The sequence below is a fragment of the Heterodontus francisci genome, chromosome 14 (assembly GCF_036365525.1).
Source record: "Heterodontus francisci isolate sHetFra1 chromosome 14, sHetFra1.hap1, whole genome shotgun sequence".
Classification (NCBI taxonomy): Eukaryota; Metazoa; Chordata; class Chondrichthyes; order Heterodontiformes; family Heterodontidae; genus Heterodontus; species Heterodontus francisci.
The window spans coordinates 57959429-59112861 of NC_090384.1; the positions used below are offsets into that span (position 1 = coordinate 57959429).

At 43.7% G+C, this 1153433-nt stretch overlaps 2 protein-coding genes and 1 long non-coding RNA gene across 20 annotated transcripts in view; 2 read left to right on the forward strand and 1 right to left on the reverse strand.

The window, feature by feature from the left end:
- The window catches only part of sox6 (SRY-box transcription factor 6), a 720990-nt gene extending 642937 nt beyond the window's left edge, over window positions 1–78053 (forward strand). For 12 of the 17 annotated variants that reach the window (XM_068046281.1, XM_068046282.1, XM_068046285.1 and 9 more), the window contains 6 exons: window positions 3584–3765; window positions 35835–35930; window positions 37970–38078; window positions 57075–57308; window positions 66756–66972; window positions 71530–78053. In XM_068046281.1, the coding sequence (XP_067902382.1) occupies window positions 3584–3765; window positions 35835–35930; window positions 37970–38078; window positions 57075–57308; window positions 66756–66972; window positions 71530–71833 (1142 nt within the window). In that variant the 3' untranslated portion in view covers window positions 71834–78053. The remainder of the gene's footprint in view (window positions 1–3583; window positions 3766–35834; window positions 35931–37969; window positions 38079–57074; window positions 57309–66755; window positions 66973–71529) is intronic. The other 5 variants (XM_068046293.1, XM_068046294.1, XM_068046295.1 and 2 more) reach the window with 3 other exon arrangements.
- A 153435-nt stretch (window positions 78054–231488) lies between these two features.
- LOC137377064 (ethanolamine kinase 2-like) lies at window positions 231489–743011 on the reverse strand. Of its 2 annotated transcripts, XM_068046299.1 has the most exons (9): window positions 742773–743011; window positions 610596–610855; window positions 594438–594578; window positions 440640–440788; window positions 440099–440176; window positions 426248–426331; window positions 408789–408949; window positions 302612–302685; window positions 231489–232877 (listed from the first exon to the last, which is right to left on the reverse strand). In XM_068046299.1, the coding sequence occupies exons 1-9, from the start codon at window positions 742914–742916 to the stop codon at window positions 232793–232795; spliced, it is 1176 nt and encodes a 391-aa protein (XP_067902400.1). In that variant the 5' UTR covers window positions 742917–743011; the 3' UTR covers window positions 231489–232792. The 2 variants fall into 2 exon arrangements, with proteins under 2 accessions (XP_067902400.1, XP_067902401.1); XM_068046300.1 differs by lacking the exon at window positions 440099–440176 and having other exon boundaries at window positions 742773–743009.
- Window positions 493759–514168, forward strand: LOC137377066 (uncharacterized). The gene is made up of 4 exons (XR_010976355.1): window positions 493759–493858; window positions 497547–497615; window positions 507497–507531; window positions 512892–514168. It is a non-coding gene; the product is annotated as an uncharacterized lncRNA (long non-coding RNA).
- Window positions 743012–1153433: the final 410422 nt, after the last annotated feature.

Consider the following 1153433-nt stretch of genomic DNA (forward strand, 5'->3'; position numbering starts at 1 on the left):
AGATTCAGCTACTTCAGTCGATGCTGGTTTGTGGCGGGTTCATTGCCTTGACCAAGCATAGCCAAGCTGCCTGGTTTAAATTTCAAACAAAGCTTGGCAGTTAACTGTCAGTCACCATAAACTGGTGCATTCTCCATGGCAATGCCTCTACCAATCAGAGTCCACTTGCCAACTAATCAGCACTCACTTTTCATATAGTATAAATTTGTTGCTTTCCCTAACATTGGCATTCTTGTGAATTGTCCCGATGAGTGCAAGACGAAAAGCTTCGACAAAATGTCTCTGTTTTCAGCAATACACAATTTCCCATTAATTAGTTGAGTACTAATTCATCAAATCTAGGCTTGTGTTTCTAGATGATTCAGATGCTGAGAAAAAAAAATCTGGCATTAGAATCAATTGGACCTAATCTCGCTCGTAGTATTACGACCGAGGTTGGAGGAATGCACTGTCTTTGTCTAGTTCCACTACTGCACTGGTCACAACATATATTTAAATGTTTTACCCAGTTACTGATACGGCTAATTATATACCTTATCTATATTACTTTCAGAATAAAAATCCACCAACCAGTTTCTTTAATAAAAAACAAAATTATTAATTTATTATGAAACAAGACTTACTCAATAAAGATGCAAAGCTTATTAAAACACAGGTTGAAATATGAAAGTATAAATATATTCCCTTTGAAATAACTCAAACAACACACACACCGGTTAAAGAAAAAATAAAGAAGCTTTCTTTGCAGAGATCAACTTTACAAAAACAAAAATACTTTGGCCAAATATATGTTAATTCATGAAGCAAAAAAGGATAAGATATGAAATGTTCCATATAACTTTCGGTCTGGCGTCTGGGTACATGTAGACTGGTGTCACTAGACACATGCAGTTGTCACTGGGATATTTGCAGAAGCAGTTCATTCAGGAGACGTCAAGCAGTAGTCTTGAAGGCATTTCGGGAGAATTATTGCATCAGTGGGTTCAGCTATCACACTGGATTGTTAGAAGATTTTTCAACACAGGTGGCAAAGGATGCGTGGGGTGGCTCCTCTCTTCGCAGGATACACACCAACTTCACTCCAAACAATCCAAAAAACAAAAACAAAACTCCTGACCACCATAAATCTAGACATGTGACTTCTCTGTAAACAACTCCAAATAGTTCCATAGTCCATAAGGCTCCAGCTGTTTACTTAACTTAAGACATGTGACTTGCAGTAAGTGTTTGTTTTTAAACAAAGTCCCAGTGTCCTTCCAGTGACCCTTGAAAAAAAAACAAGTCCAGCATCTCCTCAGGTATTTTCCACAATCTTTTAAACACAAGTCCTCAAAAAATATTAATAATGGAAGCACATTCATGACAACAGCCTCAAATCACCTTCACTCTTACCAGTGTAACACAATATAGACTTTTCCCATTTCTCATCTCCGTTAACCTGGCACACAATTAGACAGGTTGTATGCCTCACGTGATATATAAAGCATTGGTGAGAGTCCTATTATTTTAATTAAAGAGGTTTATTTAACAATTCAAGAGCATATGTGAAATCATTCTGTCTGTTCTCCCCTCCCCCATAAACATTTTCACTTCCTGAGTTCAAAGAGAGGTTATGATTTCTTAAACAAGCAACTAATATTACATTGATCGTATCCTACTGTTGGCCATGGCATATCCATGCTGAAGTAGGGCCAATTGAATGAGATCCAGTTTACTTTAAAAAAAACTTACATATCCTCAAGCTTCTCCAAACACAAATGTAAGGTTGATGATTGATTCTGCTTAGCATAAGAGACAGCTTGTGTAAAATATGTCTATAACCAGCAATGCATCTTAGTAGATAACTTATATCATGCAGAGGAGTGATGCATGTACAAATGAAAGTGCATTACTGTTTATTCTTGTCCTCGTCTCTTAATTCAATAAGCTTTGAAAATCTACAGCTAATCCATGTTGGGCTCAATTGTCATATTTTCTGACGTAATCAAATATGATTGGTGAATAATTATCCAATCACCAAGTATCAATTAGCAACTCAGCTTATACTTCCAATACGCACAGTTGCTGATTTTGAACTAATCTATAGATAACTTGGCTTTGAGTAGTGATCCATTATTTCTGCTGCATCACAGCATGTGGCTACATTATGCCCTTCACAGGGTCAGCTTATGTATGTAAGACTTATAATACAGCACAAGGACCACCTCACACCCAGTTTCCTGTTCACCTGTGAGCCTTGACAGACCTTCAGCCCCAAGTGTCTCTGGGCCTTATTAACCAGCTCACCAGTTCTCAAGTGACACGACAAACATGATTCAGGAGAGGCTGTGGATAGAAAGAAAAGAAAAAGCTTTATAACAAAAGACAAAATGGAGTTGCTTTATAGTAGGTCTATGAGAGTGGCCGTCAATCAAGTTACTTCTCAGGAATGTGGCCCTCCACAAAATGTTACGCCTAATTCCAGAATCTGACTTTTGGAACCTGCACTCACTGGGGACACAGATTCAAGTGAAGCTTCCCACTAGAAGTAAGGGATCAAGGAATGATTTCTAGTGAGTACTTCTTGTCGATACTGTATCCTGAATTTGCATTAATAACAGTATTGCAAAAAAAAGTTGTCTACCCATGAATTTTGCTGCATGGTTGCTGGAATGTATTAAACCTGGAAAGGTTGGAAAGTATTTTTTCCCCTCCAACTAATGGTCCACCTTTAGTATTGTGCTTCATTGTGTGTCAAAAAAGGGCAAGAACTAATGAGCAAAATCTAAATGCTTTCTCTTTTTAGTCCTCATTTGGAATACAGAGTTGAAAATAATTTGTAGTTTTGATTAACACAGTGGTGCCGAACATAATTGAAAAGTGCTTAGTGGCTTTGGATGATGAGCAGCAGAAAGCCTGACTGATGCGTCTGAAAACGGGGTCCGGAGGGAAACATTATTCATTACCAAAATGTCCTATAATCTCTACACAGATCACCGCACTTCAGTAATCCACATCTGAAAAAAAAAATTGGTTATTCTAAAACCATTTAAAAAGAGGTGGCGTATATAAAAAAATCAAGAATGAAAAATAACAGCACCAGGGAAAATAGTTTTAACTGCTTTCTCAGCTTTGCCTACTCTATTACCTGAATTGGGTCAGTGATACAGGGGCCAGTACATCCAGTTAAGAAGTGCGAATCCATTTGCAAGAGATGGCTGTGGCAGTGTGGAGCACATTCTTAGGAATCAATGTTCCAGATAATGTACTGAAAGGAATGGCTTCATTAATAATTAACAGCTTTGGGAGATTCTTGTCTGAATCCAAATTTGCCTCAGTTTTAATGAGTTTTTTTTAATGAAAAACAATGTTGACTGTGGAATAAAGTACATTTCTCATATTGAATATTTTGAATTTGACAGCAGATGGTTTATAAAGGCATCTGCTGTAGACTGAGTAGTTTATTACATAAAGGGGAAGTTGTATTGGAAAAAGAGGACCTCTATGGGTCAGAATGATTTTTGTTGTAATCTACCATTTGCTATAAGTCAGCATGTTTCCTTCTTGGGAAACTTTATGACTGCTACTTTTTTCTGTACCCTAGATATCCTCTCCACTCTGAATTCGACAGCCTTCCTGGGTGACCAGGATGCAGTGATGAAGGCCATCCAGGAAGCTCGGAAAATGAGAGAACAGCTGCAACGAGAACAGCAGTTGCAACAGCCTGGGCTTGATGGGAAGATGTCGTCCATGAACAACCTGGGAATTAACTGCACGGGTAATAAGGTCAGTGTTTGAAGTAACACTCTGCAGGAACGTCCCTACCAGCAGAAAGAAGTATGAATACCTTCGTCTATTGTTTTTGTGGTTTCTAAAGCAGGGATGAATATTCAGCTTTGTTCCATCTTTTAGCTCAGCCTCCAACGTTAATACGATAGAGTTTCGGTTTTAGGCGCAATCGGAAATCCAGCTGCAAATTGCACTTAAAAGTTGCGCTAGCTTTCAGAAGTCATTTTTTCCTCAGGTTTCCCCACAAACTCATTTGCATATCACTGAATGTAAAATCTTCCATGAACCAGTGCAATTGGGCAGCGTTTTAGAACACACATTTTTAAAACTTTTTGTTCTGCATTAAAAAAATTTCTTGATACATTAAAGAGTGGTAACCTGGTGCTGTTTTATTAATACAGCTGAAATGGGTTTATCAGTGTAATTAGTCCACCACCTGTGAGTATCCCAATTTTAAATAATTGAAAAAGACTTAAAAAAAACTATACAGACACATTTACTATTTCATTGCTGTACAGTAGTCAGCTTCTTAGTAACTTAAATATTTTTAAATTACAAGTTTTTTAAAGGTGCATATTAGTGTCCTCGCACCTAAAAAAAAAACACAATTTTAAGAGGCCTTAAGTGGCCATTAACAAGTTGGATTGGCTTCCCACTGTGTGTGGGCAGGTAGCCCTGTCATCCTCCCCCCAACTATCTCACCTCAGCAAAAATGGCCAGGGAACGGATTGGAGCTGGGGAACTGGCATGTAGGCGCTATTTTTAGGCCTGCAAATGAGTGCAATTAGTGGAAATTTGCCATGACAATTAATTCAATCTGTGGCATGGCCAGTATTGTGGGTGGAGCTGGCTTTAACATAATGTTCTTTTTAAACTGGGGCAAAAAACTGCAGAAACTTGGGGCTTGATTTTTAGGCCCCGCCAGGACTGGGATCCGAGGCAGATGGATGCTAAGAATAGTGCCACTGTCCTACTTGCAGTTCCCTGGCTCTATCCCACCCCTAGGCCATTTCTGTGGAGGAGCGATTGGGGGGGGGGGGTGGTGCTGTGGCCAGGCTACCACACACATGGGAGCAGGTAGCTGATCCTACCTGTTAATGGCCATTCAAGGCTAATTAAAGGAGGCCGACTAGGATTTTCCAGTTTGCCTCAAGGTTCCCACAGGTGGTGCGGACCAGTTTAGGTTGTTGGAGGCAGCTTCCCGGTGACAGATGAGGGGACCAAAGTCCAGGCAGGCTTAGAGGCCCTCCCTGCCTGCTTGGGTGCTGCAACAGCCACTGGCTGCCCTGTGGAGGGGCTCGCCACCCACCACCGCACCACCCACCCCCAACAACTCCCCATAACACCCACCAGAGGGGCTGCAAAAACCATTTTTTATTTTGAAGTGCCCTCTCTCTTACTTACCTTCCATTGCAGCCTGCTGCACCTTTCAAGCTGGAAGGCTTCTAATTGGCCCTCCAGCTTCAGGATCCCACCCATCATTCTTAGTTGGATGGTGAGTGCGCCCTCTGGCCATTAATTGGCCGCTCCAGGGAAAATCACATTGAGTGGTTGTTTTCCACACAGTACAGGCTTCTGATCCACATTTCAGCCTGACGGCAGGGTTCAGAAGCCCGCAAGGAAAATCCTGCCATTGATTTGTGGTGGACATAAATTGCACTTGAAATTCCTTGATCCTTTTCACTGGTTTAGCCCATTTCAAACAATATTGGGCGGCGCAGTGGTTAGCACCGCGGCCTCACAGCTCCAGCGACCCGGGTTCAATACTGGGTACTGTCTGTGTGGAGTTTGCAAGTTCTCCCTGTGTCTGCGTGGGTTTCCTCCGGGTGCTCCAGTTTCCTCCCACAAGCCAAAAGACTTGCAGGTTGGTAGGTAAATTGGCCATTATAAATTGCCCCTAGTATAGGTAGGTGGTAGGGAAATATAGGGACAGGTGGGGATGTGGTAGGAATATGGAATTGGTGTAGGATTAGTATAAATGGGTGGTTGATGGTCGGCACAGACTCGGTGGGCTGAAGGGCCTGTTTCAGTGCTGTATCTCTGAACTGAACTAATATTAGATAGGAAAGTATTTGTGAATGATTCTTCAATGGAGGTAGTTTGAGGCCAAGTGAAATACTCTGGCCTAACCTTTGAAGAGTATTCATTACACCCAATTAGATGCTTGCAGATGTATGGGTAGCAGAATCATGGATTTTTTGGGAATCCTTCAGTTAACTCATTCATTGCCTTTCTTGCATTTAATAATTTGATTAGAGCTCAGAAAGTGATGGCTGAGGGATATTTATAAATAGCACTTGCTTTACCACAGAGCCAGCCTTTCTCTTCAGGGTATGCTCTGTTAAATGAAGGTGGCTTCTTTTAGGTAGGAAAAAATGGCCAAAAGACAGCTCAGAATTTAGGATTGTACACAGGTATGAAAACCTGGTTAATAAGCACATGCTCAGAACTGACTTTCCACGACTTCAGTTTCCATTACAAGAGTAATTCAGCGGATGAAGCCCAATAATGCTCATCCATTCAATTTTCCCCTTCACTCCCTGTAGAATGTGACTCGTGTTCATTTTGACTTCAATTTCATTCCCGCAGGTAGAAAATTCACAGGAAACAACTATTTATATCGACATTTGATTTATAATCTGTGAAGCATTTAATATTTAATGCAATTTCTTGAGACGTTAATATATTTCCATTAATAAATGGTTGGTATGAAGTGAGCATTCTGATGAACTGAGACAGTAGAGTTTAACACAAAGAGCAGGATTTTATGCTCTCCCTTGCAGCGAGTTTGAAGGTGGGGAGAGCATTTAATCGGGTGGGATGGTGGCGGGTGGGGATCCTGTCCTCTTTCCGCCTCCACCCCACTTATGTCTATGGCAGGAAGGCCTGTGTATGGCCTTCCCACCCCTCCATCAATTGTGGCCCCTAAGTGGGCAATTAATGTCCAGTTAAGGGGCTCATCCTGCCGCTGCTAGTATTACCCGGTGGTGGGCAGGACAGTCACTAACATGAAGCATGACAAGCAAACCTGTGTGGGCACTTAGTGCCTGATCAAAGGACCTTGCATCAGGAAGGGAGGCCCCACTGCGAGCCATGCCCCTGGCCTTGCTGCCGACCCCTCGCACACCCCATCCCCTTGACCTCCACCCTGCAAAATCGCTCCCACCATGACTCACCTGTGGCCTGGGTCCCATGACATTCCTCGGCCTTGGGTGGTGCTCTACTGGTAGCAGCCACCGCCTCTGTGGTGGCACTGCTCAGTAAAAGAGCTGCCTGCCTCTGATTGGCCAGCAGCTTGCAGCAGGTGGGACTTCCGTCGCCAGGTTCCTTAATCCTGAGGAAGGCCCACTGCTACCCAGTTAAGTGCCTGATTGACATGTAATGTGACAGGCTTTTCTGAAGAGAGGCAACGCAGGGCTCTCGCCAGCTCTTCAGGCGGTGGCTGAGATCCCCATCGCCTAAATAAAATACTGCCCATGGTTTGTGAATGCATTCCTAAAATGTTGTGCAACATGTTAAAAAATTATTGCAGTGTGTTTTTACTGGAACAGCAGACCTTAGGGTAGAAATTGATCCTATAGTTGCACCCATTTTACAGGCATAAAACGAGTACAAAAAAGACCAATTTGGGATCACCCCCAAGGATGTCAAGGAACTGCCCGACCCAGGCTATTGTTGTTGGTCTCTTAAAAATGCTAATGAAGGGCCTAATACCTGTGACAAGAAATTGAGCTACCCTGAATGGAGCAGGCCTAAGGCCTGCACTACTCAGGTATTTGGGACTTCATCAGCTTAGCCAGTGGCCTCTACTGAAAATGTATGCAATTTTTTTTATGTCTCAGTGGAGCCAGGAATAAGATTTATGCTCTGTTTCAGCCATGGCTCAGTTGGTAGCACTCTTGCCTCTAAATTAGAAAGTATTGGTTCAAGTCCCAGTCCAGGACTTGAGCAAAAAAAATCAAGGCTGCACTCACTGTCTTTCAGATGAAACATTAAACCAAGACCCCATCTGCTCTCTCAGCCTGATGTAAAAGATTCCATGGCACAATTTCAAAGACGAACAAGGGAGTTATCCTTGGTGTTCAGGCCAATATTTATCCCTCAGTCAACATCTCAAAAACATATTATCTGGTTATTATCACATTGCTGTTTGTGGGAACTTGCTGTGTCCAAAATGGCTGCCGCATTTCCTACATTACACCAGTGACTACATTTCAAAAAGTACTTCATGGCTGTAAAGTGTTTTGGGAGTTTTGGTGGTTATGAAAGGTGCTATATAGATGCAAGTCTTTCTTTCTTTCCCGGCTCCACAGTACTTCTCTAGGCTACTGCCAATAGCGATCATCTTCTTTCCCCCGCCTCCCCTCCTCAGCCCAACCTTCTACACCCAGGGACTTTTCTGAGGCATGACAGGAGTCGGCAGATTGCTCTGAATATTTAGGTGATGCCCAAGGGCCAATTTCATGTAATCCTCAGAGCTCCATCTTCGAGTGCATGGATCTTTCCCTGTGCCAATTTACAAGATTAAAAACCTATGCAAATTTCTAGACCTTTAAGCGGATCGTTATCCCTCTCTAGCATCTTTTGCTTTAATCACCTGAGAAACCTTTCATCTGGCTTAATTTAACAAGATCACAAGATAATTATGGACGGAGAAACCCATTCAACCCATCTTTATTTATCCATCCAGGAATGCACCAAAATTCTCTCACTGAGGCATCCAATCAATTCTGAAATGGCTGCAGGAATTCACCTCCACTAGTCTATCTAGGAGTCCATTCCATCTATTGGTCATTCTTTGTGTGAAGAACTTTCTGATATCAGCCCTAAATTTGCCACTGACTAGTTTGAACCTGCGACTCCTTGACATACATTTGCAATTTTAAAAAATTCATTCGTGGGAATGGGGGCGTCGCTAGGCCAGCATTTATTGCCCATCCCTAATTGCCCTTGAACTGAGTGGCTTGTGAGGCCATTTCAGAGTCAACCACATGGCTCTGGGTCTGGAATCACATGTAGGCCAGACCAAGTAAGGATGGAAGATTTCCTTCCCTAAAGGACATTAGTGAACCAGATGGGTTTTTACAATTGACAATGGTTTCATGGTCACCATTAGACTAGCTTTTGATTTCCAGATTATTAATTGAATTCAAATTTCATCATCTGCCGTGGCGGGAGTTGAACCCATGTCTCCAGCGCATTAGCCTGGGCCTCTGGATTACTAGTCTAGTGACATTACCACTACACCACCACCTCCCCTAATTTATCTTGAAGTAATTTTCTTGATTTATCTTTTCCGTACCATTTACTATATTATTTAACTCTCTGAGGGGAGTCGGTTAGCTCAGTTCGCAAGACGGTGAATGTATGATGCAGAAAGATGTCAACAGCGTGCGTTCAATCCCCATACTGGCTTTGGTAGTTCATGGAGGCCTGCCTCCTCACCCTGCCCTACGCTTGTGGAGTGGTGATCCTCAAGCGATATATCACCAACTGTCTCTCTAATGGGGAGCGATGCCTATGGTCCTTTGGGTCTATGGCTAAAGCAATAACCTCTCTGATCACAATGGGAGAGAAATTCATGAAAGAAAAATGAGTCAGTTGGCGGAGAGCCAATAAAAATATCATTGATTTCCTCAAATGAGTAGATAAAAAGTGATCTTGCATACTGTCCTTTTATTTTAATTCCTCCCAATTATTTTGAAATGATACAAGCTGGTCTACAGCTCCACGTGCACAGGCAGGAGTGAATTTAGTGCGGCCGTATGAAGTAGGAATGGAGGTGTGGGGGGGCCGGAGAATAGCGTTGGATGAGTTTGCCTGGAAATCCGACGTTGTGACATCAGTTCCAGATTTAGTCAATGGCGGGAAAGCAACAAGGCGGCCTGCGCCCACCGCCCCATCCCCCCCTCCGCATGACACAACGGGAGTGTAATTTAAATGATAGAACAGTAGTTTTAATGCTTTGGCATGTAATTGTAAGCGATTCAATGGGGTGCTTGGAATTAAGTGGATGACAGGCAGCCCTTGCGTGGCTTCGAAACCCCGGCCATTGAAAGCTGGTGGCACCGAGATGAGGCCTCAATGCAGCGACGGGTAGGCATCAGGGAAGAGGGGATAGCGGAGGCCATTGTTGGTCTACAGTGCTGTGTGCTTTGCATGGGTGGGCTTGCTCTCGGGTGGTAGTACCGGGTGAGCAGGGTCTCGGGTGTTGTGCAAAGAGGTGCTGGGAGTCAGGTGGTCTGCAAGGGGTGGGGGGAGGTGGCGGGGGCTTGGTTTTGGGTGGCAGTATCGGATGCCCATACTGTTGGGTGAGAGGGTCGACCATCAGCAAAGGTGGGCACTGAGGGCCCTTAGGGAGTCTGCTGGGAAAAACAGCAAAGGGAAAACTGCCAAGGCAGGTTCGTATGATTTGATTTAGATTTAGAGATACAGCACTGAAACAGGCCCTTCGGCCCACCGAGTCTGTGCCGACCATTAACCACCCATTTATACTAATCCTACACTAATCCCATATTCCTACCACATCCTCACCTATCCCTATATTCCCCTACCACCTACCTATACTAGGGGCAATTTATAATGGCCAATTGACCTATCAACCTGCAAGTCTTTTTGGCTGCGGGAGGAAACCGGAGCACCCGGAGGAAACCCAGGCAGACACAGGGAGAACTTGCAAACTCCACACAGGCAGTACCCAGAATTGAACACGGGTCGCTGGAGCTGTGAGGCTGCGGTGCTAACCACTGCGCCACTGTGCCACCCATGTATCTGTAAGCACAGTGTTCAGGAGGCCTACTGATCATCTGGCATGGGTCTCATACACACTATATTTTTGGACTCCCGAATCCCAATCTGCAGTTTCAATTCGTTTTATGATCAATTGTTGAATAGCGTTTAGCTCCATTTGTTGTAGTTTTCAGTCCCCATGGTGTGATGCAGTGCATCCGATGGAGGGAGGGCCAGGAGGCAACTGCGCCTGTCTGTGAACCTCCCCGACAAGAGCAGCAGCTGCCAGTCATGACAAAAAGGCTGCACCTGTGCCAGAGAGTTCACTGGACTGAAGTCAGCTAACTCCAAATGTCTGATGGGCATTGTCAGCAAAGACTACGGCTCGCCAGGGAGGCCATCACCGACTTATGCGCCATGCCGCAGGATGATTTGCAATCTATGGGATTTGTTGGGCATCCTAAGCTGGCGGCATGAAAAATTAGCGTGGCACTTACCTTTTACACTTCTAGATCATTTGAGCGATCTACTGGTGACATGTGTGGGGACATCCCACAGATGTCCAGTGTCCTGTTCAAGATGGCCAGCAACTATGTGCGCTACCAAACCAACCGTGACAGTCAGGCCAAGAGGGCCATCGGATTCGGGGTCATCGCTGGATTCTTCCAGGTGCAAGGTGTGATAAACTGCACACGTGGCCATCAAGGCTCCAACAGACCAGCCAGCCACCTTCATCAACAGGAAGGGTTTTCATTCCATCAACGTTCAACTGATCTACGACCACCAAAAGCATTTCCTGCAGGAGTGTGCCTGCTTCCAGGAAGCTGCTATGACGCCTACATACTTCGACATTCCCAGGTGCCATAGCTTTTCAGGCCCCCCGCTCACCATCAGGGATGGACTCTCGGGGACTAGGGCTACCCATTGAAGACATGGCTACTGACACCTGTGAGGAACCCTTGCACTGTGGCAGAGGAGAGCTACAACACTTGCCATGGCTCCACCCAAGTGACCATCAAGCATGCCATTGGGCTGCTGAAGATGAGATTCTGTTGCGGCAATCGATCTGGTGGAGCCCTGCAGTATGCTCCAGCGAGGGTCTCATGCATTGCGGTGCTCTGCTCTGCACAATCTAGCACTGCAGAGGAGGGAGACATTACATGATGAGGACATGATTGATCATCACTCCGCTGACAATGTTAGATGTTGAAGCCCTTGCATCGGAGGCCAGGCAGATTGAGTGATGGGCCAAGGAGGCAAGAGACAATCTCATATTTACCGCTTCCAGCCACCATGATTGCTTCTCAGAGTAAAATCTCTAAAGACTCACCTTAATACATGCAGTCTCTTGCCTCCTTTCTATTTGTGTTTCATGCCTAGCACCCAGTGGAAGAATGTGCTATAGCCTATGGAAGATACTAATCAAATGACGGCTGTTCCTGCATTGGCATCCACTAAGGGGGACCGGTGATGTCAGCAGCTCACAACTAAGGCATAATAGAATAATTTTCCACGATGAAAGTTAATTTCAAAAACAAAAGAACTTCATATAAGAAAACAAAAATCAAATGTCAAACAGCTGTGAAACCCCAAGTGTATCTAGGTGCTTTTCTTAATACAGTTACGAGTGCTTCTATGCAGTGTGGCCCCTGCACTAGCAGCTTTGCTGGAGGCAGACTGCTGATAGACTCCCTCTTGGCATGTGATGACTTCGGTGGCCGTCCTCTGGCTGCCTGAGGCCTGGAAAGCCCCAGCTGCCTGAGAGTTTCCTGCACAGGTGCAGGACTCTTGTCAGGTGTCATGGCTACTGGAGCTGGGCTCACTGGCAGAGGGGCTGAGGAGCCACTGTCCACATTCAGAGCACCCTGAGGGGAGCCCCCAGCTGTGGAAGTCAGCCTCTCCTCTTCCCTTTCTTGGCTCACTTGAACCTCCCTGCTGACCAGAGAAGGACAAGGAGCTGGAAAAGACTCCAGGGGCCTCGTCCTTCCCTTGCCTTGCCTCGTCCTTCCCTTGCTTTGCCACTGCTGTGTTGAGCTCATGGCCAAGGTGATGGTGTGCAGGTCTGCACGCATTTGTGGAATCTGAATCTCCATGAGTGTTGCCAACCATTCGATGGAGGAAGCCATGTGCTCACATGCCTGAGACATGGCAGCAGTCATAGAATGGATGGACTCCTACATTGTCCGCTCATGGCCACGCATTGCCTCTGGCATTTGCCAGATGTTGCCGTACCTCTCTCTGCAACTCCATCATGCCTTGTGCTGTTGATATCAGAGGTTCATCATGGACCTGGGGCTCAGCATGGGTCTGGCCACCCACAATCCTCTCACCACAGTCCTCTGACTGTCAATGACCTTGACTGTCTTAGCCTCAGCCAGCTGCTTGGGTGCATGTGTGGTGCTCTCACCAACTTGTGACCTTGATTCTAAAGTTGAGCAGAATCCGACCGAGGTGAAAGTATCTGCACTGGTGGAAGGTGCAGGACAGACATGGGACTGTGCTTCCTTTGACTCCGGATCCTCCTCAGATGTTGAATTATGTTCCCCTTCTACTGGAGTCTTCTGCAGATGCCAACCTGCATGAAAGAACACAAACATGTGTGGGTTAGGCATTGCAAATGTTATCATGCCATCCATGCATGATGTGCACTGCGAAAGTGTGTCAGATGTCCATTGAAGACAACCCTCACTCTCTTGCGTCGAGACTGCAGTCTCTCCAACTGCTATTGAGCGGCCACCCTTCTCTCCTGCTAACTCGAGTGACTCCTCCTCAGCCATTGAGAGTGGCCATATGTCAGCAATTCCTCTGCCAGTGAAATTTGAATTCAGTTAATAAATCTGGAATTAAAAGCTAACCCAATGGTGACCATGAAACCATTGTCAATTGTTGTAAAAACCCATCTGGTTCACTAATGTCCTTTAGGGAAGGAAATCTGTTGTCCTTGCCTGGTCTGGCCGACATGTTATTCCAGACCCACAGCAATGTGCTTGACTCTTAAAATGCCCTCTGAAATGGCCTAGCAAGCCAAGGGCAATTTGTGATTGGCAATAAATGCTGGCCTAGCCAGTGACACCACATCCCACAAACGAATAAAAATTTAAAAAAAGTTCACTAGGTCTCCCTCCTGATATGTCCACTTGTCCTGTAAGTGGAAAGAGGGAGATAGTAAAAGTTTGCAGGAAGAATGAGATAACAGTTCTGCTTGTGGCAGCCCATCGGCCCCTGCTGAAGTTTCCTACGTGGCTCCTCCCCACGTGTGTTGTCAGGGGAGGTAATGGGGGTGAGCTTTGAAAGAAGGTGGCCTGTGGCCGAGATGCATCCATGCATATGCCAGGATGTGGTGATGCTAGCCTCCTTTGCCAGTGCCTTTTGTGTTGCCTCTTCCCCATGTCGTGCTGCCTGCCACGTTCCACATGTAAGCCCCAAGCAGAGAGAGTAATGGAGCACTCACCTTGGCAGACCGAAGGAGGTGGTTGACTCTCTTCCTGCACTGGACCCATGTTTGGGGGGAGACCCCACGGCTGCTGATCTCCTCTGTGATCTCCATCCAGGCTTCTTGATCAGGTGGGATGGGTCTCTTCTTGCCATCCCTGGGGAAGAGGACCTCCTGCCTTTCCCTTGCAGCCTGGAGGAGAATCTGCAGGGAGGCATCACGAAATCATGGGGCAACCTGGTGTCTCGCCTCTGACATGGTGCCAGTTCTATCAGTCTCTGTTCCGATGATCGTAAGTCCTGGTGCATTGGGGTCTAGGAGTTGCAGTCACAGGAACCAGCTACAGTAGTGTTGCAGGGGAGGACCATAAATCACAGGAACCAGCAGCTACAATAGTGTTGCAGGGGGCGCTCCAGTAAAGGGCACCAACAACACTCCGAATTCACTGCCTCACTGAAAGGCAGCAATACAAGCAGGGCTGGCAGTGATATAAATGTAGTTAAATCACCTACTGCTGACTGGTCAGCTGACAACGTAACCTGCGCCTCGGAGCATGCCTCCACCCTGTAATTGGACAGGCCCCACGCCACCATTATTGTAATTGGCCGCCTGCTGCGTGATTGCAGTGGGCCCACCGCACACATGATGAGCGGAGATGACGCCTGCTGGGACCCGCAATGGGGGGCTGGATTTTGTGAAGGAGGCAGGGCTCCTGATGCTGGGCTGTAAAGGTTGGGGGGGATCCTCGTCTTAGCCTTTTCGTGCCCCTCTGGAACAATTCTCAGATGTCTTGAAGCCTCGGTGTCCTGCGCCGGGATCTCTGTCCCTTTGCAGATGGGGGATCCCCTCTCCAAGAGCTGCCAGCCAATCATAGGGTCAGCAGCTCAGCATAATCGGCAGCACCACTGGGAGCGGTGGCCACTGCCGGTACTGCAGAAGTCTTGATCCTAAGCTCAGCGCTGGAACCCCGGAGTTCAAGTAGGTGAGGCGGGGTTGCTGGTGACAGTCCGGAAGGTCCTGGTGATGGGAGGTGGGAGATTGGGTGTGAAGTCCAGGAGGAGGGGGCTCCATGGAATTATAGGTTTTACCAGCAGGGCTCCTCCTTGGGCTACAGATGCCCACGATGGAGGGACCCTGGCCAACCACCACCCCCCCCAAGTCACAGGGAGTGTGTCTCATTTTACAAGGCAACCTCCCCGTGTGGCGGAGACACCCCGGCTGCTGGTTAGATCCCAGTGATGGCTGGAAGAGGCCCTCAAGTCGCCGTTAATAGCCCACTTAAGGGCCTCAATTGGCCTCTGAGTGGGAAGGCTGTTGTTGGCCTATCCCGCCACCGGCAAAATCACTTTGCGATGGACCCTTCACCGCCCCATGCCCCCCCACCACCCATCACAATTCTATGGGCCTGCATCCGCTCCTGCAGGAAACAGGCAAAAGCCCCGCTAGGAAGGGGTAAGGGAGCTGTTGTCGTTTGCTCCCCCTGTGCCCCCACATCAAGGAGACATGCTAGGGGGAGTTCCTAATCTACCCCATGAATTCTGCCCTTTACATTCTTCTGAGGCCCAAATGAATTCCTGCCAGCTGACGACTGGAATCAATCCTATTAGAACCCCTAGAAAGCACTAAAATTTCTGAAAACTGTAAAAAAAAAATGCCTTTTGGCTGAAGCCAAAATCCTTGCTCATTGCATCACTTACCAAATTCATGCCCATTTTCTGCTGCAAATCCTGTTTGAATCTCCAATCAGATTGATGCCCTTTCACAACACTGAAACGGTTGTAATCAAAATGATGAGTGGAATTCTCTGTGAGTGCATTGTCCCTCTTTATCCTTTTTGACCACTCTGCAGTCTTTCACCAAACCATCCAACTCCAATGTCTCTCCTCTGTTGTCCAGTGGTCCACTCTGATTTATACAATCACAGCCAAAACGCCTCTGCCATTGGCTTACCTTCCCACACCCACACTGTCACTTCAGGAGTCCTCCAAGGATCCATCCTGGGTTCCCTTCTCTCCCTCATCTACATGCTTCTTCTTGACAGCATCATCTGCAAACATGCGGTCAAGTTAATTTCTACCTCTCCACCACCACCTCTTGTTCCCTCCACCATCTCTCTCAACCCCTCCACTGCATTTTTACTGTCCACATCCAATCTTGAGTGAGCCGCAGTTCTCTCCAGCTAAAGAATGAGATGACTGAAGCAATCATTTTCAGCCTCCGCCACAAATTCCGTACTTTCAATGCTGACTTTCTGTGGAATTTCAGCCCTTTGTGTGTAACTTGCTGTTTTGCAACTTACAGGGTGCAATCCAAGCATAAATTCTGCAATTATGTTTACATGTAAAATTCAACTGAATTTATCAAATAGATAAGCCCATTTTGTAACAACATTGTTGGAATTTGCCTTTGTACATTACAGTGTTCTGAGAACAGCTGAAATGGGTTCAAGACCAGGTTAAAATAATCAATGGGGAATTCTTGCCAGAGCTATTAATTATTGATTTTAAAGAGAGTGGTGACATGAGAGGGACAGTGGAAACTCCTGGTCACACAATGCAAACATAAAGAAATCTACCTATGCCTACTCGAGCTCCGAGAATTCATTCAATGCAAGGTCTTATTAAGCGACACAAAATCTAAACGTTTGATTGAACACTCAGTCAAATTAAATGTTTTTTCAAAGCATGGTACGAATGGTCACTTTTATCATTGATTTTTAACTCCTGTGCGCATCATTTTGTAATGCCTTATAATTCCATTGTGTTAGACAGGAGTGCTGGATCAGTGACAAAGTCAAAGCATTTCTGTTTCAACAACATATCCTTCTGGAATTAAAGGTCAATGACAGAGTAGCTGAAACTAAGTCATACTGGTCATGGCCTCATTTGAGCAGCTTCGTCTCATTGCACTCACCTTAACTCACCAGAGGTAGACAAAAACACAATTTTATATATATATTTAAATTAAAATGAACTGTGAATAAATATTTCATAGACCAGGAACATGCTGTTTTCCTCAATTGCTGTCAACAGGAATAAACGCATGATATTTGCTGAAAACCATCAACTTTCATGACATTAGGTTGTGATGGTGTTGTGTTGAAATCTTCCTTCTCTGTATCTGTTACCCTGTTCTAACATAAATGCATTTCACAGCTTATTCTTGGATCTCACATGTGGTCTGAAGGAAGAACTTGCTTTGCATACCTAACAGTTCTAAACGATGAAAGAAAACTGTTTAGAAATGTCTTACATTCCATAATGTTACCCTGCACTGGGGTTTTGATGTCATTGAAGAGAGATGAGAATGATTAGATTGCCCTTAATTCCTTCTTAGCCCTGTTCTAAAGAAGCTAAAGTTGGCATCCATCAAAACTCCATGGACTCATGCATCAACAGTTGGACCAGGCATCCTTGTTTCTTTCAGGCTTTGAAATTCCATCTTGTAATTGCATTATACTGACAACATATAAAAGGAAGGGCAGGAAAACCCCATCAGGCCTATCAGTACTCATCCTGTCTGTTATAGTGTTAACTTAGGCACCACCATCCTAATTGCTATTAATGCTAACTGCTGGAAGGGATGTCATCATTCATTGGACAAATTACTCTCCTCTTCCGATATATCACAATGTCCTTAGGAACATAGGACTGTATGGAACTAGAAAGGACCTTCTGTATTCAGGGTTACAAACTTCCTTCGCTGCCTTATCTTTCATAATAGAATCATAGAATGGTTACAGCAGAGAAATTTTAAAATCCTCTGCTTCCAATATCTGCATGTTAGTCTATTCCATTTACTCTCCACCCGATGCATGAAGAAGTATTCATTCACTTTTTATCTTCTACATTTGAATCTGTTTCCCCTTGTTTTAAATGAAGTTTGTCTAAATATTGAACATGTGGGATCCAGTTTATCTATTCACTTAAAGATATTAAGTACCTCAATAAAGTCACTTATAAGATGCCAATTTTCCAGTATAAACAGCCATGGTACTTGTAGTCTTTCTTTACAGCACAACTGCTTGGTTCCATTTCTCAACTTAGTTGCGCTTCTTTGAACTTCCTCTAAGACAATCCTGTGGTAAGGTGCCCAGAACTGAACACAATAGTTAAGATGGGGTGGACCAGTACTTCATACAAACTAATACCCTTGAGCTAGACACCCTGTAGGTGGTAGAGTCTGTATTTGATGGAGGTGGGGAGTTGGGGTGGAGGGGGGGCTGTTGGGGTGGGGGGTGGTGAGGGGAGGTTGTGGGGTTATAGTATCCAGAAGCCTTGCTTTCCAGCAGGCATTGTGCACCTGGTTGTTAAGGATGCAGACTGCAATGATTTAACACAGTCACACACTGTGCAGAGCTGGTTCACTAGATTTCTGGAATTAGTCTTAATTATATATTCATATCAAATCTCTGGTTTGCATTAGGCCACTTGCTAGGAGCTTGCATAGTTGTGGACTATAATGCCTGAAAAGTCTTCAAAACCCACTTATAGTGATTTTTAACTTACTGGTCTCTCTCAGAACCTAAACAAAAGTCGATTGCGTATCCTTGCTGAGATTTAATTGCATCTTTCTCGATGATGCCTGATGTTCAGCAGTGATGATTATTGCTAAAGATTGCACTGCAGGATTCACTTTAGCCATGTGGCTCCATGCACCAGTCCTCAGTAGGAAGAATAAGGGAAAGAGTAATGTTCAATACATTTGTTTATGATTAGAAATTAAAGTAGTGGTTAGAGCCGCACACTATTCATAACTACTGGGATGCTGCAGAAAATTATAAATAGCATTCAATCAGCGCAAACATATTCATTTGATTACATGCACAAAATGTATGAGGTTTGTATTCTGTTTAATGTTTTTGGGGACAGAAGTCCTCTGTGTGCTATATTTAACAAATTGATTAACGTGTTTGGGTGAAATTCTTCTGTTTCCTATTTTAATGAAGACATTAACTCGTTTACTTTTTTAATTGGGTTAACTACTTCATTAAAATAGTTATCAAAGCAATTGCTATCTTAAGATCACAAAACAAAAAAAAGTGATGTATTTTATTCTGTTTAAAATTCAAAGGTTTAAATAGTCTAATGTCTGTTGTGAGCAATCGTAGAAGTCATAATTTAAGGTTAAGTGAGTGAAGATTTTGGAATTTATGAGTCAATCACAGACAGCCACCATGGATTTGTTAAAGGAAAGATGTGTTTGTCAAATTTACTAAGGGTTTTTTGAAGAAGTGATCAATGTATAATTAAAGGGAGTATATCTAATCTATATGGATTTTTAGAAGATGTTCAATAAAATGAGGTGAGAGTGACTGCCCTTGACATCAAGGCAGAATTTGACCGAGTGTGGCATCAAAGAGTCCAATGGGAATCAGGGGGGAAAATCTCCACTCGTTGGAGTCATACCTAGCACAAAGGAAGGTGGTTGTTGGAGGTCAATCATCTTAGTCCCCAGACATCATTGCAGGAGTTCTTCAGGGTTGCGTCCTAGGCCCAAACATCTTCAGCTGCTTCAACAATGACCTTCCGTCCATTTTAAGGTCAGAAGTGGGGATGTTCACTGATGATTGTGCAACATTCAGTACCATTCGCGAATCCTCAGATACTGAAGCAGCCTGTGTCCAGATGCAGCAAGACCTGGACAACATCCAGGCTTGGGCTGATAAGTGGCAAGTAACATTCGTGCCACAAAAGTGCCAGGCAATGACCATCTCAAATAAGAGCGAATCTAACCATCTCTCCTTGATGTTCAATGGCATTACCATCGCTGAATCCCTCACTATCAACATCCTGGGTGTTACCATTGAACAGAAACTGAACTGGACCAGCGACATAAATACTATGGCTACAAGAGCAAGTCAAAGGCTGGGAATTCTGCTCCTGACTCCCCAATGCCTGTCCACCATCTACAAGGCACAAGTCAGGAGTGTGATGGAATAGTCTCCACTTGCCTGGATGGGTGCAGCTCCAACAACACTCAAGAAGCTCGACACCATCCAGGACAAAGCAGCCCGCTTGATTGGCACCCCCTCCGCCACCTTCAACATTCATTCCCTTCACCACCGATGCACAGTGGGAGCACTGTGTACCATCTACAAGATGCATTGCAGCAACTCACTAAGTCTCCTTCGACAGCACCTTCCAAACCTGTGACCTCTACCACTTAGAAGGACAAGGGCAGCAGATGCATTGGAACACCACCACCTACAAGTTCCCCTCCAAGCCACTTGACTTGGAACAATATCACCATTCCTTCACTGTCGCTGGGTCAAAATCCTGGAACTCCCTTCCTAACAGCACTGTTGGTGTTCTACACCCCCAAGGACTGCAGCGGTTCAAGAAGGCAGCTCACCACCACGATCTCAAGGGCAATTAGGGATGGGCAATAAATGCCGGCCAGCCAGCGATGCGCACATCCTATGAATGAATTTTTAAAAAAGTATCTCAAATTTATTACAATAATTGAGGCATATGGTGTAAGAGGAAATATTGCAATATTGATAGAAAGTTTGATGGTGAAAACTAAGTGGTTAAATGACCAATTCTCACATAGGAGAAGGGTTGGAAATAGTGTATCCTGAGGCTTAGTGCTGGAAACACTTTATTCCCAGTATATATGGATTATTTGGACTTAGGCAGAGGGAACACAATTTGAATTTTTACAGAAGCGCAATATTAAGAGGATGTGCAAAAAGTGGGTTGGATTGTAAATGAGTGCAGAAAGGAAGACCGGACAGGTAAATGGCAGATGCAAATTAATGTGGAGACGTTTGAGGTAATACATTTTGGAAAGAAAAGTAAATTACCGTGTAAACATTTCCCTTTCTGTGATCTGTAGGTATTTCTTTGTTGTTCCAGATCACATCTCTGTGTCCTTTCTAATGAGCAGCGTAACTGAGGTGACTGGCTGTTGATGTTCGTGGGAGCCCCTTGGGATTGAGGTGGCTTTGTATCTCTCTGTCCTTAGTCATGAAATTGCCCTGAAACTGCTTCTGTCCACATCCAATACATTGGAGGGTAGCTCGGTCTGCCCACTTTCTAGTATGATGACATGAGGGCAGCAAAGAGGTTGTGAAGTCCTGTTTACAGGATCTCTCAATCTGTTCCCCAGGTGAGAGACTTTCCCAATGGGCAAGGACCTTTATCGCTGAATTGGATTTGTCTGTGCAGTTGCCATGACCACCAAGATGCACAACAGTTCTAATAAGGAGCCAGTGGACTCCTCTACACTCAGTGCCAGGACATTTTTACCATTTGAGAAGACAACCATATATTGATAACATCTTCTTTTGATATGTAGACTTGCATATATAAGAAAATTGCTATCTGAGCATAATCCCCGGATTCTGCAGCTGTGGAAGAACATAAATTGGACTTGCAGCCAGCAGGTTCCTGCTCATCCACCATCACCATCCCTGCAATCTCCTCCTCACTCCTGCTCTGCAATACAACACATGGTTCTGCCTCAAACTGCCTTCCCAGATCTACTAGAGTGATTGTATGTCTGTTGATGGTTGTAACAGGTAGAGTGATTTGAAATACTAGTTTCTTTGGTTTCACTGAAAACTTCAGCTAATTCTTGTGAAAATGGAAATCTATAGAGATATAAAAGCAACCTATGTTAAAAACCACTTCAAAATACTTACATGGAAATACACTGTTACGACCAGGTGAGAAAGGTGTCTAGGGGTCTCTTTCAGCCTTCACCTAGTCTTACTGTAACAGCTTTTAATTTTTAAACACGCTGTGTTTTGAGCTCCCCCTTTTGTGAATCTTTGTTCACCACTTTCCAATTATAAGGCAATGAAATGAGCACCAACAGGCTTTCTTAGGTTTAAAGAAGAAAAGTGAAATTTATTAAAACTTCAACTTAAACCCTACTTCGGTTAACACCTGCGGATACACGCCGCGCCCCACCCTAGCATGCATACGCGATACACACATGCAAATAGAGACAGAAAAGAGCAGAAGAAAAATAGTGGAGAGGTTTGAGGCAATCTCTGAAGAGGGGTTTTTATTACTGTGCTTCGAGCTCACTGTAGAGTTCTTGCTTGTAGGTAGATCTTGCTTTTCGTTGAGGCCCAGTATTCTTCTTAAACTTTATTCACTGTAGGAGACTTTTCTCTCTTCGGGTTCATATGGCTTCAGTGGTTTTCAGTACTGTGAGGAAGAGATGGAAGCAGACAGGAGAAGCAGCGGCAAGCCAGCCACGAGAGGTCTTTTCAGTTCAGGAGCGAGCAGCTTTGAGTTCAAATTCTGTTTTCCAATTTAAAGCTCCCCTAGTTGGCCAACAGATGGTCACGTGACTGACTGACTGGTTTGACCAGGTCTTTTCTGTGTATTGGGGCAGGGATTGGTTCCTTTTCTCCAACACTGCTAGTATGAAAAAAATGTCTTTCCAGCCAGGGGCTTGGCAACTCCTTATAATAGGCTTCATTTCTTCCCAGCAATAATTTTAAAATTTAATGTCCATGTGGCGAAATATATGTGCCTCATTCTTGGCAGGTGGGGGCCTGCATGACAACTCGTTGTCATGGTGTTGTGTTGAGTGTATGCCAATGAGGATTGAGTTAAGATCGGAGAAAGAATCAGAGGAAAAGAATGATACTAACTCGTACTAAAGGTAGGCATCCAAACGTTACCCTGCCCCACTATCTCTATGATCTCAGTCACTTTAACTTCCAGTATTGCCTCTTTGAAGAGGCCGAAGGGTTTGAAATCATTGAGCCCTTCTCTTGTGCAGTTTGTCTCTTCCTGTTCCACCTTACCTTTTCCAGCAAGCAGAGAAGTAATGTTGAGATGTCAGAAGGTTGACAAGTATGCATTATGACACCAAAATGCCCACCCTGCATCCCAACAGTAGACAAACATGCAATAGGTAACTGGACTTTGCTGGACGATTTCTTACAATATGGGAATACTTGTTAAGCTGCAAGAGAAATTAAGGCTATCTGAGCACTTTATTTGTGGCTGCAGCCAAGATGTAACAGGTTGAGAGAAATATTTTATGGCATGCATATTTTGCTTAACTGCTTGGTATAGTGATACTTAGATAGGTTTACTCAGGCTGGCAAGATTCTTTCTCATCTGTTCCCAGGTCCTCTTGGGTGTTGGACACAGCATTCACCTTTTTTGCTACATCATCCGACGCAGACTAAATTGTTCTTCATTGAGGAAGGATGGTCTGGAGTGCTAAACAAGGCAGCCTTTTGTTTGCCCTCTTCCTAGCTCCATAGCCGCACCCAATGAAATTGATATTCCTAGCTGCTGCAATTTTATAGGTTGAACATAGAAGGTTACCAGGAACAGTAGAATTTGTTATGGGCAAAAATCCGACCTCTTTTAAAAGGCTACTGCAGACCCTTAAGGACTGCAACAGTGCCAGAAATCCTTCCCCCATCCACCCCAATGATGCAAGTTCCAAGCAAGAGGCCTAATACAGGCCAGAGGTTTGGTATGAATATGTAATTAAGGCCAATTCCAGAAAATCCAGCAGACCAACTATGCACAGTGTGTTAAGTCTGTTCATTATCTGGCTGAACGAAAGCTGGCATTCAGATATCAGTCCTGATACTTAATCCAGTAAATGAGGCTATTGTGAATAAATTAACTATTAATCCTCAGGCGACAAACATTTGCAAAGGGCAGATTATTGATAAAAATAGAGTTTCCAGATTATAGGGACTTGGTCCTCTTACAGGAACTGCTGTTAATCCATTGAGAGGGAAAATGTTTCTATAAAACTCAAAATGGTAACAGATGTACTCTAACCAGTAGTGACTGCAGCACTTTTTTAAAAGGCAATGAATGATATTTGTCAACTTCAGTTTTTTTTTTACTTGTGCTTACATCGTAATTAGGTAGAAGAACAAATGTAAATGGTTGTCTGTTTGTACTTCCTGGTTTGAAAAATTAGTATCGTGCTTTAAAGCTGCAGTTCCTCCCATAAATAAAGTGCCAATAGTTTCTAATTAATAATTAAAAGTCTGCCTCACCCAAAATGCCTTAAAATAAAATCTGTTCCAAAGCTAATCCTTTTTCCTCTGGGTGAGATTGAGCAGTTTATCAAGTGCATCATTTACAAATAGTGTGGGTATTGGTGCTGCAAGTGAACACATGAGTTCAAAAGGGAAGGCTGAGGGGTGACCTAATAGAGGTCTTTAAAATTATGGAAGGTTTTGATAGAGTAGACAGACAGAGAGGGTTTCCACTTGTGGGGAAGAGCAAAACTGGATGCCATCAATGTAAGATAGTCACCAATAAATCAGATAGGAAATTCAGAAGAAACATCTTTTTCCAGAGACTGATGAAAATGTGGAACTCGCCACCAAAGAGAGTAGTTGAGTGAATAGTATAGATGCATTTAAATGGAAGCTAAATAAGAATATGAGAAGCGAATAGAGGGTAATGCTGATAAAGTTAAAGAGGAAGGATGGGAGGAGGTTTGAGTAGAGCCTACGGGTTGGGCCGAATGGCCTCTTTCTCTGTAGTATATTTGATATAATAGAATCTGTACTGTCACCATGAAATACAATAGGGTTTCTATGAAATGAGTACAGTGAGATCTTTAACTACATTTATAGGGTACTTTTATTAATTAGCTTCACAGAAATTTTGTTTGCCAGTGAGTGTCTTTGCAGATTCAGTCTAGAATCATTACAGAAAGATAACTGAGTCTCATGATTATAAGTGTGACATTTGCAGCACAAAACTAGTTGTCAGATTTTCTAAATTTCTCTAACATTATTCATGAGGATATTTAACTTTATTAAAATCCCTTTATGTTTTCTCCCATACTTTGTGATCAAAATGACTGCCAGTCAACTCCATAGACACTGTCATTGCTGCTGATTTCGGAAATTCTGTGATGAGGTTTGGCTCACTCCCATTGGGATACTTTTAGTTCCATCCACCTTTGGTCAGTGCTGTGCCTATTAGCATAGCTGAAATCATTAACTTACTATATGGGGGAGCAGAAGCACAAATATAAATGCTAGCTGAGGTAGAAATTCAAATTCACATCTGCCGGTGCATAGCACTATGTGTTAATGCTTCACAAATCTGCCTTGAAATGGGAATTTCGATGAGTGTCCCACATGAACTGGATATGTGATTATAACATATTGCAATATGTGCTGGAGCTGAAATTTCACAGTAATCAATTGCTGATTATTCCTTGATAAACCTTCAGTGATTATACTGCAAGTGTTACTCTCAGTCTGAAAATCATTGCACATTAGTGACATGGAGCATGCTGATGGATGACAACTGTGCTGACACCAGCATAAAAACAGGGGTAATTTTGACTTTGGGCAATATGGAAACAGCTGCCCCTTTTACATCTCCCCTGATGTAATGAAGATCAGTAGAGGTGTATAACAGGCTGCCAATTTGATAGTGCCCACTTTACACTATTGCACATAGTCAAAATTACAACCTACACCACTCCATCCTCCGGACTCAACTTTGGAGCAGTTGTGGACCCAACACAATGAACCTTGATACCTTGGGCTACACATGTGTGGGAGTGGGGTGGTTAAGTGAAGTCAGGCAAGAGTCCCATTCCTGACTCTCAGCCAATGTAGGCTCCAATGAGGATAGGGTATGTTTTTGCTGGGATAGCCCCTAATGTTGAATAACTTTCTGGGCCCATATAAGAATGACTGACTACATGAGTAAAATGTGGGGGGATGGGAGGAATGAAGTGCCCTGGGAATCATAGCCAGCACAACAAACACAGTATTTTCAGGAGAAGAGGAAATTGGAAGGGGGCAAAGAATCAGAAATAAAACAACCACACAGAAGTAAAATGAATTAAATAACATGCTGGAAAGTGATTTTCAGGACTGTGATCGAATGTCAAGCTTTGATTTTAGATTTTATGATAATTTCTGAAGCCTCTGATTAGTTTCTTAGCCTGTAATCAATCTCATTCATCTCTTTAACCCATTCAGGATTGCCCTGACATTTCCAAACCAAGGTTTACATCTAAGTGGATCAATATATTCCCATTTATGGGAGGTATTTTATGAATTAGGGAATGTTTTGTAATCTTGGACTTTGCTCTAATTCTGCTTTTGTGATCATTTGAAATTTACAATGTCATATATTATCCTATTCATATCATCAGAAAACACATGACGGTTAGGTCCTGCAGAAATGTCATGCTGCCTCTATTAAAGGCGAAAGAGTCTCACCATCAGAATCCTGTTTAAAAATTGGTGACAGTGAATGATGATGAGCTTTGGCGTCCATTTATTATTCTCTCTTGACTTTCTTCCATTATTTTTATTTTAACAATTGTGATAATATCATTGGAGGGCTGTCTTGGAGGAATTATTGAGCCCTACATGTGCAACAACAGAATCAACATCAATAGAGATGAACTCCTATTCGCTCAGATTACTTCAATCTTATATCTCAAAATCACACTGTAAGAAATGTTTCTAAACGATCTCTGACAATGTTTTTTGTTCCTCAGTGTTCTCCTGAAAGCATTGACTCCTTGCTTATGTATGGTTCAATGGGTTCCAGCTGACCTTTGACACTTTACACAATCAACCATCCTTCATTCTTTGCAACAAAAATAGAAAATGCTAGAAATACTCAGCAGGTCAGGCAGCATCTGTGGAGAGAGAAACAGAATTAATAGGCTGAATTTTACAGGCCCCTCGATGCCACAGGTTGCAGCGCGGGGGCCGGTAAAATTCTGTGGGGAGAGGTCTGCCTCGACCTGAGACGCCAAGAAGGACCCGCCGCAAATTATCGGCAGCGGGGGGACCTTGGTGCAGCCCCTCCACTGCACGGCGGTGGTACCCCAATTAGAATATGTAAAACAGTACTTACCTCTGCAGATTATGCAGCCTTCCACCTCTCCTGCACACTTCCTGATTTTACTTTGAACGGACGGCCATCACGTGCCCATCCCGTTCACGATTAGAAAAGTCCGTGGGTCATCGGAGGCAGAAGGTTTCGTGACGGAAGGTAAGTTCCATTTTCAGGGGTCCCACTCTGCATACTGGAAGGGAGGGGGGGATATTCAGGGGTCTCACTCTGCAGATTGGAAGGGAGGGGGGTTACTCAGGGGTCTCACTCTGCATACTGGAAGGGAGGTACTGTGTACCCTCCCTCCGTGAACGGTGTACCCTCTGCATTTATTTGTGTTTGTGCAGGAGAAATGGCACTCTAGTCACCCAGTGTGTGGGGAGGGTGCCAGAAAGAGTAGGAGCCTTAAGGTTATAAGGATGGTGGGGGCAATCGATGCAGCTGGTAGGATCTTGATGTGGTCATGCTGTGCCTCTCTCAGTGTTGGCCAAGATGGGCAATGCCATGCCACGCCACATAGTTGAACCATGTTGGCACCTGATGTAACCATCAAAACCAATCCCTGCCCTGTTAGGAGCCTTTGAATTAATGAAGGATACAACTTCATTTATCACATGGAAATGGATATGGTTCATCCTACAGCATGAAATCTGCTTCTCCTGAGGATCCGTATGTGCCGGAGGCAAGATCAACAGGAAGGTGCGGTCCACGTAGAGGCCCCCAGTCATGAGCTGCAGCCCCCAAGGGGAGCTCACTATTACGGTTGCTGTGCATCTACAGGCCCGCATGACATGCCATCGGATGTCAGAGCACCAGTTTCAGAGGGAATTGCGCATGTAGAGAGGGTGGTGACACATCTCGGTGCCCTGCTTGATGATGACCTGCAGCCCATGGGCTTCAGTCAACATCCCATGCCTTTGGTCCTCCTAGTGACAGCGACTCTTAAGCTTGATGCCTATGCAGCATTTCAGGGGCCCACCGGAGATCTTTGTGAGGTCACACAGTCAGCAGTGCACCGCTGCATGAGGGAGGACACCGTTGCCCTGCACCGGAGGGCTAGTGAGTATGTCCGCTTCAGGACAGACCCTCACAGCCAGGCCCAGATGGCCATCGGTCTCAGCACCATTACCGGAGAACCAGTCCTCAGGATCCATAGACTGCACCCACGTGGTCATCAGGCCTCCCGCTAGGCTACCACCTACAGACGTTGCAGTTCAAGGAATCTTCTCAATCTAGGTGCTGCTGGTATTTCATCACCGGAGCTGCTACATGCAAATCTGTGATAGCTTCTCAGACGGCTACCATGAGACCTGGGTCCTGCGCCAGTCCCGGCTGCCCCCGCTGTTCACTGAACTGGCTCAGATGGAGGGGTGATTTCACGGAGACAAGGGCTGTCCCTTGTAGACATAGTTCCCGACACCAGTGAGAGACCCCACCACTGCTGCAGAGGAGAGAAAAAATACCATCCACTAAGCTGAAAGATCTGCCATTGAGCAGGCGATCTGCATGTTCTAAATGCGCTCCCGATGCCTGGATAGATATGGTGGTGTCCTGCACAACGGGCTAAAAAGGGCATGACTTTTCTTTCCTGCTTGCAGTGATCTGCACAAATACTCACCCAATAGGGGGCATGCCTGGAATTATGAGGAGAGGCGTCAACTGTTTTCATCCTCAGTCTATGAGGACCATGAAGACCTATAACAGGAAGGCGCATGGATGGGCAGATGCCACCCAGGCTCCGCATGCAGGACTAGCAGGGATCTAGGGATGAACGGCAGTGCCTGAGCAGACAAGGGCTCTCTGCTCTATATGAGTTGACATGAGCTCTGGAAGCCACACATCAGCCTCGCTCACCTGCTGTGTAACAGTCCATATTTGCAGCATGTCGATGTAAACCATTAGAGCCAGCAGCTGACTGAGCCAATTTCCATGTCACTGCATCCGTTGAGAGGCTCATGAATATGGTGGTATGGTAATGATTCGATTGCATACATTAGTGTTCTTGGAGGGCCAGCAGAGCAAGGGATGCAACATTGACGCTACATGCTGGCACACATCATGCACATAGGAAAACAGGACACACATGTTGGTGAATAAGATTTAGTTCAACGATTATTTACATTGCTGTCATACCTGTGCATTCCCATTTATGTTAGTGTGTTCTCTGTAAACGCTTGCGAGTGCCCCTTCTCAGTACAACCTCTGCGCAAGCAGCCTGACTGCAGGAAGGTTGCTGATCTGATTGCCCTTTGGCTGTGGATGGCTTTGGTGTTTGTACACTGTGCGCACGAGGCCTAGAGGGTACCGGCTGGCTGGGGGAGTGCTCGTTCATCCCCTTCCGGCATTGGACCCTTTGACGCTGGATGGTCTTGCGGCTACTCACCTTCTCTGCCATCTCCAGCCAGACTGCCTTGTTCAGGCGGGAGGGCCTCTTATTATCGCTGGTGAAAAGGACCTTCCGCCTTGCCTGTACAGCAAGTTAACTTTCAGGTCTGTGAACTTGGTCAAGTTAACTCTGCTTCTATCTCCACAGATGCTGCCTGACCTGCTGAGCTTCTCCAGCACTTTCTGCTTTGTTGCCAGATTAACAGCAGCCCCATTCTTCAGCAGTCAGGTAAGTATTTCTTTGACAGCTGTCAGGAAGCGGGTGCTGGGGCGCTTAAAATAGGGCCCTGACACCTGCTACACAGCTGTCAAAAGGTTCCTCACTGCACCGAATGTCCTGCCTCTCCCCACATAATTTTGTAGGGGCAGCTCGGCACAATGATACTAATGACCCCCCCATGCAAAATATCGCGGGGGCTCTGCAGCGGCCACTGAATGTGGGCACCCCGCCAAGTTTCCCGAATAAAATTCATCCCAATGTTTCAGGTCTGTGTGATCTTTCATCAGAACTGGGAAAAATTAGAAATGTAATAGGTTTTGAGCAAGTGGAAGGGAGGGGTGGGGGGGGGGGGGGGGGTGAAGAAGAACAAAAAGGATAGGGTGGAGGGCAGGAGACATTAAATGACAAAAGCTTTCATGGTACAAAACCAAAGGCAGTGGTAATGGGACAAGTAAAGAAACAAAACATGTATCTGGAGGAGGTGTAAATGGCAGAATAGCAACTAACCAAACACAAAGCAAAAGGATAAAGAAATAAACAAGTATAAAAAGACATGAAAAAAGAAAAAATTGGGGGCAGAAGTTATGATCTAAAATTATTGAACTCAATGATGAGTACTGAAGGCTGTAAAGTGCCCAGTTGAAAGATGAGGTGCTGTTCCTCAAGCTTGCGTTGAGCTTCATTAGAACACTGTGGCAGATAGAAATGTCAGAGTAGGAGCAAGGCAGAGAATTGAAATGACAAGTGACAGGAAGCTCGGGGTCGCGCTTGCGGACTGAATGGAGGTATTCCGCAAAGCACTCACCCAGTTTGTGTTTTGTTTCCCCAATGTAGAGGAGACCACATTGTGAGTAGCGAATACAGTATACTAAATTGAAAGAAGTAAATTGCAGTTTCACTTGGACAAAGTGTTTAGGGCCCTGGGGAGGGAGAAGGATGATGCCACCTTCCATACTGGCTCTGCCATTATGTCTTCCTTTTCCTCAACTGAGGATTCCCCCCCACTGTGGTTGACAGGGCCCTCAACTGTATCCAATCTATTTCACACACTTCTCTCACCCCTTGCCCTCGCTCCCAAAACAATGATAGAGTTCCCCTTGTTCTCACCTTTCACCCCACGAGCCTTCATATTCAATGGATCATTCTCCGCCATTTCTGCCACCTCCAGCATGATGCCAGCACCAAACACATAGAAACGTAGAAAATAGGAGCAGGAGTAGGCCAGTGCACTCCTCAGTCACCCCCAAACCTCCCCCCTTTCCTACAGCACCTTTCCATGCAAGCACAGGAGTAGCGATATAAATACCAGGGCTACATGAGCAGGTCAGAGGCTAGGAATCCTGTGGCGAGTAACTCACCTCCTGACTCCCCAAAGCCTGTCCACCAGCTACAAGGCACAAGTCAGGAGTATGATGGAATATTCTCCACTTTCCTGGATGGGTGCAACTCCAACAACACTCAGGAAGCTCAACACTATCCAGGACAACGCAGCCCACTTGATTAGCACCCCTTGCACAAACATTCGTTCCCTCCACTACTGACGCACAGTGGCAGCAGTGTGTACCATCTACAAGATGCACTGTAGCAATGTACCAAGACTCCTTAGATAGCACCTTCCAAACTCTACCACCTAGAAGGACAAGGGCAGCAGATGCATGGGAACACCACCACCTGCAAGTTCCCCTCCAAGCCACACACCATCTTGACTTGGAGCTATATTGCCATTCCTTCACTGTCGCTGGGTCAAATTCCTGGAACTCCCTTCCTAACAGCACTGTGGGTATACCTACCCCACATGGACTGCAGCGGTTCAAGAAGGCAGCTCACCATCACCTTCTCAAGGGCGATTAGGGATGGACAATAAATGTTGGCCTAGCCAGTGGTGTCCACATCCCATGAATGAATAATAAAAAAAAGCAATACCTTCCCTTTTATCTCCTTGCTGCTCATAATATGATCTCCTCTACATTGGAGAGACTAAACACAGACTGGGTGAGTGCTTTGCAGAATACCTCCATTCAGTCCGCAAGCGCGACCCCGAGCTTCCTGCCGTTTGTCATTTCAATTCTCCACCTTGCTCCCTCTCTGACCTTTCTATCCTTGGCCTGCTACAGTATTCTAATGAAGCTCAACACAAGCTCGAGGAACAACACCTTATCTTTTGACTGGGCATTTTAAAGCCTTCTGGACTCGACATTGAGTTCAATAATTTTAGATCATGATCTCTGACCCCATTTCTTTCTTTTTGTGCTTTTATTTTGTAGGTTCATTTCCTTCCTTCTTGTTTCTTTATCCTTTAGTGTGTGTTTGGACGGCTGCTATCCTGCTATTTACACCTCATTCCGTCACATCTTTTGTTTCTTTACTTTCCCATTACTACTCGCCTTGGCTTTGTACCATGAAACGTTTTGTCATTTAATTTCACCCTCCACCCTATCACAGACCTAGTTCTTCTTTCCCCTCCCCCTTTCACTTGCTCAAAACCTGTTACATTTCTAACTTTGCCAGTTCTGACACAGACCTGAAATCTTAACTCTGTTTTCTCTCCACAGATGCTGCCTGGCCTGCTGAGTATTTCCATCATTTTTTTGTTTTGGTTTCAGATTTCCAGCATCCGTAGTATTTTGCTTTTGTCTTAGTGCTTCATCCTTTGCATCCTTTGCAGTGAGTGTCAGCAAGCCAGCTTGCATGGAAGATATCACATCAAAGGAGATAGCATTGGGACCAGATCTTGTCTACGCATTCACCCACATATATGCACACAGTTTCCAACAGGGTTCACTGGATAGTTTTTGGAAGCAAGAACGCAAGCGTATTTTTCCCCTCCCTCGGCCAAAAAACAATGCAGGAAATTGTAACGCCTCCCTCAACTATTACTCTGCATTGTAGTAACCACACTGGAGGCATAGTAGATATAATCTGTATTTAGGAAATAGGATTCCCCCTCAAACCAATGCTAAAAGACTCCTAATTATTAAGGAAGTTTTTTTTTAGATTAGATTAGAGATACAGCACTGAAACAGGCCCTTCGACCCACCGAGTCTGTGCCGAACATCAACCACCCATTTATACTAATCCTATATTCCTACCAAACATCCACCTGTCTTTATATTTCCCTACCACCTACCTATACTAGTGACAATTTATAATGGCCAATTTACCTATCAACCTGCAAGTCTTTGGCATGTGGGAGGAAACCAGAGCACCCGGAGGAAACCCACGCAGACACAGGGAGAACTTGCAAACTCCACACAGGCAGTACCCAGAATCGAACCCGGGTCCCTGGAGCTGTGAGGCTGCGCTGCTAACCACTGCGCCACTGTGATTGTATTTGGTGCTCACTTGTGTGTGTATCACTAGGCTAGAGGAAGAGAAGTATCAGCAGGTTTGAGTTATAACAGGAGTGTGGGATGAATTCTACATCATCCAGATACTATAAAGTTTGCTGACCAGAATAGTATTTTTCCAGTCAGACAACTTGGAAATATCTTGCAAGCTTCTATCTGGCTTGTGGAACCCATCCAGTTATTTTCTTTGCATTCTGTTCATATCAAAGTAAGGGCACCATTGTGGCATTAAAATCCTTGGCTCTGACTTTGGTCACTGTTAGCAATAATCTAACACTCCATCAATCATCACTATTGCTGTTCTTTTCTTAACAGCGATAATTCTTGAATATGATTGATGCTGCTGATGCAGTCCTTGGAACAGTTAACATTGCCTGGGCTTTAACAAGCCCTTCATCATCTCAATCTCTTCAACCAATATATAAGCCCTATCTTGTTTATCATAATCTAAAGATACTTAAAGCATGCAACCAGCAACTTCCTAACACAGTGGTTCAGTTGCTGCAACGAAATCTCCGTTAGACCCTGACTAGTATTGACTGATGAAGCATGGGAAGATGTATTTACTTACATTGCATAAATGATGTATTAACATTTGCCTTTCTTGAAACTCCAGACCAGAAGGTTCATTTTTCTTTATTGCACCTTTTAAATGAGGGTGCTCCTTTCCCAATGGTTTGTTTGTCAATTTCAGGTCAGTTGCATAATTTCAAAGACCAACTTGCCAGTGGCTTGTTTCCAAGTTGATCTGGTAACAGAATTATCAGTAAATAAATGAATACAATGAAACTTCACTGACTTTAAGTAGCAAAAAAAATTATTCAAATTAAATCACAAGCAAAACTGAAATAGCAAAAAGTTCACATGTTACAGTAAGTTCTAATACAGCATATTAACAATGTGTTTTTGAAATAAAAACAATCTACTTGCCCTCATTCCATCATAGGGGCTTTTCTGTTTTTGATTGTGATCCATGAGTAAGACCTTATGGGCAATGTTCCCTCTAATTCTCCTTTGCTATGCTGGGCCTGTTTGTTGCACTGCATGGTCCCTTTAAGATTGCCACACAGTTGCACATGCACACATGTTAAAGGGACTGCCTCTTGTGCACGGCCTGTTTGTCCCCTGCGCAGTACATTCTGGACTGCTGCGTGACCGCACGCCCACACAGCTTAGAGGGAACATTGCTTATGGGGAAAGATTTCCTCTGTGTACAGGTTCTGCAAAATCAGGTTTCTAATTGTGCTACACCTAGCACACAAAAGAAACCTTTATCTCATCTGCAGTAAAACAATGTAAAGAGTGGCTTTCACAGCAATTAATCAGGTCGACTCATTGTATGATGTGTTCATCTGGTAACACAAGATCATTCAAATATCATGCATTGGTACTTTAGAATTTATTGAGCAAAAATTGTTCAGTTACAATGCAGGAGAAAACCCGAGCCCCTCTCAGTATGCACAAGGGATACATTCTTACTAATTGTTTTCAATTATTATGGCATTAGCTTTGATTAACTCTTTTGCTTTGCATTAAAACTCATGAAAATGCTTGTGGTGTCTGCTTTATAAGTCAATAGTTAATTTCTTCAATTGTCTTTTTTTTGTTTGCTTTGTAGCCTATCCCAGTTATTTTAATCTGTTTAATATTGTAAACTTAGATTTAGGCTTAAGAAAAGCAAAGTTTGAACAATTTCTTTTAAAATAAGCAACTTTTTAAGCCATCTCAACTAAATCATGATGTTCAAGATTTTTTAGATAGATTTACTCAAGTAATGGAACAGTTATACTTCAGAGCCAACTCATCTTTATGTATGAGCTTCTCATACTGTTAAATTGCAGCATCAGTTAGGCTGACAGAAAGGGCTTCTGTCTCTTTATCCTTTGTACTGTGCTATGTGAGAGTGTTACCGTTAGCATGTGCTGTGCAGCAGGTCTTGTTATCAGACAGATTGTGTAAAATGATACTTTTTGTCAGACTGACCTTTCTCCAGTACACAGAAGCTTACAAAACCTTGGAGGCTTCCTCTGCATTTTATAAAGCGGTTGACTTGTTATTGACGTTTCATTCAGCACCTCGTGTAAAATAGAGTGGAACCTGATCTTCTGATCACTTTTATGAAATACCTCCACTTGCCCCTTAATTACAACCAGTGGGTTTCTCCATCTCTGATATTAACATTTTATTAAGGGTGCTGTGCATGTGGAGTCCACTCAAATTTGCTACCCAACAGCCTGAATCTTATGATTGGTATTATTTAAACACAGGCTATAATCCAAATCAGAAATTCTAGGCTAATAAGTACCCCATTTTATAGTACAATTTCTCAGATGTGAATATTTGAGTTGTTATGTTAAGTGTGTGAGAAGGGGAATATGTGTTTGTATATGTTTTTAATATCCAAACACACAATACATGCTTAATTACTTAATAGCTATGTTTGCTGTGTTATTACTTTCTTCTGTAAAAAATATATTCCTGATATAAATTTAAAACATGTTGTTTGAAGTATCACTCAATAAATGTACCATTCTATATCACATTGATCTAGTTAAACACAACATACAGTTCCAGGTACCAAAAAACAAATCACAGTTTAAAACCAATGAGGTACCAGGCTGTGTAATCTAGTATTCTAGATCAGCATGTAATGTAATTGATTGTTCTAGAGCAGTGCAATACTATAAATGTAAATATGTATTTTAGATGAATGTGTTCTTGCAGTGCAACAAACTGTCTAGAATCAGTAAAATACTATGTAGTGTACCTTCTCGTATTAGATTAATGTGATCATTCTACTGTGTAACGTAACAGTTCTAGATCAGTCAGATACCAGGTTATGTGTCCTATGCTTGCAGATGAATGTGCTCATTGAGTAGTATAACTTATTGTTCAAAAAAATGAAGGAGTTGCAACACAGTGCAATATATAGTTTTAGATCAATATGTTCATCTCCTAATAATAGTTACACTTCTAAAACAATGGGACAACATGCAATGCAACCTGCTGTTCTAGATCAATGTGACACTACAGCATAGCATACATTTCGAGATTAATTGATGCCATTTTGTATAACATGCTGTTCTAGATCAATCTGACACATGCAATATAACATACATTTCTAGATCACTGACATGCCATGCAGTGTGACATACTGTTCTAGACCAGTGAGGTACAATGTAGCATACAGTCTTCAAGCAGTTCCAAGTTATCCTATTATTGTAAGTATAAAACTATATTTTTAAAATAAATTTGAAACTGCATTGAGCTTTATGCGTGCTCTTATTAAGTTATGCCCCTGTCAAGTGTGGGAATCAGAAAAATGAATTCTCTTGGATATCAAAATGTTAGATTATTTTAACCCTAAGTTTCTTGCCCACTGAAAGACTGCCGAACTTCATGTAATTGGCGAGATAGCATTTTGAGCACACAGTGGATCCCAGTAAAATATTATGTGAGTTTATAAGTGATTGTGTGACACTGTATACTGCCAGCAACTATTAGGAATGAACATCCTTTGCAATGAAGCAATAAGACATGGTCTTGTGCTTGTAAGTTTCCATATGGTCCAACGTCAGCTGTCTCACTGGGTGAGGTGCAAACAAAGGCAAGGCACTTCCCCACAGTAGACAAGGAAAATTGCTGGACACTCATTTGGGTCTTAGCAGCTAATTCAAGAGTAAACTGGCAAAGGTCTGGAAATGTGCAAGTAGAGTGTGTGCAAGGGAAGAGGAGTAATCATTTGTTGAAATAAATCTGTTTGACATGCACTTCAGAAAGAATGCCATTGATTGTATGGAGGTAAGGAAGCAGTACAGGCTGAACTGGAGCAGTGTGCCATTCAAGAGGCAAGATGGTCAAAATCTGTTTGATATTGATAGGATTTGAAATGTCTTTCAGAAACACTGAGACACTGAAAGAAGTTGCTGTGCACTGAGGACAAGGGAGTGAAGTTAAAATGGAATTATTATTCTGTTCGAGACATTGTAATCTAATTATAGGAGGGATAGTTTCCTTTGTTTCCTATTGTCAACAGAAAAAATGTGAAGCATACTAGTAACAAAATTCATACATTGTGTGACACACAGAAAGAAATGTATCAGGTTACAAATACTGTGTGTCATGGTGCAATAGAACTCTGTTCTTTCATCTCAGGGACCTTGCATGGATTTAGGTTTTACTCTAGTCCAGGCAGAAGAGATGAGAGTCTTCTCTCAGTGTAATTGTTAAGAGATTCAAGTGAACTAGTTAAGACCAATTCTGTTTAGTTCACTAATGGACAGGCATCAACAACAAATAACTTCCCAAAACTTGTCATAGTTGGGTACTCTGACTATGGGAGACCATAAACACTGTTTTACCAAATTGGAAAACTATCAGTCTACAATAGCATGAATGAACAGATATTAAAAATGACCAGAAAAATAAAATCTGCTAAGGATTCCATTGTCACCAATTCCAAACCCAATTAGTCCACCTATACGTCTACGTTTCTAAGTTGCCTTTAATCTTCTAAATGTTTTTCATTTAAGATGGTATATGCAAGTTGTGTTAAGCTGTGCTCCTGTTGTGGGATGCAAATGGCTGTAAAGTCAGTCTGTCTTCTGACTTGATCAATGGTGACTTGATCTCAGATGGGCACATGAGCTTACTCCACAGGCAGTTCTGAAGGAAGACTTCCATTGATTTATAGTTAGTCCCAGCTCTCAGCTGTAGAGCCAGATAAAACCATTCTAAATTGGTAACTGTGGCCTTTCAGTCTGACCTGTGCCACACACTTCCCACCAATCTATAGCCTGTTACAAAACAGGCCACAGTTTAATCCAGGTATCTTTCCAAGCCTGTATTCTTGTGAATGAGACAGTTTGGATTTTTGTCTTTCAAAAATAGTTTGAATAGCAGGCAATACTTTGACCTTATCTAATGCATAATCCATGATAGAAAGAATGTCACCAAATTTTCAGCTTCCTGAACTGCTATTTTACTGCTCCAAATGTAAGCAGATGTTTCATATTATATAGGGAGCATCGACAGGTTTTCCTCATACTGAAATACTACAAGCTGTTATGTTATCTCATTTAAGTTTGAAACAGCAGGGTAAGAAGAAATAAAACACAAGTCAGGTTCCTTGGGGGTAAAAAAGAGATGGATGAATAACTGGTAAAGACTGGATGCTGATCCAGCAGCACCATATCTGCCAAGATTGACATAGTGACTGTCACACAAGAAGCTAACAGATTTTTCGGTTCTTTCTATGCAGGAACGGGTGCCCTTTGAGAATCTTGCACAACAGCTGACAGGAAAAACAGGGGAAGATGTGAAGGTTGGTCCAGGGGTCATTGACCTCACAAGGCCAGAGGACGCGGAAGGTGAGTGGGTGACCCTAAGATGTAACAAAAGATTACTCATTCAATGAGTAATCAAGTAAAGTTAAATGTATGCTTTAATGTTGATATTTTGCATCAGCTTCACAATTTTTCTTTTCTCCTTTTTCTTATTCACTATGCTTTTCCTCGAGCATTATCAGCAGCCTACACATTGTAATTCTAATTAACACCATGCTTAATGCTGCCATTCATTGCTTCATTATAAGCATTTTTAGAAAATCAAATAATGCAATGGACAGTAATCGCAGAGTCATTTTACATGTGTAAATGTAGATTGAAATTATCTGATTCTATTTGGGGTATTTGCAGATCTGCCCAGGTGAGTTCATATGCATGCCGTCTGATCTCAGATTAATACAGTTTAAAAATCCTGAATTGGCACTTCTCAAGACACTCCACCATCGCCCCACCCCTCTGCCCCCAAAGAAGGTCTGAGATCTGGGGAGAGAAGTGGGGGTGGGGGGCAGCAGGCAGAACACTTTCCTGTCAGTTTTTATACTGACACTGAACAAAATGTGGGTTTCGCCCCAAATTATGGCCCCAACCTCCCAATTGGTGATCAGTCTGCCTATTTCCTCCCAGTCACTGGAATATCGTGCTCTGTACAGAGGGGGGAAAGGCCACTGAGTTTTCTGGTGGGTTTAAATGCTGGTGGCAATTAATGTGTTTGCACTCCATGGAGGTTACATTTTGGGGATTTGTCGGAGTGGTCCTGTAGGCAGGGCAAACTTTTAATTCCCCTAGAACCTTTTGGGAGTAATGTGTTCCCTGGTTGGCCAGTGGATTAATCCTTCTAAATTCCCTGTAGATTCTGAAACAGCCTCAAAATGGGTTCAGTGAAGAGGAAAGTCTGGGCCCAAGAATAAAATGGCAATAAGTTCCACATTCTTCTAAATCTATATAATTGAGTATAAATTCTCCCAAAGAAAGTTGCAATAATCCATTAATTATAATATCATCTACATGACATATTTATAAAAATTTAGTCACTCTCTTATGGTGTTGCTAAGTGTAGTCTTTGGGTAGCTTAGCTCTACAGGGTAAGGATATTTAGATATATATATGCAAAGATAATTTGTTCACTGTTTTAAAGACAGAGGCCCTGATATTAATGGGACAGGTGAGCAGTTAAAATGATAAAAGTTGTCTTATGATCCCATTCCCGCCAATGACCATTTTAACTCCAGGGCTGAATCAGATCAGAAACACACTCAGCAGAACTGGGCTAGTGCCTCATCAGTAAATTGAAATAGGATCTGGTGACATCATTTGGAATCCAGCGCAATGCTAACTGGGCGGGAGCAACATCCGTCGACCTATCTCAGGACATCAGTATGTCTGCTCCCTTGCCACCTCCTCAACCAATGCTAACAATAGTAACAGAAAGCCAGCTGGGCCTGACTGGCTCAGCAGTAGCCAAATGCTGCAGTTCACAGCCAGGCCCTTAGAGGCTTGATCTACCAGAAGTTGTTGGCCAAAAGCATTTCAGTGGTCCTCACATGAACAACAGAAATGTTCCAGCAGCTGTGCTGAAGAAATCAAAGGAGAACTCAGTAGGAGTGGTTGATTTAGTAAACCTTTTTAGAAAAGCACTGGAGGGCCCACTGACTTCCAGCAGTTGTTGCTCCAGCTCCGACAGCACCATGAGATTGGGTGGCTCTCCATGGTCTCTCTGGAGTTGTGTGGAGAAAAAGAGGGGTTTCTGCTTGTTGTGTAGATGTTGAGAAAGGAGAACAAGCAAGAACCTTACTCCTTGTCCTGACATAGGATACAAATCTATAAAGGAAGACTTACCAAATGTATTGGTGTTACTTGGTAGCGGGAGCAGAGTGTATGAACCCTAACAGAGAAAAAGAAAAAGCTGACAAAACATACTATGAATGTAATGCAGTAGAAACCATTTAATCAGGAAAGCTGCTCCTTTCTAATTAACCGATCATTGCTCCAAACAGAAGTCACAGCTGACTAGCATTTCAGTCAGCTGCCATGTCAGTCTGCTTTGTCTTGTGTTCGAGCGGCTGAGTCTCACAGCTGACTGCAAAGCCAACAAGAGGAGGAGGTTGCTGAATTGCGCAAACTGATAAGTCAGCTGGGAGACTTGGCTGTTCGACCCAAGAACCGAATTGAGCTTCTCAGCTGACTGAACCACAATTATCCCACCTAATTGGATAGGCTATGTTTGGCTGTGCTGTTAAACCAGGGGATTGGTCCATTACAAATAATTGAGGAATATCGGTATGCAGCAGTCCTCCCAGAAAAGTGGATGTCCTGTATATCGGTGCTTTGTTTAAACAGCTTGTTCTCTTTATAAAACTCCTCATCTCCACGATCTTCAAATAAAAGTATGTTTGAAGCTCTAACAAGATCATTTGGAGGGTCTGACACCAGCACATTGCCTGAAATTATCTCTCTGGATCTCTATTGCACTGGAGCAGTACATAAGCAACTACACTTGCACAGTTGTTTTCAAGTCACAAATCATGACTTCATATTTTGGCAGCCATGCCTTCTGATTGAATCAGATCAGTGAACGAGAAACCACATCATGAGCAGGTTGAGCACTCAGCCCATCTGAGACCAGAGAAGATAGCAGCCTCTCCCTCTGGTGGCAGCATTTATAATTGTGGCTGGAACATCTGCTGCATCCAGGGGTGCTGGCATAAACCATCTCCTTAGGTGGGTATCAGAGTCAGCTGTTGCTCAGTGGCAATACTCTTACCTCTGAATCCAGAAGATTGTGGATTCAAATATTGCTCTGGAGACTTGAGCACAAAAATTGAGGCTGAGCCTCCAGTGGAGCATTGCCGTGTCAGAGATGCTGTCTTTTGATTAAAACCAAGTCTGTCCACTCAGATCATAGAATGGTTACAGCACAGAAGGAGGCCATTTGGTCTGTCATGTCCATGCAGGCCCTCTGCAAGAGCAGCTCACCTAGTTCCACTCCCCTGCTTTTTCCCCATAGCCCTGCGAATTTTTCTCTTTGGATAATTATCCAGTTCTCTTTTGAAGGCCTCGATTGAATCTGCCTCAACCACACTCTCAGGCAGTGCATTCCAGATCCTAATCATCACTGCGTAAAAACGTTTTTCTCATGTAGCCATTGCTTCTTTTGCCAACCACCTTAAATTGGTGTCCTCTGGTTCTGAATCCTTCGGCCAATGGGAACAGCTTCTCTCTATCTACTCGGTCCAGAACCCTCATAATTTTGAACACCTCAATCAAATCTCTTAATCTTCTCTTCTCCAAGGAAAGCAGCTGCAGCTTCCCCAACCTGTCCACGCAACTGAAGTTCCTCATCCCTGGAACCATTCTCGTGAATCTTTTCTGCACCCTTTCTAATGCCTTCACATCCTTCCTAAAGTGCAGTGCCCTGAACTGGACACAATACTCTAGTTGAAGCTGAACCAGTGTTTTATACAGGTTTATCATAATTTCCTTTTTCTTGTACTTTACGCCCCTATTTATACAGCCCAGGATCACATATGCTTCATTAACTGCTTTCTCAACCTATCCTGCAACCTTCAATGATTTGTGCCTATATACCCCTAGATCCTTCTGCTCCTGCATCCCCTTTAGAATGTTGCCCTTTAATTTATATTGCCTCTCCTCATTCTTCCTACCAAAATGAATCACTTCATACTTTTCTGTATAAAATTTCATCTTCTACCTGTCCGCCCATTCCACCAGCCTATCTCTGTCCTGTTAAAGTTTATCATTATCTTCTACACAGTTCACAGTACTTCCAAGTTTTGTGTCATCCGCAAACTTTGAAATTATGCCCTGTACACCCAAGTCTAATTCATTAATATATATCAAAAAAATTAGGGTTCATAATACTGATCAATGGGGAACCCCACTATATACCTTCCTCCAGTCTGGAAAAACAACTGTTCACCACTACTCTCTCTTTCCTGACATTCAGCCAATTTCGTATCCATGCTGCTACTGTCCCTTTTATTCCATGGGCTCTAACTTTGCGGACAAGCCTGTTAGGTGGCACTTTATCAAATGCCTTTTGGAAGTCCATGTACACCATATCAACCGCATTACCCTCATGAACCCTTTCTGTTACCTCATCAAAAAACTCAAGCAAGTTAGTTAAACACTATTTGCCCTTATCAAATCCATGCTGCCTTTCCTTAATTAATCTACATTTATCCAAATGACTAATCATTTTGACCCGAATTATCATTTTTAAAAGCTTTCCCACCACCAAGGTTAACCTGACTGGCCTGTAGTTGTTGGGCTTGTCCTTACACCCTTTTTGAACAAGGATGTAACATTTGCAATTCTCCAGTCCTCGGGCACCACCCCTGTATCTAAGGAGGATTGGAAGATTATGGCCATTGCCTCCACAATTTCCACACTTACTTCCCTCAGTATCTTTGGATGCATCTTGTCTGGTCCTGGTGACTTAGCAACTTTAAGTACAGCCAACCTATATAATACTGCCTCTTTTTTGCTTATCAATTTTTAGCCCGTCAAGTGTCTCAACTACCTGCTCATAAAAGATCCCATGACACTATTTCGAAGAGGAACAGGGGAATTATCTCCAGTGTCCTGGCCAATATTTGTCTCTGTCGCATTTCTATATTACAACAGTAACTGCACTTCAAAGGAAAAGAACTTTATTTTCTGTAAAGCACTTTGGGACATTCTGAGGCAATGAAAGGTACTATATAAATGCAAATCTTTTTTTTTAGCATCTCCAGAGACAAAGGTGCTACCTCATGTTTACAATGCTAACCCCATTGCTGGCAGTGCAGCACAGTTAAGGCTATGTCTGTGCTTGTCCTGAACTTTTTCTGCCCATCTGTTCCTTTTTGTCTATGTATGAGTGTCTTGCCGCACATGTTTGCATATCACTCTTTGTGCAAATGTATGTGTGTTCTTTTCAATTTTTGTGCATGTTTGCATCTCTCTATCTTGTTTGTATGACTCTCTTACCATATGTGTGTGCGTGCGTTTGTATGTGTGTCTCTCCCTCTCTGTCTCACTCACAGCAGGTGATATCAGCTCAGTTTCCCACTAAACTCCTGATATTCATTCCCATGGACTTTGATATTGCGTGTTCTACTCAATTGGCTAAAGTCAATATTATCCCCAGTGCGTGAATTCGGCAAGTGCTTTTTGATTAATTTTATACATTGTGCAGACAATTCTGAACAATTTTCTGAGAGAATATGATCAGCAATGAATTTTTGATTTTCAAAAGCCTGTTCCTTGTTCAGGCTGCTCCTGAATTTATTGGATCGACAATTGAGTAAAAATACCATATGTTTGGTTAAACTGAAGCAAGGGTGAAAACCATTTAGAGCAAACTCCAATTGTAATGAAACATATTTAACCTCCTGCAGCATTTAGGTGTAAACTGTGGGTAGCGCTTGCATGACAAAGCAACGTCTGCTTTTGTGCTTCTCATCTGTAACTGCAAAGAAAAACAATTCCTCCTGCGCAATATTTGTCATGCATAAATATTTGTAACAGTTACCATGGTAGTTTAGAAAGAAAAGGCAAGAAACAGTAAATGTTGAAAGTTACACCGGGAACAAAGATAAATATTTCTGGACAAGAATTTAAACTTTAGATAGCGTGTAGGTGAATCAGTGGACAGTTATCGCACGGAGTGACTGTGGTCAAAAGGGAAGACCAAGATTTTCCTTTATTTTCAGTCAACTGTGAGTCCCACTCATTAATTCACCCGACAATCATTAGATTTTAAAAAAATGCTCAGATGTAAAACATTAACAAATACCACAAAGGCTTCAGTGAGGTCTTTTGTTCTCTCACATGTGGCGGGTTTGCAGCTCCTACGCTGCCGGGGTCGTGTGTTTGTTTTAGCTTACTTTGTCAGGAGGGGATGGGGGCAAGAACACAGGACATCTAAGCAGGAAATGGACTAATCCGAACGTGGTTTGCAACAATATTAGACAAATTTAAAAAGGGACTGATTATCCATTACGATAGAATTGACTCCATATGGACCTGGCAATAATAAGTCTAGTTTTTTCCTCAGGTTTGAATTGATGGTTCAAATTTCCTGTCTAAGAATTCATATGGAGGGCGTTCCTTAACATTCTCAATGATCAAGGCTGTTGATTACAGTTTAGAAGGCTTCCTTTTATCCCCTAAACATAACAATGAGGAAACATTATACATGTGCCTAGTTGTTCAAAAACAAAGTGTAGTTTCTTTCTTGGCTAGCTACATGGTATGGATAAAATATTACCTGACTTGCTTCATTATAATTCCATATTTGTTCTCTCTTTATAAAATCCAAAGTTACTCCCCACTCCGCTCCTGTCCTGAAGATGCTGCCTCACACAGCTTTTACAGCTGCCAGCCACCCTTTGGAATCTTTCTCAAGTGGTGTATCTTCATCATGAGTCTAGGTAATGAGTGGTAGCAAGCATTATGAGAGTCGTCACAACCTATCCTGATTCAGTGCTCACCCTATAATTTTTATACACACGCACGCTTTCATACAGGGGTCATTGGACAACAAGTAAGACTGGGAACTCTGTCTCATTTTGTTTTCTCCTCCTTCTCAATTCTGATGACCTGGTACCACCCAGGTGGAGATCAACTAACTCAGTACGGATCAAGGATCAGAAATGGAATTCCTATTCTCTGTGGGTCAATTTGACTTTGAGCAATTCATTTAATAGCAGCTTTCAACTCTACAACTTTAGTAGCCCATTTAGACAGTGGAGTTACCTTCAGAAACAGTGAATGGCAAAAATAGGGCCCAGTTAGCGATAACTTTTACATAGTCTAAAGATTCCAAGTTAATTACTTAGGGAACAATTAGCTACCCCTCAACTGCGTGCAGACTGTTTGAAATTCAACAGTTTATTAATCAATATTTTCATACCTGATTACTGCTTTCTGTCATCTCAAAATGTTCTATTATGATTCGAATTGATGCATGCTTGTGTGGGATGTTTTAAAGACTGCAACTTGAAAGCTTTTCAAAAATAAATTTTAAATCAAAATATAAATAAATAACATAAATTGGACTTTGGCTCAAAGGTAACATTATACTCAAGCTTTGTAAATGATATATTGTCACTTAAAAGAAAAGCTATTACTTTTATTGGGACACAACAGCCATAATTTGAGATGGTTACAAATCAAATGTGCGCAACACATCGTTCAAAGTGACTCATCCTTCAGAGGAAAAAAAGCTGTGTTGTGCTTTTTTTAAAAAAAAAGTTCAATACTGAAGTGGATGGGGGAGAACAATGTCACAAACATCAGATGATGATTCCCACTTTTCCTAGAATTGGGACATAATTTTAGCAATCATGCTGTTTTGATGAACAGGAGATGCACACCACTTCAAGAAAATCAAGAAATGAATTTTGTTCTAATGCAGTGTTATGTGGTTTTAGTAGTAAGGTTATCAACTGTTGCTTTAAAAAAAGAAAACTGTCCAACGACTTCATGAGTAAATGTTGGCATGATACCCAGTTGTATGAACTAGGAAAGCCTTAGGTTGCAGCATCACTCTGTGCTGAGTTGGTTGATCACTGCTGGAACAGCAATCCAGACCCTGCAACTAACTGCTGTGCTACTGGATTTGAGAAGGGAAAGTTATAGAGGGTTCCTCCTCTTTATTGCTATCCAGTGACTCCAGTCCATCCAAAGCTTTTTTTTATGCTGACATTTAACTTGTATTCTATGAGTTCATTGCCTCTTAGGCAACATTGCTAAATCTGGCTCCTTTATCCCAGCAGCTGACTTTATGAAACCCAGTTTTTTATGTGTCTGCCAGCCTGTCACAAGGACAAAAGATGTGGATTTAGCAATACAAACACCAGGAGCCAACTCATTGGATTCTGGGTGACCAGAATCCAAACAAAATGAGGCCAATAAACACAGTAAGTCATTGTGGGGTAGATTTTCTCATCTGTCAGGAATCCTGACAGATTGATGTCAGGGTTGTCCTTGTGTCCGTTCGGTCCCCTGTGCTCTGACCCCAGCTGATTTTCCTGGGATCACGATAATTTAAATCTCATTGCAGGTGGTTGGGGTCATGTCCACTGTTGCCCAGGTTGCCCACCTCTGGTGGCAGCACCAGCCCAGGGGTGCAGAAAGAGTGACTTCTTTAGAAAGCACACTTTATCTAGGCAAGGTAGTCCTTTAATTTCTAACTCCCTTCCCCCTACATGCCCAGCCACCTTAGCAATGGCACACTGTCACTCAGTATTGTCTGGATGTTAATTAGGGGCAGTACATTGCATGATGTGTTCCCAACATCAACTTATCAACTGAATATGCCTGCCCAAATATAGGTGGGTTTGCACAACATCCACTGTAACTTCTAGTGGAAGTTCTTGAAATGGCAAAGGCTGCTGGGGAGCTTTTGGAATGGCTTCCTGCTACATTTTCTGCTGAAATTGAGCAGACATAGCACACAAAATCTAGCTCTGTGTCTCATAGTGCAGTTATAATGCATGATGAGCAGTTAACTGCCAAAGTCTTGCAGGTGATAGGTAAATTGGCCATTGTAAATTGCCCGTAGTGTAGGTAGGTGGTAGGGAATATAGGATTACTGTAGGGCTAGTATAAATGGGTGGTTCTTGGTCGGCACAGACTCGGTGGGCTGAAGGGCCTGTTTCAGTGCTGTATCTCTAAAAAAATAAAAATAAAAAAACTGGAGCCTAATTGGTGTCAGTTAGGAATTTTCTATGAGTTTAGGTTTTGTATTTATCTGTTCTAGGGCTGTGGGTCAAGAGTGTATGGTATTTATTGCTGATCCCTAGGTCATTAAGAATCAACCACATCATATGGGACTGGAGTCATATGTAGGCCAGACTGTGTATTGGGTGACTGGCTCCTTTCCCTGAAAGGCACTAGTGAATCAGTTGGCTCTGCCTCCTTCAGACATGTTGCACGGATCTATGCAGATGGTGCAGTGGAATGACATAGCAGGCAACCCTTCTCGCAAATACCTCATGAGGCACCACCTCCACTACCCCAAAGGCTCAGCTGCTGACCTGTTCCATCATTTCCCCGCAGATTCGTGCCTGCATCTTGGGTTTCCTTCCCCATTGTGTGTACATATCACTTCCTGTCCCTCTCCCTTCTCAACTAAGGCTGCTAATGGGTTGAAAGGCCTTCTGAGTCTTTTCTTCAAAGGCATTCAAAATATTGCTTTCTGCCACCCCTGATTTTAGCGCTCCTTTTTAATTGTTCCCTACTCTTTAATGTTTAATTATATCAGTTTTTTGATCCTACGACAATATGCTACAAAGCTATGCATATTAACTAACCTTGGAAATTGGCTTAAGAGTTTGAAAATGGCCCAGGACCACCTTTAAATCACTCATGTTAGAAAAGAGATGACTACCCTGTTTGAAATTTCACTGCTAACCAGAGGTCCGGCACAGAGCTCTGCATATATATCTAAGTAAATTTATGCAGAGCTTTGCTTTTTACTGACAGTGGACATTGCAATATAATTCACTGCTGTTAGCTATGCTACTTAAATGCATGTTTCAGTGTGAAAAGATACCTGCAGTATAAAACAGCAATGAAAAGAGGTCACTTGTATTCAACAAGTCAGATTAAATCATTTTCTTCAAAGTATATTTGTTTATATTCTTTAAATTCTCCTCTTCTCTCATTACATTGTTTCCTGAAGCTGAACAGACAATGTTTGCGTGAGCACTAATTCTTTGCAGGAGCCCATTTCACACAGTGGATTCCTTTGTGACAGCTTGTCTGCTGTGGCACAAAGACATAGTCAAAGATCAAGTGAAGAGGTTTGGTGTTTGGCTGCATATCTCAACTGTTTCAAGTGCGGGCCTGCTTTAGACAGGTGTGATTCGGCACTACAGTTTTAAGGACATTTATATTTATGGTCCCCGTGAGGAACTTTTCAAAAGAAATTCAAGCAGTGTTACCACAGTGTAAACACACACTGCAAATCAAATTCTAAAATAAATTAGACTTGCAAAGACTTATCAAATGGATAATGTCGAACATTCTTGTTTACATATATGCTTGAACTAAAAATCCCCATTACCTGACCATAAGGTAGTAGCAATTTGTACCTGTCAATGGACCATGCAGTTACTTACAACTTATGAAAAGAGCAAGAATATTTATTTTAATCTCATCTATATTCATTCACAATAAGTAATACAGTTATCATAAAGGTTGTAACTCCATACTGTAAAATACATGAAAGAGCTACTCTTGCACAATTTAAACTGGATAGAGTTTCCAATTAATTTGCTGCAGGTTATTTCTCAATGGATCTAGTGGGTGACATCACAATAGTTAATCCTCCCAATGCAAATACTGCTGTTCATCAACAACACGACCCTAATCAAATGGAAGCAAATCTGCACACCATCAAAAAACAATTAATTTTTAATTTAGTGACAGTGATGGATACCTTGTGATGATTTTAAGGCTGTAATGTAATTTCAGGATTCAAGTGAAAGTTATAAAACATGATGTTAAAGTGGATCATGATGCTGTGTAATTGTAATCCTTGAAACCATGCCAGAGTTTTTCAGTCCACTTTAACCACCAGTTATAAAGTCATTGGGTTGAAATGGTGCTTTACTATATTAGTCATGAATGCATTGAAATATTTGTATAAAACTCCCCTGTCCCCTATTTTAATGGTTTCATTAAAACAGCGGTCAAAGGAATTTCATGTAGCTGCATTATTATTTTTGTTCCCACTATTGTGCAATATGATTACAACTGAGTGAGTTTTGACACTAACCACAATATTTGAATCCATTGTTCAGATCACAGTGTTGCAGGTAGTTGTTATTCTTGATTATTCAGACGATATTGGCAAAGCAGTTTATGAAGCTCTGTAAATTTACCTCTGCATTATTCAGCTTTAACTATATGCCAATAGAATCTTAGGGCTGAATTTTACCGGCCCCTCAACAACGCGAGTCGCGGCACAGGGACCGGTAAAATTCAGCCCTTAATATCTTAATTTTTCAAAATGTTATGTCATATTGCTACTTAGGAAATGCAGCACTCAAGAGGTTAAAGCATTGTTAGAATGACTGGAGTCTGTTTGGTCATCATAAAATGTTTGAATAGTTTTAGATATCACAGGCATGCAAGTGACCATAGATTATACAGACATGTCAGTGCATACTGCAGGAGTGTGTAAAACCTACTTCAACAAATGCCTGTCTAGTGTCTGTTTAATCAAGGACAATATATCCAAATTTCTATAATAGCGTATTCTATTTAAATTCAAATTCATTTTTATTGAAACCTAAAAGGGTCCACAGTCAATTTATCCTTAGCTATCTGATGACCACTGTGTCTGCAATAGTTTTGAATTGTTTAGTTAGCTATTACTTGAAAACAAACATTTATTTCCATATAACTATCAGGAAAAGCTGAACAGGCTGGGGCTTTTTTCTGCAGGAAAGAGAAGACTGAGAGGTGACCTGATAGATATCTTTAAAATTATGAAGGGGTTCGATAGGGTAGACGTAGAGAGATGTTTCAACTTGAACTTGAGGGAGTCCAAACTATGAGCCATAAATATAAAAGTCACTACTAAATCTAATAAGGAATTCAGGTGAAACTTCTTTACTACTAGAGTGGTGAGAACTGACTCCCACATGGAGAGGTTGAGGTAAATAGGATAGATGCATTTAAGGGAAAGCTAGGTAAATAGATGAGGGAGAAAAGAATAGAAGGATATGGTAATAGGGTGAGATGAAGTTAGGTGGAAAGAGGCCTGTATGGAACATAAACACCTGTGTAGATGTGGATGTAAAAGATCCCATGGCACTGTTTTGAAGAAGGGCAGTGGAATTATCCCTGGTGTCCTGGCCAATATTTATCCCACAATCAACATCACAAAAAAATCAGATTATCCGGTCTTTATCACACTGCTGATTGTGGGAGTTTACTGTGTGCAAACTGGCTGCTGTGTTTCCTGCATTACAACAGTGACTGCATTTCAAAAAGTACTTAATTGGTTGTAAAGTGCTTTGAAATGTCCGGTGGTCATGACGCTATATAAATGCAAGTCTTTCTTTTTTCTTTTTAGACCTTTTGGGCTGAATAGCCTGTTTCTATGGTATATTCTATGTAATTTTGGTTCATGATGCAAAATAAATATGATGTTTCAGTACAAGTCCGGTGAAAATATACTCCTGGAGCAGAGCCTCGTTAGATAGGGATGCAAGTTTACAGCAAAGTTACAACACAGAAACAGGCAATTTGGCCTTGTTGGTGTTTACTTTCCATGCATGTTTGGAAATCAGGCTATGATACTATAGCTTCTATTCCCCAACCTGTGCTGCTATCCAACAAAATTCTGCTCCAGGAGTGCAGTCTTCCTGAAAAATCATTTAAAGTACTGTAAAAACAGAAAATGACATAAATGCACAGTAGGTAGATGGACATCTAAGAGAGAAAGCCAGGCTAAAGTTTTGATTATGATCCTTAGTCAGAGCTCATGATTTCTGGATCTCGCCAGAACTATTAAGTTATTTTTGTATTTCAAATAATGACTGACTTGCTGTGTATTTCCAGAAATTTCTTTTTATTTTAGAATTTTCATGCTATTCATTTTGTTGCTACCAAGTATGGTGTTTTTTTTTTGTAACAGTTCATCAATTGGAACCAGTTTAACTGAGGAGCAAAGTTTGACTATTTTTTTCTGTAGCAGTGGGACTAGTCGTAGGTACTGAAGTGATATAAGGTTAGTGCTGGTGATTGAGTTAACACTTGCTGGTTGATGGTAACCTCAGACGACATACAGACTGTGCATACATGGTCACAATTGTAACTGTGAGTTTGAAGAAGTGAAAATGTGGAGCTGCACTCCAATGAAATTGAAGAGAGAATGAGGAAAACACAGAGAGAATGCATCAATGACATCAGACCTATATAAACTCCTTTTAACTTATTGATTAGATCCCAGAAAAGTGACAAGAAAAGAAGCTCACTGTACCATCCTTCTTTATTATGCTGGCATCTGGCACTGCTCTCCCAGTAAGGCCTGAAGACTCAAAACTAGGGGTGGAATTGTTGCCCTGATATGGGGGCGAGAACAGAGGCGGGCAGGTGCATAATTTCACACCGCCGACCAGCGTGCCAGCTTGCTGTCCCACAGCCATTTTTACAGAAACGGGATTGTGAGTGGAAGGGCTACCCACTCGAAAGTGGCAGATAGCCATTTGAGGTGAGTTAGAAGCTAATTATCAGTGATCAACTGGAATTTTCTAGTCAGCCTGTAGGCCCCCTGCAGCGTCGGGAACAGGCAAGCTGGCTGGAGGTGGGCTCCCGGCAGCAGACCAAGGGATCAGCGCTCCAGGATGCCTTTGAGACCCTCCCCACCTACTTGGCTACAGATGTGGCCACAGGCCGCCATGGTGTGGCAGCTGTGGCCATTTTTAAATTCAAAATTGTTCAAGTTTCTGAGAGGGCACCTCATGATGGAGGCGCCCTCTCTCCCCCTTACCTCAGTGGCAGGCTTCAGCTAATTCCGTACTGGAGTGCCTCCTACTGACCCTGCAGCTTCAAGAGCCTACCCACCATCCTTAATTGGATGGCGGGCACGTCCTCTCACCACTAACTGGCCAATCAAGGCAAAGTCACTGCTAGATGACTGCTCCCAACACAGGGAGGGTTTGGGACCCCCATTTGACCCCAATGCCAGGATCCCAGCCCAAAACACAAAACCCTGCCTTCGCTCTTCAAAGAGTGCTTAGAGCAGCCCATCATAGCATGCTGTTGCAGACATAGGAGAGATTACGATGACTCTGTTTGTGAGCTGTTACGGGGAATGCAGAGTGAGAGTGTACCTTGAAACATCTTGCACGATGGAATTGTGTGTCATATATCACACAGCAGTTGGCGGGATTGACATGGAACTGCTTGCTTCAACATGATACAAGCATACAGATGAACAGAGCTGGTTCAGCACATGTAACAGGTCTGAAGAGAAGACATTTATCACAATGCCACAAAGCAAATGTGCCTTCAGGAAGGTTTTGGCGCAATCTGCTGCCCTGTGAACTAAAGCCACTAGTGAATTTCAAATTCCTGACACTACCAGTGTTTCATATGTAGAATTCCTTATGGAAAATTCATGTAATACACCACATATGGCATTTGATGTTCAGAGTCACAAGCTGACACTCAGAAATTAATTGATATCAGTGAAGTTTATAAGCCCACTGCCAACCATCTTATTTCCTGTATGATATCCATTCTCCCAATTTGTACTTTCTTGTTGGAGAGTTGCTATGAAAAATTTGTATTTTCCATTGTGTCTGCATAATTTGCACTAACAATGGCTGCTATAGTCAGCAAAGTATTTCCTTTGAGGTTTGTATAAGGTGACAGGAAGGGTTGACAAGGCTGTCATACAAAATAAGGAGTTTGAGTGGAAAATATGTAATGTAGTTTTCCCTCCTGACAAGAAGTGAGTGCTTTACTGCAAAAGAGATTGACTTTAACTGAATTATACCACTAATATCTATACTTATTCGGGTTGCATTTCCAACAGGTGTCTCCCAATTGTTATTTTAGCAGAAGATCTGCAGATGCCCATAGAAATAGCATAAACATCATTGCTGTCATTTCTCCAGGGTTTTCTGTAAAATTATGATGGATGATGGGGAGAATCACAGAATCACACAGTACAGAACAGGCCCTTCGGCCCATCGAGTCTGCACCGATGCATTAAAACACCTGACCTGTCTACCTAATCCTATTTGCCAGCACTTGGCCCATAGCCTTGAATGTTATGATGTGCCAAGTGCTCATCCAGGTACTTTTTAAAGGATGTGAGGCAACCTGTCTCTACCACCCTCCCAGGCAGGGCATTCCAAACCGTCACCACCCTCTGGGTAAAAATGTTCTTCCTCAAATCCCCCTTAAACCTCCCGCCCCTCACCTTAAACTTGTGACCCCTCGTAACTGACCCTTCAACTAAAGGGAACAGCTGCTCCCTATCCACCCTGTCCATGCCCCTCATAATTTTGTACACCTCGATCAGGTCACCCCCTCAGTCTTCTCTGCTCCAGTGAAAACAACCCAAGCCTATCCAACCTCTCTTCATAGCTTCAATGTTCCATCCCAGGCAACATCCTGGTGAATCGCCTTTGCACCCCCTCCAATGCAATCACATCCTTCCTATAATGTGGCGACCAGAATTGCACACAGTACTCCAGCTGTGGCCTTACCAAAGTTCTGTACAACTCCAACATGACCTCCCTGCTTTTGTAATCTATGCCTCGATTGATAAAGGCAAGTGTCCCATATGCCTTTTTCACCACCCTATTAACCTGCCCTTCTGCTTTCAGAGATCTATGGACAAACACGCCAAGGTCCCTTTGTTCCTCGGAACTTCCCAGTGTCAGGCCATTCATTGAATACTTCCGTGTCACATTACTCCTTCCAAAGTGTATCACCTCACACTTTTCAGTGTTAAATTCCATCTGCCACTTTTCTGCCCATTTGACCATCCCGTCTATATCTTCCTGTAACCTAAGACACTCCACCTCACTGTTAACTACTCGGCCAATCTTTGTGTCATCCGCGAACTTACTGATCCTACCCCCCACATAGTCATCTATGTCGTTTATATAAATGACAAACAATAGGGGACCCAGCACGGATCCCTGTGGTACGCCACTGGACACTGGCTTCCAGTCACTAAAAAATCCTCTGGAAGTTCAATTCCTTCATATTTGATAGCTCTAAACTGCATTGTTCTTATTAAATTCTCCAATGCACAGCTTTAAATTTCACTTCTTTGCACAATATATCATGTGTAGGATTTCTCAAAAGATTGGGAGCAATGGACCCAGACAAATTTTTATTGAGTTCTTCTGCAACATAACTTTGCAGTTATATTTGTTTGGGATAGTCATGAAGTGCAGCCTTCAGGGGTAATTTTATGAATGCATTCTTCTGGTGTGAAGCCTAACCTGCTGGGAGTGTATATTGAAAATTTTCACATGTGCTTCCCATGATTTTCTGTCCATTTAAAATCATTCCCCTAGCAAAAGTGCGGGCGAGAGCCCCTTGTCACTTCCTCTGGGGAAAGCCTGCTGGATCAAGTGTCAATTAGGCAATTAAGTGGACAGCAGCGGGCCTTCCCCGGCGGCAGAAGTCCCACCTGCTGACAGCTGCCGGCCAATCAGAGACCGACAACTCTTTAACTGAGCAGCACCACCGTGGAGGTGGTGGCTGCTGCCTGGGGAGCACTCAACTGAGGCCCTAGACCCAGGCCACAGGTAAGTGTCTGTTGGAGGGGTTTTGTGGGGAGGGTCTCAAGGGGGAGTGAGGGTGTAGGGAGGGTCGGCAGTAAGAGTAGGGGGGTGGCTCTCAGTGGGTCCCCCCCTTCCCGATGCAGGGTTCCAAGTTCAAGAACTACGTGTCTTTTAATGAAGGAAAGCTTCCCCCCACCTTCCCCACCCCGCCGCCCCCAACACCCCCGGAGCCAGCTTGACTGGCACGCGTTTGCTTGGCATGCTGCCCGTGCGCCAACAGGCCCACCCACTGCTGGGCTGATTCCAGCGGCAGTGGGATGAGTCCTTAACTGGGTATTAATTGTCCACTTAAGGGGCTCAATTGGTGGTGGGACGGGTAGGCCGTTCACAGGCCTTCTCGCCCCAGACTTAATTTGGGTGGAGGCGGGAAGGTGGCAGGATCCCCCCGCCACCATTCCACCCAATTATCTACTCTCCTCACCTCCAAACATGGCACAGGGGAGAGCATAAAATTCCCCCCATGATGGGGACCATGTGCTTGACATTCCTGGTATGCTGTTCCAGCAGGGGATGCTCCAAGAGACGAGCACAGATTGGTTAAACTGACCCTTTAGCGCAGTATTTATTTGGAGATGTCTTTAGAATTCATTGTGTCCTATGTTCTCTGTGCTGTATATATATTTTCTACATCGAATTTAGTATTTATTCATCCATGGGATGTGGGTGTTGCTGGCAAGGCCCGCATTTATGATAAGAACCTGAGAAATAGGAGCAGCAGAAATTCATTTGGCCCTTCAAGTCTGCTCCACCATTGGACAAGATCATGGCTGATCTTCTACCTCAACTCCACCTTCTCGCACTATCCCTCATATCCCTTACTTCCCTTAGTACCCAAAAATCTATCAACCTCTGACTTGAATATACACAGCCTGGGTCGAGAAAACCAAAGGTTCACAAACCTTTGAGCTAAGAAATTTCTCCTCAAACAAAATACTGCGGATTCTGGAAATCCAAAACAAAAACAGAAAATGCTGGAAACAGCTCACGCAGCATCTGTGGAGAGAAAAACAGAGTTAACATTTCAGATTGATGACCTTACATCAGAACAGAAATTTCTCCTCATCTCAGTCCTAAATGGTTGATCCCTTATTCTGAGACTGTGACCCCGTGTTCTAGATTTCCCAGCCAGGAGAAACATTTTCTCAGCATCTTCCCTGTCAAGCCCCTTAAGAATTCTATATGTTTCAATTAGATCACTTCCCATTACTGCCCATTCCTAATTGCCCTTGGGAAATACAATTGAGTGACCTGCTAGGCCATTTCAGAGGGCAGTTAAGAGTCAACCAAATCGCTGTGGGTCCGGACTCGCATATAGGCCAGACCGGATAAGGGTGGCAAATTTTCTTTCCTAACGGACTCCAAAAGGGATTTTACGACAATCCGGTGGTTTCATGGTTATCATTACTGATACTCACTTTTTATTCCAGATTTATTTAATTAATTGAATTTAAATTCCCCAGCTGCTGTGGTGGGATTTGAACTCATATCTCCGGTACATTAGTTCAGGTCTCTGGATTACTAGACCAATAACATAACCACTATGCTACTATATTCCAAAAGTTAATTTTTTTAAACTCGTGATGGATGAAGACTAAATGATGGATTATAATCACATATTGAATTATTACATGTAAAAATTATGGATTTGAAATTAAAATTATGAAGGCAATATAGTTCCAGGACAGAAACCAGTTGATAGCTGAGAAACTGACCCTGTTTAGTGTTTTATAGCGCAAAGTTAAATAAGGACACTACAGCAGAACTCTCTTATACAGTGAATACATATTTAGTGAAAATACACTTGCATTGCAAATATCTAAGTGTTACAATTTACTCATCAAGTAATGTAATAAAAAATCCATACAGAAAGCGACCCCAGAGAGGGAGGGGCACTGGATGTGAGGGGAAATATAGAAGCAACAAGAATGGTGACCTAACACCAAGACCAGATTCATTCACTCATGCTCTTAATCAAACATATTGTTAATGTTCATTTCAGCTTAGCTAAAAGAAGCTGTCCTAGCATTGCAATCTTTGCTTGTGAAACATGGCTTACAAACCTGAAGGAGCACCTTCATTAGATTAGAGAGCCTTTTGAATTAGTGTCAAGAATGCAGCAATTTCAGATTTAGCTGAACCTGAACTTGCAGATTTCTCCAGCTCATCAAACTGTCAGTCAGTAATACTCAATCCTGACACACTGAGCAATGTTTTGGTGCTAAAAGAGATCCGAGGGCCCCTTTGCACAAGGAACCATGCGCTTATCTACCTAAAGGTAGCAGGAACCTGATGACTCAACATATTCTGATATGTAAGAATAAAGGTTGAACATTTATGTATGCACACTAGCATATTTATTCTGCTAAAAGAGTGTCAATCAGAAAGCAATGGCACTAGGGGCATCATAAATTTCTGAACTGATCCTGAGGAACAGACACTAGCTGTCATGTCTGAACTAGCATTTCACTGCTGGGGTAATGGATGCCTTCATCTGGCCCAGCAGTCAGCAGATTGCCCTGTGTTGATGGATACTGTCAGCTGAATGCTACACTAGATTTCACCGCACAATAAACACGGCTCTCCGAGCCCATGCAAAGTGAAATCAATTTATCCTGTATGCTCTGTGCATGCTAAATAAAATTAATGTACTGTGTTGCTCTCTTTTCTTCCTGCTCCGATGTTTCAGGGAGTAAGGCAATGAATGGGTCTGCAGCTAAACTACAGCAGTATTATTGTTGGCCAACAGGAAGCACTACGGTGACGGAAGCGCGAGTTTACAGAGAAACCAGGGGTCGCAGCAACAATGAGCCACATATCAAACGACCAATGAATGCTTTCATGGTGTGGGCAAAGGACGAGCGCAGGAAGATACTGCAGGCATTTCCAGACATGCATAACTCAAACATCAGCAAAATCTTGGGTGAGTAGCTGAATGAAATGTTTTGAGCAACACTATGGATACCCTCTAACACCTTCCTCTGGCAGTAAGGTGCCCAACTTATATAAATTGTTATTGTTATGCTGCATAACTCTATAGAGTCAGGAGTATGGCGTAAGTCTGCACCAGAAATAACATTCAGTAGTGCAATAAATAAATTAGTTTTAACTCATATTTATGAATTAATATTTAGAACTTTAATTCACATTTTCACATTTTACACTTAGTAATGACACCCTGTTGCTGTCACTCAGGGCAGATATTCTGTCCAGCCCACAATGGGATAATTACACTGGAAACCATGCCAACATTTTAAAATTGCCAAAATATTCTCCATAAGAGTTCTCTCAATCTGCCATAAGATTCCCCAAATCTTTGGAGAAACATGGCGCAATTGACTTCAGTTCTTCACAAAATATATGCCAAAGACTTGCAGGTTGATAGGTAAATTGGCCATTATAAATTGTCCCTAGTATAGGTAGGTGGTAGGGAAATACAGGGACAGGTGGGGAATATGGAATTAGTGTAGGATTAGTATAAATGGGTGGTTGATGGTCGGCACAGACTCGGTGGGCCGAAGGGCCTGTTTCAGTGCTGTATCTCTAAACTAAACAAACATTTTTTTCTGAATTAACATAATAAAACAGTAAATAAAGGATAAGAAGGTAATTTCAAGTGTAAAGGAGATGAGGAATCAGAAGCATAATCTTTACAGTCTAGAAAGAAGGTTCTTGAGAGGAATGTCATTAAGGTATATAAAATAGTAGATGGTATAGCCAGTTTATTTCTTCAAATTAAGTCAAGACAGAAGAATCAGAAGACATAAATGGAAATTAATGCCAAATAAGTTTAAAACAGATATCAGAAAGAAGTTTTCTTTCACTTAGATTATTCCAAACCTTTATCACAATTTAACAAATAATCTCTTTAAACAGCTGGTGAAGGGATAGAGAAGAACATTTCTTTAATGACGTTGAAGCTATATTTTTCAGTACAGATAAAGCCTACATGTTAGTTTCTATATGAACAGCTTTAAAGATTTTTTTTTTACGATGATCAGCCTGAGTTTCTTGACTTGCTAAACAAAAAAGCCATCAGTTTCGTTAGCTGGCAGAGTGGCGATGTGAAACCTTAGGTGAAAGTGCTGTCCAGTTTAATAGTATAGAAAAAGTGGAATTAAGGGATTGGTATCGTGAATAGTATTTAGATTCAGAAACGCAGGTATGCAAATGATCAAGTACACTTATAATGGGGAATGATTAGTGATCACAGAAAACCAATCACTGTATTCATTCCAAATATTCATGTTGCAGAATCAAGTGTTGTGGATTGCTGAGACAGGTACCAACTGAAGCAGGAGGGCAACACTGTGAGGAGCAGGAGCCACATCTTAGTCCAGTGTAGTGTCCAGCTGACAAAGCTGGAAGTGTTGCCTACAGTGTAAAAACCAAATCCCACTAGCAGATCAGCGGTTTATATCAGTGAAGGGGATCAAAAGACAGAGCTCCGAGGGCCAAATAGTGTTGAGAAGTGGGCAGATCTGTCTGGTAGGCTGCTGTTTGGACACTGCTGGCTTAGAATTTATAATAATCCTCTCAATAATTTAATGTACAGTTCTTTTAATGCCCCCATTCAGTGCCTTAATTTACTCTGTAATGAAATGAGCTATTCCTTTCAGAGATGTGCTGATTGGTATTTGTACAACATTGATATGATTTAATCGAATACTGATTGATCATCACCCTCACCCCACCCCTACCTCAATTGGTAGCAACAGGGAGTCATGATTGCATTATCCATAAAATGGAGAGTTAAATATAACACCATAAATATCAATTTGTATTATAATTATTAATGTGAAATTAGCTTTCTTTTCTAATAGTTAATATTGAAGTGTTTCTACTTTGAAGGAGGGTTTTTCTTATTTATCTTTTGATACATAGTTACTGAGCTATATCCATTCACTGCCCTCAATTTTAACTCTTTGATGGTATGAACCAATTTATATAAAGAATGCATTCAGTTAAAAATTCAAATCCCGCCATTGCTCTTGATATATTTCTGGATTTATGTTATATTTGAAATATTAATTGGAAATATGTCAATCCATTTCATTCAATTAGTTATTTATTATATGATCAAATGGTGTATCTCAATATTTATTAATAATGTAATTTTGACCTAAAATAGAGGATCATACCACATGGGAAGGTTAACTCTTTCTGCACCTATAGTGAATTACTTTAACATGCAGATTGGCTGCGATATGACTACCTCAGAAATAAATTTGGGGTGGCACAGTGGTTAGAACCGCAGCCTCACAGCTCCAGCGACCCGGGTTCAATTCTGGGTACTGCCTGTGTGGAGTTTGCAAGTTCTCCCTGTGTCTGCGTGGGTTTCCTCCGGGTGCTCCGGTTTCCTCCCACATGCCAAAGACTTGCAGGTTGATAGGTTAATTGACCATTATAAATTGCCACTAGTATAGGTAGGTGGTAGGGAAATATAGGGACAGGTGGGGATGTGGTAGGAATATGGAATTAGTGTAGGATTAGTATAAATGGGTGGTTGATGGTTAGCACAGACTCAGTGGGCCGAAGGGCCTGTTTCAGTGCTGTATCTCTAAAACTAAAAAAAAACTAAAACTAAATTCCCCACATATTTCTACTGAATAATAGATCTGTGCCTTGAAATGATGGTGTGGAATGTCAGAACATGAATACTCCTATCAAATTATTTCCACTGATATTTTAAAAAAAATAACATTAATATCTTTGTTAAAATGAATGGGGGAAGATTTTCACAAACATTTTAAGCCCATGTATGCTAGGATCCCATGATGTCATTTTAAGGTCTGATTTTTATTGCTGTATAGATGTAGGAAAAATATAGATACATTCATGGCAAGTAACTACAGTGCTTGTATTGAAAATATGAAACTGTAATATCTTTAGATTCTCTGTGAATTAAAAATCTGATAAATGTTGTTTGATTACACCAACATATAGATACAATTAGTTTCAAATGCTTGATATGGCCAGTTTTTGTCTTTTTTAAAACTTCTCCATGTTGGGTTCTTCATGAAATCAGCTTTTTAGTTAATATTTTCACCAATTATGGGTTTACCAAAAATGTATATAATTTTTGAATAGCTGCTTGGACTGGAATCAAATAAGCAAATTCCTGATCAAACCCAACAGACCAAACCCACTTCCATTTACTTCAATTGTACAGAATTCCTGATCTGTTAAACATGGAAATACAAATTCACAATAAAAGTGTAAAATATTCTGCAGCTTTCTGGCACACTTCTGATGTCTAAATTTGTGAAGTATGCATATGTTTCATTATTTTCCAGTTTTGTTCAGGCTGAGCTACTAAATGAATGATGAAGTGGGTTAGGAGTCACAGAAATGCCACTTTGCTATTTTTATTCACAATTTATAGAATCCTGAATCCAAGGATTACATTTCATAACAAAAGCACTTGTGTACATATTTCAGAACTCAGTTAGATCATACGATATTTCCTCTATCAGCAGTGATGTGCTCAGGTTTTGGTGTAACAAAAGGACTGAAAAACATTTTATATGAGCACGTATTTTTTCCCATTTTCCCTCACGGAGCTTAAGATACTAAATGGTTTGGGGTGGGAGTCCTCCTGGTAAAGGCAGTACATAAAGAGGCCACAGAAGATTTGCTGAGAGAAAAGTGGAGCATTCACAGCAGCTCGATCAGCATCTGGAAGAAGGCGTTAGTTTAACATTTTCAGTTGTGATCCATTATCAACAGATATGCTTTCGTGCAAAGTTTGGTCCATGTTCCTGACACCACTCCAATCCCAAGAATAGTTGGAAAAGATAGCTTTAAGCTTTGCTATCACAACCGGTGTGTTTGGGGAAAAGGAAAACAAGTGATAGAAATTGTGATTAAAGCTAGTTTTTAAAGCAAGCCACCCCAAAACCCAATTAGAAACCATTACACATTCCACCACTATATCCATATATTTAATAAGATTTTTATTTCAAACTGTTTAAATATATTTTTTACTCGTTGAGGTGAAGGATGTCAATCTTGAGGAACAGAAAACATTTTGTATCCAATGTTGACATAAATCACTCTCAAGTCAGTTGTACCATGGGCTAGATTCATAAAGATCCATGGGCTCTGTCCAGTAATGTGCCTTAAAACTAACCTGCATATGTGGCATTTCCATTTCCCACACCAGCTATCTTTGTGTTCTCCCTGTGTGAGACTGTGTGCTGGATTTTATAAGATAGTTGGCGAACTTCAAAAATGGCGGTCCGCCTGTGCGAACTGCAAGTCGCAGAGTCGCCGCGATATTCAGCACAGTGACTCATTTAAATGGCCAGGGTGGACGATCCCACCCGCCGATGATGTGGAGGGGGCGGGCGGTCCATCCCTGGCAACAGCGTCAAGTGCCACGGCGCAGGCACCGACACCATTTTTAAAGGGCTTCGGGCCCCACATTACAATTTATATTTTTAAAGGGATATTGAATCATAATTTATTTTATAAAATTAAATAAATGTTTATAGCCCCTCTCCCAACCTCCCCCCACCCAATAACCATACAATTAATTCCTTGCCCTCTTCCCCTCAAAATACTTATCTTGTGTGTTTGACCTTCCCCCACCACCCCCCCCCAAAAGTTCATAAACTTCTAACTTCACCCCTTCCCACAATCCCCTACACCAATCAGATTAGTTTGACCCGCTCCCTGGCCTCCTGCACTGAAATAATTACCTGCTCCTCCCTCCCCACCGGTGTCCCGCATCAGATCTCTGAACAGGTATCCGAAGGCGCAGGAGTGCCAGCCACAGGCAGCAATATTGCTGCGGAATGGATGGCGGGAGCGGGTAAGTACTTAATTCATTTAATTTAATAAATTAACATATTTTGATTTGGCTCCCATTGGCAGGGGAGGGGGCTGCCACGAGGCTCGCTGCCGCTGGTAATATGGGGCCGAACCTTCCCAATGTTGAGGCCTGTGGCAGGGCCTCTCCTGGAGGCATTTTCCGGTCCACCCCGCCGCGACTCCCGATAATGGCGGGGCTGTATAATTCAGCCCTGTTTGTTATATAGAATGATACACAGGCTTGTGGGCTTTTATTTCATTATGACTTCCAAGAGGGAGTGAGAGGAGACTTGTATGCTGTTAAGTAAATCTGGGTTTGATTCAAACCTAGATTCCGGACCACAATAGCTGCTTTAAAAAAATTAAATTTTTCTGTTGAATGAACTGGAACTCAATAGCTGGTGCCTCAAAGGTTCCATTCAGAAGTTGGCTCAAAAATAGGCTGCTGAACCTGACATTTCTGAAGCCTCAGCCATACTAATGTCTGATGAGAGTGACACTTGGATGGAAATAATTAATAAAAATATTGCACACTTTAGCAGCATAAGGCTCACACCTCTGTGACTGGAGACCCATGGCATTTATATTGTGGTTCAAGTGGGAGTGTGCACTGGCCTCTGTGCTCCTTCCCAACAATTAAATCTCCAGTCATCCAAATAGCAAGCTTTTTCTGCTTCAAGTACATTAAGTGATGGGATATGCGTTTGGGGTTTTTCTAAATGATGGTTTTTCAAAGTTACACAGGGTGGCATGATGGTATAAACAAAGGGGGCTTCATGCTTTGTGCTAAGAAGCAGTAGCACATGAATTTCAGAGTACTGGTGCAGTATACCTGCAGCCTACAAATACACTCTTTTTGAGTGTTGGATATCATTTGTTGTTTAAAAGTTTTATTTTTTTCTCAATGTTTTTAAATTTTGAGTACTTGATGAACTTGGGATCATATAAGAGTTTTTTTTATAGTAGCATCTGTGAATACGTTTTAAGAATAGAAATTATTTGAAATCTGATTTGAATTAAATTAAGTCTACTTTTTCAGTTTATATTCAAGGAAGTTAGAAGGGATATAGAACAGAGTGGGTGGCAGGACAAATGATGTTTTCATCCCTTCTCCCCTACCCTGAGGCATATCATGCACCACCTAAAGGCTCAAAAAGGACTACTGAAAATGCAATCCAGATGTTTCGGGAAGCTTTGAGTGTCATGCAGCTCTAAGCATTGAATTTACAAATGGCTATTTAGGAAGCCAGTGCAGGATCAAGCTACCTCATCTTCCTCATTACTGGCCTTTTTTAAATTCACATTGAATGTAAACAGTGCAGGTTCGAAGCAACGAAGGTGGTTCTTTTCGGATGTGCTGTCCGGTAGAATAGACAATGCGAAAAACTCCAATCACTTTGTATTCTAAAAAGGAGAAATATTTTTGGCACCAGCCTCGGACCTCACAGATTGCTGCAGAAGTTCTTTAGGGTGCATGAGAGCTGTGATACTCCATAATAGCTCGGTAGATATGACACAGAGTAGCTCTATTTAGATTCTTTTAAAAAGCGCAATGTGGAAAATAGCAGAGTGAGTTAAAAAAGTAAGTTACAATCATTACCAGTTATATCAACTGATGGTGGTGAGTGGATGGAGGGGGAAGAAGGCAAGAAAGTATACTTATAAGATGACAGGGGGGCAAAAATTCAGATCAAACTCTTTGCCCCTCAGTTAACTCTTTTGATTTGCCAGTGTGACCATTGTTATCCTCTGTTCATTTCCCAGTTATAAAAGAAGCAGCATTCTGTGTACATTCCAAAGGGCCAGGCTATTTTTTTTTAAATGTGAAACCGAAGGCCCATAGTGGTAGACATTTCCCCTGAAAAGAATAGTATGGAAGATTAAGTAAATCTGGAAGCAATGAGTGACACCAAACTTTGGTTTAAAAAGCATGTAGGTTGTAGGATGACACAGGAGGTTCTACAGTTGTAAATTCCTGCAAAAGAATGAACCAAAAGGAAGAGGCATTGCTGAGGGTCTTCAACACAGTGAAGAAAAGTGAGAATGATGTTGAGCTGGAGGAAATGAGAGAGAGAGAGGTTGGGACAACACCAGGAGGGAGTTTAAAGTTGAGGGTGAAGATATATTGGAGGATGACGACTTAAGGTCGGTCAGCAAAGACACATTTGAAGATATTAGAAAGGAATGGGGGTGTGGTGATGAGGCAGCAGTTGGTAATCACCTATTAGATAGGAAGTTTTCTCTTGTGTGAGATCCGAGATTAAAGGGTGCATTTTTGAAGCATCACCGAACTGAGCCGCCATTCCAAAAAGATTTTAAGATCCCTTTCTACATGTTAGACCTCTTACGCATAGAGAAGAATATGGTTACCTATATGAAATCATAAAGTACCCCAAAGCAAGACCAAAGCACAGTAATCATGAATAATGGAAAATAGATCTATGGTCCTTCCGAATGAAGCTGATTCCATCTTTGATATTCATGAAAGAAAAATAAATTCTTACCACAACAATTGTTCCACAGAATCTGTTTCTTGTTAAATGATTTGTTGATGTTCCATTTCCTCTATAGTGAAACAATCTGTTGGAAATTAATGCCCCTTCATACAATATTTCTTCGACCATTTTCAAGCCAGAGGCTCTACCTGCAGTACTTTAACAAGATGGGGGGAACCCTTCTATCACAATTTTACATTATATGTCAATGGATGGTGTTTTTGAGTTGTAAAAAATCTAGGGCAGTTCTACTGCTGGCAGCAATGGTGTATCTGTCAGTTCTAAACTGCAGTGTAGATTGAGTGACAACATCGGGCCTGTCTTTTGCACTGCCCTGACCAAGACTTCATCAGAAAGCACCAACTGTTCTTAATTATAATCAGTATGTTTATAATCACAAAAGCTACTTTATTGCAGTAATATCCTGAGCAATATAGCAAGAAAACAAGATTTGTTACATTGCGTCTCGCCCCAAAACAAGAAAGTCTCCATTTCAAGCTGTTTAGATTAAATGAGATAAGTAGCATTCGGAAGCCCTATTTTTCTTTGTACAGTGTTCACAGCCTGAGGAGCAGTAAGTGGCTACAATAATAAAACCTAATAATGATTGGAGGGATTACATGAAAAAGTGTGGACATTTTATTAAAAACTTCCTACCACTGCATCAGACCATCGTAAATGTTCAGGACAAAGAAACAAAAGTCAAAATTACAACAAAAAAATTCCACATCGCTTTTAGTTTTTTTTTCTCTTTTGCTAGCTACTGTGCTCTGCAAGAAGTTATCCCCTGGAGAATTGTTAGTGTATAGTAGAGTTAAGCCTTTACATCCTTAAATTAATGCTTTCAACATTTTTCACTTGGCAGTCTCCTCAAAAAGGAAGACTTTAATGATAAAATGAAACATACGGTAGCTACTTAACTACTTAAGTTTGTGTCTAACATTTATGTGCATTTTCTTTAAAATAAGAAAGGTACAGTGCAAGTGTGTCATCATAAATGCACTGAATCTTTGTTTTCAAAAAAGGGCTTTTAGTGACAAATTCTTCTTTGGCCTCCTTATCTCGAGAGACAATGGATAAGTGCCTGGAGATGGTCAGTGGTTTGTGAAGCAGCGCCTGGAGTGGCTATAAAGGCCAATTCTAGAGTGACAGGCTCTTCCACAGGTGCTGCAGAGAAATTTGTTTGTCGGGGCTGTTACACAGTTGGCTCTCGCCTTGCGCCTCTGTCTTTCTTCCTGCCAACTACTAAGTCTCTTCGACTCGCCACACTTTAGCCCTGTCTTTATGGCTGCCCGCCATAATCATTTGGAAACCTGCAGAAAAAAAGTTGCAGTATTGTTCTGCCTGTTACTAAGGGAAAAGAAATATTGTAAATTGTTAACAAGCAGTTTGTATTTTGCAACCAAAGTTATTGTGTAGGTTGCATGGTGTGAAAATTGAGCAGTCACAGGACTTACAGCATACCTGTATTATGACATTTGTCAGTTGAATATTAATTTCTGCCAAATCAAGTGCTAATGCTGGGTGGAATTATACACAGTAATAATATTCAGAATAGGGTGAGTGTGGAGCTAACAGTTAGCTAAACAATGGTCCTGTGGGTAAATGCACCAGATGGTATGTTACTGACTCATACAACTCAGGAAGTTCCCTGGCCCATGGGACATTCTGGAGGCATGTAGTGAAGAGTAAAAAGGGAGAAAGTATCAGCCAGTGTATTTCCTCCCAATTTCTATGCAGTTGTTCTTGCTGGAGAGTATGCCTATCTGGGCACTCGGTGAGGATAGTCAGACTTGGTTGTGATGTGCCACATGGTAAAATAGCTTGGTGATGCTCATATGGAAGGTGGCTATTTGCCTGATCAAAGGATTGGAAGCATTTGTAAACATTCATTCTGGACAAAGGATCTTTGTGATCTTTTTAACCAAACATAATTTAGCATTAAAATGGAACCATGTGCTTATGTAAACAGTGCCTTGATCACAACATCACATAACCCATGTTCTTGGACCATTTACTCTGCTGAGAGCTGCATTTTGATTGGTGTCTGTCTTGTGCAGGATCTCGCTGGAAATCAATGTCCAACCAAGAGAAGCAGCCATATTACGAGGAGCAAGCCAGGCTCAGCAAGATGCATTTAGAGAAATACCCCAACTACAAGTACAAGCCCAGACCAAAGCGCACCTGTATTGTGGATGGCAAGAAGCTGCGTATTGGCGAATACAAGCAGTTGATGAGAAACCGAAGGCAGGAGATGCGGCAGTTCTTCACTGTGGGGTATGTATTACTGAGTTATAAATAGGAACATTTTCTATCCTATGATTCTGAAAGATTGTTTTGGAAATGCCTGTTGTTCCAGAGAAGCAGCAAACAGGTTATACACCATACACCATCTGGGTCTCTGCAAACCAGGAGCCACTTCCCACACATTCCAGGCAGGAATGAGGCCTGACATTTAAAGTGTACCAAACCAGTAGAATCCCACAGGCAATTAATATCCCTCGTATACCTTCCTGTTACATTTTTATTTCCTTTTTCCAAGTAATTCTGAAACCAGTTGTCTAAAATCTCTTTTTGACATTTCTCATCAACAATTTTCTGTTATGATATGATGCTAATAAGTTAATTGAACCTGTAAATACACAACAAGCCAATTAGTTGTGAAAATCTGTACATATATACAGTTCTTAAATGTTTATGTATTTGCAGTTCCAATCAAAAGATCCCAATGTTGTACTTGCATATGTTCATTCCATGCCTCAGTCATTGATTCAACATGATGGAAGTGACAATTCAATTGAAACAATGGCTTAGAAATTCCTGGGACGCCACCTCTGCTACAGCAAATGTGGTGGAATAGAACTTCCACCTGGCCTAGTTCCAGGCCAGAGACCCTGTCCTAAAACTCAGCAGTGGGATGTTTCACCTTACTGGGCCAAAGCAGGTGCCTACAAGAGATACCTGCTCTGGTCCAAGCCAATTCTAAAGCAGAATGGTGCCTTGTCACTGCACATGAGATCTCCCAAGGACCAAATGGGCCAAAGAAAACATGTTTTCTTTAAAAGTCTTCAGATTTTACTGAAAACTCTCCAGCATTAGATTACCTCTGGAATGGATGACTCTCACTCTAGTAAAGGTTAGGAACTTTCAGATGGCCTCAAACGGACACACGCTAAGTTTCCATATGTAGAGTTCCTCTGAAGGCTTTCAAAACTATAAAGGGAGGAATTCCTAGTGAAGCCCATGAATTCCCACTGACAGGCTCTCTTGAATAGGGATGTGTGGAAGATCTATCTACCGTCTCCCAAACCAGAATTTATAGGTCCAGTTTAAAAGGGGCAAAATCTCAGGAAAGATTCTGTTCCATATTCTGGCCCCCTTAGATGGAAATGGGACTTATGCCTTCTCCCAACCTAAGAATTTTGGGGCCAGCATTTTTAAAATGCATTTTTGAACCTATGTTGTGCTTCCTAATTGCCAGTTAGGGGGTCAAGCATTAGTGGAAAGGTTGTCTGTTCTGGCAGTATGCTGTAAGAGATGAAATTCAGAAAACGGGTGGGAGTATGCAGGATGTGACTGTCCTTTAGTGTGATATCAGCACCGAACAACTTCATGGACTGCCCTGGCTGCCTATCTTTGCAGCTGTTGCTGACAGAACAAATGAAGCAAGAACATAATGAAACTGTATCCACTAATTTTAAAGTAGATCTATGGCTATCTAGCTACACACACACACACACACACACACACATAGGAAGATTGTAATGGGATCTGTGTGAAAGGGAAAGTGTTGCTGGAACTAAGTGCAACACTTAGAGGAAGTTGCTTTTCATACGACTTTTTATTTCGCCTGTTGCGATACGTATGAAATTTTAAAAAAAAGTTGCATCTAGCACACACCCATCACATTGCAGACTTCAAATATCAGAAGTGACTTACAGGGCTGTAATTTATGAACGGCCGCGATTTGCAGCGGTGCGTCTGATATTGGTGGTCTTCAGGTGCGGATGCGCCGTCGCTGAGCCCCCACGATATTTCATGCAGAGGCTCATTTAAATGGAGGGGGTGGAGCGGCCGCCTCCGATAACGTAGAGGGGGCGGCCGCTCCATCCCAGGCAATGGCGTCCAGTTCCACTGCGCAGGCGGCAGCACCATTTTTAAAGGGCTTCAAGCCCTGCATTTGAATTTTGAAGAAACATTCAATTCTTGTTTGTGTAACAAAAAAAGTAAAAGCTGGAATCCTCTCTCCCAATCATCCCTCCCGCCCCCACCCCGAGAATTTCACTGCTCCCCCCTTCCCACCAGTGTCACACCTCACATGTCCTGCCCCCCCACCCTGCCCCGGCACCAGGTTCTTGCCTCGGAACTCTTTGTGAGGTTCCAAAAGGCACGCGAAGGATGAACAGTGGCTGTAAAATCGGTGTAGGACGGCCACCGCCTTCAGGTAAGTTTATTTACATATCATTTAGGTTCATTTTAATATGCAGATGAAAGGCCTGCTGCCAGACAGCAGTGGGGCCGCACCGTGGTCCCCCCACTGCTGGTAATTTGCTGCAGGCCTTTCTCAATGTCGCAAGACGGGGCAGGCCTCTCCCCGCTGAATTTTACCCCACCACCCCCGCCGCCACGAGCCGCGGCGTCAAGGGGCTGGTAAAATTCAGCCCAATGAGTTATAATTGCTAGCAACTTCAATTACCTGGATTGTATTGGGATGTTCTTGAACAGTGATTTTAAAAAACAGGTCAGGTAAACAAACATGTAACTGTGCTCCATAACTCAAGATGACCTGTGAGCAACATTTTGAGAGATCAGCTAACATTAATAAAATGAATATCCAGGAGTGATATCAAGTCAATAACTAGCAAACTGGGTTCACACACTGGTTATAAATTGCTGAGTTTGGTACTTGAGATTTCAGGTCGATAGAACCAAATTGAGATAGACCTTTTCACACTAAAGTGACATGTGAATGGACCTGTCCATTAATAGTTCCTTTGTATATTACTGCCTGAGAAACTCTAACAAAATAAGTAATCCTTTAATCTCTCATCACGTGCATTTTCACAGTTCCCTTCCCACTCATTCACAGTCATCCCATTGCCTGAGGGGTGTTAATGGTGGGGAAAAAGGATTTTCCACTATGACCATTAGGCACTACCAGGTCAGGTACACTTTAGTTAGAGGAAAATAAACTTGCTCCTTCTCTTCCTTTACAATATCCCTCAGCCCCAACCTCAAAATGTCTTGAACTGAATCACTGTGACATTGTTCTACCTTTCTATCCTTACTTAGGGTTTTTCTGAATGAAAGATTGCCAGTTTAGGATGACACTTAATGTTGTGGACCTATATCTACTGGGAATGTGTTCAGAATGTTGGAACTTATATCATATTGTACCCTTGCACCCAGCAGGAAGAGTAAGACTTAAATCAAATTAACCTGGGCTGTACCTAGACCCCACATTAAAGGACTCTAGCCCAATGCAACAGGCAATGACATTCAATGGCATTACCATCATCAAATGCTCCAGCATCACCATCTTGTGGGGGGGGGAGGTGGGGGCACCATTGAACTGAAACTTAATTAGCCCAGTTACATAAATAGTGTAGCTACAAGAGTAGTTCACAAGCTGAGTATTCTGTGATGAGTGGCTCACCTCCTGACTCCTCAAAGCATGTCAACCATATACAAGGCACAAGTCAGGATGTTGATAGAGTACTGACCACTTGCCTGAATGAGTGCAGCTCCAAAAACACTCAAGAAGCTCGACAGCATCAAGGCCGCTTGATCAGCACCCCATCCACCATGTTAAACAATCACTCCCTCCAGCACTGCTGCACAGTGTCCACAATGTTCACCAACTACAAGATGCACTGCAGTAACTTGGCAGGGCTTCTTCGACAGCAACTACCAAATCCAAGCCCTCTACCACCTAGAAGGACAAGGGCAGCAGACGCATGGGACCACGGCCACTTCCAAGATCCCTCTAAGTCTTACACCATCCTGACTTGGAAACAATATTTAGTTTCTTCATTGTCACTGGGTCAAGATCCTAGAACTCCCTACCTAACAGAACTGTGGGCATACCTTCACCATACGGACTTCAGCAATTCAAGAAGGTGGCTCACCACCACCACCTCAAGAGCAATTAGGGATGAATAAAAATGCTGGCCTTTTCAGTGATGCCCAAATCCTGTGAATGAATAAAAAAAAGACTAATAACCCCTCCCAAATTCACAATCCCATTGCACCAGCTTGACCATTGTCCTTTGCATTAGGAGGTCGCTTAACCCATAGACTGCTGAGCAAGTGGAAACTTGATAATAGCTTTGATTTAATGAAGGCAGTTTGATTCTTACTTAGCGTTTTATTTTTATACTATAACCCAGTGAGGTAATAGGCTGAAATAGGAAAAAAAATCACAACAATTATGGCAGATGAAATGTCCTCCAACCAAAGATGTTGGCAGAATAATGCAAGCCACTTTGAAAATAATCAAACTCTCCATTTACACTAAAGTTCCACACAAAAGACAATTACTTAAAATTCAAAGCTGTGGCATTCAGGATAAATCTTGTGAGTGGACAAGTTATGGTTAGATGAGTTATGTCAATTGGGGGAAGTTTGTGGAGTGTGTCAGGGTTGGTTTGGGACCACAGGCAGTCGTGTTGCTCATTATCCTTCCAGCACTGTTACCAGAGTTGCAACTGCCACCAATAGCAGCACTGTTCTCTAAATCAGGTAAATGAATCATGTTTTCCAGCATTTGGGTCTTTAAAAATACTATATTTGTGGATTTCAGTTGCTAACAAACCAGTGTTCATCTGTGTATAGGCAACAGCCTCAGATTCCAATCACCACGGCAGCAGGCGTAGTGTATCCCCGTGCTATCTCCATGGCAACCACAGCAGCATCACCACAACTGACATCCGAGTGTTCCAGTGAATCCGGCAGTCCAGAACCAAGTATCCCAGTCATCCAGAGCACTTACAGCATGAAGGGAGAAAGCGGCAACCTGGGCGTGAACGAAATGATGAACGGCGAAGATGAGATGGAAATGTACGAGGACTATGAGGATGATCAGAAATCAGACTATAGCAGTGACAATGAGAATCAGGAGGCCATCAGTGCCAACTGAAGAGCAACTGCAATCAGACTGTTATTTTGAACAAAAAAAAGTTATTGATGAGCCTGCATGTGTGGCTCCAACAGATTCATCAGCAATGGTCTTAAATGTTTCTTAATGTGTGAAGCATTCTGATTGTTCTTTATTTTTACAAAGTATCATGGACATTTTACATTACTGGCTACAGCCTAAAAACAAAATGTCAGGACTTGAAAGCTGTTGCTTAATATAAATTCACAGCTATCTGGCAGTCTTAAAAGTTTTTTTTTTCCTTTTTCTTTTTTGAGCTTGTTTTAAAATGCTTTAGTTACTGTTTCTTAAGGGGTGGGGGGTTATATTCTCACTCAGGTATGCTGTGCCAACCAGCAACTTGTGAATGTGTTTTTAATCTGAACTATTTAAAATAACTTAAATTTCGTAGTTTTAAAAAGAACGGGGGGAAAAAACCAAAATAAAAATGGCAGCACGTGTGCACAAAAAGCACAGCATAAAGCAGAACAACAAAGAGCTGAGCCCTGACTGGCTTTCCTTTTTTTTATTCTTTATTTTTGAGTTGCATATTGTACAGTTTGAATTAAGAAAGTGCCAAACTTCTAATAACATTTTAATCTTAACACTCTGAAAAGTCTTATTTGGGAGACACTGCAAAAGTCTTAGACAATCGTCTGTCATCTTAATGAGGAAAAAGATATATAGCTACACTTACAAAATGGTTCTTTCCGGACAACAGTGAAGTTACTCAGGAATATGGGCGAAGGATATCTATTTGAGACAGAGGAGGAGCTTGCCAGAGTGCATGTGTCCAATCACTTTTTTGATATGCCACAATAGGGTGTTCAACAGTTATTTGTCACTGCAGGTCACACAACTGGCAGCTGCCCCAGTTGTCTCCTAAGCATAGTTTAAAGCCCTTTACCTCATTATGTTGGTTTCCGTTGAGAGTATCTTAGTCATTCCAGAGATCCATGGGGCCAATAATCTAGGATTATTGAATTTAAAAGAAAACACAAGTGGAAAAAAAAATAAAAACCTTGGGGTAAAATCAGTGACTGTACGTTTCTGGCTGTTCTGTTCAAATGGGAAACCTTTTATCGAAGTAGCTTAATATGTAGAGCTTAAGCAGGAATAACTCCATTAGTTTGAATCTGCCCCTTGTAATTGGCAACAACGCATTCACCCTTCTTCCCACCCCCCACCCCCACCCCCAACATCCAGAGTTAGGAAGGTTACACTGGCTACTCTTAATTCAGCCTCGTAGGAATATTGTGGAGATAACAGAGGGATAGAGAGAGGAGGCTCAATGTTGCATTTGCCTTATGTTCCAACTGACCCTGGAGTCCTACCTGCTGTTCAATGGTGTTAAGTAACTTTACTTAAACAAAAACAATTCCATTCCTCTGCACTGTCAGCTTTCACCTTGATAAGCACAAATAGAGTAGAGATGGGTATGGAGGAAATGGAATACTAATGACTTAACATTTTACTTAATTTCACAATGTCTTAATTCAGCAACTAGATTGCTGTGAAAATTACACATTGGAAGGTCTTAAACTTAAATGAGATTTGGTGTGCAGGAAGTAGGTGAGATTTATCAAAGATAAAAACAGCACAGGTGAATTAAAAAAAAATATGGTGCATCTCCATCAACCCACCGTGCGTACTCAAATTACCAGTCTTAAATATTTAATACGTGCTGCAAAATATAAATGGCCATTATTAAGTTTAAAAAGTACTGTTCATGGGTATTTGCATTTGAGAGGATTTTTTTTAATTGGGGAAAAATACAAACTATTGCTGAAGAGTGAGGCAGAATTCTGCTCATTATTTAAACTCCCACTGAATAATGAAGCTCCATTATTTAATGTTGGACTAGTTTGATTTAGACTCTGATGATCTATTTGCAAGTCATGCAATGAGAATAACTGATGAACACTCTGTTTCTTTTGCAAATTATTCAAGGTACTGATAAAAGTTATTTCATTCAGAAAACAAGATTTGATCGTTATATTTGGCTTCAACTTGAGGGAGGGAGGAGTGAGGGGATAGTTCCTATTTCTCATTATTATAATTTATTAAAGTTCTTATAACCTCTTAATAATAATCAGCTCCCCTCAACTATTTTTATTTTTAAAAATTCAGTTTTACTTAAGGCAGTGTATGGCTTGTAGTTCAAGAATACATTTTTAGTTTATTTTTCATTGCACACAAACATTTAGTTGTTTTAGCTGTTTTGTTGCCATGCCAATATGATATAATGCAGGCTGGTGGGAAAACAAAGGACTGTTTTTTTGGGACTGAAACTTGATTATGTTTGTAGTGTGTGTATGTATATATTTTTATATATATATAATATATATAATATGATACACATACACACACAGACACACACATTACGTACACGCTCACTCACACACATACACACAGGATGTTTTAAAGTGTTATGAGCACTGGATATAAATGATATTTTTTATCACTTCTGACTAATGTGAAACTGTTGTAAGAGATACTACATGAACAAAACATCACCTGTTCCGACTCGTGTGGGCCTGCCTCACAGTTGCCAGATTTGAGTCATTTTATGTCTAGTAACTTTATTTATGCAAAAAAAAGAAAATGTTATGTATGAATACTTTGTTTTAGCTCCACCCCAGTCTCCCTTTCTCCCTCACCTCTGTCATCCTTCCCTACCTGGATTTCTTAATCTTCCTTTCCTCTCTTGCCCACCACCCCACAAAGTTCTTCATTTTCTATATGACCACCTGCTCTCCAAGCTGATTGGCTAAACAGACATCACCAAACTCATTGGTCATAATTATTTCTTTGTAAATTGCATTTGAAGGTTGACTAGATCAAATAAATGTTTGTGTAATATTTATTAGCCGAAATCAGGCTCTAAAATATCACTGCAGAGTTATTCAACCAAGACAATCAAAAAAGGAAATAGTACAAATTTACTTAAATTGGAGCTTAAAACAAAGTTGCAACAAAAAAATCCACCATCTCATTTTAGATTTTTTTTAAAATTGTAAATATAACATAGGAAATAGAATTCTATTTTTGTTCATGATACATAGTGAAATATAAGTTATGTATTTACTGTTTTGTTATACATCATTGTATGTTGGTCCACATTTTTAAATGCTGACAAGTCGCTGTACCTCATGTAGATGCTGAACTCACACCCGCAATGATATAGCAGTATTGGACCTTGAGCTGAGGCGTTCAGACACCTCGCTTATGGTCAATTTCTCATGTTTTTGTATTGTAATTATTATTATTAAGGATATATATAGCGTTACAGTTAGTAATGTGCAGAGTAGGGAAATAATTTTATTTAAAGAAGAAAACACTTTTTGAATCATTGTACTGTGCCCATTTCATGGTAGAAAAACAATCAGACACAATTTGTAATTTTTTTTTAATGAATTCACATTTTCCTTCTGTGTAAAAGTAAGCTTATCAACCTGGGGGCGGTGAGTGAGAAGGGGGATTTATGGAAATCAAACTTTTTACAATTGGTCTGGGTTACTTCTCAGAGTGAATTGTGCTTATGGGAACGGGATAGCTGGCAACTCCCTTTTAACTGTTTCTAAGTGGCATGACGGTGTTGATGAATTAGCATGACCTGGCACAATGACAGGTAGCAATATGTGCCAACAGAGTTAGGAATATAACAACGAGCACCAGATGGTAATAAAATGCAAGATAAACAGCAAACTTGACAAATAGGAGAGGTTCTCGCTTGATGCCACTGGTTCAATCAGTTAAGTGTATTTTACCTTGGTTATATTTAAATAATAATTGGTCTCAACATTCATAATATTTGTGACACAAGTAAATTATTATGGATCATTTCAGGTGGCTGCAGCCATGAATCAAATTGCCTTTCCAATTTTAGATCATTGCTTGCAAATATCATGCAAGAGTGGGCATGTCAGCAAACCTTGTCTCATTGTTATTCAATAGGATACTTTCATAAAAGTTTCCTTAATTAGCTCAGCAGAAAACACAAGAGAGAGATATTGATCATGTAAAAGGGGCACTGCCTCCTTTAAGAGTGTTTGACAAATCTTTATTTGGAAAGGGGAAGTACAAAGAGCTGTGCGTCATTTTTCAACATGTGCAATTGACATTTTTGACTTTCTTCTTTGTGTTATATGTTACATTAAATGAAAAATAAGTTTGCCAAACACTTTCTTTTCATAAATTTGGGTGATTATTATGTCTGATTATTTTATACATCGGCAAAGCAGATGGGGTCTGAATAAAATGGGCAGTTGTGACTGTAGCAAATTCACCCAAATCTGGCAGAAGTACTTAAGTATAGGTTTAAGATATGTGTACAAGAGACTCAGGAGATTGTCCTGACTCCTAGATTAGTAGCTGCACTTTTTGTGATGCCACATGTAGTAGGCTGAAGTAAGCAACGAGGCAAAGGTTGATGTGCATTGGGAGCTACACTCTTCCTGGAAGCTACCCTTATTGACAATTCGTGTTGTGATAAATGTATGTTTTATTCCCAGGCTGTGGCATAATTTAAAAACAAAATATATGTTGCATTAACTGTTCTGTTTTAGAAGATAATTTTACCCAATAACTTGATCTGCCATATGCGTCAACCTCAAATTTGACCCGTGTCAAAATGTATTAAGTATCTTTTTTTCTAAGATTAATGCAGTATTGAAAATGTGGGGTCCTTGCAGCAAATCAACAGTTCGGCTAACTTTGGGGCGACAAAGTGCATTTACTTTTTTTGGTGAATGCAATTAGGACTTGTTCTTAAATTCCACCCTCCCTTCTTCCCCTATTGTTGTCACAAGCCAGCAAAGATGCCAGGCTTATGTGAAACATACAAGTGAGGTGTTTGCCGCTCTTGGGAGTATGGGGAAACGTGCAAATAACAAATTAGTTTTTTTTTGTATCCTGCACACTGCAGCCTTGCTATGTGCATCTGCTGTTTGTCTTCCTTTGTCACTTGTGTTTTGTGCTGGAACGTGCGATTTTATAAAATAGCTCGCGTTCTGCTTTGTTGAGAAGAGTAGCAGGAGCTTTTATAGCGTTCTGGTTCATTCATTTAAGTATTTGCCAATTTTTTGTTGTTGTTGAAAAAACTACATTAAGAAACGCTTATAAGCTGTTCCTACATAGCTTCTTACTGTAACTTTATCTTCCAGCGTTGGAAGTTTTATTTTTCATTGTGATGTATATTGTGATGTTGTTCTCCATGTTAATTTAATCAGCACAATTCACTGACTTGCTGGACTGACATGCTAGCTGCTGATAAAGTATAAAAGGGTTGGTTAGGTTTTATTTTGTTTTAGCGCGCGCGTGTGACTGACAACCGGGATTCTTGTCGCCATGGTACTATGCTTTCGTCCCTATAGCAACACTGGGTGTGGCTCTTAAGAAACTCCACACGTGTCTTGTACAGCAGAATTTAATTTAAAAAAAAGTTTTAAAAAAAAGTTCAACTTCTCCACATTTTGAATATATAGCAATGCAGGTACCTGGGCCCACAGCAGGTAAATGTTTGGGTGTTTAGAGAAATAGTGTGTGCTGCTGCTTTGAAAATGTTAAAAGTCTGATAAAATGTAAATAATTTATCAAAAAAAAGAAAAAAAAGACTGTACAGTCTAGTGTAAAGTTTGTAATTGAACATAAAAAGTCTCCATCACATGTTCTTCATATTCTGCTCTTTATACAGTACAAAAGACAACTTGTTTGCTAAGGATGATGTAAAACCTTCTTGATTATGTTCAATGTCCCACTGTCACTTTTTCCCTGCTTGGCATTATTCATAATGTAAACCAGCCTTTTTTTTTCTGCAGTATTGACGTGAGGTAAAGAAAAAAAAAATAATTAGGGTTAAATTTATTTTAGCGGTACTAGTAGTCTGACCTCCTCTGCCTCCATTATATTTGAAATAATAAAAAAAATGATGAAAACACCAGTCAAAAGACACCAACCTGTTACTTTCTGGCGTTTGCAGGCACCTTATCATTATGTACAATTTCAAAAAAAAAGGCCTTTTGCACAAGGTGGTATTACAGACTCTGGGTAGTAATGCCATCTTTTTATTGTTACAAATAATGGATATGAAAAGACAGGGATTTGGGGCCTTATGGGGAGTGGCTCTGAGACTGCCTGAGCTCATTTTACCTCAAGACTGTCCTCTCTCTATATATATATATTCACCATCACTCCATCTTTTGTACTGCTGTTGACACTTAATTAAAGATAAATTGTTTTATGATGCTTGTGTTTCTTCTATGATTTAAAAGTACTCTAGCCATATAGTAAGTTAGCATGGTAGCTTATTTGCTCAGAATTTTCAAATTTGTTTGCAAATTTCTTCAACGTAGATATGAAAATATGTTCATTTGCAGAACAAAAATCTATGAAATTTCAGACACTTCTGAAGCAATTTTAAACATTTCAGTTGCAGCTTTCTCTAATTGTTCTATCTAATGTATTAAATGAGAAGGGTACCATTTCTAGATTCACGACTGAATGCAAAAGGAGGAATCTAGGGTCTAGTCCAGTTTTTGAATGTGTTTCCTAAAATTTCTAAACAACAGAAAATTGCATTTGTACATCACTCCTTGTAAAAATAAATGACTTGGAACAACTAGCAAGGAGCAAAGCGGTTAACATTAAGCAAAAAATGTAGGGGCAAGACTAAATGTAGAATCAAAGAGAGGAGGCTTTTGAAGAGAGTAAGGGAGGTGGCAGGGCAAAGTGGTTTGGAGGGCTGGATTTTACTAGCCCTTTGGTGTCATGGATCGCAGCGGGGAGGCCTCTAAAATGCTTGAGGGAGCGGCCCGTCTCGACACCGAGAAGGCTCCGCTGGATATTAGCGGCAGCGGTGAGGCCTTGTTGCAGCATCCCCTGCAGCTTGGCGACAGGGCTTTCATTAAAATATTGAAATGAAGTTAATAAAAATGCAGATCAACTGCTCCCAGCAGTCGTCTCACGCTAATTTTGCGGCCACCGGCTGCAACTCGTGTGACTTCAGTGCTCCGTACAGAGTTCCGAGGCGAGACACTGGTGGGGAGGGGGGAGGACTAAAATTATCAGGGCGGGAGTAGGGGGGGAGCGGGAAAAACAATCCTTAGTGGCTGTGAGGATGGTGGGAAGGGATTTGGGGTCAAAGGGAATAAAGTTCAGGGGTAAAGGTCGTGAGTGGGAACTCACTTTTTTGGGGGGATCGGGCATAAAACGAAGGGCTGAATTTTACTGGCCCCTCGATGCCGCATGTTGCGGCGTGGGGGCCGGTAAAATGCTGCAGGGAGAGGCCCGCCTCAGCCCGTGACATCGAGAAGGGCCCGCTGCATATTACCACCGGCGGAGGGACCTCGGTGTGGCTCCCCCCCACAGCCAGGTGGCAGGCCCTTCATCTCCATATTAAAATGAGGCCTAACGGAATTCAAATTAACCTACTGGCAGGCGGCAGTTGTCCCATTCCGATATTACGGCCGCCGGTAGTGCTCCACGCGCCTTCGGAACTCCGCATGGAGTTCCAGGCGAGAACCTGCTGGGGAGGGGGGAGCAATAGAATTTGCAGGGCGGGTGGGGTGGAGGAGCGGGGAAATCAATTTTAATTGGATATGGGGATGATGGGAAGGGGTTGAGGGTCAAATGAACTAATTTTGTGGGGGTAAGTTCTGGATACTAATAAAAGTTTATTATGGGGGAGGGAGGAGAGGGCAATTAATATATAAATTACCCATTGAGGGGTGGGAGATGGGATTTAGAGTTGAAAAATGTATTTTCATTTCACGTTGCTAGGGACGCGGCCCTTGCGTCATTGGGGACGGCCACTCCGCCGCTCTATTTAAATGATCCTCGCGCGAAATATCGCGGGGGCTCCTTGGCAGCCGCTGAATGCGGGCACTGCGCTGAGTTTAAAGGGCATCGCCGCAGAGCGCTGCGCCCGAATAAAATTCAGCCCTAAGTATTTATGCATTGGGGGTGGGAGAGTAGTTTGCAGGTGTGGACAAATATTTTCTGCAATTTTTGTTGACTGGCACCTTTACATATTTAAATGCCTCCTGAAGGGTTTGATGCCCTTTAAAAATGGCACCAGTGCCAGCACCTGCGCAGTGGTACTGGATCCCGTTGTCGAGGATGCGGCGGCCACCCGCTCTACATCATTGGGGGTGGCTGCTCTGCCTCCTCCATTTAAATGAGCCCCTGCGCTTAATATTGCGGCGGCTCTGCGCAGCGCTTCTGGGTTGGAAGGCCGCCGACTTCACAGAAAGCTGCCATGGAGCGCGGCACGCTGGTAAAATTCAGGCCAGAATTATAGAGGGATGGATCATAGTGACATAAAGATCGGTTTCCATTAGTGGAGTGGAAGGAACCAGAGAACAAGCAATAGTCAGAGCAGAAGATGCAGGCAAGAAATAAAATAGACGCTAAGGGGTAACAATCACCAACCTGCCTGGTGGGAAACCGATGGGTTCATATTGGCCACCCATTTTACACACATCCCAATTTTACTTCCCATTAGTTTCAATGACAAGTGAAATTAGACGGGGTGTGAAGCAGAAAGCTGATCCGTTTCCATCAGTTTCCCTCCAGATGGGTTAGGTTAAAATTACCCTCCAATATCTAACTTTTAAATTAAAAGTCTCGATTTTTCTACTTGCTTCTATGTCTTCTGCTGTGGCGAGATTAGATATTAAGGTTTTTAATAAATCTTATCATTAGCAATCAATCCCTGTCAGAACTCCAGTCATGGTCCCACCTCCTCCTCAACTGCTATTCTGTCCCCTGCATGGTTTTTCGACAATGTGAAAGGTCTCTAGAAGTATTACAAATGGGACAATTTTTATATAGTAGAGTATATCCACATAATAAAACAATAATAAGATGAAATTTTAACTTGCTTTGCTCAGGCTAACTTTCAGCATTATTTTTAGCACCCCTCAATTTGGTGTTGCCACTTCCCTGCCCAGCAGGAAAGTCCAACCGTTTATCACCCTTTGTGTGAAAATGTTCTTCCAGATGTATCTGACTTAAATTTACTTGTCACAATTTTTTTTGTATTTATGACAACCTGACATACTAGCCTGCTTTATTTTATGGCACTTAACTTATCAAAGTCATTTAATAATTCACATACTTTACTCCTCTGGGCGAGATTGTGCTTTTTTAAACCAGCCCTCACAATTCATCTTACCTACATTTGGAGACATTCCTGTTGCTTTCTTAAAAACCTATGGTAACACAAATATACATTTTTTTTTAGATTGATCACTCTGTTATCTTTTTGTACTGAAGGAAGTATCTCATCTGTGAAGAGCAAAAAGGCTTTCAGCAGACAGGTGTCCAAGGGCTGATTTTTATGAGCCTTCCGGTGTGGGAATGGTGGCAGTGGGTCCCAGAAAATTCTTCCGGGAGAGGCCCACCATGACCTCCAACAGCCACCGCTCAGTGGCAGGGCCTTCATTTAAATATTAAAATGAAGTAAAATAAATGCAAATTAACTTACCTTTTCCCGGCAGCCGTCCCATGCCAATATTCCGGCCGCTGGCCGGAACTCGCGCGCCTTCCGATCTCTGTTTGGAGTTCCGAGTCGTGACACTGGTGAGGAGGGGGAAGGAGCGAAATTATCAGGGTTAGGGGTGGGGAGCGGGTAAAACACTTTTGGTTGACTGAGGGGATGTTGGGAAGGGGTTGAAGGGCAAAGGTAGCAAAGATCGGGGGGGAAAATTTGCTGATGGGAAGGAAAGTTTTTTATGTGTCTTAAGTACATTTGATAGTCATTGGGGGATGGGTGGGAGAGGGGCTTTGATCAGTAAATAAAGTTTAAAATTTTAATTTGCCTTCTACGTCACTTTAAAAATTGAATTTGCTGGTAAGGGCTTGCAGTCCTTTAAAAATGGTGCGGTGCCTGCGTGGTGGCGCTGGACACGGTTGCTGGGGATGGAGTGGCCGCCCCCTCTACGTCATCGTGGGAAGCCGCTCTGCCCCCTCTGTTTAAATGAGCCCCCACGTGAAATATCGCGTGAGCGGACAGCCGAGATTGGAGCGCACCGCGCTCATAAAATTCAGCCCTAAGTGTCTGAATAAGGGAAGCAAATAAAATTATTTAAGAAAACACAATGATCCAGACGGAATACCACAATATATATTTATGTCTGAGAAAATAAAATGGAAATGACTTTTACCTGTTGCAAGTAAACAAAATGTCCAAGCTGCCTGTATAAATCAATCATTTTTCTGTCTTACTCTACAATTAATGGACTTTGAGTTTCCTTTTCAAAGGAATATTAAAGCATCAAAGGAGACATTTTGACACATTGCACTCAAACCACTGCTCCTCTTCAACTGGTATCAGCTACTATCTAATTCAATCTCATTTTCCTGTATCTTGTCGCAGTCTTCCTTTTCAATGATGATTCCATCTCTGCATTAATAACCATCAGCATTGCACTGTCTAATAACTCTCTGGGCTGAAATTTTCGAGTGTGCCGCAGTTTGAGGCAGCGCACACTGATGGCGGCGTGCATTCCACGTGGATGCGCTGTCCCTGAGCCCCTGCAATATTACGTGCGGGGGCTCATTTAAATAGAGGGGCCGACGCGGCCGCCCCCGATGACGTAGAGGCGCCAGCACCATTTTTAAAGAGCTTTAAGCCCTAAACACAGATTTCAATTTATAAAGGAAAATTAGTGCCAATTCTTATTAAATAAACACTTATGGAGGCCCATCCCCAAACTCCCCAATGGTTTTTTAATTGGCCCTCATTGACAAAAAACTCTTTATTCCCTACCCGAACTTTCTCTCCAACCTTCAATCATTTGCCCTTCAACCCCTTCCCACCATTCACACAGCCAATAAAAATTGATTTCCCCACTCATCCATCCCTCACACGCTGAAAATTTTATTTCACCCTCCTCCCCACCAGGTTCTCGCCTCGGAACTCTTGTACGCAGTTCCAAAGGCGCGCAAAGCACGAATGGTGGCCACAAAACGGCGTGGGATGTAATTAATGTTAATCTGCATATTTAGATAAAGGCCCCGCCACAAGGCGGTGGAGGGGCCGCACCAAGGTACCCTCTCCACAGGTAATATGCGGCTGGTCCTTCTCAATGTCGTGGTCGAGGCGGCCCTCTCCCAGCAGAATTTTACCGGCCCCCGCGCCACGACCTGCGGCTTCGAGGGGCTGGTAAAATTCAGCTCTCTGTGTGGAAAATAAATTCTCCTTGCTTCCCAATTTATTGTTCTTGTGATAATCATGAGTCTCTACTGATCTGCCAACCAGTGGAAACTATTGCTCACTAATTATGCTCTCAAAACCTTACATGTTTGCCAGTCATAGGTGTTTCCTAAGCTGGCAGTGAAAATATAAGATTTTTTAAAATCTGTTTTGTAATCATCTTCACATATCAATGAGATGAAGTGCAATGTTAGCCAGTGCTGACCCGATACAGATATCCCCACATAGCAACAAAGCACAAGCCCCTTCCTCCCTCACCACAACACCCAGACCAACTCTCAGAAAGAGAAAGCAGATCACTGAAGAGGATTAGTGGTTCAAATGGAATTTGCTGAGAAAGGGTAATCAATCCCTCCGTCATTTGTATACTTTTAACTTTCCCTTACCACCTTAGACCGTGGGGAGTTGCAGCATTATCAGCAGTGAAGAAAATAAATGGCTGCAGCAAGGCCAGTGTCGTGCAACATATCAGCCCCATTAACAGATACCATTCCATGACAATATGAAAGGCACAATTCAACATGGTGGCTCCTCATCAGACCCCTTTCCTATCCTGAGTGGCGTGAAACAGGGCTGTGTTCTCGCACCCACACTTTTTGGGATTTTCTTCTCCCTGCTGCTTTCACATGCGTTCAAGTCCTCTGAAGAAGGAATTTTCCTCCACACAAGATCAGGGGGCAAGTTGTTCAACCTTGCCCGTCTAAGAGCGAAGTCCAAAGTACGGAAAGCCCTCATCAGGGAACTCCTCTTTGCTGACGATGCTGCTTTAACATCTCACACTGAAGAGTGCCTGCAGAGTCTCATCGACAGGTTTACGGCTGCCTGCAATGAATTTGGCCTAACCATCAGCCTCAAGAAAACGAACATCTTGGGACAAGATGTCAGTAATGCTCCATCCATCAATATTGGCAACCACGCTCTGGAAGTGGTTCAAGAGTTCACCTACCTAGGCTCAACTATCACCAGTAACCTGTCTCTAGATGCAGAAATCAACAAGCGCATGGGTAAGGCTTCCACTGCTATGTCCAGACTGGCCAAGAGAGTGTGGGAAAATGGCGCACTGACACGGAACACAAAAGTCCGAGTGTATCAGGCCTGTGTCCTCAGTACCTTGCTCTATGGCAGCGAGGCCTGGACAACGTATGCCAGCCAAGAGCGACGTCTCAATTCATTCCATCTTCGCTGCCTCCAGAGAATACTTGGCATCAGGTGGCAGGACCGTATCTCCAACACAGAAGTCCTCAAGGCGGCCAACATCCCCAGCTTATGCACACTACTGAGTCAGCGGCGCTTGAGATGGCTTGGCCATGTGAGCCGCATGGAAGATGGCAGGATCCCCAAAGACACATTGTACAGCGAGCTCGCCACTGGTATCAGACCCACCGGCCGTCCACGTCTCCGCTTTAAAGACGTCTGCAAACGCGACATGAAATCCTGTGACATTGATCACAAGTCGTGGGAGTCAGTTGCCAGCGTTCGCCAGAGCTGGCGGGCAGCCATAAAGACAGGGCTAAAATGTGGCGAGTCGAAGAGACTTAGTAGTTGGCAGGAGAAAAGACAGAAGCGCAAGGGGAGAGCCAACTGTGCAACAGCCCCGACAAACAAATTTCTCTGCAGCACCTGTGGAAGAACCTGTCACTCTAGAATTGGCCTTTATAGCCACTCCAGGCGCTGCTTCACAAACCACTGACCACCTCCAGGCACGTATCCATTGTCTCTTGAGATAAGGAGGCCCAAAAGAAAGAAAACAGATACCCCTAATCTTAAGACAACTGCAAATGCTACATTAAACCCAGACTTAATTGCAAGCCTAAATTTAATTTATTAGCAAGTTCTAGTGCTTAGTGAAAATCTCTAACCTGTCCATTAGCCCTACCTCAGTCCAACTCTAACCCTTAGTTAAGTCCTCTTCCTCAGGTAAAAACTAGCCCTCGGTTTTCAAAAAAAAAATCTGCCTAGACTTAACCCAGGATAATTTTAATCACAGCAAATCACAAAGCTGCTTGGAGTAATGGCAAAGCATGAAGTATTTCAAGAGTGATAGACATCAATTATAGAGTGCAAGCTCAAATCAGTTAAAATTAAGAAGGTATTTACCAACCACCCTAATTTCTACATTCTCAATATAAAATGTGATTAAAGGATATTTTTCTTTAAAGCTAAAACTCTTGAAAACTGTTATATATTTTTACAGCTGAAAATAATTAGGGAAATTAGTATTATAACTTAGAGAAATCTCAATTCCCTGATGGTCAAGTTCCAAACCTGGATTACATAACCCACTATGGTTAGCCACAAATGTAGATTGTTTCCTTCCCACCATCTGCCAGAGTGACATGCACTCTTGTTTAAACTCTAAAGAACTTTATGCTGCCTTAGCCCCTCTTGGAAAAGTCTATTCTAGAACCAATAACATCCACTTAACCTCTCCATTCTTCACCATTGCTGTCTAAATGCCACTATTGTTAGATCACTCCATAAAAAACTAATATAAGCAGCAAGGATCACACTGCAACATGTTAGGTCAAGTTGTAGTGAATGAAGTGGGAAGAAATTGACTACATTTTCCTTAAAGAATTTGCAGATCACAGACTAAAAAATTGCTCAGCAGAAAGAGAATCCCTCTGAATTTGGCTATAGGTGTGCATAACCTGCTGAACAAGATAAATCTCTTAAATAAATAGTTCACCTAGACAAGAAAATGCAGCAAAAAGCCATTGGGAACACCAACAAAGCAGCAGGGAGACACAACAAGGCTGAAAGGAATAGCAAGCAAGCCCATTGGGAGCAACAGCAAGCTAGGAAAGCTCAACTACAAGATCAAGGATAAACTTAGCAACAGTAGTACTGAGCTAGTCTAGGAATGTATGGTGGTAAGTTTGCAGAATGAGGCCTGAAAAAGTGATCTTGTGAGATTTAAAAACTAATGAATGAAAACTTGATATTTCACCAGACAATGACAACTTGGTACAAGGATTACCAAGTGAGACAAGAACCAGAATGGTATGCCAGACTTTTACAATCAGGTGAGAGGGATCATGCGACTCCCCTCTTGTCCGTCCTCTCCGCAGCAGAGTTTATTCCTTCTTTAGAAAGTGGATGTGCTGACCACGTCAGTGAGTGTTTTACTTTTCACCTTTGATGTGATTGTTAAATAACCAATCAGACAGGTTTTCTTGAGTTTAAACAAGAACGAGGTAAGTTTATTATACTTAAAAGTCTAAACCCGATCGAAATAAAAATAATAAAAATGTTCTACGCTTTCATGCACACACACACACACAAGAGAATCACACACACACACAAGTAGATTACAGAGTGATGAGGAATAAATTTGTATTGGATTAGAGTCCAGAACAAATAAAAATGATACACTGTCTGTGGTGACTGGTGACTTAGTGGTATTCCTGTTGAATTTGTGGTCCTGAAGTTCTGAGTTGGTAGTTGTTCTTGGAGACAGTTGAGCAGAGGGCTTCCTTCTCAGTGTCTTTGTCTTGGATTTAGCAGCTGGCAGCAAGGCTTCACACACCCCACACCAGGTCTTCTGGAGAGAGAGAGAGCCTTTCTGGCTTCTGCACAGATCGAGGGCTGAATTTTACTGGCCCCTCGACGTCGTGGGTCGCGACGTAGGGGCCGGTATACCTCTGTGGTGAGAGGCCTGCCTCGACCCCGATGTCAAGAAGGGCCCGCCGCATATTACTGGCGGCGGGTGGACCTCGATGCAGCCAACCCCCCACACCGCTCGGCAGCAGCACCCCAATTACCATATTCAAAACGGTACCTCTGCAGATTATGCAGCCCACCGCCCCTCGATGCACGCTTCCGGATGGCACCTGCCGTCCCGTTACCAAACAGAAAAGCCAGCAGGTGATCAGGGGTAGAAGATTTCACTCTGGAAAGTATGTTCTGATATTCAGGGATCTCACTCTGCATACTGGAAGGGAGGAGGGAGGGAGGAATATTCAGAGGTCTCACTCTGCAATCTTAAAGGGAGGGGGGGATATGGTCTCACTCTGCATTCTTAAAGGGAGGAGGGGGGATATTCAGGGGTCTCACTCTGCATACTGGAAGGGAGGAGGGTGGATCACAGGGGTCTCAACTCAGTTTTCTTAAAGGGAAGAGAGAGGTGGTCTGGGATACTGGAGGGAAAGGGAAAGACAGGCATGAAGGGAGGTACTGTGTACCCTCCTCTGTAAATAGTGTACGCTCTGTGTTTGTTTGTGTTTGTGAAGGAGCAATGACACTCTAGTCACCCTGTGTGTGGGGAGGGTGCCAGAAAGGGTAGAGCATTAATGTTATATGGATGGTGGGGGCAATCGGTGCAGATGTTAGGATCTTTATGTGGTCACGCTGTGCCACTCTGAGTGTTAGCCAAGATGAGCAATGCCATGCCATGCCATATAGTTGATCCATTGAAAGCACCTGATGTACCCGTCAACACCAATCTCTGCCCTGTTAGGAACCTTCGAATCAATGAAGGGTTCAACTTTATCACATGGAAATGGGTATGGCTCATCCTACATTGTGTGATCCGCTTCTCTTGAGGATCCGTATGCACCAGAGGCAAAATCAACAGGCAGGTGCGGTCCACGTAGAGGCCCCTGGACATGAGCAGCAGTCCCCAAGGGGAGCCCGCCATTATGGTTGCCGTGCATCTACAGGCCCCACACGACATGCCATTGGATATCAGAGCACAAGAGTCAGAGGCGATTGTGCATTTAGAGAGTGTGGTGACACGTCTCTATGCCCTGTTCAAAGTTGACCTGCAGCCCATGCATCCTATGCCTGTGGTCCTCACAGTGGCAGCGGTTCTCAGGTTTGATGCCTATGCAGCTTTTCAGGGGCCCATCGGAGACCTTTATGGGGGTCACACAGTCAGCAGTGCACCGCTGCATCAGGGAGGTCACCAATGCACTGCACCGGAGGGCCAGCAAGTATATCCGCTTCAGGACGGACTCTCACAGCCAGAGGGCCATCAGTTTCAGCACCATTGCCGTAGAACCATAGGTATTAAGTTCATAGACTGCACCCATGTGGCCATTAGACCTCCTGCCAGGCTACCATCTGCAGACGTCACCATTAAAGGAATCCTCTCAATCTAGGTGCAGTTGGTATGTGATCACTGGAGATACTTCATGCAAATCTGTGCTCGCTTCTCAGGCAGCTGCCATGATACCTGGGCCCTGTGCCAGTCCCGACTGCCACCGCTGTTCACTGATCTGGCTCAGATGAAGGGGTGGCTTCTTGGAGACAAGGGCTATCCCTTGCAGACATGGCACCCGACACCAGTGAGAGACCCCACCACTGCTGCAGAGGAGAAATACAACGCCATCCACCGAGCTACAAGAGCCACGATTGAACAGGCGATCAGTCTGCTGAAAAGGTGCTTCCAATGGCTGGATAGACAGGGTGATGCCCTGTACTACGGCCCAAAAAGACCAGCTCCTTTCTTTGCTGCTCGCTGTGCTCTTAACAACTACGAACCCAATAGGGGGTAGGCCTGGCATGATGAGAAGAGACATCAATAGGATTCATCCTTGGACTATGAGGATGCTGATGACCTACAACAGGAAAGGTGCATAGGAGGGCAGGTGGCACTCAGGCTCTGCATGCAGGGCTAGCAGTGAGCTAGGGATGTATAGAAGTGGCTTATCAGACAAAGGCTCTCCATTCCATAGGAACTGACATGAGCTCTGCAAGCCACACATCACTCTCGCTCACCTGCTGTGCACCAGTCCACATCTGCAGCATCCCTGTGTAAATCATTAGAGGCAGCAGCTGACTGAGCCAATGTCCATGTCACTGAATGCGTGGAGACAGTCATGAATAATGGTGGCATGGCAATGATGTAATTGCATATGATGGCTCTCCTGAAGGGCCAGCATTGCAAAGGGATGTGACATTGGCGCTACATGCTGGCACACAATATTCACACAGAGAAAAGGACACACATGGTGAAGAACATTTAGTGAAAGATGTCTTTATATTGCTGTGACACCGGTGCATTCCCATTTGTGTCACTGTGTTCTCTGTAAACACTTGTGAGTGCTTCTTCTCGGTGCAACCTCTGCGCAAACAGCCTGACTGGAGGAAGGCTGCTGATCTGATTGTCCTTTGGATGTGGATGGCTTTGGTGCTCACACCCTGTGCGTACGAGGCCTAGAGGGCCCTGGCTGGCTGGAGGAGTGCTCGTTCATCCCCTTCCGGCATTGGACCCTTTGACGCTGGACGGCCCACGGCTACTCACCTCCTCTGTCATCTCCAGCCAGACTGCCTTGTTCAGGTGGGAGGGCTTCTTCTTACCGTCGCTGGTGAAAAAGACCTCCCACCTTGCCTGCGCAGCCTGGAGGAGAGCAAGCAGGGAGGCTTCGCTGCACTGTGGGGCCTCCCTAGAGCACCCCTCTGCCATCCTCGACTTTTGGTGTGGTCCTTTAAATGCAAAGGTGACTCCACCGTGTAACTGCTCTAACTTCTGGCTGCAAGGTTTGTCTTGCACATGTTTGAAAACCAATGCAGGACTAGTGAGGAAATCTGTGCTGTTCTCATGGTTTTTCAATTATTACACATTGACGCATATTCACAAACACTTTGCTTCTGCAGCAGCTGATCACAGTGATTGGTGTAATATTTCTAGTTAGCAATGCAGTTAGCACATGAGCATATTTTCCTGTTTTTTAAACAAAGGTTACATGTATTTTCACATAACAGCAGAGAAATGAAACAGATACCAAAAGCATATTAGTCTGCAGCTTTTCAGAGTCAGATGATTAGAAGTCCATAGCATGTAAATATTCTTCAATTATGGTTTTATTTCTGTTTATTGCCATTTATGGTACATTTAAGTCGCATGTCCTGGAATGTGCAAAATTAAGACTATTCAACCAGGTGTGGCACACCTACAAGAAGCAATGTAACACTTGAGTGGAAGAGGATCACAACTTCATAGGACACTGGGACACAGCAGGATAAGTATGTGGCAGCAAAGCAGAAAGCGCCGGGGAAACTCAGCAGGTCAGGTAGCACCTGTGGAGAGAGAAGCAGGGTTAACTTTCAGGTTTGTGAACTTGGTCACAGACCTGAAAGTTAACTTTGCTTTGCTCTCCACAGATTCTGCCTGACCTGCTGAGTTTCTCCAGCACTTTCTGCTTTGCTGCCAGATTGACAGCAGCCCCATTCTTCAACAGTGAGTTAAGTATTTCTTTGACAGCTGTGAGGAAGCAGGTGCTGGGGTGCTTAAAATAGGGCCCCAGCACCTGCTGCACAGCTGTCAGAAGGTTCCTCGCTGTGCCGGATGTCTCGCCTCTCCCCACATTATATGGGGGGGAGGGGGGGAACAGTGCATCGCAGTGATACGAATGAGCCCCCATGCGTAATATTGCTGGGGCTCAGCGGCGGCCACTGAATGTGGGCACGCTGCCGAGTTCAAAGGCGCCACTGCAGAGCGTGGTGCCCAGATAAAATTCAGGTCCGAGCCTTTTGCTTGTCTGCTTGTCCAAGCTAAACTCCCAGCTTTCACAGAGATGGACAGATAGTATCTGTCTGGTACCTTCTAATGAAATTCAAGTTTAGGAATTTGAATCTCTCAAGCCTCATGGTGTCAATTTTCACCCCTGGAGGGGTTTGCCCTTTCATTGTTAATGTCCCAGGATGGATTTGAATGTCTTGCTAATGAAAACAATCTCAGATAGTTCAATCAAACGAGCAAGCCATTGTTTTGGGTGCAGGCTAATCAGACATGTGTCTCCACTTTGATGCCTTGAAATGTGCAAGGTTTTCAAATGCAAATGATGGTGTCCATTTTTAGCTGTGTCAAAGTCTTTGTAAAAGTTGTCTGTAATATTCCAACTTTCGCTTTTTTAAGTTTAATGTAAGTTTCCAACCAATGAATTAAAAATCCTCATTTGGCACAGCATGTTTTCTTGACATAGGCCCATTCATCAGGGGCATCTTTAACCCAGAAGCCAACAATAGAGATTTGCCCAGGGCTCCTTTGATGGATCAGTTGCTAAAGGCAGTCTATAATGGAAACATACAAACTAGAAGGTCCTAGCTTTGACTCCTGGTTTGCGTTGAATTAATGGATCTCAACCAGGGCTGTGGTTGCAGCTGCTAAAAGTGGCCTCAGTGCCCCAAGGCTTGGGAGGGAAAATTTCCAAGGTTTGTGCTCTTTATTGCTAGCTACTGACATCTGGTAGAAAGTGTGGATGCATGGATATCAGACAAGGGGAGAATTATGCTTGACTGTGATGTCATCTGAATTTGAATCCCTTGTAGGTCATTTCCTTTATTCAAAAAGGGAGGGAGACAGAAATCATAAAACTACATGCTAGTTAGCTTAACATCTATCTTAGAGAAAATGTTAGAAGCTAATATTAAAGACGTTCTAGCAGGCCCTAAGAAAAATTCCAGGTAATCAGGCAGATTCAACGTGGTTTTGTGAAAGAGAAATCATGTTGAACCAATTTATTGGAGTTCTTTGAAGAAGTAACATGTGCTGTGGATAAAGGGGAACCTGTGGATGTACTGTACTTAGATTTCCAGAAGGGATCTGTTAAGGTGCCACATCAAAGGTTATTGCAGAAAATATAACTCATCGTGTAGGGGTAACATATTAGAAGATTGGCTAGCTAACAGAAAACAGAGAGTAGGCATAAATGGGTCAATTTCTGGTTAACAAGATGTAATGAGTGGTGTGCTGCAGGGATCAGTCCTGGGGCCTCAACTTTTTACAATTTATATAAATGACTTGGATGAAGGGACCGAAGGTATGTTTGCTAAATTTGCTGATGAAACAAAGTTAGGTAGGAAAGTAACTTGTGAAGAGGACATAGGGAAGCTACAAAGGGATATAGATAGGTTAAGTGAGTGGACAAAGATCTGGCAAATGGAGTATAATGTGGGAAAATGTGAAATTGTCCATTTTGGCAGGAAGAATAAAAAAGAAGCATATTATCTAAATGGTGAGAGATTGCAGAGCTCTGAGATGCAGAAATATCTCAGTGTCCTACTGCATGAATCACAAAAGGTTAGTATGCAGGTTCAGCAAGTAATTCAGAAAGCTAATAGATTGTTATTGTTTATTGAGAGAAGAACTGAATACAAAAATAGGGAGATTATGCTTCAGTTATACAAGGCATTGGTGGGACCACATCTGGAGTACTGTGTACAGTATTGGTCTCCTTATTTAAGGAAGGATGTAAATGCATTGGAAGCAGTTCAGAGAAGGTTTATTAGACTAATACCGAGAATGGGCAGGTTGTCTTATGAGGAAAGGTTGGACAGGCTAGACTTGTATCTGCTGGAGTTTAGAAGATTAAGAAGAGGCTTGATTGAAACACACAACATCCTGAGGAGTTTTGACAGGGTGGATATGGAAAGGATGTTTCCTCTTCTGGGAGAATCTAGAATTAGGGGTCACTGTTTAAAAATAAGGGTTCACCCATTTAAGGCAGAGATGAGGAGAATTTTTTTTCTCAGAGGGTCATGAGTCTTTGGAACTCTCTTCCTCAAAAGGCAGTGGAAGCAGAGTCTTTAAATATTTTTAAGGCAGAGGCAGATATATTCTTGATAAGCAAGGGTGTGAAAGGTTACCAGGGATAGGTGGAAATGTGGAGTCAAGGTTACAATCAGATCAGCAATGATCTTATTGAATGGCGGAGCAGGTTCGAGGGGCCTATTCTTGCTCCTAATTCGTATGTTTGTAATTCACTGTCAAGAATTACAGATAAAGAATGACAATTTTGGTGAGGTGCTGTAGGGTAGTCAATACCCTGGAACTGTACATCAGCAAGGTGTTAGTGGGAGTCAGTTTCAATCTGGAATATTACTTTAAATTAAACTTTTGGGGTAGGATATGTGACACAGGTTCAAACAAGTAAAAGGTAATTTTAGGGCTATTATGAGAAAGTTCTACTTTAGTAATCAATATATGGAATGGCATTCCAGATGGAAGGATAAACTATTTTAAAGAAACAATTAGATATAGCTATGATTGTGTGGCTGTTCTTAATAGATGGATTAAGATGGACTGAAAGACCTTCCTTCATCACCTCATGATGAGGAAGGTTAGTGATGGAGCCACTGTTAAAGTACCTACTGATGACAAATAATTTCCACTTAGTGATAGCTGATTAAGGATTGACTATTCTTGTTGCGGAGCCTGAGAAGAAAACTTATAGAAAAATTATCCTTGTTCTTTGTTTTGCAATTGTTGTCAAATTCACGAATAATCCATCAAAAGTAAACCTTCTGTAAATGTTATGAGGTTTAAATAAAAGGAAGGATACTTTCAGCACAATGTGTTTTTAATTTATGGGAGAAGCCAATATCTATATAACAGTGAAAGGGGCACATTGGCCTAGAAATTGGATTGCACAGCACTGGATTTTCAGACGAAAAATGCGTGCTTAATGTTCCAATATGGTGTGCAGGGCATGTGTGCTCAGTCCATGTGCAAGAGCACCACATGCTAAATTGGTCATCCAGGGCATCTGCCTGAAACTAATGTTAAGTTCATTGCCTATGCAAATGTAGGACTTAACAGCATTTCAGGTCCTTTTGGGAAATTGGACTATGACTGACCGCAGCACACACCATGCACACTGCAGTTAGTATTCTCAGATCTAAAGCAACCAAACCAGCAGTCTTAAATCGACCACTGGAGGCTGCCATCAAAAAGGTAAGTAAAAATGTCTATTACCTGAATGTGGAGCCAGGTGCATTTCAGTCATAGTGTCTGTGTTTATTCCTTTAGCAGCCATATTCTAACTTGCTGATCCTCTAACTGTCATCCAAGACCAGGCTCCCTTTGCTGGATGCATCCTTGATTATATTATATTATAAGAAACACAGTACCTTGCTCTACAGCAGCGAGGCCTGGACAAAGTATGTCAGCCAAGAGCGACATCTCAATTCATTCCATCTTCACTGCCTCCGGAGAATCCTTGGCATCAGGTGGCAGGACCGTATCTCCAACACAGAATTCCTCGAGGCGGCCAACATCCCCAGCATATACACCCTACTGAGCCAGCGGCGCTTGAGATGGCTTGGCCATGTGAGCCGCATGGAAAATGGCAGGATCCCCAAGGACACGTTGTACAGCGAGCTCGTATCAGACCCACCGGCTGGCCATGTCTCCGCTTTAAAGATGTCTGCAAACGCGACATGAAGTCCTGTGACATTGATCACAATTCGTGGGAGTCAGTTGCCAGTGATTGCCAGAGCTGGCGGACAGCCATAAAGGCGGGGCTAAAGTGTGGCAAGTCGAAGAGACTTAGCAGTTGGCAGGTAAAAAGACAGAAGCGTAAGGCGAGAGCCAACTGTGTAACAGCCCCGGCAACCAATTTTATCTGCAGCCCCTGTGGAAGAGTCTGTCACTCTAGAATTGGCCTTTATAGCCACTCCAGGCGCTGCTTCACAAACCACTGACCACCTCCAGGCGCTTACCCATTGTCTCTCGAGACAAGGAGGCCAAAGAAGAGAAGAAGAAGAAGAAGAAGATAAGAAACACGACAACTATGGTAAATTGGCCCAGGTCAATTTGTACTACTAGTATCCAGCTTTAATCAAAAAGTAATTTTGCCTGAAAATGTGGGTAAATAGCCAACTACCACAAGATACAGTGAGGTAGTGTATCAGACGATAATTCAGATGAGGAAGGACATTTAGCCCATCTTTGTTTATTCATCCAGAAAGACCCTAAAGTTTTCCCACGGAAACATCCATTTCAGGAGTTATTTCTTGCATTTTTCGTTCTAGTCTCAAAAAGTACTGATATCAGTCTTAAATTTTTATTAATTTGAATGGTGTCCTCTTGTCCTTTTAGTTGCAAATTAAAGTAAGTTTTCAAGATTCACCTTTTCCATCCAGAGCCCCCTGGATGTTTAGAGAGGGAATTCCAAAACGTAGGGCCTAGGCACCTGAACCATGGCTGTCAATGATGGAGCGATTAAAATAAAGGACGTGCAAGAGACTAGAATTGGAGGATGCAGATATCTCAGAGGGTTAACATACGAACATACAAATTAGGAGCAGGAGTAGGCCACTCGGCCCCTCGAGCCTGCTCCGTCATTCAATAAGTTCATGGATGATCTGGTTGTAACCTCAACTTCACATTCCCGCCTACCCCCGATAATCATTCACCCCCTTGCTTATCAAGAATATATCTACCTCTGCCTTAAAAATATTCAAAGACTCTGCTTCCACTGCCTTTTGAGGAAGAGAGTTCCAAAGATTCACGACCCTCTGAGAGAAAAAATTTCTCCTCATCTCTGTTTTAAATGGGCGACCCTTATTTTTAAACAGTGACCCCCAATTCTAGATTGTCGGACTGGATGAGTTTACAGAGATAGGGAGGGCAAAGCCATGGAGAGATTTGAAAACAACGTTGAAATATCAGGCATATATAATGAAAAGCTGATCCACTGCCACCAGTTTTACATTATCATACAAAGTCAAAATGACCCTCTACTTTTTCTTACAGCTTCAGTCCACCACTGACCACCTCTAGGCGCTTACCCATTGTCTCTCGAGACAAGGAGGCCAAAGAGAGACATCCATAGCTATTCCAACATCATTCGTGTGTTATGTATATCGGTCATTTTCTCTTCCAATGTGATTACATTTCATCTGCTATTATTCAGCCCACTGACATATTTTGTATAACTCATTTTGCAATTTCTGGGTTGCTTCCTTCGATTCCAGTGCCCTTCCCTGACTGCTGTCATCTGTAAATGAGACCACTTTGCATTGAATTTCTGATTCCAAGTCATTGATGTAAATTAGAAACAGTAGTGGTCCTGTTTCTGAGCCCGAGGGCACCCCGCTCAGTATTACCCTCCACTTTGGCATAACTGCTCAATCCAATACCTGTTGTTTTCTATTCATCAGCCAATTTCATAATTATTTACAAGTTTTGCACTGAATTCACACAGCTTTCAACTTAATTAGGAACATTTTGGAAATTTATCAAATACTTTTTGGAAGCCTGTGTGAACAATGCCGTACATTTTATCACAGTTCATTTGAGTGGCCATTTCCTTGCTTCTTTAGGCAGGACCTTCCCCTTCTAAAACCATATTTAATTCCTGTTACACAGATTATCCTCAAGTTTACTCCTGATAATCAGTTCTATTATTATACAATTGAATTGAGACTAATAAAATCTAAAGTAGGCTATGTCGGTTTTGTCACCCTCTTTGTCAGCTTGGCTCAGCGGTCACACTCTTGTCTCCAAGTCAAGAATTTCTAGATTCAAGCCCCACTCCAGGATTTGAGCTTACTGTGAGTATAATATTTGAAGGAGTGTTCCATTATGAGTGGTGCTTCCTTTGGATGAGATACTAAACAAAGATAAAAACAAAGAAAAGACAAAGCATTAGTCCAGAGAGACTGTTAATAGCAGAATAATGAGCAGCTCTGACTACATGAAAAACAGGCACATGGTTAAAAAGCAAAATGTTAAAAAAAAAGCCAGTCATGCTCTGAAGTTATTGATCTCAATGTTCAGTCCGCAAGGCTGTAGAGTGCCTAATCGAAAGATCAGGTGCTGCTCCTCAAGCTTGTGTTGATGTTCACTGGAACACTGGAGCAGGTCAAAGACAGAAATGTTGGCATGAGAGCAGGGGGCAATGTTGAAATGGCAAGCAACCGGAAGCTCGGGGTCATGCTTTGGGACTGAGCAGAAATGTTCCGCAAAGCGGTCACCCTATCTGCGTTTGGTCTCCCCAGTGTAGAGGAGACCGCATTGTGAGCAGCAAATATAGTATACTAAATTGAAAGAAGTACAAGTAAATCGTTGCTTCACCTGGAAGGTGTATTTGGGGCCTTGGATAGTGAGGAGAGAGGAGGTAACAGGACAGGTATTACACCTTCTGCGATTGCATGGGAAGGTGCTGTGGGAAGGGGACGAGGTGTCGGGGCTAATGGAAGAGTGGACCTGGGTTTCGTGGAGAGAGCGATCCCTTCGGAATGCTGACACGGGAGGGGAGGGAAAGATGCATCTGGAGGTAGCGGAAATGGCGGAGAATGATCCTTTGGATGTGGAGGCTGGTGGGGTGGAAAGTGAGGACAAGGGGAACCCTGTTGCGGTACTGGAAGGGAGGGGAAGGGGTGAGGGCAGAAGTGCGGGAAATGGGCTGGACATGGTTGAAGATCCCGTCAACCATAGTGGGGGGAAATCTTCGGTTGAGGATAAAGGAAGACATTTCAGAAGCGCTGTTGTGGAAGGTTGCATCATCAGAGCAGAGGTGATGGAGAAACTTGGCGAATGGAATTGAGTCCGTACAGGAGGCTGGGTGTGAAGAAGTGTAGTCGAGGTAGCTGTGGGAGTCGGTGGGCTTATAATGTTAGCCATTTCAACACTCCACCCCTGCTCTCATGCCAACATTTCTATCTTTGGCCTGCTCCAGTGTTTCAGTGAACATCAACGCAAGCTCAAAGAGCAGCATCTGATCTTTTGATTAGGCTATTCAGTTCAATAACTTCAGAGCATGAGTGGCCTTTTTGAACATTTTATTTTTTAAGCAGATGTCTATTTTTCATGTAATCCGATCTGCTTATCTCTCTGGACTAATGCTTTGTCTTTCACCACAAGCATTAACACACTCTTTACCTTTGTCCCAGGACAGCTTTGTTACTTAATCTCTCCTGCCCTCTGCCCCGTCAAACACTTTCCCGTTTGTTCTCTCCACCACCCCCTTCCTCTTCACTTGCTTAAAACCTAATTCTTTTTTAGTCTTTGCCAGTTCTGATGAAAGGTCACAGACCTGAAATGTTAACTTTGCTTCTCTTTCCACAGATGCTGCCAGACCTGCTGAGTATTTCCAGCACTTTTTGTTTTTATATCAGATTTCCAGCATCTGCAGTATTTTGCTTTTATATTAAATTAAGATTCTATCTGTCTATTCAGGTTGACGTGTAAGATTTCTTTGCACTATTCATAAAATGTACAATGGTTCTCCTAGTGTCACAATAATCATTCATCCCTTAAACAACATCTCAAAAACAGATTAACTGATCATTTGTTGCATTTGTTCTTTGTGGTACTTTGTTATGTGCAAACTCGCTGCTGTGCATACCTACATAATAATAGTGACTACACTGCAAGCAGGTTGGGATGTACTGAGGTTATGAGAGTCGTTATAAAAATGCAAGTTTTTTTTCATTTTTACATCATTATACCAATTTCTGTTCATCAGTAACTTTCTTCACAACAAAATATTACTTCAGGTCAATAGTCACACAATTCCTGATGACATGAAAACACAGATATTTCCAATACACTATTTCTTAAAACCATTGCCAATCTTCTAATGTAATCTGGAGAAATTGTTGGTTTTGAATGCTATTGTTGAATAGGAAGCTTAGAGAAGTTACAATAAGTGGTTGTTGATGCAAAGCTTCACATTCTTCACATATCCAAAGAATGAGCCGTTTTATTATCTGAACTTGGTAAATTGATAATGCAGCAGAGGCTGACAGCAGGTGCAGTGGCAGTCACTCTAATCCTTTAATAATTTAAGAGACTCATGCAGACAGAGCAGAGTAACTTACCTGACCTATTAAATAAATTCACAAGTAGATTGCATCAGCTTGCCAATGTAACGGTCTCCACCTCGTGTGAAAATTCCCTCGGCTGTGGAGAATACTGGGGGGATGATGGGTCAAGAAGATTCAAAATTGCACAGGGCCATTTATGATGTTGTTGTGCCCCTGAGTGCCACTGATACTCTGTAACATTGACACCACTCTAAACTGTGGGATCAAGTTATTTACATATCCACTGGTGGCTCAGCAGCACCAAGTCCAGCTCGATGGAGTACTTAACTTGGGGAATTTGGTGAGTGAGGGAATTCAGCGCAATATGGGAAAAGGTGCTATTCTGGTCTTTTACAAAACAAGGAGTGGTCTGAGTGAGGGAGCAGGATACAGTGAGTCTCCAGCAAAATCTCCAACAACAAAACCAACATCTGCAGAACAACTCCAGTGATGTCCCAACCAGGCAAGGAGTCGATTGGTGAGTAGCTGGTAAGTGTTTCTAGATAATAGTTTAGAGAGTAAAGGCAAGGCAGGGAACCTCAGCCCTGTGGAATGCACATCCTGCGCCATGTGGAAAATCCTGGTCACTTCTCGTGGCCTGGATGACCACATGTGAAGGAAGTGTTGCCAGCTAGCGGAACTCGAGCTCTCGGTTTCTGGAGGTAATCACTCTGCAGCTTAAAATGTGCAGGCAGAGAGCGAATAGGTGATTGCCAGAAGGACAAGGACAACCAGGCAGGCATGGCAGGGATCCCATGAATGCATCTTGCTCTCTAACCGGTATTCAGTTATGAATACTGGTGAGAGTATGTTTCCTCTGGGGAGTGCAGGCAGAGCAAGCCCAAAGCACCACGGGTGGCTGAGCTGCATGGGGTGAGGAAGAAGTGCGGAAGAGCAATAGTGATAGGAGATTCAATAGTGAGAGGAACTGACAGGCGCTTCTGCAGCCACAGATGTGACTCCAGGATGGGATGTTGCCTCCCTGGTGCCAGGATCAAGGATGACACTGTGCACCTGCAGGACATTCTGAGGGGGGATGATGAACAGCCAGAGTTCGTGGTCCATATCAGCACCAATGACATAGACAGAAAGAGGAACGAGGTCCTGAAAGCAGAGTTTAGGGAGCAAGGAGAGAGATTGAAAAGCAGGACCACTAAGGTAGTAATGTCCGGATAGCTCCTGGTGCCACATACTAGTGAGTACTGAAATAGGAAGATAGAGCTGATGAATACATGGCTAGAGAGATAATTCCTGAGACATTGGGACTGCATCTGGAGAAGGTGGGAGCTGTATATGTCAGAAGGGTTGCACCTCAACAGGGCTGGGAACAATATCCTCGCAGGGAGTTTTGCTAGTGCGTTTGGGAAGCATTTATACTAGCTTGGCAGGGGAATGAGAATCTAAGAGTAGATTCAGAGGGGACAAAAGAAAAGTTGGAAATGGAAGGCAGAAAGTTTGTAAGCATGTTTGGAAGGCAGAAGAAACAAAGGCTAGAAAATAGACAACAAGGGAATTTGGCAGAATTAAATGGAATATACTTCCATGACAATATGAAAGGCACAATTCAACATGGTGGCTCCTCATCAGACCCCTTTCCTATCCTGAGTGGCGTGAAACAGGGCTGTGTTCTCGCACCCACACTTTTTGGGATTTTCTTCTCCCTGCTGCTTTCACATGCGTTCAAGTCTTCTGAAGAAGGAATTTTCCTCCACACAAGATCAGGGGGCAGGTTGTTCAACCTTGCCCGTCCAAGAGCGAAGTCCAAAGTACGGAAAGCCCTCATCAGGGAACTCCTCTTTGCTGACGATGCTGCTTTAACATCTCACACTGAAGAGTGCCTGCAGAGTCTCATAGACAGGTTTGCAGCTGCCTGCAATGAATTTGGCCTAACCATCAGCCTCAAGAAAACGAACATCATGGGGCAGGACGTCAGAAATGCTCCATCCATCAATATTGGCGACCACGCTCTGGAAGTGGTTCAAGAGTTCACCTACCTAGGCTCAACTATCACCAGTAACCTGTCTCTAGATGCAGAAATCAACAAGCGCATGGGAAAGGCTTCCACTGCTATGTCCAGACTGGCCAAGAGAGTGTGGGAAAATGGCGCACTGCCACAGAACACAAAAGTCCGAGTGTATCAAGCCTGTGTCCTCAGTACCTTGCTCTATGGCAGCGAGGCCTGGACAACGTATGTCAGCCAAGAGCGATGTCTCAATTCATTCCATCTTCGCTGCCTCCGGAGAATACTTGGCATCAGGTGGCAGGACCGTATCTCCAACACAGAAGTCCTCGAGGCGGCCAACATCCCCAGCTTATACACCCTACTGAGTCAGCGGCGCTTGAGATGGCTTGGCCATGTGAGCCGCATGGAAGATGGCAGGATCCCCAAAGACACATTGTACAGCGAGCTCGCCACTGGTATCAGACCCACTGGCCGTCCATGTCTCCGCTTTAAAGACGTCTGCAAACGCGACATGAAGTCCTGTGACATTGATCACAAGTCATGGGAGTCAGTTGCCAGCGTTAGCCAGAGCTGGCGGGCAGCCATAAAGGCGGGGCTAAAGTGTGGCGAGTCGAAGAGACTTAGCAGTTGGCAGGAAAAAAGACAGAGGTGCAAGGGGAAAGCCAACTGTGTAACAGCCCCAACAAACAAATTTTTCTGCAACACCTGTGGAAGAGCCTGTCACTCTAGAATTGGCCTTTATAGCCATTCCAGGCGCTGCTCCACACACCACTGACCACCTCCAAGCACTTACCCATTGTCTCTCGAGATAAGGAGGCCAAAGAGAGAACTTCAATGCAAGAAATCTAGGGAATAAGGCAGATGAGATGAAAGCACAGATTGACATGTAGGAGTATGATATAGCTACTACTAAGATATGGCTGAAAGACAGGAAGGAATGGCAGCTCAACATTCTTGGTTACAAGGTTTTCAGATAAAATAGAGAAGGGGATAAAAAGGAGGGGGTTGCAATATTGATTGAAGAAGCAATTATAGCCATGAGGAGGGATGATATAAAAATCGTAGAAACCATATTGGTGGAAGGATCTTCAAATGAGATCATATAGGTTGAACTGAAGAACAGAAAAGGGCCAATCACATTACTGGGCGTGTACTATAGACCCCCACACAGTCAGAGGACAGGCTGATACAATCAAACCCAGATCAATCAAACACTACACTTTCCCCCTTTCGACTAAAGACATTATTTTTGAGTTAAAGTGTTCCAAACTACAAACATATATACGTTGAGTTATTTCTGAGTGTTCAACTTGTCTGTTTTCTCTAAGTACAGAAATAGTCTTTGAGATAGGAAGGTCTCTTAGGTCTGCAGTTAGATTTACAAATTTGAGGTTGTGGATCTGTTTGATCAGCTTGATGAGGCAGATTATTAACATCACTCGTAGGAAAAGGAAATGTATCCTCATAACCACTATGCTTAAAATATCCTGGTCTGCTCCCTATCAAACGCATTTCACTTTCTGTTGTCATCCAACAGACAAGCATTAGTACCGAGCAAACACTTAATCTGCTTTGGACCTGATACTGATGAAGCAAGTTTGTGGTCATGATTTGGCCATTTGATCTGAACCCAATCTCCAAATTTAAATTGTAGTTCCCTTGCGCCTGTACGTTTGTCAAAGTATGCTTTTGTTTTACCTTTGCGATTTCATCTGCTTTCACTCTGACATCCTTGTTAACAGATAATGGTGACTTAAGAATGGTCAGTGGAATGCGACAGTTATGACCTATCATAAGTTTGGCTGGTGCCTTTACGGTCAGAAAGTGGGGCGTAGATCGTTCTGTGCAGAATAGGATGTGAATGGATTGTTCGAATGTTTTTCCTTCAGACATACTAGCTTTCAGACTTTCCTTTATCACCCTGTTGTATCGTTCAACACCACCATTCGTTTGCAGGTTGCAGCGTGATGTCAGATGGTGATGAATTCACTAACTTGCTAGGAACTCGGTGAACTGACTGGAAACAAACTGCATTCCATTGTCTGTAGTGATAGTCTCCGGCAAACCCCATTTTGTAAATAACTTGTCCAGAATGTCAATGACTGAAGTGGTTGTAATGGTATTTGTTGGAGCAATTTCCGGCCATTTGCTATGTAGATCATGAAGAACAAGAAAAACATTGATTTCTAGGGGCTGTTTTCATTTCTCCATAAATATCAACTTGGAATTGTTGCCATGGTTTCGTTGGCCAAGGGGTCGGTTGTAGAGGTGCAGGACATGGTTTAACAGATTTTTCACTGAGTGTACAAGCTACACAGTTCCTAATGAACTCTTCTATACAGCGATCTATTCCTGGCCACCAGACTGCTTCACGGGATTGTTGTTTCATCTTAACAACACCCGGATGTCATTCATGGGTAAGATGCAATACACAGTTGCCTTTGGGACAACTGCACGTACAATACAGTTATCACCAAAAAATGTGAGTTCATTGCGTACTCTGTGAAACAGGATCAGTTCTTCCCCTGTATCACAAGTACACTCAGATTTGAGGTATTGACTTACTTGCTGCAATATGTTGTCTGCTGCCGTCTCTGCCTCCAACTCTTCTCGTGTAACAAGATTTGTGGTCACGTGCGAAATTACTGCGATCACGTAGTCTTCAACGTCGCAGGTTGCTTTGCTGTCACTAACACTAACTGCAACAGTATTACGGCTAAGCATATCAGCTACTCAGTTGCATGAACCTACAAGGTACTCGACCATGAGGTTATACTGATATAGATGATCTGACTATCTGACGTAGCTAATAATGCAGTCAACGCTTTGTGATTGGCGCGAAGAGTAAACTTGTTACCAAAAAGATACACGTGCCAATGTTCACATGCATCGATACAGGTTAGTGCTTCCCACTCTCCAGTAGAATATTTATGTTTAGATTCCGACAATGGGCGTAATGCATAAGCTATTGGTCATTCGCATTCATCAATGGACTGTGAGAGTACAGCTCCGATTGCAGTTCCTGACGCCTCTGTTGTGACATACGTTTCTGCATGTGGACTGAAATGCGCAAGAACTGGTGGAGATGCTATCTTCGCCTTTAAAGTTTCAAATGCTGATTGCTGTGTGACTGTCCATTCCCATTTGAGCCTCTTTACGCTGTAGCTTCCGAAGAGGCTCCGTGATCTCTGTGTAATTAGGAATGAATTTATGATAAAAGTTGGTAGTACTTAGAAATGTTGCCAACTATTTCACATTAGACAGTGTTGGAAGTGCATGAAGGGCTTTGATGTTGTCGAGTGCAGGCTTTACTCCAGCTGCTGTCACTCTGTAACCTAGAAAGTCAATCTCATGTGCCGCAAACATGCATTTGTCCTTGTTGAGCATCAAATTGTGTTTTGCAAGTCGAATGAGCACTGCTGATAATCGTTGATCATGCTCCGCTTTGTCCCTTCCGTGGACAACAACATCATCAAGTAGGTTGAGCATCCCCTCAACATCCGACAAGACTGAAGAAGCGATCTTCTGGAATGCGCTAGGTGCTGAACTTAGTCCATAGGGTATTCTGCAGTACTGAAACACACTTTCATGGGTAAAAAAAGCTGCAAGATATCGGCTTTGTTCTGCTAGAGGTATCTGAAGATAACTCTGTCGCATATCAAGCTTTGTGAAGACTGTGGAGTCATGAAATGATGCTGACAATTCTTGAATTGTAGGAAGTGGATACTTGCCTGGTAAGATAGCTTTGTTGACTGCCTTCAGGCCAATGCATAGTCAGAGTTCACCATTTTTTCATCATGCAATGACTAGATTTGATATCCACTGCGATGAGTCGATTCGTTCAATGATACCATCTGCTTCTCGTTGTTTCAGCTCCTGTGACACTTCAGCACGCATTGCAAATGACAACCATTTCAAATTTTGTGAAACTAGTAGAATTGATGTATCGATGCGAGAAACATGACAGTGCCCTTTGATCTCCCCAAATCCAGTAAATAAGGAAGGATACTAGTGTGTATAATCTGCATTATCAATCTCATTAATGTGTGCTCCGGTGGGTCAACGAGTTTGAATCCAAGCCTAACAAAAAGGTTTACCCTCATGAGGCTTCAGCCTTTAGCTACGTAGAAAGTGAACCTGCCTAGGGTGATATTTTTGTAGCATACTGGAACTGTGATCATCCCTGAAACTGGAATGATAGTGTCGTCATAAACTTGAAGAGTGTCTGTTGCAGGAGTGAGAGAGAATTGCGAAAAATACTGATGGTAGAGTGTCACTCAAAATAGATACTTTCGCGCCAACAGCAATAAGAAGTGATACTGAGATGCGTGCGATCTCGACTGAGCACTCCTTAAAATGACCTGGTGCTTTACTTTTTGTGATGGTAAATACATGTTGTACCTCACACTCAGGAAGAGACTCCCCCACATGGCGAACTGATGAAGTCTTTTTCTTTGATAACCTGAACATCTTTGCAAAATGGTTCCACTTAGAACATGAACTACACTTTTTCCCTCAAGCTGGACATGGCACTGTGCCTCGATGAGTATTTCCACAATTTGGATACAGTTTTGAAGGTAACTGACCATGATGGGGCACATTTTGATGAGGTTGTTGAGGTCTTGTTGGCCTTAACTCTTGCACTGAAGCTGGTTGGGCAAGCTGTGCCTGAAACCCTGAGTCTAAGGGTGCATGTGTGTATATCCTCTTCAAATCTAACATGGCAGATTCGATCTGGACCGCTAAGGTTATGGCTTTGTCCAAGGTTAAATCATCATACTCCATGAGAAGACGTTCCCTAATTCATGGAATTGAAGTCTTTTAAATTAATTGGTCATAAATTAGTTTGTTGGTTAGTGTGCCAAATTTACATGTATCCGTCAATTGCTGCAATGCTGTCACATATTGTTTAATGGGCTCACCATGTCCCTGGGATCTCTGGCAGAATGCGTGTCGCTCAATCATCACATTTTTCTTTGGCCCAAAGTATTCTTCGAGAACACCTACTGCCGTATCAAATGTAGACGTATCTTCTGTGAGCTGCTCTAAGACTCACTGGCCTTCTGTGCCGAGACAATGTACAAGTATCACTTTCTTACGGTTCACTGTTATATCTGGGCTGTCCATCCCCGTAGTGAGAAAGTAGGTTTTGAACCCCGAAATCGATTGCTTCTAGCACAAGGGAGGATTTCCTGGTGTTGGAAGAAAAGGCCCTGGAGCTAATAACATTAGATTTTGTTGAATCATCTTCACCGCCACGTTTTTGTAATTTTACGCCGGATTGCTGGATATAGTATGTATATCTGATTTATCTCAGAGCAATGCAAATATCACAGTTGTATTAAATCGCCAACGGGTTTATTTACAGCACATTAAACTATATTAGTTCTTACACAATTTCAATACAATGTCTTCGCAGAGCTATCAGGGTATTTTCTGTAGAAGATCCTAGCTGTCTTTTAGTTTCACTTTTAACTTTTAAGTTCCATCAGTAGGCTTAAACAATCAAGCACAGTGGACACAGATAAGTGGACTGACTGATACAATCAAACCTGCATCAATCAAACACTACAAATACTTTGTATCTGTTTTTATAAAAGAGAGGGTTGATACAGACATGCAATCATGGAGAAGGAGTGTGAAATATTAAATTAACATAGTAGGAGAGGAAGTATTAAGGGGTTTAACATCTTTGAATGTGGATAAATCCCCAGGTCCTAATGAAATGTATCCTATTCTGTTAAGGGAAGCAAGAGAAGAAATAGCGGAGGCTCTGACCATCATTTTCCAATCCTTTCTGGCTACTGGCATGGTGCCAGAGGACAGCAAACATTGTAGCATTGTTTAAAAAGAGAGAAAGGGATAGACCGAGTAAAGACAGGCCTGTCAGCCTAAACTTGGTGGTGGAAAAATTATTGGAAAAATTCTGAGGGACAGGATAAATCTTCATTTAGAAAATCACAGACTAATCAAAGACAGTCAGCATGCGTTTGCTGAGGGAAGGTTATGTCTAACTAACATGATTACATTTTTTGAGGAGATAACAAGGTGGGTCGTTGAGGGAAAGGCATTTGATATAGTCTATCTGGATTTTAGCAAGGCTTTTGATAAGGTCCCACATGGCAGACTGGTCATGAAAGTAAAAGCCCATGGGATCCAAGGGAAAGTGACAAGTTGGGTCCAAAATTGGTTCTGAGGCAGGAAGCAAAGGGTAATGGTCGATGGGTGTTTTTGCAATTAGAAGGCTATTTCCAGTGGGGTTCCGCAGGGCTCAGCACTAGATCCCTTGCTTTTTGTGGTATATATCAATGATTTGGACTTGAATGTAGGGGGTATGGTTAAGAAGTTTGCAGATGACACTGAAGAAATTGATAATGAAGAAGTAAGCTGTAGACTGCAGCAAGATGGACCAGTCAGGTGGGCAGAACAATGGCAAATGGAGTTCAATCTAGAGAAGTTTGAGGTAATGCATTTGGGAAAGGCTAACAAGAAAAGAGAATACACAATAAATGGAAGGATATTAAGAAATGTAGAGGAACAGAGGGACCTTGGAGTGCATGTCCACAGATCCCTGAAGGTGGCTGGACAAGTAGATAAGGTTGTCAAGAAGGCATACGGGATACTTGCCTTTATTAGCTGAGGCATAAAATATAAGAGCAGGGAGGTTATGCTGCAACTGTATTAGACACTGGTTAGGCCACGGCTGGAGTACTGCATGCATTTCTGGTCACCGCACCATAGGAAAGATAGAGAGGGTACAGAGAAGATTTACGAGGATGATGCCTGGACTGGAGAATTTTAGTTATGAGGAAAGATTGGATAGGCTAGGGTTGTTTTCATTGGAGCACAGGAGACTGAGGGAAGATTTAATTGGAGTGTATAAAATTGAGGGGTCGAGATAGAGTGGATAGGAAGGGCCTACTCCCCTTGGTTGAGGGGTCCATAACCAGCTGGCATAGATTTAGGGCAAGAGGCAGGAGGTTTAGAGGGGATTCGAGGTGAAATATTTTCACCCAGAGGTTGATGGGGATCTGGAACTCACTGCCTGTAAGGGTGGTGGAGGCAGAAACCCTCATAACATTTAAAAAGTACTTGGATATGCACCTGAAGTGCCCTAACCTACAAGGCTACAGACCAAGAGCCAGAAAGTGGGATTAGGCTGGATGGCTACTTGTTGGCTGGCACAGACATGATGGGCCAAATGGCCTCCTTCCATGCTGTATATTTCTATGATTCTGTGTTAAGATGGGAATGGAGGAAATTAAAGTGCAATGCATGGCTTATGTGTGATGCTGTGCTATTTTCAAAGCTTGGCATCACATGAAGCATCTGCCAGTGGCACCCAGAGAAGGGAGCAAGGCATAGCAAGGAGGCAGAAAAGAACATACAATTTTAATGAGACTGACCTATAGACAATACTGAATGAAATACAGCAAAGAGGAGAGAGACTTATGAGTGCCGATAGTATATAATAAAGTACTACCTGGAAGTGAATGTTCATCTATTGTACATCTAGAGGTAGTAGTCAGATTCCCAGTCTAAGCAGGTGGGGGTTACAAGCCGACAATGAAATCCAGCTGAAACCAGGCAAAGTGATTAACCAAAAGGCTAGTCCAGACAAGGTCTCTTGTTCATCTCCCGTTCAACAATTTCCAAACACGAAGACTAAACTAATTGCTGCAAGTGTACATTGGACCCAGTGTAAACATAGCCATGGCAACAAATTTCATGTATTCTGCTGCAAGCACCATACAATGTTATTTTGTTACTTGTTATTTTAATGCAGTTATTAACCTGTTTATTAAATGGGTTCACAACCATGTTACTATAATGAGTCAAGGAATTTTACATGCAGCCATTAATCCTTTCAAAACTTAATTTAAAATTTCATAGTTAAAAATGGCTGTCAAATTACGTGTGGTGTGGAAGTGATTGTGCTGATTTTTGCATTGTTATTTTATAACAAGGGTTTTTTCAATGATTCTTCCAATGCCCTCTGCAGAACTGCTGTAGATACAGAATTAATGCAAGTGTAATAAGGATCAAGGTTACACATACAAAAATTTATATAATGAGGCAAAGGTGTTAGGCCATTCATTTTAAATAGGGTAACCCCTCCTCTAACGTAAAGGGGTAAGGAATTTTAGAGGTCCACTAGAATTCTATGGTGTATATTTTCAATAATTATCTTCAATACTTGTGATGTTAATTCCTACAAAACCATGATAGAGAAATGCTTTCTCATTTCGTGTTGCCCAGTCAGGTTTATTCAGAATGGTCAGCATTGGAGCAAGTGAAAAGAAGTAATAAATAAGCAGGGTAGGAAAAGAATTGGAATTGAGTCCAAGAGGAGGTTAAAGGGGTTTAATTTCTTCTGGTAGTGCACTGCTTAACATATTTAGTTTAGTTTGGTGATACAGCACTGAAACAGGCCCTTCGGCCCACCGAGTCTGTGCCGACCATCAACCACCCATTTATATTAATCCTACACTAATTCCATATTCCTACCACATCCCCACCTATCCCCTATATTTCCCTACCGCCACTAGGGGCAATTTATAATGGCCAATTAATCTATCAACCAGCAAGTCTTTGGCATGTGGGAGGAAACCGGAGCACCCGGAGGAAACCCACGCAGACACAGGGAGAACTTGCAAACTCCACACAGGCAGTACCCAGAATTGAACCCAGGTCGCTGTGGAGCTGTGAGGCTGCGGTGCTAACCACTGCGCCACTGTGCCGCCCACAATGTAAAATTCTGTTTCTTGTAATTTTAGAGTAGTCATTAACCTATTTATTAAATTGGTCGCAAGCAAAAGTGAGCTTGGCTAGTCGGGATCTCGGAATTTAAGCAGGGCAGTGGGGTTAGGTTTGGATTGCTCAAGCAAAGAGTCAACATAAACATGAAGGCCTGAGTGGCCTCTTTCTGTGCTGTAAATTTCTGTGGTTCTATAGAATAGCAACCAATGGGAGAGCCGTGCTGCCCATAGTGGAGTTCCATCCCCTGGAGCAGCTGGAGAATTATGTCTGAGTCAGGAGCGGTGTTGAGGGTTGGAGCTTGGAGCGATGATCATTTTTGCCACCCCAGGAGATTAAAAAATGTATGTGGTTGTATACACTGGGTATGCCTGGCTATGTCCCTCCTTGGAATTAATATTTTATGTCCTGGGATAATCAATAACGCAAGGATTTAAAGCAAAACCTTCTTAAAATTCTGTTCTTTTCACCTGTTCTCTTCTCCCAAAGGAGCAGTTGTTGGGGTATGGTTTCACGGGACTGATGCATTTTTGGTGGCCATTCTTCATGCATGAACCTGGACAGTGAGCATCAACAGATTAATAGATCATCGAGGGCATTACACCTGACTCACATCCTGTTTCTAATCCATACACATACTGGGCTGAATTTTGTGACCCCATCACGGCTCCCGGCGGTGGACCCTGAAGTGCGTGCCGTTGCCATATGTGACGCATGTAGCTGGCTGACTGCAATCACGCGGTAGTTGGCCACTTACAATAATGGAGGCACAGGACCTATCCAATTGCACAATGGGGGCTGGCTCCGAGTTGGATATTGTAACGTCAGAAGACTTCAACACAGGTGCTGGTGCAATATTTAAAGCACTGCCAGCCCTGCTTGTATTGCTGCCTTTCAGTGAAGCAATGAAGCTGATCTGCTGCTGGGCCCTGCTGAAGAGGTGTTAGAACCCCTGGAACCCCGCTGCACAAGGAGTAATAACCGTTGGGACGGAGAAGGAGCGACCTGGCACCATGTCAGAGGCAAGACACTGGGTGACCCCATGGTTTAGAGATGCCTCCCTGGAGATTCTCCTGTAGGCTGCAAGGGAAAAACGAGAGATTCTCTTCCCCAGACATGGCAAGAAGAGATGCTCCCGCATGACTGAGCAAGCTTGGATGGAGATCGCAGAGGAGGTCAGCAGCTGTGGAGTCACCCCACAGAACTGGGCCCAGTGTCAAAAGAGAGTCAACGACCTCCTTTGTTGCGCCAAGGTGAGTCCTCCATACCACTCTTCTCTTCGGGGCTTGCAAGTGGCCACATGGGAGGGAATGCGACATGGGGAAGGACTGACAATAAAGGAGCTTGAAAGGGTGTTAGGCATCAGCAAATGCTGGCAGGTGCAAGGCTGCATCTCAGCAACAGGCCGCCTTCTTTCACAGCTCACCCCCATTATGTCCCCTAAGAGCGGAAGTGGGGAAGAGACATATAGGAAACCCCATCAGGGGCCAAGGGATTGCCACTAGCATAACTGTCCTGTTGCTCTTCCTGTGAAGTCTTATTTACAGGACTAACTGGCCCTTAGCACGAGGGAGACCTCAAGGACTGGTGGAGGCATCCCAGATCTTTGGCCTCTATCGTCAGCTGAGGAGGAGGCACTGGAGCTAGGGGGACACAGGGTGGCCGTTCAATAGCGGATGGTGAGACAGAGGTCTCTGCACAGGAGAGTAAGGATTATGTTCATGTGTCCTCCACACTGCTGGAGATCCACATTATGCATGATTGGCATGAGGAGATCTGCACAACCTAACGCACAAAGGTTTGTGTTCTCTCATGCAGGTTGTCATCCACAGTAGGCGGTGATGCTGTGACAGGGTGACAGCCATCGAACTCTGAGGAGTAGGGGCAGTCAGAGGATGCACTGTCACATCATTCTCCTGCACCTTCCACCAGCACAGATACTTTCACATCGGTAAGTATGCATTCGGGCTTAGATTCAGGGTCACAAACTGGTGAGAGCACCAGGCATGCGGCTGAGCAGCTGACAGAGGCCGTGACAGCTGAGGCCACTGGCAGTTGGAGGACTGTGGGAGGCCAGGCCCATGCTGAGCCCCAGACTGATGATCAGCCTCTGATGTTGACAGCGGAGGGTATGCTGGAATTGCAGAATGAGGTAAGGCAACATCTGGCGCAGCTGTCAGAAGCAATGCGCAGCCATGAGCGGACGATGGAGGAGTCCATGAGTGCTGCCATGTATCAGACTCGCGAGCACATGGCTTTCTCCATCGAGAGGTTGGTGACCTTCATGGAGAGCTGGATCCCACAGTTGCGCACAGACCTGCACACCATTGCCTTGGCCATGAGTTCAACACAGCAATGCCAAGGCAAGAGAAGGACAAGGCACCTGGAATCTTTTCCAGATCCTTGTTCTTCTCTGGTCAGCAGGGAGCTTCAAGCAAGCCTTGAAAGGGAGGAGGAGAGGCTGACCTCCACAACTGGGGGCTCCCCTCAGGATGCTCTGAGTGTGGGCAGCAGCTCCTCAGCCCCCTCCACCAGTGAGCACAGCTCCAGTAGTCTCGACGACTGAGGAGATTCCTGCACCAGTGCAGCAACTCCTCAGCCAGCCGGGTCCCTCCAGTTCTCAGGCAGCCAGAGGACGGCCGCCGAAGTCATCCCAGGCTAAGGGGCAGCCTAAGCAGCAGCCTGCCTCCAGCCCAGCTGCTATCACAGGGGTCAAGCCTTGTAGAGGTACTTGTAAATGTATAAAGAAGAACACATAGATACACTTGGGGATTCACAGGTGTATTACATTTGCCTTTTATATTGTTTTCTGCACTTTTGTCATAAATAGAGTTCCCATTCATTATTGTGAAATGGTCATTCTTTTATGCCTGAATTGTGAGCTGCTGCCATCAACCTTGCTCCCTCAATGGTCTGCCAGTGTAGACACAGGCCCCGTTAGTGTCTCAGATGTGCCAGAGCGCGTGGTGCAGTTGAGTGCTAGGCACGGAATTGAGATAGAAACACATGAACATACGAACTAGGAGCAGGAGTCGGCCATTCAGCCCCACGAGCCTGTTCTGCCATTCCATAAGATCATAGCTGACTCAACTCCACTTTCCTGTCTACCCCCGAAACCCTTTGACTCCCTTCTTTGCCAAGAATCTGTCTACCTCTGCCTTAAAAACAATCAATGACCCTGCCTCTACCGTTCTCTGGGGAGGAGAGTTCCACAGACTCAGGACCCTCTGAGAGAAAAAAATTCTCCTCATCTCTTTCCTAAATGGGAGATCCCTTATTTTTAAACTTGCCCCCTAGTTTTTGTCTCTCCCTCAAGGGGAAACATCCTTTCCACATCCACCCTCTCAAGTCCCCTCAGGATCTTGTATGTTTCAATCAGATCACCTCTCATCCTTCTAAATTCCAATGAATACAGATCCAACCTGTCCAGCCTCTCCTCATAAGATAACCCTCTCATCCCAGGAATAGTCAAATGAACCTTCTCTGAACTGCTTCCAATGCAATTATATCCTTTCTTAAGTAAGGAGACCAAAACTGTATACAATGCTCTCACCAATGTCCTGTACAATTGTAGTAAAACATCTCTACTTTTATATTCCATTCACCTTGCAATAAATTACAACATTGCATTTACCTTTAGATTAGAACATTACAGCGCAGTACAGGCCCTTCGGCCCTTCTTAATCACTTGCTGTACCTACATACTAACTTTTTGTGTTTCGTGTACTCGGATACCCAGATCCCTCAGCATCTCAGAGTTCTGCAATCTCTCTCCATTTAAATAATATATTGCTTTTTTATTCTTTTGGCCAAAGTGGACAAATTCATACTTTCCCACATTATACACCATTTGCCAAATCTTTGCCCACTCACTTCACCCTTTGTAATCTATATCCCTTTGCAGACTCCTTATGTCCTCGCCACAACTTACTCTACTACCTATTTTTGTGTCATCAGCAAATTTAGCAACCATGCATTCTGTCCCCTCATTCAAGTCATTGATATAGATTGTAAATAGTTGAGGTCCCAGCACTGATCCCTGTGGCACTCCACTAGTTATAGATTGCCAACTCGAAAATGGCCCATTTATGCCTACTCTCCATTTCCTGTTAGCTAACCAATGCTCTATCCTTGCTAATATGTTACCCCGTATAGCATGGGCTCTTATTTTGTTTAGTAATCTTTGATGCGGCACCTTGTCAAATGCCTTCTGGAAATCCGAGTACACCACATCCACAGATTCCCCTTTATCCACGTTGCTTGTTACTTCCTCAAAGATTCTAATAAATTAGTCAAACACGATTTCCCTTTCACAAAACCACGCTGACTCTGCCTGATTGCATTGAGATTTTCTAAATGACCTGCTATAACCTCCTTAATAATAGATCCCATCATTTTCCCTATGACAGATGTTAAGCTAACTGGCCTGTAGTTTCCTGCTTTCTGTCTTCCCCCTTTCTTGAATAGTCGAGTTACATTTGCTATTTTCCAATCTGATGGGACCTTTCCAGAATCTATGGAAATTCAGGCATAAAAGAATGACCATTTCACAATAATGAATGGGAACTCTATTTATGACAAAAGTGCAGAAAACATCCACCATCTCTGCAGCCACTTCTTTTCAGACCCTAGGATGAAGTCCATCAGGACCTGGGGGCTTGTCAGCTTTTAGTTCTAATCATTTTCTCAGTACCCTTTCCCTGGTAATGGTAATTGTTTTAAGTTCCTCCCTCCCTTTCAACTCTTGAATCACCATTATTTCTGGGATGTTATTTGCATCCTGTATGGTGAAGACAGATGCAAAAAATCTGTTCAATTCCTTTGTCATTTTCTCATTTTCCATTATTAACTCCCTAGACTCTCTCTCTCGAGGATCAACACTCATTTTACTTACTCTTTTCCTTTTTAACTACATGTAGAAACTCTTATTATCCATTTTTATATTTCCAGCTAGCTTTCTCTCGTATTTACTCCCCCTGCTTGAATGGCTTCCTGTGCCATGGTGCCATGGTCTGTTTGCTCATCCATGCTGCAGCCCTTGCTCTCATCCATACATGCTGAAAGTATCTCAGACCTGTTGGACAATTGCAAGGTTCCTCCACTTATGCCTTCTCGATCCTCTTACCTGCCTCAATGGCAGTCACACCCTCCTGTCCCTGACCACTGACCAAATCAGATGATCTTATCCTATAGGGTGTGATTGCCTTCTGGAACAAAGTGTCCAGGTAACTTTCCCCCTCCCTGATGCATCGCAGTGTCTTTAGCTCGGCCTCCAGCTCATTTACTCTGAGCCAAAGCTCCTCTAGCTGCAGACACTTATTGCAGACATGTTTGCCGTGGATCACACTGGCATCCATCAGCTTCCACATACTGCAGTTGCAACACATCACCTGCCCTGCCATCCTTAAAGTTTTAATTAACTATTAAATTCATTATTTATTTAGTTTTTAAATTAATGCCCCACCTCACCAGCACTTACTGTACTAACTTAACCTTGGTAATACAATAAGCATTACTACATAAACTAAAAAAAAGCAGACTTGCCAGCTTTTACGTTGTTCTATATTCCAGCTATTTACACATCTGTTGCTACTCACGTGCAGCCTTTGCTTTGTAATGCGAATGTCATAGCAAGCCATCCAATGAACTAAATTATAAAATAAAAACATTTTTTAAAAAGTTACATGAAACTTGGTTGATTGCTTTCTGGGACTCTTACTGGTGACCCCCATGGCCATATGACCATCTTAAAGAGCATCTGTTGTGTGATGCACATTGTTGCATTTGGGGCAGAAAGTGCCAGACACTGTTGCTTTCATAATCCATCTGTATCCAGATGCTCTGGAAAATAGCCCAGTTAGATAAATTCATTGTAGTTTCCAAACTTGACATTGATTTTTGAAGTAATGTTACTGGAGAATTGCCAGACATCCTTGACCATGGAGAAAGCTTCGGCATTTTTCTGCCCTCCCCCTTCCAAAGGGACTCCAGGTAACCTCCTCAATATTCTCACCTCCTGCTCCAATTTTTAATAAATTGTTTTCTAACAATTTGACTGATTCTTTTATCTATTCTAACCAGGTGATACTCTGTTGCTAATAGTCAGTCCTGACCCCTTAGGAACATATATTTAGAGCCAGTACCCTGCTTAGCACTGACTCTGGACCCTATCCAACATTGTTCTCTCTCTTTGTCATCTATCTCCATCTAATCCAGATACTCTGTGCAGTTCAGTATTTGATGAGTTACTGCCATTTTCATTATAATGCTTCATTGCGGATAAAATTGGAGATAAAAGCATTTCATTTCAATAAAACTAACTTTTAAATGTTTCATTTTGTTTCTGCTCCATCTTCAGTATAAACATTCATTTTAAAGAACTGTTTAAAAAATAGATGGATTTTGATAATCTCCAAAAAAAATCTATTTAGCCAATCAAAAGCCAGAAGATGGAAGACTGACATAGGCAAAACTTTACTCATTGGTAATGGACCATTGAAAAAGAAAGCACAAACAAGTATGGTGAGTTAATGGTTAGAGTAAATTAACCTTCCATTTTATCCTGCAAAGACTTTTGGACCAATGAACAAATGCTTAAACAATCCAAAGAAAAAGAGTGGAATGAAAAGTAATTTTGCAAGAACCTTGTGGTCAACCTGAAACGGTAGAAAAATAATATTTAATAAACTTTAAATTGGTCAGGCTTCCCTGTGTGTGTGGACAGGCTATTTGTTCATGCAGGGTATCAGAGCTGAATTCAATCCTGTCATTACTTTGACCCTCATTTTTGCACACTTTTGAGCAAGTGTTGCTGAATAGTGATCAAGAGCTTAAATCAGGTCTGCAGCAGAAGATATTGGGTAAATCTCTTTTTTTTTGCTAATAATTTCAAGTTGGACAGGGGTTGGGATGCATACAGCTGGTCTTGGCTGCACTGGAATAAGGGGAAGAAAAAATCAGTGTCGGTGTAGACTGTCAAAGGTCAACTTTAACTCTCGCCGATTGGCAGCGCGGTGGGTGGGGGGAGTTAAAAGTGAAAGGCTGTCCCACTCCTTTCTCGGTGGCCCACAATATTAACACCACTGTTTTTGGCAGCTGATGAGTTTTCTGCCAGAATATGGTGGGATCTTCATTAATAAATACAAAATGAGTTCCATTAAGAAGATGGGATCCCGATGGAATTTTAACCCAATAATGCATTTTGGAAGGAAGAATGAGGACAGGTAATATAAACTAAATGGTAAAATTTTAAATGGTGTGTAGAAACAGAGATATCTGGGGATTTACGACAGAAATCATTGAAGGTGGCAAGTCAAGTTGAGAAGGCTGTTAAGAAATGCTTACAGGATCCTGAACTTTACAAATAGAAGCATAGCGTCTTCTTAGGCTGTCCTTCGGGATTGAGGATGACTTGCTTCCACTCCGGTTCAATGGGTTCTGAGATGGCTGGTAAGTCCAATGCGTGATCTGCAGACTCTGCCATGAGAGGCACGTGGTGCTTGAAAGGTCAACTAGATGAGTAGTTTGGAGGTTTGTACGCTTCCTCTGATGCCTTGACTTTGTCTGCGTATGTTTCCTCGAGGTGTATGATGCCTTCTCGAATTAACTTTCTCCATCTAGGATGGTCACGAGCCAGGGATGCCCACAAGTCAATGGGAATGTTTGATCTCTTCAGGGATGCTTTGAGGACATCTCTAAAGCATTTCCACTGTCCTCCTGGGAGTCTCCTGTCACAATGAAGTGACGAGTAGAACAGCTGCTTCAGAAGTGTGGTGTCAGGCATGCGAATGACATGTCCCGCCCAGCAAAGCTGATTTTAGGTGATCAGCGCCCCAATGCTGGGCAGTTTGGCTTGGAAGAGGATGCTGCTGCACACCCTTTCTTGCCACCGGATTTGGAGGACCTTGCGAAGGCACCTCTGGTGGTACCTCTCCAGTGCTTTGAGGTGCCTGCTATAGGTTGTCCAATTCTCCGAAGCACATAGGAGCACAGAGATCACTGTTGCCCAGTAAACCATGATCTTAGTCTCGGATTTGAGATCCTGATCCTCAAATACTCTCTTCCTTAGTCGCCTGAAGGCTGAGTTGGCACATTGGAGGTGATGATGAGCCCCGTTGTCTATGTCTGCCTTCACCGAGAGGAAGCTCCAAAGATACGGAAAAGTTTAGTTTCAGTTTAGTGATACAGCACTGAAACAGGCCCTTCGGCCCACCGCGTCTGTGCCGACCATCAACCACCCATTTTATATTAATCCTACACTAATCCCATATTCTTACCACATCCCCACCTGTCCCTATAATTCCCTACCACCGACCTACACTAGGGGCAATTTATAACAGCCAATTTGCCTGTCACCTGCAAGTCTTTTGGCGGTGGGAGGAAACCAGAGCACCCGGAGGAAACCCACGCAGACACAGGGAGAACTTGCAAACTCCACACAGGCAGTACCCAGAATTGAACCCGGGTTGCTGGAGCTGTGAGGCTGCAGTGCTAACCACTGCGCTACTGTGTCCACATTTTCCAGGATCTCAGATCCTGAACTTTATAAATAGAGGCATAGAGTGAAAAAGCAAGGAAGACATTCAAAACCTTTATAAATCACTGGTTAGGCCTTGTCTGGAGTATAGTGTCCAGTTCTGGATACCACACTTTAGGAAGGCTGTCATGGCCTTGGAGAGGGTGTGGAGGAGAGGTGAGGTGAGAGTGATTGCTCTTGACATCAAGTCAGCTTTTGACCGAGTATAGCATCAAGGAGCCCTAGCAAAACTTGAGTCATTGGGAATCAGGGGGAAAATTCTCCGCTGGTTGGAGTCATACCAAGCACAAAGGAAGATGGTTGCGGTTGTTGGAAGTCAAATATCTCAGTCCCAGTACATCAATGCAGGAGTTCGTCAGAGTAGTATCCTAGGCCCAACCATCTTCAGCTGCTTCATCAATGACCTTCCCTCCATCATAAGTAGATACATTCGCTGATGATTGAACAATGTTCAGCAACATTCGCGACTCCTCAGTTAATGAAACGGCCCGTGACCAGACGCAGCAAGAGCTGGCCAACATCCAGGCTTGGGCTGATAAGTGGCAAGTAGCATTCGCGCCACACTATTCTTTGGCCTCCTTATCTCGAGAGACAACGGGTAAGTGCCTGGAGGTGGTCAGTGGTATGTGGAGCAGCGCCTGGAGTGGCTATAAAGGCCAATTCTAGAGTGACAGGCTCTTCCACAGGTGCTGCAGAAAAATTTGTTTGTCGGGGTTGTTACACGGTTGGCTCTCCCCTTGCGCCTCTATCTTTTTTCCTGCCAACTGCTAAGTCTCTTCGACTCGCCACACTTTAGCCCCGCCTTTATGGCTGCCCGCCAGCTCTGGTGAACGCTGGCAACTGACTCCCACGACTTGTGATCAATGTCACAGGACTTCATGTCGCGTTTGCAGACGTCTTTAAAGCGGAGACATGGACGGCCGGTGGGTCTGATACCAGTGGCGAGCTCGCTGTACAATGTGTCTTTGGGGATCCTGCCATCTTCCATGTGGCTCACATGGCCAAGCCATCTCAAGCGCCGCTGACTCAGTAGTGTGTATAAGCTGGGGATGTTGGCCGCCTCGAGGACTTCTGTGTTGGAGATACGGTCCTGCCACCTGATGCCAAATATTCTCCGGAGGCAGCGAAGATGGAATGAATTGAGACGTCGCTCTTGGCTGACATACGTTGTCCAGGCCTCGCTGCCATAGAGCAAGGTACTGAGGACACAGGCTTGATACACTCGGACTTTTGTGTTCCGTGTCAGTGCGCCATTTTCCCACACTCTCTTGGCCAGTCTGGACATAGCAGTGGAAGCCTTTCCCATGCGCTTGTTGATTTCTGCATCTAAAGACAGGTTACTGGTGATAATTGAGCCTAGGTAGATGAACTCGTGAACCACTTCCAGAGCGTGGTTGCCGATATTGATGGATGGAGCATTTCTGATGTCCTGCCCCATGATGTTCGTTTTCTTGAGGCTGATGGTTAGGCCAAATTCATTGCAGGCAGCTGCAAACCTGTCGATGAGACTCTGCAGGCACTCTTCAGTGTGAGATGTTAAAGCAGCATCGTCAGCAAAGAGGAGTTCCCTGATGAGGGCTTTCCATACTTTGGACTTCGCTCTTAGACGGGCAAGGTTGAACAACCTGCCCCCTGATCTTGTGTGGAGGAAAATTCCTTCTTCAGAGGACTTGAACGCATGTGAAAGCAGCAGGGAGAAGAAAATCTCAAAAAGTGTGGGTGCGAGAACACAGCCCTGTTTCACGCCACTCAGGATAGGAAAGGGGTCCTAGGCCCAACCATCTTCAGCTGCTTCATCAATGACCTTCCCTCCATCATAAGTAGATATATTCGCTGATGATTGCACAATGTTCAGCAACATTCGCGGCTCCTCAGATAATGAAATGGCCCGTAACCAGACGCAGCAAGAGCTGGCCAACATCCAGGCTTGGGCTGATAAGTGGCAAGTAGCATTCGCGCCACACTAGTGCCAGGCAATGACCATCTCAAACAAGAGAGAATCTAATCATCTCCCCTTATTGTTCAATGGCATTACAATCTCTGAATCCCCCACTACCAATATCCAAAGGGGTTACCATTGACCAGAAACTGAACTGGAGCAGCCACATAAATTCTGTGGCTACAAGAGCAGGTGAGAGGCTGGGAATTCTGTGACAAGTAACTCAACTCCTGACTCCCCAGTGCCTGTCCACCATAGAGAGATACTGCACTGAAACAGGCCCTTCAGCCCACCGAGTCTGTGCTGACCATACCTATTTATACTAATCCTACATTAATCCCATATTCCCTACCACATCCTCACCTTCCCTCAATTCTCCTACCACCTTCCTACACTAGGGGCAATTTACAATGGCCAATTTACCTATCAACCTGCAAGTCTTTGGCTGTGGGAGAAAACCGGAGCACCCGGCGGAAACCCACGCAGTCACAGAGAGAACTTGCAAACTCTGCACAGGCAGTACCCAGAACTGAACCTGGGTTGCTGGAGCTGTGAGGCTGTGGTGCTAACCACTGTGCCACCCCAATCCACCACCTACAAGGCACAAATCAGGAGTGTGATGGAATACTGTCCACTTGCCTGGATGCGTGCAGCTCCAATAACACTCAAGAAGCTCAATGCCATTCAGGACAAAGTAGCCCCCCATCCACCACCTTCAACATTCACTTCCTTCACCAACGACATACAGTGGCAGCAGTGTGCACCATCTACAAGATGCACTGCAGCAACTCACCAAGGCTCCTATGACAGCAACTTCCAAACCCGCAACCTCTACCACCTAGAGGAACAAAAGCAGCAGATACACGTGAACACCACCACCTGCAGGTTCCCTTCCAAGCCACACGCCATCCTGACTTACATGGAAACATAGAAAATAGGAGCAGGAGTCGGCCATTTGGCCCTTCGAGCCTGCTCTGCCATTCATTATGATCATGGATGATCATCCAACTCAGTAGGCTGTTCCGGCTTTCGCCCCATACCCTTTGATCCCTTTAGACTCAAGAGCTATATCTAACTCCTTTTTGGAAACATACAATGTTTTGGCCTCAACTGCATTCTATAGTAACGAATTCCACAGGCTCATCACTCTCTGGGGGAAGAAATTTCTCCTCATCTCAGTCCTGAAAGGTTTACTCCGTATCCTTAGACTATGACCCCTGGTTCTGGACTCCCCCACCATCGGGAACATCCTTTCTGCATCTACCCTGTCAAGTCCTGTAGCAATTTTATAGGTTTCTATGAGATCCCCCCTCACTCTTCTGAACTCCAGCGAATATAATCCTAACCGACTTAATCTCTCCTCATATGTCAGTCCCGCCATCCCAGGAATCAGTCTCGTAAACCTTTGCTGTACTCCCGCTATAGCAAGAACATCCTTCTTCAGAAAAGGAGACCAAAACTGCACACAATATTCCAGGTGTGGCCTCAGCAAGGCCCTGTATAATTGCAGCAAGTCATTCCTGCTTCTGTACTCGAATCCTCTCGTTATGAAGGCCAACATACCATTTGCCTTTTTTACCGCCTGTTGCACCTGCATGCTTACCTTCAGCGACTGGTGTACGAGAACACCCAGGTCTCGCCGCATATTCCCCTCTCTTAGTTTATAGCCATTCAGGTAATAATATGCCTTCCTGTTTTTGCTACCAAAGCGGATAACCTCACATTTATCCACATTATACTGCATCTGCCATGCATTAGCCCACTCACTCAACTTGTCCAAATCACCCTGAAGTTCTCTCTGCATCCTCCTCACAACTCACCCTCCCACCCAGTTTTGTGTCATCTGCAAATTTGGAGATATTACATTTAGTTCCCTCATCTAAATCATTAATGTATATTATGAATAGCTGGGGTCCTCGCACCGATCCCTGCGGTACCCCACTAGTCACTGCCTGCCATTCGGAAAAAGACCCATTTATCCCTACTCTTTGTTTCCTTTCTGACAACCAATTTTCTATCCATCGCAATACACTGCCCCCAATCACATGCACTTTAATTTTACACGCTAATCTCTAATGTGGGACTTTGTCGAAAGCCTTCGGGAAGTCCAAATAAACCATATCCACTGGCCCCCCCTCATCAACTCTACTAGTTACATCCTCGAAGAATTCTAGTAGATTTGTCAAGCATGATTTCCCTTTTGTAAATCCATGCTGACTCGGCCCGATTCAACCACTGTTCTCTAAGTGCTCTGCTATAAAATCTTTGATAATGGGCTCTAGAATTTTCCCCACCACCGACGTCAGGCTGACTGGTCGATAATTCCCTGCTTTCTCTCGACCTCCCTTTTTAAATAGTGGGGTTACATTAGCTACCCTCCAATCTGTAGGAACTGTTCCACAGTCTATAGAATCTTGGAAGATGACCACCAATGCATCCACTATTTCTAAGGCCACTTCCTTAAGTATTCTGGGATGCATACAATCAGGCCCTGGGGATTTATCGGCCTTCAATCCCATCAATTTCCCCAACACCATTTTTCTACTAATACTGATTTCTTTCAGTTCCTCTCTCTCACTAAGCCCTGTGTTCCCCAACATTTCTGGTATGATATTTGTGTCCTGCTTTGTGAAGACAGAACCAAAGTATGCATTTAGTTGGTCAGCCATTTCTTTATTCCCCATAATAAATTCCCCTGTTTCTGACTGTAAGGGACCTACATTTGTCTTCACCAATCTTTTTCTCTTCACATACCTATAGAAACTCTTACCGTCAGTTTTTATGTTCCCCACAAGCTTGCTCTTGTACTCTATTTTCCCCTTCTTAATCAATCCCTTGGTCCTCCTTTGCTGAATTATAAACTGCTCCCAATCCTCAGGTCTGTTTTTTATCCTGGCAAATTTATATGTCTTGTCCTTGGATCTAATGCTATCTCTAACTTCCCTCGTAAGCCATGGTTTGGCTAACTTTCTCGTTTTCCTTTTGTGCCAGACAGGGATAAACAATTGTTGCCGTTCATCCATGCGCTCTTTAAATGTTTACCATTGCCTATCCACCGTCATCCCTTTAAGTAACGTTTCCCAATCTGTCATGGCCAACTCGCGCCTCATACCTTCGTAGTTTCCTTTACTAAGATTCAGGACCCTTGTCTCAGAATCAACTACGTCCCCAAGGGCTCGTCCCCAAGGGGTCTCGCACCACTATTCCTCTCTCATTATACAATACCCAGTCTAGGGTGGCCTGTTCTCTAGTTGGTTCCTCAATGGTCCAGAAAACCATCCCGTATACACTCCAAGAATTCCTCCTCTGTGGTATTGTGACGAATTTGATTTGCCCAATCTCTATGCAGATGAAAGTCACCCATAATTACAGATGTTCCTTTATTGTATGCATCTCTAATTTATTGTTTAATGCCATTCCCAACATCACCACAACAGGTTGGGGGTCCATATGCAGCCCCCACTAATGTTTTTTGCCCCTTAGTGCTTCTCAGCTCTCCCCATACAGATTCCACATCGTCAGAGCTAATATCTTTCCTCACTATTGCGTTAATTTCCTCTTTACCCAGCAATGCAACTCCACTGCCTTTTGCTTTTTGTCTGTCCTTCCTAAATACTGAATATCCCTGTATGTTTAGTTCCCATCCCTGGTTACCTTGCAGCCATGTCTCCATAATCCCGACTATATCATACCCGTTCACATTTATTTGTGCGATTAATTCATCCACTTTATTGTGAATGCTCCGCGCGTTAAGGCACAATGCCTTAAGGCTTGTCTTTTTAACATTACTTGTCCTCTTCCCACTATTTTTCACTGTGGCCCTGTTTGATTCTGGCCCTTGATTTCTCAGCCTATCACTTTTCATATTCCCCTGACTGTCTTTTGTTCTTGTCTTTGATTTCCCCTCCTCTATCTCCTGGCAAAAGTTCCCATCCCCCTGCCATTTTAGTTTAAACCCTCCCAAACCACTCTAGCAAATACTCCCCCAGGCCATCAGTCCCGGTCCTGCCCAGGTGTAAGCCGTCAAGTTTGTGCTGGTCCCACCTCCCCCAGAACCGGTCCCAATGCCCCAGGAATCTAAAACGCTCCCCCTCACACCATCTCTTCAGCCACGTAGTTATCCGATATATCCTGCTGTTTCTACTCTGACTAGCACGTGTCACTGGTAGTAATCCTGAGATCACTACCTTTGAGGTCCTACTTTTCAACTTACTTCCTAGCTCCTTATACTCTGCTTTTAGGACCTCATCCTTTTTTTTAACCTATGTCGTTTGTACCAATGTGTACCACGACCACTGGCTGTTCACCCTCCCCCTTCAGACATCCTTGACCCTAGCACCAGGGAGGCAACATACCATCCTGGAGTCTCTTTTGAGGCCACAGAAATGCCTATCTACTCCCCATACAATTGAATCACCTATTGCATTCCCACACTTTTTACTCCTCCCCTCTGCAGCAGAGCCAACCGTGGTGCAACGAATTGGGCTGTTGCTGCTTTCCCCTGAGAGGCCATTCCCCCCAAAAGTATCCAAAGCAGGGGAATGACCACAGAACATTCCTGAACTGCTTGCCTACTCCTCTTGCTCTGCCTTGGAACTATATCACTGTTCATTCACTGTCGCTGGGTCAAAATCCTGGAACTCCCTTCCTAACAGCACTGTGGGTGTACCTACACCCCAAGGACTGCAGCGGTTCAAGAAGGCAGCTCACCACCATCTTCTCAAGGCCAATTAGGGATGGGCAATAAATGCTGGCCTAGCCAGTGACACCCACATCGGATGTACGAATAAAAAAATTGCCAGAATGGGTCCAGGGATGAAATACTTCAGTTATGTGGAGAGACTAAAGACGATGGGATTGTTCTCTTTGCAGCAGAATAGGTTACAGGGAGATTCAATAAAGGTGTTCAAAATTATGAGGAGTTTTGATAGAATAAATAGGGAGAATCTGTTTCCATTGGTAGAAGAGGTGATTAGCAGAGGAAACAGATTTAAGGTAATAGTCAAAGCAACCAGAGGCAAGATGAGGGGAACATTTTTATTAAGCCTGTTATTATAATCTGCAATGAGCTACTTGAAAGGGTAGTGGAAGCAGATTCAATAGTAACTTTTAGAAGAAAATTGGATATATACCAGAAAAGGAAAAAAAATTGCAGGGCTATAGGGGACAGGCTATAGGACTAATTGGTTGAGCTTTTACAGAGCTGATACAGGCACAATGGACCAAATGGCCTCTTTCTGTGCTCTAAGATTCAATGTCTCTTGAGCAGGGCACCTGCAGCAGCACTCCTGCTGCTTGTAGGATAAGGGTTTGAAAGGGTTCATGTCTGGGACAGTGTGAGTAAAACCTCCCACTATGATGGTGGAAGAGGTCACATGAGAGAGAAACTTGAAGGAGAAGTAGCATGGCATCAGTGGAGTTAGACATACTTATGGAAAGCTGTATATAATTCCTTAATATGCTATAAACTAGTCACTGTTAAAACTTACTGAAGACTCAATAATCTCTCCTAGCTGGACGAACTAAACATACAAAACCTCTCTGGGTTCCACAAGGAAGGTTCAAGCCTCCACTCTCCACTGGCCTGGACATGCCCCTCACACTATCCCAGTCATAAGACCCTCTCAGCAGCCACCCCCCTCCTCCCTTAGTTCCCAGATTTACCTTTCTGCCACCAACTTTGACATGATGCTGGCAGGAATCCTCCATGTGGCCCAATCTTCATCCTGTGGCACAGTGGCGCAGTGGTTGGCACCGCAGCCTCACAGCTCCAGTGACCCGGGTTCAATTCTGGGTACTGCCTGTGTGGAGTTTGCAAGTTCTCCCTGTGTCTGCGTGGGTTTCCTCCGGGTGCTCCGATTTCCTCCCACATGCCAAAAGACTTGCAGGTTGATAGGTAAATTGGCCATTATAAATTGCCCCTAGTATAGGTAGGTGGTAGGGAAATATAGGGACAGGTGGGGATGTGGTAGGAATATGGAATTAGTGTAGGATTAGTATAAATGGGTGGTTGATGGTCGGCATAGACTCGGTGGGCCGAAGGGCCTGTTTCAGTGCTGTATTTCTAACTCCCTTGCCAGCCAGCTGCCACTTTCAGGTGGAAAGACACAAGCAGCTGATTGGCAGCATTCAAATTAGGCTCAGCAGCTAAAATCTGCTTGGTCTCCAACGCAAACTGATGTGCGGGATTGCCATCTGCTTCTGCCAGCTTCCGCAGGGAGGCAAAATAAGCCCTTCATTCTCTAGGTTCATACATGAGGAATACCCACTTAGACAAGTTACTGGGAGGGCTTTTAATGCCTGGCAAATCTTGTCAAAGATCAGCTCTTTTAGGAAGGGAGTGAATAAGGGCAAAACTGGCAATAAAACAGAATTTATATTGGCTTAGCTTGGTCCTTATATTCATAGCTGACATCATTGCTGTAGACACAACAAATGAATTTAAGCAGTAATTAGATTGTGTCCAATCCTATCTTTATCGCGCTTGTTCCATTATTCACTATAACCTGAACATAATTGAATACTATGAATGGCATAATGAATGGGGAGTGTCTTTTCCACAACTTCAGCAGACTTTTCTGATTTGCCACATTCATAACAGAATTTTTGCTGTGACCAAACACAAACCACATAATTTCAGGACTCAATGTTTTGATAGAACCTTTGATTTTCATTTTCCCTACCCAAGGAATTCAGTTCTAATGAGATCAGCAAAAGAACAGGAATTTCAAATTCTTACAAGCATATTTTAGGTCTGTTTTGGAAAAAAAATCCCTTATAAACAACAATAGACGTGCCTCTCATTCTGATTTGATTTTCCATTTCACAAATGCCAGCTGCTATGGCACAGTACAAAAGAGGCACACACCTGGCTGACTGACTAGTTGTTAATAATTTGAAGGAGAAATCAATCCCCTTACTAAACAGAAACAAAGTCAAGTCTGATGATTTGAAATTCATCTTGAAAAGTAACTCCACAGTTTTGCAGTATACAAGGACTTCTCTCTTAACTCCAATCAGTTTTGAAATAAAGGCTTTGGAATGATAACCATGGGATATAAGTATATGAATTATTAACATATGCTGTTATTTCATCTGTTATTTCAGCAGAGGCAATAGCTGGTTTATTTTTTGCAGGATATCGCCTCCATTAGAATGGCTGATATCATGCCAATATGTTATGTTGAATGATAATTTTGTTTTAATCCATCGGCTGGAGACCTGAATTTATATTTTTTAAAGAAATTAAAAAAGGAACAAATAGAAGATGACTTTGCTCGCAGCTTAAGATGGTCACCTAATTTGCAACATTGTATCCTACATTGCAAGGCCTGTGAGATTGGAAACGAAGAGTCTGCCCCGTCCAAGAACCAAGACCTGAGAAATTTAAGGGAACTGCCTGTTCCCATTAGCAAGGCATCAAGATGATGACTTGAACAATGGGACCCTGGTTGTGAGAAAGAAATCCCCAGGCATGGATTGTTTTAGTTGCAAGAAGAAATACACTGCTAACTACCATACTTGAATCACTGCGTGACAATCATGTGACAAGCCCCCCCCTTCCCCCATCTATATTTTAAGCTGTTGTTTTTTCTGCAACAGGCTGAGAAACATCTGGACTCTGACCCAAGTAGGGGGTCCTTCCTCTCTCTCTCTTTCTCTCTCTCTCCGTTCATTCCAGCTTGCAAGTTTCGAAATGAGAACAGAAAGTGACAGAAATACTCAGCAAGTCTGGCAGCATCTGTGGAGAGAAAAACAGAGCCAACGTTTCAGGTCTGCGATCCTTCATTAGAACTCTCTCCACAGATGCTGCCAGACCAGCTAAGTATTTCCGGCACTTTCTGTTTTTATTTCAGAGTTCCAGCATCCGCAGTATTTTGCTCTTGTTGCAAGTTTCCAACCCTGCCCGCTGACTGACCACCTCTGCATACCCTGGCTCCAACCAGAAACTCCTTGGAGGAAAACATCCGCATTGCTGTTTCCAAGAGACCCACTGAATCAGCCGTCTATCTCTTCAAACCAGAAGCCTCAGGACCACTGAATTCAGCTAGAAGCCAGCCGAGTCACCAAACTCCACAGACTGTATACCCATTTTTTCTTTGGACCAATCTAACCTTCCTCATTCTGTAACCTATTTGTGTGTGTCTGTAAAAGTTGGAGTGCAGTTTATTATTTTACTTAGTTCGGATTAAGTACAACAAAGTTAATCTCTTTCTTTGTTAAACTCAAGAAAACCATTTTGAGTGGTTCTTGCTATAATTATAGCAAGTAAATAATCAAACACCTACTGACTCAGCCAGTACATCCACTTTAAAAAAGAAGTAAACCTGTTGTGGTAAAGTAATTTCATTGAGTATGCTCATCTCCCACAGCTTTATTTCAGGGGAAAAGATTAAGAGAAACCTCATTCTCATTGGGTAAACCTGATTAATAATTAAAGGTTGCTATTAATTGATACAGGGTAAAAAATTACTTTGGGGCTGTGTCAGCTTTTTCGAAGTTATTTGTCAGTTGTTCTGAGATTTGTAGTTTGACCTATATGATCAAAACTGAGACACGTTTGTAATATATGAAACAAAATGTTAGTTAGATGTGTGGAAGATGAAAATCCACAAGGGTTCCACCCAAATCCTCCCTGCTGTGGGGCGGCACAGTGGCGCAGTGGTTAGCACTGCAGCCTCACAGCTCCAAGGACCCGGGTTCGATTCTGGGCACTGCCTGTGTGGAGTTTGCAAGTTCTCCCTGTGTCTGCGTGGGTTTTCTCCGGGTGCTCCGGTTTCCTCCCACAAGCCAAAAGACTTGCAGGTTGGTAGGTAAATTGGCCATTATAAATTGTCACTAGTATAGGTAGGTGGTAGGGAAATATAGGGACAGATGGGGATGTTTGGTAGGAATATGGGATTAGTGTAGGATTAGTATAAATGGGTGGTTGATGGTCGGCACAGACTCGGTGGGCCGAAGGGCCTGTTTCAGTGCTGTATCTCTAATCTAATCTAATTCTGACAGGGAGACTGTGGAAATAGCCATTTTTGCCATTTCACTGGGAGTTCATCCCCCATCAAATTTACCCTTCCATGCTGTGACACTTGAACATTTATTTTTTGTTAAAAGTTTAGTCAGCACCTGATAAGATGACAGCACATGATGCATTTGGGAGCTAACCAAATCCAGCTGCACCCAGACAAATTGCTATGTTGAAGCAGCTAACTATTAATTTTGCTCTACACTTCAGGCTGAGCTATGAGGCTGAATTTCCATCCTTCATCCAGACAAGAGTTGGAGGGGGGGGCGTGGAGGTTGGGGTGTTGGGAATTTGTGCCTGTTGCCCCCAATTCCTCCATGACTCTTGTTCACCTTGCTGGGTGAGGACTTATTACTCATGTACCGAGGCTCCCAGCAGATCTGCACCATCAAAGGCAGCTTACTGGAGGTAGCCCTGTGGCAGAACTACCACTTCAGCTCCAGAAGAGATGATCATACTTAAAGGGGGAAAAGATCCCTGAAGATCTGCAGATTGACACATTCTTTAGACCATGGAGTAAAGACCTTTAAAAAAAAGTAAGTTTTTGGAGTGTGACAAGAAGAACAGGTGCCAACTACTGGGTCCTCTTCCTCTAAAAGAACCAGCAGCTGGTATTTCACCAATTCACCAGGGGCTCTGGACATCCTTAAAATGGCAGTCGCGGTAAATGATAGTGCCAGCTGTGAAAGACAGGAAAATCAATGGGTTGCTGGTTCCATCTGGAGGGGTGATAAATGGATAACTGGCACTCCTCCCTGCTAGATCAGGAAACCATAAAATCCAGATGGGGCAGGAATGGGAGGGGTTAGGCTTCCCTGCCTGAGTTTCCTTGATTTTTCTCCACCAGACAACCTGATTTTTGTGCGGTACAGCCAAGGAAAATCCAGCCCATAACCTGTACATTGTGTGTATACAGCACAGTTTTTGTGGAGCAAAGAGCAGTAAGTCAGCAAGGGATGATATTGCAAAGGCTTCTCAAATGGAAACACAATCTTTGATTGGTCCTTAATATCAACAGCCAGAGCTTTAAAACACCCTGTACCACCAAATGCCATTGGCAGCTAGGCAAACTGGAATGCAGAGCAGAGAGACCTTGGGGCTGGATTTTGTTCCCAGTCCGACGTTGGGTTCTGTGGCGTGGAGTGGGGGAGGTGGTGGAGAATTGGAGTGGCAGCAGCCACCACAGAACTTGACGCCAGGATTGCTGGACCCAGGGATTGGTGGGGAAGCTCTGTGGCATCCTCTGCCACGCTGCGACAGGACCCTAGTTAGCATATGTAAATTACATCTTTGCATTAATTAAAATGCAAACGACAGCGATCTTACCTTCAGTTCCTGATCTTCAGTGCGACGTGTGGCACTCATGCACCTTCACATTCTTGTCCGGGGAAAGCTGGTGCCACCGAGGTAGGGAAAGGGTGAACTCTGCACGCTGATGGGTATGGGGTGGTGGTGAAGGGGTGAACTCTGCACACCGATGGGTATGGGGTGGTGGTGAAGGGGTGAACTCTGCACACCGATGGGTATGGGGTGGTGGTGAAAGGGTGAACTCTGCATGCTGATGGGTATGGGGTGGTGGTGAAGGGGTGAACTCTGCACGCTGATGGATATGGGGTGGTGGTGAAGGGGTGAACTCTGCACGCCGATGGGTATGGAGGGGTGGTGAAGGGGTGAACTCTGCACACTGATGGGTATGGGGTGGTGGTGAAGGGGTGAACTCTGCACGCCGATGGGTATGGAGGGGTGGTGGTGAAGGGGTGAACTCTGCACACTGATGGGTATGGGGTGGTGGTGAAGGGGTGAACTCTGCACGCCGATGGGTATGGAGGGGTGGTGGTGAAGGGGTGAACTCTGCACGCCGATGGGTATGGAGGGGTGGCGGTGAAGGGGTGAACTCTGCACACCGATGGGTATGGGGTGGTGGTGAAGGGGTGAACTCTGCACGCTGATGGGTATGGGGTGGTGGTGAAGGGGTGAACTCTGCACGCCGATGGGTATGGAGGGGTGGTGGTGAAGGGGTGAACTCTGCACGCTGATGGGTATGGAGGGGTGGCGGTGAAGGGGTGCACTCTTCACGCCGATGGGTATGGGGTGGTGGTGAAGGGGTGAACTCTGCACGCTGATGGGTATGGGGTGGTGGTGAAGGGGTGAACTCTGCACGCTGATGGGAATGGGAGGGAAAGGGTGAACCCGGCACTCTTTTGGGTATGGGGGGAAGGGGTGAACTCTGCGTTACGGTGCGCTGTTTGGCGCCAGCACCTTCTCCTTCAACAGGTGACGCTGTGAATGGCATCACTGAGGCCGCTCCCACCACGTGATTAGGGGAGGCAACTGCTGTCAATATGAAAAGTGGTCGCCCGCTGCGTAATCGCATCGGTGCAGGTCCCGTGGGGTCAACTGTCATGTTCTATGCCTGCCACCGTTTCCGGCAGTGGGACTACAAAATCCAGCCCCATGCGGGGAATCTTTAACAATTAAAACAAAATCTATTTCTGCCAGTCACTCTTTCTATCAACAGTGGTTTGTCACCTGAAAGTCTCACCCTCTAAAACAACAATCAATATTAGAAGACATCACTAAAGATAATCTATTCCTGACCTTCCTCTGGACTATTGAGGCCGGCAGTCAAATTATACTTGGGGCTGGATTTTGTAGTCCTGCCGCCGGGAGAGGCAGTGGGTGCGGAACATGGCGGCCACCTCCCATGGGTCCCACGCCGCCGCAATTATACAGCGGGCAGCCACTTTACATATTTATGGTGGTCGCTCCCCCCCTCCCACACACATGGCGGGGGAGGCATTTGCGACACCATTCACGGTGTCACCTGTTGAAGGGGCAGGTGCTGCCACATTTTTAAATGGCTGTCAGCCTTGCAAACAGTACACTGTAATGCAGAGTTCACCCCTTCCCCCCACCACCCCATACCCATCAGAGGGCAGAGTTCACCCCTTCCCCACCTTGGTGGCGCCAGCTTTCCCCGGATGGGAATGTGAAGGCATGTGAGAGCCGCTCGTCACGCTGAGGATCAGGAAATGAAGGTAAGATCGCTGCGGTTTACTTTTTAATTCATGCAAAGATGTAATTTAAATATGCTAACTCGGGTCTCGTCGCAGAGTGGTGGAGGGGCTGCCATGGAGCTTCCCCGCCGCTGGGAAGATCAGGCACGGCAATCCCAGTGTGGGTTCCGTGGCAGCTGCTGCCACTCCAATTCTCCACATCCCTCCCTCCACCCCCCCAACCCCGGCTATGGAACCCGATGTCAGGCTGGGAACAAAGTCATCACCCTGGTCTTCCGGCCAAAATTCATCAAAAATAAGTTTTTAAAAATACAATACATTTTAAGGTCCTACATCAGAACACTGGCTTTAGCCAATGTTGCTGGTTCTTTTCAACTGATATTTTGCTGCAACTCGCAGCAAAGCACTGGTTAAAAAAAGAAGTAACTATTTTATAAATGCCTAATAAAGAAAGCTCTCTGTGTATTTATGATACTAATGTTATTTTGGGGTTTAGATGATGCTCAAAGGAACTTTGATCTTGTGAGAACACTCTGATGTTACTTTAAATTATCTCAATTGGATTAATGCCTAGTAATTTACCAAGGTTGCAATTGCACTGCAGCTATCTATCTGATACCAGTAGCTACAGAATTGACTCCAGTTGCTTATGTACCAGTTGGGTCTATATTGAACTTCGGATCATTCGGGAGGCGGAGGGGGTTATTGAGAGGAGTTATAGGGAGGTAGTCACACCTCAGGTAAAAGAAGTAGGTAGATGGGTTACCGTCAGGGGAAGGAGAGGGAACCAGCAGGCAGTGCAGGGATCCCCTGTGACCGTTTCCCTCAACAACAGGTATACCGTTTTGGATACTGTTGGGGGGGACGACTTACCAGGGGTAAGCAATGGGGTACAGGTCTCTGGCACAGAGTCTGTCCCTGTTGCTCAGAAGGGAAGGGGGAAGAGGAGCAGAGCATTAGTCATTGGGGACTCCATAGTTAGGGGAACAGATAGGAGGTTCTGTGGGAACGAGAGAGACTCACGGTTGGTGTGTTGCCTCCCAGGTGCCAGGGTTCGTGATGTCTCGGATAGTGTTTTTGGGATCCTTAAGGGGGAGGGGGAGCAGCCCCAAGTCGTGGTCCACATAGGCACCAACGACATAGGTAGGAAGAGAGATGGGGATTTAAGGCAGAAATTCAGGGAGCGAGGGTGGAAGCTTAGAGCGAGAACAAACAGAGTTGTTATCTCTGGGTTGTTGCCCGTGCCACGTGCTAGCAAAGCGAGGAATAGGGAGAGAGAGGAGCTGAACACGTGGCTGCAGGGATGGTGTAGGAGGGAGGGTTTTGGTTTCCTGGATAATTGGGGCTCTTTCTGGGGTAGGTGGGACCTCTACAAATAGGATGGTCTTCACCTGAACCAGAGGGGTACCAATATCCTGGGGGGGAGATTTGCTAGTGCTCTTCGGGAGGGTTTAAACTAATTCAGCAGGGGGATGGGAACCTAAATTGTAGTTCCAGTGTACAGGATGTTGAGAGTAGTGAGGTCAGGGATAAGGTTACAAGGATGCAAGAGGGCACTGGCAAGCAAGAACTTGGTTTAAAGTGTGTCTACTTCAACGCCAGGAGCATCCGGAATAATGGGGTGAGCTTGCAGCATGGGTTGGTACCTGGGATCTCAATGTTGTGGCCATTTCGGAGACATGGGTAGAGCAGGGACAGGAATGGATGTTGCAGGCTCCGGGATTTAGATGTTTCAGTAAGAACAGAGAAGATGGTAAAAGAGGGGGGGGTGTGGCATTGTTAATCAAGGAGAGTATTACGGCGGCAGAAAGGACGTTTGAGGACTCGTCTACTGAGGTAGTATGGGCCGAGGTTAGAAACAGGAGAGGAGAGGTCACCCTGTTGGGAGTTTTCTATAGACCTCCGAATAGTTCTAGAGATGTAGAGGAAAGGATAGCGAAGATGATTCTCGACAGGAGCGAGAGTAACAGGGTAGTTGTTATGGGGGACTTTAACTTTCCAAATATTGACTGGAAATACTATAGTTCGAGTACTTTAGATGGGTCAGTTTTTGTCCAGTGTGTGCAGGAGGGTTTTCTGACACAGTATGTAGACAGGCCAACCAGGGGCGATGCCACATTGGATTTGGTACTGGGTAATGAACCTGGCCAGGTGTTAGATTTAGATGTAGGTGAGCACTTTGGTGATAGTGATCACAATTCGGTTAGGTTTACCTTAGTGATGGGCAGGGACAGGTATATACCGCAGGGCAAGAATTATAGCTGGGGGAAAGGAAATTATGATGCGATTAGGCAAGATTTAGGATGCATAGGATGGGGAAGGAAACTGCAGGGGATGGGCACAATCGAAATGTGGAGCTTATTCAAGGAGCAGCTACTGCGTGTCCTTGATCCGTACCTGTCAGGCAGGGAGGAAGTTGTCGAGCGAGGGAGCCGTGGTTTACTAAAGAAGTTGAAACGTTTGTCAAGAGGAAGAAGAAGGCTTATGTTAGGATGAGACGTGAAGGCTCAGTTAGGGCGCTTGAGAGTTACAAGCTAGCCAGGAAGGATCTAAAGGGAGAGCTTAGAAGAGCGAGGAGAGGACACGAGAAGTCATTGGCGGATAGGATCAAGGAAAACCCTAAGGCTTTCTATAGGTATATCAGGAATAAAAGAAAGACTAGAGTTAGATTAGGGCCAATCAAGGATAGTAGTGGGAAGTTGTGTGTGGAATCAGAGGAGATAGGGGAAGCGTTAAATGAATATTTTTCGTCAGTATTTACAGTAGAGAAAGAAAATGTTGTCGAGGAGAATACTGAGATACAGACGACTAGACTAGATGGGATTGAAGTTCACAAGGAGGAGGTGTTAGCAATTTTGGAAAGTGTGGAAATAGATAAGTCCCCTGGGCCAGATGGGATTTATCCTAGGATTCTCTGGGAAGCCAGGGAGGAGATTGCAGAGCCTTTGTCCTTGATCTTTATGTCGTCATTGTCGACAGGAATAGTGCCGGAAGACTGGAGGATAGCAAATGTTGTCCCCTTGTTCAAGAAGGGGAGTAGAGACAGCCCTGGTAATTATAGACCTGTGAGCCTTACTTTGGTTGTGGGTAAAATGTTGGAAAAGGTTATAAGAGATAGGATTTATAATCATCTTGAAAAGAATAAGTTCATTAGCGATAGTCAGAACGGTTTTGTGAAGGGTAGGTCGTGCCTCACAAACCTTATTGAACTTTTTGAGAAGGTGACCAAACAGGTGGATGAGGGTAAAGCCGTGGATGTGGTCTATATGGATTTCAGTAAGGCGTTTGATAAGGTTCCCCACGGTAGGCTATTGCAGAAAACACGGAAGTATGGGATTGAAGGTGATTTAGTGCTTTGGATCAGAAATTGGCTCGCTGAAAGAAGACAGAGGGTAGTGGTTGATGGCAAATGTTCATCCTGGAGTTTAGTTACTAGTGGTGATCTGCAAGGATCTGTTTTGGGGCCACTGCTGTTTGTCATTTTTATAAATGACCTGGATGAGGGTGTAGAAGGGTGGGTTAGTAAATTTGCGAGATGACACAAAGGTCGGTGGAGTTGTGGATAGTGCCGAAGGATGTTGTAGGTTACAGAGGGACATAGATAGGCTGCAGAACTGGGCTGAGAGATGGCAAATGGAGTTTAATGCGGAAAAGTGTGAGGTGATTCACTTTGGAAGGAGTAACAGGAATGCAGAGTACTGGGCTAATGGGAAGATTCTTGGTAGTGTAGATGAGCAGAGAGATCTTGGTGTCCAGGTACATAAATACCTGAAAGTTGCCACCCAGGTTAATAGGGCTGTTAAGAAGGCATATGGTGTGTTAGCTTTTATTAGTAGGGGGATCGAGTTTCGGAGCCACGAGGTCATGCTGCAGCTGTACAAAACTCTGGTGCGGCCGCATCTGGAGTATTGCGTGCAGTTCTGGTCACCGCATTATAGGAAGGATGTGGAAGCTTTGGAAAGGGTGCAGAGGAGATTTACTAGGATGTTGCCTGGTATGGAGGGAAGGTCTTACGAGGAAAGGCTGAGGGACTTGAGGTTGTTTTCGTTGGAGAGAAGGAGGAGGAGAGGTGACTTAATAGAGACATATAAGATAATCAGAGGGTTAGATAGGGTGGATAGTGAGAGTCTTTTTCCTCGGATGGTGATGGCAAACACGAGGGGACATAGCTTTAAGTTGAGGGGTGATAGATATAGGACAGATGTCAGAGGTAGTTTCTTTACTCAGAGAGTAGTAGGGGCGTGGAACGCCCTGCCTGCAACAGTAGTAGACTCGCCAACTTTAAGGGCATTTAAGTGGTCATTGGATAGACATATGGATGAAAATGGAATAGGTTCGGTCAGATGGTTTCACAGGTCGGCACAACATCGAGGACCGAAGGGCCTGTACTGCGCTGTAATGTTCTATGTTCTATGTTCTAAGGGTCAGGAAAGAGAGAGAACGTGCATGCTGATGATACATGCACTGAGCTGCACTCCCGTACATTTTTTTTATATTTTAAAAATATGGCTAGAAGTGTCCATACCCTCAAAACATTTAACACAACGGAGTTTCTAAAATCCCCGTGAGTGTGCTCCATGCAGTGTCAATTTCGAGTGGTGTGAAATGACATTCTTTGAGGTCTAATACTACTTTTCTGCACTCTGGGACTCTTATTATGATCTTCTTAAGAATTCTACTGTTACGTCTGCAGAACTCTGAAACAGAAACTGCTGTGCAATGACACAAAAGTGTGAGTACAGCTATATCAAGGTCTATTTGTTGTCATCTGTTTATTAAAAACAAACAGTATTACCAGGTAACCTTTAACAGCAACCTAAAAGGACATTCACTCAAGGTAGAACATTTTACTGAAACAAAGTATACAGAAGTTGGCTCAGTGTGTATCATTTGTCATTTAATGAGTGCTATAAGGAGAGATGGAGCTGAATTTTCCCATTCCTGTGGCAACGCGCTGGGAGGCGATGGGCTGGAAATATGGCGGGGGGAATGTGTCAGGAGGGGAGCCCCTTCCCATCACCACGGCATATTACCTGTGGTGGCAACCTCAGCAGTGCAGCCACCCACTGGGCAGCCAATTGAGCCACTTAAGAGTACAATTAAGGGCCACTTCTCGCCCCGCCGTCACTTTTCCTGTGTCGGGAGGGCTAGCTGCCACGTGGGGAAACTGCCAGGTAAACCCTGGCAACCTCCCAGTGGGTTCCGGGGCGCGGCCTCCTTTATGGATGCTCCATCGCCCACGGAGGGGGCCCTTGGCAGTAATGGACACCTCATGGCTGAGGTGCTGCTGCTGCAATATGCACCCCCCCCACCGTCGATCGCCACGGCCTGCCTGCAAGGCCCCAGTTTGCTCAGTAAAACTTAACTCATCTTTGAAGGCGCCTTGACACCTCTCCTTCATGCTGCAGCCTCAGCAGTGACAACCTGCAATGGTGGCTTTGCCGAGCTGCCGGCCCTCTGATTAGGCTGGCAGCTCTGGGAGGTGGGCCACCATCCTCTATTGGATGGCGCTCCTGCTCACAGCCTGTTAATTGGCCGATGCTGGTAAAATGTCAGCCCCCCGGGTCCCACCGCCTGCCAGCATGGGGTTGGCTCCCGCTTTTGGTTCTGGTGGTGGGACTTCTTTGAGATAGACAAAATTCAGTCCCTGGTCTGTCTTTAAAATGTTCCTTTTTTATGTTTAAATTTGTTAAAGCTCTCCAGATGCTGGTGAATAATTAATGTAGTTTAGAACATTGGTTCTAGGAAGACCTTTCAAAACATTAATGCAACAAAATATCTCATCTCAACATTTTCTGTATTTTATTTGTGGCTGATGCACTGACCAACCTAACTTAACATAAGCATTAAGGCTTTGTGCATTCAGCAGACTACAGGACTGGCAGTTACCTCAACACTTACATTCGTCTCATCAAACTGAAGTTTTCTACAGTAGATGGAAAAAAGAGAAATAAGAGCACACAATAAATCTCATTTTGCTCCAACAAGTGAGCTTCCCCATTCCCAAGTCTTCAGACATGTGCCTCATACTCATGATGCAGTCATTTTCCCTTTTTTTTTAACAAACCTCATAAAAGAGTTTAATTTACTTTACATTGCACAAACTTTAAACTAATGCCAGCTGGAAATGATATTACCTTGTAAGATCTTAGAATAATGATGTAGTTTTAAGTGTTGTGTTTAGATGAGCTGCCAGAATGTTTGTACAAACTAGTAGGTGTTTGTTCAGTAGATTATAACTAATGCGCTGGTGGTCAGGCTGCGCCATTTCTATGTTATTATTGTATGGGATATTATGATTAAACATTGAGCCCAAGCACTGTGGAACAATGATAATATTTTACTGTTCTGGAATACTCTATTGTCACAACCAATATATGTTGCCAAGATCCAAGGAATCGGTCTTTATAAACTACTATTCTGTTTTTCAATCTATTAAGCTATAATAATGTATATCTGTGTGCTGCTTTCAAATCATCTGAATGCTAACTGCTGGAAGAAATCGTTCAAATATATGAAACCAAGTTTTGCTTATTTCTGTTACGCAGCCTTCAAATGTATTAAAGCAGTTCTGTGCATTTCAAATATATTAAACAACATATGACTCATGCCTATTATGTGGAACTCCTATAAACCAAATTGCTCTGCTTCCACTTCAACTATGAAGAATTTCTGATTCAAACAAAATTCCTAAAGAGTGAATGTTATCTTGTGGGCCCGATTAAAAAAGAGCATTCACAAAGAATTATCATCAAAGTTCTGATGAAAAGTCACAGACCTGAAACGTTAACTCTGCTTCTCTCTCCACAGATTCTACCTGACCTGCTGAGTATTTCTAGCACTTTCTATTTATATTTCAGATTTCCAGCATCTGCAGTATTTTGCTTTTATCATCAACTTTCTGTTGTTTTCTTTCATGTACGAATGGTGAATATTGATAACATCACTAGAGGCTGGCTTGAAGGAGGTAACTCTTAGATGAATTCACTTCCTTTGAGATCAGGATGCTTTCAGCTTGTGCGTGTTAATACAGCTTGGCTGCACTAACTACAATCTTCAGCACCAGATATCACAGAGATATACGAACATACGAACATCATCAGTACTTCGTCTAAAAATATGTATTCACGTTGCCTGCAGTGGTACTGAGCCATAAACCAGGAAGGCCCTCGGTTTAGTCTCTGTACTGATTCAGTTGATTTCAGCTGGACTTGGTGGTGTAAACCTGCACCTCCCCTCTCATACTCTTAACTCTATTGAGCAGGTGGGGAAAATGGTCAAGGCTCATGTCTCAGTACACTCAGTATTCTTTTAACAGTTTATTGTACCACTGATAACTTGCAAACTTCAACACCCTGCTCCCTACAAGTTAAATCAATACTTACAAACACTGTCCTTTTATTTCCAAACTGCAGTCAACCTGTCGATCACTCAGAGGAGTACATTCCCATGGTGAATCCCATCCATGCTTCCCTCGCAAGTTGCTGCTCTTGTCCCTGAATACACATTTCTTATAGTACAAAAATCGCACCGTTGACAATGATTGACGCAAACCCCTCCCACTTCTGATTGTAACTTCTTAAATCTTGCAACAATTCTACATCTTGGGTTTGTGAATAGCCCATGAAGGTGTTTTGATGAGGAAGATTCTGGTTTATCAGCATCATCAGATTGGTGAATGAATTTCGGCCTAATTAAACATTTTTTGGGATTTCCAAGGGATGTGGGTGTGCACCCAGACATACTAGAACACCACCAGATTGTTACAAACACATTAGCTTGTAAGTGCTATTTACAGTTTGACTAAAGGAGTTCACTGGTAGAGATAAATCACCTAAATGTGCATAGATACATACCATAGCATCACCTATTTCTTGATTAACATATTTATGAGGTCAATCCATCATGTCTGTGTCTCTGTGTGAATAATTTCATTTCATCTTCTAGTCTGTTTTAAGAGTTCAGGTAAAAGTCCTGTTGGTTCCTTGGATATGAAACTTGGCCCATTTCTGGCGATTATCAATTTACAGTCTTTGGAGTACAGCCACTTGACCCTTTAATGTCTGTTTACTTCAAGTTAAATGTGTTCTTGCTGAAGGACTGGCTACATTGGTAAGGGTACTACAGCATCCAGAGGAACAAAACCAATCGGGGCCACTATTACTATCCAGTGACTTGTGCTGGAAAGTCCACTTGTGTGAATTTTAGGTGAGAACAAGATTAGACTTGGATGTACTGCCTCAATAGTGACCCCCATATATAGGTGCACCCATGAAAATGACAAATTGGAAAAGGCACAGTGGGCGACTAACACTCTTGGAACCATGCCCAGCACGAGTAACCAAATTTAGGAGAGGAGGAGAAAAAATACATGTTCAAAAAAAACACTAATCGAAATGAACAAAAGTAAATATGAATCTTTTGGAAAGTATCTTTAATTGTGCTACTCACGCTCACAATACTGGCCCAAGCAGATGATTCCTCCTTTTTGTTTATATAACAATGGTCAGTATACCCCAAAACAATTTCAGAATATGTCCATGCCTTAACATATTTTGATATGTTTTGTTATATAAATGCATGCATTTTTACCTTTTTATCTTTCTGATGGTCAGTATATTGCAGGTGCATCACACAGGGAAGGAGTAGCCTGTTTTAGTAGTCCAATTGATTGGTATAAAGTATGAGTTTTGTTAAATATTTTCCACTTTTGTTGTTTAGTTGAATTGCTGATTAAGTAACTGAATAGTCTCTGCAATTTCTACAGGTTGTCCTGATCTAAGTATAACCCTGCTCCAGGAAGGCTGCTTATTCATTTCGCAGCAATCACTTGTAAATACGTATTTGAATATCTATTTAATCCACCAATTCTAAGATGTGGAATCTCACTGTCTTTAGTCAAAGTTTCAGGGGCATGTTAAAAATTAGAAAAGTGCAAGGAACATAAGCAGATGGAATTTTTTTTCCAAAGAGTAATAGATTTGTGGATTAAATTAACAGTGAAATGTGATTAAAAGAGACAATATAAATAGGTTAAATTACATATGTTACAGGAGGGAGACAGATTGAAGAATCATTGAATAGGTGGGCTGATCCTTGCAAAAGGGACAGACTTCTTGGACCTAATGTTCTTTTCCTAAAAGTTCCTTTGCTTGGGAAATGATGCATTAAGCTTCATAATGCATACACACACAAACAGTACATTTTTTGAAACCTTTAACGTGAATGGTCCCTGAAATCAAGGAGAAGGTAGCAGTCACCTACTGGTGCAGTGGTCCCTTGGAGAACTCTTGGGCTTGTCTGTCACTCTAATCCACCAGTTGTATTTGCATGGATCGTCCATTTTCACCCAGCCAGATACTCATTTTACTTGACAGAAGGATCGGGAAAAATTTCTGCTTTAACTGTTTCACAATCAGTGCCGGAGAGGCTTCATGAACACAAGAAAAATACAAGGATCAAAACATGGAGCAAACATGAAATTAAAACCACTGTAATGGATATTTGGATGGCTTCCACACACTGTTTTTGAGTTTACTTCCTAAATATGTTTTCAGTACAGAACAATAATTGTTTCCTCTAGCCAGCATGATCTAATGTATAACCCTTTAAATTGCATCTAGTCTTAACCTTGGTAAATATACTTTGCTAAAGTTTTGCTATAAATTGTTAAATTCATAGAGGGCGATAACAAATTAGAAATGGAAAAGAAAATTCGGCAGAACGTAAAACAGGCGGAATGTAAAACATGATTCACTAACATCCATTGTGAGCTACCTCCCAAGATGAAGTACACCCCTTTAATGTTTATAAAAATGTCCTCATTAAGCCTTACAAAATATTTGCAATTGGAACCCCTTCAGTTGTTGAACAGTATAAATTCTTTATAATACAAAACAGAAAATGCTTAACAGGTCAAAGCAGCTTTTGAAAAAGAAAGAAAGATTCTGATTTCAAATGGGGCCCTGAAGGATCAGTTCTGTTAAAGTGTTCCACCAAAACATTAACTTGTGTTTCCCTCTTAAACCCCTTCAACACTGACCCTTGTTTAGTTCACATCCGGGATCACCAGACATGATCAAGCTCCCCCTGTTCACACTGCTAAATCCAGTTCTGTTGTCCTGAGAGCAGAATTGAATACCCAGTTTATCAGGGGAGGAGGAGTCAGATTTAATAAATGCTGGGACCTGGCTCACATACACTGATTTTCTAGAATCAGATCTAAACAACAGCAGCACAAAAGCAGCTTTTGATAGATTTAATATTTTATTTGATCAGTGTAGTCTAGAACATCTTGATTAATCTGGAATATTCTCGAATAAAGTCCCGAAGAAGGGTCACTGACCCGAAACGTTAACTCTGCTTCTCTTTTCACAGATGCTGCCAGACCTGCTGAGTGGTTCCAGCGTTTCTTGTTTTTGTTTCAGATTTCCAGCATCCGCAGTATTTTGCTTTTATTAACACTTAATTCTTCATCATTTAGGCATCTAGCATATGTTGTAGGAACTTACCAAAACTTGATTTGTTTCCAAAGAATTATGTTTATTCTATATAACTTGATTAGGTTTATCACCCTGATCCTTTGATCCCTTGCTCCTGCCCTCCACTTGCATGATAGCTGAGATCTTTTTAAACTCAGTTTTGAAAAGATTCTTTAAGCATTTATTTGGTTTTTAGAGCCAGACACTGCAGTTTTTGACATGTTTTAGGCAAGCTAATTGCAGATTTTTATTTAGATCTGTTAAGTGGTCAGTTACTATACTAATATCTACATTATCTTGTTTCTCTTCCAGTTGATACCTCCCACGTGAGCTCTCTAGGGGCCAGCTCTCTCATGCTTTATCTTCAGAATTAAAATCTTTATTAACTAAACTGGTAATATTGCAAATTTTTGAACGCATATTAATGGTTCTCAGAATCTCTGTTAATGCTATGCTCTCCCGCCTTCAGCAGATCTACTCTATGAAGCAGCAGATAACTGGGATTTTCAGAGAATCCAGTGTAACTTTTGTTGTACCTAGTGATACCACCAGTGTAGCTTTTCCCTTTTTAAATAAAAACTGTCTGGATCGTTGGGGTCTTTTCACCCCTCACCCCAACATAAAACTTAATATTTCAATACTTTCTTGGTTGTCAAAAATTGTTTGTTCAAATTACCATTTTCCATAGCAATGAAAATGCAGAAGCAAACTTAGCTTCTCTCCTTGACCCAGCATCAGTGACATGAACTTTAGAGCCTGAGTCTGTCTATATAATTAGAATAGGAGACCTTGAATGTACCCTTTTATCCCTTCTGTTGTTATTTGCAAAAGAAAAACATTACCTGGGTGAGGTCTTTTTAATAGAATTATCATAGAATCATAGAATAATATAGCACAGGAGCAGGCCATTCAGCCCATCGTGCCTGTGCCAGCTCACTGAAAGAGCTATCCAGCTGGTCCCATTTTCTTGCCCTTTCCCCATAATCCTGCATTTTTTTCCTATTCAAGTATTTATCCAATTCCCTTTTGAAAGCTATTATTAAATAGCCTTCCACCACTTTTTCAGATCATGCATTTCAGATCATAACATTTAAAAATTAATAAATAAGCTGCGTAAAACAAATTTCACCATCTCGCCTCTGACTCTTTTGCCAATTACTTTAATGGTTAATGACTGTTCTGCCATTAGATATAGTTGCTTCTTATTTACTCTCCCAAAACCCTTCATGATTTTGAATGTCTTCATTGTCCTAAGGAGAAAAACTTCAGCTTCTCTAATCTCACCCTTTATATCACAGGAAGAAGATATTCAACCCAGCATCTCTCCATCATCCCTCTGAAAATCCTAATACATTTCCCTCTCCTGCATATGAGTTTAAATCTTTCTTGTTCAGATATTTATCCATTTCCTTCTCAAAGCTTTATAGATTATCATTGTATAGTTAGGCATTCCATATCCCATCAACTGTGTACAAGAATTGTTTCTAACATTTCCCTTCTTTCATTTTGTGATGATCTTAAATTTATAAACACTAATGCATGGAAATAATTTTTCCCAATTTACTTCATCGAAACCCTCAGAATTGTGAACACCTCTATCAGTTCTCTTCTTAACCTTTATTGATGAATAGAAAGCCAGTTTCTGTAGTCTCTCCTCATAACTAAAGCCTCTCATCCTTGGTATTATCTTAGTAGATCTGGTCTACACTGTCTCCATGACCTCAAAATCCTTCCTCTAGGAAGGTGTCCAAAGCTGGAAACAATATTCTTACTGTGGCCTTTATTGTTCAGACCTGAACCACTAAACATGCTTCTAAATAACCAGCTAAAAAAGGGGAAGCTTGCTTGCACCATGCACATATTAGGTTGCAGGAGAATGTAAAAGTATTTTTATCTAGTAAGTTCTTTCATCAAATTAATCAAAATTAAATTGAACAGAACAAGAATATATTGCAAGTAGTTGTAGAGTAGCAATACTATTAAAACAGCTTGCATTTGTACAGCACTTTTAGCATTGTAGACAAATTGAGGCCCTTAACATGTAGGAGAAACAGCTGGCCAGCAGTAAGAGAAAATTCAAGAGAGAAAATTGAAAGCATAGCTTTGAAGAAGACAAAAAAAATGGTGGAGGAATCTGAGGAGAGAGTTTCAGACAGTAAGGCTGGCATGCTGACAGCTCTGCCACCAGTAGTGGAGCGGAGGGAGGAGGCTTGCATGGAGTTACAAAGCAATGGGCTGGACCATAGAGCTGCAGGAAATTGCAAGGTCATTGGGAGAATGGGAAATGAGAATGAGGATTTTGAATTTAGTGTGTTTGGAATATGGAGACAAAGGAGGCATGCAAAGATCAAAGTGAATGGACCACAATTTTTGATAAATTAAACTTTGTGCAGAATGGAGATTGGGAGACGAGCAAGGAAAAAAGTAGAGAAGTCAATTTTAGAGGTAATTAAAGCATGGATAAAAATTTCAGCGGTGATAGGGGTGAGGTAAGGAGAGAGGCATGTCTTGCATTTACCAGTCTTTGTCATGATAGGATGTGAGGTTTGAAGCTCAGCTCAGAGTCAAGATTGTGCACTGCTTGGTTCCCCTGAGTGAGCAGCTGGGAAGGTGCATAGAATTGGAAGCAAAGGTACCAAGTTTTTAATGTGAGACAAATAAGGTTTTTGTGATGATTAATCGGAGGAAGTTCTGACCATTCCATTACTTGATATCAGGCTGACAACACAAATGTGATTGTGAAGTTAAAGATGGTCTTAGAAAAGTAGATGTCATTAGCATACATATGGAAAATTATCCAATGTCAATGGATAACATTTCTGAAGTGCAATATGTAAACAAGGAAAAAGAGAAGGCCAAGGATGGAATCTTAGGGGACTGTGGAGGTGACTGTATGGGAGGAGAAGGAGAAATTATTGCTGTAGCTATGCTGGTTACATTGGGACAGGTTGAATTAAAGTCCTGCTGAGGTGAACCACAGAGGAGAGGTAGTGAAGGAGGAGGAGACTGATTGATCAAGTCGAATGCTGTACTTAAGGCCTGGTGGACAAACCGGGATAATGCACTCCTGTTGCAGTCACAAAAATCGAATTGGTTACTTTGACAGGCAGCTTCAGTTCTGTGAGCAGGGTGGAAGCCACACTGAAGGGTTTAGAGCAGGAAAATGGGGGAGAAGTGAACAAAGAGCTAAGTGATGATGATGTGCGAATGGACCAACCCTGCCTTCAGTGACTTCCATTCACTTCCTGTACCTAATGCACTGAAATAAAGGACATTCAAGAAAGAAGGGGATGGTTACAGATGGAATGCTGATTGAAGAGTGCAGAAGGATCAAAGGTGAGTTTTTGAAATTGGCAGTGGTGGCTGTTTTGAAGAAGAGAATGTGACAGTACAAGGGGAGCCATTAACTTTGTAAAGGAGTAATAGAGCAAAGAAAAATAGCTGAGTGGTCAGGGGTTGGGTGGGAAGGAATCAAAGGCACAGAGGAGATGAGCCTGGTGAGACTGGGGCAGAGATAGGGAAGAATTTCAAATGATATGGCATCAGTGCTGAGATGAGAGAGAAACTGGATTGGCATGTGGAGTAGAAAGAGAAAGCAGCAGCTGAAGCAGCCATGCAGCATTGTGTAAATTGTTCTCCCCAACTCATGATCTGTTCAATTGCCAAATTTTTATTGTCGAGCCTTGTCAGACTTATCAGTGTATAATGAACAAAATGGCAGTCCTGTGGCAAAGTAAAAGGTTAAAAAAGTATTGTAATAAACTATGAAGATTCAGTGTATTGCAATGAGGGTGAAATGTATTAAAACAAGGGTGGGGTTCATCTGGATTAAACAGGCTAGTTATATGAGTAGATAAAATGGGAACTGGGTTTACATGTAAAATCACATCATCATTTCTCTTCTACTCTTTTTAAAAATAATGAATTTGCTTCTTAAAGCCTCTGGGCCTGGCTAGCTGTGGAGTTTTGACAGAACAGGAATTCAGAAGTAATCTGTCTCCATTGCTTGCTGTCCAAGAAGCAAATCTGAAGAAATGCTATGAAGAGTAGGGCTATTCCAGCACCAAGATAGCAAGTCAAAGGGCTGCATTAAAACCATACACTGTCCATGCCCCTGTGCTGTAAGTTCCAGTGTGTTGGAGAGCTATTGAGGATGATCCTCGAGTTAGATGCTGTTTGGGCTTGTGGTCCTTAAGAAAACATTTGTCTAGATTCACATGTGAAGAAGGACTAATTGGGAGGGCTACTGGAGACCCATCACTATCCATAGCACCTAGCAGGAGACAGCACCTTCAGGAAAGGAGGGTAGAAAATTAGGGAAGAAAAAAGTGTCATTCTTTTGTATGAGGATTCTGAGTCCACAGGAACACTAAGTACTATGATTCTGTGTCCAATACTGACAACCACTGCTGGCACAGAGACTGACCAAAAACAGAGTAAAACCCCCACATAAAATGAAAACAGTACATATTATAAGTAAGAACAGCTACAAGGCAGTGATCTCAAGACTGTAATCTAATCTTGTGGTTCAGCTGAAGGCTCTAAACTACTCGAGCTACGCACATGCGGTTTTCAACGTCATCTGAATGCCTTGATCAGACCAGTGCCTTATAATCACTCCCAGGTATTCATTATTCTGTGTGTTATATGTGCTGCTAAACTCCATTCCTGCTATAAGGATTACTTTGCCTGTTAATTAACAGCAGCTTTTCTGCTTGTGTTTTTTCTTTAAAAACACATTAGTGTAAATCCTGGAATATCTTTGCTTCTGTCCCAATATATTATTTTCAGCAGTAGTCAATAGATTTGGGATGTACAGAAGTCATTAATATAAAGCAGTTCAAGGGTTTTCATTCCATGTAAATAAGGACACATAACTTGTGAACCCTGCTCTTTCAGTGTATATGAATTACTATCACTGGATTACAAAATACTTTGGAACTATTTAAAAATGATTTAAAAAAAATTTTCTTACAAAAAATGAAACATTAGTTAAAGCATTTTATGTGTTTTTTTTAAAATTGTGTGCATTAAGATGAGATCTGCTAATGGGAATGGAACACTTCCCCATATCAAGAACAGTATATGAGAATGAACAGCTTTTAGATCAGGTACAGCACAGTCAGCTGCAGAGTAAAACTTTCTGTACTTGGCCCCAACAATGTGCCATTGCTTTCAATGCAGTTTAGGAATTCCCCAGGACTTTTGTGCTCATGGGAAAATGTCAGTTTCTATAAGCAGGCCAAGCCTTCTATTAAGCACAACCTTTGACGTTGCACATGCTGTGAATGGAAAACATGCCATGGCATTAACAATGACACCCTTATTATGGTATACAGTGCATCAGGATCATGTGGGTTGGCCACCACACTCTCCTTTCTTCTCCAAAAGGTGATTAATACCACATTAATCCAGTGCATATCAGTTAAAACTCATAGATTTACTTACAAGTGAAATAATATACAGAGCAATAAACACAGCAAGAAAATAGTACAGTGCTTGAAACAATAAAGATAAAATCAGTCCACAAGGGGTTAAAATATCCGTTACAAATCATTTCTTACACAGTTAATTAATTGACAAAGTTTTTAAGTGAAGCAGTCTCAGCCCTTAAGGATGCATTGTACATGGGTCATATAATCCTGGTGAACTGCACAGAGTCCAGATGTCAGTTTGGAACTAAATTAAACTATATTAAGAGAAATCTAAGGAATATATTTCATACTGAAGTTAGGAGTTTTAAAGGAACAGCAAGGCAGAGAGACTTAGGGGTTCAAGCACAAGAAAGAACAAGTAGGAAAGGTATATGGTATCACAGGTTCTATAAATAGGAGCTTAAAAAGCAAAAAGGTAGAGCTAAAAATTAGATTGCTCCCATTTTCAGGTGGTGGCTTGCACTCACGCACCTTCACTTTCCTGTCCAGGGAAAGCTGGCGCCACCAAGATGGGGAAGTGGGGTACTTAGCATTTTCAGTGTGGGGTGGGGGTATGGGGTCAAATGTGCACTACTAGTGTAGGGGAGGGGGTGAAGGGGTGACCTGTGCACTTTGAGCAGTTTTGGGGTAGAAAGGTCAAGTCTTGCATGTAGGTCTTTTGGGGGGGAAGAGGGCAACTATTATCTGTAAGTGTTATTGAGGGGTGAAGGGGCAATATTTTTTATTGTGGTGTACTTGGGGGGTACGGTTTTAAATATTTAACTTTAGTGGCAGTTCTGATAGCCCTTTAAAAATGGCTCCAGTGCCTGTAGACAGGCAGCTGTCGCTGTCACCGGCATCGCAGAGCCCGCCTTGATTGGAGGAGTGGGGGGGCGACCTGACCAGCATATTATCTTGAACCGCCACGCGGTAGGCTGCTGCAGTACAGTGGGGGCCACCATATTTTTGCCCATTCAGCCCAACGTGTGGCCAGTCCAATATCTAACTTGTTTAACATCCCCATTGAAGCTGAACATTCAGGCTGTAATGCTAAACCTGCACAAGTCACTGGTCCTACAGCAGTTAGAATAATGTATCCAATTTTGAGCTTTCTACTTTAGGAAAGATGTCAAGGGCATGGAGATGTAAAATAGACTTTCCAAGCTGATACCCGAGATGAGAGGCTTTAGTTATGAGCTGTGAATAGAAAAAACTGGGGATGGAAGAAAGAAAGTGGAGAAGATCTGATAGAGGTGCTAAAACATTATGAGAAGTTTTGGATTATTAGACACACCTGTGAAGAAGGCATTAGCTCTTAAAAAAATTAGCTGAATCCGGGTGGAGAAGTCATGTAAGATGGCATGTCCCAAGCTGCTGCGGCAAATCAAAGAGAAGACAGCAGAGATTCTGATCACACGTTTTTCAGTCTTCCTTAGATATGCAAATTGGAGCAGGAGTCTGGAGAGTAGCCAATATGACACATCTCTTCAAAAGGGACAGACGATAAACAGGGAAACTATAGACCAGTAAGTCAAAGATCAAATGTGGCAAATTTTTAGAATTTATAATACGAGATCAAATTAATAAGCATAAGGAAATGCAAGAGATAATCAATGCTGTCAGCGTGCACGTAGTCAATCATGTTTGACAAATTTAGCAGTGTTTTGGAGAAGTGACCAATTTAATAGATAAAAAGAATACAGTAGATGTGACATATATGGATTTTCAGAAAGTGTTTGACTAGGTGTCTTGTTCCAAAACTCCAGATATATGGCATGACAAAAAAATGTAGTTGTGTGATGGATATGAAACAAAGGGTTAGAATTAATGGGTTATTTTAAGTGGTTAGAAAATTGGGTGTTTAACTGCTTTCCTATCCATTCTCAAAAAACAACTAAAGTTACATCCTGAAGGATAATTTGCATCTTTATGTAATTTGCCATCCACTGGAATCAGCTGCATGATAGGTCCCCTAAAGCAAAAAATCTACTTTTTCTCATTTTATCTCCTGCAATCTCTTATTCCGGTCTATACCTAGTCAATCACTGTTAGCTTTCAACCTTCAGAAAAAAAATCATGGATTTTAAAAAGAATCATCCATTCGAGATATTAAAGATTCCACCAACCAACTATACTGATCCACTTCCTGCCTTCTCCTTTGCTCTTGACAATACTCTCTCTTTATGATAACTAGTCAACAAGTGCGAGTTTCTCATGCTATGGGGTAGATTTTCAACTTGCCACATGGGTATCATACTGGCATTACGATCGGTTGCCCAATATAGATAACCTCCAATCTACCTTTCCATTGAAAACAATAGAAATGAAAATCAGTCAGTGTCAATAATGGGTGGTTGATTCATAGCACCAGTTTTATGCTCAGGTGACAAGTTTTTTATTATTCATTCATGGAATGTGAGCTGCACTGGTAAGGCCAGCATTTGTTACCCATCTCTAATTGCGCTTCAGAAGGTGTGCCATCTTCTTGAACTGTTGCAGTCTATGTGGTATAGGTATACCCACAGTGCTGTTAGGGATGGTGTTCTAGGTTTTTGACCCAGTGACAGTGAAGGAACACTGATGTATTTCCAAGTCAGGATGGTGTGTTGCTTGGAGGGGAACTTGCAGGTGGTGGCGTTCCCATGCATCTGCTGCCCTTGTCCTTCTAGATGGTAGGGATTGCGGGTTTGGAAGGTGCTGTTGAAGGAGTCTTGGCAAATTGCTGCAGTACATCTTGTAGATGGTGCACACTGCAGTCGCTGTGTCACTGGTGAAGGGAGTGAATGTTTAAGATGGTGGATGGAATGCCTATCAAGCAGGCTGCTTTGTCTTGGATTGTGTTGAGCCTCTTGAGTGTTGTTGGAGCTGCACTCATTTAAACAATTGGAGAGTATTCCATTGCACTACAGACTTGTGCCTTGTAGGTGGTGGACAGACTTTTGGAAGTCAAGAGCTGAGTTACGTGCCACAGAATTCCCAGCCTCTGATCTGCTCTTGTAGTCAAAGTATTTATATGGCTGGTCCAGTTAAGTTTATGGTCAATGGTGACCCCCAGAATATTGATGGTGGGAATTCAGCGATGGTAATGCCGTTGAACGGCCAGGGGAGATGGTTAGATTCTTACTTTTGGGAGATGATCATTGCCTGGCACTTGTGTGGCACGAATGTTACTTGCCACTTATCAGCCCAGGCTTGACTGTTGTCCAGGTCTTGTTGCATGCGGGCACAGACTGCTTCAGTATCTGAGAAGTTGCAAATGATACTGAATACTGTGCAATCATCAACATCCCCGCTTCTGATCTTGTGATGGAGGAATTCCTGCAGTTATGTTCTAAGGCTGAGATGATTGGCCTCCAACAACCACAACTATCTTCTTTTGTGCAAGGTATGACTCTTAATTCCTACCCCTATATGTCACCCAGAGTAGCTTTAATCACTCTACCCTCCCTAGGGCTTTATCTTTCAGCAGGTGCAGCCTAAAAACATTTAAAGAAAACATTTTTCAAAGTTTATAAATAAAGGATACTTTTTTTATTCTTTCATGGGATGTGGGCATTGCAGGCAAGGTCAGCATTTGTTGCCTATCCCCAGTTGCCCTTGTGAAGATGGTGGTGAAAGTCAGAAGGCCTTCTTGAACTGCTGCAGTCCATTGGTGTAGTTTACCTACAGTCTTTTCCTGCTGTTGTTTCGTCCATAAGGCCAGTTGTAGTGACTGCATCTCATAAATATAGGAACATAGGAAATAAGAGCAGGGGTAGGCCATTCAGCCCCTCAAGCCTGCTCCGCCATTCAACTGGATCATGGCTGATCTTCTACCTCCACGCCATTTTCCCGCACTATCCCCAGATCCCATGATGCCTTTAATATCTAGAAATCTATCAATCTCTGTCTTAAACATACTCAATGACTGAATCTCCACTCCTCACTGGTGTAGAGAATTCCAAAGATTCACCACTCCCTGAGAGAAGAAATTCCTCCTTATCTCAGTCCTAAATGGCCTACTCCTTATTCTGAGACTGTGTCCCTGGTTCCAGACCCCTCGCCCCCACCAACCGCCTCCCCCCGCCCCACCCCCCACCCAGCCAGGGGAAACATCTTTCCTTCATCTGCGCTGTCAAACCCTGTAAAAATGTTATATGTTTCAATTAGATCACCTCTCATTCTTCTAAACTCTACTTAATACAGGCCCAGCCTCCTCAATCTCTCCTCATAGGAAAATCCCACCATCCCAGCAATTAGTCTGGTGAACCTTCGCTGCACTCCCTCTATGGCAAGTATATCCTTCCTTCGGTAAGGAGACTGAAACTGTATACAGTACTCCATGTGCGGTCTCACCAAGGCTCAATACAACTGCAGCAAGACTTCTTTACTCTTGTACTCAAATCATCTTGTAATAAAGGCCAACATACCATTTGCCTTCACAATTGCTTGCTGCATCTGCATGTTAGCTTTCAGTGACTCATGAACAAGGACACCTAGGTCCCTTTGAACATGAACACTTCACAATCTCTCAACATTTAAGAAATACTCTGCATTTCTATTTTGCCTACCAAAGTGGATAACTTCACATTTTTCCACATTATATTCCATCTGCCATATTCTTGCCCACTCACTTAGCCTGCCCAATCCCCTTAAAGCCTCTTTGCATCCTCCTCACAACTCACATTCCCACCTACTTTTGTGTTATCAGTAAATTTGGAAATATTACATTTGGTCCTCACATCCAAATCATTAATATATATTGTGAATAGCTGGGCCCAAGCACTGATCCTTGTGGTAGCCCACTAGTCACAGCCTGCCAACCTGAGAATGACCCATTTATTCCTACTCTCTGTTTTCTGTCCGTTAACCAATTGTCAGTCCATGCCAGTATATTACCCCCAATCCCATGTGCTATTATTTTGCTTACTATCCTCTTGTTTGAGACCTTATCAAAAGCCTTCTGAACATCCAAATACACCACATCTGCTGGATCCCCCTTATCTATTCTGCTAGTTACATCCTCAAAAAACTCCAACAGGTTTGTCAAACATGATTTCCCTTTCATAACTCCATGTTGACTCTGCCCAATCCTACCATTATTTTCTAAACGTCCAGTTATCATATCCTTTATAATAGATTCTAGTATTTTCCCTACTACTGCTGTCAGGCGAACAGGTCATTAACATATTACAGTGGCGCAGTGGTTAGCACTGCAGCCTCACAGCTCCAGGGACCCGGGTTCGATTCTGGGTACTGCCTGTGTGGAGTTTGCAAGTTCTCCCTGTGTCTGCGTGGGTTTTCTCCGGGTGCTCCGGTTTCCTCCCAAAAGACTTGCAGGTTGGTAGGTAAATTGGCCATTATAAATTGTCACTAGTATAGGTAGGTGGTAGGGAAATATAGGGACAGGTGGGGATGTTTGGTAGGAATATGGGATTAGTGTAGGATTAGTATAAATGGGTGGTTGATGGTCGGCACAGACTCGGTGGGCCGAAGGGCCTGTTTCAGTGCTGTATCTCTAATCTAATCTAATATTGTTTGCCTTTGCTCCATGACCTTTTGGTCAGCTATGTGGCCTTGTCCAATCTACACCTTCTCCTTTGTTATCTCTTGCCTCACCCCCACCTCTCTTGCTTATAACCTGTGACAGTTTTAATATTTGTCAGTTCCGAAGAAGGGTCACTGACCCGAAACGTTAACTCTGCTTCTCTTTCCACAAATGCTGCCAGACCTGCTGAGTGGTTCCAGCATTTCTTGTTTTTATTTCAGATTTCCAGCATCTGCAGTATTTTGCTTTTATGTTCTAACAGGTCTATAGTTCCCTGTTTTCTCTGTCCCTCCTTTCTTAAATAGTGGAATTACATCTGCTACCTTCCAATCTGTAGGAACCAAACCAGAATCTGTTGAATTTTGGAAGATGATCACCAATGCATCCACTGTCTCTGCAGCCACCTCTTTCAACACTGGGATGTATATCATCAAGTCCAGGGGATTTCCCAACTTTCAGTCCCATTAATTTCGCCAGTACTATTTTTTTATTAATAATAATTTCTTTCAGTTCCCCATTCTCACTAGTCCCTTGGTTCACTAGTATTTTTGGGTGTTTTTTTGTATCTTCCTCTGTGAAGACAGACACATGAGGGCTGAATTTTACCGGCCCCTCAACGCCACGTGTCGCGGTGGGGGGCCGGGAAAATTCTGTGGGGAGTGGCCTGCCTTGACGCCCGATGTCGAGAAGGGCCCGCCACATATTACCGGTGGCGGGGGGACCTCGGGGCGGCACCCCCCCCCAGCAACCCCTCAGCCCCCCTCTGCATGGTGGCGGGCCATTAATCTAAATATTTAAATCACAATAATGATATGTAAATGAACTTACTTGCAGGCGGCGGCCGTCCCACGCTGATTTTATAGCCGCCAAACGCAGCTCGCACGCTGTCGGAACTCCATATGGAGTTCCAAAGCGAGAACCTGGTGGGGAGGGGGGAGGATTAACATTTTCAGGGCGGGAGGGGTGGGGGAGTGGAGAATACACTTTTTATTGCCTGTGGGGATGGTGGGAAGGGGTTGAAGGGCAAAAGTTAGAAGGTTGGGTAGGGGGGGGGAAGTTCGGGTAGGAAAAAAGGCAAGTTTTGTTAATATTGGGCAATGAAATGACCATTGGGGGGGATTGAGGAAGGGCCTCCATATCATTATTATTTGGTAATAAAAATAACGCATACTGTACCTTTAAAACATATAATTACTTCTAAGGACTTAAAGCCCTTTAAAAATGGCGCCGGCATGTGTGCGGTGGCGCCAGACGGCATTGCTGGGGACGTGGCGACTGCCCCCTCTATGTCATCGGGGGCGGCCATTCCGCTCCCTCTATTTAAATCAGCTCTCGTGCATAATATCATGAGGGCTGTGCGGCGGCACTTGCATGTCCGAAGGCCGATGAGTTCAAAGCACTCTGCCGTGGAGCGCGGCGCGTGAATAAAATCCAGCCCAAAGTATTTGTTTCTCTGCCATTTCCTTGTTCCCCATTATAAATTCTTCTGTCTCTGCCTGTAATGGGCCCATATTTGTCTTTGCTAATCTTTTCCTTTTTACATTCCTGTAGAGGTTTTTACAGTCCATTTTTATGTTTCTTGCAAGTTTACTTTCATATTATATTTTCTCTTTCTTTATCAGTTTCTTAGTTCTCCTTTGCTGAATTCTAAAATGCTCCCAATCTTCTTGCTACTTTTTTTTAGCAGCTTTATAAGCCTCTTCTTTTGATCTAATATAATCTTTAACTTCTCTTGTTAACCACGGTTGGATCGCTTTTCCTGTTGGGTTTTTGTTCCTCAAAGGAATTTGTATATTTGTTGTCAATCATGTATTAATTCTTTAAATGCTAGCCATTGCCTGTCTACCACCATACCTTTTAATGTAGTTTCCCAAACTACCACAGCCAACTTGCCCCTCATACATTCATAGTTTCATTTGTTTAGATTTAAGACCCTAGTTTCAGATTGAACTACATCCCTTTCAAACTTATTGTAAAATTCTATCATATTATGGTCACTCTTCCTTAAAGGCTCCTTTACAATGAGATTACTATTTAACCCTTTCTCTTTGCACAATACTAGTTCTAAAATAGTCCATTCTCCAGTTGGTTCCTCAACATACTGTTCTAGAAAACCACCTTGTATACATTCCAGGAATTTGTCCTCCACAGCATCAATGTTGGTTAGGTTTACCCAGTCTACATGTAGATTGAAGTCCTCCGTGATTACTGTATTACCCTTGTTACATGCACCTCTAATTTCCTGATTTATACTGTGTCCTACATTACCACTACTGTTTGGTGGCCTATAAACAACTCCTACCAATGTTTGCTGCCCTTTGCTGTTTCTTAGCTGCACACAAACTGATTATACATCTTGAACTTCTGATCTAAGATCTGCTCTCACTAATGTACTAATCTCATCCTTTATTAACAACACCATCCCACCTCCTTTTCCTTTTTGTCCATACTTCCCAAATGTCGAATATCCTTGAATATTTAGTATCCTGCAACCACGTCTCCATAATGGCAATTAGATCATACCCGTTTAATTAGACAGCTAGGTTCACAAGCTGAATGGAAGAAGTTTTAATCTGTTACATGTTTCGTATCTGCCATTTATTGGACAATGGACCCTGAGGATTGGATTTAACAGTATGTTTAGATTTCATAAAGTAACATTTTATATTGAGATAAAAATATTTCAACAACTGCAAAGCCTCTTAAGCCTATACATTCTAAGCCAGAGAAGAAATGTTGCTGTACACCTTCTGCATTGTTAGTTATATGTGCTTTTCAGTCAATCTGGTCAATAGCAGGCAAAGTGCAAACTCCAACGATATTTCAATTTGGAACATTTTGAGCCATCTTAAAGCTCTGTTTTGTTACTATTCTATATTCTACATTCACAATCTAACTGGGATGTTGCAACATTTTTAATGTGTTCTATTTTTTGCCGCATTTTATTTCCTGTAAGTCTACGCCAGTGGGCATTAAATGATTGCGTGTGCCAAATTTGGCAAGGTCCCAGTTGGGGTTCTAACTTGTTTTTAATGTATTATAGATTACTACACCTATGCTGCATTGTACAGTAGACACTAATTAATGGCAGCATTAATTTAAAGGGTATACTTGTGCAACTATTAGTTCTTTCACCTAACATCAAATATTGTTTAAAGGGGAGCTTTGCTTTAAGCATAAATGCAAGTAATGATACCTACCCTTATAAGTAAGGATTTATGTAGAGATCAGTTCTAATAGCGGGGATGAAGTAGCAACTGACATAAGCATGTTATTTTTTACAGGGATACAGCAGTACCTCTTTCCATATTTTTTATCCTCATACTTAAAATTTCCCTTTAATAAAGGAATTGCGTCTCAGGGAATTTACCAGTATGGTACTGAACCATAAAGACCAAAATAACCCAGGTTTGATACTGTGATCTGTACATAATGAGCTCATCTTAGCTGGCTCCAGCACAGAATGAGGAGGTGTACATCTGAGCACATTCTGGACAGCTGCCTAGTTGAGGCTAAACACAGAGAGAGAAAAGATAAATGCACGACTGATACTTCCACAAAAATTATATGACCTACCATTTCGATGGGGCTCTTTCATTTGCTCTATGACTCTGATTGCACTGTTATTCCTTCTTGCTATCCTTGGTTTCTCAAAAACAACAACAACTTAGATTTATATAGCACCTTTAACATAGTGAAACATACCAAGGCACTTCACAGGAGCAATTCTCAAACACAATTTGATACCAAGCCATATGGGGAGATATTAGGTGACCAAAAACTCGATCAAAGACATAGGTTTTAATGAAAAGGAGGATGGAGAGGTAAAGAAGCAGATAGGTTTATGGAGCAAATTCCAAGGCTTAGGGCCTAGGCAGCTGAAGGCACGACCATCAGTGGTGGAGTGAAGAAAATTGGAGATGCAAGAGGCCAGAATATGAGGATTACAAAGATTTTGGAGGGTTGTAGGGATGGATGAGTTTTCAATGACAGGGCCATGGAGGGATTTGCGAACAATATAAATGCAAGTTGTTGTTGTTATAACAAGGATCAGAATTTTAAAGTCGAGGCATTGCTGGCCTGGGAGCCAAAATAAATCATTGAGAGCAGGAGTGATGAGTGAAAGGGACTTAGTGTAAGTTACGATATAAGCAACGGAGATTTGGATGAGCTCAAGTTTATGGAGGGTGCAAGGTGGGAGGTCATCCATGAGAGCATTGGAATAGCCCAGTTTTGAGGTAACAAAGAGAGTTTTGACAGTAGATGAGCTGAGGTAGGACCATATTGTTTGATATAGTTGACCACACATTCTGCCTCCATCATCTCTTCTACATTGTCTCAATTTACAGAACTGCCTTTGTGTGGCTCTACTTCTACCTGTTCACAGCAGCCAGCACATCTTCTGCCATGGTTTCTCTTCCTGCTCCACACTATATAGCCAGAGTCTCCCAAAGATCTGTCTTTATCCCCTTGTTCTTCCTCAAATAAATGCTACCTCTTGGTGTCATTATCTAGCACCATATGTATCCTGATGATACCAACTCTACCTTTCCACCTCTTCTCTTTTTTGAACAGTGCATGGGTTGTCATAAATTTCTAAAGGTGTCAGCCTGGACTCAGTGGTTGTGTTTTTGCCTCTGAATCAAAAAGTTTTGGTCGAAGCCCCAATCTAGAGACTTGGGCACATAATCTAGGCTGAGACAACACTGCAGTACTGAGGAAGTGCTACACTGCCAGTGTTATCTCTCAGATGAGACATTAAACTGAGACCCCAACTGCCCGCACAGGTGGATGTAAAAGATCCTGTGGCATTTTTCAATGAACACCTGATGTCCTGGCTGATTCCTCAAACAACATTATTAAAACAGGTTATCTAGTTATTTATCTCACTCTTTGTGGGACTTTGCTGTGCTGAAATCACCTAGCACATTTCCCTTTATTACAACAATGACTACATTTCAAAAGCACTTAATTGGCTGTAAAGTACTCTGGAATGCCTAATGATTGTGATAGGTGTTATATAAATGTGTATTATTTCCTTCCTTTGAGCTCATGACCCCCTCCATGTTGTCAAACAGCATGTCTGACATCATGGATAAGTCAATGATTCCCCAGACATAACATTGGAAACCATTCCTCTAAGCCAGACATTACTTATCCAATGCCATTTGTGGGACCTTGCCATGTGCAAATTGGCTGATGCATTTGTCTAAAAAACAACACTGGTTATAGTTCAATATTCATTGACTGTAAAGTACTTAAGGACATCTTGAAGTCCTGAAAGGTATTATATAAATGAATGGTCATTCTTACTTCAGAACTTTCTCCTGATGTCTTATTGGTGGAGAAATCTCCTGGACTGCCACTTTCACCAGATGTTCTGCATGCCCTGACAATGTGTTGCAGATGCAGAGTGTGGATTCTTCAAACATACCTGCAACATATGAGCGGAAACTGTCTGCATTGCCTACACATGGGATCTATGCTTCTGATGCATACATCGATTAAGATCTGGGTTCCTCAGCTGAGATCAATCATGTCAAGCTCTCTGGGAAGAAATGGCTAGTTCCTCATCATCCCCTCCTACCTCCCCCACACTGGTGCCTTGTGTTTCACTCTGTGCTACACCTTCTGCCTTACTGGTTCTGTTATGACCAGGTGAGAAAGGGGTCTAGGGGTTCTCTCTCAGCTTTTTCTTGGTTTGGCCGAAACAGGATTTAATTTTTTAAACACCATGTTTTTAGCTTCCCCTCATTGAATCCTTGTTCACTGCTCTTCAATTGTAATGGCAAAGAAATCATCCAGACAGGTTTACTTAGATTTAAACAAGACAGGTGTAAGTTTATTAACCTTAAAACTCTAATTTGGTTAAAACTACTAAAAATACATGATGCAACTACGCTAGCATGCACACACGATAAACACATACGCAGATAGAGACAGAAAAGGAGAAAGAATCAAGGGGAAAGGTTTGAAGCAATAGGTGGAGTTCATTTACTGTCTTTCAAGTTTGACGTAAAGTCTTTGATTGCAGTTAAATCTTGCTGTCTCGTTGGGGCCCAGTGTACACTTTCAAACCTGTTTCGATGGTTTTCTGTCTTGAGGCTTAGTTTCCTCTGTGGGTCCCTGTCTTTGTGTGAGAGGGGGGGAGAGAGAGAGAGAGATGCTGTCTTCTTGAAATCCAGTTGCAGTCTCTTTTCAAACTGTTCTGTGAACACAATTCAAACTAAACCTGGGCTACAGGCCAGTCATGTGATTAACTCCTCTTTTGGAACAACCTGCCTGGCGAGATTTTGTGGATTCTTTCAATCTTAGTAGACATCCTCAGTAGGGGGCTGGAATGCTGACTTTCACACATTCAATATCTTTTGATCAAAATCCATTTGGTTAATAGAATCAGGGAACAGTTCCATTGTCTTCTCCAGGCAACAGTCTCCCAGAATTCAAATGAGCTGTATGTTTTCAGCCACTGCTGTGATCTCTTTAAACAAGTCATTTTTCAGTCCAGCAACAGTTTAAAATTAATGTTCTGCATGACAAAATTAATAAGCCTCATTCTTGGCAGGTGTGGTTTTCCTCACAGGTTCCATCTCTGAAGTGGTTGTACCTGGCATGGTGCTTGAATAACTAAAGTGCCATGACCGAATCTGTTGTTGTAATGTGCTCTCTGGAGCTTCCAGGCTGCTTGTTTGACCCTTTGTTCTGTAGATTACCAACACTTGTGAGAGATACAAAGGTCACTCACTTGAACAGGGCACACTCTCATTTTTGATTCAGTAAAATAGAATGAGCAATGATCGAAAGCCTTTCAATTATTCAGAATGTTTGAAGAATGCAATCACTCACATTACTGCAAGGAAGTCATCCCATTGCAAACTTGGACCTTGACAGCTCTCCTCCTACTTTTTTTCTCCCACTGCCTCCCTGATATATCTGTCCAGGAGTTGTAGATATTCCTCCTCACATCTGCTTAAGGCCTGACGATTGCTCTTCTTCCCCTCCTTCCACATGCGGCACTTCATTGCTGCTGACTATGGGTGACCTTTTTCTTTACAAAGAAGATGAAAATATACAAAGACTAGGGATTAATTCAAAATTGTCTGTCACTAAACAATTCTTTTGCAATCATGCTTTCAGGAGCAGGCTATGCATTTTTCACTCAAACACCCCACGCTTGCTTTCAAGGTGGAATAAGACATAGTGAAATAATAGGAGGGAATGTGTGACTGTGACTGGAGGATGTTGTTGAGTTATCTGGAGTTGGACATGGATATTGTGGGGATGAGTAATGGGTGGAATTTTAACCGCCATCCATTAGATAGTACGGGGCAATTTTAACCCCAAAAACAGATGGGCTTGGGTCGGGTGTGTTGTTAAAATTTAAAAAATCTTAAACCTGAACCCAGCCCGATTCGAACCTGCCCACTTCCAATTTTAATGGAGACGAGACAGAGGGTAGGTGACCAAACTGCTTCCAGGAGGCAGGTTACTCATTTAAGGAACTTTAATGAGGCTGTGGGCCTCAGATTTTATCTCTTCCTACTTTAGTGCTGGCTGACTGGGTTACCCTGGTCTGGGCATCACACCTGAGGAAGGATATATTGGCCTTGGAGGGAGTGCAATGTAGGTTTACAAGAATGATACCTGGACTACAGGGGTTATGTTACGAGGAGAGATGACACAAATTAGACCTGCTTTCGCTAGAATTTAGAAGGTTAAGGGGTGATCTGATCGAAGTCTTCAAGATATTAACAGGGACAGACAGGCTAGCTAAAGATAAACTACTTCCACTGGTTGGAGAATCTAAAACTAGGGGGTATAGTCTACAAATTAGGACCAGACCGTTCAGGAGAGATGTTAGGAAACACTTCTTAACGCAAAGGGTGGTAGAGGTTTGGAACTCTCTCCCATAAACAGCAGTTGAAGCTAGAACAGTTGTTAATTTTAAATCTGAGATAGATAGATTTTTGTTCAGCAAAGATATTAAGGGATTGGGCCAAAGGATGGTATATGGAGTTAGGCCGTGGATCAGCCATGATCTAATTGAATGGTGGGACAGGCTCGAGGGGCTGAATGGCCTACTCCTGTTCCTATGTTCCTATGTTGGGAAATCCAATAGTTAAAGGGTGGTGAGACTGCTGCATGAAACAGTTAAGTGTTCTCTCAGCACTTATTGTGGGCCAAAAGTGCTTCCCCCAGCTCCCCAAGCTAACCTGCTTTCCTCCCTGTGATAGGAGCCACTCACCATGATCACCAATCCGCAATTGGATCCTCCATGATCACCAACCACCCCCCATATCTGTGCCCATGATCTCTGACTTCCATGATTACCCCCCCACCCCCCGTACCCTCCAAGCCACACTGAACCTACCTCCCCACCTCGCAGTCTCTTTCCCAAGGAGCAGGAATCCTACCTGCGCCTGGGCTGTGGCCAATTCTGGGGCATTCCCCACCTGACAGGGAACCAAGCCTGTCAATTGGGCTGGCTTCCAGGCAGGGAACCTGTTAAAAAAGAACATGCTCGCTGTGAAGTTTTAACACCACAGCGTTTGATCAGAACTCCTCCCCAGCCCTAGCTTGGAAATCCCGCCCCAGTAAATATCAGGGCCTTGGGATAAGGACATCTGCTCAAAGTCGGCAGTGTCCTCCTTTAAATGACATCATCAGGGCCTAACTGCAATATTAACTTGATGTTTGAGCAGGGTAGTGGTGTGGCTTCCCTGCCTGGCCAAAGCTGTTGCAAAGTGGATGTTCAGCCAGATTATGCCTTGAAAGGTAATTTTATTTTTTTAAATGTTTTCTTGTAGGCCAGGAGGAACAGGAAACCTTGTACCTCCCTTGGCTCATGTTCCCTTCCCTCTCTGCTAACCATGATCCCTGTCAGATGGCCCTCTTCATCACTTAATTTAGCGCTGGAGATTGTTCCCCTGGTGCCTTGCGGCAGCATCTTGCTGCCCAATTTTAACAGCTGTGCAGCCACCTCCCGTTGACAGTTTTGGTCAGGAAACTGACCAGCAGCATGTTATTGAGGCCCAGCCATTAAAATCAGCTGGTCCATCCTGCTGCCAGTTTCAAAAGGATCAACCGCTTACTAGGCCAGCTTCCCACATGAGACTTCATGCTTCCCCCTCCATTCTTCTGGAATTCTTTAAATCTCAGGTTTTACACGGGCAGTCATTAACACGCTTCCACTACTCGTGGAGTGGTTGATACTACTTACACTAGCATCTTACCTTCCACGTCCTTATCTCTATCAACATTGCCTCTGAGGAAACTGGAATTCGCTCCCTTTCAACAGCAGAGAGAGTCGCTCAACAGTAGGATTCTGTTCACATTGTCACTAGGGGCAAACAAAAGTTTTAACCATTTTAAAACCCAAGGCAAGCTTTTTGCTTATTTCAACCATAATTCAGTAAGTTTGGTGTATGTTGAACAGAGAGGTTTGATATTCCATTATCGATCCTGTTCTGTCATCAGGCCTAATCTTATGGTTTCTAATGGCACATTCACAGGTAATTTCATCCTCACCTACTCTGTGGGCATCTGATTGGATTAGAACAGCTTGCTGTCTTCTACCGCTCCCTCAATTTTACCTTCGACTGAAGACAGTGAAAAGTGAGATTGCACAGGAGATCCCAACTCATCCCATCAATTTTCCACCAGGCAGGTTAGATTAAAATTACCTCTTCAGACAAAATCAATTTACATGATTTCTATTAAAACCTTTTGGAATTAAAACCTTGTCACACATTCTTGGTGACTTAGACGGATTCCTTAAAAGTGGCATCCAGTTCATAACTGTAGACTGCTTGTTATTAAGCTTATTTTACCAGTGGTCCGGGATGGGAATAGAAAAACTTTTCACCGTTACAATATATATGCATACATGTATAACATCACAAAACTAAAACCAAATATCCAATTTTTAAAGCTTGGCATGGCTCACCTGATGGTTCTGTGAGTAAATGTGCTGACATCATGGCCTGAATTTTAGCCCGGAGGCAAGTTCTGTGCAGGGGGCTGGAGCTGTTATGAGGTCAGGAAACCCAGAAGATTGGGTAGGGCTAAGTTTGTTGTGCCTGGAGGAAACTCTCCTGCTTCTCCTGACTAACAAATAGTGCTGTAAAGGCATTTACCTCATGGATTCAGCCCTTCTCACCTTCTTTAAACTGTCGAGTTTCCCAAGGCATGGGAAATGCAGCCTCTTGTGATTAAAAACAGAATGATGATAAAATGAAGGCATGCAGCCTCATTATAGTATTTAAGTATGCAACCCCTTCATGTGAGTGGGTTAGTCTCCCACCCCTCATCCCATCTCCATTAAAACCTGAAGTGGGCAGGTTTGAGGCAGCTTCGGTTCCTGTCCCAGATTTTTTTGCATTTTAATCTCTGACACGGCCCCAAATTACCCGTTTTGGGGAGTTCAGATGCAGCCCTCTGATGCTGAACTATACAGATCTATAAGGTTTCAGGTTTGGACCCTGGTTTATGCTGTGTTAGCTGATACCAGCAGAGGTGATGATAAGGGCATTACAATTGCCCTCATGCATCTGGGCGAGGGAAAGAAAGAAATCTGGGCTTGATTCCCATTCTGAATTCTGTCCACTGGCTCCTACTGGAAAGTGTATGTACATGCATATCAGTTTAGTACAGGAATACACTGGGCTGTGATGCTCTCAATGTTTGACACTCACTGTCTAGGTGCTGACATGGAAGAATACAGATTTGTGCGGGTTGGCAGAGACCCATGGAATTGTAGGGCAGTTTGCACCTTCAAGAGATATTGTTGGGTGGGGAGGTTGAATCGGAGGTGTAAAAAAACACTTTGTCTGTGATCCTGGATGTGAACAGAGCGATATTTACTCTTGCTGTATTTATAGCAACACTTGTTCAGCATCTAAACTGTAGAAACAAGTATCCATTTTTCTAGAGCTCAGCTAAAAAGATTGACATTTCAATGAACTGATGATAATTATCAACACTTTGATATGCAGAGTTCTACAATGGCTGTTGCTGCATATCAGAGCTGGTGTTTTTTTTGAAAAAATCATTTGCTGCTTCTGGGTGATTTTTGTTCTAAAGAAGCTGATCCTCCGGGCACAATTTACTTTTATTTCAAACATAATTTTTTTAGCAGCAAATTCTCCTTAAGTTCAAGGGAATTGTAAATCATTTTTACACAGCAAGACACTTCAAACATTTTGTTAAAGCTTTCAGCACACTCAGCATCAGAGGCAATCCTGCAATTCATGATTGTAATACTGGCATCCATCCATTCATTATTCTTTAAAGATTTCTGCCATCATATTATTAACATGCCTCTTAACTTACAAGAAGGTTTCTACTTAATTAAAATATTTTTCTTGAACCAGAAAGGAGGTATCTTTACACAGTAAATAAAATAACTGGTATTAATTTAAAACAGACACACAACTACGCAATTTAGAACATTTAGAGCACTTTAATCATTAAGACAAAGACTAGAATTCCCTGTGTGCCAGAATTTCAACTTTTACACTGTCTACTGCAGTACTTGTGTTGTACCATGAGCCTCTCTATAGTGACTTTCTCACCATCTGCTACCAACTCATTTGAATGGATCCCTTCCCATCTCATTTGCCTGGTTATATCATTGCCCAGTGCACAAAGCCAATGACCCAATCTATTTATCCTCCATTCTCACATTCTAACACAACTGTCAACACTCATTAATATTTTGTATGTTTTTGCTCCATCATTTACAGTGGCTGTAGTGTTGAAAGTGAGCAGCAATAGTGATAGAGAGTGGGTCTGCTGCAGTAGGAGGGGGTGAGGTGAATGTAAAATGTAGAACATTTTTCATATACTCATTAAGTGCTTCAGCACTTGAGAGAAGAAAGAGAAAAGCAGAAAGTTTATACAGCTTTCTATTTTTATTTAAACATTTGAAGTTTTCTACCACAAGAGTCAACACAAGGAACATGTACACAATTGAGAGTCAATGCCAAGGGAACTGCACCCCTGTGAGAGTCAGTCCCAGGGGAAATATGTGGTTAGTGGGGTTGCCCAGGATCAATGCTGGGAGATTTTTTAGATTCGTTCCTGTGATGTGGGTGTCTCTGGCTAAGCCAGCATTTATTGCCCACCCCTAATTGCCCTTGAGAAGGTGGTGGTGGTGAGCTGCCTTCTTGAACCACTGCAGTCCATGTTGGGTTGGTACACCCACAGTGCTGTTAGGAACGGTGTTCCAGGATTTTGATCCAGCAACAGTGAAGAAACGTCGATATAGTTCCAAGTCAGGCTGGTGTGAGGCCTGGAGGGGAACTTGCAGGTGGCAGTGTTCCCATGCATCTGCTGCCCTTGTCCTTATAGGTGGTAGAGGTCGAGGGTTTGGAAGGTGCTATCTAAGAAGCCTTGGTGCGTTGCTGCGGTGCATCTTGTAGATGGTACATACTGCTGCCACTGTGCGTCAGTGGTGGAGGGAGTGAATGTTTGTGCAAGGGGTGCCAATCAAGTGGGCTGCTTTGTCCTGGATGGTGTTGAGCTTCTTGAGTGTTGTTGGAGCTGCACCCATCCAGGCAAGTGGAGAGTATTCCATCACACTCCTGACTTGTGCCTTGTAGATGGTGGACAGGCTTTGGGAAGTCAGGAGGTAAGTTACTCGCCGCAGGATTCTTAGCCTCTGACCTGCTCTTAAGGCCATGGTATTTATATGGCTACTCCAGTTCAGTTTCTGGTCAATGGTAACCCCAGGATGTTGATAGTGGGGGATTCAGCGATCGTAATGCCATTGAATGTCATGGGGAGATGGTTAGATTCTCTCTTGTTGGAGATAGTCATTGCCTGGCACTTGTGTGGCACGAATGTTACTTGCCACTTATCAGCCCAAGCCTGGATATTGTCCAGGTCTTGCTGCATTTCTACACGGACTGCTACAGTATCTGAGGAATCACGAATGGTGCTTAACATTGTGCAATCATCAGTGAACATCCCCACTTCTGACCTTATGATTGAAGGAAGGTCATTGATGAAACAGCTGAAGATGTTTGGGCCTAGGCCACCACCCTGAGGAACTCCTGCAGTGATGTCCTGGAGCTCAGATGATTGACCTCGAACAACCACAACCATCTTTCTTTGCACTAGGTATGACTCCATCCAGCGGAGAGTTTTCCCTCGCTTCCCATTGACTCCAGTTTTGCTAGGGCTCCCTGATAATATACTTGGTCAAATGCTACCTTGATGTCAAGGGCAGTCACAATTACCTCACCTCTTGAGTTCATGGGCTTGATTTTACCTTAGGTGGACATAAATTCACCACTGACGTAAATGTCTGTGGCGAACCCGCTTCCGCCTAGCCCGGGGATCCATCCTGCATTTTATGGGTCCCTGGGCTTTAAGTGACCCGAGGCGGGCCTTCCACCCGCTTGAGGGAGGAAGTTCCACCTCAATGAGCTACCGGCCAATCAGTGGGCCGGCAGCTCTTAGTCCCAGCAGCGCCACCGGGTACGGTGGCCATTGCTGGGACTGTAGCCCAGCCGCAACATGGAGCCAGGAGGGAAGGTAAGTTGGGCATGCCTCACCAAGGAGATCGGTCGTGCCCTAGTGAGGCTAGTGTGGTCGTTTGCAGGGAGGGGGGGTGGGTCGTCTTGTGTCCCGGGGGTCGCTTGGGAGGTGGGGTTGGCCTTTAATCAGATACCCTGTGCCTGACTGCCATGGCACACCACCCACCCCCCCCCCCCACCTCGCCGGTGCTCAGAAAGGCCCGCAGCTTTCGCTAGGCGGCCTTTCACGTCCCAGCACGCCCGCTTGCCATGGGTAAAATGCCCATGGAGGCAGGCGAGGGCCCTTAAGTGGCCGTTAAGTGGCCACTTAAGGGCCTTGATTGGCCTTGGGCGGGTGGGCCGTTACCCCCAACCCCACACCGCCCAACCACTGTAAAGTTGACTGGAGGCGGGAGCGAGGTGGGAAGGCCTCCCGGAGCCTCCCGCTCAATTTTACGCCACCCCCACCTCCCCCCACGCCACCATCCGACCCGCTGGGGGGCATAACATTCAGTCCCATCTCTTTTGTCCATGTTTGAACCAAGGCTGTAATGAGGTCAGGAGCTAAGTGGCCAAACTGAGCGTCAGAGAGCAACTTATTGCTAAGCAAGTGCCACTTGATAGCACTGTCGTTGACACTTTCCATCACTTTACTGATGATTGAGAGTAGACTGATAGAGCGGTAATTGGCCAGGTTGGACTTGGCCTGCTTTTTGTGTACAGGACATACCGGGGCAATTTTCCACATTGCAGGGTAGATGCTCAGCTTGGCTAGGGGTGCGACAAGTTCTGGAGTACAGGTCTTCAGTACTATTGCCTGAATGTTGTCAGGGCCCATAGCCTTTGCAGTATCCAGTGCCTTCAGTCATTTATTGATATCACGTGGAGTGAATTGAATTGGCTGAAGACTGGCATCTGTGCTGCTGGGGACTTCAGGAGGAGGCTGAGATGGATCATCAACTCGGCACTTCTGCCTGAAGATTGTTGCAAATGCTTCAGCCTTATCTTTTGCACTGATGTGCTGGGCTCCCATCATTGAAGACAGGTATATTTGTAGAGTCACCTCCTTCAGTTAGTTGTACTATCTGACTGTACCCCAGTGAGAGTCAGTCCTGGGGGAACTGGATCCCAGTAAGTGTCAGCACCAGGGGAATTGCACCCCAGTGAGAGTCAACACCAGGGGAACTGTACCCGAGTGAGAGTCAGCACTAGGGGAATTGTACCTGAGTGAGAGTGAGCACCAGGGGAATTGCACCCCAGTGAGATTCAACTCCAGGGGAACTCTACCCGAGTGAGAGTCAGCACCAGGGGAACTGTACCCCAGTGAGAGTCAGCACCAGTGGAATTGTACCCAGCGAGAGTCAGTCTCAGGGGAACCATACAACAGTGAGAGTCAGCAGCAGGGGAAACATGCACCAGTGAAAGTCAGCACCAGGGGATCTGTACCCCAGTAAGAGTCAGCACCCAGGGGAACTGCACCCCAATTAGAGTCAGCAGCAGGGGAACTGTACCCCAGTAAGAGTCAGCACCCAGGGGAACTGTACCCCAATTAGAGTCAGCAGCAGGGGAACTGTACCCCAGTGAGAGGAACATAGCATTGTAGGAATTAGAGGAGTAGGTATTTTCGCCCTTTGAACCTGTTCCGTGATTCAATGCAATCATAGCTGATGTGTGACTTAACACCATATCCTCTCCTTTGCCCCATATCCCTTAATACCTTTGGTTAACAAAAATCTACCAACTTCAGATTTAAAATTAATAATTGATCTAGCATCAATTGCAATTTGGGGAAGAGAGTCCCTAATTTCATTCCTGAATGGTCTCGGTTCTAATGTTTAGACTATGCTCCCTAGTCTCAAACACCCTAACCAGCAGAAATAGTTTCTCTCTAACTACCTTGCCATTCCCCTTAATATCTTGAAAACATCAAACAAATCACCCCTTCACCAGGGAATACAGCCCCAGTTTGCACAATCTCTGCTTGTCCTTGAAACCTTGGAGTCCAGATATCATTCCAGTAAATCTATACTGCATTTCCACCAAGATTAATATATTTTTTCTAAGGTGTGGTGTCCAGAACTGCTAACAGTACTCCAGGTGTGGTCTTACCAGGACTTGTATAGCTGAAGTATGACGTCTACGCCCTTGTATACTCATAGTCTAGATATAAAGGCCAGCATTCCATTAACCTTTTCGATTATTTTCTGTACCTGTTCATGACATTTTAATGAGTTATGTACCTGACCCCAAAGTCTCTTTAGACTTCAATAAGAGCAAAATACAGCGGATGCTGGAAATCTGAAATGAGAACAGAAATGCTGGAAATACTCAGCAGGTCTGGCAGCATCTGTGTAGGGAGAAACAGAGTTCACATTTCAGGTCTGTCAGCTTCGATCAGAACTGGCAAAAGTTAGAAATGTAATAGGCTATGAGCAAGTGAAAGTGGAGAGGGGGGGAAGAAGAACAAATGGGGAGGGCTGTGACAGGACAGAGGGCAGGAGAGATTAAATGACAGAGATGTCATGGAACAAAATGCGAATAGAGTGCGAAATAGTTGCAGTAAAAAACAAAGGCTGGAAGGTGGGAGGCTCCACCCACAGGCTGAAATGTTGGGGTGAGCCCACCTCCACCGGGCCTGGGGAGACACATTTGGATTTTTCGTTCCCCAGGTCCTTAACTGGCCGTAGGCGGGACTTCCACCTCCTTGAGGCAGGATGTCCCACCTAATGGAGCTGCCTACCAATCAGCAGGCAGGCAGCTCTTAATCCCAGCAGCGCCACCTGGAGCAGTGGCCACTGGTGGGACTACACTTTACCATCACAAGGACGGCCCTCGAACAAAGATAAGTTTTTGGGGCCTCACCGGGGACAATTGGCCAGGCCCTGGCGTGGCAAGGGTGGGTCAGTGGGGAAAGGAGTGTTAGGCGGTTGTTGCTTTGGGGCGTCCTATTATGGGGCACAAGGTGCCCGATCAGGAGGGTGCCCCCCCCAACCCCCACCCCACAAGAAGACAGCTAGCTTTTACCTGGCAATGTTCTTGGGGGTTTTGCTGTCTGCCTGCTGTGGGTTAAATACCCACGGCTGTGGGAGGAGGTAGTTAATTGGCCACTTAAGGGCCTTGATTGGCCTGGGGCGGGTGGGTCATTTTTTGCCACTTCCGCCCTCATAAAATTGCAGAGGGGCCAGGAAGGTGCGGGAACGCACCCCCCCCCCCCCCCCCCCCCCCCACCTCCTGTCTCCCATTCAATTTTACGCTCCTTCCTCCGCCAGCAGCCCGCTCACTGGGGGCCATAAAATTCCAGCCAAAGCATGAGTCCGGAGAGATTGCTGATGGCAGAATAATGAACAGCTCTGTCTGAAAGTGAAAACATGAAAAACAAGTTTATGACTAGCACATAATTAAAAAATAAATAACAATAAAAAAATATAAAAATAAAAATACTAAATAAATAATAAAAAATAATGGGGCTCATGGTCTGAAATTATTGAACTCAATATTGAGTCCAGAAGGCTGCAGAGTGCCGAATCGGAAGATGAGCTGCTGTTCCTCGAGCTGGCGTTGAGCTTCAGTGGAACACTGCAGCAAGCCGAGGACAGAAATGTGGGCATGAGAGCAGGGTGGTGAATTAAAATGACAAGCAACCGGAAGCTCGGGGTCATGCTTACAGACCGAGCGGAGGTGTTCTGCAAAGCAGTCACCCAATCTGTGTTTGGTCTCCCCAGTGTAAAGGAGACTGCATTGTGAGCAGTGAATACAGTATACTAAATTGAAAGAAGTACAAGTAAATCACTGCCTCACCTGGAAGGAGTGTTTGGGGCCTTGGATGGTGAGGAAAGAGGAGGTAAAAGGGCAGGTATGAAATCTTTTGCGATTGCATGGGAAGGTGCCGTGGGAAGGGGACGGGATGGCAGGGGTGATGGAGGAATGGACCAGGGTGTTGTGGAGGGAATGGTCCCTTCGGAATGCTGACAGGGAAGGGTAGGGGAAGATGTGTTTGGTGGTACCATCATGCTGGACGTGGCAGAAATGGCGGAGGATGATCCTTTGGATGTGGAGCTGGTGGGGTGGAAAGTGGGGAACCCTGTTGTGGTCCTGGGAGGGAGGGGAAGGGGTGAGGGCAGAAGTGCAGGAAATGGGGTGGACACGGTTGAGGGCTCTATCAACCACAGTGCGGGGGAATCCTCGGTTGAGGAAAAAGGAAGATACATCAGAAGAGCTGTTGTGGAAGGTTGCATCATCAGAGCAGATGCATCGGAGATGGAGAAAATGGGAGAATGGAATGGAATCCTTACAGGAGGCAGGGTGTGAAGAAGTGTAGTTGAGGTCGCTGTGGAAGTCGGTGGGCTTATAATAAATATTAGTGGACAGCCTATCCCCGGAGATGGAGACAGAGAAGTCTTACTCAGGCCCCCTTCCCCAACTTTTTTTCAGGTACATTGATGACTGTTTCAGTGTCGTTTCTTGTTCTCACCGCGAACTGGAAAACTTCATCAACATCGCTTCCACGGTCCATCTCTGACACTTCCCTTCCCTTCATTTACTTCTCTGTCTTCTAGTGATTATCAGTGCCAGGGGAACTGTGAAACTTTGATGTGGTGTACATACTTTCAAAAGGCGTTTGATACAGTGCCACGTAACAGACTTGTGAGCAAAGTTATAGCTCATGGAATAAAAGGGACGGTAGCAATATGGATACAGAATTGGCTGAGTGACAGGAAACAAAGAGTAATGGTTAATGGATGTTTTTCAGGCTGGAGGAACGTTTGTAGTGGAGTTCTCCAAGGGTCAGTGTTGGAACCCTTGCTTTTCCTGATATATATTAATGACCTAGACCTTGGTGTACAGGGCACAATTTTAAAGTTTGCAGATAATGTGAAAATTGGAAGCATTGTGAACTGTGAAGAGAATAATATAGAACTGCAAAAGGACATAGAAAAGTTGGTGGAATGGACAGACAGGAGGTAGATGAAGTTCAATGCAGAGAAATGTGAAGTGATTCATTTTGGTAGGAAGAACATGGGAAGACAATATAAAATAAACGGTACAATTCTAAAGGGGGTTCAGGAGCGCAGGGACTCGGGTGTATATGTGCATAAGTCATTGAAGGTGGCAAGACAGGTTGAGAGAGTGGTTAATAAAGCATACAGTATCCTGGGTTTTATTAATCAGTGCATAGAGTACAAGAGCAAGGAAGTTATGCTGAACTTATATAAGACACTAGTTCAGCCTCAGCTGGAGTATTGCTTCCAATTCTGTGCACCACACTTTAGGAAAGATGTGAGGGCATCGAAGAGAGTACAGAAAAGATTCATGAGAATGATTCCAGGGATGTGGAACTTCAGTTATGAAAATAGATTGGATAAGTTAGGACTTTTTTCCTAGGAGAAAAGAAGGCTGAGAGGTGATTTGATAGAGGTATTCAAAATCGTGAGGGGTCTGGACAGAGTAGATAAAAACTGTTCCCACTTGTGAAAGGATCGAGAATGAGAGGGCACAGATTTAAAGTATTTTGGAAGAGAAGTAAATGTAACATGAGGAAAAACATTTTCACACAGTAAGTGGTTAAGGTCTGGAATGCACTGCCCGAGAGTGTGGTGGAGGCAGGTTCAATTGAAGCATTCAAAAGGGAATTAGACAGTTATATGAAAATGAAGAATGTACAGCGTTATGAGGAGAAGGCGGGGGAATGCAACTGTGTGAATTGCTCTTTCAGAGAGCTGGTGCAGACACAATAAGCTGAATGGCTTCCTTCGGCACTGTAATGATTCTGAGATTCTGTACCTCAGGAAGAGTCAGCGCCGGGGAACTGTACCCAGTAAGTGTCATGGAACTGTACCTTAGTGAGAATTAGTGTCACGGGAATTGTACCCCGGTGAGAGCCAATGACAGGGGAATGTACCCCAGTGATTGTCAGCAGCAGGGGAACTGTACCCCAGTGAGAGTCAGTGCCAAGGAAAACTGTATGGTCATCAAGAAACAAAAGTTTGGGAAGGAGAAGTATTATATTGGAATTTTCTGTTTAAGTACTGGGCTATTTACATATTTGCTGTTGTAATATTACTTGTTCGTTTGGTGTGTGATCTGTTCTAAGACTTACAGGATACAAGTAATTTCCAAAGTAAATGTGGGTTTTATTATATTTTAACTGGAACATATATATACAAACAGTTCTGCATGAGTTACATCGAAACACGTCTTGCTTTGTCGGACTCCATCCACAACCGACTGGTCATGAGTGACACAATATCACTTCCTCTGGTGATGTTCAATTACAGCTCCTTAAAGTGATCCACTGTTAAGGTTGTCCCACTACACTGTCCCTTTAAGAGGTGTTGTTTAGCTGACCTTTGTGGCGTGTGGCCCAACCTGATTTAACAGGAGCTGAAAGTCATTGATTTGGATTTATTTTTCCTTCAATTAGATTGAGTAGGTCTGTAAAATTTCAGGTGGAAGACAAGTCCCAGAAATTCCCTCTTGTGTCCAAGTCATAGGGAGATCAGCACCATCTTGATGACATTTAAGGATGCCTTGTAGATGCACAAGCTATTGGGCAGGTAGACTCACACTAGCATGTCCCATTGTTGATGTGCAGCATGACCACTGCATTCCAACTTCCTGCGAGCAAAACTGGAGGCGACCCGAGAAGTGAAAGTACGCAGGGGTGAAATGGAATGTGAAGTGCCCTGGAGATCAATCTTTTACTCCAGGAGACTCCCAGACTATTCAGGAGGGTTGCTAAACCATGTCCTCCAATCGAGATTACAAAGAATTGTTCAAAAGCAGAGATAAATGAAGCATTATAGAATCTTATTACACGGAAACAGGGCATTTGTTCTTTCTAAGATTGTTTTTCTTCACATTAAACTATCTCCTCTAATCCAACATTTCTGCTTACCCTACAACATCCTCATTTTCAAGCACTTATCTGATTTCTTTTAAAATGATTTACGACTGTGCTTCATTAACAATTTGCAGCAGAGAATTATACATTTTAGCCACCCTCTGTGACAAAATATTTTCCACTTTTTCTCTCATTCGTTTTGTGATTATCTTAAATGTGTGTCCTCTCGTTACTAGCTTGCAAAGCAGTGCATACTATCTATCATTATATGCCTTATCATAAGCCTTCACAACCATGAAGATGGGTGGGAATCCAATACAGACTTGTCGGTGTGAGGCCCAGGCCATTTTAATTCCTGGGCTTTGTTGAAATTTGTCTGGACTGTTCCCTTCCTGAAGTTGGCAGGTGGGAGTTGGAAATTGGGTAGGAAATTGGTCTGTGTTCAAAGGGAACGTTCCCTGGCATGGGGTTATTGGTGGGAGGAGGTTCTCCAAAGAGCTGCTGGTAGTGGGAGGTATAAGGAAAGCTAGATGTGAGGAAGGCCAAGGATTTTGTATGGGGCACAGAGGACCACTCTTACTCCACCTGGCTCTCAACCAATCCTCACAAACATTTTAATAATCAAACTTAACTTTGCTGCTTCTGGCCACTCTGCCGTCTCCTGCAAGGTTTTGCTAGCTGATTTGGCACCTTGGGCTCCTCCCAAGATTTTTAGTTAAAATGGAGCCATGGTGCTGGTGATATGATTGGCTGTGGCTTTTCTGCAGATTTAAACTAGGCCCCTGCCTGCCTGGGAAGAGTGGCCTATTCCCATGCCTAATATGGGATTGGTTAAAATGGTTAGTTGCTGATTGATTTCTACTAGCTGTTGCTGAGTTTATAGAAGTGCTGTGGGTTTTTTACAGCTACTTAAAGTTGGTGACGTCTACAGGGAGTGGTGTTGCACATGATTCTGACTTCAAGGATTCTGCTCATTCCACTTGCTCCCAGTCATGGGTGCTGTAGTTTCTATTCCTCTTACATAAGAACATCAGAACATAAGAAATAGGAGCAGGAGTAGGCCATTCGCCCCCTCAAGCCTGCCCTGCCATTTAATCAGATCATGGGCTGAGATGCCCCAGACCTCAACTCCTCTTTTGTGCCAGCTCCTCATAGCCCTCAACTCCCCGATATTTCAAAAATCTGTCTACCTCCTCTTTAAATACTTTCAGTGATCTAGCCTCCACAACTCTCCGGGGTAGAGAATTCCAGACATTCACTACCCTCTGAGAGAAGAAATTCCTTAGCATCTCAGTTTTAAATGAGTGTCCCTTATTCTGTAACTATGTCCCTTAGTTTGAGATTCCCCCACTAGTGGAAACATCTTCTCAACATCTACCCTGTCAAGCCCCCTCAGAATCTTGTACGTTTCAATAAGATCACCTCTCATTCTTCTAAACTCTAATGAACAAAGGCTTAACCTGTTTAGCCGTTCCTGATAAGTCAACCCCTTCATCCCAGGAATCAGCCTAGTGAATCTCTTTTGAACTGTCTCCAATGCCAGTATATCCTTTCTTAAATACGGGGACCAAAACTGTACACAGTATTCCAGGTGCGGCTTCACCAACACCCTGTACAGTTGTAACAAGACTTCCCTATTTTTAAACTCCAACCCCCTAGCAATAAAGGCCAAAATTCCATTTGCCTTCTTAATTACTTGCTGCACCTACATGCTAACATTTTGTGTTTCATGCACAAGAACACCCAGATCCCTCTGTGCTGCACTTTTTTGGAGTCTCTCTCCATTTAAATAATAATCTGCCTTTTGATTCTTCCTATCAAAGTGCATGATCTCACACTTTCCTACATTCAACTCCATCTGCCAAGTTTTTGCCCACTCACTCAACCTATCTATATCCCCTTGCAGATTCCTTATGTCCTCATCACAACATGCCCTCCCACCTATTTTTTTATCATCAGCAAATTTGGATATATTACACTCTGCCCTCTCCTCCAAGTTATTAATATAGATAGTAAATAATTGAGGCCCTAGGACTGATCCTTGTGGCACTCCACTAGTTACGTCTTTCCAACCTGAAAAAGACCCATTAATCCCGGCACTCTGTCTTCTGTGAGTTAACCAATCCTCAATCCATGCTAATACATTACCCCCAATACAGTGAGCTCCTATCTTGTGCAATAATCTTTTATGTGGCACCTTATCGAATGCCTTCTGGAAATCCAAATATACTACATCTACCAGTTACCCTTTATCAACTCTGCTTGTTATATCCTCAAAGAACTCTAGCAAATTTATCAAACATGATTTCCCTTTCACAAAACCATGTTGACTCTGTTTAATTGCATTAAGCTTTTCTAAAAGTCCTGCTATTTCTTCCTTAATAATGGACTCTAGCATTTTCCCAACGGCTGATGTTAGGCTGACTGGCCTATAGTTTCCTGCTTTTTGTCTCCCTCCCTTCTTGAACAGGGGTGTCACATTAGCAGTTATCCAATCCGCTGGGACCCTCCCGGAATCCAGTGAGTTCCGGAATATTTCGACCAATGCCTCCATTATCTCTGCAGCCACTTCCTTTACAACCCTCGGATGCAGGCCATCAGGTCCTGACGATTTGTTTGTCTTTAGTCCCATTAGTTTGTCAAATACTTTGTCCCTCGTGATAGAGACTGTTACAAGATCTTTCCTCCCATTAGCTCCTTGCTTATCTGATATCTGTGGGATGTGTATAGTGTCCTCCACCGTGAAGACCGATGCAAAATATTGGTTTAAATTATCTGCCATTTCCCTGTTCCCCATTATCAATTCTCCAGTCGCATCCACCAAGGGTCCCATGCACACATTAGCTACTCTCTTTTTATATACCTGTAGAAGCTCTTGCTGTTTGTTTTTATATTTCTTGCTAACTTACTTTCATAACCAATTTTCTCCTTCTTTATTAGCTTTTTAGTCATCCGCTGCTGGTTCCTAAAAAATTCCCAATCCTCTGGCCTACCACTAGTTTTCGCCACTTCGTATGCCTTAGTTTTTGATTGGATACTCTCCTTGACCGCCTTTGTTAACCACGGGTGGTCCATCCTTCTCATCGAGTCCTTCTTTTTGACCAGGATAAATGTTTGCTGAGCGTTGTGAAATATCTGCTTAAATGTCTACCACTGCTCCTCCACTGACCTTCCCCTTAGTCTATTTTCCCAGCCCACCTTAGACAACTCTTTCTTCATACCTCCGTAATTGCCCTTGTTTAAGTTGAGGACACTGGTTTGAGACCCGAGTTGCTTAGCCTCAAACTGAATTTGGAAGTCTACCATGTTGATTGCTATCCCCTAAAGGATCCTTAACTACGATATCTGTTCTTAATCCAACCTCATTACACATTACTAGATCTGAAATAGCCTGTTCCCGGGTAGGTTCTGCAACAAATTGCTCTAAGTAACAATCCCTGATGCACTCTACAAATTCTTCTTCCATGTTACCTCTGCCAATCTGAGTTGTCCAGTCAATATGCAGATTAAAATCACCCATTACAATTGTAGCGCCCTTCTTACACGTCTCTATTATTTCCCGATTTACACTTTATCCTACAGTGAGGCAACTCTTTGGAGGCCAATAGACGAGTCCCACCCGTGACTTCTTCCCCTTGCTATTCCTTATTTCCACCCAAACTGATTCCATATCACAATCTATTATACCTATATCACTACTCACTACTGCACTGATACCTTCCTTTATTAACAAAGCTACCCCACCTCCTTTTCCTTTTTGCCTATTCTTCCGGAACATCGAATACCCTTGAATATTGAGCACCCAGTCTTGGTCACCCTGCAACCGCGTCTCTGTAATAGCTATCAAGTCATATTCATTTATTTCTATTTGTGCTGTCAACTCATCTATCTTGTTACAAATGCTGTGTGCATTCAGATAAAGAGCCTTAAGCTTTGACATTTTACCATTATTATTCATTCTGGTTCTAATTTCTGCTGCACTCTTCTGCTTATATCTTCTGCCCCTTCCTATCACACTTTGATTATCATTCGCCTCTTCACTACCCTGCACCTCTGCTCTCTCGTTTCTTTTTGAATTTTTAAACTTCCCTTCAATTGAATCCTCCCCCCTACGAATTAGTTTAAAGTCCTATCTACAACCCTAGTTATACGAAATGCCAGGATACTGGTCTCAGCAAGGTTCAAATGAAGCCTGTCCCTATGGAACAGCTCTCTCCTTCCCCAATATTGGTGCCAGTGTCCCATGAATCGGAACCCATTTCTCCCACGCCAAGCCACACGTTTACCTCTCTAATCTTATTTACCCTACGTCAATTTGAACGTGGCTCAGGTAGTAATCGGAGATTATTACCTTTGAGCTTCTGATTTATAATTTAGCCCCAAGCTGCTCATAGTCCCTCAGCAGAACCTCCTTCCTAGTCCTATCTATGTCGTTGGTACCTACATGGACCACGACAACTGAATCCTTCCCCTCCCACTCCAAGTTCTTCTCCAGCCCAGAAGAGATGTCCCTAACCTTGGCACCAGGTAGGCAACACAGCCTTCGGGACTCCCTGCCTTTGCTGCAGAGAACAGTATCTATTCCCCTAACTATGTTCCCCCCTATTTCTCTTTTCTCCCCCCACTTGAATGGCACTCTGAACCATGATGCTGTGGTTAGTTCGCTCATCCTCCCTGCAATCTATGCCCTCGGCCACACTGGGAGCAAGAACCTCATACCTATTGGATAAGGGCAGTGGCCGAGGCTCCTCCAAAGCTAAATTCTGGATCCCCATACTTGCCTCACTTGCAGTCACACCCTCCTGTCCCTGTTGATGTTCTTAATCTAAGGGGTGTGACTGTCTCCTGAAACACAGTGTCCAGGTAGCTCTCCCCCTCCCTGATGTGTCGCAGTGTCCGCAGCTCGGACTCCAGCTCATCAACTCTGAGCCAAAGGTCCTCGAGCAGCCAACACTTGCTGCAGATGTGGTCACCATGGATCACACCGGCGTCCACCAGCTCCCACATACTACAGCTGCAACACATCACCTGACCAGCCATCTCTATTCTATTTAATTAATTAATTTGGATGTTTGATGCTATGTTTGATTTAAATTAAGTTAATTTAAAAGTATCTGTTTAAACAATCAATTGTAATTAATACTTCTAGTCCTGCTCTGTGTTTATACACTACCACGATTGAAAAAAATTTAATTACCCAGCTCCGTGGCCAGGGACTTATTTGTGTCAGGATTCTTCCAGGCTGGAGCAGGCAACACATCTAAATCTCCCAGTTTGCCGTCCCCTACTGTAAAATGGAGGTCACTGATGCTCTTCATGTCAGGAGAGGGAAGCACTATGCAATCTCTCTGGCCAGAGAGAAGTAGACGGAGCATGCTGATGGGTTCACCAGGATAACGGGGTTCCCCATGGTGCAGACCACCATTGACTAAACACACATGGTTTTGCAGGCATCACATCTAAATGCAGGGATGTCTTGCAAATGCAAAGGGTTTCACTTCCTGAATGTACAGTTGGTGTGCCACCATGCTGAGCACATTATCGCCACTGACTGCCTTGTATTCTGGCAGCGGTCATGATGCCTTTATTCTGTGCCAGCCTGCTCTGCCATCAGTATTTGAGCCAGCATGCCAAACCAGAGAGGTAGCTACTGGGTGTCAAGGGCTGACCACCTGGCTCATGTCTCTGGTGCACAACTCACGCACACTTGGGCAGTGTGCATAGAATGAAAGCCATGCTACCATAGGAAGTTTCATCGAGCAGAACATTGGGGCACTGAAACAATGCTTCCACGCCCTGGACTGTTTTGGAGGAGCCAGAGTGTACGCCATGATTTGTCATGGTCTGCTGGATCCTGCATAATCTTGCCATCATAAGGGGACAGCCCTTGCTACTCGGGATACAGCATGCATCTGAGGAGGAAGAGGAAAGGAAGAGGCACCAACACGTCCCCTTTTCAGCCAAGCTGTCTGTGATCGACTCACCTGACCGTGGTACTAGTAAACACAACCCCAATTTCCTCATTCACTAACAGTTCTACACCTCACCTTCCCTCTGTTACTGATCTCTTGGGTACAATGGTGAAATAAAAGCCACCACAAAACCAACATTCCAAATAAACTTTATCAAACAAACCATTCCATATTCATTATAAAAGCCAAACTATTCACCCTTTTGCATTCCCTTAATGTTGGTCTTACGTGTGCCTTTGCCTGTCCTGGTGCTCCTACACAGTGCTACCCAGTGGCTGCAGCATGGTTGGTGGAAGGCTGCAGACTTTCAGTGGGGAAGACTGCAGATGGCCTTGCAGGATGACTTCGAGGAGCTCTGTACCGAGAAGGCCCCGCTTTGGATTGCACCAGCTCAGCATGGGCGGTAGTGGTCTGGGCTGGCTGGCAGACGAGCAACAGCAAGGGCATTGGTGAAGTGGCAGTGGTGGGAGGGCAAATGATGTCATCCTGAGAGAGGACAGCAGATTCATGCTCCACGGAGCCAATATCACTCCGATGGGGAAGCGCCTCAGCAATCCTAATTATCTATTGGAAGGCAGATTGTTGGACTGCTGTGAGACCCTGCAAGCCCCTTCGAACACTGGTCTCCAATGCCATGATGGCAGCAGTCTGAGTCTGTATGACAGCAAGCTGAGATTACATGAGTTCAGGCTGCGCTTCCACTGCAGCACTCAGATGTTGCATGGCTTCTGCTTGCGCTGCATTGGAAACCAAGACATCATCTATCAGACATTGCATTATAGCTGGGTCCGCAAGTGTTCTCATGGAATTGGTCACCACTTCCACATTGGTAAAGATGGACTCCAAGTTCTGTAGAAAGCCCCATGCAAAATTGGTGCTGGAGGCCTCCATGTTCCTTGACAGTGATAGCAGGCTCTCTAGCAGGCCAGCCAATACACCAATTATTTCATTGTGCATATCCATCACCTTTTTCCTGTATGCCACTCCATCAAAGTCCTCATCTGAGGCCTCTGCAGCAGAAATTATGTGCAAACTCACCCTCCAGTGAGCTAGAACCTGTGCTACTGTTACCTCCTGCTCTGGCTACAGGCCACTCATGTCCAGGGCCTCATCACATGCAGATCCCACCTCTAAGCTCCCCTCTAAACTATGTGCATGGTCAGTATCTGAACTGGTGGCTGTGAGTGTAGGAGAGAGGGATGGTGTTTCTTTAAGGTCTTTTCTTTCTTAAGAACTTCTTGCTTCTGCACCACTGCCTGGACAATTTGCAGTTCTTGATTATCTGAAAGGGTAGGGATGTGGTGATGGGAGGAAGGAAAGATTTTCATACTTGAACTATATGCAGCTTCTAAATTAGAAGAGATTGTGGGATGAGGAGGAAGTAGGATGTGAGAAGGAGGATTAGGTTTGAACATATCATCTTCAATGGTTTCAGCCCCACTCCTGGCCGCAACCTTAGTCATGGCCATTCCAATAATGGCAAGCATTGTCTCCTCCATGGGGTAAGGTCAAGCCTCTGTGCCTGTCTGCCACAGGTTAGGAGTTGCTGCCTCTGGTTATGTGTGACCTTGTCCTGCAAGAGAGAGAGAGATGTGTCAGTGAGTGCAGTGCAGTTTGTTCGGGTGATGTACCTGCCATAGATGAATAGCTGGCAGTTTGTGCAAGCTGAGAGATGTCGGTGTGATGCTTGCAGTGTGTGAGGATGAGAGGGTGCTATGAAGGTGAGGTATGAGTCGTGATCGAGAGAGGTTGTTGGTAGGTCAGTGATGGCAGCTGTGGTGAATTGTGCAGTGTATGAGGCTTGTGGTTCGGGTTATGGCATTTGAAGCTGAATTTATTGACCTTGATCATTCGTGCAAGGTCATTGAATTTTTACAGCACTGCATCAAGGCTTTCGGGGCTATGCTGCTTGCATTGATCACGACATCTGCTCTCAGTGACTTCTGAGAGTTTGCCTGGAGGGCCTTCTGGCCCCCTGTAGAGAGAGGACATCTCTCCTCCTGTTCACATCCTGCACCAAGGTCTCTAGTGCCACATCTGAGAACCTTGGAGCCCATGCTCTCCCTTGTTGCATCATTAGTCAGCCTTCAGCAAGTCCTCTCTTCCTTGCAGTCTCTCTTCTCCAGCCACTTTCAGCACCTGTTGCATCCAGAATGGATCTCCACTGGCTGGATTTTGTTCTCCCCCAGGCATCGGGTTCCGTGGCGGGGTGGCGGGGGGGAGGGGGGTAGGGGGGGTGCCTGAAGGTGGCTCCAGATGAGGCCTGCCACTGAGCTCAACGCCATGAGGGCCTGGTCCGATCCTCCCGCCAGTGGCGAGGCTCTGTGGTGGCCCACCTGCCACTGGGTGACGGGACCTCAATTAAAATACTCAAATCAATAAAATGAATTCATTTAAATAGACTTACCTGTGCTTTGAGGGCCTGCCGCGATCTTTGGCATGGTAACTGGCACTCCCGCCCCTTCAAATCCCCATCTGGGGAAACGCGGCACCACACAGGTGGGGAGGCGAGAGGAGGTAAGATTTTCAGTGTAGTGGGGGGGGGGGGGGGGTGGTGGGGGGGAGCGGGGTCAAAAAATGTAATGGGTGTAGGTGATGGTGGGAAGGGTTGACCTTTAAACTTTGTGCAACTTGTGGGGGGAAAGATCAGATGTGAAAGGTAAGTGTTTTGTGGGGGGAAGAGCAAATAGTTACTGTAACTGTTATTGGTTGGGGGGGTGGTGGGAAAGGGATGTTATAAATTTATTTATTTAATTTTGGGATGTTACTTCTTTAAAAATTTAAATATGCCGGCAGGGCTGGCTGCCTGTTAGAAATGGTGCCAGCGCCTGCGCACAGGCAGCTGATGCCATTGCCAGTGATGGAGAGCCCGGCCCCTCCATGTGATTGGGGGGGTGGGCAGGCCACCCCAGCTATTTAAATGAGCTGCTGTGTGGGAGATTGCGGCGGCTGTTTGGCGTGCGGCCCGTCCATTTTTGAGCTCGCCTCCAAATCCAGCCCTAAGAGGTGCAGGCTGGCTTTAATTGGTGCTAGCCTAGCATGAACTTGAACCTCCTACTGAGGCGTGCAGGCACTCAACAGTGGGTTTAGTGATGGGCTGCACACAGGTATCATATAAATGACCAGGCAGCACAAAGTTTGCATGTTGCCTGCATCGGTATGAAAGGTATGGATTAATCGTGCATTGTGATTCTTGCGGCTGTTTTCGGGCCATATCCAATATTTCCCCCAAAAACTTGGTTCTGAGTTAGCAACAGTTTCCTGCAGTGGACTTACAGCCATATGGGAAATGGGTTGCGACTCACCCAGCACATGGGACAATAACAACAAACAAGACTCAAGACTACATATGAATCTAATTCATCCTATGACACTTTATTGTCTCATATAACTATTGGCATGCTTTCCACTTTATTTCCATTTCTGGGAATTGGCTGTTGCAGTATTGGGGTGAGTGAACTGCAAACGTTAGGAGGTTTAACAAAAGAAGTAAGGGTTGATTTTCAGTAGCATGTTCGGACATTAACGATACTCTGAAGTGACCAAGGTGGGGTCTTGTGTTGACATGCCAGTTTTGCCTGAGTTAAATGCAAGACACCATCTTGGTAAAGGAGTTGAAGCCTGAGCTAGGAACGGCTGCTCAGAGGCTCTTTTAGGGGTTGATTGCCTTTTAAAATGCCTGTTAATGCTCATTAAGAAGGCTGCATGGCATGTTGATGGCTAGCGTTTGATTTAATACCTTCTCCTAACAGCGACCAGTGGATCAGGAGTAAACTATTTGCTGCAGAGGATTTTGAGCACTACTGAAAGGCATATCACCTTTTACTGTTCACTTGCTGCTGGAGGTTAGAAGAGGACCTTTGAACCATATCGAGGGGGTTTCTGGAACACTTTGTTAAGACTCAACCAACACTCTATTAACATTTATTCCAGAAATTCACTGAGGACTTCACCTAAAAAGAATAAGTACTGTGCTACTCTACCTTACTGGACACCTTATAGGACTCACCTGGAGAAAGGAAGCGCTTGATTATTAACATCTTGTTATGTGTTCCCCTTGTTCTGGAGGAAGAATGGGAGGACGACATGAGGCCAGGCAGAGAGAGGGGCAGGAGGGCGAAGTGGACTCCTTCCTCCCAGTGAGTCAAGGAGATTCCTCCTCCTCTGGGCCTCCTCCATCAGGACCTACACTGTTGTGTCCAAGAACCTGTACGTCCTGAGCCATCCTGAAATGTCTGCTATGTCAGCCAGGAAACTCCACACCTTCAGTGGAAGTGGGTGTGAGGAGCCCACATATACTGCTCCACGAAAATTGTGTCGAATCAGCACTTGAGCGCTAAACCTGCAGGTTTCTGGTTTAGTACCTCTAGGCAGATTCATATTATGGTAATCAGCAATTAGGAACAAAATTGTGTGCTAAATCCAGACTTTCAAACAAGCGTGTCTTATTAGTAATGCACCCATTTAGCGCCTGTTTTCACCCTTTGGGCAAAATAAACCCCTTAAACATTAATGTATTCCTCATTATATGCCCTTTCCCTTAATTACAATAAAAAAGAAATGTGCTTTTCCCCCAGTTATCTGATAACTTATTTAAAATCTTTAATTTGTGTAAATTTTTGAGTCATGGGAAAAGTCTGTTTAGTACTGTCTATTTACAAATTAGTATTGGATATGCAATTTAGATTTAATTTGCATACTAATTCATATGTTACATCATTAGCATGATAATCCTGCCCCACATTTACTGAAACTAGGCCTATCTTTTGTGTTAATATGGAAAGTCTATTTCTAATTAAACTAGTCTACATATGTAAATTAAGCATAATTAGCATTATTAATGTATTATCTCTAATAGCATAATGGTCATACCCAAACATTGTAACTATAGGAGCTTCCTCAGTTGTGGGGAAAAGTCTATATTCTAATTAACTATTCAGAGTATGCAAATTACATCCAATTAGCTTAACTGATTAATATGGGTCCTATGCTGCGCGAGGAAAGGGAATTATTGTTTAGAGGACAGCAGACATAGGTTGTAGTGTTGTCAAGATGGATAACTACACTGTAGTTTTGCTCAATTGTCTTTAGGGATCTGGAGTATTTATGCAGAATATTCCCCAAAGAGATTATGTGGGTGGGTTAGAGTACATGATAAGATAGGCCCTATATGGTCTGCGGAAGAAGCAGACATAATGGACTGAATAACCTTTTATGCTCCATACCTCCTTATGTTATGAAAATTAAACCTTGAACATTTTACAATGACCATGGACGTTACCTGAGTACTACCAATGTTGCTACTACAAAAGTAAAATACTGCAGATGCTGGAAATCTGAAATTAAATCGGAAAATGCTGGAAGCAAGATTAACAGAATTAATATTTCATCAGTACTGGAAAAAATTAGAGATGTAACAGGCTTCAAGCAAGTACAGAGGCAGGGAAAGGAGTGTAAGGGGGTGATGGGGCGGGGTGGGGTGGGGTAAGAACAAAAGAGAAGACCTTTTTTTTATTCATTCGTGGGATGTGGGCATCGCTGGTTAGGCCAGCATTTATTGCACATATAGTAAATGACAAAAGAGATGATGATGCAAGGCCAAAGGAGATGGTAAGGGGACAAGTAAAGAAACAAAAGGTGTAAGTGGGAACAGCAGAATCATCACCAACAATTGTCATCCAGAAAAATGGGGACAGAGGTAATGATCTGAAATTGTTGAACTCAGTGTTGAGTCCAGCAGGCTGTAAAGTGCCTAAATGAAAATGAGGTCCTGTTCCTTGAGCTTACGTTGAGCTTCATTGGAACAGTGTAGGAGGCTGAGGACAGAGCGGTCAGAGTGGGAGTGCGATTGAGAATGGAAATGACAGGTGAGTGGGAGCTTGAGGTCATGCTTGCAATATCTAATCCCTCTACACCATCTTTCCCCACCAGGAGAGCCTGAGGAATTTCTGTTTCTTCCTTGAACAGAGGACCAACCAGTTGCCACCCACCACTATCTTCCTTCACCTTATTGAACTTGTTCTCACATTGAACGATTTTTCCTTTGATCCCACTCACTTCCTCCAAATAAAAGGTATTTCTATGGGAACCCATATCGGTCCAACCTATGCCTGCATTTTGGTAGGAAGCATGGAATATTCTTTGTCCCAGTCCAACTCAGGCCTCTTCCCTAACCTCTATTTGTGGTACATTGATGACTGTATCAGCGCCATTTCTTGCTGTCACCCCCAAACCAGAAAATTTCCTCAACTTTGCCTCAAATATCTATCCTTCACTCACCTTCACATGGTCCATCTCCGACTCTTCCCTTCCCTTCCTCAACTTAACTGTCTCCATTTCTGGGGAGAGGCAATTGACCAATATACACTATAAGCCCACTGACTCCCATAGCTACCTCAACTACACTTCCTCACACCCCTCTTCCTGTAAGGACTCTGTTCCATTCTCCCAGTTTCGCAGTTTCCATCATATCTGCACTGATAATGCAACCTCCTATACTAGTGCTCCAATATGTTTTCCTTTTCCCTCAACCGAGATTTCCTTCCACTGTGTTCGTCCCATTTCCCGCACTTCTTCTGTCACCCCTTCCCCTCCCTCCCAGGACCACAGTAGGATTCCCCTTGGCCTCACCTTCCACCCCACCAGTCTCCGTATTCAACAGATTATCCTCCACCATTTCCACCATCTTCAGAATGATGCCACTGAGAAACACATCCCCCCCTCCATTTCAGCATTCTGAAAGGACCATTCCCTCTGTGACACCCTGATCCATTCCTCAATCCACTGCCCTTTGTACAGCACCTTCCCATACAAGTGCAGGAGATGCAACACCTGCCCTTTTACCTTCTCTCTTCCCATCATCCAGGGTTCTGAACACTCCTTCCAGGTGAAACAGTGATTTATTTGTACTTCTTTCAATTTAGTGTACTGCATTCACTGTTCATGTTGTGGTCTCCTCTATGTCAGGGAGACCATATGCAGGCCTCTTTGCAGAACACTTCAGTTCAGTCCACAAGTGTGACCCCCAAGCTTCCAGTCACCTGTCATTTAATTGTCTGCCCCACTCCCACTCTGACCTCTCTGTCTCTGGTCACCTACACTGTTTCAAAGAAGCTCAATGTAAGCTTGAGGTAGAGCATCTCATCTTTCGCTTTGGCATCTTACAGCCTTCTGAACTCAACATTTTCCACAATTTTAGATCATAACCTCTGCCCCCATTTTTCCAGACAGCAGCTGTTAATAATGATTCTGTTATTCCCATTTACACCTCTTCCAGTCTCATCTTTTGTTTCTTTACTTGCCCCATTACCATCTCCTTTTGCCTTGTACAATCATCCCTTTTGCCATTTAATCTCTCCTGTCTTCCACCCTACCACAGACCTTCCCTTTTATTCTTTCGCTCCCTTCCCCTCTTTCACTGTCCCTGTACTTGCTTTAAATCGATTACATCTCTGTTCTGATAAAAGGTCATCAGCTTGAACCCTGTTGAATATTTCCACCATTTTCTGTTTTTATTTCAGAATTCCAGCATCTGCAGTATTTCTTTTGTATGAGGTAATTGAAAGTCTTACTTTATTTTTAAAGGATTGAACCTCACAAAGCACATTCACAAAATAAATGACATACATGATAGGGGAACTGTAAAATATAAAGCTCCCACAATGACAAACCAGGTCATAACCTATTTGACAATATTATTTTTTGTGGGTTTTGGGGTTGCATCACAAGAAGAAAAGTTTGTGGATGTCTTTGTGTAATAATGTACTCCCTACATTGCTAGCATTTTAGATTGCACATCTTCTGAATTTTATAAATTGTAGGGAATAGGCAGCATGTGGGGATAAATTTTGAGGCTGCAAATTGGGTGTTGAGGTCAGGTCACCCAATGTGCATTACTTATAATGATCTGACTGTTAATGACTAGAGTTGTGAATGTTTTTGAATCTTCACACTCTTTCCCTTGGAGGATAGTGTGGAACATTAGAAGGATTTTCAGACTGATTAACAACCTGATAAGGCCATATCATGAACACTCCTCAGATGGCCATCAAGTCCTGGACTGGGACTTTAACCTACAGCCTTCTGACTCAGAGGCAGGAATACTACCAACTGAGCCCAAAGACCCAAGTGGACCAAGTGTCTGTCAGGGAGCACTTGGGTAAGAGTGATCATCGTATCATAATGTTTAGACTAGTGATGTAGAAAGAATGGAACCAAATAACATAAAATGTCTAGATTGGAAGAGGGCTAATTTCAATGTGATGACAAGGGATCTAGCCAGGGTAGAGTGGAACCAAAGACTGACAGGAGAAAGGAATGCTTCAGGTATACGCTAGGAACATTCCAATGAGGGCAAAAGGTAAGGGAACACAGCTCCTTGGATGATGAGGGAGATAGAGATTATGATGAAATTAAAAAAAGGGTGTATGATGCATGTTAGGTGAACTCAACAAGTGAGAACCAGGCATATACAATAAATTGAGAGGGGATGTGAAGAGGAAAATGTGACTGGCAAAGAGAACATGAGAACAGAATGGCAGTCAACATAAAAGGGAACCTAAAGAACATCTACCAGCATGTTAATAGTAAGCAGGTATTTAAGAAGTGGAGTGGGGCCTATTAGGGACAAAGAGGGTAACATATGCTTAGAGGTGCAGGGCACGGCTAATGTACTTAATGTACTTTGTATCAGTGTTCACTAAGAAAATGGAACCTGACAAAATATCAGTAGAAGCAGAGAGAGTAGAGACAATGAATAGGATAAAAATTAAGAGGGCAGAGGTACTAAAAAGGCTGGCTATGCTTAGGATAGATAAGGAAATGGAGGTTTTTCAGAGTGGAGGATGGTAGGCAGTGGTGTTCCCCAAAGGTCAGTGCTGGGACCACTGCTTTTTTTTTTGCTATATATAAATGACCTGGATTTTGGAATATAGAGTAGAATCTCAAAATTTGCCATGATATAAAACTTGGAGGTGTGGCAAACAGTGAGGATGATATGAACTATCTGCAACAGGACACAGATAGGCCAGCAGAATGGGCATACAGGTGGTGGGTGGAATTTAATACTGACAAGTGTGAGGTGATGCATTTTGGCAGAAGGAATAGGGAGAGGCAATATATTCTTAATGGCAAAGTTCTAAAGAATGTGCAGCAACAGAGGGACCTGGGGCTAGATGTGCATAGATCTTTGAAGGTGGCAGGACATATTGAGAGAGGGGTTAGTAAAGCATATGGGATCTTGGGCTTCATGAATAAAGGCATTGAGTACAAAAGCAGGGAAGTTATGCTGAACCTTTATAAAGCTCTGTTTAGGCCTCAACTGGAGTATTGTATCCAGTTCTGGTCACCACACTTCAGGAAGGATGTGAGGGTCCTTGAGAGGGTGCAGAGGAGATTTACCAGAATGGTTCCAGGGATGGAAGATTTTAGTTACAAGGTTAGGACAGAAATGCTGGGTTTGTTGTCCTTAGTACAGAGGAGAATGAGAGAATGAGGAGAATGAGATTTAATAGAATTGTGCAATATGATGACAGACTTAGATAAGTTAGACAAGGAAAATCTGTTCCAATTAACTCATAGTACAGGGACTAGGGGTCACAGATTGAAAGTTTTGGGCAAAAGATGCAGGGGGAAATACGAGGAAGCACTTTTTTACGCAGCGAGTGGTAATGACCTGGAATTTGCTGACCACAAGGGTGGTTGAAGCAGAGACAATTAATGACTTCAAGAGAAAGTTGATGGCCACCTGAGAAAAACAGACTTGCAGGGCTATGAGGATTGAGTGGGAGGTGTGGGATAGCTCCGTGGAGCGCTGATATGGACTCGATGGGCTGAATGGCCTCCTTCTGTGCCATAAATTACTTTATGACTATATGACCTCCTATATCTATGAATAAATAGTGCTGACATGCTGGACCAATTCTATAATTTGTGTTCCTGTTGAGTGAAACTCCGCACACTGGGACCAGAGCCTTGCAACATTTATCCTACTATCCTTTTCACCTCTAGAATTTAGGTCAAATTCAGCAGCTTGTTGAGGTGAAAAATGTCTTTCTCTGCTGGCTGTAAAGTTGTCATATTAAGTTGTGCAATCTCTGTCTACTTTCTAATGGGTGTAGACTGAGGGCAGAAAAATGCCTCAAATTAGGAATAAAATTGGCAATCTCACTCAGAAAGATGGCTGATAATGGGAAGTGGAAACATCTCACAGTGTGCTCTTGTGAGGTTGGGACTGGGCCATTTTGACATAAAGTATACGAGCCTTACTATGCATTCTATCCATTCTATATGTAAAGTGGTATTGCTTAACTCCAATGCTGATGCCTGAAATTTCCCTGGGCTAACATCCCTTAATTTAAAAATAGGAAAGGCTTATGTTTTTGATTCAATAAAGAAAACTTGAAATGTGTCCGATCAACACCTGATTCCCCTTCTGCCTCTCAGCTTCGCCCTTTTACACAGGCAAAGTCAAAATAATATGTTATAAACGAAGCATGAAGAAACATTGGAGAAGTTCCAGTGTACAAGGAGAAAACATGTAACAGTCAAAAAAATTGGCTCAGATTTTTGGCAGTGCAAGCTTATGTGTAAAAAGGTAAGAAGCTAGATAAAAAATGATTAAATGCCTGCAATTGGTCTTTGTCTCTGGAGGGGAGCTTCAAATTGTCCTGCAGACAAAGTGGTTTTTGTTGTTGCTAAAGTTCAATCTGAATTTCAGACATTCTTTATTGAACTGGCTCTCCGAACACTAAATTTCAGAAACGTGCCGAAACATGGTGGAAACCTGAACGTGCTTCCATAGAAGCACTACATTGGCTCGAGTTCACACCAGACCTATGAAAATATCTTCCTTGGTTCACGGGAGTTATTTTCCAGTTCCGTCCAGAATAAAGCATTTACTTTGCAAGTGATGGCTTCTTGTCAGCAACATGATGAAAGGAACAAATTGCAATAGGCAGTCAATACAAAAAGATTCAAATTTCTATCTTTCACAATCTGCCTTCCCTTTTCCTGTTTTGATTCTGATCACTTCTTCCTTGCCAGGACTTTTGATATGCAGTGGCAGCAGTGTGTACCATCTACAAGATGCACTGCAGCAATGCACCAAGGCTCCTTAGACAGCACCTTCCAAACCCGCGACCTCTATCAACTAGAAGGACAAGGGCAGCAAATACATGGGAACGCCACCACCTGCAAGTTCCCCTCCAAGTCACACACCATCCTGATTTGGAACTATATCGCCGTTCCTTCACTGTCGCTAGGTCAAAATCCTGGAACTCCCTTCCTAACAGCATTGTGGATATACCTACCCCAAATGGACTGTAGCAGTTCAAGAAGGCAGCTCACCACCACCTTCTCAAGGGCAATTAGGGATGGGCAATAAATGCTGATCTGGCCAGTGACGCCTACATCCCATGAATGAATAAAAAAAAAAGCTTGCCTGCCAGTTCCAAGCTACTTTAAGTTTCCCTTTCTATAGATTTCCTATCACCTCCTATTATTCTCAATTCTGTTACTACACCTTTCCTATCAGATATAATTATTCTCCCAGTACTTCCATATATATTTCTCAGTGCCTCTGATAAAGGTATGGGAGGAAAGGAAAGAAAAGAGAGATATTGAATGTGAAAAAAAATATGCAGGATGAAAACAAGACAGAAGAAAATGAGATAAAAGCAACATTGTACACTGATTTTTTTTGTCAATTTTTTCTAATGTTGGGGCAAGAAGACCTTTGCAGGAATGAGCCTACTGGTAATGGTAAAGGATCAACTCTGGCCAATGAAAAGTTCATTTAAAAGTCCAGCTTCTTGAAGGCGGACATGGACAAGAATGAAGGTTAGAAATCATTGTTGGCAATATTAGCAGATGAATATTTATATCCTGATTTTAACCTAACCTGATTGACGAAAACCGTGTGAGTTCAGGTCAGATGCCTGATATACACGCTGCCCGATCTTCAGCTCTATTGAAGTCAATGAAATGTGAAATGGGGTGGGACATAACTCAACGCTTTAAGATGTGTTTGCATGGCATTTCTCCGTCTGCTATTTTAACAGAGACATTAATCCACTAAAAATAAATTAAAATGCCATCATCTACAGAACCTTCCATATGTACATCAACTGACTCAGATCTTCTTTATAACACCTCATTAAACCCACTGCCAAACTAATGTCTGCATTGGAAGCAACCTTAATGCAATTGTAAGTTTAATCAAAACCAATAGTGTGTGTGCATGGATGACCTGACTGTCTGGAGAGCTGAGGGGGCTGTTTGTTGTGCATCAATATAAGCCTCCGGAGCTTAAGGTGGTCTTTGCTTCACAGCAGTTTTAAGATCTTAGAAGATCTATTGCAGCTCTTGTGCTGCAGCTGGAGCAACCTGGGGCTGAGTTTTGTGCAGATTCGGGGATGGGATCAGAGGTGGGAGCGGGCATAAAACTGGGATTGGAGACGTTGGACAGGAAGGCTGACGCCGTGACGTCCCATTTTGATTTTGTGCATGGTGGCAAGCATGGAGGGTGGAGATCAGAAATCGACATGGTGTGCAGACAATTAAGAGGCCTATTGACAGTGATTTTATTCTTAGTTTGAAATTTTATTATTGGCACATGGGAATCACGGGGCTTCAGAGCCTCAACTGGTTGAGGAAGGTGACATGGAGGCAGGAGCTCATTGCTGGCTGCAAAGGGAGGCCATCGGGAGAAGCAGCATCGACTGCCAGGGAGGGTGAAGAAGGGAGGGCATCAGGCATCATCTGAGGAGTGGAGGCAAAGGTCCCAGAGCTGCAGTGGTACCATTCCGGGGGGCAATGGATGAGTGCCACTTCATTAGAGCTGACAAGTAGGGGAAGGAGTCGGGCCGCTGACAGTGAAGGCCTTGTACTTAGGGGCAGTCCACCTATCATGGACATCATGCATCCAGCCTTCGGGGACCCCATTGAAGAGGAGGTGCTAGATTCCTTCAGGTGTAGGGTGTCAACGACTGCATGCATGTGGCCATCATGGCTCCTGAACACCAGTCAGCAGCCTTCATCAACAGGAAGGCTTCCACTCCCTCAATGTACAACTAGTCAGTGACCACCGTAAACTGATCCTGAAGGTCTGTGCACACTTTCCGAGAAGTTGCCGGCACAGAAATGATGGGCCAAGTGGTCTCTTTCTGTGCCATAAACTTACAATGATTCTATGAAGTTGTCACAAAGTCTACATTTTGAGGCAGTCCCAGTTGCCAGAGTTTTTCTGGCCACCTGGACATGTTCAGGTATGTATCCTTGGTGATAAGGGATACCCATTGTGAACATGGCTACTGACGCTTATGAGGAACCCTTGCACAGATGCAGAGAAGAGGTACAACACATGCCATGGGACAAAAGGGGAGGTGATGGCATAGTGGTAATGTCACTGGACTAGTAATCCAAAGATTCATGTAAGGGAGGCTCACAATTCCCTTCTACATTCACATTTCCTTTGATCCTTACTGTCAGTTGTACATTGACTAATAAAGACCTATCGTTATGCAGCCTAAAGGCCTGCTCAAGTTACAAAATAAAACCCAACCCGAACCCGACAGAACCACATTGGACCAAGCCCGACCCGACCCGAGTCCAAAGGCCGGACCTGGAAGAGCGGCCCAACCCGATGCGAACCCGACACATGTGGTTGGGCCCCGTCAGGTTCAGGTCAGGTAGTAGGCCTTTAATGCAGCCCTGTCGTCGCCTTCTTTCTTTCAGGAAACAATTGCTCATTGATCAGTTGCACAGTGCTCAGCTGGCAAGAATCCAGATTGGACCCCTCGCAGCATGATCCTTCGCCTTGAGCCTCTTCACAGAGCCAGGGTTGAAATGAAGCACCAAATGCCATATGCAATAGGAAGGAGATCTTGTTTATTAGAAAAAAAATTTACTGACTGTGACAACAAACGCTCCCCTGTCTATCAACAATACGCATTCACCCATGAATACCCCCTGCTTGTAGGTGTTCTTCATTATTTTGCATACATTTCAATGAGGTGTTCCCTCTGCACTGTCAGGTGAAGTGGAGGCAGGCTGCTAACCTTGCTGCCCCTTGGCTAGGAATGACCTTGGCAGTCATCATGTCGGGCCCTGGCATGTGGAGACCATCCTGCATAGAAGCAGTAGCACTTTCTGTTGTCAGGGGTGATGGAGGCCCTGGCATCACTGGCAGAGGGGCAGAGGAAATGCTGGCTGCACCAGGAGAACCCTAAGAGGAGCCCCCAGCATCGGTGGCCAACTACTCCTCCTCCTTGCAAGGCAAACCTGCTAACCTGAGATAGTTGAAGACTTGGTGGTGACTCCAGGTCACCGACCCTCCCTCGCCTTGCCATTGCTGCCTTGTGCTCTTGGTCAAGATGAGGGTATACCGGTTTGCGTGAATATCCTACAGACACTGAGTGCTCTGCTGGATGTGGCTCTTGAGGAAAGCTGCCAATCTCTCAATGGAGGATGCCACTCGTGCACCAGTCAGAGACAGGGCAGCACTCAAGGCCTGGATGGACTCCTCCATCATCCATGCTTGGGCACCCATAGCCTCTGGCATCTCTGCCAGATGTTGCCTGACCTCTTGCTGCAGCTGCAGCATTTCCCATGAAGCTGGCGACACTAGAGGCACATCATGAGCCTGGGGCTCGGCATGAGCCTGGCCTCCCACATTCCTCCAACTGTCAGTGGCCTGGGCTGTCACAGCGTCCGTCAGCTGCTCAAGTACGCGTGTGATGTGCTCACCACGTTCTCTAACCGAATTTAACAGCAAGTGCAGACCACTGACATAAGAGTATCTGTGCTGGTCGAGTGTGCAGGGGTATGAGGTGACAGTGGATCCTCTGAGGCTCCATCCTCCCCCTCAGAGGTGGCAGAAGTGTCCCACACTCTTTGAGGCTCTTCAAGTAAGTTCAGCCTGACCTGCATGAGAGAAAAGAGACATTAAAGGGTCAAGGGCCTTCCCTCTTGACATAGCACGCATCCTTACATTGGAGATCCCTGTGGGCACCAGATGCCTGATGAGCAGTGTGGCTCCATCACTGCTGATGCACCCTTGTGTCCCCTGACAACCTTATTCACTGTCTTGGGAAGGTGCCCCTGTCTGTCTGTCCACAATGCTTCTGCCATCCTGTGGTTCAGCCCGCTTCATGGCCACCTCCTCCATCGGGCTTAGGACAGAGAATTAACAGCCACTGCTGGTCTTGGACCACTCTCTGCGATTGTGTGCAATCCTCTACAAACACATGGATGAATGCTCTTGGTCCCCCAGCAGGAAAAATCCCAAGACATATGCTGGTGCTTGTCCATTATGTACGGATGGGGGTACACAGATGCCTCCCGCATCCATCCCCTTTCAGGGACCTCGTGTGGGTCTCCAAAAACAAACAGCCTCCTTTCAGGGCCATTCAGCCATGCCACAGGCAGCTTGTCTGTATACCCTGACCCTTTTCCCATGTGTAGGTGGGCACTTCCTCTCCACTCAATGCAACCTCCTCCTCTGACAGATGCGAGACCTAAGAGCTAAAGGTGTTAAGAGATATTCACTTCCGCTGCCTGGATGAGGTCATTGAGCCATTTGCGGCACTGTATCATGTCCTCGGGGTGACCCTACGACTGCTGACCTCCGCAATCTGCAGCCAGGCTTGCTTGGTCAGACGGGCCACTCTCCTCCCATCCCTAGGGAAGAGAATCTCCCGCCTTTCCCTGGCAGTTTGTAAGGGCACCTAGAGGGAGGCATCACTACAGCATAGGGCCACCCGGGGTCTACTGTCCGCCATTACTCTGCAGCATATCAGCACTCTGGAAATGTTAGTACAGACAGAAATATTGAATACAGGTCTGGCAGCCCTTTGAAAATGGCGTAAGCACCTGCTGCGGCATCAGCTAACGCTGGCATCTCCACCTCCATGTGTGCCACCGTCCACATGATTGGTTGGCCCCAGTGCCTCATTTGCATTCATTGACTGGCCACCACTGGATCGCGTGTGGCTGGCCACTCGTGGCCCTGACGTAAGCCGCACCCACTTCTGGTCCCGACGGCAGGACCCTGGTCTTGCTTACTTTATACCATATCTCCAGACCTTCGAGAGGATTGATGGAGGGGCACACATGTGCCTCTTTCCCGAGAAACAGCAGCATCTGAGCCCATTCATCCCATGATACAAATTCTGAGCACTGCATAGTAGAGGACTGCTTTAGGTCGGAAAAAAGAACCCAACCCGAACCTGAACAAACCACAGTGGACCCGAGCCTGACCCGGCCCGAGTCCCTCCGATTTTGCCCCAAGCCCGACCCGAACTGAACCCGCCACTACTCGACCCGAGCTGAGCCCGACCCGACTATCCCTTTACTTACCTTCCTGACACCGAACCTGCAAGAAGCTGCAGCGCATGCGCGATGACATCACAGGGGCGTCACTCACTCACTGCGTAGACTGAGTTTCGTCCCGGAGTCCCAGGTAAGTTTTTTATTTTTAATACTTACCAGCAGAGGACTTACCGTGTGTGTCCGGCCCAACCCATGTCGTCGGGTCCCGTCGGGTAGCAGGCCTCTACTGCATAGTTATTGATTGTAGGAAAGCAGATACCAATGAAATCAGTGAAGCCTAATGAGATACTTGCATATATCGCAGCCCTAATCACTTGATGTCAAAAAAGACAGCCCTCTTCAATCTGGTACCCCAGGTCTCTTTGACAACAGCCTGCGTATCCATGGACGAACCACAAATTACCCTTAGGATGTTGTAAAGAGGGCCCATGCATGGGTTCTTGAAGCTGACACACACTCCAGAGTAAATGAAGCACTGGAAAGTCATTCATCAGGCTACCATTGGTTCATAAGGACTGTGGAGTAAAATGCTAGTCTTATGAATAAGGATCATGAAATTACCAGATTGTCAATAAAAACCCATCCAGTTCACTAAGGTCCTTGAGGGAAGAAAATCTGCCATCCTTACCCAGTCTGGGTTCTTTGAGCTCAAGGAACAGCACATCACTTTCCGAGTAGGCACTCTACAGCCTTCTGGACCGAACATTGAGTTTAATAATTTCAGAGCATGGCTGGCCCTTTTTTATTATTATTTTGTTTTATCATTTTTTTTACCATGTGCCTGCCTTAAACATGGTTTTTCATGTTTGTGCTTTTGGCGAGGGCTGTTCATTATTCTGTCATTAACACTCTGCACTAATGCTTTTTCGTTCACCACACCATTAGCACACTCTTTTTGCCTTTTCCCCATGACCTCCTTGTCAATTAATCTTTCCAGCTGTCTGTCCTATCACACACCTTCCCTTTTCTTCTTTTCCCTCCACCGCCTATCCCCACTTTACTTGCTTAAAACCTATTACATTTCCAATCTTTCCCAGTTCTGATGAAGGGTCACAGACCTGAAACATTAACTCTGCTTCTCTCTCTGCAGATGCTGCCAGACCTGCTGAGCATTTCCAGCACTTTCTGTTTTTATTTCAGATTTCCAGCATCCACAGTATTTTGCTTTTATTCAAATAAGAATAAAACTGGATGGATCAACTGAGGCACCAGAAACAACAATGGCACACCCTACAAACTCCTTCTTACTAACATCTGGGGACCTGTTGTGGGAGAGCTATCCCACAAAAGCCTGACATTGTCATAGGCACTGAATTATACCTTACAGCCAATGCCCCAGACCCCTCCATCACCGTCACTGGGTATGTCCTTTCCCACCGGCAGGACAGACCCAACAAAGGTGGTAGCACAGTGGTGTACATTCAGGAAAGAAGGGCGCTGGGAGTCCTCAACATTGACTCTGGACCATGAAGTCTCCTGGCATCAGGTTAAACATTGCCAAGGAAACCTACTGCCCTCCTGTTGTCTTTGTGCTTCTCTATGTTAAACACCACTTGGAAGAAACACTGAGGGTAACAAGTGCAAAGGATGGGGGAACTCAATATCCATCACCAAGAGTGGCTGAGTAGCACCACTACTGGCTGAGTCCTGAAAGATATATCTGACAGATTGGGCCTGCAGCAAGTGTTGAGAGAACCAACAAGAGAAACTTTATCTCATCCTCACAAATCTACCTGTTGCAAATGCATCAGTCCATGACAGCATTGTGGACCAATGGACCCATTGAGTGACCACCACACAGTCCTTGTGGAGGCAAAGTCCCATCTTCGCACTGGGACATCCTTCAATATGTTGTGTGGCACTATCACTGCTCCAGAACAGATCTCGCAGCTCAAACATGGGCATTCATGAGGTGCTGTGAGTCTTCAGCAGCACAATTGTAATTAACCACAATCTGTCACCTCAAGGCCTGTTATATCCCTCACGCTACCATCACCATCAAGTTAGGGGACAAACCCTAATGAGGAATGCAGGAGAGCATGCCAGGAGCAGCACCAGGCATATCTAAAAATGAGGTGCCAACCTGGTGAAGCTGCAACACCAGACTACATGCAGGCTAAACAGTGAGAACAGCATGCTAGAGACAGAGCTAATAAATCCCACAACCAATGGATCAGATCAAAGCTCTGCAGTCCTGCCACATCTAGTTGTGAATGGTGGTAGACAATTAAACAACTAACTGGAGGAGGAGCCTCCAAAAAATATCCATCCTCAATGATGGGGGAGCCCAGTGTTGTGATAGTGTATTTGGTAGTATGTTAAATATAATCATTTAAATATATGTTTGGACTAATTTGTATGTCATCACAGGAAGTGATACAATATCACATGATTCAGTTCTCTTGCACAGTTGGTTAGCACATGTAAGCTGAAACAAGTCTCCATTAAAGCTCTGCATTCAAACCTTTATGTCTGCCCTTTAGCTTTGTTTGTAATAGTCGAGAAAGAGATAGTACAATATGGTGGCAGTGGTAGTGAGTTGACAGCATTGATCAGCAGCTGAAAATGACAGTCCAAGTCAGTAGGCCTACCTGAAGTGCTATGACCAGATCACAACTCTCACATCAGAGGGTAACAGTGTGAGCAGAGATTGAAAGCTATCTGGGTGGACTCCCGGTTTTGCCCTGAGCTGGCAAGACAAAAAATTAGTGATAGTTTCTGCCGCAGAGATCAGTAAGGAATTGTGTTTTGGCGTAGATTGCTTTCCATTGTCACACTCGTGCGCCATTAACCGACACTGATGCCAGGGTCCCTCCCACCTACAAGCTCACAAGCCTGAGCAGCAGCAGACAGATCAGGCCATGGGTCCTGCTCAGCTCTGCAGACATCACAGTTTTCTATAACTTTTAAAGCAAGGTTTTCTCCTCTGGGGAAGAAGAGCATGGTAGGCTTAGGAAATGGCAGGCAGATTTCCAGAGATAGACTGGAAAGCACCTGATGTCCCAGGAGAATTCAAACTGTTCAAGCAGCAGTTTGAACTATGCTTCCTAGACCCCAAGGTTGTGGTTGCAGAGAAAAATTAGGATCGCCATAGGAAACGAAGGTCTGTGCAGAAGCAATACCTCTGGTTTATCTGATGCTGACCAGAAGGATCCACCAAAGCTATGAACAACATTAGAAAATCAGCTTAAGATTAAATTCAATTTCAGAGTACACTGCCTGGAACGCATGCGGTACAGACAGAAAGCCAACGAGAACTTGGATGACTTTGTTAACTGATGCAGAAAGAAAGCAAAAGAATATGATGTCTTTGAACTCTTGGAATGAATTATGGAGCTGGTTATCGCTTCCACTCCTATGAGATATTCCTGAAAGACCTCCTGGAAACGCCAATGTGCATGGAAAGTATGCTACAAGATGGATGCAGATACACAGGAATTATTGCAGGAGACAGTGTTTGCAAGTCTTAGGATCCAAAATGCCTGTCAGTACAATATCCAAGGTACCCAGGCAGAACAAGGTGTGCAGTAACCACAGGCTCTCCCACCAACTGCATAGATGCCTGGCATATGCAGACACATGCAAGGCATGCAGGCTTAGAGGGCCACTGGGTCAAACTTTGCAGAAGCTTCAGCAGCAGGAAAGCAGGGAGAAGCCAGAGTGGGCAGTGCTCAAACCACAGACATATAGCACCCAGAGGTGAAGGGGGGCGAGACACTTCCAGGCATCGTCAAAAGTATAGACCCATCCATGAAATGGGGGAACGCCTGACCAAAATGGATGAGGTTGATCATGGTGAAGATACTACAGGTGAACAGCTATTTCATACAATCACCTTAGCAGAACAGATCCATTCCATTAACAAAATGGAAGCTTTTGCAACTTCCAGATCGTCTGCCCCAAAAAGATCAGACGGTATTGAATGAGAATGAAGATTGACAGCGATGCAAGTGGTAACTTTTTGCATTCTCTAGGACATGTACCATGAGGCATGGAAGTCTGTGGTCCAACCGACAAGCGTGAAGCTTGCAGCGTACAATGGCTTGACAATAAAGTGCCTAGGTTCCCTAGACTGCTGGGTACAAAGAGTCAACATGGTCTACTCAGGTATTCTACATAGTGGAATGTCAGGACCAGCAGTAGCAGGGCTGCCAGTGTGCAATGAACTTAACATAGTCACCATCCATGAGATGGCCCAGTCAGAAGACCACAGCAGTCAGAACAGGTGCACATCCATTAGATTGATACAAGACTCTCCTATGAAATCTGCCAGCATGGGGAGAGAATCTGATGAAAATTTCTTAACATTGGACAGCCAGCAAGAATCAGATCATCATTCAAGTCGATCCACTGAGTATCCTGCATCTCCCATTCTCAAAGGTACAAATGGAACAGATGCAACAATGCAAGAGCCTCTCCAATCACATGACATACCATCATGACCATGGATAAAGATAGCAACAGATCTGTGCTCTGTGGGAAGAGAATACTATTTACTTGTGACTGACTATCACTCCAGGTTTCCTATTGTGCAGAAGCTTCATGACACATTGAGTACAGCAGTGGCCAATAGTGCCATCTTCAGTCTTTTTGGTGCCTCCGGTAGAAGCGGTGTTCGACAACGGCCCACAATACACTGGAAAACCATTCCAGGATATGTGATGGTCCATCAACCTTGTCACATCATCACTCAGATATCCTTATTCAAATGGGATGGCTGAATGTATGGTCAGGACAGTCAAATTGCTGATCACAAAGTGTTCGGAAACCGGGCAAGATATCCAAGTTGCATTATTGCATCTCGCGCAATGCCATTAGACTCTGCTCGCCATCAGCTGCTGAGATTATGTTTGGTTAACCGGTTAGAACCATGCAACTAAGTTATCATCTCACCAAGTCATCTTTGATCACCGACCGGTTATGCCAGAAACAAGACAAGATGAAAGATGCACATGACACGCATGCAGTTGCAGAATTACACCACTATACGTTGGCAAGAAGATGAGGGTCCGAAACCCGCAAGAACAGACATGGATCCCAGCAGAGGTTTCCAAGGTTTGCAAAGAACCAAGTGCATATGAGGTGACAACACTACATGGTGCGGTACTACGAAGGAATCGATCTCACCTCAGGGGACTTTCTGCTAGCCATGCACAAAGTGACCAACCAGCATCATCTACATGTACCTGCATGCATTTTGAAGATGAAGAGACAACAAGCAACACACCGACAACTGCAGGCAATCCTCACAAACATAATCTTCAGGAGGAGAGGACAGACAGTTTGAGAACACACCCACATGTCATTGTCACAAGATTTGGTCGAGTTAGCCGACGACCAGTACAGTTCTAAATGTAGACAACACCTTGCAGAGGAGTGTTCCAAATGTTCTTGTTACAGTTGAATGTTTCATGTAAATAGTGTCATAGTTGCCATATTTTTCTATCTCATAAGGGTTGCTTATTCATATACATATTGATGTTATACTATATGGTGTTGTTATTTAGGGGAAAGGGGGTATTGTGATAGTGTATTTATTAGTATGTTAAATATAAGCATTTAAATATATGCTCATGTATGTCATCACAGGAAGTGAGGCAATATCACATGATTCAGTTCTCTTGCACAGTTAGCACATGTAAGCTGAAACAACAAGTCTCCATTAAAGCTCTGTCCTCAAACATTTGTGCCTGCCCTTCAGCTTTATTTGCAATCATCTAGAAAGAGATACTGTAACACCCAGGACATCAGTGACAAGGCATTTGCAACCATCTTCAAATAGAAGTGCCGAGTGGATGATCCATCGCTGCCTCCTCCTGAGGACCCCACTATTGTAGATGCCAGACTTCAGCCAATTTGATTCACTCCATGTGACATCAAGAAATGGCTGAAAGCACTGGATACAGCAAAGGCTAAGTGCCCTGACAACATGGCAGCTGCAGTAGTAAAGATCTGTGCTCCAGAACTAGCCGCACCCTTAGCCAAGATGTTCCACTCCATAGCAAAATTACCTACTCAGCACTTACTCAGCAACAACCTGCTCACCGATGTTCAGTTTGGGTTCTGCCAGGGCCACTCAGCTCCTGACCTCATTACAGGTTTGGTCCAAACATGGACAAAAGAGCTGAAATTGAAGTCAAAGGGAATCAGGGGGAAAACTCTCCACTGGTTGAAGTCATACCTAGCACAAAGGAAGGTGGTTGTTCCAGGCCAATCATCTCAGCCCCAGGACATCACTGTAAGAGTTCGTCAGGGTAGTGTCCTAGGCCCAACCATCTTCAGCTGCTTCATCGATGATCTTCCCTCCAACATAAGGTCATAAGTGGTGATGTTCACTGATGAGTGCACAGTGTTCAGTACCTTTTACAACTGCTCACATACTGAAGAAGTTCGTGCCCACATGCCGCAACACCTGGACAATTTTCAGGCTTGGTCTGATAAGAGGCAAGTGGCATTCTCACCACACATGTGCCAGGCAATGACTATCTCCAACAAGAGAGAATCTAACCATCTCCCCTGGACATTCAATGGTATTACCATCGGTGAACACCTTACGATTAACATCCTGGGGGTTACCATTGATCAGAAACTTAACTGGACCAGCCACATAAATACTGTGACTACAAGAGCAGATCGGAGGCTGGGAATTCTGTGGTGAGTAACTCAATTCCTGACTCCTTAATGCCTGTCCACCATCTACAAGGCACAAGTCAGGATTGTGATGGAATACTCTCCACTTGCTTAGATCAGTGCAGTTTTAACAACACTCAAGAAGCTCGACACCATCCAAGAAAAAGCAGCCCGCTCGATCGGCTTCCCATCCACCATATTAAACATTCACTCTCTCCATCACTGGTGCACAGTAGCAGCAGTGTATATGATCTACAGGATGCACTGCAGCAACCTGCCAAGCCCCCTTCAACAGCACCTTCCAAACCCGTGGCCTTTACCATCTAAAAGGGCAATGGCAGCAGATGTAAAGGAACACTACCACCTGCAAGTTTCCCTCCAAGTCGCTCTTCATCCTGACTTGGAACTATATCACTGTTCCTTCACCATTGCTTAGTCAAAACCCTGGAACTCCCTCCCTAACAGAGGTGTGGGTGTACTTACACCACATGGACTGCAGCGGTTCAAGAAGGGGCTCACCACCACCTTCTCATGGGCATTTAGGGATGGACAGTAAATGCTGGCCTTTCTAGCGATGCTCACATTCCAAGAATGAATAAATAAAAAATGATTGTAAAAACAAGTTTTTATTTTTTATTTACCGAATGAAGAATAATTTATGAAGTATTTGATCATTAATAACACTGTGAGTATTTTTGTACATTTTGAAATGCTCCAAATATGGATAAATTATTCCACTAAAATAAACTGGCAACTGAGTGCTTTGGTTAAAGGAGCAGAAATTGGAATGCAAAAATCATTCTTATTAACTAAATATCTTTAACTATAAATTCCATCATGCATACCACTCTTTTAAGCATTGATTTCACATTTGATCTTATGTAAGTCCTAAATTACAGGCATTCGCACACAGTTGCTATGGTTGGCATTTCTTTAAATTTGCTGCAACATTCAGGAAGCAAAAAATAAAGATTACAGCATCTTTTTATGTGTATAGACTAAACCTTTAACTGGAGTTGAAAGCAAGGCAGCAATTTATTGCAGAACACACAAATGAGTATTTCAGCAAGAACTCCGACTAAGTGATTTTTCCTGATAAATCAGTAAACAATTTTCAATAAATGCCACATTCACCTAATGGAAACAGAAATACATAAAATGGTTATAAATTTACTTTGTATTTTTTTGAAGGTGTAGGTTGTCTGTGGTGCACTGTCAAAATATTGGCTGCTGGCCAATGACAGTAAAATGTAACAAAGGAAGGTTAGACAAACAACAATAAAGCACTTTAGTCACTGGGTCAACTGACTCATCTTTGACATTTAGAATTTATTAAAGGTTGTGCCATTAATATGAGAAAAAGCCAGGCCAGGATAGTCAGTAATTCGTAGATAGGTGCAATGAAAGTGGTGCAAGTGAGGCTTAGTCCAGTGACTGCTCAAACCTAAAGCTGACATTCTTGTTCGGAAGAATTAGGAGAGACAATACATGCTAAATGGTACAATTTTAAAGGGGGTGCAAGTAGAGGAAAACCTTGTGTGCAAATCTTTGAATGTGGCAGGACAGGTTAACAAAGCACTCAATAAAGCATATGGGATCCTGGGCTTTATAAAGAGTACAAAAGAAGTTATGCTAAAGCTATAAAAGCACTAGTTTATCCCCAGTTACAGTATTGTGTCTAATTCTGGGCACTACACTTTAGGAAGGACATGAAGGCTTTGGAGAGGGTACAGAAGAGATTTACTAGAATGGCTCCAAGGATGAGGGATTACAGCTATGTGGATAGTCTGGAGAAGTTGAGGTTGTTCTCCTTAGAGCAGAAAAGGCTAAGAGGAGATTTGATAGAAATGTTTAAAACAATGAAGTATTTAGATAGAGTAAATAAAGAGAAATTATTTCCAATGCTGAAAGGTTGATGACCAGAGGGCATACATTTAAGGTGATTGGCAAAAGAACCTGAGGCAACATGAGGAAAATCTTTTTTTATGCAACAAGTTGTTAGGATTTGGGATGCACTGCCTAACAGGATGGTGGATATAGATTCAATAGTAACCTTCAAAAGGGAATTGGATATATATACTTGAAGGAGAAAAAAATTGCAGGGATATGGGGAAAGAACAGGGCAGTAGGGTTAACTGTATTGCTCTTTGAAAGACCAGTCATAGACTCAATAGGCCGACTGACCTCCTTCTGTATTGTACTATTCTATGATTCATATGTACACAACCTGTGATGAACCAGAATCTTGGTTGTATCCAGACAATTTTGGCACCTTTAAATTTTAAAAATTGAACCTGTTCATTCACCTAGCACAATAATAACAACTCTAAAAATATAATTGTGCCAGATTTTTCCATTTCTCCTTTAGCTATAATAAATCAAGTGGAAACAAACCTCTCACACCTCCACTCTACTGTTCCAGAACAACAGCACAATTTTCTCCCACAGGAATGGAGGTAAATCCACCTTCGGAAGAAAAGTTCAAGCCAGAACCAGACAGTTCCTTATTCTGAAGTTAGATTTTGAACTCTCTTGTTTGTCATTTTTCTTTTAATGTGTCAATTTTCTATTTCATTGCCTATAATAGAATTGCAATTTATAGGTGGTTAGAATATAGAACTAATTAATCATAATTTCAGATACTAGCACTCAAATTACAAAGTTACAGAATTAAATACCAAAACATCAGAAAAACGAGAAAAAAATAATTCCAAACATTTTGTGATGTGTTTTTACCAGTTCTGATCTTTATTCCATTCTTATGTTCATTTGCTATCTCTTCTGGTATTTATTAAAGTACCAGCTGAATTGTATAGCCAGCTTCCTCTCACTGAGTTAATTACAACTTGTCTCTTTTGTTCTAATTTGAAATATTTTAATTTGTGTGCACATTTTCAAGTCGCCTTTCATTTGTCCTGAACCAATGACTCACCCCTTAACTTGCAAGCAAAGTTAGAGGATACTAGAAGTGGTGAGTGACTTTAGGTCAACAAACAAAGAAAATGTTAAATAGGTGTCATGCTAGGCCCCCACCTGCCAAGAATGAGGCACATTAATTTTGTCATGAACATTGATTTTAAATTGTTACTGGAGTGAAGAAAGAACTTGTTAAACAGATCAGCTGTGGTTGGAAAAGGCATTTGCATATTTACAGACAGTGTTTGGAAGGACAAAGCAGGCATTCCCTGACACATTCAACCCACATGGACTTTTGATCACCAGATGTTGAAGGTGGGGTTGCTCGCATTCCAGGTTGACTGCTAAGATGGCTGAATAGACAAAAGGACATAGTCAAACCAGCTAGTCACTTGACTAACCTGCTGGGCAACCTAAGTTTTTTGAATTTGTACAAACAGTTTGGGCAAAAAGCAGAATGCTCCTGGACTGAGAAGATCTCTCCTAGCTGCCTCGCCACAGCCTTTCCTGTCTGCTCCCATCTCTTTCCCACAAGCCTCAGAATCCACTGAAGACACACGAACCCCAAGAGAGAAAAGTCTCCTACAGCGAACAAGATTTAAAAAGAATATTGGGCTCCAACGAAAAGCAAGATCTACCTACAATCAAGGAATCCACAGTGAGCTCGAAGAACTGTAACAACAACTGTTCAGATATTGCGTCAAACTTTTCCACTTTATTTTTCTTCTGCTCTTTTTTGTCTCTGTCTTCTGCGTGTATCGCATTCGCATGCTAGCGTGGGCGCGTCATGTATTTGTAGATGTCAACCGAATTAGAGTTTAAGTTTAATAAATTTCAACTTTTCTTCTTTAAACCTAAAAAAGCCTGTTTGTGCTGGTTTCTTTGCCTTATAATTGGAAAGTGGTGAACAAGGATTCACCAAGGGGGAGCTAAAAACATGGTGTGTTTAAAATTAAACCCTGTTACAGTAAGACCAGGTGAAGGCTGAGAGGAACCCCTAGACACCTTTTTCACCTGGTCGTAACACAGGCATCAAGTACCTCGAGGAAATAAATGGAAATAAGCAACTGAGAGGAATGCAGAGGTACAGCATCTGGCTGAAGAAGTACTCAAACAGCTCAAATCGGAACACTACAGAGCACAAAAGTGCCTGGAGGAGCATTGCAAATACAAAATGAGTAGTGTCCCTATGAAACAGGTTGGGAAAGACTGTAGACAACATCTGAATGATGTTAAGTGAACAGAAAGGGAAGTATCACAGCAAATAAAAGACCTCAGAAAGCCAACAAGGCCAGGCTGTACTGATTGTCAGATGAGGAGGGTTGTAGTCACTGTTATGTACATGAATATAAATATGCATATGAAACCAAGAGTGAAAAAGGCAGCATACAAGTGCTTTCAAACAATTGCATACCAGAGAATATGACAATGCATACAGCAATAATTTAATGCATTCACCATGGGCACCTGTAGAAGTAAAATCGCATATAAATATTGTCAAGACAGGTTTGCAATATGCACAAACAACTGCATGGATTTTCAAAGTGTGGTACCCACCCATGACCAAAACCAAAGTACCTTGTTCCTTGTTCCTTGGCTGTTTACAAATGCAACTGATCGAGTAGGGTTTCCTGAAAGTTTTCCCACTCCTTCCAATACAGAGATATGGAAAGGATTTGCTAATGGTGACCAAGGGTACGGGGAGGAAATTTGTGTCTCCCGAGACAATTTTTAACTATTAAGGAATAGGAGGTCCAACAGAAGAGGGCAGCAAATATTTTCAATAGTAGAATAGATTTCATTGCAACAAGAGACACACTACTAGAGCTACAAACATTGAGGAAGGAGATAGAAGTTAAAGAAATCCTCTATCATGTAGGTCTGGAATGAATCCAAACTTATTTGCTCGGAGGTAGCATTTCTCCCAAAATAGATCCCCAAAATATTTGGTGCTACCATATTTAGCATCGCATAAAATTTGCATGGTTCATCAACTTAGCCCACCTTTACAGAAGTGATACTTTTTAAAAGTTTATTCATTCATGGGATGTGGGCATCACTGGCAAGGCTGCCATGTAGTGCCCATCCCTAACTGCCCTTGAGAAGATGGTGATGAGCCACCTTCTTGAACTGCTGTAGTCCGTTGTCCATGTGGTGTAGGTAATCCCACAGTGCAAGGAGATCCAGGATTCTGACCCAGCGACGATGAAGGAATGGCGATATGGTTCCAAATTAAGATATTGTGTGACCTGGAGGGGAACTTGAAGGTGGTGGTGACCCCATGCAGCTGCTGCCCTTGTCTATTAGGTGGTAGAGGTCGCGGGTTTTGGAGTGGCAGTCAAAGAAGCTATGGCAAGTTGATGCACTGCATCCTGTAGATGGTACACTTCGCAGTTTCTGTGCACCATGGGTGGAGGGAGTGAATATTTAAGGTGGTGGATGGGATGCCGATCAAGAGGGTTGCTTTGTCCTGGATGGTGTCAAGCTTCTTGAGTGTTGTTGGAGCTGCACTCATCCAGGCAAGTGGAGAGTATTCCATCGCACTCCTGACTTGTGCCTTGTAGATGGTAGACAGGCTTTGGGGAGTCAGGAGCTGAGTCACTTGCCACAGAATACCCTGTGTCAATAATCTCCTCACTTGGACTGAAGACTCGGACAGTGGCTGGTCCTCCCCCCTGTTTCTGACCTCTCTTTCCTGATGCTCACCAGCTTGCTCTGCAAGAAGAGTGGGAATGAGTTAGTGTGTAATCCTTTAAAAGGGTTGTACAGCTATTTCATGGCAGCACCAGAGAGTGGGCATGCCGATAGAGAGAAGCTCCAATTTGTGGGCAAGATGGGGAAGCAGTTACTTGCAAGCAAGTGCGTCTGGTGGGAAATGTGAAAGGGTTACATCATATATTGCCAGGAAAAATCAGACTGCTTTTTAAAAATTCTTTCATGGGATGTAAGCATCGCCAACAAGGCCAGCATTTGAGGCGCTTGAGAAGATGGTGAACCGCCCTCTTGAATTGCTGCACCCCATCTGCTGTAGGTTCAAGTCAGGATGGTGTATGTCCTGGAGGAGAACTTGCAGGTGGTGGTGTTCCCATGCGTCTGCTGCCCTTGTCCCTCTAGGTGGTTGAGGTAGCGGGTTTGGAAGGTGCTGCCGAAGGAGGCTTGGCGAGTTACTACAGTGCCACTGTGCGTCAGTGGTGGAGGGAGTGAATGTTTAAGGTGGTGGGGGGATGCCGATCAATGAGCTGCTTTATCTTGGATGGTGTCGAGCTTCTTGAGTGTTGCTGGAGCTGCACTCACCCAGGCAAGTGGAGAGTATTCCATCACAATCCTGACTTGTGCCTTGTAGATGGTAACAGGCTTTGGGGAGTCAGGAGGTGAGTTACTCACTGCAGAATCCCAGCCTTTGATCTGCTCTTATAGCCACAGTATTTATATGGCTGGTCCAGTTAAGTTTCTGGTCAATGGTAACCCCAAGGATTTTGATGGTGGGGATTCAGCGATGGTAATGCAGCTGATTGTCAAGGAGAGATGGTTAGATTCTCTTTTGTTGGAGATGGTCACTGCCTGGCACTTGTGGGGGTGCATATGTTACTTGCCACTTATCAGCCCAAGCCTGAATGTTGTCCAGGTCTTGCTGCATGTGGGCACAGACTGCTTCAGTATCTGAGAACTTGTGAATGATGCTGAACACTGTGCAATCATCAGCGAACATCGCTACTTCTGACCTTATTATGGAGGGAAGGTCATGAATGAAGCAGCTGAAGATGGTTGGGCTGAGGACCCTACTCTGAGGAACTCCTGCAGTGAAGTCCTCGGGCTTAGATGTTTGGCCTCCAACAAGCACAATCATCTTCCTTTGTGCTAGATATGACTCCAACCAGAGAAGGGTTTTCCCCCTGATTGCCATTGATTTCAATTTTGCTAGGACTTCTTGTTCCCACACTCAGTCAAATGCTCTCTTGATGTCAAAGGCAGTCACTCTCACCTCACTTCTGTAATTCAGTTCTTTTGTCCATGTTTAGATCAAGGCTGTAATGAGGTCAGGAGCTGAATGGCCCCGGCAGAACCCAAACTGAGCGTCAGTGAGCAGGTTATTACTGTGTAAGTGGTTATTGCTGTGTAAGTGTCACTTGATAGCACTGTCGATGACACCTTCCATCACTTTGCAGATAATTGAGAGTAGACTGACGGGGCAGTAATTGGCTTGATTGGATTTGTCCTGCTTTTTGTGTACACAACATACCTGAGCAATTTTCCACATTGTTGGGTAGATGCCAGTGTTGTAGCTGTACTGGAACAGCATGGCTAGGGGCACTGCTAATTCTGGAGTGCAAGTCTTCAGTACTATTGCTGGGATATTGTCAGGGCCCATAGCCTTTGCTATATGCAGTGCCTTCAGCCATTTCTTGATATCACGTGAAGTGTATCAGATTGGCTGAAGAGTGGCATCTGTGATGCTGGGAACCTCAGGAGGAGGCTGAGACAGATCATCCACTTGGCACTACTGCTTGAAGATGGTTGCAAATGCTTCAGCCTTGTCTTTTGCACTGACATGCTGGGCCCTCCCTTCATTGAGGATGGGGATGTTTGTGGTGCCTCCTCCTCTGGTTAGCTGTTATCAACCACCATTCAGGACTGCAGAGCTATGATCTGATCCATCGGTTGTGGGATTGCTTAGCTCTGACTATCACATGCTGCTTCCGCTGTTTAGCATATGTTATGGACAGGTGGTAATAGACAAATGAAATGTTTCCTTGTAGGTTTGAAACAGAAGATTAACTATTTATTGAACAATATTCATTCCCCGAAATGTTTGTAACACCACTCATGCACGCATTCACTCTCCCATGCACTCTCAAGAGAAGATAGATAGAAGATAAAGCTAAGATTTCAAGGTGTGGTAGGTGTTCGTGGTTTACAGTAAACCTGTTGAATCTTCTAAGTAGAGCAGTTTCTTTTATGAGGTGCAGGCTTGGGTGTTAGTAATCTTGAACTTGTTGAGTTGCTGTAGATTTCTGGTGGTTAAGATTTCAGACTGGAGGTGGCAGTCACTTTCAGTTCTCTGCTGCACCAAGTTGAAGTGTAGACTTAGCAGTAGAGCTTCTTTATTCTTGTTTAGGCTGTATCTTTCCACAATTCCTGGCTGGACTGCCTTCTGTGATGTTACTGTGATCTCTCTCCCCAAAGGGTTACCTTTTAAGATCAAAATCCATATTTGACACATGGCCTTCTTCCCTGGTGTAACCGTACAATGGACCAGAATGTGGAATTCATGGCTATTTATTAATGTCTGGATGAGTATCATTCTGTTATGATGAGTCAACTTCACACATTCTTTGTCTCAGAAGAAATTCATTCAGTTCAGGAATGTCTCTTGATGGTTTCAGAATGGGTGTAGTTGACACCTCTTAGTCTGGAATGTATCCTTTTGACCTTTCAAGACAGTGAGGCGGTTCAAATACACAGGCCAGGTGATCTGACCTTGGCGGCCATCTTGCAGCACATTGCCCACATTTTTACAGGAAAAGTCAATTTCAAAGAGTCCACATCAAATAAATGTTGTATCTTAAAAGTAGGAATACATGTCTTTACTGGGCATGACACATGCATGTAGTCCTGTGTTGCAGCTTCACAAGGTTGGCACCTCATTTTTAGGAATGCCTGGTGCTGCACCTGGCATGCTCTCCTGCACTGCTCATTGAACCAGGGTTGATCTCCCAGTTTGATGGAAATGGTAGTGTGAGGGATATGCCGGGCCATGAGTTTACAGTTTGTGGTTGAATATAATTCTGCTGCTGCTGATGGTCAGAAGTGCCTCATGGATGCCTGGTTTGAGCTGTTCCGAATCTATCCCATTTTGAATGGTGGTAGTGCCACATAACACGATAGATGGTAATCTCAGTGTGAAGTTAGGTCTTAGTCTTCACAAGAATTGTGCGGTGGTCACGCCTACCACTATTGTCATGGACAGATGCACCAGTGACATGTTGATTAATGAGGGCGATGTCAAGCAGGTTTTTGCCTCTTGTTAGTTCCCTTACCACCTGCTGCAGGCTCAGCCTGGCAGCTATGTCCTTCAGGACTCAGCCAGCTTGGTCAGTAGTGGTGTTACTGAGCCATTCTTGGTGATCAGCATTGAAGTCCCCCACGCAATGTACATTCTGTGCCCTTGCTACCCTCAGTACCTCTTCTCAGTGGTGTTCAACATGGAAGAGTACTGATTCATAAGCCGAGGGGGTCGGTAGGTGGCAATGAGCAGGAGGTTTCCTTGCCCGTGTTTGACCTGATGCCATGAAACTTCATGGGGCCCAAAAGCAATGTTGAGCACTCCCAGGGCAACTCCCTCCCAACTATATAACATTGTGCTGCCACCTCTGGTGATGGTTATGGAGGGGTCTGGGACATTGGCTGTAAGGTATGATTCAGTGAGTATGGCTATGTCACACTTTTGCTTGACTAGTCTGTGGTACAGCTCTCCCAATTTTGGCACAAGTCCCCAGATGCTTGCGAGGAGGACTTTGCAGGGTCGACAGGGCAGGGTGTGCTGTTGTCGTTTCCAGTACCTTGGTCAATGCCGGGTGGTCAGTCTGGTTTTATTCTTTTTCAACTTTTCTGTAGCAATTTGATACAACCGAGGGGCTTGCTAGGCCATTTCAGAGGGCAGTTAAGAGTTAACCACATTGCTGTGGGACTGGAGTCACATGTAGGCCAGATCAGGTAGGATGGCAGATTTCCTTCTCTCAAGGGCAGCCAGGTGGATTTTTATGACAATTTGGTGGTTTCATGGTCATCATTACTGAGACTACCTATTAATTCCAGATTTATTAATTCATTGAATTTAAATTCCACCAGCTGTCATGGTGGGATTTGAACTCATGTCCCCAGAGCATTAATTGAGGCCTCTGGATTATTAGTCCAGTAACATTATGACTACGCCACCGTCTCCTACATTTGTGCAAGTTCTGAGGGCAGCAGTTGGCAAGTGTGATTATGCTCAGGAGAGTTGGAGTAGTATCCTGTTGTGATTGGAGGCAAAGCAGGAGGAGGAAGAGTTGAGAAAGCTGGGGTGAAGGTCAGGGTTGCGGGGACAAGTGTGTTGTGTTGTGGCAATTCATCAATCTGAGAAAAAGACAGATGATAAATTAATTCTCACCTTTGCTGTCAGGGTAAGGTCATTAAACTATTTTCGGCAATACAAACGAGTCTTTGGAATTATGCTGCATGCATTGTCATCCTCTACTACCTCTTTCCAAACCTGCCTGTACACCAGTCCTTTTTTAAAATTCATTCATGGGATGTGGGCATCTCTGGCGAGGCCAGCATTTGTTGCCCACTCCAAAATGCCCTTGAGAAGGTGGTGGTGAGCTGCCTTCTTGAACTGCTGCAGTCCTTGAGGTGTAGGCACACCCACAGTGCTGTTAGGAAGGGAGTTCCAGGATTTTGTCCCAGTGACAGTGAAGGAATGGTGATATAGTTCCAAGTCAGGATGGTGTGTGGCTTGGTGGGGAATTTGCAGGTGGTGGTGTTCCCATGCATCTGCTGCACTTGTCCTTCCAGGTGGTAGCGGTTGCGGGTTTGGAAGTTGCTATTGAAGGAGCCTTGGTGAGTTGCTGCCATGCATCTTGTTGATGGTATACACTCCTGCCACTGTGTATCAGTCGTGAAGGGAGTGAATGTTGAAGGTGGCGGGTTGGGTACCGATCAAACGGGCTGCTTTGTCCTGAATGGTGTCAAGTTTCTTGACTGTTGTTGGAGTTGCACCCATCCCGGCAAGAGGAGAGTATTCCATCACACTCCTGACTTGTACCTTGTAGATGGTGGACAGGCTTTGGGGAAACAGGAGATAAGTTATTCGACGTAGAATTCCCAGTCTCTCCATCTGAAAGAAACAGGACCGCTCCCCAGGCACTTAACTATTCTGCTAATACATACACCACAGCACTGCTAAAACAGGGTACACTGGCATTAGATATTTTTCCCCACAAATTCAAAAATCCCACCAGCAGGACTTCTGAAATGAAAAGATGCTTCTGCTTTCAGAGCTTGAACCTCAGGTTGAATATGTAACAGGGAACTAGATACTCCCATTCTTTAAACCGGTGAGTTGCCTATCAGCACAAGAGACATGCAGGCAACTCGTCCATCAAATTTAAATGAAGCCCCATCATTAAAATGATTTGGGCCTCTCACTGCTAACCTCAGGCAGGTGTCTCGGTTATACCTCCCACCACCCACTCCATGTGGACCACAGAAAAAAATCAAGCCCAAGGTGTTTCCTAGTGCCCTGCAATTAATTTTATGTTCTGAACTATCAAGATTTGAAATCCTGGTCTAGTTAGTTTAGAATATTACAACAGAGATTAAATAGGCTATGTTCAATTTCATAACCAATGTGAGCCACATATTCGAAAAGTCACAAAAATTTATGATACTGTTATGAAAGTACTTTCATTTTTTAAAATGTTTTAAGGACTCGTGTTTGAAGATTCTGGAGATGGATTCATTTAGGACTGAAGAGATTCCACTGATGCTGGACTTTGTTTTTTGAAAAGAAAAGGTCACTGGAAGGACTTGAGCTTTCAGTTTAAAAACAAACCTGACTGGATGTCACATGTCTTAAGCTAAATAAACAACAGGAGCCTTGGTGACTAGGGGGAGTTGTTTAGAGAAAAGTGCCATGTCAAGATTTATGGTGCTCAAGAGTTGGGGCTGAATTTTTCCAGCTCGCCGCTGATTTTGGCAGCGAGCTTCAAAAACGTTGAGACGCAAGCGTGAGATTTCCTCTGTGCAGCTGCTGCAATATTTAGTGTGACGTCTCATTTAAAAGGCTGGAATGGACTCCCCCCCCCCCCTCCCACCCCAATGACGCGGAGGGGGTGGGTGCTCTATCCCCGTCAATAGCATCTGGCGCCTATGCAGGTGCTGGTGGTATTTTTAAAGGGCTTCTAGCCCTTCAGTTTAATTTACATTTTTAAAGTTGAAGGAGCGAGAAAATTAAATGAAAAATTTGTTAAAAGTTTCAATCCCCTCCCCGTCAGATCCTTCCTGCACGCCCAAAGTCACCCCCTCCACACAATGCCCCCGTGGTGGCTGTGGTGGGGAAGAGACAGTTGCCCACCTCCTTCTGGAATGTGTCTTTGCAAAGCAGGTGTGGAAAGAGATGCAGTGGTTTTTGTCAAGGTTCATCCCAAGCAGCTTTGTAACACAGGAGTCTGTGCTCTACGGGCTGTTCCCAGGGACGCACACCGAGACAAATATCAACTGCTGCTGGAGGACTATCAATTCGGTGAAAGACGCCCTTTGGTCTGCCCGAAACCTGCTGGTCTTCCAGCGCAAAGAGTTGTCCACTACCGAATGTTGCAGACTGGCACATTCCAAGGTCCAGGACTACGTGCTGAGGGACGCACTAAAGCTTGGGGCAGCCGCAGCAAAGGCTCAATGGGGAAAGACCACAGTGTAAGGTCCCCCCACCAAGCTGAACTGAGGGGTTGGATCCATGGGAAACCCTTCGAACTGTATCGGAAAAATTTTCATTTGCTGTAAGATGTAAAAATGTTAATGGCACGACAAATGAAATGGAAGGGTTGTGAGGCAACTCATGATTGTAATGAAGCAAACAGACTGCCTTGCACTGTTTGTATTTTTGATTTGGTGCTGTTTGAAACTGTTTGGCAATGTATTTTTCACAGATTTTTATGAATAAAGTATATTTTGGAAATAAAAAAAAAAGCATTTGTCACAAAGCAAAGATCTAAAACATCTGAAAAGAAAACACAAGCAATGAAACTTTAAAGTGAGCAAATTAACAAAGCAACCAAACTCCCCCGAGACTGGCATAGAATTTCTCTGGAATGTGAGTGAGCAAGACATGTTTAGGAGATTAAATGTTTTGATTGTCCTAAATTGCATCCAGGGTTGATAAACAACTGGATGCTGTTTCTTTAAAGAAATTGGTACAATTTACGAAATTTAACTTCAACTATATTTGTATAAAATATCAACACCAAAAGATGTGATTTTATACCATTTAAAAATTCCTTTTTGTTATTCTTTCATGGGATGTGGGCATCTTTGTCGAGGTCAGTATTTATTGCCCATCCCTAATTGCCCTTGAGAAGGTGGTGGTGAGCTGCCTTCTTATACCACTGCAGTCCATGTGGTGTAGGTACACCCACAGTGCTGTTCGGAAGGGAGTTCCAGGATTTTGACCCAGCGACAGTGAAGGAAAAATGACATAGTTCCAAGTCAGGATGGTGTGTGACTTGGAGGGGAACTCACAGGTGGTGGAGTTCCCATGCATCTGTGGACCTTGTCCTTCTAGGTGGTTGAGGTCGCGGGTTTGGAAGGATGATTCATGATTAAACCAAATAAGTTTAATTTTCAAGTAAAAGTATTTCTACAAGCTTTTGTTTGCAAAATCCAATAGAACTTACATAAAGTAAATATTTTCCAAGTCTCCAACCTTATCCCCTGCCATTTCCTCATCCAGATTCACCAAGTCTCTCCAAGCACCCCTCCCCAATTGAGAACAAAACCTATCCTGGGCCCTGTTCCTACTTTCCCCACCAGCTATTAAAAAAAACAGCTGTTGGGGAAATGTTGCCCACAGTGTTTCCATTTCTATCCCTGCCCTGAATCACTTGTGCATCTCCTACTGCTTTTCTTCCATCATGTCCTCTATGCCTTCTTCTTCCTATTACCCGTTCTTCTACCAACAATCCCCTCACTGCCCCTACTGCTGCTTCTTTGACAATACCCACGGGAACTCTTTATCCTTCCTTTCCCCTTGCTTTGCTGTTAGTCAGTCATGCTTAATCTTCCATCCACTTTCCCTCGCTCTTTGTCCCAAGGGTTTGTTCCAAGAAGCTACAGAGACTCTGACAGCAACCTAATGTCCCGTCTTCTCTTCCTTCCCCTCCCCTTCCCATCAGCTTTCAAAATTAAACATCCTTTAAAAAGAAACAAATTAGACTGAGGGCAGATATTGTCTCCTGCCTTTTTTTCCTATCCATATATTTACGTATCTCTTTTATCTCTATCTGCCAAAGAGGTGTTATAATTAGGATCTTTGCCACATGGGTGTAAGGAATTAGCAATTACCTTTTCCAACTGTCAGCAGAACACTGGTGGATAGAATCATAGAATGGTTACAGCACAGAAGGAGGCCATTCAGCCTATTGTATCCATGCTGCCTCGCTGTAAGATCTAGTCAGCTAGTCCCACTTCCCTGCCTTTTCACCATAGCCCTGCAAATTGTTTCTCTTTAGATAATTACCCAATTCCCTTTTCAAAGCCACAATTGGATCTGCCTCGACCACACTCTCAGATCCATTCCAGATCCTAACCACTCGCTGCCTAAAAAAGTTTTTCCTTATATCGCCTGTGATTATTTTGGCAATCACCTTAAATCTGCGTCCAATGGTTCTTGAACCTTTCGCCAATGGGAACAGTTTCTCCCTATCTACTCTGTCCACACCCCTCATGATTTTGAACACCTCTATCAAATCTCCTCTCAACCTTCTCTTATCTGAAGGAAACAGCTCTAGCTTTTCCAATCTATCCTCATAACTGAAGTTTCTCATCACTGGAACCATTCTTGTAAATCTTTTCTGCACCCTCTCCAATGCCTTCACATCCTTCCTTAAGTGTGGAACCCAGAAATGGATTCAATACTCCAGTTGAGGCCGAACCAGTGTTTTATACAGGTTCAGCATAACTTCCTTGCTTTTGTACTCTATGCCTCTATTTATAAAGCTCAGGATTCCATATGCCTTATTAATCAATTTCTCGATGTCACCTGCCCTGTCACCTTCAACAATTTGTGCATATATACCACAGGTCCCTCTGCCGCTGCACTCCCTTTAGAATTGTACTCTTCATTTTACATTGCCTTTCCTTGTTTGCCATTGAAGGTATGAAACAATATCCTTAAGTTCTGGAGGAGACTTAACCAATTAAGGCAACAGGATACTTGATTAATAAGTCCAGAGAGTTTATTGGAAGTAAAATAATACTTAACAATTGGAAGTAGAATTATACTGAACAAACTTGGGAATGCAACTTTACAGCTCTCGCAGGTATGCTTCCTGGTCGAGTATTGGTCGCAGGATGACGGAGTCCTCTCTTTTCGGTCTTGATTCCTCATCAGGCGGAGAACTTGGCTGTTGTTCTGTGGTTCTACCTTCGGGGACTTCTCTTGTTTCTGTGAAACAAAACCTTACCAGACTCCTGCTTTTAACCCCTGGATGATCATCACACCATGTCAGAGTCAGGCTATTGTTAATTTAATAATTGACCCAGCTGTTGCTAGGTTAATTTGATTGGTTCTTAATCACATCTTCCTCTAGCGGCCATTTGGCCTCAGTATCTCAGACAAGAATACAATGAAATTGTTTCACATTATCTCTTAATCTAATTTTGAACAACTTCTCTAACTTTGCTAAGCCAAACTCCACAAGTCTATAATGTACTATCCCATGGGCTTATCCTTACACCTGTTTTGAATAGGGAACCACCCCTGTATGTTTAGTTTAGAGATACAGCACTGAAACAGGCCCTTCAGCCCACCGAGTCTGTGCCGACCATCATCCACTCATTTATACTAATCCTACACTAATCCCATATTCCTACCACATCCCCACCTGTCCCTACCACCTACCTATACTAGGGGCAATTTATAATGGCCAATTTACCTAACAACCTGCAAGTCTTTTGGCTTGTGGGAGGAAACCGGAGCACCCGGAGAAAACCCACGCAGACACAGGGAGAACTTGCAAACTCCACACAGGCAGTACCCAGAATTGAACCCGGTTTGCTGGAGCTGTGAGGCTGCGGTGCTAACCACTGCGCCACTGTGCCGCCCCCTATTTAGGGAGGATTGGACGATTATGGCCAGTGCCTCTGCAATTTCCACCCTTACTTCCCTAAGTGTTCTCAGATGCTTCTGGTCCAGTCCTGGTGACTTATCAACTTTAAGTACAGCCAGCCTTTTTAACACCTCTTTATCAATGTTTAGCCGATCCATTGTCTCATCTACCTCCTCTTTCACTACGAACTTGGCAGCATGTTTTTCTTTTGTAAAGACAGATGCAAAGTACTCATTTAGTATCTCAGCCATGCCCTCTGCTTCCATGCATAAATCCCCTTTTTGGTCCCTAATTTGCCCTACTTCTCCTTTTACCACACTTTTACTATTTATATGCCTATAGAAGACTTTTGGATTCCCTTTTATGTTAGTTGCTAAGCTCTTATACGCTTATTCTGCTGCTGTTATTTCTTTGTTCACTTCCCCTCTCAAATTTCTATATACAGCCTCTTTCTCACTTGTGTTATCCACCTGACATCAATCATTCGCACCCTTCTTTTGCTTCATTTTACTCTCTATCTTTTTTGTCATCCAGGCAGCCCTGGCTTTGTTTGTCCTACCTTTCCTGTCATTGGAATGTACATCAGACGTATCTGAACTATCTCCTCTTTAAAGGAAGCCATTGTTCAATTACAGTTTTGCCTGCCAACCTTTGATTCCAATTTACCTGGGCCAGATCTGTTCTCACCCCATTGAAATTGGCCCTCCCCCAATTAATTATTTTACTCTGGATTGCTCTTTGTCCTTTTCCATAGCCAACCTAAACCTTATGGTACCAAACCTTATGGTACCCACATGTTCCCCTACTGACACTTGATCTGCTTGTCCCACTTCATTCCCCAGAATCAGATCCGGCAGTGCCTCCTTCCTCAATGGCCTGGAAACATACTGATGTAGAAAATTCTCCAGAATGCACTTTAGAAACTCTTTCCCCTCTCTGTCCTTTACATTATTACTATCCCAGTCTACAGTAGGATAATTAAATCACCCATTATAACTACCCTATAGCTTTTGCATCTTTCTGTAATTTCCTTGCAAATTTATTCCTTTCCCACCAGTTGGAGATCTATAGAAGACACCCAGTAGTGTGATGGTACCTCTATTGTTTCTTATCACTAACCAAATAGATTCTGTCCTTGACCCCTCCAAGACATCCTTGCTCTCCAGCACTGTAATATTATCCTTAATCAATAATGCCACCCCTCCTCCTTTCTTTCCTTCTCTATCTTTCCTGAACACCTTGTATCCAGAATACTTAGTACCCAGTCCTGTACTTTTTTGAGCTAGGTCTCCATTATTGCTACAATATCCTACGCCCATGTGGCTATCTGCACTTGCAGCTCAGCAACCTTACTTACCACAATCAGTGCATTCACATACATGCACTATAAATCTAATTTAGATCTTATTGCATTCCCTTTTACTCTGACCCCACGTAATACCTTACTATTTCTTACTCTAGTGCTCTCTGTCTCTCCCAATTCTTTGTGCACCTTGTTTTCCCTCTCCAATGTTGCCTCCTCATTCCCCTCCCCCTGCCAAGTAAGTTTAAACCCTCTCCAATAGAACTAGCAAACTGCCGCACAAGGATACTGGTCCTGCTCTGTTCAGGTGCAACCCATTCAGCCTGCAGAGGTATCAACTGTCCCAGAACCGGTCCCAATGTTCCAGGAATTTAATGCCCTCCCTTCTGCACCATCTTTCCAGCCATCCATTCTTCTGCTCTATCCTCCTATTACTATACTCACTAGCGCATGGCACTGAAGATTACTACCTTTGAGGTTCTGCTTCTTAATCTCTTTCCTAGCACCCTAAAATCTGCCTGCAGGATATCATCTCTCTTTCTACCTATGTTGTTGGTACCTCCATGGACCATGACCTCTGGCTGTTCACCCATCGCCCCCTCAGGGCATTCTGCACTGATCAGGGTCATCCTTGATCCTGGCACCAGGGAGGCAATATACCATCTTGGATTCTGGCCTGTGGTCACAGAACTGCCTGTCTGTTCTCCATACTATAGAATCCCCTATCGCTATTGCTTTCCCAATCTTTTTGTTTTGATGACTTTTTGTCAGCAGGGTTAAGACAGAAGGTCCTCAGCCTGAAATGTTAACCCTACCTTCCTCTCTCCAAAGATGCTGCCCGCCTACTAGGTGTTTGCAGCATTTCTAATTTTATTTCAGAGTTTCAGTACCTGCAGTATTTTTGTTTGGTGCATGTGGCTATTTAGTTGGTTTCAAAATTCAGCTGTTGTTTTCTTTACTCACTCTCGGCTATATTTTGTGTAGGAGCTGGGGGCTCCTGGCGCCGGGCCGTAAAGGTGATGGGAACCCCACCTCTGCCTTTTCCTGCACCCTCCCCCCCTCAATCCACCTCCGCCCCCCCCCCCCCCCCCCCCACCGCCTGAGCAACCCTCCGGTCTTTTCTCATCAAAATTTCAAGAGGCGGGATCCCGGCTCCATTAAAGAGGGGATTGTGCTTCATGAGCTGCCGGCCAATCAGCAGGATCGGCAGTGTCACTGAGAGCGGTGGCTACTGCCGGTACTGCAGAGGTCTCGGGCCCAGGCCCAGCACTGGAACCACGGACCAGAGGTAGGTGAGGCAGGGTTGCCGGTGCCAGTCTGGAAGGCCCCGGTGAGGGGGTGGGGGGTAGCGAGGAAGTGGTTGTACAGACCAGAGGGAGGGGGTCCCAGTGGGTGAAGTGGTTCTCCGCAGGGGTTCTCTGTGGACCACAGATTGCCCATGGAGGAAAAACCTCCCCCAAGCCTTGTGTTACAAGGCGACCTCCCCACGTGGTGGAAGACCCTCCCGCCGCTGGCAAGATCCCAGCGGCCGTGGGAAGAGGCCCTTAATTGGCTGTTGATAGGCCACTGAAGGGCCTCAATTGGCCTCTGGGTGGGAAGGCCGTCATTGGCCTCTCCCATCCCGGGACGATCGCTTGGCGACGGGGAGTTAATGGGCCCTCTGCCCCCCATCACGATACTCTGTGCTCCACTGCCTCTAAGCCCGCCTCAGGGGGCCCATAAAACCCCAGCCTCTCTCTCAACACCATGCCTCACAGCCCCAGTCACTCTCTTCATTTTACCTCCTTCCCCTCAACACCCCATTAGCTTAATGCACATTTTAAAGTTTACAGAAAATACAACAAAAGCTACAGCAGGTATGTCGTCAGAAAGTAATTTTTTTCCACACACTGATACAGATACACAAACTGATGTTCTATTTTTTAATTTAAAAAAATCACCCAATTTAAATTTTACCTCAATTATGTTAACTTGTATTTCAAAATTTTTTGAAGAAATTCTATTGAGTAGAAAGTGTTAGAAGCCAAAAATATTCCATCAGTATAGCTGACTGAATGGTATTGGTGCATCCTAGGAAATTAGACGTAATGGATATGCTCAAACCACACAATCAAAAGTGACTGCTGGGCAAAAATATCACGTTCAAGCCCAGTTGTTTGGAAAAGGCTGAGAGCTTCAGGTAAAGTCTTACTGAAAACATTGAAAGACAATTCAATGAATTAATTCAATTAGTTTATTGCCAATGTGATGAATTACATTTCTAGTAGTAAATAAAAAATGAGTATGGATACCAGCATTGGGCATGTAATCTCAGTACAGTACTCATATTTGGATAGCATATGCATGTTTTTATGAAGACCTCCACCTGCCAAGAATGAGGCATATTAATTTTGTCATATGAACATTATTTTTAAACTGTTGCTGGAGTGAAGAAATGACTTGTTTTACAAGAGAGCATCAGACATTTGGCCGGAAGGACATTTGCATACCAAGAGACGATGCTTGTGGAGACAAAGCAGCTACTCCCTGGTCCAATTGACCCGAATGGATTTTGATCACCAGACATTGAAGGTGTAAGGAAGCTCGTATTCCAGCGTCTGTTAAAATGATAGAATCCACAAACGCAAAAATGGTTAAACTAGCTGGTAACATGTCTAACCTGCTGGTCCAAGCTGTTTGAACTAGACACAGGACAGTTTTGAAGACACAGACGGCAGAGTGTAACTGAACTGGGAACAAGACAGCCTCTCTCCTGGCGGGCTATCTCTCACTTTCTCACAAGCCTCTGGACCCACGGAAGACACATAAACCTCAAGAGAGAAAAGACTCCCACATCGAAACAAGTTAAAGCGTGCACTAGGCCCCAACGAACAGCAAGACTTACCGGCAACCAAAGACTCAACATCAAACTCAAAGGACTGTAACTACCAGATATTGCCTCAAACTTTTCCTCTTTATTCCTTCTACTTTTTCTGTCTCTACCTGCATGTGTGTTTATCGTGTATGCATGCTAGTGTGATCGCATCGTGTACTCGTAGTCTTTGACCGAATTAGAGCTTAAGGTCAATAAACGTCACCTTTCTTGTTTAAATCTAAGAAAATCTGTCTGATTTATTAGCCTTGCAATTGGAAAGTGGTGAACAAAGATTCACTGAGGGGGAGCAAAAACACGGTGTTTTTAAAATTAAACCCTTTTACGGTTAGACCAGGCAAAGGCTGAGAGGGAACCCCTAGACCCCTTCTCACCTGGTCATAACAATGTATACTTTAACCTTTTTGTACATTTGTTGGTAAGATGGAAAGACACACCCTGTAGCCCGCTAGAATAACCTCCCCCAAAAATTACCTGAGGGCGGTTGATGGCATTGAAGTGCCTGACATTAAGCCTGCTTTGCTACAAGATGCAAGGTGCTTGGGAACACAGCTCACTGCTTTAATTTAAATGAGGCCTACATGATCCTGCACAGTGATTATCCCCGCACTCAGTTTGCAGCAGCAGGCCTGCGCTAGGCAATTTCCCCCCCATTGGCTCTGGAGATGATAAAAGGAAGGATGATGGTGTCAGTAGCAGACTGGCTGAGGTAAGAACAGAGGGTGGTGATGTTTATGGAGATTGAAGTAGGTAATCTTTGTGATGGAGAGGACATGGGGTCAAATACAAATGGCAAGTTTGTAAACAGTTTGGTTCAGCCTGAGACAAAAGTCAGGGAGGGGGATGGAGTCATAGAGTCATAGGCCGAATGGCCTCCTTTCTGCCGCATATCAAGTCCATGCTGGCTCTCCATGGAGTTATATAGTCAGCTCGACTCCCCTGTTTGATCCTCATAACCTTGCAAGTTTACTTCCTTCAAGTGGCCATCCAATTTCCTTTTGAAGTCATTGATTGTTTCGCTTCCACCAAACTTGTGGGCAATGAGTTCCAGGTCATTACCACCCGCTGTGTAAAAGATTTCTTCCTCATATTCCCCCTGCATCTCTTGCCCAAAACCTTCAATCTGTGTCCCCTGGTCCTTGTACCATTAATTAATGGGAAGAGGTTTTCTTGTCTAACTTACCTAAGCCTGTCATAATCTTGTACACCTCCATTAAATCTCCCCTCAATCTCCTTCGTTCTAAGGGAAAAAAACACCTTTTCCAATCTAACCTTCTAACTAAAATCCTCCATCCCTGGAACCATTTTAGTAAATCTCCTCTGCATCCTCTCAAGGACCCTAACACCCTTCATAAAGTGTGGTGACCAAAACTTTTTGTTTTATTTGTTTCATGGGATGTGGGCGTCACTGGCCAGGCCAGCATTTATTGCCCATGAGAAGGGGGTGGTGAGCTGCTTGTCCTTCTAGGTGGTAGAGGTTGCGGATTTGGAAGATGCTGTTGAAGGAGCCTTGGTGTGTTACTGCAGTGCATCTTGCAGATGGTACACACTGCTGCCATTGTGCGTCAGTGGTGGAGGGAGTGAATGTTTGTAGATGCGGTGCCAATCAAGCGGGTTGCTTTGTCCTGGATGGTATTGAGCTTCTTGAGTGTTCTTGGAGCTGCACCCATCCAGGCAAGTGCAGAGTATTCCATCACACTCCTGACTTGTGCCTTATATATGGTAGACAAGCTTTGGAGAGTCAGGAGGTGAGTTACTCACTGCAGGATTCCTAGCTCTGACCTGCTCTTGTAGCCACAGTATTTATATGGCTACTCCAGTTCAGTTTCTGGTCAATGGTAATCTCCGGGATGTTGATAGTGGGGGATTCAGCGATCATAATGTCATTGAATGTCAAGGGGAGATGATTAGATTCTCTTTTGTTGGAGATGGTCATTGCCTGGCACTTGTGTAGCGTGAATGTTACTTGCCACTTATCAGCCCAAGCCTGGATATTGTCCAGGTCTTGCTGCATTTCTACACAGACTGCTTCAGTATCTAAGGAGTCACGAATGGTGCCGAACATTGTGCAATCATCAGTGAACATCCCCACTTCTGACCTTATAATTGAAGGAAGGTCATTGATGAAGCAGCTGAAGATGGCTGGGCTTAGGACACTACCCTGAGGATCTGAGGTAACTGGACACAACACTTCAGTTGGGGCCTAACTAGAGCTTGACAAAGGTTCAGCATAACTTCTCCACTTTGTACTCAATGTCTCTATTTATGAAGCTCAAGATCCCATATGCCTTATTAACCATTCTCTCAACATGTCCTGCCACCTTCAAAGATCTATGCACATACACCTCCAGGTCCCTCTGTTCCTGCACATTCTTTAGACTCTCCCTATTCCTGCTACCAAAATGCATCACCTCACAGTTGTCCGTATTAAATTCCATCTGCCATCTGTCTGCCCATTCGTCTTGCCTATCTTTGGCCTGTTGCAGGTAGTTTGTATCATCCTCACTATTTGCAACACTGTGAAAGAATCTGGACATCATAAGGAGTTATAAAGTTAAAAGAGTTATTTTCCTATGAAATAGGAATTTAAAAAATTAAAAGCAGGATTGATCTGCCTGAAAGGTTAAAAAATAGGTTCATAAGCATGCCTGTAACATATTCCTGTGGTCAAGGACACTATCATCCAGTGGTCAAGGATGCAGCATAATTGCCTCTTCCTAAGCACACAATGGCAGCTTCTGAAAAACAGAAACTCACTTCTGAAAAGCATAAACATATTTACTTCAGTACTGACAATACAAGTCTTATAAATCATCATTGTAACTTAGCACAACCTAACAATGGATGACATTATTTTCCACAGATAGAATTAACTTACCTGTCAACTGAATCCGGGAAACTGAGTTATAATCTTAAAACACTATTGTGTAGTTAGGAAGTGCACCATTAAGGGCAACCTTCACTATCCTGTTAACTTTAGTTATTGACCAACATCTGTTCTCACAGATTCCTGCTAACTCAGCCTTTCCTTAGAAATTAAATAATGTTGATTTCAACTAGAAATTGACAGGTATACTTCTTTATTTGGGAAATCGAAGGGGACAATCCTACTTGCAAGAGAGGTAAAACCCCCATATGTAAAAAGACTAGTCATGCAACTTAGAAACAGTATAAATATTGAAACCACACAGTGGATCTTCAGAATCAAAGCAAAATACTGCGGATGCTGGCAATCTGAAATAAAAACAAGAAATGCTGGAAATCCTCAGCAGGTCTGGCAGCATCTGTGGAGAGAGAAGCAGAGTTAACGTTTCAGGTCAGTGACCCTTCTTCAGAACTAGCAGCTTTTATTTCAGATTTCCAGCATCCGCAGTATTTTGCTTTTGTTTTAGAGTTTAATTCACTGCGACTTCTCTTCCAGGAATGCCTACCTTGAAGAAGTTCTGCTCTTCTCTCCAACGTAATTTTCGTTTGGATCTTTAGAATTGTTGGATTCATTCCAGCCTTTCTCATGGCCAAGGTGCGAGCTACCTGGTGCAGCGACGATAGTTCTCCCCTGAATTGGGATAGAGGTATCTCGCTAAACTCTGTAGCTTTCTACTCGGGGATTTAAGGTAAATGCTGCTTTAAATTTTGATGGCTATCTTAAATATTTTACTGCAACACTATTTAGACTTAACTTGGATTCTTTACTAGGAATAAAATTATACTTTCTTTTCCTAGAACGAGTAATGTTGCGATTGTTTAACCCATCAAAGAGTGAATTGCATGTTCAGTTCTGTAATAAACTTTAATAATTTAGAAAATATATTGTCTCATATTGTCTTCTGTATCTCAACTCAAGAACCCTTCTCCATACACACTTTAGTGGGGAGGCACATTCTTGAGGAGATATGCCCCGACCCTTATAATATCCGGATGTTATAATCTGGCTAAAACTTGTTAAAAAGGCCACGTAGATGGCGGTAATATCCTCAGCTGGTTCCCTTCCTTTGGGCAGAGTTAGATCAGATCTTCAGACTCATTTAAGTGTCTGTGAGATCTGTCTTTTTCCACCAAAAGTGAGACTGATCATCTGGGGAGTATGCCTGATTCAGCATAGTCCCAAAAAAGGGTGAGGATTATCATCCACTTCAACACCTCCAAGTTTGGTGTCAGTGGCAGATTTAGAGATTCTACTCTGTATTCCAAGATCCAAGTCATTTATATATAGCAAACAAAGCAGAGATCCCAGCATTGACCCTTGCGGAGCACCACTGTTTACCATCCTCCATTCTGAAAAACAACCATTTACTATGGCTCACTGTTTTCTGTCCTTAAGCCAAATTTTTATCCAATTGGACACAGACCCTCCTATTCCATAAGCGGCAGTTTTGTTAACCAGCCTTTTATGTGGTACCTTATCAAATGCTTTCTTAAAATCCATATAAACAATATCCACCATATTCCCTTCATTAACCTTCTCTGTTACTTCATCAAAAAAAATCAGAGATTAGTCAAGCATGATTTCCATTTACAAATCCATCCTGGCTCTCTTTAATTATCTTGAGCCTCTCCAAGTGTCTGTTGATTTTTCCCCTGATTATTGTTTCTAAAACCCTACCCACCACTGATGTTAAACTAACTGGCCTGTAGTTGCTAGGACTGTCCTTACACCCTTTCTACAATAAGGGAGTCACATTTGCCACTCTCCAATCCTCTGGCACCTTCCTGTATGCAGGGAAGATTGGAAGATTATAGCAAGTCCTTCTGCTATCTCCATCCTCATTTCTTTGAACAACCTGGGATGCAAGCATGCGGACCAGGTGACTTATCTACCCTAAGCATTGCAAGCCTTTTTAGTACCTCCGACCTCTCAATTTTTACCCTATCCATAGCCTCTACTCTCTCCGCTTCTACAGATATTTTGTCAGATTCGACTTCTTTGGTGAACACTGATACAAAGTACTCAGTAAGTATATTAGCCTTGCCCTGCGCCTCTCAGCATCTACTACCTTCTTTGTCCCTAATCGGCCCCACTTCACCTCTTAACTACCTGCTTACTACTTGCATGCTGGTAGAAGATCTTTGGGTTCCCTTTTATGTTGATTGCCATTCTATTCTCATGTTCTCTTTGCCAGTCTTATTTTCCTCTTCACATCCCCTCTCAACTTACTGTATGTGGTCTGGTTTTCACTTGAAGAATTCACCTGATATGTATCATCCACCCTCTTTTTTTGTTTTATCATAATTTCTATCTCCCTTGTTAACCAAGGAGCCCTGTTGTTGGTTCCCTTACCTTTTACCCTTGTTAGAGTGTACCTGACCTGTACCTGAACCAACTCTTCCTTAAAGATAACCCATTGTTTTGATACAGCTCTTCCTGTCAATCTTTGGTTCCATTTTACCCTGGCTAGATCTCTTCTCATTGCATTGAAATTAGCCCTCTTCCAAACTGGATGTTCTACCTTATCTTGTTCTTTGCTTTTCTGTATTACTAGGCTAAACCTTATGATACAATGATCATTCTTACCCAAGTACCTCCCCACAAACACTTGTCCACTTGGCCCACCTCATTTCCTAGCACCAGATCCAGAAATGCCTCCTTTTTAGTACGGCTGAGAATATACTGATCAAGGAAATTCTCCTGAACACATTTCAGAAATTCCGCCTCCTCCTTACCTTTTACTCTAAAATTATCCTAATTGATATTTGGGTAATTAAAGTCCCCCAATATCACCACTCTATAGTTCCTGCACATCTCTGTGATTTCCCTGCAGATTTGCTCCTCTATGTCTCTCTCACTATTTGCAGGCCTATAGAATACCCTCAGTCGCGTGATCATACCCTTTTTGCTTCTCAATTCTAACCAAATAGATTCTCTCCTAGCCCCTTCAAGGACATCCTCCCTTTCCAACACTACAATGTCTTCCCTAATCAGTACTGCCACTCCACTTCCCTTTTTTCTTTCTCCATCTTTTCTGAACACTTTATATCCTTGTATACCAAGCACCCAGTCCTTGCCATTTTTAAGCCATGTTTCCATTATTACCACTACATCATATTCCTATACTGCTATTTGTGCTTGTAGTTCACCAATCTTATTCACCACACTTCATGCATTTACACACTGTAATCCTATCTTTGCATTCCTAATAGTCCTTCTCAGTCCGCTCCCATCTAATGCAGAACTACTTCCCTCTCTAGTACTGTCTAACACTCTTACATTATGCACTTTATTCCTCTTTTCTGCTTCTATATTCTGGTGCCCATTCCCCTGCTAATTTAGTCTCTGGTGGGGGTCAAAAACAGATTAGAATCACAGAGGTAGGTTTTTGTCTCTACTGCCAGTTGTTAAGTACAGCATTGACAGTGTGCAGGAGCAAAAGCTGGGAGGTGGGGTGAGTGGGGTGGGGTGGGGGGGGGGTGGTGGGGGGCGCGGGGAGCAGCGCAGTCTGCATGCCCCTTTGGAACCCATCGGATTTTTCTTCTATTCAAATTGTCAGAAGGAAAGTTGGGCAGGGTCTGTAAAGGCTCTGGAATCCTCTCTGCCAGATTATCCTTTCTGCCCAGGCACTAAAGACAAATATATACCCAAGGTCTGTGGTCTCAGCGAGAGCAACAGTAGCTCACTTGACTTCATCATCCCTGAGCTAATGAGGGAAACTTAGCCAGGGTTCACACTTCTGCTTATTATTGAGTGACCTGCTGGAAAGTGTATGGATGTCAGATGAGGACAAAATTGTTCTGGGCTGGGCTGTTATGTCCTCTTCATGGTCAAATAGCCTGTCAACACTCACTGTCTGGGCTCATGCATGTGGAACATCAACCCAGCATGAACTTGGAGAATACATAATCGAACTTGAGACGAAATGCAAATCTTAGCTCGAGAATGGTTACCAAATTTAACATTATCCTCTTATAGTGTCATTACTCATGAAGAACTCAAGATAAGAAAGCACAGTGAGAAACCATCCATGAATGCATCTCCTACTATGAGGCCTGTCACATTACTGATGCTGAATATAAACACCATGGAGAAAGTCTCACTTGAAAAATTAAGATTCTCAACCTGGTGTATCCCGGCTCCACTGTTCAATCTGTGGACACTCATTCCGAGCAGAAAAATTCTTATCAGTCAAAGAACTCACTGCAAAAAATGAGATGATAATCCAGCTATCTTCTTCGATATTGAAGGTGGACGGCAACTCACGAACAGAATTCATTTCCGTCCCACTCATCACAATAAAAAGGTTGCAAAACATCAGTGTGTTATTTCACAGTTTGCAGTTCTTCAACTAACAGTACATAGGAACAGGAGTAGGCCATTCTGCCCCTTCAGTCTGTTCTACCATTCAATGATATCATGGCCTAACTCCATCCACTCAGCTTGGCTGCATATATCTTAACACCTTTGATTCGCAAAAATCTATTGATCTCAGATTTAAAAGTGTTAACTAAGCTAACATCTGATTTTTGTGAGAGAGTTCCATACTTCTGCCACCCTAACTTCTCTCCTGAATGGCCTGGCCCTGATATTAAGGTTATTGCTCCCTTGTCTGAGACATCCCCACCAGCTGAAAGTTTCTCTCTATCTACCCTATCATTTCCTTTCAAAATCTTCAATCAGATCACCCCTTAACCTTCTATATTTCAGGAATGCAAGACTAGTTTGCGTAATCTCTCCTCATAGCCCAACTCTTAGAGGTCTGGTGAAGGTGTCCTGAATAAATACATTTAATTGCAAATACTGAATCCATTTCATTTTATAGCAATTGTACTATTCAAAGGAAATATAGCCATGATTGGATAATTGGCTAATTGTCCGAGCACAGAATCCCAATGGACTGCACCTTGTTCCATGAAGTCCTATTTCACAAAATTATCAATCCAAACCATCTAGTTTTTATTCCTTAGTGTATCAAATGAATCAATCCACTGTTATACTTAACCAGTACTTCAGTTCTGAAATCCTAATTACATCTAAGTATACATATATATATATATATTTATATATGCACACAAAACTGTTTCCTGTTTTTGTTTCAATTGAATTATAGTGCTTGAAGTGTAACAGCCCAGACAACCAATTTTATCTGCAGCACCTGTGGAAGAGTCTGTCACTCTAGAATTGGCCTTTATAGCCACTCCAGGCGCTGCTTCACAAACCACTGACCACCTCCAGGCGCTTACCCATTGTCTCTCGAGACAAGGAGGCCAAAGAAAAAGAAGAAGAAAAAGAAGTGGTTATGCTAGAAAGATTTTCGAACTGTACAACTATATCTGCAGATTATGAAAATCTCGATTCAAGTATATCTTTTGTGTCAAAAACAGGTTAATTGGAATATAGCCGTATATTTTATTGATAATAATAAATCCCAGTCCACAGCTACCAAAATCTGTTAAAAGAAAAAGATCAGCTGCAAAAATGATAATTTAAATTGCTCTTGCAGAAATTAACATTTTAAAAGACACAGATGAGATCATACTGAGTGACATTAGTAATGGATGCATCTGTATGGAATTGTTTTGTCTGCTGTTTTTGCCCAATCAAGGTTAAAACCTTTGTTAAAATAATGGATAGGGCAATATCATACAAATGAGTTCAAGGGTCTATCACAAATATTGCACATCATCATGACAACCCATGATGCATTTAAGATAAGAGGGTTGAAAAGTAATTTTTAAAAGTTAGCTGTAGATTGGTTCCAGAATTTAACAGCATTATCCGTTTATAGGACCATTATTCATCTAGAGACCGATATTCTTCTTTGCGCCATTTTTAACACATTGATTAACAGATTCATATTAAACTTTTGTGTGTCTAACGAAGTCATTAACCGATTTATTTTAAATGAATCAAAACCATTGGTGTAAGTAGTGCACACAGGAATTCAAACTCCAAATACAACTCACATCTTTTCAGCTTTGCAAAGTGAAAATGCTGTAGTCATAGTATATTATTTTCCAGTTTGCATTCCTTCAACTGGCAGCATGTTACAAATATCTTAAATTGCAAAGATTGAGTCAGCTTCATTTTAATGCTTTTAATATTTTCATGCTGTTAACCTGAAATGAAACGAACTCAATTAGTAAATAATAGCCCTATGAATGGGGAATAGTGTTACGTTCTGTAGCTACTCCGCAACTAAGTTTTCTTCAGCATTCATTTTAACCCCTTCAATAACTCAAATATTTCAATGTCCTTGTTAACTGACAAACCAATCAAAAATCTTGAAAATCCCAGAACATTTCAGGTTTTGCAGTTTTTTTTACAATACAAACATGTTGAGCTCTTGTAATTATAAAAGCACAAAATATGATTTGAGTCCAGTGCCTTTTAGTCTGTCTAAAGCTACAGAAGTTCTTGATTTCTAAAAATCTTTAAATTAATCAATACCAGTGATGGAGCACAGTACACAGTATACTTTCCATAGCTTACTGTAGCAAAATAATTACAGCATTTATTAACAGAATAAGGAATGACACAGAGCAAAAAAGAGTGGAATAGTGAAGAATTAACTGGACTTATCTTCAGTGTTTTGAGGCTTGCAGTAACAGTTCTGTGTCAAATTCAAAATACAGCCTGATAGAATATTACAAAATATAAACTGAAAATGTTAGAAATGTACAGTGGGTCAAACAACACCTGAAAGATAGGGTAACATTTTGAGTAGGATCCTGATGGAAGATCTGTGGAAGGGACCAACCTGAAATATTCAACAACCACGATGACAAATGTGCATTTATATAGCATCCACTTTTCTCTTTCAGATGCTGATCGACTTGCTGTGCATTTCCAATTTTTGGATCAGATTTACGTAGTTTTAAAATTTCTAGGATGTTAGAAATTGTGATTTTGGTGCACTTTTAAATTCTCATTTCTGAAGACCACTGCCATAGGAATGATTGCTGCAGAGCATTAATGAAAGAAAAGATAAGCATAGCTTGAACTGAACTTTTCCGACAACCAGAGGGCTAAACATGTAACATTCCAATAATTACTTCAAATTACCAATCACAAAGCATTGGTTTGAAGATAACACAAAACTTGCCAACTGAAGTATTTGCCTGAAGATGTACAATTTCAGTATATAAATGAGAAATGTGAATGATACAATAATCTGAAATTATTTTGATCCACTTCTAGTAATTTACATTGTCTTGATTATGACTAACTATCCAAAGTGAATCTCAATGTCCAGTTATAACTACAGCAACATACAACCAGCATTAAGCTTTTAGTAGTTTGTCATCGGTCAGCTTTAACTGTTGCCCTGTTTCCAGCTTGCTCCAGCCTTCCCATAGCTGCGAATGAGAATCCAGCTACTCTCTGGTATCAACAGGAAGCTGCAAGGCCAGGATTTCATCCTTCTTCTTGAAGTATTGTTTGAAACGTTCTCTGGCATATCTATTCATTACAAAATTGTACATGATTAGCCAATAGTTTATTTTTCCTTTACTTATGATCTATTTGTTATATCACTACTTAAGGAGAGAGGGATAGGCCAGGAAACTACAGGCCAGTCAGCCTAACATCAGTGGTGGGGAAGTTATTGGAAACCATTTTCAGGGACAAAATTAACTTTCATTTGGCAAGCTATGGGCTAATCAAGAAGAGCCAGCATGGATTTGTTGACGGCAAATTGTGTTTGATTAATTTGATTGAATTATTTGATAAAGGAGCAGAGAAAGTCAATCAAGGTGGTGTAGTAGATGTTATATATATGGACTTTCAGAGGGCATTCGCGGAAGTGCCACACAGGAGGTTTAGGCTTATTAAGGAGATGGAAGCCCATGGAATTAAGGGGATAGTGGCAGTTCTGGATACAAAACTAGCTCAGTGACAGGAAGCAAAGAGTGGCGGTGGATGAATGTTTTTCTGACTGGGAGGAGGATTGCACTGGTGTTCCCCAACGGTCAGTTTTGGGTCCAATACTCTCTTCAGGTTTATAAACAACCTAGATTTGGGCGTAGGGAGTATCATTATAAAGCTTGCAGGTAATACAAAGTTGGCAAAGTAGTAGATAGTGTTGAGGATACTTATAGGCTTCCAGATGACATGGACAGGATGGTGAAATGGGCAGAAGCTTGGCAGATGGAACTCAATGCAGCAAAGTATGAAGTGATGCACTTTCAGAGGACTAATGTGGAAGGACAGTATACAATAAATGGCACAATATTGAGAAGTGTAGACAAGCAGAGAGACCACAAGCAATCCTGGTTCAATGAGGAGTGTAGAAGAGCATGCCAAGAGCAGCACCAGACCACCCTGGTGAAGCTCCAGCACAGGTCTCTCTATCTACTTTGTCTTTGAACACTTCTATATCCACAACTATACCTGATCCCTAGTGCCCAAACTTATCCTCACTCATAAGCTCCATATGCTCTTGTCACACATGTCCTCCTATAGTGCACCCTAACCCTTCTAGCTTTATCCTTGCAGAAGCATGACCAACTCAGCCCCCACCCATGGAGGAACTGGAAGAGGTGGCCATCAGGTCCCACAGCCTCTCGAGGGTGTTGCAGGAGGACATTTAAACTGCCTCCTTCAGATTCTCAGCAGCCATCTACCTCATATGATGCTGCCACTCAGCTTGCAGTTCACAGAAGCACCAGAGTAGGTAAGAATGTTATAGGACAGTCACTATAGGTAAGCACCAGGGTGAATAGTTTAATATTTCTAAGTGCTATTGGTTGTGTCACGCTTGTATGGCTTGTTTTTGTTCTGGGTAAAGACTGACTAATGTAATTGGATGGCAAAATTGGTGTTTTTTTTTATATTGGGAAAGGAATTGAAAGGATTGAGTACAGATGGTGAACTGTCTGATTGATCCTCAATCATGGAAGTTAAAGCATGTGGCAATTGTGCTCCAAGGTCTGATAGTGATGGATGTCTGTCAAAAGTGGTCTTCAATTAGATAGGTGCAAGTGCCCCTCCCAGCTGTGGCCCGCCTACCTGGAACACTCTGGTGTGCCCCTGGCCCCATCATCTTCCTCCTCTTCAACTTCTTCCTCCTGCCCTTTCATGTGGCTCCTGAGCTTGACGTTCTGACATAATTGCTGGTGGTAATGGCTGGTCTCCAGTGATCGCCAGATTGTGAAGCATGCAGCAAATCACCACAAATCTGAAACCTTCCTCACTCTCCTGTCCCTCTCTTATCCAGCAGCTGGTGCTGCTCTGCCTGGTGTCATCTCCATCGCCAGTACCTCCTCCAGACCAAGGGGCAGCTCTAAGAAATTCCCCATGAACAAGCACTCCCTTTCTCCTAGTAACTCCTATAAGGTCTCCAATTAAGGTACAGTAGCACAGCATTCACTCTCTTTAGGTGAAGTCCTCAGAGAATTTCCCGAATAAATGCTGATAGAGTGTTGGTGAAGTCTTGACAAAGTGTCCCAGAAAGTCTCCCACTGTGTACTCAAAGACCTCTTCAAATGCAATGTAGTCAGTCGATCTCCAGCAGCAAGTGAACAGTGAAAGCTGAGCGTGGATTTAAGTAGCATTCAAAATCTTTACCAATGACTTATTTACTCCTGTTCAGCTGGTCGCTCTTGAAAGAGGTTGATAATTGCAGTGCCAGCCAGTAAAATGGAGTGCAGCCTCTTTACTGAATGCTTGGAGCCAATTTAATTGGCCATCAGAGTCCTAACAATCCTCGATGTGGCCATTTCTAGTGTGCGTTTCAACACCTGTACCAAGCTGGATTCTTGCACTAAAGGCAGCTAAACAGGTATTGCAGCTCAAGACCTTATCTTGGCCAACTTGGACACTCTTTAGCACCTAATGTGGGCGGCACAGTGGCGCAGTGGTTAGCACCGCAGCCTCACAGCTCCAGGGACCTGGGTTCGATTCTGGGTACTGCCTGTGCGGAGTTTGCAAGTTCTCCCTGTGACCGTGTGGGATTTTGCCGGGTGCTCCGGTTTCCTCCCACAGCCAAAGACTTGCAGGTGATAGGTAAATTGGCCATTGTAAATTGCCCCTAGTGTAGGTAGGTGGTAGGGAATATGGGATTACTGTAGGGTTAGTATAAATGGGTGGTTGTTGGTCGGCACAGACTCGGTGGGCCGAAGGGCCTGTTTCAGTGCTGGATCTCTAAATAAATAAATAATGTATCTGGGTGCATCAGCTGCGTTCAATGTGCCAACTGGAAAGATTAACTTTGATGACTGTTACATTTTCAGGTATTTCCAATCTCTTCATCCTAAACATTTCATAGACAAGTCCCAACTCTCTAAACCTTTGTAAGTCTCCATCCTTGCTTAAGATCTGGGTAAACTTTTAATAACATGTCAAGACTTTAATAAAAAAAACCCTGTCTGGTAACTGTTTTTAGCTACTAGGCTTATTCTCTGCCTCCAAGAGATTGCATTTATTTCCACAATTTTCAACTGATTCGATCCTTCTCTGATATCTTAAAATAGACTCCTCCATTTGAACACACAGATATTTTTAGATCTTGGAGAAGAGTTACTCGATTTTTCAAACCACAGCCCTTAGTAATTGAGCTACTTCACTGCTGAGTGGGTCAGTAATCACCCAGCAAGCCTTTTACCAAATGGCTCTATGGAGAAATGGATGACCTAGTATGATGTTGAGTGACAAGGACCAAGAAACGTCCATGTTTGGTCTTTGGTGAGCTTGTCCCCAGCTGGGTGCTGTAGGACCTTTTCAGAATCCACATCCTTCTGAAGCTGATCTTGAAATGTAAATATAATAAAAAATGTTTCCAGATGGTACTGAACATAAGGCTCTGATAATGGTCTGGAGCCTCACAGTGGGTAAGTACAGGTGCATTTTGTGCTGAAGAAAAATCCTTGTGTTTTCAGTACTTTACATAATAACTTTGAGTAAGTTTGTCATCATTGAAAGTCTTCCTTGCAACTTTCTTAGCAGCAGCAGTATTCTCCCATTTGAAAACAGGCACAGCATGTAGATGGCTTGGCCTGTAGTAGCAGGTTTCTTAAACATGAAGTACATTTTTCGTTGACAAGTTAATTTTTCTCTTTTGGGTTATATATTTCTTTATCTGCATTTTCAATGGTTCATTAAATTTTGTTGCTGTGTAGGCCTGATTTTTCCTTATATAACTTTTGTTTTCAACTCTGTTACTTACAACCATCTGACTTGCAGCTGCAAATTTCCTAGCAGAAAAGTGGACAGGATGTAAATTCCTTTGGAGGTTCCTTTGATGTTCCTAGACTTGGAGGGTGAAGAGCAGTTCTTGAAGGAACAAGAAAGGCAAGTGTGACTGTACTGGACAAATTTTGTACCTTATTCCAAAACCTGCATTTATTAGATCAGTCAGTCTGTCCTTCACATGTTAGAGAAGACTGTCTTCAGCACTTTTATTTCACAAAGTGAGCTGCCTTGAAGCTATGCCATTTCCTGGAGGGAAATATACAGGCAATTTGTATGAAAAGGATGCGTCTTCCCATGGTGTTAGTCATTACTGTATTTATCTTTTAGACCACTGGATCCTTCCAAACCACCACAATTTATGTATATTAGTCAGTTCGTTGTCTATAGATGCATCAAGAAAGTGGCAGAAGCCCTGATTGTAACTGATGACATATTCATTACTTCTCATGTGAAAAGGAGACTTCAGCTCTTAAAAAGTATAGAGCTTTGCTCAGTTAGCAAGGTTCCTAAGAATGGAGATCGTCATAGATGGTACCAATGTACTGATGGACCATGCAGCTTGTCTCGGACATCATTATTAGCAAGGTGCTAGGAAGTGCTGGAGCACTAAATGGTGCAACTCACCTCACACTCAGCTCATGCAAAATGAGTCCATTTTGGCAGCCATCAAACATTGCACTGGGTACTGTGCTGCTCCATCACTTGACCACTGACTTTTTTTTGTGTTGTTACATTGGATGTTCTTCATTTTATTTCCTTTAACCTAAGCAAAGGCTGAAAATATTTTGAATCCATTTGACTCTTAATAACAACTTGAAACCATGTTCATCTCCATTTGCATTTTTTAAGTGGCCACATCCTATTAATTTTGAGCTCCCAGCCATATTTTTTGCTTGCATTATTAGACCAACTACTGACACAAGGCCAAAGCTTCTGCTAATTATTGAACTGACCCGACCTTGCAAGATTGTGCACAGTCAGCACAACTGCGGACTAGCTTGGCCTTGGCAAATAGCCATTCCCAGCACACATTTTGCAGGGCACACTAAATCTGAGTTTAAGAGGCCATGAGGGTCTCTATGTGTTTACTTTAATACTAGCTAAAATAACTCCTTTCGAGGAGGAGGCATTCTCCGAATCATCTTACTGCAGTATATGCCAAGTAACATTTTCTATCTTACCTATTAAACATCTTTACATCAACTCTCAGATACCTCGACTCTAGACAGATTAGCCCAAATTTCTCAAGTCTTTCCTCATAACCTGACCCCTGATAATAGGGATCAGTCTTGTGCCTCTCCTCTGCATTGCCTCCAGTGCTTGAATGTCTCTCTTGTTTCTTGGTGATCAGGACTGGTATGATCTAACAAGAGAACTATAACATTTGGTCAATACATCTCTGGATGTTTTGTACTGTTTTGACTACTTCATTCAAAATGTTAATATCTCAGCTGGTTGCTACTCTATATTGGTTGATCGTGTGAGTCTTAAGTCTACTAGATCTTTTTCAACTACATCCTCAGCTATTGTAAATACCATTTGTGAATGACATATGTTATTTACTTTTTCTCTATTTTCAGCATGTACACATTTTACGGTAAATTTCATCTGCCATTGTTCTGTCCACTTCCATACTTTATTTTGCCCAACTTATTCTGCAATTTCTGAGCTGCCTCCTCCAAGCTTTTCCTAAGATTCTCTCAGAATTCTAGGAGAAACAACAACAACAACTTATATTTGTATAGCACCCATAACTTAATAAAATGTCCCAAGGTGCTTCACAGGAGCATTATAAAACAAGTATGACATCGAGCCACAAAAAGCGATATTCGGTCAGATGACCAAAAGCTTGGTCAAAGAGGTAGGTTTTTAGGAGTGTCTTAAAGGAGGAAAGTGAGATGGAGTGACAGAGAGGAGAAGGGAGGGTATTCCAGAGCTTTGGGCCTTGGCAACTGAAGGCGCAGCCATTAATAGTGGCACGATTAAAATCAGGGATATACAAGAGGCCAGAATTAGCAGAGTGCAGATAACTCGGAGGGTTGTGGGGTTGGAGGAGATTACAGAGGTAGGGAGGGGTGAGGCCATGGAGCGATTTGAAAACAAGGATCAGAATTTTAAAATCAAAGTGTTACTTGACTGGGAGCCAATGTAGGTCAGTGAGCACAAGGGTGATAGGGGGACAGCAATTTTTTTTTTATTCATTCATGGGATGTGGGCGTCACTGGCTTTGCCAGCATTTATTGCCCATCCCTAATTGCCCTTGAGAAGGTGGTGATGAGCTGCGTTCTTGAACCACTGCAGTCCATGTGAGGTAGGTACACCCACAGTGCTGTTAGGAAGGGAGTTCCAGGATGTTGACCCAGCGACAGTGAAGGAACGGCGATATAGTTCCAAGTCAGGATGGTGTGTGACTTGGATGGGAATTTGCAGGTGATGATGTTCCCATGCATCTGCTGCTCTTGTCCTTCGAGGTGGTAGAGGTCGCGGGTTTGGAAGGTGCTGTCTAAGGAGCCTTGGTGCATTGCTGCAGTGCATCTTGTAGATGGTACACACTGCTGCCACTGTGCGTCGGTGGTGGAGGGAGTGAATGTTTGTGCATGGTGTGCCAATCAAGTGGGCTGCTTTGTTCTGGATGGTGTCGGGCTTCTTGAGTGTTGTTGGAGCTGCACCCATCCAAGCAAGTGGAGAGTATTCCATCACACTCCTGACTTGTGCCTTGTAGATGGTGGACAGGCTTTGGGGAGTTAGGAGGTGAGTTACTTGCCGCAGGATTCCTAGCCTCTGACCTGCTTTTGTAGCCATGGTATTTATATGGCTACTCCAGTTCAGTTTCTGGTCAATGGTAACCCCCAGGATGTTGATAGTTGGGGATTCAGCGTTGGTAATGCCATTGAATGTCAAGGGGAGATGATTAGATTCTCTCTTGTTGGAGATGGTCATTGCCTGGCACTTGGTGCGAGTTAAGACACGGGCAGCAGAGTTTTGGATGACCTCAGGTTTATGGTGAGTAGAATGTGGGAGACCATCCAGGAGTGCATTGGAATAGTCAAGTCTCGAGGTAAAGAAGACATGAATGAGCAGATGAGCTGAGATAGCGGCAAAATCGGGTGATGTTCTGGAAGTGGAAGTAGGAGGTCTTAGTGATGGCATAATATGTGGTCAGAAGCTCATCTCAGAATCAAATGTGACACCAAGGTTGATGGATTAACTGACTGGGTTAATCTCAGACTGTTGCCAGGGAGAGGATTGGAGTCAGTGGCTGGAAATGGCATTTGGATCGGGGACTGAAAACATTGGCTTCAATGTTCCCAACACTTAATTGGAGGAAATTTCTGCTCATCCAGTACTGGATGTCAGTTAAACAGTCTGATAATTTAACAACAATGGAGGAGTTGAGAAAAGTGGTGGTGAGGTAGAACTGAGTGTCATCAGCATGCATGTGAAATCTAATGTTGTGCTTTTGGATGATGTCACCGAGGGGCAGCATGTAGATGAGAAATAGAGGGGCAAGGATAGATCCTTGGGAAGCACCAGAGGTAACAGTGCAGAAGCAGGAAGAGAAGCCATTGCAAGTGATTCTCTGGTAACGATTAGGTAGATAAGAATGGAGCCAGGTGAGAGCAGTCCCAACCAGCTGGATGACAGGAAAGGCGTTGGAGGAGGATGGTATGGTTAACTGTGTCAAAGGCTGCAGACAAGTTGAGCAGGACGAGGAGGGAAGGTTTGCCTTTGTCACAGTCACATAGGATGTCATTAGTGACTTTGGGAAGAGCTATTTCAGTTTGTGGCAGAGGTGGAATACCCTCCAAGCCATGCAATTTATATGTTTTGAGCCAATTCTGCTTGTCAAGGACTTCCATCATACACAATGGAGACACATAGGGTCGCATCTTATTAGTGCCACGCCGATCCCGACAGCGGGACCGGAGGTCGTCGTAACTTCTGCTCCCGCCTCAAATCCCATTTCCCACGCAATTTTGTATTTAAATCAGCCACGGGGAACAAGTGGGATCGTGTGGTGGGGGTGGCCTTTCATTGGTGGAAACCACCATCACTGCCCCAAGCACCATGAATACCACAGATATAAAACATACTGTGCTTGCAGCCTCAAGGAGCAGCAGCCTTCCTTTCATGTGAATATCGTCAGAATAACTTCGTTGAAGCTTTCACTTAAATCAAAATGTTTTTGCCTCCCTTATTTTGTGAAACTCACAATCAACTTCATATCATTTATTTTCCCTATAGCCAAAGTGAATCTCCTGGTAGCCAGCAGGCAGCATCCTGCCCTACGGTTTAGTGATGCCTCCCTGCAGGTTCTCCTCCAGGCTGTCAGGGAAGGACGGGAGGTCCTCTTCCCTGCAGGTGGAGTCAGGAGACCATCTCGCCTCACCAAAGGTGGCCTGGATGGAGGTAGCGGAGGAGGTCTTGATCCATGGGGTCACTCTTAGAACATGGGTGCAGTGCTGCAAGCGAATCAATGACTTGCTCAGATCAGCGAAGGTAAGTGGTCCTGACAAGGCTGCTCCATTGATTTCTTACATGGCTAGGTGTCTTTAAGAAAGTGGATACGTAAGGATGAAGTGTCATCTCTGCTCTTGCAGTCATTTTTGGAAACTGAAGAAAATTGTGTGAACTCATGTGAAGTGCCTCTGTTTGTGTCTCCACTGCAGGTGCTCGTACTCGAGTAGCAGAATTCTTGACCCAAGAATCCTTTTCCGGGGAGGAAGAAGAAGCCAAATCCCCAGAGGGTGCATCATCACCAGCCTCTTCTTCTACCTCCGCCTGCAAAGATACATGCACATGGTCCACAGAGGGTTTAAGAGTAAAATCCCGGTCACAATCTGGCGTGCATGACACAGGCACGTCCCAGTAGCTGAGGCAGCATGTGCCAGCTGGGTCCCCTGACAATCGGAGGACTGCTGGGGCCCAGGCCCCTGCTCAGCCCCACGCTCATGATGATCCTCTATTTGTTGCTACGAGAAGTCTGCTGGATGTGCAGCAAAGCCATGTGGAAAATATGTCAGAGATGCCAGAGTTCATGCATGGCTTAGCATGCCATGGAGGAGTCCATGCAAGCCATGATGTCTGCCATGTCCCAGGCTTTTGAGCATATGGCTTCCTCAGTCAAGAGTTTGGCGAGCTCCATGGTGAGTCTGGTTGAGTACTCGAGCCATATGGGATCTAACTTGCACTCCATCGCTGTTGCCGTGGGCTTCAATCAGCACAGTCTAGCAAGAGGGGAACGAGGAACCTGGACCTCCCTCCAGGTGCTCCTTTCCCTCAGAGAGACAGGCAGGTGCCATTGTGCACACAGGTGGAGGAGGAGTGCGCGCCAGCTGCCCTGGGACCTTCCTCTCAGGAGCCCCCAGGGAAAGCAGCGTCTCGTCCTTCCCCCCAACATTGACCCCCCCCCCCCACCCCTTACCTCCAGCGGTTGAGCACACTGGGGATACTCAAGCTCCATGGTTGCACACCCCCAGTAGGATGGAGCCATCAAGGCCCCGTTCCTCCAGAGGACGCCCACCATGGTCATCCACAGTATCGGGGCAGTGCACTGAGCAGACTGCTTCCACCTCAGCTGCTAATGTCAGGCTAGCACCTAGACATAGTGGCAAGAAAAGAAATGGAAACAGTTTTGAGCATGAAGGTGGCATAGGTGATGTAGAAATGTCAACAAATGCAAAGACATATCAAACATTTTTATTTCTTGCAAAACCTGATCCAATCTCAGTAATGTTTTGCTTGGTTACAGATGGATACAAAGAGGTTTTTTGGAGGCCTATGGCAGGACAGCAATGATGCTTGCAAAGCATCTCAGGAAATGTCAGTGTCCATATCTTACTGGAATTTTAGCCTTCACTCTTCAATGATGGCTGCTTTCCTATTGATGATTAATAACTTTTTCCAATATTGTCATGCCTTGCTTTCATTTTCTACGGTCATAACTTAATGCTGCTTGCAGTGGTATGTAGTCACATTCATTGTAGCCCATGGATGATTTCAAATGCCAATCACATGAAAGTGCAGCCATGCTTCATTCAGATTGCAGAGATGAATAAGACCTCATACAAAAGGGAATTTCTGCGGGGAATTGTTATGTTTCTCCTCCCAACGTACCTTGATGATGTGACTTATTGTTGGCTGAAACGTGCATAAATTAGGTTCTCCCTGATGTCCCTTGCATGTCTCTCCATGACTCTCATATTTGTCATTGCTGTCCTCCCCACACCCTCTTCATCGTCATCCTCATCTGAGGAGAACTGCTGTTCTTCCTGTTACTCCACTTGCAAAATGTTGCCGTGTCTAATTGCAAGTTGTGCAAGGCACAGCAGATAACGATTATTCGTGACACCCTCTGTGCGCATAGGGAAGAACCCCTCCAGACTGGTCATGGCAACAGAATCTTATTTTTAGCAAGCCAATGGTGTGTTCAAAGATGACTCTGATGGATGCATGAGCAACATTGTACCTCTCTTCAGCAACGCTTTGGGGAAGATGTACCGGTGTCATCAATCATGTCCAAAATGGGTAACCTTGTCACCCAGGATCCATCCGTCCACTTTGACTGGTTCCTTGAAAACTGCTGGCAGCTGGGGGTTCCTCAAAATGTAGGAGTCATGACAGCTCCCTGGGGAATGTGTACAAACATGCATGATTCTTCTCCTGTGGTCCGAAACCAGTTGCACGTTTAAAGTGTAGAAGCCTTTGCAATTAATCAAGACAGCAGGTTGGTCCCAGGGAGCTCTAATGGCCATATGAGTACGCCTTGCACTCTAGGGAAGCCAGCGATGGCACCAAAGGCCACAGGCCTTGCTGCCTGGCTGTCTTCATCTACAGTTAAGTAGATGAAATCATTGGCATGTTGAAAAAGGGCATTTGTTACCTCTTTGATGCACCAGCGGGTTGCAGACTACGAGATGCCACATACGTCGCCTATTGATCCTGGTAGCAAAGAACTTGAGTGCAATAGTAACCTTGAGAATAAGAGGCATGGGGTTCCCATTGAAAACAGGTGGCTGCAGGTAATGCTGAAGGATCGTATACATTTCTGTCTCCATTGCAAGTCACATTCTCATGCTTCTCTGGCATTACCTCTGATATCTGACGGTAATGTGTCCTTGTTTTGAGGATACGATTACATGCCAGCGCCCGTCTTCAATAATGCCTTTCCTGGATAGCTTCATTCTGAGCAGCCTCACCCTCTTGTGCTGCTTGCACCGTTGAACCTCCAAGAATCCACCTTGATTAGTTACAGATTCCCAATCCCTTCCCTATGATGACCTTGAATACCCAACCATAAGTCTCGACCTACCCCCTCCCCCTTGCATATACTATTGCCCCCTGTGACTGTGACTGTACCTTCTGCCAGCCAGTACCTTGATGTGGACACACAGGACTCCGACTATCCTCCCTCCTTTTAGACCTCTCATGACCATCAGTTTTCTGACAGGAACATACCACCACCCCCTGTAACCGCACACAGCCAACCTCATCATCAAAATCAGCTACTACACAGCTGGCCTCTGCCCTCCACCCTGCACCCTCCCCTGCTCCTCCATGCAACCGAGACCCCACCCTTCCCTCCCCAACTATCCTTCTCGGCTCTTACACATAGCTGCCGCTCATGCCATCGCCGCCATCCCCGAAGATGATTCACCCTTGCTAGTGCCCAGCCCGGAGGCAAACATCCATTCCAATGTTGGTGATAGTTTAGTGGCTGAGTGAAAGAGAGAAGAGCACAGTCCTGAGACTCAATTGTAGAAATCCAACTGTTGCACTCAATGTTGAAACATTCGTGAACTGGGTGGCATAGGAATATCGCTTGTCATTCAGTTAATGAGTAGTTAGTGAGAAATTATATAGGCACTGGAGATCAAGATGTAGAATCAGTCTGGGTAGAAATAAGAAATAGCAAGGGAAGTAAGTCCCTGGTGGGTGTAATCTGTAGGTTCCCAAACAGCAGTTCTGCAGTGGGGCACAGTATAAACCAGGAAATACTGGGGGCTTGTAAGAAAGGTATGGCAATAATCATGGGTGATTTTAATATACATATAGACTGGATTAATCAAATTGGCAAGGGTAGCTTCAAGGGAGAGTTCATTGAATGTATTAGAGATTGTTTTTTGGAGCAATATGTTGTGGAACCAACTGGGGAGCAGGCTATTCTAGATTTGGTAATGTGTAATGATGGGGGATTGATTAATGATCTCATAGTAAAGGATCCTCCAGAGAAGAGTGATCATGGCATGCTAGAATTTCAAATTCAGTTTGAGGGCAAGAAACTGGAGTCCCACACGAGTGTTCCGGAGTTAAACAAAGGTAATTACATAGGCATGAGGACAGATTTGGCCCTAGTGGACTGGGCAGGAAGACTAAAATGTAGGACAGTTGATGAGCAGTGGCAGATGTTTAAGGAGATAGTCACTTCCTCCCAACTAAAATATATTCCAGAGAGGAAGAAAGATTGTAAGAGGGGGAAAAAACATTCATGGCTAAGCAAGGAAGTTAAGGATAACATAAAGACAAAAGCTACAGCATACCATATTGCAAAGGCCAGTGGCAGGCTGGAAGATTGGGAAACTTTTAAAGATCAACATAGGGTCACTAAAAAAGTAATAAAAAGAGCAAAGGTAAATTATGAAAGAAAACTAGTGCAAAATATAAAAACAGATAGCAAATGCTTCTGTAAGCATATAAAAGGGAAGAGAGTAGCTAAAGTGAATGTTGGTCCTTTGGAGGATGAGACAGGGGAGTTAATAGAGGGGAACACAGAAATGGCGGAAACACTAAATCAGTATTTTGCCTCAGTTTTCATGGTGGAGGACACTAGTACCATCCCAAAAGTAACAGGAAATGCAGAGGTTATAGAAAGGGAGGAACTTAGTACAATCATCATCACTAGGGAAAAATTACTGATCAAACTATTGGGATTGAAGGCAGACAAGTCCCTATGGCCTGATGGCCTACATCCTAGGGTCTTAAAGGAAGTGGCAGCGGAGATAGTGGATCCATTGGTTATAATATTCCAAAATTCCCTGGATGCGGGAAAGGTTCCAGTGGATTGGAAAAAAGCTAATATAACACCATTATTCAAAAAGGGAGGGAAGCAGAAAGTAGGAAACTATAGACCAGTTAGTTTAACATCTGTCTTTGGGAAATTGTTAGAATCCATTATTAAGGAAGTAATAATAGGACATTTAGAAAGTCAAAACACAATCCATCAGAGTCAGCATGGTTTTATGAAGGGTAAATTGTAAATTTGACTAATTTGCTAGAGTTCTTCGAAACTGTAACAAGCAAAGTGGATAGTGGGGATCCTGTCGATGTAGTATATCTAGACTTCCAGAAGGCATTTGATAAGGTGCCGCACAAAAGGTTAATACACAAGGTAAGATCACATGGGGTTAGGGGCAATTTATTAGCTTGGATAGAGGATTGGCTAACCAACAGAAAACAGAGAGTCGGGATAAATGGGTCTTTTTCTGGCTGGCAAGATGTAATTAGTGGGGTGCCACAGGGTTCAGCCCTCAGGCCCCAGCTATTTACAATCTATACTAATGACTTAGATGCAGGGATAGAAGGTACTATAGCCAAATTTGCAGATGACACTAAAATAGGTGGGATAGTAAGTTGTAATAAAGAAATAAGAAATTTACAAATGGACATGGATAGGTTAGGTGAATGGGCCAAATTTGGCAGATGGAGTTTAACGTGGATAAGTGTAAGGTTATCCATTTTGGTCGGAAGAATAGAGAGGCAAATTATTATCTAAATGGAGAGAAACTTCAGAGTGCTTCGGTGCAGAGGGATCTGGGTGTCCTCGTGCATGAATCGCAGAAAACTAGTATGCAGGTGCAGCATGTGACAAGGAAGGCAAATGGAATTTTGGCATTTATTGCTAAAGGAATAGAGTATAAAAGTAGGGAAGTGTTGCTGCAACTGTACAAGGCATTAGTGAGACCGCACCTGGAGTGTTGCGTACAGTTTTGGTCCCCTTACTTGAGGAGGGATGTAGTTGCATTGGAGGCAATTCAGAGGAGGTTCACTAGATTGATTCCAGAGATGAGTGATTTGTCTTATGAAGAGAGATTGAGCAGTTTAGGCCTTTACTCTCTAGAGTTTAGAAGGATGAGAGGAGATCTAATTGAGGTGTATAAGATGATTAAGGGGATTGACAAAGTAGACGTAGAGAGGATGTTTCCTCTTGTGGGGCAATCTAGAACGAGAGGTCATAGTTTTAGGATAAAGGGTAGCAGATTTAAGACAGAGATGCGGAGAAATTACTTCTCTCAAAGGGTCGTGAGTCTGTGGAATTCACTACCCTGAGTGCGATGGATGCGAGGCATTGAGTAAATTTAAGGAGGAGTTAGACAGATTTTTAATTAGTAATGGGTTGAAGGGTTATGGAGAACAGGCAGGAAAGTGGAGTTGAGGCCGAGATGAGATCAGCCATGATCGTATTGAATGGCGGAGCAGGCTCCGAGGGGTTAAATTGCCTCCTCCTGCTCCTAGTTGTTATGTTCTTATGTTAATCTGGCAGGTAGGACTAAATCCTAACTATACGTAGAGTAATGAGTATTCATAGCATGTAAATGAATGCAAAGCTGAAATCCGGCACCATGTTGGGGGAACCCAGGAAAAACCGCAAACCCGCCGACAACTTAATTTTTCTAAAATATCCCGCTGTCGGGAATACGAAAGACTGCCTCCTGCCTAATTATATTACCCCGCACGCCATCAAATCTGTTGCAGCAGACTGCATAAAATTCTCCCCATAGTGTGTGATTCCTATACATAATGGAAGTTTTTTTATAACTTTGTTTTCTTAATTATGAAGATATGTTAAATGAAAAGTTGATTTTTTGAAAAGAATCTAATAGTTTGCAATTTTGGAGCATTTTACTTCCTGAAAAGTAAACTTAAATTGAACCTAACAACTTGATTCTTGGCTTCTCCTAAGAGTTGGCATCAGGTCTGGACTAGCTCTAGGTTTAATTTACTCTAATGGTTAATGAATTTGCATAACATTTCTTTGCTTTTTTAATACACTTGTTAACCTGTTTACACTAAGTGTTAATGACTGTGCTAAAGTGATAGACAATAGAATTATATTAACTGGGTGCTACCACAGGTCATTAAATCCTTTGAAGTCAAGTTATTAAAGATGGAATCATTGCTCCTGAATTAGCCTTTATCAAGGCATTTGAACCTATCTCAATAATCCTTAAAGTTTCTTTGGCTAACATTTCAGAGAAGGCCTAACAGGCATATCCCATAGATGTGCGGAATAGTTGTTTCAAGGGCTGACCAGTGAGCCAAACTGCTTAGTCAAATGGTCCCATTTAACTTGTGCACTTGCATGAACATAAATTGGAGAGCTGCCCATTTGCGCATACAACTTTTCCACACATCTCAGAGATGCTCACTACCAGACCTCATGAAATAGCTAGATAAACATTAGGGAGAAACGTTAGAGATTGTTCCATCTTATTTAGTTGCAAATATACATTATTATAGATTCAAATGTATTTTGGTCTCATTTTTGTGCTAATTAAAGGTGAGGATGTCAGTGCTGGGGGAATGGAACATCTGCGGCCAAAAAAGACACATGTCAGCATTTTCCCTTTTGATTTCATGCTCAAAAGAGAATTTCAGTGCCCCACCCCTTCATTTCTTCAAGCCTTCTTAGATCACGAATATCACGGCCAGATGTCAAGTACTGTACCCTCTATTATATTCAAACAAATGTGTCTTTCTAGCTCTCCAGAAGGCAAATTAATTGCAGCATTAGAGGGACCTAGTTAAACTTTGAAATCTTTCCCAACATGTCCTTCACAAACACAAAATGCTCAAGGAGATAATTTGTCAGTGTTCTGGGAGCAGCAGTACCAAAATGAGTTAACTCATTGGCAATAATCTACACATAAAGTTTTTTTTTAGCTTAGACAGGGTCATGAAGGTGCTTCCATCATTAATATTTTTTGAGGATTTGTGTTTCAAAGACTGTGGAAAATACCTGAGAAGATGCCTGGACTTGTTTTTTTTAAAGGGTCACTGGAACGACACTTGGGACATTGTTTAAAAACAAATATTTACTGGAAGTCACCCGTCTTAAGCTAAGTAAACAGCCAGAGTTTTATGGACTATGGAACTTAGAGAAGTCACATGTCTGGATTTATGGCTGTCAAGAGTTTTGGTTTCGTTTTTGGATATTGTTTGGAGTTCAATTGGTGGATAGCCTGCTCAGAGGTGCTAACCCAACTCATCCTTTGCCAACTGTTTTGAAAAATCTTCTGAGAATCCAGTGGGATCGCTGAACCCACTGATGTAGTAATTCTCCCGAAAAGCCTACATGACTATTCCTCGACGCCTCCTGAACAGAACTGCTCCAGAAAGATCCCAATGACAGCCATCTACGTGTACCTGGATGCCAGACCAAAGGGCCATCTGGAAATTCCTTTTCTTATCCTTTTCCTTCAAGGATTGACAATAACTTGGCCAAAGTTTTCTTTTTAAGTTGATCTCTCCGGAGCCAGTTTTTTCATTTCTTTAGTTTTTTCTTTAACCGGTGTGTGTATGTGCATGTGTTAGAATGTTTTAGAAGGGTAGATATTTATAATTTCATATTTCAAACTGTGGGTTAATAAACTTTGCATCCTTATTGAATAAATCAACAATTTTGTCGTTTACTAAAGAAACGTGGTTGGCCAAATTTTATTCTGAAACTAATATAGATAAAGTATATAATTGGCTGTATCAGTAACTGGGTAAAAACATTTAAATATATGTTGTGACCAGTGGAGTAGTGGAAGTAGAGAAAGACAGTGCATTCCTCCAACCTCGATCGTCACAACAGGAGAAGGTCACAGCAATGTTAGTTTCTGCACAATGGAAGACCTCCATCCCTTCATATTGAGTGTGTATCATACATAATCTGGTCATGCAGAAAAAATGTGCACTCATCTCATCACCACCTCAGATTATTAGTGTTGGAATTTTGAATCAAGTTGAGCATGGGTAACGACACTGACCAACCTTTCAACTATTGCATTCAAGTTTCACATGTTTAGCATGACAACAATACTTAGAAGGCACAGTGAATTTTATGCAAGGGAACTAAAGGCAAATGCACAACAGCTCTTAGGTTCTGAACTTCAGATTATCTGATGGCTCAGTTGATAAGCGTAGGTTTCAGTGTGGAACTGAGCTCTATAGACTAGGAAGGCTCCAGGCTTGATCCTTGATCAGCGTTGAATTGCCTTATCTGTGTCAGGACGATGGCAAGGGTATTATAATCGACATTGGCTACCAGAGCTAAGGAGGGGAAGAATCTGCCACAATTTCTTTTGATTGTTATTTAGTGCCCTATACAGGAAAAATTGTCCTGTGTGGAAGTTGGGTGACAGCAGCATTGGGATGAGTTGTCATTCTCCCTCATGATCAAATAGATCGCTAACACTTCGGGTGAGAAGTTGGGCTCATTAGCGCCTGGCTTTTGTGTGCTACAAGTGCCCTTAGAGCTTCAAAATGATGTTCTTGGCATGTGTGCATACTCATGGGGCGAATCACGCCAGACCCTATGTTGGTGAGGGTGTTCATGCACGAGCAGTGAATGTCCACCGGAGGTATGCAAAGCAGGCGGATCATGACATCAATCAGCGTGCAAAGTTAATTTGATGCCAGCAGTGCCATTTTGGAGCTCAATGCTCCAGTGAACACCCTCTTTTAACCTCACATAGCTGAGCAGCAGGAGGAACCCATCACCCTCCTCCAGTGCTATTTAAAGGGATCATCAACTACTTACAGGTTAGTTGCTGGTTGATTTCTTCTGACTGTTGCCATGATTCAACAATTGTTTGGTACTTTCTATAGTAGTTACAAGCTGCAAATGTCTACAGAGTGGTATGGCAGGAGCTGAAGGATTTGCTGACTTCAAGGCTCCTGCACAAATTAGTTGCTCCCAGACATGGGTGCACTAGTAGTCTTGGAATACAGCAGGACCTGGAGAATGAACAGAGGGCATGCAGAACAGAACGGAAGAGGGAGGAGGAGAACGGGAGAAGAGCTCTTAGCAGGGGGCCACATCTGCCCAGGGTGTTCAGGAAGCAAATCTCCTACCTGAAACTCTGTGAGGAACAGTGTGTGAGATGCCTATGGGTCAGTAAGGACTTCCTCACTGAAATCTGTCATTTGCTACAGCTCCAACCTCACAGCAGGGCAAGGACTGCAGTGTTGTGGCTATGAAGGTGACCGTCAAAATGAAGTTTTATGTGTCTCACTCTTGTCAGGCTGGAGCCGAAGACATTTGCAACATCTCGCTGTTTGACATCTGCTGTTGCATAAGGTTCTCTGCTCAATGCCAGCTAACTACATTTCATTCTCTCTTGCCAGAGATAAGCAGGCAGAGCAAGCATGTGGCTCTTCTTGGATTACAGGCTTCCCCATTGTACAGGTTGCCGTTGACTGTATGCACATCGCTTTGTGGATGACGCATGTCAACTGTGCCCTAAATGGTAACTGAAAGGGATTCCATTTCCTCAATGTCCAGCTGCTGTAGGACCATATGCAGAGAATCATACAGATCAATGCCCGTGATTCTGACAGGAGTTGTGATGCCTTCATTCTGCGGCAGTCACAAGCTACATTTGAGCTACTATGGCAAAGCAAAGGGTAGCTGCTGGATGACAAGGGCTATTCCCTAATGCCATGGCTGCTGATGCTGATACGCAACCCACGCACACGTGAGCAGTGTGCATATAATGTAAGCCATACTGCTACATGGTATGTGATAGAGCAGAACATTGGCTCAAACAACACGTCTGCTGCCTGGACCAATCTGGAGTAGCCCTGCAGAGCGGGTGTCAAGATTTGCGGTGGTCTGTTTCGTGATGCACAAACTCGTCATCATGACGGGACAGCCCTTTCCACAAACTAAACAGCGAGGAGCTCAGGAACTGAAGACCACAACCAACAGATCAGATTAAAGCTCTGCCATCCTGAACAATGGTGAACAAGGCACAGTGGTGCAATGGTTAGCACCGCAGCCTCACAGTTCCAGCGACCTGGGTTTAGTTCTGGGTACTGCCTGTGTGGAGTTTGTAAGTTCTCCCTGTGACCGCGTGGGTTACCGCCAGGTGCTCCGGTTTCCTCCCACCGCCAAAGACTTGCAGGTTGATAGGTAAATTGGCCATTGTAAATTGCCCTTAATGTAGGTAGGAGAATGGTAGGGAATATGGGATTAATGTAGGATTAGTATAAATGGGCGGTTGATGGTCAGCATAGACTCGGTGGGCCGAAGGGCCTGTTTCAGTGCTGTATCTCTCTATAATTAAACAACTAACAGAAGAAGGAGACTCCACAAACATCCCCATCCTGAATGCTGGTGGAGCCTAGTGCGCATGTACAAAAGGCAAGGCTTAAGTGTTTGCCACCATCATCAGCCAAAGTACTGAGTGGATGACTCATCATGGCCTCCTCCTGAGGTCCCCACCAGCACAGAAGCTGGTCTCCAGCCAGTCTGATTCACTTCACGTGATATCAAGAAATAGCTGTGCAAACTGAATATAGCAAAAGCCACGGGCCCCAACATAATCCAGTTGTAGTGTTGAAGACTGATGTTCCAGATCTAACCACACCTCTAGCCAATCTGTTCAAGTACAACTACAACACTGACAAAGTGAAAATTTGCCCAGGTATATCCTGCCCACAAAAAGTAGGACAAATCCAATCAGGCCAGTTACCAACCCATCTGTCTACTCTCAATCATCATCATCAAAGTGATGGAAGGTGTCGTCGACAATGCTATCATGTGGCACTTACCAGTAACCTGCTCAGTTTGGATTTTGCCAGGATCATTTGACTCCAGCCTTGGCACAAACATGGACAAAAGAGTTGAATTCCAAAGGTAAGGTAAAACTGATTGCTGTTGATATCAAGGTAGCATTTTACTGAGTGTGGCATCAAGGAGCCCTAGTAAAATTGAAGTCAATGGGAATCAGCAGGATAACTCTCCAGTGGCTAGAGTCATACCTAGCACAAACGAATATGGTTGTGGTTGTTGGAGGCCGATCATCTCAACTTCAGGACATTGCAGCAGGTGTTCCTCAGGGCAGTGTTCTGGGCCCAACCACCTTCAGCTGCTTTATCAATGACCTTCCCTCCATCATAATGTCAGAAGTGGGGATGTTTGTTGATGATCTTCAGTTTCCAGTTCCTTTTGCAACTCCTCAGATAATGAAGCAGTCCGTGACCACATGCAGCAAGTCCTAGACAACATTCAGGCTTGGGCTGATAAGTGGCAAGTAACATTCGTGCCACACAAGTTTTAGTTTAGTTTAGTTTAGTTTAGAGATACAGCACTGAAACCGGCCCTTCGGCCCACCGAGTATGTGCCGACCATCAACCACCCATTCATACTAATCCTACACTAATTCCATATTCCTACCACATCCCCACCTGTCCCTATATTTCCCTACCACCTACCTATACTAGGGGCAATTTATAATGGCCAATTAACCTATCAACCAGCAAGTCTTTGGCATGTGGGAGGAAACAGGAGCACCCAGAGGAAACCCACGCAGACACAGGGAGAACTTGCAAACTCCACACAGGCAGTACCCAGAATTGAACCCGGGTCGCTGGAGCTGTGAGGCTGCGGTGCTAACCACTGCGCCACTGTGCTGCCCAAGTGCCAGGCAATGACCATCCCCAATATGAGAGAGTCCAATCACTTCCCCTTGATAGTCAACAGCATTGCCATCGACAAATCCCACACCATCAACATCTTAGGGGTCAGCATTGACTAGAAACCTAACTGGACCAGCCATATAAACACTGAGGCTACAAGAGGAGGTCAGAACAGGGTATTCTGTGTGCAAGTGACTCACCTCCTGACTCTACAAGGCAAAAGTCAAGAGGGTGATGGAATACTCTCCATTTACCTGGATAAGTGCCGCTTGAACAACATTCCAGAAGCTTGACACCATGCAGGACAAAGCAGCTGCTTGATTGGTACCTCATCCACCATGTGAAACATTTACACCTCCGCCATTGGTGCAATGTGTCTGCAGTGTGTTCCATCTACAAGGTGCACTGCAATAATTTATCAAGGCTTCTTTGACTGCAGCTCCCAAACCGGTGACCTTTTCTGCCTAGAAGGAAATGCTACTATCTGCAAAATCCCCTCCAAGCCACACGCCAATCTGACTTGCGAATATATTGCTGTTCCTTCATCGTTACGCGACAAAATTCTGGAACTCCCTCCTTAGCAGTATGCTGGGAGTATCTTCACTGCATGAACCACAATCTTTCAACATGGCGGCTCACCACGGCCTTCTCAAGGGCAATTAGTGATGGGCAATACATGCTGGCCTTGCTAGTAACACATCCCATGAGCAAATAAAAATTTATAAGAAGGAGGAGTTAGAAAAGGAGGAGAAGGTCGAGAGGGCGGCACAGTGGCGCAGTGGTTAGCACCGCAGCCTCACAGCTCCAGCGACCCGGGTTCAATTCTGGGTACTGCCTGTGTGGAGTTTGCAAGTTCTCCCTGTGTCTGCGTGGGTTTCCTCCGGGTGCTCCGGTTTCCTCCCACATGCCAAAAGACTTGCAGGTTGATAGGTTAATTGGTCATTATAAATTGCCCCTAGTATAGATAGATGGTAGGGGAATATAGGGACAGGTGGGGATGTGGTAGGAATATGGGGTTAGTGTAGGATTAGTATAAATGGGTGGTTGATGGTCGGCACAGACTCAGTGGGCCGAAGGGCCTGTTTCAGTGCTATATCTCTAAACTAAACTAAAGGAACAACCTGGATAGCGTCTTTCTGAAGAACTCATCCGACTGTGAGACCAGTAATTGCAACCCCCATTGTCCATTCACCCACAGTCCCACACATTACTTTCCCTCTCTATGGTCATTAGCCATATTGCTCAACATTCAAAACCTAATCTATAAATTAATTCATACCATATTGCATAGAAAAGTTAACTAATAACTCCCGTGCATTACCTTAGTGCCTGTCTGCCATGTGCCTTTGTCTGACCTAGTGCCCCTCGGCCGTGCTACCCTAGTAGCTGCAGCATGACTGGTGAAGACTGCTGACTCTCAGCGGAGGAGACTGCCAAAGCCTTGCATTTCACTCTTGTGCAGCTCTGGCCCTAGGAACCCTGGCTCTGGACTACACCACCTTGCTGTGGCCAGCAGCAGCAGTCTGGCCAGGCTGGCTGACAGACAACAGCACAGGCACTGGTGGAGTGGCAGGGATGGGAGGACACATGCTGGCTACCTAGGAGAAGTCAGAAGGTCCATGCTCCATGGAGTCACTGCCATTTCCCCAAGGCAGTGCCTCAGCAATCCTAGTAACCTGTTGGAAGACAGATTGCTGGACTGTTGTGACACCCTGCAAGACTCTTTGCACACCTTAATCCACAGTCATGATGCAACCATTCTGAGCTTGCTTGGTAGCAAGATGACCTTGCATGACTTCAATCTGAGCTTGTGCTGCAGCACTCAGATGTTAATTGAAGCTGCTTGTGCTGCAATGGAAGCTGAGACACCAGCCATCAGATGCTGCATCATGGTTGGGTTGGCAAGTGTGCAAACAAAATTGGCCACCATTTCCATGCTGGAAAGGATGGGCTCCAAACTCTGTGCAAAGCCCTGCGCCAAATTGGCGCTGGACTCCTCAGTGCTCCTTGACATTGACTGCAGATTTCTGGCAGGCTTCAAAACACACCAAGCATTTTGTTGTTCATATCCACCAGCGTTCTTCTGTAGAATGCTCCTTTAAAGGCCTGAATCCTCATGCTCATCTGAATCCTCTGCAGCTGAACTCATGTGTAATCTTGCCCTTCGACAAGCAAGCACCTGTGCTATCTTTGCCCCCTGCCCTGGCTGCAGTGCACTCATGCCCGGTGTCTCTCCATGTGCAGATTCCACCTCTGATCGATGCTCCAAGATGTACTCCAAGATATGCGCAGTGTCAGTATCTGAGCTGGTGGCTGTGAGTATGAAATCAAGTAATCGTGCTGGGTCTTCATCAGCACTGCCTTCTTAGTGTTCCTCCATGGCTTGGCCTGGGTGTAACTCTTAGGTACCTGAAAGGAAAAGCCCCTAATGTAGGAATTTGGTGCAGGGACTTGCATCAGTGAGTGCTGCGCAATCTGTTTGGCTGATGTGACTGTCATGGTTAAATAGCTGGCAGTGCTTGCATGCTGTGAGATATGTGTGAACATGAGCTGAAGCATTTGAATGATAGGTATGAGACTTTATGATTTGACATCTAAATGTTTGCCTTTCAGTACTAGACTGCAGCTCTCAGTGTTAAGCAGTACTGATCTCAGTTCACTTGGAGTGATGAGACTGTACGCATTAAATGAGCAAAATAGCAGAGTGATTGAAGACTGGCATAGAATCAATCTGTCACAACTTCACTGAGGCAGAAACAACATTTGGACTATTCAAAACAGGTAACAACATAAATTTGAAGATTAGGGTGGAATTAAGCAAAATCCTAGTGATGAAAGCAAAGCTAAATCTAAACAAATCTAAGGCAACAATGAAAAGACTTCAAGGAAACAGAAGGGCAGGCCCAAAATGCTGTTTGAATTTTCTTTCTGCTACATTGATTACTGTTAAAAGTAATGTGAAATGGGATACTTCTTAATAAGTATAGCAATTAGCATAAAACAATTCTTTCACTGGCCAGGCAGCCCAGTTTTAGTCCCATGTCGGTGCTGGGTTAGCTGGTCTCAGCTGAGACACAGCCGTAGAAATAATATAATTAGCAAGGGGAGAAACTAGCCTGCCCTCTCACTCCTGATTTATATTGTGGATGTTGGGTGGGGGCAGGATCAGGCTCTGATCATTTGTGGTAGCTCTCAATGTTCAATAGTCTGCTGAAAGTCACTGTTAAGCCTCACACATAAAATTGTTTCTTGAGCAAGTACTGAAACGTTCTGATACCTGTGGTATGGTGTTGCAGCATGAGTCAGTGCTTCAGGAAAGGAGGGGAGAAAAAGAGAGGAGGAAAGCGTAATATAGCTTGCAAAAATATTTTTGAGAGGTTCTTTGTTTTTTCCCCCTCTCAGACCTTTTCTTCCTAATCTGTATACCTGCCCTAGGTAGAGAAATGGCTGCTCCCGGACCTCCAACATTGTTAGTCTGACTCAGCTTCTAGGACAACATAACGACAAACTGAGACAATACCAAATCAAGAGCTAGGGGACTGGAGGCCACAGGCTTCCCCATGGTGAAAGGGGGAAAAGGAAACTGGAAGAATTACAACATAGCTACTCTTACACATGTCCTAATGGATAGTTCATAGCAGCATTAGTGGAGGGTAGGAGTAAGTTGTCTGACTGGCCTTTTCATTGCAGTTGATGAAACCCTCTCCATTCAGGGGACCTCATAAATAGCAAAAACATAGCTAGTTTTATTCTTTAGCAATAGATTTAACAAATCTGCAATGTTAAAATCATAAAGTAATGACAGCATCAACAATGAGAGCTACTGCTGACACAAAACGTAAACTGAATCAAAATTGCCACATCAGGATTTCAAAGAGGACTGTAACTGTTTGAACTTTGCTCTGCGCAGTCACTTACTACCTGACCCATTCAATTCGATCACTGGATTTTGTTATATGGAATACAGCATTCACTTGCATAATTCACCAAGCAAGATAACCTAGTGATGTCCTATGTTATGTGGCAGAAACCAAAGCAAAGTTAAAAATATTGGTGCTGAAAAAAGTAAAAAATGTTGCTAACCTCTATCTATACATATTAAAATCGCTGTGTGAGTTGCAACATTTCATTTCAAAATACATTGGAAAGTCCAATGTCATCCTATGCTTTAAGAAATATCAATATTTATTTGCAGTACCAGTCACACCTGTAGGTGGGTTCAGCTATTGGCATTTATAATGGTAAAATGTTAGCTCAAATCCAGTACCTTAGCTCCAGCCTTCCTTTTAGAGTCTGTAACTCTGTGACAATTTCACAGGGTAGAATTATCCTCAAAAAACTGATGTATAAGGTCTTCCTCAATGGCTTTAATAATCATACTTCCTTAAGAATCGATCCCTGAACTCATTCCTTCCCCCAAAGAAGTTGCTTCCCTTCCAATAATGAACAGGAAGTTGTTAACTTGCCATCAAATCACTGCATCTAATTTGGACCTGACTGCATTTGCGTACCAGGTGCAGATTATTGTACTACCTGAACAGTTGATGGCCCTGCAATCTCTCTACCACCCTCTGTAGATTGAAGCAGGATCTAACCTGAGGCCCCAGTGCATCTTCTCACCAGCAGACATACTGCAGTGCCTTAATCCCAGCCTGCCCACCCCACTACCCTTTTGAATTGGATTTTGGGCTAGTATCCTCTAACCCCACCTCGACATTCAGTATTTGTTGGATGGTCATACCAACCCCCCGTTCCCCTCTGAAAAACTTATTGGGATTGACAACTTAACCCACTCCCCTACCCCTCTCCTACATCTCCCTGCCTCCATCCCTCCTCTTACCATATCGTCTGACACACATAGCCACCCCCGTCGCACATCTTCTTGCTTTCCCTCTTTTGCTGTTCCCCTCCCATGTCTTGCTTCACACTTCTCCTTCCCTCCCTTTCCTTACATTCCTGTTCTTCCTACTTCCCGAGTTCTCCTTTTTTCCTATTTGTCCCACTTCTTTTCCCTGCTTTCTCCCCTTTTCCCTTCCCCAACATTTATTTCCTTCACTCCCCACCCACCCTGCTTCCCAGTGAGCACCTTCCAATTGGAACAATAGCAGAATAGATTAGATATGATACAGGACCAGCTCATCCAGCTAGGCTTGGACTAATGAATCAGAGACATGAATTCAAATCCCACTGGCAGCTGGGCAATTGAAATTCAGTTAATTAAATAAATACATAATTAAAAAAGATAGTAACAGTGACCATGTAACTTCTGGACTGTTGTAAAAACCCATCTGGTTCACTAATGTCCTTTAGTGAAGGAAATCTGCTGTCCTTACCTAGTCCGGCCTATATGTGACTTCAGCCCTACAGCAATGTCATTGACTTTTAACTGTCCTCTGAAATGGCTTGGCAAGCCACTCAGTTGTCATCACCACTTTCTTCAAGGGCAGTTAGGGATGGACAATAAATACTGGCCTTGCTAGTGACAGCCACATCCTGTGAATGAATAATAAACCTCCCTACCCTTTCCCCACTTCCATTTTTCCTCTCCCCATTTCTCCTTTCTTTTCTCCCATCTTCCTCCTCTCCCTCACTTTGGTCCAGTCATTTCCCTGCCCTCTAACCCTCTGTGTGCAATATCTCAGGAGATCTATGAGCATAATATGGACTAGAAGGTACTCTGTGAATTACAGCCAGTAATCCTATCACAGGGTTCATCTGATTAACAAACCAAATGACCTTTGCTCTTGTGGTTAAGACTCCTTATGAGCTCTTTGATCAGGTTACTGTCATGTAACACATTGATAGCAGTCCAGTGTCTTCTCTGTAATCACTTCCAGGTATTCATTATTCTCCAATTAACCACTTCACTGCTGATTTAAATGGGACTTTAAAAATAATTTATTACACTCTTGGAATACCCCTGCTAAACATGATTAACTAAAAAAAGTTGTCATAGTTTAGAAAAACAGTTTTTAACTATTGACTGTACTGCAGTGGTCACCAGAGTTCTGTAAGCAATATTAATGGACAATAAAAGAAAATAATTGCTCACTGTGGTCACAAACTGCAGGCATGCTTGGATTTTGTGCTCATTAAGGTGAGGAAGCTTGCAACTAAATAGTGGAACATTGTTCCATTATTTTGGACATCATGCTAGGTTAGAGTTTGCATGGATTAGATCTAGAATAAAGCAACCTGAGCTCTGTGGCCATGTCCATCACTCTAGTAACTCTTGTGACCTTGAATTAAACTTTACTCATTTCCATTTTTTAAAATGTCCTTGTGTCCTCTGAGTACGACTGCTGTATTATGTTGACTACTGTCAAATAAAGGCTAGTTCCTTATTATGGATTTACCAGGAATTTGGCACAGACTATCCAACATTAACTGATCTTTCTTTCTCGGTGCTGACCAGCTTGTTGTGCATTTGCACCATTTTCTGTTTCCATTTGAGACTATTTCAATTTATATGAGGACCCTTGTAGCCAGAAAAGAGAAGAACTCTTTCATCCCACATGTCTAGGTTAAATTTGAACCCATATTGCAGAGGCTAAAAGATAGTGTTTTGACCCAAGGCATGACCACGGCAGTAGGAATTTCTCTGGCTGATGTGAGCGGTGACATTGTAAATTAGTTCATGAAGATTTCCTGTTTGGTGTTTTCAGCAAAGTTGTAAACATGTTCCTTCAGAACGTACTCAAAATATAGCTGGAAATACTAAACAGAGGAAACATTCAGAACTCATCGGACAAGAGGTATTTTTACCCCCAGCATTCTTTCATAGTTTCATAATGCATCAAATTAAACTCAGCCCAAGGGCATTGTAAATCAGACAGTGACTGTAATCTTTAAGCCACAGTTGGCTAACTGATGTACTGTGGGTTGCAATGTGACTGTACGGTAATGCTTTCAATCTTTAGTTTCAAGCACTGTAACACTTTCTTTGTTTTTGTAATACTAAGGGTATTAATTTAATGATATAGCCACACAATAGCCCTGAACTGCAGTCAAGAGCATATCATTATTTTAATTTAGAGTACAGTTCTCTCCCACTCCCTTTAAGGCTCTTCTCTATAAGGCAGTCTTATTTGTAACACACCTGATAGTTAAACCTCATTTGTCCTTTGATCTTTTACTGCATATTTTATAGCAGGACTTTTTTAAAATACAAAATCGCATAGTATAGCAAAGCTTTGTGGCAGAAAATTGCTTGTAACAGTACTTTCCTTGTATAGAATAGATAATACTAGTCCATCACTCTGTCTTCAAATCTTTGTGAGAAGAGAATTAACTCTAGATTGTATTAATAATGCAAACTATTGAGTAGAATTAGCAGGGATAGAATAGATTACAAACAAAATGTAGACATTAAGGGAATGTAATTGTTTCTTTTTCAGCCAGACTATGTCAAGTTCTGTCTTGTGTATCTTTGTTGCTACTCTGCTCCCTCACTCCTAACCCTTGTACAACATCAGTGTTTAAGATTCAGCGCTATACTGCCTGCAGTTAAAAAAGGTTAAATGTGGCACACAAGAGGTTCAGCTTGAACAGAAAAATAAAAGCAGGAAATGCAAGGCTAAACCAAAAGGTTTACTAGTTTATTGGCTCCAGGAGAAAATACTATCCATGAGGAAAAGGAAGCAGATGAAATGACAAGACCAGTAGCAGGTACAAAGCACAGAAAAAGTGAGATAGCTAGAGAGTAGGAAGATTAAGAGACAAGCCAAGAGGTACCAAAAATATTGGGGGCAAAGACAGAAGTACAGGCCAATAGGCCTGAGCAATGGCAGAAGGCCATTTAAATTTGGCTGAGATAATTTGAAATGAACAAATAACCATAGGGCAAATCAGCCTGCATATTTCTTGCTGGTTGATTCAAGGCAAGCAAATGTGAACAAGCTACTTTTCTACTACGCCTATCAATACATTGGGGGGGGGGGCGGGGGGAGGGGAGAGAGGGGGGAGTTTTGACAGGCAAGGGGAGGCAGGTTTGTGTGCCTTCGGGGAGTTAAATCCCCTAAAAGTGACATCAGGTCACATACCGGCATCAACCCACCCACTTCCAAGTTTCACCCGGGCTGATTCGGAGATGCATGAGGAACCCTAGTGCAGCTATCAAGTAAATCATTTAAATATTCTGATGGATAAATAAGTACTGTTTTAACAAAAGATTTTGGCTTTAACAGCCAGCTCATCTATTTCCTGAGTTGTGTGGAACTCACCAAGGTCACCGAGGTGAGTGCACAGAAGGAAGTGCTTCTTCAGGGAAACTGACAGGTTGGGAAGCCTTTGATCAGAGAAACTGAAGTGCTCCAGCCATGGCCAGGTGAGAGGCTGCTGCTCACAGCACTCCTTCTCAGAGAGTGCTTTCTGTGCTTAACGGGTGATTGCCAACTTCTTGGAAGTCACTTCACCTGTCTTGCACATCACTCACCTTCAGTTGCACTTCCCTGCTGCCAGCCTTCACCACAACATGTGAGCAGCTTATGCAGCTCTACTTGCACCTCCGATGAAGAACAAGAGGAGCAGCAACACCAACACCAACACAAACAGCAGCATTAGCTACCTTCTCCATAACCACATTCTGTTCTACAAGGCAGAGGAGATGAACACAGAGATCCAGCTCCAAGGAGGCAGTCTACGGGCAGACATGTTGAGCACCAGTGCTTCAGGACGCTCAGGATTTCATGGCAGGTCATTGCTTAACATCTGCAGTCTCCTGGAACAAGACCTCCTTCCCAGTGGAGTAGGTGAGCATGCATTGCCAGTGGCTGTCAAGGTGCCTGTCACTGAGGCCCACTCACCCCTTCCCACCCCAGGTATCTGCCTCTCCCTGAAGTTGTGTGCTCTCTTCTCCTGCAAGGAGAGCAAGCAGAGAGTTTTGAGTGTTAGGAATGGTTCGTGTGGAGAGAAGGGAAGAACAATATTTGTAGCAGGTGACTGTGAGGCATGTGCAGGAAAGGGCAATAGGATGAGGGTGAGTGAGAGTGTTGGCTGCTCAGATGGGGATGTGAGGTGCCTGGAGACACAGGAATGACTGCAGCTGCATGGTGTGTTGTCCTGAGGAATGGTATGGTATGCAGGAGTATGCTCAGAAAGTCGGAGTGTGGCGCTTGGCACCTGAAAGTGTTATGCCACTCACCTTTTCTGCCCTCCTGAGGACCTGGATCCTCTTGATTAGATTAGAGATACAGCACTGAAACAGGCCCTTCAGCCCACTGAGTCTGTGCCGACCATCAACCACCCATTTATACTAATCCTACACTAATCCCATATTCCTACCAAACATCCCCACCTGTCCCTATATTTCCCTACCACCTACCTATACTAGTGACAATTTATAATGGCCAATTTACCTACCGACCTGCAAGTCTTTTGGCTTGTGGGAGGAAACCGGAGCACCCGGAGAAAACCCACGCAGACACAGGGAGAACTTGCAAACTCCACACAGGCAGTACCCAGAATCGAACCCGGGTCTCTGCAGCTGTGAGGCTGCAGTGCTAACCACTGCGCCACTGTGCCGCCCTACACTGTCTCCAGTTTGGAGGGGCCACACTCCTCTTGCTGATTTCCTCAGCCACTTCCATCCACCCCTGCTTGGTTGGAGAGGCTGTCCTCTTCCTCCTGTTTTCAGGAGAGCTTACCTCACTGCAGTCCCTGTGATCATGCAGCAGGACCTCCAGGTAAGAGTAAGAGACCCTGGGTGGGGGTGTTGGGGCGGGTGGCGGTGGTGGGGGGGTGGGAAGCCTTTCCAGGTTTCCTCTCCATTCCTGTGGTTGCTGCAGCTTCAAAAATCCATATGTTGTTTTGTTGAGCCTTTCTGACCCATGCCCTTTAATTGGAAAGCCTTCCTTTGACAGAATGGATGCATCATCCAGCTCGCCCCCTCTAGGTGGCCAGGGAACCCAGCGGCTGGATGCTAATACTGTAGCTCAGTTAAAGAACCAAAGCAAAGCCCACTGAAGCTGTCAATGGGTTCCCGAATGGCTACAGGTGCTGCCATTTTGGGGGGGACCATCAGTTGAGAGTTCCACACATGGGGCTGAATTTCATGTTGCTGCCACTGATTACAGCAGTGACTGTTAAAGATGGTGGCCCGCATGCATGGGTTTTACTCTGCGGAGCCACTGCGATATTATAAGCGGTGGCTCATTTACATGGCCGGGGGGGGGGGGTGGATTGCACCCCCCCACAATGACGTGGAGGGGGCAGGCGAGCCGTCCCTGGCAATGGCGCAGGCGCCGACACCATTTTTAAAGGGCTTCCAGCCCTTACATTTAATTTAAATGTTAAAAGGGAAATTGTAATACAACTGATTTAAAAAAATTCCAGGCATGTTTCCAGTCCCTCTCCCTCCCCATTAACAATACACTCATTCCTTGCCCATTCCCTCCTGTGTACCTGCCCTTCCCCCCCAAAAGTTCACAAACTTTTAACTTTACCTCTTCCCACCATCCTCTCCACCAATCAGAATAGTTTGACCCTAAACCCCACCTCCCACACTGAGAAACTTTCCTTCTCCCCCCTCCCCACAAGTGTTGTGTCTCATTTCCCCGGACGGGGATTTCAAGGCGCGGCTGGGCTGGCCGCAGGATGAAGATTGCGGCAGCACTTCAGGAGGCGACAGGAATGTCATCAACTCAGGTAAGTTAATGAATTTGAATATTTAAATTACGGTCCGGTTGCCGAGCGGTAGGGGGGCTGCCACGAGGCCTCACCGCTGCTGGCAAAATTGGGACGGGCCCTGCCGGTCTCAAGGTCTCTATAAAATCCAGCCCAGGATGTGGGGATGGAAGGAGCTCCTAATACAACAGGGAGAAAGATGCCATACAAAGTGAAAAAAATGAATGTTGTTTTGATAATGGACAAAACATAGGAACATAGAAAAATCTATAGCACAGGAGGCCATTTGGCCCATTGAGTCTGTGCTGGCAAGCTGAGCTGTTGGAGATAATGCTTTAGTTTCTTCTGATAAGGCACAGGTTAACATTTAAACAGGTAAGTAGCTGTTTTAAAATAATGCATAGAAGAATTTTATGTCATTGTATTTACTCATACAGCACCAGAGAAAATTAAACCCCTAAGCTTGTATCCCTCAGGAGCTCCATTCTTAGATTTATTTAAAAGTTAATGTGATACTTTTCAATGCTCATAAAAATTTCCTCTGGGCGGCACAGTGGCGCAGTGGTCAGCACTGCAGCCTCACAGCTCCAGCGACCCAGGTTCGGTTCTGGGTACTGTCTGTGTGGAGTTTGCAAGTTCTCCCTGTGACCGCGTGGGTTACTGCCGGATGCTCCGGTTTCCTCCCACAGCCAAAGACTTGCGGGTTGACAGGTAAATTGGCCATTGCAAATTGCCCTAGTGTAGGTAGGTGGTAGGAGAAGGTGGGGATGATGAAGGGAATATGGGATTAATGTAGGATTAGTATAAATGGGTGGTCAGCACAGACTGGGTGGGCCAAAGAGCCTGTTTCAGTGCTGTATCTCTCTATGACTCTATGCCAACAATGTCTAGTGGTAGGAAACTGATACTGCAGGAACTATATCTAACTGGGCCCTTTCAGGGCACTTGCTGGGAGCTCAACAGATGCAATGGTCTTGTATCAGAGGAGACATGCCCCAATCTTCCTAGCCCAGGTTATTTGCCTGGCCAAGTACAGTCCTACTGTAGGCACACTATCTGGCAAGGCCTTCACTGGGTAGAATTTGGAACACAACTGCGCACCTGAGAAGCCTACAGCTGCACTTCTGGCTTTGAGAACCAAAGATCATCCTGGCACAACCTTACAACCAGGTTTCTTTGGTACACCTCCACTTGGACATAGGATAGTAAGGTAGAAGACTGGGAATGCCACCTCCTGGCTCAGCTGAATGCTTATGCTGCACGTGAACTTACTGCAGATGCAGTTAGATGTGGAAAACTCAGCAATCCCAGGGGAACAGAGTGGATGTAGAGACCTGACACTTTGGGTATTCACCCCCTTTTCTCCTCACTATGGTTTGAATCTATTGGATCTATGGGTGTATTTGGATTTTCAGAAGGCTTTCGATAAGGTCCCACTCAGGAGGTTAGTAAGCAAAATTAGAACACATGGATTGAGATTGGTTAACGGACAGAAAACAGAGAGTAGGAAGAGATGGGTTATTTTCAGGTTGGCAGGCTGTGACTAGTGGGGTACCACAAGGATCAGTGCTTGGGCAACAGCTATTCACAATCTATTGTCATGAATGTGCTTCCGTTGTTAATATATGTTTAAGGTTTTATGTTTAAAAGACTGCGGAAAATACCTGTGGAGATGCTGGACTTAGTTTTTTTTTTAAATGTTACTGGAAGGACACTTAAGACTTTGTTTAAAAACAAACACTTACTGGAAGTCACATATTTTAAGCTAAGTAAACAGCGGGAGCCTTATGATGATGGAACTATTTGGAGTTGTTTACAGAGAGGTCACATGTCTAGATTTATGGGGGTCAAGAGTTTTTTGGCTTTCTGTTTTGGGGCTAGACTGTTTGAATGGTCAGTTGGTGTGTATCCTGCAAAGAGAGAAGCCACCCAACTCATCCTTTGCCACCTCTGTTGAAAAATCTTCTGAGAATCCAGAGTGATAGCTGAACCCACTGATGCAGTAGTTCTCCTGAAAAGCCTGCAAGACTACTCCTCGATGTCTCCTGAACAGAACTGCTCTAGAAAGATCCCAGTGACAGCTGTCTATGAGTACCTGGACGCCAGACCAAAGGTCCAGCTGAAACATGTCATATCTTATCCTTTTTTCTTCAAGAATTAATAAGTATTTGGCCAAAGGAGTTTTGTTTTTGTAAAGTTGATCTCTGCAGAGAAAGCTTCTTTATTTTTTTCTTTAACCACTATGTGTTTGTGTGTGTGTGTGAACATAAGAACATAGGAAATAGGAGCAGGAGTAGGCCATTCGGCCCCTCAAGCCTGCCCTGCCATTCAATAAGATCACGACTGATCTGCCCCAGACCTCAACTCCTCTTTCATGCCAGCTCCTCATAGCCCTCAACTCCCCCATATTTTAAAAATTATCTATCTCCTCTTTAAATACTTTCACTGATCTAGCCTCCACAACTCTCTGGGGTAGAGAATTCCAGACATTCACTACCCTCTGAGAGAAGAAATTCCTTCACATCTCAGTTTTAAATGAGTGTCCCCTTATTCTGTAACTATGTCCCCTAGTTTGAGATTCCCCCACTAGTGGAAACATCTTCTCAACATCTACCCTGTCAAGCCCCCTCAGAATCTTGTACATTTCAATAAGATCGCCCCTCATTCTTCTAAACTCTAATGAATACAGACCTAACCTGTTTAACTGTTCCTGATAAGTCAACCCCTTCATCCCAGGAATCAGCCTAGTGAATCTCTTTTGAACTGCCTCCAATGCCAGTATATCCTTTCTTAAATATGGGGACCAAAACTGTACACAGTACTCCAGGTGCGGCCTCACCAACACCCTGTACAGTTGTAACAAGACTTCCCTATTTTTAAACTCCAACCCCCTAGCAATAAAGGCCAAAATTTCATTTGTCTTCTTAATTACTTGCTGCACCTGCATGCTAACTTTTTGTGTTTCATGCACAAGAACGCCCAGATCCCTCTGTGCTGCACTTTTTTGGAGTCTCTCTCCATTTAAATAATAGTCTGCCTTTTGATTCTTCCTACCTCACACTTTCCTACATTCAACTCCATCTGCCAAGTTTTTGCCCACTCACTCAACCTATCTATATACCCTTGCAGATTCCTTATGTCCTCATCACAACATGCCCGCCAACCTATTTTTGTATCATCAGCTAATTTGGATATAATATATATAGTCATTAATATAGATAGTGAATAATTGAGGCCCTAGGACTGATCCTTGTGGCACTCCACTAGTTACGTCTTTCCAACCTGAAAAAGACCCACTAATCCCGACTTTCTGTCTTCTGTGAGTTAACCAATCCTCAATCCATGCTAATACATTACCCCCAATACCGTGAGCTCCTATCTTTTGCAATAATCTTTTATGTGGCACCTTATCGAATGCCTTCTGGAAATCCAAATACACTACATCTGCTGGTTCCCCTTTATCAACGCTGTTTGTTATATCCTCAAAGAACTCTAGCAAATTTGTCAACCATGGCTCACAAAACCATGTTGACTCTGTTTGATTGCATTAAGAATTTCTAAATGTCCTGCTATTTCTTCCTTAATAATGGACTCTAGCATTTTCCCAACAACTGATGTTAGGCTGACTGGCCTATAGTTCCTAGTTTTTGTCTCCATTCCTTCTTGAACAGGGAAGTCACATTAGCGGTTTTCCAATCCGCTGGGACCCTCCCGGAATCCAGTGAGTTCTGGAATATTTCGACCAATGCCTCCACTATCTCTGCAGCCACTTCCTTTAAAACCCTTGGATGCACGCCATCAGGTCCCGTCGACTTGTCTGCCTTTAGCCCCATTAGCTTGTGAAATACTTTGTCCCCCGTGACAGAGACTGTTACAAGATCTTCCTTCCATTAGCTCCTTGCTTATGTGTATGTATGTGTGTTGTGTTATTTAAAAGGGAATATATTTGTACTTTCATTCTTCAACCTGTGCGTTAATCAGCTTTGCAGCTTTATTGAATAAGTCTTGTTTTATAATAAATTAAGATTTTTGTTGTTTATTAAAGAAACCTGGTTGGTGGATTTGTATTCTGAAATGGATAGGTAAAAGTATAGAATTGGCCACATCCATAACTGGTTAAAATATTTTTAAATATATCCTGTGATCAGTGGAATAGTGGGACTAGAGGGAGACAGTGCACTCCTCCAACCTCGGTCACAACATATAACTGGGGGCTCTTGCAGGATTCAAAATCCACAGACCAATATGAGTGCTGGGACTAGCTGAGGTTAAGGTTGATTAAGATTTTTATGGTGAATTTTGCGATAAGTATTGAAAACCAAAATGGCTTATTCAGTTGATACAACCTTTCTGGAGAGGGAGGATTTATCCCCGAGTCATTTGCAAAACCTAACCAAGGCCAAGCAAAAATCATTGGCAAAAAAGTTGGAGTTAGAGTTAAAAGCATGGGCTAAGAAAGCATTCATAATTGAGGTAATAGCACAGCATTTGAAATTGAAAGAAGGAAAAGGCAATCCAGATGGTAATTCAGTTGAATTAACGAGAATTCAGTTGTAAATGAAGTAGCTTGAACAGGAAAAAGAAATGAGAAAACTTGAACTCGAAAGAGAAGCACTTCAGAGGGAAGAAGAGGAAAAAGAAAGGGCAAGAGAAAGACAAGAAAAGGAAAAATAAAGACCATTTCAGAAGCTGGAACTAGAATTGCAAAGGGAAAGTGAAAAGGAAAAAGAGAGGCAGGAGAGAGATCTGACTCCAACCCAGGACCCAGTGGAGAGCTGTTTAAATGTGCGCAAGCCCTCCCGAAGTTTGAGGAAAGGGACATAGAGGCACTTTTTATTTCTTTTGAAAGCTAGCTAAACTGATGAGGTGGTTGAAAGAAAACTGGACAAAGCAGGGTGATAGGCAGATCTCATGAAGTTTATGCTAAGCTTTCTGAGGCGGCTTCAGCAGATTGTGAGATGGCAAAAAGGGCTATTCTCACTGCTTATGGATTTTGGTACTTCCGGAAACAGCCTGGGCAGAATTTGAGAGGGTAAAGCAAATTAACTTTGATTGTTGGATGCCGACACGAAAGGTAGAGGCCACATATGAAACCCTTAGGGAAATAGTTCTCCTGGAAGAAGTTAAAAATTCACTCCCTCCATTCGTAAGAACCCACATAGAGAACCAAAAGGTCTAAAAAGCCAAACAGGCAGGTAAGATGGCTGACGATATGAGCTGGTCCACAAGCCCAAACCCTTTTTCCATCACCACCACAGACCCGAGAAGGATAGGTAGGATGGTGAAAGGAAGGCAAGTAGCCAGGGACGAGAAGAGAGAGCAGGGAATGCTCTGGGGGTCTCTTCCTCCAGCCAGAAAGGAAGATGCTGAGGGTGGAAGTGAGGTCTAAAAGCCTAAGTGTTTCCATTGCCACAAGGTGGGATACCTTCATGCAGTATGCTAGAAGTTGCGGGATAAACCCATGGGACTTACTGGGGTACCCAAGGCCAATGCAGAGAAAGGGATCCTGATCGAGAGTACGACCAAAACCGCTGTGAGTGCTGGGGATGTGAACAAGATTCCTGAGAGCTTCAGGGAATTCTTGTCAAATGAAAAAATAATTCCCTATCCCTCAAGTGAGGCAGGTCAACCTATAGTTATACTTGGGGATACAGGAACCACGCACAATTTTTTACTGGGGAAAGACATAACATTTCTACCAGAGGGCACATTGAATGCCAAGGTTTTAGTGAACTGTATCGGCGGGGAGTATATACCCGTACCTTTGCATTGGGTACACTTGGAGTGTGACTTAATGTCTGGAACAGTAACCACAGGAGTTGTCCATAGTTTGCCTCTAGACCGAGTTGACCTATTCCTGTGGAATGATTTGGCAGGAGCGAAGGTAGTCGCTTTTCCAATAGTCACGGAAAGACCAAGTGAAGTCAAGGAGACAGAGCAGTTGCAGGAAAAGGTTCCCGGAATTTTTCCTTCATGTGTAGTGACCCGAGTAGTGGCTTATCAAGTTCTATCGTCGGAGGTGAAATTGGCACCACAGACAGATATTTGGCTATCTGAAACTTTCTTTGGGGATTTGGGCAATCCGAAGGAAATGTTCAGTATGGCTTCTCTGATCGAGGCTCAGCAAATGATCCAGAGTTTAAAAAAAAAGTAACACATTCGGCTCAAACTAAATCTGGAGCAGAGGGAGTTCTGGAATGCTACTTTATTAAAAATGGGACTCTGATGAGGAAGTGAAGACCTCCTCACGGACCTGCAGATGAAGAATGGATGGTGGTTCACCAGATAGTGGTACTGCCCAAGTATCGCCAGGAAATGTTAAGGATAGCCCATGAAATTCCTATGGCCGGACATGTAGGAATCCGGAAGACCCAAGCACATATAAGTCAACATTTTTATTGGCCTTCACTAGGACATGGTGCAGTTTTGTAAAACGTGCCATATGTGCCAGATTGTGGGAAAGCCGCAACCTGCCATAAAACCGGCACCTCTAACTCCCATACCAGTTTTTGGGAAACCATTTAGTAAGGTGTTGGTAGATTGTGTGGGACCTTTACCGAAAACAAAAGCAGGACACCAATATATGCTCACTATTATGGATTTGGCTACTTGATTCCCAGAGGCCATTCCCTTGAGAACAATTTCTGTCAGGTAGTGGTAGAGAAGTTAAGCCATTTCTTCACTCAATATGGATTACTGATTGTGATCCAGTCGGATCAAGGTTCTAATTTTATGTCTAAAATTTTTCAGGAACCTATGAGTAGTCTGGGTTTAACACAGTTACAGTCCTCAGCATACCACCCACAAACCCAAGGGGCTTTAGAATGGTACCATCAAACCCTCAAAATGATGATCAGGGCATACTGTCATGAATATCCCCATGACTGGGACAAAGCTAGAATTTCTTTTGTTTGCCACCAGGGATTCTCCTAATGAGTCTACCGGTTTTAGTCCTTCTGAATTAGTTTATGGACATGAGGTAAGAGGCCCTCCAAAACTAATCAAAGAAAAATTTTTAGAACAGAGGGATGAATCTTCCATGTTAGATTTTGGGTTGAATTTTACCAGCCCCCTGACATCGCGGATCGTGGCGGGTGGGCCCGGAAAATACTTCCGAGAGAGGCCCACCATGCTCCGTGACGCTGGGAAGGCCCCGCCCCATTTTACCAGTGGCGGGACCTTGGCGGTACCCCAATTTAAATATTCAAAGTGCTACTTATCTTGCCTCATTGTGCATTACGCTGCCTCTCAGTCCACAGTTCCGCATTTTCCTGTGAATGGGCATCTCTCATGTGCTGTCCCATTCATGACTAAGAAAAGCCGGTGGGACAGCAGGAGCAGCAGTCATTGGAACCTGTGCAGTCTTGTGATACAGGTCTCAACTCTGCATGCGTGGGGGATAGCATTACTGGGGGCACATCGCCGCTAAACATGAAGGGAGGTTGGGGGGGATGGTATTACTGGGAGCACAACTCTGCAAACATGAAGGGGGGTGGGTGGGTGGCATTACCAGGGGCACAACTCTGCAGGAATGAAAGGATCAAGTGCGTACCCTCCCTCCATAAAGGGGAGCATTCTGTGCCATTGAACGCTTGCGTGAGTGAAGGAACAATGGCACTCCGGGAACCCTGTGTGTGGGGAGGGTGCCATAAACGGTAGGTGTGTAAAGTTAATCTGGCTGGTGGGCTAATCGATGCAGCTGCTACAATCTGAATGTGGTCATGCTATGCCGCTCTTAATGGAAACTAAGATGGGCAATGCCATGCCATGCCACATAGTTAATGCACAAAAGCACCTGATGTACCAGTCAACATCAATCTCTGCCCTGTTAGGCACCTTCGAAGAAGTGAAAGAACCGAGTTTAATTGCAATTTGGAGATGTGGATGATATAATCTATAATCATTGACCTGCTTGTCGTGAGGAGCCATATGCGCAGGGGCAGGTCCAGCTCACCTAGTAGCCCCCAGTCATGAGCAGCAGCAGCCCCCAAGGCCAACTTGGCACTGTAGCTCGCCGTGCATCTACAGGTCCCTCATGACATACCTGCAGATGTCTGAGCGCCAATGTCAGAGGCGACTGTGGATGTCCAATGAGGCGGTGACACATCTCTGTGCCTTGCTCAATGAGGACCTGCAGCTGATGTGCTTCTGTTGACATCCTATGCCTGTGGCCCTCAAAGTGACAGCGGCTCTTAACCTCTACGCCTCTGCATCATTTCAGGGACCCATCAATGACCTACGTGGGATCACACAGTCAGCAGCGCAATGCTGCATCAGGGAGGTCACCAATGCCCTGTACCAGAGGACTGGTGACTATGTCTGCTTCAGGACAGATCCTGAGAGCCAGGACCAGAGGGCCATTGGATTTGGCTCCATCACGGGATTACCACAGGTGCAAGGGCTCTTTGCCTTGCACCAATGTGTCCTTGAAGGCTCCTGCCGGCTACCAGCTGCATACCTCAACCAGAGGGCTTCCACTCCCTCAATGTGCAGCTAGTATGTGACTACCATAAGTGCTTTATACAAATCTGTGCCCGCTTTCCAGGCAGCTGCCATGATGCCATCATCCTGTGGCAGTCACAAGGGGCCTTTGCTGTTCACTGAACTAGCTCATATCGAGGGGTGGCTTCTTGGAGATAAGGGCTACCCCTTGCAGACATGGCTCCTGACGCCAGTGAGAAACCCCACCAGTGATGCAGAGGAGAGATACAATGCCAGCCATGATGCTACAAGAGCCACCATTGAGCAGGCAATCGGCATGCTGAAAAAGCACTTCCGCTGCTTGGATTGATTGGGTGGTACCCTGCAGTACGATCCAGACAAGGTAGCATGTATTGTTGCTGTTTGCTGTACCCTGCACAACTATACGCTCAACAGTGGGGAGGCCTTGCAGGATGAGGAGAGACGTGAGCAGGACGCAACCTCGGACGACGAAGATGCAGAGGGCTTGCAGCAGGAAAGGCGCATGGGAGGACGGAGAGCATCCAGGCGCCGCATGCAGGGCGAGCAGCGAGCAAGCGATGCATGACAACACCTTTTGATCAACGGTTCTCCATACCATAAAGTCCACCATGTGCTCTGCAAGCCACACAGCACTGTCATTTACCTGTTGCGCAGCAGTCCGCATCTGCAAACTCTTTGTCTCCATCATTACTGGCAGCAGCAGACTGAGCCATTGTCCATGTTACTGCATCCGTGGAGATGCACATGAGTAATACTGGCATGGCAATGATGTTAATTCATACATTGGCAGTTCTGAAAGGCCAACGATGTAATGAGAGGAGCCACGGTCGGTACATGCTGGCACACTTCATTCACACAGTGAAAACAACACACATGTTAGTGAAGAACATTCAGTGATTTAGCTTTTTACAGTGTTGTGTCACCCATGCAGACCCATTTGTGTCACGGTATTTTTCTGAAACATTTGCAGGTGCTCCTTCGTGGTGCAACCTCTGTGCTGGCAGCTTGATTGGAGGAAGGCTGCTGATCAGAGTGCCCTTTGGCTGTGGATGGCTTCGGTGGTCGTCCTCTGTGCACAGGAGCCTGGAGAGCCCTGGCTGGCTGGAGGAATTCTGCGTCAGCACAGAACTTTCCTCAGATGTTGTTGCTGCTGGTGCTTGACTCATCGGCGGAGGAGCAGAGAGGCCAGTGTCCACATTGGAATCACCTTGAGGGGGGATCCCAGATATGGCACCTCCTCCATCTCAAGGCTCCTTTGAATCTCTCTGCTCTCCCGGGAAGGAGCAGGGGCAGGGACAGTCCCCATGCCCCTGGTCCCTCTCTCGCCTAGCCGCTAATTTGTGGATCCCTCGGTGAGGGATTGCAGGTCAGCGCATATGAATGGAATCTGGCTCACCAGAAGGGCTGCCATCGGTTCCATCGATGAAGCCATGTGCTCAATGGCAGCTGTCATGGCCTGGATGGACTCCCCCATCGTCTGCTCAACAGCTGTGCATGGCCTGTGGCATCTCCACCAGATGTTGCCATGATTGCTGCTGCAGCTCCAGCATGCCCTGTGCTGTGGACAACAGAAGGTCATCAGCAGCCTTGGGCTCAGCATGGGCCTGGCCACACACAGCCCTCCAATTGTCAGGGACGTCAGCTTTCTCAGCCTCAGTCAGCTGCTCGGGAGTGTGTGCAGTGCTGTCACCAGCTTGTGACCCATACTGTAAGGCCAACCGGTGACTGCATTGCGCTGGTAGAAGGTGTGTGAGTGTCATGGGACACTGATTCCTTGGAGGATGTCAGAGGTGCGGGAGGTGTCCTGGGCCGCGAGGGCCCACTCAGAGCGTTGACCTGCAAGATACAATGTGAAGAGCATACCATCAATCTTTATGGTGAGCATTTGACTATTATGACAGCATTGTCTCAAATAGTAACTCACCTCCTGACTCCCCAAATCCTGTCCACCATCGACAAGGCACAAGTCAGGAGTGTGATGGAATACTCTCCACTTGCCTGGATGGGTGCAGCTCCAACAACACTCAAGAAGCTCGACACCATCCAGGACAAAGCAGCCCGATTGATTGGCTCCCCATCTACAAACATTCACTCCCTCCACCACTGACGCACAGTGGCAGCAGTGTGTACCATCTACAGGATGCATTGCAGCAATGCACCAAGGCTCCTTAGACAGCACCTTCCAAACCTGCGACCTCTACCAACTAGAAGGACAAGGGCAGCAAATGCATGGGAACACCACCACCTGCAAGTTCCTCTCCAAGTCACACACCATCCTGACTTGGAACTATATTGCCGTTACTTCACTGTCACTGGGTCAAAATCCTGGAACTCCCTTCCTAACAGCTCTGTGGGTGTACCTACCCCAAATGGACTGCAGCGGTTCAAGAAGGCAGCTCACCACCACCTTCTCAAGGGCAATTAGGGATGGGCAATAAAAACTGGCCTGGCCACGACGCCCACATCCCATGAATGAATAAAAAAAAGTACGATTTTCACAGTGATCATTGTGTGTATCAAATGGCTGCATGTCCACCCATGACCCCGAGCTCAATGCCACTGACTACATGGTCCACATGCGTCGCAGCCAGTTCAAGGGACTCCTCCTCAGCCTGTGTCAGTGTCCGCATTGTCATGGAAGTGTTTTTTTCCTGTTGTTTAAAACTAAGGGGGAGGGGGTCTGTGTACCTTTAAGACTAAGAGGTGTTCTCTCTCTCTGGGAACTGTGTGTGCCAGCAGAAAGCCTGATTCCTAGGCAACAACAGGAGAGAGAAGCCACCAGCTGTATTGTATTAGTTAACTGTATGTAAAGACAGGCTAGAACCAGTTTGATCTGGAGACCAGCAAAGCATGCTCACTGAAGGAAGGATCCCTCTCTTGTAGCAGAAAAATCTACATTGATCTATAGGCTATGTATTGCCTAAGGAGGGTAAAAGAAACATCATAAAGGAAATCTTTGGCAGTTGGCAAGAAGCAGGTGCTGGGGCATTTTAAATAGGGCCCCAGCACCTGCTCCTCTTTTGACCCAACGACGATCACAGCACTGGAAGTCCTGCCACCTGCCACGTCAGTTGGATGGGGCAGCACGTTGTGTCAATGTTAATGAGCCACCCCACTAAATATTGCAGCGGCTCAACGACAGGCCATCTGTGGACCACCATCTTTAAAGCAGGCAACCGATAAAATTCAGCCCTATGCATCCATGTTCCGGGAGCAGCTCACAAGAGCCTGCAAATTGGCTCAGGAACACCTTAAAGCTTCACAAACAACAATGAAGAAATGTGCAGACGAGCATGCCAAGACCCGAACATTTCAGCCAGGGGATAATGTATTAGTATTACTGCCTTTACAGGATGAACCACTGAAAACATGGTTCAGTGGTACATATAGAGTAGCCAAAAGGATTGGTAAAGTAAATTATTTGATTGACACCCCTGATCGCTGGATATAGAATCGGCTGTGTCACGGAGAACCATAGAAAGGTTACAGCACAGAAAGAGGGCATTCAGCCCATCATGTCTGTGCCGACTGATCCCACCTTCCAGCACCTGGTCCGTAGACTTGCAGGTAAGCTGTAGCTCTTCAGGTGCAGGTCCAGGTACCGTTTAAATGGGTTGATGGTTTATGCTTCCACCACCGATCCGGGCAGTGAATTCCAGACACCCACCACCCTTTGGGTGAAAAAGTTTTTCCTCATGTCCCCGCTAATCTTTCTACCAATCGCCTTAAATCTGTGCCCCCTGGTAATTGACCTCTCTGCTCGGGGAAACAGGTCCTTCCTGTCGACTCTATCTAGGCCCCTCATAATTTTCTTCACCTTAATTAAGTCAACCCTCAGCCTCCTCTGTTCTAAGGAAAACAACCCTAGCCTATCCAATCTTTCCTCTTAGCTGCAACTTTCAAGCCCTGGCAACATTCTTGTAGATCTCCTCTGTACTCTCTCCAGAGCAATTATGTCCTTCCTGTAATGTCATCAATATGTTGAAACAATATCACCACCAGCAGGAGGACAAGCAAGCACAGGTATTTCAGATAGTAAGGACAGTGAAGAATAAAAGGGGTTGTGAGGATGAGGCAGAAGCAGGCCTAGACAGTTCCCAAATTGAACCTCCTACTAACCGGTTAGTAATTGTTAGGGAGATTAGACATTATGCTTTCATATTTAGATGCAGTAACAAAGGCAGACTTCTACCCAATTCCTCCCTTGGAAGACTGTATTGACAGAGTTGGCAGTGCCACGTTTCTTACCAAAATAGATTTGTTAAAGGGATACTGGCAAGTTCCATTAACAGCCTGAGCTAAAGTAAATCGGCCTTTGTCACACCAGAGGGTCTTTTCCAATGCCAAGCGATGCCATTCGGTCTAAAAAATGCCCCAGCAACTTTCCAAGGATTATTGAACCAAATGGTAACCAGTGTTCCTAACTGTAGTTCACCTTGATGATGTGCTGGTGTACAGTGACACTTGGAATGACCACTTGGAAAAACTATAAGTTCTGTTTAGAAAATTACAGTCAGCTGATTTGGTGATAAACCTTGACAAAAGTGAATTTGCAAAAGCACGGGTAAGCTACCTAGGGTATATACTAGGGCAAGGACAAGTATTGCCAAGAACAGTAAAAGTACAAGCATTGGTGGAGTTCCCTGCCCCTAAGACTAAATGAGAAATCATGAGGTTTTTGGGGATGTGTGGTTTCTACCGCAAGTTTGTACCAAATTTCAGAAACATAGATGCTCCACTGACGGAATTGCTACAAAAGAAAGCCAAGGTAGTGTGGTCAGGGGAGTGCCAAGCATCTTTTGAGAGGCAGAAAGCAATTCTGATCAATGGACCAGTGTTGGCTGACCCAAATTTCACTAAGCGCTTCAAGGTAGCAATTGATATTAGTGACCTGGGGGTCGGTGCAGTCTTGTTACGAGAAGATGAATCGGGCATAGAAAGGCCAGTGGGATATTTTTTCGAAAAGCGAAATTGACACCAAAAAAGGATACTCTACAGTGGAAAAAGAAACCCTGAGCTTATTACTAGCTCTCAAATATGTGAAGTATATGTCTATCACAGCTACAGAGAGACACTGGTGTATACTGATCATAACCCCCTAACCTTTGTGGAAAAGTTAAAAACCAAAATGCCAGATGATTTCGATGGATTTTACTATTGCAGCCCTATCACATAAAGATTATCCACATTGCGGGGAAAAACAATGTAATTGCTGATGCGCTGTCTAGAATTTAACTTTGCTTTGAGTTATCTGAGTATACAGATGATACAGGGCAGAACTGGGTTAGTTACAGGTAAAGAGTGAATGAGAATATGTGTAAATGTGTTTGAATTTTTTTTTCATATTCTGCTTTTTCTGTCCACACTATATAATGAAACGCATTTAAAAATGGCATTTCATTCCTCCAAGGGCAGAGGTGTTGTAACACTACATCAATGATTTGGATGTGGGGACCAAATGTAATATTTCTAAGTTTGCTGATGACACATGTGGGAATGTGAGTTGTGAGGAGGATTCAAAGAGGCTCCAAGGGGATTTAGACAGGCCAAGTGGGCAAGAACATGGCAGATGGAATATAATGTGGAAAAATATGAAGTTATTCACTTTGGTAGGAAAAACAGAAATGCAGAGTATTTCTGAAATGGTGAGAGATTGGGAAGTGTTGCTGTCCAAAGGAACCTGGCTGTCCTTGTTGATAAGTCATTGAAAGCTAACATGCAAGTGCAGCAAGCAATTAGGAAGGCAAATGGTATGTTTGCCTTTATTGCAAGAGGATTTGAGTACAGGAGTAAAGAAATCTTGCTGCAATTGTACAGAGTCTTGGTGAGACCGCACCTGGAGTATTGTGTACAGTTTTAGTCTCCTTACCTAGGGAAGGATATACTTGCCATAGAGGGAGTGAAACAAAGGTTCACCAGATTAATTCCTGGGATGGCAGGATTGTCCTATGAGGAGAGATTGAGGAGACTGGGCCTATATTCTCTCGAATTTAGAAAAAGTGAGAATTGATCTCATCGAAGCATACAAAATTCTTACAGTGCTCGACAGGATGGATGCAAGAAGAATGTTTCCCCTGGCTGGGAGCGTCTAGAACCAAGGGACACAGACTCAGAATAAGAGGTAGGCTATTTAGGACTGAGATGAGGAGGAATTTCTTCACTCAGAGGGTGATGAATCTTTGGAATTCTCTACCTCAAAGGGCTGTGGAGGCTCAGTCATTGAGTATGTTTAAGACAGAGATTGACAGATTTCTAGATATTAAAAATATCAAGGGATATGGGGATAGTGCAAGAAAATGGCATTGAGGTAGATGATCAATCATGATCTTGTTGAATGTTGGAGCAGGCTCGAGGAGCCGAATGGCCTACGCCTGCTCCTAGTTCCTATGATCTTTGTAATTCTCAAGCACATCGTTGAGGAAAATTTCTCCTATCTCTCCTAATGTACTTTAAATTACATACCAGATGACAGTTACAAATAAGGATTGCCATGCACCCATTTCAGCTCAACGTCCCAGAAAGAACCTGCAGTTCCCCATCATGACATACTGCTGTTAAAGAATTATTTCTCTGTGTTACTATATCATTCCAATCAAGGTGTTAAAATGATGCATATAGAGATTCACTACTTTGGCAGCACCTCCCAAACCAGTGACCTCCAGCATCTAGAACATGGTGTCCAACATGCGGCCCACGGGCCAGAATCCGGCCTGCCAAACGTTTCCGTCCAGCCTGCGGGTGTAAACTGTTCTTGGGGCCATTCCTCATCCTCACCGTGACTGAAGATTAGAAATTTCCCTTTGTCTTCTTCTTGCAGGGTGGCCTTTTTAAAAACATCACACTGTCAGTTTCAAGTTGACAGCTGCTGACATCAGGAACAGCCGTTTTCACAAGACTCGGTTTTCCAGCGGGTTCTCACTTTTTTTTCAAAAGCCCGCTGAAAACCCCAAGTGCTGTTGGGAAACAGCTGTTCCCGATGTCCGCAGCTGTCAGCTTGAAACTGACAGTGCAATTTTTTTTAAAAAACTGACCAACTACCTGCTGAGCGTCCACTCTCTGCAACAGTGTAAGAGGTAGAGAAGGGGGGAGAGATAGACGGAGAGGGGGGAACAGACAGAGACAGAGAGAGGGGCAGAGAGACAGAGAGGAGGGACAGAGATAGCGGGGAACTGAGTGGGGAGTGGAGAACACTGGAGACACGGGGGTGGAGATGGGGGGGGAGAGAAGGGGAGGCGGTGGTGTAGTGGTATTGTCAATGGATCCAGAGACCCAGGGTATTGCTCTGGGGTCAAGGGTTCAAATCCCACCACAGCAGAAGGTGAAATTTGAATTCAATTAATAAATCTGGAATTAAAAAGCTCATCTAATAATGGCCATGAAACCATTGTTGTAAAAACCCATATGATTCATTCATGTCCTTTAGGGAAGGAAATCTGCTGTCCTTACCTGGTCTGGCCTACATGTGACTCCAGACCCACAGCAATGTGGTTGACTCTCCCATGTCCTCTGAAATGGCCTAGCAAGCCACTCAGTTGTATCTAACCGCTATGACGTCAATAAAAAGGAATGAAACTGGACGGATCTCAGAGGTAGTAATCTCAGGATGGCTACCAGTGCCACATGATAGTCAGAGTAGAAATGAAAGAATAGTCAGGATGAATGCGTGGCTTGAGAGATGGTGCAGGAGGGAGGGGTTCAGATTTTTGGGACATTGGGACCGGTTCTGGGGGAGGTGGGACTATTACAAATTGGACGGTCTACACCTAGGCCGGACTGGAACCAATGTCCTTGGGGGTGCTTTTGCTAATGCTGTTGGGGAGGGTTTAAACTAATGTGGCAGGGGGATGGGAACCAAATGAGGTCAGTGGAGAGTAAGGATGTAGTAACTAAAGCCTGTAAGGAACTAGATAATGAAGTCAGCGTGACTAAGGGAAAGAGTAGGCAAGGAGCAGATGATGAAAGCAAAGGGACTGGTGGTCTGAGGTGTATTTGTTTTAATGCAAGAAGTGTAATAGGTAAGGCAGATGAACTTAGGGCTTGGATTAGTACCTGGGAGTATGATGTTATTGCTATTACTGAGACTTGGTTAAGGGAAGGGCATGATTGGCAACTAAATATGCCAGGATACCGATGCTTCAGGCGGGATAGAGAGGGAGGAAAAAGGGGTGGAGGAGTTGCATTACTGGTCAAAGAGGATATCACAGCTGTGCTGAAGGAAGGCACTATGGAGGACTCGAGCTGTGAGGCAATATGGGCAGAACTCAGAAATAGGAAGGGTGCGGTAACAATGTTGGGGCTGTACTACAGGCCTCCCAACAGCGAGCGTGAGATAGAGGTACAAATATGTGAACAGATTATGGAAAGCTGTAGGAGCAACAGGGTGGTGGTGATAGGAGATTTTAATTTTCCCAACATTGACTGGGATTCACTTAGTGTTAGAGGTCTAGATGGAGCAGAATTTGTAAGGAGCATCCAGGAGGGTTTTCTAGAGCAGTATGTAAATAGTCCAACTCGGGAAGGGGCCATACTGGACTTGGTGTTGGGGAATGAGCCGGGCCAGGTGGTTGACGTTTCAGTAGGGGACTACTTTGGGAATAGTGATCACAATTCCGTAAGTTTTAGAATACTCATGGACAAAGACGAGAGTGGTCCTAAAGGAAGAGTGCTAAATTGGGGGAAGGCCGACTATACCAAAATTCGGCAGGAGCTGGGGAATGTAAATTGGGAGCAGCTGTTTGAAGGTAAATCCACATTTGATATGTGGGAGTCTTTTAAAGAGAGGTTGATTAGCGTGCAGGAGAGACATGTTCCTGTGAAAATGAGGGATAGAAATGGCAAGATTAGGGAACCATGGATGACAGGTGAAATTGTGAGACTAGCTAAGAGGAAAAAGGAAGCATACATAAGGTCTAGGCGGCTGAAGAAAGATGAAGCTTTGAAAGAATATCGGGATTGTAGGCGCAATCTGAAACGAGGAATTAAGAGGGCTAAAAGGGGTCATGAAATATCTTTAGCAAACAGGGTTAAGGAAAATCCCAAAGCCTTTTATTCCTATATAAGGAGCAAGAGGGTAACTAGAGAAAGGATTGGCCCACTCAAGGACAAAGGAGGAAAGTTATGCGTGGAGTCAGAGAAAATGGGTGAGATTCTAAATGAGTACTTTGCATCGGTATTCATCGAGGAGAGGGACATGACGGATGTTGAGGTTAGGGACAGATGTTTGATTACTCTAGGTCAAGTCGGCATAAGGAGGGAGGAAGTGTTGGGTATTCTAAAAGGCATTAAGGTGGACAAGTCCCCAGGTCCGGATGGGATCTATCCCAGGTTACTGTGGGAAGCGAGAGAGGAAATAGTTGGGGCCAGAACAGATATCTTTGCAACATCCTTAAACATGGGTGAGGTCCCGGAGGACTGGAGAATTGCTAATGTTGTCCCCTTGTTTAAGAAGGGTAGCAGGGATAATCCAGGTAATTATAGACCGGTGAGCCTGACGTCAGTGGTAGGGAAGCAGCTGGAGAAGATACTGAGGGATAGGATCTATTCCCATTTGGAAGAAAATGGGCTTATCAGTGATAGGCAACATGGTTTTGTGCAGGGAAGGTCATGTCTTACCAACTTAATAGAATTCTTTGAGAAAGTGACAAAGTTGATTGATGAGGGAAGGGCTGTAGATGTCGTATACATGGACTTCAGTAAGGCGTTTGATAAGGTTCCCCATGGTAGGCTGATGGAGAAAGTGAAGGCGCATGGGGTCCAAGGTGTACTAGCTAGATGGATAAAGAACTGGCTGGGCAACAGGAGTCAGAGAGTAGCAGTGGAAGGGAGTTTCTCAAAATGGAGACGTGTGACCAGTGGTGTTCCACAGGGATCCGTGCTGGGACCACTGTTGTTTGTGATATACATAAATGATTTGGAGGAAAGTATAGGTGGTCTGATTAGCAAGTTTGCAGACGACACTAAGATTGGTGGAGTAGCAGATAGTGAAGGGGACTGTCAGAGAATACAGCAGAATATAGATAGACTGGAGAGTTGGGCAGAGAAATGGCAGATGGAGTTGAATCAGGGCAAATGCGAGGTGATGCATTTTGGAAGATCCAATTCAAGAGTGAATTATACAGTAAATGGAAAAGTCCTGGGGAAAATTGATGTACAGAGAGATTTGGGTGTTCAGGTCCATTGTTCCCTGAAGGTGGCAACGCAGGTCAATAGAGTGGTCAAGAAGGCATACGGCATGCTTTCCTTCATCGGACGGGGTATTGAGTACAAGAGTTGGCAAGTCATGTTACAGTTGTATAGGACTTTGGTTCGGCCACATTTGGAATACTGCGTGCAGTTCTGGTCGCCACATTACCAAAAGGATGTGGATGCTATGGAGAGGGTGCAGAGGAGGTTCACCAGGATGTTGCCTGGTATGGAGGGCGCTAGCTATGAAGAGAGGTTGAGTAGATTAGGATTATTTTCATTAGAAAGACGGAGGTTGAGGGGGGAACTGATTGAGGTGTACAAAATCATGAGAGGTATAGACAGGGTGGATAGCAAGAAGCTTTTTCCCAGAGTGGGGGATTCAATTACAAGGGGACACGAGTTCAAAGTGAAAGGGGAAAAGTTTAGGGGGGATATGCGTGGAAAGTTCTTTACGCAGAGGGTGGTGGGTGCATGGAACGCATTGCCAGCGGAGGTGGTAGACGCGGGCACGATAGCGTCTTTTAAGATGTATCTAGACAGATACATGAATGGGCAGGAAGTAAAGAGATACAGACCCTTAGAAAATAGGCGACAGGTTTAGATAGAGGATTTGGATCGGCGTAGGCTTGGAGGGCCGAAGGGCCTGTTCCTGTGCTGTAATTTTCTTTGTTCTTTGTTCTTTGGATCACCCGGCATCGACCTAGGCACCGGAAACGACAGTGGCAAACCCAGCCCTGTCGACCCTGCAAAGTCCTCCTTACTAACATCTGGGGGCTTGTGCCAAAGTTGGGAGAGCTGTCCCACAGACTGGTCAAGCAACAGGCTGACATAGTCATACTCACGGAATCATACCTGACAGACAATGTCCCAGACACTGCAATCACATCCCTGGGTATGTCCTGTCCCACCGGCAGGACAGACCCAGCAGAGGTGTCGGTTGGTACAGTGGTATACAGTAGGGAGGGAGTTGCCCTGGGAGTCCTCAACATCGACTCTGGACCCCATGAAGTCTTATGGCATCAGGGCAAACATGGACAAGGAAACCTCCTGCTGATTCCACCGACCACCATCCCTCAGCTGATGAGTCAGTAGTCCACCATGTTGAACACCACTTGGAGGAAGCACGGAGGGTGGCAAGGGCACAGAATGTACTCTGGGTGGGGTACTTCAATGTCCATCACCAAGAGTGGTTCGGTAGCACCACTACTGACCGAGCTGGCTGAGTCCTAAAGGACATATCTGCTAGACTGGGTATGCGGCAGGTGGTGAGGGAACAAACAAGAGGGGAAAACATACTTGACCTCGTCCTCACCAATCTGCCTGCTGCAGATGCATCTGTCCATGACAGTATTGGTAGGAGTGACCACCGCACAGTCATTGTGGAGACGAAGCCCGCCTTCACATTGAGGATACCTTCCTTTGTGATGTGTGGCACTATCACTGTGCTAAATGGGATAGATTTCAAACAGACCTAGCAATGCAAAACTGGGCATCCATGAGGCACTGTGGTCCATCAGAAGCAGCAGAATTGTACTCAACCACAATCTGTAACCTCATGGACTGGCATATCCCCCACTCTACCATTACCATCAAGCCAGGAGACCAACCCTGGTTCAATGAAGAGTGCAGGAAGGCATGCCAGGAGCAGCACCAGGCATACCTCAAAATGAGGTGTCAACCTGGTGAAGCTACAACAGAGGACTATCTGAATGCCAAACTGCATAGGCAGCATGCAATAGACAGAGCTAAGCAATCCCAAAACCAACGGATCAGATCTAAGCTCTGCAGTCCTGCCACATCCAGTCGTGAATGGTGGTGGACAATTAAACAACTAACTGGAGGACGTAGCCTCACAAATATCCCCATCCTCAATGATTGGGGAGCCCAGCACATCAGTGCAAAAGATAAGGCTGAAGCATTTGCAACAATCTTCAGCCAGGAGTGCCGCGTTGATGATCCATCTCGGCCTCCTCCTGAAGTCCCCAGCATTACAGATGCCAGACTTCAGCCAATTCGATTCACTCCGCGTGATATCAAGAAGTGACTTAAGGCACTGGATACAGCAAAGGCTATGGGCCCTGACAATATTCCAGCAATAATACTGAAGACCTGTACTCCAGAACTTGCTGCGCCCCTAGCCAAGCTGTTCCAGTACAGCTACAATACTGGCACCAACCCTGCAATGTGGAAAATTGCCCTGGTATGTCCTGTACACGAAAAGCAGGACAAGTCCAACCCGGCCAATTACCGCCCCATCAGCCTCAATCATTAGTAAAGTGATGGAAGGTGTCATCAACAGTGCCATCAAGCGGCACTTGCTGAGCAATAACCTGCTCAGAGATGCTCAGTTTGGGTTCCGCCAGGGCCACTCAGCTCCTGACCTCATTACAGCCTTGGTTCAAACAGGGACAAAAGAGCTGAACTCAAGAGGTGAGGTGAGAGTGACCGCCCTTGACATCAAGGCAGCATTTGACCGAGTATGGCATCAAGGAGCCCTAGCAAGACTGAGGTTTATTGAAATCAGGGTGAAAAGCCTTCGCTGGTTGGAGTCATACCTAGCACAAAGGAAGATGGTTGTGGTTGTTGAAGGTCAATCATCTGAGCTCCAGGACATCACTGCAGGAGTTCCTCAGGGTAGTGTCCTAGGCCCAACCATCTTCAGCTGCTTCATCAATGACCTTCCTTCAATCATAAGGTCAGAAGTGGGGATGTTCGCTGATGATTGTACAATGTTCAGCACCATTCAAGACTCCTCAGATACTGAAGCAGTCCATGTAGAAATGCCGCAAGACTTGGACAATATCCAGGCTTGGGCTGATAAGTGGCAAGTAACATTCGCGCCACACAAGTGCCAGGCAATGACCATCTCTACCAAGAGAGAATCTAACCATCTCCCCTTGACATTCAATCGCATTACCATCGCTGAATCCCCCACTATCAACATCCTAGGGGCTACCATTGACCAGAAACTGAAATGGAAGAGTCATATAAATACCGTGGCTACAAGAGCAGGTCAGAGGCTAGGAATCCTGTGGCGAGTAACTCACCTCCTGACTCCCCAAAGCCTGTCCACCATCTACAAGGCACAAGTCAGGAGTGTGACGGAATACTCTCCACCTGCCTGGATGGGTGCAGCTCCAACAACACTCAAGAAGCTCGACACCATCCAGGACAAAGCAGCCCGATTGATTGGCACCCCATCTAAAAACATTCACTCCCTCCACCACCGACGCACAGTGGCAGCAGTGTGTACCATCTACAGGATGCATTGCAGCAATGCACCAAGGCTCCTTAGACAGCACCTTCCAAACCCTCGACTTCTACCAACAAGAAGGACAAGGGCAGCAAATGCATGGGAACATCACCATCTGCAAGTTCCCCTCCAAGTCACACACCATCCTGACTTGGAACTATATCGCCATTCCTTCACTGTCGCTGGGTTAAAATCCTGGAACTCCCTTCCTAACAGCACTGTGGGTGTACCTACCTCACATGGACTGCAGCAGTTTAAGAAGGCAGCTCACCACCACCTTCTCAAGGGCAATTAGGGATGGGCAATAAATGCTGGCCTGGCCAGCGACGCCGACATCCCATGAATGAATAATAAAAAAAAAGATACAGAGAGAGGGTGGGTGGAGAGGGACAGAAGGGGAAGAAGGAGACAGAGAGAGGGGGAAGGAGGAAACTGACAGAGGGGGAGAAGGAGACAGACAGACAGAGAGGGGGAGAGGGGGGAGAGAGAGTCAAAGAGTCATTTACTTATGGCACAGAAGGAGGCCATTCTGTCCATCGAGCCCATGCCAACTCTCCACGGAGTTATGCAGTCAGTCCCACTCCCTGGATCGATCCCCATAGCCCTGCAAGTCTATTTCTTTCCAGTGGCCATCCAACTTCCTCTTGAAGTCACTGATTGTCTCCGCTTCCACCACCCTTGTGGGCAGCATGTTCCAAGTCATTACTACACACTGCGTAAAAAGTGCTTCCGATATTCCCCCTGCATCCTCTGCACAAAACTTTCAATCCGTGTGCCCTAGTCCTAGAGGGGAGAGGGAAGGGTGAGGGACACACACACGCAGAGCACGGGGAGAGGGGGCACAGCGAACAAGGTCGCTCCTGAAAGATGGACATCTAACCAGAATACTCTGCATCGCTACATTAAGTGTGCAGGCAGAGATTGACGACTTATTAAAGCAAAGAGAATTCCAGGTATGTCACTGAATCAGTTTTCAAAATGGTGATAAAAAAGTAAGTCAATAAATTAGTCTTCTTATTTCAAGCTTCTTCACAAAAATGCACATTTGTTGTTTTTATTAGTAAGATAATTTTTTCATGCCTTTATCTTTCGCTGGCCCCCTCCGGGCCGAGCAAAAGTCCTAATGCGGCCCTCTGCCTGTAAAGGTCGGACAACTCTGATCTCGAAGGACAAGAGAAGTAGGTGCATGAGAATACCATCACCTCCAAATTCCCTGGCATCCTGAATTGGACATATAGTGCGCTTCCTTCATTATTGCTGGGTCAAAATCCTGGAACTCCCTACCTAGTAGAATTGTGAACCATAACTGTTAAAGAAAAAGGTCCATGACCACCTTCTCAAGGGCACCTAGGGATGGGCAATAAATACCAGCTTTTTCACTAATGCCCATATGCTAAGAATGACTTTATAAAAAGCCTTAACCTGTCTATCCAGGAACGTGCCTGGTTTGACAGTAGCAAAAATATTTCACCATTGGCAAAGTGTCAAGAGTAGTTGTGAGGGTGGCAGAACAGTCTGTAACAGTTACTGTGATTCTGATGAAGCCCATACCACCCTTACTGTAATCTGACAGTAGTCTAATTAATTTTGTCATGTAAAGTTAAACATGCATGCAACATTGAAAGAATGCATAAAATGACTGCATAACATTTTAATGGTCCTGCTGATTATTTTTGGTGTAACTTACCACAGGGATATTAATGTTAGTTACGATAAAATATTCAAATGTCACAATAAAGCTACATTCTTATTGTAGTATGTAGCCTATATGCTGAACAATTGGCACCTTGCCCTATTCTCCAGTAGGTGCTTGTCACTCTAGAGTTGGCATTTCCTGGCTGTCCGTTTACTGAGAGAACTTGATAACATGCATCAAGCAGTTTGATGTCATGTTTACCATGCACTGTTTAATTCAGTGGCAGTCTCAAAAAGAAAAAAACTTTCATTTATAAAACTCCTTTCACAACCTCAGGATGTCCAAAAGCTCCTTGCAGCCAATGAAGTAGTTTTGAAGTTTATTCACTGTAGTAATATAGGAAATGCAACTGCCAATTTGCACACAGCAAGCTCCCACAAACAGCAATGTGATAATAACCAGAGATAATCTGTTTTTAGTGATGCCTATTGAGGGATAAATATTCCGAAGAAGGGTCACTGAACCGAAACGTTAACTCTGCTTCTCTTTCCACAGATGCTGTCAGACCTGCTGAGTGGTTCCAGCATTTCTTGTTTTTATTTCAGATTTCCAGCATCTGCAGTATTTTGCTTTTATTTGAGGGATAAATATTCATCTGGACACTGGATATAACTACTTTGCTCTTCTTCAAAATAGTGCCAAGGGATCTTTTATGTCAGAGAGCAGACAAGGCTTCAGTATAATAGTTCATCCAAAAGTGCAGCACTAGAACATCAACCGAGACTTTTACACTCAAGTCACTGTAGGTTGACTTGACCCCACAATTTTCTGACTCAGAGGCGACAGTGCTACCCATTGAGCCACAGCTGACACCATTTCTGGTAGCAACTGTGTAGTATAAACACAGTGGTGATCGCACTTCGAGGTACCTCTTTTTCAACACTAGTGGTGCAATACCACTAGCTGAAAATGTAAACAAGTGTTGCGAGACCACCTCCTGCCATTTTGGCCAACTCTCAGAATATGGTAATACTGTTGTAGACTAGTTTTATCTGCCAAACTCAAGGATTAGAAAACGTGTATTTGGTTGCTCAGTGGCACAACCTATAATTATACTGTCCAATGTGGTATGAAACAGTACAGACTAGGAAGTTCTCATTTTCAGTCTCTGGTCTGTGCTGAGTTAGCTGGGCTTAGTCCTGCAGGGCAGTAGAGGTGTTAGAATTGGCCTCCAAGATCTTCTGCCGAAGAAACACAGCCAGGATTCCTGCTGTCAAGTTCACCTGTGTACAGGCCAGCAAAGCTCTTTATGAATTCCTAAGATTCACTCGGGAAAGTTTGCTGCCAGGAAATAGAAGTCGTGAATGCCGTTTCAACAACTGCATGTGTTTAATCTGCGTAAATTAACAACACTGACAGCTGGCAAAGACTGCGGAATTGCAATATATATGTAGCTCAAATGGCACTCCTGTTGATTGCCACATAATCACATGGGTGATGCCTCTTTGAATTTTATTGGATGCTATGTTGAGCAGGAGGTAATTGTAGCCCCCCATAGCGGGCAGGTTAGTAGCGGGGGATAGGTTAAAATATCAAAAAGTGGGAGACCCGACTGCAATCCAGCTCCGAAGACCGCACATCATCTGCAGCAAATCCAATGAAGTGGAGGTGCATGAAAAGAGCCCACCCACTCTCCCCTTCAAATCCAGACCAGCCGCTCACATTGCTGTTTGGGATGCCAGGGATGACCTAATAGCTCGAAGATTCAGTTAGTCACTCACACTGGACCAAAGCAAGTATCACATTCTCCCGCACCACCCTACACACACAAAGCAGTTCTGTAACCAACCACACACCCATAGCACATCCCTCAATTAGTTCCATCAGTTCACATCTGCTCATTCATCACGAAGCAACTAAAAACATGAGTTGCCACTTGGCACACAAGAATGGGCAACATGGTTAAGTAGTGTAAATTAATAAATTTCATATGAGGCAATAGCAAAAGGAAACTTAAATAACGTAACATTTTCACAAAGACCCATATGCATACCCTTGGTGAATTACAATGTTTCTCTAGTCCTACTTAGTGCAAACCCTGTGGCTTCAGCTGAAGCAAAGGAAGGCTGCTCAGATCCCTGCTTTGACTGCTGAGATGTTCTTGGCCAGTGACCTCTGGGTTTTGGAGACCATGAGGGCCCTGTCAAAGACTGCTCCACCTGCACCTGTGCAGGGGCAGACTTGGCCTTTAGGCGATGAGGCAGTGATTCAGTCACTATGAGAAAGGGCAATCAGTGAGATGTGGGGTCGTTTTGAGTGCCTGATTTCTATCTTCCAATTCAGCATCATCCTTCTGCTGGGCCAGTGGCACATCACTTCTATCTCTCTGCTGGGGAGCAGCTTGGAGAAGTTCAGTGATGAGTTGTAAGACCACAGATAAGGTATCTGTCATTCTGTTCAAAAGACAGCAGCCATGTATGCACAGCTGTCATCATGGCCTGCATGGACTGGCTTGATGGCAGCGATTGAAGCTCTATGGTGGCAGCCATTCATCTTTTATTTGTTACTGGAATCAAGTCAACATAACTTAATGTTGTATGAGATGTGGGTCATAGATATTTAATTGTGTCACCAGGCAGCTGTGAAGTCCCAGTCTCTCCATTTCTGATAGGGACGCAGAGATGTCACTAATCACCATTACCTCTTTTTCTGCAGCCAACGGTTACACAATCCATGGTGAACTACATCAAGTCCTCTCTCTTGTGTTTTGTGCTGTCTTCTCTTGCAATTGGGTGAGGGTGACGATTGGCAGATGCATCACATTCGCATAAGTATTGGGGTGAGTGGAGTGGTACATGGATAAATGGGGATGTGAGAAAGTGCATAGAAAGTGAACAATTGGTATTCTTGAAACTCAAGTAGGTGTCGGGACTAATCTGATGGAAAATGCTTAACAAGATGGAGTGAGGTTGGGGGGATGATGTGCATAACCTTTCCTGGTCTGGTTAGGTCATTAAATCGCTTCTTGCAGTCCAGAAAAAGGACTCAATTTTCCTGCTGTTGACCTCCTGAGCCACCTGCAACCATGCTTTCTTGGTGCCAGCAGCAGGTTTCTTCTTCCCATTGCCAGAGAAGATTATCTCCTGCAGGCTTTTCACTGCACTCAGCAACATAATTGCAGGTGGCAACAGTGGCGCAGTGATTAGCACCGCAGCCTCACAGCTCCAGCAACCCGGGTTCAGTTCTGGGTACTGCCTGTGTGGAGTTTGCAAGTTCTCCCTGTGTCTGTGTGGGTTTCTGCCGGGTGCTCCGGTTTCCTTCCACAGCCAAAGATTTGCAGGTTGATAGGTAAATTGGCCATTGTAAATTGCCCCTAGTGTAGGTTGGTGGTAGGAGAATGGTGGTGATGTGGTAGAGAATATCGGGTTAATGTAGGATTAGTATAAATGGGTGGTTGTTGGTTGGCACAGACTCAAAGGGCCTGTTACAGTGCTATATCTCTAAATAAATAAATGATGTCTTGGTAAACCAGCTTGCAGCCCTTGACCATCCCGAGGCCATTTTTAAACTTCACCATTTCTTTGCCCAAACTCCTACAAATACCATCTTTGAATTGGCCCTTTAATTAGCCGAGTTGAGATCGTGCCATATAGGTGCACATCACACCTGGTGTTTCACATTGGAGATGCAAAATCCAGAAATACATTTATAAATAGGTAGCCATGTTGAAATCAGACATTCAAATGTATCAAAACTTTTTCTGCATTTTGCATCCCTATGAAGCCATCCACATACTTCAGAACCTCCCTCTGGATTATTATTGGGCCCTATGACTTTTCATCAGTGCAATTTCTGGTAACCATAGAAACTATGTGGCTGTCAATTCAATCTCTTTATAGGGAACTTGGCATCATATCTGTGTTGGACTGATCTCAGTTGCAGCTGATGACATCCTTACAACCAAAAGACCAGGCGCTAAATTCTGTAGTATTATTGCAGATCAGCCATTTCCTTTATTTGTCCTCTTCATTTTGTTTCTTTTCTGAATGCACTGGATTATGTTCTGTGGATGGTGGCAGCTTTATGGTAACTCAAGTGCTTTCTACATATATGTCTAGACGATGATGGTTGACAGTCCATTTGACTATGGGGACTGGCACATGAGTCTAATCCTACTCTCATCTTGTTTCACACAGGTGAACTTGACAGCAGGAATCCTGGCTGTTTTTTCTGCCCCTCTTGGCAGGATGCCAATTATAACACCTCTGCTAACCTACAAGAGTGAGATTGGTTCACTCAGCACAGACCAGAATTTAAGCATAAGAACTTCCTGGTCTGTATCACTTCATACCATGTTGGATGTGTAATCATACCTTATGCCACTGAACAACCAAACATGTATTTTCTAATTATAGAATGTTACAGCATAGAAGTTGGCCAATTGGCCCATTGTGTCTGTGCCGGCTCTTTGAAAAAGCGATTCAATTAGTCCCACTCCCTAGTTTTTTCCCCATAGCCCTGCAAATGTCTTCTTTTCAAGTTATATATCCAATTCTCCTCTGAAAGTTACTATTGAATCTGCTTTTGCCATTCTTTCAGGTAGTGCATTCCAGATCATAACAATTAGCAGCGTAAAATAAATTCTCCACATCTCCCCCACTTTTTGTTGGTCGATAAAACTAGTCCACGATGGTAATAAGGTAGTCTGAGAGTTGTCCATATTCTTACACCAAGACCCTTTCCTTACCAATAAGTAATTCATACCACAGGACCATCTACAAGTGTATTTTTCTCTGATTGTTAATGTACGGCAAAATACCAGTGCGCATATAAAACAAGAGAACATAGTTTATAATTTATGCCATTTTCCCTCATACTGGCAACAGAAGGAGATATAGCTACTACAGTTTTAACTACATTAAGAAAATTATAACCAGTTGCTTCAGCTTAATGTTTCTGCCTGATTATCTTTAGCTAGGTTTCAAACAATTTCCTGAATGCATGCTCCTGATATAGAATCTCATCTGTCGAGAGTACATATCAAAAAATCATGGGTGCATTTCCAATTGTAAACCTGCTAGCCATAATTTTCTGCCTGCATTTTTAATCGACGGAATATCACAGAGACCTGTGATTGGACAGAAAATCACCTTTTCGGAAATTTGGCCTTTAGAAACATTAGTCGGAATAACCACATTTTCAGAAGCACGTTTAATCATATGTTTAGTATGAAATGCAAAATGTAGATGCTTTTTAATCCCGCAAAGATACTCGTTTCAGGAAGTGGATTACAAGCAGCAATCCAATCAAGGGGTTCAGATTACATTATAAACCACACTCTCATAGTTTGTTCATCAACTGAACCAAGAAACTGGATCACAGACATAATCCTCTGCCACCCATCCACTTTTCTATTTATTTTATGGAGTCAAACAGTCTTTTAAAACTGCTGCTTCTTTTGATGCCCCAAGTAGGGCTGGAATTCAGGACCTCACAGGATGCTGAGTTGTGACCCAAACCTTACAGTGTAGCCCAGCATGCAGGTCCGAAGCTTGTTGCTATGTAGGGTCATATTGAATGCAATATAGGACCAAGCCGGTAGTGAATCGTGATGCATGGCCCTTTGCAGCATACAGTTTCATGATGCAGGTCTGGATTCTGTTCCAGTGCCACACAGTACATTGGAGCATAGTGCAGTGCTGTGCAGCTGATTGGCTCATAATGCAGGATTACGCAGGTCTCTGAACCACCTTTCACAGCTTTGATCCACGATGCATTATATAATATATAATTATGTAATGAACTGTGGAACAATTGATCGTCATCCACTCTTACTTGAGATTTCTTTAGATTGGCCTGGAAGTTTGTGAGGGTTCTCTGGCGGATAATCACAGAACCTTTGAAGGAATGGCATAAAGGGCTAAGCATAGACACTTGATGTCTCTTCTCCAGGGTTTCAGCCAAAGTTATGGTGGGAGATCGGGAGATCCTCCCATGGACCTCAGGTGGCTAGGATATTCACATCTTATCCACTTAGGTGTGAGAAATGGTTAAGTTCTTATTTGTGGAACATTGAGAAAAAATTGTTCTATTGTAATTTAGATTTCTTTAATGTCAAAGTAAAGGCAGACATAATTGAGTAGCAAGTCTGTGGTTCCCATTTCCCTGCTTTACACTACTGATATCAAGAGGCGCATTGTGAGGTCATCTCCCAGATAATGAGCGATCGTTCAGTCAAAAGCTACTGAAAGGAATACAAGAATTTTGGACTCTTTTTTGGTTTTGAAACAGTTTATTTCTTATGAAAGTCAAGCATTGTACTATTAGTTCCTACAATGTATTGCTGATTTATGCAATTCTCTTACTTGGAAGTAAATCTGACTTTTCTTCTTGTCTGGGTATAATACATCACCATGGGGTCCTATATTGCATGCATTCAATATGACCCTACATAGCAACAAGCTTCGGACCTGTACACTGGGCTACACTGTGAGGTTTGGGTCACAACATAGCATCCTGTGAGGTCCTGAATCACGGCCCTAATTGGGGCATCAAAAGAAGCAGCGGTTTTAAAAGACTGCTTGACTCCATAAAATAAATAGATAAATAAATAGCTGAGGTGAGAGTGACTGCCCTTGACATCAATGCAGCAGTTGATCAAGTATGACATCAAAGAGTCCCAGCAAAACTGGAGTCAATGGGAATCATGGGGAAAACTCTCCGCTGGTTGGATTCATACCTAGCACAAAGGAAGATGGTTGTGGTTGCTGGAGGTCAATCATTTCAGCTGCAAGACATCATTGCAGGAGTTCCTTGGGGTAGTGTCCGAGGCCCAACCATCTTCAGCTGCTTCATCAATGACCTTCCCTCAATCATAATGTCAAAAGTGGGGATGTTCGCTGATGACTGCACAATATTCAACACCCTTCGCGACTCCTCAGTTATTGAAGCAGTCCGTGTAGAAATGCAGCAAGACCTGAACAATATCCAGGCTTGGGCTGATAAGTGGCAAGTAACATTCGTGCCACACAAATGCCAGGCAATGACTATCTCAAATAAGAGAGAATCTAACCATCTCCCCTTTACTTTCAATGGCATTACAATTGCTGAATCCCCCACTATCAACATCCTGGGTGTCATCATTGACCGGAAACTGAAATGGAGTAGCCATATAAATACCATGGCTACAAGAGCAGGTCAGAGCCTGTCCACCATCTACAAGGCACAAGTCAGGAGTGTGATGGAATACTCTCCACTTGCCGATGGGTGCAGCTCCAACAACAGTCAAAAAGCTCGACACCATCCAGAACAAAGCAGCCCACTTGATCAGCACCCCATCCACAAACATTCACTCCCTCCACCACTGACGCACAGTGGCAGCCATGTGTACCATCTACAAGATGCACTGCAGCAATGCACCAAGGCTCCTTAGACAGCACCTTCCAAACCTGCGACCTCTACCACCTGGAAGGACAAGGGCAGCAAATGCATGGGAACACCACCACCTGCAAGTTCCCCTCCAAGCCACACACCATGCTGACTTGGAGCTATATTGCCGTTCCTTCACTGTTGCTGGGTCAAAATCCTGGAACACCCTTCCTAACAGCACTGTTGGTGTCCCTACACCCCAAGGATTGCCTCAATGGCAGTTAGGGATGGGCAGCGACGCCCACATCCCATGAACGAATAAAAAAACCCTGCCAATATTCTATTTACTACCTTTCGGAACACACAAAAAAACATGGTGGGTATCCCGCATGGCCTCCAGTGACTTCTATTACAATTAGGGAGTAACTGTTCGTTCTGTAACATGCTGCCTGACATCCAGCATGCATAACGGCACAGTTTTCGATTCACATGAGACTTGATCGGCTTCCAGAAAGAAAGGAAGAAATTGCATTCATATTGCACCTTTCTCAACCTCAAGGAAGCCCCAAATTCACGTACTTTTGAAGTCTTGGCACTGTTGTAATGTAGGAAATGCAGTAGCCAACTTGCATACAGGTAACTCCCGCAAATGTGATAATTTCTTAAATGATGTTGATTGCGGGATAAATATTGGCCAAGGCACCAAGACAATTACCTTGTTCTTCTTTTATGATGTCATGGCATCTTTCATGTTCACCTGTGAAGGGCAGACAAGGCCTTGATTTAACCTCTCATCTGAAAGACAGCACCTCAGACAGCCCCGCACTCCATCAGTACTGCATTAAAGTGTCAGCCTGGATTATGTGCTTTAGCCTTTGGAGTGGGATTGAACCCACAACCTTCTGATTCAAGGAGTGCTACCACTGAGCCACAGTAGACACCTTTATGGAAACTGACCCTCTGTCACGACTGCAGAAGTAAAATTCTTGGGAGAAAGACCAAACCATAACAAGTACACTTTCCTATGCTGCTTGCAAGCTGGCATCTGTCCATTCTTCCTGTACAGAGTGATACTATGTATGGCATGGCAAAACTTGCTTCCTTGTTTGAAAGTAAGTGGCTTTTCAGGTAAAGTCAACTCATTTTAATTGTTTTGCTCCTAGATGCTATTTTCCATGGTGTATAACACCCAGGCATATCAGACTTCCACAGGTAGGCACCTAGTAAACAGCAATCAATATGTCTTCAAAGGGATAGATAAGGCCTGAGCTATGTTTTTGAGGAAGTGACAACCCAGGTGGACTGTGGAAAACCCTACTCTATGGTGTAGCCCCACTTCTAAAAGGCATTGGTTCCATGTGAAAGGCTACTAATTAAGCTCAAAGCTGTGGTGTTTCATGTTATATCTTGGAAACAGAGAAGAAATAGATAGAAGATGAAAAAGCAAGATGGGCATTTGTTAATGGAGTTATGGCAGGTAAGTGGAAGCACTATATGGCATACCTCAGGGCTCAATTTAAAGAAGTAGTTTGGATCCAGAAACTCAATGCAAATTAGTTAAATTTTCAGATGATATCAAACTAAAAGCATCAGTAGAATCAAAGGAAAAAGCTGAGAAATTAAAGAATGTGTTGGAGAAAATAAGCAAGCGGGCTGAACAATAGCAGATAAAATGTAATGTAGACAAGTGGAAAGTATTACACATAGGAAGGAAAAATGGACAACACACACACTCCAAAAATGCTGTTGAAATTATTACAGATGAATTTGAGAGAAAATGAGTCCTTATGGACTTGATGCTCAAGAGTTCTCTAATGCAGAGCTGTATGAAACAAATCCAACAGAATGTTGAACTACACAGCCAACATAATAGAATACAAGTCAGAAGAATTTATAATCAAATTGTACAGTGCTCTGGTCAGGCTGCACCTTGAGAAACAAAGAATACATTCCAAGCACTGAAGGTCATGCAGAAAAGAGTCACAAGGCTGACTTTAATACCAAAGGACTGACTTATGAGGAAAGACTGGAGAAACTTGGGCTTTTCAACCTGGAAAGGAGCCATCTGAGAGGTGATCTTACAGAGGTTTATAAGAGATATAAATCCAGAATATTACTTCAAATTAAATTACAAGAGTAGGACAAGAGGATATAGATTCCTGCTAATAAAAGGTAAATCTAAGACTGATATCAGGAAGCTCTTCACACAAAAAGTGATCAGAAAGAACAAAAGACTTGCATTTGCAGGGCACCTGATGTGGCTAGAAGATGCCCAAAGCACTTTACAGCTAATGAAGTACTTACTTGAAATGCAGTCACTGTTGTAATGTAGGAAACTTAACAGCCAATTTGTGCAAAGCAAGGTCTTAAAACAGCAATGTGATAATGACCAGGTAATTTTTTTTAAAGTTATGTTGACTGTGGGACAAATATTGGCCAGGACACAGGGGATGGCTCCCCTAATTTCGAAATAGTACCATGGGATCTTTTGTGTCCACTTCAGAAAGCAGACAGGGCCTCAGTTTAATGTCTTATCTGAAAGTCAGCACCTCCGACAATGCAGCACTCCCTCAGTACTGCCCTGGAGTATCAGTCTCGATTTTTGCGTTCAAGTCTCTAGGTGGAACTTGAACCCACAAACTTCTGATTCAGAGGTCAGAGTGCAAAGGTGAGCCATGGAAATGGACTTCCAGACAGAACAGTGGAGGGGACCAGCCTGGAATTATTTAAGAAACAATTAGATACTGCAATGGGGACATGAGGGGTATTTCTGGATGGATGAATACGATGATTTGATTGGCTTTCTTCATTCATAATTATCTTGTGATAAGGAGAGTGACATTTTTAATCAGATGCCTGATTCCAGACTACTGAATTCTGAGAGGCTGGAAGTTAAACTTTAAATAAGTCCAAGTAGTCACACTTAAGATGTGTTAGCTTTCCTTAGCTTATTCTAATCAAAGGTGATGTCTATAACTTCAATAGTAAGCCATTATTTTACTTGTGGGCACCTTCAAAAATTTTCTATGGTTTTATTTAAACTAATTTTTTTGTTCTGAATCCAGGTACAAGGATTGAAATATAGCCCAGTAAGGCTAACAAAAGCTACATTGTTTCTTAACATCACAACATATACTTGTGCAATTGGAGCAATTTTTTTTCCCAATTGCATTCTGTGGCAGTTTTTTTTTTAAATTTGAGTATACCTTTTCTTTAGTTTAATGGGATACTTCATACAGAATCATGCATAGACCTCAAAAGCGATGAACACATTTCATTACTTTTTTTAAACTAAAGTCTGACTCACCTTATTTAAGGCCTAAATCAAAGCAAGGGACAAAGAACAATATTGCCACATAAAGTAATTCATCAGCAACTCCAGATCAGTACCAAGACACATGGACAAAAACCCCTGCTGGTTTTGAACCCTGCCTGATTAAATAACTCATGACAGGATGTCCCATTATATTTTGAAATGAATGATAATCGGGTTATTTGAATCTAAAGTGTAACTGCATACCTGCCAATGTTCAGAAACTCAGCAACTTATAATGACCTTGATGGTGGGTAAGTGCTAGTAGAAATGTCAGGAGAGTTTGTTCTGGGCCTGTGCCTGCCTGCAAAGGAAGTCATTCTATTTTTCTTCCATTTCAATTAATGGAAGGAAGATGGAGGGCATTCTTTTATAGGCGTGTGCTACAAAGTGCCTGATTTTCTGATATTCACCGCACCCAGGCAATCCAGTGTGCTGGACATATCCAAAAAATAACCTTCCCTGTCATATCTGGAGATTGTTCTTGCTGCCTCCTTCCTTCTGTCTGTGGAAGCTAATTCTCATCTCAGTGTTTTTCAGCTCACACACTATCTGCTGTTGTATACACCCTTATGCATCCCCAGCTTTGATACATATTACCGCTGGATGATTCTGAAATTTTCATGTTTGTTGCAGATAGCAATGTTAAACATTTGGGCGAGTCAATCTTGCTATTTGCAAATAGGGCAACAGTGACTGAGAAAGCCTGTATATAATCAAGAACATTACCACACCTGGGATTGCTTTGGCTAGAAGTAAATCAAACACTGAAGCAATTGTTGTGCTAAAGCCTCAACCTTAAGTTAATTACTGCCATCAGCAATATTCTTCATAATATCCTGTTATATAGTTATTTTGCAATAAATAAGTTGAAGTTAAAACTTTAGATGTAAGATAGTCATACTAGAACTGGGAAGAAGAGGTGAGCAAAGAGGTTGATTTTATATTGCTACAATGGGCCAGCATTACATTTTAGGGTTTCTTAGCATCAACATGGAGCATGTGTTGTCCATTTTTCCTTTCTATGTGCAGCACTTTACACTAGTCCATAATAAATTCCACCTGCCATTTCTCTGCCAACTAGCATATTCTGTCCAAATCATTCTGTAATTTCTGAGCTGACTCCTCCTAGGTGCCAGATGAGGACAGGATTGGGTTCGGCAGTGATGCCCTCCACAGCTGAATGCGTGCCAACAATCACTAGACCACACACAAGGAATGATCATTTCGGTACGGTGCCAGGAGGCGAGTAGCAATAATGAACTATATCCCAAAAAATAATGGCCCCAGGTTTGATTCCCAGCACCAGTCAGTGCCTACAGGAAAGCAAAAGTGAAAAGAGAAGACAATCAAAAAGAATAAAATAACAGGGTGGCAAGTATCTTTCACTTTTCTGTTTACCCCCATCTATGTAACATCCTCAAGCCCTACAAACCCTTGCAGAATTTCTGACATCTAAGAGCAGTGGTAGAATTAGAGGAGGCAGCTCAGAAATTACAGAAAGAGTTGAACAAAATGTGTAAGTGGCATAACAATGGTAGATGAAATTTAATGTAGATAACTGTAAAGTATTGCACATTGTAAGGATGAATAGGTGGCACATCTGCCCTTGGAGACAGGCATGGAGGCAGGGGGCAAACAAAATGGCAAGGGGTGTTGTTCCCACCCCCTGCCATTATTGGCCACTTAAGGACCTCTTCCTGCCTTCACTCCAATTTTGTGGAGGACGGAGGGGCCCATCGCCCCATGGAGATGCCGCCAGGTAAGACCTGGTGGCCTCCTAGTGAGCTGGGAGGGGGTCTCTCCTTTTGGGGCAATCCATGGTCCCTAGGGGTCCACCACCCCCATGCCAATGGCTGCCCCTCCACCAAGAACACCCCAACCTCACCAACCCCTCCCCTCCCCCACCCCCACCTCAGTTGCCAGAACCTACCTGACTGGCCCCGGCGACCCCAACCCCACACACCTGTCTGTGGGTCTCTGATGTCTTTGTACTGCAGGGCCTCCTATAGTACGGCAGTGGTCAACACTTCCGATAGCGTTGCCGGTAGTGCAGAGCTGTTCTGCCAATTGGCTGGCAGCTCTGGAGCCAGGAGCTCCTCCCTTAATGGCATGGTGTTCCTGATGGCAGGCAGTTGATTGGCTGCCTGCCATTGGGCCATGGTTCAGTCTCCCCTGCCTTCTGGTCCGCCACCTAGACCCCCATCACCAAAATAAAATCTGGCCCATACTCTGTGAATGGCATTGAAATAACTAAGGACGGAGCTGAAAGAGATCCAGGATGCTTGGTAGACTTAACGATAAACATGTTCAGCCAATGCAGAGCAGCGAACAACAAAGCCAGTGGAATGCTGATCTAATGAACCAAAATACAATATGGAGGAAGTTATGATTGATCTGCACAATGCTCTGGTCAGACTGCATCTTTATTACTGTGTCGAGTTCTGATTGCTGAGACATTTAAACACTAGAGGCAGTGCAGAGAAGTGTCATAAGGTTAATTCCTAGTGTGAAATGTTAGAGTTATGAGGAAAGACTGGAAAGGGGGCATCTGGGACATAATCTTACATAGGTATATAAGGTAGTTATAGGAATGGAAAAGGTACACCGAGGTAAAAGGTTAGAGGTTACAGCCAGATTAAGACACAAACTGTAGTTCTGTGGGATAAAAACAGCACAACAATAAGAAACTAAACATCATATATATTTAATGATAAAACATGTAAAGCATTGCTTGAATATTACAGGGGATGGAATTTTGTAAGAGGTCAATCCTCAGCTCCTTTAAAGTACATGTTGAAACATATATTGAGTTCTGAAAGAGACTATTTGAATGGCTTTACATCTTTGACAGAACCATTTATTATCTTGTATGTGCTTAATATTTAATGTATTTGCAAAATAAAATCGAACAGTGCTACATTTGTAATTAAATCTAACTTACGCCATGAATTAAAGGAATTGGCAAGAAACAAATGCTTTTAAGTGATACACTGAACTGTAAATGGCGACGATTATGAGGGGCATAGCCACATTTTATTCTGTTAGGAGAGCACTACATTAGTGCAAAACCTTGTGCACTTACTAACCATATTTCATGCCTCGGTCTTAAGTACTACTTTACTGTTATATTGGTACACCTAACGTTTTAAAAGAATTGCTGGATTGAGAATGATATAAGATAAAATAAAAAGGAACTAGTAAAAATATTTACATGCTTTAAAGTTTTGAATAAAGCCCTACAGTAGCCAAACTGAGTGTCAAACTTTGCCACATCTTTTGCTGTACACAGCTGAAACATTAATAAAATGTATATACTTACTGCAGGGTAGGTTTGACAGTACACTATATTCATCCAATAAAAATGTTTGAGATACCTGATAGTCTAAGTACCCATTTAGCCCTGTCATTATTAATGGTTTGGCACACATGCATGCAAACTACAAGTGAATTATCAGTTCCTCCCTTAAGTGTAGTAAGTATAGTGAGTTTATTTTTGTAAAAGAAATAAAGTGATCTAATGGAGAATTTTCCATGCTTCTCCATGATTGTTCTATTGTCACGTGCATGTGGATTTCATTATGAACTAGCCCCAGGCGCCTTTAGTCTTGTACCTAAGCCAACAGTAATTCGGTTTATGGAGATCATATGGCAATGAAACAGAGCTTGAAAGACAGAACTCCAAGAACCATATTTGATGAATTTCCTATGATTTGAGTCTGGGTTTATTCTTTCCTGTTGTGGAACAGACACCCTACAGCACACGCGCTGAACTTGGATGAGCGACAGTAAGAGCCAATTAAACTACAATATACGCACTGTTTTCGCACATCTCATATTGCATTTCCTATCAGGAAAAAGACCCTGTAAATGATCCAAATGTGGGCAGGAAACCACACAGAGTGAAGGTTGCCTTTGTCATTAACAATTAATGTAACCACCAAAGTTGGAAAGAACTACTGGAACAGTACTTTGCGTTGAGTGGTTGAGTTAGAAAAAGATGAGTTATGAGCAGGACATAACATGAAGCGTACTGCAAAAATAAATTAAACAGGCCAATTGGAATGACTACTTGTTTGTTACCTTTTTAATCAAAGCATTGAAATATTCAAATCACATGTTTAAAGTTTTCTAATGTACTCTGAGAAAGGAGGTTGAGTACAGGGAGGGAAACATGCAAGGGTATTTCAATATTTTGATTGATTTGTCCTAATCGGTATAAATGCCAGTTTTCATTAACGTGACCAAAATGTCATCAAGTAGTTTAAAGTGCTTTAATGCTGCTTTATCGTTTACATTTTTGGAGCAGGGTGGAAATGAATCCCATCTGTGGGTTACAAAACATTAAAGAAAACATGACAGACTATTTAGACGTGCTGCTTCCAATTGCATTAGAGTTCACATTGTCAGCAACAATGAGCCAGACACAGGCTAGATTTTGTTTTCTTTCACTTTGTCTAAAAAAGCAAGGCACTTACCTCAGGAAATCAAAGTCAATGGTGGAATATCTGGCCTGGAGAACTGCCCAGAGGCCCCAGAAAATGTGTGAAGCCTAAAGAGAGAAGAAAGTAATTCAGGCAAAAAAATAAAAGTAAGCTAGAAATAAAAAGTGACCAATATAACACGACAGGTTTATATAAAAAAAAGGCATGCATTTAAATCAGAAAATGTGTCAGCAAAACATTTCTCTTGAGATAATGTGCATCTTGGACAGCAACTGCAATGCAAGTACAGTGGAATGGAGAATTTTATACCATATTAGAAAATGATTAAACTCCTGTTGTTGCAGCCTGACTTGGCAAAACAGTTACTGTCTCCTTACTGTAAACACAGACTTTGCTACAATATGACATTTCTACTCTTTCTCCACCCTACAGATTTATTTCCTACTTAAAAAATAGAAACAACTCTGGTTGTCAGAGAGTACAGCTATCGTTATTCGCTCAAACATATTTGACACAAAAGGCGAAGAAAAAATAAGTTAGCGTGGATTCTTACCCATCGAATAATGGCAGTAACTTCTAAAAAGATGAACTGCCAAATATTTGTGCTTACTTACACACGTAGACATCTTACCAATTACAATCAGCCATCATAAACTGAGAACATTTCTAATGAGCTACCTGCACTAACCAGGGATGTAAGCAAAGACTGAAAGACAGAGTATGATAGTGAAATGGTTCTGTTACTGGACTAGTGATCCAAAAGCCTGTAGTGATAATCCAAAGAATGTGGGTTCAAAACACACCATGGTAGTTTGAGAATTTAAATTCAGTTTTGCTTTACATCTCAGTAAATGTGACCATGAAGTTGTTGGATTGTCATAAACACCCAACTGGTTCACTGATGCCCTTTAGGGAAGGAAATCCACTGAAAACAAAAACAAAAAATGTTTGTTCCATAATGTAGTCCAAATATAGTTGCCTAGTGTGGAAAACAGAGGAAAACCCTCTTAAGTTTGTTCCAACAAGCTGAGGCTATCCTAACTATATACTTAATTTGGTTTACTGCATTTGTAATCTGGCCTTGCTCAGCCAATCACAAGAATGTTCCATTATCAAACACACAGGTACCATACCTTGCAGACTATCTAATTATACTTCCCCTTTCTGCACAATATCAACAGATGAGAGTAAAGATATTAGATTACTACAAGACATGCACCTAAATATTTAGAAATGCTGACACTCATTTTATAACTGCATTGCACGCATTAAGTATAACAGTGCACTGATCAACCTAATAAAGTCTCATCTGTCTACACTGACCTCCTAGCCATCATGAAGACTGTTTCTGTAATGTCACCTGCCTCCATCCCCACCTTACTCCACCATTTCTGCAAACCCTTATCCATGCCTTTGTCACCTTTAGATTCAATTTCTTCAATGCCCTCTTGTTGACCTCCCATCCTCCATCTTACATAAACTGCAACTTGTTCAAATTCAGCAGCCCTTATCCTGTCCCACATTCAGTCCTGTTTTCCCATCAGTGCTGTCCTTGCTGACCCACATTGGTTTTGTGTACAATGCATCAACTGTAAAATCGTTGTCCTCACCTTCAAATCATTCTAAGGCAGTGATGCCCAATAGAAATCACTGACTAGCCACAGTGTAGTGACAGTGATATAATTTTAGCCACATGTACTTAATGTAGTAGAAAGTGTCTCACACACAATACAGGTAAATGCATATCACACGTATATTCACGTGTGCTCATTGTTGGTTTCTTCTGCTGGCCTTGAGCAATTATGCAGATTGGTCAAGCTGACCTTGATGACTGCTCCCCTTTGCATACAATGTTACTGGTATTTCCATGGTGCAAAGGCTAGTATTTTCACCCAGTTACACAAGTTGGAACAGTTTCTCCCTATCTACTCTGTGCAGACCCCTCATGATTTTGAATACCTGTATCAAATCACTTTTCTCACTCTCTTTAGGCTCCACACCCATCTCGCCCTCTGTGACACGCTGGCCTGCTGCAACCCATCTAATCTCTATCACATCCTTCTCCATCTGCATTATTAGAGCAATGAAGGGCACACCATCTCTAGTTCATCTCTGCTCCCCAGCATTATCAGCTTGTTACGTCTGCAACAGCAGAAATACACAATGTCACACTTGTCTCATGGCCCAGCTGTGCTCGTCAGTCTGTGCCACTTTATATGTCCATTATCACGCCACTTGGAGGCCAGCTGCAGCAAGCACCTCTGACTGGCCCTCTCATCATTCCTGTGCATCCTCTATCAGCGCAGATTTTCTCACATTGGTGGGCAATGTGCATGTTTAGAGTGGGTGACACCAGATGCTAAGCACGGCACACACCCGCAGGAGCAGGGACAGCTGTGGCCAATCCTGATCAGATGATTGAGGACAGGCCGAGCAAGGCTCAGCTCCACGCAAATGCTGAACCTGGGGAGTCCTCATCAAAGTGGCAGATGCTGGACCAGCAGTGTGAAATGTGTGGGCATTTGTCAGAGTTCCCAGATGCTGTTCACTCCCATGGGCATACAATGGAGGAGTCCATCCATGCCTTGAGTCCCGCCATGTCTTTGTTGTATGAATGCATGGACTCCTCCATTGAGGCAGTGGCGACCCTCATGGAGATCAACATGCAGCAGACCACCAAGTGGATGCAGGAGGCGCACACCAGCCTCCACAGTATGGCCTCATCCTTGAGCAGTGTTGAGCGCTGGGTAAATGAGATGGCTCAGAGATGCATGGGTCCATTGCCAGCTGTTCAACCACTCCAGATAATCAGGGAAGTGCAGGAGGGCCTTGAGGAGTGGATGGCTATGGGGACTCTTCCTAACGTGCTCGTTGTGAGGACAACTGAGCCTTAGCTCTTTAACAGTGACACGAACGCTGCATGCAGCCGAGGACAGAGGCTGCCCCTGCACAGATGCAGGTGGCACAGCCTGTGCTGGGTCCTTCACCCAGAGGCCATCCACCATGGGCATCTATTGCACTGGAGCAGCAAGACCAGCAGTCTGCCTCCACATTAGCTACTGCTTCTGGGGGAGCAGAACCAAGGAACACCTGGAAGCTTTCACATAAAGGCATCTAGTAGCACTTGGGGTGTCGTTGGGTGATATGTAGTTGCTGAATGCCACAGAGCTATTGCTTGTGTACCTTAAAACTTGGTGAAATGTGTACTTAGATGCCTCATTGGTTTATTTCGACCCTGGTGGGCCGTGACCAGATGTTGAGGTGGAGGGCATGAAATGGTGGGTGCTGAGTGTAGGCAGATGATGAGTGTAGACTTGGAATGGTCTCATAACGGGGTCAGTGACATGGTTAAGGTGTTTCATGACAGGCCACCATGGCTACCAGAGGGAGACCCTTGTCTCGTGTCCATTGGTGTTAAAGGGAATCTCAGGAGAATCATACACAGATGAGGGAGATTGGTATCTCTCTTGCAACATATCGATGGACAAGGCCATCAGCCCTGCAGCTGCACATCCATTGGTCACCAGGTCTCGATGTGAGTCCCCCTCATCCTCCTCCTTTCTGGAGCACCAGGTTGTGCAGTGCACAGCAGGCCACTATGAATCAGGGAACCTTGATGGGGGCGTATTGCAGGGTTTCCTCAGATCTGTCTAAGTATCAGAACTGCATTTTCAGAAGCCCAATTGCTTGTTCGATGGTCGCCCTTGTAGTCACATGGCTATAGCTGTATCTTTCCTCTGCCTCTGTGTTGGGGCTCTGTACAGGGTTAAGCTGCCATCGTCACCCAGGATCTATCCACGAAGGTGTTTGTGTGGAGTGAAGAATTGAGGCACCTGGGACTGTCTCAGGATGTACGAGTCCTGGCAGCTTCCCGGGAACCTTGCATACACCGGGAGGATCCTTTTGCAGTGGTCACAGACAATTTGAACATTGAATGAGTAGAAACCCTTCCTATTAATGAACATGCCTGGCTGCTGTGAGAGAGCCTCGATGGTCGCATGCATGCAGTCTATAACCCCCTGGACCTGAGGGAATCCTGCCATGGCCTCGAATCCGATCACCCTTTCAGCCTGATCGGTGCGAAACCTGATGACATATTCCCCTGCCCTCTGGAACAAAGCATCCATCACCTGCCTGATGCAGGAATGGGCTGCTGACTGGGAGATCCCACAAATGTGAAAATGTTGAGCGCCACGGTCACGTTCACTGCCAGAGGCAATGAGTGGCCACTACATCTCAATGGCCTCAACTCTTCCAGCATTCTGCACAGGTCAGCAACCACCTGTCTTGTTAGACGCAGTCTTTGGAGACACTGGTGCTCTGACATCTCCATGAAGCTAAGCCTTTGTCTGTAGACTCTTTGATGTGGGTAACACCTTCTTTGAACATCTATCTGCCTTATTGCCCCATGTGCCCTGCTCATCCACATTCCAATGCAGCTTCATGCCCACTGCTGTCCCTTTCCATGTGGTTGATGCAGTGTCGCTCTCTTACTCTCCTCCTCACTGGAGGAGTCAAACTCTGACAGCAGAGGACCCATTTTGCTTTGAAGCCTTCACAGCGCAATGGCTCTGACCACTGCCCCAACATCCCCTTGCGTTGCTTGCACTCGCTTCAGAGGACCTGGAAAACATCCTTCCACTAACAGCCCTCCGCTATGGCCTTGCATTCTGAAATCCCTCTAAAGGTCCCAGCCTTCACTTCTCTGACCTGAGCCTGCCTGCTTGTAAATGCAGCAGAATTAAATAGCTGCTACTGTCAGTCAACACTCACCTTCCACTGAGCTCTCGCCTCCTTTGAACAGGTGAGCTGCTGACACTCTGTGGAACCTGTGTTTCCCATGGAAAATGATAAAACCTGTGTAAAATTGTGTCAATCAGCTGCTTAACAGGCTCAATTGGCTGCCTGCCGATGGCCTGCGCAGTCCCAATCCTGCTACCCGACCACCCCAGGAGAAATTGGCTAGCGGCGGGGAGACATTGGGAATCCGCTCCAAGGCATTTTCCCACCATTTTATGGCCCCCCTGCCTCCAGGCCTGTCACCATGGGACTGGTAAAAATCCGCCTGGTGTGTCAGGCTACGTATTGGGCATTCTTGATTATCTGCTATTTTTAACATCCACTGCAGACACCAACATCTACTATTACCATCTAATTTAGATACACACATACAGTTTACAGAAATGCAATAAATAATGCAAATATTGTTAAAGTAGTGAATGTCATAACTAGTTGCTAACACATTAATGCCAATTATGTCAAAGTGTTGCATGGAAAAATAACCAAGCCCAGTTTATCTGAAGTAATAATAACACTAATGATAGCTATTTCAGTTTCTGCTCAGAATGTGGTATCCCTTTAATATGCCGTGCATTTGCTTTGTTGTCAAAAAATGTAACACCAATTATATACGATTTTGAATTCTCCATGTGCAACTCTTGGGACTTTTTTTTTAAATTCCAGCCAGTTTGCCTTGTGGTTGAGGCTAATTCACCAACAGGGATACTACATTCCAAATACTGACTCTGCAGCGTATAAACATTTTGATCTTTCTCACTGTTATGTTCACTACACATTTCCATAGACAGATGCAAACATAAGATCAAAGAAGCTTAATTGGGTTCCAAAGTGATAAATTTTAAGAGAACGTTCCTTCATAACTAGGCGCCCAGATACTGTAAACACGACTAGAACTATTTGAAATCATGTTTTGAGCATAATTTATCAGGTTCATTTACATTGCTGGAAATGTTGTGCTTTATAATACAGAACTGCGATATATTTAAATCAACGTGACTCACTCGCAGGCAAAAGCAGCTGAGGCTAAGATAATTAAATCCTTTATAAGTATAGATAAATGAAATAAAACTGGTGGTTATTACCATTGGAATAGTCCAAGATGATGGAATACTCCATGGGATACCACGGGCAGGAAGAGAATGTTGGCTAGAACGCAGTAAATGAGAGATTAGCGGTAGAGATGTGTAGATGAATGGGTATTCTGGGGCATCATTAGATCACCTTTGTGGGTCAGACTGTATTTATGCAGAATTTTCCCTTCGGAGAGTAAATGGGTGGGGATAGAATCCTTAAAAGTGTAGATTATGGTCTCTGAAAGGATCAGGTTTTGTGGAATACCCATGTTTTTTTTCTGTTCTTATATCAGTAGGTCTGTCATTTTATGCACAGCATTAACATCGAACAGACTCCATACTCCGTTGGCACAGAGCTCACACAGAATCAATCCACTGTAACCACTGCACTGTGTCTGAAATATTCAAAATGGCATATCCAGAATTAATTCATGAATTTTGGTTGCACTGCAGAAAAAGCATTAAAAAAATATTTTCAAAGATTAAAGCCCATAGTCAGGTTCCTGTGTAAAGCCTCTTAAAGGGGAGAGGAGAATTGTATGTTCTACTGGAATCAGGAAGAATGTTCTTTCGTTGGATCGAGACAGGGCCTCTGATGCATGCTGTCAGATTCAAGCTTACAAGTTTTATTTCTTTTTATTATATTCATCTGAAATTATGAAACGGTGTGGTCTCAGAAAACCAGCCTAACAGACATTAGTTTGGGGTAGCAGAGGTGTGCATAGGACCAAGTGTGGTTAACTATCTATAGTGTCTCTGGAAAAGCCAAAAATAATGTAGCTGTCACCATAACCAGATTAATGCATTTACCCATGAATGCATAAGTAATAATAGAACAATTCATATTAGATTGCTTTATATAGGATTTCATATATGTAGATATTTTAATACAGAATGGTGTACACCCCATAATTTTCATTATTTTGAGCGTAGTAATAACTTTGTTTTACAAAGTTATTACTACGCTCAAAATAATGAAAACTTTTACAAAGTTATGCTTGAATAACTTTTAATAATAAAGAAAAATGTTGAATACAACAAACTTCAGCTTTTCCTCTGGAGCACAGATTGGGGAGCTGATTGAGAGGAGGAAATGGGTTATCATTCAATGTATAAATGCTTTAAGGGGTAGAAATGAGTTGGGCCCATTTACTGACCCAGACTAAGCACTGAGGAGCCAGCATGATTGAAGCAAGAGGCCTAATGATCAATAGAAAATGTCCGTTTGCTCAAGGCAGCCTGCTGGCAGTGGCTGCAACCCCCACAGGCTGCTTGTCCACATGGGAGAAACCAATTTTGGCCGTCAACTAAGTTCCGGGGTGGGGAGGATCCCATCTCCTGCTCCTCCTGGCTCCATAGAAAGGTGTTTACTTTGAAGATAATTTTCAAAAGCTTACCTTTGATGATCGGCTGCTGAAGAATCATGAGTGGGGCAGTCCAACACCTGTAACTAATGTCTACCCCTTTGTATCCTTTAATTAAATTCCCAATCTAGGCGTCTCCATTTAAGCTCAGCCTTCATGCTATTTTAGATGTTCAAAACTGAATCAAAACTTATTGTAGCTTTTTTATTTTTTATTCCAGAACGTCATTATTTCAAATCAGTTTCTCTAAGTATTACAGATTTTATTTCAAAATACATCTCAAAAACATGGAACATGGCTTTGAAAGCTACAATTATTATTGTGCTTTAAAAACTAAAATGCTAGAAATACAGTCAATCAGTGACTCAAAGAAAAAGATAGTTTAACATTTTGGGTGGGACTCTTCATCAGAACTTGCACACTCGAAGCATTAAATTAACTTTCTTTTTTCAAGTGCTTATCAACCTGCTATGCAATACCAGCATTTCAGTTTTAATTTCAAATCTCTAGCAGTTGTGGTTTGCATTTTACTTCTACATCAGCTTTGTGCACATATATGGCCAACTATGATTTTCCTTTTGTGTCACAGTTAAGCTGCGCTGGCTTTTTGTCTAAATGTCTAAATGCAAGTATTGTGTTGCTCCATATGGCTGGGTAGATTTTAAAGGAAATAGGGCATCCACTATTGGCTACAATTAAGAGCATTCCTGCACATTGAGTTTTGGAGAGATTTGCAAGTACTGCAGTTGTATTCGACAAGAGACCTTAGGTTTGAATCTACCTCCAAAATGGACAAGGAAACAAACTGGCTAACAACACCATAAATAAAAACCGATTTAACACCACTGAATCTTCCACGATGTGGAAAATTGCATAATTTTACCCAAAACAATCCAGCCAAATTATAATGGTACATATTTTGCATACTACAAAAACAGAGATACAGATCACACAAATTCTGTAATGTGCATATCTAAATAAAGAACTAATAATTTCATTTTTTTGGCATGATGCAAACTTGTCACCAGAGGGTAAGTGAAGGTTAATCTGTACAAAGTATTTAAATCCATCCAAAGACAGTACATTCTACATTTATTTGAGAAACAGCAAGAGTTTAGGGCTACTTTCATTTTGTTCGTTTTAAAATTTGAATTCTGGGAGCTTAATATCTGTGAATCTGCTCTTGTTGTGATTAAGTCCATTTTCTGTAGCCCAGCGGCAGGTTAGATCATGGACCGGGTCTATGAGTCTACTAGGCAGGCTATAGAAAATGGATTGGATGAACAGAATAAATACTGGGGGGCCAGCTTCTGGATACTGGGACCCTTAGTGAAAAGAACAGGATGAAATCTGTAATGAGTTCTTTATGTTGTCTGATGCAACATAAATGAGTTGTGTGGAGTCCAGTTATGCTGAAGATCAAAAAACAGGTTTATTACAGCTAAACTATTATAGACAGTACAGAACAAACTATTTACAGAACCTTCCTCTAGGTGTTACAGCTGCAGAGTCACATGACTGCAACCTGGTACTCAGTTCTTTAGCCTACTGAGATCTTAAAGGGGCATCACTCTTAAAGGCAAAAACACAACATCCCCTTTCTTTCCAAAGATAAGTCTCGTATGCTACAATGGAAAATACATAAAAATAGATATCAAAACTAGTTATATGGGATATAGATTATAAAATTTACACATGCAGAAGCTTAAGAGTGCACATATCATTTCACTGGTTTGACAACTCTTGCTCGGAGAATTTGCATCTCCGCTTTTGCTGTTTTTCTGAGGTTTCACCCTTTCTGCATTCAGTTTCTGTTGCTCTGCCTTCAGCCTGCTAATATACTCTGTTCTTTTTCTCAAGATGGCAACTTTTTGGGCCTTGTCATTCTTGGAAGCTTCCGGCATCTCATCTCAAAGAGCCGACAGACAATACTTTGACTCATTCCTCCTCTGCCTCTTCAGGGCATTGTGTGACCTTTGCTTCTTCTTCTCCTCTGCATCTGAAGCTTGAGGCTTGCGTCAAGGACTTGTTAGGGGAGGAGTGCTTGGCCTCATGGAGGTACCTGTCCATTCTGACTCGTTTTGGTGTTGGCGGTTCTCTGGATAGCAGAGGTGAAGGCACGGCATTGTAGTGCTGTTGCTGGGTTTCCAGACTGCACCGTTTAATGCTGGCCATGTCTGTGAGCAGGTTCCGGTCCTTGGAGATTTCCCCTTGGCAATGCTCCCCACTGCCAGCCTTTGCTTCTCGGTAGTGACAATGTCAATCTCTTCTGAGTCGCTGGGGTGTGAAGAAACACTGCCTGTTAACAGGAGAATTTTCACCATCTGATCTGGATCTTCATTCTCTTGGTGTGGCGTCTCCGAGAAGGAGCTGATACTCTCCAAACCAAAACCACTGAGATCCTGGAGGAACAGTTACTCAATGCAGGTACCCTTTGTCTCTTCTGCTGTAACTGGTACCTTGGTGACCTCGTGGATAGTTAGGACATTGAGGTCCTTACAGGCTGCTAGTCCTGCCACTGCTGGTTCACTCGTGTCTACCAGGTCAAATATTTGTGCTTTCCATTCCGACTTGCCATAGCTGCATTGCATTGTTAGTGTGCCACTGCAAGGGATGGGTGACCCATTGCATGCAGATAACTTTGCAGTTGGCATTTGTATCATTAATTTCCAACAACTTCAGTACATATCCTTTAGGATTCAGACTCATAGGATATTTGCACTAGCTCTGGTCTCAATCTTAACCCTGAGTGTTTGTTTGCCAGCTTTCTTTGGCCACATGATATTAATAGCAGTGAAAGCTTCCAGTTGTTTGACTTCATCAACATGATGTGTCAGGTTCACAATGTGAAATGCCTGCTCATCTTCTGGCTGAAAATTGATTCTTTCTGGGTCTTGTCTCAGGTCTTTTTCACTGTGGACTTTGTGTATTAGCTTGCATTTATGCAGATCTCTGGTGCTTTCCTTATTGCTGTTGCCCTGTTGCTGCATCTGTCTTCTGTTTGCTTGTGTACTGTGATTTCTGGCTGCATCTTTGGAGCCAGATTTCTTGCATAGGCAGGCCCAGTGTCCTTTTGCACACATGCCTTGCACAGATCTCAAAATGCAGGACAACTTCGATGAGTGAGACCAAACACATTTACTATACAGCTTGCTTGCTCTTTCTGACCTGGTCACTGTGCCAATACTGTTGGCTGCACCTAGTGCTTGCAGGTGCTGTTGTTGAGCTACGATGGCTTGATATTTCCTGCCATCTTCCAGCAGTGCATCAATGCTGTGACCTTTTTTTTCCCCAAGAGGTCTTTCTGAAATGCTTCAATGGGTATTGAGACAATCACCAGCTCCATTAGTTACTCTGACAGCTCAGTTTCTGAGAATTTGCATTTGTGACATCTGCTGCTGAACTGGTCTATTAATTCCTGTGGATTTTGCTTGGAGGTGGTGAGTTCTAAAATTCACACTTAATCAGAGCTGATCTTCTAGCACTTTCCATATCTTTGTGGGATCTTTCTGGTTTTCTTCAGACAAGCCAGAGATGTTGATTCTGTGTAATCCCTCATTTCCAACTACTATTAGTATTTTTACAACTTGCTTCTCTGGTTCTATAATCACTTGGTCTGTATAGCATAACTGCATTCTTTGTTTGAAAAGTTGGCACCTGCATAGGATATCCATGGCCTTCCAGTTTATGCTAGGAAATTTGGTATCTATCTTCCTACTGTTCTTTTGCTGAAAATTTGCTTTAAAACTGGTTCTATGATTCTGCACTGTTTCCCCTTTAAGAAACACTCTGTTATTTAGACAAGATGCTTGGATTGAGAGGAGCAGGTGTTTGTCAGTGCTGTTTATCTTGCTTGCAGCACTTAAGCTTTTCAGTTTCCACAACTGTTTAATAGGCAGCTCAATTGCTTTTTTTGCTAGAGCTTTTTTTGCAGCACTGAAGCTTGTCTGTTTACACAGCTGTTCAATAGGCAGTTCAGTTGTTTTTTTTTCGAGAGTTTGTTTATGTTCTTTATGCTTGAGTGGTTAATGGTTTTTAAAGCTGTGGCTACATGAATGGAAACTCTTCTTCGTGCTCAAGTGGTTTAATGAGTTAAAAAAAAACTTTGGCTGCGTGATTAGAGACTCTGCAGTGATCAGGGTTTTCCTATGCTTTTTGTAATCAGACACCTCCTGCAATGGTGCCGACCTTGATCAGCCTGGGAGAGGAGTCAGGTCTTCCCCTTTTTTCAAGGAGTCTTTAGAAAAGATCAATCTTTTAAGCACTTGAAAGCTTGTTTTTTTTAAAACCAGTATTCCTTAGCCGACAGCACAATGACTCCCCCTCCGATTTACATGCAGCCTGTAATTCTCTGCTTTGTCTTCTATAGCTGGAGGTAGGCTCTTTCCACTTTTTGGGCCAGTATTTCTATTGAACATTCTCTCCAGTGGCTATAGGAAAGGTAATTTTTACAGCTGTTTTACCGGTGGTCTTCAATCTCAGACTTTGTCTTCTCACCTCATCTGCCACCATGTAATGAGTTCTTTACACTGTCTGATGCAATATAAATCAGATGCGCGTAGTCCAGTTATACTGATGATCTCAAACAGATTTATTACAGCAAAACTATTATATACAGTACAGAGCAAACTATTTACAGAACCTTCCTCTAGGTGTTACATTTGCAGAGTGACTCTGACTTGGAGTCACATGACTATATCCTGGTACTCAACATATTAGCACACTGAGATCTTAAAGGGACATTTCTTAAAGGCAATCGCACAACAAAATTGGCTTGGGTTTTCTAATATTATTTTGTTGAATGTTTGCAAGATCTTCAACTTACCAACATTTAAAGTCCTTACTCTTTAAAAAAAGGAAGACTTGTATTTAAATAGTACCTTTTATGACCATCAGAACATCCCAAAGTGCTTTGCAGCCAATAAAGTTACTTTTGAAGTGCAGTCACTGTTTTAATGTAAGAAACGCAGCAGCCAACTTGCACACAGCGGGCTGGATTTAGTGGAGCCAGTGGGGCTCAAAGCACCGGGCCGTAAAGGTGGTGAGAACCCCACCTCGGCCATTCGGAGACCCCGTTCGAGCAATTAGCTGCTCGGTGTCAGGAACCCCATCCCTTTAAGGATGGGGGACTCACCTTCAAGAGGGCTGGCAGTTCAGTAGCATCAGCAGTTCCACTGGGAGCGGTGTCCTCTGCCGATACAACAGGAGGCTTTGGAATCAGGCCCAGAGCTGGAGCCTTGGACGCAAGGTAAGTGAGGTGGGGTCACCAGAGCTAGTCCGACAGACTCCGGTGATGGTGGACGGTGAGGGTGGGCAATGAGTGCAGGCGGGATATCATGGGTTCCTCCGTGGACCACAGAGGAGGGCCCCAACCCCCCAGGGAGGTCACCTTGTTTTACTGGGCGACCTCCAGTAGCGGCCCTTATGTGGTTAATAATAGGCATCTTAAGGGCCTCAATTGGCCTCTAGGCGAGAATGCCATCATTGGCGTCTGACCCCCCCCACCCCTCCTCCTAGCCCGTCTCTGGGGGGCCCATTAAATCCAGCCCAGCAAGTTCCCACAAACAGCAATGAGATAGCGACAAGATAATTTCAGTGACATAGATAGGGGGTCAACATTGCCCAGAATACTCTTGTTCTTCTACAAAATAGTGCCATTGGATCTTGTACATCTACCTGACAAGGCAGACAGGGCTGGGGTTTCGCATCTCACCTGAAAGGTGGCATCTCAGACAGCACAGCAATCCCTCAGTACTACATTGGATTGTCAGTCTAGATTTTGTACTCAAGTCTCAAGAGTGAGATTTGAACCCACAACTTTCTGATTCAGAGGTGAAATTGCTACCACTGAGCCACAGCTAACACCAGAAATGAAGTATATATTTACTCTTGCAAACTCAAAGGATCTGAAATGACATGGTGGGTTGATAGTGTATGAACACTTACCATTTTGGTCAGAAATTTCCTTTTCTCACTATATCAATTGAGGTATTATCCCATTTTATTTAAGTGGGTGAACATCTTTGCTAAAATGGGAGGAAAAAGGAATTTAGACAAATGTGCTAAGCGTTGGAAATATAACTTCAAGGCCCAAATGAAGTAAAGTTGGATGCAAGCAGTTAAAGTTTGAGAGTCAGTTTTGAGAACATTTTGAAGGTTTCAGGCAGTTCATTAAAAAAATCTGAAACAAAAACAAAAATTAATTTAATTCCTTGCTTTTAGCATTTTTGCAAATTCTGGAAAAAATGTATTTGCCACCACAATATAAATCTGTAAAAAATTATTGCATGTGGAGTGTTCCATCTGGGCTGCTCATGGTGGTTTTGTTGCATATGGGCTGTTTTAAAAAGCACTTCATCATCATTTACTTGTAATTTAAGGCAATTGGCTTGGAATTCAAGGGGGGTCCACAAGACAATTCAATACATTGTACACTTGGTGAAGAAGGGAAAAAAACACTTTGGAATGGAACAAACCATGACACAGGATTCCAAAAAAAGGAAAATTGTTCTTCAGACCAGATTAGTATTTGTGGGTGATTTGAACTTTCAGCACTGCTCTTCCTATGTCCTTTAGTGAGACCAAAATGCTTATAAAGAGAAGCATGGCATTTATGCAGAAACATTCAATTAAACTAGCATAAAGGCTAAAAGCTACACTTCACTTATGAACCAATTTCCAGCACATGTATGACATGTCATTCACTGCAGGAAATTAAGTTCTTAATGCAACTGAAGACTTGGGATTCTTCTGTGGGAATTAAATTGACTCAATTCATCGTATTGCCCTCATTAAAAAAATCCCACGAGTACTGAATTAAATACAGTGAAATAAAAACAGAAAACAATGCAAATGTATGATAGATCCATCAGCATCTGAAAACAAAAAGGCAGGTCAATGTTTTGATGGAGAAGAGACTAGTCTATTTTAGAAGAATCACACCGTCAAAATATTTTGATGGAGACCCTTCTTTAGAACAGACAAACAATGTCCACCTGACATGTTAACCTCTCCTTGCTCATTCAAGATGCCAAAGGGCCTCATGATCTACCTCCAGGATTTTGTTAGAATTTCAGATTTAGGAATTTACAAATATATGAATCGTTGTTAAAAAAATAATTTTATATAAATAAATATAGAATCTGACAGCAGTCATTTATCAATTTTAATAATAATCTAATAAAATATTATTAAGTTATTGGGGGAAGACACATCTGAGGATACAACAATGCTAAAAACAGCATAAAATACAAGCTTCCAAAAATATACATTTTTTTTACAAAGGTTTTAGTGAAAGATTCTAAATTATACATGGCTGAAAAAATTTAATTTGCTGGTTTAAGAGTGCAGGCTTGGAATAAAATGTATTCCCTAAGGTCACAGATCAGTGTTGAAGGATTCAATGTTTATGGACACACAGTTGGATGTACTGATTGGTTGCAGCAGTCTTGGTTTTGAAAGTTATCAACTAAGCCTGGATAGAACAGACAGACAAACCCATATCATAATCCCTCCAATTGCATTGCTTTCTGTAATTGAGAGAGAAGTAAAATGTTTCAAGCAAATTTTCAAAGCCAGAAGTTGTTTCGTTTAAAACAAAAAAAGTACTTTATTCCATTCTGCCTAGCTTTTCTCATCCTCTTCTCAAATGGCTCAGTCTTGCTGGGGTAAGATTTAATGAGCAGGAGCTCTTCGGCACCTCACTCATGTAGCATTTTTTATGAGCACAGGCATTGCGTGGTGGCAGACCATTCAATCATGGGGAACATTACAATGGAGTCACTCATGGACACTTTGAATAAGGTAGACAGACCATGAATATTCAGTTGTAATGGCCTCTCTGATTAAATAATCCTCTAACATTCACTGGCGCAAGGGTTACATGTGAATAATGGCCAGTTGGCCAATGTACTGTAGATCGTTTGGCACCCATGGAACTGCACCCGGCAAGGAGTCAGTGCCTTTAGGAGAAGAAAGACAATTGGTGATAAATCAAAAAATAAATAATTTTAGTCATTAAATCCTGGATACAAATTGTGGTAATCTCTCAGAGTCTGGAGTGAGATATCTGTCCCTCAATTTTTATGCATAGCGTATTTGTTTAGTACTAACTTATCAAGACAATTTTAAAATAGTTCTATTTAAAACATGATAAATGTTTGTGGTCCACTTGCAAACACAATACTCTGTCCACTGTACTGAACTAATTGCTGTATGCTTTTAATATTGTATTTGGAAAGACCACTGCTGCTTCTTCATTCAATAACAACACCACCTTGCATTTATATAGCACCTTTAAACATTCGAAGATGCATCACTGAGGCATAATCAGACAGTAATAATCACCAAGACAAAGGAGATATTAGAAGGGATGAACAAAAGCTTGGTTAAAGAGATGGGTTTTAAGGAGGGCAGGAAAGAAGGAGTGGGAGGTGGAAAGGCAAAGGGGTTCAAGCAGAGAGTTCAAGAGCATGAGGCATGGCTGACAGTGGTGGGATGAAGGGAGTGGGGAGATGCATGAGAGTCTGGAAGTGAGAAAGGCACCGATGAGGATTTTAGCAGTAGATGGGTGGAAGCGAGAAATGTTATGGGAGTGGAAGTAGGCAGTCTTTGTGATGGAGATTATATGGGGTTGGAAGCTGAGCTCAGGTTTGAATAGTATGCTGTGATTACAAAAAGTTCAGTGCAGCCTGAGAGAGTGTGATGAAGCATAGGTATAATAGGCTTAATTAGGTAGAATTTAGATATAATTAATACATCATACTTTTTAGAATTAAAGACTGAATAAACGGTCAGTTTTCAAGATTCACTGAAATTTCCTTTTCTGAACATAGTTAAAAATCCCTGTTACAATAGAATATGAACCAGAAACACCTTTTAGGTTAGAAAATCCACTCCAAGGCCTTCCAAGGTCTCTGTTACGATGTAATTAGAAGATGAAACTCGTTGGGATATGCTATGTGAGGTCAGTACTGATAACTATAAACTTAATTAGTTGATAAGTGTTAATGATATAGACAGACTGACTCAAGAGGATGGTACAAGGTACCATAAAAAGACAATTACAGACGATAAATTACAACATGAAATGGTACTTACAAAAACAGATGCCAAGTAAACCCAATTACAAACATTTTGACCAAATAAAAGCTCACAACTTCAAGAAAAGGGAATTTCCAGCAAATACATTAAGTGGGAATGGTAGCTAATGATATTACCATATATGGATCTCAAAAGCAGGAAAAACACACACAGAAAGGTAACAACTTCTGAAAGATGAGATGATAGATTAGAAACAGTATAAACATGAGAATTTTGAATCAAAAAAACAGAAGTATTGAATTCCTCATCAATGCTTCTCAACCTGTGGTAGTTGGGGAATTTAAGGTAAAAGTTTACTTTAAATTTTGATGGATATTCTAAGATATTTTGTTGTAACATTGTCAAGGTTGAACTTTTGGATTCTATTTTAGAAATAAGATTATGTTTTACATCTCTTAGTAATCTTTGATATTGTAGTATACTTAGCCACTTAAATTGTACTGCATGTTCAATTCTTTAATAAATATATACAAGTTAATAAATCGTCTCATGTAGCATTCTGTATACGACTACAAGAACCCCCTCTCTGTGTCTCCTTAAGTGGGGAGATACTTACTGAAGAGAGTTTCGCAGACCCTTATAATATCTAGGATATTTATGACAGCTATAATTATTAAAAAATAGGCTATCCGAAAGATAGCAATATTCTCTGTTGGTTTTCTTTCTTTGAGGGAAGACTAGTTCAGTTCTTCAGACCCAAACAAATGTCCGTAGGAATCTGTCTGGTCTGAACTTAATTAAAGGAGACTTATAGGGATGTACGCTTGATTTGGTCTAAATCCTATAAGCGGCTAAAGTCATAAATCACTTCAATAGTGGCCGGGAGGGGCACAGAATTGGTGGTGATAGTACAGAGTTTGTGGCAGAGACAAAAAGCAATGGTGTCAGTATTTCCAATATTCAAATGTTGGAAATCTGAAACAAAATCAAAAAATACTGGAAACACTCAGCAGGTCAGTTAGCATCTGTAGAGTTATAGCACTGAAACAGGCCCTTCAGCCCACTGAGTCTGTGCTGACCAACAACCACCCATTTATACTAATCCTACATTAGTTCCATATTCCCTACCACATCCCCACCATTCTCCTACCTACACTAGGGGCAATTTACCTATCAGCCTGCAAGTCTTTGGCTGTGGGAGGAAACCAGAGCACCCGGCGAAAACCCACACGGTCACAGGGAGAACTTACAAACTCCGCACGGGCAGTACCCAGAACTGAACCCAGGTTGCTGGAGCTGTGAGGCTGTGGTACTAACTGCTACGTCACTGTGCTGCCCCAGACAAGTGAACAGACAAGTTAATATTGCAGGTGTGGACCTTACACCAGTACCATTAACGTGTCTGGCATTTTTCCATTGGAGCTTGTTTGGTTTGAATGGCAGGACAGCAGTGTCTGTGAAACTGCAATCTGAGTTTACATTGCTAAAACTTAAACATATGAAAAAATGTGAGCTTATGATGCTGTGGTCAGGTTAATGAAGCCAGCTGTAGCAGTGTATATGCAGGTGCATGGATCTCATTCACCAGCAATCTGAACTAAACAAGAACCAGCATAACTGTGCCCTCACTTTTAAGAGCAAATTAAGTTTACACAACTAATTCTACTCTCGACTCCTTTCGTTCTGAGCACTTCACCTTTTATGTATTATTAATTGTTCAGAAGACTAGTGCTTAGGTGTAAATTACCCTAAAGTGACTTTCGTATTAGCAGAGCCATTGAGAAAAGGCAAAACAGAATTCAGAAAAAAGCTTTTATTTAAAAGCTGACAACTAGTTACTTAATTGAAGAAGGGAAAAAAATGTGTGCCACTGACATAAACTTCCAGAACTGCTCCTGCTCACCTTAAAAAATAGCCCTTAACACCTAATGAGGCTTGAATCTGGATGATTAATGTATCAGCCTAAAGGAATAAGTTGGGGGGAAGGGGGGGGGGGTGCTAAATTCTATAGCAACTGAAAACAGGCACGGAGACCTTAATGCTTGATTAACTGGAGCCCATTGATTGCAATGTTCAACGTTGCAATTGATATTCATTGGTTGCGCACCTGAGAGGAGCCAATATCACTAGTGACTAGAACCTTATAAAGTTAGCCTGCATCTCTTAAAGGGAAGGAGCAGGGGCTGGTAGTTGTGTAGGAAACAAATCTGGCCTGTGAAACATTGAATAATGGCACAACATGGGAGAAAGCAGGCTCCAAGGTTTTTGGACTCTACACTTGAGGTCATGGTAGAGGAGGAGAGATGTCCTGTATCTGTAGGGGCCAGGAAGCCCTCCCTACTCATGATCAAAAAACAGTGGAAGCAGACTGCCACGGAGGTCAATGCCAGGAGTCAAGCCCCGATGACCTGAATGCAATGCCACAAGAAATTCAATGACCTCACATGAGTGGTCAAGTCAGTGAATACATCTTCGGATGCCATATCCCACCAACTGCATCACTAGCCTCACACACTGCTCAATTCACCACACAATCACTAAACTACCAACAACCTTGACCAATCAAATGCTTCACCACACCCTCTCACATTGAGCACTGCTGTAAGCCTCACATCACATGTCTCAGCTTGGACACAATGCCAGTTGTTCAAACATGACAGCCACATCAGCCACACAGATTGTACCACACTCACTGACACTCTTCCCTCTCTCTTGCAGGACAAGGTGGTGCACACCAGAGACTGCAGGAGCTAACCGGAGGAGGACATGCATGCCTACATGTCATAATTCTCACGGAGGAGATGGTGTTGGCCATTATTGGGATCCCTATTGTTGAGGCTGTGTCCAGCAACAGGGCTGAAACCATTGAAGATGATGGCAACCTAATACCTAATTCTCCTTCTCACAACCCACCTCCCACTTATCCCTCACTCACTTCTGATTTACAAGCTGCACATGATGTAAGCATACACCTCTTACTACAACCCAACACTCCCCGCAGCACAACCCTACCCTTGTGTCTTTCTCTTTTTAGATATCCAGGAAGTGCAACCTGACCAGAAAGACACTGATGATGAAAAAACAGCACCACTCACGCTTGCAGTCACCAGCTCAGATACTGACAATATGTAATTTAGAGGATAGCATTGAGGTGGGATCTGCACATGATGAGACACCAGGCACTATAGTATAATGTACAAAAGCTGTTGCTAGGTATATGAAGCATCATCACAGGATGTGATGTCACGAGTGTACCTTGTGCTGCTCAGTGTTCATGAAGATACCCTAGTAAGAAAACCCCTGTAAATAAATTCCTCTTACTTTGATGCAGAGTCTACTTTTCTCATTCAATACTAATAACACACTGACAAGATAGTACATGGTGGCAGTTGTAAAAAAAAAAATTCCAGCATAAGAAAACAGAAGTGATCAAAGACTTGGAAGAAACATTAAAAAATCGATACCATTACCAGAAAGCTTTGAGCGAGTGGCAGGGCCCAACCAGGCTGAAGCATGGCTGAGATGGATTCGAAGATTCGACAGGTATCATTCCGTATCAGGTTTAACAGCACGATCGGCCAAAAAAACAGGTTAGTGTTTTGCTTTACGCCATGGGAGACAGTGTGGACAACATTCTGACTACCCTGAGGATTGACAAAAAAGAAACCCCATAAGCCAAGATGATTAAAGCATTAGAAGATTACTTACAGATCAGGACAAAGGTAATTGTGGAGAGAGCTGAGTTGAACAGGCACACCCAGTGGAGGATTGTGACTATGGGAGTCTGCAAGAGGAATTGATTTGGGTCAGAATAGTAGTCGGGGTTATAGATGAAGAGCTGTCAGACCAGTTTCACTTGAAAGAAGATATGGCGTTTGAAAAAAGCCATTTTATTGAGCAGGAAGGCAGAAGTACGGAAGAGTAATCGACTACTAGTTTGGAGGGATCGGCCTTGAAAATTCTGGAATCAGTCGGGTCCATTCAGAAGGCAGAGAGTAATGGCACCAGAAAGCTCAAGAGGTGGGAAAGACATCTACAGGCAGTAACCCTGAATTGCAGTAGGTATGGCTGGGAGTGGCACTGGCGGGAAAACTGTCCAACCCGGGATGGTGAATGTTTCTGGTGCAAGAAAAAAGGGGCACTTTCAGCAGGTCTGTTACAGCAGAAAACAAATGCTGCAAATGGGTAAAAAGATAGAGGAAATAAAGGAGGGTCAAACAATTAATACTCCCTTCCTTGGAAAAGTGCAGGGGAAAAACGAAGATTGCTGGGAAGCAGAAAGTTTAGTGGGAGAAAATAAAACAACATTCAAATTAGAAGCAGGAGCAGTGGTTTCTCTCCTGTTGATCAAACACCTAGGCTGAGGAAAGAAAGGCTTAGAAAAACCAACAAAAAATGATATGAGCCAGGAGGGATTCAGTTGAAGGTTGTGGGAGAAATACAGACAACCTTAACGCACAGAAACAGCACGATCCCCTAAACCCTATATATTATTAGGAATCAAGCCTGTTCACTTCTTCATAAAAAAGCATGCCTAGCCCTACAGCTGTAATGCAGGATGGAAGAGATCAAAGGACAGGAGAGACAGCTCCGCAATTTTACATCAGAATTCCCCAAGCTATTTGAGAGCTGAGGGAAATTAAAAATGGAGTACCATATTACCCTCAATGAAGAGGTAGAACTGGAATGTTCGTTCACACTGAGAAAGGTCCCACACCCGCTCCTACAAAAGATGGAGAAGGAAATTGATGCCATGCTAAACCAAGGAGTTATCTCTGCAGGTGGTGCTCTGGGATGGCCCCAGTAAGGAAACCAAACGGGTCTATTAGGATTTGTGTGGACCATACACAACTCAATAAAATGGTTTAGAGAAAGATTCACTTGATGGCGTCAGTCGATGACAGCCTTGCCAAATTGGGAAAAAGCACCATATTCACAAAATTGGACACAAATAGTGGGCTCTGGCAGTTACCTTTAGGTGAAGAGTCTAAATTGTTAACCACTTTTATCATGCCGTTTGGCAGATTCTGCTTCAACAGATTGCCATTCAGTATTATGTCAGCACCAGAGATATTCCAATAAATGATGTCAACAATCCTGGATGGCTTGGGGGGAATTACCTGCCACATGGATGATGTTCTGATTCATGGAGCAAACCGAGAGCATGATGCCAGGGTAAGAATGGTATTACACAGACAAGGCTCACATTAATTGACAAGTGTGTGTTCTCACAGTCGACAGTGAGGTTCCTTATCCACATAATTGATGGATCTAGAATCATGATAGATCCACACAAGACAAAGGCAATAAAAGATTTCCCAGAGCCAAGGAATATAACAGATTTAGTGATTCGTGGGTATGGTTAACCAGGTAAGGAAATTTCTACTAAATCTAGCAACTGTTAACGAGCCTCTGCGACAACTGCTAACGAATTGCAATGCCAAGTGCTGGGGAGGCTGCCAGAAAGCTCCTTTTGAGAAGATCAAAGAAATGTTGACTTCACCAGAAGTTTTGGCGCATTATGATCCAGAACCAGTCCATTATTGCAACAGAAGCAATGTTAAAAGGATTAGGTGAGGTAAGAGTGTTCTTCCCTTAACAAATCCATGCTGACTATCCTTGATTAACCTGTGCCTTTCTAAGTGACAGTTTATCCTGTCTCTCAGAATAGATTCCAATAATTTGCACACTACTGAGATTAGATTGGCCTGTAATTATTCGGTCTATCCTTCGCTCCCTTTTTAAACAGAGGTACACGTTAGCAATTCTCCAATCCTCCAGCACCACACCTGTATCCAGTGAGGACTGGAAGATGATGGTCAGACCCTCTGTTATTTCCTCTCTTGCTTCTTTTAACAGCCTAGGATAGATTTCATCTGGCCTGGTGATTTATCAACTTTCAAGGATGCTAATCCATTAATCCTATGTTTATCACTTTTCCTCCTTAACTACAATATCTGCATCGTCCCCCTCTTTTGTGAAGACAGACGCAAAGTATTCATTAGGAACCATACCAATATCTTCCGCTTCTACACATAGGTTACCTTTTTGGTCTTTTATGGGCCCTACTCTCTCCTTAGTTATCCTCTTACTCTTAATGTATTGATAAAACATTTTTGGGTTCAGCTCGATTTTGTTTGCCAATATTCTTTCATGCCCTCTCTTTGCTTTCCTAATTTCCTTTTTGATATTGCCCCTCCACTTTCTATACTCCTCTTGGCTTTCTGTAGTGTTGAGTTCTCGGTGTCAGACATAAGCTTTCCTTTTCTGCCTTATCTTACCCTGTAGGCTCCTTGACATCCATGGGGACTTAGATTTAGCCACCTCACCCTTTTTCTTTGTGGGAACATGTTTACCTTGAATCTCCCCTTTGAATGCCTCCCACTGTTCTGATACTGATTTACCTTCAAGTAGCTGTTGCCAGTCCACTTTCACTAAATTACTCCTCAGTTTAGTAAAATTGGCTTTGTGCCAATTGAGAACTCTAATTCCTGTTCTATCGCTGTCCTTTCCCATAATTATGCCAAAACTGACTGAATTATGATCATTACCACCAAAATGCTCTCCCACTGCCACTCCTTCCACCTGCCCATTTTCATTTCCTAAAACTAAGTCTAAAATTGTGCCGTCTATTGTTGGACTTGCTAAATACTGGGCAAAAAAGTTCTCCTGAATGCACCTCAAGAATTCGGCTCCCTCAATTCGTTTCACATTAAAACTATCCCAGTTAATATTGGGGTAATCAAAATCCCCTACTACTACTGCCCTATTGTTCTTGCACTTCTCAGAGATTTGCCTACATATCTGCTCTTCTATCTCCCTCAGACTGTTTAGGAGTCTACAGTACACTCCCAGCATAGTGATCGCCCCTTTTTTGTTCCTTAGTTCAATCCATATGGCCTCATTTGATGAACCTTCCAACATATCATCCCTCTTCACACCTGTAATAGTTTCCTTGACCAAAATTGCCACTCCCCCTCCTTTCTGATCCCCCTCCCTATCGCGTCTGAAACCCCTGTGACTAGGAATGTTGAGCTGCCATTCCTGTCCCTCCTTTAAGCCATGTTTCTGTAATAGCTATATCATACTGCCACACATCTATCTGTGCCCTCAGATCATCTGCTTTATTTGCTATACTCCTTGCATTAAAATAGATACCCTTGAGCACTGCCAAACTCTTTTTTTTATTTTCTAACCCTCGTTTCCTCTGTCTTCAAGACTCATCCATTAATTTTCTGCTTTCCATTTTAATTTCTGATTTTGTCCCAGCTGAGTCTACCCTCAGGTCCCCATCCCCCTACCAAACTAGTTTAAACTCTCCCTTAAAGCACCAGCAAAAAGTCCCGCAAGGAACTCAGTCCCGGCTCTGTTCAGGTGCAACTCGTCCGGCCTGTACAGGTCTCATCTCCCCCAGAGCCGGTCCCAATATCCCAGGAATCTGAAGCTCTTCCTCCTGCGCCATCTTTCCAGCCAAGCATTCATCTGTCTTATCTTTCTATTTCTATACTCACTTGCGCGTGGCACTGGGTGTAATCCGGAGATTACTACTTTTGAGGTCCTGCTTGATAATTTCTTACCTAGCTCCCTAAATTCTGCAAGACCACATCCCTCTTTCTACCAATGTCATTGGTTCCGATGTGGACCACCCTCCCCCTTCAGGATGCTCTGCAGCCACACAGTGCCACCCATGACCCTGGCACCAGGGAGGCAACACATCATCCTGGATTCACGTCTGCGGCCACAGAAACGCCTGTCTGTTCCCCTGACTATTGAATCACCTATCACTATGGCTCTTCCAGTCTTTCCTATACCCCCACTGTGCAACTGAGCCACCCGTGGTGTCATGGACTTGGCTCTGGCTGCACTCCCCAGGTGAAGCATCACTTTTCTCAGTATTCAGAACTGAATACCTGTTGGAGAGTGAGATGCACTCATGGGTCTCCTGCACTACCTGCCTGATTCTTTTTAACTGTCTGGTGGTCACCCATTCCCTCTCTCCCTGTATACACTTAAGCTGTGGGGTGACCATATCTATAAACGTGCTATCAATGTAGCTCTCATCCTCATGAATGTACTGCAGTGTCACCAGCTGCTGCTCAAGTTCCAAAACCCAGAGCTCAAGCTGCTTCAATTGACAACATTTCCTGCACAAATGGTACTCCAGGATAAGGGAAGCATCCTGGAGCTCCCACATAGCACAGGAGGTGCACTCTCGAGGTTGAAGCAGCCCTGCCATTCCTTTATTTATTAGTTGACCCTTTGCTACTGCTAAAAAAAACTTACTAATACTACAACAGCTTAGAATTATTAATAAAATCTTGCTAGTACTGATAAATCCTACTAAAATCAATACAATTCACTAGTTGAAATAAACCTTACTCAAAAAACCCCCAGCTACTCATTTTTTCTTATCATTAAGCTATTTACACACACACCCTAACAGTTGTGTACTAACCCAGCTATTTAAAGTTATTCCCTAATAGCAGTTACTCACCAACAAATCACCTTGTAGCTTTCCTGTGATGTGACTGTTCTCTTTGTTTCCAAACTCCGATGCGCCTGGACTCCTCTCCGCTGCTCTCCCAGAAGGTAAGTTCTCTGGGCTGTGATCCTCGGGCTTTATTTATCAGCTCCCCGCTCTGTGTTCTTCCCGTAGGTCCGCTGCTCACCCGGAAGGTAAGTGCTCTAGGCCGCCATCTTCGGGCTGTATTTAACTGCTCCCCACTTCATGTTCTTGCCGCAGGTCCGCTCCTCTCTGCTGCTCCCCCGGAAGGTCAGTGCCATGCAAGCTCAGAGTGCTGCCAACATGACTGGGAATTACAGTGTGCAAAAGGGTTTACAGGGTGTCACAGCAGTGGTTTCATGGAGCATGAACCTGCTGTCCTCTCTCAGGAAGACAATATTCATCCTCTTACCCCTGCCACTCTTCAGTGTCTTTGCTGTTGTCTATCAGCCAGCCAGCCAGCCCAGACTGCTGGAACCCATGCTGAGATGGTGCAGTCAGCAGCCGGGGTTCTAGGCCCAGAGCTGCTCAAGGTCATCTTCCAAGGCCATCTGCAGTCTCCCCCACTGAAAGTCAGCAGCTTTTCACTGGCCATGCTGTAGTCACTGGGGTAGCACTGCATAGGAGGACTAGGCCAGGCAAAAGCAGATGAAGGCAGTCACTAAGGGAATGCACAATGATATTTGACTATCAATATGGAATGATTTCATTTATAAATTTGGTTTGGAATGTTTATTTTGTGTTGGCTTTTACTTTTGCATTGTGGCCGAGCAAATGCTGTGATGCTCAGTGATGGAGGAGTGGTAGGGTGTGTAACGTTTGGAGATTGGGGAATTGGGTTTGCTGATACTGGTATCACACTTGGAAAATTTCCTCACCAACAGCCTGGCCAGAAAGGGCCTGTCTTTGTTGTCTCCTCCCTTCCTCTTCCTCCTCCTCCTGTTTCTCAGCTGTTTTCCCTATAGTTGATGGCAGGGGCTGTGCCATCATGATGGTGAGGTTATGCAGCATATAGCAGACCACCATGAATCTTGACACCTACTCTGCCAAATACTGCAGGGCTCCTCCAGAGTGGTCAAGGCAGTGGAGGTGCTGTTTCAGCATGCGAATGGTCTGCTGTATCACATTCGAGGTGGCAGTACGGCTTTCATTGTATGCACGATACATGCATGTGGGTGGATTACGCACCAGAGTCATCAATCATATGGCTAGCAGATATCCTTTGGCGCCCATTAGCTAGCCTTTGGTTTGTGGTCGTGGTTCAAATACAGTTGGCACAGTGACTATTGCAGAAAGAAGGCATTGTGACTGCTGCCAGGATATCGGGCGCTGACCTGCATGATTTTCTGCATATGGCCACACACGAGCTGGAGATTGAGGAAGTGGAATCCCTTTGGTTCCTCTACAGGGCAGAGATGAAATATGGTGCCCACAAAGTGATGTACTTGCAGCCTATGCTATCCTGCACCATGGGGAATCCTGTAATCATAGCAAGGCTATATGCTCGCTCTACCTATTGCTGTCTGGAAAAAGCAAATTAAATGTAGTCAGGTCTCACTGAGTAGAGAGACTCAGTGACCTCCATATGCAACTGCGAGACTTTGAAAGGAGCCAAACACATAAAAGTTGATCGCCACGGTCACCTTCACAGTCAGTGGCAATGCAGTCCTTGCCCTGCTTTGAGGTTGCAGATTTCAGTGAGGCATCTTTATTAAAGCACAGGTGTCTCACACACCGTTGCTCGCTGAGGTTCAGGTAGGAGAATTGCTCCCTGAACATCCTAGGTGAATATAGTCCCCTGCTGAGAGTCCTTTTCCTCTTCTTCCTCCTCCTTGGTCTTCCAGCAGCTTTTCCTGCTCAGTGTTCTCTTTGTTCATTCTCTAAGTCATGCTGTATTCCAAGGGAAATGACTACAAGTCTGGGAACAACTGATTGGTGCAGAAGCCTTGAAATCAGCAAAAAGTCCTTCAGCACTGGTCACACCACTCCCTGAAGACTTTTGCAAGTTTAAGCAGCTATAGAAAATGTCTAAGCCTTGTAGAATCAATTAAATAACCGAAGGAACTCAACCAGCAAATAACCTTTAAATAGCCCTGCTGGATGGTCCTTCCAGCTGCTGAACGTGGGTTAATTATGCAAGATTAAGAGAGGCCATTAGCTGGAGCATAGAGCTCCAAAATGGCAGTGCTGGCATTGCGTGTTGACTGGTGTTATAATCTGCCTGTTCTGCATACTTCAGGCAGCCATTCACTGCACACACACTAACACCCTCACCAATATAGCGATTGGTGTGATTTGCACCAAGATTGTGTCTATGTGTTGTGGACACCATTTTAGAGGTCTAAGGGAACTCATAATGCTCAAAAAACAGGTGCAAATAATCCCAATTTTGCACCACTGGTCCATTGATAATCAGAGTTAGTGGGCAAATTATAATTTGTTAAGAACTGGAAGGTGGAAGAGCACCTGTTTTTCTCATCTCCTGCCAAACCTTGTATACACAACAATATTCTTACAGTACAACAATGAGTACACTTCTAAAGTACTTCATTGGCTGTAAAATGTGTTGGGATGTTCTGAAGTCATAAAAGAAACTATATAAATGCAAGTTTGTTCTTTCTATCTTTAAAAGTAGTTGTGGAAGGTTCTTTAACTCCACATGAATGGAATTAATTACAGGCGTGCAGGTCTTTCTCCATTGGCTGACTTCCATACTGTAAATAAGCTCAGCTTCCACAACATTACAACATCATAAAGCTACTAAAATGTGGGTTTTCTGTACTAAACCCCAGCCCAGCGTGCCTCTGGAGACCAGCTCCTGACTTTGAGTCTGAAAGCAAAGAGCGTCACAGGGAGGTTGCTCTCCTAGGGATAATCAAAATGCCTAGGGGTTTTCTTGATGCATTCAAGAAGTGGCCAATATACATAAGCTGTTTGCCTCTTACATGATACATACAACGTGAGAAGCAAATGTCATATTGGTCTCTAGGCAAGGATTGGGCTTTCTCACAAGATTATGGATGCAAGATTTCCTGGGAATAGCAATCTGCTGTTGGATTCAGAGCTTTCATTTCTGCCGCATTAAATGGACGGTTTTAGTTCAATGTGCTTGGCTCATGGGGCACACAACTGGCTCCATCTCACTTTCCAGACCTGATGTAACCTTTTCTAACTTTGTTTCTCAGAGCTGCATGCCCACCCTGATTCAGCATGTGACCATTTTCGCTGTAAAATAAATTTTGGCATATGATGCTCTGTGCATAGCACAGTTTTCCATATTTTGAATTGCAGCACATCAGGCCCACGGAGTCCAGTATTTGACAACAAAGACAAAGGAAGAAGAATGCCACATCGAGACCCTCTCTTGAGTCAGGAACAAGAAAAAGGTCAAGAAAAACTGCCTTCAGATGTTAACTTTAAAGTGGAAATTGCATGCTTCTATAAAAATAAGGGATAGAGTTTCCACTTTAGGTGCACTTGGCAATCTGGGCACAAATTACACTTGAAATTGTGATGGTTTTCCGAAGTGAAGATTTGGTTCAAGTTTCTACTCAAACTCATTTTCATAATCACAAACATAAAATCTTTCATTGACTAGTGCAATCAGGCAGTGTAATGGAACATAATTGTTTATTTTCCCTTTGCATTAAAAATATTCATTGAGTGGTAACCTGATGCAGTTTTACTAATACTGCTGAAAATGGGTTTCTCTGAAAAAAAAATTAATAATGTCATACAGGCCCCCACCTGCCAAGCATGAGGCATATTAATTTTGCCATACAGACATTGAATTTCAAACTGTTCCTGAAGTGGAGAAAGAACCTACTTTAAAACAAATTGCCAGATCTTGGCTGGAAAGACATTTCTATATTAACATACAGTGTTTGGAAGGACAAAGCAGCCATTCCCTGACACATTTAACCCACAATGGACCCTTGGCTGGAAAGACATTTGCATATTAACAGACAGTGCTTGGAAAGGTCAAAGGACTATTCCCTGACACATTCAACCCACAATGGACTTTTGATCGGCAGCTGTTAAAGGTGGGGGAGCTCGCATTCCAGATTGACTGCTAAGATGGCCGAATACACAAATGGACATTGTCAAACCAGCTAGTCACATGACTAAAATAAAAGCAAAATACTGCAAATACTGGAAATCTGAATGCTGGGCATGGGCGCGTTGTGTATCCATAGGTGTCGACCAAATTAGAGTTTAAGTACAAGTTTAATAAATTTCAACTTTTCTTCTTTAAACCTAAGAAAGCCTGTTTGTGCTGGTTTCTTTGCCTTAGAATTGGAAAGCGGTGAACAAGGATTCACCAAGGGGGAGCTAAAAACATGATGTGTTTAAAATTATGCCTGTTATAGTAAGACCAGGTGAAGGCTGAAAGGGAATCCTAGACCTCTTTTTCACCTGGTCATAACTGAAATTTGGATGCTAGCATCCAGAATTGACCCACAGACAAAGAAGAGAAATTGGAAGTGGGAAGCCAAATTGTTCCCAATCAAAGAAAGAGCAAGATTTCAATACAGGCTTCCATGTGGTTGTGTGTGATTGAATACTGACATGTCTTCAACTGAAGCAAGTAGCTCTCCAAGCCAGGGTGAAGTAACTTGGGATAAGTCAAAAGCACTGTCTATGGAGGAGTTGAGGAAAATGGCTGAGCAGTGTGGGATCACTGTACGTGGCAAGGCTAGGAAGTCTGAACTCCTAAGGCTAGTGGCCAACCATTTTTCCCTTGAATCTGAAGAAGCAGAAGCAGTGTTAGAAGTAGACCCAGACAGGGTACTGTTAGCAAAGATACAATTGGAACAAAGGAAACTTGAATCAGAGGACAGGGAAAGAGAAAGGGAGAGACAGGAAAAAGAGAGAGAGAGGCAGAAGAGGGAAAAAGAAAGAACCTTCCAGAAGGAATGTGAAGAAAAAGAAAGGCAGGAGAAGGAACGAGAGAGAAAGGAGAGAGAGAGAAAGAATATTCCGGAAGGAATGTGAAGAAAGAGAACTGAAGTGGCTTGAGTTAGCTAGGGGGTGACAGAGTAACCCCAGTGAAAGCATGGCCAATATGGAGGAGCATAATTCAGGGCTGGGTACAGAATTAGTAAAACTAGCTCAATTAATTCCAAAATTCAATGAGGAAGATGTAGAAGTTTTTTTTTTGTCTATTGAGAAACTGGGAAGGCAGCTAAAATGGCCTGCTGAGACCTGGCCTCTTTAACTGCAAAACAAGATAAGTGGAAAAGCCCATTAGTTTTATTCCTTGTTGCCAGATGACAGTTCTTCAAACAATGAATTGACCAAAAATGCTATCGTCGGGGCATATGAATTAGCACCCTAAGCCTATCACCAAAAGTTTAGAACCCTCAAAAGCAAGCTAATCAAACATATCTGGAGTTTCAAAGAAATAAGCAGCTGACTTTTGACCAGCGGCTGAGGGCTCTTAAAGTTCAGCTGAGCTATGAGAATCTCAGAAAAGTAATTCTGTTCGAGGAATTTAAACACTCTCTCCCACTCTCCATAAAGACCCATGTAGAGGAGCAGCAGGTCCAGAGAGCCTGGCAAGCGGCCATTCTGACCAATGAGTTTGCTTTAATTTATAATTTAGTTTCCTGGGGAGAACCTTTTCTAGTCACCCCCACAAATCCGAAAAGGACAAAGGGTGGGTAGGTGATCGGAACCCAAGCAGTCCTGGGAGAGAAAGGAGAGCAGGAGACACAGGGGGCCCTCCTGTAACCAAAAAGGAAGGTGCTATGAGCAAGATTGAGAGCCGGAGACCTGTGTGCTTCCATTGTAATAAAGCAGGGCATTTAAAAGCTGACTGCTGGAAACTAAAGGGAAAACCAGTAGGGTTAATCAGGTCTCACCTGCTCAGTGAAGAAAGGAACCTGATGGAAAGCACAGCAGAACACGCTGTGGCTTTAACTGCAGTAAGAGTGAGACCCAGGAAGCTGATTACTGCAAGTGCAGGAAAATTTAATAGGACTCCTGAAGGTTATCAGGGTTTTGTGTTTAAAAGTAACCCCACGGCCCTTGTGTGTATCGAGTATGCATGTTAGCGTGGGTGTGTCATGTATCCGTAGGCATCAACCGAATTAGAGTTTAAGTTCAAGTTTAATAAATTTCAACTTTTCTTCTTTAAATCTAAGAAAGCCTGTTTGTGCTGGTTTCTTTGCCTTATAATTGGAAAGCGGTGAACAAAGATTCACCAAGGCGGAGCTAAAAACATGGTGTGCTTAAAATTAAACCCTGTTACAGTAAGACCAAGCTAAGGTTGAAAGGGAACCATAGACCTCTTTCTCACCTGGTTGTAACGATAAAAATGTTCAGTCCACCACCTGTGAGCAAGCTGATTTTAAATCATTGCAAACTAATTTAAAAAGCGATACTGAACCATTTACTAGTTTCATTGGTGTAGTCTAGTCAGTTTCTTCAATCTGCCATCCCTAACCAGTCTGGCCTACATATAACTACCATCTCACAATAAGTGATTGGCTCTTAGTGTCCCTTCAAAGACCTAGCAAGCCACTAACAGTTGTAACAAAACAGAAGGCAACTAGGGATGGGAAATAAATGCAGTCTTGACAGCATCTGCCACATCCTGAAAACAAATAAATTAAAAATAAATAGGAATCTTTTGGTTTATTTTAAAAATGAACAAAATGTTAATCAACTGGTGCTATCCCCTACCATTGTTGGCAGAGACATCAGCTACCATGACCCCACTCTCTGGGACTCCCTACAGCTTTTGGCCTCTCCACCTCTTTCTCCACCTTTAAGTACCCCCTGTAACAAAAAAAGCTTTCAACCACTCAAATGAGTCATTTCTTCCAAGGTTCGGCATCCACTTGCTTGCTCCCTGTGAAGTGTTTTGGAGCACTCTTTACATTAAAGGTGCTATTTGAATGAAAGTTGTTTTGTTTTCCATGATTGAATATTCCATGGTCCAATGACTGTTGTTTGGTTTCCTCAATCTATAAATTTAATTCCTTAACAATCTGGCAGGGGAATCTGTCTGACTTCTTGGGTGGTCTAGTAGGTACATGCAATCCTTCTTCCCTTCATACAATCTTTTGCTTTAGCGGTAAGGCGATTGTACTAAAATCCAGATGAATTCGAATGATCATTCTAAGATTACACTGTGGGCTTTGCCAGTACAAGGTCAGGCTCATTTCATGTGGAATATATGGAAAGTAACAGAAAGGCCTGTATGTTCCTGTGTCAACCCATATAGACTACTGTACAAGTACTTTGAGAATTCAATAATGCTTCATAAAATAAAAACAAAATTAAATGGGGATATGAAAAATTGGTCATAATACGCGACTACTAAGCTCCTGAAAAATAGATCCAAGTTCAAATTACAGTATTGACTGATACCCAGTTAATTCCTTTTAGAACCAACCATAGAACCATAGAAAAATTAAGGCACAGAAGGAGTCAGCCCATCCTGTCTACGCTGGCTGAAAAAACTAGCCACCCAATCTAATCCCACCTTCCAGCTCCTGGTCCGTGGCCTTGCAGGTTATAGCACTTCACGTGCATGTCCAGGTACCTTTTAAATAAGTTGAGGGCTTCTGCCTCCACCACCATTCTTGGCAGTGAATTCCAGAAACTCACCATCCTCTGGGTCATAGAGTCATACAGCACAGAAACAGGCCCTTCGGCCCATTGTGTCTGTGCCAGCCATTAAACACCTAACTATTCTAATCCCATTTTCCAGCACTTGGCCCATAGCCTTGTATGCTATGGCATTTCAAGTGCTCATCTAAATACTTCTTAAATGTTGTGAGGGTTCCTGCCTCCATCTCCTCTTCAGGCAGTGCATTCCAGATTGCAACTACCCTCTGGGTGAAAAAGTATTTCCTCATGTCGCCTTTTAATCCTTCTACCGATTGACCTCTCCGCGAGGGGAAACAGGTCCTTCCTCTCTACTCTATCTAGACCCCTCATAATTTTGTACACCTCAATTAAGTCACCCCTCAGCCTCCTCTGTTCTACAGGATGAAACATAGCCAAGTCCAGTCCTACAGCTCACATCCAGACACTCACACTTCCAGTTCTCTTTATCCCAAGGATGCTGAGATCAATTCAAATACCCATGACTGCTGCCCTGGTTAAGATCTGGTAACTTAGCACTGACCATCAATCAAATTCAGGACACTCCTCTGTACTACATCGGGTAGAGTTTTAACCAATGAGCTATCATGGGCACAAACAGACATAATTTTAAATAAAATCTAAAATTAAAAATGGTGACCGTATTTACAATGTTTGTCATGAAGTTGTAGCTATATTACAATTTCTACACATGTTCTTCTTATATTTTGCAGCAACAAAACATCTCCCAAAAATGCTGAATAACAATACTAATGTACCAACTACACAAAAAAGCCCTACAATTAAATTAGCTATAATTAAACATGAAGCAATAAATAAGTGGCTAATTAACTTCCGAAATTTTTCTTTGCAATATTCAAAAGAACTTGAAATTTAAAAATTTGACTTTGTTTTTAAATCCTTTCATGGTCCCTCCTTATCTCTGAAACCTCCTCCAGCCCTTCAATCTCCAAGATCTCTGTGCTCCTTCAATTCTGGTCTCTTGCTCATACCTGATTTAATCAATCCACTATGGGCAGCCATGCCCTCAACTGCCTTAGCCCTCAGCCTCTCCACCTTTCTCTCTTCCTTTAAGTTATTCCTTAAAACCTACTTCTTTGATCAAGTTTTTGATCACCTGTCCTACTATCTCCTTATGTGGCTCAGCAAAGAACAAAAGAACAAAGAACAAAGAACAGTACAGCACAGGTACAGGCCATTCGGCCCTCCAAGCCTGCGCCGATCTTGATGCCTGCCTAAACTAACACCTTCTGCACTTCCAGGGCCCATATCCCTCTATTCCCTTCCTATTCATGGATTTGTCAAGATGTTTCTTAAATGTCGCTATCGTATCTGCTTCTACCACCTCCCCTGGCAGCAGGTTCCAGGCACTCACCACCCTCTGTGTAAAAAACTTGCCTCGCACATCCCCTCTAAACTTTTCCCCTCGTGCCTTAAACCTATGTCCCCTAGTAACTGACTTTTCCACCCTGGGAAAAAGCTTCTGACTATCCACTCTGTCCATGCCGCTCATAACTTTGTAAACCTCTATCATGTTGCCCCTCCACCTCCGTCGTTTCAGTGAAAACAATCCGAGTTTTTCCAACCTCCCCTCATAGCTAATGCCCTCCAGACCAGGCAACATCCTGGTAAACCTCCTCTGTACCCTCTCCAAAGTCTCCACGTCCTTCTGGTAGTGTGGCGACCAGAATTGCATGCAATATTCTAAGTGTGGCCTAACTAAAGTTCTGTACAGCTGCAACATGACTTGCCAATTTTTATACTCTATGCCCCGACCGATGAAGGCAAGCATGCCGTATGCCTTCTTGACTACCTTATCCACCTGCGTTGCCACTTTCAGTGACCTGTGGACCTGTACGCCCAGATCTCTCTGCCTGTCAATACTCCTAAGGGTTCTGCCATTTACTGTATACCTCCCACCTGCATTAGACCTTCCAAAATGCATTACCTCACATTTGTCCGGATTAAACTCCATCTGCCATTTCTCCGCCCAAGTCTCCAACCGATCTATATCCTGCTGTATCCTCTGACAATCCTCATCATTATCCACAACTCCACCAACCTTTGTGTCGTCCGCAAACTTACTAATCAGACCAGCTACATTTTCCTCCAAATCATTCTTATATACTACAAACAGCAAAGGTCCCAGCACTGATCCCTGCGGAACACCACTAGTCACATCCCTCCATTCAGAAAAACATCCATCCACTGATACCCTCTGTCTTCTATGACCGAGCCAGTTCTGTATCCATCTTGCCAGCTCACCTCTGATCCCGTGTGACTTCACCTTTTGTCCCAGTCTGCCATGAGGGACCTTGTCAAAGGCTTTACTGAAGTCCATAGAGATAACATCCACTGCCCTTCCTTCATCAATCATCTTCGTCACTTCCTCAAAAAATTCAATCAAATTAGTAAGACACGACCTCCCCTTCACAAAACCATGCTGTCTCTCGCTAATAAGTTTGTTTGTTTCCAAATGGAAGTAAATCCTGTCCCGAATAATCCTCTCTAATAGTTTCCCTACCACTGACATAAGGCTCACCGGCCTATAATTTCCTGGATTATCCTTGCCACCCTTCTTAAACAAAGGAACAACATTGGGTATTCTCCAGTCCTCTGGGACCACACCTGTATCCAATGAGGATGCAAAGATTTCTGTCAAGGCCGCAGCAATTTCTTCCCTTGCCTCCCTCAGTATTCTAGGGTAGATCCATCAGGCCCTGGGGACTTATCTACCTTAATGCTTTGCAAGACACCCAACACCTCCTCCTTTTTGATAATGAGATGACTGAGACTATCTACACTCCCTTCCCTAGGCTCATCATCCACCAAGTCCTTCTCTTTGGTGAATACTGATGCAAAGTACTCATTTAGCACCTCGTCCATTTCCTCTGGCTCCACACATAGATTACCATCTCTGTCCTTGAGTGGGCCAACCCTTTCCCTGGTTACCCTCTTGCTCTTTATATATGTATAAAAAGCCTTGGGATTTTCCTTAATCCTGTTTGCCAATGACTTTTCATGACCCCTTTTAGTCCTCCTAACTCCTTGCTTAAGTTCCTTCCTATTGTCTTTATATTCCTCAAGTGCTTCATCTGTTCCCAGCCTTCCAGCCCTTACAAATGCTTCCTTTTTCTTTTTGACTAGGCTCACAATATCCCGTGTTATCTAAGCTTCCCGAAACTTGCCAAACTTGTCTTTCTTCCTCACAGGAACATGCTGGTCCTGGATTCTAATCAGCTGACGTTTGAAAGACTCCCACATGTCAGATGTTGATTTACCCTCAAACAGCCGCCCCCAATCTAAATTCTTCAGTTCCTGCCTAATATTGTTATAATTAGCCTTCCCCCAATTTAGCACCTTCACCCGAGGGCTACTCTTATCCTTATCCACAAGTACCTTAAAACTTATGGAATTATGGTCACTGCTCCCGAAATGCTCCCCCACTGAAACTTTGACCACCTGGCCAGGCTCAAACCCAATACCAGGTCCAGAATGGCCCCATCCCTAGTTGGACTATCTACATACTGTTTCAAGAAGCCCTCCTGGATGCTCCTCACAAATTCTGCCCCATCCAAGCCCTTAGCACTAAGTGAGTCCCAGTCAATATAGGGGAAGTTAAAATCACCCACCACCACAACCCTGTTACCTTTACCTCTTTCCAAAATCTGTCTACATATCTGCTCCTCTTCCTCCCGCTGGCTGTAGTAAAACCCCAATATCGTGACTGCACCATTCCTATTCCTGAGCTCCACCCATATTGCCTCGCTACATGACCCCTCTGAGGTGTCCTCTCGCAGTACAGCTGTGATATTCTCCTTAACCAGTAATGCAGCTCCCCCACCCCTTTTACATCCCCCTCTATCCCACCTGAAGCTTCTAAAGCCTGGAACATTTAGCTGCTAATCCTGCCCTTCCCTCAACCAAGTCTCTGTAATAGCAACAACATCATAGTTCCAAGTACTAATCCAAGCTCTAAGTTCATCTGCCTTACCTGTTGTACTTCTCGCATTGAAACAAATGCACTTCAGACCACCAGTCCCGCTGTGCTCAGCAACATCTCCCTGCCTGCTCTTCCTCTTAGTCCTACTGGCCTTAGTTACTATGTCCTCCTCATTTACTTCACTAGCTGTCCTACTGCTCTGGTTCCCACCCCCCTGCCACACTAGTTTAAACCCTCCCGAGTGACGCTAGCAAACCTTGCAGCTAGGATATTAGTGCCCCTCCAGTTTAGATGCAACCCGTCCTTCTTGTACAGGTCCCATCTGTCCCTGAAGAGAGCCCAATGGTCCAGATATCTGAAACCCTCCCTTCTACACCAGCTGCTCAGCCACGTGTTTAGCTGCACTATCTTCCTATTTCTAGCCTCACTGGCACATGGCACAGGGAGTAATCCAGAGCTTACAACCCTAGAGGTCCTGTTTTTTAGCTTACTACCTAACTCCCTAAACTCCCCCTGCAGGACCTCATCACTCTTCCTGCCTATGTCATTAGTACCGATGTGTACCACAACTTCTGGCTGTTCACCCTTCAGAATGCCCCCTGTCCGTTCAGAGACATCCTTGACCCTGACACCAGGGAGGCAACATACCATCCTGGAGTCTCTTTCACGTCCACAGAAGCGCCTATCTGTGCCCCTGACTATACAGTCCCCTATAACTATTGCTCTTCTTCTTTGTCCCTCCCTGCTGAACAACAGTGCCAGCCGTGGTGCCACTGCTCTGGCTGCTGCTGTTTTCCCCTGATAGGCCATCCCCCCCCGCCCCCCAACAGTATCCAAAACGGTATACTTGTTAGAGAGGGGGATAGCCACAGCGGATTCTTGCACTGACTGCCTGCCCCTTCTCGTGGTCACCCATCTATCTACCTGCACCTTGGTTGTAACCACTTCTCTAAAACTCCTGTCTATGACGCTTTCCGACACCTGCATGCTCCTAAGTGCATCCAGTTGCCGCTCCAACCGATCCATGCGGTCTGTGAAGAGCTGCAACAGGGTACACTTCCTGCAGATGTAGTCGCCCGGAACGCTAGAAGCATCACGGACCTCCCACATCTCACAGGTGAAGCACTTCACCCCTCTAACTGACATTTTAGCACTAATTAGTTAATTAATATAAAATAAATGAATACTTATTAAATCCTTACTAAATTATGATACACTTAACTAAATGGTCCCTCGTGCTAGATTCCTACTATAAATATTAAATGCTGTCTAAATACAGTAATCTCCTCCCTCTGGTTTAGTTACTCTACTTATTAATTAGTTAATTAGTCTTTTAATCAATTTTTATCAGTTTTATTTTCAAATTCGGTACAGATTCCCTACCAGCCAATCAGGTCACAGCTTTCCTGTAACGTCACTTTTTCAGTTTTGTTTTTTCCCCACCCGAGGTAACTTACCGGTCTGGAACTCCGCCCTCCTAGTCTTCTCCGAGAATCCCCGAGGTAAGATTTTTATACTTACCGGTCTGGAACTCCGCCCTCCGAGTATGCTCCGAGAATCCCTGAGGTAAATTTTTTATACTTACCTCTCTGGAACTCCGCCCTCCGAGTCTGATCTGAGAATCCCAGAGGTAAGTTTTTTATACTTACTGGTCTGGAACTCCGCCCTCCGAGTCTTCTCCGAGAATCCCCAAGGTAAGTTTTTTATACTTACCGCTCTGGAACTCCGCCCTCTGAGTCAGCGTTAAATGTTGTTTGAATATGCTCCTGTGAAGCATCTTAGGACATTTTACTATGTTAAAAGTGCTATATAAAAGCACATTGTTGTTGTGCATGTGAAGTGATTCAACCTAATGCACATGTAGTCTATGGTTTTAAAATTTATCATGGTTCTCAAATGCTTCATCCTGGTGCCTTAATAAGAAGCTCACAATTTTTACATAGTATCATAGAATGGTTACAGCACAGAAAGAGGACATTCAGCCTGACATGTGCTTGTCAGCTCTCTGCAAGAGTAACTCAGCTGGTCCCAATCCCCCACCCTTTCCTCGTAGCTCTGCATTTTGTTTTCTCTTCAGGTGCTTATTTAATTCCCTTTTGAAAGCCATGATTGAATCTGCCTCCACCACACTTGCTGGCAATGCATTCCAGATCCTAACCACTCACTGCGTAAAAAAGATTCTCCGCATGTCGCTGTTGATTCTTTTGCCAATCACCTTAAATTGGTGTCCTCTGGTTCCCTATCCTGCCTCCAATGAGAGCAGTTTCTCTCTATCTGCTCTGTCTAGAACCTCATAATTTTGAACACTTCTATCAAATCTCCTCTCAATCTTCTCTTCTCTAAGGGGAACAAGCCCAACTTCTCCAATCTATTTATGTAACTGAAGTCCTTCATCCCTGGAACTATTCCTGCAAATCTTTCCTACACCCTCTCTAAAGCCTTCACATCTTTTCTAAAGTGTGGTGCCCAAAATTGGACACAATACTCCAGTTGACGCCAAACCAGTGTTTATACAACCCAGGATCCTGTGTGCCTTTTTAACCACTTTCTCAACCTGCCCTGCCGCCTTCAACGATTTGTGCACATATACTCCTGCACCCACTTTAGAATTGTACCCTTTATTTTATATTGCCTCTCCTCATTCTTCCAACCAAAATGTACCATTTCACACTTCTTGGCATTAAATTTAATCTGCCAAATGTCCGCCATTCCACTAGTCTGTCTATGTTTGATTGAGATCTCTCATGATTTTCGACATTACAGCTGTGTAGTCCCTGGATTTTCTTTCCTTTCCTCTCCTGTCTGCTGCTCTACCACCCTCAAGAAACTTCCCAAAGTGGCTATGCTCCATATGTACACCTAAACTGTGAGTGTTACCAGGCTATTTGATCTTCGCAGGAGTCACAGCCAATACCAACCCTTTCTTCACCCATCATCCACAAATGAACACCACCCAACAGGGTCATTGGATATCAATCTTGACTGGGAGCTTTGGTTGATTTTTCTTTTCCCAGCCAGGAGTGCTGAGGCCCTACAACATTCCCATCTCAGATCAACTAGCTCAGCATACACTGGGCATCAAACCTAACGTGCCTCAGTTCCATACTGAGCAGCAAACGTAATGTGCCTCAGTACTACACTGAGCAATGCATTCAGCAAGAGAGTCACTGGGGGAATCCTTAAAATTCCTGGCGAGAATTAATGTGAGCCTGCACCTTTCTTTTTCTGACAACCTAATAATTTACATCCTGGATTGTACACTGAAGTCCTTTTGTCAGGCTCAAATTCACACTGTGCCCCAGACATGAGAGCGATATCAACTGAGTGAAGCTGACACACAGGCATGATACAGTAAATCTTACTGTAGCACAGTTTGCCAGATATATTGTACTGCAGGCAAGTGCAAAGTCATGTATTCAGCATATTTCTGAACTCTTATGTTTCCTTACTCTAGCTCTACACTCGAGAGAAAATGTGGTGAAAAGAGCTAATTAATTGTACCAAAAAGATGAACTGTCAAAAGCTATGACACTTTTTTTCCAGCAGTGATATAAAAAAAGAGTACAGCTGTGCATTTTTTCAAACATTTTAAAAATAAAACACCTCAGGGTCCTTGCTGATGGGAAAATGGTCCAGAGAGTAAATACACGAGATACCAAAGAACACATAGCATTGTTCCATGCATCTGTTCCAGCCTGCAGCTAAATTCCAAGGTATCAGATAATACTGTGTCAGCTTCTTGATGGAATTGCCAACACAAAAGAATTAGTGCTCAGGGAGTATGCTAAATGCAATGTGCCAGAGTAGGGCCCTCTGTGTTTTCTAATAGCTTCAGACATTCAGACAAATACCTATTCACTGTGAGTTGATGCAGTTTATTTATAACACCAATTGAGATACTGATATTTGTCCAATTAAATGAAATAACAGTGAAATGCTGCAAGTTTCTTAAAAACATGCTCTTAATAGGAACAGTCGAAGAGACTTAGCAGTTGGCAGGAAAAAAGACAGAAGCGCAAGGGGGAGAGCCAACTGTGTAACAGCCCCGACAACCAATTTTTTCTGCAGCACCTGTGGGAGAGTCTGTCACTCTAGTATTGGCCTTTATAGCCACTCCAGGCGCTGCTCCACAAACCACTGACCACCTCCAGGCGCTTACCCATTGTCTTCCGAGACAAAGAGGCCAAAGAAGAAGAAGAATAGGAACAGGAACAGTCCCTCAAACCTGTTTCACCATTTGATTAGATCATGGCTGATCTGTATCTTAACTTCATTTATCCTTACCCAACAAAAATTTGTTAGGTAACTCTGCACTGCATAATATGATAATATTTCAGTAGTTACAAAAGAATTTTCCTTTGTTATCCAACAGGTCAATGATTATTAAACTCAGCTCTGCTTACGCAATGCTGCTGTTTGAAGCAGTTACCTGTTTGAAAGTGGTGCAACCCAATAGTGCTGAGTTAACCTACCGCTTTCATTTTGCTTTGTAGCCAGGCAAACCTATTTTATGCAGGCACAGAGCTCCCTTTACCAGTGTCCAAATGCTGGATTGATTTTTAATGTTACAATAGAGCAAGTGGAGCATTTGGTTCTTTACTAAGATTAAGATTTACTAAGATTTTTCACTTCTGGGGTGCATGTGAATGCTTTGGCCAAACTTCTGCCAAAGAACAAAATACATCAAATTCTTACCTTCTGCTTACCACAAAGATGACCCCAATCAATTTTCTTGCCTTATTGCCTTGCAGTCATTTGCATAACATTGAAAGACTTCCCAATCTCCACCAAGGGTTCTGTTTGAGGTGGGGATAAAGAATGACTGCGGTAGGCCTCAGAGCCAGCCAGAGCAAAGTGTTTCTGGCAGCATCCAATGATTCCACAGTGTTTGGCTCCATTCACAGCTCCTGTGATAATGAAGCAGCATTTGACAGCCTACAACAGGACATAGATAGCATCTAGGCTTGGGGCAGCAGTTGAAGGCAGCATTCACACTACATAAGTGCCAAGTGGTGACCAGCTAGAGCAACAGAAAGTCCAACCATCACCCCTTGATCTTCTATGATATTATCTTCATTGAGTCCCTTGTCATCAATGTCTTAGGGGTCAGCATAGAAGTTTAACTGATCCAGCCAGATCAACATTGTAACTAGAAATGCAGGGCACTCTGTGATAAGTGGCTCATCTCCTGATCTCTCAAAACCTATCCAGCTACAATGCTCAAGGCAAGGAATGTGATGGAATACTCACTTGTCGCCTAGATGAATGCTGCCCCTGCCCCGGACTCATTACCCATCATCGCCACACTGTGCTGCAGTATGTATGATGTATAAGATGCACTGCAGTGCAGCAACTCACTAAGTCTACTTTGATAATACTTCCCTCTCTTGTGACCTCTATCACCAATGACAAGAGCAGCAAAATTGTAGGAAGATCAATCACTGATTTCAAAAGGAAACTGGATGGACACTTGAAGGAAATAAACATGCAGGGCTATGGAAATTGAACGGGGGACTGGGACTGACTAGATTGCTCTGCGGAGAGCCAGCATAGGCTCAATGGGCCAAATGGCCTCCTTCTATGCCATAAATTACTCTACGACTCTAAGACCAACACCTTCAAGATCCCCTCCAAGTCACACACCATCCTTACTTGGACACATGTCACTATTTCTTCATCATCATTGGGTCAGTGTCCAACCTAGCACCATTGCTGGAGCACCACTACTATAAGACCTGCAGTTGTTTAAGGAGAAGTCCCACCACTACCTTCTTAGTGTCACTAGGAATGGACGATAACTGCAGTCTTGCTAGTATTGCCAGGCATCCAAAGGAAAAACAAAATAAAACTTGACCACTCCCATTAAATTTTAAATGCTCCTGTACAGCAACACTGAACAGCAGAGACCAGCAAACGCCCTTTGCATCCTATGGTGCAAAAGGTGGGAAATATGTCATATGAGGGTTTCTGACATATATGTACAATAAATCCACCCACAAATGGACAGGTATATTGTACACCACTGGTCCTGCCTGTGTGAAGTCAAGGGTATAAAAATGGGAGAGATGCAGCTGAACACACCCTTGACTCAAGTCCTGCCTCCACCTGGCCTAGTTCCACAAAACATCACCTCAGAGGGGGCAGAAAATCCCTGTTTAGCAATAAATTTTATAGATACTGACTAGTTTATGAGTGCTTTGAAAAAAAGTCATACAACTTTTAAATTTATATGTAATATATATAATACACCCAAACTTTAAAAGGAAGGATTAGAGAGTTAAAAAAAACTTGTTGCACGTTTTTCAGACAATAGAGATGATTTTAAGAAATTGTGCTCCCAATTCAAAGCTGACCCCTCTGGGAGCATGTATCATGAATTAAATACGTGCTCCCTTATGACTTTACATCCATTAAAATTTATAAAATGAGCCCTTCTATGCAAGCTGCTCTTATGCTCTGCTTTTTATATTTTCTCCTGGTGAATAACCTTGTGCACATTAATTTTTACAAAATGACTGATTTCACTTTTTAGACTCTAAAGGGGATTGAAAAACTACACCAAGCATCTAGCACAAGCCATCTATTTTGCTCCCTAGGCATGGAACAAAAGCAAGCAAGCAATCTGCTTCTCGGCCTACAGAAATGCTACTCTGGATTGGCCTGTAAGAGGTTTTTCTCTTCTTTGTCAAGCTTCTGTATCCCTGCCCCTTTTCTTCTGAAATCGTTGATTTCTTGCTGGGGATGGTTTCCTAAGTCGTCTCTAACTTTGGCCAAATGATTCATGTGAGCCTCAACAGTGCTTGTTGGCAGGCTTTCAACTGTTGGGAGCACCACAGTTGAGCCTAATCCTCTCCTCATCCAACATCTGCGCACACCCGCTATCGAGCATCAGACAGTAACCAGGAGCCAGACCCCTGACCAATCTTCCCACCCCTCCAACCCAGATTGTTGAGGCCAATTGTTGACTTCTGCTTCTTCAGCAAAATGCATTTTACCTTTTGTTGATTTAAAAATGACATAAATTAAAATAGAAAAAAATCTGTTTTGTATAATATACATTTTTATAAACAGTTTCAATTCTAAAGCCTAGCATGCTGCAGACAAGAAGGGACCAACGGTGAATCCATTCGTATAGCATTCCTTTAATTGCTATTTTAATCAAGGCTTTTATTTTAAATGGATTACTGCCTCTGCCAACAGCAAAGCACTTGTCCTGTAATATGGCTAGTTGTTAATTTCAAGTATTTAGACTTTCTCCCCCCTCCTCCCACCATCCCCTTTCCTTCAATTTGTTATTTTCCATGAGAACAAATTGCAACTATAAATCCTGGAATCAGTAGGGAGGGCAAAATTGTCCAGGCCAGCCACAGCTCCATGACGCAAGAAAGTGTACCCAACAACAGCTGATAGCCAGTGTGTTTACTGATCATACAATACCTTCCTTCTCCTTTCATCCTGTCACAGATGGAACATCCCACCATAACCACATACTCCACTGACTGGCCTATGACAACAAACTTGTGAAAGTCAATAAAAGCAAAATACTTCAGATGCTGGAAGTCTGAAATAAAAACAAGAAATGCTGGAAATACTCAGCAGGTCTGGCGGCATCTGTGGAGAGAGAAGCAGAGTTAACGTTTCAGGTCAGTGACCCTTCATCAGATCTGATGAAGGGTCACTGACCTGAAACGTTAACTCTGCTTCTCTCTCCACAGATGCCGCCTAACCTGCTGAGTACTGTAAAAGTCAATCCTTGATGGTTAGAGTTCTGGGACATCAGCCCACATAAAAACATGGCATGTTATCATTCTCTGTCTGAGCTACAGAACTATCTATCTATCTATCTATCTATATATTTTTTATATATTGTCACAAAAATGTGCTATGTCGAATGCTGAATTTTTAATCCACTGACTGGAAACCTGAATATTAAACTGGTGGAGATGATTAACTCAAACCTTGCAAGCTTCAAACTCTGCCTGCAGACCATGACCACTGAGGCATATCCCCTGCTGCAGACTGTAGTGTTCGGTGGTTTAATTGATCTGTGCTTGATTGTGTTAGTCTGTTCACCGATCGATGTTCACTGTGCTTAATTACTTAAGCCTGAGGGTGGAGCTAGAGAGTTTTGAGAAGGTTCTGGAAATAACAGACGGAGACCCCCTTGAAGGAAATCAGCTGCATTGCTGCCTCCCAATGAAACACCGTATCAGCCGTCCACATCTTCAAACTGCAAGTCGAAGAACCACCAAATCAGCCATCCACATCTTCAAAGCGGAAGCCTCAGGACCACCAAAGGAAAGTCATGTGACCACCAAATTCAGCCTGAAGCCAGCCAAGTCACCAACCCCCACAGACTGTATAGCCCTTTTATTTCTCTGGGCTCTAATTCGACCAATCTACCCTTCCTACTCTGAACTGTGTGTGTGTGTGTGTGAAAGTTGGAGTGTATTTTATTATTTTATTTACATCAGTTTAAGTACAATAAAGTTAACCGCTTTCTTTGTTAAACTTGAGAAATCCTGTCTGATTGGCTCTTTTTATGATCACAGTATGTAGACAGTTAAACACTCACTGAGTTGTCAAGTAAATCCACTTAAAAAGAAATAAACCTGTTGTGGTCAAACAAGGAGAGGGAAAAGAGGGGAGCCATTCATCCCCTCCTCACCTGATCATAACAGAAATTTGGGGGCTCTACATCCAAGATCAAACCCAAAGGCAAATGAGAAATTGGAAGCTAGAAACCAAATTGATCCCTAGCAATATTTTTAAAAACTTCAATACAGGTTTTCTTGTGGTTCAATGCTAGATTATTAAAATGTCCACATTCGAAGCCAGTACCTTCCTAGAACAGAGTGAAGTAACCTGGGACAGTTTAAAAGCCCTATCTGTTGAAGAGTTAAGGAGTATAACTAGGTTTTAACAGATAAATATCCATCCAAAAGCTAGGAAACCGGAAATCCTAAAACTTGTGGCCAACCATTCTGAAATTGATACTGAAGAACCAGGGACAGGCATAGAATCTGAATTAGACAGACTAGCATTAGCCAAGATACAGCTGGAACAGCAGAAACTAGAACTAGGATTCCAAGAAAGCAAGAAGAAATGGGAGAGAGAATTCCATGAAAGGGAGAGACAGGAACAGAAGGAGGAAAGAGAGACAGAATTCGAGGAAAGGGAGAAAGAAAGAAGTCCCCAGAAGGAGAGACAGGAAAGAGAGTTAAGGCAACTTGAACTGAGAAGGGGAAGACCCAATGCACCCAGTGAAGGCACCACTAGTGAGGGAACTACCCCTAACTCAGGACAGAGTGCTGAGCTCTTGACATTCTCCCAATAGATACCAAAGCTCAGTGACGGGGATGCAGAAGCTGTTTTCATCTCATTTGAAAAGCTTGCAAAGCAGTTGAAGTGGCCAGCGGAGGGCTGGACCCTGCAACTGCAAAGCAAATTAACTTGAGGTTTATTCCCTATTATCCGATGAGAATTCATCAAACGATGAGATGACCAAAAATGCTATCCTGAACGCATATGAGCTGGTACTGGAGGTGTGCCACCAAAAATTTCGAACTCTCTAAAAACAGCCTGAACAAACTTAAATCGAGTTCGAAAGGCTTATGCAACCCACTTTCGACCAATGAATATGGGAGCTTAAGATAGAATGCACCTATGAAAACCTCAGAGAGATGATCCTCCTCGAGGTGTTCAAAAACATGCTGCCCCTTTCCATCAAGATCCACGTGGAGGAACAAAAGGTTCCAAAAGCTAGGCATGACTAATGTTCATGTGCTTATCCAGGAACCCTTGCCCCAAGGGAAACCCTTCCCTAGTCACCACCAAGAACCTGAAAAGGATAGAAGATTGGAGGGTGATAGGAGGATGAACCAGCCATGAGTGAGAAGGGAAAGCTGGAAACACAGGGGGCCCTCCTTAGGCCAAAATGGGCAGTACTCAGAACAGGAGTGCTGCCCAAAAGCCTGTATGTTTCCATTGCAACACGACAGGTCACCTTCAACCTGACTGCTGGAAGTTACGGGGAAAACCCATAGAATTAGTCAGGCGACACCAGACCAGTGCAGGAAAAGGGGCCCTGATGGACAGCACAGCAGACTAGGCTGTGGCTCTAACTGCGGCAATAAGTCCCTGTAAACGTACCACTGTGAGTGCGGGAGAACTTAAAATCCCTCAGAGTTACCAGGATTTTGTGTCCAAAGAAAAAATGACCCCATACCCCTCGAATGATGCAAGCAAGCCCATAGTCATACTTAGGGATACAGGGGCCACCCAATCCCTTCTGCTGAGAAAAGGCATGACCTTTCCCCCAGAGAGTGCATTGAATGCCAAAGTATTAGTGAATGGTATCGGGGGAAGGTATATGCCCATACCTGTATATAGAGGGTGCACCTGGAGCGCAACCTTATTTCAGGACCGGTAACCATGAGGATTGTCCCTACTTTACTTGTGGATGGGGTTGATCTGCTCCTCGATAATGACATGGTGGGTGGGGGGGGTGCAAAGTGGTAGCTTCCCCAGTGGTCTTAGAGGGGCTGAATGAGGTCAGGAAGACAGAGCAGTTACAGGAGAAGGTCTCTGGCATTTTCCCTGACTGTGTGGTGGCCTGGTCCATGGCCAAACAAGCTCCGTCAGAGGATGCTGAACTGGCACTGCAGACAGATGACCCTGCTGTCTGGTTATCTGAAACCTTCTTTGCGAATTTAGAGGAACAAAAGGATGTCTTAAACAGGTCTTCCTTGGTTGAGGCTTAGCAAGCTGACCCAGTATTAAAAAAGTTAACACATACTGCCCAAACAGAAGCTGAAGCAGAGGGAGTTCCAGAGTGCTATTTAAGAATGAGGTACTGATGAGGAAGTGAAGATCTCCTCACACACCTGCAGATTAAGAGTGGACAGTGGTCCACCAGATAGTGATGTCACCGAGGTACCATAAGGAAATATTGAGAATAGCCCAGGAATTTCCAATGACTGGACGTGTCGGTATCAGAAAAACCGAAGTGTGCATAAGACAGCATTTTTACTGGCTACAACTCCACAGGGATGTGGTGGAGTTCTGTCACGCGTGCCAGATTGTGGGGAAATCCCAACAATAAAACCTGCACCCCTAATTCCCATACCGCTTTTGGGGAACCATTCAGCAGAGTGCGGGTGGATTGTGTGGGGTCCCTGCCGAAAACAAAAGGGGGCTATTAGTATTTTTTCACCATTATGGATGTGGCTACCCAATTTCCGGAGGCCATCCCCCTAAGCATTATCTCTGTCAAGGTAGCGGTGGAGAGGCTAACCCGATATGGGCTGCCTTCTGAGATCCAGTCGGTTCAGGGCCCAAATTTTATGTCCAGTATTTTTCAAAAGGACATGGGTAATCTGTGAATAACCCATCTTAAGTCCTCAGTCTACCATCCACAGTCCCAGGGGCTTTGGAGTGGTACAACCAGACTCTAAAGACAATGATCAGTATGCTATGAGTACCCCAATGAGTGGGACAAGGGGCTGGGATTTCTTCCGTTTGATATCAGGGACTCACCCAATGAGTCCACTGCCTTTAGTGCCTTTGAATTAGTTTATGGACACAAGGTGAAAAGTTCTCTTAAACTAATCAAGGAGAGATTTTTAGGATACAGGGACAGACCTTCCATATTAGACATCTCCACATTTCGTGAGCAGTTCACGAGAATCTGTGCGGTGGTTCAGGAGCACCTAAAAACCTCCCAGACAGCTATGAAAAGGCAGGCAGATAAGCCAAGGCCAGAATATTTCAGCCCGGAGACCATGTGTTAATGCTACTACCAATACAGGGTGAACCACTGAAAGCCCAAGTTCTGTGGCCCGTACAGAGTAGTAAAAAGGATTAGCGAGATGAATTATTTAATTGACACCCTAGTCAGGAAAGAGAAGGGCAAAAGGGACAGTGAGGACGAATTAGAAGGAGGCCTGGAGGATTCCCAAATCAAACCCCCTACCGTCTGGTTAGGTACCACCAAAATGTTAGGGAGATTTAAACGCAGAACAGAGAGGAGACCTAACAAGGCTGCTCACAGTGTTTAAAGAGATGTACAGGGACAAACCAGGGTGCACAACCCTAACCCTACATGATGTGGATGTAGGAGAGAGCCCTCCCATGAAGCAAAATCCCTATTGCCTACGCTCCGAGAAACTGACCCAGGTTCAGGAGGAAATTAAGTACATGCTGGAGCACAAACTTATTGAGCCCAGTCAGAGCAGCTGTAGTTCCCTAGTTATGCTCATGCCCAAGCCCGATGGCTCAACAAGGCTCTGCATTGATTACAGGAGGGCTGATGCAATGACGAGAGCTGACTCCTACACAATTCCTGCCTGGAGGACTGTATCAATTGAGTAGGAAACACTACCTACAAAACAAAAATAGACTTGAGTATTGCTGAAAATAGAGACATGTTGTCGAAGCTTTACATCTTGCACTCATCAGGACAATCTGCAAGAATACCAATATAAGGGAAAACAACAACTTTATACTGTATCAGAAGAGAATGCTGACTGGTTGGCAAGTGAATTCAGATTGGTAGAGGCATTGCCATGGAAATACACCAGTTTACGGTGACTGACAGTTAACTGTCAAGCTTTGTTTGAAATTTAAACCAGGCAGCTTGACTCTGATTGGTCAAGGCATTATCCTGAAGAATAAACCAGTTGTCACTAATTTTGTTTAGCTGAAACATGTGCAATGTTTGTATATGTTCTTTCTGTCTGCAAAGAACAGGGCCCTGTGTATTAATATATGTAGCTTCCAGTACGCGCAAATGTGCCACACTGTGAGTCCAGGTGACAATTTAAAGTGGTTGTCATCGTAATTCTTAGCACCCTGAGGATTATTTAGCAAATGTTGCCCAATCGTGGAATCATATCTAATGTCGGACACTGTGTTTTGAGTTTTGCAAGCATGGGCAGGTTGGGTACGGCCTGCACCTTGCTCTGGTGGATCATATCAAACAACATGTCCCTTCTGCCATTCGCAATGGCAAGGTACAGACCAACCAATCAGCATTCTCTCTTTATAAGGTATAAATTTGTTGTTTTCCCTTACATTGATATTTTTACAGATTTTCCTGATGAGTGCAAGACGAAAAGCTTCGACAACATGTCTTTATTTTCAGCAACACTCAAGTTCTGTACTACCAAACAACTAAAAACAGACGTGTTAAAAGGATACGATGTTGTGGCCATTACGGAGACGTGGATATCACAGGGGCAGGAATGGATGCTGGATGTTCCGGGGTTTAGATATTTCAAAAGGAATAGGGAGGGAGGTAAAAGAGGTGGGGGAGTGGCATTGCTCATCAGGGATAGTGTCACAGCTGCAGAAAGGGAGGTCGTCGAGGAGGGTTTGTCTACAGAGTCATTATGGGTGGAAGTCAGAAACAGGAAAGGAGCAGTCACTTTGTTGGGAGTTTTCTATAGACCCCCCAATAGCAACAGAGACATGGAGGAACAGATTGGGAGGCAGATTTTGGAAAGGTGCAGAAGTAACAGAGTTGTTGTCATGGGTGACTTCAACTTCCCTAATATTGATTGGAACCTCCTTTGTGCAAATAGTTTGGATGGAGCAGTTTTTGTCAGGTGTGTCCAGGAAGGTTTCCTGACTCAATATGTAGATAGGCCGACTAGAGGGGAGACTATGTTGGACTTGGTGCTTGGCAACGAACCAGGCCAGGTGGCAGATCTATCAGTGGGAGAGCATTTCGGTGATAGTGATCACAACTCCCTGACCTTTACTATAGTCATGGAGAGGGACAGGAGCAGACGGGATGGGAAAATATTTAATTGGGGGAAGGGGAATTACAATGCTATTAGGCAGGAACTGGGGAGCATAAATTGGGAACAGATGACAGAAATGTGGAGGTTGTTTAGGGAGCACTTGCTGCGACTGCTGGATAGGTTTGTCCCGATGAGGCAGGGAAGGGATGGTAGGGTGAAGGAACCTTGGATGACAAGAGATGTGGAACAGCTAGTCAAGAGGAAGAAGGAAGCTTACTTAAGGTTGAGGAAGCAAGGATCAGACAGGGCTCTAGAGGGTTACAAGGTAGCCAGGAAGGAACTGAAGAATGGACTTAGGAGAGCTAGAAGGGGACATGAAAAAGTCTTGGCGGGTAGGATTAAGGAAAGTCCCAAGGCGTTCTACACTTATGTGAGGAACAAGAGGATGGCCAGAGTGAGGGTAGGGCTGATCAGGGACAGTGGAGGGAACTTGTGCTTGGAGTCGGAGGAGGTAGGGGAGGTCCTAAATGAATACTTTGCTTCAGTATTCACTAGTGAAAGGGACCTGGTCGTTTGTGAGGACAGCGTGGAACAGGCTGATATGCTCGAACAGGTTGAGTTTAAGAGGGAGGATGTGCTGGAAATTTTGAATGATATGAGGACAGATAAGTCCCCGGGGCCAGATGGGATATACCCAAGTATATTATGGGAAGCGAGGGAAGAGATTGCCGCGCCTTTGGCGATGATCTTTGCGTCTTCACTGTCCACTGGAGTAGCACCGGATGATTGGAGGGTGGCAAATGTTGTTCCCTTGTTCAAGAAAGGGAATAGGGATAACCCTGGGAATTATAGACCAGTCAGTCTTACGTCGGTAGTGGGCAAATTATTGGAGAGGATTCTGAGAGACAGGATTTATGATTATTTGGAAAAGCAGTTTGATTAGAGACAGTCAGCATGGCTTTGTGAGGGGCAGGTCATGCCTCACAAGCCTTATTGAATTCTTTGAAGATGTGACAAAACACGTTGATGAAGGAAGAGCAGTGGATGTGGTGCATATGGATTTTAGCAAGGCGTTTGATAAGGTTCCCCATGGTAGGCTCATTCAGAAAGCAAGGAGGCATGGGATTCAGGAAAAGTTGGCTGTCTGGATACAAAATTGGCTGGCCCATAGAAGTCAGAGGGTGGTAGTAGATGGTAAGTATTCAGCATGAAGCTCGGTGACCAGTGGTGTTCCACAAGGATCTGTTCTGGGACCTCTGCTCTTTGTGATTTTTATAAATGACTTGGATGAGGAAGTGGAAGGCTGGGTTAGCAAGTTTGTCGATGACACGAAGGTTGCTGGAGTTGTGGATAGTGTGGAAGGCTGTTGTAGGTTGCAATGGGACATTGACAGGATGCAGAGCTGGGCTGAGAAGTGGCAGATGGCATTCAACCTGGAAAAGTGTGAAGTGATTCATTTTGGAAGGTCGAATTTGAATGCGGAATACAGGCTTAAAGACAGGATTCTTGGTAGTGTGGAGGAACAGAGGGATCTTGGGGTCCATGTCCATAGATCCCTCAAAGTTGACACCCAAGTTGATAGGGTTGTTAAGAAGACGTATGGTGTGTTGCCTTTCATTAACAGGGGGATTGAGTTTAAGAGCCGCGAGGTTATGCTGCAGCTCTATAAGGCCCTGGTTCGACCACACTTGGAATATTGTGTTCAGTTCTGGTCGCCTCATTATAGGAAGGATGTGGAAGCTTTAGAGAGGGTGCAGAGGAGATTTACCAGGATGCTGCCTGGACTGGAGGGCATGTCCTACGAAGAAAGATTGAGGGAGCTAGGGCTTTTCTCATTGGAGCGAAGAAGGATGAGAGGTGACTTGATAGAGGTGTACAAGATGATGAGAGGCATAGATAGAGTGGATAGCCAGAGACTTTTTCCCAGGGTGGAAAGGGCTATCACCAGGGGGCATAATTTTAAGGTGATTGGAGGAAGGTTTCGGGGAGATTTCAGAGGTAGGTTCTTTACACAGAGAGTGGTGGGTGTGTGGAATGCGCTGCCAGCGGTGGTAGTAGAAGCAGATACATTAGGGGCATTTAAGCGACTCTTGGATAGGTACATGGATGATAGTAGAATGAAGGGTAGGTAGTTAGTTTGATCTTAGAGTAGGTTAAAGGTTCGGCACAACATCGTGGGCCGAAGGGCCTGTACTGTGCTGTACTGTTCTATGTTCCATGTTCTATGATACTGGCAGGTTCCTTTAACCACCCGAGTTAAAGAGATCTCGGCTTTTGTCACCTCAGATAGCTTATTCCAGTGCTGGGTGATGCCATTGGGATTAAGAAATGCCCCAACCACCTTTCAAAGGCTGATGAACCAGGTAGTGGCTGGCCTATGTAACTGTGTAGTGGAACTGGATGATCTGTTGATATACTGTGACACCTGGGGCGACGACCTGGACCAGTTCGAAGCCCTATTACGAAGGTTACAGTCAGCTGACCTCATGGTAAATCTTGCAAAGAGCGAGTTCGCTAAAACTTAGGTAACCTACCTAGGGAATATTGTAGGTCAAGGGTGGGTGCGGCCCAGAGCAGTGAAGGTATGGGCATTGATGGAATTTAATGTCCCAAGGGGAAAAAATGCGATTTTGGGAGAGGTTTGGGTTTTAGGGCAAGTTCATCCCAAACGTCAGCACTATAGCAGCCCCACTGACAGACTTGTTGTAGAAAAGAGCAAACTAGTGCGGTCAGGGAGGTGCCAAACAGCTGTCGAGAGGCTGAAATCCATCTTAACCGATGAGCTGGTGTTTGCAGCTCCAACCTTTAACTACATTTTTAAAGTGGCAGTTGATGCTTGTGACCCTAGGTATAGGTGCCGTCCTGCTCCAAGATGATAAGTCAGGCATTGAGACACCAGTTGGGTATTACTCCGAGAAATGAAACAGACATCAAAAGAGATACTCTACTGTGAAGAAGGAAACTCTGGGACTGTTACTGGCTCTCAGCACCTTGAAATATATGTCTGAAATGGATATAGAGAGACTGTAATTTATACCGATCACAATCTTTTGTGAAGAAATTCAAAACCCAAAATACAAGACTATTTCGATGGAGCCTGGTTTTGCAACCTTACCATCGAAAGATTACCCACATTGCAGGGAAAAACAATGTGATAGCTGATGCTTTATCCAGAGTCTAACTCAGCACAGAATCATCATGGATGAAAACTAAACCAGAGCATAGCTATGGCAGTGTGAGATTAATAAGTGAGTATTTGAGGACGAATGAGTGTGTATTGTTTTTTTATTTATTTTACAACCGTACAATGAAATGCTCCTGTTATTGCATTTCATTTCACGTGGTGTGAAGGTATCACAAAAATGTGTTATGTCGAATGACGATTTCTTAAAATCCACCTGCAGGAAACCTGAATATTAAACTGCTGGAGACGAACCACTCAAACCTCGCAAGCTTTGAACTCTGCCTGTTTACCATAACCACCGAGGCATATTCCTTGTTGCAGAGTGTAGTGTTCAGTAGTTTAATTGATCTGCGTTTGATTGTGTTAGTCTGTTCACCGATCAATGTTGACTGTGCTTAATTACTTAAGCCTGAGGGTGGAGCTATTGAGAGTTGAGAAATTTCCAGAAAGAACAGAGACCCATGGAAGAAAAATCAGCCACATTGCTATCTCCTGGAGAAGCACTGAATCAGCATCCACATCTTCAAACGGGAAACCTCAGGACCACCAAAGGAAAGTCGCATGACCACCAAATTCAGCCTGAAGCCAGCTGAGTCACCAACTTCCACTGTCTGTATATCCCTTTTATTTCTCTGGACTCTAATTCAACCAATCTATCCTTTCCCACTCTGTAACCTATTTGTGTATGCGTGTGTGAAAGATGAAGCATATTTTATTATTTTACTTAGATCTGTTTAAGTACAATTATGCTAACCATTTTCTTTGCTAAACTTGAGAAAACCTGTCTGATTGGCTCTTTTTATGATCATGGTGCAAGTGGCAAGTATATCCACTTAACAAAGAAATAAATTTGCTGTGGTCAAACAAGGAGAGGGAAAAGAGGGGAGCCCTTTGGCCCCTCCTCACCTGATCATCACTTTTTATAACAGAGCCCCCTGTTACAAATAGGATATTTGTAGTGCATGTGCTGCCTACTTATTCTCTATAAATCTCAGATCACTGGTTACACACTTAACTGACTGACTGGCCATTTACACTTTACTGAGCCACTTAAGGAGAAACTAGGACAAGTAATCAAAAGCTTGGTCAGAGAGGCTGGTTTTAAGGAGCATCATAATTTCAGAACTTAGGGCCTAGGCAGCAAGGCACAGCTGCCAATGTTGATGTGATTAAAATCTGGGATGTGCAAGAGGCCAGAATTAGAAGAGTGGAGAGATCTTGGCAAGATGACACACTGGAGGAGGTCACAGAATTAGGGAAGCCTGAGGTCACAGAGGGATTTGAAACAAGGATTGTAAAATTGAGGCATTGCCAGACTGGGAGTCAATAAAAGTCAGTGAGCACAAGGGTGAAGGGTGACCAGATCTTGATGCACATTAAGATACAGTCAGCTTTCAAGTGTTTGTTGGGTGGAAGATGGGAAGTGGCCAGGAAAGTGTTGGAATAGTCGACTTGAGAGGTAAGAACATATGGATCAAAGTTTCAGTAGTTGATGAACTGAGGCAGCAGTGATGTCGGGTAGATGGAGAAGCAGTCAGAGATGAAGTAGATATGTGGTTGGATGCTCACCTCAATGTCAAATACAACACCAAGATTGCGAAAAATCCGGTTCAGCCTCAGACAGTTGACAGGGAGAGAGATGGAGTCAGTGGCGGGAGCCAAAGGCAATGGCTTCAGTCTTCCCAATATTTAGTTGCAGGAAACTTCTGCTCATCCAGGACTAGGTGTTGGACAAGCAGCTTGGCAAGTTAGAAATAGTGGACGGGTCGAGATGCAGTGATGTAGACCCGGGAGTTGTCAAAGTACGAGTGGAACCTGACATTTTGTTTTCAGATGATGTCATTGAGGGGCAGCATGTAGATGAAAATAGGAGGGGGCCAAGGATAAATCATTGGGTGACTTCTGATGTAAAGGTGTTGGAGGGGGAAATGAGGCCAGTGCAGGTGATTCGCTGGCTACCATTAAATAGATAAGAATAAAACCAGATGAGAGCAAGGAAGAGGATGGTGTAGTCAACCATGTCGAAGGCTGCAGAAAGGTCGGAAGGATGAGGATGGATAGTGTACCAAAGTCACACAGAATGTGTGATTTTGATAAGAGCTTTTTCAGTACTGTGGCAGGGGCGGAAACCTGATTGTAGGGATTCAAACATGGAGTTGCAGGAAAGATAGGCAGGGAACAAATAGTTCATAGGAACAGTTCCAAAACAGAATTCAGGACAGAAAATGGTTGGACATATGAACATATTAACTAGGAGCAGGAGAAGGCCATTCAGCCCCATGAGCCTGCGTCGCCATTGGATAAGATCATGGCTGACCTGAATGTGGCCTCAACTCCACTTTCCTGTCTGCTCCCCCATAACACTTGACTCCCTTGTCTATCAATAATCTATCTAACTCAGCCTTGAATATATTCAATGGCCCAGCCTCTACTGCTCTCTGAGAAAACAAATTTCGTAGACTAACGATCCTCTCAGAGAAAAGAAATGTCTCCTCAAATGGGAGACTCCTTATTTTTAAACAGTGTCCCCTAGTTCCAGCCTCACCCGTAAGTTGAAACATCCTTCCAGCATCCACTCTGTCAAGTCCCCTCAGGATCTTATATGTTTCAATAAGATCTCCTCTCATTCTTCTAAACTCCAGTAGGTATAGGCCTAACCTGTTCAACCTTTCCTCATAAGATAACCCCTTCATCCCAGGAATCGGTTGAGTGAACCTTCTCTGAACCGCTTCTAATGCAATTTTATCTTTTCTTAAGTTAGGAGACAAAAACTGTACACAATACTCCAGGTGTGGTCTCACAACAGACCTGTACAGCTGTAGCAAAACTTCCCTACTTTTATATTCTATTCTCCTTGCAATAAATGACAACATTCCATTAGCCTTCCAAATCATCTGCTGTATCTGCATACTATTTTGTGATTCATGCACCAGCACACCCAGATCCCTCTGTACTGTGGAGTTCTGCTGTCTCTCTCAAAATCACAGAATCACAGAATTGTTACAGCACAGAAGGAGGCCATTTGGCCCATCATGTCTGCACCGGCTCTCCAAATGAGTAATTCACCTCATGCCGTCTCCCCATACCCCTGCACATGCTTCCTTTTCAGTTAACAGTGTCTCCATTTAAATAATGTTCTGCTTTTCTATTCTTCCTGCCAAAGTGGACAAGTTCACATTTTTCCACATTGTACTCCATCTGCCAAATTTTTGCCCACTCACTTAACCTACCTGTATCCCTTTGTAAACTCTTTATGTCCTCTTGACAACTTACCTTCCTACCTATCTTTGTGCCATCTGCAAATTTAGCTCCCATATGTTCGGTCTCTTTATCCAAGTCACTGATGTAGATTGTAAATAGTTGAAGCCTGAGCATTGATCTCTGCGGCACTCCAGTAGTCACAGCCTGCCAACCCAAAAATGACCCATTTATTCCTACTCTCTGTTTCCTGTTAGTTAACTAATCCTCTATCCATGCTGATATGTTACCCTATCATTCCTTGTGGACTTCTATTGAAATGTTACCTCTTTTCCTTTTGGTACCACCAATATTTGTCATATTTAATGTCATTCTTGCAATTGTTCTTGTTGTAGATCCCACCAGTACAGGTAACTTATTCCTTCCGATGTTAACTTACCTTCTGTGCATTCCCCCGCTGCCCCCTCCCCCCCACCCCTCCCCCACTTCCAGCTTTTATTTTGATTTCCCATATTCATAGTTATTCTTTCTCATCTTTGAAATGGTATGGGCAACTTTACTCACTTGGTCCAGCAGAAACTACGCAAAGCAAAAGTTAAATTCCAAGATCTTAAAATGTCACCAGCCATCTCATCGTTGTTATTTTCTTGTGTGGTTTGGGTGCCCACTTGACACTGGCAGGGACCTCATGTATACATTTAAATCAGGGTCCTTGATGTCTGTAGGACCTTGGGCTATTTTAATGGCCCCCTGCACAGTATAACTTGGGGACAGGAAGTGGAGTCCAGTACAGGGGAGTGTAAACCTTATTTTCATAGGGTAGAAAGGCTCCCCAAGGTCCCCCAAAGGAAGTTTGGGCCACCCTTTCCCTTGCACATTGATGAATCTCTTCCAAACCTCCCTCTACTCCTCCCTTCCAGACAACTTACCTTTGTGCTCGCCTGGGTGGGATATTTGCCTGCCAGAACCAGGCGGGCAGTTTACCACATCTATACTTATGAGCCCTGGCCATTAAAATGGACCAGGCCTATCACAACATTGCCAGGGCAACAGACCAGCATGATCTGAAGGCCCAGTGCCAAGGAGAGTTAAATTTACTCCTAGCATCTGTTCCTGTGACCACTAGCACTGTCACAGAATTTGCCCTGAAACAGACAGTTAGCTCTGGTAGATGAAATAAAATGCAGAAAATGCGGGAAATACACAGCAACTGCATCAACATCTAAAAAAGGTTGCTTGCAGTTTCAATGATACATCTTGTGGCAGAACTCTGGCTGCAACAGCAAGCTGATTCCAAATATTTCAGTAAGTTATTCAATGAAACAGTTAGTCTTAAAAGCTTCAGTTGCGGCACTGAAAACATTGAGCTAAAAGCTTTATACTGTAATCTAGCAAGAACATGTGATTCCCATTTTAGCATTTGATCCTTTTTGCTCACTGGACAGAAAAAGAACCTAATAGAATTTTACTTGACATTTGCTTCTTCTGAGTGAGTGGCCAGTTTCTACAGGCAGGCAACAGCACATCTCCCCAGTGCTTTCATCCTCACAACTGTATTTGCAAGAGATGCAAGTTTACTCGGCTGTTTGCTTCACTGTTTGGTACATTTTAAAGGCACACATTTTCTTGACATGTGAATTGTTGGTAAGAATGAAAGTGCTAGGATCAAAATGCAAACCTCGCACTAACCCCCATTTTACTATGAACAACAATAAAATGAGCAAGTTTCGCATATAAGGCAACAAGAATAATTTTGAATTTGATGATAATGTTAAACTCGTGATATCAGACTGACCACTTCTCCCAATTTTCGTTCGCATGACTTCATGAAATGAATATCAGGAGAGGTGTTTGATGGGCAGCAGAGCAAATATCACACGTTTTACACCATTGCCATAACTATCCTCAGTGGGTAAATACAGCTGGTGTGAACCGGAGCCAAATAGACCAAGAAAATCCCAAGCTTGGTTCCTATTTGGCACTAAGTTATCTGCTCTCAGTTAAGGTGGCAGCAAATGTGTTACAAATTTGGCCCAGCATCTCCAGACATGGCCAGTATTCTTGCTCCTTGTCCCTATCAAGCGACTCTTGCTTGAAAGTGCATGCAAGTTGATGTCAGGTGAGGATGGAATCAGGCTGTATTGTGATGCCCAATGGTCAAATAACCTATGGATATGAAGAATGGCCACTTGGGCAAGGTATCAGAAGTTTGCTGTACTCAGAATCATACCACAACAGGAGCTATTGGCTCGAATTTTGCAGTAATAATAGAAACGGTCAGTGTTCGCCATCATTATGCCCCTGAAAATGACAGTAACTTCTGGAATCTGTACATGCCCAGTTAAACGTGGGAATCCATAAGTTGCTGTCAGTGATTCCATGCTTTCCCCCAGTGGGCTGAATGTTATAGACCACCCCCCCGACACCGGGTTTCATGATGGGGAGGGGGGGTCCGGAAAATGCCTCCAGGAGAGGGCTGCCAAACACCCTGACGTCGGGAGGGCCCAGCCCAATATTGCCGGCAGCAGTGAGGCATCGTGGCGGCCCCCTCCCGCTGCTTGGCGACAGGGCTTCTATTTGCATATTCAAATTAATTTTAAATAATGCATTAATTATACGTACGTCCTCACCTGAGTTCCCACTCCGATCTTCAGCCCACTGACCGGCACTCCCGTGCCTTTGGATTCCCGTCTGGGGAAACCAGGCGGAACACTTGGGGGGAGGGGGAAGGGGGAAGGAGGTAGGTTTCTCAGTGCGGGGGTGGGGGGGTGCAAATGGAGTCAAAGTAACATCATTGGTGTAGGGGATGGTGGGAAGGGTTTGAGGTTAATGTTTATGCACTTTGTGGGGGGAAAGGTCAGATGGACAAGGTAAGTGTTATTGGGGGCGAAGAGGGCAAGTAATTAATTTAATTGTCATTGGGAGGGGTGGGAGAGAGGCAGAAGAAATGTCTTTATTTTTATGTCCTTGTACTTTCAATGATTAAATTTAACGGTAGGGCTCAAAGCCCTTTAAAAATGGCATCAGCGCCTGGGCACAGGCAACTGAAGCTATTGCCGGGGACCAACAGCCCACCCCCTACACGTGATCGGGTGGGGCGGCTTGTCCCAGCTATTTAAATGAGCCGCCGCGCTTAGGATTGCGGTGGTTTGCGACGTGCAGTCTGCGCAGGCGGCACTGTTTTTGTGGCCTTATAAAATTCTGCTTAGTATGTCATCAATTAGAAATCATTGAACTGACGAAAACTTGCCCTTTTATGCTGGTAGTCTCGTTGTATCTGCCCTTGAAAATGTTACACTTTGCTGAATGAGGTGTAACTGGGGTTTTTTAACGGTGGACGAAGTTCATAATTACAGCTAAGCACCCTCACTGTACCTGAAAACCTAATTTTATAATTGTGGAATGTCACATTTTCCATTATGATAAAAAATTCACATTTTTAAAATAATATACCTTGAAAAAAAGTTAATTTATGGCATTTCAATGTTTATCTTAATCCCATGTGTGTGTCCCAATCATTTATTTTGCTCTTTGTAAAATTTTAATTAAAATTGAAAAAAATAGTGTTTTTTACTTTCTGGTTTGCTTCAATGTGATTGACTGCTTACCCTGCTTGCTGACATCTCTGTTGTTGGGTACCTGGAGACCCCCTTGACTTGGCACCAGATTCAAACTGGCAATAGTAAAGGAGAAATCCACGCCACAGCGGTCGCTAGATCTTTGTGGGCAGCTTTATTTGAGGTCAGTGGCGAGCGTCGTCGCTTTGCCACTGGCCTTGAAATCTGGGCCATTGCTCTTAGGATGGGGTGGGGGGGGAAAGTGAAATTAGTCAACTACATCTTAAAGCAATATCAGAGCAAAAGAAAATTGGTATCAATTAAAGGAAAATTCCAGGTTTAAAATAAATTATATTTAATCCTCCGAAACCTAGTTGTTAATTTTGGTTCATTTTGGTGCTTTTATCTCATAGTAAAAACAGAAGCCGATTTATCATTTTTCTGTTAACATGTATTAACTGCGTGGCTTAAACATGTTTAGATAAAGCAGTTCAACGAGTCCCTGCTAGGAAATTGACATTGCAAAGGTGTTCTATGGATTATGGGTGTGTTGTTTCAAAGCAGATTTGAAAAAAAAGTGCCCAGAAGAAATCTGCTTCAGGCAAACAGCAGCAAAAATAAAGTAACTTCTGCAATTGCCATCTCATTTAAATGATGTAAATCACTTAAAATAAACAGGTTAACAAATGGCATTCAAGTAATGCAGACACGATTTTAACAAACTCACTAACCAGTGCATTAAAAATAGCACACAAAGCAAATTTGTGTACGAACACCTAATGTATTTGTGTATCAATGCTTAATGAATTCCTTTGTCTTCCATTTTAATGGAGGCTTTAATGCACACTGATATGACTCAACAGGATATCTGAATGCAAGTTGACTTCTCAAGGGCAATTAGGGATGGGCAATAAATGCTGGCCTTGCATGCGACGCTACATCTCAAGAACAAATTTTTAAACATGCTTTAAGCATCCGTACACTAATATCTCACAGCAAAATTACACACTTCATTGCAGCTGTAATCATAAATAGGGGGTCATCACTATTGTTCTTGGAAAGTTGTGTGCCTTTGCAAAAGAAAGCCTTGAAGAAAACAACTCATAACCAGTACATTGCACCTGATATAAAGGCCTTCAAATCTGTACAGCATCATTTCAGATTTGACCTACAACTACAAACCACACTGGAATGATGAGCTATGAGTCCAAAAGGGGAGGAATAAACAAAGATTATGTGGAGGAGATTGCTTATCTGAAGACAGATGGTTACTGGTAATGAACCTTTCCTCTCATTTTTACTTCAAGGTCTCCCCGCAGACCTATGGGTCAATCAGTACCAATGCATGACCAAAGTTAATGAAAGGAACCATATTTTTTTAAAACTCTGCTTCTGCTGGGGCTAATGGGAAACTGTGGACAGGGTTCTGTTTCTGAATGAACAATCTCTTGATTTGGATATGTACTGGTAGCAGTGTTTTGTGACCTTATACCTGATACTTTAAATAGACTGATGTATAAACTATAATGATAAGGATCGAGCCAAGATTTGACCAAGCAGAAGGAGTGTTTTTCAGCCCTTGAGTGCTGCTGGAAGTTCAAGCTCCACTGAGATCAGCTCAGTCTGCACAGATAGAACAAGATTCCTTTCTTTTATGTATGGCTCAAGTGCATTTATCCAATAGATCACGGGACAACATTTTTAAAGCTCAGTGACAAAGGCAATAAATTTCCATCGATTGAAGGAGAAAAATCATAGTATTTTGTATATATACATACATGTATATACGTGTGTGTGTGCGCATATCTGCAGTGATGAGTGAGCTAAGGAGGTACATCACATTATAAGTTATTTTACCTTAATTAAAACCTTGCAAAGCAGCTTATAATATTTCAGACAGTGAGTAACTTCTTTTTTTTGTCTTATAAAGGAATATATGTATCTATTTACATGGTGAAGCCCTCCAAAAAAGGGTGATTTGTAAAACTTATGTTGCCTTTAGGAAAAACATTTATCTCACTTAACACCATGTTTCATTGTTGTCTTGTCAGCAGTTACATTACTGCTGCAAAGAAAAAAATCATAGAAAAACACTGCACCTGTTCTTTATTAAGCAAAACAAACTTTCCAAGTCCCCACACGGAGTAGAGCAATGCAAACTATTCATCTTGAGAACAAGTTCCCAGCCTTCTCTGTGTCAAGGAAATGAGCCAAGTTCTGAACGAAATAAAACAATGATAACAAAGCATATATAATTTAATATAAATGATCAGAAGTCCCTTCTCTTGAGTTTAATTTATCAATTGTATCTTTAGTCACTGTGCATTGGAAATCCTTGTGAATGAACAACCAGGGGAATGTCTGGCTTTCTCTGTAATTAAAGACCCACCAATAATTTTACAGTTCACATTTAAAAGCTGCACATTCCTGTAATTGCTAATTACAGAGGAAAGCAAGCAATCTCCTGTTTCTCATCGAATGAGGAATTTCAGGCCTTATGACTTTTCCATACTAACATTAAAGCTTGTGTGCTTATTTTACAAAGTTAGGAGGGATCTTCTCTGATAACAGCATTTGGTTAGCGATGTAAAATAGGACAATTTCCTCTGGTGACTATTTCTAGCAAGATTACTTACAAAATATTATGATGTTTACAATATCACCAACATATAGTGACTGGAGGATTTGTGTAAGCTGGATTTGATATACACACTGCTATTTAAATTCAAGTTGCCATGATTTAATTTTGGTACAGCTTAGTAAGTTTAATAAAGCAATAGCTGCTGCTTGAAAGTGGCAGTAGAATTATGACAAAAGCATGATATTCAAAATAAACTATAGATCTATTGCAAAAATAAGTGATAAACTTGTATTAACATAGTCAATGACACAGTGCACAGAAGTCAAATATATTTATAGTTGACTAACTTAATGAAAGAACAGAAAAAATGGTTTCTCTGGTTGAAATTTTTGATATTTTGAGAATGATCTGATAGTTTTTAAATATTTCATCTATTTCCCAACAGCTCAAATCATTCTCTTCATTAACATCCATGAAAGGTGATGTTACTTTGAAATCACTTCACAACCCAAATGGTCTTGACCTACATAAATTAAGAATGTCAAGTTATGTCACTGGAAAATACTAAACGTCGGCCATCTCAGGTTGCATGTGAGGATTTTATTTATCCTTGTGTAAAGTAGGTTAAAATATATATCAAAACAAAAAGTGCTGAAAATACTCAGCAGGTCTGGCAGCATCTGTGGAGAGAGAAGCAAAGTTAATGTTACAGGTCTGTGACTTTTCATCAGAAAGATTACCATCGTTGAATCTCCCACCATCAACATCTTGGCGGGGGGGAGATTTCCATAGTTGGAACAGCCCTCTAAATACTGTGGCTACAAGAGTTCTGATGAAAGGCCACAGACCTGAAACGTTAACTTTGCTTCTCTCTCCACAGATGCTGCCAGACCTGCTGAGTATTTCCAGCACTTTTTGTTTTGTTTCAGATTTCCAACATCTGCAGTATTTTTCTTTTATTTATTAAAACATATATATTTGACCGAGTGTGACATCAAGGAGCCCTAGCAAAATTGAAGTCAGTGGGAGTCAGGGTGAAAACTCTTCAATGGTCGGAGTCATAACTAGCACAAAGGAAGATGGCTGTGGTTGTTGGAGGCCAATCATCTCAGCCCCATGACATCATTGCAGGAGTTCCTCAGGGTAGTGACCTAGACCAAGCCATCTTCAGCTGCTTCATCAATGACCTTCCCTCCAAGATAAAGTAAGAATTGGGGAAGTTCACTGATGATTGCACAGTGTTCAATACCATTCAAAACTCCTCAGACACTGAAGCCGTCCATGCCCACATGCATCAAGACCTGGACCATTCAGGTTTGGGCTGATAAGTGGTAAGTAACATTCATGCCACACAAGTGCTAGGCAATGACCATCTCCAACAAGAGAGAATCTAACCATCTTCCCTTGACATTCAATGGCATTGCCATCACTGAATTTCCCACCATCAACATCCTGGGGGGAGTTGGTGGGGGGGGGGGGCGGGGGGGGGTTGCCATTGACTAGAAACATAGCTGGTACACCCATATAAATACTGTGGCAAGAAGAGCAGGTCAGAGACTGGGAAATCTGTAGCGAGTAATTCACCTCCTGAATTCTCAAAGCCTTTCCACCATCTACAAGGCACATGGCAGGGGAGTGATGGAATACTCTCCACTTGCCTGGATAAGTGCAGCTCCAATAACACTCAAGAGGATCAACACTATCCAGGACAAAGCCACCTGCTTGATGGCACCCCATGCACCACCTTAAACATTCACTCCCTCCACAACTGGCACACAGTGGCAGCAGTGTGCACAATGTACAAGATGCACTGCAGTAACTCGCCCAGCCTCCTTCGACAGCACCTTCCAAACCTGTGACCTCTACCACCTAGAAGGATAAGGACAGCAGATGCATAGGAACATCACCACCTGGAAGTTCCCCTCCAAGTCATACACCATCCTGACTTGGAACTATGTTGTCATTCCTTCACTGTTGCTGGGTTAAAACTTTAAAACTCCCTCCCTAACAGCACTGTGGATGTACCTACGCCACATGGACTGCAGCGGTTCAAGAAGGTGGTTCACCACCCTGTTCTCAAAGGCAATTAGGGATGGGGAATAAATGCTAGCCCTGCCAGTGATGCTCACATCCCATGAATGAAAAAAATACGCACACATACATGCAGTGATAATAAATTCAGGAATGGGATAATGAAATATACAGATGTAAACCCAACTCCCAGATGCAAAAAACAGGAAAGTCATTTATCATGGAAACTTATCTTTATTGAAAATTGTTTTAACATTAAGAGCTGTGCCTGCTGGAGGCAATTTATTTTTAGCAGAGTTAGAAAGCTCATCACTCAAAACTACAATTACGTTGACGGATTACTTTTTGAGCTGATTATCTCTAAATATTAAAATGATTCATTTAACATTTGTTACTGTACTGAGATAAGTGTAACACATTTTGCAGTGTGCACAGGATAACAGAGAGTGGTATAAATGGACCATTGGTCTTTGAAATACAGGCTGGAAAGTCGGTGGCGAACCCACCTCCACCTGGCCTGGGAATCCGGACCGCATTTTACGGTCCCCAGGCCTTTAATTGGCCTGAGGCAGGACTTCCACCTCATTGAGGCAGGAAGTCTCACCTAATGGAGCTGCCAGCCAATCAGCAGGCCGGCACCTCTGTGTCCCAGCAGTGCCACCAGAAGAGGAAGGATGCCTTGGGAAAAGGTAAGTTTTTGGGGCCTTGCTGGGGGTGATTGGTTGGACCCTGATGAGGCAAGGGGGGTTGATTGGGGGGGCTGCTTGTTGGTTGTTGGAGGTAGTTGGGGGATCAGGGGCGGCCCTCCACCGGACACAGGGTGTCGGATCATAAGGGTATCCCTCCCCAGGCCATCAGAAAGCCGCTATCGCCGTGGTGCTGGGTGGAAGCCCTTAAGGGGAAATTAACTGGCCACTTAAGGACATTGATTGGCCTGGGGCGGGCGGGCCGGTTTCACCCCCGCCGCCCTGCGTAAAATGGCGATGGAGGTGGGAGCAGGTCGGGAATGGCCACAGTTTCTCCAGCTTATAGCAGGCACATAGATGCTAACACAATTTGTCCATTATACCCTTTGGATGTCTTAACCCCTCCACCTGCAACAACCATGATGTACAGAAGAACGTAATATCAATGAATTAGATTCACTGCTAAATTGTCGACAGCTATGTATAAAAATATAATTTCTTGAGATTCAGATATTCCGAGGTAGAGTTATGTAAGAATTTGAGATATTATATAATATTCCTTCGGTATGTGCTGTCAGAAAGATGAAAATAAATAATGAGTGAAGCACAGTTGTGGTGCTCGTACTATAGTAGAGACAAAGGATTATCTGCTAACTGCTTTGCACTCTGGACCTATTTACTTTGTTACTGTGGTCAGTGCTAAACAGTGTGAACTGTAACCCAATACCAGTTAGAGGTGATTAAGCAGACATGGTAATGGTACCTTAACAAGGTGCAAGCTGCTGAGAAAGCAAAAGCACCTATTTCTGCTGTAAATACATTGCATATTTAACATACTGTGAAGGGCAATTTTGTAATTGACTGTCATGACGATGGGAAATAGTTGGTGCTTTTTGTCCGATTTAAATGAATACTTTGCATCTATCTTCACAAAAGAGGGGGATGATGCAGATATTGTAGTTAAGGAGGAAGACTGTGAAGTATTGGATGTGATAAACATAGGGAGAGAGGAAGTATTAATGGGATTAGCCTCCTTGAAAGTTGATAAATCACCAGGGCCAGATGAAATGTATCCTACGCTGTTAAAAGAAGCAAGAGAGGAAATAGCAGAGGGTCTAACTACCATTTTCCAGTCCTCACTGGATACAGGTGTGGTGCTGAAAGATTGGAGAATTACTAACGTTGTACCTCTGTTTAAAAAGGGACCAAAGGATAGACCGAATAATTACAGGCAAGTCAGTCTAACCTCGGTAGTGGGCAAATTATTGGAATCTATTCTGAGAGGCAGGATAAACTGTCACTTAGAAAGGCACAGGTTAATCAAGGATAGTCAGCATGGATTTGTTAAGGGAACATCTTATCTGACCAACTTGATCGAATTTTTGAAGAAGTAACAAGGAAGATAGAGGAGGGTAGTGCAGTTGATGTGGTCTACATGGATTTTAACAAGGCTTTTGACAAGGTCCCACATGGCAGACTGGTTAAAAAAATAAAATCCCATGGGATCCAGGGAAATGCAGCAAGATGGATACAAAATTGGCTCAGTGGCACGAAACAAAGGGTAATTGTTGACAGCTGTTTTAGCGACTAGAGGGCTGTTTCCAGTGGCGTTCCACAGGGCTCAGTACTGGGTCACCTGCTTTTTGTGGTGTATATTAACGATCTGGATAAAAATGTAGGGGGAATAATCAAGAAGTTTGCGGATGACACAAAGATTGGCCGTGTGGTAGATAGCGAGGAGGATAGCTGTCGGCTGCAGGAAGATATTGATGGTCTGATCAGATGAACAGAAAAGTGGCAAATGGAATTCAACTTGGAGAAGTGTGAGGTGATGCATTTGGGGAGGTCAAACAAGGCAAAGGAATACACGATTAATGGGAAAATACTGAGAAATGTGGAGGAAATAAGGGACTTTGTAGTGAATGTCCACAGATCCCTGAAGGTAGCAGGACAGGTTGATAAAGTGGTTAAGAAGGCATATGGAATCCTTTCCTTTATTAGCCAAGGTATAGAATAAAAGAGCAGGGGGGTTATGCTGGAACTGTATAACTCATTGTTTAGGCCACAACTTGAGAGTACTGTGTGCGGTTCTGGTCACCTCATTACAGAAAGGATGTAATTGCACTAGAGATGGTACAGAAGAGATTTACGAGGATGCTGACAGGACTAGAAAAATGCAGCTATAAGGAAAGATTGGATAGGCGGGGTTGTTCTCCTTGGAACAGAGGTGGCTGAGGGGAGATCTGTTTGAAATGTACAAAATTTTGAGGAGCCTGGATAGAGTGAAGGTGAAGGGTCTATTCACCTTAGCAGAGGTGTCAGTGACGAAGGGGCATAGATTTAAAGTGATTGGGAGAAACGTTAGAGGGGAGATGAGGAAAAACTTTTTCACTCAGAGGGTGGTGATGGTCTGGAACTCACTGCCTGAAAGGGTCGTAGAGGCAGAGATCCTCAACTCATTCAAAAGGAGTCTGGATATGCACTCCAAGTGCCGTAAGTTGCAGGGCTACGGATCAAATGCTGGAAGGTGGGATTAGAATAGCTGGATCGTTTTTCAGCCGGCACAGACATGATGGGTCAAGTGGCCTCTTTCTGTGCCTTAAACTTTCTATGATTCTATGATTCTAAATGATTGCCTAATTTCAAGTGGGCAGTTTAAATGGTGGGGACTACATTTCAGTCAATATATAGGTTGGTACACCAGTGAATGAGAAAGAGTAAAAGATAAGCACTGATTTTTATGTGCTACTATTTTTCTAAAGGGCCAAGAAAAATCAGGTCGTTCAGGCCATTATCTCATGACGAAGGGCAGAGTTGAGGTGCTCCCCCAGGGAAGAAGAATTCCCTGGCTTGATCTTGCACAACTCCCAGCAGTTGGAGGTGTGCAAGGAGATTGCTGGCCCACCTTTTCCAACAAAAGGTAAAGAGTAATAATTACTCTGAAAGCAAATATACAAAAAGAAACAATTTGCCAGTCTTAAAGGGATTACGGTTTGGATGGAAACTGGTATCCATGAAATGATACCAAAGTGCACATGATGGATGATTTTGATTTTGATCCATGTATAAAGAGTAAGCTTTGAAGAATAAAGATAAGCAGTTGAATTGTAGTCATGCAGCACAATCCATCTTAATCTTAGATGTCAGGCCTATCCCCTGAAAGTACATAACACTTAGATTTTCACCCTTTGGATTTACTTCATAAAGGAAAAAAAGAAGCAAAATGTTGGTTTTCCAATATGGCAAGATGCAGTTTCATGCTCATAAATCCCTATACTTCAGCCTGTAGGACCCTCCAAAATAAACCAAAAAGCAATACTTGGGTCCAAAAGTAAGAACGATATTTGATTACAGGATAGAATATTTCAGTCATCTAACGTGAAACATAACCTTGGGCCATCTGTTCTAACACAAGTATCAGCAGCACAATGCCACAGATTTCACTGAGAAGACTGAAAGCATATGTGAACAATCTCTACATCAGTGAATGCCAAAAATGGGTAAGCATCAGATTCAGTTCAGATCTCACTCAAGTATCCTAAAACAAGAGGTAATGCCATTGTGATAAACATGCTGGTTTCTACTTTTTCTACCTTTATTTTATCTGATTTTAAAAGTAACTATGGTGAGGATGGAAGGTGCAGTCTCTTCCACTCATTTTCAAGATAGAAGGCAGGAGCCTGTCTTTTGTTGAGAAATCAACAAAGGTGAAGATTGTTCATAATATGCGAACAGGTCTAAGAGGTGCTAATGCATACAGATTTGCAAATAAAATTAATTTGAATGACACATTTGTGAATTAACTGCTGGATGTGAATGGTCCTAGCTTCCATGAGTACTAAGCAATTAGTGATCCATTGGAAAACCTGATATAGGATTGTGGTCATACAGAGCAAGTCACCATTGTTGCTTTGAATCCTAATGATATCCAAGTGGATATCATTTTCAGAAATTATCTTCGACCTTCAAAGGAAAAGGCGCCTGTATAATCCAGGGATCCTCCTTGGATTTGGTTAGCCTCTTTAATGTACAGGAAATAGGAACTCCACAAGAAATAAATCCTAGCTATATGCTTTGATAGACTGGGTTTGTAAGAACATGTAGAGCAGAGCTGTGAGAATTTTGGATGCTGCATCTGTTTTTGAACAATCCACGCAGTTTGGGAAGTATACATTTCATTATTGCACTGATAGCATATTGATGATCTGTCTGCTTCTGTATATTATTTTGTTCTAGATTAATCTAGCTAAGTAGTTTGGCCTTTATGTAGTGGTTTAGCAATGTGCGATTTCTCTACCTTCTGAGGGAGGAAAACTCTGTCACATTGACAATCACCATGCGGAGCACACTCGAATATGGAACCTATACTCAAAATGGATGACCAATCAGACACAGTCAACTGCACTGGTCTTATTTTAATCCCTTATAAAACAATGGACTCGATTATCAGATATGTGCTTGAAAATTTCCTGTACAACAACAACTTAGTTCACAGTGGTCAACATAGACTGACAAGGGGAAGATCCTACCTAACCAACCTCCTTGACTTGTTTGAGAAACTGACTTTGCCAGCTGCCTGTGGTAAGCTTTAAGGTGTGCTGTACACAGGCTTCCAAATGACCTTTTTTATAGTTCCATATGTAAGACTCAAAGCAATGAGTATTCAGGATAAATCTTGGGTATAAATAAATAACTTGCTGAAAGATATAAAACAATGGATATTTTCTAGAGGAGTTATATCAGATGGGGTTAATTATTGAATGAGATACTTCGGAGATAAGGGTTGGGACCAATAGGCGTGAAATTTGGATCCGTAGTGTTGCATTCACTCTCCTGGGGGTTTGTGCTGTGCCACCAGCCGCTTCTAGCTCCCACCTTGAGAAGGACGCTCACATAGGGCCAGAAGCATGAATGCATGCTATCTTGACATCACGCAGCCCAACTGCTTGATGTGACACCCATTTTCCAAATTTGGACCTCGTTGCTCCATTCAACTAATTTGCATGTCACTCAAAAAAGATCAAGCATTCAATTGCAAGATGGGCGCTGCACGAGTATTTCTTCAAGGGCCAGGCACCCAACTTACAGGTAGGGTGATTTTGAGGAATTTCTGTGATTGCAAAGTCTCTGGAAGTACTCTGGAGTATTTTTGGAGGTGTTGTGGTGAATTCCTGGATTTGGCAGGGTGTATTGCTGCATTCGCTCAGGAACGGCAATGCAGTCTGTAACAGGTATGGGAGTTGCAGTTGCAGTGTCTCTGAGGAGCACAGCAGAGAGATGGAGCAGTGGCTGTACAGAGGGCAGCTCTGCAAAATGCCCTCTACCAACTTGAAGCTGGGTGGAAAGCAAGAGGTCCATGGTGACACCATCTGCAGCTTGCTCATAATACCAAATAGCAGGATGAGGATGAGCTGGGAGTTGAGAAGGGGCAAATGGCAGAAACATACTATCATTCTCAGTGATGTTGGATGCCATGGGCTCTGTCACAGCTGGCATCTTGAAGCAGAGAACCATCTCCTCTGTAGGGTTTAGGAGATGCATGCATCCTTGTTGTCTACCGACTCTGCTCTGTTCCCTTCTATTGTGTGCTACCTTGCCTTGCAAGAGAGGGGGGAAAATGCCAGTGATTGTGCAACACTGTGTTTGGGCAATGTACCTTCCATAGCAAGTGGTACCTGTGAGGCTGGCAGCATTGGTAGGTGTGTGAGGGTGAGGTTGAGTTTCTGGACATTACATGTGAGTCCTGAGTGCACATGAGTGCTGCTGGGTGAATGATGGGCATGTGGTGCAATGAGGAGTATGAGAGATTGATGGTTTGGTGAGTAAAAAATGCCATGTGAAGATGCATTCACTGACCTTGACCACCCACATGTGGTCATTAGATTTCTAGTGACACTGCTCCAGGTCCTGGGTCCAGACACCAGGAAATAACCTTCCTGCTCCCTAGCCCTTCTGAGGGTGGTCTTTGAGGAAGTCCTGGTGCCCCCCCCCCCCCCACAGAACCATTGCATCTCTCCTCCTGTCCACTGCCACCACGAAGATATTCAGTGCCATATCTGTGACCCTGGAGCCCCTTGTTTAGAATTTCAGCAATGGTATTCAGCAGCAGCCTCCTGCTATTCAATGCAGCTTCCCTTTAAGAGGGATAGACTCCGTTTAAGAACAAAAGGCTGGCCGTACCACCTGCTATCAGCGAACACTGCTCGGCTCACTGCTGAACACAGAGGCAGTCAGCAGTGCTACAGATGCCCAGCCCTACATTGCAATCAGGTAAATGATGTGGTAGCAGCAAATTTATGTGCTGCCTACCTCCACCGAAGCTGCGTAGACAGGTCACGAATTGTGACCCCTATGCTCAAATAACAGCACAAACCAATTTTTAGCCCATAGTTTCTAATTTACATCAATGACTCAGAAATTCAATACAAATTAGCCAAATGACAAAGTTACACCCAGGCAGGACAGGAACCAATGTCCTTGTAGGGGTGTTTGCGAGTGCTGTTGGGGAGGATTTAAACTAGAATGACAGGGGGATGGGAACTTGAGTGGGGAGATTGAGGAAGAAGAAAGAAGGATAGAAACAAAATACAGGAAACAAAAATGCAAAAGTAGAAGGCATAGAAATCAAGGGCAAGAAACAAATAGGGCCATAGTGTGAAATAATGCTAAGATGACTAAGAATATTAAAAAGACAAGCCTTAAAGGCATTGTGTCTCAATGCGCAGAGTATCTGCAATAAGGTAGGTGAATTAACCGTGCAAATAGATGTAAATGGATACGATATAGTTGCGATTACGGAGACAAGGCTGCAGGGTGACCAAGGATAGGAACTGAACATCCAGGGGTATTCAATATTTGGGAAGGACAGGCAAAAGGGAAAGGAGGTGGAATAGCATTGTTAGTAAAAGAGGAAATCAATACAATAGTGAGGAAGGATATTAGTTCAGAGAATCCTGATGTGGAATCTGTATGGGTGGAGCTAAGAAACTCCAAGGGGCAGAAAATGTTGGTGGGGGTTATATATAGACCCACAAACAGCAGTGATGATGTAGAGGATGGCATTAAACAGGAAATTAGAGACGCATGCAATAAGGGTGTAACTGTAATTATATAGATTGGGCAAACCAAATTAGCAATAATACTGGAGAGGAGGAATTCCAGGACTGCGTACATGATGGTTTTTTGGACCAATACATTGAGGAACCAACTAGAAAACAGGCCATCCTAGACAAGGTATTGTGTAATGAGAAAGGATTAGTTAACAATCTTGTTGTGCAGGGTCTCTTGGGGAAGAGCGCCCATAACATGATAGAATTCTTCATTAAGATGGAGAGTGAGAGAGTTGATTCCAAGACTAGGGTCCTGAATCTAAATAAAGGAAACTATGAAGGTATGAGGCGCAAGTTGGCTATAATAGATTGGGGAATGTTACTTAAAGGGTTGACAGTGGATAGGCAATGGCTAGCATTTAAAGAGCGCATGGATGAATTACAATAATTGTTTATTCCTGTCTGGCACAAAAATAAATCAGTAAGGGTGGCTCAACCGTGGGCTTACAAAAGAAATTAGGGATAGTATCAGATCCAAGGAGGAGAAATATAAAATGGCCAGAACAAACCTGAGGATTGGGAGCATTTTACAATTCAGCAAAGGAGGACAAAGAGATTGATTAAGAAGGGGAAAATAGAGTATGAGAGTAAGCTTACAGAGAACATAAAAACTGACTATAAAAGCTTCTATAGATATGTGAAGAGACAAAGATTAGTGAAGGCAAACGTGGGTGCCTTACAGTAAGAAACGGGGGAATTTAGAACGGGTAACAAAGAAATGGCAGACCAATTAAATACATACTTTGGTTCTGTCTTCACAAAGGAGGACACAAATTACCTCCCAGAAATTTTGGGGAACATAGGGTCTAGTGAGAAGGAGGAACTGTATGAAATCAGTATTAGTAGGGAAATGGTGTTAGGGAAATTGATGGGATTGAAGGCCGATAAATCCCAAGGGCCTGATAATCTACATCCCAGAGTACTTCAGGAAGTGGCCTGAGAAACAGTAGATGCATTGCTGGTCATTTTTCAAAATTCTATAGACTCTGGAACAGTTCCAACGGATTGGAGGGTAGCTAATGTAACCCCACTATTTAATAAAAGGAGGTAGAGAGAAAACAGGAAATTATAGACCAGTTGGCCTGACATCAGTAGTGGGGAAAATGCTGGAGTCCATTATAAAAGATGTAATAGCAGAGCACTTGGAAAACAATGACAGGATCGGACAAAGTCAACATGGATTTACGAAAGGGAAATAATGCTTGACAAATCTACTGGAATTTTTTGAGGATGTAACTAGTAGAATAGATAAGGGAGAACAAGTGGATGTGGTGTATTTGGACTTTCAGCAGGCTTTCGATAAGGTCCCACATAAGAGGTTAGTGTGCAAAATGAAAGCACGTGGGATTGGGGGTAAGGTACTGACATGGATAGAGAACTGGCTGACAAACAGGAAACAAAGAGTAGGGATAAACAAGTCTTTCTCCGAGTGGCAGGTAGTGACTGGTGGGGTACCGAAGGGCTCAGTGCTAGAACCCCAGCTATTCACAATATATATTAATGATATAGATGAGGGAATTAAATGTACTATATCCAAGTTTGCAGATGACATAAAGCTGGGTGGGAGTGTGAGCTGTGAGGAGGATGCAGAGAAGCTCCAGTATGATTTGGACAGGTTGAGTGAAGGGCAAATACATGGCAGATGCAGTATAATGTGGATAAATGTGAGGATATCCACTTTGGCGGCAAAAATAGAAAGGCAGATTATTATCTGAACGGCGATAGATTGGGAAAGGTGGGGGTGCAGCGAGACCTGGGTGTCAATGTACACCAGTCGCTGAAAGTAAGCATGCAGATGCAGCAGGCAATTAAGAAGGCAAATGGTATGTTGGCCTTCATAGCAAGAGGATTTGAATACAGGAGCAAGGATGTCTTGCTGCAATTATACAAGGCCTTGATGAGATCACATCTGGAGTATTGTGTGCAGTTTTGGTCTCCTTATCTGAGGAAGGATGTTCTTGCTATGAAGAGAGTGCAGCGAAGGTTCACCAGACTGATTCCTGGGATGGCAGGACTGACGTATGAAGAGAGATTGGGTCGATTAGGCTTGTATTCGCAAGAGTTTGGAAGAATGAGAGGGGATCTCATAGAAACCTACAAAATTCTAACAGGACTGGACAGACTAGATGCAGGAAGAATGTTTCCGATAGCGGGGGAGTCCAGGACCAGGGGTAACAGTCTAAGGATAAGGGGTAAGCCAGTTAGGACTGAGATGAGGAGGGAGTTCTTCAACCAGAGAGTGGTGAACTTGTGGAATTCACTACCACGGATAATAATAAAATGTCCCAAGGTGCTTGACATGAGCATTATGAAACAAAATACGACACCGAGCCCCAAAAAGGAGATATTAGGTCAGACGACCAAAAGCTTGGTTAAAGAGGTAGGTTTTAAGGAGTGTCTTAAAGGAGGATAGTGAGGTAGATAGGCAGAAAGGTGTTGGGAGGGTATTCCAGAGCTTGGGGCCTAGGCAACTGAAGGCATGACCTTCAATGGTGGAGCGATTAAAATAGGGGATGCACAAGAGGGCAGAATTAGTGGAGTGTGGATATCTCAGAGGGTTTTGGGGCTGGTGGAGGTTACAGAGGTAGGGAGCGGTGAGGCCATGGTGGTCTTTGAAAACAAGGATGGGACTTTTAAAATCAAGACGTTGCTTGACCGGGAGCAAATGTAGGTCAGCGAGCACAGAGGTGACAGGGAAACGGGACTTGTTGCAAGTTATGACATGGGCAGCCGAGTTTTGGATGAAATGCAAAATAGGAAGAAAGAAATTATGGTTGAGGAAGACCATCCAGAATGAACCTGAAGTCCCAACATTGCAGCATCCAGGTGGTTCTTAAATGATTCCAGGGATTTTCCCTCCATTGTTCTATTGAGGAGACAGTTTCAATTGTTGATCACGCACATTTCATGCATGGTGTTGAAATAGCTTAGGATGAAGTTGAAAAACATCCAGGAGTCTTAGTAGATATGCTGATCGACATGCGCAACCAACATAGAGCAGCAATCAGCAGAGCCAATCAAATGTTGAACTATATTGCAAAAACAATTGAATTTGAGTCAGACAATGTCATGATTAAACTGTATGGTGCTCTAGTTAGATCACAGTTCGAGTACTGTGTCCAATACAGAGATACAAGGAAGACATTCATATTTTGGAGACACTACATAGAAGATCTAAGAGATTGATCCCCAGTCTTAGAGGTCTCAGTTATAAGGAAGGACTGAAGTAACTTAGGCTTTTCAGCCTGGAAAGGAAGTATTGGAGAGGTAATCTTACGGAAAAGGAATACCTGGAAAATTACTTTAAATTAAATTGCAAGAGCAGGACAAGAGGGCCACAGGTTTAAATTAGTAAAAGACAAATTTAGTACAGATATCGAGCAGTGCTTCATCACACAGATCAATCAACAGTTGAAACTATCTTGTCGATAGAGCAATGGAGGGAAAATCCCTGGAATCATTTAAGAACCACCTGGATGCTGAAATGTTGGGACTTTAGGTTCATTCTGGATGGTCTTCCTCAACCACAATTATCTAGTGATTAGGTGTTGGCTGCTGTCACGTTAAGGTCACTGCACAATATAGTGAACATGTGATGGTAGATCATGGTGGGCATTCCAAAGATTTTCCACTAAGTAATTTATTGTGATTTGGATTTGCTGTTAAATCTGGGTGATAATGACCCATGCATGGCAGAGAATAAAGATGCAGTTGCCAGTTCATAAAAGGTTTTGTCTACTTGTGAAACTGTACCCAAAGGTGTTTGATAAAAGCTCAAAGAGTAACATTTTCATGAACTTTTTTTGCATCTCATTATCCACAAGATTCATGATAACCTGCAAACTGAAAATTGTGAAACTATCTGCCTCTTTTCACACTTGGGCTTCTTGGCAGTACCTCAGGGCAGTAGATAAGAAAGTGTGCTTCAGCCTCCTCAAAAATCTCAGGCCGCTTTCTAAGAAGCATCAAAGTGACCACGTTCCAACCTGCAGCAATGTTTTTGACTCTTAAGCAAACCCTGAAATTTGGTAAATCCTGAAAAGCACTGCTGTGCACTCAACATCTCAGAGTGTTGTCACGCAGACCCACTACCTGCCAAGAATGAGGCACATTAATTTTCTCATGAACATTGATTTGAAAACTGTTGCTGAAGTGAAGAAAGGACTTGTTTAAAAAAGAAATCACCAGGCCCTTGGCTGGAAAGACATTTGTATATTAACAGACAGTGCTCGTGGAAACAAAGGGTTATTTCCCTTATCCAATTTAACCCACAATGGACTTTGAGCACCAGATATTGAAAGTGAGGAAGCTCAAATTTCAGGATGACTGCTGGGATGGCCGAATCCACAAACAGACATGGTCAGATTAGCTGGTCACATGACTAAGCCTGCTTAGCAACCTGGTTTTTCTGAATTGTACAAAGAGTTTTGAACAGAGAGATTGCAGTATGCTCTTGGACTGAAGATGACCTCTCAGGTCTGGCTCTCCCTCTCTTTCTCATGGAACTCCAAATCCATTGAAGACACATGAACCCCAAGAGAGAAAGATCTCCTACAGTGCACAAGGTTTAAGAAGAATACCTGGCCCCTACAAAAAGCAAGATCTACCTACAATCAAGGACCCAAGTGAGCTTGAAGAATCGTAACAAAAACCCTCTTCAGAGATTGCCTCAAACTTTTCCACTTTATTTTCTTCTGCTTTTTTCTGTCTCTATCTGCATGGGTGCATCGCTTATCCATAGGCGTTAACTGAATTAGAGTTTAAGTTTAATAAAGTTCAATCTTTTTTCTTTAAACCTAAGAAAACCTGTCTGGCTAGTTTCTTTGCCTTATAATTGGAAGTTAGTGAACAAGGATTCACTAAGGGGGAGCTAAAAAAACGGTCTGTTTAAAATTAAACCCTGTTACGGTAAGACCAGGTGAAGGCTGAGAAAGAACCCTAAATCCCTTTCTCACCTGGTTGTAACAGGGTCAACTCACTACTGCATGGTCTCACTGCTTTAACTTCCATGATGCAATCAAATTACCAGTGAAGAAGTATTTTATTAACTATATCAAACTCATTCACTAAATTACAGAGTGTGCAAGTTCAATCGTGTTGCTTTGGTCATGCGTTGAGCAGGAAGAGTAATAGATTATCAAGGGTTTACTGTTGGCAAAAGGAAAGTGGGCTGACCCAGGATTTCCTGGATTTCAAACATCAAAATTGTGACTGGAAAGTCTTGTAATGAATGAAAAATGTTGGTTTAAGACCACCCAGTATGGAAGGCTATGATAAAGACACTCTTAATGGATCAGTATAATTAAGAGCTACAATCTGCAAGAATTGACTAGGGGGTACCAGCTTACTGATGAAAAATGCTTTACTTGTCCTGACTTAAAAATGGCTCCTATTTCATTTGAGATGAGTTGGCAGCGCAGGGAGAAAGTTGGCCAGTAACAAAGAGCATTGAGGTCAGTGAAGTATATCGCAACAGAAGTCTTATGTATGAAGTATAAAATTACAGTCAACTGATCTGCATATTATATATGAGTTGTAAATCAAAGATATCATTTTCAAAAAATGGAGAGTTAATGTAAAAGAAAACATATTTTGTAGAATATTCTGCCAACTGCAATCTCTGAATAACACAATGATCTAATGTATAAGATATTATGTTCTTCAAGAGAAGTTTAAAGCAAAAAAGTTAACCCTTTTTAGGTATTAATTACACAGCATGGACAGACTATAAGTTATTTTATTGTGTATAGTATCATGGGGCAGGATGTCAGAAATGCTCCATCCATCAATATTGGCGACCACGCTCTGGAAGTGGTTCAAGAGTTCACCTACCTAGGCTCAACTATCACCAGTAACCTGTCTCTAGATGCAGAAATCAACAAGCGCATGGGTAAGGCTTCCACTGCTATGTTCAGACTGGCCAAGAGAGTGTGGGAAAATGGCGCACTGACACGGAACACAAAAGTCCGAGTGTATCAGGCCTGTGTCCTCAGTACCTTGCTCTACGGCAGCGAGGCCTGGACAACGTATGCCAGCCAAGAGCGACGTCTCAATTCATTCCATCTTCGCTGCCTTCGGAGAATACTTGGCATCAGGTGGCAGGACTATATCTCCAACACAGAAGTCCTTGAAGCGGCCAACATCCCCAGCTTATACACACTACTGAGTCAGCGGCGCTTGAGATGGCTTGGCCATGTGAGCCGCATGGAAGATGGCAGGATCCCCAAAGACACATTGTACAGCGAGCTCGCCACTGGTATCAGACCCACCGGCCGTCCATGTCTCCGTTATAAAGACGTCTGCAAACGCGACATGAAATCGTGTGACATTGATCACAAGTCGTGGGAGTCAGTTGCCAGCATTCGCCAGAGCTGGCGGGCAGCCATAAAGACAGGGCTAAATTGTGGCGAGTCGAAGAGACTTAGTAGTTGGCAGGAAAAAAGACAGAGGCGCAAGGGGAGAGCCAACTGTGCAACAGCCCCAACAAACAAATTTCTCTGCAGCACCTGTGGAAGAGCCTGTCACTCCAGAATTGGCCTTTATAGCCACTCCAGGCGCTGCTTCACAAACCACTGACCACCTCCAGGCGCGTATCCATTGTCTCTCGAGATAAGGAGGCCCAAAAGATAGTATAAGTATCTTGCTACAAAATCAAATACTAGATCCTTGGCCTATAATTAAACTGAATTGAAATTTAACAATGAAGACTGAATAATGTAATTGAAATTTAACTAACGTAACTGAGGGAAAAGAGTGTGATCACATCTCCCAATGTAACTACATCTTGGGTATAGGCACAGTTCAACTTTACATGTATGGTGGCAAACTGTCACTATCAAAGCTCAGCACGGTATATCTTTCCTTGGAGTTTAGAAGAAAAGAGGCGACTTGATTGAAACATGTTAGATCCTGAGGGGTCCTGACAGGGTGGATGTGGAAAAGATGTTTCCTCTTGAGGGAGAATCTAGATCTAGGGGTCACTGTTTAAAAATAAGGGGTCACCCATTTAAGACAGAGATGAGGAGAATTTTTTCCCTCAGAGGGTCATGAGTCTTTGAAATTCTCTTCTTCAAAAGGTGGTGGAAGCAGATTCTTTGAATATTTTAAGGCAGAGGTAGATGGATTCTTGATAAGCAAGAGGGTGAAAGGTTATTGGGGATAGGTGGAAATATGGAGTAATCAGTTCAGCCATGAACTTATTGAATGGCGGAGCAGGCTCGAGGGGTCAAGTGGCCTAATTCGTATGTTCATATGTTCGATGGCACTGTGCTGTAGGTGATGAAAATGACAGAAATGCCACCTTTATTGCACTGTGATGTTATTACACATAATTGATGTGCTCTTGAATCTCGCATTACAGTACTTAAGAAAAAGACAAACGAAAACACTGCGGATGCTGGAAATCTGAAATAAAAACGAAATGCTGGAAATTTTCAGCAGGTCGGCAGTTTCTGTGGAGAGAGAAATAAGTTAATGTTTCAGATCGATAATCTTTCATCAGAACTAGGAAAAGTTAGAAATGTAATAGGTTTTAAACTAGTGAAAGGGAGGGGTGGGAAAAAGAACATAATGGATGGTCTGTGATTACCAGGACGGGAGTGACCAGCAATTCTTTTGGTATTTAATCTCTCCTGTCTGCCACCCTATCACAGACTTCCCTTTACTTTTATCTCCCCCTCCCCACTCATGTGTTTAAAACTGATTACATTTCTAACTTTTCTCAGTTCTAATGAAAGGTCATCAACCTGAAATGCTAACTCTGTTTCTCTCTCCTCTGATGCTGCCTAACCTGCTGAGTACATCCAGCATTTTCTGTTTTTACTTCAGAAAAAGAGTTTGGTTTTCCACCTAATTAGATATGACAATGGTAGCGCACACAATCAATGTGGAGCAGAAGCATTTTTAAAAGCCCACAGCAATGGATTAATGAGTTAACACACTGCATGGTTTAGTACAAAAGCCACGTAGACCAGAATATCTCTATGGTCGGTGGTGAGATTACCAGAGAAGTGCTATAGTTCACCTATGATAGAAGGAAATAAAGCAGTGAACTGCTCCCTTCTGATTGCTATACAATGGTCTTTGCTGGAACTGTGTACCATCACCTATGGCACAGTGCCACCAGACAAGGAAACAAATCCACATTCGCTCGTGATTTCCTCCATAGTCGAATAGCTTGCCAACAATAGAGCTGCCGGGGGAAAATGGTCACTTCGGAACAATACCCCAGCAGAATCAACACCTGGAAAGAGCATCATTTCAATTCACTTCAACTATTAGTGACTCAATGCTAAATTTATTGAAGTTGGTCTTAGTTCCAAATCCTGCTCTTGTTTTCCAGCCACTGAAATAGTTGGAAATCTCTCACTCAATTAGAAACAGCTATTTGTATAAAAAGCAAAAGCAGGGTGCTGGGGAGGAGGTCCAAGCATAGTTCCTGAAACTCACAGCATGCTTATTCCCCAGTGGTGCTGGAATTGAGAACAAAATCCAGCTGGCTCAGAGGTCATTTTCTAAAATTGGCTGACAACCTAAGGAATTGATAATTAAACAGATATGTGTATTTTTTCCAAAACATTTCTGAGGCAAAAAGCAAAACTTTACTAAAGTAGAACTTTAAAAAAAAAGACTAGACATTTATGCATCGTCTGAGAATCCCATCAGCCTGTAATGGATAGGGCAAGTAGCTTGCTGCAGCAAGTGACTTAAGGCTTGGGTCTATCCGAAACCTTCATTTTTAGTGTCTATGTGACTTCTTATGCAAAACTGTAGCCCTCAGGCAGCAAATCATGTCAGGCACAATAAGTATAGCAATATCCAGTATTCTTAGCAATATATTGTGCAGCACCAATCACTTTCCTTAATGACAAACAATTACAAAACAAGGTGCCCCAGCAAATAGATCAACAGCATCTGCCGGTAAACAAAGATGCTCAAGTGTAATTGACCATTTCTCAGTGTAAAAGGAACCTTTCAAAGCTCTTTTCAAGATGTAAAATGATTTTGTTTAGAAACACAGTGGCTTAGAGTACTGATTGATCCAATTTGTCCCATCATTTCTGTGCAGTTTTCTTGCTAGAGCAATACAAAACTAATCCCACTACCCCACACTCTCCCCATAGCCATGTAGCTTTTGCTCTTTCAAATATTTGTCCAGTTTCTCCTTAGAAGAAGCAACAGTCTCTGTCTCAACCAGTCCCTGTGGCAAAGCATTCCATGCTCCAATAACCCTGTATGTAAAGACGTGTCTCCTAGCTTCTCTCCTCAGTCTCAGCAATAATTCTAAATTTTTGCCTTTCCACTGAGTGCACATTCCATTCCCTGTTTTTCTCCCAAAATGTATTACCTCACAATTATCACATTAAATTGTATCTGCCACCTGTCTGCCCATTTTTCCTGAAGTTGTTAGCAGTGCTCCTCATTCTTTCTCAAACCTGCCACTTTGTCTTGTCAGCAATGTTTAAGATTGTGTTTCCTATACCCACCTTCAATACATGAACATGAACAGTATTTGCCCTACAACCATTCTCCAGTCTGAACATGCATTTACTTTAACTTTGTGATTCCTGTCCATCAACCAATGTCCGACTCATGTTGCTAAATTTCCTCATATCATAAGAACCCTAACAATATCTAAAAAGCCTCTTGTGATAGATCTGATCAAATGCCTTCTGAAAGTCTATAGAAATATCTATTACATTGGCTTTATACATGCAGTCACTTCTTCATAAAAACTTAATAAATGTTTAACAGGTCCATGCAGGCTGTCTTTGACTAACGCTTATTTAATTTATCTCAAATTATGGATTCTAAGAATTGGCCTACAACTGAAGATAAAGTAAGTGGTTTATAGTTATCCAGTTTGTCCTTTTCTCCTTTCTTGAACAAGCATCTTACATCAACTACTCTCCATCCTATGTTAAAATTTATATGTTTAAGAATGATTGAAGAATTGTAGGCAGAATCTCTGCTATCTTTTCTTGGCTTCTTTCAATAACTTACAGTGCATGACTACAGAGCCTGGTGACTTATCCACCTAGAGTTCTACTAATTGTTTTAGAATCAATTCCTTTTCAAAAGTTATTTATCAATTACTCATATCCTATTCTACTATATTAGTTGGCTGTGGCTCAATGATAGCACTATCGCCTGAGTCAGAAAGTTGTGAGTTCAAATTCCAATGCAGAGAATTAAACACATCTAGGATGACACTGCAGTGCAATACTGAAGGAGTGTTGCACTATTGGAGATGCCTTTCACATGAATCATTAAACCACAGGGCAATGTGAAAGATCTTATGGCATTATTTTAAAAAAGAGCAGGTGAGTTCTCCAACAAGTTGTTTCTTTTCTTTAACAACTCTGTTCTCACTGTACAAAAGAGCTTCCATTTTTTAATATTTTATTTTTTTGAGGACTTGTGTTAAAACTGAAAAGATTCCTTGGATGTGTCTTTTTAAACCACTTGAAATGTTGTTTGAAAACAACTTGTGCTGGAAATCATGTGGTTTAAGCTCAGTGAACAACAGAAACCTTCATGACCTGGGGAAGATGTTTACAGAGAAGCTACTTGTCAAGGTTTATGGAGGTCAGGAGGTTGAATTTCTGTTTTGGGGTTTAAATATTATTTTGCAAGTCAGTTGGGGTGTGAACTGTTTTGAAGACAGTTGGTGTTTTGCCTGCCAAGGAAAAAGAAACCACCCAGCTCATCTCTTTCTCTACCTCTTTGAAGAAACTCTGCAAAGATCCAGAGTGGGAGAACTAAAATCCCTGGTGCTGCATCTCTCCTGAGAGGCTGGAAAAACCTGCCAGAGTAATTCTCAACACAGCCTGAAAAGAACAGCTGAACTGCTTAAGAAAAGATCACAGTGACCCGTCTCCGCCTACCCGGACACCAGACCAAAAGGGATAACTGACTTCCTTCCACATCTTCTCTTTTTTCTTCAAGAATTAGCAAGTATTTGGCCAAAGTACTCTTTTTCTTGTCTTTTTTTGTAACAGACCTCTGCAAAGAGAATTTCTTTTTTTTAGTGTGTGTGTGAGTGTGTGTGGGAAATTTAAAAAGGGAACTTTCATAATTCAATCTGTGTGTTAATGCTTTGCTTCATTAATGGAAAAGTCTTGTTTGATAATAAACTTATAATTTTGTTGTTTATTAAAGAAAGCTGGTTGGTGTATTTTATTCTGGGATAAAGGGTAGAATATATGTTATGACCTGTGGAGAAGTGGAACTAGAAAAGACAGTGCACTCCTTCCACCATGGTCGTAACATCACTTAGAGTCATGGAGGCCATTTGGTCCATCGAGTCTGTGCCAGCTCTTTGTAGAGCAACCCAGTCAGTCCCATTACCCTGGAGCCCTGCAAATTTATTTCCCTCGAGTGCCCATCCAATTGCCTTTTGAAATCATTGATCATCTCCACATGCACCACACTGATAGGCAGTGAGTTTGAGGTCATTACCACTTGCTGTGTCATAAAGTTCTTCCTCACATCCCACCACCATCCGACCCCCCGACCCCCAACCCTCACCTCCCGTATCTATTACCCAAAACCTTAAATCTGTGTGCCCTAGTCCTTGTATGATCAGCTAATGGGAACAGCTTTTCTTCGTCCACCTTGTCTAAATCTTGTACACCTCCATCAAATCTCCCCTCAACTTCCTTTGCTCCAAGGAGAACAAACCCAGCTTCTCCAGCCCCTCCAGATCCTTCTTCCCTTTCACTTCCCTCTGACCCCACCACTTCTGATCTGACCCCTTGCCGTGTTTCAGGTTTCAGTTCTCCAGCCTAACCTCGTAGATAAAATACCTCACCCTTAGAACCATTCTTGTAAATCTACTCCACCCTCTCAAGGACCCTCACATCCGTCCAAAAGTGTGGTGACCAGAATTGGATGCAATGCCTAACCAGAGATTTATAAAGATTCACCATAACTTCCCTGCTTTTGCATTCAATACGTCCTATTTATGAAGCCCAAGATCCCATATGCTTTGCTAATCACTCTCTCAATATGTCCTGTTACCTTCAAAGATCTATGCACATTGTCAGCCAAGAGCCCCACCTGACAAGAATGAGGAAAATTAATTTTGCCACATGAACATTGATTTTAAACTGCTGATGGTGAAGAAAGAACTTGCTTTAAAAAACAATTAGAGACTTTGACTGGAGAAAGACATTAGCATATCAACAGACAAATACTTCAAAGGACAAAGGAGCTATTCCCTGCTCCAATTTAATCCACAATGGACTTTTGATTACCAGATGTTGAAGTATTCCAGGTTAAGTACTAAGATGGCCGAATATACAAACAGACGTACTCGGGCCTGTTTAGTCACTGACTGATGGAGTTTTTTGAATTTGAGCTTCCAACAGAATTTTGAACTCAGAAGGCCGTTAGCTCCAGGACTGAGAACATCCCTCTCTTGTCTGCTCTCATCTCGCTCTCACCAGCTTCGGAAACCATTGAAGACATATGAACTCCAAGAGAGAAAAGTCTCCTACAGTGTACAAGGTTTAAGAAGAGTACTGGGCCCCAACGAAAAGTAAGATCTGTCTACAATTAAGGGCTCTACGGCGAGCTGAAAGCACAGAGACAGGAACAAGAAACCCCCTTTTAGAGACTGCCTCAAACCTCTCCATTTTAATTTTCTTCTGCTCTTTTCTGTCCCTATTTGCATGTGTGTATCGTGTGTGCATGCTAGTGTGGGCGCGTTGTATATCCATAGGCGTTAACCGTATTAGAGTTTAAGTTTAAGGTTTAATAAATTTCACTTTTCTTCTTTAAACCTAAAGAAAACCTGTTGTGCTCATTTCTTTGCCTTATAATTGGAAGGCTGTGAACAAGGATTCACCAAAGGGGAAGCTCAAAACACAGTGTGCTTAAAAATTAAACCCTGTTACGATAAGACCGGGTGAAGACAGTAAAAGACCCCTAGACACCTTTCTCATACAGTCGTAACAACATGAACCCCAAGGTCCCTTTGTACACTCTTTAGAACTGTATCATTTATTCTATATTGCCTCTCCCTATCCCATCTGGCAAAATGCATCACCTCACACTTCTCGATATTAAATTGCATTTGCCACTTGTCTGCCCATTATGCCAGCTATCTATGTCCTGTTGCAGTCGATGGGTACCATTGTCACTGTTTGCTGTAACCTCCAAATTTGGTATAATTGGCAAATTTTATGCAGGGCTGGATTTTATGGGCCCACCGAGGCAGGAGGTGGGGGCGGGGGGTGCTGTACAGAGAATCTCGATGGGTGACAGGGGGAGCAGCAGGGTGGAGGGTCCATCACCTCCCCGTTGCCCAGCGATCTTCCTGAGGGCGGGATAGGTGGATGATGGCCTTCCCACCCAGAGGCAAATTGAGGCTTTTAAGTAGCCTAAGGGCCAATTAAGGGCCTCTTCCCGCTACTGCTGGGATCTTACCCTCTTCCATGGGCAACTTGTGGCCCACGGAGAACCCCCACCAGAAACAACTTTTCCCCCTGAGACACCCCTCCCCCTGGACTGAACTGGCTCTTCCCTCGCCGGGGGTCTTCTGGACTGGCCCTGGCGACCCGCCTCACCTACCTCCGGCCTGGGTTTCCACCACAAGGCCTGGGTCCGAGGCTTCTGCAGTATCAGCAGTGGCCACCGCACCTGGTGGCGCAGCCAATTCTGCTGAGCTGCCAGCCCAGTGATTGGCCGGCAGCTCTTGGAGGCGGTATCCCCATCCCTTTCAAGTCTTTAAAGGGACGGGGATCCCACCTCCTGAGACTCTGACACAAAAAACCCAGAGGATCGCTCTGGGGGTTGTGGGTTGGGGGGCAGTGGGGGAGGAGGGCAGGGGCGGTGTGGAGGCAAAGGCAGGGTTCCCTCTGCCTTTCCGGCCTAGCGGCAGGAGCCCCGCCTCTACAGCAAAATCCAGCCCTCTGTATTCTAATATCCAAGTCATTTATATACATCAAAAAAGCAGTGGTCTGAGCACAGACCCTTGGGGAACATCACTATCTACCATCCTCCAGTCTGAAAATTGCCATTTACCACAACACATTGTTTCCTGTCCTTAAGCCAATTTTTTATCCAGATGACAATGATCCTCCTATTCCATGATGCTCAAATTTGTTAACCAACCTTTTATGTAGTACTTTGTCAAACAGTTTTTAAAATCCATAGGGCAGCATCCATTGCATTCCCTTCATCAACCTTCTCTGTTACTTCATCAAAAAATCAATTAGATTAGTCAAGCACAATCTGCCTTTTACAAATCTGTGCTGGTTCTCCTTAACTAATTCAAATCTCTCCAAGAGCCTGTTGATTTTTCCCCTGATTATTGTTTCTAAAACTTTACCCACCACTGATGTTAAACTGTAGTTACTAAAAATATCCTTACAACCTTTCTTGAGTAAGGGTGTCACATTTGCCACTCTCCAATCCTCTGGCACCTCCGCCGTGTCTATGGAAGATTGGAAGATTATGGCAAGCCCTTCCACTATCTCCATCCCAATTTCCTTCAGCAACCTGGGATTCAAGCCACCCGAAACAGGCAACTTATTCACTATAAGCAGAGCCAGCCTTGCCAGTTCATACTGCCTATTAATTTTCACCTCTACCATTTCTGCTTCTACCGATATTTTGTCAGCATCCTCTTTCCTAGTAAACACTGATACAAAGTATCAAGTATTCTAGCCTTGCCCTGCGCCTCTAAGCATATATCACCTTCTTTGTCCCTAATAGGACCCATCCTGCCTCTTACACCCGCTTATAATTTATATGCCAGTAGAAGATTTTTTGGGTTCCCTTTTATGTTAATTGCCATTCTATTCTCATATTCCATCTTTGCCAGTCTTTATTCTCCTTGTCACTTCCCCTCTCAACTTGTTGTATTTGGCCTAGCTCTCACCTGACATGCATCGTACACCTTTTTTTTTGTTTCATCATCATCTCTATCTCCCTCATCAACTAAGGAGCCCTGTTCTTGATGCCCCTACATTTCACCCTTGTTGGAATGTACTTAGTCTGTACCTGAAACATCTTCTCCTCAAAGGTCACCAAATGTTCCATTACAGATTCTCCTGTCAGTCTTTGGTTCCGTTTTACCCTGGCTAGATCCCCTCTCAACCCATTGGAGCTAGCCGTCCTCCAATTTAGAAGTTCTACCTTAGATTGTTCCATGCTCTTTTCCATTATTAACCTAAACCTTATAATATAATGATCACTCTTACCCAAGTGTTCCCCCACAGACACTTGGTCCACTTGGCCCACCTCAGTCCCCTGATTCAGCAATGCCTCCTTCCTAGTTGGACCGAGAACATACTGGTCAAGAAAATTCTCCAGAACACATTTCAGAAATTTATCCTCCACCTTTCCCTTTGCTCTAACATTATCCCAATCAATATTTTGGTAACTAACGTCCTCCAATATCACCACTGTATAGTTCCCGCACATCTCTCTGATTTACCAGCAGATTTACTTCTCTATCTCTCTCTCTCACTATTGGAAAGCCTATGGAACACCCCCAGTCACATGATCATCTCCTTTTTGCTTCTCAACTCTAACCAAATGGATTCTGTCCTTGCCCCTCTTTCCAACACTACAATGTCTTCCCTAATTAGTACTGCCATCACACCTCCCTTTTCTCTTTACCTATGTTTTCTGAACACCTTGTATCCTTGAATATGAAGTTCCCAGTCCTCATCATTTTTAATCCATGTTTCTGTTATTGCCCCTACATCATATTTCCACATGGCTATTTGTGCTTGTAGCCCGCCAACCTTATTGACCACACTTTGTGCATTTACATACATGCATTGTAGACCTGTCTTTGTATTCCTCATAGTCCTTCTTAATCTGCTCCTATCTAATATAGGCCAAAGACTTGCAGGTTGATAGGTTAATTGGCCATTACAAATTGCCCCTAGTATAGGTAGGTGGTAGGGAAATATATAGGGACAGGTGGGGATGTGGTAGGAATATGGGATTAGTGTAGGATTAGTATAAATGGGTGGTTGATGGTCGGCACAGACTCGGTGGGCCGAAGGGCCTGTTTCAGTGCTGTATCTCTAAACTAATATGGTACTGCTTTCTTCTCTAGTACTATCCAACATTATCACTTTATGCACCTTATTCCTCTTTTCTACTTCTGTCTGCTGGTGCCCTTCCCCCTGCCAATTTAGTTTAAACCCTCCCCAATCACACTAATGAACCTCCCCATGAGGACGTTGGTCACAATCCTGTCAGGGGAAACCCGTCCCTTTTGAATAGGTGCCTCCTGCCACAGAACTGGTCCCAATGCCCCAAGAATCTGAAGTCCTCACCCTTGCACCATGCCTCAAGCCATGCACTAATCCTGCCTCTCTTCTTATTTCTACTCTTTCTAGCATGCAGCACTGGGACTAATACAAAGATTATTACCTTTGAGGTCCTACTTTTAACTTTCCCCCTAGCTCCTGAAAATCTGATCTATACCTGCTCTCTCTATGTCATTGACACCGATGTGTACCAAAACGTCTGGCTCATTCCCTTCCCCCTGCAGAATATTCTGCACCCTCTCCACGATGTCCTTTACCCTGGTAGCACACCTCGCGGAACTCACAATCACATTTACAGAAATGCCTGTCTGTCCCCCTTACTAGGGAAATAACAACTGCATTTCTACATCCTGCTGTTCCCTCTTGTACAGTCCCTTGCCCTTTGATGCCAAGGTCTGGACTACACTCCTTCAAGGTCGTCACTCCCATCAGGCTCCAATGCTGAGTATTAGTTTGAGAGTGGCACAAACCCTGAAGATTCCTGCACTTTCTGCCTCTTCCTACTTTTCCTGATGGCCACTCATCAATGATCCTAAACTCTTGCTGCCTGTGGGGTGAAAAATTCCTGGAACATATGATCCAGGAAACTTTCATCCTCCCTGATACTCTGCACTGACTCCAGCTGCCTCCCAAGCTTGAAAAACCAGCATCAGTTGTAAAACCTAAATATTTATTTAATATCTGTCATTTCTTAATCTTCACAAGTAAACTATGTTCTTCATCCTTAAATGGTCCTACCTTCCTTTAACCTATTGTTTTTATATGCTTACTATTTCTATTCACCTGCTAATCAAGAGGCCTGAGAATTGATGGAAATTGCTACTCAGTCCTCTTCAACATACTCAGCATGATTTGCTAATGCTAGTAGAGCCTCCTTAGACAGCTCACCTGAATAAAGACATCAATGTCAGGCTGCCTACCTTGCTGGCAGTGGCCCTCAGATAAGTTCTTGGTGGAGGGATTGGAGGGAGGGATGGGGATTAATCATACTTTCTGTCGAATTGGTGGAGCACTCCTTCACCTTCTGGCCCACAGCAAGGGCTTTAAAAGGGCTCCCATCCTGACTTATCTATGGTCTGGGTCCCTTGGCTCTGGTGGTCCATTACGAGCAGCAGCCACTGTCTCAGTGGTGGCATTGCTCGGTAAAAAAACTGCTGGCCGCTGATTGGCTGGCAGCTTTCTGTAGGCGGTACTTCAGTTGCTGGGGTCCTTTATCCTAGGGAAGACCCGCTGCTGTCCATTTAAGTACCTAATTGGCACATAATGCGGCTGGCCTTCCGGAGGAGAGGTGATGCGGGGCTCTCGCCGGCAACTTAGCCGGTGGCCAAGACCCCTGTCGCCCACATAAAATCCCCCCCTAACAAATGGGTGCATGCAACACATACCAATTTCTACTCCTATGTCTCCTTGCTAACGTAATGGGGAGAATTTTATTCTGGTGATGGGGTCTCGATGTCCAGAAAAAACAACACTGAAATCTCCAAGTATTTCTCGTCACGGAAAGGCCTGCTGAATCTAGTGCCAATCAGGCACTTAAGTGGACAGTGGCAGGTCTTCCACAGGATCAAGGACCCTGTCTCCGGAAGTCCTGCCCTTGGAGTGATGCCAGCTGCTGCTAGAGGTGCACATACTGAGGCCGAAGACCTAGGCCTCAGGTAGAACAGGGCAGGAGGGGTCTCGCAGGTTGGGGATCACGGGGGAGCGAGAGGTCGGCAGCAAGGGCAGGAAGGAGGGTGGCCCTCAGCAGGTGCCCCCCCCCCACCCCGCCTTCCAGGTGCTGGGTCCCTCGTTCAGGCACTAAGTGCCTTTTAACGAGGCCCACCCCGGATCCGGAAAACAACTCACAGTTTTTTGTGCCATGCTTCCCGTGCAGCGACAGGGCCACCTGCTGCACAGCTATTTGAAGCTGTGGTGGGAAGAGGCCCTTAATTGGAGGTTAATTGCCCAGCTAAGGGCCTCAATTAACAGTGGGGCAGGAAGGCTGTTCACAGGCCTTCCTGCCTCGGATTAAACTTTGGCAGAGGCAGGATGGTGGCAGGAATCCTTCCCCCACCACCTCCACCCCGGCCACCATCCCACCCAATTTTATGCTCTCCCCACCTCTAAACCCGCCACGGGATAGAGCATAAAATTCCCTCCAATGTTTCACTAGTGGCTATTGGCCCCGAATCTATTTGCAATCTTCTGTGATGTTGAGAGTTGGCAGGCCTTGCCATTGTCCAGGGCATCAGAGCCAAATCCTCACCCAACAAACACACATGTTCTTTCAACAAGAGTTGCCGACTAATCAATAGGAGTAAGAGCCCTGAATAATTTTCTTCATCTTAAACTAGGGGTGCAGAGAGCAGCTATAGCGTCCCTAACTTAGCACAGATTGCAGCTCAAACTGGGATCAGTCAGGACCATATATATAGCTTAACTACTCACTGAACAAACTCTTTCAGCCAGCGGGGGAGCCCAAAGATTCAGAGTGTTGTTAGTTTCTGACTTAAATGGAAATAGAATACATATAGAATGTATATCCTGCTGTCCTTTGTATATTGTATATTGTACAAGGCATGATATTCACATGCAATTACAATTGATTTGAAGTTGATTCTCAGGAAAAACATATTTGTTTCGTAAAGATGTAAAACATGAGGATTTAGCACGGTTCTATTAAATATACTGGTAGAAATGGGAATAAAAGCATAAAAATATCATATCTGGCACAGAGCAGCAAAAATAGACCCCATTGTGTATTTCACTATGAAGAAGAGCCTTAAGTGAACATCACATTTAATATCCTAGTCCACTGCAGCCATAACTGCATCAATTTCTGATCAGAGATAATGGAGCACCTTTATGTTTGGTCACCATTCAACTTAACAAGCCCTGTGCAAGGTTCACTATGGTCAGGAACAGACACAAAGTAACAACAGCGAACCTGATGAATTAAGCTTTGAAAGGGTTTAAGGTCACTGCCAGCATAAAAACCTCTTTGTACTGGATTCTTTTGTTACGAAAGATAAAAAGCAAGTTGCTTAGCAACTTTTCCAATAAATGAAAAGCGTTTTACACACAGCTTACGTTGCTTTCCTCTTTATGTATTTTTAAAATACAAATGACTGACTTCAATGTTGCTTCCACATATTTTAAGAACCCATCAAACCATATTAAACAGGATAATGTCAAACTACAGAACCCTATCCTGCAGCCTTATTTTTGTCTTAACACAGACGATCAGCACCCACACACCATGGTTTTGGCTCCTGTTGCAGGTGTTAATAGATGCTTTGTGCCCATAGGCATAGATTTTTCTGAGTCTAACTGGCATTGTCATTGAAAAGCTACTGCTGTTGCACAATGGCAGATTTAAGCTGGAGGAATTTATGAATGGTTTAACAGGCAACTTTCTCCGACAGCATTGGGAAACTCATGATGAGATGGGGGCAGTGGTGGGGTGGGGTGGGGGGAGGGTGGGGGTGGTGGGGAAGAGAAAGTCCATGGTCCCACTTTTCCTAGTGGTGCAAAGAAGGTGCATGACCTATTGTTAATTTGGTCTTTAATGATACAAGTTATTGAAATATATTAAAACCAGAAAAATAATGTTCAAAAGATGTCTTATGAAATCATTTCTGCTGTCACCTCTTCTTGTTCCATCTGTATTTACATTACTCTGACTCAATACATACGACAGGTAGGTGGACAGCAATGGCACTCATTGTGCCATAGAACAAGCACAGTTGCAGGTTTCCTGGTTCAGTCCCTGGTCTGAGCTGTGTCAAAGAAACTATATCCATGGTGATTGTGGCTAGGCAAGCGACCCATAATATGTTTTTGCTCTGGCAGCTCACCTAAATTATTGAAATAAGGCCCAAAGCCTAATCTCAGATAGTTTACTGGAAATCATTATAACATTCCAGGCTAATAACAAAATCTCATGAATGCAGCAGCAAGAGTTAAAACAAAAGTATCATACACATTTCTCCCACTCCTTCTTGATCTCTTGCTGCAGATTCTGTCACTTCCTCCTCCTGCTGATTCTGCCACCTTTGCAGCAAGGGATGTATCTGTGGGTCGGTGACTGAGGCAAGTGGATGCTGATGTTCACAGCTAGCTAAATGTAAGCATTTATTCACCATTAAAATTTAAAGTAAGTAGATACCTTTCACTACACCCCTGACTAGAAGAAGTTCTAAGCAGTTGGGGTGTTAATGGCAATGTAAGCGACTGCCTGTTTTAAGAGGTGGGAACTGTACGAAAGAGATGAAGGAAGAAACAGTTGTCGATGTAGATTGGTGGAAAGGGGCAGTAAATGTAAGTAGCACTTTGGGAGGCAAGAGGGGTGCAGCTTGGAGGAGAGAAGAAGGAAAATGCCAGCATCAACAGTGGGAATAGGGAGGGAGATTACACGCATGAAATGGGGTGGGTGGGGGGGGGGGGCGGGAGTGGGAAAAGAGTGCCAACTTAAATTGCAGACTTGGAAGAGTACCAGTTTAGACTGAAGACAGAAGAGAAGAGTACTAAGTTGAATTGATACATTTGATTAGATTGTTCAACAAATCAGCAAAAGATGAGTGGAATTCATTTACAGGCATAATGCTGATCGTACACACATTCACAAAATCAACAAATTAGAATAAAATTTGGATTAACAAACAAATTAAAGATGTATCAAAGAGGAAAGGTGTCCTGCACAAGTCCTGCAGAGAGAAAGGGTAAGGGTCTCAGTGTGATGAATATACGAACAGGTAGGAACATATTAAAAGACTGGTCAGAGAGATAAAGAGAGGCCTGGAATAGACACAATAACTGAAGTTAAACATAACAGTAAAAATTACTTGCAACAACACAACAGTAAGAGAGCAGTTAGAAAAGAGGCAAAAACCATAAAAGATGGAAATGGTCTTGAAACTGAGGTAAATATTCTGAATGACTAGATCCTCAAAGTATTTACAAGGAAAGACAAGAAACATGCTCTATGCATATAACAATATCCCAAGTCTATAGTTCTAAAGAGTGTGCAGGAACAGAGGGATCTGGGGGTGCATGTGCAAAGATCTTTGAAGGAGGCAGGACAGATTGAGAGAGTGGTTAGTAAAGTATATGGGATCTTGGGCTTCATAAATCGAAGCATTGAGTATAAAACCAGAGAAGTTATGCTAAACCTTTATAAAGCTCTGTTTAGGCCTCAACTGGAGTATTGCGTCCAGTTCTGGTCACCTCATTTCAGGAAGGATGTGAAGGTCTTTGAGAGGGTGCAGAGGAGATTTGCCAGAATGGTTCCACGGATGGAGGATTTTAGTTACAAGGTTAGGTTGGAAAAGCTGGGTTTGTTCTCCTTCGAACAAAGGAGATTGAGGGGAGATTTAATTGAAGTGTATAAGATTAAATCCAATTCGATTCACTCCACATGATATCAAGAAATGACTGAAGGCACTGGATACTGCAAAAGTTATGGGCCCTGACAATATTCCGGCAATAGTGCCGACGACCTGTGCTCCAGAACTTACCGCATCCCTAGCCAAGCTGTTCAGGTACAGCTACAACACTGGCATCTACCCGGCAATGTGGAAAATTGCCCAGGTATGTTCTGTGCACTAAAAGCAGGACAAATCCAACCTGGCCAATTACCGTCCCATCAGTCAACTCTCAATCATTAGTAAAGTGATGGAAGGTGTCGTTGACACTGCTATCAAGCAGCACTTGCTTAGCAATATCTGTGGAAAGAGAAGCAGAGCTAACGTTCATGTGACAGTCTCCTCAGTCTGTGTGAAAACTTGGAGTTTCTTTTGAACACATCAGACAAGCTTTGAGAGCTAATCAGTACAAGACCCCAGTGGGGCCGTCTCTTTCTCTCTCTCTCTCTCCAGGTAATACTGTAAGTTTCGAACCCTGTCTGCAAAATGCAAAACATCCAAGTCTATCATTGCTGCAGACAGAGACTCCAGGGAGAAAGCCATCTACATCACTGTCTCCAAGAAAACCCTGAACCCAGTGGCCATCTCAACCAGCCAGCAACTTCAGGACCACGAGTTCAGCCGGAAGAAAACTGTATTACCAGACTCCACAGAATGTATATTATTTTTATTTGTTCTGGACTCTAACATCCAACCAATCTATTCTTCATCACTCTGTAAACTATTTGTGTGTGTGTGATTCTTGTGTATGTGCGTGTGTGAAAGTTGGAGCATAGTTTATTATTTTTATTGAGATCAGATTTTGATTTTAAGTACAACAAACTAACCTCCTTTTTGTTTAAACTCAAGAAAACCTGTCTAATTGGTTATTTTATGATCATAGCACATAAAGTGTTAATCACTCACTGAATTGGTAAGCATATCCATTGTTAAAAAAAATATAAACCCTGTTGCAGTCAAACAGGGAGAAGGAAAAGAGTGGAGCCTTTCGACCCCTCCTTACCTGATCATAACACTTGCACTTTGGTGGAACCGGTAAGGCAGAAAGTTGGATTTTCACTTCATAACTCACACATCACAAGTGAGTAAGAGTAGATGGTGGAGAATTAATGTCAGAGGGCACAGCCTCCTCCAAGTTCATTCTCCAAGGACACAGATGCTGTGCCTTGAGGGCTGTCAATGAAAAGGAGAATCATTGAGCAGCAGCAGCAGAGAATGTCTGATGCACTGACAGGCCTTCAAAGTAGACACACTACAATTGCACAGAGATTAGGGGAGTCCACCTCAAGCATGAAGGAGGTGGTGTCACAGGTCAGTGAGATGATGGCTTCTTTCTTGGGTAGAGTATGGACTTTCAAATTCTCTAATCATATGAGTGAATGCATTCCTTCAACACCACATTTCAGACTCTGGATACCAACATGTCTGCCATCTTAAATAGCTTGACAGATACCTGAGGCTTGACCTTACAGGGCCTCACTGATCTGCACCAATGCATAATCCAGCAGAGTGAACTGCGGCTGGGCTTTAGAGGGATGGTGATAGAAGGGGTCATGGCAGTGGGAACTTCTCTCAAAAAGCTTAGCTTTCTCACCCACAGCCCACCTCTCAGTCAGTAATACATATGTTGCCTCATCTCCTGATGGATGATTCTGCTTCAGCATAGGTGAAAGTGGAACAGTCTCTGGAAGAGCCCTCACTGGCTTCAAATCCCAGAGGACGTCAGTCAAGAGCAGGGATCTGCTCAGCCTGCCCCAATCTCTGTTGAAGCCACACCATTTGCAATACATAGGAGTAGCAGAAAAAGGAAGAGTAAGGCTTTGTAGTTGCACAAGGGTATGCACGTAGGTGTCTGAGAAAAAGTGGCTTTGCTAAGTTTTTCTTCATTTACCCCACATAAATGTTACACTTTTTCATCACTTTCCCATCTTGTCCATTCTTGGGTATTGGATGATAAGTGGCCTTTTAACTTGTTTGATGATGAAAGTGAAGACATGAATGGATGGGGACCAATGGGGGGGATGTTCAAGGGCTGTTTGGTTTATTGCAGGATGTCTTTGTTTCAGTGACATTGCTGGGCTGGGGGTGGGGGGGGGGCAGGGGAGGGGGTGGTGAAGGGGCAAGAATGGCCATTGCATTTTCTGGTGGCACAGATGAACTGCAGCAACTTAAGTGAACCTTGCATTAATAAGGGCATCTAGCAGCAAAGTCAGCAGCTGGGGATGCATCACCCTAATCACCCTCCTCATCTTTCTTCTCCTCCCTCTCCAAATTGTCTGAGGAGCATCTGAGTTCTTTGCCTGCTTGCTCCTGCCGATCCACGCGTTGCTGTTGCACAATGTTATGCAGAGCACAGCAAACTACAACAAGGCTGAAGGTCCTGGCTGCTGCATATTAGAGGGAGCCTCCAGACATGTCTGGGCACCTGAAACACATTTTCATCATGCTGATGGCCCAGTTCAATCACACATCTAATGGTGATATTGCATTCATTGTAGCACTGTTGGGCCTCAGTGGTTAAGTTTCTGACAGGTGTCATCAGCTAAGTTTGCAATGGGCATCCTTTGTCTCCAAGCAACCACCCCTTAAGTCTACATCCAGGTTCAGAGGGGTCAGGGAGCTGGGACTGCCACAGGATGAAAACATCTAGCAGCTGCCCGGGAATATTGTGCACATCTGCATAAAGATATTTTTGAAGTTCCCCACCAGCTGCACATTGATGGAGTGGAAACCTTTTTGGTTGACGAATACTTCTGATCATTCTGGTGGTGCCCAGCTTGCCATAGGTGTGAAATCGATGGTTCCCTGCATGTGTGGGAAGTCAGCCAGAGATGCAATGCCGAGCACTCACTCATTTTGACTGGCATCATCCCAGGCTAAGTCAACTTAATTGATGGCCCGGGCAAACAACCCTGGAGTATTGTGTGCAGTTTTGGTCTCCTTACCTAAGGAAGGACATACTTGCCTCAGAGGGAATGCAACAAAGATTCACTAGACTGGTTCCTAGGATGAGGGGATTGTCGGTTGAGGAGAAATTGAGTAGACTAGGCCTATATTCCCTGGAGTTTAGCAGAATGAGAGGTGATCTAAGTGAAACATACAACATTTTTAAGGGGCTCAAAAGGGTAGATACTGAGAAAATGTTCCCCCGGCTGGGGAATTTATAACATGGGGTTGCAGACTCAAAATAAGGGATTAGCCATTTGGGACTGAGATGAGGAGAAATTTCTTCACTCAAAGGGTTGTGAATTTTTGGAATTCTCTCCTCCAGAGAGCTGTGGATGCTGTCATTGAATATATTCATGATGGAGGTTAATAGACTTTTGGACACTAAGGGCATGAAGGGATACAGGGATAGTACGAGAAGATGGAGTTGAGGTAGAAGATCAGCCATGATCTTATTGAATGGCCTACATCTTCTCCTATTACTTACGTTCTTATGTTTTTGTTCCGCAGCTGGGCATTCAACTGCATGATACACTGAGCAAGGTCACACACTAACTGCACATTCAGGGAGTGGAACTCTTTGAATTTGAGGTACAGCTCTACATTTAGATGCGGCACTTGCAAAGCAATGAGTGAGCAGTCAATAGCACCCTGAGCATGGGGAAGCTCGCTATCCTGTTGAAGCCATGTGCATGCTCTGCCTGCTTCTCTCTGGAAGGAGGGAATGCAATGTATTCCCCTCTCCTGGCATACACAGCATTAGTGACTCTTATACAGCAGTGGATGGTAAACTGCAAGATGTTAGAGCTGTCACATACTCCAGACTGGAAGGATCCCACACAATGACGTTCATGGCCACTGTCACCTTTCCAGCCACTGGCAGCACCATCACCGCCCTGCTCTGAAGCTGAGATCCACCTGCAACAGGTGGCAGAGCTCCATGAGCATCCTCTTCATAAAATGGACATAATGTACACACTGTCGCTCACAGAGGTTGAAGTAAGAGAATTGCATCCTGAAGACCCTGGGTGAATATGACTTCCTGGTGAGAGTGCTTCTCCCCTCCACTCCTCCTCCATCCTCTGTGAGTAGATTGTCCTCCTCTGTGTTGCTTCTGCTCAATCTCCCTGTCATGCTACAGGCCAAGGCGAATGGCAACTACAGTACCCATGACTGGGAGCAAATGGTCTGAGCAGAGCCCTTGTAGTCAGAACCAAGGCTTTCATCATGTGCAACATTGCTCCCTGTAGACTTCACCAACTTTAAATAGCACTAGAAAACTCACAGCACTTCTATAAACTCAGCAACAGCCAGAAGACGTCAATCAGCAACTATCCTTTAAATAGTTGATCATCCCTTTAAATTGCTCTGGTGGGAAACTCCTTCCTGCTGCTGAACATATGTTCAGCTGTGTGAGGTTAAGGCAGAGTGTGAGCTGGAGCATTCAGGTCAACAATGGCATTGCTACAGTCAAATCAGAATTACACGCTGGCTGATGTCATGATCTGCCTACTCTGCATACTTCTGGTGCATGCTCTTTCTGCCTGCACTAATGCCCTCACCAAAATGCGTCTGGTACGGCCTGCACCAGATGTGCGCGCACACAGCACAAGACGCCATTTTGCACCCAATGTCGAAAAAACAGGTGATACGGAGCCAAATTTTGCGGCCCTACAATTTTGAGCTAATTGCACAAAGGCATTCACATGCCCTGTGAAAGAGGCTCAGATGTCCCAAAATCTCTCTTTACAACTGACTGATAAGCTCGAAGATCAGGTACGAACAGCAAAATATCTGAACATTTTCATTTAATCTATCATCAGGCCCAACTTGTTGAAAATAGCAAACAATGCTTAGGGCCAGTGGTGCTCTAGCTCTCATCAAGGCCCTCAATGCTTAATTATAAAGAAAGATGTACATTTTGAAGTTCCAAAGGTGCGATTTGGTGCTGGTGCAGGGAGGTACCTCATATGGTTAGGATCTGACTGAAAATATACATATGTCTTGTTCTGTTGAAAAGTAGTCGTGATAATTTGATCTCAGTTAAGAAACTTCACAGGTAAAATTAAAAATCTTATCATTAAATTATTGCGTTTCTGAGAATTATTTTGAAATTACAATTGTTCCAAAAATCGGAGTTTTTGCACAGAATTGGAAGTTATGTTAGAAATGCTAGTTTTCTCCTGCTATGTTAGAAGGTATATTCCCAACCTTTACAAGTCACTGAAACTCTTTGGCTGTGCATACAGATAACTAATACTCATTGTTCATCATTCTTTTTCTTTTCACATATGTAATGGAGTTAATTGGTTAGAAAGGTTAAAAATAGGAGTTTTGGGTCTGCAAAATGGTGTGCAGTTTATCTTCAGCTTGAGAGAGACTGATTTTAAAAGCCGCTGAAAGGTATGTTGGCCTATGAAAATATGCACAAGATCACACTTGCTAACTTCTATAAGGTGCTCACAATCATTAATGGGACCTGATACACAAACAATTATAACTGAACTGCTGTTGAGAAAGTGGCAATTGCAGAGCCAATGTGATTGTGGAAGGCAGTTGCATCTGAAAGGGGAAAGGAGGAGCTGGGTGAAGGTCCACTACCTGCTGCTTTGGTTGGGTTTGTTTTGAGTTTCAAAGTACAATCATGAGATTTTATTAAAAATTCAACCCTGGGGGCATTCCTCTTTTTCTCTTCTTTTCGCTGAGCCACAGTTTCAGTCTTTCCTTACCCTTTTCTAGTAGCCAAGGTCACAAAGGAACACATACGTGTAGGAAAGGATCTAAAAATGTTACTGTGTGTGAAAACAAGAATGTTTAGGTACACAAAAGGGTTAATAGGGCCAACTAGAATATTTGAATATTTGGGGGAAATTTAAACTTCTGCTGCAAGTGTGAAAAGGTACGATATTGGATGCCCCGCCTGTTGTACAACTTTCCAGAATTCCCTTTTCATTGAAGCCAATTGCCCCCTTTGTCTCCAGTTTTCTTAGTGTCTTTTAGACTTAAGCTTTACTATGAGTAAAGCAAAACTGTTGTTCTGTTTGGTTTACCTGTTGTACTGTGTGTTAATAATCAACCATCGACAGAACTTCATCTGAATCGGCTGATGGGAGTGGGGGCAAGTTAAGTTCCAAGCAGTTTGGGCAATGAGGCTGGTTCACCATTGCACATAACATCCAGGATTTTTATATAAGTCTACAAATTACATTAAGTGATAATATGAACATGGAGCTCATCATTTGTATGCAATGACTTTGTCTGCTATTTTACTGGAGAAGTTAGCCTGTGTATTTAAGTGACCCTGAACTTATTCAACGAAAAATCAAGCTTAAAAATGGCTTGAATATTAATTTTGCCTATACTTTAATTCTATATAAATAGATTTGACTGAATTTCATAACAACGTTAGTGATTAAATAAAAAATCAGCACCTTGTAGTCATGTGCAAAGCCTGCCGCAGCAAAAGTTATAAATTACCTTTTGCCAAATTTTCAGCTAATTACTAAAAGAAGAAAATTCTGTGTTTTATTATGAAAAACAATAAAATTATGAAATGAAATGGAGCTGTAGACTTTTATGGGGCCTTAAGGAGCTCTGTGGAAACAAGAGTGTATTTACACCTAACAGTGTCTCCAGCACCCATGAGTTCATTGTGATTTCCGCACATTTGTTGGCAGACAAAGGCAGCCTTCCATAGCACTCTCGGGGAGAAGGAGTGCCCAGCTGTAGAGGTCCAAACACAATGGAGTCATTGTGTGCTCATGCAGAATTGAGAAGGGCCTCTCAGAGACTATATTGCATCAAGGCTAGATTTCTATATTTACAGCTGTTTCTCCTGGCGTAATTGATTTTCACATAGCAATTTAAAAAGGGGTTTATCCCTGGATTTCCAATGCTCACATCAGGACTCTCACCTCTTGCAAGAGGATGATGGCAAAAAAATAAGGGATTGTCCTTGAGAGTTTTATATATATATATATATACAAACTACATTTGAGACTCAAACTAATTATTAAAGTGCTCTCAAAATACGTGTCTTCAAGATAACTGGGGGAATCAGACTAATCACCAGATAGATAAAGCCAAGCACTTTACTTAAGGACTATCACAACAATTCGCAACATGCAAGCTCACAAAAAAGAAACAGATGTATATGGCCATACAGTCCATCCTAACTCATCCATCCAGAAAACATCTATGGCTACCCCATCAAAAAATCCAATTGTTTCTTAAATAATTCCATTGTTGTGACTCCATCACGCTCCCCAGTAGTCTATTTCAACTGTTGATCACTATTTGTTTGGAAAAACCTCTGACATCAGTCTTAAATTTTTCTTTCACTGCCGAGAATTGGGCTCTCAGTGCCCAGGTGCAACTCAGTACTGTTACTTACCAAGATGTTTGACTTGTCATCATTCTACCTGTCACCTCATAAATATTTTGCAGGGAAATTTTGCTAACAAGCGAATCTGTTTGTTCACTATGCTCACTGTAAGCCTTATTGCTTAAACATTGTTTGTTGATCTCAAGATGCCAGACTTGTTCAATGTGGCTTTGACGAGGCAATTCATGGGGAGGGTATATTACACAGGTTATGATCCCTCCAAGTAAGGCAGAAAAGAGATCTGTCTTAGGAGTTTTCAAATTGTTCCTAGAACTCTTCATGGAACCAAGAGTGTTGAAAGGTAGGAAAATACAAACTAAAATTGGCTGTAGATTTGGAAGAAGGGGTCACAATGCTTAAGCCATTTATTATTGTATTAGTGTGCTAAAAGTCATTGCACTAAAGAAGCAATTATCCAGGCTGGATGTCCCTAATACAGTCTGAATGTGACACTGATATCTCTTACGCCCACTGAAGTAAAACCGCTTCTTGGCCAGCGTAGTACTATGGACCTGAATCAGGTCGTTATAAGTGGTTCGGTTACTTACATGAAAGAAACATGGACACATACCTTCTATGTGACTACTTGTAAACAAGCTGAATAGGTAACACTCCAAAATAGTGAGGTGATCATGAGTGTTCAAGAATCAGAATTAATTCACAATATGTTCTGGATGATCAACTGACTTAGCAGCATGCTGCAATTGATCTATTAATGATATTAAGACAGCACATAGCCATTTAAAATCATTGGAAAAGCATTCTCTTTAAGACCATTTTCAGGTCCATTTGTGAGTTGCTCCAGCACCCTTTTAATAGTCCCCTCAGACTTCTAGGAAGACTCTATGGTTTTTAAACATGCTTTATTACATAAACTGCAATTTATGGTCCAGTTATAATTTGCCAAAATCCAAATTTGACATAATTTGGATTCATATGTAATTCTACTCAATTGTTGTAACACCCCTCAGGCAGTCCTTGTTTAAGTTAGTTCAGCGGATGCATACTACCATTTGTAGTTGAAGTGAAGGTTTGGTGTGATCCACATGTCCTTGGTCAGTTAGCTGAAAATGACTATAAAATATTGTTCCATTTGTTATCTACATTCTATGTGATATTCCAGCACTTCACAGCCATCAACTGTTCCTCACCAGTAAGTCAGTAAGTATTACATAGGGTTTTCGTGGAATCTTAGCTTAAATGTAGCCTGTGGTGATTCATAGCCTGGTCTTATTTTAGGAATACACAGAGAGTGTTGGATTAACCCTTTCTGTTCTCAGATAGAAAATAGCAAAACCCCATGGACTTTTCCTAGATGACAAGCAAATTCCAAAACATGTCCCATGAAATCAACAAAGAATTGAAATCATAATTTATTTTCTTTCCAGTCCCCCACCACACATATTTTCTTCGACCACTAAGGAAACTGAATTAAACCATGAGAATTCAGCTGCATCTGCCTCAAGATCAACAGAATTGGAAAGGAAGTAAGGTGAGTCCACCTCTCAGTTTTCTAGGGTATACTATTGGGTTTGTAGCCAATTTCCAGGTAGTCCACTCAGTGTGTCTGGAGCGAAGACGGTGATGCATCTTAATTGCCTTAGTCTAGTCTGCTATTTTAGATGAATTAGTATTCTTTATTTGTTTATGGAGACTGCTTCCATCTGGTAAGCTAGCTTTGATTGCTTGAATTTCAATTAATGCAACTTATATTTTGGCAACTCCAAATCCAGATCCAAAGTTCAAAGTGATACCAATGTGCATGAGTACCTTACAACATTAAAGCGCTTGTAAAAAAAATGATTAATATGAAAAGGCATGGGAGTTCAAGGAGATGTGGTAAATGTGACAATGGGAGAAGTTAAATTGAATATTAATATGGGAGGCAAGGTTATGTTTGACACGCTATAAGGAAATGAATATGACTGTGGGTTACATGACATACAGTGCTTGTTGAAAAAAATGTTTAACTGACACCACATGCATACTCCCATTTCCAGTCTGCTGATGTGATGACCCATCGATGCATGAAGGAGGCCAGTAAATGGAAGAAAACAACCCAATTACTATATAATGCCAGAACTATTACAAATGGATTTAGTAATACTGTAATTCAATATTATTATGTGACATTATGTGATTAATACCGCAACTTACATTTTTTAACCTCTTGGGAACTAGTTACAAATTCAGTCCCATGAAAGGATGCTTGTTAAAAGTCATAAGTACACTTAAATAAAAACCTTTTATAAAGTGCAAAGCTACCCTGAAGTCAACACCTCATTTATCAGTTTTAGCCGTAACAACACTAGGAATGAGTTCATTGTTAAATAAATGTCATTCAGTACAGTAAAATGATTTTTCAGTAGGGCATGTCCTTTCTGACTTGGCTGGAATGCAATCTGTTAGATGTTGCTCCTCTCATGGGCGAGTCTTTCTCTCTCTCTCTCTCTGGCTGTCTCTTTCTTTAAGCAAAAGCTGTTATCTCTCACTTCCTGTTAGGAGATGCTTAGGTTTCTTCCCCATGATCGCACAGTGGTGGCCCAGGACATGGCCACTTCACACCTCCTTTGTTTCAGAATGTTTTTGGATAGGTGCAGGATGGGTTCTTTTGACACCTTTTACCTTTGAAGATTTGTCCTTTGTCAAACAGTTTGAATACACAAAATGCCAATCCTTTTTCTTTTTGGACCATTGATTACTTTTTAAAAATAAAGGTTCTATTTTAAAGACAAAATCCATTTTTCATAACTCTTCAGAGTTAGTCCATGATTGTTGTATCATCACACTTTTGGTGTGCATGTCAATATTCTCTCACTGGAGGTGAGAGGGAGGGGTAGGGGAGTGAAGTGGAGGTGTTTGGTCTTGCTGAATTTTCAAGGAAAGCCTCCCACCCTCAATAAATAGGCTCTTTGTGCATGCAATATTTACAGGGAATGTCAGACCATGAGTGCTGTTGGCTGCCAATCACAAAAGTTGACCAGGCATATTCATGGCTGACTGGCCTTTAAAGGACGAATGATTTTTGGATCTGCAAATGAAAGCAGCTGAAAGGAGAAAGGTGGAGAAACTGTTTCTTTCATTGATAATGGGTGGAGCTTTCAACTTTGGGGGTGGGGGGTTGGTGGGGGTGGGGGGAGGGGGGGTGGTGGGCAGGCATAAAATGGGCTGTCATACAATTCGTCTGACTTACTACAGCTCATTTTACTCCCTGCCATAACTGAATGCTGTGGCCAAAGCTGTGAGACTCCTGATACAGGAGCTGCAGCAAAGGAGGGTGCATCTTCTTGAAGAAGACAAGCCTCCTGCTAAGACAGAAGTGCAAGTTCAGTGGACAGGGGTGGAAAACATTATTTGGCATCTGGAGAAGGGCCAAGATAAGCATACCCCTCTTTGTATGTATGCTTGCTCTGTTCTCCCATGAAAGGCCCCATTAGAGATGCTTCACCTGTGCGCCCTCAGGGAACATTATATAGAGCATGTACTCATCGTCATAGTATTCTTGCATAAAACAGTAATACAAAAGATATAATTGCAGAGGGGCATAGTAATACCTTGGCCTAGCAGTTCAAAGGTCTGTTGACATTGAGTCCTGGCAGCAGAAATACCATGCCAGTCATTTCCAAATCGTGGCCCCAGGAGAATGTTCGTCTGAGCACAGGGGTGTTCCAAGACTTCCTATCATCTGTCAATGCGTTCTGCTTATAAGTAAGATGCACACAACCAGGAGAGGACTAGGACAACAGGGAAGCCCCAAGACAGTCAGTGAGCAAATGCAGAAAAGCAATCTCTCATATTCTCTGTGTCTGGTGCAATTAAGATCTTGGGCACCCAGTTTCATGAGTACATCATTGATGCTTTATCGAGGGTGGCACATCATTTAAGAAAAATAGTGGTAGCTGCCTTTACCTGCATTGGGCACACCCTATAGGTGGCTCTCATGGAGATTCCGGGCCTGTAGTTGTAGCCAGTGGGCACCATGGAAACATTTTGCAAGTAAGTATGAAACATGCAATAAAATTGGGTAACCTAAGGCAGGCAATTTTTAAAATAAATAATGAAAGAGTCATTTTGTAGGTAATTAATTTAGTTGGCTGAAGTAAGAACAATTGCTTGACAACAATAACTCTCCAAGTGTTTCCACGTATCAAAGAAATTACTTGCGTCTGTAAGCGAGCATGATCATGTGCTATATATATTTAACAACTATCACATCCTCAGGATGTCCTAAAGCACTTTACCATTAATGAATTACTTTTGAAGTGCAGCCCAGAATGATTTAAAAGGAATGGATAATGTAAGTTTTCAAGGAATATGGATGATAGTATCCTTCTTATGCATCTTTATACAGAAAAGTTTAAATTTCTATGCTACACACAATCTCATAAAATATTTGTTACAAAGAATGCTTTTCTGAACCACACTGCAGTTCTGTTCAATATTTTGCCATGTGCTTGTTCTACTTTGTTCATTTTCTGTTGACAGTACTGACAACACTAACAGTTCCTAAAGGAGAAGAACCTTGCACCTCTGATAGTGGCCAGGCCCCAAAATTTGGTAGGCCCTGAGCGCTGTTGCATGAGGCAGTGTAAACACAGGCCTATTGTATTTTCTCCAGGCCCAGCATCCTACTACTGAAAGCAAAAAAACTGGAAGGACAGTGTTTGTAGGTTCTTGACATTCACTTGAAAATCATTCTCACACTGCTGCAATCTACAACATAAAAATGGCATTAAGCACTTGTACTCACCAAAGTAAATTTGTTCACTTGTACATAGATCTTCTGTACTTCCAGATCAGTCACCATTGGTTCACAGCCAGTACATTCTTTATATACCTCCAGGTAGGACTTGAACCACTCCAACTGCATTTCCTTAGGTGGGTACATGCTGAAATCCAATTCATTCACCCCTAAACAGAAGCAAAACCTTTATTCTTACAGTCATCAAAATGAATAATTATGCCTGGAAGAATCTGGAATTTTCGGAGTGAAATTTATAACTGAGTCCTATAAACCATCAATGTTTTGGCAACAGGAGCCAGCTGTAACATGTTCCAGCAATCAATATTCTATTTCAGGATCCAGTACAATGCTCCCTCTAAGATGGGCATGAATATGGCCATGGAGCAATATGGGCTGTACTGGACATTGTAGTAAATAGGCTGATCTCAACTTGTCACTTAGTCAGGAGAAACTTCCAGCATAATGTAAGTCATGACTTTTAAAATGCAAACTGTCCATGGACAGAAAAGTGGTGCTCATAAAGTTTATAGCCCATCCTGTAAAAATATAATGTGTCTATTTTCCCCTTTTTCCTACTCGAGGCGGTTTTTGAAGCTATTGGTGCCCTTTCATCGCCTATTATCTTGGACTGTAGCTCAACTATTGTGACATTTAATATATGCACACTTCTGCAACTGTCATTTTTTTTCTCACAGTTTGTTCATTCTTTCAAAGTAGAATAGTAGAAAATTAGAGCTGAACAAGAAAGGGACATGTGAATCAAAAGTAACTGGAAAACAAGCAATGAAAAACTACTAAGGATTTATGAAATAACAAATCCTGAATGACCAGTCAGGAGAGCCTAGCAATAATAAAAATGAAGGAAACAAAATAGAATTAATGGAATCACTGTGAAAAAAATCCCTCTGCCAATTTTTTCCTGAGTAACTGAAATTTCTAACATCCCAAATAAAATTTTAAGAAAAATGAAAACATTAAAAAACGAATATTTCAAAATATGTACGTACTGAGTTGTCTTTACAATTTTATTTTAAGGCACCAGCCTCTCTTATAAGCCCAGTGAATATTTTCTTGCACCAGAAAGTTACTGGTCATTACCAACCATTTCCATGCATGCTGAAAATGTGCAGATTGCAGAATTTCACAACATATAAGCTGCTCACCCTGAGCATATGCACTTTTTGTGCATCAGTAGATTTCTGAGTTGAAGCAGAGGGATGTATCCCCTCTTCCTGTGAGAATTTGTAAGTTTCTTTTGCTTTCTCCAAAAAGATTTCAAAACAAACTGGAGTATGAATTACCAGAGACTTAATTTGGGGATGTTTCACATTTAAAATATGAACTGTGCCTTTTAAAATAATTGTTATGACCAGGTGAGGAAGGAGTATAGGGCTCCCCTCTCAGCCTTTTCCTGGTTTGGCCGTAACAAGGTTTAACTTTTAAAACACAGTTTTTTTTTAGCTTCCCCTCAGTGAGTCCTTGCTCACTGCTCTTTAATTGTAATTGCAAAGGAATCAACCAGACAGATTTTCTCAGGTTTAAACAAGAAGGGTGTCAGTTTAATCATTGTAAAACTCTAACTCAGTTAAAACTGCTAAAAATACATGACGCAACCAAGCTAGTATGCATACGTGATAACACACACACACACACACAAATAGATACAGAAGAGGAGAAAGACTCAAAGGGGGAAGGTTTGAAGTAGTAGATGGAATTCAGTTACTGGTTTTGGGTTGGATGTAAAGTCTTTGATTGAAGTTAAGTCTTGCCATTCTCGTTGGGGCCTAATGCAAACTTTCAAACTTGTTTAGCTAGTACCAGAAGGTTGCAGAGTCTTCTGTCTTGAGGCTGAAGTTATGTCTGTGGGTCCCTGAAACTTTCCGTGAGTGAAAGACAAAGAGAGAGAGAGAGACCTTGCTTCTCTCTGGTCTTCAAAAGCAGTTTGTTTAAAAACTTTATTGTGAGCACAATTCAATCAATTCCAAGGTTGGCCAGCAGGTTAGTCATGTGACTAGCTCCTTTGTTTGAGACAGCATTGGCTGCGAGGTTTGTTGATTCTTCAAAGGGCGGCACAGTGGCGCAGTGGTTAGCACCGCAGCCTCACAGCTCCAGCGACCCAGGTTCAATTCTGGGTACTGCCTGTGTGGAGTTTGCAAGTTCTCTCTGTGTCTGCGTGGGTTTCCTCCGGGTGCTCCGGTTTCCTCCCACAGCCAAAAGACTTGCAGGTTGACAGGTAAATTGGCCATTATAAAATTGTCCCTAGTATAGGTAGGTGGTAGGGGAATATAGGGACAGGTGAGGATGTGTTAGGAATATGGGATTAGTGTAGGATTAGTATAAATGGGTGGTTAATGGTCAGCACAGACTCGGTGGGCCAAAGGGCCTGTTTCAGTGCTGTATCTCTAAATCAAAATCAAATCTTACCAGGCATACTCAGTGGGTTGGGGGCGGGGGGGGGGGGGGGTGATGAAGAGGGTGGGGTGGAGTGCTGGCTCTTAGACAATGACTCTCAATATCTTTTGATCATCACTATTGACAAAACCCATTTGGCTAATTGAATCAGGGAGTAGTTCCATTGTCTCTCTGTGCAACTGTCTCTCAGAATACAAATGTGCAGCCATGTTTTCAGCCACTGCTCTGTGGTCTTTTTAAACAAGTTATTTTCAATGTCCAGGAAGCGTTCAAATAGTGTTCCATATGTCAAAATTAATATGTTTCCATTTGGCAGATGTGGTTTCTGTCACATATGAACTGATTACTTTTAGCTCCAGAAAATTAGACAACATTTATAATTAGCAGCTCCTGTAGTCTCCTTTGTTGTTACTTAGAAAACTTGTATCGACCATGGATGTTTCTGTTTTACTCGGTGGAAAAGCTGAACAAGGTTTCAGTTATGTTCTTCAAGTAATTTAAACCTATCTAGAAGATAATGTTGAATCAATGGGTTCCTCCCGAATGGCTAATATATGTATTAGCCGCTGTTAGATGCTGTTAACACAGCATGCCCCCCTCATCTTTCTTTGGGTCCAAATTCAAAAAAGTTACTTTATTAATGAAAACTGGGAAACTTAAAGTAATGAACTATTAAGCATTAACTATTAAGCGACAGAGGAGACTGCAACAACTACAGCGGCATCACACTCCTTAGCATCACAGGGAAGTCCTTTGCTCGGGTCATACTTAAAAGACTCCATTTACATGCAGACTGAGTGTACCTGGAAGCACAGTGTGGTTTCTGTGCTGGCAGATCATCTGTGGATATGATCTTCTCCAGACGCCAGTTATAAGAGAAGTGTAGGGGACAGAGTGTACACCTTTACCCTACCTTTGTAGATCTCACTAAGGCATTTGACGCTGTCAGTAGAGCAGGGCTGCACAAGATTTTGGAAAAAATAGGCTGTTCACTGAAGCTCCTCAGTCTCATCTGCTCTTTCCATGACAACATGCACTGCACTGTACAGTTTGATGGCTCCACTTTTAATAGTTTTGGAGTGAAGAATGGAGTGAAACAGGGTTGTGTCCTAGCCCCCACTCTGTTTGTGTTTATTAAAGACTTTAAATTCACTAATAGTAATTCAATGATTCAAGACAGGAACTGACAACAGGAAAGTGTTTGAAGGGGTTGGTGCCCAAAAGGGGCATTGGATGGGACAGAAAAGAAAGCTGAGAAACAGGTGGCAGTGGAAGCCAATGGCATGAAAAAGGTCAAGGGCATTTTCGTCCCATTCTCCCATGCCTGCTCTGCCCCAAGCCTGCTGTACTCTGTACCCCAACACTACCGCACTCTGTCAACTCCTAGGTTTTGGCCACACCAATGCTTCCAGAAATTCTGGATATCCCAATCTTCTTCCTTAGGACTCTCTTCCCTGACTTCTGGATCCCACGACTCGCTCCCAGTGCTTACAATTTTCTAGACTATCCGCAGAGGGATTCCAGACCCCAGAGCCATGACAAATTCTTGTCGTTTCCCTCAACAACAGGTATACCATTTTGGATACTGTTGCGGGGGACGACTTACCAGGGGTAAGCAATGGGGTGCAGGTCTCTGGCACAGAGTCTGTCCCTGTTGCTCAGAAGGGAAGGGGGAAGAGGAGCAGAGCATTAGTCATTGGGGACTCCATAGTTAGGGGAACAGATAGGAGGTTCTGTGGGAACGAGAGAGACTCACGGTTGGTGTGTTGCCTCCCAGGTGCCAGGGTTCGTGATGTCTCGGATCGTGTTTTTGGGATCCTTAAGGGGGAGGGGGAGCAGCCCCAAGTCGTGGTCCACATAGGCACCAACGACATAGGTAGGAAGAGAGATGGGGATTTAAGGCAGAAATTCAGGGAGCTAGGGTGGAAGCTTAGAGCGAGAACAAACAGAGTTGTTATCTCTGGGTTGTTGCCCGTGCCACGTGCTAGCGAAGCGAGGAATAGGGAGAGAGAGGAGTTGAACACGTGGCTGCAGGGATGGTGTAGAAGGGAGCGTTTTGGTTTCCTGGATAATTGGGGCTCTTTCTGGGGTAGGTGGGACCTCTACAAACAGGATGGTCTTCACCTGAACCAGAGGGGTACCAATATCCTGGGGGGGAGATTTGCTAATGCTCTTCGGGGGGGTTTAAACTAATTCAGCAGGGGGATGGGAACCTAAATTGTAGTTCCAGTGTACAGGATGTTGAGAGTAGTGAGGTCAGGGATAAGGTTACAAGGACGCAAGAGGGCACTGGCAAGCAAGAACCTGGTTTAAAGTGTGTCTACTTCAACGCCAGGAGCATCCGGAATAAGGTGGGTGAGCTTGCAGCATGGGTTGGTACCTGGGATCTCGATGTTGTGGCCATTTCGGAGACATGGGTAGAGCAGGGGCAGGAATGGATGTTGCAAGTTCCAGGATTTAGATATTTCAGTAAGAACAGAGAAGAGGGTAAAAGAGGGGGGGGGTGTGGCATTGTTAATCAAGGAGAGTATTACAGCGGCAGAAAGGACGTTTGAGGACTCGTCTACTGAGGTAGTATGGGCCGAGGTTAGAAACAGGAGAGGAGAGGTCACCCTGGTGGGAGTCCTCTATAGACCTCCGAATAGTTCCAGAGATGTAGAGGAAAGGATAGCGAAGATGATTCTCGACAGGAGCGAGAGTAACAGGGTAGTTGTTATGGGGGACTTTAACTTTCCAAATATTGACTGGAACTACTATAGTTCGAGTACTTTAGATGGGTCAGTTTTTGTCCAGTGTGTGCAGGAGGGTTTTCTGACACAGTATGTAGACAGGCCAACCAGGGGCGATGCCACATTGGATTTGGTACTGGGTAATGAACCCGGCCAGGTGTTAGATTTAGATGTAGGTGAGCACTTTGGTGATAGTGATCACAATTCGGTTAGGTTTACCTTAGCGATGGGCAGGGACAGGTATATACTGCAGAGCAAGAATTATAGCTGGGGGAAAGGAAATTATGATGCGATTAGGCAAGATTTAGGATGCGTAGGATGGGGAAGGAAACTGCAGGGGATGGGCACAATCGAAATGTGGAGCTTATTCAAGGAGCAGCTACTGCGTGTCCTTGATAAGTATGTACCTGTCAGGCAGGGAGGAAGTTGTCGAGCGAGGAAGCCGTGGTTTACTAAAGAAGTTGAAGCGCTTGTCAAGAGGAAGAAGAAGGCTAATGTTAGGATGAGATGTGAAGGCTCAGTTAGGGCGCTTGAGAGTTACAAGCTAGCCAGGAAGGACCTAAAGGGAGAGCTAAGAAGAGCAAGGAGAGGACACGAGAGGTCATTGGCGGATAGGATCAAGGAAAACCCTAAGGCTTTCTATAGGTATATCAGGAGTAAAGAATGACTAGAGTTAGATTAGGGCCAATCAAGGATAGTAGTGGGAAGTTGTGTGTGGAATCAGAGGAGATAGGGGAAGCGTTAAATGAATATTTTTCGTCAGTATTTACAGTAGAGAAAGAAAATGTTGTCAAGGAGAATACTGAGATTCAGACTACTAGGCTAGATGGGATTGAGGTTCACAAGGAGGAGGTGTTAGCAATTTTGGAAAGTGTGAAAATAGATAAGTCCCCTGGGCCAGATGGGATTTATCCTAGGATTCTCTGGGAAGCCAGGGAGGAGATTGCAGAGCCTTTGTCCTTGATCTTTATGTCGTCATTGTCGACAGGAATGGTGCCGGAAGACTGGAGGATAGCAAATGTTGTCCCCTTGTTCAAGAAGGGGAGTAGAGACAGCCCTGGTAATTATAGACCTGTGAGCCTTACTTCGGTTGTGGGTAAAATGTTGGAAAAGGTTATAAGAGACAGGATTTATAATCATCTTGAAAAGAATAAGTTCATTAGCGATAGTCAGCACGGTTTTGTGAAGGGTAGGTCGTGCCTCACAAACCTTATTGAGTTTTTCGAGAAGGTGACCAAACAGGTGGATGAGGGTAAAGCAGTGGATGTGGTGTATATGGATTTCAGTAAGGCGTTTGATAAGGTTCCCCATGGTAGGCTATTGCAGAAAATACGGAAGTATGGGGTTGAAGGTGATTTAGAGCTTTGGATCAGAAATTGGCTCGCTGAAAGAAGACAGAGGGTAGTGGTTGATGGCAAATGTTCATCCTGGAGTTTAGTTACTAGTGGTGTACCGCAAGGATCTGTTTTGGGGCCACTGCTGTTTGTCATTTTTATAAATGACCTGAAAGAGGGTGTAGAAGGGTGGGTTAGTAAATTTGCGGATGACACGAAGGTCGGTGGAGTTGTGGATAGTGCCGAAGGATGTTGTAGGGTACAGAGGGACATAGATAGGCTGCAGAGCTGGGCTGAGAGATGGCAAATGGAGTTTAATGCGGAAAAGTGTGAGGTGATTCACTTTGGAAGGAGTAACAGGAATGCAGAGTACTGGGCTAATGGGAAGATTCTTGGTAGTGTAGATGAACAGAGAGATCTTGGTGTCCAGGTACATAAATCCCTGAAAGTTGCTACCCAGGTTAATAGGCCTGTTAAGAAGGCATATGGTGTGCTCGCTTTTATTAGTAGGGGGATCGAGTTTCGGAGCCACGAGGTCATGCTGCAGCTGTACAAAATTCTGGTGAGGCCGCACCTGGAGTATTGCGTGCAGTTCTGGTCACCGCATTATAGGAAGGATGTGGAAGCTTTGGAAAGGGTGCAGAGGCGATTTACTAGGATGTTGCCTGGTATGGAGGGAAGGTCTTACGAGGAAAGGCTGAGGGACTTGAGGTTGTTTTCGTTGGAGAGAAGGAGGAGGAGAGGTGACTTAATAGAGACATATAAGATAATCAGAGGGTTAGATAGGGTGGATAGTGAGAGTCTTTTTCCTCGGATGGTGATGGAAAACATTGATGGTGAGGAGACATAGCTTTAAGTTGAGGGGTGATAGATATAGGACAGATGTTAGAGGTAGTTTCTTTACTCAGAGAGTAGTAGGGGCGTGGAACACCCTGCCTGCAGCAGTAGTAGACTCGCCAACTTTAAGGGCATTTAAGTGGTCATTGGATAGACCTATGGATGAAAATGGAATAGTGTAGGTCAGATGGTTTCACAGGTCGGCGCAACATCGAGGGCCGAAGGGCCTGTACTGCGCTGTAATGTTCTAATTCTAATTCTTCCAGACCCCAGGATATTCCTCCTCATTATTCCCAGGTCATAGAACCTCTGCCAGTGATGCTAGATTCCAAGTATCTGGCCAAATGGTCCGAGAACTTTTCTGTGCAGTGATTTTAGACCCCAGTGTCGCCCTTTCAATGCTCCCAGTCCCAAAGACTCCGCTCAAAATATTGCTAGATCTTCAGTACTGCTATTGGTGGTCCCACGTTGCAATGCCCTCAAATCCCAGCATTGTCCTAAAGCTGATAAATCAAACTCAGTAATAATATGACTTGGTTCTTATAGAATGTCTGATTCACTGTAAGCAACACCAGGGGGACATTCCCAGATGTGTACAGTTAGGTTCAACACTCAGGCCTTACTGTTTAATGATAAAGAAAAATAAATTTATTTGTGCGTATTTAGGTAAGTTACTAGAGTTTAAGGAAGTCCTGCAGAAAAACCTGGCAGGAGAATACTTATTTCACCTGGATATCATTTATCTTTGTTAAAATGCAACAGTTACAGGGATACAGAAGTTTGGCAGTCTGCCATTAAGAAACAGTAATCCCGAGGTGGGAACTAACTTGATGTCAAGATACCAGTGTTGAGAATTTCTTTTATCACTTGCTCTTGATTTTCTAAACATCTCACATTTATTTTTCCTCATTAGCGTCTGAGCTTTGTATCATGACAATTATGAATCAATGTATGATACAATGCAATATTAATGACAGGTGGAGCCATAACGCATTGCAAATTCAGCTGTCTCTTTTGTAATCTCAATTGTTTTATCTTTCATCATCAGTTTAATCTGATTCTTTGAAAAATAGAAAGGACAAACATTTCAAAATACTTTTTGTGTTTTGTCATTATTCTGAATGTTTGATGTCAGTACAGAACCATTCAGAATTTTTAAAGACTCTCTTTTTAAGTTTGCTTTTCTAACAGTAAGATAGAAACTTTAAGCTCAAAATCTTAATATGTATTTTGTCTTGAATAGAGAACATTAATCAAACTCCAGAGCAGTCAATGTGGCTCATCATTCTTTTAAAACCCTCTGGCCCCTTCTGCATCCCCAATTTTCATCACTCAGCCATTGACAGACAGGCTGTCAGCTGTCTGGGCTCTAAACTCTGGAATTACCTTCATAAACCTCTCCACCTCTCTATGTCTCTCCTCTTTTAAGGAACCTCTTAAACATTTGACCAAGCTTTTAGTCATCTGCCCTGACATCTCTTTATGTGGTTTGGTGTCCAATCTTGTTTGATAGCTATGAAGCGCCTTGGGACATTTTACTATGTTAAAGGCAAGTCTCTGGCTTGGATTTTATAGTGAGAGGCAAAGTGATGGCATTTGCCATTGACCTCAAATAAAGCTGTCCACAAAGATCTAGCAAACTCTATGCCATGGATTTCCTCTTTTCCAATGTCAGTTTCATTCTGGTGCCAAGTCGAGGGGATCTCCAGGTGTCCAGCAACAATGATGTCATCAAGAAGGCTAAGCAGCCAATCACACTGAAGAATTCTCAGAAACAATAAATCAGGAAGTAAAATGCACTGATTATCATTCACTTTATATAAAATTTGCAGAGAGCTTCTAAAGATTGGGACATGCACATGAGAAAAAGGTAGAAATTGAAATATCATAAGCAAAATTTTTTAAAATTGTAATATTAAAAGCTTATGGCATTTTTATCATAATGTAGACACTTGATATTCCACAAATATAAAATTCATTTTTCAGGGCCGGAGAGGTTGTTCAGCAGTAGTTATGACTTAGTACAACATTAAAAATTCAGTTACACTTCATTAAGAAGCCGTAACTTTTTGAGGTTTTTTTGCAGCATTATTACAGTATAAAAGAGGAAGTTCACGTCAATTCAAGTAATTTCTAAAGGTTTCTATATGCAGGGACTTCAACAGAGCACCCTGTGAAGATGCAAGAATCACTGACAGTAACTTTTGGATTTCCATGTTTAAATGTGCATGTGCAGATGCTAGAAGTTCTGTCAGTTTCACAGTTGTAATGGCAGCGAACACTGACAGTTTTGCAGTCATTACAACTGCAAAATCCAGACCTTCATTATTGTTATTGCACCATATCTAATTTTCTTATTTATTTAATTTCACCAAATCCAATTTGCATCTGCTTCTTCTCATGACTCACTTCTTGTGAGGTAATTACCATCTTTTGTGGTCTATTCGAATGAAGTCAACTGTAATAGGAATCACACCCAGTAAAGTCTCCCATCCCCATCTCATAATAGGAAACATACTAAGTAAAGTGACCCATCACCACTTTACTTTCCAAAGCAACAAGGACTTAGGTAAGGTAACTGTCTATTATGCAGCAGCTCCCACTTCCACTTATTGTCCCTTGCCTCACATCCCCAGCTGCTGTTCCTAACAGCTTCCTTCCATCTACCGTACTTCCTTAATGCCAATAAAAACAATGTGCTGATATATGTGTATCCCTGCATGTCCTCAACCAACGTAATAATTCAACCCTTTCTACTCCTTTGGCAGGAAAAACCACGTATAACAAGAAGGAGAGAAGTCACAAAGATAAGAGGACCCATCAGCCTCAGTCCTTTTACTTCCTAGAATCGTGGAATGGTACAACACAAAAGGAGGCCATTTGGCTATTGTGCTATGCCCACTCTTTCAAAGAATTATCCAATTTCTCCACTCCCCTGCTCTCTACCCATAGCTTCACAGCTAGTTCCCCCTTCAAATAATTAAAATGTGGCATTAAAGAATCAGGGCAGAGAGACTACAAAGGAAACAATGGTTGGGAGTGTAGAAAACCTGACAATAGCTCAGGTTTTATCTAAAACTCCTGCTATTTTTTTCTCACTGTATTTATTCTTTACAACCAAAGCATACATGAAAGTGAAAGTCATTCTGTGGAAAGCCACATCTTATTACACTGTCATCAGGACTTCATTGTAACACTTGTTCTTTTCTTTGTTGGCGTATGCTACAAGAAGATGTTGCAAGGGCCCACGACCTGCATAAAATCTTTACCTCATTGCTCCCACTGCCTCTTTACCTAATTCTACAAAAACATAGTACAAGTACATCAAGCCTGGGAGATTTTGAAAGCAAGGTTGAGAAGAGTGCACTGTATGATGCAGTGCCAGTTGGCAGTGGGAGGGAACAGCAGGAACCTGCTGTCTAAAAGGCTAGCTGACAACATTTCTCAGCTGGTGTGGATGAGATTCTGGATCTCAGGGGCCTGCTTTGAAAAGAAGGATGCTTTCTGAGTATCAAAGATGGCTGACATCATTGTAGCCTGTGCCTAAAAAACTTCAGCATATGTTAGCTCCTGTGGAGAAGTCCACAACAAACATGTGTGTTGGATGGATCCATGAAACCAGGACAATGTATCCCAGCATATGGTGTGTGTCAACTCCAGAGGCATGTGCACTGAAACACCTCATGGATGAGACCCTATGGTTATCTCCCTGGAATGTTAAAACTGCTGGTTTACAAGGCCTTGGGCTCCACTATCTCCACCCTTTGGGATAACATGGAGACAGGCGCTTCACTAATCTCACTTGTGCAATCCTGTGTAGATGGCCACAGATGAACTATACCGTGCTAGGGTGGTAACTGCATTGTGGACAGGAGCATACAGGACAGCATATGTGCATTCAATGACACTGTGGGCTTTGGGGGGAAAAAAACAGGATCCTCTCCTGCTGCTGCCAATGTTTTATGGGGAAGGAGACAAAGTTGCTTGGTTTAACAAATCATGCATCAGTCACTTGCCGAATACATCAGTGGCCTGCAGATTGACTGATGTTGCAGCTATCCCCTGTGGCATCCTAAAATGAGCCTGAGGCAATAATGCCCAGGGCTGAAGTGAACTTGACAACCACTGATAGTATCAAACATGCTGGAAAGTCTGGCTCCAGGTCAGTTTGCAACACATGAGACAACAGCCTCTGCATACATTGTTTACATGTGCAGTTTAGAGTGTAATGTGGGATAAGCACATTCCTTCTTTCACATGATCCAGCTTGCTTTTGATACCTCCTCCTCCTTTTCTTTGTCCAAGTAGTGCAAATAAAAAGGGATTCCAATAGCGCCAGTCATTATTGCAATGGATACAATCCCATCAAAATAGGTTTACCAAATCCTGCCTAAAAATTTCTTCAACAGAGTTAACCACACAGAAAAAAACTCAGCAAAATTTTTTTTACTCACACCTAAAAGTTGCTGCCTATCTCCTTAAATACCTTTTTTATTCAAAGGCACAGCTTAATGACCCTCAGTTTAGATAAAGAAGATTAGGTTGTGCACTTACAGCAGAAAAGATGGAAATGGTGTCAACCACTAAATAATGTCACTTCTCTGCCATTAAAATATAATAATAAAACCGCCAACTGTTTCTGGTAGAGCTTCCAGTGCTTGAACTAGAAATGTGTGCCATTTACAAAATCATCAGCGATTCGGTGTCACCAATCACCGCACTTTATCTGCTCTATTATTCTGTGCGTTTGTGTGCCTGTCTGTGAAATGTAATGGCCGCAAAATTGGCACCATTTTAAATTAAAATTACGACTGAAATGTTTGGCGCGTAAACTCTGGGCTGGATTTTAAGAAGGCCTTGACATATTGATCTGAGGCAGTGGGAAGGGCCTGAAGAAGGCTCCAGAAGAGGCCCGCCAAGGACCTCGATGATGGGAGGGCCCAGCCTGATCCTCCCGGCAGCAGCGATGCTCCGTGGTGGCCCTCCCCCACTCACCTCACGGCGACGGGACCTGGATTTGAATATTTTAATTGCTGCTTACCATGCATAAATATGCATGCCACTGCCAGTCAGCCAGTAGGTCACGATCTTCATTCGGACGTGTGGCACTCACGTGCCTTCAATTTCGCATCCGGGAAAAGCTGATGGCACCCAGGCATCAGTCCTCGGAGCCTGTGAAGTTGGGTGGGTGGCTGTAATGAAAGGGGTTTGAACTCTGAATTCATGAAGGGAGGTGGGTAGGTGGCTGTAATGAAGAGGTCTCAACTCTGCATTCATGAAGGGAGGAACCCCATACCCTTCTTCTGTAAAGGGGGCCACTCTGCGCCTGTTAACGTTTTGGTGGGGGGAGGGGGAAGGGGGCTGACCCTGCATTCGGCCAATGATGTTTGGGGGAGGAGTGAAAACAATGACTCCTTTATGTGGGGTTTAAGGTCATTTTGCCGGTGGTCCAATCCAGGCAATGGCAATAATATGACTGTGATCATGCTGCCCTACTTATGAAAAGCTAAGACGGGCAATGTCATGCCATATCATATAGGTGATGCCAGAATGCAGCTGAAATACCAATTCACATCACTCTCTGTCCTGATAGTTACCATTGACCTACTGAAGGTACAGAGTTGACCTCCAGCATACAGATGGGCTGGTCCACCCTATCATTCTTGATCCACTTGCTGTGAGGAGCCATACTTGCAGCAGGTGGAACCAAAAGGCAGGTGCAGCCCACGTGGAAGCTCATGTACGTGAGCAGCAGCAGCCAACAAGGCACATTCGAGGCCAGAGAGGACAGCGGGTCTACAGGCCCCACATCACATACCTGCAGATGTTGGAGCACCAGGTGCTGAACTGGCATTGCAGATGGATGACCCTGTTGTCCTGTTATCCGAAATCTTCTTTGGGAATTTAGAGGAACCAAAGGAACCATTAAGCAGGTCTTCCTTGGTCAAGGCTCAGCAAGCCAACCCAGCATTTAAAATGTTAGCATACGAACATACAAATTAGGAGCAGGAGTAGGCCACTTGGCCCCTCAGCCTGCTCCGCCATTCAATAAGATCATGGCTGATCTGGTTGTAATCGCAACTCCACATTCCCGCCTACCCCCGATAATCTTTCACCCGCTTGCTTATCAAGAATCTATCTACCTCTGCCTTAAAAATATTCAAAGATTCTGCTTCCACCGCCTTTTGAGGAAGAGAGTTCCAAAGACCCACGACCCTCTGAGAGAAAAAATTTCTCTTCATCTCTGTCTCATCCTCTTGCAGCACTGGACCCAGTCCCAGCAGGGGAGGCGGTGGTGTCACTAGACTAGTAATCCAGAGCCCAGGCTAATGTTCTAGGGACATGAGTTTGATTCTTACCATGGCAGATGGTGAAGTTTGAATTCAATTAATAAACCTGGAATTAAAAGTTAGTCTAATTGTGACCATGAAACCATTGTTAATTGTTATAAAAACCCATCTAGTTCACTAATGCCTTTTAGGGAAGGAAATCTGCCGTCCTTACTTGGTCTGGCCTACATGTGCTCCAGATCCACAGCAATGTGGTTGACTCTTAAATGCCCTCTGAAATGGCCTAGCAAGCCACTCAGTTCAAAGGCAATTAGGGATTGGTAATAAATGCTGGCCTAGCCAGTGACATCCACATATTACAAAACAAATAAAAAAAACCCTCGGCAGCTTACCTCCTCTGCAATCTCTATCCAGGCTTGGTTGGTCAGGCGGGAACATGTCTTCTTACCATTGCTGGGGAAAGAAACTCCCGCCTTGCCTGTACAGCCTGGAGGAGAGTAAGCAGGGAGGCATTGCTGAATCGTGGGGCAACCCTTCCTTGCACTTCTGCCATCTCTGGTGCCTTGCAGGGGTAGTTGTTTGGCAGCTGGGGCTCCTCACACTTCACTGCTGGCTGGTTTGCTCCAGCAGCAAACATTTAATCGTGAATGAGGATGTATGTAGGGCTGGCGTCATACAGCCCGCCCCTCCACATCATTGGGGAAGCAGCCCACAAGGCATGCTAATGAGCCGCCATGCGCAAGCTCGCAGCAGCTCTGCGGCTTTCACCTGCCGCCATGACAGGCGGTAGGCTCATAAAATCCAGCCCTTAACTTTCACTCTTGTTGCTCCTAACCTGCAAGTATGTTGTTAAAAGTGCTCTTGCTGTTTTTTTGACAACTGCAGAGCTCCTTACCTCATTCCATTACCCCAGCCTTGTACATGCTTTGAAAACTTACGTTTGGCATTACCTAACTACTGTTGCTTGGTTTCTCTCCTGCTCTTTTCAACCTCAATAGTGTCCTGCAATATGACCCTGGGACCTTCACCTTAGTTCCTAAGCAAAACAAGAATGAATCCAGCACCATTTTATCCCCAAACAGTAAAAATGGATTGTAATATTTGCACCAATAAAAGAAATTTATTTTCCTTTTGTAATTCACTAATTAGTGATGACTTCTGTTTACACCAAGACAACTATTTGCCATTACAAACCCTGTCAGGGTTGAAATTACTTCAGACTTAACAAGATCCCGCTATGAGCACTGATTTGTCTGAAAGATACAACTGACAAGAATTAGTCCAGCTGGTCATAAACCACCAGTCTAGGGACCACACATGTGGTCTATAAATGTAGCTATCAACAGGCTCACTTTATCATATTTTTTAAACAAATCACATTGCATTTGGCTGTAGAGGTGACAGTTTTGCACTCTCTGTCCTCAATTGTTGTTTTATAAAGCAGTCTGGTTTCTTTTTATTGAAAGCAAGTAGACTGCTGAGGCCAAATGGTTAATAACACTAAAAAAAACTCATAACTCTAGCAATCACTGTCACTATTCATAAAGCTCAGCTATCATACATACTTATAATAATTAAAAATAAAATAGAAGATAATGACTGCATGATTAATGATTCATGATTAATTACAGGAGGCAACTTCTGGATGTCACATCAGTGAATTGGATGTCATAACAATGCTGTCTTCATTCATTATAATATCTTCCATAAATTATGATGTTAGTCATTGAAAGAGTGGAGGGAGGAACAATGCCGTTAAATGGACACCATGGCATAATTTCATTTAAGGTCATATCCAACATCTTGTTAAAAATGATGACAGTCTCACCTATTACTGTCCATTAAAAATCTATCCATGTTCAATTCTGTAACAATATCCTAGGTATCAAAGATATGCATGGTTTCCCTTAGATTAAATTCAAAAATTTGCTTAAACCTTAGCCTCTCTCTTAAATGGACATGTAGAAACATAGAAACATAGAAAATAGGAGCAGAAGTAAGCCATTTGGCCCTTCGAGCCTGCTCCGCCATTCATTATGATCAGGGCTGATCATCCAACTCAGTAGCCTGTTCCGGCTTTCGCCCCATACCATTTGATCCCTTTAGACCCAAGAGCTATATCTAACTCCTTCTTGAAAATACTCAATGTTTTGGCCTCAACTGCTTTCTATGGTAGCGAATTCCATAGGCTCACCACTCTCTGGGTGAAGAAATTACTCCTCATCTCAGTCCTGAAAGGTTTACCCCGTATCCTTAGACTATGACCCCTGGTTCTGGACTCCCCCACCATCGGGAACATCCTTCCTGCATCTACCCTGTCAAGTCCTGTTAGAATTTTATAGGTTTCTTTGAGATTCCCCCCTCACTCTTCTGAACTCCAGCAAATATGATCCTAACCGACTCAATCTCTCCTCATATGTCAATCCCGCCATCCCAGGAATCAGTCTGGTAAACATTCGCTGCACTCCCTCTATAGCAAGAACATCCTTCCTCAGATAAGGAGACCTAAACTGCACACAATATTCCAGGTGTGGCCTCATCAAAGCCCTGTATAATTGCAGCAATAATTGCAGAAGGATGCATTGCATCCATGGTAGGGTTGGGGACAAAGTTGCAGATCATATATTGGTCCAATTTATTGGGCAATGTAGAGAAGAATGGCTATGTATGAGGTGGAACAGGCACAAGTGACGGGATCACTGATTATAGCCTGCCTTAGGACTCTTTTCGTCTGTAATGATTATTTATCAGGTATACCTTCTGGCAAGGTTTCATTACCTTACGGTGCCAGTGGTTCTGGGTAGGCCTCCTCTGTACTCTGGACACATCCACAAGAATCTAGGTTGATCCTTTGATGATTCCTTTTATATAGGATACAAAACAACCCAACTCAGCAACCATTTTACCCAGTAGTTCCATTCCATGGATGGTAGTGATTCAGAATTTACAATGCAACAAGCATTTTACTATTCAGTAATAAATGGGCAGAAATAAAGACAGTAATAAAACTTGGCACAATAAATTTTGTCCATCAGAGATTATTAAATGTATTTAAGTGATAAAACTCTGTTATAGGACAGGGTACGAGATAATAAAAGTTGATTTCCACTAATCAAACAAGTAAATAGTTAATTAAACAACAACATTTTAAATAAAAACTGTAAAAACTAAATTGGTAATGCCAAGTGAGCTAATTTTTAAAAATCCTCATTTTAGTGTTAAATGCTAACAGAGTTATTATGTTGCATTGGCTGCTGTAACAAGAGCAACGATATACAACATAATCACAAGTTGAATTTTACAGGATCTCTCCTATTTTACTGGTTGCAATTTTTGGGGCAAATGAAATGAAGTCATGCAATGTATTTCACGAATTGTGAATGATCAATTTTAGAACAAAAATACTATTTTACTATTCTTTGCAACACTAGGAGCTAAATTTCCCCTTCCAATTATATTGCTTCCTTTCTGGATTTTTTGGTTATTTTTTGTCTCCTCTCTGCTTAACTGAAATAATATCCATTTTTGCCTTTTAAACATTGAATTGGTACTGGGGTGAACCTGGAACTTTCCGCAACTGTCTGAGTGTTGGAGCGAGACTTAACATTCAGTTGTAGTGAGATGGAGTACCAGCCACGTACCTTCACAAATGTAGACAATTAACTTATGTGTGTCAGCTAAGCCCACAGGTTAAAAAAAAGGAAAGGAAATTGGTTGCACTGTACATGAGTGGTATGATATTGGTGCATAAGTGTAGTTGGGATATTTATCTGTGCATAATTCCACTTAACCCATTTTACAGGGCCTCAGCTAATTCCAGTTTAAAATGATAGACATATTCAAATTGGTAACCTGTATCTTACCAGCAAATTCATTAAAGTGGTTTCCGATGTCATATGCTTGGTAGTTGTAGCCAGTATATTCATAATCAATGAACTTTACAACTCCTAGGAAAAGAGTGAACATTTCTCAGTTATTACTTAATTGGTAAATTACAATAAAATTTTACCTCATCAACACAGTGTTCATTTTTACAGCCTAAAAACATGCATAAATTCTTCAATGTAGTAACTTTTCTTTTCCAATCTCGTCTCTTTTTTACTCACCCATTTGTTGACTCTACGTGGAGCACAGTTCCACAATGCTGGGAGCCATTTGCTCCCTCAGTAAGTGGCTACAGTTCAGATGTAAGCTTTGACAGTGAACATCAGTGAGCGTTTCAACCATGGAGAGCATTGCAGTTAGTCCAATAATGTCCTTCCCCTTATAATTTTCCACCATATCAATCTGTGACAGAAACCTTGGCTATTGTCCCCTGCTCCCTAGCCTAGGGGTACTAAAGTCAACTGTAGCAACCTATCTACTGCCCTGGATGACATTAGCTATCTCATTAAAAACTGCCCTGAAATTCCTGTGCCCTCCAACTTGGCAGCATAAGTGAGTCAGGATGGGATTTATACCCATCGACATCCTAGGAGGCTGACCGCAACAGAAATCCAAGAGTCAGTTAATTTTCCTAATGCGTAGGACACTGTCCCATGTCCATCCCAGGACTGAAGGGCCCAAGAGAAAGTCCAGCTCCATTTGAAAAGGATCCTAACATGTTCCAGCCAGCTACATCTCAAACCCTAGGCCCTCACATGGAAAAAGTGTAAGAAAAGGGCAGAGAAAGGTTGCATTGTCACAAGAGATGTGTGCATTGAAAAAAAAAAGTTGTGTTTTTGTAAATAGATGTAATAAATCATTGGAATATTTAATGCAAAGACTGTTCTGTGTTTCGTCGTTTTGTATGGTTCAGGATTAGTATATGGTAGCTAGTTGTGAGGAGCAAGGAGTTTATTTAGACCATAGAATGGTTGGTGAAAGGGTGCAGATTTTTAACGGGCAGAGAGTTCCAAAAACATCCAGTAATCTAAAAATCGCATATCCCTCTCAGTCATCCATCTGGGACCACTGTCGGAATGTACAACCTGAACTGCCTGGGCAAAGGAGGCACTGGATACTTTGCTTTAAAGAAGAATGTATGGCAAATTGGTTGATCAGGCAAAAGTCCCTTGTGGTTCCCTGGAAGAGACTGCCATGTAAAGGTTGAGATCTGTGGTCTCTTTCTCTGCCAGTCAGAGCTGTGTGTGCTGTGGACCTTGGTCACAGATCTGACTGCAGCAATGAACAGAACCCCTTTTGAGACTGTAACACAACCTTCTCAGACAGAGGTCTTATAAAGTGCACCTTGGTTCATAAATCCTGCTGCATAGGTAGCGCTCATCTCTGGTGCCTTTATAGGGTCTTGCTGCTCCTCTTCCTCTAGGCTGTATAACATGCAAAGTGAGAAAATGGTTGTGCAACCTTCAGATATTAATTCCCTTTAAATACAATGATCTCCGAGGATAATGCAAGATGTAGGAAAAGTTGTTCTGAGTATAACAGGGAGAATGCATATTCAAGAATTGCAGTCAAACCCAAGATATGACCAAAAGTCTCCACAAGCAAGCTTACTTCAGCAGGTTCCTTTCAGTTAATACACTGAGATATATAGAAACTGACATGCATGATTCACAGGGCAATATGTAATATATGGGTCAAGAAACAGAGAGCGAAACATAATCCCTTAACAGCCGATTATGATGGGAATTTAAATACATGAGTAACCTATCTTTCCAGTCAATGTACAAACTGTGTTCCTTGTTACATTACTGTCTCTTCAGATAAAATATTGTGTATAAACAAAGGCTGGGAATGCACAGGCTAAGCTACTAACTAATCAGATCACCTTGGGATTGATCCCTTGAAGCAATGATGATATGCAGACCATATGAACAGTTTATTGTATAGGGTAGAGATCCCTGTTCAGCACTGAGTTGCAAGAGCTTGGCAGGGTAGAAGAGTTTATTGTAAACATGGGCTCAAGTTGCTCCAGAATATCTATTCATTAGAATTAAGATGCTGCCTTGGCTCTGCGGTAGAATTCTCCTTTGAGTTAGAAGGTTGTGGGTTCAGAGCGCTCCTTCAGGATTTAAGTACATAATCAAGGCTGACACTTCTGTATAGTTCTGAGCAAGTGCTGCACTGTTGGAGGAACTGTCTCTCAGATGAGATGTTCAACCCAGACCCCATCAGCCTGTTGAGGTGGACATAATGCACTGGTTTCCTTTTTGAAGAGGAACAAGGCATTTCCCCAGTGTTCAAATCAATATTTGTCTTTCAACCAACACTACTAAAAGCTCATTGCTGTTAATGTCACTCCTTGTTGTGTGCAAATTGGCCCCTGCGTTTACCCAAAAAACTGCATCTCAAAAGTAATTAATTGGCTCGGAAGTGAAGAATGTGAAAGGTGCCATTTATATGAAAGTTTTTTTTCTCTTTCTTTAATATGGCTCAATACTGTCAACTTTCAGTTTCAATCACGTTGTTTACCTGAGTTAAATATGAAGCCGCTGGACAGATATCTTTGTATTGCTACTTTAAATGAAGCCTCTTTAGAAACTTGAGTGCATATGTTGCGGGACTAAAATGTGACAGCCCCGTTTACCTCTCCCCATCCCCAGGCCATCATGACTTGGAAAACAACACAGTAGTCAAATGTCAGCATTGCTTTTAACAACAACTTGCATTTATATAGAGACTTTAATATAGTAAAATGCTCCAAGGCACTTTACAGGAGCGTTATCAAGCAACATTTGACATCGAACCATTTAAGGAGATATTAGGACAGGTCCTTGGTCAAAGAGGTAGTTTTTAAGGAGCATTTTAAAGCAGAAATAGAGGTGGAGAGGTGGAGAGGCCCAGACAGCTGAAGACACGGCCACGAAGTTGAAATAAATTCTTACTAATTTAGAGGATTTCTGACTGCAGAAAGAAATTTTTGCATCCCAAAATGTTTATCAATGAGATAATGCAGTGCTATGTTTTGATGCCATTTACATTAACTACATATTTCTATTATGATGAAAATGGCACATGGCTCGACTGCATTGGAGACAAATTCAATTGAGAAATTTTAAGCTAGATAAAAGGGATTGAAGGGAAATCAGTTTGCAATGTATGTAATTGGGTCCATTATGCTATGAGTGCCATCTGCTTCTATTAATCCTCATTCTGTGCAACTGTTTAAATGTGAGACATGCTTTTTAACCAGAGACAATCTACAGATTCTTTAAATAAGCTTAGCAACAGTAACTTTGCCCCTGATATTGAAAGGGACAGGTTTTGTAAGCAGGGAAGAAACATAGAAAATAGGAACAGGAGTAGGCCATTCGGCCCTTCGAGCCTGCTCCGCCATTCATTATGATCATGGCTGATCATCCAACTCAGTAACCTGTTCCCGCTTTCTCCCCATACCATTTGATCCCTTTAGACCCAAGAGCTATATCTAACTCCTTCTTGAAAACATACAATGTTTTGGCCTCAACTGCTTTCTATGGTAGCGAATTCCACAGGTTCACCACTCTCTGGGTGAAGAAATTTCTCCTCATCTCAGTCCTGAAAGGTTTACCCCGTATCCTTAGACTATGACCCCTGGTTCTGGACTCCCCCACCATCGGGAACATCCTTCCTGCATCTACCCTGTCAAGTCCTGTTAGAATTTTATAGGTTTCTATGAGATCCCCCCTCACTCTTCTGAACTCCAGTGAATATAATCATAACCAACTCAATCTCTCCTCATACATCAGTCCCGCCATCCCAGGAATCAGTCTGGTAAACCTTCGCTGCACTCCCTCGATAGCAAGAACATCCTTCCTTAGATCAGGAGACTAAAACTGCACACAATATTCCAGGTGTGGCCTCACCAAGGCCCTGTATAATTTCAGCAAGACATCCCTGCTCCTGTACGAGAATCCTCTTGCTATGAAGGCCAACATACCATTTGCCTTTTTTACCGCCTGTTGGACCTGCATGCTTACCTTCAGCGACTGGTGTATGAGACCACCCGGATTTCGCTGCATATTCCCCTCTCTCAGTTTATAGCCGTTCAGATAATAATCTGCCTTCCTGTTTTTGCTACCAAAGTGGATAACCTCACATTTATCCATATTATACTGCATCTGCCATGCATTAACCCACTCACTCAATTGGATCAGATCGCCCTGAAGCCTCTCTGCATCCTCCTCACAACTCACCCTCCCACCCAGTTTTGTGGGTGGAAAAGGAGTTTCAGTTGGGAAAATAATAACTTCCAAAAATATATTCATCCTATCATTAAGACCTCCTACTTCCACCAATGTAACATCACTCGACTCTGCCCCTTCCTCAACTCATCTGCTGCTGAAACCCGCATCCATGCCTTTGTTACCTCTACACTTGACTATTCTAACACACTCTGGGCTGAACTCCCATCATTCATTCTCCATCAACTTCAGCTCATCCAAAATTCTGCTGCCCGTATCCGAACTCGTACCAAGTTCTGTTCATCTATCACCTCTGTCTTCGCTGACCTACAATTGCCCCTGCTTAGGTAATGCCTCAATTTTAAAATTCTCATCTTTGTTTTCAAATGTCTCTATGGCCTCAACCTGCCCTATCTTTGTTACCTCCTCTAGTCCCACAACCCTCTGAGGTATCTGCGCTCCTCTAATTTCGGCCTTTTGTGCATATCTGATTTAAATCACTCCAACATTGGTAGCCATGCCTTCAGCTGCCTCGGCCATAAGCTCTGGAATTCCCCCCCTAAACCTCTCTGCCTCTCTACCTTGCTTTCCTCCCTTAAGACACTCCTTAAAACTTAACTCTCTAAGCATTTCATCATTTGCCCTTCTACCTCCTTATGTGGTTCAACATCAAATTTTGTTTTACAACATTCCTGTGACGATGTTTTACCATGTTAAAGATGCTGTACAAATGCAAGTTGTTGTTGTTGATGTTGGAAGTTAAGATTTCCCTGCGTGCTGTGGAGTTTTAACTCCAGATCATGCATCCTTTTCTCCCTGAAGCATTCCCACCTGGAAGACATGCTTGGGCTGCCTGTTGAGCAGGGAGCACTCTGGAGGAGACTGTAGGAGCAGGGGCTGGTAGGAAACCTGCTGCTGCAGCATTGGTGGGAGATTTGGAAGTGCAATACACATCCCCAAGGGGTCCAATCCCAGGGGGTGTCCAATCCTCTACCCCAGGGAAGGTGGGGTCCAATTCCCGGAAGCAGGAGTCTAATCCCTGACCCTGTGTGGGGCAGATCCGATCCCTGATCCGGGGGAGGGCTTTGGGTTGGGTGTTTCAATGCCGGCTGGGGTGGGGTGGGGGGGAAGGCAAGGGAGCCCATTGGCGGGGTGGTCCAATGGCAAGGAAGAATGGAAGCTTGGAGTGTTGGGGGGAGGGGAAGCACTGCTGATCCTCCTGGTCCACAAGGAGTGCTGTAAAGGCACTTACCTTTTCCTTGATGCTTTCCTCGCCTCCCTGAGTTGCTGTGCTTCCCAAAGCCTGGGAAACCCAGCTGGCGTGGGTTAAACTTGTAAAACAGGTTAAGTGTGAGGCTCCAAGCCTCATTATAATATTTAAATAGCAGATCTGCCTCCTCAGAGCAGGTTGGCTGTAGTCGCCGTTAAATCCAGAAGTGTGTTGGAGTTGGGTTTGAGATTTTTTAAATTTCTTCATCTCGCCCGACCCCAACTTACTTGTTTTTGGGGTTATAATTATCCCCTTTATCTTTGTTTCTGTTCCTTACAAACCAGTATTGTCTGCACCAGAGACAGCAGCCTGGGTTTCTCCACATTGAAAATTAAAATGTTACAGCGAATACAATTACTGTACTTACTAAAAAGAAAATTGCTGCATAATCCCAAATTCAAAAATATCCTAAATATTGCACCATAATTACTCTGTTCTTTTATAACTACTCCAAAGCCCTGATTTTAAATCCAGATGGGATTTGGGTAGGTGCTGCTGAGCTGAACTGCTCACCCACTGCTGCAGAAATCAGGCCTATTTCAACCCCAAGCCTCATTAACATGCTGCTGGAACAGGGAAAAGTGGGCAGTAAGCAGCTACAGGCCCACATAAGAACATAAGAAATAGGAGCAGAAGTAGACCATACGGTCCCCTGAGCCTGCTCCACCATTCAATACGATCATGGCTGATCTTCTGACTCAACTCTACTTTGCCACCCGCTCCCCACATCCCTTGATTCTCTGAGAGACCGAAAATCTCTCCATCTCAGCCTCAAATATACTCAACAACCCTCTGGGTATTACAAAGATTCACAACCCTCTAAGTAAAGAAATTTCTTCTCATCTCAGTCCTAACTGATCAACTCTTTATCCGGAGACAGTGCCCCTGTATTCTAGATTCCCCAGCCAGAGCAGACAACCTCTCAGTTGCTGGCAAGCCCCTTGTATGTTTCAATAAGATCAGCTCTCATTCTTTGAAACTCCAGAGACTATATACCCAATTTACTCAGCCTCTCATTGTAGAACAACCTTCTCATCTCAGGAACCAATCTAGTGAACCTTCGTTGTACCACCTCCAAGGCAGGTATTTCTTTTTTTAGATATAAATCCCCTTGCAATGCAGGCCAACATGCCTTTTGTCTTCCTAATTGCTTCCTGTATCTGCATGCTAACATTCTGTGTTCCTTGTACAAGTACACCCAAGTCTTTCTCAACATCAACATTTAATAGTTTCAAGCCTTTAAAAAAATATTCAGCTGTTTTTATTCTTACTGCCAGACTGAAAAACCTCACACTTCCCCACATTATATTCCATTTGCCAACTTGTTGCCCAGTCACTTAACCTGCCTGTATCTCTTTGCAGCTTAACTCACCTACCTTTGTATCATCAGAAAACTTAGATACATTACTTTCAGTTTCTTAATCTAAGTCATTAATATCAATTGTAAATAGCAAAGGCTCCAGCACTGATTCTTGTGGCACTCCACTAGTTATAGCCTGCCAACTCGAAAATATCTAATTTATCCTTATTCTTTGCTTCCTGTCCATTAACCAAACCTTCATCCAAGCTGAATGTATTACCCCTATCTCCATGAGCCCTTATCTTGTGTATTAACCTTTAAGTGGGGCCTTATCAAAAGCCTTTTGTGAATCCAAGTATACTACATCTACTGGCTCCCCTTCACATACTCTACTAGTTACATTCAACGTTCCCACAATTTTTTTTGGAGCATGTGGGCAAATTGTTTACGTGCAGGGCCATTTAAATTTTTTTTGTGCAGCTGTGCATACGTGGTAATTTATAGGAGCCAACTTGTGCACAGTCTATGCGGGTACTTCCAGGCTGCTGTGTGGCCACACAGCTTAGAGGGAACATTGGTTACATCCTCAAACACTCCAATAAATTTTCCAAATACGATTTTCCTTTTGTAAAACCATGTTGACTCTGTCTGATCACACTATGATTTTGTAAATGCGTTGTTAGGGCTTCCTTAATAGTAGATTTCAGCACTCCTGCTCTTCCTCGCGTCACAAAGGAAAGTAAATAATGTACCTGTTTGGCCATCTTCACCTTCCTGGCAGGTCCCGACTCTCTTCAGCTCAGGCCTGAGTAAAAATTGCAGTCAGGGCCCAATGATATAATCAAATCCTGAGCTACATATTTGAAGAAGAATTGCACTCATCCAGAAGCCTGCCTAAAAACTTCAGCCAATGGGGCCATGTGTCTCAAGGGCAGGTAAGTAACCTGGGCAATTTTAACTGCCTACGTGTCTTGTTTCCACCAAGTGAGTAGGGATAAAACTGCCCCCCAAATATCTAATAGCTCACTTAGGAGCACTGAACCCCACATGAAGAATTTGATTTACTATGCTGATACTTCAGTGCAGGACTAAGGGAGTCGCTCTGTAACAAAGGAAAAGTACACTGTCCTTTGAGAGCAATTAAACCGAGACATAGTCCATCTGTTTCAACATTTTAGGTAATGTTAAAGATATTCAAAGAGCAGGGAGTTCATCCAATATCTTGCCCAACAGGCTTCTCTCAACCAATACCAATGAATACAGATTAACTGGTCATTTTGGAAGGAAGAATGAGGAAAAGCAATATAAATCGAATGGTATAATTTTAAAGGGAGTCCAGGAACAGAGAGACCTGAGGGTTTACATAGAGAAATCTTTATGGGTGGCAGGACAGTTTGAGATTTACTATAATGGTAACGGGACTTACATGGAGAGACAAGAGAAGCTGGTATTGTTCTCTTTCAAGCAGAGAAGGTTAAGGGTAAATTTAATAGAGGCATTCAAAATCGTGAAGGGTTTTGATAGAATATATAGGGAGAAACTGTTTCCAGTGGCAGAAGGGTCAGTAACCAGAGGGCACAGATTGAAGGTAATTGGCAAAGCGTGTTATTATGCACTGCCTGAAAAGGTGGCAGAAGCAGATTCAGTAGTAATTTTCAAAAGAGAATTGGATAAATACTTGAAGGAGAGAAAATTTCAGAGTTCTGGGGAAAGAGCAGGGGAGTGGGACGAATAGTTTGGCTCTTTCAAAGTGCCGGCACAAACACGACAGGCTAAATGGTTTCCTTCTGTGCTGTTAAGATTCTATGATTTATTTCATGACCACATGTGGGATTTTGCTGAGTACAAAATGGCTGTGATGTTTCCCAACATAAAATAGCTTCTGTACTTTGACGTTGAAACACTTATATAAATTATAGTGTCATGAAGACCCCACCTGCCAAGAATGAGGCATATTAATTTCATCATTAATTTTAAACTGTTGCTGGATATAAAAGATAACTTGTTTAAAGAAATCACAGCAGTGGCTAGAAACATTTTTGCATACTAAGAGACAGTTGCCTGGAGAGACAACAAAATTGCTCCCTGATCCAATTAACCCAAATGGATTTTGATCACCATACATTGAATGGAGAACAAGCCAGCATTCCATTCTCCCCCCATCAACCACCCCCCCCCCACCCCCCCCACTGCAGGTGCCTGCTTCGATGAAAGGAATACACAAAAAACACAGGAGGGTTTGTTAATAAACAACTAGTCACATGACTAACCTGCTGACCCAGGTTTGGTTTTGAACTACTCACAGAACAGTTTGGGTCAGACTGCAACTGAACTTGAAGAAAAAGCCTCTCTGCTGCCTGACTCCCTCTCTGTCATGAATTTCCAGATCCACTGAAGACACTTAAACCTCAAGAGAGAAGATTCCTACATTGAAACAAGTTTGAAAGCGTCCACTGGGACCCAACGAAATGGCAAGATTTAACTGCAATCAAAGACTCTACATCGAACTCGAAGGACAGTAAATAAACCCCAGCTATTGTTTCAAACTTTTTCCGTTCATTCTTCTTACTTTTCTGTCTCTATCTGCATGTGTGTTTATCACGTATGCATGCTACCATGGTCGTGTCGCGTATTTGCAGTGGTTTAAACCGAATTAGAGTTTTAAGGTTAATAAACTTACACCTTTCTTGTTTAAATCGAAGAAAACCTGTCTGGTTGATTTCTTTGCCTTACAATTGGACAGCAGTGAACAAGGAATCACTGAGGGGGAGCTAAAAACACAGTGTTTTAAAAAGTAAACCCTGCTATGGTTAAACCAGGCAAAGGCTGAGAGGGAACCCTAGACCCCTTTCTCACCAGGTCATAACAATAGACACAATCTTTTCTGGCTTAGAAACTTCAGAGGGTGTAGGTATACATCTCTTGTTTTCCACACCTCCCCTCACTACACTCTAGCTTTGTGCCTTTCTCCTTTATGATACCCAAGAACTGCAACCTGGCCAGGAAGTGGTGGAAGAGAGACAAGTGAAAGAGCAGGAAGACAGTGATGAAGAAGTAACACTGCCACTCACAGCCACCTGCTCAGATACTGACATTGTGTGTACTAGAGAGACTAGCTTAGTGCGGGTTCTGTACATGGTGAGACACCTGGCACGAGTGGCCTATAGCCAGGGTGACGGACATGGTAGTGCAGGTGCCATCTCCCTGGAGGTCAAGGCTGCTCATAGGTTCTGCTGCAGAAGGTTCAGATGAGGACATCGGCAAGGATGTCTGCAAAAAAAGGTTAATGAGCATACACAATGAAATGCTTGGTGTATTGGCAGGCTTGTCAGAAAGCTTATGGTCAACATCAAGGAGTATGAAGGAGTCATGGAACAGGACATCCTCTCCAGCATGGAAGCCGTGGGCCAAGTCCCCGAGAACACTTGGGAACCCTTCCATGCTGCAACGTCTGATAGTCGATGTCTCAACTTCCATTGCAGCACAAGTAAAAGCCACCCAATGTCTGGGTGCTGTAGTGAAGCTCAGGCTGAAGTCATGTAGGCTTAGCTTGCTGACAAGCAGGCTCAGACTGCTGTTATCAGAGCTGCAAATACCAGTGTTCAAAAGGGCTTGCAGGGTGTCACAGCAGTCCAGCAATCTGTCCTCCAACATATTACTAGGATTGCTGAGGCACCATGGGGGAGTGGCAGTGACACTCTGGAGCACAAACCTCTCTCAGTATGATAACATTTGTGCTCCCACCAGTCCACCAGCGTTCTTGCTGTTGCTTGCCAGCGAGCCAGTCTTCTGAAGAAGGGTCACTGACCCGAAACGTTAACTCTGCTTCTCTCTCCACAGATGCTGCCAGACCTGCAGAGTATTTCCAGCATTTCTTGTTTTATTTCAGTCCAGACTGCTGCTGCACATGTTAAGGTGGTGCAGTCTAATTCTGGGCTCTCAAAGCCCACAGCTGCTCGAGGTCATCCTGCAGGGCCATATGCAGTCTTCCCTACTGGAAGTCACTGGGGTAGCACTGCGTAGTAGTACTAGGACCAGCAAAGGCACATGGAAGATAGGCACTAAGTGAATATTTAGTTTAGTTTAGTGATACAGCACTGAAACAGGCCCTTCGGCCCACCGAGTCTGTGCCGACCATCAACCACCCATTTATACTAATCCTACACTAGTCCCATATTCCTACCACATCCCCACCTGTCCCTATATTTTCCCTACCACCTACCTATACTAGGGGCAATTTCTAATGGCCAATTTACCTATCAACCTGCAAGTCTATACAAGGGTGAATGGATAACTTTTGTATGCATGGTTTGATTTATAAATTTGGTTTGGAATGTTTGTTTTGTGGTGGCTTTCTTTTTTACATTGTACCCAAGATGGCACTGTGATAGTAACTGAGGGAAGAAAAGGAGTGGGACCGTTAGTGAATGGGGAATTGAGGTCGTGTTCACTGGTACTGCAGTCAGATGATTCAATTATGGTTAGCACAGCGAGAGAGGGCGTGTGTTGGCTGTCGTCTTCCTTCTTCCTCTCCCTCCCACTCTTTCTTCCTCCTCCTCTTCAGCTGTCCTCTGTCGTCATGGTGGCAAGCGCTGTGCTCTCATGATGGCGAGGTTGTGCTGCATGGAGAAGACCACCATGAATCTTGACACCTGTTTTGCCAAGTACTACAGGACTCTTTCAGAGGCAGAGGAAGTGTTGTTTAAGCTTCCAAATGATCCGTTCAATCACATTTTGTCTAGTAGCATGGCTCTCATTAAATGTATGTTGTCCACATATGTGTGGGTCATGAGCCTTGTGGTCAGTGGATAGCCCTTTCACCCAGTAGTTACCTTCTGGTTTGTCGTGGTGGCTCAAATGCAGATGGCACAGCAGACTGCTGCAGAATAAAGGCATCATGACTGCTGCTAGGATACAGGGCATTAACCTGCATGATTCATTGAATATGGCCACACACCAGCTGGACTTTGAGGGAGTAGAATCGCTTCCGGTTGCAATACATCTCAGAATTGACATGCAGTGCTGCAAAGTGATGTGCATGCAGTCAATGGCCACCTGCAACAAGAAAAATCCTGCAATTCCAATGAAGCCACCTGCTCACTCTGGCAAGAGAGAATGAAATGTGTTCAGCTCTCTTTGTACACAGAGCCTCAGTTTTTTTTATTCGTTTGGGTAATGTGTGCTTCTTTGGTTGTGCCAGCATTTATTGCTCATCCCTAATTGCCCTTGAGAAGGTGGTGGTGAGCTGCCTTCTAGAACCATTGCAGTCCTTGGGGGGTAAGTACACCAACAGTGCTGTTAGGAAGGGAGTTCCAGGATTTTGACCCCACGACAGTGAAGGAACTGCAATATAGTTCCAAGTCAGGATGGTACATGGCTTGGAGAGGAACTTGCAGGTGGTGGCATTCCCATGCATTTGCTGTCCTTGTCCTTCTAGGTAGTAGAGGTCACGGGTTTGGAAGGTGCTGTCTAAGGAGCCTTGGTGAGTTGCTGCAATGCATCTTGTAGATGGTACACACTGCTGCCACTGTGCGTCGGTGGTGGAGGGAATGAATGTTGAAGGTGCTGGAATGGGTGCCAATCAAGCGGGCGACTTTGTTCTGGATGGTGTCGAGCTTCTTGGGTGTTGTTGGAGCTGCACCCATCCAAGCAAGTGGAGAGTATTCCATCACACTCTTGACTTGTGCCTTGTAGATGGTGGACAGACAATGGGGAGTCAGGAAGTGAGTTACTCACCGCAGAATTCCCAGCTTCTGACCTGCCCTTGTAGCCACAGCATTTATGTGGCTGGTCCAGTTCAGTTTCTGGTCAATGGTGAACCCCCAGGATGCTGATAGCGGGGGATTCAGCGATGGTAATGCCATTGAATGTCAAGGGGTGGTTGTTAGATTCTCTCTTGTTTGACATGGTCATTGCCTGGCACTTGTGTGGCATGAATGTTATTTGCCACTTATCAACCCAAGCCTGGAGGTTGTCCAGGTCATGTTGCATATGGACACGGGCTGCTTCAGTATCTGAGGAGTCATGAATGGCGCTGAACATTGTGCAATCATCAGCGAACATCCCACTTCCAAAGAGATCAAGGGATATGGGGAGAAAGCGGGAACAGGGTACTGAATTAGACGATCAGTCATGATCTTTTTTGAATGGCGGAGAAGGCCCGAAGGGCCGAATGGCCTACTCGTGCTCCTATTTTCTATGTTTCTGACCTTATGATGGAGGGAAGGTCATTGATGAAGCAGCTGAAGATGGTTGGGCCTAGGACACCACCCCGAGGAACTCCTGCAGTGATGTCCTGGGACTGAGATGATTGACCTCCAACAACCACAACCATCTTCCTTTGTGCTAGGTATGACTCCAACCAGTGGAGAGTTTCCCCCCTGATTCTCATTGACTCCAGTTTTGCTAGGGCTCCTGGATGCCATACTCGTTCAAATGCTGCCTTGATGTCAAGGGCAGTCACCCTCACTTCACCTCCCTTATGCACCAGTGGACGATGGAATGGGAGATGTTTCAAATTTCACCTACTCCAACCTGGAAAGAGCCAGATGTATAAAAGTTCATGGTAATGGTCAGCTTCACAGCTACTGGCAATGCCATTCTTGCCCTGCTCTGAGGTTGCAGCTGTGGCTGCAACAGATGGTAGATTTCAATGAGCGCCTGCTTCGTAAAACGAAGACATCCCACACACTGTTCCTTGCTGAGGCTGAGGTAGGAGAATTGCTGCTTGAGCATTCTGGTTAGATATTATCTCCTGCTGCGAACCCTTCTTCCCCCCACCCCACCCCCTCTCCCTTCCAGCACCTTGTTCTTCTCTGAATCTCGTCTGCTCACTTCCCGACTCTGCTGTCAGACAAGGGGGATACAAGCAACTACACCATGTCTGGGAGCAAGTGGTGTGTGCAGAATCCTTGAAGTCAGGATCAAGTCCTTCACCTGTGTCATGCCGCTCCCTGTAGACTTCAGCAACTTTAAACAACAGTACAAACCACCAAATATAAACTCAGCAGCAGCCAGTGTCAGTCCATCAGCAACTAACCTGAAAGTGGTTGATCATAGCACTGATGAGGGGGTAGTAGGTGGGGGTTTCTTCCTGCTGCTGAACATATGTTCAGCTCTGCAAAATTAAGGTAGGGTGTTAGCTGGAGCACTGAGCTCCAAAATGGGAGCACTGTTTTTTAATCAGCGTTACACACTAACTGACATCACAATCCGCTTACTCCGCCTACTTCTGGCACATACCCCTTGCACCCACACTACCCATGATGGCATTTGGCGCAGCCCACTTGAGAAGTATGGGACCAAAACGGCACCCATAGAGGCAAAACCGCATTTTGTAGCCAAAATCTTTCCCTTTTCTTTCCATAACAGAGCCCATGTTTATCTGTTTAAATTTCAGGTGTTACTTAGCAAAATTAATACTTTAAAATATGTCAATTCTACCTTTAACATTATTTTCTTCAAAAGTCATTGCACTTCAAAAATAATTCATTATGCGTAGCACTTTGAGACAGTTTGACATAATAAGGCACTATGTCAACACAAGTACTATTATTTTCATTTAATAATTTTAAACCTACCTTTTGCTTCAGTGTAGATTATATTCTTACACAGTAGATCATTATGGCACAGGACCATTGGGGATTTAATTTGGGAAAGGTGTTCTTTGAGTCCTTCAATTTCACTGACAAGAACGTCAAGACTCGGTACGTCATTCATTTCCATGGAACTGGGAATACAATATATACATACATATAGTGAAGTGCAAAAAAAATTGAACAACTCTAGAGTGACAGTTGCTGGTGTATTTTACAGCTCTGCATAAAACATTTAACAAATATTAGCTAACATACATTTTCCAGTCAGAACACACTTTTGCTAAATGATGTGTTGGAACCATATATGCATTAGCAAGCAGAAAACAACAAATACAGTGATTTTTGGCAATGTTTTTCTATATAGGAAATACTATGCCAATTCTTGATGATTTTACCATGGTTACAAGGCATGGAAGGAACTGGATTTCATTTCACCTGCTTTAGTCAGCGCAATGGTCAATTTTCTCCTTTCTCTTGATATAGTGCCTGTATTTTTTGCTATTGTAATTGTTCTTCAGTTGTAAAATAGTTATATATCCATTCATTCATATATATGACAGCTGTATGATCCACTGTGTGAAACGTATCTATATCCATCAGTGTTATTGTCTGTTTAATACTGTATAGTGACTGTATAATAGTCTACATAATTTACAATATCTGTGTTATTTTTTGATAACATACTGGCAAACACATTCTTAAATTACTAACCCTTCCTGTCATGTTATGTGATATCTCTCATGGCCCATTTATATTTTACTTACAGTGCCCGGAGTGCCCAATCCGAATTTTCACATGGTTTGTCCATGTTCAAAGTACGATCCAGGAGTGACCACAACTGAGGGAACTCAGTCCTATACAAGAGGGTGAACTAGGACTGTGATCTGATTTTGTGATACAACCATGCCTTCAATGTCTACCAAGCATGGAACACTGCACTAACAGGGGCACAACTGAGTTCAGGTTCATTGGTTAGCAGTCCGCAGACCTCCCTTTACTAACATCATCTGATTCATTGCTTTAATAACAAACCAAACAACAGTACAAAGAGGAACAACAAGGAAGTCTGCATCTTCTTTGCACAATCACACTTCAGGATCTTAATGTGATGGGAAATGCTTATACCCAGCAAAGGAAACTATCTGGGGTGCGACTCACTGTGATGTAGAAGATGCAAAATGTCCATAGCTACAATAACCAGACCCCAGTGCCAACTCCTGGGGTCTCACGGCAGTTATCAGTGGATCTGACCAGTCTATATAGGCATAGAACAGGCTACCAGCCACTGATTTTGACCAAATCTAGACAGGCAGCCCATCTAGAAACCAAATTACTCTAATTACTCTAATGATCTAGTCTAGACAAGAATATGTATCGATCAAACACTCAACAGTTAGATCATTACGGCCAATAGTATTCAAGCCATCCTGCTCTTTGGCCAGTCACATTAGCTGACATAAAATGTTGTTACCTCGACGGGACCATGTGGAGGTGCGACTCACTGCAATTTAGAACTGGCATGATCAGCGCAGCTACAGTAACTAGACAACTCTCGACAATGGGAATGGTATTGCTGAAGAAAGGTGGAACCAGCTCTCGCCAACACCAATCGACTAGGGATGACCACCGAACCAGCCTTCAGGGAGACGACTTGGCGCGAAAGATTGCCTTAAGGGAGTCATAGTTACCCCCGCCGCTATTACAAGTTAGCTATCAACAGTCCTGCTGAAATCAGCAGCAAATCCATACTTTCACCCCAACATTATGATGCAAGTTGGATGGTGCAGTTTTGCAGTTGCAGTTCTGGAGAAACGATCCCCCACAATGGGCTGCATTTTACCGGGCTCCCAACGCCGGGCTCTGTGGCTGGGGCGGGGGGGTGGGGCCGGAAGATTATTTAGGCAGAGGCCAGCCACAGAGTCCGACGCCAGGACAACCGGGACCGATCTTCCCGGCGGTGGCAAGGCTCCATGGCGCCCCGTCTCACTGCTGGGCGATGGGAAACGGCTTTGCATATTGAAATGAGCACCATGAATACATTTAAATAAACATACCTCCCATCTTATGGGCCCGCTGTGACCTTCAGTGCAGCAACTGGCACTCCCGCACCGTCACTTCCCCCGTCTGGAGAAAGCAGGCGTGGGGAGGGGCGGGGAATTAAGATTTTTAGTGCAGGTGGGGTGGGGAAAACGGGGTCAAATAATCATCATGAGTGTAGGGGATGGTGGAAAGGGGTGAACTGTGAACTTTGTACAGTTTGTGGGGAGGTGGTCATATTTGTAAGGTAAGTGTTTTGGGAGGGGAAGAGCAGATACTTAACTTTATTGTTATGGGGGGGTGGGAAAGGGGTGTTAGAATTTTGTTTGCAACAGTGGGTGGGGGGTGCTCTTTAAAAATTTTAATCTACTGTCAGGGCAGGTGGCCCTTTAAAAATGGCGTCAATACCAGGGCACAGGCAGCTGACTCCATTGCCTGCGTCGGACAGCCTGCCCCCTCCACGAGTGCGGGGGATGGACCAACCAGAGTACTTAAATGAGCTGTCGCGCGGTAGATTGCAGTGGCTCAGCGGCGTTTTTCCGCCCGCCGCCGGGAGTGCTGGAAGACTTTTCAAATCCAGCCCAATGTTGGTAGTCTGCTCAGCTGTTATTAAGCAATAGAGACCACGTGGAAACATGGTTGCATGCTGCTTATGTATAGTGTTTCTGAACAGCAAGGAAAGCCAGCAAGGTGCAGCAAAGGTGGTGCCCCTACCCGCAATTCCTACCACCAGCTGGGTATATGTAAATGCATTCTCATTTTCTGCCACCACTTGTGCTATACCCCCTCATCCCATAACATAATTTTGCACCCACAACCATCTTAGCATGATTAATATAGAATATAATGCTGGCAATGGTTCACTCCATAACATCATGATTATAACAAAAACAGAAAGGAAACATCTGTGGAGAGAGAAACAAAGTTAATGTTTCAGGTCTTACGAAAGGCCATCGACCTGAAACACTGGGCTGAATTGTAATCTGGAAGAGTGAATGGGTTTGGGTGTGGGTGAGGGGTTAAAACCAGTAAAATTGAGAGAGCACGGGAAAGCCAGCTTCAACCTGTTGACTTCCGCATTCCACTTGACCGCGTTTGGCTGCTTGCGTGTTGGAAATTGTTCCATATGCTAATCGTATAATTACAGCAATATTGACACACTGTTTTCAGTTTAATATTGGGCGCATGAATTTCTTGGGCTTCCTGAAACTTGCTAGTGAAACCCAGATGAGTACATAGCAGCAACTATTGGGGCTGAAGCAAACTCAAGCAAAGATGCTGGCTAGTAAATGCTTAGAACGCACAGATGCTTTCCTACCTGCTGGTGTGAAAGGGATCGTTTACAGTACTCATGCTGAGAGGCTACTTTTTACACTTTGGAGGTTTGTTCTATCACTTCAGGAAGGTTGCCACTTATGCTACCCTAGATTAGACCTCAGATGTGGACTAAGATGACCAGCAACAGCAGCTGCAGCAGCAGACTGCTGCTGACAGATCTGTGGCTGCACAGTAGAGAGAGGATCAGCAAGAGGGGATCAGCAGAAAGATGCAGCTCATAGTTGACACTACCCACGAAACAGGGTCTACAGGCAGGGGTTCAATTTCTTCGACATGCCTGAACACCATTGTCTCAGAAAGCTCAGGATGTCATGTCAGGTGGTGGCAGCCTTCCAGAAGAAAACCTGCTCCGTGCTGGACCTGGCGGCCATGCATTACCAATGACTGCCAAAGTCACTATTGCTTTCAACCTTTTTGCCTCCAGATCCTTTCAGGGCTCTGCTGCAGACATATGCAGGATCTCCCAGTCAGCCCTGCACAAATGGGCTGTTTGCCAGGGCCAGCACTTATGTCAACTTAGCTACCAATGATGCCAGCCAGAAATAGCGGGCACTTGCTTTTGCAGCTCGGGCTGGCTTCCCACAAGTGCCAGGCGCCATCGACTGCACACATGTGACAATCCAGGCACCCATAGATTACCCAGGACTAGTCATCAACCACAAAGACTTCCACTTCATCAGTGTGCAGCTGGCATGCAACCAGAAAAATATCCTTACGCCGGTGTGCACAAGATTCCCAGGATGCTGCCACGATGCTTTCCTTCTGCAGCAGTTCACACTCCCTGATCTCTTTGGACCTGGAAGGAGGCTTAAGAGGTGGCTGCTCAGTGACAAGGGATATCCACTGTAAACTTGGCTCATGACACTCGTCAGAAACTTGATCACTGAAGCTCAACAGCACTATGATGAATACAATATCATGACCAGATATGTAATTGAATAGGCCATCAGCATGCTGTTGATGCACTTCAAGTGCCCAGACAGGTCTGGAGGCACTTTGCAATACGCATGAGCCAGAGTCACCAGAATGGTTGTGATTTGCTGTACTCCACACAACGTTGCAGAACAATGAGGCTGGGACCTGCAGGAGGAATGAGGCTCAGATCCTGCTCAAGTGATTTAGAGGGAGAGGAGGAAACAAGAAGAGGAGGAGGGTGATGGGGGCAATGAACCCACAGCTACTCATATGGCATCCCTGGGATGCCAAGGATGCCTTTATTAATGCAAGGTTCACATATGTTGCACCAAAGCAGAGCCTCTAACCAACCAACTACCCTTTGAACATCCCCCCATTTGTCCCCATCCATACATGTCTTCACATTCCTCATCAAATGAGTTAAAAGGCCACTTTTCACCAAACATCCAAGAATGGACAAGACAGGAAAGTGGTGAAAAAGAGTAATGTTTATGCGAGCTAAATAAAGAACAAAAACTTATCAAATTTTCTCAGAGACCTACGTGTATACCTTTGTACAACTACACAGCCTTACTCTTCCTTTTTCTGTTATTCCTATGTATTACAAATGGTGTAACTTCAGCAGACATTGAAGCAGGCTGCTCAGAAACCTGCTCTGACTGCTGAACTGCTCTTGATTGATGTCCTCTGGGTTTTGAAGCCCATAAGGACCCTTCCGGAGACTGCGCAACATGCAGCTGTGTAGGGGAAGAATCAGCTGTCAAGAGATGAGGCAACATGTGAGTTACTGACTGAGAGGTGGGCTGTGGGTGAGAAGTGGAAGCGTTTTGAGTGGAGTCCCCACATCCATGACCCCATTCGCCATCTACTCTCTCATGGCCCAGCTGTATTTCACTATTATCAATGTGCTGGATAACACTTTGCTGCATATCAGTGAGGCCCTGCATCCTGAGTCTGCACTGTGGTGTTGAAGGCATGCGTGCACTTATATAATTAGAGCGTTTGACAGTCCTTGGAAGAAGATGTGGAAGCTATGGAAAGGGTGCAGAGGAGATTTACTAGGATGTTGCCTGGTATGGAGGGAAGGTCTTACGAGGAAAGGCTGAGGGACTTGAGGTTGTTTTCGTTGGAGAGAAGGACGAGGAGAGGTGACTTAATAGAGACATATAAGATAATCAGAGGGTTAGATAGGGTGGATAGTGAGCGTCTTTTTCCTCGGATGGTGATGGCAAACACGAGGGGACATAGCTTCAAGTTGAGGGGTGATAGATATAGGACAGATGTGAGAGGTAGTTTCTTTACTCAGAGAGTAGTAAGGGCGTGGAACGCCCTGCCTGCAGCAGTAGTAGATTCGCCAACTTTAAGGGCATTTAAGTGGACATTGGATAGACACATGGATGAAAATGGAATAGTGTAGGTCAGATGGTTTCACAGGTCGGCGCAACATCGAGGGCCGAAGGGCCTGTACTGCGCTGTAATGTTCTAAAAAAAAAGACATCATCTGATTGACCTGTGACACCACCTCCCTCATGCTTGAGGTGGACTCCTCTATTCTCTGTACAATCGTGGTGCGTCTACTTTGAAGGCCTATCAATGCAACAGACATTCTCTGCTGTTGTTCAATGATTCTCCTTTTCATCAATGGCCCCCGAGGTACAGCATCTGTGTCCAGCTGAGCAGAGCTCGGAGGGGGCTGCACTCTATGACATGGACTCTCCACTGCTGTCCCTGTCCCCACCATCTGCTCTTGCTCACTTGTGAAATCTGAGTCACCAAGTCAAAATGCAAATCTCTGCCATACCAGGTTCCACTGAAGAGCAGGTATCTGATCTGATGCATGGTAAGCATGAGTCCATGAGGATGCACCCTCAGGAGGTCTCAGTTCCACCAACTGCTGCTGCACTTATGAAGACCCTGCAGGAGATAAAGTTTCACAGTGGAGAACGGAGTGAAACATTGTTGTGCCCTAGCTCCCACTCCATTTGGCATCTTCTTCTCCATTCTCTTGACCTTCGCCTTCTCTGCAGATATGGAAGGAGTCTACTTGCACACTAGGTCAGACGGCAAGCGCTAAAATCTATCGAGACTGAAAGTAAAGACAAAAACACCTGATTAAACATCCTGATTAGAGACCTCCTCTACGCTGATGATGCTGCACTAGTCACTCACATGGAAACTCATCCACAAAGACTCATGGACTGTCTGTCCCATACCTGTAACTTATTCTCCTTGACTGTAAGCGTCAGGAAAACCGTGGTCATGGGACAAGGTGTTGCATCTCTGCCCCTGACCACACTAAATAACCCTTCCACTGGAAGTGGTTAGCAAATTCTGCTACCTTGGATCCATGGTGACAGATAATCTGTCTCTTGATGCAGAGCTCAATACACACATAGGGAAAGCAGCTACCACCTTTGGTCGACCTGCGAAATACACATGGAATAACACCAAGCTGATTGTTAGGACCAAGCTGATGGTTTATAAGGCCTGTGTTCTCAGCACCTTGCTGTATGGCTGTGAAACATGGTCGATTTACAGCTACCAGGAAAAGAAGCTCAATAATTTCCATCTTCGCTGTCTGCGGCGCATTATGGCTTTTTCCTGGCAGGACAAAATCACAAATGTGGCACTCCTCTCAAAGGCAGAGCTCCCAAGTGTGTTGGCACTAATCAAACAGAGGCAGCTTCAGTGGATCAGACACGTCCGCAGGATGGAAGTAGGTCACATACCCAAAGACAAAAGCAAAATACTGCAGATGCAGGAAATCTGAAATAAAAACAAGAAATGCTGGAAATGCTCATCAGGTCTGGCAGCATCTGTGGAGAGAGAAGCAGAGTTAATGTTTCAGGTCAGTGACCTTTCAATAGTTCTGATGAAAGGTCACTGACCTGAAACGTTAACTCTGCTTCTCTCTCCACAGATGCTGCCAGACCTGCTGAGTATTTCCAGCATTTCTTATTTTTATTCACATACCCAAAGACCTTCAGTATGATGACCAGCTGAGTGCCCAAAGCTGCACTTCAAGGATGCTTGGAAGTGTGACATGAAGGCCCTAAATGTCGACTATCGCACCTGGGAGTCACGAGCTGGCAAAAGAGGGAAATGGCAACACATCCTGTGGACTGGTGCGCACCTCCACAATGACCAGTTGCTACAGCAGCTTGGCAACAGGCACCAACGTCAAAAGGAACCACTTACAGCATCACTTGGCAGCTTCACATGTGGCACCTGTGGCAGAACCTGCCTCTCGAGGATTGGCCTTCACAGCCATCAGCACCAAGAGAAGACACTCCACCTAAATGGATTGTCTGCTGCATGTCCATCATCTTTCGTAGCTGGAAGGATGCCAATCAGTGGGAGATAGAAAATATGAATTAGTCCTGGCAAGATAAGGATATTCTGCAATTTATCATTATGCAGATAATCATATTTCATTTGTTGTTGAAATCAAGCCAACATGACTGAGTGTAGTATGACATGTGTGTGGCTTTTATTTAATTATCACTGGGTAGCTGCAAGCTGCCATCTCCCCATCTCTAGCGGCCAGCAATGTAAAAAACCCCAGTACTTCTTCCTCTGCGCTTGTCAATTGCGAGATTTTTGAAGGACCCCTTTAGGTTCTCTCCATCTCCCTGATGTTCTGTGCTCTCTCCTTCTGTAAGCAGGGAAAGACAAGACCTGTGATTGAGCATATTGGCATGTATTTACTTGATGGATGGAGAGAATTTAGTCAGGATGACTATGAGGGAGAGGCATGAAATTGCATAAAGATGAGGTTGAGTGGGAGCAGTGGATGGGTACTTGGGGGTGCGAGGAAGTGCATAGATAGAGAAGGATGGGTGTACCTGCAAGGCTGTGAGGAGTGATGTGATGGAGCAGGTTTGGCAAGGTAGAGTGAAGTGTTGAGGTAGTGTGCACCATGCTCCTGCTGCTAACTTCCTCTACAACCTTTAACCATGTGTCCCAGTCTCTAGTGCAGGTGTCTTCCTCCTGTTGGTAGGGAAGAATATATCAGTCCGACTCCTCCGAGCTCCCTGCAGCCTATCCAGGAAGGCATCACTGAAATGCAGCAAAGCCTTTGCCCATTTGAAGTCCATTCTGTCACTTACTTCTCTTTTCTTTCCAATTCCAACTCCTTCAACTTGCATGTTTGCATTGTCCCTTTAAATACTGGAGTTCAGATCATGTCATGTAGGTTCCCATCACACCTGCTGCTGCTGACTGGACGTGAAACCAGAAATAAAATGATAAGGAGGTGGATGAGGTAAAAAGCCTCTGCCAGATGTGCTGTACTTACTTCCTGGTTTCCCACATGCAATCAACTCCCATCCCCTCCACTCCACTCCCAGTGCGCCACTAAATTAAAATCAGGGGCATTAACTCTCTTTCTCTGCACAGATGCTGATGGAGCTTCTGAGTATTTCAGCATTTTCTGTTTTTATTTAATGTATTAATTTTGGTTCATAGCAAAGCTTGCTATAAGCACTCTTTACATGTGAGCCTGGGCAATAAGGGGAAGGGACATTTTAACCCTACCTACCTGATGGAAATCAGGCACGTGGGCAGTTAAACACCCCAGGTTACTTACCCACTAGATAGTCACTGGGATCTTGCCATGTCGTCTTTTTACCTTTCCGATGCGGACTGAGCTGCCCTGCATTTCCAAAAAAAGTTATTTCAGGGTTTTCAGTATCCACATGTTTTAAATTTTAATAATATTAGGAATTGAGACAATTTTGTGCACTTCTAAATTCTGCTTTATAAAATCCATTGTCATATATTGCAGAAAAATGATGGTGCAGAACTTTAATGAAAGATGAGCACAATTCGACCTCTTTTACAACACAGAGAACAAAACAAAGAACAAACTTGCATTTTTATAATGCCTTTTCCCAAGCTTAGGATGTTTCAAAATGCTTGCCAGCCAATTAAAGTATTTTGAAGTATAGTCACTGTTGTAATATAGGAAACCATGGCAGTCAATTTGTGCACAGTAAGGTCCTCCAAACAGCAATGAGACAAATGACCAAATAATTTGTTATTAATGACATTGGTTGAGAGATGAATATTGGCCAAGATACTTGTAACATGTCTTTACTCTTCTTCCAATAGTGCCATGGGATCGTATATGTTCACCTTAGAGAGCAGCCAAATCCTTAGTTTAACATCTCACAAGAAAGACAGCACCTCTGACAATACAGCACCCCTTTAGTTCTACACTGGAGTATCAGTCTAGATTGTGCTCAAGTCCTGAAGTAGGGCTCGAATCCACAAATTTTTAACTCAGAGGTGAGTGCTATCACTGTATCAAGGGTTAATCAACATTACAAACATATTTCAAATTGACAATCACAAAATATTGGATCAAATTTACAACGCGTCCAGTGAAGTATTATCTTCAAAACATATCGATCACTGCAATTTCAGTATATAACTGTGCTATTGAAAGGAAATTTATTTTTTAATGAGCTCATTCTAGCTCTATTTCTTTCCCTGTTCTAAAGCATTGTACCAAAGTCAGGAACTGAAACTGTTGCTTGTTATGATCAAAGTAACAGTGATAATTGCAGAAGAGGGTGGCCATTTGGTCCATATAGCTTATTATTTCAAAGAAAGCTACTAACTTTCTCATGAATGTCAGGAGTTTTTGCCTGCTCTGTCCTACCTAGAAAACCATTGCTGTTATTAGCCCATTTGTATATAATTATTTCCTGATACCCATCATGTTTGTACTTACATCTCTTTGTCCTGCAGTCATGCCTTAACTTAAAACAGTTTGCTGGATTTATCTGCTTAGTTCAATATGAATTTAATTTTATGTAGTGTGAAAACATAGGTTTTTGTTTAACTGTAAGTCTAATTTCTAGCATGCTAAAATAAATCAGTGATGTATTTCAACATAGCTTGTTAATGCAATTATCAAGTCAGGCTGCTTATGAAAATTGTTTCATCCATGTATCATTTCCTCTTAAATTCATATTATAATTTGTATAACATCAAGTTGGTTTTAAAAATAGAAACGTAAAACTAAATAACTGAAAGTCAGGGGTTTGATGTTTACAGGTAACTCTTTTGGGATGACAGAAACATTTTGCAACCAATTACATGGTTGTTTGCTCCCAATATATATTTTGTGAAATTTCATGTCAGAATTTTTGGATAAAACTGCTGCAGCATTAGAAAAGGAATAACAATCTGCACAGGTACAGAGAAATCACTAACTAAACAAGAAATCTGACTCGTGCTAACAATGTTGGTCACATATTTCTGAATAATTTAAAGGCATACAACATGTCCCTGGTTTGTGCTGAGTTAGTTGTAGTTTGTGCTATGACTCACCTCAATACCAATGGGTGAGGGAGGATGGTTAAAAAAAAAATCAGCCTGTTTTTTTGTTCCTGATTACTATCTGGTGATGCCTGTTGGCTGCCGGTTGAGGAGAGTAATATGCTTGGCTGTGTAGTCCTCCATTGCTGAATAGTCAACTTGCTCTTTTTTTGCGGCCATATAGGTCTGTGGAACCATATTTGGAGAAGTGGCAGTGGGGGTCATTTACATCTTCAACAATTGTGTGGTAAGCAGGAGGGGAAAGTGCACTCGTTAGAGAAACCACTCGATTTTCACTTCCATTCATATCAACGGAAATGAAAGTCGGCGCAGTCACCATCATGAACAGGCAATCCGTCTGGTTTCCTTACTGCTTGAGCCATGAAGACAAAATCAGCGTCTCCATAAATGGAAGGAAGAAAACTGTATACAAAGAAAAAAGAAATGAAAAATGTGAAATTACTCCTCTTCACTCACACAGACTTGACCTTTACAAGAGCAGGGAAAATTCTGCCCAAGATAGCTTGGTACCTCAAATGGACAGAACAACAAAGGGGTAAGTCGTTCATAAAATAGAACATATCATTTTAAATTCCATTAAGCTTACTTACAAGGCAATCTGCTAACTGAGATATGCCAGACAGCAGTTTATTACACTACATCCAGTTTTACAATTATTTTACTGTCCTTACATAATTTTCTTTTTTTTTTCCTATGACAACTGAATCAAAGGATCATACCGGTGTTACGCATTCACTTTTAGCACACAATAAAATATGCCCTACTGTGTCAGCATTGTTCCCTGGCCTTGTTATCCTCATTACTTTTTATGCCTTTCCCCTTTAAGCAAAAATATCAGACAGCAATTTAAACCTTTAAATGCTTTCAATATTTATATTTGGAACAAACATTTTAAAAAGTATTATATACAGATGTCTGAATAATGTCAACCAAAGTCACTAGAAGGAAAAAAAGATCTTGCACGTTTTGCTCATTTTATAGAGATTATACACGCAACCCCTTGAAATAGAACTGTAAGTTTGATATATGGTATGAAATTAAATCTTCAGGCCAAAAAACATAATTTGCAGGAGAATTCAAAGCCTTCATTTTAATTGTTGAAAATAAGAAGCCAGCTCTCTCAGGTGTGTTTTAATCCTTGCACAGTGAAACAGAGGTTCCAAAAACCTACGTGTGTCTCAGCATTAGCAATCTGTGACTTTGCATATTAAACTTCAAATGACACTGCAAGTGAAACTCACGTACAAATGCTTTCACATGTTTAAATAAAATTCCGTGGACTATTTTAATGCAGGTTTTAACCTGTTTGAAATAAATGACTCAGTGCCTGTTAAAATAGCAGGCAAAGGAATTGCATACTAGCGTCTTAAACATTTACATGGTAATCTTCACAGTGTTTCACATTCTGAGGCCACCGGAACAAGCTGAGTGTCACTCCTTGAAGTCATGGGAGATGTTAATAGTCATTTTTGATTAAAACTGTTTGGATAATTACTTCAGTCACAGAATGCTCAAGACGATTCCGGCAGGAAATGAGGAAACTTTATGGAAGTTTCTAAATAAATTTGGGCTGATTACAGCCCCAGGTTTAGTTATTCTAGTGCAGTAGTATAACTGTTCCACAAAATCTTATTAAGTGTTAGAAGCACAAGCACTTATAGACTGAAGATTTTTTTAAATTCCAGTGTCCTCTTAAGTGAATCATGTGAATAATAATGGGATGCACGTGATCTATGAACTCATTCATATGATTATAAGCGGGATTAAATACTGAAAAATGCCCCCTGATAAAAAACTGGGGTTTATAGTTTTTGTGGGTCTAACAATCCACAATAGGAATGATGACCTGGAATTTGTTGCAATGGAAATATTGGTGACGGATGCCATTAGTTAGAATGTGCTGTTCCCCGATCCTCCAGTACCAAATGCACAGCACAATTTACTGCAGAAACAATGAAAATATGGTGCAGTGAGAATAGCATTGGATCAGGAGCAGCACAGCCAATGTCTGTCGCACATTCACAGGCTTGCCACAGAACAGAACATTGCATTTAGGGACAATGGCTCTGATCTGATAATATAGGCATGGATCACATTCTATACAGACAGAATGTCCAGGGCAGCTTCAATTGGATTTGACAAGTTTGTACTGAAACTGTATATCAGAGTTAAGAAGAGACACATGTGCAAAGACTTGTCTCCCAAACTGCATGAGATCCCTCGTCTTATTTCATTGCCAGTTGCATCCACGCTTAGTGCACATGCTAAATAAATATTGATTGATGCAAGGGCAGAGTTGTGGTAATTTGCTGTTTAAGATTCTTGGTAAGGGTCTCTGTACAGCAGCTCAGAAGTCCCAGCAAATTACAACATGGCGTAAGTAGTGGCATGAGTCAATCACACCACAACTTCCTGAAATTTCTGCACCATATAATAATGTACACAATGTGCAACATTTCAGCAAATTCAGGCCCAATTATCATCTTAAAACTATATGCAGCACAGGCCTGGTTTTCCTTTGAGGAACTCGGGACTGAAAGCAGCAATGTATTTTCTTTTACTTTAACTAATTCTAACAAACAACACATTATAAAAACACTACCTTAATTGCACTTTACAGCAAAAGTAATAACAGCCCATCTTTAATTACAATATCCAGTCAGCAGGAAATAACACCCAAGGTAGTCAGCTAGATAGCAGGTGACTAGGCTTTTTAAATTAATTAAACATGTTAATCTAGGAATTTATGGCCTATTTGGGTGGAGGGTAGTTAAAGAATAGCTCTTGGGGTCTGAGCATCAAAAACAAATCTTTCTCTTTCATCTTTTTTGATTAATTTGAGTGCTCAAGATGAGCGATATTGGTGCTGGGGGAGAAAGCTTTTCCAGTTTTAGCATCCAATGTCCATACAAAGAACTCCCTGGTCAGGCCAGGTCAGAGGTCAGATGCAGGCTGAGGTTTTCTTCACTGCCACAGAAATGTGACTCAACCACAACCCTCTCCTGAGCAACATTTTCATTTTCCAAGCTAGCCATGCTTATAGTCTTTGAGCAAGGCTGGGATTTAGTGCCAAACTACAGCCACTTTGATTCTGTGCCCAGGAGAAAGTAAGGAGTGAATAAATGGGTAATGTAGTGTTCCAACTCACTTTGTGTGGAGCCACTATCTCCCCAGAGTCTTTGAAAATTTTGTTCGTACACTTTGCCTATCTCATATTGATGCTTTTACCCAGTAAATCATTAGGGAATCAGGACAGACTAAGGATTGGTGACGTTTCCCATGGAACACACTAAAAAAAGGACAATTTCTGTTGGTTTTGTGAGCCTTGATGGATTAATTTAGTGTTATGAACAGGCAGCTAAATTTAATATTTTTTTCCCTCTGATCAAATTTCCGTTTTTTCAACCACCTTTCTGTAACTAAATTAGTGATTGAATTTCTTTCCCTCCCTTAAATCCTAATAATAAAAGACCGCATCAACAACACAGTTTTTAAAGTTAAAACAAAGAAATAGAGTTTATTAACACACTCTTAAACTTGGGAAGGGGTTTAACTAAGCCACGCACGTTTACAAACATTCAAGGAAATGTTAAAGGCATAAAAAAAAGGCAAGGACATTTATTAAATAGAAAGTTATCTTAGCTACTAGCTAATATGGATTTCAATTAAAACTAGTGTCCATGAATGTCAAACAAAGTGTCCAAAAGTTGGAGATCACCGATTAGAAATGCGGAATAGAGGAGGAGCTGTTGGAGATATCTCTTCTCTTGCAAATTTCTTTTTCTTTGCACTCTCAAAGGTAATAATGGAGACCGCTAAATTGCTGAAGCCACCTTATTTTAGATGGAGAGGAAATGGGCAGAAATCAGACCTTTTCTGCTGTTACTACAGCTTGTCTTTGGGTTGGTTTGTTTCTTGCTGGATTTTTTTAAAGTGTGGGCTTCTTGTTGATTTTTCTTGTTGAAAAGGCCTTAGAGAGAAAAGTCAATGCACTTGAAGACAGGCTGTGGCTACTTGCAGGGAGATGTGTCTTGAGCACACGGCAGCTGTATAATGGAGGACAGGTTGTACTCACAAATGTTTACAGTTTTGAGTCCACACAGGCTGGAAAGGGATCTCCTGGGTCCTAAAGCTAGACTCTTCTCAAGTGGCTGTCCCATTTGACCTCTCTCCTTCATTTTGACAATCAGAACACTGAAGTACAAACTTAAAACATGCTGTATTAAATGGCAGTTGACATTAATACTCAAATGCACAACATAATTCACAAGGGAGTTTGCATCCATGTGTGACATTAGTGTTTGGTGAGATTGTTAATGCAGTGAAGATTGTTAGTGCAGTGTGGAGCAAGCTCGAGGGGCTGAGTGGCCGACTCCTGCTCCTAATTTGCAATTTGTATGAAATTTTACAGGTTCCAGGGATGGAAGGATTTTAGTTACAAGGTTAGGTTGGAAAAGCTGGGGTTGTTCTCCTTAGAGCAAAAGAGATTGAGGGGAAATTTAATAAAGGTATATAAGATTATTACAGGCTTTGATAAGTTAGACAAGGAAAAACTGTTCCCTTTAACTAATGGTACAAGGTCTAGGGGACACAGATTGAAGGTTTTGGGCAACAGATGCAGGGGGAATGTGAGGAAGAAATTTTTATGCAGCGGGTGGTAATGACCTAGAACTTGCTGCCCACTATGGTGGTGGAAGCATTTCCAGGCTTGAATCTCTCCAACCAGGTTCCTGCTCCTGCCTCAGCACCAAAATGATCGAAATGATGTACAGGAATAAGGAAGACTTACTAAAATTGTATAGGGCTTTGGTGAGATGCACCTAGAATAGTATGTGCAGTATTGGTCTGCACATTTCTGAAAGGATATACTTGCACTGGAGGCAGTGCAGTGAAAATTAAATAAATTGGTCCCTGAGATTGGGGGTTTGTCCTATGATGAGAGGCTGAGTAAATTAGGCCTTTATTCTCTGGAGATTAGAAGAATGAGTAGCAATGTTATTGAGACATACAAGATTCTGAAAGGGCTTGATAGGGTAGAAGCCGAGAGATTGTTTCCACTGCTCGGGGAATCTAGAATGCCGGAGCACAGTCTCAGGATAAGGGGCCGATCATTCATGATTGCAATGAGGAGAAATTACTATACTCAAAGGGTTGTGAATCTTTGGAATTCTCTACTCCAGAGGGTTGTGGATGCTCCATCGTTGAATACATTTAAGACTGGGATAGATAAATTTTCGGCCTTGCAGGGAATCAAGGGATATGGGGAGCTGGCAGGAAAGTGGAATTGAAGCCCAAGATCAGCTATGATAGTATTGAATGGCGGAACAGGCTCAATGGGCCATATTAATGGCTTGGGTGAGGGAACTAAATGTAGCATTTCCAAGTTTGCAGATGACACAAAGCTCGGGGTGGGGTGGTGGGAAGTGAGCTGTGAGGAGGATGTAAAGAGGCTCCAATGTGATTTGGACAAGTTGGGTGAGTGGGCAAATGCATGGCAGATGCAGTATAATGTGGATAAATGTGAGGTTATCCACTTTGGCTGTAAAAACAGAAAGGCAGATTATCTGAATGGTGATAGATTGGGAAAGGGAGAGGTGCAACAAGACCTGGGTGTCCTTGTACACCAGTCGCTGAAAGCAAGCATTCAGGTGCAGCAAGCAATTAGGAAGGTGATGGTATGTTGGCCTTCATTGCAAGAGGATTTGAGTACAGGAGCAAGGATGTCTTACTGCAGTTATACAGGGCCTTGGTGAGACCACATCTGGAGTATTATGTGCAGTTTTGGTCTCCTTATCTGAGGAAGGATGTGCTTGCCATGGAGGGAGTGCAAAGCGGATTTACTAGGCTGATTCCTGGGATGGCAGGATTGACGTATGAGGAGAGCTTGTGTCAACTAGGCCTATATTCACTCGAGTTTAGAAGAATGAGAGGGGATCTCATAGAAACCTATAAAATTCTAACAGGGCTAGACAGGCTAGATGCAGGGAGGATGTTCCCGATGGCCGGAGAGTCCAGAACCAGGGGGTCACAGTCTCAGGATACGGGGTATGCCATTTAGAACTGAGATCAGGAGAAATTTCTTCACTCAGAGGGTGGTGAACCTATGGAATTCTCTACCGCAGAAGGCAGTGGAGGCCAAATCATTAAATATATTCAAGAAGGAGATAGATATATTTCTTAATGCCAAAGGGATCAAGGAAAAAGTAGGAACAGGGTACTGAATTAGACGATCAGCCATGATCTTTTTTGAATGGCAGCGCAGGCCCGAAGGGCTGAATGGCCTACTCCTGTTCCAATTTTCCAAGTTTCTATGGTCTACTTGTGCTCCTATTTCTTATGTTCTTGTGATCGAAATCAAAGTCACAACTAACCTCCTCTGTGACTCTGTGGTGTATGATCCCTCCTCATCCCCTCTGCAGGCTTTGATATGGTCTACTATACCAACCTCCTCCAACACGTCTCCTCTGTTGTCCAGCTGATTGGAACTGCCCTTACCTGGCTCTATTTTTAGCTATCCAATCGTAGCCACAGAATATCGAAAAAAAGATTATCTCTTCCTTAAATCTGTCCTGTTTATTTTGATACCCCTTTCTTACTTTGCTCAGATTGGGGAAATTCAGACAGACAGGCACAAAAATTATTTTCTAATTACAACATAAAGTTGTCGTGAACTCAGAAGGGGGAATTTTATGCTTGCGGCGAGGGTCTCGACATAAAGGGAAACCGATGCTAAGATCCCCGCGTCGCCTCTTTTCCGGAAGACCTGCTGAATTTAGTGGCAATCAGGTATTTAACTGGACAGTGGTGGGCCTTCCATAGGATTTAGGACTCTGTCGCTGGAATGCCCAGCCTTGCAGAGCTGCTGGCCAATCAGAGGCCAGCAGATGCAACGCCACTGCGGAGGCGGTGGCTGCTGCTGTATCTGCAGCGACCAGACACTGAGGAGCAGTGCTGGAACCAGGTGTAAGGTAGATCAGGATGGGAGGTGCCTCGTAGGGTGGGAGTCTCGTGGAAGGGGGGATGGGGGGTCAGCAGCAAGGACAGTGGGGTGGCCTTCAGTGGGCCCCCACTTTCCCAATGTCGGGTCCCTCGTTCAGGCACTAAGTGCCTTTGAATAGGGGAACCTTCCCCACCTCCAGAGCCGGGAAGCAACCCGCAACCCACACGGTTTTTCATGCCGTGCTCCCCATGTGGTGGGAGAGTTGCCCGTCACACGGGTAATTGCAGCTGCAGTGGGAAGAGGCCCTTCATTGGGGGTTAATAACCCAGTTAAGTGCCTCAATTGGCGGCAGGGTGGGAAGGCCATTCACAGGCATTTTACATTGGTCAACTTCCATTGCAAGACTGAAGGTCTCTTCATATCATTGGTTAGAGGTTTGCAAGCATCCTAAAAAGAGAAGTGCAACTGTCCCTTCAGATGTTACCCTCCAAATCAAACAACAACAACTTCTATTTATATAGTGCCTTTAGAATAGTAAAATGTCCCAAGGCACTTTACAGGAGCATTAGCAAACAGAATTTGACACCAGTCACATAAGCAGGTATTAGGGTAGATAATCCAAAAGCTTGGTCAAAGTGGTCGATCTTAAGGAGGAGAGAGGGGTAGAGAGGCAGAGAGATTTAGGGAAGAAATTTCCAGAGCTTAGGGCCTAGGTAGCTGAAGGTAAATCCGCCAATGGTAGAGCAATTAAAATCAGGGGTGCTCAAGAGGTCAGAATTAGAGGGGCACCGATATCTCATAGGGTCATAGGGCTGGAAGAGATTACAGAGATAGGGAGAGGGCATGGCCATGAAGAAATTTGAAAATAAGGATCAGAATTTTAAAATCGAAGCGTTGCTTAACTGGGACCAATGCAGCTCAGTAAGCGCTCAGGTGATAGCTGAACTGGGGTTGATGCAAATTAGGACACAGGCAGCAGAGTTTTGGATAACCTCAAGTTGATGGAGGGTAGAACATGGGAGGCCGGTCAGGAGTGCATTGGAATAGTCAAGTCTAGAGGTAACAAAGGCATGTATGAGGGTTTCAACAGCTGATGAGCTGGGGTGGAATCGAGCAATGTTACAGAAATGGAAATAGGCAGTCTTATTGATGGTATAAAAGCAAAATACTGCGGATGCTGGAAATCTGAAATAAAAACAAGAAATGCTGGAACCACTCAGCAGGTCTGGCAGCATCTGTGGAAAGAGAAGCAGAGTTAACGTTTCAGGTCAGTGACCCTTCTTCGGAACTGACAAATATTATAAATGTCACAGGTTATAAGCAAGTGAGGTGGGGGTGGGGCAAGAGATAACAAAGGAGAAGGTGTAGATTGGACAGTTACTTAAGGTGTAATTTCTAACTTTGATAAGAGCTGTCTTAGTACTGTGGTGAGGAAGAAACCTGGGGCTGAGTTTTACCAGTCCCCCGGCGTGAAGGAGTGAAGTTTTCTGGCCAGGGTTGGGGAGTGTGTGGAGCAGGTAAAACTGTTCCTATTCGTTGTGGGGATGGTGGGAAAGGGTTGAGGGTCAAGGTTTATGAAGTTCGGGGGCAAGTTTGGGATCGCAAAAAATGTTTTTTTTGGGATGAGAACGCGATTTACATATGGATTACTCATTGGAGGGGTAGGAGAGGGGATTCAAAGTGCAATTAAAAGTTTAATTTTACTTTTTGGATGGCGAGACCTTTAAAAATTTAAATTTCACTGAAGGGCTTGACGCCCTTTAAATATGGCGGCGGATGCCATTGCCGGGGATGGAGCGCCAGCCCCCTGTACGTCATCAGGGGCGGTCGTTTCGCCCCCTCCATGTTAATGAGCTGCCGCGCAAAATATCACGGTGGCTCCGCGGCGCACATCTCACGCATGTGCCGCGCGTTCTTGAAGGTCGGTGGCGAGCTTGAAAAATCCAGCCCCTGATTAGAGGAATATTATGATAATTACAATAATCTTGCAAAATGTCATATCTGTCTCCTATTTTGCATTTGATTAGTGCTTTGTGCCATACTGATTCAATACAGTACTGTGCTAATTCTGAATGTCAATTCATCAGAAACAATAAATTACTTAAACTGTGATAGAACAGGTATATGGCCCATTCTCAAATAACTAATGAGAAAACAAAATGATTTGCAACAATAGTCAAATGGCCACCTCTCTTAAAATGAACCTGAAAGCCTGTGTATTTCACATATTACAGATTTATATTTTGAAAATTGAGGTAAGATTTATATATCACTTTGTAATATGAGTAGCAAAAAAAACACAATGAAGAATGCATGCCCTATCTGGAGTATTGGTTACTTTATTAACTAGAAATTATGCTTAACATCTGTTACCAGTTACTCCACTCCCCAGTCTCAACTGTCCAGCAGCTTTGAAGGAGAGGAGAGTAGGATGTAGGTATGTGTAGGAGATCAACACACAGAAAATGAGGATTAATCTTGGCAGGATAAGTAATCTATCTTTCTACTTCATTGTCTGTTCTCCTCCACATACCAAGGGTTACCTATAATAAAGCAATGTCTCATTGGCAGCAGGGCACATTTATCCGTTTAAAAGTACTTGGCCTGGAAAGAAAGAACAGTTCTACCACATTGCGATTACCTAGAGGTGGATAGATTAAGGCAGTGATACTACAGACATAGCTCCAAGAAGTAGCTCTGCTAAAGTGTCCATGATGAACTGCTTTGAAACTCATCAAGGGTCACAGACTTCATGGAACTCTACTTGTTAAATGATGGCAATGAAGTATACATTCAAACAGGTCCCTAGCAAATCATCATTTGGAAAGGAAACATCCAAAGCTGTTTGACATTCTTCAGTGTAATTTGAACTCTAACACACAGATACAAGTCAATATAATAGAAACTTCTGATTCCATCTTTTGAGAGGCAAAATAATCATAAAACAGTGGTGTCTTGTACCAGATGGAACAAAATGTCCATCATTTACTGCAGAAACTCAAAAGTCTAGTGAGATATGTGTTACGACCAGGTGAGAAAGGTGTCTAGGGGTCCTTCTCAGCCTTCACCTGGTCTTACCATAACAAGGGTTTAATTTTAAACACACTGTTTTTAGCTTCCCGTTTGGTAAATCCTTGTTCACTGCTTTCCAATTATAAGTCAAATAAACCAGCACAATCAATTTTTCCTAGGTTTAAAGAAGAAAAGTTGAAATTTATTAAATTTGAGCTTAAACTCCAATTCGGTTGACACCTAGAGATACACAACGCGCCCATGCTAGCATGCATATGTGATACACACATGCAAATAGAGGCAGAAAAGAGCAGAAGAAAAATAAGGTGGAAATGTTTGAGACAATATCTGAAGAGTTTGTGTTACAGTTCTTCGAGATCACTGTAGAGTCCTTGATTGTGGGTACATCTTGCTTTTTGTTGGGGCCCAGTAGTCTTCTTAAACCTTGTTCTCTGTAGGAAATTTTCTCTCTTGGGTTCATGTGTCTTCAGTGGATTCAGAGGCTTGTGAGAAAGAGATGGGAGCAGACAGGAGAGATCTTCTCAGTCCAGGAACAAACCATCTTTCTGAGTTCAAACTCTCTGTGGCTAGTTCAAAAGACCCTGGAACAGCCAGTTAGTCATGTGACCAGCTGGTCTAACCAGTCCTGGATTGTATCACCTTAGCAGTCTCTGGAATTCTCCTCTTACACACAATACCTGGTGATCAAGGTCCATTGTGGGTCGAATGTGTCAGGCAAAAGTTCTTTGTTCTTCCAAGCACTGTCTGTTAATATGCAAATGTCTTTTCTAGCCATGGCTGTTCTGTTTAACAAGTCCTTTCCGCGCTCCAGCAACTGTTTAAAATCAATGTTCAAGACAAATTTAATGTGCCTCATTCTTGGCAGGTGGGGGCCTAGCATGAAACATGTCATGTCGTATGTTAAAGTCTTGTGGCACTTATAGGGACCACTTCAAATCCTGTGTAATATTTTAGCCTTCCATCCTTATTCATCCATTATTCAAATTTAACAAAGAGCACAGAGTTCTTATGTTGGCCTCACAACCATTCTTCCCTCAGAATATCTGAATCTTGGAGCCTGCTTTATTTTTATTTTTTATAGATGCTGACTGACCTGCTGTGTGTTTCCAGTATTTTCTGCTGTGAATAGAATATTTCCATTACATGTTCAGATTTAGGTACGGAATTAATCAATTTTGTCTCAATGACTTTGGGAGAAATTTTTTCAGTGCAGAATCCAGTGCAAACCTTGATGCTGCTATACAGCATTCATAGATACATTGAGGGGAATTTTATGCTCTTCCCCACGGTGGGTTTGGAGGCAGGGAGAGCACACAATCAGGTGGGATAGTGGCAGTGGAGGACCCTGCCACCTTCCCGCCTCTGCCAGAAATTAGTCCGGGGCGGAAATCCCACCCGGCCGACAAGTCAGGCCCTTAACTGTGAAATAAAGGCCCAATTAATGGCCTCATCCCGCTGTCACCACAATTAACCGAGCAACAGGCGGGTCTGTCACCGCACAGGAACCAAGGCAGGAAAATCCGTGTGGGCTGCTTGCCAGCTCAGTAGTGGTGATGGGGGTGGTCCCTTGTTAAAAGGCACTTGGTGCCTGAATGAGGGACCCAGCACGGGAAGAGGGTGGTCCGCTAAGAGCACTCCTCCCCGCCCTTGCTGCCAACCGCCCTACATCCACCTCCCCCACGACCCCCCCCCCCCCGCCCTTACCTACCCATGGCCTGGGTCCACCACCGCTCATGGGCCTCGGGTAGGTGCTCCACTGGCAGCAGCTCTGCGGTGGCGCTGCTCAGTTAAAGAGCTGCCGGCTCTGACTGGTCTACAGCTATCAGAGGGTAGGACTTCGGTTGCTGGGGTCTTTGATCTTGTGGAAGGCCCTTCGCTGTCCAGTTAAGTGCCTAATTGGCACTTGATTCAGTGGGTCTCCCACAGAAGGAATGATGCGGGTTTCTCGGCGGCGCTTTTTCTGGTGGTCAAGACAGCTGCCGCTAGGATAAAATCCCTGTCAGTCATATCATAAATTTCCAATTACTCTGGTACATATCCTTAAGGATTTGGACTGGTAAGATATTTGCACTCACTCCAGTGTCAATCTTAACCCTGAGTGTGTGCTTGCCAACTTTCTTTGGGCACATGATGTTAATAGCAGCGTAAATATCCAGTTGTTTGACTTCATCAACACAATGTGTCAGGTTCACAATGTGAAATGCCTGATCATCGTCTAGTTGAGAATCACTCCTCTGAATCTTGTCTCAGGTCTGTTTCAGTGTGGACGTTGTGTATCGGCATGTATGCAGGTCTCTGGCACTTTCCTTGCTGCTATTGCCCTGTTGCTGCACATGTCTTCTGCTTGCTTGTGTCCTATTGTGACTTCTGGCTGTGTCTTTGAAGCCAGATTTCTTGCATAGGCGGGCCCAGTGTCCTTTTGCACTGCATACCTTGCACAGATCTCAAAATGCAGGACAACTTCATGGGGAGTGGGACAAACCACACTTACCACACAACTTGCTTGCTCTTTTTGACCTGGTTATCATGCCGATACTGTTAACTGCACCGAGTGCTTGCAGATGATGTTGTCCAGCTACAGTGGCTTCATATTTCCTGCCATCTTCTAGCTGTGCCTCAATGCTGTGACCTTTCTTTTTTCCCGAGGTCTTTCTGAAATGCTTCAATGGGTGTTGAGACAATCACCAGCTCCATTAGTCACTCCAACAGCTCAGTTTCTGAAAAATCGCATTTGTTGCCCTTACTACGACATCTATTGACAAACTGATCTATTAACTTCTGTGGTTGTTGCTGTGGGACATCAATTCCAGGCGGTGAATTCTAAAATTCACTCTTAATCAGAGCTGATCTTCTAGCATTTTCCATATCTTTGCGATATCTTTCTGGTCCTCTTCAGATAAGCCAGAGGTATTGATTCTGTATGATCCCTCATTTCCAACTGTTAACAGTATTTTTAAAGCTTGCTTCTCTGGTTCTACAATCACTTAGTCTGTGAAGCATAACTGCATTCTTTGTTTAAAAAGTTTGAAATTGGATAGGATATCAATGGCCTTCCAGTTCATGCTGGGAAATTTGGTATCCATCTTTCTGCTGTTTGTTTGCTTAAAACTTGCATTAAGACTTGTTCTATGACTCTGTGCTATTTCCCCTTTAAGGAAGTCCCAGTTATTTTGACTAGCTGCTTTGATGGAAAGGAGCAGGTGTTTTGCAGTGCTCTCTGTTTATTTTGCTTGCAGCACTTAAGCCTGTTTACACAGCTGTACAATAGGCAGTTCAATTGCTTTGTTTTGCTAGAGTTTGTTTATGTTCTTCACGCTTGAGGGGTTTCTTTTTTTTAAACTTTGGCTGTATGAATGGAGACTCTGCGGTGATCAGAGGTTTCTTGCGCATTTTGCACTCGGACGCCATCTGTAATGACGCCATCCTAGATCAGCCTTGGAGAGGAATCGGGTTTTCCCCATTTTTTTTCTTTCCCATGGAGCCTTTGAAAAAAGAATCAATTTTTAAGCACTTCAAAGCTTTTTGTTAAAATGGGGATTCCTCAACTGTTGGCACAATGACTCACCCGATTGTAGAAATTTACTTGCAGCCTGTCGTTCTGAACTCTGTCTTCTACAGCTGGAGGTAAGTTTTTTTTTCCCACTGTTTGGGACAGTATTTCTTTTGAACTTGCTATTTTGTGGCTGTAGGAAGGGTTGTTTTCACAGTTGTTTTATCCATGGAATTCAAACTTAGACTTTGTCTTTTCACCACAGTTGCCACCATATAATGAGTTCTTTATGTTGTCTATTACAACATAAATGAAATGCGTGGAGTCCGTTGGTTGACAATCTCTAATAGGTTTATTGCAGCTAAACTATTATATACAGTACAGAGAAAACTATTTACAGAACCTTCTAGGTGTTACTGTTGCAGAGTAACTCTGGCTTGTAGTCACATGCCTACATCTGGTACTTAGCTCATTAGCATACTGAGATCTTAAAGGAACATCATTCTTAAGGCGATCACACAACAGGTTGTGCTGTTTTTGTGGCATTTCACCCAAAATCATTTGGGTGCAAGGACAGTAATAAAAATATTTTAAAAGCTTTTGAATGTAATTTATTTTTTAGTATGCTAAGAAACTGACCACTGTAGCCCAATTTAACTAGGAAATGGTTCTGTATAATTTTTAAAAGTCATCTTCAGTAATTTAAAATTAGGTTGGTCACAGGTGGTGGACCAGCCACTCTGATTAAAAATGCTAATTTTTTGTGAAAAACCCATTTTCAGCTGTATTAATCATCTTTACCAAGTTGCCACTCTTAAATGTATCATGGAATGCTATTTAAAGAAATATTTAAAAGAAAATTATATTTTAAAATATTGCCCAATTTAGCTGAGTCATGGCAGATTTTGCATTTGACAATATGCAAATGAGTTTGAGTGGAAACTTGAGGAAAAAAGCTTCTCAAAATAGGCACAATTTTGGATGCAATTTGCGCCCAAACTCAACTCCGTTATCTTTTCTTGCATGTCCAGAGACTGGGCTCAGAGCAGTGTGAAGCGGACTGGGAGTACTGTGAAGCAAACCAGGATCGGAGCAATATGAAGCAGACCAGGAGCAGTGTGAAGAAGGTCAGGATCACTGCAAAGCAAATCGGAAGTACTGTGAAGCAAAACTGGGATTGGAGCAGCATGAAGTAGACCGGGAACAGTGTGAAGTAGGCCCTGTGGGAAAAGGAGATTGTGGATCTTGTTGGATGGTTCCCAAGTAGACTATTAAACTCATCAGCTTAGACCAGGAGAAAGCCTTTGGCAGGATATTGCATACCTATATGATGGATGCACTCTCCAAATTGGGGTTTGGAGCGGGAATCTGCAATTGGATCCAATTGCTCTACACAGTTTCATCAATGGGTGGGAATTGGAAAGTTTTCGAATTATATCTGGAGTCAGGCAGGGCTGTCAGCTCTTCCCTGTCTTATTTGTTTGCTGTATCGAACCGTTTGCTGAGTCCATCAGAAAGGACGTTGGTATAAGAGGGGTGACAATCCCAGGCAGTGGAGACACTCAGGTCAAAGCCTCCCTGTACATGGATGATGTGGCCGTCTTCTGCTTGGATCCATTGCTAGCTCGCAGGCTGATGAGCATTTGCGACCAGTTCAAGTTGGCCTTGGGAGCCAAAGTAAATCACAGCAAGAGTGAGGCCATGTTCTTTGAGAATTGGGCCATCCGGTCCTTTGACCCCTTTACCCTCAAATCAGACTATCTGAAGGTGCTGGGCATATGGTTTGGAAGGGCTGGGCATGTGCCAAAAACTGGAAGGAGCGAGTAGCTATGGTGAAACAGAAACTGGGCTGTGGGAGCGACGGTCCCTCTCGATCGCGGGTAAGAACCTGGTCATCAGGTGCAAGGTGCTCTTGGTGTTGCTGTGCATGGCGCACGTCTGGCAAGTACCCCACTTCTGCGCTGTGGCCGTCACCTGAGCCACCTTTCACTTTATTTGGATCCGAAATGGACTGTGTCCGCAGGGACACGATGTTCAAACCTCCAGACAAAGGGAGAAAAAACAAGCCCAACGTTTCCCTCATCCTGATGGCCACCTTTGTTTGCAGCTGCATCAAGCTGTGCGTAGACGCATGGTACACAAACACCAACAATCACAACGTGCTGAGGTTCTATCTTTCCCCGGTGTTATGAAGGATGGGTCTGGTCACATTGCCGTGGAATGCTCCATTCAGTTGGACCGTACCATATCACCTGTCCCTCGTAGAAACGTTTGTACAAACACCTTTGACCACAAGCCCATCAGGCAGTGGTCCACAAGTAACATCCACGAACCCTAATGGAAAAGGAGATGGTGGATCCTGTTGGATGGTTCCCCGAACAGACTGTCAAATGCATTTGACAAAATGCCTCATCAGCAGCACTTTCAAACAAGCATCAAGACGTAGCTTGGCTGGCTGTGAGAAGGGCCCTCACCATCTCTGCATGCTTCCCTTGAGGCAGCTGTGGTGGGGAAGAGCCCATTGTCCACCTCCTTTTGGAATATGCCTTCGCAAAACCAGTCTGGAAAGAGATGCAGTGGTTTTTGTCAAGGTTCATCCCGAGCAGTTCTGTAATGCAGGACTCAGTGCTCTATGGGCTGTTCCCAGGGACACACACCAAGATAAACATCAACTGCTGCTGGAGGACCATCCACTCAGTGAAAGATGCACTTTGATCTGCCCAAAACCTCTTGGTCTTCCAGCACAAACAGCTGTTGACGACCGAGTGTTGCAGACTGACACATTCCAAGGTTCAGGAGTATACACTGAGGGATGCACTAAAGCTTGGGACAGGTGCCGCAGAGGCTCAATGGAAGAAGGCCACTGTGTAAGACCCTCCTGCCATAGCATACCGAGGGGCAGAAACTGCATAAAACCCCTCAGGCTGTGTGTACCAGAGAATGTTTCACGAGTAATCTAAATGGACATTTTAAATATAACCTGTAATGGCAAGTGTAGTGAGGAACCTCATGTCCTGTATTGAAAGAAACTGATCTGTATAGTGCACTTTATGTAATGTCAAATTTGAAGTGTTATGCAATGTATTTTTGCAAATTTTATGAATAAAGTATATTTTTGGAAAAAAACTGAAGCAGATCGAGATCAAAGCAGTGTGAAGCAGACAGGAAGTATTGTGAAACAGACTGGGATTGGAGCAGTGTAAGGCAGGTCAGGATCACTATTACACAGGCCAAGAGCAGTGTAAAGCAGGCAAGGAGCAGTGTGATGCGTGAAGCAGGCTGGGTGCAGTGCGGAGCAGACCTGAGCAGTGTGAAGCAGGCCTGGAGCAGTGTGAAGCAGGCTGGGAGCAGTGTGAGCAAGTCGGGAGCATTGTGAAGCAGGTCGGAAAGTGGAGTTGAATCCACAAACATATCAGCCAAGATCTTATAGAATGGTGGAACAAGCACGAGGGACCGACTAGCCTACTCCATTGTGAAGCAGGTCGGGAGCAGTGTGAAGCAGGTCAGGAGCAGTGTGCAGCGGGTCGGGAGCAGTGTGAAGCGGGTCAGGAGCAGTGTGAAGCGGGTCAGGAGCAGTGTGAAGCGGGTCGGGAGCAGCTGATTGTTGAGAAGCTGGTGAGACTTTTTTTTTCAGTAGTAAGTTTAATTAGTCTAATAAATAGAGGCATGGCAGTGGAGTACACATCCAGCTCCATGTGGGAACTGTATTAAACACTGGTTCATCCTCAACTGGAATATTGTGACCAGTTCTGGGAACCACCCTTTCGGAAGGATTTAAAGCATTAAAGAGGGTGTGGAAAAGATTCATGAGAATGGTTCCAGGGATGAGGAACTTCAGTTACATGGATAGGTTAGAGAAGCTGAGTCTGTTCTCCTTGGAGAAGAGAAGATTAAAAGGAGATTTTATACAGGTGTTAAAAACATGAGGGGTCTGGACAGAGTAGATAGAGAGATACTGTTCCCATTGGCTGTAGGATCCAGAACCAAGGGATACCGATTTAACATATAAACATACGAACCCGAAGCAGGAGTAGGCTAGTCGGTCCCTCGTGCTTGTTCCACCATTCTATAAGATCTTGGCTGATATGTTTGTGGATTCAACTCCACTTTCCTGCTCACAGCTTTCTCTGCTGCTGTAGTCTCAGTTTCTGCTCGTCTTCTCTGAGTGTAACTAAATGTCTTTCTTTTCAGAGATGGACAGATGGTCACATGGTTCTCTCAACCCCCTTTGTTTTTAATGAGGTCCAAAGTCTAAAACCCAAAAGCTTTCACTGGTAGGGTTGTCAGTGTTTACCCCCTGGAGGGACGTTTCCACTTATGAATGCCTCAGGATGACTTTGCATGGCCCGCTAATGAGGATGATCTGGGTAATCTACTCAGTTAACCAACATACGAGCATATGAATTAGGAGCAGGAGTAGGCCACTCGGCCCCTCGAGCCTGCTCTGCCATTCAATAAGATCATGGTTGATCTGATTGTAACCTCAACTCCACATTCCGCCTACCCCAAAAAACCTTTCACCCCCTTGCTTATCAAGAATCTATCCACATCTGCCTTAAACATAGTCAAAGATTCTGCTTCCACGGCCTTTTGAGGAAGAGAGTTCCAAAGACCCATGACCCTCTGAGAGGAAATATTTCACCTCATCTCTGTCTTAAATGGGCAACACCTTATTTTTAAACTGTGACCCCTGGTTCTAGATTCTCCCACAAGAGGAAACATCCTTTCCACATCCATCCTGTCAAGACCCCGCAGAATCTTGTATGTTTCAATCAAGTCACCTCTTACATCCTAAACTCCAGCGGATACAAGTCTAGCCTGTCCAAACTTTCCTCAGAAGACAACCCGCCCATTCCAGGTATTAGTCTCTTAAACCTTCTCTGAACTGTTTCCAATTTTTTTACATCTTTCGTTAAATAAGGAGATCAATACTGTACACAGTAGTCCAGATGTGGTCTCACCAATGATCTGTATAGCTGAAGCATAACCTCCCTACTTTTATATTCAATTCCCCTCGCAATAAATGATAACATTCTAATAGCTTTCCTAATTATTTGCTGTACCTGCATACTCATTTTTTGCGATTTATGCACTAGGATACCCAGATCCCTCTGTACCTCAGAGTTCTTCAATCTCTCACCATTTAGATAATATGCTTCTTTTTTATTCTTCCTGCCAAAATGGGCAATTTCACACTTTCCCACATTATACTCCATTTGCCAGATCTTTGCTCACTCACTTAACTTATCCATATCCCTTTGTAGTCCCCTTCTGTCCACTTCACATCTTACTTTCCTACCTATCTTTGTGTCATCAGCAAAATTTAGCAAACATACCTTCGGTCTCTTCATCCAAGTCATTTATATAAATTGTAAAAAGTTGAGGCCCCAGCACTGAGCCCTGTGGCACACCACTCATTACATCTTGCCAACCAGGAAATGACCCATTTATGCCTACTCTCTGTTTCCTGTTAGCTAGCCAATCTTCTATCCTTGCCAATATGTTACCCCCTACACCATGAGCTTTTATTTTCTGCAATAACCTTTGAATTGGCAGCTTATCAAATGCCTTCAGGAAATCAAAGTACAGTACATCCAATGGTTCCCCTTTATCCACAGCATGTTACTTCTTCAAGGAACGCCAATAAATTGGTTAAACATGATTCCCTTTCACAAAACCATGTTGACTCTGCCTGATTACCTTGAATTTTTCTCAGTGCCCTGTTATAATGTCTTTAATAATCACTTCTAACATTTTCCCTATGACAGATGTTAAGCTAACTGGTCTGTAGTTTCCTGCTTTCTGTCTCCCTCCCTTTTTGAATAAAGGAGATACATTCGCTATTTTCCAAGCTAATGGAAACTTCCCCGAATGTGCGGAATTTTGGAAAATCAAAACCAATGCATGAACTGTCTCACTAGCCACTTCTCTTAAGACCCTAGGATGAAGTCCATCAGGATCCGGGGATTTGTCAGCCCACAACTCCAACAATTTGCTCAGTACCACTTCCCTGGTGATTGTAATTTTCTTGAGTTCCTTCCTCCTTTCCATTTCCTGATTTACAGCTATTTGTTCTGGCTGAGCTTCTTGTTAGACTTTTGTCTCCAGTTCAATCTCCTGGTATTTCAGATGCAAATTGCAGTGGCCATCTCAGCTGCTAGTTTTTTTTTAAAGTCAACTGCAGGATTTTTTCCATTAAAAGTCTATTGTAAGTTTCCAACCGATGTAATTAATATTTCTCATTTGGCATATGGAATTTTCTTGACACATTATAGAACTGACACAAATATGGTGCATTGAACAAATTGCTTTACTTGCACTGAACAGATTACATTGCCTGCGGTGAATGTGCCCAGCCCCCTTCAAAACGTACAACACAATTGTGCGCATTCAGGCGTGTACCTGCTGCAAGCCTTTTCATGGTGGTTTGAGTTTTGGTGGAAACTTGAGTGCCCAGCACAAGTCAATCCTTGTTAAATGATTTGCATCAGAGTCCACCAGCCCAAAAGTTCATGCTGGGAAATATCAAACTAACTTTAATGCACATCAGAACATGCTTTGGATTTTTCAAAGATTATTGCAACACGAGTGAGTCTTGGTGAGGGTGGATCAGGCTGATTTAGCTACCACACACTTGGAATTTTGGGCTGAATTCCCAATAATTCCAACAAAACAAAAGTGGTAAATATGGAGCCGTTCTGGGTATGAACAGTAATAGAATGACAGAAAATTTGCCATAATGTCTAATGAAGATAAACTGAATTAAACAGTTGTGGTACTGAGAAGGGTAAGTAGATGCAATACAGGAAGAAATACCTTTCAATATTGTAAGAAAAGCCTAATGTTCTGCATACTTTTTTTAAAAAGAGTGTGTCTGTACAATTGCAATACTGAGCTAAAATATGCTGAAAAGGCCTTACAACAAACCAGAAGGTTACTTGTAGCATGTAGAAAATCATTTGTGGTCTCTCAATTATGTTGTCATTTTGCAATTAGCATGTGAATACTTACCATGTTCATATAGAAAACCTTTAGCCACTATTTAAATGGGCATTAACCCATTAAAATGATCAACATTATGGGGTGGAAATTACACTGTGTAACATTAAGTACTGAGCACATTAGTATGGAATTGCTTTGTGTTGTAATTTTAACAAAGATTACGCTATCCTCAAGTAAATTAGCAGACAAACAAATTACATTCAAATGCATTAAGTATTCATATGCTAATATACATAGAATGCAATTTCAAGGTGTTCATTCTTGCTATTATGCACAAAATATAATGTAGATAAATATAAGTTTTGTACATCATTATCAACATTTTGTGAATTATACATAGTGAGGTAGAGTTTCCATTTTGAGCGATTCCGGCGCAGGTTATGCTCAAAATTGCGCCTGTTTTGAAGTGTTTTGTTCCCCCCAAGTTTCCACTCAAACTCATTTGCATATTTCAGAATATGAAATCTGCCATGGAGCAGTGCAAACGGGCAGCATTTTAAAACATAAATTAAAAAAAATTGCTTTAAAACATTTCTGGATATATTTAAGAATGGTAACTGAATGCAGATTTATTAATTCGGCTAATAATTTTTTTATTCATTCATGGGATGTGGGCGTCGCTGGCCAGGCCAGCATTTATTGCCCATTCCAAATTGCCCTTGAGAAGGTGGTGGTGAGCTGCCTTCTTGAACTGCTGCAGTCATGTGGGGTAGATACACCTACAGTGCTGTTAGGGAGGGAGTTCCAGGATTTTGGCTCAGCGACAGTGAAGGAAAGATTAGATTAGATTAGATTAGATTAGAGATACAGCACTGAAACAGGCCCTTCGGCCCACCGAGTCGGTGCCGAACATCAACCACCCATTTGTACTAATCCTACACTAATCCCATATTCCTAACAAACATTCCCACCTGTCCCTATATTTCCTTACCACCTACCTATACTAGTGACAATTTATAATGGCCAATTTACCTATCAAGCTGCAAGTCTTTTGGCTTGTGGGAGGAAACCGGAGCACCCGGAGAAAACCCACGCAGACACAGGGAGAACTTGCAAACTCCGCACAGGCAGGTGATATAGTTCCAAGTCAGGATGGTGTGTGACCTGGAGGGGAACTTGCAGGTGGTGGTGTTCCCATGCATTTGCTGCCCTTGTCCTTCTAGTTGGTAGAGGTCGCGGGTTTGGAAGGTGCTGTCTAAGGAGCCTTGGTGCGTTGCTGCAGTGCATCTTGTAGATGGTACACACTGCTGCCACTGTGCGTCGGTGGTGGAGAGAGTGAATGTTTGTGGATGGGGTGCCAATCAAGCGGGCTGCTTTGTCCTGGATGGTGTTGAGCTTCTTGAGTGTTGTTGGAGCTGTACCCATCCAGGCAAGTGGAGAGTATTCCACCACACTCCTGATTTGTGCCTTGTAGATGGTGGACAGACTTTGGGAAGTCAGGAGGTGAGTTACTCGCCGCAGGATTCCTAGCCTCTGACCTGCTCACTGTATTTATATGGCTACTCCAGTCAGTTTCTGGTCAATGGTAGCCCCTAGGATGTTAATAGTGGGGGATTCAGTGATGGTAATGCCATTGAATGTCAAGGGGAGATGGTTAGATTCTCTCTTGTTGGAGATGGTCATTGCCTGGCACTTGTGTGGCACGAATGTTAATTGCCACTTATCAGCCCAAGCCTGGATATTGTCCAGGTCTTGCTGCATTTCTACATGAACTGCTTCAGTATCTGAGGAGTCACGAATGGTGCTGAACATTGTGCAATCATCAGGGAACATCCCCACTTCTGACTTTATGATTGAAGGAAGGTCATTGATGAAGCAGCTGAAGATGGTTGGGCCTAGGACACTACCATGAGGAACTCCTGCAGTGATGTCCTGGAGCTCAGATGATTGACCTCCAACAACTACAACCATCTTCCATTGTGCTAGGTATGACTCCAACCAGCGGAGAGTTTTCCCCCTGATTCTCATTGACCTCAGTTTTGCTAGGGCTCCTTGAGGCCATGCTCGGTCAAATGCTGCCTTGATGTCAAGGGCAGTCACTCTCACCTCACCTCTTGAGTTCAGCTCTTTTGTCCAAGTTTGAACCAAGGCTGTAATGAGGTCAGGAGCTGAGTGGCCCTGGCAGAACCCAATCTGAGCAGTTTATTTCTAAGCAAGTGCCGCTTGATGGCACTGTTGATGACACCTTCCATCACTTTACTGATGATCGAAAATAGACTGATGGGGCGGTAACTGGCCGGGTTGGACTTGTCCTGCTTTTTGTGTACAGGACATACCTGGGCAATTTTCCACATTGCTGGGGAGATGCCAGTGTTGTAGCTGTACGGGAACTGCTTGGCTAGGGGCGCGGCAAGTTCTGGAGCACAGGTCTTCAGTACTATTGCCGGAATATTGTCAGGGCCCATAGCCTTTGCAGTATCCAGTGCTTTCAGTCGTTTCTTGATATCAGGCAGAGTGAATCGAATTGGCTGAAGTCTGGCATCTGCGATGCTGGGGACTTCAGGAGGAGGCTGAATTGATCATCAACTCGGCACTTCTGGCTGAAAACTGTTGCAAATGCTTCAGCCTTATCTTTCGCACTGATGTGCTGGGCTCCCCCATCATTGAGGATGGGGATATTTGTGGAGCCACCTCCTCCAGCTAGTTGTTTAATTGTCCACCACCATTCACGGCTGGATGTGGCAGGACTGCAGAGCTTAGATCTGATCCATTGGTTATGGGATTGCTTAGCTCTGTCTATCACATGCTGCTTACACAGTTTGGCACGCAGATAGTCCTGTGTTGTAGCTTCACCAGGTTGACACCTCATTTTGAGGCATGCCTGGTGCTGCTCCTGACATGCCCTCCTGCACTCTTCATTGAACCAGGGTTGGTCTCCTGTCTTGATGGTAATGGTAGAGTGGGGGATATGCCGGGCCATGAGGTTACAGATTATGGTTGAGTACAATTCTGCTGCTGCTGATGGCCAACAGCGCCTCATGGAGGCCCAGTTTTGCATTGCTAGATCTGTTCGAAATATATCCCATTTATCACAGTGATAGTGCCACACAACACGATGGAGGGTATCCTCAATGCGAAGGCAGGACTTTGTCTCCAAAATGACTGTGTGGTGATCACTCCTACGAATACTGTCACGGACAGATGCATCTGCAGCAAACAGATTGGTGAGGACGAGGTCAAGTATGTTTACCCGTCTTGTTAGTTTCCTCACCATCTGCCGCATACCCAGTCTAGCAGATATGTCCTTTAGGACTCATCCAGTAGTGGTGCTACCGAGCCACTCTTGGTGATGAACATTGAAGCCCCCCACCCAGAGTACATTCAGTGCCCTTGCCTACCTCAGTGCTTCCTCCAAGTTCTGTTTAACATGGAGGAGTACTGACTCATCAGCTGAGGGAGGGCGGTAGGTGGTAATCAGCAGGAGGTTTCCTTGTCCATGTTTGACCTGATGCCATGAGACTTCATTGGGTCCAGAGTCGATGTTGAGGACTCCCAGGGCAACTCCCTCCCTACTGTATACCACTGTGCCACCACCTCTGCGGAGTCTGTCCTGCCAGTGGAACAGGACATACCCAGGGATGGTGATGGCAGTGTCTGGGACATTGTGTGTCAGGTATGATTCCATGAGTATGACTATGTCAGGCTGTTGCTTGACTAGTCTGTGGAGACAGCTATCCCAACTTTGGCACAAGCCCCCAGATGTTAGTAAGGAGGACTTTGCAGGGTTTGCCAATGTCGTTTCCAGTGCCTAGGTCGATGCCAGGTGGTCCGTCCGGTTTAATTCCTTCTAATTGACTTCCTAGTGCTTAGATACAACTGAATGGCTTGCTAGGCCATTTCAGAGGCATGTAAGAGTCAACCCCATTGCTGTGGGTCTGAAGTCACATGTAGGCCAGACCAGGTAAGGACAGCAGATTTCCTTCCCTACAGGGCATTAGTGATGGGTTTTTACAACAATCGACAGTGGCTTCGTAGCCATCATTAGACTAGCTTTTGTTTTAATTCCAGATTTATTAATTGAATTCAAATTCCACCTTCTGCTGTGGTGGGATTTGAACATATGTCCCCAGAGCAATACCCTGGGTCTCTGGGTTATTAGTCCAGTGACACTACCATTACACCACCACCTCCCCTAAGTTTATGACAAAAAAGTAAGCATTTTGAATCACACTGTCAATCCACCTGAGCAACCTGATATTTAGTTACCGAAAATGACTTTTAAAAATATAAAAATATACAAATCTAGTCAGATTGGATTACAGTAGTCAGTTCCATAGTAATTAAAAAAAAATTCAAAACCTTTCAAAACACACTGACTCATGTCCTTATGCCCAAAAGTTCCAGTTTAATTTTTGGAGCCCCCTGCAAAGGCTTGCAAATGAACACAATTAGTATAACCTCCCAATGGTGATTAATTCACCCTGGGGATGCGGCCAGCTTTGTTGGCAGGGCTTGCTTCTAGCATAATGTTTTTAAAGTGAATGCAAAAAGATCGCAGAAACTGAACACAATTTGCGCTTTAAATTCCGTGATCTTTTGGGCCATTGAGGAAAGTGCATCAAAAAAAACAGGACAATCAAGCAGAAACTTCAGATCAGTATTTTCACCTTGCAATGTGCAATCTATTCTGAGCACACAGAGTAGTTTCTCATTCCAAATGCCTTTGACTGCTGTTTGTATTGCTATCTAAAACGAAACAGATTTTAATCCATTCAGGTGTCATTTTGGGGTTGATTTTAACCCCAGGTATGAAACAGGCAGGCAGCAGGCACAACATAGCCCCATTCCCAGCAAGAGTCCCAGTCCTTTGCAAAGGCCAGGACTCGTTACAATGCCTCTGGTAAATTTCACAACCCTGAACAGGTGTCCCGTTGTAGCTTGCTGGCTTTGTGCCTGCATACGATTACAGGGCCTGAAAGTCGAGACGGGGTGTGGGGGGGGGGGGTCAGATTTTATTCCAGCCATGGCGGTCAGCCAATTAACTGCCTGCCGTTGGGGTCGGCATCCTGTTAAGGGATGGGCTCCCGCCTCCAGAACTGCCAAACAATCAGAAGACCAGCAGCTCTGCAGTACAGCAGCACAATCGGAAGAGGTGGTCACTGCTGGTATTACAGGAGGCCCTGCAGTGTTGAAGGAGGAGAAGACCCTCGGACACAGGTAAGTGGGGTCGGGGTCGCCAAGACCAGTCAGACAGGCCCAAGCAACGGGGTCGTGGTGGGGACTTGGGGGTGGGGGGGGAGGGTGTTCCGTCACCGCTGGGGGAGGTGGGGGTCTTCAGGGACCGTGGAATGCCCCCAAAAGAGGAAACTCACCCCGAGCTCGCTAGGAGGCTGCCAGGTTTTACCTGGTGGCATCTCCACATGGTGGCAGGCCCCTCGATCTACCATGAAATTGGAGTGGAGGCCAGAACAGGCCCTTAAGTGGCCATTCATTGGCCACTTAAGGGCCTCAAGTGGCCTTGGGGAGTGGGTGCGGGGAAAGCTGTCCTTGGCCTTGACAAAATGGCAGGATGCCAGGACAATGTCGGGTATGGCACCCTTTGCCAGTTTGTGGGCCCCCCGCCTCCATTCCAATCTCCAAGGGCAAGATGAAATCCTGCCTGGGGTATGGAGGTTAGAGAGAGGGGGAGGGAAAATAGTCAGCTCACAGTATTCTTGTGGAGACCATAAGAGCACTCCTGCTCCTTTCGGTCCCACAAGCATAACTCCGAACTTAACTTGGCGGGCCGTTTTTTGCCTCACTGCCCAGTACAACTGGATGAAGTGTGCGTGGCACATGTTTTGCCTATTTATCCCTCAAAATTCCATCTAGGTCCTACGTACATTATAGCATCCCTGATTTAAATGCAGTAATGAAGCCCCTGCCTGATTCAGTCGAGGCCTGAACCACTCCTGCAGAAAATGGCAGGAAATATGGGGCGGCGAGCTTCTAAGATGGTGGCCCGCACACACAGCTTCTACTATTAGATGCGACAGCTCATTTACATGGAGAGGGCGGACCGCACCCCACCCCCCCATTCCCCAGTGACATGGAGGGGGCGGGTGCTTCGTCCCTGGCAACGGCGTCTGGAACCATTTCGCAGGTGCTGGCGCCATTTTTAAAGGGTTCAAAGCCTTTACTGACACTTTCAATTTTTAAAGACACAGTGTATTTTAAACTATTAAAAATAATTGGAGAAATCTTTCCTACCCCTCTCCCACCACCCCCACCCAAATAGGCTTACATGTAATTCCTGCCATCTCCCCCACTAAAATACTGACCTTGAGTAGCAGACTTCCCCATCTCCCCCCCCACCAACACTGAAATACCTACCCCCTCCCCCTTCGTCACCAGTGTCCTGCATCAGATCTCCGGTCAGAGATCGGACAGAATGGGAGTACCAGCCCCCGGCTGTAATATGGGAGCGAGATGGCCAGCACGATGAGGTAAGTAATTATTCCTTAATTTTGATGCATTAACTTATTGAAATGATAGTGTCGTCGCTGAGCGGCAGGAGGTTGCCACGAGCCCTCACCACCGCTGATAATATGGGGCGGGGCCTTCCCGGCATCGAGGCTCATGGCGGGCCTCTTCCGAAGGCATTTTCTGGGCTCCCCGCCACAATCCCCCAAGTCAGGGGGCCGATAAAATTCAGCTGATGGTGTCAGGTGGACTCGGAGTGTGAAGGGGACACGAAGTGTAGCACAGCTATTTTAGGGACTACTTCTGACCCAATTCCAAAGGATGGTCCAGGCATTTGTATTTTCATTCTCATTTAACAAGTCCCATTTTATTTCTGTGCAAGGAGACAAAACTAATGAAATTCCATTTTGCTTTGCAAAACAAATTCATCTGGTCCCAAAAATGTAAACGTTGCAAATTTGTGCTAAAATTGCTATTCTGTCACAGGCAATAAGGACATGTTCAGCAACATGTTTAAGTTTAGTATACTGGTTTCTTTTAAGTACTCTATAATAATTTTTTTGATGCTTGGGAGCCTAGTCGGTCGTGAATAAATCAATCCATGTACAGTAAGCTGCCTCTCTGTGATGACTAAAGCCCTTGTATTTGAAATACAAAAGCTTCATTTTCTTCAGTTGCCCATAGTTACTGCAGTGTAAACAAATAACAAAAGAACAGAAATTTTTCCAAGTCAAACAAAATGTCAGATTGCTAACGGACTGACTTAGTTACTTGAATAACAGTTAATAATGGTTTTGTTTGTCAGTAAAATAAAACTAATTAACAACAAACTCAGTGATGTTCAATATGCAATATATGTTATACACCTAAAACTCAGTTAATGCAATAGGTTAGTTTCGATGAAATCCCTTTTAATAGTTTTGTTATAATCAGATTTGAAGTCGTAAATGGAAAATAAATATCCTGGGATTAAGCTTATATAGCCAGAATATAAAGCTGGAATACATTAGTCTAGAAATTACAATGTGTAATAATAACGCCTGATGCATGTTCAGTTTGAATTCCTCTATTCGCTATTTTAGCAAAGTATAATGTGTTCATTATAATGCATCCATTAAAATAGTGCACATTTTAACTATGTGAACTATCTTACTGAATAGGGACCAGTGTTAAAAATATGATAGGCCTTCCATCCATTTTTATACCTTACCTGTTTTGTAACAAGTATGTGGTTTGAATTTCCTATACATTCGATTTTACACCCATTTGTACAACAATTTTGTTGAGATCATTTTATAGTGGAATTTCCTGTGCATTTATTTTTTTAAATTTTCTTTTTAATTCCTTCATTCCTGGGATGTGAACATTGCTGGAAAGGCCAACATTCATTGTGTATCCCTATTTGCCCTTGTGAATCTTGAAGCGCTGCAGTCTGTGTGCTGATGTTGCTCCCCCAGTACTGTTAGGGATGGAGTTCAGATTTTGATTCAGTGGCGATGAAGAAATGGAAATATATTTCCAATCAGGATGGTGGAGAACTTGCAGGTGGTGGTGTTCCCATGAATCTGCTGCTCTTAACATTCTAGGTAGTAAAAGTCGTGGCCATAGAGGTGCTGTCGAAGAAGCCTTGGCGAGTTGCTGTAGTGCATCTTGTGGATGGTACACATTGCAGTCCTGATCCATCAATGGTGGAAAGAGTGAATGTTCATGGTCATGGATGGTGTAAGGCTTCTTAAGTGCTGTTGGAGCTGCACTCATCCAGGCAAATCTGTATTCCATCACATTCCTGACTTGTGCCTTATATGTGATGAAAAGGCTATGGAGAGTCAGGAGGTGAGTCATTTGTCACAGATGTTGATGGTAGGGGATTTGACAATAATAATGCCATTCAAAGTCAATGAGAGGTGTTTAGACTCTTTCTTGTTGGAGATGGTCATTGCCTGGCACTTGGGTGGTGTGAATGCTATTGCCACTTATCAGCCCAAGCCTGAATGTTGTCCAGGCCTTGCTGCATGCAAACACGGACTGCTTCATTACCTGAGGAATTATGAATGAAACTGAACATTGTAATCAGAATCTCCATTACGGATCTTATGATGGAGGGAAGGTCATTGATGAAGCTTTTGAAGATGGTTGGGTCTAGGACACTCCCCTGAGGAACTCCAGCAGCAATGTCCTGGAGCTGAGATGAATGGCCTCTAACAACCACAACCATCATCCTTTGTGCTACATATGACCCCAACTAGTGAAGAGTTTTCCCCTGATTCCCATTGACTTCAATTTTGCCAGGGCTCCTTGACGTCACACCTGACCAAATGCTACCTTGATGTCAAGAGCAGTCACTCTCACCTCACCTCAAGAATTCAGCTCATTTGTTCATCTTTGCATCAAGGCTGTAATGAAATCTGGAGCCGAGTTGTCCTCGCAGAATCCAAACTGAGCGTTGGTGAGCAGGTTATTGGTGACTAGGTGCCGTTCAATAGCACTGTCAATGACACCTTCCATCACTTTGCTGACAATTGCGAGTAGGCTGATGGGGTGATAATTGTCTGAATTGGATCAGTCCTGTGTTTTGTGTACAGGACATCCCCGGGAAATTTTAACTTTTTCGAGTCGATGTCAGTGTTGTAGTTATATTAGAGAAGCTTGGCTAGAGTTGCAGCTCGTCCTGGGGCACAAGTGTTCAGCACCACAGCCAGGATGTTGTCGGGGCCCATACCCTTTGCTGTCCAGTATACAGTTGTTTCCTGATATCACATGGAGTGAATCTAATTGGCTGAAGACTGGCATCTGTGATGGTGGATACCTCCATGGGAGGCCACAATGGATCATCTAATTCGACTACACCAAGGCATAAATAACCAGCCTGATTACAATGGAACATGAAAATATCTTCCAGCGTTGTTCTAATCTGTTCTGTCTACTACAGCTCTTCCTTTTCCCTAATTAGCAGCCAGTCTACATCAAAGGTACAGTTTATGTCTTTTTATAATTAATACTTTAATACAGTGGCGCAGTGGTTAACACCGCAGCCTCACAGCTCCAGCGACCCGGGTTCAATTCTGGGTACTGCCTGTGCGGAGTTTGCAAGTTCTCCCTGTGACCGCATGGGTTTACGCCAGGTGCTCCGGTTTCCTCCCACAGCCAAAGACTTGCAGGTTGATAGGTAAATTGGCCATTGTAAATTGCCCCTAGTGTAGGTAAGTGGTAGGAGAATTGTGGGGATGTGGTAGAGAATATGAAATTAATGTAGAATTAGTATAAATGGGTGGTTGATGGTCGGCACAAACTCGGTGGGCAGAAGGGCCTGTTTCAGTGCTGTATCTCTCTATGACTATGACGTCGGGTTAATATTCGCCAGATAAAATATAACTTAGACAAGTTCCAACTCAGCAAGCAGAAAGTAAAGTGTTTTCCATTAAACTGCTTTAAACAATTAACAGCAATTCTGACAACTGTGTTGAATTAGAAAGGTCTATTGCTGGCTCCAAACGCTGTGAACTTCAATTCAACACACCTCAATCAAATTAATTGAAATAGAAGGGAGAATATAGACTTTTTTTAAAATCTTGATCATTCAGCTCAAAAACCTGAGTCATCTTTCTTGATTTGTGAAACCTACGCAAAATCGTTTTTCAAAGAAAATCTGTTTCCTAGTTTCCTTATTTCATTGCAATAGTCTACTGAGATTTACAATAGCAACCATACATGCCAGAGTCTTCAGCAAGGATTCTGGCACTCAGCGCATTTCAGCATCCAAAACCCAGAATAAAGAATGTGTGGAAATAATCAGGAAAAATTGCACTGCGTTCTTGCCCACTTCCCCCTCATCATATTGGACTATGAACATGAAGATCACTTTCTAACTCTTGCACTCTGGGGGAGTTTTCCCAGGCAAGGGGAGGCAGGTTTGGATGCATACAGGGAGTTAAATCCCCTGAAATTGACATTGGATCGGAATCCTGCTCTCTTTTGCGTTTCTGCGGGGTGGAGTTGAAGGTGAGCGTGAAACCCCGTTGGATGTGTCAGGCAAATTATTAAGGTGATTATAAAGAGCCAATGAAGAACCATTTTAACAATCAATTCTGGATTTCCCAGCCAGGGCACCTATTTGCTGACCTGTCAGCAACTCGCCAGGTCACCAAGGGAGTGCTTCATCAATGAAACTGACAAGCTGGGAAGCCTTTGATCAGTGAAATTGAAGAGCTCCAGCCGTGACCATTGAGAGACTTATGCAAAATACCGTGGATGCTGGAAATCTGAAATAAAAACAGAAAATGCTGGAAATACTCAGCAGGTCTGGCAGCATCTGTGGAGAGAGAAAAACCTAACATTTCAGGTCTGTGACTTTTCATCAGAACTGCTTTAAATGATGTTAACTGAGAAAATTAGCTAGCATGTGCCTGCTATTGCATCGAGAACACGTTAACCTTCACATTCAAGTCCGAAGAATGTAACTAAGTAAAGTTACACATATAATGCTCAAGCACAGGATGGACGGTGGCCAGCAGAAAAGGCAGTAATCGGGCAGAATCGTGCTTGTGAAAAGTGAACAGAGTCGTCCAAGTCGGGGCTGCAGTATGGCACCGCCATTATGCCTCGAGGTTTTCCGGCCTGAAGTGCTTTGTGGATGGAGTCTCCCTGATTACAGGCCGAAAGCCTACACTGCAGGCACAGAGCTCAGGGCGTGGATGAGGTCTGATGGTGCAGGCACAGCAGACCTGCATTTTTTTTTCCTTTCAGGGAAAGCTTTAAAAAAAGGAAGCCATTAAAGGGGAAAGCTCCTGCAAAGATTTCTTGCAGACAAGATATTTGGCACCACAACCACCAAATACCCAGTGATGAATCGGAAAGTGGGATAAACATTTAAAACTGAGATGCAAAAGAATTTCTTCTCTCTGAGGGTGGTGAATTTCTGGAATTCACTACCTCAGAGAGTTGTGGAGGCTAGGTCACTAAACGTATTTAAGGAGGAGGTAGATAGATTTTGAAATCTCGGGGCGTTAAGGGGTATGCAGAGCAGGCCCAAAAGAGGAGTTGAGGCCTGGGACAGATCAGCCATGATCTTATTGAATGGCGGGGCAGGCTTGAGGGGCTGAATGACCTAATCCTGCTCCTATTTCTTATGTTCTTATGTTCAACGTCTCGTCCGCAAGCTCCAACTTTTCAAGCAGCGCATGGAGTTGTGATTTTTTGGATCTTGCTGTCACAGAGCTTGAGAAGCAAGCAATCAAAATAAAAATCGCAACTGGCAATGAAGGGCTCCATCACATTAACACCTCTGGACCATTCAAAGCAGACCAGAAGGACCCAGTAAAACTTTGGACTACATTAGAAGACCAGCTGAAGGTCAAGGTTAATTTTAGGATCCATCACCTGGAACTGATAACATACAGACAGCTGTCCAAAGAGGCCATCTTTGTTAATTGTTAACTTGTTAGCAGATGCTGCGAGAAAGGAAAAGTCTGGAAATTTTCAGATGCAGAATTACCTGAGAGGATAATGGAGTTAGTAATTGCATCTACCCCAATAGAGGCATTTCAAAATGACCTGTTGGAAAAAGATACAGGTCACGACATTGAAAATCTCCTGAGGGAAGGCAGGAAGTACGAAGCCATAACTGCAAGCAGGCTGTGCAGAGGAGGACTTGGAGCAACAACAATAGGCGAGGTAACCAAGACACCTCGACAGGACAAGGTATGTGTCAAGTGCAGTCTGACGCACCAGCCTTGAAATTGCCCTGTGTACAGGAATACCTGCAAGGTATGTGGTAAAAAGGGACACAAGGCAAGACTGTGCAGAAGGTCTGGCAATGACCAGAAGCCACAGCAGCCACAATTTGGGAAGAAACAGAGACCACCTAGTGGGGAAAAACAGGAATGAATTTGCCAGAGGCCAGTTGAAAGGCAAACATGTCCATGAGATAGACAAGGACCCTTACAACAAAGAAGGCACTGAAGCTGAACAAGCCTTCCACATGGTAACAGTTGCACACCAGATAGATGCAGTTACACAGCAGGAAGCATTCACTACAATTGATATCATATGCCCAGAAATGAGTGGCAAGCACAAGCTTCGATAAAAGGTCAATACAGGGGAAAGTACAAACATTTTGCCACTGAGAATATTAAAGAATATGTACCTGGCAAGATGGGAAGCCATCATATAACCTACAAGAGTCAGATGCATTGTATACAATGGTTCACCAATCAACTGCGTGGCTGCACTAACGTTGGAGTGCAGTTATGGAAATTCTGCATGGTCACCACAAGTCTTCTACATTGTTGACACTAATGGTCCACAGGAACAGGACTACCAGCATGTAGTGAACTCCGGATTGTGACAATCCATGAGATCAGTAGTGTGCCAAGGATACACAATCAAAATAGATGTGACCCCATTGAGTCCATTCAGGATTTGCAACAAAGGTACCCAGACAGATTTGATACCGTGGGCAGTTTGAAAGGAGAGGTTGCTCTTCATTTGAGAAACAATGCAGATCCTTCCACAGACCCACCAAAGAAATGCAGTGTCCACATCAAGGACAAGCTGAAAGCTAAGCTGGATGCTATGGATCGGCAAGGAATTATTTGGCGTGTTCAACAACACACGGATTGGTGCAGCTGTATAACAGCTGTGATCAAAAAATATGGCACAATCAGGTATACCTGGACCCTAGAAGGTTAAACCAAGCATTAAAAAGATGTCCTCATAAAATCCTGAAGTCCAAGGCTTGCGAGAGCCAAATTTATCTCGAAGCTAGATGCAAAACATGGATACTGTTTGGCCCATCTTTCCTAAGGTTCACAAGAGCTAACAACTTTCAGAACTCCATCTGGAAAATATTGTTATTTGCACATACCGTTTGGTTTATGAGTAAGCCAAGATCTATTTCAACAGCACATGGATGGTATCACTGAAAGTGTTTCTGGGTGTGTCTGCATTGCAGATGACACAGCAGTCATGGGCAGCACTAAAGAAGAGCACGACAGGAATTTTTATATCTTAATTGAAACAGCCAGAAAAGAAGATCTTGTATTCAACAGCAAGAAGTGTCATTAACATAAGCCATATTAAGTTTTTCAGTTCTATCTACTCTGATACAGGCATAAAACCAGATCCCAGCAAGATAAGAGGATATTCAGTCCATGCCTAGTTCGCAAAACAAGATGTTTAGGTTTATTTTAGCTCCGTACATCCGGCATTTTTTCCGAGAAGGCATCATCTCTACATGTTCTCCTTAAGAAGGATATGCCATTCCTATGGCACGAGGATCTTCAGCATGCATTCAATTTGCTAAAGCAGTCACTGTCGACAGAAGCATATTTGCAGTGTTATATGATCTTAAGAAAGAGATCATACTTGAGGTAGATGCTTTGCAAAAAGTTCTTGGGATCATCTATTCCAAGATGGTAAACATTTTTGGTTTCAAGAGTTTGTCGCCAACACAGGCCAACTATTTGAATATAGAACGGGAAACACTAACGCTAGTATTTAGTATTACAAGGTTTCACACATATCTTTTTTGGCAAATGTTTTCTAGTTGAGACAGTTCACAAACCATTGGCGATGATTTGGCAAAAACCACTCATCAGCACACCACCTCAACTACAAAGGCGCAAGGGTAAGGGTAAGGGTAATCAAGGTTAGAAATAAGCCTGGAAAACTGATGGTTACATCTAACATACTAAGCAGATTACCCAATCCCAGGAAATAAGAAGACATACTATTAGACATCAAGTAGATGAAATTAATGTAAAGCTGGAAAATGTGTACCAGATAGACCTGATGCGTTTTGGACAGAGGAAACCTGAAGAGCTATCGGAAGAGACTGTCAAAAATCTTGTTCTAAAGACATTATGGCAGCTTATTATCAATCGAAGGCCTAACATAATATAAGAGGTCCCCACAGACTTCAGAGCATTTTGGCCATGTCGAGATGAGTTGGAAATATCCAGTGGCACTATTTTTAAAGGAAGACAAGTGTTAATTCCACAAACGCTTCCTCTTGACATTCTTTCACAGTTGCATCAAGGTCAATGGGTGTTGAGAAGTCTAGAAGACTTGCACATGAGACAGTCTATTGGCCGGGAATCAACAGTGACATCAAGCGAGCAATGATGATGTGTGATGCATGCCAACAGCATCAACCAAACCAACACAAAGAGCCACTTTATTCTCACAATGTTCCATCACATCATTTGCCAAGGATAGCCACTGACCTGTTCTCTGTCAAAGGCGATGATTATCTACTGATAACTGACTACTTCTCCAAGTTCCGCATCATCCATCAATTCAGGAACATGTCAAGTGCATCAGCAGCAAACACTATGAGCATAATCTTTAGCTTATTTGGTTCCCTGGAGGATGTATTGTCGGATAATGGTCCACAACACACCGACAAGCCATTTCAAGACATGTGCAAAGTGGGCTGTAAATCATGTACCATCGTCACCGTAGTACCCTACGTCAAACGGCCTAGCAGAAAGAATGGTACATACGTTCAAGTCATTGATTGTGAAGTGCAGAGAAACTAACCAAGATCTCCACATAGCCATGATGCACTTAAGGACAACACCCCTTGATACAGGATTACCACCACCTGCAGAAATCATGTTCAGAAAGCAAGTCAAGACAACTCTTCTGAGTCATCACTTAAATAAATCTTCATTAATCCAAGACAACCTATTGGCAAAACAAGAAAAGATTAAAGTCGCACATGATAAGCATGTGGGCATGGAACTATCACTTTCACAGATCGGACAGAAATTCAGAGTGATCCATCCGCAAGAGAAGATATGGTTCCCTGTGGAAGTGTCCAAAATCTGCAACGAACCAAGGACGCACAAGGTAACCATCCCAAATGGAACAACATTAAGAAGGAACAGATGTCAACTGAGAGAATTAGCCTCCGTCGTGTCAGCTATTGCATCAAGAACACGTTCACATTCCAGTCCTAAGAATGTAACTAAGAAAAGTGACATTAGTACACTCAAGCACAGGATGATTGTCACAGGATGATGGGGAACTCAGAGAAGTAGTCAGTTATCAGTAGATAATTATCACCTTTGACGGAGAACAGGCCAGTGGCTATCCTTGACAAATAATGTGATGAGTTAAGAGAAAAGAGTTGACAATTCTGGTTCCCAACAAAGCTACATTTACAAGATCAGGTCGAGTCAGTAGACCACCTGTACATTTCAGAGACTCTTGATTAATGGACATAAGAGTCAAAACATGTGTAGATATTGTTCACGACTGTCCTGTTTCATTGGGCTGAAATTTAAACTTCCGCTACAATGGTAGTCCGCCCACGCGGGTCGTACATTGCAGATATCGCAGTTGCCCATTTAAATAGTTAGAACGGACCACCCACCCCAATGACGTGGAGGCGGCGGGCGGTCCGTCCCCGGCAATGGCATCAGCCACCTTTGCATAGGCGCTGATGCCACTTTTTAAAGGGCTCCGAGTCATACATTTCAATTTAAATATTTAAAGATATAGTGATTTTAAAAGATTAAATAAATTGATCCTGACCCTTTCCCAACACCCCCAATAACCATAGGATTAATTACCTGCCCTCTCTCCGCCCCCTGCAAAACACTTACCTTGTGCACCTGACCTTCCTCCCCGCCTCCCCTAAGTTCATAAACTTTAATCTCTGCTCCTTCTCACCACTCCGTACACCAACGAAATTACTCTGACACCGCTCCACCCCTCCCGCACTGAAAAACCTACCTGCTCCCCCGTCCCCTCCAGTGTGGAGATCTGAAGGCGTGGGAGTGCCAGCCACTGGCACCAACATCGCTCCAAGATGGATGGCTGGAGCGGGAAGGTAATTTATTCATTAATTTAAATTATTTTTACATAAATTTGACTTCCATCACCATGAAGCCTCACTGCTGCCAGCAATTTCGGGCTGGGCCTTCCCGGCGTTGAAGCCCGTGGTGGGCCTCCGCTGGAGGCATTTTCCGGCCCCCCCCCATCATGACCCCCGATGTCAGGGGGTCTGTAAAATATAGCCCATTATGTATATAGTTTATAATTTGTAACATTTCCAGTTAAGGAAAGAGGGATGTTGTGATATTCCGTTAACTGCGTGAGTGTAGTATGCATCATCACAGGAAGTGATGTCAATCAACATGTGATATAGCAGTTGGAGTAGTGTTAGTCATCAGCCAGCACACATATTACAGAGCTCTCTTGTAAATCTGTACCTTGCAATAAAGAACTCTTCATTCAAATTACCATTCAGCCTAAGTTTGTTTGGTACCTTATTGCTGACAAAGAATAACACAACAAATGCAGTCAGTTTAACTTTGGCGGTGGGGAAATTTCTAGAAAGACTAAATCGGGACAAAATTAATTGTTACATGGACAAATGCAGGTTAATTAAAAAAAGCGAGCATGGATTTCTTAAGGGAAATTCATGTTTAACTAACTTACTGGAGTTTTTTGAAGAGGTAACCGAGAGGGTTGATGAGGGTAATGCAGTTGATGTGGTGTACATGGACATCCAAAAGGCATTTGATCCAGTGCCACACAACAGACCTGTGAGTAAAGTTAAAGCTCATGGAATAAAAGGGACAGTAGCAACATCAATATGGAATTGGCTGAGTGACAGGAAACAAAGAGTAGTGGTTAATGGATGTTTTTCAGGCTGGAGGAAGGTTTGTAGTGGAGTCCCCCAGGGGTCAGTGTTGGGACCCTTGCTTTTCCTGATATATATTGTCATGCAGACCCCCACCTGCCAAGAATGAGGCATATTAATTTTGCCATATGAACATTGATTTTAAACTGTTGCTGGAGTGAAGAAAGGACCTTTTGAAGATCACCAGACACTTGGCTGGAAGAACACTTGCATACTAAGAGACAGTGCTTGGAGAGACAAAAGTATTGCTCACTGATTCAATTAACAGAGGTTGGTATGGGCAATGATTCCACATCTTGTCGGTAAGAGACAGCCCTACGCCCCGCACCGCACACTTCCCACCCCCCCAACTGAGAGCTTTGAAATCCACAAAGGCAGGACTGGTTAAACCAGCTGATCCAGGCTTTTGAATGAAACACAGAACAGTTTGAATGAAGAAGGCAGTTTGAAACTGAAGCTGGAACAGGGAAGCTTCTCTCCTGGCTGTGTCTGTCTCGCTTTCTGCCAAGCCACGGGACCTATGGAAGACACGTAGACCTCAAGAGAGAAAAGACTTCAACATCAAAACAAGCTGAAGCCTGAACTGGGTCCCAACGAACAGCAGGAATTACCGGCAACCAAAGACTCCACAATGAACTCAAAGGACTGTAATTATAATCCCGATATTGCCTCAAACTTTTCCCCTTTATTCTTTTCTACTTTTTCTGTCTCTATCTGCGTGTGCGTTTATCGCGTATGCATGCTAGCGTGGTCATGTTGCATATTCGTAGTCGCTAACCGGATTAGAGTTTAAGATTAATAAACTTCCACCTTTCTTGTTTAAATCTAAGGAAACCTGTCTGATTTCTTTGCCTTACAATTGGAGCAGTGAACAAGGATTCACTGAGGGGAAGCTAAAAACACAATGTCTCTAAAATTAAACCCTGTTATGATTAAACCAGGCAAAGACTGAGAGGGAACCCCTGGAACCCTTCTCACCTGGTCGTAAAAATATTAATGACCTAGCCCTTGGTGTACAGGACACAATTTCAAAGTTTTAAGATGATCTGAAACTTGGAAGCATTGTGAGCTGTGAGGAAGGTAGTGTAGAACTGCAAAAGGGCATAGACAAGTTGGTGGAATGGGCGGACAGGTGGCAGATGAAGTTCAATGCGGAGAAATGTGAAGTGATGCATTTTGGTAGGAAGAACGTGGAGAGACAATATAAAATAAAGGGAACAATTCTAAATGGGGTGCAGGAGCAGAGGGACCTGAGTGTATGTGTGCATAAGTCATTGAAGGTGGCAGGACAGGTTGAGAGAGCGGTTAATAAAGCATACCTTATCCTGGGATTTATTATTAGAGGCATAGAGTACAAGAGCAAGGAGGTTATGTTGAACTTGTATAAGATGCTAGTTCGGCCTCAGCTGGAGTATTGGGTCCGCTTCTGGGCGTCGCAATTTAGGAAGGATGTGAAGGATTTAGAGAGGGTGCGGAAAAGATTGATGAGAATGGTTCCATGGATTAGGAACTTCAGTTATGAAGATAGATTAGAGAAGGTGGGACTGTTTTCCTTGGAGAAAAGAAGGCTTAGAGGTATTCAAAATCATGAGGGATCTGGACAGAGTAGATAGAGAGAAACTATTCCCACTCATGAAAGGATCGAGAACAGGGCAGCACAGTGGCGCAATGGGCGGCACAGTGGCGCAGTGGTTAGCACTGCAGCCTCACAGCTCCAGCAACCCGGGTTCAATTCTGGGTACTGCCTGTGTGGAGTTTGCAAGTTCTCCCTGTGTCTGCGTGGGTTTCCTCCGGGTGCTCCGGTTTCCTCCCACAAAGACTTGCAGGTTGATAGGTAAATTGGCCATTAGCAATTGCCCCTAGTATAGGCAGGTGGTAGGGAAATATAGGGACAGCTGGGGATGTGGTAGGAATATGGAATTAGTGTAGGATTAGTATAAATGGGTGGTTGATGTTCAGCACAGACTCAGTGGGCTGAAGGGCCTGTTTCAGTGCTGTATCTCTAAACTAAACAGGATGGTACAGATTTAAAGTAATTGTCAAAAGAAGCAAAAATGACATGAGGACAAACTTATTCAGGCAGTGAGTGGTTAAGGTCTGGAATGCAGTTCCTGAGAGTCTGGTGGAGGCAGGTTCAATTGAAGCATTCAAAAGAGAATTCGACTGTCATATGAAATGGAAGAATGCGCAGGATTAGGAGGAGAAGGTGGGGAAGTGGCACTAGGTGAATTGCTAATTCGGAGAGCCAGTGCAGACATGATGGGCTGAATGGCTTCCTTCTGCGCTCTAACAATTCTGTGATTCTGCAGCTCCACCAACACTCAAGAAGCTTGACACCATGCAGGACAAAGCATCTTGCTTGATCGGCACCCCATCCACCCCCTTAAACATTCACCTCCTCCACCACTGGCACACAGTGGCAGCAATACTTACCACCTACAAGATGCACTGCAGCAAGTTGCCAAGCTTCCTTCAACAGCACCTTCCAAACCCATGACCTCCAACACCTAGAAGAACAAGGGCAACAGCCGCCTGGGAACACCACCACCTGCAAGTTCCCCTCCAAGCCACACACCATCCAGGCTTGGAACTAAATCACCACTCCTTCACTGTTGCTCAGTCAAAAATCTGGAAATCCCTTCCCAACAGCACTGTGGGTGCACCTACCCCACATAGACTGCAGCAGTTCAAGAAGGCAGCTCTCCACCACATTCTCAAGGGCAATTAGTGATGAGCAACAAATGTTGACCTCACCAGCGACACTCAAATCCCATGAATGAAAAAAATAAATTTAAAGGTGGCCTGTGCGCCTAAAAATGTTGGTGCAAATTTTTACTCATGCTGAATTTGCAAAGATGAAGGAAAGTTGTATTGTATGCTGTTTCAGATGGCAGGGGTGGGGTGCAAGGCCATGCTGATGAGTGGTGAAGGGTCTGGGCAAATGTTTTGAAGAACTAGCATAAAAGATCAAGGAAATTCAAGTGTGGTACAAGAATGACTGTTAATCACCTACGTACAAATTATCCTTTGCACTAGAAAGTGGCATTGCACTGTGATTCTGTCATTTCGGTTGCAAATTGACAGAGAAGTTCAAGCCCTACAAAATGTTTACTAGTTGTGTGAACTGGAAGTTTTCTCACCCTATTCTTTTCAGCAATATGCTAGAGACAAGTGGTTTGTTCTGGTAATTAACCAGTTAAAAGATAGAGGATAAGCAACCAGCCATTCGTAAATAAAAACAGGCACAGTGGCGCAGTGGTTAGCACCGCAGCCTCACAGCTCCAGCGACCCGGGTTCAATTCTGGGTACTGCCTGTGTGGAGTTTGCAAGTTCTCCCTGTGTCTGCGTGGGTTTTCTCCGGGTGCTCCGTTCCTCCCACAAGCCAAAAGACTTGCAGGTTGGTAGGTAAATTGGCCATTATAAATTGCCCCTAGTATAGCTAGGTGGTAGGGGAATATAGGGACAGGTGGGGATGTGGTAGGAATATGGGATTAGTGTAGGATTAGTATAAATGGGTGGCTGATGGTCGGCGCAGACTCAGTGGGCCGAAGGGCCTGTTTCAGTGCTGTATCTCTGAACTAAACTAAATGCTGGAAATACTCAGCAGGTCTGGCAGCATCTGTGGGGAGAGAAGCAGAGTTAACGTTTGAGGTCAGTGACCCTTCATCAGAATTTCTTAAACCTTCTTTCCAGAACAATGTTATTGTTTAAATGCTTAATCACCAGGGTGTCAATGGCCTAAAAGTTACAGTTTATGGTAATGAAGCTTTGAAATCTATTTTAACAGTTTTGATACCAGCCCAATTTTAAAGAGAAAAGAATATAATTGACAAGGCAGCAGCATCTGTGAAGAGAGAATGGTAGGATGAATGTTTCATGTCTTATGATGAATAATAGGTTTTGATTCATTGAGATAAAAGCTCATTCTAGTGGCTTACTGCTGAAACATAATCAGTAGAAGCTGAGAAAGATTCAGCATTTAATTCTTCTTCATTCTTACAAGGATTTCAAGGTGGTGGCCATATACTGCTGGAGTGAGGGTAGAGGAAGTATAATGCATGACTCATTGAGTGCGGCTATCTATACTTATCAAAGATTTCAATAATGTAAACCAAAAATACCTATTAAAATCACAACAATTTTTTTTAGGCACAAGCACTAAAAAGGGAACACAGCGGATGTGTGTTTCCAATAGCTTACTTCAGTCTTGGGCTAAATTACTATTTCTGTAAATCATTAAAACTGCAAAAATAGATATATTTGAAATCGGCCATTTGAGAGGGAATTGAAGAGTGTGCCCCTATTATTATTGGTTAGGAATCATCAGCATTTTTATTCTCATTAAATCACTACTGTGGCTGGATCGACAGTTCTGCCACCTGCAGAATACAACTGGTCAGTGTGGTAAATCTAACTTAAAAGATTGCTTCAAAGTAAAGTTCTAGAAGAAAATACTGGGCTGGATTTTAAGAGCCCGCCGTTGCTCCCAGTGGCGAACTCAAAAAAAAGGCGTCCCATGATCACCTGTACAGTGGCTCATTTAAATAGCCGGGGCGGCCCGTGCCTCCCCTCCCCCCACTGCCACAATCATGTGGAGGGGGCGGGCTGTCCTTCCCCGTCAATGGTGCCAGCTGCTTCTGCGCAGGCGCTGACGCCATTTTTAAAGGGCAGCTAACCCTGCCAGCAAATTTGAATTTTTAAAGTGAACCCCCTCCAAAATTTACAAAATAAAATTGTAATGCGCCTTTCCAACCCTCCAATAAAAATTACAGTAAGTAGTTGCCCTTTCCCCCAAAACACTTACCTTTGAATTCTGACCTTCCCCGCCGCAGACTGCACAAAGTTGAAAGTTCACCCCTTCCCACCATCCCCTACACTGATGATGCTTATTTGACCCCATCCCCTCCCCCATTGTACTGAAAATCTTAACTCCACCCCCCCCTCACTGCCCACCAGCATCACACCTGCTTTCCCCAGATGGGAACTGAAGCTGTAGGAGTGCCGGCCGCTGCACTGAAGGTCGCGGCAGGACCAGAAGTTTGCAGGTAAGTATATTTAAATAAGTTCATTTTAATGATTAAAATATGGAAATTGAGTTCCAGTTGCCCAGTGGCGGGACCGCGCCGTCACCAGACGGATCGGGCCAGGCCCCCCCCGGCGTCGGCCTCCAAGGCGGGCCTCTGCCGGAACAATCTTTCGGCCCCCCCCCCCACCACGGAGGCCAACGTTGGTAAAGTCCAGCCCACTATGTTTACCAGATATTTCTTTGCCTCTCTTTTTTTCGTGTCAATTTTAGTGCCATGTGAATGGGGTGTCCTGTGTTTTGGATCTCTCTGGTGACACCAATTAGGTCAAATGTCTCAGAAGTGTGATGCAGATAGCAGGAGATGTGACATCAGACCATACTGAGAGATGGTCTAAAAGCATCTGATCCTGGAAACAACCTTTGAGGGCAGTCCCCATTGCACTGTTGCTGCTCAACAGCACAAAAGAATGTTCTCAGACATAATGTCATAGCAGCAGCATAACAGAGAAGGGCAGCCTTTGGGAGGTCTGTCAGATGCCCCACATATTTAAAATAAATCCAACAAATTTCTGGTACGAACAGTTTTTCATTCTACCAAAATAGGAGCACTCTGAACTAAAAGTACTTCTTCTCATCTTTCCTTTCTCCACTAAGATTGAGGTTTTGATTACATTTGGGGTCTGGTTGAAATTTCATGGAACTTTATCTCGTTGAAAGCCCATTGGTGATTGGGGGGATACTTCTTTCAAGATATTGAATGAATGGTTGTTTCGCTTTCCAGACTTCCTCTTAACTGTTTTTCAGTGGAGCTGGATCTATTCAATGGCTGAGAAAAGTTTGGGTCTCAAAAGAAACTGATGTGAAGAAAACTTTCATTTTGCTGCATGATTGTCATAGACCAAAAGTGTCCCTCACGTTATAAAGCAAACTGAAAGAGCTGGGAAGGGGTGAAGGAAATGAGAGAAAGTTTATTTTTCTCATATCCAACATGGCCAATATAAGTAGGCTGCCTGTTAACACATATTTTTAACTGGTCATGAATAAACTTATCATGGAGCAGTTGATTATGACAGGCTTAGCTAAGTTAGACAAGGCTCAACTGTTCCCATTAACTAATCACACAAGAACTAGGGGACAGATGCCCACAAGTGTGGTGGAAGCAGAGACAATCAATCACTTCAAAAGGAAGTTGGATGGCTACTTGAAATAATTAAACTTGCAGGGCTACAGGGATCGACTGGGGGAGTGGGACTGACTGAATTTCTCCATGGAGAGCTGGCATGGACTTGATGGGTCAAATGGCCTCCTTCTGTGCTGTAAATGACTCTACTGACTCAAGAAAAATACTCTGCCTCCTTTCCCAATATTTTTGTTGCCTTTCACCAATTTTCTTGGTGACAAAATGTTGCAAAAGCAGATCTTACCTCACACGAATTCTGCATTATATTTTACAAGTTAAAGAGACAGAACTTCAAGCAAATACATACAGTGAAATAAGTTCCAAAGGTTGGAAACTGCACTTTTTATTTTAAAAATGGATTAATAATTGTAGCAATTTATCAAGTTCATGAAATGCAGGAAAATAATATATTAATCTCAGGGTGGGGGTGGTGATTTGTTCCCTCTAATATTCTCAATTTTTTTGCAGACTGTGAAGTAGGTTCATGTAAATTACTGTCTTCACTACTTTAACACAGATGTTGGTTTAAAGGAAACCAGTAAACAATTGTGTTACAATAGTGCAGACAGGAAATATATTAATGAGTGCATTAAAAATAGCGCAAGAGGAAATGAAACCAGAACTAGCTGATCAGCTGTGAATTATAGACATATGCACAATCCCTCCTTCATTTTCTGGTTGTGTGAACCTGGATTATACAAATAATTGAGCACAGTCACTATCCTCTTAGACCTCCTCATTCCAAAATAGACTGTACAACCTTGGCTGCCATAGACTCTCATTTATTTAATCTCTTGAGGGAGACAAGTAGTCACACATAAACCTTCCATGCAGCAAAAATGTTCCCCCAAGCCCCCAGGTGAAAACTGAAAGAGATGCATCCAACACCACTGCAAATTATTCAACCCGACTGCTTCCGTACTGGGCCTAAAACAAACTCAGCACTGCACGTACAACTGTATCTTGCCCACGAGCCACCCTTATTCTCTATATACAAGCAAGGATACCTGTCCCTTCTGTAAGCATCATTAGCCTCAGAAATCCAGAGAGTTTCCTACTTTATTCTCTTTTACAATAATCAGATGGTTTCCTTCAGATCATTACTGCATGTTAGATATGGAAGGCTGTAGGTAACATGCAATCCAGCGGTGGAGAGAAAGCAAAGAATAAAATTCTCTTGCAAAGCAAGCGTTGTGCATTTTTATTACCCTCCCTAACAGCTCTTACTGAACTCCTTATTTGTAAACCCAAATATAGCATTATATTGTCTATCCCCACACGCTGCTGGGTATAGGTTATCCCTTGCTCCCTTGACTGAATGCTTTGGAAATAAAGCCTGCTGTTCTGCTTGCCTTTTCAATACTATCTCGGTGGCACAGAACACAGTGGCCGCACGCTATTCCCACACCCACTAAAACAGCCCTGGGGATAAGCACAGCACAATTGATAGAAAGTGTATTCTTTTGCATAGGTTCCCACCAGCATGTAGCTAGCAATTTCCTGGGTTTTATCTGAGAACAAATACCTTTGAAAACTGAAAACAAGACGTCCAGCTACATTGTTATATTGAGTAGATTAGCATCCAGCTACATTGTTACATTCACTGAATTAATCTGTGTTTTCCATCATTTCAGAAATCTAGCCTACCAACTCTAATGGGGCTATGGACAACTAGTTCACAGGATGCACGAGCTTATTGTTAAACATATTTAAACCCTTTAAATAAAATATAATCTTATAGACTTTAAAAAAAATTAATTTGCTTTATTGTACTGGATATTATTAACCCACACTCTCCCACGCATACATACAGGAAGTTGCCTGGTTACTGTAACTAGGGTTTTCAATTTGGAGTCTCAGGACCCTAACAGTCTGCATTGCTATTCTGTGATCTTTCCAAAGTTATCAAACTTCTATATTTTTCTATTTTGATTTACTGGTATGTTGTTTTTGTTGTTAGACACGAATAAAGACATTTCTGTTTTCATTTGAGTAGCTGGCATTTTCTTTTGAAACTAAGGACAGTGGGATGGATTTTATAAGCTCGCCGCCAATTCAAAAAGGGCCGCATGCCAAAGAGCCACTGCGATCTTGAGTGCGGCAGCTCATTTAACTAGCTGGAGCGGGCCACCCCCCTGATCATGTGGGGCGGGCGGGCTGTCCATCCCTGGCAATGGCGACAGCTGCCTGTGCGCAAGCGCTGATGCCATTTTTAAAGGGCTATCAGCCCTACTATTTTAAAAGATACATGGCATAAAATTAAATGAATAATTTTATTTTGCCCCTCTTCCACCCCCACAATAACAATTAAATTAAGTATTTGCCCTTCCCCCCCAAAACACTTACCTTTACCATCTGAACTTCCCCGCCACCAAAACTGCACAAAGTTTAAACTACAACCATTCCCACCATCACCTACACCCATTATGTTAATTTGACCATGTTTCGCCACCCCACCCCCACCACCGCTCCATTGATAAACTTACCTCCACCTCCTCCCCATCAATGTTGTGTCTTGTTTCCCCAGAGAGGGATCTGAAGGCATGGGAGTGCCGACCGTCGTGCTGAAGATCGTGGCAGGACCGTAATATCCCAAGTAAGTACCTATTCATTTATTAATTTTATTCATTTGCAGATGTTAATTCCAGGTCCCGTCGTCCAGTGGTGGGGAGGGTGCCACAATGCCTCACCATCGCCGGGAGGATTGGGCTGAGCTCTGCCAGCGTCGAGGTCCATGGCTGGCCTCATCTGTGGCCATCTTCAGGCCCCCCATCACAGATCCCGACTCGAGAGCTCCCTAACATACAGCCCAGTGAGTCCACAGCAGTGAGCCTAAACTGATGGATTTGAGGTGAGGTGGGGAGGTGGTTTCTCAGAACAGTGTCTGTATTTTTGAGCAGGGCTGGTGGGGTGGTCTCAGGAGAGTGTCTATATTTATCATGGGGTTTCACATGAGTGTCTGTATTTATGGGGGGGGGGGGTTCTCAGGATAACATCTGCATTTATGGGAAGGGCTAGTGCTCTGGTCTCAGAAGAGTGTCTATATTTATCTGGGGGGGTCAGGAGAGAGTTGATATTTATATGGGGGTCTCAGTAGAGTGCATATATTTATTTGGCGGGGTCTCAGGAGAGTGTCTATATTTATTGTGGGGTCTCAGGAGAGTGTCTATATTTTTTGTGGGGTCTCAGGAGAGTGTCTATATTTATCGTGGGATCTCAGGAGAATGTCTATATTTATTGCGGGTTCTCAGGAGAGTGTCTATATTTATCGTGGGATCTCAGGAGAATGTCAATATTTATTGCGGGATCTCTGGACAGCGTCTATATTTATTGTGGGATCTCAGGAGAATGTCTATATTTATTGCGGGATCTCTGGACAGCGTCTATATTTATTGTGGGATCTCAGGAGAATGTCTATATTTATTGTGGGATCTCAGGAGAGCGTCTATATTTATTGTGGTGTCTCAGGAGAATGTCTATATTTATTGCGGGATCTCAGGACAGTGTCTATATTTATTCGTGTGGTCACAGGAGAGGGTCTATATTTATTGTGGGATCTCAGGAGAAAGTCTATATTTATTGCGGGATCTCAGGACAGTGTCTATATTTATTCGTGTGGTCACAGGAGAGGGTCTATATTTATTGTGGGATCTCAGGAGAGTGTCTATATTTATTGCGGGATCTCAGGACAGTGTCTGTATTTATTCGTGGGGTCACAGGAGTGTGTCTATATTTATCGTGGGATCTCAGGAGAGTGTCTATATTTATTGTGGGATCTCAGGAGTGTGTCTATATTTATTGCGGATCTCAGGAGAATATCTATATTTATTGTGGGATCGCAGGACAGTGTCTATATTTATTGTGGGATCTCAGGAGAGTGTCTATATTTATTGTGGGATCTCAGGACAGTGTCTATATTTATTGTGGGATCTCAGGAGAATATCTATATTTATTGTGGGATCTCAGGAGAGTGTCTATATTTATTGCGGGATCTCAGGAGAATGTCTATATTTATTGCGGATCTCAGGAGAATATCTATATTTATTGTGGGATCTCAGGAGAGTGTCTATATTTATTGCGGGATCTCAGGAGAATGTCTATATTTATTGCGGATCTCAGGAGAATATCTATATTTATTGTGGGATCTCAGGAGAGTGTCTATATTTATTGTGGGATCTCAGGACAGTGTCTATATTTATTGTGGGATCTCAGGAGAATGTCTATATTTATTGAGGGATCGCAGGACAGTGTCTATATTTATTCGTGGGGTCACAGGAGAGTGTCTATATTTATTGCAGGATCTCAGCAGAATGTCTATATTTATTGCGGGATCTCAGGACAGTGTCTATATTTATTCGTGGGGTCACAGGAGAGTGTCTTTATTTATTGCAGGATCTCAGCAGAATGTCTATATTTATTGCAGAGTCTCAGTAGAGTCTATATTCATGTCTGGGGATTCAGGAGAGTGTCTATGTTTAATGCGGGGTATCAGGAGTGTGTCTTTAATTATTGCGGATCTCAGGAGAATGTCTATAGTTATTGTGGTGTCTCGGGAGATTGTCTATATTTATGTGGGGGAATCAGGAGAGTGTCTATATTCATTAGGGGGTCTTAGGAGAGAGTCTAAATTTATTCGGAGGGGGGTCTCAGGAGAATGTCTGTATTTACTGGGGAGTCTCAGGAGAGTGTCTATATTTATGTGGCGGTATCAGTAGAGTGTCTATATATATGGGGGTCTTAGGAGAGAGTATATATTTATTCAGGGGCATCTCAGGAGAATGACTATATTTATTAGGGGTGTGTCAGTGGAGTGTTTATATTCATATGGGGGTCTGAGGGCAATGTCTATATTTATTGTGGGGTCTCAGGAGATTGTCTATATTTATTACGGGATCTCAGGATTGTGTCTATATTTATTGGGGGGGTCTCAGGAGAGTGTCTATATTTATTGCGGGGTCTCAGGAGAGTGCCAATATTTATTGGGGGGTCTCAGGAGAGTGTCTATATTTATCTGTGGTTCTCAGTAGAGTGTCTATATTTATATGGGGGTTTTAGGAGAGTGTCTATATTTATTGTGGCATCTCAGGAGAGTGTCTAAATTTATTCGGTGGTATCTCAGGATTGTGTCTATATTTATTGGGGGGGGGGTCTCAGGAGAGTGTCAATTTTTACTGGGGTCTCAGGGGAGTGTCTATTTTTACTGGGGGTCTCAGGAGAGTGTCTATAATTATTGCAGGGACTCATGAGAGTTTCTATATTTATTGCAGGGTCTCAGGACAGTGTCTATATTTATCTGTGGTTCTCATTAAAGTGTCTATATTTATATGGGGGTCTCAGGAGAGTGTCTCTACATATGGGGGTTTTAGGAGAGTGTCTATATTTATTGGGGGATATCAGGAGGGTGTGTATATTTATTGTGGCATCTCAGTAGAGTGTCTATATTTATATGGGGGTCTTATGAGATTGTCAATATTTATTGTGGTGTCTGAGGAGAATGTCTATATATATTGTGGCGTCTCAGGAAAGTATCTATATTAATTGCTTGGTCTCAGGTGAATGTCTATATTTATTTGGCAGGGTCTCAGGAGAGTGTCTATATTTATTTGGCAGGGTCTCAGGAGAGTGTCTATATCTATTCAGGGGGAGTCTCAGCAGAGTGTCTATATTTATGTGGGGGTCTCAGGAGAATGTCTATATTTATTGGGGAGCTCAGGAGTGTGTCTCGATTTAATGTGGGATCTCAGGAGAGTTTCTATATTTATGTGGGGGTCTCAGGAGAGTGTCTATAGTCATTTTGGGCTCTCAGAAGAGTATCTGTATTTACTGCAGGGTCTCAGGAGAATGTCTATATTTATTGCGGGATCTCAGGAGAGTGTCTATACTTATTAGTGGGGTCTCAGGAGAGTGTCTCTATTTATTGTGGCTTCTCAGGAGAGTGTCTATATTTATGTGGGGGTCTCAGTAGAGTGTCTATATCTATATTGGGGTCTCAGTAGAGTCTCTAGATTTATATGGGTTTTAGGAGAGTGTCTAAATTTATTAGGGGGGTCTCACGAGAGTGTCTATATTTATTAGCAGGGCGTCTCAACAGAGTGTCTATATTTATGTGGGGGTCTCAGTAGAGTGTCTATATTTATTGTGGCATCTCAGGAGTGTGTCTATATTTATTGTGGTGTCTCAGGAGTGTGTCTATATTTATTGTGGTGTCTCAGGAGAGTGTCTATATTTATTATGGGGTCTTAGGAGATTGTCAATATTTATTGTGGTGTCTCAGGAGAGTGACTATATTTATTGCAGGGTCTTAGGAGATTGTCAATATTTATTGTGGGATCTCAGGAGAATGTCTATATTTATTGCGGGATCTCAGGACAGTGTATATATTTATTGCAGAGTCCCAGTAGAGTGTCTATATTCATGTCTGGGGATTCAGGAGAGTGTCTATGTTTATTCGGCAAGGTCTCAGGAGAGTGTCTATATGTAATGCAGGATCTCAGGAGAATATCTACGTTTATTGTGGTGTCTCAGCAGAGTGTCTATATTTATCTGTGGTTCTCAGTAGAGTGTCTATATTTATATGGGTGTTTTAGGAGAGTGTCTAAATTTATTAGGGGGGTCTCAGGAGAGTGTCTATATGTATTGTGGCATCTCAGGATAGTGTCTAAATTTATTCGGCGGGGGTCTCAGGATAGTGTCTATATTTATTGGGGGTCTCAGGAGAGTGTCTATTTTTACTGGGGTCTCAGGAGAGTGTCTATTTTTACTGGGGGTCTCAGGAATGTGTCTATATTTATTGGGGGGGTCTCAGGAGAGTTTCCACATTTATTGCGGGGTCTCAGGACAGTGTCTATATTTATCTGTGGTTCTCATTAGAGTGTCTATATTTATATGGGGGTCTCAGGAGAGTGTCTCTACATATGGGGGTTTTAGGAGAGTGTCTATATTTATTGGGGGGGACTCAGGAGGGTGTCTATATTTATTGTGGCATCTCAGTAGAGTGTCTATATTTATATGGGGTTCTTATAAGATTGTCAATATTTATTGTGGTGTCTGAGGAGAATGCCTATATATCTTGTGGCGTCTCAGGAAAGTATCTATATTAATTGCTTGGTCTCGGGCGAATGTTTATATTTATTGCGGGGTCCCAGGAGAGTGTCTATATTTATTCGACAGGGTCTCAGGAGAGTGTCTATATTTATGTGGAGGTCTCAGGAGAATGTCTATATTTATTGGGGAGCTCAAGAGTGCGTCTCGATTTAATGTGGGATCTCAGGAGAGTTTCTATATTTATGTGGGGGTCTCAGGAGAGTGTCTATAGTCATTTTGGGTTCTCAGAAGAGTATCTGTATTCACTGCAGGGTCTCAGGAGTATAATATTTATTGTGGCTTCTCAGGGGAGTGTATATATTTATTTATCTTCTCAGGAGAGCGTCTATATTTATTAGGGGGGGTCTCAGGAGAGTGTCTCTATTTATTGTGGCGTCTCAGGGGAGTGTCTATATTTATTGTGGCTTCTCAAGAGAGTGTCTATATTTATATGGGGGTCTCAGGAGATTGTCTATATTTATTCAGGGGGAGTCAGCAGAGTCTCAATATTTATTGTGGGATCTCAGGTGAGTGTCTATATTTATGGGGTGTCTCAGGAGAGATCACAACTCCCTGACCTTTACTATAGTCATGGAGAGGGATAGGAGCAGACGGGATGGGAAAATATTTAATTGGGGGAGGGGGAATTACAATGCTATTAGGCAGGAACTGGGGAGCATAAATTGGGAACAGATGTTCTCAGGGAAATGCACGACAGAAATGTGGAGGTTGTTTAGGGAGCACTTGCTGCGACTGCTGGAAAGGTTTGTCCAGATGAGGCAAGGAAGGGATGGTAGGGTGAAAGAACCTTGGATGACAAGAGATGTGGAACAGCTAGTCAAGAGGAAGAAGGAAGCTTACTTAAGGTTGAGGAAGCAAGGATCAGACAGGGCTCTAGAGGGTTACAAGGTAGCCAGGAAGGAACTGAAGAATGGATTTAGGAGAGCTAGAAGGGGACATGAAAAAGTCTTGGCGGGTAGGATTAAGGAAAATCCCAAGGCGTTCTACACTTATGTGAGGAACAAGAGGATGGCCAGAGTGAGGGTAGGGCCGATCAGGGATAGTGGAGGGAACTTGTGCCTGGAGTCGGAGGAGGTAGGGGAGGTCCTTAATGAATACTTTGCTTCAGTATTCACTAGTGAGAGGGACCTGGTCGTTTGTGAGGACAGCGTGAAACAGGCTGATATGCTCGAACAGGTTGATGTTAAGAAGGAGGATGTGCTGGAAATTTTGAAAGACATGAGGACAGATAAGTCCCCAGGGCCAGACGGGATATACCCAAGGATATTACGGGAAGCGAGGGAAGAGATTGCCGCGCCTTTGGCGATGATCTTTGCGTCCTCACTGTCCACTGGAGTAGTACCAGATGATTGGAGGGTGGCAAATGTTATTCCCTTGTTCAAGAAAGGGAATAGGGATAACCCTGGGAATTAGAGACCAGTCAGTCTTACGTTGGTGGTGGGCAAATTATTGGAGAGGATTCTGAGAGACAGGATTTATGATTATTTGGAAAAGCATAGTTTGATTAGAGATAGTCAGCATGGCTTTGTGAGGGGCAGGTCATGCCTCACAAGCCTTATTGAATTCTTTGTGGATGTGACAAAACTCATTGATGAAGGAAGAGCAGTGGATGTGGTGTATATGGATTTTAGCAAGGCGTTTGATAAGGTTCCCCATGGTAGGCTCATTCAGAAAGTAAGGAGGTATGGGATACAGGGAAAGTTGGCTGTCTGGATACAGAATTGGCTGGCCCATAGAAGACAGAGGGTGTTAGTAGATGGAAAGTATTCAGCTTGGAGCTCGGTGACCAGTGGTGTTCCGCAGGGATCTGTTCTGGGACCTCTGCTCTTTGTGATTTTTATAAATGACTTGGATGAGGAAGTGGAAGGCTGGGTTAGTAAGTTTGCCGATGACACAAAGGTTGCTGGAGTTGTGGATAGTGTGGAGGGCTGTTGTAGGTTGCAACGGGACATTGACAGGATGCAGAGTTGGGCTGAGAAGTGGCAGATGGCATTCAACCTGGAAAAGTGTGAAGTGATTCATTTTGGAAGGTCCAATTTGAATGCAGAATACAGGCTTAAAGACAGGATTCTTGGCAGTGTGGAGGAACAGAGGGATCTTGGGGTCCAAGTGCATAGATCCCTCAAAGTTGACACCCAAGTTGATAGGGTTGTTAAGAAGGCGTATGGGGTGTTGGCTTTCATTAACAGGGGGATTGAGTTTAAGAGCCGCGAGGTTATGCTGCAGCTCTATAAAGCCCTGATTAGACCACACTTGCAATATTGTGTTCAGTTCTGGTCACCTCATTATAGGAAGGATGTGGAAGCTTTAGAGAGGGTGCAGAGGAGATTTACCAGGATGCTGCCTGGACTGGAGGGCATGTCTTATGAAGAAAGGTTGTGGGAGCTAGGGCTTTTCTCATTGGAGCGAAGAAGGATGAGAGGTGACTTGATAGAGGTGTACACGATGATGAGAGGCATTGATAGAGTGGATAGCCAGAGACCTTTTCCCAGGGCGGAAAGGGCTATCACCAGGGGGCATAATTTTAAGGTGATTGGAGGAAGGTTTAGGGGAGATGTCAGAGGTAGGTTCTTTACACAGAGAGTGGTGGGTGCGTGGAATGCGTTGCCAGTGGTGGTAGTAGAAGCAGATACATTAGGGGCATTTAAGCGACTCTTGGATAGGTACATGGATGATAGTAAAGTGAAGGACATGTAGGTAGTTTGATCTTAGAGTAGGTTAAAGGGTCGGCACAACATCGTGGGTAGTAGTACTGTGCTGTACTGCTCTATGTTCTATGCTCTATTTATGTGGGGGTCTCAGTAGAGTCTCTATATCTATTTGGCGGGTGTCTCAGGGGAGTGTCTAGAATTATTGCAAGGTCTCGGGACAGTGTCTATATTTATTGTGGCGTCTCAGCAGAATGTTTATATTTATTGCGGGATCTCAGGAGAGTGTCTCTATATACTGCAGGGTCTCAGGAGATTGTCTATATTCGTAGCGGGGTCTCTGGAGAGTGTCTCTATTTATTGCAGGATCTCAGGCGAGTGTCTATATTTATTGTGGGTCTCAGGAGAGTGTTTATATTTATTGCAGTGTCTGAGGAGAGTGTCTGTATTTATTGCGGGTCTCAGAAGTGTTACTATATTTATTGCGAGGTCTCAGAAGAGTGTCTATATTTATTGCGGGGTCTCAGGAGAATATTTATATTTATTGTGGCATCTCAGGAGAGTGACTATATTTATTGCGGGGTCTCAGGTGAATGTCTATATTTATTAGGGGGGGGTCAAAGGAGAGTGTCTATATTTATTGTGGGGTCTTAAGAGAGTGTCCATATTTATTACGAGGGTCTCAGGAGCGTGTCTATATTTATATGGGGCTCATAGGAGAGCGTCTTTATTTATTGTGGGGGTCTCAGGAGAGTCTCATATTTATTCAGGGGAAGTCTCGGTAGAGTGTCTATGTTTATGTGGAGGTCTCAGTAGAATGTCTATATTTATTCGGCAGGGTCTCAGGACAGTGTCTATATTTATTGCGGTGTCTCAGGAGAGTGTCTATATTTATTAGGGGGTCTCAGGAGAGTGTTTATATTTATTGCGGGGTCTCAAGAGAGTGTCTATATTTATTAGGGGGGTCTCAGGCGAGTGTCTATATTTATTGCGGGGTCTCAGGACAGTGTCTATATTTATTGCGGTGTCTCAGGAGAGTGTCTATATTTATTAGGGGGTCTCAGGAGAGTGTTTATATTTATTGCGGGGTCTCAGGACAATGTCTATATTTATTGCAGGATCTCAGGCGAGTGTCCATATTTATTGCGGGTCTCAGGGGAATGTCTATATTTATGGCGGGGTCTCAGGACAGTGTTGATATTAATTGCGGGGTCTTAGGAGAGTGTCTATATTTATTGCGGGGTCTCAGGAGAATTCTATATTTATTGTGGGGTCTCAGGAGAATGTCTATATTAATTGCAGGGTCTCAGGAGAGTGTCTTTATTTATTAGGGAGGAGTCCTATATTCTATGTTTCTATTGGGGTAAATGCGGGAACTGGTTACTGAGTTGAATGATCAGCTATGATCATAATGAATAGTGGGTCTCAGGAGAGTGCCTATATTTATTCCGAGGTCTCAGGAGTGTGTCTATATTTGCTGGTGCGTGATTTCATTTAAAACCATTACCATATACCTATTGGACAGTGATGTGCAATAATTTAGCATTCAAGCCTCCCAAAGGTTAGAGAATGCAACAACCCAAAAGTAAGAATTATTACCTGCATAGACGTTTTGTTTCATACTTAGGTGTTTGAAGTTGGAAGAATAATTGCTGTAGCTATCATCTGTTGCAATATTGTAAATTCAGTATTTGTAATGAAGGTGCAGTGGTAGCCAACAAACGGGCTGGATTTTAAGTAATCATTGACGTCGTGATCCGTGGCGGGGGCAGCCTGAAGATGGCCCCGGATGTGCCCGCCACGGATCTCAACACTGGCAGGGCCCAGCCCGATTCTCCCTGTGGCAGCGAGGCACTGTGGAGGCCTCCCTGCTGCTGCGCAACGGGATCACAATTTGAATATTTAAATCAATTAAATTAATTAATTTAAATATACTTACGCCTTCTCTTGATGGCCCGCCGCGATCTTCAGCCCAGCAGCCAGCACTCCCGTGTCTTCGGATCCCGGTCTGGGGAAACGAGGCGCAACAGTGGTGGGGAGGGGGGGTGGAGGTAGGTTTACCAGTGCGGCGGGGTGGGGTGGGGGGAGGTGGTGGATGGGGAATAGGGTCAAATTAACATCATGGTTGTAGGGGATGGTGGGAACGCTTGTTGCTTAAAGTTTGGTGGGGAAGGTCAGATGGAAAAAATAAATGTTTTGAGGGGGAAGGGCAAATAATTAATTTTATTGTTATGGGGAGGTGGGAGAGGAGCAAAAGAAATGTCTTCATTTAATTTAATTCAATCTATGTTTAAATATTTAAATAAGCTGCTAGGGCTGACAGCCCTTTAAAAACTGGCGTCAGTGCCTGTGCACGGGCAGCTGACGCCATTGCCAGGGACTGACAGCCCGACCCCCTCCATGTGATGGGGGGATGGGAGGGGGTCCGCCCCGGCTATTTGAATGAGTCACCGCACTTGAGATCACGGCGGCTGTTTGGTGTGCAGCGCGCATGGGCAGGCCCCCATTTTAGAAGTTCACCTCTGATCTCGGTGGTGAGCTTATAAAATCCAGCGCAACAATTCCGCAACAATTCTTCCTCTTTCTCCACCAATTCAGCATAGAGCATGGGGAGTTTGCTTTAGAAATTAAAATCCTTCAAAATTATGCATCAAAAGGATATTTGTGTACATTTCAACTTTTAAAAATTCCTGATAGTTACATGTGACTTACTTTTCATTTTCAGTGATGAAGTTGGTCTTCTGTGGCATCACAAAACGGGTAAGAGCAAATCATTACCGTGGAAAGAAAACTGGTTAGGTTGTAAAGCAAAAGTAGCTTATATTTATATAGAACCATTAACATAATAAAATGTCCCAAGGTGCTTCACAGCAGCATTATAAGACAAAACATGACACTTAGCCATGCAAGGAGATATTGGGCTGAATTTTATGCCCACACGGGGCTCCTGACGCCTGACTGAAAAGGTGGGGGAATCCCACCTCAGCCAGCCGGAGCATCCCCATCGCCTTCCCACACCCCAGAGCATTTCTATGGCCCTTTAAAGACAATAGAACCTGCCTCCAAGAACTGTTGGCCAATCACAGATCCGGCAGCTCAACAGTATGGCAGTACCACCATGGCGGTGGCCATTGCCAGTACTGCAAAAGACCTTGGACCAAGGCCCAGCACTGGAGCCCAGATCTAAGGTAAGTTAGGCAGAGTCATTGGCGCCAGACTGGCAGGCCCTGGTAAGGGTGGGAGGAGGGAGGGTGCATTTAATGCGGGGGAAGGTAGTTCAGGGAGTCCTGTTAGAATTTTATAGGTTTCTATGAGATCCCCCCTCACTCTTCTGAACTCCAGCGAATACAATCCCAACCGACTCAATCTCTCCTCATACGTCAGTCCCGTCATCCCAGGGATCAGTCTGGTAAACCTTTGCTGCATTCCCTCCATAGCAAGAACATCCTTCCTCAGATAAGGAGACCAAAACTGCAAACAATATTCCAGGTGTGGTCTCACCAAGGCCCTGTATAATTGCAGCAAGACACATCCCTGCTCCTGTACTCAAATCCTCTCGCTATGAAGGCCAACATACCATTTGCCTTTTTTACCGCCTGTTGGACCTGCATGCTTACCTTCAGCGACGGGTGTACGAGAACACCCAGGTCTCGTTGCATATTCCCCTCTCTCAGTTTATAGCTGTTCAGATAATAATCTGCCTTCCTGGTTTTTGCTACCAAAGTGGATAACCTCACATTTATCCACATTATACCGCATCTGCCATACATTAGCCCACTCATTCAACTTGTCCAAATCACCCTGAAGCCTCTCTGCATCCTCTTCACAACTTGCCCTCCCACCCAGTTTTGTGTCATCTGCAAATTTGGAGATATTACATTTAGCTCCCTCACCTAAATCTTTAATATATATTGTGAATTGCTGGAGTCCTAGCACTGATCCCTGTGGTACCCCACTAGTCACTGCCTGCCATTCGGAAAAAGACCCATTTATCCCTACTCTGTTTCCTGTCTGCCAACCAATTTTCTATTCATCGCAATACACTGCCCCCAATCCCATGCACTTTAACTTTACATGCTAATCTCTTATGTGGGACTTTGTCGAAAGCCTTCTGAAAGTCCAAATAAACCACATCCACTGGCTCCCCTTCATCAACTCTACTAGTTACATCCTTGAAGAATTCTGGTAGATTTGTCAAGCATGATTTTTCTTTCGTAAATCCATGCTGACTCTGCCTGATTCTACCACTGTTCTCCAAGTGCTCTGCTAGAAAATCTTTGATAATGGACTCTAGAATTTTGCCCACTACCGATGTCAAGCTGACTGGTCTATAATTCCTTGCTTTCTCTCTACCTTCCTTATTAAATAGTGGGGTTACATTAGCTATCCTCCAATCTGTAGGAACTGTTCCAGAGTCTATAGAATCTTGGAAGATGACCACCAATGCATCCGCTATTTCTAGGGCCACTTCCTTAAGTACTCTGGGATGCATACCATCAGGCCCTGGGGATTTATCGGCTTTCAATCCCATTAATTTCCCCAATACCATTTCTCTACTAATACTGATTTCCTTCGGTTCCTCTCGCTCACTAAGCCCTGTGTTCCCCAACATTTCTGCTATGATATTTGTGTCCTCCTTTGTGAAGACAGAACCAAATTATGCATTTAGTTGGTCAGCCATTTCTTTGTTTCCCATAATAAATTCCCCTGTTTCTGACTGTAAGGGACCTACATTTGTCTTCACCAATCTTTTTCTCTCTTCAGCATGTTCAAGGACTTTGGAGAGGAAAGGGAGGTTGGAGATGGGATAATAGTTTGCAAGGACGGCGGGGTTAAAGGTTGGTTCTTTGAGGAGAGTGATGATTAAAGGCCTGCTCAGGTCGGGAAAGTGAACCCGACCGAATCACAGCAGACCCAAGCCCCACCAACCAGTGTCTCTCTGATTTTGCCCCGAACCCAACCCGACCCGAGCCCGACTCAACCCGACCCAAGCGCGACCCAACCATCCCTTTACTTACCTTCCTGACACCGAAGCTGCAGGAAGCTGCAGTGCATGCACGATGACGTCATAGTGATGTCACTTGCTCACTGCGCAGACTCAGTTTCGACCTGGATTCCCAGCTCAGGTAAGTTTTTAAATTTCAATACTTACCAGCAGAGCACTTACCCTAAGTGAGCGGCCCGACCCGGACCCAGCCTGACCCGGACTCGGCCCGACCCAACCCGAGCCCGAAAGCCAGACCTGGATGACAGGCCCAACCCAACCTGACCCGAACTCGACACATGACGTTGGGTCCCGTTGGGTTTGGGTCGGGTAGCAGGCCTTTAGTGATGATGACAGCAGATTTGAAGGAGAGAGGGACAACACCTGAAGAGAGAGAACCATTAACAGGGGAACCAGGAGGGGAAGCTAGGTGGTCAGCAGTTTTGTGGAATAGGATCAAGGGCGTAGGAGGTGGATAAGGTCTCATGGATAAGATGAGCTCAGAGGGGGTGAGAAACTGGAGAAAGATGGGAGTTCAGGGCTAGGGCCGGATGCTGATTCCCTATTGCATGTTAGATGATTGATATCACTGAAGACCAATTTTACCTCCGTACAGATTTAGTTTTTCTACTGAAAAATAACCAGGGTAGAAACTGAACAGAAATAAGCAAAAAAATTGTTCACTGAAGTTTTACCAAGAGCCCTCCTTATATGTCATCATAGGAAGTAGACTGCTCCGATGCACGTTTATCTGCACTTTTCAGGTTATGAAATCCTTCTATTTTCTATTCGAAAGGTTCGATAGACAGCCTGAACTCAGTCCTCTACTTTCCCTCTTTTATAAGTTGTCTATTGGGAAATGAACCGGTCTTCATCTGTGGCAAGGTACACAAACCCCAATAAGAACCTCAACGACACAAGTAGGGGAAACACAGAAACAATGCTCTCCATTGGCAAGCTTCAACTTTTGAAATGAGTTGCACCTTCATTTTTCTGGTTTTGCTACATATTTACCATAACATATGAAAAGCATTTTTTTTATTCCAACTTCTCCCCTCCTCAAACAAAGTACGGTTCCCTGGATAATGACCATCCTCTGGTAATACACCCCAAGGAGCTATTACTTTTGAAGCTTGATAGTGAGCTCTAGTTATCTATTCAACTGTGGAAAATCTCACAGCAGAGTTGAAACCTGTGCACTCGTGCACACTTCTAATAATATCATTAGACAATGAACAAGGATGAGAATCTGGATCAATTTTCCTCTCCCAAATCCAAGGCACTGTAGCCATTCCTAGCACCCTGACTACCGCCTCACCTTAACTTAACTAACTGAGCACCAACTAATGATTGAACCTCAGACTTTCCGGTGATGAGAAGCATTAATAAGTGCTATGAAAACATCTCCAAATGGATAGTGTAAATTCAATCAACCTAATTCATTCTGTTTTCGTCCATAACTTGTCATCTTGCACCAGAGCTTGAATACATTTTTTACCAATGTTGTACCAGCATTAAACATGTATGACATGTCATAGCATTTCACAGCATACAAATCAAATATTACAGAATGCTCCCCCATCACTTCAGCAGTAGAGGAGGATTTCTACACCATGAGTAGAATCTGAACTGAATTGACCCACGCGCAGCAGGGAAGCCAGTGACAGGTTGGGAACCCATTTTCAATCAAAACAGGCTTTACCGTGGCTCTTTAACTCAACCATGGCATTGGCAACCCCCTTCTGGGTTTCCTGGCCAATCAGAGAGAATGGGCGGGATGAAGTGCTGAATCCGTCAAAGGCCAGATTTCCAGTTAAAGGGATCCCGGCAGGGGTCAGAATGGCCAAACAATACATTGAAGCCTGAGGCTTCAACAACCACAGGAATGGGGAAGAGACATGGGAAGGCTGCTCCCAAGGTCTCTCACTCTTACTTGGAGATCCTGCTGTGGAACCTGAGGGGCTGAAGTGAGGTGATGGGCTGGATTTTAAGAGCTCGCCACCGATCTTGCCCATGCGGGCTGCATGCCAAAAAGCCACCGCAATATTCAGTGTGATGGCTCATTTAAAGAGTTGGGTAGCAGGCAGCCTCACATGGAGGGGGCGGGCTGTCCGTCCCTGACAATGGCATCAGCTGCCTGTGTGCAGGCGCTGACGCCATTTTTAAAGGGCTGTCAGCCCTACCGGCTAATTTAAATATTTAAAGACATATTCAATAAGATGAAATAAATACATCTCTTTTGCCCTCCTCCCACCCCCCATTCACAATTACATTAACTATTTGCCCTTTCTTCCGCAAAACACTTACCTTTAACATCTGACCATCACCCCCCCAAACTGCACGAAGTTTGAAGTACAAATCTTCCCACCCTCCCCTGTACCCATGACGCTACTTTGACCCCATTCCCCCCACCCCTCCCGCACTGATAAACTTGCCTCCTACCACCTCTCCACCACTGTCGTGCCTCGTTTCCCCGGATCTGAGGTATGTAGATACATTCATTTTATTAATTTGAATATGGTGATTGTGGTCCCATTACTGAGTAGCGGGGAGGCCACCATGGTGCCTCGTTGCCACCGGGAGTGTTGGGCCAGGCCCTGCTGGTGTTGAGATCTGTGGCAGGCCTCATCCGGAGCCATCTTCAGGTGCCCCCCCAGCCCTCCAGTCCCCAACCCTGCCACAGATCTCAACATCTAGGGCTGCTTAAAATCCAAGGATGAGAGGGAGAGGCCAGCCTCTCAAACCAAGCAGGTGTGAATGGAAGTGGCCGAGGAAGTCAGCAGCAGGTGTGTGGGCCCCTCTACCCTGGAGACAGTGGCCCAAAAGGTTCAAGGACCTCGAGGGTGGGAAGGGTGAATGGCGTAACATTTTCAGGTGCCAAGCCCCACACTCTAACTTTCACAGCATTCTCCTGCGCAGTACTCCTTCGGACAACACACTCTGCAGCTCCACTCATTCCTCTTCCTCCAGGCACCTCCTCACATCCTCATCTGATCAACTAACACTCACACACACCCTCATCTTTGTGCCATCTCGCACCCATGCCTCACACTCACCCACCACAAATGTTGTATTTCCCTCCTCTCCATACAATCCATTTCTCACACTCACACCTCTCTGTTTCCTCTCCTTACAGGAAAGAGTGCAGAACTCCAGGGAGAAGCAGAGAACCAGGAGTAGAGGAGAACTTCCAATGAGAGGCAGTTTGACAGCCACTGGCAATGCAGTGCCCACCTGATCCAAGGAGGAGGTGGTCTTGGTCCAGGAAGTTGCAGATGGCAGCAACGACCTGCCGTGAAAGCTTGAGCCTCCTGAGGCACCGATGTTCACACATGTCAAGTAACTTGATCCTTTATCTGTAGTCTGTGTATTGGGAGTCTTGCCTCTTTGGAATTGGATCTCTGTGCCCATCCCCACTGCCCTGTGGAGCGTCATGTGGCTGAGGAGAAGGCAACTGGTGTTGCTCCTGGTGCTGTTGCTGTTGGCATGGCTTCTCTTGTTCCTCATTAGAGGTGCCAGGTAGAGCCACATACAGGGCTCTGATTCGGTGCTGAAGGCTGACAGCAGGGAAGTGCAGACCAAGGTGGGTGAAGTTCAAGACAGATGAATTGACTTCCAAGAAGCTGGAAATCAACTGTCAAGTAGTAGGAGCACACTTTCAGACAAAGTGTCATGAGAAGCAGCCTCTCACCTGGCCGTGGCTGCAGCTCTTAAGTTTCACTGATCAAAGGCTTCCCAGCCTATCAGTTTCACTGAAGAAGCACTCCCCGCTGTGCACTCACCCTGGTGACCCCGCGGAGATGCAGAGAGCTTGGGGGACCAATGTGCTAGCTGTTAAAGCCAGAATGCAGGCTTAAATTCAAAGTTAATAAATGACCTGTTCATAGAGAATAATGATTTTCCCGACAGCTGGATGGGGGTTCCCCACTTGCCTGCTAACCCACCCAGGTCAAACCTGGAAGTGGGCGGATCATGTCGGCTTCCTGACCGGACACTACTTTTCGGGGACTTAACCCTGCGCTTGCGCCCAAGTCCGCCTCACCTTGGCAATTAAAATTTTTCCCTATGCTGCTGTGGGGAGTGGACAGAAACAGACAACTGCCCAAAACTGTGAAAACATTTCGCAGCTTGATGGGCTCTAGAAGTAGTAATGGTACTGCTATCAATCTCACACAAATATGAAAGAACAAAAATAAGTCAAGATGTTATGGGCCACTAACCCTGAGGGAGAGGCATTCCAAACAATCTTTCTAAAGAATCATACTTGATGCTGGTGTTGGTGGTGGAGAGGATTGATGATGCTTTAATATCTGATGTAATTTCCTATTCCTTCCTGGCCCCGGAGCCAAAACAAAATGTTGAATATTTATGTAACACCACAAAAACATGGCACAATAAATTATGCTCATTTTAGTGTTGGGATGTAGCAAATTCCCTTTAGTGCCTGCATTATAAAACAATTGAACTGAAGTTAACTCAATTTTTTTAAACACACAAAAGCATCAAAATCTAGTGTGTTGCAATTCAAAATGACACATTTCAGAAAATACAATACCCCACTTACAGAAGAAGACACCGCCAGGTCTTTTGGTATTTGAATACATTGCCTGATTCTTCTCTGGCTGTAAACTCTTAGAGAAATTTTAAGTTTTTCAAAATAAATTACATCATACAAGTGGAGTGTTTTAGCTTGCAACAGAGACCCTTAGTCACTGAGTTGCAAATCTGTCTTCCTCCACTCAGACATGATGTCAGTCACATCTTAACAATGTTCTTGTCATAATATTTTAACAGGCCTGTGATCACACACTCCAAAACTCAATAAAAGATTTACATCCATCCGTTACTTGAAACTAATTCTGAAAACTGAAATCAAAGATGTTTGATTTCTCCAGCAACGGACCTGCAGTCTCACAGAAGGAGGCAAGAAGTACTGGCATTATATAACAGTGTTTTGAAACTCTGCAACTGCAAATACAGGAATTGCAAACTGATCACAGATGAGAGTGTGAACACAATCGTGAGGATGCTCTGGTCTTAGCATTAAAACAGCAAGACTGAAAGTTCAGTGCTCTTTGTGCTGTCAGACATAATGCCAGAGGCTTACCTCAAGCTATGGCCTTGTACCATTCTGTTCTTATTTCTTTCCCATCTTTTTTAGATTAGAGATACAGCACTGAAACAGGCCCTTCAGCCCACCGAGTCTGTGCCGAACATCAACCACCCATTTATACTAATCCTACACTAATCCCATATTCCTACCAAACATCCCCACCTGTCCCTATATTTCCCTACCACCTACCTATACCAGTGACAATTTATAATGGCCAATTTACCTATCAACCTGCAAGTCTTTTGGCTTGTGGGAGGAAACCGGAACACCCGGAGAAAACCCATGCAGACACAGGGAGAACTTGCAAACTCCACACAGGCAGTACCCAGAATCGAACCCGGGTCCCTGGAGCTGTGAGGCTGCGGTGCTAACCACTGCGCCACTGTGCCGCCCTGATCTTCTTATTTAGTTCCATACAGATATGCACATAAACCACATACAAAGTTTGCACTAATGTTTTACTACATTAAAGGTGCTGTATGGATGTAAGCTGTTGTTGTTACGAGCTCACAGGCCAACAGTCTTGCTTGCACTGTGTCTCTACTGAGCTGCCTTCTGATGGATACCTGCAGTGAGTGCCTCATGGTACAGGTCACATGACTACATATTTAGCAAAATTCTTGCTCAATTTGTCATCGGAGTGTGAACCATTATACCAACTCACTGCCAAGGACATGCAGTGGTATTGTGGCACAGAAGCAGCATTCACTTCAGTCAAACAACTAGTGACGGCAATGCCGGCAATGCCAGTGCTGAAATACTATGACGAAAATGATAAAGTCACCTTTCAGCATGACGCCAGCGAAACAGGACTTGGAGCAACCCTAATGCAGCAAGAACAACCGATTGCATTTGCATCCAGGGCGTTAACGCAAATGGAATGACGCTACATTCAGATTGAGAAAGAGTGCCTCGTGGTAGAGGTCACATGACTACAGCAAGCACAGTAGAACAGTATTACATCTCTCTCCCAAACAGTTGATGCACCCCTGGACTTCCCTCATTTCCAGATTTCAGAGCTTTCCTTGTAGTGCTCACAAATCCCAACACCATGCTTGCAATACTCCTAAATGGCATGACCACCCCCAAAGATCTCAGACACCGGAACCCTCCCTCCCCGATGTTCCCACACTGTGGGGCTGCATCCCAGTGATCACAGGTGCTGTGACCTGTTCCAATGTTCTCAGAATCCACCTCTGTGGTGCTTCTAGACCCTGCCTCCGCTCCCCACCCACAGAACTGGATTACGTGGGGGAGGCGAGACTTGCAGGGCCAGGCTGAAAAGGCGGCGGGAACTCTGTCTCGGCCTTTTCATGCCCCCCCAGAGCCATCAGCTGGTGTTTTGAATCCTAAATGTCCAGCGCCGGGATCCCCATCCCCTTAAAGATGGGGAATCCCACCTCCAAGAGCTGCTGGCCAATCACAGGGCCGACAGCTGAGCATTATCAGCAGCACCATTGGGAATGGTGGCCACTACCAGTATCGCAGAGGCCTTGGACCCAGGCCCAGTGCTGGAATCCCGGATCTCAGGTAAGTGAGGCAGGGTCACCGGGGTTAGTCTGGAAGGCCCCAACGAGGGGGTTGGGTGGGAGGATGGGCATGATGTCCTGGGAGGTGGGGGACCATGGAATTGTAGGTTCTGCCATGGGCCACAGATTGCCCAAAGTTGAGGGACAGCCCCTCCCCCAGGCCTGTTGGGAGGGTGCCTCGTTTTACAAGGTGCTCTCCCTGTGTGCCAGAGGCACCCACTGCATCTGGTTAGATCCCAGTGGCGGCTGGAAGACGCTCAAGTGGCCGTTAATAGGCCACTTAAGAGCCTCAATTGGTCTCTGAGTGGGAAGTCCGTCCTTGGCCTATCCCCCCCACCCCCCACCCAGGGAAAATTGCTTGGTCCTCTGCCCCTTCTCCCACCACACATCTCAATGCTATGGGCCACCCCGCCTCTGACCCCATCTCAGGGGGCCCATAAAATCGAACTCACACTGTTTCTGGACCACAGACCACCCTGAAAATAACGTTCTTTAGTCCCATTCCACTACTCCTAGACCCCAGGCCCCCTTTCTAGATTGGGGACTTAACTTGGTGCTCATAAATCTCCAATAACACTGCTTTGCATAATATCCCTGTTACCATAAAATTCCAACCCATTGTAAATGATTTAATGGGATTATATATAAAAGTAGTCACTGCATTTCAAAAGTAATCAATTGGATGAAACAATTTGAGCCTGGCTTAGGATAGCAATGTACCTCAATGTTCAAACTTCATTTAGAACATGATGTGAACCCTTGAACTAGACCACTGTTGTGTTGCTAATCAAGGGATATCTATTATCCTCCAAATATTTTAGCTAAACATATTTAAGGTAGCTGAGCATAGAAACAATGCCGTGAGCCACATAAAGGGAGAACTTTTTAGAACAGAAGAACATGAGAGGTTCAATAGCCTTTGGTCTTCAACGAAATTGCAGACACATCAGTATTATGAATGAACAACTGATTACTGGGACTTTCTGAGGACAGTATCTCATTGCTTTCAAAACCCATTTTAACCATGATTCAGATATGTTTGATAAACCTTATTGTGCATTTATTTCCAAAGGAAACATGAGAATAAGTGGTCCTTTTTAAAAACTCATTTGTTACAGTTTAAACTACAAAGTTCTTGATTCAATGTACTTTTCAGTGCCATGCTGATTTTGATGTGTTTTGAAGTGCTCTTGCTCGAAACAATTTGCTCAACATTTCCTAAAATTGAATTTAGTCATTCAGTACTTTTTCCTTGGTTCAAGTATTGCAATTTAATGGTTTTAAAAGGCTAAACATTCATTTTTGGTGCTATTATATTGCAGAACCCAGTTTGAAATTGCTACCTGTTTAGAGTGTCACACATCTGAATTGTACTGCTGGCTCTAACACCATTAAATAAAAGTTAAATTTTTACAAGTATAGAGTTGGTTGTCCTGTTAACTCTGTGCTAACATTAAAAAGATAACTATGCAATCCCACTTGAGGAACTATTTAAACTTCATTTCACACCAGTGACTGTTATGCTGCAGCATGTGTGAAGCTGAAGTGATGAGTGACTAACCTCTTGGGTTAGTTATATCATTATCCCAATTTGGATTCAGGCAATTGAATTACATACACTACGACAATTTGTGTTGATGCAAAGGTGAAAGTTGCCTCCCATTGACGGAAACTATGTTGTATAATTTCCTGGTATGATAGTATTCAATGCTGCAGGTTTGTGTGTCACTATCAACTAGAAAACAATTGGTTCTAAGAAAAAAAAAAGAGTGCTTGAGACAAATAACAATTGAATGAAGGTGACTGGAATGACAATTGTTGCTTTAATTGAGAGTACAATAGGCAGAGAGAAAAGGGGTGTAAAATTCATAGCAAAATGTTTTTGACTTAATCTGATGTTGCTTGTTTACAGCTTGTTAATGGGTATTCAGAGAAAGATGTGCTAGCTTTCCACTGAAGAAAATTAAAATGTCCAAGAATTATTTACCTCACTCTGTGAACTGCAATATATTCAGTGACGGGGCAGTTAACTCCAGCATATTAGCTGTTCAGGATGGAGTAGGCAGGAAGAGTGATGAGGTCCTGCAGGGGGAGTTTAGGGAGTCAGGTAGTAAGTTAAAAAACAGGACCTCTAGGGTTGTAATCTCTGGATTACTCCCTGTGCCATGTGCCAGTGAGGCTAGAAATAGGAAGATAGTGCAGCTAAACATGTGGCTGAGCAGCTGGTGTAGAAGGGAGGGTTTCAGATATCTGGACCATTGGCCTCTCTTCAGAGACAGATGGGAGCTGTACAAGAAAGACAGGTTGCATCTAAACTGGAAGGGCACTAATATCCTGGCTGCAAGGTTTGCTAGCGTCACTCGGGAGGGTTTAAACTAGTGTGGCAGGGGGTTGGGAACCAGAGCAGTAGGACAGCTAGTGAAGTAAATGAGGAGGACATAGTAAATAAAGCCAGTAGGACTAAGAGGAAGAGCAGGCAGGGAGATGTTGCTGAGCACAGCGGGACTGGTGGTCTGAAGTGCGTTTGTTTCAATGCGAGAAATATAACAGGTAAGGCAGATGAACTTAGAGCTTGGATTAGTACTTGGAAATATGATGTTGTTGCTATTACAGAGACTTGGTTGAGGGAAGGGCAGGATTGGCAGCTAAATGTTCCAGGCTTTAGAAGCTACAGGCGGGATAGAGGGGGATGTAAAAGGGGTGGGGGAGTTGCATTACTGGTTAAGGAGAATATCACAGCTGTACTGCGGGAGGACACCTCAGAGAGGTCATGCAGCGAGGCAATATGGGTGGAGCTCAGGAATAGGAAGGGTGCAGTCACGATGTTGGGGGTTTACTACAGGCCTCCCAACAGCCAGCGGGAGGTAGAGGAGCAGATATGTAGACAGATTTTGGAAAGATGTAAAGGTAACAGGGTTGTAGTGATGGGTGATTTTAACTTCCGCAATATTGACTGGGACTCACTTAATGCTAGGGGCTTGGATGGGGCAGAATTTGTGAGGAGCATCCAGGAGGGCTTCTTGAAACAGTATGTAGATAGTCCAACTAGGGATGGGGCCATTCTGGATCTGGTATTGGGGAATAAGCCCGGCCAGGTGGTCGAAGTTTCAGTGGGGGAGCATTTCGGGAGCAGTGACCATAATTCCATAAGTTTTAAGGTACTTGTGGATAAGGATAAGAGTAGTCCTCGGGTGAAGGTGCTAAATTGGGGGAAGGCTAATTATAACAATATTAGGCAGGAACTGAAGAATTTAGATTGGGGGCAGCTGTTTGAGGGGAAATCAACATCTGACATGTGGGAGTCTTTCAAACGTCAGCTGATTAGAATCCAGGACCAGCATGTTCCTGTGAGGAAGAAAGACAAGTTTGGCAAGTTTCGGGACGCTTGGATAACACGGGATATTGTGAGCCTAGTCAAAAAGAAAAAGGAAGCATTTGTAAGGGTTGGAAGGCTAGGAACAGATGAAGCACTTGAGGAATATAAAGACAGTAGGAAGGAACTTAAGCAAGGAGTTAGGAGAGCTAAAAGGGGTCATGAAAAGTCATTGGCAAACAGGATTAAGGAAAATCCCAAGGCTTTTTATACATATATAAAGAGCAAGAGGATAACCAGGGAAAGGGTTGGCCCACTCAAGGACAGAGATGGGAATCTATGCGTGGAGCCAGAGGAAATGGGTGAGGTGCTAAATGAGTACTTTGCATCCGTATTCACCAAGGAGAAGGACTTGGTGGATGATGAGCCGAGGGAAGGGAGTGCCGATAGTCTCAGTCATCTCATTATCAAAAAGGAGGAGGTGTTGGGTGTCTTGCAAAGCATTAAGGTAGATAAGTCCCCAGGGCCTGATGGGATCTACCCTAGAATACTGAGGGAGGCAAGGGAAGAAATTGTTGGGGACTTGACAGAAATCTTTGTATCCTCATTGGCTACAGGTGAGGTCCCAGAGGACTGGAGAATAGCCAATGTTGTTCCTTTGTTTAAGAAGGGTGGCAAGGATAATCCAGGAAATTATAGGCTGGTGAGCCTTACGTCAGTGGTAGGGAAACTATTAGAGAGGATTCTTCGGGACAGGATTTACTCCCATTTGGAAACAAACAAACTTATAAGCGAGAGACAGCATGGTTTTGTGAAGGGTAGGTCGTGTCTTACTAATTTGATTGAGTTTTTTGAGGAAGTGACGAAGATGATTGATGAGGGAAGGGCGGTGGATGTTGTCTATATGGACTTCAGTAAAGCCTTTGACAAGGTCCCGCATGGCAGACTGGTGCAAAAGGTGAACTCACACAGGATCAGAGGTGAGCTGGCACGTTGGATACAGAACTGGCTCAGTCACAGAAGACAGAGGGTAACAGTGGATGGGTGTTTTTCTGAATGGAGGGATGTGACTAGTGGTGTTCCGCAGGGATCAGTGCTGGGACCTTTGCTGTTTGTAGTATATATAAATGATTTGGAGGAAAATGTAGCTGGTCTGATTAGTAAGTTTGCGGACAACACAAAGGTTGGTGGAAGTGCGGATAATGATGACGCTTGTCAGAGGATACAGCAGGATATAGATCGGTTGGAGACTTGGGCGGAGAAATGGCAGATGGAGTTTAATCCGGACAAATGTGAGGTAATGCATTTTGGAAGGTCTGATGCAGGTGGGAAGTATACAGTAAATGGCAGAACCCTTAGGAGTATTGACAGGCAGAGAGATCTGGGCGTACAGGTCCACAGGTCACTAAAAGTGGCAACGCAGATGGATAAGGTAGTCAAGAAGGCATACGGCATGCTTGCCTTCATCGGTCGGGGCATAGAGTATAAAAATTGGCAAATCATGTTGCAGCTGTACAGAACCTTAGTTAGGCCACACTTAGAATATTGTGTGCAATTCTGGTCGCCACACTACCAGAAGGACGTGGAGGCTTTGGAGAGGGTACAGAGGAGGTTTACCAGGATGTTGCCTGGTCTGGAGGGCATTAGCTATGAGGAGAGGTTAGAAAAACTCGGATTGTTTTCACTGGAACGACGGAGGTGGAGGGGCGACATGATAGAGGTTTACAAAGTTATGAGCGGCATGGACAGAGTGGATAGTCAGAAGCTTTTTCCCAGGGTGGAAGAGTCAGTTACTAGGGGACATAGGTTTAAGGTGCGAGGGGCAAAGTTTAGAGGGGATGTGCGAGGCAAGTTTTTTACACAGAAGGTGGTGAGTGCCTGGAACTTGCTGCCAGGGGAGGTGGTGGAAGCAGATACGATAGCGACGTTTAAGAGACATCTTGACAAATATATGAATAGGAAGGGAATAGAGAGATATGGGCCCCGGAAGTGCAGAGGTGTTAGTTTAGGCAAGCATCAAGATCGGCGTAGGGTTGGAGGGCCGAATGGCCTGTTCTTGTGCTGTACTGTTCTTTGTTCTTTGAGTTTGCTGTAATTTTGCAATTGCTGATTCAGTGTCAGCAACAGGGGGAGACGTCTCCTGAGAAGCAGACTCCACCAGAGATTAAGCATTCACACCACCCACTGACTAAACAGTTTAAAAACTCAAAACACTGTCCCGCTGCATATTTAATATTCCCTCATGAAATAAGTTTTTCATCTCTCACTCATTCAAAGTTGCCAGTGTTGATAACAGCACCTTTATTCACTCACAATATATTTTACTGTCCTCTGTTCCAAGAGACCTTCGTTGAGGACTCCATCCCTTAATAATCCAGGAGTAGCAGCAGGAAAAATGACCTTCTGCAACAAGCCTGCTCCAAGCTCTGAAGCCTGCCTTGGATACACCTCCTGTTTTGTGCAGTGCTACCAGCACTGTTTGACAACTTGTTTGAAAAGTGAGGGAGTGCAGGGACGAAGGGAAATACTCTATAAAAGACACTGTGGTAGTGACAGTTGTTCAGTGGAAGAGTGAGAGTCTTCAATCACAGCTGCCTGGCCTGGCCTAGACTGCACCGGGGGTGCTCACATACATCCTAGCGTAAACCGTCACACTCTCTACTCACTTGATATATACCAGCTGCCAAGGAAACACTGGATCACACTAAAGCCTGAGGAGAGGCAATGCCTGAATTAGCAAGCCCCCTCCCCTGAGTTCCTGCCTCAGCTACCATTTTCCTTGTAAAATATGGACAGACATTCTACCCTGTACAAGGCATTAAAGTAACTTGCAGAAATACTGGAAATCCAGCATAACCAGGGACTGGATTTTGAGCCCCTGCCAGAGCCAGGGCCAGGAGCTAGGAGCAGGCCAGGTAGGTGCTAAAAATAGCACTGCTGGCAGGCAGGCCGGTTCCCTGGCTCCATCCCGCCCCAGGCCATTTTCCCGGAGGTGGGATTGGGGGGGGGGGGGTGGGGGGGGGAGGTGCGGGTGGGTGGGGTGAGGCACGGCTACCGGCCTGCACATGTTGGGTGGCTGATTGAAAGAGGATTACTGGGATTTTCCAGTTGACCTCCAGGTTCGCCGATGCAGTCGGGCCAGTTTAGCTGCCTGGAAGCGACCTCCAGGTGGCAGGCGGGGGTGTGGGGCCAATTCTCCAGGCAGACTTAGAGGTTCTCCCTGCCTGCCTGGGTGCAGCAGAAGCCACAGGCCACCCTGTAGAGGGGTTCCTCCTGCACAGATATGGCCTGGGTGCAACAGCCATTTTTTTCTTTGAAGCATCCTCTCCCTCACTTACCTACTATGGCATCTTGCAGCTGCTTTCATAGAAACAGAAAATAGGAGCAGGAGTAGGCCATTCGGCCCTACTCCGCCTTCAGAAAAGATCATGGCTGATAATCTAATTCAGTACCCTGTTCCTGCTTTCACCCACATCTTTAATTTTTATTTAGAAATACAGCAGTGAAACAGGCCCTTCGACCCACCAAGTCTGTGCCAACCATCAACCACCCATTTATACTAATCCTACATTAATCCCATATTCCTACCACAGCCCCACCTTCCCATACCAGGGGCAATTTACAATGGCCAATTTACGTATCAACCTGCAAGTCTTTGGCTGTGGGAAGAAACCAGAGCAACTGGCAGAAACCCACACGGTCACAGGGAGAACTTGCAAACTCTGCACAGACAGTACCCAGAATCAAACCTCTGGGTCGCTGGAGCTGTGAGGCTGCGGTGCTAACCACTGTGCTGCCCTTGCTATCCCTTGATCCCTTTGGCATTAAGAAATATATCTATCTCCTTCTTGAATACATTTAATGACTTGGCCTCCAATGCCTTCTGCAGTAGAGAATTCCACAGGTTCACCAACCTCTGAGTGAAGGAATTTCACCTCATCTTGGTTCTAAATGACATACTCCATATCCTGAGACTGTGACCCCTGGTTCTGGACTACCCAGCCATCGGGAACATCCTCCTCGCATCTAGCCTGTCTAGTCCTGTTAGAATTTTATAGGTTTCTATGAGATCCCCTCTCATTCTTCTAAACTCTGCTGTATATAGGCCTAGTCAACCCAATCTCACCTCATACGTCAATCCTGCCATCCCAGGAGTCAGCCTAGTAGATCTTCTTTGCACTTCCTCTAATGGCAAGAACATCCTTCCTCAGATAAGGAGAACAAAACTGCACACAATACTCCAGATATGGTCTCACCAAGGCCCTGTGTAACTGCTGTAAGACATCCTTGCTCCTGTTGGAAGGCCTCAGATTAGCCCCCCAAGCTATGGAGATATTTCAGCTATGAAGAGAGACTGAAAAGGCTAGGGTTATTTTCCTTGGAGCAGTGAAGGCTGAGGGGGGACATGATTGAGGTGTACAAGATTATGAGGGGCATTGATAGGTTGGATAGGATGTAACTTTTTCCCTTAGTGGAGGGGTCAAGAACCAAGGGGCATAGATTTAGGGTAAGGGGCAGGAGGTTTAGGGGGGATTTGAGGAAAAATGTCTTCACACAGAGGGTGGTTGGAATCTGGAATGCACTGCCTGAAAGGGTGGCAGAGGCAGGAACCCTCACGACACTTTTAAAGTATTTAGATGAGCACTGGAAACGCCATAGCATACAAGGCTACGGGCCAAGTGCAGGAATATGGGATTAGAATAGTTAGGTGCTGGATGGCTGGCACAGACACGATGGGCTGAAGGGCCTGTTTCTGTGCTGTATAACTCTATGACTCGATAAGCTTCGAGAGCCCACCCACCATCCTTAATTGGACATCAAATTTTCCCTCTGGCCATTAATTGGCTGCTCTGGGAAAAATCACATTGAGTGATTGTTCCCACACAGTGCAAGCTTCGGATCCAAATTTGAGCCTGATGGCGGCGTTCAGAAGCCCTCAGGGAAAATCCTGCCCTAGATCTCTGCCATTTTCCTAGTAATTTTGCTAGAGTTACAGCAAGAGACCAGCAGCACCAGACTATCCTCCCACCCCCCCCGCAGCCTGACAGCTCCCTCCCACCCCTGCATTTTGGAGTCAATCCCATTTACATGATTTAAAATAGTACAGAATAGAAGTTTACATTACATGCCCTTTGGTGACCTTTTGATTGTCAGTGAATTTCTTTTGGCCTCCTCTACTCTCCTAGTTTGTGACAGCTTTCCTTGGTATGTCACCTCCTCCCACACTAGCAGTCAGCAAGCCTTGGTGGATGTGTTCACCCCTGACCCAAAGATAACCTGCTGTTGAGCCAGCAGTTTATTATCCACAAGCACTTTATATAATTATGCTCCTGAAGTGGGCTTTCATGCCAGATTCAGGCATGTTGCCACTCGCATGGAAAATTCTGCTTCTTACAGCTTTTGTCTGGCCGTAGCCACTTTAATTCCAATTATGAAGGGACTTAACAAATGCTCGTTCCCTTTTTTGCCACTGAAACATGTGGCGTAGGGTGTTTCTATGATGCCAAAGCCGAGGTCAGGAATGGGATCAATTCCTGCTGGCCAGTTCTAAAAAAAAATAACTTTTAATGGCTTCACATCTGCTGTTGTCTTTGAAAGAATGAAATTAGCCCAGGTCTCTCAATTAACTCTTAAACATTGCGATACATTTCCCTCAACATGTGAATGTTGGGAAAAAAGTTGTCAGGATTGTAAGAACCCTTGTTCAAGCAAAATATAAGAAAGTAAAAATAAATGTAGCAACTAATTGTTAATTGCATTGGCAAAATCTGAATCTTACACATGCTGAACAGCTTCAATGACATATTGGCAGTATGGTCATTTATAAGTCAATGTACAACAAATGGCTGATGTTTGAGTGGGTAGAAATAAGTTTTGATTTTGGTATGTTTGAATTCAAACTTCCAGTATTCATGCTTCTTTTGATCCAACGTTCTCCCAATGTTTTCTTTCTTACCCTACTTATGGCAGAGAAAGGTAGCTGAATTGTTTTAGGAAAACAATAAACAAACAAGTAGAAAAACAAGACAAAACAAAACAAAAATAAAGGAAAAAGACAACAATCTTTTACCCAGGAAAACATAACTAAACAGGATGGGTGAAACGATAGACAGTTAAGAAGGCCTTCCATTCCTTCAAATATTCTCTTCTACTCTCCAGTTAGTATTTAAATGTTACAGTTGCTGCTCAGTAACACTTCAGATAAACTGTAATAATATAAATTTTCTTGAACTGTGGGTAGAGTTTTCACAATGTGATTTTCTTGGCAATACAATAATCATTTAAAATATGGTTTTCACTGGAGTTTAAACTAAAACCCATAGAGTTAAACCAAGTTTAAGACTTTTCCCCCTATATAATAAAAGTCAAATCTCGAGAAAGATTGAGCTGGATATTAACAGGGGTTGCATATGTGGCGGGAGGGTGGGGGGGGAGGGGGGTGCGTGCGGGGGGAGGGGGGCTGTTGGTGGGGGGAATGCTGGTGGTGGTGGGAGAGCAGTTCCAAATGGGAAACCTGGAAGTCCAGTTTTCCACTTAGGCTGTGGACTTTTAACACCCACCTTCCCCAATTAAAGCTTACAACCAAACTCTCACACACAAGTCTGCTCTTGCTGCAATCTCCCCAAACTGTGGCTCTTCTTTCAATAGGACATTACTGCCTCTGTTGTTCTCTCCCTTAAATGTCCTAATGATGCCATCAGATCTTGACCAGCTTTCCTTCTACCCACCTCACCCACCCTGCACATCCCCCCCCCAACAGATCCCTCAAATACACTGGTTGTAAGCTGCAGGATACTTGGGAGGTGACCGGATTAGCCATCTATCACCAGATTTGAAACTTCTCTAACACCTCTCCACCATCGTCCAGCTAGCTGAAACTGCACTCACCTGGTTCCATTCTTCTCTGTCTAATCATAGCCAGAGAATCATCTGCAATGACTTCTCTTCCTGCTCCTGCACCGTTACCTCTGGTGTCCTCCAAGGATCTATCCTCCTATTTCTCATCTACATGTTGCCCCTCGGTGATATCATCTGAAAACACGACAGCTTCCACCTGTACAGACGACACCCTGTTCTTCCTCACCATGACCTCTCTTGACCCTCCACTATCTCTAAGTTGTCAGACAGCTTGTTTAACATCCAGTACTTAATGAGCAGTAACTTTCTCCAAATAAATGTTGGGACGACTGAAGCATTTGTCTGCAGTCCCTGCCATAAACTTTGCACCCTGGCCACCAACTTCACCCCTCTCCCTGCCAACTACCTGAGGCTGAATCTCGCTTTTTGCAACCTTGGTATCATATTTGATGAGCTTCCAACCACATAGCTGTGCCATCACTAAGACCCCTAATTCCATCACTGAAACATTGTCTGACTCCACCACACCTCAGCTCATTTGCTGCTAAAATACGGGGCTGAATTTTATCAGTTCAGCGCCGTCACCAATGAGCCACCACAATGTGTTGAATGGGCGGCTCATTTAAATGGAGGGGGCGAACGCCTGCCCCCAATGACGTAGAGGGTGGCCGTTCTGTCCCCGGCACAACCATCCAGCGCCATGAGCAGGTGCTGGCACTATTTTTAAAGGGCTTCAAGCCCTGACCAGCAATTTTAATTTTCAAAGTTACATGGAGGGAAAATGTAAAGTTCTACCTTTAATAATAGATCAAAGCCCCTCTTCCACACACCCCCCACCCCCCAATGACCATTTAATGTATTTTACACACAGAAAAAAACTTTTCTTCTCATCACCAACTTTGTCCCCCGAACTTTGCCCTTCAACCCCTTCCCATTATCCTCTCAGCCAATAGTCAGAGTTTACCCCGCTCCCCCCGCCCTGAAAATACCATTCCTCCGCCCTCCCCACCAGTGTTATGCCTTGGATCTCCAAACAGAGATCGGAAGGCACGGGACTTCTGGCCTCTGTGGGACGTCCGTCGCTAGCAGGTATGTGTTTATTCATTTATTTTAATATCATTAACATATGTAGTTTAAGGTTCTGCTGCCCAGTGGCGGGGGTGGGGGGCCGCCCCGAAGCCTCGCCACCGCCGGTAAATGCGGCGGAGACTTCCCAGCGTCAAGACCCATGGCAGGTCTCTCCTGGAAGGACTTTCCGGGACCCCCGCCACCACTGACATTGGAGGGCTGGTAAAATTCAGTCCCCTCATTCATACCTTCGTTACCTCTAGATTTGACTATTCCAATACACTCTTGGCTGGCCTCCCACATTCTACCCTCTATACATTTGAGGTCATCCAAAATTCTGCTGCCCATGTTCTAACTGAAATCAAATCCCATTCATCCATCACCACTGTGCTCACTGACCTACAGTGGCTCCCAGTTAAGCAACACCCTGATTGTAAAATTGTCATCCTTGTTTTCAAGTCCATCCATGGCCTTGCCCCTCCCTATCTCTGTCATCTCCTCCAGCCCCACAACCCTCCAAAATATTTGTGTTCCTCTAATTCTGGCCTCATGATCATTCTCAATTTTAATAACTCCACCATTGGTGGCCGTGCCTTTCGCTACTGAGGTCCTAAGCACTAGAATTCCTTCCCTAAACCTCTCTGCCTCTCTACCTCACTTTTCACCTTTAAGCACATTCCTTAAAACCTATCCCTTTGAGAAAGGTTTTGGTCTTTGACCTCAATATCTCCTTATGTGTTTAGATGTCATATTTTGTTTTATATTGCCCCTGTAAAGCGCCTTGGGACTTTGTTAATGTTAAAGGCACCACATAAATACAAGTTGTTGTTGTTTTTGTTGTTGACCACCTAATGGTCCGCATTCTTCTTCCACTTGTCTCTTCCAGGAAACCCACCAGAAATTAGAACCAGAATTAGTAATAATGGCAAAAAGTCAAAGCTTAAGGCTCTTTATCTGAATGCAAGCAGCATTTGTAACAAGATAGATGAGTTGACGGCACAAATAGAAATCAATGAGTATGACTTAATAGCTTTTACAGAGACTGGGAACTCAATATTCAACGGTATTCGACGTTCCGGAAAAATAGGCAAAAAAAGGAGGTGGGGTAGCTTTGTTAATAAAGGAAGGTATCAGTGCGGTGGTGAGTAGTGATATGGGTGCAATAGATCGTGATGTGGAATCAGTTTGGGTGGAAATAAGGAATAGCAAGGGGAAGAAGTCATGGGTGGGAGTCGTCTCCAGGCCTCTGAAGAGTTGTCTCACTGTAGGACAAAGTATAAATAAGGAAATAACGGAGGCGTGTAAGAAGGGCGCTACAATTGTCATGGCTGATTTTAACCTGTATATTGACTGGATAAATCAGATTGGCAGAGGTAACTTGGAAAACAAATTTGTAGAGTGCATCAAGGATTGTTACTTGGAGCAAAACATAACAGAACCTACCCGGGGACAGGCTTTTTAGATCTAGTCATATGCAATGATGTAGGATTAATAAGAGATATTGTAGTTAAGGATCCTCTAGGGGGTAGCGATCACAACATGGTAGAATTTCAAATTCAGTTTCAGGGTGAGCAACTCGGGTCTCAAACCAGCTCTTCAACTAAACAAGGGCAATTACAGAAGTATGAAAAAGAGTTCTCTAAAGCAGGCTGGGAAAATAGACTAAGGGGAAGGTCAGTGAATGAGCAGTAGTAGACATTTAAACAGATATTTCATAACGCTCAACAAAAATATATCCCGGTCAAAAAGAAGGACTCGATGAGAAGGATGAACCACTCGTGGTTAACAAAGGCGGTCAAGGAGAGTATCCAATCAAAAACTAAGGCATACAAAGCGGCAAAAAGTCGTGGCAGGCCAGAGGATTGGGAATTTTTTTAGGAACCAGCAGCGGATGACTAAAAAGCTAATAAAGAGGGAGAAAATTATGAAATTAAATTGGCAAGAAATATAAAAACAAACAGCAAGAGTTTCTACAGGTATATAAAAAGAGAGTAGCTAAAGTGAGTGTGGGATCCTTGGAGGATGCGACAGGAGAATTGATAGCGGGGAACAGGGAAATAGCAGATAATTTAAACCAATATTTTGCATCAGTCTTCATGGCAGAGTACACTATAAACATCCCACAGATATCAGATAAGCAAGGAGCTAATGGTAGGAAAGATCTTGTAACACGAAGGACAAAGTATTTGACAAACTAATGGGGACTAAAGGCAGACAAGTTGCCAGGACCTGATGGCCTACATCCAAGGGTTTTAAAGGAAGTGGCTGCAGAGATAGTGGAGGCATTGGTCGAAATATTCTAGAACTCACTAGATTCCGGGAGACTCCCAGCAGATTGGAACACCATTAATTTGGTGCCCCTGTTCAAGAAGGGAGGGAGGAAAAAAGCAGGAAACTATAGGCCAGTCAGCCTAACATCGGTTGTTGGGAAAATGCTAGAGTCCATTATGAAAGAAGAAATAGCAGGACTTTTCGAAAAGCTTATCACAATCAAACAGAGTCAACATGGTTTTGTGAAAGGGAAATCATGTTTGATAAATTTGCTAGAGTTCTTTGAGGATATAACAAGCAGAGTTGATAAAGGGGAACCGGTAGATGTAGTGTATTTAGATTTCGATAAGGTGCCACATAAAAGATTATTGCACAAGAGGAGCTCACGGTATTGGGAGTAATATATTAGCACGGACTGAGGATTGGTTAACTCACAGAAGACAGAGAGTCGGGATTAATGGGTCTTTTTCAGATTGGAAAGACGTAACTAGTGGAGTGCCACAAGGATCGGTCCTAGGGCTTCAATTATTTACCATCTATATTAATGACTTGGAAGAGGGGGCAGAGTGTAATATATCCAAATTTGCTGATGATACAAAAATAGGTGGGAGGGCATGTTGTGATGAGGACATAAGGAATCTGCAGGGGGATATAGATAGGTTGAGTGAGTGGGCAAAAATTTGGCAGATGGAGTTTAGTGTAGGGAAGTGTGAGGTCATGCACTTTGGTAGGAAGAATCAAAAGGCAGACTATTATTTAAATAGAGAGAGACTTCAAAAAAGTGCAGCACAGAGGGATCTGGGTGTTCTTGTGCATGAAACACAAAAAGGTTAGCATGCAGGTGCAGCAAGTAATTAAGGCGGCAAATGGAATTTTGGCCTTTATTGCTAGGGGGTTGGAGTTAAAAAATAGGGAAGTCTTATTACAACTGTACAGGGTGTTGGTAAGGCTGCACCTGGAGTACTGTGTACAGTTTTGGTACCCGCGTTTCAGAAAGGATATACTGGCATTGGAGGCAGTTCAAAAGAGACTCACTAGGCTGATTCCTGGGGTGAAGGGGTTGACTTATCAAGAACGGCTGAACAGGTTAGGCCTTTATTCATTAGAGTTTAGAAGAATGAGAGGTGATCTTATTGCAACATACAAGATTCTAAGGGGCTTGACAGGGTAGATGTTGAGAAGATGTTTCCACTAGTGGGGGAATCTCGAACTAGGGGACATAGTTACAGAATGAGGGGACACTCATTTAAAACTGAGATGCAAAGGAATTTCTTCTCTCAGAGGGTAGTGAATGTCTGGAATTCTCACTGAAGTGGGAGGGCATTTAAAGAGGAGATCGATAGATTTTTGAAATATCAAGGAGTTGAGGGCTATGAGGAGCTGGCCTAAAAGAAGAGTTGAGGTCTGGGGAAGATCAGCCATTATCTTGTTGAATGGTGGGGCAGGCTTGAGGGACCGAATGACCTACTCCTGCTCCTATTTCTTGTGTTCTTATGTTCTATCAACCCCACAGTTGTTGCCACCAGCTGCAACAGCTGATCTGACATCTAGACCAGCATAAATCAGAACTTCCTTCAGCTTAGTGGTGAAAAATAAAAGCTAAATTCTTCACTTCCCCACAAATATCTCTGTGCCGCCAGCCTCAACTCTACCTGCACCCCAAGCTCCCAACTCAGGCTTAGCCAAGAGGTGAGAGAGCTAAACATACTGCTTGACTCCATGCTCAGTTTTCTCACCTAAAACTGACTTGCTATAAAGATCATTTGCTTCACGCCTCTGCCTTTTCCTCTTCCCCTCCACTGTCAAAACCCTAATCTATATTTATGTATTTTTATCACTGTTGCTGGATTGCTCCATCATTGTTCTTGCCAGTCTCCTCATTTCAACCGTTCATAAAGTACTAGTCATTCAGAATGAGGCAGCCCGTGCCCTCAGCCACACTATGGTCTTCATCCCCGTCACCCCATATTAACCAGTTTATTCATAATCTCTTTTTTAATATATCAGACTGAAGAATTACAAACATGCAAAGGTATTCCATGGGATTCTCCCAATCATCATTTTTAAATATGGTGGAAATCCCTGAAATACTGTGTAGTCAGCTTTTCTTCCGATCTTTGAAGTTATAGCAGATGAACTGTGCCCCCCACCCTCCCAGGAAATTCCCAGTGACAATACTGCATTAATATGCTTATATTGCATAGTATGATTCACCCAATTACAAGTTTATTGAAGCCTCACTGCAGAGCAGCCATAATTTAATTGAATGACAGAATAGGCTCGAGAGGCTGAATGAGCCACTCCTGTTCCTAACGTTCCTACTAACTTTTTCATTTGACAATTTTTACCTACATCCACAGTTAAATTTCACTTAAAGTCTAAGGGCAGAATTTTACCAGTCCCTCGACATCGGGGGTTGTGGCCGGGGGGGGATACGGAAAGTCCTTCCGGGAGAGGGCCGCCACGGGCCTTGACGCTGGGAAGGCTTCACCGCATTTTACTGGCAGCAGCAAGGCCTCGTGGCGGCAACCCCCCCACTCCCCACCCCCCCGCCGCTTGATGCCGGAACTTTAAATTTCAACATTTAAATAAATTTAAATCACTGAATAACTACTTACCTTTCCATGACAGCCGTCCCACACCAATTTTCCGGACGATTGCCGGAAGTCCCGCGCCTTCAGACCTCTGTTCGGAGATCCGAGGAAGAACACTGGTGGGAAGGGAGGAGGAGTGAGGTTTTCAGGGTGGGGGGAGGGGGGAGCAGGGAAAACTCTTACTATTGGCTGGTGGGAAGGGGTTCAAGGTCAAAGATGTTAAAGTTTGGGGGTGAAAGTTCGGGACCAGCAAAAAGGTTTTTTTTGTGGGTGAGAGGGAAATAAATAACTTTTTTGGTCATTTTGTGTTGGGGGGCAGTGGAAGAGGGGCTTCAATCTTTTATTGACTATTTAAATGCAAATTGTAGTTCTCTTTAAAAATTTAGATGACTTGTAAGGGCTTGAAGCCCTTTAAAAATGGTGCCAGAGCCTGAGCGGTAGGGCCGGACGCCATTGCCGGTGATGGAGTGCCCACCCCTGATGACGTAGAGGGGGGTGGGCATTCCGTCCCCTCCATGTAACTGAGCCTCTACGCTGAATATCGCGGCGGCTCTGCGACGAGCGGTCTGTGCAGGTGGACTGCCATCTTTAAAGCGCGCTGCCATAAAATTCAGCCCTAAATTTTTCATGCTGTTACATTTTACTGCTTTTTTGTCGAACAATCAGTTTCAATGTTTCTACCTCACAGTTGAATGAAAAATATAATCAAAATCTCCACAAGATTTTAGTACCAGTCATAAGGAAAGCAACTTACTGACGACATACAGTGGAAGCATTTTGACAGAATCACTTTAAACCTTTTTACTTACTGACAGTTATTGTTACCTGCTCATCTGGCAAACTTAAAATGCCAATATCAGTAGTTCCCTTACATAGTGGAGCATGGTTCCCTACAAGAACAGACAGAACAGATGTGACATTTTATTATGATGATCCACAGCTCTGGGCTGCACCAGTTTCAAATGCACACTGCCCCCTCTATTTCTTGTGTATTGCACTGCAATTATTAAATAAATGGAAAGAATTTCAGGCATATCTGCAACACAGAATCCTCTTTAGCAATGACCTTTAAATAGACTTGTAAAATAATGATCTAATAATGTGGAATAATCTGAAAGTGAGCTAATAAATGAAAGTGCTACTGGGACTACTGGTTTGCCTATATTTACCACTTTAATGCAGTACAATCAGAGGGAAAAGGAAACAGCAATGTAATATTATAGGAAAGGTAACAGTAATATAGCTATGCACATGAGTACAACAGCACTAATTGCAGAGTAGGTGATACATATTAGAATAGGTTACGGGTAGTTATGTTGTCAAAATATACAATACAACTGAAATGGGATGCAGTAAATTTGAAATTAAAGGAACGATTACTCACCAGAAGTTCTCTGAAGAGAAGGGGCTTCTCCACATACCATGGGTCACTGAATCCCATCAGTAATCATCACATGAGTAGATGCATGCTTGCACTTTTAAATTTGCCCGTATATAAATGCTCTCATGAGACCCCACTCAACCACACTCTGGTGAATGGATATAAATGCACACTCACCATTTTCAGTTAAACTCAACCAATGTAGGCATGTTCACAAAGGCTTGTTTAAATTGACATGTTAAGCCATTAGTTTTTAAATTTGGATCCCTGGACTCCATGGGAACTTTTGATTCATTGGACTTTTTCTATTTTTTTTTATATAAGTTAACTAACATGTTGGCCACAGTATTAATACTCCTGATGTCGGCCTCACCTGTGCCAATTGTGGCCTCTCTGACCTCCTCCATCTAAGTACCAATCTCCAGTCTTCCACCCTCTCTTGATGGCTTCTGACTCCACCGCACCCTCATCCCCATGCAGTGATCTCCCAGCCTTCTATCCTCCTCCCAGTAGCTGCCAATCTGTCAATTTGGCTGACTACCAGGCAGGAAACTGAGGAAAAAGTTAAAGTAAATCCTGCCGTTAAATTCAGCAGGACCTCCGTGTTCCTGGTCTCGACCAATTAGCAACGGGAGGCAGCCGTGTCTCCAGACATGTACTAATATTCTCATGGGGTCTATCAGACAAAAATATTTCAAAATCACTGTAGCAGACTGTCATGCTAGACCCCCACCTGCCAAGAATGAGGCATATTAATTTTATCACATGGGCACTGATCTGAAAACTGTTGCTGAAGTGAAGAAAGGACTTGTTTTAAAAAATCACCAGGCCCTTGGCTGGAAATATATTTGCATAATAACAGACATGTGCTTGTGGAGACGAAGTGGTTACTTCCCTTATACAATTTAACCCACAATGAACTTTGAGTACCAGGTATTGTGTGCAAGAAGAGACATTCCAGGGTCGGCTAAAACCAGAGAATCCACAAACAGACGAGGTAAAACCAGCTGGTCACGTCACTAGCCTGCTTGGCAACCTGTTTTTTCTGAACTGTACAAACAGTTTGAACTCAGACACTGCAGAATGCTCCTGGACTGAAGAAGACCTCTCCTGGCTGGCTCTCTACCTCTTTCTCACAGAACTCCAAATCCATTGAAGACACATGAACCCAAAGAGAGAAAAGTCTCCTACAGTGAACAAGGTTTAGGAAGAATACTGGGCCCCAGCAGAAAGCAAGACCGACCTGCAATCAAGGACTCTACGGTGAGCTCAAAGAACCGTAACAAAAACCCTCCTCAGATATTGCCTCAAACATTTCCACTTTATTTTTCTTCTGCTCTTTTCTGTCTCTATCTGCATGTGTGTATCGCGTATGCACGCTAGCGTGGGCATGTCCTGTATCCATAGGCATTAACTGAATTAGAGTTTAAGTTTAAGTTTAATCAATTTCAACCTTTCTTCTTTAAACCTAAGAAAACCTGTTTGTGCTGGTTTCTTTGCCTTATAATTGGAAAGCGGTGAACAAGGATTCACCAAAGGGGAGCTAAAAATAGGTTTTTAAGAATTAAACCCTGTTACAGTAAGAGCAGGTGAAGGCTGAGAGGGAACCCTAGACACCTTTCTCACCTGGTCATAACACAGACAGTATTTAAACACACTGAAAAAACTCACTTGCCCAGCAGTTGACACTAGGTGAAAAAGAACTCTATTTGGAGTGACTACTGTCCTTAGGCAATGACTTTTAACTTGACGGTTATCTAACTGCAATTCTGCTGAACTACTAGGCATTTTTGTCTATCCGCTTTTGGATACTGGCTGACCAATGTCGTGCTAGAACCCCACCTGCCAAGAATGAGGCATATTAATTTTGTCATATGAACATTGATTTGAAAACTGGTGCTGTAGTGAAGAAAGGACTTGTTAAAAAAATCACCAGGCCCTTGGTTGGAAAGGCATTTGCATTTAAACAGACAGTGCTTGTGGAGACAAAGGGGTTACTTCCCTTATCCAATTTAACCCACAATGGACTTTGAGCACCAGGTATTGTGTATAAGAAGAGACATTCCAGGGTCGGCTAAGACCAGGGAATGCACAAACAGATGTGGTCAGAACATTTGGTCATGTGACTAGCTTGCTTGGCAACCTGTTTTTTTCTGAATTGTACAAACAGTTTGAACTCAGAGTGTCTGTTTGCTCCTGGACTGAAAAGACCTCTCCTGGCTGGCTCACTACAGCCTCTCCTGTCTGCTCCCATCTCTTTCTCATGGAACTTCAAATCCACTGAAGACACATGAACCCTAAGAGAGAAAAGTCTCCTACAGCGAACAAGGTTTAGGAAGAATACTGGGCCCCAACGAAAAACAAATCTACCTGAAATCAAGGACTATACTTTGTTTTATAATTGGAAAGCGGTGAACAAGGATTCACCAAGGGGGAGCTAAAAACACAGTGGGCTGAATTTTATTGGGGCACCGCACTCCGCAGCAGCGCACTTTGAACTCGGCAGCACGCCCCCATTCGCTGGCTGTCACCGAGCCCGCGCGATATTAATCGCAGGGGCTCATTTCCATAGAGGCTGCACGCCGCCGCCCAACCCCCCCATATTACGTGGGGAGAGGCAGGACATTCGGCACAGCGAAAGTTTTTGACAGCTGTGCAGCAGGTGCTAGGGCCCTATTTTAAGCGCCCCAGCACCTGCATCCTGACAGCTGTCAAATAATACTTACCTGACTGCTGAAGACTGGGGCTGCTGTCAATCTGGCAGCAAAGCAGAAATCAAACAGGTCAGGCAGCATCTGCGGAGAGAGAAGCAGAGTTAACTTGTTCAAGTTCACAGACCTGAAAGCTAACTCTGCTTCTCTCTCCACAGATGCTGCCTGACCTGCTGAGTGACCCCAGCACTTTCCGCTTTGCAGCCACATACTTACCCTGCTGTGTCCCAATGTCCTATGAAGTTGCAATCCTCTTCTCCCACTCAAGTGTAACATTCCTTCTTGGAGGAGTGCCACACCAGGGTGTATAATTGTAAATTTGCACATTCCAGGATGTGAGACTTAAATACACCATAAAAGGTATTACAGAGGTTTACAGAGAACACACTGACACAAATGGGAATGCAAGGGTGTCATAGCAATCTAAATACGTCTTTCACTAAATGTTCCTCACCAACATGTGTGTCCTTTTCTCTGTGCGAATGATGTGTACCAGCATATAGCGCCAATGTCACATCCCTTTGCACCATTGGCCCTTCAGGAGAGCCAACGTATGCAATAACATCATTGCCATACCACCATTACTCATGAGCGTCTCCACAGATGCAGTGACATGGACATTAGCTCAGTCAGTTGCTGCCTCTAATGGTTTACACAGGGATGCTGCAGAGTGGACTGGTGCACAGCAGGTGATGTGTGGCTTGCAGAGCTCATGTCGGTTCCTATGGAGCAGACAGCCTTTGACTGATAAGCCACTTCCGCACATCCCTAAATCACTGCTAGCCTTGCGTGCAGAGCCTCAGTGCCATCTGCCCTCCATTCGTCTTTCATTTTGTAGGTCCTCAGCGTCCTCATAGTCCGAGGAGGAATCCTGTTGACATCTCTCCTCATCATGCCAGGCCTGGCCCCTTTTGGGTGCGTAGTTGTGCAGAGCAGCAAAGAAAGGAGCTGGCGTTTCGGCCCATAGTACAGGGCATTACCCTATCCATACAGGCATTGGAGGTGCTCTTTCAGCATGCTGATCTCCTGCTCAATGGTGGCTCATGTCGCTCAGTGGCTGGCATTGTATCTCTCCTCTGCAGCAGTGGTGGGGTCTCTAACTGGTGTCGGGAGCCATGTCTACAAGAAGCCACACCTCCATCTGAGCCAGTTCAGTGAACAGCGGTGGCAGCCGGGACTGGCGCAAGACCCAGGTGTCATGGCAGCTGCCTGAGAAGTGGTTACACATTTGCAGCAAGCATCTGCGGGATCACATACCAGCTTCACCTAGATTAAGAGGGCTCCTTTGACATCTGCAGGTGATAGCCTGGCGGGAGGCTTGATGGCCACATGAGTGCAATCTATGAACATTACAACCTATGGTTCTCCGGCAATGGTGCCAGAACCAATGGCCCTCTGGGCCTGGCTGAAGCGGACATACTCACTGGCCCTCCGGTGCAGGGCATTGGTGACCTCCCTCATGCAGCGGTGCACTGCTGACTGTGTGACCCCACAAAGGTCTCTGGTGGGCCCCTAAAAAGGTGCAGAGAACCGCTGACACTATGAGGAACAAAGGCATGGGATGGCCACTGGAGCCCATGGGCTGCAGGTCATCCTTGAGCAGCGCACAGAGATGTGTCACCACCCTCTTTACATGTGCAATCTCCTCTGACACTGGTGCTCTGACATCCGATGGCATGTCATGTGGGGTCTGTAGATGCATGGCAAACGTAATGGCGAGCTCCCCTTGGGGGCTGCTCTCACGACCGGGGGCCTCTACGTGGACCGCACCTGCCTGTTGATATTGCCTCTGGCGCATACGGATCCTCAGGACAGAGGATCACACAATGTAGGGTGAGCCATACCTATTTCCATGTGATAAATGAAGTTGAACCCTTAATGTATTTGAAGGTTCCTAACAGAGCAGGGATTGGTGTTGACGGGCACAGCAGCTGCTTTCCTGGATCAACTATATAGCGTGCCATGGCATTGCCCATCTTGGCCAACACTCAGAGTGGCGCAGCATGACCACATCAAGATCCTACCAGCTGAATTGATTACCCCCATCATTCATATAACATTAATGCTCCTGCCCTTTCTGGCACCCTCCCCACACACAGGGTGGCTAGTGTGCCATTGCTCCCTCACAAATACAGAGGGTACACTGTTAACCGAAGGATGATACACAGTACCTCCCCTCATGCCAGGAGAGCTTTCCCAACAGTAATCCCAGACCCCTTCCCTTTAAGAATGCAGAATGAGACCCCTGTGTATCCCCCCTCCCTCCTCCCTTCCAGTATGCAGAGTGAGACCCCTGTGTATCCCCCCTCCCTCCTCCCTTCCAGTATGCAGAGTGAGACCCCTGTGTATCTCACCTCCCTCCTTCCTTCCAGTATGCAGAGTGAGACCCCTGTGTATCCCCCCTCCCTCCTCCCTTCCAGTATGCAGAGTGAGACCCCTGTGTATCCCCCCTCCCTCCTCCCTTCCAGTATGCAGAGTGAGACCCCTGTAATCCCCCCTCCCTCCTCCCTTCCAGTATGCAGAGTGAGACCCCTGTAATCCCCCCTCCCTCCTCCCTTCCAGTATGCAGAGTGAGACCCCTGTAATCCCCCCGCCCTCCTCCCTTTAGGAATGCAGAGTGAGACCCCTGAAAAGAAACTTACCTTCTGCCGTGAAACCTTCTGCCTCTGTCTACCCGCCGGCTTTTCCAATCGTGGACAGCATGTGACGGCCAGCCGTTCATCGAAAAAATCAGGAACTGTCAATGGAGAGGCAGCGGGCTGCATAACCAGCAAAGATAGGTACCGTTTACCATATGCTAATTGTGGTGCCGCCGCCATGCGGCAGGGGGGCCGCACCGAGGTCCCGCCACCGGCGATAATATGCGGCGGGCCCTGCTTGACGTCGCGGGTCGAGGCAGGCCTCTCCCAGCAGTATTTTAGCAGGCCCACACCATGACCTGCTGTGCCAAGGGACCGGTAAAATTCAGCCCAGTGTGTTCAAAATAAAAGCCTGTTACGATATGAGCTGAGAGGGAACCTTAGACGCCTTTCTCACCTGGTCATAACACCAAGCATACATGTTCTATAGTGATAAATGTTTGGACGTTTATGTCTTACATGTATGTTCAACCAGCTACAGGGTTGTGCATTGTAGCTCTGATTTGAAAGATCAATGCAATCACAATCATCTGAACGAAAAGAAAGTTTATAACTTCTTCTTTGGCCTCCTTGTCACAAGTGACAATGGGTAAGCGCCTGGAGGTGGTCAGTGGTTTGTGGAGCAGCGCCTGGAATGGCTATAAAGGCCAATTTTAGAGTGACAGACTCTTCCACAGGTGCTGCAGATAAGATTGGTTGTCGGGACTGTTACACAGTTGGCTCTCTCCTTGCGCTTCTGTCTTTTTTCCTGCCAACTGCTAAGTCTCTTCGACTCGCCAAGCTTTAGCCCCACCTTTATGGCTGTCCGCCAGCTCTGACGATCGCTGGCAACTGACTCCCACGACTTGTGATCAATGTCACAGGACTACATGTTGCGTTTGCAGACGTCTTTAAAGCGGAGACCTGGACGGCCGGTGGGTCTGGTACCAGTGACAAGCTTGCTGTACAATGTGTCCTTGGGGATCCTGCCATCTTCCATGAGGCTCACATGGCCAAGCCATCTCAGGCACCGCTGGCTCAGTAGGGTGTATATGCTGGGGATGATGTTGGCCACCTCGAGGACTTCTGTGTTGGAGATACAGTCCTGCCACCTGATGCCAAGGATTCTCCGGAGGCAGCGAAGATGGAATGAATTGAGACGTCGCTCTTGGCTGACATACGTTGTCCAGGCCTCGCTGCCGTAGAGCAAGGTACTGAGGACACAGGCTTGATACACTTGGACTTTTGTGTTCTGTGTCAGTGCTCCATTTTCCCTCACTCTCTTGGCAAGTCTGGACATAGCAGAGGAAGCCTTTCCCATGCGCTTGTTTAATTCTGCATCGAGAGACAGGTTACTGGTGATAGTTGAGCCTAGGTAGGTGAATTCTAGAACCACTTCCAGAGCGTGGTCGCCGATCTTGATGGATGGGGCATTTCTGACGTCCTGTCCCATGATGTTCGTTTTCTTGAGGCTGATGGTTAGGCCAAATTCGTTGCAGGCAGCCGCAATCCTGTCGATGAGTCTCTGCAGACACTCTTCAGTGTGAGATGTTAATGCAGCATCATCAGCAAAGAGGAGTTACCTGATGAGGACTCTCCGTACTTTGGTCTTCGCTTTTAGATGGGCAAGGTTGAACAACCTGCCACCTGATCTTGTGTGGAGGAAAAGTCCTTCTTCTGAAGACTTGAACGCATGTGAGAGCAGCAGGGAGAAGAAGATCCCAAACAGTGTAGGTGCGAGAACACAGCCCTGTTTCACGCCACTCAGGATTGGAAACGGGTCTGATGAGGCACCGCTATGCTGAATTGTGCCTTTCATATTGTCATGGAATGAGGTGACGATACTTAGTAGCTTTGGTGGGCATCCAGTCTTTTATAGTAGTCTGAAAAGACCACGTCTGCTGACGAGGTCAAAGGCTTTGGTGAGATCAATGAAAGCAACGTAGAGGGGCATCTGTTGTTCACGGCATTTCTCCTGTAGCTGGTGAAGGGAGAACAGCATGTCAATGGTGGATCTCTTTGCTCGAAAGCCGCACTGTGCCTCAGGATAGACACGCTCAGCCAGCTTCTGGAGCCTGTTTAAGGCGACACGAGCGAAGACTTTCCCCACTATGCTGAGCCGGGAGATTCCACGGTAGTTGTTGCAGTCACCGCTGTCACCCTTGTTCTTATAGAGGGTGATGATATTGGCATCGCGCATGCCCTGTGGTGCTGCACCCTCGTCCCAGCACAGGAAAAGCCGTTCGTGCAGTGCTGAGAGTATAACAGGCTTGGCACTCTTGATGATTTCAGGTGTAATGCCATCCTTCCCAGGGGCTTTTCCGCGCCAGCCCCACACCATGACCTGCTGTGCCAAGGCGCCGGTAAAATTCAGCCCAGTGTGTTCAAAATAAAACTCTATTACGATATGACCAGGTGAAGGCTGAGAGGGAACCTTAGACTCCTTTCTCACCTGGTCATAACACCAAGCATACATGTTCTATAGTGATAAATGTTTGGACGTTTATGTCTTACATGTATGTTCAACCAGCTACAGGGTTGTGCATTGTAGCTCTGATTTGAAAGATCAATGCAATCACAATCATTTGAACGAAAAGAAAGTTTATAACTACCGTGGGCTTAAAGGAAAGGAAAAAACCTAAAGGCACTGCCACGGATGTAACATCTGGAGCATTTGCTATGACAGCAGACAGGAATCAGTGAGAATCTTTGCCAAGACTAAGGCTGCTGAAGAAGTCATTTTCTATGATTGGAACTTCATATTGCGTGCGGGCACCGGCTTATATCTATTCTTGAATCTTTCCATTAAGAAGCTTTCGTCTCATGAAATTGCATCACATTTTAAACAGTCCACAAGCTGCAACACCAGAGAGACTGTGCCCATGTCCTAACAGTTATTGGTAAACAAAAGACTGAAATTACTGCCACTCTTAAGAAGAATTAGATGTGAGCCTTAATTCTACTTGGCTTTCTAGGTATTCTAGAACTACTAGGATTACACGCATCTTTCAGTCAGCTCCATGTATACAGCAGTGAAGGCCAAACCTCATCCACATCACATGTTGGGAGCCTACCTCATACCTACTAGAAAGTCATTTACCCTTATGTGCAGGCCTGGGATTTTCTTCTCTGTCAATCTTTCTGAACTGACAGAAATTGTCTAAGCTGGTAGAGAAATCAGCTGCTTACTGAATAAGGAGAAGCCAGGATGGTTTTCTCTGAGATGTTTCTAATTTAGTCTTTTATATATGGGCAGTCAACCTTGCAAAGATACATCTAATGCCATACTATGTCGTATGAAGAAACAAAGAATATTGACAATGTGCCATTGATTCCAAAGTGACACGGTTGTTTCAATAGAGTTCCCAACTAAACATTCTTCAACCTTTCATTTGTGGACTTATTGCTACTTAGCCTTGGTGATAAACTTCTTCCCATCACGAAGGTCCTAATTCATACCGATTCCCTTTAGCTTTTGTCTTTTTTTTTCATTTTTCAAAAAACATTTATTGAAACTGCAAATGTTGATTATGTCATTGAAGTATTGGCTAGAAAGAGTTACCAAGGCTGACAGTTCTGAAAATGAATCATAATTGATAGAGATATAGTTATGAACTATGGGATAGTTTATCATTCAAAGAGGTATATGAATTCATCCCCTCATACTGCCAGATTCAGTACTCCCAGCTTAAACAAATTTAACACAAGAAAAAGTCATTAATCTATTGGTCCATCAAGCTCCTCCCTCTAGCATTTCAACTCACCCAATCTAACATCCCAAACTCCCCTAACATATTTGATTCCACTATTTTACCTGACAGATTATTCCAAATGTTTATTATCCTTGGAGTAAAAAAATTGCTTCCAAGAATATTTTTTAAATTTACTTTCACTGATGTAAATTTATGTCCCCTTGTCCTACTTGCCTGAGTAATCTTAACGTGATATTCTGGGTTTGCTTTATTTAGTATTTTATGTAACTCAACGAGATGTCTCCTTAAACTTCATATAGCTAGACTGGATAATTTAAGCCTCTCTGATCTCTTAAATAGCTCATTCTCATTACTTTTTGTTCATGTTCTCTGCATCCACTGAATGTATTGATGTCCTAGTGGAATAGTTTTTAAAAAATTATTGAATGAGGCAAAATGAAATAACTAAGAATGTTATTGTGGATCTGATTCTCTGCAACATTTGATTTTTAAACTTTTCCAAGGAGTTAGAAGAGGTGCAGAGGAGAAAATTGGCAAGAAAAGGGGATTAAAAAAGAGAGGCTATAATGCTTAAAGATGCTGGTGCATGTTAAAAGCAGTTTTAAAGTTTTGTTCTATGTTGTAACCATTTACGTTTTATTACACATATATTTAAATATTACAGCATAGTAAACCATTCAAGACAGAATTATAGTATGGCTTAAGGTAACAAAATTTATATCAAATAAAACCACAGAAGAGAGGCTTAAATGTCATGATATGCAGCAGGATTAAGTTAAAGCCTCCACTGATAAACATAATCAAAGAGGAGCCAGTAAGAGATAGAAGATATCAGGTATTTATGCTTTATTTAAATAGAACACACTTATGATGTAGATCACTAAGGATTAACTGATGCGTGATGCTCTATATTACTCATATCACTGATCATTAAAAATATAATATGCCAAATGAAATAACATAACAATTCCCCGGTCTTTTTTGTTTTTGCTGTAGAAACTGGAGCTTTCTCCAGATTCTCCTCCAATTAATACATTTATTTTACCCACCCTCTAAATCCATTCTAGTATCACATCTCTCCCGATATCTTTTTTGCTGTACTCCTATTCCCATTGTAGCTAGAATAGTGGCACACCAACAACAAAAAAAAGCCTGTTTGAAAAAAAAGTGACCTTTTCACAATATGAGCTTTATATGGCATACTATGAATCTGCCATTTACACAGCCTTTCAGTGTGGACATGAGAGATATTTCATATATTGTTGCTGCTTTTGAAAATCAGAATAAACATGGCAACAAAAATATAGATATTTCTTTAAACACGCAATGCTCTTCTTTCATTTTTTAAGTACTGCAGATGGATCTGCTAGAAGCAAATGTGTTTTGCTTCACCTATATTTATTAAAGGTTTCTGATTTAATATATTTATACATCAAATGTGTACGCTACACAGAGTATTTATTTTCAAAGTAATGTGTTTTCCAACTACTGCTAAGCTTTATTCTTTTAAGCCTTCATACAGAACATTTAGATGACTTAGAAGGTCCAACAGACTGCACAACTTGATTCTCGTCCCTCCCACATTGGGAATGCTTTCCAACGGCAACCATAACTAAGGCAAGCAAATTAATGCAGTGCAGCATCCTGCAAATTCCTACTAGATTTGTTACCAAGTACTGCAACAATATTTAAGGAGTCCCAGGGACAGTGAAAATGCCAGTTACAGAGCTGATCCAAGTTATCACAAACCTTGCCTTAATAATAGTTACTAACCTTGTCTTACTGGTTCTCGAATGGAAAATATGGCAGGTATTAAAAGTCACATGGGGAAAAAAAAGCCAAATGCTAATGTTAAAAGTTCAAAAAGTTAAATGTCATTTTTAAAACCTACCTTTTTGACCAAGCTTTTGGTCATCTCACCTAATATCTCCTTTTGTGGCTCCATGTCATACTTTGTTTTATAATGTTCCTGTGAAGCACCTTGGGATGTTTTATTTAGTTAAAAGTGCTATATAAATATAAACTGCTGTTGTTGTTATCCTAACCCTTTCCCCACATAGTTAAATCACATGAATTACAGAAGAAAAATGATTAGGATTTTTGAATGGGCAACTAAAAAAGAAATAGCCTGCACATGTTTGATGGCTTCTATTTTTGACATTAGTTTCTCCATTTTTTACATGCACGACTGTCACTGGAGCTGCCCACCTTCCTAGCACTGACGGCACCTATAAATAACACATATTTAAATTAAACGTAGCGCATATTTTTGTAACCCATACAAGTTTGAACACATTAAATCACTGGTAGCTTTACCATAAGCATTGTTTTTAATTCCAAACAATCATCATCAGTTTCTTTGTGGCACGAGTGAATGATTACAGATTATTTCATCTCACCTTCACCACTGAACCAGATCAAACAGAAACCTACACAAGTGTCAGGATTAGAACCAGCTGTATCAGCAAAGAAAGCATGTTGGACTGAGTGGTATTGAGAGAAACAGTGGAATGTACAGGGTATCCCACTCATAGAATGAACTAGTAACCGACGAATAGAGTTAAAAAGTCAGTCCTGAAGCTTTACACACCATTGAAATATCCTCTTTAATTCATTATGAATAATTTCTATGTCACAAATACACCTATTATAACTTTAGTTAAATTAAAATTTCAAGCTAAATATTTTGTGAAGCCATTATGCTATTTTTAAATTGTTTTTAATTACTCCAAAACATCCTTATGTTTTGTGAAGTCTATGTACAGTTATGTTACACTGCAATTTCAGGAGATTACGACGACACATTTAAGTTGTTGACAACATTAAGACCAAGTTGGGAACCATATGCTTTAGGATCAGTGAGATTGCCAGTGTTCTGCCTCAATAATGATTCACAGAGAGCTGGATCATTGGCCTATATGCGGCTTTCACGGTCTAGTTGAAAGGTGGACAACCCTTGTTAGCTTTCAAGTATGCCCCCAGTTAAACCATTCTTACCATCCAGTGGTGCAGTTTAGGTATGTGGTTGGGATGTCTGGATAGAATTAACTTCCAGGGGCTGAATTTTAAAAGCTTGCTGCCGAACCTGGCAGCAAGCTTCAAAAAAGGCACGGCGCGCATGCGGCATGTACGCCGCTGAGCTGCCGCAATATTTCACGCAGTGGCTCATTTACATGGAGAGGGCAGAACGCCCACCCCCGATGATGTAGAGGGGGCGGCCGCTCCATCCCTAGCAACAGTTTCTGGTGCCACCGTGCTGGCCTTCATTTAAATTTAAATATTTAAAGTTACCTTCCCTAAAAAACTTAAAGGGAAAAGTTTATGAAGAGTTTTGTTCCCGTCTCCCGCTCCTCCCCCCCACAATGACTGCACACTTTATTGATTGGCCTTCCCCCCTCCAAAAAAATTTTCTTTTGATCACGAGCTTTTCCCCCCGAACATTCTTTCCTTTAACCTTCAACCCCTTCCCACCATCCCCTCAACCAATCACGTTCATTTCTGCTGCTCCCCCACTCGAAAAATTCACTCCTCCCCTCTCCCCACCAATGTCACACCTCAGATCTCCAAACAGAGATCCGAAGGTGTGGGAGTTCCGGCCACTAGCCGGAATATGGCAGCAGATAAGTGATTAATTCATTAATTATAATATATTAATGTATGTAAATTGTAATGCCGTCGCCGAGCAGGGGGCGGAAGGGGGGTTGGTGGTGCTGGCATGAGGTCCCACCAGTAATATGGGGCAGGGCCTTCCTGGCGTCCAGGCATGTGGCAGGCCTCTCCCAGAAGTATTTTCTGGGCCCCCCTGCCACAGCCCCCAACGTCATTGGCTGGTAAAAAATCAGCCCCAGGAAAAGGCTCCAGACTGCATGGTGCATCAGGAACACATTTTGAGTAATGGCTGAAAGACACTTGGACGTTCACTGCAACTTCAAAGGTGATTCTGTTCACATCTCCCAAAGGTTTAGTGGCAATATTAAGCAGTTCCTTCACAAGAAGGTTTATTTTAAATTTTGAGGATTTTTTTTTTGCTATGCTGCTCATCTGAAAATACTTAAGTGGCCATGAAATTACTCGGAGCTACTTTTGTTACCTTGTTGTTACTCTGGTGGATCTGCAGTGGAAACCCTGCAAATGATGTTTCTCCCATTCTTCCAGCAGAGTAATACTGGTGGAACAGGAGCAGCTTCAAGGAATTTTGCAACCAATGACACCACTGGGAGTTATAAGGTTTCCTTGTGGTCCTTCCTTTTTAAAACTCATAACATTTTCCAAATCCTTTTTGTGCAGGAAAAGGTCAAAAATTGTTAACAACCAAAAATGTAAAATTGTCAATATTGTGTTGAAATCCCTCCATGGGTTCACCCCTTCCTATCTCTGCCACATATTCCAGCTTTACAAACTCTCTAGGAACTCTCTGTTCCTCTGATTCCAGTCTCTTGTGGATCCCTCCCTCCTTTCACCATACCATTGGCAGCCATGCCTTCAGCCACCTAGGCCCATGCTGTGGAGTTTCCTTCCTAAATGCCCCTCCTCCCATTCGCCTTCTTTAAAACCCACCCCTTCTCCACCTTAAAACCCAACTCTTTGATCAAGCTGTCGGTCTTTCTTTGCCTTTGGATCTGGTTGTCTTTATGCCTCGTGGGTCAAAGGGAGAGGGAATGGAGGCAGATGGTCGTGTAATTTCACACTGCCAGCTGGCATACCAGTTGGCTGGCACCACCCCGCCCCTGAGGCATTTTGGGGAAGGCCAGGTCAGGGGCAGGTAGCTAGTTAAGCTCAATAACGGCCAATTAAGGCTATGGATCAGAGGCTGACTTCTAGTTGGCCTGCCGCCTCCCTGCAGTGGCAGTAGCACAGCAGTTGCCTGGAGGTGCCCTCTCGGCAGCAAGCACTCCAGGAAGAATCCAACGCAATGCCCGTGCCCCCAGCTATCAGACAACAATGGCCTTTTTTAAATTCAAATACGTAAGAAGTGCTGAGAGGGCACCTCAAGATGGAGGCGCCCTCTCTCTCCCTTACCTGCAACAGTAGGCTGCAGCTCCTCCTGTGCTGGAGGGCCTGCTTGTTGGTCCTCCAGCTTTGAGAACCCACCTGCTGTCCTAGGTGCTATATAAATGGAAGTTGTTATTGTTATAGGTCACTAAGGGGAAGTATAGTGGCAGGCGATTGAAGCATGTTAAGACTCCAAATCATGATAATGTGGTGTGGGACAACAGATAGGCTACAGTAGATCAAAACATAGAACGTATTGGGATAGATTGTTGTCTTTATAACTTGAGCAGCAAACTGAAATGAATGGAATGAAAATCAGGAAGGTTCTATAAAGGATGGGTGACCCTGCTTTGCCACAGAAGCTGCCATTGATCTCTGCCACCTTCTCTTGTAATAGATCATAACAGGGGAGACAACTAAACTTTCCTTGTGAGGTCCAAAGAAGAACTCCTTCCCCTCATGTCTCCACAAGGATAGTTAAAGAAATGTAAAAGATCTTTTTGGGCCTCTTCTGGTCCAGATAAAATCTTTGCTTGGTCAGCCTGGTGGAAAACACACTGCTGCTTCCTACTCAGGCTGTCATGTAAAATTGCAGTCAGGTTCCGACAACATCATCAAGACTTGACAGGCATATCTAAAATAGGAATTCTATGGATGTTCTTACCACCTGCTCCATTGAACATGTTAAAATAGCAGTTGTTCAGTTACCAGCTGCTTCAGGGCAGATAAGTAACTTTTGCAATTTGACATGCTCATTTTGCCAGGTGGGCAGAGTTAAAATTCCAACTGCACACCCCACAACCCCTAACTCCAGTCTCCTGCATAGCAAAAGAAACTAATGCAGTGAGTTACATGCAAAGTGAGGGTGACTGTCCTTGCCATTAAAGCAGTATTTGACCAAGTGTGGCATCAAGGAGCCCTGGTAAAATTGAAGTCAATGGGAATTGGAGGTAAACTGCCCACTGTCTGAAGTCATACCTAGCACAAAGGAAGATGGTTGTGATTGATGGAGGTCAATCATCTCAGCCCCAGGATATTGCTGCAGGAGTTCCTCAGGATAGTGTCCTAAGCCTAACCATCTTGAGCTGCTTCATCAATGACCTTCCCTTCATCATAAGGTCAGAAGTGGGAATGTTCACTGACGATTGCTCAGTCCCATTTGTAACCCCTCAGATACTGAAGCAGTCCGTGCCCGCATGCAGTAAGACCTGCACACTATTCAGACTTAGGCTGATAAGCTGCAAGTAACATACAAGCCATGCAATTCTGCAGCAAGTAGCTCACCTCCTGACTCCCCAAAGCCTGTCCACCATCTACAAGGCACAAGTCAGGAATGTGATGGGATACTTTCCACTTGCCTAGGTGACTGCATTTCCAACAACAGGACTCTCAGCACCACCCAGGACAAAGCAACTGCTTGATTGGTACCCCATCCACCACTTTAAACATTCACTCCCTCCATCACCAGTCCACAGTGGCTGCTGTGTCTACCATTTACAAGATGCAATGCAGCAACTCGCTAACGTTTCTTCGACAGCACCTTCTAAACCCATGGCCTCTACCACCTACAAGAACAAGGGCACCAGGTGCATGGGAACACCACCACCTGCAAGTTCCCCTCCATTCACACACCATCCTGACTGGAAATATATTGGCATTTCCTCATCATTGCTAGGTCAAAATCCTGGAATTCCCTACCTGTCAGCACTGTGGGTGTACTGACACCACAAGAACTGCAGCAATTCAAGAAGGCAGTTGACCACAACCTTATCAAAGGCAATTAGGAAGAGGCAGTAGATGCTGGCCATGCCAGCAATGCCCACATTCCAGGAACAAATAAAAAGAAACTAAATATCAATGTTGCTACCAAAACACAACTTATGACTAAACTTTGGGAATGATAAATTAGATTTAAGAATCCAACTTCAACATTAGTCAGGTGACCATTTTAAATCGGGTGAGGTGAGCACTTAAATCATGTACCAACTAGAGTGCACGCTCATGCACGTCTAAAATGATTGCCTTCACACACCCACAACAATGCCCTGCACTGACAGCATTGCATTGTTATTTCAGGGCCATCATTTCATGCATTTCTTAGCATCCTTGTCAATATTTATGCATTTGTCCTTTCTTTTCAAATATTCTTCTAGTTTCATGTTTGGCATTATGATTGGTAAAACTGAATATAGTATTTCAAACAATTAAAAAGCCTAGATTTGGAAACTTTCAACCACCTATCTACCTAATGCAAGCTTTCTCATGTAAAGTGAAGTTCAGGCTCTCAAATACACATTATTCTGGCTGTAGGTCATAGGGTGATTTATCATTCAACATTTTTATTTTATTTTTTATCAAAAAGATCGGTCTTTTAAGAACTTTTATCTGTGTCTCTTTTACAGCTTCAGTTTTCTTTCACTTGTCCTTCAAAATTTGTGACCCCTCCCCTCCCACATCAGGGTCTGTTTGAAATGGAGGAGCAAAGAATTTGTTTTTTTTGTGGCTTCATCTCATTTTCTCAAATACCCGATTCACATAAGGTAAACGTCAATTTTCAAAGGTGTCTTCAGTGATTGCAAAAAGATCAAAAACCTGAAATGTTTCTATGAATCCTTTTGTTGCTGTAGATTACACAAGGACAGCCTGGTTTACAGTGATATAACCAGCAGCAGATCATTTATATTGTAAGAATGCTTCGCAGTGGAGACATCAGCTCACTGGAAAATCTGACACTTTTCCAATTTTGTTTTTGAAGCTTTGCCTGACCAGCTTAGATCATTAATAAAAGATGCAACATTTTAATTCCTAACAATAACTTAGCTGTAATCTTAAATTAAAAAAAAACTGCTGTTTCCCTTTAAGTAATGCAGAAATCAAGTGATCCCAGCTTTAAGACTTAAAAAAGGTTGCAAAATTTTTTGTTGACCTGGAGACACTTGACTACAGTAAATTACTTTTAAATTCAGACCCATTTTTTGCAATTAAAATCCCAAACTGTTTGGATCTGAATTAGCATCAGGGTCAGTAAAATCTGTCTCAGGAGGGGGTCTTATCCCCCAGACCCATTCAGATACAGATGGACTTGTTCTAGCAGAAACTGCCAGGTAAACTCATTTATGGAGTTGCAGTGGTTCTCATCCATTCACTCAGTGTTCTTCTGCTTAATTACCGGGTTTGTTTCACCTACTATGTTTTTTAAAACATTTTTTTGGTTTATATTTTAAATTTACCCTGCCAAGTGAAGAACTGGCAGACAGGGAACAAAACTGTCCAGTAGGAGGGTAAAAACAGTGGGTGTTATGTGCCACTATTTATTTTACTGTAGTTTACAGTTGTGCACTACTGTATTAATAAGGCAGTTCCACGAAGCAGAAGGCACCAACTTTGAAAGAAACAACCTGATTTCAACTCCGATTTTATTTTTTGGATCTAGTCTGACAAAGTATAATTCACCCAACTTTATTGTCAGTAAGAGTGAACAGCAAAATGTCGTTGAATCACAGGGATATTAGCAATCCAAACAAAAACTTTACAAAAACCTTATAAATCAAAGTGAATTTTAAAATAATTAAAACCTATACTAGTGACCAAAGGAAATATGGTATTTCCTGTGCCTTTTTTGAGGTTACAATAAAATGACTTGCAGTCCAATTAAAGGAAACCTACCACCTGGAATAAAGCAACTGATGTTGTATTACATTGAATAGTAAGAAGTAATTGCCTGCTTCAATGGGTGCTTGGAGCTCAGGGTCATTGCCCGAAAGGTGGACTGATACACCGCACCAAACAACATGAAAAAAGGAAAGAAGGTACCAGCCCTTCGCTTTGCAAGCTGGAACGTCAGAACTATGTGTCCTGGCCTGTCGGAAGACCTTACACAAATCAACGATTCTCGGAAGACCGCCATCATTAACAACGAGCTCAGTAGACTCAATGTGGACATTGCAGCACTTCAGGAGACTCGCCTCCCTGCAAGTGGCTCTCTAGCAGAGCAAGACTACACCTTCTTCTGGCAGGGCAGGGATCCTGAAGAACCAAGACAACATGGAGTGGGCTTCGCCATCAGAAACTCCTTGCTCAGCATGATAGAGCCTCCCTCAAATGGCTCGGAACGCATACTGTCCATCCGACTGCTCACCACCTCTGGTCCAGTACACCTACTCAGCATCTATGCTCCAACACTCTGTTCCGCACCTGAAGCTAAAGATCAGTTCTATGAACAACTCCATAACATCATTAACAGCATCCCCAACACCGAACACCTATTCCTGCTGGGGGACTTTAATGCCAGGGTTGGGGCCGACCATGACTCATGGCCCTCCTGCCTTGGGCGCTATGGCGTTGGAAGGATGAATGAGAACGGGCAGAGACTGCTTGAGTTGTGTACCTATCATAACCTCTGCATCACCAACTCGTTCTTTCACACTAAACCCTGTCACCAGGTTTCATGGAGGCACCCAAGATCACGTCGTTGGCACCAGCTAGACCTCATTGTCACAAGGCGAGCCGCCTTAAACAGTGTTCAAATCACACGCAGCTTCCACAGTGCGGACTGCGACACCGACCACTCCCTGGTGTGCAGCAAGGTTAGACTCAGACCAAAGAAGTTGCATCATTCCAAGCAGAAGGGCCACCCGCGCATCAACACGAGCAGAATTTCTCACCCACAGCTGTTACAAAAATTTCTAAATTCACTTGTAACAGCCCTTCAAAACACTCCCACAGGGGATGCTGAGACCAAGTGGGCCCACATCAGAGACGCCATCTATGAGTCAGCTTTGACCACCTACGGCAAAAGTGCGAAGAGAAATGCAGACTGGTTTCAATCTCATAATGAAGAGCTGGAACCTGTCATAGCCGCTAAGCGCATTGCACTTTTGAACTACAAGAAAGCCCCCAGCGATTTAACATCCGCAGCACTTAAAGCAGCCAGAAGTACTGCACAAAGAACAGCTAGGCGTTGCGCAAACGACTACTGGCAACACCTATGCAGTCATATTCAGCTGGCCTCAGACACCGGAAACATCAGAGGAATGTATGATGGCATGAAGAGAGCTCTTGGGCCAACCATCAAGAAGATCACCCCCCTCAAATCTAAATCGGGGGACATAATCACTGACCAACGCAAACAGATGGACCGCTGGGTTGAGCACTACCTAGAACTGTACTCCAGGGAGAATGCTGTCACTGAGACTGCCCTCAATGCAGCCCAGCCTCTACCAGTCATGGATGAGCTGGACATACAGCCAACCAAATCGGAACTCAGTGATGCCATTGATTCCCTAGCCAGCGGAAAAGCCCCTGGGAAGGACAGCATTACCCCTGAAATAATCAAGAGTGCCAAGCCTGCTATACTCTCAGCACTACATGAACTGCTATGCCTGTGCTGGGACGAGGGAGCAGTACCCCAGGACATGCGCGATGCCAACATCATCACCCTCTATAAAAACAAAGGTGACCGCGGTGACTGCAACAACTACCGTGGAATCTCCCTGCTCAGCATAGTGGGGAAAGTCTTTGCTCGAGTCGCTCTGAACAGGCTCCAGAAGCTGGCCGAGCGTGTCTACCCTGAGGCACAGTGTGGCTTTCGTGCAGAGAGATCGACTATTGACATGCTGTTCTCCCTTCGTCAGATACAGGAGAAATGCCGTGAACAACAGATGCCCCTCTACATTGCTTTCATTGATCTCACCAAAGCCTTTGACCTCGTCAGCAGACGTGGTCTCTTCAGACTACTAGAAAAGATCGGATGTCCACCAAAGCTACTAAGTATCATCACCTCATTCCATGACAATATGAAAGGCACAATTCAACATGGTGGCTCCTCATCAGAGCCCTTTCCTATCCTGAGTGGTGTGAAACAGGGCTGTGTTCTCGCACCCACACTTTTTGGGATTTTCTTCTCCCTGCTGCTTTCACATGCGTTCAAATCCTCTGAAGAAGGAATTTTCCTCCACACAAGATCAGGGGGCAGGTTGTTCAACCTTGCCCGTCTAAGAGCGAAGTCCAAAGTACGGAAAGTCCTCATCAGAGAACTCCTCTTTGCTGACGATGCTGCTTTAACATCTCACACTGAAGAATGCCTGCAGAGTCTCATCGACAGGTTTGCGTCTGCCTGCAATGAATTTGGCCTAACCATCAGCCTCAAGAAAACGAACATCATGGGGCAGGATGTCAGAAATGCTCCATCCATCAATATTGGCGACCACGCTCTGGAAGTGGTTCAAGAGTTCACCTACCTAGGCTCAACTATCACCAGTAACCTGTCTCTAGATGCAGAAATCAACAAGCGCATGGGTAAGGCTTCCACTGCTATGTTCAGACTGGCCAAGAGAGTGTGGGAAAATGGCGCACTGACACGGAACACAAAAGTCCGAGTGTATCAGGCCTGTGTCCTCAGTACCTTGCTCTACGGCAGCGAGGCCTGGACAACGTATGCCAGCCAAGAGCGACGTCTCAATTCATTCCATCTTCGCTGCCTTCGGAGAATACTTGGCATCAGGTGGCAGGACTATATCTCCAACACAGAAGTCCTTGAAGCGGCCAACATCCCCAGCTTATACACACTACTGAGTCAGCGGCGCTTGAGATGGCTTGGCCATGTGAGCCGCATGGAAGATGGCAGGATCCCCAAAGACACATTGTACAGCGAGCTCGCCACTGGTATCAGACCCACCGGCCGTCCATGTCTCCGTTATAAAGACGTCTGCAAACGCGACATGAAATCGTGTGACATTGATCACAAGTCGTGGGAGTCAGTTGCCAGCATTCGCCAGAGCTGGCGGGCAGCCATAAAGACAGGGCTAAATTGTGGCGAGTCGAAGAGACTTAGTAGTTGGCAGGAAAAAAGACAGAGGCGCAAGGGGAGAGCCAACTGTGCAACAGCCCCAACAAACAAATTTCTCTGCAGCACCTGTGGAAGAGCCTGTCACTCCAGAATTGGCCTTTATAGCCACTCCAGGCGCTGCTTCACAAACCACTGACCACCTCCAGGCGCGTATCCATTGTCTCTCGAGATAAGGAGGCCCAAAAGAGAAAAAGAGTAAGAAGTAATTGCAGTTTTATGCTTGTCTTTAATTGTAAAAGTTATTTGAGGCTTACTGTTAAATATCTCAACCATTCTACTGATAGTTTCCAAGTGACTGAGCAAGCCGACTCAAAACCAGCATTAGGAGCTGTAACCAGACGGCTGAGGGAAACAACGCTGGGATAAACAGATTTCATGCAAAGCAAGCAAGTTCAAGCCAACGAGACTGCTGTTGATAGTAGGAAAGTGGCCTCCAACCACGATGATTTAAATAAGTGGCCTCTAACCACACTAATTTGACAATATAACCAAGTGCTGTGGATTTTGTACAACACCAAGATGAGATAATTACATTTTTGCAGAATATATGCAACAACCTGGAGGAGTCTGAATGCGCGACAGATCTCATGGGCAATCTCCACCCTACAGGAAATGCTGAACCTCTGGTCTCTTTTCCAACAAGTGATTTGGTTCAAAGGAGCCTGGGAAATGAATGGATACACTTACTCATGTTTAGACACTTTCTCTACAAGTAAGAAAACATCTAATTAATCAAATAGATTTGGGCTCTTAAATGCCTACACATTGTTCAATTATATGCAAACTTATACATTTGTAATATGTATCTCCAGCCTTACATGCACTGTAGTAATTTAATATTCTGGTCAATAGCAAGGTTGCAAATTTTTTTAGTTTTTTAAAATATGAAAATTCTTACAATTTTGGGGAAACAAAGCATTGGCTTCAACTTTACAATTTTAGTTACAGTGACATTTAGAAAAAGGATATTTTGGTTCCCTTTAGGATGGTCAGTCTTCTGAGGACCACAAACGTGTTTGATTCGAGTACTTAGCTCACAATATTCTACAACACGAAATAGTAATCAGATTTGGCACATACTGGCACTGTTTAGCAATCTCACTGACAGTGTTGTAGTACTGATTGAAATTAAGATAAATTAATTTACGTGAAGCAGCTTGTTGCATCTATCTGTGCCAAATCTGTACTAATCCCGTGGTATAACTGGATGTAAAATGAATAAAAAGCCCCATTCCTCAGAACTAATCAATAACAGAAATGCACAAAATAAAAATCAATTGACACTAGAGGTGAAGGGGCACAAGGAAGTAAGACCTGGCTTATTGATTCGAAGATATTTAAGCTGGAAGCTGACACAATCAGTCCAGGTTGGCAGATGCAGGCAGGGCACTGAAAGGAAAGCAAAATACTACAGATGCTGGAAATCTGAAATAAAACAGAAAGTGCTGGAAATACTCAGCAGGTCTGGCAGCATCTGTGGAGAGAGAAACAGAGGTGACGCTTTGAGTCGGATATGACTCTTCTTCAGAACCCTGAAGAACTCTGAAGAGTCATATCCAACTCAAAATTTTAACTCTGTTTCTCTCCACAGATGCTGCCAGACCCGATGAGTATTTCCAGCACTTTCTGTTTCTATTGCAGACAGGACACCGTGCCAACCTCACATGAGGAAGGGAGCCCACATTTTGACACCGTGACATAGATTGCATACCATGAGCACTATTTCACCTCTCAACACCAGTATATCCACAGTGGATGACAGTATTTGTTTAAGATGCAAGTAATTTATATATCGTCATTCTTCCCTCATCCCTCCCAAAATCTTCTGTCTTTTTCTCTGTTAATGATTTTTCTTTCTCTTACTGTCCTGAGTCAACTCCTGGCTCTTGGTGAAACTGTCTTTATGAAGACACAAGGGAAGTTTTCCCCATTAATGAGTCTCCAATGAACAACATTTTGAGCAGGCGATCATTCACTACGTTCTAAGCCTAACTGATTAAGTGAAGGCTGCCACATTTTCTGACCTCAGCATCAAAGCAGCTGAGAAACATCCTCACTTACGTTATACTTACCATTTGAACTTCTTGGCATCAGGATTGGTCCTTGGTGCCATTATTTAATTTGGCTACATCATGATGATGACGCCTTTTTGAGGAAGTGAGTGTGAAGTTTACCTGCCTAACATAAAATTGTGTTAACAATCCATCATTTGTGCTACTTTTAATTGGACTTTAGCAGCTGATGTTAATGCATTAGACAGATAGACTTTACACTTTTCACACACTTCACTCTAACAGATGTCATCACCCAACACCATAGACATGCTCCTGACATTTAAAAAAAAAGAAAGTAATTATTTATAGTTGGAAAGACAAATAATGAGATATTTGTGCTTCTGACACAATTTTACTCCTTGTCATTTGGTTGTTCTTCTACCTCCAAAATGTAATATAAAAATTCAATCTATATTTTGAAATATAATTTATTTACTAGATAAACTTTGTATGCTTTCTGTAACAATTGCTTCTATGCTGTGCAAGATAAAGCATTTAATTCCAAGAAATCTTTTCATTTCAAAATACAGAAATGTTTCCTTTGCTTTATAAAAAAAGACTTCAACAAGGTTTAGTAAATAGTTCAACTACTATCACTTTCGTATGACAGGAAAAGCTTATAATGGGATGTCTAGTTTGGCTATCCATTCAATGGCCTCCTGAGATGCTTAGAAATGAGGTGCCTCCCACAACAGATCTAATTGGACAGGTTGATGTGATGTGTTCCATAGTCTGGGACTCATGCCCACAATTGCACTTTGGGTTGTCCCTCATCTTCTACTTGAGGAACAAGTGACCTCATTGTCCATGCCCTTTGCAGATTCAATTGTTGGCTGCCTTTGAGGGAGGCTGAAGCCAGGGTGCTTTGCTGTTGGGTCAGTGATGAGGTGTTAGTTCTCGATACTGCATTGTTACGCCAATGTGTTTTGTTGAATGATTATTTTCTTTAATCCACTGACTGGAGATCTGAATTTATGGCCGGAATTTTGCATTTGTCAGATGGGAGTCATCCACCAACCAAAAACTCAGTGGTGATCCTGCCTCCGTTGGGCCTGGGGCTCCAGACCAGATTTTACAGTTCCCAGGCCCTTAACTGGTCTTAGGCAGAACTTACACCTCATCAAGACAGGAAGTCCTGCCTAATAGAGCTGTTGGCCAATCAGCGGGCCGGCAGCTCTTAGTCCCAGCAGCACCACTGGGAGCAGTGGCCACTGCTGGGACTGCAACCCAGCTTCAAGATCAAGATGACGGAGAGGACGGAAAAAAGGTACGATTTTGGGGCCTCACCGGGGGTGATTGGTTGGGCCCCGGCGAGGCAAGGGGGGGGGGGGGGGTCGACTGCGGGGGGGTGGGGGTTGTGTTGGGCATTGGGGGTGATTGAGGCATCGGGGGCGGCCCACCGACAGGGACATGGTGCCCGATCAGGGGGCACCCTCCAGGCTGTCACAAGACTGCCTACTTTTTACAGGCGGCTTTTCTCAGGCCTGGGCTGCCCGCCTGCCAATGGTAAAATCCCCATGGCGGTGGGCGGAGGTCCTTAAGTGGCTGTTAACTGGCACTTAAGGGCCTTGATTAGCCTGGGGCAGGCGGGCCGTTTCTTGCCGCTGCCGCCTCGTGTAAAGTGGTGGCAAATGTGAGAGCGGGTTGGGAAGGGCCCCCTGTGCCTCCCACTCCATTTTATGCCCCCCCTCTGCCACCAGCCTGTGCTATGGAGGGGGGGTGGTGTAAAATTCTGGCCTATATCTTTAAAGACATTTTTAAAAGACCAGCTAAAAGGGTGATTTTGCTGGCAGCTTAACATGATCACCTAGTTTGTTACATCCTAGTTTGCTACACTGTATCCTACATTGCAAAGGCCTGTGAGGAGGGAGATGATATATCTGTGCATTTCCCAGCAAGAACCAAAACCCAGAAAGTTTAAAGGAACTACATGTTCCTTCAGCAAGCAGAGAAATACTGCTAACTGCTACGTTTGAATCACTGAGTGACTGTCATGTGACAAGCCCCTTCCCATCTATGGTTTTAAGCTGCATTTTCTCTGCAGCAGAGAAGCAACAGGACTCTGACTAGCTCTCTCTCTCTCTCCATTCCAGCTTGAAAGCTTCCAAATCCTGCCTGTTGACTGACCTCCTTTGCATACTCCGCTTACAATCCAAACCCCATTGGAGGAAATCATCCACATTGCCATCTCCAAGAGACTCACTGAACCAGTCATCTACCTCTTCAAACTAAAAGCCTCAGAACCACTAAATTCAGTTAGAAGCCAGCCGAATCACCAAACGTCACAGACCATATACCTTTTTTTTAATGGACTCTAACTCAACCAATCTACCTCTCCCCATTCTGTAACCTATTTGTGTGTGTGTGTAAACCTCTAGTGTATGTGTGTGTGTAAGTTGGCGCATTGGTTATTATTTTATTAGCTTGGTTTAGGTACAATAAAGTTAACCTCTTGCTTTGTTAACTCAAGAAAACCTGTCTGATTGGTTCTTGTTACGATCATAGCAAGTAAGTAATCAAACACCTATTGAATTGGCCAGTACATCCATTTTAAGAAAGAATTAAACCTGTTGTGGTTAAACAAGGAGAGGGAAAAGAGGGAAGCCCTTCGAACCCTCCTCACTTGCCCGTAACAGCATGCATCTCAATTCCATTTTTCCTGATAACAGATTGAAACAAGCTGCTTGAATATTAGCTGCTGATTCCTAGAATGGCCGGAGCAATTTGAAAAGCTTTTGTGATGGATTTTTCAAGTCTTTGTAAATGGGAAGGTTGGCATTGCTCATGATTTTTTCCATCTAATGGACCATGACAGCGTTATGGTGAATGGTAGGTGGGCAATGTGAGACTGCACCAGGAGCCACTCAGTTGGAGTGTATTTAAGTGTCCCTGACACCAACCTCATGGTAGGGTTTAGCTGCATGTCCATGATCTTTGTGTGGTGGCTGCCGGAGTATGAGGCAGAACAGCATTCTACAGCAGAGTAGACTAAGGCAACTGGTTTCATGTGAAGTTTTCTGGCTGAGCTCCCCCAAGATGCTCCAGTGAGTTTCCAGATCTGGTTCACCATGGCTTTCACTTTTTGTCCAGTGTTGAGATAAGGCTGATAGGTGACAGTCCTGCCAGGGTGACACCCAGGTCTTTTGGGTGGGGGTCATGGGTAAGTCATCTTCTGCAGACGGAAATGTTGAGTTTTCGCCCCGACGTTGTTGTTCAGATGGGACGTCGACACCACTGTCTTTTCTGGATTGGGTTGGAAGCACCAAGTCTGAAAGTAGAATTCCAATAGGTTCAGGTCACATGTGACTGTTCTACCTGCGTCCTCGAGTGTTGACATATGCGTCAGAAATACTATGTCATCAACACAGACAAACTTCCGGGATTCGGTGCAGAGCATGTCCACTGCATCAATGTTGAAAGAGGCCGATGCGAGTAGCGACCCCTGAGGAAGACCGTTTTTGAGCATCCATGTTCAGTTGGCCTTGTCACCAAGATAAATGGGGATCTTACAGTTTCTCGATAGGATGTTGATAAATCTAAGAGTTTTGTGGCACTGAACCCGCACCCTGTGCGGGTGTCCGGCCACACAACAATCAAGAATGTGCCACACAGGAAACAAAGAGGCAGCTCAAAAGCAATGTTCCCTTTAAGTTGCGTGCATGCACAGCTGCAGGTCAATCTTAAAGAGACCACGTTGTGCAACCAGCTGGCTGGGTACAGCACACAGAAGTTAGAGGGAACATTGGCAGCAGGACTTTGCAACAGACAGTGTCATGGAGTTGACAACCTACACGTGATCCCCCTGTGCATGCTAATTTAATGAGAACATTCCAGCTATTATCATCAAGATGACAACCGAATGCCCGAAAATGGCCTCCCAGTCAGAAAAGTGTGTAAGCATTACCAGTTCACGAAGAACCTATAATGGCTCAGTTACGTCGTACAAATACTGGTAAGGCTATCAGCGCTCACCGCTATTAAAGTATAAATCGGACGGTAACTTGCGGTGACTACAGATGCGCAGTTAGATGCAGAAATCTGGAAGTTGCTGTCCAAGTTGCCCTGCTCCTCCAGAAACTTCGATTTAGAAGTATTTCGCAGACTCAGCATTGAAACACATGCAACGGCATGAATATGCAGTACCTATCCACGAAACCCACCAGACAAAGCTAAGACTTGTCCATTCAAGTGTAAGTGAATTTTTGGAGGTGCAGTAGGTCTTAATTACTGACAAACAACCTCTCTGTCATTGAAAATTTGTTTTTACAACTGTGTATAATTTCAAGGGTGGGACTTCGGATGCTACTAATTGCTGTTATCATATCCAAAATGTAAACGCTTTTCATTTTTCTTGAAGATTTCAAGAAATTAAATAAACTTTTTTTTTTACATTTTCTTTCTGTCTCTTTCATGTCTCACTCTCTCGCAATCCCATCTTTGTTCCCCACTATTTATTTTGCTTTCTGTAAATGATTTTGCATTGAATCAATTATTTTAACTTACACTCCCTGGTTTAGACGCGTGGGCCCAATTTTATCAAAACAGACCCACACACAGCAGGAAGGCAGGAAGTGGCTCGGGAACCAGTTTTCATGGAAGGAGACTTTTCCATGGCTCTTTAACTCAGCCATGGCATTATCATCAGGCTATGGACAATCCAGGATTTAGATTCATTCAATTAAACATTTTCAAAAAGATTCTATCTAACCCCTAGCAAGCTAAAAGAGATGAGTATTGTGGATCAGTCTGGGTGATGGACATATAATAAATCTGAAGGCATATTTTCCCAACTCCCATTGGGAATACTCACCAAAACCTATCTCACCTATACTCACCTAGCAAAACTGCAGTCAATGGGAATCAGGGGGAAAACTCTCCGTTGGTTGGAGTCATACCTAGCGCAAAGGAAGATGGTTGTGGTTGTTGGAGGTCAATCATCTGAGCTCCAGGACATCACTGCAGGAGTTCCTCAGGGTAGTGTCCTAGGCCCAACCATCTTCAGCTGCTTCATCTATGACCTTCCTTCAATCATAAGGTCAGAAGTGCGGATGTTCACTGATGACTGCACAATTTTCAGCACCATTCGCGACTCCTCAGATACTGAAGCAGTCCGTGTAGAAATGCAGCAAGACCTGGACAATATCTAGGCTAGGGCTGATAAGTGGCAAGTAACATTTGCGCCACACAAGTGCCAGGCAATGACCATCTCCAATGAGAGAGAATCTCACCATCTCCCCTTGACATTCAATGGCATTACCATCACTGAATCCCCCACTAACAACATCCTAGGGGCTACCATTGACCAGAAACTGAACTTCAGTAACCATATAAATACCATAGCTACAAGAGCAGGTCAGAGGCTAGGAATCCTGCGGTGAGTAACTCACCTCCTAACTCCCCAAAGCCTGTCCACCATCTACAAGGCACAAGTCAGGAGTGTGATGAAATATTCTCCACTTGCCTAGATGGGTGAAGCTCCAACAACACTCAAGAAGCTCGACACCATCCAGGACAAAACAGCCCGCTTGATTGACACCCCAACTACAAATATTCACTCCCTCCACCACCGACGCACAGTGGCAGCAGTGTGTACCATCTACAAGATGCACTGCAGCAATGCACCAAGGCTCCTTAGACAGCACCTGTCAAACCCGTGGCCTCTATCAACTAGAAGGACAAGGACAGCAAATGCATGGGAACACCACCACCTGCAAGTTTTCCTCCAAGCCACAGACCATCCTGACTTGGAACTATATTGCCGTTCCTTCACTGTCACTGGGTCAAAATCCTGGAACTCCCGTCCTAACAGCACTGTGAGTGTGTGTACCTCAAATGCAACGGTTCAAGAAGGCAGCTCACCACCACCTTCTCAGGGGTAAATAGGGTGGGAAATAAATGCTGGCATAGCCAGCGACGCCCACTTCCCATGAATGAATAAAAAAAATCATAAGCCCATACTGGGTGGCACAGTGGCGCAGTGGTTAGCACCGCAGCCTCACAGCTTCAGGGACCCGAGTTCAATTCTGGGTACTACCTGCGCGGGGTTTGCAAGTTCTCCCTGTGACCGTGTGGGTTTTCATCGGGTTTCCTCCCAAAGACTTGCAGGCGATAGGTAAATTGGCCGTTGTAAATTGCCCCTAGTGTAGGTAGATGGTAGGGAATATGGGATTACTGGAGGGTTAGTATAAATGGGTGGTTGTTGGTCGGCACAGACTCGGTGGGCCGTAGGGCCTGTATCTCTAAAATAAAAATAGATCTTACACACTGCTGCTTAGCATCACGGTGCAAAATGAAACAATGCTGTATGGTCCACATAATGGCTATAGTATTCCTTTTGGATTTCCTAACTTCAAAGCAGTTTGCATTAAGCAGCTGAAAAGCTGATATTCATCTATCCTCTTGTGAGAACTGTGAAGACTTGAGGTAGGGGTAAAACTTAACCCAGAGGGATGATGCTACAGATGTGTTAAGGGTTTGGTTGGGGAGATGATACAAAGAGTCTAATTGAAAAAACTGTTTCATAAATTTACCACTGCTCTAGGGCAATAAGCGGGAGGAGTGGAATCCTCTTATTAAAGCCACCATAGAGAAAGTGCAAAAAACTCTGTGGCTGGAAGTCCAGGTCTCAACTACAGAAGCCTTTAAACATTTCCCAGTATGATACAGAAGGAAAGTGTTAATTCTTTACCTCTACTGATGATTGACATAGAAAAGTGCTTCGATTTATAAAATACTGGCCTAGAAATTGGTTTACGACAGTTGATGCTGGTAAAATGGGCGTGGCTGGTTTACAAAAGCAAAATACTGCGGATGCTGGAAATCTGAAATAAAAACTGAAAATACTCAGCAGGTCAGGCAGCATCTAGAGAGAGAAACAGAGTTAACATTTCAGGTCTGTGACCTTTCATCAGAACTGGCAAAAGTCAGAAATGTAATAGGTTTTAAGCAAGTGAAAGAGGGGAGGGTGAAGAAAAACAAATGGGAAGGTCTGTGATTAAATGACAAAAGGTTTCATGGTACAAAGCCAAGTTAAGAAACAATAGAAAGGCTGGATTATATTCTCCCCAAGGTGTTGGGGTGTGGCTGTGGGGGGCCTGAAGATGGCTCCGGATGAGGCCCGCCACAGACCTCGATTCCGTGAGGCCCGGACCAATCCTCCCGGTGGTGGAGAGGCTCCATGGTAGCCCACCCACCGTGGTGGCCCACCCACCGCTGGGTGACGGGACCTCAATTAAAATATTCAAATCAATAAAATATATACATTTAAATAGACTTACACGCAATCTTGAGAGCCCGCCACAATCTTTGGTGCAGCGGCCAGCTCTCCCGTGCCTTCAAATCCCTGTCTGGGGAAACATGGCGCCACACATGTGGGGAGTGGGGGAGCAGGTAATATTTTCATTGCGCGAGGGGGAAATGGGGTCAAATAAACATAATGGGTGTAGGGGATGGTCAGATGTAAAGGGTTGACCTTTAAACTTTGTGCAGTTTGTGGGGTGGGAGAAGGTCAGATGTAAAAGGTAAGTGTTTTGGGGGGCGAAGGGCAAATAGTTACTGTAATTGTTTTTTTGGGGGGGTGGGAAAGGGACATTATAAATTTATTTAATTTGGTGGGGCTGTATCTTTAAAAATTTAAATGTGCTGGCAGGGCTGGCTGCCCTTTAAAAATGGTGCCCGTGCCTGCGCACAGGCAGCTGATGTCATTGTCGGTGATGGACAACCCGCCCCCTTCGCGTGATTGGCGAGGGCGGGCCACCCCGGCCATTTAAATGAGCCGCAGTGTGGGAGATTGTGGCAGCTCTTGGGCATTCGGCCCGCCATTTAGCTCTCAGAATTCAGCCCAATGTGTCTGGATGAGATGTAAATGGCCGAATAGCAGCCGTCCAAACACAAAGAAAGAAACAGGCAGGGGAGGTGACGGAAGTGAACCAGAAAATTTTTTTAAAAATGTTTTAAATGGGGGCAGAGGTTATGAACTAAAGTTATTGAACTTTATGTTGAGTCCAAAGGCTGTAAAGTGCCTAGTCGAATGATGAGGTGCTGTTCCTCAAGCTTATACTGAGCTTCGTTGGAACACTGGAGCTGGCCAAGGACAGAAAGGTCGGAATGGGAGCAAGGTGAGAAATTGAAATGGCAAGCGACAGGAAGCTTGGGGTCATGGACTAAACGGAGGTGTTCCACAAAGTGGTCACCCAGTCTGCATTTAGTCTCCCTGATGTAGAGGAGACCACATTGTGAGTAGCGAATACAGTATACTAAATTGAAAAAAGTACAAGTAAATCGCTGCTTCACTTGGAAGGCGTGTTTGGAGCCCTGAATAGTGGGGAGGGAGGAGGTAAAAGGGCAGGTGTTGCATCTCTTGTGCTTGCATGGAAAGGTGCCATAGGAAAGGGGCGAGCTGTTGGGGGTGACTGAGGAGCGGACCAGGGTGTCTGGAGGGAACAGACCCTTCGGAATGCTGAAAGGGAAGGGGAGGAGAAGATGTGTTTGGTGCTGGAATCTCTCTGGAGGTGGTGGAAATAGCAGAGGATGATCCATTTATATGGAGGCTGGTGGGGTGGTAGGTGAGGACAAAGGGAACCCTTTCATGGTTCTGGGAGGGAGGGGAAGGGGTGAGAACACAAGAGCGTGAAATAGATCAGACAAGGTTGAGGGCCTTGTTAGTTACTGTGGGGGGGAATCCTCAGTTGAGGAAAAAGGAAGACATATCAGAAGTGCTAGTATGGAAGCGTGTATCACCAGAATAGCTGTGACAGAGACAGAGAGACTAGAAGAACGAAATTGAGTCCTTGCAGGAAGAGGGGTGTGAGCAAGTATAGTCCAGCTAGCTGTGGGAGTCTGTGAGCTTATAATTAAAACTGGTTGATAGCCTATCCCCAGAAATGGAGACAAATAAGTCGAGGAAGGGAAGGGACAAGTTGGAGATAGACCATGTCAAGGTGAGAGAAGGGTGGAAATTGGAAACAGGCATGGCTGATTTATACCTGTAAAGCAAGCGAGACTGCAATGTGCCTGTAAAACAGATGGGACTGGTATACACAGGTAAACAAGTGAGGCTGGGATGCACCAGTATGCCTGTAAAATGGGCATGGCTGCAATATGCCTGTAAAACGGGCAAGGCTGGTGTACACCTGTAAAATGGGCATGCATCTACCAATTCCTCTGTCAAGTTCTTTATTTATACTTTCCCTTTTTGTAACTGCCAATGGCACCAGTAAGTCTAACTATAAAATGGCAACATATAACTTGACTACAAAGCAAGATTAACTAAAACAGAGGAACACCAGAACACCTGCTTAAATGGAATCTCTGTTTATTTGAATTGCTGCATAAAATGCTGTAAATATGCACATTTACCAGTGCCTCACTGTCTTTCTTGTTCTTGTGTTTAAAGGTTTAAAACTTGTCAGAGGTAATCTCGGAGATGGAAAATGTGTGCAGCATTCCCCCAGCAGTGAACCCACCACTGAAGGCAGCTGGCTGCAGGCAATGCTCCTATTGCGTAGCTGCTACAGGGGGACTCAATGCAAGATGTCTACTACAATGCTGACTCTGACCAGCTGGCAGCCTTGCCTTTGAAGGTTGTGGGTACAAGTCACACTGCAGGACTGAAACATAATCTAGGCTGGCATTCAGTGCAGTACTGTCGGATGTGCCATCCTTTGGATGAGAGCATAAACTGAGGCCCTGTCTTCATTTTCATGTAAACGATAAACAACCATGACATTATTTGTAGATCAAAAAGTCCTCTTGCTCTCCTAGCCAATATTCCACTTTACTATATACCAGTGTCCAGAGATATGCTCACTCCTTGACTGAGCTAGGGAAGTGAGAGCAACCGGCATCAAGAATCACCACCGCTGACGACATTTGCCTTGTAAGAGATGAATGGAGCTTCCATCCCTTCGAAGGATATATCCCAATAACTCCTGGAAACTCTGAAGATCTCTCATGGGAGACCCGCAGAGCTTCTGCAGATTTCCGGGGTCTACTATCCCTTCATAGTTTCCCATCAGAACTAAATGGGAAGGCTATGCAGAGCATTATACACCAGACATATGCAACTAAGTTCATTTTTTGAATTTTTCTTATTTAGCAAGTTCCCAATCACAGTCACATCATTGGTAGAAGACAAACAAAAATCAAATAGTCTTCCATAGGAAAGAGGGCAGGGGCTAAAAGAAAAATCTATTTTCACCACAATCTATTCTTATGCCTCTCTATATGACTAGCTAAGGATGGACATTGATGCACATAAAGGGGAATGCTAAAGAAATAAAAGGACACAATGGTGAAGAAAAAAATGTGAAGAAATTGAAACTTCCTGTATAACCTCTTAAAAAGCCTCAAATCCCTGCCAATGCACAAGAGCACTCTGAACATTCATTTAATCCTCTAAAATATGAAAGTTGAAGCTCTGGTAAAAAGCAGACACTTCATTTTTTTTTTACTTCCCATGACATTAGTGTTTCCAAGTATTCATTTGCATGAAAGCTAGCTGGTGTTTTTCAAATGAATCAAAGGATTATAAACAGCACAAACAAATGCAGCAACTAATGGTTTATTCTTAATAATTGTCAAAGCTAAAGACATATTACAACATCACTTAAAACCATCTTACTTTGAACCTAATTCTCTACAAAGCAGGAAAGAGGGGAAACAAAACAGACTTTGGGCAAGGAATCTCACCCACAAGACAGATAAATACACAATATTCTTCAAAGAGTTCAAAAAGTACCATTTCATCAAACTGAACTGAATAAAGAAATACAACTTGGGAAGGCAAAGACAACAGCTACAGAAAACAAAAATTGACAAACATCATCAAAAAAAAACTGAAGCTCACAAACTGTCCTGATTAAAAGTCTATACATATAAAAGCAAGTATATACACTGGAAGTGCATTGGGACATACACCTGTAACTTAACTACATACCCCAAATTACTTTAATTTAGTATATGAAACTCAGAGAGGTGTTGCAAGAGTAGAAGGACAAGGGGCAACATGCCCTTCAGAAAATATTTCCTTTGACACTTTAGGTGCTGTATTTTCCAGTACTTTGCAATCTACAATGAACAAAGAAAAAAGACTTGTATTTATAATGCTTTTTATGACCTCCGGATCCCTCAAAGCTCTACACAGCCAATAAAATAAAGGTTAGCCACTGTTGTAATGGAGCAAACGTGCGACCCAATTTGCACACAGCAAGGACTCACAAACAGCAATGTGATAATGACCAGATAATCAACATTAGGGCTGTTGGTTGAAGGATACATATTAACCAGGGCACCAGAGAGAATCTCCCTGTTCTTTTTCAAAATAGTGCTGTGGACTCCTTTACGTCCATCCACCTAAGAGGGCAGACACGACATTGGCTTAATGCCTCATCCAAGAGGCGGCACTGCCAACAGTGCAGCACTACAGCAATGTGCTGAAGTGTCAGGCTAAACTTTGTGCTCAAATGTCTGAACTAGGACTTAAACCCACAGCCTTCTGACTCAGAAGCATTGAACAAAGGCACTTGCCAGACATTTACACCCCCCAAAAGAGGGAGCTAGTGGTGGGGGAAGTGTAAAATGGAGTGGGAGGCTGGGGGTGCCCTTCCCAACCTGCTCCTGCCTCCACTGCCAATTTACACGGGGCAGTGGCGGCGAGGGATGGCCCGCCCGCATCAGGCAAATCAAGGCCCTTAAGTGGCCAATTAACTGCCACTTAAGGGCCTCTGCCCGCTGCCACGGGTATTTTACGCCTGGCAGACAGGCAGCTGAGGCCTCATAAAGCCCGCCTGATGAAACTAGGTGACCTTATTGTGGGCAGGGGGCAGAGGCCTCCTGATTGGGCACCCTGTGCCCCATGGAGGCCCGGCCCCGAAGCTCAACTGGCCCCAATGCACAACAAGCCCACCGTTCCCACTAATCGATGGCACCACCACCCCCCCCCCCCCCCCCCCCCCCCCACACCTCACCAGGGCCTGACCGATTTTTTAGGGCCTCCCTTGGGACACTTACCTTTTTCCTGGGGCTGACCGTCATCTTCCTCCTGCAGTTGGGTGTAGTGCCAGCAGTGGTTACCACTCCCAGTGGTGCTGCTGGGACTAAGAGCTGCCAGCCCACTGATTGGCTGGCAGCTCCATTAGGTGGCACTTCCTGCCTTAATGAGGTGGAAGTCCCACCCAAGACCAATTAAGGGCCTGGGCAGTGTAAAATCTGGTCTGGATCCCCAGACCTGGTGGAGGCGGGCTCGCCACCGACTTTTCGACCGGTGGACGGGATCCCACCGCCCAAAGTAAAATTCCAGCCATCGTTTTTTTTTTCTAGTTTCCACTGTTGATGTTAATTCTTCATGTTGTAAAACTTCTTTCTTCCAGTTGCAGCTGATGTTTTATTATCTTTTCTAAAAATGCTGCCTAATGCTAAGGAATTCTAACCCAGTTTCTTGACAATGGAATCATTTGAATCAGGGTTATGGGCAGCAAATTTAAAATTCTAACAGTCTTGATTGCTTTTCCTTCTTTTAAGATTAAAAAGCAAAAACTTTTGGGTTTTCAATAAATCAACCAGATCCAGCTTTCCCAAGTACTGGTTCCAGCTGTCCTCCCCCCGCAAAGTCACTTCAACACATTCCTCCCTCTCACCAACTGCTGCTGGCATCTCTTTCATCTCCCTCAAGTGATGCTGGTTTGTCTCTCTCTCTCTCTTCCCCCCACAAAAAAAACCTGTCCTTCCAATTGCCTCTCTGACCCGCTCTGCTCTCACCTTCCACAACTCTCTTCCTTTGCATCCCAGATTGTCACCTTTCCTTCCTCCAAGGCCTGGTCTGGAGCTTATCGTTACTCACACCCCTGTCACAATGTAACTGGGAACCGTTAACTTCATAAGGATTTCTGACAGTGTATAGCAGCATCAGTGACAGCAGAAGCTGGAGTAAGGAACTGAATCAGAAACAGTGCTCAGGAAAGGGCTACAGTCGGTGCTGGCTGTCATCCACAAACGTGAGCACAGTGACAGACCACCTGGAATTCTCCCTGTCTGCATCAAATGCAGATGTTAGCATGCAGGTGGCTCCAACTTCACTCTGTTGAATTATATCTTATTTTCCCCTTTTTCTTTCCCTCCCCTCAATCACCTTTTGGTTCCTAGTTTTTCATCACTTAAACACGATTGCCTGATTTATCTTATTTTCATTGAATCATACAACACAGAATTAGCAAAGTTTGTGGCCTCCTGTGGAGACTGCTGTTCGGGTGGCTTACCGGTTTCCCACACTCGGTTAACATTCTCCCTTAAATGTCAACACTGTTCTAAACACTATTGAATGGCAAGCTCTAAATAACAAACAATTAAACCGTGTTATGAGAAGGAAAAAAAAAACTGGAGTGCACTCCTGTAGTTATAAATCAAAAAGGATTCATAATTCTGTGTGCTTTGTAAAACCACCATGGCAACTGCAGACCTGATACTGTATTGAAGACTGCAGCCAACGAAACCATGTTACTTTAATTTTACCAATTTAATATGAACTAAAATTCTCTTTAGTGATATTTTTGCCATACCAGTTTTTATTATTAACAACATATTGTAAATTCTGTTGACAACCATGACAGAAGCATTCTTCGTAACTCCATTTGATCCTAATTCACTTATTTATGGTTTTTATACAGAACAGAGCAGGGATATTTATTGTGTCTACTAAAAACCTATCATAATGCAGACTCCTGATGTTAGAACGATAAAATATATGCAGACTGGTTTAAATGTTGTTTTAAAACCAGGCTGGACATGATCAAAATATTTTTTCACAATACTGTACACAGTTATGATAACATTGCATTAATATTTTTTTAAAAAGCACACGTCCTGTGGCATTGCTCATTGTGAGTGACAGATTCAGTCATTGTAAGGGGAGATGCTGAGGAAGGATGAACATGGCTGTTAAAACACTTTTGAAAGAAGTTTATGAGTGGGGCACAGTGACAGTAATTGCCTTTTCATTGCCTTACTGTGATGATCTTTTATACTATTTAATAGGTTCCTGGTTCTATATTAAGCAGTTAGTTGGTCATCCAAACCAGTAACCTTGTCTCCGTCACTAATGTATATGCTGTAACTTTTGCTCCCCTCTTTCCATTTTCTCTTGGTTTCCCCCCTCCCTACAAATAGAATTGTTTATCTTTTTGTGTTCCGTTCTGAAGGCGACCACATGGAAATAATAACCATTTCCTTTTGCAGATGCTGGTTGACCTATTGCACATATCCAGCAATTTCTGGTTTTAATTCCAATTTCCTCTATTTTAAATTAGCTTTGTGAGAAAGCAAGAAGATGGCTGAAAAGATTTTCAAACACTTTTTGGAGTGATTTCTTTGGTTTCTACTCTCATCCTTGGTTTGTTTTATTGCCTCCAAGTCAGAAAGTGTGGGATCAAGTCCCATTCCAGAACCTGAGCACATAATTTACCTGACACTTCACTGCAATAGTGAGGGAGTGCTGTATTGCTGGACGTGCAGTCTTTTGAATGTTAAACTGAGGCCCTGTCTGCCTGTTCAGATGGATGTAAAAGATCTTTGGGATTATCTGAAGAAAAGTCCCTCTGGTGCCTGGGACAACATTTCACTCTCAATCAACAGCTTCAAAAACTAGTGGGGGTGAATTCCTGCAAGGTTCTCCCATTAATCCAGCCCTTGAAAATCCAGGATATCCGCGACTCCTCTGCCAGAGTTACAAAAGATGAGAGGGAGAACCCTTGTGGAAATCCAGACACATTATCTAGTGATTTATCTCATTGTATTTGTGGGATCTTGCTGTCTGTAAACTGGCTGCTGCATTTGCTTATAAAACAACAGCAACTACATTTCTAAAACAATTCCGTGGTTATGAAGTATTTTAGAATATCTCAAAGACATGAAAGGGACTATTTAACTTCAGGATATGTCTTACCTTTATGTGTTAGTGCCACACCAGTATTGCATTTGTCCATAAGGCCACTGAGGAGAGTTAGTGTGATTTCCTATATGGCTTACAGCTATTATACATCACTTTAAGAAAAAACAATCCATTGGTTTTGTATTCATTTCAATCTATAAGATCACCTTTTGTCTTTACTTATGTAAATAATTATATTCTAGCAAGCAAATAGTTAGGAATAAGATGAGACAATTAACACCCAATCAACTTGTTACGGCCAGGTGAGGAGAGGGTCTCAGGCTCCCCTCTTGCCCTTCCTCTTGTTTGACTGCAACAGGGTTTATTACTTTTTAAACAGTGGTTGTGCTTACTACCTCTGAGTGTTTTACCTGTTTACCTTTATTTTGATCTTGAAAGAACCAATCAGACAGATTTTCTTGAGTTTAAACAAGAGGCAAGTTTATTGTACTTAACACTCTAACCCTGATTTAAAATAATACTAAAAAATACACTACACATTCACGCACACATTCACAAAAGAATCACACACACACAAATAGATTACAGAGGGAAAAATAGATTTGGTGCTTGGATTAAAGTCCAGAATAAATGGAATTTAAGTACACAGTCTGTGAAGTGGATGATTCGGTAATCTGGCTGGAGTTGTACTCTTGAAGTCTTTGGTTGGTGAAAGTACACTTTGCCTGTCCTGCTTTGCTCAGGGTTTTCTTGAAGGCAGAAGTAGTTGGCTCTCTTCCCCTGGTCACTGGCTGTAGCAGTCTATAGGCTTGGAGGGTCCACAGTCGCAGACAGTTTTCCAAACTTGATGTTTTCTGGGGAAAGAGAAAGGGAGAGAGAGAGAAAGGAAAGCAGCAGCCTCCTCTGCTGTTGCACACTCTGAGTTACTGCTTGTCTTCTGTGAGTGTAACAAAACTCCTGTTTCTTCAGAGATGGACAGACTCTCACATTGTTCTCTCAATCCCCTTTCTTCGTAATAAGATTCAAGGTTCATAACTGGCTCCACAGGTTCCAGGATGCCAATATTTACACTCAGAGGGGTTTGCTCTTTCAAAGTCAAAGGATGGCCGTGACTGTCATGCTAATGAAGCAATCCTAGGTAATTCAATTACTTAGAGCAAGCCATTGTTCTGGGTACAGGGCTTCTCAGACTTCTGTCTGCAGTTCAATCTCCTGGTATTTCAGATGCAAATTACAGTGGCCATCTTGGTTGCTCGTTTTTTTTAAAGTTACTGTTGGATTTTTCTCATGAAAAGTCGAATGTAAGTTTCCAACCAATGAAATAAATATTTCTCATTTGGCTTATGGGGTTTTCTTGACCACATTAACCAGCTCCACATATAATAACTAAGGCTGTGCATCAACATTTATTCCACCACTGCAACCAATAAGGTGGTCAAAGTGGTCTCCATAGTACAAAATGCACGTGGATTCAATAGGCAGAAATAGAGTAGAAATATAAATTTCTTATAAGCTAAGGTTAAATTGTAAGCAGTGAACATCCACAGAATCTAGCTCAATGATCCTGATTTCACATTTGGAAAAAATAGATTTGCTGCATCACATAGGCTTCTGTGGCACCTAAAGCACTGCAACATTAAAAATAAAAAGTTTGTCTATTGAATAGATGATTTTTAAATGGGAAGTTAAGGGCATGTGATGCTTTGTCCATCATTGTACCAAAACCTTGAGTCACAAAATGGTAAAATGTAATTTGTAATTGTTATTCTTGAGTGTAGCAATTGTTATTCTTAAGAAGGTGACAAACTAAGGTTATGTAAAGAGGGAGGCAGAATCAGAGCACAATTGGACCCAGGCTGCTTTTAGCTAGAGAATGATGTATAGGCTGAAATGAAAGTAAGTTAGGACAGTAAGCACAAGAGTGCTGAAGATCAATGTTACAGAAGAGGATGGATGCCTGATCTAGCTGGCATATCTAAGCCAGTTGAGGGGGAGAGCAGAGACTTCAGCATGTCTCAGTGGAAGAAGGAAGTAAGAGGGGAGAGTCCTACTTGGATGGCCCCCAGTATCACCTGAATGACCGATATAGTGGGTTTTGCTTGCAGCCTAGGGTTAGGCAGTGTGAAATTTAAGGTCAGGCAGGTAAAGAATAAAGAAAAGCAGGAAAGAAAGGGGGAACTCACCTCTATAATGTCCTCATGAAAAAACAAGTTTAAGAAAGTTGGAATACAACTTCCCTCTCACCTCCCCCGCTAGACTTAAAATCCAATGAACAGGGACTTAAAGTAAATACCACTCTAATATGATGATTTAATGTTCATCTCAGAGTTAGTGAAAACAATCATTCTAAGGAGTTCCTCAAAATGAGTTCCACTACTGTAGCACCTTTGAAAAAAGTACTGCGTCTGCCAGTAGCCTCTAGAGCCAAATACATGCTACTTTCCTCCACTGCTCATTTGTATTCTCATCGGTATCAGTGTAAATAAATGTAAGCAGCTGAACAGCCCAGAATTTCCTCAGGTTTTCTGCCCCGCCACTGCCGTAACTTTAATGAAAACCCTGATTCAGAAGGAATTTCACCCTCCCTGTGGAAACTTCTGTGCAGCCTTTACAAAAGACAGCTGCAAGATATTGCCATTTGTCAGGACAGTAGCAAATGCTAGGCCAACAGCCATCTCCCTCTGAGCACTACGCCAATGGAAAATGGATGGGGGGGTGGGGGTGGTGGTGTTGGGATACAAATCTGTCAAGGGAGAAGCTGACATAAGATGTGGGTCACCTCAGTCCCAAGAGCCTTCTGTAGCCTTGTGCAATTTTGGCCTCAGGTAGCACCAAGAAAAAGCACTAGACTAAATACCCATAGGGAATGTCATAGATCCTGCTAAGAAGCCTTGACTGTGGATAATGGGTGGGGGGAAAATCTAAAAATTTGCTTCCGGACCGAGTCTGCAAGAAGCAGTCAGAAGCAGGTGTCTGTAGGCAGAATGGTTAAAATAACTTTCAAATCATTTCCTACCTTCAAAAAATCTGAATTCAAAGATCTGCAGCTTCTTCTGTTTCAGGAAGTCATCACTCCTGCCTAAACAACTGATCTGACAGCTGCTGTGCCTCACTGAGCAGTGTGTGGGTTACCCCCATTTGCAGCAATTATCCAAATTCACAAAACTCTTAACTTTGTATTTTCAAGTGTGGCAAGTAGAAACGCAGCAGGCAGATCGTAAGAGAGATATGGAAACATAGAGAAACTTGGGGAAAGCTATTTAAATGGCTTTTACCTGAACTTCATCGCAAAAAAAAATTGTTTATGCCATTCCTGCATGATATGGGCAGCAGAAACACTGAAAATATTCATCATGAGTTTCCACAACTGCAGAAAATGAATTATTTCTGTTCATTTTCATTAAAAGAGTCAGTTCTATCTTTCAGAGTGAAATGCCATCATTGTATGTGTCACAGCTCAGAAACGTGGAATCGATTTTTAATCAAAATATTTACTTTTGCTTTAAAATGCTATGCAGACAGATCAGGAAGTTTCCATTATCTCCATGACCAGCAAGAAAACCATTGTAATCCTTTAATTTTCAGCATGTAACCCCAAATCTTCACTCAGGCAACTTTCAAAATGGGAGGCAAGCACTTCTGCAGACTGCATACATTCCAAGCATCAGTATTTGTCAATGACATTTTGGGGGGTCCAATCAGCATGCCAGTGTTTTCTGACAGAAATCAGTGCAGACAGAACTCCTGTTTATCCATTGCTGACAGTCAATCTGTCCTGTTGGCCTGGCTTTGACTCTCCACACCCTCCCCACTCCTCACTAGCTGCCAAGCTCCTGTCTAAGTCTACTGCAAATACACTTGAACTGGAGCCTCTCCTCAATGCCACTCCGAACAGCAGTGATCCTGTAACAGATAGATGAGAACGTTTGTGCACAGAGTCTGCTACCGCTGTTGAAGTCAAGTAGGAGCAGCTGAGGGATGGAAGAATGGATGGCAATGGGGGTGCATTAGATGGCATTGAATGGGAAAATTGATGTCAATAAAGGGGAAAATGAATGGTAGTTAAGTTGAGAGGAGAAATGAAGGGAATAGGGAAGGGACAGAAACCAAAATCTATGTTTTGGGGTGAGGAGGAAGGAGAATTCCAGCATTAATGGGAATGGAGAAAGGAATGACTGGCAGTTTAAACTAAAAGGGAAAAACTTCTAGCATAAATGGGAAAGGGATGGGGTCAGGGGAGGGAGATTGACAATTCAAATGGAGGGGGAAATCTGAAAATCCTAGCATCACTTTTTTCATACCAAAAATTGATTAATTGTGAAATATTAAAGTACTTAAAATGAATCAGAAAACATAATTTTTTAAATATAAAAATGCAAAATTTTCTGGGGGAGCTCCAAGACAGCCCACCCCAAGAAATGTACCATTAAATTTGTGCCACTAAATTTCAGATTTTCCCTTCAAGCTTCAATTTGCAATCTAATCCTCTTAATTGGAAATCACTTGAATTAAGTTTTTTAGTACTTGTTCCCACTTTGCTGTTATTTATGTTTTTGAACCCAAATATTTGGATAATTCTGTTTTGTGGCACAAATGAATAATCAGGAGTAAACTGTGCTTCTATTTTGTTCCGTTCACTATAAGTGAAGGAATGTTGATTATACCTACAAGCTAAATGACAAAGCCCCATGTAACATGTCATGGGCTTATAATTAGAGCCATTCTTGAGTTGCTAGTTTTGTTGAAGCTGTGGTTAGATTTTGTTGAATTTCTCAATTGGCATGTATGAAAGAGCTGAAGAAAGCTTTATCTGATATGGATGTGGTTAAAGCAATCTATTTATTCATAATAAAACCCACTAAAGTTAAATTAACAGGTTGTCCCCAGTTTTATCCCCTTTTTCTGAAGCTGCTGATCCATATTGGGTGCAGTTCCACAAGTGCCAGCAGTCCTCACCCAAATAGCCATTCTTCATGTTGTTGTCATCATCCTGGCAGATCATTAGGCCATGGGGAGTAGAACAGACAAACTGATGCTCACTAGCCTCTAAACACATGTATTTGCCAACAGGAATCACTGGATCGTGGGAATCCTGGCTGATTTTTTCCCCCCTATCTTTGCCCAAGGACGCGGAGGCCAGTTGTACCCCTACTGCCATACAGCTGAAATCAATTAACTCAGCACAGGTCAGCAATCAAAGCTAGGTCTTGCTGGGTCTGCTTGGCCCATATCACACACAGCCTTAACCTCTGATCCATGAGGAACATCCTTTAAATCCATGGTAAAAGTAAGTACTTGGATAACTATGGAATACCTTATATTCCAAGCTGCCTGATTTTCATTTACATTCACATGAATAGAAATGAAAATCTGGTAGATTCTATAATGGGCGTCAGATCCACAACACCTGTTTTATGCTCAGGCATAAAGCTGAAAATTTACCCCAGTATCTTTTCTCAGCTTCCCCAGAACAATCTGAATTCTGCAGCGGTGTAAACACTGCACATCTCTAATGGGTACCTGGTGAGAGCTTGAATTGAGCAAGTGGAAACGCCGATATTTATGTTGTACATGACACGCTGCACTTACATACAACTTCTACAAAGCCAGTGCCACTTGCTGCAATCCCAATTGTATTACAATTAAACTTGTTTTAAGTTACAGAACTTATTTTACATGCAAAGGAGCTGGAAGTTCGAATGCAGATCCAATAACACTTGTGCAATGATTAACCACAATCAGTGCACTGGAAACAGCTTTATTTTACATTAATGACCTGTGACTTATTACACAATTTAAAGAAATGATTGCATCACAATCATTAATTTCATGCAATGAGATCTATATGATTCAAAACGTAACATAATTACTCCCAACAAGCTTCTCAGCAATTTTTAAAAAAAATAGAAGTATTATATGCAAATTACATCAAGGCTGGCATCTCATCTTCAAACTCAGATGATAATAAATTACTTGAGCTTTGCTCTTGAAGTTTTTGATGTTCTCTGGACTGCTTTGCTTCAGTTGCTGATTGAAGCATTCTTGCTGTGTTACTTAAAGTTATAGCATGATATAAGGATAAAGGTCAAACTAGCAAATTTGGAACTGATGTCGCAAAGTTCTTCCTCACACAAAAACCACAATTTCATTATATCAGGATAAATGGAGGGGAGCTGACTCAAGGTCCGTTTATCTGAAGAATGGCATGACCCAATATTCTGATACGAGTCTAATTCCCTAATATAAGTAGGCTAAACATAGAGAAAAAAAACTTGTCAGAGAGTTTGACCTGTAACATGTTTGGCTTAAAATTGGAAAATCTCGTGAGGCAGCAGCATTTAAAGGGCTCCAGCCAGACCTTAAGGGCAAAGTTTTCATGATGGCAGAAAATTGGAGAAATTGATACAATGACACATGTGAGCAAATGTGCTCTGTTTGGTGATGAATAATTGGAGGTCTTACTGCAGAAGAAAGGAGGGTGGCCCTAATTGGAGCTAAAGACCAATAAAGGTGCAAGCTACATGGAGGAAAGTTGTCACCTGTGTCAGTGCCGTGACCTAGGTTCCATGGATCCAACAGCATTTTTGTCTATCAGGAGGAAAGTGATGCCATGGCAAAAAACCTATGGCAGAAACTCTCACATCCTCCAGTAGGTACTATTTTAAGCATTGTACACATTCACTGCCTTTTTGCACATATTCTGTCATTGGAGGTAGTGGATGTGGAACTGCAGCTAGATGCTTAGACTTCCAGCACAAGGCTATTCCGTGTAGTTAAAGTATTTTTTCATGAGGTCAGCCACCATAAATGTAGAGGAAACCTCTGATCTCCATCTCCCATCATCAATTTCCCATGCTCTTTTCCTGTCGAAGAATTCAGCCACATTGATTGCCATTTACTGATGACATCAAGACTGCTTCCCGCATAACAGATATTGATGTACAGAATGATAGTTTTGTCCAGATGCCACCCAAAGATTAATATACAACCCACTCTGTGCATGTGGTTCATGGGGTGGACACGAGGCACTCTGATGCCCAGATGAGTATAATTTGCAAAATGTTGTACTGGAGAGAAATAATTTATCTGGTGAAAGTTCAGCTTATGCTTCCTTTTCATAGGGAAAGTGATAATGATGTTATCCCTTGTAAACATTACATCTATCACTTGCTTGATATGGGTTTGCCTGATGTAGTAAATGTCCTTGGGGCAGTGTATAAGGATCAGGCACCAGGAAAACTTCTTGCTGGCTTAACCTTCACTTCTAAGGAAAGAGCTGCCCCCATCCCAGATGTTGGTCATCCCACAGCAGATGGCATAATTGTGACAGCCAGTATTGGGGAACTTTGGTAGTGTAGACAACTGTCCTCTGACATGTTCAGTCAAGGAGCTCGTAAATATTGTTCCCACGGAAATGACACATGCAGAAAAAATGCCTCAATCTTTGCAACCTGCATTTGTTGGCTCTTCGTGATCTCCTTTTCATCATCTAAAGCAGCCAGCCTATTTGGAACCCTAAAAGGAATGCCCATATTCACTATTGCATGCAGTCTGATGTAAATGCCAGCAGCCAAGAACAGTGAAAAAATACTTTGGCAGCAACCAAACCCCAAAAATGGAAATATAACAAAACTCCAAGCAAAATCAACATGGAGCTAAACACACCAAAGTTTAACAGTATTGCAAAACGTTCTACATAGCAATAATAATCTACCTTTAGGAAGCCAACTTGAGCAAATAGGCCCTATCTCACCCCCTCCATTTTCCCACGAAAATACTGAAGTTACAGTGACAGAGCAGTAGTAGCTCTGAGGATACCTCCGGCACATGATATTTCAAGATAGGATAATGCACTCTGGATTGAGTCTTTGGGGGTGCAATAGTACAGTGGTTATGTTAGGGGAGTAGTAATCTAGAAACCTGAACTAACCATCTGAAAAAATGAGATTAAATTCTCCCATGGCAGTTGGGGAATTTAAATTCAGATAATTAACTAAATCTGAAATAAAAATCTAGTATCACTAATGGTGACCATGAAACTCAGATTGCTATAAAAGCCCATCTGGTTCTTTAGGAAGTAAATCTCTCATCCTTACCCAGTCTGGCCCATAGGTGACTCCACAGACACATAGTAATGTGGTTGACTCATAACTGACCTCTGAAATGGCTTAGCAAGCCTCCCAATTGTCTTAAGCCCACATCCCATGAATGAATCAAATAACTTACACCATAAAATAATAACTTGCATTCATACAATATGGTCAGTCTCACTGCACAGACTCAGGATGTGTTCTATAATACTGATGAACTGATATTTCTGCACAGTTTAATAATGGTTGGCACACCCATTAGAAAAGGTAATTTTTCCCTCTCAGCTTTGCACTTTCACTGCAGCATAATGGCTTCTGGTGTTATAAGTCCACTTTTTCAACACTTAGTTTTCCACTAAACCAGCATTCAATTTTAATATCAGAAAAGAGTTGATTATCAGCCAGGTGGTACTGAACCATATGGACCAGGCAGGTGAATGGAATGACACAGCATATGATAAGTTAGCTGATCTCTACCAGGGTGGTAATGAAGTTGCTATAATTGCTGTTAGGACCCCTGAGCTAAATAAAAGCTTCCAGTTGTGATCATCATCCAAAAAGCTTTGTTGGAAAGTGTATGCATGAATGTTGAACAAGGACAGGATTAGGTCAGAAGTAATGCTCCACAGTCCTAATCCTCATCTCACCTTCATCACACAAACTGCAGCTGTTCAAGAAGGTGGCTCACCTCCATATATACATTCATATATACATTTTCCAACATACTATGTGCACTTACATGCAATGAATGATTACTTGAATGAGGTATCAAATGCTGGCACCTGGGAAACTGCAAGCACTATGAATTCCCAGCTTCGAGAAGAGAGGGAGAAAAATCAGAGAAATGAAAAAAATAAACTGGTTGCCATTTAGAAATTGGTGAGTAGTGCTCACATCTGATTGTCTGCTGTGAGTGTGCAAACACAATCCACAAGGATGGGAGAACTCAAGATATTGGACACAGTTTCTGTTTCTAGCGGTGCAAGTTTAAAAAAAAAATAATTCATGGGATGTGAGCATCACTGGCAAGACCAGCATTTATTGCTGTTGAGAAAGTGATGGTGAGCCACCTTCTTGAACAGCTGCAGTTTGTGTGATGAATGTACTCTCACAATGCTGTTAGGTAGAGTGTTCCCGGATTTTGACCCAGCGATGGTGAAGGACTAGCAATATATTTCCAAGTCAGTGCAATGTCAAATGCAATTCAAACTAAATTCCATCCCTGTCCAAAATAAGAGCTTTCAGTCTAGTACATACAAATAATACATTTCTAATAATAACTTGTACCGTCATGTCTGTCAGGAAATGCAACAGGTTACTTTCTGATCCAACAGCATGTTCCCTGCCCACATGTATAAAATATGGTGCAGTACTCTTGCCAGATCACTTAAGATCTGGTGACATTCATAGCTCCAAATAATTCCTAACGCATCCAAAAGCATTCTTGAATTTTGTATTTGATCCTTAAGTCGGCACAGTGGTGCAGTGGGGGTGGCACAGTGGCGGGAGGCACAGTGGTGCAGTGGGGGTGGCACAGTGGCGGGAGGCACAGTGGTGCAGTGGGGTGGCACAGTGGCGGGAGGCACAGTGGTGCAGTGGTTAGCACCACAGTCTCACAGCTCCAGCGACCCGGGTTCAGTTCTGGGTACTGCCTGTGCGGAGTTTGCAAGTTCTCCCTGTGACTGCATGGGTTTCTGCCAGGTGCTCTGGTTTCCTCCCACAGCCAAAGACTTGCAGGTTGATAGGTAAATTGGCCACTGTAAATTGCCCCTAGTGTAGGTAGGTGGTAGGAGAATGGTGGGGATGTGGTAGGGAATATGGGATTAATGTAAGATTAGTATAAATGGGTGATTGTCGGTTGGCACAGACTCAGTGGGCCGAAGGGCCTGTTTCAGTGCTGTATCTCTCTATGACTCTATTTAGATTCATTATAGCTGAATCTCTATGTATGCTCACCTAGAACTTTGGTTTCCAAACTGGGATTGAAAGACCGTAAATGTTCTGTGAATCATTAGATTTCTGTTCACTGAGGGCCACTTCCAGCAATGACTAGAGAATTCTGCTGTTTTTGTAATTGTTGCCTTGTTTTCATCTTATTTCCATTGTGTTTATCTATAATATATAATATATTGTCTTGGAATCCATGGTTGCAAAGCTTGTTTGAGAGGGAAACTAGAATTGAAACAGAAACTAAAATTGAAACAGAAGGTGGAAAAAACAACAACTTCAGGTTTCCAGGGAAACTGACACTGGTTAGAAACAGATAAAAGGAGATAGAGCTCTCCCCAGATCAGGCAGACCAGGCAGGAATGGAGTACCGGCAAACAGAAGAAAGTGAAGACTGAATCCAGGAGCTGTTTCTGTTAACTAAAGTAGCAGACTAACCACGTCCGGCTATTCAGTGCACAGGTTGTCACTGAAGGACTCGGATAAAAGGAAGACTGGTAAATCCACACCATCAAGACTGTCATGAGCAGACCTGAGGAGGTTCTGGAGAAATGCACCTTGTGGTGAAGACTGCACCTGTGGAGTTCAGATTGAGAGAGAACTGCTGTCAGAAGAAGAACTGCGGCTAAATCCTTGAAGAAAGGAACTGGGAATCTAGCTGAGGAACTTCAGAGTTGTGAAGATCTGTGTGACTGTAATTGTTGCCATAATAGTTGGGTGGACTGCCCAGTGAAACCGTGAGACCCATCTGAGTTGTATTCGATAGTTAAGGTGTAACTCGTAATATATATATTGGCCGTGATCTGTCTGGTGCAAACTGCCAATGCTGGTGCAGTAAAGCCTCACTTTCGTATCTGCTAGCTCTTCAGCCTTTACTGTAGAGCGACTCCTCTGCTGCAAGAAACACTACTCAGTTTCCCAAATTCCAATCAGTTTTGCTTTAACAATAAAGAAATTCAAAGTACCTCATAAAAATAAGGGCAGGCTGTGCAAGGTTGAATTTCATCTTCAGCGTTCACTGAGCCACAGTGATCAGAACACTTGCCAGATTGAACCATTTTGATAGTTGGACTGCTTTTACAATCTATTGGCAACATTTCTGCACTGGTATATTTTTGCTCTACCAAATGGTGAGCTGCCAAACAGGGAAGCAACATAGTATGAGCCTGCTGCAATGGGTTAGAGGGGCTAATCAGCGAGGAGGAGTTGGGAGAAGGGGTGGACGGAGAGAGGAGAACACTGGATGGCATCAAGTAAAGGTCAAGAGATTATGAGCAAGGAGCATGGAGAGCTGAAGACCGATAACTGCCAAATATTTTAATTGTTACTGATGCCAGACTTGCTTCCAGTGATCACTTTAAGTGACACTGAATCTGGCCAAAGATAAGGCGCAGAGAACACCGTGTTGAACCCTGACTAAATGACACTGAGGTCTTAACAATGCCAACAGAGGATCTAAAGACCAAGGAAACCCTATCTAGATTTTTCCTATAGGCAATCTGCAACAAGGGTGCATTTTCCCCCAGATGCAAGAAGCAAGATTTGGAACCTGACCTGCAGCCTCTTACCATCAGGGCACAGGCTTATTTGTGGCTGTAAAGGTAACAGTTACTCTAAATCTTTATACAACTGAATGTTTCTATGCAGCCTTTGGTGACAACGGTAGAGCATCACTGCCTGAAACAGATGATGCTTATTCTCATCAGGCAAGACTCACATTCACAGACTACAATGGTTCAAGAAGATGGCTTACCACCTTCTCAAAAATAATTAGGGATGGGCAATAAATGCTGGCCTTGTCAGCCATGCCCACATTCCATTAATGAATAAATAAAAAAACCCAATGAGGCTCATGCCGTTTTCTGGTGGGAATGCTGGCAGAATAAATCAAGGCCTGCTCAAAAATAACAGTAGGCCAAAAATTAAGGGTAAGTTTTTTTAAATATTTGTATGATGTGTGTCAATATTTTCAGAGGTTTCCAGGAGTGTTTTAAGGGGCTGAATTTTATTAGCCATCTATGGATGGGCAGGGTGGCGGGTGGGCCATAAAATTGCGAGGGCAGGTGGCAGTTGGCTGGCCCAATGCCATTCAGGGGCGGTGCCCAGAAACCAATTTAATTAGGCCTCATCCCACCGCCGCTGGTATTTTACCAGCGATTGGGGGTGGGGGAAGAGGGTTCTCCTGTCTCGTTGGAAAGTCGCTCAGTAACACCTAGCAGCCTCCATGTGGGCTGGTGGGGAGGTGGGGTGGGGGGGGGGGGGGTTGGGGGGCAGCCCTCTTGCTTGGGCCCCAGTAGTAAAGGTGCCCTTGTGCCAACACCCTCTGCCTTCAACAACCCATCCCAGCTACCCCTCATGGGGCCTGTCTGACTGGACCCAGCAAGTCCACCTCCCACTTACCTGTAGTCCGAGGCTCCATAGCTGCTCCTGGTCCAGGGCCTGGGCCTACTGCAGTTCCAGAAATGGCCACCGCTCCCAGTGGCAGTGTTGGTACTGCTGAGCTTCCAGCCCTCTGATTGGCCGGCAGTCATGGCAGCAGGATCCCCATCCTTAAAGGGATGGGGTCCCCAATGCTGGGCAGTTAATTGCCTATGTGCCATTAAATGCAGCCGAAGGTCACCCATACAGTCGAGGCGAGGTTCCCCTCATCTTTCTGGCCTGTGTCAGGACCCCCGCCGGCTGCATAAAATTCAACCCAATATTTGCAGGGGGGCTTTGTGAGTTTCAATAAATGCAGGATGTCCCTGAGAGTGTGTCAGTATTTTCAGGGGGTCCTCATGTTAAGTTTGAAGGCCACTGATATAGAATTACCCCCTACAGTACTATATGCACCAAGCACCACTATAACTTCATTAATTTAACACTTCACTTTTTATCTCTATCTGTCAAAATATCAATGTAATTATGGTACCAGCAGCTTTGAAAAAAAAATAGAGTCACATGCTAACAAGTTCTGGTACAAAAGGTCAAGGGGAAAAATGTGTTTTCATTTCCATTATGGTTTCTAACATCATTGTGCAGATTCAGTTCTGTTCAGATTTTTTCATGTTACATTATGCATCTGGTGATATGCAAAACAGACCCACTGTAATCCCTCAACTCAAATCATTGTCTATCTGCAAGACTATTAAATAGCTTCAACTTGGGCTTGAAATTGAATAAAAGCATTTCTATGCCACTTCATCCATTTTTACTAATGGTTAAAGACAGTTTTATCTTTGGAGAAAGTGACTCAAGAGATGTTTGATGGTTTCCCAGATGACAACTTAATACACTGAATGACAATGACCACAACACATTGGATAACAAAATATGTAGCAATATTGGAAAAAAAATCCTGTTATTCAGACTGATGGGGACTAAACTGACATAAAATCCAACTTGACAGTTATTGTTGTACAGCAGCCTAATGCAACCCCGCTGGCCCAGTCCGCCACTGAAACATCTGCTATTAATATTGTAACTGCTAACTATACCTGTTAGTCTATACTGTACAGCTTTTGTGAATTTCTTTTGTAAATTACATGCTACCAGTTTTTTACTCTTTTAGAACAAGTTGCGCATAGAAACAGACTGTGCTGCCCAATACCAGAGAAAACAAGTCAAGTTAAGAGAAAGCTTAAACTTTTTCACTCAAACTGTAATAGAGTTACAGGGGAAATGACATTAACATGGACTGTATAAACGGTTCAGAGACATAATTAGAACTATTTCTAGAGAGAGAAAAGATGTGGTGAGAAGGTGGATAGGTAAGGTTGATTTGACAGAAAGGGCTATTGATCATGGCTTTTCTGCTTTGAAAAATACTTCCAAAGGAGAGTCAGGTAAATGATGATACCAATAAAACACAAACATCCAGATTTGTGCAGCTTCCTTGATTTGATTTGCTATTTATTTATTTATCAGTTATACATTACCCTTACTTCCTCGACCACAATTCTTGAGTTGGGCTATTATGACACTCTTTATACTAAAAAAAACTAGATGTCAACATTGTCACATTGTGATTGCAAGTCTCCAGTCACCTGGTGGTTCCCCACTCATGTCTTCACCTTCTTTGGTTCTACTGCAACAAAAACATGCATTTCCTCCCTCTGCCCAGCTCTTGCCTCCCACTTCTGCACCTCCCCATTCTTTATTGGTGTGTTTTAGATGCTACTCCCTTTCCTTCTTACAGAAGTTACCTCCTCTCAGGCACTTTAAGCCCTATTCTTCCTTCGGCCTTGGTGGCTCCACTGATCTCACCTGCACAAGGGCCAGTTCCATTTCACCTTTTGCTGCTCCTATGTTACATCTTGCTACCTGATATCTCATTCCCCTTCTTCCCCACTCCTCGCCTCGCCATTCTTCCCACTTGTGGCCATTTTCGATTTGTTCCTCAACCATTTTCTACCCTGCTCCTATATGCCAATTATCCATTTCCCTGCTCCAAGACCCTGCTCATTGTTCTTTGACAACTATTCTGCTGAAGTGATCACCATGACCTCCCTTTTCCTTTTCACCCACTACTCACCCCTAATCCTGCCCCACTCTTCTATGCTGGAAAAAAATCTTTAGTACTACTGACCTTCATCCTGAGTTGGTGAAAGATACAGCCTCACCACTGCGTCTTAGACACACTTTAACTAAGCACATTCTCAGACTCATTCAAAGTATTCATAATTTGCTTCTGTGTCTAATAATAATGCCAATTAGACATTTTCCAATTTTTCTGTTCCTTTACATTTCCATATCTTAAACATTTTATTCTTCACACTTTGTGGTTTGTGAATGATTTTAAGTTGATGTTTTCACATATTTACAAAGGCAAGTAAATGAGACTCATCAATGTTTTTCACTAACAAGACCTAAACTGATTTGTGAATAGTGCCTTAAAGAAAATATCTTACTAACCACAATTGAATCTGAGAGGATATGAATGTTACAAGATTTTAAACTCAATATGTACCATTAAGTTTGCTTTTCCCTCTATTGCATTTTGTTGGAATTTAGGCTAATGCCCATATTGCTGAAAACAGCAGAGATAAGACAAAGTAGAAGGTTAAACTAAAACGGTAAGGTATTCCACAATATGACATTATGAGAATGACTTTGTCAACAGACAATTTAAACTTGTTGATTGGGCTGGACATTTCCTTGCTCAAATGAGAATCAACTGCTATCTCTGGAAGATGTAACAAAGGGGTAGGCAGATGTAACTTAACGATAATGGAAGAAGCAACAAAGATGACTCAAATAATACGGAATTGCAAAGGGGCTTCTAAAACCTATAAGCTGCAGTTTTCCACACCCACCAGAAATACACCCTTCAGCTCCATTCTCTTCCAGATTAATAAACCAACACCAGTAAATCTACAATGACCTGACCAGGGCATGCTCTTTGGTTCTCTTTGGCCTCCTTATCTCGAGAGACAATGGGTAAGCGCCTGGAGGTGGTCAGTGGTGTGTGGAGCAGTGCCTGGAGTGGCTATAAAGGCCAATTCTAGAGTGACAGGCTCTTCCACAGGTGCTGCAGAAAAATGTGTTTGTCGGGGCTGTTACACAGTTGGCTCTCCCCTTGCGCCTCTGTCTTTTTTCCTGCCAACTGCTAACCCATACAAGGTAACAAGACCACACTCTTCACTCTCTAAAATGAGTGGGGAGTAACACAGCAGAAACAATGGAGAAAGCAGCCCAGGCTTTGGAATAATGGGCCCTAAATCTATATGTACTGACCTGGAAAGAAGAATATTCAAGGAACATCAGTCTCCATCCTTTTCTCCATCCTTTATGTTTTCGATCATTCATGGGATATGGGTACCGCTGGCAAGGCCAGCATTTTCTGCTCATCCCTAATTGCTCTGGGAAAGGTGGTTCTTGAACTGCTGCAGTCTATGTCATATAGGTATACCCACTGTGCTGTTCAGTAGGGAGTTCCAGGATTTTGACCCTGTGACGATGAAGGAATGGTGATATATTTCAAAGTCAGGATGGCATATGACTTGGAGGGGAACCTGCAGGTGGTGGTGTTCCCACGCATCTGCTGCCCTTATCCTTCTAAATGGTAGAGGTTGTGGATTTGGCAGTTGGCGTTGAAGAAGCTTTGGCGAATTGCTGCTTGGCAACAATGTGTGGCAGCAGACAGTTGTGACTCTAGAATCCACTGTCCTCATTTATGGGACCATTAGGGAAGGTTGATTGCAGGCATCAATGGATTATGTGGAAGCTTCCTTGGAATCTTCGCCAGCACCAACCCCGGCCCACCTCCAACCATCAGCCCGTCCCTCCAACCTGACCGAGAGGCCCAGAACCAGTCAGTACCTCCTCCTCCACATAATCACAAACTGCTGCTCTTGTGGCATTTGAGGACAGATTAAACAGCACATTGTGCACCACCTTTCAGACACTTGTGACTGGGATGCAGGCAGCTGAAACAGTACTCCATGAGTTTGCATCTTCAAGAAAGGAGGGCTGTAGTATTCAGTCATTCAGGTTCTTTGCTGCAACAGGGTACAATAAACCCATTGCTAAATGTCTTAATTATCTCAAAAGGTGGTTTTCCCAAGCAAAGAACATGTACGATTGCAAACTGCACCCATTAGTGTAAAATACCCATGGCACCAATTTGAAATTCAAATTACATTCTAAGAAAGTGGAATTAGTTTCTGCTCATTAAGCATGCGATCACTAGATTTTCAATATCTGCTAATCTGTAATGTTAATTGAGAGAGAAGGCAAGATCTTAACTCCTTCCAACACTAACCAAGATGAAACTAGCATTATAGCAGTAATTTTCCAAATTCGCACTGGCAGATGAGAGGTTTGGCAGCCAGGAAGACTGATCTGATATTTGGGTACAGGCTGTGTGTGAACGTCTGCTGCAAAATTTCTTATTTTCACTCCTGATAGGTGATGCTTCCTGTTGGAAGCATGAATTCAGAAAATTACCCGTGTCGACAAGTCCAGAACTCTCCCAGAGGTTCAGTTGGTAAATGCATTGGCCAGTACAGAGCTGAGTCATACTACCAAAAAGGTCATATTTTAATTCCCAATCCATACTGATCTTCCTGACAATATTTTAGGTGAAAGGAGGAGCACTATAATTAAGCTTGGCATCTCAGGGCTACGGAGGGGTAAAATTAAACAGGGATTTTACTCTTGATTGTTAACCATTGACACCAATTAGAAAGACCAATTCAGTGAATGCAAGGTGAGGATGGATTCAGACTTAGCAAGGGCAAATTCAGGGAAAATCGTACAAAGATGTGATTTAATGATTACACTTAATGATAGTTCCCGAAAGGTACTTGGGTGTTTGTGGTCACTGTGATTAAATTACTAAGATAATTAGTTGTATCTGTCAGAGAATTAAAAAGGTATTTGTCTTATAATTTCATGAGCTATCCATTATCAGATTGAGCAAAGCTGTCTCACAAGGTTTCCTCTACTCTAAACTGTAAAGATATTACCCATGCCAGCATCTGCAGCAGCTGAGAGAAGACACATTTAGACAGCAAGCAAAGCAAGTATCTGTGTGGGAATTGATAAGAAAGTGCCCAGCAGGGTGAAGGAAAGGCAAGATGTGGCATGGGTTCCATTTTCCTAGCTTGGCATTTCCTTACTATGCCACACACTGGCTTTGCTTTCTGGCTAAAGCCACATAAACACCACCCACCTGCCCTATAGATGAGTCACTTAGCATTTAGGTTCAGGCAGTCACTGTGGTGCAGTAATGAATAGCATATCTTGGCCTAGATTTTGCCCAGTGTTCTTTGTCATTACTCCTCTGAAACTGACAGCAACTTCTGGAATCCGCACATGCACAGTTAAATGAAGAAATCCAAAAGTTGCTGTCAGTGATTCTATGCTTTTCCAGAGGGTGCACTTTTGAGGTCCCCCCAGACTGCAGTCAATTTGAAATCATTGAACTGACAAGAACTTGAACTCTCATGTTCTATTAAGTTCCTTTGTCAAGTTTTGACTATTTAAATAGAACGCTTACATATTCTTCCTTTCTTATCAATTTGATTATTTTTAGGACTTGAATGGATTTTCTTTATCATCTTACTAACTGTGGCGGGAATTTTACGGTGGATGGGCGGGAGCCGGTGAACCCACTTCACCTAGACCGGGGATCTGTCCCATGTTTTACGGGTCCCCAGGCTTTAGTTGTCCTGAGGCGGGACTTCCACCCACTTGAGGGAGGAGGTCCCGCCTCACTGAGCTGCCGGATAATCAGAAGGTTTTAGTCCTAGCAACGCCACCAGGAGTGGTGGCCACTGCTGGGACTGCAGCCCAGCCAACGCCATGGATCCAGGAGGGAAGTTAAGTAGGGGCATGCCTCACCAGGGGGATCGGTCCTTCCCTGGTGAGGCTGGAGTGGTCGTTTTGGGGGGGGTGCCTTGGGTCCCGGGGTTGGGTTGGGAGGCGGGGGCGGCCCTCAATAGGGCACCCTGTGCCCGACTGCCATGCCTCCCCCCCTCCCCCACCCCGGGGCGCGGAAAGGCCAGCAGCTATTGCTGGGCGGCCTTTCACGTCCCCAGCATGCCCTCTTGCCACGGGTAAAATACCCATGGAGGCGAACGAGGGCCCTTAAGTCACCATTAAATTAAGTGGCCCAAAGAACAAAGAAAATTACAGCACAGGAACAGGCCCTTCGGCCCTCCAAGCCTGCGCCGATCCAGATCCTCTATCTAAACATGTCGCCTATTTTCTAAGGGTCTGTATCTCTTTGCTTCCTGCCCATTCATGTATCTGTCTAGATACATCTTAAAAGACGCTTTCGTGCCCACGTCTACCACCTCCGCTGGCAACGCGTTCCAGGCACCCACCACCCTCTGCACAAAGAACTTTCCACGCATATCCCCCCTAAACTTTACCCCTCTCACTTTGAACTCGTGACCCCTAGTAATTGAATCCCCCATTCTGGGAAAAAGCTTCTTGCTATCCACCCTGTCTATACCTCTCATGATTTTGTACACCTCAATCAGTTCCCCCCCTACCTCTGTCTTTCTAATGAAAATAATCCTAATCTGCTCAACCTCTCTTCATAGCTAGCGCCCTCCATACCAGGCAACATCCTGGTGAACCTCCTCTGCACCCTCTCCAAAGCATCTACATCCTTTTGGTAATGTGGCGACCAGAACTGCACGCAGTATTCCAAATGTGGCCGAACCAAAGTCTTATACAACTGTAACATGACCTGCCAACACTTGTACTCAATACCCCGTCCGATGAAGGAAAGCATGCCGTATGCCTTCTTGACCACTCTATTGACTTGCGTTGCCACCTTCAGGGAACAATGGACCTGAACACCCAAATCTCTCTGTACATCAATTTTCCCCAGGACTTATCCATTTACTGTATAATTCACTCTTGAATTGGATCTTCCAAAATGCATCACCTTGCATTTGCCCTGATTGAACTCCATCTGCCATTTCTCTGCCCAACTCTCCAATCTATTTATATTCTGCTGTATTCTCTGACAGTCCCCTTCACTATCTGCTACTCCACCAATCTTAGTGTCGTCTGCAAACTTGCTAATCAGACCACTTATACTTTCCTCCAAATCATTTATGTATATCACAAACAACAGCGGTCCCAGCACGGATCCCTGTGGAACATCGCTGGTCACACGTCTCCATTTTGAGAAACTCCCTTCCACTGCTACTCTCTGTCTCCTGTTGCCCAGCCAGTTCTCTATCCATCTAGCTAGTACACCCTGGACCCCATGCGACTTCACTTTCTCCATCAGCCTACCATGGGGAACCTTATCAAATGCCTTACTGAAGTCCATGTATATGACATCTACAGCCCTTCCCTCATCAATCAACTTTGTCACTTCCTCAAAGAATTCTATTAAGTTGGTAAGACATGACCTTCCCTGCACAAAACCATGTTGCCTATCACTGATAAGCCCATTTTCTTCCAAATGGGAATAGATTCTATCCCTCAGTATCTTCTCCAGCAGCTTCCCTACCACTGACGTCAGGCTCACCGGTCTATAATTACCTGGATTTTCCCTGCTACCCTTCTTAAACAAGGGGACAACATTAGCAATTCTCCAGTCCTCCGGGACCTCACCCGTGTTTAAGGAATTAATTAAATGGCCACTTTAAAGGCCTTGATTGGCCTCTGGTGGACAGGCCATTTCCCAACCCCCGCCTGACACCATAAACTTGGCTGGAGGCAGAAGCGGGGCGGGTAGGCCTCCTGGAGCCTGCCGCTCAATTTTACGCCGCCCCCACGCCACCATCTGACCCACTGGGGCGGCGTAAAATTCAGCCCTGTATGTCTGTGGATGTGCCAATTGAATGTAATTTTCAATTTTTTACTACATACAGAAAGCAGGTAAGCTCTGCTGTACTGTAGTGAGGTAGGTTGCATATTACTATGCATATGATACAATGTGACGATCAGAAGCTTGCCTTCTGAAGTCAGTATATGGTCAAATACCAAAATAACCCTACGTAAATCAATACATGCTCCTTCAGTCTACTGAAATAAAACAGACGTAGTTATTGCTCAGTCCTGACTTTAATCAGATGATGGCATGAAAATTTCAAAGGAGCTGCTAACGTAAATAAAAGCGAACATTTTAACTGATAACACTATCATCTGAGAAAGCCTTAAGAAATATTCATTTTGTGCTGTCTACAGGATCACTTTAGTTTATCCCCCTCCCAGAAGTGAAAAGTGACACATAATTGCTCTTTATCCAATACTGGCATCCCTAACTGATCTTTTAATCTACATCCTGTTTCATTTAAATTATCATTAGTTTTCAAGTGCCACAACAGTTTTCTTTTCCCCTCTATTTGACTTTTGTTAATCAAAAATCCACTTTACTCCACATAATAGACTTTCCAGCAAAGTTGAATCCCGTGGAATAAATGGGACAGTGGCAGCATGGATACGAAGTTGGCTGAATGACAGGAAACAGAGAGTAGTGGTGCACAGTTGTTTTCAAAACTGGAGGAAGGTGTACAGTGAGATTCCCCAGCGATCGGTACTAGGCTCACTGTTTTTCTTGATCTACATTTATGACCAAGGTTTGGATGTACAGGGCACAATTTCAATACTTGAAGAGGACACAAAACTTGAAAGTATTGTGAACTATGAGGAGAATAGATTTCAAGTGGTAGACTTCAAGACGACATAGACAGGCTGGTGGAATAGGCATACACTTGGCAGATGAAATTTAATAGAGAAGTGTGAAATGATACATTTTGGTTGGAAGAACAAGGAGAGGCAACATAAAATAAAGGATAAAGTTCTAAAGTGGGTGCAGGAACAGAGAGACCTGGGGTATATGTGCACAAATTGTTGAAATTGGCAGTGCAGGTTGAGAAAATGGTTAAAAAAGCATAAGGGATCCTGGGCTTTATAAATAGAGGCATGGGGGGAATTTTATGCTGGCGGTGGGGATCTTGATGTCGGGGGAAAATGAAACCAATATCCCCAAGATCCCCATGTCACCTCTTTTCTGGAAGGCCCGCTGAATTTAGTGCCAATCGGGCAGTTAAATCCTTCCATAGGATTTAGGATCCCCTCGCTGGAGGTCCTGGCCTTACAGAGCTGCTGGCCAATCAAAGGTCAAATACCAAAATAACCCTATGTAAATCAATTCATGCTCCTTCAGTCTACAGCTGCAACGCCACTGTGGCTGCTGTCATAGCCGCACCTACAGGAGGCCGAGGAGCATCACTGGAGTAGGCTTCAGGTAGGTCAGGGCAGGCGGGGCCTCATGGGTGAGGGTCATGGCAGGGGGGGTCGGCAGCAAGGGCAAGGGGGTAGCTCTCAGCAGACACCCCCTTTCCGATGTTGGCTCTCTCGTTCAGGCACTAAATGCCTTTGAATGAGGGATGGCCCCACCTCCCCAACCCCCAGAGGCAGGAGGCAGCCCACACGGTTTTTCCTACAGTGCTTCCCGTGTGGTGACAGGGCCACCTGCCGCACGGGTAATTGTGGCTGTGGCACAAAGAGGCCCTTAAGTGGGGGTTAATTGCCCAGTTAAGGGCCTCATTCGGCGGCAGGGAGGGAAGGCCGTTCACAGGCCTTCTCACCCTGGCTTAAATTTTGGCAGAGGCAGGATGGTGGTGGCAACCGCACCCTCCCCCCCCCCCCCCCCACCCCTATCCAATGCCACCATCCCACCAATTTTATGCTCTCCCTGCCTCCAAATCTGCCACAGGGGACAGCATAAAATTCCACCCATAGAGTACAAAAGCAAGGAAGTTATGATGAACCTTTATAAAAGTCTGGTTCAGTCTTAACTGGAGTACTGTGTCCAATTATGGGCACCACACCTTAGGAATGATGTGAAGGCTTTAGAGAAGGTGCAGAAAAGATTTATGAGAATGGTTCCAGGGATGAGGGACTTCAGTTACAGAGAGCCAGCATGGACACGGCAAGCTGAAAGACCTCCTTCTGTGCTGTAACCATTCTATGACTTGAACAAAGTTTACACAACATGTAAATCTTTTTGCAATTTTAGTACAAGAAATAGCTACAAATTAGGATCTTAAAAATGTCACCAGGAATGCTTACCATATTTGTACAATTGCTTTGTTTACTACCTCTCCTGAAGCAGTAACCCATTTAAAATGGGTGAATGCTTCTGTTAAAAGAGCTGAAAAAGAAATTTGGTATGAACACACTAAGTAGTACATTAGTATTTAAAGAGTTGCATTTCAAGGGGAAAACAATTTATTTCGCTCCTACCTCATATTTGCTGTTGGTTTAGGCTGGCTGCTATTGAGTAAAGTCAGGTACACGGAGAGAGTCTTCCAAAGGACAGGTTCAGAAGGATAGCCGTTATCATTTTGAATAGAATGAAATTGAGCCATTTCCTTGGCTACAAGTCTATAGAGAAAAAAAATACATGTATTAATTTATATATCATTAATATATTATTAGTACAGTAATACTACAGTGAATTATATAATCATCTGCTAAAGCATTCATAACAATATATTTTAAAAATCAGCACTTATTTGGATTTTGTTGGTAATGAAAAAGCTTTAAAATATCACATTTTCAGGCCTTTCATATACACCTTTTCTGTAAACCAAGAGGTAATGATGAACTAATACAAAACCTGAATAAGATGTTAATTAGCATACTGTGTGTAATTTTGGGCTTCACATTTTAGGATAGATTCGAGCTTAGGATGGATATTGAGGCTTTAGAGAGGGTACAACACAGATTTACTAGGATGCTGCCCAATATGAAGAAATATAAACAAGAAGAAGAATTTGACAAATTGTGGGCTTTTGCTCATTAGTACAATGCAGATTACAGAGTGATATGAAAGTGTCTAAAATTATGAGAAGATGTGACACGGTATCCAGAAGCAGACTGTTTTAGTAGTTGAGGGGTCAAGAATGAGTCTCCATAGATACAAGCTTCAAAGTCAGAGATTTACAACATGGCACAGGAGAAATGTCTTTATACAGAGTGTTAATTGAGAGTTATGGCTGAGACAAAAACTATGTCAACGTTTAAGATTAGATTGTATAGGTGGATGAAGGATTGAAGGGATATAGGAACAGGATGGGTTACGTGTGATTAGAAGTATTTGGTTGCACGGAGAGTAAATGCAGAGATGGATTGGTTGGACCGAATGGCCTAATAGAAACCATAGAAATGTTACGACACAGAAAGAGGCCATTCAACCCAACATGTCTGTGCCGGCTGAAAGAACTAGCCGCCCATTCTCATCCCACCTTCCAGCACCTGATCCATAGCCTTGCAGGTTACAGGTTACAGTGTAGTCATTTCTATGTACAGATTTTTCAATCCTTGTCCAAATCTTTTCCAATGAGAACAATATGCATTATTCCTAAATCTTTTGTACCCTGTCTGTCAACCACTTTTTTATACATCCAATATCAGTAACCGAACTTTTTTGGGACATCTTATCAAACATCTTCTGAAGATCCATATACACCACATCCATTGCATTTACTTTAACTATCCAATCATTTTTGTAAAAAAAAACCCGATTTACTCATGCATCTCTAAATGCGAACACATTTTATGGATTCTAAGAGCTTGCTCAGAGCTGATGCAGGTCTAAACTGGACTATATTTACCTGATTTATTCTTCAAAGTGACTCCTGACAACGCAGCCGGCAAATGACGTCATCAGGCTGCACCAAGGTGCGCACATGCACAGACGGTCTCCTGCTCTCTGCGTGGGCGCTGCGTTCCGACTTGCCAAGACTGGTTAGCGCATGCGCCGATGACGCCATTGCGTGACATGTGCCTCTTCGGGCAACGCGCCTGGTCAGCCTCTGCGTATGCGCTTTACGCGTACAGCAATGCAACACTAATGGGTATTCACCCATGCGACAAGCTCCGCTCCCCCCTTGCTGCTCTCTGGTCCTCTGCTCTTTCGGCCGCTCCGCTCCCCCCCCCCTCGCTGCTCTCTCTGGCCGCTCCGCTCCCCCACCGCCCCCCACCCCCCATCCCCGACCCACTCCACTCCGCTCCCCCCCACCCGCTGCTCTCTCCGGCCGCTCCACTCCACTCCCCCACCGCCCCCCACCACCGTCCCCGACCCACTCTGCTCTGCTCCCCCTTGTCCCCGGCCCGCTCCGCTCCCCCCAGCCCGATCCGCTCCCCCCTCCCTCGGCCCCGCTCCGCTCCGCTCCCCCCACCGTCTCCAGCCCGCTCGCTCTCTCCCTCCCCCCAATTGTGTGCTGCCATGTGATTAGGTCAGGTTGCCTTCGTGTGATTATTTGAGCAGCGCCATCTTTAGTCCTGGCAGCTGCCTGAAGTCGCAGACTGTGACGTTTTAGTGGCACATGCTGCATTTGCGCATGTGCCACTGCAGCGCCACTTAGTGGTCGCGTTGTCAGCAAACACAGCCTTTATTCTTCTAACCCCACCCACTTCTTGACTAGAGGTGTTACATTGTCCACCCACTCTGTCCACAGTATAATTTGCATATCCAAAGTAAATTGAAAAACTGTGATCAGAAATTTTACCAGCTCTGCTCTGTTTTCCTTCAATAGCCGAATGTATATGCCATCAGGGATCTGTGGCTTACCCACCTTGAGTTCTATTAATCTGTTCAGAACTAATTCCTTTCTGCAGATATCACTAGCAATTACTTCACTTTCTCCTCCGGTACACTTTCTCCTCTTTCCCATCCTGAAGGCATGGGTTGAAGTCAGTGGTACATTATCAATAATGAAAAGATTCTTATGCATTTTCATTCTCTGCTATTTTGGAAAAAGGCACAAACCTGCTCATTTTAAACCAATTAGCAGACAGCCGAAGTTCATGTAAATCCATCATCAGGTTTTTGATACTGCAGGAGCTAATTTCATCCCATGTAACTCAAGCTGGGTTATAGTTACACAGATAATACTTTCTCACCGATATGTCATTCAAGTGGTCATTGTTCGTTTGAAAGCACAGACCGTGAGTACCATCAGGCTAATTGACTGTGAGGATAGTATCATCACTGTACGTTATCCTGGCCCCACCTAGCATCAATACCAGCACACATTTCATCTGGGTCACTAGATCATGGTTGGGATTCCAAAAGCCAAAATCAAGGGGGTAATTTTAATTTAACTCATTTGGGAGAAACTGACAAGATCAGATCTGCCACCCATTTTTTGACCCAGCCCAATTTTACTTTCAATTAACTTCACTGGGCAATTACATCAGCAGGGTGTTAAACAGTCCTATCAATTTCTGCCCGAGTGGGTTAGGTTAACATTATCCATCAACTGTTGTGCCTCTACGATCTCCTCATTTTAAACAATCTAACTAGACACTAGGCAGTAAGTGATGCATTTACACACTGAGCTATCAGTGAAGATAATTTGATCTTTTTAGTTGATGAATGGTGAGATAGGCCTATACCTCTGATAAGCGTATAGCATTGCTAAATATCCATCTCTAGGAGATGCATGCACACCTGTCAAGTGTCAATTAATAGCAGCGATGACGGTATAAACTGGTTTTGAAATGGCAACCTTGTTGTGATGATATTATTAGATTTAATTTGTTCAACCAAACTAGTGCTGCTGGATCTGTAATCCTAGTACCACATTATAAGGGACTAAATTTGCAAAGATGGTAGTTTGAGTGTGCCGCTAGGCAGGGATAACAACATTGATGAAAAATGGAATGCTTAAGCAGAAGGGCACCATGTTTGTCTCTGGGTCAAAAGCAGGGATAGGCACCAGCATGTTGCACCACGACATTTGACAAAATTATTGACTCAGCCACGGACATGGGGGCAAGTAATCTGTATATAAAGTGTATAGCTAACCTAATGCCATCAAAACACCGTCCGATTTAAAACACATTTCTCCCTATTTAGTGAGATATCTGGCATTGTTTTTGCTTGCACAAGTAGTCTATGTTGCCTGCATACTTGATGTAGTGATGTGGAGAATTGGGTAGATATCCAACTGTCAGGAGTGATCTTGATCTTTTTCTCTCCCCTCTCGCTGGCTCTCTCCCTCTCTATGTCAATCCCTATCCCCTCCCTGTGTCCATCTCTCTCCCCTCTTTCTCTCTCTCACCCCCTGCTCCCTCTGTCCATCCATCTCCCCCTCTCTCTCTCCCCCTTTCTCCTTTCGCTCTCCCCCTCTCTCCCTCCCCCTCTCTTTCCTTCCCACTCTCTCCCTCTCACTATCCCCCTCTCCCCCCCTCTCTTTCCTTCCCACTTTCTCCCTCTCACTATCCCCCTCTCCCCTCTCTCTCCTCCCCCCTCTCACTCCCCACCTCTCTGCCCCCTCTCTCCACCCCCTCTCTCTGCTTCCCCTCTCTCCCCACTTCTCTCAGCAGTTTCTGAACTTCAGCCAGATTTGGGTTTTCTGGTGGGCCTTTAAAAAAAATCAGAACCTCCTGGAAAACCCCACAACTGTCTGAAGTTCAGAAACTGCTGTGCCTGTTCTCAGCACCTTTCAGCTGTGAAACTGATACTTGCGCTTTTTAAAAAGCCGGTCTGAGGAAGCCAATGGGAAATTTCTCGTTCCTTTGAAATTACCAGTCACAGACCCCAACCTCTTTTACTCTGGACACTGGTGTCCATGTACGGACAAGTTGCTGATCCCTGTTCAAAAGAAGGGCACGTAGTAAAGCAAAACTGAAGTGGTTAACTGGCCATGTCCAAAGACAAGTTAGCCTAAAGCATAAATATTTCTACTGGGGCGGCACAGTGGCACAGTGGTTAGCACCGCAGCCTCACAGCTCCAGGGACCCGGGTTCGATTCTGGGTACTGCCTGTGTGGAGTTTGCAAGTTCTCCCTGTGTCTGCGTGGGTTTCCTCCGGGTGCTCCGGTTTCCTCCCACAAGCCAAAAGACTTGCAGGTTGGTAGGTAAATTGGCCATTATAAATTGTCACTAGTATAGGTAGGTGGTAGGGAAATATCGGGACAGGTGGGGATGTTTGGTAGGAATATGGGATTAGTGTAGGATTAGTATAAATGGGTGGTTGATGGTCGGCACAGACTCGGTGGGCCGAAGGGCCTGTTTCAGTGCTGTATCTCTAATCTAATCTAATCTAAACTCAACGGATCAAGGATAGGTATTAAATTCAGTTGAGGCCAATGAAAGATGCTACAGAACAGTCAAAGGACACTGGAGAAGATGATAGATGTGGTAGAATGTTAGGGGTCAGATAGCCATGAAGACCTATAAAAGGCTTCCACCGGGCCAATTAAGGTAGAGTTCCAAGATAAGGCAGAGGCTTTAAATGGCTACTTTGCATCAGCCTTCAGTACTAAAAATTACACTGGGTTACCAATAACACATCATAGGATTGATGCTATAATTCAACATGTTAAAATATATGTGGACCCAACCCTTGCTAGATTTAATGATCACAAAATCGTTCGGCTGCTGGCCCTGATAGCATGCACCCTAAAGTGCTCAAAGAAATGTGATTTGTGCTCTGCGAGCTATTTGCTCATGTATTTAATAATTCACTAGGGTCTGGGATTGTTCCCATGGACTGGACAGTGGCCCATGTGGTAGCAGTATTTAAATAGGTCAACAAATCAAAATTGGAAATCTTTATACACTTAATAGTTTGACCAGTTATAGACAGGTTACTAGGCACAGTCATTAGAGGGGCAGTGTCTGATCAGCTTGAAAAAGAAAGGGTTATTAGGCAATGTAGAAACAGGAGTAGGCCATTAAGCCTATTCTGCCATTCAACTAGACTACACACCTCTACCTCAACTTCATTTGTTCTATATGCCTTCCATACCCTTACCTAATAAAAATTAGTAGATGTCAGTCTTGAAGGTTTCAATTGATGCAGCATTCACAGCTTTTTGGGGGAAAGAATTCCAAATTTTCACTACCATTTGTGTGAAGAATGGTCCAGCTCCAATGTTAAGGTTGTATCCCCTTGTTCTGGATTCCCCCACTAGAGGAAATAGTTTCTCTGTATTTACTGTATCAAATCCTTCTATCATTTTAAACAACTCAATGAGATCAGCCAAGAACCTTCTAAACTCAAAGAAATACAAACCAAGTTGATAGAAGCTGTCTTCATAATTTCACTCTTCAAGCCCCAGTATCATTCTGGTGAAAGGCCAACATATCTTTCTTGAGGGGTTCAAAATTGAATGCAGTAGTCCAGATAGGATCTGATCAAAGCACTGTCTAACTGAAGCATCAGTTCCCTCTTGGGATAAACACCAACATTTCATTGATTTTTTTTTGTGCCTGTGCATCAACTTTTAATCATTTGTGTACATGGACACTTAAATTCCTTTGCTTCAGTTGTTGGAAGGCAAATCACCTTTCCTACTGCTGTTCATGGTTTGTGTTGAACTCAATGACTTACAATAGAAAATGCCAGTCTCATCACAATAACAGTGGTTCACTACATAGCTACTGATTCTGGCCAAGTCTCCAATCGATCCTTAAAAGGTCTGGCGACAAAGAAACTCAGAACAATGCTTGCCGTGACTTCAGTCAACAGTGTAACTGCACCTTATTAACCTCGACTACAGATATTCCTGTACCAACCTTCTTTCCTTATCCTGAGTCTCATCAGATATCTTATCAGTATGGTATACACAAAACTATTAAGAGCAGCAAAAGGCCCAAGTTCAGTACACAGTCAGTGTCGAGTTAACGAACTCAGTCAGGATTGCAATACATGTCCTACAATTCCCCATTGCTTCTGATGTTAGAGAAAGGAAAATATCAGTGAGAGTTCCTGCTCCTCATCACTATCCATTATTCCTGGCTGAAAATATATACATGCCGAGATGAAGTTGGGCTTGGCTGTGAGTGCCTTCGTGGTAGGATAGCCTGCTGGTGCTCTCTGGATAGCCTCACACATGAAGAATGTCCACATGTTGCACTACTGGGAGGAAGTTGTCACCAATGGAACTATAGGGCAGATTCCACGCTCCCATGATCTCAGCTGTTAGAGGTGCTCACAAGACATGGCTGATGCTAAATCTTGGGCACATATCCCATGACTTTTTATCCATTCATTTTAACAGATGGAAACCATGGCCTGTGAACACATGACTTTCCCTACTCCCTGCTGGAATTTTGGGAGCATGGAATTGGCAAAGTGTCAGCACCTTCAGTGGAGGATGAATGAAAATTGTATGTGGAGGGAGGGGGGCGGGTGAGGAAGGATGGGGTAGGGAGAGAAAGACAGAATTTGTGCTGAAGAATCCTGCTGTCTTACTTTACACAGACCTGGGCAAAAAAGTTTTTTATTATTTCTCCACCTCAAAAGAAGAATACAACAAGGAGTCTTAGATCCTAAGAGTGTACACTTTATATAGTAGCGTGAGTGGATGAAGGATAACGACCATAAACACTTGTGACCTTTAGCTCCGCTTTCAAAGTAAACTTTTCAAGACCCCTTTTATAGCAATAACTTTTTTTGAACAAAATACATTAAAAGTGTTCTGTTCTGTCTCATTGCAAGAATCCGTGGTTTCACTGATTCTCTCAAAAATGTAAGAGTGCTCATAACCCCAGTCATTAGGTTTCCTTTCATTTCCAGAGCTTTTTAGGGTTAGTAGGGTTTAAAGGAAGCACATTAATAATGATTGTTGATTTACTGGAAAAGAATATTAGCTGAATGTACATTTAACCTTTTGAGAACATCAGTAACATTATTGTACTGCAAAAAAAGCAGTTGGTGTTTCATCTAGCATTAATACCTGCAGTAAAACATTGATTAATGATCCAAAAAAGCATGCATTTTCTTGGATGTCGAATTATAAAAGAAATTACATTTTCCTCTCCCTGTAGTCGTATCAGCTGCAGAATCACCGCAAAATGAATTATAGTCTGAATAGGCAAACACGCCAACTGCAGTGTGAACTCCATTCAAGACACAAAAAAACCTTAAAATTTATCAACAGGAATTTATTAACTTTCAATGATAGTGTTGTAATTTTCTCAACAGTTTGATTTGTGTGATTAGTGTTGGTCTTATTAGGGTTACATTACTCAGGTACAGCTGTATCATTCATGACATTATCATCACTCATTGTGAGTTTTCCTCTTTTATTCTTTGTAAGATTCAAATATGCCTTCTGACATTCTGATCTATTTCTCATGTGAAGCATAAATACTGACATAGATTAGTTGGGCTGAATTGTCTGTTTCTGTGATGCAAATTCCATGTAATTTCTCACCACCCTGAAGACAACACCTATCCCACTCTCTAACTCATTGTATCCCAGGGTCTCAAAAACTCCTTAGCTCCCTAAGTTTGTGCTTCCTTCAACAATCTACAGACTCTGAAAACAATAACTTACACTTATATAGCACCTTTTTAAATAGATGTAATGAAAAGTCTCAAGGTGCTTCACTGAGGGGAGTGGGGAGATGCTGAGCATGGGAGTTAAGGAAGAGTTGCAGCAAGATGATGAGGGTTTGGATGAGTTCCAATGAGCATGGCCAGGTAGCTGAACAAGTCTAGTGCCAATGGGAAGAGAACATGCAGAATTTGTACTCAGGAGAGTGGAGAGTGAAAGTTAACATGCAGGATTGGAGGAGGTTACTGAGGTAGGATGGAGTGAGACCACAGAGGGATTCATAAAAGAAAGTAACAAGTTTGAGGTTGGGAACCCACTGGAGGACTGGGGCGATAGGTGAGCAGATCCTAGTGCAAGATGGGAGCTGCCAGTAGAACTTTAGAATAGAATTTGGGAGGTCAGCAAAAGGAGTTGCAGCTGCTTGGAACTGATGAAAACTCACACCTGACATCATTTTATATTCATCTCATCTGCACACCTACTGGGTTTAATTCTGGTGCTGTCCTGCACTTTGGGCCCTGATTCTTCATGCAGATTCCTCAAATTATTTTTTAAAAATCAGGCCATAGTTGTGCACAGGGTAGCCTCTGCAGTTTTGTTGTACTTTGAAATATTTCAATCAGATTTTCAAAGAGCAGCACCCTGTTATTCTTTTATTAATTTTGTGTACTGAATTCCAATGGTCCCTTTCAGTTTTTAGGTCCTACCATACTGAGCATATTGTTTTCTAACCAGAAAGACAGACAAATGGCCCTGCTTCCAGATGCCAGAGGTCTATGAGATTTCTTTAGCTTGCACGCATTCTCCCAAGTTTCCTTCCTTACCATTGAAGAACTATCTTTACTCTACAAGGCTGAGAACTCACCACATGGAACATTTAGCCTTTATCCTAACACATTGATTCACTTGGTGCTGTGCTATGAGCCAGGACCAGGTGCTCTTTATTTCAGAAGAAGCAGGAACAGACCTCTGAGGTGGTCCTTAGGTTACTTTCCACTCTTCTGTTTGATTAAACATTTGTTGAAATATCTATTAACCCAAAGAACATAAGAACCAGGAGCAGGAGTAGGCAATTCAGTCCCTCGAGTCTGCTCCGCCATTCAATATGATCATGGCTGATCTCATCTTGGCCACAACTCCACTTTCCTGCCCCTTCTCCATAACCCTTCAACCCATTACTAATTAAAAATCTGTCTATCTCCTCCTTAAATTTACTCAATGTCGTGGCATCCGCCGCACTCTGGGGTAGTGAATTCCACAGACTCACGACCCTTTGAGAGAAGTAATTTCTCCTCATCTCTGTTTTAAATCTACTACCCCTTATCCTAAAACTATGACCTCTTGTTCTAGATTACCCCACAAGAGGAAACATCCTCTCTACGTCTACTTTGTCAATCCCTTTAATCATCTTATATACCTCAATCAGATCTCCTCTCATTCTTCTAAACTCCAGAGAGTAAAGGCCTAAACTGCTCAATCTCTCTTCATAAGACAAGCCACTCATCTCCGGAATCAATCTAGTGAACCTCCTCTGAATTGCCTCCAATGCAACTACATCCCTCCTCAAGTAAGGGGACCAAAACTGTACACAACACTCCAGGTGTGGTCTCACTAATGCCTTGTACAGTTGTAGCAACACTTCCCTACTTTTATACTCTATTCCTTTAGCAATAAATGCCAAAATTCCATTTGCCTTCCTTGTCACATGCTGCACCTGCATACATTCTGCGATTCATGCACGAGGACACACTGATCCCTCTGCACCGATGCACTCTGAAGTTTCTCTCCATTTAGATAATAATTTGCCTTTCTATTCTTCCGACCAAAATGGATAACCTTACACTTATCTACATTAAACTCCATCTGCCAAATTTGGCCCATTCACGTAACCTATCCATGTCCATTTGTAAATTTCTTATTTCTTTATTGCAACTTACTATCCCACCTATTTTAGTGTCATCTGCAAATTTGGCTATAGTACCTTCTATCCCTGCATCTAAGTCATTAGTATAGATTGTAAATAGCTGGGGCCCGAGGGCTGAACCCTGTGGCTCCCCACTAATTACATCTTGCCAGCCAGAAAAAGACCCATTTATCCCGACTCTCTGTTTTCTGTTGGTTAGCCAATCCTCTATCCAAGCTAATAAATTGCCCCTAACCCCATGTGATCTTACCTTGTGTATTAACCTTTTGTGTGACACCTTACCAAATGCCTTCTGGAAGTCTAGATATACCACATCTACAGGATCCCCATTATCCACTTTACGTGTTACATCTTCGAAGAACTCTAGCAAATTAGTCAAACATGATTTAGCCTTCATAAAACCATGCTGACTCTGATGGATTGCATCTTGACTTTCTAAATGTCCTGTTATTACTTCCTTAATAATGGATTCTAACAATTTCCCAATGACAGATGTTAAACTAACTGGTCTATAGTTTCCTACTTTCTGCCTCCCTCCTTTTTTGAATGAGGGCATTATATTAGCATTTTTCCAATCCACTGGAACCATTTTCGCATCCATGGAATTTTGGAATATTATAACCATATGGATCCACTATCTCCGCTGCCACTTCCTTTAAGACCCTAGGATGTAGGCCATCAGGCCCTGGGGACTTGTCTACCTTCAACCCCAATAGTTTGCTCCGTACTTTTTCCCTGGTGATGATGATTGTTCTAAGTTCCTCTCTTCCTATAACCTCTGCATTACTCATTACTATTGGGATGGTACTAGTGTCCTCCACCGTGAAAACTGAGGCAAAGTACTAATTTAGTGTCTCTGCCATTTCTGTGTTCCCCACTATTAACTCCCCAGTCTCATCCTCCAAGGGACCAACATCCACTTTAGCTACTCTCTTCCCTTTTATATACTTATGGAAGCTTTTGCTACCTGTTTTTATATTTTGCGCTAGTTTTCTTTCATAATTTACCTTTGCTCTTTTTATTACTTTTTTAGTAACCCTTTGTTGGTCTTTGAAAGTTTCCCAATCTTCCAGCCTGCCACTGGTCTTTGCAATATGGTATGCCTTAGTTTTTGTCTTTATGTTACCCTTAAGTTCCTTGCCTAGCATAGATGTTTTTTCCCCCTCTTACAAAATTTCTTCCTCTCTGGAATATATTTTAGTTGGGAGGATTTGAATAGCTCCTTAGACATCTGCCACTGCTCATCAACTGTCCTACTTTTTAGTCTTCCTGCCCAGTCCACTAGGGCCAAATCTCATGCCTATGTAATTACCTTTGTTTAACTCCAGACTGCTAGTGTGGGACTCCAGTTTCTCACCCTCAAACTGAATTTGAAATTCTAGCATGCTATCATCACTTTTCCCTAGAAGATCATTAACTCTGAGATCATTAATTAATCCCACCTCATTACACAATACCAAATCTAGAATAGCCTGCTCCCTGGTTGGTTCCACAACATATTGCTCTGAAAAACAATCTCTAACACATTCAATGAACTCTCCCAAGAGGCTCCCCTTGCCAATATGATTAGTCCAGTCTATATGCATATTAAAATCCCCCATGATTATTGCCGTACCTTTCTTACAAGCTGCCAGTATCTCCTGGTTTATACTGTGCCCCACTGCAGAACTACTGTTTGGGGACCTATAGATTATTCCCACCAGGGTCCTCTTTCTCTTGCTATTCCTTATTTCTACCCAGACGGATTCTATGTCTTGATCTCCAGTGCCTATATCATTTCTCACTACAGCACTGATCTCTTCCTTTACTAACAAAGCTACACCACCTCCTTTTCCTTCCTGCCTATCCTTCCGAAATACTGAGTACCCTTTGATATTCAATTCCCAAACCTAGTTCCCTGCAACCACATCTCAGTTGAAGCCTCAAAAACATTCTAACAATTCTCAAAGCAAATTCTGTACAATTCCCATTTACAAGTTACAACACTTGGTGGAAGATTGGCAAAATTCCTACAGAAACGGCAGTATAAATTGCTTCTCCAGGGTTTCTGCCAATCTTCTGCTGAAGTTATGGTCAGAGAACTCTGCTGTAATGATTAGCAAGACCTCATTCTGAAAACAGTTCGGGGCTTTAACCCAATCGCTCCTAAAGGAGATCTGAATCAGCAACACTCTTTGTCACTGCATACTGTACATTGGAATCAAATCAATTAACAACTAACAGGCAAGGCGGGGGTCCAGCAAGCTATTGAAGGAGCAGACCACTAAACCAAGAAGCAAAAGGGATGGGACTGATGCTGGGATAGAGCTCACTGCAGGATGGGTGACAGTTGTTCAAAAATGGTGCCATATTTAAACATAATAAAAAGTTGCCCAGAGGAGGGACTTATGCTGAATCAGACAAAAGGCAGCAAATTGGGGAAGACCCCATGAAGTAGTACGACTCTACTTCAGTTAGTTTATTTTAAAAGAAAATCGCTCACCATGTCCAAACACACTTTTCAAAGTTGCCATTTTGCAAAAAAATTATGAATCTGTGTCAATTTGTCCACCACTGTTACAACTCCAATATCTCACAATATATGTACTAATCGCACTTGTTACCCCTGTTGGATTAGCTGTTTGTTGCCACCTGGGAGATATCCTTCACATGCTTGTCCTCATCTAATGCTATTAATACTGTTCCAGGAATGGTACGCAGTGCCCAAGAGATGCAGGCAACTGGTGAGGGAATTTACCCAGATACGAGAGCGAGTTCCAGTTGCAGATAAGTGGGTGCAAAGCAATACCTGCATCTGTTACAGTACTTTAAAGAGCTAAGCTGCAAAAGAACTCCAGAGCTATCTTTATCTCGTTACCTTCTCAACTTGCTGCAGAACCAATCTTATCTTATTTCCTTTTCTTCCTCTGGACTAGCACAGGAAAAGGAATAGATGAGGAGAATGATGGAAGGAATGAGATAACTATCAGACAATTTTGTTGATGATGATGACAACAATGATCATCTTATCCCATCTACCACAGGCACCCATGTTCCTCAGACGCTAATTGTGTCCTCTTCACTAGCCACCTTATCTGTCCTACACACCAGCTTAGAGACTTTCACCTCAATGATCTTGATGGTGGGGATTAGGATGTTGCACTGGGTGACTCACTGAACACGATAGAGCAAGAGGAGCAGGGAGTGGATGAGAATTCAGCTGTTCCCCAGTAGTGTTTGCAAAGATGCCTTCCCTTGGCAGGCTTAGTTCTGCAGTTTGTTAGGAGAACAGCATGTGACAGGGCGCCAGCCTAACCTCTCAGAAAAAGCATACATAGGCCCCAGCGCTAGGCTGTCCAGGCAGTTGCACAAGAGATGGAGGTTGCAGTGGGTCCAACCCAGGACTCAGTTACCAAGAGCCAATCCAGCAGCCAATTACATTTCACAAGACTGCCTCTCAGATGGCACCTAGATGCAGCAGCAGGAGTGATATTAAAAAGCACATTTAGGTACTCGGAGACACAAAGTGATACGAAGTAGATTTGATTATTATTAAACACATTTTGTTGTACTTTGATTTACCTCTTGGATAACTTCTTGGATTTAGTGGCATCAGCATTATTTAAACCAGTGTCAGTTCACTTTGTTTCAAAACACAACACCTCAGCATAATTCCATCCCAATACGAGTTCAGTGGCCCAATGCGTATGGTATTGGACTAGCAACCCAGAAGTCATAAATTTAAATCCCAGCATGGCAAGTTATGAAACTGAATTTAAAAAATCTGGGTGTTTCTGGGATGGCAGCATAAAACTGACTGTGTTGGATTGTCATAAAAAACAATTGCTTCATTATTGTCCTTCATGAAATAAATGCTCTAAAATCCTGACTATACTGCTGAAGGGAAAATAACAAAAATAGAGAAGGAAAAAAATATAACCTGTGTTAAGGGATCTAACAACTTAGGTTTGCCAACATTTTGTTCAGCTGTTGACAAAACCCTCAGAGACCGTCTCCTAAACACAGCTGGATTTACTTCCTTCTTGTCTTTTCCATTTACTAAGTGGCTCATTAGCTGCTTGAGAAATGTGCAAGTGATCATCAGTGCAGGTGCATGCTGATTGGCCAGTTGCTCACAGGAAAGACTTACAACTTGGAGGCACCAATAGGAAACTGGGAGCAACCACCAGTTTGTTTGACAAGTGCACTGGTTCTGACTTCTCCGAAAAATGGAGAAAAATATTAACTAGAAGACACACAAGTCTCTTTTCCTTTATGTTTTCTTTTTTACATTTTAAAAACAGAATTGAAATCAGAAAAGCATTTCTTCTGGTACTGTGAGTTCTAGAACCATTGAAATTCCAAATAAATTTGTGATTGTGTTTCAGACTTCTGTATTTTAACTTGTTTTCTTAAGTCTGTGATACAGGATTTATGGAAAGTTGGCACACAGACACTGGTTGGCAACTGCTCCCATGTAAAACTGTAGCAAGATGTGGCAATCTACGCAGTGGTTTGATCATTTATTGCCAAACATATGTGTAAAAGAGAGAGTGCCATTTACCACACGGATGACAATTTGCAGTTTTCAAAACACCATATTTTTGTTTATCATAGATTTTATTTCATTTTCAGTGGTAAACCAAAGGAATCCAACTCAGTAGAAACTCTAGTACACTCATAAAGTGACCCAACCTTGGGTCATAGTTTCCAATATGCAATCTGCTGGAACAACTGCAGAATAAACGCTCTAAAGCAAGAGTACAATAAATACTCTTTTTAGCATGGAGGGCAAAAAAAATGAATAACTTCTCTTTTCTCTCCCCAGAGGTTAGTTTACTAAACAAAAATGCTCTCTGAAACTCAGGTCAGCAAAAAGATTTATTGGCCAACCAAATTGCCCCACCCAGTAACTAAAGCCTATATTTCTGTCGTACCTTTAAAAACCTCAACGTATTATGGAAACTTATTATTTTAAGAATACACTGTCATTCATACTGCAATTTTGAAATGAAATCTCAAATTTCAATTCAAGGCAATGACACAAAGTATATTTCAAAATAATACCCACAGAAGCAATAAAAAGTATCCACATTTCTAAATCTAATTTTTTTATTCTCTACAACAGTGTTATATTATATTTCTTGGAGCATAGCCACATAATATTTTCATGCCTTTGAAATGGTAAATATAACCTGACAGTGGGGATTCATAAAATGATGTAATAAGCTTTTGGCTGCATTATGAAACTTAAATTGTGTTTTTTATTGGGTATATAATTCCTAGTGGCACATGAAATATCAGAACTTGCAGGTAATCAATGACAAATACTAAACACTATGGAATATGTAACTCACAAAAAAGCTTTTTGTAGCACACAGTGTATAATACTCTGCTAACAGCAGTGCATACTTGTAGATTGCTGAGTAGCTTTTCCACCAGGCAAATTTCTAATTTCCAAGTGTAAAGTGTTAAGTTATGAAAGAATGGGGCAGGGCTGAAAGAAGTTGTTTCTATAGTTGAAGGGTCAAGAACAAAGGACCATTTGTACAAAATTAAATGTAATAGATTTAGAACACAGGCAAGAAAAATATTTTCACACAGAGTTGTGAGACTATAATTCATTTCCAATGTTAGTGGTTGAGGCAGAAAGATTCAACAGTAGATTGAATAAATGCATGAAGGAAAGAGGTTGAAAGAATATAGGAACAGGGAGGGTAAATATTCGAACTATTTGTTTGCAAGGAGGGTAGATGCTAGCATTGATTGATTTGGCAAAATGGCCTAATTTGTAAAGAGACCATCAAATTATCTGTACCTGCTGATTTTGCTCTTCCCTTTGCCCACTAAGTCAAACATTCCCCAAGGTTCCTTCTATCCTAGCCTTGAACTCCTCTCTCTCTCTCTCTCTCTCTGTGGCTTCTCTCTCATCATTCACAACCCTTTCCAAACTCATCTCATCCAGGAGATCTACTTCCTTCTGCCTTGACCACATTCACACTAAACTACTGACCATAAACTTTCCTGTCTGGCTTCCAAATGACTATGCATGGAAGCCCTAAGCCCAAGGAAACTACTTAAATATTCAGAACAGATAATACTATTTTCACCCTTGTAACTGCTATAATGGAAGATTATACTTGGTCTCAGAAAAATATTATTAGCTGCAGAAAGAGAATATGAGAATAGAATGCATGTTACCTGAAAATGGAAGGCTCCCTGAGCAGCCACATGTTTAAGACTGTTCCTTTGATGTATTCATAGCATATTCCATTCTGAAAAGTACAGTAAAGTTCTGGAGCACAATGGTGAGCGCGAAGAACCTGAAAGTTTTTGACTTCATTGTTGCGGTCTACAAAAAGTTCTGTCATGTTGCCATATATTCTTACTAGAACAACATTTTCCATAGTTTGATCCACGTAGCAACCAATAAGCTTGTTTGTGATTCCATCTGTGAAAGTCTAGGAACAGAAGTCAAACAGGTCAGTTCAGTTTTCATTGAAACTTTTCTTTTGTTTCTCTCCTTCTTGAGTTAGATAAAAATAAAACCTGATAGACTACCTGGCATTGACCTAGGCACCAGAAACAACAACAGCACACCTTTCCCAGTCAACCCTGCAAAATTCTCCTCACTAATATCTGGAAACTTGTTCCAAAATTGGGTGAACTGTCCCACAGACAAGTCAAGCAACAGCCTTACATAGTCATACTCATGGAATCATACCTGACAGACAATGTCCCAGACACCACTATCACCATCCCTGGTTACATCCTTTCCCACCAACAGGACAGACCTATCAAAAGTGGCAGCACAGTGGTATACAGATGGGAGGGAATGGCCCTGGGACTCCTCAACATTGACTCCGAACTCCATGAAGTGTCACGGCATCAGGTCAAACAAGGCCAAGGAAACCTCCTGCTGATTACCACCTTCTGCATTCCCTCAGCTGATGAAGTAGTTCTTCTCTATGTTGAACACCATTTGGAAGAAACACTGAGGGTATCAAGGGCACAGAATATACTCTGGGTGGGGGGCTTGAATGTCCATCACTAAGAGTTGCTTGGTAGCACCACGATTGACCAAGTCTGTCAAGGTTGAAGGACATAACTGCCAGACTGGGAATGTGACAGGTGGTGAGAGAACCAACACAAGGGAAAAACTTACTTGAACTCACCAAGTCTCAGATGCATTTTGTTCATGACAGTATTGGAAGGAGTGACCACCACACAGTCCTAATGGAGACGAAGTCTCATCTTTACACTGAGGATATGCATCGTCGTGTTGTGTGGCACCACCACTGTGCTAAGTGGGATAGCAGCTCAAAACTGGGCATCCATGAGGCACTGTGGGCTATCAGCAGCAGCAGAAATGTATTCAACCACAATCTGTAACCTCATGGGCTGGCGTATCCCTCACTCTAACATTACCATCAAGCTGGGGGACCAACCCTGGTTCAACGAAGAGTGCAGGAAAGCATGTCAGGAGAAGCATCAGGCATACCTAAAAATAAGATGCCAATCTGGTGAAGCTACAATTCTGAACTACATGCATGCTAAACAGCAGAAGCAGCATGCAATAGACAGAGAAAAGTGATCGCACAACCAACGGATCAGATCAAAGCTCTGCAGTCCTGCCACATCCAATTGCGAAAGGTGGACATTTGAACAACTAACTGGAAGAGGCTCCACCAATATTCCCATTCTCAATGATGGGGGAGACCAGCACATCAATGCCAGAGATAAGACTGAAGCATTTGTGACCATCTTCATCCGAAAATGCCGAGTAGATGATCCATCAGAGCCCTCTCAGCCTCCTCCTGAGCTCCCCAGCATTACAATTGCCAGTTTTCAGCCAATTCAATTCACTTCTTGTGATATAAAGAAACGACTGAAGGCACTGGATACAGCAAAGGCTATGGGTCCTGACAACATCCCAGCTGTGGTAGTGAAGACTTGTGCTCCAGAAACAGCCATGCCCAGAGCCAAGCTGTTACAGTACAGCTACAACTCTGGCATCTACCTGACAATGTAGAAAATTGCCCAGGTATGTCCTGTCCACAAAAGCAGGGAAAATCCAATCCCGACAATTACCACCCCATCAATCTACTCTTGATCATCAGCAAAGTGATGGAAGGTGTCATTGACAGTGCTATCAAACAGCACTTACTCACCAATATCCTGCTCACTAATACTCAATTTAGGTTCTGCCAGGACCACCCGGCTCCAGATCTCATTACAACATGGACAAAAGAGTTGTATTCGAGAAGTGAGGTGAGAGTGACTGCACTTGACATCAAGGCAGCATTTGACTGAGTGTGGTATCACCCTAGCAAAATTGAAGTCAATGGGAATCGGGGAAATCCACTGGTTGAAGTCATACCTTACATAAAGGAAGATGGTTGTGCTGTTGGAGGCCAATCATCTCAGCCCCAGGACATTGCTGCTGGAGTTCCTCAGGGTAGTGTCCTAGGCCCAACCATCTTCAGCTGCTTCATCAATGACCTTCCCTCCATCACAAAGTCAGAAGTAGGGATGTTCGATGATTGCACAATATTCAGCACCATTCATGACCCCTCAGATACTGAACCAGCCCATGTCCATGTGCAGCAAGACCTGGACAACATCCAAGCTTGGGCTGATAAGTGGCAAGTAACATTCGTGCCACACAAATGCCAGGCAATGACCATCTCCAACAAGGGAGAATCTAACCATCTCCCCTTGATGTTTAATGGCATTACCATCGCTGAATCCCCCACTATCAACATTATGGGGGTCACCATTGACCAGAAACTGAACTGGACCAGTCACATAAATGCTGGGCTACAAGAGCAGATCAGAGGCTAGGAATTCTGCAGCGAGTAACTCATCTCCTGTTTCCCCGGTGCCTGTCCACCATCTACAAGGCACAAATCAGGGTTGTGATGGCATACTCACCACTTGCCTGGATGAGTGCAGCTCCAATAACACTCAAGAAAATTGACACCATGCAGGACAAAGCAGCCCGCTTGATCGGCACCCCATTTACCACCTTAAACATTCACTCCCTCCATCACTGGTGCACAGTGTTGTACCATCTACTAGATGCTGGCCTTTCCAGCGATGCTCACAACACCTGGATGGTGTTGTCTCAGTGTCAAGGGTTACAGTTCCATAGGTAATGGCCACCCTTTGCCATCATGTCCACTTGACTTGATCAAGTCTTGTTCAACTTAATAGTAGGTGAGTGAACATATATCCGACTGATTGTTTTTGCAATTACTGAGCCAACAAAATCAGAGCAATTTTTTAAAAATTCATTCATGGGATGTGAGCGTCACTGGCCAGGCCAGCATTTATTGCCCATCCCTGATTGCCCTTGAGAAGGTGGTGGTGAGCTGCCTTCTTGAACCGCTGCAGTCCATGTGGGGTAGGTACACCCACAGTGCTGTTATGAAGGGAGTTCCAGGATTTTGACTCCGCGACAGTGAAGGAACGGCAATATAGTTCCAAGTCAGAATGGTGTGTGACTTGGAGGGGAACTTGCAGGTGGTAGTGTTCCCATGCATTTGCTGCCCTTGTCCTTTTGTAGATGGTACACACGGCTGCCACTGTGCGTCGGTGGTGGAGGGAGTGAATATTTGTGGATGGGGTGCCAATCAAGCGGGCTGCTTTGTCCTGGATGGTGGCGAGCTTCTTGAGTGTTGTTGGAGCTGCACCCATCCAGGCAAGTGGAGAGTATTCCATCACACTCCTGACTTGTGCCTTGTCGATGATGGACAGGCTTTGGGGAGTCAGGAGGTGAGTTACTCACCACAGGATTCCTAGCCTCTGACCTGCTCTTGTAGCCACGGTATTTATATGCTACTCCAGTTCAGTTTCTGGTCAATGATAACCCCTAGGATGTTGATAGTGGGGGATTCAACGATGGTAATGCCATTGAATGTCAAGGGGAGATGGTTAAATTCTCTCTTGTTGGAGATGGTCATTGCCTGGCACTTGTATGGTGCAAATGTTAGTTGCCACTTATCAGCCCAAGCCTGGATATTGTCCAGGTTTTGCTGCATTTCTACACAGACTGCTTCAGTATCTGAGGAGTCACGAATGGTGCTGAACATTGTGCAATCATCAGCAAACATCCCCATTTCTGACCTTATGATTGAAGGAAGGTCATTGATGAAGCAGCTGAAGATGGTTGGGCCTAGGACACTACCCTGAGGAACTCCTGCAGTGATGTCCTGGAGCTCAGATGATTGACCTCCAACAACCACAACCATCTTCCTTTGCGCTAGGTATGACTCCAACCAGCGGAGAGTTTTCCCCCATAAAGTAGACCATTATTACTGAACAAATTGGAGATTTGAATGAATCTTAAGTGTACAAGTCCACATTTCAGATGAAATATTCAACTATTTTTAGAGCCATAGGCTGGGTAATCCTTTTTACTACTGCCATCATTTTCCTCTACAGTTAACAAAAACAGAAACACAAAAAGGAAAGCAAAATAACCCTTAAACGCAAAAGCAGAGCCGTTCCAATACAGAAGTACAAATACAATTCAAATGAATGGCCTGAATTTCATGGACAGTCTGTGACAAATTTCCATTTTATGCTGCCAGTGGATGAGGGTTTCTATGGGCAGCACAGACTTGTGCAATTACCCTGCCCTCTCACTGCTGTAGCACTGTAATAATTTCACTGTACAACTGAGGGCATTCTATCGCTGCATTTAAAACAGAACGCAGAGCTTAAGTAGAATTAGTGGCTGGTACTATGTAAAATTACAAGCCCAGTGTGTAAGTGCCAGTTATATCTGATGAATATCAGTCACTAAAAAATGTTTTGAAAGCTGCATTTTCAAGAAAGTTCTTATTCTTAAATTCTGATGATGGTTGAGCATGCGGAATTTATTGAACACAACACCTATGTTCTCTTGGCACAATAGCGTAAACAGTAAGTTTGATGTGTAAATGGTGAATAAAATGAAAAGCCTTTCTAAGGTCGGCAGAAATGTACAAGGTGCCAAGTTTCTTTCAATTTAAGGAACAGCAAAAGAAGTCAGTTTTATGAGTACAATTATATACTTTCACCATTTCTCTTAGGTTGTGGATTAATATCTTAACCAGGTGCTGACATACATGGCAGGATTTTTGTTCTAGGGGCAGGAAACGGAAGTCAGGACCGATTCAAGGTCCCGAACCCGCCCCCGGGGGGAAACAGTCACTGGCCCCAATTTGCAAGGGGGAACCCCCTTAATTGGCTTGGAAATAAGTTTGGAGGCTAATTAATGACCACAAGGTTGGGAATAGAGGTGGGACTGTTCACGTGAGGGCCTGATTTAAAAAGACCACAGCAGCCATTACACTGGCTGCCATTTCATTGCTTTCCTTTTAGCTTGAGAGACATCTCATAAGAGCCAGAGGCCTGGAACCCAGGGCAGGGTTCAATTTGCGGTATGGCCCTGGAGGTCCTCCTCAAGGCTATGAAGGAGTGGAGAGAGGTCCTCTTCCTGGAGGGTGGCAAGAGGATGCTACCCACACAGGTCAGACAGGCCTGGACGGAGTAGCTGACACAGTCAGCAGACGGAGTGTGGTGCACAGAAACAGGGTAGGAAGAGGTTTAATGACCAGATTTGCTATGGCAAGGTGAGTGCAACACCGAACCCTCAGGGAAGGCCTTTGGGTATTCACCCTCCAGTAGACAGACCAGCTGAGGAGCCTCAGGCTGCATGCTGCTCCTGAACATGGGCGGCACAGTGGCGCAGTGGTTAGCACTGCAGCCTCACAGCTCCAGGGACCCGGGTTCGATTCCGGGTACTGCCTGTGTGGAGTTTGCAAGTTCTCCCTGTGTCTGCGTGGATTTTTCTCCGGGTGCTCCGGTTTCCTCCCACAAGCCAAAAGACTTGCAGATTGACAGGTAAATTGGCCATTATAAATTGTCACTAGTATAGGTAGGTGGTAGGGAAATATAGGGACAGGTGGGGATGTTTGGTAGGAATATAGGATTAGTATAAATGGGTGGTTGATGTTCGGCACAGACTCGGTGGGCCGAAGGGCCTGTTTCAGTGCTGTATCTCTAATCTAATGGGAGCAGTGTGTGCCCAGAGTACTTAGTGACTCATCAGCAAGGCCCAGAGCAATAGTGCTGTTGAGGACCTACCAGCACTGATACATGCAGCTTTGAACGAATAGGAGCAGCTGGCATTGGCCAAAGAGGCCAGCAGTGCCTTATCTCGCGCTCTTTTGTCCTTGCAGGAGAAACAGACTCATAATGCCGAGGGGAGGGCCCCATCGAGAGGAGGGGTTCTCTACCTACATGCGATCACACGCATAGAGGAGGGAGCAAAAGACATTGCCAGGGTTGAGGACAGCAAGGAAGGTGGGCAAGCTGAAATGGGCATCCATGGTGGTGATGGTGATTAGAGACTGCAATGCGTTCATTACGGGGGTGCATTGCACTCCACCCTGTCCAAATGTCAAAGACTGAGTTGCATTGGGAAACCTCAGCACGTGGCAGAGTCTTCTGCTCTCCAAGGCTAGTCCTCACAATCTCTTCTGCTGCTTTGGTGTCTCTCATCCTTGACGTCTGAACCTATGAGAGACCAACTACCTCACCATCACTGGGTCAAGCGCAGCCACATCAGAGTTCAGAAGAAGCACCCTCCACCAGCTCAGATACAGTCAGCTTGGTGGGTTCTTGTGCGCAGTTGGATAGGGTAGCACTGGCGATGAGCATTGATTAGGGTACAAGAGGAGGTGAGAGAGGCAGCTATGGGCAGTTCCCCTTGGAGGATGGAGGACAGACAGAGCTCTGCTCATCTGGGCACAGATGCAGGGCATCAGGAGTCACTGGAAAGGAGGTTCTACCTAGACCAGCAACAACAGATGTGCTCTCACATGTCAGATACCCCGAGGCAGTGCGTGGTCACAGACTGAGAATGGACAACCTCAGAGAGCCATATGCGGCAGCACTTGGAGTGCATGCAGGAACTGCGCACTGATGTACACAGGATAGATGCCATACTCGGTAGCATGGATCGGCCAGTGGTGCTGATGGAGCAGGGATGTTTGGAGGGGATGCCAATTGGGCCCCAGATGGTGCTACCTTCCAGCCATCTGGAGCACTAGTCAAGAACTGAAAATGTTATCGAGGAGGATGAGGATGCCATACCTTGCAGGGCATCATCATGATCTTTGGCCTCCTCAGCCCCTCTGACTGAGTGAGCATCGGAGCAGCAGGACCCAGTGATGGAGGCTGCCCCTGCAATGATGCAGGTACAGCAGCCTCTGGTGGTGTCCCCATAGTTACTTCCATAATGATCTTGACCACAATGTGCATCTGAGCCATAGGCAGAAACAAGTTAGCACCTCCTCCAAGGGCACAAGGGCAGCATAGAAGTGGCCGAGAGCAGAGGCCACAGCATCAGACGGAGCACTGAGTGGGTCACTGGGGTGTCCTCTGCCTATAAATATGCACTGTCTGTCTTTATAAGCACCATGTAAATATTGACACATGAAGTAAGACATGTGGGCCTCCTTTTATTAATGACAGTACAGGAAAAGAGGGATGAAGTGGTGAAGGCGAGCAAGGGGCTGTCAACAGTGATGGTGAAGCCACTGGGCAGCTGTGCATCTCCATTGGCTTTAAGAATTTACATGTTCCAGGCTGCGTGTTCAATGGAAGTTTTTGCAAAAGCACCTCAGAGTGACTTCCAAGCCATGCCATTCCTCCTGGGTCAGAGGGACTCAGGTCGAAACAAGCCTCAATGAGATGATCTCTGATGTTAATGGCATCCTGATGAGACCCAGGGCACCTCAGTGTTGTGCATCCTCCCCCTCCACTTCCATGTCCTGAACCTTCTTTTCCTCCAATGAGCTGCGTCCTTACAGGGCCTCACCCTCTTCAAAGTCAACTCCTCTCTGGAAGGCCAACAGAATGTACTGCAGGGCGCCACCTGACCAGTTCAGGCACGGGCATGCCAGCTGCAGAAGCCTGATGGCCTGCTCAATGGTTGTCCTAGTGAGCAGGTGGCTTCAGTTGTCATGCCTCTGTGCCTCTGTCATGGGCTTTCGTAGAAGGGTGAGTAGCCATCTCTTCAAGGGATATCCCTTGGTCCCCTGAAATCCATCCACGGAGTTTGGGGGTTGGAGTGAAGAGCTGTGGCAGCCTGGACTGGTGGATGATGAAGGAGTCATGGCAGTTACCAGGAAAGCGAGCGCACACATGGAGGAAGCTCTTGTTGTGGTCGCAGACCAAATGAACGTTGACGGAGTGGAAGCCCTTCCTGTTGATGAATCTCATTGACAAGTCACTGAGTACCTTGATGGCCACGTAGGTACAATCGATGATGCCCTGTACCTGGGATAATCCAGCGATGGAGGCAAAACCTATTGCCCTCTCTGCCTGCAAGGCCACATCTAACTGGAATTGAATGTACTGAGAAGCTTTCGCAAACAAGGCATCAGTGACTTTCGACATGCAGTGGTGGGCAGCCATTTACGACATGCCCCCAGGTCTGTAACTGATCCTTGGAAGGAGCCAGAAGTGAACAAGCTCAAAACCACAGTGACTTTGATGGCTACTGGCAGGGCATGGTGGGCAGTGGTGCGAGGTCTTCAACGACCAGGGCACAGATCTCTTTGACCATCTGTCTGGACACTCGCAGTCTCCTGCGGCACTGGTTCTTGGTCGTCTCAAGGTAGCTCCTTTTTCACCAGTAGATCCTCCGCTAAGGGTATGGCCTCCATGTCCTTCCTGCCCCTTGTCCATCTTCTATGCCCTCCTGATGCCTGGGGCTCTGCCCTTCCTGCGGCGGGTGTTACTCCTCATCGCCACTTGACCCAAACTCTGAGAACCATGCCCCCATTGCCAGCTGTAGCCTTCCTTGTGCTCAGCTGGCCCCCCAGTTGTGTTTGGCAGCCTTTCCCCCTCCTTTTATGGGCCTGCAATGCCAGGAGGGTAGCAGCCCCCTGCACTGCCCGAGCACATTTTGACTACTCTCCACCTGCGCTGAGCCAATGGCACTTGTTTACCATTGGCTGAGACCCCCTCTGTGCTGTTCACCCTTTCATGGGGCCACCTATTTGCCTTGGCTAGTCATGCTGTATGTCCACTTCCATTCACCTGGTCTGCCCCAGACAGCCCGAGCAGCCCGTACGCTCTTGCCAATATCTGAACATGCCTCTCAATGAGCTGTCAATGAGCTCTTTAACCATCTAATTGGCATTGTTAATGGATTGGGCAGGATCTCGGGGCTGCCCTCTCCCCACCCTGCTGAAACTTGCTGGTGCCAGGAACAGTGTCGGGAAACTGACATGCCTGCCAGCACCAACATTTCCGTCCCCCGCCAGCCTTTGCTTCTGTCCCCAGTGGAAACTGAAAATTCAGCCCACAGTCTTTGAAATATCTTCAATATGTTGAAGGGCAGATAATGGGCCTTTAATTCACCTTGTTGCAAGTCTTTCTTCTTCAAAGACTGTGGTATTACAAATTGCTTTCCGATTGGTTCATGATAGCCATGTGCTATTATCTCTCAAGTGAGGCCAGATCTTCACGCCAAGCGAGTTTTGGGCAGATGGATCGGGATGTGAGTTACACTTTAACTTACACTTACCTTTCCAGAACCTTAATGATATTTAGTACTGAAAGAAGTTGAACTTGACCAGGGCTAACAAGATAATCCCCTCACCCTTCTCTTCCTTTCATCCTTGCCCACCCTAGGCAAACAGCACATTCTTCACTCTCTTAAAGCAACTTTTACACAACTAACGTTCCACAATGCTCTCTGGTTAAGGGTGTCTCTAGCTCCCTACTCTGTACTGTGGCTACACAATTCCTCTAACATACAGCAATTGCCTTGCACAACCCCAAAACAAATTTCACCAGTGTAATACACTCACACACGCATATCTCTTACTTCACACACCCCACCCCCATGGTACTTGCCACATACCCCTTAGCCACCAGCCTTATATCATTGACTTATCTCTTTGCAGAAACAGCTGGCGCATAATTCCATTAAAAGGCAGGTAACCAGAGGGAAATCTGTATCTCCAAAAGGCTCACCCCCTATGAGGATAAGGTCATGCTGATCATGGGCACTCAGCTATTGAAGAGTGTGGTAATGCCAAAATAGGCAAGAACGAGTGAGTTAGTTAGCTTGCCAGCCCTAGTCTGTGGTATTTTGCTGGTGTCAGATTTGCAAATGACCCATATAATGTCACCTTCTGTAGCCTTCATTCTGAGGGGTTCACACATTCTTACTTTTTGTTATCCTTCCTTGCAGATCCACCACAATGAGGGAGAACTCAGTGTGAGGAGGATGATGCTGAACAGGAGGAAGGCTTTTCTTCCCCTTCATAGTGTATGAACATGATAATGAAGAGGAAAACTGGCCCAGGCTGCATGCCTACCTGATTCAACCTGCTGCATCTACCGCTGTATCAAACCCCACCATGTTACCATCTGAACAATTTAGTCCTAATAGGAAAAAAGAGGTGGGGGTGGGGGTGGAATGGATGTGGGGAGTTGAGAAAGCAGCCTCAACTACAGTCATATCTTCTCACAGGCCTATGGTCAATGCATTTCTGCATATAACGCAGTCCATAGCAACCCTGGATTCCCATTTTGTAAAAGTGGGCTTATGATCATTATTCTGGTTCAAACCCATCAGGGCTCATTAAATGGTGCAACTGAGTAACTGCTGGCTAACTCCAGCTCTATTTGAAAGCCCAATGGAGATGTTGAATGGATGTGGCATAAATTATCTCTATGCATATTTCCAATTGGTTATGTCCACCTTGCATATATTTATCAGAACATCTACTCAAGTATATCTTAAGCTCTGGTTAAATAATCAATTTGAAAAGAATTAAAAAAAAATTAATGTAAAAGAAAAACAAGCTTTACGAACACCACCATTTTACAAATTACACAAGGCTCATTATTAACATTCATAACTTAAAATACTACCAAATTAGAGCATTGTTTTAAAAAGCCGATAACATTATTTTATAAGTCAGGACCATAGAGTCACTGAGTCATAGAGCTATACAGCACAGAAACAGGCCCTTCGGCCCATTGTGTCTGTGCCGGCCATCAAGCACCTAACTATTCTAATCCCATTTTCCAGCACTTGGCCCGTAGCCTTGTATGCTATGGCGTTTCAAGTGCTCATCTAAATACTTCTTAAATGTTGAGGGTTCCTGCCTCTACCACCTCTTCAGGCAGCGCGTTCCAGATTTCAACCACCCTCTGAGTGAAATTTTTTTTCCTCAAATACCTTCTAAACCTCCTACCCCTTACCTTAAATCTATGCCCATGGTTATTAACCTCTCCGCTAAGGGAAAAAGTTTCTTCCTAGCTAACTTATCAATGCCCCTCATAATTTTGTATACCTCAATCATGTCCCCCCTCAACCTTCTCTGCTCGAAGGAAAACAACCCTAGCCTTTTCAGTCCTACTTCACAGCTGAAATGCTCCAGCCCAGGCAACATCCCGGTGAATCTCCTCTGCACCCTCTCTAAGGCAATCACATCCTTCCTATAGTGTGGTGCCCAGAACTGTACTCAGTACTCCAGCTGTGGCCTAACTAGTGTTTTATACAGCTCCATCATAACCTCCCTGCTCTTATATTCTATGCCTCGACTAATAAAGGCAAGTGTCCCATTTGCCCTCCTAACCACCTTATCTACCTGTGCTGCTGCCTTCAGTGATCTATGGACAAGTACACCAAGGTCCCTCTGACCCTCTGTACTTCCTAGGGTCCTACCATCCATTATATATTCCCTTACCTTGTTAGTCCTCCCTAAATGTATCACCTCACACTTCTCAGGATTAAATTCCATTTGCCATTGCTCCGTCCATCTTACCAGCCCATCTATATCGTCCTGTAATCCAAGGCTTTCCTCCTCACTATTTACAACACCACCAATTTCCGTGTCATCTGATAATTTACTGATCATACCTCCTATATTCACGTTTAAATCATAAATGTACACTACAAACAGCAAGGGACCCAGCACCGATCCCTGTGGTACACCACTGGTCACAGGCTTCCACTCACAAAAACAACCCTCGACCATCAGCCTCCGCCTTCAGCCACTAAGCCAATTTTGGATCCAATTTGCCAAATTGCCCTGGGTCCCATGGGCTCTTTCCTTCTTCACCAATCTCCCATGCGGGATCTTATCAAAAGCCTTACTGAAGTCCATGTAGACTACATCAACTGCTTTACCCTCATCTACACATCTAGTCACCTCCTCGAAAAATTCAATCAAGTTAGTTAGACATGATCTCCCCCTGACAAAGCCATGCTGGCTATCCCTCATTAATCCCTGCCTCTCCGAGTGGAGATTAATCCTATCCCTCAGAATTTTTTCCAGTAGTTTCCCTACCACTGATGTTAGACTCACCAGCCTGTAATTACCTGGTTTATCCCTGCTACCCTTCTTGAATAATGGTACCACATTCGCTGTCCTCCAATCCTCTGGTACCTCTCCTGTGGCCGGAGAGAATTTGAAAATTTGTGTCACAGCCCCAGCTATCTCTTCCCTTGCCTCACATAACAGCCTGGGATACATCTCATCTAGGCCTGGGGATTTATCCACTTTTAAGCCCGCTAAAATAGCTAATATTTCCTCCCTGTCAATGCTAATATGTTCAAGTATATCATAATCCCCCTCCCTGATCTCTAAACCTGCATCATCCTTCTCCATAGTGAACACAGATGAAAAGTAATCATTTAAAGCCTCACCTATGTCCTCTGGCTCCTCACACAGATTGCCACTTTGGTCCCTTATGGGCCCTACTCTTTCCCTGGTTATCCCTTGCACTTAATATACTTATAAAATGCCTTAGGATTTTCCTTTATCTTGCCCGCCAATGTTTTTTCATGTCCCCTCTTCGCTCTCCTAATTACTTTTATTTAAGTATCCCCTACACTTTCTATACTCCTCTAGGGCCTCCACTGTTTTCAGCACTCTGAATCTACCATAAGCCTCCTTTTTTTTCCTGATCCAATCCTCTATATCCCTTGGCATCCAGGGTTCCCTGGACCTGTTGGTCCTACCCTTCACCTTAACAGGTACATGTTGGCTCTGAACTCTCACTATTTCCTATTTGAATGACTCCCACTGGTTTGATGTAGACTTTCCTACAAGTAGCTGCTCCCAGTCCACTTTGGCCAGATCCTGTTTTATCACATTGAAATCGGCTTTCCCCCAATTCAGTACCTTTATTTCTAGTCCATCTTTGTCCTTTTCCATAACTACCTTAAATCTTACAGAGTTATGGTCACTCTCCCTGAAATGCTCCCCCACTGACACTTCTACCACTTGACCAAACAGGTTATGACTAAGTGGAAGCCAAAGAGTAGATATATTGTTCTTTTGTGCATTTTCTAAACTTATTTTTGCATCATACTGCAGACATTAAGGCCCATTAGTATATTTACTCTGTATTCAGACTTGATAGAGAATCCTATGTCATTAAAGCAAATGTGTCATGAGTTAAAATATTCTATTGTGAATTGGGATTGCACTGGAAACAACTCTTACGTATTTCATCTGTGATCCAGCCTTCCTGATGCTCTAATGCCTGAGCCAAGCTATGCAGTTATGAGGAGTATTTCAGAGCAGTGAGTAGAATGCCATGATTATGCTGCCAGTTACACCCCTCCCTGTTAAGGGAAGCCAAACTTTGCCATTCATTTAATGCATGATGGAGCTTGTTTAGTTTAGTTTAGAGATACAGCACTGAAACAGGCCCTTCGGCCCACCGAGTCTGTGCCGACCATCAACCACCCATTTATACTAATCCTGCACTAATCCCATATTCCTACCACATCCCCACCTATCCCTATATTTCCCTACCACCTACCTATACTAGGGGCAATTGCTACTGGCCAATTTACCTATCAACCTGCAAGTCTTTGGTATGTGGGAGGAAACCGGAGCACCCGGAGGAAACCCACGCAGACACAGGGAGAACTTGCAAACTCCACACAGGCAGTACCCAGAATTGAACCCGGGTCGCTGGAGCTGTGAGGCTGCGGTGCTAACCACTGCGCCACACTGCTGCCCCATTTACTGCCGCTCTATTTACTGGCTCTCGATTGTTGGTGGAACAACCAACATTAAGAATAGTTACAAAATAGCTCTTTACTGTCATTTGTAATTGACAGGAATTCCTGTGGATCCATTAGTTCCTTTTTTATACTTTAAGTTTAGAAGTCATCCTTACACAAGACTGCAGTGATCACCAGTGGATAGGGTTACCAAATTGGGAGTGGAGCAAGGAAGATTTCTTCTGTCACTATAGAGACCATGTAAACCGAGCAGGGAATTTTTGCTATTTCTAACAAAATAATAAGATAGGAATTTTTCCAACTATCTTTATAATGCTGCTAACATGCAGTGACCAAAAATAATCTTGGGCAGCGAGCATTGCCAACTCTCCAGGTTGTTCTGCAGTCTCCAGGAATTGAAGAGTAATCTCCAGGACACTGCAACCCTGGAAAAAAAATCATAGGAGCATTAAAAAGTGTATTTTTCATTTCCTTCTGTTTATTAGTTAGAAAAATATTGGAGATGGGAAAAACGATTGTTTGGCTGACAATCAGAAATCATCCAAATGGGTAATGAGGAGACCATTCACTTTCTAATTGGCATAGGAAGGCGATGCGTTGTGAAGGTAGGTGCGTTGGGTAACCAATGGCAGGAGTCTGGAGGGTGGGACAGTTGGAGGCAGCATTCCTGAAACCTCCAAGAATACAGTTAACCTGAGTTGGCAACCCTATGAAAAGCATGGAATGGGGGAAGCGATACAAAGGAATAGTGTCACAGTGGAACAATTCCTCTACAATTACCCCCACCTCCCAAATTTCCACAGAACTGGAAGGGAGCAGCTGAAAAATTGAGGCCTTGGTGTCTGACACTGTCACTTTACTCCAGTCCATTTATAATTTGGGGGGGTGGGGGTGGGGGGAATAAGTCCTTCCAAGCTCACAACCTACAGATAGACATTGAGTTGCCTTTTGTTACTGCCTCTTATCCAGCATGCTGGGTATAGTTGGATAAAATAAAAGCAGTTTATTGCAACACAGAGACAGGGATATCAATTGTTACACCAAGCCCACATGCCATGCTGGAATCAAGTTCAACAATACTCAGAATTAGATGTATTTCAACAGGCTCTAATCTACATTCAGCTGAGCAGGGCAAGTTGAATCAAATAAATCCTCTGGTTTCATGCACTATAGTATCTCAACTTACTAGCACCATTCTGCACATCAGTGACCCTGGTGTCAATATACCCCTTGATTAATCATATCTTCTCAATATCTGTTCGAAGAGACTTTAGGGTAGATCTTGACATTAAGCAATAGTATAAAACAGATTCAGCACCACAGAGAGTAGTAGGGACCTGGAACCTACTGCCTGAAAGGGTGATAGAGGCAGAAACTTCCACCACATTTTAGAGGTACTTGGATGTCTACATGAAGAGCTGTGATCTGCAGGGCTATGGACTGAGTGCATGAAGGTTGGTTTAAGCTGGGTAGCTCTTCATCAACCAGCATGGATACAGTGGGCTGAATGGCCTTTTTCTTTGTCATAAATTTTCTATGATTTCTATGATTTATATCTCTACACACTTTTATTTCCATTGAAGTCAACTCCTAGCAACATCCCATTCTTTTCCCGGTACTCCTACGTCCAATGCACTAAAATTATGCAACTGCAGGCAAAAGTCAGCTCTCCAACTGTTCGATCAAAAACCTCCCAAATTCAATGACAAAATGGCTCCAAAATTCCCCAGCAGCCTAAAATGACTATCCAGAGACTTAGCTTAATAGGGGTGAGGACATCTTTAACTATTGCTGCCTCAGCCTGCCGAGTGTTAATGCCATGTTAAGATGGGCAGGCTTAAGAACGTTCAAATCAAATACTCCGAGCCACCAACTTCCCCAAAAAGGTCTTAATACAAGTGCAGGACTCCTATTTAAATATTTTAATGACGCCCAACATTCATTTTAGGCAGCAACTAGGGATGCCTTAACCAATATTGTAGCTGGTGCATTTTTATGCATGCTTTTAGTGCAGGATTTTCCACCATGAAATTGTTATGTTGAATGCCAATTCAGCACCTGAAAATTGAACAAAATGCTATCAAATTTCTACCCATCAGATTAATCCATGGAGGTCTTACTGCGCTAACCAAGGGCTAGAAGGGAATGACTCTGGGCTATGAAGGCAGGAAACATCATGGGCAGGATTTTTAGGCCCCGATGAGGGTGAGTGTAGAGGAGGGTGTGAAAATCAGTGCCGCTGGGCAGTGTGCAGGTTTGACGTCGCCCTTCCTGCCACCAGCGATTTTGCTCAGGACGGAGGAAGGCAGGACCCGGCAACCCGCCTGATTTGGACAAGTGGCCAATTGATCTTGTTAGCGAACATGTTGTCAGCTCATCAAGGGTCAATTCGGAATTTTGGTGAGGGCACATGGGTTACACAATGGATCAGGGACGGTCAAGGGCAAGGAAGTGAGAACAAAGCGGGGAGCCTGTCATGGCCGCATAATGAAATTAGATGGGCCCATAAAAGGGGACACGGCTGAGAGGGGCAGTCAGCCATTGTTATTCGGGTGCCATTGAATGAGCAGAGGCAGTGGAAGGAGTGGTCTGTGTGTGCTAGGGCAGTGGAGGGGGTCATGACCCTCCAGGGATCCTGGGGTATGGGTGGGGGTGTTGGTGGGAGATGCGGGGAAGTCCAGAGATCATTGTGAGTGAAGCTGAAGACAAGCAAGGCAACAGCTGGACATGGGATTAAGGTTTTCAGAGATTGGATTGAGTTGTGATGAGAACCAACATCCTCAGTTGCAGAGGCAGACCCCTGGGCATGAGGGCAGAGGAGAGGAATGAGGAGCAGGAAGGCAATGGAGGCCATACTCACAGCATCGTGTGTATGGCCGAAGAAGCTGCTACCTGCACATGTTGGAGAACTAGTGCCGCATGAGACTGTACCTATCTAGGCAGATGGTCACTGAGATTTGTGCCCTCATTGAGAGGAGACCTCACACTTTGCAGCATTGCTCACCATGACCTGCAAGTAGCCATCAAGGTCACTATGACCTCAATCAATTTCACCTCTGGCTCCTTCCCAGAATCAGCAGTGGACCTATCTGGCATCTCTCAAGCAGCAGCACACTATTGCGTCTCGCAGGTCACTGATGCCCTATTTGGAAAGTTGGGCAGTGCAATGAGAAGCTTTTTATGTTGTCTGATGCAACATAAATGAGATACTTGGAGTTCAGTTGACTGAAGATCTCAAACAGATTTATTAAACAGCTAACTTATATACAGTAGAGAGCTATCTATTTACATGACTTGCCTCTAGGTTTTACAGTAGCAGAGTGAGACTGGCATGTAGTCACATGACTGCATCCAGGTACTCAGCTCATTAGCAAACTGAGATCTTAAAAGGACATCACTCTTAAAGGCAATCACACAACATCCCCCTTCTTTCCAAAGATATGGCTCGTGTACTAAAAGCAAAAATACATAAACTTAGGTAACATCAAAATTATTTACACATGTATAGAGATTATGAAATTTACAAATATAGAGGCTTAAGAGTCCATATATCGTCTCGGTGGTTTGACAATTCTTGCTTGGGGCGTTTGCGTCTCATCTGTTGCTGTTCTTTCTGAAGTTTCTCCCTCTCTGCATTCAGTCTCTGTTGCTCTGCCTTCAGCCTGCTAACATACCCTGTTGCTTTTCTCAAGATGACCACTTTTGGCGCCTTGTCATTCTTGGAAATTTCCGGCACCTCATCTCAAAGAGCTAACAGATAATGCTTCAACTCATTCCTCCTCTGCCTCTTCAGGACATTGCATGTCCTTCACCTCACCTCATCTTCCATGTCTGAAGACCTAGGACTCAAGGTCGAGGATGTTTTGGGGGAAGAGTACTTGGTCTCATTCTGGCTCATTGTGGTGCTGGCGGTTCTCTAGAGAGCAGTAGTGAAGGCATGGCATAGTTGCACTGTTGCTAGGTTTCCAGACTGCATTGTTTCATGCTGGTCAGAGTCTGCGAACGGGTTCCGGTCCTTGGAGATTTTCCCTTGGCAATATTCTCGTGGATACTTATGATGCTGAGGTCCTTACAAGCTGGTAGTCCTGCCACTGCTGGTCCGTTCATGTCTAATAGAGTCATAGCGTCATAGAGTTATACAGTACAGAAACAGGTCCTTTGGCCCATCGTGTCTGTGTCAGACATCAAGCACCTAACTATTTTAATCCCATTTTCCAGCACTTGGCCCGTAGCCTTGTATGTTTTGGCATTTCAAGTGCTCATCCAAATACTTCTTAAATGTTGTGAGGGTTCCAGCCTCTACCACCTCTTCAGGCAGTGCATTCCAGATTCCAACCACTCTCTCAGTGAAAATTTTTTTCCTCAAATTCCCTCTAAACCTCCTACCCCTTACCTTAAATCTATGCCCCCTGGTTATTGACCCCTCCGCTAAGGGAAAACGTTTCTTCCTATCTAACCTATCAATGCCCCTCATAATTTTGTATACCTCAATCATGTTCCCCCCTCAGCCTTCTCTGCTCTAAGGAAAACAACCCGAGCCTCCTATATTCACGTCTAAATCATTAATTTACAGTACAAACAGCAAGGGTCCCAGCACCGATCGCTGTGGTACACCACGAGTCACAGGCTTCCACTCGCAAAAACAACCCTCGACCATCACCCTCTGCCTCCTGCCACTAGGCCAATTTTGGATCCAATTTGCCAAATTGCCCTGGATCCCATGGGCTCTTACCTTCTTAACCAATCTCCCATGCAGGACCTAATCAAAAGCCTTACTGAAGTCCATGTAGACTACATCAACTGCTTTACCCTCATCTAAACATCTAGTCACTGCCTCAAAAAATTCAATCAAGTTAGTTAGACTAGGTAGAATGTTTGTGGTTTCCACGCTGACTTGCCATATCTGCATTGCGTTGTTAATGTGCCACTGCAAGGGATGGATGAACCATTATATTCAGACAACTTGGCAATTGTTGGTTGTATCATGGATTTCCAATGACTTCGGTACATATCTTTGAGGATTCGGACTAGTAGGATATTTGCACTAGCGCCAGTGTCAATCTTGACCTTGAGTGTATGTTTGCCAGCTTTTTTTGGGCATGTGATGCTAATAGTGGCGAAAGCTTCCAATTGTTGGACTTCATCAACGTGACGTGTTAGGTTCACGCTGTGGAATGCCTGTTTGTCTTCTGTCTGAGAACTATTTCTCTGAGTCTTGTCTCAGGTCTGTTTTGCTGAGGGTTTCATGTATCGGCAGGTCTCTGGTGCCTTCCTTTCTGCTGTTGCCCTGTCATCTGTTCATTTGCATCCGACCATGACTTCTGGTTGAGTCCTTGGAGCCAGAATTCCTGCATAGGCGGGCCCAGTATCCTTTTGTACTGCATGCCTTACACGGGTCTCGAAATGCAGGGAAATGTCGTGCTGAGTGGGACCAACCACACTTACCAGACAACTTGCTTGCTCTTTTCGACCTGGTTATGGCGCTGATACAGTAGACTGCACCTAGTGCTTGTAGGCACTGTTGTCCAGCTACAATGGCTTCATATTTCCTACCATCTTCCAGCAGTGCATCAATGCTGTGACCTTTCTTTTTCACCAAGAGGTTCTTCTGAAATGCTTCAATGGGTGTTACAATCACCAGCTCCATTACTCGGTCTGACAGCTCAACTTCTGAAAAATCACACTCGTTGTCCTTGCTACAGCAGCTACTGATGAGCTGGTCTATTGATTCCTGTGGTGTTGCCTGTAGGACATCAATTCTAGACAGTCCATTCTAAAATTCATTCTTAATCTAAGTTGATCTCCCAGCACGTTCCATATCTTTGCAGGATCTTGACTGGTCCTCTTCAGATGTGCTGAGGTATTGATTCAGTGTAATCCCTCATTTCCAATATTAATCATTATTTTTACAGCCTTTTTTTATGATTCTGCAGTTACTTGGTCTGTAAGGCATAACTGCATTCTCTGTTGGAGCAGTTTAAATTTGGATAGGATATCCAAGGCTTTCCAGTTCATGCTGGGAAAATTGGTATCCATGTTCCTGCTGTCCCTTTACTTTAGCCCACTACTGCCACCATGCAATGGGAAGCTTTTTATGTTGTCTGATGCAACATAAATGAGATGTGTGCTGTTCAGTTGACTGAAGATCTCAAACATGTTTATTAAACAGCTAACTTATTAAAAAACAGCACAGAGCTATCTATTTACATGACTTGCCTCTTGGTGTTACAGTAGTAGAGTGAGACTGGCATGTAGTCACATGATTGCATCCAGGTACTCAGCTTATTAGCAATACTAAGATCTTAAAGGGACATCACTCTTAAAGGTAATCACACAACAGGCAGCACAGGGCCTCACATGCACAAAGGACAGTGGTATTTGTCACCATCACTGGGTTCCTGCAGGTGCGGGACATAATCGATTGCACCCATGTGGCCATCAAGGTGCCAAGTGGGCGACCAGTGAGAGTCATCAACAGGAAGGGCTTTCACTCCCTCCATGTTCAGCTGTTCTGTGACCACAAGAGCTTCCTGCATGTATGTGCTTGCTATCCTGGCATTTACCATGACTCCTTCATCCTCCCACAATCCAGGGTGCCTCTGCTCTTCATTCCACCAGCCAAACTTCATGAATCTAGGATATCTCTTGAAGAAATGGTGACTCATCCTTTTATGTGACCTGAAGACAGAGCCCCAGAGGCACTACAACCAAAGCCATTTGCTCAAAAGGACCACCATCAAGCAGGCCGTCAGGCTTCTGAAGATGCAGTTCCACTGCCTGGACTGGTCAGGTGGTGCCCTGCAGTACACCCCTGAAAAGGTCTTGTGCATTGTGGTGTCCTGCTGCGTTCTCCACAACACAGCCCTCCAGAGATAAGTGGACCTTGAAGAGGGTGATGTCCTGAAAGACACAGCTCATTGGAGGAAGAGGAAGGTGCAATGCAGAGAGATACCTAGGCTGTACAGGGAGATGGCTGGGGCTGGCTTTGGATCAAAAGACTCATCAGATGGCATCAACGCCATGGAACATCTGATCCAGGCACGTTTCACCTGAGCGCTTCCAACCCTGCAGGACTGCAAGCTCTGGAACTCACTTTGATCTGCCTGTGAGAACACTTCCATTGAAGATGCAACCTTGAATAGATCCACTGCCAATGAATGATGCACATTTGTCCAGCAGTCTCACTGACCCATACAAAGAACTTTGCTTCCCTTCACCACTTCATCCCTCTTTTTGAGCTTTGCCATTAATGAATGGAAGCTCACAGGTCTGGGGGTCATGTGGCAACATTTGCAGTGTTATCAAAAATTAACAAAGTTCACATTAATAAGTGAAATAAATCCCAGTGAACCACTCAGTATTCTCACCGACATGATGGCCTCTGCTCTCGGCCACTTCTATATGATGTTGTCCTTGTGGCCACAGATGAGGTGGAGGCAGCCTGCTCAGTGCACCTGCCTGCAGCTGAGATGCACGTTGTGGTCGTCCTTGTCGTGGAGGTGTGAGTGGGGTCACCTCCAGAGGCTACTGCATCAGTGTCAATGCAGGGGCAGCCTCCATCACGGGGCCCTGTTGCATAGATGGTCCCTTAGTCAGAGGGGTTAAGGAGGCTGATGATGATATTGGCAGCCCATGAGGGGAGGGTCCCTCATCCTCATTGGTGACTGCCTCAGCCATTGGATGGTGCTGTGGATTGCTGGTGTGTAATTCTGCCTATCAGTGCGCTTTTCCAGCATCCTCACTGATTGCTGCTGCATCTGGCTATCTGTAAGGTTGGCCACTCTCTCAATGGAGAAGCCCATGCATTCAAAACCCTGAGCCATAGTGGTGCACATGAGCTGAATGGATTCCTCCATTCTCTGCCCATGATCCCGCACTGTCTCAGGGAACTCCAACATGTGGGTACACATCTCCCACTGCTGGTCAAAGTAGAGTCGCCTTTCTTGTGACTCCCGAGGCCATGCATCTGCGTGCAGCTGAGCATGGCTGTATCTGTCCTCCATCCTGCAAGAGGGCCTGCCCACAGCTGCCTCAGCCTCTCTCACTTCCTTCTGCTCACTAGAGCCGTGCTCGTCACCCAGTGCGACCCTTTCTAACCGTACTGATGTGAGTGTATCTGCGCTGGTGGAGGGTGCACTTGTATGATGTGATGGTGCTGTTTCTGCCATCTCAGATGCTTGAAATGCCCACGATGATGAGACAGTGCTTTGGTGCTCACCCTCCATGACTGATCTTGTGGGAGACACAAGAAAGAGATCATGAGAACTAGCCTTTGACAGCAGAAGCCTCTGCTATGCTGAAGCTTCCCAATGCAGTTGATTCTTTGGAATGTATTCCAACGAGGAGGAGTGCACACCACTCCCTTCACGGGCAGATCGCAATATCTTTTAACCCTCTCCTCCAGGTATGACATCACTTTGTTCCGCACTTCATTCTTTAGGGCCACCCTGGCAATTTACATTCTTGCTTCCTCAATGACGGACTCAAATGAGCTGGGGCACTCCTCCTCCAGTGCAATCCCTCTGCCACAAGTTATGTGCCCTCTTCTCCTGCAATGCCTAAACGAAGAGAGATAAGGCACTTCTGGCCTCTCTAACCAATGCTAATGATTCATTAACATAAGAAGTGGCATTATTGAGGGTACCCATTAAGTACCCTGGGCACACATTTCTCCCATCTTAAGGAGCACCATGAACCCTCAGACTGCTCAGCCAGTGTGTCTGCTGAAGCATGCAAACCTCGAGGCCTGTCATCTGTGTCTCACGTTGCACTTGCCTTGCTGAGTGAAGGAGGTCATTAAACCTCTTGCAGCACTGCACCCAGTTCCTCCTCACTACCCTTCTGCTCAGTTTCAGCCACCTCCAGCCAGGCCTGCTTTGTTTGGCTGGGTAGCTTTCTCCTGCCACTTTCTGGAAATAGGACCTCCCTCCTCTCATAACAACATCCAGTAGCACCTCAAGGACGGCATCTGTAAAGCAAGGGGCAGCCCTGCCCCAGGTGCCAGGCCTCTGCCTCTTCTCCTGTGCTTGCATTCTGCTTCCAAATGGCTCTCTCAGTAATGGCTGCCATGATGCCTTTAAATCAGGCCTGCACTTTAGAAGTCTTCCTCCATCCCGCACCCACCACAGCTAATTGGCTGCCAAACCCGCCCTCCAGCCAATGAGCAGCCCGCCTCTGCCAAAATCACGGGCTGTGATTACATTTGTATAGTGTTTCTCAGGACCACCGGATGTCTCAAAGTGCTTTACAGCCAATGAAGTACTTTTGAAATCAACTCCCCAAACAGCAATGTGATAATGACCAGATAAACTGTTATTGAGATGTTGATTGAGGGATAAATATTGACCAGGACACTAAGGGTAACTCACATGCTCCTCTTCAAAATAGTGCCATGGGACATTTTACTTCCACCAGAGCAAGCAGACAGGGCCCCCATTTAACATCTCATCCAAAAGACAGCACCTCAGACAGTGCAGCATTCCCTCAGTACAGCACTGGAGGGTCAGCCTTGATTTTCGTACTCAAGCCCTGGAGTGGGTCTCAGAGATGACAGTGCTACCAACCGAGTCACGGCTGACTAAAGCATCATCTAAATGCTAAACCACTTGGACCTCACACTGCCTGCCACAAGGGGTTCTGCTGGTGTCAAAGGACAGTCCATTTAAAGGAACAATGCACTTGCACCTCTTGCCAATATGGGATGAAAGCAAAAGAAGTGTCCATACCACTCATGTTTCTTTAATATTGTGCTTTTCTCTCTACAAAGGGAAAATTGAGTACAACCAGAGAACTGAAATTGGTAGAGGAACACCAATACTGAAAAGCAAGTCAATACATATAGCAAGCTTTTCAGAGCACAGGAAGACAAGCAGGAAGGGCTGACTCCAAGGTTGGAGGTGACGTGGTAGATAGTTGGCAAAGGCAGCATAACACACCAACTGTCAGCTTCATGTACTTTCTTAAAGTATTGCAGTGCCCTTATACTCAGCCACTACTTTTTCAAGGGCAAAGGTTACTGTGTGATCAACTGTAAAATTTCTTTGGTTAAATCACAGCCAGAATTATACACCACCAAAATGAGAAGGCTGGTGCCGGTCGGGGTGGTGGGGGGTCATAAAATTGAGTGGGAGGTGGAGGGGTCCGTTCCCGACCTCTCCCGCCCCCACTGTAATGTTACGCAGGGTGGTGGCAGCAACAAGAAACGGTCCACCCACCCCAGGCCAATCAAGGCCCTTAAGTGACCAATTAACTGGCACTTAAGGGCCTCCTCCCGCCACCGCGGGTATTTTACCCTTGGCGGACAGACAGCAGAAGCCTCAAAAAACCTGCCTGTGAAAACAGGTGGTCTTCTTGCGGGCTGGTGGGGCGCCCTCCTGATCAGGCACCCTGTGCCCCACAGAGGGCAGCTCCTGAAACCTCAACCACCCCCAACGCACAACACCACCCCCCCCCCCGCCCCCCGAACTGATCCCCATTGCCTCGCCGGCACCTGACTAATTTTTTAGGCGCTCGCCGGGGACACTTACCTGTCTTCCAGGGCTGTCCTTCATCTTGCTTGCGATGGCTGGGTGTAGTCCCAGCAATGGCCACTGCTCCCAATGGCACTGCTGGGACTAAGAGCTGCCAGCCTGTTGATTGGCCGGCAAGTCCATTAGGCGGGACTTCCTGCCTCAAGGAGGTGGAAGTCCTGCCCTAGAGCAATTAAGGGCCTGGGGAGTGTAAAATCCTGGCCTGGCTCTCCAGGCCCGGCGGAGGCGGGCTCACCACCAACTTTTCGGCCGGTGGACAGGGCCTCCTGCCCAACAATAATTTCCAGCCCACATCAGAGGAGGATGTCCCATGGAGGACGAAGCTATTCCAATAACCATCTTGGTTCTACTAGATTCATAGCTCTTGCCATATCTAACTCTGTTATGTCTGAATAAGCACACGGATTGGTGTGGTAACAACTAAATGAAGTTTTGAATTTCCAGACCCTCGAGAACATTTCTATCAAAGAATAATAAAATGAGTATTAGAGTAGTGTAACTGCTACAATATGCTGACTTCCATCAGGGGCCATCTAGTACCAGTTATAATATTCAAGTACCATGCAGATCACTTTTCCCTCAACCTCTACCTTCAAATTAAAGGTAAAAATATTCATCTCCAAGAATGAGCTGAGCTAACAGCTATAAAAGATCAAGTTAAAAAAAAGCAGCAGCTATATCTTACAATAACGGACTAATAACAGCACTCTCCAAGTAGTATGTAGGGCAGATGGGTCTTGCCAACTTTCGAATCATAGTGATTACAACTCCATGCATCTAAAGCTCCGTGAGGTTTGCTTAACATCTGAGGATATCTCTTCAATTAGGATTGACAATGGGTGAGATATGATTAATAACAGGAGCAGTTGATACGAATTGTCAGGCTTGGATTCAACCCTGTCAAGGTTCACAAATTTCCCCCAAGACTGTCCTGGAGAATTCACAGCAGAATCAGGACAATGTCCTTTGAAGTGGTTGGTTTGTTACACATGGAAATAAATGAAGCATTTGAAGCTTTCTGAGGAGTTATTACAATTACTTTTTTAAGGATCCATTGTCAGCTCCTGGAACTGTTTTAGTAACTATCGAAACATCTGTGATATAAACTGTTCAGGATGCTTCTCATTATCCAGAATTCTTAGAAAGATAGAAAGATATTCAGCACGGAAGAAGGCCATTTGGCCCATCGTGTCCTTGTTGGCTGATAAAGAGCTATCCAGCCTAATACCACCTTCCAGCTCTTGGCCCGTAACCCTGTAGGTTGCAGCACCTCAAGACATTTTTTTGAATGTTTTTGAAATGTGATGGGAGTTTCTGCCTGCACCACCCTTTCAGGCATTGAGTAGCAAACTCCCATCAGCCTCTAGATGAAAAAAATACTCCTCAATTCCCCTTAATCCTTCTAACAATTACATCAAATCTATGCCCCATAATTACTGACCTCTCTCCTAATGGAAATAGGTCCTTTCTATCCACTGTATCTAGGCCCTTCATAATTTTATACACTACAAATAAATCTCCCTTCAGCTTCCTCTTAAAGAACAACCCCAGCCTATCTAATCTTTCCTCATAGCTAACCTTCTCCATTCCTGGCAAAATCCTCAGGAATCTCCTTTGTACCCTCACTAGTGCAATCACATCCTCCCGGTGACCAAAACTGTACGCATTACACTAGCTGAAGTCCAACTAGTGTTTTATACAGCTCTGGTATAATGTCCATGTTCTTATACACTATGCCCCTACCAATAAAGGAAAGTGTCAGGTATTCCATCTTGACCACCTTATCTACTTGTCCTGCTACCTTCAGGGACAGGTGGACATACACTCCTGTTCTGCTACACTTTCCAGAATTCTACCAATAATTGTGTATTCCCTTGCCTATTTCATCCTCTCCAAATGTATTACCTCACACTTTTTTGGACTGAACTGGACTGAGCCCTGGAGAACCCCACTAGAAACAGCCTTCCAGCCAAAAAAACACCCTTAGCTTCCTGTCACTGTGCCAATTTTGGATCCAACTTGCCACTGTCCCTTGGATCCCATGAGCTTCTAATTTTCTGACCAGTCTACCATGCGGGGCCTTATCAAAAGCCTTTCTAAAATCCATGTCGACTACATCAAAAACATTACCCCCATGGACCCTCCTTGTTAACTCCTCAAAAAATGAGTTAGTCAGACATGACCTTCCCTTTACAAATCCATGTTGACTGTCCTTGATTAATCTATGACTTTCTGAATGATGATTTATACTGTCTCTCAGAATTTTTTCCAATTATTTGCTCATCACCAAAGTTAAGCTGCAAGGTGGTGGGCAGCCATTTAAATAATTAAGGCCCCAATTAGGGGCAATTCAGAGGGCCTGTTGGCATTTTACCAGTGGTAGAGTGCCCCCCCACCACCACATGGGAGGCTGTCACCTCCATTGAGGCACCCTCCCTGCAGCAGGGGCCAACGGAGCCGGAGCCTCCATCCCCCAAAGAAGGAGCTTCCAGAACCGAAGGCCACACCCATGGCCCAATGCTGCCACCTGAGGGGTTTCCCTCCAATAGGAGAGGCCTGCCTGCTTGGTCCTTCTAAAAAATGTAATTATTTTCACCCCTCTGAGGACGCCTCCATTTTGAGACCCCCTCGCTGTCTCCTACCTGCCTCGACAGCGCCCACCTCTTTTGGTGGGGCTGCCGAGGCTCTGGAGCTGCCGGCTCTTTGATTGAGCTGACAGCATCAGGAGTCCATCCGCCATCCTTAATTGGAAGGCAAGTTCGGAGGCAGCAAATTAGGAGGCCGCCTCTGGGAAAATAGCTCTCCCAGTCTGGCTCGGGACCCCCATTTGGACCCGAATCCATGGTCCTGAAGCCCACAGGAAAATCCTCCCCAAATGTAGTGAATAGGACAAACTATCCTCTTGTTGACTGCTTTGTGGGTATGCTTGTTTAAAAACCTTTAGTTAAAAACTGAACCACAGTTCCCTAATCAGAAAATTGAAACCATCACATTAGTTGCCATGATTTAAATTTTATGGCATCTGATAGTAATAAAGTCTTCTCCAGCTAATGTGTTAACAAATGGCGTAGAAAAAGTTTATGAATCTGAATTTATAAATTGGCATTAGCAATGATTTTTGAAGGGTAAAATGCTATCCTACTGTCCTCCGAAGAAATTTAGTCAGTAAGTCAAAGCATTGAAAAATTCTTGAAACAACTTCTTCTCACGAGCTGCAGCAAGATAGACAAGGGAAAAACTGACTCCATTAATAAGAAAGGTGCCTCTGCACAAGAAATAATCATGTGATAAATATAAGAAATCCAATCTGCAGGACAGAGCAATTTTAAGTTAAAAGAAAAATAACTTTAAACAGGTAGAAAATGTTGCAACAAAAGTTTGAAATGAAACACTGGAAATTCAATGGCCAGTAAACATAGTTTAGTCCACCTAAACCCATTGAACTTAAGCATCCATCTCTTCCACAATCTATTTTATGCTCCAACGTGGGCTATTTATTGTAGCCTGCTCAGTAGAGCATACCAAATATTTGGGTGTGAATTTCTGCTGTGACTTCAGTGAAAGAGCCATGCAAACACAAGAAAATAGTATAAAGAGTTACTTTGGCTGAATTCAACTCTGGGTAAAACAAATGAAAGCCTTTCCTCAAATCAGTTTTAATAAGAATGTGTTTTGGATTTACAGACAGAACAGCTCCTTTAGAAGAAAAATTATCAAATGATTAAATAATTCACCAGTATCAATTCACATCAGCAAATTATTCACATACTTTTAAAAATACATTATATAATTCATTACAAATATATATTTTACCATATCTTTTTGCATCATTTTACTGATGTTTTGTGCTCATCAGGGTGACAGGAAGCGGGGATGGGGGACAGGGAATTATCTTTCAGTGATTTATTCACTTTCACTTTCAATGACCTCCTGGGAGAATTCCCTCTATGCCGCCCCAATAACAGACCTTAAACTGAACTTCAGAATAGCATCTCTAAGTGCATCAATGTGATATTTCAATTCCCCACAAATGTGACTTTTGCAGTTTCTATGTGTGATTGTTAACCTGAGTGCTGAATTATGGACACTGTGTTGAACTTGCTTTCAGCTAGGCTGGGAGGAATGAACATTTGGTTTGAATTGGTATTGAATTGAATTAGTTGAAGTGGTGTTCCCCACAGGTCATTGCTGGATCCCTTTTTGCTCTCTGAGTATGTATGCATATGTGTGTGTATATATTCTATATATATTATATATACACATGTAAGTATGATTTGTATTTAGACATAGTGAACATAATATGAACATTTTCCAACAATACAAAAGAAAAGTAGGAGAATTGTAAAAGAAAGGCGAGATAGAGCATAGCAAACTAGGCAGCTTTGTGACAGATGCAGAAAAAATGTGAGGTAATGCATTTTGTTCAATAGAAAACCTGTAAGATATGGAGGAACAAAAATGCCTGGGCATGCAAATACATACAGCCAAAAAAAAGACCACTTGTCATTGTTAATTGTGTGATTATATGCATGTGAAGGGAGTTAATTGTGGTTTATCATGGTAGCAGAGGATAGTGGCCTAAAGCTGAAAGTTGGAAAATAGGAAATTTTTGGGGGATAGAAAACTAAAGTCTCAAGGGTCATTGTGAAAAATATGGCAGAAAGCAAGTGCAAATTGTTAGAGTATGATTACTGTCTGGTATTTTCAGAGTCTGAACCATATGACCAGTGGAAGAATGAAGTGGATACGGGTTACAGTTCTACCTAAAAGGAAACAAGGTATAGCCTTGGCATTGTCACATCCTACCAAAAGTAAAATCAGAAGTAAAGTGTTTTCTGAACTGAATGCTCGTCAGATGGATACTGATGAAGGATTGGACCTTCTGGTAGGATTTTTGGATGAAATTTACAAGAAGGATGACCTGTTGAATGTGTATGAGGCATGGTCAGACTGTGATAGATTTTGGAAAACAAATGGTTATTCAATGGAGGAATAAAACATGGACTTTAACAGAGGGATAAAAGATTGAGGAAATTCAATTTGGAGATTCCTGGTTCAGTGCTAGCTTTTAAATTGCGAGATTGTGTTAGGGTGTCGCTTGTGGACAGGCTCCTGGGCTTCGGTTCTTGGGTAAAGGCTCACCGTTGGACCAAATGTCCATGGCTTTAAAAAAATTCTTGGGGAGCAGTCATTTCCCACTGTCCTGGTAGAACAAGCGGGACACTCTGTGGTGACACAAAGAATGGAGGACTCAATATTTACAAGATTTAGAAATCCATGTACTGGAAACAGGCCTAAGTACAATGGAAGAGTTAAAGACAGGAGGAATAAGGATGAAAGCACCTTTAGCAGGTCTGAATATTACAGTGGAAGACATGGTTGTGTCAGGCAAATCCCCCACCTGCCAAGACTGAGGCACACATTATTTTGCTACATCAACAAAAACTTCTAATTGCAAACCCTGACTGGAAGGACATTTACATAGTACCAGACAATATTGAAACAATAGGGACCCAGCAGTTGCTTCCCCAATACACAGAAGTGGTCAGACCAGTTTTAGTCACATGAATAACTGGCTGTTGCAGAGAATTTGAACTTCCAACAAAAGATTTGAACAGAACACTGTGTGCTCATGGACTGAGAACATCTTCTCTCCTGTCTGCCTGTCTTCATCTCTTCCCACAGAACTGAATCTTGTGAAAACATGTGAAACTCAAAGATAGAAAAGTTTCCTACGTGAACAAGGTTTTAAGAAAACTACTGGGCCCCAGCAAAACTCAAGACCATATCTTCAATCAAGGAGCTCGTGAAACAGTAACAAGATATTGCCTCAAACTGTTCTATTTATCTTATCTTCAGCTTTTTTCTGTCCCTATCTGCATGTTTATAGCACATGTGCATGCTAGCGTGGGCTCGTCGTATATCTGTAAATGTGAACCGTATTAAAGTTTAATTTTAAGGTTTAATAAATATCATCTTTCTTCTTTAAACTAAAGAAAGCCTGTTTGTGCTCATTTCTTTGCCTTATAATTGGAAAGTTGTTAACAAGGACTAACAAAGGGGGAGCTCTAAATGAAGTGTGTTTAAAATTAAACCCTGGTACAATAAGACCTGGTAAAGGCAGCAAAAGACGCCTAGACACATTTTTCACCTGGTCGTAACAGTTGGAACAGCAATCAAAGGCAAATGAATCCCAAGAATGCCCAAGGAACAGTTAATAGATGCTTCAAGTGTGACCCAAAGTATCATTATGCAATAAACTGCCCTAAGCGGAGGGACAGAGTCTTCGAAATAGAGTCTGAGGCAGAAGAGGAAGATCCTGATGGATCTGAAGTAATTGTACTAGTCACATGGAGTTTTAGTCCTGTGATGAATGTGTTGGTTGTGGATTCATTCAACTGTGCAGTACTGGATAGTGCTTGTACATTGACAGTTTGTGGAACTGATTGGTTCCAGTGTTATCTAGATTCACTCAGTAGTGAGGATCGATGCAAGGTAAAGGAGTACAAAAGCACTAGCAGCTTTAGTGATGACAACACATTGAAGTCACTGAAGAGAGTAGTAATCCCATGTAAAATAGCAGGGGTAAGCCACTTTATCAGTACTGATGTAGTCTCCAGTGAGATACCTTTACTCTTGAGTAAACCTTCAATGAAAAAGCACAGATGAAACTTGATATGGAGCACAATAAGGCAATTGTGATTTTGCAGTTTACCAAGTCAGGGCATTATTGTATCCCCTTAACAAAATCTGATATTTCTAGTCAGTGTAAGAGAAGTGTTGATTGCATCAGGTGTTACAAATCAGAGATAAAAGGCAAATTGTCTTAAAGTTGCACAATTTGCTCGCCCTTCTTGTCAGAGATTAAAAACCCTACTAAAAGATGCAGATGTGATTGATGGAAAGTATATGAGGATAATAGAAGAGATTAGTGAAAAGTGAGTGTTACGACCAGGTGAGAAAGGTGTCTAGGGGTTCCTCTCAGCCTTAACCTGGTCTTACCATAACAGGGTTTAATTTTAACACACCGTGTTTTCAGCTCCCCCTTGGTGAATCATTGTTCACCACTTTCCAATTATAAGGCAAAGAAACCAGCACAAACAGACTTCCTTAGGTTTAAAGAAAAGTTGAAATTTATTAAACTTGAACTTAAACTCTAATTCAGTTGACACCTATGGATAGATGATGCACCCATGCGATACACACAAGCAAATAGAGACAGAAAAGAGCAGAAGAAAAATAAAGTGGAAAAGTTTGAGGCAATATCTGAAGAGTTTTTGTTACGGTTCTTCAAGCTCACTGTAGAGTCCTTGATTGTAGGTAGATCTTGCTTTTCATTGGAGCCCAGTATTCTTCTTAAACCTTGTTTGCTGTAGGAGCCTTTTCTCTCTTGGGGTTCATGTGTCTTCAGTGGATTCAGAGGCTTGTGAGAAAGAGACGGGAGCAGACAGGAGAGATCTTCACAGTTCAGGAGCCAACAGACTTTGAGTTCAAACAGTTTGTACAATTCAGAAAACCCCAGGCTGCCAAGCAGGTGAGTCATGTGACTAACTTTTCTGACCATGTCTTGGATCGTATCACCTTAGCAGTCTCTGGAATGCTCCTCTCACACATAATACCTGGTGATCAAGGTCCATCGTGGGTTGAATGTGTCAGGGAATGGTCCTTTGTCCCTCCAATCACCGTCTGTTAACAAAATGCCTTTTCCAGCCACAGCTGATCTGATTAACAAGTCCTTTCTTCACTCCAGTAACAGTTCAAAATCAACGTTCATGACAAAATTAATATGCCTCATTCTTGGCAAGTGGGGGCCTAGCATGATAGCAAGATTTCTAAAAAGTTTCGGAGGACACCATCATGTCCTATTGTCAGCATTCCATTGGCACAGGACTTTAAAAAGTATTTTTTAAAGGTATGGATTTAAAGGTATGGGACAAAGACAAAAATATTTTCATTCCACATTTTATAGACCTCGCAACTAGATTTAGTCTTTCTACAATAATAAATAGGAAGGACAAAAGGGTGATTATAGACAAAATTATGGAGAAATGGATAGGGACTGGGCTTGGGGCACCAGCTAAGTTTCTGACTGATAATGGAGGGGAATTTGCCAATGACGGGTTCAGGGATATGTGTGAAAACATGAACATCACGGTTATGAATACTGCAGCTGAAAGTCCTTTCAGCAATGAGTTTTGTGAAAGGAATCATGCAGTGATTGATGACCAGCCAAACTGCAAGTTGACAACTGCCCTGGCATGGGTGGTTCAGGCGAAGAATTGACTTCAGATGGTGGGAGGATATAATCCCTATCAATTGGTCTACGGGCGGAATCCCAAATTACCTTCTGTACTGTGCGACAGTCCTTCTGCTCTAGAAGTTACTACAATTAGTTCCCTTTTTTTTTCTACACACTTGAATGCTTTACATGCAGGGTGACAGGCTTTCATCAAGGCTGAAATCTCCGAAAAAATTCATAGAGCTCTGAGGCATTGTATAAGGCTATCTGAGGCAGAATTTAATTCAGGAGATTTGGTCTATTATAAAAGAGAGGGCCCATAGGGAATAAATTGGCCCTGATAAGGTAATCGGTGGGGATGGTAAAACAGTAGTTATCAAGCATGGAAATCAAACTGATAAGGTTCATTCTTCATGATTAATCAGGGTTGATTACAAAATCTCAGAATCTGAGCAGCTGGCAGAGGGAGAAGAGGCACCTTGTACCTCAAATACGCATGTGTTTTGTGATGAAGGTGCTGAGGCACAGGGAGATCAAGATTTGGATTGTAATGTAACCGATCATGATGCTCAGGAAAGAGCCATCACATCCAAAGGCCAATTGCCTCGAGTAGGTATTCGGGTGACATATATTAAGGGTAGGCGGTGGCGTAGTGGTATTATCACACGACTAGTAACCCAGAGACCCAACGTATTTCTCTGGGGACATGGGTTCGAATCCCACCACAGCAGAAGGTGGAATTTGATTCAATTAATAAATCTGAAATTAAAAGCTAGTCTAATGATGGCCATGAAACCATTGTCGATTGTTGTAAAAATCCATCTGGTTCACTAATGTCCTTTAGGGAAGGAAATCTGCTGTCCTTACCTGGTTTGGCCGACATTTGACTCCAGACCCACAGCAATGTGGTTAACTCTTACATGCCCTCTGAAATGGCCTAGCAAGCCACTCAGTTGTATCTAACCGCTACGAAGTTAATAAAAAGGAATGAAACCAGACGGACCACCCGGCATCGACCTAGGAACCGGAAACGACAACGGCAAACCCAGCCCTGTCAACCCTGCAAAGTCCTCCTTACTAACATCTGGGGCCTTGTGCCAAAGTTGGGAAAGCTGTCCCACAGACTAGTCAAGCAACAGCCTGACATAGTCATACTCACGGAATCATATCTTGCAGACAATGTCCCAGACACTGCAATCACTATCCCTGGGTATGTCCTGTCCCACCGACAGGACAGACCCAGCAGAGGTGGTGGCACAGTGGTATACAGGAGGGAGAGTGTTGCCCTGGGAGTCCTCAACATTGACTCTGGACCCCATGAAGTCTCATTGCATCAGGTCAAACATGGGCAAGGTAACCTCCTACTGATTACCACCTACCGCCCTCCCTCAGTGATGACTCAGTACTCCACCAAGTTGAACACCACTTGGAGGAATCACTGAGGGTGGCAAGGGCACAAAATGTACTCTGGGTGGGGGACTTCAATGTCCATCACCATGAGTGGCTCAGTAGCACCACTACTGACCGAGCTGGCCGAGTTCTAAAGGACATAGCTGCTAGACAGGGTCTGCGGCAGGTGGTGGGGGAACCAACACAAGGGAAAACATACTTGACCTCGTCTTCACCAATCTGCCTGCCGCAGATGCTTCTGTCCATGACTGTATTGGTAGGAGTGACCACCACACAGTCCTTGTGGAGACAAAGTCCCGCCTTCAAATTGAGGATACCGTCCATCGTGTTGTGTGGCACGATCACCGTGCTAAATGGGATAGATTTCGAAAAGATCTAACAATGCAAAACTGGGCATCTATGAGGCACTGTGGGCCATCAGCAGCAGCAGAATTGTACTCAACCACAATCTGTAACCTCATGGCCCGGCATATCCCCCACTCTACCATTACCATCAAGACAGGAGACCAACCCTGGTTCAATGAAAAGTGCAGGAGGACATGCCAGGAGCAGCACTAGGCATACCTCAAAATGAGGTGTCAACCTGGTGAAGCTACAACACAGGACTATCTGCGTGCCAAACTGCGTAAGCAGCATGCGATAGACAGAACTAAGCGATCCCATAACCAACAGGTCAGATCTAAGCTCTGCAGTCCTGCCACATCCAGCCGTGAATGGTGGTGGACAATTAAACAACTAACTGGAGGAGGTGACTCCACAAATATCCCTATCCTCAATGATGGGGGAGCCCAGCACATCAGTGCAAAAGATAAGGCTGAAGCATTTGCAACAATCTTCAGCCAGAAGTGCCGAGTTGATGATCCATCTCGGCCTCCTCCTGGAGTCCCCAGCATCACGGATGCCAGACTTCAGCCAATTCGATTCACTCCGTGTGATATCAAGAAACGACTGAAGGCACTGGACACTGCAAAAGCTATGGGCCCTGACAATATTCCGGCAATAGTACTGAAGACCTGTGCTCCAGAACTTGCCGTGCCCCTAGCCAAGCTGTTCCAGTACAGCTACAACACTGGCATCTACCCTGCAATGTGGAAAATTACCCAGGTATGTCCTGTACAAAAAACGCAGGACAAGTCCCACCTGGCCAATTACCGCCCCATCAGCCTACTCTCTATCATCAGTAAAGTGATGGAAGGTGTCATCAACAGTGCCATCAAGCAGCACTTGCTTCGCAATAACCTGCTCAGTGACGCTCAGTTTGGGTTCCGCCAGGGCCACTCAGCTCATGACCTCATTACAGCCTTGGTTCAAGCATGGACAAAAGGGCTGAACTCAAGAGGAGAGGTGAGAGTGACTGCCCTTGACATCAAGGCAGCATTTGACAGAGTATGGGATCAAGCAGCCCTAGCAAAACTGAGGTCAATGGGAATCAGGGGAAAAACCCTCCGCTGGCTGGAGTCATACCTAACGCAAAGGAAGATGGTTGTGGTTGTTGGAGGTCAATCCTCTGAGCTCCAGGACATCACTGCAGGAGTTTCTCAGGGTAGTGTCCTAGGCCCAACCATCTTCAGCTGCTTCATCAATGACCTTCCTTCAATCATAAGGTCAGAAGTGGGGATGTTCCCGGATGATTGCACAATGTTCAGCACCATTCGTGACTCCTCAGATACTGAAGCAGTCCATGTAGAAATGCAGCAAGACCTGGACAATATCCAGGCTTGGGCTGATAAGTGGCAAGTAACATTTGCGCCACACAAGTGCCAGGGAATGACCATCTCCAACAAGAGAGAATCTAACCATCTCCCCTTGACATTCAACAGCATTACCATCGCTGAATCCCCCACTATCAACATCCTAGGGGTTACCATTGACCAGAAACTGAACTGGAGTAGCCATATAAATACCGTGGCTACAAGAGCAGGTCAGAGGCTAGGAATCCTGAGGTGAGTAACACATCTCCTGACTCCCCAAAGCCTGTCCACCATCTACAAGGCACAAGTCAGGAGTGTGATGGAATACACTCCACTTGCCTGGATGGGTGCAGCTCCAACAACACTCAAGAAGCTGGACACCATCCAGGACAAAGCAGCCTGCTTGATTGGCACCCCATCTACAAACATTCACCCCCTCCACCACCGACACACAGTGGCAGCAGTGTGTATCATCTACAAGATGCACTGCAGCAATGCACCAAGGCTCCTTCGACAGCACCTTCTAAACCTGCGACCTCTACCAACTAGAAGGACAAGGGCAGCAAATACATGGGAACACCACCACCTGCAAGTTCCCCTCCAAGTCACACACCATCCTGACTTGGAACTATATCGCCGTTCCTTCACTGTCACTAGGTCAAAATCCTGGAACTCCCTTCCTAACAGCACTGTGGGTCTACCTACCCCAAATGGACTGCAGCGGTTCAAGAAGGCAGCTCACCACCACCTTCTCCAGGGCAAATAGGGATGGGCAATAAATGCTGGCCTGGCCAGCGTCGCCCACATCCCATGAATGAATAAAAAAAAAATATTCCAGAGGGGTCTGGTAAATGGAGGGCTGTGACAATTGTGGGGCATGCAGGAAAATCTATAGGCAAGTTTAAACATTGGTTCAATGTTCAAGATGATGGCTAAGAAGCCAGAGCCATGGACTGGCAGAATGGGGTGAAAGAGAGGAGGTTAAGAAAGCACAGTGCAAGTTTTGATAGTGGGTCAGTAATTGACTCTTACGTAAGGAAGCGATCACGTACTGGAGAAAGAGCCTCCGCTAAAGTGCAAGGGAGATCTTCTAGCAGTAGTTCCAAAGTGCTAATCGAGGCCATAGTATGAACTGATTCCACAATGAAACGAAGGCTCGAGGGCAGTCTCGGAATAGAACTAAAAGTAGAAGTTGTCATGATCATGAAGTTTTAGTTGCTGCCATTAAACTTGAGGATAAGTTAATAAGAGAAGCAAAAACATTAGGAATTAGAGAGAGTTTGGAGTCTATTCTGAGGTACCAGATAGGTGACAGTCAGCCTTGTCACATAGATGAATTTGTACTGAAAAGGTTCTTCCCGATGGAACTTATAAGGTTAAAGTGAGATTAGTTGCAAGGGGTTTTGAAGAGCGATTGGGGGATATCAATGTTAGAGTGGACTCTCCTACAGCTGGAAAAGTAACCTTGAAAATCTTTTTGGCTTTTTTGGCCACATATTCATGGGAATGTAGATCCATTGACATAAAAGCTGCATTTCTGCAGGGTGATACTTTTCAGAGAGAAATGTATCTGAAACCAACCAAAGAGGCAGCAGATGCAGAAGGAAAGCTATGGAAACGGAACAAGTGCGTCCATGGTCTTAATGATGCTTCCAGGGTGTGGGATTTCTTGGTGAGATTTATTTTGCTGAAAATTGGTTGTGTTCAACTAAAAGCAGATCCTGCAATGTTTTACTAGTATCATAAAGGGAAACGTTCAGGCATCTTCATGATGCATGTTGATGATTTCTTATGGGGACATACAGCGGATTTTGAGAAATTTGTTATTAATATTAAGGCAGGATTTAAGATTGGAAGTCAGGCTTGTGGGGCCTTTAAATATATTGGTTTAGATATTAAGCAGACTAAGTCTGGAATAAGTTTGTATCAACGATCCTATTTAGAGTGTTACTCACATCCTGGTTAATTATGTTAGGTCATCACAGAAAGATGATGATCTATCTAAAGCAGAGATGGAGCAACTGCATAGCCTGGTGGGTCAATTGAATTGATTGGGCTCTCAGACTAGGCCTGATATTAGTTTTGATGTCCTGGAGTTAAGCATGATGATGAAACATCCGAAAGTTCAGAATGTTTTAAGGGCAAATAAAACTTTGAAAAAACTAAATCTGGAGAAATGTGTACTGAAGTTACCATCCTCAGGTGACCCAAAGAACATGAAGCTAATCATTTTTAGTGATGCTTCACATACTAATCTTGCTGATGGGTATTTGACTGCAGCTGACTTCATAATATTTCTGATGGGTGAAAATGGGAAATGTTGTCCTTTAGCTTGGGAGGCTAAGAAAATAAAACAGGTTGTTAAAACATGTCAGCGGCGGAAACACTGGGTCTTGTGGAGGCAGTGGACATATCAAATGTTTTAGGTGAAATTCTGAACAAGGGACATGCTGAAGATAGGATACCCATTGAATGTTATTGGGATAATCGTTCTTTGTGGGACAATGTACACGCTACAAAAAGTGCAAGTGAGAAAAGATTACATGTTGACCTCACTGGATTGAAACAAATGGTGGAGAGAAAAGAAATCTCCAAACTCAAATGGGTAGATGCAAGTCATCAGCTATCCAATTGTTTCACAAAGAGAAATGCGAGTGCAAAGAGATTGTTGGAGGTGCTTGGATGAGGGGCGTCTCACAATGTAAACACTTTGTCCCCAATATGGAATTTAATTTTGATTTATTTTGAAATATTCTTTGAGCATGTTAATCTAAGTTGTAATGTAAAAGAAAGAAGGGAATCTGAAAATATGTAGGTGAAGGGGTTTTGGAGAATTCGGGTTTTAGTTGAGCACTTAAAAGCAGACACTCACTGGGAGTGGGAGAGGGGATTTGAGAGAGGAGCTACATGTTTGTAATCCTTTTAGTCTGCACAATAAATGTGAAACTGAGTAAACTGAGACAGGGGTTTGGAGAATCGTGTCGGTAGGAAATCCAGCATCGTGCTGCCGCATTCGGCGTCTCGCCTCCCACCACTGCCGCATGACTGGGGGTGGGGGGCCCATGCATCGATTATGCAAACTGGCTGCCCGCTCTGTGATTGCAGTGGGGCAACCGTCCAGGTGACAAATGGGAACGGCACCCACTTCTGGGTCAGGCTCACTAAATTCAGCCCTCAGGGTGCAATCTTGGGTGTCTCATTGTAGAATAAGATAAAATACATAATGAAAGAGATTACATAATCTCGATTTATCAGGATAATATCATGGATGGGAAACAAAAACTAAGATTTAATAGAGGTTTTTAAAATGAAGGGGTCTGATGAGGTAAATAGGAAAAAGGTGGGGAGGCTAGTGGTCATCAAATTAAAAGTGCTACTAAGAGTGATGAAAGGTTACTTTATGCAGAAGTGTTACAGTATGAAAAGCTTTGCACAATGTAGTGGGAATAGTGGAGGTAAAAGCGATTTCATTTTTCGGGAAGAGTAGATAAAACATTTAAAGTAGAAGATAAATATTATGGGGAGAGCATGACAATGGGATTAGTTTGGAATTACTTTAGTAATGAATTGACATAGACACCATGGATTCAATGGCATCCTTCTGTGCTGTAACTTGCTATGCTTCTGTAAAGGATCCTTACAGCCAGTAGCAGAAATAAATTTTCATCTCATCATATGAATTGAATGCAATTCCAAGTTTCTGAGGCAAAAGGTAACATCCAACTCTTCAATTCACAATTAATTTTGGTATTTACTAATTCTATTACTAATAAAATTTCAAATGATCATAAACAGTAACATTCAGAGATTCATCTTAATAAAATAACCCAACTATGAATTGTTCTTGCTGCATACTTTTTATTTGAAAATGCTCATATTTCCCAACGGCATATTGTGCATATGTATACAGCTCATTCATATGTACTGTCAGCAGACATTTGTTTACAATTGTGATTCAAATCAATGAATATTTGCCTAAGGACATGTATATACACTTTGTGGATAGTAAACTCCATCTATTTAAGGTCTTATTAAAGCCCAGATGCCAGGCAGACTTAAAAATTCCCTGACCAACAACAGCATTACATCTGTTCTTTCTCAATTGCTGTATTTTTTAATACAATATTTCAATAAAAATACCCTGGAATTTATTATTCTTTTACATCTACGCAAATGTAAAGCAACATAGATTGATCTTTGAGCGAGGGAAACTCTGAGGTATCTGACACACATTTATATAGCATGTGGTCATGGCCTCAGGGCATCCAACAGAGCTTTACAACCAATGGATTACTCTCTTGGTACAGACATTTTGTTAGGCAGGTAAACACTGCAGCCAAATTGGGCACAGCAAGGTCCCTCAAACACAAAATGAAAAGCTAATCCAGTTTTGACTGAGGGCGGAATGTTGGCCAAGAACTGCCATTAATGGCTTCAGTGTAATGTCTCATCTAAGAGCTGGCACCTCCAAAATGTAGGACTTCATCACTATTATGCTGAAATGTCAGCTTAGATTATGTGCTCAAATTTATAGTGTGGTTTGAAATCACAAGCTCATGACTCAGGCAAAGTGATATTAGCTCAACTAAGCTTACTGACTTTTTGATGAAAAATATTAGATGGGTTCACTGTCATTTATTTCATAGGAATCTACAGGAACACCTGGAAATATTTGAAAACTATCTTTAGTATTAACTGGCAGTTTTAAGCAGGAACAGTGGAATCAGGTGGACAGATTGCAAAGGAAAATGCAGGGCAAGCAATGTGAGATGGGACACAAATGTGTTTGGCACTGATCAGGCAACATTAAGGTGTGCAAAAGAAGACCCTACAATATGATATTCCCTGGATTAGCTGCTCTTATTTACTTAGGGGGCTTTATTTCTTAAATCTCAGGGTTTCTTTTCCTTCCATTTTCTTTATTATCTTAGCAATATAAGCACGTACTCCATGTGCCTTTGTGCTGTTGACACTAGTTTATAAAACATGTTGATTGATTTCTAATACTTTGTACTGGGCCCGATGTACCCTAAAGCATATGTGAAAGCATGAAAATCTACTACTGAAATTGCTCTTGAAGGTCTACTGACTGTTCAACTATAGTAGGGAGTTTTCAGAACTGTGCATCACACACTGCTACATGGGTAAAACTGTTTATGTTTCAAAGATAATAAAGCAAGCTGTTCTGGTGATGTAAATAGATGTGAAAGATTCTACAGTGCTGAGTGATGCACAGGATGCCCTGGCCAATACTCTTCCTTCAACCATTACCACCGATGAATTGGCCGGTCATCTTATTTTTGTTCATGGAAACTTGATGTATGCCAAATGGTTTCCATATTTACTGGCATAACAGACAGCATAGTTTAAACAAACTCATTCTATATATCTGAGAAATGTGATAAGGTATTCTCTAACTCTTCCCTCATAAGAAAGAACAATTGCCCTTTAACTTGTGGAATAATTCTCATGTGACAAGTATCAAACACTCTCTCTTAAAGCCACAGATATCATACTGATATTCATTGTTACTCTTCCCACTATATGTTGAATATTTATGAAGATGATCATGTAGAAAAAGAGCAGAATGACTTTTTGACAATCAACTTGAAAAGAAATACTAGGCAAGTGCTACAGTATCAAATATCATAGTTGAGGACCTGTGAAAGAAATAGTCAAACAATTAATGCATTAACTGAGATATAACTGTGAAGTCTGTGCCTTAGTTTCCAACACAGTTGAATTTTCCCCAGACAGGCCCAGCTCATACTTATACTACATAGAACCACTGCCATCCAAATTGTAATAAATAAGAGGTCATTTTTCACAGTTCTTCTTTCCAGTTTTGTAGACAGGTCTAAACCTCATTACCAGCCTCTCAATACAGCATACATGGAAAAAAAAAAGCTAAATGGACTGCAATACTGTAAAAAGAGTAATTTTTCATCAACAGTTTCCAGCTCCATAAGCAGACCTCTGATTTTTAAAAGTCGCTCTGAACTCTCGCTACAGTGCACACTGCACAGCCCAGCAGCCCATATATAATACTATTTACAAGGGGTAATTTTTCAGTCTCTTTCTTTTCCAGCTCCATAGACAGATCTGCTCACTGCAGTTTGCATAAAACCCAGCCAAGCAGACACTAATAAAATAAAGACTTTTTTTAACACAGATCCCATCAAACCCACAAATTTTCACAGATTTCTTCTCTAGTTACAGATAGGTAGATGATTTCTTACACTCAATGCCAGGATCCTGGCTAGACTTTCTACATCACTATAATACAGAACAATTGGCTCTTGTGAGGGTGAGCTGTACCTATGATTTAGGCAATGCAAATACTGTGCATGTTCAAGATATGCATTTGTACACTTCAGAAGAGCAACTCAAACCATTCATTATAGATCTTTCTGTAATAAAATGTGAGTTTCTTACCAATCCTACTAAGTTATTTATTATATGTGAATTCAATGTAAATACTATTTAATGCAACTTTAATATAATTGTCTGCATTTCCAAAAACCCTCTACTTATTCTTGCAGACAGCTATCCCTCAACCTACCGTTGACTGTGAGTGAGATATTTTCCCCTGTTCTCACGACTAGCGCAGGCATAATAGGCCAAATGGCTTCCTTTTGTACTGTAAGGATTCTGTGACTATAAAGGCAGAAATAGACATTAAAATAAATGCAAAATTGTAAGATAAGTGAACTTGCCAGTTTTTTTTTCCTTTTCTACTTAAGTCTCTGTTTTCACCTCATAAATAGGGTGTGAAATTGGTAGTGAATCTTTGTTTTGGGAAATCAGGTGTTGCTTCTTCAGGCATATTAAGCCCCTATATAATGCTTATTACATAGTGTTGAACTTACAGCACAGAAACAGACCATTCATCCCAACTAGTCTATGCCATTATTTATGCTCCACACAAATGTTCTACACCCTACTGACCTAACCCTATCAATATATTCCTCTTCTACTCTACTCCTTTCTTTCGCATGTACTTATCAAGCTTTCCCTTAAATGCATCTGTGCTATTTGCCTCAACTACTCTTGGTAGCAAATTCCATGTTCCACCCATTTTCTAGGTAAGGAAGTTAATGAGCTTTCAGAGAAAGACTTTTCAGTTTTCTGCAGAAGGAAAATTATAATGACAATCATAGAATCATATAGCACAGAAGGAGGCCATTTGGCTCATCTTGGCTCTACCACTTTTTTGAAAGAGCTATCCAATTAGTCCCACTTCCCCGATCTTTCCCCATAGCCCCGCAAATCTCTCTTTTAAGTATAAATCCAATCCCCATTCAATGTTGGCATCAAATCTGCTATCAGCACACTTGCAGGTAGTGCATTCCATATCATAACAACTTGCTGCATAAAAAAAAGTCTCTTCTCCTCCTGGTTCTTTTACCAACCATCTTAAATCTGCATCCTCTGGTTATCAACCCTCCTGCCAGTGAAAGCAGTTTTTTTTTCCCCATCTACTCTGTCAAAATCCCTCATGATTTTGAATATGTCTATTAAATCTCCTCTTAACCTTTTCTGCTCCGAGGAGAAAAAGCCCAACACCTCTAATCTGTCCATATAACCGATGTCCCTCCTCCCTTGTATCATTCTAGTAAATCTCCTTTGCATCCTCTCTAAGGCACTGAAATTCTTAAGTGTGGTGCCCTGAATTGGACACAATATACTCCAGCTGAGTCCTGACCATTTATGCTAAATTAAATCACTTCACAGAATCACAGACTTTTTTTTTCTCTATGCTTCTATTTCTAAAGTCCAGGATCCTGTAAACTTTTTAGCTGCCTTAGCAACTTGTCCTGCCACCTTCAAAGATTTGTATACACAAAGATTCCTGTATGACAAAGCAGGAATTAATTCATCTGCTTAGCTGGGGTTAATTCAATGATGTAGCAGCCAAACTCTTCGGAAGAATTCAGTTATACTGGGCATTGGTGAGACCACAACTCAAATACTGTGTGCCGTTTTGGTCTCCTTATTTGAGGAAGGATGTAAATGTGTTGGAGGCGGTTCAGAGGAGGTTTACTAGATTGATACCTGGAATGAACGGGTTGTCTTATGAGGAAAGGTTGGACAGACTGGGCTTGTTTTCACTGGAGTTTAGAAGAGTGAGGGGAGTCTTGATTGAAGTATATAAGATCCTGAACGGTCTTGACAAGGTGGATGTGGAAAGAATGTTTCCTCTTGTGGGGGAGTCCAGAACTAAGGGGCACTGTTTTAAAACTGGAGGTCACCTTTTAGGACAGAGATGAGGAGAAATTTTTTCTGAGGGTTACGCGAGTTTGGAACTCCCTCCCTCAGAAGGTGCTGGAGGCAGGGTCATTGAATGATTTTAAGGCAGAGGTAGATAGATTCTTGTTAGGCAAGGGAATCAAAGGTTATCAGGATTAGATGAGAGTGTGGAATTTGAGACACAAACAGATCAGCCATGATCGTGTTGAATTGTGGAGCAGGCTAGAGGGGCCAAATGGCCTACTTGTGCTCCTAATTCACATGTTTGTATGTAAGAGTATCAGTTCAATGTGAATTTTGCTGTTATTGTTACCTGAACTGGTTCAATACAGATTTTGCTACAGTTATCACATTAGTTGCTACTGTGTTGCCATTGCTGAGAAAGATTGACCATGGCACAGGTTCCACTGAATTCCAAACACCAACAGCAATAACTACCATCAGACTTTGAAACAGTTCACCACTTTGCAATCAGTTGAACGGAACTCGGTATAGATCACTTTAAACAAATAAACAAAGTTGGACAACAACGAGGGTTTCATATCCCTCATGGAAAATGAAAAAAAAAAATCTCAAGGTAGGGATGTTTAAGTAACTCATTGCAAACATGATTAAGGCCAGAACTAACCAAGATATAATTGAAGTACAATCGTTAATACAAACTACATTAGCAGATGATGCACATGTTTTAAAACTTGAATTGTAGTTACTGTTTGTCAGAACTCGTAAGTTAATTATACACATAAAAGCAAGTACTGCAGTTTCAATGCCATTATTCTATAAATCAGTCATTCTAAATCAGGAAATGGCTGTGTTAATAAATAGGGATGTACACATTTTCTGCTCTGCTTAATTTCCTAGTTTCCTGCTCTCTGGAGCTGGATTAATGTCCTTGTCTATTACTTCTCTTAGTTGAGTGGCTGTTAAGCTCCTTGAGATGAAATCAGGAAGTACTTCTTCACACAGAGAAGGTAGTAGAAATCTGGAACTTTTTTCGATAAAAAGTAGGTTACTTGATGCTTTCAAGGCTGAGATTGATAGTTTTTTGTTGGGTAAGGGTATCAAGGAATATGGAGCACAAGCTACTAAAGGGCATTGAGGTATGATCAGCCATGATCTAATTGAATGGTCGAACAGGCTTGAGGGGCTGAATGGCCCTACTCCTATTCCTATGTCCATATAAGATGTACAACAATCATTACAGGGGAGTCCTGACTGGCTGGATGTTTTTCCTGTAAAGCAACTTGTGCAGCCAGCTGCTGCACTTACTTTTTCAAACATATTGAAGGCATGAAGTAAAAATGGTTCAAAAATTAGTAATTAAACAAGTTTATTGTTTTAATACTGAATTCCTAAAACCATAACTTTCCAAGTGAAGCTGTTTCATATGTTTCAACAAAAAGTCAAAATAAAAGTAAGTAAGCCATTTTATTAAAATGTGCAGCAGTGACAGCTATAGAATTCATGTGTTGCTGATGTGGAATATTTTATTAGTCCACAAGTGACAGTGAGTAGAAAACCAAAAAGAAAATTGAATACTATACTAAACTGTGATCACAGTGATCACAGAGCTGAGTGCAGCGATAACAGAATGCTAAAATAGAGAATTGCGTGCAAGTGGAAATTTGAAAATTACTAAATGAGTAACTTAAACCAGATAAACCAATTAATTAATAAAATTAAATAATTGATTCAATTTAAAAAAACTAACTAATCCAAAATAAATAAGGGGGAGAAGCAGCAGCGGGATAGGAGCAGAGGTTCAGAGACAAATCAAAAATCGAAAATTGAGGTCACAATCAACAGAGTGCAGGGAAAACAGAAAGCCAGCTGGGTTGACTATACTGGTAAGCCTATTAATTGCTCAAATTAGGAGCTGAGAAATTTATTTTTTTTCAATCAGGGTAGTGTAAAAGTAAACGTTGTAATAAGAGAATAAACACAGAGCAGGACCAGAGGTATTAATTACAATTGATTGTTTAAAAAGGGCATAGAGGGTTTTTGTTTAGATCTTGGATGGGCAGCTGCAACCTGTTGCTTGCAATTCCTGCACCACGTGGAAACTTCAGAACACTTCATGTGTCTTGGGTAACCATGTGTGTAGGAAGTGTATCCAGCTGCTTCAGCTCCGGATTTCTGAGCTTGAGGGGCAGCTGGAAGCATTGTGGAGCATCAGGGACAGGAGAGTTTCCTGGATCATACATTTCAGGAGGTGGTCACCCCACAGGCAGTAGGAGTTCAGAGGTAGGTGGGTGGCCATCTAGAAAAGTAGGAAGAGGCAGGAAGTACAAGAGTCTTCTGGATCTGTGCCGCTCTCAAAGCAGTACTCGGCTTTGATGACTGCTGAGTGTAACATCTTGAAGGAGTGCAGTCCAAACCATGGCACAAATAGGCATGAGAGTGTAGAGGAGGGTGTAGCAAAGTGCAGAAATGCAGTTATAGGTGATTCCATAGTCAGGGGGACAGATAGGCATTTCTGTAACTGTTATCATGAGTCACACATGGCATGTTGTCTCCCTGGTGCCAAGGTAAAGGACATCATGGAGAGGGTGCAGGACATTCTGCACGGGGAAGGGAGCGAGCCAGAGGCTGTAGTGCATGTTGGTACCAATGACATAGCAAGGGCAGGTAATGAGGTCCTACGGCCATATTTTCAGGAGCTAGGGAGCAAGTTAAAGAGTAGGACCTCGAGGGTAGTAATCTCTGGATTACTCCCAGTGCCATGTGCTAGGGAGAGTAGAAATAGGAATATAGGGAGGATCAATGTGAGGCTTGAAGCATGGTGCAGGAGGGAGGGCTTCAGATTCTTGGCACATTGGGAACAGTTCTGAGGTAGGAGGCACCTATTCAAAAAGGGTGGGTCGCACCTCAAAAGGACCATGACCAATGTCCTCGTGGGGAGGTTCACTAGTGTGGTTGGGAAGGGTTTGAACTAAATTAACAGGGGAATGGACACCAGCATATTGAAGTAAAGAGGAATAAGGTACACAAGGTGAGAATGTTAGATAGTACTACTAAGGTGCACAGAATATTGGGAGAGATAGATAGCTCGAGAGTAGGGAATAGTAAGTTATTAGGTGGGGGTAGAGTAAGGGAGGAAGTAGTAAAGTCTAAGTCAGGATTAATGTGCATGTATGCGAATGCACAGAGTGTAGTTAATAAGATTGGTCAGTTATAGGCACCGACTGACATGTGGGAATATGATGTTGTGCCTATAACTGAGACCTGGCTCAAAGAAGGGCAGGACTGGGTGTTCAGGAAAGATATTAAGAGGGGAAAAAAGTGGGGGGAATGGCAGTATTGATTGAGCAGAGTATTACAGTGCTTGAGAGAAAGGATATCTCAGAGGGGTCAAGGACATAATCTATTTGGATAGAGCTAAGGAACAAAAATTACATTGCTCAGTGTGGTCTTTAGGTCACCAGCTATTGTAAAGGATGTAGAGGAACAAATTTAAAAGGAAATTACAGACAGGTACAAGAATTCTAGAGTAGTTATAATGGTGGACTTTAATTATCCAAATAAAGACTGGAATAGTAACAGTGTAAAGGGTAATGAGGGGCAAGAGTTCAGAGAGTGTTCAAAAAAAATTTCTACCGCAGTATGTTTCGAGTTCAATGAGAAAGGAGGCACTGGTGGACCTGGTTCTTGGAGAATGAGGTAGGGCAAGTGTCAGTAGGAGAACCCTTAGTGGAAAGTGATTATTGTATCATTAAGTTCAGGTTGGCTATGGGAAAGGACAAAAAACAATCAAGAGTAGGAATAATTAACTGGGGGAAAGGCAACTTCAATGGGGTAAGAATGGATCTGGGCCGAATAAATTGGAACCAAAGGTTGGGAGAAAAAACAAAAGCTGAACAATGGGCTACCTTCAAAAAAGAGATAGTTCAGGCAGTCAAGGTATAATCCCTTGAAGGGGAAAGGTAGGGCAAATCCAGAGCTCCCTGGATGACAAAAGAGATGCAGAAGAAAAAGTGTGCTTATGACAGATGTCAGGTGGATAATACAACAGAGAATCAGGCTGAATGTAAAAGGTACTGAGGGGAAGTGAAAAAGCAAAGAGAGGGTATGAAAAGAGACTGGCAGCTAACATGAAAGGGAATCCCAAAGTCTTCTACAGGCATATAAATAGTAAAAGGGTGGTAATAGGTGGAGTAGGGCTGATTAGGGACCAAAAGAGGGATATACACATGGAGGCTCCTGACCTCATTACAGCCTTGGTTCAAACATGGACAAAAGAGCTGAACTCAAGAGGTGTGGTGAGAGTGACTGCCCTTGACATCAAGGTAGCATTTGACTGAGTATGGCATCAAGGAGCCCTAGCAAAATTGAGGTCCATGGGAATCAGGGGGAAAACCCTCCACTGGCTGGAGTCATACCTAGCACAAAGGAAGATGGTTGTGGTTGTTGGAGGTCAATCATCCGAGCTCCAGGACATCACTGCAGGAGTTCCTCAGGGTAGTGTCCTGGGCCCAACCATCTTCAGCTGCTTCATCAATGACCTTCCTTCAATCATAAGGTCAGAAGTGGGGATGTTCGCTGATGATTGCACAACGTTCAGCACCATTCGTGACTCCTCAGATACTGAAGCAGTCCATGTAGAAATGCAGCAAGACCTGGACAATATCCAGGCTTGGGTTGATAAGTGGCAAGTAACATTCGCGCCACACAAGTACCAGGCAATGACCACCTCCAACAAGAGAATCTAACCATCTCCCCTTGACATTCAACAGCATTACCATCGCTGAATCCTCCACTATCAATATCCTAGGGGCTACCATTGACCAGAAACTGAACTGGAGTAGCCATATAAATACCATGGCTACAAGAGCAGGTCAGAGGCTAGGAATCCTGAGGTGAGTAACTCATCTCCTGACTCCCCAAAGCCTGTCTACCATCGACAAGGCACAAGCCAGGAGTGTGATGGAATACCTTCCACTCGCCTGGATGGGTGCAGCTCCAACAACACTCAAAGCTCGACACCATCCAGGACAAAGCAGCCCGCTTGATTGGCACCCCATCTACAAACATTCACTAGCTCCACCACCGACGCACAGTGGCAGCAGTGTGTACCATCTACAAGATGCACTGCAGCAATGCACCAAGGCTCCTTAGACAGCACCTTCCAAACCTGCGACCTCTACCAACTAGAAGGACAAGGGCAGCAAATAGATGGAACACCACCACCTGCAAGTTCCCCTCCAAGTCACACACCATCCTGACTTGGAACTACATTGCCGTTTCTTCACTGTCGCTGGATCAAAATCCTGGAACTCCCTTCCTAACAGCACTGTGGGTATACCTACCCTAAATGGACTGCAGCGGTTCAAGAAGGCAGCTCACCACCACCTTCTCAAGGGCAATTAGGGATGGGCAATAAATGCTGGCCTGGCCAGCGTCACCCACATCCCATGAATGAATTTTTAAAAAAGGCAGGTAGAATGGCTGAGATATTAAAAGAATACTTTGCATCGGTCTTTACCAAGGAATAAGATGATACCCAGACCATGGTGAAACAGGGGGTAATGAATACACAAGAATGATTTAATTTGATAAGGCAGAGGTATTAGATAGGCTGTCTATACTTAAGCTGATAAAGAACCAGGACCAGATGAGATACATCCAGGGATACTGAGGGAAGTGAGAGTGGAAATTACGGAGGCACTGGCCATAATTTTCCAGTCTTCCTTAGACTCAGGAGTGGTGCCAGAAGACTGGAGAATTGCAATGTCACACCCTTATTCAAAGGAGGATATAAAGATAAGCCCAGCAACTACAGGCCAATCAGTTTAACTTCAGTGGTGGGGGAAATTCCTTGAAACAATAATTCGGGACAAAATTAATGGTCACACGGATGCCGTTTAATTAAGAAAAGTCAGTTTGGATTTGTTGAGGGAAAATCATGTTTAACTAACTTTCTGGAGTTTTTTGAAGGGCTAACAGAGGGTTGATGATGGCAATGTGTTGATGTGGTGTACATGGACTTGCAAAAGGCATTTGATACAGTGCCACACAACAGACTTGAGCAAAGTTATAGCTCATGGAATAAAAGGGACAGTGACAACATGGATACGAAATTGACTGAGTGACAGGAGTCTAGGAGACTAGGGTAGTGGTTAATAGATGTTTTTTCTGGCTGGAACGAGTGGAGTTCCCCAGGGGTCAGTGTTGGAACCTTGCTCTTTCTGATATATATTAATGACTTAGACCTTGGTGTACAGGGCACAATTTCAAAATTTGCAGAAGATACAAAAATTGGAAGCATCGTGAACTGTGAGGAGGATAGTATAGAACTTCAAAAAGGACATGGACAAGCTGGTGGAATGGGTAGACAAGTGGCAGATGAAGTTCAATGAGGAGAAATGTGAAGTGATTCATTTTGGTGGAAAGAACATGGAGACAATATAGAATTAAAGGTACAATTCTATAGGGGGTGCAGGAAGAGGGACTTGGGTATAGATGTGCATAAGTCATTGAAGCTGGCAGGACAGATTGAGAGAGTGGTCGATAAAGCATACCATATCCTAGGCTTTATTAGTAGGGGAGTAGAGTAGTAGAGCAAGGAGGTTATGTTGAACTTGTATGAGACACCAGTTCAGCCTCAGCTGGAGTATTGCGACCAGTTCTGGGCACTGCATTTAAGAAAGATGTGAAGGCATTGGAGAGAGTGCAGAAAAGATTCATGAGAATGGTTCCAGGGATAAGGAACATCCATTAAGAAAATAGATTGCCGAAGTGGGGACTGTTTTCCTTGGAGAAGAGAAGGCCGAGAGGAAATTTGATAGGTGTTCAAAATCATGAGGGGTCTGGACAGAATAGATAGGGAGAAACTGTCCCCACTCGAGAAAAGATCAAGACCAAGAGGGCACAGATTTAAATTGATTGACAAAATAAGCAATGGCAACATGAGGAATAACTTTTTAATGCAGCAAGTGGTTAGGATTTGGAATGCACTGTTCGAGAGTGCGGTGGAGGCAGGTTCAATCGAGGCATTCAAAAGGGAATTAGATAGTTACCTGAAAAGGAAGAATGTGCAGGGTAATGGGGAGAAGGCGGGGGAACGGCACTGAGTGAATTGCTCACTCAGAGAGCTGGTGCAGACATGAAGGCCTGAATGGCCTCTTTATGTGCTGTAACAATTCTGTGATTTTCTGCAGGTTATATAGACATGGCAGGACAGGTGGTGTGTCGTAACTGTAGCACGTGGACGTTTGTGGAGAGCATTGCGAACTTTGGTTCAGAGTTGTTGAGCTGGAGTCTCAACTGTAGGCATTGCAGGGCATCAGGGAGGAGGAGGGTTACCTGGACAGTTTGGTCTACGAAGCAGTCACACTCCATAGTTTAAGTAGGACAGTAGAGTTGGACATGGACAGGAGGATGTGACTGAGTCAGACAGGTTTGAGGAGCCAGGATGTAGTTAATGGGGGACCTCAGCCCTTGACTTTGACCAACAGGTAGAAGATATTTGCTACCTGTGTAGATGGACACCGACTGTAGCACCATGGTGCAGGAGGCCATTCAAGTGAGAGTGTGAGAAGGAATGTGGTAATGATAGGGGATAGATACTGTTCTGTGCAGTTGCAACCAGGAGTTCCAAAGTTTGTAAAAGCAAAATACTGCAGATGCTGGAAATCTGAAATAAAAACAAAGTGCTGGAAATATTCAGCAGGTCAGGCAGCATCTGTGGAGAGAGAAGCAGACTTAATGTTTCAGGACTGTGACCTTTCATCAGAACTGGCAATGATGAGAAAAGAATTGGGTTTTAAGCAAGTGAAGAGGGTGGGAGGCAATGGGGGGTGGGGGAGGGGAAGAGAACAAAAGGGGAGGTGTGTGATAGGGCAGAGGGCAGGAGAGATTAAATGACATAGCTGTCCTGGAACAAAGGCAAAGTGTGTATTAAGGTTTGTGGAGAGAGTGTTAATAGCAGAATAATGAACAGCTCTGCCTCCATAAAAACAGGCACATGGCTAAAAAAGTAAAATAAAATAAAAAATATAAAAATATTTTAAAGGCCATGCTCTGAAGTTATTGAACTCAGTGTTCAGTCTGCAAGGCTGCAGAGTGCTTAATCAAAAGATCAGGTGCTGTTCCTCAAGCTTGCATTGATGTTCACTGGAGCGTGCCAAAGACAGAAATATTGGCATGAGTAGGGTGGGTGGGGGAAGGATTCAGGAAAAGGTAAATTCAAAAGCAGCTAGGGAAATAGCAAGGCTTTAGAGCAGAGCAGTGTTTTGGTCATAAGCATAATAAGCAGAGTGGGTCCAGAAGGGAGGGAGTGCAACAAAGGTAGTAGGGCATTACTGTCTAAGGTGACATCAGGGAAGATTTGGAAAAAGTCAAAGCTAAAGGCACTATAGCTAAAGACAAGAGGCATTCACAACAAATTAGATAAATTATTAGCACAAACAGAAATTAATAGGTTTGATCAAATAGCCATTGCAGAAATGTGTTTGCAAAGTGACCAAGGTTGGGAGCTAAATATTCCAGGATACTTAACTTTTAGAAGAGATAGGCAAAATGCAAAAGGTTGGTAACTCTAATAAAGAATGGGATAAAGACAGTCAAGAAGGGATTTTAGCTCCGTAAATCAAAAAATAGAATTAGTTTGGGTAGAGCTAAAAAATGGCAAGGGGCACAAAAATTGGTGTGAGTCAGTTAATGGACCCCCAACAGTAGTTATAGTGTAGGGGAAAGTATAAATTAGAGGCATATGTAACAATGATAATCCAGTAATCATGGGGGACTTAATCATATAGACTGAGCATGCCAGGTTTGCAGTAATAGTGTGAAGGACAAGTACATGAAATGTATACAAGATAGTTTTCTAGATCAGTATGTTGAGGAACCAAATAGAGAACAGAATATTTTGAATCTAGTATTGTGCAATGAGAAAGGGTTCATTAATAACCTTGTATTAAAGGGGCCTCAGGGAAGAGTGACCATAATATGATAGCATTTTATATTGAGTTTGGAAGTGAGTTAGTTAAGTCTGAAACTAGGGTTTTAACTCTAAACAAAGCAAACTACTTCAGTATTGGAGGTGAGTTGGCTCAGGCAGATTAGGAAACTACATAAAAGATATGATAGTAGACAAGCAAGAGTAGGATCTAAAGAATTAATACATAATGTGCCACAAATATATGTTCCTTTAAGGCACAAAACCTACAGCAAAAGTGGTCTGTGTCTAACAGGAGTTAAATATAGTACTAGATCAAAGCAAGAGCCTTATAATGTTGCCAAAAAGAGCAGTAAGCCCAAGATTTGGGAGGATTTTTAGAATTCAGCAAAGGAGGACCAAGAAATTGATAAGGAAAGAGAAAAAGAATGAGAAGGCTAGCAAGAGACATAAGAACAGATTTTAAATGTTTCTACAGGTATGTAAATAGGACAAGATTAGTGAAAGTAAACATGGCTTATTAGAGGCAGAGAGAGGTCAAATTATAATGGAGAATAAGGAAATTGAGAGATATTAAATACTTCGTATCTATCTTTGCTGTAGAAGACAAATTCCAGAATAATGGGGAACCAAGGGCCTAGCAAGAATGAGGAACTTGAAGAAATCAGTGTAAGTAAAGAAGTTGTACTGGAGATGTTAATTGGACTAAGTGGTGACAATCCCTTGGACCTGACGAGCTGCATACTAGGGCTTTAAAAGAGGCAGCAGCAAATATAGTGAATGCATTCGTTTTGATCTTCCAGAATTCCTTAGATTCTAGAACAGTTCCTGAGGATTGGAAGGTATAATACATAACCCTGCTATTTAAGATAGGAGAGTGAGAAAAAAAAGGGACTATAGGCCAGTTAGCCGAACATCAGTAGTAGGAAAAATACTAGAATTTATTATTAGGGAAATGGGAATGGGGCACTTAGAAAATCATAATATTAAGCAGAGTCAACACAGATTTATGAAAGGGAAATCATACTTGACAAATCTGTTATGATCTTTTTTTAGGATGTAACAAGTAAGATGAGGAGAAATTTCTTCAGAGTGGCAAGCCTGTGGAATTTGCTACCACAGAAAGCAGGCAAGGCCAAAACATTGTATGTTTTCAAGAAGGAGTTAGATATAGCTCTTGGGTCTAAAGGGTTCACATTATTGTGAAGGAGACACTGAAACTAAGATTCTCTCGTGGAGACTATTGCTTGCCACAGAGCTTACTACTCCACTGCTAACAATCTCCAGGCACTGCTGCCTGGCTCTTCTTTATATCTGAGTACAATTAACTACTCAACACCCAACACCTGGTCACCCTATTACCTTTAACTACTAGGTATTTAACATTCATCAACAGAATTTATTAAACACAAACAGATTCCCCTCTTTTCTTTAAAGTAAATACATATATACATAAAACTAAAAAGGAAAAAGGACAAAAGGATACATTTTTCTTTATCTTACATTAATTATACCATCAACCTTCAACAGCACCAGCCATTAACATACTGCATATTCTTCCCCCTTTTTTTGAATACAAAAAAATTGTTTAAGGCATTACAAGGCCCTATTAACAGAAATTTCCATGGTCTATCAACACATCATAACACAAGACAGTCCTCTTCGAGCATATCCAGCAATTTCTTTGAACAAGCACTTCTTTTCGTAAAACAATCCGTCGACCCATTGCAAATTTTATTTTGCAAATTTTGTTTCTTTCCAACATTTCTTTTATACTCCTCAATCTCTTTTCCGTGACACTTTTTGTTGAATGGACATTGTCCCAGAGAGAATGGTTATCTATATAGCATTCTATAGGAAAATTTTTCTCTGATTGCCCCTTATATGAGTTCCTTTAAAATACTTGATAAATACATACCCATATCTATCACTATCAGTGCAAATGTCTCAGTAGCTCAGGTGCTTTTAACTAACCTCTTTATTTTCTTTGATTCCACGACTAATGGACAAAATTTATAATTTCTTGCCACCAAAAATATAATGAACCCTGCTGCGCTTGAAAAACCATCAGGAAGATTAGCGTGTGAGGCGTCACTAAAAATGACTAATTTAATTTCTTTTGGGTCACCCAAGGTTGGAAATTTGAGTGTACATTTGTCTAAACTCACTTTCTTCAATGCCTTATTTGCTTTCAGCACTTCCCCAACAGTAGCATGTTTTAGCATGGTTCTCAATTCTAATACATCATAGCAACCATCTGGTCTAGTTTGTGCACACAACCAGTTTAATTGCCCTATTAAGCTCCTTAACTGGTTTGCTTCTTCCTTGGTTGCTTTTGTGAGGATCTGGCCTGATTTATCAGGATCCCATGAACATTCTCTAGGTAGGACTGTTGATTTAGGGTTACTCCCAACTTAGCTTGCCTAACATCCAGCCCTATATATTTAAAAGCTCCGGAAGCCCGACTTCCAATTTTAAATTCCTTTTAACTTCATCTACCACAAATTTCTCACATGATGTGGATCCTCCCCACAGAAAATCGTCTACGTGCATCAAGAAAATGCTTGCTAGTTTTTCTTCATAATACCAATAAAAACGCTGCTGGATCTGCTTCTGGCTGAATACAATGAGCTTTTAGTAGGACAGACCTAACTGAAAAATACCACACCCTGGATGCATGGTTTAGCCCATGAACACACTTGTTTAGCTTCCATAATTTGCCCTCTATCTCCAGCTACTTTTTGGTGGCTTTAAAAATATTTCTTTGAAATTTCCCCTTGCAAAAATGCTGCTTTTGATGTCAATAGACTTACATTCCCATGAGTGTGTCGCTAAAAGGGCTAGGAAAATCCTCAAACTTACTTTTCCTGCTGTTGGGAGTCTACTCTATCTTCTTGGTTGCCTAGTTGTTCCTCAAACCCCCACGCTACAAGTCTGGCCTTAGCTTTATACATACCATCGGGAAGAACTTTCTCTGTACAGATCCATCTATGGGACAATGCTGGTTGTCCTTTAACGGGCACCTCCATGTATACACCAAACTCTCTCCAACTGTGAAGCTCTTTTTGTTTTGCATCTTTTACCAACTTACCATCTAACATGTTAGTAGCCACTAGAGCTTCTCTATTGTAGGGCGCCTACTTCTTGTGGTGCTCCTCGCCTGCTCTTTGCTCTTGTTAAACTACGTCCCCTACTAGATTTCCTATCCCCTTATGACATATACGTTATTCTAGTCTCAACTTTCAGTAGTTGACCTGTGGGATAAATCACCTTCTCTCGATCTTCACAATTACTTTGTCCACTCTTGTTTAGCTTGTTATTTGCCACAATCTGTCGCTTGCAAAGGTCCGACATTACGTGCATGCAAAGTAAATGGTCCATCATCAGTTTCCATTATTTGTTCAGATTCTGTCAATGTATAATCAGTGCCAATAAGCTGTGAGGAATGTACTCTAATGGTTTGGTTGCTATGTTGCAAAATTACCATTTAGCCATAACTTTTTCTGGGCCTCTCCATTCTTTCTGCCCTTCTCTTTTGGAATACGCCATGTCACTGGTTGAAAATTTTTTTCCGATGGCCTGATACAACACCTCAAAAGTGCCCTGATTTTTTCCTGAAACCTCTGCCTTAATAAATACTCTTCTCCCTGCATGCATGGCATTCAAATGTTCTGCAAAAATGGAAGTAATTGCAGTCCCCTCTAAAGCCGGGGGATGATGCCACATTACCGAAGGTATTTTCAGATTCCTGCCATAAACTAATTGATAGGAGCTGTAGACTCCAACCATTTGAAGCGTGTTTCTCGTGTGTACTACCCACGCCAGAGCAGTTATCAGTTTACAATTTGGTTGATCAGCTAAAATTTTCAGAGCATTTCATCAATCACGGCATGATTTCTCTTTCAAATCCTATGACTAAAAGGACTTTCTGCTGCCGTGTGTATTGCTACAATATTCATATTTTCACACAAACTCCTGAATTCATCATTGGCAAATTCACCTCCATTGTCAGTTAGAAACTTAGCCAGTGCTCCCAGCTCCGTTCCTATCCATTTTTCTATTATCTTGCCCACTATTACTTTTTTGTCTTAACTATAAATTACCATTGACAGACTGAATCTGGACGCTATGTCTCTAAAGTGTAGAAGAAAAATGTTTTTTATCCCAGGCCTTCAAGTCCATCGCTACGGTTTCATTAAAGTCTCTTGCTAAGGGGAGACTCATTATGGGTCATGATGGCATCCTGTATTTTTTACAGCTATCTCATTTTTCACTGATATCCTTGATAAGTTTAGTAAATCATCTATAACCCCTGCATCTTTTAATAGAACCTTCAATGTATGACAAGATGGATGTGCAAACTGTTGATGTAGTTTTGAAATATTCTGACTTTTCTCCTTTAAATCCCTACCCTCCCCAGGCCATTAATACCTCTAACATTCTGCTTAGAGATGTTAGGTCTTGCTAAAGGAATACAATAATGTCCCAACGGTGTGAACAGCAAATCTACAGATTTCCCAAAAACAATCGCGTTATCATGTTCCATATCCAGTTTCATCTGAGCCTTCTTCATAGATGGCTTACTTAACAGCAAAGATATTTCATTGGATATTATACCTGTACTAATAAAGTGGTTTTCCCCTGTTAATTTACATGGAATTACCCCTCTCTTTAGTGATCTCAACGCATTGTCATCCCCAAACCTGAAACAAGTAGAACTGTCATATTCTTTGATCTTACTTCGGTCTTCCTTACTTAAAGAATCCATGTAACACTGTAACCAGACCACTCCACATACCTCACTGTCTAGTACTGTGCAATTGAATGAATCTGAAACTAGGACAGTAATTACTGGACTGAAGCTTCTTGTGACCAGTACAATTCCTTCCAATTGATCATTGATCAGTATAGTCATCCTCGCCTTCCAAACCTTCAACATAATGTGTCATCTCCAAAACACAGTTATTCCTTTTTGGACAATTCAATGCATAATGATACTTTGAGTCACATCAGAAATAGCTGTTGACCACCCCTTGGTTATTCCTAGGGTTCATCATTCTGCCATAACTGTCCAATTCCTGCCGTCTGTTATAGCTGCCAAAAGGGTCCCCATCCTCAATCTTTTTGTTTGTGATTCTTCTTTCACACAGACATTTGGGCCCCACATGGGCACTGTCTCGAACTACTGCTAGCATTGTATTTTCCATCTTTGGTGTCACTGCTGAAGAGCCATCGGTGCCATGAAAGCAGCCAGAAATTAATGTTTTCCCAAAAACTTTTAAGGCTTCAGATGTCTGATTAAAAAAGCATATCTCTTTCTTTGAATCTAATTCCAGTTAAGACAAAGAGCCTATCCATATTCAATATCCTAGCACAATCCAACAATTTGAAGGCAAGTACTGGTTTAGGAATTTCCATGTAGAATTGCTGCAATCTTGCACATAGTCGGTTAAACTCCATGATTATATTCTTCTATGGAAAAACTATCCATTTTTCTAAATTTAGCAAATTCTGACCACGTCTCATAGGCATTCAATAAATCATCTTTAATATAAATTTTAAGAGATTGTCCAAACCATCCTCATTGTCCAAATGATGAGCCTTTAACTCAGAACACTTTGCACCTGATTTTGTTTCTGGAGGGAAGCGAAAGTGCAAGGACTATTCCTTGCTTTCTCTTTGGTAAAGACGTAGCCTGTGTCCATAGATCAACTTCATTCTTCCATTGATCGTAAGGTTCGGCTTCACAAAATAGTAGTGGAAAATCATATCCCGACACCTTATACCTGGTTTCAGTCATCTTTCTTCAAAAAGAAACTTATGGCTGAATCTTCTGTGAAAAAAACAGTGGCCCACCCACATTGGCCGCATATCGCGGAGCCGCTGCAATCTTCCATGCAGCGGCTCATTTGAATAGCTGGGGCGGGCTGCCCCACCAACCCCTCCCTCCCACCCCCCCTATCACGTGGAGGGGAGGACTGTCCGTCCCCAGCAATGGCATCAGCTGCCTGTGCACAGGGGCTGACGCCCTTTTAAAAGGGTTGTCAGCCCTACAGGCAGATTTAACTATTTAGGGATAAAGCAAATAAAAATATATATATATTTATTTTGCCCCTCTCCCACCCCCAATAACCATAAAATTATTAAAAACACTTAGCTGCACAATCTGACCTTCCCCCACCAAACTGCATAACCTTTAACCTCCAACCCTTCCCACCATCCCCTACACCAATGATGTTACTTTGACCCCATTCCCCCCCACCCCCCCCCCCCCCACACTGAGAAACTTACCTCCTCCCCTCTCACCACCAGTGTGGTGCCCCATTTTCCCGGAGGGGTTTCCGAAAATATAGGACTGCTGGCCCTGGGCTGAAGATCAGAGCAGGAACCCAAGTGGCAACATAAGTATGATTAATTCATCAATTTTAACTTATTTAAATATACAAATGGGAGTCCTGTCACCCAGCAGTAGGTGGAGGGATGGGGGAGGGGGAGGGGGGAACATCACAATACCTTGCTGCTGCCAGCAATATCGGGCTAGGCCCTCCCAGCATCAGGGTGCATGGTGGCCTTCTCCCAGAGGCATCTTCAGGCACCCCCACAGACCCCAAAACCTGGGGGAAAGAACTAAATCCAACCCTTCGCCTCCAATCTTCACTATTAGGCAACCATTCTCTGCTACCAATGTGAGAGAAACTTCAAAGCCTGTTTGTGAAGAAGACCCTGAGACTAGGGTGCTTTGGTGGAGACTATTGCTTGCCACAGAGCCTACTACTCCACTCATAACAATTTTTCGCTAGTGTTGGCTGGCTCTTTATATATACATCTGAGTACAATTAGCTAATCAATATCCAACACCTGTTCACTCTATTACCTTCAACTAATAGGTATTTTACATCCATCAACAGAACTTAGTAGACACTAACAAGTAAGTGGTGAGGAGGACACAAAGAAGATGCAGAGGGATATTGACAGGTTGGCTGAGTGGGTAAGAACATGGCAAATAGAATACAATGTGGCAAAGTGTGAAGTTATCCACTTTAGTCGGAAAAATAAAAAGGCAGAATATATTTTGAATGGTGTGAGGCTGGGAAATGTTTGCATTCAAAGTGACCTGGGTATCCTTGTGCATGAAACACAAAGTTAACATGCAGGTAGCAATTATGAAAGCAAATTATATGTTAGTTTTTGTTACAAAGGGATTAGAGTATAGAGTAACAGTCTTACTACAATTATACAGGGCATTGGTGAGACCATACCTGGAGTACTGTGTACAGTTTTGGTCTCCTTACCTAAGAAAGGACATTCTTGCCTTGGAGGGAGTATGCCAAAGGCGCACTAGACTGGTTCCTAGGATGAGAGGATTGTTCTATAAGCAGAGATTGAGTAGACTAGGCCTATATTCCCTGGAGTTCAGAAGAATGAGAGGTGATCTAATTGAAACTGTTATGACCTGGTGAGAAAGGGGTCCAGGGTTCCCTCTCAGCCTTCATCTGGTCTTACCGTAACAGGGTTTAATTTTAAACACGCCGTTTTCTTTTTAGCTCCCCGCTTAGTGAATCCTTGTTCACTAACTTACAATTATAAGGCAAAGAAACTAGCTGAACAGGTTTTCTTAGGTTTAAAGAAAAAAGGTTAAATGTTATTAAACTTAAGCTCTAATTTGGTTAACGTCTATGGATACGCGATGTGCCTATGCTAGCATACATATGCGATACACACATGCAGATAGAGACAGAAAAGAGCAGAAGAAATAAAGTGGAAAAGTTTGGGGCAATATCTGAAGATGGTTTTGGTTACTGTTCTTCGAGCTCACTGTAGGATCCTTGATTGTAGGTAGGTCTTGCTTTTTGTTCGGGCCCAGTATTCTTCTTAAACCTTGTTTGATGTAGGAGACAGTTTTCTCTTGCGTTCATGTGTCCTCAGTGGGTCCAGAGGCTTGTGAGAAAGAGATGGGAGCAGACAGGAGAGGTCTTCTCACTCCAGGAGCAAACAGTCTTTTTGGGTTCAAAAACTCTGTGGCTAGTTCATAAAACCCTGGACCAGCCAGTTAGTCATGTGACCAGCGGGTTTAACCAGTCCTGGCTTTTGTGGATTGTATTACCTTAGCAGTCTCTGGAATGCTCTTCCTTACACCTTCAATGCCAGGTGATCAAAATCCTTTGTGGGCTAAATGTGTCAGGGAATGGTCCTTTTTGTCTCCGCAAGCACTGTCTGTTAGTATGTAAATGTTTTACAGCTAAGTGTCTGGCAGCCCTTGTAACAGGCCTTCTCTTCTTCCCAGCAAGTTTAAAATCAATGTTCATATGGCAAAATTAACATGCCTCATTATTGGCAGGTGGGGGCCTGAATGACAAAACATATAAAAATTTAAGGGACTTGACAGGGAAAATGCTGAGAATATGTTTCCCCTGGCTGGGGAATCTAAAACATGGGGTCACCAGCTCAGAATAAAGGGGTTGACCATTTAGGACTGAAATGAGGAGAAATTTCTTCACTCATAGGGTTGTGGATCTTTCGAATTCACTACCCCAGAGATCTGTGGATGCTCAGTGGTTCAGTATATTCAAGACAGAGATTGATGGATTTTTGGGTACTAAGGGAAATGGGGATAGTGCAGGAAGATGAAGTTGAGGTAGATCAGCCATGATCTTGTTGAATGGCAGAGTAGGCTCGAAAGGTCAAATGGCTTACTCCAGCTCCTATTATGTCCTTAGCCAAAACAGTAAAGATACTAAATTGAAAGGTGGTCTGGTCAGACTATACCTCAAATGCTGTGTCCAGTCTTGGTCCCCAAGACACGATAAAGACATTAAAGCCCTGGAAACCTCAGGAGGCCGCCACGAGGCTTTGCCACTACTGGTAATATTGGACGGGTCCTCCCAGCGTTGGGCCGCATGATGGCCCTCTCCCGGATGCATCTTCAGGCCCCAACCCCCACCACGGAACTCAACGCCTTGGGGAGAACAAAATCCAGCCCTTAATGTTGCCAATGTTGGAGAGGTTGACATATGAAAATCCACTTAAAGCAAGTCTTTGGAATCATGGTCAGCTTCCTCATTCCATGAAAATGTTCAGATTGAACAGATTGTGTGACAGATCATTCTGATTTCTCAATGGCACATGATGATCTCAAACCATAGTGTTTAATGCAAAACGTTTGTGTAGAAAGGGTTACACTGTTTATTACTTGCATTTGTTATATCAACATGCGCATCATACACCAGTGAATTCTATATTGCGAATCACCAGCATGTAAATCATGGACTTGAAGTACTTTTGTTTAAAATGTAAACCTGAGGCACACTTCTTTTATCCATGTTTAAAACAGGATTTTACCTAATTTCCATTAATATTTTTCAAGGAATATTTTATTTCCTGGCGCCAAGAACACTCAGCAGAACTAAACCAATATTAAGGTCTGATGCCTTGAATACTTTATGATTGGCATCCAGTCGGAAAGTTTTTCCATCTGTTTGCTGGCTAATCCGTCACTGAGCATCTTTCTGCTACATCTGACGAGCTGATATTTATTTCTCTGGAATTGGAGAAGTATTTCATACTACAACATCACAAGAAAAAGGTGCTAGATAAATGCAAGTTTAATATAGAACAAACCAAGCATCTCATAGAGGGAAACATTTTAAAAAGAGGAACAGATGCAGAGCTATAGTTGAATAGTTAAGAGAGATATCTGAAAGCTTGATCAGAAGGATGGGTTTTAGAAAGTTTTTAAAAGTGGGGAAACCAGAAGACTGTCATCAATGTTGCGATGAATGTGGGGGTTGCATAGAAATCCAGAGCGATAATAAGGGTTTCAGCAGCAATGCGTTGAAGTAGGGGTGGATGATATTGCAGAGACGGAAGTAAGCAGTCTTGAAGGTGGATATGTTGTGGGTTTAAACAGGACACCAGGTTTTTCAAGGCATGATCCAGCCCGAATGAGTGCCCAAGGAGGGGGATTAAATTAATGACAATGGCTGAGAGACAAAAAATAAACATTTGTCTTCCCAATGGTCAATTGGAAGAATTTGACTCATCCATTTGATGTCTGTCTGGCGATATGATAGAAAGAAGGTGATTACAGAGTTCAGGGAAGTAATGAACTGGATGTCATCAGCTGATAGGTGGAAGCAAATTCCGTGCATGCAAAGATGGTGATAAGGAAGTGAGGAGGCCATTATATGCTTGGGGATCTATGAGGGTGATTACAGGTATGAGAAAAGAAAGTCAAACATGCTTGCCTTTGTTCTAGCAGAGGTTTCCTCTGTGAGTTACTGTTTTGGAATTGCCGCACAAAAAGATGGATAGTCATTACAATTATGCTGGTATCTTTATGATACGAGACTTTACACAGCACAGATTCTGCCCACCAAGCCAGGAGTTGCCACAGTAAATATGATCAGTCATTATCTACTGGCTAATAACCATCACGAGCATTCACCAAGATACCAGCAGCATTGAAAGGATGGAGGACAGCTAGATTTTTGAATTAGCAGCTGATCTATGGCCAGTTGTTACTAAATGGATACTGAGACTCTTCAGCCTTACCAATCCTATCAACATGGTTTGCCGCTAAGATGTCCCCATTATACAAGCTGAGAATAGAAAATGATTTGTTTTCTACCCAAATCAATTCCTCTTAAAGGACTGAATTCCACTTCAAATTTCAGCCTTAAATGAGGATTTTTTTAAAGAGAGAGATGTCCTGGAACTTCTTAAGAATATGCTTCAGTTGCATTGTGCCATGTGAATTTTAATGGAACCCAGTAAAGTAAGAGTCACCATCAGAAAGTATGAAGTGTAGAGTTTTAATGAGTTCATGAAAAGAATCTAAAGATAAAAGACAAAGCAGCTGCTATTTAAAAAAGAAACCAAGAACAAGTCACATAGAAATCAAACAAAACCATCTGTCATCAAAGAAATTCAGTGCCCAAAAGAAAATCACCCAACAAGGAAGAAGTGGTCAAAACTTACACCAAATCCCGAGGGAAACAGATGTGAGGCGCACTTCAAAGAAAATCGAGTTTGACTGCTAAGACAAAATGAAGAGACTGGATGACTCAGTGGACTGAAACACTTTCATTTTATTGGTGTGGTCAGTAATTTCATTGGCCACAGGTTGAATAATTCCCATGCATAATAAATCAAAAATGATAACTCATACTTTTGAACTAATACACTGCAAAAATATGGTGTTCGAGATTGATTAAAAGAAGTTGTCACTGTACCAAACACAAGTGATAGAGTGTACCTTATGAAAGAATATCGTACGTAGGAGTCTTTTGTTCTCAAGATTCCAACTGTACTTACTTGCAAAGGCAAAGGCTGCAAAATTCAGCTGCTATCTGTGCTACGGAATCACCAAAGACAAATAATGGCAGCTGGAATGCCTCCAACCATTTGCAGCATGCCCCACAGGCATGCCCTGACTGACATGGCACTAGCACAGGCATACCGTTTGTACATGGAAGCATGCAGAATGGGCAGATCGTGACATCAAACAACCTCTTTGGCTGATTTGACACACATGCTGCCAATTTGGACCACACAGGTCCAGTTAACACCCTTGCCTATTCAGCTACATGAGGGTTCCCCCCCACTGGCATTATTTAAAGGGCCATCCAACTTGTAGGTGAGGTGCTTTTGACGTAATTTAGCTCTTGCAAGGTTTGTGAAGGTACTGTGGTGTATTTGTGGAGGAGTTATGGTGACTTGTTGAATTTTGTAGGGAGTGTTGCTGCATCCCGACAGGGAAGTTGGAAATGTTTTCTACCCTGTCAACAGGAAGATTGCTAGAATTATGGGGGCCACAATTGCAGTTCTTCTTGGGTTGCAACATGAGGGACATGGAGCACAGGCAGTAGAGAGAGGAAGCTGTGCACAGAGGGAGGAGGAGAGCTCTTTACAGAAGGCCCTACCCACGAAGGATATGAAGGGAGCACTTCTCTTTTCTCTACATCAGCCATGAGCAATGTCTGAGGCGCCAACTATTCACCAAGGAGGTGATCATTTAACTGTGCTACCTTCTTCAACAGGACCTGCTGCCTTACAGCAGGGCAAGGATGGCACTGCCAGTAGTCGTCAAGGTCACCATTGTACTCAACTTCTACGCAAGCTGATCATTTCAGGCAGGAACAGGCAACATAGCCAGCATTCCCCAGCTCGCTGTGCACGGCTGCATCCGGGAGGTGACAGAAGTTCTGTGAGCCAAGAAAGAGGACATCATCACCTTCTCTGTTACCAGACAGAAGCAGCAGGAGTGGGCACGTAGCTTTGCCACAGTAATGGGATTCCCAATGGTGCTGGGAGCCATCGATTGCATATACATAGCTCTGGGCCCACATATAAATGGGAAGGTGTACTAAAACCACAAAGGCTACCGCTCCATCTACATGCAGTTCATGTGTGAACATTCTCAGAACATCATGTTGGTGAATGCCCACTAGCTTGGCAGTAACATGAAATCTTCACCACAAAGAAACAGGCTGGTTGCTTGGTGACATAGGATACTCTCTATATACCTGGCTCATGACACCTCTCTGCCACACGACCACGTGAGGACAATACATCTATAATGAGAGCCATGCAACCACAGCAAACCATCAATGTCCTGAAGGAATGGTTGCACTGCCTGGACTGCTCGAATGGGGGTGGTGTCCTCCAGTACTCACCAGAGTGGTTGTCCCAGTTTGTTGTCAGCTATTCTGTCCTTCACAACCTTGCTATCATTGAAAGCACAGCCCTTGCTGCCAGGCATTCGGAGGGCACCTCATGTAAGGGGTGTGGGAGGAGGAGGAAAAGAATGAGGAAGAGGAGGCAGGGAGGAGGCATCTGGGACCCTTTCATTCTAGACAGGCCATGCATAAGTGGTTACTGAGACTCCATCTCCCCTAAAATGTCATCCCATCATTACCATTGCACCACAATACCCCACCTTTCACTCCATCTATCATGTTCCATGACAGTAACAAGAGGCTGTCTAGCAGGCCTGCCAATACACCAAGCATCTCGATATGCATGCTCATCAATGTCCTCCTGTACGGCATCTCTTCAAATTCCACTTCTGAATCCACTGTAGCAGAACTCATCTGTCGCCTTGCCCTCCGGGAAGCAGGCACACAAGCCATCCTTTTCCCCGGGCCTGGCTGCACCCTACTCACACTACATCTGCAGCTTGCACCTCATAGCAGGTAGCAGGACAAATGTGAAGTGAGATTTCAGAAGGGACATAAAGCAGGAATATACCGTCAGTCTGATGTTCTTAGTGACACCTGATGCAAAGAGCTCTGTCACAACCATCCCCATGATGTGAAGAGCTGTCTCCTGCAGAGGGGCCAGGTGATGTAGGCATGCCTGTCCCTCTCTGGTTCTGCTCTGCTCCTTCCTGTTATGGGCCACGTCATCGCGCAAGAGAGAGAAGAATCAGTGATTGTGTTGCAATGTGGGTGATTTTCCCATCATAGCTGAATAGCTGGAGGTATATGGAAGCAGTGAGAAGTAGATAGGTAGCATTGGATGGTGCTTCAGAGTGAGGTGGAGTCTCAGTGTTAGGCATGAGTCTTGATTGTGATGGGCCTGTGGTGCATTGAGCAGCGTGACAGGATGGTAGTGCAGTGGAGAGGATGTGTCCTGTGAAGATGCATTCTCTGACCTTGACTACCCATGTAAGGTCTTTGAACTTCTTGCGGCACTGCTGCCAGGTCCTCGAGTGACCTCCCTGGCCACCTGCTCCCATTTCCTTCTCCGGGTTTACCTTGAGGGTCTCCTGACCCCCCCAACAGAAACATTGGGCTGAATTTTATTAGCGCGCCGCACATTGCGGTGGCGCGCTTTGAACTCAGCCTTCCAACACAGAAGCATCACCGCTGAGCTCCTTGATATTTTGCGCAGGAGCTCATTTAAATGGAGGGAGCAGGGCAGCTGCACCTGATGACATAGAGGGGGCGGCCACTCTGTTCCCGGCAATGGCGCCCGGCACCACCGCGCAGGATCCATGTCATTTTTAAAGGGCTTCAAGTCCTTAGCAAAAATTTAAATTTTTAAAGGTATATTACTTTTCAATAGCTCATAAAAAATAATTAGATGATGGAGGCTCTTTTCCAACCCCCAATGTTCTTTTTTATTGCCCTACATTCATAAAACTTATTTTATTCCCAACCACCAAGCATTGTCATCGAGGGAACCGAGCTGAATGCCGTCAAGCAATTTACTTATTTAGGGAGTATCATCTCGTTTGATGCCACCATAGACAAGCAAGTGGACAATAGGCTCTCAAAAGCAAACAGTACATTCGGCAGACTCTACAAACAAGTGTGGAGCAACCACAGCCTCAGAGCACAGACCAAACTTAAAGTCTACAAAGCCATAGTCCTCACACCCTTCTGTATGGCACTGAGTCATGGGTCCTATACCGCAGTCGTGTACACCTTCTCAAGTGCTTCCATCAGCGCTGCCTCCACAGCATCGTCAAGATCTGCTGGCAGGACTGCATCACTAACATTGAAGTCCTGGAAACAGCCAACATCACCAGCATCAAGGCCATCGTCCTGTAAAGCCAACTGCATTGGACGGGTCACATTGCCCAGATGGACGACAGTCGCCTGCCCAAGATCGTGTTGTATGGAGTGCTGACCACTGGTAAAGGGAACAGAGGGGCCTCTGGCAAATGTTTCAAGGACTTCCTAAAGAAGTCCCTCTCTCTGTGCCACATCAACTATCGCCAGTTGGAAGCGCAGATCGTGATGACAGGAGATGCTACATCAGGAGGGCTACAAACACTTTTGAGACTGACGAAGAATCAGCATGACAGAAAAAAGGAGAAGGATAGATCCATTTGTCCCCAGCAGCAACCACACCTTCACTTGTACCTGCTGTGGGAGAATCTGCTGGTCACGGATAGGCCTAACTAGCCACCAGCAGGCCTGCAACCAATAAGTACAACCTTCCCAAAATCTTCGTCCACAAAGAAATGCAAATAAGTTCCCCACTGAATGGTGAATTTGCCTTATAATTCCTTCCTAAAATATCTGAGTTGCATCTAGCATCTTTCTGTAAAATTAGCCAGTGAACAATAATTCGAGCTTCCCTCGAGAGGTTCTTTTATAATTTTCTGTATAAATATTGGCCATTTTCACAGTGAAGATAAGAAAAGGAAAGACTTGCATTTATATGATTTATATTCTCTTTCATGATATCAGGAAATCCCAAAGTGCTTTCAGCAAATGAAGTACTTGTGAAGTGTAGTCACTGTTGTAATGTAGGAAACACACCAGCCAATTTGCACACAGCAAGCTGCTACACACAACAATGTGATAATGACCAGATATTCAATTTTTGAGATGTTGATTGAAGGATAAATATTGGCCAAGACACCAGGGATAACTTCCCCGCTTTTCTTCATAACAGTGCCATGGAATCTTTTACAATGACCTGAGAGGGCAGACGGGGCTTTGGTTTAACATCTCATCCAAAAGACAAGGAATGTGCATCAAATCTATCAAGGCTCCACTGACCAGAATTGAAGGTTATGACCTGATAGCTGTGGTATTAATATTCACCCCCCAAAGTGAATTCATTTATTTGAAACAGCTTGTCAAACACATAAAATGGCTGAAAAATGCATTGTATACAAAGGTCTTAATCAGTGTGTTATCGGGGCAAACTAACGTTTCCTTTACCCCTCTTATGAACACTATAATTATTGTTAATGCTAGGTGTTGTAACAGCTCAAAACATTTATTTGAAATCCGTATTTAGGAAAAAGCAAAATGCTGTAGATGCTGAAAATCTGAAATAAAAACAGAAAATGCTGGAAATACTAGGCAGATCTGGCAGCATCTGTGGAGACAGAAACAGAGTTAGCATTTCAAGTTGATTGCCTTTCATTAGAACTGGGAAAAGTTTGAAATGCAATAGGCTCTAAGTAGATGAAATGGGGAGGATAGAAGTAGGACAAATGGGAAGGTCTGTGATAAGGCGGAAGATGGGAGACAGTAAAAGACAAAACAGTTGGTGGGGCAGAGCCATAGGGCATAATAATGGGATGAGTAAAGAAACAAAAGATGTATCCAGAGGAGGTGTGAATGCCAGACCTTCTTAAAGCAAAACAAAATAAAAACAACATTATGGTCTAAAATTGTTGAACTCAATGTTGAGTCCAGAAGACTGTAAAGTGCCTAATTGAAACATGAGGTGCTGTTCATCGAGCTTATGTTCAGCTTCATTAGAACACTGCAGGAAGCCGAAGACAGAGAGGTCAGTGTAAGAGCAAGGTAGAGAATTAAAATGGCAGGCCATTGGAAGCTTGGGGTCGCGCTTGCAGACTGTTTGGGTGACCACTTTGCGGAACACCTCCAATCAGAGTTTGCTCATCCCAATTTAGAGTAGACTGCATTGTGAGCTGTGAATACAGTATACTAAATAGAAAAAAATGCACCTAAATCGCTGTTTCACCTGAAAGGAGTGTTTGGAGCCTTGGACAGTGAGGAGAGAGGAGGTAAAAGGGTAGGTGTTGCATCTCCTGCGCTTGTATGGGAAGGTGCCGTTGGAAAGGGAGGGTATATTGGGGGTAACAGATGAGTGGACCAGGGTGGAAGGAGGGAACAGTCCCTGCAGAATTTTGAAAGGAGAGGCGAGGGGAAGATGTGTTTGGTGGTGGCATCACGCTGGAAGTGGCGGAAATAGCAGAGGATGATCCGTTAAATATGGAGGCTGGTGGGGTTGAAGATGAGGTCAAGGGGAACCCTATCGTAATTCTGGGATGGCGGAGAAGGAGTGAAAGCAGAAGTGCAGGAAATGGGTTGGACACAGTCGAGGGCCCTGTTAACCACGGTGGGGGGGAGGTGATTCCTTGGTTGAGGAGAAAGGAAGACATATTGAAGTACATCAAGCCATTGTCTCCAGCACTGTTACTGACCTCATCTCCTCTAGAGTTCCTCCCTCCACAGGTTCCAACCTCATAGTCCCCCAACCCTGAAGAGCCTGCTTCTACCTCCTTCCCAAGATCCACAAACAGGACTGTCCAGGTGGACGTATTGTTTTAGCCTGTTGCTGCCCCACTGAACTGATTAATTCCAACCTTGACTCTATTTTGACTCCCCTTTTCCAGTCACATCCCACCCACATCTGTGACTCTTCTGATGCCCTCCGTCACTTTAACAGTTTCCAATTTCCTGGTCCTAACCATCTCCCCTTCACTATAGATGTCCAATCCCTCTACACCTCCATCCCCCACCAACATGGTCTGAGAGCTCTCCACTTCTTCCTGGAACAGAGGTCCAACCAGTTTCCATCACCACGACTTTCCTCTGCCTGGCTGAACTTGTCCTCACATTGAACAACTTCTCCTTTAACTCATCTCACTTCCTCCAAATAAAAGTTGTTACTGTGGCTAACCGAATGGGTCCTAGCTTTGCCTGCCTTTTTGTGGTATATGTGGAGCTTCCTTGTTCCAACCCCCAACTCTTGTTCTGGTACACTGATGTCAGTATTGGTGCCGTTTCCTACTCTCGCCCAGAACTGGTAAACTTAATCGACTTTGTTTTCAATTTCCACCCTTCTCTCACCTTTGCATAGTCAATCTCCGATTCTTCCCTTTCCCTTCCTCGACTTCTCTGTCTCCATTTCTAGGGATAGGCTTTCAACAAACAGAAACTGAACAGGAGTAGTCATATAAATACCATGTCTACAAGAGCATGTCAGAGGCTAGGAATCTTGCGGCAAGTAACTCACCTCCTGACTCCCCAAAGCCTGTCCACCATCTACAAGACACAAGGATGGGTGCAGCTCCAACAACAATCAAGAAGCTTGACACCATCCAGGACAAAGCAGCCCGCTTGATTGGTACCTCATCCACAAACAGACACTCCCTCCACCACCAACGCACAGTGGCAGCAGTGTGCACCATCTGCAAATTGCACTGCAGCTACGCACCAAGGCTCCTTAGACAGCACCTTCCAAACCCGTGACCTCTACCACCTCGAAGAACAAGGGCAGCAGATGCATGGAACACCACCACTTGCAAGTTCCCCTCCAAGCCACACACCATCCTGACTTGGAACTATATTGCCGATCCTTCACTGTCCTAGGTCAAAATCCTGGAAATCCCTTCTTAACAGCACTGTAGGTGTACCTACCCCACATGGACTGCAGCAGTTCAAGAAGGCAGCTCACCACCACCTTTTCCAGGGCACTTAGGGATGGGCAATAAATGCTGGCCTAGCTAGCGATGCCCACATCCCAGGAGCAAATAAAAAAATATTAATTATAAGCCCACTGACTTCGACAGCTACATCGACTACACTTCCACATACTCTGCTCCCTTTAAGGACTCCATTCCATTTTCGTAGTTTCTCTGTCTATGTCGCATCTGTTCTGATGATGCAGCCTTCCACATCAGTGCTTCTAATATATTTTCCTTTTTCATCAACTGAGGAACTCCCCCCCAACTGTGTTTGACAGGAACTTCAATCGTGTCCAACCCATTTTTTTATACTTATGCTCTCATCCCTTGCCCTCCCTCCCAGAACCATGATAGAATCAGAGAATCATAGAATTATTACAGTGCTGAAGGATATCATTCAGCCCATCGTGTTCACACCGGCTTTCCAAAAGAGCAATTCACTTAGTGCCATTCCCCCACCTTCTCCCTGTAACCCTGCACATTCTTCCTTCTCATATAACAGTCTAATTCCCTTTTGAATGCTTCAATTGAACCTGCATCCACTGGACTCTCACGCAGTGCCTGCCAGACCTTAATCACTCGCTTTTGCTTCTCCTACCAATTCTTTAAATCTGTGTCCTCTCGTTCTCGAACTTGCACGAGTGGGAACAGTTGCGATGAACATATGAATTATGAGCAGGAGTAGGCCACTCGGCCCTTCGAGCCTGCTCCACCATTCAATAAGTTCATGGCTGAACTGATTACTCCACATTTTTCACCTACCCCCGATAAGCTTTCACCCTCTTGCTTATCAAGAATCTATCTACTTCAAAGACTCTGCTTTCACTGCCTTTTGAGGAAGAGAATTCCAAGACTCACAACCCTCTGAGATAAAAAATTTCTTCTCAGCTCTGTCTTAAATGGAAGACCCCTTATTTTTAAACAGACCCCTAGTTCTAGATTCTCCCACAAGGGGAAACATCCTTTCCACATCCACCCTGTCAAGACCCCTCAGGATCTTATATATTTCAATCAAGTCGTCTCTTACTCTTCTAAATTCCAGCAGATACAAGCCTAGCCTATCCAATCTTTCCTCATAAGACAACCCACCTATTCCAAGTATTAGTCTAGTAAACCTTCTCTGAACTGCTTCCAACGCCTTTACATCCTTCCTTAAATAAGGAGACCAGTACTGTGCTCAGTACTCCAGATGTGGTCTCACCAATGCCCTGTTTAGCTGAAGCATAACCTCCCTCCTTTTGTACTCAATTCCCATCGCGATAAACAATAACATTCTATTAGCTTTCCTAATTACGTGCTGTACCTGCATACTAACCTTTTGTAATTCATGCACTAGGACACCCAGATCCCTCTGCATCTCAGAGCTCTGCAATCTCTCGCTATTTAGATAATATGCTTCTTTTTTATTCTTTCTGCCAAAGTGGACAATTTCACACTTTCCCACATTATACTCCATCTTCCAGGTCTTTGCCCACTCACTTAACCTATCTGTATCACTTTGTAGCTCCCTTATGTCCTCTTCACAACTTACTTTCCTACTTATCTTTATGTCATCAGCAAATTTAGCAACCATACCTTTGGTCCCTTCATCTAAGGCATTCATATAAATTGTAAAAAGTTGAGGCCCCAGCACTGATCCCTGTTGCACACCACTTATTACATCTTGCCAACCAGTAAATGACCCATTTATGCCTACTCTCTGTTTCCTGTTAGCTAGCCAATCTTCTATCCATGGCAACATGTTATCCCCTGCACCATGAGCTTTCATTTTCTGCAATAACCTTTGATGTGGGGCCGGACGGCCTACTCCTGCTCCTAGTTCTTATGATCTTATGTGGCACCTTATCAAATGCCTTCTGGAAATCTAAGTACAATACATCCAGCTGTTCCCCTTGATCCACAGTACATGTAACTCCCTCAAAGAACTCCAATAATTGGTTAAACATGATGTCCTTTTCACAAAACCATATTGATTCTGCCTGATTACCTTGAATTTTTCTAAATGCCCTGCTATCACATCTTTAATAATAGCCTCTAACATTTTCCCTCAGACAAATGTTAAGCTAACTGACCAGTAGTTTCCTGCTGTCTGTCTCCCTCCATTTTTGAATCAAGGAGTTACATTCACTATTTTCCAATCGAATGGAACCTTCCCCGAATTTAGGTAATTTTGGAAAATTAAAAATAACGCATCAACTATCTCACTAGCCATGTCTTTTAACACCCTAGGATGAAGTCCATCAGGACCCGAGAATTTGCCAGCCCATGCTCCAACAATTTGTTCAGTACCACTTCCCTGTTTTTTTTTATTCATTCATGGGATGTGGGCATCACTGGCCAGGCCAGCATTTATTGCCCATCCCTAATTGCCCTTCAGAAGGTGGTGGTGAGCTGCCATCTTGAACCGCTGCAGTCCATGTGGGGTAGGTATACCCACAGTGCTGTTAGGAAGGGAGTTCCAGGATTTTGATCCAGCGACAGTGAAGGAACGGCGATATAGTTCCAAGTCACGATGGTGTGTGACTTGGAGGGGAACTTGCAGGTGGTGGTGTTCCCAAGTATTTGCTGCCCTTATTCTTCTAGTTGGTAGAGGTCGCGGATTTGGAAAGTGCTGTCTAAGGAGCCTTGGTGCATTGCTACAGTGCATCTTGTAGATGGTACACACTGCTGCCACTGTGCGTTGGTGGTGGAGGGAGTGAATGTTTGTAGATGGGGTACCAATCAAGCGGGCTGCTTTGTCCTGGATGGTGTCCAGCTTCTTGAGTGTTGTTGGAGCTGCACCCATCCAGGCAAGTGGAGAGTATTCCATCACACTCCTGACTTGTGCCTTGTAGATGGTGGACAGGCTTTGGGGAGTCAGGAGGTGAGATACTCGCCTCAGGATTCCTAGCCTCTGACCTGCTCTTAGAGCCACGGTATTTATATAGCTACTCCAGTTCAGTTTCTGGTCAATGGTAGCCCCTAGGATGTTGATAGTGGGGGATTCAGTGATGGTAATGCCATTGAATGTCAAGGGGAGATGGTTAGATTCTCTCATGTTGGAGATGGTCATTGCCTGGCACTTGTGTGGCGTGAATGTTACTTGCCACTTATCAGCCCAAGCCTGGATATTGTCCAGGTCTTGCTGCATTTCTACACGGACTGCTTCAGTATCTGAGGAGTCATGAATGGTGCTGAACATTGTGCAGTCATCAGCGAACATCCCCACTTCTGACCTTATGATTGAAGGAAGGTCATTGATGAAGCAGCTGAAGATGGTTGGGCCTAGGACACTACCCTGAGGAACTCCTGCAGTGATGTCCTGGAGCTCAGATGATTGACCTCCAACAACCACAACCATCTTCCTTTGCGCTAGGTATGACTCCAGCCAGCGGAGGGTTTTCCCCCTGATTCCCATTGACCTCAGTTTTGCTAGGGCTCCTTGATGCCATACTTGGTCAAATGCAGCCTTGATGTCAAGGGCAGTCACTCTCACCTCACCTCTTGAGTTCAGCTCTTTTGTCCATGTTTGAACCAAGGCTGTAATGAGGTCAGGAGTTGAGTGGCCCTGGCGGAACCCAAACTGAGCGTCACTGAGCAGGTTATTGCTAAGCAAGTGCCACTTGATGGCACTGTTCATGACACTTTCCATCACTTTACTGATGATTGAGAGTAGGCTGATGGGACGATAATTGGCCAGGTTGGACTTGTCCTGCTTTTTGTGTACAGGACATACCTGGGCAATTTTCCACATTGCAGGGTAGATGCCAGTGTTGTAGCTGTACTGGAACTGTTTAGCTAGGGGTGCGGCAAGTTCTGGAACACAGGTCTTCAGTAATATTGCCGGAATATTGTCAGGGCCCATAGCTTTTGCAGTGTTCAGTGCCTTCAGTCGTTACTTGATATCACACAGAGTGAATCGAATTGGCTGAAGTCTGGCATCTGTGATGCTGGGGACTTCAGGAGGAGGCCTAGGTGGATGATCAACTCTCTTGCGTTCAATTTTCTTGCGTTCCTCCCGCCCTTCCATTTCCTGACTTACAGCTAATACTGGGATGTTACTTGTATCCTCAATAGTGAAGACCGATGCAAAATAGCTGTTCAGTTCATCTGCCATCTCCTTTATTATCCATTTTTAATTCCAAGACTCACTTTCTATAGGACCAACACTCACTTTAAATATCTATCGAAACTCTTACTATCTGGCATTATATGTCTAGTTAGCTTTCTCTCATACTTTAATTTTACCTTCCTTATCAATGTTTTAGTCATTCTTTGCAGTTTTTATATTCTGTCCAATCTTCTGATCTGCCTCCCATCTTTGTGCAATTATGTGCTTTTTCTTTAAGTTTGATACTATCTTTCAATGTTTTAGTTAACCACGAATGGTAGGACCTCCCCTTGGAATTTTTCTTTCACTTTGAAATGTATCTATTCTGTGTATTCTGAAATATCCCCTTGGATGTCTGCCACGGCATCTCTTTTGGCCTATCCCTTAACCTAATTTGCCAGTTCACTTTAGCTAGCTCTGCTTTCATGCCCTCATAATTGCCCTTATTTAAGTTTAAAATACTAGTCTTGGACCCACTCTTCTCTCCCTCAAAATGAATGTAAAATTCAATCATATTATGATCATTGCTACCTATGGGCACTTTAAATATGAGGTCATTAATTAATCCTATCTCGTTGCACAATACCAGGTCTATTTTAGCCTGCTCTCTGGTTGGCTCCAGAACGTACTGTTCCAAGAAAACATTTTATGTGCTCCTCATCTAGGCTACCTCTGCCCATCTGATTTTTCCAGTCAAGATATAGGTTAAAATCCCCCATAATTATCGCTGCACCTTTCTGACAAGCTGGCATTATTTCTTCCTTTATAGCCTGTCCGACAGTGTGGTTAATGTTAGATGGCCTGTACACCACTCCCACAAGTGACTTCTTGCCTTTATGATTTCTCATCTCTACCCAAACTGTTTCTACATCCTAGTTTCCTGAACTTAGGTTATCCCTCTCTATAGCACTAATACCATCATTAATTAACAGAGCTACCCTTCCAACTTTTCTTAGCTTCTTGTCCTTCCTAAATGCCATGTACCCTTCAATATTCAGGTCCCAATCTATGTCATCCTGCAGCCATGTCTCTGTAATGGCTATCAGATCGTAATTATTTATTTCTATTTGCATACTCAGTCCATCTGTTTTGTTTCGAATGTGTCATGCAGGCCCCCATCTGGCAAGAATGAGGCATATTAATTTTGCCACATGGACATGAAATTTCAAATTGTTGCTGGGAAGAAGTGAAGACCCTATGCAAGGAAGACATTTTTGATTATTAACAGACAGGCTTGTAGACAAAGGAGCCACTCCCTGCTTCAATTCAATCCACAAACAGACGTGGTCAGACAAGTTAGTCACATGGTTAACTGGCTGTGGCAGAGTTTGAACTCAGGGTTTTAAGTTGGAGAGACAATGTTTGAACTGGCAGAAAGCTATTTGCTCCTGGATTGACGCAGACCTCCTCTCCTGTCTGCTCCCATCTCTTTCTCACAGAACTCCAAAAAACGACTGAAGACACATGAACTCCAAGAGAGAAAAGTCGCCGACAGTGAACAAGGTTTAAAAGAATATTGTACCCCAAGCAAAAGCAAGATCTACCTACAAAATGACACTACAGTGAGCTCGAAGAACTGTAACAACAATTCTTTAGATATTGCCTCAAACCTTTCCACTTAAATTTTTCTTCCGCCCTTTTCTGTCTCTATTTGCATGTGCATATCGTATATGCATGCTAGCATGGGGCACAACATGTATCTGTAGGCGTTAACCGAAATAGAGTTTTTAAGTTTAATAAAATTTCACCTTTCTTATTTAATCCTAAGAAAGCCTGTTTGTGCTCATTTCTTTACCTTATAATTGGAAAACGGTGAACAAGGATTCACCAAGGGGCAGCTAAAAACAGTGTGTTTAAAAATAAAACCCTGTTATAGTAAGACTAGATGAAGGCTGAAAGGGAACCCTAGACCTTTTTCTCACCTGGTTGTAACAAATGCTATGTGCATTCAGATACAGAGCCTTTAGTTTTGTCCTTTTATTACTTTTGTAACCTCTAGCCTTATTTGTTGATTTACTCTTAGATTTTATGCTCTGACCCTTCCTGCCACAGTCTGTTTATCCCATATTAATACCTTTCTCGCCTGACTTGTCTCTACTCCTTAATTTTCCATATTTCCCAAATATGATCCCTTGCCCCCACCATTCAGTTTAAATCCCTCTCTACTTCCCTAGTTATGCAGCTTGCTAGAACACAGGCCCCAGCACGGTTCAGGTGTAGACCGTCCCAACGGTACAGCCACCACTTTCTCCAGCATCCCATGAACCTGAACTCACTTCTACCACACCAGTCTTTGAGCCACATATTAATTTCTCTAATCTTATTTGCCCTATGCTAATTTGCACATGACTCCGGTAATAATCCAGAGATTATTACCTTTGAGATCCTACTTCTTAATTTGGTGCCTAGTTCTTCATAGTGACTATGCAGAACCTCGTTCCTTGACCTGCCTATGTCATTGGTACCTACATGGATCACGACAATTGAATCCTCCCCTTCCCACTTTAAGTTCCTCTCCAGTCCTGAGCAGATGTCCCAAACCCTGTCAGTGGGCAGGCAAAACAGCCGTCTGGACTCTCGCTCTTTGCTGCAGAGAACAGTGTCAATCCCCCTAACTATACTGTCTCCTGCTACCACTACATTCCTTTTTTCTCCCTTCACTTGAATGCTTCCTGTACCATGGTTCCCTTTTTTCCCTTTCCTATCTTTCCTGAACACCTTGTATCCAGGAATATTTAACACCCAGTTCTGCCCTTCTTTGAGCTAGGTCTCTGTTATAGCCACAACATCATATTTCCACATGTCAATTTGTGCCTGTACCTCACCAATCTGATTAACAACACTCTGTGCATTCACCTATATGCATATTAACCCTGAGTTAGACTTTATTACTTTCTCCCTTACTCTGACCCCACCTCATAACTTACTATTCCCTACTCTAATGCTATCCAGCTCTCTCGTTATTCTGTGCACCTCTCTGATATTACTTCCTGGTTCCCACACCCCTGACAGGTTACCAGTTTTGCGTCCCTCCAATCTGAGCTCCCTCTCAGGTTCCCATGCCCTGCCAATCTAGTTTGTACCCGCCCTAACAGCAATACCAAATCTCCCTGTGTGGATATTAGTCCCAGTCCTGCTAAGATGCATTCCACTCAGCACAGCTGCCCTGCCATACCTTAACTTTACAGACTATTTATTATAAGTAGAATAGCTTACCAGTTACTCACCAACCAGCTCCTTCCACTGCATCGAAGTAAAAACCAAATACTGGAGGGTGAAAAAAATAGAAAAAAGGAACACCTCCTCCCACTTCACCAAACTCCCTACTCACCAAACACGTATCTGTACACTTTGCTTACAATCTGCACTCCGTTTTGCATTCCCCTTGTCCTCAGCTTCCATCCCACCAGCCTCCATATTCAACGGATCATCCTCTGCCATTTCCACCTCCTCCACTGTGATGCCACAACCCAAACACATCTTCCCTGCCCTTTCAGCATTTCATAGCGATGATTCCTCTGTGGCACCCTGATCCACTCCTGTATCGCCTGCAAAATCCCATCCCCTTCCCACGGCATCTTTCCCGGCAAGTGCAGCAAGTTCAAAACCTACCCTTTTACCTCCTCTTTCCTCACTGTCCAAGGCCACAAACCCTTCCAGGGTGTAATGGCAATTGACTTGTACTTCTTTCAGTTTAGTATAATGTATTCACTGCTCACAATGTAGTCTGCTCTACACTGGGGAGACCAAACACAGACTGGATGACTGCTTTGCAGAATACTTCCATTCAGTCCCCAAGTATGACCTTGAGCTTCCGGTGGCCTGCAATTTTAAATCTTCACCTTGCTCTCACACTGACAACTCTGTATCTTTGTCCATGGTCTACTGCAGTGTTCCAATGAAGCTCAACACAACCTCGAGGAACAGCCCCCATCTTTCAATTAGGCACTTTACAGTCTTCTGGACTCAACTGTTATGGCCAAGTGGTAAGGAGTGTGAGTGTTCAACTCCCAACTGACTGCAGCAATTTTTTTGTTACTAGGGTTTTAACCCCTTTGTGTTTTATTTATCAAATAAACAGAAAGCGACGGGTTATCTTGTAGGCTTTAAAACAGAAGATAAACTATTTACTGAACAATATTCATTCCCGCAATGGTCGCAACCACACCCACATACACATTCCCTCTCATGCACACACACACAAAACGGAGAGGAAAAAGGGTGAGTGGTTTGATGTGAGGTAGGTTTTCATGGTTCACGATAAATCTGTTAAATCTTCTCGGTGGTCAATTTCACTTTTAAAGATGCAGGCCTGGGTTTTGTAGATTTCTCTGGTAGCTGAGAATTCAATCTCGAGATGGGGGATCACTTTCAGTTCTTTGTTGCACAAGTTGAAGTGCAGAATTCACAGCAGAGCACCTTTTTTGGCTTTGGCTGGCTTTCTCTCAGCTCTCAGTTGGACAGGCTTTTGTGATGTTTGTCTTGTTCTCTCTCTCTCTCCTTAGAGAGCTACTTTTAAGATCAAAAAATCTCTTACAGTTGCCTCTGTTGGGAAAAAAAGAGCCCCCTCCCTGTAGTGACTGACAATGGCCCAGGATGTTGCTACTTCACACTTTCTTTGTTTCAGAAGAACCAATTCAATTCAAAAATGCCCCTTTATGGGTTCAGGATGGGTGTAATCGACACCTCTTAGCTTGGAATGTATTCTTTTGTCCTTACCAGACAGCAAGACAGTTTGAATATATAGTTTTGACATTTGGTGGCCATTTCGCGGCACATTGTCCATTCTTTTGAAGGAAAAGTCAATTTTTATAGTTCTTTAGTTTCGGTTCTTGTATTTTCAATCACTGCCCTTCATGTCAGGGTAACACAACATTGAATTCAACAATTTTCAATCTCTGTCCCCATTTTGTTTCCTTTCATTGCATGCTTCAGTCTTAATCTTGTTTTTCTCTTGCTTTTGCTTTTGGACTGCGGCTGTTCATTATTCTGCCATTCACACCTCCTCTGGACACATCCTTTGTTTCTTTACTGGTTCCATTACCACTCCCTTTGACTCAGCCCCTCCAACTCTTTTGTCATTTAATGTCTCCTGTCTTCTGCCCTATCACAGAACTTCCTTTTTGTTCTTTATCCACCCTCCCCCATTTAGAAACCATAGAAAAATTATCACCTACTTAAAGTCTGTTACATTTCTAACTTTTCCCAGTTCTGATGAAAGGTCATCAATCTGAAACATTAACTCTATTTCTCTATCCACAGATGCTGCCAGATCTGCTGAGTATTTCCAGCATTTTCTGTTTTTATCCCTATTTAGGGAGTTTTTTCTATATAGCTGCCAAAAAATTCCTACAGAAATTGTAAGCAGTTGCCAAGGAGTATAGGAAGACAGCTAATGTGCTCAGTACTCTTATGACAAGTGCTCAGCAGATCATGAGCATGCATGTCTTGGAACACAAGTATGGCCAGGATTTGAGGTACCAGATGTTCATCTAAGATACATTTCACTAAATGCTTAAGAAACCCTCCAGTGTACATGTTGAAATAAAGCAGCCCAAAAAACCAAACACCATTATCTTCTGCACTTCCTCAACTCCAATCAAATCCTTTGCTGCATCATTTCCCTACGTTATAACAGTGACTACACTTCAAAAGTAATGCATTGGCTGTGAAGTGCTTTGGGACATCCTGAGGACATCAAAGATACTATATAAATGCAAGTTCTTTCCTCTTCCTTTATTCTACATGGTCACTAGGAAATCCCAGCACAAAGTAAAAATTTAATTTACTTGCCTACATTTCATCATGTGTAAGTGATATGAGTGTACTGTATCAATTTGTTTCCCCAAAGTGCTGGTGGCTCGGGTACATCATATAACCCCTAAATTGTTACATCTTTTAAACCATTTCCTCATGGAAGGAATACGCATGCTAGTTGGCTCCAGCATATCATGGACAAGAGGCTGGGACTGTGGTAGCCATATACCTCACTGGTGGTCATTGAAGATGGTTGTGGTTGTTGGCAGCCAATCATCTCAGCCCCAGTACAGTTCTACAGGAATTCCTAGCAATGACCTAGGCCCAACCATCTTCAGCTGCTCCATCAATGACCTTCCCTCCAACTTAAGGTCAGAAGTGGGGTGTTTGCTGATGGTTGCACAGTGTTCAGTGCCATTTGCGACCCCTCAGATTCTGAAGCAGCCCATGTCCACATGCAGCAAGACCTAGACCAAATTCAGGCTTGGGCTGATAAGTGGCAAGTAACGTTCGTACCACACAAGTGCCAGGCAATGACCATTTTCATCAAGACAGAACCTAGCCATCTCTCCTTGATGCTCAAAGGCATTACAATTGCTGAATCACACTCCAAAATCCTGGTATAATGTTTTGGTGAGACCACATCTGGAGTACTGTGTGCAATTTTGGTCTCCACATTTAAGAAAGGATATACTTGCATTGGAGGCGGTACAGTGAAGGTTCACTAGATTGGTCACAGGGATGAGGGGGTTGTCCGATGATTAGAGGCTGAGTAAGAGGAAAGTGGAACCATTGAACAGAAACTTAACTGGACCAGCCATATAAATACTGTGGCTACAAGAGCAGGTCAGAGGCTGGGAATTCTATGGTAATGTCTCTCCTGATTCCCCAAAGCCTGTCCACTACCTACAAGGCACAAGTCAGGAATGAATGTGATGGAATACTCTCACAATAAACAGAAGAAATAGGAGCAGGAGTAGACCATATGGCCAATTCAAAACGATCATGGTTGATCTTAGGCTTCAACTCCACTTTCCTGCCCACTCGCCATATCCCTCAATTCCCCGAGAGACCAAAAATCTGTCTATCCCAGCCTTAAATGTATTCAATGATGGAGCATCCATAACCTTCTGGGGTAGTGAATTCCAAAGATTCACAACCCTTTGAGTGAAGTAATTTCTCCTCACCTCAATCCTAAATGATCGACCGCTTATCCTGAGACTGTGCCCCTGTTTTTCAGATTCCCCGACCAGCGGAAACAATCTCTATGTCTACCCTATCTGGCTCCTTCAGAATCTTGTATGTTTCAATGAAATTGCCTCTCATGCTTCCAAACTCCAGACAGTATAGGCCAAATTTACTCAGCCTCTCATCATAGGACAACCTCATCCCAGCGACCAATCTAGTGAACCTTAGATGGACTGCCTCCAATGCAAGTATATCCTTTCTTAAATGTGGAGACCAAAACTGCACAGTACTCCAGATGTGGTCTTACCAAAACATTGTGCAATTGTAGCAATACTTCCTTATTCCTGTACTCCAATCCCCTTGCAATAAAGGTCAACATACCATTTGCCTTCCTAATTGCTTGTTGTACCTGCATCCTAACTTTCTGTGTTCGTAGTACAAGCACACCCAAATCTCTTTGAGCATCAACAGTTACAAGTTTCACACCTTTTAAAAAATATTCTGCTTTTCTAATCTTATGACGTTTCTCTACATTTTACTCCATCTGCCATCTTGTTGTCCACTCACTTAACCTGTCTATATCTCTTTGCAGCCTCTCTGTGTCCTCCCCACAGCTTACCTTTCCACCTACCTTTGTATTAACAGCAAACTTAGATACATTACTCTCTGTCTCTTCATAAAAGTCATTAATATAGATTGTAAATAGCTGAAGCCCCAGAACTGATCCTTGCAGCACCCTACTATTCACTGCCTGCCAACTTGAAAATGCCTCATTTATGCCTACTCATTGCTTCCTATCCATTAACCAATCCTTTATATGCTAATACATTACCCCCAACTCCATGAGCCCTTATCTTGCCTATTAACCTTTTGTGTGGTACCTTATCGAAAGCCTTTTGGAAATTCAGGTATACTACATTTACTTGTTCCCCTTTATTTACCCTACTAGTTACATCCTCAAAAAACTTTAATAAATTTGTCAAACAGGATTTCCCTTTAGTAAAACCATGTTGACTCGTTCAAATCATACTATGCTTTTCTAAGTGCAATATTAAGACTTCCTTGCCTGGATGGGTGCAGCTAAAACAACACTCAAGAAGCTCAACACCATCTAGGACAATGCAGCCCACTTGATCAGCACCCCATCCACGATGTTCAACATTCACTCCCTCCTCCACCACTGCACAGTGGCAGTTGTATATACCATCTACAAGATGTATTGCAGCATCTCGCCAAGCCTCCTTTGACAGCACCTTCCAAACCCACAGCCTCTACCACCTAGAAGGACAAGGACAGCAGACGCATGGGAACACAACCACCTGCAAGATGCCTCAGGGTCACACACCATTCTGACGTGGAAATATATATCGTCGTTCTTTCACTGTGTGAAAAACCTGGAACCCTTTCTGAATAGCACTGTGCATGCACCTGCAGCAATTCAAGAAGTGGGCTCAAGAGCAATTAGAGATGGGCAATAAATGTTGGCTTTGCCCGTGACCCTCACATCCCATGAAAGAATAATCAAAAAAATGGAGCTGTTTCATGCAATTGTCCTGCAGCAGATTCAACCATGTACATTGCTGTTTTGCTGATTGGTCTTGCCCATTCTGTGGCACACCAACTAACAATGACTACTTATTTATATAGCATCTTTAATGTAATAAAACATCCCAAGGAGCTTCACAGGAGCATTACAAAACAAAATATGACACTGAGCCACATAAGGAGCCAATAGCTTGGTCACAGAAGTTTGCATCACTTGCAAGGATACCAAAAGGGCCAGATGTAGAGGCACAGAGAATGGAGCCTCTTCTGTATCTATTTTAGCTGTGCACCATTGCTGAGCATGCCCTCAGCATGTCCACTGACTCATGTGAGAGTAGAACTGTGGGCAGCAATGAGGTCTGTGTATCTTTGCCTCAAGGTTCTCTCTATCCAATCATCCAGCATATTGAAGACGACATGAAAACCTCTTTTAGATTTGAGCTCAAGGCCTTTATAGCAGCTGTCTGAGAATCATGGGAGAGACTTGTACAGTGCACACGACCTGTGGCAATGAGGGGCTAAGTTGCAGATGCCAATGATGTTGCCAAGATGTCCATAGTAGACTGCTGCAGTGCAGAAATTCCTTTATCTCTGACTGCAGATTCAGCCAGTGGGGTTTCCCCATACTCCAGACCTTACAACGTATTTCACATTGAGACAAATGATTCCTTCAGAAGATCTTGCTCAGAGATCAGTTGCCTTTTCTAAGTAGACCCTATGGGTGGAATTTTATCAATTTCGTCCCTGCCAAAATGGCGGCACCATTAACAATTCCTCAGGGGGCTTTGCTGTGTCTGCTTAACTGAGCCACTGCATTAACATCACACTTCTGGGTTCCTCGGCCAGGGAGGGTGGGCAGGATGGCACACCAGATTAGTCATTTAAGGATTTCTATTTAAAGGGACCCAGGCAGAGGTTCACAAAGGCAACAGTGAATCTAACAATGCAAAGGGAGAAACTCTCTCATGATGGATATGTGATGGCTGCCCCCAACAACCCCCCACCCCCAACGCACCCCCCACCCCCCCCAATACCTCTACTGGTTCTCGGACCTGTCCCTGGAGGTAATGGTGCAAGCGGTTAGGGTCAGGAGAGAAGTCCTCTTTCTTTGAGGTCAGGAGGAGGTCAGCAGCCTGAACAAGCAGGTGTGGCTAGAGGTTACTGATGTTAGCAGCAGAGGTGTGGTGATAAGGTCCTGGATTCAGTGCCATAAAAGGTCCAATGACTTTATTAGGACCAACAAGATGAGTGTCATACCAATCTCAACTAGCAGCCATCACTCTCTGACTTCCATGGCATTCTCCTACACAGCACTTCTCTGACTGACGCAGCTTGCAGTTACACACATTTCTTTCTCCCCAAATGCCTCCTCAAATCTCCATCCCAGGACACTCCACTCACTCCCACTCTATTACCCTCTCACACTCATTCCTCACAACTTATTCCTCACAGTCACCCTCCTCAAATGTTCTCTCTCCATCCTCAACACTCATCCACTTCCCATACTCATAACTCTGCCTTTTCTCATTGCAGGAGAAGAGCCCATAATCCAGGGATAGGTGGAGAGGTGGATGTGCAGCTATTGCCATCCTGACCGCAATGGAGGAAGATGCCCTGGAGAGGGTCAGGGTGGCAGAAGTAATGAGCATTGGCAATGGAGAGATGGGGATGGCCCAGAGACCTGGTGACAACATTAGATAATGCACTGTCACTTGGCACTTATACACTCATGTTGATTTGATGCCACCAGTAACTGAAATGTCATGACATGCACTATGCTGAGTTTGTACTCTTTCCCAAAGTCAGCACTAACTCATGCCTTTGATCTCCCACGGGTGGCAGAGAACCTGATGTGGGACTAGGCCGAAGAGTCCTCAGAGAAGAGTGAGCGTTCTTAGAATGCACTGTCGCATGACTCATATGCAACCTCTGCCAGTACAGTTGGTGTACAGTACGGTCAGTACATCTTGGTGCATACTGCAGTAGAGATAGATAGGTTGTCACATGGTGAGGTGCTCATCATGTATGAGCAGGAACAGATGCTGGAGACAGGATCGGCAGTGGAGAGTCCCCATTGGAGGGTACAGTGCACTCCAAGCTCTGCTCAGCTGGATGTAGATGCTGAATCTTGGTGGTCATGCACGAAAAGGGAACTTCAAGAGCAGCAGCAGAAAATGTGTGCACATTTGGCAGCATTTCCAGAGGCAGTGCCCACTGTTGGAGAGAGATTGGAGGAGTTGATTTCTAGCATGAGTGCCATGATGTCCCAGGCCATGGAAAGAGAGGCCACCTGCTTGGAGAATCTGACTTGGCAGGCCACCAGGCCACCATCTCAGCTAGCAGCCATCACTCTCTGACCTCACTAGCATTCTCCTGCATAGCACTTCTCTGACTGACACACTTTGCAGTTACACACATTCCTTTCTCCCCAGATGCCTCCTCAAATCTCCATTTGGCCGACACCAATGTCTTGCAAAATCTGTCTGCCACTTTCCACTGGATGGGGAAAAGCTTCACCATGGTCGCTCAACGCCTCACTGACATGCATCAAAGTGCTCTCCAGCTCTCTGCTAGCAGAGAAGTGCAGATATGCTACAAGAGGGAGGATGAAGAAAAAGCGCATGGAAGAAGGCACTCTTCTCAAGGCTCCGACTTCTCATCCCTTGCTGCCACCCCCCCCTCCCCCCCACCCCTCTCGGACAGAGCCTCACATGCTGCCCCAGTGACCAAGTCTGTCCCTGCACAGGTGCAGGTGGGACAATCTTTGGCTCTAAAACCCAGAAGACACCCGCTACGAGCATCCCATCTGTCAGAGCAAAGGAATGAGCAACCTGTCTCTAGCTCTGCTGAAGCTACAATGGTAGCACTATGTAGAAATGGTAGAAAGCAGAAGAGGAAGACTTCTTAGCTACAGAGGGATTCACTTGGGTGTTTGTAACTATGTAAATGTTGTTTTATTTGTGAAATAGTAAATGAGGAAAGTTTCTTTTTTATATGTCATGCCCTCTTCATTGCTGCAATCCAAATTCATCATGGACAAAAGAATGGCATGCCCAGAGTGGAGTACGTGCAAACTGTGTGCTTCTGGTGGAGCAATTTATGACTATGGGAATGCTTTGTGCTGGGGGTCTGGCGGCCCAGAGTGTTCAGGGTTAGAATGCCATATGGCTTTAGGTTTGTAAATTATTGGAACTGTGCCTCTATGAGATCCTCACGGGCTTCTCAGCAGCTATATGTGTGGCTGCAGCCACCTGGCCACATTATGCTCTGCTTCCTTCAGCTCCTCTTCCTCCACTTTTTACGAGCATGCCAAGCATTCTGCAGCTTCCTCCTGCTGAAGCTCCATTCCTCTCTGCAGCGCCATGTTGTGCAAAGCACAGCAGACCACCACAGTGAACGCCTTAGCTGATACATATTGAAGATCTGTTACAGCATCTGAATCTCATTTTCAGAAAGCCAATGGATTACTCAATGATAGCCCTTGTGATACCTCGCATTGTGATCACTGGCAGGGGTCCTGACAGGTGTCATCATCCAGGTCCTCAGAAGGTAGTCCATAACTCCAAGCAGCCATCCCACTCAATCTGCTGGTGCAAACAGGTGCAAACACCTGTGGTAGGCTTGACTGGAGCAGGATGTAGGAGTCATGGCAGCTTTCAGGAAATCTTATGATAAAGTTAGGGTGGTCACAAACAATCTGCACATTGAGGGAGTGGAATCCCTTCCATTTGATGAACACTCCAGGATTATCTAATGGTGCTTTGATTGCCACACATGTGCTGTCTACGATTCACTGAACCTGTGGAAATCCAGCCACTGCAGCAAAGGCAAGCACTCTCTGCATCTGACTGGCCTCATTAGTGTCAAAGTGCACATATTTGTTTATTGGGATATGGACTTGTGGGCTGCAGACAGCCCAGTAGATGTCTGGAAGGAGCCAGAGGTGAATAAATTCAGGGCTGTGATGTCCTTGATGGCCAATGGCAGCTCATGCCCACATGGCCCTCCTTAAGGAGGTCTTGTTCCAAAAGGCTGAAAATGTCAGCAACAAGCTGCCGCAGGAGCTTGAGCCTCCTTAGGCATTGTTGCTGCATCATGTCAAGAAGCTAATCCTCTGTCTGTAGACCCTGTTTGCGGGGGTATCCTCTCCTTTGACCTGCTGCTAATATAGGTCCTGTCTACCCCCGATTGCCTTTCACCCTCTTGTTTATCAAGAATCTATCTACCTCTGCCTTAAAGATATTCAAAGACTCTGCTTCCACCATCTTTTGAGGAAGAGAGTTCCAAAAACTCACGACCCTCTGAGAGAAAAAAATTCTTCTTATCTCTGTCTTAAATGGGCGACCCCTTATTTTTAAACAATGACCCCTAGTTCTAGATTCTCCCACAACAGGAAACATCCTTTCCACATCCAACCTGTCAAGACCCCTCAGGATCTGATATCTTTCAATCAAGTCGCCTCTTATTCTTCTAAACTCCAATGGATACATGCCTAGCCTGTCCAACCTTTTCGCATATGACAAACCGCCTATTCCAGATATTAATCTAGTAAATCTTCTCTAAACTGCTTCCAAAGCATTTACATCCTTCCTTAAATAAGGAGACCAATACTGTACAAATACTCCAGATGTGGTCTCACTAATGCCCTGTATAACTGAAACACAACCTCCCTACTTTTGCATTAATGAGAAGTTACTGAAGTTAAGTATTAACCTGTGTGTCAGTGATTGAGTAGAGAGATAAGACAGGATGAGACCAGAATGGTATTAGATCTGAAGTTGGAAGAAGTCTCCAGCTTAAAACCTCCCTATTCCCTCAGTACTTTTATACCCAATGATGTCCTAGATGGCCACCTCAATTGGATTAAAGTGCCTGGGCTCTACTCCAGCTCTTGCCTACTCCTTTCTATTATATTTTTGTCTTACATGCAGGTAAGTATTCTTAAGATTGTCTATGCTACCTAAATGTGCACAGTGACAAACAATGGTCCATCCTCCATCATTTCTGACACTAAATCAGCGTATATCATGGAGCTATGTTAGTTTATAAGTATTTTTGTCTCTTTAGGATTTTTTTTAGGTGCCCAGGGTTTTAGTTATACAATTGCTGTTTGCATTTCTTGCAATCTGTGATATTGCCACACATGATAAGCATTTAGTGTTTGGTTTCTCACAGCAAGGCTACACAGGATAATCTGTTACTGGTTATTATGGTTCAGCACAAAATGATTTACGGATTATGAGGGTCACAATGTGACATATGTACTTGGAACAGGTGCTTGAAAATGCAAACTTTAAGGTAGGTTTACAGTAGCTGTTTTATTAGGATCAGCTGACTTCTTGATGTGTGTCCATGTCTGCTGTGTCTTGAGTGGTTCGTTCTCACGCCTGCTGAACTGCATGCTTCTGCAGATATTTCCACAGAAAACTGACCTGCTTATCCTTATTTGCAGGATGATTACCTAGAGCCCTTTGATGGAGAGTAAGTCATTGATGAAGCAACTGAAGATGTTTGAGCTTAGGACACTACTCTGAGGAACTCCTAGAGTGATGTCCTGAGGCTGAGATGATTGGCCTCTAATAACCACAACCATCTTTCTATGTGCTAGGTATGACTCCAACTCATGTAGGGTTTTCCCCCTGATTCCCATTTACTTCAATTTTACTCGGGCTCCTTGATGCCACACTCGGTCAAATGCTGCCTTGATGTCAAGGGCAGTTATGCTAACCTCACCTCACCTCTGGAATTCAGCTCTTCTGTACATGTTTGCACCAAGGCTGTAATGAGGCCTGGACCCGAATGGTCCTGGTGGAACCTAAACTGAGCATTGGTGAGTCGGTTATTGCTGAGTACATGCCACTTGATAGCACTGTCAATGACACATTTCATCAGTTTTCTGATGACTGAGAGTAGACTGATGCGCAGTAATTGGCCGGATTGTGCTCTCTCCTCGTGCTTCAGTTGGTCCATCTGGAAGAAGATTTTTGTGTTAAAAAAAAAGTGTACAGTGAACTGGGAGGTGTTGTGGAAATCACCTATTGAAACCGAGAATGACCCTGTAGATTAAAAGTTAAGGGTCATAAAGACAGTAACCAAAAAAAAGGCAGAGAACATGACCAGAAATCTAATAGGGGAAACCGGTACCTAACCTGTATGGAAGGGATAAACCTTGTATATAGTGCTCCAGCAGGGTCCTTATTGACTTTGTTCCGTGATGCGCTAGGTGAATTTATCATATGGCGAGGCAAGCATTGGGGAAGACAATCTCACAAAAGGGTGCTACAATCAGCGTAGGACCCTGATTATAACATTATAGTGAGGTTTTTGAATACTACTGGTGCACATCCTGGATGCATATGGTGGCACCAATCCAATCTGGTGGATCGTGCATTTTCGTTCTGGGACTTCTGCGTGTGTGCCACCCAATGTTTGGAATACTTAGGTGCCCTTTTTGTGTCTGAAAAATTAGCATGATGCTATCATTTCTAGGTCAGAATTTGGCAGTGGGAGTATCATATTAGGGAATTCAAATCACACTAAGGAATAGAGGAAAATAATGGTTCAGTAGGAAAGCACAGCATTATAATTGAATGGGCAAAGCTGCTGTTTATTGAGAAAAAAAATACTTCAGAGAATCAAAATGTCATCAAAAAGGCTTGTATAAGCCCCAGATGCCTGAATTTTCCAGAAATACGGTGAAGTAAACTTCTGGCCAGCTCACTGCAGTGAATACCAAGGGTGCAAATTCCTCTGTAATGTAGTTATTAACTGCTCATTTTTGCTGTGACATTTGTCGTTCCATTAGAGCACTATGTACCCTTTGAGCTCAACACTATAGGAAAGATGTTGAGGCAAAAGCATGGATGCAGCACAGATTAACCAGGATACTGTTTAGTATGAGGAATAGGATACAAAACTTGAAAAATTAGTACTATTTTTGTTAGAAGAGAGATTATGGTGAGATTTGATAGAGCTATATAAAATTATAAAGGGATGAGCTAGAGCAATTAGAAACAGTCTATTTCCAGTAATTGACGGACCTTAAAGGAGGAGACATAGATATAAGATTAAATATAAAAGATTTAGGACAGGAAGTAGGAAAAATCTTTAATACACAGAGTTTTGCAAAGCTGTGGAATATGCTACCAGATTTGGTGATTGAAACAGAGACCATGTCAATGATTAAGTAAGATTAGATAGGTGGGTGAAGGAAAGGGGGATAAAAGGATAAAAGAACAGGGCACATAGAATTATGACAATTGCTCATACACAGGATAAACATCAAACAGGCTGGTTGGGCCAACAGGCCTTTTCCATGTTGTAATTTCTGTATATAATTAACCAGCTCACCTTGCAGGTAGTGTTATCCAAAGTTCACTCCTTCTATTGAAACCAGCGATATTGTGGGTTAATAGTCAGGCAATCATTCCCCAAAGTTTTGCAACTCACAGGCTATTGTCAGATAACATTTCAACAATAGTTACTAGGCTTATGTATGCTAGTGTGTGTTTGTATGTACGCATGCAGCACAAACACCTAAGGACCAAAAGATAAGCGGAGAGGTAATTACATGAAGGGACAGACAATTATTTGTTGTCTGGAGCAGCAGGAACAGGAGGGATGCTGGAATAATCACTCCACAGTCAAATTCTGCCCCTGCACATCCTGACACTGCCCAAACAACAATAACAGCAGCTTGTATTTATATAGCACCTTTAATGTTGTAAAATATCCCAAGGCACTTCAGAGGACTGTAATCAAACAAAATCTGATGTTAAGCCACATGAGATATTAGGGCAGATGATCAAAAGTTTGGCCAAAGAGGTAGGTTTTAAGCAGCATCTTAAAAAGGAGAAAAGAGAGGCAGAGAGGTTTAGGGAGGGAATTCCAGAGCTTAGGGCTTCAGCTGCTGACGGCATTGCTGCCAATAGTGGAGCGATTAAAAATCAGGGATGCTCAAGAAGCCAGAATTAGACAAGCGCAGATATCTCGGAGGATTGTGGGGCTGCAGGAGATTACAGAGATAGGGAGGGGCGAGACCATGGAGAGATTCAAATAACAAGTATGAAAATATTAAATCGAGGTGTTGCTTAACCAGGAGCCAATGTAGGTCAGCGAGCACAGAGGTGATGAATGAAAGGGACTTGGTGCAAGTTAGGACACGGGCAGCAGAGTTTTAGATGACGTCATGTTTATGGAAAGTGGAAGATGGGTGGTCAACCTGGAGTGCATTGAAATAGTCATGTCTAGAGGTAACTAAAGCATGAATGAAGGTTTCACCACCAGATGAGCTGATGGAATCGCACAATGTGGAAATAGGCAAAATTAGCGATGGCATGAATATGTGGTCAGAAGTTTATCTCAGGGTTAAATACGACACCAAGGTTGCAAGCAGCCTGGTTCAGCCTCAGACAGTTGCCAGGGAGAGGGATGGAGTTAGTGGCTAGGGAAAATGTTTGTGATGGAGACCAAAGACAGTGGCTTTTGTCTTCCCAAATACTTTGTGTTACGACTGAGATGGGAGGAGTGCACTGTCTTTTCTAGTTTCACTTCTCCACAGGTCACAACATATATATTTTAAATGTTTACCCAGTTACTGATGCAGTTAATCATATACTTTACTCTTTACCCCAGGATAAAATACACCAACCAGATTTCTTTAATAAACAACAAAATTATCAGTTTATTATAAAACAAGAGTTATCCAGTAATGAAGCAACGCATTAAGACACAGATTGAAATATGAAAGTTCCCTTTTAAAATACCTCCCACATACACACTCACACACACACACACACTGGTTAAAGAAAAATAAAGAAATTTCTTTGCAGAGCTCTTTTACAAAAAAAAGACAAAAATAAGAATACTTCTTAATTCTTGAAGAAAATGGATGAGATATGCTGTGTCCCAAAATGGCATACAGTCTGGCATCCGAGAACATGTAGACGGGTCACTGGGATCTTTTCTGGAGCAGTTCTTTTGAGGTGGCATTAAGGATTAATCCGGCAGGTTTTTCCAGCTTCTCAGGAGAAATGCGACATCAGGGGTTGTAGCTATCATGGTTTTACAGAGAAGTGAAGAAAGAGATGATCTGGGTGTTTCTTTCGTGGCAGGCTGGCTTCGAACTAACTCAAAGCAGTCCACAATCCAACCAGAAAGTCAAAACAATATCCCAAAAGCGACCTCCTGACCATTATAAATCTTGACATGTCACTTCTCTTGTAAACATCTTCTCCAAGTCAACAAGATTTCTGTTGTTTATTGAGCTTAACATAGAAACATAGAAAATAGGAGCAGGAGTAGGCCATGAAACCCTTCGAGCCTGCTCCACCATTCATTGTGATCGTGGTTGATCATCCAACTCAGTAACCTGTTCCCACTTTCGCCCCATACCCTTTGATCCCTTTAGACCCAAGAGCTATATCTAACTCCTTCCTGAAAACATATAATATTTTGGCCTCAACTGCTTTCTGTGGTAGCGAATTCCACAGGCTCACCAATCTCTGGGTGAAGAAATCTCTCCTCATCTCAGTCCTGAAAGGTTTACGGCATATCCGTAGACTATGACCCCTGGTTCTGGACTCCCCCACCATCGGGAACATCCTTCCTGCATCTACCCTGTCAAGTCCTGTTAGAATTTTATAGGTTTCTATGAGATCCCCCCTCACTCTTCTGAACTCCAGTGAATATAATCCTAACCGACTCAATCTCTCCTCATACGTCAGCCCCGTCATCACAGGAATCAGTCTGGTAAACCTTCCCTGCACTCCCTCTATAGCAAGAACATCCTTCCTCAGATAAGGAGAGCAAAACTACACACAATATTCCAAGTTGGTAAACCTTTGCTGCACTCCCTCTACAGCAAGAACATCCTTCCTCAGATAAAGATACCAAAATTGCACACAATATTCCAAGTGGGGCCTCACCAAGGCCCTGTATAATTGCAGCAAGACATCCCTGCTCCTGTACTTGAATCTGCTCGCTATGAAGGCCAACATACCATTTGCCTTTTTTAACCGCCTGTTGCACCTGTATGCTTACCTTCAGCGACGGGTTTACGAGAACACCCAGGTCTCACTGCATATTCCCCTCTCTCAGTTTATAGCCGTTCAAATAATAATCTGCCTTCCTGTTTTTGCTTCCAAAGTGGATAACCTCACATTTATCCACATTATACTGCATCTGCCATGCATTAACCCATTCACTCAACTTGTCCAAATCACCCTGAAGCCTCTCTGCATCCTCCTCACAACTCACCCTCCCACCCAGTTTTGTGTCATCTGCAAATTTGGAGATATTACATTTAGTTCCCTCATCTAAATCATTAATATATATTGTGAATAGCTGAGGTCCTAACACCGATCCCTGCAGTACCCCACTAGTCACAGCCTGCCATTCGGAAAAAGACCCATTTATCCCGACTCTTTGTTTCCTGTCTGCCAACCAGTTTTCTATCCATCGCAATACACTGCCCCCAATCCCATGCACTTTAATTTTACATGCTAATCTCTTATGTGAGACTTTGTCGAAAGCCTTCTGTAAGTCCAAATAAACCACAACCACTGGCTCTCCCTCATCAATTCTACTAGTTACATCCTTGAAGAATTCTAGTAGATTTGTCAAGCATGATTTCCCTTTCGTAAATCCATGCTGACTCTGCCCGATTTTACCACTGTTCTGTAAGTGCTCTGCTATAACATCTTTGATAATGGATTCTAGAACTTTCCCATGACCGACGTCTGCTGCCTGGTCTATAATTCACTGCTTTCACTCTATCTCCCTTTTTAAATAGTGGGGTTACATTAGCTACCCTCCAATCTGTAGGAACTGTTTCAGAGTCTATAGAATCTTGGAAGATGACCACCAATACATTGACTATTTCATGGGCCACTTCCTTAAGTACTCTGGGATGCATACCATCAGGCCCTGGAGATTTATCGGCCTTCAATCCCATCAATTTCCCCAACACCATTTCTCTACTAATACTGATTTCCTTCAGTTCCACTCTCTCACTAAGCTCTGTGTTCCCCAACATTTCTGGTGTGATATTTGTGTCCTCCTTTGTGAAGACAGAACCAAAGTATGCATTTAGTTGGTCAGCCATTTCTTTGTTCCCCATAATAAATTCCCGTTTCTGACTGTAAGGGACCTACATTTGACTTCACCAATCTTTATCTCTTCACATACCTATAGAAACTTTTACCGTCAGTTTTTATGTTCCCCACAAGCTTGCTCTCGTACTCTATTTTCCCCTTCTTAATCAATCCCTTGGTCCTCCTTTGCCGACTTCTAAACTGCTCCCGATCCTCAGGTCTGTTGTTTAATCTGGCAAATTTATATGCCTCTTCCTTGAATCTAATGCTACCTCTAAATTCCCTTGTAAGCCATGGTTTGGCTACCTTTCCCGTTTTACTTTTGCGCCAGATAGAGATAAACAATTGTTGCCGTTCATCCATGCGTGTAAACTTAAAGCACATGAGATTGGGGGTAGTGTATTGTGATGGATAGAAAATTGGTCGGCAGACAGGAAACAAAGAGTAGGAATAAACGGGTCTTTTTCCGAATGGCAGGCAGTGACTTGTGGGGTACCGCAGGGATCGGTGCTAGGACTCCAACTATTCACAATATATATTAATGATTTAGATGAGGGAACTAAATGTAATATCTCCAAATTTGCAGATGACACAAAACTGGGTGGAAGGGTGAGTTGTGAGGAGGATGCAGAGAGGCTACAGGGTGATTTGGACAAGTTGAGTGAGTGGGCTAGTGCATGGCAGATGCAGTAAAATGTGGATAAATGTGAGGTTATCCGCTTTGGTGGCAAAAACAGGAAGGCAGATTATTATCTCAACGGCTATAAACTGAGAGAGGGGAATATGCAGCGAGACCTGGGTGTTCTCGTACACCCGTCGCTGAAGGTAAGCATGCAGGTGCAAAAGGCGGTAAAAAAGGCAAATGGTATGTTGGCCTTCATAGCAAGAGGATTCGAGTACAGGCGCAGGGATGTCTTGCTGAAATTATACGGGGCCTTGGTGAGGTCACACCTGGAATATAGTGTATCGTTTTGCTTTCCTTATCTGAGGAAGGATGTTCTTGCTATAGAGGGAGTGCAGCGAAGGTCTACCAGAATGATTCCTGGGATGGCGGGTCTGACGTATGAGGAGAGATTGAGTCGGTTAGGATTATATTCTCTGGAGTTCAGAAGAGTGAGGGGGGATCTCATAGAAACCTATAAAATTCAAACAGGACTTGACAGGGTAGATGCAGGAAGGATGTTCCCGATGGTGGGAGAGACCAGAACCAGGGGTCATTGTCTCAGGATACGCCGTAAACCTTTCAGGACTGAGATGAGGAGAAATTTCTTCATCCAGAGATTGGTGAGCCTATGGAATTCGCTATCACAGAAAGCAGTTGAGGCCAAAACATTGTATGTTTTCAAGAAGGAGTTAGATATAGCTCTTGAGTCTAAAGGGATCAAAGGGTATGGGGCGAAAGTGGGAACAGGTTACTGAGTTGGATGATCAGCCATGATCATAATGAATGGCGGAGCAGGCTCGAAGGGCCAAATGGCCTACTCCTGCTCCTATTTTCTACGTTTCTATGTTTCTTTAAATGTTTGCCATTGCCTATCCACCGTCATCCCTTTAAGTAACGTTTCCCAATCCATCATAGCCAACTCGCGCCTCATACCTTCGTAGTTTCCTTTTCTAAGATTGAGGACCCTAGTCTCAGAATCAACTACGTCACTCTCCGTCATGATGAAGAATTCTATCATATTATGGTCGCTCATCCCCAAGGGGTTTCCCACCATTAGATTGTCAATTATTCCTCTCTCATTACACAATACCCTGTCTAGAATGAGTGTTCTCTAGTTGGTTTCTTAACATATTGGTCCAGAAAACCATCCCATATACACTCCAAGAATTCCTCCTCTACGCCTTAAGGCATATGACTTCCAGTAAAGGTTGTTTTCAAACAAGATCTCTAAATGAACTTTCAGCAAAAAACAAAGTCCAGCATCAATGAAATCTTCAGACTTACAAAATGAATCCATTTCCACAATTTAAATATGAGTCATCAAAAAAATATTTAACAAAAAAATGGAAGCACTTTCATCATATTTTTCAGGGAAGATCTCTGTTCATCCAGTACTTAGAGACAGTGGAGGGATAGGGAGGGATCAATTATTTTCTTATTCACTTAGCATAGATCAGATATGATGGTCAAGATAAGTCGCTAGCCATTCACAAAAGTCCTTGTAAAGTAAACAGAGGTGGGCAATTGCCCTGTTCATCTTTCTTAATCAGAATTATTGATCTGACCTTATCAGCAATGAAGATTATGCATTACTGGCCTGCCCATGGCGTGCTGGGAGTGGCCCTAGAGTTCGCAGAAACAGGTGGTAATGGGGAGGAACGTTTAGCTCCATAAGTCTAGATTTTAATTTTTTTAAAAGGGGGGGGCACTTAGAATAGCTGCTAAATGAAGTACAAGGAACTGACATCCAAAAGAAAGATTCAATAGAAGTAGAGAAAGATCAGAGTATGCTTTAAAACTGTAAAAATGCATTAAGAAGGAATTTTTAATTTTTTCAATTATTTAAATTGTTGACTTTTTCACTTTTTCTTCTGGAGTTCAGATTTCTCTCGGTGCATTTCATTTCAATTTTGTTTCTTTTTTCCCCCCTTAATAAATTATTTTTTAATCATTTTCTGCTCTTGTTTGCTCTTTTGCATTTGGCCAATGTGCTTTTATTTCAGTGCACAATTTGCATTCTTTCCTCTGAAGTTTTTTTCCCCCAACTCCCACTGCTGTTCTGTTTTCATTTTGGGAGACAGATCGATCCAAATCAAAGCTGGCTGTTTTCATATCCAGAATAAGAAAAGGCTGGCATGGCAAAACAATTTTGGGCAGGTCTGGGAGCCGTATTTCCTCTTCCTGCTGAAGCTGGGTGTAGTCCCAGCAGTGGCCACCACTCCTGGTGGTGCTGCTGGGACCAAGAGCTGCCGGCTGTTACACGGGACTTCCTGCCCCAAGGAGGTGGAAGTCCTGCCCAAGACCAATTAAGGGCATGGGGAATGAAAAATCCCGGCACGGTTCCCCAGGCCCGGTGGAGGCAGGCTCGCCACCAACTTTTCAGCTGGTGGGCGGGGCCTCCCGCCCATTGTAAAATTAATTCCAGTCTAGGACTTTGCATAAGAATTTTAATTTACTATCTTCGATATAAGCAGATGTCATTAGAAGAGTGATAAAATTAATTGGATAGTAAACAACAATTTTTTGGTTGCTATTGGACTTGATACTAATAACATTCATGAAATTGTACTGATTGAGAGCATTCAGATGGTTGGTGAAAGGACTGCATGAGGTGATAACAGGGACTATTGATTGGGGATTGTGTGGTTGGTGGATTGGAGAGGGGAAGGATTCTTCAAGGTGAACCTCTCCAATAATCTGCTGCCTTAGATCTCTAGTAGATGGCAGCACAGCTGAGTTTCCACTTCCTCAGAGGATGAATAAGCATTCCTCATCCCCTTATTGTTGTTCCTCATCTGGCAGCTCCAAGACTTTGCCCCTTTGCATTGCAAAGGTGTACAGCATGCAACAGATAACTACCAAGCTTGAGACTCGCTCGAGACTGTATTAAAGGATGCCTCTAGGTCTGTCTTAATAGTAAAACGTTTGTTTTTAGTCCCCAGTGATCTGTTTTTGTTCTTGTGTGGGTCTTGTTACATCAAAGCTCCACATTTGTGCCCAGGTTCCTGACAAGAGTTGTATGTCAGGTAATGAAGGGATAGCCCTTATCCCTCAGCAGCAAGCCTGTGACCCAATGGTCTGGATAGAAGACAAAGTACTGAAGAGTGGTGCATGATAAAAGCATCATGACTAGTACCAGGAAAGGGGAAATAAACCTGAGTGATTCTCTCCCTGTGGTCACAGACGAGTGAAACATTGAAGCAATGGAAGCCGTTATAAAAAATTGCTGGTTGATGATGGGAAGAATGCAGAGATACATGGGTGCTGTCTATGATCTGCTGTACCTGTGGAAATCTGGAAATTGCACAACTACGTTCCTCTTGCTTGGCAGCCATTGGGAAAAGTGATGAATTCTTGCTGCTTCGCAAAGTCTGCATCTTTGGCTTGTCTGAGTTTGTGGACTATGCACAACAAACTTACTTATATTGGCATAATAAAAGCAAAATACTGCGGATGCTGGAAATCTGAAATAAAAACAAGAAATGCTGGAACCACTCAGCAGGTCTGGCAGCATCTGTGGAAAGAGAGGCAGAGTTAACGTTTCGGGTCAGTGATCCTTCTTCGGGTCACTGACCCGAAACGTTAACTCTGCTTCTCTTCCCACAGATGCTGCCAGACCTGCTGAGTGGTTCCATCATTTCTTGTTTTTATTACTTATGTTGGCATTGTCCCATTACTTGTGGATCAACTCTTGAAAGTTGGGAACTATACTGTCACAGGCAGCTCTATCCATGCCCAGGGATTGGGCTCCAATTTGGTGCAACAGGTCACACAGCTCAATCACTGCCTCTGTGCTGAAGCGGAACCACTTGACACACCGTTCCTCTGTCAAGTTCAAGTCAGTTAGTTGGTTCCTGAAGACCCACATGCTGTAAGGCCTCCTGCACCCTCCCATCATTCGCCCTCTTCTCGCAGTATCTCCAGGTCTGTGCTGCCTCCATTGCTGATGATGATTTTATTCCTCAGTTGACAAATTCAAAAGCAATCAGAATTCACACCTTCCATAATTGTGCTGAGTCAATCCCAAAACTCAGTTTCCAAAACTAATGAACAGCAAAACACAAGCCAAAATAGCCACATCATTGACCCAAAAGCACACCAGCAGGCTATAAAGACTCATGAGAAATTTACCTTAAGAGATGAGGAGCCCTTTAAATTTTACTTGAGCACAGCCTGCTTCCTGATAGTTACTGCCTGATTTGCTGGGCGGGGTAAGGAACTGATGAATCTGGTGCTCCTAGAGCCAATTTCATAGAAGAGTTTTGATTCAGGCTCAGGATCTCTATTTTTAATATTTTAATTAGGACAGTATGGCCACCAGGGTCACCTAAAAGACTCAAAGTAGTGTTAGATGTCAGATGTGCTTTTAGCACAGGACATCGCACTGCTAAATTTCTCACTTTTACCCCCATTTTGCACCTACAAATTAGACGAAACAGGATCCAATTTCTCCCTGTTGCAACCTCAGTGAGATCATTAATGTTAATAATATGAGATATGAATCCCCAGATCAATTTAAAGAATTACATGACAAAATTTCACATTTTAAGCTATTATAAACAACTAAATTAAAGAAATCCCCATGAACTAAATGGTACTCTGTAAGTAGCTGATAACTCAAATTACAAAGAAAGGTGTTTTCTTTACTTATTAAAAATATTTGAAAACCTCACACCACACAAACATTACATAATCCCTTTTGATGGCAAAATCTTTGCAGCTAAAAGTCCCAAATTTGTCCCAGTTGCAATGGGATGGATCTCCCAGACTTTTCAAATTAGATTGAAACAGACTTTTCAATAAAATCCTTTTTGCTCACTTCTCTGAGCAATTCCAACCTAGATATCTGTGAATAAGGTGAATCCTGATGATCCTGTTGGTCTTTTCCTTCTCTGCAAACTTCAAAACAGGTTTAAGCCTTTGCAACCTTTCACTGTATCAGGCTTCTGAGAGCAAGTGTGCCCTCTCTCCCTCTCAAGGTTGCCACTGCTGGTTGTCTTCCTTACTGCCTTCTCTGAGGCTGCAACACTGGGTTCCCTTCTTACAGCCCGTCTGCCTTCAGAAAATCTGTTAAATTTATCTGGACTGAAATGGTCAATAGCTTATTGTCCTGTTACAATATGCAAAGTGCAGAAGTCTGGTTTCACAGAGCCACAACTGCCTTCCATTGTTCCCAGGTGTTAACAGCTGCTTGGTATATTTGCATCTTCAGAATCACTGACTCTTTGTTTATGACCTGAAAGTCTGGGAGGGTGAAACCCATTGTTCTTCAGTAGTTATCCCTGCAATCTCTGTTTTTTTTTAAAAAAAGGGTCTTTAATCTGTGTTCTCTGCTGTCCTGGTAATAAAGATTTCTGTCTTGTCCTTTCACAGAATGTATGTAAGGTCACTTGACTTTCTGGACTCCATCTTCAACTTTTAAAAATCACAGTTTCTAGAACAATCATGCTACAAAGTCCAATGTTCATAACATTCCCTCCTTGAGTGCATCATTGTATATATGCTATTAATAAATCTCGTTAGCCAAATTGAATGCCAGGTCACTAACCAGGGACTGGATGGTTAAAGAAAACTTTTATTTTTGAATTAATGGTCTCTGTTAAGCAAAGGAGGCTAAAGGAAGAAAAGATGAAATGTCTTTAATTAACTATAAATGGACATTCTTAATTTTATTTTTTAAAAGAACAGTTGGCCAGATGCTCCTTTCTTTTTGTTTGTCTGGACAGATTGTTTTGTTAAAGTATTAGCTTTGGAATTTTCCAAAAATCATGCAAACAGCTGAGAAAACGAATCCTGCATGGCCACAATGAACATACTAATACCTACTGTGAAAACACCTCAGCAAGAACATTCACAGTACATGGAGATTCAAATCTGACAACAAATGTTGTCCCAGTGAAAGCGCTGATATCAGAAAATCTTGCAGCCTCGTTTAAAAAACATGACCACTTTAATCTAAAAAAGGTACCTTATTTGTTGTACCTCTATTTGACTTACTCAGTACACTAGTTTAGTGACTGTTTTATTTACTTTGGAAAAGAACTGGCAGTCACCCGTGAGCACACAGTGCTGGTAACATTTGTTACAATTGACTAGTTCTTTCCCATAACGCATGAACAAAATAAAGAATATTTTAAATTTCCAAACCACTTGGCATTCTGATCCTGCTTTACTTACAAGAAGTGAACAGAGGATCTGGTTAAACTCACACAATGATCTTTGGGCAAAAAATAAAAGAGACACCCTCAGCTAAAAAAGATGCTGATGAGATCCTATTGCTTTCCAGCTGGACAAGGATCAAGCAGTGATACGTCAAAGTATTATAATGAACTGCTCAGTCGTAGATTCAGTTTTAAACAAAAAGGAGCTGTAAGAGAACTGTTAATATCCTCCCAGTGATTTTCACAGTAGAGTATACCAAAAAAAAAGAAAAATCCTTTTAAGTATAGTCGGACCAGGACAATTTATTTGGAATTTTTTGAGGCAATTAAACTCAAAACCTCTTTGCACATCCACTGTACAGTATATCACTTTAGTTGCCAATTTAATACATGCTGTTCTATCCCCTTAAAAACATCCTGTGTGTTAACATTCAGGTATGTGCTGGATAACATGCCCTGATGATTGTGGGGCCAGAACCAAACTGCAATTTGAAGAAAGGATTGGCTTATAGAGGTGTAACTGCACAGGACGAGAAAGGCTAAAAATAAATCATTGTCCTTTAAGGTTGATGTCTTTGGGTACATCCTTACAAGTCCAAAACCTTAAATATTTTTTACTTTCATGTGTACACAATACAAAATGGCTCGTAAAACAAATACCTAAGGAGAGCTTGATGCGGCAATCAGGATATTCACTTCTGTAGCAAATCTAAGCCTCAGCATTAATGGACAATGAAATCTAACAGTGCACACATTACCATGTATTAATTGAGTGACCACTACAATGGATGTCAGGCATCACATCACAGGAGGTTCACATGAAATGCCCTCTTAGTATCTATTTGTCACAAAGCTGCTGACATCAAGAGTTCTGTGAGATTCTGTGACCGAGTCTACCAAATGAAAGAAGACTTTGGAAGCTCTGGGATGAAACATGGAAAATAGGGAAAGGAAGGAAATGCTTCAAACTTAATAACACCATGCATATGACAGAATGAACATTACATAATTAATATACAGGCTGATCCTTCAGTAAAAATACACACCCAGAGGTTCTGCTCCTTCTTAGGGTAAAATTCCAGTGCTGTTGAGGCAAAGGCACTGGAATGTGATGGCACGGTGCCTAGAATTGTTAGGTATTTGGCCCTTAAGTTCATCAGTACCAAACTCCAATTGTGAGTTAGTGGTTATGGAAGCATCCTCTACCTCTCTCCTAAACATCCCAACAGCAGTTGGGGTAAATTGCTGGATACTCCAGGCCTCTGACAGGCCCAAAGCATACATCTGGGCCACAAGTGGGTCCAACAAAGATGCGATGCAATGGCAAACAACCCCAGAGAGATGGATTGCTGTTCCAGTAATGGTCTGCCATCAATGGAGTGACTACCAAAGGTAACCTGATACTGGAAATCTTCAGACACAAAAGCCTGTTGAAGTCCCACTGGAGAGACAAGCAGCTGTTCTGAAATCCTGGATGACAAGAGATGGACATGCTTGTAGAGCCAATGATGAACCGGGCACCTGCCCCCGATATGATAACGACCCCATACCTGGAATTTGAACCCAATGAGTCACAACCATTTTCACTCAACAATCCATGCAAAATAAGTTTACTGTGGATTTCTTTCCATATGTAAATTTACAGATCGTCAAACTGTGTCTGTTGAAGCCAAGTATTGCTCTGCAGTACTTTTGCATGATGTGACTACCAAAATAGTAGAAAGCAAACTAGAAGGACCGTGGTCTTTTTCATTTAGCCATTCCCATGTTATAATCAATTCATTTACTTATTTTATGTGAATTCTTTTCTTATTCCTGTTACTTAGTGAAAATTGAGAAAACGGACCAAAAAAGCACCATTGAAATGTTTTCATTTAAAAAAAATTGGTTAGGATTTCCCAACACGATTAACGTTGGTTAAATATAAACAGCAAAAGAGACAGCTGACTTTTTTTGCAACAGAGTATTGTCAATATTGTATGTCTTTTGCAAACAGACTTAATGTAAAAACAAGGGCATGAAGTAAATTTCAGATAAGCAGATTTCCCACAAAATAAATGGGTAAATAATTTTATTAAAATAGGAGACAATAGAATTTCATAAGAGAGCTTTAATTACCAATATTGCACGGCACAATTACCAAAGAAAGTTCAGGATTAATGTTCACAACTTCTCATTTAATACAGTAACTGCTGCTAAAAGATTTTAATTAATCTTTTTGCTATACTGATCAGCTAGCACACATTAACACTAGTATAACTTCAGTTTCAAAGAAACAACACAACGTAATTTCCTAGTTTTGGACATGCATTCCCCTTTAAGAAATGGTGCTCCAAACTTACAGGATTGTCTTTCTGCTTTAACTCAACCCTTGCTCTTGCTCCCTTGCGACCTTTCTCACTTTCCTGCCAATGTCAGAAAACTATGCAAAGGTTGGCGATGATACAAATAAATATATTCACTTATACAGTTCTTCATCATGTCAGCTTTCTCAAAGTGCTTCACACAATAATTACTTTTCAGTACAGTCTCTGTTGCTGTGTAGGCAAATACACATGACGAGCAAATTAAAAGTAAAAGGAGTGATGAGGCTGCTATGGCAGTATCGTGCATTTAGAATATGAAAGGCATGAGCATCGATGGGCTGTCTTGTCCTTTTAAATCCTTTCAAATCCCTGACTTTGTTACGTTATTGTGCATTCTCAACACAATGTACTTTGTAGTTCTTCCATAATTCAAGGGCCCTGAAATTCCACAGGTTGCAGTTCCAATAGAGCTTATGGGGTTAGTGGGAAGCCATCTCAACTGCACAGGGTAAGCAAATGCAAGCATCACTTTGGCTGCATCTTTGCCTCCATCTGCCCATGCCTGCTGGAAACTCTGGAACCTGCCCTCTATTGGTGGGGGGGAGAGGGGTGGTGGTGGTGGAAGGGGGAAGTGGATGCGGTTGCAGAGGACCTTCCCCTGCCTGGGTCCAGCCACTATCTCTTCAGCAAGGTGGGTGGCAATCCAACTTTTAAAAAACTGTAGTTTTCACATGTACTTGGGTACTCCCAATTTAGTGAGTTTCCCCTCCTGGCCACCCTGCCTTTCATTTGTTATGTAAGGGGCAAACAGAAGTTTGTCCTATACAAAGTATTGACAAAATACCCACAAAAAAATTCACATTGGCATAGCTGGATTCCTGCCATTTTCCTGGGTGTTCCGCCAGGCTCCGACCGTGGGATTTTAGGGCCAAGATTTAAAACAGATGAAGAATAGACTCTACCCTTTATTTTAAATTCTTTCCAGACAGGAAAAAAACAGAGCTTAGTGTTTCAATGATCTGCAAGCTGCATAGGAGCAGGCAGAATGAAATCCAAACACCCTGATCTGCAGAACTGCTGAAGTCAATTCATCAAACAGGATGGGCGCTGGCTAGGGTTGGGGCAGAGGTGCAAGCATTACTTAAAATCTGGTGTTCTCTTTGCCAGTGTTGAGAACTGAAAAATGGTTTCTTTCATCCAGGGTGAACTGTTCTGGATAAAACCAATGCCACTAGGACATCCAAAAGCAGCCTCCTAAAAGGTGGACATGACCAATAAAAAAAAAGCTGATCTACTGTCTAAACTGAAAACAATGTGATTAAAAACATTTATATGTCATAACTTGGAGATTGCTGCTTAAATCAAAAAGTACTGGGTTCAAGTGTGAACAGTACATAATCCAAGCTGATTGTCCTGTACAAAATTGAGGAAGTGCTGCATTGTTTTGCCCTTTCAATGAGATGTAAAGCCAAAGCCCCATTTACCTGTTCAGGTGGGTATTTAAGATTCTATCTACTATTCACAACACTAAAATTCCTCCTTCAACCATTCTTACCAAAATCAGATTCATTATTTTCTAATTTTGAAACATTCCTATGAATAAACCAGCTACTGTATTTTTCTACAAAGCAACACAAAACCTCAAAACAATTCATTTAATGTGAAGGATTTTCAGACATTTGAGGGATGTCTTAAGGTATTAAATAAAATCATGTGGTTCTTTCTTTCAAAAAAGTTCCTCTCTAATTTAAACTATCCTAAAAAATTAAAAGATTTTACTTACTTTATTTCTTCTTCCTTTTGTCTACTACAATCCTGTCTATTTTTTTTACAACACTCAGGCAGAAAAGTGAGTGACACTAGCAACGACCAGCATCCTTTGTAAGAGCAGCAGTTTAACAGTCCTGTTCCCCCACCCACCTGCAGCCTTAGCATTCCTCATACACACATGGAAAATGCAAAAGGAGTTGATCTTGCTGAATACCTGGACCTGAGTTGGCCTTATGGTTTACATTCCTTTTAATAATGCATGTCAATCTGATTATGTGAATTTCGCACATCTCTGTGAAGAGATGTCGGATGTATTACTCAAGGAGATACAGAGGAATATAACTATTTCCATAGTAGAATAGGTCTTCTAGAGCCAGAGCTGCAAGGCCATCCAAGGCCACCTGGAGTCTCCCAGACCTGAAAGTCAGCAGCCTTCCACCAGCCATGCTGCAGCACTATGTAGGAGCACTAGGACAGGCAATGGTCCCATGGAAGACCTAAGGAAATTCACAAGGATGATTAGTTTAATTTTGTATGCAACGTGGAATGGTTTATGAATTTGGTCTGTCATGTTAATTTTGTGGCTTTTTTTTCTGCATTACAGCTGAGCAGACGCTGATGGCCAGGGACCAAGGGAAGGTAAGGTGTGGGACTGTGGTGAATGGGGAATTGGGGTTGCGGTTACTGGTATCACACTTGAATAAGTTCTTCATGTACATCCTGACCAGAAAAGTTGCCTCCCATTAGCTTCCTCATGCTCCTCGTATGCCTAGTGGCAGGGGCACTCCCCTCACAATGGTGATGTTGTGCAGCATGCAGCAGACCACGATGAATCTTGACACCCACACTGCCGGGTGCTGCAGGGCTCCTCCAGAGTGGTGTAGACAGTGGAAATGTTGTTGTGACATACCAATAGTCTGCTCTAATCACATTTCAGATGGCAGCATAGCTGTCATTGTATGCATGCTGTACACAAGCACAAGTTGCTTACTGGAGTCAGCAGCCATGCAGATAGCGCTTGTCACCCTATGGTTTGCTGTGATGGCTCTATTGCAACTAGCACGATGGACTGCTGCAGAATGAAGGCATCATGACTGCTGCCAGGATACCGGAGACTGACCTGTGTGATCCTCTACCTATTGTCATTGAGGGAATGGAATCCCTTTCGGTCTTAGTATAGGGCAGAGTTGACATGCAGCACCCTAATGGATGTATGGGCAGTCAATGGCACCCTGCACTATGGGGGAGCCTGCAATCCTAGTGAAGTTGAATGCTTGGTCTGGTGAGAGAAAATGAAATGTAGTGAGCTCACACTGGATACAGTGCTTCAGTTACCTCCTTCATGAACAGCGGTTGGCAAACTGTGAGATGTTGTAAATATCTCCAGCTCCAGCCTGGAAGAAGCCAGATGCATGGTCACCTTCACAGCCACTGGCAATGTGGTCCTTGCCCTGTTCTGAAGTTGTAGTTGCAGTTGCAGCAGGTGGCAGATTTCAGTGAGGATGTCCTTACTGAAGCACAGGTGTCAACCATTGTTCCTTGCTGAGGTTCAGGTAGGAGAATTGCTCCCTGAACACCCAGGATAGATATGGTCTCCTGCTGAGAGCCCTTCTCCCGCTCCTCCTCCTCCATCTTCCAACAGCTTGTTCTGCTCTGCCTGACCTCTGCACATTCTCTAAGTCATGCTGTATTCCAAGGGGAATGGCTACTAATGCCCCCATGTTTGGGAGCAACTGGTTTGTGTAGAATCCTTAAAGTCGACAAAAAGTCCTTGAGCACCTGCCACATCACTCCCTGTAGACGTTTGCAACGTTAACCAACTACAGAAAGCACCAAACACTTGTAGAATCAAAGCAACAGCCAGAAGAAAGCAATCAGCAACCAGTAAGCAGTTGATCATCCCTTTAAATTGCTCTGGTTGGTGGTCTTTCCTGCTGCTGAATGAGAGTTCAGTTGTATGAGGTTAAGAGAGGGTGTTAGATAAAATGTGGAGGTCTAAAATGGCACTGTTGGCATCAAATTAGCATTGCACTCTGACATTGTGATCTCCCTGCTCTGTATATTTCCGGCAGCCGTTCACTGCACGTACACTCACCAGTTTGGCGTCCATGTATTTCACTCCAAAATTATGTGCTTGCTCCACTGACACCATTTGAAACGTCTAAGGGCACATGTAATGCCCTCAAACTAGGCACAAACAATCTCAATTTCACACCGGTAGACAGCATTAATTAGAGCCACGAGACAGAATCTTGTTTTCATTTATTGTGGTCCTGCAAATATTGGAAAAAAGTCATTGTCATCACGCTGTGGAACTTTTAAACAGACTTCATGTCTGCGACCACCAGGAATGAGCTCCAAAAGCTCAGCTGAAAGTTTGCCATGCTGGCTGTTGACTCAGATTTGTATTGTAGCAGACACTAGACGCTAAGTCTGTTGTAATACAAACCTTTTGCCAATGCATTCTTTAATATGCCTTTGTTTTGTAATCCAGTATGGTAACTTGCAAAACAACCAACCCCCTTTGTAGTAATAAACTCAAAGATAAGGTTCTACCATGGTCTTTAGCTATGGGAATTAATTTGAAAAAAATACCCTGGAGATTTCAAAATAACTTTAAAAAAAAGGAATCTTTTGTCATTTTTTTGATTTCAAATGCACTTTTGTTCATGCAAAACTGCATAATTTTTAAAAAAAACTTCAAGCCTGTGAATAAACCACAGATTGTCACACATCTGCAGCACACACTCAATCCATATGCTGGCAATATTCTGATGGGCAATTTAGAGCAGTTCAAAGCTTGTTTGTTTCTTTCTTCTCTGACAGCTTCTTTCTTCCCCTTCTCCTTTGTCGGTTTTCAATATGATTATAATTATCCTTTTTTTCAAAAAAAACTTCAGTATTTCTCTTATTTTCCAGTATTTTTCCTTCCTGTGCTACTTCGCATTCCTCTCTTTCGATTTCTTTATTTCGCTCATAACATAAAACCTACAGAGATGCAAAGAAAGATCAAGAGTAGCACTGCCTCAAAGGACTGTGGGTGGCCAGGACCCCACAGGGCTGGTTACTAACTGCTGAACGGGAAGGATTGAAGTTGGCAACAGTTAAAAACTACAGGGATCAGAGGACACAGAAAACAGAAGAACCACACCTGGTCCCACAACCTGTTCAAATCCATCTTGTAGCCTTCCTGACTTGGTACCCACTTGATCAGAGGTTTTCTTTGCTGTCGTGTTTTCCATCACATGCTTTTTTGACACCCATATACTCTAAGATTAATTGAAGGGATGAGTGTCGAGATCTTGGAGCCAGTTGCATTTTAGGAATTTAAGTTATGTGTTTTTTTTAAATCATTTTCTTTTTGTCTTCTCATTTTATTTTCTGTGCTCTTAACCATTTTCATACACTTATTCCTTTGGTACAGCTTATTTCCCCATTCGCTTATTTCTACATGTTTTTCATCATATTTTTCCTGTTTCTTTCATTCTTCTGCTATTTTCCATTAGTTTTGTTTTCCTGATTTTGGAGTCGTTTATCTCATTTTCTTTCACTAAAACTGCTCGCACCTTACCATTTTATTTAGCACTGAACCATGTAGGAATTTCTAAAACTTAAAGCAAGCATTAAAAGTCTTTTTATAAATACAAATTAATTTCTTCTGTTTAATTCTGCATCTTATTACACACAGTCATTAGTTTAGTTTAGTTTAGTTTTTAGTTTAGAGATACAGCACTGAAACAGGCCCTTTGGCCCACCGAGTCTGTGCCGACCATCAACCACCCATTTATACTAATCCTACACTAATTCCATATTCCTACCACATCGCCACCCTGTCCCTATATTTCCCTACCACCTACCTATACTAGGGGCAATTGCTAATGGCCAATTTACCTATCAACCTGCAAGTCTTTGGCTTGTGGGAGGAAACCCACGCAGACACAGGGAGAACTTGCAAACTCCACACAGGCAGTACCCAAAATTGAACCCGGGTCACTGGAGCTGTGAGGCTGCGGTGCTAACCACTGCGCCACTGTGCCGCCCTAATTATTAAAGTTTCCTTAACATTTTGTAATCAAAGTGAACATCAGAACTCAAATCACAATCTCATCTGACTCTCTATCCAAGTTTCTGTGTGACCAAGGATAGTAGCCACTGCTTTCTTTACACTTATCAACAAGTGGAAAACTAGTATCAAGCTGAAATAAACATGCATGTCCTTCAAAAACAATGTCCTTCTTCAAATAGCACTATTGAATTTTAATATCAACCTGAATGAACAGAATAGACAATTGGGATCTGTATTTAACATCTCAGTATCAAAGGTGGCATCCTTTGATAATGTGGAACTCCTTCATTAATTGACTTGAGTGTCAGCCTAGTTTGAGTTCAAACCAATGTGGAGTTGAAACCCACACTCTGACCTGGGGCACAAATCTGCCAACTAAGTCAAACTAATCCACCTTATAACTTCACTGTCGCTGGGTCAAAATCCTGGAACTCCCTTCCTAACAGCACTGTGGGTGTACCTACCCCACATGGACTGCAACGGTTCAAGAAGGCAGCTCACCACCACCTTCTCAAGGGCAATTAGGGATGGGCAATAAATGCTGGCCTGGCCAGCGACGCCCACATCCCATGAATGAATTTTTAAAAAACACAAAACTGTTTACACAAACATTCAGGACTTCATGCGTCCCTGCATCATGCACTGCTATGTTATATAATGAAGTTCAAATACCATTAAAACTTTGGGCATCTTACATCTCCAATATGCAGTCAAATTCTGTATTTGTAAATGAAAACAAAATCAAACAACTGTTTCATTATGAAGGGTGGCTGAAGATCCCTTCCCTCCAACCATCCAAAATGCACGACTATCAAAGCATTCTAATTATAAATTATTAGCTGGTAGCACTATTAGGTTAGATGTTCTGGATTTAAACCCCACATCAGTATTTGGGTTTCAAACCTAGGCTGAACTTCAATGTAATATGAGAAAGTGCGGTATTGTTGAAGGTGCCATCCTTCAGATGACATATTGAACCAAGTTTGTGCTTGCTGGCTCCTGTACTTTATGTGGATGTTAAAGTGTGTCAGACTAATTGCTTGTAAGGTTTGTCACATTAGAAAGTTGCAAATGTGAACAGAGAAATAAGATAACTGAAAGTATCAATTCTGGAAAGCAATGGAGAGTGATATAATGAATAACCGCAGCTTGGATTTGAGTGGATCCTTCTCTTCCAGATTCTGGAAGTGGGAAAAAAGTCACTACTATTACTACTCTCACTGAAGAATAAAACAGAATTCCCAAGTGTGTATAAAAACACATATTGAATGTGTGACAGACTTGTTACAACCAGGTGAGAAAGGTGTCTAGGGCTCCCTCTCAGCCTTCACCTGGTCTTACTATAACAGGGTTTAATTTTTAAACACACCATGTTTTCAGCTCCCCCTTGGTGAATCTTTTTTCACCGCTTTCCAATTATAAGACCAAGAAACCAGCACAACAGGTTTTCTCAGGTTTGAAGAAGAAAAGTGAAATTTTATTAAACTTAAACCTAAATCCTAATTTGGTTAACACCTACGGATATGTGACGTGCCCACACTAGCATGCATATGTGATACACACATACAGATAGAGACAGAAAGAGAACAGAAGAAATAAAGTGGAAATGTTTGAGGCAATATCTGATGAGGTTTTTTGCGTTACGGTTCTTCGAGCTTACTTTAGTGTCCTTTATTGTAGGTAGATCTTGCTTTTCGTTGGGGCCCAGTATTCTTCTGAAACCTTGTTCACTGTAGGAGACTTTTCTCTCTTGGGGTTCATGTGTCTTCAGTAGATTTGGAGTTCCGTGAGAAAGACATGGGAGCAGGCAGACAGGAAGTGGCGTGCCAGCCAGGAGAGATCTTCTCAGTCCTGGAGCATTCTGCTTTCTGCCCAAAACTGTACAAATTCAAAAAACTCAGGTTGCCCATCAGGTTAGTCATGTGACTAACTGGTTTGACCATGTCCATTTATGTATTTGGCCTTCTTGGCAGTCAACCTGGAATGTGAGCTCCCCCACCTTCAAAATCTGGTGATCAAAAGTCCATTATGGGTTGAATGTGTCAGGGAATGGTCCTTTGTCCTTCCAAACACTGTCTGTTAATATGCAAATGTCTTTCCAGCCATGGCTGAACTGCTTAACAAGTCCTTTCTTTACTCCAGTAACAGTTTAAAATCAATGTTCATGACAAAATTCATGTGCCTCATTCTTGGCAGGTGGGGGGCCTAGCATGACAGACTAGAGAACCTATAGTTTAGAAAGAAACCAATGCTGTCAATAATATCACAAATGCTCACAAGCTGCTATTCAAGGTTGAATAACAATCGATGAAAAAAAAAATGACAACCATAGTTATTGTAAAACAGAAAGCAAACTTTGTGAGAGGTTTATGGAAGACATTTCCATTACCTGGAAAACATTGCATTTGAGTTACTGGAAAACTCATGAAGAGGATAATGAGGAAACACACAATTGATCTTAAAACTAGTATCCTCCCTGGCAGTCTGAAAAAAACTATTGCAACTATGATAGACTTAACGTAAACAGCTTAAATAGGAGAAAAATAGAAAGCATGAAAAGCCACATGAAGGATCACATAAAGACTCAGCTAGAACATGGCATATGAAAGAGCCTCACTGAGAACAATTTTGTATCATTAAAGACGATGAAGAATGTCTTCATATATGTCGTTTGGGACTATCAGCAGAATAAAATGGAGAAATGCAACTTTGTAGGTAGAAACAGATGACTGTGATTCAAAGAATCCAACAAATAAAGATGTCGTACCACAGAGAGTTCTACTTCTGAAAGTTTGACAGGAGGTGATCCATTGATCGAAGCTAAGCTCCTTAGAGTCTTTTTTCCAGTGGTGATATGATGTTACATAACAAACACAACATGATTTGTTTCCACAAATTTTTCAGAGGGGAACTTTGTGTTCGTCAAAGTGAAGCATCTCATTGCAGGAGAACAGATCTACTATTTTGGCTTCTTTCATTCAACCCAGCAATACACCTTAGCTCCAAAGTCAGATGATAACCTGATGTTTCATTTTTCACTCTTAATTAAGGTTCCACTTTAGTGCCAATTAATGTCTAATTGGCCACTATCCACTAATGACTGAATTGTGACTTCCCAAACTCATGTCATATGGGACTCTTACAGCCAGGGAAGAGAACATAGACTGTTGTCCCATCTGTGTGGCACTAGATTCAATTCCAGGCCCTCAAAGTAAAGGATCAATAAGATAAGCCATTTCACTAGGCAGTTTGTTGCTCTTCCCCAGTGTAGTATTTTAATTAGGATTGTTAATTTTCTTTTAAAGGATGATTTTCTTCTTATACTCTGCCATGGTATAAATCTTCTTGAAGATGAGTCTCATGAAACCTTGCAGATAAAACTCACATATATTTAAATACCAAAACTTGATTGTGATGGATTTTTCCCCCACGTTTCTAAGTTCTATATTTCATTTCAACACAAATTCAAATCTCTGTAAAAGCAGGAAAATACTGTTTAACAATAATAGGAAATGAACAAATCTTGCACTAGAATCAGTCACACAGAATAGTTCTTTTTTATGCATGTGGACATCGCTGCTGCTATTAGTACACGGGCTCTATGGAAACAATTACTGCTCTGGATTTTGTTCAGATTTTTTTTTTGTTTAAACATCTACAGGCACAGAATTAAAGGGGATTTTCAAGCTTCTGAGTTTTAATACATTTAATCAAACTGCTCTCAGACCGAAGGTATCTAAATTCTAACCTACAAACTGCAACCTTAGACTATAAACATTTTATCGTACAACAGGTCTTCAAATTCCCTTCCTTTATATTTTTCTGCTATCATAATATGTGTTTTGAATATCAAGATGTGAACCAGGAGTCTATAGCATCATCATTTCCCTCTTGAGCTATTCAACTAAAACAGAAAGAAAGGCTGTAAACAGGACCCTCACTTTAGTAAAGGAATATGCTGGTCTGAACTCAAAAACAGACTGGCAAGATAGTTGATAAACATGCTTCTCTATGCATATTCTGACACAAACAACTCAGTTCACATGAATACAAATAAAACTGTGTATAACTCTCATGTGATTCAGTTTATTCAAGATGAAAAATTCTTCTAGTGACAAAATAAACATTTGGCCTACTTGCTTAAACTGCCCTACTAAGTCCTGGTTCACAGACAGACCCTCTTTCTTTTGTGTCTGATAGTTGCTAAAGCCTTGTGCTAGTGGCAACTGAGTGAGAAAAGGCAGCAATGTTGGGCACAGTGTGGTATACTGCAAAACAGTACTTGTATACAACACATCTCCGAGCTTCAATAAAATTGCTGCAGAACAGGAAACCAAGTGAGAATGCCAATATACTCAGATTGCTGAATGGGTTAATAAATGGATCAGATTGAACATTTAAGGAGGATTCACTCAATACTGCTGTAGGAATACATTGTTGGTTTAAGGCATTCATTTCACACAAAATGAAACAGAAAGATGTGCATTTATATAGCACCTTTCATGACCATCAAATATCCTAGAGCATTTTACAGGCAATGAAATATTTTTGAAGAGTAGTCTCTGTTGTATTGTGGGAAACATGGCAGCTAAGTTGACACAGAAAACTCCCAAAACAGCAATGTGATAATGTCAAGATAGTCTGTTTTTGTGATGTTGATTGAGGTATAAATATTGGTCAGGGATAACTCTCCTTGTGCTATTAGATCTTTTACATGCACTGAAGAAGGCAGACAGGACCTCAGTTTAGCATCTCACCCAAATGCCAGCACCTCTGGTAGTATAGCACTCCATCAGTACTGCACTGGAGTGTTAGCCTTAATTTTTGTGCTGAGGTCCTGGAGTGGAACTTGAACCCACAACCTTCTAACTCAGAGACAAGTGTGCTACCAACTGAACCATAGCCAATACAGCATTAAGGGAAAAGTTGTAAGGGCAAAGTCAGAGTTTTCATTTACAGGTAAATTGAATCATCTTTCCCCCCTCAATTTCCAGGTTTCTGAATGTTATTAGAATGACATGGTACATCAGCTGCACTGGACTTGGAGGGCCAGTAAGACTAGGAGAGGCTGCCAATGACGTCAGGTGACATACTATAGCAAACATTAAGTCTGCCATTTTGATACATGGTAGGTTTCTCATACTGGGCAGACAGAACTACCTGGTAACAACAGTAGAGATGCTTTTGGGAGGCTTATGTTTAGCAAAAAAGCAACAGCAGAGCTGTGCTTTTAAGAAGATTGCCGCATAACATGTAACATGAGCACAGTGCTGTAAGAGGCTGTCAAAGTCAGCATGACACTCAATTTAGAGGAATTAAGCTTCTTCCAAGAGAACACTGAGGACATCTTCAATGCCGCTTCCTGCCCATAGATGTATCAAGGAAGTCAGACATACATTAGTCAGCAAGGTTAATAACTTCATCAATTATACCACATAACAACAAGAATAATATGAGAAGACTAAAGTATTCTGCTGGTTTTCCAAAGGCCAGAGGATGGCCAACTGCAACCACATTTTTGTTTGAGCACCTGGGCACAGCAGTGTGCCATCAAGGAAGAAAGGTGTGCAGGCACTAATTCTAACCTGCCTCCAAGAAGTGCCACTTTTGTAACATTTCTTACAGGGGCTGGCCACATCTGCAAAATCATACCTAAACCACATTTTCATACTCAGCTCTTCATCTATTTCGATCTTCTACTGGGCTTCTGCTATACTGTAACTGATGACATGTAAATACTCAGCATAATGTTCAAGTCACATGCAATGTATTGTTTCCTCTACTGTGTCATGTACGACTATTGGCAGCTTAAATAGGCATGGTATTTCCTTTGTACTTAGACTTCAGATAATGTGACACATCGATTCTAAATGATTTTCTTGTAGAAAGATTTAGTGTGTTGGTTAGTTACATGGTTTAAATGACAGCCTGCTTAGGATCGGTGGCTCTAGATCTCCTGAGCTGTGCATTACTAAGACCCTGCATATGAATTAATCAAACCTGGGACTGTGATGGTTGACTGGTGTTGGCTGCTTTAAGTTATCTCTCTCTTGCCAGTGTGTAGAAAGCGGTAACTTATAGAAGTTATTGTGTGTGCTAGTCACTGCCAAAAAATTGCATTGTTATTGCACCATTAACATATACTGAAGGTTTTATGACCTTAGGATGTCCCAAAGTACTTTACTGTTAATGATGTACTCTTAAAATGTAGTCACTGTTATAATGCAGGTAAACACAGCTGTCAATTTGCACACAGTAAGGCCCCACAAACATTATTATAATAAATAACCCGATAATCTGTTTTAGTGGTGCCAAGAAAGGCTTCCTCCTATGCTAAAATTTCTGTTTCTGAAATCATGGCCATTCCTTGTATCAGTAAAAATGTTAAAAGCTACTGGTCTAAGTTCTATGACATACTTATTTTGTGTCCAGACCACCAGGAAATCTCATTTTAAATGCAATGGTAAAATGCTATGATATTGTACTGCATTACTTAATGTCCGCAATTTAAAGACTACTATATGCATTTATTCAGTATAGTAAACTACTGGCACCTAGTGACAGCATCTAAGTATTACAACAATACCATCCTAAATGGTCCTATTATATATTTTGACCCAGGACCCAAATGCTTTCACACACTTAAGTCCCCCAAGAATACATTTCATAGGAATCTTCAACCCTTGAAGTGTCAATTGCCCAAAGCCTTACATACGTCAAAGAGGCAAGAAAACTGCACTCAAATTTTGAGTTACTGCTGCAAATGCTCTTTCTTGTGCAATATGTAATGAAAATGTAAACTGATTCATAAAGCAGGGGTTTAATGACTTCACTACACATAGTGCTCACAGAAATCATCTTCCAAAATGTTATTTCTCATGCTACATGGACATCATTTACATCAAAATTTTGCTGCTTACTTCAATATACTAGAGTGACGAACAACAATCACTCTCTGGGTTTTTCCTTCACTCAAAAATTGCAACCTCTCCCCTCTTTAGAAAAAAAATGTGCCTAAAGAAACCTGGTGAAATCAATGTAATGAAATGCATCCACAACAGATAATGTAAGTAAAACCTTCGTTGATTTAAGACTATGAGAATCAGTTCCTGCTTTAAGTAACTCCTATTCTCATTTTAGATCTTCACAATGGGCTGCCATTCAAGAGGAGGCAGGGAATCTGTACATCAGTATGTGAAAAATTGATCTCATTTCATTTAATTCTTCGTTCACTGAAAGCTGTTTCTTGACTTTAACCCACAGACCAACAATGCTGAACAAAGCCTTTGTATTGACAAGAGGATGGTCAATAGGATTGCAGACACTTGCGACCTACCACAAGGAATCTGAGGCAGCAAAAGATTAGGGAGACACAATTGATTTGAGGAGATGAGTGCTTAGATATTACTTGCATGTTTTTAAGGGTTTGTTTACATCTACAATGGTAACATCAGTGAAAAGCAGGATTACTTTGTATTGATGGTAAAGCTGTTATACATGATTTTTATTTGGGCGTGAGATGTGGGCAACATTGGCAAAGCAGCAAATTACCCATCTCCAGTGGCCCTGATAGTATTAAGAGTTAACCACATAGTATGGGCCTGGAGTCATGTGCAGGCCAGATGAAAAACAGTAGTGAACCAGTTGGGTTTCGCAACAATCTGGTAGCTTTTATGGTAAATTTTCCTTGATTTATTGAATTCAATTGACAATTTACTTTGATGGGATTTGCTTTTACCCACAGCCTCTGGGTTATTAGTCTAGTGCCATAACCGCCACTGATACTAAAATTTTGTATTGTAAATCCCAATCACAGCCCAACCTGACTCCAGTGGAAAGCAGAGTAAGATACCGAATAAAGGAGTCACACTCCCATTTGACTCTGGAATCAGGTGGGACTCTAACTCCAGATGCCTAGCCATCAAAACCATAGTTATCACGTAAATGCACCCTTAGTTACTTTGCTCTTCAACTATTCTGAAGTTTAAAGGTAATGTACCCTCATTCAAAAAGGCAATTGTAAAGAAACACAGTGTCAGTGACACTGAAAACTGTAATTTCAGTAATTACATTGTCCTTCTCAAACCTTAATGGAAATCAAACTAGCAAAGAATTTGCACTGAAGAGCAAAAAGGTATGTAAGGTATGCCTTATATGCTAAAATTGACTTTATGAAGAAATTTTATGCTTAACTCAATACAGCACAGTGTTTAAATCATCACTTGAAGGTGTAAAGATGTTAAAGCCTTAATCACTGTGTACAATTATTTGCTACCTCAGTTAAAATACCTGTTAAAGTAACGACATTCAACATGTTATGTGTTTGTACATTAATAGTACACAATTATTTCTAGTATTAACTTACATCTTTATATATTTTGGGGGGGAAATTAGATAAAGCCTGAAAATGGACACGGGAATCGCAATGTCTATATATATATATATATAATCCCTATCCCCTCTCTGTGTTCATCTCTCTCTGTGTTCATCTCTCTCCTCACTCTCTCTCTCTCTCCCCTCTCTGTGTTCATCTCTCTCCTCTCTCTCTCCCCTCTCTGTGTCCATCTCTCTCTCCTCTCCCTCCCCTCTGTGTCCATTTCTCTCCCCTCTCTTGCCCCTTATATATACACATTTCTCCCTATTTAGTGAGATACCTGGCATTGTTTTTGCTTGCACAAGTAGTCAATGTCTGCCTGCACACTTGATGGCTTGATGCAGAGAATCTGGATAGATGTCCATCTGTCAGGAGTGATCTTGAACTCTTTCTCTCCCCTCTCGTTCTCTCTATCCCTCTCTGTGTCAATCCCTATCCCCTCTCTGTGTCATCTGTCTCCTCACTCCCTCTCTCTCTCCCCTCTCTGTGTTCATCTCTCTCACCTCTGTGTCCATTTCTCTCCCCTCTCTTCCCCCTTCTTTCTCTCCCCCTCTCTCACGCTGTCCCCCTCCCTTTGTCTCTCTGTCCCCCCTTTCTCCCTCTTTCCCTCCTCCTTCTCTGTCCCTCCCTCTCTGACCCTCCCTCTCTCTCCCCCTCCCTCACTACCCCCTCCCCTCTCTCTCTGTCCACTCTCTCTACCCCTCTCTCTTCCCCGCTTTCACCCCTCCCCCTTCTCCCCCTTCTCTCCCCCTTCTCTCGCCTTCCCCCTCTCTGTCGTTCCCTCTCTCCCCCCCTCTCTCTTTCTCTCTATCCCTCTCTCTCTCTCACTCTGTCCCCCCTCGCTCCCTCTCTCCCCTCCCTTTTCTCCTCTCTCTTTCTGAACCCCCTCACTCCTCCCACTCTCTCTCTGTCCCACTTTTCTCCCTCTCTGCTCCCTCTCTCTTTGCCCTCCCCCCTCTCCCCTCCTCTCTCTCCCCTCCTCTCTCTCTCCCCCCTCACCCCCTTTTTCCCCCTCCCCCTCTCCCCTCTCTCCCCCTCTCCCTCTCCCCCTCTCTCTCCCCTCCCCATTTCTCCCCATCCCTCTCCCCCCCTCTCTCTCCTCCTCTCCCACTTCCCCACTTCTGTTCCCCTTTTCTCTTTGCCCTCTCCCCTCCTCTATCTCCCCTCCCCTCTCTCTCCCCCCTCGCCCCCTTTTTCCCCCTCCCCTCTCCCTCTCCCCCTCTCTCTCCCCTCCCCATTTCTCCCTCTCCCCCTCTCTATTCCCCCTGCCCCCTCTCTCCCCCCATCTCTCTCTCTCGCCTCCTCTCTCTCTCTCCCCCTCCCCCCTCTCCCCTCTCTCTCACCCCTTCCCCTCTCTCTCTCCATTCCCATCACTCCCACCTCTCTCCCCCATCTCTCTCCCCCCTCTCTCTCCCTCCTCTCTCTGCCCCTTCTCTCCATCCTTTCTCCACCCTCTCCCCCCTCTCTCTCCCGCCCTCTCTCCCCCCTACCCCCTCTCTCTTCCTCTCCCCCCTCTCTTTACCCCATTTCTCTCCCCCTCTCCCCCTCCCCTCCTCTCTAACCCTCCCCTCTCTCTCTCACCTCCTCTCCCTCCCTCCCCACCTCCTCTCTCTCTCTCCACTATCTCTTGCCCTCTTCCCTCTCTCTCTCTGACAGTTTATAGGGAACGGGGACTGTCAGCTTTGTGGTTGGTTAGTTTTTTTTGAAAATGCAGCTGTCAGTTTCACAGCTGTTTAGAGTGGGAACAGCAGCTCCTGAACTCAGCACAAGCTCGTGGTTTCCCAGTGGGCTTTAAAGAAAAGGAACCCACCGGAAAACTCTGAACTTGTCCTGAGTTCGGAAGCCGATGTTCCTGCTCCCAGCACCTGTCAGCTGTGAAACTGGGGGCTGTGAATTTTTTTAAAGTCAGTCTTGTCTGGAAGAGGTCAATGGGAAATTTCTCATCTGGGAAATTACCAGTCACGGACCTCAAAATTTTTACCACGAACACTGGTGTCCGTAGACGGACACTTTGCCGACCCTTGTGCGTGGTGCAAATGCCATTTTACACCCAAAATGGCACCTGCAGCGCTGTGAAAACGGGCTATGGAGCCAAACTTTGCATCATTAAGCTCCTTTAAGATTGTCTGTGTAAATGATTTCCTGACTCACACTAGTACTGAATAATATGAATGAAAAAAGCAAAGAACATATTGTTTATTTATGTTATCCTTCACATAAACAAAAAAATTGTCACATGTATGTTATTATTCATTATTTTGTTGTAAAAATGTATCAGCTATTCGAAAGGTTCTCTGGCAAACAATTCTGAAAAACACTTTGCTAATTCTGTAAACAGCGATATTGGCAATAACTGGGATTGTAGATGCTGTCGTGATCACCTTTGCTCCAACAAATGTTTAGCAAGGTTTCCACTAGCAAATCAGATTAGCCCAAACATTCACCCCTTCAAAATAAAAGTGAGCGATTAGAGTTTGCAGATTCCGAATGCAATTCTGTGAACTTGAATGTGGACTGGTGGAGAAGACTGCAAATTTGTTTTTGCAAGTTTCTGGAATATCATTTGAGGTTACTCTGTCAAGTGCAAATATAGTACTAGGCAACCTTTGCTCAGAGTCAGAACTAACATTACCAAGTGTACAGCTTTGTAATCAACAGCACTGTCTACTTTCAAACATTTGCACTGAAAAACACATCAACCTTTCTGTCCATGGTCCACGTTCATTGCAATCTTTTTTGGTTGGATTATCTTAATTGACAATTTTAATTTATAACAGTCTGTTTGAACTCAATCAATCTGTTGAGACTTTAATACATTACTGTTAGTGGTAGCAAGCAGAAAAACAACCCAACAGTATGTTTCAAGGTAGAAGCATTTATTAGAATTCTGATGAAGTTGATGAACTACTTCTGCATCACACTTATTATTTTGACATATTATTCCTTTGTAACACCTTCCTCAGTTGCTGTCGTATTACAACAGGTGCAGGCCTGAGGCGCTACGAGATTACATCAAGGTGTTCTCACACCTCTTGCTGAAATACAGTGTGGCTGACACTACACCTGAATTAAGCTACACAGTTTTCAATAACACAAAGCTAAAAGTACTTTACACAAAACTGTCTAGTGTAAGTAGTTTGCTATGTTTCACTTTAATTTGTCAGGTAATTTTTTTAAGATTAAGCAAGCTCTTAAAACAAATGGAAGAATTAAACGAATAATCAGATGCAGTTAGTACCTGTCATTAAAAAGGCTTACATATCTAAGCAAATCAAGTCATAATGTATCATGGAGTATTCCTAACAGGATGTTAATTTTGTTAAGCAAATAATGCAATCACGATAACCCATTGTCACTAATCTATTGTCATTTCAATGTAGCTTTCCATTGAATTTCTTTCCATTATTACACTAATGACATCTCAGTAGTGAGATATGGTAGCTGTCAGCTGGATTTGCAAGCGACATGGAAAACTTTGAAGCATAAATGCTGATAATGTATAGGGAACAGTCTATGAATTGGTTTGTAAGCTCTAAAGTGCAAGTGTAATAGCTTAACACAAACCCAGTGCTGAAATGATACAAATGTGAAAGCATCCAAAGGTTAATCACTGCTTCCTGAATCATCCTCGATGCAGCAATGTTATCTCATGTTGAATAGAGACTGCTTATGTTCATGTGGGGGGAAATACAGCACTTATTAGAATTGCTACTATTCTCCATAATTTTTCATCTAGCTGCAATAGAAGTTGGCATCTAAATCAATTAAGCTAATTAGTAGAGCACAGGTCTCATTAGAATAAGCTAGATTTGGTGCTTTCTATATTCCAGAACCGCATGGAAGATGGCAGAATCCCCAAGGACACATTGTACTGTGAGCTCGTCACTGGTATCAGACCCACCGGCTGTCCATGTCTCCACTTTAAAGGCGTCTGCAAAGGCGACATGAAGTCCTGTGACATTGATCACAAGTCGTGAGAGTCAGTTGCCAGTGATCGCCAAAGCTGGTGGACAGCCATAAAGGCGGGGCTAAAGAGTGGTCAGTCGAAGAGACTTAGCTGTTGGCAGGAAAAAAGACAGAAGCGCAAGGGGAGAGCCAACTGTGTAACAGCCCTGACAACCAATTTTATCTGCAGCACCTGTGGAAGAGTCTGTCACTCTAGAATTGGCCTTTATAGCTACTCCAGGCGCTGCTTCACAAACCACTGACCACCTCCAGGCACTTACCCATTGTCTCTCGAGACAAAGAGGCCAAAGAAGAAGATGAAGAAGAAGAAGAAGATATTCCAGAGGACACTAATGCCTAGTAGTTCTTGCGTGCCCGATTTTGGGCAGGGGACGGAAGGCATCATCCCTGTGTCTAAATGGTGAGGCCTTAATTGCCCTCAATATTGGGCCTCAGATCTCATTTCCATTAAGAGATAGCTTGCATGGTGAAGCAGAATTAAAGATGAGGCCACTGCAGCAGCCTGCAGGTAAGTTGTGGGGGGGTGCGCAATAGGGGTGATCATTGATGACCCGGATATGAGGTATGGGTGATTAGCATCCAGAAGAGTGGTAGCTGGAGTGGCGGCATCCCGATTCTTTTAATGTGGGATTGGGAGGAACGCTCCCGCTGCACGTAGACATGGTTTACCCTCTGGGCAAGCTAATTTTCCAGTGGAGGCCTCAAATATGCATTGGGCCCTTTATTTGAATGTTAAAAGAGCCTAATGCCAGTTTCAGGAGTGGGCACTACACACTGATCTTTTTGGCGATTAGCAATGAGGTGGGCAGCACACTTTCAGCTTATAATTAGCATGCACATCCGGCCCACCGTATTGGAGGCTTAGGAAGTCATTTAGCACTTATAAATTACGAGCTACATGGCCGAATTTCTAAGCCTAAATACATAAGGTAAATTTATGAGGTTTTGCTGCCAGCACAGAGACTGGTTTCCAGGGGTAAATGTGTATAATTGGGAATGCGATCCTATGCGCCTGATTTGCTGTGTGTGGCATTTTGGAAAATGTGATTTCAGGGACAAAATGAGGCTACACTGCAGACATGACTAAGCCTTATTTCAATGGTATATCTATTCAAATGCAGTACCATGCAGGATTTTCTGACACCACTTACTGCTTTCCAGAGAGGGGGACTTAGCACACCCTGTGCCTGGCATTTAACGGCAGTATTTCCAGTATCTTCAACAAGGGACATCACAGATACCCTCCCAAAGAAACAATGCTCCGGCAGGTTCTTCCCTTTGATCCTAAAAACATAAGCAGGTCAACAGCAGAGTTTTGTGGCTGGTGCAATGTCCAGTGTAACTGCTAGGGTCACACTCCCATAGGTATTTGCGGGCACTGTTAGTCTGCAGTATGAGTTTCTCAATGCTGTCATGACTCATTCATTCTTCAGCAGTTCAGTACCCCTGCACTCTTTCAGAATCAAGCACAAGGCACAAGCTGGCTTCTTGGAGACAAGGGGTATCCAGCATTATAGTTTTCTAACATCAGAAGGGACACTAATGAAGCAGAGGTATGTGACAAGGCTCAAATCTGCACTCAAGTTAAACAGGCCATTGGCACACTGAAGGGAAAATTTAGAACCCTTGGGAGGTTCTGGGGCTTCCTCCAGCGTTCTCCCAATGTAGTCTCACAATTTCCTCAATCCTATTACCAACAGTTCTTCCAGGTGCCACCCGCAAGCCTGATCTGCAGTATGGAAAGCTGCTCTATATGACTGCAGACTTATCGGGACGTCAGTTACTCTTCTCTCAGGGCTGCTGAATGCACCTGCAACGAACTACCTCTCTGGGCTTGAAATCTTCACACCTTGATCTATAAACTTTGTTTTACCTGTGAAAGCATCTGAGGGGACCAGTGCTGCTGCCACGTGAGAAAATGTCAAATTGTCAGAGTCAATTCCTGCTTTCACACTAGGCATGGAAATAAGATATTGGTTGCCACTGATCAGCAAAAAAACAGACCTTATAGAATTAATAATCATCCTTAATTCTTAGGAAGGACTATCCTGAAAATCCTGTAAACTTTCCAAAATGGTATCCTGAAGATCTTGGCATTTGGGAGATATTCTTGTCTTCATTCTCTCCACTCCATTATCCAAGACCTGAAAGTCTGCAGTCAAAGCCTGCTCACTGGAGCGTCTGTGTTCTTTGGGACAGAGCAGAGGTTCCTGTGGCTACCACATACTTCAGCCTATTTTGCATTGTTGAAAAACCCTCTCTAATGTTGCCAGCATGGATGGCATTGAACTCTGCCACCAATCCAGCTATCTGCTGCACATTTTCAGAGAAGCTTTTCAGTGCCTTTATATGAATCCGATGCTCCATTAGCATCCTTCTTTCCACACAGGACACTTGCGATCATCATTGGAAAGCTCTTCAGCTGGGGCCGGCAATTCCTTAACTTCCTCTTTGCAGCACCCTTCCCCATTTCCACTCCCTCTTCCTCTGAATTTCTTGTGTGTTGTGGAGTACAGAGTATCCACCCCTCATCTAAACTTTCTCGATCCCCTGATGACTACTTGGGCTGGTGAGTTTGAGTGAGAATGGGAGTGCTGTCACAGGCAAAGTTCTGTAGGCTGTTCAATCTGTTGCTGGCCCAAGCACTATTTTCTCTGCTTCTTTCTTGTCTCCAGCTCTTGTGAGAAATGCACTGAATTTCGTGCTGTTGTCGGATAATCTTCAGAGCGGGCCAACTTAAGAAGCTGTATGTGAAGGTCACCAGAGGAAGTGATGTTGTGGCACACATAACCAAGGAGTTCTGGGTGTAGACCAACAGAGTGAGATGTGTTTAGTTGTGGCTTGTGCAGTAACTGTGTGTATATATATATATATATATATGTGTGTGTGTTTGTGTGTGTGTGTGTGTTCTAGTTAAAGTATAATAAAAATCTGCATTGTCTTTGGATATTATTTGTAGTCCTGTGAGTCTTACATGAGATCACACACTGAAGGAACAATCAATATTACATGGTGGCAATGTTTGGCATATATTTTTTCAGAATACCACTGAATATTACATCGTGGCAATGTTCGATTTTTTTTGTTGAAGAACACACCAAAAGAGAACAAAGAACAGCCAATTGCCTATCTGGAGTGGCTGAAGATTCAGGCAGAGAGCACAGACAAGGCCCCGGGAGGTGTTGAAACTCTGTGAACACAGTAAGCAATTTGCCAGGAGATCAGAGCTTTCAACTAATCTGGCAGTGGGTTGAAAAATTTGAAAAGAAGTAGTACAGCCATAACTGCTGTAGTTTTCATGAGTTTTGTTTGCTTCATTGATGGGGCCTAAGCCAAAAAGAGAGGGAAGAACCCAACAGCACCACTGGAGGTCCACAGCACTAAGTAAGAGGCTGGTTGTGGCAGGTGCCAGTACTGCAAGCTTCAGCTAGCTTCAGCAAAAAAAGTTCTCTTTTTTTTTAAAAAAAGCTTACAGTTATAAAAAAAAACAGCTGTGTGAACAAAGAACTCCTCTCTCTGTTTAAAACAAAATGTAGTCTCACACTTAAAGGGGCAGGCCTGCAGAAAACACATCTGTTTAAACAAAAAAAGCAAAAAAAGAGTATGCGTGTGAAAAAGAAAACCTGTAAAATGTCCTATATTTATAAAAAAGCAGGATCATTATGACAATGGCTTTCAGATATCCAGTTATAGATTGGAAGGCATTGGACATAGCGTCTGAATATAAACTGTTTCAACAGCGAATGGAACTGTGTTTTCTGGATCAAGAAGTAAGCGAACCAGAGATACATACGATTAAGATTAAGATCGCACTGGGCAATGAGGGCCTGGAATGCATCAGGATTGTCAGCTGAAGATCAGAAGGACCCGAGCAAGATATGGACATTCCTGGAGCAGCAATAACAAGGTAAAGGTAAATTTCTGAGTACATAGGCTTGAGCTTATGACCTACCAGCAAAGGCAAGAAGAGTCCATTGACCAGTTTGTTGCAGGGTTTCAAGACAAAGCTCAATATTGTGACTTTGCAGATAGCGAATTGTCAGAATGGGTTACAGAGCTAGTAACCACGTCCACCCCACTAGAGGTCTTTCAAAAAGACCTGCTAGAAAAGAAGATAGGACACACCATAGATGCACTACTCAGTGATGGAAGGAAATTTGAAGCCATGATGGCTGGGTGTCAACATTTAAAAGCATTGGGGGCAGCTACGACAATTGGTCAGGTAACCAAGGCTCGGAAATCTGCTGAGCCTTGTGGCAAATGTGGCCTGACTCACACAATCCGCAGTTATCTAGTATACCAGGGCCAGTGCAAAGCTTCTGGCATGCGAGGACATTGGGCAGGGCAATGCAGAAGGCTAAGCTCAGATATTGCACACAGGAATGGTGGCAGATCACATGCAGAGAGAACGTCTGCAAGACAGGACAGAAAATGAAACAAAAAGGTATGCCAGCACACAAAAAAGCGCAAGCAGTGACATCAGGTCAGCAGAAAGATAGATTGCTGGGAGGACATGGATGAAGTGTGCACTCGTACAAACAGCGAGCAAGTATTACACATCATTAGCTTGGATCAACATTGTCAATGCTATTATGTAAACTGAGACATTCACCATGATTGAAACTATATGTCCATAGAATCCCAGAATCACAGAATTGTTACAGCACAGAAGGAGGCCATTCAGCCCATTGTGTCCACGCCGGCTCTCCGAAAGAGCAATTCACTTAGTGCCATTCCCTTCCTTCTCCCCATAACCCAACACATTCTTCCTTCTCATATAACAGTCTATTTCCCTTTTGAATGTTTCAATTAAAGCTGCCTCCACCACACCCTCAGGCAGCACATTCCAACCTTAACCGCTCGCTGTGTGAAAAAGTTTTTCTGCATGTTGTTTTTGCTTCTCTTACCAAATACTTTAAATCTGTGCCCTCTCATTCTCGATCCTTTCACGAGTGGGAACAGTTTTTCCCTATCTACTCTGTCCAGACCCCTCATTATTTTGAATACCTCTATCAAATCTCCTCTCAGCCTTCTCTTCTCCAAGGAAAACACTCCTACTTCTCCAATCTATCTTCATAACTGAAATTCCTAATCCCTGGATCTCGTGGATCTTTTCTGTACTCTTTCCAATGACCTCACATCTTTCCTAAAGTGTGGCGCCCAGAACTGGGCACAATACTTCAGCTGAGGCCGAACTAGTGTCTTATATAAGTTCAACATAACTTCCTTGCTCTTGTGCTTTATGCCCCTTTTAACAAAGCCCAGGATATTGCATGCTTTTTTAACTGCGTTCTCAACCTGTCCTGCCCTGATACCATCAATGACTTATGCACATATACACCCAGGTCTCTCTGCTCCTGCACCCACTTTAGAATTGTACCCTTCATTTTATATTGCCCCTCCATATTCTTCCTACCAAAATGAATCACTTTGCATTTCTCTGCATTGAACTTCATCTGCCACGTATCTGCCCAATCCACCAACTTGTCTATGGCCTTTTGCAGTTCTACACTATCCTCCTCACAGTTCACAATGATTCCAAGGTCTATGTCATTAATATATATCAGGAAAAACAAGGGTCCCAACACTGATCCCTGGGGAACTTCACTACAAACATTCCTCCAGCCTGTAAAACATCCATTAACCACTACTCTTTGTTTCCTGTCACTCAGCCAATTCCATATCCATGTTGCTACTGTCCCTTTTATTCCATGAGCTACATGTTTGCTCACAAGTCTGTTGTAGGCACTGTATCAAACACCTTTTGAAAGTCCATGTACACCACATCAACTGCATTGCCCTCATCAACCCTCTCTGTTACCTTCTCAAAAAACTCCAGCATGTTAGTTAAGTGTGGCAAGTATAAGCTCAGAGTAAAGACTGACACTGGAGCAAGTCTAAATATTCTGCCCATCTGTATACTGAAGGACCTGTATCTAAAGAAATGGGAATCTATGGTATGACCCACCACAGTTAGACTGACAACTTACAATGGTTCTCCAATCAAGGGCATTGGAACGATATCCTTGCAGTGCAACTATAGGACCTCCAATGGCTACCACAAATGTTTTACACCATTAACTGCACAAGCTGTCAGAGGACTTCCAGCACGCCGAGATTTACGAATTGTCACAATACAGGAATTCGGTAACTCACTGAAGATGATAGGAAATACCAGGTCGAGTGTATCGGGTCAGTCCATGTAAAGGACAACACAAAGGCTGGGAATCTTGACATGAAGAGGTGATATGACCTAGAGTCTCTTCTCGGGCTTCCGTTCATTACAGTAAGTACCCGGAGGCCAGAGGGATTGCTGGTGATTGGGGATGTTCCCAGTCATCATTTTTATAAACTTTCTAAACAAGGGACAATGAAGGCATTGTATAACAGGCAAGCAGGACCAGAATTAGCTCAATTGTGAGTAGGACAGAAAGTCAGAGTCCTCAAGCATGCGTCGGGAATTTGGTGTCCTGCAGAGGTTGCTAGGATATGCGACCAGCCCAGATCATACGAGGTCCAGACACCCAATGGTGCGATTCTCAGATGGAACTGAAGTCAACTCAGAGAGCTGTACAACACAGTGGCGCAGTGGTTAGCACCGCAGCCTCACAGCTCCAGTGGCCCTGGTTCAGTTCTGGGTACTGCCTGTGCAGAGTTTGCAAGTTCTCCCTGGGACTGCATGGGTTTCCGCCAGGTGCTCCGGTTTCCTCCCACAGCCAAAGACTTGCAGGTTGACAGGTAAACTGGCCATTGTAAATTGCCCCTAGTGTAGGAAGGTGGTAGGAGAATGGTGGGGATGTGGTAGGAAATATGGGATTAATGTAGGATTAGTATAAATGGGTGGTTGTTGGTTGGCACAGACTCGGTGGGCCGAAGGGCCTGTTTCAGTGCTGTATCTTTCTCTCTATAACACTACATGTGATAACCCTATGGCATCATGGACATGCTCAAAGACAAAGTCTGAAGATGAACATACAGAGTCTATGAGCACAGAGGAAGAACCTGCTAACCAGAGTTCTGAGTCACCAGGGTCTCAAAGGAGTCATCAAGAGGAGCTCAGCTCTGGGAAGAGGTTTATTATAACAAGAGCAAGACGAATAAGCTAACCTCCTCTATGTTTTAGGGAATGTTAATTTTACTTACTTGTAAATAACATTTTGTTTTCACCATGTATAGCTAGTCCGAACCACAACATCAGGGTATATTGTACATATATCTTCACCTTTGGAAAAAAAGGGGATGTTGTGGGACGACCTAAAGAGCGGACCACCTTAAGAAGCTGTAAGTGAAGGTCACTGGAGGAAGTGATATTGCATCACACATGACCAGGGAGTTGTGGGTGTAGCCCGACAGAATGAGATGTGTTTAGACATGGCTCATGCAGTAACTGTTTGTATATATATGTTCTAGTTAAAGTATAATAAAAACTCATGTTTTCTTTGGATATTACTTGTAGTCATGTGAGTCTTCCAATATATCACACATCAAAGGAACAAATAATATTACACCTGCTATTCATTTTTTCCTTCCTGTTCTGCTTATGTAAAGGCCCCCCTCACAGTTTCAGAACAGTGAAATCTTTTTTAATTTTTTAGAACTTCCTCTGCACAACTTATGAGTGCAGGATCTCCTTCCTCAGCCTCAGATGCGTATCTCATTTGCCTGCTCCTGTTGTTGGAGTAATGAATGGAGGTCCACCGTTCCTTCTCCTGTAGCTTGCTATTCCCATGAAGTATGTGCACTTTTCTCCTGAGCGAGAACAGTGTGGTTGTTACTTTCAGGCACGCACTACTTTATTCATCGATTATTGGAGAACTCATATCACTTTTCTTATGGAGTTTACACAGCGGATATGATTCTTCACTGGACATATGTGCTACAGTGATTCAACATAATTATTCCATGTGAAGGAGGTCTGTACAGTTCATTTTGTTCACACAATTATACCCTTACTTTTGTGCTGCACTTTTAAGGTTAGTATTGGCTTGTAGTCCAAAAAGTTTAAAATATAGAAGAATGGCTGCTTGTGAGGTCAATAAACTTCTTCCTCCAATAGACAGGGATCCTGAGGGTTGCCACTCACTACCTGTGCTGCATCCTTCCACATGGTCCTAACTGCTGCATTGGTAGGTCTCCAACCACAGAAATGTTCATGAGTGACAAAGTGTGACATCTGAAGTGTAATGAATTTAAATACTGCACTTATACAACATCTTTATCAGAAGAAGAAATTCCAAGGTACTTCCCAAAGAGAGATAGATGGGGGAGCCAGGGAGACCAAACATTTGTTGAAATGATGAGTTTTGGGAATGTTTTAAAACATGAACATCTACTTGCATATATATAGCACAGTTAATGTAGTAAAATGCCCCAAGGTACTTCACAGGAGTTTTATCAAACAAAATTTGACACCAAGCCACATGAGGAGATATTAGGTCAGATGACCAAAAGCTTGGTCAAAGAGGTAGGTTTTAAGTGGCTTAAAGGAGGAGAAGGAGCTAAAGAGTCAGAAAGGTTTACTGAGGGAATAAGAAGGAAGTAGCAATGCAGAGGAGTTTTGACTGGGGGCTGCAGAGTGCAGGGCCAAAGTGGCTGAAGACTGCCACTAGTAGTGTGACGAATGGAGGAAGTGATACATAAAAGGTCAGAGTCAAAGGAATAAAGCAGCAGTAGGTGAGATAAGACTTGAGGAGGTTGTAGAAATAATGGAGGGATTTGAAGATGAGAATGAGGATTTTGATCCTAATGTGTTGGAGGCTGGGAACTAATGTTGGGCCAGTGAGGATGGAGGTGGTGGGCAAGTGAGACATTGCAGAATAGGAATCAAGCAGTTAAGTTTTAGACAAATTGGCATTTATTAAGTGTACATGATTGGAGCTCAGTAAGGAGTAATTGAGTCCAGTGGTGACAAAAGCACCAATAAGGGTTTCAGTGTTGGAGGGATTCAGATAAGTGCAGAGGTAGGAAACATTGTAGAGATAGAACTGGTGATGGATAGTATGTGGCATTTGAAGCTCAGCTATGGGTCCCATTAAAATCAGCTGACAGACTTACTGCTGTCCCTGCCACATTTCAAGCTCAATTCACCACCATAGTTCTACACTTTCAGATTCTCCACAGGCCTTTAAAATATTGAACCTCTGGACCTACATATTTTACCAAAAGCAGAGTTACTCCCTTTCAATGGCTCACGATTCTCTAAGATTCCAATCAGCATATTAAGGCTAAAATTGAGTCAACTGCAATAAATGCTAAATGATTGTATTACCTCAACTTGACAGTAAGTCTTTCAAGTATTTTTTTGAAGTCGACTTATCCTTTAAAACAGCTATTACTGAAGCCCAATGGGATTTGGCGGCACAATGCAGACTCACATCTTTGTTACCTGAACCTTATTTGATCATTTTCACTCAGTGCTCACTGTATTAATAATAGTCTTTAGAATCTCGCTGTTCGTTCAGACTGTAAATTTGCCAAAATTATATTGGCATTGATGTATTTTTTATGTGTTTGTGTATTCCTGGTTCCAGGGAAATCACAGTTGTTGGATGGTGCCGTTTTTATTAATACACATGTATACGAATAAACTTACAGGGGAGGTTGTTCTTCCCTTGTGCTTCTATTTCTAATGCATACAAAATCAGTGAAAAATCTTTAAGATAGGTTGCCCTTTAAAAGATGACTATGTAAGCAGATCCTTGTCCGATTGCTGGCTGTGATTCTGCCTGCTGAGGTTTTCTCATTCACTGGTGCAGTGGAAGTGGTGCCAGCCCTTGACTGTCACTGACAGCTCCGGGGCAAACTCAACTTGAATATACTCACGTACAACTCCCAACTGTTACAGCTGCTTTTTCTGCCCTCCTCTGTAGGTCCAGACAATTATTTTTAGCAATGTATACATTACTTTTAAAACACAACGTCGATGTAAATCTCACTACAGAATATTAGTTTGAAAGAGGCGCTAAGAACTTTTTAAAGGAACTTTCAAAAGCCACTTGTGCTCAAACAACTTGGCCGCCCCAAGTCAGTGGTACAAGCAAGTAAGATTTTTTTTTACGTGAAGTTTAAATTAAGAGGCAGACTCCACCCTTGGGTAGTAGCAGTGAGGTGCTTTAACCCACTTAACTTTTTACTTGCCTTCAACTTAATTTCCGTCGGTTTCCAAAGTGGCCGCAGTTCCTTCAGGAGAGCTTCAATGCCGTTTCTCGGCTCCTTCTCGTCCACGAAGATGTCAAGATGTTTGGTTCCAGCGACCGGGCTGGCTGCAGGAGAACTCTCCATACTCTCCTAGCAAGCATTGACTTGCAATTTGAGCGACTTTGTACGTGTCTGGTGTTCTGATTGCAGCGGGTGCCGGCCACTGACCTCCTGGGCAAGGTGGCAGCCGACACTCTGGAGGACAACCGGCTGGAGTCCAGGATGGAACACCCCAGGCAGACCAACACCCCAACTTATTCCAGGAGTGACATGCCAAGGTAGAAGGCACCAGCATCCTTCTTATTCCTGACAGGACAAGCAAGTACACCCAACAACTACTTACACTCGTTCACTACCTTCACTGTAGCTGGGTCAAAATCCTGGAACTCCCTTCCTCACAGCACCTACCCCACATGGACTGCAGCGGTTCGAGAAGGCAGCTCACCACCACCTTCTCAAGGGCAATTAGGGATGGGCAATAAATGCTGGCCTGGCCAGCGATGCCCACATCCCATGAATGAATTTTTAAAAACTCCAGCAGAGATGTAGGATGCACTCAGCATTTTCTGACACTCCAGTCCAAAGTGATCTTTGTAAAGGAACCTTAAGGGTAACTGACACCCAATTATAATCAAAAAGCAATACACAAAGGCATCCCACATACTGAGATCACACCAACACCTAACCAACACTGCAGCAGTAACTGTTGATTGCATCCAATATTCAGCACACTCTCGGAATTAAGGCCCTGTGAGCGCACCCGACAGCCAAACATATCTTAGGAAAGACACATATGGGCAAACTAGAGCTAAACATATCCCAGTATCCCAGGAGGGCCATACGAGGGCATGTCAAGCCTAACAATACTCCAGGAAGTAAAAGCAGGAGCACCATACACCCAATCAAATTTGAGAGGAGCATACAATGGTGCATATAAGCCAATTGTTCTCCTGAGGGATGCACATGTGGAATAGTACAATCAACCATATCTCCTGATGGTCATCGTATATCCCAACATAGGGAAGCACACAAGGGCACTCTCTGCCTAGTCATGGTCCAGGAGGGACATGCAAGGGCATTAGAGTCCAAATGCACTCCAGGACTCATAGCAGCCAAATTTAGTTTCTGGTAAACCCTCAAAATGGATGCAGATGGGGTGAAAATGCAATAGTAATTGGTGGGAATCAGTTCTGCCTGGTCTTACTAGTCGAGTCTCACATGAACAATTGACCCACCCCTACTCCATTCAAGACAAGCCAGGGCTTCATTTACAATTAGAATGGGGGAGAGAGTGTTCTACATATACTTTCCCAGTATGCAGGTGAACAGGACACCAAGTCTAATCCAGGTCCAAGAAACAGAATATCCAGCATGGCTATGGGCAGACAGTTGAGGCAGAGTTATTTAAAAGGCACAGAATGTGCAGGGCAGGGCACATATGGTTTTATACTACTGGACAGCATTGTTGCATGATCCACAATCCAATTTGTCTCAGAACTAATACGCAGCACACTTCTCCCATGCATGGACTCGATTAGCAATTGATGCTGAGTTTACATTGGTAAATTTTCTTCAGTCCCACACCTTTTATTTTGCTTTAGTTTTTCTCTTTATTTATTCTTACTGTAAACCTGATTATATTATTATCCCTGACCCTTAAATGCCCTCCTACTTTGAGATCACTTACTTATGCTGATTTGTTACTCAGAGCAGGTCTAGTGCTGCCTCTTTCCTAGTCATTGGACTTTAGCATTCTGACTTAGTAAACAATGCTGACTGCTTTCTGTGAACTTCAATCCGACTTTGAGTGCCATTGCTACCAATACCTTAAATGCCTCTGGATAGTAAAAATCGATCCCATCATTACAGCCCTAATACATTTGCAAATTGCTTTGTATTGTCTAGAAATCTCTTCCTCTATTTCTTTCTCACTGGTGATCTGTAATGGATATCCAATATTGTAGCAAGCCCTTTTTATTTCACAATTCAATACAGGGATTCAGTTTGATCACTGCTCTCAACAATACCCATTCTTTCTGGTACTTCTGTCAGCTGGTAATGTGAATGAGACAGTTTCAACTGCTGAAAGAAGGATGGATCCATAGTAATCCTAGAAATTTACATCACGAAAGGAGGCTATTCGGCCCATCATGTCTGTGTTGGCCAACAAGTAGCCACCCAGCCTAATCCCACTTTCTTGGTCATTAGCCTTGTAGAATATGGAACTTCAAGTGTGTATACAAATACTTTTTATATATTATGAGGATCTCTGGCTTTACTACTCTTTTAGGCAGTGAGTTTCAGATCCCCACCACCCTCTGGGTGAAAATATTTCCCCTCAAATCCCCTCAGCTTCCTTTGTTCCAAAGAAAATAAGCCTAACCTATCCAATATTTCCTCAGAACTAAAATTCTCCAGTCCAAGCAACATCCTTGTAAATCTCTCTGTACCCTCTCTGGTGCAATCACATATTTCCTATCGTGCAGTAACCAGAATCACATGCATAACTCCAGCTGTGGCCTAACTAGTGTTTTATACAGTTCCAGCATAACCTCCCTGCTCTTATAATCTATGCTTCGTCTAATAAAGGCACGTATCCTGTATGTCTTCTTCACAACCTTATCTAACTTTCCGTCTACCTGCAGGGATCTGTGGACATGCACTCCAAGGTCCTTATGTTCCTCTACACCTTACAGTATCCTACCATTTATTGTGTATTGTTACAACTGAGGCGGGAAGAGTGCAGTCTTTTCTAGTTCCACTTCTCCACAGGTCACAACATACATTTTAAATGTTTACCCAGTTACTAATACAGTCAATTATATACTCTACTCTTTATCCCAGAATAAAATACACCAACTAGGTTTCTTCAATAAGCAACAAAATTATCAGTTTATGATAAAACAAGACTTATCCAATAACAACGCAAAGCATTAACACACAGATCAAAATATGAAAGTTACCTTTTCAAATACCCCCCACATACACTCACATACTGAAAAAAATAAAGAAATTCTCTCTGCAGAGGTCTTTTATAAAAAAAGACAAAAAAAGAATACTTTGGCCAAATACTTGCTAATTCTTGAAGAAAAAAAGAGAAGATATGTAAGGATGTCAGTTGTCCCTTTTGGTCTGGCATCCGGGTACACAGAGATGGGTCACTGGGATCTATTCGGAAACATTTTGTTCTGGAGATGTTGAGAAATATTCTAGTAGGCTTTCCAGGAGAAATGTGGTGTCCGGGGTTGCAGTTATCACACTGTGGATTCACAGGGTTTTTCAAAGAGGTAGAGAAAGAAGAGCTGACACACTGGATTTCTCAGAGAAACGCAGGAAAGATGAGCTGAGAGTTTCTTTTCAGCAGGCTACAAAACCAATTGCTTTTCAACACTGTCTGCACCCCAACTGAACCAAAACAATATGTCAGAAGCTAACCCACCTCCTGACCCTCATAAATCTTGACATGTCGCTTCTCTGTAAACATCTCCCTCAAGTCACCAAGGTTTCTGTTGTTTATTTATCTTAAGGCATGAGATATCCAGTAAAGGTTTGATTTCAAACAAGACCTCTCAATGTCCTTTCAGTGAACTTTCAACAAAAATACAAAGTCCAGCATCTATGAAATCTTCAGCCTTCCAAAATGAATCAATTTCCACAATTTAAATATGAGTCCTCAAAAATATTTAACAAAAATAATGGAACCATTTTAACAACACCTCTATCCTTGGCGGAATGAAATGCCATCTTTAAATGCATTTCATTACAAAGTATGAAAAAACAGAAGGTGAAAAAATTTATTAAAAAGCATTTACACACTCATTCTCATTCACTCTTTACCTGTAGATAATACAGAACTGCTTTGCACCATCTTTGCACTCAGACAACTCAAAGCAGCTTTAAATCCGAGACAAAGCATCCACAATTACATTATGTTGCCCTGCAATGTGAATAATCTGTAAGTGATAAGATTGCAATAGTAAACTCCATCGGAATAGTCTGGCATTCTGGGTTTTGAATTGTTCCACAAAGGCGAGGGAGTTATGATCATCGTACCAGTGTCTCTCTGTAGTCGTGGTCGACATATACTTCAAAATGCTTAACAGCTAGTGATAAGTCCAGGGTTTCTTTTTCCACTGTTGATTATCTCTTTTGGTGTCAATTTAGCTTTTTGGAAAAGTATCCCACTGGCCTTTTTATGCTTAATCCATCGTCTTGTAACAGAACTGCTCCAACTCCCAGGTCACTAGCATCAATTGCTTCCTTGAAGGGCTTAGTGAAATTTGGAGCTGCCAACACTGGTTCATTAAAAAAAAATGGCTTTCAGCCTCTCAAAAGATGCTTGGCACTCCCCGGACCACACTAACTTGGCTTTTTTATTGTAGCAAATCCATCAGTGGGAACAGCTATAGTACTAAAATTTGGTGCAAACTTGTGGTAGAAACCACACATCCCCAAAAACCTCATGATTTCTCGCTTAGTCTTAGGGGTAGGGAACTCCACCAATGCTTGTACTTTTGCTGTTCTTGGCAACATTTGTCCTTGCCCTACTACACACCTGAGGTGGTTTACCCTCGCTTTTGCAAATTCACTTTTGGCAAGGTTTATCACTAAATCAGCCGATTGTAATTTTCTAAACAGAGCTTCTAGATGTTCCATGTGGTCCTTTCAAGTGTCACTGTACACCAGCACATTATGAAGGTTAGGAACACTGGCTACCACTTGGTTCATTAGTCTCTGAAAAGTGGCTGGGGCATTTTTTAGCCCAAATGGCATCACTCAGCATTGGAAAAGATCATCTGGTGTGACAATAGCCAATATTTCTTTAGCTCAGGGTGTCAAAAGAACCTACCAGTATCCCTTTAACAAATCGATTTTTGTAAGAAATGTGGCACATCCAACTCTGACAATACAGTCTTCCAAGCGAGGAATTGGGTAAGGGTCTGCCTTTGTTACTGCATTAACTGTTCTGTAGTCTATGCAGAATCTAGTTGAACTGTCAGGTTTAGGCATTAACACGAGTGGGGAACTCCAGCTGCTTTGACTGGGTTCAATTAGGTTGTTTTCCAACATGTATTGGATTTATGCTTTCACCTGGGCTTGTTTCTCTGGATTTTAAACAATCAGGATGCTGTTTTATAGGAAAGGATTCCCCTACATCCACATCATGTATGGCTAAGATTGTACATCCTGGTTTATCCCTACAGACTCCTTTAAATGCTGTGAGTAGCCTTGGTAGGTCTTCTTGTTGTTCTACATTTAAAGCATAATGTCTTATCTCCCTAATAATTCAGTATGAGCTAACTGGATAGTAGGAGGTTCAATTGGAGAATTATCCAGGTTTTCTTCTGTCTCAACCTCACTATCCCTTTCATCCTTCACTTTCCATACTACCTGACATACCTGTGCTTGCTTATCCTCTTTCCAGCAATGATATTATTTCAACATATTGATGTGACACAGCCAATTCTTTTTCTGGCGATCTGGGGTGTCAATCAAATAATTTACTTTATCAATTCTTTTGACCACTTTATATGGAGCACTCATAGAGTCATAGAGTTATACAGCACAGAAACAGGCCCTTCGGACCATCGTGTCTGTGCCAACCATCAAGCACTTAACCATTCTAATCCCATTTTCCAGTACTTGGCCCGTATCCTTGTATGCTATGACGTTTCAAGTGCTCATCTAAATACTACTTAAATGTTGTGAGGGCTCCTGCCTCTAACATCTCTTCAGGCAGTGTGTTCCAGATTCCAGCTACTCTCTGAGTGAAAAAATTTTCCTCAATTCCCCTCTAAACCTCTTGCCCCTTACTTTAAATCTATGCCCCCTGGTTATTGACCCCTCCACTAAGGGAAAAAGTTTCTTCCTATCGAACCTATTAATGCCCCTCAAAAATTTTGTACACCTCAATCATGTCAATCCCTCAGCCTTCTCTGCTCCAAGGAAAACAACCCTAGCCTTTTCAGTCTGTCTTCATAGTTGAAATGCTCCAGCCCAGTCAACATCCTGGAACCTCGATTTCAGTGGTTCACCCTGTAAAGGCAGTAATACTATCACCTCATCACCTAATTGAAATGTTCAGGTCTTGGCATGCTTGTCTGCCTATTTCTTCATGGTTGTTTGGGAAGGTTTTAGGTGTTCCTGAGCCACTTTGCAGGCTCTTGTGAGCTGCTCCTGGAACACAGATACATAATCTAGTACAGAAGATTCGTCCTTCAGTTCTAAAAACTTTTCTTTGATTAGTTTTAGTGGACCTCTTATGTCATGTCCATAAACTAAGTCAAAAGGACTAGAATCAGTAGATTCAATAGTTGAATCCCTAGTGGCAAACAAAAGAAATTCTAGCCCTTTATCCCAATCATGGGGATATTCATGACAGTATGCCTTGATCATCATTTTGAGGATCGGATGGTACCTTTCTAATGCCCCTTGTGTCTGTGGGTGGTCTGCTGAAGACCTTATCTGTGTTACACCCAGATTATTCATAACTTTCTGGAAAATTTTAGACATAAAATTGGAACCTTGATCCGACTGAACCTCAATCAGTAATCTATATCTAGTGAGGAATTGGGTTAACTTGTCTACCACTACCTTAGCAGAAATTGAACTCAAGGGAATGGCCTCTAGGAACTGAGTAGCCATATCCATGATAGTGTTACAAAGGTGCCTCTGTTTTTGAGGATTCATTTTTGAAAGATTGAAGAAATGTTAAACTTTGGAGTTTCAAAGGGGTTCATGTAAAGGCCACTTGACTTTGAAAAACAGTCCCTGGAAATGCTTTTTAAAAGGGGCACTGAGAAGTCTTGTGAGGAAGACAAGCCTTTCTGGGAAACCATCTGACTTCCAGCAACAACAACAAGCCTTTCCGCGAAACCACCTGATTTCCAGCTCAATAAACAACAGAACTTTGGACAGCTGGAGAAGTTGTTTACAAAGATGTGACAGGTCAAGATTGATGGAGGTCAAAAGGTTGAGCTCCTGTTGTCGGTTTTGCTTCTGAATTGCAGTTTTGAGTTGCAGTTGAACTGTATAAAAAGCAAGAGAGACCTTTCAAGGAGAGAAGACCACGACCCAGCTCAGCTTTCCAGCACCTCTCTGAAAGACCCTGAGAAGTCCATTCATCTTGTCTCCTGTCTTTGAAGAAAAGCCTGTGAAATTAATTCTCAACGCTGACTGAAAACGGTGTGTAGATTGCAAGCTGAGTGTGGAGATTCAAGTTTGGTGAGCAGGGATTTTAAGTCTTGTTATCTTTATAAGAGTCTGGTCTGCAGTTAGCATTTAACTGGGATTTACCCTTTAGATAAAGTAGGGTAAAGAAAGTAAAGAAGGGTTCAGAAAGTAGGTAAGTTTCTTACAGTCTTAGGCAGGGATTAACACGCTCTACTGCAGAGTAGCTGATTAGTTAAGTAGCTGACCAGTCAAATCTGGTTGCTGCAGTTTCAGCTTCAAAAGGTATAAATACAGAGGTCTAAGTGCAGCATGCAAACAGTGTGCAGATTGCAAGCAGAGTGTAGAGATTCAAGTTTGGTGAGTAGTGAGTTCGGTGAAAGGGGGAGGAGGTGCTCCATTTTTCTACTTTTTTTTCTACTTTTTTCACCCTCCAGTATTTGGTTCTTGCTTTTGTGCAGAGGAAGGAGCTGTGTGGTGAGTACCTGGTAAGCTATTCTATTTACAATAAATAGTCTGTAAAGTTAAGATATGGCAGGGCAGCTCTGCCGAGTGGAATGTACAGCCTGTGGCATGTGGGAAGTCATGGACACACCATGTGTCCCAGACAAATACATCTGCAGGAAGTGTCACTGGCTGCACAAGCTTCAGCTCCGGGTTTCGGAACTTGAACGGTGGCTGGAGTCACTGTTGTGCATCCACGAGGCGGAGGACTACGTGGATAGCACGTTTAGGGAGGTGGTCACACCACAGGTAGGAGCATGCAGGCAGATAGGGAATGGGTGACCGCCAGGCAGTCTAAGAGAATCAGGCAGGTACTGCAGGTGTCCCTGATATGATCAGTAGTGATAGGGGATTTGTTAGTTAGGGGAACAGACAGGAGTTTCTGCAGCAGTAAATGTGACTCCAGGGTGATGTGTTGCCTCCCTGGTGCCAAGGTCAAGGATGTCATGGAGAGACTGCAGGACATTCTTCTGGGGGAGGGTGAACAGCCAGCGGTCATGATCCACATTGGTACCAATGACATAGGTAAAAAGGGTGATGAGGTCCTGAAAGCTGATTTTAGGGAGCTAGGAAGGAGATTAAAAAGCAGGATTTCAAAAGCAGTGATCTCAGTATTACTCCCAGTCCCATGTGCAAGTGAGCATAGGGATAGGAGAATTGAGCGATGAACACATGGCTGGAGAACTGGTGCAGGAGGGAGGGCATCAGATTTCTGAGACATTGGGACCAGTTATAGGGCAGGTGGGACCTGTACAAGATAGACGAGTTGCATCTTAGCAGGACTGGGATGAATATTCTCGCAGGGAGATTTGCTAGTGCTGTTGGGTAGGGTTTAAACTAAATTGTCAGGGGCATGGGAACCTGAGAGGGAGCTCAGATTGGAGGGAAGCAAAACTGGTAACTTGTCTGGGGTGTGGGAACCAGGAGCAAGTATTAGAAAGGAATACCAAGGTGCACAGAATACTGGAGGGGATAGATAGCACGAGAGTAGAGTACATTATTAGGTAGATTCAGAGTAAGGGAGAAAGTAATAAAGTCTGAATCAGGGTTGCTGTGCATGTATGTGAATGCATGGAGTGTGGTTAATAAGACTGGTGAGGTACAGGCGCAGATTGCCATGTGGAAATATGATATTGTGACTATTACAGAGAACTCGCTCAAAGAAGGTGGTTAAATATTCCTGGATACAAGGTGTTCAGGAAAGATAGGAAAGGGAAAAAAGGGGGAGGGGTGGCGGTATTGATTAAGGAGAGCATTGCAGTGCTGGGGAAAAAAGATGTCCCAGAGGGGTTGAGGACAGAATTAATTTGGCTAGAGCTAAGGAACAAAAAAGATGCAGTTACATTGCTCGGTGTTATCTATAGGCCACCAGCTAGTGGGAAGGACATGGAAGAACAAATGTGCAAGGAAATTACAGAGAGGTGCAAAAATTATAGGGTAGTTATAAAGGGGACTTTAATTATCCAAACATTGACTGGGATAATAGTAGTGTAAAGGGCAGTGAGGGGCAAGAGTTCCTAGAGTGTGTTCAGGAAAATTTTCTACAATGGTATGTTGCTAGTCCAACAAGAATGGAGGCACTGCTAGACATGGTTCTTGGGAATGAGGTAGCCAAGTGAATCAAGTATCAGTAGGAGAGCAATTAGGGGATAGTGATCATTGTATCATCAGGTTTAGGCTGACTATGGAAAAGGATAAAGAGCAATCCAGGGTAAGTAAAATTAACTGGGAGAAGGCCAACTTTAATGGGGTAAGAATGGAGCTGGGGCAACTAAATTGGAGTCAAAAGCTAGCAGGAAAACTAATAGATGAACATTGGGCTACCTTCAAAGAAGAGATAGTTCCGGCACAGTCAAGGTATGTCAAAGTAGGGTAAACAAATCCAGAGCTCCCTGGATGACAAAAGAAGTAGAGATTAGGATAAAGAAGAAAAAGTGTGCTTATGACAGATGCCAGGTAGAAAATACTATTGAGAACCAGGCTGAATATAGAAAGTCCAGAGGGGAAATGAGAAAGAAAATAAGTTAAGCTAAGAGAGAACATGAAAAAAGATTGGCAGCTAGAATTAAAGGAAATCCCAAAGTTTTCTATAGGCATATAAATAGTAAAAGGGTGGTAAAAGGAGGAATGGAGTCGATTAGTGACCAGAAAGGGGATTTACACATGGAGGCAGAGGGCACAGCTGAGGTATTAAATGAATACTTTGCATCTTTCTTTACCAAGAAAGAAGATGCAACCCAGGCAATGGTGAAAGAGGAGGTAAGTCAGACACTAGAGGGGTTTAGATTTAATAAAGAGGATGTATTAGATAGGCTGGCTGTACTTAAAGTGGATAAGGCACCAGGGCCGGATGAGATACATCCAAGGATACTGAGGGTGGAAATCGCAGAGGCAATGGCTATAATTTTTTAGTCTTCCTTAGACTCGGCGGTAGTGGCAGAGGACTGGAGAATTGCAAACGTTACACCCTTGTTCAAAAAAGGGGGTAAAGATAAGCCCAGCAACTGCTGGCCAGTCAGTTTAACTTCAGTGGTGGGGAAACTTCTAGAAAAATAATTCAGGACAAATGTGAGTTAATTAAGGAAAGACAGCATGGATTCCTTCAGGGCAAATCATGTTTAACTAACTTGCTGGAGTTTTTTGAAGAGGTAACAAAGAGGGTTGATGAGGGCAATGCAGTTGATGTGGTGTACATGGACTTTCAAAAGGCATTTGATACAGTGCCACACAACAGACTTGTGAGTAAACATGTAGCTCATGGAATAAAAGGGACGGTAGCAACATGGATATGAAATTGGCTGAGTGACAGGAAACTAAGAGCAGTGGTTAGTGGATGTTTTTCGGGCTGAAGGAAGGTTTGTAGTGGAGTTCCCCCGGGATCTGTGTTGGGACCCTTGCTTTTCCTGATATATATTAATGACCTAGACCTTGGTGTATAGGGCACAATTTCAAAGTTTGCAGATGCTATGAAACTTGGAAGCATTTTGAACTGTGAGGAGGATAGTGTAGAACGTCAAAAGGACGTAGACAATTTGGTGGAATAGACAAACAGGTGGCAGATGAAGTTCAATGCAGAGGAATGCGAAGTGATTCATCTTGGTAGGAAGAACATGGAGAGAGAAGATAGAATAAAGGGCACAATTCTAAAGAGGGTGTAGGAGCAGAGTGACCTAGGTGTATATGTGCATAAGTGATTGAAGGTGGCAGGACAGGTTGAGAGAGCGGTTAATAAAGCATACAGTATCCTGGGTTTTATTAATAGGGGCATAGAGTAAAAAAGCAAGGAAGTTATGTTGAACTTGTACAAGACACTAATTTGGCCTCAGCGTATTGCATCCAATTCTGGGCACCGTACTTGAGGAAAGACGTGAGGGAGTACAGAAAAGATTCACGGGAATGGTTCCAGGAATGAAGATAGATTGGAGAAATTAGGACTGTTTTCCTTGAAGAAAAGAAGGTTGAGAGGAGATTTGTTAGAGGTATTCAAAATAATGAGGGGTCTGGACAGAGTAGATAGAGAGATTGTTCCCAGTCGCGAAAGGATCGAGAACAAGAGGGCAGAGATTTAAAGTATTTGGTAAGAGAAGCAAAAGTTGCATGAAGAAAAGCTTTATCACGCAGTGAGTGGTTAAGGTCTGGAATGCGCTGCCTGAGAGTGGGGTGGAGGCAGGTTTAATTGAAGCATTCAAAAGGGAAATATACAGTTATATGAAAAGGAAGAATGTGCAGGGTTATGGGGAGAAGGCAGGGGAATGGAACAGAGGGAGTTGCTCTTTCAGAGAGCCAGTACGAACACGATGAGCTGAATGGTCTCCTTCTGCACTGTAACGATTCTATAATTCTGTGAAAAGAACTGTTCTGAAAGATCCCAGTGATCCATAGACATGTACTTGAAGGCCAGACTGAATGCCAGTTTTGTAACACAACATATCTCATCTGCTGCTTCTTCAAGAATGAGCAAGTATTCAGCCCAAGTGGTTTTTATGTCTGTAATAGAGCTCTAAAAACAAAAAATCCCTTTATTTTTCTGGTTAACCAGTGTATGTGTGTGCGAGTGTGAGAGGCTAAGGTAAAAATGGAACTTTACTATTTCAATCAGTGTGTTTATGCTTTACTTTATTACTGGTTAAGACTTGTTTTATAATAAACTGATAATTTTGTTGTTTATTAAAGAAACTTTGTTAGTGTGTTTTATTCTGGGAAAATTAGAGTAAATGATTGACCATGTCAGTAAGTGGGAAAATTTAAATATATGTTATGACCTGTGGAAAAGTGGGACTAGAATGAACAGTGCAGTACTCCCGCCTCAGTCGTAACAATAGTGAGTATATATTGCTGTCCTGCTTTTGTTTTTGGTAAAATTCCTACACAGTCTACCAACACCCTCCTAAATGATTCCCCAAAAACTGGTATAGCAATTAGAGGTGCCGGTTTTATGGCAGGTTGTGGTTTTCCCACAATATGGCACATATTGCACGTTTTACAAAACTGCACCATGTCCTTGGAAAGACCTGGCCACTATACGTGATGTAGTCTTCCGGATCCCCACATGTTCCACCACAGGAATTTCATTGGCTATCCTTAATATATTCCGGTGATACTTGGGCAGTACCATTATCTGATGAACAACTGTCCATTCTTCGTCTCCACTTCCTCATCAGCCTCCCTTTTAATATAGTAGCCTTCCGGAACTCCTTTTACCTCAGCTTCCATCAGAGCCAATTGTGCCACTTTATTTAATTCTGGATCGGCTTGCTGAGCCTTGATCAGAGAAGATTACTGAATAGTTCCTTTGGATTATCTAAATCACTAAAAGTTTGTAATACTCAGCTATCTGTCTGAGAAGCCAATCTGACCTCCGACAATGGAACTTGTTTGCCATTGCTCAGGTCCCTACACATGAACGAAAATTTTTTGGAACCTTTTCCTGCAACTGTTCCATCTCTTTAACTTCACTTGGTCTTTCTGTGACTACTAGAGAAGCTATTACCTTCGCTCCGGCCAAATAATTCCCGAGGAGTAGGTCAACTCCGTCTACAGGCAAACTATGAACAAGCCCTATAGTTACTGTTCCAGACACTAGGTCACACTCAAGATGCACCCGATAGAAAGGTAAGGGTACATACTCCCTGCCAATACCATTCACTAAAATCTTGGCATTCAGTCCGCTCTCTGGTGGAAAAATTATGCCTCTCCCCAGCAGAAGATTTTGGGTGGTTCCTGTATCCCTAAGTATAATTATAGGTTTACCTGCTTCACTTGAGAGATAAGGAGTTACTTTTTCTTTTGACAAGAATTCCCTGTAACTCTCGGGTATCTTATTCACATCCACGGCACTCACAGCAGTTTTTGTACTTGGCCTGATCTGGCCTACTCTCGGTCAGGGCCCCTTTCTTTGCATTGGCCTTGTGTACCCCAATAAGTCCTATGGGTTTACCCTGCAACTTCCAGAATTCTGCATAAAGATGTCCCACCTTGTGGCAATGGTAACACTTAGACCTTCGGACATCACTTTCACCCTCAGCGTCCTTCTTTCTGGCCTGAGGAGGAGATCCTGGTGCATTCATAGCTGTCCCTTCTTGTCCCCAGCTACTTGCCTTCCTTTCATCCTCCCACCTTCTGTTCTTCTCGGATTTGTGGGGGTGACAGACAAAGGGTTTGGGCTCGTAAACAAGTTCATAATCATCAGTGATTTCCGCTGCCTGTCTGGCCATTGAAACTTTCTGCTTCTCTACATGGATTCTTAATATCGGAGGGAGTGAACTTTTAAAATTCTTCCAGGAGAACTATTTCCCTAAGGTTCTTATACATTGCCTCTATCTTTAGTGCCCACATCCAATGATCAAAATTAATTTGCTTTACCCTTTCAAATTCTATGTAAGTCTGCCCAGACTGTCTCCGGAGGTTCCAAAATTTCTGCCCATAAACTTCAGGGACTAAGTCATGCGCAGTGAGAATAGGCTGTTTTGCCATCTCATAATCTGCAGAAGCCTCCTCAGAAGACATAGCATAAACTTTATGAGTTCTGCCCATCAACCTGCTTTGCATAAAGCAATGACCAGCTTTCCTTCGGCCACTTCATCTGTCTGGCTATCTTTTCAAAAGAAATGAAAAATGCCTCTGCGTCCCTTTCCTCAAGTTTCGGGAGGGCATGCACAAATTTAAACAGCTCTCCACTGGGTCCTATGCTGAGGTCAGTTCTTTCCTCACCAAAACTTTCACTGGAGTCTAGGCCACCCCTTTGTCTTAGTTCCAGCTTTTTAAAATTGGAATTCCTTTCTCTTTCTCTTTCTCTTCCTCAGTCCTTTGCCCTTTCCTCTCTTTCAAGTTCAAGTTTCTTCATTTTCAATTTTCTTACCCGTTCAAGCTCAAGTTTTTCCATCTCTTTTTCCGGTTCAAGCTTAAGCTGCTTCATCTGTAACTGAATCCTAGCTAATTCAACTGAACTACCATCTGGATTGCTGCCTACTCCTTCCAATTGTAAATGCTGTGCTATTAATTCAATTATGTCTTCTTTCTTAGCTCCTAGTTTTAACTCTAACCCCAATTTTGCTGCCAATGCTATTAGCCTAACGTTGGTTAAGTTTCTCAAATTACTCAGGAATACGTCCTCCTTCTCCAGAAAGGTCGTAGCAACTGACAAATCCATTCCGTAATGAAACTTTACTCTAATGCACAAGAAATCTGTTTTTTCCTTTTTTCTTTTCAATTATTATTACCTCACTTACAATTACACGTTATTGGCTTTGGGTTGTCCCGCACAGAGCCCCCAGTTATATGTTACAACTGAGGTGGGAGGAGTGTACTGTATTTTCTAGTTCCACTTCTCCACAGGTCACAATATATATTTTAAATGTTTACCCAGTTACTGATATGGTCAATTATATATTCTACTCTTTATCCCAGAATATAACTCACCAACCAGGTTTCTTTAATAAACAACAAAATTATCAGTTTATTATAAAACAAGACTTATCCAGTAACAAAGCAAAGCATTAACACACAGATAAAAATATGAAAGTTACCTTTTCAAAGACCCCACACATACGCTGGAAAAAAAATTCTCTCTGCAGAGGCCTTTTCCAAAAAAAACAAAAAAAGGAATACTTTGGCCAAATACATGCCAATTCTTAAAGAAAAAAAGAGAAGCTATGTAAGGATGTCAGTTGTCCCTTTTGTTCTGGCATCCGGGTAAATGGAGATGGGTCACCGGGATCTATTCCGTAGCGGTTCATTCTGGAGATGTTGAGAAATAGCCTGGTAGGCTTTGCAGGAGAAATGTGGCATCTGGGGTTTCAGTTATCACACTCTGGATTCACAGGACTTTTTCAAAGAGGTAGAGAAAGAGGAGCTGACACACTGGATTTCTCAGGGTCTCTTAGAGAGGTGCAGGGAAGATGAACTGGGGGTATCGTTTTAGCAGGCTATAAAACCAATTGCTTTTCAATACTGTCCACACCCCAACTGAACCAAAACAATATCTCAGAGGCAAAACCACCTCCTGAGCCTCAGAAATCTTGACACGTCGCTTCTCTGTAAACATCTCCCTCCAGTCACCAAGGTTTCTGTTGTTTATTTATCTTAAGGCATGAGATATCCAGTAAAGGTTTGTTTTCAAACAAGACCTATCAGTGTCCTTTCAGTGAACTTTCAACAAAAAACGAAATCCAGCATCTATGAAATCTTCAGCGTTCCAAAATGAATCAATTTCCACAATTTAAATATGAGTCCTCAAAAAATATTTAACAAAAAATTGAAGCATTTTCGTAACAATATTCCCTTGCCTTGTTTGCCTTTCCCAAATGCATTATCTCACGCTTCTCTAGATTGAACTCCATTTGCCACTGTTCTGCCCACCTGACTAGTCCTTTGATAGCTTCCTGCAATCTATAGCTTTCTTCCTCATTATCAACCACACAGCCAATTTTTGTATCATCTGCAAGCATCTTAACCATGCCCCCCTACATTTGAGTCCAAATCATTGATATATACCACAAAAACCTAGTACTAAGCCCTGCAGAAACCCACTGGAAACCACCTTCCCGTCACAAAAACACCCAACAACCATTATCCTTTGCTTGCTGTCTCTGAGCCAATTTTGGATCCAACCTGCCACTTTGCCTTGGAGCCTATGGGCTTTTATTTTTGTGACCAGCTTGTCATGTGGGACCTGATCAAAAACCTTACAAAAATCCATATCGACTACATTAAATGCACTACACTCCCTGTTACCTCCTGACAAAATTCAATCACGTTAGCCAGACAGGACCTTCCCTTAACAAATCCATGCTGACTGTCCTTGATTAATCCATGTCTTTCTAAACAAAGATTTATCCCGTCCCTCAGAATTTTTTCCAAAAATTTTCCCAATACCAATGTTAGGCATACACCATCAAGAATGTTGGGTTGGCGAGCACCCCTAATAGCAACATACACTTAAAACAGAGTTTAGCTAAAGGTGGTAGGAGTCATGGTTTTGACTGCTGGGGATCAAAAGTGACTTATGCACTCCGCTCTGCTCACAAATAAAGAAAGAACTTGCCCTGATACAAATAGGCCAATGACATATTTTAGTGATCTCTGGTTTGTGTTGATCTTCCCTCGCTCTGTGTACAATTTTAAATTGCCTCCACGAGATCCTTTGCACCGAGTATAATGCTTTATCCCATTTTTCACCAGTATTCGAAGCATTTGGATTTTTACTATGCAGTTTTAAGCAAAACATAATTACATGTGTTTATATCCATTATTACAGTTAAATTAATTTAATCTTCAACTCATTTTTGCATGAGAGACTTTGCCTTTGCAGCCTGCCCTTTGTGAATACAGTTTTATACATACAGAGCACAGTTATATTGACAGAAAGACTTAAAATCACTCAATAATTCTGTCTTGAATTGTTGGAAAGATTTATTAAAGAGACTTAGAAATCTATAAATCCTAAGATGGTAACAATTCCATAGCCAAGCATCAGGCAAAAATTTACAACAATCAGAATTAGACTAGATTCAGGAAATGGAGAAAGACAGACTTGAGTAAATTAAATAAAATTAAAGCTGCCTCAAAAACATAATATTGCAGGAGAAATATGGGACTAAGGTGTAGTGAAGGTTAGACAAAATATAGGCAAGGCATCTGGCACTGCAGACTGAAACCTCAGGTTGCAACAACAACTGAACATAGGGTAGATTATTTAATAAATGTGTGATATAATGAACCTGGGCTGTACAATAGTCAGCATAGATCAGAAATGCCCTTCCTAATAAGACACAGATTTGCCAGTATTGCTTAAAATTCTACCAAATATAAATCTGAGTACTGTTATGCACAGATGGGAAATAATAGATATTTTTCCCTTTTTCACCTCTCAACTGACCAAAGACAGCGTTTTTGTTAGAAATGTGTTTTAACCCCTGAGCATTTTAATGGTCAACAAACAGACAAATGGCAGGTTTTCTCATAGGTTTAAAGAAAAATAAATGTTTTTTGAACAACACCGGAAAATATTTCCAACTTCACCCACGCTCGCATGCACACAAAGACACACATGTACACAAGAAAAGATAGAGATTAAAAGACCATATGTGTTTAACTCTGATGGATTTAAAAACTGTAAACCTGGCATTCTTCCCCAGGGGAGGTGAAGGTTTAAAAATTATACAGGCCTCTTTTCCCTTTTTCCTGGTTCACTGAAGTCAAAACTTGGAAAGATTCAGGAGGGTGAATGGGTTGTTGCAGACATTGTTTTGTTGTATCTCAGTCACAGTTCAATGTTGAAAACCCTGGTACAATTTCTCAGGTATAGAGTTAAAGGTCACTTCCGGTCACTGCCTACTTTTTTTAATTCATTCATAGGATGTGGGCTGGACAGACAAAGAGAGAGCCAGAGAGAGAGAGAGAGAGATTCCATCTGCTTCATTGAAAGAAGAAGGACCCTGCCGAAGAACACCTTCTTTAAACTACAATAAATACCATGGCTACAAGAGCAGGTTATGCCAGTATTTATTGCCCATCCCTAATTGCCCTTGAGAAGGTGGTGGTGAGCTGCCTTCTTGAACTGCTGCAGTCCATGTGGGATAGGTACACCCACAGTGCTGTTAGGAAGGGTGTTCCAGGATTTTGACCCAGCAACAGTGAAGGAACAGCAATATATTTCCAAATCAGGATGGTGTATGGCTTGGAGGGAAACTTGCAGGTGGTGGTGTTCCCATGTATCTGCTGCCCTTGTCCTTCTAACTGGTAGAGATCGTGGGTTTGGAAGGTGCTGGCTAAGGAGCCTTGGTGGGTTGCTGCAGTGCATTTCGTAGATCGTACACACTGCTGCCCCTATGGGTCGGTGGTGAGGGGAGTGAATGTTTGTGACGGGGTGCCAATCCAGTGGGCTGCTTTGTTCTGGATGGTGTCGAGCTTCTTGAGTGTTGTTGGAGTTGCACTCACCCTGGCAAGTGTAGAGTATTCCACCACATTCCTGCTTTGTGTCTTGTCGATGGTAGACAGATTTTGGGGGAGTCAGGAGGTGAGTTACTCACCACAGGATTCCTAGCTTCTGACCTGCTCTTGTAGCCATGGTATTTATTGTAGTTTAAAGAAGGTGTTCTTAGGCAGGGTCCTTCTTCTTTCAATGAAGCAGATGGAATGTCTCTCTCTTTCTCTGGCGCTCTCTTTGTCTGTCCAGCATATACTTTTATGAAGTTCCTCATCAGACCCTTGGTTTCTGTCATGTGACCATGGTTTCTCTTTACCATTGTCCTCTTAAAGGGTGACTGATGGTGGGGCCATTGTTAGACAATGGGGTCCAGGTGCCACCCAGCTTCTTTCCATTTTGATAAAGCGGAGCTTTTTGACACCCATTCATTTGCGTTTGAATGTCTTCCATGCCATTGTTAACCCAATTTGTTGAGGAGAGGTAGCCATTAACACAGAATGGGCTATTTACATTTTAATGCCTTCTCCAAGGCTGGTCCTAATATGAAAAATGCCTCAGTGTTCTTGTAGTTTCCATGTGTATTGGCAGTACAGGATAAGGTCACCTGACCTCTTGACTCCATCTTGTTTTTCAGGAAAAGTGTCCGTTTTGGGGTTGTTTTATAAGTTCATTATATAATTCATAATTTCTCCATACATGAGCATTTCAGTATCATATTTTGAAAATTGAATAAAATTATTAATGTGATGGATAAACCAGATTCTTTAAAGAAGAAATAATTATTTTATTTCCTATTCTGCTTCTGTTCCTCCAGATGCATCATATCTCAGCCATAAAGGTAGGAGGCAGGCAATATTTTCCAAGGTGTCTGCAATGCTATTCAAGCATTAGGAAAGACTAGAGATGATGAGTTGAGGCTCAACAAAATTTAGAGCCTTAGAAATTAAAATCAAAGAGATAATGCTGAAATTGTAGAAGTCCTTACTTACGCTACAGCTGGAGAACTATGTGCAGCTATGGGTGCTCCACCTGCCCCTTATATGATGAATGTAAGAGCAATAGATTCACTAGGATATTGCCATGGATGAGACTTTCAGAGATGAAGAGAGACTTGAAAGGTTAGGGCTTTTCATCTGAGAGTTGAGAAATTTAAGTAGTCACACCATGGAGGTCTTCAAGATTATGTAAAATTATATTAGGGTAAATAGTGATAGAATGTTTCCATTGGTCCCTGAGTTGGTAATATGACAGAAAAAACTTAAGAAAGTCACAAATGGATTTAAAGAGGAGCTTATAATAAAATCTCTACACCAAAGGTATTTAGAATTTGAAACTCTCTGTCACAAAACATGGTTGAAGTAGAGTCCATCAATTCTTCTGCACGGGTACTGGACCATTGTTTAAACGAGAGGTTTATTAAAGGATATGGGAAGTAGATGAGGTGAATAAGTTGTAAAAGCACCAGTTCAGAATTAATGGGTTAATTCCTGTTGCAATATTCTATGAATCTATAATGGGGAGTCACAATGTAAACCCACATCCTGCCTCACCTTGGCAATGTACAAAAAAATGGCGTGGATTTTGCAGTCGGCAGTGAAACAATAGCGCTCATCGCTGACCTTGAAGAAAGCTGCCCACAACGATCTAGCAGTCTCTGTAGCATAGTTTTCCCTTTTCCCAATGGCAATTTAAATCTGCCGCCAAATCTTAGTGTGCAGCAGTGATTTCAGCAAGAGGTAAGCAGCCAATCACATTGAAGTATTCACACACAGCAAACGAAGAAGTTAAAAGCACTTAATATCCTTCACTTTTAAGCGTTTAGATAGCGAAATAAATGGTGATTGGACTAAGATAGAAGCTAAAATAGAGATAAACCAGCTTTAAAAAAATTATTCTAAAAGTAAGTGAAATTTTTTATCATTGTGGAGAAAGTTTACATTCTAGAAGGATAAAATTAGCTTCTCAAGGCCAGTAAGGGTGTTTAGCAGTAATTATGAAGTTAATGCACCATTAAAAACCCAGTTACACCTCATTGAACAGGTTGTAACTTTTTCCAAGGGTTTAGAGAAGACTAAAGGCTGAATTTTATGGGCCCCCCTAGGGATGGGAATGGAGGCAGGGGGGCCCATAAAATTGCATGGCAAGTGGGGGCAGAGTGCCCGTCACCTTCTCAGTGCCTTGGAATTTAGTTCAGGGTGGGGAAGGCCGAATAATGCCTTCCCGCCCAGAAGCCAATTGCAGCCCTTAAGTGGCCAATCACTAGTAACTTAAGGGCCTTTTTCTGCCACTGCTGGTATTTTACCAGCAGCTAGTGGAAGCCCAGTAAAACAAGGTGGCCTCCCTGCGACCTTTGGTGGGGTGGAGGGGCTTCCTCTGTGTGAAATATGTAGTCTATGGTCAGCCCCCAGCACCAAAGGCCGTCTTTCCGCTAACAACACCCCCCCCACCCTCAACAACCCCCCTCCCTAACCTGGGTCTGCCGGACTGGCCCCAGTGACCCTGCCACACTTATGTGGGGTCCTGGTCCCGGGCCTCTTGTAGTGCCAGAAGTGGAGGCGGGATTCCCGTTCTTAAAGGGTTGGGGACCCTGGCACCAAGCAGTTAATTGCCTGAGCACCGTTAAATAGAGCTGGGAGAGGCCTCCAAAGGGACACGGCAGGGTTCCCCTCACCTTTTGAGCCTAGCGTCAGGACCCTCATCAGCTCTATAAAATGCAGCCCTAACAGTGCAAAATTCGAAACTCTGATCAGCTCAGTTGATTTCCCATTGATTGCAGTCTGACAGGGTACCAAAACGATGCATGCTCTGGAGAAGCATAGAATCACTGTCAGCAGCCTCTGGACTTCCTTGTTATTCTGCACACCAAAGGTTGCTGTTAGGTTCAGTGGATTAATAACAGTGAATGCCGACAGTTTTGCCATCATTACCACTGCATATGTCTGGGCCAATATCCTGTACTACTGCATAAGAACATTGTAATTTTGTCTAAGAATACTCATCAGTCAAGCCCTTAAGAGACAGGAAAAGTAAGTCCACTGATCGTAAACACTACAGATCTGGGCAAGCATTTTGAAATATTTGGCCTCATACAGATGGAAAAAGGAGGGAGTAACTTAAATACCAATATATTCCTAACCTCATGCAGCTCATTTAAGTGAGCAGCCCTGAGGCATAAAACCAGAAGCTTGGTGTTCGACTTGTTAAGATAAGTTTTTATATTGTCTTTTGAACATTTTTGCTCTTTGAGCTCATACTATAAACACCTGGAACTGAGAAAAGGCATTCAGCATCAGAAGTTGCCACAGGGATTTCAAGTTGTATCCTTGCCGACAAGTCATAATGCAGAAAGCTGCTACTCAGGTTCACTCCACAATTAGGACTGTGTTAAAGCAGAATTCAGATAAGTACAACTAAATTTTGTTCCCCCCCCCCAGACTTTCATGTTGATGTGTTCTCACTTACAGATCAAAATCAAAAGTTTTTTATTCATTCACAGGATGTGGGCATCACTGGCAAGGCTAGCATTTATTGACCATCCCTAATTGACCTTCAGAAGGTGGTGGTGAGCCACCTTTTTGACAGCTGAGTGGCTTGCTAGGCTGTTTCAGAAGGCATATAAAGAAACAAAAGATGTGTCTGGATGAGGTGTGAAAGGCAGGAGGGGAGAAAAAGGGATGAAAAGAGCAAATCAAAAAGAAGTAGAGACTTCTGATTTTGGTCTGTAAATTGGGAGCGATAGCATTGTGGTTATATTACTAGGCTATTAATCTAGAGGCTTGGACTAATGATTATTTCAGATTTCCAGTATCTGCAGTATTTTACTTTGGTATTTCAGAAAGGAGTTAAGAGTCAACCACATTGCTGCAGATCTGGAGTCATATATAGGCCAGACCAGGTAAGGACAGCAGATTTCCTTTCCTAAATGACATTTGTGAACAACATTCCTGTAATCTCATAGGCCTAAATTTTACACCCCCAAACAAACGGGCTGGTGGCGGGGCGGGGTGGAGCATAAAATTGAGTGGGAGGCGGACGACTGTCCCGGACTCCCTCCTGCCCCCATTGCAAATTTACACGGGGTGGCAGTGGCGAGAAATGGCCCACCCGCATCAGGCCAATCAAGGCCCTTAAGTGGCCATTTAACTGGCACTTAAGGGCCTCCGCCTGCTGCCACGGGTATTTTACCCTTGGCTGGTGGGGGGCTGAGGCCTCAAAAAGCCTGCCTGGTGAAACTAGGCAGCCTTCTTGCGGGCTGGGGGGGGTGGTGCCCTCCTGGTCGGGCACCCTGTGCCCCATGGAGGGCTGCCCCAAAGCCCCAACCACCCTCAACACACCACACAACCCCCACCAACCCCCCCTTGCCTCACCGGGGCCTGACCGATTGTCCCAGGCAAGGCCCTAAAAACTTACCTTTTTTCTGGGGCCATACTTCATCTTCTTGCAATGGTTGGGTGGAGTCCCAGCAATGGTTATCGCTCCCGGTGGCGCTGCTGGGACTAAGAGCTGCCGGCCCGCTGATTGACCAGCAGCTCCATTAGACGGGATCTCCTGCCTCAAGGAGGTGGAAGCCCATCCAAGACCAATTAAAGTCCTGGGGAGTGAAAAATCCTGGTCTGGCTCCCCAGGCTTGGCAGAGACGGGCTCACCACCACCTTTTTGGTCAGTGGACAGGGCCTCCCTCCCATTTAGGACTGAGATGAGGAGGAATTTCTTCACTCAGAGGGTAGTGTATCTGTGCAATTCTCTACCTGAGAGAGCTGTGGAGGTTCAGTCATTGAGTATGTTCAAGACAGAGACTGATAGATTTCTAGATATTAAAGATTCAAGGGATATGGGGATAGTGTAGGAAAATAGCATTGAGCTACAAGATCAGCCATGATCAAGTTGAATGGTGGAGCAGTATTGAGGGGCCGACTGGCATACTTCTGCTGCTATTTCCTATGTTGCTATGTTCCCAACATGGATATGGAATTATCTACTGCTGAATGAATTTTGAAAATCTAGTAAAAAGTTTCTTTGTGCCATTTAAAGGGTTACATTAAGTGGACCACTGCATGAACTTGGCATGTCTTTCCTGGAGTATAGGAGACCGAAGGTTGATCTGACTGAGGTGTTTAAAATGTTGAAAGGACTTGATCTGTAGATACAGAGAAACTATTTCTTCTGGTAGGGGACTCAAGAACAAGGGAACATAAGTTTAAAATTAGACATTGGCCATTCAGGAGCAAAATCAGAAAGAATTTTTTCACACTGAGGGTAGTAGAAACCTGGCATTTCCCCTTGTAAAAACACTGTGAATGCTGGGTCAATTGGAGCTTTCAAGATTGAGGTCAATAGATTTTTATTGGGTACAGGTATCAAGGGATATGCAGCAGAGGCAGGAAATGGAGTTGAGGTGCTGATCAGCCATGGTCTAATAGAATAGTTGAGCCTGCCCAAGGGCCTGAATGACCCTCTTGTTCCTAATGATCCAATGTTTGTATTTTCGCCACTATCTTAAAACTAACAACTTTCCAGGTCCATGCAGTTTGCAACTAGGAAAACAACTCATTCACTGAGCTTGAAAACAAATTGGGAGAAAAGTTTTCTCTAGGTTTCTGTCTTCTGCAGCAAGTTTGAGCAATATAGTGCAGAACTTAAAACCATGGTTTTCAGGCTGAGGTTCCTAGAATCTGGGTCTCCAAACAGTCAAATTTCTGTTCATCGATTATCTGATTTCTGTACTTTGCTGCATTTATTGCCTCATTAGCACATCACTTCTTTTATTGTATAAAGACATAGGCACCTGAAAACAGCTGTTTTCACCATTTCTGCAGGGTTTCCAGCAATCTTCCACCAAAGTTACAGTGGAGAAGCATGAGGAGCTCCATGGAAATTCTACCCTAAAATGTTTTGTGCAATGATAATGCTGCTTCCTTTAGAGATCTGATATTTTGGAAGTTAGGAGAAAGGGCTGTGAGAGTAGTGGGTATTTGCAGTGGTGGGGGGGTTTACCTCACAGAAAAGTTTGAAACCCACTGCTCAGCACAGCCTTACCTTTGGCTTCATAACTCTAACAGTAATGATCTTGGTCAGGACTAACAGGAAAATGGATGAATATTCAACATGTGAAAAAAGACCAGAATCGATATAGACTCCAATCCAAACGTTTAATCTCTTTTTCTTTTATCTCTTGCTTTCTGACCTGCTGTGCATTCTAGCACTTTCCATCATTTTCAGATATCCTGGTCAATGTTCTTCAGAGATTTTGGTTTCCTTATTAAAACAGTACTTTGATTAAATCTTCAGACAAATACTGTAAGTTTCAACTTTAACATATATTCATTTATGTAAGTAAAAAATGTGATTAATATCTGTGTGCATCCAGACTTATATATAGCCTCTACATCTTTCACTCTCAATTTCCTATGCTTGCAGCACCTGTTGTGTGATATTAGATAGGTACATCCAAAGAGATCATTGCTTTTATGGTTGCACAACCTAGTTGCCACATGGCCTGATGGCAGACTATGATCGGGTGAAGCATCTGTCTCATGATTATGGTCTGACAAAATTAGAACAATGTCAGCAATATGCACTGTGTAGTCTGTACAGTATATCAAGTATGTAACGAAATGAGGGCAGCTTGGAAACCTCACCATTCCTATCTGTGTTTCATCTTTAGCAGCCCCTCGTATTTTTGATCCATACTCATCCACTTGCTTCAGAAGTAACAGCTAAATATGTTGGGATTTGTAGCACTTGGATAAATATTTAGAATGTTTAACTTATGCATGTAAAGTGGGGAATACTATGTGAAAACCCAATATAATAAACAGAACCAAAACAGTGTCACAAGGAGCGGAACAAGAACGATTATGCACTTCAAGTTTAGGCAGATGTTGTACACATTAGGGCAATATGAAGTGTAAAATTATAGTGCAGTACATTAAACATGAGACTCATACTTCATCATGCATAAAATTATATATAACCTGTTGTAATGAACACTCTACATTACAGGGTCAGCAGCTGTCTTGCCTGCTTGCAATTTCCTGTACTGGCACATAGGTCATTTCAAGCATCCATTCTGAGTATGGCCATTCTTTTTTTTCTGTTATTCAATTTGTCACAATTTATTCAGCTTCTCTTATCCATCCCTTCCTGAACCAACATCCTCACCATCTCTTTCGAAGGCATTGATTAATTTTGGGGTATGGCCCAACCCCACCACTACCAATAATTCACCAGAGTGACAATATTTCAAGTGTGAGGCTAGACATTAGGCACTAACAGGTTATTCAACCATTACAGTTGAATTGAATGCAGTCCTTACATAACATACACAGATGTATGTACTTTCCAGTAGGAGACTCGGCGCAGCAATTTTAATGGGGTACCCAAGCAGTTTTTTTCCCTCTCTTGCCAAGGGGTTCTGAGGCCAAATCAATCTAGTTAGTTCATCGAGCTCAGCATAGATAGAAGTTAGACCTGGGGCCTTTTTTTCCTGTATATGGACAGTAACCATAAGCCTTATTGTTATTCACCTTTAGTCTTGAAATTTTTAAGCAATGTTGCCCCAGTGAGAATATTATATGGGATTGCTCTTTTTAAATCTTTTAATTCAAAACATCAATTTGTAGGATGTACATTTCATGGACAGCTGATTTTAAAAATATCTTATTTTCTAATTTTCCAGTTTAGTTTTTTTTAACATTGCTTTTGCTCACTCGATTCAAATTCATGGCTGGTGCATGTCTGGGCAGATAATATAAATGGCCTAGAATTTCTTCACAGTCATTTATGCCACTGTTGCAACTTAAATAAGAAATTGCTGGGTCTGCTCATTGGCATCCCCATTGTGCAGTCATTGGTGTAAAGCCCATGTAAAATGGCTGTAATCAGCTGAATTACCTGAAAAACTTGTGTGCAGCCGATTAAAAGTCAGTTCAGTCTGCATGCTTCAGCAGTAGACTGGAGAATAACCGGATAAGAAGCAAACAGTGCTTGTCTCTATCACTTCAGCATCTAATAACATCATTGCATGCACCAAGCCAGAAAAAAATAATATAGAATTTAACTGATTCATACCTGCAAGTCCTCAAACAAGAATCTTAAATTTTAAAAAAGCCAATTATGTAGGCATGATGGGAGAACTGACTAAGGTAAATTGTGTAAATAGACTAAAATGTATGGCGGTAAATGAACAGTGGGAAACTTCTAAAGAACCAATTCAAAATGCTCAACAAAAATGCTTTCCTTTGAAAATCAAAACCTCAGCCAGAAAGACCCATCCTGAGTGGCTCACTCAGGAAGTTAAGGATAGTGTTAGATTAAAAGTAAAGTCTTACAATGTTGCAAAAAAGAGTAGCAAGTCTGAGGATTGGGAGTGTTTTAGAAACCAGCAAAGGACCATCAAAAAAATCAATAACAAAGGAAAAAAATAGAATATGAGAGTAAACTAGCCAGGAACACAGAACAGATTGTAGGAGTTTTTATAGGTGTATTAAAAGGAAGAGAGTAGCTAAAGTAAACGTTGGTCCCTTAGAAGCAGAGACAGGAAAAATTATCATGGGGAATGAGGAAATGGCAGAGGCATTGAACAAGTATTTTGTATCTGTCTTCACAGTAGAAAACAGAAGTTCCATATCAGAAATGGGCAGTAACTTAGGGGCTAAAAAGAGTGAGGAAATTAAGGAAATTCATATCAGCAAAGAAAAATTATTGGAGAAACTTAAAGGACTAAAATCTGACAAATCTCCAGAACCTGATGGCCTACATCCTAGGGTTCGAAAAGAGTTCACTGTAGATATTGTAGATACAATAGCTATGATTGTCCAAAATCCCTTAGATTCAAGAACGAACCATCAGATTGGAAGTTGGCAAATGTTACATCACTTTTCAAGAAAGGTGGAAGAGAGAAAACAAGGAACTACAGGCCAGTTAGTCTAACATCAGTCATTGGGAAAATGCTGGAATATATTATTAAAGAAGTCTTAGCATTGCACTTAGAAAGGCACAGTATGATTAGAACAAGTCAACATGGTTTTATGAAAGGAAAATCCCATTTAACAAATTTATTAGATATTTTTGAGGCTGTAACTAGTAGGGTAGATAAAGGGAAACCAGTAGATGTAGTATACTTGGATTTCCAAAAGGCATTCAACAAGGTGCCACACAAAAGGTTAATTGGCAAGATAAGGGCTCATGGAGTTGGGGGTAATATATTAACATAGATAGATGATTGGTTATCAGACAGGAAGCAATGAGTGGGCATAAATGGGGCATTTTAAAGTTGGCAGGCAGTAAATAGTGGGGTGCCGCAAGGATCAGAGCTGGGGCCTCAGCTATTTACAATCTATATTAATGACTTTGATGAAGAGACAGAGAGTAATGTATCTAAGTTTGCTGATGATACAAAGGTAGGTGGAAAGGTAAGCTGTGGGGAAGACACAGAGAGGCTGCAAAGAGATATAGAGAGGTTAAACAAGTGGGCAACAAGATGGCAGATGGAGTATAATGTAAGGAAATGTGAAGTTATGCACTTTGGTCATAAGAATAGAAAAGTAGAATATTTTTTAAAAGGTGTGCAACTTGTAAGTGTCGATGTTGAAAGAGACTTGGGTATGCTTGTACAAGGAACACAGAAGGTTAACATACAGGTACAACAAGCAATTAGGAAGGCAAATGGCATGTTGGCCTTTATTGCAAGAGGATTGGAGTCCAGAAATAAGGAAGTATTGCTACAATTGTACAGTGTTTTGGTGAGACCACATCTGGAAAACTGTGTGTAGTTTTGGTCTCCACAATTAAGAAAGGATATACTTGCATTGGAGGCAGTGCAGCGAAGGTTCACTAGATTGGTCCCTGGGATGAGGGGGTTGTCCTATGATGAGAGGCTGAGTAAACTGGGCCTGTATTCTCTGGGGTTTGGAAGAATGGGAGGTGATTTCATTGAAACATATAAGATTCTGAAGGGGCTGGATAAGGTCGACCCTGAGAGATTATTTCTGCTGGTCAGGGAATCTAAAACATGGGGGCACAGTTTCAGGATAAGGGGCCAATTATTTAGGACTGAGATGAGGAGAAATTCCTTTACTCAAAGAGTTGTGAAATTTTGGAATTCTCTACTCCTGAGGGTTGTGGATGCTCCATCATTGAATACATTTAAGGCTGGGGTAGACAGATTTTTGGTCTGTCAGGGCATCAAGGGGTATGGCAAGTAGGCCGGAAAGTGGAGTTGAATGCTAAGATCAGCCATGATCGTTTTGAATGGCGGAGCAGGCTCAATGAGCCATATGATCTATCCTGTTCCTATTTCTTGTGTTCTCTGAGGAAATCAAAGGCAGGAGGGACAAAGTCCTGAATGTGGGTGCCACCATGGCACCTCGAAACATAACTTGTGCCCCCTGGAGAGAAGTGGCACTGGCAACAAGGATGTCCCTAGGAATGCAGAGCAACACTGCAAAAGACTCAACAACCTTGACAGGGCTGACATGGTAACGCATTGGGCACTGTCCTTTTCTTTATTGCTCACCCTGTGCACTAGCCTACTCTTCATCTGCTTAAAGCAACATTTTCACAAGTAACTCTTCATCCTGCACTCTGGTTAATGGCAACTCTAACTTAGCATCTTTCACGATGGCTAACTAGTTCCCCTGACAAACACAACCCAAAAACACCATCGTTCAATTTAACAGTGTGTAGTCCCACATCTCTTATTCCATCTCTCCCATGCCACTTGGCTCACACTCCGTAATTGTGAATCTCACACTAAGTCACCCCATTTCCTTGCAGGGCAAATCATCAGCCACCAATGGGAGCATCCCCACCTTTAATCCCCTCACACTTTCAGTCAGCTCCTGGGCACTGACTCGGCTCTTGCTCTGGTAGATGGATCGGCAGGCAGCACTTGCCGAGATCAGATCAGTGAATGAATATCTACACTTTTGCTGTGGCATCCATCTAAACCATCTACAGAACCTGTTACCTCCTTTCTCTGTCTCCTTAATCCAGAGGAATTAACGCTCCCTCAGTTTTATATTCTACCCACAGATTGCCTAAAGATCCAGTACAGCAACAGGGAATATAGGAAGAGCAAGTTAATGAGGATGAGGAGGAAGAAGAGGGGTAACTGAAGAGTTTTCTCTTTCTCATCGTGTATGACAATGATGATGAAGAAGAGGAAGATGTTATTGATGAAGGTTAGAGTCACACAAGAAAGGATGTACTTATGTGGTGCTGATGTCTTCACTCAGGTGATGATCATGTAGGGATATAAAGTGCTGATATGTTGTGTAGTATGATGTGTATTGGCTTGAGGAAATGACCCTTTATTTGAAAGTGGGACAAGGAAGACTCTGGTGTCAAAGGTAGACTTTGTTTCACTGAAGAGAAGGCTGCAGTGATGACATGTGCTATGACACAGTGCAGTTAATTTTGCCCAAATCTCCTTTATTCCATCCTGCGCTGCTCCTACTCCTTTCTTATAATGGTAGAACAAGGGTATGTCCATAGGGAATGTCATTTCTTTTCCCGGGAACCCCTGACTGTGGCTGGTGTTAGAGTGACCTATAACTTGATAGTCATCTAACCCAGTAAGAAGCAAGTCCAAGTCTGTAAACGGAATAGCAAAAAATAAAAGATTTATAAAGTATTTCCCAGTTCCAGAAATCTATGTGAAAAATCTTCAGAATATTTGGAGTCGGGAATATTTAATTTTCAGCTGTATCAGCTGAATGTGGCAGCTGCTGTGCCTCATAAATCTCAGTCTAAATTACCCAGACTGCATTAGCTGCACAAACCTAGGAAGCTTGTAGCTGCAATGACACTGGCTTTCACTCTCAAAACTCCAAATGTGGCCAAGGGGGACATTTGCTAAACAGAGTGAGGCTGAAAAAACACAAGGAAACTCAGGGCAAGTGTTTTCAAAGGGAATAACTGAACTTCACTAAAAAAAATTCTATCCCATTCATGCATTGCGCATGTGCTGAGAACTGTGATGAAATTCATCCCTAGTGTGTTTTACCTGCAACTCAATCCTCAGAAAGAAAGTTAGTGAAAATATACTTACTTAGCAAAGTAAGGCTCATAATGTATGCACTTGTTTTCATATTGCAGTTTCTTAGTCATTTACACAGCTTACTTTGCACCTTGTGATCCATATTTTGTGCCATTGCAAAGCAGTTACAGCTGCACAACAATGCAGAATGTGCACCATATCTAAAGTCAAATCATTTTCAGTTTGGAAATCAGCTCCAAGGACATGACTACATCCAGAAGGTGGTCTTACATGAACATTTGGATTTCACTCCACGTAACTGTAATATAAACAATGCACCAGATTTTGCAGTGTTAATGCCAGCAAAACTGCTAGCATTCACCATTACTCCACTGAAACTGACAGCAACTTAGGGAGTTCGGACATGTGCAGAATAACATGGAAATTGTCATGCAGGCCCCCACCTGCCAAGAATGGGGCACAGATATTTCGCCACATGGACATTAAATTTTTAAATTGTTGCTGGGAAGAAAAGAAGGCCTATTACAAGGGGTTGCCAAGCCTCTGACTAGAAAGGCATTTGCATAGTAACAGACAGTACTTGGAAAGGACAAAGGGACTACTCCCTGCTCCAATTTAATCCACAACGGACTTTTGATTACCAGAGACTGAAGGTGGAGAGGCCAGCATTCCAGATTAACTACTAAAATGGCCAAATACACAAACAGACATGGCCAGATCAGTTTAGTCACAGGACTAGCTGGCTGTTGTTTTTTTTTTTTAAATTTGAACTTGCCATGAAGAATGTGAATGGAGAAAGCTCTTAGTTCCTGGACTAAGAACATTCTCTCCTGTCTGCTGTCATCTTTCTCACTGAACTGAAGACCCATTAAAGACACATGAACCTCAAGAGAGAATAGTCTCCTACAGTGAACAAAGTTTAAGAAGAATACTGAGCCCCAACAAAAAGCAAGAATTGCCTACAAAAGGACGACAGTGAACTCAAAGTACAGTAACAAGAAACTCTTCTGATATTGCTTCAAACCTATCCATTTTATTTTTCTCCTGCTCTTTTCTGTCTCTATTTGCATGTGTGTATTGTGTATGCATGCTAGCATGGGGCGCGGCGTTGTAGCCATAGGTGTTAACCGAATTAAAGTTTCAGTTTCAGTTTTAATAAATTTCACTTTTCTTCTTTAAACCTAAGAAGGCCTGTTTGGGCTGGTTTCTTTACCTTATAATTAGAAAGTGGTGAACAAGGATTCACCAAAGGGGAGCCCAAAACACGGTGTGTTTAAAAATTAAATCCTGTTACAATAAGACCAGGAGAAGGCTGAAAGAGACCCCTAAACACCTTTCTCACCAGGTAGTAACAGAAATTTGGGTGCTAGCATCCAGAATTTTACCGACAGACAAACAAGAGAAATTGGAAATGGGAAGTCAAATTGTTCCCAATCAAAAAAAGAGCAAGATTAATACAGGTTTTCTTGTGGTCGTGTGTGATTGAATACTAACATGTCTGCAACTGAAGCAAGTAGCTCTCCAGCCAGGGTGAAGTAACTTGGGATAAGTTAAAAGCACTATCTATGGAGGAGTTGAGGAAAATGGCTGAGCAGTGTGGGATCACTGTACGTGGGGCGAGGCTAGGAAGTCTGAACTACAAAGGCCAGTGGCCAACCATTTTTCCCCTGAATCTGAAGAATTAGAAGCAGTGTTAGAAGCAGACCCAGACAGAGTACTGCCGGCAAAGATACAATTGGAACAAGGCAAACTTGAATTAGAAGGCACGGAAAGAGAAAGAGAAAGGAGAGACATGAAAAAGAGAGAGAGAGAGGCAGGAGAGGCAGGAGAGGGAGAAAGAGAGAGTCTTCCAGAAGGTATGGGAAGAGAAAGAAAGAGCCTTCCAGAAGGAAGGTGAAGAAACAGAAAGACAGGAGAGAGAGTGAAAGAATATTCCAGAAAGAATGTGAAGAAAGAGAGTTGAAGCGACTTGAGTTAAGTAGGGGGTGACAGAGTGACCCCAGTGAAATCATGGCCAATATAGAGGAGCAGAATTCAGGGCCGGGTACTAAATTGCTAAAACAATCTCAATTAATTCCAAGATTCAATGAGGAAGATGTGGAAGGGTTTTTTGTATGTCTTTTGAGAAACTGGCAATGGCCAACTGAGACCTGATCTCTCTTATTGCAAAGCAATCTAACTGGAGAAGCCCATGAGGTTTATTCCTTGTTGCCAGGTGAGAGCACATCAAATTATGAACTGACCAAAAATGCTATTGTTGAGGCATATGAATTAGTACCCGAAGCCTACCGCCAAAAGTTTATAACCCTCAAAAAACAAGCTAATCAAACTTATTTGGAGTTTGAGAGAAGTAAACAGCTGGCTTTTGACCAGTGGCTGAGGGCCCTTAAAATACAGCTCAGCTGTGAGACTCTCAGAGAAGTAATTCTGTTAGAGGAATTTAAAAACTCTCTCCCACTCTCAATAAAGACCCATGTAGAGGAGCAGCGGGTTCAGGGAGCCCGGCAAGCAGCTGTTCTGGCGGATGAGTTTGCTTTCATTTATAAGTCAGTTTCCCAGGGCAGAACCTTTCCTAATCATCCCCACAAATCCTAAAAGGACAAAGGGTGGGAAGGTGATCTTGGCCCAGGCAGTCCTGGGAGAGAAAGGAAAGCAGGAGACACACGGGGCCCTCCTCCAGCCAAAAAAGAAGGTGCTATGAGCAAGAGTGAGACCCGGAGACCACTGGGCTTCCAATGTAATAAGGCAGGGCATTTAAAAGCTGACTACTGGAAACTAAAGGGGAAACCAGTAGATATAATCAGGGCACACCCGCTCAGTGAAGACGGGGACCTGATGCAAAGCACAGCAGAACAAGCTGTGGCTTTAACTGCAGTAAGAGTGCAACCCAGGAAGCTTACTACAGTCAGTGCAGGAAAAGTTAATAGGATTCCTGATGGTTATCAGGGTTTTGTGTCTGATGGGAAAGTAACCCCATACCCTTCGAGTGGGCCATGCAAGCCCATAGTGATTCTCAGGGACTCAGGGGCCACTAGATCCCTTTTACTGGGAGAAGCCCTGACCTTTCCTCCAGAGAGTACAGTGAACACCAAAATGGTGGTGAATGGTATTGGAAGGCAATGTATGCCTGTACTTGTCCACCGGGTGCACCTGGAGTGTGACCTAGTTTCGGGACCGGTGACCGTAGGGATTGTCCCTAGTTTGCCTGTGGACGGGGTTGACCAGCTCCTAGGTAATGATCTGGCGGGGGTGAAGGTGGTAGCCCCCCCCCCCAGTACTGAAAGAAAGACCACAGGAGGTCAGAGAGACAGGGCAGTGGCAGGAGAGGGTTCAAAATCCAAAAGTTGTTGTCATTGAGTCTACACTCCTCCATAGCGTGTGTTGTAGAGGTTCCCACAGACGATCACCCTTGTAATCATGAATTGATGAGAACTTCCACTCTAACACTATTAGTCTCATTGTAAAAACCTGGAAAAAGTTACTTCTGGTTGAATGAGTGTACTGAGTTTTTAATGGCGTATTAGCTTCATAATTATTGCTAAACATCCTCCCTGACCCCGAAAAGCTAATTTTATATTTGCAGAATGTCAAGTTTGTCCACAATGATTAAAACTTCCACATATTTTTTAAAACAATGTTTTTTTTTCTTTTTTAATGTCTGTTTATCTTTATTTTAGCTTCCATCTTAATACAGTCAAACATTTATTTCACGATCTGGAAATTCAAATTGTGAAGAATTTTAAAACCTTTTAACTTCTCAGTTTTCTGTGTGTGAATAGTTCAATTTGATTAGTTGCCTCCCAGCTTGCTGACATCACTGCTGCTGCATGCCAAAACATCCCCTTCACTTGGTGCCAGATTTAAACTGCTGTGGGGAAAGAGGCAATTCCCACCACAGAGAAGCTGAATTCTAGAAAGCACAGTACTCTCACTGATGGGGTACTGAAGTGACAATCTGAAAGCAGGGAATGAAAAACACTGATACTAAAAAATATTTTTAAAGGAAGCTAAAATTCTGAGAAGGTGGTACAGGGCACAATGTAAAAAGGATTGATTCTTAATATATTTTTGAGAAGAGTTCTTGTGTCAACTATTTGTGTTTTAAGTGAACTGCTAATTGCCATTGTGTAATAAATCTTAATTAGCCCTGCACAATTTTTCATGTGAGCCTGACAATGAAGGTTCCACCATTCAATCAATTGTAAATAGCTCAGAACCAGTAACCTGTCCTGAAAGATTGATCCTTTGCTGAGATACAGATTCATGGAATCCGCCGCCCTTGTTAAAATGTCCAGTCTTCATTTGTGAGTCCAGAAAGTAAGTGTTGGCAAAATATTGAATCATGGCGGGTACAGGCCCAATCCAAGGCCTGCACCTGATATTCACACATATGTGCACCGGCAGTGTCAGCTGTGGCTCAGTTGTCACCTTTAAGTCAGAAGGTATGAGTTCAAGCCTCAGAGAATTGAGTACATAATCTAGGCTGACATTCCAGTGCAGTACTGAGAGAGTGCTGTCTTTCACTTGAGACATTAATCCAAGGCCCCATCCACCATGTCAGGTGGACATAAAAGATCCCATGATACTCTTTTGAAGAAGACCAGGTGGGTTCTCTCTGGTGTCCTAGAATCATAGAATGGTTACAGCACAGAAGGAGGCCATTTGACCTGTCGTGTCCATGCCGGCTCTCTGCAAGAGCAACTCACCTAGACCGACAACAGCCCCACCCCCTCCTTTTCCCAGTAGCTTTGCAATTTTTTTCTCTTCAGATAATTATCTAATTCCCTTTTGAAAGGCACAATGGAATCTGCCTTACAGATCCTAACCACTCGCTATATAAAAAGGTCTTTCCTCGTGTCGCCATTGCTTCTTTTACCAATCACCTTAAGTTGAACCATCATGATTTTGAACACCTCTATCAAATCTCCTCTTAATCTTCTCTTCTGCAAGGAGAGCAGCCCCAGCTTCTCCAATCTATCCACGTAACTGAAGTTCCTCATCATGGAACCATTCTCATGAATCTTTTCTGCACCCTCTCTATATCTTTCGTATCCTTTCAAAAGTGTGGCTCCCAGAACTGGACACAATACTCAGTTGAGGCTGAAAAAGTATTTTATCCAAGTTTATCATAACTTCCTTGCTTTTGTACTCTATACCTCTATTTATAAAGCCTTTATGCTTTATTAACCACTTTCTCAACCTGCCCTGACACCTTCAATGATTTGCGCACATATACCCCAGGTCTCTCTGCTTCTGCACCCCCTTTAGAATTGCCTCTCCTTGTTCTTCCTACCAAAATGAATCACTTCACACTTGGTAGAGAGGTGGTGGCAGAGTGGTAATGTCACTAGACTAGTAATGCTGAGTCCAAGCTAATGCTCTGGGGATACAGGTTTGAATCCCACCACGACAGATGGTGAAATTTGAATTCAATTAATCTGGAATTAAAAAGCTAATCTAATGGTGAGTTCCGAAGAAGGGTCACTGACCCGAAACGTTAACTCTGCTTCTCTTTCCACAGATGCTGCCAGACCTGCTGAGTGAATCCAGCATTTCTTGTTTTTGTTTCAGATTTCCAGCATCCGCAGTATTTTGCTTTTATGAAACTATGTTGATTGTTGTAAAAACCCATCTGGTTCACTAAGGAAGGAAATCTGTCATCCTTACCAGATCTGGTCTATATGTGACTCCAGATTCACAGCAATGTGGTTGACTCTTAAATGCCCTCTGAAATGGCTTAGCAAGCCACTCAGTTCAAGTGCAGCTAGGGATGGGCAATAAATGCTGGCTTAGCCAGCAACACACACAGCCCACAAAAATGAATAAAAAAAACTTCCCTGCATTAAATTTCATCTACCACTTGCCCGCCCATTCCACCATCCTGTCTATTTCCGCTTGACGTCTATCTCTATCCTCACAGTTCATAATACTTCCAGGTTTTGCGGCATCTACAAATTTTGAAATTGTGCCTTGTACACCCAAGTCTAGGTCATTAATGACTTTGGTACCAATGACATTGGTAGGAAGAGGGATGAGGTCCTGCAAACAGATTTTAAGGAGTTAGGAAGGAAATTAAAAAGCAGGACCTCCAAAGTATTAATCTCAGGACTTCTCCCAGTGCCATGTGCTTGTAATCATATGAATAGGAGGATGATCGATTGAACATGTGGCTGGAGAATTGGTGTAGGAGGGAGGGCATCAGATTTCTGAGGCATTGGGACCGGATCTGGGGCAGGTGGGACCTGTAGAAGATGGACGGGCTACACCTTAACAGGACCGGAACTAACATCCGTGCAGGGAGATTTGCTAGTGCTGTTGGGGAGGGTTTAAACTAGCTTGCCAGGGGGGAGGGAGCCTGAGGGGTAGCTCAAATTGGAAGGAAGTAAAGCTGGTAACACGAGATAGAAAAGTAGGAAGCGACATTAGAAGGCAGGTGAAACAAAGGCGAGCATCAACTGGGCGTAGAATGCAGAATGTCAAGAAGACAAGGTTAAGGACACTCTACCTGAATGCATACAGCATTCACAACAAGGTAGATGACTTAAAGGCCCAAGTAAAGGTAAATGGGTATGATCCAAGTGCTATTGTGGAAACGTGGCTACAGGGTGACCAAGACTAGGAACTGAATATTCAAGGATATTCGACATTTAGGAAGGACAGGAAAAAATGAAAAGGGGGTGGTGTTGCACTGATAATAAGGGATGGGATCAGTACATTACTAAGGGAGGATCTCAGATCGGAAGAACAAAATGTGGAATCTGTTTGGGTGGAGCTAAGAAACAGCAAGGAGCAACAAACATTGGTGGGAGTTGTTTATAGGCCACCAAACAGTAGTGGTAGTGTGGGGCATGGCATTAATCAGGAGATTAGAGAAGCATGTAGCATGGGTAATACAGTAATCATGGGTGACCTCAATATGCATATAGACTGGGTAAACCTAATGAGCACTAATGCTGTGGAGGACAAGTTTCTGGAATGTGTTAGGGATAGTTTTCTAGAGCAGTATGTTGAGGAACCGACTAGAGAACAGGCTATTTTAGATCTAGTATTATGTAATGAGAAAGGGCTAATTAATAATCTTGTTCTAAAAGAACATTTAGCGATGAATGACCATAATATGATAGAATTTTACATTATGTTTGAAAGTGAGGTAGTTCAATCAGAAGCCAGGGTGTTAAATTTGAACAAAAGAAATTATGAAGGTATGAGGGGCAAATTGGCTGAGTTGGATTGGGAAAATACATTAAAAGGTATGACAGTACATAGGCAATGGATAGCCTTTAAAGAAATATTATATAGTTTACAGCAACTATACATTCTGTCAAGGCACAAAACCCCCCAAAGTAAAGGCAGTCAACCATGGCTAACAAAGGAAGTTAAGGATTGTATACGATTAAAAGAAAAGGTCTATAAATTGTCAGTAATAGTAGTAAACCTGAAGATTGGGAGGATTTTAGAATACAGCAACGGTGGATGAAGAAACTGATAAAGAAAGGGAGAGTAGAATATGAATGTAAGCTAGCAAAAAACATAAAAACAGACTGTAAAAGCTTCTATAGGTACATAAAAAGGAAACATTTGGCGAAGACAAATGTGGGTCCATTACAGACAGAGTCCAGAAAATTTATGATGGGGAATAGAGAAATGGCAGAGAAGCTAAATGATTACTTTGTGTCTGTCTTCACTGAGGAAGGTACAAGAAATCTCCCAGAATTAGAGATCCAAGGGAGGAATAAGGAATTGAAGGAAATTAGTATTAGTAAGAAGGTTGTATTGGAGAAATTAATGGGGCTGAAGGTTGATAAGTTCCCAGGACCTGATATTCTACATCCCAGAGTGTTGAAAGAAGTAGCTATGGCGATAATGGATGCATTGGTGATCATCTTCCAAAATTCTATAGATTCCGGAGCGGTTCCTGCAGATTGTAAAGTTGCAAATGTCACCCCACTATTTAAGAAGGGAGAGAGAGCAAAAACAGGGAATTACAAACCCGTTAGCCTTACGTCAGTTATTGGGAAAATGCTAGAATCTATTCTAAAGGATTTGATAAATGGACACTTGGATCTTATAGGGCATAGTCAACATGGATTTATGAATGGGAAATCACATTTGATGAGCCTGTTGGAGTTTTTTTGAGGAAGTTACTAACAGAATTGATAAAGGGGAGTTGGTGGATGTGGTATACTTGTATTTTCAGAAGGTTTTTGATAAAGTCCCCACAGGAAGTTGGTTAGCAAAATTAAAGCACATGGGATAGGAGGTAATATACTGGCATGGATTAAGGATTGGTTAACAGGCAGAAAGCAGAGAGTCGGAATAACTGGGTCATTCTCGCATTGGTAGGCTGTGACTACTGGGGTACTGCAGGGATCAGTGCTTGGGCCCCAGCTGTTCACAATATATATCAATGATTTGAATGTGGGAACCAAATGTAGGTTTTCCAAGTTCGCGGATGACAACTAGGTGGGAATGTATGTTGTGAGGAAGATGAAAAGCAGCTTCATGGGGATATGGATAGACTTAATGAGTGGGCAAGAACGTGACAGATGGAATATAATGTGGAAAAATGTGAGGTTATCCACTTTGGTAGGAGGAACACATGTGCAGAGTATTTCTTAAATGGTAAGAGATTAGAAAGCATAGATGTACAAAGGGACCTTGGTGTCCTTGTCAATAAGTCACTGAAAGCTAACATGCAGGTGCAGCAAGCAATTAAGAAGACTAATGGTATGTTAACCTTTATTACAAGAGGATTTGAGGACAGGAGTAGTGAAGTCTTGCTTCAATTGTATTGAACTTTGGTTAGACTGCATCTGGAGTGCTGTGTGCAGTTTTGGTCACCTTACCTTAGGAAGGATATTATTGCCATAGAGGAAGTGCAACAAAGATTCACCAGACTTGTTCCCAGGATGGCGGGACTGTCCAATGAACAGAGATTAGGAAAACTGGGCCTGTATTCTCTAGAGTTTCGAAGAATGAGGGATGATCTCATTGAAACCTACAAAATACTTAAAGGGATAGACAGGGTAGATGCAGCTAATATTTTTCCCCTAGTTGGGGAGTTTAGAACCAGGGCACAATTTCAAAATAAGGGGGAAGCCACTTAGGACAGAGATGAGGAGAAATTTCTTTATTCAGAGTCTTGTGAATCTTAGGAATTCTCTATCTCAGAGCGCTGTGGAAGCTCAATCATTGAGTACATCGAAAGCAGAAATTAACAGATTTCTAAATACAAATGACATAAGGGGATGTGAGAATAGTGTGGGAAAAATGGACTGAAGTAGAATATCAGCTATGATCATGTTGAATGGTGGGGCAGGCTCGATGGGCTGAATGGCCTACTCCTGCTCCTATGTTCCTATCAAGAAAAGAAGAGATCCTAACACAGACCCCTGGGAAATTCCATCTTCCCCCAGTCCGGAAAACAACTGTTCGTTGCTACTGTCTGTTTCCTGTCACTCAACCAATTGCGTATCCATGCTGCTACTGTCCCTCTTATTCCATGGGCTCTAACTTTGCTAACAAGCCTGTTATGTGGCACTTTATTAAATGCCTTTTGGAAGCCCACGTCGACCACATCAACCATATTACCCTCATCAACGTTCTCTGTTACCTCATCAAAAAACTCAAGCAATTTTGTTAAATATGATTTGCCCTGAATAAATCCATTCTGGTTTTCTTTAATTAATTCACATTTGTCCAAGCAACTGTTAATTTTGTCCCAAATTATTGTTTCGAAAAGCTTTCCGACCACTGTGGTCAAACAGACTGGCTTGTAATTGCTGGGCTTGTCCTTAGGCACTTTTTGAACAAGGGTGTAACATGTGCAATTCTCCAGTCCTCTGGCAACACCCCTGAATCTAATGAGGATTGGAAGATTATGGCCAGTGCCTCCACAATTTCTGCCTTTACTTTTCTCATTATCCTTGGATGCATTTCATCAGGTCCTGGTGGCTTATAAACTTTAAGTGCAGCCAGCCTACCTAATACTTCCTTTTTATAAATTTTTAACTTATCTAGTGTCTCAACTACCTCCTCTTTCACTATGTTTTCAGCAGCATCTTCTTCCTTGATAAAGAAAGATGCAAAGCACTCAGCCACGCCCTCTGTCTCCATGCATAAATCCCTACTTAGGTCTCTAATTAGCCCCACACCTCCTTTTACCACCTTTTTACTATTTATATGACAATAGAAGACTTTTGGATTCCCTTTTATGTTAGTTTCCAGTCTCTTCTTACACCCTCGCTTTGCTTCTCTATTTGTTTTTTTTCACTTCCCCTCTGAATCTTCCATATTCAGTCCGGTCCTCATTTGCATTATCAACCTGACACCTAGCATATGCACACTTTTTCAGCTTCATCTTACTCTCTATCTTGTCATCCAGGGAGCTTTGGATTTTTTTTGCCCTACCTTTCCCCCTCGTAGGAATGTACCTCGACCATACCCGATCTTTCTCCTCTTTAAAGGCAGCCCATTGTTCAATTACAGTTTTGCCTGCCAGTCTTTGATTTCAATTTACCTGGGCCAGATCTGTTCTCATCCCATTGAAGTTGGCCCTCCCCCAATTAATTACTTTTACTCTGTATTGCTCTTCATCCTTTTCCATAACCAATCTATACCTTATGATACTATGATCACTGTCCCCTAAATGTTCCCCTACTGACACTTGATCCACCTGACCCACCTCATTCCTCACAACCAGATCCAGCAATGCCTCCTTCCTCATCAGACTGGAAGGTTGCTGATGTACAAAATTCTCTTGAACAGACTCAAGAAACTTCTGCCTCTCTCTGCGCCTCTGTGTGCTTTACACTATTACTATCCCAGTTTATATTAGGATAATTAAAGTCCCCCATTATACCTACACTATAATTTTTGCACCTCTCTGTAATTTCCTTGCACAATTGGTCCCTCTATATCTTTTGCACTAGTTGGTGGCCTATAGAATACACCCAGCAAAGTAATGATACCTCTATTGTTTATTAGCTCTAACCAAATAAATTCTGTCTTTGACTTCTCTAGGACATCCCCTCTCTCTAACACTGTAATGCTCTCCTTAATCAATACTGCTATCATTCCTCCTTTCTTTCCTTCCCTATATGTCTTGAACACCTTGTATTCAAGAATGTTTTAGTACCAAGTCCTGCCCTTTTTTTGAGCCAGGTCTCTGTTATCATTATGACATCATATTTCCAATATGATGGCCAATATTAATCCTGTAACCAACTTTACTAAAGCAGATTATCTGGTCATTTATCACATTGCCGTTTGTGGGGATTTGCTGTGCACAAATTGGCCTCCATATTTCTTATATTATGATAGTGACTACACTTCAAATGCACTTCATTGGATGTAAAGCACTTTGGGATGTCCTGAGGTCATCAAAAGGCACTATATGAATGCAAGTTCTTTCTTTCTTTTCAGCAAGGATCATTGGATAACATCCTGGAAGAGGAACCAGGTTAATTGTCTCCTCCCTAGTTCCTGAGAAAACTATAATACCTCTGCTGTGGGCTCACTCAAGACTAGCTAACTCAGCACAAGGAAAGGATCAGGAAATGTCCTAGACTTCATAGCTCAATTAACTAAAGACAGGAAATTTACCTATGATGCCATTAGAGGAACCTTTTGAAACCTCACTTAATCTTATTTGTACAGAGTCATAGCTATTGGCTGAAAATGTTTACTTTCTTACTTTTCAAGCCTCTACAACACAATAAAAAGAAAATATTTGCAATGATACCACAAGTATTAAGGAATGTCAATAAAAGTCAGATCTGTGATGCAATACTCTACGGGTCAAATATTCACAGATCTCTATCTTGAAATGCTGCACCAGATTCAACTTTCTGATAAGAAGATTTTGTTTTTATGCAGTGAATGAGCTGCTGAAAGAGTGGTGGAAGCTGACTCAGAACTTTCAATATGAAATTGGATAAATACCTGAAAAAGAAAAGAAAAAAAAATCAGGGCTTGGAGCCAGTGGAATTAATTAGAAAGCTCTTTCAAAGATCCAACTTAGGCACAGTGGGCCAAACTGCTTTCTATGGGCTGATTCTATGGGCTGGATTTTCCCTATGTGGGTAGGAAACAGAGGTCAGGTCTGTTTCCAGGTCCCAAGCCTGCCCCCAGGGAGAAACAGTAACTCACTTGCGTTCTTCCCCAGAGCAGCCAATTAATGGCCAGAGGGCAGGTTCGCCAACCAATTAAGGATGGTGAATGGGCTCTTGAAGCTGGAGAGCCAATCAAAGGCCTTCCAGCTTCAAAGTTGCAGAAGGCTGCAATGGAAGATAAGTAAGAGAGAGGGCGCTTCAAGATGGAGGCAGCCTCACTCCAACTTTTTAAAATCTTTAATTAAAAAATAGATTCAGCAGCCAAGCTACCACTGTTGGGTAGGAGGTTGGGGGGGTTGGTGGTGGTGGTGGTGGTGATGTGGCTGTGGCTGCTCCTGCACCCAGGCAGGCGTAGAGGGCTTCTAGGCCTGCCTGGAGTGCTGGGATCTCGGTCTGCCGCAGGGTGGCTGCCTCCAGGAATCTAAACTGCCTCCCCCACCACCTGAGGGAAATTGGAGGCCAACTGGAAAATTCCAGCTAGCCACCTTTAACTGCCTCAATTAGATTCTTAATGAGCCTGATCGGCTACCTGTCACATGTGGGCGGGTAACCCTCCTGGCCCCTGTTACTGCCTATGCAAAAATGGTCTGGAGGCAGGTTGGAAGCAGGGAACTGGCACACAGGCTGATGGGGCTATTTTTAGCTCCCAACCCACCTCCGATCCTGGCTGCAGCAGGAGACGAAAATCCAGCCCATGATTCTCATGGCTAAACTTTACAGCAAACAATAATGGGATACACTGGATAAATCTGTATTAAAGCCAGAGCACACTACCATATTTGCTGGTAACAATAATTTGAATAATTTACAAGGTTTTTGAAATATATTTATTTATAAGATAGGAAATGATATTTTAGTGTAATAAGCATGTTGCTTATGTCAAACCCTGTATTTTGAGCTGGCATGTGCATGATGTGTCATTTTGCAAGCATACGGTTCAGTTGCCAAGCAGATGGAAGATAAAGTTTCTGTTTAAACATTGCACAGATGTAAAGGTGTCCATGAGTTTCAAAGGGTGAATTTGCCAAATCCTGGCAGAGTGTGATTCATCCAGCGTTTTGTTTGGAGTACATGTGGTAAGTGCAAAATAGTCTGTAAATTATGTATCTACAAGCAGACTTCTGTAATTTTGTTTAAGTTATAGAGGGTTATTAGGTGGGCTACCTTCAAGGTTTTAATGACATTACATTGCATGTCCAAAGGCCCATGGACCTGTTTGTTCATTTAATTACAGCACATTCCATACTGCGATGTGGAATGTTAACCTTATGTCGCAGTATAGTCATTAACTGCTTAGTATGTTGGGACTTTTCCAATATATGAGTGTGTCATTGCCTGAGTCAACTGCATGACCCCAATATCTGTGGTGTGACAGGAAATGAGGCAGGGGTGACTTGCCATCGTCATTGTTGGTCATCATTCTGAATCCCCCTTCTATTTTAACAGATGATGACAAGAACATTGCAAGATCTTAAACAATCTGTATTGGTTTACCATCCGGACCTAGTCAATGATCTATTTGGAGAGAAGATGGTGATTAAAGTTGTTTTCGACAGTAGTGCAAAGTTGGCGATAACATCAATGGAAAATTAAATCCTGCAGAGCATAAAATGAACTGCCGATTCTCTATCATCCATTTTGTGCTATTGGCCAAGATGGATTTCACATGCACTCCCCCCTCCCCAATCTGTGTGAAAAGATCAACACAAATGTTTATTTGTACTCTTACACATATTTTCCTCTAAGAAACCCATGTGAAAATACAAATTAAATCAAAAAGTAGTCAAGTTTTAAAGAGCATTCAAAGAAAGTCGTCGGAGGCAGCAGAGACAGAAGAGGTGCAAAGTTCCAACTGTTTTATGAGAACAAGAGAACGCATGGAACAAGGAGCGCCTTTTGTCATCAAGCTTTGGCACCCATAGGGCATACTAGCTTTGAAATTCAATAAGGCTGAACCCATTTTACCCATACAAAATGGTGCAAAAACATCTAATATGCTGAGCACTTTACGCTGTACATGCACACCCGCCATTTTGATATAGGCATCAAAACTGGTGTCCAGGATCCACTTCAGAAACAGGCATTGTACACCGTTACGTAAGTAAATAAGGGCCTAGTGCCTATTTAATACTTGTTGTACCAAATTGGTTTGGCTGCTGTGATCAGGAAAACCAAGTCTACATGTGGCCCACCCAGTCGTCCTCAAGGGACCGTTGCTGGAGGCCATAAAAAAAGGTAGGTTTTAAAAAAATCTTACCTGACTGTAGAGCTGGGAGGTGTAGGAGTACTTCCCCTGGCTCCAGATTAAAACCATAGGCCACCGCCAGCCACCGCTCATTCCCCAGCCACCCCCCTCCCCCACCCCCAACCATGTCCCAATCGCTTACCCCTCTCTCCTGGTCACCCTCTTCTTCCCAGTCGCTTCCAAGACTTATCTAAGGGCCACTGCCAACAATGCATTGGTCCGAAATCCAAATCGTCTTCTATAGTAAACTGGTTGGGGACATCCAGCAGGCATCTTCAGCTCTCTGATGTGATGTAAATGAGATCCAAGGCGTTCCTGTGAAACACCTTAGGATGTAATTTTTCAACATTACAGACGTGACAGTCTTGTAAGTTATTGTTATCTACCCTTACATTCAAACATACAAATTAGGAGCAGGAGTAGGCCACTTGGTCCCTTGAGCCTGCTCTGCCATTCAATAAGATTATGGCTGATCTGATTGTAACCTAGACTCCACATTCCCGCCTACCCCTGATAATCTTTCACCCCCTTGCTTATCAAGAATCTATCTACCTCTGTCTTAAAAATATTTAAAGACTCTGCTTCCACTGCCTTTTGAGGAAGAGAGTTCCAAAGACACACAACCCTCTGAGAGAAAACATTTCTCCTCATCCCTGTCTTAAATGGGCAACCCCTTATTTTTAAATTGTGTCCCCTAGTTCTAGGTTCTTCCACAAGGGGAAACATCCTTTCCACATTGACCCTGTCAAGACTCCTCAGGATCTTATATGTTTTAATCTTCTGAACCCCAGCGATACAAGTCTAGCCTGCCTAACCATTCCTCAAATGACAACCCACTCATTCCGTGTATTAGTCCAGCAAACCTTCTCTGAACTACTTCCAATGCATTTACATCCTTCCCTAAATAAGGAGACCAATACTGTACAGAGTACTCCAGATGTGGTGTCACCAATGCCCTATATAACTGAAGCGTATGTATAATTATATATGCCCTATATAACTAAGAGCGAAGACCAAAGTACGGAAAGTCCTCAGCTGGGAACTCCTCTTTGCTGACGATGCTGCATTAACATCTCACACTGAAGAGTGTCTGCAGAGACTCATTGACCGGATTGTGGCTGCCTGCAACGAATTTGGCCTAACCATCAGCCTCAAGAAAATGAACATCATGGGACAGGACATCAGAAATGCTCCATCCATCAATATCGGCGACCACGCTCTGGAAGTGGTTCAAGAGTTCACCTACCTAGGCTCAACTATCACCAGTAACCTGTCTCTCGATGCAGAAATCAACAAGCGCATGGGAAAGGCTTCCACTGCTATGTCCAGACTGGCCAAGAAAGTGTGGGAAAATGGTGCACTTGCACAGAACACAAAAGTCTGAGTGTATCAAGCCTGTGTCCTCAGTACCTTGCTCTATGGCAGCGAGGCCTGGACAACGTATGTCAGCCAAGAGCGACGTCTCAATTCATTCCATCTTCGCTGCTTCCGGAGAATCCTTGGCATCAGGTGGCAGGACCGCATCTCCAACACAGAAGTCCTCGAGGCGGCCAACATCCCCAGCATATACACCCAACTGAGCCAGCGGCGCTTGAGATGGCTTGGCCATGTGAGCCGCATGGAAGATGGCAGGATCCCCAAGGACACATTGTACAGCGAGTTCGTCACTGGTATCAGACCCACCGGCCGTCCATGTCTCCGCTTTAAAGACGTCTGCAAACACGACATGAAGTCCTGTGACATTGATCACAAGTCGTGGGAGTCAGTTGCCAGCGATCGCCAGAGCTGGCGGGCAGCCATAAAGGCGGGGCTGAAGTGTGGCGAGTCGAAGAGACTTAGCAGTTGGCAGGAAAAAAGACAGAAGCGCAAGAGGAGAGCCAACTGTGTAACAGCCCCGACAACCAATTTTATCTGCAGTACCTGTGGAAGAGTCTGTCACTCTAGAATTGTCCTTTATAGCCACTCCAGGCGCTGCTTCACAAACCACTGACCACCTCCAGGCGCTTACCCATTGTCTCTCAAGACAGGGAGGCCAAAGAAGAAGAAGACCTCCCTATTTTTGTATTCAATTCCCCTCACAATAAACGATAACATTCTATTAGCTGTCCTAATTACTTGCTGAACCTGCATACTAACCTTTTGCGATTCATGCACTAGGACACCCAGATCCCTCTGCATTTCAGAGCTCTGCAATCTATCACTATTTAATTAATATGCTCCTTTTTTATTCTTACTTCCAAAATGGACAATTTCACATTTTACTCCATTTACCAGATCTTTGCACACTCACTTAAACTATCTATATCCCTTTGTAGCCTCCTTATATGTCCTCTTCACAACTTATTTTCCTACCTATCTTTGTGTCATCAGCAAACTTAGCAACCATACCTTCGGCCCCTTCATCCAAGTCATTTATATGAATTGTAAAAAGTTGACGTCCCAGCACAGATCCCTGCGGCATACCCCTCATTACATCTTACCAACCAAAAAATGGCCCATTTATGTCAACTCTCTGTTTCCTATTAGCTAGCCTATCTTCTATCTATGCCAATATGTTCTGTACCCTTCTTCTGCAATTTACAAGCATTTAAAACCCAAGCTTAGTGGCACCTAAACTGATTCTTGATTTTTAATTGTTTTATCTCTTGCTCTTTCAGCCTCAGTGTCCTCCTGCACTACAGGCCTTTGTCCTTCACCTATGATCCTTCGTCTGAAGAACTGCTCCTTCTGGTTGCTGGATGCTTTTTCTCTGCACCTTTAACTTAACACAATGTACAGCAATGTCACCAGCAAAAATCTAAATCTTCTATCCATCGCTTTCCAAGCCTTTTGATTTGTGAAATTATGCATCTCAGTGGGACTGATAACAGATATTTAAAATTGCAAATTGTAATAAATCACCAACCTCCCTTTTCTAATATCCTAATTGTCAATGTTAAAACAGTTAAGCAAATAAATAGCTTTAAAAATAAAACACCCAGACAGTGCCCTCTGTGTACTCTGAATGATATGGAAGTAGGACTGATTATAAAGAGATGATAGTAATAATATGTAGAGACATTTAAAAGAAAAAACAAATCAGATAAAATAATTGCAGAGCTTCAAACAGGCGGGTCTGTCATTTTCAATATAGGCCTATAATTGGACCAAGAACATGAAATCTGGTTTTGAAAAAGTGCTCTGTGAAGACATGACGAGGGCAACTTTCACTTACAATCAAAATATTTTTTCTGAAGTGTGGTGAATATACTATTTTCAGGATTTTTTGAGTCTGAGTTACATGTTAAAATGTTACTGTGTCAGACACATGCTATTGCTGAAAATGTCACGAGTTTGCGATGCTTGCAGCACCTCCCCCCTCTTATTTCTGTACTGTCACAAGTAGTGTGATTGTGACAGGTTGGCAAGATCTGGAAGCTGCATTTTGCCAATTAAAAAAAACATATCTTTCTCCCTGCAGGCTGGCCCAATGGCACAGTTGGTAAATGCAGAGCCCAATGTGATAGTACAATATACAGAGTAGCAAACCCCACATTTGACCCTTGGTCTGCATCAAATTAGCTGATCACAGGCTGTGGGGTTGGGGTGGGGGTGGGGGTGGGGGTGGGGGCCACAATAACTGATCTTCATATGCCAGACTGCCTTGTGGAGGCAGTAGTGGGCGGAGTGGGGAGCGAAGAAAATCAGTGGGGCCTGTTCTCTCTCACTGTTCAGTGACCCCTGCTGGAAATATGAATATTTGGCAAAGACGGGTCCCGGCAAGGTTCTAATGTCACCCATGGAAATATATCCCGTTGGCATTCACTGTCTAGGTTCACACTTAAAGGATGAGTGAGATACCAAAGGGCTGCTGGACTTAATTCAGAATGAGCCTTTGTCAAGCAGATATCTCATGTCGAATTATAAGAAATAATTTTTGTAACTCTCCAAAATGCAGTATTCAGAGTTCTTTGTGCCAGCTGTATTTTTAATTACTTTCCACTTATGAAGAGTCTTGTAGGCTATTAACTGGTATATTAATTGAACTGAGTTTAACTCTTAAAATGAAAAAACATATTCACTGCTGCCCTGGCTACCAGTATTTATGTTTTTGTTATGTTGATGAATGTACCAGTAGCACTCCACTATTCTGAAGTTATGCTAATCCATGCATTTAAAATATTATATATTCAATCCAACAAGCCCCAGGAAAATAAATCTGAAACATCCGGAACCTTGTCACTTTAATAATTGAGCTGATGGCCTATTATGTTGTATTGTGAATCAATCTAGTATCATTTGTGGGCTCTTGAGGTATCAAGCATTGGCAAGAGGCCAGCTCTAGATATACTATCGAGTAGCTGCAGGTGCATCTGAAACCTATTTGTCATTTGCCATTGATAAAAAGAATGGCTCAGCAACAATGGTGGCCAGGCTCTTCATGTAATTGTGTACAAGCATCTGTAAATTGCTATTTGTTTCGCAGGTGCTGTGTGTGCCTTACAAAAAATGCCAAAGGATACAGACAGACAAGGGAGCTGAATTGAACAGTGATTTCCACCCACAGCTGTTCAGAGCTCAAAAATACAATATTACCTGCATTGCTGTAATGAGTGCTGATTAAAAGTTTGTTTTCTATTGTGTGGCAAATCGTTTCTCAGTGCTGTCAAACTGAATGTGCTTCATGTTTTCTTCCCACAACAATTGACAATATGTTAATATGGAAGGAAGATCTTTTACACTGAGTTACTGGAGGTAGAGAACAAATGTTCATAATTTCCCATTAAAGAATTGAGTTGATTTGTGATAAGGCAGAGAAAATGTCATAATTTGCCTGTGATGCCACTACCTGCAACCCATCAATCTCAATTTGCATCATTAAGACAAGTGTGAAACATTATCTCCTCTATAATATACAAGGCAAACATTTCACCCTCAATGTACTTACTCAGATTTAAAAACAATTAATTTAATTCTGAGGCTCCTGACATTTGATTCAATTTTATTTTGTTGAAAATGGTAAATTGCAGCTCCTTTCAGTGAGTTTATCTGCTGGCTACCTGAGCTACAAAGACCAGCAAGATTCCAGTTTTGATGCCTGACCAGGGCTGAGTTAGCTGATCTCATTTGTAGTGGTGTTACAGTGTATGACATATGATAGTGGTGCTTGAGGAAGGGAGGAAATAACTGACCAGGCTTCCTGTTTCGATTGCTATCCAGAGACCCCCTTTTCCTACTGGGAAGTTTTAGGCTCTGCCTACTTCCACCTATGGAACATTGCCCAACTCCACCACTGCTTCAGCTCATCTGCAACTGAAATCCTCATCCATGCCTTTGTTTCTCTAGACTTGACTCTTCCAACATTTACATGGCCAGCCTCCTAGTCTCCACCCTCCATAAACTTGAGCTTATTCAAAACTCTGCTGCCCATATCCTAACTTGTACCAAGTTCCATTCACCCATCACCCCTGTGCTCGCTGACCTACAATGCATACAGTGCAGCAATGCCTCAATTTTAAATCCTCGTTTTCAAAACCCTCCATGGCCTTTTCCCTCCCTGTTGCTGTAATCTCCTTCCAGCCCTGTAACCTTCCAAGGGCCCTGTGTTCCTCCAATTTTGACCTCTTGCACATCATGGATTTTAATCACTCCACCACTGGTGGCCGTGCCTTCAGCTGCCTAGGCCCTAAGCTCTGGAATTCCATCTCTAAACCTCTCCACCATTCCTCCCACTCTCTCATTTAAAATGCTCCTTAAAACCTACATCTTTGACCAAGCATTTAGCTATCAGTCCTAATATCTTCTTACGTGACTCGGTGTCAAATTTTGTTTGATAACATTCCTGCAAAGCGCCTCGAGACATTTTACTACATTAAAGGTGCTATATAAATGCAAATTATTGTGTTTGATGCTTCTAATGGTCCAATAACCTATTGGAAATCACTATTCAAGCTCATTAAATAAATAAAGTCTATTTGGACAGGGTAAAATAAGTTAACTGATGTTTGCGGAGCCATAACTCTCCAAGGAGAAGGAGGGTAAGGGTGAGGAAATTGACAAGGAAAAGAAGAAAAAATAAAATGCTTAACTATGTGTTTTTGACATGCATGCTTTAAATGCATTGTCTGTGATATAATAAACATAACAAAGTGCCCTCGTCCAACCAAGTCTGAAATTCGTAGCGATTTGTTTCATAAAACAGCATGAGATGTCACTATGACTTTAGGTTATGAGTTTTGTTAATAGCATTTTTTCATATTTCATTGATCCAGATTATTAAAATGTGTTTAAAGTTCAAATGAAAGTTTGCCATGCTGCAAGACATTCAAACAAGCTTTTAATGAAAAGTTTTAAGACTAAAGTAGGGAACAGTATATCAAAATGAAACAGTCAGCTGTCTAATGTAACTATGTCAACAGTGGATGGGCTCATTTAGAGGGGTAAGAATGTTAGGGATACCTGGATTTAGTAATAAATTAAGGGTTGATGTAATGGTGCTGAGCTGTTAACTTGATAACACTCACTGCCACTGGGCAGAGGTAAGTGCAGCTTCTTTTCAGTTCTCACCTGAACTATGCTGAGTGAGGAACCATTATGCAGAAGCTATTATATCTGCTAGCAGGAAGAGAAAATTTGACAAGAAAGGCATTCTATGGCCACTCCTGTGAATGAGCTACAGGGATTGTTGTCAACAGTTTAAGAGCAGCCCATGCACCAACTCTCCTCATTGCAGGTGGCAGACTAGCTGGACAAAGGGAATGGAATGAAAATACAAAATAAAGGGTGATGGAACTGATCGATGAGAGACACTGCTGTTTACCCAAAACATAAACCTCTGATTTACTTTGTAATCACATAACCCAATCTGATGCTGAATTTCAAAGGAGTCCTGCAGTCGCAACACTGTGGAAGAGTTAATTTTCATCACGCTGTGCCTCAGAGGTAATGGCCTGGATTTTCCTCTACTAATCCACCTCAAATTGGACAGAATGATGGAAACATTGGGAAAAACATCGGGAAAATAGGGCCTTTAGGCATATTCTGCTTTGCTGCTCTCGATCTTCCTTTCACCAGCTCTATCAGGATGCCGCTGGCTTCCCCTATCCCATTCGATTGCATGTAAGTTACAGCAAGGAGGTGGGGCCTAAGTAGCCGCACCATTTCCCTCTCTTCAGCTGCCAACATGGACCCAAGAAGAGGGGTAATGGTAATCACAGTGGCAGTGGTGGAAAAATAATGGGTGCTTCAAGGCTGCTTTCCCTTACCATTTTAGGCTGAGCCCCAGTTTGAGGCCTAAAAACTACCTGATGCACCCCTCCCCCCTTCAACTGTGATGCTCTTCTGCCCCTTTTAAATTATCCAGACTATTCAGGCCCTGCAGCAACAGTCCTGCTACTTCACTCCCAGAGTTTTCCTCAGGGCATCTGGTGAGCTCCCGCTTGCTGGCGGGGGCCCTGCAGGAAGCCCATCATGTGTAGATACTGAATCTGGCCCAAGAAACTAGGTCAGTCTCAAGTTGGGGTTGGGGAAACATAAGGAAGCCCCTGAGGCAGGAAAAGGGAAATCAAAGCCCCGATGTCAATTTACACCCAGATTTTATGCCAGTGTCACACAATGTCACTGCCTTCTCATTAATTGTCTCTGTCAATTTTTCTCTCAAACAGTTCTAAAAGCATTGACTTTTTGCCAAGCTATTGGTCCACAGGTGCCAGATGCCCTCCAGTACTTAACTGTTACTCATATAAGATTTAAGAATGAACGTTAGCATACTATTTGACTTGGGCACATCACAGTTAAATCCATATGTGCGCTGCCAATAGCAAGAAAGAATTTGCATTTATATAGTACCTTTTATCTCCACAGGACTGTCAGCAAATTTCTTTGGCCTCCTTATCTCGAGAGACAACGGGTAAGCGCCTGGAGGTGGTCGGTGGTGTGTGGAGCAGCGCCTGGAATGGCTATAAAGGCCAATTCTAGAGTGACAGGCTCTTGCACAGGTGCTGCAGAAAGATTTGTTTGTCGGGGCTGTTACACAGTTAGCTCTCCCCTTGCGCTTTTGTCTTTTTTCCTGCCAACTGCTAAGTCCCTTCGACTCGCCACACTTCAGCCCTGCCTTTATGACTGCCCGCCAGCTCTGGCGAACGCTGGCAACTGACTCCCACGACTTGTGATCAATGTCACAGGACTTCATGTCGTGTTTGCAGACGTCTTTAAAGCAGAGACATGGACGGCCGGTGGGTCTGATACCAGTAGCGAGCTCGCTGTACAATGTGTCTTTCGGGATCCTGCCATCTTCCATGCGGCTCACATGGCCAAGCCATCTCAAGCGCCGCTGGCTCAGTAGTGTGTATAAGCTGGGGTTGTTGGCCGCCTCGAGGACTTCTGTGTTGGAGATACGGTCCTGCCACCTGATGCCAAGTATTCTCCGGAGGCAGCGAAGATGGAATGAATTGAGACGTCGCTCTTGGCTGACATACATTGTCCAGGCCTCGCTGCCATAGAGCAAGGTACTGAGGACACAGGCTTGATACACTCAGACTTTTGTGTTCTGTGTCAGTACGCCATTTTCCCACACTCTCTTGGACAGTCTGGACATAGCAGTGGAAGCCTTTCCCATGCGCTTGTTGATTTCTGCATCGAGAGACAGGTTACTGGTGATAGTTGAGCCTAGGTAGGTGAACTCTTGAACCATTTCCAGAGCGTGGTCGCCAATATTGATGGATGGAGCATTTCTGACGTCCTGCCCCTTGATGTTCGTTTTCTTGAGGCTGATGGTTCGGCCAAATTCATTGCAGGCAGCCGCAAACCTGTTGATGAGACTCTACAGGCACTCTTCAGTGTGAGATGTTAAAGCAGCATCGTCAGCAAAGAGGAGTTCCCTGATGAGGACTTTCCGTACTTTGGACTTCGCTCTTAGACGGGCAAGGTTGAACAACCTGCCCCCCTGAATTAATTACTTATAAAGTGTAGTCATTGTTGTTATGTAGGCAAAAACAGCAGGCAATTTACATACCACAGGTTCAAAAAATAATCATGAGATAATAACCAGTTAATCTGTTTTTGGTGGTGATGCTTGAGGGTTAAATGTTGGCCTGAACATCAGAAGAACCCTGCTCTTCTTCAAAGAGTGCCATGGGATTTTTTTTACAGCCACCTGAACAAGTTGGCAGGGCCTTAGTTTAATGTCTGATGTGAAGAATGGCACCTCTGACAAGGCCGCACTCTCTCAGTACTAGACTGAAGTACTAGCTTAGATTATGTGCTTAACTCCTGAACTGGGACTCTTACCCAGAAGGAAGAGTAAACCAAGCTGGATCCATAAGAATTCTTTAATTGTGAGAAAGTTTATTAAGTACATTTTAATGCAATTTGTACGCTCAACTTGAACTTATAGCTAGGGTCTTTTCCCTGGTGTACTCATTTAATATCACCATCTTCAATTCAAGATTAGAATTGTAGCAGACAGCTCCTTGACGAACTTTCCAAAAACTTAATGGCATGCACATAGTAATTTAGCAATTCACATTTACAAAAGCTGTTCTCAATTGTTAGTAATCACACTTAATTTAACATGTAATTTCATTCAACGATCTACAAGACAACAACACACCTGTTCACAATAATACAAAGAGTATACCAGGTGATGAATAATACTGAAAATTAGACCAACAAAAGATGCTTTTCCATTGCGTTGTTGCCTTTCGTTTATATGTGGTATTTGTAAAAGTCACTATTATATTTTTACTTGCAGCAAAATAAATGCCTGTAATTACTACATTTAGTATGGTTTGTTGTGTTGTGGAAGGAATTATGCCTGAGATGAAAGCTTCAAGAATTTTGTCTCTGTACGTCTGGAAAATTTTTGCCCAAATCTTAATATGACATTCTCTTATCGGTTTACTTATTTAAATATTTATCCAGTGACTCTTTCCGAAAAGCATATCTGAGCAGACATCGAGCAAGGGCAGGATCAGGCTCAGCTGTGATGCTCTACAGAGTTGAACAGCCTGCTGACTCTTATTGCACAAGTTCACACATGAATAATGGCCACTTTTGTGAGGTACTGGAAGTTACCTTGCACCCATGGAACTTAACCAAAATTTGAATCAGCACCTTGAGGGGAAAAAGAGCAAATACTTTTTGATCTACTTTATTCCTCTCTCTTTTACTGAGTTTCTTGTCATTTTGGTCAAATATCCATATTCAAATATATTAAGTGCCGACAAAAGCAGGTTGAATAATTCTCCACACATACGATGAATTTGTCAGAGGCCACAGTCTCAACTGTTGTACTTTCTTAACATCTCACTGATTTTGAAATGACAACTTAAATTGAGCAAAGATTGGGAATTTACTCACTCCTAGCTGCCTGAATATGACATTTTGGCGACGTTATCTGAAAACATAGCGTCAGGCTCCACATGTAAGCTGATGACACCCAGCTCTACCTCACCAACACTTCTCTCGACTCCTTCAGTGTCTCTAAATTGTCAGACTGGTTGTCCAACATCCAGTTCTGGATGAACAAATATTTTCTCCAGCTAAACATTAGGAAGACCAAAGCCATTGTCTCCCAACCCCACCACAAACTCCCTTCCCTAGCCATCTACTCCATCTCTCTCCCTGGCAACTTCTTGAGGCTGAATCAAACTGTTCGCAAGCGTGATGTCATATTTGGCTCCGAAATGAACTTTCGGCACCTGTACTAAAACTGCCTATTTCTACCTCAATAGCATCACCCTGCCTCAGCCCACTTGCTGCTTCAACCCTCATCCATGCCTTTGTTACCGATAGACTTGACTATTCCAATGCACTCCTGCCCAACCTCCCATATTCCATCCTCCGTAAACTTGAGGTCATTCAAAATTCTGCTGCCTCTGTCATAACTTGCACCAAGTTTCCACTCATCCATCGTCCCTCTGCTCACTGGCCTACATTGGCTCCTGATAACACACGCTTCCATTTAAAAATGCTCATCCATTCTTTCAATCCCTTCATGGCCTCATCCTCCCTAACTCTGTAATTTCCTGCAGCCTTAGAATCCTTCAAGCTATCTGTGCTCCTCTAATTCTGGCCTCTTGAGCATCTTTGATTTTAATCACTCCACCGCTGGTGCTGCTTTCAGCTGCCAGGGCCCTAAGCTCTGGAATTCCCTCTCTAAACCTTTCTGCCACTCTTCCCCTCTTATTATTTTAAGATGCTCCTTAAAACCTACCTGTTCGGCCAAGCATTTGGCCATCTGCTTTAATACTTAAATATAAATGATATTTATAGAGAGCATTTGACATAATAAAACATCCCAAGGCACATCACAGGAGTTTACAAAGCAAGATAGAGACCAAGCCACATAAGGCGATATCAGGGCAAATGGCCAAGAGCTTGGTCAAAAAGGTAGGTTTTAAGCAGTGTCTTAAAGGAAGAAACAGAGATAGAGAGTCAGAGAGATTTAGGAAGGGAATTCCAGAGTTTAGGGCCTAGGCATCTGAAGGCACGGCCACCAACGGTGGAGCAATTAAAATCGGGGCTGTTCAAGAGACCAGAATTAAATGAGCTCAGATATCTCAAAGGGTTGTGTGGCTGGAGGAGATTACACAAATAGGTGGGGTGAAGTCATGGAGGGATTTGGAAACAAGGATGAGAATTTTAACATCAAGGCATTGCTTAAACGAGTAAAATTCCAACACAAGATTTTAAACAGTCGGGTTTAGTCTCCAATAGTTGCCAGGGACAGGGATGGAATTGATATCTAGGGAACTGAGTTTGGAGTGGGAACCAAAGACAGTGGCTTCAGTCTTCCCAATATTTAATTGGAAGAAATTTCTGCATATCCAACACTGGATGTCAGATAAGCAGTCTGATAATTTAGCAGCACTGGAGGAGTCGAGAGAGGTAGTGGTGAGGTAGAGCTGGGTGTCATCCGCATTCATGTGAAAACAAATGCGGTGTTTTCAGATGATATCATCAAGGGGCAAAGGATAGATTCTTGGGGAACATCATAGATAACGGTAGAGGAGCAGGAAGCAAAGCCATTGCAATTGATAATCTGACTATGATTAAATAGATGAGAATGGAACCAGGCAACTGCAGTTCCAACCAGGTGGACAGTGGAGAGGTGTTGGAGCAGGATGGTGTGGTTAATCTTGTCAAAGGCTTCAGACTGGTCAAGAAGGATGAGGAGGGGTAGTTTACCTTTGTCATAGTCACAAAGGATATCATTTGTGACTTTGATAAAAAGCTGTTTTTGTACTGTAGCAGGTGCAGAAATCTGATTGGAGGGATTCAAAAATGAAAATGGGAAAGATGGGCACGGATTTGGATGCAACAACACGTTTGAGGGCTTTGGAGAGAAAAGGGAGATTGGAGACAGAATGGTAGTTTGTAAGGACAGTGGGGTCAAGGATTGTTATGTGATGACAGCAGATTTGAAGGAAAGAGGGACAACACCTGAAGAGAGAGAACCATTAACAATATCAGCTAACATTGGGACCAGGAGGGGAAGTTAGGCGGTCAGCAATTTAGTGGGAACAGGATCGAGGGGGAAGGAGGTGGGTCTCATGGACAAGATGAGCTCAGAGACGGCATGAGAAGAGATAGGAGAGAAACTAGAGAAAGATACGATTTCAGGGCAGGGCAGGGGGCTACTTTAGATGAAGTTTGGTCCAGTGAGCTAGTGGAAGGGAGGGAAGTGGCAGAGGTAGCTGATTGGATGGTCTGGATCTAATGTAGCTCAATGTCAAATTTTATTTGATAATACTCTTATGAAGCACTTTGGGATGTTTTAATGTTTTGCTATGTTAAAGATGCTATATGAATACAAGTTGCTGATAATGATGATTTAACATATGGATTGTTACAGAAGACAAACTCACTTTAGTTGGAGGGATACTATCTATTGTCATATTATTTTAGAAAGGCAAGGCCTAGACAATAAAGTCAATATATCTACATTGACTTGTTCAGACAAGTTAAATTATGTTATGCACAACATTCAGGCATGTGTATCAATGGGAGTTCCTCGGCCTAGCTTTCTTTAGCTAATGGCAGGTAAGTAATAAAAATAATGTAAAAGAAAATCCCTTCCAGTAGATATGGGCTGCACCTGCTTCCGGGCCTAGGCTTAGCACTGCATGACCAGCCTACACCTGAACCAGGAGGCCCAAGGATTGATAGAAATTGGTCCTCAATCTTCATCGGCATAAGATCCCAGTGTTCTTTGCACCTGAACAGGCAGCACTCCCAATCAAAGACAGTAATGTCAGGCTCTCCTGTCTCACCTATGTCCCGGCTGGGGGACTAGAGTGGGCTATGGGGAAAGACCTGATCACACTTCCTGTGGAATGAGACGAGCGCTTCTGTTCCTGGTGGCTCCACTGGAAGGGATTCTTTTTTACATTATTTTTATTACTTACCTGTCATTGGCAGCTGCAGGAGCCACTGAAGAAACCTGAGTGGAATAGGCCTGACACCTGCCTTGCTGATTCTCAATTACTATCAGGTAATAGGACCCCAATTTATGGCACCTAATGCCTGTTTTAGACGTTGGCCTGGGACACCTACAGAAAGGAACCCCTAAATTTAACAGTAGGCCCAATACCTTTTTTTAATATTTGTTAATGGAATGTGGGCGTTGCTGGAGAGGCCAGCATTTACTGCCCATTCCTAATTGCCCTTGAGAAGGTAGTGGTGAGCCGCCTTCTTGAACCGCTGCAGCCCATGTGGTGTAGCAATGCCTACAGTGCTGTTGGAGAGGGAGTTCCAGGATTTTGGCCCAGCAACAGTGAAGGAACGGTGATATAATTCCAAGTCAGGATGGTGTGTGGCTTGGAAGGGAACTTGCAAGTTCCCATGCGTCTACTGTCCTTGTCCTTCTAGGTGGTAGAGGTCATGGGTTTGAAGGTGCTGTCAAAGGAGGCGTGGTGAGTTACAGCAGTGCATCTTGTATATGGTACAAACTGCTGCCACTGTGGACTGGTGATGGAGGGAATAAATGTTCAAAGTGGTAAATGGAGTGCCGAACAAGTGGGCTGTTTTGTCTTGGATGGTGTCAACCTTCTTGAGTGTTGTTGAAGATGCAGTCATCCAGGCAAGTGGAGAGTGTTCCATCACACTCCTGATTTGTGCCTTATAGATGGTGGACAAGCTTTGGGGAGTCAGGAGGTGAGTTACTCATCGCAGAATTCCCAGCCTCTGACCTGCCTTGAAGACACAATATTTATATGGCTAATCCAGTTATATTTCTGGTCAATGGTAACTCCCAGGATATTGATAGTGGGGATATCAGCGATGGTAGTTCCTTTGAACATCAAGGGGAGATGGTTAAATTCTCTCTTGTTGGAGATGCTCATTGCCAGTCCAAATTGGGTGCAGATCATCTCACTGCTAAATTGATATGTTGTTCAGCCATTTTTCATCTGTAAAATGGGTGGAACACATACCAAGTTCAACTCCAATCTGTTCCTATGTATCTGTAAGGATAATATCAAAAAGATTAAAAGGAGATTGTTGACATTTTTAGAATAGAAATTTCATTCAGTCACTAATGAACAACTGAATGTAATTTATGTTGTTCCAATGTCACATACATGTGGCAAAGTGAAATTTTAGTAAGATAATATTTTGGAATGCCACAAATTTATAAATAGTGCATTGGCAAAGAACAACAGACTTGCTTGGTTGTGTATGTTTTGCATTGGGGAAACATCTTTACTACAACATGAAATGTACAGTAGGGTATTGGTTTTCTCAAAAAAACCAGTCTTTTGGAATATCTGGCATAGTGTCTGCGTTCTGGGACACAAAACCATAAACACATAGTTATACAATAAATGTTGCGCCAACAATAGCGCTCAATTAATATGTATATTGCTTTTTTAAAGGGAATTTACAGGTGGAATGAAGCTTTATGCCTGCAGATCCCTACACAATAGTACAGTTTTGATCTTGGCATTGTTGTCATGGATGAGGATGTATGTCTGGCATGTCCTTGTAAAGTCTCCACTGAACTAGGTCGATCTTTTTCTTGGTGATGATGGAAAAAAGAGGGTTGCAATGAGGTTATAGATGATGGTGGTATGCAATTCTGCTGCTGATGGTGGTCAACAGTGTCTAATTAAATTGTATTTGTACGGTGTCAACTTTACATATGATGAGATATTATGGACAAGAGGTCATATTTTCTCATTTGTTTGTATGCTTCATTCAATGTTCACACCATTGTTAGTCTGGAGTTTGAGACGGGCCAATTCATTGAAAACTTCAAGAGTACTGTGCCGAGGTAACTGGCAAGAGGTTGGTTTATGGGAAGAAATCTTTCCTCTAGCCAGTTTCCTTCCCTAGCACATTAAGCACCACCAAAAACCTAGGGTTCGTGTGCATAGGTCTTTGAAGGTGTCAGAACATATTGAAAGAATTGTTAGCAAAGCATATCTTGGGCTTCATAGATAGAGATATTTAGCACAAAAGCAGGGCGGTTATGCTGAACCTTTATAAAGCTCTCACAACTAGACTATTGCATCTAGTTCTGGTCACCACACTTTAGGAAGGATGTGAGGATCTGGGAGAGGTTACAGAGGAGATTTACCAGAATGATTCCAGAAATGAGGGATTTTAACTACATGGTTAGGTTGGAGAAGCTGGGATTGTTCTCCTTGGAGCAAAGGAGATTGAGAGGAGATTAAATAAAGGTGTACAAGATTATGAAAGGTTTAGATAAGTTAGACAAAGAAAAGCTGTTCCCATGGGCTGAAGGTACAAGAACTAGCGGACACAGATTTAAGGTTTTGGGCAAGAGATGCGAGAGGATGTGAGGAAGAACTTTTTTACACAGTGAGTGGTAATGAGCTGGAACTCGCTGCCTATGAGGGTGTTGGAAGTGGAGCTGATCACTGATTTCAAAAGGAAATTGGATGGGCCCTTGAGGGAAATAAACGTGAAGGGCTACGGGGATAGAGTGGGGGAATGGGACCGATCAGATTGCTCTACAGAGAGCCGAATGGGCCGAATGGCCTCCTTCTGTATCATAATGACTCTAACTACACCTTCGAATGGCAACTGGTGTGAAGAGCAAATGTTAGTTAGAACAGATCTGAGACAGAATTCCAATATTCTCCCATTGTAACTATCAGGAATGAACTGATGAAAGTACTTGACATGGAGGAAACATTTACACTCAGCGAGAAGATGCTTACAATGGAAACTTGGATCCTGCAGGAAGTACTTGCAACAAGTCCATTCCATCCCTACCTACATCATCACATTGGAAAATTGCACTACAATTTTCGGCAAGAAAAAAAGATATTTCGATACCATTTTCCAGCTCACAACAATATTATAGAAAAGCATTCAGTCAAAAAAAAAACTGACCAGAATAGAAAATGGTCTTTCAGGCTCCTCCAGTTCTCCTTTTCACTGAAACACTCCTGATAATAGAGTAAAAGTTTTTGGCAGATGGTTTAGTTTTTATCCTTCAATTATTGCCAAGTTGAAAATCCCGTGGTGACTAAATATTTTTGTAGAGCTTCAAACATGCGCTGTATATTTTGTGTAATTTGTTAGGTTTTTCTGTTTGGCAAATCAAGCCCATTTTGTAAAATGCAAATATGTCACAGTTTTTAGCATGCTGTAATTAAACAGTAACAATGTAGTATTTTCCTGTGCTGCATTATATAGTACTCATTAAGGGCTTTCAAAGCTTAACAATGACAAACCACCTGGTCTTGTTACCATAGTTAAATTCATAAAACTCTTTTCTTCTGCAGTGAATCAGGGTGTAATTGTATGAGATACATCAGGTCAGAGATGCTATATTGTACACAGATATAATTAGCCCAGCCAGCAAGCTTCTTATTTTAAGGGCAGTCGGCTATGCTGATTATTAAGAAGTCTGCAAAACATGTAGGCTGCTGTATATCAGGATCTCGCTGTGCTATCGTTAATATACACACATTTAAAAGGGAGAAAACATTGCAGATAACTATTAAAGACTCAGTGGCTTCAAACTGTGACTCTTTCATGCTGCCATTATCTGCATTTCGTGCAAAGGGTCTTTGACCCCAGAGAACAGCTTTTGATGCAGTGAGTGATTTAAGTTGAATAAATGCGATGAAATCAAAGCAACAGAATGTACGAATGAACTTTTCATCTATACAAAACAAAGTTAAAGTTTTAAAAAAGGATAAAGGTAAAGGGGGAATTATGATTTTGCCATTCCCAAGTATTGCTTCTATTTAATTATTAAGTCTCCTATTCCTTATGAACTGTCCTTGGGAATTTTAAATTATGTTATAGTGTTTGATGTTTGCTACCTGATAGAAGAACATGGAAAACCTTGTAACTCCTCTTATTCAGCTCTAGTTTCTGCTTGCAGTAAAATAGTTGCAGCCCTTGGAGTAATGAATTTCTTATACAGCTTCTAGCAAAAATACTTTTATTCCATATATCAAAATTAGATTTGTGAGAAATCATTATCATAAATACAAGCAATACCAAAAAGAACAGTACCCAGGTGGGAGAGAAGGACCTGTTTGGTCTGACATTTTATATCTAGTTCAATGGTAGGTACGAGTGCTGAACAATATTGAGAATTTAAATCAGTTCCTGTATTAACTCAAAAATAGATTGCAGTTTCCAAAGGCAACAAAAATTCTTAAGAAGGAATTGTATGTGTTACAATATATTTCCACCTTGCAGTACAGCTCAAGTTGTGGATATGGCTTATATACACACCAATACTGCAATTTGGATAATTTCTGAAAGACTTGGATTTTGCTTGATTTTCAAAATAGCATGTCTTTGTGAGTTATTTTGATAACTGCTTTCTATCTGAAAAGTAGTTGAAGAAACCACTAACTTGTTCATTTGGGATCTGTACATTTATAAACAAGACATTTTTTGTAGTATGCCTGGACAGCTGTTCCGAGCTGAGCCCATTGTTCATACCACGCTATGAGGCGATGATATTCTGAATGATTTACCACTTCCCAATCCACCAGCATTGGGGTCAAGAAGGCAGTTCACGACCACCTTCTCAAAGGCAATTAGAGATGGGCAATAAATGTTGGCTGAGCCAGCGATGCCCACATCCCATGAATGAATTTTTTAAAATTGTGGTGTTAGTACCACTGCTCTGCTTAGTTTGCAGTAGAGATAGTGGAGGTGAAATTGATCTACGCCAGCAGCACAAAATGGGCTCATTGTGAACCGGCAGCCGATTTTTTTCACCGCGCTTGTTTTTATTTTCCATTGACTTGGAAAATATTGGCAAGATGCTTACTTGCAAACCAAGTAAAAGCAACAGTGAGACTAGGAAATGAATCTCCAAAAATAGTCTGAAGTATCATTCTGTGACCTTCCGTGAAAAGAAGATCAGGTGCAGTGAACAATTGACTGCCAATTCACTATTGGCTGGATTTTAAGAGCCCGCTGGCAATCTCGGCAGTCTGTTTGTCTGCATTCATCTATTCCCATGGGACTGAATCTTGTGAAAACATGTGAAACTCAAGGAGGTTTGCCACGCAAACAAAGTTTTAAGAAGATTACTGGGTCCCAACGAATCGCAAGACCATATCTTCAATCAAGGGCTACAGCGAGTTTGAGAAGCAGTAATAAGATATTGCCTCAAACTTCCGAAGAAGGGTCACTGACCCGAAACGTTAACTCTGCTTCTCTTTCCACAGATGCTGCCAGACCTGCTGAGTGAATCCAGCATTTCTTGTTTTTGCCTCAAACTGTTCCACTTAGCTTCTCTTCTGCGCTTTTCTATTCCTATCTGCATGTTTATATCATGTGTGCATGCTAGCATGAGCATGTCATATATCCGTAGGCATGAACCGTATTAGAGTTTAAGTTTAAGGATTTAATAAATTTCCTCTTTCTGCTTTAAACCAGAGAAAGTCTGTGTGTGCTCAGTTCTTTGCCTTATAATTGGAAACTGTGAACACGGATTCACAAAAAGGGGAGCTCAATACACAGTGTCTTTAAAAATAAAACCCTGTTACAGTAAGACCATGTAAAGACAGCAAAAGACCCCTAGACATTGCTCACCTGGTTGTAACAATCCGCATTCTGTGCCGAGCGCCCAGCTTCACCATGTGTTCTTCCAAATCTGAGACACTTAGCAGAGACAGCCCGTGCCTAAAGGTAGCCCATTGAGGGAGCAAGGGTGAAGGCAGCAACTCACAATTCAGACATGAAAGAAAAAGCATTTTACTTCAATGAATGTGAATTGCAATAACAATAAAACTTTATAAAGCAATATAAATGGCAAATGAAAAGCGCCATTTGTCCTGGAAGTGGAAAGAGGGAGATAGTAAGACTTTGCAAGTAGAGAAAGAGAACAGCTATGCTAATGGCAGTCCCATTACCTCCCCTGCTGGGTTTTCCTACATGTCTTCTCCCCACGTCCGCTCTCAGGGGACGTAATGGGGTTAGCTGTGAAAGAAGGTGCTTGTCGTTGAGATGCAGCCATGCACCTGCCAGCATGTGACGATGCCTAACCCCCTTGCCAGCTCCCCATGTTGCGCTCCCTCCTGTGTAGACACATGCAAGCCCCAAACAGGAGAGTGGTATGGAGGACTCACCTTGGAAGAACGAAGGAGGTAATTCACTCTCTTCCTGTACTGGACCCAGTTGCATGGGGTGACCGCATGGCTGCTGACCCTAGCCAAGCTGTTCCAGTACAGCTACAACACTGGCATCTACCCTGCAATGTCGAAAATTGCCCAAGTATGTCCAGTACACAAAAAGCAGGACAAGTCCAACCCGGCCAATTACCGCCCCATCAGCCTATTCTCAATCATCAGTAAAGTGATGAAAGGTGTCATCAACAGTGCCATCAAGCGGCACTTGCTGAGCAATAAACTGCTCAGTGACGCTCAGTTTGGGTTCCGCCAGAGCCACTCAGCTCCTGACCTCATTACAGCCTTGGTTCAAACATGGACAAAAGAGCTGAACTCAAGAGGTGAGGTGAGAGTGACTGCCCATGACATCAAGGCAGCATTTGACCGAGCATGGCATCAAGGAGCCCTAGCAAAACTGAGGTCAATGGGAATCACGGGGAAAACCCTCCGCTGGCTGCAGTCATACCTCGCACAAAGGAAGATGGTTGTGGTTGTTGGAGGTCAATCATCTGAGCTCCAGGACATCACTGCAGGAGTTCCTCAGGGTCGTGTCCTAGGCCCAACCATCTTCAGCAGCTTCATCAATGGCCTTCCTCCTTCATAAGGTCAGAAGTGGGGATGTTCACTGATGATTGCACAATGTTCAGCACCATTCGTGACTCCTCAGATACTGAAGCAGTCCGTGTAGAAACGTAGCAAGACCTGGACAATATCCAGGTTTGGGCTGATAAGTGGCAATTAACATTCGTGACACACAGGTGCCAGGCAATGACTATCTCCAACAAGAGAGAATCTAACCATCGCTCCTTGACATTCAATGGCATTACCTTCGCTGAATCCCCCACTATCAACATCCCAGGGACCACCATTGACCAGAAACTGAACTGGAATAGCCATATAAATACCATGGCTACAAGAGCAGGTCAGAGGCTGTGAATCCTGAGGTGAGTAACTCACCTTCTGACTCCTCAAAGCCTGTCCACCATCTACAAGGCACAAGTCAGGAGTGTGATGGAATACTCTCCACTTGCCTGGATGGGTGCAGCTCCAACAACACTCAAGAAGCTTGACACCATCCAGGACAAAGCAGCCTGCTTGATTGGCACTCCATCTACAAACATTCACTCCCTCCACCACCGAAACACAGTGGCAGCAGTGTGTACCATCTACAAGATGCACTGCAGCAATGCACCAAGGCTCCTTAGACAGCACCTTCCAAACCCGCGACCTCTACCAACTAGAAGGACAAGGGCAGCAAATGCATGGGAACACCACCACCTGCAAGTTCCCCTCCAAGTCACACACCATCCTGACTTGGAACTATATCGCCGTTCCTTCACTGTCGCTGGGTCAAAATCCTGGAACTCCCTTCCTAACAGCACTGTGGGAGTACCTACCCCAAATGGACTGCAGCGGTTCAAGAAGGCAGCTCACCACCACCTTCTCAAGGGCAATTAGGGATGGGCAATAAATGCTGGCCTAGCCAGCGGCGCCCACATCCCTGAATGAATAAAAAAATACCTTCTCTGCAATCTCCATCCAGGCTCGCTTGGTCAGGCGGGAGGACCTCTTCGTGCCATCCCTTGGAAAGAGTATCTCCCACCTTTCCCTTGCAGCCAGGAGGAGAATCGCCAGGGAGGCATTCCTAAACTGTGACTTCCCTCAGACATAGTGCCCAGTTGCTCGTGCTCTGTCCTAAGGATGATACATCCTTCTCCTGGGTGGGTGGGGGAGGGGTGGGGGGGTGTATCTAGGAGGTTCAACAGCGGCTCCAGCAGAACTCTGAAATCAATCAATGCATGAAAGGCAGCAATACAAACAGGGCTGGCCGCACTTTCAATGTGGCACCAGCACCTGCGTTGGAGTCATCTGACGCAGCAATCACCACCTCAGAGCCCATCCCTGTCACGTGATTGCACTGACCCCACACCTTTGTTATGTAAAATATCCACCTGCCACATGATCCAGGTCAGCCAGCCGCATGCATCACAGGCGGCGACAGCACTGGGGTTCCGAGACCTGCGATGGGCTCATTTACTTCATCCCTATATGTGTGCCCCCCACCCCACACCTTGGTGTTCCATGGTGGATATATATTTAAGATGATAAAATATAAATCCACAATTTTGAGTACTCACGCCTCTGCGTATGGAAACACTGGTCTCAGATCACATTAGTTTTTTTGAATTCATCTGTGGGCAGTGAGCATTGCTGGCTAGGCCAGAATTTCTCACCCATCCCGAATTTCCCTTGAGAAAGTGGTGGTGCTGCCTTCTTGAACTGCTGCAGTCCATGTTGTGTAGGTACACCCACAGTGCTGTTAGGAAGGGAGTTCCAAGTTTTTGACCCAGCGGCAACGAAGGAACGACAACAAATTTCCAAGTCAGGATGGTGTCTGACTTGGAGGGGAACTTGCAAGTGGTGGTGTTCACATGCGTTTGCTGCCTGTGTTCTGTGATTTGCTGCAGTGCATCTTGTAGATGGTGCACACTGCTGCCATTTTGCACTGGCGGCGGAGGGGATGAACGTTTAAGGTGATGGATGGAGTGCCGATCAAGCAGGCTGTTTTGTCCTGAATGGTGTTGAGCTTCTTGAGTGTTGTTGGAGCTGCACTTATTCAAACAAGTGGGGTGTATTCCATCACACTCCAGACTTTTGCCTTGCAGATCGTAGACAGGCTCTGGGGAGTCAGAAAGTGTGTAACTCACTGCAGAATTCCTAGCCTCTGACCTGCTCTTGTAGCCACAGTATTTATATTGCTGGTTCAGTTAAGTTTCTGGTGAATGGTAACCCCCAGGATGTTGATGGTGGGGGTTCAGCAGCGGTAATGCCATTGAACATCAAGGGGAGATGGTTAGATTGTCTCTTGTTGGAGATGGTCATTGACTAGCACTTGTGTGGTGTGAACATTATTTGCACTTATCAGCCCAAGCTTGAGTATTATCGGGTCTTGCTGCATGCAGGTTGTACAGCTTCAGTATCTGAGGAGTCACAAATGGAACTGAACACATTGTGCAATCAACAGCGAACATCCCCATTTCTGACCTAATGATGGCGGAAGGTCATTGATGAAGCAGCTGAAGATGGTTGGGCCTAGGACACTACCCTGAGGAATTCCAGCAGAGAACAGCTGCTCAGTCAATGCACCACAGGGAACCATACTCCAAAAGTGTCTATGTCTTCAAGAGGGAGGCAGGTGTGAGAGAAAGGGAGAAAACTTTACTTTAAAAAAACTGTTAAACATTTGAGCTGGAGTGTAAAAGGTCTGAACACTGTGTGAGTGATATCAAGAGTACATTGTACCAGAGGAAGTGGCTGGCGAATCTGATTTTAAATTATTGTGGATTCTAATTATAATGTTAGAAGAGTGACCTTAAGTCCATTCACCCCCGCCTCCGATATTGCCAGGACAAGGCAATCAAGAGCTGGCAGGTGGAAGAGATGGCCAATTAAGAAAGACAGGTGGTCCTTTCACACTGCTGGCCCAATCAGAGAGCTGGCAGCTCCGCAGCCTCAGCAGCGCCACTGGGAGCGGTGGCCCCTAATAAGGCAGCAGAGAAATGTGAGGGTGCCTCCATTTTGAGGTGTCCTCGCAGGGTGGCAGAAAGTTGTAAAGTTGTTTTTTTGCTGGGGTCAAACAGGCAGGCCCCAGCAATCAGAGGAGAAAAACCTCCGGCATCAGCATCGAGGCCGCTGGTTCGGTCTTTGCCGCTGGTGGCCCCTTTCACAGGAAGCCTCTGGGAAACCAACCCCATGCAGCCAGCGACCTGGGAAAATGGCCGCCCACCTTTGGTTGGTGGGCAGCTGAACTGCTGCTGTTCCTGTCTCTGGGAAACTTCACCAGCTGCATAACTGCATCGGAGAGCCATCCTGACATGGCTCTCCCGCATTTTACCGGCCCACCCCACTCCCAGCACATCACCCTGGGGCAGGTAAAATCTTGCGGTTAACTCCGTTTCTCTCTCCACAGGTACTTCCAGCATTTTCCAGCTACCACAGCATTTTGCTTTTGTATTACTGTCTAATCTAACATAGCTGGCTATTCTATTACAGTGATAAGAAATAGCTCAATGCACTAAATGGGCTGGATTTAATGCCCCCCCGGAGATGGGGAAGCCCATAGAATTGGGACAGGAGGTGTGGTTCGGAGGGCCCATTGCCTTCCCATCGCAATACGATTAAGTTGGGGACAGGAAAGGTCAAAGACAGCCTATTATTAGCCACTTAAGGGCCTTTTCCTGCTGCCGCTGGAATTAAGCCACTGAAGTGGGGGGGTGGGGGGCCTCCCCCACACGGGGAAGTCACTCGATGAAACAAGGAGGCCCCCTGCTGGCAAGCAACCCACCTCCCGTAACAACTGCCGCCCGGACGCATCGTCCACTCTCACCACCACCACCCCCCCCTACCATTTGCTGGGGCCAGCTGGATTGGCCCCGGCGACCCCGCCTCACTGAACATCTCTCTGGATCTCTCACTCTGGGCCTGCTCCCAGGCCTCCAGTTGTACCAGTAGTGGCCATCGCTCCTGGTAGCACTGCCGATACTACTGAGCTGCCACCCTCTGATTGGCTGGCAGCTTGTGGAGGCGGGAATCCTGTCCTTAAAGGGACAGGGGCCTCGGCACCGGGCATTTAAGTGCTTGAGTGCCATTGAATTGCGCTGAGAGGGCTCCAAATAGCCGAGGCAAGGTTCCCTTTGCCTTTTCACGCAGCGCCGGGAGACCCACCAGCATGACAAAATCCAGCCCAATATCTTTATCTTAAGGATCTTATCAGGATTTTTCCAAGTGGAGCATTCCTGTGGATTTTGCTGCTTGGACTCTCAAATCAATATAGCATTTTACACTCAGCAGAAACAACAGAGATTATAATTCTTAATCAGGTCCATTTCCCATATACAGCTGATCCCAGTTAATGGAGGAGTACTTAATGGGAGAATTACTTTACAGACAACATTTTCTCAGGCACCAATTAATTCTCATTGTACATAAATCAGTTCTGATGGATTTTGCTTAATGGGAACAATCTAATATAAATGGGACAATTCTAGCGCATTCTAATTAATAGGGTATGACTGTAAATGAGTGGGACAGTGGGTTGTGAAAGTGTCACTGTGCCAATGGCATGGTTAAATACCTTTCTTGATTAAGAGATATTTGGGCAGCCCAGTGGTTGTTGTTATTTAAATATAAAAATTATTTGATTTTCTTTTTTGCTAGCAGCAAGTTCATTGTACTACATTCTGATTCTTGAACCTGTGTTTTGTGAGAACTCACACACCCACTGTATTCTGTGGGAAAGTGTACAATGTGAAATGTCGTAACATGCCTTTCATTGTTGTAACATCCTATAGCTGTCAGAAATCTACCTGTGATTTACAAGGAATGTTCTTGCATTATTATATCACTCAACTGCAGCAAACACATATATCATTCCAAAGATTTGGTTTAATGAACATCCCATTTTGAAACTGGTTTTCAAAAGCACATTCACAAAAACATACAGCTTATGATATTTCATGGGACTTGCTATGGTGAAAACACTAAAAAAATTATTCTCTCACTAACTTGCCAGGTATTATATTCCACTATTTTCATATTGTTCATGTAACTATTCTTCACATTTTAACCTAGGCATTGGATAATAGGCTTCTTCTTTTGGGCCTCCTTATCTCGAGAGACAATGGATACGCGCCTGGAGGTGGTCAGTGGTTTGTGAAGCAGCGCCTGGAGTGGCTATAAAGGCCAATTCTGGAGTGACAGGCTCTTCCACAGGTGCTCCAGAGAAATTTGTTTGTTGGGGCTGTTGCACAGTTGGCTCTCCCCTTGCGCCTCTGTCTTTTTTCCTGCCAACTACTAAGTCTCTTCGACTCGCCACAATTTAGCCCTGTCTTTATGGCTGCCCGCCAGCTCTGGCGAATGCTGGCAACTGACTCCCACGACTTGTGATCAATGTCACACGATTTCATGTCGCGTTTGCAGACGTCTTTATAACGGAGACATGGACGGCCGGTGGGTCTGATACCAGTGGCGAGCTCGCTGTACAATGTGTCTTTGGGGATCCTGCCATCTTCCATGCGGCTCACATGGCCAAGCCATCTCAAGCGCCGCTGACTCAGTAGTGTGTATAAGCTGGGGATGTTGGCCGCTTCAAGGACTTCTGTGTTGGAGATATAGTCCTGCCACCTGATGCCAAGTATTCTCCGAAGGCAGCGAAGATGGAATGAATTGAGACGTCGCTCTTGGCTGGCATACGTTGTCCAGGCCTCGCTGCCGTAGAGCAAGGTACTGAGGACACAGGCCTGATACACTCGGACTTTTGTGTTCCGTGTCAGTGCGCCATTTTCCCACACTCTCTTGGCCAGTCTGAACATAGCAGTGGAAGCCTTACCCATGCGCTTGTTGATTTCTGCATCTAGAGACAGGTTACTGGTGATAGTTGAGCCTAGGTAGGTGAACTCTTGAACCACTTCCAGAGCGTGGTCGCCAATATTGATGGATGGAGCATTTCTGACATCCTGCCCCATGATGTTCGTTTTCTTGAGGCTGATGGTTAGGCCAAATTCATTGCAGGCAGACGCAAACCTGTCGATGAGACTCTGCAGGCATTCTTCAGTGTGAGATGTTAAAGCAGCATCGTCAGCAAAGAGGAGTTCTCTGATGAGGACTTTCCGTACTTTGGACTTCGCTCTTAGACGGGCAAGGTTGAACAACCTGCCCCCTGATCTTGTGTGGAGGAAAATTCGTTCTTCAGAGGATTTGAACGCATGTGAAAGCAGCAGGGAGAAGAAAATCCCAAAAAGTGTGGGTGCGAGAACACAGCCCTGTTTCACACCACTCACCACTCACCATAATAGGCTACCTCAGCATATAATGGTGGCAGCACAGCAGAGCCTGAAGGGTTTCTTCCCTCAGCATACATACATGTGCACTTTGAATTTTGTTAGTTCCAGTTTGGTTTATGGAGGGGAGTATATCGTGATTTAATTATTCCATCCAGCTTAGACTGGGTATTTACATGAAAGAAATGACATCTCACATCTTCCCACCTTCCCAAATTCCTGCGACTCCTGGAAATACTCAGCAGGTCAGGCAGCATCTGTGGAGAGGAAAACAGAGTAAACAAAATATTAACTTTGCTTTTCTCCCCACAGATGCTGCCTGACCTGTTAAGTATTTCCAGCATTTTCCGTTTTTGTTTCAGATTTTCGGCTTCTGCAGTATTTTGCTTTTGTACCTGCAACTCCTGTTGGCTGAAATGATATTCGAGAGGCTGTGTCCAGAAACCTGCACTGTTTCACCATAATTAGCTAAAGAGATCTGCCTGGAGACAAGAGGGCTTAAGGGTGTAAATGTAAATAAACTGGCTCTCGCAGTTTCAAATAAATGTCTCGCAGTTAAAGTGCACAGTGCATCAAGTAACTCAGACACAAGAAGCTACCATACGGAGCACAGTCTGGTCTGTTATTATCGTCATGTTATTAGGGTAACTTCAAGAGAGCTGTGCTTTCAAATCACAGAAACGTGTTCAGCAAGGTCATGTTAAATCTTGTTTAAATTACTTCTTACCAAGACAGAAAAGAAACAAACTATTCGAATAGCACTTTATAAACCCTTTAAGCAATTATTAGGAAAACAATCAAGCTATTCTTCACTCAGTTCCATACAATGAAAACCTTCTTTTAACCCTTTGAAAGCTGCCACTGCAGCAATGTTTTGCAAATAAAGAACAGCAAAAAATGGAACAAAGTTAAAGGGGCCTTGCCCTTGTTAAAAAAATTAACAAACTTGTTTGTGACAATAATGTACATTTTCATGTGGTACATAGAGGGCATTTGAATGACATTTTAATGATATTTAAATGATTATTTACATCTCCGTGTTCTTTGTTTCTAAGCAAACAAAATAAGTTTGCAAAAACATTTTTTCCCACACAGACTGTTCCCGTTTAAACTTTCCAATGTGTTCAGTCACAAGAATAGTAAACTGATTTTTCTCCTTTTGTTTGTTGTATGCTTTATTCATATGTAGCAGCATAACATAAAAATGTCATTTGTGTAGATAAATGTAGTTAGATATGTACATCCAGAGTTCAGTAGTTGCAGCTCAAAGGTTGCAGGCTCAATTCCCAAAGATTCCAGTTACTTGAAGATGTTTACCTTTGGAAGGATGACTTTCAAACTGAGCCATCAGATATGTTGTGTGTTGTAGTTGTGATTGTAGCATAGCTAGGGCATTGTTAATAAAGTTTCAGAGTCTGGATAAGGTCAACTAATAGCTCTTATTATTTACACATCTCTATTTACACTCTCCACAAGCCTCTTTATCTAGAATCTTTCGTGCTGTTACTCTCTTCTTCCAAAGCCCATTACCATGTGACTATTACATCATTATCACTACAATGGGAGGGGTTGCTCTCACTGTCTCCAGCATTAACCCTTTCAGGTCCTTTATACTACATCTCCCCCCAAGTCTTTATCCAAACATTTTCTTTAACGTATATACATTCTTCACTTTACCTATTACCCTTTCTCCCCCCCAAGTGTCTGGCTTCACAGATTTAGTCTGTTAGGAGGTTTCATGACTCTCCCTGGTCTTAAGAACATAGGAAATAGGAGCAGGAGTAGGCCATTTGGACAGTCGAGCCTGATCTACCATTCAAACAGATCATGGCTGATCATTTACCTCTGCGCCATTTTTCCCCACTATCCCCATATCTCTTGATGTCATTAGTATCCAGAAGTCTATCAATTTCTGTCTTGAACATGCTCGATGATTGAGCTTTCACTGCCTTCTGGGGTAGAGAATTACGCAGATTCACCACCCTCTGAGTAAAGAAATTCCTCCGCAATCTCAGTCTTAAATGCTACCTTATTCTGAGACTGTGTCCCCTGGCTCTAGACACACCAGCTAGAGGAAACATCCTATCCATATCTACCCTGTCACCCCTTGTAAGAATTTTGTAAGTTTCAATGAGATCACCTCTCATTCTTCAAAACGCTAGGAAAAATCCTACAAGTAACTTTTATAAAATAAAAAACTGGCAGCCAAAATGGCCACTGCAATTTATATTTGAAACACCAGTAGATTAAACTGGAGAAGAAAAGTCTCACCAAGCCTAGCCGGAACAATGGCTTGCTTTCAGTGATTGAATTGCTTTATCAACATGGTCATCAAGGCTATCTACAACCATTGACTTTGAAAGAACCAACTCTCTCCAAGAGTGACTGGACATCTTGAGGCATGTAGCACCTGGAATACAGAGAAGATTCCAGTAAAACAAGACCTCATTAAAAACAAAGGGGCTTGATAGAGTCATGTGACTGCCTGCACAGCTCTGAAGAAACTGTAAAATTTTTCACACAGACAACAGACAGTGGTAACTGAAAAGTCATCAGTGAAGCAGGCTCTCTCTCTCCCTCTTTCCCCAGTAAATATCAAGAGAAGATCCAGCTGCGACTGGGAACACCCTCACAGACCGCTACAGCCAACAACAGGGAATGAGAATCAACCCCCTCTTCTGCCGTCAGGAGCCTTGAGCAAAGTGAGCCCACCACCATGCACTTGGCCCAGCGAGAACCTCAGGACTACAATTTCAGCTGAGAACTATTGGACTCACATACTTTATTTAAATTCTATTTATTCCAAACTTTAATCCAACCACCAAATTTTTTTTATTTGTTTATGGAAGGTGGGGTTCGCTGACTAGTCCAGCATTTATTGCCTATCCCTAATTGCCCTTGAACTGGATGGCTTGTTAGGCCATTTCAGAGAGCATTTAAGAGTCAACCACATTGCTATGGGTCTGGAGTCACATGTAGGCCAGACCAGGTAAGGATATTAAACTTCCTTTCCTCAAGGGCATTAGTGAACCAGCTAGGTTTTTACAACAATTAACAATGCTTTCATGGTCACCACTAGACTAGCTTTTTTTTAATTCCAAATTGTATTAATTGAATTCAAATTTCACCATCTGCCATAGTGGGATTCGAACCCATGCCCCCAGAGCATTAGCCTGGGCTCTGGATTACTAGTTCAGTGACATTCCCATTACACCACCACCTCCCCTTACGCCACCACTTCCCTTCTGTTTCCCTTTGTAATTTGTTTGCGTGTTTGTGACTCTCATGTGAATGTGTGCGTGAATGTGTAGCATATTTTTTAGTATTTTTAACTGAGTTAGAATGTTAAGTGTAATAAACTTGCCTCTTTCTTGTTTAAACCCAAGAAAACCTGTCTGATTGGTTCTTCTACAATCATATTAGAGGAACAGGAGCAAACGTTGACTGATGTGGTAAATTCAACCACTGTGTTAAAAAAGGATAAACCCTGTTGTGGTCAAACAAGGGAAGGGGCAAACGGGGAGCCTGACACCCCCTACTCACCTGGCCGCAACACCTTCCTTAAATAAGGAGACCAAAACTGTACACAATCCTCCAGGTGCTGTCTCCCAAAGGCTTTATACAATTACAGCAAGACATCTTTACTCCTGTACTCAAATCGCCTTGCAATGAAGGCCAACATACCATATGTCTTCCTAATTGCTTGCTGCACTTACATTCTAACTTTTAGTGACTCATGAACAAGGACACCCAGGTCCCTTTGGACATCAATACTTCCCAACCACTCACCATTTAAATAATACTCTGCCTTTCTGTTTTTTCTATCAAAGTGGATCACTTCACACTTATTCACATTATATTCCATCTGCCATGTTCTTGTTCATTCACTTAGTCTGTCCAAATCCTCTTGAAGCCTCCATGCATCCTCCTTACAATTTACATTCCCACCTAGTTTTGTATCATAAGCAAATTTGGAAATATTACATTTGGTCCCCACATCCAAATCATATATACATAGATCGTGAACAGCTGTGGCCCATGCACTGATCCTTGTGGTACCCCACTGGTAAAAGCTTGCCATCCTGAGAATGACCTGTTTAATACTACTCTCTGCTTTCTGTTAACCGATTCTCTATCCATAGCAGTATATTACCCCCAATCCCATGCGCTCTAATTTTGTTTACTAACCTCCTGTGTGCGACCTTATCAAAAGCCTTCTGAAAAATCCAAATACACCACATCCACTGGTTCTCCTTCAGCTATGCTACAAGTAACATCCTCAAAAAACTCCCAACAGGTTTGTCAAACATAATTTCCCTTTCATAAATCCATTTTGACTCTACCCAATCCTATCATTATTTTTCAAGTGTCCAGTTATCTCATCCTTTATAATTGATACTAACATTTTCCCTACCACAGACATCAAACTAACAGATCTGTAGTTCTCTGTTTTCTCTCTCGCTTTCTTCTTAAACAGTGGGGCTACATTTGATACTTTCCAGTCTGCAGGAATCCTTCCAGAATCTATAGAATTTTGAAAGATAACTACCAATTAATTCACAATCTCTATCGCCACCTCCTTCAACTCTCTGGGATGTAGCTCATCTTGTCCAGAGGATTTATCAATTTTTAATCCAATTAATTTTTCGAGTACAACCTCACGATTGACACTAATTTCTTTCAGTTCCTCATTCTTACAAGTCCCTTGGTTCCCTAGATTTCTGGGAGATTTTCTCTGTCTTCTTCCATGAAGACAGGCACAGAGTAATTGTTGGGTGGCACAGTGGCGCAGTGGTTAGCACAGCAGCCTCACAGCTCCAGGGACCCGGGTTCGATTCTGGGTACTGCCTGTGTGGAGTTTGCAAGTTCTCTCTGTGTCTGCGTGGGTTTTCTCCAGGTGCTCCGGTTTCCTCCCACATGCCAAACACTTGCTGGTTGATAGGTTAATTGGCCATTATAAATTGCCCCTAGTGTAGGTAGGTGGTAGGGAAAGATAGGGACAGGTGGGGATGTGGTAGGAATATGGGATTAGTGTAGGATTAGTATAAATGGGTGGTTGATGGTCGGCACAGACTCGGTGGGCTGAAGGGCCTGTTTCAGTGCTGTATCTCTAATCTAAATCTAATCTCTCCGACCTTTCCCCATTCTCCACCACAAATTCTCCCGTCTCTGCCTGTAATGGACCCACATTTGTCCTTGCTAATCTTTTCCTTTTCACATACCTAAGAAGCTTTTACAGTCTGCCTTTATGTTTCCAGCTAGCTTGCATTCATATTCTCTTTTCCCTTTTTTTTTATCAGTTTCTTGGTTCACCCTTTGTTGGATTCAAAATTGCTCCCAATCCATGGGCTTACCACTTTTTCTGGTGACCTTATAAGCCTTTGATCTAATGCAATCTTTAACTTTAGTTTCTTGTTCTAATCTGACTGGGATCATTAGTAGTCTTCTTTCTAGGCCTTGATTGCTGACTTGGTTGATTTTTACTAAGGATTGTAATATCCTGTTTGCTCTGGGTTTCTTCATCATCATCTGGCTCTTCCAAATAAATGATTGACTGTTACTTCTGGGGAATAGGGATAATGTTTCTCCTATTTTTACTTATGTTCCGTTCTGTTATGTATATCACATATGATCTCTGGTAGTTTTCATCTCTGTGGATTACAGTACCTTCCCTTTCTAGGTCTCATATCCATACTCTTTGGCCTTCACTCAGTTTCGGTCAGTCTCTGGCATGAAATCTTTTGTTGTAATTTTGAGTTTGTTACCTTCTATAAGAGTTTTCCCAGTCTCATAGTCTCTCATAGTCCTGGACATCCAATCCTGGAAGCAATTTTTGTAGGCAACATAGGAAGTTGCGTTCTTATTTTCCTGCACATCAGTAACTCTGCAGGTGATAGTCCACACATCAACAGTGTAGATCGATAAATTAGAAGTGAAGTTGGAAGGTCTTCATTCTTCTTCAATAGGAGTTTATGGTTCTGACAGCTCTTTCTGCTTCACCATTCGACTGTGGATAACGTGGTGAACTTATGAGATGTTGAAATCCCATTCTTGTCGCAAACTGCATGAAATATTCATTTGCAAACTGTGGTCTGTTGTCTGACAGTACTTAGTCAGGGATACCGTGTGTAACAAATATGTGTTGTAGAACTCATAACTGCTTCTGTTGTTATTAAATACAACCACAATACACTTCTATCTGTCTTGAGAAATAATCAATGATGATTATGTAGGACTTCCTGTTGAACATGAATAAATCCATACCTAGACACTCCCATGATCTGTCTGGAAATTGAGTAGCTATCAGAGGTTCACACTGTTCTGGTCTTTGTACTGCACAGATCTGGCGGTTGTGGATCACATTTTTAATGTCTTTGCATAGTCCTGGCCACCACACTAATGACTGAGTCCTTGTTCTGCACTTCGTTATTCCCATGTGGCCTTAATGTAGACGTTCCAAGATATCCGATCTAAGTGAACTGGGAATTATTAGTTTGTCATTATAAACTAACAAATCATCAATGATTATGAAGTATTTTCTATACTCATAGAAGGTTTTCATTGTCTTACCACTAGGACGTTCTTGTGGCCACCCTTGTGTGCAATACTACCTTCTACGAATGCATTCTTCATCGCTTTTTTGGGCGTGACAAATTTCTTGCAGTTTCTGCATACTTGCCGGCCATTGTTGTACTTGTTCTTTGGCCTCCTTATCTCGAGAGAGAATGGGTAAGCGCCTGGAGGTGGTCAGTGGTGTGTGGAGCAGCGCCTGGAGTGGCTATAAAGGCCAATTCTAGAGTGACAGGCTCTTCCACAGGTGCTGCATTAACATATTGTTTGCCTTTGCTCCATGACTTCTTGGTCAGCTATGTGGCCTTGTCCAATCTACACCTTCTCCTTTGTTAGCTCTTGCCCCACCCCCGGCTCACTTGCTTATAACCTTTGACATTTCTAATATTTGCTGGTTCTGAAGAAGGGTCACTGACCCGAAACGTTAACTCTGCTTCTCTTTCCACAGATGCTGCCAGACCTGCTGAGTGGTTCCAGCATTTCTTGTTTTTATTTCAGATTTCCAGCAACCGCAGTATTTTGCTTTTATATTACTGAGGACACAGGCTTGATACACTTGGACTTTTGTGTTCTGTGTCAGTGCGCCATTTTCCCACACTTTCTTGGCAAGTCTGGATATAGCAGAGGAAGCCTTTCCCATGCGCTTGTTGAATTCTGCATCGAGAGACAGGTTACTGGTGATAGTTGAGCCCAGGTAGGTGAACTCTTGAACCACTTCCAGAGTGTGGTCGCCGATATTTATGGATGGGGCATTTCTGATGTTCTGTCCCATGATGCTCGTTTTCTTGAGGCTGATGGTTAGGCCAAATTCGGTGCAGGCAGCCGCAATCCTGTCGATGAGTCTCTGCAGACACTCTTCAGTGTGAGATGTTAATGCAGCATCGTCAGCAAAGAGGAGTTCCCTGATGAGGACTTTCCGTACTTTGGTCTTCGCTCTTAGACGGGCAAGGTTGAACAACCTGCCACCTGATCTTGTGTGGAGGAAAATTCCTTCTTCTGAAGACTTGAACGCATGTGAGAGCAGCAGGGAGAAGAAGATCCCAAACAGTGTAGGTGCGAGAACACAGCCCCGTTTCACGCCACTCAGGAAAGGAAAGGGGTCTGATGAGGCGCCGCTATGCTGAATTGTGCCTTTCATATTGTCATGGAATGAGTTAATGATACTTAGTAGCTTTGGTAGACATCCAATCTTTTCTGGTAGTCTGAAGAGACCACGTCTGCTGACGAGCTCAAAGGCTTTGGTGAGATCAATGAAAGCAACGTAGAGGGGCATCTGTTGTTCACGGCATTTCTCCTGTAGCTGGCGAAGGGAGAACAGCATGTCAATGGTGGATCTCTGTGCTCGAAAGCCACACTGTGCCTCAGGGTAGACACGCTCAGCCAGCTTCTGGAGTCTGTTTAAAGCGACTTGAACGAAGACTTTGCCCACTATGCTGAGCAGGGAGATTCCACGGTAGTTGTTGCAGTCACCGCGGTCACCCTTGTTCTTATAGAGGGTGATGATATTGGCATCGCGCATGCCCTGTGGTACTGCTCCCTTGTCCCAGCACAGGCAAAGCAGTTCGTACAGTGCTGAAAGTATAGCAGGCTTGGCACTCTTGATGATTTCAGGGGTAATGCCGTCCTTCCCAGGGGCTTTTCCGCTGGCTAGAGAATCAATGGCATCACTGAGTTCTCATTTTGTTTTCTGTACGTCCAGCTCATCCATGACTGGCAGAGACTGGGCTGCATTGAGGGTGGTCTCAGTGACAACATTTTCCCTGGAGTACAGTTCTAGGTAGTGTTCCACCCACCGGTCCATTTGCTTGCGTTGGTCAGTGATTGTGTCCCCTGATTTAGATTTGAGGGGGGCAATCTTCTTGATGGTTAGCCCAAAAGCTCTCTTAATGCCATCATACATTCCTCTGATGTTTCCGGTGTCAGAGGCCAGCTGAATATGACTGCATAGGTGTTGCCAGTAGTCATTTGTGCAGCGCCTGGCTGTTCTTTGTGCAGCCTCTCTGGCTGCTTTAAGTGCTACGGATGTTAACTCACTGGGAGCTTTCTTGTAGTTCAGCAGTGCAGTGCGCTTAGCGGCTATGACAGGTTCCAGCTCTTCAATGTGAGATTGAAACCAGTCTGCATTCTGCTTCACACGTTTGCCATAGGTGGTCATTGCTGAGTCATAGATGGCGTCTCTGATGTGTATGATATATATCACATGCAGCATTACTGGCTGCGTAATTGTGTGCTGTATTTCTTTAGTGAGCATAGGTTTTTTTTAAGGTAACGGTTAGAAGAAAGATTGTTAACAAAAGTTCCTTAAGACAAAACTCAACTGCTGTTTCCCATTGAACAGGTGCCAGTTCTCACCAGTTATCAACTAGGAAATGAAATCCAATTCACCAGTTGACCTGCTGGTATCCAGTTGAAATGTTGGTACTTACCAGTTAATGAAGAGTATATACTAAGTACACTTCCAAAATAAGTTGGATAATGATCTTGCTTTTCTCTCTTTTACCTCCTGTTATGATCAGGTGAGGAGGGGTCACAAGGCTCCCCTCTTGTCCTTCCTCTTATTTGACTGCAACAGAGTTTATTCCTTTTTAGACAGTGGATGTGCTAACCACCTCAGTGAGGGTTTTACATTTTACCTTTGTTCTGATTGCAAAAGAACTAATCGGACAGGTTTTCTTGAGTTTAAACACGAAAGACGTGAGTTTATTATACTTAGAAATCTAAACCCAATCTCAATAAAATAATAAAATTATGCTACACTTTCTTTCACACACACATACACTCACACAAGAGAATCACACAGACACAAATAGATTCCAGAGGAATAGATTTGAGGAATAGATTTGTGTTGGATTAGAGTTCAGAACAAATAAAAATAATACACAGTCTGTATTGTCTGGTGACTTTAATGGTCTTCCGGCTGAATTCATGGTCCTGAAGTTCTGCGTTGATAGTTGTCCTTGGAGACAGTTGAGCAGAGGGCTTCCTTCTCGGTATCTTTGTTTTGGATCTAGCAGCCAGCAGCTAGGCTTTGCATGCCCCGCCAGACCTTCTGGGGAGAGACAGCGAGAGAGAGGCAGTCCTACTGGCTTCTGCACAGAATAAGTCACTGGCTTGTCTACTTTGTCCCAGGGAAACTCCCAGCTTTCACAGAGATGGACAGGTGGTCACATGACTGTCTGAGTGTATTCTCTGGTGCCTTCTAATGAGATTCAATTTTAGGAATTCCAGTCTCTACCCTTCACCCTTTCAATGTTAATGTCCCAGGATGGCTTTGAATGTTCTGCTAATAAAAGCAATCTCAGGTAGTTCAATCAATAGGGTAAGCCATTGTGTTGGGTAAAGTCAAATCAGACATATGTCTCCTTTTGATGCCTTGGAATGTGAAAGGTGTTTCAGATACAAATTGCAGTGACCATCTTGGCTGCCAGTTTTTTAAAGGTTAACTGTAGGATTTCAGCTCTTTTTTCATGAAAAGCTTAATGTAGGTTTCCAACCGATGAATTAAAATTCCTCATTTGACATAACATGTTTTCTTGACACTCCATTTTTCACCTGTGAAGGTGCTGAATCATGTTAGGGTCGAATGCCCCCAATACCTTGCAGGTATTCATGAATGAGCCCAGAAAATGAGTGCCTGCAGGCTTTAGACTGTAGAGACCAACACAACCAAGACTAAACTTCTCCACACACACACATCTTTCTGGTAGGCGTTCCTGAAAGCATTCAGGACTCGGAACCCTAGCAAAGCCAATTTATAGAAATGAATCCAAAGAAACTAGTACACATTGCCACCACAGCACAAACTTTACTATATACCAACATACTGTCTTAAACTTTCTGACCCATGCCTTTGTTCTCTGGAATTCCTTTCTAAAACCACAGTACCTCCCTGCATTCAAAAATATTCATAAGTTTTAATTAATCATTTCTAGTTGGTTATTTTAGAAAGAAAATGTGTTCTACAAATCAAATTAGGATAAAATAAACCTATATTGTTCGTTAATAGTGGAAAAAACATTTATCATGAGAATTGCTGAAGTAAATAAATTAGTAATCAGTTACTAGGGACATATTTGAAAATATTGATATTTTCATGCCACTGGCCTAGCCATCTAAACTCCAGTGGTTGTCCCCTTGATCTTCCACAATTTTATTATATAATACAATTTTGAAATAGAAAGTGTCATTAATTGATACCAAAATTGAATTTTGCAAGAGGTCTTCATTCATGTTCCTCCTACTGTTTACACTGCACCAAGCTTACTGATATAAATAACACTGTCCTTTTAACTTATTTGTCAAAAAAAATAAATGTTGCATATTTGAAGCTGTTATAGTAATGTTTTTCAGCTAGCAGCTTTTGGGCAGGGTGTGAGTATCTGCCCAAATAAGAAATCTGTACACAAATGCACAGAGCCTAACAAATGAAACCAGTGAGTTATAGCATAAATTCAGTTTAGAGGATATGACATAGTAGTGATTACAGAGACCTGGCCACAAACTAGGCTTTTAGATTGGGAGCTAAATACTACAGGCTACAGGATCTTTAGAAAGGTTGAGAAATTATTCAGTCAAGGTATTTAAAATGTAAAGGAATTTACTAGGGTGGACACAGAGAAACTACTTCCTCTGGTGGAGGAATCCAGAACAAGAGGGCATAATCTTAAAATTAGAGCCAGAACAATTGGAAGTGAAATCAGAAAGCATTTTTTTTTTCACATATAAGATAGTGGAGGTCTGGAATTCCCTTCTCCAATAAGGCTGGATGAATCAAAATTTTCAAGACTGAGATCAATAGATTGCTATGCGCCGCCACATGCACACACTGGACCTCTCTCTCCAGCAGCACCGCCTCACCTTATCTCAAAGCTGTTCTACTCCGCAGTTTCATTTCATCTTACGTCTCATCCGACGCATTAACAAAAAACTTTTTTTCTTCCTTTCAGGTGTTAAGGAACGCAAGCTCCAGCAGCTGATGGAGACTAATGCCCCTCCAGATCCTCCCTCCGCTTCACTTCCCTCTGACCCCACCCTTTCTGATCTGACCCCTTGCCGTGTATTCACTATACCCTCTGACCTCCCCTTCTCTGATGCTGAGCGTTCTGTACTCAGCAAAGGTCTCAGTTTTATCCCCTTACGCCCACACCTCAATGAATTTCGCGCTCGGCATGACTTTGAGCTCTTCTTCCGTCGCCTCCGCCTCCGGGCTCACTTCTTTGACCAGGAGTCCTCCCCCCGACCAGCAGACCCATTCACCCGCCTCCAGCATTCTCCCTCTACCTGGACCCCTCCCCCTGGCCTCTTACCCGCTCTTGATCTCTTCATTGAAAACTGTCGGCGAGACATTGGTCATCTCAATTTCTCTGTCCCCCTCACTCACTCTAACCTGTCCCCCTCTGAACTTGAGGCACTCCATTCTCTCAGGTCTAACCCCAACATGGTCATCAAACCTGCAGACAAGGGTGGTGCTGTTGTCGCATGGCGTACCGACCTCTACCTCGCAGAAGCTCAACGCCAACTCACGGACACTTCTCCCTACCTCCCTCTGGACCATGACCCCACCACCGAACATCAAGCCACCGTCCAAAGGACTGTCACTGACCTCATCTCCTCTGGAGATCTTCCCTCTACAGCTTCCAACCTCATAGTCCCACAACCCCGGACAGCCCGCTTCTACCTCCTTCCCAAAATCCACAAATGGGACTGTCCCGGCAGCCCCATTGTGTCAGCCTGCTCCTGCCCCACTGAACTTATTTCTTCCTATCTAGCTCTATCTTTTCTCCGCTGGTCCAGTCTCTTCCCACCTACATCCATGACTCTTCTGACGCCCTACGTCATTTTGACAATTTCCAGTTTCCTGGTCTCAGCTGCCTCCTCTTCACTATGGACGTCCAATCGCTCTACACCTCCATCCCCCACCAGGATGGTTTGAGGGCTCTCCGCTTCTTCCTGGAACAGAGGCCCAACCAATCCCCATCCACCACCACCCTCCTCCGGCTGGCTGAACTTGTTCTCACATTGAACAACTTCTCCTTCAACTCCATGCACTTCCTTCAAGTAAAAGGTGTCGCTATGGATCCTAGTTATGCCTGTCTTTTTGTGGGATATGTCGAGCATTCTTTGTTCCAGTCCTACTCAGGCCCCCTCCCCCAACTCTTTTTCCGGTACATTGATGACTGTATCGGTGCCGTTTCCTGCTCCCGCCCCGAACTGGAAAACTTTATCAACTTTGCTTCCAATTTCCACCCTTCTCTCACCTTTACATGGCCCATCTCTGACACTTCCCTTCCCTTCCTCGACTTCTCTGTCTCCATCTCTGGGGATAGGTTGTCTACTAATATCCATTATAAGCCCACCGACTCCCACAGCTATCTTCTTCACACCCTAACTCCTGTAAGGACTCCATTCCATTCTCCCAGTTTCTCCGTCTCCGACGCATCTGCTCTGATGATGCTACCTTCCATGACGGTGCTTCTGATATGACCTTTTTCCTCAACCGAGGATTTCCCCCCACTGTGGTTGACAGGGCCCTCAACCGTGTCCGACCCATTCCCCGCACCTCTACCCTCACCCCTTCCCCTTCCTCCCAGAACCGTGACAGGGTTCCCCTTGTCCTCACTTTTCACCCCACCAGCCTCCATATCCAAAGGATCATCCTCCGCCATTTTCGCCACCTCCAGCGTGATGCCACTACCAGTCGCATCTTCCCCTCCCTTCCCCTGTCAGCATTCCGAAGGGATCATTCCCTCCGCGACACCCTGGTCCACTCCTCCATTACCCCCACCACCTCGTCCCCGTCCCAGGGCACCTTCCCCTGCAATTGCAGGAGGTGTAATACCTGCCCATTTACCTCTTCTCTCCTCACTATCCCAGGCCCCAAACACTCCTTTCAGGTGAAGCAGCGATTTACTTGTACTTCTTTCAATGTAGTATACTGTATTCGCTGCTCACAGTGTGGTCTCCTCTACATTGGTGCCACTAAGCGCAGACTGGGTGACCGCTTTGCGGAACATCTCCGCTCAGTCCGCAAGCAGGACCCTGAGCTTCCGGTTGCTTGCCATTTCAACACTCCCCCCTGCTCTCATGCTCACATCTCTGTCCTGGGATTGCTGCAGTGTTCCAGTGAACATCAACGCAAGCTCGAGGAACAGCATCTCATTTACCGATTAGGCACACTACAGCCTGCCGGACTGAACATTGAGTTCAATAATTTCAGAGCATGACAGCCCCCCATTTTACTTTCATTTTTAGTTATTTTTTCTTCCTTTTTTTTAACGTTCTTTTTTACAATTTTTTTTTGCATTTATTTCATTTCATCTTAGTTTGTTCAGTTTGCTTACCCACTGTTTTTTTCAGGTTTGCACTTGCTGCTGTTCAATATTCAGTGTATTTACACCTAATCTGTACTAATGCTTTGTCTTTCAACACACCATTAACATATTGTTTGCCTTTGCTCCGTGACCTTTTGGTCAGCTATGTGGCCTGGTCCAATCTAGACCTCCTTTGTTATCTCTTGCCCCAACCCCACCTCACTTGCTTATAACCTGTGACTTTTCTAATATTTGTCAGTTCCGAAGAAGGGTCACTGACCCGAAACGTTAACTCTGCTTCTCTTTCCACAGATGCTGCCAAACCTGCTGAGTGATTCCAGCATTTCTTGTTTTTATATCAATAGATTGTTGTTAGGTAAGGGTATTAAAAGATATAGAGTACAGCCTGGTAAATGGAGTTGAGGTACAAATCTGACATGATCTGATGGAATGGTGGACAGGCTGAAGAGCCTGAATGGCCTTCCCTTGTTCTAGGGTTGCCAACTCTGGTTGGAGGTATTCCAGGAGATGTCATCACATGACCTTATTATCAGTTTATATTTTGTTTCCCGCTCGGTGGCCAGCCAGATTTAACTGTTGGCGATTGGCGAGCATGGAAACTATTGGTTAAAGATTGCAGTTGTGGACCATTGAGGACGGTCCCCAGCAATTGAAAAAGATCTGGGGGGGACTTGGAGTGTGGCAACGAGGAGGGAAAGATGCAAAGATCAGGGCATAGTAGGGGTGGGGGGATGTTGGAGATGGCAGTGAGAAGGGAGGAAAAGATGTGTCTGAACATGGGAGTGTAGAGGGAGAGGAGCAAATATTACAGGTTTGGATGAGGGAAATGACTGTTTGCGGCAGCTAAGACAAATGGAAGGAGGTTAGTTTGAGGGGTAGGGGGAGCACTCCCGCTAGAGTAGACACAGAGAACATGTTTCCACTTATGGGGAAGAGCAAAACTAGAGGCCATCAATATAAGATAGTCACCAAAAAATCACATAAGGAATCCAGAAGAAACTTCCTTCCTCAAAAGAGTGGTGAGAATGTGGAACTCGTTGCCACAGGGAGTGAAGTAATAATATACATGCATTTAAGGGGAGGCTAGATAGGCATGTAAGGGAGAAGGGAATAGAAGGCTATGCTGATAGAGTTCGATGAGGAAAGACAGGAGGAGGCTCAAGTGGAGCATAAATGCTGGCATGATTGGGCCAATTGTCTGTTTCTGTTCTGTATATCCTATGTAATCCTATGCTGTGTTATTAAAAAAAAACAGATCTGCTTAATCTGGCTGCTCCTGTCTCCATTTAGCTGTCAGTTTGCCCGAGCCCTGGAAAACCCAGCTGGCCAATGTTAAGTTTAAATTCAACTCCCAACTGCATTTAAATATTATAATGAACTCTCTCGCCTCTCGAAGGGGCAACACAGACACGCCACGCAACGCACCACCGTAAAATGGCAGTTGCCGTGTATGCGGTGTGTTGGGGTCATGTTACGTGATTTCTAATTTTTATCTACCACTGACTCTCTCCCACCCATCGCAGAGGAGTTAATATCGATTCCTTTGTTATCCAATTGGATGATTCTTGACTCTTGGTCAAACTGTCATTTTTCCATCATCTCTAATATTTGAATATCAAATGAAGAAAAGAGTTTAAAAAATGAAAAAGAAGCTAGGTCAATCCTGGAGTGCTGGCAAGCCCATCTTGTTCCTATGTAGCTCAGGTCTCATGCAGCCTCTGATAACATGAAGATAAACTTCAGGAACTTTATAAGACAGGTGACATAAAAGCCCTGTTTCTTACAGGGTCATGATGCCAGTACATCCAAAAGGTGCACCATTCGAACTCTTACGGCCAAGCCACACCTGTACATAATAGTGAGGTGCCCAGTGCAGTTGGTTGCAGGAATACCAGCAGCAGTAACTAAAAATGCCACAGAATAATTCAGTTAAATTGCTCTCCTATAGGACAGACTGCAATATTTTTTAAAAAGCTCCCTTTTTGTGCCATTGAATAAAATTATCATCTTTGAAGAAAAACTCCAATTCATCAGGACTCAACTGTTTGATACAGGCTGGTCATGACTGCACTTCTTTCTTACATTTTTTAATTTGAAACAATTTTGTAAGATTGACACACCCAGCACCCCTCCTTTCGCAAAATCCACTCGCTCTCTGTACTCCACTGAATCAAGTTCAAGATCCTTGTCCTTGTTTTGATTTCCTCCATGATCTTGTCCTCCTTTCCATTTTCTTTACAACATTACAACAATGACTCCACTTCAAAAGTACCTCATTGGCTGTAAATCACATTAGGATCTCCTGAGCTTGTGAAAGCTGCTATATAAATGTAAGTTTTTTACCTTATGCCAGCCATACAACCTTTCCTGCATTCTGCACTTTGACTCCACATTGCTATTTGACCCCTGCTCCACTACTAAAGTCAGCATTCAATCACTACAGCCCTGTCCTCAGGAATTCTCTTCCTCAGCCACTTTATCTCCCTTCTAACCTTTAAAAGCCTCCTCAAAAAACTTTCTTTAACTGTGGTCTCTTCCTTCCCCACATGAATCGCTGGATTTTGTACACCCGCCGCTGGGAGCAGAAGCAGGTGCGGAACATATATTGGTATTGGTTGCCTGCTGTGTAATCACATAGCAGGGCCAGCCTTGGTGACGCTCTGGCATCACCTGTTGAAGGACGAGGTGCTGGCACCATTTTTAAAAGGCTGCCAGCCCTGCAAACAGTACACCCCCACCCCCGCCATACCAATCAGAGTGCAGAGTTCACCCCTTTCCCACCTCAATGGCGCCAGCTTTCCCTGAACGAGAAAGTGAAGGTGCGTGAGTGCCGCACATCACGCTGAGGATTGGAAACTGAAGGTAAGATCGCTGCAGTTTATATATTAATATATCCAAAGATGCAATTTAAATTTGCTAGCTTGTGTCCCATCGCAAAGCGGCAGAGGGGCCGTCACGGAGCTTCCCTGCTGCCGGGTTGATCGGGTCCGGTAATCCCGGCGTCTGGTGCCGTGGCGACCCTGGCCGTTGCGATTTTCCAGCCCCTCCACCACGGAACCCGATGTCGGGCTGGAAAAAAAATCCAGCCCTAAGTATTTTCTTCCCCTCCATTGCCCCCACCCCGCTCATGGTCTAGTTTTCACCATGTGAACTTTCTGAGACATTTGATTTAGAGATACAGCACTGAAACAGGCCCTTCGGCCCACCGAGTCTGTGCCGACCCTCAACCACCCATTTATACTAATCCTACACTAATCCCATATTCCTACCACATCCTCACCTGTCCCTATATTCCCCTACTACCTACCTATACTAGGGGCAATTTTTATAATGGTCAATTTACCTATCAACCTGCAAGTCTTTTGGCTTGTGGGAGGAAACTGGAGCACCCGGAGGAAACCCACGCAGACACAGGGAGAACTTGCAAACTCCACACAGGCAGTACCCAGAATTGAACCCGGGTCGCTGGAGCTGTGAGGCTGCAGTGCTAACCACTGCGCCACTGTGCCACTCTTTGTGGGTGGCTGCATGTTGCTGTATTTTCACTTTCTCTATGCTTTCAGTAATGTAATTGAGCTCAACTAAAACTTGTCACTCACTCTCAGCCCCCTTAGCACCTGCCCCCAACCCCCAACAAAAGGTTTCACCCATCAGTATTATGGACTGCTCAAAGCATTCTACTGGCACTGCCCCTACAGCAGTCATTTGTCAACATAATGCAGTGTAAGTCTGCTAGAATGATGCAGTTGTAGCTGGTGACTGCATTCTCCCTAATGTCATAAAGCAGCCAAGTGAGAACTGTCAGACCTTCAATGAAGACTGTGATTCCAGCACCTGCCACAGTGTTATTGTGACTTGGGACAAAATTGCTAGTAATATGTAATTAATTTTAATGTAAACATGTTCAATTGATAGTCATTGAATGTCTTGATTCTGTGACTAAAATTCAGAAGGTTGAGATATTCAGTGCTTATCATACTTATTCCAATTTGTATCTTAATCTTAAGCATTACTGCAGCTTACTTGATGTTGTGATCTGTAAATTCACTCCCCAGTGCGGAATTAAGATATACAGTCTGCAAGCTGCCAGGTTTGATCTTGGTCTGTATTGAGTTAAGGAAAGAAAGAACTTGCATTTATATAGCACTTTATACAACCTCAGGATGTCCCGAAGCACTTTACAACTAATGAAATAATTTTTGAAGTGTAGTCACTGTTAGCAGAGATTGGCAATTGGCTCCAGCACCCTGGGCTTGGAAGGGGGACATTTGTCAGGGTACATGTTCTGAAGTGTCAGCTTGCTGGAAAGTGTGTGCAGATATACAGGAGAGGAGTGAATACAGCTTTGCGAGGCTGTTGTGGAACAGCGCCCCAGTATGAGTTAGTTTCTTCATAATAGGAGGAAAGAGAGTTAGAAGACCAATGAAAACACATTAATATTGGCTGGAATGTTACGTTGGCTGGAGGCCCCACCCACCGGCCAAGAAGTTGGAGGCGAACCCACATCCGCCAGGCCTGGGAGCCACTTTATGATTTTATGTGGCCCAGGCCCTTAATTAGCCTTGGGTGGGGCTTCCGCCCCTCTGAGGCAGAAGGTCCTGCCTCCAAGAGCTGTTGGTCAACCAGGAGCGGTGGCCACTGCTGGGACTGCAGCCAGAGAGAGGATCAAGAGAACGCTGGCCCCAGAAATAAGGTGGGTGCCCCTGGCAAGGCCCCACAAAATCGACCAGGCCCCAAGGAGGTTGGTTGGGGAGTATAGTTCTGTCAGAGCAGTTGGGTCGTGGGGGGCCCACCTTGGGGCACAGGGTGCCCTATCAGGAGTACTCCCCACAGCCCGCAAGGAGGCCGCCAAGTTTTACTGGGTGGCCTCTTGGGGGTCCTGCACCACCTGCCTGCTGCTGGTAAAATACCAGTGGCGAGTGGAAGCCCTTAAATGGCAGTTAGTTTATACATTTTTTTAAATTCATTCATGGGATGCGGGCATCATTGGCTAGGCCAGCATTTATTGCCCACTCCTACTTGCCCTTGAGCTGCCTTCTTGAAACGCTGCAGTCCATGTGGGGTAGGTACACTCACAGTGCTGTTAGGAAGGGAGTTCCAGGATTTTGACCCAGGGCCTTAAGGGCCTTAATTGGCCTGGGGCAGGCAGGCCATTTCTCGCCACCACTGACCCTCGTAAAATTGTAGCGGGGGCGGGCAGGTGATGGGAATGGCACCCCCCGCCTCCCACTCAATTATACGAAACCTCCCCAACCCCTCCAGCCCACTCCTGCGGCAGGGGGGCATAAAATTCCAGCCATTATTTAAAGGTATCCATCGTCAATTGTGATTAACTGTAAAGTTCACACATTCAAGTCATATACACTGAGCAACTAGATGACATGTACTTTTTAATTAATATATTCATACTGAACCTACTTAGCATGAGACTAATTTTACACGAGACAGTATTGGGAGAACAGCAGGTCAAATACAAAGCAAATATAAACTAGAGTTAGAAAATGCAGTGTTAAAAAAGTAATATGCACAGATTAACAGGATCCAACAGGTTAAATAATGCATCAGTTGTAATGACGTTTATATTTTACTATGAAAAGCTCTGTTTTTCTAAACATTTGCGGGTAAAGGAATAGGGCTGGATTTTACCAGCCGTTTGGAGACAGGCATCAAGCTGGGAGGGCAGGTAATATGGGGGGGGGGGAAGGACTCGGGAGAGGAACCCGACATCTTCCCATTGCCATAACATATTACCAGCGGTGGGAATGCACTGGGCGGCCAATTGATTCACTTAAGTGCTCAATTAAGGGCCACTTCCTGCACCACTGGTATTTTGCCCAAGTCGGGAGAGCCTGCTACCATGTGGGGAGACTGCCAGTTAAACTTTGGTGGCCTCTCTGTGGGTTCTGGGGGGCAGGGTGGACCTCCTTTATAAACTCCATCAGGAAATGGAAGGGACGGAGGAACTCAAGAAAATTACAATCACCAGGGAAGTGGTTCTGAGCAAATTGTTGGAGCTACGGGCTGACAAGTCCCCGGGTCCTGATGGACATCATCCTAGGGTCTTAAAAGAAGTGGCTCATGAGATAGTTGATGCGTTGGTTTTAATTTTCCACATTTCTCTAGATTTGAGGAAGGTTCCATTAGATTGGAAAATAGGGAATGTAACTCTTTTATTCAAAAAGGGAGGGAAACAGAAAGCAGGAAACTACAGGCCAGTTAGCTCAATATCTGTCTTAGGGAAAATGTTAGAAGCTACTATTAAAGACGTTATAGCAGGGCACTTAGAAAAATTCAAGATAATCAGGCAGAGTCAACATGGTTTTGTGAAAGGGAAATCATGTTTAACCAATTTATTGGAATTCTTTGAAGAAGTAGCATGTGCTGTGGATAAAGGGAAACCGGTGGATGCATTGTACTTAGATTTCCAGAAGGCTTTTGATATGGTGCCACACCAAAGATTATTGCAGAAAATAAAAGTTCATGGTGTAGGGGCTAACATATTGGCATGGATAGAAGATTGGCTAGCTAACAGGAAACAGAAAGTAGGCATAAATGGGTCATTTTCTGGTTGGCTTGGTGTAACAATTGGTGTGCTGCAAGGTTCAGTGATGGGGCCTCAACTTTTTACAATTTATATAAATGACTTGGATGAAGGGACCAAAGGTATGGTTGCTAAATTTGTTGATGACACAAAGACAGGTAGGAAAATAAGTTGTGAAGAGGACATAAGGAGGCTACAAAGAGATAGGGATAGGATAAGTGAGTGGGCAAAGACCTGGCAGACGGAGTATAATGTGGGAAAACGTGAAATTGTCCATTTTGGCAGGAAGAATAAAAAGGAAGCATATTATCTAAATAGACTGCAGAGCTCGGAGATGCAGAGGAATCTGGGTGTCCTAGAATCGCAGAAGATTAGTATGCAGGTACAGCAAGTAATTAGGAAAGCGAATGGAATGTTATCATTTATTGTGAGAGGAATTGAATACAAAAGTAGCGAGGTTATGCTTCAGTTATGCAGGGCATTGATGAGACACATCTTGAGTACTGTGTACAGCATTGGTGTCCTTATTTAAGGATGGATGTAAATGCATTGGAAGCTGTTCAGAGAAGGTTTACTAGACTAATACCTGGAATGGGCGGGTTGTCTTATAATATTGGACAGGCTAAGCTGTATCCGTTGGAGTTTAGAAGAGTAAGAGGTGATTTGATTAAAACATATTAGTTCCTGAGGGGTCTTGACAGGGTGGATATGGAAAGGATTCTCCTTATGGGAGAATCTAGAACTGGGGTCACTTTTTAAAAATAAGGGGTCACCCATTTAAGACAGAAAAGAGGAGAAAATCTTCTCTCAAAGGGTCATGTGTCTTTGGAACTCTCTTCTAAAGGAAGTGGCCCTGGAAATACTGGATGCATTGGTGGTCATCTTCCAAAATTCTATAGACTCTGGAGCAGTTCCGACAGATTGGAAGGTGGCAAATGTAACCCCACTATTTCAAAAAGGAGGGAGAGAAACAACAGGGAATTACAGACCAGTTAGCCTTCCATCAGTAGTGGGGAAAATGCTAGAGTCTATTATAAAGGATGTGATAACAGTACACCTAGAAAGCATAAACGGGATTGAACAAAGTCAGCATGGGTTTTCGCAAGGGAAGTCATGCTTAACAAATCTACTGGAGTTTTTTGAGGATGTAACTAGTAGAATAGATAAGGGAGAACCAGTGGATGTGGTGTATTTGGATTTTCAGAAGGTTTTTGATAAGGTCCCACATAAGAGGTTAGTGTGCAAAATTAAAGCACATGGGATTGGGAGTAATATACTGGCATGGACTGAGAATTGGTTGACAGACAGGAAACAGAGAGTAGTAATAAACAGGTCTTTTTCCAGGTGGCAGGCAGTGACTAGTTGTTAACCGCAGGGATCAGTGCTTGGGCCCCAGCTATTCACAATATAGATTAACAACTTGGGTGAGGGAACTAAATGTAACATTTCCAAGTTTGCAGATGTCACAAAGCTGGGGGTAATGTGAGCTGTGAGGAGGATGCAAAGATGCTCCAATGTGATTTGGACAAGTTGGGTGAGTGGGCAAATGCATGGTTGACGCAGTATAATGTGGATAACTGTGAGGTTATCCACTTTGATTGTAAAAACAGAAAGGCAGATTATCATCTGAATGATGATAGATTGGGAAAAGGGGAGGTGCAGCGAGACCTGGGTGTCCTTGTACACCAGTCGCTGAAAGCAAGCATTCAGTTGCAGCAAGCAATTCGGAAGGTGAATGCTGTGTTGGCCTTCACTGCAAGAAGATTTGAGTACAGAAGCAAGGATGTCTTACTGCAGTTTTACAGGCCGTGATGAGATCACATCTGGAGTATTGTGTGCTGTTTTGGTCTCCTTATCTTAGGAAGGGTGTTCTTGCCTTGGAGGGAGTGCAAAAAAGATTTACTAGGCTGATTCCTGGGATGGCAGGATTGACGTATGAGGAGAGATTGGGTCGACTAGGCCTATATTCATTAAAGTTTAGAAGAATGAGAGGGGATATCATCGGAACCTAGAAAATTCTAACAGGACTAGACAGGCTAGATGCAGGGAGAATGTTCCCGATGACTGGGGAGTCCAGAACCAGGGGGTCACAGTCTCAGGATACGGGGTATGCCATTTAGAACCGAAATAAGGAGAAATTTCTTCACTCAGAGGGTGGTGAACCTGTGGAATTCTCTACTGCAGAAGACAGTGGAGGCTAAGTCATTAAATATATTCAAGAAGGAGATTGATATATTTCTTAATGCCAAAGGGATCAAGGGATATGGGGAGAAAGTGGGAACAGGGTACTGAATTAGACAATGATCCTTTTTTGAATGGTGGAGCAGGCCCGAAGGGCCGAATGGCCTACTCCTTTTCCTATTTTCTATGTTTCTATGTTTCCTCAAAAGGGAGTCGAAACCAGGTCTTTAAATATCGGGGTTGTTGAGAATGTGGAGTTAAGGTTACAATCAGATCAGCCATGACCTTATTGAATGGCGGAGCAGACTCGAGGGATCGAGTGGCCTACTCCTGCTCCTAATTCATATGTTCGTATGCATACGGAGGGGACCCCAGTGGCAATGGCTGCCCCCGCAGCTACAGCACCACCTCTTGAAGGTGACCTCCCTCACCCTCAATCGCTGATGCCTGCCTCCCTGGTCCTGTCTGTTTCAAATTAACTTACTCCTCTTTGAGGTGCCCTCTGCTACATCTTGCAGCCTCAACAGTAGCCACTGCTAGCGGTCAGGCTGCTGAGGCTGCTGAGCTGCCAATCCTCTGATTGGGCTGGCAGCTTTGGGAAGTAGGGGGGCATGGTGGGGGGCAGGGGGGTGGCGCGCCGGCCGCCATCCTTAAATGGAGGATGGCAGCCCCGGCGGTAGCCTGTTAATTGGTTGCTGCTGGTAAAATGCTGGCCCAGCATCGCACCATTTGCCAGGGTGGAATGGGTTCCTGCTTTCGGCCGCAGCGGCAGGACTTGATCATTGCTGGAAAAATGCAGCCCATAATTTGTTTTTAACAAAATATGTGAAGGAAGATTTGTGTCCGCTTAGCTGAATTGGTTGCACAATCAACTCTGGATCAAGGATTTGTGAATTTGAGCCCCACTCCAGGATTTGCCACATAATCCAGGCTGACATCCAGTGCAGTACTGAGGGAGTACTGCACTGCCAGAGAGGTTGCCTTTCAGATGTGACATTGCACATGGGTCCCTTCTGCCTATTCACATTCACTTTAAAGACCCCACAGCACTACTTGAAGAAGAACAGGATGCTCTCTCAATAAACATGCCCTTTATTCCTTCCTCAACCTAACAACAGATTAACTGTTCAGCTAATTATTGTTTGTGGGATGTTTCTGACACAGAATGGCTGTCACCACATTGAAGTCCTAAAATAAATTCTTTGAGTGAAATGCTTTAAGAAACTTTGATGCCTCTATGAGGCACTACAGAGAATCACAGGGGTAGAAATTTGTTCATGTAGGGCTGCTTCTAGAATGGCTGTGCAGACCGATGTTGATTTCTCGGGGGCAGGCAGTGTCATGGGCTGCTATCTGCACAGCTTTCTTCAATGATATCGGTGGTGAACGCTGCATGGACTGTGACAATGCCTTCCCTTGGGGATCGACGTAAGTCTGCATCGCACTGCTAGAAGCAATGCTGAACAAACACATTTCTCCCCCATAGACTCTTACAGCACAGAAAGAAGCCATTTGGCCTAGTCTGCCTGTGCTGGTTCTTTGAAAGAGCTATCCAATTAGTCCCCTTCCCCAGCTCTTTCCCCATAACCCTGCAATTCTTTTCCTTGTCAAGTATATATCAAATTCCTTTTTAATGTTACTATTGAATCTGCTTCCACCATCCTTTCAGGCAGTGCATTCCAGATCATAACAATGCGTTGCGTAAAAATAAAATTCTCCTCATCTCTCCCTTGGTTCTTTTGCGAATTATTTTAACTCTTTATCCTCTAATTATTTGGTATGATATATAAGTATTTCTTTGCAGATATTAGTCTGAACAGATAAAGGACAGTAACTTGCATTTTAATTTGCAATTGGAACATACTTCGCTACTCTAATAATAATGAAGACAATTTTACAGTAATAAATAAAAGACAGCAGCTTGGTGGAAACACTTGTGTAAGCAAAGCTGTAACCCTATTCTCTATTCTGCCCAGTCTGTGGAAGTTACTAAGGGTATTTATAGGGAGAAGAAAACAGGACCATATTTAATTTACAAAGGTATTGCATAGAAGATGATCACCTGGTTATCACATTGTACTAACACTGAAAGCTAAGTATAAAACAAATAATAATAAAAACAGAAAAGGCTGGAAATATATAGCAGATCTACCAGCATCGGCAAATAAAAATGTCAGGGCCAATTTTCAAGTGTTGTTCCTTTATCAGAATTGAAACAAGAAGGCAAATATCCTTCCTTTACAGTATTGACCCAAAACAGAGAAAGGATAACAACAGGTAAAAGTTGCTGGACCAAATATGTTAAAAATGAGCAAAAAGAAGTTTAATAATCTGGCATTTGTTTCAGACCTGTTGTATATTTCCAGCATTTTCTTTTTTTGTTTCAAATTTGCAGGGTTTCTTTGAAATTGCTGATCTTTTGGGGTACTTTGAATTTTGGCAAGTGATACGAGACCACTTTGAGGAGATAACTTCATATCACTTGTGCCTCACACCAGCAACAGTAGAGCCATTGCAAAGTCATTTATTTAATGAAAAGCTCTCCTGTGCTCCAACTTTGTATGTTAACATTTGTAAAAAGCTGCATTCACATTAAAAATGTCACAGGCATTTCTATACCAGTAAGTGGACATTTAAGTAAGTGGGGCAGAGCTTCATTTTGCCTGCATTGTATCTCAAGACTGCCAGCTCGCACTGTTCCATAGTAAGTAACAATGTCATATTGGTAACTCTTAAGTATAAAAGAGGCAGTTTCACCAGTTAATACACTACTGAAAGCAAGTACAATAAATTCCTGTCCAGTAGCCATATGGTGGTGATAGGATTTAATGTGTTGCAATTGCATTTACATAGGCTGTCAAGTCAAGCATGTTATTTAAGTGTTCTATCCATTCAGGAGCTAACTGAAGGGCATTGTGAATATCTGTTAGGGAACAGGGAATCCTTGCTGGTGGGTGCAAGCAGCAAGTATGTAGGAAATAAAAACAAGAAATGCTGGAATCACTCAGCAGGTCTGGCAGCATCTGTGGAAAGAGAAGCAGAGTTAACGTTTCGGGTCAGTGACCCTTCATCGGAACATGTAGGAAACATCTTCGAACTGGCCACAACAGTAAAGGGGGGAGCCATAAAGAACCCATTTTTAATATTTGTACCATATCTGATCATTCCACATCAGAAGTGTTTGAACTTTATCCACAGATGGCACGATAGCTCAAAACATCAGGGATCTGGCCTGTTGAGTTTGTCACTGAATAGGCATTGGCTCTGTTTAATGCTTGTGCTTGCCACCTAGTCCGCCATCTGGAGGAGACATCTAGATTCCTTAGAGAAATTGTCCAATCAGGGTGCCTTGAGCTCAGATGGTAGCTCGGTTTCAGGTATACAGTGTTTATATTATCACCATTCTTTTCAAACATGATATTTATCAGGTGGGGAGCAATGCTGTTTTGTGAGACTGGATATGGCACTGTGTTGGAGTCTTCTGAGCAGCACCAAGTTTTCTGCTTAGTGCCCAGGCTGAATCTTGTCATGTTTATTTCCATGGTAGCCTGGTCTTATCATGCTCTTCTAGAAGCATAGAAGCTGCCTAAAAGATTTATGGCGATGTTGGGATCACCATTTTCTTCATTTGCTTGAGGAGTTCTGCATGCTCTTCCTCTAGGTGGGAACTGTGGATCTTATAATGACCTCCTGGAATTGCCTTGGTGGCAGCTTGGTGACCCTCATGTAAGCTTCATCCGTCAAGATGTTGCGCAGGGTACAAGTCGTATGGTGGTCAGTGAATTGTGGAAAGACAGGCAAATTTTCTTTTGGATAGTTCCGGTGAAGGATTTTATTGGTACTCACAATAGGTTTGGTTACTCCAACTTTGGTAAAGATTGGACTGTGGAAAACATTTCAATGCACCATCTATGATGTGAAGTGAATGATTGTCTGTGTTGGTGATCCAAGTGAGGTCAGGAGAGTAGTCGTGCTTCCATCTGGCAGAATGAAAAGTATCACCTTATTCTGAATCATGAATGAGTTGAAGTTCATGGAATGTGACCCAGTGCAAAAGGCCAACTCCATTTCATTCTGAGTCTAATTGCAGGTAGTTTGGCAGCTTTAAAATTTCTAACATAGAGAGCAGAGTTTGGTACCTTCAGAAGAATATTTGGTATAGGCCAAGTTGGCTAGAAGGCTTGTATGCATTTGTCTTTCTAAAATGACTCACTCTCACAATATCACATAGATACGAATTACATGGGAGTGGTTCATGTCAACAAGATCTACTTTAACATTGGCTGTACGACCATATTTGCTGTGCAGAGCATAAGTTTATTTTTTTGATGGCCAATGTCCAAGGTTTCAAGAGCATGGTCAAGATCGCTGAGATTGCTTGAGAGCCCATATTGGTCAGGATCTAAAACATCAGCAGCTTTGGATTCCCTTGCCGATGGGAATTTAACTGCATTGCACCCCCATGATAGAATAATATAGCAAAGGAGAAAAAACACATGCAGAGCCAAGAAAACGAAAAAAGCACCATGACATTTTTGGGTTAGAGTTTCACCGTGCAATATTATCAATGAACCTATTAACATGTTTTCCAACATGTCTCTATCTGATATTTCAATGTAAGCATTAACCTGAAAAAACAGGTTAAATCCTTCATTAAAGAAATGGACAGAGAAATGCTGTTACTAATGTCGCACTGCGATTTCAACCCACTTAACTTCAAACCAGCTAACCTGTAAGCTGGATCAATTTCAATGCTGCACTCAATTCATGGGTCTCTGCCACTCAGTATAGATTTTCCATTTTTTCTAATCCTTTTCCTGTTTGTTTAAAATGTATGAAATCTTTGTATCTGATCCCTTGAGTCAACCTATCATTACTATTTTGTGACTCAATTTAACATGAGCACTGCACACTCACTGCACAAATTTAGTTTTGCTCAACTGAGACAACGGTGGAACAATTTATTAATTTTATTTTATACACGAATGAAAATTAATTTGGATTAAAGAAGAAATTGAAAGCATCAGCTATTCTGTGTCCAGGCCTTAATTTTTCACCTCATCTCACTTCGCACATAACTGAATTCTAAATGTTTCCACGGTTCCAGAGATGGTGTTAGTACTAAGTGTTGACTCATTTAACATAATCACCATCTTATAATGAAACAGTTAATATTAGGATGACAACTACCATTTTTTTTTTGCCAAGGGCATCAAGTAGCAGTTAGGAAGAGGCGACAGTAGTGTAATTACCAGGCCTGACAGACCTTGTTCATTTCTTGCTACCTTTTTTTTCTCTCGTGCAGCTGATGCAGTGAGGCACAATGTCAACAATCAAAATGGAAATGAAGGGAATGCGAAGATCCAGGTGAATAATTACCAAGGGTTAGAGACCTGTGATACCTCCTGAAGTGTCAGGGTTGACAAGATGCCCATTTTTTTACTCTCTCGGTGTGAAGCATGCTGACTTGTTGTTGATGGATTGAGTCAGTAATATCAATTAAAATCTAGGCAATTGCTATCTAGCTCTGATTCTTTTTAAAGCCTCAACACAGATTTTAAATGCAACCCATGCAAATTACCATTAACCCTTTGCTATTGTAAAATACTACCTCTGTACTCACTAATAGGAAGTTATCAAAGTCAACAGTTTCATACAACTGCCTGTTAGCAAAAATAATATAAAGATACAGGGCAAGAATATTCCAGTCCTAACCAAGGTGAAATACTGGTGGATCTCTGGATTTGGGGCTGGAAAGTTTTGCAGAAGTCAGGTCCACTGGGATGTGATCCTGTTTTTTTGAGTTGCTATTTTCCGATGGGGGCCCACAAGCAGACGACATGCATTTTGAACCTTACCTAAGGTGCACTAACCTACATTTACCTACACTAAGGTAATCACTCCCAGAGGGCCTCAATTACATCATGTCTTGAGATAAAATGACTCCTTTTCACACTGAAGTATAAGTGGCTGCAGAGATTGCGGATTCATTGGTTGTAATATTTCAAAATTCCCTAGATTCTGGAAAGGTCCCAGTGGATTGAAAAACCGCAAATATAATAACTCTATTAAAGAAAGGAGGGAGACAGAAATCAGGAAACTGTAAGCCAGTTAGTCTAACATTTGTCATTGTGAAAATGCTAGAATCCATTGTTAAGGAAATAGTAGCAGGACATCTAGAAAATTATAATGCAATCAGGCAAAGTCAACATGGAGTTATGAAAGGAAAATCATATTTGACAAATCATGTTAGAGTTCTTTGAGGATGTAACAAGCAGGGAAACCAGTAGATATCGTGTATATGGATTTCCAAAAGGCATTCGATAGGGTGCCACATAAAAGATTAGTACACAAGGTGAGAGCTCATGGTGTGCACCTTCTCCTTTGTTATCTCTTGCCCCACCCCCACCTCACTTGCTTATAATCTGTGACTTTTCTAATATTTGTCAGTTCCGAAGAAGGGTCACTGACCCGACACGTTAACTCTGCTTCTCTTTCCACAGATGCTGCCAGACCTGCTGAGTGATTCCAGCATTTCTTGTTTTTGTTTGGGAGTAATATATTAGCATGGATAAAGGATTGGCTACGAACAGGAAACAGAGAGTCAGGATAAATGGGGCATTTTCAGGTTGGCAAACTGTAACTAGTGGAGTGCCACAGGGATCAGTGCTGGGGCCTCAACAATTTATGATCTACATTAATAACTTGGATGAAGGGACTGACTGTATTGTAGCCAAATTTGCAGATGATACAAAGATAGGGAGGAAAGCAAGTTGTAGGGAAGACACAAGTCTGCAAAGGGATAGAGATGGGTTAAGGTTAAGTGAGTGGGCAAACATTTGGCAGCTGGAGTATAATGTAGGAAAATATGAGGTTGTCCACTTTGGTGGGAAGAATAGCAAAGCTGAATATTATTTACACGGGGAGAGCATATAGGATGCTGCAGTATAATGGGGTCTGGGTGTCCTTGTACATGAATCACAAAAAGCTAGCATGCAGGTACAGCAAGTAAAGAAAGGCAAGTGGAATTTTGGCATTTATTGCAAAGAGGATGGAGTATAAATGTAGTGAAGTCTTGCTGCAACTGTACAGGGCACTCATGAAACCACACCTAGAGGAATGTGTATAGTTTTAGTCTCCTTACTTAAGAAGGGATATAGTTGCATTGGAAGCAGTTCAGAGAAGGTTCACTCAGCTGATTCCTGGAATAAAGGGGTTGTCTTATGAGGAAAGGTTGAGCAGGTTGGACCTATACTCATTGGAGTTTAGAAGAATGAGAGTTGATCTTATTGAAACATGTAAGATTCTGAGGCAGCAGGGAGGGTGACAGGGTAGATGCTGAGAGGAAGTTTCCACTCCTGGGGGAATCTAGAACTAGGGGGCACAGTTCCAAGATAAGGGGTCTCCCTTTAAAGTCAGAGATGAGGAGGAATTTATTTTCTCACAAGGTCATTAATCTTTCGAATTTTCTACCCCAGAGAGCAATGGAGGCTGGGTCATTGAATATATTCAAGGCTGAGTTAAACAGATTTTTGATCTACAAGGGCATCAAGGATTATGAGGGCCAGGCAGGAAAGTGGAGTGAAAGCCACAATCAGATCAGCCATGATCTTATTGAATGGTGGAGCAGGCTCAAGGGGCCGAATGGCCTACTCCTGCTCCTATTTCTAATGATCTTATGAAAACTGTAATGGCTAATATCTTCTATTAGGTCGAAAGGATCCTGCAGGCAGCTGAGGGCTGCTCCATCTTATGAAGCCAGATGAGGATGGGCACCACTGAAGTGCCTGTGCAGGAATCAGTAGTCCACATAGAATTACAGATTCATACAGTAGTGGAGGAGACCACTCAGCCCATTGTGTCTGTGTCAGCTCTTTGAAAGAGTTATCCAATTATTCCCACTCCCCTGCTCTTTACCCATAGTCCTACAAATGTTTCTTTTTCAAGTATACCCCTTAGAAAGTTTCTATTGAATCTGCTTCCACCACCTCTTCAAGTTGTGCATTCAGATCATAACAACTCGCTGCGTAAAAAAAACCTCCTAATTTCCCCCTTAGATTGTGATACATGCATACATGACCATGCAAATAACCCCATCTCCATAATTTAGGAGAGGGATGGCAGTCAAGCCTGTGGACAGATGGCAATTATGCTCTGGCACTCTTCTGCCAGTGCGGTGGACCATTGAAACTAAATCAGAATGCTCTTTGATGTCTATGATGCAAACTTCCTCTCATTTATAAAGCAGAGGAGACTGCAGTGCTACTATTTATATTTAGCAAATGCAAATACCCGGAGCCAAGTGATAGCCTCCTCGTTTGCTGACTTTAAGGTGATTAGCCCACCACTTAATCTGTAAAGGGGGCACACCTCGGTAATATGTAGCATTGTTTGTATCTCTCCACAAATGCATAAGGGGTTTGTACTGGGGCTCCAGTGGTGGAGATTGGCTGCACAGAGTCCCTGGCTTGTTCTGAACCTGTTTAGCAAGGACCACTCTCGCCATGATAGTTCAAAGCCTGCCATTCGACAGATTGGGTTTGTCACAAGGAACTTGTTAGCGACTTCCCGTGTTTCCCATTCCTTGATCCAAAGGATGTCTGCTGGTAGATCTTGCTCAGGAAGGTTGCTCCATATGGGTGACGAACTGGAAGGGGGGCAGTAGATAGATTAAACATGTCATGATGGAGTGGTAAGTGAGATGCAGCACAGATGGCTTCAAACAGCTAGTGGGTTTTCATCAGTCGCCGGATGTGTGGGGGAATGATGTTTGCGAGGACAGGAAGCCAGCGGATGGGTATTGAGTGGAGGGTTCAAGTTATGATGTGCATTATTGCATTCAATTGAGTATCAACAAGACATGTGTGTGATAACCTATGCCAGACAGGTGCACAGTACTCAGCTTCTGAGTATGATAGGGCAAGTGCTGAGGTCTGGAGTGTTGTGGCGACAGCGTCCCATGTAGATCCAGCAAATTTAGTTAATAGGTTGTTTCTGCTTTTGACCTTTGCTGCTGTTTTCTTCATGTGCTCCTGGATGGACAAAGTCCTATCCAGAGTCACTCCCAAATATGTTGAGTTGGGGTCATGCTTTAGTCTCTGACCATCCATGTAGGGACGCAATTCTTTTTTAGCACTGGCATTGTGGAGGTGGAATACACTGGATATGGTGCTACTGCATCTGTTTCAATGTAAAATTGATACCAACATATGAAATGATCATGTACTATTTTTCCTAATTGCCTCCCTTCCTCTCAAGATGCTGAACAATGCTGAAGTATTGTTCCATGGATGCCATCTAGTATCTTGTCAACTAGTCAGTTTTCTTTCATAATCAAGAAATTTGAATATGGGGGCAACACACACTGAAGCTGACCTTGTTCTAAACCACTGTACACTTCCAAAAGTGGCGACTGAATAGTGATGAGGAGCAGGACCTGTGGTATATTGTGATGTCTTTTGTGTACTGCCCTCTCACAGAATTCACCGGTACAGCAATGTGAGTCAGGGTCTTTGATTAAGACTAATCAAGCAATTTCAGACCCAACCATTAAGTGGAGTTGGTATTCAAAGTCAATGTTCAGGGTCAACACAATCTGAGATGTTAGGAGAGCAAAGTCAAGCTAACGAGAATGGAAGAAGATACCCAGACAGAAAGAGAATGAAACTAGATAGGTTAATTGAAAGTATGTAGAAATGAAGGAGAAATAATTTGTATCTTCATTACATTTTGTCAATGATGATATTTTTGTTAAAAACATACTGGTCGTAAGGAAAACATTTTTTTATCGTAAATTATTCTGGAAGTATTGGTTATATACGTTTTCATTGTGATCACAGTAATAACAGATATGCAACCCAACCTGTTAAATATCAGAGTATTGTTATTGTATTGTGGGAAATTATGTACAAGTACCATTTTACATTTGAATGTAATTATTTTTTAAGTGGTGAGGGAGTGTGGTATATTGTGATATCTTTTGTATACTGTCCTATCTGCTGCCCTCTATGTTGGGAGGTGTAAATAAAAGTTTCCAACATGGCTGCTCCCAGTGAAGACCTCATGTAGTTTTATTCTGAATACACGGCAGGACCTGAGCTGATTTCCCCTAATCCTGGGACACTGAAATCAATTATAGCAATTTTACCACTGACCATGTTGAATTGAGTAAACTCAATTACGGGGTGGCACAATGGTGCAGTGGTTAGCACCGCAGCCTCACAGCTCCAGGGACCCGGGTTCGATTCTGGGCACTGCCTGTGTGGAGTTTGCAAGTTCTTCCTGTGACCGTGTGGGTTTTCGCTGGGTGCTCCGGTTTCCTCCCACAGCCAAAGACTTGCAGGTGATAGGTAAATTGGCCGTTGTAAATTGCCCCTAAATTGCCCCTAGTATAGGTAGGTGGTAAGGAATATGGGATTACTGTAGGGTTAGTATAAATGGGGGTTGTTGGTCGGCACAGACTCGGTGGGCTGAAGGGCCTGGTTCAGTGCTGTATCTCTAAAATAAAAAAATAAAAATAAATAAAAAACATAGATGGTGAATGGAAGATGGATCCTTGTCGCTCACTGTGCCCAACTAACTGCACTCGCACGCATTGTTAAAATCTGAGTTTTCAATTTGCTCACACCTTTAGTTGTAAACTTCCACAGTGTTTTGGAGCACACTGATAAAAAGTATTCAAAAACTAGTCTATGATATTGTCATTATCACTAAGCAATGGTCTAACTCCATGAAGAAAACTGTCAAAAAGAAAATAGGAACCAAAAGAACTGTTTTTAAAATACCTTTGCATCCAAAAATACAATGATTAAATAGTGTAGGTCAGATGATCGGCGCAACATCGAGGGCCGAAGGGCCTGTACTGCGCTGTAATGTTCTAATTCTAATTCTAAAGTCTAGAAAGAGAATTTAAGGATACAAGAAAACCATTCATGACGCATTTCGGGATCGTTAATTCCCAGAATATGTCCTGTTGTCAAAAAGGATTTGGGTTAGAAATCATTGTGCATGTTTTATGGATGTGAAACACTGTCTGATTCCGAGTTACACTCCAACGCTACCTGAAAAATGTCCAACTTGAAAATGGAATGGTCCATTTTACAGATGTCCCTGACAGCCACCTAGAACAGCATTCTTCTACAGACAACCAAAGCTAAGTTTTATTTTCAATAAAACTTCCTGTGGAGTCAAGCGAAGCAGGAATGCTCCTCCTGGCTCCACAGTACTGCTGACAGCCGCTGCAGGCCACTGTTGGACCCTTCCCACTGTCCTCCCTCCTGCCACTATCCTCAAGCAGCAGCTGACGAGGCAGAAGGCCTCAAATTCGTTGCTTCAAAAGGTGCATTTCCTGTGGAGTCACAGCACGGGCCGGCAGCTCACTCAGATTATTTAGCTGAGGCCTAATTTATGGCTGGTCTGACGCCTCCTGTTTTGGGTGTGGACTGTGGTCACATCACTGAATGTCCGGCCTTTTATCTTCCAAAACAAAAATCTAGAACCGATTCGAAGACTTCAGCAAGCCTGAGCATGCTGCCTTGTGCAGCACGTTAAAATGACCTCACAAATAGCTGAAAAGCACCACCGTGCAACAGCACTTACAAATGAAGGGCAAGGGTTTGTGATTGGTATGAAACAGAAACAGAGAAAATGCAAATCAAATCTGTGTAGGAGTGCGAAAAGAAAATTCATCTCCTTAAACACAGAGAGAATCTATAATAAGATCTTTGATGGTGGTGTTGCCTATAAAGCCCTGTGAGCTGGTGGCAGAAGTGCAGTGACAGGCACATGTTTGACATTACTCCACTCCTCAGCATATTGTAGAACTGCTAATTTCTCCTGGCCCCGAAAGCACTGACACCAAGTTGTGATACAGAGAGTATCGTCTCCAGGCTGTTTGCAAAATCATCATCCAATGCCGTCAAGTGAAAAACAAACGGATCCTGAGCATTGTAAATTGATACTATAATTGTATTTCATTCTTTATAGTTAACAGAATGTTTAATAACATTTTTTTAATAATATTTTATATTTTTGTTGCAATGTTTGTTATAGAGAGATGGTATTTTTGACTTTGCATTCTTAAGTGATCATCAGCGTAGCAATTGAATTGCACCCCAAAATGTGTAGGAATTGCATGAAGTTGGTGCTGCCAGTTCATTATAATGAGGCAGGTGTGCAACCAGCACTACCCATGCTATTCATTGGCTGTACACTTGTTTATGTGAGTGGGAAGTGAGGCTTCACTGATGTCACTTAAAGATAGCCAGCAATGCAGACAGCAGGGAATGGTTGAGAAATGGCTGCAAGAACACCAGATGGGGCCCCCGGGTTATCCGATGCTGCTTTCAGGAATTGTTCAGGAAGAGGGAGATCTTGTTACCCATTGGGGGCAGAAAGTCCTCCAGCAAATATTTTGTCACCAGAGGGAAGAGATTGCAGAGGAGTTTAGCATTCGGTCCACGGTTGTTGCACAGGGAAAAGCCCAATGATCTTAACAGAATTGTTTCGGTTGTCTCTTACCTCCTCAGATCCACCGCCTGCAGTCTCACTTACGTCCCCCACTTCCTTTCACTCTCCTATAATCACTGAGCCATACATTACACACTTCCTCCTCATACTGTTACACCTCCTAACGAACCACAATTGCAATCTCACATCTTTCACACAACATACAAACTACTCGACCCACAACAAGCATATTCTCCAAACACCTCACAAAGCTGTCACTAACACACTCCTTTCCAGCAGGATAAGATGATGCACAACATGCAGCAGGTCACAATGACCAGAGGAGGTTGAGTCAGCCAGCACATCCTGTGCCCCTGGAAGAAAATGTATCGGCCATAAAGGGCAGGGACCATCACGGCCGCAGCAAGTGGAAATTCTGGAGGAGATGTCACGCAGCACCTCTTTGCACCTTATCTTCATTTTCCTTTCTTATTTGTAATTCACCCTCCACACTCTGCATGAGAAACTGCTCATATTCCTTGTGGCATGGCTCTCAGGGTAGGCCTGCTATGCAGGTTTCTGACAGGAGTCATGAGTCATATCTGAATATGATAGTCCTTCTCACCCTGTGGCCAGCCTGTGACCTGACAGCCTGGTTGGGATAAAGGTGACATGGAAAACTGGCACAGGATCAATGAATCAAACAGTGCTGCTAGGAAACTGGGCACAGACCTGCATGATTTATGGCCTATGGTCAAAAACAAGCTGGACATTGAGGGAGTGGAATCCCTCTGTATTCAGAAAGATGCCAGGATGGTGATGGGGAGTGCACAAGGCAATGTGGGTGCAGTCCATGGCACCTTGTACCTTGGGGATGCCTGCAGTGCGGGCAAACCTTCTGCCATCTTGTCATGTTTCTCCCTGTTCATTAGGAAGGTGATGTAGTTGTTCCTCCTGGCATACAGAGCCTCTGAGGCATTCTGGATGCGGGAGGCCTCAGCCAACTGGGAGATGTCACTGATGTCACCAGTTAAAGCATGGAAGCTGCCTGTTGCATAAAGGTTAAGGTCCATGGTGATCTTGACAGCCACAGTCATGGCTGCACATGCTCTGCTTTGAGGCTCAAATTATAACTGAAATAAGTGGCATACGTCAGTGATAGCCTCCTTGTTGAAACAATGGCACTTTACACATTGCCCTTCACTGAAGTTAAGGTAGGAGAAGTGCTTCCTGAAAAGCTACTGTGGGCATGGCCTCCAGCACAGCACTCACCTCCTTCCTCTGCTCCCTGTTGCACCTGACTATCTATTTTCTTCTTTGATGTTTCCCTCCTCCTCCAGCCCCAACAGCAGACCTATCTGACCACCCATGGCTGCAATAAAATTACTTTGAAGGCAGATAGATGTGGTCCACAATGAGCTACAGGCAGCATTTGACCAAGTATGGCATCAAGGAGCCATAACAAATTGTAGTCAATGGGAATAAGGGGAAAAACTCTCCACTGGTTGGAGTTATACCTAGCACAAAGGAAGATGATTGTGGTTGTTGGAGACCAATCATCTCAGCCCCAGGACATCACTCCAGGAGTTCCTTAGGATAGTGTCCTAGACCCAACCATCTTCAGCAGCTTCATCAATGGCCTTCCTCCTTCATAAGGTCAGAAATGGGGATGTTCGCTGATGATTGCACAGTGTTCAATCCCATTTGTAACTCCTCAGATACTGAAGCAGTCTGTGCCTGCATGCAGCAAGACCTGGACAACATTCAGGTTTGGGCTGATCAGTGGTAAGTAACAGTCATACCAAACAAGTGCCTGGCAATGGCCATCTCCAACAAGTGGGAATCCAACCATCTCCTCTTGACATTCAATAGCATTACCATCGCTGAATCCCCCATCATCAACATCCTGCAGGTTACCATTGATCAGAAACTTAACTGGACCAGCCATATAAATACAGTGGCTACAAGAGCAGGTCAGTAACTGGGAATCCTGTGGCGAGTAACTCACCTCCTGACTCCACAAAGCATGTTCACCATCTACAAGGCACAGGTCAGGAGTGTGATGGAATACTCTCCACTTGCCTGGAGGAGTTCAGTTCCAACTGAAAGTACTTAAAGAGGAGGTAGATAGATTTTTGAAATATCGGGGCGTTGAGGGCTATGAGGAGCTGGCCAGAAAGAGGAGTTGAGGTCTGGGGCAGATCAGCCATGATCTTATTGAATGGTGGGGCAGGCTTGAGAGGCTGAATGGCCGACTCCTGCTCCTATTTCTTATGTTTAACAACACTCAGGAAGCTCGACATGATCTAGGACAAAGCAGCCCATTTGATCAACACCCCATTCACCACCTTAAACATTCACTCTCTCCACCACAGGCGCACTATGGCTGCAATGTTTGCGACTTACAAGATGCACTGCTGCAACCCGCCAAGGCTCCTTCAACAGCACCTTCAAACCTGTGACACCTACCACCTAAACGAACAATGTCAGCAGACACATGGGAACACTATTAGCTGCAATTTTCACTTAAAATCAAACACCATTCCTGACTTGCAACTATATCGCCGTTCCTTCACTGTCGCTGGGTCAAAATCCTGGGATTTCCTCCCTAACAGCACTGTGGCTGTACCTACACCACATGGACCACAGCAGTTCAAGAAGGCAGCTCACCAACACTTTCTCAAGGGCAATTAGAGATGGGCATTAAATGCTGGCCTTGCCAGCAACTCTCACATCCCATGAACAAATAAAAATAAAACAGGCTGTTAGCAAAAGTCAGAATTAAGTTGTATAAGTCAGGAAATAGTGAAGAAGTTAATCAGCAGCCTAAAAGTACAAACTAGCAACTATTCTGTATAGAGGGGATGAACCCTTTAAAAAAATGCCCCTGCAGGGTCCTTGCAGTCTGTTAGTGCCATGATGTGCTGGTCGGGTTTATCCTATTTCACAAGTCAGGCACTGGGGCAGCCCAATTTCACAAAAGGGTCCTATAACAACCATAGGACCCTTATTTAAATAGTATAATGAAACTTTTACATGCTTCTGGAATGCATCCTGGGCACCTACGAAGGTGCATGATTCAATCTAGTGGTCAATGTACTTCAGCCACATAGGAAGAGCATGTGCACAATGCATTGACCCTTGGGCACCTGATTTATGTCTGTAAAATGGGAATTGTGTCAGCAAATTTCTACACATCATTAAGAAGTGTTCGATGACATTTTCCAATTTAGCATAAAGTAAACTCATAAAAACTCATCATCGTGTCATGTGCAAATGGTGTCATTGTGCTGGCACATGATACAGCTCTTGCCTCTTCAATGAAAGCAAGTTTGAAAAACACTTCTTTCTTGAAGACCCTGCCCCTTTAAGGTCATGTAATTCTACCCTTTGCTTTATGGTATGTGTACCAGAACAGAGAAAGCTTTTTATTGGGATAACTTTATCAAACTATTCTTCTACAGGAAATACCATGAAATAAATCTGTACATGATCCTGACTGGTAATAACATGCCCTGCAAATGCCTGTTACAAATATGTGGATTGTGTTCATTTCATTTTTAAGTAAAGTACTAACAATGTCAATCAAGAGATTGAATTAATCGTTTGATCTTAGATCAGAATGGTGGCTGATTTAAATTACTAAGACCTGTGTGGTTGACTCTTAACTGCCCTCTGAAAAGGCCTAACAAGCCATTCAGTTGTACTAAACTGCTAAAACAAAGTACAAGAGTAAAACCAGATAGACCACCTGGCATCGACCTAGGCACTGGATTTGGACACAACAATGGTACATCCAGCCCGGTCAACCCCTCAAAGTCCTCTCTAACATCTGGGGACTTGTGCCAAACTTGGGAGAGCAACAGCCTGATATAGTCATACTCACCCCATAATACCTTACAGCCAATGTTCCAGACTCCTCATTCACCATCCCTGAGTCTATCCTGTCCCACCGGTACAGAGGTGGTGCACAGTGGTATACAGTCAGGAGGGAGTATCCATGAGAGTCCTCAACATTGATTCTGGACCCCATGAAGTCTCATGACATCAGGTCAAACATGGGCAAGGAAACCTCCTGCTAATTACCACCAACACCCTGCCTCAGCAGGTGAATCAGTGTTCCTCCACATTGAACACCAGTAAGAGGTAGTTAGAGCACAGAATATACTCTAGGTGGAGGACTTCAATGTCTATCACTAAGAATGGCTCAGTAGCAACACCATTGATCAAGCTGGCTGAGTCCTGAAGGACATAACTGCCAGACTGAGACTGCAGCAGAGTGGTGAGAGAATCAACACTCGGGATAAACGTACTTGGCCTTGTCCTCACCAACTTATCTGTTGCAGCTGCATCTTCCATGACAGTATTGTTAGGAGTAACCACCACACAGTCCCTGCGGAGACGAAGTCCCATCTTCACACTGAGTACACACTCCATTATGCTATATGGCACTATCATCATGCAAAATGGGTTAGATTCAGAACAGATCTAGTAGCTCAAAATGGGCAACCATTAGGCGCTCTGGGCCATCATCAGCAGAATTGTATTCCACCACAATTTGTAACCACATTGCCTGGTATATCCCTTATTCTATCATTACCATCAAGCCAGGAGACCAAGCCTGGTCCAACATAAGGAATGTAGGCATCCCAGCACCAGATATATCTAAAAATGAGGTGCCAACCTAGTGAAGCTATGAAATGTGTAGAACTGCAAGCAAAGACTTGTATCCTATTATTCCAAAACTGAATGGACAGGAATATCACTGAGCTGCACTATCATTGCTTGTCTCGCCCTTCATTTTTTATTCTGTTTTTCCTCTCTGATCTCTCTTTTGTCAAAGTGTTGGTTGTATGAAAGATCAATAGGGATGTAATTCACAGCCTGCACTTTCTTATACTGTCCAACTCAATGCACACATACTACTTTCCCTGTGTTTTTTTTTTCACTCTTGTTATTCTCTTTCCACTTTTTCTTCCTTTGAGCTCCTTTCTTTCACCTTTTGCCTTTGGCTTCTATCATTTCACTCCCTCTCTGTTAGAGCCTCAGAAAGAGTCTAACCTCATGGGATATATAAACATAGTGTATTCATGAACTTGAAAGCAATTTGGAAACTTATCAATTTTAACCAAGAAGTCAAATTTTATTTTACTTAAACATTAGGTAGGCGATGAGCTGAGTGATTGATATTGATATTGGTAATGCGACCTAATTTAAGCAAAACTGATGAGCTGCCAGCAATAATCAAGCAATGACAAGCATCTTGCCAATGATGTGTTAGGAAAACCAGGCGACTTTTCCACCAAGATCAACTGGCAGAGAGAATATGATGTGGGGCACATGTTGCGGTGAAAATAGGAACAACAAAAGGATCATCATGTTTTCTGAGTGGCCTGTAGTGGTCACTTTAAGGACCACTGGTTTGGCTGCTCTATGTTCAGTTTCACTGGGAGACGTCATAGGACCCTGATTTAAATGTATGGACAGGCTCCTGTTGGAGCATTGGCTACCTTAATGAAGGCCTGCTTGAAAACCGCAACAGACAGTTTTTGGGCAGTAGAACTTGGCAGTAAGCTTTTCTTCCACAATTTTTTTCTCACTACTGCCTCATTCATGCTGAAAAATGAAATGCCAATGGTGTCTTACAGTGAAAGTTAAGACATGCTCTGTGGTCACAGTGTACTGCAGCGATCTGATTGATCATTTTATATTGTGATACTAGGAACCACAACTTTCACAGGCAGATTTTTAGGGAAGTAATGGTAGAAATGCACCAAGTGACAGAAATAATTCCACAGCAGCAGCGCTGAATTATGCCTGCTTAATTAGAATGCAAACTGCATCCAAATAAGTGGCCTTTGCCTACAATGCAGAATTGTTTTTTTAGGTGAAAGTCCTATCCAGCTGTAGTCCAGCCATTCTTCCACGGGTGTTAAAGGTTATGCAGAAAAGAGGTTTTTATTTGTTTATTTTTAGATTTTTGTAGTCAGTCTTGTTTCCTTTTTGGTATCAGAATATGTAGAAGATGCTTATGTTAACAGAAAATTAGCCAAAAGTTGCTTCCAAAACTGTTGACAAGCCGATGTAAATAAAGCCTTTCCAATAGTTTAGAAGAACGAGCAAGTGCCTTTATCCAAAAAAAATCATACTGTACTGAAATAATACCCAAATAAGAGTTGAAACTGTTGTCATTCACCCATATGTTCCCACACAACAGTGAGCAATTCATCAGAGAAAGCTGGCAAGGCAAAATAGTCAGAGCACAATAGGTCTAGTTAACGTCTTTATAAACTAACATCCTATATATACTATGTTAGGCAAAACAGGATATGTAAAGACACACTTACAAACTGCATTTCCACTTGTGTGTATAAAAATAGGCCAAGTCACTTCAATGGAATTACACTATATTTCTATTTGCACTCAATTAGAATTCATATGTCATTCCTAAAACATTTTGCAAGGAGATTCTCTGCTTTCTCTATAATTTCCTTAGAAAATTTGTCTGCAAATGTGGTAATAGACGCATTTATAACATCTGAAAGATTCAATTTCCCTTTCAATCAAACTATAGTATGAATAGCTTTTCCCATTGAATGCAACAATGAGGAGCTATTACTGCACTGTGAGAGATGGGCTGCCTCAGCTGGCTTTTATTAAAGGCTGCCAAACAGTTTACAATATCTAGAATTTGTTCTGGTTTGCCTGCACTTTGATGCAGTTTTGTCTCTAATTCGTTGTCAACACATTGCCTTGTTTAATAAATAATACATACTATGCCCGATACGCAATGTTATTTAATGCAAATGACACCATTTTTTTTGTTTAGGCAGAACTTATTTGCTAAAGCACGTCATACTTTACGTTAAGAATGACAGGGACGTATACATTCTTAATTATTGGAAGTAACCTTCACTTCCAGATTCCAAGGAGGGGGCCTGTGCTCAGCTTCCTGATCTCAGCAAGCACAGCAGTTGGATCAGTACAGTTAGCTGCAGTGTCTTTGGGCTAGGCAAGGGAGAAAGCAGCCAGAGTTTTACTGGTGGCCCCTATTCAGTGCCCTTTGCCAGCACTTTGTACATGTGTGGTTATTAGATGAAAGCAAATCAGGCTCAGTGGAGAATACCCTTACAGTCAAACAGTTATCAATGTGGAATACTCATGCGGTATAGCCACTTGGGCAAGACCCCGGAGACCTGTCAGCATCATTGGAAATCTACCCCAGCAAATAGTAAACTTGTTTAGGCAACAAAGGGGAGACAACTGAAAAAAAACCTGTGCAATAGTGTAAGATGGATGATAGCAAGTCAGCAGCCCGTTTTACCTCTCTCCCGATTTTTACTTCCATTGAAGTTGGTGGAAATAAAAATCAGAAGAGATGTAAAGCAGCTTTACACCATCATGCAAAGATTGCCCTCAATGTGTCAAACATGAGGGGGAAAGTGGCAGAGATGCAGAGAGGGTGCAACAGTTTAGTTCCACAACTGCCTCAGTAAAAGACTTACTAAAACAAGGCAAGGCCACAAATTAATATCAATCAAGACTAAACACACACAAGGACTGTGGGCAACACAGGGGAGTGATTCATAGCAATTGAATCAATACTACATTTAAGAAAATAATTGACATCCTAACCACAAGAAGAGAGAAGAAAATCCAACTATTGCAAACTACCTCCAAAGCAGTGCAATAATAAAACTGCAGAGATCCAAACTGCTGCAGCAACAAAGGAAAATCTAAAAAGGAAGCAGTGATCAGATTATTCCACAACAAAAGAACCAAGTACAAAGCAAACTGGGAGTCAAAAGATGATAACTGAGACCCTGAAGATGAATCAAACACCTCATGACAAAGGCAAACTATCAACAGGAAGATTAATACATTTGCTGTCAGTCAAGGGATTAGATCAGACCTTCCAGGAATGTAATTATGAAACAGGAAACATTAAAGTTGTTCTTTAAATGGTGCAATGAATTTTCCTGCAGTTGATCAGAATCTGAAAGAGCAGAGGAATGTTCTGAAGTAATCATAGTTCAACAATGATTATAACTCAATTTTTCCCAGGGTCTCATGGTATTTTTTCCATTCATATAAACAAGTAACAACTAATAAACACATTAATGTTAGACCACTGTTCTGATCGATGCCAATAAAATAAAATTAGGTAAAGTGCATGTAATTGCATAATAACTATTCAATTGTCTCTTAAAACCCTGAAACCCTTCCTGCATTTATTTCATCCAGTAATCTACAGTGTTGGATGACCTAATTGCTGTCTCATGATGCATCTTCTCTCCTACTCTTTTCAATTATGGGTTTTGTCCCTGCAGCTAACAGGTTCCTTTATCCTATCTATTTCTCCATCCATATTACATGTACAGTCCACACTTTCAGTAAAAACACTGTGGAACTCTCAACTTCTCTGACCTACGTTGCTGATTGCAGACTGACCATTGGATTGGCTACCTCTCTTTATCAACCCCTCCTCTACAAACTCCTTTGCTTTGTTTAACTCTAACTCATTCGTAATCTCAGGTTTTCCCCTCGCTGGAACATAGGAACAGGAGTAAGTATTCATCACATCAAACTTGTTCTCCCATTTAGTGAGATCATGGCTGATCCGTAACTTTTATATACTTGTCTAGCAAATATCTATCAAACTCAGATTTAAGTTTATTCCTTAATCCAGCATCTACTGCTTTTAATGGGAGATAGTTCCACACTTCTACCACCCTTTACAGGAAGAAGTGTTTCCTAACTTCTCTCCTGAATGATCTAGCCCTGATTTTAAGGTTATGTCACCTTGTACTCGACTCTCTCACCAGCAGAAAAAGGTTGGGCATAAATTTCATCTCCATTGTGCCCTTGAAGGTGGAACAATGGAGGCCTAGCCCATTCTGCTGAGGCGCTCTGTGCCGCCAGCACTTATTCTGGTGCAGCCCATGTGATGTACCCTCTTGAGAAGGGTGCCCATGTGAGTGTCCCCAGTGTGTGCCAGTAACCTGTGAAGGAGTGCTACTCTGACGTTGCACAGCCCAATGGACCCAATGGAGTCCCTCATTTGGACCATACAGATCCACACCATGAATTCCATGTCACTCTGCAAATAACAAGAGCTAAGCTGCTAGATGGGCCCTGCAGTAGTGTGATTTAAAGGGACAGGCACCCAAGCTGCAGATAAGGAATTTTTAAAAACTTCTGCGATTGCGAAGTGTCTGGAAGTACTCTGTAGTGTTTTTGGAGGTATTGTGGTAAGTTCCTGGTTTTGCCAGAGAATGTTGCTGCCTCCTCCTAGGCAGGGCAGAGAAATTGGTGACCTGTCCAAACAAAGGCTGCAACAGGTATGGGGGCAGCAGTGGCAATGCCTCTGAGTCTGCGGCACAACAGGGAGATAAAGCAGAGGCTGCTGAGAGGGCAAGCCCTGCACGATGCCCTCTGCTAACATGGAGCTAGATTGCTCCATTCTTCTTGGCAGTGACAGGAGGCTGTCTGGCAGGCCAGCCAATGCACCCAGCATCTCGGTGTGCATGCCCATCAGCATTCTCCTGCATGCATTGGGGTCTTCATCTGAGTCCTCTACAGCAGAGCTTGTCTGCTAGCTGGCCCTCTGGTGAGCTGGCAATGAACTATTCTTTATGCCTGGCCTGCCTGCAGCCCACTTGTGCCTGGATAGCTCATCACATGCTGATTCCAGCTCTAAACGAGCCTCCAAGGTATATGCAGTGCCAGTATCTGAGCTGGTGGCTGTGAGTAATAAGTGACGGCGCGTCATCAATGCTGTGCTGTTGCTCTCTTACTGCCTCACTGGAGTGTCAACTGTGGTTCAGTGAGTAGCACTCTTGCCTCTAACTCACAAGGTTTTGGGTTCAAGTCCCATTCCATGGCTTAAGCATAAAAATCAAGGAAAATGCTCCAGTGCAGTGCTGTGGGGATGCTGCACTGTCAGAGGTGCTATCTCTTAGATGAAACATTAAACCAAAGCCCCATCTGCCTACTCAGATAGATGTAAAAGATCCCATGGCACTATTTTGAAGAAGAGCAATGGAGTTATCCCTGGTGTCCTAGCCAATATTTATCCCACATATCAACATCAGAAACACAGATTAACTGGTCATTATCACATTGCTGTCTGTGGGGGTTTGCTGTGTGCATACTGGCTGCCGCGTTTCCTACAGTACACCAGTGAATGCACTTAAAAAAAAAAGTATTTCACTGGCTGTAAAGCACTTTGAGACATGCATTGGTCATGAAAGGTGCTATATAAATGCAATTCTTTCCTTTTCTTTTTTCATAAGGCTGTTGTGGCTGGGCAGGCAGCAGTTTTTTGGTGTGACTACCCTTTTTATTGTAATATAATTGTAAACACTTATTGTGTTAGGCTTACTATCCCTTACAAATTTATTTTCATATTCCCTTCTGCAGCTTTTCCTATCTTTTTTGTCTTACTGTTTTCAGCCATAGCTCTGTTGGTAGTACACTTCCCTCTGATTCATAAGGTTTCATATTCAAATCCAACTCCAGGGCTTGAACACAAAAATCAAGGCTAACATTCCAGTACAGTACTGAGGGAGGTGACTTCTTTAGATGAGATGTTAAACTGAGACCTCATCTGCCTACTCAAGTGGATGTAAAAGATCCCATGGTACTCTCAAAGGTACTTAATTGGCTCTAAAGCACTTTGAGATGTCCAGTGGTCATGAAAAGTTCTATGTAAATGCAAATTTCTTTTGTTATTCTTTATATCACTCCCAGTCCCCTGCATTTACACTATCCTTTGCGCTTTTGTATGCTCTTTCCTTTAGTTTTATATTATCTCTCAACTCTTTTGTTGACCATTTTATTTGGTAAGTAGGACTTGTGTCCCTAAGGGGTATATATTGATCTTATATTAAGCTAAATTATTTTTGATCATCTGCAGTTTTACCCAATGACAATTTTGACCAGTTTGCTGTCGTCAGTCTCTGTCTCATCCATAAGAACTTACGAACATAAAATAAGAAATTGGAAAAAAAAGTAGGCCATACGATCCCTTGAGCCTGCTCTGCCATTCAATAAAAATTATGGTTGATCTGATCTTGGCCTCAGCTCCACTTTCCTGCCTGTTCCCCATGACCCTTGACTCCCCTGCAGTTCAAGAATCTGTCAATTTCAGCCTTGAATATAGAGTCGTAGAGAGATACAGCACTGAAACAGGTCCTTCGGCCCACCGAGTCTATGCCGACCAACAGCCACCCATTTATACTAACCCTACATTAATCCCTACCACATCCCCATCAGTCTCCTACCACCTACCTACACTAGGGGCAATTTACAATGGCCAATTTACCTATCAACCTACAAGTCTTTGGCTGTGGGAGGAAACCAGAGCACCTGGCAGAAACCCATGCAGTCACAGGGGGAACTTGCAAACTCCACACAGGCAGTACCAGGAACTGAACCCTCGTCACTGGAGCTATGAGGCTGTGCTGCTAACCACTGCGTCACTGTGCCACCCAATTGAATACATTCAAGGACTCAGCCTCCACAGCACTCTGTGGTAGAGAATTCCAAAGATTCACAAACATCAGAGGGAAGAAATTCCTCCTCATCTCTGTCTTAAATGGGTGACCCCTTATTCTGAAATCTAGTTCTGGATTCTCCCATGAGGGGAAACATCCCCTCAGAATTTTACCCCGTCAAGCCCCTTCAGAATGCAGTGCCACAAGGGTGGTAGAGGAATACATCTTCAAATGCCATATCCTACCCACTGCACCATGAGTCTCAACCACTGCTCAAATCACCACACCCCTATTTGCTCACCTACCAATAATCTCTATCAATCACGACTTATACCTAACATTCAAATGTTTTACTTCACCCTCACACACTTAGCACTGTTGCAATCTACACATACCTCACAGTTTGTACACACTGCCAGCTATTCAACTATGACAGCAACATCACCCACACATATTGCACAATGCTCACTGACACACTTCTCTCTCTTTTGCAGGAGAAGGTGGCACAAAACTGAAGGCAGTAACTAACCAAAGGGGAAAAGACACACCTGCATGCTTTACGGCGGAGACAGTGCTGACCATTAACAGAGGAACTATTGCTGAGGCCTTGGCCAGTGCTCGGGATGAATTCATTGAAGATAGTGGTATCCTCATACCTAATCCTCCTTCTCACATCCCACCCCCTCCTCATTCCACAATCTTTTCTGACTTAGAAGCTACAGATGCTGTAAGCATTACTATCACCCTTCCCTCTACTATTCCAGGTAGCCAGGCAGTCACGGATAGAAATGGAACCTAATCTTTCCACACTTTATAAGCTTTTATTTACAAAGATACGCATTACAAACATGTACCTCCGAACTCAACAACCACAGTTTCAGTCTGCTCCTATAAATAGGAGCACAGGTGAATCCCCAGTTAATGTGCACCACCTGAATACAATTAAACACTCAATAAATATACAATTAACATTCTTTTCCCCACAATTTAATGCTTGTGCCATTTTGCTAATAAGTGCAAACTAGACAGGTAGTGGAGGAAGACTGCGAAGAGAGTAATGATGAAGGCATACTGTCACCAGATTTCACTCTCGTAACTGCCAGCTCAGATACTTACACTGCATGTATCTTAAACGAGAGCATAAAGACAAGATCTGCACCTAGTGAGACAGCGGGCACCAGTGGGCTGCAGCCAGGGCAGAGATCAAGGATAGTGAAGGTGTCAGCTCACCAGAGGGTGAGGTCGCACATGAGTTCCATTGCAGAGGACTCAGTTGAGACCTCAATAGGCCAAGCTACAGAAGAAAGCTGATGTGTGTGCACAATGAAATGCTTGGTGTGCTGGAATGCCTGCCAGAAATCCTGCAGTCAATTTTAAGGAGCACCGAGGAATCTAGCACCAATTTGGCATAGGACTTTGCACAGAGCTTGGAGACCATCCTTTCCAGCATGAAACTGGTGTCTAACTTCATCAAAACACTTGTGGACCCAACCACGATGCAGCATCTGATGGCCGACATCTCAACTTCCTTTGCAGTACAAGCAGCTTCCACTAAAAGTCAGTGTGCTGCAATGGAAGCTCAGACTGGAGTCATGCAAGGTCAGCTGACTGTCATGCAAGCTCAGACTACTGTCATCATGACTATGGAAACCAGTTTTCAAAGGGACTTGCAGGATGTCACAGCAGTCCAGCAATCTCTCCAGATTACTAAGATTGTTGAGGCGCCATCCCGGGTGTGTGGCAGTGGCTCCATGAAGCATGAATCTACTCTTCTCTCTCAGAATGTCAGCGTTTATGAACATACGAATACATGAATTAGGAGCAGGAGTAGGCCACTTGGCCCCTCGAGCCTGCTCCACCATTCAACAAGATCATGGCTGATCTGATTGCAACCTCAACTCCACACTCCCGCCGACCCCCAATAAGCTTTCACCCCCTTGCTTATCAAGAATCTATCTACATCTGCCTTAAAAATATTCAAAGACTTTGCTTCCACCGCCTTTTGAGGAAAAGAGTTCCAAAGACTCACAACCCTCAGAGAAAAAATGTCTCCTCATCTCTGTCTTAAATGGGCGACCCCTTATTTTTAAACAGTGACCCTTAGTTCTAGATCCTCCCACAAGAGGAAACATCCTTTCCACATCCAACTTGTCAATACCCCTCAGAATCTTATATGCTTCAATCAAGTAGACTCTTACTCTTCTAAACTCCAGCGGATACAAGCCTAGCCTGTCCAACCTTTCCTCATAAGACAATCTAGAAATTCCAGGTATTAGTCTAGTAAACCCTCTCTGAACTGCTTCCAATGCATTTACATCCTTCCTTAAATAAGGAGACCAGAACTGTACACAATACTCCAGATGTGGTCTCACCAATGCCCAGTATAACTGAAGCATAACCTCCCTATTTTTAGGGAGGTTATTAACCCTATTAACCTCCAATTACCCTCACAATAAACAATAACATTCTATTACAAAAACAAAAAATGCTGGAATCACTCAGCAGGTCTGGCAGCATCTGTGGAAAGAGAAGCAGAGTTAACGTTTCGGGTCAGTGACCCTTCTTCGGAACTGACAAATATTAGAAAAGTCACAGATTATAAAAAAGTGAGGTGGGGGTGGGGCAAGAGATAACAAAGGAGAAGGTGCAGATTGGACCAGGCCACATAGCTGACCAAAAGGTCACGGAGCAAAGGCAAACAATATGTTAATGGTGTGTTGAAAGACAAAGCATTAGTACAGATTAGGTGTGAATACACTGAATATTGAACAGCAGCAAGTGCAAACCTGAAAAAAACAGTGGGTAAGCAAACTGAACAAACTAAGATGAAATTAAATAAATGCAAAAAAAGATTGTAAAAAGTGTAAAAAGGAAGAAAAAATAACTAAAAATGAAAGTAAAATGGGGGGCTGTCATGCTCTGAAATTATTGAACTCAATGTTCAGTCCGGCAGGCTGTAGTGTGCCTAATCGGTAGATGAGATGCTGTTCCTCGAGCTTGCGTTGATGTTCACTGGAACACTGCAGCAATCCCAGGACAGAGATGTGAGCATGAGAGCAGGGGGGAGTGTTGAAATGGCAAGCAACCGGAAGCTCAGGGTCCTGCTTGCGGACTGAGCGGAGATGTTCCGCAAAGCGGTCACCCAGTCTGCGCTTGGTCTCCCCAATGTAGAGGAGACCACACTGTGAGCAGCGAATACAGTATACTACATTGAAAGAAGTACAAGTAAATCGCTGCTTCACCTGAAAGGAGTGTTTGGGGCCTGGGATAGTGAGGAGAGAGGAGGTAAATGGGCAGGTATTACACCTCCTACGATTGCAGGGGAAGGTGCCCTGGGATGGGGACGAGGTGGTGGGGGTAATGGAGGAGTGGACCAGGGTGTCACGGAGGGAACGATCCCTTCGGAATGCTGACAGGGGAAGGGAGGGGAAGATGCGACTGGTAGTGGCATCACGCTGGAGGTGGCAGAAATGGCGGAGGATGATCCTTTGGATATGGAGGCTGGTGGGATGAAAAGTGAGGACAAGGGGAAACCTGTCACGGTTCTGGGAGGGAGGGGAAGGGGTGAGGGTAGAGGTGCGGGGAATGGGTCGGACACGGTTGAGGGCCCTGTCAACCACAGTGGGGGGAAATCCTCGGTTGAAGAAAAAGGAGGTCATATCAAAAGCACCGTCATGGAAGGTAGCATCATCAGAGCAGATGCGTCGGAGACGGAGAAACTGGGAGAATGGAATGGAGTCCTTACAGGAGGTAGGGTGTGAAGAAGTGTAGTCGAGGTAGCTGTGGGAGTGAAGCAGCAATTTACTTGTACTTCTTTCAATGTAGTATACTGTATTAGTTTTCTTAATTATTTTCTGTATCTGCAAACTAACCTTTTGTGATTCATGTGCTAGGACACCCAGATCCCTCTGCATCTCAGAGCTCTGCAATCTTTCGCCATTTAGATAATATGCTTCTTTTTTATTCTTCCTGCCAAAATGGACAATTTCACACTTTCCCACATTATACTCCATTTCCCAGATCTTTGCCTACTCACTTAACCTATCTATATCATTTTGTAGCCTCCTTATGTCCTTTTCACAAGTTACTTTCCTACCTATCTTTGTGTCATCTGCAAATTTAGCAACCATATCTTCGGTCCCTCCATCCAAGTCATTTATATAAATTGTAAAAAGTTGAGACCCCAGCACTGATCCCTGTGGCACATCTTGCCAACCAGAAAATGACCCATTTATGTCTACTCTCTGTTTCCTGTTCGCTAACCAATCTTCTATCCATGCCAATATGTTACCCCTACACCATGAGCTTTTATTTTCCACAATAGCCTTTGATGTGGCACCTTATCAAATGCCTTCTGGAAATCTAAGTACAGTACATCCACCGGTTCTACTTTATCCACAGCACATGCTACTTCTTCAAAGAACTCCAATAAATTGGTAAACATGATTTCCCTTTCACAAAACCATGCCTGATTACCTTGAATTTTTCTAAGTGCCCTGTTATAACGTCTTTCTAACATTTTCCCTATGACAGATGTTAAGCTAACTGGCCTGCAGTTTCCTGCTTTCTGTCTCCCTCCCTTTTTGAATAAAGGAGTTACATTCGCTATTTTCCAATCATATTGAATCTTCCACAAATCTAGGAAATGTTGGAAAATTAAAACCAATGCAACCATTATCTCACTAGCCACTTCTTTTAGAACCCTAGGATGAAGTCCATCAGGACCCAGGGACTTGTCAGCCCGCAGCTCCAACAATTTGCTCAGAACCACTTTCCTGGTGATTGTAATTTTGTAGATTTTGAAACTTGAAACAACTATAGAAAGCACCAAAAATATATAGAATTGTAGCAACAGTCCTAAGAAATCAACCAGCAACTAACCTGTAAGTAGCTAATGATATCTTTAAATAATGGGAGGGCTTCCTGCTGCTCAATGCGTCGTCAGCTGTGCAAACTTAGGAGAGGGCGTTGGCTGGAGTGTTGAGCTCCAAAATAGCAGCCCTGTTGTCAAATCAGTGTGTGACATTGTGAGGTGCCTGCTCTACCTACTTCTGTCAGACATTAACTGTATGCACTCTAACGTCTTTACTACGATGGCATCTGGTGCACTTCACACCAGAAGTGTGTGCATGCATCGCAGACACCATTTTGGATTCCTAATGGTACTTGTTCCACTCAAAATACAGATGCCGCCAAGCCCAATTGCTTGCCCAAAGTTTACAAAATCACCCTTGTACCAATTGCTGCCACATTGTTGAAACTGAAGTGCTATAAGACTTTCTTACGTGCATGGGCTCTTACATAACACAAAACATTGAACTGAAGCCAATTTAGCTTCTGTTGTCATATTTCTTTTGCATCATTGTGCAACAGAAGTCACTTTTCAGTGAGACAAAGTGCATAGAATGTAATTATCAATAGAAGCTTACAGTTAATAGAATTACTGTTGTGACTAAGGAGCACTTTTACTGTGTCAGTCCATTGTAGAATAATATAGTTCTGCACTCCTAAAGCATATCTCCTATTATTGGATTCTCATCTCTAATATCTAATATGTTTCGCATTATACATGGTACACAGAACATTTGTACATCTTCCACACTTACTGTGCTTACATAATTTATTTCCACATATTTCACAGTCCTAGTTATATGCCATATAATCTGTTTTACAAATCACTACATGGTGGATTTCATTGACTCTGACATTGGGTATGCAAGTGTAAGTGAGTATTCAGCTCCATAGAAAAGAGAACATTGTGGATTTGGGCCACACTTCAATTTGTAACAACCTTGTTCTTAACATACCCTGACCGCAAGACAATTCAAATACATTCTCTTTTAGCCCCAGGAGACTAGTTTCCTTATTGCTCTCAACAGTTTCACTTCTAATGCAAGCATAATGTGAACAACATTGCACCTGACAGCACTTTTATTTTTTTTCAAAGTGAATTATAATGGCAGGTAATGCCCTTTAGGATAGATAATTGTAGCTTGGGTCAACGACACAACACACGATAAAATATATATGTGTAACAGAATGAAATACATCAACCAGTATAAAAAATACATTAAAAAGCCATTCTCCTTTCTTTAAAATCACAGTTCTGTCTCCTTTTGTCACTGTGGCTCTGTTCACTGTCATCTTTTGAGGCAAGGTTTAGCAATGCTGTTGTTTGAAACAGTCGACAGGAACTGACATTAATGCAGCTATGTTCATGCTCTTCTTAAAAGAATCTACCATCCCACTGTGTAAAGCCATCAGCTATTAATGCAATGCATAGGTCAATTTAATCATGCAAGAACTTTCCTATGTTAAAGTTTGAGAATATACTTAATTTTATGTACACAGAGATATATTAAGAAGTAGTATAATACCAGTTTTAAAACATTCTAAACACAAAGCGGAAAAAACAGCAAAGGGCAAATGATAACATGTGGTACAAACTTAAAAGGTGAATGAGGTATATGTAGGGATTACAAGAAAGGTTGGCTGGAGATCTTGTAAATTTTTCATTGATGCGACTATCCACGAATGGCATTTGCTGTCAAAAAGAATGTATGCCAGCACAGAAGTTGCTAAAGTACATTCAAGAAAATCTGTCCTGATGTAAATAACCTGAGCACTGATGCATTGATGAGCATTGATGTGACCTCTTGAAAAGCTGGCTTTTGAATATTTAATGCTAATGTTTTCAATCTGTATCAGTAATACTCAAGGAAACAAATAGGAAGAAAACAAATCTCTACTTAAAAACTTTGCTGCTGTCACATCCGAAGTACAATTCTGAAAAGATGCTCAAGATGTCCGAGTCTTCAATTCTATAATTATACTTTCTCACATACTCAAGGACAAGAATAGCTTGTAATTTGGTAAGTGATCATTCTCTAATTTCTAGTTTTTCATTTCTATCTTTTTCCATTGTTACTTTTCTTTCCCCTTTCTATTTTATCTGTAGTACTATGGTAATTGATCCAAAGTTCCCTGTTTTATTCTCCCTGAGCTCTAAATGTACTGCCTTATGCATTGTACAAACTGAAGTTGGGTGTTCTGGATAGTTTTAGCATCTGAGGAAACACATTTGCAGGAAACGTGTTTGCCTCAGACGTAGCATAAGCACGAATCCCAAATGGTGTGCTGCCTCCCATGTGGCAGGATAAAGGCAAAATAAATTGGGTGCAGAAGCTGTTCATAGAAGGGACATCAGCTGAAGTTGTGTTTCAATTGGCATAGGGGAGAATAGAATTCTCATCCTGAAACAGAAAGATTCCTGAAGTTAGGATGCAGATTGAAAAACAGGAACTCAGAGGTAATATTCTCAGGGTTAGCAGCAATGTTAGCAGGCATGCGCCATGGAGAGGTCACTCCATAGTCGCCTCACAGCGACCAAAACAACACGGAAGGCAGCAGTTACGGGTTATATGTCCAGCTCAATTGGCATAGAGATTGGGCGCCACGGGCTGCCTTTGTTGGTGGGAGAGGTCATCGCACCTCACTGGACAGCTACCGCCTGCCACAAACCGGGCAGCCCCCGGTCAGTAAGGTTCTGTCCCGCCACAGTCCACCTGCTTCAATGGGTGCTTGGAGCTCAGGGTCATTGCCTGACAAGTGGACTGTAACACTGTACCAAACAGCACGACAAAAAAAGGAAAGAAGGTACCAGCCCTTCGTTTTGCAAGCTGGAACGTCAGAACTATGTGTCCTGGCCTGTCGGAAGACCTCACACAAATCAACGATTCTCAGAAGACTGCCATCATTAACAACGAGCTCAGTAGACTCAATGTGGACATTGCAGCACGTCAGGAGACACGCCTCCCTGCGAGCGGATCTCTAAGAGAGCAAGACTACACCTTCTTCTGGCAGGGTAGGAATCCTCAAGAACCAAGATAGGATGGAGTGGGCTTCGCCATCAGAAACTCTTTGCTTAGCATGATTGAGCCACCCTCAAATGGCTCGGAACGCATACTGTCCATCCAACTGTTCACCGCCTCTGGTTCAGTACACCTACTCAGCATCTATGCTCCAACGCTCTGCTCCCCACCTGAAGCTAAAGACCAGTTCTACGAGGAACTCCATAATATCATTAGTAGCATCCCCAATACTGAACACCTGTTCCTGCTGGGGGACTTTAATGCCAGGGTTGGGGTCGACCATGACTCATGGCCCTCCTGCCTTGGGCGTTATGGAATTGGAAGGATGAATGAGAATGGACAGAGACTGCTTGAGTTGTGTACCTATCATAACCTCTGCATCACCAACTCGTTCTTTCATACTAAACCCTGCCACCAGGTTTCATGGAGGCACCCAAGATCACATCGCTGGCACCAGCTGGACCTCATCATCACAAAGCGAGCCTCTTTAATCAGCGTTCAAATCACATGCAGCTTCCATAGTGCGGACTGCGACATCGACCACTGCCTGGTGTGCAGCAAGGTTAGACTCAGACCAAAGAAGCTGCATCTCTCCAAGCAGATGGGCCGCCCGCGCATCAACACTGGTAGAATTTCTCATCCACAGCTGTTACATAAGTTTCTAAATTCACGTGAAAAAGCCCTTCAAAACACCCCTACAGGGGATGCAGAGACCAAGTGGGCTCAAATCAGAGACGCCATCTATGACTCAGCAATGACCACCTATGGCAAACGTGTGAAGCGAAATGCAGACTGGTTTCAATCTCACTTTGAAGAGCTGGAACCTGTCATAGCCGTTAAGCGCATTGCACTGCTGAACTACAAGAAAGCCCCCAGCGAGTTAACATCCGTAGCACTTAAAGCAGCCAGAAGCGCTGCACAAAGAACAGCCAGGCGCTGCGCAAATGACTACTGGCAACACCTATGCAGTCATATTCAGCTGGCCTCTGACACCGGAAACATCAGAGGAATGTATGATGGCATTAAGAGAGCTTTTGGGCTAACCATCAAGAAGATCGCCCCCCTCAAATCTAAATCAGGGGACACAATCACTGACCAACACAAGCAAATGGACCGTTGGGTGGAGCACTACCTGGAGCTATACTCCAGGGAAAATGTTGTCACTGAGATTGCCCTCAATGCAGCCCAGTCTCTGCCAGTCGTGGATGAGCTGGACGTACAGCCATCAAAATCGGAACTCAGTGATGCCATTGATTCTCCAGCCAGCGGAAAAGCCCCTGGGAAGGACGGCATTACCCCTGAAATCATCAAGAGTGCCAAGCCTGCTATACTTTCAGCACTGTACGGACTGCTTTGCCTGTGCAGGGACAAGGGAGCAGTACCACAGGACATGCGCGATGCCAATATCATCACCCTCTATTAGAACCAGGGTGACCGCGGTGACTGCAACAACTACTGTGGAATTTCCCTGCTCAGCATAGTGGGGAAAGTCTTCGCTTGAGTCGCTTTAAACAGGCTCCAGAAGCTGGCTGAGCGCGTCTACCCTGAGGCACAGTGTGGCTTTCGAGCACAGAGATCCACCATTGACATGCTGTTCTCCCTTTGCCAGCTACAGGAGAAATGCCATGAACAACAGATGCCCCTCTACGTTGCTTTCATTGATCTCACCAAAGCCTTTGACCTTGTCAGCAGACGTGGCCTCTTCAGACTACTAGAAAAGATCGGATGTCTACCAAAGCTACTAAGTATCATCACCTCATTCCATGACAATATGAAAGGCACAATTCAGCATAGCGGCGCCTCATCAGACCCCTTTCCAATCCTGAGTGGCGTGAAACCGTGCTGTGTTCTCGCACCCACACTGTTTGGGATCTTCTTCTCACTGCTGCTCTCACATGCGTTCAAGTCTTCAGAAGAAGGAATTTTCTTCCACACAAGATCAGGTGGTAGGTTGTTCAACCTTGCCTGTCTAAGAGCGAAGACCAAAGTACGGAAAGTCCTCATCAGGGAACTCCTCTTTGCTGACGATGCTGCATTAACATCTCACAGTCTGCAGAGACTCATCGACTGGATTGCAGCTGCTTGCAACGAATTTGGCCTAACCATCAGCCTCAAGAAAACGAACATCATGGGACAGGACGTCAGAAATGCCCCATCCATCAATTTCGGTGACCACACTCTGGAAGTGGTTCAAGAGTTCACCTACCTAGGCTCAACTATCACCAGTAACCTGTCTCTCGATGCAGAAATCAACAAGCGCATGGGAAAGGCTTCCACTGCTCATCCAGACTGGCCAAGAGAGTGTGGGAAAATGGCGCACTGACATGGAACACAAAAGTCCGAGTGTATCAAGCCTGTGTCCTCAGTACCTTGCTCTATGGCAGCGAGGCCTGGACAACGTATGTCAGCCAAGAGCGACGTCTCAATTCATTCCATCTTCGCTGCCTCCGGAGAATCCTTGGCATCAGGTGGCAGGACCGTATCTCCAACACAGAAGTCCTCGAGGCGGCCAACATCCCCAGCATATACACCCTACTGGTCCAGCAGCATTTGAGATGGCTTGGCCATGTGAGCCGCATGGAAGATGGCAGGATCCCCAAGGACACTTTGCACAGCGAGCTCGTCATTGGTATCAGACCCACCGGCCGTCCACGTCTCCGCTTTAAAGACGTCTGCAAACGCGACATGAAGTCCTGTGACATTGATCACAAGTCGTGGGAGTCAGTTGCCAGCGATCGCCAGAGCTGGCGGGCAGCCATAAAGGCGGGGCTAAAGCGTGGTGAGTCGAAGAGACTTAGCAGTTGGCAGGAAAAAAGACAGAAGTGCAAGGGAAGAGCCAACTGTGTAACAGCCCCAAGAACCAATTTTATCTGTAGCACCTGTGGAAGAGTCTGTCAGTCTAGAATTGGCCTTTATAGCCACTCCAGGCGCTGCTTCACAATCCACCGACCACCTCCAGGCGCTTACCCATTGTCTCTCGAGACAAGGAGGCCAAAGAAGAACATATTAGCTAGTGTGGGAGAAGCCAGTTTAGGAAATTAAATGAGCGGCTAGAGATTTAGGAAGATGAATGTGTGCCTAAAGATATATGTGGATTGGAGGCAAAAGCCTTAGACTCATTCAAGCAACAGTTAGAATTGTGATGGGAGAATGGTAAGGCTTTCACTTGGGCTGGAGGAGCTAAATGAATAGTCTCATCTGCATCTACTTTCTAATCTTGTGCTGTGGGAGAAGCATTAAGAACAATAATGTTCTGTATTTGAACCAAGACAGTATGGGCATCTGCCAGATTAATAGTTGTAGTTTTGGGAATTATTGTGAGGATTCGAGAAACTTGGCTGGGACTGAACTAAATCAATTGGATAGTGAATGATAAGAAGCGCATGCATTTTCCAGTAAGAAAATTGAAACTATGGGCTGAATTGTATCAGTGCGCCGCGCTCTGCAGTGGCACACTGTGCAGTCAGCGGCCTTCCAACACGGAAGTACCACTGCCGAGCGCTTGCGATATTATGCACGGAGGCTCGTGTAAATGGAGGGGGCAGTGTGGCCGCCCCCAATGACGTGGAGGACTCGGCCGCCACATCCCCGGCAGTGGCATCTGTCTCCACCATGTAGGCGCCGGCAGCTTTTTTAAAGGTCTTCCAGCCCTTCAGGAGAAATTCACATTTTTAAGGGTGCCAGTTTGATAAAAATGTCAATAAAAGTTTAATTTAACTTTGAATTCCCTCTTCAACCCCCCAATACTCAATACATAAATTGATCTATCCCCAAAAAAACACTTTTTAAAATTTCGAACTGGCCCCACCCCCTGGACTTTAGCATCTTTGACCCTCAACCCCTTCCCAACATCCCCACAACCAATAGTTTTCCTGCTCCTCCCCCTCCTGTCTTGATAATCTTATTCCTCCACCCTCCCAACCAGTGTCTTGCCTCGGAACTCCGTTCGGAGTTTCAAAGGCATGTGAGCTGCAGCCAGTTGGCCATTAAATCGCCGTGGGATGGCCACCGGCGGCAGGTAAGTTCATCTGCATGTTAATTTATCTAATTTTAATATTTAAATGAAGGTCCCACCACTTGGTGGAGGGGAGCCGAGGCTTTGCCATCGCCGCTAATATCCGATGGGACCTTCTCAGCATCGTGGGTCGTGGCGGGCTGTTCCTGCTAGCATTTTACTGGCCTCCCTGCCACAACCCACGGCGATGAGGGGCTGGTAAAATGCAGCCCTATGTGTCCATTCTAGGGATCCTAATATCCAGGTCTGAACATAAAAGAAACTCTTAATGTCTGCAGGTTAATACCTCATGTTATAAATGTTTGGTTTACTTCAGTGCAGACCTTTGTTCCAATAAGCATGTCTCTTATTCATAATCTAGTTGCCAACTTTCTCACAATATTCTTGCTTCTCTGTTACTTCAGATCTATTCCTGTACTTCATAGCTATAAAGATAATATGATTTTATAAAAACAGACATGAACAAGACTTCTGAACTCTGACAGTTCTGGCCCCAAATCCTCACACATCAATGTTAAAAAATAGTTTGACTAACTCTAATTGCACAATGGAACATAATTTCATTTGTCAGGCACTTTGTTTGAGGTTAAATGCTCAAACGTGATGACAAAGTCTGGCATAACAAAGGAAGAATAAATCATCCAACATCATCTCTCATTGTCTTTGCAGAGAAACAGACTGCAGATTCAAGTGCAAAGATCATCAGTGGAGCAATGGAAATGTTGAAAGCCATAGCTGCAAATATGATTAAAGCAAGCTGGAAGAAATAGCCGATATTATTAAAGAGATTTATGCAAACTGCACTTGCTGTCTGGTGTACAAAATACGCTGCTTGGTAAATGGATAGAGAATGGAAATGAAGGTAGAATTGTCAGCTAAACTATGAGCTCCAATATGGAAAAGAGATAAGATTAAAGGCATAAGATGCTGCTGGAACATAAGAATACTGGGTCAGCTGAGGGGCTGAATAAACTGCTTCAGTAAAATATACAAGCATGTGGGCTTCCAGAGCAGCCTCGATTTTGGACATGAAATAGAATGCAATTATCAATCACTGGGAGAGAAATTGGCTAACTCCCAAAAAATGGATGTGGGGATCGCAGTATGTGATTAACCCATGCCCGTTCATTATGTTGCAGGTAGCACATTAAATTGGTTCTGCTTGCTCTTTTAATTGATTGCTGTGTGCAGCCAGTGCTCCCCGTGTTCTTCATTGGCTGCATGCATCAGCAGGTGGCCTGATATCGCAAGCGGCCATCGCTACTTAAAGACCATCTGTGCCTCTTGAAGGGGAAGTGCAACGTGGCTGCAAGTGATCGGAGTTTTTCCAAATATCAATCTGGGCTGTAATATTTTGAGCAATGGTTGAACATACAAGGGAATGAGCAAGAAATGCACTGGAGGGCTAGGTGGAAGAGGTGTGGAAACGAAGAGATGTCCTGTATTCGTAGGAGGAAGGAGGCCCTTCAGAAAAGTGCTCAGGAGGCATTGGGAGCAAGTAGCGATAGAAGCTAATGCCAGGAGTGCTTTTCCAAGAACATGGATGCAGTGCAGGAAGGAATTTAATGATCTGACACAAGCTGTCAAGATGAGTGAGTTCATCTTCAAACAGCATATCCTACCAACTGTACCACTAGTCTCATGCACTGCCTAATTCACGACACCTACCTACCAACAATCTGTATTAATCACTGCTCAACCCTAAAATGCATATGCTTTACCTCATCCTCACACATTTAGCATTGAAGTAAGACGAGCACCCACAACTCACAGCTTGAACTCACTTGTAGCTATTCAACCATGACAACCACATTACCCAAACATATTGCACTGACACACTTTCCTCTTTTTTGCAGGAGAAGGTGGACATAACAGATGGCAGCAGGAAAGAACTGCAGCAGGGTAAGGGGCATCATTGAGGCCATGGCCACTGGTGGGGAAAGAATCAATCATGACGGTATCTGCATACTAAGTCTTCCTTCTTTCATCCCAGTTCTCTTTTCTTCCATAATCTCTTCTGATTCACAAAATGCATTTCTTATTTTCTACTTTCCCCTCACTGCAATCCAACCCTTGCCCCTTTTTCCTTTCAGATACACAAGAACTGGAACCTTCCAAATCAGTGGAGGAAGAGAAAGAAGAATGAAAATGAAGAGACACAGTTACTTGATCTTACAGTCACAGCCACAAGCTCAGTGACTCACACTGTATTTTCGAGGCTGGGATAGAGGAGAGATCTGCACATGGTGAGATAGAGGGCACAAGTGCGCAGGAGCCAGGGCAGAGGAAAGGGTAGTGCAGGTGTCATCTTGTTGGAGGTCAAGGTTGCACATGAGTTCTGCTGCAGAGGAGTCAGATGAGGACTTTGATGGGTCAGGCTATAGAATAAGGCTGATAAATGTACATAACTAAATGCTTGGTGCACAGGATCGCCTACCAGGAAACCTGCGTTCAGTGTCAAGGAGCATGGTGGAGTCCAGCACTACTTGGCAGAGGGATTTGTGCAAAACTTGGAACCCATCCTTCTCAACATGGAACAGCTGGTCAACTCCATCAAAACACCTGTGGAACCAATCACGATGCAGCATCTGATGGTTTATGGCACAGCATCTATTTCAGCACAAACAGCATCCTTCAATGGGTAAGTAGAAGCTCATACTGTTGCTGACATGACTATGGATACCAGTGTTCATAGGGGTTTCCATGGCATCACATTAGGCCATAAATCTGTCCTCCAATGCTGAGGCATCGTACCGGGAGAGTGACAGCACTTCACAGAGCACAAACCTGCTGTTCTCTCTTAGGATGACAGCATTACTGCTCCCACACCTCCCACTCAGCCGGTGCCCTTGCTGTTGACTGTCGGCCAGCCAGTCCAGATTTCTGCGTTCTGATGAAAGGTCACTACCTGAAACGTTAACTCTGCTTCTCTCTCCACAGATGCTGTCAGATCTGCTGAGTATGTCAAGCACTTTCTGTTTTTATTTCAGATTTCTACAGCCCCTGCCAAGACTGTGTGTCTGAAGCTCTAGGTCCAGAGCTGCTCAAGGTCATCCTAAAAGACCAACTGCAGTCTCCTCAATTCAAAGTCAGCAGCCTTCCACCACTTATGCTTAGTCATTGGGGAAACACCTCACAGGAGCATGAGGATAGGCAAAGGCACTTGGAATGCACACGGTAACAGTTTATTTTTGTTTGCAGAATGTAATGATTGAACTTATAAATTTGGATTTGAATTTGCATTTTCGGTAAACAAGTTAATGTTACAATTGTTCCCACGATCATAGCCAAATTCAGGCATGATGATTTCATTGCTGACATCAATACTTTGACAGATGTTCTTTGGGCCTCCTTATCTCGAGAGACAATGGATACGCGCCTGGAGGTGGTCAGTGGTTTGTGAAGCAGCGCCTGGAGTGGCTATAAAGGCCAATTCTGGAGTGACAGGCTCTTCCACAGGTGCTGCAGAGAAATTTGTTTGTCGGGGCTGTTGCACAGTTGGCTCTCCCCTTGCGCCTCTGTCTTTTTTCCTGCCAACTACTAAGTCTCTTCGACTCGCCACAATTTAGCCCTGTCTTTATGGCTGCCCGCCAGCTCTGGCGAATGCTGGCAACTGACTCCCACGACTTGTGATCAATGTCACACGATTTCATGTCGCATTTGCAGACGTCTTTATAACGGAGACATGGACGGCCGGTGGGTCTGATACCAGTGGCGAGCTCGCTGTACAATGTGTCTTTGGGGATCCTGCCATCTTCCATGCGGCTCACATGGCCAAGCCATCTCAAGCGCCGCTGACTCAGTAGTGTGTATAAGCTGGGGGTGTTGGCCGCTTCAAGGACTTCTGTGTTGGAGATATAGTCCTGCCACCTGATGCCAAGTATTCTCCGAAGGCAGCGAAGATGGAATGAATTGAGACGTCGCTCTTGGCTGGCATACGTTGTCCAGGCCTCGCTGCCGTAGAGCAAGGTACTGAGGACACAGGCCTGATACACTCGGACTTTTGTGTTCCGTGTCAGTGCGCCATTTTCCCACACTCTCTTGGCCAGTCTGGACATAGCAGTGGAAGCCTTACCCATGCGCTTGTTGATTTCTGCATCTAGAGACAGGTTACTGGTGATAGTTGAGCCTAGGTAGGTGAACTCTTGAACCACTTCCAGAGCGTGGTCGCCAATATTGATGGATGGAGCATTTCTGACATCCTGCCCCATGATGTTCGTTTTCTTGAGGCTGATGGTTAGGCCAAATTCATTGCAGGCAGACGCAAACCTGTCGATGAGACTCTGCAGGCATTCTTCAGTGTGAGATGTTAAAGCAGCATCGTCAGCAAAGAGGAGTTCTCTGATGAGGACTTTCCGTACTTTGGACTTCGCTCTTAGACGGGCAAGGTTGAACAACCTGCCCCCTGATCTTGTGTGGAGGAAAATTCCTTCTTCAGAGGATTTGAACGCATGTGAAAGCAGCAGGGAGAAGAAAATCCCAAAAAGTGTGGGTGCGAGAACACAGCCCTGTTTCACACCACTCAGGATAGGAAAGGGCTCTGATGAGGAGCCACCATGTTGAATTGTGCCTTTCATATTGTCATGGAATGAGGTGATGATACTTAGTAGCTTTGGTGGACATCCGATCTTTTCTAGTAGTCTGAAGAGACCACGTCTGCTGACGAGGTCAAAGGCTTTGGTGAGATCAATGAAAGCAATGTAGAGGGGCATCTGTTGTTCACGGCATTTCTCCTGTATCTGACGAAGGGAGAACAGCATGTCAATAGTCGATCTCTCTGCACGAAAGCCACACTGTGCCTCAGGGTAGACGCGCTCGGCCAGCTTCTGGAGCCTGTTCAGAGCAACTCGAGCAAAGACTTTCCCCACTATGCTGAGCAGGGAGATTCCACGGTAGTTGTTGCAGTCACCGCGGTCACCTTTGTTTTTATAGAGGGTGATGATGTTGGCATCGCGCATGTCCTGGGGTACTGCTCCCTCGTCCCAGCACAGGCATAGCAGTTCATGTAGTGCTGAGAGTATAGCAGGCTTGGCACTCTTGATTATTTCAGGGGTAATGCTGTCCTTCCCAGGGGCTTTTCCGCTGGCTAGGGAATCAATGGCATCACTGAGTTCCGATTTGGTTGGCTGTATGTCCAGCTCATCCATGACTGGTAGAGGCTGGGCTGCATTGAGGGCAGTCTCAGTGACAGCATTCTCCCTGGAGTACAGTTCTAGGTAGTGCTCAACCCAGCGGTCCATCTGTTTGCGTTGGTCAGTGATTATGTCCCCCGATTTAGATTTGAGGGGGGTGATCTTCTTGATGGTTGGCCCAAGAGCTCTCTTCATGCCATCATACATTCCTCTGATGTTTCCGGTGTCTGAGGCCAGCTGAATATGGCTACATAGGTGTTGCCAGTAGTCGTTTGCGCAACGCCTAGCTGTTCTTTGTGCAGTACTTCTGGCTGCTTTAAGTGCTGTGGATGTTAAATCGCTGGGGGCTTTCTTGTAGTTCAAAAGTGCAATGCGCTTAGCGGCTATGACAGGTTCCAGCTCTTCATTATGAGATTGAAACCAGTCTGCATTTCTCTTCGCACTTTTGCCGTAGGTGGTCAAAGCTGACTCATAGATGGCGTCTCTGATGTGGGCCCACTTGGTCTCAGCATCCCCTGTGGGAGTGTTTTGAAGGGCTGTTACAAGTGAATTGAGAAATTTTTGTAACAGCTGTGGGTGAGAAATTCTGCTTGTGTTGATGCGTGGGCGGCCCTTCTGCTTGGAATGATGCAACTTCTTTGGTCTGAGTCTAACCTTGCTGCACACCAGGGAGTGGTCGGTGTCGCAGTCCGCACTGTGGAAGCTGCGTGTGATTTGAACACTGTTTAAGGCGGCTCGCCTTGTGACAATGAGGTCTAGCTGGTGCCAACGACGTGATCTTGGGTGCCTCCATGAAACCTGGTGACAGGGTTTAGTGTGAAAGAACGAGTTGGTGATGCAGAGGTTATGATAGGTACACAACTCAAGCAGTCTCTGCCCGTTCTCATTCATCCTTCCAACGCCATAGCGCCCAAGGCAGGAGGGCCATGAGTCATGGTCGGCCCCAACCCTGGCATTAAAGTCCCCCAGCAGGAATAGGTGTTCGGTGTTGGGGATGCTGCTAATGATGTTATGGAGTTGTTCATAGAACTGGTCTTTAGCTTCAGGTGCGGAGCAGAGTGTTGGAGCATAGATGCTGAGTAGGTGTACTGGACCAGAGGTGGTGAGCAGTCGGATGGACAGTATGCGTTCCGAGCCATTTGAGGGAGGCTCTATCATGCTGAGCAAGGAGTTTCTGATGGCGAAGCCCACTCCATGCTGTCTTGGTTCTTCAGGATCCCTGCCCTGCCAGAAGAAGGTGTAGTCTTGCTCTGCTAGAGAGCCACTCGCGGGGAGGCGAGTCTCCTGAAGTGCTGCAATGTCCACATTGAATCTACTGAGCTCGTTGTTAATGATGGCGGTCTTCCGAGAATCGTTGATTTGTGTAAGGTCTTCCGACAGGCCAGGACACATAGTTCTGACGTTCCAGCTTGCAAAGCGAAGGGCTGGTACCTTCTTTCCTTTTTTCATGTTGTTTGGTGCGGTGTATCAGTCCACCTTTCGGGCAATGACCCTGAGCTCCAAGCACCCATTGAAGCAGGCAGACTGTGGCGGGACAGAACCTTATTGACCGGGGGCTGCCCGGTTTGAGGCGGGCGGTAGCTGTCCAGTGAGGTGCAATGACCTCTCCCACCGACAAAGGCAACCCGTGGCACCCAGTTTCTACGCCAATTTATCTGGACTTATAACCCGTAACTGCTGCCTTCCGTGTTGTTTTAGTCGCTGTGAGGCAACTATGGAGTGACCTCTCCATGGCGCATGCCTGGGCAAATTTATGGAGGTTGAGAGTTGCCCAGTCGTCAAAACCCCCCTCTCGGCCTTTCTGGTGGGGTCCAAAGGAGTGCAGGACACGACGTTTGGCACCAGTATGGCTGCAGGAACTGCCGGAAACATGCCAAAGGTGACACATGACCGCCTACGGGGTTCCGCTCCGGATTTTCTGTTAGGGTTTACTCCCTTAGCCTTGGTCTCTCCCGAGACGCCCACAAGGCAGTGGGGTTGTTGGGGTCCCTACACAGGTGTAGGATGGTGCCGGTGGGAGGAGGGGATGCAAGGGGGAGGGGTAGAGGGAGGGGGTGGGGGGGGTGCAGGGGAAGGGGGTGCGGGGTGAAGATGGTGCGAGGGGGGGGCGGGCTGGGACGGGGTTGTGAGGGGGTGAGCTGAGAGGGTGGAGCAGGGAAGGGGACGTGGGTGGGGGGGGGGGGTGGAAGGGGGGTGGAAGGGGGGTAAAGGGGGGGGAGGGGGGGTGGAATCTGGTGCAGGTAATAAGCCATTTCCTCAGTGCCCACCATCGACGTCCGGAAAGCTCATCCACGTCCTTCGGGAGGTGAAGCATCATTTGGCAGACTTAGAGGTGATTACATTTGCTAAGGGTTTTTTTTTTTGCAGTGGTTTAAATAAAGGCATGCAGCATTGCCGACAGTGCGCTGCAGATGCTCTCCGAGCCATCTCCCGCGGGCGCTTTGAAGTTGCGGCCGGGGGGGCCGTTCGTGGATGTTTTGGGTGTTCGGGGCACCTTTTCACAGGACTTCTCTCGGGTCCCGCAGCTCCTTCTTCACCTCAATGGACTTACCGCATGCCGTGGCTGCAGACACTCTGGACTGTGAAGACAGCAGGATCGGAGATTGAAGTATCGGCAGCTGTGCTCGTCAGTTTCATCCGGATCAATTTCATTGAGAAAACAAAGAGCAGGTGTGGCTGGGGGAGGGCAGTGGGCCCAGGTAACATAGACTAAACTAACTGTTAACTTTTAGATAGGGCTAAAATGAACTGATTTAAAGAGCCAGGGGAATTTAAACAGTTTAAGAGGGCAGATTGGGGGAGAATTGACAGATGTTACAGCTATGTAAACCAACTTTTCCTTAAACAGAATCCATTAAAAAAATAATCAACTAAAGCAAAATACTGTGGATGCTGGAAATCTGAAATAAAAACAGAAATGCTGGAAATAGCAGCTCAGGTGGCATCTGTGGAGCGCAAAAGAACATTTCAGGTCAATGACCTTTCATCAGAACTGGAAAACGTTAAGAGATGTAACAGGTTTTAAGCAAGTACAGAGGCAGGGAAAGGAGGAAGAGGAGGAATGAACAAAAGAGAAGGTTGGTGTAGGGTGGAAATGACAAATGTGATAATGGTACAAGCAAAAAAGAGAATGTACTGGGACAAATAAAGAAGCAAAGGATAGGTCCAGAGGAGGTGTAAATGACTACAGCACAATCATTACCAGCAGCTGCTGACCAAATAAATGGGAGCAGCAGTTATGATCTGAAATTGTTGAACTCAATTTTGAGTCGAGAAAGCTGTTAGGTGTCAATAGAAAGATGAGGTGCTGTTCCTCGAGCTTCCATTGACCTTCATTAGAACAGCGACAGAGGCCAAAAACAAAGATGCTAGAGTGGGAGTGGGAGTGGGGTGGAGAATTAAAATGACAAGCTCAGGGACACCAATATAGTCATCAATTTATTGAAAAAGAAGCGAGGGAAGCGACTTGAGGGGCATTGAGTACAAGAGTTGGCAGATCATGTTACAGTTGTATAGGACTTTGGTTCGGCCACATTTGGAATACTGCGTACAGTTCTGGTCGCCACATTATCAAAAGGATGTGGATGCTTTGGAGAGGGTGCAGAGGAGGTTCACCAGGATGTTGCCTGGTATGGAGGGCACTAGCTATGAAGAGAGGTTGAGTAGATTAGGATTATTTTCATTAGAAAGACGGAGGTTGAGGGGGGACCTGATTGAGGTGTACAAAATCATGAGAGGTATAGACAGCAAGAGGCTTTTTCCCAGAGTGGGGGTTTCAATTACTAGAGGACATGAGTTCAAAGTGAAAGGGGAAATGTTTAGGGGGGATATGCGTGGAAAGTTCTTTACGCAGAGGGTGGTGGGCACCTGGAACGCGTTGCCAGCGGAGGTGGTAGACGCGGGCACGATGGAGTCTTTTAAGATGTATCTAGACAGATACATGAATGGGCAGGAAGAAAAGAGATACAGAACCTTAGAAAATATGCGACATGTTTAGAGAGAGGATCTGGATCGGCGCAGGCTTGGAGGGCCGAAGGGCCTGTTCCTGTGCTGTAATTATCTTTGTTCTTTGTTCTTTGAGTAGGACTGGAGCAAAGAAGGTTCCATGTATCCCATGAAAAGGCAGGCATACCCAGGACCCATATGGCTTCCCATAGCAACACTTTTTGTTTGGAGGAAGTGAATGGCGTCAAAGAGAACTTATTAAATTGTGCAATCAGGCGGAGAAGGGTGGTTGTGGATTGGCACTGATTGGGCCTCTGTTCAAGGATAAAGTGTAGGGTCCACAGGCTGTCCTGGTGGAGATGGAGGCATAAAGGCATTGGACATCCATGGTGAACAAATAATCAAAGAATTCATTTCCAGCTCCCGCCCTGAACTGGAAAACTTTATCAACTTTGCTTCCAATTTCCACCCTTCTCTCACCTTTACATAGTCCATCTCCAATACTTCCCTTCCCTTCCTCGACTTCTCTGTCTCCATCTCTGGGGATAGGCTGTCTACTAATATTCATTATAAGCCCACCGACTCCCACAGCTACCTCAACTACACTTCTTCACACCCTGCCCCTTGTAAGGACTCCATTCCATTCTCCCAGTTTCTCCATCTCTGATGCATCTGCTCTGATGATGCTACCTTCCATGACTTCTGTATGCCTTCCTTTTCCTCAACCGAGGATTCCCCCCCACTGTGGTTGACAGGGCCCTCAACTGTGTTTGGCCCATTTCCCGCACCTCTACCCTCACCCCCTTCCCCTCCCTCCCAGAACCACGACAGGATTCCCCTTGTCCTCACTTTCCACCCCATCAGCCTTCATAGCAAGTTCTCCCTGTGTCTGCGTGGGTTTCCTCCGGGTGCTCCGGCTTCCTCCCACATGCCAAAGACTTGCAGGTTGATAGGTTAATTGGCCATTATAAATTGCCCCTAGTATAAGTAGGTGGTAGGGAAATATAGGGACAGGTGGGGATGTGGTAGGAATATGGAATTAGTGTAGGATTAGTATAAATGGGTGGTTGATGGTCGGCACAGACTCGGTGGGCCGAAGGGCCTGTTTCAGTGCTGTATCTCTAAAACTAAAACTAAAACATATCCAAAGAATCATCTTCCGCCATTTCCACCACCTCCAGCGTGATGCCACTACCAAACGCATCTTGCCCTCCCTTCCCCTGTCAGCATTCCGAAGGGATCATTCTCTCCACGACACCCTGGTCCGCTCCTCCATTACCCCCACCACCTCGTCCCCTTCCCACGGCACCTTCCCCTGCAAGCGCAGGAGTCATAATACCTGCCCATTTACCTCCTCTCTCCTCACTATCCAAGGCCCCAAACACTCCTTTCAAGTGAAGCAGCAATTTACTTGTCTTTCTTTCAATGTAGTATATTGTATTCGCTGCTCACAATGTGGTCTCCTCTACACTGGGGAGACCAAATGCAGATTGGGTGACCGCTTTGCAGAATTCATCGCTCAGTCCATAAGCATGACCCCGAGCTTCCAGTTGCTGGCCATTTCAACACACACCCCTGCTCTCATGCTCGCATCTTTGTCCTGGGATTGCTGCAATGTTCCAGTGAACATCAATGCAAGCTCAAGGAACAGCATCTCATTTACAGATTAGGCACGCTACAACCTGCCGGACTGAACATTGAGTTCAATAATTTCAGAGCATGACGGGCCCCCCATTTTACTTTTATCTTTAGTTATTTTTTATTTTATTTTTTGTATTTATTTTATTTTAGTTTGTTCAGTTTGTTTCTACTGTGCCTACCCACTTTTTTTCATGTTTGTGTTTGTGGCTGTTCAGTTTTCAGCCCATTAACACCCCATCTGTACGAATGCTTTGACTTTCAGCACACCATTAACATATTGTTTGCCTTTGCTCCATGACCTTCTGGTCAATTATTCTGTGACCTTGTCCTATCTTTTGTTATCTCTTGCCCCACCCCCGCTTTACTTGCAGAAAATCTTTTAGAACAAAGAACAAAAGTACAAGGAAAATTACAGCACAGGAACAGGCCCTTCGGCCCTCCAAGCCTACGCCGATCCAAATCCTCTATCTAAACCTGTCGCCTATTTTCTAAGGGTCTGTATCTCTTAACTTCCTGCCCATTCATGTATCTGTCTAGATACATCTTAAAAGACGCTATCGTGCCTGCGTCTACCACCTCCGCTGGTAATGCATTCCATGCACCCACCACCCTCTGCGTAAAGAACTTTCCACGCATATCCCCCCTAAACTTTTCCCCTTTCACTTTGAACTCGTGTCCCCTTGTAATTGAATCCCCCACTCTGGGAAAAAGCTTCTTGCTATCCACCCTGTCTATACCTCTCATGATTTTGTACACCTCAATCAGGTCCCCCCTCAACCTCCGTCTTTCTAATGAAAATAATCCTAATCTACTCAACCTCTCTTCATAGCTAGCGCCCTCCATACCAGGCAACATCCTGGTGAACCTCCTCTGCACCCTCTCCAAAGCATCCACATCCTTTTGGTAATGTGGCAACCAGAACTGCACGCAGTATTCCAAATGTGGCCGAACCAAAGTCCTATACAACTGTAACATGACCTGCCAACTCTTGTACTCAATAACCCGTCCGATGAAGGAAAGCATGCCGTATGCCTTCTTGACCACTCTATTGACCTGCGTTGTCACCTTCAGGGAACAATGGACCTGAACACCCAAATCTCTCTGTACATCAATTTTCCCCAGGACCTTTCCATTTACTGTATAGTTCACTCTTGAATTGGATCTTCCAAAATGCATCACCTCGCATTTGCCCTGATTGAACTCCATCTGCCATTTCTCTGCCCAACTCTCTAATCTATCTATATTCTGCTGTATTCTCTGACAGTCCCCTTCACTATCTGCTACTCCACCAATCTTAGTGTCGTCTGCAAACTTGCTAATCAGACCACCTCTACTTTCCTCCAAATCATTTATGTATATCACAAACAACAGTGGTCCCAGCACGGATCCCTGTGGAACACCACTGGTCACACATCTCCATTTTGAGAAACTCCCTTCCACTGCTACTCTCTGTCTCCTGTTGCCCAGCCAGTTCTTTATCCATCTAGCTAGTACACCTTGGACCCCATGCGCCTTCACTTTCTCCATCAGCCTACCATGGGGAACCTTATCAAACGCCTTACTGACGTCCATGTATATGACATCTACAGCCCTTCCCTCATCAATCAACTTTGTCACTTCCTCAAAGAATTCTATTAAGTTGGTAAGACATGACCTTCCCTGCACAAAACCATGTTGCCTATCACTGATAAGCCCATTTTCTTCCAGATGGGAATAGATCCTATCCCTCAGTACATTTCTTATATCTGCCAGTTCTGAAGAAGGGTCACTGACCTGATACGTTAAGTCTGCTTCTCTCTCCACAGATGCTGTCAGACCTGCTGAGTATTTCCAGCACTTTCTGTTTTTATTTCAGATTTCCAGCATCTGCAGTATTTTGCTTTTATCAAAGAATTTGTGGCTTATTAATTTTCCCCCACTTCAAAATGATTTTACATCACTGTTTCATTTATTTACATGGATGATATTGCAATATTTACTTGGAGAAATCAAATTTTTGATATTGTGATGTCATATTGACAAAGTAACACTTAATATGGTAATGCTAAGCTTATACGGCTGGGAGCATAAAAAGACATATTATATGCCATCATATTAACAGGCAAGGGGAACTAAGTGAGATGCTTACTATGAGCACATAACCTACCCAAAGACAATTCACTCAAGACTGAAGTATAGGAAGTAAATGGTTCTGCAACCATCGAACATCATGGGACAGGACGTCAGAAATGCTCCATCCATCAATATCGGCGACCACGCTCTGGAAGTGGTTCAAGAGTTCACCTAAATCGGCTCAACTATCACCAGTAACCTGTCTCTAGATGCAGAAATCAACAAGCGCATGGGAAAGGCTTCCACTGCAATGTCCAGACTGGCCAAGAGAATGTGGGAAAATGGCGCACTGACATGGAACACAAAAGTCTGAGTGTATCAAGCCTGTGTCCTCAGTACCTTGCTCTATGGCAGCGAGGCCTGGACAACGTACGTCAGCCAAGAGCGACATCTCAATTCATTCCATCTTCGCTGCCTCCGGAGAATACTTTGCATCAGGTGGCAGGACCGTATCTCCAACACAGAAATCCTCGAGGCGGCCAACATCCCCAGCATATACACACTACTGAGTCAGCGGCGCTTGAGATGGCTTGGCCATGTGAGCCGCATGGAAGATGGCAGGATCCCCAAAGACACATTGTACAGCGAGCTCGCCATTGATATCAGACCCACCGGCCGTCCATGTCACCGCTTTAAAGACGTCTGCAAACGCGACATGAAGTCCTGTGACATTGATCACAAGTCGTGGGAGTCAGTTGCCAGCGATCGCCAGAGCTGGCGGGCAGCCATAAAGGCGGGGCTAAAGTGTGGCGAGTCGAAGAGACTTAGCAGTTGGCAGGAAAAAAGACAGAAGCGCAAGGGGAGAGCCAACTGTGTAACAGCCCCGACAAACAAATTTTTCTGCAGCACCCATGGAAGAGCCTGTCACTCTAGAATTGGCCTTTATAGCCACTCCAGGCGCTGCTCCACACACCACTGACCACCTCCAGGCGCTTACCCATTGTCTCTCGAGACAAGGAGGCCAAAGAAAGGATTCTGCAATACAACTATAGGTTGAGTATTTACAGTTTCTACTCTGCTCACAAAATCCTTCCTTATTACATAAGTGCACACCACAAAAGAACAAAAATGGGCTTAGCAATGCCATTCATGAGACACTCATTTTGTTTTCAAATAGTAACCTCCCAAAAATATATGTAGCCACCTATGCTTAAATGAGTTTGTAATCTGCCTCACTCTTGCTGATCATAAATGTCACTCTTAATATTTCCCCTTGTTGACAGCACCAAGATTCTTCAACTCAGCTGTAAACTTAGTTGTCATTTTAAAGAGTATGGCCTCCCTGCAAACTCAGCAGGGTGCACATGCTTGTATTATGATGGCTGATCAGAATGCCTGGTACGTACGTGTTGTTGAAGGGATTATTAGCAGCTCCTATGCTGATAACTCTTAATCTTTTAATGACATTAAACCTTTTTAACTAGCCAGCACAGTCTGACTGAGCTTTTAAATATCCATGTATCCATGAACAAATTGTTGGAGATACGGGCTGACAAGTCCCCGGGTCCTGATGGACTTCATCCGAGGGTATTAAAAGAAGTGGCTCATGAGATAGTTGATGCGTTAGTTTTAATTTTCCAAAATTTCCTAGATTCGGGGAAGGTTCCGTTAGATTAGAAAATAGCGAATGTAACTCCTTTATTCAAAAAGGGAGGGAAACAGAAAGCAGGAGATTACAGGCCAGTTAGCTTAACATCTGTCTTGGGGAAAATGTTAGAAGCTATTATTAAAGAAGTTATAGCAGGGCATTTAGAAAAAATCAAGGTAATCAGGCAGAGTCAACATGGTTTTGTGAAAGGGAAATTATGTTTAATTATGGGGCGGCACAGTGGCGCAGTGGTTAGCACCGCAGCCTCACAGCTCCAGCGACCCGGGTTCAATTCTGGGCACTGCCTGTGTGGAGTTTGCAAGTTCTCCCTGTGTCTGCGTGGGTTTCCTCCGGGTGCTCCGGTTTCCTCCCACATGCCAAAGACTTGCAGGTTGCTAGGTTAATTGGCCATTATAAATTGCCCCTAGTATAGGTAGGTGGTAGGGAAATATAGGGACAGGTGGGGATGTGGTAGGAATATGGGATTAGTGTAGGATTAGTATAAATGGGTGGTTGATGGTCGGCACAGACTCGGTGGGCCGAAGGGCCTGTTTCAGTGCTGTATCTCTAAACTAAACTAAACAATTTATTGTTTATTATATGTGCTGTGGATAAAGGGAAACCAGTGGATGTATTGTACTTAGATTTCCAGAAGGCATTTGATAAGGTGCCACATCAAAGGTTACAACAGAAAATAAAAGCTCACGGTGTAGGGGGTAACATTTTGGCATGGATAGAAGATTGGTTAGCTAACGGGAAAGAGAGAGTCGACATAAATGGGTCATTTTCTGGTTGGCAAGATGTAATGAGTGGTAGGCCACAGGGATTTGTTTTGGGGCCTCAACTTTTTACAATTTATATAAATGATTTAGATGAATGGACCGAAGATATGGTTCCTAAATTTTCTGATGACACAAAGATAGGTAGGAAAGTAACTTGTGAAGAGAACATAAGGAGGCTACAAAGGGATATGGATAGGTTAAGTGAGTGGGCAAAGACCTGGCAAATGGAATATAATGTGGGAAAGTGTGACATTGTCCATTTTGGCAGGAAGAATAAAAAAGAAGCATATTATCTAAATGGTGAGAGATTGCAGAGCTCTGAGATGCAGAAGGATCTGGATGTCCTAGTGCATGAATAACAAAAGGTTAGTCTGCAGGTACAGCATGTCATTAAGAAAGCTAATAGAATGTTATCGTTTATCGCGAGGAGAATTGAATACAAAAGACCATCTACAAGATTTACTGCAGCAATGCACCAAGGCTCCTTAGACAGCACCTTCCAAACCCACGACCTCTACCAACTAGAAGGACAAGGGCAGCAAATACATGGGAACACCACCACCTGCAAGTTCCCCTCCAAGTCACACACCATCCTGACTTGGAACTATATCGCCGTTCCTTCACTGTTGCTGGGTCAAAATCCTGGAACTCCCTTCCTAACAGCACTGTGGGTACACCTACCCCAAATTCACTGCAGCGGTTCAAGAAGGCAGCTCACCACCACCTTCTCAAGGGCAATTAGGGATGGGCAATAAATGCTGGCCTGTTCAGTGACGCCTACATCCCATGAATGAATTTTTAAAAAAACAAAAGTAGGGAGGTTATGCTTTAGCTAAACAGGGCATTGGTGAGACCACATCTGCAGTACTGTGTACAGTTCTGGTCTCCTTATTTAAGGAAGGATGTAAATGTGTTGGAGACAGTACAGAGAAAGTTTACTAGACTAATACCTGGAATAGGCAGGCTGTCTTACAAGGAAAGATTGTATCCGCTGGAATTTAGAAGAGTAAGAGACGACTTGATTGAAACATATAAGATCCTGAGGTGTCTTGACAGGGTGGATGTGGAAAGGATATTTCCCTTGTGGGAGAATCTAGAACTAGGGGTCACTGTTTAAAAATAAGGGGTCACCCAGTTAAGACAGAGATGAGGAGAATTTTTTTCTCTCAGAGGGTTGTAAGTATTTGGAATTCTTTTCCTCAAGAGGCGGTGGAAGCAGAGTCTTTAAATATTTTTAAGGCAGAAGTAGATAGATTCTTGATAAGCAAGGGGGTGGAAGGTTATTGGGGGGTAGGTGGAAATGTGGAGTAATCAGTTCAGCCATGAACTTATTAAATGGGGGAGCAGGCTCGAAGGGCCGAGTGGCCTACTCCTGCTCCTAATTCGTATGTTTGTATGTTCTTTGGAGGATTCTGAGGATGAGTAGGAGGAAGACAAGGAGGAAGACATGGAGGAGGGGGAGGAGGGGGTCAAGGCAGAAAGTGCTGTGGGCATTGCATCACCAGCGATGGACATTCATGCCTGGGATGCTTTCATTATTGCATTTAGGTTCCACCACTTCACCCATTGAACAACCACATGCAAAAGCCATATTTGTCCCTGCCCCCACTACCACTAACACAAAGTAGTCCTGAGAACAGCCAAGCATCCCTTTCACAGCCTCCTATTTCTCAGTATAAATTCATGTCTTCCCATTCATTGTCACATTTGGCCATATTTGAAAAGGCTAATTGGCAGCCAGCAAACAAGAAAGGCTAAGAAGTGAAACTGGTGCAAAACAATCATAATTATGTGTCTCAAATATACAACAGAAACTTAACATTTTAACAATGTGTAACTCATCCATGTGCATACCCTTGTGCCACTAAAAATCTTTACTCTTCCTTTTCCTGCCACTTCTTTGAAGTGCAACACCTGTAGCTTCAGCAAAGGCAGATGCAGACTGCTGAGATCCCTGCTCTGACTACTGAGATGCTCTTGGGTGATCTCCTCTGGGTTTTGGAGCCCATGAGGGCCTCGGCAAAGACAGCTTCAACTGCACCTGTGTAGGGGCAGGCTCGGCCTTCAGGACACGAGGCTGCATGTGGAATACTGACAGGCAAAGGCAGGGATGGGGGAGGGGCAACAGATGAAAAGAGGTAGCGCTTAGAGTTCCCACTTCCATGTCCCCTTTCACCATTATCCCTCTCATGGCCCAACCGCACTTCCTTTCCGACAATGAGCTGGAGAGCACTTTGCTGCAGATCAGTGGGGCGCTGAATGGTATCGGTCATATTATTTAAGGCGGCGTTTATACTGTGCAAGCCATTGGTGAGGGCCTGCATGCACTCATGTGATTGCTGCATTTGATAGACAAAGACATCATCACAGAGGACTGTGATATCCTGGCACCCATCCATGAGATGGACTCCTCCAATCTCTCTGCAGGCATGCACAGTGTGTCTGGAATGCCTGCCAGTATATTGCACAATCTCTGCTGCTGTTCCACATGTCCTGTTCTTCGTCAGCCCCAGAGGTACAGCATCTGTATCCAGCTCAGTAGAGTTTGGAGCATCCTATGCCCTGTCTCAACTGCTGTCCCTGTCTCTACCATCTGCTCCTGCTCACTTGTGCTGTGTGAGTTACCAGGTGAAGAGCCAATTATGCATCTTACCAGTCCCACTGAAGTGCGAGGATTTGAGCTGGTGCATGTTCTGCTTGAGTCCTGTGACGGTGTATCCTCAGAGTGAGTGACCTCCTCTGAGGAGTCTTCGTCATGATCATCAGCCCGGTGGACCACCTCCTCAGCGTCACGTGGAAGATAAAAGATATGAATGACTACTGTCAACTAACAAAGGGAAGAAAGTTTGACTATCATTATGCACATGATCATATTTCACTCACTGTTGACATCAAGACAACACGAGCAATTGTTGTATGCCATGTGCCTATGTGATAGTTATTTCTGTCACCAGGTAGCCAGCAGGCCCCCATCTCCCTATCTTTGAGGACCAGGCATACCAGTTCCTCCTCTGCAATTGTTATTGGTGATACTTGTGGAGGGCCACCTCCAGTTCTGTGCTCTCTTCTCCGATAAGGAGAGAAAGAACAGACTTATAAGTGACAGTTATGGCATATGTTGAACAAATGGATGAAGAGCATTTGTTGAGGGTGACTATGAGGAAGCGGCATAACATTGCATAAGGATGAGGGTGTGTCTCAGTGGTGGATGGACAGATGAGGATGTGAGAAAGTGCATAGACAGAGAGAGAGATGGGTGTACCTCCAAAGTAAGTGGGTATGAGGAGTAATGTGCTGGAGTAGGCTTGAGTGGGAGGGTGTTTGGGTGATATGCATAGCAGGATGCAGGTAAATGTACTCAAACCTGTCATGCCCTGCTTAAATCATTGAAATGCTTCATAAAATTGCATCTAGGAGTGTGGCCCTAGGCTCCTATATTGACATCTTCCCTGGTTCCTCCAACCACTCCTTCTTGGTATCCCCAGCCGGCTTCTTTCTCCTGTCTCTAGGGCACAGTATGCCGCAGCCGCCTCCCCCCCACCCCACCCACCCCCCCCCACCACACCCCCAACCCTGGGTCCACACAGCCCCCAGCAACACATCCAGGAAGGTGTTACAGAACTGAGGTGCAGCCTTTGTCTTTTTTGACTTCATTCTCCCACTTTCTTCCCTTGGATCTGAACACCAAACTCCATTAACTTGCATACTTGGAGTGTACCTTTAAATACTGAAGTTGCTATTGAATCATGCAAGTCATCACAATGCCTCCTGGCATTAATTGGTTGGGAAACTGGGAAATGATATGTTAATGCAGTGGCTGTGTTAAAAGGTCATTGACCGAGGCACTTCACATAATACCCCTGCTGCCAGTGCATCTGAACATTAAAGTCCAGGCCATTGTCTCCAAATTACAGTTTCCAAACGGTACCAGATATCCTTGTCAAAGTGACTTCATTGATAGAGTAAAAGCACTAAATTTTTGAATGCATCGAATGAATTGGGGGAATTCTTAATTCTTTAATCCAGCAAAGACATCAAATTGACAAGAAAGCCACACTGGGCAGATTGTCTTGGTTGTTGATGCTATTTCTTTACTCAAAAATAGTGATGATTGGGTTATTCTTTAGATTTGCTGAGGTATTATTGGCTTATCGCTGTTGCACTGTCAGCTAAAAATGAGGTGTACAGAGTTTTACCCCCCAGGAATTGTTCAAGGTCTCCTCGTGCTGGCATAGTCAATATTTGTGAAGTGTGTCCATGTATCAACATAAGGCTGCAACAGGATAAAAATTTAAAAACAGAAACAGCCAATCAATCTGATACATGACCTGGGAATGCTGAGTACTGACACACGACTTAAAATAAAATAAAGGAAATAGTTCCAATATTCAGAAATGATAAACATGAGAAAAATTCATGCATATATATATAAAAGATCAAATATCTTTCGTCCAGAGAACTTTTTATGTGTCACAATTCTGGCATTACACTGTACACATGCAAATTGCTGTGTCACACTTGCTTGGTACAAATGTAAGTTTCATATCACAGCAGAAAATTGCAACTAGCTCTGTAAGAAAGGTAGCAATCAAAAGCAGGAACAAACCGTGCTGATGAAACAGTACTAAGGACTAAAACTGCAAATCAGAACACTTGAAATTATGAATCAAAGTCATCAATAAACCAACAGTTACTAATAAAACAATGGTAAGGAGGAGAATAGGAAGCAACAAAACTGCTCACAATTGACATTCATTGACAGAAAATGCTGATTATATAATTTTTCTGACCACCTCACACTTCCAAATAATGAACAATATGTGGCATCAGGCAATGGGGAATAAGAAAATGGCGGTGGGGGGAGGGGGATAGTTGGGGGGAGCAAGGGGCTGCACAGTTGGTATGAATGACGAGGCATGTTGGAAATTGGGCATAGCTAGAAATAATCAAAACTTAAATAACTGTAAAAGAACACAACAAAATGGTAATTCTGAGCTGTAATGGACACCAGTCCAAACCATCGAATGCCTTTACCAATACAACTGCATGTCACTGTCTGAAGTCACCCCAGCAGTCCACATTCTATGAGGATTTTCAATCAGCATTTGCTCATTCTTCTCTCTAAGTTCAATTGAAGCTTTTTTCAGTAGGAACATCCAGAATTAATCATTGTCCAAAAGCACCAAAGTACAAGTACAGTGTTCTAACCTACTTGCTTGGATTTACTGACTGGGCACAAACTTGACCAGAAGTACAGCATTGTTCAATTTGCAGCAGTACCACCAGCATTGGTAGGAGTGACCACCGCACAGTCCTGTTGAGACAAAGTCCTGTCTTCACATTGAGGATACCCTTCATCATCTCATGTGGCACTACCACCATGCTAACTGGGATAGATTGAGAACAGATGCAGCAGCTCAAAACTGGGCATTCACAAGGCCCTGTGGGCCATCAGCAGCAGCAGAATTATTTAAAATGACAATCTGTCTGGCATATCCCTTACTGTGCTATTACAATCAAGACAGGGAGCCAACTCTGGTTCAATCAGGAGTGTAGAAGAGCATGTCAGGGGCAGCAGCAGACATACTAAAAATGAGGTACTAACCTGGTGAAACTATAACACAGGACTACATGCATGCTAAATAGCAGAAGCAGCATCTATCAACAGCTATGCAGTTTCACAACCAATAGATCAGATCAAAGCTCTGCAGTCCTGCCACATCTAATCAGGAATAGTGGTGGGCAATTAACAACTAACAGGAAGAGGAGGCTCCATGAACATACCCATCTTCAATGATGGTGGAGACCAGCACATGAATGCAAAAGTCAAGCCTGAAGAATTGGCAACCATCTTCAGCTAGAAGTACCGAGTGGATGATTCATCTTTACCTCCTCCTGTGATTCCCACCATCAAAGAAGCCAGTCTTCAGCCAATTTGATTCACTCCACGTGATCTCAAGAAATGGCTGAACACATTGGTTACAGCAAAAGCTCTGTCAAAATCCCACCTGTAGTGCTGAAGGACAGTGCTCCAGAACTAGCTGCACCTCTAGCCAAGCTGTGCCAGTACAACACTGAAATTTATTTATTTAGAGATACAGCACTGAAACAGGCCCTTCGGCCCACCGAGTCTGTGCCGACCAACAACCACCCATTTATACTAACCCTACAGTAATCCCATATTCCCTACCACCTACCTACACTAGGAGCAATTTACAATGGCCAATTTACCTATCACCTGCAAGTCTTTGGCAGTGGGAGGAAACCGGAGCACCCGGCGAAAACCCACGCGGTCACAGGGAGAACTTGCAAACTCCACACAGGCAGTACCCAGAATTGAACCTGGGTCCCTGGAGCTGTGAGGCTGCGGTGCTAACCACTGCGCCACTGTGCCGCCCTAACCAACAATGTGGGTATACTGCCCAGATATATCCTATCCACAAAAAGCTGGACAAATCCAATCTAGTGAAGTACCACCCCATCATCCTAGCCTCAATCATCAGCAAAGTGATGGAAGGTGCTATAAGTGCTATAAAGTGGGGTCCATCAGGACCACTCGGCCCCAGACATCATTATAGCCTTGGTCCAAACATGGACAAAAGAGCTCTGAATTTCAAAGTCATAGAGTCACAGAGTAGTACAGCACAGAAACAGGCCCTTCGGCCCCTTGAGTCTGTGCTGGCCATCAAGCACCTATCTATTCTAATCCCATTTTCCAGCACTTGGACTGTATCCTTGTATGCCATGGCGTTTCAAGTACTCATCTAAATACTTCGTAAATGTTGTGAGGTTTCCTGCTTGTACCACCCCTTCAGGTAGTGTGTTCCAGATTCCAATCACCCTCTGAGTGAAAATTTTTTTAATCAAATCCCCTCTAAACCTCCTGCCGCTTACCTTAAATCTATGCCCCCTGGTTATTGATCCATCTGCTAAGGGAATAAAGTTTCTTGCTATCTATCCTATCAATGCCCCTCATAATTTTGTATACCTCAATCAGGTCCCCCCTTGGCCTTCTCTGCTCTAAGGGAATAAACCCTAGCCTATCCAGTCTCTCTTCATAGCTGAAATGACCCAGCCCAGGCAACATACTGGTGAATCTTCCTTCAAGTAAAAGGTGTTGCTATGGATACCTGCATGGGTCGTAGTTATGTCTGTCTTTTTGTGGGATATGTTGAACATTCCTTGTTCCCATCCTACTCAGGCCCCCTCCCCCAACTCTTTTTCCGGTATATTGATGACTGTATTGGTGCCATTTCCTGCTCCCGCCCCAAACTGCATAACTCTATCAACTTTGCTTCTAATTTCCACCCTTCTCTCACCTTTACATGGTCCATCTCCGACACTTCCCTTCCCTTCCTCGACTTCTCTGTCTCCATCTCTGGAGATAGGCTGTTTACTAATATCCATTATAAGCCCACCGACTCCCACAGCTACCTCGACTACACTTCTTCACACCCTGCCTCCTGTAAGGACTACATTCCATTCTCCCAGTTTCTCTGTCTCCGACGCATCTGCTCTGATGATGCTACCTTCCATGACAGCACTTCTGATATGTCTTCCCTTCTCCTCAACCAAGGATTCCGCCCTCACCCCCCCCAACTGTGGTTGACAGGGCCCTCAACCGTGTCCAACCCATTTCCCACACCTCTACCCTCACCTCTTCCCCTCCCTCCTAGAACCGCGACAGGGTTCACCTTGTCCTCACTTTCCACCCCATCAGCCTCCATATCCAAAGGATCATCCTCCACCATTTCCGCCACCTCCAGCATGATGCCACTACCAAAGGCATCTTCCCCTGTCAGCATTCCGAAGGGATCATTCCCTCCGCGACACCCTGGTCCACTCCTCCATTACCCCCACCACCTCATCCCCTTCCCACGGCACCTTCCCCTGCAATCACAGGAGTCATAATACCTGCCCATTTACCTCCTCTCTCCTCACTATCCAAGGCCCCAAACACTCCTTTCAGGTGAAGCAGCGATTTACTTGTACTTCTTTCAATGTAGTATACTGTATTCGCTGCTCACAACGTGGTCTCCTCTACATTGGGGAGACCAAACACAGACTGGGTGACCGCTTTGCGGAACACTTCTGCTCAGTCCGAAAGCATGACCCCGAGCTTCCAGTTGCTTGCCATTTCAAACTCCCCCCTGCTCTCATGCTCACATCTCTGTCCTGGGATTGCTGCAGTGTTCCAGTAAACATCAATGCAAGCTCGAGGAACAGCATCTCATTTACCGATTAGGCACACTACAGCCTGCCAGAGTGAATATTGAGTTCAATAATTTCAGAGCATGACGGGCACCCCATTTTACTTTTATTTTTAGTTATTTTTTTCTTTTTTCTTTTAAAAAATTTTTTTGTGTTTAATTTATTTTATTTTAGTTTATTTTAGTTTGTTCAGTTTGCCTACCCACGGTTTGTTTCATGTTTGTGCTTGTGGCTGTTCAGTTTCCAGTCCATTAACACCCCATCTGTACTAATACTTTGTCTTTCAACACACCATTAACATATTGTTTGCCTTTGCTCCATGACCTTCTGGTTAGTTATTCTCTGTGACCTTGTCCTATCTACACCTTCTCCTTTGTTATCTCTTGCCCACCCCTGCTTTACTTGCTTAAAACCTTTCACATTTCTAATATCTGCTAATTCTGAAGAAGGATCACTGACCTGAAACGTTAACTCTGCTTCTCTCTCCACAGATGCTGTCAGACCTGCTGAGTATTTCCAGCATTTCTTTTTTTTATTTCAGATTTCCAGCATCCATAGTATTTTGCTTTTATTATCCTGGTGACTCTCCTCTGCACCCTCTCCAGTGCAATCACATCTTTCCTATGGTGCGATGACCAGAACTGTACACAGAGGCGAGGTGCGAGTGACTATCTTTGACATCAAGGTCGCATTTGACTGAGTGTGGCATCAAGGAGCCCTAGTAAAAATCAATGGAATTGCAGGGAAACTCTCCACTGGCTGGAGTCATACCGAGTACAAAGGAGGGTGGTTGTGGTTGCTGGGGCCTAACCATCTTCAGCTGCTTCATGAATGGCTTTCCTGTCATCGTAAGGTCTGAAGTGGGGATGTTTGCTGATGATTGCACAGTGTTCAGGAACATTCACAAATTCTCAGATACTGAAGCAGTCCATGCCTGCATGCAGCAAGACCTGGACAACATTCAGACTTGGGCTGATAAATGGCAAGTAACATTCATGCCACAAAAGTGCCAAGCAATGACCATCTCCAATAAAACAGGGTCTAACCATCTCCCCTTAATGTTCAACAGCATTACCATCGCAAAATTCCCCACCATCAACATCCTGGGATTTACCATTGACAAGAAACTTAACTGGATTAGCCACATAAATACTGCAAATCAGAGGCTGAGTATTCTGCAATGAGATATTCACCTCCTGATTAACATACTCTCTTTTTTTGGACTAATAATAATCTAGAGACGTGAGTTCAAATCCCACCATGGCAGTTGGGGAATTTAAATCCAGCTAATTAAATAAATCTTGAGTAGAAAGCTAGTACCAGTAATGGTGACCATGGAACTGCTGGATTGTCAGAAAAACCCAACTGGTTATTTAGTGTCTTTTAGGAAAGGAAACGTGCTGACCATACCTCATTTGGTCTATATGTGTCTTCAGGCCCACAGCACTGTGGTTGACTCTTAACTACACTCTGAAATGACCTAGCAAGTCATTCAGTTGTCAACACCACATTCTTAATGGCAATTAGGGATGGGCAATAAATGTTGGGTTTGCCAGCAACACCCACATGCCGTAAATGAATAAATTAAAAAAGCCTGATTAAATATATTGGGTGAGCACCGGGTCTTAGTAATGACTCTGATTGAGACCTCGTATTTTATTCAGGGGTGGACAATTGAATCAGAAAGCTACTGCAGAATTTAAAGGTCATCAGCACCTCATGCAGAGGAAGACTTTGCAGATCAGAGGGTCAGAATACAACCCCATTTGCTTTTAAAAGAATGATGCTGATATAGAATCAAGTTTTAGCACAGGAGCAAGAACAACCTTCAATATCCTATGCATGCTGCGAGTGGATTCCTCCATCCAAGTCACTTTAGATGACAGGTGACAGAGTGTATTAGCTGCATGCATGGGATGTTGGAGCTTGTTTCACAACACCTAAAATGTGTAACAGCTCCAAGAACACCTACAGTAGAGACTGTCGGCACTTTCTTTTTAATAGATGCTGGATTATTGCAGTAGAAGTCTGGGCTCCCAGGGGGCTCTCCCTTCTGGCTTATTGGCCTGTTACAGACAACCATGAGCAGGGCTTCACTGATCCCATTGGTACAATTAGATTTGCTTGTTCATAGGACAGTGATCATTCTGAGTCAGTAGCCAATACCACTGGCATGAGAGGAATATGCAAATATCCACCTCAGCTACTAAGTATCATCACCTCATTCCATGACAATATGAAAGGCACAATTCAGCATAGCGGTGCCTCATCAGACCCATTTCCTATCCTGAGTGGCGTGAAACAGGGCTGTGTTCTCGCACCTACACTGTTTGGGATCTTCTTCTCACTGCTGCTCTCACATGCATTCAAGTCTTCAGAAGAAGGAATTTTCCTCCACACAAGATCAAATGGCAGGTTGTTCAGCCTTGCCCATCTTAGAGCGAAGACCAAAGTATGGAAAGTCTTCATCAGAGAACTCCTCTTTGCTGACGATGCTGCATTAACATCCCAAACAGAAGAGTGTCTGCAGAGACTCATCGACAGGATTGCAGCTGCCTGCAACGAATTTGGCCGAACCAACAGCCTCAAGAAAACAAGCATCATGGGACAGGACGTCAGAAATGCTCCATCCAACAATATCGGCAACCACGCTCTGGAAGTGGTTCAAGAGTTCACCTACCTAGGCTCAACTATCACCAGTAACCTGTCTCTCGATACAGAAATCAATATACGCATGGGAAAGGTGTCTGCTGCTATGTTCAGACTGGCCAAGAGAGTGTGGGAAAATGGCGCATTGACATGGAACACAAAAGTCTGAGTGTATCAAGCCTGTGTCCTCAGTATCTTGCTCTACAGCAGCAAGACCTGGACAACGTATGTCAGCCAAGAGCGACGTCTCAATTCATTCCATCTTCGCTGCCTCCGGAGAATCCTTGGCATCAGGTGGTAGGACCATATCTCCAACACAGAAGTCCTCAAAGCGGCCAACATCCCCAGCATATACACACTACTGAGCCAACGGTGCTTGAGATGCCTTGGCCATATGAGCCGCATGGAAGATGGCAGGATCCCCAAGGACGCATTGTACAGCGAGCTCGTCACTGGTATCAGACCCACCGGCCGTCCATGTCTCCGCTTTAAAGACGTCTGAAAACGCGACATGAGGTCCTGTGACATTGATCACAAGTCGTGGGAGTCAGTTGCCAGTGATCACCAGAGCTGGCGGACCGCCGTAAAGGCAGGGCTAAAGAGTGGCGAGTCGAAGAGACTTAGCAGTTGGCAGGAAAAAAGACAGAGGCGCAAGGGGAGAGCCAACTGTGTAACAGCCCTGACAACCAATTTTATCTGCAGCGCCTGTGGAAGAGTCTGTCACTCTCGAATAGGTCTTTATAGCCACTCCAGGCGCTGCTCCACAAACTACTGACCACCTCTAGGCGCTTACCCATTGTCTCTCGAGACAAGGAGGCCAAAGAAGAAGAAGAAGAAGATAGTATGGGCTCTCAGAATTGAAGCACATGCATAACCTCCTATCAATCCATCCAATTTCCTGCATGTGTTGTAAAAAACACAGGGTCAAGTTGCCCATGTAACAGCATGAAGCACAACAAGGGTCGATCTCAGTATTTAACTGCTGTGAGATAAGTGTCACTTCAGTGGTTCCTTTTACAGTGCTGTACCCAGTTATCTCACATACCGTCCTTCAAAAAGCACCTAAAAGCATTAAGGGTACACTCATCACACACCGACACCTGAAGCAATAGGCACACACACACCGTGGAGTGTCTTGTAAAATTAAGATATTGCTAAAGTTGTTGTACATGCAGACATTTTTCTTGGAAAGATGTGGAAGTTGCTTTCATTAGGTGTTATGACTTGAAGCTTTGTGAATTGCTGCATGCAGAGAAGGATCTACAGATAATGACATGTTTGTGAAGAGAAGGGGAAAGGTGCGGACAGGAATGTTAATGCACTGGATAGATGCAGATGTTAAATATGTATGACAGGAGCATGAATGTTTATTGCAGGTGGCAACTGGCCATCCACCACATCTTCTTCAGCTTATTACTCCTCTTACCTTCCTTTTCTGGGCCTCCATAATCAGTCTTTATACTGAGACAAAAGTTGTCCAGCAGGCAGCATACAAACACAATCATTGAGCAGGATTATGAGGACTACACTTGAGGAGCATCTGTACAATAATGACTTAGTAAACAACCGTCAACATGGATTCAGAAGGGAAATATCCTGCCTTAATATTTTTGATTAAGTGGCAATCCAAGTGAATCACAGAAAGCCCTGCAACCTGACATACCTAGATTCCCAAAAGGCAAAGGTCACAGCTCCAAACAAAAGGCCATTATTTAAATTCAAAGCTGTAGTGATTCAGGTAAACCCCATGAATGGATAGGAAATTGGCTGAAATGTAGATAAGGATTTGTCATTATAAGAATGAGAGGAACTACTGAATGGAGTGTCCCAGGTGCGTTGAGACCACCACTAATCCTAATTTACATAAATAATCTGGATTCACAAATGATTTCCATTCTGGACCAAAGCAAAGTGGTCAAATTGGCAGATATACCAAACTAGGAAGGGCAGTGGAATTGGAATTGGCTGCACAGAAATTACCAAATGAATTGGAGAAAATATGTAAGTGGACAGAAAAATGGCAGGTGAAACTTAATGCAGTCCGTGTAGAATTCTGCACATAGGCAGGAAACATAAGTAGCACATATACTATGTGAATGGTGTTGGAATATTTAAGGTTGAGGTTGAAGGAGACCTAGCAGTCTTTGCAGGCACGGCATGCAATTTGTCCCATCAGTTCAAAGCAAAAACGAACAAAGCCAATCAAATGTTGAACTACATAGCCTGACCTGTAGGATATGAGTCAGAGGATGTAGTGATCAGAGGTATAGTGCTGTGACCAGACTGCACCTTTGAGTATTACATCTGGCTCCAGTCACTGAGACACAAGCGAGACATTTAAGCATTGGAGGCAGTACGGAGAACAGCCACAAGGATGATCATTAGTGTTAACGATCTGAATTTTGAGGAAAGACAGGAGAAACTTGGGCTATTCAGCCTGGAAAGGAGGTATCTAAGAGGTGATTTTATAGAGGTATATAAGGTAATTAAAGGCCTGGGAAAAGTGAACCCGGATTACTAATTTAAGTTAAATTTTGAGGATGAGGATGAATCGATTCAAACTAGTGAAAGGTAGAAATAGGATTGATGTCAGGAAATTCTTTTTCACAGAAAAGTATTGTTTCATATCTGGAATAGATTTCTAAGAGCAGTGGAGACAAAGATTCTGGAAACTTTTCAGAAACAACTTGTGCTGACATTTGGGGGAACCTTAGGATCTTTCTGGTTGGATGAATTAAGATGGACTGAATGACTCTCCTCATCTAGAAAAATCCTGTGATCCAGTGACTATACTACATGCTACTCCAGATCAATCCAAGCAGCTGAACTATACCTGAACCACCAATAATGCACTTAATAATTTATCTCGTGCATGAATAGACTTCTTTTCAGGTATATTCTGGGAAACCATACAGATGTCATGAACCATGGCTGCATTTCACTAGATTTGCGTTTTGTGTTTTCAGTGAAGGATAATAACTTTGGAGCATGTAAATGGAGATCAGAATGGAAAAGGTTATCAATGGTAATGGCAGCAATCCTGCTGCTAGCTTGAATAGTTTGATGCAATTTGCTAGACTAGTACTGCATACTGTATTTTTATATAATGAGGTTACTGAGCAGATTGTTACTGTATGAAATGTTAACTTTGTGTTTGTGAAGCATGATAACATAGTTTTTAAACCACAACATCTTGAAATACCTAATCAATGCCTAATTACTATTCTGAAATTTTGTGCAAAGGGGATGTTTTAGCAGATGGTCCTTGCACGGGAAATGAATAAGGAAGTGAAATCTATGGGAATAGACAGCACAGTGTTCAAATATTTTTCTGGTGAGAATGCAGAGGTTAGGAAAATAGGTGAGTCTATCTTTGTAGTAAAGCAGTTGGGAATATAGAGTTGATCTGCTAATGAAATATTGAACAAATACATTCAAAGGTAACATTAACACTGGAACATAGAATTGTTATAATGAGTGAACTGGGGAGATGTAGGATCCGACAGCTTGTTACAGGAAGAATACAGGATTAGGACTAGACTTGGGGTTGACAGGTTCTCAAGACTGAATAGTAACCAGAGAGAGAAAAGAGTAAACAAACAGAAAGTGCTGGAAATACTTAGCAGGTCTGGCAGCATTTGTGGAGCGAGAAACTAAGTTAACATTTAAGGCCGATCACCTTTCATCAAAACTCTGATTAACTCTGTTTCTCTCTCCACAGACGCTGCCAGGCCTGCTCAGTATTTCCAGCATTTTCTGTTTCTATTTCAGATTTCCAACATCTGTAGTATTTTGCTTTTGTATGAGAGAAGAGAACATGCTGGTGATCAGGGAACTGGTATTTACTGTTTGCAAGGACACCGTTAGACGTCCTCATTTCATGCAATAAAGTTTATGTAAAGTTTGATGACAAAGTGAAATTGCTGATGGAGAGCTATGCTGGCTCTCATGAAACAGTGATAAGAAAGATTATGTAAAAAGATAATCTGCGAGAGGTGGCACGCTGCAGTAAGTAAACCTTCGGAGAAAAAGAGATATTGTCTGAAATACTCTCAGGATAAGTTAACTACTATATCATGGTAGCAAGGCTGCCCTATAATATACATGTTGTCATTCTATTTTAGTCAACGATGCTACAATGTTGGTGCATATATCATTAAATAAAGATTTGTTTGATTTTTATATAAATGTGAAACTGAAACTGAAATAAAACTGAACCAAAAAGGTATATAGGGACATAGGGGCAAACTTTCCTCGGCAAGGAGAAGAGAGTTTGGTGCAAGAGGGAATTAAATCCCCTAAAAGTGACATTAGGTCAGATTTGCAATCCCAACATAGAATAGAATAGAATCACTGAAAGTTTAAGGCACAGAAAGAGGCCACTTGGCCCATAATGTCTGTGCCGGCCGAAAAATGATCCACCTATTCTAATCCCATCTTCCAGCATTTGGTCCATAGCCCTGCAGATTATGACACTTGAGGTGCATATCCAGACTCCTTTTGAATAAGTTAAGGGTTTCTGCCTTAACTACACTTTCAGGCAGTGAATTCCAGACCCTTACCACCCTCTGGGTGAAAAAAGGTTTTCCTCATCTCCCCTCTAATCTTTCTACTAATCACTTTAAATCGATGTTCCCTTGACACTGACCCCTCTGCTAAGGTGAATAGACCCTTCACCTCCACTCTATCCAGGCTGCTCAAAATTTTATACATTTCAATCAGATCTCCCCTCAGCCTTCTCTGTTCCAAGGAGAGCAACCCCAGCCTATCCAATCTTTCCTCATAGCTGCATTTTTCCAATCCTGGCAATAGCCTCATAAATCTCCTCTGTACCCTCTCTAGTGCAATTACATCCTTTCTGTAATGAGGTGACCAGAACTGCACACAGTACTCAAGACATCATCCTGCCCTCTTCCAAGTTTCAACGGGGTGGGATAAAAAGTGAGCGGGAACCCCCTTGGATCTGTCAGGCAAGTAATTAAGGTAATTAAAAAGCCAAAAACTGAGTTAAACTCCAATTCTGTATTTCATAGAGTCATACAGCACTGAAACAGACCCTTTGAGTCTGTGCCAACCATCAACCACCCATTTATACTATCCTACAACAATCCCATATTCCCTACCACATCCCCTCCTACATTAATCCTATATTCCCTACCACCTACCTACACTAGGGGCAATTTACAATGGCCAGTTTACCTATCAACCTGCAAGTCTTTGGCAGTGGGAGGAAACCAGAGCACCCGGCGGAAACCCACGCGGTCACAGGGAGAACTTACAAACTCCACACAGGCAGTACCCAGAACCGAACCTGTGTTGCTGGAGCTATGAGGCTGTGGTGCTGACCACTACGCCACTGTGCCACCCACCAAGGAACCTGTTTCCCGACCTGTCAGCAACTTACCAGGGTCATCGAGGTGGGTGCACAGTGGGAAGAGCTTCTTCAGTGAAACTGACAAGCTGGAAGACTTTGATCAGTGAAACTGAAGATCTCCAGACATGGCCAGGTGAGAGACTGCAGAGAGGCATGAGTGTTCACTATGGCTTTTTAAAGAGGAGGGAAAGAGATCATTTGTAGGGACTGACTGTGAGGCATGGGTGTGAGAGGGCAATAGAATGAGGGTCAGTGTGACTGTTGGCTGCTCAGATGGAGATGTGAGGTGCCTGAAGAGAAAGGAATGAATGGAGAAGCACGTTGTGTTGTCCTAAGGAGTGCCATGCAGCAGAATGCTAGGCAAGTAAGTGTGTGAGACTTGGCACCTGAAAGTGCTGTGCAAAGCACCTGTCATACCCTCCTGAGATGCTGGATCCTCTTGGTGTACTGTCTCCAGTTTAGTAGGACCACATTTCTGCTGCTGACTTCCTCGGCCACTTCCAGCCATCCCTGCTTGGCTGGACAGACTTCTTCCTCCAGTTCTTGGGAATGATAACCCTCACTGCAGCCCCTCAGATCCCACAGCAGGACCTCCATGTAAGTGTGAGAGACCTGGAGAGCAGCCTTTCCAAGTCTCCTCTCCATTCCTGTGGTTGCTGAAGGCTTAAACATCCAAGTGCTGATGAACTGTCCAAACACATGTTGTGATTCCTTTAATTTGAAATTCTTCCTCTGACACAATGGGTGCACCATCCTGCCTGTCCTCCCTAATTGATCGGGGAAGCAGGAGGCGAGATGCTAATGCTGTGGCTCATAGAAAGTGCCACGGCTAAGCTCAACAATTAGTAAATCGGGTTCCTGACCTGGGAATAGTTCTGCTGTTCTGGCAGGGACTAAACTCCCAAAATTCTGGCCATAGTTATTAAGTTCTCCAACAGCAGGGTTCACTCCCATAAAATTAAACTTGGTAGCATTCCTGCCTCCACTCCAGAAGGTTGTGGGTTCAAATTCCACTCCAGAGAGTTGAGCAAAAAATCCAGACTGACACCTTAGTACAATACTGAGGGAACACTGCACTATTGGAGTAACTTTCAAATCAGACGTTAAACTAAGGTCCTATCTGCCCTCTCAGGTGGACATAAAAGATCCAATGGCACTATTTTGCAAAGGACCAGGGAAATTCTACCCAGTATCCTGGCCAACATTTATCCGGTAACCAATGTCATTAAAAGAGATTATCTGGTCGTTATCACATTGCTGTTTGTGGGAGCTTGCTGTGTGCAAATTGCCGCATTTCCTACATTACAACAGGACGGCACTTGAAAAGCACTTCATTGGCTGCAAAGTGCTTCTGTAAGGATGTCAAGGTTCTTTTCTTTCTCTCTTTCCCTTTGGAAATGATGGTGAAAAATTAGGGAGGCACTGCAGTGGGACTCTGGTCTGTGATGACTTTGGGACTGGAATGAGGTTTCGCTGAGATATGTAAGACAGAGACTGCAGGCTGTTGAACATGATGGTGTCTTCTTTATTCTGTTTTACCAGCATGTATGTTCTACAGCAGCCCCAAGTGTACACAAACCACAATGCAATTACAATTTTAAAACACTATAACCCTGCATGGTCCACTATCCAATCTGAACCTTCTTAATTATGCCAGTATAAGTGATGGCCCCAATTAGTAAATTTAGATTAGTATGTCTTTTTCTTCCATTTTACTATTCTTCACATCTTTTCACTCCTCCCTTTTTGACCTGTGTCCTGTCTGATGCCCTCTCCTTTTTTGCTCATGTTGTATTACTATGGAAAATAAGTTAAAATTTAGAAAGTTAGAAATTAAGAGGAAATTCAAATAGAATCTTGCTTTTTTTATCATTATCTTTGCCTTTTTTTCTTGTTTGCCTGTATCACATTTATGTTTCTCATGCCTTGCCTCTTTCATCCATGTATCCATGGGCGGCACAGTGGCGTAGTGGTTAGCACTGCAGCCTCACAGCTCCAGGGACCCGGGTTTGATTCCGGGTACTGCCTGTGTGGAGTTTGCAAGTTCTCCCTGTGTCTGCGTGGGTTTTCTCCGGGTGCTCCGGTTTCCTCCCACAAGCCAAAAGACTTGCAGGTTGATAGGTAAATTGGCCATTATAAATTGTCACTAGTATAGGTAGGTGGTAGGGAAATATAGGGACAGGTGGGGATGTTTGGTAGGAATATGGGATTAGTGTAGGATTAGTATAAATGGGTGGTTGATGTTCGGCACAGACTCGGTGGGCCGAAGGGCCTGTTTCAGTGCTGTATCTCTAATCTAATCTAATCTAATTTCTTTTACCTAATTTGAATAGGGATTTTTATTTCCCTCTTGTCAGTCTCTCTCTCTTAGAGAGTGAAAAACGTCATTTAATTACAGGTTTCAAACATAATGATGTTTGTTTGCTTGTTTAAATATCTTTCATACAATGATTTTGAACCATCATATTATGTTTAATTTCATTTCAACTGACAGTTTTAAAAATTAAAATGTTGAAAGAAGATATCAGCTTGTCCAGCCCTGTGACTTCACCCAGCTAATTTTTCTAAACATTGCAAATTATTTTTTCATTTTTTGTTGCCCTCCTTCCTTAGCCATAAATAAAAGCATTGAACAGCAAAGAATGACTAAAAGATTGATAAGGAAGGTAACATTAGAGTATGAGAGAAAGATAGCAGAAATATAAAGACAGATAGGAAGAGTTTCTATAGATATTTAAAAAAAGAGTTAACAAAGTGAGCATTGGTCCTATAGAAAGTGAACCTGGGAAAGTAATAATGGATAATAAGGAGACGGCAGATGAATTGAACAGATATGTTGCATCGGTCTTCACTATTGAGGATCCAAGTAACGTCCCAGTATTAGGTGTAAGTCAGGAAATGGAAAGGAAGGAGGAACTCAAGAAAATTACAATCACCAGAGAAGTGGTACTGAACAAATTGTTGGAGCTGTGGGCTGACAAGTCCTGGGTCCTGATGGACTTCACCCTTGGGTGTTAAAAGAAGTGGCTAGTGAGATAGTTGATATGTTAGTTTTAATTTTCCAAAATTCCTTAGATTCAAGGAAGGTTACGTTAGATTGGAAAATAGTGAATAAACTGCTTTATTCAAAAAGGGACGGAGACAGAAAACAGGAAACTACAGGCCAGTTAGCTTAACATCTGTCTTAGGAAAATGTTAGCAGCTATTATTAAAGAAGTTATAGCAGGGCTAAGAAAAATTCAAGGTAATCAGGCAGAATCAACGTGGTTTTGTGAAAGGAAAATCATGTTTAACCAATTTATTGGAGTTCATTGAGGAAGTTACATGTGCTGTGGATAAAAGGAAACCGGTGGATATATTGTACTTAGATTTCCAGTAGGCATTTGATAAGGTGCCACATCAAAGGTTATTGCAGAAAATGAAAGCTCATGGTGTAAGGGATGACATTTTGGCATGGATAGAAGATTGGTTAGCTAACAGGAAACAGAGAGCAGACATAAATGGGTCATTTTCTGGTTGGCAAGATGTAATGAGTGGTAGGCCACAGGGATTTGTTTTGGGGCCTCAACTTTTTACAATTTATAGAAATGATTTAGATGAATGGACCGAAGGTATGGTTGCTAAATTTCTGAGGACACAAAGATAGGTAGGAAAGTAACTGTGAAGATGACATAAGGGGGCTACAAAAGGATATGGATAGGTTAAGTGTGTGGGAAAAGACCTGGCAAATGGAGTATAATGTGGGAAAGTGGGAAATTGTCCACTTTGGCAAGATGAATAAAAAAGAAGCATTTTCTTTTTATTCATTCATGGGAAGTGGGCGTCACTGGCTATACCAGCATTTATTACCCATCTCTAATTGCCCTTGAGAAGGTGGTGGTGGTGAGCTGCCTTCTTGAACCGCTGCAGTCCATGTGAAGTAGGTACACCCACATTGCTGTTAGGAAGGGAGTTCCAAGATTTTGACCCAGTGACAGTGAAGGAACGGCGATATAGTTCTAAGTCAGGATGGTGATGACTTGGAGGGGAACCTGCAGGTGGTGATGTTCCCATGCATCTGCTGCTCTTGTCCTTCGAGGTGGTAGAGGTTGTGGGTTTGGAAGGTGCTGTCTAAGGAGCCTTGGTGCGTTGCTGCAGTACATCTTGTAGATGGCACACACTGTTGCCACTGTGCGTCGGTGGTGGAGGGAGTGAATGTTTGTGGATGGTGTGCCAATCAAGCAGGCTGCTTTGTCCTGGATGGTGTCGAGCTTCTTGAGTGTTGTTGGAGCTGCACCCATCCAGGCAAGTGGAGTGTATTCCATCACACTCCTGACTTGTAAATGGTGGACATGCTTTGGGGAGTCAGGAGGTGAGTTAGTCACCGCAGGATTCCTAGCCTCTGACCTGCTCTTGGAGCCATGGTATTTATATGGCTACTCCAGTTCAGTTTCTGGTCAATGGTAGCCCCTAGTATGTTGATAGTGAGGGATTCAGCGATGGTAATGCCATTGAATGTCAAGGGGAGATGGTTAGATTCTCTCTTGTTGGAGATGGTCATTGCCTGGCACTTGTGTGGCGCGAATGTTACTTGCCACTTATCAGCCCAAACCTGGATATTGTCCAGGTCTTGCTGCATTTCTACATGGACTGCTTCAGTATTTGAGGAGTCGTGAATGGTGCTGAACATTGTGCAATCATCAGCAAACATCCCCACTTCTGACTGTATGATTGAAGGAAGGTCATTGATGAAGCAGCTGAAGATGATTGGGCCTGGGACACTACCCCGAGGAACTCCTGCAGTGATGTCCTGGAGTTCAGATGATTGACCTCCAACAACCACAGCCATCTTCCTTTGTGCTAGGTATGACTCTAACTAGCAGAGAGTTTTCCCCCTGATTCCCATTGACTCCAGTTTTGCTAGGGCTCCTTGATGCCATACTTGGTCAAATGCTGTCTTGATGTCTAGGGCAGTCACTCTCACCTCACTTCTTGAGTTCAGCTCTTTTATCCATGTTTGAATCAAGGCTTTAATGAGGTGAGGTGCTGAATGGCCCTGTCTGAACCCAAATTCGGTATCACTGAGCAGGTTATTGCTAAGCAAGTGCTGTTGATGACATCTTCCATCACTTTGCTGATGATTGAGAGTAGACTGAAGCGGCGGTAATTGGCCGGGTTGGACTTCTCCTGCTTTTTGTGTCCAGGACATACCTGGGCAATTTTACACATTGCCGGGTAGATGCCACTGTTCCATACTGGAACAGCTTGGCTAGGGGCGCAGCATGTTCTGCAGCACAGGTCTTCAGTACTATTGCCAGAATATTGTCAGGACCCACAGCCGATGTAGTATCCAGTGCCTTCAGTTGTTTCTTGATATGATGTGGAGTGAATCGAATTGGCTGAAGTTTGGCATCTGTATTGCTGGGGACTTCAGGAGGGTGTCGAGATGGATCATCAACTTGGCACTTCTGGCTGAAGGTTGTTGCAAATGCTTCTGCCTTATGTTTCTCACGGGTGTGCTGGCCTGCCCCATCATTGAGGATGGGGATATTTGTGAAGCCACCTCCTCCAGTTAGTTGTTTAATTGTCCACCACCATTCACAGTTGGATGTGGCAGGACTGCAGAGCTTAGATCTGATCCGTTGGTTATGGGATCGCTTAGCTCTGTCTATTGCATGCTGCTTATGCAGTTTGGCATGCAAGTAGTCCTGGGTTGTAGCTTCACCAGGTTGACACCTCATTTTGAGGTATGCCTGGTGCTGCTCCTGGCATGCCCTCCTGCACTCTTCATTGAACCAGGGTTGGTCTCCTGGCTTGATGGTAATGGTAGAGTGGGGGATATGCCTGGCCATGAGGTTACAGATTGTGGTTAAGTACAATTCTGCTGCTGCTGATGGCCCACAGCGCCTCATGGATGCCCAGTTTTGCATTTCTAGATCTGTTCGAAATCTATCCCATTTCGCACGGTGATAGTGCCACACAACAAAATGGACGGTATCCTCAATGTGAAGGCGGGATTTCGTCTCCACAAGGACTGTGCGGTGGTCATTCCTACTAATACAGTCATGGCAGATTGGTGAGGACGAGGTCAAGTATGTTTTTATCTCTTGTTGGTTCTCTCACCACCTGCCGCAGACCCAGTCTAGCAGCTATGTCCTTTATCTAAATGGTGAGAGATTGAAGAGCTCTGAGATGCAAAGGGATCTGAGTGACCTAGTGCATGAATCACAAAAGGTTAGTATGCAGGCACAGCAAGTAATTAGGAAAGCTAATAGAATGTTATTGTTTCTCACAAGGGAAATTGAATACAAAAGGTTTTGCTTCAGCTATACAGGGCATTGGTGAGACCACATCTGCAGTACTGTGTACAGCACTGGCCTCCTTATTTAAGGAAGGATGTAAATGAATTGGAGGCAGTATAGAGAAGGTTTACTAGACTAATACCTGGAATTGGGTGGGCTGTCTTACGAGGAAAGATTGGACAGGCTAGGCTTGTTTTCTGCTGGAATTTAGAAGAGTAAGAGGCGACTTGATTGAAACATATAAGATCCTGAGGGGTCTTGACAGGGTGGATGTGGAAAGGATGTTTCCCCTCCTGGGAGAATCTGGAACTAGGGGTCACTGTTTAAAAATAAGGGGTCACCCATTTAAGACAGAGATGAGGAGAAATTTTTTCTCTCAGAGGGTCGTGAGTCTTTCGATTTCTCTTCAATAAGGCAGTGGAAGCAGAGTCTTTGAATATTTTTAAGGCAGAGGTAGATAGATTCTTGATAAGCAAGGGGGTGGAAGGTTATCGGGAGGTAGGTGGAAATGTGGAGTAATCAGTTCAGCCATGAACTTATTGAATGGCGGAGCAGGCTCGAAGGGCTGAGTGGCCTACTCCTGCTCCTAATTCGTATGTTCATATGTTCATTCACATTGCATAATATTGCTTAACTACTGCCTCAAACATTTTAATTTCCAATATATTTATTGTAATACAATCAGTTCCACTTATATAAAGCTGGATAGGGAGTGGACGCGACACAGAAAAAAAAAATCACAAATCCAAATTCATCAAATTCAACAGTAAATTTATTGCTTGCAATTGGCATTAGTACCCTTTCCATATGACAGAATCCATTGATAAGCAATCAGTGTGGGATTCAAGGCTATGTCTAACATTCTTCAATTTGGACACAAGGATCACCTGTAATTGTGCTCGTAAAATCAGTTGTAGTGGGAGGACCAGCTCATGCTAGAGTTACAGTTGATTTTTTTAGTGCATTGCTCAAAGGAAGAACGTTATATATTTAAGCTTGAATTTGTGCCACTTTAACAGAACAAGCATAACCGTGTCTGACCTTAGGAAATAGAAGTATTTGTGTGAAGGGGAGAGGGCAGAGATCCAAACGACTTCATGTATGCTGCATAGCATTTGCTCTTGGAGTTGCCAATAAACCCATTCAACTAAAGTATGGTCGAGTTGAGTTGTGATATACATATATTTAACTAAGGGGCTGCTTAGAACCATACCCAGCATGGGGAGGGGGAAGCAGTTACTCATTGGAATTTTGATCGGGCGCCCCTTTAATTGGCATGGAGACAGGTTGCCTGTCCAATTAAGGGCAGCAGGCAGGCTCTTGAAGCCGGAAGGTCAATCAGAAGCCATACCAGCTTCAGAGGAGCAGCGGCTGCAGTAAATGGTAAGTAACTGTGAGGGCACTTCAAAAGGAAGGTGCCCTCGCAGCCACTTTAAAAAAAAAATTTGATTAGAAAATAGAGAAAGCAGCCAGGCCACCACTGTAGGAGGATGCCTTCTAAAGGGCAGCCTTTTATTGCACCCCAACCCAGGCAGGCAGGGTGGGTTTGCAGGCCTGCCTGGAGCACTGGCACCACTGTCTGCCGCTTTCTTCCATTACCTATCCTTAACAAGGCTCTTAATGAACCTAATTGCCTGCCCACCCCGTGGGGACAGACGGCCTTGCCAGGCCCCAAACCTGCATCGGCCAATATCGGGCCTTGTAATTTTCAGGACCATCTGCTTCCATTCCCGACCTAAGCGGGGCCTGAAATTCCTGCCCAGAGGTGTGGGCAATTTAAATTGCCCAAGTTACTTAACTCCTATGGGAGTTAATGGTTTCCGATTTTAACCTGTTCAATTAAGCAGACGGCAAGAAAACCGACCCAGAGCTGTCGGGGTCCTCTTTTACAAACACATGTCAAGTCCCAATAACATCGATTTTAACTAAATGGCCTGAGCAAGATGCCACAGTGAGTTTCTTGCCAGGTGAAGACAGCAGGGAAGAGGATCGAGGCCAGAGAAGACCCAAAAAGGTAAGGTTTTTTTTCACTTTCCTTGTGGGGCCAAAAGGTACAAGAGTGCACCTCGACCTGATCACGAGACTTCCACAGGAGGGCCCTAGCAGCCAATCCCACCGCTGAGCTGGTCTAAGCGGGAGGCCCTCAGGATATACTGTTGTGGATTTAAATAAGGACTGGGAGTTAAAATGTCTTGAGCCTCATTTCTGGAGCAGCGGGTGAGTTTCTAACTCACACCACTACTCACTGGCCGCAAACTGGCCTGGAGTAAAACTGAGTCTTAAGTGACAAACCTGGTGGTGCTAGCAGTCCACAGACGATGTCACAGGCTTAAACAGTTTTTAGTATTCATTAATATGAAGGAAAGATACAGATTAGGATGATCAGAACATTGAGTGAAATGTAGCTAGACATGGTAATATTATTGTTCCCGCTTTTTTTCTAAAAATTGTATGAGCATGCATTTGGTGAAATTTAAACACTAAAAGCAGTATATTGTGTGCGATATTAATAAGAAATAGATTAAGACTTTCCTATTCCACTGTCCGTTATTTTAACAAAGGCATTAACTCATAAAATAAACCAGTTAACACATTAAAAATGCAGAGGGATTTCATATGAACGTGCTAACACTTTTGTCATTAATATAATCTATATTTTTTTTCCTAAGATTGATCAGTTTATTTAAATTGCATTTCATTTCTGCTTATTGGATTACCAGAACTTCTGAAAGCTAACATCTATATTACGAGATAGTCATCCAACAAAAAGAGTAACAATTTTGTAAAAATGCTTTAAAGTTTATGGTTAACATTTTCAAAGTAAATTAACTGTATATAATAAATCACAGGTAGTTCAGCAAAGTAGTCATTTTACTGAGCTAGTAATTAAGAGGCTTGGACTTTTCTAGAGACATGAGTTCAAATCTCTCAATGGCAGCTGGGGAATTTAAATTCAGTTTAATAAAAATAAATAAATCTGGAATAAAAAGCTCAATGTCCTTTAGGGAAGGAAATCTACCATCCTTACCTGGTCTCAGTTGTATGTGACTCCAGATCAACAATTAAACCGGACAGAGCACCCAGCATTGAGTAGGCACTGGATTCAGACACAACAAAGGCCCACCCAGCCCAATTGACACCGCAAAATCATCCTCCTCATGAACATCTAGGGATTTGTATCAAAACAAAGAGAGCTGCCCCACAGACAGATCAAGCAACAGCCTGAAATAGTCATACTCACAGAATCATACTTTTCAGACAATATCCCAGACACTTTCATCACCATCCCTTGGTATGTCCTGTCCCACAGGCAAGACAGGCCCACCAAAGGTGGCAGCACAGTGATATACATTCGGCAGGGAGTGGCTCTGCAAGTCCTCAACATTGACACTGGAACCAATGAAGTCACATGGTAACAGGTCAAAATTGGGCAAGGAAACCTCCAGCTGATTACCACTGACCTCCCTCCCTCAGCTGATGAATCAGTACTCCTAGTATCATAGAATCATTGAATTATTACAGCACAGAAGGAAGCCATTCAGCCCATCGAATCCATACAAGCACTCTGCAGGAGCAATTTAGCGAGCCCCATTCCTCCACCCTTTTCCTATAGTCCTGCAAATATTCTCCTTAAAGTGCTTATCCAATTCCCTTTTGAAAGGCACAATTGAATCTGCCTCCAGCACACTCTCAGGCAGTGCATTCCAGCTACTAACCATTGCTTTAAAAAAGTTTTTCCTAATGTCATGTTTCGTTCTTTGCCCATCACTTTAAATCTGTGTCCTCTGTTTCTGGAACCTTCCACCAATGGAAACAGTGCTTCTCTATCTACTCTGTCAAGACCCCTCATCATTTTGAGCCCTCTATCAAATCTCCTTTCAACCTTCTCTTCTCCAAGGCGAACAACTCCAGCCTCTCCAATCTATTCACATAACTGAAGTCTCCTCCATGTTAAACACCACTTGGAAGAAGCACACAGGATAGCAAGGGCACAGATGTACTCTGGATGGGGAAAATCAATGTCCATCTCCAACAATGGCTTGGTAGCACCATTAATAACTGAACTGGCTGAGTCCTGAAGGATATAATTGTCAGACTGTAACAGTGGCAGGTGGCAAGGAAAGCAACACGAAGGGAAAACCTACGTGACCTCATCCTCAGGATCTGCATGTTGCAGATGCATCTGTCCACGACAGTATTGGTAGGAGTGATTATGCACAGTCCTTGTGGAAGGTATGCCATCACACTGAGGACACTCTCCATCATCTTGAGTAGCACTGCCACCATTACAAACAGGATAGATTAAGAACAGATCTAGCTACTCAAAACTGGAAATCATTGAGATGCTGCGGGCCATCAGCAGCTGCAGAATTGTATTCGACCACAATCTGTCACCTCTTGGCTGGCACATCCCTCACTCTGCCATCAAAAGCAGCCAGGAAACCAACCCTGTTCAATGAGATATGTCAAAGAGCATGCCAGGAGTACCTAAAAATGAGGTGCCAACCTGGCGAGGCTACACCACAGAACTATATGCATGCTAAACAGTGGATGCAGCATGCGATAGACAGAGCTAAGGGACCCGTAAACAACCAATCATATCAAAGCTCTGCAGTCATTCCATAGCTAGTCATTTTATGTTGGTAGATAATTAAACAACTAATGGAAGGAGGAGGCTCCATGAACATCCTCATTCTCAATGGTGGCGGAGGCCAGCACATGAATGCAAAAGACAAAGATGAAGAGTTTACAACCATCTTCAGTCAGAAGTGTCGAGTGTATAATCCATCTTGGCCTCCTGAGATCTCCAACATTATAGAAGCCAATTCAATTCACTACACGCAATATCAAGAAATGGCTGGACACATTGGATACAGCAAAGGCTATGGGGACCGACAATATCCCAGCTGTAATGCTGAAGATTTGTGCACCAGAACTAGCTGCGCCTCCAGCCAAGCTGTACATCTACAACACTGATTTCTACCTTTCAATGTGGAAAGTAGCCCAGCTATGTCCTGTGCACAAAATGCAGGACAATTTCAATCTACCCAGTTACCGCCCCATCCGTCTACTGTCAGTCTAATGTCCTTTAGGGAAGGAAATCTGTTGTCCTTACCTAGTCTGGCCTACATGTGACTCCAGACCCACAGCAATGTGGTTGACTCTTACATGCCCGCTGAAATGGCCGAGCAAGCCACTCAGTTGTATCTAACCGCTACGAAGTCAATAGCACTGTGTGTGTACCTATCCCACATGGACTGCGGTGGTTCAAGAAGGCAGCTCACCACCACCTGCTCAAGGGCAATGAGGGGTGGGTAATAAATGCTGGCCTGGCCAGCGACGCACACATTCCATGAATGAATAAAAAAAAAGTCAGCAGCAAAGTAATGGAAGGGTTTACCAACCATGTGACACTTACTCACCAAGAACCCATTCACAGGGTCTGCCAGGACCACTCAGCTCCAGACCTCATTACAGCCTTGGTCCAAACATGGATAAAAGAGTTGAATTTCTGACGTGAGCTGAGAGTGATTGCCCTTGACATCAAGGCAGCATTTGACTGTGTAGTATCAAGCAGTCGTGAGTAAAATGAAGTCAATGGAATCAGGAGGAAAACTCTTTACTTGCTGAAGTCATACCTTGCACAAAGGAAAATGGTTGTGGGTGTTGGAGGCCAATCATCTCAGCCCCAGACCATCGCTGCAGGAGTTCCTCAGGACAGTTTCCTAGGCCTAACCATCTTCAGCTTCTTCATCCAAGACATTCCCTCCACCATAAAGTCAGAAGTGGGGATATTTGCTGATGATTGCACAGTGTTCAGTACCATTCGCAACTCCTCAGATAATTGAGCAGTCTGTGCCTGCATGCAGCAAGACCTGGACAACATTCAGCCTTGGGCTGATAAGTTGCAAGTAACGTTCACGCAATGCAGGTATTAGGCAATGATCATCTCCAAGAAGAGAGAGTCTAACCACCTCCTCTTTGTTAATTTTATATCAATTAGGTGCTAATTGTACTCAGATAGTGGGCATTAATTGGGGACTCACTTCTGCACTGAAAGTGTGGTGGATGTTTGGAGGTGTACGATATGCAATGTGCGGCTCTGTAAATAAAAGTTTGTTAGTGAAAAATACTAGGCACCAGTGTTCTATCCTTCACCGCTTGGCTATTTGAATTCTAACTCCCTTGACATACAACAGCATTACCATCATCGAATCTCCCAGCATCAACATCCTGGGGGTCATTGTTGAAACTGAACTGGACGAGCCATATAAATACTGTGGCTACAAGAGCGGGTCAGAGGCTTGGAATTCTGCAGTGAGTGACTCACCTCCAGACTCCCCAAAGTCTGTCCACCATCTACAAGGCAAAAGTCTGGAAGATAATATAATACTCTCCACTTGCCTGGATGAGTGCAGCTGCAACAACACTCAAGAAGGTCGACACCTGTCAGGACAAAGCAGCCGGCTTGATTGGCACCCCATCCACCACATTAAACATTCACTCCTTCCACCATTGGCGCACAGTGGCAGTAGTGTGTACCATCTACACTATGTAATGCAGCAACTCACCAAGGCTTCTTCAACAGCACCTTCCAAATCCACAACCTTTACCACCTAGAAGGCCAAGGGTAGCGAGCACGTGGAACACAATCACCTACAAGTTTCCTTCCAAGCCACACGCCATCCTGACGTGGAACTATATCACCGTTCCCTCACTGTGGCTGGGTGAAAAACCTGGAACTCCCTCCCTAACATCACTGTGGGTTTATTTTTATTCATTCATGGGATGCGGGCGTCGCTGTCCAGGCCAGCGTTTATTGCCCATCCCTAATTGCCCGTGAGAAGGTGGTGGTGAGCTGCCTTCTTAAATTGCTGCAGTCCATGTGGGTTGGTACACCCACAGTGCTGTTAGGAAGGAAGTTCCAGGATTTTGACCCAGCGACAGTGAAGGAACGGCGATATAATTCCAAGTCAGGATGGTATGTGACTTGGAGGGGAACTTGCAGGTGGCAGTGTTCCCATGCATCTGCTGCCCTTGTGCTTCTAGTCGGTAGAGGTCGCGGGTTTGGAAGGTGCTGTCTAAGGAGCCTTGGTGCATGCTGCAGTGCATCTTGCAGATGGTACACATTGCTGCCACTGTGCTTCGGTGGTGGAGGTAATGAATGTTTGTGCATGGGGTGCCAATCAAGCGGGCTGCTTTGTCCTGGATGGTATTGAGCTTCTTGAGTGTTGTTGGAGCTACACCCATCCAGGCAAGTGGAGAGTATTCCATCACACTCCTGACTTGTGACTTGTAGATGGTGGACAGGCTTTGGGGAGTCAGGAAGTGAGTTACTCACCGCAGGATTCCTAGCCTCTGACCTGCTTTTGTAGCCACGGTATTTATATGGCTACTCCAGTTCAGTTTCTAGTCAATAGTAGGCCCTAGGATGTTGATAGTAGGGGATTCAGCGATGGTAATGCCATTGAATGTCAAGGGGAGATGGTTAGATTCTCTCTTGTTTGAGATGGTCATTGCCTGGCACTTGTGTGGCACGAATGTTACTTGCCACTTATCAGCCCAAGCCTGGATATTGTCCAGGTCTTGCTACGTTTCTACACGGACTGCTTCAGCATTTGAGGAGTCGCGAATGGTGCTGGACATTGTACAATCATCAGCAAACATCCCCACTTCTGACCTTATGATTGAAGGAAGGTCATTGATGAAGCAGCTGAAGATGGCTGGGCCGAGGACACTACCCTGAGGAACTCCTGCAATGATGTCCAGGAGCTCAGATGATTGACCTCCAACAACCACAACCATCATCCTTTGCGTTTGGTATGACTCCAACCAGCGGAGAGTTTTCCCCCTGATTCCCATTGACATCAGCACCACACAGACTGTAGTGGTTCAAGAAGGCAGCTCACCACCACCTTCGCAAGGGCAATTAGGGATGGGCAATAAAAGCTGATTTTGCCAGCGACGCCACATTCTGTGAATGAATTTTTTAAAAAGTGAATATTGAAAATGAACCAGTAACTGTAGACAGCATTAGCGGATTAAAAAGAACATTGAACTCTTGATTGCTGTTTAGTGAAGTGCCACTTTGCTGCAGAATTGTATTTATTTATTTGAATTTCACAAATTTCCTCTGTTAGAAAATTTCCTACACACTTGTGACTATTGTGGAATATTTCCATAGAGCAAATTTGTTGTTACTTTTAATTATCTGTAATTTGGTGGACTGTCGAGATAATAGAGGTTAAGCAATATATTGTGCAGAAAGAATCTACAGTTCAGAAGACAAGTGTTTTGAAATTAATAATTTGTGCAATGAAGAACAGTGGGCTGAATTTTATCAGCCCATTGCAGATGGGATAGGAGGCGGGCAGGGTGGTACAATGGTGACAAAAGGGGTTGGGAGGGAAGCCCGGCATCTTTATATCATAACTGGATATTACCAAAGGCGGCCGGGCTGCTGGGAGGAGGTCACGCTGAGACCCGGCGGGAAGGTAATGAAGCCAGTTGAACAGGCAATAAACTGCGATTTTACCAGGTTTTTCTAATTTTTTGATGGGCGCATGGAAACAATAGAGCTTCAGAGCCTTGCTAGCTATAAAGAGGTGGAGGCTGAGCAGGACATTGGTGTTGATTGCGGTCGGCAGCCATTTCAAGTTGTAACTGCCTTGGCAAGGAGGGTGTAACTGAGTGAACAGCGGACTTGGCAATCAGAAGCAGGGACAAACTTGCCTAGCACAGCAGGGGCATTCTGCTTAAGTGCCCTCTCGGACTTGGCACATGTATGTACAGAGCATGGCAGGGTGGGGGGTTGCGGTGTGCAGTGAAGGATCAAAGAGCTGTGTGCTATTTGCTATGGACTGCATTCACTCAGGCTACGAGACCTCCAGTGAGGAGGGGCATCAAAGAGGGAGAGAGCTGCAGCCACAGGCAGTGGAGTGGCAACAACCAAAGGGGAACCAGGATCATGAGTCTGGAAAGAAGTAGGGTGGGGAAGGGTGCAGAGCAGAAGGGCACAGAGGGGCACGTAATCAGCCTCTTGCATGCAGAAGTCAATACCCTCAGAGAGGGTCTACCGTCGGAGGCTCAACTTCCTGCAGATGTCGGGAGCAGCAGTGTCAGTAAAGACTGCACCTCTACAGAAGACTGTCACCGAACAACATGTCATGATGGCGGACAAGCTGAGCCCGATGTGGAGGGGTGGGCACCCAATGCCTGTCGCTGAAGGTCATCAAGGCACTGAATTGTAATGCCTCAGGATCATTCCAGGGATCCACTGGAGATATCTATGGGATTTCCCAATCTGTGGCTCATCACTGCATCAAGGTGGTCACCAATGCCATCTTCAAGGGGCCAGCCAGTATGTGCGCTTTCGCACTGATCCAGTCAGGCTCAGAGGGCTCTAGAATTCGGGGTCATCGCTGGATTCTCCCAGGTGCAGGGTGTCATCGACTGCATGCATGTGGCCATCAAGACAGGGCAGCACAGTGGTGCAGTGGTTAGCACCGCAGCCTCACAGCTCCAGCCACCCGGGTTCAATTCTGGGTACTGCCTGTGTGGAGTTTGCAAGATCTCCCTGTGTCTGCGTGGGTTTCCTTCGGGTGCTCCGGTTTCCTCCCACAGCCAAATGACTTGCAGGTTGATAGGTAAATTGGCCATTATAAATTGCCCCTAGTATAGGTAGGTGGTAGGGGAATATAGTGACAGGTGAGGATGTGGTAGGAATGTGGGATTAGTGTAGGATTAGTTTAAACGGGTGGTTAATGGTGGGCACAGACTCGGTGGGCCGAAGGGCCTGTTTCAGTGCTGTATCTCTAAATCTAAAAGACTCCCACAGATCAGGCAGCAGCCTCCATCAACAGGAAGGGCTTCCACTCACTCAATGTAGAACTGGTCTGAGACCACAGCAAATGGATCCTTCAAGGTTCCCGGGAATCTGTTATGATGCCTACATGTTAAGGCAGTCCCAGATGCCCAACAGTTTCAGGCTCCCCCGTGTGCCATTAAGGATGGATACTGGGTGATAAGGGTGGCTCACTAAAGAGATGCCTGCTTAAACCTGTGAGGAACTCAAGCACAAATGCAGAAGAAAGATACAGCAGCTGCCGTTGGACAACTGGAGTGACCATTGAGCAGGCCATAGGCCTTCTGAAGATGCAGTTCCAATGCCTGGTGGATCTGGTTAAGCCCTTCAATATACCCCAGCAAGGGTCTTGTGTATCATGGAGATGTGCTGTACTCTGCACAACCTGGTACTACAGAGGGGAGAAGCTTTGAACAATGAGGGCAACCCGGAGCATGATGCCTCCTCTGAGGATGAAGATATGGAGGGGGATGGTGACTAGGCGCAGCAGGATGAAAACCCCGAGAGACAGTAGACAAAGCAGGATCAGTTACGTGCAAGGGACGCTCACGACTTGCTAATACAGGTCGTTTCACATAAGCCTTACTTACACACCCAGTCAATCCGATAAATCTTATACCTTCTGTAGCCTGTTATCGTGTCCTTGAATGTCCTTAGCATTTTCCTGGAGCCGTCATTACATGAGGCAAACTGATAATTGCCCAGTAATATTTAAAAAACTAAAGGATTCTTTTAGTGGTGAACAATTTCATAATTCATTTAAGACAAATACACATTAAGGTGACATCTAACATCAGGATATAACCCAGTGGTACCCAAGTGCAGCTAGGTGGACTTTTTCACGTACTTGCAGGTGCTCTTATGTGGTGCTCCCCCTGTGCTGTCAGCTGAGGTGGAGGCAGGCTGCTGCTTTTTCTGCTCCATGACTTTCAATGGTCATCCTCTAGTTGCCTGAGGCCTGGAGGGGCCCAGGAAACTGAGAGCCTCCTGCACAGGTGCAGGAGCCCCTTCTGTCTCCACAGCTTCATGAGGCACTGGTGTCACTGTTAAACGGGCCATCCATGCCCGACATGCCCTGAAAGCAGTCCCCAGATGCTGCAAACAGCCACTCCTCCACCCTTTCAGGGCAAACTTGGCCCTCCCTCCTTACCTGAGGAATCCGAGGAGTTGATGATAGCTCCAGGCATCCCAGCCATTGCTCCACAGAGTTCATGGAGGTGGTGATGGCATGCAGGTCCATGCACACCTCTGGCATCCACTGGGTGGTTTGTGGGATATAGGAGGAAGCCATCCATGCACACGCCAGAGTCATGGCTGCACTCATGGCCTTGATGGACTGGATGGACTCCTCCATCATCTGTGTATGAGTGCACATGGTCTCTGGAAACTCCTGCACCTCACACTAAAGCGCCAATATCTGCTGCCTTGTTGATGACTCCAGAGGCATGTCTTCAACCTGAAGCTGAGCATCACTGGGCCCTTCCACACTCCTCTGAGTGTGAGTGTGGCTGTCATTGCCTCCATCAGCTGCTCATACTCGTCTGTCCTCTGCTCACCAGATTGTGACCCCCGACTGACTGTGCACGACTACTCACTAACATGAGAGTACCTGCACTGATGGAGGGTTTGGGAGAATGATGTGACGGTGCAACCTCTGGAGTCTCCTCTTCCTCCTCAGAGGTGGGGGGGCTGTCACTCAGGCTCGGTGGCCGGCTACTCTTGTCTATGACCTGCAAGAGAAATAACACTGATGAGAGGGCTATGCACTTTACAACACATCCTTCGAACTATACATCATCTGGAGCTCTACATGAGTAGTGGTGCACAAATGGGCAACATGCTTTGTGATCGCCAGAGGGTCTCTTGCACCCATCCATTAGGCCACTCACTCTCTCAGGGCTCCACACCCGTCTCACCATCTGTGATTTCCTTGCCTACCTCCATTTCACCCAGCTCCAATGTCTCCTCCTCCATAACAGGATGGCCATGTAGGGCACGCCACCTCCAGTTTTTGACATTCCCCCTGCATTGTGAGCTCTCTTCTCCTGTAAGCACACACATTCCCATTGTTAGTCACCCATCAAGGACAGGCATGACTCCTATGTTGGTGGCAGCCTGACTGTCCAATGTGGTGCCACAGGCAAGCCTCCTGCATCCAGCCAATCAGCACTGGCTGTGCAGGAGTAATCTCTGCCTGACCGGTGTCCTGCACAGAGAGACTAACATGCATCTGACAGCCAATGCTGGTGCCTGGGCATTTCCACTAACTGGGTGGACAATCCTTTCTCCAATTTCATATTCACCTTCAATTACATTTAAGGCTGCAAGCTACCAGGTCATTGACTGTTTTTTGGCACTGCAACCAGGTACAAGGGACGCCCCCATGGCTGCTGACCTCCTCTACAATCTCCATCCAGGCCTGCTTGGTTTGGTGAGCCAGTCTCCTCCTCCTTTTCTGAGGGAACAGGACATCACTTTGTTCCCTTAAAGCCTGGAGGAGTACCTTCAGGGAGGCATAGTTGAATCTTGGAACGATCCTTGATCTACCTTCGGCCATGTCTTCACTTTGTACTGCTGCCAGGGCTCTCTCACAGCTCCCTCCAGGGTGGCTGCACTATCCTGTGCTGTTGGCTGGCTTTTAAAGATGGCACCAGCGTTTCAGGATCCGAACTGTCCTCAGTCCATGCTATCTCACTAGCCGCATCCCCAGCCTGATAGCACTTATTTAGCTGGCCCTGACAATATAGCGCATGAAATTCCAACACCACTTACCCTCTCCCTCCCCCCGCCCGTGTGGCCACCCCACCCGCTTTCAATCCCTGCAGTGGGACTTGCTTGCTTGAGGTAAAATTCCAGCCAGTTTCTCTGAAGGGACTGAATGTCTGGGGGATTACAATTTGCTCACCTGGGAGCCCATCCAGAGCCATCTAATCCTGGGAAACATCTTGCCAGACTCTCATGAAAAAATATTTCCAGACACATGCACCTTCTTCCCTCCCATTGTCCCCAGAGCAGTGTGTAAAGACAGAATTTCAAAACAGCATATCAGCCGCTGATAACATCAGCAAGGTTAAACCTGTGGTGGGGTGGGAGCAGCAAATAGATCTGCAATCTACCCTGTTTCTGCTGTGTGCTGAGAGTCAAAATACCCGCTAAAGTCTTCCATGTCACTGCTTTAAATGTTGCTTTCCTTTATCTCTGTTGGGTCAACAGATGAATGATCCATGTCTACTGCATTTGGCCACACAATTTTGATCACAAGTTAGTAACTACCCTGTGGGAGGTGGGCTGGGCTATAGCCTGTGTCCCAATAATCTGAGCGGCATGTAGCCAGTATTGTACATTTACTCCACCTTCAGGTTGCAAAACAAAGGAGATCCTTTCAGAGAGCAGCCAATAGAGTTGTACATTTAGCCATAATATTCATATATGAAAAATATAATACAGCTTTTACAATAAGAAACACGATGGATTTTTATGTCAGTCATATACATAACCAGGAAAATGATGGACATCTCACTTCCTGCCCGGACAGAGGTCCTTTAGTGTGAACACTGATTAGATATTTAGTTCAACAGGGTTAGTTGTAATAGGTGCATGTGTCCTACATGATAAGCAACAAGGGGTCACGGTGGAAACCCTTTTTATTATAAACAGTACAGTGAACAATCCTGCAACTTACTGAAAAATAATGCTGTTGTTACACCCTGTGGTTTGACTTATGATCAATAAAGTGACATTGCTGACGTGGAAAGAATCACATGATCATGGTCACAATGACAGCAAAAAAGCTCTGTTAATTCTAGTGGCTGAGCAGCAACTTGAATTTAACTCGTCATATTGTTAATTAATTAACAGCAGTGGGGATACTGGAATTAATGGGGTTTTTTTTGTTTTGAATTGAGAAACCTAAAATCATTAATGCAGGACAGCAACAAGGGTTAAAAAAGCAAAAAGGAGACAAAGTAAATCAAGAAACTTGATCACTTGTATCAGGTAATCCTCTGTTATAAAATCGTGACTTTGCCAGTTTTAAACAATTTTAACCAGTAGGGAAATTGCATAACACATTTTTATGTCAACAAATGTGCTGAAGTTGCCGTAGCAATGTATCAGCGCTGTTAACGCACAAGTATGTCAGTACTTCTTTTAGTCATTTTGACATTTCTGAATTGATTTTCTTTCAAGAAATCTTGTATGAGGCTAAAAGATTCATGAGTTAGCCAATTGGACTTTACCACCCAAAAAGACTTTGATTTTTTTTTTGCTATTGTTCACAGCACAGTAAATTATTTCACTGACATCCCAGGCCACAATTGTGTTTTTTTTTCTTGATGGCTTCAGCAAAATACTGCATTATTGAGGCTGCTGTTAGATAACAAATTGATTGAAGGCAGGTTACTTATATCTCAAATTTCTTGTAACATTGTGGACCTTTGGTTGTTTAACTGAATTTAACTCCTTTATTATAGAATTGAATTTGGGAGTAAGTCATGGTGAAAGCTAATGCAGTTCATAAATTGCTGTTCTGTTCTTCAGGCATCACTGTGTCAGTCTTAAAAGGAGCACTACCCTTTAAATTGTGGGCTGGGACTAAGGCAATTTGTCAATCTTGGCAACACTTGCTCTGAAATTATGGGTAGAGACTGGTAGCAGAACAGTTTTACACATGGAATTACGTGGAATGTTGTATTTTGCCACTGAGTACACAATACTAGAATGAAGAAGGACAATGGGCAGAAAAGTTGAATGTGACATGGAGATGACACAAGAATGACATCTTGTGACAGCAGCAGCATACTTAGTTATGACAGGTTGACTGATACCATTTTAAGATAATTAGGTTTTTGTTCCTGGTATTTCAACACCATTCATATTTAACCTATTTTTCTGTACTTTTGCCTTTACTTTACCTCCTTTTATTTTTCAACCTGTTTGACTGAAAATGAAGTCACACACATATCCATATATGATATATATGAATTAGTGGTATCCAAAGCATTTTAAGAACTTTGAGTGATAAGTAACCTGCTTTATCCGTTTATACTCATCCCACTAGCATAACGGCATATTGTTATCTATAAAATATGCCCCTGCCTGAATGTACTTTAAAAAGGAAAACTGAACAATTATTGTCCCTTGGGTAGTAAGAGGAAAAAGGTCTGCCAGCATTCCTGCTCTTGATTACCATTCGGTGAGCACTGCTGGAAAATGTACGGTTGAGAATAGGATTGGGCTAAGCCGTCATGGCTCCCCACTTCCCCCGACCCCAGCAAATTTGTACAATCTGCCAACTCTGCCTAAACTTACACATGCAGAATTGCACTGAAGGCAATCAGCACCCTTGGAACCATACCCCAGATTAAGTTCGTGGCTTTAGGAGAAAGTGGCAAGGAAATTGGGGAGCAAAATGAAACAGTAAAGATGAAAACATCTTCATTTTCATTTTGTGAGTGGGCTGCGAGAGGGACTCTTCTATTAAGTGAGCGAGAGCAATCAGGCTGCATTAACACTCCTAGGGATGATAGATGACTACTTTGTGTGCTGGATTCTCTGCCAATAGATAAGGCTCGGTAGTCTCTCATGCTGCAGCACAAGGCTGCCCTTTACGGAAGGGCTGGGTGAACTGTACACACCTGTCAAAGAAGCAGTGCTTTTGGGAATCCTCTTTGGCTTTTCACTTAAGTTGAACATGATGATCATAATCAGCAGTGTCGTGCTGTGCACTGGAGTATTCTACAGCATCTGTGTGAATCAAAATGTGGCATGATATAGGGAATAGGAACGGGACAGCTATTAAATATCCATCAAGTCATTCTGCATCAGTCTTAATGCAATCAGAAACACATGACTACGTCGACTAATCCCTTTCAATCTAAAATGATTAAGTAAGTCTTTAATTCTGAAGACAAATGAAAGTGTGGAAGGATTTATAAATGGTAATACCCAGTCTTTTTAAATGAATTTCTCGAAAGTTCTTAATGGCATTTTTTTTATCCCAGTCTTCTGCCTTCCTCCCCTGAAGACATTGATTCCTGCTGCATAGGTGTCAGAAGCCCTCCACTAACTCACCAGAGTAACCAATCTTCATTTATGAGCCAAATGAACAGGTATCTGCAATCTATTTGACAATGGAGGGTATCCTAGCAGAGCCTGATCCAACATCCACACGCTGCACTACCCAGTTGTACAGGAGTCACTGGATGATAATCTGGGGAGGGAACCCTAGCTGATCTTCCCCATCCCGAAAGACAACTCAGATTACAGGGATAGAATTTGTGGTTCAAAACCACACTACATGGTGCACTTGGCCACTCAGCAATGTGGGAAGTTCAGCCTTTTCTCCCCTGAAAACAGTGGGAGCAGTGATTGTTCTCGTAAGATCGTTATGAAATACTTTCTGGTTTTAGCTCATTAGTTCCCTTCATTTTGCTAGAGTTATTTAGTAAAACCCTTATGTCAGCTTGATCAAGGTAATTTCATTAAGCCATTGTTACCGTTATGACTCGGGCAATTTGTGATTTATAAAAATAAATTTACAGCAATCAGTAATTGAGGCACATTCACAGTAGTCAAGATATAATAAGCTCCAATCAATTTTTTTCATTTAATATGTAGGCTATGACCCTATTTTTCATAAGAATGTTCAGCTATTTCATCTCCAAATGAAGAGACTGTCTGAAAGCAATTACATGGGTGTGTTAATTGGGTATGTTATCTTCGAACCCTATAATCCATTAACCCCTGAGGTACAGAATTATCTTACTGTGTGCAGTAGTAACTACAGTAAACACATTATTTCAGAAATACACTGCCTGTGCTCTTGAATATTTATGAGTTAACTTAAATGAACATCAAGCCATTGTTTCCTAGACTGTTCTGGACCTCATCTCCTCTGGAGATCTTCCCGCCACAACCTCCAAGTTCATCGTCTCCCAACTCCACACACCCGCTTTTACATCCTTCCCAATATCCACAAACCAGACTGCCCTGTAGGCCCATCCTTTCATTCTGTTCTTTCCCCTGATTTTTTCCCATAGTGACCCTATTTTTTCTCCCCTTATCCCATCTCTTCCCACCTACATCTGCATCCCTTCCTACACCCAGTCACTTTATCAGTTTACAGTTTCCTGGCCCTAACCATATCCCTTTCACCATGGATGTCCAGTCCTTCTACACTGCCATCCCCCACAGGACAGCCACTTCTTCCTTGAACAGAGGCCCAACCACTCCCCATCCAACACCATCTTCCTCCACCTGGTTGAACTTGTTCTTGCATTGGATAACTTCTTCTTTGACTCCACTCTCTTCCTCCAAATAAAAAGCATTGCTTTGGGAACCCATGTGAGTCCTATCTATGCCTGCCTTTCTGTGAGATACATGGAACATTTGTTGTTCCAGTCCTATTCACATCCCGTCCTTCACCTCTTATCCTAATACATTGATGGCTGTATCAATGCCGGTTCCTGCTCTTGCATCGAACTGGAGAATTTCAACAACTTTGTTGCCAATTTCCACCTTCCCTCATCTTCATATTTTCCATCTCTGACTCTTCCCTTTCCGACCTTGTCTTCTCTATCTCCATTTCTTAATAAGTTATGGAACCGATCCAAGGGGATTTCCCATTTACCTTCAATCCCAGTGAAAAACGGAAGTGGGTGGAATGATGTTGGGATTTACGTGCCTGCAGGCACATAAGATAGGTTGTCAATCAATATCTACTATAAGCCCACTGACTCCCATAGCTACCTTGACTACACTTCTTCCCACCACTCTTACTGTAAGGACTCTATTCTATTCTTCCAGTTTCTCCGTCTCCGTCACATCTGCCCTGAAAACAGCAAATTCCATACCAATGCTTCAGATATGTCTTTCTTCTTCCGCAACCAAGTATTTCCCTCCATTGTGGGTGACTGTGTCCATCCCACTTCCTGCACTTCTGCCTTCACCCCTTCCCCTCCCTTCCAGAACATGATCGTTCCCCTTGTTCTCATCTTCCACTCCACCATACTCAATGGATCATCCTCCACCATTTCTGCCACCTCCAGCATGATGGCACCACCAAATACAACTTCATCTCCCCATTCAACATTCCGAAGGATACTGTTGTCTCTGTGACACCCTGGTCCAATCCACTATTACCCCCAATATCTCGCCCCCTTTCCACAGCACCTTTCCATGCAAGTGCAGGAGATGCAGCACCTCTCCTTTTAACTCCTCCTTCCCAACATCCAGGGCCCCAATCATTTTTTCCATGTGAAACAACAATTTACACACACTTCTTTTGATTTTTTATACTGTATTCACTATTCAAGATGTGGTCCTCTCTACACTGAGGAGACCAAATGCAGATTTGTGGAACACCTGGCTTCAGTCCTCAAGCATGACCCTGAGCTTCCGATCACTTGTCATTCCCACTGCCACTCTGACATCTCTGTCCTTAGTCTCCCACACCATTCAAATGAAGCTCAATGTAAACTCAAGGAACAGCATCTCATCTTTCAATTAGGCACTTTACAGTCTTTTGTACAAACCTTTGAGTTCAACAATTTCAGACCATAACCACTTCTCCCATTCTTTTGGGCAGTAGCTGCTGGGACTGATTCTATTGTTGCCATTTGCAGCTCCTCTAGGCCCAACTTTTGTTTCTTTACTTGTCCCACTACCAGCTCCTTTTGTCTTGCACCATCATTCCTTTTGACATTTAATTTCTCCTGCCATCCAGCTTATCACAGACCATCCCTTTTGTTCTCTTCCTCCCTTCCTCCTTTCCCTACCTCTGTACTTGCTTATTACATGTTACACCTCTAACTTTCTCCAGTTCTGATGAAAGGTCTTTGACCTGAAATATTGGGGAGAATTTTCCCAGGCGGGGGGGGGGGACTTTATGTGCATGCAGGCACATAAATCCCAACATCATTCCACCCACTTCCTTTTTTCACTGGGATTGAAGGTAAATGGGAAAGCCCCTTGGATCGGTTCCATAAGTTATTAAGATTATTAAAAAGCCAATTAGGAATGATTTAGCCCACAATTCTGGATTTCCCAGCCAGGGCTCCTGTTTCTGACCTGTCAGCAACTCGCCAGAGCCACCAAGGCGAGTTTCAGTGAAACCGAAAAGCTGGGAAGGCTTTGATCATTGAAACTGAAGAGCTCCAGCCATGGCCAGGTGAGAGACTGCTGTTCAAATCACTTCTTCTCTCAGAGCGTGCTTTCAGTGCTTGACAGGTGATTGCCAAATTCTTGGATGGCATTTCACCTGTCTCGCACTACACCCACCTTCAGCTGCAATTCCCTACTGCCAGCCTTCACCACAGCAAGGGAGCAGCTTATGCAGCAAAAGGAGAAGCCAACATCACTGCCAACAGCACCAGCAGGAGCAACACCTGCAGCAGCACCAGTTGCCTTCTCCTTAGCCACATGCCCCTCCACAGGGCAGAGGGGATGGACACCGAGATCCAGCTGGAAAGAGGTGAGAGCCCCAAACGCAGGAACAAGCAGAGAATCAGCTGTTCCAGTGCTGAGCACCAGTGCCTCAGGAGGTTTAGGCTCTCACGGCAGGTCACTGCTGACATCTGCAGCCTCCTGGAACAAGTCCTCCTTCCCAATAGAGCAGGTGGGCACGCATTCCCAGTGGCCGATTAGGTGCCTGTCATTGGAGGTCCAACCATCAACCACCCCCCCGACCCCCCTCCTCCCAGGTCTTTGCCTTTTGCCAAGTTGTGTGCTCTCTTCAGCTGCAAGGAGACAAAAAAAAGGCGTGTGAGTGCTCGTAATGGCCTGTGTGGAGAGGAGGGAAGGATAACATTTGTCGAAGGTCACTGTGAGGCATGGGTGCGAGAGGGTAATAGGCTGAGGCTGAGGGTGAGTGAGAGTGTTGGCTGTTTAGATGGGGATGTGAGGTGCAAGTTGGGAGAGGAATGGCTGCAGCTGCAGGGTGTGTTGTTCTGAGAAGTGCTGTGCAGGAGAATGCTGGGAAAGTTAGAATGTGGGGCGTAGCACCTAAAAATGCTGTGCCAATCACCTGTCATGCCACCCTGAGATCCTGGATCCTCGGTGCACTGTCTCCAGTTTGGAATGACCATACTTCTGCTGCTGATTTCCTCAGCCACTTCCATCCATGCCTGCTTGTTTGGAGAGGCTGTCCTCTTCCTCCCATCCTTGGGAGAGTTTACCTCACTGCAGCTCCTCAGATCCCACAGTAGAACCTCCAGGTAAGAATGAGGGACCTGGGGGGCAGCCTTCCCAGGTCTTCCTGAAACTCCTGTGCTTGCTGAAGCCTCAAAAATCCAAATGATGTTAAGTCCTTGTAACCCATGTTGTGGTCCCTTTAATTAAAAATCTTTCCTTTGACAAAATGGATGTGTGTCCCACCCTCACTAATTTGCTGGGGAACCTGGAGGCAGGATGTTAGTGATGTGGCTCATGGAAAGAGCCTCAGCAAAGCCCGCCAATTAGTAAATTAGGCTTCCGACTCACAAATGGTCCTTCTGTTAAGGCAGAGTCTAAATTCACAAAATTCCACCCATTAACTCTGTTTCTCTCTTCAGAGATGCTGCCTGACCTGCTGAGTATTTAGAGCATTTCGTGTTTTCACATCTTGAATACCTGCTTTTCAAAGCAAGTATTTGATTTCCACTCCTCTCCATTCCCAAGTGTTTACTCTCATGCTCTGCAGCTTCTATGTAAACTGTACCTTAGAGATTCTTCATGTGAGTGTCGGCAAGTTGCCTGATCATGGAGGGTATAACTGTCAATCCCAATCCTATGTTAAGCAGGCATCCTCACATTGCAGTTACAGCAATGTTCATTGGATTGTGATCAGGAGTGGTGACCTTGGTCAATCTTATCCCTTCCCTAGGGGTGATAGGTCAATTTCAGCCAATACAATAAAGATCAGGAATTGAAATTAGAACTGTCCTGTTTTGAATGTCTCAGTACCACAATGAGTGACACGTTTAAGCACTAAACTATTAGGGAAACTGACTTTTGTAGGACCTGAATTGCTGTACGCATTGAAAGAGAGGTGAGAGTATCTCACCCCTGCATTTTTGCTCTCAACACATGAACCAAGATCATGTTTCAATCACAGTACAAGAATTAACAAGTACATAAATTGAATCTTTATCTCAGTTTGTCAGCTTGAAGCTGTTTGTGATTCTGAATAGCTGAAGTTGAGAGAACAACTGACTAGAATTTCACATTTCTCACAATTTCGACTGAGCAGAGTAACCATGAACAGCAAATAAATTCTCATTGCATATTTTTGTGCATTTTTATCATATTGATTGAGAGAGGTAATTCCCCTGTCCAATTGAGTTAAATATTGAGTTATTGCTAATCTATGTAACAGGTACTGTCATTTAGTGGTTATGTTATTGGACTGTAAATCAGAGGCCTGGATTAATAATCCAGAGAACCTATTTTGAGAATTTAAATTCAGTTTAAAAAGTCTGAAAATGAAAATCAGGGAACAGTAAAAGATTAAGACAAACAAGGGAGTCAAAGGGTATCGGGAGTAGGCAGGAAAGTGAAGTTGAGTCCACAAACAGATCAGCCATGATCTTATAGAACGGCAGAGCAGGCTCGAGGGGCCGAAAAGCCTACTCCTGCTCGTAGTTCCTACGTTCATATGTATATTTGTATGTACATTGCAGTTGTCGGATTATTGTCATAACCCAACTGGTTCACTACTCTTCATTAGGGAAGGAAATCTGCCATCCTCCAGTCCCACACCAAAGTGGGTGACTCTTAACTGCCCTCTGAAGTGGCAGAGCACTTGCATACAAAAACCAAAATACTACAGATGCTGGAAATCTGAGAGTTCCAATGAAAAGTCACAGACATGAAATGTTAACTTTCCTTCTCTCTCCACAGATGCTGCCTGACCTGCTGAGGATATCCAACATTTTCTGCTTGTATTACATTCACATGTACCACCACGTCTCAGGGTAGCTCGGGATGGGCAATAAAAGCATTGCCACGCACCCTGAGAATGAATAATTTCAAAAAAAGCTGCATGGAATAATTTTAATGGCTGCAGAGAGCCTTCACTTCCATGGTACAAATAGGTTCACCTGTGCCATTGAGCACCATTCACGTCAAAGGCCATCACAACTTATTCTTCTTAGTAGTGCTCAGTGATCAAGGTTCTTTCACACTCATGAAAGAATGTCATTATCTCACGGTCAGTAGTGAGATATCCTCTATTTAATTTCTCATGCAGGTTGATATAAAACAGAACAGGTTTGCTATACAGCTCCACAAAGTAGTTCCACATTGACCCGTTTGTTAAAGCGACTGATAGTCTGTAATCTTGTATTTTATTTTCTGTAAAAATAAAGTCAAGCAGTTAAGCTTCAGAGCATTAGATTCTTCTCAAATTCCAATTACTTAAAAATCCATTAAAAATCACAATAATATTTCAAATGTAAATACAAAGCAAGTGTTTGGTCCACTGGAGCCTTTGTAACAACAATTAACCACGGCCTGAAATGAAACGGGCTGCTGGGAATAATAAATATGTCTATCAATAAATCTAAAATGTCATAAAAGGATAATTGTTTTGTAAGACACAAAACTGTTGTTTTTTTTGTAACAATATTGAATGTAAATGTTGCACCGGAACAATGAAGTCAAAGAGACCGGGAGAAAGCATATGTATAAGTATATATAAGTATATAAATGGCAGTTGTCTAGAGCAAAGAAAACAAAACAGTTAGCTATTGTTCAAAATAATTTTTTGCGGATGTATTACATGACAACAGTTCATTCCAAGTGGAAATGAAATTCTTTAACAAATTGCAATGAGTCGCAACCTCAAGCTATTTAAATTTGTAGCAAAAATAAAACCACAGTCAATTCACAAAGTTAACAAATTTAATTCAGAATCTGACTTGTGGCACAATTGGACCTATCAGTCAGTAAAATAAGAGCTACTGGCCTCGCAATTTAAGATGATCCACTGGGCCTGACATCTGCACTCAAGGCAGACACCGTTAGCACAACGCGAGTTTGAACAAAGATAACAGAGATAAATCTGAATTCATTCTGGAAGCAGTCACACTCAATGACATATTCACTGACTGCTTCAACAGCTCATTTGATAATGTCCTTTCTGCGCCATTCATTTTTCTGAAAGATGAAAGCTTGCTGAAGATCTCATCTGCTCAGTCAGGCAGGCAAGAGAATTTGATATTAACAGAAAATAAAAAGGGAGGGAAGGAGGAGGGAGTGGGTAAAGCAACTACTTCTGATTAATTAACAGTTTCTTAGCCCTGACACAGACAACTAAATGTCCCACCTCTTTTGCTGCATCTTCAATTAGACACGCGTCATAATTCAACAACGTGTCAATGGGCCTGTTCAGCCTCATGGAATTATACTTGGGAAAAGGGAATACATTAATCATAATAATTAATTGCTTGTGGAGTGGGAACATTGTTTTCTGTCTGGGCATGTAATGTGATATATACTTTAGAAAGTGTTTCCGATGACTGCCCTCAGAATGTTTGATTTGAAAATAGGTTTAGGAGTAGGCTGGAGAGGTGAGGGTCAGAGCCATTTACAAGGGCTGTTCAGGGAACCAAGATTCCCCATGCACAATCCTCAATATTTCAAGGGGCACTCACATTTTAATAATATCATGTTGAAACGTGCCGACAGTACTGAAGGATTAATTAGGTTCCAACATTTAGGAATCTTAGGATTTATTTGTTTAATGCCAAAACCAACAGCAATCACATGGTTCAAACATTTTTTTCCCTCCTTTATCCTGAAGCAAGTTGTAAAAATTAATTGTACACTTCTACTGCTGGTACTGCTGCAAAGCTATTACTCTCTCTGAAGCAGTGTGAGTAGACAGCATGGAATTATACTGTCCGCTCATAATGCTCTGCAATCTGGAAAAGCCGTGCTCTGCATGTGTGTATTTAAATAAACAAGCAGATTTCTTTTCACCAGCTCTAACTATTGTTGAAATCTTTACATTTCTGATGATAAATAGAAAGGAGTGCACAAGTTCTCCATGGATTTAGCAATCTAGGACTGATTTAGTGAACTAAATCTAGCCCTGTGATTTATACACAACACCCCTTTGTGAAAGTAGTATGCAGATTTTAATTCTTTACCTCCTCTATTGTTTTCTCCTCCCCTTTTTGTTTTCTGGAGTATGTTCTATAGACATATAGGAACAGGAACACGTCATTCAGCCTCTTGAACCTGTTTTGCCATTCAATTAGATCATGGCTAATGTGTGCCTTGGCTGTATTTACCCACGTTTGTTCCATATCCCTTGATACTCTTACAGAACAAGAAGCTATCGATTGCAGTCTTGAAAATTTTGATTGACCCAGCATCCACACTCTTTTGGGGCACTGAATTTCAGAGTTCTACTAACCTTTACATGAAAAATTTATTTCTTATTTCACTCCTATATGGCCTCGTTCTAATTTTAAGAATATGCCCTTTTGTTCTGGACTACCCCCAACAGATGGAACAACAGCTCTGTGCCTACCCTATCAAATCCTTTAATCAATTTAAAAAGGTCACCAAAGTGCCTCTTTCCCAACTCTGAGAGCCATCGCATTGGCATTGGCACTGGCACCCACCCAAAATACTTAAATGTTCCTGACCCTGGGAAATGGGCCAGGACTAGGGGTACAGGCAAGAGGTGAACATGAGATCCACTTTACTGAGGATCAGCTGCATTTACTGGTCTTCTCTCTATGATCAGCTTTTAATTTTCCAAAAAGGAAAAGTTAGTACAAGAACAAATAAAACAGAGACAAGCTGTTGCATCAACAGCTGATTCCGATAGCTTCATTGATCTGGCTCCAAGTCTGTTCGGCTTGAGTACATTCAAATTGAACCAAATATCCAAACCATGACGGTTCTGCCAGCTTAGTTAGCAGGTTACCTTGGATTACTATAATAAAATAAAAGCAAAATACTGCGGATGCTAGAAATCTGAAATAAAAACAAGAAATGCTGGAAATACTCAGCAGGTCTGGCAGCATCTGTGGAGACAGAAGCAGAGTTAACGTTTCAGGTCAGTAACTCTTCTTCAGAAGAAGGGTCACTAACCTGAAACGTTAACTCTGCTTCTGTCTCCACAGATGCTGCCAGACCTGTTGAGTACCTTGGATTACTGACTGGTTATGATCAAGCCTGTTAGATGGCAACTTTGGAAGCCTTAGTACATCAACAGTTCATTATTTTATGTTTCAAGAATTTTAACACTTTTCTGGACTAAATGTGGCTTAAACTGGTAGCGAAGTGTTGATTTGATGTCAGTTGGGTGCAGTACTGCAGGGATGTTAGCATGACAGTTGAAACTAAAGCCCAGGATGAATGGTACTGGTTCTTGGGTTCCAGTAAGATGCTGATCAGTGGATGTTCTGCAGTTCTCATGTATTTTACCTGCAGACTGTGGCCTTAATGTGTCTTTGGCATTATTCTTTTTTTTTCCAAATAGAAAAGGATAAAAAGAATAAAACTTGTTTTAAAAACCCATATTTTGACAACAAAATAAAATTACAAATTTTGTTTTACCTAGTGAAGTGCAAAACAACTGCATTACTTCTTACTGAAGTACTCTGAATCAATATTTATACGTTTAATCATTTTTACATTTTACATGCATACATTAGCAGTGCCTAATGCAGCCATTCAAATTATTACCAAGTGATTAACATGGGTGTTGATTCAGCAAAAAATGGTAATCAAATAAAAATGTATCCGCACACTGGTCTGTTACTAATATTACCATATTTCAGCAGTTGTGTAATCACTTTAATACTAATTTAACTATATTCACAAATTTTCATTAATTATTACCTTTCCAATCTTTTAAAGTAGTCCATTTCTTCTGCAGACCATAACACATAAAACACATTTTAGCCAAGATAATTTTGTGATGTATAATCTTTAGCTTTTCAAAGAGGCGATTGCTGCCGATATTGCTCACTTTGTCAGCCAGAGATGATGCATTGAGGTGAGCAAACATTTTCCCATTTTTTCACACTCAGTTTCAGCAGTCAGCATACAGGGTCAAGCATTAATAACTCCAAACCAGCACATCCAAGTTGCATGTAGGGGCAAGGTTTTTTTTAATCTTTTACCTAACAACTGCCCTTATCCCTAAACCTTTCCTTCTTCTGATGATCTACAAGCTTTTGAGACCTAGGCCAGAATTTTACCTCTCCTGGCAGCTCCGTGGTCCAGGAGGTGGAAGTGTGTGTTGAAATCATTCCCGCTCCGCACTCAGCTGTTGCCCCGATCGAGTGGTACGGGTTCAATTAGCGTGTTGGCGGTGGATTAATGGTTGAAAAGCTCGCGTGCGGGTGGAAGGGTGAGCGTCGGCGGACGCAGGGCCAGAGCCAGAATAAGGTGCTGAAAGCTATTTCAAAGGGCTTTCAGCACCCTTAGTGGCTCTGAGACAGCCACTTACATCAAGGAGGATGGTGGGAGGAGCTAGAGCTGAGCACAGGGAATATTCCTGGCTCAGGGGGATAGGAGTGCAATTGCATTTAAAGGGGCGACCCATTCAATAATGATCAAGCTAACAGAGACCTTGGAGGACCAGAACCCGCTTGCGGCAATGACAGAGAGAGGCAACTGCATAGCTCCAAGATTCTCAGAAGACTCCCTGCATGTCCTCCTCCAGGTAGCTGAAGCAAGGTGGGAGGTTCTCTTCCCAACAGACAGAAGGAGGAGGCCTCCCCAAGAAGGCATGGTTGGAGGTTGCGGAGGAGGTGAGCAGCCACAGGGTTGTGAGGAGGACATAGCTTCAGTGCCGCACGCGGGTCAATGACCTTCTCCACTCTGCTAGGGTAAGGAGCATGTCACAGTCATCGCAGCTTTGAATTAGTATGAGAGGGTCACCAGGTGTTGATGCTGCAAAGTCAAAGCCATCCATCTGGAGTGAATGGCTGCAGCCCTGTCATGGGCCATAGGTTGGGCACATCTGATACTCACCATGGTCCAGAAGTGTGCCAACTATGCACTTCAATGGCAATGGCTCCAGATGCAGTAGCCATGACAAGGGATGAGCGGGTGCTCCTTCAAGTCAAGGAACTGAACTGATTGCCATGTGTTTCCACAGGAGGAGAGGGCACAGAATGCCCGAGAGATGCAACGGACCGGTGGCGGTGTCGCCAGCATGGCAATTCTCACGAGTGTGGAGGAGAAGGCATTGCTGTTTGCAGGGGAGGACGGAGGATGCTCAGTAGCTGATGGTGAAGCCAAAGCACCTGGCCAGGAGTGTGAGTTCCCCAGAGCACGGGCGAGGGTGGGTGGGGGGAGGGGGGAGGGTGGGGGGTGGGATGGGATTGGCTCAAACAATGAAGGTTGCTCGTGAGGTCAAAGTCACACACATGTGTCCACACTACAGTCAATGACATGTCCTTCAGTCTGGTGTGTTGATCACACCTGATCATTCTGTTTTCCCCTGCAGGTGAAACACGGCAGCAGCCAGGCACATCCGTCTCCGAGGCACATCTGTCCACCTCTGAGGAGGAGGAGGAGGAGGATACCTCAGAGGGTATATCCTCTCCCCGCACCAAGCACCGGCTCAGAAACAGTCACCTCTGTTGAGCTCGGATTCGGATTCGTCCTCCGCTCAAGTGCCAGACCAGCTGCCAGAGGAGTATTGGCTGAAGCCTCTGACACTAGGAGGACTGTGGGAAGCCAGGCCAATGCTAAGCCCCATGCTGATGATGAGCCTCTGAGGACATCCATTTGGCGGGAGATGCTGCAGGTGCAGCGTGAGGTCTGTGGAAATCTGGCGGAGTTACCAGAGACGATGCCTGCTCTGGTTCGGACCTTGGAGATCTCCATCCAGGCCATGACTACCGCATGGACCCTGTCATCTATGCAACTGGCCTCCTCTATTAACAGATTGGCAGCTGAGGGGGAGGGCCTGATCCAGCAGGCCCTGCAGAACCTCACAGATTCAGTGAGCTCTATGCAGCAGTGTCTCAGTGAGCTGGTGACGAGGCTTCTGCGACATCCAACAGTTGCCCATCTCTCTGAGGTCATGCAGGGAGGCCCAATTGAGCCATGTGAGGGCACAGGATCAGTAGCTGCATGCATCTGGGGACTCCTCTCAGGGCGCTCCTGATGCGTGCAGCGGCTCCTTGCCCCCTCTATCAGTGACATTAGCACCTCAGAATCCCCGGGTGACAGAGGGTGGTCCTGAAACTGTTCAGGGTCACCTCAACATGCCGGGGCCCTCATGACCTCAGGCAGTCAGAGGATGCCCACCAAGGTCATCCCAAGCCACGGGGTGTCTGAACAGCCATGTGCCTCTGCTGTGGCTGGCGGCAAGGGGTCGTCGACACGCGTGAGCACTCGCAAACATTTTAATAAATCACATTAACTGCACTTAGGGGTCACTGGTGTGATTTAAAATTATTTATTTGTTGTTCGACTTCACACAAAAATTAAATTTCTCACTAGGCATTTTTAATCTGCCTCAAGTCAATGATGATATTTTCGGAAATCCTGTTGTTCTGCATGAGATGGAGACTTGGGGGTGGTGACACATTTTGGCCTTGTTGTGTTTGAGGGAAAGGTGGACCATTGCAGCTGAGATTTGCACCTGCAAGTGAGTGTCTTAGTGCTTCCAGCTTATGTGGATGCCTGAATTCAGATTGACATGTCAGTCGCTGGATGATGAGCCTCTGATCAGGACTATTGCCTGAGTATTAGAGCCTCCCAAGCCTCCCTTGCATTTAACTCCAGCAAACCTCCAACTCTTTCCCACTTCGTTCAGGTGGCTGCCCCCTCCTCCTCCTCCTCAACCCTTTCACCATCCTCATCTGAGGATGCCTCGTGCTGAACAATGTCCTCATCCTCCAGGGCATCCCCCCTCTGTAGCGTCAGGTGATGTCAGGTGCAGCAGGTGACAGCAATGTGATATGCCCTTGCTGGCAAGTACTGTAGGGCACACCTGAGCGATCCAGACACCTAAATCTCATCTTCAGAAGACCTATGGTCTACTCAGTGGTGATTCTGGTGGTTGCATGGCTCGCATTGTACCATTCCTCTGCTTCATTCCTTGGGTTCCTCACCGGTGTCATCAGCCATGTCTTCAGCGGGTAATCCCTGTCGCCAAGTATCCATCCTTGCAAGCAATCGGGGGGGTGGCTGCTGAATAGTACTGGAACCTGGGAGTTCCAGAGAATGAATGTGTCGTGACTGCTTCCTGGATAATGAGCACACACCTGCAATATACCCTTGTATACAAGTTGCACATTCATTGAGTGAAACCCCTTTTGATTAATGAAGGCCCCTGTCAGACCTGCAGGTGCTCTAATGGCCACATGTGTGCAGTCAATCACTCCTTGGACCATGGGGAACCCAGCGATGGCGCTGAAGCCTCTGGCTCTCTCGGCCTGACTGGCGGACTCTGTCTGGAACTTGGTGAACTGGTTGGCATGCCTGAATATGGCATCAGTTACCACCTTAATGCAGTGCTGCGCTGATGTGAGATTCCACACATGTCTCCTGTGGAAGCCTGGAAGGAGCCTGATGTGTAGAAGTTCAGAGTGACCGTGACCTTTAGTGAAACTGGCATTGGATGGCCACCCATGCAGTTGGATGCGATCTCCACAGCAAGCATCTCACACAGAGATGTGACAGTCTCTTGGGACAGGCGCAGTCTTCTAAGGCACTGACGCTCCAGCATCTGCAAAATGCTCAACCACTGCCGGTACACTCTGCCTACTGGGTAGACTCATCTCCTCACAGGTGGTTGCTCCCGGCGCACTCTGTGACCTTCTGCCCCTCCCCCATTACCAGGCTGCTGTTGGCCAGCAGGTCACTGATTTCCTTGGCCACTTGTCCTCCTTTCCCTCCTTGTGGTGTTCTCTTCCTCAATAGATGAGCCACCTCCAGAGCGAACAATTCCCATAACTGCAGCATCCCAAAGGTGTAATGAGAACAGCTATTTGCTGCCTGCTGCAAGGACAGGCACTCACAACCCCCCTCCCCTGCACAGAATTAATCACTGATGCTGTGGCCCTATCCGGACTTTCACTCACTCAGGTGAACCCTGGAGAACCAGCAATATCATCCCCGAACTTGTAATCAACTCATAAATCTACCAGAAATAAATGAAAAATTCAGTACTTCCAGCTCCTTCACAGACACACTGGTTGCCGCTCTTTTAAAGCTGTCAGGCTCCCGACTCCCCCATCGACCTGTTTGCCTTCTGTAAAATGTGACAGCTGATGTAAAATGGCTGTCTATTGGATTTTCAAGTACTTCAATTGGCCCTTAATTGTTGTAAATCGGACAGCGAGTGGCGCCTCGACCTCGCCTGCTGTCCGACCTGCATAGGATGGGGATTGGGCGTCATAAGGTCGGGGACCTAACCTGATGTCATCGCCCACCATTTTTTGTCTTGGCCGCCTCGGAGGATGCCCGATTTACCAGGTAAAATTCTGGCGCTAAGGTTGGTGCCATTTAATCAATAAATCTTTATTTATTTTTGTGTTCTTTTTTTCAACCGTGCTGATGCCCTACAGAACAGGTCATAGTCCTTTACCCGAAATCCTGACCCCTGATCACAACCTTAAGGGTCTCAGTGCACTGCTCTGTGGAAAAAAAAGACATTTGGTGTTGTTTGTGCACTAACTCAGGGGATAATAGAAAATGGTTAAATATATGATTTACAATCCTTTTTCTCAGTTGCAGGAGTCTGCTTCAGGTGAAAAGGCCTGTGTTTATATCTTGTGAGTAATGCACTGTACTTTGTGCATCTACAGCTAGCAGACTTCCCTCCATGTATTATGCTGAATTCAATGTAGCATTTCATGTGAATTGATAATTATGTGCGGCTGTCTGTGTCTTTTCATTACAGCCATTCGAATAAAGAAGCTCAGCCCTCTCGTTAGGAATGTTTGGATTGTTTTACATAGAGAGGAAAGCGATTTGAAGGTAAGGAGTACAGTGCATTCTGTTTAGGTTTGTATCAATCTTGGTTATTAGGTTTTAGATAACTCCAAGAACGAATATTTCATATTTTTAATATATAGAAAAAGAAAGTGTTCTCATTATACATGTAAGCTTAGTAATTACTGTTACCAATATTAATAGTTGAAAGCTTAACTGATGTATATGGCATTCCTCTGCAATTTAATTTTAATGCAGCAGTTAGACCATTTATTTTGGCACCTCTGCTAAAGTTTGATAGAGAAATGACATAGGAGTGTGCGAATCATTCATCTGCTAATGTCAACAACAATTTCCAAGCTATAACTTTATTAACTCACTCTTTGAACTTATTTATTGGTTCTCTCGTGTCCCAGTGTAATGTATCAACTGCGTTAATGGTTCAGTGGGTGGGCAACTTGTTCTCAAGCTCTATTTATACTATACTGAAACTGCAACTCAGTGAAAACTTGCTCTGATTTTGCCTCCCTTGCCCTCTAGGAGCTTGCTGTTTTCTTACAGTGACATGGCTGAAATTAGTGATTTGACACAATGGGCATGGTGGGTAGAAGTTAAAACTGTACCGTATTGCATTAGATGTTGGTGCTACACTGCACTGTATCACCACTTTCCCAGTTCATATGCATGATAGGAAACCTTGGGCTGAATTTTGCTGCAGATTTTGGGAGCCTGATATCGGGCCCCAAACCTACACATTTGGTAGCACACCCACCAGCTTAATTTAATTAGTAGGCTGCCTCTGCATTTGCCGACAATTTGTGGACAGCAGGAGGCACATGGATGCGGGACGGCCAATCGGAGGGGCCAAAGGGAGGGCTGGCCGACTGGGATAGGTGAGCGCTGTTTAGGCAGAAAGAGAGGGAGAGGGAGGGAGACGGCACCACAAGATGGAGGTGCTCAACTAATGGTCCAAATGGCATACAAAAACTACGGCCCAGAAATGTCAGGGTCTTCAAGGGAAAACAGTACAGAGTCACAGTGCAAGGTCTTAAAGTAAGTCTTAAAGCAAAAGGAACAGCAGAAACATGGATATCAAATGTTCCAGCCTGGACTGGAAAGCCTTGGATATCCTATCTGAGTTCAAACTGTTCCAACAGAGAATGCAGTTATGCTTTACAAACCAAGTAATTATAGAACAAGAAAAACAGGCTATAAAAATAATGATAGTGATTGAAAATGAGGGATTGCGCAGAATCAATACCTCTGGATTATCTGAACAGGACCAGAAAGATCCTGCAAAGATATGGAAAGTGCTGGAAGATGAGCTCTAATTCAAAGTGAATTTTCAAATTCACCACCTGGAATTGATGTCTTACAGGCAACAACAATAGGAATCAATAGACCAGTAGATGCTGTAGTAAGGGCAACAAAGGTGACTTTTCGGAAGCTGAGCTGTCAGACCAAATAATGGAGTTGGTGATTGTATCAACACCATTGAATCATTTCAGAAGGACCTCTTGGGAAAAAGAAAGGTCATAGCATTGACAACGGCTGGAAGATGGCGAGAAATACAAAGGAAATACCAATTACAGCTGGACAACAGCACCTGCAAGCACTAAATGCAGCCAACAGTAGCAACACCGTAACCAGGTCAAAAAGAACAAGCAAGCTGTGTGGTAAGAATGGTCTGTCCCACTCACAGCGAAATTGCCCTGCATTTAGGGATCTGTGAAAGGTGTGCGGTGCAAAAGGAAACTGGGCCTGCCTAAACAGGAATTCTGGCTCCAAAGATATGGCAAATATACACTCAGGGTCAAAATTGACACCGGAGTTAGTGCAAATATGCTACCAGACCAAATCCTCAAAGATATGTTCCGAAGTCATTGGAAGTCTATGATACGACTGACAGCTGCAAAGTTATCTGCATACAACGCATCACCCATCCCTTGTAGTGGCACATTAACAATGCAATGCAGATATGGCAAGTCGGCATGGAAACCACAAACATTCTATCTAGTAGACACAAGCGGACCAGCATTGGCAGGATTACCAGCGTGTAAGGACCTCAGATCATAACTATGCATGACAGCATTGCCAAGGGAAAATTCCCAAGGACCAGAACATGCTCACAGATTCTGACCAGCATCAAACGGTACAGTCTGGAAACCCAGCAACAGCACAACTATGCTGCGCCTTCACTTCTGCTCACTAGAGAACCGCCAGCATCACAGTGAGCCAGAACGGACAGGCATCTCCATGAGACCAAGTACTCTTCCAACAAGTCCTCGACCTTGAGCCCCAAGCCTTCAGATGCAGAGAATGAGGAGAGGCAAAGGACACGCAATGTCAAGAGGTGGAGGAGGAATGAGTTGAAGCATTGTCTGTTGTTTCTTTGAGATGAGGTGCCAGAATGTTCCAAGAATGACAAGGCCCCAAAAGTGGTCACTTTGAGAAGAGCAACAGAATATAACTTCAGTAAGAACAACAACAGATGAGACACATAGTCCCTGAGCAAGAGTTGTCAAACTACCGAGATGCTATATGGACTTTTGAGCATCTATACTTGTAAAGTTCATAATCTCTATACCTATGTAAATAATTTTGATGTTACGTAATGCTTTTTTTTTTGCTTTTAGCATACGAGAATTATCTTTGGAAAGAAGGGGGATGTTGTATGATTGCCTTTAAGGGTGATGTCCCTTTAAGATCTTAATATGCTAATGAGCTAAGTACCAGGACATGGTCATGTGACATGCCAGTCTCACTCTGTAACTGTAACACCAAGAGGCAAGACCTGTGAATAGTTAGCTCTGCACTGTATATACTTGCTAGCTTTAATAAACCTGTTTGAGATATTCAATCAACTAAATGCCATGCATCTCATGTATGTTGCATCAGACAACATAAAAATCTTCTCAATACACCTCATACTACCTTTCTGCTCCTTTATATGTGAATATGAAAAATTATATGATGGTGTTTCGATCTCCCGCTATGAAGTTGCCTCCAATGCATTGCCAGGCATCCTGACAGCGTTGGGCCCATGCGCCATTCATAAAATTTCAGTGAAGTGCAAAAATAGGGTCTAATTGCCCCTTTAAAAACCTTAATTGGTTATCCACTGCTGCCAGGTGGATCGTCGTTGCCGCTGGGAACCCATCTTTGGGAAAAGCACATGGAGGCGGGAACACATTGGGGAGCCAACCCAACATGCTGTTTTCTAAATTTCCATGAAGAAACAGCAATATAGTTCCAAATCAGGATGGTGTGTGGCTTGGAGAGAAATTTACAGGTGGTGGTGTTCCCATGCATCTGCTGCCCTTGTCCTTCTAGGTGGTAAAGGTCGCGGGTTTAAAGGTGCTTTTGCAAGAGCCTTGGTGAATTGCTGCAGTGCATCTTGTAGATGGTACACACTGCTGCCACTGTCCATCAGTCGTGGAGGGAATTAATGTTGAAGGTGGTGGATGGGATGCCAATCAAATGGGCTATTTTGTCCTGGATGGTGTCTCTTGAGTGTTGTTGGAGCTGAACTCATCCAGGCAAGTGGTTTTCTATGCTTCTATGGTTCTAAGTGGAAAGTATCCCATCACACTCCTGACTTGTGCCTTGTAGATGGTGGGTGAGCTCTGGGGAGTCAGGAGATGAGTTATTCACTGCAGAATTCGCAGCCACTGACCTGCTCTTGTAGCCACAGTACTATCCACCCCCACTTCCACGGGGCTAGGAAAATTCCAGCCTTTAAATATGTTGTCTGATTCTTCAATTCCCCTTTCCCATCTGGATCAAAACATGGAGGAACTTTTAATGGACACATGCCATACTTATTTATAGTGCTTGCTGTTATTCTTCACTAATCAGCTATTGATGATCACCTTTTAAACTTGCAGCAATTACATAAAAAAGACTTACATGAATCTCTGGTTAGGCTCCAACTGGAGTATTGCATCCAGTTCTGGTCACTAGACTTTATGAAGGCTGTGAGGGTCCTTGAGAGGGTGCCAAGGAGATTTACCAGAATGATTCCAGGGATTGAGAATTTCAGTTATCTGGTTATGTTGGAAAAACTGGGATTGTTCTCCTTAGAACAAAGGAGATTAAGGAGAGATTTAATAGAAGTGTACAAGATTATGACAGGCCTGGATAAGTTAGACAAGGAAAAGCTGTTCCCATTAACTAATGGTACAAGGACTAGGGGACACAGATTGCAAGTTTTGGGAAAGAGATGGGGGAGGGGGGGGAGGCAGTGGGAATATGAGGAAGAACTTTTTTACGCAACGTGTGGTAAAGACCTGGAACTTGCTACCCACAAGCGTGGTGGAAGCTGAGATAAACAATGACTTCAAAAGGAAATTGGACGGTCACTTGAAGGAAATGGACTTGCAGGACTACGGGAATCGAGTGGGGGCGTGGGACTGACTGAATAGCTCTGTGGCGAGCTGGCATGGACTTGATGGGCTGAAAGGCCTCCTTCTGTGCTGTAAATGACTCTATGACTTAGGTACCACTTTTCAGAACCTTAGGACATCACAAAGTGCTTACAGCCAATGAAGTGCTTTTGAAGTATAGTCATTGTTGTAATGTAGAAAATGCAGCAGCCAATTTGCAAACAGCAAGCTCCCACAACAGCTGTATGATAATAACCAGATAATCTGTTTTAGTGATGTTGATTGAGGGATAAATATTGGCCAGGACACCAGCAATAAATCCCTTGCTCTTCTTTGCAATAGTGCCATGGCACCTTTACATTCACCTGAGATAGCCTCAGCTTAATGTCTTATCCAAATGACAGTACCTTTGACAGTGCAGCACACCCTCTGTACCAGAGCTTTATACTCAAGTGCCTGGAGTGGACCTGAATCCACAATCTTTGTGACTCAGAGGGAAAGGTACTGCCAACTAAGCCACAGCTAACACTCTAGACTAATAACCCTTCAAATTGGATCCTCACAAATCAAGTACACAGGCCATTGAAAATGTTTACTGCAACACCCAAAACCAGCAAACAAAGACAGTGCTCCTATGAACTCTCATGTAACATTTATCTATATGGTGAAAACGTTGATTTCTTTCTGTTGAGAACTGTAGATGAAGAGCCATTATCATTAATCCAAGACACCATCAAAATTAAAATGAATATCCAGTTATGAATGGTGGTGGACAATTAAACAACTAACAGGAGGAGGAGGTTCCACAAATATTCCCATCCTTAATGATGGGGGAGAACAGCACATCAATGCAAAAGACAAGGCTGAAGCATTTGCAACTATCTTCAGCCAGAAGTGTTGAGTGGATGATCCATCTCGGCCTCTTCTTGAGGTCCCCAGCATCACAGATGCCAGTCTTCAGTCAACTGGATTCACTCCACGTGATATCAAGAAATGACTGAAGGCACTGGATACTGCAAAGTCTATGGGCCCTGACAACATTCCTGCAATAGTACTGAAGACTTGTGCTCCTGAACTGACTGCTCCCCTAGCCAAGCTGTTCAGGTACAGCTACAACACTGGCATCTACCTGACAATGTAGAAAATTGCCCAGATCTGTCCTGTACGCAAAAAGCAGGATGAATCAAACCCAGTCAATTTCCTCCGCCCCCCCCTCCCCACTCCCACCAGTCTATTCTTGATCATAAGCAAAGTGATGGAAGGTGTTGTCAACATTGCTATCAAGCAGCACTTATTCAGAAATAACCTGCTCAGTGACGCTCAGTTTGGGTTCCACCAGGGCCACTCAGCTCCTGAGCTCATTACAGCTTTGGTCCAAAGATGTACAAAATAGCTGAACTCAAGAGGTGAGGTGAGTGTGAATGCCCTTGACATCAAGGCAGCATTTGACCAAGAGTGGCAACAAGGAGCCCTAGAAAAACTGAAGTCAATGGGAATCAGGGTGAAAATTCTCCACTGGTTGGAGTCATACCTAGCACAAAGGAAGATGGTTGTGATTATTGGAGGTCAATCATCTCAGTCTCAGCACATCACTGCAGGAGTCCCTCAGGGCCAACCATCTTCAGCAGCTTCATCAATGACCTTCTCTCCATTGTAAGGTCAGAAGTGGGGACTTTCACTGATGATTGCACTCCTCAGATACTGAAGCAGCTTGTGTCCATATGCAGCAAGACCAAGACAACATTCCTGCTTGGGCTGATAAGTGGCAAGTTACATTCGTGCCACACAAGTGCCAGGCAATGACCATCTCCAAAAAGAGAGAATCTAACCATCTCCCTTTGACATCCAATGGCATGACAATCACTGAATCCCCCATTATTGGGTTACCATTAACCAGAAACTGAACTGGAACAGCGATATAAGTACTGTGGCTAGAAGAGCAGGTCAGAGACTACAAATTCTGTGGTGAGTAAATCATCACCTGACTCCCCAAAGCCTGTCCACCATCGACAAGGCAGGAGTGTGATGGAATATTCTTCACTTGCCTGGATGGGTGCAGCTCCAACAACACTCAAGAAACTCAACACCATACAGGACAAAGCAGCCCATTTGATTGGCATCCCATCCACCATCTTTAACAATTCATTCCCTCCAGCACTGATACACAGTGGCAGCAATGTATACCATCTACAAGATGCATTGCAGCAACTCACCAACGCTCCTTCGACAGCACCCTCCAACTCCACTACCTCTACCACCTAGAAGGACAAGGGCAGCAGATGCATGGGAACACCACCACCTGCAAATTCCCCTTCAAGCAACACACCATCCTGACTTGGAACTATATCACTGTTCCTTCATTGCTGCTGCGTCAAAATCCTTGAAGTCCCTTTCTAATAGCACTGTGTGTGTACCTACACCACGTGGACTGGAGCGGTTCAAGGCGGCAGCTCACTATCACCTTCTCAAGGGTATTTAGAGATGGCCAATAAATGCTGGCCAGTGATGCTCGCATCCCGTGAAAGAATAATAAAAAAAATTAGGCAAGAGAATGCGATAACCAGTGGTAGTTAGCTGATGCCATATTTGGGCTGTCAAAGCTTGTAGATTGCAGGAGTCAGAATGAAGAGAGCCAAGGGGTTATATCATTTTGAATAAGAATCTTTTTGTATTTGTGCCCAGAAATACCAGCTAAAGCTGCTTTGTGATGTCACTTGGTCACTGTGATGTCTTGATTTGATGGATTTTTCTCCTACATAGGTGTCATAAATCAATATAATTGGTAGGCATTCAAAAGGCTGACAGTGCTATTATTTTCACAAGAAGCTTCCTCTGTATCAGACATATTTTAGACTGTAGTATTGCAGAGAAGGTTTCCAATTGCTTTCTTTTCTAATATATGTACTATTATGGAAAATATAGTGGCATAGGAACATTTAATCAATGAATGAACTAAAAAAAACTTCCAGCTTTTTGTTAATCTTACATTTGGGACCCAATTCTAAAATTGGAAAAGGCACAGTGGCTGTCATATTCTTTCTTTTCTTTTTTCTTTTGGGCCTCCTTATCTCGAGAGACAATGGATACGCGCCTGGAGGTGGTCAGTGGTTTGTGAAGCAGCGCCTGGAGAGGCTATAAAGGCCAATTCTGGAGTGACAGGCTCTTCCACAGGTGCTGCAGAGAAATTTGTTTGTTGGGGCTGTTGCACAGTTGGCTCTCCCCTTGCGCCTCTGTCTTTTTTCCTGCCAACTACTAAGTCTCTTCGACTCGCCACAATTTAGCCCTGTCTTTATGGCTGCCCGCCAGCTCTGGCGAATGCTGGCAACTGACTCCCACGACTTGTGATCAATGTCACACGATTTCATGTCGCGTTTGCAGACGTCTTTATAACGGAGACATGGACGGCCGGTGGGTCTGATACCAGTGGCGAGCTCGCTGTACAATGTGTCTTTGGGGATCCTGCCATCTTCCATGCGGCTCACATGGCCAAGCCATCTCAAGCGCCGCTGACTCAGTAGTGTGTATAAGCTGGGGGTGTTGGCCGCTTCAAGGACTTCTGTGTTGGAGATATAGTCCTGCCACCTGATGCCAAGTATTCTCCGAAGGCAGCGAAGATGGAATGAATTGAGACGTCGCTCTTGGCTGGCATACGTTGTCCAGGCCTCGCTGCCATAGAGCAAGGTACTGAGGACACAGGCCTGATACATTCGGACTTTTGTGTTCCGTGTCAGTGCGCCATTTTCCCACACTCTCTTGGCCAGTCTGGACATAGCAGTGGAAGCCTTACCCATGCGCTTGTTGATTTCTGCATCTAGAGACAGGTTACTGGTGATAGTTGAGCCTAGGTAGGTGAACTCTTGAACCACTTCCAGAGCGTGGTCGCCAATATTGATGGATGGAGCATTTCTGACATCCTGCCCCATGATGTTCGTTTTCTTGAGGCTGATGGTTAGGCCAAATTCATTGCAGGCAGACGCAAACCTGTCGATGAGACTCTGCAGGCATTCTTCAGTGTGAGATGTTAAAGCAGCATCGTCAGCAAAGAGGAGTTCTCTGATGAGGACTTTCCGTACTTTGGACTTCGCTCTTAGACGGGCAAGGTTGAACAACCTGCCCCCTGATCTTGTGTGGAGGAAAATTTCTTCTTCAGAGGATTTGAACGCATGTGAAAGCAGCAGGGAGAAGAAAATCCCAAAAAGTGTGGGTGCGAGAACACAGCCCTGTTTCACACCACTCAGGATAGGAAAGGGCTCTGATGAGGAGCCACCATGTTGAATTGTGCCTTTCATATTGTCATGGAATGAGGTGATGATACTTAGTAGCTTTGGTGGACATCCGATCTTTTCTAGTAGTCTGAAGAGACCACGTCTGCTGACGAGGTCAAAGGCTTTGGTGAGATCAATGAAAGCAATGTAGAGGGGCATCTGTTGTTCACGGCATTTCTCCTGTATCTGACGAAGGGAGAACAGCATGTCAATAGTCGATCTCTCTGCACGAAAGCCACACTGTGCCTCAGGGTAGACGCGCTCGGCCAGCTGTCATATGATTATCCTGAATTATGCCAAGAGTGACACACTTAATAGTTTTTCCCAATCTTTGGGTCCCCTCTCCTCTACAGAAGATGCAGAGTCATGGTGGCTGGTTGTTCCACAGGTACTTACTACTCTCTGTTACATTACCCAAGTAGCAAATCTCCATGTGTAATCCTATACAATGAACCTCAGGAGATTATTTGATTGAGGGGAAGGGATGTTGCAACCCAAACTGATCCTGTCTTTCCTAAGCATACAGTTCCCAGCTGGGGTTACTGGATTTCCCCATCCTTCACTTAGGAACATCGAGGCTAATCGTAACATCTCGTTAGCCATGCTCCAACTGAGATCAGCTAAGGAATGAATCTGAAACCTTTTGAATTTCCACACGGTGCCGTGCATTTATCAACAGAGTTATCAGAGGTATATTTAATTTTAAAGGGACATTACCCTCATTGAAAAATCTTTGAAATCTTTTCTTTGATGTTGCAGAATGAAATTGCATCAAAAATCACTAATGTATTATTTAACAAAAAAAGGTTGTCTTTTGGTAACATCATCTTGTCACTTCCCTGTGATTTCACTGCACCAAAAATGATTTTTTTGTTAGCAATGGAGACAATCGCCCTTCAATACAGTTACACAAGTTTCACATTGAAATGCATTGCGAACCAAATTGCTTACTAAGCACAGCTAATTTATGTTGTAGCAGATTTAATGAGAAGCATTGATGGGTTGATTTACATCCTGATTAGAATCAGGCCTCAGGTCTAATAAGCATGTGAATGAAGTTAGTTACTGTCAGTCTGCACTAAAAGGACTGAAGTTGGCTAAAAGTGTCCTGCCTTCAGATCCTTCAATGAACAGCATTGATTTTCTCTGTAAGCCTTCAGTGTTCAAATGGAGAACTGGGAATATCAGCTCTACTGACATTTCCAGAGTTGGCAAATGTTGAAAACGCATTCCAGTGAAATTAGTGGCCAAGGTAGGGATAATTCTCCTCTCCTCCTCATCCAGAGAAAGATTTTGAGATATTTAATTCAGTGCTAAAATCACTGTTTACGTGCTTTGTTGGTAGTTTCTGCAATGAAATTTGCTGAACTTGATACAATTAATTTATTATAGAAAAAGTTTCACATTCAAGCAAATAAATAATACATAATGTACAGACTACAAAACACAATCTAAGTTATTTGGTATATTTTCAGTCATAATTTGGGAACAGCATATGAACCAATGAGACTTGGTAAACCTATATTTACAGGACTCACTTATTCTGGATTTTTGTCTTTTATTGCAGTTATTTTACTGTTACAATATATAGACACATCAGAAGATGATATTGTGTAGATGGTACATGGTAATAAGTCCCATTGAGTAGTTGAATTATGACCAACTGTGGGAACAATAGCATTGATGCTAGCATGGATAGCTATACTTGCCTGCTGTGGCAGTGCCTCCTGGGTTTAGGCTGCCCCAACAGGGTTTGACGCCTGCTCTGTTTGGGTTGGATGGACGTCGCCTGCGTATGCACTGTGGATTGAGACCCTATGGAAGATAACCCAGTCAGAGAAGATCAAGCACTTCCTGAGGCTGAACCAAGTGAAATTCTTTCACCTTTGACCTTGTTCTTGGCCACTACCACTGGCTGACAGGCATATCACCAGCAGCCCCCACAGTTTATAGATATTTTGAAATCACAGGGTTTATCACAATAAATGGGGAAAGGAAATAACTATGGGGTATTTGTAAACTTAGCAGATTTTTTTCACCCCTGAAATTTCGTTCCCTTGAGCCCCTTGCTGAATTTATTTGCTTGAGCTGGTTTATGGTTCCAAGGGTAGCTGCAGCTCTCCAGTGTCTTGCACGATTGGCAACTAATCATAAAAGCAAAATACTGCAGATGCTGGAAATCTGAAATTAAAAACAAGAAATGCTGGAAATACTGGCAACTAATCATGTTCTCTCACTAATGGCCACTCACAGTTAGTTTCCAGTGTGAATCATCAGATAACATTCAGCATGATTTTCCTTTCCTTCTTCCAGGAACCCTTAAAACATTTCTTTAAAAATTGATTACTGCATTGTTAGAGTTGAATACCTGACAAATTGCAATTGGTACAACTTTACAAATTGTATTAAATTTAGCAAAATGGATAATAACAAATAAGTTATATAAAATATATAGAAATCCACTTCCACACAGATCTATTTTTATTATTAATTTCAGTGCATTAGAATGGGGTGGGTCAGGCTGGGTTGAATTAGACTGGAGGGACGCCACCTATGATGCAAATTGAGTCACTCAGATGGGATGTCGACCTTCTGCGCGGAGACTCTTCAGACTGTGGGAGCAGGTGGGACGAGTGGTAGTGTGATTCATAACACTTGTACTTTTATCTTCTGAAACAGTTTAAATAGACGCTAGTTATTGGCATGAGGATTTTCCTTTCAGATGGATAACAATCACAACTAAAATGGAGTTCATTCAGGGATTTCAATCTTCATTGGGTACAAGGGCTAATTTTGAGAGATGAGGCTATTGGCATGGACCCTTGCTAATGACGTAAGGTGATCATCAAACCAGGCCCGAAGCCCTGTGTGTCAGAGGCATAGTGTAAGGCTGGAAATACTTAGCAGGTTTGGCAGCATCTGTGCAGTCATCTTTCATCAGACATTTGGCTATAACCAGTTGACTTGGTAACTATTTTCTACAGAGGAAGTGATAAACATGTCACATATCTATGCATTTCTTGGAGACCAACTTGCAAATGAATTATTCCACACAACAATTCTTCTCATGGAGTTCTGGTAAAGCCTTTACATCACCAGATCCTACCCAGCACAACTGATGATGTCTGCCAAATCATTCAGTCAGCTGTTTACAGCAGTATCAAGTAAATGACAAAGTCCCTATTTGCAAGGGGCAACATAACATGTTTATCAATTCATCTGTAGAAAATAGTTATCAAGTCCATATCTGATGAAAGATCACAGACGTGAAACACTAACTTGTATCTTTCTCCATAGATGCTGCCAGACCTGCTGAGTATTTCCAGCATTTTCTGTTTTTATCCCAGGCGTTAGGCTTCCCAAGTGTACAGGATATCGTAGATGACACCCATGTGCAGTACATGGGGCTTGGCTGCAACCTCCTAACATGCAGGGTGCATTGAGATCCTGTGGAGACAGTGGGCTGAATTTTATGAGCCCTCCAACGTCGTGGGTTGTAGCTGGGGGGCCTGGGAAATTCTTCCGGGAGAGGCCTGCCACGACCTCTGATGCCAAGAAGGCCCCGCCGTATTTTAAAATTAAGTTTAAAATATGCAAATCAACCTATCTTGTCCCGGCAGCTGTCCCACACCGATATTCCGGCTGTCGGCCGTAATTCCCATACAGAGTTCCAAGGTGTGACACTGGTGGGGAGGCGGGAGCAGTGAGATTAACAGTGCAGGATAGGGGAGTGGGTAAAACACTTTTCATTGGCTGTGGGGATGGTGGGAAGGGGTTGAAGGGCAAATGTTACGAGGTTGGGGGGATGTTCAGTTTGGGGAATAAAGTGCATTTTGTTGATATTGGGAGGGGGGTCATTGGGAAAGGGCCTCCAGCATTTATTTAAATTTTTACAAAGAATGCACCACAATATAACTTTAAAAATTAAAATTTCTTGGAAGGGCTTGAAGCCCTTTAAAAATGGCACCGGCGGTGGAATGGTTGCCAGGGATGGAGCAGCCACCCCCTCTACGTGATCCGGGGTGGATGCTCCACTCCCTGCATTTGAATGAGCCCTTGCATGAAATATCGCAGGGCCCCAGTGATGGCGCATCCACGCCTGAAGACTGCCGGGATCAGAGCATGCCACCGCAATTTGTGGCACTCATAAATTTCAGCCCAGTATCTTGAACTGCCAAACAGGGTAATCCTATGCACACCCACCTCATGCCAGGTATAAAATGCTGAACTAGTCTGTTCAGAAATTGTATTTTGTGCTTTCACATTAGGTTTGGCATCACTTCAGTTTTGCCTGGCACATTTCTCCCAGTTTTCATTTTGGCAAATATTTAAAATTAACTTAAAAGTATTATTAAGACTAAAGCAATATTTGTCCCCACATGCAGTCATTTGCCATTAAGTGCACATTATCACCTATTAAAAACTTTACTTCTCCATGCACTTACTGGGCTGAATTTTATCAGCTCTTCGTCAATGGGGTCATGGCGGGGGTGGGGGGGCCCTTAAAATGCTTGCGAGAGCATTTTGCTCGTCAGGTCTTGGTGCGCCCCACCCCCCAGGCCACTCTGTGGCGGGGCCTTCATTTAAATAGTAAAATCAATGCAAATAAATTTACATCTACTTATCTGGTCCCGGCGGCTGTCCCACGCCAATTTTACGGCCGCCAACCGCACCTCACGCGCCTTCGAACTCCATTCGGAGTTCCTAGGCAAGACCCCGGTGGGGAGGAGGGAGGACTGAAATTGTCAGGGCAAGGGGCGGAGAGAACAGGAAAAACACCTCTTATTGGCTGTAGGGATGGTGGGAAGGGGTTGAGTGTCAAAGGTGATTAAGTTTGGTGGGGGGGGGGGAAAGTTCAGAACCTGAATAAAACTTTTTTTCGGGGGCAGAGGGCCATTTACACCTTTATTACGCACTGGGGGTGTGGGACAGGGAATTGAAAATGTGAATAAATATATATATCTGCATTTTTAACCCTTCTGTCACTTTAAAGCTTTTAATGAGGCCGAAGGGCCTGAAGCCCTTTAAAAATAGGGCCGGCACCTGCACAGTGGCACTGGACGCCGTTTCCGGGGATGGAACGGCTACCCCCTCTATGTCATCGAGAGCGGCTGCCCTGCCCCCTCCATTTAACTGAGTCCACACGTGAAATATCATGGGGGCTCAGCAGCGACGCTTCTGGGTCTGAAGGCCACTGAGTTCAATGCGTGCCACCACAATGTGCAACGCGCTGTGTCAACTTTTCCCGACATATCTTCCTATATCACATCTACAATGGACACTGCCTTTGTAAACCAGTCACACTGTAATTACCTCCCCCTGGTGTGCCATTCTGTCACTACACTCTGGCCAGTGATATGCTGTAGCACAGGGTCATCCAACCTTTTTGGACGGAGCGCCACATTGCAATTTTTGCTCAGCCCAGGGGGCCAGTGAACAAATTTCAAAAAATAAAGTCATTAAAAATTTATCTTACTAATAAAAACAACAACAAAGGTGCATTTTTATGAAGGAGCTTTAAATGAGAAGACCAATTTCTCATCACTATATTGAAAACTAATTTAGTGACATACCTACCATAGTTTTTGCTTTAATAAGTAGTCAGTCTCTGCCTGCACACTTAATTCAGTGATGCAGAGTATTCTGGATAGATGTTCACTTTTCAGGAGAGACCTTGATCTCTCTTCCCCCTCTCCCCGTGCTGTGTGTGTGTGTCGTTCTCTCTTCCCTCCCCCATCACCCGCCCCCCCCCCCACCCCGCCTCCTGCTCCTCTAGGATTAGGGGACACACATTGAAAGTTTTGTGCAAAAGATGCAGGGGGAATATGAGGAAGCACTTTTTTATGCAGCGGGTGGTAATGACTTGGAACTCGTTGCCCACAAGGGTGGTGGAAGTGGAGATGATCAATGACTTCAAGAGGAAGTTGGATGGCCACCTGAGAGAAATAGACTTGCCGGGCTCTGGAGATTGAGCCAGGGAGTGGGACTGACTACATAGCTCCGTGTAGAGCCAGCATGGACTCAATGGACAGAATGGTCTCCTTCTGAGCGTAAGTAAATAACTCTTTGTCACCCCAGGGCCGGATCCTGGCCCATGGGCCGTATGGTGGACAACCCTGCTGTAGCACCTCAGTTTTGCATCTTCCAGCTCCTTAGCCTGCACTGCAGAACCACTCAATATCACAACTAACTCTACTTCCTCTAATTGCCTGTAAATTTCCTATTATGTTATGAATAGTTAAGATTTTATGAAAGTGACTGTTTTGTTAAAAATATTTTTTTTAAAGGAATTTATAGTTAAGCTGGGTAAATGTTGGATCAGTTTTTTAATCAAGAGGACTGAGGGAGCCAGATTGGCAACAGTGTTCCTGTTTGTCACGTGGCTCAGGGTAGGCTTCAAGCAGAAATCCTGGCAACAGGGGCAGTAAAGTCACAAGTGCTCCTTTGATTGGACAAGCCTGTAGTAACAGAGAACATCTGGATGGGCAGAAAACTGCCAAGCTGTTCGCTTGTTAGTCAGTGTATATGCTTTACCTTCTGGAGGAAGAGACCAGATTCTTGCTGAATGTTTTTTAAAAGTCAAGTGCTGCTGCAGTGTTAAAAAAAGGACAGAAGAAGGAGGGAATTCCAAGGAAGAACAGAAGACTACAAGCCAGCTCGCTTTCTCGCAATTCCCTAAAAGACTCTACGAAGTTCACAGTGAATTCATCTTGTTTTCTGTATTTCAAGAAGGCCTGCTAAATTACCTTTTCAACGCTGCCTGAAGAGAACTAATTTCTGGAAGATTCTAATGTTTTTGTCTACGTGTGGTCGGAGGTTGGACTGTGTGCCAGTCTGGTGCAATGTGTCTCATCTATTTTTTCAGGAATGGACATGTGATGCCTGGGTGTGTTTTTTTTGTCTATAATAGAACTCTGACGTTAAAAATCCACGTTTTACGTTTTGTGTGTGTGTAGTGTGTGTGTGTGTGTGTGTGTGTAGACTAAGGTAAAAAGGGACTTTAAAAATTGATTAAGGTAGAAAAGGGGACTTCTTAAAATTTACTGTTGGATTTTAATATCTGTGTGATATTGCTTTACTTCATCAGTAGTTAAGCCTTGTTTTATCATAAACTGTTAATTTTGTTGTTCAGTAAAGGAACCTGGTTAGTCTGTTCTATTCTGGGGAAAATAGTGTATCCGATCGTGTCAGTAAGTGGGAAAATTTAAAGACTATGTTGTGACCTGTGGAGAAGTGGGACTGAATTAACAGTGCACTCCTCCCGCCTCGGTCGTAACAAAGATAAGATCAAATATTACATAAACACAAGGAATGTATGACTGAATTACATCTGTATGCCCTGCTGCATTTATCCCCTACTGACTGAAGAGCATACTTGGACTGGAGTTTCAATATTGGTTGCAATCATCGATTCAGGCACAAATTGCACTCAAAATTGCACTAGTTTTCAGAAGTTTTTTTTGTTCAAGATATCACTCAACGTCATTTGCATATTGTTAAGCATAAAATCTGCCATGAATCAGTGCAATTGGGAAGCGCTTTAGAATATAATTTTTTTTTTAAATATTGCATTGAAAATTATTCCTTGATACATTTAAGAATGGTAACCTGGTGCAGAGTTATTAATACTGTTGAAAATTGGTTTATCACAAAAATAAACATTTGTAATCTGAGTATCTTGTCCACCACCTGTGAGTAACCTGATTATAAATAACTGAAAAAGCCTACACAAAACTCTACAGTCCTATTTACTAGTTACATTGATGTACAATAGTCATTTTCTTAGCAAATATAAAATATATTTGAAAGCTTTTAAAACATGTCTATCAGTGTCTATGTGCCTCAAAAGCAGCTTAATTCTAAAAACCTCCTTGAAGTCCCGCAAATGGGTGAAATTGGTGAAAACTCGCAATGCTGATTAATTCGATCGGGGGGGTGGGGGGGTGCGCAGCCAGTTTTGCCAGCTTCTATTGTGACCTTTTTTTAAACTAGCGCAAAAGGCCGTAGAAACTCTATTTGCGTTGAATATATTTTGCGCTATAAATTCTGCAATCTTTTGCATTGATTTGGATGATATTGAGTGAATTGTGCTGAAAAAAGCAGTGCAACCAAACAATGAGTCCTTCCCCTGGTCTTCATGCCACAAAGTGCACCCACCACCATCAGAAATCAACTGCTATCCCTTTAAATTTGAACAGCTGGCCAGGCTTTGCATATTCCCCCAATTAGGCTAGCAGCTAGACAAGGCCAAAGTTGTGCTTAGAGCTTAAGTTAATTATTCAGATAAACTGACCCAGCATATCTGGCCACAGTTACCTTTGGACAAGGCAGCCAACCATTCCTGGCACAGACCTTGCAGTTCTTGCAAAATTTGGGGCATTAAAGTTTAAGACAGTGTATTCCAAAGGTTATTGTAGTTACTAAGACCCAGTGACTGAAACTTGAGCACAGTAATAGTTATACAAGACTCCCTGTTATATTTGTTTCAATGGGTAACAGTTCCTGTTTCTGATAATCACTCTTCTTTTGATATGAACTCCATAGAATCCTCACTCAATACCAGTACAAACTTTCACATAAGAAGCTTGTATTTCACAGACAGACATACCACTGCTGCAAAATGGTCCAATGTGAAGCTCCATTAAAGTTTAAAGAATTTTATACCTAACAGGAGCAAGCCTCTTACAAATATATCTGCATATATTGATCATTGAACAGAGGCATAGTGATAATATTACAAGACTAGTAACCCAGAGGCCTAGACTAATGCTCTGTAGACAATGAGTTTAATTCCTACCACAGTAGTTGGGGGAATTTAAGTTCAATTAATTAGTAAATCTGGAATAAAAAGCTAGTCTCAGAAATGATGAACATGAAACTATCTTGTTCACTAATCTCCTTCAGGGAAGGAAATCTGTCATTCTTACCCAGTCTGGACTATATGTGACTCCAGATCCCACAGCAATGTTGTTGATATTTATCTGCCCTCTGAAGTGACCCAGCAAGTGACTCAGTTGGATCCAGCTGCAACAGAAAAGTCAAAGAAAAGTCAACCCAGATGGAGCACTGGCATCGACCTAGCCACCGGAAATGACAAAGGCACACCCAGCTCAGTCAACCCTGCAAAGTCCTCCTCACTATCATCTGGGGACTTGTGTCAAAATTGGGAGAGCTGTCCCACAGACTAGTCATACTCACTGAAACATACCTTACAGCCAATGTGCTAGTCTCCTTCATCACTATCCCTGCGTATTTTCCGTCCCAGTGGCATTGCAGGTTTGGTCCAAGCATGAACAAAAGATCTGAATTCCAGAGGTGAGGTGAGAGTGACTGCCTTTGACATCAAAACAGCATTTGACTGAGTGTGGCATCAAGGGACCCGAGCAAAACTGAAGTCAATGGAAAACAGGGGCAAACACTCCACTGGCTGGAATCATACCGAGACAAAGGAAGATGGTTGTGATTGTTGGACATCAATCACTTCAGTCCCAGGACAAGACTGCAGGATAGTGCCCTAGGCCCAACTATCTTCAGCTGCTCCATCAATGACCTTCCCTCCAACATTAAGTCAGAAGTGGGGATGGTCGCTGATGTTTGCACAGTGTTCAATACCATTTGTAACTTCTCAGATCTGAAGCAGTCTGTGCCCACTTGCAGCAAGACCTGGACAACATTCAGGCTTGGGCTGATAAGTGGCAAGTAACATTTGTGCTACATAAGTGCCAGGCAATAACTATCTCCAACAAGAGAGAATCTAACCATCTGCCCTTGGCATTCAATGGCATTACCATTGCTGAATTCCCCCACCATCAACATCCTGGGGGTTGCCATTGACCAGAAGATTAACTGGACCACGCATACAAATATTGTGACTACAATAGCATGTCAGAGGCTTGGAATTCTGCAGCAAGTAACTCTCCACCTGACTCCCCAAAACGTTTCCACCATATACAAGGCACAAGTAAGGAATGTGATGGAATACTCTCTACTTGCCTGGTGACTGCAACTTCAACAACAGTAAAGATGCTCGCCATCATCCAGGACAAATCAGCCCGTTTGATTGGCACTCCATTTATCACCTTAAACATTCACTCCCTCCACCACAGTGGCAGCAGTGAGTACTACCTACAAGATGCACTGCAGCAACTCACCAAGGCTCCTTCAACATCACCTTCTATTCACGACTTCTATCACTTAGGTGGATAAGGGGCAGCAAACGCATGGGAACACCATCAAGTTCCCCTCCAAGTCACACACCATCCAGAATTGGAAATCTATCACCGTTCCTTTACTGTCGCTGGGTTAAAATCCTGGAACTCCTTCCCGAAGACTACTGTGGGTGTACACCACATGGACTGCAGTAGTTCAAGAGGGCAGCTCACCACCACCTTCTCAAGGACAATTAGGAATGGGCAATAAAAGCTGGCCTTGAATTCATCCCATGAATGAATTTTAAAAATCCCAAACAAACAAAAGTTGAACAGTAGTCTTAAAACTTTGACAGGGACTCAACAAAGACAGCTACCACAAACATCAAATGCACAGCACGTACTTTCAATGCTTCATGTGCCATTTTGGTCCAAAATGGCTTTCACCCTGTGTGCATGCACTTTTTGTGTCATCTGCGCTAGACACGATTTTGGTGAGGTTGTTAGCATGGGTGCTGGGAGCGTACACCAGAAGTATGCAGAGTAGATAGATTGTGATGCCAGTCAGCGTGTAATGCTGATTTGACACCAATGGTGTCATTTTCAACCTCAACGCTCCAGCTAATGCTCTCTCTTTTAACTTGAATATCTGAACATCTATCCAGCAGCAGGAAGGACCCCCCCCCCACCCCACCTCCCGCCACCAGTGCTATTTAAAATGATTATCAACTACTTTCAGGTTAGCTGATGATTGATTTCTATTGGCTGTTGCTGAGTTAGTAGAAGTGCTTGGTGGCTTGCACTGCTACTTAAAGTTGGTGACGTCTACAGGGAGTGGTGTGGCACATTGTGAAGGCCTTGATTGTCACTTCAAGGGTTCTGCTCGGACCAATTGCTCCCAGTCATGGGTGCTGTAATTTCTATCCCCCTTGGTCTCCAGGGGATAGGAAGAATCAGCAGAGGTGACACAGAGGAAGACAAACTGCTTGAAGAGGGAGGAGGTGAAGGGGTAGAAGGGCTCTCAGCAGGAGGCTTTATTCACCCAAGGTCTCAGAGAGCAATTCTTCTATCTCAACCTAAGCCAGAAACATTGGATGGGATGTCTCCGCTTCACTAAGGAAGTGTTCACTAAAATCTGCCACTTGCAGGCAGACCTGTAGCCTTAGAGTGAGGCAAGTACAGCATTACCAGAGGCTGTAAAGGTGATCATGGCCATGAACTGCTTTGCCTTGGGCTCTTTCCAGGCTGGAGCAGTGGACATCTCTAACATCTCGCAGTTCACCATCCACTGTTGTGTAAGAGAGGTAACTGAGGCACAGTAAGCGAAGAGAAGGGAATACGTTGTCTTCTCACTTTTCAGACAGAGCAGGCGGAGTGTGCACATGGCTGTACCAGGATAGCAGGCTTCCACATGGTGCAAGGTGCCACTGACTGCACACATGTTGCTTTGCAGGCATCTTATCTAAATTCAGAGATGTGGTATCTTCTTTGGCCTCCTTGTCTCGAGAGACAATGGGTAAGGGCCTGGAGGTGGTCAGTGGTTTGTGAAGCAGCGCCTGGAGTGGCTATAAAGGCCAATTCTAGAGTGACAGACTCTTCCACAGGTGCTGCAGATAAAATTGGTTGTCGGGGCTGTTACACAGTTGGCTCTCTCCTTGCACTTCTGTCTTTTTTCCTGCCAACTGCTAAGTCTCTTCGACTCGCCACACTTCAGCCCCGCGTTTATGGTTGCCCGCCAGCTCTGGCGATCGCTGGCAACTGACTCCCACGACTTGTGATCAATGTCACAGGACTTCATGTCGCGTTTGCAGACGTCTTTAAAGCGGAGACAAGGACGGCCGGTGGGTCTGATACCAGTGACGAGCTCGCTGTACAATGTGTCCTTGGGGATCCTGCCATCTTCCATGCGGCTCACATGGCCAAGCCATCTCAGGCGCCGCTGGCTTAGTAGGGTGTATATGCTGGGGATGTTGGCTGCCTCAAGGACTTCTGTGTTGGAGATACGGTCCTGCCACCTGATGCCAAGGATTCTCCAGAGGCCGCGAAGATGGAATGAATTGAGACGTCGCTCTTGGCTGACGTACGTTGTCCAGGCCTCGCTGCAGTAGAGCAAGGTACTGAGGACATAAGCTTGATACACTTGGACTTTTGTGTTCCATGTCAGTGCGCCATTTTCCCACACTCTCTTGGCCAGTCTGGACATAGCAGAGGAAGCCTTTCCCATGCGCTTGTTGATTTCTGCATCGAGAGACAGGTTACTGGTGATAGTTGAGCCCAGGTAGGTGAACTCTTGAACCTCTTCCAGAGCATGGTCGTCGATATGTATGGATGGGGCATTTCTGACATCCTGTCCCATGATGTTCGTTTTCTTGAGGCTGATAGTTAGGCCAAATTCGGTGCAGGCAGCGCAATCCTGTGGATGAGTCTCTGCAGCCACTCTTCAGTGTGAGATGTTAATGCAGCATCGTCAGCAAAGAGGAGTTCCCTGATGAGGACTTTCCGTACTTTGGTCTTCGCTCTTAGATGGGCAAGGTTGAACAACCTGCCACCTGATCTTATGTGGAGGAAAAGTCCTTCTTCTGAAGACTTGAACGCATGTGAGAGCAGCAGGGAGAAGAAGATCCCAAACAGTGTAGGTGCGAGAACACAGTCCTGTTTCACGCCACTCAGGATAGGAAAGGGGTCTGATGAGGCACCGCTATGCTGAATTGTGCCTTTCGTATTGTCATGGAATGAGGTGATGATACTTAGTAGCTTTGGTGGGCAACCGATATTTTCAAGTAGTCTGAAGAGACCACGTCTGCTGATGAGGTCAAAGGCTTTGGTGAGATCAATGAAAGCAACGTAGAGGGGCATCTGTTGTTCACGGCATTTCTCCTGTAGCTGGCGAAGAGATGTACCGCAGCTATAAAGGTTACACCTGCTCAACATGCAACTGACATGCTGCCATAGGCAATGCATCATGCTCCTCAATGCCTGGTCATGATGCCTTTATTTTGCACCAGGCTGTTGAACCATTAGCAATTGAGCCACCATGAAAGACGAGAGGGGAGCTACTGGGCGACCATGGCTATCCGCTAACAACCTGACTCATTACTCCAGAGCACAACTCACACACACACACGTGCAGCATGCATGTAACAGGAACCATGCTCCCATATGAAATGTCATCAACCACACAATTGGAGTGTTGAAGCAATGCTCCCACTGTCTGCACTGCTCTGAAGGAGCCCTGAAGTACTCTCCAAAGCTTGTGTCATAATTTGTCGGTGGTCTACTGCATCTTGCATAACCTCGCCATCATGAGGGCACAGCACTAGCCGCCAAGCATACGGCAAGAAGCTGGGGAGGAGGAGGAGGAGGAAGGCGGGAGACAATCAACTCATACCTTTTTTGGTTGAGCTATCTGTGATTGGCTCATCCGACTGCAGTACCAGTGAATGTAATGCTAATTCCTCATTCCACATCAGTGACATACCTTACCATCCCTCTGTTATGGACCTCCACAATGTCCTCTTGGCCACAATGCTGAAACAAAGGCATTCCAAGCCAACTTTATGAAACAAGCCAATCAATGTTCCATTAAAAAAAGTCAATGAATCACCCTTGTGCATTCCCTTAGTACCTGCCTTCTTTGTGCCTTTGCCTGTCCTGTGCTCCTATGGAGTGCTACCCCTGTGGCTGCAGCATGGCTGGTGGAAGACTGTGGTATCCACAACCATGATGGACGCAGACTGAGCCTGCATGAGAGCACGTTGATCCGGCATGGCATCACGCTGAGCCTGTATGCCTGCATTCTGAACTTCCATTGCAGCACCTAGACATTGGGTGCCTTCTGCTTGTGCTGCAATGGAAGCCATCAGACATTGCATCATTGTTGGGTCTGCAAGTATCCTAATGGAGTTGGCCATCACTTGCGCACTGGAAAGGATAGGCTCCTTGCTCTACGCAAAGCTGTGTGCCAAATTGGAGCTGGACTCTTCCATGCTCCTTAACAGTGACTGCAGGCTTTCTAATAGGCCTGCCTATGCACCATCCATTTCTGTGTGCATACTTATCATATTTTTTCTATATGCCGCTCCATTGAAGACCTTACCTGAGCTATCCTTTCCCCCTGTCCTATGTGTGCATGATGACTCGCTGGGCTGAATTTAGTCGAGCTGGCAGGGGTCCCGGCGTCAGGCTGAAGAGGAGAGGAGAACCCTGTCTCGGGTTTTCAGAGCGCCCCGACGCAATTCAATGGCACTCAGGCAATTAACTACTGTGCACCCTGGTCCAGTCCCTTTAAGGACAGGGATCTGCCTCCAAAGGCTGCTGACCAATCAGAGGGTTGACAGCTCAGTAGTATCAGAAGCGCCACTGGTAGTGGTGGGCACCTCTGGTACCACACCAGGCCTGGTATCCAGGCGCATTGCTGGACCCACAGACCCCAAGTAAGTGTGGTGGGGCTGACAGGACCAGTTCGGCAGGCCCTGGCAAGGGGGTGGGTGGGCATTGAGGGCAGGGTGTGTTCGCGGAGTGGTAACCTTTCCTGCCGAGGACCCTCTGTGGGCCACAGATTGCTTACAGAGGAGGTCCCCCCCCCCCCCCCCCAAGCCCGCAGGGAGGCCGCCTTGTTTTACTGGGTGACCTCCCCGTGTGGCAGCAGCCACTCACCACCGCTGGCTTAATTCCAGCGGCAGTGGGAAAGGCCTTTAAGTGGCCATTAATTGGTCACTTAAGGACCTCAATTGGTCTCTGGGCAGGAAGGCCATCTTTGTATTTCCCATCCCCGACTTCATTGCGGTGCGATGGGAAGGTGATGGGCACTCTGCCCCACACCTTACAGCCCATCTCTGAGGGGCCCATTAAATTCTGCCCACCACATGCAGACCCTGCCTCCAATGTACCCTCTAAGAAATGTGCACTGTCAGTATCTGAACTGATACTGCGAGTGTCAGAGCAAGGGATATTTCTACATCATCAGTCTCTTCTTTCTCTACCTCTTTTTGCTCCTGCATGACTACCTGGCCAACCTGCAGTTCTTGGGTATTGAAAGGAGAAAGGCACAAGGGTAAGATTGTGTTGCATGGAGTGGTGGGGGTGGGGTGGAAGTAAAAGGTGCATCCTTACACCATGTGCAGCTTGTAAATCAGAAGAAAGTGAGGGATGAGGAGGCAGTGGGATGTGATGAAGGAGAATTAGGTATGAGAATACCCTTATTTTCAATGTTTTCAACCTGGCCACTGGCCATACCCTCAGCCATGACTGCTCTAATGATGGAAAACACTGTCTCCTTCATGGGTGTCAGGATATGCAGGCATGTCTGTCTCCCACTTGTTAGCTCCTGCTGGCTCTGGTTGTGACCTGCAAGAGAAAGGGATGTGTGTCAATGAGTGTGGGTCAATGTGTTTGACTGCTATGGCAGACACGGTTGAATCGCTGACAGTGTGTGCAAGCTGTGAGATGGGATATGAGGCTTGCAGTAGTGCTAAGTGTGGATGAGGCGAAGCTATGAATGTTTGGTTTGAGTCGTGGTTGATAGAGGTTGTTGGTAGATTAAAGAAGTGGGGTGGTGAATGGAGCAGTGTGTGAGGCTAGTGGTTGAGTTGTGGCAAAATTGCATTTGAGGATGAATTCGATGACATTAACCACTCGTGTGAGGTCATTAAACGTTGTCTTGCACTGCATCCAGGCCCTGGGGCCGACACTGCTTGCATTGACTGTGATAGCTATCTGCTCCAACTACATTCTTAGAGTTTGTCTGGAGGGCTTCCTATGGATAGAGGACCTCTCTCCTTCTGTTCTGTCCACCTCCGGCACCAAGGTCTCCAATGCTGCCTCAGAGAATCTTGGAATCTGCTCTCTGCCCTGTTGCACAATATTCACTCTTCTTCCAGGTCAGACACTCTTTCCCTGCCACTTCCACATTTCTTTTGGGTGAATTGCAGGGAATTGTGTCAGTATATTGTTGTTAAATCTGATTACAAGTTGTTTGCAGTTACTGCAATAACACAGACGAACCTCTTTAAAAACCTTACACTCAACCCCGCCCCAGCCCAGGTTCACAGACACTCAACACTCCTCCACCAGCCCTCCCCCCAGTGGCACTCTCCACCCCCTTCCCCCTGCCCCAAGACTCTCTCCACCAGCCCTTCCCCCCAGTGACACTCACCACCCCCTTCACCACTGTATCGGTGCCGTTTCCTGCTCCCGCCCCGAACTAGAAAACTTTATCAACTTTGCTTCCAATTTCCACCCTTCCCTCACCTTTACGTGGTCCATCTCTGACACTTCCCTTCCCTTCCTCGACTTCTCTGTCTCCATCTCTGGGGATAGGTTGTCTACCAATATCCATTATAAGCCCACCGACTCCCACAGCTACCTCGACTACACTTCTTCACACCCTACCTCCTGTAAGGACTCCATTCCATTCTCCCAGTTTCTCCGTCTTCGACGCATCTGCTCTGATGATGCTACCTTCCATGACGGTGCTTCTGATATGACCTCCTTTTTCCTCAACCGAGGATTTCCCCCCACTGTGGTTGACAGGGCCCTCAACCGTGTCCAACCCATTCCCCGCACCTCTACCCTCACCCCTTCCCCTCCCTCCCAGAACCGTGACAGGGTTCCCCTTGTCCTCACTTTTCATCCCACCAGCCTCCATATCCAAAGGATCATCCTCCGCCATTTTCGCCACCTCCAGCGTGATGCCACTACCAGTCGCATCTTCCCCTCCCTTCCCCTGTCAGCTTTCCGAAGGGATCGTTCCCTCCGCGACACCCTGGTCCACTCCTCCATTACCCCCACCACCTCGTCCCCGTCCCAGGGCACCTTCCCCTGCAATCGCAGGAGGTGTAATACCTGCCCATTTACCTCCTCTCTCCTCACTATCCCAGGCCCCAAACACTCCTTTCAGGTGAAGCAGCGATTTACTTGTACTTCTTTCAATGTAGTATACTGTATTCGCTGCTCACAGTGTGGTCTCCTCTACATTGGGGAGACCAAGCGCAGACTGGGTGACCGCTTTGCGGAACATCTCCGCTCAGTCCGCAAGCAGGACCCTGAGCTTCCGGTTGCTTGCCATTTCAACACTCCCCCCTGCTCTCATGCTCACATCTCTGTCCTGGGATTGCTGCAGTGTTCCAGTGAACATCAACGCAAGCTCGAGGAACAGCATCTCATCTACCGATTAGGCACACTACAGCCTGCCGGACTGAACATTGAGTTCAATAATTTCAGAGCATGACAGCCCCCCACTTTACTTTCATTTTTAGTTATTTTTTTCTTCCTTTTTTTTTACATTCCTTTTTACATTTATTACAATCTTTTTTTGCATTTATTTCATTTCATCTTAGTTTGTTCAGTTTGCTTACCCACTGTTTTTTTCAGGTTTGCACTTGCTGCTGTTCAATATTCAGTGTATTCACACCTAATCTGTACTAATGCTTTGTCTTTCAACACACCATTAACATATTGTTTGCCTTTGCTCCGTGACCTTTTGGTCAGCTATGTGGCCTGGTCCAATCTGCACCTCCTCCTTTGTTATCTCTTGCCCCACCCCCACCTCAATTGCTTATAATCTGTGACTTTTCTAATATTTGTCAGTTCCAAAGAAGGGTCACTGACCCGAAACGTTAACTCTGCTTCTCTTTCCACAGATGCTGCCAGACCTGCTGAGTGATTCCAGCATTTCTTGTTTTTGTTTGTGACCCCCTTCACCTCCCCTGAGACACTCTTCCCCCCCCTTCCCTCCCCCTTCCCTGAGACTCTCTCCACCAGCCTTCTCTGCAGTGACACTCTGTATCCCCCCTCCCGAGAGACTCTCCACCCCACCTCAACCCAGACACTCTCCAACCTCTCAAAGACGCTCTCCAACACCCTCCCCCACCAGAGACATTCTTCAGAACCCCCCCTCCCCCTCCCCGAGACACTCTCCACCCCCTCCCCCCAGAGACACTCTCCACCAGCCCTCACCTCCCAGTGACACTCTCCACACCTAGAGAGACACTCCCCAACCCCCTCACCATCCCCCCAGAGACACTCTCCACCCCCTCCCCCCGAGACATTCCTCATCTCCTCCCCAACACACTCTGCACACACATTTCCCTCCCTACCCCCTCATCACAGAGAACACTTCACAAGCGCTGCCCCCAGTTCACAGAGGCAGTCTCCACACTCACTGCCCCAGTCTACACCATTACTCTCCACCTTCTGTCCCACTTCATGCTGGCAAACTTCATTCCTTGCATCCACTTCATGTTAGCACTCTTTTCCTCCTCTTGAGTCCAAGAGGCTACTCTTCTGCTCTCTCTACAACTTGCATTGGCACTTTTCTCGCCTCACCCTCAGTTCATACTGGAGCTTTCTCTTCCTGCCCTCCTAGGTCATGCTGAAAATTCTGCTGCTTCCATCTTAGTTTCCGTAAGCATTCTTCCCACTTCCCCAACCAATTCATGCTGAAACTCCTCTCCAATCCTGGACTGTATATGGTGGCAATATTCTTCCCTCTCCCTCCCAGTTCACAAAAGCTATATAAGTTGTGCTCAAAGTAATATTATTTTGTATTTAAGTGAATGTAATATTAGTATTTTCCTCGTGCAGTCCTGCTTTCTTTTCATATATCTTTTATGTCTCTTGACTGGGTACCATATTACAGAAAAGGTTGAGCCCTGTGGACCTGTGGGGAGAATGCCGAGAGCGGAGCCTATAAATCAAACCCAAGGATCGAGGCCCTGTCTCTTACCTTCCGGGAGGGGAGCGAACCTGTGGGGAGAACACCGAGAGCGGAGCCTATAAATCAAACCCAAGGATCGAGGCCCTGTCTCTTACCTTCGGGAGCGGAGCGGAGAGCAGTCGGACCTCTTCCAGCGTGCCAGAGTTTTGAAAAAAATTTAAAAGTTTAAAGTTTCTTTTAAATATAGTAAGTAGTTTTTTTTAGGCAGTTCTGTAGTAACGAGGACCAGGGAAAAAGGGCCCGAGAGTAACTGATATTATTGGACATTAAGATCTTCCAGAAGGTTTAATTTAATTTAAAGGGTTAAGTCATGGCAGGAGAGCTCAAAGCCGTGGTGTACTTCTCGTGCTCCATGTCAGAAGCCGGGAACATTTCCAATGCCCGGGACCAGCATGTGTGCAGGAAGTGTGTCCAGCTGCAGCTCCTGGAAGCCTGGGTTTCGGAGCTGGAGCGGCAGCTGGGGACACTGTGGATCATCCACGAGGTGGACGGTATCGTGGATATCACATATAGAGAGGTGGTCACACCGCAGGCTCAGACCCCACAGGCAGGAGGGGAATGGGTGACCACTGGGCAGAGCAAGAGGACTAGGCAGGCAGTGCAGGAATCTCCTATGGCTATTCCCCTGCAAAACAGGTATACTGCTTTGGATACTGTTGGGGGGAATGGCCTCTCAGGGGAAAGCAGCAACAGCCCAATTCGTTGCACCATGGTTGGCTCTGCTGCACAGGGGAGGAGTAAAAAGTATGGGAATGCAATAGTTATAGGGGATTCAATTGTAAGGGGAATAGACAGGTGTTTCTGTGGCCGCAAAAGAGATCCCAGGATGGTATGTTTCCACCCTGGTGCTAGGATCAAGGATGTCTCAGAGCGGTTACAGAACAGCCAGTGGTCGTGGTACACATTGGTACAAACGACATAGATTTTTTTAAAAAAAAGGATGAGGTCCTAAAAGCAGAATATAGGGAGTTAGGAAGTAAGTTGAAAAGTAGGACCTCAAACGTAGTGATCTCAGGATTACTACCAGTGCCACGTGCTAGTCAGAGTGGAAACAGCAGGATATATCAGATGAATACGTGGCTGAAGAGATGGTGTGAGGGGGAGGGTTTTAGATTCCTGGGGCATTCTGGGGGAGGTGGGACCAGTACAAACTGGACGGATTACATTTGGGCAGGACCGGGACTGATGTTCGAGGGGGAGTATTTGCTAGAGTGGTTGGGGAGGGTTTAAACTAAAATGGCAAGGGGATGGGAAACTTTGCAAGGAGTCAGAGGAGGGGGGGTCAAAGACGAGAACAAAAGACAGTAAGGGGAATAAGAAAAGTGATAGGCAGAGAAATCAAGGGCCAGAATCAAACAGGGCCACAGTGAAAAATAGTGGGAAGAGGACAAGTAATGTTAAAAAGACAAGCCTTAAGGCATTGTGCCTTAACGCGCGGAGCATTCACAATAAAGTGGATGAAATAATCACGCAAATAGATGTTAACGGGTATGATATAGTCGGGATTACGGAGGCATGGCTGCAAGGTGACCAGGGATGGGAAATGAACATCAAGGGATATTCAGTATTTAGGAAAGACAGACAAAAAGCAAAAGGCAGTGGAGTTGCATTGCTGGTTAAAGAGGAAATTAACGCAATAGTGAGGAAGGATATTAGCTCTGACGATGTGGAATCTGTATGGGTAGAGCTGAGAAACACTAAGGGGCAAAAATCGTGAGTGGGGGTTGTATATAGACCCCCAAACTGTAGTGGTGATGTTGGGAATGGCATTAAACAGGAAATTAGAGATGCATGCGATAAAGGAACATCTGTAATTATGGGTGTCTTTAATCTGCATATAGATTGGGCAAATCAAATTAGTCACAATACCGTAGAGGAGGAATTCTTGGAGTAAATACGGGATGGTTTTCTGGACCAATACGTTGAGGAACCAACTAGAGAACAGGCCATCTTAGACTGGATATTGTGTAATGAGAGAGGAATAATTGACAATCTAGTGGTGCGAGACTCCTTGGGGATGAGCAACCATAATATGATAAAATTCTTCATCAAGATGAAGAGTGATGTAGTTGATTCTGAGACAAGAGTCCTGAATCTTAGTAAAGGAAACTACGTAGGTATGAGGCGCGAGTTGGCCATGACGGGTTGGGAGACGTTAAAGGGATGACAGTGGATAGGCAATTGCAAACATTTAAAGAGCACATGGAAGAACTGCGACAATTATTTATCCCTGTCTGGCGCAAAAGTAAAACGGGAAAGGTAGCCAAACCAGGCTTTACAAGGGAAATTAGAGATTGCATTAGATCCAAGGAAGAGGCATATAAATTTGCCAGCATAAACAACAGATCTCAGGATTGGGAGCAGTTTAGTTTTCAGCAAAGGAGGACCAATGGATTGATTAAGAAGGGGAAAATAGAGTATGACAGCAAGCTTGCGGGGAACATAAAAACTGACTGTAAATGTTTCTGTAGGTATGCGAAGAGAAAAAGATTGGTGAAGGCAAATGTAGGTGCCTTACAGTCAGAAAGAGGGGAATTTATTATGGGGAATAAAGAAATGGCTGACCAACTAAATGCATACTTTGGTTCTGTCTTCACAAAGGAGGACACAAATATCATACCAGAAATGTTGGGGAACACAGGGCTTAGTGAGAGAGAGGAACTGAAAGAAATCAGTATTAGTAGAGAAATGGTGTTGGGGAAATTGATGGGATTGAAGGCCGAAAAATCCCCAGGGCCTGAAGGTATGCATCCCAGAGTACTTAAGGAAGTGGCTCTAGAAATAGTGGATGCATTGGTGGTCATCTTCCAAGATTCTATAGACTCTGGAACAGATCCTACAGATTGGAGGGTAGCTAATGTAACCCCACTATTTAAAAAGGGAGGTGGAGAGAAAACAGGGAATTATAGACCAGTCAGCCTGACGTCGGTAGTGGGGAAAATTCTAGAGTCCATTATCAAAGATTTTATAGCAGAGCATTGAGAGAACAGTGGTAGAATTGGGCAAAGTCAGCATGGATTTATGAAAGGGAAATCATGCTTGACAAATCTACTAGAATTCTTCGAGGATGTAACTTGTAGAGTTGATGAGGGGGAGCCAGTGGATGTGGTTTATTTGGATTTTCAGAAGGCTTTTGACAAAGTCTCACATAAGAGATTAGCATGTAAAATTAAAGCACATGGGATTGGGGGTAGTGTATTGCAATGGATAGAAAATTGGTTGGCAGACAGGAAACAAAGAGTAGGGATAAATGGGTCTTTTTCTGAATGGCAGGCAGTGACTAGTGGGGTACCGCAAGGATCAGTGCTAGGACCCCAGCTATTCACAATATATATTAATGATTTAGATGAGGGAACTAAATGTAATATCTCCAAATTTTCATATGACACAAAACTGGGTGGGAGGTTGAGTTGTGAGGAGGATGCAGAGAGGCTTCAGGGTGATTTGGACAAGTTGAGTGAGTGGGCTAATGCATGGCAGATGCAGTATAATGTGGATAAATGTGAGGTTATCCACTTTGGTAGCAAAAACAGGAAGGCAGATTATTATCTGAATGGCTATAAACTGAGATAGGAGAATATGCAGCGAGACCTGGGTGTTCTTGTACACCAGTCGCAGAAGGTAAGCATGCAGGTGCAACAGGCAGTAAAAAAGGCAACGGTATGTTGGCCTCCATAGTGAGAGGATTCGAGTACAGAAGCAGGGATGTCTTGCTGAAATTATACAGGGCCTTGGTGAGGCCACACCTGGAATATTGTGTGGAGTTTTGCTCTCCTTATCTGAGGACGGATGTTCTTGCTATAGCGGGAGTACAGCGGAAGGTTTACCAGACTGATTCCTGGGATGATGGGACTAATGTATGAGGAGAGATTGAGTCGGTTAGGATTATATTCGCTGGAGTTCAGAAGGGTGAGGGAGGTTCTCATAGAAATGTATAAAATTCAAACAGGACTTGACAGGATAGATGCAGGAAGGATGTTTCTGCTGGTGGGGGAGTCCAGAACCAGGGGTCATAGTCTAAGTATACAGGGTAAACCTTTCAGGACTGAGATGAGGAGAAATTTCTTCACCCAGAGAGTGATGAGCCTGTGGAATTCACTACCACAGAAAGCAGTTGAGGCCAAAACATTGTATGTTTTCAAAAAAGAGTTAGATATAGCTCTTGGATCTAAAGGGATCAAAGGGTGTGGGGCGAAAGCCGGAACAGGTTACTGAGTTGGATGATCAGCCATGATCATAATGAATGGTGGAGCAGGCTCGAAGGGCCGAATGGCCTAATCCTGCTCCTATTTTCTATGTTTCTATGTTTCTAAGTACGTTCAAACAAATTTCCTACTGTCCGACATTGACTATACCTGCCTCTTACTTCTGCAACTTCTTGTGGTGTTGACATGTCACTGCCAGAATGGTCCTCAGCTGGAATCATCACTGCTTTTGCACAATTGTTCATGGGTATCTATTGTCATAGAATGCCACTGCCAGGGCAGCCAACTGCCTGCTCCTGTGCTTCTCAATTCATGCCACTGATAGAGATAAGTCTTCACATTGCCCCAGTTTTGCTGAGGGTAAAACAGCAGATATGTATGTTTTCTGAATCCCTCCCATATGCATGGTTGCCTTTACACAACTCAATTGAAGATAAAGCCTTGGGACAACCATGTTCCACTGTAGATTGATGTATGGATGAAAATACCCATTTAAATGTTGCAATTTCTTTTATGTGAAATCAGATCTAAAATACCTGCATCTTGACAAAACTGAAGGAGGTCATGCATATGTGCCCTGCTTGCCCCTCATCAATATAAACTAGTCAACTTCACAGTCGCATATGTAACTCATGTCTTATTCTGCATCAGATCAGGAGACCTATTCCATTTAATTCACATTTCACAGTTTGAAAGGAATGGTATCATTTCATATCAATGGTGCTTTTCTCACATCTGTGCTTAGCCTTATCTTAGCAGTCTTTCTCATCCCACAAAACCTTTTACACTTTTCCTGACTGGTCCTCCTTGTTTGGGAGCCTGAGCTTACCTGGTCAGTAATCTGTTGCCAGGTTGTTATCTCTGCTGTTTACTGGTGCAGTCTGGCTTCTTCAAAAAGATTGCTGTGTTTAGCAAATTCCCCCCTTATTATTATCTCCATGTCCCCCACGCTGAATCTGCATTTCAACATCTTCTGTCTGTCACAAAGAATTTGATTTGCTATATCTTGCAAGCTCCACAGTTGAATCGATTAATCTTCATTGTTTGGTGCCAATTTAGCCCATTGGAAACTGACAAATAAAGGCGACCACCATCCAACCCATGAACTGTACGTAACCTGGTACATGGGGAGATAGTGTGTGCGGCTAAAAGTGGTAATTAGTGTCCACAGCAGTGAAATGGGATGTGTTAAAGTGGCAATATGGTGTAACTGAACTGCTAAAGGGGAAGTGAATGTACTGAAACCTGCAAGGTCATGATGAAGGCATGTCTAACCTGTTGCTAAATTTGTCACTGACGTGCCATGTGGGCTGGTTGCTTGGAGACCGGAGGTCAACGGAGTGAGGTAATGTCTAGTTATCAGACAAGGGCTGGAGAACAGAGAACTAGCTTACGTGGACGCATGTATATGATCTCTATTAAGGATAAGATTTTGAAACGCTGAATAAACGTGCTATGTGTGAACAATAATTTGGTAGTCTTGAGTCATTGATACCCAGAGTTAACCTCCAGACCAGTAGTGGGGATAGACCACAGATTAATTGGCGAGCCAGCCAGGAGATTGAAGGTAAAAAAATAACTAGACTAACCATGGACGCATTAGTACAAGGTTACATAGGGGAAAAGGTGCCCCTCAAGGAACGATGGTGCAGACCATCGTCCATATTGAGGACCCGGTACAGGAGGCAGACGAGTGGACACAAGGGTCCACTCGGAAGCTGGCCATAGAAAGGGCCGTCTGGCTGATGGCTTATCGGCAAAGGAAACAAAATGACCAGGAGGAGATACAGAAGTTAAGACAGAAGTTCGAGGAGAGAGAAGCAGTAGTGAATAGATTACTAAAAAAATTGGAAGGGGAGCAACAAGGTTGTAAGGAGGATTTAGAAAAGCATGAGGTTGAAAAGGAAAAGTGGTGTAGCCGACTACAGTTTGTTGAGAGTCAGAGTGTGAACAATCAGTGCCAGAGTGGCTCCTGGGCTGAGGAAGCACACACTCAACGCTGCAGGGTAATAGAGTCTGAGGGACAGTGCACTGACCTAAAGGTTGCATACTAGTGCCTTGTTAAGGAGAAACAGCATAGTCAGTATCAAAAAGGAGATTATGGTCCTTGCCAGGAAAAGGTGTGCAGATTGAAGCAGGCGCTGAAATGAACTAAGAGCATAGAACGTGCAATGGGAGGAGTGGTAGACACTAGTGATAGTGAATCTGATGATAGGAAACCAAACAGAAGGGCTGATGAACTGACAAAAGAGGGAGCCAAAAAGGGTAGTCCCTGGGACCCCTATAAATCCGGAATGGTGGCGGTCATAACGGGCAGGCAATAGACCACATCAGTGCCCTTACATCCTGATTTCAAAGGGGTTCAACATAAGGATCCAGTTTTGAAGGCTATCACCAGGGAAAAACAAGAAGGGAAAGAATTGGAAGGACCATGTCAGGCTAGTGATATAATGGACATGCTATTCAAGGGAGACAAGTGGGTTGTGCCCAAAGGGTACCGACAAGAAGTGATGCAGTTAGCCCATGGAGGCCCTTGTGCGGGGCATCCTGGAAGTGAGGGAACTTGGGAATGTAATAAACAAGTAGGATGGTGGCCCGGGATGAGATCAGATGTAAAGGGTTATCTAAAGGATTGTTTGGTATGCCTTGCAAATAACACCGATCCCTAAAAAGGGAAGCCAGAATTGGGAGTGACCCAAAGGGTGGAGGGACCATGGCGGTCAATCCAGATTGATGTTATCGGACCCTTATCACCACCAAAAGAGGGATAAGCACTGCCTGGTATTAGTGGACAATTTCACTAAATGGGTAGGGGCTTTCCCCTGTAAACCAGCCACAGTTTTGTGGTCTGCTAGGACTTTGGTCAAGGAGGTGTTCTCGAGGTGGGGCCCGCCTGATACAGTGGCAACTGGCATGTGTCACACAACCCCCAGTCATCGTGGATAGAGGAACGCATGAACAGAACCATTAAAACAGCTTTGCGGAAAGAGTTGGAGGGACGGTCCCGGCGATGGGGTGAAATACTGTCCCTAGTCCTCATGCATATAAGAGGACAGAAGTCCAAAGGGACAGGGTATTCCCCCCCATGAATTGGTGAAGGAGAGGCCCTTGCATACCCCCAACCACTTGTTGATACCCACGCTGATGGAACAGCAGGCCCAGGAGGTAACTAAACATAAATTCATCTGAGATCTGTGGAACCAACTGCAATTTTTGCATGTAAGTGCAGCTAGTAATATCAGGATGAAGCATTGGCAGAACAAGCGACTGCTGATGCCGGGCAAGTCCCAAGAATGACCAGGTCATGGTAAGAAACTATGCCAGGGTGGGAGTATTTGAACCCTTGTACAAAGACCCATATCACATTGTGGACAAGGCCAGTCCTATGGTTTATGACATCCAATTTCCCAAATGTATTAAATGGTTCCACATTAAGCAAATGCAGAAAGTGCGGGAAAGGTAGCTAGTAGCACATCCCGAAAGGAACTCGACTCCTCGATAAGCCCATTAGTTTGGGACGAGGATGACAATGGTAACGACTCAGAAGGGTCGGAAGAGGACACCCCTCCAATACCCCATTGGGACTGATGAGGGCGACGGCGAGGTCGCCACAATCCGATTGCGGGGAGGATGCCCCTCTGACCTATCGGTTCCGTCGAAGTAACCAGAAACGACGAAAGCCGCAGCACTGGGCTGAATTCATTATGGATTTCTAACCCCTCTGGCAAGGCCTTTGAGTAAAAGAGCCTTCGCAACGTGTAAATATTTTGTCTTGCAAAATTAATTACAGCTGACCAGTGACGAATAGAGAGGCCCATTCTATCTTGCAGAATGCTACTCATCATACTGATACTACTGGGATTGGAGACAGGCGGAAGTTCAGTACCTACTAAGTGCAAAAAACAAATTGCTGCAGTAAGGAAGGCTCAGATGGCATAAAAATAGATGGCAACTACCAGGGCAATATGGACACAACCAGTACGATTGTGGTTTACGTCACCATCAGGCAATGGATATGTGTCGAGTGTCTGGAGGGAAACAAGATCAAGGTCCCCTCCGAGGATGAATACCTTCTCCTGCTCTTCGTGAGAGAGCCCTGCAGTGAGAGTGACTATAAAGTCTGATTTAAGTGCATGAGACCAGGGGGCGGGTTGATCCTCCCCAAAATGGGAGGGGTAACACCGATAATAGTATTGTGTATCAGCAAGAATGAGAAAAGGAAATATGTATTGATACAGGGAAAGAGAGAACCGATCACGGCCCCTCCTACCACAGCAGCACTAACGAATAAAGGCCAAACACCACGGAAGCAATTAACAGATTCCCCTTGCCCAGCATTAAGCCCTGGACCAGAGAATGGACTAGTGTTGACAAAAACGAATAAAATTTTTTATGATACTGTACACCATGAATTGGTACCCATGGTTCTAAACACCTCAGATTTGGGATTACTCCTGTGGTGCTCAAATCTGACTACAAAAATATATGAAAGATTGGTGAAGTGAGTGATCAAAAAGTAAACCCAGGTACAAGGATCCCAGGCCAGAGCTCCGGAGGGAGACTGGGCTTGGAGACATGTGACCTGGCCGGGAAGGGGTCTTGGGGAAATTTGAGAAGGAGTGAAAGAGGATTGCTGAATGATGTAATAACAGGTTTTAATACCGGGACAGGAGTAGTAAACACCCTAGACATAGCCAATTTGGACCAAAAGGTTAAGACCCTCATCGCTCAGCTGAAAGAAATTCTAAGTGATGGACAAAAGATCCAAACCAATGGGTTCCAGAATGCCCAAAGACTGACCAAATGGGTTAAAATGTTGGTGCCCAACATGTAGGAGCATGCGAAAACAATCAATAAATTATCTAGGGAAGTGGAGGAGTCAGGAAAGAGAGCAGCAAAGAACAACAACTGTTCTACCTATGGTAGTTGGGTTGTTAAACAGGCCTGGGCAAACCCAAGGCAAATTCACCAAGGAGAGGTACTTCTCTGGATCAGTAATGATCAGGTTAAGAATTTGGTTTCGAAACCCACCAATCTGACTAGTTGCCAACTCAGGGGATTAACGTGTGTGTATGCGACTAATACTAACTGTATTGAAAAGGGGAGAATGTTATTGGGAATGGTACTGGCAATACCTATTATTACTGTGAATCATGCACCAAAGGATGTATACTTGGAGAACATTGGAGTAATGAGGGAAGGACACCATGTTATGTATCATCACATTCACCCCTATGCGGTCCACTCTAGGAAAGTAATGCTGGGAACGTCATTGAGAAGGTCTTGTATGGGGGAATCAACTATCGTGTGTTCACATCCTGTCTATGCCACTGAGGAAGCATTCTGTGGTTTTAATGCAACAGTTAACTGCACTATGGAGGCAGTATCAGTGGTTATAAGTCCAACTCGGTTGGCTTACATGAGAAAGGGGAAATATTGTGTGACTACCTCCCAGACATCATTCTGGCACGGTAGGACACAGTGCCCCCTAGAGAATAGTACCGGATGTTTTACCCCGACACTTCTCTCAAGGATAGGCCAGGTGGGATGGTGGACATACACAAGCGAGAGGTAGTGGTCCTCAATTGCACAAAGTTTGAGGGACAATCTGGGACTGTATGTTAGCCAATTCTCATACCCCATATCCCCATTGCCAGAGCATATGACAGAGGTTAGACAAGGGCTGGACCGAGTGCGTAAGATTTATTACATCCTCAGCAAAGGCGTGGGCAGGTGCAACGGGGCATTGAGGAAATACAGGTGACCACCTGGTGGGAGGACCTGTAGGACTGGGGAATGAACGTGCAAGTTCACTCCTGGATCAGAATATTCTCACATGTTCTGATTGTAGCTCAGTCTATGGTGTTGCGCTGCCTCCTCATCATATCCTGTCAGTTAAGGTGATGAACTAAGAAATGGGAAAAGCAAGCACTTATACGAGAGGCTTTCCAAGAAGGGACTCCTTGGGGCAGGTTGGAGGATCATGAGTTGGAAGGTTTTATTGAAACCTAACTGGACCCTGAAGGGGACAGGTAAGGTTTAAAGGGTGGAGATCTGTAGGCGACTGCCATCCAACCCGTGAACTGTATGTAACCTGGTACATGGGGAGATAATGTGTGCAGCTAAAAGTGGTAATTAGTGTCCACAGCAGTGAAGTGGGATGTGTTGAAGCAGTAATATGGTGTAACTGAACTGCTAAAGGGGAAGTGAATGTACTGAAACCTGCAAGGTCACAATGGAGGCATGTCTATCTAACCTGTTGCTAAGTTTGTCACTGACGTGCCATGTGGGCTGGTTGCTTCGGAAACCAGGGGCCGGCGGAGTGAGGTAATGTCTAGTTATCAGACAAGGGCTGGAGAACAGCGAACTAGCTGAGCAATGTAGTCGAAACTGGAGGGATGAGGCTACCAAAACAAGCAGATGTCAAAACCAGTGAAAGGTTGACCAACTATGGTTGACATAGCACACCCGTGGTGTTAGCAACAGCTGACTGACCAATCACTGTGCATCGGGTAGTCAGGTCTGGCCCATCCCGAGCTGATCAGGCAGGTAGCACACAAGGAACAAAGTATAAGAAAGCGTGTTCCAAAGTGCTAGCTAGCTAGCTAGCTCAGGACAAAGTAGTCTGATCAACTACTTGGAGAACCAAAATGGGAGGACTGAACATCCACTCTGTTCCGACTCTCAGGTGAACCTAAGTAACCTAGTTTACGTGGACGCATGAGTATCTCTATTGAGGATAAGATTTTGAAACGCTGAATAAACGTGCTATGTGTGAACAATAATTTGGTAGTCTTGAGTCGTTGATACCCAGAGTAAACCTCCGGACCAGAAGTAGGGATAGACTACACAAACCAGTATAATTAAGGGAAAGTGACGGGTAAATGATTTTTGACCACTAATAACAACAAATTCACTGTTCAGAAATGCAAAAAAGAGCAGAAAGCGGCTACGTTAGTTTACAACTACTGACCTAGCCAAAATAAAAAATGGAAGAAAAGCATTCTAATGTTTGGAGTAATAACTAGCCACTGGTTCCAGCCCAACTGATACCTTTGCTAAGCCGAAAGCAGATGAGTGTCCATCACTGATGGAGAACTTTAATGAACATGGGGGTAAAAATAGATTTTTGACAGATTTCCGATCAGCTTTTATATCCAACTCTACTGGGAATCTGACTGAACTGATACAACCATTCCCATAATCCTTTTGAATCTAAAATTTGTGTGCAACTTACAGATGTTGTGTAACAGAATTTGTGAGAAAACAGGTTTCAAAATTTATACCAGCTGTAGCAAACATCTCACTGCACATTAATTAGGAAAATGGATTTAAAAGATAAAAAGTAAAGATGGCAGAAAGCTTTTTTTTTTGCAGCTTATTTTAATGCAATTCATATTCATTTGATTTTCAGCATTAACAAGTACTTTGGGTAAGTGACAAGAGGAAACATTGGGGCCAGAAATTTCTCACCATTAACTCAACCTTTCTCAGTCAATTTTCAAATTTCTCACTGACTAAAAAACCACTGGAAAAAATCCAGCATTAAGGGAATGTTAATGTGACGAAAATGCTCTCTAATTTATTGTGAAAACACAGTTAAGAAGCAGTCTATCATCACAGTTGCTGTTCATTGCTTGAAGCTACCCCCCTCCCACTGCCCCCATAGATTTATACAGAAGGCAGATTACTTCGTAGAGTAATGGGCTCAGACATCTGAATGTGCGTACAATAACAGTATTGTAATTTTTTCTGTCACAGAGTAATGAACATTCCATGTTACTCTGCTTGTTGACTACATGTTGGAAGAAATTTACATGGAAACATTAATGTAACTGTCATGTTATATCTAAGGGCAATGATGCAGAACTGGTTTGAGACAGCGCTGTGTAGTGATGATGCTCATGGCAGACAGGATTTGGACACGCAGTAGTTTTAAACACTGTTAAATAATTTCCTTATTGACAAGCAGCTTGGGTCACACCAGCATCCGACACAATGGAAATGAGACAGCAAAACTAAATACTGCAGAGTAATATCAACCATTTAATATTTGCTGTATATGGAAGTTAATGCTTTACTCCTGATCAGAAACAATGCAAAATAGGTATTATACAAAGCAAAAAAAAGTCTTCAGACGGCAATATCTGCTGTACATTGCTTTTCCTATTTGTTCTTTGTCTTATCTATCTAAATGAACATCACATATGACAGCTGATGACATTGCTTTCATTCATACTTTGCACCATAAAAGTACACATTTTTATTGTATTCAATTTTCCCATATGCAGGAAGAGGATGCTATTCAAATGGAATTCAGAAGTGGAACATTTTACAACTATCTCTGCTTCCTCAGGGAACCATCACAAGCTGTTTGCTCATTGCATGCATCTTTAGATTCTACAAGATCCTGGGCAACTATTTCTTGCAGAGCGAATGTAAATTATACTGTCTGAAACATCTGGGGCATTTCTCTTATGCGGCTGAACTATATTTATTTCTAGGACTGATTATTTAAAGTCAAACCTTTAAAGTAAAACCTTCAAATTTTATTTTGACCTGACTATTTTTGGACATAACCTATCACATAATATGCACTACACATCAAAATAATCCATTGTATATGAAGTGCTTTGAGATATTTCTGACAAGGATGATAAGGCATTATATAAATGCAACTCTTCCCTTTTTCTTTTTTTGTGAATTGATAACTAAGAGTATGGTGATGCCTTTGGGAGGTCACGAGCTGAATCTCTAGTGACTAGTTCGAAAGTCCAATATTGTCTTTAAGCATGAGAATTATAAATTGTCTGTTTCAATCCGAGTTGAATATACAATGTAAATGCAGAGTTTCAAACTGAATTTAGCCTGGCAGAGTGTAATGACACCTCCCCAGTAGATTCTACACTAGGACCAATTTTGAAAACAGTACAGTAATTTTTAATTCCCTCCTTCCCCGCTTACAAAGAATCAGTTCATTTTCATTCTGATCCCTGCACCAGCTCCAGTCTACTCATGAGCTTTATCCTTACAGCTTTATAAAAGATCTTGTATTTATACAGCACCTTTCCTGATGTCTGAAAGTGCTTCACAGCCAATGAAGTATTTTTGAAGTATTGTCACTGGAGTAAGGTAGGAAGATGTAAAACTAATATACTGTTCAAAACAATATCCTAGTTCTGTTAGCAGATATGTATTGGATTGCTCTAACTGGAAGGCAGTGATGTTAATGACATTCTCAACCTACAACTACATTATTCTGGAAAAGCATTCATGGGTTTTCTTCTTCCTGCAGTCTGCCTCATCACCAATGAGCATTGGGGAAGATTTTTTTGGACATGGGATCTCTAGATTTAGCCACAGGTTTCTGTTACTTTGCTTCTTCCAGGAAGTTGTGGGGCAGTGCTAGTGGGTTGAGGGTGTGGGGGTGGGGAGGGGCTGCAGGATGGGAAGGAAGGTGGGTATAGGGATGAAATTAATCAAGGATGAGAGAAAGTACATATGGAGCTAATGGAATTTTTTTTATCCTCAATACATAAGTACATAACTCTGACATTGTCCATTCAGCTACTGGACTTTCAGTAAAGCACTAGTATTTATTATAAATAACATAAAAACTGCCACCCCATCCCCTAACACGCACATATTTGCTTCCTCTCTCCCCAAAGAGTAAGTCACAAATGCTATTTTCCCCTAATTAAATTAAATCTGAATAATTTAGGATATGTGATTATTTTTGCACCAATGGATACCCAAGGGAGAAGTGAATTTTAGCAACTCAGCAAAAGCTTCATAAGTGAGAAGCGGAGCTGCAAGTACAACTGATGGCAGGACAAGGCCATGTTTGTGCACCAACTGTGAGCCAGAAAACTAGTGTTCAAATTGTTGAGCGACAGTGCTCTGACTGGAGTAAATAGAATCCTATCAGGCACATCAGGACTTTTTTCTCTTTTCCCCATCTATGGGTTGCATCAATTCTTTGCCTCACTTCTACATTAATTCATATATTGTCACCTTCCACATATTGCCTTGAACAAATTACAAACTGGTGTGCTTTTTGGGTTTCAATAATATGCTTTCTTTCTACAAAAGAATCAAGAGTCCTCCTTCACAGTGCATTTAGTGATGTTTTCACAAATGCCATCAGTGTACCCCTAGTTTTTTTGCCCTACATCACACAGTGATAGAAATTCCTCCGTGTGCCTCTTTTAATAAATTGGTTAACACACTTGGATGAATTTCCTCCTTTTGCTATTTTAACAAGGTCATTGACACAGCATTTAAAATAATTTGTTAATAATAGCACCCAGAGGATTCTAGGGATGACTGTAAAACTGGACGGTGAACCCCAAGTGACCTACCTGAGTTGAATCAGCTTGGATTAATTCAACAGTTATCCAAATATTGCCCAGTTCAAATGTTTCAAATTCAAACTCACCCAGCCTTTTCAAAAATGCAAAATAGCCTGGTTGGGAAGAGAGGTAGGCTTTACAGTGATGAGCAGACTTTTTAGCCCGATGATAAATTTATAATGATAAGATCTAGCCAATCGCTAAAGATATAAAGGGCTAAAAATCGGTCCGTGCCGTTTTTTGAGTGTGAGGGTTGCTGTGCAAGTAGGTAGAATGCAAATTTCATGATGCCTCCTCATTTAAATGATCAGAACATACAGCCAGGCGCGACCCATGCTACTGGCTTGCTGCACACTCAACAGAGAACCTAAGAGATTGTGAGCCTAGCTCTTAAAGGCAGACTGCCCTTCTTTAAGGGAAGCTGCACTGAGTAATAGAAGGCTGTTTCTGATTGATATTGGTGCAAATCTGAACCAGGAAAATGGAGCACTAGGCCAGGGAGAGGCCTCACAGGTTCACAAAGGCAGCACTGGAGGTGTTAGTAATTGAGATGAACAGAGAAGCAAGGCCATGTTTTTGCAGGGGACCAGATGACCCTCAAGGCAGACCCTCTGAAGAGAATGGGAGCAGGTGACCAGAGAGGTCAATGCCCGGAGTCTGGGCCCAAGGACCTAGCAGCAGTGCTGGAAGAGGTTTAATGAACTCACGCAAGGTCAAGGTCAGTGAATGCAGCTTCATGTGATATCTACAGGACACAGTTTAAAAATAAAGGGTCTCCCATTTAAGACAGAGGTGAGGAGAAATTTTTTCTCTCAGAGGGTCGTGAGTCTGTGGAAGTCTCTTCCCCGGACAGCAGTGGAGGCAGGGCCATTGCATATTTTTAAGGCAGAGATAGACGAATTCTTGACAAACAAGGGAGTCAAAGGGTATCGGGAGTAGGCAGGAAAGTGGAGTTGAGTCCACAAACAGATCAGCCATGATCTTATAGAATGGCAGAGCAGGCTCAAGGGGACAAATAGCCTACTCCTGCTCCTAGCTCGTATGTTCGTATGTATCTCATACTTACCAAACCCTCACCCTGCTCAAAGCACCACATTCCTATCAGTCAGCAGAACTCAGGACTCATGCCTAACATTCATAATACTCCACCTCACCTACACACACAATCAATGATGCCAGCCTTACAACCACCTTTTGCTGCCTCCACATATCTCCAGCTACTCAGCTGTGGCAGGCACATCGCCAAAACGCAACACAATCACTGACATTCTAACCTTTCTCTTGCAGTACAAGGTTGCCCATAACAGGAGGGAGAACCAACGATGGGCCGGCACGACTCCATCCACTGAACCTGATGGAGGAGATGGTGCTGCAAATCACGGGGACGGCAGCGAGGATGATGGTAAGTTACTGCCTTACGCTCTTCGCAATTTCTTCCTCATCCTGATATTGCACATGTGGTGAAAGCTGCAGATAGTGTGATTATAGACCTCCTGCTTTCTGCCCCAATCCCCCTCTCTCACCCCTCCCCTTCTGCTTTGATGCTTTCAGATGCCCAAGAGCGCCTGCCTGACAAGCTACAGCATTCCCAGGATGAAGAGGAAGAGCAACCCCACTTCGGTGATGAACAAGAACCGTCACTTGATCTAACACTCATAGCCACCAACTCAGATACTGGCACAGCGTGTACCTTAAAGGCTAGTATAGAGTCGGGAGCTTCACGTGGTGAGTCACTGGGCATTAATGAGCTGCAGCCAGGACAGGGGAAAAGGGTGCTTCATGTGCCAGCTCCCTAGAGGGTGAAGTCGCAGGCAAGTCGCCAGTTCGATGAGGTTCCATGTTGCTCTGTGATTTTCATTGTATACGTGCTTTTGTTACATGGTGGGATGGCGAGTGGGGGAAGGAGGGGGTGGTCACCAGTCATGTACAGAGGGGGTTGCACTCGTCCCCATGTCAGAACATGATGAAAGGTCACAAATCTGAAACATTAACTCTGTTTCTCCACAGATGCTGCCAGACCAGCTGTGTATTTCCAGCACTTTCTGTTTTTATTTCAGATTTCCAGCATCTGCAGTAGTTTGCTTTTATTTTAGAGGATTCTATGTTAGGTTCATCTGTGCCAAATTACATAATTCTTTAAACTTAGAATGATACGAACATAGGAATAGGAGTAGGCCATTTAGCCCCTCAAACCTGTTCCACCATTTAATGAGACCATGGCTGATTTGTAATCTAACTCCCTATATCTGCCTTTGCTCCATATCCTTTTGTTAACAAAAATCTATAAATCTTAGATTTTAAATTAATAATTGATCTAGAATCAATTGCCATTTGTGGAAGAGATTTAGCATTACAAGATCTGAATTTCTGACCATCCAAAGGAGAATCCCAATCCAAAATGAATTAACTCAAAATTCCCAATCCTCCATTTAGAAAGAGGTTTATATTTGTTCTTTGGCCGCATTTACTGCCCATCGCTAGTAGCAGTGATTCTGTTTTCCATAACTGAGTGGTTTGCCAGGTCAGTCAAATATCAATCATGTAGGGCTGGATTTTATTATCTCACTGCCAAAAGCAGAGCTTTCCCCCCTTCCCCACCAACAATATCCACTTGCAGAGCTCCCTCCTTCCCCACCAACAGTATCCACTTGCAGAGCTCCCTCCTTGCCCCCACAACAATATCCACTTGCAGAGCTCCCTCCTTCTCCACCAACAGTATCCACTAGCAGAGTTCTCCCCTTCCCCCCAACAGTATCCACTTGCAAAGCTCCCCCCTTCCTCCCCCCCACCAACAGTATCCACTTGCAGAGCTCCCCGCCCTTCCCCACCAACAGTATCCACTTGCTGAGTTTCCCCCTTCCCCCCCCAACAGTATCCACTTGCAGAGTTCCCTCCTGCCCTCCCACCAACAGTATCCACTTGCAGAGCTCCCCCCTTCCCCCACCCCACCAACAGTATCCACTTGCAGAGCTCCCCGCCCTTCCCCACCAACAGTATCCACTTGCTGAGTTTCCCCCTTTCCCCCCTCCCCCCAACAGTATCCACTTGCTGAGTTTCCCCCTTCCCCCCCCCCCAACAGTATGCATCTGCAGAGCTCCCCCCTTCCCCCCCACCAACAGTATCCATTTGCAGAGTTTCCCCCTTCTCCCCCCCAAACAGTATCCACTTGCAGAGTTCCCTCCTTCCCCCCCACCAACAGTATCCACTTGCAGAGTTCCCTCCTTCCCCCACCCCCAACAGTATCCACTTGCAGAGATCCCCCCTTCCCCCCCACCAACAGTATCCACTTGCAGAGCTCCCCCCTTCCCCCCCCCCCACCAACAGTATCCACTTGCAGAGCTCCCCGCCCTTCCCCACCAACAGTATCCACTTGCTGAGTTTCCCCCTTCCCCCCCCCCCAACAGTATCCACTTGCAGAGTTCCCTCCTGCCCCCCCACCAACAGTATCCACTTGCAGAGTTCCCTCCTGCCCCCCCACCAACAGTATCCACTTGCAGAGCTCCCCGCCCTTCCCCACCAACAGTATCCACTTGCTGAGTTTCCCCCTTTCCCCCCCCCCCCAACAGTATCCACTTGCTGAGTTTCCCCCTTTCCCCCCCCAACAGTATGCACCTGCAGAGCTCCCCCCTTCCCCCCCACCAACAGTATCCACTTGCAGAGTTTCCCCCTTCTCCCCCCCCAAACAGTATCCACTTGCAGAGTTCCCTCCTTCCCCCCCACCAACAGTATCCACTTGCAGAGTTCCCTCCTTCCCCCACCCCCAACAGTATCCACTTGCAGAGATCCGCCATTCCCCACCAACAGTATCCACTTGCAGAGTTCCCTCCTTCCCCCCCACCAACAGTATCCACTTGCAGAGTTCCCTCCTTCCCCCACCCCCAACAGTATCCACTTGCAGAGATCCGCCATTCCCCACCAACAGTATCCACTTGCAGAGTTCCCTCCTTCCCCACCAACAGTATCCACTTGCAGAGTTCCCTCCTTCCCTCGCATCTGCAGATCAAGCTCAGTGACAATTTCCAATGTGAAAAAAATTCCACAAGGTAACAACAGATAATTAACATAACCCTTGCAGGCACCGATGAATCTTGCCTTGGTGGCACCAGCTTTTCAAAGATGGGACATGAGTGCCGCACGTTATGCATAAGATTGCAAACGCCTTGTAGGATCGCGGTGAATTCGATACAAATTCATGCAAAATGGTATGTAATAGATTTAAATTATGATCTTGTCGTGTCATCACGGAACTTCGCTGCCTCCAAGAAAATCTGAAACCAGTATTATGGCATAGGGTTCCGTGGCAGACGACTCCGTACCAATTTTCTGCCCACCCACCGCCCCCCCCATCAAAAAACCCACCTTCCAACGGAGCATAAAATCCAGTCCATAGTGTGGGACTGGAGTCACATGTGGGCTAGGCTGGGTAGAGATTGCAGATTCCCTTCCCTGAAGGACATTAGTGCACTAGTTGGGCTCTTACAACAGGTTGGTATCTTTCATATTCATTTCTTTCTGGTGCCAATCCACAAATGATCAGATTTATTGAATTAAATTTCGCAATATGTTATAGTAGGATTTGAATTGAGATTTGTTAGTCGAGTACCATAACTGCTATATTAGCATAACCCACTCTTTCCTGTTCCTTAATACTACCTTCCACTAGCATTAGTCGTGGTAAGAGTAATTTAACATTTCCCTTCAACTGCTTTATCATTTATGTGGTATTGGCGAATAATATTGCAATGGATCTCTAGATGCCTTCAATTAAATCACCCAACAAATATGTTTGAGACAATTCTCTCAAAAGTAAAGCCAGTGATACGCACAAGGTGTTATTTTTTTAACCCAATATTTTCGACATGTGCCATTTACTCACTATTTTACTCAAAAAATAGACTGGGGTTCAGTAATTCCCATGGAACATTTAAAATCAGTTTGCTAAATTGGTACTTTCTCAATTGACCTGCAAGCTTCTCTTAACCCATCTTTCATTCCAAGTGAATGCCATTTCTTTACACAGCTGAATATTTTTAAAGTCCCTGTACCAGATAATGCTAGTGTCAGGTATCATGTTAATATCCAAAGTAACCAGGCCCTGGTAAATTCTGATGGCCAAAAGTCTTTTATTGACTTTTTCTTCTAAGATCTCTAGGAAGCCAGAGGCTAGCTTCCCTCCCCAAACACTACTACCATTACCACAGCTGCGATGTCTGGAGTTTTTTCTGGGTAGTAGTTGCATATATGTTTTAAAATAATTCTGGTGGAAAAGATCATGTCTCCTTGATACATAAGTTTAAACCTCCAATGTCATCTGTTTCCACCCTTGTGAGTAAGAACATGCAGCATTGGTAAACATTGTGATATGCTGAGATGACCTGGAAGTGTTAATGTCATTGCATATCAACCAGGCATTAGAAACAACTATTCAGGGCTTTCAGGTTTTAATTTCAACAATTTTAGAATTTGAATGACTCTCCAATGGGTCATTATTGGGTGTGATCGAAACGCTGGTGTTTGTGAATAAATCTCACATAGTGCAGTTTGTGTCACTATGAGTTCTGAACTTAGTCCAGCGTTTGCCCATACTGCACATTTGTATGTAGGCATGTAACAATGACCATTAGTGCAGGACAGCACCGAGGTTGAAAAGAGGAGATTGGATGAGGTAAATTAAGGAGTAGTGGTTAAGCAATGTCAAGATTTGATTTTGTGGGTGAAAGACAAGACTGAGGGGTATAACTGAAAGACATCAGAATTATGGAAAATAGCCTGGCTTGCTCTCAGTCTGCTATAATAATGTCTTGGATACCCCACAGAATGACAGGAAGCTGTTGAGAATAATTGCATCATTCTGTTTCCTTGTTTCAAGGGAGATGGACTGATTGTCCATTTTAATATAAGGGCATAGCATTTAACTGTCAGCCATGGCTTATTGACTATCACTGTTACTTCTGAGTCAGATGGTTGTAGGATCAACTCCTGCTCCAGGAATTAAGCACAAAAATCAAGGCTGACACTCCAGTGCTGTACTGAGGGAGTGTTGCACTGTTGGAGGTGCCGTTTTTCGGATGAACTGTTAAACCGAGACCTTGTCTTCCTTCTCAAGTGGATGCAAAAGATCTCATGGCATCATTCTGAAGAAGAGCAGGGGAGTTATCCCTGGTGTCCTGGACAATATTTATCCCTCAATCAACATCACGATAACAGATTATTTGGTCCTTATCACATTTCTGTTTGTGGGAGCTTGCTGTGCACGTATTGGCTGCTGCATTTCCTACAATAGTGACTACATTTCCAAAAAAAGTACTTCATTGGCTATAAAGTCTTTGGTTATGAAAGGCACTATATAATTGCAAATCTTTATAAAGAAAAGATATGGGGCTCCATTGTTTGTTACAATGCCCTATGACTGTGAAAAGTGATAGACATTTTTCTATGGGTAGCAGCTTGCATGTGGGTGGAAGATAAAGTATGCTTTAATCATAAAGAAAACCATATAGAGAGCTCAATGATTTTGTGTTTAGTGTGTCATTTAAAAGGTCTTATTGATTAATAGTCAACAGAGTAGAGGATTGACTCTAGAAAGGAAGTCTGATTATTTAAGTAAGGTTAATAATCCCGAATTATATTATGCCTGTGACCATATGTTCTCCTTTGTAACAGTTTAATTGCTCTATAACTTTCATTGCAGCTCCTTTTAAACAGGGCTGCTAGCAACCACTGGCACTGTCACTTATTACAGAGACAGTGATCTCCATTTAACTATGTGGGACCAACAGCATTAAATGGCTTCACTGTCAAAAGGAGGTGTTATGCTTTGACTGCCAGTCACTGTTGCACAATATCACTTTATTACATTAGGATAATTTTGGTCAATCAAAATAATTAGAAATGGTGAAAACAGATTGATACACAATTGCAGCTACATGGTAATGAGTTCAGCACAATATAGCATGGCATTTACCCTGAGGAAGAGCAGATTCTGCACAGGCATATCCTGAGCATGACCAGTGTTTACAAGAGCAACTGCTAAGGGAGATCAATATTCACAGGGGCAACTTCTCAGGAAGATCAGTTTCTACAGAGTCAATTACTCGGGGTGATCAGTGTTCACAAAGGCATGCGACCAGTATCCACTGGAGCAAATATTGAGGGAGACCAGAGTTCACTGGGCAACTACTGGCTGAAATCAATGACAGTATCAATGGGGACAACTACTGAACAAGACAGTTCATTTACAACCTACCCTTCCTACCAATGATCTTGAAATACATTTTTGCTACTTGAATTCTCATCCACCACTCTCACCGGTTTTTTTCTGAATCTATTCAGTCCAGCTTCTGTTTCACACTCGCAACATGGAAACTGTCCTGGTTAAAGCCACCAACAATATCCTATATAAAGTTAATCATAGCACATCATCTCCCTCCCCTTAATTTCTCTGCAGCTTTTAATACACTCTCATCTGCTCCATTGCCTATCCTCCATGGTATTACCATTTCATAGTTAATGGTGGCTCCACCACTGTGGGTTTTCCATTTTAAACATGCGTTTTACATGTTTATTGGAGCTGGCATTCAAACAGACTGGTCCATTTTAATCAACCATAGTTTAATGTGCTGCCTGAACCACAGTGGACATTGGAATTACCCAGATTCACCCAACTACTATCAGAAATAAAGCACAGACATTCTGGAGGGAGTCAGCATTAGATTGATTTAGAAATGCACTCAAGAGGATGTGAGTACATCCAATATGGATGTTATTATTGTAAAGCTGTAAGTACTGTAGTGGGCTGGGGAGCAGTTAAATGCTATTTTCCAAAACTCCCACTAGACATTTAAGTGGGTGGAGGGAGGGTCATTTTTATGTGTACTTTAGCACTAAGCATCAAAAAACGTTTTCCAAAGGGGTACAAGTAGAACAGTGGAGAGCAAATGGAGTGCATATGAGTCTAGTTTGTACCTGAGTGAACCCACTGGATAAACATGGACCATGAGCAGGTCCAGAAATTAAGCTTTCTAAATATCATCCTTTTAACTTTTTCCCAGTGAGTGAAGTGAATTCAATTGAGAATGTCATTCCATTTTACTGCCTATACTTCAGAGCTTTTAGGAAAAAAATCAATATAAAGTATTCTCCTCAAAAGTGCAAGCAGAACATGACTTTGTTACTCACTTTATAAATAGGAGAGTTTAATTTTTTCTCTGAATTGGGAATATTGTAATTAATAATCACCTAGAGAAACATACAGAGAGTTTTCACCTCACAACAAGTTGACCATGAAAGTCTTGGGAGCTTGGGAATAAAACTCTGACAAGAACCATGAAAAGGAATAATTAGTGATTTATTGATTTTTAAACAAAAAACAAGTCATAGACTATCTTCTAAAAATACATCTTTGACAATATAGTATATTGAAAAACGTCATGGCACATAGAATTAAAATTATATCCTCAAATAGCCTTCTCATTCTGTGGTTCATTCTACATGACTTCCAAGATTCATAAAAATATTTCTTTACCTTTGTCAGTGATTTATGTCAGTGTGTGTCAGTATAGATGACAGATTCCTCATTCTACACTCGAGTTTGTGTACACTGAATTGTGCTTATATCTATATGGATTTGTATAAATCTATGATTCTCATTTGTACATATGGATTTGTCAAGATTTTAGACATTCCGATGACCAAGTATTTTTGTATAACACCAAGATTTCTCCTCTACATTGGGGAGACCAAACGTAGACTGGGTGACCGTTTTGTGGAACACCTCCATTCAGTCTGCAAGTGTGACCCTGAACTTCCAGTGACCTTTCACTTTAATTTTCCACCTTGTTCCCACTCTGACCTCTCTCTCCTTGACTTACTACAGTGTTCCAATGAAGTTCAATGCAAGCTCAAGGAATAGCACCTCATCTTTCAACTGGGCACTTTACAGCCTTCTGGACTCAGCATTGAGTTCAACAGTTTTAGATCATAACCTCTGCCCTCATTTTGTTTCACGTTTCTTTGCTGGTTTGGTTTTTTTCTCTATTTTCTCTCTTATTTCCTTTACTTTGTGATTGGATAGCTGCTATCCTACCATTCACACCTCCTCTAGACACATATTTTGTTTATTTACTTGTCCCATTTCGATTCCCTTTAGCCTTGCACCATGAAACTAATTGTCATTTAATCTCTCCTGCCCTCCACCCAATCACAGACCTTTCCATATGATCTTCTTCACACCCTCACCCCTTTCACTTGCTGAAAACCTATTTCATTACTAATGTTTCCCAGTTCTGATGAAAGGTCATACAGACCTGAAGTATTAACTCTGTTTCTCTCTCCACAGATGCTGCTTGACTCACTGAGTATTTCCAGCATTTTCTGTTTTTATTTCCTTTTGCCAATATGCATTTTCATAGATTAGAGAGCTCCTGTTGTCTACATGAATTTAGAATAGTAAATGCTGGTCCAGACTGGCCAAGAGGGTGTGGGAAAATGGCGCACTGACATGCAACACAAAAGTCTGAGTGTTTCAAGCCTGTGTCCTCAGTACCTTGCTCTACGGCAGCGAGGCCTGGACAACGTATGTCAGCCAAGAGCGACGTCTCAACTCATTCCATCTTCGCTGCCTCCGAAGAATCCTTGGCATCAGGTGGCAGGACCGCATCTCCAACGCAGAAGTCCTCCAGGCAGCCAACACCCCCAGCATATACACCCCATTGAGCCAGCAGTGCTTGAGATGGCTTGGCCATGTGAGCGACATGGAAGATGGCAGGATTCCCAAGGACGCATTGTGCAGCGAACTCGTTAGTGGTATCAGACTCACCGGCCGTCCATGTCTCCACTTTAAAGACATCTGCAAACGCGACATGAAGTCCTGTGACATTGACCACAAGTCGTTGGAGTCAGTTGCCAGTGATCACCAGAGCTGGTGGACAGCCATAAAGGCAGGGCTAAAGAGTGGCGACTCAAAGAGACTTAGCAGTTGGCAGGAAAAAGACACAAGTGCAAGGAGAGAGCCAACTGTGTAACAGCCCCGACAACCAATTTTATCTGCAACGCCTGTGGAAGAGTCTGTCATTCTAGAATTGGCCTTTATAGCCACTCCAGGTGCTGCTCCACCAACCACTGACCACCTCTAGGCGCTTACCCGTTGTCTCTCGAGACAAGGAGGCCAAAGAAATGGTGGTAATAAGCAGCAACTTCATATTACCAGAAGTAGAGACCTTTTCTCCCTATCCTTTGGCATAGAAGTTTTGCATTATGGAGATGGAAGCCATATAACTGTTGCTTCAGACTGCAGTAACCTGGCCAAAGTGACGTTTTAGACTGCTAAAGTTCTTTAAGACCTACAATATACAACCTCACAATGCTAATTTTGAGCAAAGACCAATTCCAGGGAGCAATCACCAAATGCAAAGCAATTGAACTCAAGAAAGCACTCAGATACAACAGGTCAAGTTGGATGCAACTTAAGCATGGGAGCTAATGTTTCTTACTGACCTGTTGTACAATTTGCAATTTTTTTTTGGTGCTGTTGCCACATTGGAGAATAAATCTTAAATCAGGACCCCAAAGTTACTACCTGTATTTCTGATATATGCATATTAATGTCAATATGTATTTAAACTTTATATATGGCTCCCACACACCTGCAATGCCCATGAGTATCCCTCTAGTCTAAAATATACTTTTGGTCACAAAATGTGACTCTTTACTGCGCTGGTGTCAGCACAATGGGAACTAGGTGATGAAGAAAATAGCAGGGGGGTCCCCTCCCGCGACTTCCTGCACAGCCCACGCCAATCACCATGTTTTGAAGGGCGATAGCACAGGTGTCACATGCATATGCTGGAAGCAAGCAGAATGGGCCGATTGTGATGTCAATCAGCATTTAATACTGATTTGGCCTGAGAGCTGCCATTTTAAACCCTGCAGATCCTGTTAACGCCCTCTCTTAAACATGCACAGCTTAATATAAGTTCAGTTGTATGAGCCTGTCCCACCAGCGCATTTTAAGATATCATCATTTAACTTTCAGATGAGATGCTTTGGCTATCTTTTTGCTGCTGTAGGAATAGTGGAAGTATTGAGTTGTTGGAGGATTTGCCAGAGGTTCTTTCAGCAGAAGAGAGTAGTGCTGGACCTTTGGAAGGAGCGTTGTGGTTTTGATAGGCCTCTGAGGACACCAATTGCTCCGAGTCATGTGAGACTATAGTTGCAGTTTCTCTTGGTCTGCAGCATGCAGGAACAGAGGCAGCAGAGAGGAGGGCTCTCAACAGGAGACCTTACCCACCTAGATCTTCAGGGAGCACTTGTCCTACCTTCACTTCAGCCAGAAGCAGTGTCTGCAGCAGCTACAAGGAGGTGGTGACAGAAATGTTCACCCTTTGCAGCCTCAGAGCAAGATCAGGATGGCGCTGCCAGGGGCTGTCAAGTTGACCATGGCCCTCAATTTCTGCATTAGCAGATCCAGGCTGGAGCCAGTGACATTGTCAACATATCACTATCCACTGTCCATTACTGCATCAGGTGACAGAGGCCCTATATGCCAGGAGAGGGGATTTAATTGGCTTCTCTCTAAGCTGAGAGAAGCAGGAGGAGCGGGCACCTGACTTTGCCTGGACAGTGGACTTTCCCCTTGAGCAGGGAGTCATCAACTGCATGCACATGGTTCTACGGGTACTGCATCTCAATGGAGAGATGTTCCACAACTGCAAAGAGTACCACTCATTCAATGTGCAGTTGGCATGCAACCACACCCAGACCGTCATGTTGTTGAATTCCTGCTAACCTGGCAGCAGTCACGATGCTTTCATACTGCACCAGTCAACCATTCCCACCATCTTCAAGCAACCACGTCAAACCAGAGGATGACCGCTTGGCAACAAGGGCTACCTGCTGTACACGTAGCTCATGACTCCCATCTACAACCTGATTCCACATGGACTGTGCTCCTACAATGACAGCCATGCTACGACCAGGAACATCATAGTGCAGGCCAGGAGACTCCTCAAATAATCATTCCACTGCCTAGACTGCTTGAGGGGAGACCTCCAGACATCACCGGAGCATAGCTTTGTGGTGATCTGGTGCATCCTCCACAGCCTGGCCATCATGAGGTTGCAGCCCTTGCCATCAGAGCTTCGTCAACCACCTCAAGAGGAGGAACAAGAGCAGGAAGAGGAGAAAAAGAAGAGGCATCATTGCTTTGGATGAGCTTTCTGGGAGCATCTCATCAGACTCTGGTTCCCCTGAAAAAAATCCCCAGATCACCATTCCTCTACACTTCCCCATCTTTCCTTTCCATCTCTCTGATACAGGTCATTATTGCATCCTCTTGGCCACGAGAAGCTCGACTACATCCAGGACAAAGCAGCCGCTTGATCGGCATTCCATCCACCACCTTAAATATTTACTCCTTCCACCGCTGATGCACTGTGACAGCAGTGTGTACCATCTGCAAGATGCAGTAACTTGCCAAGCCTCCTTTGATAGCACCTTCCAAACCCACAACCTCTACCACCTGGAAGGACAAGGGCAGCAGGCACATGGAAACACCACCACCTTCAAGTTCCCCTCAAAGTCACTCATCATCTTGACTTGGAGATATATCATCATTCCTTTACTGTCGCTGGGTCAAAAACCTGCAGCTCCCTTCCTAACAGCACTGAAATAAAAGATAAAACAAAACAACCATTCCATACCAGCTTTATCCAACAACACCTCCAATAATACAAGCAATACTCAACTATTCACCCTTGTGCTTTCCCTTAGTGCTTGTCCTGTGGGTGCCTTTACCTGGCTGAGTTATCCGATGCAGTGCTACCCCAGTGATTGCAGCATGACAGATAGAAGACTGTTGACTTTGAATGCAGGAGACTGCAGGTGATCTTGTAAGACACCCTCAGGCAGTCGGGTCCGCTAGTGTTATCATGGAGTTGGCCACCACTTTCATGCTGGAAAGGATGGACTCCAAGCTCTGTGTGAAGCCCTATGCCAAGTTGGAGTTGGACTCCTCCATGCTCCATGCTCCTTGACAATGACAACAGGCTCTCTCCTCAGCCAGCCAATGTACTAAGAATTTTTTTTTAATTTGTTTGTGGGATATTGTCGTCGCTGGCGAGGCCTGCATTTATTTCCCATCCATAATTGCCCTTGAGAAGGTGGTGATGAGCTAGCTGCCTTCTTGAACCGCTGATGTCCTTGGGTGTAGGTACACCAAGCATCTGAGATGCTTATGAAACATGACCTATGCCTACAATGGCAGACCATTGAGGGAGCAAGGTTGATGGCAGCAGCTCACAATTCAGGCATAAAAAAATGAGCATTTCACAACAATGAATGTGAACGCTATTTATGACAAATGTGCAGAAAACAATATTATGGGCAAATTTAATATACCTGTGAATCCCCAAGCGCATCTAGATGCTCTTCTTTATAGATTTATGAGTACTTCTACAAGGCTTGACCCCTGCTTCTGCAGCTGGACTGGAGGCAGGCTGCTGATCAGGCTGTCCCTTGGCCTGGGATGATTTCGGCAGCCGTCCTCTGGCTGCCTGAGGCCTGGAGGGCCTAGCTGGCTGAGGAGTTGCTGCACTGGTGCAGGAATCTAAGTCGTCGAGGCTCCTGGAGCTGGGCTCACTGCTGGAGGAGCAGATGTAATACAGCCACTGCCCACATTCAGAGCGCCCTGAGGGGAGCCCCCAGGGGTGGAGGTCAACCACTCCTCCTCCCTTTCATGGCTCGCTTGAACCTCCCTGCAGAGCAGAGAAGGACAAGGAGCTGGAGAAGACTCCAGGTGCCTTGTCCTTCTCTTGCCTTGCCACTGCTGTGTTGAACTCATGGCCAAGGCAATGATGTTCAGCTCTGTGTGCAACTGTGGGATCCGACTCTCCATGAGAGTCATCAACGTCTCAACGGAGGAAGGCATGCACTCGCATGCCTGAGACATGGCACCACTCATGGTATGGATGGACTCCTCCATCGTCTGCTCATGGCTGCACATGATCTTTGGCAGCTCTGCCTGATGTTGCCTTACCTCATTCTGCAACTCCAGCATACCCTGTGCTGTTGACACCAGAGGATCGTCTTCAGTCTGGGGCTCAGCATGGGCTTGGCCACCCACAGTCCTCCAGCTGTCAGTGGTCTCGGCTGTCACAGCCTCTGTCAGCTGCTCAGCCGCATGCATGGTGCTCTCACTAGCTTGTGACCCTAAATGTAAGCCCGATGCATATCTGCCGAGGTGAAAGTATCTGTGCGGGTGGAAGGTGCAGGAGAATGATGTAATGATGAAGCCTCTGACTGCACCTCCTCCTCAGAGTTCGATGGCTGTCCCCCTGTCACAGCATCAGCGCGTGCCTCCTGCAGACAAAGACCTGCCTGAGAGAACACAAACATCTGTGGGTTTGGTTGTGCAGATTTCCTCATGCCCAGCATGCATGATGTGGGTGTCTGGAAGGGTGGCAGAGGATACATGAACAAAATCCTCAGTCTCTTGTGCGGAGACTCCTGTCTCACCATCTGCTATTGAACAGCTGCCCTGGGCCCCGGCTAGCTCCAGTGCCTCCTCATCAGCTGAAGATCTGGGATGCCTCCGCCAGTCCTCAAGGTCTCCCTTGTATTATGGGCCCATTTGTCCTGCAAGTTCGAAGAGGGACGTAGTACAACTTTGCAGGAAAAGCAAGAGAACAGTTATGGTAGTGGCAGTCCCTCATCCCCTGATTGGGTTTCCTACGTGGCTCGTCTCCACATCTGCTGTCAGGGGACATAATGGGGCTGAGCTGTGAAAGAAGGCAGCCTGTCGCTGAGATGCAGCCATGCCTCTACCAGGATGTGGTGATGCCTAACACCCTTACCAGCTCCTTTGTCATCACTCCCTCCCCATATCGCACTCCCTCCCGTGTGGCCACATGCAAGACGCAAAGAGGAGAGAGGTGTGGAGGACTCACCTTGGCGAAATGAAGGAGGTCATTAACTATCTTCCGACACTAGATCCAGTTCCAAAGGGAGGGGAAGGGGGGGTGACACAACGGCTGCTGACCTCCTCTGCGATCTTCGTCCAGGCTTACTCAGTCAGGCGGGAGCATCTCTCTTGCCATCTCAGGGAAAGAGGATCTCCCGCCTTTCCCTTGCAGCCTGGAGGAGAATCTCCAGGGAGGCATCGCTAAATCATGGAGTCACCCAGCATCTTGCCTCTGACACGGTGCCAGGTCGCTCCTACTCCGTCCCAACAGTTATTACTCCTTGTGCACCATGGGTCCAGGTTTTCCAACACCTCTTCAGCAGGGTCCAGTAGCACTCCAACTTCACTGCCTCACTGAAAGGCAGCAATACAAGCAGGGCTGGCAGTGCTTTAAATATGGCGCCAGCACTTGCGCTGGAGACATCTGATGCCACAATCACCACCTCGTAGCTGACCCCCATCGTGCAATTGGGTGGGCCCCATGCCTCCGTTATGGCAGGTGGCTGCCTGCCGCTTTAGATTAGATTAGATTAGATTAGAGATACAGCACTGAAACAGGCCCTTCGGCCCACCGAGTCTGTGCCGAACATCAACCACCCATTTATACTACTTCCTACACTTATCCCATGTTCCTACCAAACATCCCCACCTGTCCCTATATTTCCCTACCACCTACCTATACTAGTGACAATTTATAATGGCCAATTTACCTATCAACCTGCAAGTCTTTTGGCTTGTGGGAGGAAACCGGAGCACCCGGAGAAAACCCACGCAGACACAGGGAGAACTTGCAAACTCCACACAGGCAGTACCCGGAATCGAACCCGGGTCCCTGGAGCTGTGAGGCTGTGGTGCTAACCACTGCGCCACTGTGCCGCTTGATCACAGTCGGCTGGCTACACACATCACATGCGGCGATAGCATCTGCTTCTGGGCTCGCCGGAACAGGATCACAAAATTCATCCCTCCATATGCAAACCCCATCTCTATACTACCCTCTAAGCTATGTTCTATGCTGCTATCTGAGCTGGTATCTGCGTGTGTCAGATCAAGTGATGGTGCTTCTTTACCAGAGGTCTGCCCTTCTTTGGGCCCTTCATCCTCAGTTACCACTAGCTGGCCAGGTGGCAGGTCTTGGGTATCTGATAGCGTAAATGCAGAAGGGGAGGGTTGGAGTGAGAGAAGTGGTGAGGGGAGGAAGCGAGAGGTGCATGATCACATCGGTCATTGCTTGTACTTCATACCAGATTGCAGGATGAGGGTGAGGTAGGATTTCAGAAGGTTCATAAGGCAGGAACATATCATCATCCTGAATAACTTCAACATGCCAATTGCCACGGCCTCAGTGATGCCCGCACCAATAATGCTGAGCACTGTCTCCTCAAAGGGTGTGAGGACCTGCAGCAGTGCCTGTCCCCCGCCGGTTCGTTGTTGCTGCCTCCTGTTATGTGCTACCTTATCCTGCAAGAGAGAGGGAAAAGTGTCAGTGAGTGTGTTGCTATGTGTTTGGATGGTGTGCCTGCCATAGCTGAATAGCTGAAAGTATGTGGAAGCTGCGAGATGTAGGTATGAGGCTTGCAGCAGTAGTAAGTGTGTAAGAGTGGGCAGACCAGTAGCAAGTAACATTCATGCCACACAAGTGCCAGGCAATGACCAACTCCAACAAGAGGGAATCTAACCATTTCCCCTTGACATTCGACGGCAGTACCATCACTGAATCCCCCCACCATCAACATCCTGGGGGTTACCATTGACCAGAAACTTATCTGGAGCACACATATAAATACTGTGGCTACAAGAGCAGCAAAGAGGCTGAGAATTCTACAGCGAGTACCTCACGTCCTGACTCCCCAAAGCCTATCCCTAATCTACAAGGCACAAGTCAGATCCCATGAAAGAACAAAAAACAGATGGAGCATTTGAATGTTAGAAATGAGTCCTGATTGCTAGAGATTGCTGATGGGTGAGTGATGGGGGTGCATTGAGTAGTTTGAGAGATTGGTAGTGCGATTGGGAGGAGATGGCATTTTAAGATGCATTCATTGACCTTGACCACTCGTGTGAGGTCATTGAATTTATTCTGGAACTGTCCAGGTCCTTGGGGCTAAATTCCTGGAATTGACCTCTGTGGCTATCAGTTCCCACTGCCTGTGGAAAGGTGACCTTACTCCTCCTTTCCACCTGCAGCACTCAGGTCTCCAGTGCTCCATGTGATAACTTATGAGCCATTTCTGTAGCCTGCTATTCCATTTCTTGCTCAACGTCTTTCCCAGTCACTTCCAAGTCCTGCTGCAGCAAGAATGCACCTCCCTTTCAAGAGGTGCAGGCCGGCTTTAAGAAGTGTAGGTTAGCTTTAATTGGCATTAGCCCTACACAAACCTGAGCCCCCTTCTGAGCATCTAGCCAGTCAGCAGCATGTTTAGTGCTGGGCTGGATGCCAAATCATGGAAATGATGTTTGCATACTGCCTGCATCATCTCGATCAGGCGCAGGGTATTTGTGCATAACAATCTCCATGTCCACTAATGGGCCTTATCAAATATTTCCCCTTTTGGGTTTACAATCAGAATAACATCTACCAAGGAGTGGGTGAGATGGAAGGCCCTGGAAAACCTAGGGGATCAGGTTTGAAATTCAGACAGAAGATGCTAACAAAATACAGTAGATCTACCTGCTCTGAAAAGAGAAACAGGGAGGACATAGTCCCCTTGTTAACAGTGTTCTGATGAAGGATATGCTGCACCCAAAATGCTCCACTCCTACCAGACACTCCTTCCCTTTCTTTCTGATTGTATTATTTTGCTTCTACATCTTTTATTTTTCAATGCTGAAGGAGGACACTGGTTCAAAATGTCAACTACCTGTTCTCACCACAGATCCTGACTGACTGCTAGTGTTTCTCCAACATTTTTTGATTTTCGTTTCAGATTTCCAACATTTGCACTATTTTGCTTTTATTAACAGAGAGTCATAGGGTCATAGAATCATCACAGCACAGAAGGAGGCCATTTGGCCAGGACCTGCACTGTTTTTAACAGCGGAAAGTGAGATAACCTGCAAGTGACAAAAAATTACCAGAGGTCATCAAAGCTAACAAGAGGTGACCGCGTTAAAGCACTCTGGGTAACCCTTACAATACAGCTTAAAGAACAAACTGAAAGAGATCATGTGCTTTTGTCTGCAGGCATAAGGCTAGTCAGGGTCAGCTGCAGGTAGAGCTTCACCAAATTATGGCCTTGGGGTATGTTTTTTGGGATCTTGTTCTATGCTGTTTGAAGCTGCCTGACTGGAATTTATGAAACTCTCAGTCTCGCTGGGTGGGTTTGTTCTACTTTTAACTCTTGTAATATTAAGTTTACATTATAAATTACATTGAAAGATGATACAGCAACTATCCGTTTAGATAAGTTGAAATGTAGAATTTTTAAAATGTATACATTGCAATAATTTGAATGCAAAAATATTATAATTAGATTTCTATAAATAATCTTTCAAATGTTTGAAAAAAATTATATTTCAGCACATATAAGCTAATGCTATCCCGGTGAACTACCAGAGAAATTTGAACTTACTGAGAATTGATGAAACAAACATAATTTACACCAACGTTTTAAGTTTAAATCTGTCAAACACACTACAGCTCTCTCTCTCTCTCTCTCGCTCTGTCTCTGGTGATGTAGAACCATCTATAGCTTTTGGCGGTCCCCACAGAATTAGCTCTTTCCACTAACAAAATGCAAAATACAAAATTAATAAAAACACTCTTTGAAACTGACAAATCTGCCTTGGGCAAAATATCTGCTCGTCAGATGCTTAAAAATTAATCAGTATTTTTCGTACTGCTGCTCAGGTTTTACGAAGCACCATTGCCTAATAATCAGAATTTTCTAAGGGCTCACAATACACACCATTCCTCTCATCTCAGCTTAGATGGAATATGATTTACAACAGACAACTAATTGCTCTCCTTTTCAAGACAAAATAGTAGCAAAAAAATGGATGACAATGTAGACCTTTTAACTAAGAATGTTAGCATTCCCAATTATCTAGAAGTAGAAATAATGTAAAATAGCTCCTATCACTGTGTCTAACATGACAGAAAGTTTGTTTTTGTAGATAGAGTGAAAGATTAATTGTCAGTTCTGTTGAAATAACTTCATTTTTCAGAAGGAACATTGCTACCTATAAAGGTAGTGGAGTTGACCACTAGTTAAGACAAGTGAGGCGATTCATATTTCACTGCTTGCAGGTACAAAGCTCAAGAGAGACCTAGGGAGGAATTGAACCTGAAAAAACTGAATGAGTTTGGGAGCAGGCAGCTGATTAAAAGGGTTGAAATTGAGGACGCATTGGGAAGCTGGCAGCAACTTGCCGACTTCCGCCTTAAACTTCAGTGTGCTTGGCTGCATGCGGAAAACGCCCGTGGAACAGGCGGGTTGCCAATTATAATATGTAAAAAGACTATGGACAGCTGCTTTAGCTGTGGATTTCAACTTTAACTGTGTGCACGGCTTTCCCAGGCATTGTGGAACTCGCCAGTGAAAACAAAGCAAAAGAACAACGAAATTTGAGGGACTGAACAAATGACAGGCAAAAAATCCTTTAAGTACTGAGACCTCACACCTGCTTCCTTGCCTAAGTGAAGGCCTTTTCTCACAGGACTTGTTCTGAGAGTGCGCTTCTGCTACTTTGGAGTTTTGTGCATCTGATCTCCACTTTCCATGTGTCAAATATCAGTTCAGCTTGGGAGTCACCTCTGCAGCTTTATCTTGAACCTCTGATATGGAAGAAGCTGAGGAGCAGCAGCAACACAAGCAGCAGCAGGAACAACAGCAGCCTTCACCTCACATACCTGCCACTCCGCAGGAGAGAAGGGGATGAGCACAGAGCTCCAGCTCGCAGGAGATGATACCCCCAACACAGGGTACATATGCAGAGGATCAGCTTCCCGGACATGTCTGAGCACCAGAGCCTTAGGAGGCTCAGGGTATCATGTCAAGTTGTTGTTGATGTTTGCAGCCTCCTGGAAGAAGACCTCCTGTCAAGTGGACCAGGTGGGCTGTCAAAGTCACCACCACACTTAATTTCTTCACCTCTGGCTCCTTCCAGGTATCTTCAGGAGATATTTTCAGAATCTTGAAATCTGTTGCTCACAAATGCATTTCACGGGTGCCAAAACCATTTTTGCCAGGACCAGGAATTATGTGCAATTTGCAACTGATGCCAGTCAGAATGAGAGGGTACTCAACTTTGTGGCTCTGGCTGGCTTCCCACAGGTCCAACGAGTTGTTGACTACATAAATGTGGCAACCAAGGAGTCCCCAGATCATCTTGGAGTCTTTGTCAATGCACTCCATCAATGTGCAGCTCATCTATAACCACATAAAGATCAGGTGCAAGATTTGCAGGGAACTGCCATAATACTTTTGTTCTTTGCCAATCAAGCCTCCCTGACCTCTTCAAACCTCAAAGCAGAGCTAATGGCTGGCTCCTTGGCGACCAGGGCTACCCACTGAGGACATGACTGCTAACACTGGTGAGGAGCCCAGAAAATGATGCAAAGGTGAGCAACAATCAAAGCCATATAACCATGAGAGATGTCATTGAACAAGCTATCAGGATGCTGAATATGTGCTTAAGATGCCTGGTCAGATCTGGGGGTGCCAAATCTGGGGGTGCCTTTCAATATGCACCAGCCTAGGAATTGAGAATGGTTGTGATGTGCAGCGTCTTGCAAAACATAGCCCAGCAGCAAGGACCGGAGCTCCAGGAGGAAGAGGGTGAAGAGTACATTACCTCTTCAGGAGGAAGAGAGGACTTAATTTGGTGCGGCACAAGCATTGGAACACATAGCTGCCCGATATGTCCAGATGCCCTACCTCTGGCACGCTTCAGTTAGACTAAAGCAGTGAACGCATCTGGCAGCCAAATTCTGAACCCACTTGGCCCCTCAGCCCCCCAACACAGGGCAGTCAGTTGGCAAAACATCCCTGTCACAGCCACCCATTGCTGAACTTTAACTCCTGACTTACCATCCATCACAGCGAGAAGGCCACTTGCCAGGCAGCAGACAAAAATCAGCATATGGAAAAATGGAGCAAATGAATAATTTTAACCATATGGAAAAATTAAATAGAAACCTAGGGCTGCATTTTACGGGTCCCCTAGGGACAGGAACGGAGGTGGGGGGACCCTTAAAATTGCGAGGGAAGGTGGGAAGCGGGGTGCTTGTCGCCTTTCTGACTCCCTGGAATTTAGTCAATTAATAGTAGCCGACTAATGGCCACTTAAGGGCCTCTTCCTGCCTCCACCTCAATTTAATGGAAGGTGGTGGGCCCACTGCCGCCGAATGGCGATGCCGCCGGGTAAACCTGGTGGCCTCCTAGCAGGGTGGGGGAGTCCCTCTTTTGGGAGCAATCCAGGGTCCCCAGAGAGACCCCCGGCAGCGATTGTCACCTCCCCCACCCCAACGTCGGGACCTGCCTGAATTGCCCCGGCGACCCCAACCTCACTTACTTCTCCCGGGGTCTTCATCACTCTTCGTACTACAGGGCCTCCTGCAGTACTGGCAGTGGCCACTGCTCCCAGTGATGCTGCCAGTACTGCAGACTGCCAGCCTTCCAATTGGCCAGCAGAACTTGGAGGCGGGATCTCGTCCCTTAAAGGGATGGCGTCCCCAATGGCAGAGAGTTAACTGCCTGCCCACCATGGAATTGCAACGGGGGTCTGATGAAGGGCCGAAGTGGGGTCACCCCATGCCTTCCAGCCTGTCGCCAGGATCCCTGTTCCCAGAATAAAAATCAGCCCTTAATCTAATATTGCAATAAATAACCATGTGCAACTACAAATATCTTCCTTTTCTTACTACTCCGATGTGGTGCCTATCCTGGGGCTTAAGCAGGGTAGAGGCAGGCTGCTCATAATCCTCCTCTGACTGCTGAGATGCTGTTGGCTGCCAGACTCTTGGTTTGGAGCAGATGAGGACCAACTACCTATGTTGCTGGTTCCACTGATATGTGTGTCTATGAGCTGGTGGACGGTCTGCATAAGTCCTGTGACCGTGCATCCTCAGACTGAGTGAGCTGCTCTGAAGAGTCTTTGTCCTCCTCCTGCACCAACTCTTGCAGGACGCCTGATGGGTTTAGTGGGAGGTGAAAGACATGATATAGAATTATCACGATAAGAAGGTTTTAAGTCATCATTGCGCACATGATCATATTTCACCAGCTGCTGACATCATATCAAAATGAGTAAGCTTTCTGTGCCATGTGGCTGTCTGATATATAATTCTGTCACCAGGTAGCTGGGAGGCCCCCAACTCTCCATCTCTGATGGCCAGGCAGACCGAGAATTAGCTAATCTCTAGCACCTCCTCCTCTGCAGCTGTCAGCATGGAGATGACCAGAAAGCTGCCTCTGCCTCTCCCTGGTGTTCGGTGCTCTTTTCTCCTGCAGGGAGAGAAGGAAGAGATCTATGAGTGAGAGCAATGGAGTACATTGAGTGGATGGATGGGCAACATTTGTGGAGAGTCATCAGGAGGGGTAGATGTGACATTGCATTAAGATGAGGATGAGTTTTAGTGGTGCATGACCAGATGAGGATGTGAGGAGGTGCCTAGATGGAGTGGGATGGGTGCACCTGCAAAATGTGTTTCATGACCATCAGACATTTCGAAGTGTTTTGCAACCAATTAAGTACTTATTGAAATGTTGTCACTGTTGTAGTGTAGGAAATGCAGCAGCCAATTTTCACACAGAAAACACCCACCAACAACAATGTGATAATGACCAGATAATCAGTTTTAGTGATGTTGATTGAGGGATAAATATTGGCCAGGACACCAGGGACAACTCCCAGTTCTTTTTTGAAATAGTGCCATGGGATCTTTTACATCCATCTGAGCAAGCAGATGGTGCCTCAGTTTAACGTCTCATCTGAAAGACGGCACCTCTGACAGTGCAGTACTCCCTCAATACTGTACTGGTGTGTCAGCCTTGATTTTTTTTGTGCTCAAGCCTTGGAGTGGGGCTATGAGGAGTGAAGTACAGGAATAGGCTTAGGAAGGCAGAGTGTGGGTTCGACACACATCAGAATAAACCTAAAAGTGCCCTGCGGCTCACATTTCCAGACCTGATTAGGTCATTAAGCCTCTTCTGGCATCGTATCCAGGAGAGTGGCACCACAGTCCTGCTGCTCACTTCCTCTGCGATTTGAAACCATGCCTCCTTGTTCTCTGCGGCAGATTTCTTTCTCCGATCAGCAGGTAAGAAAATCGCCCTGTGGGCCCTTACAGTCCATGGCATCTGTTCTAGGGAAGTATCACTGAAGCATGGTGCTGCCTTGCAATGTTGCGTGTCCATTGCTGCACTTTCATACTCTAATAAAACGCCTGGACATTCTTGCCAGCTTCATCCTAGCAGGATCCCTTTAAATATTTTAGCTGAGTTAACTTCATGCGGGTCAACATCTCGTCCACTATTGTAATTGATCATGAAACCCAGAAGTCAGATGCAAATGCAGTGGCTGTGTTAAAAAGCCACTGACAAACACATTGCTGAAACTTTCAGGTTCCCCATGTGCTGCCAACGCATTAGAAAGTTAAAATCCTGCCCTTGGAGCTGGATTCGTCTCCGTGATTCCACCCAAGATGGAGGAATCATGGTAGAAAATGAGGGAAAATTGAGGCGGTGACCTCCGGGAATGCCGCTGGTTGCTCCTTCTCTGTACACCACATGGACAACCAGGATGTGGTGGAGGAGGGAGGAGTTTGGGGGTTGGGGTGGGGAGGCTCTGGTTCCCTGGTATCCTGGGTTCTACCCAATTTACCATTACTTCTCAGGGCTGTCTTGTGGCAGGTTGCGGTTTGCCCCATGAAATGGTGGAAATTGCCCTGACATCTCTCAAGGGACTTTTATAACCCCGAGCAGGGTATCACCCTATCATGGTTTCTTGATTTATCTCACCTTAGGCTCTACCATTTTCAATCTTGGTGATATCCACCACTGTGAGCCAGCACTAAGGTTTCTCAAGTTATAAATATCTACAGCTTGCTATAAAGTTGGAAAACAAAGGTTTTCCAAGATAGTTCACAAAAACCTCTGGCTTCTGTGCACACCTTGCAACTGTAATTTTATCAAAACTTATCTTTTTAAAAAATACATAATCAATATAATACACGCAACTAAGCAGTTAAATATATTGTGATACTTGTTTTCCAAGTGTTGCTGCTGTGGAGATAACATCTGTTATTGCTACATCAAAGTTGCTGTGCTTTCTATTGATATCTTGAACGTTAAAGCTTTTAGTGGCTGGGCAACCAGGGAAAAGAATTATTTCAAGTTCACAGGTTATAAATATTAATTTAGGATATATTATGCACATCATTATTTAAATAACTTGTAAAATGCCTTTCTTGGGTGAATGATCTTAATTATACATATGCTTTTTTAGCAATATTCATTAAAACATGTATTCCCTCTAATTGACAGCCAGAACAGTTCTCATTTTGTAAATGAAATTACTGGCAATCCTCTAGGAACCTCAGTGACATTTGTGCTTCTCGTCCTTACATGTGACAAGAGTGATAATGTTTGGTCCATCTGGAGATTTTCTTATATTAAAATACATTCCAAATTTAATCTGCGATCAAATGTTTTACACACACTGGTTTTTGAATTTCTGGGAGTTTTAATGACAATAAAAGGACTGAGTAGGCTGGGGAGAGGGGGAAATGTGTGGGCAATACACTTTCCATTGCATATATTGTGAAACTACCAAAGAAACAGAAACAAAACCGTTCCTATTTGTATTTGTTCCAGTGTATGCATTTCTAAAGCTTTTTTTTGTATTTTTGCAAACCCGTCGTGACTGTACAAAGGTCACATCAAAAACAGAGATGAGGGAGAATGGGTAGCTCCAGAAGTGAGCTGACCAAGACTTCAGTTACCTACAGTAGTGAATAGATTAAACATTAATGTCCGCGACATATTCTATTCATGACGCTTGTAATACGTTCCAACTGAATTCATTTTCACTTGTATTTGTTGCGAGATGCAGTCCTCTTGAGCTAACCATTTTGCATGTTATAATGACTTGTGTGCTGCACAGAACTTCCCATGAAACAGTACAATAAGACGATGCATTAGGGAACTAAAAACCAATATTTCTGCAATCTTATGGACAGGCTACCCCTCCTAGTTGTCTCTCCCAAAAGGCTTCTAAGAAACATAATTCAGCTAATGAGATGAGACATCCAGGCCACAGGCTGACCCATGATTGGCATCAAATCTAGCTTGTGCAGTTGTTGTGAAGTCTACTGAAAGCACACGGACATATGTGATACAGCAGCATTTTGTTTTGTAGACCCAAAGTGTTCTGATGCTGTGAGGCTCTTCCCCATCAGCAAAGTTACAAACTGACAAAAGCTTAGCACAACTCTGATTGTTTCATTCAGCAGCAACCCAAGTGCTGAGATTATTTGCCGATCTTCCAATATACCTAACTGTCATGGATTGATGCAAATCTTCTAAATCACTCCTTTTTTTAAAATCAAAGATTAAACTGGGACAGAACACAATGGAATTGTGCTCCTCAGAATTGCTCTACTGATAAAAAACAGAATTCGGCTTCCTTTGAACACCCAAATCAGAGTTAGCTGATCTTAGCTGAGCTGATGGTTGCAGTATTACAATTGGACTCAATGGCCGCGAAATTCAATAAGACCTGAAAATGGGCACAGGGATTGCAATATGCAATTAACCCATGCCAATTGCTTTTGATGCAGGCAGCATACAAACTTTGTGCTGCCTGCTTATTTAAATTATTGTAGTGTGCAGCCAACACGAATTGCGCTGTTGAGTGGCTGCACATTTGAGCAGGGGGCACAAAATTGAGAGGATAGCCTGACTGAAAGCTAGCCTGCCTTCTTTAAAGCCAGCCTGCACCTCTTAAAGGGGAGGTGCATTGTGGATGGAAGAGTTGCTAGAATTTGAGTTTGAGCCCTGATGAACACTGAATTATAGCACAGAGTGGCAGATCGTGGGCTCCAAGATTTGCCAATGCTGCACTGAAGGTCTTGGTTGAGGAAGTGCAGAGGAGGAGAGATGCCATCTATTAGCTGGTGGCATGAGCTGTGCGCTCATGATGGTGAGGCTGTGCAGCATCTAATTAGTGACCACCACTAATCTTGACACACGCTCTGCCGAGCAGGGTTCCTCCGCAGTGATCCAGGCAGCAGACGCACTGTTAAACACCCCTGTAGTCTGCTCGATCACATGTTGTGTGGCATCAAGGCTTTCGTTATATGCATGCTGCCCATATGTGTGTGGGTTTCACACTGGAGTCATGAGCCACGTGGTTAGCAGATAGCCCTTGTTGCCCAGTAGCCGCCCTCTGGTTTGTTGTGGTGACTCATATGTAGGTGGTACAGCAGACTGCCACAGAATGAATGCATCATTACTGCTTACAGGATACTGGGCATTGACCTGCATGATTCACTGCATATGGTCACCCACCAGCTGGACATTGAAGGAGTGGAATCCCTTTCAGCTGCAATACATCTCAAAATTGGCCAACAGCACCCGCGAAGTGACGTGTGTGCAGTCAGTGGCGCTGTGCACCATGTGGAAGCCTGCAATCCTAGCAAAGCCACTTGCTCACTCTGCCTGCTTCTCTCTGGCAAGAAAGAATGTAATGTATTCAGCAAAAAAATGGGAGTTACGCATCCTGGACTGAATTTTAATCGCTTGCTGCTTACCTTGGCGGCGTGCTTTCAACTCAACGGCCTTCCAACATGGAAGGGCTGCCGAGGAGCCATCGCGGTATTTTATATGGGGGCTCATTTAAATGGTGGGGGCGGAGTGCCCACCACCGATGACGTGTAGGGGTGGCCTCCGCATCCCTAGCAACGCTGTCCGGCGCCACCGTGAAGGCCCTGGTGCCATTTTTAAATGGCTTTAAGCCCTTAGAGTTACTTTAAATTTTTAAACGGGCAGCAATGTTAAATTTTCATTAAATAATAAGAAATATGTGGATGGCCCTTCCCCAACCCCCCAATGGTCATTTCAATGCCTGAAATGACCAACACATGCCTTTTTCCCTACTTGAACGTTATCCCCTAAACTTGTAACATTTGGCCTCTCACCCCTTCCCACTATGCCACATCCAATAAAAATTGATTTCCCCGCTTCTCCACCTCTACTGCCCTGAAATTTTTATTACTCTCCCCTCTCCACCAGGTTCTCACCTCGAAACTCCATGTGGAGTTCCGAAGGCGCATGAAGGCCGAATGGAGCCGTAAAGTCAGCGTGGGACGGCAGGTAAGCTCATTTGAATATAATTACTGTCAATTTAAATATGCAGATGAAGGGCCTGCTGCCAGGCACCAGGGGGAGCCACACCGAAGTCCCACCGGGCCCTTCTCGATGTCACAGGTTGAGGCGGGCCTCTTCCTGCAACATTTTACTGGCCCCTGCGTCATGACCGCGCATTGAGGGGCTGGTAAAATTCAGCCTCTTAAGTTTGTGGTCAATGTCCCTAAGTTAAAGGGCGGCACAGTGGCGCAGTGGTTAGCACTGCAGCCTCACAGCTCCAGCGACCCGGGTTCAATTCTGGGTCCTGCCTGTGTGGAGTTTGCAAGTTCTCCCTGTGTCTGCGTGGGTTTCCTCGGGGTGCTCCGGTTTCCTCCCACATGCCAAAGACTTGCAGGTTGATAGGTAAATTGGCCATTATAAATTGCCCCTAGTATAAGTAGGTGGTAGGGAAATATAGGGACAGGTGGGGATGTGGTAGGAATATGGAATTAGTGTAGGATTAGTATAAATGGGTGGTTGATGGTCGGCACAGACTCAGTGGGCCGAAGGGCCTGTTTCAGTGCTGTATCTCTAAACTAAACTATTAAAGAAGGGAAAATGGTCAGTGTTCCACTGCTGATTTTGGGTGTGGTGATAGGGTAAGGATTGATTCAGGTTCAGCTGTTTACAAAATCAATAAACCAAACAATCAGCATTCAGCATCAAAGTTGCATTTAGCAATGCAATTCTACCACGTATTTATTCTTGAAATTCATCTTGATGGAGACTGTTAATCGTATGTCATCATGACAGGTTTCTGCTCAGACACTTATTCATACAAGGGAAGGTGTGATAATTCGATAAATCAAGTCATCACATTGCCAGTTGCACCTTGTATCATAAACATTAGTTTTATCTTAGTTTTAGGAAAAACAAGATGAAATTCTTTTTAAAACAATTTGTTTTGTTGCTTGTCCGGACATGAACTTACTGGAACATTTTCCAAATTTAAACGTATAACCTTGTAGTGCCATCGTCTGGACGAGCTTTTATAGCATATAAAGATAATGGCCTTGAACATCCAATGGGCCCACGTTGCCAATAATTAAACCGTAATAGTGATCACTCTGGAACTCTGCTGCAGACTCCAGCAAAGTTCTTGGGGTCAGATGGAGCAGCCGACAAAAGCCAATATTTGGCAGTTTGGGGTGCACCTATAGCACACCACCTGCTTAAACCAACTAAAGCACCAGAGGTAACTGGTTTTCTTGAGAGTGATCAGATCCACCCCCCCCCCACCCCCCCACAAGGAACAATCAGTGTGCCCCTAGTGCCCTCCTCCTTACAAATGAGCCTCTTCAAACGACTCCCACAGAGTAAAAAAAAAAATTCTAGCCCCCTCACCTTCGGGTGTCCAGGTTGCAAACCCTAGCTGGGCCACATTTCATTCCCTTTTGGCTAGGTGTGCATGCTAAGACCAGCCTATGGCGATTGTACTTTGAATCACAATTGAGAGCCTAGGAGTGGGAAAACAAAATTTACGACAACATCCTGCATTTATATTTCATCTTCATCATAGTCAAACATCCCACGGTGCTTCACAAGAGTGATTATCAAACAAAGTTTGGCACTGAGCCACATAAACGGATATTAGAGCAAGTGGCCAAAAGCTTTGACAAAGTGGCAGGAATTAAGGAGCATCTTAAAGGGAGAGAGCGAGAGGTGGAGAGGTTTAAGGAAGGAATTCTAGAAGTTAGGGCCTAAGTAGCTGAAGGCACGGCCACCATTGGTGGTGCTGAGAATATCAGGGATGCACAAGAAGCCAGAATTGGAGGAGCGCAGAGATTGTGGATGATTGTTGTACTGGATGAGGTTACAAAGATGAAGAGGGCAAAGCCATGAAGGGATTTGTGAATAAGGATGGGAATTTTAAAATGAATGCATTGCTGGGCCAGAAGGCCATTGTAGGCCAGCAAGCACAGAGATGCTGGGTGAATGGGACTTGTTTTGGGTTAGGATATGAACAGCAGGGTTTTGGAGGAGCTCAAATTTATGGAGAGTGCAAGGTGGGAGGCCATCCAGTAGAGCAAGGCATGGATGAGGTTTTCAGCAGTGGATGAGCTAACCCAGGCAGTGATAGATGATTTATGGAGGTGGAAGTGAACAGTCTTGGTGATGCAGAGGATATGGAGTTGCAAGATCAGTTCAGCATCAATGTCAAGGTTGTGAACAGTCTGGTTCAGACTCAGATAGGAACCAGGGAGATGGGGCAAGGGAACAGAGTTTGTGGAAGAGAATGAAGACAATGGCTTAGGTCTTCCCAATATTTAATTGGAGGATATTTCTGCTCATCCAATACTGGATATCAGACAAACAAGAGGTATGACAAATCAGAGGTAGTGGAGTGGTCTTAGAGAGGTGGTTGTGAGCTAGAGCTTGGTGTCATAGGACCATAGACTGGTACAGCACAGAACATTAGCATACATGTGAACATGATGTCTTGTTTTCATATGTTGTCATCAAGGGTCAGCTTACAGATGAGAAATAGGAGGGTACCAAGGATAAATCCTTGGGAACTCCAAATATTAAAGAAAGGAAGAGCTTGCATTTATCTTTCCCAACCTTCTTTGGAAATAGTGCCATTGCATCTTTTACTTCAGTGGGCAGATGGGGCCTTGGTTTAGTGTCTCATCCAAAAGACAGATAGAGTGCCCCTGCTCCCTTGCAATGACTTTGTAGGAGTGGGCTGCAGCTTTGCTCCCACAAAGTCATACAGGAAACTCTGACTCATGAATGGGATCCAGCCCCTTCAGATCTCTGCCACATTTGGGGCCATTTCAATGGATTTCTGCTGAATTTATTACAGTCGTCCAGCAGAACCAACATGTTCGCAACACTACTTATGATTAAGTTTCTTTTAAATACTATAAATTTGTTGAGTAATAAAACATATAGAGCCATCAACCCTATTGCCTTCTCTATCATTTCCACCACACTTAGCAATTCTAACCTCTTAAGTTGAAACACAAAAGGATTGAAGTTTTGGTGCTAACTGGCAATGTGGTGACTTGCAAATGATGGATCGAGATCAGATAAGGACAATTCTGAATTTTAAACAAATTTATAAACACCAGACAAATATTTCTAATTATATCATTGGTTCACAAATGTAATGTTAATTCCCAGACTTCAGGGGGAATATCTATGTCACAAAGATGGTAATCTGAGAGGTGAGGATTTGGGCTACCAATGCTTTTACATTAAGTAGAGTTTGTGAAAGAAGGCCAAACAGAAAAGAAAATAGGCTAGGTGGACCATAGTACAAGCAACAAAATGTCCACAGGGAAGACCCTTTCACTGGGAAGTCTTGGTTGGGGTTTATTGAAAGACTGCTCTTTGCGGATAAGCTGGTACTGATAGTGTGGAAATGATGGCAAAAGAGTACTCCAATGGTTCGAGAAGTTTGACATGTCTCATGGGTGGTGATCGAAATACTGCAATGGACAGGATGAGAATATGGATCTTGATTACAGCACGCTGGCCTGCTGTTCGTACCTCCATCCAGGCCCATACTCTCTACTGCAGGACCAACAGGTTCTGCTGGGTGGCAAAGGAGACAGTTTTTGGATGAAGCAAGTAGTGAGACAGTAACTGTGTCTGGTTAAATATGAAGGGCATGTACCAGCTGGGTAGCTGCCCGGTAAGTCAGTTTTAAGCTGATATCAAAACTAGCTGACCAGACTCATTACAATTATAGTCAAGGTATCATTCAAATTCATAACACATGCACAACTATTATTTTATGATCAATTAATACAATGGACTCAAATGGATACCAATTCCTTTTTCATTGAAAATAATATTTGCCAAAATGAAACCAGCTCTTCCTACTTTGAAATTATCTTTCCCTTTGCAATCTTTCTATTAGGGGATTAATTTGAAGCTCATATAATAACAGAAAATGCTGGAAATACTGAGCAGGTTGGGCAGCATCTGTGGAGAGAGAACAGAGTTAACCTTTCAGGTCAATGAACTTTCATCAGAATTGGGTCAGCTACTTGAAATGATGGCCCTGACCGCTACTGGGGCAGGATTTCCAAGCTGCGGGGTGGAAGTTCTGCTTCGCTGTAAAGTTTTCATTTCATGGCGTACATGGGTTTTTTCAACACGGTTCCCCGTCCGGAAGACAGCCTAATTTACAGGCTTAATTACCTTGTCGGGTGGGAAACACTGCAGAAGAGGTGGCAGCCAAGGAGCAGGTAGATAACCTGTTGCTGGAGTAGAGATCATGTGGGGGATGGTGGGTTCAATGTGGCTTGTAAGGTCGTGGGTGATTGCGAGGGGGCGGACACAGATCAGGAGCAGGGTGGTGGGGGTGGTAGTGGTGATGGGTGACGTGGGGGGTCTGACTGTGGGGCAGTGGTCGGTGATCATGGGGGTGGGGGGGGTGACAGTGATAGCGGGGGAGGGGTTGCTGATCGTCGAGAGGGGCTGGTAATCAAGGGGCTGGGGGTTTCAGTGATAGCAGGAGGATCTACCTGTTGAGGCTGGGCTTTGGTGATTATGGAGGGTGTTGGCAATAGCAGTGGAAGTTCAGGGATCATGGGGGGGGTGGGGGGGGGGGTGCGGAGTGTTGGCGGTCACGGGAAGGGTTGGTGATTACGGGGTAGGTAGTGTAGGTAGTGAATGTGTCGGGGGGGGGGTGTCAGAATTCATGGGGGGAATGGTGGGTGGAGGGGCTTCAGTGATCACTGTGGGGAGCGATGATCGCGGTGAGAGTTGGTGATCATGGCGGGGGGGGGGGTGGTGGGGGGGGTCAGTGATCATAGGAAATGTTGATAATATCCTAGTCCTACTGTCCTAGTACATGAATTGCAAAAGATTAGTATGCAGGTTCAGCAAGTAGTTAGCAAAGCGAATAGAATGTTATCGTTTATTGTGAGGGGAATTGAATACAAAAGTAGGGAGGTTATGCTACAGTTATACAGGGCATTGGTGAGACCACATCTGGAGTACTGTGTACAGTACTGGTCTCCTTATTTAAGGAAAGATGTAAATGCGTTGGAAGCAGTTCAGAGAAGCTTTGCCAGACTAATACCTTGAATGCATGGGTTGTCTTATGAGGAAATTTTGGACAGGCTAGGCATGTATCTGCTGGAGTTTAGGAGAGTAACCGGCGACTTGATTGAAACAGACAAAATCCTGAGGGGTCTTGACAGGGTGGATGTGGAAAGGATGTTAGGATGTTTCCCCTTGTGGGAGAATCTAGAACGAGGGGTCACTACTTAAAAATAAGGGGTCGCCTATTTAAGACAAAGATGAGGAGAAATATTTTCTCTCAGAGGGTCGTGAGTCTTTGGAATTCTCTTCCTCAAAAAGCAGTGGAAGCAGAATCTTTGAATATTTTTAAGGCAGAGGTAGATAGATTCTTGATAAGCAAGGGGGTGAAAGGTTATCAGGGGTAGGTGGGAATGTGGCGTTGAGGTTACAATCAGATCAGCCATGATCTTATTGAATGGCGGAGCAGGCTCGAGGGTCCGAGTGACCTACTCCTGCTCCTAATTTGTATGCTTGTATGTATATATGTTCGCATACATTGGCATGTCCGAACGCTGTGGGGGCAGGGGCCGAATCATGGGGTGGTGTTCCAATCTGGGAGTGAAGCAGGTTAGCTTCGGGGGTTGGGGAAGCATTCCTGCTCCTCCTGGCCCACAATCAGTGAGGAAAAAGCACTTAGCTCTTCCACTTTTTAAAGTTCGACATCCCACCCAACCCAATGCCACCTGTTTTTTGGGGGCAGAGAGAAGTTAAAATTTCCCTCTTTAAACCGATTTCTTTCTCCACAAGTTTTGGAGTGTTCCAAGCATTTCCTGTTTTTCATTCAGATTTCCAGCGTCCACAATATTTTGCTTTTATTTTCAGTTTATAATTAATTGATTAAAGGATTTCAGAAGCTGAGCTCAGAAGCGCAACACACAAGTTCAATAAATTACACACAACGAACATTTATTCCCTATTTCCCTAGAACTTCTGTCAATTTTAATACCTTTTTGAAATGAACACTTTGGGCTGGATTTTCAAATGTTGGCAGGGCCGGGATCCCATGCGGGCACAATTTGAAAACCAAGGTCCGGGACGTCGTCTCTAGACCCCGATGCCTTTGGAACCTTCTGCAATATTCAAATTGCTTGCAGGGGGAGGTGTAGGGAATGGGAAACTTGCTCGCCTCCAATTAATGGCCCATTAAGTCTTTTCAATGGGCCAGGGAAGTCAGCACTGCAATTTTTAATGGAGATTTTGGTGAATCCGAACAATCTGGTGCACAAGAACACAAGAAATAGGAGCAGAAATAGAGCATACGGCCCATCGAGCCTGCTCCGCCATTCAATATGATCATGGCTGATCTTGGGCTTCAATTCCACTTTCCTGCCCGCTCCCCATATCCATTGATTCCCTGCGAGACCAAAAATCTATCTATCCCAGCCTTAAATGTATTCAGTGATGGAGCATCCACAACCCCCTATCACAGATAATTCCAAAGATTCACAACCCTTTAAGTGAAGTAATTTCTCCTCATCTCAGTCATGAATGAATGACCCCTTATCCTGAGACTGTATCCCCATGTTCTAGATTCTCTAACCAATGGGACCACCTCCCAACTTCTACCCTTTCAAGCCCTTTCAGAATCTTGTATGTCTCAATTAGATCGCCTCTCATTCTTCTAAACTCCAGAAAATATAGGCCCAATTTACGCAGCCACTCATCATAGGCTAACCCTCTCATCCCAGGGACCAATTTAGTAAATCTTCGCTGCACTGCCTCCAGTGCAAGTATATCCTTTCTTAAATGTGGAGACCAAAACTGCACACAGTATTCCAGGTGTGGTCTCACCAAAGCCCTGTACAATTTTAGTAAGACTTCTTTATTCCTGTACTCCAATCCTCTTGCAATAAAGGCCAACATGCCATTTGCCTTCCTAATAGCCTGCTGCAGCTGTATGTTAACTTTGTGCGTTCCTTGTACGAGTACCCCTAAGTCTCTCTGAACAGCAACACTTACCAGTTTCACACCTTTAAAAAAAAATATTTTGCTTTTCTATTTTCATTACCAAAGTGAACAACTTCACACTTCCCTACATTATACTCCATTTGCCATCCTGTTGCCCACTCACTTAACCTGTCTATATCTCTTTGCAGCCTCTCTACATCCTCACCACAGCTTACCTTTCCACCGAGCTTTGTATCATTATCAAACTAAGATACATTACTCTCTGTCTCTTCATCCAAGTTATTCATAGAGTGTAAATAGCTGAGGCCCCAGCACTGATCCTTACGGCACCCCACTATTCACTGCCTGCCAACTTGAAAATGCCCCATTTATGCTCACTATCTGCTTCCTGTCTGTTAACAAATCCTCTATTCATGCTAATATATTACCCCAACACCATGAGCCCTTATCTTGCCTATCAATCTTTTATGTGGCACCTTATCGAATGCCTTTTGAAAATCCAGGTATACTACATCTACTGGTTTCCCTTTATCTACCCTACTAGTTACATCCTCAAAAAACTCTAATAAGTTTGTCAAACAAGATCTCCCTTTAGTAAAGCCATGCTGACTTGTTCTAATCATACTATGCTTTTCCAAGTGCAATGTTAAGACTTCCTTCATAACAGTTTCCAGCATCTTCCCAATGACTGATGTGAGGCTAACTGGACTGTAGTTCCCTGTTTTCTCTCTACCTCCTTTCTTGAAAAGCGGTGTAACATTTGCCAACTTCCAATCTGATGGGACTATTCCTGAATCTAAGGAATTCTGGAAAATCAGAGCCAGTGCATCCACTATCTCTGCAACTATTTCTTTTAGAACCCTAGGATGTAGGCCATCTGGTCCCAGGGACTTGTCAGATTTTAGTCCCTCAAGTTTCTCCAATATTTTTTCTTGGCTGATATCAATTTCCTTAATTCCCTCACTCTCTTTAGCCCCTAGATTACTGTCTATTTCTGGTATGGAACTTGTGTCTTCTACAGTGAAGACAGACATAAAATATTTTATTTATTTAGAGATACAGCACTGAACCAGGCCCTTCGGCCCACCGAGTCTGTGCTGACCATCAACCACCCATTTTATACTAATCCTACATTAATCCCCTATTCCTACCTCATTCCCACCTTCCCTCACTTCCCCTACCACCTACCTATACTAGGGGCAATTTATAATGGCCAATTTACCTATCAACCTGCAAGTCTTTGGCTGTGGGAGGAAACCGGAGCACCCGGCGTAAACCCACGCAGTCACAGGGAGAACTTGCAAACTCTGCACAGGCAGTACCCAGAATTAAACCCGGGTCACTGGAGCTGTGAGGCTGCAGTGCTAACCACTGCACCACTGTGTTCAATTTGTTCAATGTCTCTGCTATTTCCTCATTCCCCATGATGATTTCTCTTGTCTCTGCCTCTAAGGGACCAACATCTACGTTAACTACTCACTACCTTTTTATGTACTTTTAAAAGCTCTTACAATCTGTTTTTATATTGCTGGCTCGTTTACTTTCATATTCTATTTTTTTCCTTTTTATCAACTTTTTGGTGGCCCTTTGCTGGTTTCTAAAACACTCCCAATCCTCAGACCTGCTATTTTTTGCAACATTGTAAGCCTCTTCTTTTAGTCTAATACTCTCCTTAACTTCCTGAGTGAGCCATGGATGGGTCTTTCTGGATGAGTTTTTGTTTTTGAATGGAATGTCCTTTTGGTGAACCCTTTCCTTCTAGTCTATTTACCCAATTAACCTCAGCCAGTTCTCCTCTCATACCTTCATAATTGGCTTTGTTTAAGTTTAATATTCTTGTTTGTGATTGAAATGTGTCACTTTCAAACTTAACCCAAAATTCAATGGCATTATGATCACTATTTCCCAGTGGATCTTTTACTATGACAGTGCTTGTTAACCCTGCTTCATTACACAATACGAGATCTAAGATAGCTTTATCCCCAGTTGGTTCTACAATGTATTGCTCCAAGAAACTGTCATGAAAGCATTCTACAAATTCATCTTCTAGACCACTGTTGCCAATTTGATTGTCCCAGTCTATATGCAGATTAAATTCCCCCACAATTAATACATTACCTTTTTATATGCTCTAATAATTACCCGTTTAATATTCTGTCCAATAATTTAACTGCTGGTAGGGAGCCTGTAAATTACTCCCACCAGTTTTTTATGACTCCTGCTATTCCTAATTTCCATCCAAACTGATTATACTTCATGATCATCCGAGGCCACATACCTTCCTATTAATGTCCTTCTGCCATCCTTTACTATCAGGGCTACCCCTCCTCCTTTGCCATTCTGACTGTCCAAAATATTGTGTATCCTGGAATATTTATCTCCCAACTTTGATCTCCTTGTAACCATGTCTCGGTAATGGCAATTAGATCTAGATCATTTACCTCTATTCGTGCCATTAGTTCATCTACCTTTATTATAAATGCTTTGTGCATTCAGATAAAGGAACTTCAATTTCATTTTTTACCTCTATTCCCTGCAATGACCTTATTTGCCAATGTACAATTTTTGTTAAACTCTCTGTCCCTTCCTGTCCCATTCTGTTGGGAGTTACCCACATCACTATCCTGCTCTGATGCCTTGACCTCTCTCTTTGGATTTCTAAATTTACCTTTCCACAAAGCCTCTCCCACCTCTGTTAGTTTAAAGCCCTGTCCACAGCCCTAGTTACACGATTGACCAGGACACTGGTTTCAGCCCAGTTCAAGTGAAGCCCATCCCAATGGAAAAGCTCCCTCTTCCCTGAGAACTGATGCCAGTGCCCCAAGAATTGAAACCCCTTCTTCCCACACCACTCTTTGAGCCATGCATTTAGTTCTTTAATCTGCGTGACCCTGTGCCAATTTGCACGTGGCTCAGGTAACAATCTGGAGATGATTACCTTTGATGTTCTGCATTTTAGTTTGAACCCTAACTCCTCAAATTCTCTAAGCAGAACATTATTTCCAGTTCTACCTATGTCATTGGTTCCCACATGGACCACGACAAATGGATCCTCCTTCTTCCACTCCAGGTTCCTCTCCAGCCCCGAGGAGATGTCCTTAACCCTGGCACTGGGCAGGCAACACAGCCATCGGAGCTCCTGCTCCGTGGCTACAGAGAACAGTATCTATCTCCCTGACTATACTGTCTCCCATCACTACCACATTTCTCTTCTCCCCCCCCCCCACTGGAATGGCATCTTTCACCATAGTGCCATGGTCAGTCTACTCATCCACCTTGCAGTCCTTCTCTTCACACAGGTAGCAAGGACCTCGGACCTGTTGGACAAGGTCAGGGGCTGAGGCTTCTCCATCACTACATGCTGATTCCCCCTACCTGCCTGACTTGCAGTCACACACTCCTGTCCCTGACCATTGGCCACCCCTAATGTTCTCCCTACTCTAAAGGGTGTCGCTGTCCTGGAACAAAGTGTCCAGGTAACTCTCCCCCTCCCTGATGCTCTGCAATGTCTGCAACTCAGTCTCCAGCACATGCGAGCTGCAGACACTTACTGCCGACATGGTTGTCCAGGATTGCAGTGCATTCCACAGATTTCCACATGCTGCAGTTGCAACACACCACCAGCCCTGCCATCTCTGTACACTCTTTTTTAGTCAGTCAATTAGTTAATAATTCAAGCTGAAGGAATGGAAAGTTGCATTCACCTACCTTGTAGTCAGAGAAAGAAGACTCACCAACTGCTGGAGACTGAAAAAGATAGGAAAAAGAGCCCCTCTTTCCCTCTCTGCACTGAATTCCCATTGATTGACAGAAAACTGCCACTACTGGCTGCTTCTTGTTTAACAAGGCTATTTACCTAACCAGCAGATTTAAAGCCTGAGACTTAATCTAAAATTTAAACTGGACAAAAACTTACCAGAACTTACCACGTGTACCAAATTTCCAAATTCACTCAGGCAACTGTTCCTTCTCAACTGCGTTCGTCTCAGAAGCTGGTCTGCTTTATCCAAGGATTCTGATAACTATTGTAGCAGAATGCTGAGCTATAAGTCAACACCTATTGAGCCTAACTACTTCCAGCTGATTGACAGACAACTGCCACTGCTTGCAGCCTCTTGTTTAACAAGGCTATTTGCCTAACGAGCAGATTTAAACTTGACTCTTAGTCCATAATTTAAACTGGGCAAAAACTTACCAGATCTTACCATGTGCACCAAATTTCCAAATTCACTCAGGCAACTGTCTCTTCTCAACTGCGTCCCCTCACTGTCTGGTGCACAGCTGTTAGGTTCGCTGCGGGGTGAAGGAAGTGTTTTTTTCATGTTTAAAATGATCAGGCCCTCCGGTCTCCTGTGCTGGAACACGTGCGGTACCGCAGTACCTCTGTTTTGGCTGTTTCCACTCTGTTTCATCCCTTTATGCTGCTGGCCCTTTGAAGAGTTGCCTCTTCTCTTCGGCAAGGCAGTAGCATGCCCCATCATGGCTGCCGCTTATCTTTGCCGCTGGCGCCAGGCAGGCAGCTTTACTTCCTGGAGGTGCTCAGTGCCAGAAATAGGGTGCCGAGCTCGCCTCCTACCCAATTAGGGCATTAGCATTTAAAAATAATGCGCAAGTGACACAGTGGAGGTGCGAAGTCAGGACCCAGAATTCTTCCAGGCTTTGGGTTCCCCATCCTGCTTTTAAAATTCAGCCTTTTGTCTCAGACTCTTGTAACTATTGAAATTGTCTGAGGCATTGAGTACAAGAGTTGGGACGTCATGTTACATTTGTACATAACGTTGGTTAGGCCACATTTGGAGTACTGTGTGTAGTTGGAGTACTGTGTGTAGTTCTGGTCGCCGCACTGCAGGAAAGATGTGATTAAGCTAGAGAGGGTGCAGAAAAGATTCACAAGGATGTTGCCTGGTTTGGAGGGCTTGAGTTATAAAGAAAGATTGGATAGGCTGGGTCTGTTTTCCCTGGAGCGAAGGAGGCTGAGAGGGGACATGATGGAAGTATATAAAATTATGAGAGGCATCGATAGGGTAGATAGCCAGAGTCTGTTTCCCATGGTAGGGGTGACTCAAACTAGAGGGCATAGATTTAAGGTGAGAGGGAGGAGGTTTAAAGGAGATCAAAGGGGTAAATTTTTCACACAAAGAATAGTGGGTATCTGGAATGAGCTGCCAGAGGAGGTGGTGGAGGCAGGAACAGTAGCAACATTTAAGAGGCATCTGGACAGGTACTTGAATGAGCAAGGCATAGAGGGATATGGAATTAATGCAGGCAGGTGGGATTTGTATAGATAGGCATTATGGTTGGCATGGATGCGGTGGGGCCTGTTTCTATGCTGTACGACTCTATGACTCGATGAAATTTCCATCAGAAGCACAAATTCTCTCTGGAAGCACATCAGTGGGAAAATCACAAACTTGAGGTAATGGCCGGAATTTATCGCTGGGCAGGAGGCCCCGCTCACAGGTCAAAAAGTTGGTGTCGAGCCCGCCTCTGCCAGGTCTGGAGAGCCAGGCCATGATCTTTTGCTCCCCAGGCTCTTAATTGGTCTTGGGCGGGACTTCCACCTCCTTGCAGCAGGAGTTGCCGGCCAGTCAGCGGGCCAGCAGCTCTTAGTCCCAGCAATGCCACCGGGAGCAATGGCCACTGCTGGGAATGCATCCAGCCATCGGCAGCAAGGTGAATGACAGCCCCGGAAGATAAGTAAGTTTTTAGGGCCTCGCTGGGGACAATCGGCTGGGCCCCGGTGAGGCAAGAGGGGTCGGTTAGGGGAGCGGGGGGAGTGTTGTGCGTTGGCGGTGGTTGGGGCTTCGGGGGCGACCTCCGTGGGGCACAGAGTGCCCGATCAGGTGGGCTCCCCCAACCCGCAAAAAGGCCGCCTAGTTTTATCAGGCGGGGTTCTTGAGGATTTTGCCGTCTGGCTGTCAAGGGGAAAATACCTGCAGTGGTGGGAGGAGGCCCTTAAGTGCCAGTTGATTGGCCATTTAAGGGCCTTGATTGGCCTGGGGTGGGCAGGCCATTTCTCGCCACCACCACCCCGTGTAATATTGCAGCAGGGTGGGAGGGGGTTGGGAATGGTCTTCCTGGTCCTCCCCCACTGCCACCAGCCTGCTTGTTTATGGAATGTAAAATTCCAGCCAATGATTCTTAATCACATTTTTCAGGATTTGTTTTTTGACTACCTTTCCACAGAAAGAATTTGGAAAAGATTTCTCTTAAGTGTTGAACTTTTAAAGCAATATGTATTCGTACAGGTTTAACAACAGTATGGAGATAATAGGTGGTTAAGCAAGAAGCAGTTTGTTCAGCTTGTCTCAGTAATTGGTAAACATATCACAATCCATTGGGCTGAATTTTAATCTGTAGACATGCTAGGAGCTTGAAGAGGTCTGATAGTATGTGGGAAACTTGGAAATAAGCATGTTTGTCAATCGCTTTTTAATTCTGCCACCTCTTTATCATTTTACATTTGGGTTTCCCATCCATTTAGCATCAGCAGGCGTGATGACAATGCAAATGATGTGATTTTAACTCCAGTATTTAAATGGATACTCCAAACTTGTAAGTTGAAGAAGCTTTGAGTTGTCATTGAGAACTACAGACTGCTTCCTATGTAATGGAGTTCGGCAAAAGCTGCATCATACTTCAGCAATGCCTTCCTGGATGGGCTGTTGGAGGCTGTAAGGGCCAGTAGGGAGATACTCTTCCATAGTAAAAGGGGGAAGAAGCCTGCAGCTGAAAAATGAGGGCGTGATTTAAGGTTGCTGAGGAGGTCAGGATTAGGATTGTGGTGCCATGCTGCTGGATCCAATGTAGGAAGCGATGCAATGACCATAGCAGGGCATGAAAGGTGAGAGAATCAGCTCATTGCTATACATTCTGAAGTGCTTATCACCCTAACACTCACACTCAAGCCGACTCCAGCACATCACTCTTCACACAAACTCCCATCCATCTCTGTCTATGCATTTCTTCACATCCCCATCTATCCATCCACCACTGACACTAACCCTCATCCTTATGCGATATCATTCTTCTCCCTCACAGTCACCCCTCAACAAATGCTGTCCATCCATCAGATGAACATATTCCATTACTCTCACTCATAGGTCATTCGTTCCCTCCTTGCAGGAGAAGAGAGCACAGAACACCAGGGAGAGGCAGGAACCAGAAGTGACCCTCTAGTCATCTCTCAAGTAACATTTGCAGAGGAGGAGGCACTGGTGATCAGCGGAGTCTCAGCATGCCTGGCTGTTAGAGATGGGGAGGATGGGGCTTGCCAACTGTCTGGTGGCAGAATTAAATATGAGGCAACCACATAACAAACAACACTCCCTCATGTTGACTTGGTGTCAACAGTCACTGAAATATGAAATATTTCCTTCACAGTGTTCATTCATGTCTTTTTTCTTCAACAGGGCCTTTATGCATCCAACAAGTGGTCCAGGTCATCCATGCTCCTCAGAGCAGCTGATTCCATTTGAGCATGCATCTTTACAGTACTCATGCAGACCATGCATCAGCTCAGATACTTGCACTTCAGTTGGACAAGTTAGAAAGACAATTGGGTCTTTCACCAGGTGACTCACACTTATCAAGGGAGCAAGAGCAGATGCTGGAAACAGGGACAACAGTGGAGAGTCTGCACGGGAGAATGCAGGGCTCTGCAGCTCTGCTCAGTGGGATGCAGATGCTGTAGTCCAGGGGTCTTTGACAAAGAGGATACTTCTGGAGAAGTAGCAGAGAATGTGCAATGTACTGCCAGGTGTTTCAAGGACACTGTACACAATTACAGAGATTGAAGGAGACCGTCTCAAACATGAGTGCCATAATGTCACAGGCCTTTGCAAAGACGTTTTCTTTCATGGAAACTGTGGTCTACTGTATGAAGTATCAAACGCAGCTATCACTTGAATGCATGTAGGGTCTCACCAATGATTTGCACACAGTGGGCTGAATTTTATCAGCCCTCTACAGCGGGCCTTTGAAATAGCAAGGGAAGGCAGGGGGTGGAGTGCCCCTCACCTTCCCAATGTCATTCAATTTTGTCAGGGATGGGGAAGGCCGTTGAAGCCAACTGAAACCCTTAAATGGCCAATTAATGGCCATTTATTGGCCTCATGCTGCCTCCGCTGTCATTTAAGCAGCAGCTGTTGCAGAAAGATCCCTTCTGCTTGGAAAATCTGTGACACACAGAAAGCCCCCAGCAACAAAGGCCACCCCTGCGCCAACACCCATTCCCTTGCCCTCCACAACTGGCACACCCCAACCCTTCCCCAGCGAGCCCGCCCCACTTAACTGCAGAGCGGGGCTCCATGGCTGCTCCTGGTCCTGGGACTCTTGCAGGACCAGCAGTAGCCAATGCTCTCAGTGGCACTGCAGGGACTGCTGAGCTGCCAGCCCTCTGATTGGCTGGCAGCTCTTGGGGTGGGATCTTCTCCCTTAAAGGGAATGGCATCCCCAATGACGGCAGTTAATTACCTGCTCGCCTTCGAATTTGGTCGGTGGTGCAGTGGTTAGCACCGCAGCCTCACAGCTCCAGCAACCCGGGTTCAGTTCTGGGTATTGCCTGTGTGGAGTTTGCAAGTTCTCCCTGTGACCGTGTGGGTTTCTGCCGGGTGCTCCAGTTTCCTCCCACAGTCAAAGAGTTGCAGGTTGAGAGGTAAATTGGCCATTGTAAATTGCCCCTAGTGTAGGTAGGAGAATGGTGGGGATGTGGTAGGGAATATGGGGTTAATGTAGGATTAGTGTAAAAATGGGTTGTTGGTTGGCACAGACTCGGTGGGCCGAAGGGCCTGTTCAGTGCTGTATCTCTAAATAGTAAAGGGCGGAGGCAGGGTTGCTCCCCTGTCTTCTGGTCCATCACCGGGATCCCAATTGCCGAGATAAAATCCAGCCCCATGAATGCCACTCTAAATAGGATGAATGATACCTTAGCCTTGATGTTTCATTGCCCCACTTTTCACCTATCGCTTCCCGCTCAGTCAGTACCCCACGTGCTGCCACATGTCCTGATGACCAAATCTGCCCCTGCACAGGTACAGTTGGAACAGTCTTTGGTGGGGCCCTCATGGGCTCCAAAATCCAGAGGATGTCGGTCAAGAGCATCTCAATAGTCAGAGTAGGGATGTGAGCAGCCAGCCTATACCTCCACTGAAGCCATTAGGGTTGCACCACGTAGAAGTTGCAGAAGGGCATGGACATGGGTATGTTACATTTTGTTTGGTGGTTAAATTTCTCTTTTAATTTGAACCACATATATATTATTCTTTTGCACCACTTCACCATTTTGCCCATTCTTGGTTGCTGGCTGGCATGTGGTCTTTTCAGTTGTGTAATGATGAATGGGCAGACATGATGACAAGCAATGGGGTTGCATGCAGTTGCAGGTTTGCTTTGTGTTAAGAACATTGAGTGGGTTGGGAGGGCAGTGTGGGTAAAGGTGGCTTTTGCATGTGGTTTTTAGATAGTTGCACTGGTGGAATCTAAGTGAAATTCAAAATAGCAACCTGAACAGGAGTGTGTGCACTGGTGATGTGTTGGCTGCACCACCTTCCACTTCCTCATCCTCATCTGTCCTTCTGCAGATCTAAACCTTGCTGCTGTGCAATGTTGTGCAGAGTCTGGATGCATATTGAAGGACACCTCCAGATCTGTCCAGGCACCTGAAGTGCATCTTCAGCACACCGACGGCTTGCTCAATGACTCACGTGGTGGTCATATGGCATTCATTGCATTGCTCCAGGGCCTCATTCCTCGGATTTCTGAGAGATGTCATTAACTACCTTTTAAGTGGGAATCCCCTCTAAGCAACCAGCCAACAAGTTCACTTCAGGAGCAGAGATCAGAGAGGATCGACTGGCACAAAATGAAGCAGCATTGCAGTTGCCTGGGTACCTTGTGCACATGTGCAAAAACACCTTTGTGTTTGCAAACTAGCTGCACATTGATGGAGTGAAATCCCTTGTGGTTGATGAGAGATCAGGAGATGCCTTAACTGCCATATGAATGCAGTCAGTGATGCCTTGCACCTGTGGGAAGCCAGCCAGAGGCAAACAGCACAATGTTTTTAAACAAACTGAACAAACACAAAGCTGCTGTGCTGAGTGCTCCCGCTCAGTGCAACTGTCAGAGAGAAGGAGAGAGAGGTGGGGTGGTGGGGGGAGGTGGTCTGGGGGCAAGAGAGAGGTGGAAAACAGAGAGAGAGGGGAACAGGGGGGCGGGAACAGAGAGAGAGGGGGAAACAAACAGAGAGAGGGGGCAGACAAAGAGGGGAGGGAAATAAAGAGAGGGGGGAACAGAGCGAGAGAGGGGAAGAGAGAGAGAAACGGGAAACAAAGAGAGAGGGACGGAGAGAGAGAGAGACAGAGAGAGAGAGTGGGGAGAAACAGAGAGAGAGAGTGAGGGGAAACAGAGAGAGAGAGGGGAAGCAGATGGGGGAACAGAGAGAGAGGGGGAACAGAGAGGGGGGGAACACAGAGCGAGGACAACACAGAGGGCAGAACACAGGGAGAGACAGAGGCAGAGAGAGAGATCTCACTCCTGAAAGATGGACATTTATCCAGAATACTCTGCATCACTACATCAAGTGTGTGGGCAGAGATTGACTACTTATGCAAGCAAAAACAATGTCGGGTATCTCACTAAATCAGTTTTCAATATGGTGATGAGAAAGTAAGTCAATAAATTGGCCTTCTTATTTAAAGCTTCTTCACAAAAATGAACATTTGTTGTTGTTTTTATTAGTAAGATAAATTTATAATGTCTTTATCTTTTGAAATTTTCTCAACGGCCCCTACCCCGGCCCGAGCAAAAATCATAATGCGGCCCTTCGCCCGAAAAGTTTGGACAACCGTGATCTAGAACTAGGAGGCACAGTTTCAAATTAGGGATCTCCCATTTAAGATGGAGATAGAGAAGAAATTCTTCCTCAAGAGAGTCATTAGTGTTTGGAATTCTCATCTCCAGAGAGCAGCGGAGACTGGGTCATTGAATATATTCAAGGCTGAGTTAGACAGATTTTTGATCAACAAGGGAGTCAAGGGTTATGGGGGGCAGGCAGGAAAGTGGAGTTAAGGTCACAATCAGATCAGCCATGATCTTATTGAAAGGTGGAACAGGCCTGAGGGGCCGAATGGCCTACTCCTGCTCTTATTTCTTATGATCGTATGTTGTTATGTTCCTGTAAAGTTGTAGATTTGTGAGCAACAAGCTGCTGTTGATGCTGCTGCTCCTGCCCGCTGTTGGTGCTGGTCATCTTGGTCCTCATCTGATGTCCAATCAAAGACAGCAAAAGTGGTACCCATGCTGATCTAATAGCTCAGAGCTCCAAAGTGAAGATCAGACTTCCAAACTTCCAAAGTGTAGATGAGACCTTTAAAGTATGTAAAGTAACCTCCAAAGTCTGTGAAGCAACCTCTCAGTACAAGTACTATAAACAAACCATTTCACACAACAGGTATGAAAGTAGCTGAGTATTTAGTATTTATAGGCATTTTTTCCTATCATGGCTTCAGTCCCCTCAGTTGCTGCTGTGTTCTCACCTTGCTTTCACTCACGAGTTCCAGGAAACCCATGGACCCAAAGTTAATGTACAAGACCCATGTCAATATTGTTCTAATTGAGAGAGTAACACATGTCAATTGACAACCTGCCTCTCCCAAGGGTACTGTATGCACACAGCCTAGTGTTTTGTTTTAATTCATTTGTGTAATGTGGGCATCGCAGGCCAGGCCAGCATGTATTGCCCATCATAATTGCCCTAGAGAAGGTGGTGGTGAGCTGCCTTCTTGAACCGCTGCATTCCATAGGGTGTAGGTATACCCACAGTGCTGTTAGGAAGGGAGTTCCAGGATTTTGACCCAGCGACAGTGAAGAAATTACGATATAGTTCGAAGTCAGGATGGGTGTGTGGCTTGGAGGGGAACTTGCAGGTAGTGGTGTTCCCATGCATCTGCTGCTTTGTCCTTCCAGGTGATAGAGGTTGTGGGTTTGGTAGGTGCTGTCTAAGGAGCCTTGGTGAGTTGCTGCAGTGCATTTTGTACATGGTACACACTGCTGTCACTGTGAATCTGTGGTGGAGGGAGTGAAGGTTGAAGGTGGTGGATGAGGTGCCAATCATGCGGGCTGCTTTGTCCTGGATGGTGTCGAGCTCCGTGAGTGTTGTTGGAGCTGCACCTATCCAGGCAAGTGGAGACTATTCGATCACAGTCCTCACTTGTGCCTTGCAGATGGTGGACAGGCATTGGGGAGACAGGAGGTGAGTTAGTCGCCACAGAATTCCCAGCCTCTGACCTGCTCTTTTAGCCACGCATTTATGTGGCTGCTCCAGTTCAGTTTCTGGTCAATGGTAGCCTCCAGGATGTTGATAGTGGGGGATTCAGTGATCGTAATGCCATTGAACGTCAAGGGGAGATGGTTAGATTCTCTCTTGTTGGAGATGGTCATTGCCTGGCACTTGTGTGACATGAATATTACTTGCCACTTATCAGTCCAAGCCTGGATGTTGTCCAGTCTTGCAGTATATGGACATGGGCTGCTTCAGTATCTGGGAAGTCATAAATGGTGCTGAACATTGTGCAATCATCAGCGAACATCCCCACTTCTGAGGAGGGAAGGTCATTGACGAAGCAGCTGAAGATGGTTGGACCTAGGACACTGCCCTGAGGATCTCCTGCAGTGATGTCTCGGAACTGAGATGATTGACCTTCAACAACCACAACCATCTTCCTTTGTGCTAGTTATGTCTCCAACCAATGGAGAGTTTTCCCCCTGATTCCCATTGACTCCAAATTTTCTAGGGCTCCTTGAGGCCGTACTCAGTCAAATGCTCCCTTGATGTCAAGGGCAGACATTCTCACCTCACCTCTGGAGTTCAGCTCTTTTGTCCATGTTTGGACCAAGGCTATAATGAGTTGAGGAGCTGAGCGTCAGTGAACAGGTTATTACTGAGCGAGTGCCACTTGATAGCACTGTCGACAACCCCTTCCATCACTTACCTAACGATCGGAAGACTGATAGGGTGGTAATTCGCCGGGTTGGATTTTTCCTGCTTTTTGTTCACTGGACATACCTGGGCCATTTTCCACATTGCTGGGTAGATGCCAGTGTTGTAGCTGTACTGGAACAGTTTGGCTAGATGAGTGGCTAGTTCTGGAGCACAAGTCGTCAGTACTATTGCCGGAATGTTGTCAGGGCCTATAGCCTTTGCAGTGTCCAGTTCCTCCAGCCGTTTCGTGATATCACGTGGAATGAATCGGATTGGCTGAAGACTGGCATCTGTGATGCTGGAAGCCTCAGGAGGAGGCCAAGATGGATCAGCCTCTCGGCACTTCTGACTGAAGATGGATGGAAATGCTTCAGCCTGGTCTTTTGCACTAATGTGCCAAGCACCCCCATCATTCAGGATGAGCATATTTGTGGAGCTTCCTCCTCCTGTCTGTTGTTTAATTGTCCACTGCCATTCACAACTGGATGTGGCAGGATTGCTTGCCTTAGTTCTGATCCGTTGGTTGAGGGATTGCTGTGCGCTGTCTCTTGCATGCTGCTTCTTCAGTTTGGCGTGCACGTAGTCCTGTGTTGTAGCTTCACCAGGTTGACACTTCATTTTTAGGTATGCCTGGTGCTGCTCGTGGTGTGCTCTTCTACACTCTTCATTGAACCAGCGTTGGTCCCCCGACTTGATGGAAATGGTAGAGTGGGGGATATGCCAAGCCATGAGGTTACAGATTGTGGTTGAATACAATTCTGCTGTTGCTGATGGCCCACGGCACCTCATGGATGCCCAGTTTTGAGTTTCTCGATCTATCCCATTGAGCATTATGGTTGTACCACACAACACAATGGTGTGTAGCCTCAATGTGAAGGCGGGACTTTGTCTTCAAGGACTGTGCAATGGTCACTCCTACTAATACTGTCATGGATAGATGCATCTGTGACTGGCGGATTGGCAGAACGAGGTCAAGTAGGTTTTTCCCTCTTGTTAGTTCCCTCGCTACCTGCTGCAGACCCAATCGAGCAGCTATGTTCTTTAGGCCTCGGCCAGCTCGGTCAATAATGGTGCTACCAAGCCACTCTTGGTGATTGACATTGAAGTCCCTCACCCAGAGTACATTTTGTGCCCTTGCTACCCTCAGTGCTTCTTCCAGTTGGTGCTCAACATGGAGAAGCACTGTTTCATCAGCCAAGGTGGCGGGGGGGGGGAGGTGCGGGGAAGGGGAGGGGGAGGTGCAGTAGGTGATAATCAGCAGGAGGTTTCCTCGCCCATGTTTGATCTGATGCCATGAGACTTCATGGGGTCCGGAGTCAATGTTGAGGACTCCCAGGGCAATTCCCTCCCGACTGTATACCACTGTGCCGCCACTTCTAGTAGGTCTGTCCTGCCGGTGGGACAGGATGTACCCAGGGATGGTAATGGTGGTGTCTGGGACATTGTCTGAAAGGTATGATTCTGTGAGTATGACTATGTCAGGCAGTTGCTTTACTAGTCTGTGGGACAACTCTCACAGTTTTGGCACAGGCTCCCAGATGTTAGTAAGGAGGACTTTGCAGGGTCGACAGAGCTTAGTTTGCTATTGTCTTTTCTGATGCCTAGGTTGAGGCTGGGTGGTCCGTATGGTTTCATTCCTTTTTTTAGACTTTGTAGCTGTTTAATACAACTGAATGGCTTGCTAGGCCATTTCAGAGGGCATTTAAGAGTCAACCACATTGCAGTGGGTCTGGAGTCATATATAGGCCAGACCAGGTAAGGATGGCAGATTTCCTTTCCTAAAGGACAGTACTGAACCAGATGGGTTTTTACAACAATTGACAATGGTTTCATGGTCACTTCTAGACTAGCTTTTATTTCCAGATTTTATTAATTGAATTCAAATTTCACCTTCTGTCATGGTGGGATTCGAATCCATGTCCCCAGAGCATTAGCCTGGGGCTCCAGGTTACTAATCTAGTGACATTACCACGACACCAATGCATCCCTGGTGCACTGAATGCGGAAGTTGTCAGGTTAGAGCCGACATCCAAATGCAGTCACTTCTGCCAGATTAAATTCGCCACCTGGACCCAACACATCTGCTCTCGAGGTTAAAATTGACCCCCATGCACCGCCTCCCCCACCAACCCCACATTGCATTTGAAAGTATTTGGTCTCGAGCATTCAGCAGTGGTGGTCTGGCAGACCTTCCCTTCTAGTTGTGAACACAGGGCAATAAAAAGAGACAGAGACACAGATAAGCAGTCAGATTCAGCCAAGGCTGCAAAGTCGGTCAGATTCTAAACAGAAAGCTTTGGCCAGGTTCTGAAGAAGAATACAGGAGGGTAATTAGTGACTACTTTGCTTAAGTCAAGCAAGATGACCTGCTGACGTAGGGAAGCATAGCATGTTCATTATTTTGTTTCATTGCACAAAGTCAAGTTGTAATGAGGGAATTAACTGAGTCCTGTTATAACACTGTTCTGTATATTTACTCACTGAAATAAAGCAACTTCAGGATTTATATTTGGCTTCATTTTACCTTGTGTTTTCTCAGTCTGCCCTCAAAATGATTGGAGTGGTGTCTGGGTGCACAAGCAAAAGGTACAAATATCTGGTTCAGTTCTTTTCTAATGCTGTCATGTAGGTAGATAATATAAGGGACAAGTGATCTGCTTACAGGATTGACTGATGCTACTGAATTTGTAACATTCACTCTTTCAAATGTTATAAACTGGGCAAAATAATCCTACTATGGTATATTCGGTTAATTTAACATGTGTGTATCTTGTTCTTATTATTCCAATTTTCCCTTTTAATCCCTTACCTCAGGTAAGGACTTGAGATGTGGTACATTACATAATGCAGCCCTCTGGTACAGGTAAGCCTGTACAATGAATATTGGTGGACAATTGGACTGCAGGTGCCATCCCAATCAAGTCCAATGATGTTTTCTCCTGTTGTCCACACATTTACATTTTTAGAATGGGTCAAGGAGTTGTAACCCTGGATGATGTTTTGAGGATGCTGAGATAAATTATAGATTGCCACTCAGGTGAAATTGACCAATTCAGCAGAGTCCAGGGGTGAGACCTTTCAAATATTGTGTACATGGTAGTTTGCCTGCCTATCCAGAACTTTAATCTGCCCCCGAATATGTTCATGTGGCACCACTTGCTTCCCTCATGTCATATCTTGACACTGTTCTCAAGATCCCAAGCTAAATATCAAATTCATGGCTTAGGTTTAGTCTTAGTCTCTAGTGTTGCATAGAATCTACAGCCGAGAATCAGGCTATTTGGCCTAACTGGTCTATGCCAGTGTTTATCCTCCACATAAGCCTCCTCCAACCTTGCCCTCAAATAGCCTTTATTCCCTTCTTCCCCCATTTATGCATCAAACCATCTCTTAAATGTGTCGAGCTTCTCCTTAGTAATGACTCATCACTGCAGTAATAATGATCAAATTTCATGCTGGAGAGTTATAGGATCATTTATGGCACAGAAGGAGAACATTTGGCCCATCGAGTCCATGCCGGCTCTCCACAGAGCTATTCAGTCAGTCCCACCCTCCCACACGATCCCTGTAGCCCTGCAAGTCTATTTCCATCAATTGGCCATCCAACTTCCTTTTGAAGTCATTGATCGTCTCCGCTTCCACCACCCTTGTTGGCAGCGAGTTCCAGGTCATTAACACCCATTGCGTTAAAAAAGTTCTTCCTCATACTCCCCCTGCATCTCTTGCTCAAAACTTTCAATCTGTGCCCCCTAGTCCATGTACCATTAGTTAATGGGAACAGTTTTTCCTTGTGGTGAAGTTGTCCCTTTAAAGCAAGCGGAAGATGCTACCAATATGCATTTCTCAGCATCGGTTCCCTGATGTGTGCTAGCTCCAAATTTTTTAAAAATGGGATCTTAGTGCATGCTGTCACTTCCAAAATGTATACCAAAGACGACAAGAGATAAAATTTCATCCTAAGTGTCTAACTGACATTCCATTGACCATTATGAATGGAGTCACAAATGTGAAAAAATAATCTAATATTGAGAAATTCAGTAGTGCTCAATCTCACCAAGACTGAAAATAATAGGATACAAAATGAGATAAATGAAAAATTGATAATTAGGTTTGGTTTTAATAGTCTATAGATAATCAGGTAAAAGGAAGACTGGGAAAAGTAAGAAGTTCCACAATTTTGTTAAGGTATTGGGAACAAATTAGTTGGAGTAGAGATTTGACCTCAGTGAGGATGCATGGGAAAAGGAGGAATGAGAGAGAAAAATTAAGAGGGGAAATGACCTTTATAATATCAATAAAATAGAAAGACAAGATAGAGAAAATAAGTTGGAGACTATAGGTGGAAGAAGGATTGTCTACTAGAAGATAGGTTCTTGGTCTGTTTTTAAAGATAATTTAATACTGTGCTGCACTGGTATGATAAATTAAAGGCACCATTTTATTCTTTTAATGTTATTTGAGGGAATGGAAAGAAGCTAACATTAAATAACTTGAAGAAAAAATGAAGGGTTCACACTTGTTCAGTAAAGACGACATTCCCTGAGAGAGATTTTTTCTCTACGCGTTCCAGTAATACTAAATTTATCTTAAAATTACAATCCCATTTCATTTCAAATAATGAGCATTTAATTATTGATATCAAATTAATTTTTAACACAGAATTTTTTTCCCCTTTGAAGTGTATTAACATTAGTAAATCAAAAAAAAAGCAAGTTAAAATTCTCAAGCCAGAAATCAGTGCTATAGAGCCAGCGACTGGCCCCTGCTACATGTAGCCCACCCACCTGTGCTAATTTACACAGTGGGGATCAAGGGACAGGTGCGTGACAGGGTGCGCATGGTAGGCTCCTTTCCTGACTGCACTGGCTTGTGAAAATGCTCCCCAGAAGTACCCATAGTTTTTTTCATAATCATGCACTTAAGTTAAATAATACATTCAATATGTCACAACCAGGAGGACTTTCATGATAAAATGTGATTTAACCCCTCTTTTATTCCTGTTGATAATACTTTCTGTTATCTTGGGACTATTGGTCATATATAATTTCTAACCTTGTGAGACATAATGGACTTGCGATAAGACTTAGATGCTATGCAAAGTGAAGCTGAAATACAGGATATCAGCGCCCTTACATTACGAGACAAAAAAAGCATTATTTCCACCTCAGAGCTCCTGAATCCTTATATTATCATACTTGCTTGTGATTATAAGAGCTTTCAAACAAGGTCATTGTTTGCCTTAAACTGAATTGGATGAGCACTTTGTTTATGTACACTAATTTCATAGTATGTTGCACCTTTTATTTCTCTAGTCTCTTCATTAGGAAGCATGTATGGTTCATTTAATACTGTCAACCTAAACCAACAATTTTAATGCTATCTGCAACAACAGTGAGAAATCAATTGGACTGAAATGACTGGAGGCAGTAATGGGAAGCAAATATTCAGTTGTCCAAAATCCTAGCATCCAGTTCATTCCAGTCCAGTAACAAGGGCACATTGTGAAGCTGGGGACCCTTGTGCTTTAGACTGCTGGACCATTTGTGATGCAATTGCACACTTAGCCCCATAAATCCCTTGGGTCATAATCCAGATGATTACACGATGATAATGCCTGACAGTGGCCACCAGCACTGACCTGGTTGGAGTTTGTCAGATCAGTGGTGAGCTCCTTATTAGCACATAGCAAGAGGGTGCAAGTGCCATTTCGGGGACATATCTGGTGCTTGCCTGTCCCATGCCCATGGAAACTCCAATGTTACTCTGCTTATCATAGGCAGGAGAGTTTTCCCCAAGCCTCCTCTGACTTAAACAATCATCCTATCAGCCCTCTGAGCAAGGTAGGCCCCCGTCTATAAAAGCTTTGACAAAAAGGTCTGGGTGGTCTTTGTCGGTTTGGGCCACTTGCTGGTGTGAAGCCCATGGGTAGAGGTCCCATGCTTCCGAACCTTTTGGGGTAATCCTCAACTTACTGAGTGCGGAACAGGCACAGAATGGGGAGAATTTTATGCTCTCCCCCCATGGTGGGTTTAGAGGTGGAGAGAGCATACAATTGGGAGGGAAGGTGGCAAAGGGATAACCGCAACCGTCCCGCCTCCACTGAAATTAAATCCGGATGGGAAGGCTGAATGGCCTTCCCAACCTGCCACCAATTGAGCCCCTTAAGTGGGCAATTAATGCCTAATTAAGGGCCTCATCCCGCTGCTGCCACAATTAGCAGTGAAGCGGGCGGGCCTGTTGCTGCATGGGAAGTACGGCAAGAAAAACCATGTGGGTTGCTTGCCAGCTCCAGGAGGGAGGTGTGGGGTCCCTTGTTAAAAGGCACTTAGTGCAAGAACGAGGGACCCAGCTGAGTGGGACCAGCACAGTTTAAAAGAGCAGCGGCAGCGGGAAAGAGTGATACTGAGTGGGACCAGCACAGTTTAAAAGAGCAGTGGCAGCGGGAAGGAGTGATACTGAGTGGGACCAGCAGAAGGAGCGGAGAGCAGTTGGACCTGTGTGAGAGCAGTCCCGGTGCGTGGAGTTTTGAAAAAAAAGACAACAGTGACATCACAGGAAAGCTGCAATGTGATTGGCTGGTGAGTAACTGCTGTTAGGGAATAGCTCTAAATAGCTGGCTTAGTAACTAAGGAAAGAAAGGTCTACAGTTTATTTTCATATATAATAAGTAGTGTTTTTTAGGGAGTTCTGGAGTAACGAGGACCAGGGAAGAAGGGACCCAGAGTAATTGATATTATTTGATATTAAGCATCTTCCAAAAGGCTTAATTTAAAGTGTTAAGTCATGGCAGGAGAGCTCAAAGCCGTGGTGTGCTCCTCGTTCTCTATGTGAGAAGCCGGGAACAATTCCAATGCCCGGGACCAGCATGTGTGCAGGAAGTGTCTCCAGCTGCAGCTCCTGGAAGCCCAGGTTTCAGAGCTTGAGCGGCGGCTGGGGACACTGTGGAGCATCCGCGAGGCGAAGAGTATCGTGGATAGCACGTATAGAGAGGTGGTCACACCGCAGGCTCAGACTCCACAGGCAGGAAGGGAATGGGTGACCACCAGGCAGAGTAACAGGACTAGGCAGGCAGTGCAGGAATCTGCTGTGACTATTCCCCTGCAAAACAGATATCTTCTTCTTTGGCCTCCTTATCTCGAGAGACAATGGGTAAGCGCTTGGAGGTGGTCAGTGGTGTGTGGGGCAGCGCCTGGAATGGCTATAAAGGCCAATTCTAGAGTGACAGGCTCTTCCACAGGTGCTGCAGAAAAATTTGTTTGTTGGGGCTGTTACACAGTTGGCTCTCCCCTTGCGCTTTTGTCTTTTTTCCTGCCAACTGCTAAGTCTCTTCGACAAGCCACACTTTAGCCCCGCCTTTATGGCTGCCCGCCAGCTCTGGCGAACGCTGGCAACTGACTCCCACGACTTGTGATCAATGTCACAGGACTTCATGTCGCGTTTGCAGACGTCTTTAAAGCGGAGACATGGACGGCCGGTGGGTCTGATACCAGTGGCGAGCTCGTTGTACTGCTTTGGAAATTGTTGGGGGGAATGGCCTCTCAGGGGAAAGCAGCAACAGGCCAATTCGTTGCACCATGGTTGGTTCTGTTGCACAGGGGAGGAGTAAAAAGTATGGAAATGCGATAGTTCTGGGGGATTCAATTGTAAGGGGAATAGTTAAGAGTTTCTGTGGCCGCAAATGAGATTCCAGGATGGTATATTGCCTCCCTGGTGCTAGGGTCAAGGATGTCTCAGAACAGTTACAGGACATTCTGAAGGGGGAGGGTGAACAGCCAGTGATCGTAGTACACATTGGTACAAACAACGTAGGTAAAAAAAAGGATGAGGTCCTAAAAGTAGAATATAGGGAGTTAGGAAGTAAGTTGAAAAGTAGGACCTCAAAGGTAGTGATCTCAGGATTACTACCAGTGTCACGTGCCAGTCAGAGTAGAAATAGCAGGATGTATCAGATGAATATGTGGCTGAAGAGATGATGTGAGGGGGGTGGTTTTAGATTCCTGGAACATTGGGACCAGTTCTGGGGGAGGTGGGACCAGTACAAACTGGGGGGGGTTACACCTGGGCAGGACCGGGACTGATGTCCGAGGGGGAGTATTTGCTAGAGTGGTGGGTGGGTTTAAACTAAAATGGCAGGGGGTTGGGAACCTTTTCAAGGAGTCAGAGGAGGAGGGATCAAAGACTAGAATAAAAGACTGTAAGGGGAATAGGAGAAGTGAAAGGCAGAGAAATCAAGGGCCAGAATCAAACAGGGCCACAGTGAAAAATATGGGAAGGGGACAAGTAATGTTAAAAAGACAAGCCTTAAGGCTTTGTGCCTTAATGCGTGGTGCATTCGCAATAAAGTGGATGAATTAATCGCGCAAATAGATGTAAACGGGTATGATATAGTCGAGATTACGGAGCCATGGCTGCAGGGTGACGAGGGATGGGAAATGAATATCCAGGGATATTCAGTATTTAGGAAGGACAGACAAAAGTAAAAGGCAGTGGAGTGCATTGCTGGTTAAAGAGGAAATTAACGCAATAGTGAGGAAGGATATTAGCTCTGACAATGTGGAATCTATATGGGTAGAGCTGAGAAACACTAAGGGGCAAAAAACGTTAGTGGGGGTTGTATATAGACCCCCAAACTGTAGTGGTGATGTTGGGAATGGCATTAAACAGGAAATTAGAGATACATGCGATAAAGGAACATCTGTAATTATGGGTGTCTTTAATCTGCATATAGATTGGGCAAATCAAATTAGTCACAATACCGTACAGGGGGAATTCTTGGAGTGTATATGGGATGGTTTTCTGGACCAATACATTGAGGAGCCAACTAGAGAACAGGCCATCCTAGACTGGGTATTGTGTAATGAGAGAGGAATAATTGACAATCTAGTTGTGCGAGACCCCTTGGGGATGAGCGACCACAACATGATAGAATTCTTCATCAAGATGAAGAGTGATGTAGTTGATTCTGAGTCTCGGGTCCTATGAAGGTATGAGGCCATGATGGAGAGCACTGTTTCAGTGTTTCCCCTACTTGTGTCGTTGAGGTTCTTATTGGGGTTTGTGTACCTTGCCACAGATGAAGACCGGTTCATTTCCCAATAGACAACTTATAAAAGAGGGAAAGTAGAAGACTGAGTTCAGGCTGCCTATCGAACCTTTCGAATAGAAAATAGAAGGATTTCATAACCTGAAAAGTGCAGATAAACGTGCATCGTAGCAGTCTACTTCCTATGATGACATATAAGGAGGGCTCTTGGTAAAACTTCAGTGAACATTTTTTTTGCTTATTTCTGTTCAGTTTCTACCCTGGTTATTTTTCAGTAGAAAAACTAAATCTGTACGGAGGTAAAATTGGTCTTCAGTGATATCAATCACCTAACATGCAATAGGGAATCAGCATCCTGCCCTAGCCCTGAACTCCCATCTTTCTCCAGTTTCTCTCCCTCCCTGAGCTCATTTTATCCATGAGACCTTATCCACCTCCTACGCCCTTGATCCTATTCCACAAAACTGCTGACCACCTAGCTTCCCCTCCTGGTTCCCCTGTTAGCCGATACTGTTAATGGTTCTCTCTCTTCAGGTGTTGTCCCTCTCTCCTTCAAATCTGCCGTCATCATCACTAAAGGCCTGCTACCCGACCCAAACCCAACGGGACCCAGCGTCATGTGTCGAGTTCAGGTCAGATTGGGTCGGGCCTGTCATCCAGGTCTGGCTTTCGGGCTCGGGTCGGGCCGAGTCCGGGTCAGGGTCGGGCCGCTCACTTAGGGTAAGTCTGCTGGTAAGTATTGAAATTAAAAAACTTACCTGAGCTGGGAGTCCGGGTCGAAACTGAGTCTGCGCAGTGAGCAAGTGACGTCACTATGACGTCATCGTGCATGCACTGCAGCTTCCTGCAGCTTTGGTGTCAGGAAGGTAAGTAAAAGGATGGTTGGGTCGCACTTGGGTTGGGTTGAGTCAGGCTCGGGCTCAGGTCAGGTTGGGATCGGGGCAAAATCAGAGAGACTCAGGTTGGTGGAGCTCGGGTCTGCTGTGGTTCGGTCGGGTTCACTTTCCCGACCTGAGCAGGCCTATAATCATCACTCTCCTCAAAGAATCAACCTTTAACCCCGCTGTCCTTGCAAACTATCATCCCATCTCCAACCTCCCTTTCCTCTCCAAAGTCCTTGAACATGCTGAAGAGAGAAAAAGATTGGTGAAGACAAATATAGGTCCCTTACAGTCAGAAACAGGGGAATTTATTATGGGGAACAAAGAAATGGCTGACCAACTAAATGCATACTTTGGTTCTGTCTTCACAAAGGAGGACACAAATATCATAGCAGAAATGTTGGGGAACACAGGGTTTAGTGAGAGGAGGGGAACTGAAGGAAATCAGTATTAGTAGAGAAATGGTGTTGGGGAAATTGATGGGATTGAAGGCCAATAATTCCCCAAGGCCTGATAATCTACATCCCAGAGTACTTAAGGAAGTGGCCCTAGAAATAGTGGATGCATTGGTGGTCATCTTCCAAGATTCTATAGACTCTGGAACAGTTCCTACAGATTGGAGGTTAGCTAATGTAACCCCACTATTTAAAAAGGGAGGCAGAGAGAAAACAGGGAATTATAGACCATTCAGCCTGACGTCGGTAGTGGGGAAAATTCGAGAATCCATTATCAAAGATTTTTTAGCAGAGCACTTGGAGGACAGTGGTAGTATCGGACAGAGTCAGCATTGATTTACGAAAGGGAAATCATGCTCGACAAATCTACTAGAATTCCTCAAGGATGTAACTAGTAGAGTTAATGAGGGGGAGCCAGTGGATGTGGTTTATTTGGACTTTCAGAAGGCTTTTGACAAAGTCCCACATAAGAGATTAGCATGTAAAATTAAAGCGATTGGGGGTAGTGTATTGCGATGGATAGGCAGTGACTCGTGGGGTACCGCAGGGATTGGTGCGAGGACCCCACCTATTCACAATATATATTAATGATTGAGATGAGGGAACTAAATGTAATATCTCCAAATTTGCAGATGACACAAAACTGGGTGGAGGGTAAGTTGTGAGGAGGATGCAGAGAGGCTTCAGGATGTTTTGGACAAATTGAGTGATTGGGCAAATGCAAGGCAGATGCAGTATAATGTGGATAAATGTGAGGTTATTCACTTTGGTAGCAAAAACAGGAAGGCAGATTATTATCTGAACGACTCTAAACTGTGAGAGGGGAATATGCAACGAGACATTGGTGTTCTCGTACATCGCTGAAGGTAAGCATGCAGGTGCAACAGGCGGTAAAAAAGGCAAATGGTATGTTGGCCTTCATAGCGAGAGGATTCAAGTACAGGAGCAGGGGTGTCTTGTTGCAATTATACAGGGCCTTGGTGAGGCCACACTTGGAATATTGTGTGCAGTTTTGGTCTCCTTATCTGAGGAAGGATGTTCTTGCTATAGAGGGAGTGCAGTGAAGGTTTACCAGACTGATGTCTGGGATGGCAGGACTGACGTATGAGGAGAGATTGAGTTGGTTAGGATTATATTCGCTGGAGTTCAGAAGAGTGAGGGAGGATCTCATAGAAACCGCTAAAATTCTAACAGGACTTGACAGGGTAGATGCAGGAAGGATGTTCCCGATGGTGGAATTTGCTACTACAGAAAGCAGTTGAGGCCAAAACATTGTATGTTTTCAAAAAATAATAGATAGATCTCTTGGGGCGAAAGGAATCAAAGGATATGGGGGGAAAGCGGGAACAAGTTACTGAGTTGGATGATCAGCCATGATCATAATGAATGGCGGAGCAGGCTCGAAGGGCCGAATGGCCTACTCCTGCTCCTATTTTCTTTGTTTCTATGGAAAAGGGGGGGCCCGCTGAGAGCTATTCCCCTGCCCTTGCTGCTGACCTCCCTACACCACCTTCCCCCGTGATCCCCACCCAGCGAGACCCCTCCCACCCTGACCTACCTGTGGCTTGGGTCCAGGTGGGTGCTCCATTGGCAGCAGCCGCTGTCTCCACGGTGGCGATGCTCAGTTAAAGAGCTGCCGGCCTCTGATTGGCCAGCACCTCTCAGAGGACAGGACTTCCATCATTGGAGTCCTTGATCCCGTGGAAAGCCCTCCGCTGTCCAGTTAAGTGCCTAATTGGCACTTGATTTGGAGGGCCTCCCACATAACGGGCAACACGGGGTACTCGGCAGCATTTTTGCAAGCGGTCAAGACCACCATCACCCAGATAAAATCCAGGCCAATGTCCAACTTAGGAAGTTCATGCTCATTATTTGCTTTGTAAGGATTGTATGGAAATAACCTGGGCTCCATTGTTTCTCTGAAGATTGTCTTTCTGGAATTCTGTCAGAAATCCACCCCAGAATATCAAGCCCCAAGTATTTAACATTGATGAAAAAGTGATCACTATCAACTGCTTCTCGCACCAGCTCTGAAAGCAACAGCACAGGTATTAACTGCTAAATTATTGCACTAACAAGCTGGACCAGTACAAGTCCATAATGAGGCAATCTCCAGGGTCTCATTTTTTTTTCATTCATGGGATGTGGGCGTCGCTGACCAGGCCAGCACTTATTGCCCATCATAATTGCCCTTGAGAAGCTGGTGGTGAGCTGCCTTCTTGAATCGTTGCATTCCTTAGGGTGTAGGTACACCCACAGTGCTGTTGGGGAGTTCCAGGATTTTGACCCAGTGATAGTGAAGGAACGGCGATATAGTTCCAAGTCAGGATGATGTGTGACTTGGAGGGGAGCTTGCAGGTGATGGTGTTCCCATTCATTTGCTGCCCTTGTCCTTCTAGTTGGTAGAGGTCGCGGGTTTGGAAGGTGCTGTCTAAGGAGCCTTGGTGCATTGACGCAGTGCATCTTGTAGATGGTACACACTGCTGCCACTGTGTGTCAGTGGTGGAGTGAGTGAATGTTTGTGGATGGAGTGCCAATCATGCGGGCTGCTTTGTCCTAGATGGTGTCGAGTGTTGTTGGAGCTGCACCCATCCAGGTAAGTGGAGAGTATTCCATCACACTCCTGACTTGTGCCTTGTAGATGGTGGACATGCTTTGAGGAGTTAGGAGGTAAGTTACTCACTGCAGGATTCCTAGCCTCTGACCTGCTCCTGTAGCCACGGTATTTATATGACTACTCCGGTTCAGTTTCTGCTCAATGGTAGCTTTTAGGATGTTGATAGTGGGGGATTCAGCGATGGGAATGCCATTGAATGTCAAGGGGAGATGGTTCGATTCTCTCTTGTTGGAGATGGTCATTGCCTGGCACTTGTATAGCATGAATGTTACTTGCCACTTATCAGCCCAAGCCTGGATATTGTCCAGGTCTTGCTGCATTTCTACACGGACTGCTTCAGTATTTGAGGAGTCGCGAATGGTGCTGAACATTATGCAATCATCAGTGAATATCCCCACTTTTGAGCTTATGACTGAAGGAAGGTCATTGATGAAGCAGCTGAAGATGGTTGGGCCTAGAATACTACCCTGAGGAACTCCTGCAGTGATGTCCTGGGGCTCAGATGACTGACCTCCAACAACCACAACCATCTTCCTTTGCATTTGGTATGACTCCAACCAGCGGAGAGTTTTCCCCCTGATTCCCATTGAATTTAGTTTTGCTCGGTCTCCTTGATGCCATCCTCGATCAAATGCTGCCTTGATGTCAAGGGCAGTCACTCTCACCTCACCTCTTGAATTCAGCTCTTTTGTCCATGTTTGAACCAAGGCTGTAATGAGGTCAGAAGCTGAGTGGCCCTGGCGGAACTCAAATTGAGCATCACTGAACAGGTTATTGCTAAACAAGTGCTGCTTGATGGCACTGTTGATGACCCCTTCCATTTAAATGTTGCTCTTACTCTTGTACGCTATGGCTCATCAATGTAGTCTTCCCATTCCTTTATGATACTTTGCAAGGTACCTCCCTCAACTAAAAAGGCAAAGAAAATACAAGGCCCACAAAATCAGCTTTCCCTCTATCCAATTTGTTTTTCCATGTCTGTTGGTCTGGATAATATTTTCATAGTGATTGCTAAGCAATATTATAAATAATATTTTCTCTATTCTGCCACTCCTATGATATCCTGACTGTTTTCTCCTTCTCCAATTTCTGATCTCCTCTCTATTTTTTTACCCTAGTCCTCCTTTTTCAACTTCCAACCTTAAATCTGCCTCCATTCTAACTCTGTTCCTTTAACTTTTTCCTAATTATGTTCCATTCCATCTCTTAATTAGTTATTTTCAATTTTAGGCCTCAAGTGTGCTCACAATAACATATTAATATTCATTTCTGTTTCTAGTGTGACTTTGTAACCTCTGCTACAGCTTTTGCTCCAATCTGTACACTTTAACACAGATTTTAAGCTTTGTTTTTGGTAAGCACAGTGGCTCCAATAATGGTATGGATAACAGCAACAACTTGCATTTGTATAGGGCCTTTAATGTGGTAAAACATCCCAAGGTGCTTCACAAGAATGTTATCGAACAAAATTTGACTTTGAATTATGAAACAGTACGAAGCAGCTTCACCTCTATGTTTCATTTCATGGTGAGCCCTTTATAATAATTTTCAACAGTGTCATGAGGGCAAGGAATCAGCCACAAGTTGGGCATTTCCCTATAGAAATTGGAGCAGATTACCTTAGGCAGTTTAAAATGCCTCCAGCATTGACAAGAGGTCATAGAGTCGTACTGCATAGAAACAGGCCCTTCGGCCCACCGCGTCCATGCCGACCATCATGCCTATCTATACTAATCCCACCTGCCTGCATTAATTCCCTTTCCCTCTATGCCTTGCTCATTCAAGTATCTGTCCAGATACCTCTTAAATGTCGCTACTGTTCCTGCCTCCACCACCTCCTCAGGCAGCTCATTCCAGATACCCACTATTCTTTGTGTGAAACATTTACCCCTTTGATCCCCTTTAAACCTCCTCCCTCTCACCTTAAATCTATGCCCTCTAGTTTTAGTCACCCCTACCATGGGAAACAGACTCTGGCTATCTACCCTATCTCTGCTTCTCATAATTTTATATACCTCTATCATGTCCCCTCTCAGCCTCCTTCGCTCCAAGGGAAACAGACCCAGCCTATCCAATCTCTCTTTCTCACTCAAGCCCTCCAAACCAGGCAACATCCTTATGAATCTTTTCTGCACCCTCTCTAGCTTAATCACATCTTTCCTGTTGTGCGGCGACCAGAACTACACACAGTACTCCAAATGCGGCCTAACCAACGTTATATACTACTATAACATGACATCCCAACTCTTGTACTCAATGCCTCAGCCGATGAAGGCAAGCATGCCATATGCCTTCTTCACCACCCTGTCTACCTGTGTTGCCACTTTCAGGGAACTATGTACTTGCACCCTAAGGTCTCTCTGCTCAACAACACTCCCCAGGGCCCTGCCATTCACTGTATATGTCCTGCCCTGGTTTAACTTCCCAAAATGCATCACTTCACACTTGTCTGTGTTAAATTCCATTTGCCACTCCCTTGCCCACATTCCCAGTTGATCTATATCCTGTTGTAACCTTAGACAACCTTCTTCACTGTCCACTATACCACCAATTTTGGTGTCATCTGCAAACTTACTAATCATGCCTCTTACATTCACACCCAAGTCATTAATATATATGACAAACAACAGAGGGCCCAGCACCGATCCCTGCTGCACACCATTGGTCACCGGCCTCCAGTCTGGAAAACAACCCTCCACTACCACCCTCTGCCTCCTATCACTGAGCCAATTTTGTATCCAATTTGCTAGCTCACCCTGGATCCCATGTGTTCGAATCTTCTGGACCAGCCTACCATGCGGGACATTGTCAAAGGTCTTGTACACATGCTGGACCTCTTTGTCATCTTGGTGGGGAATAAGATGACAGTGGGAGATCTAAAAAATATAACCTAAAGCCAAGTGAGTTATACAGGCCTGACTCACTACTAGTTTAATTTTGTTCCACAAATCAGCAAGTGTTGTGTTTTATGCGTACCAAGCATTCTGTGTATTTAGACATGCAAGATATGTTAGAAAAGATTAGGTAGGTAAAAAAAATAACAATAGTGTTAAAATTATCTGCCAATTAACTAAGAATGGCTTGAAAATCTGACCCTAATTATTTTATTACTAGTAACTCTCTCAAGACATTACAAGGGTATTCTAAGATCTTGTAAAATTAAACCTTTTTTTTGTCTTTAAGGCCACTGCTGCAAATAGGTAGGTAATACAGCGGCACAGTGGCGCAGTGGTTAGCACCGCAGCCTCACAGTTCCAGGGACCCGGGTTCGATTCCGGGTACTGCCTGTGTGGAGTTTGCAAGTTCTCCCTGTGTCTGCGTGGGTTTTCTCCGGGTGCTCCGGTTTCCTCCCACAAGCCAAAAGACTTGCAGGTTGATAGGTAAATTGGCCATTATAAATTGTCACTAGTATAGGTAGGTGGTAGGGAAATATAGGGACAGGTGGGGATGTTTGGTAGGAATATGGGATTAGTGTAGGATTAGTATAAATGGGTGGTTGATGTTCGGCACAGACTCTGTGGGCCGAAGGGCCTGTTTCAGTGCTGTATATCTAATCTAAAAATTTTAGGCAGTTATAAACTGCTGAAGTTAATCAGAGTGGAGTTGTAGCTGTTTGTATATTACAATATCCAGGTCAGTAACTGGCTTTCTTTCATTCTGTAAAATTGTTTTGCCTTGGTAAATTGTGATGCCTGTTGTGTGGCATCGGGGATGTAATGCTTGGTGTGCAACTGATGTACGCTAGATATAACATGTTAAGATATATAGCAACAAATCTCCTGTGGTCTTGCTTATGTTATGTGAGATGAAACACTGTCCTCTAGAAACAGGAGTGTTACTCCAGTGTACAACGGTTACCTAAATAAAACATTTGAAATTTGACTTCTTGCTTTTCTTCAAATAATTGTGTTAAACAACTGAGAAACTGAAGAAAAATATTCCAGGAGCTCACCCGATTAAATAATAATGAACTGTCCCGGGAAACTTGGTACACCACAAATGCTCAAACTACACAATTTACATTGAGCTATGAGTCACCCCTTTGGTCAAAAATATTAGGCCGAACCACAGGCTTTTTGGAAAGTCTGGGATCATCAAGTATTACGTTTAATGAAGACGTAAAAGACACAAACTTTTCAATTGTTAAATTTGTGAAATAAATGTATTTTAATTTTGGAAATTTATTTTAAAAGGCTGTTCAAGACATTATTTTGGACATTAGAAATTACAGTTACTGAGAAAAAAAATTGCAGATTTTTTTCAAAAAGCTTTTAGAGTGATTTGTGGAGGTTGCAGGGGGAATAATGGGGCACAACCTAGTGACGTGACAGGCAATCATTACATGTAAGTGTTTTTGATTTCCTATTGAAATTCTCATGAGAGTAGCATGACAAATAATAATTAAGTGTGACGGTTAAGTGTTAACATTTAACATTAGATTTCCCAAGGAAATATTTGGATAGATTCCAATGGAACATACACATATGTAAGAATTTTAATATCTTGTAAAGATAGATTGATGTGGAAACTTGGCCAATGGCAAATGATGTTTGATGCTTTTTGATACACAGGTATCCTAATATGCTTTAGGTGCTTTAACAGTTCAGTGTTGAGGTAGCTTGGTTAAAAATAAAAAAAAATAGCAGGCGATGTTTTTCCTACCAAGTAAGATAGTAATTAGAATTAGTGATAGGAGGGAGAATGGGAAAGCATCAGTCAGACTAGCCTTTGCTATGTGGAGTGCTGCAGTCTATTCTTTATATTTGGTCTGATAAGATGAGAATTTCGAACTTTGCGGTTACTGGGTCCTCATGTGTACATCACATAATGTGTTCCATAGTTTCAGGAATCCAACAGGTGTAAGGCTTAAACAATGCAACATAAATCCACTAGCAATATTCACTTCTTCTGCATGTTGTTAAAATATATACTTCAAGAATATTTGGAATAACTGAGAACAGGTAAATTCAATACTGAAATATTAGTTTCTTTTGCTTACGTTGAGCTCCATTTTCAAACTAATTACCTCACAGGTAAATTATTTGATACTGTTACAGAAATGGTGATACAGGTGAACATAGGCAGCTCAATAATCAGTACGTTCATGCCTCACTAAAAGGTACTCATTTCATAGACAACTGCAACAGTAACGGAGTACTAATGACTCTGTGTAATCATCATTCAATGCAGTTTACATATTATGCAATTAATTATACTTCATTTTGTCATTAATTATCCTAATGTCTACCCTTTGAGAATTTGCATCGAGAGTAAAAAAATGCTAACACAGCAAGCTTTTTAACTCTGCTAGCTGTGCAGTATGAATTCAAATTGGCCTGACAAGTCACTCAATTGCATCAAAGTGCTGCAAACGAGAATAACAAGAATCAAACCAGAAGGACCACTTGACTTAGGCATTGAATCAGGATGCAACAAAATGCATCCAATCCAGTCAACCCCGCAATGTTATCCTCATTAACATCTGGGGACTGGGGTCAAAGTTGGGAGAGCTGTCCCACAAACTAGTCAAACAACAACCTGCCATGATCATACTCCGAATCGATTCTGAACAGCCTTGTAGAAGCACCTGCACTACATGGACTGCAGGTGGTCAAGAGCAACTAGGGATGGGCTATAATTGCTGCTCATGCAAGTGACAGTATTATTCCAAGAGTGAAAAAAATTTGCATTTTGTCCAGTGTTTTAGGTGTACCAACATTTATTCTGGATATTTTCTGAGAACTTTGCCGAAAAAGAATAATTGTTGTGCTACTCTATATTGGACACCTTATATGAGTCACCAGGAGAATGTGACAGGCCAGAGGGATTTTGCAAAGGGCCCTGCTAGCCTGCAAGAGAAATGGGAGGAGAACATGAGGCCAAGCAGAAGCACCAGCTGCTGCAGGACAGAGGGACAGAAGGGATAGGAGGGTGAGGTGGACTCCTTTTCCACTGTAGGTGCAGGACATCCTCCTCCTCTGGACCTTCTTCACCAGGCCTCCAGAACTTGTGCGCCCTCACCTATAGTCCCTGAGCCATCCTGAAACCTGCTGCTGTGTAAGTGGGTAAGCGCAGGCTACATATATAGCTCCAGGAAAATTGCGTCTCAGCAGTAATTGAGAGTTAAACCTGCAGTTTTCGGTTTCTGTACCCGCAGGCACGTTCGAATCATGATAATCATCAATTAACCCGAGAACTGCGTGCTAAATCCAGACTTTCAAACAGGCCTCTCTTCTAGCACACCACCCATCTAGCACCTGTTTTCACCCTTTACCTGAAATAAACTTCACAATGTCTATCCTGAAATAATAATTAGAGGTGAGAGATTTAAAGGGTCCATCTCACAAGCTCCCACCTCTGCACTTGTCAATAGCCATGCTCTACATTTTGTTCTGCACCATGTTCCATTCTCATGAGAGTACCATGACAAATAATCCATTCTTACAAGCTCCTTCTCTGCCTTTCTCCAAGGTCCATTCCCACATTTCCCATCTCAGTCTCTCTCAGACTCCCTATAATCCACAATGTCCTTTACAATCTCTCAGATAAGTTCTGATGATCTCCCAGAATTGCTTGTCAAACTGAACCATGGAAAAGACTGCAAATATACAGACCTATGATAATTTATTGAATTTTTTTGATTCAACTATAACTGCCTATGCCATCTTCAGTGGCTAGAAGTCATAAAGTCCTACAGTGTAACAAAAGAGAATATCAGCAAGTGTAGAGATAAATAAATGGCTTTTTGACAAAGTTGTAGTTGCACCTGCATGGTGGCCTCTGATCAGCTGATGAACCCTTACATACAGGAGCAGAAGCCTTTCGGTCCGTCGAGCCTTCTCCACCATTCAATAAGATCATGGCTGATATGTTTGTGTCTGGAATTCCACACTCCCATCGACCCCCGATAACCTTTGATTCCCTTGCCTAACAATCTATCTACAATAATAATAAATAAAAGCAAAATACTGTGGATGCTGGAAATCTGAAATAAAAACAAGAAATCCTGGAAATAGTCAGCAGGTCTGGCAGCATCTGTAGAGAAAGAAGCAGCATTAATGTTTGAGGTCAGTGGCCTTTCATCAGAACTATCTACCTACCTCCGCCTTAAAAATATTCAATGACCCTGCCTCCATCACCTTCTGAGGTAGAGAGTTCCAAAGTCTCTCAACCCTCTGAGAGAAAAAAATTTTCCTCGTCTCTGTCCTAAAAGAGGAACCCCTAATTTTAAAACAGTACCCCCGAGTTCTGGACTCACCCACAAGAGGAAACATCCTCTCTACATCCACCTTGTCAAGACTGTTCAGGATCTTATAAACTTCAATCAAGTCTACCCTCACTCTTCTAGACTCCAGTGAAAATAAGCCCCAGTCTGTCCAACCTTTCCTTACAGGACTACTGTCACCCTGGAATACTATACACATTGAGCTGACTCTTTTAAACATTTCAGGAATGAAATTGGGCTTGGTAGTGCCTGTTGTTTGAATGCTACAGGTGCTATAGTGAGTGTGTGGCAAGTGCTAAAGGAATTTTTCCTCACTTCAAGGCTTCTATACAAACCAGTTGCTGCCAACCTTGGGTGCACTAGTAGGTTTTCTTGGAATAAAGCATTACTGGGATAATGAGCAGAGGCCATGCAGAGCAGAATCACAGATTCATAGAACTGTTACAGCACAGAAGGAGGCCATTCAGCCTATCACATCTGCACTGGCATCTGAGGACAATCTACTGCAAGAGGGAGGAGGAGGATCAAAAGGACAAAGCGAAAGAGAAAGGGAGGTGACAACATAGGCATTATTAATTGTACATTTATTGTGCGTTTAAGTGTATTCAGGTGGATTCATTAACTGAGGGCTCACTTATGCTAATACACTTAGTGTTACAACCAGATGAGAAAGAGGTCTAGGGTTCCCTTTCAGCCTTCACCTGGTCTTACTGTAACAGGATTTAATTTTAAACACGTGTTTTTAGCTCCCCCTTGGTGAATCCTTGTTCACCGCTTTCCAATTATAAGGCAAAGAAACTAAAACCAACAGGCTTTCCTAGGTTTAAAGAAGAAAAGTGAAATTTTATTAAACTTAAACTCTAATTCGGTTAACACCTATGGATACACAATGTGCCCATGCTAGCATGCATATGCGAAACACACATGCAGAAGAAATAAAGTGAAAAGGTTTGAGGAAATATCTGAAGAGTTTTTGTTGCTGGTCTTTGAGCTTACTGTGGAGTCATTTCTTGTAGGTAGATCTTGCTTTTTGTTTGGGCCCAGTATTGTTAAACCTTGTTCACTGTGGAAGACTTTTCCCTCATGGGGTTCATGTGTACTCAGTGGGTTTTTGGAGTTCCATGAGAAAGAGATGGGAGCAGACAGGATGTCGTCTTCAGTCCAGGAGCAAAGAGCTTTCTGCAAGTTCAAACACTGTCTCTCCAATTTAAAATTCTCAGTTCAAACTCTGCAACAGCCAGTTAGCCGTGTGACTAACTGGTCTGACCACATCTGTTTGTGGATTGTATTGGAGCAGGGGATAGCTCCTTTGTTCCCAAACACTGTCTGTTGATATGCAAAAATGTATTTCTAGCCAGGGGCCTGGCAACCCCTTGTCACAGACCTTTTCTTCTTCCCAGCAATAATTTGTGCCTCATTCTTGGCAGGTGAGGGCCTGCATGACAATAGGAACAGGCTGAAACTGTGTTTTTTGGCATTCAGGTGCATGATATGCATTTGTAATTGTATAAAGATTAGGCTCCAGTTCTATCCTGTACTGCCTGTCTATCTGAGTTCTAACAGACAGCTACTTTCTGTCTGCGCTATACATGTCGAACTACTTTGCGTGGGATACCAATAACTGCAATCCCAATTCCCCATTCGCCAACAGTCCCACACTCCTTACCTTCCCTCTGTTATTGGCCATTGCATCATCGTCTTGGCCCCAATGCAAAATTAAAAGCCACCACAGAATAAACATTCCAAACCAAATTTATAAATGAAATCATGCCATATTGCATACAAACATGAACTAAATACCCTAGTGCATTCCCTTAATGCCTGTCTTCCATGTGCCTTTGCTTGTCCCAGTGCTCTGACATAGTGCTACCCCAGTGGCTGCAGCCTAGGTGGTAGGAGGGCTATAGAGGTTTAGTGGAGACGACTGCAGATGACCTTGGAGATTGACCTCGAGCAGCTCTGGCTCTAGGAGGGCTGGCTTCAGACTGCACCATCTCAGCATTGGCAGCAGCAGTCTGGGCTGTCTGTTTGGCAGGTAACAGCAAAGGCACTGGTGAAGTGGCAAGGGTGGGAGCACGAATGCTGAAGGAGGACAGCAGGTTCATACTTCATGGAGCCACTGCCAATCTCCTGGGACGGAGCCTCAGTAATTCAAGTAATCTGTTGGAGGATAGATTACAGCTCTGACACCCTGCAAACTCCTTTGAACTCTGGTATTCACAGCTATGATTGCAGCAGTCTGAACCTGCATGGCAGCGAGCTGACCCTGCAAGACTTCAGTCTGAGCTTCCACTGCAGCATTCAGATTTCTGATGGAAGCTGCTTGTGCTGCAATGGAAGCTGAGACATTGGCCATTAGATGCTACATCATGGTTGTCTTCGCATGTGTACTAATAGATTTGGCCACCACTCCATGCTGGAAAGGATGGACTCCAAGCTCTGTGCAAAGCCCTGTGCCAAGTTGGTGTTGGACTTTTCCATGCCCCTTGATATTGCACGCAGGTTTTTTGGCAGGTTTCCTAACGCATCAGGCATTTCATTGTGAACACCCATCAGCCTTCTCCACTTCTTCAAGGGTACGCCATACAACAACAGCACCACCCTTGTCTGCTAGTATACTGTATGTAGTATACTGTATTCGCTGCTCACAGTGTGGTCTCCTCTACATTGGGGAGACCAAGCGCAGACTGGGTGACCGCTTTGCGGAACATCTCCGCTCAGTCCGCAAGCAGGACCCTGAGCTTCCGGTTGCTTGCCATTTCGACACTCCCCCCTGCTCTCATGCTCACATCTCTGTCCTGGGATTGCTGCAGTGTTCCAGTGAACATCAACGCAAGCTCGAGGAACAGCATCTCATCTACCGATTAGGCACACTACAGCCTGCCGGACTGAACATTGAGTTCAATAATTTCAGAGCATGACAGCCCCCCATTTTACTTTCATTTTTAGTTATTTTTTCTTCCTTTTTTTTTACATTCTTTTTTACATTTTTTACAATCTTTTTTTGCATTTATTTCATTTCATCTTAGTTTGTTCAGTTTGCTTACCCACTGTTTTTTTCAGGTTTTTTTTTCAGGTGTGCACTTGCTGCTGTTCAATATTCAGTGTATTCACACCTAATCTGTACTAATGCTTTGTCTTTCAACACACCATTAACATATTGTTTGCCTTTGCTCCGTGACCTTTTGGTCAGCTATTTGGCCTGGTCCAATCTGCACCTTCTCCTTTGTTATCTCTTGCCCCACCCCCACCTCACTTGCTTATAATCTGTGACTTTTCTAATATTTGTCAGTTCCGAAGAAGGGTCACTGACCCGAAACGTTAACTCTGCTTCTCTTTCCACAGATGCTGCCAGACCTGCTGAGTGATTCCAGCATTTCTTGTTTTTGTTTCAGCCTTCTCCACTTGCCTACCCCATCGAAGTCCTCTTCTGAGTCCTCTGCAGCTGAACTCATGTGTGACCTCACCCCCCGGTGAACTGCCACCTGCGTTACGCTTGCCCACTGCCCTGGTTGCAGACCACTCATGCCCGGTGTCTCACCATGTGCAACTCCTTTCTCTATGTTGTATTCTAAATTATGCGCAGTGCCAGTATCTGAGCCGGTGTTTGCGAGTGCAAAATTGAGTGATGGTGTGTCTTCATCATCTCTCTCTTCTTTCTGTTCCTCCACTGCCTGGCCAGGTTGCCCATCTTGAGTATCTGCAAGGAGAAAGGCACAAGAGTAATGTTGTGGTGAGGGAAGGGGGTAGGGGGGAAGTAAAAGGTGCATGGTTACACCATTTGCAGCTTGTAAGTGAGAAGAGTTTGTGCAATAAGAAAGAAGTTGCATGTGAGAAGGAAATTAGGTAATGAGGATACCATCATCCTCATGATCCTGATGCAGCACCACCACTTATCACAGCCTTAGCAATTGCTGTTTCAATAATGGCCAGCACATCTCTTTTAGGGAGATTAGGACATGCAGGCACACCTGTCCCCCCTACAGGTAGTCCCTACTGCCTCCGGTTGTGCATCACCTTGTACTGCAAGAGCTGCATAAGCGTAACAAATAGCAAATCATAATTCAGGCATCCTCAAAGCCACTCTGAATACAATGGAGAATAATACTCAACTATTTGACAGCTGTGGTTGTCATTGTGCAGATAGATGTGAACCAAGGAAGTGGTTTAAATTTCATTTTGTTAAAAAAGATTTACTTGTTCAGGAATTTAGTATTATATGCACTTGGTGCCATTTCATACTTGAGTCATTTCCTGGGTTGGATTTATTCAAAGTTTCCAGGATTGAAGGAACTGGTGAAAGAATTGTGTCTTTGACAACTATGCCACCTAGTGCTTGCTGTAATTGCTGCACAGTTTGCCGGTTCAATGATTGATAGATCGACTTTTGTGCTTATTGGTGTGAACAATGCCAGTGCTTTCACCCATTAACGCACTGTCATTGTACACCCGGTCCTTCTAATTGCTGTACAACTAATAGATGATTGCATGTAATTGCTTGGAAATAAGTTGCTACTATATAGTTTCTGGTTTGATTGTCATATAACAATGTCGTTGTAAGATAACATAATGTGAATTGCACATTTTTTTTAAAGTACAGAAAATACATAAATATAAAACAAATGAAGTTTAAAAACATAATTTTTTTGCCTGACTGATCATGGGAAGTGTTCTTCTACTATTATCTGCAATATTCAAGCAGGATGAGGTGAGACGTGCTGTGAATTGGAATGATATGTGACCTCAAGAGATGTTCATTACCATGCCCAAACACACTAGGCATAATGATTAATAATGAGATAGATAAACATGTGATTTTGTGAATGACACACCCTGTTGTGAAGTCGCTCAGGTGGAGATGAAAGTGCAATGTTGATAGGCAGAGATGATGGCATTGGAGTTAAGTTGATGGTACAATGTTGACTTATTGAAGTAAAAATGTCTATTATATTGTATGGCTTTAGAAGACTAAGACAAGCAAAGCTACCTAGGTTACAATGCTTTTTATTCAATATCAATGTGTTAATCAGAACATTGTGGTTTATTATTTGTGGGCAGACTGATAGGTGTACGATGAGTTATAAAGACGAGTACCTTTGCAACACTAAAATGGGGAAGAATGATATCTAAGTATTAACTGGGGTAGTTTACATCATCAATAGTTTATCTAGCTATTTAATTGAGCACAATATCCACCTTAAATTCAGAAGAGAAAATTATGCTGGTCTTAATAGAAACAGTACACATGATTGTAATCGGTATGTGGAAACTGCTTTGTAAATGATATACCATTTTGGTCTTGTCATTAGCATTTATTAATAAAGAGAAGTACAGTCAATAAAATGAATGAATAAGTAATGTTTGTATGCTTATGTTACTCAACTTTGTCACAGTAGATTCATTTTCACTCAGAAATGCTATGGCTGTGTATAGTGACACCATTATTCCCAGCCAGAATGGAAATAATTGAGTAACTCCCCAGCAATCATTGCCAGGAGATTGCATTGCTTAATGTGACTGGGATTGTTTTTATGTTCAAAATTTGTATATAACTATCCACCACTTGCTGCATTTTGCAGGCGAAATCATCCTGCTTTTATCAGGAGTTGTTGCTGCAGTTTTGGTCATGAGATCTATTTGCTGTAATTTGTAGAGACTCTTTTTAAATAGACTCTGTAGACTATTTGCTGCAGTGCCATGTTTAAACGGACTCTGTTTGCTGAGGACATAGATTTTGCTGCAAAATGGAATATTTGCTGTAAGTCCTGCCCCAACTCCAACACATTGTCTGACACAATGCTGCCAATAGACACTCTGAAATGTTATTTTGTCTATTATTAGTATTGGAAGTAAGTGGCTTCACTTGACATCCATTTGATTTGTATTTGATCACGGTAAATTCTTGTTGCTGGCATGTGTGCCATTTTCCTTTGTCCAATGATTTTAGATTCCAACACTTTTGTTCTCCCCACGACCCAAGAAAATGGTGCCACAGACTGGGGCACAGTTCCTTCGGCATCACAGTCTTTCAGTGCTCACCCTTCATTCATGGGTCAGCCTAGACAATGAGTATCTTCAGTGCATTTTCCTGTAGGAGATGCCATAGTTGAACCTAACCATGTCCTCATCTGACATCCATGCTCAAGTATTTACTGTTGTGTGATCCCCTTTAAGAGTGATGTCCCTTTAAGATCTTAGTACGTTAATGAGCTAAGTACCAGGACAGAATCATGTGACTCGAAACCAGATTCACTCTGCAACTGTAACACCTAGAAGAAGGTTCTGTAACTAGTTTGCTCTGTACTGTATACAATAGTTTAGCTGTCATAAACCTGTTAGAGATCTTCAACCAACTGGACTCCACGCATCTCATTTATGTTACATCAGACAACAGAAAGAACTCATTATATGGTGGCAGCTGTGGTGAGAAGACAAAGTCTAAGTTTGAAGACCACAGGTCAAACAGCTTTGAAAACAACCTTTGCTATAGCCAAAAGAGAGAAAGTTCCACAGAAATACTGACCTGAACAGTTAAAAAAAAGAACTGAACTCAAGCTGCAGAAGACAGAGCTCAGAATGACAGCTGCAAGTAAAGCGGGTGAGTCATTGTGCTGATGGTCAAGAGATACCTTTTTTTAAAAACAAGTTTTGAAGTGTTCAGAAAGTTGTTGGTTTTTTTTGCAAAAGCTCCATAAAAAAAAATCGGGAAGACCCGACTCCTCTCCGGGCTGATCGCAGTCAGCACCATTACAGGAGGCATCCGATTGCAAAAGTGCAGGAAAACCACCATCACCGCAGAGCCAAAGTTTGAAAAATGAGTTAAATCACTTGAGCATGAAGAAGAGCTTTCATTCATGCAGCCACAGCTATAAAAATACAATTAAACCTCTCAAGTGTGAACATAAACAAACTCAAGCAAAAAAAAAAGCAATTGAAGGACCTATAGAACAGCTGTATAAATAGACAAGCTTAAGTGCTACAAGCAAGATAAACACACAGCACTATCAAACACCTGCGCCTCTCAATCCAAGCAGCTAGTAGAAACAACAGATAATTTCTTAGAGGGGAAACAGTGCAGAGTCATAGAACAAGTCTTAAAGCAAGTTTTAAATGAAAGAACAACAGGAAGATTAATACCAAATTTCCTAGCATGTACAGGAAGACTATGGATATCCGAGCCAAGTACTAACTTTTCAGACAGAGAATGCTTTTATCCTTTACAGACCAAGTAATCATTGAAGCAGAGAAACAGGCTGCAAAAATACTAATAGCAGTTGGAAACAAGGGATTACACAGAACCAATCGAGTCATATAGTTATTGAGTTATACAGCACAGAAACGGGCCCTTTGGCCCATCATGTCTGTGATGGCCATCAAGCACCTATCTATTCTAATCCCATTTTCCAGCACTTGGCCCGTAGCCTTGTATGCTATGGCGATTCAAGTGCTCATCTAAATATTTCTTAAATGTTGTGAGGATTCCTGCCTCTACCACCCCTTCAGGCAGTGTGTTCCAGATTCTAACCATCCTCTGGGTGAAATTTTTTTTTCCTCAAATCCCCTCTAAACTCCTGCCCCTTACCTTATATCTATGCCCACTGGTTATTGACAACTCTACTAAGGGGAAAAGTTTCTTCCTATCTACCCTATCTATGCCCCTCATAATTTTGTATACTTCAATCAGGTCCCCCCTTAGCCTTCTCTGCTCTAAGGAAAACAACCCTAGCCTATCCAAGCTCTCTTCATTGCTGAAATGCTCCAGCCCAGGCAACATCCTGGTGAATCTTCTCTGCACCCTCTCCAGTGCAATCACATCCTTCCAAATAGTGTGGTGACCAGAACTGTACACATACTCCAGCTGTTGCCTAACAAGTGTTTTATACAGCTCCATCATAACCTCCCTGCTCTTATATTCTATGCCTTGGCTAATAAAGGCAAGTATCCTATATGCCTTCCTAACCACCTTATCTACCTGTGCTACTGCCTTCAGTGATCTATGGACAAGTACACAAAGGTCCCTCTGACTCTCTGTACTTCCTAGGGTCCTACCATCCATTGTATATTCGCTTGCCTTGTTAGTCCTCCCAAAAAGCATCATCTCACACTTCTCAGGATTAAATTCCATTTGCCACTGCTCTGCCCATCTTACCAGCCCATCTATATCATCGCATAATCTAAGGCTTTCCTTCTCACTATTTACGACACCACAACTTTTCATGTCATCTGCGAACATACTGATCATACCTTCTATATTCACGTCCCAGTGTACATTAATGATTTAGACGTGAATATAGGAGGTATGATCAGTATGTTCGCAGATGACATGCTGAGCAAATGGCTTGCACAGTTAAATTGCTTATCCAGAAGTGTAGGACAACAAAACAAGATTTTTGTGTTGCCATGCTCCACCTCAGAGCTACACCTACGGATATGGTTTTACTGTCACCAGCAGAGATCATGTTTGGTAGACAAGTGCGGACGACTCTGTCAAACATCATCTGTCCAAATTCTACTAGATGCGGGAGACACTGCTCGGAAAACAGGGGAGAATGAAGATGGTGCATGACCGACATGCAGGGGCGGAACTACCTCAGCTACACGTTGGACAAAAGGTCAGGGTCATACACCCCACAATGTGAACATAGTTACCCGCAGAGGTATCCAAAGTATGCAGTGAGATTTCAACATCTAGCAGAGCGGTGTTGAGAAGGAACTGAAGCCAACTAAAAGAAGTGTACAATTCTCGAATGGCACATAGTGAACTCGGAAGAACACACTCTGACGATCAGGGTGTAACAGAACAACAGGACAACAATCAACACATTGACAACATGCCTGCAAACCCAAAACAGCCGAGGGTGAAATCTACATCCCCAGAAGGTTATACCATAACCAGATCTGGAAGAGTTGGACTTCATGCATTTATGTTGCATCAGACAACATAAAGAACTCATTACATTTACTAGCAGAAATCACTAGATAGAGATCAGGATTGATAGATTTTTCTCCCACTCTTTAGCCTGAGTCCAATAGTTGCATCCCATTGCCATTTTGACTGAAATCAACATAAATCAGCACAACCAGCTATCAAAACTGGAACTTTCCCCCTATGTATGGTTAAGTAACACCTTGGGTATTGCGTTTGCCTATTAATTTACCATCAAAATAGCAATACATTTTTACTGAGGGGAAAGGACATTTGGCCATTTATTATTAGAAAGTGGAAGCAATTTGAAAACAATTCTGCCAAGCAAGATTGTATATTTGCATTAACAGCTGTGGCTGACAGACAGCAGGAGACTTAGAAATTACAGCTCTCCTTCAATATAATGTTACTCTTGGGAGCAAAGGGAAAACAGTGTTGAATAGGGGGTGAGGTTGTATGTGTAGCCTGTATTAACATTACCTGTACTGGTGCTCCTCTTATGCATCATAAGCTGTGCTCTGAAGTAGCCAGACATTCTGCCAAACAGCAGACTCAAAATGTAAAATGATCTGCTCAAACTAATGAGGCGAAATCATTACCAATTGTAGCGCTTATTCATTCATTGAAATTGATCAATAGGAGCCATGCCACAGAATAGCAGGTTTAACAAGGTGCAAAATGCTCTGTTCAATCTAATTCAACCAAATCATTAACAAATGTAACACTTATTTATCCACTGAAATTAATCAATAGCAGACCCTCTACGAAACAGTAGACTTAGCAAGGTGCAAAATATTCTGTTGAATTTCTTTAACTGTTCAGATTAGAAAATAACACAGTTTTGGTGACTATATTAAAGCTGAAAAATAGTTTTTAAAAAATCGGGTCCCAATGTAACTTCATAACCATTTTAAAACCCAAGTAAAATACACTGCAAATTTGAGAGCCAAACAAAGATAACATTGCATCTGAAACAGTGCAGTAAAAGAGCATGTTGTATCAAGGGAGAATTGTACATCAATAGGGCAATGTAACATTTACAGAGCCTTTAGATCTTTGACCAGACACAATAACAGCAAAATGATATGGGCCTTTTAAAAAAATTCCATGTACATCACCTTGCTTCATGAAATAATTCTTCAGATATGATTTTAAGCATTACATTTTACCAGATGACTTGCTCCTTCAAATAGTCCATTATAGCTAGTTATGCTTTAAGCACACACATTTGCAATCTAAAGAGATATCTCTTAAACCGGTAGCTATTTTCTCCGCGTGTAACTAAATGTCCTGTCAATCTTATAAAGCTTATGGGTAATACTCATAGGTGGAGACTGAACCATATTGGATATTCTAGCATTCTGTTGTGAGGCTACCGCAATGTAAACTTTTAATTTTTTTTAAATTGAAGGTTATTGTGCTGATAAAATTGCTGGTGCAAAATACCAAAAGTTAAATATTTCATTCATTGCTTTAGGTAAAATTCTTGAATTAGTGGCAATAGGGGCAGTCCAATTTCCTTCAGCACCCCTGGGTTAGCATTAGAGAGATAAAAATTTTTTCCAATTGATAGCCAGTGATGCTTGTTGAAAATTGTGCATGTGTATTTAGGGGTTGGATATGATTGGGCTCAACTGTGATGCCCCATGGTCATATAGCTTTTACACATGATAAATGATCTGGAGGCTGGCCATGCAATTGTACCTAGCATAAGCAACAATTTTCAAGAAAAAAGGGAAGATCTAAAGAAGGGATACTTGAATTAAGGCAAATAGCTTTTAATTCCTTCAGCAAGAAGTCATGAGCCAGAATTTGTCAGGAGTGTCATTAAAATTGAAATAATTAATTATGTCTACATGGACACATTGACTTTACATTCAAAGGTCTCCTCACTGAGTTTCAATGTTGTCTTTATTAATCTGGTAGAAGTTGAAACAACCAGTAAAAATTGATAAATAAATGGCTGCACATTACTGTGAGCATAAAGTGCTCAAGCATGCTACAAATATAAATGCCAACACTAACTCACCTGAACATGGTGCAATACAATCTTAACAAAGAAAGTAAATATTGAGCATTTGTGCCAGATTTTTGTACAGCAGAGACAATGACCACTGATTTAACTAGACCTCATCACTCATACAATAGCTCCACTGTCTATTTTTTCCAAGGTAATGTTCACAGATAAGGATGGCAGCTCAATGATTATAACATATGATCTTAGATCAATTCCTCATTTAGTTGACTGTGATTCCAGCCCCCTGTGGAAACTATATCTAATTTTTCACAACATAGCTGCCAGTCAGAACACATTTTGATTGAGCTTCCACCCATATCTCAGAACCTTGTCATGGAAGACAGTCCTGGGCACAACTCCAACTCACTCCAAGCTTGGAGTGACTTGGAATTGTGCCCAGGACTGGTTTCCACAGTCTATGATCATACTTTAAAAAGACAGGATGGTGATTTTTTTTCCCCGGATGGATACACATGTGTCAATGAATGATGACTCACACCAAGAAAAAAAGCACAGATGGCAAAAGTTATTATGTGATAGGTTGCGATATGCGCCAAACCAAATTTGTAATCTTTGACAGCTATAATTGGACCATATCTGGTTTAAATTAACCTTTTTTTAAAAAAAAAACTTAGCATTATATATGCACTATAAGACAAACTCCCTCCCCCATAAGGACACTATTTTCTGGAACCCATCCTACTACCCTACAACACGGCATTTATCAAGTATGTAAATGGCTGCTATAAGTGGCTGGAGCCATGATAAGGGTAATTTTAGACAACATAATTTTTATCTTTTATGTTATACTCCTTGGTTTAAGAACCTAAGAAAAAAGAATGAGAAAAGGTTAATTTGGTTCATTAAGCCCATTCCTCCCACAGACTACCTACAATTTAGCTTATCACACACTCTACCCCATTTATTTCATCTGCTGAGACAAGTGACCAACTATAGGTAAAATTTCCAAGAAGTTAAGTCACTAGAAAATTTATTTGAGATGCTGAAAGGTAATTTTGTAAATCTACAATATAAATCATCACTACTCACATTGTTCAACCTGACTGAAGGTGCATTCAACAGTTGAAATTTATACAATCCCAGCAGCACAGAAAGCATAATTTTCTATAAAGTATTTTATCATCTCTGCCATTACAATCTTTACAGTCCGACTCTTAAACAGATAGTTGTCTACTTTTTTGAAGAAACTGTTTGTTGCAGTATTAACTTCTTGTGCTAGAAATCCATAATAGAAAGACTTCCAATTTGTTGAGTGCAAGTAATAGGAGGTAAGTAGGTCCTCTGTAGTCTTTGAGGGGAGGGGCATGCATCCAATCCCTACTAATGTACTGGAGAGTACGTCCATATCCTGAATGTCTCCCAAAACTGTAGTAACAAAGCAAGCGGCCAGATAATCTGTTGCTGTGTATGATTAAAAGGAGAGTTCACGTTTACTATGGAACTATTAGAGTTCAGTTCCCAGAATCCAGCATTAGTGACCTGATGCAAAACTGCAATTCTGAAAGTCAAATACTCCCTCGCTTGCTTGTCCTACATGTTAATCAGACACATAGCAGCCAATAGGAGAAACTAAGGAAAATTTAATGCCCCCTCCCCTGCCCGGGGGTGGGCTGGGAGATTGGGGTGGGGGAGAGTGTAAAATCAGCTAGGATGCCAGGAGCACAGTGTCCATCACCTACCTGCCCCCGCTGGTATCCTACCAGTGGCGGGGGAGGTAGCAGGTGGCCCGCCCGCCCTTAGGCCAATTAATGGCCACTTAAGGGCCTCATCCCGCCACCAATGGTATTTTACGGGCGGCGGATTGGCACTTTGCCACTTGAGGAGGCCGTCTAGTAATACCTGGCAGCCTCCTTGCGAGGTGGGGGGTGCCCTCTTGATCGGGCATCCTGTGCCCCACGGAGAGCGCCCAGTGGCACGGGCCACCCTGCTGAAACACCCACCCCGCCCTCTTACAGCTGTAAACATTGCTTTTAATAATTGGTAATACTGGATAGCAAATTTAATTATATCAATAATAACACAAATTCTGTTCCTATTTAAGGTATAAGTTCAAAACTTTCAGTCTATGAATACCTTTATTTTTACCAATGTCGGGTATGGATCAGTTTTTTCAAACTGGTGTTCCTTGACCCTATTGTGTCTGTGAGGAGAATCTGGGAGTCTGTGAGGTTATTTAATTTCTATATTAGATGACTTAATAGTACACTAATTTGAGAACATGTTTCTGTAATGAGAGCACTTTTTTTTGGATGGATGGCTGGCTTTGTCTTTTCATAGTTAGGGCAGGGGTTAAACAGGAGCATGCCAATAGTTTGATAGGGCGCCTTGCAAACTTTTGATACTTGCAGGCGAATGTATAAAACTGGTTGTGTACAGGATTTCATGAGACACCAGAATCTCATATTTCCTGAAACATTATGGGTTAATCGTGGCACTGCGTGGCAAGGTGGATTGGCACACTGGCTAATCCTTTAGGACTAAATTCAAATCCAGCCTGAACAAATGTCTCCTCCATCCACTCCCTGCATGGCTCTAATGTGAAATGTGAATGGGCAATCTGAACTCTGTTTCTGGAGCCACAGCACAAAGCAGTTCAGAATTTAGTACTAAATTGGAAATCTCACTCAAAGAGGTATAAGAATGGCTAGTGGAGGAAAGGGAATATGTTACATTGATACTCTGAATGTTATGCCCCCTTTTTCATTTTTTCTGATGATTTTTGCTAGGGGGCAGTTTACCTTCCAATATCGCATCCAAGTGGCCATTTTTCACATGTGCCTGTGGACAATGACTGCTGACCTCAGGATGGGGTCATAACAGCCAAGTGCAATGCTGTTCTCACTTAACAACAACAACAACTGATATTTATATCGTGCATTTAACATAATAAAATATCCTAAGACACTTCAAAGGAGTGTTATGAAGCAAAATTGGACACTGAACCACATAAAATGATATTAGGGCAGATGGTCAAAAGCTTGGTCGAAGAGATGGTTTTAAGGAGCGTCCTGAAGGAGGAAAGAGAGGCAGAGAGGTGTAGGAAGAAAATTCCAGAGTTTTGGGCCTAAGCATGGCCATCAATGGTGGAGTGATTAAAACTGAGGATGCTGCAGAGGCTCGGATTAGAAGAACGCAGATATCATGGAGGGCTGTGGGGCTGGAGGAAATTAGAGAGCTAGGGAGGGGTAAGGCCATGGAGGGACTTAAAAACAAGGATGAGAGTAACATGAACATATGTACACTTCAGCAACAACCAGGAGCTTGGATCCTGGTTCACTTCTTTTTCCCAAGAGCGCTGAACCAAATTTTAATTCCCTAATTGTCATCTTGGCTGAGTAAAGCTAAGTTACCGCAAATCAATAAGTGACTTTGAGATTGCAAGGCTCAAGCTTTAACAACTGAGATTACTGTGGGAACTAATGAGGTGCATTGCTAAACTGGATTAGAGGGAACCTTATCATGGATCTAACCATGTATACCTAATCAGAAGTCTGAGATTTTAGAACATGAATTCAAATCCCACTACAGCACTTAGGCAATTTAAATTAAGTTAACAAATAAATCTGGAATTAAAAAGATATTACCAGCAATAGTGACTATGAAACTACCAGCTTGTTGTAAAGACCCACCTGTTTCACCAATGTCCTTTAGGGGAGGAAATCTGCCATCCTTACCTAATCTGGCCTATATGTGATTCTAGACCCACAGTAATGTGATTGACTCTTCACTGCCCTCTGAAATGGCCCAGCAAGCCTTTGAATTAAGGGCAATTAGGATGGACATTAAATGTTGGCCTTGCCAGCAACGCCACATCCTGTGAATGAATGAAACAAAAAACAGGTGCCTGAAATGGAAAAATGTTTTATCTGGCATTGCTTTGATGGCAGCAGAAAATTTCAACAAAATGTTTTTTTAGGAAGACAAATCTATTCAGTGCCAATGGTTAATTAACTTTTAATATCTGTTACTTAACCAAGTATTGAAAGGTTCAGAACACAAAGGACTGCAAGTGATTGAAACTGATTATCTGAGAATACACTAAAATGCATTTTTGAATATATACAGATCAAAGATGAATTTTTGAAGTTGACATCCTTTGAAATAGAAGACGAGAACTTTTCTTGAATTAAGGTTTTAATAAAAGTCGATTTGCCAGTTTCATCTTTTCTTCTATGACATGATACTTTAAGATGTCTTATTGGATTAGACGACTTAATTTGCCTCCCAACTGTAAATTGCAGGGCATTTGATTGGTGGGATTCTAGCCAGTACATGGTCCTTGCAAATAACTCCATGAAGTGTAGGATCATCACACTAATGTGGCAACACAATTTGAGCTTTAGAAGTGTTAAAAAGTGCTATTGAAATATAGTGCAGGTTTGAAAAATGTAATCTGTGGAAGTTGTGGTTTCCAGAAAAGTTGCAAAGTAAAGTACTGACAAAATATGGACTCTTAAGAGATGGAGAAATATAACATCTTCCTCAACCTCAGGATATCCCAAAGCTCTTTATAGCCAATTAAGTACCTTTGAAGTAAGGTCATTGTTGCAAGCCATGCCAGCCTTGGTTCATTGATAGAACTCTTACTTCTGAGTCAGAAGGTTTGTATTCCCCTCGAGAACAAAATAGGATGTCCTGAGGTTTCTTAAAAATATATGGAAAGTTGGCAACCAATTTGTGCAGAACATGGTTCCACAAACAGCAATAACAAAATGGCCAAATCATCTGTTTTTAGGTGTTGATTGAGAGATAAATGTTGGCCAAGACACTGGGAGAACTCTTGTTTTGTCAGATGTGGCCATGATTATGTTATAGCCTTTTACTCCTATGTATCAGTTGTTAGCATTTACTGATTTCATAAAATTATTCAAGATGCATGTCAGCTTACTTTAGTCATTTTATTTGAGTATTTTCATTAAGTATTAGCAGATAGGCATTTGGGTAGTCGGCCACTAAATGGCTTACGTCAGATGGTAGGACACATGAAAATTCTAGCCAAGTGCACTGGCTAAGATTGGTGCAAGCAAGAACAATGTCTGTGTATTATTCAAATCAGAATTTCCCTATAGAACAACAGTTATTGCACTTATCAGTGCAAAACACTTACGAAAACACATAGTTCTGAGAAAGGTGATTTGGTGCTAAATCTCTTTCTTCTTTCCAACTGTCCCATGCCTAACTTTGAACCCAACTGATCAGTTAACACAACACATACACAGAAATTTGTAATAGAGCATTAAAATGAGTTAAATATCAGACTATAGTTTCATATAGAATTTACAGCACAGAAACAGGGCATTCAGCCCAATAGGTCTATGCTGATGTTTATGTTTCACACGAGCCTCATGCCACCTTAATTCATCTCACCCTACTACCATATCCTTCTTTTGCTTTCTCCCTCATGTACTTATCTAGCTTCCAATTCAATGAATCGTTTTACCAATTAAATGGTTCAAGATTTCTTGATCCCAATCTTGTGTTTTTTTTTTACAACCATGCCTCTGTTGATACCTGTGAAGAACAGCATAACACTGCACTAATAAGCGACAGCAACAAATTGATTAATCTCCTTGGGTAATACTGCCCACAACTCCACTGAAGACAGAAATTTAAGTGTAAGAGGTAAAGGCATTGTAGATGTGCTTAAATGATTACTGAATGGATCCTTTCAGGATCGGAAGCAATAACTAACAGGAAATGGGAAAATACACTAAAATAATTCACCAAGAGATGATGATAGGGCTTACAGGGTTTATGCACTTCAACAACACAGACTAAATTACCTTATTATACTCATACCTCCTATGTGGCAAAAAGTAGGAAAACATTTCTTTTGGCTGTATTTATCATCAGATTCCACTGGTTGCTTGCTGATCTATTATCCTGGGTAACCCTTTATTGTTGTCACAAGATGTGGTGATGATTTTGTGTGTGGTAGTTGTAATGTCACTAGAAAGATGCTCACATTTTCCCAATGCTCATTACAACCATTACATCTTTGGTGATGAAGTTGAAAAGTTCTGAGCTGACAACTAATAGAAGCTTTACACTGTTATTTAAAATAGAAACCTGGAATTCAAACTGGTTGGCTTTAAAGTTGCTCCCACTAAAATGAAAATTCCACAGTTTATCAATAGAGACTGACAATAGCATAAACTTCTTTTATTTCTATTTCTTAGTTTTCTTCACCTGGTCAACTTTTAGTACTGAGCTTGGAAACCAAAACCAGACAGACAAGAAGGTCAAGGCAGGTAGTGCCGGAGACCCCGGAGAACATCCCACTTTCTAACTGGTATTCAGTTCTGAGTACCGATGTGAGAGAGGGTTCCTCTGGAGAGTGCAGTGAAAGTCATGACCAGAGCACCATGGGTGGCTCAGCTGTGCAGGGAGGGAGGAGAAAAGACAAGAGAGCAATAGTGGTAGGGGATTCTATAGTTAAGGGAACAGATAGGAGTTTCTGTGTCACAGACATGATTCCAGGATGGTATGTTGCCTCCCTGGTGCCAGGGTCATGGATATCACCGAGTAGCTAAAGGGCATTCTGGAGGGCGAGGGTGCACAGCCAGAGGTCATGGTTCACATTGGTACCAACGATATAGGAAAAAAGAGGGATGAGATCCTGCAAGCTGAGTTTAGGGAGTTAGGAAGGAGATTAGCAAGCAGGACTTCAAGGGTCGTAATCTCCAGATTACTCCCAAGGCCACATACTAGTGAGTATAGAAATAGACGAATACACCAGATGAATGCGTGGCTTGAGAGAAGGTGCAGAAGGGAGGCTTTCAGATTTCTGGGCCATTGAGACCTGTTCTGGGGAAGATGGGACCTATACAAACTGGACAGTCTACACCTGAACAGGACTGGGTCAAATAGCCTTGCAGGAAGGTTTGCTAGTGCTGTTGGGGATGGTTTAAAGTAGATTGACAGGGGGATGTGAACCTGAGGGCAGTTTCAGATAGGACAATTTCAGGGCAGGGAATGGAAGGCAGAAAATTAGCAAGTGACTCAGAAAGACAGAAGAAGCAAAGGTTAAAAAGTATGCAGCACAGGAATTTGGCAGTGTTAAAAGGTATTTATTTAAATGCAAGGAGTATAGTAAATAAAGCCGATGAGCTGAGGGCACAAATAGACACATGGCAACACAATATTGTTGCTATAACAGAAACTTGGCTTAAAGTGGGGCAAGGAGGCAGCTCAACATCCCTGGATGTAGAGTTTTCAGGAGGGATAGAGAGAGAGATAAAAAAGGAGGGGGTGTGGCATTATTGGTTAAGGAATCAATAGCAGCTGTGAGGAGGGATGATATGCTAAATGAATCATCAAATAAGACCATATGGGTGGAGATCAGAAATAAAAAAAGGGCAGCCACACTACTAAGAGTGTACTATAGACCCCCAAATAGTGAGAGGGAGATAGAGGAACAAATATGTAGGCAAATTTCTGAGTGTAAAAGCGATAAGGCAATAATAATTGGGGATTTCAACTACCCTAATATCAACTGGGGTACAAACAGTGTGAAGGGCACAGAGGGCACAAAATTCTTGAACTGCATTCAAGGGAACTTTTGTAGCCAGTACATAACAAGCCCAACGAGAGGGGGTGCAATTCTAGATTTAATCTTCGGTAATGAAGCTGGGCAAGTAGATGAAGTAGCAGTGGGTGATCATTTTGGAGATAGCGATCATAAAACAGTTAGTTTTAGCATAATAACGGAAAAGGACAAAGATAAGACAGGAGGTAAAGTTCTAAAATAAAAACAAGAAATGCTGGAAATACTCACCAGGTCTAGCAGCATCTGTGGAGAAAGAAACAAAATTCAGATAAAGTTCCAAATTGGGAGAAGGCAAATTTTATGAAATTGAGAGGTGATCTGGAGAAAGTGGACTGGATACAGCTACTGGAAGGAAAATCAGCGGCAAACCAGTGGGAGGCATTCAAAAACAAGATTCTACAGGCACATCGTGGGCATGTCCGCACAAAGATAAAGGGTGGTATGGCCAAATCTAGAGCCCCCCGGTTATCTGGAGGCTTACAGGGTATGCTGAAGCAGAAAAAAGAAGCTTATGATGATCACAAAAAACATAATACTTTAGAAAGCCTAGAGGAGTATAGGAAGTGCAGGGGTGAAGTGAAAAAGGAAATTAGGAAAGCGAAGAGAGAACATGAAAAAATATTGGCAGGTAAAATCAAGGAAAACCTGAAGATGTTTTATCAGTACAACAAGAGCAAGAGGATAACTAAGGAAAGGGTAAGGCCCATCAGAGATGTACAAGGGAACTTGCACGTGGAAGCAGATGATGTGGGCAGGGTTCTTAATGAGTTTTTTGCCTCTGTCTTCACAAAGGAGAGGGATGATGCAGACATTGTAGTAAAGGAGGAGGAGTGTGAAATATTAGATATGATTAGCATAATGAGAGAGGAAGTACTAGAGGGTCTGACATCCTTGAAAGTGGACAAATCACCAGAGCCGGATGGATTGTAGCCCAGCTTGTTAAAGGAAGCCAGGGAGGAAATAGCAGATGCGTTGAGGATCATCTTCAAATCTTCACTGGATATGGGTGAGGTGCCAGAGAATTGGAGGTCTGCAAACGTTATACCATTGTTTAAAAAGGTTGCAAGGGATAGGCCAAATAATTATAGGCCGGTCAGTCTGACCTCGGTGGTGGGTAAATTATTAGAATCAATTCTGAGAGACAGGATAAACTGCCACTTAAAAAGGGACGGACCAATCAGGGATCGTCAGCTTGGATTTGTTAAGGGAAGGTCATGTCTTATTAACTTAATTGAATCTTTGAGGAAGTAACAAGGAGGATTGATGAGGGTAGTGCAGTGAATGTGGTCTACCTGGATTTTAGTAAGGCATTTGACAAGATCCCACATGGCAGATTGGTCAGTAACATGAAAGCCCATGGATACAGAGGAATATGGTAGGTTGGATCCAAAATTGGCTCAGTGACAGGAAGCAAAGGGTAGTAGTCGACCGAAGTTTTTGTGAATGAAAAGCTGTTTCCAGTGGTGTTCTACAGGGCTCAGCGTTGGGTTCGTTGCTGTTTGTGGTATATATTAATGATTTGGGCTTAAATGTGGGAGGAATGATTGGGAAATTTGCTGATGACACAAAAATTGGTCCTGTAGTTGATAGTGAAGAGGATGGCAATAGAGTCCAGAATGATATCAATGGTTTGGTTGAATGGGCGGAAAAGTGGCAAATGGAATTCAATCCAGAGAAATGTGAGGTAATGCACTTGAGGAGGGCAAATACAGCGAGGGAATACACAATAAACAGGAGGATATTGAGAGGGGTAGAAGAAGTGAGAGACCTTGGAGTGCATGTCCACAGGTCCCTAAAGGTGGCAGGACAGGTAGATAAAGTGGTGAAAAAGGCATATGGGATGCTTTCCTTTATTGGCTGAGGTATAGAATACAAAAGCAGGGATGTCATGCTGGAACTGTACAAAATGCTGGTTTGGCCACAGTTGGAGTATTGCGTACAGTACTGGTCACCACATTACAGGAAGGACATAGTTGCTCTGGAGAGATTGTAGAGGAGATTTACAAGGATGTTGCCAGGGCTTGAAAGTTGCAACTATGAGGAAAGATTGGATAGGCTAGGGTTGTTTTCCTTAGAACAGTGGAGGCTGAGGGGTGACTTAATTGAGGTGTACAAAATTATGAGGAGCCTATATAGAGTAGACAGGAAGGACTTTTTTCCCCTAGCAGAGAGGTTAATTACCAGGGGACACAGATTTAAGGTGATTGGTAGATGGATTAGAGGGGACATGAGGAAAATCTTTTTCACCCAGAGGGTGGTGGGTGTCTGGAATTCACTGCCAGGAAGGTAGTGGAGGCAGAAATCCTCAATTCTTTTAAAAGGACATGGACCTGAAGTGCTGTAACCTGCAGGGCTATGGACCAGGTGCTGGAAGGTGGAATTTGATTGGGCAGCTCGTTTTTTTTCAGCCGGCACGGACACGACGGGCTAAATGGCCTCCTTCTGTGCTGTCATTTTTCTATGGTACTATGAATCTAAGTAACAGGTTGAAAATGAAGGATCCATTTAAAGAGTGTCATTAACAATCTTATTGCTGAGGATGCTTGAGTGAAGCTCCCTGTGACAACAGGATCAAGAAGTTGAATTGAATACTACCAGTGTTAGTTTAAAATAGCCTAAGAACTAAAGTTGTCCCATGGAGTTCTGGAAATAGGGCCCAAAGATTTTATATCTATATTTAATCTGCATTCTAAATTACTCACCTCGAGGGCACCTTCTTTGGACTGTGTTTAATGACAGAACAACAGGCAAAGTGATTCAAGTGGCACTTAGTCTTGATAAAATGTCCTATGTTGTCCATTAGTGTATTGTTACCAAATCACCTTTCACAAAATCTCAGCATTATGTAATCTACCAAATAGCTTGACCAAACTCACCATTATTAGTATTGAAAAACACCAGGCAAACCCCAATGAAATAAAAGAGCTAAAAGCATTTATGGACAACTCTTCACTGTTATTTTGATTTTTTGTTCGGATTAAATGAAACATGGTCTTTTTTGACAAAAGGCATACATAATTACATGTTTTGTTTGCTCTGGAGAGGACCCTCAAAATAATAAAACAAGAAGCGCGCATCTCCTTCGGGCTCCATTTAAAATCACATAAGAAGTACATTTATGTACTGTGGTCATCACAGTTCAATGTGTGCTCATAGCTGCAGAATCTGTTTTTCAACTTGAGCTATTCTGTGATGTTAAATGAAGACCTGTGAATGTGCTTTTAAGTATTGGAGTGCACCAAAGAATGAGCTGTTTTTGAGCAAACATCAAGCTGCTAATGATTTTAATGAGAGTGCCTTCTGGATTCATATTTTTTTCATAGAATACATCACACTAAAACAAAAATCAATGAGCAACATTAATTAGGGCTTTTTAAGATGCCTTCCGTGGTTTTGTTTTGGTTAAACTGCACCAGATGAAGAACGCTGTGCTTTACTTAAGCTACGCTATTTGACATTTAGATGAGAGAAAAGAAAGGGAAAGATACTAACAAACGCAGGAACAGTTTTTGACAGCTCTTTGTCATGCAAGAGAGAAGAAAGGGGGCCAACTGTGAGATCCTACTTTGAAGCCCTGGAAATTTGTAATGAAAAATTTAAGATACAAGAGAGAAAAAAGACGAGCTATTCATTTGCCTCTGCATACATTAGCACTTGTAATTCAAAGGTTTGCTGTGTGTTTTTTATAAATTCTAGTCTAATAAATATCTTAGAGAATTGCTTTGATATTTCAAGATTGTCTGTGTAGCCTACATCTACTACCAATAAAACGGAAAAATATTCATCAGCCTCCCAGCTTTAATGAGAAGGTCATTGCTCTCTAATTACCAGCGACTGTTAAGCTAGATAATTTCAAAGGCATTGCTGGAACACAGCGTCTATCGACAATGCAACTTGAACAGTTGTCTTTGCCTTCCGCCCAGTTTATATCATTGAGACTCTTGTCTCCTTTTCTCTGTATGTCTGCCTGCTCCTCAGTCTTTCAATCTGTCTTTCAAAAGCTTATTATTTTCTGATGCGTAATATATAGCTTTTTTGCAGTATATTAGAGAGTACATTGTACTGTGATTCCTATTGTATTAAGGCTTTATAAGACAATCTAAAGTATATTTAGTTTTTCATAGATTTTGCTTTGTAGTACATTATAATGTAATTTTAAATGCATGAGCAAGACATATCTAACAATGTAATCACAATGTATTATAGCAGAGTCAATAGGCCTGACTCAGTCATTTGGACGGAATTTCTTAATAATTGTTAAAGCTTTGCAGTACCTTTCGTTTGTTATATATAAATGGAGGTAGAAACTTAGGTCTTGAAATTATACTGTGTGAATATTCAAATATGAACATGTTAAGTGTTATTGTAAATTAGTTAAAATAGGTTAAAAGGCATTTCATACAAAAATGTTGAATATTCACATATTTACACAGAAAATTTCAAGGTCTTTGTTATTCATTAAAGTATTTTGTTCATTTGCCCAGCTACCTTTTTCACAATTTATCTTGCATTACACTCTCTGCTATATTTTTGAACTCCTGCTTTTGTTATTTTATTTTACAAATGTCTTTCTCACCCGTTTACTTACTATGTGGAACAAAACATTTGTTTCGCTGATATTCTGATGACAACAACATTTTCAAAATTCATTGTTAGAAGTTACAGACAACTGCTTATCAGATTTCCATCTGCAAAAAAGAACTCTCTAGGCTTTGCAATAGGTTTTTTTTCCAATTAAGAAACCTAGAGGAATAACCTGAACCCATAATGCTAGCCCAGGCATTTCAAGTGGAAATAGTCTTATTGTCAGGCAGGCTCCCACCTGCCAAGAATAAAGCACACATTATTTCACCACAAGAACATCAAAAACTCAAAAATGTTGCTGGGAAGAAAAGAGGGCCTATCACAAGGAATGGCCAGGTCCCTCACCGGAAGGACCTTTTTTGCATGCTAGCAGACAATGTTGGAACAAAGGACCCAATCCCTGCTTCTCCAATACACAGAAGACCTGGTCATACCAGTTTAGTCACATGACTAACTGGCTGTTTGAATTTGAACTTGCCACAGAGTGTTTGAAAGGCAGAAAGCTCCTTGCACCTGTACTGAGAACACCTCTCCCCTGTCAGCTCTCATCTCGCTCTCACCAGCTTTGGGAACCACTGAAGACATAAGAACCCCAAGAGAGAAAAGTCTGCTACAGTGAACAAGGTTTAAGAAGAATACTGGGCCCCAACGAAAAGCAAGACTACCTACAAAAAAGGACTACAGCAAGCTCGAAGCACAGTAAAAACCCCTCTTCAGAGATTGCCTCAAACCTCTCTACTTTATATTTCTTTTGCTCTTTTCTGTCTCTATTTGCATGTGAATATTGCATATGCATGCTAGCTTGGGGGCACGGCATGTATCTGTAGGCGTTAACAGAACTAGATTTTCAGTTTAAGTTTTAATACATTTCACTTTTCTTCTTTAAACCTAAGAAGGCGTGTTTGTGCTCATTTCTTTGCCTTATAATTGCAAAGTGGTAAACAAGGATTCACCAAGGGGGAGCTAAAAACAGTGTGTTTAAAAGCATAAATCTTGTTACAATAAGACCAGGTGAAGACAGTAAAAGACCCCTACACACCTTTTCTCACCTGGTCGTCACAGTTATAATAATACAAGGTGTTCGATACGGTCAGCCAAGATGGATATTGGAAGACACTAAAATAAAAGCAAAATACTGTGGATGCTGGAAATCTGAAACAAAAACAGAAAGTGCTGGAAATACTCAACAGTTCTGGCAACATCTATGGAGAGAGAAACAGAGTTAATGTTTCAGGTCTGTGATCTTTCATCAGAACTGACAAAGGTTAGAAATGTAATTGGCTTTGAGCAGGAGGGGGGAAAGAAGAACAAAAGGGAAGATGTGTGATAGGGTAGAGGGCAGGAGAGATTAAATGACAGAGATGTCATGGAACAAAGGCAAAGGGAGTGTTAATAGTTGTAGTGAATGACAAAGCATTAGTCCAGAAAGAGTGTTCATGGCAGAATAACGAACAGCCTTTGTCCAAAAGCACAAGCATGAAAAACAAGTGTAATACAGGCACATGGTTAAACAATAAAATAATTTTAAAAAGCCAGACATGCTCTGAAATTGTTGAACTCAATGTTGAGTCCAAAAGGTTGTACAATACCTAATTGGAAAATGAGGTGCTGTTCCTTTAGCTTGCGTTGAGTTTCACTGGAACACTGCAGCAGGCCAAGGACAGAAATGTGGGCATGAGCGCAGGGTGGTGAAGTAAAATGGCAAGCAACCAGAAGCTTGACAACAAAGATCTCCACAAGTCAACAAAAGTCCTAGTGTATAGAGCAGATGTCATCACCACATTCCTGCATGCAGTGAGACCCAGACTGTGTATGATCGATACATAAGAGCACTAGAGAGAAATTCCATCATTCTTCAATATGATGCTTCAAGAGGCAAAGGCAGGGGGCTTGCCAGAGGACATATATATCCACTTCCGAACAGACAGCAGTCTCTTCAACATGTGATGACTACTGGCACATACCAAAACCAGAGAAGGTCTTATATTGGAGCTTCTGTTTGCTGACAATTGTGCCCTTCTGGCACACATGGAGGAGGCAATGCAGGTCATTATAAACTGTTTCTCTGAGGCAGCAAATACCTTTGGTCTTACTATTAGCCTGAAGAAAACAGAAGTGCTGAACCAACCACGGGCCCCGAGAAATTTACAATCCACCATAGATCAACACTGTCAGTAGAAACCACAATGCAGTAGAACAGTTTACCTGTCCCCCTCCGAACTTGCCGCACTCCGTACTCTCAAGTCTAACCCTGACATTGTAATCAAACCTGCAGACAAGGGTGGTGCTGTTGTTGTATGGCGTACCGACCTCTACCTTGTAGAGGCTCAACGCCAACTCTCAGACACTTGTTCCTACTTCCCCCTAGACCATGACCCCACCACCGAACATCAAGCGACTGTCCACAGGACTGTCACTGACCTCATCTCCTGTGGAAATCTTCCCTCTACAAGTTCCAACCTTATAGTCCCACAACCCTGGACAGCCCGCTTCTAACTCCTTCCCAAAATCTACAAACGGGACTGTCCCGGCAGACGCATTGTTTCAGCCTGAACTTATTTCTTCCTATCTTGACTCTATCTTTTCTCCGCTGGTCCAGTCTCTCCCCACCTACATCCGTGACTCTTCTGACGCCCTACGTCATTTTGACAATTTCCAGTTTCCTGGCCCCAACCGCCTCCTCTTCACTATGGACGTCCAGTCTCTCTACACTTCCATCCCCCTGCAGGACGGTTTGAAGGCTCTCCACTTCTTCCTTGAGCAGAGGCCCAACCAGGCCCCATCCACTGCCACCCTCCTCCACCTAGCTGAACTTGTTCTCACATTGAACCTTCTCCTTCAACTCCACTCACTTCCTTCAAGTAAAAGGTGTTGCTATGGGTACCCGCATGGTCCCTAGTTATGCCTGTCTTTTTGTGGGATATGTCGAACATTCCTTGTCCCAGTCCTACTCAGGCCCCCTCCCCCAATTTTTTTTCCGGTACATTGATGACTGTATCGATGCCGTTTCCTGCACCTGCCCCGAACTGGAAAACTTTATCAACTTTACTTCTAATTTCCACCTTTCTCTCACCTTCACATGGTCCATCGCCAACACTTCCCTCCCCTTCCTCGACTTCTCTGTCTCCATCTCTGGGGATAGGCTGTCTATTAATATTCATTACAAGCCGACTGACTCCCACAGCTACCTCGACTACACTTCTTCACACCCTGCCTCCTGTAAGGACTCCATTCCATTCTCCCAGTTTCTCCATCTCCGATGCATCTGCTCTGATGATGCTATCTTCATTTTTAGTTATTTTTTCTTTTTTCTTTTTTGTGTTTCTTTTATTTTAGTTTGTTCAGTTTGTTTCTACTGTGCCTGCCCACTGTGTTTTTCTCGTGTTTGTACTTGCTGTTCAGTTTTCAGTCCATTAACACCCTATCTGTACTAATGCTTTGTCTTTCAGCACACCATTAACATATTGTTTGCCTTTGCTCCATGACCTCCTGGTCAGCTATTCTGTGACCTTGTCCTATCAACACCTTCTCTTTTGTTATCTCTTGCCCCACCCCCGCTTTACTTGCTTAAAATCTTTTACATTTCTTATATCTGTCAGTTCTGAAGAAGGGTCACTGACCTCAAACGTCAACTCTGCTTCTCTCTCCACAGATGCTGCCAGACCTGCTGAGTATTTCCAATGTTTCTTGTTTTTATTTCAGATTTCCAGCATCGGCAGTATTTTGCTTTTGTTATAGAATAGTTTACCTATCCAGGTAGCATTATCTCAAATGATACCCCTGTCAACAAGAACATAGATAATCGACTGTCCAAGATCAACAGCTGCTTTGGCCGCCTCTTGAAGCGTGTCTGGTGACACCATTCACTACGCATCTCTACCAAAATTCAAGTATACAGAGCGGTTGTCATCACCACCCTCTTGCATGGGTCAGAATCATGTGTTCTGTACAGAAAACAAATGCAACTGCTGGAGCACTTCCATCAATGCTGTCTTTGATCCATCATGAACATCAGATGGCAAGACTACATTAAAAACAATGTACTCTTCAACAGAGCCAATATCCCCAACATTGAGTGCATTCTCTTACAACACCAGCTGTGCTGGGCAGGATATGTGCCACATATGAAGAATTCCAGAATTCCAAAAGCAATGATTTCTGGTGAACTATGCTCCGGTAAGTGAGATCGCGGTGCAACTCGCCAACGGTTTAAATACCAGCTAAAAAGACAGCTCTTTTCTGGATGACATTGGCCAATGATTGTGGGAGCAAGAGGCTGCCGACTGAGACAGCTGGCACACAACAACCAGGAGAGCAGCCTACAAGTTCGAAACAAACAGACACGAGCTGCTGAAGAAAGGTGCAGACAACGGAAGGAGTCTGCTTATACCAGAGCCCCTCCAAACTAGGAGTTCTTGTGTCCCAACTGCTCAGGAGCCTGGTGATCAGGAACTGGCCTCTTCGGTCACCAAAGATCATGCCAACTACCACAGAGAGAAGCCTTCCCATGATCTTCACCAGCAAAGAATCTGCCATCATCATCATCAATATAAGGGACAAATAAACATTTGTTTTACGGTCATTTGGCTAATTTCTTGATTACAACCTTTGGTCTTTCAAATATTTTTCCTTAATTTTTTTTCTTCCTGCATGAGTTTTTGTTTCCAGAAATGATTCTTCACTGAGTGTGAGCAGCTACAATATTGTCAGTTGTTCCTCCCACACACTGCTGAACACGGTGCTGTTCGAAGCCATTATAATTTGTTGCTGAGTTGAGAACTGACAGAATCATCATAATTAATGTTAAGTTGGAAGGTTAGATAACTATGGAGACAGAATCCATGGTGTAAATTTTAACTTGCAAGAGTGCATGGGTTTGGAAGTGGGTGGAGGGTGAGAAGCGCAGAAACTGACAGCTTGTTCCAACCCATTGACTTCTGCATTTAACTGCAGTGCATTTGGCTGTGTGTGAACAACCTCCTTGGGAAAGGGGGGTTGTCAATATCAATATGTTAATCACTCAATTACAGAGATATTAACATGTTATTCAGAATTTAACTATGCGTGCACAAGTTTCCTGGGCTTTCTGGAATTTGCCAGTGAAAGCAAGGAGAGAACACAGCTACTGAGCGAGCTGACAACATGACATGAAATATGCCAATAAGTACTGAAATCTCACAGCTGCTTTCTTGCCTGATTGTGTGAAAGGCTTTGTTCACAGTATTTGTGCTGAGAAGTTACTACCCTACCATTACTTTAGAGATTACTATCACAACTTTGGAGGTAACTTTCACAACTTTGGAGGTTTGTACATCTGATCTCTACTTTGGAGCTCTGAGATATCAGATCAGCACGAGTGCTGCTTATGTTGTTTTACCTTAGACCTCTGATGAGGACCAAGATGTCCAGCAGCATCAACAGCACCAACATCAGCAGCAGCAAGGACAGCACTAGCAGGAGCAAGAGCAAGAGCATCAGCAGCAGGAGCAGCAACAGCCTGTTCCTCACACACATGCCACTCCACAGGAGAGGGAATGAGCAGAAAGGTGCAGCTCATTAGAAGGAATACTGGAAACATGGTATACATGGGGAGGGCGTATTGTCACTGGACTAGCAACCCAGAGACTCAGGGTATTGCTCTGGGGACATGGATTTGAATCCCACCACAGCAGAAGGTAGAATTTGAGTTCAATTAATAAATCTGGAATTAAAAAACTAGTCTAATGATGGCCATGAAACCATTGTCAATTGTTGTAAAAACCCATCTGGTTCACTAATGTCCTTTAGGGAAGGAAATCTGCTGTCCTTATCTGGTCTAGCCGACATATGACTCCAGACCCACAACAATGTGGTTGACTCTTACAAGCCCTCTGAAATGGCCTAACAAGCCACTCAGTTGTATCTAACTGCTACGCAGTCAATAAAAAGGAATGAAACTGGACAGACCACCCGCCATCGACCTAGGCACCAGCAATGGCAAGCCCAACCCTGCAAAGTCCTCCTTACTAACACCTGGGGGCTTGTGCCAAAGTTGGGAGAGCTGTCCCACAGACTAGTCACGCAACAGCCTGACATAGTCATACTCATGGAATCATATCTGACAGACAATGTCCCAGACACTGCCATCACTATCCCTGGGTATGTCCTGTCCCACCGGCAGGACAGACTCAGCAGAGGTGGTGGTATACAGTTGGGAGGGAGTTGCCCTGGGAGTCCTCAACATTGACTCTGCACCCCGTGAAGTGTCATGGCATCCTCCTGATTACCACCTACCACCCTCCCTCAGCTGATGAGTCAGTTCCACTTGGAGGAAGCACTGAGGGTGGCAAGGGTGCAGAATGTACTCTGGGTGGGGGACTTCAATGTCCATCACCAAGAGTGGCTCGGTAGCACCACTATTGACCGAGCTGGCCAAGTCTTAGAGGACATAGCTGCTAGACTGGGTCTGCAGAAGGTAGCGAGGGAACCAACAAGAGGGAAAAACATACTTGACCTCGTCCTCACCAATCTACCTGCCGCAGATGCATCTGTCCATGACGGTATTGGTAGGAGTGACCACGGCGCAGTCCTTGTGGAGAGGAAGTCCCGCCTTCACATTGAGGATACCCTCCATCGTGTTGTGTGGCACTATCACTATGCTAAATGGGATAGATTTCGAACAGATTTAGCAATGCAAAACTGGGCATCCATGAGGCACTGTGGGCCATCAGCAGCAGCAGAATTGTAGTCAACCACAATCTGTAACCTCATGGCCCGGCATATCTCCCACTCTACCATTACTATCAAGCTAGGAGACCAACCCTGGTTCAATCAGGAGGGCATGCCAGCACCAGGCATACCTCAAAGTGAGGTGTCAGCCTGGTGAAGCTACAACAGAGGACTACTTGTGTGCCAATCTGCGTAAGCAGCATGCAATAGACGGAGCTAAGCGATCTCGTAACCAACGGATCAGATTTAAGCTCTGCAGTCCTGCCACATCCAGCTGTGAATGGTGGTGGACAATTAAACAACTAACTGGAGGAGGTGGTTCCACAAATATCCCCATTCTCAATGATGGGGAAACCCAGCACATCAGTGTGAAAGATAAGGCAGAAGCATTTGCAACAATCTTCAGCCAGAAGTGCCGAGTTGATGATCCATCTCAGCCTCCTCCTGAAGTCCCCAGCATCACAGATGCCAGACTTCAGCCAATTCGATTCACTCCGCATGATATCAAGAAATGACTGAAGGCACTGGATACTGCAAAGGCTATGGGCCCCAACAATATTCCGGCAATAGTACTGAAGACCTGTGCTCCAGAACTTACTGCGCCCCTAGCCAAGCTGTTCCAGTATAGCTACAACACTGGCATCCACCCGGCAATGTGGAAAATTGCCCAGGTATGTCCTGTACAAAAAAAGCAGGACAAGTCCAACCCGGCTAATTACCGCCCCATCATCCTACTCTCAATCATCAGTAAAGTGATGAAAGGTGTCATCAACAGTGCCATCAAGCGCCACTTGCTTAGCAATAACCTGCTCAGTGACGCTCAGTTTGGGTTCTGCCAGGGCCACTCAGCTCCTGACCTCATTACAGCCTTGGTTCAAACATGGACAAAACAGTTGAATTCAAGAGGTGAGGTGAGAGTGACTGCCCTCGACATCAAGGCAGCATTTGACCGAGTATGGCATCAAGGAGCCCAAGCAAAACTGGAGTCAATGGGAATCAGGGGGAAAACTCTCCGCTGGTTGGAGTCATACCTAGCACAAAGGAAAATGGTTGTGGTTGTTGGAGGTCAATCATCTGAGCTCCAGGACATCAGTGCAGGATTTCCTCAGGGTAGTGTCCTCTGCACAAAAATCTTCAGCTGCTTCATCAATGACCTTCCTTCAATCATAAGGTCAGAAGTGAGGATGTTCACTGATGATTGCACAATGTTCAGCACCATTCGTGACTCCTCAGATACTGAAGCAATCTGTGTAGAAATGCAGCAAGACTTGGACAATATCCAGGCTTGGGCTGATAAGTGGCAAGTAACATTCACGCCACACAAGTGCCAGGCAATGACCATCTCCAAAAAGAAGAATCTAACCATCTCCCCTTGACATTCAATGGCATTACCATCGCTGAATCCCCTCTATCAACATCCTAGGGGCTACCACTGACCAGAAACTGAACTGGAGTAGCCATATAAATACCGTGGCTACAAGAGCAGGTCAGAGGCTTGGAATCCTGCAACGAGTAACTCACCTCCTGACTCCTCAAAGCCTGTCCACCATCTACAAGGCACAAGTCAGGAGTGTGATGGAATACTCTCCACTTGCCTGGATGGGTGTAGCTCCAACAACACTCAAGAAGCTCAACACCATCCAGGACAAAGCAGCCCACTTGATTGGCACCCCATCCACAAACATTCACTCACTCCACCACCGACGCACTGTGGCAGCAGAGTGTACCATCTACAAGATGCACTGCAGCAACGCACCAAGGCTCCTTAGACAGCACCTTCCAAACCCGTGACCTCTACAAACTAGAAGGACTAGGGCAATAAATGCATGGGAACACCACCACCTGCAAGTTCCCCTCCAAGTCACACACCATCCTGACTTGGAACTATGTCGCCATTCCTTTACTGTCGTTGGGTCAAAATCCTGGAACTCCCTTCCTAACAGCACTGTGGGTGTACCTACCTCACATGGACTGCAGCAGTTCAAGAAGGCAGCTCACCACCACCTTCTCAAGGGCAATTAGGGATGGGCAATATATGCTGGCCTGGCCAGCGACGCCCACATCCCATGAATGAATTAAAAAAAGGATATGCTTCTTTGACACGTCGTACCAAAAATGTCCCAGGAGGCTAATGGTCTCACATCAGGTGGTGACAAACACTTGCAGTCTGCTGGAATAAAACCTGCTGCCAAGTGCAGTTGGTGGCCATGCTTTGCCACTGGCTGTCAAAGTCACCATCGCCCCCAACCTCTTTGACTCCGGCTCCTTCCGGGGCTCAACTGGAGATAGTTACAGGATTTCCCAGTCAGCGGCCCTAAAATACTTAAGCCAGGTGACTGTTGCCTTGTTTGCCAGGGCAGGCAATTATGTCAACTTTGGCACCGATGATGCCAGCAGGAGTAAGCAGGTACTCAGGTTTGAGGCTCCAGCTGCATTTCCACATGTGCAGGGGGTCATCAACCGCTTGCATGTGACAATTAAGGTACCTCCAGATTATCTAGGAGTGTTCACCAACCGTAAAGGCTTCCTGTCCATCAATGTGCACCCTGTGTGCAACCACAAAAAGATATTTACGCAGGTGTGTGCAGATTCCCAGGTAATTGCAATGATGCTTTCATCCTGAGGCAGTCCACTCTCATTCTCTTCACACCTCAAAGCAGACATACTGGCTGGCTACTTGGAAACAAGGGATACCCACTTAAAACATCGCTGATGACATGCATGATGAATCCAACCAATGAGGTCCTGGAGGAATACAATGCAAGCCATATGACAACCAGGCATGTCATTGAACAAGCCATCTGCATGCTGAAGAAGCACTTCGGGATCCTAGACAGATCTGGAGGCAGTCTTCAATGTGCACCAGCTAGAGTCTCCAGAATGACCATTGTGTGTTGCACTCTACACAACATTGCACAACAGTGAGGTTTAGACCTGCAGGAGGAATAAGGTGCAGAGCACGGGCCATCTTCAGATGATTCTGAAGAGGAGAAGGAGGAGGCAGAATGTGATGCAACCAAGACACCTGCAGTGGCACACGTTGCTGCACGGGATGCCCTCATTATTGCAATGTTCACTTGGGTTCCACCACGCCACCCATCTACCAGCAATATGCAAAATACAAATCCCACTCCTCCTTCCCAGCCACACAAACCAGTCCTGCAAACAACTAAGCATCCCTTTCATAGCCTACCATTGCTTGGTGTCAATTCTTGTCACAAGTGAAAAGGCCAGTTGATAGGCTGCAACCAAAAATGGGCAACACGAGAAAGTGGTGGAAACAAATAATATTTATGTGGCTTAAAACTTAAACAGAAACTTAACAATCTAACATTTTATAACATTTTGTATGCATACCCTTGAACAACTTATAAATCTTTACTCTTCATCTTCCTAGCATTCCTACATGGTGCAACCCCTGATGCTTCAACAGAAGTAGAGACAGGCTGCTCAGTTTCCTACTATGACTGCTTAAATGCTCTTGGCTGATGGCCTTTTGGTTTTGGGAGCCCATGATGATCCCACCAAAGAATACCGCACTTGTACCTGTGCAGGGGAATTCTTGGTCATTGAGACTTGAGGCAGCATGTTGCGAACAGCAGAGAATACTTTGCTGAAGATTAGAGGGGCCATGAAAAGTCAAGGCTAGGGTTTCATGAATCCTATTTAAGTTTGTATTCATATGACTGAATTTTACCCCGATCCTGGGGGTCCTGGCAATGGGCCGGAAGGCAGGGGCCAACCCTACCTTGGCCCTGTTTTGGACCCCCGTCCAAATTCCATGGTGAGCAACCAATTAACTGCCAGTTGTTGGGGGTCCCTGTCCCTTTAAGGATGGGGATCCTACCTCTAAGAGCTGCCGGCCAATCAGAGAGCCGGCAGCTCAGAAGTACCAGCCATGGCCACTGATGGTACTGCAGGAGGCCCAGATCCAGGACAAGTGCTGGAGCCACAGGCCTCAGGTAAGTGTGGCGGGCTCACCAGGGCCAGTCTGGCAGGCCTTGGAGAGGGTTGGGGCCGAGAGTGGTCATTGAGGGGGGTGGGGGGTGGTTTGTTTGCGGGGAGCCGCCTTTGCTGCCGGGGTCCCTCCATAGGCCACATATTGCCCACAGAGGAGAACCCACCCCCAGCCTAAAGGGACGTCACCTTGTTTTACTGGGTGACCTCCCCATGTGGCAGAGGCAACCCCACAGCTGGTAAAATACCAGCAACAGTGGGAAAAGACCCTTAAGTGGCCTCTGTTCCTGTCCCCAGGAGGCCCATAAAAGTCAGCCCATAGTGTGCATTGGTGAGATCCTGCACACGCTTGTGTGATTGCCGCTTATCATGTTCCATGTAGTGGCTGCTCTTTTCCTGGACAAAGGCATCATTGCAAAGGCATGTGACATCATGCCACTCATGCTTGAGACAGACTCCTCCAATTTCTCTGCAATTTTGCACAGTGCAGCTGGAATGCCTGCCAGTACCTCACACATTCTTTGCTGTTGCTCCAGAAGCAGTTCCGAGATACAGTATCTACATCCCAGCTGAGCAAACCTTGGAGCATCCTACAGCCTCAAGCATGGATTCTCCACTGCTATGCCTACCTCCACCATCTGTGCCTGTTCACTTGTGATGTGTGAGTTACCAGGTGAAAAGCCAACTATCTGTCTTACTGGTGCCACCAAGGTGTGTGTATCTGAGGTGGTGCATCCTCAGAGTGAGTGACATCCTCTGAGGAGTCATCATCATCCTACTTCTGGATGCTTGAAGGCCCTGTGGAAGATTAAAGACATGAATTAGAACTGTCAAGATAAGACTGTTTTAAGTGATCATTATGCACATGATCATATTTCACTCGCTGCTAACATCAAGTCAACATAAGCGAGTGTTGTATGTCATGTGGCTGCCTGATATCTAATTCTTCCACCAGATAGCTGGGAAGCCCCCATTTCAAATGGCCAAGCATGCCGAAACTCCACTGATGTTCATTACCTCCTCCTCTGCAGTTGTCAGTTGTGAGATGGTTGGAGAACCACCTCTGATTCTCTGCCTCTCTTTCATGTTCTGTGCTCTCTTCTGCAAGTGATAGAAGAAACTAATGAGTGAGAAAGGATGGATGGAGAGCATGTAATGAGGTTGGCAATGAGGGAGAAGCATAGCATTGCATAAAGATGACAGTGAGTGTCAGTGGTGATAGACAGATGGGATATGAGGTAGTGCATAGACAGAGAGGGATGGATACACCTGCAGTGGTAGATGGACAGATGAAATGGTGAAGTGCATGGATAGAGAAGTATGTGTACAAGGTAAGTTGGTGCAAAGAGTGATGTGCTAGAGAAGGTTTGAGAAGGCAGAGTGAGGGGTTGGCATGATACACACTTCAGGATGTAGTTGAATGTGCAACTGTACTCACCTTTCCTGCCCTGTTGAGGCCATTAAACCACATTCAACATTGAATACAGGAGCGTGGCACCACACTCCAGCTGCTGACCTCCTCCGCTACCTCTAGCCATGCCTTCTTGGTTTCACTCGCAAGCTGCTTCGTCCAGTCAGCACTCATTGGTCTCTTCTATTGCAGAAGAGAGCACAGAACATGAGAGAGAGGCAGAAAATCAGAGGTGGTTCTCCAACCATCTGGCAACTGATAATTGCAGAGGAGGAGGTAATGAACATCAGTGGAGTCTCTGCATGCTTGGCCATTGGAAATGGGGGCCTCCCAGCTATCAGGTGGAAGAATTAAATATCAGGCAGCCATATGACATACAACACTCGCTTATGTTGACTTTGGGCCCTTACAGCCCCAAGCATCTCCTCCAGTGTCATGTCACTAAGGCGAGGCATGTCCTTTGAGTGTGTGCACTCCATTCTGTTACTTTCATGTGTTCTACCCACAATTCCTGCGCCCTTCCCCCTCCCACCACTCTCAGCGCATTGGCAACTTAAAATCCAACCCCATAATTACAATAGATTGCAAAGGAAGCATTTAGCCACTGATTGTAGTTTTTTTAATAAAGGTACAATGTAAAATTGAGTGTGAAAGCCATGCCCTCCTATCTGTTCCTGTTATTTTACATATAAGTCATCTCTACACGTATAATTCCTAACTTGGCAGTCAAACGTTTAAAAATTTACACTGTGATGTTTCATGTTTTTGTGCCATGCTTCCAAAGATAGTAACATTTTACTTTAGAAGTCATGCTTTTTTTAATATAATTTCTTAATTTTTGACTGTCCTAGAAAGACTATTATTGGGAAATACAACTGTAGATGTATTTCAGGATATACAATGCTGAGTAAAATGAGCTTCAAAAAGCACCTCTGAAATCTAACTTTACTACTGAGCTGAAAAGTGAAAATGGCAAGTTTAGTGCCAAGAGTTGTCCTCATTTTAATGGGTCAATCACTCATTCCTTTTTCTACCCATGCCAGTGCTCAGTGTTGTGGCTGAGTACAAAGTGGAACTTATTTCATTCATCACTGCCATCTCAAACCTAAACACTCTGAATATTGAATTATTTCTAATGCTTTTAGAGATATGCACCTGAGCAATACAAACTGCATATGCTGTAAATGTTGTAATGCTAGATGTTTTGAAACAAAAATATTTGGATCCATAAAGCTATTGCTTACTGTATTTTTTGGAAACAAAATGAAAAGCTGCAAAATGATATGTTAATTAAAGAGAAATCCGCAATCTGGTTTTAGCCAAGGGAATGTACTACTGCTCACATCGTGTTTTCAATATGCCTGTTGGTGAAACAAGCATGACTGATTTCTGTAATAATCCAAATCCTCCGCCATTGCGAAATAATGAGTGTTTTATCCAGGAATACGGTTTTAACACTAACTATAATTATTTCTCATTCCCAAAGCTCTTACAAGATATTGCAGTTTTTAAAAAAAAGTATTTAGTAAAACGTTAACTCTAAAATCTTACAGTATTTCAGAATACACGATAAAACTCTCGAGAACACCATAAAATCCTGGAGGTTTCTTGAGTGATTTAATGTAGAATTTCTTCAGAAGTTTTTTTTTTCCCTGCTATAAGATCCAGTTGTTGCACATATCAAGTAAATCAATTCAGAATTGATTTAAAGTAAAATTTGTGTAATGCTAAAGTTAATTAAAAAATCATGCAGCATAAATATTCATTAACCTGGTGTCAGACTTAAAAGGCTGCAATGTAAAAGATTTATAGAAAAATGTTGTTTTCATGTTGCTTATCAGATAACCCCCTCCCCTCCCCCAATATGTATTTCTGTATTAAGAAGTTCACCTGTAACAAATGCATCACCTCAGTTCATTACTCTCTGTTTTGATCAATACATAAATATTGATATTCTGGGTCAAATTGAAATATGAGGATTCACCAGGATTCAGGTATTCTCTAGCAACAGAAAGCAACCTGTTCTTTTTGACATTCTGTTTATTCCCATGTTTTCATTTTTCCTAATTGTTTCCTGCTCTAAGGAATCTGCTCAGTTCAACGCTAGGCACAGTGATGCTGTTAAGCATGAGCTCCCCAATGAGTCGTGCGATTCTGGCCCATGAGGAAAACTTGAAAATGTCTCAACATTTTACTCCAGATAGAATTCTCTAACATCTAGCAAAAAAAAGTATTGGGGCTAAAGTTCTAAATAAATATAAAAAATAATTTGGATCTTCAATTTAAAATTTCTGTACGCCTTCCGACTTTTACAGTTTGGCATTTTTTAAAAAAAGAGAACCAATTAATTTTTTTTAAAATGTCTGCGCTGTTTCATAAAATTCATTTCAAATTCTACATATCTGACATAGGTCTTTATGGTGTCACTTTAATTTTCATATTTGAAGTTTGTTTTTTTTGAAAAATATGCAATATTTCAGTTTTATTGCATTGTTAATAGAAATGGAAAGTTTTTCTTATTGAATTGCTTCAGATGTGCATGAAAGCCATTACGAAGAAGCTTTTGAAGCATAACTGAATATTCATTGCAGTTTGGGACATTTAAAACCGTAATGGTGACAAGAATTTTAACATTTTTTAAAGTTAAAGCAATCTTCACCATTAATATTTTATTGTTTTAAAAAATCAAACTGGACACAAGTACAAATTTAAATTTAGTGCAAATTTAGGAGAAGGCAAACTTGTTTCAAAACATTGGGCTGGAGTTTCTGCTTGGTTACCATGGTATTTTCAGCAAAATTTGCCTGAACTTAGCCAAACCACTGCAAAGGTGGAGGTATTTCAAGCCCAAATTATATTCTGTGCAAATCAAGTTTCCACGATCTTTTGCGCTAGTTTAAAAAAAATTGTGCGAGAAGCCAGCCCTGCCCACCAAACTGCCCACGTCCCCAGAACAAATAAATCAGCATTGCGAGTTTCAGCTAATTGCGTCTGTTTGTGGGCCTTTGAGGAAGATCTTAAAGTTATGCTTTTTAGGCACTAAATATATACTAATAGGAAGGTTCAGGGAAGATTTTACTTTCAGCAATATGCAAATAGGTTTGAATAGAAACTTGAGCAAAAAAATTCTGACAGCTAGTGCAATTTTGAGTGCTATTTACACCCGGATTGTCAATTGTCTCCAAAGAGGAAACACGTGGCCAATACCTTTTTGTGACTATTTCATTTGTATTTAAGAATTCAGCCCAATAATACTATGTACATTAGTCTGACGTATTGTCCCAAATTTGTACCTGAGATTTCCAAAATGATGAGTTCCTGCTCTCGGGCAAGACAGTTGTGATGCTAGGGTGTCTGTCTTGTTTCATCGGTAGCACACTTGCCTCTGAGTCAGTGGATTGTAGCTTCAAACCCCAATCCAGGTATATAATTTAGCCTGACATTTAGTGCCGCATTGGGAGACAACTGTACCATTGGAGGTTTTGTTTTTTGGATGAGACATTAAAACCTCTCAGGTTGAAGAGCAAGGGAGTGTTCCAGTGTTCTAACCAAAAGGTATCCCTCCACCAACATCACTAAAAAACAAATTATCTACTGATTTATGCAACCACTGTTTGTGGAAACAGTGACTACATTTCAAAAGTATTTCATTGGCTGTGAACTGCCTTGGGACATCCTGAGGTCATGGAAGACACAATATAACTGCAAGTTCTTCCTTTGCTAGGTGTTCAGGTTTAGGCCAGGTTTAGTGTGGTTTTTGAATGAGTCTTCACAAAATTGTTAACACTGCTACCAAAAACAGATTAACTGGTTATTCATAGTGTCATGCTAGGCCCCCACCTGCTAAGATTGAGGCACATTAATTTTGTCATGAACGTTGATTTTTAAACTGTTACTGTGAAGAAAGGACTTGTTGAACAGATCAGCGTGAAAAGACATTGCATATTAACAGATGGTGATTGGAAGGACAAAGGACCATTCCCTGACACATTCAACCCACAATGGACCTTGATCACCAGGTATTGTGTGTAAGAGGAGCATTCCAGAGACTGCAAGGTGCTACAATCCAAGACGTAGTCAGACCAGTTAGTCACATGACTAACCTGCTTGACAACCTGGGGTTTTCTGAATTGTACAAACAGTTTGAACTGAGTGTCTGTTTGTTCCTGGACTGAGAAGATCTCTCCTGTCTGCTCCTATCTCTTTCTTATAAGCCTCTGAATCCACTGAAGACACATGAACCCCAAGAGAGAAAAGTCTCCTACAGCAAACAAAGTTTAAGAAGAATACTGGGCCCTGACGAAAAGCAAGATCTCCCTACAATCAAGGACTCTACAGTGAGCTCGAAGAACCATACAAAAACTCTTCAGATATTGCCGCAAACTTTTCTACTTTATTTTTCTTCTGCTCTTTTCTGTCTCTATTTGTATGTGTGTATCGTTTATGCATGGTAGTATGGGCGCGTTGTGTATCCATAGGCGTGAACCGAATTAGAGTTTAAGTTCAAGTTTAATAAATTTCAACTTTTCTTCTTTAAACCTACGAAAGCCTGTTTGTGCTGATTTCTTTGCCTTATAATTGGAAAGCGGTGAACAAGGATTCACCAAGGGGGAGCTAAAAACACGGTGTGTTTAAAATTAAACCCTGTTACAGTAAGATCAGATGAAGGCTGAACGGGAATCCTAGACCTCTTTCTCACCTGGTCCTAACAATAGCATTGCAGTTTGTGGGATCTTGTTATTCACAAATTGCTGCTGCATTAATCTATATAGTGGTCATTACTTTTCTGAGAGTTTCCCAATTAAAAACAAATATTTCTGTTCATATAAATTAAATACAAAAGTATGATTGATAAAGTGGAGAAATAACTAAATTAACTGATGCTTAGTTCACTTTTTTCTCCAATTCTCAACATCTATAGTATAGGTAGGTGGTAGGGAAATATAGGGACAGATGGGGATGTAGTAGGAATATGGGATTAGTGTAGGATTAGTATAAATGGGTGGTTGATGGTCGGCATAGAATCGGTGGGCCGAAGGGCCTGTTTCAGTGCTGTATCTCTAAAACTAAAACTAAATCTTGTGGTGTGCCTTGTCTAACTATATTACTTGTTGCATCACTTAAAGGCACAATCTCTTAGATGCCAATAACACCAATTCCAAAGCTCAGACCTAGCCGCACTGATATAAAAATGTCCACTTTCCAATCACTGCAGCGCCTTGGGATAGATTCAGTGCATTTTCAGGGGACTCAAGTCCATAGCACAAGCTGCCTGCAATTTATTACAAATTGGCACTTGCACTTTAGTCTCACTTAGAGATGCCACAAAGATGACTAAGGTGAGAAGCAGTAATATTCTGGTACAACAAGGCCTCTGAAAGTATATTGTTAGCTCAATGTAGAGGGAGCTTAAATCTGCATGTAACTTGTGCCATACCTGACTTATTGCTGATCACATGCAAAATTCAGATAGTGTTCCATTTCTCAGGACTAACATTCACCTTGATGGGCACAAACATAAAATAATACTGTCACACTTACACAGCAGAAATGAAAATGTAAGAATTTCCTGTTTTTTCTCATTATACATACAGTATTTTTTTTCTCATTATACAGCTTATTTCAAAAAAAAGAACTGTTTTTAAATATATTCTTTAAACAGATGCATCCTAATCCTAATAGTCCTTTGTTTTAATCAGTAATTGTCTTTAATAAGTTCAGTTATATCCAAGCGCATGGAGATAGAAATCAATGTGAAATCGGGGAATCAAGTGAAGAAAGGTTCTAACCTTGCTCTAATTAGCTCCTCTCTGTTGCTCATTTCTATAGCAGACAAAAGTTCGTTCACTTACCAGGTAAGCTAAGACCCACTATTAACCTACATTAATGGAGCATACTGAGTACATTTGGCACTTACAATTATCTGCCCTAATACATTTACTACTGTCTTTCGTATCAATGTCCATGAAACAATGAGTACTCTTTTTATGCCTCAGCCTCCACCTGAAATTATTTCTTTACTCACATCTTTGTGCATTTTTGCAAATGAATCCTCCTATCTAATGTGGTTGTAAGTAAATACTACACTCTTCAGGGGTTCTGTGGTGATACACTTGTGTATTACTGCCTGCCATCTTACTAACTGGAACTTCACACTACTTTACTCTTCTTGCAGGAGAAGATTTCCCAATCAAATGTCAGAGGTTACTTGCAGCAGGGAGAACACTCAATTTCAAACTGTTCACCCTCTATGAGGAAGAAGAACTTCAAATTATCAACTGAGACCATAGAGAATGCTTTAGATGAGGAAGGAGGAATGGAATCACCAGTTCAAGGGTTGTTACCAACTTCTTTTCTCTTTCTGTTCTCTCATTTATTAATTGCTAGTGAAGCATAAACTGAAGCCATTCACCAGGTCTCTCCTTCTAAAGGTTGTATGCAAAGGCTGCACATCATGGCAACCTTTTAACTGCCTTCTTCTTCTCTTCCTCTAGATGTGCCAGATGCCATTGAGTCAGGGTCCTGTGTATCAGCCAAGCCAGCACTTCACAGCTCAAATTCTCTCCCTCCTTCATGCAGCCTTTTTCTTCACTGCTTCACTGCTTTGCAGCTTTCTATTTCATCCTGGAGGACTTCATACATTCAATGGAACTCTAAACGAAAGGAATTATAAGTGTTCCCTGAAGCCATACTGCTGTTCTAGTTTGGATCCTAGGAGACTAATATCCATCAATCGACTCTTAGCATTTACATTGCTAAGCCTGGCCTCCTTACAGTCATTGACAGACATGTAAAAAAACTGGATTTAGCAATAGAAATGCAGGGAGGCACCTGACACGTACCAGACGCCCTAGAATCCAAACCAAGACAGCTGTAGGTAAAAGAAAAAGCATAATATATTTAGAAGACAGCTAGTTATGTTACGGTTCCCCTGTCTCTAATAAAGCAGAATTGTATTAAGAAGGTGCACTCAGCCATCTCCCTCAACCTACCCTATCTTGGAACCAGTGTTTGCAATGCTCACTACAGCAACTCTTGTGATTTTGGTCTTTGTTGATATTTGTTTGATGCCTTTTGTGAATTTAGTAGTGTTAGTAGTCTGTAGAAGGATTTATCATTTGGTCATATTTCTATAAAGAAGGCTAAATATTTAAATATTTGCTTCATGTGATTCTAATGTTTCAATATAAAGATGATAATGTATCACCACCCTGTGATTCTCAGTCATTATGGGTCACATTTTCCTGTGAGAGAAGAGAAAACATGGGTGTGGTGGTGAAGGTTTGGCAGAAATTTTTTGTTACAACAGTTTGAGACACTGGGTTATAACAGGGCATAAAGAAAGAAGGGATCTGTGAGTGAGGGTGCATTTTTAGGTAGCAGGTGAAACGAGATGTAAGAAGGAATCAGAGGTTCCAAATAGAGACTTAAAGCACTGTGAGGGTGATGAAAGGAGTGCGACACATGGACTGAATTTTAGCTTCAAAAGCAGCGCGCGAAATGTGCACTGCAGAGCTGCCGCAATATTTAGCGTGGCGGCTCATTTACATGGAGGGGGCGGACTGCCTGCCCTCGATGACGTAGAGAGGGCATGCGCTTCATTCCCAGCAACGGCGTCCGGCGCCACCGTGCAGGCACCATTTTTAAAGATCTTCAGGCCCTTCCTTATCATTTCAATTTTTAAAGTCACAGTTTTTCAAAAAACAAAATTAAACATTTATTCACAGCTCCAATCCCCTCTCCCATCACTCCCAATGACTAATCAGCTTATTTTTTGTCCTCTTCCTCTCCAAAAAAGTAAACTCTCGATCCCGATCTATTCCCCACCCCCCCGAACTTTCTTTAAAATTCAACTCCTTCCCACCATCCCCTCCACCAATCGCATTAGTTTTTGCCATTTACCCCCACCTGCCCTGAAAAATTCACTCCTCCACCCTCCCCACCAGTGTTACACCTCAGATCTCTGAAGGCGCAGGAGTTCCGGCAGCCAGCCGGAATTATTGGAGCGGGACGGCTGTTGCTACAAAGTCTTTATTCATGTAATTTAAATGAACTAACATATTTTAGTATTGCTGAAAATAGAGACATTTTGTTGAAGCTTTTCGACTTGCACTCATCAGGACAATTCACAAGAATTTATACTGTATGAGAAGAGAGTGCTAATTGGTTGGCAAGTTGACTCTGATTTGTAGAGGTGTTGCCATGGAGAATGCACCAGTTTATGGTGACTGTCAGTTAACTGCCAAGCTGTGTTTGAATTTAAACCAGGCAGCTTGACTATGATTGGTCAAGGCATTGCCCTGATGAATGAACCAGCTGTCATTTATTTTGTTCAGCTGAAACAGGTGCAATGTGTGTACATGTTCTTTCTGTCTGCAAAGAACAGGGCCCTGTGTATTAATATATGCAGCTTCCAGTAGGCGCAAATGCACCACACTGCGAGCCTGACTGGCAATCTTAAATTGGTTGTCAGTGTAATTTTTAGCACACTGAGGATTATTTAGCAAATGTTGTCCAATCGTGGAATCACATCTAATGTTGGACACTGTGTTTTGAGCTTTTGGAAGCACAGGATGGTTGGGTATGGCCTGTATCTTGCCCATTGCGAACAGCAGAAGGGACATGTTATTTGATACGATCCGCCAGTCTTTGGGACATACGGTCTATATACCTAGCATCACACTAACATTGAAATTCATATATTATATTGCTCATTTGTGTGATAGGCAGAATGTCTTTTTGGCATGAAGGCAGCATTCTGTTAGTGGTGAACACCACATGTGTTGCTCCTGCATAGTAGCAGCGTGAAACAGCTAGCTTCACCGATTGCTCAAATTTTTGGGATACATTACCCATCCAGGATAATCTGAAGTAGACTGGGCACTTTTCAGGGCTGAAAATGACAGCCTTAGGCCCGTTCATAAGTTTGCGCGATATACAGCGAGAAATGATCTGATCAGGATAGCCATTGTCACGCAGGATGTCTTTGATTCATCCTATTTCAGCATCAAGCTTACATGGTGAGCAAATGGCTTGGGCCCTTTTTAGAGGTTGCTGATAAGGCCAATCTTATAGCGTGTGGCTCTGTAAGAATCCCACCACGTGTATTGTCCTGATGAGTACAAGATGAAAAACTTCGACAAAATGTCTCTATTTTCAACAATAACATATTTTAATTAGGTCCCCGTTGCCGAGTGGCGGGGGTAGGGTTGACATGAGGCCTCCTCACCACCAGTAATACGGGGCGGGGCCTTCCCGGCATTGAGACCCATGGAGGGCCTGTCCCAGAGATATTTTCCAGGTCCCCCCACCACGACCCCCCACCATGTCGGGGGTGCTGGTAAAATCCAGCTCATAAAGAGACTGCAAGGAAGTGCCAGAAGGGCAGGTAATTGGCCTTAACTGCTCTGTTGAGGTCATGAAACTTCTTCCTGCATTGCAAAGGAGTCCTGGGGGTCAAGGAGGTGACACTCACTGCCACATCTGCCTCTCTCCACAGACACGCTTAGCACGGTTCCAATCCCAAACAGGTTGTCGTTCCTGCTGTATACTTCTGCCAGGTGGACTTCCAGGTCAGAATCTCTGAAGTTGGCTGTTCTTCTTTTGGCCATTATCACCATCCTCCTCACTGACATTGCTTGTGTTTTCTGGTGCTGTCCTGTCCCTTTAAGCAGCAGCAGGTTTTATTATCCCGCCGTTGTTCCACGATTCCATCTCTTCTCCAGCTCTTTTCTGCTCCATTCCCCCTGAACCCCCACAAACATTCAGGGTGCTCTTGGGGCCTAACTCTTATATCTGCATGCTTCTTTCTCCCAAACCCTCTTCCCCACAAATGTACCTGAGACTTTGTAGGTTAGATTTACACAGTCTGTATGCCCCTCTATATTTAAATTGATCTGCCATGAAAGTTTATGATGGGGTCAGTGGCGCATGATTATAGTGGGCAGAAGTCCTGTCCCACCTCAATTCCAGCAGCATAATGGAGCCATTGCAATTTGGGGCCCAGAACTCACGTAGAAAGCCTCTTTTTTTTTTCAGATGCTGTCTGACCTGCTGTGTATTTCCAACATTTACTAGTTTTTATTTGAAATCTTGACTCCCCTTCATCCAGTGTAGATACTCCTTGCAGACACTTAGCAACTCATCCTGTGGCTGAAATAATTCCACATCAGTGAGAATTTCAGAATCTATTTGTAGCCAAACTTGGCTGCTTGCTTTATTTATAGGAAACATCTTCGTGCCTCATACTTGACTAATTCCCCCAGTGCAGATTCATTCATTGGTTGAAGTTCAAAGTTGAAGTTGCATCCAATTCTGTGCAGCCAACAGAAAAGTTATTCTTCAGGTTGAGGGACCTCCCAAACCCTCGACGTTAACCACCTAGAAGATCGAGAGTAGCAAGAGCATGGGAACACCACCACCTCCAGTTTCCTCTCCAAGTTCCCCTCCAACTCACATACCAACCTTGGAAATATATCACAGTTCTTTATCGTCAATGGGTCAAAATCCTGGAACTCACTAGCTAACAGCACTGTGGGTGCATCTATACCACACGGACTGCAGCAGTTTAAGAAGACGGCTCACCACCATTTTGTGAAGGGAATTAAGGATGGGCAATACTTGCTGGCCTTGCCAGTGATACCCACATTTATGAATTAATAAAAAGGGATACCCTGTGATATGCTCTGCACTATTTTCTATGATCCAGAACAGGAGCTGTGTTATGTACTAAGCTTTGAAGTTCACCATAATCCCCTAGTCCACTGAATGAATGCATGAGGCTATACTTTTTGGCAGATAGACAACCCAAATCTTGGCATAGTTTTTCTTCTGACTGATCCCCAGTGAGTGTGTTGGGCATTGATCTGCTAATGAGGTACAAAGGAACCTGAACAACTAGTAAAGAAATCTCATCATAAGAGAAGTCCTTGTGCTGTGTTCATGATCTCAATTAAAGTGGCAACTGTAGCTCTACAATTTGCTTCAGTGCTCTGTGTAGGGAGAAGTAAAACCAGACCAAGGTTCCTGATCTAGATTGCTATCTAGTGGCTCCCATTCAAAAGCATGTTTTCAAATGTGTGTGGATGCCGTATAAGTAGAGAATTAAACTTGGCTATTATGCCCTCTCATGCTACAATAGCCTGCTTGGACACACAGATGTCGAATGGGCACTTGGGTGAGGTACTGATGGGCAACTGGCATCCATGAAACAGTGCCCCAGCTCAAATCAGTGCATTCAGGAGAGGAGGCAGATAAAAACAGTTTTTTAGACAAACGTTTCCCCCTGCTGCAGTAAATGTATATCCGTATTAGCAAGACTGAAGCACAAAGAACTTTTCAAATGTCAAGTGATTTATATATTAGATTTTTTGGTCCGGATTTTGTTGAGGTCCAGACGTCAGGATCCGTGGTAGGCAGGTCCGGAAGATTGCACTGGCAGCAGCCCACCACGGAGCCTAACGCCGGGAGTGCCGGGCCCGATCTTCCAGGCGGCGGCGAGGCTCCGTTGTGGCCCCCCCGCCACTGGGCAACAGGACCCGACTTTGAATATGTAAATTAAGAAAATGAATACCTTTAAATAAAATTGTCAGTGATCTTACCTGCTGCCCGGGATCTTTCGACTGGCGGCTGGCACTCTCGAGCCTTCACTTTCCTGTACAGGGAAAGCTGATGCCATTGAGGTGGGGAAAGGCGGTACTTAGGATTTTCAGTGTAGTGGGGAGAGGGGGTACGGGGTCAAATGTGCATTAATTGTTGACGGAAGAGGGCAAAGGCATGACCTCTGCACTATGAACAGATTTGGGGGGTTGGGGGAGCAGAAGGTCAAGTCATGCATGTAAGTCCTCTCTGGGGGAGAGATGGCAACTATTATCTGTAAGTGTCTGGCTGCCCTTTAAAAATGGCGCCACAACCTGCCCACAGGCAACTGAGGCCGTTGCCGGCCTCCCAGAGCCAGCCCCCATCATGTGATTGGGGTTGTATTATCTTGAGTCGCCATGCAGTAGGCATGAGGTGTGCCAGCCACCACCTTTTTCGCCCACCACTGCTCCTGGTGGCGGGAGAATAAAATTCAGCCTTTTTTTTTCTTCCCCGTACTGTACCTGTCCTGGGAGTGTTTGATGTGGACAGTGTGGAGGGAGCTTTACTCTGTATCTAACCCCCGTTTTTTTTTGATGGGGTCAAAATAGAGGGAGCTTTACTCTGTATCTAACCCCGTGCTGTACCTGTCGTGGGAGTGTTTGATGGGGACAACATAGAGGGAGCTTTACTCTGTATCTAACCCCGTTTTTTTTTAGGTGGCCTTTATACCCCAGGCCCCTTTTATATATTCTATGTCGAGGGGGCCTTTATTCCTCAGGCCCCCTTTATATACATATTTACATTTTTTTTTAAGAATAACTTTATTTAAAACCAGATAAATCAACAAAAAACTTAAAATTCAGCCCTTTGTCTTGTATACCTCAACAGGAGATTTATTCACCCTTTGCCTTTTCTGTAGTCAATTCCTTTGTGATTAGATTTCATTATACAAGTTTCCAATTTTTATTTTACATCGTTGCTGTATAATGTTTGCCAGCTTCAGTGACTCTCTAAAGTAAAAATTAGTTGCTGCAGTTTCTGCTCTCTATGCATACAGGTACAGCTTCATTATGTCATGTGAATTTTGGAACAAGCTTTCTTGAAAATAATTGTTGGCGCAATGTTTTGTGGAAGTTTGGCATTTGTGTTGCATACAAAACTGCTGATAACTCACCATGTTGCTTCTGTTCCACTAACATGTACATTGCCTGGCAATGTTCATTATAGTCCAGAGCCATAATTTCTCTTGTTCCAGTCAACTTTTCCTTTGGGAAGTGGAAGGTTCACATGTTACTGTGTGTATCTAATTGAGGGATGTCCAATTAAAAGAATGGAAATGTAGTCACAATACTCACGGCGTGGGTTGAGCAGCTGCACAGTTCAAGCATAACTCCCAATGATTTGTACTCTACACTCATTGTATATGGTTTGGAAATTCTAATTGCTTTATTAATTATGCTCCAAACTTATTTAACATGTGGTGCACTTTGCTCATGAAAAACTTTCTTTTCAATTTATGATGAACTCTTGATATATTTCTTTAGAGTAAATATCCATTTTTCTTTCTCATGTGCCATACCTTACAACTGCCTGATTTAAATTTCATCCATCTATTTCAATATGTTACTCAACTTATTTAGGACTTCTTATCCATTCCCTCCCAGTCTGCACCACCCAGCCCCATTCTTTATACAATCTATAGGCTGGATTTTCTTGCTTGGGATGATCAAACAGATGTGTGGCGGGGCAGGATGAGACCTCCAATCACCCTACTGTGTGAGTGCTCTTCCCAGCAAATTTAGCAATAAATGCAGGTTCCAGGCATTATTCCTGATTCCAACTTGTAACTCACTCCTATGGGCAGAAAATGGTATGTTGCTGCAAATGTCTGCAGCACCTTAAAGGGGCTGGTATCATCACCAACGTTTTGTTTACTACAAGTACGGTTATCAAAAGTGTAAAATGTCTGAATGTTCAGCTACAGATTGCAGAGTTTCTAAAAGGTATCAGTAAAAATGCTCAGTCATGATGGACGGATATGACCACCGTAGCAAATTTTATCTCAGCAAAGCCTGCACGACAACTCAGTGCCAAAAGAAGTTCAATGATTATCCCAAGTCAGACATGGTAAGAAGTCAGCCATACCTTTCAAGAATGCATTTACTAAACATTGTTGCCACTTATAACCTCTCCACCATGTGAAAATACTTGTAAAGCTTACCATTAATGGTCAAGTGGTACTTTGGGTTCTTTACACCCCAGATTTCACCTGCCAGTATTCTTACACTGAGTCTTACATGCACAGATCCCATTATAAGCATCACATGGTATGGAATTCAGGGAAGAAAAAGTCTTGTATTTATATGACACTTTTTATGACTTCAGGACATCCCAAAACACTTTATAGCCAATGAAATATTTTTGAAGAGTAGACTTTGTTGTAATGTAGGGAAATGCAGCTGTTAATTTGCACACAACAGGGACCCACAAATAGCAATATGATAATGACCAGATATTCCCAGCCTCGATCTTCCAGGATCCAGATAAAACCCTGACTACCCTGCCTCCACTCTTTTAGCATTTCTGTTTGCAGCCTTAAAATGAATGCATCACAGTAGCTGCCAAGAAACCAAGCATTCAGTTGTATGATGCAGTACTGCCAATCACAAATGAGCAAGATATTCTCATGAAAATGTGCTATGTTGAATGATGATTTTTTAATCCACCGGCTGGAAAACTGAATATTAAACTGGTGGAGACGAACCATTCAAACCTTTCAAGCTTTGAACTCTGCCTGCTGACCATGACCACCGAGGTATATCCCCTTCGGCACAGTGTAGTGTTCAGTGGTTTAATTGATCTGTGTTTGATTGTGTTAGTCTGTTCACCTATCGATGTTCACTGTGCTTAATTACTTAAGCCTGAGGATGGAGCTATGGGGAGTTTTGAGAAGGTTCCAGAAAGAACAGACAGGGATTCCCCACCACAGGAGATCAGCTGCATTGCTGTCTCCCGGAGAACCACTGAATGAGCCGTCCACATCTTCAAACCGAAAGCCTCAGCACCACCAAAGGAAAGTCGCGCATCCACCGAATTCAGCCTGAAGCCAGCCGAGCCACCAACCTCCACAGGCTGTATACCACTTTTATTTCTCTGGACTCTAATTCGACCAACCTATCGTTCCCCAATCTGTAACCTGTGTGTGTGTGTGTGTGTGTGTGTGTGTGTGTGTGTGTGTGTGTGTGTGTGTGTGTGTGTGTGTGTGTGTGTCTGTGTGTCTGTGAGAAAGTTGGAGCGTAGTTTATTATTTTACTTAGATTAGTTTAAGTACAATAAAATTAACCTCTTCCTTTGTTAAACTCAAGAACACCTGTCCGATTGGTTCTTTTTATGACCACGGCACATAAACAGTTAAACACTCACTGAATTGGAAATCATATCCACTTGTAAAAGAAATAAGCTTGTTGTGGTCAAACAAGGAGATGGAAAAGAGGGGAGCCTTTCAACCTCACCTCATCTGATTCTAACAATATAGAGAGAGACTGGAATCCTTTCCTTTTGATGTGCAAAAGAGAGTGATCAAGGGAGAAAAAATTGCCACCTGGAATCCATGGCTTCCTGAATTTTGGAGAGTCCTGATACTTGGTAAAATTGCAGTGACCTGTCATGCAGTTGCCTATTGGCAAGGAGGATAGTGACATACTCTCACAAACCATGCAACTTGACTTGCTTCATCCATCTGTGCACAGCTAATTGCTTAATGTCCCCAGGGCTACCTAGTAGCATAAAAATTCAGGGCTGTTATGAAAGTGACCTGGGAAAGGAGGTGGGCTGTAGCTCAGCTTGCAGCATGTGGCATGGCTTATTAATGACTTCCCTGTGAAGTACAGCCTCTGCAAGCTCTGCTCCTGGGTTAGCAGGAGGTAGTAAAGCATTGGACTGGAATTTTACCAGGCCATTTAGTGCACTTTTCGAGATGAGAGGACCAATGGGCAGGACCTTGTTTGTCTGCAAGTCTGACATCTTCTCGCCCCATCCAAAATTGTACCAGTGGGAACCATGGAGGGCGGATTTCTGACATTGAGGCAGGAAGGCTGGTGTGCAAAGGGAACTGGCAGAAGGGGAGACAAGGTGCCAGGACTAGGGAACATGTGGCTAGGGTCACAAACGGGCAGTGGCACTTGCCCCGAGGAGAGGACTCAGGCGCATGTTTTTTGGTTGGTGGGGGGGGGGGAGGTGTTGTTGGGTGACCTAGGTAGATGGTCTAGGAATCAGAGACAGGAAACACCTGCCATGGGCCTCATCCACCCAGGCCTTATTGCCCCTGTTGAGAAGGAGGGGCATCTCAGAGGGAGGGAGGTCCAGGCCCTGGTAGGGGCACATCACCAATGTCACGACCAGCAAGAGGGTTAGCCTCGGGGTGGGCACGCTGGGGAAGGGTGCAGAGGGGCTGCCAACAGCCACATGCTCACAGATGAGTCCATCCCCAGAAGAGAGTGTACCACCAAAGGCTGAACTTTCTCCAAATATCAGAGCAGCAGTGTCGGTGAAGGCCGAGGCTCTCCAGGGAAGCCGTCACTGATCTCTGCGCCATGCTGTAGGATGAGCTGCAACACATGGTCGTTGGTGGACATCCAATACCAGTGGCCCTGAAGATCACCATGGCTCTCAACTTCTACGCCTCCAGCTCTTTCCAGGGATTTACTGGAGATATTTGTGGAATCTCCCTGTCTGTAGCCCAACGGTGCATCAAACAGATGATCAATGCCACATTCAAGAGAGCTGGCGACTGTGTGCGATACCACACAGAGTCAGAAACTCAGGCGGAGAGGTTCATCAGCCTCAGAGCCATCGCTGGATTCCCCCAGGCGCAAGGTGGCAGTGACTGCATTTATGTGGCCATCAAGGCTCTCATGGATTAGCCAGGGGCCTTCATAAATGGGAAGGGCTTCCACTCCATCAATGTTCAACTGGCTTGTGATCACTAAAAACGTTTCCTGCAGGCGTGTGCATGGTCCCCAGGAAGCAGCCAGGATGCCTACATACTTTGACAGTCCCAGGTTCCACAGCTTTTCCGAGTCTCTGAGCGCCTTCAGGGTTGGACGCTGGAAGACAATGGCTACCCACTCAAGACATGTCTACTCATGCTGATTAAGAACCCATGCATAGATGCAGAGGAGAGGTACAACACCTGCCATGGGTCAACTCGAGCATCCATCGAGCAGGTCATTGGCCTTCTGAGGATGTGTTTCAGGTGCCTGGACTGATCCAGTGGAGCCCTTCAGTATGCCCCAGCGAGGCTTCCAAGTATTGTGTGGCCTGCTGTGCACTGCACAACCTAGCACTGTAGAGGGGGAGAGCCGTTGAACAATGAGGACATCGCAGATCGCGAAGCCTCCTCTGACAATGAGGACCCAGCTGACCAGGCAATGAAAGCTGATCCCTTGGACTACAAGCAAGGCACAATGAGATACGCGCAAGGAAGGTTCGGTACGTCCTAATACATGGCCATTTCCTGTGGCCCTTGTGCCCTCTTGCAAAGGTGCCAATAAAGCCTTACCTTAAGCTGTTGCCCCCTTCAGTTTGCCCTCCATCATGCAATGCCCAGCTGAGCTGGGCACACAGCCATCAAAATCGGAACTCAGTGATGCCATTGATTCTCTAGACAGCGGAAAAGCCCCTGGGAAGGACAGCATTACCCCTGAAATAATCAAGAGTGCCAAGCCTGCTATACTTAAAGCACTGTACAAACTGCTTTGCCTGTGCTGGGACGAGGGAGCAGTACCACGGGACATGCGCGATGCCAATATCATCAACCTCTAAAAGAACAATGGTGACCACGGTGACTGCAACAACTACCATGGAATCTCCCTGCTCAGCATAGTGGGGAAAGTCTTTGCTCGAGTCGCTTTAAACAGGCTCCTGAAGCTGGCTGAGCGTGTCTACCCTGAGGCACAGTGTAGCTTTCGAGCAGATAGATCCACCATTGACCTGCTGTTCTCCCTTCGCCAGCTACAGGAGAAATGCCATGAACAACAGATGCCCCTCTACGTTGCTTTCATTGATCTCACCAAAGCCTTTGACCTCGTCAGCAGATGTGGTCTCTTCGGACTACTAGAAAAGATTGGATGTGCACCAAAGCTACTAAGTATCATCACCTCATTCCATGACAATACGAAAGGCACAATTCAGCATAGCGATGCATCATCAGACCCATTTCCTATCCTGAGTGGCGTGAAACAGGGCTGTGTTCTCGCACCGACACTGTTTGGGATCTTCTTCTCCCTGCTGCTCTCATATGCGTTCAAGTCTTCAGAAGAAGGAATTTTCCTCCACACAAGATCAGGTGGCAGGTTGTTCAATCTTGCCCGTCTAAGAGCGAAGACCAAAGTACGGAAAGTCCTCATCAGGGAACTCCTCTTTGCTGACGATGCTGCATTAACATCTCACACTGAAGAGTGTCTGCAGAGACTCAGCGACAGGATTGCGGCTGCCGGCAACGAATTTGGCCTAACCATCAGCTTCAAGAAAATGAACATCATGGGACAGGACATCAGAAATGCTCCATCCATCAATATCGGCGACCATGCTCTGGAAGTGGTTCAAGAGTTCACCTACCTAGGCTCAACTATCACCAGTGACCTGTCTCTCGATGCAGAAATCAACAAGCGCATGGAAAAGGCTTCCACTGCTATGTCCAGACTGGCCAAGAGAGTGTGGGAAAATGGCGCACTGACACGGAACACAAAAGTCTGAGTGTATCAAGCCTGTGTCCTCAGTACCTTGCTCTACTGCAGCAAGGGCTGGACAACGTATGTCAGCCAAGAGCGACGTCTTAATTCATTCCATCTTCGCTGCCTCCGGAGAATCCTTGGCATCAGGTGGCAGGACCGTATCTCCAACACAGAAGTCCTCGAGGCGGCCAACATCCCCAGCATATACACCCTACTGAGTCAGCGGCGCTTGAGATGGCTTGGCCATGTGAGCCGCATGAAAGATGGCAGGATCCCAAGGACACATTATACAGCAAGCTTGTCACTGGTATCAGACCCACCGGCCGTCCATGTCTCCGCTTTAAAGACGTCTGCAAACGCGACACGAAGTCCTGTGACATTGATCACAAGTCATGGGAGTCAGTTGCCAGCGATCGCCAGAGCTGGCGGGCAGCCATAAAGATGGGGTTAAAGTGTGGCGAGTCGAAGAGACTTAGCAGTTGGCAGGAAAAAAGACGGAAGCGCAAGGGGAGAGCCAACTGTGTAACAGACAACCAATTTTATCTGCAGTGCCTGTGGAAGAGTCTGTCACTCTAGAATTGGCCTTTATAGCCACTCCAGGTGCTGCTTCACAATCCACTGACCACCTCCAGACGCTTACCCATTGTCTCTCGAGACAAGGAGGCCAAAGAAGAAGAAGATGCAATGCCCAGGTGCACAGCTCATAGTGGCAAGGTTGAGGAGCTGAACGGATGAGCCTTATTCCACCACTTCAAGCTCATTGAGAGAGTAAGGGTGTAAATGAGATCTCACAGGACAACAAGAATTAGAATGAGAAGCATTAACAGTGAGTGAAAGATTTATTGAGGTGAACAACAGATACGAGGCTTAACATCTATACATTGTAATCACCTGTGAACCCCAGGTGTAGCTAGGTGCTTTTCGTACCTCTCTTATAAGTGCTCCTATGAGGTGTTACTCCTACGCTTGCAGCTCAAGTGGAAGGAGGTTGCTGATCGTGCAGTCTTGTGGCTTGAGATGACCATCCTTTGGCTGCCTGAGGCCTGAGAGTCCCGGCATGCTGAGGGGCTCCTGCACAGGTGCGGGACCTTCCTCTGCTGTTGCAGCTTCTTGAGGCGATCGTGTCACTGGCGGGGGGCTGTAGAGCCACTGTCCACCCCAGTTGCACCCTGAGAGGAGCCACCAGAAGCAGAAGGCAGCAGCTCCTGCTCCCTTGCAAGGCACACTTGTACCTCCCTGCTCATCTGAGAAAGAGGAGGAGCTGATGGAGACTCCAGGCACCTTGTCCTGCTCTCGCATTGCCACTGCTGCATTGAGTGCATGGGCAAGGCGATGGCATGCAGGACTGTACGCATCTCTGGCATCCACTGAGTGGTCTCCTAGAGCTGGCTCTCCATGAGGGTTGATGGAGGAAGCCAAGCACGCACCCATCAGAGACATAGCAGCACTCATGGCCTGGATCAACTCCTCGATCGTCCGAGCATGGGTATGTATAGCCTCTGGAAGTTCCGCCAGTTGTTCCATCACGTCTCGCTGCAGCTGCAGCAGTTGCCATGTTGCGGCTGACTCCAAAGGCTAGTCATCAGCCTGAGGCTCAGCATGGGCCTGGCCTCCCACAGTCCTCTGACTGTCAGTGGCCTCGGTTGTCACAGCCTCTGTCGGCTACTCGGGTGCAATGTACTCACCAGCTTGTGACCCTGAATTTATTCGCGAGCTCATACCCACTGACGTGAGAGTATCTGCGTTGGTGGAGGGTGTGGGGGAATGATGTAATGCTGGCCCTCTGAGGATCCCTCCTCCTCCTCAGAGGTGGTCAACTGACTCTCAGTCTCTCGAGCTGTTTGTGTCTCAGCTTGGCCCTGGCATGCATGAGAAAACATAAACATGTCAGGCTTAGGGCTTCACATTTCTTTATCCCAACCATGCTTGCTGTGAAGCTCCTTGTGCCCACCGTTGGTCATGTGGGCACTATGCCTTGTGTGTGCCAGATGCACCCTTGTGCACCCGTACTCATTCTCTCAGCCTCTTGGCATGGCACTCCCATCTTGCCATCAGCAACTGCATGGCCATTCCGGTGCCCTGCCAGCTCCAACGCCTCCTCATCCATGGAGATGTGGATGTGGAGGCGTGGCACCCCCCCTGCCAGTCTTGGCCCTCTCTTTAATGTTGCGTGCTGTCTTCTCCTGCAAGCAGAAGAAATATGACGGCCAGTTTCTCCACAGAGACAAGCACAATGCCTATGCTGGTGGGAGCCCAGTGGTCCATGATGGGGGGCACATAAATGCCACCTGCATACAGCCACTCTTGCGGGACATTGTGGGTGTCACCAATGACAGACGGGTGCCTCTCACTGAGATGCAGCCATACCTCTGACAGGATAGGCTGCTGCCTCCGACTGGGTGGTCACTCTCTCAGCACCAAGCGAACCCACTCACATTACCACATGCAAGCCTCAAAAGGAGAGGAGGTATGGAGTACTCAGCTTGGAAGACAGAATGAGGCCATTGACGTGCTTGCGGCACTGAATCCAGGTTTGGGGGGGTGCGTCCCCATGGCTGCTGACCTCGTCTGTGATCTCCATTCAGGCTTGCTTGGTCAGGCAGGGCCCTCTCCTCCTCCCCCCCTTGGGAAGAGAACATTCCACCTTGCCCTTGCAGCCTAGAGGAGAGCCTGCAGGAAGGCATCGTTGAAACGTGAAGCCACCTGGGATATTTCTTCTGCCATTGTTGCTGGACTCTTCCAGTGAACTCCTTGGTTAGTTTGAGTCATCAGTGAGGGGAGCAGCAGCAACAGTAGCAGGAAGTCTCAAGGCATTAGTAGCAGGAAGGAGTTCTCTGTTCAGGCAGCAATGAATGCAGGCCTGGCACCCCTTTAAGTATGACGCCAGCACCTGCCCCAGCTTCAGCTGACGCCGATCTCGCCGCCTCAGATCCCACCCCATTCCCGGGATGGGACAGCCCGTGCGCCTCGTGGTCATTAATTGGTCGGCCCCCGTGCTTCGCCTTCCTTAATTGGCCGACTGCCGCAAGATGGCCTGCTTCCAGCCACTTAATGAGAAAACATAAATGGCACCCGCTTCCAGTGCCACCACTGTGACCTTCACCCTCAGGACAATATTCAGCCCTTGGCCTTTATATTCTGGAATGGGATTAATAGCAGATTGGCACCTCCTGACTGCCCTCCTTGCTCGCATTCCTTCTCCTCTTCTTCCTCTGAGACACACTATTCCCACTGGATATTCTGTTGTGATCTCTTTAGAATTGGGTAAAGAAAAATTATAAGATCTAGAGCACAAGGCACAAAGGTAGATGTTAAAATATTGGGCGAGATTTTGTCGAAACAGTGGAGGTCCCGACTTCAGGGTGTTTTTCGTGTGGCCGGCACGCTCGGGCAGGAGGAGGGACTTCCTCCATGATATTGCCAGGAAGAGGCAATTAAGAGCCAGCAGGATGGGGGGTGGGTCAGGCCTTCCATGCTGCCAGCCCAATCAGAGGGCCAGTAGCACTGGAGCCTCAGCAGCGCCACTGAGAGAGGTGGCCACTGCTCAGGCAGCAAGGAGAACATGAGGGCACTACCATGTGCTTCCATTTTGCGGTGTCTTCAGAAGGTTGATCATTAAATAACTTTTTACGTGGGCCAAGCAGGCAGGGTCTGGAGAACAGAGGGAAATCTCTCCAGCGGCAGAGTTGGGGGTGTGGGAACGTCATTAGCTGCCGGCAGCCCCCTCTCTGCTCAATGGAGTCTCTGGCTTGGATGGTCCCCACCCCTTTGGGAAACCACTGGGAGGCCACCTCCATACAGCTGGCAAAATGCCCTTAAATGGGCCATTAATCATTTAAATTGGCTCCCTGCTGGAAAACTTCCCTGGTTGCAGGACTGTGACAGGGATCCATCCCAACGCTGCTCCCCGGCATTTTACCAGCTCCCCAACCTCCATTCCCACCACCCAAGGGCCGGTAAAAGTCCACTCATTAAGTCAGTAGCAAAGAAAACAAAGAAATGAAAAATAGTTGGAAAAAAATAAGGATTTTCCAAAAGATTTTAACATTCCTGCTCTGGCCCTTTAATGTTCCTTCCATCTTTTGCTAGTGACCAGCAATGCCTGCTGCCTGCGTTATGCAGGCTGAGTTAAGTCAAGAGTCACTGGAAAATAGCCATCACAACATCACTGCCACGCTTAAATACACGTGTCTCATCTATGACAGCACTCTTAATGCACAACGGAAATGATGCCAGAAAATATGATGGATGTTAAAATGAGTGCGCATCCATTATTATGGGTGCCTACCACTTTATCCACATCTGGTCGCCCAAAACTTGATGGCACTAAGAGGACAATCTATCCTTCTATGTGCTAGGTTTTCCTGAATATGACAAGGATAAATATATATTTTTTAGTACTTTTGAAGCACATTGCATTAGGGAATAGTAGGAATTATGAATGTATTGCCATACAGTTACAAAGCTACAAGTTAGTCATACAGGACCTGAGCACATTGCCGCACAAAATAAAACGATGTCTATTTACATTGGAGAATTTAGAGCCATCAAAAGTACACTAATTATTAAAATGTGCTAACAAAAGCATCATTTTTCAGCTGGTTCTTCTGAAAGGTTAAATATTTCTGAAGGGAAGGATGAGAAGCATTTTCTTCCTTGGAGAGAAAGCTGCATTTCATGAAGTTTAGGTATTGCTGCACAGTTTTATACATTAAAAAGTATATTTCAAACTCATAAAGAAATCCCCCAAAATATAAAAGATCAATATCCTGTTACCTCTTAAAAGGGGGTAGATATCTGGACCTTTGTTTGCTCCTACCAATTAGTGGGTGTCTACTGTATACATAGGCTCAAATTCCCATGCATGTTTCAACTACTTCAACTTTAATGGGTTACTTCAATGGTCATTTCTGCTGGAACACACAACACTACTTTTAACTATGAAAAGAGAAAGGCACCTTTATATTCATACAGCAGGTCACGTCATTTCTCTGGACACCTTCTGAATTAGATCACACACATTTAAAGAATTTGCTCTAACAAGTTCCCATAATCATTTTGTTAAAAAAGCTGAAATTATACACATGAACCAGTTAAAATGGATTTAAAATTCCATTGGAGAGTTGGGCTCTAGGTGTTTCTTTCTTCGGAACTGTTCTCTGTAGACCTTAGAGAGACATCTGATATCAGATCACGTGCATTTAAATCACTTAGTTTACTGAATTATCCAGTAACTGTTTAACTATGTGGAAAAGTGAGAAATTCCACTTGAACCCTGACTTGCATTTTTCATTCTGCTTAATTTACCAGTTTTCACATTCATTTCAGGTCATTGAGCAGCTCCACATGAATGCAAAGCAGTTAAATAAGAATTTCACAAGTTCCCATTTCTTGAAAAATGTTCAGCACCAATCATTAATTTGAAGAGAGTCAACATTACTGTTATGGTACATTTATTCCAAATAAATATATTCACAAAGCTTTCTAAACCTTTTGTATATCGATGTTTAGCAGTTTCTTGTTACAGTGGAGAACAGAAGAAAAATGTAAGCTTACACTTTTCAGATGGATCCATTAATGACAAAACCTCATGAAATTATGTTTATCATTTTTACCTTCTGGTATTGAGATTAAAAGGAAAAAGAAAAAAAATCACAGCAGGAGTTAGCCAACTGACAGAAAGTTGGGAAGATATTAAGGGTGGTTTTCACATGCTTGTTGAGGGGACGGTTGCATTCGGTCACAGTAGGGAAGCACATCTTCCCACCCCTAGCAGGCTAGTTATATCAGCCTGTGTGCTGCAAGAGGCAACGCCTGTGGTAGGGATGGGCTCAGCCCCCAGGGACTATCAAGGCAGTGAGGAAATTTGTGATCTCCTGGACTGCTGTGCTAGGTGCAGGGTGATGGCAGGAACATACATAAGAAAGTATCGCAAGCCATAAGCTTTACCATGTGTATTATTTTATCAACTCTCCATATGATGTGACCACTGTTCACTTAAAATGTGGAGAAAAATAGGGATTGATTAAAATGATTGTATTTTTATCAAAGTTTTGTCAAAGGGACTAAGGAGGTTATTTTGGTGAAAGGGGAAAAACAGGTGCTAAATGGGTGCTGTGCTAATAAGACACAGCTGTTTGAAAGTCTGGTTTTAGCACACAATTTTGGTCCTAATTGCTGATTACCATAATTTGTATTTGTCTAGAGGTGCTAAACAGCCTCCTGCAGGTTTAGTACTCAAGTGCTGATTAGACATAATTTTCATGGAACAGCCTATGTAGGCTCAATGCACCCACTTCCACTGAAGACGTGGAGAATGCTGCCTGACACACAGCTGTATCTTTCAGATTGGCTCAGGGACCAAGTGAAAGGGTTCACAGGTTCTTGGACAAGTCACTGGAGGTCCTGGTCCAGGAGACCCAGAAGAGGAGGAATGCCTTGTATCTGCAAGGGAGAAAGTCCATCTCGCCCTCCTGTTCCTCTCTCCTGCAGTGGCTGCTACTGCTCTGCCTGGCTTTGTGTCCTATTTCTCTTGCAGACCAAGGGAGACCCCTAGCAGGAAGATGATAACCAAGCACTCCGTTTCTCCTGGTGACTCCTATAAGGTGTCCAATTAAGTAGTGTAGCACAACACTCACTCTTTTGGGGTGATATCCTCAGAGAATTTCTGGAATAAATGTTGATAGAGTGTTGGTGAAGTCTTGGCAAATTGTCCCAGAAAGTCTTCCAATGTGTTTCAAAAGTCCTTTTCAAACCTCCAGCAGTAAGTGAACAATAAAAGGTGATATACCTTTAAATTACATTTAAGTAGTGCTCAAAATCCTTTACAATGACTTGTTTATTCTTAGTCAGCTGTTTGCTGTTCAGAGAGGGTTTTAGGTCAAGTGTTAGCCACCAAAATGCTGGACAGGCTCCTTAATGACCATTAGCAGTCTATTTAAGTGGCAATCAGCACCATAGTGATCCTCCGTGGGGCCGTTCCGAGCACAGACTTCAACTCCTCTACCAAAATGGCATCCAGTGCTAAATGCAGGCTAATCTGGCATTTCAGCTTGGCTACCTCAGAGTCTCTTTAGGGGGAAAATCATCCCCTAAATTTCTTATGAAGACCGATAATTCTCCAGTTCATTATTTCTCCAGCATTTCTTGTGGTTTTGTGTGTTTAAGGAGAAGTGAAACAATTACGATCTTTTTTGAAACATAAATATTGAACAATATTTCTGAAAAGACTGGAACTAAACAATGGAAAGCAAAGTGACATTTTATCCTAAATTAAAATATGACCAATATTTGGGAACAATGGATGCAGACTAAAATTAGTTTCATTCCTTGTGAAGAAAATAAGGCTAATATATGCAAGTTAAAATAATTTTAGAATCAAAGCAACATTGGTTGTGGCGCTTTGATGTGAGTTATATAATCTGATTCAGTACTGAAGACTGTGATGTATAAAGTTCCCAATTAACATCTATGTTCAAAAAACTTACTTCAGATAAATGTTTGGTGGTCTGATTCATAAATAAAATACAGATAGCTTTGACATTATTCAATTTATAACTGCAGTTCGGGTTCAAGATGTTTTTAAGTCATCAATCTTAGCATTAGTGTGTTTCCAAGTTGATGGGAGTGAGTCGTTCATATTCATAGCGTTAACTGGGTAGCTCTCTGAAATTTCCACCAGCTTTGCTACAAAACAAGCAGTACTCATTGTTATCTGAGTTATTAAATATAAAAAAAAATCAACTGAAAGTATCAACAAAATATATCACTGAAGTTCATTTCTGAATTCAACAGTTCTAAGAGATAATTTGTGTGTTGTCAAAGAGATTAATTGTTGCAAATAAGTATTCTTTTATTGGGTTTTAATAGTTCTAATACTATGACAGACAATGATATTACAGACAAGAAATGCTGGAAATACTCAGCAGGTCTGGCAGCATCTCTGCTTCTCTCTCCACAGATGTTGACAGACCTCCTGAGTATTTCCAGCATTTCTTGTTTTTATTTCAGATTTCCAGCCTCCGCGGTATTTTGGTTTTATGATATTACAGACGATTGATTTAAAAATGCAGAAAAAGAAAAACTTGCCTTGATGGCAAAAAGGAAAGCTTATGTCCGACACCGAGAACTCAATACTATAGAAAGCCAAGGGGAGTATATAAAGTGGAGGGGTGAAATCAAAAAGGAAATTAGGAAAGCAAAGAGAGGGCATGAAAGAATATTGGCAAGCAAAATCAAGGTGAACCCAAAGATGTTTTATCTATACGTTAAGAGTAAGAGCGTAACTAAGGAGAGAGTAGGGCCCATAAAAGACCAAAAAGGTAATCTATGTGTAGGACCGAAAGATATTGGTATGGTTCTCAATGAATACTTTGCATCTGTCTTCACAAAAGAAGGGGACAATGCAGATACTGCAGTTAAGGAGGAAGAGTGTGAAGTATTAGATGTGATAAACATAGGGAGAGAGGAAGTATTAATGGGATTAGCATCCTTGAAAGTTGATAAATCACCAGGGCAAGATGAAATGTATCCTAGGCTGTTAAAAGAAGCAAGAGAGGAAATTGCAGAGGGTCTGACCATCCTTTTCCAGTCCTCACCAGATGCAGGTGTTGTGCCAGAGGATTGGAGAATTGCTAACTTTGTAGCTCTGTTTAAAAAGGGAGCGAAGGATAGATCAAATAATTACAGGCCAGTCAGTCGAACCTCAGTAGTGGGCAAATCATTGGAATCTATTCTGGGAGACAGGATAAACTGTCATTTAGAAAGGCACACATTAATCAAGGATAGTCAGCATGGATTTGTTAAGGGAAGATCTTGTTTGACCAACTTGATCAAATTTTTTGAAGACGTAACAAGGAAGATAGATGAGGATAGTGCAGTTGATGTGGTCTACATGGATTTTAGTAAGGATTTTGACAAGGTCCCACATGACAGACTGGTTAAAAAAATAAAATCCCATGGGATCCAGGGAAATTCAGCAAGGTGGATACAAAATTGGCTCAGTAGCAGGAAACAAAGGGTAATTGTTGACGGCTGCTTTAGCAACTGGAGGGCTTTTTCCAGTGGCTAAGTACTGGGTCCCCTGCTTTTTGTGGTGTATAGTAATGATTTGGATGTAAATGTAGGGGGCATGATCAAGAAGTTTGCGGATGACACAAAGATTGGCCGTGTGGTAGATAGCGAGGAGAATAGCTGTAGGCTGCAGGAAGATATTGATGGTCTGGTCAGATGGCCAGAAAAGTGACAAATGGAATTCAACTTGGAGAAGTGTGAGGTGATGCATTTGGGGAGGTCAAACAAGGCAAAGGAATACATGATTAATGGGAAAATACTAAGTGTAGAGGAAGTAAGGGACCTTGGAGTGAATATCCACAGATTCCTGAAGGTAGCAGGACAGGTCGATAAGGTGGTTAAGAAGGCATATGAAATCCTTTCTTTTATTAGCCGAGATACAGAATACAAGAGCAAGGAGGTTATGCTGGAACTGTATAACTCATTAGTTAGGCCACAACTTGAGTACTGTGTGCAGTTCTGGTCACCTCATTACGGAAAGTATGTAATTTCACTAGAGAGGGTACAGAGGAGATTTACAAGGATGTTGCCAGGACTGAAAAAGTGTGGCTATGAGGAAAGAAAGGATAGGCTGGGGTTGTTCTCCTTGGAACAGAGAAGGCTGATGGAAGATCTGGTTGAAATGTACAAAATTTTGAGGGGCCTGGATAGCGTGAAGAGTGAAGAATCTATTCACCTTAACAGAGAGGTCAGTGATGAAGGGGCATAGATTTAAAGTGATTGATATAAAAAATAGAAGGGAGATGAGGAATATCTTTTTCACCCAGAGGGTGCAGATGATCTGGAACTCACTGCCTGAAAGGGTAGTTGAGGCAGAGACCCTCAACTCACTCAAAAGGAGTCTGGATATGCACCTCAAGTGCCGTAAGCTGCAGGGTTACGGACCAAATGCTGGAAGGTGGGATTAGAATAGGTGGATCGTTTTTCGGCCAGCACAGACACGATGGGCCAAGTGGCCTCTTTCTGTGCCTTAAACTTTCTATGATTCTATGATTCTCTGATCTCAGATACATTTTAATACACTTCATGTACAGTAAATTACTCAGGAGTGCATCAAATATAAGTGAACATAGCAGCCATTTTGCACACAGCAAGATCACAAAGCAGCAATTATAAACTGATGAGTTAAGCTGTCTTATAATGGTGTTGGTTGAGAGAGGAATGTTAGCGAGGATACTAAGAGAATTATCTGATCTCTTTCAAAGCATTATCTACCCAAATCACAGGCCTTTACTTTAATGTCTTTTCCAATATATGTGCACCCGTGCATTGTTACTATTTTGGCACTTAGCAATGAAAATAATTTTAAAGATTAGAAATAATGGAATAGTAAATTACAAAGTAATGATTTTAATCACCATTTATCAAAAAAGTCACCTAAAACACCAATAATACAGAAGAAGAAATACCTTGAGCAAAATACTGGAAATACACAGCAGATCAGGCAGCATCTGTAAAAAGAAAATACAGTTTCCAGTAAATATTCTTCATGAAAACTGACATTGGTATCTGAGCATGAGCTGTGAGTTAATAGCTCGATTGACGAGTACAGATCATGAAGATGAAATTCAAGCAGAGCAACTGTCATTTGATCTGCTAGCTCTCAGATATCTGCTATTTATTTATATATATTATACTGCACAACAACTTACATTTATGTAATGCCATTATCATATAAAAACATTTCAAGCACTTCACAGAAGCATAGTCAGGAAAACAAATGGGCACTGGGCCAAAGAATGTGATTTTAGAAGAAGTGAAGAGCAAAATACTGCAGTTACTTGAACTCCAAAATAAAAACAAAAAAGGCTAAAAACATTCAGTAGGTCAGGCACCATCGGTGCAGAGAGGGAAACATAGGTTAATGTTTCAGGACAATGACAAGACAATATAATAGTGATCCATATAGGCATGGAAAATTCCCATTTTGATCCTTGGCCTGTGTTGAAATAGACCATTGCCAGGGTAGTATGGGTGCTCCAACTGGCCTCAGCACGTCTGAATTAGGGAAGGCAGACAAAAAAGAACAGCCAGGGTTCAGGTTTGTAAACCCGGTTGAAAAGTGTTTGGACACTACGTAAGGACATGATCTGGCTCGGCTACAATGTCTGGATAAGTGCCAGAGGTGACTGCGTCCATTTACAGCACTAAATTACAGGAATAAGAGCTTTTGTCTTGGAACAGAACCTTAAAGAACTGCTTTAACAGTGCGACCACATGGAAAAAAAGATAATTGTTAATGACTGGAAGCGTGATTTATTACCAAATATAATCACAGATGGACTACAAAATGTCTCCCAGGTGTTTTTCAGTTTGTTCTACATTTTATATGTCTTGGCAACTTACCCAAGGATTTGTAGCCAACTACTCAGGAAAAAAGGCTAACGTTTCTTTATTTACTCGTGTGCAAACATGTTTTTCATAAGTTCAGAGTTCTGATGTACTCTCCAAAATTTTGCTGGAGGAGCAGTAAGTTACATAACTAAAATCCACGTAGAGAAAAATTTAAACAAATTGAGTACTTTTCAATTCAAATTTAGTGCAAATTTTGTTAAAAAAAAAAGAAAATGAAAGCACATCTAAGAAGGCAAAATAAAAAAAAGACTTGCAATTATATAGTGCCTTTTAGAACCACAGGACATCACAAAGCGCCTTTGCAATCAATGAAGTACTTTTGAAGTGTAGTCACTGTTGTAATGTAGGACACTGACCAGACCTTACGTGGGCTTGTCCCAAAGTATATGCGTTGAAATTCTGGTTCACTCAGCTGTTAGCTAGAGACAGTTTTGTTATAACAGCTAGAATAATACATAAAATGGCCCAGACAATCCACCATCTATTATTATTAGAGTCAGGGCAAACAATAACATCGAGTTGGGCTTGTCTGTAATGGCCCAATATTGAATATTCTGCCAGCACATACCATTTAAGCTCATGCATAAAGTGTGGCTATTTGATGGGATACAAGACTGGCCATTACTCTATTATTTTTCTGCATTATTTTAAACTTTCCGGTACACAGTTTAAGAATCATAGAATCATACAGCATAGAAGGAGGACATTCGGCCCATTGTAGCTGTGCCCCAGTTCTTTGAAAGAGCTATCAAATTAGTCCCACTTCCATTCTCCCCAGACTGCCCTGCAGATTGTTCCTTTTCAACACCTTCATTAAAATAATAGAGGAATTTGATATGAATATGGTAAGCATTTGTGCAATATCATACAGCTCACTTTCCAGAAAAATGTGTGCCTAAAATATCAGATTTTGTGGCTTGTGGTGTCAATTTTCTTTTCTTTTGGTCTCACTGAAAAGAGGTTAGTATAAACAATTTAAAGATGTGCTTTCTCACTTTTTAAATTCATATATCTAGTATCATATTGCTCCCAGTTCAAAGTACTCAAAGCAGGCAGAAAACAAAAACAATCAACATCTCAGCAAATAGAAGAGCTATTCAGATCAGTGGTGCAGACACTGTTAATAACTCTGATGGTCATGAGTTATGGAAGAAATCGATCTTGTCAGTATATCCAACTAATACCCACTGAAGCAGTGAATTTGATCAGAAAGTCAAGTGAGTTCTCCCCAGCAGTGTTTCAGCACCAAGCATCTCACAGCTATCCTTTGCATTTACAGCAAATACTGTTCCCAATGGCTGGGGTTAATTCAGCTCCAAATACCAGTGTCAGGCTCCAATGTTTTCTGTGGTCCTTGTAGTATAGAGACACATATTTATACTCTATTTCCAGCTTCTGAACTGTGAGGATAGGTTCTTCCCACCAGTGAATCTTCCTGCTCTTCCCAGTAAATGTGAGATGGATTGGGGATTGCTGTTGTTTGAGCTTAGTTAAAGCTTAAGACCTTTCAGTAACCTGCCCTAATAAGATCAGCTTTTAGTAAGCATTCAGTAACAACTTTTGATGGAGCTAGGAATTTAGAATACAGTTCCTCCTTTTAGTTCGACTTATTTATATCAAATGGATGTCTCAAGGGCCTGCAGAAGATGCGTTCACTTAAATGGAACAGGCATAGAAACTGCTGTCTATATCCCTGTGAGCCTATTATCATAGGGTCCTGTGAATATTTGTTTTCTTTTCAATAAAGAAATGTGTAGAGAAAGCTTTCAGCAAGTACTTGACTGTAAAAGTTAGCTTTTTATGCAGCCAATTTTCAAAGAGAGGTAGTTCTAAATGTTGTACTATATATGAAGACTGATTGAGCATAAGTGAGGATGAAGTAGAATGGCAAACCTGACAAATATAAGAGTTTTTATGCAATATGATTTTCAACTCTTTTAGCAAACTCAGTACTCTATGAAATTCTGTTGTTGAGGGGAAGATTTCCTTTGTACATTAGGTGCATCTAAAGTGTGGAAGAACAATCATTGGAAAGGGGTTTACTATTTCATTACAGATAGCACATAGAGGTAATCTTCTCCCAGTGTCAGTACAAAATATTTGGTATGGTGTTTGTACTATTTAACTAGGAAGACTTGTGCCACAAAGTAAGCCCCACTTCAGTGAGTACTTCATTGTTCTCTTAAGCGACATTGCAAACCCTTTTTTAAAAATTAATTCACTTTTCATTCTGAATCGCTTTAGTGGTTTATTTCATGTTTGTACATTCTGGGAAAGCCTCTGTATGACAAAGTGCACTGCTTATGGTGCTATACCAAACCCGGATGGCATGAATCCAAATCCAGAACAGCAAGTTATGAAATGGAATACAATAATTATTTTTTGAGAGAAAATGGAAGCTACTAAATTATTGTAAAATCCCAACTGGTTCACTAATGATTTTCAGGGAAGGGAACTTGCTACCCTTACCCAAGACATGGTGACACATGCTTCTGGTCCATATCAAATATTTGACTCCTAATACCCCCAGGTTAACTAGGAATGAACAGTATAGGTGGCCTTGCCAGCATTACCTAGATCCCAAGAACAAATATCTAAAAAAGTATCAAATAAGTAATGCAAAATTATAACGAGTTCGAAGAATTGCAGTATCAAATGGATAATAAGCTGACTACTGAATAGAAAACAGAGAGTAGGGGGTTAAGTGTAGTTACTTAAACTGGCAAACGATGGGGGGTGGAAGGCTAAAAAATTGTTTGTTCCCACTTTTAGATATGGGGGGGGGGTCGCAATTTGCTAACTGCCCGTGCCCCTTGAGGCAGGCAGCATGCAAACTTTGTGCTGCCTCCTCAATACAATAATTTCAGCATGCAGCCAATCATGGCCTGCACTGCTGGCTGGCTGCACTCTCAACAGGGAGCCTAATAACGTGCGAGGCTAGCACATGTTGCAGCTAGCCTCCAGCTCTTTAGGGAAATTCATCCTTCTTCAAGGGAAGCTGCATTGAATCACAGAAGGATGCTGCTGAATGCTATTGCCACAATTTTACAGAAGGGAAATGGAACACTAGGGCACATATGTTCTATTCCAGAAAGTCAGGTAGCGAAGGATAGAATTGGAGCCGATCTTTATACACTTTTATAAGTATGTATTTACAGAGATATACTTTACAAACATGCACCTCCTAATCCAGCTACTACGGTTCCTATTTCTAGGAGCACAAATGAATTCCCAGTTAATGCCCACCACCAATTAAATACAATTAATATATAATTAACACAAAGAGAGCTCCCAGGTTGACGAATGCTATGCTGGAGGCCTTGGTCATGGAAGTGGACAGAAGGAGAGAGGCCATGTTTTCATAGGGGCCCATAAGGCCCTCAAGGCAAACTCTCTGAAGGTGGCCAGGGAGGTCAATGCTCGGAGTCTGACCCCAAGGACCTGGCAGCAGTGCTGGAAGAAGTTTAATGAACTTACATGAGTGGTGAAGGTCAGTGAATGCATTGTCACATGACATCTCACACCCACCAAACTATCAGCCTCTCACACTGCTCAATGCACCATAACTCATCACTCACCAGCAGCAGTGTCTAGCACTCAGGACTCACGCCTAGCATTCATGTACTCCATCTCACCCTCACGCACATTCCAATGCTGTCAGCCTCAAACCTATCTTTCACTGCCTCTACATACCTGCAGTTATTCAGCTGTGGCAGGCACATCATCCAAACTCAGTGTAGCACAAACATTGACATTCTACCCTCTCTCTTGAAGGACAAGGTGGCCCATAATAGGAAGGAGCAGCAGGGAGTGGGTAGAGGGCAGGCATGCCTTCAACAACTGAGCTCAATGGAGAAGATGATGCGCTGTATCATAGGACCAGCTGTGGCAGAGCCCGTTACATCCAGCATTACCATGACTATTGATAATTATGGTATATTACTGCCTTATGTCCCTTCTCAATTTCTTTCTCACCTGCATCCTTTTATCTGGCAAGGTGTGCAAGCTGCAGATGGTAGGATGATTAATATATTGCTTTCCTCCCCAACTTCCTTCCTCACCCCAACCCTCCCCTTCTGATTTTATGCTTTCAAGTAGCCAAGAACTGCCGCCTGGCCAGCCTCAGCACACTCAGGAGCAAATGTGAGGGCAAACCCCATACCAGTGATGAGGAAGCACCATCACTTGATCTAACACTCGCAGCCACTAGCTCAGATACTGGCACTGTCGCAGGAAACTTAGATGAGGACTTTGATGCAGACGGCATACAGGAGAAAACAGATGATGAGGCAGACTGAGATACTTAGTGCATTGGCAGGCCTGCCAGTTGGCCTTCTGTCACTGTTGAGAAGCATGAAGAGGTCCAGCTCCAACATGGCAAAGGGCAACGCACAGAGCTTGAAGTCCATCCTTTCCAGTGTGCAAAGTGTTGCCCAACTCCATGATAGCATTTGCAGACCCAACCATGGTGAAGTGTTTGATGGCCGCTGTCTTAGTTTCCTCTGCAGTACAGGCAGAAGCCCCCCCAAAGCTGCAGTGGAAGATCAGATGGAGGTCATGAGATCCATGCTTGTTGTCATGCGGGCTTACATTGCTGCCATCATGGCTGCAGATTTCAGTGCTCAAAGGGGAGTGCAGGGTCTCACAGCAGGCCAGCAATCTGTCCTCCAGCAGATTACCAGGATTGCTGAGGTGCTGCCCGTAGGCATGCCAGTGGCATCTTGCTGCACAAACCTGCTGCCCTCTCTCAGTTTGACAGCAGTCATGTTCCTACCACTCCACCAGTGCCCTTGTTGTTGCCTGTCAGCCAGTCAACCCAAACTGCTGATGCCCAATCTGAGGTGGTGCAGAGCGAAGCCAGGCCCTCAGGGCCCAGAGCTGCTCGAGGGCATCCTGCAAAGTCATCTGCAGTCTCCCCCAGTGAAAGTTGGCAGAAGTCCACCAGCCATGCTCGTAGAGTTGATGAGGGGGAGCCAGTGGGTGTGGTTTATTTGGACTTTCAGAAGGCTTTCGACAAAGTCCCACATAAGAGATTTGCGTGTAAAATTAAATTGGGGGTAGTGTATTGCAATGGATAGAAAATTGGTTGGCAGACAGGAAACAAAGAGTAGGGATAAATGGGTCTTTTTCCGAATGGCAGGCAGTGACTAGTGGGGTACCGCAGGGATTGGTGCTAGGACCCCAGCTATTCACAATATATATCAATCATTTAGATGAGGGAACTAAATATAATATCTCCAGATTTGCAGATGACACAAAACTGCGTGGAAGGGTGAGTTGTCAGGAGGATGCAGAGAGGCTTCAGGGTGATTTGGACAAGTTGAGTGAGTGGGCTAATGCATGGCAGATGCAATATAATGTGGATAAATGTGAGGTTATCCACTTTGGTAGCAAAAACAGGAAGGCAGATTATTATCTGAATGGCTATAAACTGAGAGAGGGGAATATGCAGTGAGACTTGGGTGTTCTTGTCCACCAGTCGCTGAAGGTAAGCATGCAGGTGCAACAGGCAGTAAAAAAGGCAAATGGTATGTTGGCCTTCATAGCGAGAGGATTCGAGTACAGGAGCAGGGATGTCTTGCTGCAATTATACAGGGCCTCGGTGAGGCCACACCTGGAATATTGTGTGCAGTTTTGGTCTCCTTATCTGAGGAAGGATGTTCTTGCTATAGAGGGAGTGCAGTGAAGGTTTACCAGATTGATTCCTGGGATAGCGGGACTGGCGTATGAGGAGAGATTGAGTCGCTTAGGATTATATTCGCTGGAGTTCAGAAGAGTGAGAGGGGATCTCATAGAAACCTATAAAATTCTAACAGGACTTGACAGGGTAGATGCAGGAAGGATGTTCCCGATGGTGGGGGAGTCCAGAACCAGGGGTCATAGTCTAAGGATACGGGGTAAACCTTTCAGGACTGAGATGAGGAGAAATTTCTTCACCCAGCGAGTGGTGAGCCTGTGGAATTTACTACCACAGTAAGCAGTTGAGGCCAAAACATTGTATGTTTTCAAGAAGTAGTTAGATATAGCTCTTGGGTCTAAAGGGATCAAAGGGTATGGGGAGAAAGCGGGAACAGGTTACTGAGTTGGTTGATCAGCCATGATCATAATGAATGGCGGAACAGGCTCAAAGGGCCGAATGGCCTATTCCTGCTCCTATTTTCTCTGTTTCTATGCTGCAACCACTGGGGTAGCACTGTGTAGGAGTACAATGCCAGGCAGGGGAACCTACAAGACAAGCACAAAGGGAATGCACGAGGGTGATTAGTTCTGTTTTGTTTGTATAATTGGATGTATTGTTGAATAAAGATGTTAATAAAAAGATTTTTGTGGGTGGCCAAGGAAATGCTGTGATAGGCTGTCTCAGATGGATATAATGGTGGGGAATGTTGGATCCATGGTGGTTATGGGAAGTAGTTTTATTGAAAGTAGTGTCTGAGATGGTGCTCTCTGACAGTCTGGAGCAAGGGGTGTCCAGGATGCATCCTCCCTGCTTCCTCCCCACATGTTGGCCGACAGACTTCTGGAGGCAGTAGTTGTTCCATCATGGCGACAATGTTATGGTAGATACAGCAGACTACCAAAAACTTCGAAACCCACCCAGGCATACATTGGAAGGCTACACCCGAGTGGTCAAGGCAGCAGAACCATTGCTTGTGCGGGCCTTTTGTCTGCTCCACAATGTTTGTTGTGTCCCCCTGGCTATCCACTGTCCTTGTGTGGTTTGGTGGCGGAGACGGGTCATTAGCCATGTGTACAGGGAGTAACCTATGTCCAGCCGCTGGTTTTCCATGGAGGCCCAAAGACAGTGGGTACAGTTGTCTATTGCAGGATGAATGAATGGTGGCTGCTGCTAGGTTAGGAGGCATTTACCAACGTGATGAAGTGGTTGCATACCAACAGCATATTGATAGAAGGCTATCCCTTGCGGTTCTTCTACCTCTTCACATCGTCATGGGCGGCCTGCAGAGACAAAAACATAGAATGGTGCCCTGCATGATCGGGGGAATTGTGCCATCCTGGTGAAGACACTTACCCTCTCATTCTGCTTGTCCCCGCTGAGGGAGAAGACAATGTACTCTCCTGTTCTGGAGTCGATGGCCTTCATGAAGGCCTAGATGGCCCCAAAAGTAAAGGCAGTCAACTGTGGCTAACAAAGGAAGTTAAGGATTGTATAAGATTAAAAGATAAGGCCTATAAAGTTGCCAGAAATAGTAGTAAGCCTGAGGATTGGGAGGATTTTAAAATACAGCAAAGGAGGACCAAGAAACTGATAAAGAAAGGGAGAATAGAATATGAATGTAAAACTAGCAAAAAAACATAAAAATGACTGTAAAAGCTTCTATAGGTACATAAAATGTGGGTCCATTACTGGTAGAGTCAGGAGAATTTATAATGGGGAATAGAGAAATGGCAGCGAAGTTAAATGATTACTTTGTATCTGTCTTCACTGGGGAAGATACAAGAAATATCCCAGAATTAGAGATCCAAGGGATGAAGGAGAATGAGGAATTGAAGGAAATTAGTATTAGTAAGAAGTTTGTATTGGAGAAATTAATGGGGCTGAAGGTTGATATTCTACATCCCAGAGTATTGCAAGAGGTAGTTATGGAGATAATGGATGCATTGGTGATCATCTTCCAAAATTCTATAGATGCAGTAACCATTCCAGAAGATTGGAAGGTAGCAAATGTCACCCCACTATTTAAGAAGGGAGGGAGAGAGAAAACAGGGAAGTCCAGATCTGTTAGCTTTACATTAATCGTAGGGAAAATGTTAGAATCTATTCTAAAGGATGTGATAAATGGACACTTGGATAATATTGATCTAATAGGGCATAGTCAACATGGATTTATGAATGGGAAATCATGTTTGACGAATCTGTTGGAGTTTTTTGAGGATGTTACTGACAGAACTGATAAAGGAGGATGTGGTTTACTTGGATTTTCAGAAGGTTTTTGATAAAGACTCCCACAGGAGGTTGGTTATCAAAATTAAAGCACATGGGTAGGAGGTACTATACTGGCATGGATTAAGGATTAATTAACAGGCAGAAAGCAGAGAGTAGGAATAAACGGGTCATTCTCACATTGGTAGGCTGTGACAAGTGGGGCAGTGTAAGGATCAGTACTTGGGCCCCAGCAGTTCACAATACATATCAATGATTTGGATGTGGGGACCAAATGTAATACTTCCAAGTTCACGGGTGACACAGAATTAAATGGGAAGGTGTGTTGTGAGGAAGATGCAAAGCAGCTTCAAGGGGATTTGGACAGACTTAATGAGTGGGCAAGAACATGGCAGATGGAATATAATGTGGAAAATGTGAGGTTATCCATTTTGGCAGGAGGAACCGATGTGCAGAGTATTTCTTAAATGGTAAGAGATTAGAAAGTGTAGATGTACAAAGGGACTTGGGTGTCCTCGTCAATAAGTAACTGAAAGCTAACATGCAGGTGCAGCAAGCAATTAAGAAGGCTAATGGTAGGTTAGCCTTCATCACAAGAGGATTTGAGTACAGGAGTAGTGAAGTCTTGCTTCAATTATATAGAACCTTGGTTAAACTGCACCTGGAGTCCTGTGTGTAGTTTTGGTCCCCTTACCTTAGAAAGGATATTATTGCCATAGAGGGAGTGCAACAAAATTTCACCAGACTTGTTCCCGGGATGGCGGGAATATCCTGTGAAGAGAGATTGGGGAAACTGGGCCTGTATTCTCTAGAGTTTCGAAGAATGAGAGGTGATCTCACTGAAATCTACAAAATACTTAAAGGAATAGACAGAGTAGATACAGGTAAGATGTTTCCCCTGGTTGGGGAGTCTAGAACCCAGGGGACACAATTTCAAAATAAGGGGGAAGCCACTGAGAACAGAGATGAGGAGAAATTTCTTTACTCAGAGGGTTGTGCATCTTTGGAATTTTCTACGCCAGAGGGCTGTGGAAGCTCAGTCATTGAGTATGGTTTAAAGTAGAGATTGACAGATTTCTAAATACCAATGACATAAAGGGATATGAGGATACGGTGAGAAAAAGGCATTGAAGTGATGATCAGCCATGATCATATTGAATAGCAGAGCAGGCTCAATGGGCTGAATGGCTCACTATGTTCCTATCTTCCTATGACCACCCAGATGCTCCAAAGGACAGCTTACTGGGATATGTTTGAGATGTCGCCTGCTCCCACCTGAAAAGACCCTGGTGCATTAAAGTTCAATGCCACTGTGACCTTCATTGCCACTGGCAGGGCCATCCTTATCCTGGTGTGAGGCAGCAGGCTGTGTTGTAGGACATGGAGCAGTTCTGTCACCACTTCCTTGTTGAGCCTGAGTCGCCTCAGTCATTGCTTCTGGGTCAGGCGGAGGTAGGGGAAGTGGTGCTGAAAAACCCTTGGTGGGTAGGGCCTTTTGTGGAGAATCCTCCTCTTCCTTCTTCTTAGCAGAGCTTCCCCTCTCGACAGTGTCTGCTCCATCAGGTAATCATATTGTAGACTAAGAGGCACTGCAACCACAGCTCCAATACCTCGGTCACCAAATCCTGTGTCCTCCCTGATTTTAAACATCAGCTCTCCAAAATACATCACAATACTACCACAAATTCAGCCTAAGCAGAAGTAAGTCAAAAGCACCTCACCTAGAAATTGGTGCCTGGTCCTTTAAGTAACGCTAATGTGGGAGCCCTTGTGCTGTTGAATGCCTCTTCAGTTGGGAGTGATCAGCACAGGTGTCCATTGGACATGCACAGATTTAGTTCCTGAAAATAACGTCAAATCAGCTGGAACAGCTCTTTGACTTCATGATAATACCACTCCTGAAGCCTTCTGGCGCACATGTAGCATGCCCGCAGTAGCACCATTCCCAAGAAGCACAGGTGCTGCCATTTTCATGCTTCGGGTTTCCATCATGCCAGCACCAGCTAAAAGGCCTAATTTCATGCCCAGGAAGTAGTGTTCTTCAAGGGTTAGTGCTGGGACCACTGTTTGGACTCAGGAATAGTAAGTGCCATTTCCAAATTTGTGGACAATACCAAAATAGTTAATACTATGGAAGTAATGCAGGAAAATGCAAGAAAACATTAATAAACTAGCAGAATGAGCACGTAATTGGCAAATCAATTTCAATGTAGGTAAGTGTGAGGTGTTATACTTTGGAAGGAAGAATAAAGAGAAATTTCTTGGAAAATCAGAGTATAAATGGAGTAGAGGAGCAAAAGGATCTGGAAGTACAGACAAGCAAATCACTAAAATTAGGGATACAGGTTAAAGCCATTAAAACTAGCAGAGGTGGAAATAGGTGGTCTTAGTGCCGGCGTAGTTATGTAGTCAGAAACTCATCTCGTGATCAAATACAACACCAAGGTTGTGAATGGTCTGGTTCAGCCTCAGACAGTTGCCACGGAGAGGGATGGAGTTGGTGGTTAGGGAACAGAGTTTGTGGCGAGAACTGAAGAAAATGGTTTTGGTCTTCACAATATTTAATTGGAGGAAATTTGTGCTCGTCTGGTACTGGGTGCTAGGCAAGCAGTCTGATAATTTACTGACAGTGAATGAATCAAGGGAGATGGCGGTGAGCTAGAACTAGGCGTTGTCAGCATACATGTGGAAACTGATGCTGTGTTTTCTAATGATATCGCCAAGGGGCCAGATGTAGATGAGAAATAGGGAGAGAAGTAGAAAGATAGATCCTTGGGGGACACCAGAGGTAACAGTGCCGGAGCAGGAAGAGAAGCCACTGCAAGTGATTCTCCGGCTACAATTAGATAGATAAGAATGGAATCAGATGAGAGCAGTCCCACCAAGCTAGACGATGGTGGAGAGGCATTGGAGGAGGATGGTATGGTCAACCATGTCAAAGGCTGCAGACATGTCGAGAAGGATGAGGAAGAATAATTTACCTTTGTCACAGTTACATAGGATACAATTTGTGACTTTGATAAAAGCCATTTTGGTATTGTGGCAGGGACAGAAACCTGATTGGAGGGATTCAAACATGGAGTTCCGGGACTTTGGAGAGGAAATGGATAGGCAGTAGTTTGCAAGGACAGTGGGATCAAGGTTGTTTTTTTGAGGAGAGGGGTGATGACGGCAGATTTAAAAGAGAGAGGAACAGCATCTGAAGAGAGAGAACTGTTAACAGTATCGGCTAATATGGAGACCAGGAGAGGAGGTTGGTTAGACAGTAGTTTAGTGGGAATAAGATTGAGAGAGCAGGTGGTGGGTCTCATGGACAAGATGAGCTCAGAAAATGAAAAAGAGGATAGTAGAAAAAAAGCAAGAGAAAGATGCAAGTTCAGGGCTTGGACTGTGGGGACCTTTAAAGAAAATTTGGCCTCATGGGGTAGGGTAGGGAAGGGAAGGAAGTGGCAGAGGCAGCTGATCGGATGGTTTCAATCTTAATGACAAAGTCCATGAGCTCCTTGCACTTGTTGTTGGTGGTGAGGGTGGAGGAGATAGGGGAGAAGGGTTTAAGAAAGTTTGCAGTAGCGAAAAGAGCAAATCTTTGCATTCCAGGATATCCTAGAACAGTGGGTAGTTTGGGTGATGAGAACAGAACCCAATAGTGCTTTATGTGGTCGAGCCAGACCTGGTGGTGAATGGCTAAATCAGTTGTCCTCTATATTTACTCAAGTCTACATCCCTTTAGGTTAAGTGAGCAGAAATGAGGGTTCTACTGGGGAACGGCCAGGGTGAGAGAGCGTTACCGTTTTAGTGGGGGCCATGACGTCGAAGGTGGAGGTGACGGTGTGGTTGAACAAATCAGTAGCCTCAGAAATGCCATGGTGAACGAAAGGCCAAAAATTGGACAGTTGGGATTTTGAAAGTGCAGTTTTAAGTGAAAGGGGTGAGAGTTTTTTTCCAGGGCAGACACTGAAGGAAGTAGTGTTGGGACAGGGACTGGAGATGTGGGTGTAGAGTGATACAAGGAAGTAATCAGAGATGACCTTAGCTGCGATTGATACGATGGGAGTAGTGGGGCCACTTGAGATGGCAAAGTCAAGGGGATGCCTGTGAATATGGGTTAGGGAGTTTAAATGGAGGGAGGATAAGAGGGCAATGAAGTAAGAGGAGAGAGAGCATGATGAGTAGGGATGGAAGTTGAAATCACCGAGGATGAGAAGTTGTGCGGTACCAAGGCTGAGAGAGGAAAGCAGTGAAGATATCTCAGTGAGAAAAGTTTTTATTGTACTTGGGTAGGCAGTAGAAAACGAGAATTTTGAATGAGGGGTAAGACGGGTGGAGCAAGGTGAGATACTCAAAGGAGAAGAAAGTGCCAGAAGAGTAAGGGAACAGATCAAGGTGAGATTTGTTGATAAGAACCACACTACCATTGTGATGGTCTTGGTGGACACTTGCCATCTGAATTGGTCTTCACTCTGATATTAACATCATTGCCATAAGCTCACAGCTTTTATAATAAGAGAGTATAGCCAGGTAAGGAAACTTTATTTAGGGGAAGGTGTCATCACCATTCAGTTAGGTTTCTATCAAGGCCATGATGCCGATCCAATCATTTACAGTAAGCTTATTAATTGCAATGGCCTTGTTCACAAGTGAACTGGTGTTCTCGGGGGAGATGCAGAGATGAGTGGTGATAGATGATCCACTTGAAGAATCCACAGGGTCCGTAGTGGAAGGGGTGAGTTGCACAGGGAGGAAGATTGGCGAGGTTCACCCCCAGCGGGCTATATGCTGATAGGATTAGATGAAAAGGGGTGTGAGGAGGCTTGTATGGAACATAAATGCCAGTGTAGACCAGTTGAGGCGAATGGCCTGTTTCTGAGCTGTAAATTCTATATAAATCTATGTAAAATAAATCACATAGCTTTGTGAACAATTAGCCATTGGAGTTAAAAATATTCAAGGAATTGCAAAAATTAAAATTTTTACCAAAATTTCAGCAGGCATTCCTGGCCCATAAACATGCCAGAAATGCATTTACCTGTTCCATGCAGCAGCCCTTGCCTCCCTTTAGCTGCCAAGTTTCCCGGGGCGTGGGAAACCCGATTGGCCAGAATTAAAGCTGGAATAGAGAAAAAAAATCTGAGGCAGGCAGCCTTATTAAAATATTTAAATGAACAACCTGGGAATGGATTGATCACCAGCCCTTAATTCGGCCTCCTTTAAAATTGTAAGTGGGCAGGCTCAAGGCAGGTTGGTTTGGGTTTGATAGGTTTATTTTACATTTTTACTTCCCACATGACCCATAACTCACTGTTTTTGACAGTTAAAATTCCCCTCTAAGTGACAGAAGGCTATTTGACCATGGACAGTGCCACAGCTGAGCACAATTCTGTCCTCAACAGATCTCCTCATGCGTGCCATTTCCACCAGGGATTACAATCATGAATGGAAATTCTTTGTAGCTTGGATTCAGTTAGGCCAATTGTAGCACCACAACAGTTAAATCCAGTTTATGCAGCACAAAAGGTGAGAAATTGATCCTGGGACCTTCTTGTTCTGTTTAGATTCAAAATGCATCAAAACAATGCCAATTAACTTATTGTGATGTTGATTCTGGGTCAGAAATTCTAGCTCTCAGTACTGGTTTAAGGCCGGACCTCATTTAAGCAGATCCAGTAAGCCTGTGCAAGCAGCCTGATTCAAAATACTTGCCCCATAGTGCACATTGCTGCTCCCATTAGACTTGCAATCTAATACCGTTTGACCTATGCCGGGGCAGTTCAAGGGTAAGGCACACATAAAGACTAAACAGCATGTAGGTTGGATTCAATTCACACTTTGCACTAAAATAAATAGCAAGCTTTCTGCAATTAAAAATGTTAAAAGTGGTACAAAGCATAATTCAGCACCCAGAGAGTGCTCCCCACTAGCAAGTCTAGGGAGTTATATTGTTGTTGGCTTGTCTCAGAGACTGTGCCACATCCAGCTGAGTAACTTAATCCCACAATCTGTCATGGTATACCACAAGCAGGCAAGCCTCGGAAAAATGAAACACAGGGCACAGAAAGAGATTAATAAAAATAAAGCTGTTCAATCAAAGGTTTACAGCACAGCAGAGTGTATATGCTTAATTGTCACTGTACACCTGATCAACACCATTTTTAAAGTGAGAGTTTCTGCAGTTGCAAATATAATGTGTTTTTTCATATTCTAGATACAATTAATAGCTAGATGATATTCTTAGTTACTTTTCTCCACCTAGCCAAAACACATAAGAAGATGCGAATTATTCCAAACACAAGAAATCTGCTTTCAACTGATTTGAAATTATATTTTAAATTATTAAAACTGAGCTTTTCATGAAATGGCAGGGAACTCCACAAGGAGGAGAGGGCATTTTGAAAAGTAGGCTCGAACATTCATTTCAATCAGCATCAACTCTTTCCATTAATGGAAAATAAAATTCATTAAAGGTTCTTTTCTGATGAGCCGAGGCTTTGCAATACTGAGAAATCCAGCTCGATGTCTCCAAACTAAGCGACTGAGTAATCCATATAGGGAAGGTAATTTTGACTTTAGACTATTGAGTTAGCAGATGATAGCAGATCAGCAACCTGTTTTACATCTTTCCTGATTTTCAGAGCGATGTAAATCGGCTGTCAGTTTACTATGGACCATTTTACACTATTGCCCAAAGTCAAAATCACCCCAAAATAATTTACATTTGTCTGATATGCTGTGCACATTGAGCCAAATGGTGCTTAGCAAGCCCAAAGAGTTATGGCTCCAGTTAGCAAGAGCAAAGACTTAGGATCCCCCAAGTATTGATGTAGAGGTACTTTTGTGCAGTTTGCCAGCACAAAGCTTCTCATTGCTTGTCCAGCTAGGTTTATCCTACCTCGTTAAACAACAATTTGCATTTATATAGCACCTTTAACATAGTAAAAATTCCCAGGGTGCTTCATAGGAACATCAACAAAACTTGACACAGAGCCACATAAAGAGATATTGGGACAAATGACCGAAAGCTTGCTCAAAGACATATGTTTTAAGGAGCATCTCAGAGGAGGAGACAGAGGTAGAGAGGTTCGGGGAGGGAATACCAGAGCTTAGGGCTGAGGGAACTGAAGGCATGACTGTCAATGCTGGGGTGATTAAAATTTGGGATGCACAAGAGGCTAGAATTGCAGGACCAGAGATCTCAGAGAATTGTGGGGCAGGAGGAGATTACAGAGATAGGGAGGGGTGAGGACATGGAGGGACTTGAAAACAAGGATGAGAATTTTAAAATCAAGTTGTTGCCAGACCAGAAACCAATGTGGTCAGCGAGCACAAGGGTGATGGATGAATAGGAGTTAGTGCAAGTTAGAATATGGGCAGTAGAGTTTTGGATCCGCTCAAGTTTATGGAAGGTGGAAGATGGAAGGCTGGCCAGGAGAGCATTGGAATAGTCATCTAGGCGTAAGAAAGGCATGGATGAGGGTTTCAGGAGAGGTGCAAGTTGGTGCTCATGGTGATGGAGCAGATCTGTGGCTGGAAGCTCATTTCAGGGCCAAGTACAGCACTAAGGTTGCGAGCTGTCTAGTTCAGCCTCAACAGTTGCCAGGAAGAGGGATGGAGTCAACGTCTAATGAACAGCGATTATAGTGTGGAATGTAGACAATGGCTTTGATCTTCCAATACATAGTTGGAGAAAGTTTTCATTCATCCATTAAACAATGCCTTCCATTGAAATGAAGAGCTTCATTAGAAGGGGAAAACATGAGGGGACAAAATTTTCATGTAAAAGCATTTGGCAAACCATTTGTTAATCCATCATCATTTTTGTGACAATGATATCATGCACAGGTGACACAACTGGGTTCATTTTGACTTTTGGGTGACTGATGGAGCTGTCTGGTCGAAGTGGCAGAGGGACCCCTGTGATTTTGAGGCTGTGGCCTCATTTAAGCATGGCAGGTAAACTGTGTGGTGCTTCCAGGGGAAGCTTCCTAGATTGAGGCATCAAGATTGGTCTGAGGTGGCCACCAGCAAGATAAGTTGTGGAGTTAGGGGGTCACAATCACCAAGGGTAGGGGTCTCAAGATGGCAGTGGCTCAGATTCAAAACAATTCAACAGTTTACTTTGGTGAACCTCTTCAATTCCATCACCATTGGAGCTGGTTAAAGCCTGTGAGATGCATGCTCCAACTAGCTCTGATCTAAAATCGCAATCGTGGTCCCATTTATGTCATAGGACTCTGATTTCCATAATAAAGGGAGCCTATTGCCTGAGTCAGGCAGTTGCTTTTTGGATACCCGGTGGTAGGCCCCTTTCAAAATGGTGATAACGAGCCAGTAAGGCTACCAATCCCATTTTGAGGCTGTCACTACTCAGCTAATGCTGTCCAAAGACAGTTAAAATCGATCCAACATGTTAAAATGAGAATTAGATTAGGCCATCTGCTGGTAAACAACAAGAAACGTTATACAACTTTTTTCCATAAGTACAATGCACTTTGATTTTATAATCCAGTTAGATCACCATTTGGCAAGCAATTAGCAATTGCGATAAATCATATCAATATTTAATATATTTTAGTTGCCATTCTGCTTTCCATATTGCTTTCTAAGCACAACGATAATGTTTAAATGTTTTGAATTTTTGAGCATTCCAATGCCAAACTCTTGGGAGCTGGACATGGATCCACAATCCTAACACATTACTGACATCCCAGCCTTAGCCAGCTATCTGTAAAGGCTCAAGTATTTTTCCATAGTAGACAATCAGTAGAAGAATCATTCCTTAGACTCCTCTCTCACACATCTCAGCAGTATTCTAGAATGGTATTGATTCCTAAAATTTCCTATGAATCATAGAATTACAGAATAGTTACGGCACTAAAGGAGCCCTTTTGGCCCATCATGTCCGTGCCTGCTTTTGAAAAGCAACTCGGATGGTCCCACGCCTTTTCCCTGCAACCCTGCAATTGTTTTCTCTTCAGATAATTATCCAGTTCTCTTTTGAAGTCCTCGATTGAATCTGTCGTCATCACACTCTCAAGCAGTGCATTCCAGATCCTAACCACTCACTGCATAAAAAAGTTTTTCCTCCTGTCACCTCTGGCTCTTTTGCCAATCACCTTAAATCGGTGTCCTTTGATTCTCAACCCTTCCACCAATGGGAACAGTTTCTCTCTATCTACTCTGCCCACACACCTTGAAATCTATGAAATCTCCTTTCAACCTTCCCTGCTCTAAGGAGAACAGTCCCAGCTTCTCCAATTATCCACATTAGTGAAGTCTCTCATTTCCAGACCCATTCTTGCAAATCTTTTCTGCACCCTCTCCAATACCTTCATATCCTTCCTAAAGTGTGATGCCCAGAATTGGACACAATACTTCATTTGAGGTCAAACCTGCATTTTACAAAGGTTCACCATAACTTCTTTGCTTTTGTACTCTATTCCCCTATTTATAAAGCCCAGGATCCTGCATGATTTATTAACCACTTTCTCGACCTGCCCTGGCATTCTCAATGATTTGTGCACATATACCCTGAGGTCACTCTGCTCCTTCACCCACTTTAGAATTGTACCCTTTATTTTAGATTGCCTTTCCTTATTCTTCCTACCAACATGTGTCCCTTCACACTTCTCTGCATTACATTTCATTTGCCATGTGTCTGCCCATCCCACCAGCCTGTCTATGTCCTGTTGAGGTCTATCATTATCTTCCTCACAGTTCACAATACTTCCAAGTTTTGTGTCATTTGAAAATTTTTAAATTGAGCCCTGCACACCCAAAACTAGGTCATTAATATAGATCAAGAAAAGCAATGGTCCTAATACTGACTCCTGGGGAATCCCACTGTATACCTTCCTCCAGTCCAAAAAACAACTTTCTGTTTCCTGTCACTCAGCCAACTTTGTATTTATGCGACCATTATCCCTTTTATTCCATTGGCTTCAAATTTGCTGACAAGCCTGTTACGTGGCACTTTATCAAATGCCTTTTGAAAATCCATGTACACCACATCAACTGCATTACCCTCATCAACCCTCTCTGATTTTTTCAATGGGGTAACAATCAAATTAGCTAAACATGATTTGCCCTTAACAAATCTGTGCTGCCTTTCATTAATTAATCCATATTTGTTCAAATGGCTTGATTTTGAAGGGAAGGAGATACAAATAAAATCTTTAACATTTTAAATAAATCGCTCTAAAGGCAAAGATTGAGATTCAGCTCCCAGTTACTGTTAATCTCAATTGGCAGGGCTGTGAAAGCACCACTATTGGCTTCAGCAGCCTATAAAACAGCAGGGGGTACGATGCCAGGGAATCTCTGCTGATGGTGCATGTGTGCGGATTTAAGTGCGGTTTAAGTGCGGATGGGATCTGGAATGGCTGTGATGCCTCCATGGTGATAACAACCCTTTAGCACTGTCACAGCTTATGCACAAATAATAGTCAATTGGGTGAACTACTAGAGGGTGACCAATGCCGAGAGAATTGTCTCAGTGAGGATACAGAAAGTAGGTTGAGAAAAATTAGCTAGAAAAAAATGCATCACCCAGAGCCCCAGAGACAGAAAGAGATAACCCAGAAAAGAACAAAGTAGCAGACAACAACCATAACCATTTAAAAATTATTCTATTTCTTTGCCTTCCTGTCCTTTCCTCTTTATTTTCTTCCCTTCTTTTTTGCTCCACCCTCTGAACAAAACCAACTACAAACCAACACCTAACAGGTCAAACAGGCAGTCTCTTACCAGGCTACTGCCAAAGGCTGCATGACTTGCTAGGCTCTATAGGTTGGTAAAAATAACCCAGGGTTGACACAGCCTCTTAATCCTTTGACCCTTCCTCCCAACTGCCTGACTTCAGCCAATTCGATTCACTCCTCACGATATCAAGAAACGACTGAAGGCACTGGATACTGCAAAAGCTATGGGTCCTGACGATATTCCGGCAATTGTACTGAAGTCCTGTGCTCCAGAACTTGCCGCACCCGTAGCCAAGCTGTTCCAGTACAGCTACAACATTGGCATCTACCCTGCAATGTGGAAAATTGCCCAGGTATGTCCTGTACAAAAAAAGCAGGACAAGTCCAACCCGGCTAATTACCGCCCCATCATCCTACTCTCAATCATCAGTAAAGTGTTGGGAGGTGTCATCAAAAGTGCCATCAAGCAGCACTTGCTTAGCAATAACCTGCTCAGTGACGCTCAGTTTGGGTTCCGCCAGGGCCACTCAGCTCCTGACCTCATTACAGCCTTGGTTCAAACATGGACAAAGGAGCTGAACTCAAGAGGTGAGGTGAGAGTGACTGCCCTTGACATCAAGGCAGCATTTGACCGACTTTGGGATCAAGGAGCCCTAGCAAAACTGAGGTCAATGGGAATCAGGCGGAAAACCCCCCACTGGCTGGAGTCATACCTAGCGCAAAGGAAGATGGTTGTGGTTGTTGGAGGTCAATAATATGAGCTCCAGGACATCACTGCAGGAGTTCCTCTGGGTAGTGTCCTAGGTCCAACCATCTTCAGCTGCTCCATCAATGACCTTCCTTCAATCATAAGATCAGAAGTGGGGATGTTCGCAGATGATTGCACAATGTTCAGCACCATTCGTGACTCCTCAGATACTGAAGCAATCTGTGTAGAAATGCAGCAAGACCTGGACAATATCCAGGCTTGGGCTGATAAGTGGCAAGTAACATTTGCGCCACACAAGTGCCATCTCCAACAAGAGAGAATCTAACCATCTCCCCTTGACATTCAATGGCATTACCATCGCTGAATTCCCCACTATCAACATCCTAGGGGCTACCATTGACTAGAAACTGAACTGGAGTAGCCATATAAATACCGTGGCTACAAGAGCAGGTCAGAGGCTAGGAATCCTGAGGCGAGTATCTCACCTCCTGACTCCCCAAAGCCTGTCCACCATCTACAAGGCACAAGTCAGGAGTGTGATGGAATACTCTCCACTTGCCTGGATGGGTGCAGCTCCAACAACACTCAAGAAGCTCGACACCATCCAGGACAAAGCAGCCCGCTTGATTGGCACTCCATGCACAAACATTCATTCCCTCCACCACCGACGCACAGTGGCAGCAATGTGTACCATCTACAAGATGCACTGCAGTAATGCACCAAGGCTCCTTAGACAGCACCTTCCACACCTGCGACCTCTATCAACTAGAAGGACAAGGTCAGCAAATGCATGGGAACATCACCACCTGCAAGTTCCCCTCCAAGTCACACACCATCCTGACTTGGAACTATATCGCCGTTCCTTCACTGTCGCTGGGTCAAAATCCCGGAACTCCCTTCCTAACAGCATTGTGGATATACCGACCCCAAATGGATTGCAGCGGTTCAAGAAGGCATCTCACCACCACCTTCTCAAGGGCAAGTAGGGATGGGCAATAAATGCTGGCCTGGCCAGCGACGCCCACATCCCATGAATGAATAAAAGAAAAAAATCTGCCTCACACCTGACTCATGACTCCACTCTGCAACCCAATCACACTTGGCCAGCATTTGTACAATGAGAGCCATACTGCCACACCAAACATCATACAGCAGAACATAGGGATGCTGAAGCAATGATTCTGCTGCCGTGACCACTCTGGAGAAGCCCTGCAGTCAACGCTGGAGCGTGTGTCCTGAATTGTGGTGGTCTGCTGCATCCTCCCCAGCCTGACCATCATGAGGGCACTGTTCTTACCACAAGGGATATGGTGGGCAGCTCAGGAGCAGGACAAAGAGGAAGAGGAGGAACTGAAGGAAGGGAGGTAACAATCAGCACATCCCACTTCCAGCCAGGCTGTCCATGATCGCCTCATTTGACTATCTTTCCACTTGGCCACTTGGCCCCTCGAGCCTGCAATGGTTGATCTGATTGTAACCTCGACTCCACATTCTCGCCTACCCCCAATAACCTTTCACCCCTTTCTTATCAAGATCTATCTACCTCTGCCTTAAAAATAAAGACTGCTTCCACTGCCTTTTGAAGAAGAGAGTTCCAAAGACTCACGACCCTCTGAGAGAAATCACACAGCTTGCCATCCCTCTGTCATGCAGCATCACAGCATCCTCTTGGCCACAATGCTGAACTAAAAGTCACCACAAAACAACCATATGAAACCAGCTTTATCCAACAAACCATCCAATATTCCATACAAAAGTTAACTAATCGACCTTGTTCATCCCCTTAGTGTCTGTCCTGCGGATGCCTTTACCTGTCCTAGTCCTTTTACACAGTGCTAGCCTAGTGGCTGCAGCATGAGTAGTGGAAGACTGCTGATTTTCAGTAGGGGAAGACTGCAGATGGCCTTGCAGGATGACCTCGAGCAGCTCTTGGTCTTGGACTGTACCACCTTGGCCTGGGCAGCAGCAGTCTGGGCTGACTGGCTGACTGGCAACAGCATCGGCACTCGGGGAGTGGCAGTGATGGGAGCACCAATACTGTCTTCTGAGAGAGGTCTGCAGGCTCATGCACCAGACAGTCACTGGCATTCCTGCTGGGAGACCCCTCAGAAATCCTAGTAATCTGCTGCAGCATAGCTGTGAGATTCTGAAAGCCCCTTTGAGCACTGCTATCTGCAGCCATGATAGCGGAAGTCTAAGCCTGCATAGCAACAAGCCGAGGTTTCACGATCTCAGTCTGAGCTTCCATTGCATTTGGTAGAATATGGCAAATAAAGATACATTCACTAAGCTTGACCACTCATGTGAGGTGATTGAACTTTGTGGCACTGCAGCCAAGTCCTCAGAATTAGATTGCTGGCATTCACCCCGACAGCTATCTGCTCCAAGTGCCTTTGTAGTGTCTCCTGGCCCTCCATGGCCCATCACCTCCCATCCACCTCCTGAACCAAGGCCACCAATATTGCATCAGAGAACTTTGGGGCATGCTCTCTGGCCTGTTGTGCCATTTCCACTTTCTTTCAGCTCATAAATTCTTCGATAGAAAGTTCCAGCACCTGCTGCAGCCGGAAGGCACCTCGCTTTTCAAAGGTACAGGCTGGCTTTAAGTGGGGCTAGCCTTGCACAAATTTGGGCTCCCTGCTGAGGCATGCAGCTACTCAGCAGTGCATTTAGCACTAGGCTACACATCACTATCATTTGAATTATCTAGCAATATGAAGTTTGTACGCTACCTTCTTCGGTACGAATGGGCATGGGTTAATCGCGCATCATGAGACGTGCTCGTTTTCCAGCCTTACCTATTTTTTCCCCTGATATATTTTAAAATGAGGATGAGATAGCAATCCTAACAGATATGATAAAAATAAGGTCCGCTAAATTTGGCCTCATAGGCCCACTTCCAGTGCTGGCCATGTTGGATATTTTTTTGAGGGTGTTAGTTAGTGCACAAGGAACATCTCCCTGAAGTATCCAGATAGACAGATCGTGACGTCAATCACCACGTAATGCTGATTTGATGCCATCGGTGCCATTTTGGAGCTCAATGCTCCAAATAACTCCTCTCTTAAACTCACACAGCTGAACATGCATTCAGCAGCAGGAAACACCTTCACCAGAGCTATATGAAGTTATCATTAACTACTTACAGCTTAGTTGTTCATTGATTTATATTAGCTCTTGCTGCAATTGTAGAAGTGCTTGGTGGTTTCCAGAGTTGTTTAAACTTGCTGAAGTCTGCTGGGACTGGTGCGGCACATGTTGTCGGACTTTGTCCCGACTTCAAGGATTTGTACAAAACACTTGCTCCCAGACATGGGTGCAATAGTTGGACAATAGCGTGGCAGGGAGAATAAGCAGAGAGGACACAGAGGGATGGAGGAGGGAGGAGGAGGGGGAGAAGGATCTCAGCAGCAGGCCACATCCACCGAGGGTATTCAGGCAGCAATTATCCTACCTGAACGTCAGTGTGTCAGATGTCTGCTGTTCAGTCAAGACGACCTCACTGAATTCTGCCACCTGCTGGAACCACAACTACAGCCTTAAAGCAGGGCAAGGACGGCATTGCCAGAGGCTGTGAAGATAACCATGGCCATGACTCCTTCCTAGCGGGAGCAGGTGATAGTTACAACATCTCCCAGTAAGCCATTCACTGTTGGATAAGGATATTCACTGAGGCTCTGTATTCCAAGAGAGCTGCATACATTTCATTCTCTCTTGCCAGAGAGAGAAGCAGGTGGAGCGAGTATATGGCTACGCAAGGATTGCAGACTTCCCCATTGTGCAAAGTGTCATTTTCTGCACATGCATCACTTTGAGGGCACTGCATATCAACTCTTAGATTTTGTACTGCAACTGGAAGGGATTCCACTTCCTGAATGTGCGGCTGGTGTGAAACTATACAGAGCATAACTCGCAGGTATCCTGGCAGCTATCACGATGCCTTCATTCCTTTTTTTTAATTCTTTCATGGGATGTCGTCATCCCTTATTGCCCTTGAGAAGGTTGTGGTTAGCTGCCATCTTGAACTGCTACAGTCCATCCGCAACAGGCCACTCTACCACCTGCATTTGAGCTACCCCGACAAACCACAGGGTGGCTAGTAGATGGCAAAGGCTAACCACATGGCTCATGACTCCCGTGCACAGCCCACGCAGATGTGGACAGCATGCATATAACGAAAACCATGCTGTCACACAAAATGTGATCAAGCAGCCTATTGGGGTAATTAAATAATGCTTCTGTTGCCTGAACCGTTCTGGGGAAGCCCTGCAGTACTCTGCAGAGTGTGTGTGACGATTCATCATGGTCTGGCGCATGCTGAACAACCTCGACATTGTGAAAGTGCAGACCTTGCCACCAGTTATATGGCAGCCAGCTGAGAGGGGTCGGGGGAGGGGAGGGGGGGGGGGTGGGGGTTGGTGAGGAGGAAAACAAGGAAGAGGAGGATGAGGAGAAGGGAGCAGACAACCAACATAGCCCCTTCCTGGCTGAGCTGTCCATGATCAACTCATCTGACTGTGGTACCAGTCAACACAATCCTCATTCACCAAAAGCCCCACACCTTACCTTCCCTCTGTTCCTGATCATCACAGTGTCTGCTTGGTCACAATGCAAAAAATAAAAGCCAGCACAAAATAAACATTCCAAAGCAAATTTATAAATCAAATCATGCCATATTGCATGCAAAAATCAATTAATAACACTTGTACATTCTCTTCGTGCCTGTCTTCCATGTGCCTTTTCCTATTCTCATGCTTTTACACAGTGCTACCCCAGTGGCTGCAGCATGGCTGGTGGAAGGCTGCTGACTTTCAGTGGGGAAGACTGCAGATGGCCTTGCAGGACGACCTCGAGCAACTCTGGCTCTAGAAGGCCCAGCTTTAGCTGCACCTCCTTGGCATGAGCTGCAGCAGTTTGGGCATGGTGGCTGACAGATAGCAGCAAAGCCACAGGCAGAGTGGCAGTAATGGGAGGATGAGTGCTGTCATCCTGAGAGAGGACAGCAGATTCGTGCTTCACAATGTCACTGCCACTGCCCTGGGGCAGCACCTCTACAACCCTAGCAAGATGTTGGAGGACAAATTGCTAGACTGCTGTGAGATCCTGCAAGCCCCTTTGAACAGTGGTATCTGCAGCTAGCTTGGCAGCAAGCTGAGCCTGCATGACTGAGCTTCACTGCAGCACCCGGACGTTGGGTGGCCGCTGCATCTGCTAAAAAAAAATTGGAAGCCAAGACATCAGACATCATGGTTGGGTCTGCAAGTGTTCTGATTGAGCTGGTCACCACTTCCATGCTGGAGACAATAGGCTCCAAGCTCTGCACAAAGCCTTCTGCCAAGTTGGTGGCAGACCCCTCCACGTGCCTTGACAGGTTTTCTGGCAGACCTGCTAATGCACCATGCATTTCAATCTGTCGATCCGTCAGCCTTATACTGTAGGTTGCCGCATTAAAAGCATCTGAGTCCTCTGCTGCAGAACTCATGTGCAACCTCCGGTGAGCTGGCACCTGTACTACCCTTGTTTCCTGCCCTGGCTGCAGTTCACCTGTGCCCGGTGTCTACCTTGTGCACTTCCCACCTCTATGCTACCCTCCAAAGTATGTGCAGTGTCTGTATCTGAGCTGGTGGCTGCAAGTGAGACAGCAAATGACAGTTTTCTTCTTCATCACTGTCTTCTTGCTCTTCCACCACTGCCTGATCAGGTTGCAGTTCTTGGGTATCTGAAAGGCACAAAGATTAGGTTGTGGCCAGGGGAGGGGGAGAAAGGATAATAGGACCCTAGGAAGTACAGAGGGTCAGAGGGACCTTTGTGTACTTATCCAAAGATTACTGAAGGCAGCAGCACAGGTAGATAAGGTGGTTAGGAAGGCATATGGGATACTTGCCTTTATTAGCCGAGGCATAGAATATAAGAGCAGGGAGGTTATGATGGACCTGTATAAAATGCTAGTCAGGCCACAGCTGGAGTACTGTGTACAGTTCTGGTTGCCACACTATAGGAAGGATGTAATTACACTGGAGAGGGTGCAGAGGAGATTCACCAGGATGTTGCCTGGGCTGGAGCATTTCAGCGATGAAGAGAGACTGGATAGGCTAGGGTTGTTTTCCCTTGAGTAGAGAAGGCTGAGGTGGGACCTGATTGAGGTATACAAAATTATGAGGGGCATTGAAAGGATAGATGGAAAGAAACCTTTTCCCTTATCGGAGGGGTCACTAACCAGGGGACATAGATTTAAGGTAAGGGGCAGGAGGCTTAGAGGGGATTTGAGGAAAAGTTTTTTCACCCAGAGGGTGGTTGGAATCTGGAACACACTGCCTGAAAGGGTGGGAGAGGCAGGAACACTCACAACATTTAAGAAGTATTTAAATGAGCACTTGAAACATCATAGCATACAAGGCTACGGGCCAAGTGCTGGAAAATGAGATTAGGCTAGATAGGTTAATGGCTGGCACGGACACGATGGGCCAAAGGGCCTGTTTCTGTGCTGTACAACTCTATGACTCTAAAGCAAGAGGTACTTAAACCAACTGCAGCTTGTGAAATAGAAGAAATGTTGACATGAGGGGGAAGTGGGAAGTGAGAAGGAGAATTAGATATGAGCATGATCTTCAATGGTTTGAGCCCCGCCACTGGCCACGGCCTCAGTCGTGGCCACTCCAATGATGGTCAGCACCGTCTCCTCCGTTGGGGTGAGGACATGCAGCCACTGCTTGTCCCCTGCTGGTTAGGTGCTGCTGTCTTTAGTTAGGCGCCCGCGTTGTTCTGAAAGAGAGAGGGAAGTGTATTAGTGAGTGTGGTACAATCTGTTTGGGTGATGTGACTATCATAGTTGAATAGATGGCATTGTGTGCAAGCTGAGAGAAATGACTGTGAAGCTTGTGCAGTACTAAGTGTGTGAAGGTGAGGTGAAGCTGCAAATGTTAGTTATGAGTCATGATTGATAGAGGATGCTGGTAGGTGAGTGATGAGGGTGTGGTGTATTAAGTATTATGTGAGGCTTCTGGTACAGTCGGTGGGATATGGCATTTGAAATACCACTCACTAACCTTGACTATTCGTGCAAGGTCATTGAACTTCTTGCAGCACTGCATCTAACTCCTCAGGGCTAGACTCCTGGCTTTGACTGCCATGGCTAGCTGGTCCCACTACCTTCTCAAAGTTTGTCTGGATGGCCTCCTGGGCCTCTGTAGATGGAGGAAATTTCTCTTCCAGTCTACTTCCTGCACTAGGGCCTCCACTGTAGCATTAGAAAATCTTGGAGCCCATTCTCTGCCATGTTGTGCTATTCTTGTGCCTTTCTCAGGTCAAATTCACTAGTACAATGACTTCCAGCACCTGCTCCAGCCAAAATGCACCTCCCCTTTAAGAAGTACAGACTGTCTTTAAGTTGTGCAGTCTAGCTTTAACTCCTGATAGACTCTCATGATTTTGTGCCCACTGCTCAGGCACTCAACAGTGCACTTAATCCTGGCTACATGCTACAGTCATTTAAATGAGCGGACAGCATGAAGCTTGCCTGCTGCTTACATCAGAAACAACGGACGTGGGTTAATCATGCTTTGTGATCCATTTTTGGGGGCTACAGAATTTAGTGGACAAAAGCTTTATTTTATTTCTATCAAAATACATGCTCATCACAATGACAAATCTGACTTAATTAAATATAGTGGGTCCTTGAGATACAGTGGAACTTTTCATTTGTGCCACCAATATTCAAAGATCCTTTCAGAGAAAGTCACAGGACCATCCTTTATAGGCGCTAAACAGTTTCAATACAATTAGTGAAATTTTAGGCCTGTAGCAATTTATAGATATCAAGTGATATTACTGTGTTTCTCTTGGTTTTGGGTCTGTGCAGACAAAACTGTGTGCTCAAACCAGAAACTGGTTAAAGCAGGCCAAAACTGTGCATCCATGAGGTGCTACAGGCCATCAACAGCAGAAAAACTGTATACAACCAAAATCTGTAATTTTATGGCCTGGCAAATCCCTTATTTAATCCAGGAGACCAACCCTGGTCAAATACAGTCTATAGAAGTGGTAGGGAAACTATTGGAGAAAATTCTGAAGGAGAGAATCTATCTCCATTTGGAGAGGCAAAATTTGATTAGGAATAGTCAGTATGGCTTTGTCAGAGGGAAGTCATGCCTAACAAATTTGATTGAATTTTTTGAGCATGTGACCAGGTATGTAGATGAGGGTAGTGCAGTTGAAATAGTTTACATGGATTTCAGCAAAGCCTTTGACAAGGTCCCACATGGGAGACTTATTAAGAAAGCAAATGCACATGGTATACGGTAACTTGATAAGGTGGATTCAACATTGGCTTAGCTGTAGGAGACAGAGAGTGATGACAGACAGCTGTTTTAGCTGTTTTAGATTTAAAGTATCTGGTAAGAGAAGCAAAGTGACATGAGGAAAAACTTTTTCACACAGCGAGTGGTTGAGGTCTGGAATGCCTTGAAAATTGAATAAAATTCTCAGTCCATTAACACCCTATCTGTACTAATGCTTTGTCTTTCAACATACCATGAACATATTGTTTGCCTTTGCTCCATGACCTTCTGGTCAGCTATTCTGTGACCTTGTCCTATCTACACCTTCTTCTTTGCTATCTCTTGCCCCACCCCTGCTTTACTCGTTTATAACCTTTCACATTTCTAATATTTGCCAGTTCTGAAGAAGGGTCACTGACCTGAAACGTTAACCCTGCTTCTCTCTGCACAGATGCTGCCAGACCTGCTGAGTATTTCCAGCATTTCTTGTTTTTATTTCAGATTTCCAGCCTCCGCAGTATTTTGCTTTTATCTTTTGCACTGATGTGCTGGCCTCCCCCACCATTGAGGATGGGGATATTTGTAGAGCCACCTCCTCCCGTTAGTTGTTTCATTGTCCATCACCATTCACGACTGGATGTAGCAGGACTGCAGAGCTTAGATCTGATCTGTTTGTTGTGGGATCGCTTAGCTCTGCCTATTGCATGCTGCTTATGCTGTTTGGCACACAAGTAGTCCTGGGTTGTAGCTTCACCAGGTTGACATATCATTTTGAGGTATGCCTGGTGCTGTTCCTGGCATGCCCTCCTGCACTCTTCAATGAACCAGGGTTGATCCCCAGCTTGATGGTAATGGTAGGGTGGGGGATATGCCGGGCCATGAGGTTACAGATTGTGGTTGAGTACAATTCTGCTGCTGCTGATGGCCCACAGCACCTCATGGATGCCCATTTTTGCATTGCTAGATCTATTCGAAATCTATCTCATTTAGCATGGTGGTTGTGCCACACAATACAATGGAGGGTATCCTCAATGTGAAGACGGGACTTTGTCTCCACAAGAACTGTGTAGTGGTCACTCCTACCAATACTGTCATGAACAGATGCATCTGCGGCAGGCAGATTGGTGAGGATGAGATCAAGTTTGTTTTTCCCTCTTGTTGGTTCCCTCACCACCTGCAGCAGACCCAGTCTAGCAGTTATATCCTTTAGGACTCGGCCAGCTCGGTCAGTAGTGGTGCTACTGAACATTGGTGATGAACATTGAAGTCCCGCACCCACAGAATGTGGGAGCACCATTATCACACATCAAGGAGAATTAGGGATGGACAATAAGTGTAGCCAGTGCCATTTAAATTTTAGTGTGTATAGTTGACTCTCCTGGTAATTTTGAGAAGATTAGAGGTCAATCAGAGCCTTCACATCTCTTCCCTAACTCTCTGTAAGTTCCCTCCAGATTTTTATATTCTTGCATTTTTTTCCCTAGGTCATACACCTCCTTGTTATTTATTAAACATTTGCTTCATCTTGGTCACAAATATAGTGCAGTAGTTCTGAAGCTGAAATGTCAGAGTTGACTGCTTGGAAGCAATCACACAGTTCTTCAATAAGATGTCTACTGCAAATGGATCATTATCATACTTGACCCTGCATGGCCTTGGGTTACAATAGGAAAAACAACCATCAAAGTCATCAAAGTTAGTACAACTCTAAACAAGATATTTTGCCCTATTTCCTCCAATTTTTTCATACTAGGCTACATTTCCCTTGATGCCAGATGCCTTCCATGACCTTGTCCAAGTTGTTAAATTTCATTTGTAAGCCGAAACATTTCCGACATTACAATAGTGACTATATGTCTGAAGTATTTAATTTGTTATAAAGTGCTATGGGATGTCCTGAGGATGTAACAGGCATTATACAAATACAAAGGAAAAGAAATATGTTCGTATAATACTGCTTCTAGCTGCACTATCCAGACTTGTATCTAGTCCCCGTGGCCAGGCAGCACTGCAGGCTGCTACCTGAGTGATTTTTTACATTGATATCATTGACAAATGCCGCACAGGCAGCATATGTATCGGCTCATGGCACTGCCTGCCCCAGGGGATTTGATGCGTCCGTGTAACACTACTACATGAACAAATTTCTCCCCCAAGTCTTCCTTTGACAGTGAAGGTTGGCAAACTATTTGATTGTGGGGCATCATAACCAAGCCTGATCCTTGCAGTATCTGATGTCCACACAGCCACAATTGTGAATCAATGTCACCAGGTACAGGAATCCTGGTTGTTTTTCCTTGTCTTAGTTTGGGCAAAGCTGGAGCCAATTGTACTACCCTGAACAATGCTCTAGTGATGCTAGCTAACAACATAGACTATGACCAAGATTTTATTCTGGTGCTGGCAGGCTCGATGTCTGGAAAAAGTGACAAAGAGATCTACACGTCACCTCTTCTCTTGCAGCCCTGCCGAATTTAGTGCCAATCAGGCACTTAAGTGGACAACGGCGGGCCTTCCACAGGATCGAGGACCCCGTTGCTGGAGGTCCCCTGTTGGAGAGCTGCCAGTCAATCAGAGGCTGGCAGCTGCAGTGCCATCGCGGACGCCGTGGCTGCTGCTGGAGAAACACCTATCAGAGGCCGAGGAGCATTGCTGGACCCAAGCCACAGATAGGTCAGGGTGGGAAGGGGTCTCATGGGGTGGGGGTGGTGGGGGTGGGGGCAAGGGATGTTGGTAGCAAGGGCAGGGGGGTGGTTCTCAGCAGATCCCCCCCTTCCCTATGTCGCGTCCCTCATTCATGCACTGTGCCTTTTAGCGAGGGCCCCTCCTCCCCCGCTGGGAGCCAGGAAGCAACCCACACGGTTTTTTATACCATGCTTTCTGTGAGTTGACAGGACTGCCCACCGCTCAGCTAATTGCAGCTGCGGCGGGAGGAGGCCCTTAATTGGGGTTAATTGCCTAATTAAGGGCCTCAATTGGCAATGAGGGGGGAAGGCCATTCACAGGCATTCTCGCCCCGGACTAAATTTTGGCGGAAGTGGGATGGTGGCGGAAACCCCCCACCCCCACCACCATCCCACCTGGTTTTATGCTCTCTCCACCTCCAAACCCACTGTGGGGGAGAGCATAAAACTACCCCCAAGAGTCAAAGTTCATACTGTCACAGGATTCCATGGCTCAGTGTCACATTACATGATGCATTTAGCCTCAATAACAATTTGAATTTCCTCTTACACAGAAACAACAATCTTCATTTATAATCCTATTTAGATTAACATTAGTAGTTGCCATTCTGCTGGTTACCTGAGGTCATATATACACAACGCCAAGTAGGACAGATAAATTGTCTATTGCAATTGCCTAACATAGAAGTTTTTATGGGGAAACTAGATAAGTCCATGAGGAAGAAAGGGACAGAAGGATATGTTGACAGGGTTAGATGAAATATAGGACTGGATTTTACAGACCACCCAAAGTCGGGTTTTGAGACGGGGGGTACTGGAAAATGCCTCCAGGAGAGGGCTGCCATGTACCCCGACGCTGGGAGGGCCCAGCCCGATATTGCCGGCAGCGGCAAGGCCTCATGGCAGCCCCTCTGCCGCTCACTGATGGGACCCCATTTGTATATTCAAATAAATGTAAATGATTGCATTAATTATACATGCCCCTGCCTGAGTTCCTGCTCCAATCTTCGGCCCGGTGGCTGGCACTCCCACGTCTTCGGATCCTCATCCGGGCAAACGAGGTGGAACACTTGTGGGGAGGGGGAGGGATGTAAGTTTTGCAGTATAGGAGGGGGCAGAACGGGGTCAAAGCAACAGCATTGGTGTCGGGGATGGCGGGAAGGGTTTGAGGTTAAAGTTTATGCACTTTTGGGGGGGGAAAGTCAGGTGGACAAGGTAAGTGTTTTTGGGGGGAGAGGGAAAGTAATTAATTTAATTGTTATTGGGGGGTGGGAGAGAGGCAGAAGAAATTTCTTTATTTACTTTCATGTCCTTGCGTTTTAAATATTAAAATTTAATGGTAGGGCTCAAAGCCCTTTAAAAATGGTGTCAGTGCCTGTGCACAGGCAGCTGACGCCATTGCTGGGGATGGACAGCCCCACCCACCTCCCCAGCTATTTAAATGAGCAACCGCCCTTAGGATCGCGGGGCTCTGTGACATGCATCCTGCGCGGGCGGACCACCATTGTTTTCGTCTGCCTCCGATTTCGGTAGCAGGCTTATAAAATTCAGCCCATATAGTGGGAGGAGGCTTGAATGGCAGAGGGCCGAATGGCCTGTTTCCCTGCAGACAATTCGATATAATGCTACATAATCCTGCATCAGTTTACTGGCATAGTTATTGTATGCATGTAATATGCTTTGTAAAGCACTTTGAAATGTTTTCATACAATATATATGGCGGTATCACTTTAATTTTAAAATGTTCTCCTCGCCTGAGGGAGTTTACTCCTTGCCAATCTCTGCGAAATACATATTACCCCAAGCCTTTAAGATGGATAAGAATATAAGATGGATCTCTCCTCCAATTTCTTCTGCCTAACACCCCAGTAAAAAGTCCATTTGGAGCTTTAGGCAGAGGAAAGTTGTCCTCCTCATGTCGGAAATTGCAGATTTTCCCTCAACTCTGTCCATTACCTGAATAAATCTCAGAGTTAATCTGAAAAGTCTCTCTCCCTCATTTTTTATTCCTGTCTTATCCTTCGGCCTATTCCCAATTGATTTGTTATCCTCAGCAAAAATCCTTTTTTTTGACTGCTCCTCAAATTGGGTTTCAAGCACATTTGTACATATTGCCCTTCATTTTGTATTCTTGATAAACTGTTTCCGGTAGTATAATATTTCATTGCTGAAGCCACCTTACTTTCCTAATAGTGCATAGCTGAGCTCTTTGCTAACTGGAATGCCAGAAATACCATTCCTGCTTTCTCCCTTTTCCTTTCCATCAGCTTAATCCAAATATAACTGATTGGAGACTGTCTTTGCAGTCTATATTGTTTATATACTTGTTTACTCTAGTTTACTGAATACTTGTTGCTAAAACACTTTCACAACATGGTAGCCTGAGAAGTAAGCTTGTTATTTACGTACATTGCATTATTCTTGTCCTTTGTAGTTGCTTTGGCCTTAGGCACGTCTGATCGGCAACCATGCATTGTGTTACTATTTTAGAGACCATACCATACCATCTTCCATTCCTTCCTGTCAATTTTAACCACCAGTTCTTTTCCCATGTTTCCCTGTTTTACTGGTGCTGCTGAGCACTTTTTATGTGTTCTGAAGAATGTTTACATCCTTGTAACTAGTCTATGTTCCTAAGGAATCTGATTGACCAATTCTTAAAAACCTCAGACCATTGGGAATTCCATCCCAGTTTCATCGCTAGCTCAATAACTCAGCCTACTTAGAGGCTCTGATATAATTGCTTTTAACATTTTTAAAATTATGTCTGTTACTTGATAAACTCAATTATCTTCCCATAAGTGACAGTACAATCCTTTAAATCATTAATCTGAAGGGTTGTCCCCACCCCTTAGGAGGTATTTTCTCTGACCTTCAAGAAATTATGTTAATCTTCCAATTCATTCTACATAATTCACCACAATCCACAAATGCACCATAGATTTTTTGAACTGTATTTGTGTAAATTATTTCCATTAGGGTTCTCTCTGGCACCATACCATGTTCCAAGAGCCACAGAATTACAGGTAACCACCCCAAGACCACTTGGAAGTTAATGCATTTATCTGCAGACCATACCAGAGAGACACAATTCTCTCTAAACTAACTTCCTTACCAGAATAAGATTCTTGAGTATGACCTCCTTTATTAGGTAAATACAATTCAAAAAACCTTCCACTGAACAATGCGGTGTTGGAATGTGTTTTGCACTATGATGCCATTGGAAGAGAATACAAATGTGGTTCTGGCACGCTGCTAAGGCCAAGTAGCTTTCCAAAGAGTGGAGATAACATCATCCCCAATTCACTCCCATAGACTTATTGGCCATGTTATGATCAGGTGAGAAAGAGGTCTAGGGTTCCCTCTCAGCCTTCACCTGGTCTTACTGTAACAGAGTTTAATTTTGAACACACTGTGGTTTTAGCTCCCCCTTGGTGAATCCTTGTTCACCGCTTTCCAATTATAAGGCAAAGAAACCAGCACAACAGGTTTTCTCAGATTTATAAAAGACAAGTGAAATTTATTAAACTTAAACTCTAATTTGGTTAATGCCTATGGAGACGCGATGCACCCACGCTAGCATGCATAAGCGATACACACATGCAGATAGGGACAGAAAGAGCAGAAGTAAAATAAAGTGGAAAAGTTTGAGGCAATCTCTAAAGAGGGTTTTTTGTTACTGTGCTTCAAGCTCACTGTAGAGCCCTTGATTGTAGGTAGATCTTGCTTTTCGTTGGGGCCCAGTATTCTTCTTAAACCTTGTTCACTGTAGGAGACTTTTCTCTCTTAAGTTCATATGTCTTCAGTGGGTTTAGCAGTTCCGTGAGAAAGAGCAGACTGGAGAGGCTGTGGCGAGCCTGCCAGGAGAGGTCTTTTCAATCCAGGAGCAAACAGCTTTCTGCAGACTCTCAGTTCAAACTGTACAATTCAGAAAAAAACCTAGACTGTCAAGCAGGTTAGTCATGTGACTAACTAGTTTGACCAGGTCTGTTCTGTGCATTGTATTGGAGCAGGGGATAGCTACTTTGTTCCAACACTGTCTGTTATATACAAAAATGTCTTTCCAGCCAGGGGCCTGGCAACTCCACGTCACAGGCCTTCTCTTCTTCCCAGCAACAATTTGAAATTTAATGTCCATTTGGAGAAATCAATGTGCCTCATTCTTGGCAGGTGGGGGCATGCATGACAGGCCAGTTTGCATTGGCAAAGATCTGTGATCACATACCCTCTTGAGTGAAGGTGGTGCTTTCCCAAGGAATGAGATGTAACTTTTCTGATATTTACCACCTTACCTCATAGCATGTCTCTTCAATACCGAGGGTTATCGGAACCCCAAAATATTTAAATTCAGCTCCTATTTAAAAAGTACTGCTCCACAGAATCATAGAATCGTTACAGTGCAGAAGGAGGCCATTCGGCCCATTGTGTCTGCTCTGGCTCTCTGAAAGAGCAATTTCCTCAGTTCCATTCCCCTGCTTTCTCCCCATAACCTTGCACATTCTTCCTTTTCATATAACTATCTAATTCCCTTTTGAATGCATCAATTGAACCTGCCTCCACCACACTCTCAGGCAGCACATTCCAGACCTTAACCATTCACTGCGTGAAAAAGTTTTTTCCCTTCATACATTTTATATACTTTTTGCAGGAAAGTGTTTAATAGGGTATAAATAAGTTTAAAGGAAATTCTGATGTGAGGAGCAGAGGCAAACAGCATAAAATGATGCAAAATATGAAGTTCAAAAAAGAATGCCTGATACTGCCTTCCAGCAAAGCGCGCTAACTTTTTACCTCAATTCTTGGTAACCTTCACTGGCTCCCTATCCCCAGCACAATGACTTCAAAATTCTCATTCTATTCTTCAAATCCTCTCACACTTCACCCTTCCCTCTTTTTCCAAACTCCTTGGCCAGAATTTTACGCCACCCCAGCGGGTCGGATGGTGGCATGGGGGCGGCATAAAATTGAGGGGCAGGCTCCGGGAGGCATACCTGCCCCGATTCTGCCTCCAGACAAGTTTACGGCGGTCAGGCAGGGGGTGGGAAACGGCCTGCCCGAGGCCAATCAAGGCCACTTCACGGCCATTTAAGGGCCCTTGCCCGCCTCCACGGGTATTTTACCTGTGGCAAGCAGGTGTGCTGGAGACATGAAAGGTCACCCAGCGATAGCTGCTGGCCTTTCCGTGCCCCGGGGAGGGGGGGGGGCATGGCAGTCGGGCACAGGATGCCCTATTGAGGGCCGCCCCCGCCTCCCAACCCACCCCCGGGACCCAAGACACCCCCTCCCCCCAAAGGAGCACTCCAGCCTCATCAGGGAAGAACCGATCCCCTTGGTGAGGCATGTCCCTACTTACCTCCTCGATCCATGGCGTTGGCTGGGCTGCAGTCCCAGCAGTGGCCACCGCTCCCAGTGGCACTGCTGGGACTAAGAGCTGCCGGCCCACTGATTGGCCGGCAGCTGACTGAGGCGGGACCTTCTCCCTCAAGTGGATGGAAGTCCCGCCTCGGGACAATTAAAGCCTGGAGAGGCGTAAAATACGGGACGGACTCACAGGCTAGGCAGAAGCAGGTTCGCTACCGACTTTCACATCGGAGTCCGGTTCCCATCCATCCACTGTAAAATTCAAGCCCTTATGTCTGGCATTTCTCCTCTTCCAGTGCTAGTCTACTGTGTGTTTTCCCCACCTTTGCACTGTCATCTGTGGCAAACATTTGAACATCTTACCCACACTTTCTGGAACTCCCTCCCTAAACCCTCTGTTTTGCTAAATCTCTTCCCACCTTCAAAATCCTCTTTAAAACTTAATCTCTTCAAAAGAACCATTTGGCCTCCTCCCCTCCTCATTTCACTCCTACCCCTGCAAAGGTCTGACCCTCAATTGTCAAACACTGTGAGACATTTTGCTATGCTAAAGACACTATATAAATGCAACTTGTTATTGTCACCAAGAGCCTCAGAAGAACAACAGAGGTGTGAAAACCTTTTGTGTTCCATCGTTCCTGAAATGTCATCTCACATGCCCACGATGGACAAATTGTCCCAATGCAAACCCATATTGCATGATTCATAGGAACAGGGGTAGGGATTCAGCCCCTTGAACCTGTTCTGCCATTCGGTTAGATCATGGCCAATCTGTATCTTAACTCCATTTGTCCATCTTGGTTCCTTAATATCCTTGCTTAACAAAGATCTATCAATCTCACTCCAGAGAATTGTTACATCCAAATCTGAGTAATCTTAGTAACAAAATGTGGATGCTTCAAGAAAAGGGAAATGCACTAGCCTGTTGGATTAATTGCCTCGAACATGCAGTTTTCAAACAATTTTATAGACAGAAGCATTTAATGGGGGGAGAGAGGAATAATAATTCTTTTATTTTGACATTGCTGACATCTTACAATATTAAAAGTGAACATAAAGAGTCACACCATCCTTTGTGACAAAATCTTTTAAATGTAAGCTGGTGTCTATGTAATGGTTTTTGTGCTGAATCTGACAATCCACGAACAGGAAGGCTTTGCAGGATAAGAATGAAAGTATTGTTCATTCAGTTGGATTTGGAGGCATTCTGCATGCAACAATAACTCTTGATTAAAGGGTGAGTTTTAATGGAAACTAATTAGCCAACCTCTTTAGCCTGGGCATAATGATCAAATGAGCTATCACACAATACCTTATACAAAGATCAGCTCTCACTTGGTATGATATTTTATTCCTTAGCAATTACACTCCCACATTGCGCTGCATGTGTTTATTGCCTCCAGCACACATGTCAAATTAAAGAGTGGCTTATGCACCTGATATTTAATTATTGCCTAACTGCAGTAGACAATGGGGAAATGTCAAAGCTGGTAGCAAAATTTCAGTATCATTGTATATGGTTACAATAACAGAAAAGTACATATGCGCACATGTAATACATAGATACTTCTGTGGATAATATAGATGGCAATTTGCATCACGTCACTTTGCATTTGTTTTGTTTCTGAAATACATGTATAGTTTTACAGTAAAAAAGCTCTTCATAACAAGCAGAAAGGTAAATTGAGGCAGAGCGTATTATAGTTCCAATTAGTCAGGCGATATATCCTGTAGAGTTCAGAATCATATCCCATTCTCCCCTCTTCCATGCGTACACTTAAGCATTTGGCTGCAAGCATAGAGAGAAAGATAAGGAAGCAGATCGCCCCAAGTCACTGTTGTATACTTGTTAGTGACCATTATAGAAACACTTTTGGAAGAGGCCTGGGAGCAAGGTGAATGTCTCTGCTCTTTCCTGCTGACCTGCTAGGACAGCAATTGAGGTGCAAAACTTGCCTCGAGTCTTTGAGTGGTAAATTCAGCTCTAGGTGTCTGTGTGTGTCTGTATGTTACCCGCATCGCCTCCAGTCCAGAACCAAGGCCACCCCAACCTCTGTCATCGAGCTGCAGTATGCTGACGACGCTTGCGTATGCGCACACTCAGAGGCTGAGCTTCAAACCCTCATCGATGCGTTCACGGAGGCATATGAAAAAATGAGCCTTAAGCTTAACATCCGGAAGACAAAGGTCCTACACCAGCCTGCTCCCGCAGTGCAATGCTGCCAACTGACTATTAAGATCCACGGCGAACCACTGGACAATGTAGATCACTTCTCATACCTTGGGAGCCTCCTCTGAGCAAGGGCAGACATCGACGATGAAACTCAGCATCACCTCCAGTGTGCCAGCGCAGCCTTCAGTCGTCTGAGGAAAAGAGTGTTTGAGACAAAGACCTCAAACCTGGCACCAAGCTCATGTCTACAGGGCCGCAGTGTTACCTTCCCTCCTGTATGCGTCAGAAACATGGACACTGTACAGCAGACATCTCAAAGCCCTGGAGAGATATCACCTGCGGTGCCACCGCAGGATCCTGCAAATTCAGTGGCAGGACAGGCGATCCAATATCAATGTCCTCTCTCAGGTCAACACCCCCAGTATTAAGACACTGGTCATTGCTAGTCAGTTATGTTGGGTGGGCCATATCGTCTGCATGCCTGACACAAGACTCCCAAAACAAGCTTTCTACTCCAAGCTCTGCCATGGC

What these genes read in the sequence shown, in the direction of transcription:
- LOC137377064 (XM_068046299.1), bottom strand. Translation starts at nt 742,916, where the DNA reads ATGGAGAGTTCTCCTGCAGCCAGCCCGGTCGCTGGAACCAAACATCTT. An exon ending in AGGGAGCCTTCCATTTTCAG is followed by an intron (nt 594,579 to 610,595) that starts GTAACATGCATT and finishes TTTTCTCTATAG; the next exon opens with ACTTGTAGCCAAGGAAATGG. An exon ending in CCACTTTAATGAATTTGCTG is followed by an intron (nt 408,950 to 426,247) that starts GTAAGATACAGG and finishes GCTTCTGTTTAG; the next exon opens with GGGTGAATGAATTGGATTTC.